At 40.9% G+C, this 1,153,433-nt stretch overlaps 7 protein-coding genes, 3 long non-coding RNA genes and 1 pseudogene across 38 annotated transcripts; 6 read left to right on the forward strand and 5 right to left on the reverse strand.

The window, feature by feature from the left end:
- Window positions 1–6,336: 6,336 nt before the first annotated feature.
- Window positions 6,337–32,264, reverse strand: LOC136794015 (uncharacterized). The gene is made up of 3 exons (XR_010840164.1): window positions 32,186–32,264; window positions 29,661–29,821; window positions 6,337–6,446 (listed from the first exon to the last, which is right to left on the reverse strand). It is a non-coding gene; the product is annotated as an uncharacterized lncRNA (long non-coding RNA).
- On the forward strand, window positions 27,570–261,999 carry MAP1B (microtubule associated protein 1B). Of its 3 annotated transcripts, XM_067031113.1 has the most exons (20): window positions 27,570–27,811; window positions 69,308–69,515; window positions 70,863–71,097; window positions 72,871–73,001; window positions 121,536–121,694; window positions 136,600–136,715; window positions 147,712–147,753; window positions 150,376–150,405; window positions 150,489–150,788; window positions 155,136–155,219; window positions 160,354–160,462; window positions 163,955–163,972; window positions 164,066–164,136; window positions 164,323–164,879; window positions 173,262–173,363; window positions 237,971–238,053; window positions 240,516–240,656; window positions 246,687–253,206; window positions 256,146–256,384; window positions 257,521–261,999. In XM_067031113.1, exons 14-20 carry the CDS (start codon window positions 164,696–164,698, stop codon window positions 257,674–257,676), a joined length of 7,425 nt encoding a protein of 2,474 aa, XP_066887214.1. In that variant the 5' UTR covers window positions 27,570–27,811; window positions 69,308–69,515; window positions 70,863–71,097; window positions 72,871–73,001; window positions 121,536–121,694; window positions 136,600–136,715; window positions 147,712–147,753; window positions 150,376–150,405; window positions 150,489–150,788; window positions 155,136–155,219; window positions 160,354–160,462; window positions 163,955–163,972; window positions 164,066–164,136; window positions 164,323–164,695; the 3' UTR covers window positions 257,677–261,999. The 3 variants fall into 3 exon arrangements, with proteins under 3 accessions (XP_066887214.1, XP_058917737.1, XP_066887215.1); XM_059061754.2 differs by lacking the exons at window positions 27,570–27,811; window positions 69,308–69,515; window positions 70,863–71,097; ... (7 more) ...; window positions 160,354–160,462; window positions 163,955–163,972 and having other exon boundaries at window positions 163,980–164,136; XM_067031114.1 differs by lacking the exons at window positions 27,570–27,811; window positions 69,308–69,515; window positions 70,863–71,097; ... (10 more) ...; window positions 164,323–164,879; window positions 173,262–173,363 and adding an exon at window positions 234,398–234,924.
- Window positions 83,856–84,311, reverse strand: LOC131755677 (mpv17-like protein; annotated as a pseudogene).
- An 8,839-nt stretch (window positions 262,000–270,838) lies between the features above and the next one.
- MRPS27 (mitochondrial ribosomal protein S27) lies at window positions 270,839–366,383 on the reverse strand. 5 transcript variants are annotated; one of them, XM_059061782.2, is made up of 14 exons: window positions 366,075–366,383; window positions 363,550–363,660; window positions 363,331–363,457; window positions 360,582–361,822; window positions 354,039–354,116; window positions 341,844–341,914; window positions 339,773–339,831; window positions 290,438–290,552; window positions 286,664–286,742; window positions 283,744–283,859; window positions 279,734–279,836; window positions 277,016–277,158; window positions 274,825–274,998; window positions 270,839–272,079 (listed from the first exon to the last, which is right to left on the reverse strand). In XM_059061782.2, the coding sequence occupies exons 4-14, from the start codon at window positions 360,652–360,654 to the stop codon at window positions 271,840–271,842; spliced, it is 1,251 nt and encodes a 416-aa protein (XP_058917765.1). In that variant the 5' UTR covers window positions 360,655–361,822; window positions 363,331–363,457; window positions 363,550–363,660; window positions 366,075–366,383; the 3' UTR covers window positions 270,839–271,839. The 5 variants fall into 5 exon arrangements, with proteins under 5 accessions (XP_058917765.1, XP_066887230.1, XP_066887228.1 ...); XM_067031129.1 differs by having other exon boundaries at window positions 270,839–272,468; window positions 366,105–366,367; XM_067031127.1 differs by having other exon boundaries at window positions 366,105–366,355.
- On the forward strand, window positions 360,747–390,243 carry PTCD2 (pentatricopeptide repeat domain 2). 6 transcript variants are annotated; one of them, XM_067031132.1, is made up of 10 exons: window positions 360,747–360,882; window positions 362,391–362,483; window positions 365,666–365,795; window positions 369,962–370,079; window positions 372,978–373,056; window positions 373,465–373,556; window positions 376,044–376,157; window positions 377,783–377,857; window positions 385,435–385,548; window positions 385,900–386,626. In XM_067031132.1, the coding sequence occupies exons 1-10, from the start codon at window positions 360,768–360,770 to the stop codon at window positions 386,083–386,085; spliced, it is 1,116 nt and encodes a 371-aa protein (XP_066887233.1). In that variant the 5' UTR covers window positions 360,747–360,767; the 3' UTR covers window positions 386,086–386,626. The 6 variants fall into 6 exon arrangements, with proteins under 6 accessions (XP_066887233.1, XP_058917768.1, XP_066887232.1 ...); XM_059061785.2 differs by lacking the exon at window positions 385,900–386,626 and adding an exon at window positions 389,282–390,243 and having other exon boundaries at window positions 360,750–360,882; window positions 372,978–373,044; XM_067031131.1 differs by lacking the exon at window positions 385,900–386,626 and adding an exon at window positions 389,282–390,243 and having other exon boundaries at window positions 360,750–360,882; window positions 362,412–362,483.
- On the reverse strand, window positions 370,348–373,478 carry LOC136794016 (uncharacterized). The gene is made up of 3 exons (XR_010840166.1): window positions 373,421–373,478; window positions 372,643–372,898; window positions 370,348–370,558 (listed from the first exon to the last, which is right to left on the reverse strand). It is a non-coding gene; the product is annotated as an uncharacterized lncRNA (long non-coding RNA).
- A 25,918-nt stretch (window positions 390,244–416,161) lies between the features above and the next one.
- Window positions 416,162–820,245, reverse strand: ZNF366 (zinc finger protein 366). 9 transcript variants are annotated; one of them, XM_067031125.1, is made up of 14 exons: window positions 819,883–820,245; window positions 800,432–800,531; window positions 799,552–799,678; window positions 780,652–780,745; window positions 696,273–696,456; window positions 648,201–648,391; window positions 543,145–543,374; window positions 542,392–542,690; window positions 541,496–541,553; window positions 539,689–539,843; window positions 488,830–490,184; window positions 485,464–485,655; window positions 475,517–475,691; window positions 416,162–416,303 (listed from the first exon to the last, which is right to left on the reverse strand). In XM_067031125.1, the coding sequence occupies exons 10-14, from the start codon at window positions 539,723–539,725 to the stop codon at window positions 416,233–416,235; spliced, it is 1,830 nt and encodes a 609-aa protein (XP_066887226.1). In that variant the 5' UTR covers window positions 539,726–539,843; window positions 541,496–541,553; window positions 542,392–542,690; window positions 543,145–543,374; window positions 648,201–648,391; window positions 696,273–696,456; window positions 780,652–780,745; window positions 799,552–799,678; window positions 800,432–800,531; window positions 819,883–820,245; the 3' UTR covers window positions 416,162–416,232. The 9 variants fall into 9 exon arrangements, with proteins under 9 accessions (XP_066887226.1, XP_058917759.1, XP_066887222.1 ...); XM_067031121.1 differs by lacking the exon at window positions 416,162–416,303 and adding an exon at window positions 468,340–472,356 and having other exon boundaries at window positions 542,392–542,449; XM_067031123.1 differs by lacking the exon at window positions 416,162–416,303 and adding an exon at window positions 468,340–472,356 and having other exon boundaries at window positions 539,743–539,843.
- LOC131755335 (uncharacterized) lies at window positions 567,960–601,589 on the forward strand. Its single transcript, XR_010840528.1, has 7 exons — window positions 567,960–568,372; window positions 573,462–573,588; window positions 581,922–582,117; window positions 586,475–586,526; window positions 589,646–589,805; window positions 590,138–590,412; window positions 600,304–601,589. It is a non-coding gene; the product is annotated as an uncharacterized lncRNA (long non-coding RNA).
- Window positions 820,222–913,386, forward strand: TNPO1 (transportin 1). Of its 7 annotated transcripts, none has more exons than XM_059061765.2 (25): window positions 820,222–820,517; window positions 854,962–855,075; window positions 858,161–858,236; window positions 862,336–862,485; window positions 865,576–865,682; window positions 867,430–867,563; window positions 869,176–869,257; window positions 872,201–872,323; window positions 874,443–874,561; window positions 882,635–882,695; window positions 883,473–883,641; window positions 888,853–889,005; window positions 889,740–889,965; window positions 892,244–892,415; window positions 893,734–893,820; window positions 894,974–895,081; window positions 895,215–895,373; window positions 895,454–895,541; window positions 897,876–897,974; window positions 898,146–898,241; window positions 901,104–901,179; window positions 902,065–902,164; window positions 904,440–904,514; window positions 905,371–905,513; window positions 907,694–913,386. In XM_059061765.2, exons 1-24 carry the CDS (start codon window positions 820,503–820,505, stop codon window positions 905,476–905,478), a joined length of 2,697 nt encoding a protein of 898 aa, XP_058917748.1. In that variant the 5' UTR covers window positions 820,222–820,502; the 3' UTR covers window positions 905,479–905,513; window positions 907,694–913,386. The 7 variants fall into 7 exon arrangements, 6 of the variants coding, with proteins under 6 accessions (XP_058917748.1, XP_066887217.1, XP_066887219.1 ...); XM_059061769.2 differs by lacking the exon at window positions 820,222–820,517 and adding an exon at window positions 854,680–854,823; XM_059061766.2 differs by lacking the exon at window positions 820,222–820,517 and adding an exon at window positions 854,686–854,827.
- A 40,742-nt stretch (window positions 913,387–954,128) lies between these two features.
- Window positions 954,129–1,073,466, forward strand: FCHO2 (FCH and mu domain containing endocytic adaptor 2). Of its 3 annotated transcripts, XM_059061773.2 has the most exons (26): window positions 954,129–954,313; window positions 973,324–973,415; window positions 986,476–986,550; window positions 989,896–990,037; window positions 990,127–990,279; window positions 997,597–997,701; window positions 1,003,050–1,003,148; window positions 1,003,878–1,003,974; window positions 1,017,746–1,017,790; window positions 1,019,495–1,019,567; window positions 1,022,645–1,022,669; window positions 1,029,601–1,029,658; window positions 1,030,148–1,030,323; window positions 1,031,870–1,031,881; window positions 1,032,224–1,032,248; window positions 1,034,253–1,034,295; window positions 1,036,510–1,036,604; window positions 1,044,037–1,044,140; window positions 1,047,092–1,047,218; window positions 1,051,518–1,051,629; window positions 1,055,104–1,055,259; window positions 1,055,795–1,055,927; window positions 1,067,550–1,067,749; window positions 1,068,497–1,068,561; window positions 1,072,207–1,072,371; window positions 1,072,689–1,073,466. In XM_059061773.2, exons 1-26 carry the CDS (start codon window positions 954,281–954,283, stop codon window positions 1,072,709–1,072,711), a joined length of 2,433 nt encoding a protein of 810 aa, XP_058917756.1. In that variant the 5' UTR covers window positions 954,129–954,280; the 3' UTR covers window positions 1,072,712–1,073,466. The 3 variants fall into 3 exon arrangements, with proteins under 3 accessions (XP_058917756.1, XP_066887240.1, XP_066887239.1); XM_067031139.1 differs by lacking the exon at window positions 1,072,207–1,072,371; XM_067031138.1 differs by lacking the exon at window positions 1,031,870–1,031,881.
- Window positions 1,073,467–1,099,872: 26,406 nt separating this feature from the next.
- TMEM171 (transmembrane protein 171) lies at window positions 1,099,873–1,115,035 on the forward strand. 2 transcript variants are annotated; one of them, XM_067031140.1, is made up of 4 exons: window positions 1,099,873–1,099,887; window positions 1,107,466–1,108,172; window positions 1,112,376–1,112,517; window positions 1,114,759–1,115,035. In XM_067031140.1, exons 2-4 carry the CDS (start codon window positions 1,107,533–1,107,535, stop codon window positions 1,114,952–1,114,954), a joined length of 978 nt encoding a protein of 325 aa, XP_066887241.1. In that variant the 5' UTR covers window positions 1,099,873–1,099,887; window positions 1,107,466–1,107,532; the 3' UTR covers window positions 1,114,955–1,115,035. The 2 variants fall into 2 exon arrangements, with proteins under 2 accessions (XP_066887241.1, XP_058917769.1); XM_059061786.2 differs by lacking the exon at window positions 1,099,873–1,099,887 and adding an exon at window positions 1,105,224–1,105,332.
- The last annotated feature ends 38,398 nt before the right edge of the window (window positions 1,115,036–1,153,433 follow it).

The following is a 1,153,433-nucleotide window of genomic DNA, read 5'->3' on the forward strand; positions in this document are numbered from 1 at the left end:
AGGCCAAGAATCTGCACTTTCCACAAACAACCCAGGTGATCAGGGCAATTTGAGTTTGCAAGTGCTCTAATTTTCCTTATTACTCTCATTTTCCTTTTGTTTTGTTTTTAAATCTCACACCCTCTTGGGGTTGAAATTTCTTTTGTAAGCCATGCTCTTTGGTTCTCTGCACCTGTAGAACTGCACTGCTAGTGTATGATCTGGGCTCGCGAGGGCTTAAGACTGAAGCCAGAAAAATGGGGGTAAGGTCTTAGAGCCAGAGACTCTAAGAGGGAAGATGCCTTAGTCAGGAGGGATGGAAGAGGCTACTAAATAAAATATTAGTGGTATAATAAAATTCTGTTGAGAACAAAATGCTCAAAGAGTCAAAGTCAGACTCAAAGGAGTGACACAAACCTGAAGGAATCATGCCAGAAAGGTGAGATCTCAGAACAAGCTGAGGCTCACGGAAAATGTTAAGGACAAAAATAAGAGCTTTTAAGAAGCTGCACAGGGATCAAAAACAATGAAGAAATAAAGGCCAGGAGCAGATGATGTAATGTTGACAGATGATGGGGCAAGCAGCTCTGCTTATTTCCTGTTTTTCTTCCTGACTGCATCAGAGGCAAAGATCTTCCAAACTGAAAATTTGCAGAATAAACATGGCTTAGGGAAAACGTCATCCAAAGATAGGAGAAGGGGTGGGAAAGAAGAACTAATGGCACAAAGTGAGTACAACTTTCAAGACCAGATGAGTTATATCACACAGCACCAAAAACTGGCATTACAAAGATGTTATTATTGGTTATCTTTAAAGTCTATGGAGAAAGAAGTGCCACATGACAGGAGGCAAGAAAATGTCCTGGTTTTTCCTTAAGTTTTTTTTTTTCCAGAAACCACAGATGTTCATCCCTTGCAAAATCCTAGAAGAGATGACAAATTAGATAATCTGGCAGAACTCAGAAAAGGAGTGGTGATCCTTTGGGCCAGCACAGGTCCCGCGGAAACATGTTGTATCCAACTCTCTGCTTTGTCTTTTTTTTAAAAAAAAATAGTATTGCCCTGTAGATAGATGGGAGAGATTGTAGATAAGGAGTTCAGCAACATCAGATTCTGTATCCTGAGCATTTGCCCAACAAACCCCTTAAAAAAAGGAGGCCCCCCACCCTTTGAAAGAGGTCTGTTCAGAAACCTGACCATTTAGACTAGCTTCTGGCTCAACCGGGCAGCTTCACTTGCTTCCCAACCCCCTTTTTTTTTACACTATTCACACATAAGTCCTTGTGTATTCCATCAAACAAGTTGCCAGGGTGACAAGACACCATCCGGCTTCGGATCCCGAGGCTGAGATGGGTCCTGTCTTCTTAATTTGCACTGTGCATTCGGTGTCTCTTTAACTTCAGTGCCCTGTTTGACCCCACCTTCTCAAACAGCACTGTTTCTGCTTAACCAGTCCACATTCTGGTGTCCCAGCCACCTTTCTCCACTCAGTTATTACTGTAGTAACTCTCTAGACTCCCATTCCATGCTCCAATTAACAAACTCTCAGCGAAGTTCCAAGGTGACCCTATATCGAAGATTTAAACCATGGCTCACTGGTACCATGCTTTGAAGAATTCATAGCTGCTCAGAAAACCATGCCTAAGACTACTGTTTTATGGACATATCTCTCCAGTAGATAATGAAAAACCCAATGCCACCCTGGTTAATATTTTTTTAACAACTTGCAGGAAGACACAGAAGGTTGGATTTTCAAATATGCTGATTGTGTAGTCCTTGGATAGGAACAAATACCTTGGAAGGTAAAACAAAGATTCAAAAATATAGGTAGCTAAAACTAAATGCTGGTTCTTTGAGAAGATAAACAAAATTGGTAAACCTTGAGCCAGACTCATCAAGAAAAATAAGGAGAGGACTGAAATCAATAAAATTAGAAATGAAAAAGGAGAAGTTACAATGGACTGTGGATATACAAAGCATCATAAGTGACTACTACAGGCAACTCTATGCCAATAAAATGGACGACCTGGAAGAAATGGACAAATTCTTAGAAAGGTATAACCTTCCAAGACTGAACCAGGAAGAAATAGAAAATATGTATAGACCAATCACAAATAATGAAATTGAAACTATAATCAAAAATCTTCCAACAAACAAAAGTCCTGATCTAGATGGCTTCACAGGTGAATTCTATCAACATTCAGAGAAGAGCTAACACCCATCCTTCTCAAACTCTTCCAAAAAATTGCAGAGGAAGGAACACTCCCAAACTCATTCTATGAGACCACCATCACCCTGATACCAAAACCAGACAAAGGTACTTCAAAAAAAGAAAATTACAGGGCTTCCCTGGTGGCACAGTAGTTGAGAGTCTGCCTACCGATGCAGGGGACACGGGTTCGTGCCCCGGTCTGGGAAGATCCCACATGCCATAGAGCGGCTGGGCCCGTGAGCCATGGCTGCTGAGCCTGCGCGTCTGGAGCCTGTGCTCCGCAATGGGAGAGGCCACAACAGTGACAGGCCTGCGTAATGCAAAAAAAAAAAAAAAAAAGAAAATTACAGATCAATATCACTGATGAATATAGATGCAAAAATCCTCAACAAAATAATAGCAAACAGAATCCAACAACACATTAAAAGGATCGTACACCATGATCAAGTGGGATTTATCCCAGGGATGCAAGGATTCTTCAATATATGCAAATCAATCAATGTGATGCACCATATTAACAAATGGAAGAATAAAAACCATATGATCATCTCAATAGATGCAGAAAAAGCTTTCAACAAAATTCAATACACATTTATGATAAAAACTCTCCAGAAAGTGGGCGTAGAGGGTACCTACCTCAACATAATAAAGGCCATATATGACAAACCCACAGCAAACATCATTCTCAATGGTGAAAAACTGAAAGCATTTCCACTAAGATCAGGAATAACACAAGGATGTCTGCTCTCACCACTACTAATCTATGAGGCCACCATCACCCTGATACCAAAACCGGACAAAGACGTCACAAAGAAAGAAAACTACAGGCCAATATCACTGATGAACATAGATGCAAAAATCCTCAACAAAATACTAGCAAACAGAATCCAACAGCACATTAAAAGGATCATCCATGATCAAGTGGGGTTTATCCCAGGAATGCGAGGATTCTTCAATATATGCAAATCAATCAACGTGATACACCATATCAACAAACTGAAGGAGAAAAACCATATGATCATCTCAATAGATGCAGAGAAAGCTTTTGACAAAATTCAACACCCATTTATGATAAAAACCCTGCAGAAAGTAGGCATAGAGGGAACTTTCCTCAACATAATAAAGGCCATATATGACAAACCCACAGCCAGCATCGTTCTCAATGGTGAAAAACAAACCATTTCCACTAAGATCAGGAACAAGACAAGGCTGCCCACTCTCACCACTATTATTCAACATAGTTTTGGAACTCCTAGGCACGGCAATCAGAGAAGAAAAAGAAATAAAAGGAATACAAATTGGAAAAGAAGAAGTAAAACTGTCACTGTTTGCAGATGACATGATACTATACATAGAGAATCCTAAAGATGCCACCAGAAAACTACTAGAGCTAATCAATGAATCTGGTAAAGTTGCAGGATGCAAAATTAATGCACAGAAATCTCTTGCATTCCTATATAATAACAATGAAAGATCAGAAAGAGAAGTTAAGGAAACAGTCCCATTCACCATTGCAACAAAAAGAATAAAATACCTAGTAATAAACCTACCTAAGGAGGTAAAAGACCTGTACTCAGAAAACTATAAGACACTGATGAAAGAAATCAAAGATGACACAAACAGATGGAGAGATATACCACATTCTTGGATTGGAAGAATCAATATTGTGAAAATGACTATGCTACCCAAAGCAATCTACAGATGCAGTGCAATCCCTATCAAGTTACCAATGGCATTTTTTACAGAACTAGAACAAAAAAATCTTAAAATTTGTATGGAGACACAAAAGACCGCGAATAGCCAAAGCAGTCTTGAGGGAAAACAACAGAGGTGGAGGAATCAGACTCCCTGACTTCAGACTATACTACAAAGCTACAGTAATGAAGACAATATGGTACTGGCACAAATACAGAAATATAGATCAATGGAACAGGATAGAAGCCCAGAGATAAACCCATGCACCTATGGTCAACTAATCTATGACAAAGGAGGCAAGGATATACACTGGAGAAAAGACAGTCTCTTCAATAAGTGGTGCTGGGAAAACTGGACAGCTACATGTAAAAGAATGAAATTAGAACACTCCCTAACACCATACACAAAAATAAACTCCAAATGGATTAGAGACCTAGATGTAAGACCAGATGCTATAAAACTCTTAGAGGAAAACAGAGGAAGAACACATTTTGACACAAATCATAGCAACATCTTTTTTGACCCACCTCCCAGAGTAATGGAAATAAAAGCAAAAATAAGCAAATGGGACCTAATGAAACTTAAAAGCTTTTGCACAGCAAAGGAAACCATAAGGAAGATGAAAAGATAACCCTCAGAATGGGAGAAAATATTTGCAAATGAATCAACGGACAAAGGATTAATCTCCAAAATATATAAACAGCTCATGCAGCTCAATAATAAAAGAAAAACAACCCAATCTAAAAATGGGCAAAAGACCTAAATAGATATCTCGCCAAAGAAGACATGCAAATGGCCAAGAAGCACATGAAAAGCTGCTCAACATCCCTAGTTATCAGAGAAATGCTGATCAAAACTACGATGAGGTATCACCTCATACCAGTTAGAATGGGCATCATCAGAAAATCTACAAACAACAAATGCTGGAGAGGGTGTGGAGAAAAGGGAACCCTCTTGCACTGTTGGTGGGAAAGTAAATTGATACAGCCACTATGGAGAACAGTATGGAGGTTCCTTAAAAAACTAAAAATAGAATTACCATATGACCCAGCAATCCCACTACTGGGCATATACCCAGTCAAAACCATAATTCAAAAAGACACATGCACCCCAATGTTCACTGCAGCAGTATTTACAATAGCCAGGTCATGGAAGCAACCTAAATGCCCATAGACAGTTGAATGGATAAAGAAGATGTGTTACATATATACAATGGAATTTTACTCAGCCATAAAAAGGAATGAAATTGGGTCATATGTAGAGACGTGGATGGACCTAGAGACTGTCATACAGAGTGAAGTAAGTTAGAAAGAGAAAAACAAATATCGTATATTAACGCATATATGTGGAACCTAGAAAAATGGTACAGATGAACCGGTTTGCAAGGCAGAAATAGAGACACAGATGTAGAGAACAAACGTATGGACACCAAGGGGTGAAAGTTGGGGGGTGGTGGTGGGATGAACTGGGAGATTGGGATTGACATATATACACTAATATGTATAAAATAGATAACTAATAAGAACCTGCTGTATAAAAAAATAAATAAAATAAAAATTTTAAAAAGATAGATTCTTTACAAGCAAATTAAAATATTTTCTCTTGTATCGTTATTGGATTAAAAAATATTTTTTCTAAAAAAAAAAATAGGGCTTCCCTGGTGGCGCAGTGTTTGAGAATCTGCCTGCCAATGCAGGGGACACAGGTTCGAGCCCTGGTCTGGGAAGATCCCACATGCCGCGGAGCAACTGGGCCCGTGAGCCACAATTACTGAGCCTGCGCATCTGGAGCCTGTGCTCCACAACAAGAGAGGCCCGCGCACCGCGATGAAGAGTGGCCCCTGCTCGCCACAACTAGAGAAAGCACTCACACAGAAACGAAGACCCAACACAGCAAAAAATAAATAAATTAATTTAAAAAAATATATATATATATATATGTATATATAGGTAGCTATGAAGGTAACACTGAATGGAGACAAATGTGCAGTCCAGTCCTTAAGTTAAAAAAATCAACTGCACATACCTGGCACCGGTGACCTTTGACCACATTACCAGAGGTTAATGTGAAAATCACCTTAAAGCTTTTGTTAACTACAAGCTCATTGTGGGTCGTTAATGTGACATGGCTGCCAGGAAGCTAATGCCATCATCAGCTGTGTTAATAAAAATATAGACTCAGTATTAAGAGAAGTAATGACCCCACTGGTTAAGGATATGGGGAGAAATCCCAGTGTCCCAATGATGACACAAACCTAAAGTAATTATGTCCAGACAGTTATGTCATAGAATGCACTGAAGCTTGAAACAATACACTATGTCTAGGTTATTTATTATACAGACTGCTGGGGATCAGCAATAAGGAAATGGTAAAAAAAAAAAAAAAAAAAGGAATAATGTGTGCATTTAATTCTGAGTACATCTATTTCTTCAGAGGTGCCACTGACTGGCAAGGAAACACATCCAGGCGAGTGCTGTGTCTGCAAATCATATCGCAGGATTGTTATTCAAAGGAACTGTATATCGCAGGATTGTTATTCAAAGGAACTGGGGTATTTAACCTGTGGAGAAAAGAGATGAGAGACATGATAATGCATCAGATGTTTTCATGGGCTCTCACGCAGGAGGAGAATCAAGGCTCCTTCTCACAAGGGTAGGTGTGGGACCCAAGGGGAGAAGCTGCCACAGATTCAGGCTCTAAGCCCAACACCTCTGACCCATGGGTGCGTCCCAGATGCCTTGTGAGGTAGTGAGAACTTGGCTCGACTCCAGGAGCAGAGGGCAGAGGCCTCAGGCTGAGGGCAAGGGGCTTTCTTTCTTGCAACTCCCCCACTCTAGTGCTCTGCACTTTGGAGGAAAGAGGTCCTGAGGGGTCCCGCAAATTGCTCCAGGTATGTCCCCCGCGGTGCTCCGTGTGGCAGCAGGAGTGCTTCCGTGAGCAGAGCCTGAGGGGGTGGGGAGACGAGTGTGTACAAAGGAGTTGGGTCCCTCCACAGGCTCAGTACCTACTGAAGACAGAGCCTAGCACAGTCCGTTTTTCGCTTGGACCCCTGGTGCCTGGCTGTCTGGTGTTTGGGGACCATAGCTGGCTCTCCTCAGGCTCCACTCAGAGGAAAGGCCTGCTGGGAAGCAGTGTGCCTGAGAATGCAAACAGTTTACTGGCAACAGCATCTCTCCTGCTCTACCAGCGTCTGATGAGATGTGGGGGGAAGAGGAGAGAATAGGAGAGAGGAACAGAGTCGGGGGTAGCAGGAGGAATGGAGAGAAGAAGTGGGGAAGGAGGGAAAAAGGGATGACCTCTGTGCTTTGGTCTGGCATTTGGCACTTGCTAGCGTACGCGTGCCACCAATTGCTGAACCAGTGAGGGTCTAAGTCTAAGGCAAAAAAAATAGCCCAACAAAAGGAAAAAAAAAAAAAAGAGGGTTTGTTGTACTATTCAGATCTCTGGAGACATTTTTAGTTGTCACAACTTGGGGAGAGGGATGTGACAGGCCTCTAATGGGTAGAGACCAGAGATGCTGCTAAAATTCCTATAATGCACAGGACAGCCCCAATAACAAAGAATTGTCCAGCTCAAGATATCAATTGTGCTAAGGTTAAGAAACGATGCCTTAAAGGGATTTAACACCAGAGACCCCAGTGCCTAGTGCCCAGGGCCACCCACCTACAGTGGAGCCAGAAGGACCATAGAAATCATAATCTTCCCCTCTTACAGGTGAGGGGTTTGAGCCTCAGAGAGTGAAGGGGCTTGTCCAGGGACCCAGGCCTTGGATTAAGGTGATTAAGAGTCTTGGAGTAAAATAGAACTAGTGTTAAATCCCAGTTCAGTTAGTTAACATCTATGCAACTTGGGTGAGTTACTTCACCTCTTGGAGCCTTAATTCTCTCACTTGTTAAATGGACATCATGTAATAACTCCCTCACAGAATAATTTTAAAGAATATGTGAGATAATGCACATAAAGTGCTTAACATAGCACATGGCATGTAATAAATGGTACCTCTAATTATGAGTAGCAGAGCTGGAGCTAAAATCTTGCCTCCTATCCCCAAGTTTTGTTCTCTTTCCACTGCATCACTTTAATGAGTCCCAAATTGGAGCTAGCCATCAGTTTTGAGAGGCTTGTAGCACAGTGGTTGTGAGCTCTGGCACTTGGCCCAAGTGGATCTGGATTCAAAGTCCAGTGCTGCCACTTTCAAGCTGATAAATTACTTAATCTCTCTCTAAGCCTCTTCATCTGTAAAATGGGATAATGCTAATACCTGATTTATAGGCTTATTGTGAGATTTAGACTCAAAACTCATATTAAACATTTTAGCTCAGAGTCTAGACTATTGTAAGGAATCATTATATTGATATATTAATTATAGCTAATGTTTATGACAGGTTGTATTTCCCCAAAATGGCTGCCACAGTGTTTCTTATCCAACGTGCTCTTCTTACAATGTAACAGTGATTCTCCTCCCACCAAAAGGTCTGTTCGTGTATGTGGGTGGACATATGGCTATGGGGAGAATACTTTGTGACTTCTGAGGCTGGGTCACAAAGAAGTGATACAACCTTCTTGCTTCTGTTAAGATGCTCACAGTGAAGCTAAGCTTCCATGCTGTGAGAAAGCCCAAGTCACCCCATGGAGAGTCCCACCTGAGGAAGAAATGACAGCATTAACTGGCCAGCCGTATGAATGAGCCACTGTAGGAGGGGAACCTCCAGTTTCAGCGAAGCTGCCTCAGCTGATGCTAAATGGAGAGAAGTGAGCTGGCTCCAATGAACTGTGTTCAAATTGCAGGTTCATGAGCAAAATACATGGTTGTCATTTAAACTGATAAGTTTGGGGATGTCCTGTTTTTTTTTTTTTTTTTTGCGGTATGCGGGCCTCTCACTGTTGTGGCCTCTCCCGTTGCGGAGCACAGGCTCCGGATGCGCAGGCTCAGCGGCCATGGCTCACGGGCCCAGCCGCTCCGCGGCATGTGGGATCTTCTCGGACCGGGGCACGAAACCGTGTCCCCTGCATCGGCAGGCGGACTCTCAACCACTGCGCCACCAGGCAAGCCCAAGGGATGTCCTGTTTTTTAACAATGGTAACTGGAAAGATATTATTTTTATTTATCTCCAAAAAAGGAATTTTCCTCCCGCCCATGTCACCTCCTAAGCCTCAACATCAACACCTAGAAAAAAAACCAGACGTCACAGGAAATGTTGCTGCTTCTCCCCAGATCTCCTGTGATTTTCTGGGTATCTGGAGAAGATGATCAAATGCCACCACTGGTGGTGAATGTGATGTATGGAGACTGAGGAACTTGAGGGTTTATCTGGGGACACAATTCAACAAATATCTTTTGGGAACAGATTAATTCCAGGGCCAGAGAGTCTTCTTGAAGCTTGTGGATGAGGTTCCCCAAGAGCACATACTACAGTATTATTCTTTCCCTCTTTCTTCCTTGGTTTCTGCCATGGGTGTGAGAGACAACAACGACCTCTTTTATCCTCTTGAGCTTATTCAATCCTCCATGTCTCATTTATGGTTTCAAAGGATGTGAGGTGAGGATATAGGACAGGGTCTGATGATGAACTGAGGAAGATTTTTGTCATTCTAAGGAAAGCAAACTAATTTATTATTCCGATTATGGCATTTATGTGTACGTGTGTGTGTGTGTGTGTGTGTGTGTGTGTGTGTGTGATGGAGGGTGGAGGGGGGAGTGCTGTTGAGATTAAAAATTAAAGAACTTTCCTGCTCTTCTTTCTGAGCACAGGAGTTATTCACAATCTCCTTTCTCTCAACCCTGTGGAGAGTTACCCAGTATGACCACTCAGAGCCTTGGGACTAATAGACCCAAGATATCTTCTTGAGGAGTGGGGACCAAATGAGAGCTCTATGCTTCATTCACCAAGACAGACTAGCTCTTTTTGTGTTTTAACAGAAGGATAGAATAATAATGAGCTATCTGTGCCCTTCCCATGGGAACTCCGTGATGCACTGGTGAAAATTAGTCCATGTTTTTTAAGGCAGGTGTCCAAACCTGGGATCCCAGGTTAGGGGAAGGGCAGACAGTTACTTGCTGGTTTCTGGAAAACTGACAATATGTTAGAAACACAGCTTCCTCCTGCGTCAAATGGGAGAAGTTTACAGTTCCGAAAGCCTCACGTGCCTTGTCCTCTTCCACCTCCACCTGTGTGTTTCCCCCTTCTTTGAAAGACCCACAGGAGAGCTCTGAGTTCCAAAAGAAATGAGTGGGAAGTGGGCTTGATGCCCCCTCAATATTCCCCAGTGGCCCTGGAATTGGAGCCCATTTTTGGAAATGGCCTGGGAGTAAACGTTTGAGCGTAGCTGAAGGATGCTTTTAGCCTTCAACAGAAAGCAGCTATGGGTTTCTTGGTACCTTTCCAGGCCCGGTTGGTGTGAAGACTCAGCCTAACACCTTTACCTCTGCAAAGTGGTATTTGAGCAATCTGTCATCGGGATGCATTTAAGGTGGGAGCTGTTTTCCTGGGCTCTCCTTCTTAGTTCTTCCTGTGCAAAACGACTGGCAAGTTTCCTAATGATATTAACTTAATAGAGAATGATTTCTGGCATATTGCTGGCTGCCACACACGTAAGTTATAAAAGTCAAGAATCTGGCCCATACAAGGCATCCAGCGAGGCTGTTTACTGAAAGTGGTACAATTCATTGTTTCAGAAGGTGGCTAAATGGTTTGTGAGCTGAATGGGGCAGGGTGGCGAAAGGAGGGGCCTCTGGGGGAGGAGGCTGGACCATGAGTCGCTCCCATGAGTGGGCTTGTTGGCAAAGAAAGCCCTCGGAGAGCCCGACGGCTTTGATGGCTTTCCTGGGGGAGGGAGTAATGTCTGGCCCTCTTTGCTGGGTCACGATGATCTCATTTTTCAGCCTTTTATAGTGGGCTGTGAAAATAGCCTTTCACCTTCAATGAGTCACAGTGAAACCAGGCAAGGAGGTTCGAGAGCAGTGTGATTAATCTGCCTCATTTTGGACTTCCCAGTGAATCCAAGGGGCACATTTGCGAGGCCCCACCAGCGGCCACACTTTGTTAATCCCTGGACAGAACTGGTGGCAAAGCAGATACCCTTTAGGAAGGTGAAAGAAAAGCAGGACAAGGAGAACCATCTTCACCCCACCAGCAAGCTGCTGACCACTGCCCGCAGTCAGACTGAGCTCAGCTGCGAAATGGTTTGCTGATGCTCGGCTAAACCCCCTTCTTAGCTGGAGCCCCCACCCCTTGCGGCCATAGGAGACTGGACTTTCCCAGGGAGGAAGGGAGGTTGGATTCCAGCATGGCTGGAGGCTCCTTATCTGGCTGCACCAGGAGTCTTGGGGCAGAGCCAAGCTGCCTCCACCATGTGATTGGGGATGGCAGTGACTCAGGGGGCGGCAGGCTGGAAGGGGAGGAGGAGCTGGTGTTGTCAGCTGTTGTTAAGAAGGAACAGAGGAGCCTGGGAGGAAACTCTAGTCCTGAGAGGACGGGAGGCCTGAGGTAGGTTGCCTAGCAACTGTGCCTTCCAGGCTGCTGGGGCCTCTTGTCCGCTCCTACCTCCTTATTTTTTCCTTCAAACCTGCCTTTCCTATGCCTTTTAGCCAAATTTCCTCTCCTGAGCATGTGGGTTATGGGTCAGGAGCAGCCAGGGCACATTTTGCTCTGGACCAAGGAATGTTTTAGAGAGTTCTACTCTAGATTGGTCTTCCTGAGAGGAGGACAGTGATGGTTTGGAACCCAGATGCTAGAGCCAGATCTGGGCTCAAATTCCAGAACCAACACTTATAGATGTGTGCTCTTAGGCAATTTCTTCACCTCTCAATACTTTAGTTTTTCCATCTATAAAACAGGGAGAATAATAGTGCCTACCTCGAGTGAGGCAATGTGAGGATTTATTGTGAATATATAGATAGGTAGGTAGAAGATAAATGGAAGGAAAGGAGGAAAAACAGATGGATAGAAAATAGATAGGAAGGAAAGAAGGAAAAATAGATGGAAAATAAATAGATTTTTAGGGCTTCCCTGGTGGTGCAGTGGTTGGGAGTCCGCCTGCCGATGCAGGGGACACGGGTTTGTGCCCCGGTCTGGGAGGATCCCACATGCCGCGGGGTGGCTGGGCCCGTGGGCCATGGTCGCTGAGCCTGTGCTCCGCAATGGGAGAGGCCACAGCGGTGAGAGGCCCGCGTACCACACACACACAAAAAAAAGATTTTTAAAAAAGAAGAGGGCATTCCCTGGTGGTCCAGTGGTTAGGATTCGGCGCTTTCAGTGCCAGGGCCCGGGTTCAATCCCTGATGGGGGAACTAAGATCTTGCAAGGTGCACAGCCAGGCCAGAAAAAAAAAAAAAAAGAAGAGAAGATAGATGATAGAAGGAAAGATAGATACCAAGAAGTGAAGATAAATAGGTAGATAGATAGACAGCCAGATAGGAAGGAAAGATGGAAAAATAGATTAAAAAAAAGAAAGGAAGATAGATGATAGAAGGAAAGATAGATACCGAGAAGGGAAGATAGATAGATAAATAGATATCTAGAGATAGACAGATAGGAAGGAAAGAAGGAAGAATAGATTAATAAAAAGAAGAGAGATAGATGATAGAAGGAAAGATAGATACAAAGAAGGGAAAATAGATAGATGGATGGATTGATTGACTGATCGATAGACAGATAAACTTAGAATAGTTCCTGGTACATAGTCTATGTACGTGTCAGTTATTAATAGACCTGAAGGACAGCCAGACGCAAAAGCCTGCTTGCATGTAGGGCAGAGGATCTGGGGCAGGAGCCCCAGAGCTCTTGTTTCACAGTGGTGTGTGGTGTTGGGAGATCTGGTTCCAGGCCTTGTTCTAACAATGGCTTTCTGTGGGGTCTTGAGCAAATAGTAGCTTTCCTTCTTTGCCCTCTGCCTCCCCATCTGTGCGGTCAGAAGACTGGACTGAAACAGCATGAATTTCCTCACTCTTCCTTGTCTTATGACATTGGGATGTGGATTGAGCCATGAGCCACCTCTGTCCGCACAGTTTTGGGGGGATTAGAAAATGTGGCAGCAGGAGGGGCCTCCAGGTGAGCCCCAGAGGGAAGGTTTGGGGGAGGCGCAGGGGATCAGTCACTCCTCACAGCCTCAGATAGGGGGAGTGGCTGGGCCAGACTTGGGGAGGGGTCAGGCAGCCCTGCTCATAGGCTGTATTTCCTTGTGTTTATTTCTGGTAGCTGCTCTAGGGATTATAATATACATAACCTAACTTTTCACATTCTGTTTAAATTTAATATTTGACCACTTCTAGTAGAAAGTAGAAACCTTACAACCATATATGTTCCTTTAACCCTCCCCCTTTATATTAATATTTACTTTTTTTTTTTTTTTTTTGCGGTATGCGGGCCTCTCACTGTTGTGGCCTCTCCCGTTGCGGAGCACAGGCTCCGAACGCACAGGCCTAGCGGCCATGGCTCACGGGCTTAGCTGCTCCGCGGCATGTGGGATCTTCCCGGACCAGGGCACGAACCCGTGTCTCCTGCATTGGCAGGCGGATTCTCAACCACTGCGCCACCAGGGAAGCCCCCCCTTTATATTATATATGTGTCATATATATGACATCTACGTACATAAGAGCCCCCTAACCACCCAGTGATATTATAATTTTGGCTTTCAATACTCATACAAGGAGAAAAGTAATTTATTGTATTTACTCAGATGTTTACCATTTCCGTTGCTCTTCCTTCATTTCCAAAGTTCTAATTTTCTCTCTCAGATCATTTCCCCTCTATCTGAAGCACTTCTTTAACATTTATTTTAGCGCAGGTCTGTTGGCAATGAAGCGCCTTAGTTTTCTTTCCCTTGAGAATGTTTTTATTTCAGCTGCATACCTGAAGGATATTTTCATGCGATGTAGAATTCTCAATTGACAGCTTTTTTCATTCTGGTCCCTATGGCTTCTGTGAGAAATCACAGTCAATCACATTTTTATTCTACTTGTAATGTGTCATTTTCTCTGGCTGCTTTCAAGATTTCTTTATTTCCTTTGGTTTTCACAGTTTGACTATGATGGTTTCATTTGAATTTATTCTGTTTAATGTTCCCTGAGCACCTTTGCATCTGTAAATTTATCTTTCACTGAATTTGGGAATTTTTTTGTAATTGCTTCTTCAGAATTTTGTTTTCGGTACCAGTATCTGTCTCCTCTCCTCATGGCCTCCAATCACATGCACATTAGAGCTTTTTATATTGTCCCACAGGTCCTGAGGCTCTGTTCACTTTTTCAACAGATTTTCTGTCTGTTTTTTCGATCAGATAATTTCTATTTATCTATCCTCAAGTTAATGGACACTTTTTTTCCCATCTATTTTTTTTTTTTTTTTGAAGATGGACTCCAATTATTTGAATCTCTCTAGAGAATTTTTTATTTTGGATAATATATTCTCATTCTAAAGTTCCATTTGGGTCTCTTGTTGTGGTTCCCTTTTCTCTATTGAGAACTTCCCATTCATTTCAAGAGTGTTCACTTTTTCCTCACATAATACTTTAAGGTCTTTATCTGACAATTCCAACATCTGGGTCAGCTTGGGGTTGGCATCTGTTAATTGTCTCTTCCCTTTGAGAATTTGTCACATTTTCCTGGTTCTTGGTATGTTGGATAACTTTGGATGATATCCAGGACAGTTTGTATGTTAAGTTGTGAGTCTCTGGGCCCTCTTAAAATCCTCCAGAGAATGTGGAGCGTTTCGTTTTAGCAAGCAATCATACCAATTAGGTTTTCACTGCAAGTTCTGTCTTACTTTCTGAGGGTGGTGGTTCCAGTGCCCCTATTGTTTTCAGAGCCTTTGCTATGCTTCTGGAGGCTGCCTCTTGCCTATACCACTCAGGGGTAGTCTGGGACTTGAGCAGTGATATATGGCTTACTTCTCAGAACTTTTGTTATGCTTCTTGGGGTGTGTTCTACAAAGGCACACTTGGCCATGAGCTCAGGATTTGTGTCAGCTCACACAAAGAAATGTATACCCTTACCTAGCTTCTATTTATGCTAACATCTTACATAACCTCGGTATGTTAGTCAAAAGTAAGAAATTGACTTTGATACAAGACTATTAACTTAACTACAGACTTTCTTTGAATTTCCTCAGCTTTTCCATTAGTGTCTTTTTTCTGTGCCAAGATCCAGTCCAAGGTACCACATTACATTTTTATTTATTTATTTATTTATTTATTTATTTAGGCTGTGCCGGGTCTTAGTTGTAGCATGCGGGATCTTCGTTGTGGCATGCAGGATCTTTTGGGGATCTTTGTTGTGGCATGCAGGATTTTTTTTAGTTGCAGCATATGGACTTCTTAGTTGTGGCATGCAGGATTTTTTTTAGTTGCAGCACATAGACTTCTTAGTTGTGGCATGCATGCGGGATCTAGTTCCCTGACCAGGGATCAAACCCTGGCCCCCTGCATTGGGAGCGTGGAGTCTTACCCACTGGACCACCAGGGATGTCCCCCACATTACATTTATTCATCATATTTTCTTAATCTCCCTCAAACCGTGACAGTTCCTATGACCTTAAACACTCTTTTTTTTTTTTTTTTTTTTTTTTTTTAAAGCTAAGGGGAAAGTGAAGAGACTTCTTCCCAACAGGATGGAAATTTTATTTTATTTTATTTTATTTATTTTTGGTTGCATTGGGCCTTCGTTACTGTGCGTGGGCTTTTCTCTAGGTGCAGCAGGCGGGGTCTACTCTTCATTGCGGTGCACGAGCTTCTCATTGCGGTGGCTTCTCTTGTTGTGGAGCACGGGCCCTAGGTGCGCAGGCTTCGGTAGTTGTGGTGCACGGTCTTAGTTCTCTGTGGCACGTGGGATCTTCCTGGACCAGGGATTGAACCCGTGTCCCCTGCACTGGCAGGCGGATTATTAACCACTGTGCCACCAGGGAAGTCCCATGACCTTAACACTCTTGAAGAGGAGTAGTTAGATATTTTTAGAATGTCTCTCAATTTGGGTTTATCTGTGTGTTCTCATTAATAGGCCGAGGTTATGGATTTTTGGAAAAATATCACAGAGGAAAAGTACTCTTCTCATCCCATGTTGTCAGTGGGCACATGATGTCAGCATGATTTATCACTGGTGATGTTAACCTTGATCCCTTTGTTAAGGTGATATTTGCCAGGTTTCTCCACTGTAAGTTACTATTGTATATTCTCCTTCCACAAATATTCACGAGTCTCTACATCGAGCCCACACCCAAGGGGAGGGGAATTAAGCACCATTTCCTGAAGGTGGTGTCAAAGAATTTGGCAGGGTATCAAAGAATTTGTGATCGTATCTTAGAACCACCACAATAATCAGTGAACTTTGGGAGCAATAATTTGAGGCTATGTTTCCCCGTAAATTTTCTCCCACTAATTTTAGCATTTATCAATGGATCCTGCCTACAGCAGTTATTACTGTGGTATTCTAATGATGAGCTGTTTTGCTCATTTATTCTACATTTATTAATTGGAATTCTTCTTTAAGGAAGATCTATCCTTCTCTCTGTTTATTTATTTATTTATTCAGTCATCTCAGAATGGACTCACGGATATTTATTTTGTTCTTTACATTATAATCCAATATTATCATTATTTAATGAGTGTCTCAAATCGTTCTAGGTTTGGCTCTTGAGAGCTTTTTCAGGTTGGCTCCTATATGCCCCCGCCATCCTTTTTTTTTCACCTTAGAATCAGCCATTTCCCCAAGTAGCCTTGGGTTCTTTTATTGGAGCAAGGTATTTAGAAGCTAAGATCTGGGCACTGGGCCTGATGTGGCTACCGGGTGTTAACTGTTTCTAGGCTGTCTCTGCGGACAAAACTAGGAAGTACATATGCGTCAACCAACGTACATGTGCTCATAGTATTTGTTTCAGATCTCTCCTATAAGGTGAGGTGCCACCGTCTACCTGTGAGGTGCCACCGTCTACCCTGTTTTCTGACTGTCTGTGTACATAGCAGGTATTCTCTACCACCCCATATGCTCTCAGAGAGCAGAGTTCATGCCCGAGACATGTTATATGCACTCTGGTGCCTGGCATATGAGAGGAACCTGGTGTATGTTCATTGGTTGCATAAATGAGTGGTGGGGATCACAGGCTTTATGATTTATCTGTTTTATCGTTTTTCTTTCTTTAATGGTAAGAGCCAAAGTGTTGAGTTGAAGCATGATATTTAAAGTTACTAACATAAACAAGTTCTGCCATTTGAGGGGCGGTCCCGCTCGTGTGGAACAACTTGGTCCTTTGCAATGCTGGAAGCAGGGCAGGTTCCTGCATTGTTATTGTAACAGCTGATGTTTGGAGAACTCAGATTGGCTGCCTGGCAGGGGACAAGCTGTGCTTCTGTGTGCCATCCCCATATTTAGCTCTCCCACAGATGCCCAAGGCTGGTGCTTCGTCTGCCCTGCCCCCAGCAGGCCTGGTCCCGGTGCCTCAGGTCCCGATGAGTCAGTCACTCAAACATATGAGAACAAATATTTTTTGCTTTCACCAGTTCACTCCTTCTATGCTCCCCAAACCCAGGGACTGTGGCCATAGTTTCATAACTCAGGAAGCCTCTCCACCTGTCAGCTTGGGTTCCTATTTGCAGGCCTAACAGTTTTTAGCTGCTGGTTTTCTCTAAGGCCTTCCGGGTGAGAATCTAGACTCGATTTCTGGTTGTGCTGACCCTGATTCCTCTCCTGGGCACCAGCACCCACTCTCGCCCTTTCCTGACCCTGGTTTGATGTTAGGTCAGGCGGTCAGCAAGCACGTGCTCAGCCACTGCTCTGTTGCATACTGGAGGCTGGGGCAGGGTGCAGCTGGGCCGTCCAGGCCTAGGCTGGCAGCTGGGAATAGGGTGCCCCCCACCTGACTCCAGACAGTGGCTTTCCCCTCCTGCTGGACTATCCACTGCCCGCTAAGAGGCAAAGCAGCATGTGGTCCCCCCCCACCCACCCCACTCCCCCTGGGCTGGGAACCAGAGCCTGCAGCCCAGCGTCAGCACTGTTTGATCTGGGCCTGGTTCAGCAGCTGCCGGGTAGCCAGGCAGGCCGGGTGGCTCCTTGGGTCGGCCGTGCAGTGGCTCACATTCACATGGGTTGCTGTGAACCACGACCTGGTATTTGCTCTGGCTGTTTGCCATAGGGATGTCTGTGAGAAGCTAAAGAGGGGAAACTGAGAGTAAGAATGGACCTGGGGAGACCAGGGGTCAGATGCAACTAGGAGGTGGGAGGAGGCATGAGCATCTTCCCAGCACCTCAGGTCCAGTAGGAGCTGAGTCCTGCCTGGAAGATCAGCGATGACACGGCATCTTTGTTGCTCATGTGCATTCTCTCTCCCTCTCCCTCTCCCTCTCTCCCTCTCTCCCTCTCTCCCTCTCTCCCTCTCTCCCTCTCTCCCTCTCTCCCTCTCTCCCTCTCTCCCTCTCTCTCTCTCTCTCTCCCCCTTGCCCTCTCTCTTCCACTCTGGGATCTGCAATACAGAGTGAGAGAATGGCATCGTATTCATACCCCGAGTGTCACCAATAGAAACAAGAGGGATTCCTGCGACAATCACCAGCCTCTCTAAGGGTCACAGCTACAGGCTCCCTGGACCTTGTGGAACAGCTGGCTATCCTTTCCATCTAGCAAACACAAGGGGCTGTTTCTCTTCGGAGCTCTGCAAAAGACTGGCTCGAGTTTGCTTCTTGCACGCCCTGGCTCCTTGTTCCCGGAGCCCTGCCCATCTGTTCCATCCAAGCTGCTGGGAGGCTAGAAGACAGAGAGCCTGCCCCAGGGGCAGGGGCCGTGCTGTGTGTTTGAGCGCTTAACTCACTTTAATGGCTTCAACCAGCTTTCTTCTCCCTTCAGATAGGAGGCCATTCACAGTATTAATTTCCTTTGCATAATTTTCTCCCTGGGCCTGGCTCATAGGCTATTGTCCTGAGAACACAGACAGGCAGCATCAGGCCTCCACCCAGACTCAGCAAACTCCTCAATGCCGGCAGGAGATGATTTTCTAAGGCAGATTAACTTGAGAAGGTTCTACCATGCAGAGGATCCCAGGAAAAGACCTGATGGGCCTGGTGGCAGCCAGGGTAACCCTGGATTCGGGGAAAAGAGAGGACAGCAATACCTCAGGAAGCATCTCTGAGTGAATGAATCTTCTAGGAGAGAAAAATGTATTCTAGCAAATGTCAAGCTCTAAAAGTATTTTTAGGGGGATAGACAGACACATATCTTTATTTTTCTTAAATAGCAGTCATAGAACCTAATTTAATTTTTTTCTTTCTTGGGAGACTAATTATTACAGGCTGCTAATACTGTGGAGTGGTCAGTGTCTTTTGAGATGTGTGATGCTGCGCACCCCTTCCCTGAATGATCCTAGATTCTGAGTCTCTGGAATTCTCTGTCCTTCTTTTTCTTTTTCTTTTTTACTCTTTTCCCTTCTGTCTTCTTTATGGTTAGCTATTTCATCTGTTAGAGATACCAGTGCACCTGTTTCTTGGATCGCTCATTCCCCTAATATGTAGATTTTGGTCTGTTGTGAGCTTGCAAACTGGATTTATAAACTTGTTATATTATGTTTAAGGTAAAAATGATTAGATAAATCCTAAGGAATACACACACACACATACACCACACCACACATACCACTACTGGAATTATTAAACAAGTTTAGCAAGTTGATGTGATACAAAAATCAATTATAGGGGCTTCCTTGGTGGTGCAGTGGTTAAGAATCCACCTGCCAATGCAAGGGACACGGGTTCGAGCCCGGGTCTGGGAAGATCCCACATGCCATGGAGCAACTAAGCCCGTGTGCCACAGCTACTGAGCCTGTGATCTACAGCCCACGAGCCGCAACTACTGGGCCCGCGTGCCACAACTACTGAAGCCCACGTGCCTAGAACCCGTGCTCCGCAACAAGAGAAACCACCGCAATGAGAAGCCCGCGCACCTCAACGAAGAGTAGCCCCCGCTTGCCGCAACTAGAGAAAGCCGTGTGCAGCAACGAAGACCCAACACAGCCAAAAATAAGATAAATGAAATAAATTAATTTTTAAAAAATCAATTATATTTCTACATATGAGCAGTGAAGACTTGAAAAAGAAGGAAAACAATCCCATTCATAATATCATTAAAAAGAATAAAATACTTAGGAATAAATTTAACAAAAGAAGGACAAGATTATACATTGAAAATTACAAAATGCTGCTGAGGGAAATTAGAGAGGATCTAACTAAACAGAGAGGCATTTCACATTCGTGGATTGGAAGACTCAGTAGTGTTAAGATGGCAGTCATTCCCATACTGGTTTATAATTTCTATAAAAATTTCAACCTTTTCTTTTCTTTTATAGAAAGTGACAGGCTATTCCTAAAATTTGTTTGGAAAAGCAAAACCTAGAATAACCAGAACAATTCTGCAAAAAAAAGAACAAAGTTGGTGGACTTTCACTTCCTAATTTCAAAACTTGCTATAAAGCTACAGTGATCAAGACAGTATAGTATTGGCATAAGGAAAGGCATATAGATCAATGAGACAGAACTGAGAGTCTAGAAATAAACCCTTGTACTTAAAGTTGATTGATTTTGACAAAGGTGCAAGGCAATTCAGTGGAGAAAGAAGATATATGATCACTAAAGACCTGAAAATATGCTCAACATCATTAGTTGTTAGGGAAATGCAAATTTCAGCCACAATGAGGTACCATTTCACACCCACTAGAATTGCTGTAATCAAAAAGACAGATGATAACAAATGGTGGTGAAGATGTAGAAAAAGGGGAACCCTTCTATGCTGCTGTGAACATATAAAATTGTATAGCCACTTTGGAAAACAGTTTGACAGTTTCTTAAAAAGTTAAACATAAGTGTACCACATTTCTACTCCTAGGTTTCTATCCCCCAAAAATGAAAACACGTTGACACAAAGACTTGCACACAAATGTTAATAGCAGCACTATTCATACAGCTAAAAAGTAGAAACAATCCGAATGTCCATCAATTGATGAATGGATAAATAAAATGTGATATATCCATACAATGGAATATTATTCAACCATAAAAGGGGAAGAAGTACTCCTGCACGCTACAACACGGGTGAACCTCACATTCATCATGCTAAATGAAAGAAGCCAGACACAAAAGACTGCATATATCTATGATTCCATTTATCTGAAGTGTCCAGAAAAGGCAAATATGGAGATAGAAAGTAGGCAAATGGTTGGTTAGGGATGGAAACAGATTAATTGCAAATGAGATGAGATGAATTTGTGGAGATGAGGAAAATGTTCTAAAACTGGATTATGGTGATAGCTATACATCTCTATAAACTTACTAGAACTCATTGAATTATATGTTTAAAGTGCGTGAATTTTATAATATATAGATTATATCTCAATAAAGTTAAGTTTTTAAAAAGAGTAATTAGGAGCTCAGTGAGGAGCCCAGGTACTCTCCCTCAAGTGAAGGACTTGCACCATAGTCATACATTAAGTTGTACGCTTTTCCACCAGCAGTATCTGGGAGAGTGGGGTCCTATTTATTAATCTCCTTATCCTCCTTCCTGGGGCGTAGTAGTTCTCAATGCGTCTTGGTAGAAGAAAGGCATAGATGAATGATGGGGCCGCTAGTTTGGTTGCTAGAGGTGACAACGGGGCCACTAGTTTGGTTGCTAGAGGTGACAATGGGGCCACTAGTTTGGTTGCTAGAGGTGACAACGGGGCCACCTGTTTGGTTGCTAGAGGTGACGTGCTCTTTCTTTCTTGGCTCTTGGAGCATTGTGCATGATTGGTGTTCCTTGTGTCCTACCTGTTCCAGCTCCCCTGACCTCTCTCCTCTGAACTGCTAGCGGGCTGGTGATTGTCCCACAAAGTCAGTGCTTACCCAAAGCCCCTTTATCATGCTGTTGATCCCTGTGTGCTGGTCCGGAGGGCAGAATTCTTGTCCTGCCACCCTTATGTTCCTCAGAAAGCCCAGCAAGAGCATCTCGTGTCCTCTGCAGGTCGATTCATTTGCTCTTAACCCTGAGTCTGTCAAGTCACTGGGGAGGCAGAGTCTGAGAGATGGAGCTTCAGACGGTGTTTCCCATGAGGCTAATGACCGAGAGGTACTCCAGCCAGTGTAAGTGAGAGAGCCGAGCTTGGGGGGGTCTGCAAAGCTCAGCCTTTGAAACTACAGGCTGGATGTTTCAGTCTCTGCAAACCAGACCGTTTCATTTCTTGCCCTTTCTGTTTGTTATGTTTTCCTCCATTACTCACTCCCTCCATTTGGTAAGGACAATACATTTCCAAAATGTGGCGAGTGTTCTCAGATCTACTGAAATAAGATGCTGCCCTTTTTGTAAATAAGGTGAAAAGACAAAACAGATCATATTAAAATAGATGCATTTCTTTCACACCATAGAGACGATCTAGTCTAACCCTGTGTGTTTTGCAGATAAGGAGGCTGAGATCCAGAGAGGATTAAAAAAAAACTCTCCCAGAATAACATAACTTGAAAGTGGCACAGGCAAGATTCCAGCTCGGTTCTGACTCTGCAGAGGTCAGCCGGCACCAAGCAGCAGAGCCAACACCATGTGGGAAGTGAAGGCAGGAAGGCAAAGTGGAATACCTTGATTTCTACATCTGGGTAAAAATAATTCCCTAGTTTGCAGACACCTAGAAGATCACAGGCTTGAGGGCAAAAATAAAACTTGCTTTCTGACAGCGCAAATCTTGTCAGACTAATCTAATTTCTCCTGGCCTGGGAGCCAGGCTTGGCTGTTGAGAAGGAAACAGACTTGCTGCGTAGGGGGTTGGCTGGACCCGGAGGGGCCTCTCCACTAGGGATCTCACTCGTCATCTTTGTCCCTGGTGTCTCTGGAGTTTGTTACCAGGTTGGAGGGAGCTTCCTTAGCCTCTCCCATCCTCAAAAGGGGAGTCCTGCCCAAGGGGGAGATGGTCACAAGGAAATGAGATAGAAGATCCAAGAAGCTAAAGTCTGAACAAGTGGTTTCACTTGCTCTTTATTCCCTTTTATTTAATGCTGGGTATTTTCCACGTTGCTTCAACTTTCTGCCCAAAGGTGGGATCATTCGACCCTCCGAATAACCTCAAAACCTCAGAGCTGGTGTCTCCTTCGGTGACAGGGACAGACTGCAGAGGCGTTTGCAACAAATGGCCTGCAGATGAGCTCTGAGTTGGCAACCATTGACCCTGCAATTGGGTTCTGAAGGTAGGGAGTATTCTGACCCATCTCTTGTTTCACCAAGGGCAGGAATGAAGAGCTCTGCAACATTTACTCTCCATCACTTTTCACCTTATTTGGGTGCAAATGGACAAGCTCTCCCCTCATCTTTCCTTTAAAAATTGCGTGGGCATGTGGGTCACCTCAAAAGAGCAGGCTATCTTGATTTCTAAACAGAAGGATTGTTTAAAAAGGATTTGCAGAGAGCATCCTGTTTCCTCTGCTGTTGCCAGTATGCAGCCCATCTCCTGGTAGGGCTTCAGAGAGCCACAGACATGGTGCATGGTTCTGGTCTGCTTTCCCGGAGGAGGAAAGGATCCTCCGCTCTGAGGACAGGGACCTCAGGCCCACGTAGTGCACGTTCCCCAGGTGCCCATCATGCGGAGGCCTAGTGGATTGTGGATGCTTTATAGATGTTTGTTGCACTGCTTCGAGCAGAGGTGAGACCACATGGGGAAGTGAAAGTTGAAAAATGCAGCCACAGCTCTTTTAAGGGTTATCACTGGTGAAGCTGGGGGGCATCTTTTAATGTTTCCTTCCCATTCCCTTACGTTCACTCTTCTGTCTCCTTCACTGAATTTAGACCCTTACGATGACACTCATCTGCCCTTTTCTCCAATTTCATGGTGTCATCACTTTAGACCTCATTATTACCAACAGTGTCCTTGCTGGCTTTCCTGCCAAATCTGGTCTCTCTGCTGCTGAGCTGATTTTCTAAAACACAACTTCTATTCAGTATGTCACATTGCCCGGCCTGAGCACTCGCCTGGTCTTCTATGGCCGTCACTGACTCCAGAGTCTTCTGCGTGCTTTCCAGAGCTTCCAAGTTCTGGCCCCAGCCCCAGTGATCTGGGGCATCCTTGTTTGTTGCTTTTTTTTTTTTTTTTTTTTTTTTCGGTACGCGGGCCTCTCACCGTTGTGGCCCCTCCCGTTGCGGAGCACAGGCTCCAGAAGTGTAGGCTCAGCGGCCATGGCTCACGGGCCCAGCAGCTCCGCGGCATGTGGGATCTTCCCGGACCGGGGCACGAACCCGTGTCCCCTGCTTCGGCAGACGGACTCTCAACCACTGAGCCACCAGGGAAGCTCTGGGGCATTCTTTATGGCTCCCAGCTCATGCCACGCTTCAGCCAGGCGGGTCTGCTCTGTACCTCTCAGGGCCATGGCTACTCCCACCTTTGCTCCCTGCTAGTCCTTTGCCTGGGATGTCCTCTATTCTTCCCACTTAACTAACAAAACACTTTGATCTTTAGGCCTAGATGCTATTCCTGATGGAAACTCTGCCAAATAGTCTAGCCCACACTAGTCATGGTGGAGAAGGTGATCCTGGTAGGAATGATGACAGATTATGAAGCACCTACTGTATCAGCCAATGTGCTATAGGGGTTAAGACTGCATCTAGCCAGTCTGTCTGGGTGTAAATTCTGGCTCACCTAGTAGCTGCTGAGCTTGGGCAAGTTACTCATATCTTAGGGACTCAGTCGCCTGCTTTGTCTATTGGGGATGGTAATAGTACCTACCTCATAGAGTTAATCTATGTAACAGTACCGAGGTAGATAATAAGCACTATAGGAATGTTATCACTCTATGGTAATTTATGTATATTATCTGTAATCTTTAAAACAGTCCAGAAAGGTGAGTATTCTTATTCCCATTTTACAGATAAGTAAAATGAGGCTCAGAGAGATTAAGTAACTGTCCAAGGTCACTGAACTAATATGCAACAGGTCTGGAATGTTGGCTGTGGTTTGCCTGCCCCTACTGACCAGTGCCTGCCTGTCATTTCGATCACACTTAGGGCTCTTTCCACAAAGTTTAATGTCCGGATGCCCTCTAATTCTTCCCCACATGCTGCTTTATCTCCCCAGACTTTAAGCTGCTTGGGGGCAGGATTGTTTCTTACACATTGTGTAGTTGCAGTGTTTGGTGGGAAAGTATCGATGACACAAGTGCACTCTCTGTGAATAAAGCACACAGACAACTAACTGTAGGAAGGTGGCTGTGAAAAGCACGATTCTCCCCATCGGAAGGGCCAGGTCCTCTGGCCTTCCAGTCCCCGTGGAGCTGTCCAACAGTGGGTGAGTCCACCTGGCGAGGGAGAGGATTCTGTCAGGTCCTCTGATACGTCTTTACGGGCAGAGGGTCCTATAAAACTTCTTTAGCAACCGTAGAGTGTGGACAGCGGTCACTCAGGTATGGCATCTGGATATCAAGGGGTTGGGAACCAAAATATCTGCCATGGACAATAAAGATGTGGGAAGAATTTTAAAAAACAAAGTATCCCAGGCCCATGAGAGGCTCCCATGCCCCAGCCCCCTGTGGACTCAGCATTGCCCTCTCACAGGTATGAGGCCGAGCATATCTGGTCAGATGTCAGGGTCAGAGAGAAGCTTCATGTTGACGTGATGTGAGCCCATCCCTGTGATGGAGGCCCATTTGTCACCATCCTGCCATGGTCATCCAGACTCAAACAGGGACAGGAAGTTTGCTAGCCCAGAGCTCGAATCATTTAAGAGTGCTCCTCACATAAAGCCGAAAGCTTCCAGCCCCTGTCCCCGCTCTGCCCCACGGGGGGGCACAGACAGATCCCTTGTCCTCAGGCCACCCTGCCTGTGTGTGAAGGTCTGGCACCCCCTGCCTGGGCCTCCCCTCCTCCAGGTTCTGCATCCTTAGTTCTTATGGCTTCCTCTCATTCCTGCAATACAAAGCCCTTTGCAAATAAGCCTCAGGGTGACTTTTCCCCCCATTTTAAACACACATTTAAATCATTTCATCCCAAGTATGTCAGGTTTAGAAACTAGACTTCCCAGATTATTGCTGACTCCGTTGCTGTGTCTCTGCCATCATTTCACTGCAGAACGCTTCTGGCCATTTTCACCGCAAAACTCACAGGCAACCGGAAGTGGAAAGGGCATTTTCTGTCTGAAGCGCTCTGTCCCTGCTCTGGCAGCTGCCTACTTGCCTGTGTGCGCTGGGCAGTGGCTGAGCGTCTCTGCAAACAAATTTACACCCTGCTCTCACACCCTCTTATCAAAGCCACTTGACGGAGGGAGTAGATTCAAGCAGAGGAGGTGCCCAATTAGTATACGCCTGCTGGAATGGTGTTGATTAGCAATATCTGTATTGCAGCGTGTCCTCCAATCTGTTTGCTCAAATCCATTCATAACACCTTGCACTGGCAACTTAAAAATTAACCCTTCATGAAGATTTCCTGATCTGCCACAAGTCCAGGGAATCATTTTAAGATGGAGGCTGACATTCTAATTAGAGGTGTCGAAGCTCCTGAGTGGGTCCTGCCCACAAAGGCGGGGCAGGCGGGAGGGGTATTAGCTTGAGGACTAAGCCTACATAAAGGGAGTAGTTAGGGAGGAACTCGAATTAGAAAGAGACTGAAGTGAGGACCAAGCAAAGGGGGTGTGGTGGACATGTTGGTACCTGGGCAGAGCAGTAACCAAGGGACCAGAGGCGGGGGTGAGTAGGGCCAGAGCTGTGGGGCTGCCCAGCCCAGGAGAGAAATCCTTGAACTCCGGGTCTGAGGAAGGGCATTTCTTCACGCTGAGCTTGGAGCATCTTATCTGAGCAGGATGCTTCGTAAAGGAGTTGCATGGACTCTACTCAGCCTAAAACTCCATAGAATATCAGCATTGGATATGGCCTTGGGGAGCTTAATTCCAGCTGTCTCTGCTTGTAGACATGGCAGCAGAAGCCCAGAAAGGCTAAGTGATTTATCCAAAGACACACAGTTATTAGGTAAAGTAGCTAGACGTGAAGGCAGGATTTCTGATTCCACAACTGGTGCCATCTCCATTGCATAAAGCTACTCCATTGTTATTTTGTCGCTTAATTTATTCAGGAAATGTCACTCATTTAGGTCATTCACTGATTCTGTGAACATCTACTATGTATTATCAGGCATTGTGCTAGGTGCTGGGAATAAACAGAGTTACCATCCCTCTCCCCACAAGGAGTTCACAGTATTGCAACAAAGGCAGATGGAGTAAACAATGGTAACAAATGCAATTTGAACCCTGCTATAGGGTCAGGACGTGGGTGTGTCGTGAGCACGGAGGGTGTGTCTGTGCCCCCCCTTGGCAATGAGGAAACATCACTGCCTGTGGTCACACGGCAAGGAGGCAATGGACACAAAGTTCAAAGACAGATTTGTCTGAATCAAAGCCCATCCATTGTGGGTTCCCCTCGTGCATTCCACCAGCGTGTTGGGCTTTACCTCGTAGCTCACCCTTCTTTAGATATTGGGCTGTATCCAGAGCCTGGCATTGTTGGGCCTGAATTCAAGCTTGATAAGTATAGACATGACATTTTATTGACCCTCCTCCAGGAAGCGGTCCCTTCTCTGTGCTCACATGGTACAGGACCTGGCACACGGTAAACAAGCATCACACGCTTGTGTTACACTTGGCCCCTGCGCATTCCAGGTTACACGATTCCAGCTGCCCATGTGGCTGGTTTGGGAATGATTACTTTGCCTCAGTCATCAGCCGGCCCTTCCTTGAGAAGCAGCCAGAGGCCTCCCTCTGAATCCACAGACTCAGAGAGCAGTAGCCTGCAGCTTCCCTGAGAAGAGACTGCTGTTGGGAGAACAGCTGCCTCCAAACACTCCAACCTGCTTTCTCTCTCACTCTGGGCCTGCAGTGTTAATTAGGAAGACTGCATGTGTGAACGCTTGGCTTTCCTTTTCTTTCTTTTCTTTTCTAATCTCTCAGAAAAGCTCTTTTGATCCGCACGGTGAGTAGACTGCGAAGACGGGTTGAGAACATGCAGGAGGTGCCACCTCTTTGACGCTTGCCTCTACACCCTGAGAGGGGGTTTCAGAGCATTTTGTCCTCTGTCCCCAGCTCCCAGATGGCCTGGACCACTGTCGCTTGCACTTGGAACAGCTCTCCTACTTTCTGCTCCTGCCTGAGCCCCTGCCTGATGAGTTTGTGCAGAATCGGAAAGGCCAGGCCTAGTTGGCTACCCTAGGCGCCCGGGAGAGCGTGTGGCCAGACGGGGCTGCCTTCACCTGGATCCCTGGCAGCCTGGGCCCACGTGCTGGGGCTGGTGTTTGCCCCCAGTGCTGGGCACTGCCCCTGTGAATGACCACGTGGGTGGACTTGCTTTGGAAGAAGGGAGATGGGGAGGTATGGGGTGGTGTGGATGGGGGCACTGCAGAATGTGGAGGACGGAGGCCTGGGCTGCTAAGTAGATGTAAAGGAATGTGGGGTCAGAATTCCAAACTTCCATCGTCTTTTCTCACCCCCCATCCATTACACCAACCGTCTTTTATCACCATAGGAATCCGGTGCATATGTACGTGGCTGTCCCCTGGTTTTCCCCCACGCCACCCCCAAAGCAGGATTTTGCATTTTCCTGCATCTCTTAGAAAGGAAACTCACTCCAAGAGGCATTAGTGAGAAATGTAGACTTTACTAATGGTTTATAGTGGGGTCTGTATTGCATAGCACAGGGAATTTCGTGAGACAGAGAGGAAGGAAGGGAGGGAGGGAGGGAGGGAGGGAGGGAAGGAAGGAAAGAAGGAAGGAAGGAAGGAAAGAAGGAGGGAGGGAGGGAAGGAAGGAAGGAAAGAAGGAGGGAGGGAGGGAGGGAGGGAGGGAAGGAAGGAAGGAAGGAAGGAAGGAAGGAAGGAAGGAAGGAAGGAAGGAAGGAAGGAAAGAGTGAAGGGAGGGAGGGAGGGAGGAAAACCTCATGAGGGTTTTGCTTTCCTCAAGTCTTACTTCCTAGTGTTCAGCCACAGGCTGTGCCTCTCTCTTCAGTCCCTCCCCATGAAGCCTCTAATTCTCCCCCAAGTCTACCACTCAGGACTTCCCAGACTTCTCTGTGTCTTCCTGTCTGATCTGGCATTTGGCTCAGGCCCTGTTCCTGCAGTTTGCATCTCCCCTGTTATCACTAGCTCAGCAAATAATGTGCCCCTGAGCTGCTTCAAAAGCACTAGGAATCCTAAATAACCTACATTTGTTCTTGTCAACAAAATGAAACTTGCAAGAGTTCCAAACAGTACAGAAGCGTGGAAAGTGGAAAGTGAACGACCACACTCCCCTCTCTCCCAGATCCCAGTCCTACACCTGGCCCTCCAGTTCCCTCCCCCAGCCTCTGAATTCCTGTCACAGGGACTTGCAGATGACTCAGGACCCTCTTCTTCTCGCATCACACAAACATGTCTTTTTCCTACAACCCAAGAGGTATTATTCATTGCATTTGGATTCTGTAGTTGTTAGAAGTTTCAGAGAATGCCTTTGGTGCATAGAGGAAAATCACCAAAAGGGACTCCAAACTGCCCTCCAAATAAATATAGAGCAGAAATCTCACAAATGTCACAAATGTAATGGAACTCATCACAGCAAATTAACTTCTCTGGTACAAAACATTCTTTCAAAATATGCCAGAGGCCTTGTACTGCACAGATTCTTCCTTGGAGTGAAGTAAAAGACATGGTTTACCTCATCTGTCCTCTCCATCCCTGGCTCAGCTGCCAGTGCAGCTGTACCCTCTCACGAGATCGGGTATTATTCTTGGGAGCAGGTATTAAGGAGACCACGGCATCGAGGGAGAACGCTCGTGTCGTGTTCCCACTCACCGCGGCGCTGCCGAAGATGGCCCTCCGTGCCGGCTCCGTGTATCCGTCTCCGTGTATCACGTCTCGAGCCAGGCTGTGTTCCATTACCAAAGCCTCTCAGAGCTGCGCTGGCTGGCGGTTTGGGCAGGGACTGAGAAACGGGCACCTTCCCTCATTGGAATCTGTCAGCATATAAAAGGCAGCAGTAGCTTTCAACCAAGAAAAGGAAATGTTTGAATTAGCTTATGGAAATTTAAGTTGACACAAAAGGGGGTGTTGGCTGAAATTTTCAAGAGTTATAAGCTGTTTTTCTTTGGAGAAAATGGAGATCTAGTTTTTGGTTGACATAACAAAGCCAAAGCATATGACCCACTTATTTTAGGGATTTACCTGCAGATATATATATATATATATATATATATATATATATATATATATATATATATATATATGTGTGTGTGTGTGTGTGTGTATGTGTAATATATTTATATAGTATAATATATATAAAATAACATTATAATATGACATATGTCTATAATAGAGACATATAATATACATATACTATACATATACATACATATGTGTGTGCGTGTGTGTATATATATATATATATATATAAAATATATACATATAAAATGTCAATAACACTTTGCTTTAAAACGATCCATCCTCTCTCCAGCTTCCTATTGGTGCCTAAGAGCATGTTTGTATCATGGGACAATAAACAGAGAAGGTGGCAAACTAAGGACCCATCCCCGGTTGTGGCTGCTTGGGGAAGAGAGGGCAGGAGTACTGATTTCACGAAGGCTTAGCTGAGCGGCGTATCTCCAACTTCCCTTTCCCCAAGTGGCTTTCTGCATTCCTCTTGCCACAGCTGTGCAGGGCTGCATGTCCACGTCCAGTGAAATGGAACACTGACAGACTGATACCTGGGCTTTGGTCCTACCCACCTCTCCACCGTTTAGGCAAGCATTCCCACAGACCCAACCCAGCCATCGGAGCAAAGGGCCCTGGGCCAGGAAGGGGGTCTGTGGCAGCGATTTGTGATGGAGGTGGTGTGGGGTAAGGGCTGGGGAGGCCCCTTTGTCTGCGCCACTGCAAAGCCGGGTGGCTCTCCCCACGTGACCCCCCTTCCCTGCGGCTGCTTCTCCTCGTGGGGTTAATTACACCCACCCGAATCTCAGGGAGGGTGAGTGAATTGCCAAACACTTTACAATTATCAGGAGCCCATGAGGTGCTTCACCACCGTAAAGCATTACCTCTAATTATTGTTCATAATTATAAAGGCTCTGAAGTGCCCAGGGCTCCCATGGCAACCTTAGCTCTTTTCCTTTCTCTCTCTCGCACAGTGATAGACTTTTTCATTACAGTACTAAATGCAGCTCATAAATCTGCCCTATTATTGGGCAAATATTTATTTTTATAAGCTGAGATAAGTAGGCAGTGCTGGGGTAATGATTCCTGTTCTGAATTCTCTGGACATCCCAGTCCTCAGTCTAATGGCATACACAAGGTGCCCAGAATATCAGCCAATGCACTTCGCTTCATCTGCAGCAGCAAAATCTTTATCGGATAGACGTCATGAGGAAGGATGAGGAGTGTGACTTTATTTACTAAGAATCACCCAGGTTGACTGAGAGTATCTTATGAAAATAGCAGAAACATATCCTTAAACAAGCAATATAGGAGAATATAAACCACTGATCAATTGAAAGGTTGCTTTGCAGGGAGATGATGGGTTGTGTCCCAGAATAAAAGTTCAAGGCTAAGAGACTTGGCAAGTTTATCATGTTGGCTAAATGAACTGCTCTTAAAAGTCCAGTATAAAAGCAGCTTGACTCTTACAGATGCTTTGTGTGTAGTAATGGCACCATCAGTGGAAGGAAATCAACCTTGTTTACATGGATATACTTGAAACTCAGCTATGTGTCTAGCCTGGGGCATCTGCAATACGAAGTTTCCTAAAGCTGGTGGTTTGGGGTTGTCTGGAAATGCTGCTGCCAGAGGGGGGTCTCGTGTGGATGCTCCACTCTCACCATCTCGTTGGGGGGTGTATTGACTGGTTCTGTAGTTATCAGTGGGGACTGGTGGTCGGACTTGGCTTTCTTCTCTTCTGCACACCTGGAGCCTAGAGCTGATTTCCTCTGGGACTTTCCTTCTTGAAGAAGAGCAGCTCTGACCCCTGTGCTTGACTTAAATTTGGAGAGAATACTGGATGCTTTCAGTAATGTCTTCAGGTCTGGGGTGACGGCCAGTGCCCTTGACTAGAGGCCAATGACGTTATTAGGTGGAGCTGTGCAGGCGACAAAGGAGGGGGATATTTATCTGGAAAGATGGTAAGCCCAAACCTCAAGCCAAGGGAGGAAAAGCTCATGAAAAGAAAAGACCACAGTGCTGTAGTGAAGGTGCAGCCCTGAAGGGCTGGTCCTCTCTGTGTCAAGTGACCTGGCCAAGTGAGTGAGTCAGTGTACATGGGGTGGGTATGCTCTGTCTATAGTGTCCAGGGAGGGACGGCAAAAGAAATAAAAATAAGACAGTGGACTCACCTTCCAGTAGCTCAGAGAGTGGGTGTGGTGAATGGGGTGGCGATCAGAGATCCAAATGGAAAAAGACCTCAGTGGGCTGCAAAGAAAGAGATTTGGTAAAGGGGAGATTGTCATAGAACTGCAAGTCAGCAATCAGGGCCAAGGGTGTGGTTCAGAACACCTCCACAGGAAAATGCATGGTAGTGATCTCAGGGCTGCTCAGACCTGGCTGGAATCCAGGCTCAGCCACTTAACCAGCTGTGAGACTGTGGGGAAGTTACTTCACCTCGCCTGGCTTCAGTCTCCTGTTCTGAAAAACGAGGGACAATAGTAGCGTATATATTGAGAAGTAATTGTGAAAATCAAATGAGGTACTGGATGTAAAGTATTTACTACACTGCTTGACACACAGTGAGTGTTCCATAAGTATTAGTGGTAGTGTTAATTGATAAACTTGAGAGGATGGGGAGGGACCTAGGTGGGTAATGAGAGAATATGTAGATTAGAGACATTGAGAATGGAGAGCGGGTCTCTGTGGTGATGCTTGTTATCTCAGGTAAGCGTTGAAGGTGCAGAGTTTTCAGCTTGGGCTCAGACTAAGATGGTCTGGGTTTATATCCCGACTCTACGTCATGCTAGGGTGTATTCGGCAAGTTATTTACCTCTTTGTACCCGGGTTTGCTCATTTGTAAATGGGAATGATTACAATAATACCCATCACTTAGGACTGTTGTAAGAAAATGAGTTAATACATAAAACGCTGAGAACAGTGTCTGGAACGTAGTAAGTGCTACATGGTCCTGGCTGTACATGGTATTATTGATGTTATTGTTATGTTGTTTCATATATATACTTATTAGAGCTAAATAGAAACCTTTACTGGTTATGAGCTATAAACACAAAGTATCCAACCCAAGAGTGTTTGATTGACAAAGTAAAAAATAATCTGTGAGCTACCAACGTCAGGCCCAAGTGCCTGACGGGCGTGCACGGGAATAAAGGACGCTGCTGAAATGAGCGGTTCTTGGGTACCACTGTGGCAATGTGATGACAGCTGGAGCATCCGTCACATCTGTATCATGTTCAAAGTGCAATAAATCTTGGTTACACAATGAACACCAGAGGAGAGACACCAGTGTCCAGGATGCAATAAAAATTCAGGAACACATGATAAGAGTAGATCCCAGCAGTGACTGGGGTCACAGAATAAAGACTAGGATATGAATTTTCTTGGGTGGCTCTGCATCGTGCCAGCTGAGGGACCTCCCCCTTGTAACCACCTGTGGTAATTAAAAGGAACAAACAACCATGAGGGCTTAGATGGCGGTGCTGGGGTACACGGCTATTCAATTTTGAGTCATTAGTCAGTTAGCTTATTGCTTACACAGTTACGAAGCCCTTGCTTTAGTTTCACTGGGGACTACGATGCAAAGTTTCCACGCCTGGGAAGCAGTGGCAGGATAGTGCTTTTTGCACATGCGGAGACCAAGGCCAAGTGCTGAGGAGCCAGTGCAGGCAGTCTGGCAGGCTCCAACCTCCTCCAAGTGTGTCGCATATGAACACAGTATAGGGCTGCTGGCAATCTGGAGGGAAGGTCGGAGAAAGCATTTGTTGGGACTTGCGTAGGAGATGTGACAGCATTCACCCATCAATTCACCCATCCATTTTATTCACCAAATATTTATTGAGCATTTTCATGCACCAAACTCTGTGCTGGGCTCTGGGTTACAACAACACACAAGGCAGATGTGGTCCCTGGGCTGTTGACAGGCCGTTAAGGTATATAGTTGGCAGGTGTTACGTAGGAAAGGTGGAGCACAGACCACTGAAAAAGAGGGAAGTAGAGGGTCTGAGCTACCTTCGGCAGCTGAGAGGTCAAACTCTCTGCAGAAAGGGAGACAAACAATCCAAGTTTGGTGTTTATCTTGAGCAGAATCAATAACTTTTGGTGAGGTCTGATGGAGTTGTTTAAACCACGGAGCCAGTCCCACAATGTGCTTCTATCCCACTTCTAAGCACAGGTTGCCTTCTGTATGTCATAGGTTTCCAGGCGTTGGGTGAAGCAATACGGTGAGATTCACAGGTACAAACACAGGACAGGGCCTGGAGCTGAATCAAGGCTCTAAAATCTGCTCCTCTCTACCTATCACTCCGAGGAATAGAACGAACTGCAGAGTAGTATAAGGACCATTGACCTTTAAAAGCAGATTTCAGCTTAATACTTCTGAAGGGCCTCAAAGACATACATAAAAGGTTTGAAACACATAATAGAATCCATGATAAATAGATCTTCCTACTCCATCTCTTACCTCATGCCATAATTCTTTGTCCAATTATTTTCCAGGGAACATGGGAAGTTTAAAAATGAAGTTGCAGCCAGCACTTCTAGCAGTGCTCTGATGCCTGGCACACCAAGTCATTTTTCTTCCAAAGGAAGTAGGGGTCACCTTTTTTGTATGCTCTTGACACCCACCTACCAAACCTTAGGAAGACCCCTCAACCTTGCCGTCCTGACCTTTATCAATTACTATACTGAAAGAAATTTTTGTTGCTTAAGTTCAGGTAGGCCAATAGGGTTTTCTCTTTATAGAGAACGTTATAGAGACCTCTGTAAAATCAGAAAGTAAATCTCAGTAACAACAGAAAAAAAGAGAGTCACTCACAGCTCTACAGGAAAATAGCATCGAAAGAATCCAGATTCGTAATTCACACAGATTAAATTACTCCTTAACTGCTTGATCTCAAGAACCCTGTTATTGATGCATATTTTAAGCATCTCTTAAATAAGATTCATTTGTAGAATGACAGGTAATGCCACTCACAAGGGGAAAATAACAATTTATTTATCATCCTAGATTACGAATTAAAAAGCATTTCACGGCAATTTAACTGATGAGTCAGAATCTTCACCCGATCAGTCTCATCATCGTGGTACGCAGCTCATTGACTGGGGGAAATGGGGAAGAGGTAGAGAGGATGTGGAGGAGGAGCCCCGAGGAGGCCCGTGGGCTTTGTGTGGGCCCATCTGCGGGTCCACCCTCTGGGCTGCAACTCCTCTGCAGGCGAGGGAGCCATCTTACAATGTATCTAAGCAGCAGTCTTTAAACATGTAGCCCTGTCTTTCATGACTTCGGCTTTAATTTAAATCATATTTATTTTCCGATTACAAAATAAATAAAAAACAGTATTTATTGAAAATAATTAGAGGAACTTGCCCAGCGGTCCAGTGGTTAAGACTGTGCACTTGCACTACAGGGGGTGCAGGTTCGATCCCTGGTTGGGGAACTAAGGTCCCACACGCAGCACAATGTGGCCAAAATAAATAAATAAATACTTTTTTAAGAAAAGAAAATAATTTGAGAATTTTTTAAAAGCACAAAGGAGACAATAGTAGCTAGCTTTCAAGATCCTACTCCTTGAGATGCACACTGGTAACATCTCCCTTTGTCTGATGAGTTTGTACCTACAACGTTTCAGAAGAGGGACAGTGCTTGATGCAAAGTGAAAAGGCTTTGTGGTGAGAGCAGGTTGGTGTGTCCAAGAAGGAGCAGGTGTCGCTGGAGCAGAGTAAGCCAACAGCAAGAAGGAGAATGTTAGGAGAGGTGGTCAGAGAGATAAACAGGAGCCAGAACTTACGAGTTCTTACAGGTCAGAGCAAGGATTTGGGGTTTTATTCTGAGTGAGATGGGAAGCCACTGAAAGGTATTCATCAAGGGAGTGACATAATATGACTAAACTTCTAAAAGGATCTTTCTTCTTGGGAGAGGGGAGGTGAATAGCACGAGGGTAGGAATCGTCAAGAAATGATGCTGGGGCTTCCCTGGTGGCGCAGTGGTTGAGAATCCGCCTGCCGATGCAGGAGACACGGGTTCGTGCCCCGGTCCGGGAAGATCCCACATGCCGCGGAGCGGCTGGGCCCGTGAGCCATGGCCTCTGAGCCTGTGCGTCGGGAGCCTGTGCTCCGCAACGGGAGAGGCCACAACAGTGAGAGGCCCGCGTACCACAAAAAAAAAAAAAAAAAAAAAAAAAAGAAATGATGCTGGCTCAGAAGAGGATGCCAGCAGTAGAGATGGTAAAAAAAAAAAAAAGGGGGGGGGGTTAGATTCCGGATGTAACTCAAAGGCAGAATCTAAAGGATTACTGATAAATTGCATGGAGAGGACAAGAGAAAGGAGTGAGGATGGTTCCTGTGTTTTTGTCCTGAGCAACAAGAAGGCATTGCTGTTTACTGAGAAGTGGCAGACTGAGGGAAAGCAGATTAAAGTCAGGAGCTTAGCTTTGGATATGTCACATTTGAGATATCACTTAGATATCCAAGTGGAGGTAACAAGTGGACAGTTGGATTTATGACTCTGCAGTTTGGGGTGATGTCTGGGCTACACAATTAAATTTTGGAGTTGTCAACCTGGAGCTGGCATTTGAGGCCCCTAAGCTGAATGAAATCATGCAGGGAGTGAGTGTACATAGAGATGTGAAGAGATCTGAGAATGACATCAGAGGAGCTCAAGAAAGAGCAGCCAGGGTGAGAGGAGGGGAAACAAGAGGTTGGTGTCTCAGAGGTCAGTTAAGAAAGGCTTTCAAGAGTGAGGCAGAAATCAACCATCAAATCAAAACTGCTGATAGGTTGAGTCAGATTTGCTGAGCAATGGCCATTGACTTTGGCAATGCTGAAGTCAACAGTGACCTTGACAAGAGCAGCTGCAGTGGAATATTTGAAGTGCCGGGGGTTCACGAGAGGATGGGAGGAGAGAGAGGGGAGATGAGAGGTAGAGGCCAAATAGTAGCTCAAAGCAAACATTCGGCAAGAAACTCAAGGCATTCATTGTCAAAGTAGTGAAATTATGAAAAGTCTGAATATTTACTCAAGAAAGAGGAATTCGCTTCTGTCTATGGGCATCTGTGAGGATCAGCTTGCTGGGTGTCTGCTAGATCAGGGATGGTGACGATTTACCCAACTGAGAGCTTCAGAGAAATGCTTATGTCACTAAAGATGGGATTAATGATGTCCAGCAGAGAATCCCTTTACTGTCCATTAGCTGTCATCAGATAAGAAATGCAAAAAATGGAATAATTTGATAAAAACAGCTCACATTTTTCTGTTGGTTTTCGCTTTGCAAAAGTGTCTTCACACATGTCACCTGATCCCCACACGGGCAGGGGAGGGAGCCATTATTTCACAGGCGAGGAAACTGGAACTTGGTCAAGGTCACAGATGGTATGAATAGAGGAGCTGGAACTCAACACAAGTTTTTTGACTCCAGATGCCAGCTCATTCCACTTTATCATCCTGCCTCACTTAAAAGGCAGACATTGCTTTTTTATTTTTTTAAGCTTGCTTACAACAGTGAAATAATTACCATGAGTCAGGCCCTCCTTGATGGGCTTTCCATGAATATACCACGTAAACCTCAGAACAATGCTATCAGGCAGTCACTATTATTATCCTCACTCTATAGAGGAGGAAATTGAGACAGAGAGGCTAAGCAACTTGCCCAAAGTCACACAGCTAGGAAGCTGTGAATTAGGATTAGAACCCAGGCATTTTGACTTTAGAACCCATGCTCTTAATGACGACATTCTGCTGTTTCATCTTCTACTTACACAGTCCTTCAAGCAGAGAAAATATGAATGTATTTGACCGTAGTCACGTGTGGATTGATATCGATCCTAGTCCAGAATTCTGATAATTTCGGTCAACTAAAGGGATTTTTACTGAGCACCTTCTGAGAGTGACACATAGGGTTAGATACTTCGAAATAAGGCACAAAAGAAGTTGAGATATGGTTTCTTCGTTTGAGGAGGCTACAGTTTCAGCAAATGTGCCATCAATTGTCTTGTTTGGCAATTCTACTGTGATTCAGGGCAGTAAGGAGAATTGCCTGGTCCAGTAGATTATATTATTGTTCAGCAAATATTCACTTTCCCCTATACCTTCCCCCAACCCACCGGAAGAGTTTACTTCCCTGCCCATGTTGGGTTTGGCGACGTCATCTGCTTTGGCCAGCAAAATATTGGCAGAGACAGTGTGAGCAGAGGTTCTAATAGTGCTTTCAGAGTTTGGCTTGGTCTCTTGCATTTCTTCCATCCACCATGAAAGGAGTACATCCCTGGGAGCCTCTTAGCCTGTCCCAGGATGAGACATACAAGGAGCGGACCCAACTCTGACTTGCAGCCTCAGGCCACGCCTAGCTGACTCTGCTTGAGTTCAGCAGAAGCCAGCCAAAAGAGCCACAACTCAGATTCACGAATGAGAAATAAGTATTTGTTGTTTACGTCACTGCGGTTGTTGGAGTAGATATGCAGCATTATTATAGAAAGAGGTGATGAATCCACATAGGATATATAGACAGAAAATTCACAAATATGGTTGGAAAACTTAGTTACCGTTTTAGCTAATAGGCGACATCTATCTGTGAATCAGGACAGGTCAGTTCACTGCAGCCCCAGTTAACGGCCATTGCCTTTCCCCTTGGAGCCACGCTTTGAAACTACTCTTTGAAGGATAGAAAACCAACTGCATATCCATCACCCCACACCGCTTTTTTTTCTTTTAAATTAGACATGTCAACCATGATGACTGTCACACCCCTGTAGAACAAAATGCACCACAGCCACTGGTAGAGGGACAGGTTTAGGCAGCCATATTCTAAGTCATACACGTATAACCCAATCTCTCCCAGCTACATCTGATTGGACCAGAGGCAGACACCTGACCTAAGAACAGCTGACCCATAGGCTGGCCTGAAAAAAATGATTAGCTCAGCCAATCAAGTCCCTCCAAAATTTGAACTAGGAAGTACTGAAACTTACTTGGTTGTTTAAGTGGAGGCTCAGAGAAAAATAGAATAGAAGCAGAGGAGAGGCACAGTCTCCTTACGGCATGACTAGACAGCTGCAGACTGAAGATCCAGGAAACCCGCCTGCAGGGGACCCCATGCTTCCTGGGGTCCAGAACTGCCCTTCGGCTCCATTGTGTAGGAAGCTTGGCCCGCAGGCACTTCCTGTTCTGGGATGTTCCTGAGATGCTCTTTCCATTGTTTCTCAATAGGCAATCTTCCAGCCAAGCGCCACACTCACCCAAGCTAACCTAGAAAGGTTCTGTTCCTCGCACATTTCTCATCCATCCTTGACAACCCACTCAGTTCTTCTTCTCCCTCACCTCCCTGGCTCTGACAGAGAGGAAAGGCAGCAGCCACTTCTTGCGTTATTTTAATGACCTGTGATATTGTAATATATGGTTGGAATGCGAAGAGAATCAATTGAAATAAAACACCACAAAGTGTGTCCCTTTCAAAGTGAAAGGCAGAGATGTTTTGCAGGCTGTTGAATAGCATGCACAATCACAGACCCAAGCTCAAGACTCAGTGCTCATGGCAGACACCTCAGAGAAGGTACAAGGACATGGTGGCCTGAAGGAGGAAGCTGCAGAGGCATGGAAGGCAGAAGGGGACACCAGCTTAAGAGAAATATTGTCTCCTGGAGTAAAAATACTACTTTTGCATTCAGAGATGATACTCTAATTTCTTTTGGAAGTGATAATAATAAATGAGGTTATTAATATGCCCCATTTAAAAAACTGTTTCATCATTCTTTTTTTTAGACATTTTTATTGGAGTATAATTGCATTACAATGGTGTGTTAGTTTCTGCTTTATAACAAAGTGAATCAGCTATACATATACATATATTCCCATATCTCCTCCCTCTTGTGTCTCTCTCCCACCCTCCCTATCCCACCTCTCTAGGTGGTCACAAGGCACCGAGCTGATCTCCCTGTGCTATGCAGCTGCTTCCCACTTGCTATCTATTTTATATTTGGTAGTGTATATATGTCCATGACACTGTCTCAATTCATCCCAGCTTATCCTTCTCCCTCCCCACGTCCTCAAGTCCATTCTCTACGCCTGCATCCTTATTGCTGTCCTGCCCCTAGGTTCTTCAGAACCATTTTTATTTTTAGATTCCATATATATGTGTTAGCATACCGTATTTATTTTTCACTTTCTGGCTTACTTCACTCTGTATGACAAACTCTAGGTCTATCCACCTCACTACAAATAGCTCAATTTCGTTTCTTTTTATGGCTGAGTAATATTCCATTGTATATATGTACCACATCATCTTTATCCATTCGTCTGTCAATGGGCATTTAGGTTGCTTCCATGACCTGGCTATTGAAAATAGTGCTGCAATGAACATTGGGGTGCATGTGTCTTTTTCACTTGTGGTTTTCTCTGGGTATATGCCCACTAGTGGGATTGCTGGATCATATGGTAATTCTATTTTTAGTTTTTTAAGGAACCTCCATACTCCTCTCCATAGTGGCTGTATCAGTTTACATTCCCACCAACAGTGCAAGAGGGTTCTCTTTCTCCACACCCTCTCCAGCATTTGTTGTTTGTAGATTTTCTGATGAAGCCCATTCTAACTGGTGTGAGGTGATACCTCATTGTAGTTTTGATTTGCATTTCTCTAATAATTAATGATGTTGAGCAGCTTTTCATGTGCTTCTTGGCCATCTGTATGTCTTCTTTGGAGAAATGTCTATTTAGGTCTTCTGCTGATGATCTGTCCATTGGTGTAAGTGAGGTGTTAAAGTCCCCCACTATTATTGTGTTACTGTCAATTTCCTCTTTTACAGGTGTTAGCAGTTGCCTTATGTATTGAGGTGCTCCTATGTTGGGTGCATATATATATTTATAATTGTTATATCTTCCTCTTGGATTGATCCTTTGATCATTATGTAGTGTCCTTCCTTGTCTCTTGTAACATTCTTTATTTTGAAATGTATTTTATCTGATATGAGTATTGCTACTCCAGCTTTCTTTTGATTTCCATTTGGATGGAATATCTTTTTCCATTCCCTCACTTTCAGTCTGTATGTGTCCCTAGGTCTGAAGTGGGTCTCTTGTAGACAGCATATAGATGGGTCTTGTTTTTGTATCCATTCAGTGAGCCTGTGTCTTTTGGTTGGAGCATTTAATCCATTCACGTTTAAGGTAATTATTGATATGTTTGTTCCTATGACCATTTTCTTAATTGTTTTGGGTTTGTTTTTGTAGGTCCTTTTCTTCTCTTGTGTTTCCCGATTAGAGAAGTTCCTTTAGCATTTGTTTTAGAGCTGGTTTGGTGGTGCTGAATTCTCTTAGCTTTTGCTTGTCTGTGAAGCTTTTGACTTCTCCATCGAATCTGAATGAGATCCTTGGCAGGTAGAGTAATCTTGATTGTAGGTTCTTCCCGTTCATCACTTTAACTATATCATGCCACTCCCTTCTAGCTTGTAGAGTTTCTGCTGAGAAATCAGCTGTTAACCTTATGGGAGTTCCCTTGTATGTTATTTGTTGTTTTTCCCTTGCTGCTTTCAATAATTTTTGTTTGTCTTTAATTTTTGCCAATTTGATTACTATGTGTCTCGATGTGTTTCTCCTCAGTTTATCCTGTATGGGACTCGCTGTGCTTCCTGGACTTGGGTGGGTATTTCCTCTCCCGTGTTAGGGAAGTTTTTGACTATAATCTCTTCAAATATTTTCTCGGGTCCTTTCTCTCTCTCTTCTCCTTCTGGGACCCCTATAATGCGAATGTTATTGCGTTTAATGTTGTTCTAGAAGTCTCTTAGGCTGTCTTCATTTCTTTTCATTCTTTTGTGTTTATTTGGTTCCTCAGCAGTGAATTCCACCATTCTGTCTTCCAGGTCACTTATCCATTCTTCTGCCTCAGTTGTTCTGCTATTGATTCTTTCTAGTGTAGTTTTCATTTCAGTTATTGTATTGTTCATCTCTGTTTGTTTGTTCTTGAATTCTTCTAGGTCTTTGTTAAACATTTCTTGCATCTTCTCGATCTTTGCCTGCATTCTTTTTCTGAGGTCCTGGATCATCTTCACTAATATTATTCTGAATTCTTTTTCTGGAAGGTTGCTTATCTCCACTTCATTTAGTTGTTTATCTGGGGTTTTATCTTGTTCCTTCATCTGGTACATAACCCTCTGCCTTTTCATCTTGTCTATCTTTCTGTGAATGTAGATTTTGTTGCACAGGCTGCAGGATAGTAGTTCTTCTTGCTTTTGCTGTCTGTCCTCTATATAACATTCTTAAAATGACTAAATTATAGAGATGGAGAAAGGGTGATTGACCACCAGAGGTTAGAGATAGTGGGGGGTGGGAGGCGGTAGGTATAACTATAAAGAGGTAGCATGAAGTCACTGATTTAGAGCATACATTGTGTCCTGAAGGATGGTACCCCATCATTGCAAGGTATCCCTTCCAAATTTGCACTTTAGCTGTTCCTTCAGTAGGTCATTCCACTACTCTGTCATGCTAGCTGCTTCTGGGTTGTATGGCATTTGCTATAACCAGTGGATCCCCCTCACACAGATGCTTTGCTGTAAAATGATGACTTCCTCTGTAAACCTCCAGTGGTAGAGTTGGCTTAGACCCTGTGGGCAGGGGAGACAAACCCATATCTGAATATGTATGTCTTATTGTCAGAGTGAAGTACTTCCCCTTCCAGGATGACAGAGGTCCAATGTAATCAACCTGCCACCAAGTTACTGGTTGGCCTACTTGAAGGATGGTGCCATATCAGGGACATATCCTTGGTGACTGAGGCTAGCAGGTTGGACATTCAACAGCAGCATGGGCAAGATCGGCCTTTGTAAGTGGGAGGCATGTTGTTGGTGCCATACAGTCTCCATCCCTACTGTGATTACTCTGTTCATGAGACCATTGTCTTGGCACTGGCATGGCCAATGGTAGGGGCTGGCTGATGCCAACTGGATTTTTAATGGTTCTTCCAGGGTGGGTATTAACATGAAATACTGAAGTCTCCATATTTCAAGCTTATTCCCGTTTGTCCATCCACATCCCTCTAGCCTCTACCTCTTCTTTGTCCCTGACCTTCCCATCTGTTTCCTCTTTTGATCAGCTGCCTATGCCATTTGCCACTGCCCATGGGTCTCTGTGAGTTCTAACCTCCGACCATTTCTCTTGTCACACAAAGTAGATGACCAGATTCACTGCCAGGCTCTGCTCACTGAGAGGATTTCCCCTCACCACTGTCTTCAGGTTCACCCATGAGTGTGAACAGTCATCTGTTTTTGGCTTATACTCACATACAAACCAACCCATCTATGAACGAACTTAGGCTTCTTTTCTCCTTTGTTATCTGGTCATAAGGGATTTCCGCCCCCCCCCCCCACCTGCTGACGTGGCCACATGTGTGAGCTGAAGGAGAAGCACTCTTCAGCTGCAGCAATTTCCAAAGAGGGCTGACAGCTGGCACCCGTCCCAGCAGCTGGGAGGAATGTCTTGAAGGAGAATCTGAAGGATGTACTGTAGTGTCCAACAAAAGTATCAACTATGGCTAAAGATATACCTACCCTATCACCCAGACATTCCTCTCTTAGGTAAACATGGAAAAGAAATGAGTGCATTTGTCCAACGACAACAAAGAAAGATATAACAATTCTCATAGCAGCTTTATTCATAATAGCCCCAAGCTTGAAACAACACAAATGACCATGAACAGGAGAAAAGATAAATGAATCAGGAGTGTTGTCATACAATGGAATATGAAACCACAATGTAAAAGAACAAACTGCCGATAGGTACAATAATATGGATGAATCTTACAAACATTATGTCGAGTGAAAAAGCCAGAACCCAAAGAGTATAGACTGCCTGATTTCATTTCCATAATTTATCAAGGACAGGCAAAACTCACTTATTGTGTTAGAAGTAAGAATACTTCTGGCAGAGGTTGGTGGGTATTGCCTAGGAACTTTCTGGGATGGTGGAAATATTTTATCTCTTGATCTGGAGCTTGGTTATGTTGGAATAGATATATGTATGTAAAAATTCATGAAACTATGTGGGTGAGATTTGTTTGTGTACTTTACACATTTCACTTTTAAAACATTTTATACCTCAATTAAAAAAAACTGCAAATAAGTAGCATATGCAAGTGAAACAAGAAAATAATAGTGTGCAATAAAAAAGATATACTATGTGGTTTCCTAATTTATGACACCTCTGCTTTGACTTTCTCAGCCATTTTTTAATAGGCAAAGCCTCAGGGCATAAACACTATGTAAATCCCACTTTGCTATCAATAAATTACATAGAGTTATAGTGTTGTGAATTTACCTGATGTGACTCATTTTGGGTCTTGGGGTTTCTGCTCGACTGTCCTCCATCTACAGCAGCATCTTCTCTCTGACCTTCCTGGAATAATTTCCATTTCTGGAGCACACTGCATTCTACAAAATATAAACATGCTCCAGTTCCCTTCCTTATACCTCTATATCTTCTCCTGTGGCTGGTGTCCTGTGTCTTTTATATTAGAGGCATTTGATGTCTCTATTCCTCAGCTATTTTCAATTACCCTGTCACTTCCCTTTCCTCATCCCCCAAGGCTTTCTGTGTGTGGATGATTTAGCAAGACTCAGTAATCAGGTATTTAAAGGGACCAGCTTCTTTTGCAACAAGACAAGTTTTTCTACACAAAATTAAGCCCGGTTAACACCATGATATGAGTTATGCACAGCCTTGTTCCCATGGTGAATATGTCAGGCAATGATTTATCTGTTGGGGGTAGGCAGGTGTGATGGGAGCATTCTATTCAAGTTATTTAACCATTTTCTTCGTCTGTAAAACAGAGAAATAATGAGGGGTAATAGGATTGCTGTGGAAATTATGCCAATAGATGTAAAACACTAAAACAGCTCCTGACAACGGTGAGCACCTTAATGAGAATTCTGATCTGAACCACGGTGCTCACTGAGCATGTGCAGAGCGCATCCATGGAAACCAGCAACAGCAGGAAAATGCCTCTTGTGTAAATAAATGCACCTCACTTGGGAAGGACGAGTCCCAAACAGGAAATGATCTCCTGTTGTTAACAGGCAAAACAGAGAGAATGATTTAAGTTACATGGAGAGACTTTCTTTAAAGACTGAGCTGAATTAATTATTAAAGACGTATGTGATGGCGCAGGCAGGAGAATATCAAGGAGTTTTAAATTATTTACACTTTATTGCTCTCTGTCTGTGGGCATCTGACACGCCTCATCTTCTATTGGGGGATTCTGCAGAATGTTCTTAGCCCAGAATATTTCCTGATAATGCACCTCCCTGAGAAGATCTTGAAGCTTCTTACCCATTTAAAATAATCAGAGTGTCTTGAATTCCCTATTACGAAGATTCTGCTTTGGGGAATATCTTCTTTCAGGATGCAGATTGTACCTTCAATTTTAAGATGTGTGAGATGGAAGCACTGTTTGCAAGGGACATGTTAGTTCTGAATGTACAATGAACTCTCTACCATTTCTGAAAATCTTGATATGGTGATAAACACAATATGAGGAAGGTTTCCCTTTTCAGATGCACCTTACTGCTTCTTCTACCTATGTTATTTCCTGGCACCTTGGAGTTCCAAATTGTCCAAATATGCCCATGTACTGTACTGTGGTAATAAAAGTTAACCAACTATTGTGTCTTACCTACACGTCTCCTGGACCTGATGCATGTGTATGGGAAGGGAACTGAAAAGTTCTCATGGTACCAAGCTGCACAAATATGAGAAGAAGGTGAGTGTTTGTGAACACCTATGAAGAGAATTTTGACAAGGGATGAGGGCTCAATGACTAACCTGGGGCTCTTCCTCATCTTTAAGTGTAAGTAGAGAATGAGAGGCATAAAAGTCCTGTGCAAATAAGTTGTCATGGGGTCTCTTGAGCACCCCAGCTTCCCAACCTTGCTCTGCCTCCACCAGGATGACTGATTTTGGGGTCCCAGCAAACGCCAGGTGTCTCGGATAGGTTATGGAAAAATCCAATGCATCTATTATTTTTATTTATTTATTTATTTATTTTTTGTGTGTGGTACGCGGGCCTCTCACTGTTGTGGCCTCTCCCATTGCGGAGCACAGGCTGCGGACGCGCAGGCTCAGCGGCCATGGCTCACGGGCCCAGCCGCTCCGCGGCATGTGGGATCTTCCCGGACCGGGGCACGAACCCGTGTCTCCTGCATCGGCAGGCGGACTCTCAACCACTGCGCCACCAGGGAAGCCCGCATCTATTATTTTTTTACATCAATTTTTCCCGGGTGTGCAGAGCCCTGGCTATAAGAAATAGCCTAAAGCTAGGATTGGGGGTGGATGTGAGGCAGTGGAGGTGGTAGAGAAGGAAACAGGAGGGTTAAACTGGGTTTCACTTTGACCACTGTCTCCTGACAAAAAGGTTTCTACTCTAGGAATCTCTATGTCAACATGCTTACCTTGGTTGATAGCCTTTGGATTAAGGAAGAAACTAGGAATTTGAGAGAGATGATGAAAAGCCCTAATCAGGGGCCATCCATAGCACTTATTTACCTTCTTTTTGTAATCCTACCATCATCTCTGTGCACCTAACTTCTTGACATTTGGGTCAGCTACAGTTGGGCTGATTGATTGTAATGGGGTCTTTGGATTATTAGAAGATAAAAGAGGAGGGGGCAAAACCTCTCAGTCCTAATCCTCAGGTATGCCTGGTAAGGCTTGTGAATCCAAACACCATCTTCCTTCCCTTCAGGGGGTTTGAATAGCCAGGAAGCAGAAGAGTGGCTCTGCTTGGGCAGGTCTTGGCGATGCTCTGGAGGTGATGTTTCTATTCCCTGGAATGGGGTGAGGACCAGAGGCTGTCAGCAACACGCCGGGGGCTTCCCTGGTGGCGCAGTGGTTGAGAGTCCGCCTGCCGATGTAGGGGACGCGGGTTTGTGCCCTGGTCCAGAAAGATCCCACATGCCGCGGAGCGGCTGGGCCCGTGAGCCATGGCCGCTGAGCCTGCGCATCCGGAGCCCGTGCTCCGCAACGGGAGCAGCCACAACAGTGAGAGGCCCGTGTACCGCAAAAACAAAACAAAACAAAAAAAGCAACACGACGGATTGAGGTGCTCCATCTGAGTTAGTTCTTATATCTCAGCTGCAGTCTTTTGTTTGGCATTAATTTCCAGGCTCTCGGGGAGATCTTTATTCAAATGAATTAATTCAAAAGAACACCCCCCGATTAATTAGCGTGAGTGGTTTTTACTGTTCCCCTAAATCAGAGTGGTAGCTCTCACTGTCCTTGCTCCTGCCCACTCTTGACCCCTGCAGGGCTGTAATTGGGTCCTGCCATTTCCCACCTTCTCCCCGTCCTCTCCTCGGGTCTGGCTTGCATTCCACATCCTCTGCATTTCTTTTCACAAGATCTTTGACTGTTTCTAATTCCACATTCCAGACAATTCCTGACCTGCAGCTGTTGCTCTTTATGGGAGCTCTGGATGTGGCCTTGTCAGGATAGAGGCCCTTGGCTCCTGTTGGCCAACAAGCTGGCTGATCCCTTAATGTGGCTGAAGGTCTTTTCATTTTTAAACTTCAGTTTCCCCTCCCCTCAGAGACCTTAGGAAGTCTTCTGTATCCTTGCCTTTATTCTCGGATGGTGTGTTAAATCTGTAGAGGTGTTTTCTCTCTAAATCCTAGCCTTTTTCCTTTTCCCCCATACTAGGAGAAACCCTTTTTTCTTCAGAAAGAGGCCTCCTGGTTGCTTTCCCCAACCCTTTCTTCCTTCCCTTAGCTCCTATCCACAGCATCCTTGAAGCTTATCTGCAAGTGTGTGGGTGGGTCTTCCGGGAAGGGACAGGCAAGACCCAGGACTGAACAATCACCAGTCCTTGCTTAATGCGTGTGGCCCCAGGAGAAGGGGCTTGGCTAGGTGAGGCGGGAAAGCGTCCCTTCCCTGGCTTGTTTCTGTCTTGTCCAAAAACTGCAGCTCTGCATCCCATGACACCCAGGGCAGCACTGTCTTCCCAGACACCAAGTAAGAGTAGCCTTCCTTTACTGTTGGCAGCCATGATGGCTAATATATGTAATTACTTATTATGTGCTAAGCTTGGTACATTATTTTATTTCATCCTTGCTCTGAAGCAATTCTGAGAGGTGGGTCCTATTATTCTCTCAGTTTTACAGATGAGGACACTGAATTCTAATGCAAAGGAAGTGGTAGAACTCTGCTTGAACTCAACTCTGCCCCTAGAGCTGGAAGGCTTGCCCTGGCCCCAACATGAACCCAGTCACTCCTGCTCTGTGACTGCCCTGCCAGTGTCTTCTCTGTCGTCAGATTATTTGGGAAGCTGCAGAAACTCTCTCAAGTGGAGGGGACACTTTGAGTAAATCAGCATTGACAGGCACGGTCAAAATAGCAGTGTGTTCTGCCCTGTCAGGCTAATCCTTGTTCTCTATGTGAAAACCCTGGCTCCCTGTTACTTTGGGCCATTGTCACTTTGGTGTGACTAGTTTGGGCTCAGTTTTGAGTGTTTTCATTTCTTTTTTTCCCCAGACAGAATCAGATCCAGACTTTCTGCCCCATCCCTTTTTAGAGGCACTCATCCTTTCTCTGTAAGTGATTGACCAGTCGGGGCTGAACCTAGAGGGAGCCATCTCTTATTTCTACTCCCCTATGCCTGTCCACTGTACTTTCAAAGCCCCTTGGACATACTTTCCCTTCCTATAAGATTGCAACTGACCTTCTCTTGCCTCTCCTAGACCAGCAGTCTCTGGAACATGGTGGACAGCCAATAAATGTTTGTTGAATGGCTGAATGAATTAGGCTTTCAATGTGTCTAGAGAATCATGGCACTCTGACAGAACTGCTGTTATAATCCCCTTGGGAAGGATCTACGTGCTTAATTTCAGGCTAGAAGGATTGTGGCAAGTACATTGTACTGACCTCTGTCCCAGACCCTTTCCACACCTGCCAAAGGGAAACTCACACACTGGCTAGGTAAGAGGCAGCCTGGTATTGGGCTATTCCTACCCCAGCCCAGCATTTCCATTTAGGGGCTCGGAAGTAAGGTGACCATTGTCCTTCTGTCTCAGTAGAGTCAATGTGACATCATCATGTTCACCCCAAGCCATTGGGCAGGAGCACTTAGGTGGGGCATTGCATCAGATGCTATATTCTCGTGAGATATAAAACTTCAATTTCCAACTCTGGAGGGGAGAATAAGGCCTTATCGAGATCTCTTGGCAGAGCACGTTATTTATAAACCCACCTGGCTTATCACCAATGAGAATATAATCTTCACTGAGAGAGGCTTTTAAAGATTTCTCTTTAATAGTTGCTTCATCATTTCAGAAAGTCTTTAGCTAGGCCTGATCAGACAGTTATTTCTGGCTGGGCACAAATTCCATTTTCAGAATATTGCTTGGCTCTCTGTTCCTTTCCCCTCCATGCTATCCAACCCCTAGCCTGACTTTTCTCTTCTAGAACCTCCTCTGTCCTTCCCCAAACCACTGGGAGTGATTTACTAAGGGCATTTCCCAGCCAACTCCCAGACGCTGGCTAGAAAACACAATTAACGGGAACAAAATGTCCCCAAGTTATCACTGGGTCATAGTCCAAAATTCATTTGAGAATCAGCTATTGGAATTAACAATGTTTTTTCTCATAGTTACAATGGTGGTGCTGGGTGGGGGTGGGGGGCAGCTCAAGACATCCTTCTGAAGCCATTTTATCCATAGCAAAGCTGAATTATAATGCAAATTACGGGTCTAGGAACAGAATATCGGTGTGGTACAGGAGAGGGTATAAAGGGGAGTGGGGGAGATAGGAGAAGAAATGGAAGTAGAAGGGGGATTTTTTTCACCTTCCATTATCAACACAGTTCTAGTCTTGGGCCATAGTTCATAATAATCAGGTCTTATGCGGGCAGTCTCTTGTGGTCTTAGAGTAAAAAAGATTAGAGTTCAGGGCCTGACCCCTGTTAAACAAACTTATAGTAGCTTGATGTACCAATCAGAATAACATTACTGGCTATCTAATCTCTGGATGAGCATGTTGCTACCAGTTTCCTCCTTGGTAGCAAATCTGTAAAGGAAGCTAGAGAGCAATCAGAAAGCTACGTGGTGAGCCTCACTTAGATCAGGACATCAGCTGTCACAGGGCTGGACAGGATATCTTTAGGCCCCACTATTCTCTTGTCTGGTTACAGCATGCATAATCAAAACTCAGGGCTTTCTTCTTTCACCTTCCCTTTCCTAAGCTTCCGGGTCCTTTGCTAGATACATTCTTGCTCTAACAGTGGTGATTTCTTCAATCAGATTAGAGCCAAATCTGGTTTCCCAATAGGACTGATTCTTTAAAGCTGATGTAGTATCACTCTCTCTGTTCTGATCCAACAATTGGGTTTTGTAGTTTAACTAGCAGGAAACAATGTTATCAGAGGTCACTTCAATTTAATGTTTCTAACCCCCTAACCATGTTCCAACTATATATTCAACTATAGACAGCATCAGTATTTTATGTGTGTATGGGAGGGAGAGGGAGAGGGGAGGGTAAAATCAGTCTATCTTTTTTTCATAAAATCCTCAAAATCTAGAAATATTTGCTGCCTCAAATCCTTTTCAGAAGTAGCAGGAATACAAAATAGAACAAAAGACATGAAGAAATATACAGTCATTTACTAACTTTCATCCTTAATTGAAACTTCCTTTTCCTTAGAGCAAATGATCTCAGCAAGATGTTAGAAAGACAAATGGACACATTTTTTAGTAATTTATACTAATGTGTGAATGACTACTAACATCTCTAATAACATTCCAGGAGTTTTTGATCTTTTAAAAAAAGGGTATACAGTGATACATATGCATCTTTAGCCAGTAGAATTTCAGGCAATATAAGAAGCTATTTTCCATAGAAGAAAACTTTGGGGAGTATTGTGGGGAAGACTTCAGGTTCAGGCTGGTCTTTTGCTTTGGAGTTCAGCTTCCCTCAGCTAGTTATAGCATCTTCTTTTCTTTCTGAACATCAATCTCAGAGATTCATAAGGCTCCAGGGTTTATCACAAAAATTCCCATGGCAGTACTATCAGGACCTCTAGTTGTGGGTGTGAGAGAGGGGCCAGGCTGCTCAGGGGAGAGGGAGGGCAATTGTTGGCACGTTTGTACAATGGGAGACCCCTCTACTAGCTTAACTTGACCTTTTATCCACTTCTGCTGCTCAAGTTTCTCATCTCTTTCCAAATGCCCAATTTCATTTAATTTTTTGGTATTGCTTTTAAAAATGAGCTTGTTCCCTGGTGGCGCAGTGGTTGAGAATCTGCCTGCCGATGCAGGGGACACGGGTTCATGCCCTGGTCCAGGAAGATCCCACGTGCCGCGGAGCGGCTGGGCCCGTGAGCCATGGCCACTGAGACTGCGCGTACGGAGCCTGCGCTCCGCAACGGGAGAGGCCACAACAGTGAGAGGCCCGCGTACCGCAAAAAAAAAAAATAAATAAATAAAATAAAATAAAAATGAGCTTGGCACCTTTACAATTTAAGCATTTCCCTGACATTTTCCTGAAATCATTCATGTTTTGATTCCTCTCCTTCCTTTCTCCTATCTCGCTTAACCTTGATACCCAGGATCCCACTGTATCAGGATCTTCTTGTTTCCTAGCAACTCAGTTTGATGCTGACTTTACTGGGTTAGTTTCCTCCTTTTTCACTAGCTTCTGAAGTTCTCCCCCATCTTGGGGAGAACTACCAGCTGTATGAATACCTACAACATGCCTCACCTTCAGCTTCACAACCCCCCTGTTCTCTGACCCTCATTGCTGGATACTCAAAGGGGCCCTCGGTGGCTGCTCCTGACCAACAGAGAGATGAATTGAATAGCATCCTTAATGGATGATTTGGTTCTACCATGTACCCATTAGCCACATCTGGACTAATCCCAAGCTCTGCATCTAGACTAAGAATAGTGGTCCTTAGCTATGGTAGGGCTGGGAAATGCTATAGAACAAGTTTTTGGTTTTGTTTTTTAAAACTTCACATTGATTACTCTCACAATATGAGCATACTGCTTGTGAGAATTGGCTAGAATGACCTCTAGGGCCTCTGCTATCCTTTTGTTCTATGAATCTAGATCTCAAACAAAGCAAATCAGATGGGGACGATCTGATTTGGTCCCAATGCTAGGGACCATGGGGTCTGCTTGGGATGTATTTCACAAGAAACCTTGTCATCCTCTTTCAAAGGGCAATTGATATTTCCTCATAACTACTCTCCTGCCTTAAAGAGACTCTTTGTCATCAATTTCTAAGAAGCCCAGTGACCTAGTTAAACATTCAATGAATTGGCCCCATGAATATGTAAAAAAATCATTTTATTTGTGCCTGAAGGTTTAAGAAACCAATATTGTCAGTACCAAGAAGCTGAAAAAGTTTCCGTGTGTATGGTTACCCTTATCAAATCAAATATTGATGGAGTACCTACTGTATGTGGCACACTGTGCTAGACCTCAGGGACATTGCAGTGAAGAAAGGTCCACATCTGCTCTCCTGGATCTTCAGACAAAAAGAAAATCATGGTACTTTTTCCTGAAATGTAGGAGACCAACCTTTCCCAGTGGCCCATGCCATATTTTATCTACTGTAGGTGTATATACAGATCCTCATCTGATTTCTCCTACTAGATTGTAAACTCCTTGAGGGCATGAGTTGTTTCATTTTGGTGCTTTTCCTCGGAGCCCTATGCTGTGCTTTCCTGTGGCTTGCCTCATAGCTCTATGATGTCCTCCTCCCTTGGGTGTAATGGCTGATGCATACTGAGTGCTTACTGAATGCCACACTCCTGTTCATGACCTGGCTTTACCCAAACACCATCCCTAAAGGAAGCTGCTATTATGGGCCCCAATTAACACTGTTCTTACCTTGGTCTACGTAGCCCAGTATGACCTGGCCGCAGCCTCAGCTCTCCTACCCACTGCCACTTCCCCTTGCTCACAACCTCCGCCACCCTCGTCCCTTCCGACTGTCTGGACACAGCAGCCATGCCCCCACCTTGCTCTTCTCTCTGCCTAGAATGATCTCCTCCCAGACCGCCATGTGGGCCTCTGCTGACTCAGCCAGATCTCTGATCGATGCTACCTCCTCAGAGAGGTATTTCCTGACCATCTAATAAGCAGCCTCCTCCTCCATTCACTGTCCACTCTCCCTGCCCTGTTTTTCTTCATAGCACTTATCATTCCTGACATATTATATATCTGTTGTTTCATTTTTAATATCCACTTGTCTATATCTGAACACCAGTGTCACTTGGGAGGGATTTTGTCCCTCTGGTCCAGAGCTAGAGCCATAGCACCTAGCCTGTGCTGGGCATATGGTGGGTCTTCAATAAATATTTGTTAGATAAATGAGTCTCCATTTTACAGATGAGGATATGGAAGCTTAGAAAGATTAAGTGACTTATTCAAGGCCACACAACTAGGAAATGTCAGAGATGACATTTCAACCCATGTCATCTGATGCCCAAGTCCATATTCTTAACCACTCTGTGTGTGTATTTAACGTTCATTCTTCTCCACCAAGGTCTCAGATTCTCCATGACAAGGACTATTTGTTTTCCATCTTGTAGCCTAAATGCTCCAAGAGTCTCACCCATGGAAGGGGTTTTATAAATGTCAGATGAAAAAAATACGGTCAGCTAATGGATGACTGCTTGAGCAGGCAGAGAGAGGCACGTTCCGATGAAGTCACAGTGTAGATAAAGGCACGAGGGCCTAAGGAACATATTGGAAATAGCAAAGTACTATTCGGCAGAGTTCCAATGCCTGTGAGAGTGGCTAGCTTATCACCAGGGGCGGCTTAGGCAATGTGAAAAATATAGTCTGTTGAGTAAGTATAATCATTGCACATTCCCTTGTAGCAGCTGGAGCCATTGTCCCGTACCTTGCTCACTGTGCACATGCAGGTTTAAATGCCTGAAATGCTTTGCTAATCTTCCAAAGACTTCATTACGATGCACTGGAGCCATGGTAAGAATGCACTAGTCTTTAAAACAAGGACAGATGGCAAATTGATAACACTATAAAATGGCCACAGGACTTAACACTGGTTCTGAATGTCTTCCAGACAACAAGCACAATGTTAAAGTTTACTGAGAGAGTTGGACGTAAATGATCCCAGTGAATTTGGAGGTGCCTGTCCAACAACAGATTTATTTTGTTACTTAACTGCAGAACTCTGGGCTCTCAAGGGTAAATAATAGTCTGGTAGAAAGCAGTGGTAGAATAACCAATTGTTCTATTTTTCAGAGCTGGTCTCCTTCTTCCTTATAACATGTTGGTTTCTTTGCACAGCTCTTGTGCTTTCCTCAGCAGGCGAAGAAGGAAGGAGGTGCAATCAGAGCCCTCCCTTGGGGTTGGCCCATGTGAGCCAAGACAGATCCTCCCAGCTGGCTGGCTAGAGGGGTGTCCACCATTGTGCGCTACCATCAGGATAGTGAGGAGTGAGATGCACATCTCCTTTTCCACCATGGAGATTTGGTCACTTACGATGCATCCCTTTTCTGGGGTCCTTCTCTCCCACCCATTTTATATACCCTCTTCCATCATCACTCCTCATCATATCATCCTACCCTTCTTCCATTAGCTCTGCATCAAAGAAAATGTGCTGCCCGACTAGCAGGTATTATACCGGGGAAGCAACATTTCAAAGCTTAACTGCTTGTCTCTTGAAAGGTGCTTTCTAAATTAAATTGATGTGTTTCCCAGCCTCTTGAACACCTTTTCTTTCTGTGGGAAGATGGAGCGAATCTCCTGCTGTGAGATTACAAAGATGGAAGCATCCATCTTCTTGTTGCTCATCCAGAACCTCCTCAGAGCCCTGACCGCCCCCTGTAATGTCTGCTGAATGGCAAGAGCCAGGAGACATTGGCCCTGACACCAGAGGCCACTGCGAGTACTGCTAGGCCTGCGCGGAGAAGGATGTTCTTTCCTTTATGGTTTGCACTTTGTTCGTCATATTTAAGAAATAATTCTCTATGCTGAGTTTGTAGGACTTTCTCCTCTATTGTCTTCTAAAAATCTCTTCATTGAGCCATGTGCATTTAAGTCTTTAATCCATGTGGAGTTGATTTCTGTGTATGGTACGAGGTAGGGATCAGATTTCACTTTTCTATATGAAAAACTGTCTAACCTCCATTTATTATATAGCTCATCCTTTCCTTGCTAACATGTAATACCTGTTGTTATAAATCCAGTTTCCACATATACATGAGCCTGTTTTGAGGATCTCTGGTCCGTCCCAGCCATCTGTTTGTCTATTCCTACACCTATACTATACTGTCTTAATTTCTGTACCTTTATAATAAATCTTTCTAGGGGTTAGTATCCCCCTGCCCCACCTTGCTCTTCTTCAGAAGCATTATTCTTTGTTCTTTGAATATGAACACACACACACAAGTCAGCTTGCTGAGTTCCATGAAAAACCCGGTTGGGAGTTTGATTGGACTTACATTAATTTTATAGATACATTTTTTGAGAGAATGAACATCTTCATTATATTGAGTCTTTCTATCCAATAACATGGAATATTGCTTCCTTTATTTAGCTCTTCCCTGTCTTTCAGTAAATTTTTATAATTATAATTTTTTTCCAAAAAGGCATATATTGTACATCTGTATTTAAATGTCTTTTTAGAAATTCTTTTGTTGTTGCTGTTATTGTAACATCTTTCAATAACTTACATTTTTTATGTTGTCTAATATATAGAAATGTCACTGATTTTTTAATATTGATTTTATATATAGCAACCTTGCTACTAATTCTAATAATTTATCAACATATTCTCAGGATTTCTTTGTGAATAATCATAGCACCTACAAATAATGACAGTTAAATATTCTTTTCAAATCCTTATACTTTATTTGTCTTTTCCATCTGTATGGATAAGATCTCTAGTCCAATGTTGAAAAGGAGTAGTGAAAGCAGATCTTCATGACCTTAAGCATTCTACCATTAAGTATGTTGTTTACTGTAAATTATGTTTAGGAAGTTTCTTTTTATTCCATGTTTAACAAGAGTTATTTATCTTTTTAAAGCTGAATGGATGTTATATTATCGAATGCTCTTTCTGCATCTCCCGTGATGATCTTATGTGTTTACTCATAATTTATTAATATAATGGATTACATTAACCAACTTTTTAAACCAATCATATAATCTTGGGACATACCCAACTTGGTCATGATGTTTTATCTTTCTTTACACATTGTTGAATTCACTTTGTTAATATTTTGCTTAGGATTTTTGCATCTACTTTTATCAGTTCTACTAGCCTGCTAGCTTCCTTTTCTTTCCTTGTCTAGATATGTTATCATGGATATTCTAGACTCATATTCTAGACTCATAGAATGAATTGCACATGTGCTCTTTTTTTAAATGTTTTCTTTTATATCTTTATTAAGGTATAATTTATATGTAGTAACATTCACCTTTTTAAAGTGTTCAGTTTGATCAGTTTTGGAAAAATGCACACATTTAGCAACCATCATAATGAACTTTTAAAATATTTATATTGCCCTGAAAAAATTATAGACAATATATACTTGGATCTCCCTTTCTTATCCAGGTGTGTCAATCTGTCTTTTGACTGGAGTGTTAGTACTTTCACATTAATTTAATAATTAACATGTTTGGATATAGATGTGCCTTTTTGCTATTTGTTTCCTATTTGTCTCCTTTCTCTTTTGTGGCTGCAAGAACATTAATTGTAGTTGCTGCGCTACACTTGGGGACACTTGCTAGAGCAGATTAAGAAGGCCTCAGACATATGGCCTGAGGTCAGTGGTTTTTGTGAATGTGTTCTTTTCTATTCTGATCAGAAAAGATTAGAAAGAGTTTGTATTTATATGAAATGGACAATAAATATTCATTTTCAGTTTTGCCCTAGGGCTATGTTAACTTCCCCACTTTCTGTCATAATATATTCCAAGGAGATCTGGACTGTCTAGACATCATGTGGAACATTACATTAATCTATTACTGATTAGGAAAAATGAGCAAGAGGAGGTAGTGCACTGAAGTCCATTTAAAACCCATGGGGCCCAGTAAGTGAGAGAAAAACCCTAGACAATTAGGGAACCTGACACCTCAGTAAAGTTTTTAGGGTGTAGTGGTCAGGGATGTGCTAGGATACCTCCACCAAAGTAAAAGAAAAAGGATAGCATTTTGCATCCCCTATCACAAAGAAGGAAGCACAGTGCCTGGTAGGCTGCTTGGGTTCCAAAGACAACCCATTCCACACCTAGGAATATTGCCGTGGCCTGAATACCTACTGACACGGAAGGCTGCCAGCTTTGAGTGGGGTCCAGAGTAAGATAGAGCTCTGCAGGAAGTCCAGGCTGTGGTGTAGGCTGTCCTGCTATGTGGGTCATACAGTCTCACAGGCCCTATGGTGTTGGAGGTGTCAGTGGTGGGAAAAGATGCAGTGTGGAATTTATGGCAAGCCTCTGTGAAAGAATGGCAACACAGGCCTCTAGGGTTCTGGAGCAAGGTCATGACATTTGCAGCAGAGAAATATACACCTTTTGAAAAACTGCTCTTGGCATGATACTGGGCCCTGGTAGAGATAGAATGCTTTGTTATCTGGAGAACCAAATGACCCTGCACCTGAGACTATCCATTCTGATCTGGGGTCTATCAGATCTGTCAAATCATAAAGTTGGACAAGCCCAGCATCGGTCTATAATAAAACAGAAATGTTCTAGGTTCAAGCCTAAGCAGAACAGAGAGCACAGATAACTGCATGGGCAGGTCACCCATACTTCCATGTCACTCACTAGAGTTGCAGCAACACCCATCTCCCAGCTCATGCCTGTGGCTGTAGGGGATCTCATATGATTAGCTGAGAGAGGAGGTAAAAGCCTGAACTTGTTATCCAGTTGAGTTGACTCAGTGTGTGGAAGCCAGCTGAAAACAGATAGTGCTGCATTCTATCCACATTCATGGGTGACCTTGAGAGACAGTGAAAAGGGAAAATCTGCCCCAGTAGGCAGAATGGCAAGTGACACGACTGGTCGTTCACTTTGAGTGGAAAGAGAAGTAACACGAGGTAAGAATGTATATGCAGATTCCTAGACAGTGTCCAATGGCCTGGCTGGTTGGTCTGGGGCCTGGATGGTAAACAGGAAGATCAGAGACGAGTCTGTGTCAATCGAGTAGAGGCTTGTACATGGACACATGGGAGTGGGAACAATGTGAGAAGATTTAACACCCACTAGAAAACATCCAACAGAAGAGCTGCTGAATAATAAAGTAAACAGAATGATTCAGTTAGTTGACATTAGCCAACCTTCATCATTGCCAACCCAGAACTGGAATGATGCGCACACGAACAGTGGATTATATGGATGTTCTCTCACCACAATATAATTAAATTAGAAATCAATAACAAAAAAGATATATCTATAAAACCCCTCAAAGATATATCTATAAAACCCCTCAATTATTTGGAGAGTTAACAATAGATTTTCTAAATAATCCATGAGGGCTTCCCTGGTGGCGCAGTGGTTGAGAATCCGCCTGCCGATGCAGGGGACGCGGGTTCATGCCCCGGTCCGGGAAGATCCCACATGCCGCGGAGCAGCTGGGCCCGTGAGCCATGGCCGCTGAGCCTGCGCGTCCGGAGCCTGTGCTCCGCAACGGGAGAGGCCACAACAGTGAGAGGCCCGCGTACCGCAAAAAAAAAAAAAAATTAAAAAAAAAAAAAATAATCCATGAAACAAAGAGGAAATCATGAGAGAAATTAGAAAATATTTTGAAATGAATGGAAATGGAGGCACAACATGTCACAATTTGTGAGACACAGCTATAGAAATTTGGGGGATTTATGGCATTAAATGCTTATATTAGAGAACAAAAAATATATAAAGTCAATGATCTAAACTTTTACCTAAAAAGCTAGGAAAAAAAAGAGCAAATTCAACCCAACTAAGCAAAATATAAAAACATAAAGATGAGTGAAAATCAGTAAAACAATAAGCCTACAAATAATTGGCAAAATGAACAAAGCCAAAAGTTGTTTCATCGAAAAAGATTTTTTTTTTTTAAATTGATGAATCCAGAGCAAAATGGACCAAGAAAAAAAGAGAACACACAAATAATACCAGGAATGAGAGGAGACATCACTATAGCGTTTATAGACATTGAAAAGATAATGAGATATTATGGATGCATTTTAATGCTAATAAATGTGGTAATTTAGATGAACTAGATAAATGTATTGAAAGATATAACTTAGCAAAACTAACACAAGAAATACAAAATCTGAATAGCTACATATCTGTTAAAGAAATTGAATTAATAATAAAATACTTTCACACAAAGAAAACTCCAGGCTGCATGGTTTCACTGGTGAGTTCTGTTCAACATTTTTAAGTAGGAAATAAGATCAATCCCTGTAAAATCTTTCAGAACAGAGAGAAAAACGGGATGCTTCACAACTGATTTTATGAGTTCAGCATAATCCTGATACCAAAAGCTGATGAGACACCAAAACAAACATACAAACAAACCAACCAAAAAACCAGACCCATATCCCTCCTATAACTAGATGTAAAAATCCTTAACAATATTATCAGTTGAATCAAACAAGATACAAAGAGGATACTTACATCAAGACAAAGTGGGAGATTGTTTTAGGAAGGCACATTTGGTTTAATATTAGGAAATCAATAAAAGTAAGTAAGCACATTAACAGAATCAAGGAGAAAATTATGATTAGCTCAATAGATGCAAAAAAAAGCATTTGACAAAATTCCAACATTTATTCATGACGAAAGTAGAAGCTCTCAACAAATTTGCCATAAAGGGAAACTTCCTCAACCTGATAACGGCTATCTACAAAATAAGTGTAGCTAACATCATGTAATAAAACTAAAATATTGAATTGAAAACAAGTCAAGGATAGGACATGTGTTCTCACAATTTGTATTCAGCATTGTATTGGAAATCCTAGGCAGGGCAAAAAAGAAAGATTTTTAAAAGACAGAAGGATTGGAAAGGAGAAGTAAAACTTTTATTCACAGATGAGATATAGCTGTATACACAGATAATCTGATTTCAAAGGAATCTACCAAAAACTGTTAAAACTAATAAGTGAATTTAGTAAGGACATAGGATACAGAGTCAGTATCTAAAAATCATTTGTATTTCTACATTCTAGAAATAAAAATTAGAAAATTAAATATAAAAGTTTACATTTACAATAGCATTGTAAAGTACAAAATACTGAGGAATACATTTATCAGAAGATGTGCAAGACTCCTAAACTGAAAGCTATAAACTACAAAACATTGCTAAAATGAAGAAGACATAAATAAATGGAGAGATATGCTGTGTTTGTGGATGAGACACTCCAATATTGTTAAAATGTCATTTCTCCCCCCTTTAATCCAAAAAATTCAACATAATCCCAACTAAAATCCCAGCAGCCTTTTTTACTGGTAGAAATTGTTAAGCCAGTACCAAAATTTAGATAAAAATTAAAAAGGAACAAGAATAGTGAAAACAATCTTGAAAAAAACAACAAAGTTGGAAAACTAACATTCCCTACTTTCAAGAGTAAATATAGGGACTTCCCTGGTGGTGCAGTGGTTAAGAATCCACCTGCCATTGCAGGGGACAAGGGCTCGAGCCCTGGTCTGGGAAGAGCCCGGGTCTGGGAAGATCCCGCATGCCACGGAGCAAGTAAACCCGCGCGCCACAACTACTGAGCTTGCACTCTAGAGCATGTGAGACTGAAGCCCGCGTGCCTGGAGCCTGTGCTCCACAACAAGAGAAGCCACCACGATGAGAAGCCCGCGCACCGCAACGAAAAGTAGCCCCCGCTCGCTGCAACTAGAGAAAACCTGCGTGCAGCAACGAAGGCCCAACGCAGCCAGAAATTAATTAATTAATTATTTTTTTAAAAAAGAGTAAATATAAAGCTGTAGTAATTGGAAGAGTTGGTATTGACATAATGATAGACAAACAGATCACTGGTATAGAATTCAGATTCCAGATACAGATATAGTCAATTGGTTTTTGTTTTGTTTTGTGATAAAAACACCATCACAATTCAATGGGGAAAGGAAAGCCTTTTCTACAAATGATGCTGGAATAGCTAGATAACTGTACAGCAAAAAATGAACCTCAGGGCTTCCCTGGTGGTGCAGTGGTTGAGAGTCCGCCTGCCGATGCAGGGGACACGGGTTCGTGCCCCGGTCTGGGAAGATCCCACATGCCGCGGAGCGGCTGGGCCCGTGAGCCATGGCCGCTGAGCCTGCGCATCCGGAGCCTGTGCTCCGCAACGGGAGAGGCCACAATGGTGAGAGGCCCACGTACCGCAAAAAAAAAAAAAAATGAACCTCAGCTACTACTTTACACCATATGCTAGAATTAAGTCGAGATGGATCATAGACCTAAATGTAAAGGCTAAAGTTATGAAGCATCTTAAAGAAACTTAGGAGAATATCTTCATGAGCTTTGGATAGGCAAAGATTTTTTTAGACAGGCCACAGTAAGCACTAACCACAAAAAAAACTATAAATTTGACTTAATCAACATTAAAAACTTCTGCTCAGCTTTCTCCTAGTCTGAGGCATACTTATATATTTTCTGACAAAAACAAAGTTGTAATCAGAACATTTAAAAACTTCTTGAAATCAATAATAAGAAAACAAACAACCCAATACAGAAATTCACCAAGGAGTTGAACAGACACTGCATAACGGAAGATATGCAAATGATCAGCATGCACATGGAAAGATGCTTGATATTACTGGCCATCAAAGAAATGCAAATTAAAACCACAGTGAGATTCCATTTCAAACCCACTAGGATGGCTAAAATTTAAAAGATCAACAATACCAAATATTAATGAGAATGTATATTGCTGATACAATCCTTTCAGAAAATTGGCTTTTTTTCATCAAGTTAAACATATATATCTGTCCTATGACCCAGAAATTCCATTCCTAGCTATTTACCCAGAAAAATGAAAACATATGTTCACAAAAACAATTGTATAGAATATTTATAGCTGCTTTAGTCATGATTACCAAAATCTGGAAACAACTCCAATGTCTACCACCAGGAGAATAGACAAATTGTGGTACATTCATAAATGGAATCTGCTTAGCAACAAAAAGAAATAAATTACTGAAACCTGCAAGAAAGTGGCTGAATCTCAAAAGTATTAAGTGGAACAAAAGAAGTCAGACATCACAGAGTACAAACTGTACTATGATTCCATTTATACAAAGTCCAAGCTAATCTATGGTGATAGAAATCCAAACAGCAGTTGTCTCTGGGAAGGACTGGGGGATTGACTGGGAAGGGACATTAAGGAACATTTCGGGGTAATAGAAATGTTCTCAATCTTGATGAGGGTTTAGATTAATTGGGTATACACATCTGTCAAAACTCATCCTATACTTAATGCCTGTGCATTTCTCTTTATGTAAATTATAGCTAAATTTTTGAAAAGAAAAGAACAAGAAAATATTGAGTATCTGCTATTCTCTGGCATTGTTCCAGGGGCTAGGGATACAGCTGTAAACAAACTGACAAAAATATTCCTGCCCTTGTGAAGGTTAATTCTAGATTACACATCGGATGTATCGATAAAATGCTGATGTGCTAAATTGAACCTCTGCAATCACAGATTTCCCCCTGCCTGTAGAAAATGGCTCAGGGTGTCACACCTCCTTACCCCTTCCCATTAATCATCTTGCTGCCCTGATGGTAGATGCTCTCAAGATGTGGAGATAGGCCAGTCCACCTGGTTGGGAAGTGGTGTGTTGGCATTTGGTATTTCCTATAGACCAAGATGTGTTAACTGAACTGAAAATGAGCCCTGGAAGAAAACCCCTCTGGGCCGTATCTCATTTCCACATAAAGCAGGATTCATTCAATTACATGCTTTGAATGGGATTCATGGGGACAGGCTTGGTTTGGGCAGATGGTGCAGGGGAGGCAGCAACGAGGTTGCTACAGAGCCTGTGATCTTATCAATCTGCAGAGGCTGGGCCCTAGGCTCATCTATTAAAGGCATGCTTTACAAAGCACATGCGACAGACTTGAAGGGGCACAGGAGAATAGACCTCCTGCCAGGACAAAGTTTAAACCCAGGCAGCATCCAGCAACTTCAGACATCCTAGGGGCTTTCCCTAGGATGTTTTCCCTTTCTAAACCTGTCTTGGGGCTGAGAAGGTAAGAAGTTGACAGGAGAAGGTAAAAAGTGGTTGTGAAGACATCTCTTTCTCTGTTCTAGTCCTCCCCAGGAAGCTACTCAATCATATACTATCCTAGGGTCAGGGTTCCAAGGTGTCGTATGAATTTGCGTCTTGGGCTGGAAGGTGCTGAGACGGGAATGAGTGGGAAGTTGCTGGTAGAAATGAACACGGTGACCTTCGAGGTTCTTTCTAGGTCTCTTAACTGTGATGGCGTTGGATGCCTTCTTTTTTTTTTTTTTTTGCGATACGCGGTCCTCTCACTGTTGTGGCCTCTCCCGTTGCGGAGCGCAGGCTCAGCGGCCATGGCTCACGGGCCCAGCCGCTCCGCGGCATGTGGGATCTTCCCAGACCAGGGTACGAACCCGTGTCCCCTGCATCGGCAGGCAGATTCTCAAGCACTGCGCCACCAGGGAAGCCCGATGCCTTCTTTTTCTAGTGAGAATTTGACAAATTTTTTATCACCGCTAATATTTACATAATGATTTATATTTTATAAAGCACATTTCTTATAATAATTACAGCTAGCTTTATTGATTGTGTGTGTGTGTGTGTGTGTGTGTGTGTGTGTGTGTGTGTGCGCCTGAGTATCTTACTCAGGTTCCCCTAAATGCAGACTCTGAGAAAAGAATTGAAGTGCAAGTTTTTTTTTGAAGTATAGTTGATTTACAATATTATATTAGTTTCAGGTGTACAGCATAGTGATTCAGTATTTTTATAGATTATTCTCCATTAAAAGTTGTTACAAGCACAGGGAACTCTACTCAATACTCTGTAATGGCCTATATGGGAAAAGAATCTAAAAACGAGTGGATATATATATATATATATATGTATATGTATAACTGATTCACTTTGCTGTACACCTGAAACTAACACAACATTGTAACTCAACTATACTCTAATAAAAATTTTGAAAGAAAGTTGTTACAGGATAATGGCTACAATTCCTTGTGCCATACAGAATATCCCTGTTGCTTATCTATCTTACACATAGTAGTTTGTATCTGTTAATCCCATACCCTTAATTTGCCCCTCCCCCCCTTGCTTCCCCCCATTGGTAACCAGTCGTTTGTTTTCTATATCTGAGTCTGTTTCTGTTTTGCCTATACATTCATTTGTATTATTTTTTAGATTCCACATATGTCACATCATATAGTATTTGTCCTTCTCTGATTTATTTTACTAAGTATAATGTTCTCTAGGTCCATCCACATTGCTGCAAGTGGCAGAATGTTATTCTTTTTATGGCTGAGTAATATTCCATTGTCCATATATACCACATCTTTTTTATCCATTTGTCTGTTGATGGGAAGTGAGAGTATTTTATATCAGTATTTGGGAGATGGAGGAAAAACTGGTAGGAGAGTAGGGAAGTAAGACAGGGAGGAAAAGTCAGCCAATAAAAGGTACATTTTGTTGGCCAGGTAGCACTAGGGGAACATGAGACAATAGCCTGAGTTGCCCTACCGAGAGGGAAGGTTACTGGCTTGCTTATACAGCTACCATTAGACATTGGTTGAGGGTTGTTCCTTGGGGTGAACATTCGTTCCCTGGCACATTGGTCACTGGCACAGTGGACAGCAACTCTGGTCCAGCTGCAAGAAAAATCCCTCAGAAAAGAAATGCAGGTGTTGGCAGTTGGAAAGTTGAAGGTGGAGCTGGTGTTCTCTGGAGTGTAAGGCAGGTGGGTCACCAATAGCATCTGCTACACAGCACTGTGCTAAATGCTTCTTATGCATTTTTGACTGAACCCTCACAACTCTATGCCTTGGTACCATGGCCTTCATTTTAAAGAGAGGCAGCTGAGACTCGGAGAGGTTCAGTAGCTTCATCAAGGTTGAATTACCGATGGAGAGTTGGGACTTCTGTCTCCAGAACTCATTCTTACTATGCTATTCTGTCTTGTGTTTCTTAATTGCTTTAACTGCATAATAAACAAGAGGCATTTTTCTTACTTCATTTTATAAATAAGGAAACAAATCCTCACTGGCATCAAACAACTTGCCCAGTCTTCCAGCTAGCTGGAAGGGGAGCCGAGCCAGTTCTCTGAATCCCACGCACAACCTGGTAATGCACCGCCTGGCTACGCACTTTACATTCCTCACTTGCCTGCCTCCTCACTAAGGACTGTGGTTTTTCTTTTGCTGTAGTCTTTAGAGAGTCTTATTTATAACTCCCTTGAAATGGGTTTCCCCAAATCCATTGTCCCATACAGCAAGGTTTAGAGCTCATTGCCTAGAAAGTCTCTTTCATCAGCCTCATCTTAGGGAGAATTTAGTTGATTTACTGGCTTTCAATTTCGAAGCCTTCATTTGTTTGCTTCCTGAATCGAACAAATTAGACCTCTAGTCTTTGAAGACAGAACTATCAGAGGGGACATAGAATGTGTTCAGTATAAAAATTAAGTGAAGTCCAAGATCAAGTGTCTAGAAGGAGATAGTTTGGTCAAATTTGATCACAATAAGCCAACACTTTTATGGGCTTGAATCCAGTTCACATTCCTGGAGATGTCTGAGCCACAGCTGCATAGATAGCAAATGGGAAGATCTTTTTCTGCATAGAGAAGCTCAACCTTCAGGGGTAAGAATTCTGACAGGACCAAAGGAAATCTTGAGATACCATAGGTATAGAACTTACTCCCCTAAAGTGGCCCAAGGAAGGCCTCAACCATGGCTTGAACTCTTCCATATAACCAATTGGGAACTAATTCAGTTCTCCAAACTTCTGTGCCACTGGAGGTTGGCCATTGGTCTTTCATCCAGATATCTGGCTTCCCACCTCTGTGGGGAGATGTGCGAACCATGGAGGTGTGCTGCTCAGATACCCTTTCACGAGAACTTGCTGCAAAGATGGTACCTGGAGGATATCTTCCAGATGCTGCAAATGCAGGTCTCCAGCAGAGCTTCCACTGAGGCCATGTTCTCCCTGGTTTGACATCTGCCAGGACTGAACATAGCAGGGACTCTAGAGCCATGCCATTCCTGTTTGACACGAGACTCCTATGATGAGAAATCTTTGCTCTGGGGCTCCCCGTCTGCCTAGCTGAGACCTTCTCAGATCTGCACTGCAGTCAGGGGTTCTCCTGCCTGTCCTCCTTCCTTACCTCTCTCCTTTTACCTGCATGTTCTGAAGGCAATTCCTACCTACCCCTGCTTCTTCTTCACAAGCATGTTCCCAACAAATCTCTAGCACATCTAATTCCATCTTGGTGTCCACTCTTGGAGGACTCAAACTTATATAGTTGGTACACAGAGTGGAGTTTGGGAACTAGCTTATTCACCACACAGATGGCAAAGAGCATGCCAGCCCAAGAGAAATTTGGGGCCTGGATAGTCCCTGGAGTAAAATGGTGTGGCTCAGATGCTGAAGATTTCATGGGTGGGAACTGGAAGAATGTACCAATGAAGGAGAACACCTTTGCCAATACAGTGGTTCAGGCATTTGAAATATATGAGGGAACGATAACTACAATGACAGTCATTACTATATTGTATTGACACCCTGTAGAGGGATCATTAGAAACTAAGGGCCATTAACAAACAATTCAGGACCACGTGTGAGAGCCAGACAGCCTTTTTGGACAATTAAAAAGAGTCTCTTATCCCCTGCAGTGGAATAATGATCATAGTTGAAGAGAAGACTCAGAATCTAATAGTTTCTCAGAGCTCCAGAGACATTTAAATGATCAACCAAAACAGGGCTGTTATACTAAGGTCAAGGCCTTGGCTGATAAAACCATGGACCCTGAAACTTTGCATAAGGACATCTTGGTGGATGCCCCCAAGACTTTTAGCTATGTAGACTCCGCTGAACCTTTAAAACTCGCTAAGGCAGCCCACCCCTCTCTATTAAGAGATGTACTTCCCAGTTTCTTGGGACACAGACAAAACCCCACCCTGGGGTATGGGGAAAATTCATGGCCAAAGTGGCTCTCAGAAGCCTAAAGAATGTAATGGGTAACACTGAGCAAAGTGGACATTCCTGAATTGCTCTGGCAGATGGTAGAGAAAGAAATTAAAAGACCCAGGGAGGAGAGAATGCGGGAATCGATATTATATGTGACATCAGAGGGACTGGATTGGGCTTCCCTGGTGGCGCAGTGGTTGGGAGTCCGCCTGCTGATGCAGGGGACACAGGTTCGTGCCCCGGTCCGGGAAGACCCCACATGCCGTGGAGCGGCTGGGCCCGTGAGCCATGGCCGCTGAGCCTGCGTGTCCGGAGACTGTGCTCCACGGCGGGAGAGGCCACAACAGTGAGAGGCCCACGTACCCCCCCCCCCCAAAAAAAAAGAAGGACTGGATTGCTTAGGAGAGTCCAGAGGACACACCATTCATCAGGCCATCAGGAATACTCTGAGAAGTTCAGTGGCGGCAGGGGTGAGCCGGGCTTACTGATAGCAATGGGAAAATGGAACCTGGAAGTAATAGAGGCCAGGTGGCAGCACTAAACCACTGGAAGCTAGGGGACTGCAATTGCCATAATGACTGGCAATGTTAGAGGGGCAGCCAAGGGGGCTTGGCCACAGGGAATTGCGGAGATGGTCAGTGGAATATGGCCAAATAGATGAGAAGCCAAGAATACTGCTTAATAACAATCAGAAGAAGGTAAGAATAGAGGAGAAGGAGATTGAAGGCACTTACCGTGATATAAGGTCATGATCACTTGCTCAATTACTAGTCTTGAGCCAGTATTCTGATCTGGGATCCATTGACTGAAGAGGTGGCCAGATCTCCAGGAGAACACCACAAACACTATATGGTATAATGACTCCCTTCCTCAAAAATACCTATGGCCATTTACTTGGGTGACTGCACACTGGAAAAGAGGAATACCCAAACATTTCAATAAGTGTTGGACACAGAGACTGAGTTAAAATTGACACTCAAAGACCCAAAATGTTATTATAACACCCCTAATGAATGGAGACCAGTTTAGTCTGGTTTACAGTGGGTTCAAATGTCCCTAGACCTGTACTTGGCAATTGGAATAACCCTTATTTTAACCCTTGCCCTGTGGATAAGAGCTTGCATAGTGAGAAGGTCAAGGGGAAGCCTCCAAAGTTAGTAAAAACACTCTCACATCCAGAGGTTTTGTTTTGGGTTTGTTCTTTTTTTTTTTTTGGAAGGAGATGGATGGTGGAGATTAGTACCACCATTTAAGATCTATGGGATGCAGGGATGGTGGTTCTTATCACATTTCCGTCTAATTTACCAGTCTGAACCCTACAGATACAAGGTAGATCATGGAGAACGGCTGTAGACTACCACAAGCTCAACCAAGTAGTAGCCCTGATTACAGTGCTATCTCAGACATAGTATCTTTGCTACAGCTGATTAATAAGGTCTCAGGTAGATGGCTATTGATTTGGCACCTGCATCCTTTCTACTCCAATCAAGAAACCGAAAGATCAGAAACAGTTTGCATTCACATTGAACAAACAACAATATTTATTTAGTTTTGCCCCAGGGCTATGTTAAACATTCCTCCTCACTGTCATAATATAATCTGAATAGATCTGAAGCATCTAGAAACCAAGAGGGTGAAAGCAAGAATAGCTCCACTTGCCATCAATCTCAGTGACCCACACGGGGGCTTTGCACTTCCCATCCCCATAATTCTGGGCTTTGCAAGGTTAGAGGTTCTAGTCTCCAGAGAGGATACATTTTTGTCAGAGGATACATCATGTATCCCATTGTACTGCAAGCTATGGTTTACACCCGAGCATTTGGAACGTCTAGTGTCCAAGGATCAGCCGGTGAGAAGAGGAGTCATCATTTTGGCAGGGGTAATTGTCCTTGGTAATTTTGGCAGAGGAGGAAGGGCTACTCTGACACAATAGGGACAGAGAGGAATATGTGTGAAATGCAGTAGAGCCAATTGGGCACCTTTTAGGAATCTTTGCTCAGTGGTACTGGGGGCTCAGACCCTTTAGGAATGAGACATTGGGGTCTACCATTGGGTAAGCCATCAAGACATGCCCAGGCGACACTGAACGTGAGGGAGATTTAGAAGGGATAGTAGAGGACGGAGGCAATGACCAACTGCAGAGATGGGGCTATACTTTACCCAACTAACCTCTTCTAATTTTCTCCTCTAGAGGAGATGCCAGTGGGAAATGGAGAGATGCTGCTTGCTGAACACTTGTAGAAAAATGGAACTGTGTGGATATGGCAGCCATGGAAGTCTCCCTTCAAGAGGAGTTGCTCTAAGGAGAGTAGTTCATGGGCAGCGCCTTTGGATCTAACGCAGCATTCACGCTGAGGCCTTGCTTTCTAAAGGTTGCATTTACCCAGTGGCCAAGCACGGTAAGGAGACCAGAGCCATTGTTGCCCAATATGGGACTCCTCTAATGGACAGTCTTTCCACCGGGGCTCCCTATTGACCTGGCTGGGGCTTTCTTTGTCAGAGTTTTACTGCAGTCTAAACCTCCTTCTACCCACTTCTCCTTTTTCCCTTCCTCTTAAACAGCTATCAGCTCTACATAGGGGTCTGAAGGCTCTCCCTGCCCAGTTCTACTCCCTCTCCTCTGAGCAATGTTCACCAACATTTCCCTTCTGTGTGTTTTATTCTGGGTGGCATCTGCTTCTCCAAGGACCCAAAGAGGCACAGGAAGCCCCAGAAAATGGTAAATAAAATACCTCTACTAAAAAATTGAAAAAATTATGCCATCTACTGCTGGATGGAGAAGTGATTGGGAAAGCATTCAGATATCCATTTTCTGGACATTTTTAGAAATTCAAGGAAACAGGAGTAACTGTCGAAGAGAAAATCTTTAGTCCAAAGCTATTTTCGAGTGTCTCCATAATTCCAAGTTCTATTAACTTGTGTGAAAGCTCTTATGCTTGTCAGGTCAAATTCTTGTACTCTGCCATGATGGGGACGTTTCCCTGCCGAGTGGCGAAGGACAATAATTGAACTTGTGGTCCTGAATCTTGATTGGAAGGGGATTGGCCCAAATCTTCTCTCTCCCCAGCCTCTCTGAGATCACCAAGGGTGGCACTCCTCCGGACTTCCACAGGGAGTTGTGAAAAAGCATGAACGTATTGCACTTTAGAGCTTGTCTCGATGGGCTGAGAGCATGTCCTCACCCATCTTCTTGTTACCAATCATGTGTCTGCCAGGTCAAGGAGAGTCTCTGCTAGTACCTCTTTTTTTTTTTTTGTGGTATGCGGGCCTGTCACTGTCGTGGCCTCTCCCGTTGCAGAGCACAGGCTCTGGACACGCAGGCTCAGCGGCCATGGCTCACGGGCCCAGCCGCTCTGCGGCATGTGAGATCTTCCCGGACCGGGGCACGAACCCGTGACCCCTGCATTGGCAGGCGGATTCTCAACCTCTGCGCCACCAGGGAAGCCCTACCTCTTTTTTTAAAGCAATGGATGATTTGCCACTTCCACCCCATCATGTGCTTAAAAGTTAAGATATAATTGTACACCGAATAGTTGAAACTAGAGCTAAACTGAAAAAGTGACATTCCCTGCCTTTGGTAGAAGAAATAGAAGCAGTGCCATATGGGAAATTGTTGAGAAAAAAACTGAGGCTAAAAATAGGTCAGAAAGAGAAGCAGGCTCTCGCTCTGCGATTGTAAAAGAAGCAGCAGGTGCTCTGCCTACCACAGGCCGTTTCTCATGTCTGTATATTTTTTTTAACAACAGGCTTGAAGCTACCGAAAAAATTTTCACCACACTCATTTTTCTCCTCCCAAATCAATAAGTGAAACGAGAAAATATCCATGACTCGGTTGAATCAAATCCTCTGTCAAAACCTGAGTCATTCCATGAATGAAGGAAAGGAGAATGGATGAAAACGGCCTTCGTTCCAATGATAACGGCTGCAATGGCCGAGCCTGTGCAATGTGCCAGGGGCTTTCACCCCCAAGGACACTACAAGGTGAGTATAATTTCCCCCACTGTGCAGAGGGCATCACCAGACTCAAAGATGTCAGGGAACGTTCCCAGGTCATGAAGCTTGGACAAGGCAGAGTCCAGGCAGGTGTTTCCAAAGCTAGTCCATCCTCTCACCTTTTCATCTTCAGGTGAGAGAAAGATAGAGGAGGGGCAGGGAGATGCTGGGGGCAAATCATTTTCAGACCAGTGGCAATCCTTGTAGTGAAAGGAAATCAAACCACATCATGAGTTTTACACTAGTTGGCAAAAATGAGAGCCACACTGATAACATTACGGATAATTGTAAGATCTGGGGAATAATCTTGGCAGGGAGCATTTAAAGGACAAGCAGGTAATTCTTCCTCTTCTGAACTCCTTTGCACTCGATTTGAGCATGTCGTCTGGCCCATATTAGAGCTCAATAGGTATTTTGAACGAATAAATAAATAAATTTGTACCTCTATCAAAATAGCATTGACTTTTTGCCTTGTATTATAGGTTTTTCTACATGCTTTAAATCTTCCCTGCTGGGCAGTCAGTATCTTCTTTTTTTTTATTTTATTTATTTATTTATTTATTTATTTTGCGGTATGCGGGCCTCTCACTGTTGTGGCCTCTCCCGTTGCGGAGCACAGGCTCCGGACGCGCAGGCTCAGCGGCCATGGCTCACGGGCCCAGCCGCTCCGCGGCATGTGGGATCCTCCCGGACCGGGGCACGAACCCGTGCCTCCTGCATCGGCAGGCGGACTCTCAACCACTGCGCCACCAGGGAAGCCCCAGTCAGTATCTTCGTATCAATAGACTCTTACACTTATATAGCACTTTATTGTCAGATTTTGTGTACATCATTTTATTCAGAGCAATTCTGTGAGGTTAGAAAGACAAGCATTCTTTTCTTCATTTTGAAGACTTTGAAGCTCAGAGTACTTAAGTGATTTGCCCCAAATCATACACCTAGCAGGGAAAGCTTGAACTTGAATTAAGGATTTCTAACTTCACATCTGTTTTCTTTCAAACATGCCGAGTCTCCTCACAGAAAACTTCCCCTTGTGACTCATCAGTGCAGTTGAACACAGCCAAGCCCTACACCTTACTCATGATCGTGTTCCATACACATCTGTTGGCTCACTTTTGTGAATGAATGACTGAATGAGGGAAGGAATAAATAAAATTCTCCGTAAAATGGCCTAATGTTGTTTGCTTTGGGCAATTTGACTTTCAGATCTGGATGGAAGGTGTTCTAGAAAATTATTCTGTCTACTCACATTTCATTTAAATAAATGTCCTCCCTGATGTTCTCAAAGGAGGTAGTGTTACTGCACTTTCTACTTGAAAAATGTTTGTGTTTGGTCCTGTCAGATATCATAAATCTCTCTGATCAGTTCCTGATGGTTTGGGGGGTGACTCTGAGCAAGTGTCCCATCAACTGAAAGAAGAATGTTGTCATCTGCCACAGAGATTTTTCATTATGTTTCATCAAATTCAAAACAGACCCCTGTTTGGAATTCTGTTATGAGCAGTGTAATTACACTGCATCCTATGGTGTTTGGAAGTAGCTCTCACAATTAGCATCTCTGTTGTGAGTGGGAAGTGATCCATGCGAAATCGGAGCTGGGCCAGATGGGTCTTGCTAAGACCCTCTCCCCTCCCCCTTCAACTCCATTAAATTAAGCCGTCCCTATGTGTATGCAAAAGACATAAATCAATCTTTTACTTCTGTGTATTAAAGAAAAGCATCCGCTTCCATTAATTAAAAGTCAAATGCTTCTGTTTACAGTGATCAGTGTAAAACAGACCCTTATGCCAAAGAATTCCAGAGAAGCAGATCCTGGTGAGATGCCACGGGCCTCCGCAGGCTGGGCAGCAAGAGGAGCTCAGATGTGAACGGGCCTGTCCTTGTCTTGGGAGGTAAGGGACAGCACCTCAGCACACCCAGGCCTCTATTTCCTTGCTGCAAAGTGGCCCCATCCTGGGGACCTGGCTGGTATTCTCCACAGCTGCACAGAACTCAGGGCCATGCCTGATGAGTGGGGGCCCCTGACATGCCAGTCACGTGTGGCAGCGTACACTTTGTCCTGACGTCTCCAATTTCCTCCTGTGACAGTCGTTTCTAATTGTCCCTTTCACTTTAATCCCTTTCTCCTCCCACCCCTACATGCCCTTCCCCAACACACACACACACACACACACACACACACACACACACACACACACACATTCATGATCTTTTCAGGTATTTAGTGCTTTCTTGCTCTTATTCTTCCCTTCTCCCCCTTGCAGTTGTTGCTAAGTCATATATCAATCATTCACACCTTAGTAAGAAGTTTAGCCAGTGTGGCTTCCCATATATACAATATTATATATTGTATGTATGTATGTATATTATATAAAGTGTATAGAGTACATACTCCATATATTTAGTATACATATACATATATAGTATATATTAATACATATATACATATATAGTGTATATGTATGTATATATATGTATATGTACATATATGTGTGTGTGTGTGTGTGTATTTATAGCTTAGTTCCTCATTATGGGGAAAAAAGGTTTTGTACCTGATTAGAGAAATTTTCAGACTTCATTCTTATGTATTGATGTTCTTTTTCTGCCATAAAACAAGTGTAATAATGGATAAATTGGGGGAAATTCTTAAAGGAAAAGTAAAGGAATCCCACCTATAATCCTCAGAATTGACTGCTATAAATATTTTGGTATATTTTTTCTTCTCTTTTCCACTTACAAATTTTGAATGTTTTTTGCTTACAATAAAGTATAGAGAATAATATAATAAACATTCCATATGTATGCACCCAATTCAAGAAAAAGAAATTGGATATATAATTTCCTTTCTTACTCACTAGAGCTAACTAGTATCCAAAGTTTGATGTTTATTGTGTTTAGTGTTCCCATGCATTTCTTTATCCTTTACAACAAATCTATATACCTCTACACAAAATATGATATTGCTTATGTACCGTTAAGTTTCGGGTAATGGTATTATTCTACAGCTTGCTTTTAAAGTTCTTCTAAAACTTGTGTTTTTGTTGAAATTATGTTTTGTGAAAATTAACTAGGTTATATGTTAATTTACATGTAGCTCTATTTATTCACTTTAACTGCTGTATAATATTCTAATGTAAGATGAAATATATCACAATTTATTACCCATTCTCCTGGAGATGGACATTTAGGTCATTTTTAAGTCTTCTGCTACCTCATATAGCGCTCCAGTGACTATTGCACCATGCCTCCCAAGTACACATGTGGGAGGGTTCTCCAGGGGATAAAGCCTGGCTCTCTCAACTGTGGCCTGAGGGCTATCCCAGGGGACAGACAGGGATGCTGTGACCGACCCCTGTGGAAGGGAGAAGGCAGTGCTCATGGGAGGAGACATGGTTGTGCTGTGATAGCCCAAATTGTCTTCTGATATTCAGAGTTCATAGCCTAGGCAGTGGACAAGTCAGGAGTTCATCATAAGGCTATTAACAGTAACCTTGCAAACATCCATGTCTCCGTGTAAATTCATACCAGGCATATAGTCCACCTCATTTACCTGGCTCTCTTATATCAAATTTTGACACAGGGCAGTGGAGCAGAAAAAGCCCCAGAACAGTCAGTCAAATAAGTAAATCTAAAGACTGAAGCTCATGAACTTTAATCAGAAGAGGGATGACGTGGCCCTCAACTGGAAACTGCTTACTCTCTTGTTTCAAGCACGGCTCTGACAAGCTTGGTTTCATTATTTCCCAGTCCACAGTAGATTAGAGATAGAAATTTTAATGCAGGGAGATTGACAAGGGGAGACAGCAGGCAGGAAAGAATTGTAACTCCCCTACTCTGCACTCCTGTGTTTATCCTCTCACGGGCTGATGAATGAGAAAAACAGTCAGACGTAAGAATTGGAGGCCTTTAGTGTAGGGCAAATAGTTCTTTATATACAGCTTGAAACTGAGTCATCAAGAAAAAGCCTTGAGCTCTTTAGAGAAGGCTGAAAGCTTTGTGATACTTTTTCGCAACGTTTCCATTGAAATTTAGGTATTTGGAAATTTTAACTTTGGGACAAAATAGTACTCGATGTCTGCAGAGTTTGCGATTTAGTAAACACTCTCACAAAACTTGTCTTCACAACCAGATTGTGAGCCCAGGTGGCCAAGCATTTTCCTTAAGAACAAGGAAACCAAGACCCAGATAGGCTTAAATATATATACAGATATTTTAATATATTTATTTATTTATTTTTGGCTACGTTGGGTCTTCGTTGCTGCACGCGGGCTTTCTCTAGTTATGGCAAGCAGGGGCTACTCTTTGTCGTGGTGCATGGGCTTCTCATCACGGTGGCTTCTCTTGTTGTGGAGCATGGAGGGGCTCTAGGTGCATGGGCCTCAGTAGTTGTGGCACACAGGCTCAGTAGTTGTGGCTCATGGGCTCTAGATCGCAGGCTCAGTAGTTGTGGCGCATGGGCTTAGTTGCTCCGCAACATGTGGTATCTTCCCAGACCAGGGCTCAAACCCACGTAGCCTGCATTGGCAGGCGGATTCTTAACCACTGCACCACCAGAGAAGTCCCAGGCTTAAATATATTGCCCAGGTTAGCCGTGGTTCTTCTGGCTCCTCACCTTGCATTTTTCCTGCCTGGCAATACCCCCCTTTTTTCTTGGAACCCTTCTCTGGAGAAGTGGGACAGGGTGCTACAGGGTCAAAGCTAAGAACACTGATTTGACACAGGTGACTTCTCTGTGTGGTGCTTAGAACATGCATTCCAGGGATAGATAGCCTGGGTTTGACTCCTGGCTTAGCAACTCACTAGTAGTATGACCTATCTGGGCCTCCATTTACACATCTGTACTATGGGGATAATATCCTACCTACATCTTAGGGTTATTGAGATAGTTAAATGAGTTAATTCACATAAAGTACTTAGACAAATTCTTACTGTAGGCAGTAAGTATGATATCCCAGCCCCAAACCTATAACAGTATAGACGTGAATCTAAAGTATTTAGGAAATAAATTATGATTTGATTGTAGGAACTTGAATAGAATAACACATCCCTGCCTTCTATAGAATATTTTAATGCTTCTGAACTATTTTATTACTAAGTAGGTTTTGTTCTAATAGTTTTCTTATTTTTTAAGTTAGTTTTCTGCCTCAACATATATATTTTAGTAAAATGTTAAACATAAAAAATGATATACTGTTAAACATAAAACATTTATGTTTGAGCACCAGCAAATTGCTATAGTCTGCCTATGCTTTTGACTCGTGGTGTGGTTTGGGTCCCTGTGTCTGTCAAAGTTTGGGAACAGTGTTAACGACATTTTAGTAAAATATTTTAAAATACGTAAACGGGGCTCTGCTGCACCTCCTCATCCCCAGCCCTAGTCTCAAACCTGCGGAGGGGTCCTGCTTTAGGGAAATCGAGTAACCACTTTCCAAAATTATAAAAATACCTTTATTTACTGCCACCAGTGCAATGTTTACAGGAAGCCACCGAATGATCCTCTCTAGTGGCAGCTGGTGTGGTTGGGTTGGCAGTTGGGAAGCTGTGAAAAACTCACACTTTGCCTTTAGCAAATAAAAATATTCACGTTATTTCATGCAAAGTCCTCCCTTTTTCTTACAATATTCTGGAATAGACTGGGAACGTCGGAAGGAAGAGTGAGCTGCTCGGTCAGAGCCAGTGAGAGCATCTTTCTCTTTGGTGCCTATTATTAAAGCAGCTCCACAGGCATTGTGCCCCTTCTCTCTCTGTTCTCTTCTGATTATATGATTATTTCCACTTACAAACATAATTGCTGTGAAATTATGTCACCATATGAATACTATTTTGCAGTCTTTGTTTTCCACAGACCATAAACTATTTAAAACTGTTTCTATGAAGTCTTCCCTTGTCTCCTTTAAAACTGTATGAGATTTTATCTTATAAATTCACTGTAAGTTTATTTGACCCTATCACTGGGCATTTCCCAATATTTTCCTATAAATACCTTTTTACATGTAGTTTTCTCCTTTTTCTTTTTCTTCTTTTGAGATGTTATTTTGGGACCCTTTCCCAAGATTAGGATTAATAGATCAAAGAATGTGAATACATTGTTGTTTTTGTCACATATCACTGTTAGGACTTCCAGAAAATGTCAACAAACATTGCTGTGGAGATGATTCTTTTTAAGAGAAAGTAAAATAGAATTTTATATTCAGCGATTCACTTATATATATATATGTATATATATATATATATATTCTTTTTTAGATTCTTTTCCCTTATAGGTTATTAAAAAATATTGAGTAGAGTTCCTTGTGCTATGCAGTAGGTCCTTGTTGATTATCTGTTTTATACATAGTAGTGTGTATATGTTAATCCCAACCTCCTAATGTATCCCTCCCTGCTTCCCCTTTTGGTAACCATAAGTTTGTTTTCTATGTCTATGAGTCTTTTTCTGTTTTGTAAATAAGTTCACTCGTATCATTATTTTTGGACTACTCATACGAGTGATATCATATGATATTTGTCTTTGGCTTCACTTAGTATGGTAATCTCTAGGTCCATCCATATTGCTGCAAATGGCATTATTTCATTCTTTTTTATGGCTGAGTAATATTCCATCGTATATACGTACCACATCTTCTTTATCCATTCATCTATCGATGGACATTTTGGTTGCTTCCATGTCTTGGCTATTATAAATAGTGCTGCTATGAACATTGGGGTGCATATATCTTTTTGAATTATAGCCTCTTTCTTTAACTTTCAGGACATCCAGTAGAATCATTCCATATGTTAGCCTATTGGCCATGAAGCTTTACTACTGGTACTTTTTGGTACTTCAGGCCTCATACACCTCCCATTTATTTTTAATCATTTGGCTGGGTCCCTGGTTGGGAGGGTAGATACTTTTCCCATCAGAAGAATGTGAAATGAGGTCACACGCCCAGTAATTGGCAGAATATAGACCTTTAGATTGCCAACCCTGGGGCTTATTTATTGACCCTTTCAATGAATGGGAGAAGGGGGATGTGTCATTTTTGGAAGAGTCTAAGCTTTAATTTCCCACTAGTGAATTTCATTTGAATAACAAAACACCCACATGTGTATTGCTATTGACAGTATTCAGTTGAGGGTATCTTGCTCTGAGATTCCCAGGATGTCACCACCATGCACCCAGGTAGTCACCTTCTGTTTGCTTATCCTTTTTTTTTTTTTTTGTGGTATGCGGGCCTCTCACTGTTGTGGCCTCTCCCGTTGTGGAGTACAGGCTCCAGACGCGCAGGCTCAGCGGCCATGGCTCATGGGCTTAGTTGCTCCGCGGCATGTGGGATCTTCCCGGACCGGGACACGAACCCGTGTCTCCTGCATCGGCAGGCGGACTCTCAACCACTGCGCCACCAGGGAAGCCCCTGCTTATCCTTAAAGATAACCTCGCCATGATGGATTTTCTTTCTTGAAGTATGTGAGAAGCATAGGTATGAATTCTTGCAGTCTGTAAGTATCCCAAATTCAAGGGCATGTTGGATTTCCAAAACTACAGGTCAGATGTTTGTGACTTAAAATAATTTGCCATTAGAAAAAATTATAAAAACGACATCTCACTTCTTAATCATGTTTAATAGCTTTCAGCTATTGTACAGGTATTCATGTGTAAATTGTTATGTGATTTCATTTGATCCTCACAACGATTTCGGGTAGGGAGTATTATTAGTCTACATTACAGATGGGGGAGTAAAAAGAGACAGAGAAACTAAGTCAGACTTTTCAAGTTCATGGAGCTGTTGAGTGGTAGAACCAGATCGCTAACCCATGTCCTTGGACTCTTCTAAGTCCAGTATCTTTCCATGTCAACAGTGTTGGCTGGGTTCCTGGTTCAACACTTAGAAGGCTGTTTTACCCACGATCATTAACACTGCAATTTAGGGAAAATGTTTGCCTCCCAATTTCAGGATTGGAGGCAGACTCTAGGACGTGAAATGATCTGTAATCTGATGTTGTGAAATCAACTATGCTAAGCTTGTCTTTTGAGCCCTTGGGCTCTTTCCCTGTACCCCTGATGCTCTTTTCACTGGCCCAGCTCCAAATACACTAAATTAGATTATCCAGAATCGTTATGCAAGAATTTGTATTTAAAAGAAAATAACCTCACACAAAAGAAGACAAACAAAATAGAAAGGTAAACCAATTTCTTGCATAAGAAAACAGGAAGACTTAACATGAAGATGTCATTTTCTCCTACATTAACCTGTATGTTAGTACCTCGAAACAATACTTCAAGGAAAAAAAAAAAACTGGAAGTGATTCGCTGATGCTAAAGTTTGCTTGGACAAACTAACAAGCATGAGGCCAGAATTTCTGAAAAAGGAGAGCAGTAGATGCCTCGCAGATTTTATAACATGATGTGAAGAAGCCAGCTCCTTCCATCTCGCTAGTATGGCACTTTCCTCAGATACAGGCCAAGGTGAGCTACATACAGTCACTGTGCTTGTCTTCATCAAGTCAGCACTGAATTTTTTTTTTTTTTTTTTTTTTGTGGTACGCGGGCCTCTCACTGTCGTGGCCTCTCCCGTTGCGGAGCACAGGCTCCGGACGCGCAGCCTCAGCGGCCATGGCTCACGGGCCCAGCCGCTCTGCGGCATGTGGGATCTTCCCGGACCGGGGCACGAACCCGTGACCCCTGCATCAGCAGGCAGATTCTCAACCACTGCGCCACCAGGGAAGCCCAGCACTGAATTTTTGAGGAGACAAAAGTCTGGCTGTGAACAGAGAAAGAATGGCCAGACATAAGAAGAATGACTTGGTTCTGAAGAACATTGGAGAGACAATGGCTTAAAAGATTTAAGAAGACAGATGTAGATGAAAGTGTGTAGAAATAGGCACTCATATATTGCTGGTAGTTAATTATTGTCAGATACCATGTATAAAATATCATATATACAAGGGTCTTTATATTCTTAAAAATCGATCTTCTAATCCTTCAATAATGTCATTCCCTTCTTCACTTCTGAACCTATAGGGTCTTCAAAAACTTCCAATTTTTCCAAATTTCTCAATTTTTAGGAGCAGTGAGGCCCTCTGGGGAGAACAGGATGCAGGAAGACATTTTCTTCTGTGTATTGTTTGTGAAGTACATATTTCCAAGTATTAAGTGAACTGATCAAAGTCCTAGTTTGCTCAGACACTCACGGTGTATGGTTGTTGTCCCATATTTAATATAATTATTAAGATTTCTTCTCATAGATGTCCAGATATGGATGATAAACTATATGATCACTCTATTTATAAGGCATCTTAGTGCAGGTGTATGATAGCTTTGCCTAGATGACTTTGCATTCCTCTCTAAGATATGGAAGAGGGTCCCCCACACCCCAAACTCCCTTGTCTTGGGTTGACTCAAGGGCTCTTGGGGATTTGGGGCTGAGACAGCCTTGAGTCCTCATAAACAAGATGAGATCCCTGGGTGTTCCATCAAATGCACCCCCATTAAGCTGTCATTTATCCAGTTGGAACTCTGTGTATGTGTGTGTGTCTGTGTGTGTGTGTCTGTGTGTATGTGTGTGTACGTGTGTACTCGCATAAATGGGTGTGGTAGGAACCTAATCTTTCCATGGGTCAGAAGAAAAGTAGAAATACGGAGAGAAATGCTCTTTATTACTGGAAATGCCTGAATCTGTCTGTTTGCAATACAAAGGAGAGAGAGAAGAGAGAAAGGTTGAGATGGATTTAAGGCCACCATTGACTCCAGGGTCCTCTCCCTCCCCTGCCCCCAGGCACACACTTCAGTGAGAGTGGCTCTGATAGGAATGTGTTTTGGAAAAGGCAGCCTGTCTCCGAGCTGCTGTACAGCGACCAGTGACGTTGGCCGTCTCTATAGAGACGAGTCGCTTTCCTAGGAAACCTTGGTGAGCAGGAAACCCTAGCAACCGGTTGAAGGCCTTGTTTTTTTTTTTTAATATGAGGATTTTCTGTACTTGAATTCAAAAGACCCCTCCCTGGGAAAGCAGCTTGTGGCAGGCAGAAGAGGGCAGGCTAGTTTGCCTGGAGGCTGAGAATTTGGGAATAAGATTGGAAGGCTGTTGGTGGACCAGGGTAGGAGAGATTACTGTTTGCTATGCCAGGTTGGCTGGTTACAGCCTGAATTCATCTTCAGCCTGCTGTATGGGAGGCCACCACTGCCAATTAATCCACGAAATGATACCCCTAGGGACAAAACAAAGCTTCGATTGCCTTAGCAACCTCATCATGGTTTTCCTTTTCACCTGGCAAATTCCGGGCATTAGTAGCAGGGAGAGATCAGGAGCTCAGGGGGTGCAAATCCAAGCTCTATGCAACCCAGTGAACCTGCCTACTTGGCACAAAGTAAATGCTCCAGTTAACTGACATTTAGTTCCTGCCTCTTCCCATCGAATCAAAGCAAACATCACTCCTTAAGGAAAGTCTTCGTTCTTAGTAAGAGATTGCACTGGGCTGCATGTAAAGAGAACCAACTGAGGAGTTTGACCAAATAGGGATACTTTTCACCTAAGAAGTCTGGAAGTGGGCAGTTCAGGGGGCTGCCAGCTCCATGGTGTCATTCACGTCCTAGCTCCTTTTGGCTCTCTGCTTGGCCATTTTTGGAATGTGTCCCTCCACGGCATAAGAGAGAGGCCCTCCAGTCATCATTCCAGGTAGGATGAAGGAGCAGCAAAAATTAAGGAGGAAAGAGAGGTGCCCACGTAAAGAAGCAAGACCTTTCCCAGCAGGTTTCTAGTTCCTTCTCATTGGCCAGAACTGGGTCATATGACTCTAGCCTCCAGGGAGGCTGTGATGTGTGGTTTTTTGGCTGAGCATGTTGTCACCATAAACAAAACAGTGGTTGCATTTTTTTGGTTTTATTTTACTTCACTAAAATTCATTTATTTTTCATTTACATTAAATCACATTACCCTAAAAATTTAATATATATATTTTACACATGAAATTTAAACTTAGAAATGAAGCAACTGGTGTTGCTTTTACAACCCTTTCTGCCCAAAATATGAAAAGAGTATTCTGGCTCCATGGCTCAGAGGGATAGGATGCTGATATGAGTGTTAGAAAATGAACAAATAGTTCTTCATCGTGAATAGCAGAAAGGCAATATTCAGACACAGTAGGTGTCTGCGCAACTATCGGACCTCAATATTGAGGTAGAGTATCAATCACATTGACCGAGTCCTTCACTAGGAAGCATCATCAAACACTGTGATAGTCTCAGCTCCAAAATGGCTTGCAATCTTATCGGAATCAATTCTCAGTCCCCAACATTCAGAGAATTCACAATATACATATTCCATCCACTGTCAACCTAAAGTGAAAATGTAGTCAGTTCTGTTGTTGGGCCATTATCTGGCTACCTGGCTGAATTTCCATTTTCAGGTTATATACAGAGGCTGTGGAGTAGGAGCAGATGACCACCTACATATTATGATTTCAGGGGGGGTCCCAGAAATTAACGTCCAGAGTAAATCTGTAACAGTTGTGAGCTGGTGGTCATCACCCAGACAACCACACTGCATGAACCACAAACTATGAAATATTAACATACATAAGCAGGGGGAAATATTCAGGGTTCTCCCAATAAACAGGACCAAAGGGCTGTGTATATATAGAGAGAAGGACATTTATTATAAGGAATTGACTCACATGATTATGGAGATAGGTCCTGAATCTGCAGGGTGAGTCAGCAAGCTGGAGACCCAGGAGGGGCGATGGTTTAGTTCCAGTCTTAGTCTGAAGGCCTGAGAATCGGGTGAGCCAATGGTGTAGCTCCCATCTGAAGGCCGATAGGCACAAGACATAGGAAGAGCCAATGTTTCGAGTCCCACAGTAGAAGAAAAGCCAATGTCCCTGTTTGAAGGCAGTCAGGCAGTAAGAATTCTATTACTTGGGATGAGGGCAGCCTTTTTTTCTATTCAGGCCTTCAGCTGACTGGACAAGGCCCGCCCACATTAGGGAAGGCAATCTGCTTGGCTTAGTCTACCAGTATAAATGTTACTCTTGTCCGAAAACACCTTCAGAGAAACACCCAGAATAATGTTTGACCAAATATCTGGGCACCCCATGGCCCAGTCAAGTGGACACATAAAATTAACCATCACAAAGGGTAATTTAGTGGTTTGGAGAAGGCCCAACTATCACGATTCCACCCAATTCCCCCTTTTCTGTTTTGGCCACGCCACGTGGCTTGCAGGATGTTCATTCCCTGACCAGGGATCAAACCCAGGGCCCCTGCAGTGGAAGCATGGAGTTCTAACCACTGGACTGCAGGGAATTCCCTCCACCCAATATTTTTTTTTATTAATTAATTAAATTTATTTTATATTTGGCTGTGTTGGATCTTGGTTGCTGCATGTGGGCTTTCTCTAATTGCGGCGAGTGGGGGCTACTCTTCGTTGCGGTGCACAGGCTTCTCACTGCAGTGGCTTCTTTTGTTGTGGAGCACGGGCTCTAGGCGCGCAGGCTTCAGTAGTTGTGGCTCATGGGCTCAGTAGTTGTGACTTGCGGGCTCTAGAGCGCAGGCTCAGTAGTTGTGGCACATGGGCTTAGTTGCTCCGCGGCATGTGGGATCTTCCCGAACCAAGGCTGGAACCCGTGTCCCTTGCATTAACAGGAGGATTCTTAAACACTGCGCCACCAGGGAAGCTGGGGAGAGGTGTGACGAGATGGTTTTCAGAGTGTATGTGCAAGTTGGGCCAGGGGCATCAAAGCCTACAAGTCATAACCATCTCCAAGAAAATACAATTTTATGGGCCTGGGGCCAAAGTAGGTAAAGATCTGGACTGTGCCCAGCTTAAGACAGAACAGCTGCCTGTACAAAAGGCCAGTACATCAGACCACTCTTATATGTATTTCAGAATTTCTGTCTCAGGTCCCAAAATATGTCAACCTTTTGCTGGAGAATACTCATACTGAAGTAGAAGGCAGAGACGTACACCGGCCCGCCCAGCACTTGGTCGCACAGCACCTTGGCCAGGACGGCGCACGCGCTCCAGCAGGCGCAGCCACACGTAGTTGAAGTTCGCGTGGAAGGCCACGGCCACAGTGGCCACGCGCCGTGTCTGCCGCCGGTCGGCAGGGCCGCCCCGCAGCCGCTGCTGCAGCGCGTCGCCAGCTGAGAAGAGCGCGGCGTAGAGCAGCATGTTCGTGGGCCAAGGGTAGAGCCGGGTGGTGCTCAGGAGCGCCCGACACCAGCCCGCCATGCCCGTGCCCTGGGCGCCGCAGTGGTTGTGTTTTAAGGGCAGAGCTTATTTAAGAATAAGTATGGACAAACAGCTAGTGTTATCTGCTGCACCTTCCCTGATGGCCTTCGTGCAGGGGTGTGCTGGAAAATGTTTAATAACCAGCCATCTGGGACAAAAAAGGACGCTGGTTTGTCATGCTTGCCAATTTCTGTGGTATAAATACCTGATCATGGCCAATTTCAGGCTATTGACATGATGACGCTTCCCCCCTCTGGAAGTTTATAGAGAGAGACTTGAGGAGTTCCATTAAGAAGTAACACACAGCCTGGAGCCAAATATAGACAGGTCTTGGATCTTCTCTGTTCCAAAAAGTACTGGGGGCAAAGCACTCCTCCTCCTCCTCCTCCTCCTCCTCCTCTCTGAAAATGGTCTCTACCTCTGCTCTACTGACATGCATTAGAAATCTAGGAGCAAGGTGGAGTGTTCCTAGCTTAGTGGCTCAGCCCTACAGATCCCAGGTTTCCATGTAGCTCCTGACCCATGGGACATCTTTTAGAAAATTAACATTGGTTGTTGCTCTAACATGAGTTAAGCTTTTGCTCAGGGTTCAGGAGCCCAGTGCTTCAGTCTCCAGCACTCAGGCAGGAATGATACTATGGGAAAACTGACAGCCTCACCCCCAACTCTCTGGAGACAGTGTAGCATAGAGACAAAGTAAAGAAGGAACATGGAGAATGGGGTAAAAAAATCACTGAGTTGTCTAGTCCCCTAGCTAGTGCACAGCTGGAGGAAGGAGAAGCTGGAATGTGTCCTGCATGTATCTCTGTGTTGTGCTCTGACCTTGTAATTCTGGCCACCCTCAAGTTTTATGAGCCCTGCATCCAAACGATTGGCTGGAAAGCTGTTCTTCATGTTCTGCTGTTAAAGCCAAATTCCCTGAGAGACGGGTTTCAGGGCTTACAGCCTGTACCACATTAACAATTGTCTAAATGAGATGCAAATGTTGCCTAGTAGACAGAGGATGAAGTGACCTGTGATAGTGCATTTTGGGTCTAACCACCACAGACTGGACCATTTGGGATCCCCTCAATAAAGCTTAAAGAAAGTCTCGCTTATTACATGCTCTCCTAAGATGGAAAAGTCTGGCTTTGTGAAACCAAGAGCAAGATAGAACCAGTAGCCTCATTTTCAGGCTGTGAGGCAACTCAGTTTATCAAAATGACATCAGGCAATGTCCATGACTTGATTTATTAAAGACAGTTACTCTTGGGCTCCTTTACTACTTTCAGGGACTGGAAGCATCTAAAAAGAAGTACAGACTTAGTTCCAGGTCCTGATGTAAAGCAAACAAAGTTCACATTTATTGTGAAGGGGTTGTTATCCAAGCCTGGGGTCCCAGCATGCACAGAGACCTCCAGGTAACTGCTGTGGTGCATAGACTTGAAGTGCCTAAGTACAATGCTTGGTTTTTGCAGGATAATAATAGACAACACTGTCCCTCTAGTGGCAGGAACCTGAATTGCAGGCCCAGTGCCTTGGAGGGACCCATCAGCAAAAGGAAGGAGTTATGTCTCACAAATTCAAATATCACAAAAATTTACATTTTTATAGGACTTACAACTTTAAAAGTTCTTTCACATGAACTCTCTCTTTTGATTCTCACAACCATCCCATGAAAAACAGCTTGCATTTCATTTTTCAGATGAGGATATAAAAGATAAGCTATTTAAGACCACATAGCTATTAATGGACTCAGGTCTCCTGACTTTACATTTAGGCCTCTTTCTACCACATCGTGCTTCTTTCCTCTTCTGGACATCAAAATGAACTGTTCTGTGTTAGGTCCAGGTCTGAGATGTCACCATGATGTGGAAATGAATATGGTTGTCCCTTGTCCAGTCACTGTATTGCCCCCATCCTAGACAACAGTTGAGGAAACTTGGCTTTGCAGGGATATGCTTTAACCTTAAGAGACAAATAGTGAGAATTTCAGGTACTACTGAAGGCAAGTGGAGGAGAGGTTTCCAACTTGAAAGGTTAAACCTTGGAAGCAGCCTCCTGTTCTTCTCCAGGGCAGGACTGGAGCCGGAAGGAACTAAAGTTCCAAAGTCCAGAAGGTCTCCTGCCCCTAAAATTTCTCTCCTATCAGTGGGTTGATGTGTGACTGTCCTTTATAAGGAGAAAAGGCTTTTATTTTGCAATCAGGGCTAAGGCTTACAATGCAAATGACCCTGGGAGAGAGAATACATTGGCTTAAATTTGCACTAGCTTGGAAATGATTCATTTTCTGACAGCCATTTTGCTACAGTCTGGCAGAGGTGGGAGAGGAGATTCGGAATGCCATGTAGAAGCGGAGAGTGGATGACGGTTATGCAGAGGACCATTTCTGAAGATATGCCCCACCTGCAGGACTTTCGCCTGAGAAGTAAACCAGCCACAGCTGTCCCTCTCCCAACCACCCTCTCACCTTGACCCTCAGCTTTTGACTCAGCCTCTCCTTCCAGGCAGAGCTTCAGCTACTTAGCTTGGCGACCCTGACCCCAGGATGAACTCCGCATCCAGCTCTCGGCTCCCTAGACTGCCTCATGCTCTTGTCTTTCATGGCTCCTTGGAGGCCTTTGAGGGAGCAGACATGGAGGGGAGGAAGCTGCTGCCAGCTCCTCTGCATCCTCTCGTGCTCCCAAGGGTATATCTGAGCCTTTTCCTGGATCTTGAAAAAATTAAGATATTGAATTAGCATGCTGGAAGACCCCGCTGGATGGACACACAGCAGAAAGAAGAACATTTCCTTTGCAGGGAATGTATATAGAGTGAGCATTCATGGGTGTGTCCGTGTATGAGCGTAAAGAGAGCATTTTTGCTACATTCCATTGTCCTGAAATAAAAGCCATCAATGTTACAAGTATCCCCCAACAGGCACACATACACACAACACACACACACACACACACACACACACACACACACACACACACACACTATGGGCTCCTTTCTGAATGGATTTTCATCTCCTGAACTTTTTGCCATAGGCTTTGTCTTTCCCATGACGCAGAAAAGACTAGGGAAGAAAGTGATCAAATGGAAACCCCGGGCCCCTTCTCCACTGAGTCATTGAATGCCCAGGGCTGGACCACCAAGGGCCTAGCACTCTCAGCAAAGCCCAGGCCCCAGCTTGCTGCCCAGCACAGAGCAGGTACTGGAAGTACTCTGGGGCTTAGCCAGCTCCCTGGAAGGGCAACGCTTCCTTGCCATGGAATTGCTCTTCTCATTTTTATGTACATGGCAAACCACTGCCCCCAACTCCGGATGCAACTGCTTTTTTCCATGTAATTAGATCCTTTCCAACAACCAGCCACCAACAGATTTCCAGAAAAGACCCAGGAAAAATTGTGTAGCCTATCCTCAACCTGGTTCCCTGCTTCTGTGGGAAATTCTCTCAGAGGGGAGAGCAAAGGACCTGGGCAGCCCTTCATCTAAAGACTCAGTCACTGGCCTAGTACCCACCCTGCCAAGGCCATTTCCAGGGCTAACCCAGAAGGATGGAAGCACTGTGTGTGGGGGGGAGGGTGGGGGCTTGTAATACGCTGGTCTGACCTGAACTCCTTGAATCTCTATCACTCATCTCATATATCCCAGGACCAGCCCACAGGTGTGTGCTTTGGGCAGTGCAGAAAGAGTCGGCAGAAGGTTGCTGGACTCCGAAGAGGAGAAGAAGGTATGAAAACACTTCGAAGGAAAAGAAAGATGTGGGCAGTGGGTGGAATGGAAAGAGACCAAGGGAAATAAGTTACTCCTCCAGTTACAAGGAGCACTAAATGGGCTTGTCCCTGCAGCGAGGCAACAGGCAGCAAGTCAGGGTACAGACATCCAAGCCTGCCTGCAGTCCTGAATCGAGGGCTGGGGTTTGGTGTTTTGCTAGATAAGCAGGAGCGAAACCTTGAAAACTTGCTTGATTCCATCCAATGCTTTCACTGATTAAAGGCTTAGAAGCTGCCAGAGTTCTTTAACTCCTGTTGCTACCAAACAGGCGTGGTAGGTGAGACCCACAAACGCTTATCTGAATTTAAAGGGAGTGGAGAAATGTGGTTGTGAAGTGCCAACCCAGCAGGCGTCAGGGCTGGAGTTTACTGCTCGCTTGAAGACGCCGAGGCCCTGACGAGGGGCCGGAGAGCAAGCATGAGTCCCAGGGTGAGAGACTCGGGAACCGCCGGCTGGTGTTAAAAATAACGTTCTGCTTCGGGTAGACTCAGTGTCCGCCAGGAACTGCAAGAGAAAGATAAGCACATCTCTGAAGCTCCTGCTGGCCCACCAGTGGCATCCTGGGAAGGGAAGGGAGGAAGAAGAACCAAACAGGTCTGAGGAGAAATGACCTTCTGGCCTGAATGTCAGCAAACCCACCCCCCTGTCAGGTTCCTGGGCTTGGGCTCATGGCTGAAGCTCCTCCCAGGAAGACCATGATCCTTCTGGGTGAGAGGCCAGCTTGCTGTGGGAGGTGCAGAAGAGGTTCTGTCCCCGCCCTGAGCAGCCCCAGCACCTACTCTGAGTAGAACCCAGAGCACAGAGGCCTCCTTGGATGAGGACAAAACCTTCGCTGGATCGATGGCAATACTTCTGCACCTGGCCAACAAAACCAGATGGAGCCCCGAGGGCCTCCATTGAGAAAGTGGGACCTTTTCTGTGTGCCTAGTTATCCTTTATTTCAAGGCACAGTTCTTTCAAGAAGACAGAACCTGGAGAAGTATCTTTAATGAAGACCATAAAATCAGAACGCAGCTGTGGATGCCCGAGCCCGTCCTCCTCATTTTACAATGGAGGAAACAGAGGTCAAGTCCACACAGGGAGAGGAAGAGATGGTAGAGTCCATGGTTCCCATCTGAGCCTCATTCACTCCACCTGCTACCTCTGCTTTGTACCACCTGCAGGAACTCCCAGCCAACCCACCAGGCAACCGTGAACTGAGAATTCTTTTTTAATAGACTTTATCTTTCAGAACTGTTTTAGGTTTACAGCAAAGTTGAGTGGAAGGTATGGAGATTTCCCCCACACGTGCAGCCTCCGCCATTAATAACTTCCTCCACCAGAGTGTTCCATTTGTAGCAAGGGACCAACCTACCCTGACACATCGTAGTCACCCGGAGTCCATAGTCTATATTACGGCTCACTCTTGGTGGTGCCCATTTGTGGGTTTGGGTAAATGTATGATGACATATATCCACTATTACAGCATCATACAGAGTGCTAGTATGTACTGTCTCATACTAAAAATTCTTGCACAGAGAATTTTCACGACAACCCCTATAACAAAGAACAAATCACAAGGCTTAGTTGCTGTTAGTCTGGGGCTTCATCTGTGGTGCACAGCTGCCTAGGTGCTCACTGGCTTGGAGACGTTCTGCTCCCCATGTCCCTTGCTCCTGGCTGCTGGGATGGAAGTGTTTAGACATGCAGGTCCAGGATGAGGATGCAGGCACCTTCGACTGACAGATAGGGTCAAGACAGGACCAAGGTGTGATATATAGAGTTGTCATTGTAGACAAATTTGTCTTTGAAAGCTCCTAGTTCCACCCCTTTAACATGCACATACACACACACACACACACACACACACACACACGCACACGCATACGCATACACACCCCTTCTATTCCTTTCTTCTAGTACAGTGAACTTCTCTCCATCCTTTTGAAGGATCCTAGTGACCTTTTGCACTGTCTTTCATTCTGACTGTAAAAAAGTGCTTCAGGAAGGGATCCAATGTCACTTATTTGCTATTCAGTGTCAGCTGAAGCCATTGCGTTTTCCTTCCTGGGATATTTGCACCATGGGCCTTAGCTCTCCTTGTATAATGAAAAGTTTTGTCTTTTAGAAATTTTAGATACCTAAAGCAGGTGAGAAGAAGAAGGCTTTTCCCTGGGTCCTTGAAATCACCCGACCTAGTATCTGCTTCTCCTTTGCCTGGCACAGGTTCTAGCCTCCCTTCAGCCAGACACAATGGCAAAGAGCCAACACAGGACGTGAATACAGAAGGGGATTTGAATTAGAAATGGTCCTTTGGAGCAAAAACTAAACTTTTATTTTTCCAAAATATAAAGCAAGTAAGAACAGATCCCTGACTCAATGCTATGGCACAGATGTGTGGTATTAGAGGAAAAAGCACTGGAAAGACAAGGATTCTACTCCTGGGTTCATATAAAAGTGGGACTTTTCAAGTCATTCTACTTCTGTGAGCCTTGACTTCTTGCTCTCTAAAATGTGTGCGTTGGATTAAATGTTTTCTGCAATTTCTTCCAGCTCCAGTGTTCTACAGTTCTATAGTTAGAAGAGGAACTAAAATCAAACCAGATGAATTCAGGGTGCCAGGCTCCCCACATCCTTTGCTTTTGACAAAGGTGATTGAAGTGGCCGAAGGAAGCTATTTTCACCAAACCTGGGCTGGCCCTATCCTAGGAAGTAGGTGCTAACGCCCAGCAGATTGCAAATGCCACTATGACAAAGAGCCAGGCTCCATTTTAAAAGGAAAGCATATTGATTTTTGGAATAGCCATCTCCTAGAGAATGTAACTTTGAGCCAAACCAAGAAAATTTATGAGGGTTCAGTCTATTCTTATAAAGTTTTTAAATCAATAAGTGCTGCCTGGAAGAACCTGGCCATTGTGATGGCTCAAGAAGGCAGACGCAAGGATAGTCATACTGGCCTCAGATGTAACAGACAAAGTGAATCATATGACAGAGGGGAGGTCTGGGCTCTTATATCTGGTGGAAAGCATACTAGGCTTGGATCTGGAGTTAAGACATGTAGGTACAACTTCCAGCTCTGATACCAGTCGTAGGTAAGCTACATCACTAAGGCAGGGACCATATCTGTCTGGCTGACTATTGCAAACAGTGCCTGGCATCTAGTAGGCACTCAATAAATTTTTTTTTTTTTTTTTGCGGTACGCGGGCTTCTCACTGCCGTGGCCTCTCCCGTTGCGGAGCACAGGCTCTGGACGCGCAGGCTCAGCGGCCATGGCTCACGGGCTTAGTTGCTCCGCGGCACGTGGGATCTTCCCGGACCAGGGCACGAACCCGTGTCTCCTGCATCGGCAGGCGGATTCTTAACCACTGCGCCACCAGGGAAGCCCAATAAATATTTTTTGAATCAATATTTTGCAGTGTCACATACTCACTGACCCTCGGCTTTCCTTTCTTATTTGCTCTTTCATTGGATCCCTTCTCAGTCTCCCTACCACTGCTTCCTTATCTAGGTCATTATTCTTGCTGCCTAGATTATTGCAATAGGCTTCTAATGTCCTCACTGCCTCTGGTCTTGCTGCTAATCTAGCCCATTTTCCACACTGCAGCCAGCGCAATCTTTCTGAAATGAAAGTCTGGCCATATTACTCCATTTTTTTAAAAGTCTTCTAAATTGTCATATTTATTGGCATAAAATTGTTCATAACACACTCATTTTCTTTTAATGTCTGTTAGATCTATAATATCATCTCTTTACTTTAATGCCCCATATGTGGTAGTATTTAGTAAATGTTTCATATACACTTGAAAAGAATATGTTCTGAAATTGTTTGTTGCAGTTTTCAATTAGGTAAAGTTGTCTAGCCATATTTCAAGCTTCTATTTCCTTAATGATTTTTTTGTCTACTTGTTCTATCAGTTACTGAGTTATGTTAAAATTTTCAGTTATGATTTTGTATTTATTTCTCCTTTTAGTCTGTCAAATTTTGCTTTACATATCTTAAAGCTGTTAGTAAGTTCATACAATTTAGAATTTTTCTGTTCAGTTGACCCTTTTGTCTTAATGAAAATTTATGTTTTCTCTTTTTTACTGCATTAGTCTAAGTAGAGAGGTTAATTTTATTAATCTTTTCAGCACTCTATATGTAGTAATACTTTTTGACTGGTCTTTTTTTGTCTGAAATTAATATACCCATATTAGTCTTTGTTTTATATAGTGAATCTTTTTCCACCTTTTTTCTTTCAAGTTTTCTATATCCTTGTGAAATAATAAGTATATATATGTGTATATGTACCTGTATATGTATATGAATATGTGTATGTATATGTACCTGTATGTGTGTATATGTGTATGAGTATATATATGTATATGTGTATATGTATATGTGTATGAATATGTATATGTATATATCTCTGCCCCTGGTTTCTGACACATTGCTCCTAAAACCCTTGTAATCTTCTGAGTCATAGGAGTGCGAGGAGCATCTCTTATTCTAATATTTGATCTTTTACTCCAGACCCTGACACAGACCTCCTAAATCCCTTGGAATTTCCTGGGTAATAGGAATGTTCTGTTTTCATAATATGACTCTTGTTGGACTCCTAGATGGGGACTGGTCACCAGAAAGACCAAACCATGCTTAGAACCTTGGAACTTTCAGCCCCATGGGAGGGGAGAGAGGCTGGAGATTGAGTTAATAATGCCTATGCGATGAAGCCTCAATAAAAATCCCTGAAGTATGGGGTTTGGAGAGTTTCTGGGGTTGATGAATACATCCATGTGCTGGGAGGGTGGCACATCCCAACTCCACAGGAACAGAAGCTCCTGCACTCACTCTATGTACCTGTTTGTCTGACTGTTCATCTGTATCCTTTATCATATCCTTTATACTATATAATACACTGGTACGTGTAAGTATTTCCCTGAATTCTATGAGCCATTAAAGCAAATTATTGAACTTGAGGAGGGTGTCATGGGAACCCCCAATTTGTAGCCAATTTGGACGGAAGTGTGGGTAACCTGGGGGACTACTTGTGATTGTCATCTGAAGTGGGGGCAGTCCTGTGGAACTGAGTCCTTAATCTGTGGCATCTGATGCTAACTCTAGGTACGCAGAGTCAGAATTGAATTGAATTTTAGGACATGAAGCTGCTGTTGGAGAATTGGTCGATGTGGGGTAAAACCCATACATTGTGTGGCCAGAAGTGTTCAGTATGTAAAGAAAATAGAGCGTTTTTTCCCTTTCAATCCTTGTATGTAAAGTTTGTCTTTTAGAAACAGAATTTAATTGTTTTTAAATTTTTTTCATAAATGTTGAAAATCTTTGTCTTTCATTCAGTATTTATTTATAATTACTAGTAAGTACTGATATATTTGGTTTTAAGTATACATCTTTATGCCAGTAAATTTAACAATTTGGATGAACAAGTTCTTGAAAAGCACAATTTCCTAAAATTAAAACAAAGATAAGTAGAATCTTCCCGTATCTATGAAATAATTCGGATTTCTAATTTAAAACATTCCATCATGGAAAACTCCAGGCTCTAACAGCTTCCAGATATTTTAATAGCTTCCAGATATTCTAATTCTTCCAGATATTTTTGGAAGAAATAATACTAATCTTACACAAACTCTTCCAGGAAAAAGAAGAAAAACAATGAATAATTCCCAACTCATTTTATAAAAGCAGCATTACTTTCATCAGGTGATACCAACATCTGAGAATGACATTTCAAGAAATGAAAATCACAGCCCAATCTTACTTATAAGCATAGAGGCAAAAAAACCTAAACAAAATTTAATAAATCACATCCATCAATATACAAAAAAATATAATACATAATGGCTGTATACCAGGAATGTAAGTTTGATTTAACATTCAAAAATCAATCAGTGTTTCACTATATGAATAGAATAGGGGAGAAAAAACCTTATAATCCTCCCAATAGATGTAGAAAAAAATTTGACAAAGTTCAACATCCGTTCTTGATTTAAAAAACAAATCTCATCAAACTGCAAATAAAAGAAAATGTTCTGCAGCATACATTATACTTGATAGCAAAATATTACATGCTCTCCCCCTGAGTTCAGCAAAAAGACAAAAATGTCCACTTTCACCATTACCATTCAATATTATACTGGAGGCCCAGGCCAGTACAGTGAGCTTAGCATAAAGGAGGTACAAAGATTGGAAAGGAAGAAATAAAGCTAACATTATTTACAGAGTACATAATTGTATAAAAATAAATAATTCTAAAGAATCAATCGAAAAACTATTAAAATTAATAATTAATTTAACAATATCACTCTACGCAAGGTCACGATACAGCAATCACTTTACATACTAGCAAAAGAACAATTAAAAATTTAAAAAAAATTTTAATGTCATTTTATAGTAGCAAAAAAAATAAAACAGTAAATCTTACACAAGACCTCTATGCCAAAATCTACAAAACATTATTGAGAGAAATGTTAAATCCTCAGTAAATGGTTGGATGAATATACCAAGTTAATGGGTTGAAAGACTCAGTGTTGTTAAGATGTCAGTTTTCCCCAAATTGATCCACAGATGAAACGCAATCCCAATCAAAATACCAGCAGGTTTAAAAAAAATAGAAATTGCCAAAATTTTAAAATTTACATAGATGTGCACGGAGTATAGAATAGTTTACAATTTTGAAAACAAAAGGAACAAATCTGGGAGACTTACATTACCTGATTTTGAGACTCACTATAAAATTACAGCCATCAATTCAGTGTGGTATTGGCATAAGGATAGATTAATAGATCAATGGATCATATTACAGTCCATAAATAGACCCACACATATCTAGTCATTTGATTTTTGACAAAAGCTCCAAGATTATTCAATGGGGAATTCCAACAAATTGTATGGGAAAAAATGATATTTATATGAGGGAAAAATGATTCTCAACCCCTATTGTATATCATAACAAAAATTTGTCTCAGATAGATCATAGATCTTCATGCAAAAGAGAAAACATAAAACTTCTAGAAGAAAATAAATATCTTCACCTCCATAGGTTAAGCATTAATTTTTAAAATTGAAGTATAACTGACCTACAACATTATATTTGTTTCAGATGTACAACATAATTCGATATTTGATATATTGTGAAACGATCACCACGATAAGTCTAGTTAAATCTGTCACCGTACATAGTTACATAATTTTTTTCTTGTGATGAGAACTTTTAAGATTTATTCTCTTAGCAGCTTCCAAATATGCAATACAGTATTACTAACTATAGTCATCATGCTGTACGCTATATCCCTAAGACTTATTTATTTTATAACTGAAGGTTTGTACCTTTTGACTTCATCACTCATTTTGCCCACCTTCCATCCCCTGTCTCTGGCAACCATCAATCTGTTCTCTATATCTATGAGCTACGTTTTTTGTTTTTGTTTCTGATTCCACATAAAAAACTGAGGTCATACAGTATTTATCTTTCTCTGACATTTCATTTAGCATAATGCCCTCCAGGTCCACCCAAATGGCAAGATTTCATTTTTTTTATGGCTCAATAAAATTCATAGATATATGAATTTTCTTCATTCATCTGTCAATGGACACTTAGGTTGTTTCCATATCTTGGCTGTTGTAAAGGATGCAAGCAATAATTTCTTAAATAAAGCACAAAAAACACCACCGGAAAAAAAATGATAAATTGTATCTCAAAATTAAAACCCTGACTTTTGCTTTTCAAAAGACTCTCTTAAGAAGTGTGAAAAAGCAAGTCACACAGACTGGGAGAAAATATCTGCAATACATATATGTCACAAAGAATTTATGCCCAGAGATATAAATAACTCCTTAATAACAATAAAATGCAAACAATCCAACTTTGTAGAGATCGGATTTGATCAGACACTTAGCAAAAGACATATGAACGGCCAATAAAAGATTCTCAACATTATTAGTCATTACGGAAATGCAAATTAAAACCATGAGATATGACTTCACACCCACTGAATAAACAATACCAGGAGTGGTTGAGAATTCGGAGAAACAAGAATTTTCAAAATTGTTGCTGGAGGGCTTCCCTGGTGGCTCAGTGGTTGAGAGTCTGCCTGCTGATGCAGGGGACATGGGTTCGTGCCCTGGTCCGGGAAGATCCCACATGCCGCGGAGCGGCTGGGCCCGTGAGCCATGGCCGCTGAGCCTGCATGTCCGGAGCCTGCGCTCCACAACGGGAGAGGCCACAACAGTGAGACGCCCGCGTACCACAAAAAAAAAAAAAAAAAAAAAAAAGGAAAAAAGTGTTACTGGAAGTGTAGAATGACACAACTTCTTTGGAAAACAGCTTGGCAGTTGCTACTAAAGCCAAACTTATGCATACAACTCTACGCTTGGGTATTTACCCAATAGAAATGAGTGCATATGTTGACCAAAGATGTGTACAAGAATATTCACGGCAGCTTTATTCATAATCACCAAAATCTGGACTCAATGTAAATGCCTATTAACAGGTGAATGGATAAACAAATTGAGATATGTTCTTACAATGGAGTATTGCACAGCAATGAAAAGGGACAAACTATAGCAATAACCAGGATGAATCTCACAGGCATAGAGTTGAGTGTCAAAGCTAGATTCAAAAGGATACATATTGTATAATTCCATTTATACAAATTTCAGAATGAGGCAAAACTAGTCTATAATGAGAGATTTTGGAAGAGTGGTTAATTTAGGAGAGGAGAATTGACTGATAAGGAGGCATGAAGAAGCCTCCTAGAGTTTGATCAAGGAGGAGGGTCCATGGTGTAGACATCTGTAAAATTGACACTTTAGTTGGGATGACCAACTTGTCTCAGATTACCTGGAACTGACCTGGTTTTAAAACGAAAAGTCCTGTCCTGGGGAAACCAGAATGGCTGGTCCCTAACTTTAGGTTTGTGCACTTTGCCATATGTATGTTATTCCTCAATTTTTATAAATCTGGAAAAGAAAAAAAATCAATAAGGAAAAAAAGGTTTTCAACAGCTCTCTATTGCCCTCAGGACAGAGTCCAAATTCCTTTCTTATGGTACGGAAAGCTTTTGCAGCATGGCCCATGTGTGTCTCTTCATTTCCACATCCTGCCTCACTCCTTGCCCCCTCTCCACCAGCCACACTGACTGCTGACAGCTCCCTGAATATGCCTTTTGCTCTCTCTTGCATAAGCTAGTCCTCTGCCCAGAAACCCTTTCCCCTAGCTCCTCCCAGCTAGCTCCAATTCATCCTGAAAAACTCAGCTTGGATACCATCAGCTGTCAGAAGGTTTCCCTGACACATATCCAAGGTCTGGGATATGTCATAACACATGTATAAATGGTCAGTTATTTATTTATTCCTTTATTTAATAAAACATTAGATTAAGCTTCTAAAAGGTGCCAGGAAGTACCCAGCCCTACAGGGCCTCACAGTCTAATAAGCATATAAATAGACCATGGCAGAAAATACAGGTGTATGGGATAGACACTAAGGCACCATCTCCCCCACCACGAGCCTGCAGGGAGAAAGAGGGCTTTTAACAGCTATCTGAAGAAGAAGAAATGATACCTACAAAATAACTTCTTTAAGCCTCTTTCAAACATTTATTGCTTGCACAGATCCAAAGGTATCATTTTCTTTGAGTAATCTTTAAAATAACTCAGTTTTCTTGCTTTTCTGCTCCCCATCCCCAGTTTTATTGAGATATAATTGACATACAGCACTGTATAAGTTTAAGGTGTACCACATAATGATTTGACTTACATACGTCATGAAATGATTACCATCATAGGTTTAGTGAACATCCATCATCATTGCTTTCCTACTTTTAAATGTCATCCAGAAAAGACAGTGGTACTCAGTAGCAGTGAATTGTCCAATGGTTATAACAGTGTTGTGTGCAATTGCGCAAGGCTGTCTGAGTACTGAGGAAGTAGAGTGTAGTTAGGAGCAACTCCTCAGGTCAGACTACCTGGGCTTGTATACCTGATCGATCACTTTCCTAGAGCTTTGGGACCTTGCCCAAATACTTAGAACGCCCTGAGCCCCAGATTCTTCATATGCAAAATTGGAATAACAATCGTACCTATCTCTTATGGTTACTGTAAGCATTAAATTAATCAGTACTCATAAAGGACTTGGAAAGGTGGCTGAAATATATACAGTCAGCACTCAGTGAGTGTAGCCAATCTTACGTGAAAGACCAGGCAACAGTGCAGACATGTCTCCTTTCATTATTACCCCACGTCTCCCCGCCTCTCTTCTGAGCCTCAGGCTCACAGTTATTACAGCGGAAAGGATGTTATCACCTGATTGAAATATGAGTAGCTCAAATTAATCAATCCCAGATCCCCTTCTTGATTTTTTTCTTTCTTTTTTATTTAAAAATAATAATTTATTTATTTTTGGCTGTGCTGGGTCTTCTTTGCCGTGCACAGGCTTTCTCTATTTGCGTCAAGTGGAGGCTACTCTTCGTTGTGGTGCACAGGCTTCTCATTGTGGTGGCTTCTCTTGTTATGGAGCCCAGGCTCTAGAGCACAGGCTCAGTAGTTGTGGCATGTGGGCTCAGTAGTTGTGGCTCTCGGGCTCTAGAGCCGCAGGCTCAGTAGTTGCGGCACATGGGCTTAGTTGCTCCGTGGCATGTGGGATCTTCCCGGACCAGGGCTTGAACCTGTGTCCCCTGCCTTGGCAGGCAGATTCTTAACCACTGCACCACCAGGGAAGTCCCCCCTTCTTGATTTTTTCTGACTAATTATCTGTTACCTAGACTAAAAACATCACAATCATACTTCTTTCTATCTTCCTCCATATCCAGTTATTCAATAAGTCTTGAAAATTCTCACAGCCATTACTTTTTATTTTTTCTAGTTCCCTTGCCACTTCCAGAAATAGAATTTCAGATCATCACACGTTTGGGTTTCTTCCATAGCCTCTGAACTCACTCCCCTCTAATTCAGACTGGTCTTCCTAGATCATCCCTTGACCCTACACTCTTTTGCCCAAAAATCTTCAGTGGAACGTAACTGTCCTTGGGAATCAGTCAAAACTCCACAGTCTGACATTCAGTGTCCATCACAATCTGACCCAAATCCTACCTTTTCGAATCAATTTATCTTCTACACAAAATTTCTCTGTCCACTTGTTTACCTAATCTGTAGCACTGTCTGGCAAATTTGGCTGGAACGGAGCTAAAGTGCAAGGCCTATAAGGAGATTCTTTCTCCTCTAAGCCCAAACTTAGAGATTAGCACCAGTCCCAAACCTAATGTGAATGAGGCAGAGAACCCAAATACCCATGACCAAGGAGAAATGAAAGCAACCAAGATGGCTCCCCTCAGGCCAAAGTGATCCCTATCTTTCCCATATCCAGCCACATGGAGAGAAAAGGGAGAAGAGAGGGCCACACCCAGCTTTTTGCATCAGCTTTTAAAAATTCCAGTGTTCTTCCTTGCCACCAAATCCTGGTCCTATCATTGTCCTGAATCTGGCCAGTTGGATTTGTAACTCCTCCTGGGGTGGAGAGAGTGAACTGGAGTTCTAGTGTCTTCCTTCACCTAGAGCCTCGACTTTATAGTGCTTCCCACCTCTTTACCTTGTTCACATCATTGACCCTGACGAGTATCTTTTGCCTGTTGAAATTCTACTTGGAGTCCTTCCAGATCTAGAATGACATTCTGCTTCTTTATCACCTTACTTCAAATTCATATCTTTTCAGTTCTAACAGCACGGACTGTACTCATTTGATACTTAGCATCTTCTGCCTTGCATTATTAGCTATATTTTCCTGGGTGTATATATTTACTTCTAACTGCACTTACAGCTCCTTAAGCTATAGACCATGTCCCTGTGCAAGTCTGGAGCTGTTAATTAAGATTCTCTTGTCCAGTTGTTTTACTCTGATGCCAACTAAGCGTAACAAATATGTGTTGATGAGTTAAATGTGTTATGCATTAGGCTTTGAGGTATAGATTTCAGTGTGAAAGAGATCTAAAGATATGGGTCACATACAAGGCTGCTCATTGCTACCATACTTATGACGGCAAAAAATTAAAAACCAAGAAGTGTCCATTAGCAAAGTAATGGATAAATAAAATCTCTTAAACGTCTATGTTGAAACACTACTCTGAATAAAAATGATAAGCTAAAGCTACGTGTATCAACAAAGATAAATCTAAAACCATAATGCCTAATGAAAAGAGCAAGTTTTAGAACTATATTATAGCCTACCAGGTATGTAAATTTTAAAAACACAGCTAAAATAGTATATTCTATTCATGGATATGAATAGAAGAAAAATAGGGTATAAAAATGTGAATCAAACCTATTTGTATTCATATTTATCAGTTGAAAGAAGGATTGGTCAAAGGGTCTTCCAACTATTTTCTGTAATTTTTATTTTATTAAACAAAGTAAACACAACAACATGGGGGCTTGTTAGATTGTTCTTTGTCTTTTTCGGTGTATTTAAAGCTTCTCAAAATGAAGAGAAACAAACAGAAAGATAGCATTCAGTCCAGCCCCCTGTCCTCTGACTGGCACGCTGCTATTCTTGCTATTGTATGAGTATAGAAATCAAGGCAGAGAAGAGGGCCTGAGGCTGTTCAGAGGCTAGGCGTGGCTTGGGAATTACTGCTGATCAAAGTTCACTAAATCCTTTCAATCTGCTAGTTTTGTTAGTGATTTTCTTGTAAGTGAAAAGTGAGGTGGAGGAAGGGGGTGGACAGGAGGAAAAGAAAAAAAGAAACCTTTCTTGTTGCCTGGTTACAGTAGATCCCTGTATAATGTTTTTCACCTCTTAAAAAGAGATGTCTCATTCTTTCTTTTTTTTTTTTTTTTGTGGTTCGCGGGCCTCCCACCGCTGCGGCCTCTCCCGCTGCGGAGCAAAGGCTCCCGACGCGCAGGCTCAGCGGCCACGGCCCACGGGCCCAGTCGCTCCGCGGCATGTGGGATCCTCCCGGACCAGGGCACGAACCCGCGCCCCCTGCATCGGCAGGCGGACTCTCAACCACTGCGCCACCAGGGAAGCCCTTGGGAGCCCCCCTGAGATGTCTCATTCTTTATACCCTTTTTAGGTTGATGCTTTTTCCAGCAAAGGTCTGTTCGTGTCTTGTACACTGTCTGTAATAATAATAATAATAATAACAGCAAGTGCTAACAATTTTCAAGAGCTTATTACATGCTGCACATGGTACACTTTACATACAGCTTTCTATCTGTTTGGATACTTCTGGCTACAAGTACCATGAAACTCTACTCCAACAGAGTGAAACAGAAAAAAAAATGTGTTAGGTCACATAACTTGGAGACCAGAGATTGACAGCCTTCAGGACTGGTTTGTTCAGAGGCTCAGTGATAAAGACCCAAGACTCCTTGTGTCTTTCTGTCCTACTGTTTGAGGACCAGTTTGTCCTACTGTAGGAGAGACCCAAATTGGCTCAGACCTGCCCATGCCTAACAAATCACTGTGGAGGAGATGGGGTTCTAGAAACTCTTTAAAGCCTTAAGCAGCTGGGGTGGAATGGATGGTTGGGAAGAGGACACCGTGCCCACCACAAGTATGTTCTCATTAATCCTGTGAAGTCAGTGCTGTTACAGCCTACGTTTCATAGATGGGAAAATGATCAATGACAGGTTAAGTGGTCTGCCAGAGGTACACAGCTGGTAAGTGCCATGCTCTCCCCGACTGTATTGTACTGCCTTCCAGTACCTTCCGGTGCAAGGTTAACCATAACTCAGTAGTCAGCCACATGGTCCTCCTGCCACTTAAACCCTGCGGTGATGGTTGACGGGTGGCCACCTCCAGGTCTCCCCTGTTCCGTTCCTTCAGCTCCTGACTCTCCTTTTCCTTTTTACCACACTGATGCCATCTTTTCTGCTCTGGAAGTTCCTCTCTCTGCAAGCTTCGCTGTGAGTGATAGATGGATACACCACTTCCCGGATTCCCTGCTGTCTTTGGGAAGTTGGCCCCTAAAGTGGTTTTATACTATTAATCTTTTTTGAAACAAATTGTTAGAGACTGAGAACAATAACAACAGACTTGGGGAATTTACAGAGCCTCCAGAAACTCACAGTTCTCTTAGTCATCGAGCTGGATCTCTTCCCAGTAAGTAGGCCTGAGGGCCTGTCCCAGAGGAAGGGAGCAAGACTTCCTGAAGCTCCTATCTCCCAGTGTTGGGGGAACATCTTAGGGCTCCTCTCCAAGGTCCTCAAAGCACTCACCTGATGTCTTTATCATCTTTCAAGGTGTCCTCCTTGGAAGCACCACCTCCACCGTGCAAGTCCATTTTTCCTGGGCGGGGTCACTGGTTCCCAGGAATGCTGTGCACCAAGATTCTGGGGCCCCAAATCAGGCACATGTGTCAGAGTCAGCCAGTGTTCTTCATAAGCCACGTGGGCAAGTGAGGGTGTGCTTACGATTGTGCAGATGGATCTTATTAAAATGCAGATTCTGATGCAGTAGGTTTGGGGAGGGCACTCCAGACTCATTTCAGTCCACTCCGGGGGTTGCTGATGTTGCTGGTGCATGGTGCACGCTGGAAAGGACGGGGGTGTGAATGATGCTAACATTGGCTGCAGGTCAGCCATCCCATTATGGACACCAGTGTGTTTGGGGCTTAGGGCCAAGGAATCAGCGTGTCCTTGAGCCATCTTTTCTGGCTTGACGTGATGGGTGGTCATCACAGGCTGCCAGACATGAGTAATCCCAGATCTCCTCAAAGCCCTAAGATACCAATGCCAAAGGGCAGAAGCTACGAGAAAACAAATTTCCTCTTAATATGAAGGCTAGTTCTAATAGCACAGAGCTCCCTAGACCTGGCTGTAGCCAAGAAGGGCCCAGAAGATGCTTGCAGAGGGTGTAGGGAGGGCAAAGACTGGGGTAGGGGGAATTACACTGGGTGTTCTTAAGGTTCCCCTTCAGCCCTGAGATTCTCGAAACCATAATTCAGGGACAGAAAACAGTGATGAGTCAGAAGGTCCTTGCCTTCTCACCAGCTTCCTATTCAGCCAGATCATTCAAAGTGATTTGTGTGAAACCCAGCTTATCATTTTAACCCTGTTTGTTTTGCATTTGTAGTACTCTCCCCCGATAAAGCCCTGCCTCCTTCTCTCAAGGGTCACAAAGGGTTAATATCATCAATGCAGTTGCAGAAGAGAGAGAGTGCGGTTTTAAAGTGAGAAGAAAAATATTGACAGGTTTGTACAAGAGACATAATTAACTCCATGCTCTGGTGATCTGCCAACATATCTTTCTCTCCATCCAACCTTCTAGCTCTTTCCATAAGTCTTAAAAATCCTATTTTAGCCTTTAAAGGCAAAAAAATATATAATTTGGCTCTGAGAAATGTTCTAATCTTATGCAATTTAAATTTGGTATCATCTTTAAAAGATAACCCGATACAGATGCTGAGGGTAAGAAACCACTCTGTACCGACGCCAGCCCCCACATTGTCCATCCTCTCCTGACAGCCCACCTTCCTCAAATGCTTTCTGTCTCAGCAAAGGTCAAATACTGAAAGTCAGAGAGCTCGGAAATACAAACGAACACTATCTAAGCCATAGCCACAGAGGCTGGAGAGGGCCTCTGTAAGAAAATAAATGCAAACAACAAACAGTGCAAGTAAAAGCATGAGATAAACAGCAGGGTTTGTAATCAGGAGAAGCTCTGAAGTCTGTCTGTGGCATTTGGATGCTTCCAGTATTTTTAATACGCCAGTGAGAGAAAAGCTTGGTGAGGAGGGCCATCTTTCATCTCTGATCCTCTCCCAGACGGTGGAAACAGGGTGAGTACATTAGCATAACAGAAGAAAGGGACAGATTGCCACTCCAGAAGGACCCGTAGGACACCTGTCAGAAATATTAAAAAGCAGGGTAATCTCACAAAGTGTGAAATGTTTCATGGACCAGTCTCGAGATACTTGCTGGAAAGACTACAGTGGAAATCTATAAAATGTGGGCCGTGTCCCACCTACAAACCCTCATCTTGTGAATGATTTCAGGCTCCTAGAAAAAGTCCTCTCCCCTGTCCCTTGATCCTCATTGAGAATCCTTCCAGGCTGTGAGCCCCTCTTCCGTAGTAGAGAGAATGATCGAGTTACTAGAACTCAAGAGAAATTTTCTTGGCTCCCCCCTCAGCCAAGCCAGAGCCCTCCCCATACGCCCTACCCACCCACTCCTGATCCCCACCCGTAGTGGGAACACCCTTCCCTCCCCTTGGGCACAGGGAGATGTGTTCCTGTTCTCAGATCACACTCAGAGACCACGATTTTCAGTAGACAGAACTGAGACAGTGCAGTTCGAACAGTATTCCAGGCCACTGAGAGTTAGAAAGACATTCATGGCTTCCTGCATGTCACATGGTTTCTTGACAAATGCAACCCACGTAAACAACCCAAGTTGAGGAGGGTGTCTCCGTGGGTCAACTGCAGAAAGGTAAAGTCATGTCTTCCCCAAAGACTACGATCTGAAGGAAGCAGAGCAGGGAGATGTTGGAACAGCAGAGCATTGTTTGTGTGTGGCCGAGGGGACGCCCTTGACGCTTTGTGTGTGGTATTGGCTGTGGTCCACAGCCCTAGTTGCTGAGTAGGACAGTGGGTTTGGGGTTAAATTTCCTGTGCCTACACTCAGAGAGAGGAGAGTCTGCTATCCCCTAAAGATGTTCTGGGCTACTGAGACAAAGAATTTGAAAGAAATCAGCAGGACTCGGGGCAGGGTAGGAATATAGAAGGAGACCAGAGCTTTAAAAGGACACCGTAGCAAGTGGCAAACAGATCCTTTCATTCCCCATGCCCTAGGCAGCTCTGGGCAGGAGGAGGAGGAGGAGGAGGCTGAAGAGCGTGAGCTTGCGAGGTAGGAGCCGCCCAGAACTGCCTGCCTGTGACTCGGGGTGGAATTTTCCTCCCAAGCAATGAAAATAGATTGAGGTTTTTGTTGTTGTGGTCACTCATATTGATCTTCTATTGTTAGATCTCTCTCTCTCTCTGTCTCTCTCTCTCATAATACACACACACACACACACACACACACACACACACACACACGTATTTACATACCTGTGTGTGTTGCCCTTTCTCTCAAACAGCTTTCTAACTTAAGGAAGCATCAAAATCTGTGAAGCTTGATAAAAATGTGAATCCTCAGTGCCTCCCCTCAGAGGTTCTGACCCGTGGGAGTAAAAAAAAGCATTTTTACTAATCAGAGTATTCAGCATTACCCCCTCTATAAAATAGAGTGTGTGAAATAGAGAAGAGTCTAAGCAACAGGATAAGGGGGGAAAAGAATTTAGAAATGCATAGCTCCAGCCACACCCATCCTTCAGCAGAGATGCCCAGACACCATCCAGCTCACCAGAGGTTTAGACATTCATATGAGGCTATTAGGTCGATAGGAAGTGATACTTCCAGTTGGAGATCATGGTTTCGGACTGAAAGAATTGCCCCCTCGGGGCTTCATGGTGTGTTGCTGCAGATGTTTGAGGGGAAGCAATCTCAGGCTGTCTGAGCAGTGAGCTCTCAAGGGTGCCTATAAGCTGGGTCTAGTCATTGGTTGTTGATGTTTGGATGGGCCAACCTCAGGGTTTCTGCACATGGGTAAACAGCTCATTTTTTTCAAAGAAAGTAGCATGTTAGGCATTTTGGAAATTTATTGCCCTTTATCACTCTTAGGCAGTTCCATATCATCTCCATTCTTGAAAGAATGAGCCCAGAGGACTCTTGACTCATATGTAACCATTGGTCTCTCAAATATCTTCTAGACCAGTGCTGTCCAAGAGGGAGGGGATATGGGGATATACGTATGCATATAGCTGATTCACTTTGTTATACAGCAGAAACTGACACAACACTATAAAGCAATTATAGTCCAATAAAGATGTTAAAAAAAATATTAAAATAATGTGAGCTACATATGTAATTTTAGTTTTCTATTAGCTGTAATAAGAAAATAAAAAGAAAGATATGAAATTGATTTTAATATTTAACCCAATACATCCAAAATATCATCATTTCAACATATAATCAATATTTTAAAAATTACCAATGTAATACTTTACGTTTTTTTGGACTAAAATCTTCAAATTTGAGTGTATATTTTATTTTATTTTATTTTATTTTTTCGGTATGCGGGCCTCTCACTGCTGTGGCCTCTCCCGTTGCGGAGCACAGACTCCGGACGCGCAGGCTCAGAGGCCATGGCTCACGGGCCCAGCCGCCCCGCGGCATGTGGGATCTTCCCGGACCGGGGCACGAACCCGTGTCCCGTGCATCGGCAGGTGGACTCTCAACCACTGCACCACCAGGGAAGCCCTGAGTGTGTATTTTATACTTAAAGCCTATCTCAATTTGGACTAGCCACATTTCAGTGCTCAGCAGCCACATGTGGCTGGTGGCTACCGGACTGGACTGTGCAGATGTAGACTGTGGACCAACTTGGGAAAGAGGGTGGGAGGAGCACCCAGTGATGAGGGGGCATGGAGGAGGAGAAGCTGAGAAATGTTGATACACGACCCATACCCGATCCATACAGAAATGCTACTGACTCTCCCTTCAAAATATGTCCAGAATCCTGCCTCTTCTCACCACTGCCACTGCCGCCACCCTGGTCCAAGTCATGGTCTCACCTGGATGGCTTCTTACTGATCTTCCATCAGACATTCCCTTCCCTTCCATCTTAGGAACATACTGCCTGTTTCTTCTGCTAGAATGGTCTTCCCCCAGACATAAGACATCTTCAAGGCAGACTCCTTCACCTCTAAGGTTTTGATCGAATGACACCTTCTCTTTGAGATTTGCCCTGTGTAAGAGCACAAACTGCCCCACCTTCCACCATCCTGTTCCTCCCCTCCTCACAGTGAGTCCCCCTTATCTGGCTCCACTATATAATATACTCATGTTGTGTTTATGATTTATTCTCTGCCACCTCCCTAAATGTACACTTCATAAAGGCAGGAATCCTCAGCTCTTTTGTTCATTGCTATATCTGCAATGCCTGGAATAGCACCTGGCACATAGTTGTTGCTCAATAAATATTTGTTGAGTGAATGAATGAATGTATAAGGGTGGAGGCACCCTGAACTCAGCCCTCCATCAGGCTCCTCTGTCCCAGCCTCCCTGGCCATCTTCCTCATCTTCCCACTGCATTCAAAGGTTCACGAAGGAACAGCTGGAATCAGAGTGAGTTAATCATCCTCACGAAACAAACGCTTCTCTTAGAGCAATGATTCTTCACTGGTTTTGTTTTTGTTTTTGTTGTTTCATCATGAACTCCCTTGGGAAGTTGATGGCAGCCATGAATGTTTTCCCTCCAATATCCACAGAAACACAATTTCACATACAATTTTGGGAGTTCATAGGCCTCTGCTGCTCATCAGTTAGAGGCCAGGGACCTCACGTTAAGAATTCCTGCCCCAGGACTTCCCTGGTGGCGCAGTGGTTGAGAATCCACCTGCCAATGCAGGGGACATGGGTTCGAGCCCTGGTCTGGGAAGATCCCACATGCCACGGAGCAACTAAGCCTGTGCGCCACAACTACTGAGCCTGCGCTCGAAAGCCCGCAAGCCACAACTAAGAAGGCCGCATGCTGCAACTGCTAAAGCCTGCATGCCTAGAGTCCGTGCTCCACAAGAAGAGAAGCCACCGCAATGAGAAGCCTGCGCACTGCAACGACGAGTAGCCCCCACTCGCCGCACCTAGAGAATGCCCACACGCAGCAACAAAGACCCAACGCAACCAAAAATAAATAAATTTTAAAAATAATAATAAAATAAAATAACCCTGTGTCATCAGAGATATAAGGAATCAGAATAGGATCATTAAAGGACTGGAAATGTATGAGAAAAATAAAGCAATTCAATTTCATTTAAAAAAAAATTTCCTGCCCCAGAAGTTCACCCACACACAGTTTTCCTATCTGTCTTTGAAATCAAATCTTTCTGCTGCAACGAAAATAGAAACCATATCCAGAAAGAAATTTCAGAGCTCTAAGCCAGAAGCAAGCTTGAATGATGATATAGTTCATCTTCCCTCCCAGGAAAACTCCACTTGCAGGGGGAGGCAGTTCAATATCTCATATCTGAAAAGTCTTCCTTATACTTCATCTAAATTGCTCCTGTTTTAGGATTAACAGGCCTTCTTTAGTCAGATCTTGGAAAACAAGAAAAGTAAGTACTTGACTTAAAGATGAATAAGGATGCCCCTGTGCCCTGTCCCGAGTCCTTTCAGGCCAAATAAACAGACTTTCTGGCCTATCATCTAAGCCACTATCATTGGAAATGCCTTTGCTTGGGAGGGCTGGAGACTGGGCTGGAGCCAGCCCGGGGATGTGTGCGAGAGACCCACAGGAGCATGGCCCCCAGGGAAAGGATCACATTCCAGCCAACTCTTCTCCTTTGCCTAGAAATGTGGCACGTGCAGGGGCTCTCCACACTCTCTTCCCAGAAGCCGGCTGCCAGATCCACAATGCTGTCCCAATCTTAGTTTTGGGACAATTAATGTGTTTTCATTTCAATCAATCAGATGATAATCCTCAAACAGGCCTTTGGTCAATGGAATGAGATAAAAGATAAATTTGCATCATTCTGAATTTCAGCTATTCATTGACTATTGCCTGAAAGCTTTAAAAACACTTTACAGGGCTTCCCTGGTGGCACGGTGGTTAAGAATCTGCCTGCAAATGCAGGGGACACAGGTTAGAGCCCTGATCTGGGAAGAACCCATATGCTGCAGAGCAGCTAAGCCCGTGCATCACAACTACTGAGCCTGCACTCTAGAGCCCGCGAGCCACAACTACTGAGCCCACATGCCACAACTACTGAAGCCCATGCGTCTAGGGCCCGTGCTCCGCAACAAGAGAAGCCAATGCAATGAGAAGCCCACGCACCACAACGAAGAGTAGCCCCTGCTTGCCGCAACTAGAGAAAAGCCCGCGTGCAGCAACGAAGACCCAACACAGCCAAAATTAAATAAATAAATTTAAAAAACAAAGAACACCTACAAAATAAATTCTCAGAGCTCCTTTTCCGAAGCATGATTCAGCCAGCCAGAGAATTGTACAACTCCCTGGGCCAGAACTGAAACTGCCTCAGAATTCTGGAAATGAAATCAAAGGATGACAGTCTGTGTCTTCCCAAAGAAAATTCTATTCATTAGGCAATAAAAAGCAGGCTAGAATTAAACAGAAGGTTTATATCAGAGCCTGATCAGAGGGTTTGGGCAGAAATTGTTCCATCAATATTTTTTGTTGGGATTGCAGTTTATTTATAAGAAATTGCTAGGAGGCACTGATACATTGTGAGAATTCCTAAAGGAACCAGAATTGCACAATCAATGAAACTGAGGAAAAACACATTAAATTCCCTGCAGAACTTAAAGATTGAGTGAAAAATAAAATCAAGCATACTGATGGCTTATTGCTGTCTTTCTTTGGCTACCTTAGGCTAACCAGAGGCTCATGGAAGCGTGGGGTTTCAGAAAACCTTTGACATTAGTGAGCCCCACAGTCCCCTGTGCTGTGCCCACTGAGCATGGGCACAGACCACACGTCTATAATCACCTCAAGTGGACAGTGCCAGCCGTTCATTCGTTCCCTCAATTAACAACCCACTACTGATGGGAAATTCACTAGTTCCCAAAGACCCAATTCTATTCAAAGGGCAGCTCTAATTGCTACATGGTTCATACTTTTCTGGACCCAAAACTGTTGAGGAATAGTGTTAATAATCATGAAGAAGACAAATAATCCTTCCAAGAGGTTTAATAACTCAACCAAGCAAAAAACTCTCAGATGCTCTGTCCTACCCCATTATCTGATTTTAGTTTCTTGTGGCAAGAAAATATTGAGCAAGTACAATTGGCCGCACATCGGTGTCATGACATCCTTTTTCTTTTTGTTTGTTTTTGTATTGTCCAGACTAATTACTGTCAAATAACTGTTATTTTAAACAGTGATGGGATGAAGGAAAAATTATGTAAGACTTCAAACAATGTTATAATTTAACACATTATAAAGATTTTTAGAAGGGTATTTTCTGACTCCCAAGTCACAAGGGGACAATAATTTCTGTATTCCTTTAAGTTACTTCATAGGACCCCTAATGAGCCATAACTACCAAAACAGTTACAGTGTGTTCTGAGAACCATTCAGTTTGGACTGAATTATGGCATAGTCACCTCAGACTGAGGCAGAAACCCCTTGACATGTATTTGGCATTCAAAAGTAAATTTTAAAGGACTTATTCACACAGGGCTCTGTGGAGGGGTTCAGGTCATTATATGGGTCATATCATTAAAAAGTTACTGGGTGAGACCTTTTAAGAGACACATAGGTTAGACACATCTTTGTGCAGGTGCTACATTTGGCTTGACTAACAAATGCTCAGAATCCAGACTGGAGATTTTCTGGGAGGAAAAGTTTTTGCTCTACCCTCTTAGGTTCTGAAATTAGACGCCTGTGAATTAACCTAACAGGAGACAGGTTAACAGCAACAAAAAAGTCATACAGTTTTTATTAATATTTTACATACATGGGAGTTCACAGAAAAGAAGTGAAACTCAAAGACGTGGCTAGACTTGGGGACTTATATATCATTTTAACAAAGGTAAGGGAATTTGGGATTTAAGGGAGAATAGATTACGGGGAAGTGACTAGGAAATATTTGGGAGAATTAATGGAAGATAGGGGTTATTTTAGTAAGGTCTGTTTGCACAAACTTGCTTTGGTGTTGAGCTTTTGTCTCCAGTGATATGAGGGCTTTCCTCTTCCTGGGAAGTGGGAGACACCTTCACAAAGGGAAATTTATGCCCTGCTTTTTTAGGCAAAAAAAGAGGAAGGCAAAGAACTCTTCTTGCATCTGTTGATTCTTCATCACTGTCAGCTGAAAACTATCCTTACACCAAAATGGCACATTTTGGGGTGGCATATCCTGCTCTCCTTCACAGCATCCTCCAGGTTGTAATACAGGAAAGTTAAATTCCTCTAGTAAACTAGCTTTTGAAAATGAGTAAAGGGATAAATCTCTCTTGCCACAAAGGGGGAGCAGGATTCGATGGAAAAATTAGGCTTTGTTCCCCCTGTTGGCAGTACTTATGAAAGTCTCTACACCTAGAAATGTTGGAAAGGAGAAACTGACTGTTAATAACCAGCCTTGGTTAGTTCCTTGAATGAACTAATTAAAGAAAAAAGGGCCTTGGGACACCACAATTTTTTGATGGGAGGGACTGGGCTCTAGAGAGTTGCTAGAAAACTCACCTTCCAGAACATTCCTGCTGACTACTGGAAACGGAAATCTAAAGGGGACAAGGTTGACCTGGAGAGAAAATGTCCTGGGATCAGACCAGGCTTGGGGCTTATACATGGACTTTTAATTCCTCAAGTTTTGCAGCTCTATCTACAAATGTGTCCAAACTTTTCCTTTAATATGTAGGTGGTAAACCTGAAAAATTGTCCTTGAGGTTGTAGGCTGAATTGGTTGTTAGGGTTAGAGAACTTTAAGGAATCCTTCCTTAAGAAAAAAGGTCAGGGCTTCCCTGGTGGCGCAGCGGTTGAGAGTCTGCCTGCCGATGTAGGGGACACGGGTTCGTGCCCCGGTCTCGGAAGATCCCACATGCCGCGGAGCGGCTGGGCCCGTGAGCCATGGCCGCTGAGCCTGCGCGTCCGGAGCCTGTGCTCCGCAACGGGAGAGGCCACGACAGTGAGAGGCCCGTGTACCAAAAAAACAAAACAAAGGTCAGTAATTGTATGCATCTTGGGGAATTATAATCGTTTGGGGGTTTGTGTACGTGTTCATGCCAAGGCATGAAATTAAAAATCCATCCCTCTAGCTATTGGAGTCCAATTTCCTAAAATGCCAAGGTTATGAAGTTTACCAATTGAATATCATAAACTAAGTGTTCATTAGAATAAGTGGAAATCTTACCTTTCTTTGTAGGAAATACAGGTATGACTATGTACTATATTGTGAGATCTGAATAAAAAGGGTAACATTTTTACAGCATTTTAATAGAAGCTTTGCTCTGTTTTAAACTTATTCCAAGTTTAAATGAGTGAGTTTTTTCCTTTCTAAAGTGGAATTGAATCTTCTGCTCCCAATAATCAGTGCTGGGATAATTCAAGTTACTTACTGAGTTAAAAGGCAAACTGTTAGAGAAGATGTGGCTGGTTTTACCTAATGCCTGGCCCTATCTGGAATCTAATTTTTACACCTAAAAGTCACCAAGAACCAGGCCCTTATTTATGTCACCATGTCCTGAAAGCATCCATTATACCATGCCTTACAAGACTGGGATGGATGGGGGTTGTTTGGGGATCTTAGGATAGAATGAAAGGAAATTGATTAGAACATTCTGATAGTTGGAATGCAGTCTGAAATAAGATATTTTAAATAGATATGTTGGTGGAATCTATAAAGCCTTCTGGAGAATGAGCAAGCAGTTTGGTACTGGATGCTGTTACAAAAGAATGGGCAAAGGCAGACATAAGATGTGGAGAAAGGAAACAGGTTCAAATAGTGGCACTCAGATGGAAGAATCTGAATATTTAGAAAAAATTTTAGCCAACTGAAAGGTAGAAATAGGATGAGATTTTACATAAATCCTTAAAATTCAAAATTATTGCACATGAATGTTCATAGGAGCATTTATTCACAATAGGCTAAAAGTGGAAACAGCCCAAGTGTCCCTCAACTGCTGAATGGATAAACAAATACGGTATATCCATACAGTGGAATATTATTTGGCAATTAAAAGGAATGAAGTGATGATATGCTACAACATGGGTGAACCTCAAAAAATGTATGCTCAGTGAAAGCAGTCAGATCAAAGAACACATATTGCATGATTCCATTTGTATGAAATGTCCAAATAGGCAAACTCACAGACATAGAAGGTAGATTAGAAGTAGCCTAGGGCTGAGGGTGGAAATGAGGATTAACTATAAAGCGATAGGAGATTTCTTTGGGGGATGATGGAAATAATATAAAATTAGGTTGTGCGGATGGTTGCACAGTTCTGTAGCCTACTGAAAATCATAGAATTGTAGATTTTAAATGGGTGACTTTATGGTATGAAAATTATTTTTTTCACATAGTATTTTTTTTATTGAAGTGTAGCTGATTTACAATGTTGTGTTAGTTTCAGGTGTACAGCAAACTGATTCAGTTATGCATACATATATATATTCTTTTTCATATTCTTTTCCCTTGTAGGTTATTACAAAATATTGAGCATAGTTCCCTGTGCTATACAGTACAGGGAACTATGCTAGTTCCTGTAACTATGTTAGTTATCTATTTTATATGTAACAGTGTGTACATGTTAATCCCAAACTCCTATTTATCCCTCTCCCCCCTTTCCCCTTTGGTAACCATAAATTTGTTTGCTATGTCTGTGGGTATATTTCTATTTTATAAATAGATTCATTTGTGTTTTTTTTTTTAGATCCCACATATAAGCAGTATCACATGATATTTATCTTTCTCTGGCTGACTTACTTCACTTAGTATGATAATCTCTAGGTCCACCCATTTTGCTGCAAATGACATTATTTCATTCTTTTTTATGACTGAGTAATATTCCATTGTGTGTATATATACCACATCTTCTTTTATCCATTAATCTGTTGATGGACATTTACTTAGCATCCATGTCTTGGCTCCTGTAAATAGTGCTGCTGTGAACATTGGGGTGCATATATCTCTTTGAATTATAGTTTTCTCTGGATATATGCCCAGGAGTGGGACTGCAGGATCATATGGTGACTCTATTTTTAGTTTTTTAAGGAACCTCCATACCGTTCTCCATAGTGGCTATACCAGTTTACACTCCCACCAACAGTGTAGGAGGACTCCTTTTTCTCCACAGTGTGGTATGAAAATTATACCTCAGTAAGGCTGTTAATTTTAAAAATTGCTAGAAAAGAAAAAGAAAAAAGAAAAAAAAATGCTATCTGCCTACAGCCTCCTTTATTGTTATTGTTTTATCATTATTATTAAGTGTTCAAGGACTCTATGTATGAGGCTATGGTTTTTTTTGGCTTTAAATAAATTCCTTGGCTTTCCCTTGAGGTGTGGATTCACCTGGTTTATTTTTTTTAGGCAGCTAGAGTTGTGCTCAGGTATTGCTAACAGAGAAGAACAACTGGCCTCCTGGTAATCTCAGAACCCTTGGGCCAGAATTCAGGAAGAGAGATCGCATCCCCCATCACTACCTCATCCTCATAAAAGCGCTACCTCTTCTCTCATTGTGAGCCGATTACCATTCCTCTAAGCCCAGAGGGGCACTGGTGGGATGATAGATGTCGGGGGTTTCAGTGTTTCAAGGATAAATGATGCCAAGGAAAGAGTACCTTCTAGTAGGAGAGAAGATGTGCAGCAGTGTAGCAATAACATCAATAACCATACAGGCCTGATGTTAATCGCAAGGAGGGATAGTAACTCAGACTGGGGAAAACTTTCATATCCCCTCTACTGACATTATTTCTTCAAGGCAGGTGGTTTTGAATTGCCATGAATAACCTCATATTTACATAATGGCTTTCCTAGTTTTTTTTTTTTTTTTCTATTACCCCCAACAAATTGCTTTAGAATAACAATATTTCCAGAAAACCCATTCCCCTAGGAACTGGTCCAACCGTATGTAGTATTTGGGGTTTTTTGCTTCTTCAAAGCATAACACTGAGGCTCATGCTGATGTTATATATCTTTGGTTGTCAAGGTTTTGAGACAGGGACCCAGACAAGCTAGGATTAGAGATGTCTCCTGTCCCTTCTGTTACAGGTCACAGTGAGGAAGGGAGTGGGATTGTGGGCAGAGTTCAACTGGTAACTTACAAGATGTTGTTGAAATCTTCATGGTCTGATTTGGGCTAGAACAAGGGTATGCCTGGTGTCCGTGTCACTTAAATTTGCAAGCCAGGGCTTCCCTGGTGGCGCAGTGGTTGAGGGTCCGCCTGCCAATGCAGGGGACACGGGTTCGTGCCCCGGTCCGGGAGGATCCCACATGCCGCGGAGCGACTGGGTCCGTGAGCCATGGCTGCTGAGCCTGCGCGTCTGGAGCCTGTGCTCCACAACCGGAGAGGCCACAACAGTGAGAGGCCTGCGTACTGCAAAAAAAAAAAAAAAAAAAGAAAAAAGAAATATAAACTGTGATGAGAGAGAATTCTGTCTGGGCAGGGAGAGAAAGCTGTTGTCTGTGGGTGTTGGCCATGGGCAGACTCTTTTATAAGCATTAGCCCTTTATGCCCATTAAACGGGTAGAGGAGGGGCTGGCTCACTTTAGGGATGAGAATTTTGACTAAAATCACCAGTCGGGTCCATCCATTCCAGACATCACCCTGAAGGGTCTCTTTCACTTGAAAGTTCACAAAGGCAAAAAAATGACTAATTGTAAGTTACCATAGTATAAGAAAGGAAGTGAATGTCGTTTTGCTCCAAAGTTTACTAAGCATGATTATGTCTAATAATAAGGAACTAGTCATTCAGCTCTGATGATAAAATCTAATCCTCCTTCACTGGGGAATTGCGAAAAGCCTTCCCCAGGGGTGAGCTAGGAGGCAGCCTGTGTCCTAGTCCTTTCATCATCCTAGGTCTGCATCACCCACTCATTCCCTCCTGGGCCATGCAGTTCTGGGTCTGGAGCGCTAGTCTGAGGTGTCATGACGGCTTTAAATCAACTGCTGAGAACTCTCAGGCATTATATCTGTGATTGCTTCAAGTTTACTCCCCAAGTGCCACCTTCAGGGATTGTGTTTCTGAGCGTGTTTGGTCTCCTTTAATGAGCATCCCACTACAGCTACACTCTGTGATCAGCATATTTACCCAAGGCTCTGAGCTGTAGCCATGGGGATGACTAAGTGGGAAGAGAGGGGCTTGCGGGGTCAGCCTTTTCCAATTCAGCAGCCTGCAGATGTTCACAGGTGGATCCTTGGAGTAAAGATCAATGCCAGCAGCAGGCGTTTGTCTAAAATGTATTTCGTATTGAACACAGATGAAAAATACTAGGTGTATTTATATAGTTGTTCCTACTGTAATGTGATAACAAGCCTTTTGGGAGTGACCTGTCATACCCAAGAATGTGGAGAAATCACCAATGCAAGAGCATGTGCCTTTTAATCTCAACAGCACTGACCAAGCCATCACTGCATTGACCTGTGTCACTGGGGTACTTTGCCTTATATATATATATATATATATAAAACAGATGGAACTTTATTCTTTTTTTTTTTTTTTTGCGGTATGCGGGCCTCTCACTGTTGTGGCCTCTCCCGTTGCGGAGCACAGGCTCCGGACGCGCAGGCTCAGCAGCCATGGCTCATGGGCCCAGCTGCTCCGCAGCATATGGGATCTTCCCGGGCCGGGGCACGAACCCGCGTCCCCTGCATTGGCAGGCGGATTCTCAATCACTGCGCCACCAGGGAAGCCCGGTGCCTTATATATTTAACATGTATTTGTGATGTATAAAAGTTAAAAAGGTTTTTAATACCAAGAAATAGGAAACTTGGTTAACAGTGGCTTATACAATTAAAAATTTGGTCTTCTTACCTTCTGAGTAGTTGGGAGGTAGGCAGTGGCAGGCTTGTTTCAGCTGCTCAGTAACCAGACAAAAAATCCAGGCCTTTCTAGTTTTCTGCTCAAGCATCTTCAGCATGTTACCTCATGGCCACAAAGGAGATTGCCTTTCCAGGCAACATGTTCACATAGGAAGCAAGTTGAGTAGAAGGTTGACAAGGCATGACTCCAGTAAGCTTTTCCTCTTGTGTCTGTCCTTTTATCTGAAAATAAAATCTTTCCTAAAACATCCCCTAGTAGACTTCACTCTTATATCTCATTGGCAAAAATTGGATCCCAAGACTACGGCTGGCTGCAAGGAAGACTGGGAGAGTGGGTGTCTGACAAAAGGGAACAGGATTATTAAAACTGGTTTAAAGAAATAGAGATCCATAGAGGGGAGCTAAGCATATTGTCTCTCCCAGGCAAAAAGATGCAGGGATGGAGACCCCTAGGTGAACAATGGTGATGGAGTGCAATGACCTGCTGTATATTGAATGTGTGGACCACAAAAACTCACTTCCCATGGATCAGGTTCTAAGAAAAAAAAAATCTTAAATGAAAAGTCAGCTTTTAAACTGTTTCTGATTCAAATCAACACAAAACTAGAATTCTACAAAGGAAAAGGAAACAACTGTGGATTCAGATTTCTAAAAAAATTGAGACTGAAGTATACAATATAAAGAAATTAATGATTTTTAAGAGAAAATTGGATTGAATATCTGTCACTAAACACAGAGGGGCCACTTGTCATTACTTTTCTGCAATAAATCTTTGGAAAAAGAATTTCTCCTATTATGCTAAAAACAACAAACAAAAAGGATAGACTTGATGCTTTCCCTGATGGGAATATATGACAATATTTTTCCTATAATATACAAATATCCAATTGGAACATATTTCTCATTTTGAAAAGGTTGATGTCGTTCATGTTATTATTTGCAAGAAGAAAAATTTTACTTGCAAGAGGCAATATTGTTTAATGAGTAAGCTCTGGAGCAAGGCAGACCTGGATTCATATTCTGACTTAGCACTTTCCAGCCTTGGTCAACACTCAGCATCCTCCCTGCAAACTGGGGATAATAACAACATTGACTTCATAGACTACTGAGAGTCTTAAAGGGGCCAGTGCATATTAAACACAGCATATTACCGGGCACATAGTAAACCCTCAATTTACCTAGCTCAATCTTTTTGTTGGTTTTGTCCTGCATAAAATAAAATCATTTCAGCTCTAATATTAATTGTTAACTATAACAAATAATTTATTTGTGAGCTCCTTTTTGTTATTGTTTACTTTAATTCAGGCATGCATTATACCTTTGACCTTTCCCTGCTGGCGTTCTGCAAAGAAAGTACAATTTTAAAAATATCCTCTGGTGTGTTTTGATAACAACCCTCTAATTGGACCAGGACTTTAAAAGTCTACAGTAGCGGATCAGACCACACCTGATGGAGTCGCTGGTACTTCCTAGGTGACACTAGCCATCCCCCTGGACCACAGCATCCCTGATCTGCTGTTAACCCTCCATGTCCTGTGCTGTAGGCTCCAGATGCAGCAGCTTTGGGCATCATGGAGAAGTGCTGAGTCATGCTGGCTTTTCTTTCTCACACTCTCCAGGTCTCTTCCAATAAGTCTTCTCTTGGCCCACATGTCCTCAACTTTGTTCTTGAACAACTAAATTTTTGGACCTAAGTATAAAATGGGACTGTTCTATTAGCCGGCTCACATTATTCCATTTTGCCTTCAAGATTATCAAGAGACACTTTGTCAGATACTTTGTTAAATCCATGCATAGCATATTTGTCTAGAATAGTGGTCTGGCAAAGGCACTGAGGTAAGCTTAGAATGCTTGTTTGTGCTATTTTCTCTCACCCTTATTCGACAGTAAGAGCCAGTATGATAGAAAGCATGTCTGTTTTTGTCACAATACTAGAGACAAAATAAATAATTTTCAGTTAACTCACAGACAGACTGATAAACTGAACCAACCTGACTCTGAATGATGACTAATCGTTTTCTTTACGTGCTCCCATGTCTGTCCTTTAATAATTATTTTCTAGAACATCACCCGTGGTCAATGTGAAAGACACCATCACTGTGTGGAGACCATCTCAGATTTCTCCAGCCTGACTCTTCCTTTCTAGTATCATGCTTAGAAGGTCCAGACATATGTAACCTGTCTAACCACAACCAGGGCTAATGCAGAACAGCATTCTTTCAATAAGGCAATCTAAGCAAGGCTAATACCAGGTATGAGTAAAGTTACCTTGGAACGAACTGGGGCTGAGCAGGCCATTTGTATAAGCCCCTCTTAGAACAATGGGTTGCTTTAGCTTTTTAAATTCCAGGCTCCAGCATCTCTGATGTGGTCCAGGTGATATCAAATAAAGGCTGTATTCATTCTTCTGGGGAAAGTGTTTTTAAAATAATTTCTTTACCAAACATGAGGCAAGGGGAGGGTGGATTCTGGGAACTGATGCCACTTGACTGAATGTGGTTCTTTGGCTTAGGCAGTCACCAGATATCTTCTTTACCCACAGACTTTGTTGCAGAACTGACTTTAAATTAGTGACTGGAAGGGACCAGGGTAGCCATTCATTGCAGTAGGCATTTCCATCCCACTCAGAGTACCAGGAAATGTGGTTAGGAACAAAGAATAAGAATGTTCTTGATGCTTAGTCTGAGTATGAAGAAGAGAGGGGAATTTGTGTTTCTTGGCATCAAATGTGACCCAGGGCTGCTGCTGAAATGTCCAGTGGAGACTGCTTCCCAGAAACAACTTATAGACCAGAACAGAGCTTGAAGCAATGGAAATGGAAGCTTGGAGCAGGCAGGAGACTTCCTCAAGGTCAACAGAGTGACATACTTTAGTGGCCATGGAAATGTACCACTCAGATCTCCTGCTATGGGGGATTGATATTCTCAGCTGCTGCCCCTCTGGACCTACCATGACACTCATGTTAAGGCCATGCTTACCCCCAGCTGCTCCTAGCCACCACAGCAAGGGCATTAAGGTGGGCTCATTCTGTGAGATGCAGAACTCCTTCAAGGAAAACTTTGTCTCAAGGACTCTCCATAGGCTTGAATCTTTCTTGAAACTTTGCTGTCGTCTGAGACCCTTCTTACCCAATCTTCCTTCCTTCCCCCCACCTCCCTCTACAGGTGTTAGACCTCTACTGTGGTCTGAAGGTGCTCCTTGCCTTTCAGGCTCTTTCCTCCAGGAAATCTCTTGCACATCTAATCCCATCTTGGCATCTGTTCCTTGGCAGATCCAGACTAATGTATGTAGCATTTCTTCGACCATTCAGCTGAGCATTGTTATTACTCCAAAAACAAAACAAATCATATGTAGAGATTAGCTGTCTTGATTGGGGTGAGAAGAAAGACCAAATGCATTTCTAATTCCTTAGACAAGCCAGGAGTGAGAGTGTCTTCTTCCCCCTGTCCCCCGCCTTGCCCTCTTTGGCCAACCATAAAATACTTGTGTCTCCTATAACTTGTTTATAAGATAAGGACATAACACCGTATTATGAGTTAATATATTTATTAGCCATTTGGCATGTTGAAAGGGAAAAAAAAAAGATCATCACCAGTGCTGATGCTGGAACCTCCCTACTCTGGAATGTAGCACATTCTCTCAACTCTCCAAAGATGCCATAGATACCTAGGGGCTGGGAGCTGTCCATAGGGAGAGACAAAGGAGTGCGTTTTACTAGACTTAAAGGTTTCCCCACTTGCTCTGTCTCAGCTATGTTCACTTATTCATCTGTCCAATGTAAGCTCCATGAGCTTAGGGCCTGTATTTATATTTCTCTTCTCTGCTTCCATATCCCAATTTCTTTTCAAGTTGCTGGCACATAGATGTGCTCAATAAATGTTTGCCAAATAAACAAACCCTTGCGTCCCACGGCCCTTTCTTTTGTCCTGGGTGATATTTCCTGCTAGCCTATGGAAGTTGGGTGGGTAAGGATAGGGAGCAGAGGGCATCAAGTATTTTTACCTTTCAGTTTCCCATAACTGAGAAGTAAATAACCAATAGCTGCTCGTCGTTGAGTCTCTCTATGACAGTTTGTATGGTTCTTCTTTTTTTAAAAATAAATCCTGAATTGTCTTTGAGTAGCAGAAGATAACATTGAAGTCTCTACATGAAGGTTGTGAAGGAGTTGTCAAGATAAGTAAAAATAATCTCAGGGCTTCCCTGGTGGCTCAGTGGTTGAGAGCCCGCCTGCCGATGCGGGGGACGCGGGTTTGTGCCCCGGTCCGGGAGGATCCCACATGCCACTGAGTGGCTGGACCCCTGAGCCATGGCCGCTGGGCCTGCGCGTTCGGAGCCTGTGCTCCGCGGGGGGGGCCCACGTGAGAGGCCCGCGTACCGCAAAAAAAAAAAAACAACCAAAATCAGTGCGTAAAAACAACTGCAGTAGCTTCATTTCTCTCTTTTTTTTTTTTTTGCGGTACGCGGGCCTCTCCCTGTCGTGGCCTCTCCCGTTGCGGAGCACAGGCTCCGGACGCGCAGGCCCAGCGGCCATGGCTCACGGGCCCAGTTGCTCCGCGGCATGTGGGATCTTCCCGGACCGGGGCTCGAAGCCGTGTCCCCTGCATCGGCAGGCGGACTCTCAACCATTGCGCCACCAGGGAAGCCCTCATTTCTCTTTTTAAAAATGAAACTGAGCATCTTATTTGGGGCTGTTTTTTATTTGCCTTAGATATTGCAGGTAAACATTCTGAATGATGGAAGAAAAGTTGCAATAATATTATAATTCATTTTCAGTTTTTGTGTATTAACTCAGTCATACCTTCAGTGAAACACAGTTTACAAGATTGTATCCATTTGTTTGTGAGCACATTATGAATAACAGAGATGCTTTATTAATTTGATAATTACTAGCTGTTATTTGGCTGGAGAGAACCAATTAAGTAAGAAGAATTTAACTCTCTCTCTCTCTCTCTCTCTCTCTCTCTCTCTTTTTCTCAGAGAGAAAGACAGAAGCTGACCAAGCTTGGGGGAGCATAAAAGAATTAAAATAACCATACTGTATTAGAACTGGCAGAAGACTTTGAAATGATCTGGTCCAGGACTCTTAACCTAGAAGCCATGAATACCTAGGGAATCAGTGAGTTGGCTTCATGGGAGGTAGGTCTATCTACCCTTTAAGTTACATGCAAAATGTTATGGGAAGGTACATAAGCATATTTTTCTGGAGTGAGAATCCATAACTTCAAAAGATCAAGAAATCAATGTGCTGTAGAAGTGATGGATGAAAACAATTATGCTGGGACCTTGACAATGCTGTTAGGTGGTCCTGGAGATGCAGAACAGTTCAGTTGCCCTACCTGAGGATGAGATGGACTCAGTGGCTCCCTGAGCCCTCAGAGGCAGGATTACAAGGTGTAATCAGATCAGAGAAAGGAGCAATGGATTGTTCCTGATAAACTCAGTTGTCTGTGAGTATTCCCATGTCCTCCTAGGCTTTATTATCCCAGAACATGATGGTCCTATCATCCTGAAGGGTCAGCGCTACTGGGAGCACATGTTAGGCAAAGAAGAATAAGAGGTCAAAGACAAGGAGAATTGTGGTTCCCTGGACAGAAGCAGAAAAATGATCAAATGTTGGTTTGGAAGGGTAGTCAAGGGTTTGGCTTTCAACATATGACATTCGAGGAGTGGACAGAGCATCCAGGTTCAGGTGTCCCAAAAGCAGCTGGAAAGAGAAATAAAGTTGAAGGCTCCCTGTTACTATAGCAAGATTCCTTCCCCAGGAGTTTTTCCTTCCTTTGGGGTTCTCCTGAATCAACCCCAAAGCCACCATTGCACTCAGCCCCAAGACTATTCTGCATCCTCCTTCCTTCCTTTACCTTCAATAGTGTGCTGAGCTGGCTTGTACCAGATGATGAGAGTTGACTGTTAGCCTTTCCCAGCTTTGCCTTCAGTAACTTCATATTGATAGCTTGAAGCTGACCATGGTGGAGTATTACATCATAGTATTACATGAGCAAATGTTGCAAGTCAGGGACACCCCCTCCCCCACCATGGGTTGTTAAACATTTACCAGAATTTACCAATTACTGCCTAAGGGTGAAATAGTGATAGAGAGTGTGTGAGGCTTTAAATAGGAGGTCAGGGAAGACTTCCATGTTAATGAGGCATTTGGGAAAAGACTAGAAAGGCGTGTAAAAATAAATCATGTAGATATCTGAGGCATGAGCATTCTTGTCACAGGAAACAGCAAATACAAAGCACCTGATGCAGGATTGTGCTTGGAGTTCATGGTGCAGCAAAAAAGGGTAGTGTGGCTGTAGCAGAGTGAGTGAAGCAGAGAGTCATAGGGGATGAGATCAGAGATGGAGGAGGGCGTGAGAGGCAAATCATGAAAGACCTTTTAGATGATTATAAAGAACTTCCCTTTCGCTTTGAGAAAAGTGGTGAGCCATTGGAGGATATAAAGCAGTAAAGTGACATAAGTATAACTTAGATTTTTACAGGTTTACTCCTTTTAAAATGAATGCTTTGTAGAGATAGACTGCCAAGGGCCCATATGGGTCAAGGCATCTATAGAAAGACCAATTAAGAGGCTATTGCAACAATCCAGATGAAACATGATGGTGACTAGGACTAGAGGGCTGGTGGTGGAGGGGTAAGAAGTGGTTGATATTCTGGAAATGAATGTGATAGAATTGCTATTAGCAGTCAGCTTTCAGCTTGATACAGACGGACCTTCCTCATAGAGATTGTATAATCTCCTGTGAAGTACCAAGCTTTCTGGGCCTGGAGATAATCAGGAAGAAACATGATAGCTACCCATCAGAGATATTGTAGAAGAGTTTCCTATGCTGGGAGGAGCTTATACTAACTGACCTCTAATATTCTACAATGGCATAGGGGCTTAGTTACACAAGAAAATGTTTCTGTTCTAATGTGACAACTGACTTAAGGCTAAGGGAGCAAATAGAGTCGGATATATCTATTAAATGGCTTCATTTCTATTGATAGTTTTTCTTAGATTAATGTAACATGATATGACATATGATACATATAAAATATATATTAAATTATATTATATATTTATATTGTATATAATATATTATATGTAATATATAATATTATATATAACATAATATATTAGTACTTCTTGAAGGGGGCTTAATATAATTGTGTGTATGTGTGTGTATATATATAAATATATACTTACATATATACATACATATACATATGTGTATATACACACATACATACACACGCATGCGCATACACACACATATACACACATACATACTTGACATAGGCATTTCACCTCAAAGGGTTTGAAGGTAATGGGTGGGGTTAGTTTGGAGCATGTTGCTCTCCGTGGTGCTGAAACACCGAGGTTCAGGGATAGTGTTCTCTCAACTGGATGTCTCATCCTCCACGGAGGTGAGGCTACTGGGCTTGTGCAATCACATGAGGTACAGATGGGGTGGTTTGGGGAGGTTTGAGAACACATAAAAAGAAGGTGTCTTAGAATTCAGGGTATAACAGCAGGAAAGAATTTTAAGAAGTATCTAGTCCAACACCTTAATTTGGCAACTTAGGAAACACAAACAGAGAGTAAGCCCATTGGTCCTAAGTAGCAGAGATCCAGGACTCACTGTAATCTGGGATAGGATAAAATAAGAGAGGGCTAGTTAGTCCTGTGGATTGTTCTTAACACTTCTGGTGGAGATTTCTACCAGTTGAATTCTCTCTTATCATGTGACCCCATTCACCATCCAATTGAAAAAGCATCCTCAGAAATGTGAATTTATGAATGACTTTTCCTGTGCAATGAGTTTACATCTGGCAACCCCAATCTGGACTTTGTATCTGTAAGTGTAAAGGAGCTGCTGGTTGGTGTCACCCCAACTTCCTGGGCTTCTGCAAATGACCACGACTTTTTATTAATTTTCCAAGCTTCTAATTGGTCTGAATTGATTTCTGAAAGACTCAAAGAGCTTGGTATGCATTTTCATGTTATTTTTGTCCTGTGTGGCTGATTTTATGCTCATTGAGGCTATAGATCTGCCATTTGAATAAATTAATGTGGTTGAAGGATAGGGAAAAGAACAGAGGGGTAAAGCACCCAGTGAACAGCCATGCAGACTTGCAGTGAAGTAAGAGCTCCTGCCATAATCTATTAATTTTTTACAAAAGAAGCGAAAGGACTAGAGTCTGCTGAGATGGGTAATCACACTGATTAAGCTGGTGGGAGTTTCCTTGCCTGAATTATCTAGATAAACACAGACGTAACTGAAAGATTTATATATCTGAGGAAGCTACATTTAATCTTCACTTTAAAACTTTGTTCAGTTCTAATTAAGTGTGTGTTATTTAACTGGGCTGACATTAATAACTACTGAACTAGTGAATTGCAGAATGGCATTGACTCCTGATCTGTAAATAGAACAAAGCCATCTGTGGCAGTGGAGAGCATAGAAGTTCCTGTTTCACCCTCCCAGAGGCTCATTGTAACCTTGGGTCGCAGATGGAGGTGGCTCAGCTGCCCTGAGCACCAGCTTCATCTGGCCTCAGGGCCCCAGAGCCAAGAGCAGGTGTGGGCCACTTGCCTAGTCTCCCCAGGGGCTAGGAAGAGTGGCTCTGAGAACCACGCTGCAAACAAAAGCCAGGAAGAGGACTTTCCTAGCTGTTTCTGCCCGAGCCAGAAAGCAGGGCTCAGAGGGGAGGGGGAAATCAGCCTTATCCAAGCACCCCCTACCTGCCTGTGTCCAAGAGCACTTCAGATTCAGAAGGTGCTTTTACCAAAGTGTCTGTCTCCAAGCCTGAGTCCCGAGGTTCTCACCAATATGCTATTTAAAGTCTGCACAGGCGTCAGCTGAGACAAGAGAGGGTGTGTCTAAAGAACTGTCTGGATGGCTTGTCTTTCCCCACATCCCTCACTCCCAAAACCAACTCACTCAACTTGTGTGAAAAGGGTCTTCCTCTAAATAAACACGTTTACCTTTGCCACTTGCCTTTCTTCCATACTAGAAAATCTTTTATTTTTCTTTTCTCAATTTCCTTTTCTACTTGAGTGAATGTATTATTTCCTTATGTTTGTAAGAAAATTAGCAAATGAAGAAAATGTCCTGTCAAGGACAGGGAGCAACATCTTTCATTTTGCAATCTGAAAAGGAGCTTGTGAGCTGTGGTTTGCCCTTGAGAACTGTCTGGCTGCAGAGGGTTAGAATGCAGCTAATGGTGGACCCCTGTCCAGATCTTCAGATTTCCATGGCTCAGGGTGTTTCTAACAGCAGAGAGGTTTGCATGGGGTTGGGGGAGGGGCCGAGGGACTTAATAAATTGTTGTAGATGGAGGAGGCTCGGGAAGGGCTGAGCCATATTCCTATGAGAGCCTCAGGAGGCCGGGGTTCCAGACCTGATCCTGCATTGCAGGCTGAAGCTGGCTTATTGCTGGTAATTAAGGCAGGATCTACAGTTTCTGGGCATGCCCAGTGGGGGAGGGCTGGATGTCTGGCCTTGGATGAGCTGCAGGAAAGCGAGTGTCTGCTCCACTGCACTTGCTGCCCCACTACTCCCAGCAGGGCCTGTTGCTGAGCAGTTTTCAGCTCTAGGAGTCTTTGCAAACCTGCTCTTCAAGGATGGAGGACTGTCTTTTCCAAGAAAACCAAGGCAGAATAGAAATAGTCTTTATTGAGAGTTTACTATAGGTTAGATATTGTGCTAAGCACATTTAATTCTCAAAACATCTCAGTGAGGGAATTTTAAATTGATGATGATGGTAAAAGATTAAATAATTTATTCCAGGCCTAACAGTTAGCACAGAATGCAAATTCAGTTCATTGGATCCTGAGTTTGTGCTTTCAAGGCCTATGCTATTTTGTAGAGGTTGCAAGCTGGTAGCCTATGAAGCTGGATCTGCTCTTCAATGGTCCCGACATTACTTTACAGTATGGAAATGTCTAATAAAATTCAGGCTTTCTGATTTTCTTAAAAAAAATAAAAAGATCTGCCAACAATGGCCCAATTTTTTGCGTGGCAGTAATGAATTGGGGCTGAGTAAATGCCGCCCCTTTTAGAGAGGGAATCTCCAATTTCCCTGGAGATATTGTTTTCATTTACACCTAACTCCTAGCCCATTTCAATCATTTATGGAACTTGGCCTGACCCTTGTTAGCATTTTGAGATTGTGACACTGCCTCCCATAATGCAGGCTAGAATAAAACATCAGCTAAGAGGAAGAGCTGGAATAGAGGAAGGAGGTGGTGAGGCCCCATTACCTGAGCAAGCATCCTTGCACTCAGCTACACACTCAGAGAGCAAAAGCTCATGACTGAGGCCAGTTGGTCCCTAGTCTCATTTTCACGCTCACAGATAAGCAGAGAAAAGCTGGTTCAGGGTAGGGGAGAGACGCACAGAAATCTCAAGAAGCACTGTAGTCTGAGACAAGCAACTTTCCTTGTCTGCTTTTAACAGATTGCTTTTCATAAAGCTTTGCCATAGCTCTGCTTTATCACCCCCGTGTGAGCTTCCAGCTGGACAGAAGCCGAAAGCTAAAAGCCTGAAAACTTGCAGAGAAGGAGGGCATTTGGCTGCCATTACAGCTGTATGGCCACACCAGCCTGCCTGCTTCTGGGTAATCAGGTGGGAAATTTCATCTGAGTCTAGAATTTCCTGCTGTATCAGTCTTCCCCGGGCTCCTGCAGAGTTCAGACTCATGTATCCACACCAGCAATCCCACCCTTTAAGAGGCTGAGGTGTCTTTTGGAGAGGAGAGTATAATTAAAATTAAATGATTTATTGGTTTTCTTTAACCAGGAGAATCAGCCACACTGGTCAAGGCAAGAACCATCATGAGGTGGTTCAATGTTGTGGCCCAGCTTTTGAAGTCCTTGGAGTGAGCCGAGAATGACCTCACATCTAATACCTCTAGAAAAACACTGTGATCTCCAAGCTGAGGCCGTTAAGACCCCAGAGGGCTTTGTCTTAGAATGTGTCTTCTCTGCCTGAGTGACAACTAAGCTTGGATGACTGACAATGAGGGTGACTAGGCTTCTCCCTAAGGACTTGTAGGGCAGCTGGTATTTTCCCACTTTCACAGGCCAGGAGATTCTGGCCCTATACGCATGTGCTCTAGTCTCTTTCTCCCAGACCAGCTCTTCCAAGATCCTTTACTAAGAAGTGTCAGTGAAGCCTGTTCTTCCCTAAACCTAACTAAACCTCAGAGGTTCCCCACGTTAGGGATGAATTAGGATGACTTCAGTCCTGAGCGGAGGCAATGTAGCAGAGTAGAGTGTAGACTTATACATCCCTGGCTTTAGGTCCCAGCTCTGCCGCTTGCTAGCTGCGTTAGCTTACTAGTCACCTAACCTCTCTGAGCTATGGTTTCCTCATTCAAGGAATGCATAATGACCTTATCTCCCAGCTTTGGAATGAAAACCCTTTGAAAGAATGCAGCATATGAAAGAGATTACTACTATAGGAAGTGTTTAATAAATGGTCTTGCCTGCTCTGTCCCCTGCCCATCTCTCTAATCGTGTCTCCTCCCATCTCCCTCTCTCACTCTCTCACTCTCAGTGACGCTTCTTCTTCTTCTTCTTTTTTTTTTTTTTTTTTTTTTTTTTGCGGTACGCAGGCCTCTCACTGTTGTGGCCTCTCCTGTTGCGGAGCACAGGCTCCGGACACGCAGGCGCAGCAGCCATGGCTGACGGGCCTAGCCGCTCCGCGGCATGTGGGATCTTCCCGGACCGGGGCACGAACCCGTGTCCCCTGAATCGGCAGGCGGACTCTCAACCACTGCGCCACCAGGGAAGCCCTGTGACGCTTCTTCTGATAGGAACATTCTTTCCATCCTTCACGCCACACTTGCCGATCTCCCTTTTCCTCCACCCTCAGATCACTGCCTTCCCTGGCCTTCCAGGCTGGATCAGGTCCCCCGGCTGAACTCTTTTCAAGGACCTTGTACTTTCCCTTCAGGGCCCTTACTGCTATTTGTGAGAAATGCTACTATCTGTCTCTCCCACTATGTTTAGAACTGAGTAAGAGCAAGGTTCAACTCTTTTGCCCACTCTTGTATCCTAAGTACCTGGCACATAGTAGGCCCTCAATTAATACTTGTTGAATGATTGATCAATGATAAAACTCAGCTTGAAGTTTCTTTCAATTATACAATAAATGGACAGTTAACAGTCGTGTTAAGAGAACGTTATAAGCACATTCAAAAATTAACTCAAAATGGATCAGAGATCTAAACGTAAGAGTTAAAACTAGGAAACTCTTAGGAGAAAACATAAGTGTAAATCTTCATGACTTTGAATTTGGCAATGGAGTCTTACAATGTGACATCAAAAGTACACATGACAAAAGAAAAAAATAGATAAATTGGGTGTCATCAAAATTTAAAATGTTTGTATTTCAAAGGACACTATCAAGAAAGTGAAAAGATAACCCACGTGATGGGGAAAACACAAATCATACATCTGACAAGGTACTTGTATATAGAATGTATAAAGAACTTACAACTCAATAATAAAAAGATATATAACCCAATTAAAAAATGGGCAAAGGATTTGAACAGACATTTCTCCAAAGAAAATACGCAAATGGCCATCAAGCACACGAAAAGATGCTCAACGTCATTAGCCATCAGAAAAACGTAAAAACTGCAGTGAGGTACTTCTTTACACTCACTAGGATGGTAGAATCAAAAAGTCAGATAATAGCAATTGTTGACAAGGATATGGAGAAATCAGAACTCTTATACACAGCTAGTGGGAGTGTAAAATGGGGTAGCCACTTTGAAAATAGTCTAACAGTTCCTCAAAAGGTTAAACATAGAGATACTATTTGACCAGCAATTCCACTCCTGGCTGTATACTCAAGAGAAATGAAAACATGTGCCTACACAAAGACTTGCATGTAAATGTTCATAGCAGCATTATCCATAATAGCCAAAAAGTGAAAGTAATCCAAATGTGGCTCTTTCTCACAAGGAGTTATCAGACCAGTAGGGAAGACAAGCATATATGAAACAATAAGCAATACCAGGTGGGCCAGAATCAGATGCTACTTTGAGAGTTAAGAGCTGCAGTCCTGGGAAGGCACATAGCCTGGGAAGGTGGGAAATCTTGCAGAGGAGATATTTTAAACTCCAAGTACAGAAATCACATCCTGTGACACTTGGTGATGGCACTACTTATTTTCTAGTACCATTGTCTGATTTTTCACATAGTTCAGTCAGGTCTGCCCAGCTAGATTGACTGTTTCATCTTTGTTTCCCTCCCAACTGCCAAGCACAGAGCCTGAACCCCAACTGGGGGTGATTGGATTTTGGGATGAGGATGGAGCCAGACTCAGGATTTAGAGCTTCCTGTCTGAACTGACCTGTCTCTTCTAATCATGCCTGTGTCACTAAGGGCTTCCTTTTTGCATTTGTTAGCCTACCCTGTAGCCAGGGAGGGCAGAAGAGCATGCTAATGTTACTGTCTGGGGAAGTAACTGGAGAACAGGAAGAGCAGGGAAGCAGTCTTACTTCAAGGTCACCCAGAGGGCAAGCACCTGGCTGATCAGGGATTAGCATAGATGCTGCTGTCCTGCTAAGCCCACAGAGCTAGTTTGTTTATCTGTTTCTAAGATAGGTTTATAGTCATTTAAGGGAGAAAAAATCAGTCTGAACCTATCTTTATTTTAGGACTAAAATAATGTGTTGGGGGGTGAAGAGAGGAGGGTACAAATTACCTCTTTAAGAAGAAAAAAAAAACACATGCAAATAATAAAGTTACCAGAAAAGTGTTGTTGATCCTCAATATACCTGAGCCCCTCTGACATCTACATCCTGAGACGGGGAAGATTAGCTCAAGGCAGCCTCAATGTTCCTTTGGCAAGTTTGTTCTATTTAATATATCATTTAATGTATTGGTTCATTTAGGCCATGACTCATTGCTTCTCTAAATTCTATTTTTAGCTATTGCTTTCTCAGTTGGATTTTTCCACATATCAGATGTTCAGCTATGTGTCTAAGGGGACAGTACCTGCCTTGGGGCTGAAAAACTGACCATAGAGTTTTATTATTTGTAAACTGTGGAAGGTTCTGGTAAAAATGTTTTTCATCTTCCCTAAAACTTGTTAAGACTGAAGCGTCACCCTATAGGGAGTATGTGATGAAATGCAAAGTGTTTTAAGTATGTTATAAGGTATAATTCTGAGACACCCAGAGGAGGATGGTGGCTATGTACCTGCACATTACTGTCTAATACTTGAACGTCTGACTCCTGACCCCCTCCTTAGAAAGGAATCTGGTAGCAACACGAACAGAGAAAATCCATGACATGTGCTGATATGGCAGAGGAGTGAGGTTGAGAGAAGCAGCGGCTTTGAAGGATGGAGAGTGGCCAGGAGAATGGACCTGGAGAAGGGCAATCAGGCCCTGAGAAGGCAGTGTAGGAACATGAACCAAGACAGAAGGAATCTCAGGATAAACAGATTATGATGGAGACTAACCAAGATGGTGGACCACGTGGCTGCTAAGAAACGACCCTTTGTTAACCTTCATTTTTTTTCCTGAGTTTATTACTGATGCATGCATATATTTATAGGTAAAAGCATAGAAAAGTTTTGGAATGATACACACCCAACTGATAACAAATTCTGGAGAGGAAAAAATGAAATGGGGGTTGGGAGAAGTGGAATGATTGCCTCTTACTCTAAATACCTCTAAGTTGTTAGATTTCTTTTTAGTAGAAAAAATGTATTCATATATTCCTCTGTAACTAAAGAAAAAAATAAAAGACAACGGGGAGAGAGTATAAGACTATATACGTCCACTGTTAAAAAATAAAATTAGACTCATGGAACAAGGAGAAAAGAAAAACCAACCTCACTAGGGGAGCATTTCTCGCCCAAGCCCAGAACCGTGCATTTGCAGTCCAGGCAGAAAGTCTACACTAGTAGAGAAAAGGCATGTCACACCAACAGGACTGGGGACAAGTGGCCAGAATCAAGCTAAGGTCTGAGCAGACAAAACCATTGGCCAAGTCAGGAAGAAGGTCACAGATCGGGGAGTAGAGGGAACTGCACCAGCAAGAGGGACTTGGAGGCCTTGCTACTAGAGTCAGACATTCATCCTCAGTCCTCTTTTCATTATGTGCCTGTAAATGATGTCATCAGCAAGAGGTCAGGCATGACAGCTGGATCTTGCCCAGACTGGAAGCTGGGGTTACACACAGAGTTAACACTACCACACAGATAGCTTACCCTAGGTCTCTGGTAGATGTGGGGCGTGGAGGGAGCTTCTAAAAAGAGGGGTCAGTGGTCTTACAGATCTGTCACAGATAAGGGAAGAGAGGCTTACAGTTGACACCAGAGTGCCTTAGAGTCTAGAAGAGCCTAGAAGCAATAATGAGGATTCTATGGGCTTTGGAACACTCCTTCATTGTATGGACTGTCCGTGCATTACAGGGAGTTGAGGCACTCCGGCCTTCTTTCACGAAAGGTGCTGTGGTCAGGAGATGACTGAAAACACCACCGCACATCCAAACGGCTCTGTGGCCTCAGTACACACCCTTGTTTAGGAAGCACCGGATCCAATGCCTGACTAAAGGCACAGCAGGAGGTTGTAACGCCCCCATTCTCCTGCTGCAGGGAAGTTGAACTGTGGCTTCAACGTGACTGTGTCCAGGCCACAGAGAATGGGGTAGACTGGAGGAGTTCTAAGTAACAAGAGAAGTAGGAGAAAGGCATGAAAGCAAGAGGCACAGTTGGTAGAGGGGAAACACCCTCCACTCTATCCTCTGAGGGAGAGAGCTAAATGCCTCCTACTCTGAGCAGGGGTGGAGCCACAGCAGAGACCCAGCTTCGGGCCACCAGTTATGAAACAAGACATCCATGTGGGTCCTTTGGCCTTCAGGACTTTAGCTTTGGATTTCATGCATTTTTGGAGGAGGATGAAGACAGCCAGTTGTTGGGTCTGCTGTGAACATTTAAAGAAATGTGCTCTTAATCTATCACAGCATTAAGCACCTCTTGAGGTAGAGCCTGTCACATCAATAAGACGTGAAACTCCTCTCTCTCAGCATATCTCCATATTTAACCATTTGGCAGGGAAAGAAAACTTTCATGTTTATGTAGGATATAGATAGTAATCATCCAATAAACCTCGGTTCTATTTTTAGACCCTCGCTCTAGGCTTCTGGATACTGGACAACAATGCAGTGTTTGCAGTGTTAAATCAAGAAATCAGTTTCTCATTTTAAGTGGAAAAATGCACTGTGTTTCTGGGTTTGCTCATATCCCCTTTCCCAAGTTAATTGCTTGGGAATACATATGCATGCCTTTCCCCCCCTTAATGCTGTCCTACACAAAACTGCTCAAAGAGCAAATCCTCAACTAAAAACGCTGTTTAAAAAAATTTCTGATGGGCTTCCCTGGTGGCGCAGTGGTTGAGAATCCACTTGCTAACGCAGGGGACGCGGGTTCGAGCCCTGGTCTGGGAGGATACCACATGCCGCGGAGCAACTGGGCCCATGAGCCACAACTACTGAGCCTTCGTGTCTGGAGCCTGTGCTCCGCAGCAAGAGAGGCCGCGACAGTGAGAGGCTCGTGCACCGCGATGAAGAGTGGCTCCCGCTAGCCACAGCTGGAGAAAGCCCTCGCGCAGAAACGAAGACCCAACACAGCCAAAAATAAATAAATTAATTAACTCCTACCCCCAACATCTTAAAAAAAAAATTGTGAGACATAAAACAATAAAGCTTAACATGGCAGATTGCAAATGCAGGGCCTTGAAAAATTCCAGAGATGCTCCAGCCCTTGGAGGCTTCCGGTCTAATTAGAAGGAATCCCCACCTTCTTCTGTTCCTGTGCAGAGAAGCGGAGGCAAGTCAGCAAGACCGTTTGAGAAGATAGTATTTTCTCCATCTTTTGGGATCCCCATCGGCTCTGCATGTAGCCCTACAGTATCAGCTCAGAGAGCAAAGATAGTAGCAGCCGTAGCGGCACACATTTTGTGAACGGTAACCCTGTGCTGGGCAGTACACTACATGCTTTATAGGCATTAGCTAATCTAATCATCACCACGCTTGGTGAGGCGGGTACTATCCATTTTACAGATGAGCAAATTGAGACACCAGTAGAGAAGTGGTAGAACAACATATAGAGGTCTCCAAAATGCCCACCTTCCATCAGTTTCTGGCTGTAAGAGAACAAAGGCAAGAGAACTTTCTGTAGGATTCCAGGGCAAGAGGAGGGGCCAGAGATAAATGCAGGGCCTGGGTCATATTCTGATGCTGTGGGCCCCCACTGTGACTTCCAAGGCAGGATCAGTACTCTACCAAAGGCAGGTTGCATTGCAATTTTTGTTGTTGCTGTGATTGAGGGTCACATAAGCTGTCCCAAGTGGGGGCGGGAAAGGACTGGTCCCCTCGGCCTGTCCCCTCTTTTCTTTGCTTATTCAGCATCTTCCCCCTCATGTTGGGAGCAGCTGGGGTTAGTGAGGTGGAACCCAAGCAGATCAATACCACGTGCGCTTAAGGATGTTGTTAGCAGAGTACTAATGCTTGTCACGGATACATCTGGGATGTCAACCGTGCTGTAGAGGTTAAGTAGACTTTGTCTAGTGTCAGGAGGTTCATCCTACTGGAACATGGAACATTCTTCTGCCTCGCTCACCCATAGCTTTAAAGAAGGTAAAGGATGTGCTATTTAAATACTTGTAATAATACTTTGTATGTGGTGTTTGCATAAATCATAAAAATCCCATCTATCAATACATACATAAAACATACATATGTGACACACACACACTCACTCTTAAAAACTGCATGCAGTTTTCACTGTGCTGTAAGGTACTCAGATGCTAAATTTTTTTGCAAAATGAAAAATACAGTGGTAATGTACTTACCTGTTTTGCATTACTTGTTTTGTTTTTTTGGTCATCTTTTTTTTAAATGAAGGGATGGCACTTTTGCAATGAATAATAACTTATGCAAACTTGAATTCCTTTCCTGATGTGGCTGCCACCTCCCCATGCAGGAGGGCCCTTCCTGGTGGCAAGCAGAGGTGCAGGTCTGTTCCACAAATGCCAGCTTCCCTCCAAACGGTGCCTCCCTTCTCTAAATGGTGTTGGGAGCCATGGTTCTCAGCTCAAGCTTCAAATGTTCTGTAGCCCTTTAAGAGCTGTGAAGAAAACAAGGAGACAAGCTCAGTAAAGTGGAGGAAGGAAGTACTACATTTTTCCTTTTTGCTAGAATATTTCCAGGAATGATTCTCCTCAAAATTAGGGATGTTTCACCGAATTTGGCTAACTGAGGCCATTCATACAAAAATAATAGCTATATAATAGGCCGTGGATTCTGTCTCTCCTAAAGGACATTGCATTTTCAAGAAAATTCCTGCACAAATACAAATGCACAGAGAGATATTTTGTCAGATGTCAGGCCACACAGATAAAACTGCCCCATGTGTCATTTTTCTTACCAACACTCCTAATAGGGAAAGAGGAATCTTAAGTTCCTGTTACCAAAGGCATCCCTGGGCCCTGAAACACAATGCCAGAAAAAAGAAAAGAAAAGAAAAGAAAGTCCTTTTAAGCCAACAAATAATGATGGATCCCCAACCATTTGGAAAGATGGAACTAACTACCTGGCTCCCCCAGTACTAGAGACCTTTTATCCAAAGTCCCCCATAAGCTGGAAAGCTGCAGTCAGGGGGATTGTACAGATATTGACCCTTAAAAGGAGCCCACAGATCTGAATTCCTTGATGAGCTATTCAACAAAAAGTGCCGTATAAAGCCGAAGTGCTGAAGCAGCCCTGTGCAAGGCAGGAACAAGTGGGTAGAACTCATGCCAGTGTGAAATATTTATTTATGCAGCTGTTATCCTTCTGGAGCATAGCTGACCAGAGGTGGACTAGGACCTGTTTATTTTGTTATATTGGCCTTGTGCTGTATTAATTTAAAGCAGCTTGTAAAAGAAACTACAGGACCCTTTAGGCCGCTTTAAACCGGCTATGCATATAAATATTTAGGGGCAATAACAATGCAGACAATGCAGTAATATGTTTCTAACTACATGTGAAAGTGCTTGGTACACAATGAAAGACTAATAATAACATATAAGATAATATATATACTAATATAAGATATAATAAAATAAATAATGTATAATGTATATAACTTGAAAGATGTAATCAGAAAGAATAATAATGAGATATTATTCTCAGGGCTTCCCTGGTGGTGCAGTGGTTGAGAGTCCGCCTGCCGATGCAGGGGATGTGGGTTCGTGCCCCGGTCCGGGAAGATCCCACATGCCTCGGAGCGGCTGGGCCCGTGAGCCATGGCCGCTGAGGCTGCGCGTCCGGAGCCTGTGCTCCGCAACGGGAGAGGCCACAACAGTGAGAGGCCCGCGTACTACAAAAAAAAAAAGAAAGATATTATTCTCTACATTGCTGCTATTTACAAATGAAAGGGACTGTGACATACGGGAGATTATCAGGCTCAACCTTGTGAGAGAGATTGGGGTTGGAAGGAATTCTGAAATAGATACACTCGTCCTAGGCAAGAGAAAGGTAAAGAAAGCCCTCCACCTGGATGATTCTGACTTCATCTGGATTGTTTGAGGTGATTCAGACAGTCTAGGGAACTCACAAAGCAAGTTAACCCTGTTGGAGCTGAACAGCTTGTCTTTTATCATCCAGGCAGCTCAGATCCCTGTAATATTTACCGCACACCGTGTTTCTGTGCTCTGCACTGCCTGCGGGACATCACCCGCATCGGCTCCAGGAGAGGTGGAGCGCTCAGAACACAAAGTAGTTGTGGAAGAGCCGCTGAACTTAAAACTACTACCAAGTTGTCTTAAGGACCTTTAAAAGTCCAGACACATCCTTCTCCTTGCTGGTCTAGTGCCTGAGGACACGAGGACAAGAAGCCCATCCTCTGCCATGTCATTGCGTTCCATCTTCACTTTTCTCAGGGGAAGAAACTTACAGCCTAGGCAACTGAGAGCAGCAATCTCCTGCCTTGAAGTGCCCTTTAAGAAATTATTTAACTGACATCCACCCGTGTTCTCATTACAGGAACAGCTCTCTCCGCTGTTGTTATGGAAGGGCAACAAAAGAGGATCCCTGCCTCAGACAAGTGAAGGCCACTGTGCCTCGGGGAAGGGAAGCAAGTCATCAAACCACACGGAAAGGTGAAGTGTAGTTTGCGTTTATGTGTTTTCCTATAACCGTTTTTTTCTAAATCAAGATGATTTATTCATATTGTTTTCATTGAATGTAATAGATTTTTTAGCCCATCTTCACCTCCACGTGACCTTGGGTTTTACGGTGTGATGACTGTGTTGATTACCATTGCGTTGGATACAAATCAAGTCTAGAATAACCTGGATGACATGGCAGGGAGCTGCTGATAAACAGGGAAGCTCCGGTTATTAGATGGGGGATGACGGGGACTCGCACAGGAGTTATGGCCTGCATGTGGGGACAATCTTCCCAAGAACCGGTGGGACGGGATGAGAGAAGCACAGCCATGCTCTTGCCGACTTTTCCATGTGGTTTCCAGGCCTGCACTAGGGAAAACGAAGTGTGATCCTGTCCCTGATCTAACTGGGCTGCTCCCAAGGCAAGGCCGCTTGAAACTTTGCACTTGCTTCTTCCCCAACCTCCTCATGTTAATAATAGCTCCCAATTTTTGAGCATTTTCTCCGTGCCATGCAGTATCTATGTGTTTTATAGGCATTGATTATCTCATACTCACAACTACCCTGTGAGGTGGACTATTTTTATCTCCCTTTTACAAATGAGGAGTCTGAGGTGTAGAGATTAGATAATCTGCTCGAGAAGTGGCTGGGATACAAATGGAGGTTTGATGCTCACGTGAAGCAGAATATTGGAGCTTTTCTTTCTTTTCCTTCTTTAACATTCTTTTCCTCCCCCAAGGCCCTTGCCTTGCTCTTCAACCCTCTCAGCTTCAACTTTCCAGAGCTGGTGCTTAAACTCTTACTGAAAGAAATGACAAACAACTAAGTGCCTTGCACTTCAATTTCGAGGTTTGTGTCAACATCTGGGGGTCAGATGTCTTCCTAGCAGCTGATGCTGGGGTGTTGGGAAGAGGAGGCAGGACTTTTTGTTTATTGCCCAACAAAGGCATCGTGTTTGAACTCCTGAGCAATGCTGAGATGCATTGAAAGAAAGGGACACTTAGAAGAGCCCGAGGTCTGAGGGCGCCTCTTGAAAGAGCAACTACCTCTGAGGAGTTTTCAGACGTCAGCCAGAGAACCCATTTTTTCCCATAAGCATAGAACTTTGAGTACACATGTTAGCTGTGGCTTCTAAGTGCCTATTTTCATCACTGTCCAGTTACTGGTGCACAGAAATGTCTTTTATTTTCCAGCGACACTGTCATCTTTTGCAATGTATTTTGGGTAGATAAGATTCTGTGAGAACAAAACGTCACCGCCACATCCACTAAACAGAATAGGAGCAATTAGAAAGCTCTTCGATTTATTCTCAAGCAGACCATTTTCTTAACTAATACAGATGGTTGCCGTCCTTTTTTGGTGGGACTTTTCAATATTAAAGATCTCAGATTTTTCAAAAAGAGTTCGTAGTTTGCATCTGCAGCGTAGAGATTTACATCTTGGAACTATTCTGCTTAGCATCAGGGCTATGTGAGCTGCTGCAATTATGTGTCCTCCTGTCCTGTCTCCTCCAGGGGACAAAGATTTCTGCCCAGAAGGGTTGACCAGCCACATTCACAGGTTCAGGTCCTATTAACTCCTCAGCCCCTACTGGAGGAAGTCACAGAGCAACTTCCTGAAGGCTGCTCTTCTCCCTGCCATCCCTGGGGCAGTGGGGGACTGCCAATCATGATAGCAGTTCACAAAGATGATTTGGGATCTGGCTGGACTTCTCTTGCCAGTACCTTAGAGTAGCTACCTGAGAAGCCTGCAGTCACCCTCTTCCCCTCTCCAGGGAATAATGAATGAATGATCCAGAAAACAAAGGTCCTCTCTTCAAGGATCAAGACACTGCATGCCCTAGTTTCTCTTCCTGATAATTTTGCTATCAGAGAGAAACCTCTCAAAGATCGTATTTGTAAGCGGAAATCAAGATGGAACACTGCCCCATGGTCTGTTTTTCTAAGTGAAGGCACAGAAAACATGGAGAAGCATCTGACTTTGAAGCCCAGAGACCAGATATGAATTATAGCATAAGAAATGTAGGTGCTCTGTAGGTGATGATTAATTAATTTAACTTTCAAATAGGTAATATAGTCACATGGGTCAAAACTCAAAAATGTATATAGCAAAAATTCCCCACTTCTCTGTGCCTTAGCCATTGGGTTTTCTCCTCTCTTGTGTATCTTTCCAGAGGTATTCTCTGCATAGACACGCATCCCTCGGTATCCATGGGGGACTGGTTCCAGGACCCCCAAGAATACCAAAATCCATGGATGCTCAAGGACCTTATACAAAATGGCATAGTATTTGCATATAACCTACGCACATCCTCCTGTATACTTTAAATCACCTTTAGATTGTTTATAACACCTAATACAATGTAAATGCTTTGCAAATAGTTGCCCGTGCATGGCAAATTCAAATTTTGCTTTTTGCAAATTTCTGGAATTTTTTTTCAAGTGTTTTCAATCTGATGTTAGTTGAATCTACAGATGTGGAACCCACGGATACAGAGGGCCAACTGTACAAGCAAGACATGTATATATCTAGCTATGTTTCCCCCCAAATAATAATAACCTGTTGTATTCAGCACCTTGGTGTTTTTCTTTTACAATGTATTTTAAAGATCTTTCAATATTAGTACATAAAGAGCCTTCTCTTTTTCATGGTCACACAGTATTCCACGAAGTGAATGTACTATTTTTTTTTTGTACTGTCCCCTAATGTTGACCAATAATTTCCTGTGTTTTGGCCATTAAAATCTGGACTAGTCACTGAGAGCATTGAAAATCTGCCTACTTAGAGGTATTTAAAAATAAGTTCGGGTCTTCCCTGGTGGTCCAGTGGTTAAGAGTCCTCCTTTCCAATGCTGGGGACGTGGGTTCAAGCCCTGGTCAGGGAACGAAGATCCCACATGCCACGGGGCAGCTAAGCCTGCGTGCCACGACTACTGAGCCCGGCAACTACTGAGCCTGCGCGCTCTGGAGACCATGTGCCACAACTAGAGAGATGCCTGCACACCGCAACGAAGAGCCCGTGCGCTGCAGTGAAAGATCCCTCGTGCTGCAGCAAAGATCCTGCGTGCTGCAACTAAGACCCAACCCAGCCAAATAAATAATAAATAAATAAATTTTTTAAAAATGAGGTAAGTTCTTATCACACAGCAATTTGAATAATGCCCATGAGACAGTTCCTTTTGAATAGTGTCAGCTGAGGATTCCTGAGAACTTGGACTCCCGAATCCTCCATAGCATGCCATAAGGCACTGGGTGGTTGCTAAGGAGGATTCACCCACTTTTACAGCATTTTAAAAAATGAAAGTGAAACATTAATAAATAATTTTGATAAAAACTTACATAAATGTCCATGTGTGCTTAAATGAGGGTTATTCTAACATTTGCTTTTAAACCACTATAATTACAATATTAAAATAGAAAATATTTGACATCTGCTCTGTTCTTGCCATTGCACTTAACTGGGGTAACACTCCCTTTGCCTTATGGTATGCATTGCAAATACAGCAGAAAAGGATTAACTGCCTTCTAATTTGGAGCTTTAAAGATTCATACTGAAGCTATAGTGATTAACTTTAAGCAACATTTGAACTATATTTAATTATAGCCTTCAAATCCATTTTCCCCACTTTTGGAGCTACATTATTTATGTCACTGACATAATAACATCTATTTTTTAAAAAAATTTATTTATTTTATTTATTTATTTTTGGCTGTGTTGGGTCTTAGTTGCTGCACACAGGCTTTCTCTAGTTGTGGCGAGCGAGGGCTACTCTTCATTGAGATGCGTGGGCTTCTCATTGCGGTGGCTTCTCTTGTTGCGGAGCACGGGCTCTAGGTGCACAGGCTTCAGTAGTTGTGGCACGCAGGCTCAGTAGTTGTGGCTCACGGGCTCTAGAGTGCAGGCTCAGTAGTTGTGGCTCACGGGCTTAGTTGCTCCACGGCATGTGGGATCTTCCCAGACCAGGGCTCGAACCCGTGTCCTCTGCACTGGCAGGCAGATTCTTAACCACTGCACCACCAGAGAAGCCCCATAACATCTATTTTTGATAGATCTCAGGACCATGCTTCATCAGCCATACTGGGAGAATAAAGGCCCTCGGAACAGGTGCTGGAGGGGGAAAAAAGACAATGTGACTGCAGGAACTGACAGCAGATGGGAGAGCCTATCTTCCTGAAATCCAGTTTGGAGATCTTGACTTGAAATAAATTACCAGGATGAACTGTTGAGTTATAACTGAGAACAGGGTGGGTGGTGCTCCTCCCAGGACTCACTCTTAGGAGCCTGTGAATTAACTGAATTGTGCACGGGCCATTCAGAGACTCAGCCAAGAGACCTTGTTGCCATGACTCCTTTATGGATGAGAACTGAGGCCAGGCACCCAACTTCCTCTCATTGTAGTTCCCGTGCCAGGCACACACTTGGTGCTCAACGTGTGCTTACTGAACTGAGCTGTTCCCAGTGGCCTCACTCTGGGCATGAGACAGTTGAAGGAGTTTATATGTTTACCACATATTGTCAAGTGGGGAACAAAACCAACCAACCAACCAACCAACCAACCAACCAAATGCATGAGGAGGGGGTTTTACTGAAAAGCTAATGGAGCTTAAACTTCAGGACCCCTGATGTGCACAGCCCCTTCCAAGGCCCTGAACATATATTTGTATTCATCATTTTGATGTGTTTTCTTAGAGAAGACCCCGAATTTCATAAGCTTCAGATCCACGAAGTCTATATCCTCTCTGGTACAAAATAGCATATAAACACAATTCCATTTTCAAAATGAAAAATTCTAATTTTCATTCTTAACGGAAAATTCTGTTCAAAAACAGAATAACAAATCTATATGCAACATACACACAAACATACCCACAGGAAGGGCATATATCAAAAATGTTGAAACCGGTTTTCTCTGAAAGTGACTCTTTATTTATTAATTTGCTATTTTCTATTTTACTGGAATGATCAAGTGAATTAGTGCCATGTTGAAACTTACATTTTTTTTCCCATGTAAAGAAGTATTCCTTTGAACTCACTAACCTTTTCCCAAACTTTTACTTCCAGTCAATCAATACCATATTTCTCTTCATCCAGCACTAGGAATGAAGTGGTCTTTTTAGGTTCCTCGTAATCATAACTCTAACTTGGGGAAGTGAAATGAAAATATATGAGCTAAACTGGCTCCCTCTGGGTTAAAATCTTCATATTCACGGAAGGATGCACATCGCTATTTGGCAGGTTTTTGCAGGAAGTTGATAAAAGAGTCAAGAGCTTCTATTTCCTACCCGCCTTGGTTCTGTCTCTAAGCCCCTCACCCACACGGTCAGTACTCTGCTTCAACACCAAGCGTCTTCAGCCCTGCTAACTCACGTCTCTCACCATCACCTGGTAACGAACTTGAAATCGGAAACTCTGGGGTTATAGAGGGGACAGTCGGCCTTCAGGTCTTTGTCCACAAAACCCAGGACGGCAAAGGCTGCGTCCCCTGAGTCCAAATCTCCATTAAGATGTCTGAGAATTACTTTCATCAACGAGAACTGGTGACAAGTCGTGTCGAGCACTGTTCTTTCTCTGTCTCCCACACCCTCACTCTCAGAGCCCAACCTGTCGAGTTTTTCACCTGTCCCTACATCCTGGGCCAGCAAACAGGAGTGGGCAGGAGACAGTAACATTAACGTTGTCCTGAGGTTACGACTCCTGTCCTGCTGTATTCTCTGTGACCCTTAAAGAAGACCACAGGGGAAGAGACCACACTGTGAGTACGTGGCTGTGGTCTCGGTGGGTTTGACTAGGAGAGAAAGAGGCAGAGCTGAGGGTTAGGAGCTGACTTGGGGACCATAGCATATGTCTGTAGAATCTCACTAATTTATTAATTAGCTCACTCATTCAGTTTTTCAAGCATTCAACAAACATATATTATGTTTTTACTATGTGCCAGGAACTGTTTTATATGCTGTGGATACAGACAAATAGGGATGAAACAGATAATAACATTGCATTTAGGGATTCACAATAAGGTGAGGTCATTTCCTGATCATTTTTAGTGTAGTTGGAACTTTTATAAAAATAGGCAGACACAGAAACATACACCCAAAAATACAGACTAGCAATCTTCTACCTTTCTAATGAAATTCAATTATAATTAAGTCTATGCCTCAAAAACATTAGCATGGCTGGAAACCCCAGTCTCAATTTAGTATTCCATAGTGGTACCAGCCCCCAATGGAAGATGAGAGAAGGCGTAACACTAGTCCAAGAAATGAGGGTTCTTCTGGAAGAGAAAACACTTAGAACAGTGATAGGCACATAGTAAGCACCACGTAAGCGTCAACTATCATCATCATCGTCACCTTCATCATTATTTTAGGCAAAAGAGACAGCAAATGCACAGGTTTGGAGGGAAGAGAGACAGCATGGCATGTCAAGGAGTTTAAAGGAACTTGTGATCAGCATAGGTGTGGTGAGATATTGGGCTGGAGAGACAGGTAGGGGACAGGCCATGGCCCCAGGGAGCCAATGATGGGTTTTTAGTGTCCTTCACCTCCCCCTCCCCTATGTTAGGCTCTTCTTACCATTCCCTCAGACTTCTGCTCAAGTGAAATATGACTTCGCATCTCTGCGTCCCGTTTGTCTATTTTACCGTATCCTGGTCATAGCTGTCATAGTTTCCCATCATTCCTAAAACAAGGCTCCCCTTGGCTCACTGTCCTACTTAAAAACCTTCAGTGGCTGCCCGTTGTCCGTGGAATTCAGCCAACTGTCTCAATGTGGCATACAAGCATTGCTGGGCCAGGGCTGCAACTAACCGGTCAAGGGTTCTCTTTTCCCATCCCCTGTGTGACCTCTATATTCAGCCACATGCGGCCTCTTGCTTCCAAATGCCCCCTTGCCATCAATATCCTCCCTTCTCAATCTTTTTTTAAAATTAATTAATTTGTTCTTATTTTTGGCTGAGTTGGGTCTTCGTTGTTGCACACGGGCTTTCTCTAGTTGCGGCGAGCGGGGGCTACTCTCTGCGGTGGTGCGCCGGCTTCTCATTGTCATGACTTCTCTTGTCGCAGAGCCCGGGCTCTAGGCACAGGGGCTTCAGTAGTTGTGGCGTGCGGGCTCAGTAGTTGTGCCTTGTGAGCTCTAGAGCGCAGGCTCAGTAATTGCGGTCCACGGGCTTACTTGCTCTGCGGCATGTGGGATCTTCCCAGAGCAGGCTCGAACCCGTGTCCCCTGCAGTGGCAGGTGGATTCTTAACTACTGTGCCATCAAGGAAGCCCCCCTTCTCAATCTTTTGAAATCTCTGCCCCTTTCAAAGCTCTTCTGAAGTCTGCCTCATCTGTGAAGTCTTTTCTTAGCCTCCCAGTGGGTTGTGTCTCTTTCCATCTCTGAAGCCCCACTTTGTGTCTCCTCTGAGGTCCTTTTATGATGCTCTGCACCAGTCTGTTTCCCAGCACAAGGTCATAAGCTCTCTGAAGTCCTTCTTTGTCTGGAGAATCTTTTGGGATGAGCGCTCAGTAGAATACACTTTAGCAAACACAATGGGAAGGTCCAGAACCAGATCCCAGGGTGGGCTCTTCCACATCCCCACCGCTCAGGTCTGCTTTGCTTTCTGATGGAGGGAGACTAGGGGTCCCGTAGAGAGTGAGGCAGAAAATTCGTGGCCAGAGCAGGATGGAGGCTACAGCCACACTGCAGCCCACCAGGCTGATTATTGAGCCCAAGGAAATGGCCAGTCCGGGATGTCTTTCAATGTAAGAAAAGCTAATCCAGTCATTAAGGCCGTAGGTTGGAGATAAGATAGTTGAAAAGAGATTTACTGAAAGCACATCAAATTTTTCCCCTCATTTCCTCCCTCCCTCCCTCCCTCCTTTCCTTCCTTCCTTCCTTCCTTCTTTCTGCTAACAAGTATCTCTGCCATGTGGTTAAAAGCCCTTGGCCCAAGGCCTTGCAGCTCACCTAGATGCTCCAGTTCGTCTTGTTTCCCCACTTAATTACTGTTATCAACTTTCCAGATTTTTGTAAACTCAACACACTGAATAATGAGGCTAATAAAACTGGTGAACTCCTTTGCCATGTACACAGACTATTTCTAAAAAATGTCAAATGTATTATTAGCTCAGATGTAATCATCTTTTCTTGTATCTTATAAATTTATCCTAATGACCTATCGGCTTTCCAGTGGGGCCTTTACTTATTTGGTGTTAGATTTTTAATTTCTCTGGACTTGATTAGCGTCTCTATATCTATAGCTTCTAACACTTCTGCACCGAATAATTTCCCCAGTGAACATGCATCTTGAATTCAACAATTGCGACAAGCATGAAGTCCCCAGCAGAAACATTGACTATCTCTGGCCATCCTGGACCTTCGGGCAGCCACTTCTTCTAAAAAAGCTTCCTATTGACTCTCGGTTCACAGGATTGTCAGAAGATTGAATAATGCAAAATATTCAAGTATAGGATTCTTTTTAATAGGAGAAGCAGTCTTTAAAATTGCCTCACATTCATTCAACAAACACTTGAGAGCTTCCTATGGGCCACACTATACACCAAGCTCCATGGATACAAATAGAATCAGCCAGGTAATGTTCCCAGATGCCCCAGCCTCCTGAAGCTTATATACTCGCCAGGCAGACAGGCTTTTAAATGGCTTTTTAGGTTATTTTCAGGAGCATAGAAAAATTAACAATAGGTAAGGGAATAAATAGACTCAAGCCAAAAACATGTTCTAAAAAAAATCGAGTTCTATTTAAAATGCAGATAAACCCTTGAGGCAAAAGATACTTTTTGCTTTCCTTTGGGGTACAAACTGTTCCTGAAAAATAGCAAATCCTTTGGACTGAATTCATGTACTATTTAGTAGCATGTGAAGAAAGTAAAAACAAGCACTGAAGGTCAGAAATGGGGATATAGAAAAATGGAGCTCAGTTAAGTAAGGGTTATTTCAGGGAGAAAATCAGCAATGACCACGTGTGCTGGGTTTAATGAAGGATCCAAACATAGAACCCATAAACAACCTAAGGTGGCTTGAAATTTATCAAACAGGTCAGGGTCTGTGACCAACACAGAAACCTGGAAATGTATACTTTGCTTACTTCTTCTGCAGCTGGCTGGGATACACAGTCTAGAAATAAATTCCAAGTTTGGGCTAAGTGATGGAGAAACTCTAAATCTACACTCATACTTCCATGATGACTCCATCATCAAGCTGTAGTGGGGACTCAGTCACATCAGGCACTGTACCCAGTCCAGTGAAAAAGAGGTGAAGAGAAATAAGCCCTACTGCCCAAGGCTTGCAGACGGTGCTGAGGTGATAAGAGAAGAGATGCTCTCAGCACCTCCTGTAACTACAGCTGACACCTATTGAGTACCTAATATGTGCTTGATACTGTGCCAAGCACTTGGTTGTTTTTTAATGTCATTCAATGCTCACTTGAAATAAGTACTGTCATCACCCCATTTTAGAGATAAGAAAATTAAGGCACAGAGAGGTTAAGCAACTTGCCCAGGGCCATTTCTGCTGTTGGGTACAAGAACCAGAATGAACTCAGAGCCTCTGTAACCTCTGACCTGCTCCCTTTCAAAGACTACGTTCTCCACCAGCATAAAAGAGACACTTTTAGCAACATTTACCCTGCTGTTCACTCTACCAATGTGAACTTTTCTGTGATTAGGTTGTCAGTGTATTTGAAAGACAATGTAAAATAAAGTGAATCATTTCTCTCAGTCAAGGTGGAGCTAGAGCTGGGTAAGCGTAGGGTCAGGGTAAATTTTATCAGAAGCCAAAAGAAATAAGGATAAAAACATGGGCAGAGGCAGAATCCCTCAGAAAAGGGGTGATCAGGAATTGACAATGCAGCCATGTTTGATTAAGCCAGTTGGCTTAATTCCCAGGGCATTGGGGCCCAAGGGAGATTCAGAGGGGAGGGTGACACGGGCTCACTTCAGAATCACAGACTCACAGGCAACTGTTGAGAAAAGAGGTCATTTCAGAAAGGGCTCAAGGTTGGGAAGAAAGAGGTACAAAAGAACATCAGGGGGCTTCCCTGGTGGCGCAGTGGTTGGGAGTCCGCCTGCCAATGCAGGGGACACGGGTTCGTGCCCCGGTCCAGGAAGATCCCACATGCCGTGCAGCGGCTGGGCCCGTGAGCCATGGCCGCTGAGCCTGCGCGTCCGGAGCCTGTGCTCCGCAGCGGGAGAGGCCGCAGCAGTGAGAGGCCCGCATACCGCAAAAAAAAAAAAAAAAAAAAAAAAAAAAAAAAAACACGTCAGGGACTCCTCCTGGATACAAAGGCTGAAGAAGGTGAAAGGGGTGGCATGACCAGTGCCCAAGAGAAATACGTCAGCCGGGACGGAGGCAGGCAGGCAGCCAGCCTTCCTGGGGCAGCTGCACCTGACAGCCTTTCTATGGACTGGCACTTCTGCCACCCCATCGCCTGATTCAGGGAGAGTGGGGACCCTGCAGATAACTAATGTCACCAGAGGAGCTGGAGTTTAAGTAAAAGGGCAGAAAATTCTCTCTTCTAGTCAAGGCTCCGAATTGCCGGTGGTAGCCAGATGGCCCCCGAAGCACGAGCTTGGAGTCACAGAGTGTTTCACGGTGAGGAGAGGGAGGCAAGGCAGAAGGAGATGGGCAACAGCAGGGAACTGAAACCCCCATTCTGAGAAAAAAGATCTTCGTTTACTCTGTGTCTATAGGAAAACCTGTTCCTCGGAAAGCTCTCAGAATGCAGAGAGGGGCCCAGAGGGAGACAGGGACACAAAAGGTGGTTCCTCCAGCTTCCTTTGACTCATTCTCCTTAGCACATACGTATCGATACGTCCCCAGGGCAACCCCACTTGCAGAGGCCAGATAGGGTATGGCGGCTGCCCGGCGTCCTGCTTGTACCTGCTGTCAATACCATGTGCCCGAGTCATTGAACGAAGAACTGGAGGGCTCCTGGCCTAGGATTGGAGACAACCAGATTCACAGTGGTCTTTCTTCCCACTTGGGGTTCCAGGTGCTGAGAAGGCCACACTGACAATGAAGGACCCTGTTCAAGGTGAGAGACTGGACACCCAAGCCACCCCCCAGTCCTCCCCTGGGTGAGCCTGTATGGAAAACACAAACCTGGGTGTATCTCTGCTCTAACGTCCCCATGGGGCAACTGGACTGGCGGGTAATGTTTGCTTACACACCTATTCTGTAGCCTGTAACTGTTTACTAGCTGTGTGCTGCCAGGATGGGGTGAGCACATGTGGACGGTTATAAACATGAGCCTCAGAGCCAGCGGAATCCCAACACTGTTGTTGACCTTGACGGCACCTCTCTGAGCCTTGTTTTCTTCATCTGGAAGATGGGCTAATGAGAGCATGCACTCCATGCTGCCTCTGCCCCTGTGTTCATCACTCACACACTATGCTGTCTTCTTCTGTTTCTCACACACCCTGAACTCAGTCCCATCTCAGACCTTCCGGAAGGCTCTCCCCACCGTTCTTCCCACGGCTGGTTCCTTTTCACACTGCAGGCTTCACTCAAATATCACCCTTCGCCATACACTCATACCTTCCTTGGCCAGACGATCTCAAGTAGCTTCTCCCCCAAACTCCAGTTCGTTTTTTTATTCTGATCTACGGCCTTCACAAAATTTGCTACTCTTTGAAATGATCTTGTTTACTTGTTTACACACTGATTTTGCACTCACTCAGTAAGAACTCACCTTACTCCTTATGTAAAATTATACCCTATGTCTCCCCTGTTTCCCTTCCCTGCTTTATTTTTCTTCTTGGCACTTATAGCATACTATTTAATTTACTGCCTCCTTTAGTTTACCGTCTGTCTTTTCTCCACTAGAATATAGCTCTGTGAAGGCAGACATTTTTGTTTGTTTGGGTCACTGCTGTATCCTGAGTGCCTAGCAGGACACTTGGCACATAGTAGGTCATCAGTAATGTTTACTGGTTGGAGGAATCCATTTGTTCATAGTCTGTCCCTCTCCACTGGAAAGTAAGCACTACTTGAGCAGGCACTTTATCACCCTGTTCACTGTTGCACATAACAACTCCATAAGGGCACCCAAGAAATATTTGTTCAGTTCATGAGTGGCACCCATTTTATGGGGCTATCTGAAGATTCAAATGAGGTAGTCCCCATAAACTTGGCATAAGTGCCATGCACATTGTAAGAGTTCAGTAAAAATTAAGATGCAATTACTATTAAAAATTGAGCTTTTGGTATAGAACCTGTAGAAACTCTTGTGCTTTCTTGATTTGGGTCTCAGAACCCAGGACACCTCATATTTGTACGCTGAGACTTTTGCATCTGCTTCTGGTTCACAGGGGACCAGGCAGGATGGGGCGCCTAGAACTTGATCCCGGTCTAGGAAATACTCTCTTTATTACCCTTTCATGGTAAAACAAATCTTTTTGTTGAGTTTGCTTGGAATATTGAAGCTCAACTGTTAACAAGTGCTATGTTAAATTACATTAAAGTCAAGGTTTGAGCATTTCACACCAGCTAATAGTCCCCCACCCCTTGGAAACCTGATTGGCTTTTAGGTCAAGGTGAGTCTAGAAGGGATCTATCCATGTTAGACACATCCTGGCTCTTCCAGTGTTTGCCATGTGTTTTCACTCTTGTGCTGTTTGATTTTTAGTGAACGGCTGGCTGTGTTTTCCTATGCCCAGTGGAACTGCATTGAAGCAGAGGGGTTGTCTGGCAGAGAGGCCAGCAGTTTAGAGTAGTGTATCATTTTCTCAAAAGAGAGAAGCCCATCCCTGGTGGCGCAGTGGTTGAGAGTCCGCCTGCCGATGCAGGGGACACGGGTTCGTGCCCCGGTCCGGGAAGATCCCACATGTCGTGGAGCGGCTGGGCCCGTGAGCCATGGCCGCTGAGCCTGCGCGTCCGGAGCCTGTGCTCCGCAACCGGAGGGGCCACAGCAGTGAGAGGCCCGCGTACCGCAAAAAAAAAAAAAAAAAAAAAAAGGAGAGAAGCCCAGACCCAGGTCCGCTATACACTGGGTTTCCACCATGAAGAGTATTTTTGTCTAGGAACGGAAGGCCATGTTTGAGCTTTCGGTCCCACATTTAGGGGACTCTTCTGATACAACAGACACATCCTCCCCCAAAAGGAATTTAACAGTTTGATGACCTGGTAAATCCTACTATTCGAGGCTTGAAAGTGGGCATGAAAACCTTTGAGAACCCAACTTTCAGCTGATTTTAAGTATTTGCTCTGACTTTAAGAGCACTGGGAACTTGATGCATATCGTACCTGAGGTTCACTGATTGTCTTTAGACAAATCCTCATCTCACAGGTGTAGCCTTGGAAGGAGAGGAGAACCTGGGTGAGTTCCTGATCCGGCTAATTGTTTGCAATTGGCTGCCTAAAAATAAGACATGCTACATCTCCAGACCTTTGGAAGTATGGTGGCAACCAAGATTTTTCTTTCTTTTTGGCGGTACACGGGCCCCTCACTGTTGTGGCCTCTCCCGTTGTGGAGCACAGGCTCCGGACGCGCAGACTCAGCAGCCATGGCTCACGGTCCCAGCCGCTCGGCAGCATGTGGGATCTTCCCGGACCGGGGCACGAACCCGTGTCCCCTGCATCGGCAGGTGGACTCTCAACCACTGCGCCACGAGGGAAGCCCAAGATTTTTATTTTTAATGCCATGTTCCTACAATAGCAAATGTCTGGAGAAGAATGGAATCTACCAGTATGTGTCTAGAAGCCTTACCCCGTGGACTGCCAAATAGACTGATGCTGCACATCTCACTCTACCAGCTCCTCCATCCCTAGGTTGGCCCAAGTTCACTACAGATCTCAAGGCAAAGAGCTGGACCTTCACAACTCTCTTCACCCTCCCAGAGACCTCAAAGCTCAAGAAAAACGGAAATCGGTGAGCCCTCACCAGTGATGGGGAATCCCTCCCTTGGGAAAAGCAAAGGCTAGAGCCCAGCTGCCTTTTATTCTTTGTTAGACTAGCTAAGTACAGCCTTAACTCACAACTTTTCTCCTCATTCAAATCTGAAACCTGGACAATTCCCTTTTCTTGCATAATATCCTGGAGTTACCACTGCAAAGGAAGGTGTGTGACAGGTAAGTTGCTTTCTCTGTTTCTAGACTAACTAAGGTAGATGTGAGAAGTGATGTAATCACTGACCATGAACATGTTGTTAAATTATTTTATCTAAAAAAATGTTTGTTGCAGTTTGCTATCCATACATTTATTTATTTATTTATTGTGGTACGCGGGCCTCTCACTGCTGTGGCCTCTCCCGTTGCGGAGCACAGACTCCGGACGCGCAGGCTCAGCGGCCATGGCTCACGGGCCCAGCCGCTCCGGGGCATGCGGGATCTTCCCGGACCGGGGCACGAACGCGTGTCCCCTGTATCGGCAGGCGGACCCTCAACCACTGCGCCACCAGGGAAGCCCTATCCATACATTTAGAAGTCACAGTCAGTATTCTGTGAGCACATTTTTGAGGGCTGATACATTTCATATAACAACCTCCTCTTTGAAAATAGTTTTTAAAACAGAATTAGCACAAAGCATTGATGTCACTTTTAAAAGTGGTATTTTAAAATGAGTTTAAAGTGCTGTTAAGTTGTAACCACCTTACAAAACAATATGACTAAATATAAAGCAATACAGTACAAGCTGAGTTTACAAGTTTGAAATGAAATTTTTAAAGATGAAGCAAGCAGTGAAGTTCACATTCTGTTTAAGCAGATCTTCTGGTACTCCCATTGTAGCTCCTTTTCCCCTATTCCAATAATTTGAATTTTTAAAAATTATGGCAATTTGAAGAGTTCTCAAAATAAGATCTACCTTCATCTCAGTAACAACAGACATATGGTTTTATTTACCTTGAATTATAAGTTGGTGTATTTTGGATTTTTTTTCAATCACATATATAGCAAAACTTTATCTATATAAAACCCAGCTATCCTGAAATCTCAGGGAGACAGGAGTTGGCTCAGGACCACAAAAAAATTAAAATAAATAAATAAATAAGTAAAAGAGGCCTCTGGTTAACCAAATACATTTTGGAAAATCTATGCACTAAAGCTCATGCACTTGATTCAAGTGGCAGCTCAGAATCTGTTTTGGCCTAGTTGATTCACCATTCTAAACTTACAGATTAAACACTACATAAAAAAGAGGGAGTTAGAGATATTTCTTCAAGGTTATAACATCATCATCATCAGTAAGTGATAGCTGAAAGCTCATCAGCAATGAAGGAGGTAAACAAACCAAGAACCAGCCAGTGAAATTGCCTATATGCAGTAGATATTTGACAATTTATTACAGGGACAAAATCCCAAGAGCTGTCACTGTGTTTCAGCTAATGTTCATAATGATAAAACCTGAGTCATCAAAGAAAGATAAGTTAGGTTCAGAACATTCCGTGTACAAATGGAGATAAATGTTTAGCCAAACAGAAAATTAAGCTATTCTGAGTTATTCATTCATTCAGCAAATCTTTACTGAATATATTTATTTATGTGCCAAGTACTGTGCTAGGCAGGTCTTGGGGACACACAGATACTGAGACAGCAGTTCCTGCTCTCAAGAAACTCACATTCTGGGACTTCCTTGGTGGTTAAGAATCTGCCTGCCAATGCAGGGGACACGGGTTTGAGCCCTTGTCTGGGAAGATCCCACATGCCGCAGAGCAACTAAGTCCGTGTGCCACAACTACTGAGCCTGCACTCTAGAGCCCACGAGCCACAACTACTGAGCCCATGAGCCAAAACTACTGAAGCCTGCGCGCCTAGAGCCTGCGCTCCGCAACAAGAGAAGCCACTGCAATGAGAAGCCAGCGCACCGCAAGGAAGAGTAGCCCCCTCTCGCTGCAACTAGAGAAAGCCCGCACGCAGCAACGAAGACCCAACGCAGCCAAAAATAAATCAATAAATAAAAATAAATTTATAAAAAAAGAAAACAACTCACATTCTAAGTCAGAGCTTTCAAAGTATGGTCAGGGAACCCCCTAGGGGTCCATAAGATCCTTCCAGGCTATGTTCAAGGTCAAAGCTACTTTTATTAATAATACATACTAAGATAGCATTTGCTTTTTTCCCACTGTTTTGGCATTTTCACTTATAGTGCAAAAGTAATGGTGAGTAAAACTGCTGGTTCCTTAGCATGAATCAAGCCAGTGGCACCACACATACTAGTAATCATTGTATCATTCACCCCCCATGCACAGAAAAAAACAAAAACAAGCAAACAAACAAAACACTCCTGCCACTTTCACTGCAGAATGTCCTTGACATAGCAGGAAAAATGATTAATTTTATTAAATTTCAACCTGAAATATATATCTGTTTAATATTCTATGTAATGAAATGGGAGTTATGCATGAATCACTTTTGCTGCATGTTGAAGTATGATAGTTGTCTAGAGGAAAAACACTTGTGTGATTGCTTGAATTACTAGCTGAACTAGCTACTTTTTTTTTTTGCGGTACGCGGGCCTCTCACTGTTGTGGCCTCTCCCATTGTGGAGCTCAGGCTCAGCGGCCATGGCTCACGGGCCCAGCCTCTCTGCGGCATGTGGGATCTTCCTGGACCGGGGCACGAACCCGTGTTCCCTGCAGCGGCAGGCAGACTCTCAACCACTGCGCTACCAGGGAAGCCCTAGCTACTTTTTTAATGGAACACAGTTTTCACTTGAAAGGGTGATTGACATATAAACTGTGTTCAAACTTGGGTATTTGGCAGAAGTTTTGTCAAAAGTGAGAAAAGTGAGCCTATCACTTCAAGAAAACAACGTGTATTATTGGTTGCCAATAATATAATTTGAGCTTTCAGATGACACTTTGAGTTTTGGAAAACCAGAGCTTGCAGCTTCCCAATAATGAAAGATATGTTTGATGAGAATGATACTAACAATTTTAAAATATTATATAATGAAATCATCAAATTAGAATGATGTGTATAATTCAGTGAACCAGTCTTTTCCAGATTGCCAAAATGTATGTTACAAAATCACTCATGGATAAAAAATTTCACTCAAAGTGAAGAATAGACCAAATGAATTTTAATGTAACAAAATATAAAAAGTTCATTGATTTGCTTTCACATTACACATCGAACGTAAACTTTAAGAATCTGCCACTTGTTGAGTTTTAGCATAGTATCAAAGAAGAATATCCACAATTACCTGAAAAGGTTATAAAAGTATCTTTCCCTTTTCCAGCTATCTGTGTGAAACTGGATTCTCCTCATATACTTCAATCCAAAAGAATTTATTGCAACATATTGAATGCAAAGGCAGATAGCAGAGTCCATGTACAAATGTATAACAATGCCATTTAAAAATGTATAACAATGCCATCTTCTCTCTGAAATTTTTGTTTTGAAAAATATAATTTTCATAAAAACATGTCCTTAGATGTTAACATGTAATAAGTTTATTACCATTATTTTTAAATGAATTGATAAAAATATTTTAAGAATTTCCCAATTTTAATTTCTAATACAATAAATATCAATAATGATACCCACATTTACAGAAGCTCGTCAGGGTCCTTAATAATTTTTAAGAGTACCAAATATCCTGAGTCCAAGAACTTTAAGAACCACTGGTCTAGAAAGAAGACACAGACCTATAAGTCACTAATTCTAACCTATTTCTATATGGACTTTGATAGGAAGAAGCACAAGGTAACATGGGAGACTAGGGGATCCAGCCCAGTCTTGGAGAGTCAGAGAAGGCTCCCTGGAGGAAGTTATCTCTATGCTAGGACTTGATGGATGAGAAGCTAGCATAGTAAGAGGGGTAAAATGTTTAGGATAGAAGGAGGAGCTGATACAAAGGTCCAGAGGAAAGTGAGAGTATGGCTCATTTATGAAAATAAAAGTTACTTGGCAGAGCTAGAGACTGGTTCATGATAACCTAGATTGTTCTGCTTATATGATCATTTCAATAAAACGAGCATATATGTGCAGTGAAGGGTTAAAAATGGACTCTCTCTCAAGTCTACATAATACTAATAAAGGGGGGAAAGTGGAAATAGTCTCTGGCATGCTGTAAATATTTATGGAAAGTTTAAAAGAACCACCTTAATAAATTGGCACAAATATTGAATTAGAAATTGTAGTCTACATTCCATAATATCTCTAAACTTAAGCCAAAATTCAGACTCTCTTTAAAAGATTTTTTCATGTTTAAAAGAATTCTAATGAGATATTTAAAGTTTGATTTGAATTTGAAATATTACATGTTAAAGTTTAAAGACTTATATTCTTTATAAATACTATTTTCACCCCGATCAGTGATAGTTATCTCATAAATTCAGGTTATATCCAACAGTGATTTCCTCTAAGAGTGTCATAGATTTGTAATGTCAACTTCTGCACATCTTGGTGGCTTCTTTGTCATGTTTGCCATATGGTCATGGTTTCCTGTTTTCTCATTTCCATTCTCTTTAATAGAGTCTTCACATCACACTACAGAAAACCTTTCAATCAAATGCCCTGGAAAACTCCACCAGGAGTGAGATGTTGGCAGAGGCCAAGGTAGGCATGTGTCCTGAAGACCAGGTAACCAGCAACTCTAAGAGGCATGTTCATACTCAACGCCCCTGGTCTATCCCATGGGTATTCATGAGCTGCAACAGAGCTTCTGAGAGTGATTTTTTCTCTTTTTGGTAGGAGTTCAGAAGAAGCAGAAACAAATATTTCTGGCTCAGAGGTTGGGCTCTGTTTAACGGGTATCTTGGAACAGAAAGCCACCCGCAATCACATGACTGTAATCTTTGGATGGCAGGCTGCTGTTACGTATTATAGAATTAGGATTCACTGTGAGGAAAATGCAGCGGCCAAGGCTCTATTGCTAGACTTCACAAACCATCTGAAGGGCTCTATTTATTCATAAACATTTATAGGGCACTCCAGAGATTATTTAGTCAGCTTCTGTTTGTAAGTCTGCATGCATGTTGCTTTATCAGTATATCTTCTGCATTATATGTTGCATGTTGTTTTGCTTGTCTATATCTTTTGTGGTTCCTGAGACTCTGAAAGGACAAAATAATACAACCATGGGTGGATTATAATGTGACATATTTTATAGTCTATTGTACTTTAAGGTATTATCAAAAACAAACCAAAACAGCAAAAATATGTCAAGCCAGTAAAACTAAGTAGTTTAAAAATAAGATCAACTCTGGAACTGTGGACACCACCTATATCTCCTAAAAGATTTAAAAGGACATTAGGCAGTTAACATACTGTATCCCCAGCAACTAGCACTGTGTCTGACACCCAGTGTGTATGTAGTAAACGCTGAATGAGTAAATGAATGGATGACTGAATTCTATGATATAGAAATGATAGTTATGCACAGTTTTCAAATGAGGAAATCGAGACACAATGAGGTGAGGTAGCTTGTCTAATACACACAGCTAATAAAAGGTGGGACTGGGCTTGGAAGCCAGGCAACCTGACTATAAACTCACTCGATAAACCTCTATGCCACGCTTGAACATAACGTTAGTGAAGTTTTCAGAGATCATTTATATTCAGGTAATGTGGCATTTTTCCATCAAATATGATGATTGAATATTTAATAATTATTTTTTAGGATGAAAGGTCAGGCTGACAAATAATGGTCTAACTTCCTCGCTGTCAGTAATCACTTACTGGGGTCATCTCATTGGTGACAGTGAGGGGGGTGATGGATGAAAGTCTCAGGGGACAGCACGTGTGGCTCAAAGACTAGCACAGTGGCCTTCGTGTTCACATGACCTAAGTAGCCCCCTCTTGCATGCTTCCCTGCTGTGTGCCCCTACTTCATGCTGATGTCATGATTAAGGTAAAATGCTTTTCCAGATCAAATCAGAACCTTCTTTTACAATTACCATTTGTTTTGTTTTGTTTGTAATCCTGATGACTAATACATTTTGAAGTTTTCAAATACTTAAAAGGCAGTCGATTTTTATATTTGCCACAGGAGGGCATATGGTTTTAAAGGCTGAGAAACGACAATATAGTCACGTTGCCTCCAGGTTATAATAATACCTGCTTGTGATCGTCATAATGACCTTCCTGTGCCGGTTTTGTATCCTGGAAAATGGAAGCATGGGAATTGAGAGAGACAATGTTTCTGAAGCCTGCTACACGCTCTGAAGGCAGCACAAATGCCCAGCTCCACGGGGGCTGTTCTGAGTCTGGTCATCATCCCACGCCCCTTTAGTTCTGGCAGATTCTCCACACTCCTTACTGCCAGTTGGCTATTTCTTGTGTCGTGTCCACTAGCTTCTCACTCCCTGGTGTGGATGGAGAAACGATGGTTCAAGGGCATTCAAGATGCCATCTCATTCCACACCAACTCGGTGCCACTTCACAGTTCCTTCAGAGGCATTTTGTCCAGTGAACCTTCCTTTATTATCATCTAAAGAATGTTTAAGATGCCATTTCTCCCCTTTCCCTGGTTTTCTGTATCTGTTACTTCTTCCCTTCTGGAAAGTAAGCTCTATGAGGGTAGGGACCAAGCTTGTTTTGCCCATCATTGCATCTGGAGGAACTACAGTAGTATCTGGTACATGGTAGATGGTTATTAAAGACATGCTGACTGAATAAATGTATGAGTGACGTAACAAAGGACTCTCCCTTTGCGCACTGATACCACATCTTGGAAAACTTTCTTTATTCTGCTTGTCTGTATATGATTTCCCTTTTTTTCCTATCACTTTTAAAAACTTCCCACACGTACACACAGAAGGAATCCATCTCTGAAGTAACTAATCCATAAGCAACTATGGAATTCTAAACAGAACCAAACTCTTTTCAGAAATGGCAAAACTTGAATACCATCTAATGGGAAATCGGATACTTGCTGACTATGGGATCCGAGATAGATGGCCCACAGTTTTCTAAAGGGCAACTTTGATTGTATCGCTGTTTTAAATCCGAGTGGTTTTCAGATGTTCTTGCCCAGCTCCAGCCTGTTTAGAGGGTGAATGCCATGTACCCTGAATGTGCTCTATGAGAAGCGTTAAAGATGAGAGATGCTGCATCAGGCAGCTTCACAAACAGTCCCAATCCTTCGTTCCCAGACCCATTCTCCCCATGACCCAGCCCACAATGGGACTGGGACACAGCCATTCAGAATGCCAGGCTACGTGGGAGCTTCCCAGAAGGCATGACACAAAGAATTAGGTTCCCAAAGTGTTGCCTGTGTTAACAAATTACCACAAGTTTAGTGGCTTAAAACAACACAGATGAATTATTTTACAGCTTTAGGGGTCCGAAGCCCTAAAATCAAGGTGTCAAGCAGAGGTTCGTTCCTTCTGGAAATTCAGGGGGGGAATCCATTTGCGTGACTTTTCCAGCTTCTAGAGGCCACCCACGTTCCTTGGCTCGTGGCCTTCTTCCCCCATCTTCAAAACCCGCGGAGTACCTTCAGATCTCAATGTCTCTGTCTCTGTCTTTCTCACCTCATCACATCTCTCTTCCATCATCACATCTCCTTCTCTAACTCAGACACTCCTGTCTCCCTCTTATAAAGAAAGACCTTTGTGATTATATTGGGCCCACCCAAATAATTCAGGATAATCTCCCCATCTCAAAATCCTGAGCTTAATTACATCTGCAAAGTCTTTTTTGCCAGGTAAAGTAACAACATATTCACCCATTCCAGGGATTAAAACATGGATGTTGTGTGGGGGGCATTATTCTGCCTACTGCCCCGCCCCCCTGCTTTCTTCCTAATAGCCTCGCAAAGTGGCCTCAGGTCCTCCCCTCTCCGGAGGCTAAGCACACTCACAGGCTGCTGGAGGCCTCCTGCCATTTCTTCCTTCTGAGTTTTCCTGGTCCTCCCATCCGGATGCCACCTACGTCTTTCCCCGCGTTCCTTGGAGCAAGCCGGGCCCCCTCTCTCAGGGCATTCCTTTCTGCTGCCTTCCACCGCACGTGTGTGTGCATGTGTTACTCTCCTGACTCCCCTGAGCCAGGAGCCAGCTCTCTGTGCCCTCCTGGGGCCTAGAACGCTGCGGCGGGTTACAGGTGCTCAGCTGTGGCTGCCAGTGCTCAGCAGAGGACACGAGAGCCACTTCTCCCTGGGCCTGGGGCCATCCGGAGGTTTCCCCCGCAGAGTCCCCAGACAGCACCCCTCACCCCAACCCCAGAGCATCTCTGCCAGTGAGGGATGGCTTCCCTGACTGTAAGCTGGTTGGATCTTGCTGTTTAGACTACAGCTGTCCCTGGGGCATGGGCCAGTTTGCCTGCCTGTGGCTCGGGGAAGGGAGTTTGCATTTACATCTGCAGCTTCCCACCAAGCTGGCTTGTTATTGCTTTGCTGTTTGCTGTAGCCCCGGCAGTTTGTCTGCAGTGCGAGCTGAGGAGCTCCGTCTCCAAGCAGCCTTGGCTATTTCCACTATAATTCTCTTTCCCTCAGGATGCCATCCCCTACATGTGTTGGTATGACTCACTGGGCACTTGTACTTGGTAAGGGCCTGAGCTTAATGAGAAGGCTGGCCGAGAACTTCCCAGTCCCTTTTCAGCCACTTCCTGGGCAGGTCTTACCTCAGCACAGGCAGAATCTTACCTCTAGCCATCAAGAAATGAAGAAGTAAGAACTGCTTAATTGCCAGACACTAGGTGAAGCTTGGGGCTGGAGTTGAAGTGGATGAAAGGGCAGGGCAGGTGAGGGAATAAAAACATGAAATCAAAGCTTCTGCTCTTACACATTCAAAATCGGCTGGGGAGAAACATAGGTTACCAAGTCATTGCAAAATCTGCTCTCAGCAAAGTGCTGTGGAGCTGAGGCAAAATGAGTGGATTCATGTCTCCCAGTCTTCATCTGGATAAATCCAAATCATTAAGAATAAAGTCTTAAAAGTACTAGAAAACCCCTGGGTGAATTTTTCTTACATAACCTCAGAATGGCAAAGGCCTTTCTAAATATAACATAGGACTCATAAACCATAAATGAAAAAATAGTTAAATTTAACTACACAAAAAATATTTCCCATGGAAAAATCTACAATACATAGAGTCAAAAAAAAAAAAAGCCAAAATGAGAAAAAATATTTGTAAATCATATTACAGAAAAAAAGCAAAGTTCCCTAATGTATAAAAAATAGACACGGATCGATAAGAAAAACACCATCCAATAAAAAAATGGGCAAAGATATAAGCAGACAGCTCACAGAAGATGAAATGCAGATCACCCTTAAATGTATGAAAAGATGGTCCATCTCACTTATAATAAGAGAAAAAATTTTAAATCCATTCATAAAAACTGAGAACAAAATGTAACAAAGGAACCTATTTATGTATTGAGTTAGTGTCATAATATATAAAAAGGAATTAACTCAAGTGATTTTAAAACTGCATCCCTGTGGGCTATATCTAATAACAAAGAAAATTGCAAAAAAAAAATTCCTAAATTGCTTTCAGTAATCCTGTTGGTATCAGTAGCATTTTTATTGCTATTCTGTTATTCTAAGAGGGTTGTATACAAATTGTAAAATAAAACAAAAAGAAAATGACCATTTTGGTGTTTTTGGCAACTGCTTATTTTGGTTCTCTAGTGTGACACATTCTAAGAACAAAAGTAATTGCAAAAATTTTAAACTGCTTTTAGTAATCATTGTTGGCAAAAGTATTTTGACCTGAGACTTCTGTGAGTATAATTTGTATATATTTTCAGATAAAGAAAATGAGAAATTATCTGCTCTTCTAATTCTTTCATCCTCGGTGACTTTGAGAACTGGAATTCTTGGCATAAGACAAAGGAAATACAGTTGTAAAATTGAAGGGTAAGCAAAATCTCTGTAGTCCTGATTCTGAATTGGCAATTGCAGTATGAACTCTTATTATCTTGAAAAAAAATTCACTTTCTATTTCTGTCCACTGAAAATATCTACAAACAATGACTCAGATAGTAGCAACAAGTCACTCCTAGTATTCAGACTATGGTCTCTAAACTAAATACAGTTTCCCTCTTAAGGAACTAGGGTTCCTTAGAGAAATGGCTAATTCCATGTTCTGAGGCCAGGTATATTCAAGGTGAGCTGGGAATATCTTAGCATATCATTGCCCAAAGATTGAAAAGTTAAAATATCAATATGAATAATGACTTAAGTTATATTCTTAATGATACAAAAAATTATTAATCACCTTTGGAGGGATGTTATGGAATTCATTTTTTTTCAAAATTAGTAAATAAAGAGAATCATGTGTTTATCTTTCCCTTCCTGCGTAAGTGTACCTCAGGCTAACCAAGTGACAGGGTGATATTTCTCCGAACAGAAGTCTCCCAGCTGTCAAATGAAGAAAGAATAATAAAATTAGAATATTATTATATTCCGACCTTTAATGAAATAAAGGATCTAGGTAATGATCATCAATGGCTGCCAAGACCTCAGGACAAGGTCAGCCAGTCTTTATGTGCTTCCTGATGGAAGAACACAGTATCACCCAAGAAGTATAATTGCAAAAAAAAATCAAACCTGAATGTGATCAAGCCTTTAGATTTAACTATCAATATACAGATAATTCAGGAGATGGACGAACATGTTAAATAACACAACAGAGATGCAATCAGCAAAACTCAGACTGTGAAATTCTGCAGAACAAATGTTCCTACTATTCAACAAGAAGTTTCGAAGGAAAAACAAAAGGGTAGAAACACATAGATTAAGAGACTTAAAACATATCAATCAATCGAAATATATGGATCTCATTTGGATCTTGATTTTAAGAAGCAAACTGTAAAAATCATTTGAGTGGGGATAATGGGTACATGGAGGTTTCTTATACTATTCTCTCCCTTTTATATACGTTTGAAATTTTCCATAGTAAAATGTTTAACAACAGCAGAAACAACTAACCCTTACTGAGTGCTTCTTACATATACGGCACTATTTTAAGCAATTTACATATTGAAACTGTCCCCCTGTCTGTGAGGTGGGCACTCATCTCTACCACGCAAATGAGGAAATCAAGGCATAGAGTGGTTAAGCATCTTGTCCAAGGTCACACAGCTAATAAGCTATGGTGCTGGGACTGGAAAGCAGGCAGTCTGACTCCAGAACCCAATTTCTAACCTGTACACTACTACCTCTCATGATGGCGGTAGCTTGGACCAGGATGGGGACAGTGGAAAGGAGTAGAAGGATTGAAAAGATACTTACGGGATAAAATTGACCAGACCCCATGCTAAATTGTACATGGGGCTAGGAGTCAGGAAGGCGTCCAACATGCCTGTGAGGTTTCTGCTTGATCGCAGGATAGGTGGTGATACCGTTCACCGAAATAGGAAAAGTGAGAGAGGATCAGGTTTGGAGGGCAAAGATAATTTGGGTTAGGAGCTCGTTGAGCCTGAGGGGCCTTTGGGACACCCAGGTAATGTCAAGTGGCAGCAGGTAACACAGGTACTCTTATATGTTAGTTTTCCCCTTCTTCCTTAGGACTGTATCTTTTTTTCCTGAGATGGGCATGGGAGCAACTACTTTTCTAGTTTGTAGTGTCACTTAATATTCAATTCTTGTTTCAGAGGTGTTGCTAGTTGTGCCCAGCTTGATGTCACCTACACATTTTGTAAGGGTGCTTTTACTTCATTATCTGAGAAACTTGGTCAAAACAGGTCTATTCATCAATCATGTCTTGAGTGCTTACTCTATTCCAATCACTGTATTAGGCATTTACATTTATATCATTTACTCTTCTCTTACGTAGTTACTCACACAGTTGTAAATATATTCTGCCCAGTATATAGATGAAGAGACTGAAGATAAGAATAAGTCACTTTCCCAAAGTTACAAAGGTTTACCGTGGCAGTCAGCATCTCTAGTCTGTGTTCTTCCATTTTGTCTCTTTCTCAAAGTGTGGGTAATGACTTAGGTGGTTCATGGTCATGGCATTTAATTGCGTGAACTCATACAGTAAGAAGGCTCTTCTGTTGTTATTTTCATGCAGCCTTCTGTTATGACAACGGAGAACGACTCTGGTGCTAGTATGTCTTCAATACCTCTCTAACATTTGCTATCTCTGTTTTTAACTTAGGGTACACCTCAGGGTCAGAGTCTTCAGCAAAAAACAACAGTGTATAGCAGGAATTTTATCATTTACTTATTTTCATTATGTTTATTCTTAAGGATACCTCCTAATTATAGTAATATTAGTGTTTCCATCTATACAGCAATAAAGAATTTCATTTAAAATAAATTTAAGTCAAAGAAATAGAGCTAATGAAAACTATTACATAAATAGAAGTAATGGTGGTTCAGAGAAATGGAAGACAATCACTAGCTGACACTAATTCCAAAGCCTTAAACTGGAAAACAGTGCTTCTCACCATATCTGCTCCCCCCATTATGGGCTTTGGTGCTGGCCTCATCTCTCTAACAGCAGTTGAATGCCTTCTCTTGACCAAAATGTGATCTGTTACCATCTCACGTGGAAACTCTTTGTCACTGCTCACTGGTGAATGCAGCTCACCAGTAAGATTGTCACAGACCTCAAGTGCTGTGGGCCAGATGGTATCTTTAGTCCCCATTGATCAGACCGGCATTTAGGATGGGGCCAGGACCATGTCAGGGTTTCAGGAAGGAGCTAAGAGCAAAGAGTACATTACCAATAAGTCAGGGTGGTTAACAGCTAAGACCATGGACTATTTTGGAAGTCTTATTATATCCAGGTGATTTTTTTAAAGAAAGTATGCATTCTAGTATTAAAACTATATTGACTACTCTAGTTTCCATCTATTCCTCTTTCCTAAGCCTCTTATCCCCCAGTCTTTTATGATAGTACTGTGTTTACACGTTTTGTTCCTTCTTCACCACCACCACCCCCTTCCTGGGACAGAAGCTATATTCAGTATATTCAGTATGTTTGTGAGAAATGGTAGTAGATGGGCTGCCTTTAAACAACATTTTTATGAGTTATTTTAAACCTAGACAAAGACAATAAAAATTCCCAATGCTACATGTATTTTAAAAGACATCATTGTCACATGAAATAATTTTTCTCGTGTGTTCCCCATTCCCCAAGGAACTGAAAAGTATATTATAGTCACTATAATCCTGCTGGGTAGAGACAGTATCTTCTCTTTATTCTTTGTTATGCCTGATATCTGTTCAGTATATTATTAAGAAAAACCTTTATCTGGAATAATACATCTGCATTCTTCTCATTTCCCACGAGCACCACAAAGCCAGTACTTTTTCATCAGTGGCTCCTGCAGAGTAAGGTCCAAAGCCTGAACAATGGTAAGCTTAGGTTTTGCATTTTTGATGTATTCTTTACAGTGAAGGTGGTGAATACTGGTAAGTATGTCTTCCTGAATTCACATCAAAGAAGAGACAGGTTCCATCTTCCCGGGCGGGGTACCCTCAGCCCCACGTCCGCTGTGCTAACAGAGCTCCTGAGAACCTGGCTTCAACGCAGACAGGACACAGGGCAGAGACCTGACTTGTCCACCTCGGACAAGGTAAAATATCCCGACTCTGAAAACGGAAACCCATCCCATTCTCCTGCACCAGCGGGGTGAGGGTTTGCAGCGGGCGTTGGGTGTGGTGTGGGATGTAGGTTGGGAGTGTTTTTCCCCCTTAGAGTCCTCCTGCCCCTTGACTCGCGGCCCTGCCCTGACCATTGTCCGCACATCTCGTCCCTCCAGCTTCCGGGCCGCGGGCGAGATGATTTGCTGCAGATGACATCAGCCCTGGGCCAACGGCTGGAAGAGCGGAGGCAGCCACCCCGTGAGGATGTGCCGGGTGGTCCTTTCCTCCTCCTCTTCCTCCTCCTCCCCGGTTCCCTGCCTAGTCTCCATATAAAAGAGGCACCGCCTCTCCGCCCTAGCTCACTCCCCACTCCTCTCCGCCGCGCGCTCTAGGAGAGGGCGGAGGGGGAGGCGGCGCGCAGCGCCAGGAGGAGGGGAGACGCAGGGGGCGGAGCGGAGACTGCACCTTCGGAGATAATCCTTTCTCCTGCCGCAGAGGAGAGGAGCGGCCGGAGCGCGGCACTTCGCCGAGGCATAGCAAGCCGGCAGGATGGCGACCGTGGTGGTGGAAGCCACCGAGCCTGAGCCGTCCGGCAGCATCGCCAGCCCGGCGGCGACCACCTCGCCCAGCCTGTCGCATCGCTTCCTCGACAGCAAGTTCTACCTGCTGGTGGTCGTCGGCGAGATTGTGACCGAGGAGCACCTGCGACGCGCCATCGGCAACATCGAACTTGGTAAGAGGCCCTGCGCCCCGAGGGGATGCGTTTGGGGAGACGCGCAAACGCGACCCCACCCAGGGCGCGACGGCCACCTTTCTCCTCCGGCACGCCCCGCGCCCATGTCTTTCCCCGCTACTTCCCGCACTCGGTCCAGACTCTTTTTTTTTTTTTTTTTTTCTGGGCTCATTTCGGAGAATAATTCGAATTATCAGATTTGAGACGCAGTGGGAGAGCCTCTCCTAATCTTGACGGATCCGTTACCAGACTGGGTCGGCAGATCCCAGCTGGCTACCGCCTTTCCCGCTAAATGAGATGCAGGTGTCAAAGGGGCAGAGGCCACAATAAAGCCGCAACCGCAGGAAACCAAAGGTGGGGGGGGGGCTGATGCGACCACTCCTTTCAGCCCATCTCTCACCCCCGCAACATGCTGGGATTGCCCCTCGCCGGCAGACCCCAGGCTGAAGTACCATGTGCCAGGGCTCGCGTGGGAATCATTCTAACCACAGACACCTCAGCCCCCGAGAAATGCCTTTGCTGGCTTAAAACCTCCCCATCTTTTCTTTCCTTGGAATGACTAGGCTAGTCCTAGGGCCACGCCCGCTCCCCCCAACCCCCCGGGACGCGGAGATGGAGAACCGCCTGCGCCTCCTTCCCAGACGGCGCCTGCCTCGCTATCGCCCCTGGGGCCTTGGTTGCAGCTTTTAGCAAGGACAATGGGACCCCCAAGTTGTGGGGTGGGGCTTCTTCTTTTAAAAGTCTCAGCCTCGGGAGTGATAGCTTAGGGAGGGGGACGGCGGGAGGCCCGCGGGTAGGGCCGGCGCCTCGCCCGGTGCGCGCACTACGGGCGTGCCCTGCAGAGGCCGAATAGCGGTTTGCCGGGAACCCTGGGCGGGGCCGTGAGGGTCCGGCGGGCGCAGCCTCGGGCGCGCGGACCGACCCGCCCCGCAGCCCCACCCGGGCTGCCGCAGTGCCCCCGCCCGCCGCACCTGCCCCCCGCACTGCGGCGCCCCCAGTGGGCGCGGCTGGCCTGGAGTGCGCTCCGCCAGGGCTTGGGGGTGCTACGTGCCCCCACCTCTCCCCAGCCCGGCTTTGTTGCGTTCAAAGTCCCCGGGTAGGCAGTCTATCCTCTGCCTTTCCCTTTACCCCCGACGTCCCAGACCTCCCCTCGCCCTGACAGAGATCGCTACTCCCGCCGCAGGCCCAGCCCGCGCTCTATTCTCTCGGGGTGGTGCTGAAGCGGTTCTGCCCAGAGACACCGGCTGGTGGGCGTGGTGCAGTCCGCACTGCGGTCTCTACGGCAGCCCGAGGCGGACAAAGGGCGTTCACTCAGCCCTCGTTCCCCGCGCCCCCCCACCATAAATTTAAGACGAGAGAAAAACCTTGTTTTAGATGAAAAAAAAAAAAAAAAAAAAAACGCTAGTCGTCTGCCTCTGCATTGGGAAACGGTCGCCTGTCCCCAGAACAAAAGGCTGCAGGGTGGGGGCTGGAGTTGCAGACCTGGTTCTTTTGTTTAACTTTAAAAGCACTGATGTTCCCTTTCAGATTAAAAAAAAAAGAAAGAAAGAAAAAAGAAAAGATAAAGAATGTGAGCAACAAGCAGTCTTGTTATTTTCTTCGGAAAACAATATTTAAGGATAGGATATGTCAATAGTGAAATGCCTCATTTGAGCATCTCAATAACGCTTCATTTTCAAACTACGGCCCTTTAATCTGATCTGTACTAATTTAGTTTATTTGCACATTTTCTCCTTGGACGATTTCACACGTACTGATTTTGGGTGTGGCTACTGTATGAATCAATGACTTTGTATTTTAAAAAAATATATTATTTGTCAGCACCTTTGCTGGGAAGCAATAATACATCAGGAAGTGTTTTTCTATCTATAAAAGGTTCATAACCACCCAATGCGGTGCGAGGAGAGGAACCACCATCCCCATTTTGGAGATGGGGGGCCCAGAGAGGCAGGAAGGATAAAGGGACCAGCTCAAGGTGACACCACTCATAAGTGACAGAGGTGCCAGCACTGCAGCATCACTGGTTTTCTGGCCCTGTCATGATGTTAGTGCAGGACAAGCTAACATCAGGGAGATCAAACAGCAATTTTCAGAGCTTGCCTTTATACAAAGGCAAGAGTCATCCACTTGTGGGCAGCGCCCCATGCAGGGAGGTGGTTCAGCAATCACCTTCCATGTAATTATATTCCCGCTTTGTTACTCTGCTGATATCCTTTTAGTGGCCCATTTCTCAGGGGGTTTATTCAAGCTGCTTCTGTCTGAGGATAAACTAGAGGCATTCAAGTAGCTGTGAAGTGCTCTCTACTGTTTTTTACACTGCTAGCACTTAGTGATAAAATTCAGATTTGCCTTCCTGTCTTTAAAAACAATTTATTGATGTATTATATAGAGAGGAAAAGGTACAAATCATAAATGAGGAGCTTGGTGAATTTTCACAAAACTACATACCTGTATGATCCTGATCAAGAAGCAGACATTACTGGAATCCCAGAAGCCCCCTCAGGTTTCCTTTTCAGTCAGCATGCCTTCCTGACGTTTAATTCCCTGATTCAGTCAGGTTTTTGCAGGTACCTCTGAAATGGCAGCATTGATCCCATTAAGAATCAACCAAGTGAGTGAGCAGAGCCATTTCCTAACGCACAGTAACAGATGCTGCTTTTCCTCTGGAGATCATTCTCTTGGGTCCTGGGGTCTCCGATGCAGGTCAAGCTGCAGGGCCTTCCAGTGCTAAGTGAAAATACTGCTCCCGTAGCTTTTCCGACAGTCTAAGATGACTTAGCAACAGGGCGGGCTGGCTGTTTCCCTGTGCCGGATTCGCTGCCGCCTCAGCTTTCAGGTCCCAGCTGGGGTCACTCTGATACCACAGCTGTAGTTGCCGGTGCCCATGGACCCCGTTGTGTGAAGCAAGATGGAGGTGCTCCAGGGGGTTCGGCTCTGATTGTGTGCTGCAGGCTGGGAAAGCCGTTCATCATCTGTTCCTCTTGCTTCCCATTTCCCCTCTTGTCTTAACAAAGGCTCTGTAGGTTTGGAGACCCTGGTGACTTGGATTTTTGCCATTTGATGACTTAGGGCTCTTTGGGAAGTCCAGAAAATAGATCTGTAGGAAGATGGTGGTAATGCAGTAAATCAACAGGCCTGAAACACCCCAGCATGGATGCTTAGTAAATTCTTCATGAAACCCGGTGTTACTGAACCTCGCACAGTAAAGCCAATCTACTGACACCAAGTTGTGGTGAAGGAAAGTGCAGCTTTATTGTAAGGTGCCAATACAAGGAGAATGGGTAGTTTGTGCTCAAAACCCTGAACTCCCCGAAGGGTTTCAGCAAAGCATTTTTAAAGTCAAGGTGAGGGAGGGCGTCCCAGGGTTTGTGATTAGCTCGTGCACAATTCTCTGGTTGACTGATGATGAGGTAACAAGGCAGTAATGGGCACTATGTGCTCATGGTCATCAAGTAGTTAATTTCTTCCATTTGGTGGTGGTTTTCGCATCTGAAAAACAAGTCAGGAAGTGATGCATCAGATACTAATATCTAGGTACTTCAGAGAGGAGCTAAAGCAGAGGATATAGGGAAGGGGTCTGTCCCAGGAAGGCCCCATAGGGTCCTGCTTGGTTACGCAAGGAAGAGAGACCATCACTCATTTCTTCAGCTGTATTCAAAATGCATAATGTAGGGTCTGGTCATTTCTTCTCAAATTTGAAACAGTAGACTTTCCTCAGACTGGTCTAGCTTTAGTTAGTTAGTTTTGCAGGACTCAGTGCCAAACCATTGTTGCTCCACCAGCTGCTCTTTGGCACCTCTGTTGCCCCCTTCCTAATTAGTCCCCAAGAAGGACTTAACAGCCATTCCTATTTTTAGCAGAGCCTCCACTCCTCCTGTTTATTTTAGGACATGGACTACATATATCCATGCCTTGCAAAACTAATTCTAGAGCCTTGTGAAAAGTTTTCTTTGCTTTATTTTATTTTTTTTAAAAGAAACTAAAACATGTGAAGAGTACTAAGTGTCCGTTTGATGTTTTCAATTACTGGTAAAAGAGTGTAACTTTCCTCTAGTTAACATTGGGAATCAGCAGGATTTGTTCGTAATAAGATAGATGTGTGTAACATCTAATGTCCTGGATTTTTTAGATGTAAGTTTCGCTAACTACAGTGTTTCTGATGTCATTTATTGAATGTTTTTAGTCTAAGATGGTTGAGAGAATTAAGAACCCAGGAAAGATTTGGGATTTCATTTCCATTTTGTTTCAACAGGAAAACAACAACGACATAGTGGGAATTAAAAGAAATGTTGGGGACTGTTAAATTTATTATAGTCATCTTCATACTTTTCAAAGTCAAAAGGCAGATGGCTTTCTGCTTGCACTGCTTAATTGGTATTACCTACTAAGGGTTCTTTGATCCATGCTGAAATATAAGCCAGACACTAAACTTAAGGTCATTAAATTGATGAGTCATTATTAATCTTCTCTAAAGGCTTACTTTTTAAATAAGTTCTAACTTTTAGGCCAATAAATAAATTATTATAAATCACTTCTTTTGCTTGCGTCTAATGTGAAATGCTAGCCAAGACCTAAATTATTTATCATTGATGCTTTGAAATGATGAACTCTGTAAGATACTGTCTGCATTACACATAACATATAAATTATGAACGTCCAATTGTTGGCTTAAAACAAAAGGAAAAAAGCAAATTGAAGGTTAGGTCAAGGGAAAAAAATCGGAAAACTTTTCTCTAGGAAAGAAAACCTTATGGAATTTAGCATTTCCTTTGTTTTAATTGTTTCTTTATGATTCAAATCTGACTTCAGATCACGTTTTAGCATAGTTTTGAAAATAGAGTCTTATGGTTATAGTTTAGTAATAATTTGGGAACTTGGGCAAAAAATATTCAAAGTCTGTTTCTGAGAGGGAACAACTAAAGCTCATGGAAGAAAACCAACTTGCTCAAATAGCAGTCAGATAGAATCCGTGTACCATTTCAGCACACAGTGCATGGTCATTTCTTTCTGCTTTCTTCAATCTATTGTTTATTTTAGGATATAGATTTTCGCCTTTAAATGAGAGGTGTTTTAAAAAAATTGTTGGTTTTATTAAATACTCCTGCAAAATGCTTGCATGATCAGTAAACTTGGCAAGATCTAACCTATGTAAAATAAGGCGACCTGGCTCTTCCTTATTGTTCACCCTGACTTGTCCACCCCCCAACAACACACACACACACACACACACACACACCCACACACACACACCCTTTTCTTTTCTCCTTTTTTCATCTGTCAACTTTATGTACACTTTAGCCTCCCCTTTGTGCACTGCCACCCCTGGAATCAGAGAACTGAGCTGGAAATCCATGATCCTTTGTTCCCGCCTGGTCATCAGGCTATACACAGACAGTGATGGTACTCACTTCCTGGGCTGGAAGACAGCACCAGGTTAGGTAGGGGTGTTCTCAGGATGCCTAGCCATAGGCCAGCTGCCCATGGGTGACAGATGTTCTCTGGGCCCAGTTTAAAAAGTGGAGGTTGATCTCCTCCAACTGGTGGGGTTGTTTTGTCCCCACCTGGGTAAGCCTGTAAGGGCACAGTCATGATAAGAGTTTGCTGGAGAAGCAAAGGCCCAGGGAAGAGCTTGCTGGAGAAGCAAAGGCCCAGGGAAGAGCTTGACCCGGCTTGGACTGGGGGATAGTCAGAAAAAGGGCCAGGAAATTCCATGGCTTTTCTACCGCCCACTGGAAACCAGGATGACCTGCTTCTGAAAGCCTCTTCAGTCCTTTGCCAGCACCCCGCTATCCCCTCCAGCCATGAACTCAGGGAGGGGCCTATGTGAGAAGAGCCAAAGAAGACATTTTTTTGTCCTGTGAGCTTTAGAGGAACCACTGCTGGCTTCCTCTATTTCCCTTTACTAACATTATCCAGTAGAAGGTACAAGGTAATAGAAAGTGGTGTAGAAAGTGGCTTGGTTCCAAAATCCTTTCCAACTAAAATTACTAGTAAATCCATTGTAACCTTTATTTTATAAGTGGTAGTAGTGATGATGCATCGTTAAGACGTAATTGGGCTAGAAATTGCTCCCTTGAAAAGAGAATCCTGAATTTTTAATTTCACTGGGAGTATAAGTTACATTATCAGGTGTTTTTTGCTAATGTAACTTAAAAGTTACTAAATGGTTTTTCTACTGTTTCATACTTTTTCCATTGCTAAATTACAAATCATAGAACCGGGAGTTTATGAAATGAAAAGTAAATGTTTAACTGCATGTGTCATGACATTGAAGTTAATTGAAGCCAAGGGAAAAATGGCAAACAACAATCTAAGAACAAGTCTATGTATAACTCTAGATGAAGCCATTCAAATAATGTAGCAATTTAGACATTTCTTAGAACAAAGGCAGAAAAATTATATGAATTTAATTGTAATACATATGTCCATTATTAACTTTATTGACCCTATTTGACAAGCCTGAAGACAAAGTGGAGCTCAGACCTGGAGCAGATAATCCAGTCAACAATTTGCAATTAGGCAGCTCAGACAGGAGCTCGATGATTTTCCAGGCTAGTCGAATACATAGTATATATACATGGAAGTAAAATATTCTAATGAATTCAGGCCTCTCGACCTGTCAAGCTTTCTGTGAAACAAACAAACAAACAAAACCCCATTTATCATTTCTGCACGAAAGAGATCTGCAAAATCACAACATGCCTTTCTTGTTAAAATTTAAATACTCCATTAGCACAAATGCAAACTGAGGCTGTTAATGTTTCCAGGGAGACCCATAAAATTCTCCCTTGTAATTTAGCCTCTCTTTAGGAATGTTAACTCTTGCACACCTGAATTCTTCCCAAAGATTGTATGAGGAAATTTCTGCCTCTATGTAGTAGATGTACATCTATTTGAAAATATTTCTCATATTCGTAAAGGTGTTTGGTGTATCATCTGAAGATATTTTAGATGTGTAGTCAACTCAGTTTCCAGAATCTTTGTAGTGTGTGTGTGTGTGTATCTACCTTCATTCTTTGCAAGACAGGAAAACTGAACAAGATTTAAATGGGGGTAAATGCAGCGTATGCCTTAAGGATTTAAGAGGTGTGTTTAAGTAACACACTGCCATTTATACTTACAAGTCTGTATGCATGACCAATGACCAGCAAAAATGATTAAATGACCAAGTGTTTATTTAGAGATAGTTCACCTGTGTGGTACCCCTAGACGTTCAAGTTCCTGCCTTTCGTAGATAGGCAATAATGATGGTTGTTCCAGAGGTTTGTTTCCGGCAATTGAGGTTGCACCGCAGGGGTACAATCAAGGATACTACCTACATAATGGCTCTACCATGAGCCGTCTATTTGGGAAGATATAAAAATACATGAAAAACAAACACACACTCTCAGTTCGGTGGTTCCCCCATTTTGCCTGGCCTGCTCCCCAGGACTCCCACCTCTGCTGTACCCTTTAGCCATCTCTCTTGGAAGGTCAGGAGAGAGGAAGCAGGAAGAGATGAGGGAGGTAGGGCATCAGCACTCCTTACCCTCGTATTCCCCTCACCCCAGCTTCCAGTCTTGTGAACGGAAGCCTGAACGTTTGTGGGAATAGACAGGTCATGGCCCTCAACTCTGTAGAAGTTTTATATAGTATAAAAAGTTGCCACATTTCTTTGCCTCTGGATAAGAAAATTCAGGACAACTAACAATTGTGAATGAAAGAGCTGTCTGCCAAGCTAGGCAGGTAAATGCCTGGGAGGACAGAGAGGCCACGTCTTTTAAGATTGAGATCCAGCTTTCTTAGCAAAGATCACACAAATTTTGATTGATATCTAGGGGTTGAGAAGTCAAGGTCAAAAATGGGAGGGGTAAAGAAAAGTAACCAGATACACAAAATGCATATGCATATTGCCAAAAACCTTTAAAAACAGAGCGAGCCCTGGACTTGAATGCCAGCCTCCATATCTCTGCTTCCCCCACCCTCGTTCTACATTTTCTAGCCACGTACAAGCGGACCATGGGAAAGCTAGCAGTTGTCTGGTAGCCCCCTAACTGCTACAGGCTCACCATCTTTCTGTCCTTTCTACTGCCTCCCTGGAGTAAAGCCTGTCATTTTCCTAATAACTGTTTTCCTTTACTCTTCCAGAAGAGCTGCATTTACATTTTATGAGGGGCAGGAGTTCAGTCCACTCTGTTAGTTATACTTCCCCTGTGGCCTGGTGGAGAGACTTCCCCGGCCCTCCCATTTTGTGGGCATCCACTGCTGGTCACCACGCTCTTCAGGAAAGGAGTTTCCACATCCTTCCTTAAAGCTTGAGAAATGCTACCGTGATGTTTTTTTCCAAACCACTTGGAAACGAGTAACTGGAGATCTGTCATCTGTCTTCCTTTCCTTCCTTAGGAATCCGATCATGGGACACAAACCTGATTGAATGCAACCTGGATCAAGAACTGAAACTTTTTGTATCCCGACACTCTGCAAGATTCTCTCCTGAAGTTCCAGGTGAGGCTTAGTTCAGTGTTAGTCAACCTAGAATTTGAAAGCGTGAGAAACAGGCCATTGGTTGGAAAGCTTTGCCTGGGGCATGGAAAAGATGTCCTCTTATTGCTAAAGGATTCTCTGTGTGTGTTATCATCAACTAGGTTAGCAAGAAGCCATATATCAGGAAAGTCAACTAACTCTTAAGTTGTCACTGTGTGGGTTTCTATTTTGTGGAGTCTTAAAAGTTGTTCAGTTCTAGGGTAAATTTAAAAAATTTTTTTCATATTTATCTCACTGTACTCTGAGCTTAAGGGTTTGAAAACTATTTACATGTTAATTTTACTTACATGAAGTTATGAATACAAATTGGATGCTCCCAGAATTTCATAACTGCCCTTCCCTCTCAGGAAAATTGAAATATCTACTTTTCTATCTGAGTGAAATATACATTATCATTTTCGTCTTTGCATTATCACCTACTTTTCTTAGTGTGGGTAAAAGAGTCTGAAATTCCGAACTACTGTTAAAATAGCCTTTCTTTCAGAGATGAAAAAGAATACTACAGAATAATTAAAGGTAAGGACACAAACATTTGTCATTTATGAAGATGCTGTCGCTAACTAGCTGCTTCACTGGGGGTGTAGTCTACCTGTGCCTCTAGGCCTGGGGATGTAGGCAGACAAGACACCCACCTTGTCTTCCTCATGTGAGCTGTGACCCATACTTCTCCCACTTAGTCACATTTGAGGATTATGAACAGAGTTACTTGTCCATAAAGACTCTAAACCTGGGGTGTGTTTCTCAAAAGCTCTGCCATTGATCTATCACAGATACTGTTTTGCATTTTATTTCTTAAATATCACCTAAATTTTGTGTAAAAGAGAGAACACCCTTTTCTGTTTACATGATTTTGTTGTATGATTGCAAATTTTCTTGGCATTGATAAAAAACCAGCAAGGAGGTTCAGCCTTTTTGACTGATTACATCATATTCCATTAGCCTTGTACATACTGAGATTGGAAATCATTTACAGAATGTCAGTGCCTTCATGCATCACACTTGGCTGCAGCAGTATGCCCATGAGACTGGGATAGTTCTTCTCTTTGAGTTTGCTGTTAGAATAAAATCCCATACTTTTCAGCTATCAAATGAATTGTAGCTTTCAAGCATGGAGTTGAGTAAATGTGTTAAGAAAAACTTAGCAAGAACTGGTTCATTAAAAGTTAAACTTGCTGGGCTTCCCTGGTGGCGCAGTTGTTGAGAGTCTGCCTGCCGATGCGGGAGACACGGGTTTGTGCCCCGGTCCGGGAAGATCCCACATGCCGCGGGGCGGCTGGGCCCGTGAGCCATGGCCGCTGAGCCTGCGCGTCCGGAGCCTGTGCTCCGCAACGGGAGAGGCCACAACGGTGAGAGGCCCGCGTACCGTAAAAAAAAAAAAAGTTAAACTTGCTGTAAAGCCATGTGAAAATCAGCTCTGTAACTTTGCGTAGAGACAAAAAGAATGATCCAGAGACTATCAGACAGTGCATGATTTGCTGAAATAAAGGTACAGTATATGGTTGTTGCTCTCGTTGTTATGTTGTATTTTTATGTCTTGCACATTTCTGTGACTTTTAAATTCATCTCATGAAAAAATAAGAGAAGTACCCTTTTCCAACAAATATGTTTCAAAATGTAAAATTCAAGCTTTTATCCTTTCTCTGTAAGTTGTTCTGGCTTTCTTACTATGACTTTTTTTTTTTTTTTTTGGTAAATGAATCCTGTGATTTGCATTGTGTTCATTCATACTTCTATTTGACTTTATAGAATGACAGTATATTGTGAAATGAAAGGCTGCAAGAATTGCTAAAGAATTAACCATTTTTGAACCAGGGACCTAGTATTACTCTTGTGGACTAAGGAAGGTCAGGTCCCCCCACAAACCACTACCACGGGCTCATGTAGCCCATTCTCCCTTCTTTTCCTGCTGTCACCCACAGTAAAGATTGGTTACCGACCTAGTTGTAGCAGTGCTGTACTAGGCTCTGTGTCTAGAGATTGGCGCCTGGACACACAGCACCCTCCCATTCTTGCCAGCTCCAGGAAAAGGTTATGAGCTTCCTTCCCCAGCCTAAGAGTGCAGCTGTGCAGGGCTGGGCCTCTGCTCTGAGAACTGAGCATCCAGAATGCAGCCATGGGGGTGAGGCCCTGTGTGGGAAGCATTCAGAGCGGGGTGAAGGTTTCTAACCAAGACTACAACAGAGGATAAAAGCACACATCAGATTCAGTTCAGGTAAGTAAGTGTGTTTTAGAGAGAAGAGATGTTACGTTAGAGGATGAGGATGCCAAATTGGGGTAAGTGGAGATCGTAGGGTGATCGCTGGATTGGACCCAAAGAAGCCTTTAGCTTTTCCTGACTAAACTGAAGGGTTTTACGGGAAAATTGGAGATCTGTTTTTTAAGTGGCTCCAAATCTAGTGTGTCTTCCCCACTCACTGATGGTCTGTAGAAGCTAACGCATGTACCTCAGGCCCCTAAAATGGAGTCAGCTGAACCTCTGCATTTAGAGTTTCAAGAGTCTGAGTTAACTTAGAGGCAAGGAGCAAGATATGAAGGTTGAATCCTCTAAAAAAATAAAGCTGCTCCTTCAGCCAATTAAAAAATACCTAAATAGCACCTACAGTGTGCCAGGCCCTGTGGGGTGGGGAAGGTGAACACACAGTGATGAACAAAAAAACACAGTCAGTGCTTTGCTTACTCTTGTCTTCTTGTGAGAAGAGCAGGCATTTAACAGTCATATACAGACTAGCATAAACTCTAGCACCCTGCATCAAATCTAAACAGTTTTTTATTTTGCTTAGGCTGGCAGAGTTTTAATAAAATATTCATTGTCCTCCCTGATGACACAAGTATAGTGGCACTCAGAATCTGTAGAGATTTGGTCCAGGACTCCTGTGGATACCAAATCTGATGAATGCTCAAGTCCCTTATATGAAGTGGCATGATGTTTACGTATAACCTACGCACATCCTCTCATATACTTTAAATCATCTCTAGATTACTTATAATACAATGTATAATACCTTAAAGCCATGTAAATAGTTGCCAGCCTGTGGCAAATTCAAGTTTTGCTTCTTGGAACTTTCTGGAATTAAAAAAAAGTATTTTCAACCCTTGGTTGGTTGAATCTGCAGATGTGGGACCCGCAGATACGGAGGGCCAACTGTAGGTGAGGAACTAGGGTTGCTCATATATCTGTTTTGCATTCATGCTACTATGCCCCTGTTGCTATTTTTAAGAATTGGAGAGTCCTTATAAAAGACTGGTGGTAGCCTCAAATGCAGCTAATAGCTCATGCGAGCAGCACAACCAGATTTGTCAGATTTGTTCCCTTGTACTAGTTTACATCTTGTACTAGTTTTTAAATATGGCTTTGAGATTCAGTTGGCCTATTTCGTCAGGATTGCAGGTCTGATTGAATGGCTTAGTCATCTTGAACAAATATCCTTTGAGCAGGAAGCTGGAATATGTTGCTTTCTCTGCAGAGGTGGAGGTCATCTACTATGAATAATGAGGTGATGGGTCCTCCAGTTCCCCAGAATGTGAGCTCTGGGATCACCAAGTGCCGTCCAAGTCTGGCGTACTCTAATTCTTGGAATAGTCAATCATCTAGGGTCATCTTACTCGCTCAAACCTGTTGCAGCATTGACTTCCTCAATATCCTTCAGCAGACGTCTCTGTTCCCAGGGCAGGTCTCTGCTGATTAGCCCTGGTGTAACACCACTCCTGGCCACATCTAAGCAGGGTTCAAGTGAGACCAGTTATCTTGAGAGAAAAGGTTATGTATTCTTTCATGAACACCCCCCAGTCTTTTCACTCAAGTCAAAGTTCAACAGTTGAGTTTTTTCAAAGTAGAGGAATAGTCGTATATTTCCTTATATGTACAAAGTCAAATACTATCGTAAAATTTTTGTTTATATATTACAGCATATTTTTTGTACCTTAATTGTGTTGGATGAGAATCATTTTGATAAATCTTACCACGAGAGCAGAGCTAGGTTTACCATGCTCTGGATGGAATTTATTTCACTCTCCATTCGTGTTTGCTTCTTTCCCTAACTTAACTTTAGAGCTATCTGCCCCTAACAATAGAGAGGACTATCTCCTAGGGTTATAGAAAGTGTCCCACGATTGCCTGTGTTAGACAAACATCATTTCAAAACAACAAACAAATACAGAGCATTCCTAGGACAAGGGACACCAGAATGAAAATTAATTTCAGTCCTTTTCCCATCATTTTGCTACTTCTGCCTAGAAAAATAATTCAACATTTTTGTTAACCCAAATCCTCACCAGCAACAGAGCATGATGCAGATTCTGGATCGTAGCTCTAAAAGTTATTTGCTGTGGGATCTCTGACAAGTTACCTAACCATTCTAAGCCTCAGTTTTGTTGTTTGTAAAACAGAGATGAACACTTCTAGCTCATAGAGTTTTCACGAGGATCAAATGAATTAATTTGTATAAAGATCTTGAAACAGTGCTTATCACATGGGAAAACAAAAAAACATAAGCTAGTATTAAAATTGTGGCCCTTGTGGAAAATCTATCAGATTTGTGTATTTGGTGATTATTATTATCTAGGGGAAATAGTGGCTTTAGATACTGGCTGGCTTCCTTTTTGTAATAATTAAAAAATTTGTATGAAAGGGGTTTCTCAGAGAAGCAATTGCCGTCGACATTATCAGAAGGCACACAGTTGCCGGTTATGTGCAGGAGACAGCAACATTCTTGGGCTGAGTTTAGGAAGGTCCTTTGGGTGTGAGAGCGAAATGGAGGTGATGCATTAAGGTGCTGCCGTAGCAGGACCGTAGGGCAGGGTTGAAGGCCATGTGCAAAGGGGTCTTGTCGCTGCCTCTCTGAGGACGCTGACGTGGGTGAGGTTGCTTGCTAGCCTGCTCTCTCGCTGTGTGTCCACGGGTGACGTCTTCCGATCCCTCCTACCCGTCGTCCTCTCTTCTTTACTCTCCAAACGACAAGTGACTATAGACTTTTCCAGTTTTAAGAAACTGAGATTTCTTACGGTTTATTTTCTCAGTCAACTGAATAAATAGTAAGACTTTGGTATATTTACAGATTTGTCACTCGTTTTATAACTCCTAGATCGCATTCACCGAAAAAGCCTCACGTGGTGTGACTTTGTAATGTGTATATGGGGGGGGGTTCTGTTTAAGAATCCATGCCTTTTCTCTGGAAGGTAAATAAGCCACAGATTTGTGCTGAGTGACTGCTAAACATATCTTGCCTCAAGATGGGTTTTTTGATGGAGAATTAAAATCAAGCCCTTTGAATTTAAGTCATGAGAATCCCTTTGACGTTAAAGAGTGAAGGATTTACAACACTTGCTGGTAGAATGATAAGAAAATACTGAAATGCTCTTAGAAAAGGTCTAAGAATGTTTGTAGTCATCTTCTTTCTCTGTCTAGACGTGTATGTTTAGTCTGTCGTTGTACAGAATTATAGCCTAATTGTATGTACCTAGAATACACCAACCCCTCTATAACAGCCAGTAATGAATGTGTTTTCAGCCCTGCTCCCAACCTTTAAAAGATAAAGCACACAAATACATGTTCACTGGCATTCGAGAGGCTGACTCGACCCTCAGGGATCCCGTGATTTCCGAGGGACACAGGTACGGGCACTTGCTCACATGCCCACCGGGCTCATCTTTTCTCACTGCATCATCATATGAGGTTATGGCAGGAATCCTGGTCTTAGAAGAAAATGGCAAATAAAGAGCCTCCGTTTTGTGGAAGTAACCAGACCTCTGTTTAACATCCATTGAGGTCAATGCCGCCCGCCTGGGAAGGGGACTCCCATTTTAATGCAAATCACTCGCCTTTCTCCACTCGCCCCCTGCCCTCAGCCTTCCTGGCCCCTCCAGCTTCATGCTCCCATTCACACGCTGCCCCAAACTGCCTGCTTGACACCCCCCCCCCCCGCCCCGTCCGCATTCCTTTGAAACAGTGAGAAGTCCAGACTTTCCAAGGAGAAGATCCAGAATTTGGTAGTGTATGCAATACAGGCGTTAGTTCCTGTGAGGTTTGCAGTTTGCTCAGCTTTGAAATTTGGCGATCCTTTATATCCATAGATCCTTACAGCGCATGTGATTTTTTTTTTTTTCTTTCTCTTTTTCTTTTTCTGGTGCAAGTGTGGCCAGAGGAATAAAATGGTGTTTCATTGCCCTGTGCAGGTGCCTTCACTCCCTAGGGTTGTTAATGATGGCTCATTCAGACCACCCTAGAAATACCTATTCATCTCACTTTGTTTTTTTTTTTCAGAGTCAGAAGGCTGCTTTAGTCTGCCGGCTGTAATGGCTCTCAAGCAGTTCCTAATGGGCACTGCGGAACCACTCAACATAGGCAAGCATAGGCCAGGAAGGTAGCAGAAAATTGGCTGCCCGGGCCCAGTAGCCATTTTGGGGACTGTCAGTAACCCCGCCATTAAATCTCACTCGGTGCATCCCAGAACAGCTGTTACCGTCACCCACCAAGGACGGCATCTTACGCTGAATGTCAGTGCTTTTGTCTTCATTTCCAGAGACCAAAGAGAGCCCATGGTATTTGCTAGATTTGCTGCTGTGGTGGGTGTGTATTTGTTTGTTTTTAAAGCACACCACACAGCAACCAGCAAGTACAGTCCCTTTACTTTTTACTGCCTGCTTTTTTTTTTTTTTTTTTTTTTGTAGGATCTTTTGTTCAGCATCTATGAAAACATGCTGGAAATGATGGTGGAAGATGAGGAATAAAGCATAAGCTAGTAGATTTCTTTTAAAAAAGTCAAGTAATATTTCTGAGTGTTTAGGAATAAGCAAGGAATTTGTAAAGGGATCTATAGAAGGATTAGCTATCCCCACTGCTTATAAGTTAGTTGGGAAAATACATCATTCACAGCTTTAAAAGACACTAACAAAGAGTGTTTCCTTAATTTAAAAACCATGTGTGTGAGAGAGACAGACACACGAGGAGGGGCGTGGGGGTGGATTTAGTCAAATTCCTAAAGAAGACAAGGGGTGAGAAATGGACATCATAACAAGCATTGCATTTTGATTGTTCAACCACAGATTGAGTCACAGTGACAGAGGTTACCCAGGTACCAGCACCCCACCCCAGCCGCAACCCAAGCCTAATTAAACGCTACCCAGGCAACCATCAAGTATCTCCAACCATCATACTCCAGGGCTTACGCCTTTTGTTTTCTCAGTCGCTGTCTAAGGGTAATTTCTATTTCATGTGAAGTCAGATTTCCTTGGTCCTAGAGAAATGTGAGAAAGTAAGAAGTGCCCCTGGGGACGTGCACTTAAAAGTGGGCCACAGGGACTGGAGAAATTAACATAAACACAAGACAAAAATAATGTTGTTTTAATAAACTTTTCTAACCCATGGCGAAGACTTGACTACAGTCAGGACTAGAGAGGTGACTGCTTGCAGAAAATGCAATACGAGAGTCTACATATGATTTAAAAATAAAATTATCTCATTAACAATGAGCATTAAAAGCCTGGGGAAGGTGGCGTTCTATGAGATGTGGCTCCTTTCCCCCGGTTACAGCATCGCTCATTTTAAAGACGCAAACGGAATTGCCTTTAAAAATTGCCTTATGGAGTTAATTACCTGAGGGTTTGAGGTAAAATATGAACATCCCTAAAATAGCCTTGATTTGGAAAGCCCTCTAAACCTGCCCTTTGCTGGCCCTTTCTTTCCTGATCCAACTGATTTTCACTGGAGGCTATGAGTGAGTGAGGCACAGTGGAGCATTTTGGACCAAATTCATAGATTCCCTGTTTGCATCTCACATGGACAGTCTGGGGAAGGGACAACTGCTCCACAGAGGCAGCACTGCATGTTGGTGCACCTTGTCCCTAGGATGCTGCTCCATTCAGATGTTGCTTTTGGGTTCCGGAAATGTCAGTCGGTGGAAATGTCACATTTGGGGAAGCTAACTTGATAGCAATAAAACTGAAGACAGAATAAATTCTGCATCTCAGGCTGACGACGCTGTCTTGGTACAGAGCTCCTCAGCCATTTTGGGCAGTTGTTTTCTGCATTCTAAATTCTCGTCTGGAAGTGTAGACTTGTGTAAAAAAAAAAAGACCAGTGAAATAGGCATGAAGAGTGATTGATGGAACTCCTCCCCTTTAATGTTTGTGTGCATCCAAGACAGACAGACAGACAGACAGACAGACGAGAGAGAGAGAGAGAGAGAGAGAGAGAGAGAGAGAGAGAGAGAGAGAGAGAGAGAGAGAGAGAGATGGCGATGGAGGGAGGGATACCTTATCATATTTGGAAAGGAGATAGTCTTTTCACATTATGTCTTTTGAGAAGGTGTCCTAGTATCAGCCAGTCTGTCATTAAATATTTACGTGGCAGTTCCTGGGAGTTGTTTACACTTGAGCGTGAAAATAAGATAACTAACAGAAGAAGTCAGGGTATAATAATGTGTCAAATGAGAATTTTGCAGGAGAGAATCCTTCTGTAAATTTTTTTGTTCAAGCTATTTTAAAAAATATACAGGCATAAAAATATGCACTAAAATCTTATTATCTATACAAATTGAGGCATAAATACAACAGATCTAATGTACTGGATTCCCTTTGTGATCAAGAAATTTGGATTCATACTGAATTAATTATTCCCTAGTTTGGAGCTACATTGTAAGCCCTTTAATTTAATTATGAAAAGATTGAAAATTTTAGGATTCCTTCCCCCCCGCTCTCTCCTCCCCTTCCCCCCAAAGAACAGCATGTGAGAACAGAACTGCTGAACTGAATGTAGAGGCTTGATTTCAAAATTGTCTTCATCTTTGAGTGCTGGAAAATTATCCATTGGCAGACTCTGAAGACACTTGGGAGGGAGAGACTGTGGCAGTGAAAGGTTTTATGGAAATAAATCTGAAGTAATCGGTTCACTGCCCCGAGGCTAGAAGGGACACTTCGGAGAGAGCAGGGAGGGGACATCTGTTGTGAGCTGCTTCCCAAGACCGCCCCCCTCCGGAGAGTCCTTGAAGCCTGACCTAGTCAGCAGCTCTGGGCCACACCTGAAAGTACTGTCGCCCATGTAGCCCCCTGAAAAGTTGCTATGAGGCCTTTCCCCTTCTTGCAAAAACAAAGGGGCTGGACTAGATTGGAGTATCCGAAACTTTGTTCTGCCAACTGCTAGTTCTGTAAAATATTAATAGATAGTCAGTGGGGAAGAATGCCATGGTGAAATAAATCTGGGAACTATGGCATACTAGATCTTATGTTTTGAGGAGCCATAAGGTATGTAACTGCCTGTAAATAAACTTGTTTAATTTTGTATAACCGTAAATGTCCTTAACCTGTTTGACCTGTCACTTCCACTGCTGCTGTCTCCCAGGGATCTAAATTTCTCTAGAACACAATTTTGAAAGGATGGACTAAATGATCTCTGAGTCCCTTCCAGTTTTTGTATTCCATGATTCATGGATTTTTACTAAATTGTCTCATCTGTGAAATGTAGAAGGGAATTTGTCCTGTTCTGTGTTTAGTTTACAATGGCTTTTAATCCAAGTTTTAAAATGTCAGTGAACAAATTTAGTTTAGAAAATCTGCCTGTCGCATCTGCTAGGATTATTAATTTTAGGGGAAGATGCACGGCTTTATGACACTCAGGCTGATTTCCCAGTTTGGTAATTCTTGGCCCTTGGCCTTTCCCATCTGTCTTTACCTTGCAGACAGACCAAACAAGACAGAACTTAATCGTGTTTGCACGATGCCAAACACCTGCATGGAAAGTATTTCAGAAGTCAAATTCTTGAGCGTTTTGTCTACATAATGCCAAATAGGAAATAGATCCATTTTTTTCCATTAAAATTAGAATTTCCACATTGATGTTTGGTGCTGCATTGAGCTTCAGATTAGTTACTTATTCACAGATCTTTGGAAGGAGGCTGAAGATTCAACCTCCTGAGTTCTGGGGATCATCTGTAGGTTGAGTGTATTAAAAGTGCCAGGGACCTCATTTGTTCTGGATAATTGAGAATAGCCTGCGTTTTAATAAGCATGATCAGCTATGCATATCTTGTCATGTGAACCATCAATTAGCACAACACAATTTAACAAGTCAGTACATGCAGATATGAACACCTTTGGGAAGCAATTCTCAAATCAAATTATTACTGACAGTGTACAGCTTGCATGCAGGTAATCATTACCAGAAAGCCATGACTGTCCAGAAGGGAAAGTGATTTTTATGGTAATGTGTCATGTGATTGACTCCTGGTATCTAATAACCTTTGAGGTAACAATTTCAATCTGTCCTCTCCCTAATTTGATCATGTTTGCAAAAAATGTTTAATTCACTCCCTAAGACCTATGTGTAATATTTTTACAGCAAACCTTACAGAGTGTTCTAAAACCCAAATGAAATAATCTTTGTACCAAAGACATTACTGATAATATCGCTATGGATGAGAAGACTGGTGGTCTGGTTAATCAAATATTCTAGGTAATAAGTGAGTTGCCAGTAATTCCTTGTGGGATTATTATTCTTTGAAAGTTTTAGAATCTAGTTATACAGTCCTTTCTTTTACATATACCCTCAAATTTATCCAGAATTAGAATTCCTAAATCAAATTTATTTCTTTAGCTCAGGATATATTTAAACAACGTATAGAAAACATGCCCTTAGAAATCTGTTGTTCCTTTTTCCTTCCGATTATGGTGATATTTTCAAAGGGAGTTTTTAGTAAATAACTATTGTACTTTTGGGGCAAATATTGGCATTTTATTGAAGCATGGGCCAAGAGAGATGCACTCACACAAGAGAACACACTTTGTTTGCCACCTACTTGGAACCCAAGCTCAGAACAATCTAAGTGAGTCTCCCTTAGATAATTCAGGAGGAAAGTCCCCTGTGCTTCGGGTCCTCATTACAAACTCTGGTGGTAACTACACTGTCTGCACAGGGGTGTGCTGATTAGAAGTAAGTTCTTTTTTTTTTTTTTTTTTTTGCGCTACACTGGCCTCTCCCGTTGCGGAGCACAGGCTCCGGACGCACAGGCCCAGTGGCCATGGCTCACAAGCCCAGCCGCTCCGCGGCATGTGGGATCCTCCCGGACCGGGGCACGAACCCGTGTCCCCTGCATCAGCAGGCGGACTCTCAATCACTGTGCCACCAGGGAAGCCCTAGAAGTAAGTTCTTGTTATTGAAACATTAGTGAGCCAAACCATTTATGTTGAGCTAGCCAAATGGCCACCTCAGTACTAATATGATTGTGTTTCTATATAAGACATTGGATATCCCCAGTAGTTATACTGCTTTTGAAGTAGAGTTATTGGATCTAAATATTGCAGTGGAACTCAGAACTGCTGTAGGGAAAGAAGGGGAGAGTGGAGAAAGACGGCGGCGGTCTTCTAGGTAGCTTTACAAAATGTGACTTTGTAAAATATGTGTTAGCCCACTGCATTTACATTGTCCTGTTATATATACAACTACTACACCCCACTCCTAAGTCCTAGCCATTTTTCCTTTCTGCTTCCTGTGTCTCTTGCATATGAAAACATGATTTTTTAAATAGAGAACTGTCTTCTCCATTACACCATCTCCCTCCTCATGAGCTAATAAACAGAAAAATCCAACCAAGTGGTAAAGGAAAGGAGAAGTGAGATTATTTTTAAAGGCTTATAGCCTGTGCTTTTAGACGGTCTAGAATAGCTTTGGATCTGGAAATAGGCAGGTTGTGTGGCTAAAATTGTGTAAACATTTACATGCACATATGTAATTATATGTGTGTGCGTGAATGACTTTGCTTTTACATTATTTCAAAAACATCTTTCCTCTTTAAAGAAAGCATTCCAACAGCCAAGTAACTATCCATTGATGAAAAAGTGACATTTCATGTGGGTTTACCTCCTTTACTTCCATTGTTTTGTCATCTGTATCAATCACTCAAGCCTTTTTTTCTAATCTAATGTCATCTAGTTCCCCCGTTTCTCTTTTCTTTTTCTTACCCTTTTTCCTAATATGCCCCTCCCCACTCTCCAATCACAGTTTTCTTTTCTACAAATAATGCCGGTTTGGGTTATTTTAAAACATCTGACAAGATCGTTGTCTGCTTTTTAAAGAAGCATTATATTATGTATTTGTTATACATATCATTATACTGTCTTATTTTTGTTTTATACATAGAACAGAGACTATTTGGAGCCTTTGGAATAACATTCCAGCATATAAATATAAATGAAATAATTTGGCAAATTGACTCACCCTGGGGTCATCTAGAAATATGATTCCATCATCAGATAGAAATTTCTGTTGTTGGGATCCTTTAGCCAGCAAATGGATTTTCTTTGCTTGGTAAGCAGACTCATCAAAAATATGAAACTAGTTGTTAAAACAAAACAAAACAAAAAACCCAAGCTCTAACTTAAAACTTAAAAAGAAGGAAAAGAAAAAAACCAACTAACCAAACAAAAACCTATTTCGAATGAAAAAAATGGAGACCAAAGACCTTGAGTCAAGTAATCGTAGGGCTAGATTTTTAATCTTTCAGGATTCTAACTTTTCAGAAATGGCTTTTTCCCAGTCGCAACTGAATAATAAGAGAAAAGGAATGCAATTAGGTCATAACCACAGAACTAAGGAGGCCTTAGGCTAATGTCCCTTAATAAAGAACCGTAGAACAGTGCCTGGCACATAGTACTGGCTTAGTATGTGTATGGCAGTGAAGGAGAGGTGTCATGGGTTTGAGAAACTATAATTAGCTCTTAGGCTTGACAAATAAGCTGCATAAGAAATCTGAAAATTTGTAATGATTACTTATATTGCAAACAATTTCTTTATTGCAGATTTCCTTTAAACACTGAGGTGTGGCAAAATGTTTATTTACAAACTATTGATTACTTTCAGAGACTTGGTAGCCTAGAAGCTCTGGTTAAGAGTCAGTGTCTTGAGAAGCAATGGGTAGAACCTTTGGACAGTGGAGGTGAGCGATAGAAAATGTGTTCCAATCCCAGTTTTACTGCTAAGTAGATTGTGCTATTGTGTACATATTACTTAGCATTTATTAACTTCAGTTTCATTACCTCTTAAGATTCCTTTTATGTTCAGTACTCTGATATAATACCAACCCATAGTGAAAAAAGTCATTTACATATTAATAAAAATGGTTTGCCTGGAAAGTTGATATGCATAGCCAATGTGTAGAAGCGAGATGTGTTGTTAGTATAAAGTTCTTTGGAATTCTTAGGATACAATAACTTGCTTGGCTGAACAGTGCATAAAAACATATACACTCAGTCTATTCATTTCACAAATATATATTGCTTGTCTGATAGGGCTGGTACTGTGTCAAATATTGAGGTTAACGATAATAAGCAAAATAAATAAATCTGTATCTCCTACATGGTCTCCCATGGAGCTCTCAGTCAAGGTAAGGAGGCAGATATTAATCAAATAGTCATGTAAATATGTATCACAATCTGTGCTAAGTACTAGGGAAGAGAAGATGGTGCTATATAAGGATATAAAAGAGGAAACTGACCTATAAGGGGAAAGTGAGAGAACTGTAGAGCTGAGATTCGTGATGAATGCTTTTTATTTTACATTAAAACATTGGACACTGTATTTATCTTTCCCTTTGAATGCAACATTAGCAATTTAACCTAGTTTTACAGGTTCTAGAGTATACAGATATTTCTTGACTTTCACAGGGATCAATGTGAGGTTACAATAGCACATTTCTCAGGATATAGGAACAATTAAATAGACATGATTTTAAAATATTTCTGTGGAGATACTAACATTCTTGTAAGGATTCCACTACTTTGCTCTGAGTTAAGAGTGGAAGTAGAAGAGAGCTATCTGAATATTCATTGGCCTCTTAAAAGCATGGGCTTAATTACAAATTTGCTGGGCTGCAAAAATCCCAATGAGAGGGAAGTGAAGCAACCAAAATTTCTGAATCAGAATTTGAAGGTTTGTGTTGCAAAATAGTTATGGTTCCTGAGTCCCTCTGGAACATCCCTCATATACATGGTTTTTAGAGGTTCGTTCAGTACCTTCATCCCAGCATCTTCCCTGTGCCTCCTTCAGGGATACTCACCTGGTAATTGTAGGGTTCTGTTAGGCCAGACATCTCTTACTGATGTTTTCTTTTTTTTTTCAGGCCAATTATTAGCAGCTTTCTTGCTTCACCTCTCTGATCATTTGTCATTTACCTTCTGGTTTAAATGTCCATTTCTCCTCTTGCATGGCAATTAATATCTCTTGGCCCTACTTGATGAAGTATAAAAATACTTTTGCTTTAACCTGGAGGATATGACCATAGCAAACAATCTAGGTATTATTGGAAACCAGTGTCCCTTATTGGGAAAAGAAAACCTGACTTTCCCATTAAGTCTAGTATAGAACAGTCTTTCTTGTTCTACATAGGATTTTATGTGAAAGTGTTAAAAATTCAGTTGCATGCAGATTAACTTTCCCAGTCATTTTTTGTTCACTCCCAGATCTTGGCTACTCTTCTGACGCTATCTGAAATTAAAATATGTTGTAAAGAAATATTGAGATAGAAGTATTTTTCATTATTTTTGTCTGAAATACTCTTGAACCCTTTCAGACTGCAGACTTTGGTCTTTTTTCAGGTGCAAAGTTCTTTTCCATATATCCTTGTCACTGTCTCTGTTCACGTTCTGATTTTAGCCTTAAGAAAATGTATAATTCTTATAATAGTATAAATTGTTTTTATACTCATCCTCTGTCTCATCATTTTTCTTTGATCTTTTGCCACATATTTTAGAACACCTCACATTTGCCTTGTACATCACGGTCAGTATTCTACAGGGTTTGTCCTGCCCTTTGTTGCCAATTTAATTTCTGCTACTGCATTTCGTCTTTCCCAGAATTATTTTGTTAATTCCACTGTCTTCTTTTTCAATCTCTACCTATAATTCAGCCCATTCTGTTTTTATTGTTCTCTGTCATTTCACACAGATGATGTCTGCCATCTTTTATATAGAGTGTCATTTTCTAAAATTTTATTTTTTTCCCTATGGAAAGTCATTTTTATTGTTTTTGTTTTTTTTTTTTTTTTGTGCGGTACCCGGGCCTCTCACTGTTGTGGCCTCTCGCGTTGCGGAGCACAGGCTCCGGACGCGCAGGCTCAGCGGCCACGGCTCACGGGCCCAGCCGCTCCGCGGCATGTGGGATACTCCCGGACCGGGTCACGAACCCGTGTCCCCTGCATCGGCAGGCGGACTCTCAACCACTGCGCCCGCCACCAGGGAAGCCCGAAAGTCATTTTTAGAGATAGGCTTTTCCACCAAGCCTCAAGCCAGTGCTCATTTTTTCTTGTACTGCAGAGTCTTTTCAAAGGTCCCATTTTTTTCTATTTATTTTCTTCTTCTTATAACACAGAGAAAGGTCTGTCCAGGCACAGCACTGGCTAACAGGGTTGTGGAGACTACTTACTGATCCCCACTGCCCACTTGGGTGCTGGCAGTTTCACCCTTTCATAACTAGAGCCTGGAAGTCAGGTTCAGGTGCATATCCCCACCCCGTGTCCATGGTCCAGCATGTGGCTTGGGATGCAGGCCTGAGAAACGATGGTGTGTCTTTGCTGTCAGAGCTTCTGCCTCTGATAGAGAACTAGATGGAACCTGCAGTTCTGCTTTGTACAAATAAGATGTCAGGAAAACCGTGTACAGTATGGGCTGCTCTCTGAGTTCTTCTTCTCTCTGCTTCTACTTGTGAGTGCTTTTCCTGAGAAACCATTCAGCTCAGGTTGTAATGCAGGATGGCAATATTTTTCTACCCCCAGTGTCTGCTAGGTTCTGAAGGATTTATGTTCTTCGTCTATAAATCTACCTTACAGAGGATTTATGAAAATTTGGTGGCATTAGGACGTGTAAAGCGTTGAAGTGGTGGATGGAACATACTAAGTGCTCTACAAACGTTAGCTATTGTTAATATAGGTACTGTTTTTCTGGGGTGGAGAGTGTGTTCAAGTGTGTCCAAAAATGTGTATTTCAGTTCCCTTTGGTGCAATTCTTCCTCCCCCTGCTGAACCCCTCCACCCACCGCCTTTCAGCATATGGCCATCTATTTACTTTTTTTTTTTTTTTTTTGGCTGCGTTGGGTCTTCGTTGCTGCACACGAGCTTTCTTTAGTTGCATCGAGCGGGGGGCTACTCCTGGTTGCGGTGCGTGGGCTTCTCATTGCGGTGGCTTCTCTTGTTGCGGAGCACGGGCTCTAGGTGTGTGGGCTTCAGTGGTTGTGGCACTCGGGCTCAGTAGTTGTGGCTCATGGGCTCTAGAGCACAGGCTCAGTAGTTGTGGCACACAGGCTTAGTTGCTCTGTGGCATGTGGGATCTTCCTGGACCAGGGCTCGAACCCGTGTCCCCCGCATTGGCGGATTCTTAACCACTGCGCCACCAGGGAAGCCCCATCTATTTACTTTACATCACCATGGTCAGTTTTTCTGATTTTGTATATTTTCATGAATGTTTCAAAAATTCAAAAATTTGCATAAGGATATATTAGGCACTTCTGCTACCACATTAACCCACTAGCCTTCCTAATTCCAACTCAAAGTAATAATTAAAGGATATAATCTTCATTTGTGAAAATCTGTAATGCTTACATAATGTGCCATTTTGGCATCTTGGATACACTTCAGAATCATATTTTTAAGAGAGAATTACACATGTCATTTGTGCAAAACAAATCCTCTGGTAAACTTGATTCGTTTCATGGTAAACAGCATACCATTCTTATTCTAAATAATGTGTAGAATTTTGTACTATAAACCAATAGTTTACCAAATATGTTATATTTTTTAAAATATGTTATATTTTTTAAGGGATTTTTAGATAAAAGTGCTTTAAAAGAAAACTTTGTGAATGATTAATGCTTTTAACCTGCTGTTCAAGGAAATGAGTTAGAAATGTTAGCAGAAAAAACTGATTCATCTTGATGTAATGTTCAAATGACCTGTAACATAAAATGACCTACTCATAAAATCTACAGTATTATTCAAGCATCATTTGTTTGGGCTTATGGTTTCTTTATAACATTATCAGTTCTCTTTACTTGAAGTTCCCTAGAGCTAAATATCTTTATTTCTCTGTATCTAATCAAGGCTTTACACATTTCAAAAGTTTATATAAATCCCTCTCTTCTTTACAGTTTAGAAAATTCCTTCCTGCAGCTTCTAGCTTCTGCCAAATGAAGTGCCACATTCATTCTTATGTCACTATATGAACATCTTGTGAATTACAGCTTTATTTTTTACCTTCGGTTTGTGCATGTTTGTGAGTGTTTTATGTGTGTACATGTTGTCTTTTGTGACACTACAGTTCTACTTGGTTGAATGAGAAAAATGCAGTTTTATTTAAGTGGTATCTTGGGGACGTAAAGTTTGCATCAGAAAAATCAAGCCTGAACCCACAGCCCAGGTAGTGCTTTGATTTCTGCTTCTTTTGGTATTGTCCCAGCAAGACTCCACCACTGCATTCGTGGGTCCCATTGTATTCACAGAGAGGGCCCAGTGGGAAGGGCTTGCCTGCCCCTCCCAGCGCCTCCATCACTCTGTATTATTAAGCCTGTAATTACAGCGGACGTTACATTTGTCCCCAGCTTCTGTGGGATGATGTCATCACCCGTCAAACAGGGGATTAGCATGAAGAGCGAAATCCTACTGACATGTTCGTTTTCATTAAGAAGAATTTGGTTTTACTTCATTTTGTTAACAGGAACTGTTGTCTTACTTCATAGGATAAATTTTTAAAAAGGAAAAAAAAAAAAAAAACAAGAAAAACTTGAGAACGTAGAAGCAGACATGCGCTGACTGCATGAATGGGAACGTGCTCGGTAGCGCTACTCTATCAATTAGTGAAAGAGTCTGGGACACAAAGCATGCCTGGGAAATCTGCTCCCTTTCTTACAAAAGCAGAATATCATTCTTCTCAAAGCCCACAATGGCCTGGGCCTGGCTGCAGAAAATGTTCCTGAAAAGAAGGAAAGCAAAGACTGTGGCTACAGCTGAAAGGGTGTGCAGGCGGCTGGTCCCACCCACCTCTGAAATGTTTCCCTTTCTCATGATGGCATTGATCGAGGATGTCTTAAAGTCTCATTCCTTACATCTTAGGGGAAAGCTTCGTTCCCTTCCCATGTGGAAAAAATAAATCAGGGAGAGAGGCCTGATGGTCCAGGATGCTTTGGTCCCAGAGTTGAGTGCATAGGAGAACATAATTTATATCAATCATTTTCAGTGCCTCCAACAAAAATAAGAGTAGGAAGAAAATCATGATCAGGCTTGGGAAAGGGGAGTCCTGTCCTCCTTTGGAGCAAACTACCAATAATTCTGCATCAGGAAAGCTGGATTCAAACGCCAGCTCTGGCTTTTACTTAGCTCTGTGACCTCGGGCAGCTGAATTGCTCTGAGCCTTAGTTTGTTCATCTGTACCGTCGAGTTAACTAGCAGTAGTGCCCGCACCTCGTAAGGTTGTGCCTGGTACCTTTTGGCTGTTTTTCATCTCCCAAAATGATTTCCTTTCAGAAAATAGTTCTGAAGTGGCCTTCTTACTCCAGCGAGTAAAGGAGGCAACCTCCTCTTGTCCTTTGTCTCACCATTTCCCTCAGCGTCTTGCAGGCACAGACCTAGGTTCTCGTCAGTCTAGATTCTCTCCCTGGAGCGAGGGCTGGGAGCCGTGACATTGAGGAGATTGAGGGTCCCTGGATTAGATAGGCTCTGGAATTTCAGTCTTTTTGAATTTTGTCACAGCAGTGAAAGAATTTTTAGAAGTTCTCACAGATTTTTCTTGGGAGATTTTCAAACCCTTCTAATGTTTCTCAGTTCTCTATATTTGGACACCAGAATTTTCTTAGCATCCAGTTTCTTTGGAACAGAGTCGTCCTGTGAAGAAGGCTGAATCCAGTCCAAATCAGGCCCTCCTGCCGAGTGATAATTTTCCATCCACACTGCCCTGGGACCTTTCCATTTTCATTTTTGTCTTGCTTTGAAAGGTAGCTGGTAAGCTCTTTCTTTTTTCTCATCTGACTTCTCAGGTTCAATTACCTAGCTGATTGTTGCTTGTTAGAATGACATTTTAGAAGTAAGATCCTGAAGCACCCGTGGTTTTGAGGTGTAGCACAGCTGGGTTTGACCAAAGGTCAAAGGTCAATGTGTTTGATTGTTGTGCTGGAAGGGAACCTAGATGTGCCAAGCTCTGCGTGAGTGTTCTAGAAAGAACTAGACCCTCCGAATCACCTCTCCCATCGCCCTCGTGTGGAATGAGGAGAAGGGAGAAGGCACTGACTCGTGCGACGTTAAGTGCCAGTTACTGCCCTGGACATACCTGGGTACATGTGCTCTTGAGTTTCCCCTGAGTTTCTCTACTGAATTTATGGAACTTTGCCATTGTTTCCTTCACCCCCACCTCCAGTACTCCTTAGATTATCTGAAATACAGGACAGGTCTCTTACCACAAGTTACCTGCGTGTAGATGGCATTCCTAGGAGACACAGTACAAATAGGAAACTGGCAGCGGCTTTTGGAAGTTGAAATTGCTCTCTGAAGGGGGCAAGACGCTCTTTCCTGGACGGCTGGTGGGGCAGTTAGGTCATCTTCCCAGTGCCTCATTTTGTCCTCTCCAAGCTCCCAGCATGGTGCTGTCATCCTAGGCTTGTCCTCATCTGTGGGTTTGGTTCTCTAGCATAATTAAATATCTGTTTTCCAAACCCCCTTGCCCCCCACCTCCCCATTCCTGATAGCTGAGATGGTAGGAAAAGGGAAACATTCTCAGCTGCCCCAGATCATACCTCATCTAATGCTTTGTTCTCTCTACTTAACTGTTGGCCCGCCACTCCCTTCCCTTCCAATTAGAGGATCTTCTTGAGTTGTTTTGCATTCTCCCTTGATTATAAACTGCAGCCTTACAAATTTTGTCTACTGAGTCCAAGTCAGCCTATAAGAAAAACCTTGTCTAGAGTTTGCTAAGATGAGTGAATAATATGGGAACCTTTTTTTTTGCAAACAACATAAAAATTTATTTTATTAAAAATGTATTGAATTCAGTTTTGAGTATTTTACATTTGGTCATTACAAGTTGTAGAGAGATTCAGATTTTTGCATCTTCTTCCACCCAGAGGACTGAGTGCTTTTAGTATTACTGAAGGCTGTGTTTATGGCACACCAAATCAGTGGGGTTCTTAGAGTGATTGGCGTTTTTGTTTACAGCAGCAGTCTCAAGGGTTGAATGATAATTTACAGTCCCACAAAGTCAGTTCAGTTCATTCATTAGGATGCTTTTTTACAAAGCAGCTTTTCCATTTATCTTCTTAGGGATGACAGACCATGTGGTGATAGATCCTGTAGCTTGGCTGTTGACCTCCATGGATAGGAGTAAAATCAATGACTTGTTGGCCCTGTTGCTTTAGTGGTTGATCATCTTGACAGCCTGTTTCTGTAGAACCTCGGAGTGGATTGTATTTCCCAGATCAGTTTCCTTGGGACGTACAGGCAACAGAGGTGTTCCATAACTGTGGCTTCGTGAAAACCACACATTAAACCATATTTTTCATTTGAATTACATGAAACCTTCTGATCTTTTAACTGGTAAGACCCGTCTTCATCCAAAATGAAGTGGCAGCATCTTCCCTTTTTTTTTTTTTTTTTTTTTTGTGGTACGCGGGCCTCTCACTGCTGTGGCCTCTCCCGTTGCGGAGCACAGGCTCCGGACGCGCAGGCTCAGCGGCCATGGCTCACGGGACCAGCCGCTCCGCGGCATGCGGGATCTTCCCGGACCGGGGCACGGACCCGTGTCCCCTGCATCGGCAGGCGGACTCTCAACCACTGTGCCACCAGGGAAGCCCCAGCATCTTCCCTTAATTGGCCTGGCCAAATCAAGCCTGTATTGATTGTAAATAATCTGTGACTAGTGCATATCATGGTGTAGGAGAAGCTCTGGTTTGAAGATACCTCTTTCTAAAAATGCCTTTTGAAAAAAAATAATAAGGCCACCTCTCTCCATTCATCTGATATTTAAACTTGGGTTTTCAATCATCACGATTCCTTAAATCAAGGCACACATACCTGTGTCTAAAATTGGTTCCACAGTTGGCTTCAGAACTAAACTTTGCTTTCTCTTAATGATATCTAACATGAGTCAAAGCTTTTCTGTTTAAGTGAAGTAACCTTAAAAATATTTAGTGAACAGAGATTTTTAGTCATAAGATCCATGTGCATGAAATGTCATAAATCGCTCCAGTCCACCATTTGTCTTTTGTTTCCAACACTTTAATATAATCGGCATGGAAAAAGTATTAACTCTGCATCCTATCTTGGAAACATGGAGAATTGCTGTCTATTTTGTTTTGTTTTTTTACCAGCAGGTGGCATGAGTTATTGCTATGCTGGTAACAATGTAAAAACCAATGCATCTTGTTACTTTAAATTGTTTTAGAGTTAAAAGTGATTCCCAAAGTATTTGCTCAAAACAGAACAGTCAAAATTTAATATCCATATTATATAAAGAGCTTTTATAAATTAAAAGTAAATCCTTAACATTTCAGTAGAGAAATGGGTAGCTATGAACATTCAGTTTACACATATGTACACAGACATACACACAGCAGGGAGTTGGGGGGGTTAAGGAAAAAGTGAGGGATAAAAAATGGCCAATAAAATAAAATAATAACATAAAAAACACTCAACCTCTCTATCAATTAAGAAATACAAATGAACACAATGAGGTACAATTTTTTACCTATAAGTTGTAAGGCTTTAAAAAATTATACTACTCGTGATTGGCAAAGAGGACAAGATAGGCAGCTACATATTTTGTTCTTTGAATATAAATAACCTTTCTGGAATTTTTTAATATATATCTGGAATCTTAACAGTACTCACACCCTTTACTCAGTAATTCCCTACAGAGAATTTTGTTCTATGGAAAATAAGCAGAGATATGCACACACACACAAACCTATGTAAAAAGATGCTTACTGCCACATTATTTATATATGTGGAAAACTGGAAAAAAAAAAAAACACCCAAAGTTGTCAGTAATAGTGAATGGTGTAATGGATAATGATTCATCAGTAGGATGCAACATTTGGCCCGTTTTATAAAGCATATATTTAAAGAATCTTTACTGATTCATATATTTAATGAATCTTTACAGTCATTACTGATGTGTAATGTTGAGTGAAAAGGGCAGGATATATGAAAGTATTTTTCAGTTTGATCACAATTTTGTACCGAAAGAATTTTTTTTTTTTTTTTTTTTTTTGCGGTAAGCGGGCCTCTCACTGTTGTGGCCTCTCCCGTTGCGGAGCACAGGCTCCGGACGCGCAGGCTCAGCGGCCATGGCTCACGGGCCCAGCCACTCTGCGGCATGTGGGATCTTCCCGGACCGGAGCACGAACCCGCGTCCCCTGCATCGGCAGGCGGACTCTCAACCACTGCGCCACCAGGGAAGCCCCCCGAAAGAATTTTTGTATATTCATAGACAAAATACACCCACATTTTTAATATGAGTTATCACTGACTAATATGTCAACAAGTTATTTTAATTGTCTTATCTTTTTCTGTAATTTTTACATTTTACACAGCAGGCACATGCTATTTTACAGTGAGGGAAAAGCATAAGACTTTTCAAAAATGGTAAGCCTAGCATTGGAGACATGAGTCATGAGTGCTTTTGTGATTCTCATGGAAATGAGATTCAGTAGTAAGTTATATGTCTGGGGAAAATAGAGCTCATTTGAGTTGGAGGTTGGGAAGCTCTTACAAACACTAACCTCAGAAACCTCAAACCAGTATAAAGTGGAATAATGACATGGCACAAAAAGCCACAGATGTCAGTTTGAGTTAAGGAGGTTAGGGTAAATACATAATACAGCCAACAGAGGAGAAAACTCACTAGCGTCTTATCTCCAGCTCTGGTAACCTCTAGGGTCAGTCTGTGCCGCCATATTTAATGTGTATCAAGGTGCATTGCACTGGGGCTGGGTACTGGAGGCCTGTGTTCTCCTTCTGGCTGCTCTGCTGATACATTTTGTACTTAACCTTGGGCAAGTCACCAAGCTTTCTGAACTCTGAGTTTTCTTCCAGGGGTGGCTGTTTATTCTTTTTTGCAGTTTGGCATTCTGATACAGTTTTGAGCCCTATAAGGTGAGTCTCTTGTGGTGTCTGGCCAATGCTGAGGCAGATTGAGGCCCCTTTGGGGTCACACCCTTGTCTGACGTAATCCTGGTCCTGTCATTTTTGAATAATAAGTTACTATGACATAAATCCTTGAGAAGGAGTGCAGTCGAGGGTAAAAAAGGCAGTTTCATTCTCTCTCGGAGCTCATAAAATGAAAGCAGAGCTACGTCACAGAACGTGAACAGACCTGGTACTTTAACAATATATTTTTTTCTTATATAAAAATTCAAGTTTGCAGACTCACAGACATAAAGAACAGGCCCGTGATTGCCGAGGGGGAGGGAGGAAGCAGGGGGAGGGATGCACTGGGAGTTTGGGACTGACAGATGCAAACTATTACATATAGAATGGATAAACAACAAGATCCTATTGTAGTGTATAGCACAGGGAACTATATTCAGTATCCTGTAATAAACCATAAGGGAAAAGAAAAAAATTCAAGTTTGCAATTATCAAGTTAATTTTCATCCCATCAATGGTAGAGGTGGTTTTAGAATTGAGACTTTAGGGGCAGTGGATCTGCATCCAGTAGGTAGGTACACTGGCACATAAGGAGGGCCCAGTGCAGGAGATTTTATTATTTAACCCAGACGAACTTATATTCAGAGATGTATAGGAATGTTTTATAGACTTGTTTTACCATAACTGCTGTATAAAAAAAATATGTGGTGACTCACGAATACATATAAAATAGAAATAAAATTCTCACAAGACAATACCTGTCCTTCCTATTTTCAGTGTGTTAGGATTATTTTCTCTTCTATTTTATTCTATTCTATTAAATACTGGTTGCGACTCACTAATGTGATTTCCTGCCACACTACAATATTGCAAACTTCATTTTGAAGAATGCTGCTATAGAGCTTTTTAAAGAGGTGCCCAGAATGGAGAGAAAAAGTATTAACTAACCTTGAGAGCTATTAAATATCACTTACACATTTCTTTGCAGAAAAATAGGAAAGGAAGATAGATCCTTTCTGTATTAAGTTCTTTGTGAGGAAACAAGAACGCAAATAACATAGGAAGCATATGTTAAAGAGGAGGTCTGCATGTATCCAATAATTTTCAGGTGAGAAGAATGCATCCGAAAAGAGGTAAAATTGTGCTTGTGGAAGCAATCACTCTTAAACCTCTGCAGGTGGAGGAAATTGCCACCGACTTGAGACAACTCAGGAAAAGAAAAGGGCCAAGACCTAAGTGGGCCTGTTTCTAGTGTCCACCTAGTTCTTTTTGCTTTTTGTCTCAATTCCAACCTCAGTGTATGGGTCCTTGGGATTGAAAGGATTACCACACGATAAACCAGCTCTAGGCTGCAACTCCTGGGGGTGGGGTGGTGGCGCACTGTCCAATTTCCACCTGCCTTCTGGACCTCTCGATTACTGGGGATGCCCACGACATCATGTGCTCTTTCTGGGTCTTCTGCAGCATCACCTTGGCCAGTGTAGGGAAGAGCATCCTGCACCCCAGGACTCCACTCCTACCACGTAACTCCCTGCGTTCCGTTTCTGCACATTGCCCTCCTCCTGCCCGTGAGCTTTTCTCCTTCTTTCCTCCCATCCTTTCCTCTCTTCCACTCTCTTCTGCCTTTGCTTTGCTACTGGCACCGGTGACCATGACGTACCTCAGCGTCTGGCTGGCAAGGCTGAACACTTGTCACCCAGTGTGCTGGGATTTAAGTGGTTGGAGGTCCCTGAATAAGACTTGGTAGCCACAAGTCTTTAATTTATTCAGCAGGTTTTTAATGGCCTCGGATGCCCAGTTAGAAATAGATGAAAAGACCTTTGTGCCGGGCACTTTATCAGCAGGCCAGCCCTGTCTGTGGGCCGTATGGGTCTCTGGAAATCATTAATGCATCGAGCGGGGACCAGTAGCCAGACTGACCTTTCCCACTCGTGGCCAGCCTGGAGCTCGGAAAGGTTAAGCTCTTTCCTGTGTGAGCTACCCGCTCCGTCCCCTGTACTGCATGACTCAGAAAGCTTGAAAGTGCCCTAGGATGACTTTCTCTGTTGAGCCCAAGAAACATTGTGTAAAGTCAGTCTGTCTGAAACTCCTTATATGGAGAGGTTCTGAGACTCTATTTTATGTTTGGTTTGTAAGAGGATCACAGCTTTAAAAAAGAAAGAAAAGAAAGGAAAGCCTAAGGCAAGGGAATGATATCATATTACTAAGAGGCTTGGTTAGAGAAAGAAAAATACCCTTTCCAATCCGTTCCACCCTAATTCTGGATTACTGTCTGGGGAGACAGCAAATCCATCATTTGCACTGGTTCTGGCCGACCTTCCTCTGCATCTTGAACCCTTTGGACCAAGGAAGCCCTCCCTGATGAGACGCTGTCTGCCCGTGTCTCCCAGCACGGGCTGCAGAGAGGCTGCGAGGCCGGGAAGTCCTGCCACGTGTTTCTGTAAATGGGAGGTTTTTATTATTTCTGGAACGCAGCCCCCAGCCCTAAATCTTAAAATGCTGACAGGGCAAAAGCGAAGGGAGATGTGTGGGGCGACAATTTGCTGACCCTCTCCAACCTGGCTCCGTGCCCGGAGGGGTGAGTGACAGCAGTGGGGGACTGGCTTAGGGGCTGGGACACCCTCCATGTGCCCACTGTGGACCCCCAGCCCTCCTAGCTACCCTGAGTTGACTGGAGGCACAGGCCAATCAGTAAAGAGGAGTAATTGATTAAGGTACCTCTGTGGGATGGGGGTCTGGGCGCTGCTTATGATGCAGATGAGAATGTGGTGTCAGAAGCTTGCCTGCCTGTGGGTGGGGCCTGCCTTTTCACATTCACCTCCTTTCTTCAGGGAGCTTTCTGTGAAACCTCTCAATATCCTTTAACACAGTGACGACCTGGAACCTCTGATGGGTGAGCAAGAGCCAAGAACTGTAGCTAGCTAGGTATTTCTAAGCCAGGATGTTGGAGCTAATTGAGAAATAATGACATGGAAACAAATTCAATATCCAATCTTTTTTTTTTTTTTTTTTGCGGTATGCGGGCCTCTCACTGTTGTGGCCTCTCCCACTGCGGAGCACAGGCTCCGGACGCGCAGGCTCAGCGGCCGTGGCTCACGGACCCAGCCGCTCTACGGCATGTGGGATCTTCCCGGACCGGGGCACGAACCCGTGTCCCCTGCATTGGCAGGCGGACTCTCAACCACTGCGCCACCAGGGAAGACCCCAATATCCAATCTTAAATGGATTATTTAAAATGTAGTTAAATAAAGCTGTGCACTTCTAATTTTCAAAGATGATGTGAGAAGGCAAGACTTTTCAAGTCAAAGAGACTTGAAATAAAGAAAAAGAGATTTCTCAGGGAAAAAAATTGCTCTCCAAGTGGAACAAGAGAAATTTTCCAGCATAAATTTCAATAAAAACAAACAAGCAAACAACACCCTGGCAAACTGACTTCAGCACACAGTGTTTGGGCAAAGAATCAAAGACTAAATCAGAACTGTTTTGGGTCATTTTTATATGGCCTGTAGTCTGTATTTAAACATTTTTAACTTCCAGTTTTGATTTTCTATTTCTTAATAGGTTGGGAGTGGGTGGGTGCATTGAGGCATAGAGTTTTTAAGTGATTTGAAGGAAAGATATAATCATTCTAGGTCCAACTGCATAGTTCACCCTTCAGAAATAAGATTTTCTGGTTCTTGTGTGAAATCCATAGGGAAAAGTTTGGTTGTCTAGGTGCCAACACGCTGGTGTTCTAATAAAGGATTCTTCTGTTGTGTTCTTGAGGGATATGTGTGTGGTTTCTACAGGAACACACAACTATTGACTAAGTGTGGAAAAGCTTTATATTTACTTTAGATAAGCTGTATAGTTTGACCAGGATTCCCAGACAAGAAAATGTGGAATATTGGTTCTGGGAATTTGGTAACAGAAGAATACACTGCCTTGTTGTGATGCTATATAAAAGAGAATGTTCAGTGCAGTCCAAGGGGCAAATATGTTTCCTTTCAGAGACGCTGGGGTGAGGCCTCCCTTGAATACCCTGAACAAAATCCAGCCTTTTAAAAACCAATTCAAGGTGATCATTATGAACGTCCACAATTGGATCATGTCATTATGCCTTGAGTGTCCTAGCAGAGTGGACCTGTTGGTTTTTCCATCACACTAAATGGTCTCATCTACGGTTTTTTATTTTTTATTTAAAAAAAATTTTTATTGGAGTATAGGTGACGTACAGTGTTGTGTTAGTTTCAGGTATGCAGTAAAGTGAATCAGTTATACATATACATAATATCCACTCTTTTTCAGATTCTTTTCCCATATAGCTTCAGCTGTGGTTTTTTAATTCATAGCCTTTTAGAAAACCTATCCATCTTGATCTCCTCCATTGGTATCATGCTGTAGGTTGTTTCTTTCTAAATTACCTTCGGTTGTTTCTAAGTACTCTTCCATGTTAGTTTTCTATGGCTGTCCTAAGGAAGAATCACAAACTGGGTGGCTTATAACAACAGAAACTTATTCTTTCACACTTCTGGAGGCCGGAAGTCTGAAATCAAGATGTCAGCTAGGCTGGTTGCTTCTGGAGGCTCTGAGGAAGAATATGTTTCATGCCTCCCTCCTGACTTCTTATGGATGCTGGCAATCCTTGACATTCCTTGGCTCGTAGATGGATCACTCCAATATCTGCCTCTGTCATCACATGGTGTTTTCTCCCTGTATCTCTGTCTCTGTTTTCTCTTCTTTTAAGGATATCAGTCATTGGATTAGGGCCCACCCACCCTAATCTGATATCACCTCATCATTGCTAACTATATCTGCAAAGAGTCTATTTCCAAATAAGGTCACATCCTGAGGTTCCAGGTGGACATGAATTTGGGGGGAACATTTATCTTCCTTCTATTTTGTTCTTTTGAATCTGCAGTAGATTAAAAATCCAGCAACAAAGCCTTTTGGACCTCGTATCTAAAGGAGAAAAAAAAGAGGAGAGACTTGACCCCGTGTGTTAAACCTTGAGGGATTTCCCTGGAATAAAGTCCTTGAGCTTTAGTGCTTTGACTTAGTTGTATCTGTTTTGGAGCTCTTTTCTTTTCTTCCTGGACTCTAGCCTGAATGTCCTGTAGTGGAGATTGCTGAGTAAAGAACCTCTGAATACATGATGTGTTATCGTTGGATCCTTCAGACAGCGCTTTGTGGGGTACTGGGGGAAAATGAGCCAAGTAATGCTTCTGAGAGGTAGTCTAGGCCATTACCAGAAATGGGCAAGACGAGGCTGTGTGGAAGAGGTCCTAGAATGCATTCCTTCTTACAACTGAAACACAGGTCCCTCTTTTTTCTCGCCCATCTGAGTTGCTGGAGACTGTTGGTGCTTGTGTGTGATTTTAGAAGAGGGCCCATCCCTGCCTGTCTCTAGTGCTGCTTGTGAATTGCTCTCTGTGTCGGTGCAGATCATGTTCTGTACAGCTGTGGGGGACAGTGTCTGGGACAAACTCCCTCCTCAGTTCCACTTATTAATATTTTTTAAGAACTACCCTTGTGCATATTTGCCCACTAGACTGTGGACGGGGAGGGCATTGGCCTCTAAAGAAAAAGGGAACAACCCTAGTGGAAAATGGTCATCCACACAGTATGAAGTTATGGAAAGATCTTTCTGGGAATTTGGGAGCCCTTGCCACCAACCTTTTTATTTCTCTGCCGAAAGAAAATACTAAACCTCAGAGGAACACAAAGAAAGAGAATGATATGAAACACAGAATGATTTTAATCTTTGGCAGCAGCCCACATACTTAAAAAAAAAAATCCTGTTTCCATTGTCGTGCACCTGTCATTACTCTGAATGAGTTCTTTTCTCTCTTGATGGATGGTGGTCTTAAAAGCTTGCTGTTTTTCATTAACAAAATGAAATGGGGTGCCAGTGCGAATGCTCTGTCATTCTGATGGAGTATAATGCCTGAATCGGTGTAATTATTCAGTGTTTGCATAATCAGCAAGATTTTGAAGGGGAATGTTGCACAACTCAGAAGTGGCCTCATTTCACCTACAATATTCCGTTCAGACTCCAAGCATCTCCTTCAAGAAGAAGTGAAGTGTTGGTGGATCTCTGTAAGGCACAAGGCAATGATGGTGGGAAATTGAGTTGTCCTAAATCACTGGCTAGTTCTGATAATGCCCGGTGAGCACCTAGAGGGTCTTGCTCTAGATCTCAGATATATTCATCTCCATTGTTTTAGAAATGTCCTTTATTTATTATGCATGAAGTACGATACGTTGTCCCACAAGGGTCCAGTATAAGGAACGACCAGCCAAATCCATTAAATTCCATTCAGGAGTAAAGTGAGACCCAGAAATACGGGCAGTTTGTTGGGAATCCTGACAGAAAGGCAGAAGCTGAATAAAGAGGTAGGCCAAATCAGAGACTCATTGGGAATGATTTGGAAAAAGCTACGTAAGTTAAATGTATACTTTTCTTTCTGAAGGAGAGGGTCTCATTTATCTATACAAGGAAGGAGCTTGCTCAGTTGAGCTGTTTCAGAAACGCTTGCAATACCAGTTGCAAAGAGGGAGACTGAATTTTTCATTGACTCATTTAAATCAATTTATTTCAGCCCCGCATGACACCAGAACCAAAAATCTGAACAGTGCCCCAGGGCTGGATCTCACAGTCATCCAGCTCATCAAATTTGGACTAGATTGCTTTTTTCATTAAATCTAAAAATAAGTTCAGGCAGGCCACCTTTCTAGGGATTTCTGTGGTGAATCATATTCTAGGGAAGAATGCTTGCCTTTCTCAGACAGAGCTAGTGGCTTTTGAGTCTGCGTTTGTTCCCCTTTTCTCCATGAAGCCAGCATGCCTTGCTCCTCATTTTTTTGTTTGTTTGTTTTCAGTTGAAGTATATTTGATTTACAATATGGTGTTAGTTTCAGGTGTATAGCAAAGTGATTCATTTATATAGATGTATATATATACATGCATATATATACATATATACATACATAGATAATCAAAAAGAATATATATATTCTTTTTTTTGATTCTTTTCCTTTAGAAGTTATTACAAGGTACTGAATATAGTTCCCTGTGCTATACAGTAAATCCTTGTTGTTTATCTATTTTATATACGGTAGTGTGTATCTGTTAATCCCATACTCCTAATATATCCCTCCCTGCTTCTCATTCTTTTTTTTTAAAGTTATTACACTTTTAAAAAATTTATTTATTTATTTATTTATGACTGTGTTGGGTCTTTGTTTCTGTGCGAGGGCTTTCTCTAGTTGTGGCAAGCGGGGGCCACTCTTCATCGCGGTGCGCGGGCCTCTCACTATCGCGGCCTCTGTTGTTGCGGAGCACAGGCTCCGGACACGCAGGCTCAGCGGCCATGGCTCACGGGCCCAGCCGCTCCGCGGCATGTGGGATCTTCCCGGACCAGGGCTCGAACCCGTGTTCGCTGCATCGGCAGGCGAATTCTCAACCACTGCGCCACCAGGGAAGCCCCCTGCTTCTCATTCTTGATGAGAGTTAATAATAATAATAGCTAACATTTGCTGAATGATCACCTTGTGCCAGGCACTGTTCTAAGCGCTTTGTACATGTATTAACTAATGTAGTCCTCACAACCTCCCAAGAGGGAGGTACTATTATCATCCCCATTTAACTAGGAAGAAAATGAGGCACAGATTAGTTACGTAGCCTGCCCAAGGTCACATAGCCAGTGAGTGGTGGAGAGAGATGGGGCTCAGACTCCAGCAGTCTGGCACCAGGGCTCACCCCTCAATTCTCCAAACCTTTGAATACAAGTGGAGAGCGTTCTCTAGGTAAAGAACTCCTGCATTCCAAGGCAGACCCTCTGAGCACCTGATAGGTCTGGGGCAAATGGATTCCAAGCACAGGTAGTGCATGCATTTGAGATTCAGCATCGACCCCTTTCTGGGGCACTTAAAACCTTTTTAAAAAGCGGAGCGCAATGAGATATGCTAAAAGGATACTCTCATACACAGCTGATGGAAGAATATATTTTATCAAAATCCTTTTTAAAAAAAAAAAAATGAGCAAAGCCTAGAATCAACACTGCTGGCCACTTTCTCAGTAAGGCTGTACCAGAAAGGCCTGTCTTTTGTCACTGGGCCAACATCCTGAAGGACACCTGTGCCTTATCACTTGCTCTGAAGTTATTTATAGTCCACGTTAGAGGAATTACTGGAAGATCCCTTTTAGTGATTAAAAAAAAGAGACGGGGGAGATGTCTGGGAGGGAAAGGCAGGCTCAGTCCCTGGAAACCCAAAGCCTGGGGTGAGGCCCACAGAGGACACCGTGCCGAGTGATGAATTGGCCAGTGTTCACGTGTCCTCCTAGGACTGCCCGTCCTCTCCTCCCACTGCAGTCGGGTGATCAGTGGTGGAGTCGGGGTGGCCCGCTGGGAGGGGAGGACTGGGGAGAGATGTCAAGGGAGAAAACTGGTGACTGTTGGATGGACCAGGGTTGGTGGCTGTTGCCTGGGAGACCCTGCTGACTACAGAGTGGACCAGAGGAGGGGGGGCCAGTTTGCTGTCTTCACCGACAGATTTATAGACTGAAAAACAAGGCCTTCTTACCGGACCCCAGTGAAAAGTTAATGTGAGAATGAAAAGGAGTCTCTGCAAAGTGGTGTTCAGGACAGTGGTTTCCAAAACATCTCTTGGGTACAGAGGAGAGAAAATCACCCAAATTAGGGAAATGGTAAGTTTCCCTAAACAGAAGAACAGTTTCTTACAAAGATGGTACCTAGTCTATAGCAAATGATCCTTATTAATTATAAATAAATTTTATGGTAGTTATGAGGGGTATGAAGACTTTAAAAATAGGAATTATTTTGTAAAATACTTATTTCCTGAAACACTTCTTTTGCAATGCTCCTTGGAACCAAAGAACATATCCAGCTTAGTGAAGCCACTTCTGAAGCTTTATTCTGTGGAATTTTTCATTTCACCCTGAGGCAGCACAGGGCTTTTTTTTTTTTTTTTTTTTTTTTTTTTTTTTGCGGTACGCGGGCCTCTCACTGCTGTGGCCTCTCCCGTTGCGGAGCACAGGCCCTGGACGCGCAGGCTCAGCGGCCATGGCTCACGGAACCAGCCGCTCCGTGGCATGTGGGATCTTCCCGGACCGGGGCACGAACCTGTGTCCCCTGCATCGGCAGGCGGACTCTTGACCACTGTGCCACCAGGGAAGCCCCCAGCACAGGGCTTCTTAAAGTCCTCTTTCCTCCTAGTCCCCTGGGGATTCAGAGGACACCCCCTCAGCCCCTCTGTTCTTGGAGACCAGTGGAGGCGTTCAAAAGAAGAGCACTCATGCAGGGAGGTCTTTGCTAGCACCGTCTTAGGAATTGGCCTCCCGTCCTCGATGTTACCCTGCTAGGTTTCAATATTCTCCTTTTCAGATTCATTGCAGAAAGTTCAGCTTAGCTAAAGCTTTCATCAGACTCCCTTGGCGGGGGCATGCATGTGATAAAACTACAGATTCCTGAGTCTCATCCCAGAGCTGCTGGACTGGAGCCTCCAAGAGTAGGATCCAGGAATCTGCATTTTGAACAAGCTCACCACATGATTCCAGTGCTCACCAGAGCAGTTTTCTGCTCTTTCTAGAGTTCAGAAAGTGACGTGGTCTTAAGCATTTTAAGATCCGTGAGGTCTTAAGCATCACTGTTCCTTCAAACTAACAAGGAAGAGATTTCCTATTTCTAACCAAATGATTTATCCCCTCTTGGGGCAGTCAAGCATATTAGGGGAGGTGGTGAGCAAAATCTAATTTCCCTTTTTTTCAAAATAGACATTTATTTCACTGTGTACTCTCAACGTAACATCTGATGAACATTATATTTGACAAGAAGTGTTTGGTAATTTGTTGCCTTTGTTGAAAAGACTGTTAGCTCATTAGTAAGACTCTGGTCCAGCTTCCTAAGATTGGAGAACTTGATTTTCTAAACAGATTGTTGAAAGTCTCCCAGGATGCCCTCTGGATAGAGTTTGTCTGCTCAGTGGGGATATGCCTCTGTCTTCTTCTGTCACTCCTCTGAACTTTTACTTAGAACCATGGAGGCAAGTGGGTTGGAAGAGAAAATGGGGTGGAGGTAGGGGTAGGAGGTGGGGAGCAAAAGGAAGATTTTCTCTTACATATACCCTATAGCCAGATGGGAGAAAATGGGATAAATGAAATTCAAAAATAAGAATTTAAATTTATTCCTGAAAGCCAACTTCTCTGTGTATGTTTGGGTTTTTGTTTTTTGTTTTTTCCTGAGTATTGATATAGCCACTTGAGTGCACCACAGGGAGAGAAATCTTGGCAGGATTAAGTTTGTTTTGGGATTTGGCTGTGTGTGTGTGTGTGTGTGTGTGTGTGTGTGTGTGTGTGTGTGTGTCTGAGTGGGTATATCACATGGGATCCCATTTTCCCCACTAGGAGCTAGGTGTAGGCCATTTCTGCGTCTTTACATACGTAGGTTTTCACTCATTTCTCAATATCGGGCTGATATTTATTCCCATTTAGGTTTTCACAAAAATGAGTATGTTGACTTAGTGTGCAACACAGCAGACGGGCTCATTTAAAACACCACCGTGGTTTTGTAGGTCTTGATGTCTGCTATTTTCATTTTATTATTCACTAATTTCTGGTTCCGAATCCATTTAAGATTTTATACCTGTGTAACTCAGAGTACTTGCATTCTCTTTTCTTACGGGCTGAAATTTTCTCTGGTGGTCGCTGGCATTTTATTCTAAGCATCATTAACTGACCACAAAGCCAAAACGGACCCAAACATTCTGGAACAACCTGTCGTGCCTAATTTACCAGTGAGGAGTAACTTAACCCCAGAGAGAACTGGATTCAGGACCGTTTTTTTTCCTTAAGCCATTCCTGTGGTGTATTAACCGAGTGCACACAACTTGGATGCACCCTGATGCAGCATTGGGTGTCCGGTTAGGGTGAACTGCAGAGCCGTTGCCCAGTGGAGTCTGTGGGCAGCCATTAAACCTGTGTTTGCAAAGCTTTGGGTTCATGCCGGGAAGTCAATTACAAAAGAACATTAAGTGAAGACAGCAGGACCGCAGAATGGTGTTTCCAATATGCCTTCGACTATGTAGAAAATGTGCGTGTAGAAATGAAAGGAAATACAATGAAAGATGAACAATAATGATTGTTTTTGGGGAAGGTGAGGATAGGTGAATGCTAGCTGCTGCTTCATTTATGGCATCCAAACTGCCCACAGTGGGACATTACATTTACTTTCAAAATTTGTTAAAGGTGTTAGAAACATCCATCTCTGTGAGACTGAAAAGGGCGTGGTCTTGCTGTTGGTGTAGGTGGCCTCCCAAGGCGGCAGCGCCGAGCTGGCCTGACCCCAGGGTCCTGGTTCTATCCCTCTGTGATTGTCACAGCTCCCTCCCTTGTTTTGGGGGTAGGTAATAACCCCTGTGTGTGGACTGAACATATTTTTTTTTTTTTTTTTGCTGTAAGCGGGCCTCTCGCGTTGCGGAGCACAGGCTCCGGACGCGCAGGCGCAGCGGCCATGGCTCACGGGCCCAGCCGCTTCGCGGCACGTGGGATCTTCCCGGACCGGGGCACGAACCCGCGTCCCCTGCATCGGCAGGCGGACTCTCAACCACTGCGCCACCAGGGAAGCCCCATGGACTGAACATATTTTTAATCACTTTTGACATTTCTTTTATTTTTGAATAATTTTAGGTTTGCAGAAAAATTTTAGATATACAGACATCTGAATAATTCTGGATTTATGCAAAAGTAGTACAGAGAGTTCCTCTAGATCCTTTACCCAGCTTCTCCTAATATTAACGAGTTCTATAACCATGGTACCTAGTAAAGAAACTACAGATTTTGTTAGAATTTCCCCAGTTTTTCCCATTAATGTCCTTTTATTGTTCAAGGATCCAAGGAAGAATTCCACAGTGCATTTAGAGGGTGGTTCTTCTTAAAGGTACAACTCAGAACAGCATTCTATCAGGTGTGTATGTAGATTATTCTATCTGTTGTAGATTATCCTATCTGTTTTATGTACATAAAAACCAGATTTTTTTTTCCTCTGGGGTGGAGTGACACAGTTAAGCAGTCAGCCTCTAACTTCTCAAAATGAGAATTTATTTTTTCTCCAAAACCCAGGGGTCTAGTCCTATTCTATCCTCTTCCCACCCTGAGCATTGTGTTGAACCGCAGGGGAAAAATAGCAGAACAAAAGAGAGCATTTGGAAAATCCCATATTAGTTTTGATGGCATTTCTTATAAATAAATCAGGTTCTATTAAAAAAAAATACAGCTTTTGTTGAGAAATACCATTTCAAGGGAGGGCAGTGTACAGCTAGGCCTCTGAAAGCAGTGTGGCTGCAGTGTGGCCCCCCTGGGCTGCTGGCTGGCCTGGCTGTAACGGAAGGCAGCAACGTGGTTCCCCCAGCAGAGCCACAGGGAAACCCAGGCCGTCTGAAGTCTGAGAAGAAAGCCCGTCCAGGGTCCCAGAAGTGGGCATAGGAAAACAAAAGTCAGTCGGGAAATCGCACTGTGGCTGTGTCTGGCGTCCGGCTCTATGGAGTCTGACCAGACGATAGAGAAGTGTTCGCTCAGTTACCTTGTTATTTGCGGAACCTTTTTGCATAGGTTTGTCTTTCTTTGCGTGCCACCAGCACACGCGAGGCCACAGGTCACCCTTGTTGCTCGGCAACCGTCTGCGCTCTCAGCGCCGGAGTTCTCATGGGAGGGAGGGGCCGGGCGCGTGCAGGTGCTGAGCCCACACGTCATTCCCTCTGGAAGCTATTTCACAGATAGGCAGGGGCCGCAGTTGAGTTGACGAGAAGCACTCACTTGATCTTGTGAAGGTATGAGGTCTTAATTGGCTCAAGTCAGGAAATATTTGGTAGAAGCAATAGTATTTTGCCATTTTTTTCTGCGGGTACCAATCTTCCATTATAGTCGCACTCAAAAATGAAGTGAAGACAGGCAGAACTGAGGCCTTAAAGCTGGTGTCGTGGTGCTTTATAAGGGTGGGTTGGAATTGAATCCGGGTGGGACCACACATAGCGGGTGGTGTGCGGCTTTGGGTGGTGGGGGATGAATAAGATAGGCAGTCAGGAATATAAACGCCTGAAGATGTCGGAATCAGTTTACTTTCCCCTTTCCATTCCCTGGGTTCCCTCCTGTGGGTCATGAAACAAGGAGAGAGAGGGCATCCCTTACCCTGCGTTTAGAGACCACAGGTTGACTTTGAATAGCAAATGAGAATGGGAATGCCCGGAACATCTCCAGCTCTCAGCTGTGGGACCCCGTGGGCGGCGTGCTGCATGGACTCGCTCCCAAAGCCTGTGCTGTTCCTTTTATGTTGTCTATTTTGTTTGTTTTTTGCTATACGCGGGCCTCTCACTGTTGTGGCCTCTCCCGCTGTGGAGCACAGGCTCCCAGACGCGCAGGCTCAGCGGCCACGGCTCACGGGCCCAGCCGCTCCGCGGCATGTGGGATCTTCCTGGACCGGGTCACGAACCCGCGTCCCCTGCATCGGCAGGCGGACTCTCAACCGCTGCGCCACCAGGGAAGACCCTGTTTTTTTTTTTAAATCTCTTTTCCTTAGATGATGTTCAAAACACAAATTCTGATTAAACCCTGCAGGTTGGAACTATAGTTAGGGACCAATTCCTGATTAAAACACCCTGGAAATTTCTCATATATTGAACAAAAGCAAAACCAAAACAAGTATAGTGGTATAAAATTATTATTTTGCTTGTATTTCCACTGGGGGCTTGATTGTCTTTATTACTTGTCTCCTCTGACTCGCTCACCCTGTGGTGTCTGTCGCAGTGGGCATGAGGCCGTCAGGTTCTCTAGGAACGTTATGTACATGGAGTGTTCTCATGAGCAGAGGGGACAGGATTTGGGGCCAAGGAACAGGGATGGCCCTGCTTAGGCCCCACGTGTAATGCCACACAGACGGAGTGACTTTCTTCCAAGTGTATGTTAGGTTGACATATTTTTGGATCAGTTGAATGTTTTTGGTCCCATTCCAGTTTGCTGTTAACAACTTTATCTATTTGTAAACAGACATGGAGGTGGTGTGTCTACAACATGAAGGGGGGGGAGGTCTGACAACTTAGAGTTAATTTGGCCGATCCAGATGGCCACGGGCGGGCAAGAGTCAGAGGGACGTGTGGGAGCAGTGAGCCTTGTGGTTTCAGCCGTGCCCAGCGTCCTGTCCGGTGGAGCTCGTGAGCTCTGCCAGCCAGGGTTTCCTGAATAAATAAGCACAGGGCCCCTAGCAGACAGAAGGGTGAATGTAGCACAGGCCTCCAGGCGAGCAACTGTGCCACTCTGTGAGCCCAGGCTTGGGGGACCGAAGAGCTGCTGCTTGTTCATGGGGGCCTCTGTCCTCCAGGTACACTGGATCCCAGCAGGACTGGGCTGGCTCGCTGCTTCCCTTTGTGTGTGCCTCCTCGCACTGTAAACAGGCATCCTAACAGCTCCTGTCTATCTCTGCTCACCTTGAGAGTGTCTTCTAAACAGGGAATCTTTTACCTGGGGAAATTTTGCCCCGACAAATCCAGGCGCACTGCAGAGTTTGGAATGTCATCAGCGTGCTCCAAAGCCTAGATTATACTAGACTCTGGGTTGGACAACAGATTAGGTGTTTTTCCAGAAATAGAGGGCTGAGCAGTGTGGTGAATTGGAGAGGAATCCATGTCCTTACCCACTGTGTCCCTTCACTGGCCTGGCACTTGAATACATACTAACATATATTTTTCTATACAAAAATCTGGCCTCACTGACTAGAATGTTGAACTCCTCAAGAGTGATAATTCCATGTTTTGTACATCTTGTTCCCCCCAGAGTATAGCAAAAAGCCAGCTTGGGAAAGGGCTTAAATTCTAGGCTGAGGATTAATCAATTAATTAATTAATCAATTAATTAATCCTGAGGGCGCTGGGAGCCATCGGTGGTTCTTGAGCTGTGGACGAACTCAGCAAAAGCAGTGATTGAGAACGTGATTTAGGGAGAGTGCGATGGCTCGAAAACAGAGGTGGTTGTGGTTTTGTGTATTCCTGTCCTTGAAAGTTTCTGGTAGTTGTGCTAACAACAACAAAAAAATATGTTACGGATTCCATGAAAATAGTGTTTAAGTCTGTGAAGGGTAATGTCCCTCATCAAGGAATTGCACAACCATCCCATCATTTCCAGGCTCACACAGCCACATTCAGGGTCTCCATTCTGTGTTCCCAACATCAGCAGACTTGGAAGAGCAGTAATGTTCTCTGGTCTATGATGGCCTTTTCTTTAAAACCATATATATATATATATATATATATATATATATATATATATATATACACACACACACACACACACATATACATATGTATATATATTTATTTATTGAAGTATAGTTGATTTACAGTGTTTCAGGTGTACAGCAAAGTGATTCAGTTATGCACATATATATATACACACACACATGTATATGTACATATATTCTTTTTTAGATTCTTTTCCATTATAGGTTATTACAAGATATTGAGTACAGTTCCCTGTGCTATACAGTAGGTCCTTGTTGTTTATCTATTTTATATGTAGTAGTGTGTACCTATTAATCCCAAATTCCTAGTTTATCCCTCCCCACCCGTTTCCCCTTTGATAGCTATAAGTTTGTTTTTCCATGATGGCCGTTTTTGAAACATTTCCTAAATCACTTTGTTTCTTGACAGTTCCCCCCTCCCTTTTGAGGAGCCTTTCGGTGGAACATCCAATAAGAATGGTGCAGAGGTAGTTGAATGAGTTTCATGCTGAACACACATCTAGCCCCTCAGGCTCACCCCTCTACCCCTGCCCCCCCGATTTTCACTTCCTCTGCTTCTGAAACACCAGATTTTCTTTATGGCATTCATGTGCCATCATGCTGGCTACTCCAGGCTGCGTGAAAACAGCAGGGAGGGTGGGGACCTTGCCTGCAAAACCCACCCCTTTCTGCTCCTCAGCCTAACTTTCTTCTGTATGGGGTTTCCTAAGCCCCCTCTGGGGATAAGCACTCAATTTAGGAGACAAAACAGAAATCTGTCTGGCTAAGCAAACATTTACTTACGGACCAAGGAGACAGTAGATGAAGGCAGGAAATTTTTTAAAATCTCATCTTACAAACAGAAGGCCACCTGATCGTGGAGTATAGCATGGCCCCATAGTAAGAGCCACTGTGTGCTAATTGAACGGTATAAGCGTAAAATATGACAGAGATGCTTAAGCACAGTAGAAAGATAAGCTATCGATTCCTGATTCTGAAGATTGCTACATTTCAGGGATGTGAGTGATAACTCGTATTGGTACAGTGCCTTCCAACGCAGTTCTCATGTTGCCTCTTTTAAATTTTGGAACAACCCTGTAGATAAGAATTGTCATTGTTCCCATATTGTATACCAGGAAACTAGGACCTAGTAAGATTTAGGGACCTTATGGTTCTTCTGGTTCCAGCTCCTGTTGCCGTACTTTTCCACGCACAATGTGGGAAACTGTTTTTTTCTGACATACACAGGAACACAGAGCAAGACCAAAGTACCTGAGCTCCTCTGGAGTGTCAGAGCAGAAAGAGACTCCCTAGGGAAGCCAGTACAAACTCCCTCCCCACTTGTTCCCACTTTACAGATGAGGAAACTGAGGCCAGAGGGACCTTGTGAGTCAGAGCAGAGAAGCAGCAGCATCTCATGGAGCAGACCTTCCACCTTCCTGGCTCCTAATCACTTTGCTGTAGGCTTATTTGTATGGGGCAATGGCTTGTAAGCTCCCACATCCACCCTAACTGGCTGCGGGCCCGTGACCAGCGCTTGGTCAGTGCTTAGTAAATGTGCGTTGAACAGATGTATGAATGATTGACTGCCTTCAGCTGTAACTGTATGCAAGTAGTAAATTTCTTGTATATCTGTCTTGACCTAGTTTTCCTACCCAGAGACGTGAGTTTTCACTCTGGATTGAGAGGGTGAGGGAGACGCAAGAGGGAAGAGATATGGGAACATATGTATATGTATAACTGATTCACTTTGTTATGAAGCAGAAACTAACACACCACTGTAAAGCAATTATACTCCAATAAAGATGTTAAAAAAAAAATCCTGAGACGATCAGCTGAGAGGCCCTGTATGTGTATCAAGGACCATCAGTGGTAATAATGAGTCTCTTTTCTGTGCTACTGTGGGTTAATCAAAGACCTTTGTTATTGTTGTTTTAAACACAAATCTCCAATTTGTTATTTAATTTGTTGCTTTTTCTTAACATATTTGAAATGCAGATAGTAGCAAAACACAGGTCAACAGCTGCAGCTGTGGGCTGAAGACAGTGGGAGGCGAGGAACAAGCTGGATATGGGATCCCACGCCCCCCAGGGGACTGACTGGGGAGGACAGCTTCGATTACAGGGAAGGGGGGAGGCTCTAGGAGCAGGGGGGCAGCAAAACCTAAAAGGAGCCATTGATCTCATTCCCTCAAAGTGGAAAAAATGACTAGAGAGCCCCATGGCCATCCCCTAATAGATCATGGCTGGAGAAGCAAAGTCCAAGCCTTCCAGTAATTGCTCTGGACTATGGGAAATGACAGTGGTAAAGGAAATAAAGCATGCAGAGCACTTTCAACAGTGCCCTTGCCCAGGGCATCCCTGGTGGCACAGTGGTTAAGAATCCGCCTGCCAATGCAGGGGACACAGGTTCTAGCCCGGGTCCGGGAAGATCCCACATGCCGCGGAGCAGCTAAGCCCGTGCACCACGACTACTGACCCTGCGCTCTAGAGCCCGCGAGCCACAGCTACCAAGCCCGTGAGGCACAACTACTGAAGCCCACGCGCCTAGAGCCTGTGCTCTGCAACAAGAGAAGCCACCACAGTGAGAAGGCCCGTGCACCGCAACGAAGAGTAGCCCCTGCTGGCTGTGACTAGAGAAAGCTGGCCCACAGCACCAAAGACCTAACGCAGCCAGAAATAAATAAATAATTAATTAATTTAAAAAAATGTCTTGCACATAGAAAGCACCCACTAAATGCTAGCTATTATTACTTTTCATCTGATTTGTATATTATAGTCCTTATAATCAGATGTATTAGTAAGAGAGAGTAGGAAACTCTAAAATGATGCAAAATGAAATGAACTTTAAATCTTGTCCTAATTTCCCACAACTATTTAGGTGACTAAAGCAATTGGAAAGAAGAAAGAGAGGTGTTTGGGAAGTGTGACCGGGTTCCCTTCCTGCTAGCAGCAATGGATACACAAGGGAAATGTCACGTGGCTGAATGGGGGAACTTTTCAGTGTTGTTTTATAGTTGTGTGATTTTTAGGATGACTAATTCGGAGAGGATCACCGATGTATTGATTGGTAAAGCAATGACAGTTTGGAATTTTGGTGAGATCTAAAACTCATGCTCAGTGGAAATGATAAAGGAAGTGGCAGGTAAGATTGAGGTGCACAAAGCACTGCGCTGTCCCTGTTCTAGGATTCTTACGGCAGAGCAGTTCAGGAGTGAGAGCTGATGAGTGGAGGACACTGAATGGAGACAATCAGAGCATCTTGGACAGGAGCATAGGGATGGTCCAGGGGGGTTATATATAAATGTCTATATTTTGATATTTAAAGGGTTCATTTATGCAGGAAGTTAGATATTTGGGCAATATATCCGACTCTAATTATTATAGTAATTATAGCTATGCCCATTTAGTGAGTCCCCACATGCCAGACTCCTAAGGAACAAGACCTCATTTAATCCTCACTACAGGCCTATGAAGTGTGGGTCCTGTTATTCCCTTTTTTTTTTTTTTTTTTTTTTTTTTTTTGCAATACGTGGGCCTCTCCCGTTGCGGAGCGCAGGCTCAGCGGCCATGGCTCACGGGCCCAGCCGCTCCGCGGCACGTGGGATCTTCCCGGACCGGGGCACGAACCCGCGTCCCCTGCATCGGCAGGCGGACTCTCAACCGCTGCGCCACCAGGGAAGCCCAGCCTGTTATTCCCATTTAATGATGGGAATGAGGAACCTGAGGGTCGGAGGGGTTCACTAATCTGCCCAACGTCATAGCTAGCCAGTTGCAGCGCTGGAATTGGAACTCGGGTTTGCTTTCTGCACGGCTTCTTTCACTGCCTCTATTGAGAAAAGGAGCTTTATACAATTAAGACTCAGGAAAAAAAATCTGTCTTTGAAGAAGGATGTTTAGGAGTTAGTCAAAATAATAGATTACTACTCCATTGTGCCTACATTTGCACTTATTTCTTCAGAATCCTTAAAAGTAGCAACAACTCTCTGAGACCCTTGAAGGGGCAAAAATATCCAATGTCTGGAAGCTCCTGAATAGGCAGATAGGCTATGTTAACACAGTGAAGAATATTGCTAGGTGCTTACTCCCTAAGGGCTGGTAAGTAATTAATGATAGGCCATCTTCTAGCTTGGCTGTGTGTATGAAATTATTTGGTTTAAGTTGACATATTGTGTTGTTGATAAACATCATTATACCAGTGATTTAGTTTATGCCCTGGAGGAGGAAGTGCCTTCTAGACTCTCTTAATGTTCATTAAAAGTTGGCATTGATGGATTTTTGAGGGTGCCCTCTAGCCACTGAGTGATGGAAATGAAGAAAGGAACATTTATGAAGATTCAACAGGGATTTCAGGGGCCCTGTAGGAACTAGAGTTTCGTACCAAATTCACATCTGAGTCCGATTTTCAGGGGAACAATGTTTCACGAATAGTGCGAGATCCAGGCCTTCCTCATGGTTGTTTAACTTGAGAAATGGCGCACACAGCGCCTCTGTCCTCAGGAAATCATGCTTTTCACCTGGTAGAGGACGGGGCTCCAACGGAATCACACCCAACTTGCTTCTTTTCTGCTTCCTTTCTGTGGTTTCTTCTCGAGCCAAAATGTGAGGACTATTTCAGTTTTTGTGGAGAAGGGCAAAAATATGTTTTTGAACTGAGCAAGGGAAGGTTTCAACCCATTCTTTTCTCTTCCTTGTATCTCCATTTTCACTTTGAGCACAGAGGAGGTTGGGGGAGCAGGAGAAAGGAAGATGTTATTGTGCATTAGGGACAGAGGAAAAGGGGGCTGAGTTGGAACTAAACCCCACCCCAAGCAAAAAGACCTCCTGCAGCCACTTGAAAAGACTCTGAAAGGAGGATAACATCTTTAATCAGGATCAGTAGTGTTAGGTCTTTTACTACAAGTTATACTTTTCTTTGCGCCTCTGTTTATTTTGCCTGGCTAGAAATCGCTGACGTTATTTCAGCAGCCATGACTGTTGTCTAGGAATTGGATGTGGGCTGGGAATAGACTGGCTGATTATTACACTGATTAGAAATAAACCCCCTGGGGCTTCCCTGGTGGCTCAGTGGTTGAGAGTCTGCCTTCCAATGCAGGGGACGCGGGTTCGTGCCCTGGTCCGGGAAGATCCCACATGCCACGGAGCGGCTAGGCCCGTGAGCCATGGCTGCTGCGCCTGCGCGTCCGGAGCCTGTTCTCTGCAGCGGGAGAGGCCACAGCAGTGATAGGCCCGCGTACCGCAAAAAAAAAAAAATAAAATAAAATAAAATAAGAAATAAACCCCCTTTTTGGCAATCTCTTCTGGTGAGAAGGGTTCATAAATGTCCCTGTGGCTGCTTGTTCCATGGTGCTTTTTTTTTTTTTTTTTTTTTAATCAATTCAGTAGCCTTATAATGTGATCATCTTCTTCTGGAATGTATCATTTTAAGCAGAGTGCCCAGGACTAGTCTTGTTCCTGGAGACAGGTACTATAGGCAATATCAGGAAGCCTTGTAAGAAATCTCTTAATTAGTGCTAGCACTGGTGCTACAGTGAAGGGATGAACGAACCGAAATGCTTCCCTCTCTGAGATTCTTTTCAACTGAAAGGGCCTCTTGCCCCACAACAGCCTGTAGTCCGGCAGATGGACGGACTGGGAGAGTTGCCGTGGCCGCGGTTGGTGATGTTCCTGGCTTCCTCTGGCCTTCTTACCTACTTCTGGGGTTTTCTGCACCCTCAAGTCACACCTGGCTCTGTTGACGGTGTGGTGAAAAGGTAGGTGTTAAAAGAACCAGAACTGACAGCAGTTCAGAGACCTTATGGGCCTTCAGGTCTGATACAGCACCGTAGGCAGCCTTACTGCATCCAAGGTGAAAGGCAGTGGACTTTCTGTGGTGCTTAAGACCTAACATTCTGTGACCAGGGATGTGGCCTGTTGTGATAAAACTGGTATGATGGACAAGATGAGTGTCTGAGCTGGAAAGAAAGGGAAGAACCAAAAGTAGAGGCACAAGTTTTTTTTTCTCCCATGAAAGTCATTGTCAATATGACCATTTTAAAGACCTTTTCATTTCCTCTGAGATCTTTTCAAAGTGATTATCTTGAAAAATCTTTGATGTGTGAGGGTCAGGACATGATGGGGAAAGCATCTTCTTTCTCTCCACTTTTATCTTACTCCTTGGAGGAGAGATGAAAATAAAATGGCTCGGGCTTCCCTGGTGGCGCAGTGGTTGCGAGTCCGCCTGCCGATGCAGGGGACGCGGGTTCGTGCCCCGGTCCGGGAAGATCCCATGTGCCGCGGAGCGGCTGGGCCCGTGAGCCATGGCCGCTGAGCCTGCGCGTCTGGAGCCTGTGCTCCGCAACGAGAGAGGCCACAGCAGTGAGAGGCCCGCGTACCGCAAAAAAAAAAAAAAAAAAAAAAAAAAAAAAAAAAAAGGTTAATAAAAAACAAAAGGTGATAGCTCTTTCTAAACAGCTTACCACCTTACCCCCTGTGGTTACCTGTGTTAGCTTGTGGTCGTGATAATGAAATATTTCTAAAGAAATATAAGGATGATCACATGATTTTCCCTCCTTAGATGTTGTCGCTTCGGTGGAGCCCAAAGATTTTGTTTATGTGCATTGTGAGGGACCCCACGCAGTGGGGACTGCGTAAATATAAAATCATTAAAAAAACACTTCCTACTTCATTCTGAGATCTTTCCATTTTATGAATGCACATGGGGAGAAATATTAATTACAGCACAGTGAGTGTTGCTTGGAGGTGATTACGCCACCTGGCTTGAAGCCTTCCTGTGCCAGGGTATGAGGATTTTTATTTCATCCATCCTCCAGAGTTTGCCACGAGGGGTCTCCGAAGACAGGAAAAAAGGCGCCTGAGGAGAGGAGACTTACTGGACATTCTGTGATAGAGTTCCCTGCCTCCACACTATATCGTTTTGTAAATAAGATAGTTATGTTTTCCAGTTCGTTGTTTTTCTAAAAGAAGAGAGGATGCGTGACCAACAGTTTTAGCCTAAGTGGATGAGGTTCGATGTTTTTGCCATCACTGATCCAAATAGGTAACCTAAGCACGGAGCTTCAGTTGCTTCTCTTGCAGTCCACTTTGGCTTTCACTGAGGAATCTGAGCAATATCTAGACTGAGAATCAGATACCTTTTATGTCACTTAACAGGATGCTTCCGTTTGCTGTGGGATAGAGTGCAGGTGCAAGAGGGAGGCATCTGGATCCCAGAGCCGTGGGGCCATGAAGCTCTGTGGGAGCATCCTCAGCCTCTGCAGTGGTTCTTCCAGGAGAGGGAAAAGCTTGGGTGTCGGGATACCCACGCTTGACTCCTGGCTCTCACATTCTCTTGCTGTGTGACTCTGGACAAGTCACTTAGCCTTTCTGAACCTTAATGTCGATATCTGTAAGACAGGGGTTTGGAATAGCTCCATCCAAATTCACATTTCTACGAACCTGGATTACTGGCTGAAGGCCTTCCAGTTGGACTGGATCTCCTCATCCCTGATGGCTTATTTCTAGGATTGGGGCTCCCTGCTGTACACCTTCTTGCTTCATTTCCCCACCATCTTCTAACTCCCATCTAGATGCCATCTTAGTACGGAAGCCTTCCTAAGCCCTCCAGTTACTCCCTTGAGCACTTCCCTCTCCTGGGTCAGAGTGTGTGCCCAGAAGGCAGGGGCCATCCTGCTCTTTTTGCTGACCACTACCCCACAGTTCTAGGGTCATGCCAGGTTCAGCACTCTCTCAGGATTTGGTGACTCGAATTATACCCGATCATGAAGTAAAACATGGCCTCTGCCCAGTCATTTCTTCTTGATGTCACATTGGCTTCTAGCTCCTTCCAGACTTCTTTGACTCTTCGCTCTCCTGGCTTTCTCCTGTCTGGAGGTCTTTTTCTTTCATTCTAGCATGCCACCTCTTTCTTTTCCTGTTTTCTAACTTGTGAAAGCCCCTTAGATTATCTCCTGTTTCAAATCCTAGAGATGACTATCTTGATACATTGCTAAGAGGAAAACTTTCCCAGAGGAGTTGCTTTTTACAGTGTCAAATGTGGTTATAAATCACTGGGACTTAGAATTTAAAGGGGACCCTAGAGAAGCTTCTGGAGAGGTCAGCCCTCCCCCCAGCACTAGAACAGTCTGTAGAACAGAGCTTCCCAAATCTGCTTGGTGATCGGAATCACCCCCCAGTGCTTTTATTTTTTTTTTATTTTTTTAATTTTTTTTTTTGCGGTATGCGGGCCTCTCACTGTTGTGGCCTCTCCCGTTGCGGAGCACAGGCTCCGGACACGCAGGCTTAGTGGCCATGGCTCACAGGCTTAGTTGCTCCGCGGCATGTGGGATCTTCCCGGACCAGGGCACGAACCCGTGTCTCCTGCATCGGCAGGCGGATTCTCAACCACTGCGCCACCAGGGAAGCCCCCCCAGTGCTTTTAAATCACGGGTTTCAACCCTGGCTCTGGAGATTCTGACTTAGTAGGTCTAGATGGGACCCAGCCGTGTGTAATTTTCACAAGCACCTTCCGTGCTTCCGATGGTCAGCCAGGACCAGGAGCCTCCGTTCTAGAACTGCTGACAGCTGGACCACCAGCTCTTGGTTTCATCCCGTCTCTACAGTGCAGGCCTCACTTTCAGCCAATCTCTGGGAACGTGCCTTGACTCTACAGTGCTTGAAATTATTAGCTGGATCTAAAACCCATATTTGTAGGTAAAATAAAGTCATTTATTTAATGACTAGATTAAATCAGGTACCTGTTTAACAAATTCTTCTCGGGTATTTATGAATAGGTAGAATCAGCTTATGTGGGATACCTTTATGCAGCTATTTAAAAATATCTGCGTATAGGGCTTCCCTGGTGGTGCAGTGGTTGAGAATCCGCCTGCCGATGCAGGGGACACGGGTTCGTGCCCCGGTCCGGGAAGATCCCACATGCCGCCGAGCGGCTGGGTCTGTGAGCCATGGCCGCTGAGCCTGCGCGTCCGGAGCCTGTGCTCCGCAACGGGAGAGGCCACAACAGTGAGAGGCCCGCGTATCACACACACACAAAAATATCTGAGTATAACTCATAGTCTGAATCAATATCTACCCCTGTGTGCCTCATTTGCAAAGTCTCTTTTTAATGATTCTGCATCCATTATTCAATTAATAGTACTATACTCTTTTCAAAACCTTGAACTACGATTACCATTAAGGAGGCCTTTTCTTCACACTGTCATCTCACTGATGAATGATAAATAAATGCCGAGCACCCACCTGTAAGAAAGCACCGGATTCCATCTTGAAACCTGATTTCTGACCACGTGGGGAAGCTGAGAGTGATGTTTACGATCGTGGGAGTTAGCCCCAGCTGCTCTGGGGCTGGGCCCTTCAGGGAAGACTCCCCAAAGGTGGTGATGTGTCTCCAAGACCTGAAGGAACATGGGAAGCAGCCAAGTAAATAGGAAGGGACCAGTCTTCTAGACAAAGGGAACAACATATGTAAAAACCCAGAAAGACCGGGTAGAACAGGTTGAAACATCCTAGCTATGGTTTGTGTGACTATGATGTAAAAACTGCATGATCTGTGAGGTGTGTCCCAGCACTTTAAGCCTCAGAACGTCTTCTCAGCATTTCCTCCCAGAGCCCCGTGGCTTCTGTGGCTCACACAGAGCCTCGCCTCTGAGCAGTGCTGCTGTTTCGCGATCCACATGAGGGTCCAGGGGGCAAGGGCAGCTCGGGGACCCATTTCCCGTGCCTGAGAGGAGAGAACCGACCACTGGAATTGTGGTGGAGGGTATTCCAGGGTCCTGCTGTATGATGGACACCTGTGTGTAAAAAGCATGTGGTTTGGGCCCAAAGAGCATTCAGTGTGGTCTGGTTCTTTGCTCTCACCTGCCGGACTAGGGCCCAGTGATAACAGAGCAGTATTCACTCCCTGGAAATCGCTTCCAGGCACCCAGAGGTGTCTCCCTCATCTTCCCCTCGGCTCTCTGGGGTGGGTGACTGCCTTTAGCTCCTTTGTTGTCCGCAGCCAGCGAGCCCTTGTGATAACGTGAGGCCTTGAAAGTCCAGCAGTGCCACAATTTGTCTCTGGGACTCTCCTCTGATAACGTGGAAGGAGAAATAGAAGCCCCAGGCACCAGCAGCTGGCCGGCTTCCAGAGCCAAAACTGAATTAGAAACTCATTAAATACTCCGAGCCAGTTAGGCTGGCTGGGCTGTGCAGTGGCTGGGAAAGCTGGGAGTGGAGGAGGGGATGGGGCGGGCATCTCTGGTTGGCAAATGGCAGGCTGTGAACCGGGCAGGAAACAAGACAAAACAGGGCCGACGTGCCTGTCAGACAGACGTGTTTGTGAGTGTGCTGGCTTAGCACGGTCACATAATGCATGCTAATTGCTATATTTCCTTTATTTTTTCCACTGGAAACGCTCCATTGGAAAGCTTTGAAACCAAAGAGGCAGCGCAGAAATGCCCAAATGTAGACGCTACAGAAAAGGGAGGAGGAACAAAGGGAAAGGGGGGATGTGGATTTACAGAATGGCTTAGCATTCTGCTCTGTGAGCACCTCCCTCTCCCACGCAACCTTATGGAGAATAAGTAAGCAGAAGGGTCTGGTTTCCTAGTCCGAACTTTGTTAGTTGGATTTTTTTAAACAATGGAGTGAATATAGAGGTAGCAAGATGAAACTCCAGAATAGTTCTCACAGCTTCCAGTAAATGTTACTAAGAAAGCGTGAGCTGGTTCTCTCTCTGCGACTTTTCTGGCCAAGCCAGAAATGCAGAACTGAGGAGGGCATGCAACTGAGCCCACTTAAGTAATTATCCATTAATAGGAAAGACTCTCTCAGTAACTTGTTTTTTTTTTTTTTTTTGCGGTACGCGGGCCTCTCACTGTTGTGGCCTCTCCTGTTGCGGAGCACAGGCTCCGGACGCGCAGGCTCAGCGGCCATGGCGCACGGGCCTAGGTGCTCTGCGGCATGTGGGATCTTCCCGGACCGCGGCACGAACCCGTGTCCCCTGCACCGGCAGGCGGACTCTCAACCACTGCGCCACCAGGGAAGCCTAGTAACTTGTTTTTAACATGTCAAACCATGTAACACTAGTGTCCCATTAGATACCCTTGGATGACTGTCATTCTTTGAATCAAGTAAAAACAGACCAACATATTAAAATAATGGTTTTTCTAATGAAGCTTATCAGAGTGCACACACATTTTATATTGGAAAAAAATGGGCTAGGGAAGAGAAATATATTTTTTTCATCAGTGATATCAAAATCCCAAGGGTTGTAGTATTGATAAGTGAACGTCTTGTCTTTACCTCAATAACCCTTAATTTTTTAATCATTAAAAAAAGATGTAATTTCGGGCTTCCCTGGTGGCGCAGTGGTTGAGAATCCGCCTGCCGATGCAGGGGACACGGGTTCGTGCCCCGGTCCGGGAAGATCCCACATGCCGCGGAGCGGCTGGGCCGGTGAGCCATGGCCGCTGAGCCTGCGCGTCCGGAGCCTGTGCTCCGCAACTGGAGAGTCCAGAACAGTGAGAGGCCCGCGTACTGCCAAAAAAAAAAGATGTAATTTATTTTTTAAAGCAGTTTTGGAGACATGAGACATTTAGGACATTTCATAATGATTTGATTGATCTGATAGCAAGACAATGTAGATATTTTCTGGAACAGTATAGAAAACACATCAAAGCATCAGATTATATCCTTTAAGAGTTGTAAGAAAAAAGTGGCATCAATTTAAGCATCTTTTTCAGATGTTTTAAACTTCTTATAAGGCTTTTTGTCCCAGGATTAAACATTTAGCCACACTGCACAAAAGATACTGGATACATAGTCAAGTGCCATTGTGGGGAGGCCTCTATTTTATATACAGAAATCCTCTTCTGGCCCATTTACCCCCAAGTCCTGGTTGTCTGAGGGCAGATTCCTTTTGTGAAGCCTAAAGTTGTGAGAGAAAGAGCATCCTCTTTGTCTGGGGCTGGTATTCTGGTCCAATTTCAGTTAGGAAGTTGCCTCCAGAACCACATCCAGACCCTGATCCAGAAGCGTTTCTCTGAAAGAGGGAAGACATCCAGCAGGTCCTGGAACCTCTTCACGGAAAAAAGTTAAGGCTTTAAAGGGAGGATGGTATTGGATTTGCCTGGAGGCAGGATGAACCGTGGTCTCTTTTCTTCAGTGTGATTTGCAGAATAACTGTCTGGGCTGCAGTAAACCCTCTGGTACTTGGTTCTCTGTATAGGAGAACCTCGTACTGAAGATTCCAAAACCTGGATTGGGAGGAGCCAGGAACCTTCTAGTGCACTTGTGCAGCCCCTGGTCGTGACCAGCACACTCCAGGCTCTGACCTGTGCTCCAACCTCACAAAATCGAGTCAGTGGTACCTGCTACAACCTTCGTGTACCCGGCTCACCTTTCTAGCTTCTCCAGTGACAGCCTCTACTCCAAAATAAATGGGCAGGTGTTCAGTGTGTTGTTTTCTGGAGCAGAATTTGATGTTCTGTCTTTCAGTTATACCCCAGGGCTCCAGCAGAGGACGCTCTGGGGAGCCTGATTCTGTCTGTTCTCCAGAGCCGGCTTACCTGTCAGCATTTTTTACTTGGGACAAAACATACTCTCAACTTCCACTCTTTTATCTGTGAAAGGACAAAGAGTAATGCATTCTAAGAACTTTGCTTAGCATACACATGGAAAGTGCATATATTCCATGTGTATAAATACATAAAAATTAACCAATGAAGAATAATACAAGATAGGAATGTAGAAAGTGATTTTATGCATGCTAATTTTCTTATGAGAACCTGTTACTTCTCACCAAAATTAAAATCTGGAGATTCTCTTAAAAGCAAGTTTTCCCAAAGTCCCCAATTTACCTACCTTCCTCTTTGAACTTATTCTAAACTGGAATTTCAGTCTTTCTTAAAAGATGATTGAAGAGGGTAGAGTTTGCTTGACTGACTATCTGTTAGAATCACTTTGCCTCACAGGGTTTGGACTTTTTTTCAGGAGAGCTACCTCTGTTGGTGCAGAATACACTTAACACTGCCTTGAAAAATACCCCTTAGCCAGATTTGATTGAATCATGTCAAAAACCAATCTCTGCTAAGTAAATATGAATTAATTATATGGCCCTGAATTTAGTCTGTGTTTCCTACATTAAATTTTCCTAAGTCTGCAGATATAGTCATTCAGCTACAATCTCCCGCAGAAGGTCAGGTGTGGTTTGGCGACATATGGTGGTACCCCACTGATGGTGACCTTGTGAAGACCTTGTAGACGAATAGAAAATCAATATGGAATCTTCCTAATGATGCCCTATGTTAATTCTTTTTTTGGGGGTGGGGGGTACGCGGGCCTCTCACTGTTGCGGCCTCTCCCGTTGCGGAGCACAAGCTCTAGACGCGCAGGCTCAGCGGCCACGGCTCACGGGCCCAGCCGCTCCGTGGCATGTGGGATCTTCCCGGACCGGGGCACGAACCCATGTCCCCTGCATCGGCAGGTGGACTCTCAACCACTGCGCCACCAGGGAAGCCCCCTATGTTAATTCTTTAAGGAATCGTAAGAGGGTGGCTGAATGACCAGAGGCAAAATTCAGTGCATTGGTGAAAAATATGAACACAAACAACTCCTGACATCCTTCTCCTGCTGCTGCCTGTTGGAACAACACACACAGAGTAGAGAGGATAACATGGGAGTAGCCGTGGTGGGGGACTTACCTCTCCTTCACTTAGAATAAGAAAAGGAGGGGACTTCCCTGGTGACGCAGTGGTTAAGACTACACACTCGCAATGCAGGGGGCCTGGGTTTGATCCCTGGTCGGGGAACTAGATCCCGCATGCATGTTGCAACTAAGAGTTCACAAGCCACAACTAAGGAGCCCGCCTGCCGCAACTAAGACCCAGTGCAACCAAATAAATATTTTTTAAAAAGCATAAGAAAAGGAGCAAACTAAGGAGGAAAACATGTGAGCAAAGATGTCAGTCTGCTGGGGCCATTTGTCAGAGCACGGCAAGGGATCGAGGTGCAGCAGAAATCATGAAAGACTGGCTAGGAGCCACGAGTTTTCTAAAGAAAAGTCCTTTACAAATGGAAGGAGTGTGCTCCGGAATCAGTGAGATGTGAGCAGAGCGTCTGGGTCAGAGAAGCTGAGGACCGGGCTGTAAGTGAAACTTCACATCCTGGGTCAGCAGACAGGGCACATAACTGAGGGCAAAGCACAGGAAAGCAAAGAGGAATCACGGCTCTGGCCCTGGTGTGCTGAGCATCACCCTTCAGCCCGAGGAGAGGGAAGACCCAGGTCAATCAGAATTGGGTGTACTTCTCTGGGCAGCCCAGACACCAAGCCAGGACGGGACAACACAGGCACATGTAAAGGAGAAATACACAGATGCTGGGCGGAGCAGCCATTTCCGCCCCCCCTTCTGAATGAGGCAGTGTATAAATAAACAGAACTGATACAAACAACAAAATTACAGCTCCCTTGGGTTGGGCTAAGGCTTTATGCCAGGTACTTTAAAAGATATGACCAGATTTACTCATAGCATCTGACTGTGTATCCACCTTCTCATTACTTACTACAGATGATGGCAGTGGAGGCACCACTTCAGCTAAGGCCAGATCTCAGGTCCCTTGAGCCTCATACTTCCAGGTCAGGATCTTGACCTCAAGAAGTCCCTTCCTGGCAGATCACCACGCTGTTTGCTGTGCCCCAGCCTGACCCTACTACTTTGGGTAGCGTTGCCCCCTCGGGACGTTACCGGGGAAAATTCAACTCCTGCTGTTTCTCCCTGGTGTATGGCTAAGAGCTACCAGGGGATTAGTCATTATTAGTTAGTACGTGTGATATATGTTCTGTCAGCTATTTTTCTTTTTCTGTTTTCTTTTCAATAGCCAATACCAAAAGGACTGATTTGATTTTTGTTTTTAAGGCAGCTGGCTTTGAGGTTGAATCGTGTGATGATTTGGTTCTGAACAGTAACAGATGAGGGTGAAAGGTCAACCGTTTCCCTGGATTTGATCAATGGCAGAAGTTTGATGGCAAATTAAATGCCAGATAAAACTGTCAAATGATTCTGAGAATCGATACTTACTGGGAAAAGTCGTTTGAGCCTTTAACGATCACATTGGCTCCCAAGGGAAATAATTCTAGAGTCTGTTCAGACCTTAGGGTAGTAATGCATAAAATCCATGTGAGGATGATTTAAAATAAGGTCACTTATGCCGTTTTTGATCAGTAGCATATTCAGCATCTACACAGTCTTGTTTCTCAAAGAAGGGACCACAGAACCATCAGAATTGAGACTGCAGAACTGCAGAGCCCCAGGCCCCACCCAAGCCTCCTGAATCAGACTGCCTGAGGGTGGGCCATGCAAATCTGCATTTTAATAAGTCTCTCAGGTGACTGTGGGGAATATTACACCCTGAGAACTGCCAACCTACAGTCTTTTCCCTCCACTGGGCAGATGTCTCCCAGACAGAAAATAGAGCCATGCCCACGGGCGAAGCATAGTATCACGGCAGTGGATATGTAGGTCAAAGTGCGTATGCTTTGGGTTGAATTTGTAAAGGTGGTATCAGTTATTACTGGATTATTTAATGTATTTGCAATATTCTGCCTCGGCTCTCCTCTATGTGGAGGTGGTTTAAGTTTGCAAATCAGAACAGCACTGTAGTTATAGGTCATGTCAGGGGCTGGGGCTGAAGGTAAGCAGAGAAGTCAGTGGCACCATCACTTCTCTCGAGTTTTCTCCTCCATCACTTTCACCAGCTCTTTCCTGCCTTTGCCCACCCTTTAAATAGTGGCATTTCCCAACACTGTTCTCAGCAAAAGGCTCTTTCTCCAAGAGCATCACTTAAAATATGCTGATGCCTCCCTGATCTGTGCTTATGGCCCAACCTATGGCCTTAGCATCAGATCCACGTTTCTGCCTGCCTATTGGACAGGGCCACCTGGCTCTCCCACGGGAGAGACCTCAAACTCAGCGTGCCCCAGATCGAACTCACTGTCTTCTGTCTTCCCTCCTCCCGTTTAAAATGACTTTTTTGGCTAAGAGCCTGGGCTCTGGACACTAACCACCCAGGTTTCCATCCTTCATTAATATTCCCTTGGGCTATTGCTTAACCACCCTGTGCCTCATTTTTCTCATCTGTAAAATGGGAGTAATGACTTCCTCATAGGGTTCATGTGCAGATTAAATGCGATAACTGCGCATAAATAACTTAGGTCAGTGCCTGACCCAGGGCAGGTGTTCAGTGTATCTTAGCCATTTTTATTATTCATTCCTTTATCAAATATTGATTGAGCTCCCTGCTGTGTGTCAGACACTACTTCTGACTTACGTTTCCCAAATTAGACACCGTCAAAATTCCAGGTCTCCCCATGAAACTATCTTCCCTTCAGGGTAGGTATAGCATCCCATTGGTGCTTTAATCTCAATGCTAGTTTATGAAGGTAGCACTAATTTGCCCAAATTAAACTTTAGAAAGGTGTGTTCTCTAAGTAATTCACATTGTCTTAATAAACAGGGGATATAACATCTCTTACAAAGGCAAGAAAAGACCAGTAAGATTAAAAAACATTCTCCGAAAACCTACTCTGATCTCAAGAAAGTGAGATCTAATTGTTGAACCATAGGAAAGTGTCATTTTTTTTTTTTTTTTTTTTTTTTTGCGGAGCACAGGCTCCGGACGCACAGGCTCAGCGGCCATGGCTCACGGGCCCAGCCGCTCCGCGGCATGTGGGATCTTCCCGGACCAGGGCACGAACCCGTGTCTCCTGCATCGGCAGGCGGATTCTCAACCACTGCGCCACCAGGGAAGCCCGAAAGTGTCATTTTTGAGTTAAAAAGTAGCTAATATTGGCAACCTTATGGTTTAACCTAATACTTGGAAGGGTACCTGGAACATGGCAGGTATCCCTCAATACAAAAAGAATTTCCAAACCTAGGTCCCCAATTCTGGGAGTATTCTATAACATACTAAGAGAAATGTATCTCAGATAAACCTTATTTTTTAAAAAATAAGGTTTCAGACCTTGTAAACTCCTAAAACAATCTGGGAAGTGTTGGGAGGCAGTGACAAGAGTGGGGATCAGGATTCAGACGGGCTAGATTTAAAACCTAGTTCAAGGCTGCCCTGGTGGCTCAGTGGTTGCGAGTACGCCTGCCGATGCAGGGGGCGCGGGTTCGTGCCCCGGTCCGGGAAGATCCCACATGCCGCGGAGCGGCTGGGCCCGTGAGCCACGGCCGCTGAGCCTGCGCGTCCGGAGCCTGTGCTCCGCAACGGGAGAGGCCACAGCAGTGAGAGGCCCGCATACCGCAAAAAAAACAACAAAAACACCAAACCTAGTTCAACAGCTTATTTTATCCCTGTGTTGCTGGATAAGACAGCTAACTCTTATTAGACAACCTACTTCATCGGCTTCAATTTCCCCATCCGTAAAAAAGGAATAATTATAACAGTTGATCTTTGTGATGCTCTGAGATAACATGCAAAGTAGAAAAGATTTTATAAGCCACCAAGTGCATAACAATGAAAGATACTGTTATTAGTATTTTAGCACCTACCCCCAGATAGAGCTGTCTACAGTATGCATAGGAGTTGCCTTTGGCGGCTGTACAAATACAACAGTCACCTATGATAGGCAAGCTGCACCTCTGAGGCTCGGCTTTCTCTCCTGTAGAGGGAGAAGAGTGGGGTGCAATGTCGCCAGGGCTCCTTCAGGTCCCCCCATTCTATAGGATGAGGAAAGTCTTCTTCCACAGGGCTGGCAAGTCCTTCTCAAGGCTCATGGGCAGGAGGTTCTCTCCTTGGCCTGCTCGACTCCTTGCATCTCTGAGGCAGAAGGGACTCCTGTCTTATGCATGAGAAGCATATACGTATTTTTCTTTGTCTGCAGCAGGTTTTGTTGAGAACAGGGCACTCAAACCTCCCACCTCGCTGTAGCCCAGAGGACCGGGTTGATAGACTTGGAACACCTTCATCAAGGTTTAAATGGGTGAGCACAGAGGAAGGTGCTTTGCAAATGGTAAAGTGCTAGCTAGCTAGATGTTGATCTCTGGAGTTGGCGGCCCTGACAGGTTAATACATCGCCCTTCACTAGGTGTGCCTTTTTTTTTTTTTTTTTTTTTTTAAATCTGTAGCATCTGTACATTTTGAAGAAACAACCTTCAGGTTATCTTATCACCCTCAGCTGGTGCCAACATTGGGTGCTACTGTTTCCCTGTAGATGCTCTCCAGGGAGCCAGACTTTCATCAACACCATCTCTGAGATTTATTTCTACTTCTTTCAGCCAGAGCATAAAACAGGGGGAAAGATAAAGGAAACACACGGCTTTCTTCCACTCTCTTCCACTTCTACCCCTTGATAGCTTGGCTTCTCATAACTCTGCCTTGAGACCCTTAGAAAAGGGAGTGGGGAAAGGGAAGAAGTTTACCTAGGAGGGCAGGATTGGGTAGGAGAAAACCGCGAAGAGAGAGGATTTAGAAAAACGGTGCACTGCGAGAACCCCGCAAAAGGAATCAGACCTTTTGTCCCTGGCGTCCCATTGCCTCACGAGCTGTGCTCCTAGTGTGAGCAGCTAGAACAGGATGGGAAGGAAATGCAAAAGGAGGCTCCCCTGCCCCCAGGAACAAGGGTGCCTGCACCTTTGTGCGGTGAACGAACGTGCTTGGTACGAGGGAGCCTCGGAAATCTGGGCAATTTGAGTTGTTTGCTTCTCTGGGCATCTAAAGGTCAGGGAAACATAAAGCAGAAGATGGCAGAGAACCCAAGAGAATGATGGGGTGGAAGGACCAGCAGATACATGAAAAACCAAACCAAATGACAACAAAAAAGAGAGATCGTTCAGTCCAGAAAATGTAAAGAAAAATAGGTATAGGCTCAAATTCCGTTATAACTAAATTCTCTGTAATGCAAAAGATAACTAAGTTTTTGGAAAAAACTCCCAAGCAATGATCAACTTATTTAAATTTAAGAAATTATTTGTGAAGTCTCCTGAACTTGTTTATAATGGAATTTGAGTCCTTATTCTCTTAAAAAAAACAAACACTGAAAATTTGGGGAGTGACACGACACTCAGGAACGTACATCGGGGTTGAAACAAATGCAGAAACAGAAAAAATGTATTTCCAACAGAAAAAAAAACACCATTTCCAGGAATTTCAGGGGGAAGGCGGGAGACAACTGGGCTCCGATTGTGCAGCAGAAACAAAGAGGGAATTGGCCTCGGGGTGTGTGGGAGGCCAGTGTGGCCACTGGAAGGGTGAGTGAGTGAGTGGGCAGGCATTGGCTGACCAGTGGCTGACCCAGGCTGCATGTTTACTGCTTACAAAGGAGACTCTTGGCATCACAACTTGAAAACCTTTATTTTGGACGAGGTGGATCAGGAAAAGAGGGAGAAAAGGATAGCGTCACAGCCTTGGCCCTGAGTGGCTGCCTGGCGTGTGACATGGGTCCTAGTCCTGCTGTCCTGTACTGTCTGTGAGGCCTTGGGCAAGTCATTAGACCTCAGATATTTGGTCCATGAAGAGGGGAAAAGAATATTTGCTCCCACCACTATCACAGGAATGTTATGAGGATTAAATGGGGCACCACTACCCAGAGGACAAAGTGCTTTGGGAACTCTGAAGCCGTCTACAGGCAGAAGGGTTTACTGCTGTGTTCTTGTGATGGGCTCTCTGGTGATCAAAGAGTTGGATGCTCTCACTTCCAAGCGTTTGCCTATTTTAGGTATTTTTTGATCCAGGTGGGATAGCGGGAAGCACACAGAAAGGTGCTCTCACACCTGTGTGACCTGAAAACCAGCTCGCAGGGTTGGGTCATATGCTTCTGCTGTCTTTCCCCCCTTGTTCCCCCTTGCCTCTGGATACCCTGCCTAGAAAGAACATCCTCTTCCCAGCCCCAGGCTGAAAGCTGCAAGAACAGACAGATGAGAAAGAGAAAAGAGTTGATTCTGATGTGTGAGAGCCCCTGGGGAATCAAACTCCCTCTAGCATTAGGAGTTTTACTGCCCTGGGGATGCGATCTGTGTCATCTCCCTGACAGCTGGTGTCCTGTGGTCTGCACTGACACTGTTGGTCTTTGGGGACCGTGGAATCAGGAGATACCGAGTCTCCCAGCACTTTTGTGTTTTAAGGGCGCCTCAGGGGCAGGGGCGAGGGACTGAGCTGTCTAGCTCTCCTCGTGGTCACTTTCTCCCTCTGTCGGAGGTGTTTCTTATTCCAGGGAAGCAGGGGAGGCTTCTGTTCTGTGGGCTCCTCGGCCCTCCTCCTGGATCCTCCCTTGAGCCCTCCCGCGGGAGCCCCTGGAAGAGACATCCGCGTGTTGTGGCCTCGCAGAAGTGCTGTTACCAGTGACCCACGACCACTGCCTTTTCTCTGTCTCTCTGTTTTTCTTGCTTAGCGATGATGGGGTGGGAGCAGGAACCCAGGCTCTTGGGAGCGGGCCCGTGTGCTGCTGCGTAGCTTCCTGACTTGCTCTTCCGTCCCTCCCTGGGAGAAGGCGTTTGGGAGCCACGTTCCCGCCAGCCTGGGCCTCGGGCCTGCTCTATGCCCTGGCCTTGGGCGAGAGGGGTGGAGGGGCTTCTGTGAGGGCGCTGGAAGAAAGGCAGACTCACCAGAAAACCTGACAGATTCAGGTGTCCCCCGTCCCCACGTACCAGCTCCCTTTCTCTTCAAACGTCTCCCATCACTTCGCCCATTGCTTGACATCTTTACATGGATTCCTGCAGAAGGGAGGCCTGGACATTACTCCTAATAAAAAGCTGCTATGAAAGAAGCTGCTGGAAGACCAGTTGGTAATGAAGTTTTAGTTCCTGCACTGAGTACCGTTCGCTTCTTGCTTTCATCCATTTTGCTAAATTTTACCCTGGGGGGTGTTTTCTGCACGTCGGGGTTGGAGGTGAGTGGTTTCCTCTTTGAGAATCCACTTTGGAGAAGAGGTAGAGTTGGAGAGCTCTCATTGCTGTCATTTTCTCTTTCCTCCCTCCCTCCCTTCCCTCTGAGGAAAACAGACTTTAACCTCAAGTGCTTCTGTGCTTGTGGGCTTTTCTTGATCTACCAAACCTTACCTTTAGTTAAATAATCACAGTCCTTCTTTACCCCACGCATTTCCCTTTCTAACTCTAGAATCTTCTTTAACCCTAAGATTTCTGCTTCTTCACATTGGACCTTCTTGTAGTGCTAAATCATTATATCAAATTCCTTTTCCAAAAAGAGTCCACTCTGATTTTCACCAGGGCCAGGGGCTGGAGGACTTGTGGGTGAAGATAGGGCGGCGGCGGGAGCTGGAGGAGGAAAGGGCAGGGCTGGCGGGCAGGGCTCTTCTTCTCCCGTCCCAGTTACTGGTCTGTCCCTATCAGTGATTCAGGACCCTCCTCCTCACCCCGCTCGATACTGAATGGATACAGAAGCTATCTTTATTCTTCATATCCATTTCTTGATTATGCTTGCAAGAGTTCATTTTTTAGGAAAAGCAAGTTGTAGGGATAAGGTTCTGGATTACGATCATTAATGGAAATGGAAATTACATCTTCATCCCCAAGATATGCAGTTATCATCCTCTTAAAGACAGTCGAAAAGGTTTGAGCATTACTAGGTATTCTTTTCATCAAGGATTTTCTCCCGTCTCTTAGCGCTCCTGCAACTTGGGCCCAGCACTCTCTCCTTTGCGCTCAGCGCTTTCATGAAGCGGCTGCCTGCCTGGGCTGAGACCATTGTCGGTGTTGCTCTGGCAGCAGAGACGCTGCAGCCTCCTAGGCCGCTGTGTCCTGGGGCCGACGTGTGAGAGGTGCGTGGGAGAGAAGGGCCAGCTGTGTGCCGGCGAGAAGGCTCTGAGTGTTATGGGGCTTGGTTATGGCTGTTCCTCAACAGTGCGTGTCTTTTAATTGAGCCACGATCAGACCCTCCTGAAACCAGGAGAGAGCCTGTGTGTGAGCGTGTGTGTGTCTTTAGATGAATATTAATTCTGTGGAGATAAGACCCTATAAGCATCCTAAAAAGTACATACCTAGAAAATGACGTTTTGCTTTCAGGGATTTCAGAGTCACCTGGATACAGTAAAACGTAAACCACTAAAACAGCTCAACCTTACAAGACACGTAGATTGAGTTAATATGTCAGAATTTCAGTAATTAAAAAAGGGTCCAACAATAACTGAAAAATACAGGCTTATTTGAGTTTTAAGCATAGCCTTTGGGAGCCCACAGACAAAAGTCTCATTGTGTGTGAGGCCCTGCTGCTTCAGGGGGTCCCCAGGCCTTCCTCTTTTGATTCCAAGGTGGAGCAGACCCCTTTTTGTCACATAACAGTCCCCCCCCTGCCCTCCCTGCCGCCCAGGATTGAGCCTTCACAATTACCCTGAGTTTCGTGGGGAAGCCCTCAAAGACTTTTTTCTTATCACAGCAGTAAGTGACACAATCAGTCCATCTCAAGCCCCTGCTTTTGGTGCCCCCAGACCAGTGCTGAGGAGACCTGACTATTCATCTGGGCTGCCTAATGGTTTCCCTGTGAGCTGTTTCTGGAGAATGCAGGCGATAATGGCAAAGAGAGAGGCTGCAACTGTGTTGTCTTTCTCTTCTGGGAACTTCTTTTCTGAAGGAGCTGAATGAGACCTCTGCAGGCGAGGGTGGTGGCCTCTCCTGCAGAATGCCTGGCCTGTTTCCCAGTGTGAAACATTCCCCAAATATGCAACTTCTTGAGCGTCGGCAGCAGCCCGAGCCCAGAGCCGCCTGCCGCCAGGAGAGCTGGCACCCCACTGGGACGTGGGGGTGCGGGCATCGCTTGCCCGGGCCCCTCGTGCAGGCCCTGGGTTTGCCAGATGCCAGGAAGGCCCGGCCCCTGCTTACGTTGTCGGTCATCTGGGGCGAGAATCTGGCCAACAGTCGGCTGTGATGAGAGCTTGAAGCTTCTCTCTCTCTCTCTCTCTCTCTCTCTTTAAATCCCCTTCTTCATTCAAATCCCATTCTGTAAAAAGGCTTTTGTTGAAGGAGCAGCCATGGCATCTCGGTGCATGTCTGTGTCACTGCTGTCCGTATTTCCAAAGATGGGCAGAAAAAACATCCATGGTTGAATTCCTGAGCCAACAGGTCCAAAAACTGACTTGGAAGGAGTAGAGGTAAACGGCAGCTGTCACATGGCATTTGTGTTGTTTGCAAGTGATGAAGCCAAAGAGGAAAGGAACTTCTTGAGGATGGTAAGAACCCCCTTCCAGGGGGCTTGGCAGGAGGGTCCTCAGTGCGTGTCTCGGGGAGGGGGGTGCTGGGGCAAAAGCTCAGGCGGTGCTGGGCTTTTGTGCTTGGACTTGCACTTGGGAGGGTGCAGCTAGCAGGGTCTGGGCATTGTGTAGATCACTTAGGAAAGAAAGGAGCTCTGGGGAAGGAGCCGCTTCCATGTACCTCGCTGGATCTACTTTTGTGGGTTCCTACAGAGTATAGCCATGACCACAGCCCTACCTTGGCATTATGCTGCCTGAGGCTTCGGGTGCCGAAAAGGGTCACATCAAAAGTACGATCAAGGAAATGAACACTCACTTTTCCTTAGTCTTAAGCTTTCGCTTAATTTTATCTCAACTTAAGCACCTCTGAAGCTACTGAAGTCTTTGTTTCAAGGAGGCCACTGATGGAAGGACCTAGGAAAGGGACGGTTTTCTATGTTTTGCTGATTGTCATTTTATCATTTGCTTATTCCGTTTGATGTTGTTTTGCTTTAGCTTGAAATGCACATGCTTGTCAAAAGCAAAAACAACTAAGCGAAAAAGCCATGTCTAATAAGTTACAGACTTGAGCGTTCACAGTAAACAAATGTTCTTTCTCATGGCTTTACTTGAATTATTTTTCTTGAGGCTTAGTCCTTCACCTGTTCAAACTATGTGACATTGTTCTGTTTTGGAGTTTCTTCATTTTCAGGCATTTGTAGTAAAACATCATATACCTTCCCTTAACTTTACCCTCTTTTATGTGGGTGTTCTGTCACCTTCGCTTTTTTTGTCTTCTTTTTGCCAATATTCTTCTCCTAATGCTTTCTGAATTCTTCTTTAAGCACATCTCTGATTTTATTCCTTTGGATTTTTCCCAAGCTCTCCCTTTGGCATTCGATGTCTGCACCGTGTCTGTTTTTCCAAACCCTCATCCGCGGAGCAGTGAGGCGGAGGGCTCAGGAGCCTGGGTGCAGGTCCTAGTTTGACCACTTCTTAGTTCTGTGACTTGGGGCTAGTTAGTTCTCCTCTATATAGGCTTCACTGTCCTCAAGAGTAAAAGGGGATAAGCATGGTACCTATGTCATAGAGCTCTTCTGTGGACTAAATGAGTTAGTACTTGTGAGGTGCTTGGAACAGTGCCTGAAACCATTATTTAGTTTGGGCTTCTTCCATTTCTAATGTGGGCTTTACTGGTAAATATTAGCTGTTAGCAAAGATAAGACAATGGAGGAAAATGGGCTTGTCAATGTGATGGTGGTAAGTATTTCAACATATTCTGTTTCTGTAGTACTTCTGGTCCTTGATGATATAAAGGGAAAAAGCCCTAACTCAAGCCACCTTCTTTTTTTCTTAACCTCTTTATTGAGATTCAATTCACACACCATATAATTCACCCCTTTACAGTGTGCTGTTCAACGGTTTTGATACACTGCATTAGTAATCTTTTTTAAGTTTCTGGTAAAATATATATAAAAAACAAAATTTGCCATTTTCACCATTAGTAGATGTACAATTCAGTGGCATTAATTACATTCACAGTGTTGTGCAACATCACTGCTATTCCCAAAACTTTTTCATCACCCCAAAGAGAAACTCGTACCCATTACGCAGTAACTTCCCCAATCCCTCCCCCTGCAGCCTCTGGTAAATCTCTAATCTGCTCCCTGACTCTATGAATTAGCCTCCTCTAGATAGTTCACGTAAATGGAATCATACAGCTATTTGTCCTTTAGTGTCTGGCCTGTTTCACTTGGCATGTTGTCAAGGTTCATATTGACGCATGTATCAGAACTTCATTCCTTCTTATGGCTGAATTATATTCCATCGCATGGATAGACCATAATTTGTTTTCCAGTCATCCACCCGTGGACACTTGGGTTGGCTCCACCTTTTGGCTATTGTGAATAATGCTGCAGTGAACATGGACGTACAAGTCTCTTTTCAAGCTCCTACTTTCAGTTCACCTAAAGTGGAATTGCTAGGCCATATAGAAATTCTGTTTTAGCTTTTTGAAGAACTGTTCGCCTGGAAGGCAGTTGCTTTCTGGTCATCCTCTCTTGTATACTCTCCTTTGGTGTCTGTCTCCCTCAGATTCTATTCCCTTTCCTCCTGTCACCAGAGTTTCATTGTTCTTCCTCTTCTACCATTCCAAGCACGTGTCTCCCAGCCGTGTGCCTGAGGGACCCCTCTCTGCTGCTCTGTCACCCACTCTGGCCATACGTCCCCTCGGTCGCTTTCATCTCATTGTCTGAGGAGGGAGGCGCTTGTAGAAGGTCATCCATAGGCCTCAGACCACCTTGGCTGGAGGTGGTTTCAGCCACATGCAGTTCCTAAAACCTTTCAGGTGCGGGGAGCCGGGGATGTGGAGCCGGAAGCCCCGAAGAATTTCAGCCCTCCTCAGACAGGCTCCTTCATCCTCACGTCCCCTTGCTTTCATGGTCTCCATCCACTTTGCTTGTCTTTTTTTTTTTTTTTTTTTTGGCCACCCTCTCCAGAGGGAGAGTTGTGCCCCCATCTTTATTTGCTCACAGTTTCTGCACATTTCTATGAGCGAGTGAATTAATGAATGAATACCCCAGCAGACTGTAAGCCTGCCTCAGACAGACATTCTGGTTGTTGGGCTAATTGTTAGCTGGGGTTTCTGGATGTCATTCATTTCATAGTAAGGCTCCTAGTTAACCTCAGCGCCGTTCTCACCAGAAGAAAGGCTGATACGGAGAAACATCCTCAATTACCATGAGAAAGGAAATGTCGAGAGCCCTGCTGAGTTTTACTGGCATCCACCCCCTGTCTCAGATGAAAACCGCCCTTAACGCACAGAGGCAGCCTGGCGATCAACCCTGACAACTAGAGGGTTCTGAGAGCCCGTGGAGCCCCGGACCATCTTTGGTTTGGTTTGGTGGCACCAATTGTGTTTCCCAGGACAGCGGGGAATCCTGGAGCCCTGGGCGGCAGCGCCTCTGCTGTCCCAGAAGCAGGCGGGGCGGTTTTGATTCGGAAAAGCTATAGGTCTCCTCTTTTGTCTGTGTTTTTGTGCCTGCAGGACAAAAGATCCTTCATCACAGAAGTGACGTTTTAGAAACAGTGGTCCTGATCAACCCCTCAGATGAAGCAGTCAGCACTGAGGTAAGTATCTGGCTCCACAGGGCCTCACACAGTGGACGGAGACCCAGCTGATGAGGAGGGGCTGGGCAGGTGGCAAGAGAGGGCACAAGGGAGAGACAGGCTCTGGGTCCACGGATGCTTCCGTACCCCTAGTCAGCGGCTGGTTCTCTGCATCAGTACCACCCGAGACTGCCCCTTTCAGTAAGGACAGAGTGGAAGGCGCTGGCCAGAACTGCAGTATTTTGTAGAGGGGAAGGGGGTGTGGAATGTGGGGTGTACCCGGAGGGTGCGCTGCTGGGATGGAGTCTGGCTGGGAGGTAGCAGGGGAAGTAGACTGCAAGCCTTCCGGCTGAGACCTCCATGACCCAAATTTGGAGAATAATGGCTTCTCATATGCAAGCCTCCTGCAGAGCATCCTGCCCACCCCCTTATCACTGTTGAAAGGCAGGACGGCACAGCTGTCAGGAGCACGGCCGCTGCTGCCGGGACTGCTTGGGTTCTGCCACTTATTACCTGGTGGCCTTGGGCAAGTTATTGACCATCTCTTTGTCTCATCCCACCTCTATAAAATGGAGAACATAATAGCACTGACGTTTCATTTTGTGTCCAGAAGTGTCAAGTGCTTAGAACAGAGCATGGCATATGATAACCAAAACATATATGTTGGCTTTTCTCAGTATTAATATTTTTATTACCACCATATGAAATTGTTGCCAGAGAGAGTGGGTATTTCAGAGCCTCCTGTAAGATGGGAACTAGGCTGACGCCAAGAATCCCTGCTCACCCAGGCTAGACGAATTGTTTCACCTTCATTTCCCACTGTCTTTACTGCAGTTTGGTACCTTTGAGATTGAGTAGCTTCTTGGATGTTAGTTAGAATAGCCACAGGCCCAGGGGCCTGCACTATCCACAGCATCTCTTCTCCCACGCTGAGCATCTCTGTGACTGTAGCTTGTTTTTAAAAATTGAGATATAATTCACACGCCATAAAATCCATCCTTTTAAAGTATGTAGTTCATTGGGGTTTAGTCTAGTCACAGTATTGTGCAACTATCATCAGTATCTAATTCCTGAATGTGTCCGTCACCCCCCCAAACCCCAAGCCCATTAGCAGTCACCCCCATTCCCTCAACCACTGGCAACCATTAATCTACTTTTTGCCTCTATGGATTTTCCTATTCTGAGCACATATTTCAGACAGTGGAATCATACGATATGTGGCCTTTTGTGTCTGGCTTATTTCACTTTACATAGTGTTTTCCAGAGTCATCTACACCGTAGCCCCATATCAGTACCTTATTCCTTTTTATGACAGAATAGTATTCCAGTGTACGGGTACACCACTTTTATTCATTTATTCATCAGCTGACGGACATTTGGTTTGTTCCCGCTTTGTGGCTGTCATTATATAGCCTGTTCTGATCCCGTTTCATCTGCTCCAGATCAGCAGGACCTCTCTGACAATCCAGGAAGGTACAAGGTGAGGCAAGTGATGGGCTAGCAATCTGTCTTTGGCCATCAGAATCAGGAAGTAGATACAACTTGAAAAAAGCTGGAGGTTGAATATATGTGCAGGCAGATTGCCTGGAAGAGCTGTGAGAAATGGAGGAGGAAAAAATGAGGAATTTCTTTAAGGAACCCAGGCCTGCCTGTGGAGCAGATGGGGCTGGCACAGTTACTTCGGCACATGTGCGTTTCCCTGGACTCTGGGGTTCGTGGCGACAGTGGGTCACGTCTTGTTTACTTTGCACCCCTCCCTTAGTGTCTAGCATGATGCCTGGCAGTCACTTTGTGCTGAACTGAGTTGGGCTCAGAATGAATAACCTTGGTGCTTGGAGTGGTATTTCTGCTGAAGGACAGGCTGGCTCCCTGCCACTTAAAGAACAGAGAGTTCTTTCGTGCAAACCGTTCACAATTCTATTTAAAAGATTCCCAATCAGGGCAGCCTTTTGTTTATGTTCAAGTTCAACGTTAGGCACCTTGCTGGTCCCACTGGAGACTGCTTTTGGAGCTGTGTGTTCGGTGTATGGCTTGGCAGGAAAGGGGTCCTGGGTGGGAGGGGCTGACTTGGGACCCCTAGCTGGAAACCTGTGTTTCCTGAGGTAGCAGTTGGGAGACCTGGACTGTGCTTGGTGAGTCAGCCCGTGAGATATTCATGTCTCACGGACTGCACGCTGCTAGTAGGCACAGCTGTGCAACAAATGATTGCCAGCTGTGGAGAGTGCTTTGAAAAAGACAAGGAAACGAATGGGAGAAAGTTAACTCCTACTACTGTCTTGGTGGTAGCCAGATTTGGAAAATGGCATTCATGGGCGGCTGGTGACCAGTCGTTGGCTCTGTCCAACACCCCAGGGGCAATGTGGATACCGGGGAACGCATAATTCTTGTTGGTAAGAAACTTCAAGAGCTCCAAGGAGCAGCCTGACCCTGAAGGTGGGATTCCAGTGCCCCCCGTGGCTCATGCACCCCGTGCTTTGTTTCAGGTGCGCTTAATGATCACGGACGCCGCCCGACACAAGCTGCTCGTGTTGACGGGGCAGTGCTTTGAAAATACCGGAGAGCTCATTCTCCAGTCCGGCTCTTTCTCCTTCCAGAACTTCATAGAGATTTTCACCGATCAAGAGGTAGGCTCCTGTCTGGGAGTATCCAAGCTTTACAGTTGCTCGGTTATTGTTGTAGCCTTAGGCTGATCTTTGAAAGTGCTCGTGGGAGATAGAAGGAGGAGGGGAGGGGGGTGTTGCACTCCTTTGAAATAGGCGAAACCGCGTGGTGCAGTGTCCTGCAGTCCTGTGGCTCATCACCCGAGGAATTTAGAGCACTCATCTATAATTAATTGGAACCATTCTGAATGTGCCCGAGATACAGATGGAGGGGGGTAGGAACAGTCAGCATTTTACAGATGGCAGAGATGATGGAGAAACTTGGAATGACAGAGTCCAGACGAAAACCCAGGTTTCCTGTTTGCTGAATGAATACTCCAAAGATCTCTTGGATTTTGGGTGGGATTTAACTGCCCTGATCTCTCTCAGTGCATGTACTTACTTATCCTGGTCAAATAATTTCTGATTTCTCTTACTTTTAATGCCCGGCCCCAGTGTTTGAACTTGGGCTGCTTGAATAGCCCAAGAAAGGGAGGCATGTAGGAAAATGGGGTGTGTCTATGGGACATGTCCATGCCCCAAGAGAAGGATGGTTAAAGTAGCCGGACTGAAGCCTGATCATTAATATTTCTAACGAATATATCTTATTCAAGGATGATACACGTGAAGTGTTGAAAATTATAGGATACTAGTGGTATTTGGTAAAAATCAGATCAAACATTTGAATTTGGTTATTTCTGCTTGAGAATTTATCTGGCCAGGAAACCTCTCTTTGCAAAATAACGCGCCTGTGTCTCCTAGTTAGAGCGACAATTCAGGGCTGTCACCATAGCAGCTTGGGGCTGCCCGTAGCTGACAGCAGATTTCTCCTACATGGAGAGGTTGAGGGACGTGCTGACGGGAAGAGTTGCCACATCTATTTAGAACCATCTTCCTGAGAACTTCCTGAGATGGCGGCGTCTTAGTCTCTTGGATGTTGGGAAGGGCCATCTGTCTTTCTGCATTTAATCTTCCTTGGCCCCGAGAGTCACAGAGAGGCCTCTGTGTACTTTCCATCATTGGCAAGAGCTGTAAATAAACTGCCCGGCTTCATTAGGTTCACCTGGAGGCTTTTTGTAGCAAGACTGGTCGGATGACATCACTGTTTCTCCACTCACTGGGGAGGAATAAAAAGGAACATTTTTCTCCAGCTTTCAGAAGTTGTGATGTCATCTGGGTCCCGAGGCAGATAGCCGAGGCTCCCCCCCACAGTGAGAAAGGGCCCAGGGCTCCCTCACAACCTTGTTTGATTGCATTGAGATTCCCAAGCCAGAGCTTTAATTCTCACTCTCCCTGCTGCCGAGATGGGTGTGTGATCACTGTAATGTCAGAATCTTACGCAAGATTGTGTCCCCAGGTCTATTTATGTTTCTGTGCGAGGGCTTTCTCTAGTTGTGGCAAGCGGGGGCCACTCTTCATCACGGTGCGCGGGCCTCTCAACTGTCGCGGCCTCTCGTTGCGGAGCACAGGCTCCAGACGCACAGGCTCAGTAGTTGTGGCTCACGGGCCTAGCTGCTCGGCGGCATGTGGGATCTTCCCTAGACCAGGGCTCGAACCCGTGTCCCCTGCATTAGCAGGCAGATTCTCAACCACTGCGCCACCAGGGAAGCCCCATATCAGTGCATTTTGAGCTTCAGCTTTTGTGAGTCATTGGAGGTCAACGACAAAACCAGAGCCTACAGATAGAACAGTCATCTGGCTAACCCATCCCTCCCTGAAATCTGAGGATGGTGAAATCACCATCTCCTGGGGACATTTTTCATTCTCTCTGTTAGAAAGTTTTTCCTCATTTGTCTCATCGTATCTTCATGGAAGGAATGTGATCCCTTTTCCACCTGACAGTGTCTTAACACCCTTCACCAGTGCTGCCAATTTTTTTCCCCTCCAGATTAATCATTTTCACTTCTACTCAGTATTCTCCATGAAACAAGATATTAAAAGTTCCTTACATTCTCTGGTCACTGTCCATTGGCAGGAAACTGGGGTAGGGTGGGGATGGGGGAAACTCAGGAGCTCAGTCTTGGCCATGTTTCAGTGCCTTGGCGTTATCGGACAATTAGATACAGGAGTCCAGAGCTAGGGGAACTAAGAGTGGGCTGGAGACGTTAATGTGGAAGCCATCAGCACATCAGAAAATAGATGAAGTAATCTAGAGGGAGAACTGTGTTAGAAGAGAAGGGGGCCCAGGTCTAGCATTTAGAGGTTAAGGCCAAGGAGAAGGAGCGAGCAATTTCAGTTTGTTTTTGGTCCAGCTTCTCTAAAATGCTACGACTCACACTGGACACCATACTCCAGGGGTCACTGACCAGGTTAGAATTGTGAGAGTCAGTGACTTCTACAGTTTTCAATACAATTTTCTATTCAATAAATCTAAAACTAACTTTTGACCATCACCATCCACAATTAAACGTCAGTGAAGAAGGGGATGCAGGCTCTGAGGAGCTCTGTAATTAACATAGTTTTGGGGGGGGTTCCTTTTAAGAAAAAGAAAACAAAATTATTAACACACAATTAAGTATCGGACTTTGGGAGGGGACTAGGCCACTGAGGAGCCTTGAAATTTAAGCTTCTTTAGCTTTATGATAAATGCACTGGCCTGTCAACTAAACTCCCTGAGTCTTTTCCATGGATATTGTTGATAAGCCCCATCTCCCGATCCTGCTTTCCCAGCTGGCTTACTGGACTTTACATTTATCCCTCTAGAATACCTCTGTTAGAGCTGACTTGGTCATCGTCATCCCAATGTCAAGAGCTTTCCTAAATATCTTAATTCTGCCACCCCACGATGCCTAGGCCTCCTGTTTTCATGCTGTCCACAGATTTGATAAGCATGCCTTCACCATTTTTTCATTCAAGTCAATACCAACTGGACATAAATGAGCCCATCGTAGACCTCACTCCAGGTTGACATGGAGCAGCACAATTTATATGGCTGGCTACACGTCACCCAACTCTACCGTCACACTGTGCAGAGATCCAGCTAAACATCTTGCTAAAACCCACAGATGATACACTGTCTGCTATATTTCCTCATTAGCCAAGCAAGTAATCTAACCACAAAAGGAAATGTAGTTAGTAAGTAGGCTGTGGTTTAGAAATTGCAATCTTATTTCATTAATATTATCTGCTGTAAAGTCATTTATTTCCTATATCTTCCTTCCTCTTCCAGTATGCCTGCATTTAATTAGAAAAGGTAATTAACAAAAAAGACTATCTTTGCCCCAAACAATATTCCTTCTGGTCATGTCACCCACCCGTCTTTGTAAGAAGCAAGGGGAGGGTAGCAGTCAGTGTGCTTGAGAAGTATTAGTGGGCTCTGGTCACTTCCCAAGTGTCCCCTTCAGGAGGACAGCACGTATTGAACTGGCCAAGTTCAGTGAGGTTCAACAAACATCGACTGAGCCTGATGATGTACTGGGGAAACAAAGATAACAGAGATAGAGAAGACATGTTTCCGCCTATTCAGGAGCTTTTAGTATAACGGGCTCTACTAGCTAGCATTTATCATGGTGATGATTTGCAAACCCTCTTAGAGGAAGCCTCAGGTTCCAAGTCTAGGACCTACTCACAGGTCTCCTTGTGATCGCTCACGTTGGCTGCTCCTCGTTGCTCTTACCTCTCCCTTGGTTGAGCGGGCACTTGTGAGACCTGGTCTTTGCCCTTGAGGCCCTCTCTCTCCAGTGTACGTGCTGGCACAGGTCTGGAAGCCGGTTCTGGGGGGACATCGGGGCTTTGTTTCTGCTGTGCTGCTCCAAGGCCGTAGTACTTGTTCTTCCTCCCCCTCCCGGACCCTTTCCATCTGTCTCTTTCATGACGGGTTCTCTCCAGCCTGAGACTGTGTTCTGGTCTCATGCACAGTACGTTGTTGCTTCTCCAAAGGAACCGGATTTTCCCTCTGTGAAAAAAAACCCGTCTGGCAGTGCTGACTTTCTTTTCTGCTTTCTCTTGTACGTCATAGTTTTCCATTCACCAGCCTCTTTGCTGTTTTTCAAGGCCCTTGACTTCCTCAGAATTCTGCACAGCTTTGTTTCCTTTGGGGGGTCATTTCCTTCGTTTCATAGAAACTCTCTGGGTAGAGGTGAAAAGATGGAAAGTAAGGAGGTATTCCTCAAGTCCTTTTACCTTCTCCTCGATCTTGATGATTACCTACTTCACATAAAAAGAGCTAGTGACTGAACACCCCCTGCACGCAGCTGGATCACACCTTTGCCTGCCACACCCCAGGGTAGAATTTCAAAAATTAAAATGAACTAAACTGAATTTTTTACATTTCACTATTAAAGACTCAGCAGTTTGAGTTATCCTGGATTTCTCCTCAAAATTGTGTTATAAAACATGAATAGTTTGCATGTGCTCTGTGTGAAAATTAGGATTGAGACAATTGTAACTGTTCTATAGTGATGGTGATGTGGGTCTATGCTAATTATTGGACAAGAAGCCATAGTTGGTGCTGATGTTTGCTTTGGTCAGCAAATAATTTGAGCAAAGACTGCCCCATGGATGGCTACCATTTGCTGTTTATCAGTTTTCTTGGTTTCCGAAATAGTTGATTCTTATCCCTTTTATAGAAGATCGTCAAGTCAGAGGAAAACAGCAAAGTCAAAGAAAGACTTGTTGTTTTGCTGTTTTGTGACCCTTCACATAAAATGTAGGACAAATAGGCTAACAAAACAAAAATGGCTATTTTACTGCAATCTAACATTGGAAAATTCAGATTTTGTAACTCTTCTAAACATTCATACTAATAGCCTCAGAATGCTGGTATCCAGGAGGTTTTATGAGACAGAGAAAACCACTCCAATACTAGAAGGGAAGAGTTTTGACCCACTGGCTCAGGGATGCCTGGGCCAAATGAAATCTTTGCTTTGCCCTCATCATTTACCATTAAGGACACGGAGCTCTTTTCACTGGAAACCCTGAGCTGATTTATGAGCTTTGCCGTTAACTGAAGGAAGGCGACTGGAGTTTATGGCATGATTCTCCCTCACTACCTTCTAGGCACAGGGCCATAATATGCAGTGAGAAAGAAAACAGCATTTATATATTAAGTCACAGTCTCTGTTTTGGTCCCAGTTAACTCTTCTGCATTCCCATCCTGCTGTACTAAACAATGTGTTGAAAATTTTTCAGCCAGATTTGATTTTAGCCACTCATGCCCAGCTTGCCCTGAAAAGAACAGGAGTCGTGATAGAGTAGAATATCTCACCTTGGATTCAAACAAGAGCAAATGGGGGACAAATTTTGGCTACTTGCTCACATAATTATCCAACTGCTCTGACCATCTTGGTTTCAGAGTGTCTGTATTTGCAGAGAATCTGCTGGATGAACCACTCACGCTTTACATAGTGTGAACTGATGCCAGAACCAGTAATTTTTTGTAGTAATGTGCAGTCTATAACTAACTTCCTGTCTCCAAGATGCAAAAAAAAAAAAAACCCACCAAACTTTTTTCTTCTCTACCTACCCAATTCTAAAACTGGACACCATGTGCACTATATCAAAATTCATTTAATCTGTCATCAGTCCTTTTTGCCCAGCCTAGTGGAATAAAAGAAAACGTTTTATATCAGTGGTGAAATGACTCACCGAGCCATCCCCTGTGATAGTTTGTTACTTTTTAAAGGGCATTTTTGCATGGCAGGTACCCAGGGGTTGTATCCAGAGTATTTCATAACCACACAGGCACTGATCATCCAGATGGCCACTAGTCTTAGAAGTGGAGCGGAGCTCTGAAGATCCCCTGCTGGGCAAGAACAGATGGTGGCGAGGTCTGAGGGGGAGGTGCTTGGGGCCGGGGGAGCAGAGCAGGGAACTGAGGGAGAAGGGAATGGTAGGAGTGGTCAGGACAGAGGCCGTTCACTTACCAGGAGATATTTACCAGCCAACATCTGACATTTGCCCTGTGTACATCCAGTGATCCTGTAATACCTAGTAATAGATGGAGAGGATGGATCAGTGATGACAGTCACTTAAACGTCTTCTTTCTTTGTTTCTTATGATATTTTTAAATCCCAGATTGGGGAGTTACTGAGTACCACCCATCCTGCCAACAAAGCCAGCTTAACCCTTTTCTGTCCCGAGGAAGGGGACTGGAAAAACTCCAATCTTGACAGACATAATCTCCAAGACTTCATCAATATTAAACTCAACTCCGCTTCTATATTGCCAGAGATGGAAGGACTTTCCGAGTTTACCGAGTATCTCTCAGAATCCGTGGAAGTCCCATCTCCCTTTGATATCCTAGAACCTCCCACATCAGGTGGATTTCTGAAGCTCTCCAAGCCCTGCTGTTACATTTTTCCAGGAGGGAGGGGCGATTCTGCATTGTTTGCAGTGAATGGATTCAATATGCTCATCAACGGAGGATCAGAAAGAAAATCCTGCTTCTGGAAGCTCATCCGACACTTGGACCGAGTGGACTCCATCCTGCTCACCCACATTGGGGATGACAATTTGCCTGGAATAAACAGTGTGCTCCAGCGGAAAATCGCAGAGCTCGAGGAAGAACAGTCCCAGGGCTCCACCACAAATAGTGACTGGATGAAAAACCTCATCTCCCCCGACTTAGGGGTTGTATTTCTCAATGTACCTGAAAACCTGAAAAACCCAGAGCCAAACATCAAGATGAAGAGAAGCATAGAAGAAGCTTGCTTCACTCTCCAGTACCTAAACAAATTGTCCATGAAGCCAGAACCTCTGTTCAGGAGTGTAGGCAATGCCATTGATCCTGTCATTCTTTTCCAGAAAATGGGAGTTGGTAAACTAGAGATGTATGTGCTTAACCCAGTCAAGAGCAGCAAGGAAATGCAGTATTTTATGCAGCAGTGGACTGGCACCAACAAAGACAAGGCTGAACTAATCCTGCCTAACGGTCAGGAAATAGATATCCCAATTTCCTACTTAACTTCAGTCTCATCTTTGATCGTGTGGCATCCGGCAAACCCTGCAGAGAAAATCATCCGAGTCTTATTTCCTGGCAACAGCACCCAGTACAATATCCTGGAAGGACTGGAAAAGCTCAAACATTTGGACTTCCTGAAACAGCCGCTGGCCACCCAGAAGGATCTAACTGGCCAGGTGGCCACCCCTGCTGTGAAACAAGTAAAACTGAAGCAGAGGGCCGACAGCCGGGAGAGCCTGAAGCCAGCTGCAAAGCCACTCCCCAGCAAATCTGGGCGAAAGGAGTCAAAAGAAGAAACCCCTGAAGTCACAAAAGCTAATCACGTGGAAAAGGCACCCAAAGTTGAAAGCAAAGACAAGGTAATGGTGAAAAAAGACAAACCAGTAAAAACAGAAACCAAGCCTCCAGTGACAGAAAAGGAGGTGCCCAGCAAAGAAGAGCTGCCTCCGGCCAAAGCCGAGGGGCCTGAAAAGCAAGGCACAGACGTCAAACCCAAAGTCACCAAGGAGAAGACTGTGAAAAAGGAAACAAAGGCAAAACCCGAAGAAAAGAAAGAGGAGAAGGAAAAGGAAAAGCCAAAGAAAGAAGTGGCTAAAAAGGAGGACAAAACACCTGTCAAGAAGGAGGAAAAACCAAAAAAGGAAGAGGTGAAAAAGGAAGTCAAAAAAGAAGTCAAGAAAGAAGAGAAAAAAGAAGTCAAAAAAGAGGTTAAGAAAGAAACCCCACTGAAGGAAGCCAAGAAGGAAGTTAAGAAGGAGGAAAAGAAGGAAATTAAAAAGGAGGAAAAGGAACCCAAAAAAGAAATTAAGAAACTTCCTAAAGACACAAAGAAATCACCTACTCCCATATCTGAAGCAAAAAAACCGGCTGCATTAAAACCAAAAGTACCCAAGAAGGAAGAGACTGTCAAGAAAGATTCTGTTGCTGCTGGGCAGCTGAAGGAGAAGGGGAAAATTAAAGTCGTTAAGAAGGAAGGCAAGGCCGCAGAGGCTGTGGCTGTGGCCGCGGTCGCCGGCACCACGGCCACTGCAGCGGCTGTGGCGGCAGCGGCTGCAATAGCGACCACGGGCCCCGCCAAAGAACTCGAAGCCGAGAGGTCCCTTATGTCATCCCCCGAGGATCTGACCAAGGACTTTGAAGAGCTGAAGGCCGAAGAGGTCGACGTAGCAAAAGACATCCAGCCTCAGCTGGAGCTGATCGCAGATGAAGAGAAACTGAAGGAAGGCGAGCCCGTCGAGGCCTATGTCATCCAGAAAGAGACAGAAGTCACCAGAGGTCCCGCCGAGTCCCCCGATGAGGGAATCACCACCACTGAAGGGGAGGGCGAGTGCGAGCAAACCCCCGAGGAGCCGGAGCCCGTCGAGAAGCAGGGGGTGGAGGACACTGAAAAGTTTGAAGACGAAGGAGCGGCTTTTGAGGAGTCCTCCGAGACCGGAGACTACGAAGAGAAGGCGGAAACCGAGGAGGCCGAGGAGCCAGAAGAGGACGGAGAGGAGAGCGTGTGTGTGAGCGCCTCCAAGCAGAGCCTGGCGGCGGAGGAGGAGAGCGTGCAGGCCGAGGCCGACGGGTACGTCAAGGAGAAGAGGGAGTCGGTGGCCAGTGGTGATGACCGAGCAGAAGAAGACAGGGACGAGGCGCTGGAGAAGGGAGAGGCTGAGCGGTCTGAGGAGGAGGGCGACGAGGAGGACAGAGCCGAGGACGCCAGAGAGGAAGACTACGAGCCCGAGAAGGCTGAAGCCGAAGATTACGTGATGGCCGTGGTGGACAAGGCTGCGGAGGCTAGCGGCGCCGAGGACCAGTATGGATTCCTCACCACGTCCACCAAGCTAGCGGGAGCCCAGTCTCCTGTCCAAGAACCTGCATCTTCAATCCACGATGAGACTTTACCCGGAGGCTCGGAGAGTGAGGCCACTGCCTCCGACGAGGAGAACCGGGAAGACCAGCCTGAGGAATTCACCGCCACCTCCGGCTACACCCAGTCGACCATTGAGATATCCAGCGAGCCCACCCCCATGGACGAGATGTCGACTCCTCGAGATGTGATGAGTGACGAGACCAACAACGAAGAGACCGAGTCCCCGTCTCAAGAGTTTGTAAACGTCACCAAATACGAGTCTGCACCGTATCCTCAGGAATACTCCAGACCTGCTGTGACATCACTCAACGGACTTTCTGAAGGGTCAAAAACAGATGCCACGGATGGGAAGGATTACAGTGCTTCGGCCTCCACCATCTCACCACCCTCGTCCATGGAGGAAGACAAATTCAGCAGATCTGCTCTACGTGATGCCTACTGCTCTGAAGAGAAAGACGCGAGAGCCGGTGCCACGCTGGAGTTCAAAGACACCGTCTCGGCAGTTTCCGACGAAAAACTCAGCCCACGCAAGAGCCCGTCCCCGAGTCCATCTCCACCATCACCCACAGAAAAGACCCCGCTGGGTGAACGTAGCGTGAACTTTTCTCTGACCCCCAGTGAGATTAAGGTCTCGGCAGAGGCAGAAGTAGCCCCAGCATCTCTGGAGGTGACCCAAGAAGTAGTGGAAGAACACTGTGCCAGTCCTGAGGATAAGACCCTGGAAGTGGTGTCTCCATCTCAGTCTGTGACCGGCAGTGCTGGCCACACACCGTACTACCAGTCTCCCACTGATGAGAAATCTAGTCACCTTCCCACAGAGGTCACTGAGAAACCAGCGGCAGTCCCAGCGAGCTTTGAGTTCAGTGAGGCCAAAGATGAGAGTGAAAGGGCTTCCATAAGCCCCATGGATGAACCTGTGCCTGACTCGGAGGCTCCTATTGAAAAAGTTTTATCTCCTTTACGGAGCCCTCCCCTAATTGGATCTGAGTCTGCATACGAAAGTTTTCCAAGTGCGGATGACAAGGCTCCCGATAGATGTACCGAAAGCCCCTTTGAAGGAAAGAATGGAAAAGAAGGCTTTCCAGACCAAATAAGTCCAGTTTCTGACATGACTTCCACTGGTCTTTTCCAAGAAAAGCAGGCAGGGGAAAGCACAGACTTTATACCGATAAAGGAAGACTTTGGTCAAGAAAAGAAAACTGATGACGTTGAAGCCATGAGTTCTCAAGCAGGACTGGCTTTAGATGAAAGGAAGTTAGGAGGAGATGTTTCTCCTACACAAATAGATGTCAGTCAGTTTGGGTCTTTTAAAGAAGACACGAAGATGTCCATTTCTGAAGGCACCGTCTCAGACAAGTCGGCGACCCCTGTTGATGAGGGTGTGGCCGAAGACACATACTCTCACATGGAGGGTGTGGCCTCGGTCTCCACAGCTTCTGTGGCTACAAGCTCATTCCCAGAGCCAACAACAGATGACGTGTCTCCCTCGCTGCATGCTGAGGTTGGTTCCCCACATTCCACTGAAGTAGACGACTCCCTTTCAGTGTCTGTCGTGCAAACGCCTACCACTTTCCAGGAAACAGAAATGTCTCCATCTAAAGAAGAATGCCCAAGACCGATGTCAATTTCTCCACCAGACTTCTCCCCTAGAACAGCCAAGTCTAGGACACCAGTTCAAGATCACAGATCCGAACAATCCTCGATGTCTATTGAATTTGGCCAGGAATCCCCCGAGCACTCCCTTGCTATGGACTTTAGTCGTCAGTCTCCAGATCAGCCTACAGTGGGAGCCAGTGTGCTTCACATCACTGAAAATGGGCCAACTGAGGTGGACTATAGTCCTTCTGACATGCAGGACTCTAGTTTATCACACAAGATCCCACCAACAGAGGAGCCGTCCTACACCCAAGATAATGACCTTTCTGAGCTCATCTCAGTCTCTCAGGTGGAGGCCTCCCCATCCACCTCGTCCGCACATACCCCTTCTCAGATCGCTTCTCCTCTCCAAGAAGATACTCTATCCGATGTTGTTCCTCCCGGAGATATATCCTTATACGCCTCGCTCGCCACTGAAAAAGCGCAAAGTCTGGAAGGCGAGAAGCTCTCACCAAAATCTGATATCTCTCCACTCACCCCGAGAGAGTCCTCTCCTCTGTATTCCCCTAGTTTTTCAGACTCTACCTCTGCAGTCAAAGAGAGCACAGCAGCTTGCCGCACTGCCTCTCCCCCGCCAGTGGGCGCAGCATCTGCAGAGCCGTATGGCTTCCGTGCCTCCATGTTATTTGATACGATGCCACACCATCTAGCCTTGAAGGGAGATTTGACCACATCCAGCCTGGAGAAGGACAGTGGAGGGAAGACACCTGGAGACTTCAGCTATGCCTATCAGAAGCCTGAGAAGACAACCAGGTCCCCAGATGAAGAAGGTTACGACTATGAGGCTTACGAGAAGACTACCCGGACCCCAGATGTGAGCGGCTATTACTACGAGAAAACAGAGGGCACCGCCAAATCCCCATGTGACAGAGGCTACTCCTATGAGACCACTGAGAAAACCACCAAGACTCCCGAAGATGGTGGCTATGCCTATGAAATTACTGAAAAGCCCACACGGAGCCCCGAAGAGCCTGGGTACGCATACGAGATAAGCGAGAAGACAATAAGGACCCCTGAAGTGAGTGCTTACAGCTACGAAAAGACTGAGCGGTCTCAAAGGCTCCTGGATGACATCAGCAATGGCTATGATGACTCTGAAGAGGGTGGCCACACACTTGGGGATTCCAGCTACTCTTACGAGACCACTGAGAAAACTGCCAGTTTCCCTGAGTCTGAAAGTTACTCCTATGAGACATCGACGACAACTACACGAACCCCTGTTACCTCCGCATACTGTTATGAGACCCCCGATAAAAGCGCTAGAACCCCCCAGGCATCCACATATGCCTACGAGACTTCAGACCCCTGCTACACTGCTGAAAAGAAGTCCCCCTCCGAGGCTCGCCAGGATGTTGACTTATGCCTTGTGTCCTCCTGTGAATACAAGCATCCCAAGACGGAGCTTTCACCCTCCTTCATTAATCCCAATCCTCTCGAGTGGTTTGCCAGTGAAGAGCCGACGGAAGAATCGGAGAAGCCCCTCACCCAATCAGGCGGAGCCCCACCACCTCCTGGAGGAAAGCCCCAGGGCCGACAATGTGATGAAACCCCTCCCACCTCAGTCAGCGAGTCAGCCCCATCCCAGACCGACTCTGATGTCCCCCCGGAGACAGAAGAGTGCCCCTCCATCACAGCTGATGCGAACATCGACTCGGAAGATGAATCAGAAACCATCCCCACAGACAAAACCGTCACGTACAAACACATGGATCCACCTCCGGCCCCCATGCAGGACCGCAGCCCTTCTCCACGCCACCCTGATGTATCCATGATGGACCCGGAGGCCTTGGCCATCGAGCAGAACCTGGGCAAAGCTCTGAAGAAGGACCTGAAGGAGAAGACCAAAACCAAAAAGCCAGGTACAAAGACCAAGTCATCCTCACCTGTCAAGAAGGGTGATGGGAAGTCCAAGCCCTCTGCAGCTTCACCCAAGCCAGGGGCCTTGAAGGAATCCTCAGATAAGGTGTCCCGAGTGGCTTCTCCTAAGAAGAAGGAATCTGTGGAAAAAGCAACAAAAACCACCACCACTCCTGAGGTCAAAGCTGCACGTGAAGAGAAAGACAAGGAGACCAAGAATGCCGCGAACGCCTCCACATCCAAATCGGTAAAGACGGCGACTGCAGGTAGGTGGAAGGTGCTGGCATCCTGGTACAGGACACGACAATTCTACTTTTCACTGCAGCCTCTGCATTTCCGTTTGACTTTGTACTGGGGAGGTGAGAGAACACAGCTTGGTGCTCTCCCTTCCCCTCACTGTTTTCTTCTGCCAGAAGGTATAGATCTCAGCCCAGTGTAGCCTGTAGGCCTGGGGGTAGCTCAGCTTATGGCCCAGGGCAGCTCTTGATTTCCCAGATGCGACCCCTGGGTTTGCTCCCTTTTGCAACACAGCAACCGCAGCCTTGTTCTGAGTCTTCAGAACCAAGGATGTGTGTTTCATGCTCCTCGGGAAGATTCTGTTGGCATTGGCTTCGGCCACGCCGGCGCCAGAATCAAGCTGAGGTGACACAGGCCAGGAGCTCTCAAAGGCCTAGGGAAAACCAGAGTTCCAAGCCAAGCCTGGAATAAGCAGCAAAGGTCCAAGATTTAGGTTCCATTTTTAAAAAAATAAAAACATTTAAAATAAAGTTATAACATTTTAAAAATTAAAAGTTATACAGGTTTTAAATAGAAAAAAATTACCAGGCTGGAGATGCATCCCCATTAAAGGCAATGCTTTGTTTGATCAACCAGCGAATTCCGTTGACCACTGGGTACCCAGTACAAATAGAGAGAAAAGCATCCAAGGCTCTGCTTATTCCATTCTGACCACACAGCCTCACTAACAGAGACTCAGCATTCTATTTCAGATTGAAATTCCACTTGGCAAGAGCAGATATCCCGGACTTCAGATTCTTAGACTTATCAAGGTCTCAGCAATGACCTGGGTTTTTGACAGAAGAGGTCTCTGATGGCCCAGCTTCATTTTGTTGCTTCAAACCAATTACAGGGATTTGAATTCATATATTTTATTTGCTTTACACAGTTATTCAGGGATTTTAGATCACAGTTCACAAAGTAACACAAATTGACTCCAACGTGTAAAGCAAACGGTAATTTAAGCAACACTTCCTTGATTTATTATGGAAAATCTGAGAGATGAACCTTTGGGACTCAAATTCAGTACATTTTAGGAAGTATTAGTTACAGGTACAAATTTTTACTTTTAAGCAACATGGAGCATCAATTTCAAGATTCAGGTCTTAGCAGGTTTCCTCTTTTTACTTGCACGTAGAAAACAAACTGAATTTGTTCATGCTTAGACTTAATAGGAAACCACCAGATAATTAACTCCTTGATCTAAAGGACTTGATAACTTGACCTGCACTTAGGAGAAAACATGGAAATCCATCCAAACAGATAAAATCCAACTGAAATCTGCTACTAAACTTGCTGAATATACACTCTAGCCCGCACAATTGATTTCTTTTTTAAACATTGTTTTTTTTTTTTTTTTTTTTTGTGAGGCAAAGTGAGTTAATTTGAACTTACTTTGAAGATGCTTCCCCAGTAGATTTTAAAAAAGATAAAACTGCACCATTAATTAATTTTAAAACAAACCTGGGTCGACTTCTGGCAGTTCCCTCGGTTTGGGCTGCTGTGAGCAATGTTCAGGGGTGTTGATGGGAGTGATTTAGTGTGCAAGGGGAAACCGCAGACATTGTTAAATATTAGAAGAAATATAACTCACAAACTTCTGTTACAAGTCAGAATTCTCTGGGAGACTTATACATGGATATGTTGAGGGCTTTTAGCTTAGGTTCATTATAAAGGCTGGCTAATCTATTCATAAAATGAGTCGGTTTATCCAAATACCAGTTTGGCTGATTCTCACCACTTCCCTACCCCCCTGAAAATAAAACTAGACCACTGATGGAATTCACTGCTGGTTTCGACTCTGGGAGGACGGCCTCTATAACATCCCATGGAGAAAGGCAAGAGGATTAAACATATAGGATCCAGCTAGTACTTTAAATGGTTTTACAGCAGTGGTCTCAGACCAGATACACAGTAGCATCAGCTGGGGTGCTTTTGAAAAATGGTGGTACCCAGGCCCTACCCCAGCCCAATTAAATCAGACTCTGGGGCATGGGGCCTGGTATTAAGCATGCTAAGTGATTCTAATCATGTGGCCAGGGAAAGAATCACTGCCTTAGAATGCTAGTTGTATTAATGTTTCAAAAAGTTTAAACCTTCTAATTAGAACAAATCAGAAAGCCAGCTCACCAAACAAGGTGCCCAGAAACTTTGGGGTTAGTCTGAATCTTTACTTTGCCCGGGCTTTCTGATTTAGACTGGGAATTTTGGATGCCACATGCCCCTGACCTCAGTCTGGTATGTCCTGATTGGCTAGAGAAAGCCTAGTCTTTCTGACCCTTCCTCTTGCCAAAGTTTGGTATCCGATCTTGTCTAAGGAGAGACATCTCACATTTCAGAGTACTGTCCTAAGGAGAGAATACAGTGTTTCATCAATTTATGAATGAGGTTGAGGTGCTGAGGGTCTTGGAAATCATATGATGTTAATTAAGATATGACCACTGGCTAGGTTGAATGTGAGGGTATAATATTCAGCTGCGGGCAAAAGTGCTTTCAAATGAGATCTTAACTGGATTACAAAGATTGCTTAACTGTGTTTTACCAAATGCAGATATTTCCTTTGTCCTTTAAAAATCTGTTTCATAGACCACTTTTCAAATTAAAAGGCACATTAGTAGCTCTTTCAGGAGGAGTGTTATTACCTAGTTCCATCTTTGAGGAAGGCCTGAACTCTTCTTCCTAATGGGTTGTCCACAACGGGAAACATTCCATTCTTCATTTCTCCTGTTGAGATGGTAAACAACCAGGTGATATTCTCTCAAACTGCCAGTGTTAAATGCCCTCTATGAGAGAGGGGAATGCCCAGTACCCCCTCCCCATGTCCTAGAGGACCTTCTTGGGAAGGAGTAGGGAAGGTGTACTGGACAGATGGGTCTCTTCGCATTCCTGTGACCCCGGTTTTCTCTTTATTTTTGTTCATTTACTTAAGGGCCAGGAAACACCAAGACATCCAAGCCCTCAGCTGTGCCTCCAGGCCCCCCTGTGTACTTGGACCTGTGCTATATTCCCAACCACAGCAATAGTAAGAACGTCGATGTTGAATTTTTCAAGAGAGTGAGGTCGTCCTACTACGTGGTGAGTGGGAATGACCCCGCTGCTGAGGAGCCCAGCCGGGCTGTCCTGGACGCCTTGTTGGAAGGGAAGGCCCAGTGGGGCAGCAACATGCAGGTAAGAGCTCCAGGACGGTGTCCGCACTGCACATGGAGCTGTGTCCAGAGGCAGAGGGGAAGGGATCATGTTTAATGAGGCACCATTATGACTGTGGATCTACATGAGGTACCCTGCGGGTGGGGGGGGGTCCTGCCACACATAAACTATCCTGAGGACAAAGTGGACTTAACACACGGAAGGCAGTCGAAAAGTATTCTTGTTACCACCAGCCACCAGGGACTTGGCGGAAAGCCACTTTACCAACCTAAAGTATAATACATTTATCTGCAAAATGGGACCAAGATTACTTGCCCTTCACCCTAATATACCAAGAATATTAACCAATGTAACCAAGTGGTCATATTTCCATGTGATGCGGATAAGGACTTGTCTTTACTCCTTTGTGCTTCACAAGTAGACCAAAGCTTGGAATATGGCCTTTTAGAAAATCAGCTGTCCAGTGAGATTCTGCAGGAGGAGCAGTGCTGAAAACGGTCCCCAGCAGGATTCTCCCAACTCCCAAACATCATAACTAGGCACCAACCACTCTTAATACTATTTCAGCTATGGCTTTTGCTTATCTAAGTTTTCCTTATGGTCTTGTACAGTCATTTAGTAAACTGTGCTTGCATAACATTAAATAGAAATGCAGGTTGTTTCATCATATGAAATCTAATGAGAAACACCCAGTGGCCTCTTAACTGAATACGAGGTGGAATTTTTACTGTTCAAGCCAGTGCCTGCCTACCCACCCAACTCCTCTGCCCCTAAGCACACACACAAATTAAAGATACAGATGTATGTTCTTAGGATCAGTTATGTTAAAGGAAATAGAAGAAATTCCACCTTAACCGAAGCACTTCTCTTAACACTAAAGAACTGAAAAACCGACGACTCATTGATAAACTAATTAGCTAGTACTTTTGGTTCCAGTCTTCAGCTCCCCCAGAAAAAAACTGATTTTTTGGCAGCTTTATTCTGGTTCCTAGAAAACGTTAAGTTGAAAAGTTCTTTGAATTTCCTAAGGACAATAGAAGATTTTTCTCTTTGCCCTTCTTTTTCTAATGGTCCAAATAATACCTCGCTGTTGTTCTGTTTGTTTTTCATCCGATTCCGTTTCTGCTCTTTAGCAGCTGTTTTCTCTCTCCCTGCAGGTGACCCTGATCCCAACTCATGACTCGGAAGTGATGAGGGAATGGTACCAGGAGACCCATGAGAAACAGCAGGAGCTCAACATCATGGTTTTAGCAAGCAGCAGTACCGTGGTTATGCAAGACGAGTCCTTCCCTGCATGTAAGATCGAACTGTAACAACCAGGCCAGCCGCACCACAGGGTTTGAACTTTGTTTCCAGAAATTCTTCAAGTTTGAAACCACCTTTTCTAACAAAAGTCAATTCACCTAAATAAGTCGCTGAACTGTTACCTGCCAAACGCTATACTGTGTCATGGTGATACAAGTCACTAATATTTCTCAGTTTTTGCTGATTGCTAAGGGAAGTAGCAGTCTTCCCACACTAGGGTTCAAGTTACTGCAAAATTACCTACCCCAGTTCATCTCTGCTGAACATTTGGAAACCATGCACTAGCAAACCCAACTGATTTCTGCTAGGTAGAGGCATCTGTCTTAGAGAGAGAAAGAGGGAGAGAGCGCGCACGCACTAGAGAGGGAACGCAGAACAGAGAGAGAGAGAGAGAGAAAATGAGAAAGAAAAAAAGAATGCAAGAGGAGGAGATGTAATGGTAGAGAATGCTGGTGAGATACCAGAGAGAAAGAGAGAGGAGGGTGGGGCAGAGAAGAGAAAATAACCATTAGTTAGGTCTGCATTTTCTGTCTATTCTGTAGTTGGCATAGGCAACGTTTGCAACTTGTGTCAGTCTGAGTCATCAAAAAGGGTCTTGATTTCCTAAAACAAGTTGGCTGGAAGAAAACGGAAAACAACAAAATTTGTAATGAGGGCATGTGAGATTTTTCACGCCTTAATTAAGCTCCTTCAGTTTGAAGGCTGCACACTGACAAAATGTAGTGAGTGTAGACTGGACATGCAAGTGGTTTGAACCCCATTCAGAACTCTCAGACTCTTCAAACACACGAGTAGATTGATCTAAGGCATGCTCCCAGCATCTGTGCACCCAGTTAGTCCACTCTGAGTCAATTAACCTGCATGCGGAGACACCCAAGTCCACCCCGATAAACAAGCAAATACCAAAGCAGTTGGGAGTACATACGGTAGACAATTTGCCTTAGGAAGTGACTTGAATGTACAAAGATACTTGATGCACTTATTTTTTAATGTGAGACAGCGAGTTTATAAAACATCCGTGTAGGATTATAGATACTCCAGTTAAAGGAGCATGTGTGTGCGCGTGGGAGGGGTACTAGGAGCTTACCTGATTGGTGCAACAGTCTGATGCTGAGCATTGCGTGTTGAATACCACCTCAGGCCCCTCAGCCAAGCAAGTTGAGCCTTTCATAGCTTCTTTACTACTGCAAGTTCAAGACTGAAACGGCTTCTATGATCAGAACTGGGAAAACAGTGAATCTTAATGGTGGAAGAGGTTCTCAGCAAGTGTACAGTATTTAGCTTCCCTCGTCTTACATTGGCTTTTTTTTTTTTTTTTAATTTTCCATTAATTTCAGCATAATCATGGGAACAAGTGTACAGAAGAATTTTTTTTTTTAGATATGTGAGAACTTTTCATAGATGAACTTTTTAACAAATGTTTTCATTTACAGGAAAATGCAAAGAAAATTTTCAAGTGACAGTCTTTTTTTTTTTTTTAAGTGTTTCGTAAGACAAAAAAAAAAAATGAATAATGTTTTTTGAAGTTCTGGTGAGATTGAAGTCTGATACTGCAGTAATAATATTTATTAAAAGCCCATCACTACCAGGAATAGTGATACCTCCCACCCCTTGAGTCCCATAACAAAAATCTGAGTATGCGCTATCTTAGAGTGGGGGAGAATGGCTACTTTTCCAGGCCTTTATGAGTACATCACCCAGTGGTATCCTACGTACTTCTTTCAAGATCTTCAACCATGAGGTAAAAGAGCCAAGACAAGTTCAAAGAACCCTAGCAAAAATTTGCTTTGGGATTCTCTTTTTTGGAAAAAAAAAACAAAAAAGAAAAATACGTTGAAAACAAATGAATTCCCAACTCCTACGGTTCATCACGTAGAGTTCAGAGATCATTTCCATCATTGTCATCATTGAACTATGAACCTGGGAAGCCAGATCATGAGTAAAACTGACGTTAAGTTTCAAGTTGCAGATCAACGCACCCAGTGTTCAGATGTGGCAAACTTTTCAGTGACAGCTGTGCTGGGCTCTGTCGAGTTGCGTCTCCTGCAGACTCTAAGATCTATGGAGTAGTCAACAATCACCTCGTTTTATTTTCTATGTTAGTTATTTATTTCAGAATTAACATTTTAGTTTATTTTTGTCTGATAAGTGTGTGTTTTGCACTGCTAACTACTATGAGGGTTTAAACAATGCTTCTTCGGGGTCCCTTCACCGAGGACCTAATGCAGTCTACTTAATGCTGTGAATTACATTTTTCAAATGTTTAATTTTTTTTAAAAATTAATATTCTATTTTTTTTTTAGGCTTCTCTAGAAATGCAGCTTTTATTTATTACCCTATTTCTTTGAAGTCCTTAAGAACAACGCATTGATTTAGGGTACAAAAAAATGAGCACACGATGGAAAACACATCGTGACAAAAAAGGATTTCAGTGAGTATAAACTCACCTACTTAAAAGGTATTTTAAGAGACGACCTAAGATACTCAAGATGACTATTTAATAATTAGTTGTTAAGTTGGTTCACATGATGCATTGTTAGAGAAACAGATTTCCAGCCTTCTTGCCAAATCCAGACCTCTGGTTGATTTTTCTTTGACAGAAGATGGAATTATTTTCTAATTTCCCAAATTAAATTTATTTAACATATACATTATTTTGCTTTAAGAAAAAAACCAAACATTTTAGGAAAATTATAGCCAGTCTTCAATTATAACCATTCTATCCCACTCCTTTTTTTTTTCTTTTCTTTTTTGCTATGGAATTTAATGGAAAAAAATATACAAAAGCTGTCACTGGTCAGCTGGCTCTTTCTCCTATGAAATAGATCAGTACCTTTCTCCATCCATTGTTCTCAGTGATGACCACAGAACCTGAATATAACAGGAACACCAATATTTACATTACAGGTTACTCCTGTCCTTCCAGACACCTTTCCTACCTGTGTGACTAACCTAATTTTGCTAGTTTCATAAATACACAATTAGTTTAGTAATAGCCATCACAATGTACCATGTACATTCATGGTGAGAGCTAAAGATTGACACAGACTTCTAGGAGCTTTATTCATACTGATTACTTAATCCAATTGTATAGATTGAATATTTGAGTGAAAGGAATTTACACTCTGTTTAAATGATGGGATTCCATCGAGATAGCACTCATGATCATGAACTCTTTGGTAGTATTCTTAAAATTCTACAGAGACTAAATGTTAGAGATGATCCTCCAGTTTCAATTTTAACTAATTCTATCCCCTTTCTCAAAACCCAATCCCTGTGCATGCTTTCTCAGTCTTGTGGTGGGGCTGGATACAGTGACTGACCCTCCCCCCCCAACCCTTAAATGCCATTTTCCATGGTGTTCCAAAAAAAAAAATGTTTTTTTTCTTAACCTTACATATCATAGTGAATGGTTTCCCCAGTGTATATGAATGTTTTAAGTGTCTCCAATAGCTTACACAGTTTAGGAGCTTTCCGGTACTCATTGAATAAGATTTAATCATTTGCTAATGGAAATTTTACCACTTCCCATTTTCCCTGTTACCAAATTTCAGCTCTCAGGAGCTGCTCTACAATTCTGAAATTGCTTTTCTTGCCTCTTTAGTCACCTGTCACAGGAGGTTCTTGCTCAGTAATGACATTGTGAGTTAGATTAATAACTTTTTTTTTTGCGCTTCAGATTTAGAAGAAAAGACCCTGTTTCCATCTGAAAGGAACTGTAAGCTTTTATCTTTTAACCAACTGAACAACACACCAAAAGCAGCCTAGGGGATGAGCATTTCTTTGAAAGCAATTAGGTTATTCACCTGGTATTAAAACTATTTACTATGAAAAAAAATCTGTGACTTTATTAATTTAAAAGGCAGCATCAACAACTGAAAAGGAAGGGAAGAAATAAATAGCTTCTCTGCACTCGTTTGGAGCTCCCCCAAAAAAGGAGCCATCGAGATGGGGCATCAAGACCAGGGCTGCCCTTTGCAGAACGCCCCTGCGGCACTGAGTCAGGCTTTCGGCGCTGCATGCAGCCCTTCTCCTTCCACCATGGAAGGACATGGTCTTGAGCCTGGCTGAGAAGCACCTCCCACTCCTCTCTCTTGTTCTGAATGGTGTTTGTGTCAGTCTGCAGCTGTGTATGGTATTATGTCTTATAATCCTGCATCACTTCTATCCTATCCAGTCATATCTAATGTAGAAAATTAGTTTCCAGTGAAAGTAATATGTAGTGCTTTTATGATATTTGTGTGCAATATCCCCTCTTCCATTGAGGATATTTGATGTAAAAGAAAAAAAAAAACACCTCAGTTCCACAATAAAATACAAAAGTGGCAAAAGTTGGTGTGTGTGCTGTGCTGTCTTTTGTCGTGTTACTGAGTTGGGTGCGTTGCGGGGCTGGGGCATGTGTGGTGGGTTCATTCACGAGGGGTGATTGATTGTGTTCTTTTCAGAGTGGGCTCCCTGGCTTTTGGTAAACCGCTGAGAGGGCCCCGCTACTATTTCTACAACTGTTGTCTCATTATCCTTTGTAGCCAAGCCCTAGAGGACCTTGGGGTCTAAGGACAGAAACCAGAAGATCAGAGAAAGAGTTAAAATTACTGCTTAAAAAGAAAAAGTCCACAGAGCAGTGTATCTGAAGGAGTATATTGGGAGGGTTTCCTACTAAATCACAATATAAACCAAAAACCAGGTTTTAATCTTAGCTCTGCCACACCTGGCTGTGTGACCTCAGTCATTTCATCCGTCCGGAACTCCCTTACCTGTAAAATGAGAGGATTTGACAAGATGGTCAAACTGGATGATCCCTCCTAGGGCTGACTTTCTGGGGCTCTACAAAGCCATCACACTCGGTCATTATATCCAGTACGTTATCTCCTTTTTGGTTTCTTGCTCAGTTACAGAGTAAGCTCTATATAACATAATATGCTGTGGACTGGATTCACACTTAGGAACTAAAAGTTTTTTAGGAAAAGTGATGATAAGTAATAAAAACAAAAAAAGGGTGAATTCTCCTCAATCATTCAATAATTACTGTACCTTTACTCTATACCCAGCAGTGGGTAAGACCATGGGGGTTGAAAGGTGAGCAAAACATAAAGTCCTGCCCCTAACTGAACACGGTGACTGGACTCCCAAAATCCAAGGATGAGTGAAGATGACCATAGGAAAAGCACCAGAAATGATGTCTAAACTGAGACTCTGTGTGTGTGTGTGTGTGTGTGTGTGGGTGTGGGTGTGGGTGTGGGTGTGGGTGTGGGTGTGGGTGTGGGTGTGGGTGTGGGTGTGGTGTGGTGTGTGTGTATGTGTGCCTCAATTCCCTCCACAGAAGACGTGCCCACGGAGTGATCAACAGACCTCCAGTACCTGGTCTTGTCTGTCCTCAGAGATGGTCCTTTGGCCTCAAAAGGCCACTGCAGCCTGTCTGAAGTCATAATAATGTTCCTCTGTCACAAACACTCCTTTTAATCTTACACTGTGCTTCCAAGCCATGGGGCTGGTCGACCGGTCCCATTAGAAGTCACTGTGTACCAGAAGGCATTCTGAAATCCCTCCAGAAATTAAAGGGTTAAGCATGTGAGAACTCAGGGTGGGAAATAATCACCAAGAGATTTTGATTTCATCTGTCAGATTAAATTTAAATAAGTTGTTTCCTATTCCACTGCCAAACTACTCAGTTCCAGGAAGTCTTTCTGGCCTGAACACAGGGTGACCAAGCATCCTGCTTTGCCCAGGACTGCCCTGGTTTCAGCACAGGAAGTCCTGTGTCCCAGGAGACCCCCTCAGCCCCGGGGAAGCCCCACAGTTGACCATACCTGAACCCCTCCGTGTGTTTCTATCTCACTCCCTCCGGACCGAGCATGGTGGAGATGGCGACGGGTTCACCTCCTTCCAGCTGGTCCTTGTGCACTTTGAAGGCAGCTTTTCTTCGGTTTCTGTTTTCCTATTTTGCAGGCAAATCAACAAAGTTCTGTTAAGGTACTACGACTACATTTTCTTTCTCTTTATAAATGTATTGCTCACTCTAGATGCTTCTCTGTGTCCCACAATGACCTTTCAACACACACTTGACTCATAAATTCTTGGGTCTCTTGCATAATCCTGGATCCCACCATTTCCTCTCTGATCTTATATTGTACGTCTTAGAAATTCACTGGAGCCATACAGGCAGATTGAGTTTTGGTCACAGTCAGTTCCTTTAATATAAGCAGTTCTGGCTAATTCTCTGGGGGTTACTGGCAGTGTTTTCACAGATGATAGAACATCATTATGAGGCCACGTTCATGGGGTAATCCCCCCTAAAAAGTAGGCACAGTTCTAGTTCGTGGCTTCGACTATCCCTGACTCAAACCAGTAATGCATGTTACTTTAATGCAGTCTCATGGATTTAAATGCTATGTGTCAACTGATGACTTTTACAATTTGTATTTCCAGTCTGTACCTCTTCTCTGATCTCCAGACTCACATATTCAGCTGTCCATTAAAAGCTCCATTCGGATGTGCAGCAGGGACCTTTAAAACATCCCAAATCAAATTTAACATGTCCTCAAATAAATCCCTGCTCTCCCCTGACTGCTTCTCCTTTTAGGCTTTTCCACCTCAGTAAATGGTACACACATCATTCCAGTTGCTCAGGTCAAAAATCTTGGCCCGTCAGCCAATCTGCTGGCTCCACCTTCAAGACACACCCAGTCCGACCCCTTCTCCTCACGTTCACTTAATACTGTTGTGCAGGCCAGTCATTTCTCCCCTGCATAACTGCAGTAGCCCCCCAACTGGTCTCCTGTTTCCTGTCCTTGCCCTCCAAGTATGTGCACATAGCAGCTAGACTAGAGTAATCCTCTAAAAATGTTAGGTTACACCATGCCATCCGGTGCTCGAAACCTTCAAATGGGTTCTCACCTCAGGGTAAAAGCCAACGTCCTTACTAATGGGCTGGCAGCCTTCACCACCCGTCCTTCCCTTTTCCCCTCATCTCCTTGGCCTCAAATCCCGCTGCTGTGCGCCATGCACGGTCTGCTCCAGCCACACGGGCCTTCCTCACACACTCTAGACACACTCCCCTCCAGGGCCTCAGCACTGGTGTCTCTGTCTACCACGCTTTTCCCCAGGTGACTCCATGATCCTCAGCCTCATCCGCGTGGGTCTTTTTTCAAATGTCATCTTCTCAGGAAGGCCTTCCCTCACCGCCCTGTGTTAGGCTGCAACCTCCATGGCTTAACCAGAACTCTCTTCCCCTCTTCCTTGCTTTGTCTCTGTATCACGTATCACCACGTGACATGTTATATACTTATTATGTGTCTCCTTCCCTAGACTAGAAACACCACGAGGGAAGGGATCTTAGTCTGTTTTATTCCCTCCTGTATCCTCAGTGACTATTTTAACCATTCCTGACACACACTAGATGTTCAATATTTGTTGAATGATTGAACGAATGGATGAATGTACCTAGTCCCAGGTTAGCACAGTGATTATAGGGGGTAGTTGTTTGAAAGGGGCTTTGCAATCAGACAAGCATGGGTTCAAGCACTGTCTTTGCCACTTATTAATTGTGTGGCCCTAGGCAATTCACTTAAGTCTCAGTTTTCTCCTCAGCAAAATGAGGGTAATAATCCCTGCCCTGAAGGGTTGCTGTAAGGATTAGAAAGGATTTATTTAATTAGGATTAAATTACGTAGGAATGGGCATTGGGCATTCACAAAGAGCAGTTGTTAAATATAATTTGTGTAATCAAGATGGGTACATGATTGCTTGTGAACCAGATCTGGGATAACGCTGACACCCAACAGTGGCCCAGCAGACTGTCACTGGAGGAGACTTAGCCGGCATTCTTGCAGAGTTTATTCCAGGTGCTATCTTAGGCATGTTAACTTCGGCATTTTAAGAATTAAAATGTTGAACTCTGCAGAGATGAAGCATCATGGAAACCAAAAGGGCAAGCAAAGTCTCTTACCACTGGGTATATCAGAGGATGTAATGTCCCTTTTATAAATCCTTTATAAACCTTCCCCAAAGTCCCTGATCTAGCATTTAAAGCCCATAATGGAATTTATTTTCAGACACTTCTTTTTAAAGAACAAACCATTTTCTGAACATGTCCAGCTCAGATCTGGAATCATCACATTCATGTATAATAAACACAAAACCTAAGTGTCACTCACTGTTTTGTTTGAAACAAAGATCCTGGTGGTAACTGCCACACTCTCAGGGGCGTTGCCACCATCCTTTGTTTGGACTTCCTTGTTACCATACAGGTAATAACATCCTCATGGCAGCATGCAATGTCAGTGAAAAGGCCAAATCAATGAGGAAAGAAAAGGTTATGTTCAAGTGAAGAAGTTGTTATTTAGAATAAAAGGCAACTTTCCTGACATAACTATGTTTGTTAAAAAGTACTCCTTTCCCCATTTTCTAAAGTAAGATTTAAAAATTTATCGTTTTCAGTTTGAAAAGTTCAGCTCTGAAGGTTATGAACAATCTTTTGATGAAAATGCAGTCACACCACATTTTTCTGCTTTTATGATCCACTAGAGCCAAAACTTCAGCCTTTCCTCAGCCACACGACTGGGTGCAATGGTGTTGGGTTCTGCTGACTCAGGGGAGGAAGCAGCTTCATCGTGGAACTCAAGACTCCTGGTTCCAGCTACATACCCCCAGGTAGCAAATCATATAAATCACAGACAGCCTACGGACTGGGAGAAACTATTTGCAAATGAGGCTACCGACAAGGGATTAATTTCCAAAATATACAAACAGCTCACACAATTCAATAACAAAAAAACCAACAACCCAATCAAAAAATGGGCAGAAGATCTAAATAGACATTTCCCTAAAAAAGACATAGAGATGGCCAAGAAACACATGAAAATACGCTCAACATCGCTAATTATTATAGAAATGCAAATCAAAACTACAATGAGGTATCACCTCACACCAGTCAGAATGGCCATCATCAAAAAGTCTGCAAACAGTAAATGCTGGAGAGGGTGTGGAGAAAAGGGAACCCTCCTACACGGTTGTTGGGAATGTAAATTGGTGCAGCCATCATGAAGAACAGTATGGAGGTTCCTTAAAAAACAAAAGTAGAGTTACCATACGATCGATCCAGCGATCCCACTCCTAGGCATATATCTGGAAAAACTCAAATTCGAAAAGATACATGTACCCCAGTGTTCACAGCAGCACTATTTACAACAGACAAGACATGGAAGCAACCTAAGTGTCCACTGACAGATGAATGGATAAAGAAGATGTGGCACACACACACACACACACACACACACACACACACAATGGAATACTACTCAGCCATAAAAAGAATGAAGTAATGCCATTTGCAGCAATATGGATGGACCTAGAGATGATCATACTAAGTAGAATAAGTCAGACAGAGATAGACAAATATGATATCACTTATATGTGGAATCTAAAATATGATACAAATGGACTTGTTTACAAAACAGAAACAGACTCACAGACAGAAAATAAACTGATGGTTACCAAAGGGGAAAAGGGGAGGGGGGGGATAAAGTAGGAGTTCGGGATTAGCAGATACAAACTACTATATATAAAATAGATAAACAAAGTCCCATTGTATAGTACAGGGAACTATATTCAATATCTTGTAATAAACTATAATGAAAAAAATATATATCTGAATCACTTCGCTGTACACCAGAAACTAACACAACATTGTAAATTAACTATACTTCAATTAAAAAAAGAAAAAGATCATATAAATCACCATTTATCTTTTTCCATATGGACTTTTTTGAGGAACGATAACGGCCCACCCTCTATCACTGCATATTTTATACTCATATACAGTTAGACAAGAAACAACTAATGTACATCACTGCAAAAATTCCTCTGGCTGCCTGGCTCATATACCCTAGACCAGGGTTTGTAAGCTTGGCACCACTGACATTTTGGACCAGATAGTTCTTTGTTATGAGGGCTACCCTATGCACTGTAAGAGGTTTAGCAGCATCCCTGGACTAATACGTTATTTCATTCAGAGTGAAAAAACGACTTTGATAAACCAGTTTTCAAGGCTTCTGACTACTTGTAAAATGGACAAATTTCCCACACACATATCTGATGTCCACAGCCAGCTAGAAGGTATGAAAACAAAAGGCAAAGTTTGGTGCCAAGGCAACACAGCCCCAAGAAGAGGAGAGCAAGGTATACGTACCTCATCATTGTTTTTTCTTCTTCTACTACTCTGCCTTTTTCTTCTGTTTCTTCTTCCTTTTTTGGTGGGGGAGCAGGGGATGCACAGGGTGGATGTGGGCCGTTCATTCCTGTTCAACTTAAAGTAATTTCTCTTGAACACCTACTTTACACGACTCCATGGGGAAGAAGAGGACCATCTCTACCCCAAGACAGCTTGAGACAGACCCATGTGACTGACTAAAGCACAAAGCAGGTGATGATGATTTCCCTTCATTAGAGTTTTCCCATCTCTGGGCTTGAAGTGCTCTTCCTGTGAACACCCATACATCACTTTGTGTCTCTAATGATACTTTTTGGTTTATCAAGGGCAGGGCTTTTTCAACCACTCTATTATATCAAGAGGAAGGTTCAAGATACATCAAATGGCACCTTTTGCTCAGTAAATTAACCATCATGCAGGAAGCATGATAGGTGCATATGTGCCTGCCCCCTCTCTCTCCCTAGAATATAAGTTATTTGAGGGTAGGGTCTATCGTTTACTCGTCTGTGTAAACTCAACAGTTCTTAGTACGGTGCCCAGCATACAGTATGTGCCACACAGAGGCCTGTGAGCACAGGAAAGCAGTGCCAGAACAGAGATAGACTGTACGCTGTAGTCACCAAGCTTCTAAGGGAGTGGTCAGTGCTGCTAAACAGAGCAGAGGGGAAAGAATCATTGCAGTTGGTATGCAGTAGAATGAAAGCCAAATTCTCAGGGTCTGATGAACCAGCAACAAACCAGTAAGTGGGGATATCCTTTTAAGAAGTTTGGAGACAAAAGGAAGGAGGGACAGGGTAGGAGCTTGACTGATGGCAGGATAAAGGCTTTTTTGTTTCTAAAAGGGAAGGAAGTTTTGAATAAGATTGCAGGCTTGGAAGAAGAAAAAGACGATGCAAGATAGAAAGAGAAGATGGCTCTGGAACAGGCAGGCAGGTAAGGAATCAGGTCACAAGTGAAGAGCCTAACCTTGGAAAGGAGGGCGGGGACACCTATCACTTTGAAGTAGAAGGGATGATGGAGAGAACAGGTAAGGAGAGAGTGGTTAAGGTAGAAACAAGGGAGACTGAGGTTTTATTATGTGACCTAAATTTTCTTGATAAAGCAGGAGGCAGGGACATCTGCTCACAGCTCTGGGGGGCAAGGGTCTAGGGCTTAAGCAGACCCAACAGAGAAGCTATTGAGGTAAAAACGAGAGTCAGTAAGAGAAATGAAAGTACTAAGTTGAAGAGGACAGCTGTAAATCTGTAGAGGAATCAGCCTGACATTACAACTTTGTATGTCAAACTTAGTGGGTCAGAAGCAAGGAGACAGAGAACAAGTGGCGGTGTGTTTGTCTCCTAGGGCTGCTGTAACAAAGTACCAAAAACTGAGTGGCTTAAAAAAGCAGAACTGGAGGCTAGAAGTTCAAAATCAAGCTGTCAGCAGGGTCACACTCTCTTTGGTGGCTCCAGGAGACAATCCTTCCTTGCCTCTTCTGGCTTCTGGTGTTGGCTTGCAATCCTTGGCTTGTGGATGCACCACTTCATTCAGGTAGCCATCTTCTCCCCGTGTGTCTTCACCTCGTCTTCCCTCTGTATCTATCTTTTGTCCAAATTTCTCCTTTTCATAATTTGATTTTAATTTGATTATCTTTGTAAAGACCTTATTTCCAACTAAGGTCAGATTCTAAGGCATTGGGGTCAGGGCTTCAACATATTTTTTTCTTGGTGGTGGTGGGCGGACACCATTCAACCCATAACAGGTGGCTCCAAGGATACAGGTCCATCCATGGATGGCAAGCGGGCCTGGATAAAGGGAATGAGAAGAAATCAGAGATGCATCCGTGGGATGGCCAACCACGGGGCCTGGACTGGAAGGAAGGCAAGCAGGGTCTGAATTCTGGAGATCGAGGGTTTGAGTGACAGGGTAAAGGCGAAGGGTTTGCAGGCAGAAAGTACAGGCAAGAGCTGGTTCAGCGGTAGTCACATGAGGAGAGAAAGGGAAGACTTGGAGAATGCGACTTCAGGCTGTAAGATCTTGAATTCGTGATACGAGACTGGAGGTCTGGCTGTGACTACGGTAGGTCAGCTGGAGGGAAGGGCATCTGTTACAGTTCAGGTCATCCCCAGAGGCCAGGGTACTGACAGCAGTTTCTCCATCCACGTGGAAGAAATACAGACAGTGATACTGGCGAAAAGACCAAGGACAACTGTGGTCAGCTCTCATCATCGAGGAGGGTGGTAGGGTATCCATCCTATAGCTCAGGCGGGGAGAGCCTGGGGAAAGGGGAGTAGATGGTGGGGAAAGACTCTCAAAGGGGAGAGTTCCTGAGAGAGATACGGGCACACGTGTGGAAGAAGTCTGAGAAGTGGAGAGCTTGGAAATTCCTGCTGGGCAGCAGCACGGTGAAGTGGTCTCTTGAAGCCTGGAAGTAAAGTGCCACAAGCACAGACAAGGAGGAAAATGCAGGCAAAACTATGAGCTGAAATATCAACCAGATGCTTCATGTGTGATGGTTGTTAATTTACTGAGCAAAAGGCGTCTTTTGGTGTATCTTGAACCTGCCTCTTGATATAATAAGGGCTGAAAATGTCCTGCCCTTGATAAACCGAAGTGTCAGAACCAACTTTTGGTCATGACCCTCTTCCTGAGTGAGACTCAGGCCCTGTGTTGGATACTGACTGCAGGTATGTATGGAGGGAACACGCAGGGTGAGAAGCCGTGTGAGCCTCACCCACGTAAGTTACTTAGTTTCAGTTTCCTCATTCAAAAATAGGGTAATAGTAGCTCCCTCATAGGGTTGCTGGAGCTCAGCGAGTCTTGAACACAAGTTAGTGGTTGTGGTGATTATTATTATTACAAATGCCACAGTCTATGGGAGAAGGAGGGTTGAAAATATGTTGCTCAAAATCATAGAGACTATAATGACGATGAAACTCCCTACTTCTCCCTCCCTTCCCCCAAAGATGAAGAATACACCAAAATGATCCTAGAACATTTATTTCCACAGGTTCTTGATACAAAAGCACAATCCTGCATAAAAGTATACCACTACACATAAGGGCAAAATTACACAGCAAGCAAGAGCGGCCCCGGACCCCTTCCACAGAGGAACCCCAGAGAGAAATTTTCCACCTCCCGAAAGTTTTACAATCACTTATGTCTTCTACGCACTGCAAGCCCCATCCCATCTCTCATTTTCTCCAACTTCTAACTGAAACTTGTGTTCACAAATTGTATGTGTGTGCATGTGTGTACACAGAAGGCTCACTTTACCTACCTGATGAGGAGCTGAGACAATGCTTTGTAAGAAAGTTACCCAATGTGATGCGGGGTCAAGCCACGGAAGCTTCAGAGCTAGGGCTAGCTCTCTCCTCCAAAGCCCTTACATGCTAAAAATGCCACCGGGGGTCCCTGAAATTTGAGCCAGTAGGTCTTGTGTTTGCTCCCGTACTGAACTTCTCCCAGTTCAGGTCTGGGAGGGGAAGGTGGGGATGTGTGGGCATCCCAGACTCAGCTCAGGCTGAGAGCTTGCACGCGAGAGGAGACTAGGGGACAAGGTCTCAGGACCTGCAGGTGGCCTCAGCTGGGGACACAGAGACCATTCAAAAGTTTGTGCTTGAGACCAGATTCTTCAGTCATGGCTTCTTCCACCACCATCTCTAGGTATCAGGTATTTTCAGTCTTCACAATTGATCCCTGTCCCCCAAGAACTCCACTATAAGCCCCGAGAGCCCTTATTTAAGGTATTTAGCTGGTGGCTTCAGTCTGACCATTTGCCACTTTCATGGTTCCTTCCACAGCCTTCTTGGCATCCGGGTGGGTGGTCACATGGCTTGATATGGAACAGCGTGGCTTCTGCACCTTAGGGGGTCTGCTTTAAGAACAGGAGAAGGCGGATGCAGGACACTGAAGCTGCCCGCATGGTCACTATGGACCCTGAGAAGGGCTCCTGTGAAGTTGCTGTGGCCCCTGCGGGGCCTAATTAGGCAGATGCCTTTGCCGCTCTTCGAGCCCTCTGCTCCTGCTTGGCCCTCTCCCGCTGCTCCTGTTCCCTTTGCGTCAAACGTACCCAGTCCAGGTGCCACTGCTGCAGCCTCTGCTCATAGGCAGCGATGTCTTCTGCTTCACAGGTAGGGAGCTGCTCCTTGACAAGCTGGGTGGTCAGGGTCCAAAGGCTTTCTGACTCAACTTTGCCCAGAGCGTGTAACTTAGAATGTAAGGTCTATTGGAAACAAAGGAAAAAAAAAAAAGGAAAGAAAAAAAAAAAAGATGTGGGAGGGGCAGGTAGGTAAAGAATACAAAGAGGAAAAGAGAAGAGGTTAAGTCACTTACAAAATCTCCACACATTCTGCTCGAGCCTGTAATGCTGCCTTTCATCCAGGCACTGTTAGCTTTTGCTCTTTTTAAAAAAATTTCAGCCCAGCAATTCTGCTAAGATGCACCACATGTCATTTCTTCCCTTTCACTCACAAATGGTAAATGGAACTCCATATGCTGTGACTCCCTGTGTAATTTCTTGTTTTAGACCACAAAGACTGCACAGGAAAAGAAACCTTCATTTCCATTCTGATCTGCACCAAACCAAGCAGCAAACTCCAAGAACAAAGAACCCTAAGATGGAAACAAAATGGCAGAAGCAGCTGATAAAATGGAGCAAGTTCATCCATAGCTTTTCCTTTAGAATTACTGGGATAAATGTTTGCCTAACCAGTATTCCTTTCAACAGACGGAATTCATGTCAACGCTTTCTTACTAACGGCATGCTAAACAGCTCCCATGAGTGCATGCACTATTATAAGCGTCCACGTGCTGTGCTTCACTGCAGGTCAGCCTTGACATCCTGACTACTTATGGCTCCATCTGAAACGGCAGCTCGATTTGGTCGGTATTGTATTTCTGGAGAAGTAAAGTACTAAAAACACTAATCTACTTAAGTGCTTCAAGATGCAGATCATCAGAGACCCACTTATGGCCCCAGACTTAGCATATATGACACACCCCATGTTCCACAAAACAAATGCAATTTACTGGCGTACGTGATGAGGCCTGCTCTAACAGCAGGGGCTGGGAGGTGGGAGGGGTCCATTGGCTTCAAGGAGTGGCCAGACGTCTGGTGTGACAGGTCAGTCATAAAAATGAGCCCTAAAAAGATTACCTGGGACTAATAAAAATCAGGCACAAGGAAGAAAAGGAAGCGTAACATGAGGATTCTTTCTTTCTTTCTTTCTTTCTTTTTTTTTTTTTTTTGTGGTACGTGGGCCTCTCACTGTTGTGGCCTCTCCCGTTGCGGAGTGCAGGCTCCGGACGCGCAGGCTCAGTGGCCATGGCTCACGGGCCCAGCCGCTCCGCGGCATGTGGGATCTTCCCGGACCGGGGCACGAACCCGCGTCCCCTGCATCGGCAGGCGGATTCTCAACCACTGCGCCACCAGGGAAGCCCCTTTCTTTCTAATATCACTTCCCACCTGGTTTGAGGCCAAGGAGACAGCTTGGGACACCAGAATAAGGACTCAACTCTGAGTCAGCAAACTTGTGTTCAAATCCAAAGTCAGTCACTTATGGACTAGGTTCCCTCAACCTTGGTGTCATGTAACACAGGAAGAGCAGTATCTACCACCCAGGTGAGGATAAAGGAAACACAGTAGTGCCTAACACACAACTAGCAGTCAAGAAATATTGGTCTTTTTTTTTTGTGAATTAAAAAAAAAAAAATGCATTGTGGAAGAGTGAGGGCTGAGAATTTAATGCTGGCACAGATTTCTATTCTCCAAGATTAAATATATAAGCAATAAGAAAAAGGTGGTAATTTTTAAGAGTCGTGGGGCAGCCTTGGTCAATATGAACATGGTAAATGATAATCTATGGGGCTAAGCAGATTTTTTGCTTTTTAGCTTTTCTAAATCTGCAAAGTTAGAGGAAAGAACAGGTATGTAAATTCTTAACCTAGCTGTTAATTCTCCGTGTACCCTGAAAACATCTATTAACCTTCCTTTTTCAGTTTCTAAATTATAAAAAAGGGAAGTTGTGCAATTACCTTATGGAAGTACTGGGAAAAACAGCTACTAAAGGTATTAGGATCCTCCTTAGAACAAGGGGAAACAGATTTCCCACAGCTGGTTCAATATAATTACTACAAAGATTTCAATGGAATACACTCTGGGGCAAAGTATACATCCCTCTGCACCAAAAAGACACAATGGGTTGGCTGGGAGGGATGGGAAGGTTTTCTGCTTCACACAATGAATTCTCCTTCAGGCAGCAATTTTTTTTTGTTTTTTTCACTTTGTGCTAAATAGATGAGAAACAGAGCAAGGAAGAGACCAAGGTCTTAAAATCTGAACACGGCTCTTCCTCCCTGACTCTGATGACAGAGCATTTTCCGACGTACAGTTGAAAGCTACCAAAGGCAGTCTGAGTGCTCAGGGCTGCCCTGAAACCTGTAGAGACCTGTTTACACCATCCATGTAGTCCAGAGAGCATTTCCAATGGCCCGAGTGCACACCACAAAGCCAAGCAAGAGAAGATGCCTGCATTTCATCTTAATCATATTCAAACGCGGCTTTGTGGTTTCTACCTGGGTTTCCGGTGATAAAGAAGGTTCAATGCAATATGGAGAAATGACCAGATCCTCTTCACCTAGGGCTGAAGTCAGGTGCTTGCTACGAGAAGGCAAACTATTACCCATCCATCAGGCAGACGTCAGGGATGAGTAGCGGGTAATGACATGCTGCCTTAGGAAACAAAACTGTGACTGATTTGCTCAAGTATGAAAAGGAGCATAAAAATTCCATTTGTTTCTTTTAAGACCACTTCCTCTGTGAAGCAATAACAATGTGATTTTTGATGTCAGTTTTTTTTAATGCCCTTGTGTGTGACATTGATGCATGAAGGGATTGCTGGTCTACCACCACAGCAGAGCAGCATGCTTAGTGCACAGCTGAGAGGGACTCAATTCTGCTACAACTCACCTCAAATCGTTCCAGGTAACGGGGAAGCTTGGACTGTTCCGTTTCCTCCACATCCAGCTGCTCCACCAGTTCTTCTGACCTCTGGGTCTTCTCACCTTCTTGGGGCTGGTCCTCTGAAGACCCTTGGGTCGGAGTGGTCAGAGCCGCCTTCAGCGCTCTGTCCAGCATATCGAGCTGCGGAGCAGAAAGGGGGGCAGAGATTAAACATCCTGTGGCCCTGAAAGCGCTGGGAAGGGAGGCTGGAGAAGGGAAAGGAAGGGAAACTTGGGATCTAAAATATTGCGAGAAGAGTTCTCTTATCAAATTATAGGTAACAGAAATGGTTATATAATTTTACACTAGAAACATCCTGTCCCGTGGCATGAACACTTCGTACAAAACAAATGGAACAATAAGCAAGCTCAGAATTATCTGTATAAGTGAATCAACACAGCAGCTTTTGATTTCACTTTTAATCACCCAGGTAGGAATCCAAGAATTATGCTTGATGGGCACGGAAGTACCACCCCTTCCATGTTTTTCTTCCTCAACTGCTTTGGAATTGGGAGAAAGGGAAAGAAAAACCACTACAGACCACAACCAAAATGGGCCACTTTGAATGTGCGGTAAAGCCTCTGAATCTGGGCAGGGGCCTTCTTCAGGGAAAAATTTTAGCTCATAGAGTATCCAGAGATTAGGGATCAGTCAATCTACATAAGCTGCTGACAAAGACCAGATAGGCATACATGAAATTTATTTTAACAGGTAATTTCTATGGCTTAGAAAGTAAATAAACTATAAAATGGAAGGTTTCTTTTTGTTTTGACCCCTCTCCCCTACCACTTTCATTTTGGGGCAACTTCCCTCAACCCTCAGAGGGCCTAATCATCAGAGATGGGACAGAAACAACCTCAAGGCCAGCATTAGCACCTGCATGGATACCGATTAATTCTGTCCATGTTACTTCAGAACAAAAATCCAGAAAATACTCCAAGGCTTTTTAATGCCACTAATACATTATACCCAAATGTGTATGCAGGATATACATATATATACACATACACATACGTATATGTGACACATATCGCACTCTTGCTGATATCTGAATCACATTCCTATGAAGTCAGAACACAAACAATGCAAATCTGGCTCTAGCTGGAAGGAGTATTTCCCTGGCAAAGCATTTATGTATAATTTTGTGTTTTCAATCACCAGCACTGACTACAGCAGGGTTAAAACATGAAAATGTATTTAGAAATGTGTATACTTGGTTGTAAATGTCTGGCAGACAACATAAGGACTCACTAGACATCAGTATAAGGAGCCGGTATAGGGACCAGACTTGTGTGTCCTGTGACTGAACGAAAGCCACGAGGAGAGTCCTAGTGATCAGCATCAAGGCAAAACAAATAAGCAGCTACTCAAAGTTAACTTTTACACCCTGTGAATGAAACAACTGATGTCCTTCTATGCCTCACTCTGGCTACAATAGCTGTCTGGGCAGGAGCGAACACTGTTGGCTCCCTATCGGGTGTAAGCTCGTCGCGTACTTTCCTGTAGCCTGAGCTCACTCTCGTAACTTCGTAGTGTCAAGAGCCCAAGGTGACCAAGAGGGATGAGCTTTGAGGCTGGTGGGAGGACAGTGTCCTAGTCCAGGCAAAGTGAACGCCTTAGAACTATGAAAGGAACATTTGGTCCAGATCTCCTCAGCATCATGCATTCACCACAGAATAGTTTAATGGAAGGAAAGCAAGACAGTGCCATCTCTAGTCCCTAGACTCATTTCTTGAGAGCTTGTATGACGGAAAAAATTGACAGGTAGTTAGTCTCCGGGGACTAAATGAGGAGACAGAAATGCCAAAAATTAAAAATGAAATCTTAACCTCTCAAGCTCCTACTGAGATTTTACTTTAGGGGTCGGGTAGAATTAAACAGTATTTTACTGAATTCAGTTTGAATTTTAGGGAAGGGGAATGGTCTTCCTCCCAGATAGTGAACTATAAAAATCAACATCAATCTTATTTTCTAGTGCTTTTTGTCAGTAACATTGAGAATGTTTGTGGTTTTCCACTCCTTTTCTCCTGAGTAAGTACATGATTCTATAGAGATAAAGAAAGTGGGGCATGGGGGAGACAAGGAAAACAAATCCAAAGCTTGACTTATGAGTAACAGGAGATGATAAATCCCACTGAATTAGAGACGGGGAACTTACAGCTTCTCTACACAGCTTTCCGTCTTCTGGGGAGGAGGCCACCTTCTCCATTACTTGAAGGGCTCTGTTGAGGTACCCTGGCTGCCACAGCAGGGGCATGTTATGGTACACAGCCCGCAGCCCTTGCTGCAATTCCACCTTCCCTGTGGCCAAAAAGAACAATGAAGAAGGCTCAGCCATGACTTCCCACTATGTCTGAGACGGAGGACTTGAAGGCATAAGCGAATAATCACCTGGCAGCTCTAGAAATAGAGAAGGATCATTTCAAACCTATACCAAGAGCCGCATCCCACCCAGTGAATGGGGACACTTTGGATGTATGATGAAAAATGTAAAATTCTATGTATACACCTTTCAGTATAAAGTCATGTGAACTTATTTTTCTTCTTTTTCATTTGGACTGCTGGAGATTATCATGAGGATATATGAATCAAAGGGTTGAGGGAAATTTACAGAGGTTGCTATTTTTTATTTATTTATTTTATTTTGGCTGTGCCGGGTCTTAGTTGTGGCACGCGGGATCTTTTAGTTGCAGCATGCAGACTTCTTAGTTGCAGCATGTGTGCGGGATCTAGTTCCCCAACCAGGGATTGAACCCAGGCCCCTTGCATTGGGAGTGCGGAGTCTTACCCACTGGACCACCAGGGAAGTCCCTACAGAGGTTGTTACATCTGCCTCTAAGTGGAGCTACCCTTATAAAACAAGTCAAACAACTGAAATACTAGTTTTGTTTCAAGAACAAAAATCTTCCTCTGAAAAAGAAATTCCACAACTTTTTTACAGTGGAAATCTTGTCAACGTCTGACAACTTTCCCTGCCAGGAAATGTTTGACATTTTTCAAAATGCTCCAAAACACCCCATTGACTGCCTTTATGAAAAAAAAATCTCACTTTGCTCTCCTTTCCTTTATTTGAGCTTCATCAGTACTTAAATCGTATCGTCCTCATTCATCCTTTTGGGTCTCAGGACATGAATGTTTCTCTTGGTACCTCAAACAATTACAACTGGAGCTTAAAACATGGCTGGCAGCAAGGTCCCCGAGTGAGGAGAGGGGCTGTCTCTGGACTCCTGGGGTACAGAAACTTCTGCACTAATGACCAAAGTCACCTTGAGCTGCCAGGTCTTAAATCTACCTTCACTTATCTTTCCCGGGAAGGAGGATTTGGGAAAGCTGTAGTGGAACATAAATAGACAAAGCTCATCAGGTGACAGCTAATTTTAGACCTGTAAGATGCTTGGGGCTGGCTGCAGTCACGTTCCGGGAAGCTGCTTCTGTCGGAGGTGAATGAGGCTGCGCAGCACATGACACACAGTGAGAGCAAAGGGCTTTGGATCTGATGTTCCCAGACCCAAAACACCTAGGCCTCTGCTCAGCAACAGGAACAACAAAGTACATTTTCTTAGCCTTGACAACTTCCCGGCCAACTCATGCAGTGTAACAGTCCTGAGTGCTCATCTGAAGGCAAAGGCCAAAAACTTGTAAATCAATATCAAAAGTAGATGGTAAGTAAAGAGAAAATGATTTTTAAAAAGAGTGGTCGGGCTTCCCTGGTGGCGCAGTGGTTGAGAGTCCGCCTGCTGATGCAGGAGACACGGGTTCGTGCCCCGGTCCGGGAAGATCCCACATGCCGTGGAGTGGCTGGGCCCGTGAGCCATGGCCGCTGAGCCTGCGCGTCCGGAGCCTGTGCTCCGCAACGGGAGAGGCCACAACAGTGAGAGGCCCACGTACCACAAAAATTAAAAAAACAAACAAAAAAAACCAAACAAACAAAAAAAAAGAGTGGTCAACTCTTTTGTTAGTCTGATCGCCAGCCCGATGAACTCCTCTCTCTGAGTCAGTTTCTATCAGAATCAGCATCTGAGAATGCCACACTACATTTTATTGGTGAAGATCAACTCCAAAAGCAGTCAAACTGCTATAACTTAGATGATCTTCAGAAAAGAAAGGTAAGCAGACACAATGTATGATCAGAAGGGACTTTCTCAAATGCCTACCTACTTAGGAGAGAGACTGGAAGGATAATGAAATAACAAGCATTTAATAAACCTGTGTAAATCAGGACACATTTTATGCACATTTAGGGTGAATGTCATTTGCCCGGATTCCACACAACCCAAGTGCCGAGGCTGCTCCTCAGAAGGCTTTGCCCTCCTGACTGTCTGATCCTCATGCAATCCGGGGTCTAAAGCAGAGCTAGCTGTCCCGTGTGTGGCACAGTCACATTGCACCAGTGAGCCCCTCTTTGCTTTCCCAAGTGCTGCTAGATGTGCTCTGTGAATTTCTCTTCCCTCACACCTGAAAAAATACCAAGGATATGTGTTCAACTCCAACTCTTAATTTCTTTCCTCCTAGACCTTAGGTTTAAGAGACAGAAAGATCTTTGTTAATAATGGGAAAGATCCTAACTGGCCGGTTCTCCCAAAAGAGGGCCAGAACTTTCCTTTCTTCATCCCTTCCTCACACTGATTACCACTAAATATAATCGAGAGCCATCAGAACTAATTCTCACCTTGCCAGTGGTGGGAGGTTTTAGAACCCGCTTTACTGTCTTAGGTCATAACTGTAAGGCCATCAAAGCCTAGTTTTACGTCTAAAAATGAAAGCTGTGTTGGAATTTCACTCGCAAATTTAAATCAAATTATAATTTTATTATGAAGTAAAAGAATGCATCGGTTCTATCCATGAAGAACAATGTTTGTAAGGACCTCCAGCTTACCGAGAAGTGCATAGCCGTACAACTGGGAACTCAACCCGACCGAATTCTTTTGCTTTAGGCCTGGGAGTAACAGGGATGCACCAAAGTTCCTCTCCTCTTCCCACTGCAACAGAACATACCAACCAGATCACGGTGCAGCCAAGCAATGCATAAATGCATTTTGTATGCAAAAATGTGATTTTTAATGACACAGAGGAAAAAAGAACATGTTATAACATTAAGTAAAAGCAGCAAAATAACAAAACTAAAGGTACATTATAATTCTAATTTTGGAAAGAAAAGATATTTATGTTTAATGAAAAATACAGAATAGAAATGCCCAATATGTTAACAGATTTCTGGGCAGTGAAATTACAAGCAATTTTGGTTTTCTTCTTTGTCCTTTTCATTACTTTCCAAATTTGGGGCAGTGAGTAGGAGCTCCTTTTAGGATCAGAAAAGCAAAACAAAGTAAAAATAAAGTGTACACTCTGGACCAGCATTGCCTCGAGACAATCAACAAAGATTACCCATGCTGTTAGCCCTGTACTCACACTGCTATGAAATGGCAGAGCAAGCTTTTTGAATTTTAAACAATTCAGCAGTAAGACTCCTTCTACTTCACAGTGTTCAAATAAATATAACTATTAGGCTGCCTTTAGATAGATTTATGCCTCTCAAAAATCAATTAGGCAATCAGAAACACCTGGCAATCATTTCTTTCAATCCAGGGTGCAAAATTACACTTCAATAAAATTGAAGCCTTATGAGACATGGGAAAAGATGGGGCAAAATACAAGCATTGCTAAGGCTGCTGCAGACTAGCAATAGCAGGGACGGGGGACTCACTGTAAAGGCAGGCCTGAGGAGAGCCTTGGCAACTCCCCAGACAACGAGGGCTGTGATCTTCCCGGTGCTGGTGCAGTAGGAGCACACAGCGGCCTGAGCCTTTGTTCCAGCTTGGAAATACAGAACGCAAAGCTCAGGTGGCCCTGCACTGGTCAGAGAATGAACAAAGTGTGCAAGCTACAATGGCAGCCAGGTATGTAAGTGGGGTACCCCAGGTGTTAATGGGCACCCGAACCTCTTTATTGGGAATGACCTTTGTGCAATGCAAGTGCAATTTCTTAAGGTTTTTCTAAACCTTTGAAACAAGCAAAGACCTTGGGAGAAAAGCAAAGCCTCCTCAGGGGCTTCTGCAGCACACATAAGCAAGAGAGCTGGTAATGAAGGACCAGGTCATTTCACTTGCGAAGGCAAATCACTCGGAGGTTTGATTTTCCCCCACAAAAACCGCATGAAAAGGGGCCCAGGGAAAAATAAATTAGGAGCCTTCAAAGCATTTTTTCTTTTCTTTAGGGAAAAATATGACCTATAGTATCAGGATGCAACAGGGGCTAAAAGCCAAATGAGCAGCATCCTTGCTGTGCTAGAACCGAGCAGGGGTGGTGATGGTGGCTGTAATGGTGATTGTTCCAAAAGCACTTTTACAAGGATGAATGAAAGCAAATGGACGTGTTAGAGATTTTTTGGATGATTGGGAAAAATACAACCACTGCTGCTTAGATGAAAGGCTAGTTATGTGTTAACATAAAATATCAGGTCTCGGGCTTCCCTGGTGGCTCAGTGGTTAAGAATCCGCCTGCCAATGCAGGGGACATGGGTTCGAGCCCTGGTCCGTGAAGATCCCACATGCTGCGGAGCAACTAAGCCCGCACGCTGCAATGAAGACCCAACGCAGCCAAAAATAAATAGATAAAAATAAATTAAAAAAAAAAAAAAAAAAAAATATCAGGTCTCTTCCAAGCCTTTAACTTCTACTCCATGTACTATTATGGACTAAATCAGGAGCTGTTTTACCAATGTCCTCAAGGTTTTCTCATTTCATGCTTCAGCTTCTCCCATTAATACAAGGCAAACCCTCCTCCTCTCCTTCCTCCCTCCACTCCCCTTCAGAGCCAGATATCTCAAAACACTGCCGATGCTCACTGTCTCCTTTCTGCACCTCAGACTCACTCCACAATCCAATCCAATGTGGTTTCCTGCTCCATTACTCTATGGCCCTCACACCACTAAGTTCAACGCAATTCATAAAAGTCCTCGTCTCACCTACCCTCTGAGGAGTGTTCTACATGCAGACCACCTCCTCCCACAGTGTCTGTTCCAACACATTCCTGACTCTCCTTTTGGCCTGTGGCTCATCTGCAGACACTTACACGTGGATTTATAAATTATATCTCCAGTCCAGATTTTTCCATTAAGATGCCAATTTCCCTTGTGAAATCTCTTGACTGTCTCAAAGGTATCTCAAAATGCAACACATTCAGAGCCAAATTAATGATCTTCCTCATCAAAAGAAGTCTTTGCAAACACATGGTGACCCTTTCGTCCAGATACCCCAGGCAGAAACTGAGGAGGTCAGACTTCACCCCCACCTCCCTGCCTCCACATCTACTTCCTTCCTCATCATGCTCTTTGCCTCCTAGATATGGTCATCGGCTACTCTGTAACTCCACCATGTTCTGGTCCCCACACTACTACCATTACTCTTGCTCAGATGACCATGATAGTCTCCTAAGTGCTCTGACCATAACCACCCTGGCCCTGATCCAACCTCCTACCCATGTTACAGCCCAGATACACAAATCTGATCATGCCACCCCTTCTGCTTAAAACTTTTCAGTGGCTTCTCACTATTTTTAGAATGTAGATGAAACAGCTTAGCATGACCTACCTTCTGCAACCTCATCTCACCCTACAATTCTCTCTGTGGCAGCTACACTATCTTCCTACCTTCTTCCAGCCCCTTTCTGCTCAGCATGTTCTTTCTGCCACAGGACTTTTGCACATGTCATTTCCTCTTTTTGGATTGTTCTTCCTCTCTTCAGTCTGTTAATTCCTATTCATGCTTCAAATATTAACTCAAGAAATATTTCCTTAAGGAAGAAGGCTTTCCTAACAAGTTTAAAATACAAACAAAAACTCACTACCATACAGGCTTTTCACAGAAGACACCTTTGTAGTGACCATTATAGTCATAATTTTATATTCGTGTGTTTTGTTTTAAATGCCTATATTCATCTTAGATTGTAAGAAGGAAATTTTTGCTCACCACTGTATAAGGAGCACTTGAAATGTATGGAATGTAGTAGGTGCTCAATATGTATTTAATGAACTAATGAACGTGAGGTATGCCATAGGCTATGACATTCATCTTACAAAAACAAAACACACAATAAATTTTTTTAGAATGGGGGCTAGACTAGATGATCTTTTCAGTTCCTACCCAAAGCAGTATTTTTTGGTGTTACATTTGAGGTTAAGGGCAGACTGTAGGGCCAGGCTGCTTGGCTTCACCACCTACTAGCTGGGTGGCTATTATGTAACATCTCTGTGTCCCAGTCTTCTCATCTGCATGGAGTTGTGAGGATTAAATGAATTAATAAATCTAAAACACCAAGAACACAGCCTGGTGTAAAGTAAGTGTCATTTAAGTATTAGCTATTGTTGTTGTTACTGCTGTTATTCTTAGGATAGCAATAAACAATGACTAAATACCCTAACCTAAGAGATGAAACCAAAACTAGTCTTCTGGACTGACCCGGAGCAACCTTAGGAAAATACTGACACAAATTTAACAATAAGTATTTAATACCTGAGGTCCTGGTCGAAGCTAGCTACCTCACTGCTTCATTAGTATGCCATGTCCAGCTCTCACTGATCATCGATTACCTACTTCTGCACGTGTGAGATGCACTTAGCCTAGCTCAAGTCTCAGAATGTACATAAGGACTGTCCCTTGAGATTCTTCCAAGTGGAAGAATGTCCAATTCCACTTTGTTAGAACCCAGTACCTAAAATGTACAGGATGAACACTCATTCCTGGTTGTACGGGGCCACAGGGCTGTACATCAGGCATCTTTTTCCAGATGCTGAGGGCAGAGGTTTCCTCTGGAGCCCACATCCCTGCTGAGCAGTCACTGCTTGCTTCTTCTAAGGCTCTCACTGCTGCTTTAAGGTAGATCACTTACACTGAAGTCTGTCTTCTTTGCCAGGCAGTAGTATAAAACGTAGAGGGAGAGGAGTTGGGTGGAGGGAACCTCAAAAGCTTCTTGCATCATGATCTCAAAAACCACGGATAAAGCATCTGGAAAGAAGATCAAAGTAAAAATGAGAGGTAATTAGTTTTAGGTAACATCATCAAACCTGTATTTAACTATAAACACTCTTTAAAAGTGGGGCATGATAGAAAAATAAACAGAATTAAGAAGTTAAGAAATGTGGGCTCTGGTCCTAGTTCTTCCATAAACTAGGTCTTTCCCAAGACTTCAGCTTCTACTGTACACACTACTATGTACTGAATCAGGTGCTATTATATCACTATCCTCAAGGATGTCAAATAAACCACTCAGTTTCTCAGTATCAGCTTCATGATGTTAAAATACCATTTGTCCCACATACATCACAAGACTGTTGACAGTCCAACAAAATAATACATATGAAAATGCCTCATAAACTGTGAAGCAAATTTAAGGCATCATGTCCATCAGCTGGAAGAGCTAAGGCATACAGAAGGGAGGCAAATATATTTTACAGGTCACCCTGACAAGTAAAGAGGGGGCTCGGCTGACTGCCCCACTGTATGTTCTGGAATTTTCTCCCTGCTTGGGCAAAAGAGAACAAATGCTAGAGACAATTCTAAATCTCAGGTATTATTTCAAAGACAGAAAACTGATGACTACAAAAAGGACAATCAGGCTCAATTTAAAAGAATTGAAAGAATGGAAAGGAAATGCTTATTCATGAGTTATAATTCCGTGAATGTAACATAGAAGATATTTGTTTTCACATGAATGCTGATCATGGACCAGACCTTGAGCAAGGTCTAATTTATTTTCCCTCAATATTTCACAACATAGGCAGAAGGCAAGAAAGTCAAATTCAAACGATTTCTTTCCCTTAGTATTTGTTGTTAAATCAGAGAATGTTAATATTGGTTTAAAATACGGTGCCTGTACATAACACAGACACAACAAATGTTTCCGAATAATGACTGAGCTGCTCTGTTAACCGATTTTTGCATATAGGGCTGCATAAGAGTTAGCACTGATTTGCAGCTGTTGCTAGCCAGCTGGTTTTGTGTGTGTTGTCATGGTTCTACACGAGAATTTCTATATATTTTTTGCAAACAGGGAAACTGAGATAGACAGGCAGACCAGGGAGGAGTCACCCAGTAACTCAGTAGCAAAATAAGAACCTGGAAGAGATTAAACAAACAACACTCCCATCTCACCAACAAACCGATATTTTAAAAGAACACAGTTAAAGTTACGAATCAGTTTTAAAAAAATCTGTTTTGCCAACTGTTCAATACTGAATCCAAAATTACACATGAAAAATAAATCAGATTAATTTTATCTCTAATTTATTTTCATTTCAGTCAGCTTGGGAAGTGAAATTAAGTTGATCTGTATAAGTAATTTCCTTTTCCTCCATAATTATTTACATACTTTGATATTTCCTATTTTAGCAATAAAAAGTATAATAACATTTTCTAAATTTTTGCCATCAACAATAATAATCTTCGTCAAAACCTTATTTTAAAAAATCCTCAATATTATTTACTCTGAATTTAGAAGGAAAAATAAAAAGAAAAAAACCAAACCCAAAACTCCTTTTACCCTTCCAACATTACCTTTAAAGAGAGAGGGGAGAAAACTGCTACTACATAATTTTCCAATGATAGAGTGATAAGGATTCTTAAATCCTGATGTTCACAGAGAACAGACGATGAAACATGCAAAAGCTAATTATCTTTTAGTTGAATTTAGGAGGTCCATGTTTAAAATGGACAAGGGATAATGAGCATTTCAAAAATAATGCACAGCAAATATTTTTAGGCATTCAACAACTGCAAGCCTTCTGAGAGAGAAGATAAAGCAGAGACCCAGAGAAGAGAAAGGAGAGAGGTCCCCGGTCCCCAGGTCCCCAGTCTAATCACTGAGTCCAGGCAGTGACGCAATGGAAAAGGCTGAGGGTGCTGGTGTGCAGGAACAAGAGGATGTAAGCCAATGACAGGAATCACAGGTGTCATAAAAGCCTAAGTGACCACCAGTCCACATCCACATTCCTGAGGTAGTAACTACCCTATCACGGGCATGGCTCCTCGGAACCAAGCCTGAGGATGAAATGGTGGAAGGTGAAGCCAGTGTGTGTCTTTACACAACGGCAGGCATGGCCTCCTCTTTCCTTCTTCACTGTCTGCGTAGCTGCAAGCACGAGCGTGCTGTACTACCCTTCCCTGTCCACTGGGGACTGGCAGGGCTCCACCTGACTGCTCTGTAGGGTCTGCAACATCCCCATCTTTCCTTGGCCTCCATTACTGTAGCCGAAGGTAAGAGCCACTTTAAATTAATTCCATGGGGTCAGAGGATTTTGGGGGTAAAGAGATCTCAGAGTTCACCAATGCACTTACTTTAGAGATGGGCAAACAAAAGCCTAGGGAGGTGAAATGACTTTCCTTCACAGTGAGTATACTACTCTCTCCAGTGTATAAGATTTTACATTTATACACTTCACATGCTATAACAACTGTGATTTAAATAAAAGAAAGTTAGCAAATGGTGCTAAAAAAATTCAAGCTAATAGCTGAATTAATATAATCTTAACTAGCCATGGAAGCTCAAGGCAAGGTTTATTGCTTAACTAAATTCATTGTCCATTGCCCAAAGAGACATGAACAAATAAACTTGAGAAACTCAGAGGAAAAAAGACCCAAGTATGATTCTCCTATCTGGCCAACTGGTGTGGTAAATCAACTACGCACCTATTTCTGACTGAAAGAGTGACGTAGAGAGTCATTAAGAAATTAAAAAAAGGAAAAGTGCCTACATTTACTTCCCTTTGGGAGCTGAAGATCCATTATAAATGGAACTGGGTTTGGTTTCTTACCTTTGTAATTTTCTTCCTTTATGAAATGATCCATCAGTAAATTAAATGTATAGTTATCTGGAAAAATACCATATTGGACCTGTAATGAAAATAAAAGTATGATAAGGGAAAAAATATTCATTTAATTCAGTTTATAATTTATGCCTATGTATTATTCAGGAAAAAACTTGCCACCGTTAGCTTTAAAATATCTGACTATCATTTTACAGCATCTGTGACGGTGAAATAGAAGCTGTGACTCATGCAGTTTGGTAACTGGAACTGTTGGTCAGGGTGAGAAAGTTGTGAGTGGGTGTCTGATATAAGACAACTGACGTCTGAAAAATAAAGCTCAATTCTAACACTTCATCATAACTAAAAAAAAAAAAAAAACTCCAAACCAAACCAAGACAATAACAAATCACCATACTCCACTGGTTCAGTGATTCTTTTCAGAAGGTATGAATATCAATGCAAAAATGGACTCCCACGAGAAAGCACACATTATCACATTATGCAGCATTTTCTGGTCCTTAGAGTGCTTTTTCTCCAACTTCATTAAGATATAATTGTCATATAACATTGTGTAATTTTAAGGTGTACAACATGAAAATTTAACACACATATATATTGCAAAATGATTACTACAATAAGGCTAGTTAACACATTCACTGCCTCACCTAATTACCATTTTTTCGGTGGTGGTAGTGGTGAGAACATTTAAGATCTACTTTCTTGACAACTTTCCAGTATACAATACAGTACTGTTAACTACAGTCACCGTGCTGTACATCAGATCCTCAGAACTTACTCATCTTACAACTGGAAGTTTGTATCCTTTGACCAACATCTCCCCATTTCTCCCGTCCTCCCAGTCCCCGGCATCCATTATTCTACACTGTTTCTATGAGTTCCGCTTTTTTAGATTTCACATGTAAGTGAGATCATGACGTATCTGTCTTTCTTTGAGTGACTTATTTTACTTAGCATAATGCCCTTAAGGTTTGTCCAAATGGCAGTCTCAAATGGCAGGATCTCCTTTTTTATGGCTAACTATTCCATTGTATATATATGTTCATATACACACAACCCACATCTTCTTTATCCAATCATCTGTAAATGGACATTTAGGTTGTTTCCATGGCTTGGCTATTGTGAATAGTGCTGCAATGAACATGGGGGTGCAGGTATCTCTTTGATATAGTCATTTCATCTCCTTTGGATTTATACCCAGAAGTGGGATTGCTGGATCAAATTGTAGTTCTATTTTTAATTTCTTTTTTTTTTTTTTTTGATATGCGGGCCTCTCACTGTTGTGGCCTCTCCCTATGCGGAGCACAGGCTCCGGACGCGCAGGCTCAGCGGCCATGGCTCACGGGCTTAGTTGCTCCGCGGCATGTGGGATCTTCCCGGACCGGGGCACGAACCCGTGTCCCCTGCATCGGCAGGCGGATTCTCAACCACTGAGCCACCAGGGAAGCCCCTATTTTTAATTTCTTGAGGGACCTTCATACTGTTTCCCATACTGGCTGTACCAATTTACATTCCTGCTGACAATGCACAAGGGATCCCTTTTTGCCACATTCTTGTCAGCATCTGTTATCTCTTGTCTCTTAGACTAGTTTCTAAAGACCCAAGAAGCCTGAAGTTGCCGTGGCTCCCATGTGACTTGCACGCACAATCAAGTCTGACTACTAATGCTCTAGGCTGTGGTCATGTGTTTGTTTTAAATCCTTACTTCAGTAGGCTCATCCCTCCTGCCCCAACCACCAGAAACACCTGAGGAGTTCTTTTTTTTCCAATTATACCCATCCCCTTAGAAATTCTGATAACCCTAAACCCCAGCTGCAAATCACCGCTGAACTGTCACTATTACCAGCAGGCTGTACAGAATGCCTCAGATGTGCCGAAAAGGAAAAAAAGTTTAGAATCCATTGCTTTAAAGGCTGTAGCTCATGGGCAGCGTTTAAATTCATCAAAGCAGTCAACCAGATCTGCACTAATCCCTAAGGCAGGGTAAAAACAAAATATCTTAGAATGATAAATCATTAAAGCCGGAAGGAACCTTAGAAATCAACTGGTCAGTGATTCTCAACACTGACTGCAAATGAGAATCAGCTTGGGAGCTTTAAAAAGACACCAATGAAGTATGAAAAGGCAGAGCGCAGAGGATTTTAAGGGCAGTGAAACTAGTCTGTATGATGCGACAATGGTAGATACATGTCATTATACATTGTTTAAACCCATAGAATGTACAACATTAAGAGTGAACCCTAATGTAAACTACAGACTTTGGGTGATTATGTATCAATGTAGGTTCATCAGTTGTAACAAATGGCTCACTTGGGAAGCTGTGCACGTGTGGGGACAGGGAACATGTGGGAAATCTCTGTACCTTCTGCTCAATTTTATTGTGAAACCAAAACTGCTCCAAAAAAATAAAATCTATTTTTTAAAAAAACAATTAGAAAAATACCAATGCCTGGGTTCCAGAAAGATCAATTAAATTAGAATCTTGGGGGTGGAGAAAAGCATCTATAATTTTTAAAAGCTTCTTGTGTGATTCTAACGGGCAGCCAGGGTTGGAAATCACTGATTTAGTACAACTCACTTGTCTTAAGAGTTGAAAAAACTAAGACCTAGAAGAATAAAATTACTATTTGCCTGAAGTTATGAGCAATTGGTAGAATTTATGAGGTTATAGCTTGGGTCTTCTGACTCCTTGTCTGGTGTTCTTTCCACTAAAAGACTAGTAAGAGTAGAAAATGAGATAGACGTTTTTTGTCTTTCCAGAACTTCTTGTTTTGTTTTCATAGGAATCTTCTTCTTTGAGTATGATCTGTGTCATTGAAGTCTGAACTGAAGAGCAAGATTTAATCCATTCCTTCCCCTGGGGCCTAATATTAGATTTATCAGTGAACCTGCTTATCTACTTTATTAAATTATAAGCTTTCCGAGGGAACAGACAGGACATTGCTCCTCTTTTGGGACAATGCCATACCCAACACAACATCTCACACACAAACTATCTGAAATGTATATTAAGTTAAATTAGGCCCAAGTCATGGGAAAAAGAACTCCCAAAACCAAAATTAGTATTTCTTTTTGAGGTCTACCATAGAAGGTCCAGTGACACTACAGAAATAATACATTTCCACAGAAATATTGTTAAAGTCTTGTTAAGGGTCAAACTAGGATTGTAGCTTGAGACTCACAATAAAAACATTCTAAACTTTTGCTTATTTTGTATTTATTTCATACTATGAAGGGAATGAAGACTCAACCCTTGGGTAGAGTATACATGCAGAAAGACCCTAATCATAGGGGCTCTGGGGCTTAAGGGGAGGAGTCAGGGACTTAGGAAGACATGTTTTGAATAAGTTAGGAGTCTGTCTTCTTAAAAATGTGTAAGATGATCTGAATGCTCTGGAGATCACATTCCAGCAAAAATGGTCATGTCTTTTTCTCTAAACTTCACCAAAGGGAACTAGGCAAAAAATCCAAGACTTAGGGATCAAGAATGAAACGACCACCAACAAAGTTCTTGTGATTGGATTACCTTTTGCTTTTACCACTCCATTTTTAAGTCACTGTGCTTGGAAAAGCCGCAGCTACCAGAATGTTTTTTTTTAATGTGTTGGTTAATGTATAACAGCTCCATTCTAAGAAGATTTTCTGAGGGCAAATAAATTTAAAAGTTACTTCTTGTACTATTCTTTGCTGTTCTGTAATGGTACAAACACCAAATCACCTAAACTCAGGAGAATAAGCTGCAAATGCCAGGAAACCACTCACCTTATTTACAAGGGTATATAAGGCTTTGTCTTGTGCACCATATTTTAGACACTGCCTAATCCAGGTGTGGATAGTCCAATCTCTCAGGTACCAGCAGTTGGGGCTGTGTCGAAATCTAAATAAAGCATAACAAGAGAGAAAACTGGGGTTAACTCTTAAATGTCAATGCCAAAATCCCTATTCCATCAGCAGGTCCTGATGTGCAGTCAATGTGATCATACAGCTGATAAAAGTTTGAGGGTAAAACTCATTCACTATAAAGTCTGAAATGGGAAAAAGAAGGCAAAATAATAATAAACAAAGAGAATATAAAAAGTTTGTTCCTTATTTATACCTCCAATTCAATAAGTTGTTTTAACATGAGATTTACAAAAACGATTTCAGGAATATACTCTACTAACCATGGTGTTACATAAATACACATTTCATTAGAAGACATGTGGAAGCTTATACTTTAGAAGTTTAAAATAAAACAGATGAAGCAAAAATGAAAACTTGGATAGCATAACAATTCTAGAGGAAAATCAGCTTTGAGTTATACTGCTGTTTCTTTTGGCACTTAGGAGAGATTAGGACACTCTTCAGTGAACTGAGAGGGAAAAAAAAAAAAAACTGAGCACAATTTAGCATTCAGGCCCTCCAGGATCCGTGATCACGCTCTCTCACAGCCCTATTCCAGCGCTTCAGTCTACCTCCTCTTGCTTCCTACTATTCCCCACATGGTTTTAAAAGGCCTAAGCAGTCCAAGCTGAGGTGTACAATAGTACCGGTATTCCCACAAAAGAATGGAACTTGGAAAGGAATTTGAATGCTGCTCTTGCCTTGAGTTGGCACACATTGGTTGGAGCGGCTTCTCCTTGCTCTTGGGGGTCTGTGCCACAAGGCTGAGTGAGAGGGGAGACCTCTCACTCAGGTGAGAGGTGTGAGTGTGTGAGGAGGCCTCTGTTGATGTGTTTTGATCGGGACGGTTCCTGAAACATCATCTCGTGTCAGCTGACGTCCCCACTTTGACCATTCAGGAAGCAAGTCAATCCCTGGACCCCACAAAACTCAAACAGTTTTCTTAAAAGCAAAAGGCAAGACAAAAACTTAAAGTGAAAGAATTTTGTGCCATCTTTGAGAATTGGGGATAGAGGCTAATGCTGGTGTTTTTCAAAGGCTGGTTATTCAATCTGCCACCTGCTATTTCCTGCCATCTGGCATTGGGATAGTTTCCTGCTGAACAGGTTCTCTGCCAAAGTAAAAGCTGAGAAAAAGAGAACAAGTGAGAAGTAGTATTTAATTTAGGCTATTTATTAGTGATCTGGTGAGAGATTTGACAAAAATAAGATCTGAAGGTGTTTTATGGATTTAAAGTCATCTAGCTCTGTCCAGTTTGTTTTGTTTTGTTTTGTTTTTTGCAGTAGGCGGGCCTCTCACTGTTGTGGCCTCTCCCATTGCGGAGCACAGGCTCCGGACGCGCAGGCTCGGCGGCCATGGCTCACGGGCCCAGCCGCTCCGCGGCATGTGGGATCCTCCCGGACCGGGGCACGAACCCGCGTCCCCTGCATCGGCAGGCGGACTCCCAACCACTGCGCCACCAGGGAAGCCCCTGTCCAGTTTTTTGACTGCCTTAGATTTGGCTGGAAAATGTCTCTCTCACTCTTTCTTTACAGAATTAACCCCTTTCGATAAAAGCAGAAGGATAGAAAGATGTCAAATTATGTTTAAGATGAGAGTGACCTAGCCAGAGAAAGCCATTGTATAAGTGCCTTAGATAGTAGGTCTAATGAGATCCTCTGCATAGAAATGAAACAAACTACATCTTTCAGTATTTCATGCTTTCCCTCACATTTTAAAAGCAACAGTTGGGCAACCTGGGCATCAATCCTTGTTACTCTGAAAAATCTGAGATTTAAAGTGTAATGGCCAATTAACAGCTAATTTTATTTAAAAAAACCAAAAAAAGTCAAGTGAAATACCAGGTGTACTGCCTAAAGATGGTGATGTTTTCTCGCTAGCCTATAGGCTCCCTGGGCAGTAAGTAGGGGCAGTGACTGCCTTGCTCCACACTGATTCCTCAGTGCCTGACACAATTTGTGGCACACAATAGGTTTTTGACAAATAAAAAAAGAGCTTTAATCAACACGTATTAAATGCAATAATGTATTGATCATTATGTTAACTTCTATGGTATACTGTAGAATTGTAAATTCCCTGTTTGGGGTATTTACAATCTCATTACAAAAATAAGGTATATAAACCAGTTTGACAATAACACGGGGCGGGGGGGCGTGATAAACACTAAAAATGCAAAGGGCACTGCTAGATGCTAGAGGTAGTAGTGGCTGTTAGGTTTATTCTATTTTTCCTTTGAAAAAAAACAAACAAAACAAAACAAAACAAAAAATGTCAATTATCTCCTTTACCCACGATTATTTAAGTCTTATCTTCTGCTTTAGGATGTCTCCAATGACCATTAAAGTTATTACTTTTCTTTTTTGATGGACTTTAAAATAAGAGCACCATGACCACATCCAACCAAACACCCTTTTCTCTTATTCACGATCAGCAGACCATTTTTAGGCTTTGAAAAAGAGGAACAAAGATTGATAGGATCTAGTTATAGATCTTCAAAGTGCAAATGAAAATTTGTTTAAAGCCATTTGCTAACCTTCTGAGGCTAATTTTAACACGCGGATGAACAGAAAAGTCTTTTCTTCTCAAATCTTTCCTTATCACCTTTTATTTCTTAGAAGCCTAAAGGGAAAGTAACTCAAGACTTCACATAACTAATATAATCATCTGCACGGCTGTCCTTTGAAAGATGTGTCAACAGACTCACATGGGTCTTTACTAAGTTCACTCCCTCTCCCATCCTCGAACAGGGCTACTTGGTGTGATCTCCGCTCTGTAAAACCTAATAATCCAGATACACAACCCTGACTAGGACATTGTCAACTAAGTGACAATATTAAATCAATTTAGGAATAAGAGGCAAACACACATATATTATGAAATATGTTGCTCAAAGTGCAATTCTTGCATTTCCTAGCCAGGCAACAAATAAACTCCTTTTCAAGCCCTCATCAGCATTAAAAAAAAAAAAAAAAAAAATTAGCACACAACTCATGTGAGTAACTATCTAGACTATAAACCACTCAAAACATTGGAATAGTAGGGTCCAACTTTGGATGTTGAGTTTAAGAATTCTCTGTCAGTGGCTTTTTAAGCAGTTCAGACAGAAAAACTAGGGCCCTTTGCAGAACAGCCAGTGGAAATATGACAGGCAGGTAAGTCTCTGGAATGGGTACTTGCCTGGAACGATTCTGCAAACTGCTGGACCAGCATTCTCCCTTTTAGCCAACAGAAAGGCAAAGAGACAAGAACACAACTAACACATTGATTTTCCAAATTGCCTGCAAACAGACTGGCTTTTGTTCTTGCCTACTCTGACCACCAGCCCGGCAGATTACAGGCAGCTACTGTAGGAGTCCCCTCTGTGCCCCATGCCATCAGCTGTTTGCTCACCTCGACAGAAGCTTTATTATTGTCCAGGCCAGCAGGCTGCCAAGCTAGGCAAACCGTGTGAGTGTGGAAAAGATAAACAAATGCAACCCAAATAACCCCAACAATGCTTGTGCTCATGAAGGCAAGAGACATTCTGAGCTTCCCGCTTATAAAACAGAAGCAAACTTGACAACAATCCTAAGGACGTGAGTGTTTCCTTGGAAGGAAGGAGGGGCACAAGAAGGAGAAGGAGAGAATGAAGTGTGCTCTTAAGCTCCGGCTTTACTGGTTCCCAAAGCTGGTATCCTATGGCTGAAGATAACTCTGTCCACAGTGCTAAGTGGGGTTCCCAGGTGAAGACAAAACTTGCCCAGGCAAGTCCAACGGCGGGAACTGAGAAGCTTCCTCTCCTCAAAAATCAGGTTACATTCCAGGCTTTTCAGGGCATTCACCAGCACTACTGTTCATTCAAGACTGATGTCACCAGGAAGGAAGGAGAGCAGAATCACAGGATGCATGACATGGGGCAAAAGTCTTTGATACCTTTGAGATATCTTAGAAGGGAAGAGCAGTTATATAAAGGAAGTCAAGAGTGAAAAGTAAAACAACAGAGACTTACTATGATTACATAGGAGGTACCTCATTGTGTGTAGAAGTCACATGGGATTTCCTATTTGTGACCAATTTCATCATTGCATTAAAAAAAAAAAAAGCGCGATACAGCCTTTTTTCCATGGGTTCAACCAAAGGTTATTGTTGAAGGCAAAAGTGGTGATGCTCCTCAGCTATTTCAGTATCACAAATAAAAGCGCTCCTGACTGAGCAGGGCTAATGCCCAGATGCCAGAGCCTGGAGCTCAGCGGCCCCACCATTTAGCTGCAGCGCTGGCTCTTCCATATGAATGAGCAAGCTTTCCACAACATTTATCTGATGATGAGAGCCACCATCCTTAAACACACACGTGCAGCTTTCCCTCCTTCCGAGTGAATTCTGTATCCTGCAGCAACAGGCTTTACAGATGGAAACCTCAGCCCCCGAGCTAGGTAGATATGGAGATGGGTGAGGGGCTGGGGTAAGAGGACAAGAAGAAAACACAGCTGGCTTGCTGGAAATTCTGCTTTCATCAATTATTAGTTGCCCCCAACTACCACAAATAAAACCAAGTTCTGATGCAATAATTTTCTAATGACTATTATCTTTGTCAAGTGTTTGAAAAGGGGGGCTAATATAGGAACTGATAATAAAGACATCAGTATCCTAGATTAAAACCACTTTCTTGCTTGAGATCCCAGATTCTTACTTTTATAGGGGAACTTCAGGTAATTTTAACCTTTTTAAAAAAAATTATTTATTTTATTTTATTGGCTGCGTTGGGTCTTTGTTGCTGCGCATGGGCTTTCTCTAGTTGTGGTGAGAGGGGGGCTACTCTTCGTTGCGGTGCGCAGGCTTCTCATTGCGGTGGCTTCTCTTGTTGCCGGAGCACGGGCTCTAGAGCATAGGCTCAGTAGTTGCAGTGCATGGGCTTAGTTGCTCCACGGCATGTGGGATCTTCCTGGACCAGGGCTCGAACCCATATCCCCTGCATTGGCCGGCAGATTCTTAACCACTGCGCCACCAGGGAAGCCCAAGGTAATTTTAACTTTTCAACAAATAAGTCCTGTGTGTGCACTACGTGAGGCACCAAGAGCAAGAATCCCCTCCTTTTAAAACATGGCCCCTGCAAATGCCCAAGTTTGGGCTTGTACATTTCCAGTGAATTCATTATCTACCTCTTAGGCAGATAAAAATGTCTTTTTTTTTTTTTAAGTTCTAGTGCTTTTTTCTTTTTTAAAAAACAGGTTTACAAAGATATAACATACAAACAGTAAAATTCATACTTTTCAGTGAATCTGTCTGTGAATTTTGACAAATGCATCCAGTTGTGTAACCACCACCACAGTCAAGGTATAAGAACAGTTCTATCACCCCTAAAAATTCCTAATGCCTCCTTTAGAATCAACCTCTCCAGGGTTTGCTGCTTAATTTGAGCAAATTTTATACAGATAACCTCCTCGAGATTCTTTCTAACCCCAGAGTTATTAATTTTATAAGAGGAAAAGCAAATAAGGTAATAAAACTATAATTTCAGTTCAATTGTAATTTACATTCTGCCAATTTCCAAAATAGAACTTGAAAAAATTAAAATCCAGTTTACAAGTAGTTTTCTCTGAGTTCTATACACAGCCATGAGACATTTGGTATCCCTGTTTGCCACTCTAATAAGGGTAACAAGTAAGTGGATTTTTTGGTAGAGAATAACACAGGCATAGAATTTTACAAATGTGAAGTGCTAAATAAATGCAGCATAATAACATATTTTAAAGTGAAGATGGAAAACAGAAGGACTTGCTAGATACCAAAGTCAAAGTCTAAATTTGTCATACCCTGGGCTTAAAAATGAGGTCACCAGCATTTCACCTGGTATAATGAAATCACCTTTCACATCCAAGAAACTACTCTAGGAGAAATACTCTATTTTCCATATCCATTCATGGACTAGAAAACAAGCAAGGACAAGTAGGACATATATCCCCAAACTATTCTGTCTTCTCTCTGATCTGGCTATTGTTTAGCCAGATCAACGTCTCTCAACATAGGGGACACATTTTTCATTCACTAAGAAAACATTTACTAAGGAGCTCCCCTGTGCCAGGTGGTCTGTAGTCTAACCCTGCTGGTCTGCCCAGTTTCCTCTAGTTTCAAACAATCTTAAAGATGACATCTCTCCCTTCAGATACAGAAAGAAAAAAACCTATAGACTGACTCTATGCTCTGCTGCTCCTCTCTCATGGTAAATATATAAAGCACAGGAGCCAGTCAGATGAAGCCAATTGTTCTTTGTCTGAAGCCTACTATTTTTGTCAGCCTCCAAAAGGTGATGCATGTGGATAATAGGGAAGGATTATTTGTGGAGAGAACTGGAGAAGAAAAAAGTATTTACAGTGATTGCTGAGGTGCCCTCCTGGCGATGGTCCTAAAAGCATAAAACGTCTGTCTTTGTAGCCAACAACTGATCTGTCAGTGAAATTGCACCCGGAAGGGCCTGGTGGGGCTTCTCCAGCCACTTGCAAGGTGGATACACAGGTTAGCTTCATGCCTGAGAGATGGCAGAGGGCAAGGTGAGGCTAAAGGAAGAGGGCCTTCAGCTCAGGAGAGCAGGAAGCTGAGAAAAACTGGATTTTGGAACCAGTCCTATTTATAAAAACACATAGAGTTGTGGGAACTGGCTTGGGTCGGGCAGAGATAAGGGAAATATTTTTGGTTTTCGGTAGGAAATCTATGAGCCATAAATGTTTTAAAAAGACGCCAACATTTCCTGATGTCTTCTAAAGTTTTGGCTAGGAACTTCAGACATAATTTCTGTAAAATCATAAATAATACGATGACTAAGGCAGGAAAATCACATATATTAATTAACCAGGGGTAGTCTATATATCTGAAGAGTTCTGAGGAAGGGGGAGGTGTGAAAGAAAAAGGAGGAAGACAAAGTAATAGCATTTCGGATTCTGGAGTATTCTAGGCTTAGTGAAGTTGCCGGGATTATAAGTCTGCCACAAAAGAAATGAGCAGGAAGAGGACTGGCCCAGGGGACGAAGCACACCAGCATAAAAGCAGGGAAGAGTTAAGCTGGTGTTGAGCGGATTTATATGTATTTTTGTGTGTGAGATTATGGATCTCTTTTGGGGTATTTCTGATGGAAGAGAAGCTCAGCACTAATCTGGATTTCTTAAGAATCAGATCTTTTTTTTTAAATAAAGAAGAAAAGCACCACAGTGTTTTAAACATTTTGATTCTCTAACACGTGGAAAAGTTGAATCTCAAAGGATTCTGTTTATAGCAAAAGGTAAGATTGGATTTACTTCCAGTTATACAACCCAAGTTCATAGCTAGTTTCTATTTCTGTAACTCTACTGACTTCATTATTAAGGCTTTAAGCTCTTAAAAGGCAGGGGACAAGTTTTCTATCTTTTTGTGACCTACAACAGTAGGTGTTTGATGATTCAGCAATAGTGACTAGGCCTGCTAAGACTGTATAAATACCAATAATGTATGTTGAAACTCATGAGTATTATTTATATTTGAAACGCTAATCCACTTCCGGTTTTGAAGTATTATCCTGCCTATAAACAGACCAAGCCAGGAGGAAATGCTACCTTTTTTGTGCAAGGCAGGAGGAGATCAGAGACGGCAGAGAATGTGAAATAATATGTGGTCATTCTGGAAAGCCACCTACTCCTCACTTCTGCCCCCTGCTGCCTCCTTCCCATCATACATAAAAGGATACATGGATTCTGCAGTAAGTTCAGGGAACAGACAAGCTGATGGGAGAGTGAAACCAAAAACAGGAGAATAGACGATAGAGCACATGGGTTCAAAGACCTCCCCTAACAAGTTCTAAATCAAAAAACTTAGACTCCTCTCAAGATTGGAAGAGACTCTGAAAGCCATCTAGGCCAAGTAAATTGGGGATGGGGAAGGAAAAAAAAGTTCATACAGAATTAGAGAATCTATAGTTCAGGGCTGGTAGGGACCTTCAATAACCACTGTTCATTAATCTATTTATTGAGAAGTCACTACTTACCAAGCCCTGTACTGGGTGATGTGAAATCGCCTAGTCTAATTCCTTTACTTTATGGATGAGGAATCTTGGTGTCCAATGAGATGAAATGATTTATCCAAGATAAGCAAGATAACTCCAGGACCTAAACTATAAACTAGACTGTTTATTCTTACTATTCCACCACTGCCTTTCAATTCTTTTATTTGTAAGACATCTTTAAGAAACATCTCTGCAGTTTGACAAAGATCTCTAACCTACTAAAAACAAAGAAACAAACAAAGAAAAAAAACTCAGGCGGTGAAACAGTTTTGGAATTGCCCTGAATTAGCCGTTTGACTTTGTAGTCACTCGATCCTTGGGGTTTCAGTTTCTACAACTGTAAAATGAAAAGGTAGGATTATCTAGATCATACACTCAAATGTCTTCAGGGGCCAGTCAGTTAATATAAATGCATGAAGAATCATGTAAGACAATAGGTAAAAAGCTACTTGTATTATTATCAAGCAAAGTAGCTGCCTAGTTATACTGTTTTTGAAAACATATTGTATGGGTCAAACAAAATACACTGGAACTCAACTAGACCAGACCCCTGAAACTCCTTCCAGCTCCCATGTTTAATGACTGAAGAATAATAAGCCTAATCCATTCATTAAAACATCATACATTTACACGTCTCTGTTAAACTAGAAAAACGGTAGTGATACAAATAAGAGAACAGAGACTCAAAGATAAAAGCTACCATTCAGTCCACATCTGATTCTACTCTATTCCAATAGCCTCATTCCCCGCTCAGGTGAATATCATTTCACCCAGCTTGGGCAGTCTACATAGACTATTATGGGGACAGCAGACCTTACAAACTGGCATCTAAAATTTCAAGATGAAATGATACAATCACTAAATTAAATTCAAGGTCCTTAAAAGTAGATTTTAATTGGAGATCAAGTTTTGTAAGATAATAAAAATTTCAGCAATTGATCCCTCCCTAAGTAAAGGATTTTCTACTCAAATGAATACTTCATTGTATTCAATTTATATCTAAGAGTCAGCCATCCAAAGTAACTTTCCTATAAAACACAAATTGTTTCTGTATCTTGCTACTTTCTTTTACTCCTTAAATTATTGCTAAGCAGGCATAAACATCCAAATAGTTCACCACCATAACTTACTTATTTTTGGTATCAAACCCCTGTTTAGTGGCAATTCTTAGAGCAGAGATGGTTGAACCCTTCAAAAATGGGGGAGTGATATGGGAGTGGTCACAGGGATATTAAGAAATTACTTGCCAGTTTCTGGAACCATAAAAGGACATAATCATTTTTTGTAGCTAAAAGGGAAAGAAATTTGAAACCTGAGGATTAGATCTGTTAGTCTAACTGGTTTTCTGGAAGCTTTAATTTACCAATTACCAAAACATCCTTCTTTATATATGAAGGTAAGAGAATTAAGATGTCCTTTCTTTCCTGTGCTGCCAACTGGTAAAAACCAGACTGCTTACATTTAATAAGCAGCTCCTCTATTTAGCTCAAGCTAGCACCCCCATACTAAAACCAAACTTTTTAATAGCTGAATATTTGAAATTGGACATCACAATATACTAAGAAAATTCTTAAGAATGACCAAATGCAACATGATAACAATCATTTAAGAAAGAATGATTACCAATTTTAAACAGGGAAGAGCTAATTCCTTAGTAATGCTCCAAAAACAAAGGCCTGGGTTCATCTATTGTGGCTGGCAAGACTTCCATACAACTGCCATGCTACAGCTAAACAAAAGCTGTTAGCCTGGCCCAGAAGGAGGGAATGAACGATTTGAAAAACATCTTTTATTGCTTAAGAAAATTTTTTAAATGTCTGAAAGTGCCAGGAGAGCTGTCTCAGTGTGACTGCAGGCAGCTTTCCAAAGTCCCTCTCTGCTTTTCTAAGGGTGAGTCACAAGGAGAGGAGAGATCATCTTGGCAAAGATACAGTCTTCCCTCTGGTTCCACGTTCACTCCCCCTTTTATTAAAAAAAAAAAAAAGAAAAGCTTTGATGGATAACATTTAAATATATTCCAGACAGGCTTAACTGAAGAAGTTTGAATACCAGGGAGGCAAAATATCATCACAGAAGTCTCTATTGTTTGCCATTGTGAGCCACAGACACAGGGAAGCATCTCCTGCATCCTAAAAAGGGCTGCGCCCATTGATCGTGTGTCAGATCGTGGCCATGTTTTGTGGGAGAGGAGAGAGAAACAAGCTATGAAAATACCTTTGCTTCCCTAGCTTCCTAAATGCCATTAGCTCATCTGCTGAACAATTACAGTGAGCTGGAAGGAGCAGGAGGAGCCCATCCTTTATGAATGCACATCAAGTGCAATTTCACCTGCAGTAGCTGTAGGCTATCCACGTGTACCCGGCTCCTACAATGCATGCAGCCTTCAGTGAACAGGCACAATTTTTCCTTCACTAACTTTAGGCAAAAAAGCAAGGGGGCTAGTTAAGAAAAAAAACTTTTTTTTTTTTTAAACAGAGAACAATTAAGGAAAAGTTGAATGGTAAACTAGAGAGAATAGTTCTGCTACTGTACCTATACGGAATCACTTATTCCAACAGAATGGAGCATGTGGTGAGGACAAAGCTGCTCTCTTCTGCATGTGATCATTCATCAGCCTACTATGTATCGGGATATTCTGCTGGACACTAAGTGACAAAGATAAGCAAATATACTTCTTGCCTTCAATGAGGTTAGATTGGGATTATCAAAAACCAAGTATTTTGTGAGCATCTAAAACAAGCATAGAAGGGTAATTCAGAAGCATTATAATCCAATTCCTCATTTATACAACACTGATTATTTCATAACACTCTGGTACTCAATTTTCTAAAAATCAGCTCTCAGTAGAAAAGTAAATTCAATGTCTCTCCTCTTCCCAATAATCTTTTTTTGTTTTCTTTGAATATATTTTAAAAATAAAATATTACAGATATAAAGTTGTACCTTCCTCCTCTCACTTTCCAGAGGAGGAAAGTTGGTGGCCGTCACTCTCAGGCATGTTTTTCTACCTTTATTACCTAGGGATGTGTCCTGTGTTGAGTACTTTAGGGTACATATGCCTTTTAACTCTGTATTCAAGGGCCTGTCTGATAGAGAACTGAGCCAGACCATAGTAATGTGTGCTTCTCCAGGGGTAGAAGGGTAGGGACAGAAACAACAAAATTTCTGCTATCTGAGACATGAGGGAGGCCAGGATGCTACTTTTCCTGTGGAAACTAATCAGCATTGTCACCAGGAACATCCCTGACAAGGTGATTGCTGCTCTGCATCTGACTGGAGCCCAGCCCTGACTCACTTACTGACTGGTTAAATCAACCTGAGAATCAGTTTTGTCCTCTGTAAAATAAAGGTGATAATGCCTTTATCACTGGGTTACTATGAAAATCAAAAGGAGAACTGGGTTAAGTATTTTGACAACTTTTAATCCTTTTTGGAACCAAGCAGAGTAGAAATATGCACACAAATGAGAAATATTATTGTTATGGCCTACTTGATATAGCACTTGATGGCATTCTGTCTGGTACTGCTTACTCGCTGCCTCAAGTGTGTCCTTCCTGAGGCTAAGGCCTAGAGCAGAACTGCTTTTGGTAGTAGAGAAGTAGAGACAAGATCTGGCAGCAGATGGACCTCACTTCTGTGTTATACCCCCAGGAAACTGACTCTAAAACCTCAGGATCCTAATTTGTAAAATGTGGGTAAAAGTTGTTCCCACTTGTGTGGTACAACTCTGGATTGAAATTCAGGCTGGAGAGAGAAGACATGTGATGGGCTCAGTGCAATGGCTGCAATGGCTGCAATGGCTGCAATGGCTGCAACGGCGCTTTCGGGCAACCTGGACAGGGTGGCTGACAGCAGCCACATGCTGAGGGCCGCTGAGGTAAACGTGAGCTCTTAGGACTACTTTTCTCCACACAGGATGTGACTTGCACGGCGCTGGGCACCTGTGCAGCACACACCTGACTGCCACTAGCCAACAGGGATGGAACAGAAGGGGAAGGACGGTCTCAGTAAGAAAGCGAAGAGTCCCCTACCCCTTGCTCCTCTAGACGCGGCCTCAAAGGAGGCGCTGGAAGGTGAACCAGAGGAGAGAACAGAGAGGCTTTTCACAATCCCAAAGGCTCAAAGCCAGCCAGTACAGGGTGTGCCAGTCAGTCTGATGACTGGTAGCAGGGTTTCTGATCTTATTTATCAGAGAAAAAGGTCCAGGCTCCCTTCTCCCAAAGAAGGGAGTTGGGAAGCGACCTAACGAGGAGTTAATTTACCCATTAGTGCTCTCGGGCCCTTGGACTGGTTTTCACAAGCTTGGCGAAACAGGGGTTACAGCACAGTAGAGTTTATGCTTTCAGTCCTCTGTCCGCTCAGTGCCCAGCAGCCTGTGGCTGGAGCCAACAACTAAGGAGTACAGACACCTACTGAAGATAAACCAAACCACTCTGAAGAGAGCCGCCAAGTATGCTTATGGCTCAGATCTGTGTGTGGGGTAGAATCTCAGAAGAAGGAAAGAGTATCTACGAAGGACATGCCACCCATCTAAGCCTAGGAAATAAGGAAAAGAGCAACAAGGCAACCCATTTGCCACTAAACAAGCCACTGCCCAACCTGCAACCTTTGCCCGCTCCCACCCCCTAAGCAGCCAAGAACCCTCTTTTCCATCACTTTTCTACCATCGGGCACCCAAGAAAGAGTTTAAGGCTGAAAGCTCCCATTCCTGCCCCCAACCCAATGGTGCCATCAGCCCCTTCAGACAACTTGGACAAGGCAGCTGACGACAGCCACATGACAGTAAAGGGCCACGGAGTTAATGGGATATCTACGAAAAACACAACAGTTTTTCTCACGTTGAAAAGAAAAAGTGTGGATACGTATAACTAACCACTATTAACTTGTGTTTTAGAATCCTGTGTTAAGATAGGCTCAAAAAAGGAGAGAAAGACAGGGTAAGCTGTTGCTATAGTGACCACAGAATTTGATCATTTCTAGGATTTTTCCATAATCCCACGCAACCTTAGGAAAGTCTAATTTATTAGCAATACCTGAAGTATTTGGTTGGCCAAAAAGTGCCTTCAGTTTTTAAGTAATAATTAAAAACACATTTTTCATTTTCATCAAGAACTTTATTGAACAACCATATTCACCCTTTTGTTCCACTACCTTCTGCCATTTTTTCAGGCAACTTCATAATTCCATCTTCCCCAAACTTTTTAAGAACAGATAGATGCCTTTCACAGTCTTCCAGGGAACTGAAATTTTTTCCATTAAGAAAATTTTGTAAAGACCAAAATAAATGCAAATGTGAAGGTGCAATGTCTGGTGAATACGGCAGATCAATCAGAACTTCCCAGCCAAGCTGTAACCGTTTTTGCCTGGTCATCAAAGAAACATGTGGTCTTGTATCCAGATGGAAGATTATGCATTTTCTGTTCACTATGCGTTTTCTGTTTTCTGTTTCTGTAGATGCTTTGAGCGCTGCTTTCAGTTGATCTAATTGGGAACAGTACTTGTTGGAATTAATCGTTTGGTTTTCCAGAAGGAGCTCATAATAGAGGACTCCCTTCCAATCTCACCATATACACATCACCTTCTTTGGATGAAGACTGCCAGCCTTTGGTGTGGTTGGTGGTGGTTCATTTCACTTGCCCCACCATCTCTTCCGTTCCACATTATTGTACAGCATCCACTTTTCATCGCCCGTCACAATTTGTTTTAAAAATGGGATGTTTTCATTATGTTTAAGTAGAGAATTGCATGCAGAAATATGGTCAAGAAGGTTTTTTCCCACTTAACTTATGTGGAACCTGAACATCAAAGCGATTCACATAACCAAGCTGGTGCAAATGATTTTCAGTGCTTGATTTGGTTATTTTGAGTATGTCAGCTATCTTCCGAGTGGTATAACGTTGATTGTTCTCAATTAATGTCTCGATTTGATCGCTATCAACTCCAACTGGTCCACTCACCCACAGAGCATCATCCAGCAAGAGATCTCCAGCATGAAACTTCGCAAACCACTTTTGACGTGTTCGATCAGTCACAGCACCTTCTCTACACAATGCACAAATCTTTCTTTGTGTTTCAGTTGCATTTTTACCTTTCTTGAAATAATAAAGCATAATGGGCTGAAAATGTTGCTTTTTTCCTTCCATCTTCAATAGTAAAATGGCTACACAAAAATTCACCAATTTTGATGTCTTTTTTTTTTTTTTTTTCCGGTACGCGGGCCTCTCACTGCTGTGGCCTCTCCCATTGCGGAGCACAGGCTCCGGACGCGCAGGCTCAGCGGCCATGGCTCACGGGCCCAGCCGCTCCGCGGCATGTGGGATCTTCCCGGACCGGGGTACGAACCCGTGTCCCTTGCATTGGCAGGCGGACTCTCAACCACTGCGCCACCAGGGAAGCCCTGATGTCTTTTTTTAAATGCACGCTGATATGACAGCTGTCACATACAATCTAACAAATTGTTTCGAATGAAGTTAAAGACAACTAAATGCTACTAGAGCTATCTTACAGGGAAAAAAAAAAGAATGAACACTTTGGCCAACCCAATATATTTCTAGAAATGAATGCTTATAAAAGAGTACAACACACTAAAGCAATTGCTTGTTTTGAGTATTTAGATCTTTTTTAAAAAAAAAAATCAAACTGAGGGAAATCTTCCTCTTCCTGGATCAGTTTGTGCAAAATCTTTAACTATTACTGAGATTAATGATGAGAAGATGATAATGAATAACAATATTATTAATTTAAAAGTACTGAACACTTATCATGTACTAGGCATTATCCTAAGTACTTTATATACACTTTTTCCTTTTTACAGAGTAGGAAATTGGAACCGCAGAGGATAAATATCTCGTCTAAGAGCTTGTAATGAATCCAACACAGGTGGTTTTCCCCATAGTGTTTGAAACAGATTGCTGGTTGTTGTTAAGCATCAGATGTAGTTAGCTTGCATTTAGACAGCCTTCTTTATAAAAAATGTGTCACTCTGAGCACTAAACTTGAATTCAGAGTGGCAGGAATGTAGAAATGAAAACAACAGGTTCTTATCTTCCATCTCATGCTTTTGCGAGGGTAGCCTGGCAGCGTTATTTTGTTGGGGGGCTCCCAAGGAATGCATAGGTCTTTTCTCTTGCATTGGTCAGTTTGCTCAGAGAGGACTCCCCCAGTCTCCTTCCTGAGAGGCATAATAAGGCTTGTATCATCAGGTCCAGAGCCTTTCTGCCTTAACTCTCCAGAAAGAAAACCACCAGTCTTCTGCTAGGGTTGCAGAGAAACACTCTGGGCATTTCATTACTTCTTATGAAAACCTCGAATTAATCTGCCTCAGTTCCACCCACATCTCTTCTTTGGGAATTACCTGCTGCTTTTTATTTATGAGCCTTTCTAGGGTCCTCTGGTACGAACCACCTTGCTTCCAGATTTCCTCTCCCGCCAGTTTAAGTTGCAGCTTTCTCTTTCTGCTAAGAAGTTCGTTACCTCCTGTCCATCTGTTTTCTAGCTTCCAAAATTTTGTTGCCTCCTCTCTTGTTCTCTTTATTCTGTAGGTTTTTATCTTTTTTACCCTCTCTTGACATATTTGTGGAGATTTTGGTAGGGAATGGGGTTAAGCACATATGTTCAATCTGTCACATTTAATCAGAAGATGTCTACAGGCTCTTTGATCTCTCTGGTTGGTCAATGGATACATAACGTTAAAAGTAATGATGATAAAGAAAATGTACTATTTCAGCAGTAACATCCTCGTTTAAAAAAGAAGGAAACATCTTGAGTACGACACTTAACTTCTCTGGATTTCAATTTTAACAAATTATGAAACAAGAGGCTAAAAAAGCCTCTCAATAACCCTTTCAACTCTAATATCCTTCAACAAAGGCCAAAAAGAAATCACAGTACTACATTTTGAATTATTTGTTCAATCTAAATCATTTTACTGAAAACATTTGTGTACACGTTAAGACCCTAGTACACGGATGGTATGCTAAGTGTTAAGAGTATTGTTAAGACAGGGCTTCTCTGGTGGCTCAGTGGTTAAGAATCTGCCTGTCAATGCAGAGGACACAGTTTCGAGCCCTGGTCCGGGAAGATCCCACATGCCACGGAGCAACTAAGCCTGTGCGCCACAACTACTGAGCCTGTGCTCTAGAGCCCGTGAGCCACAACTACTGAAGCCCATGAGCCACAACTACTGAAGCCCGTGTACCTAGAGCCCGTGCTCCACAACGAGAGAAGCCACTGCAATAAGAAGCTCGTGCACTGTGATGAAGAGTAGCCCTCGCTCGCCACAACTAAAGAAAGCCCGTGCACAGCAACGAAGACCCAACGCAGCCAAAAATTTTAAAAAATTTTTTTAATTTAAAAAGAGCATTGTTAAGACACAATCCCTAAATATTACCTTTTTTTTTTTCCCTAGGGAAAAAAAGGATAATCACGTTAACAACATTATTCAGGATTACTCTGAGCAATGAAAGACAGGTATCAAGCTCGGCTAGTTCCTTCTTAAGAAAGTAGGACATTATGTAATATTGCAATAATTTCTTAAATGGTAAAACTTCAGCCATATTCATAGTACCTTGTCTGCTCTGATTTTTAAAAAGTGAAACAATTTATTTATATCTTAAGGGTCAAGAAGCTAGAGGAATGGATCCCACAAGATTATGAAACCAATATAACAGGAATATCTAACCTAGGTTGAAGCCCAGCAGAGCATCAAGGTACTTATATGGCGACGTTCTGTAGCAGGTTTGCACAAAGCCTGGGAAACTGAGAACATACATCACACCGCAGCTTAGCTTCCTGGGAAATACAATAACCACCCTCACTTATTCTTAGGGTTGACACAAAGCTGACACCATTTCCCCCTTCCTGAAACTCTACACATGGACCCTATTGCTTTACATGGAGAGACAGCTACAGTCTAACAGAGACAGAAAAAATGTCAGAATTTAGTGAATTCAGTACCACATAAGAACAGGGAACAAGAATCTCTTCCTTTGCACACTGTGGAGAACCATTTGTATTACAGCACAATATCGCATATAATGCCACCTCTTCCTCTAGTAAATATGACCAAACTTTTCATTCCTTGTAAATGCCACATGGGATGTGACATTACACACAAGCCATGTCTTTAGGTACATTTTATTTTCTACCAATTCAAGGGATAACAAAGACTCAAAGGGTTCAGTTAAAAATTCGACTTTAGGGCTTCCCTGGTGGCGCAGTGGTTGAGAGTCCGCCTGCCGATGCAGGGGATACGGGTTCGTGCCCCGGTCCGGGAAGATCCCACGTGCCGCGGAGCGGCTGGGCCCGTGAGCCATGGCCGCTGAGCCTGTGCGTCCAGAGCCTGTGCTCCACAACGGGAGAGGCCACAACAGTGAGAGGCCCGCGTACCACAAAAAAAAAAAAAAAAAAAAAAAAAAAAAAAAAAAATTCGACTTTAGTGAATTCAGGTCATTCAAAATTCAGGACTGTTGTTTGATATGCTTAATGATCTTTTGCTTTCTGGCTACCCTATTCTTTTCTTCAGCAAAGAACCTGCTGCCAAAAAAATGTGAATGTCACTTTTATTCACTGAATCAAAGAAATCTGCAGGATTTAGTAGCTCTACAGAGAAGAGCTTGTGTTTCGCATCTAAATGTAATTCTTTTGTTGATATACTTCAATATACACATATACATCTGAAATAAGAATAGCAGAAGTGGGGAATTCCTTGGCAGCCCAGTGGTTGGGACTCTGAGCTCTCACTGCCGAGGGCCTGGGTTCAATCCCTGGTTGGGGACCTAAAATCCTACAAGCCTCATGGTGTGGCCAATAAAAAATAAAATAAAATCAGTACCCAATATTTTCTGAACTCTTATGTTGTTCCAGTCACTGTGCTTGCTAATTGCTTTCGAAAGATTATTTCACTTACGTATTAGAATGACTCTATATAAGGTAAGTATGTTATTATCCCCATTTTACAGATGAAGAACCTGAACATCAAAGGGTTAAATAACTTCTCCAAGGTCACACAGTTAATATGAAACAAGACCAGGATTTAAACCCAGACAGTCTGACTCCAGAGTTCTTGACAACTAAGCATACTGCCTGGTACCATAATTAGGTGATTTTAGGGGTAAAGTCTCTATTAACTTTCTAACAGTAATTGGGGCTTCTTAATGCCCCAGTCAGAGTATCAGCAACAGAACAGGAGGTCCATTCTAATTAAGATTTCTCTCTAGAAGGAGGAGGATTTGGCTAGAAAACTCTGACTTACCATTTCAGAAGTTAGAGATAAAATCATTTGGTTGAATCGTACTGAATGAAAGCCATTCTCATTTTTCTCCTGATCCTGGAATACAACATTATAAATAGATGTTCAGCAACCTCTCAACCCTAGCACTTCCACTGTTATTCACTAATGACAATTAAGTGTCACTATCTGCTATTATATCCTGCCAATGACTATATGCATCTAATGATATCACAGACATGTGTATCTGTGTATATCTGATATATTCCATGTATAGTGGAATTATATGTTTTATTCCCTTACAGGTTTATACATATATTCACATGTAAGAAAATGCTAGCAAATGGAATAATATGCATTTTATAGCTAAGAAGCAGAGCTACAGCCATTCTAAAAATTTAAATACCTAAAAGTATAAATGAAAGAATGAAACTTAAGTTGGGAGGGTGGTAGGTAGGAGAAAGGACCCATGCTGACTCAGTGGCAAGGCATCCTATTATAAGAATAAGGGAGAGCTGGAAAGGAACTCTTCAAAGTAGCCAGTCAATGCTTTCACTTTCTTCAATACAAAGTGAGGTTGGAACGATCATGTAAACTTGGCCAAGAGCTCTTTGACAATTTTATTATGTAAATTATATTAACTGAGGCTTAATGTACCGCCCTCTTTCTTTTCTCTCAGCAATCCCAATGCTAAGTCATTTGGCACTGTAGAGGGTAGAACTGCAGAAATATAAGGGTGAGGCAGAGTGGAAGCAGTTCAGAAAGAAGCCTCTCAGAGGAGAGGAAATTATTCCATGTGCTATGATTTTAGGCATTTGCCTAAGTGATCTTCAAAACAATGAGTCTATTATAATGCTCATTTTCCCATAAAATGTCTACCAGTTCTGTACTCAGTGCCTCTATGCTGATTCATGCTGTATTATCAAGATCTTAAGAATAAGATGAAAACATGAGACTCCTTAAAGCCTAATGCATTAGAGGACATTATTATTCTTATAAGATGCTATGGTGTGTTCCTGTACAGAACCACCAGACATACCATCCTTGATAAGCTTAGGATTTAAGGCAGTCTCTAAGATAATTTCCAAAAGAAATATAAATGTAAGAATAAATACAGTATATGTGCAATTATGTGTTATTTATATACCATTGACAGGAAGGAGACTCACCCACAGGTAACTCACAAGGTATCCAAAGCCATTCCTAAAGCTTCAGCTTTGATTCTCTATCTCCCACACAAGTCTACTTATAACTGTAATGATTTTTGGCAGAATTTTCATATAACTATACTCTATTACAAATAGCTATATACCTTTGGGAAAGTCTTTTATTCCTTTTGACATAGTTTCTAGCTCTGTAAATTAGATTATCTTGAACATTCCAAATAGACTATGAATCTATAATATAACACTGTCTTTGAAGGTCCACAAATGCTTAGACTATTCTCCCTACACGAAAATGAATATAGACTTTATCCCCCATGGCTGATAAGTCTTTCTCTTCTGTCACTATGGGCTGCTAGGGAGGAGCTGACCACTATGCCTGCTACTTTCACCCATAATCCTGAATCAATTGAATCAACTGAGTCAACTGAATTATAGCTCCATTGCTCCCATGTAGATTCATGTGCATTCGTTTTATAGGTAGCCTGTTTCAGAAGACCAAAATTTCATATCCCAGGCTATGGTGGGAAGAATAAGAATTGGATTTTTGTGACACTTCAAACAGCAGTAGTAGGGTTTCACTATTGTTATTATTTATTCAGTGTGGATTGGAGTGGTGGTGGTAAAGAGAAGACATTTTAGAATTGGCTGTCTCAGTTAAGATGGGATTTTGTGATTATTTAGAGTAGCAGCATGTACTGCTTATCCACCCAAGGAGTTGGTCTACAAGAAGGTCAAAGACTTGGAGAGTCCCTGTTACCATAGCACTTCGAAGATCAAAAGTCCACGACAAAGAGAGATGACATCAAAGAACTCTGACCTACTATATATAAAATAGATAACTAATAAGGACATACTGTATAGCACAGGGAACTCTACTCAATACTCTGTAATGACCTATATGGGAAAAGAATCTAAAAAAGAGTGGCTATATGTATATGTATAACTGATTCACTTTGCTGTACAGCAGAAAGTACACAACACTGTAAATCAACTATACTCCAATAAAAATTTAAACCAAAAAAACCCCAAACCTCCCCCCAAAAACCAAACAACTCTGACCAGAGTAGCTACAAGGAAAGCCCATGTATCTAAGTGAATGGAGCTACTGTTCCAAAATGCACTTATGTCTACTGTGTGATATAAAGAAGCCTACCATGTTTTCTCATTTTTAAAGGCTTAAAAAGCAAAGGGAAACAAGAGATTTCATGCTTTCCTTGATCTCAGCTGAATATGAACCATTTTGTCATTATGATTTCAACAACTAAATACCTCAGGTGAGTATAGTATGTAGGTAATAAAAAAGCTTAGCTGAAAACATAGGCGGAACATTCTTTGACATAAATCACAGCAATATATTTTTGGATCTGTCTCCTAGAGTAATGGAAATAAAAGCAAAAATAAACAGATGGGACATAATTAAACTTAAAAGCTTTTGCACAGCAAAGGAAACCATAAACAAAACCAAAAGACAACCCACAGAATGGGAGAAATGGACTTAATTGATATTTATATAGCATTCCATACAAAAGCAGAATACACATTCTTCTCAAGTGTACATGGAACATTCTCTGGGATTGATCACATGCTGGGCCACAAAGCAAGAGTCAGTAAAATTAAGAAAACTGAAATCATATCAAGCATCTTTTCCGACCACAATGCTATGAGATTAGAAATCAACTACAAGAAAAAAACTGTAAAAAACACAAACACGTGAAGGCTAAACAATATGCTACTAAACAACCAATGGATCACTGAAGAAATCAAAGAGGAAATAAAAAAATACCTGCAGAGAAATGAAAATGAAAGCATGACAATCCAAAACCTATGGGACACAGAAAAAGCAGTTCTAAGAGGGAAGTTCATAGCGGTACAAGCTTACCTAAGGAAACAAACAAAAAAACTCTCCAATAAACAACCTAACCTTACAGCTACAGCAACTAAAGAACAAACCAAACCTGAAGTTAGTAGAAGGAAAGAAATCATAAAGATCAGAGTAGAGATAAATGAAATAGAAACAAAAAAAAGAAAAAAAAAGAAAAAAAAAGAAAAAAATCAATGAAACTAAAAGCTGGTTCTTTGAGAAGATAAACAAAATTGATAAACAATTAGCCAGACTCATTAAGAGGGAGATGGCTCAAATCAATAAAATTAGAAATGAAAAAGGAGAAGTTATAACTGACACCACAGAAATACGATGGATCATAAAATACTACTACAAACAACTATATGCCAATAAAATGTACAACCTAGAAGAAATGGACAAATTCTTAGAAACGTACAACCTTCCAAGACTGAATCAGGAAGAAACAGAAAATATGAACAGACCAATCACAAGTACAGAAATTGAAACAGTGATTAAAAAACTCCAAACAAAAGTCCAGGACCAGATGGCTTCACAGGCGAATTCTTTCAAACATTTAGAGAAGAGTTAACACCTATCCTTCTGAAACTATTCCAAACAATTGCAGAGGAAAGAACACTCCCAAGCTCATTCTATGAGGCCACCATCACCCTGATACCGAAACCAGACAAAGATACCACAAAAAAAGAAAATTACAGGCCAATATCACTAATGAACATAGATGCAAAAATCCTCAACAAAATACCAGCAAACTGACTCCAACGATACATTAAAAGGATCATACACCATGATCAAGTTGGGTTTATCCCAGGGATGCAAGGATTCTTCAATATCCACAAATCAATCATGTGATACACCACATTAACAAACTGAAGAATAAAAACCATATGATCATCTCAATAGATGCAGAAAAAGCTTTTGACAAAATTCCACACCCATTTATAATAAAAGCTCTCCAGAAAGTGGGAAGAGAGGGAACCTACCTCAACATAAGAAAGGCCATCTATGACAAACGCACAGCAAACATCATTCTCAATGGTGAAAAGCTGAAAGCATTCCCTCTAAGATCAGGAACAAGACAAGGATGTCCACTCTTGCCACTTTTATTCAACATAGTTTTGAAAGTTCTAGCCATGGCAATCAAAGAAGAAAAAGAAAATAAATTCAAATAGGAAAAAAAGAAGTAAAACTGTCATTGCTTGCAGATGACATGATACTCTACATAGAAAACTACTACCAGAAAACTACTACCAGAAACGGTAGTACCAGAAAACTACTAGATGCTACCAGAAAACTACTAGAGTTCATCAGTTCGGTAAAGTTGCAGGATACAAAATTAATACACAGATATCACTTGCATTCCTACACACTAACTGTGAAAGATCAGAAAGAGAAATTAAGGAAACAATCCCATTTACCATCGTATCAAAAAGAATAAAATACCTAGGAATAAACCTACCTAAGGAGACAAAAGACCTTTACTCTAAAAATTAAAAGACACTGATGAAAGAAATCAAAGACAACACAAACAGATGGAAGGATATACCATGTTCTTGGACTGGAAGACTCAATATTGTCAAAACGACTATACTACCCAAAGCAATCTACAGATTCAATGTAATCTCTATCAAATTACTAATGGCATTTTTCACAGAACTAGAGCAAAAAATTTTTTAATTTATATGGACACACAAAAGACCCTAAATAGTCAAAGCAATCTTGAGAATGAAAAGCAGAGCTGGAGGAATCAGACTCCCTGACTTCAGACTATACTACAAAGCTACAGTAATCAAAACAGTATGGCACTGACACAAAAACAGAAATACAGATCAATGGAACAGGATACAAAGCCCAGAAATAAACCCACACACCTATGGTCAATTAATCTACGACAAGGGAAGCAAAAATAGACAATGGAGAAAAGACAGTCTCTACAATAAGTGGTGCTGGGGAAACTGGACAGCTACATGTAAAAGAATGAATTTAGAACATTCTCTAACACCATACACCAAAATAAACTAGAAATGGATCAAAGGCCTAAGTGTAAGGCTGGACACTACAAAACTCTTAGAGGAAAACATCTTTGATTTAAATCACAGTAATATCTTTTTTGATCCACCTCCTAGAATAATGAAAATAAAAAATAAACAAATAGGACCTAATTAAACTTAAAAGCTTCTGCACAGCAGAGGAAACCATCAACAAAACGAAAAGACAACCCACAGAGTGGGAGAAAATCTTTGCAAACGAAGTGACCAATAAGGGATTAATCTCCAAAATATACAAACAGCTCATGCAGCTCTATACCAAAAAAACAAACAATCCAAACAAAAAATGGGCAGAAGGTCCAAATAGTCATTTCTCCAAAGATGACATACAGATGGCCAAAAAGCACATGAAAAGATGCTCAACATCACCAATTTTCAGAGAAATGCAAATCAAACCTACAATGAGGTATCGCCTCACACCTCACACATGGTCAGAATGGCCATCATCAAAAAGTCTACAAAAAATAAATGCTAGAGAGGTGTGAAGAAAAGGGAACCCTCCTACACTGTTGTGGGAATGTAAACTGGTACAGCCACTATGGAGAACAGTATGGAGGTTCCCTAAAAAACTAAAGTAGAACTACCATATGATCCAGCAATCCCACTCCTGGGCATATATCCGGAGAAACCCATAATTCAAAAAGATACATGCACCCCAATGTGCACTGAAGCACTATTTACAACAGCCAAGACATGGTAGCAACCTAAATGCCCAATGACAGAGGAATGGATAAAGAAGATGTGGTACATATATACAATGGAATATTACTCAGCCATTAAAAAAATGAAATAATGCCATTTGCAGCAACATGGATGGACCTAGAGATTCTCATACTAAGTGAAGTAAGTCAGACAGAGAAAGACAAATATCATACAATATCACTCATATGTAGAATCTAATTTTTATTTATTTTTTTGCGGTACGCGGGCCTCTCACTGTTGTGGCCTCTCCCGTTGTGGAGAATAGGCTCCGGACGCACAGGCTCAGTGGCCATGGCTCACGGGCTCAGCCGCTCTGCGGCATGTGGGATCTTCCCAGACTGGGGCACAAACCCGTGTCCCCTGCATCGGCAGGCGGATTCTCAACCACTGTGCCACCAGGGAGGCCCAGAATCTAATTTTTAAAAATGATAAAAATAAACTCATTTACAAAATAGAAACAGACTTACAGATATCAAAAACCAACTTATGGTTACCAAAGGGGAAATAAGGAGGGGAGGGATAAATCAGGAGCCTGGGATTAACATACACACACTACCATATATAAGATAGGTAACCAACAAGGACCTATTGTATAGCACAGGGAATTCTACTCAATATTCTGTGACATAACCTACATGAGAAAAGAAACTGAAAAAAGAATGAATATATGTATATGTATAATTGAATCACTTTCCTGTACACCTGAAGCTAACACAACACTATAAATCAACCATACTCCAATAAAGTTACATATATATAAAAAGAAAACCTCTATACTACAGTCATGAACAACAGTATTGAACCAACTCTCAATAATGAATGGGGTGACAAAAGCAAGTAGATGGAAGAAAAGGAGAAGAGAGTTCCATCTTCTTGATGGAAGGGAGAATGATGGAATTCCATTTCATAGGAATTCTCCCAGGAACAAAGTGACAGTTCTTTATGCCTGTGTGATGATAAATTTTATATGTTAACTTGATGAGGCCAGAGGATACCCAGATATTTGGTTAAATATTATCCTGGTGTGTGAAAGAGTGTTTCTGGATGAGATTAACATTTGAATCAGTAGACTGAGGAAAAACAAATTGCTTCTCCATGTACATGGGTCTTATTCAATCTGTCGAAATCCTTTTTTTAACTTCATTGTATGAAGTACATATAGTGGAGTATTGTTCAGCCATAGAAAGGAATGAAGTATTGATACATGCTACAAATGGATGAACTTTGAAAACATTATTCTAAGCAAAAGAAACCAGACACATATTGTATGATTCTATTTATATGAATAGTCCAGAATAGATAAATCCATAGAAACAGAAAGTAGACTATGGTTGCCATGGGCTAGAGGGAGGGTGTAATGAGGAATAATAGCTTAACTGACATGGGGTTTCCTTTTGGGGTGACAAAAATGTTTTGGAACCAGATAAAGGTGGTTATTGTACAACACTGTGAACAAACTCAATGCCACTGAACTGTTCACTTTACAGTGAAAATGGTATAGTTTCTTTTATGTGAATTTCATTTAAAAAAAAGAGACAGAGAAAGAGAGAATGAGTGTGATGGGTTGAATTGTGTCCCCTCCCCCAAAAAGATATGCTGAAGTCCTAACCTCCAGTACCTGTGAATGTGACCTTATTTGGAAAAAGGTCTTTGCAGATGTAATCAAGTTAAGATGAGGTCATTAGGGGGGCCCTTCTAAGGACAACTGGTGTCCTTAGAAGAAGAGGACAAGACACACACACACACACACACACACACACACACACACACAGGAGAATGCCATGTGATGACAAAGGCAGAGACTACAGCAATATATCTACAAGCCAAGAAACACCAAAGATTTCTCGCAACACCAGAAGCCAAGTGGAGGGCATGGAACAGATTCTCTCTTAGAACCTTTAGAGAGAGCATGACACCTACTGACACCTTGATTTCACGCTTCCAACAAGAATTGTGAGAGAATAAATTTCCATTGTTTTAAGCCACCTAGTTTGCTGTAATTTGTTACAGCAGCCCTATGAAACTAGTTACAATGGAAAAAACAAGGTAGGTGGTAGGTTTCAAGAAGGAAATAATTATAAGATGGAATAGCAACTAGACTGTGAGGAGAACTCAGACATGAGGTTCAGGGTACTTCTATGGGGAGAACTGGAAAAAAATGATTCTGACCTTGCAGCTTAAGATGGTGGTAAAATTTCAAGAAAGAAGAGTTGCAGATCCTCATTTATTTATTTAACAGGCAATTACTGAACATTTACTGCATGCAGAATAATTTTTAAGGCCCCTTGTTAATTATCAAGTTTTATTAGACAAGGTTTACTCAAAATGCAGACAATCTCACAAAGCTGGGTCACATGCGATCGGTGTAACCTGAGTAATGCAAGCTAAGTTCTACCAGTGGGCAAGTCAGGGGTTACTGCTGGCTGGAGTGATCTGAAATGGCATCATGGAGTCTGGCCACTTAAGATCTGGCAGACTTTTAAAAGGAAAGGAATTAATCCCCAGGGCAAAAGCAGGGACCAATTTACAGATCAAATACAATTAATACTCATTAAGCAAAACTGAATGACAGGAAAGATAATGCCATAAATGTAGGGTTTATGTTAGGGATTAGTGATACCTGCCTAGAAAATTAGGCTGGAACCAAATTCTATAAACAGTCTGGGCTATATTTGAAATATGTGGCATCAGGAACAGGAATGACCCTTAGGGGATGGGAAGGCTTGGGTAATCATTTTATTCTTCTAACTTTGAATCTAGTATATGATAATGGACCTACTGATGACTGTGAGAACATATGAGTCACATAGTTTTATCACCTTAAAATAGTTTACTTGGACAGATGCCTCATAGAGTCATAAAATAAGTGAATGATGATGTTCACATCTCTATTTTACAAGTGGGAATTGTAAATCCAAGGAGCCACGAATATAACTTGTAAAACACAGCAGTATCTAGTGTCTTAATTGAAAAAGAAGCCTGATTCTGTTATAAAAACCAAGAATATGACTTCAAGTAGACTATGACATTAATGAATTTAACTAAAGTCAAATATTTTATTTGAAACTAATGATTAGACTACTAAAGTGAAAGCAGGATTCTGATAGGAAATTTGCTAATGATATTTTCTCTTCTTTGAAGGTTTGCTATGAACAAAATTTGAATACAGACACTTGAAATAAAAATAGAAAACAGGTTAGAGCTTGACCTAGGATGATATTCCATAGAACAGAGAGGGGAAGACACAAGAACGTGAAGGGAGAAGTCAGAGACCTTGGTGAAGAAGATAAAAAGTGAACCACAGATGCTAGGATATTAAAAGTAAATCATGAAAAACAACAGAAGGGGGTGACAATTTGAGAGAGGACATATATCCACCTATTATTATCATGGAGTTGAAAAGACATTGAGGCTAGAAAATTAGATATCCACTTTGCCTCCTCCTCCTACTTCTGAGATCCACATCATCCTTTTCTGACCAACTCCTAATGTGATAAGAAGTATGTATCTATATCAGCTTCCCTCGAGAATCGCTAGATGTAGTGTACACATGACTGCCCCAACTCCTAACCCAGGTAAAGAAGTTGAACAGCAACTCCCCGTGGCCTGAATTTGAACAAAAGTCAAGTCCCCAAAGTGGCACCGTGTGCTTTTTAATGTTCTATGTATCTGCTGCCAACTCAGTTCCTAGCTATAGGAAGAGAAATGACAAGGAAAATGTTATTGAACTGCAGGACAAGGAACTCCTACAGCAATACAGAAGGAGCCAGAAATGTGCTATGTGTTACCTTTAGGTTCAGGAACCTTTCCTCACACTAGAAAACATGCTGAAGTTTAAGGCAAAGGGCACCCAAACCTTCCCAAGGTGGGTCGCAGAGCTCTAGGGAAAGCCATCTAGACACTGGAGCCCCTATTGAATATGTTAACGTTTTCAAAGCATTCCTACATGACTTTCTATCTTTATTTTAAAGATGAGAAGACTGAGGTCAGCAAGGCTAAGTGACCTGACCAGGATCAGACTATAAAAATCATTTTGGTGGAACTACATGGAACTTGCAGTCCAGGGTTTACTGTCAGCCCACACCACTTCCCTAGACTGATATTCTGTTTCATGGTGAAATTTATTTGAAATTGCCTAAATATCTGTCCTTACTTGCTCAAACAATGGGTTCAAACAGAGGAAGACAAAGTGTATGTGGTCAGGGTTTTAAATGACATTAATTTGCTTTTGGACTTCATTCAACAAATATTTATTGAGGCTCAACTATGTTCCAGGCACATGTCACTGCTGGGAATTCAAAATCAAATAAGATAGCATCATTATCCTTAAAAAGCTCACCTTAGATTGGTTGTTCTCCAGAAGCACATTTCGTCCAAAGTCAAAAATGTCAGCAGTCAAAATCAAATTTACTGCTGCCAAAGATGCAGATATCAAAACAAAAAGAATCTGTACTACCTTGCTGTAATAAGATATCAGGATCTTAAAAAAAAAAATGTGTGCTCAGATACTGCTTTCCAAATACATATCCAGATGAAATGAACTATGTGAATCACTACCAAGCACTTGGCCAAAAAGATCTAACAGCAGAGTCCAAATGATTACACTCTACAAAGAAAATACTTAGAAATGAAAAAAGAGAGAGAGGGGGAAAAATTACATAAAGGCATTTATAACTACTTTCACACTGACTCCAACCTCAACAAACATGGACACCAAAACTAGCCTCAGGAGTCTCTCGACTTGGTTTCAAACCTGTATTCTATTCAGAGTTAAAAGTTCCTTCTACGGTGGGGAAAGATCTTCCTAAAAAAGATCTAAAAGTCAGCTCCTTAAAATGTAATAAAATTTTGGAATCATAAACATGACAAACAATTTATCATTGGACTGTATCAGAATATAACCTCACTCTTAAAATCATTCTTTCTTTCAATCTTCTAAAAGCCCAGCGGCTTACAGACACATCTACTAGCGATACAAAACAAATACCAGGCAACTTTTGCCTTTGTCCTTAAAAAGATTTTATTATTCTCTGTACCCCATGAGTGTTTCTGAATAGGAAGAAGAGTGTTTTGGCACCACTAGGGAAGGTGATATGAACACCTAGCCAGAAATATGAGAGTGTACTTTCAGGAGGATGAAACATACCACCACGATTTCACGGCAATTTAAATTTAACCTGTCTGGATGTTTGTGGAGCTGACAAATAATGTTTTTATGAGATTAGCTGATATGGGAAATAAGTGTTCTTTCAGGCTTAGAGGAAGAACCAGAACTTCAAAAGATCTAGGATCAAGGTCCTCTGCTGTCACTCACTAGCCGTTTGACTTCGGAAAAGTTTCTCCCCTGGTTTACATCCTTTATCTACAAAAGAAGGGCAAAAACAATATCTGCCCTTTCTGTTTTGCAGGCTCTTATATTAGGATGATAAACAAAACTGAGATGACAATGTACTTTAGTAGAGATAAAAGTAATTATTATTTGACCTTTATTCTAATGATCCACAATGTCACTCCAATTGACGGGTGGCTAAATGGACTTTTGAGAGGTTTGTTCACTCTCATCCCAATCTGACTGAGCATTCCCAAAGGAAGGTAGTCAGCGTGATCAGTCACTTGTACTCCCACTTAAAGAAGCACATTACTGAATGATGTAACTAGCCAGCTCTGGAGCCAGCAGCTCAGATGGGAAGGAGAAGACAAGGGAAGGAATATGCATCTGGCTTTCTTGCTAATTCTTTCACTGACTACATTATTTGTATAGTGCAGTGCAATTCAAGACTGTTATGTACAGGTTTGCTTTGTAAAGTGGCCCAAAGTTATGAACAGAGGCTAAAATCAGTCCTAGCAACTATGTACTCAAGTCCAAGGTTGCATCTTTCAGAAAAAGGTGCTTCTTTTCTAATTTATCTGCCTAGAAGAAGTAATCTTTTTCTTATTTGCACAAAGATACCCTAAATGCTCTTTGAGGTCCTGGTCACATACCTGAGACTTTCAACCATCACTTGAGTCTCCCCGCTAGGGAGAGGAAAGATGGAATGTATATTCAAATAAGGTATTTGGAAAATATTTCCATTAACAAGGTTGTTAAACACAGGAGAAAGGGGAATAATGGAGGTTCAGCAAAGAGGTGGACAAAACTGTGGACTTTTTCCTCAGATATTAAAACAGAGTAAGTAGCCACAATAATTAAAGCAAACGTGACTCTAATGGATGAAAAGGCAGATCAGTGGAACAACAAAGAAGGTTTAGAAACAGGCCCAAACTTAAACAAGAAATTAGTACATGATAAGGCAGCATTTTATATCAGTAGGCAAAATATGGGTTATTCAATAAATGGCATTAGGATAACTGGTTAGCCATTTGCTTTAGGCATGGGTGGGGGTATGTGTATGTATGACTCTGTACCTCATATAAGTAAACCAAAATAAACTCCAGACAAATTGTATATTTACACATTAAAAACAAAAGCACACATTCACTGATGGAAAATATGGAAAAAATTCTTGGAATAGAGTGTCACTCTTAGTCTTAGATGCAAAAGCCATAAAAGAAATAAATTCAATTACATAAAAAATTAAAATGTTTACATAGTAAAAACTATCATAAAGCAAAGTTAAAACAAAACCAAAAAGGAATAAGAAAAGTATTCATCAATCCAAGGTTATTCCCTAACAGTGAGAGGTCATACAAATCAATGAAAGACTAACAACTCAGCAGAAAGGATAAAAGATAAGAAAGTTCACAGAAATATGAATGACACTTCAGCATGTAGGAACATGTCAACTTCACCAATAATAAAAAAATGCAGGGCTTCCCTGGTGGCGCAGTGTTTGAGGGTCCGCCTGCTGATGCAGGGGACACGGGTTCGTGCCCCAGTCTGGGAAGATCCCACATGCCGCAGAGTGGCTAGGCCCGTGAGCCATGGCCACTGAGCCTGCGCGTCCAGAGCCTGTGCTCCACAAAGGGAGAGGCCACAACAGTGAGAGGCCCATGTACCGCAAAAAAAAAAAGCAAAATAAAACCACATTGAGAAGCCATATATCTGTTCAAAATATTAATTTGAAATTTAAAATCTTCTTAAGAAGAAAACTCCAGGCCCACATGACTTCACTGGTGAATGCTATCAAATGTGGAAAAAATAATATAAATCTTATACAAAAATTTCAGATAATAAAAGGAAAGAACACTTTCCAATACACTTTATGACATCATATAATCCTGAGGCCAAAACCACACAAGGATGTTACAAGCAAAGAAATTTAGAGACCAGTATTACTAACAAGAGACACAAATATGTCTAATAAATATTAATAAACTAAGAATATATCCAGACAATACATTCTTGGGAGTTTACCCCAAGAATGCTAGGCTGGATTAACATTTGAAAACTAATCAAAGTAATTCAGTATTAGAATGGAGGAGAAAACCCATATGATAGTCTCTATATTTGTAGAAAAAGTATTTAACACAATTTAGCATCCATTCATGATAAAAAACAGTCAAGAAACTAGGAATAAACGTGAACTCCCCTGGATAAAAGGGCACTTATGAAAAATCTACAGTTAACATCAGTCTTAATGGTGAAATATTAAACACTTTCTGTCAAGATTAGGAACAAAAGCAAGGATATCTGCTTCCACTACTTTTATTCAACATTGTATTGGCGGTCTTAGTGCAGTAAGGCAAGAAAAAAATTAAAAGGCCTATAATTTGGAAAGAAAGACATAAATGTATTTCTACTCACAGACAACATGACTGTAGATTCCTTAGTATTTTCTACATATCCAAACAACTACTAGAGCTAATAACTGAATTTATCAAGTTCTTGAGATACAAGGGTCAAGATACAAAAATCAATTGCATTTATATATAGTAGCAAACAACTGGAAAACAAAATTTAGAAAAATAACATCAAAACCCATAAAGCACTTTGAAATAAATTTAACACAAGACTTACAAGATACCTACAATGAAATGTATAAAACACTGCTAAAAGCAAAAAATGACCTAAAAGTGGGGGGGGGGGGCAGTGGGAGAAACCATATTCATAGGATGGAACTCAATATTTTATGACATCATATTAAGACCTAATTAAGAGGTCAATTCTTCTTAAAATGATCTATAGATTTAACAAAATCCCAAACAGAATCCCAGCGGGCCTGTGTAATAGAAACTGACAATCTAGTTCTAGCATATGGAAAGGTAAAGAACCTAAATAACCATAATAATATTGAAAAAGAACAAAGCTGAAAGACTCACAGTACCTAGCTTTAGAACACAGTTAATTAAGAGTGTGGTATTAGCATATGGATAGGCAGATCAATGGAAAAGTAGACAGAAAACAGAAACATTCATACTGAAGAAATGAATGCTAACACTTATCTTACACCATACAAAGAATTAGAGATCTAAAATTAAATTGAAACTACAATTTAAAATTATAATGTTTTTAAGAAGAAAACAGAAGAATATCTATGACCAAGGGATAGGCAATAACTACTTAGGACACAGAAAACAATAACCATAAAAGACTGATAAATTAGATTTCATCAAAATTAAAAACTTCTGCTCATCAAAACACATCTTTAAGAAACTAAAGAGAAAAGCTTACATTAGGAGAAAATATCTGCAAAACATCTATGACAAAGAATAATGAGAATAGGATTTCTTACTGTCAGAAGGGAATTACAAAATAAGGTAAAGGGTAAGATTAAAATGAAACCTGAAGTGTTAGACCAGAATTGCAGGCACCACCAAGAAGATGGTTTAAATATACATATACAGATGACAGATAGATGAATGGATAGATTGATTTTCTAGCTCTGACCACTGAGAAAGCCTGGGAACAATGACACTCCAAGTAGCAATGAGCACACCTGACATCCAGATTTTGACTTCTGAATACCTTTCTCCTCTAAAAAGAACCAGGGCTCTTTGGCAAATTGGCTAATTCCAGGACTGGGGCAGGTAAAGTATTATGAAATATTTTGAACATTCAGAAAAATATAGAGCATATAACATTCATATACCTGACTACCTACCTTCATCAAATTCTAAAATCTTGTCACACTTCAGACTTTTTTCTTTTTTTAACAAAAAAAGTAGTATTATGCTCCCCTATATACATCTCTTGATCTTATTTCTACCCCACTGTCCTTCTTCACAGGTAAATAACATCCTGAATTTTTTGTTTATCATTCTTGGGCACTTTTTTACACTCTTACATTTCATATAGGTATCCATATACACACATAAGCTATAGCATTACTTTACATGTTTTCAAACGACATAAATGGTATCATATTGTATGTATGATTCTTCACCATGCTATTTTTAACTCATTAGGTTTTGAAGAGAACCATGCTTTAGCTCGTTCTTTCTAACTGCTATACACTATTCCACTTCGTCTATTTTCCTGTTGATGAACACTGAAGTTGCTTCCAGAATTTTACTATTATGGACAATGCTACAATGAATAATCTTAGAAGTTAATCCTTGTGCATGCCAGAGTTTCTTTGAAGTATATACCTAGGAGTAAAGTGCTGAGTAGAAGACCATGCCCGTCCTCACTTTTACCTCATATTGCCAAACTGCTCTTTAAGGTGCTATACAACTTTCAACTCTCACTAGTATCAGTTCCTGTTGCTCCTCTACTTTGCCACAATTATTACTGTTATAACTCTTTGTTTTCACACCTGATGATTGTGAAAGTATGTAGCATTTTAATCTGCAACTTAAATGTTACTAATGAGTGAGCATCTTTTCATATATTTATGACCACTCTGATTTCTGATTCTGTGAATTGCTGGTTCATATCCTCTACCCATTTCTCTATTGAATCATCTTCTTATCTTATTGATCTACAGATGTAGTCTAATGTTTGCCAGTTACATGCATTGCTAATCTTTCCCTTGTCTTTGACTTGTCTTTTAATTTGCTAATGATATCTCTTGTGATATAGAATTTTAAAATTTTAATTCCTTAAAATTTATCAATCTTTTATCAGTTTTTTGTCTTATTCAAAAAATATTTCAGAAAGTCACACAAATATTAATGTGCTCCTGTATTTCTTTATAAAAGTTTTATACTTTGCGTTTTCCATTTAAGTTTTAATCTAACTTAAAAAAATGTGTGTGCACTTGCATTTTGAGGTAGGAATTAATTTTTTTCCCATATAATCAATTGTCCAAACACCATTTATCAACTAGTCCATTCTTACTCCTGTGATATATAAAACATCTCAAGTTTCCATGAGTACAAATAAATTTCTGGGCTCTCTCTATGCTGTTGCACTAGTATGTTTGCCTAAGTCTAATCCAATATCTTATTTTTATTTATTGTAGCTTCTTACTAATTCTTGTTATCTATCTTGTAGATCAATCATTTTATCTTAGTCTTCTTAAAAGTGTCTTAGTATTTCTGGCCCTTTACACTTTCATTCAATTTTAGGGTCATCATCTCAGGTTCCACAAAAAATTTTGCTGAGACTTTGGAGTGAATTACACTGAATTTATAGATGAAATCTGAGAGTTAAATAGTTTAAAACAAATAAAATGCAAAGGTGTAGTAAAAAGCCTGGCAGGAAGCAATAATAAGTGAGGGATTTTCCCTGTACAAATTGGAAAAAAAGTATGTCATTATGTTTTTCCATAAGCAAAACATAAGTTTAAAAATATGGAAAAATTTATATGTTCTAACCTATCCTGCAGGGCCACAGCAGTCAGCCTAGTTTTCCATATAACAATAGGCTACACAAATAGAAACTCTTACTAAGTTTCTATAGCAGGGGGAAAAAAAACCAATAAAATAAAATAAAGAATGGGGAATGCTGACAACATTAAGCATCCTTATCTATTCTGAGCTGCTCTTGTGCACTAAAGGTATCAGAGCTAAAAATCGCTGGAAGCAGTTGCTCAGTTTCTATTTCAACTGTTTAAATGTTTTCCTGTCATGCTCCCAGCCCTCAGAACAGACTTCTCTTTTTGTGTCTAATCTGCATTTTGATTGGTTATTCAATAACATCTTATCGGAGATCAGTTTTGGTGCAGATTATTCCTAATGGGAAATCACCTTCTTTAGGCTTCTCCCTGTCTCCACAGATGGGAAGCAGGTGACTTTCTGCTGCCCCCTTCTGGTTTATGACTGCGGTAAAGCTTAAGCAATATTGGTATATACAACTCTCAGAATGGGAGAAAATATTTGCAAATGAATCAACTGACAAAGGATTAATCTCCAAAATTTACAAGCAGCTCATGCAGCTCGATATCAAAAAAACGAACAACCCAATCCAAAAATGGGCAGAAGACCTAAATAGACATTTCTCCAAAGAAGACGTACAGATTGCAAACAAACACATGAAAGGATGCTCAACATCACTAATCATTAGAGAAATGCAAATCAAAACTACAATGATGTGTCACCTCACACCAGTCAGAATGGTCATCATCAAAAAATCTAGAAACAACAAATTGTGGAGAGGGTGTGGAGAAAAGGGAATCCTCTTGCACTGTTGGTGGGAATGTAAATTGCCACTATGGAGAACAGTATGGAGGTTCCTTAAAAAACTAAAAATAGAACTACCATATGACCCAGCAATCCCACTACTGGGCATATACCCTGAGAAAACCATAATTCAAAAAGTCATGTACCACAATGTTCACTGCAGCTCTATTTACAATAGCCAGGACATGGAAGCAACCTAAGTGTCCATCGACAGATGAATGGATAAAGAAGATGTGACACATATATACAATGGAATATTACTCAGCCATAAAAAGAAATGAAATTGAGTTATTTGTAGTGAGGTGGATGGACCTAGAGTCTGTCATACAGAGTGAAGTAAGTCAGAAAGAGAAAAACAAATACTGTATGCTAACACATATATATGGAATCTAAAAAAAAAAAGGTTACGAAGAAACTAGAGGCAGGACGGGAATAAAGACGCAGACCTACCAGAGAATGGACTTGAGGACACAGGGAGGGGGAAGGGTAAGCTGGGACAAAGTGAGAGAGTGGCATGGACATATATACACTACCAAATGTAAAATCGATAGCTAGTGGGAAGCAGCCGCATAGCACAGGGAGATCAGCTCAGTGCTTTGTGACCACCTAGAGGGGTGGAATAGGGAGGGTGGGAGGGAAGGAGAGGCAGGAGGGAAGAGATATGGGGATACATGTATATGTATAGCTGATTCACTTTGTTATAAAGCAGAAACTAACGCACCATTGTAAAGCAATTATACTCCAATAAAGATGTTAAAAAAAAATGGGTATATACATTGAGCCCTTCCTTTTTAATGTCAGACAGCTTTCCAAAAAATGTGATGTCCTTTCCATCTGGGTGTTTAACTACTAGTGTTCATAAGCATCTATTTCTCCCTATCTCTGAGCCATGATAATCTTTGCACCTTGATGCCCTTGGGGTGGGAGTGGTGAAGAAGTATGGGAACTATTAGTCTTAGAAACGTAAACAGGAGTCAAAATACATTTTCCCTAAGGAGAGATGTATGGGGAAGAAACAGTCCCTGTTCTTCAAGATGTTACAATCTGGCAAAAGCAACACTAACCTTCTCTGTCCTAAGATTGTTCTAAGGACCTTATTATAATATATTCATTTCTTTAAGTCTCATATACCTATTCTAAATCACAGGCACTATTTTAATCCCCATTTTGTGGATGAGGAAACTGAGGGACAGAGAATATAAGTAACTAAATCATACAGTTAATAGATGGCTGTATTCAAATCTAGACAGATTGGCTCCAGAGGCCATGCTCTTATCTAATATATTATACTGTTTCTCAAGTAAAGAAAAATAAGAAGCATGTATTTTTGATTAGTCAAAAGACAAAACAAACTAAATAAGCACCCCTGACTAGATAAAAGAAAAATCTATACAAGGGGTCAGAGAAATCACAATCAAATCATGAAAATCAGAGCAAAGTTTATGGATGTAGTAGAATTTGGGACAGGCCTTAAAAGATGGGTTGTACTCTATTATAGAAGGAGATGGGGAATGGAGGGAAGAACACAGGCAAAGACAGTGAAGTACAGGGCACATTCAGAGAGCAACAGGCCATTTTGGCTGGAGTCTAAAAGCACTGTGTAAATGTCCCATACACGTTAACTGTTACCACCTGCTATTAAGTCAGCAAATGGAGGATTATAATAATCTATATGTACAAGACCCACAAAGTTCTCGTTTTAATGAATAATTTCAGTGTCCTTCCTATCAAAACTCTGCCTGGGCTTTTATCAATAGGGACTAATGACCGATCTGAGTTCCCCTCCTGGTAGCATCCATCACTGAGCCATGAAACAGTGGGTGTGTAATAAATACACTGTTCATGCACTGTAATGGCCTAGAGTTGGGACACCTGGTTTTCAGTCCCAGCCTTGCCCATCATTAGCTATGAAACCGGTGATAACATTTGTCTTAGTATCAGCACTGATAAAAAGAAGAACAGATTTCAAAATATAAACTCTTGCCTGGTTTAACAACAACAAACAAACATAACAGGAAATCTGGCATGGAAATGACAGCAGCCAAGACCACTAAAGAGAATTCACATCAAATACTTCTAGCCCCTCAAATGTCCTCTTGCCTAGACCCATGACATCTGGAAATACTCAGGAATTTATTTGCCACTGGCCTCAAAAGTCATGATGCAATCATCTGAAACCTCTGTTCCCACAAATCTCTTCCTGAAGCTTTTGTTTATCTACTCATCTCTCCCTTAAATACTGTACCAGCTCCTGGAAAGATCTCTTAATTACCTTCAAACAAACCTCCTCAATACAAAACCCTACCAAAGTCTCTTTAATAAATATAAGACAATATATTCAGTTACACTTTCTTTCTGCCCTATAGCTATAATTCCTTGTACCATGATTATGACTTCACAGTTATGAAAAAAAACAGTAAAAAGATTTTTGGATCAAAGGACTCTGTACAGTGGAAAAAACAACTTGGGATATATCTTTTTATAAGAACTATTAGGAGTTTTTAGGTTTAATCCGCAAAGGGTTCTGCAGCTATTAGAATAGATCAACTTTAGCCCTCTCCTTCTAAATCCCAAGTACATGCAAGGCATCAAAAATATATGTTTTGTGGGCCTTTCAGATAAAGATCATAGGTAAATGTAAAATATATATGGTACAGAAATTAGTTCCCTGGAAAACAAGAGTGAACACCCTACTCTCATACCAAGAAATTTGCTAAAGGTACTTATAAGTAAGACAGTAAATGAAGAAGCCTGCCCACCAAATCCAGAAGAGAATGAGTGATCCCCTATTCTTTCTGTTGTTTAATTTTACATCTGCTAGTTGTTCTTTTGATATTTATGGTTAAGGTGGCTGAACTTCAATTCTACTATTTAAATAAATAAGGCTCTGAGTGAGAAACTAAACAAAGACCAGAACCTCATGCTTTCAAAGTCTGAAGATCCTGGTGATAAAGTCCAGCTTCTATATCAGTGAGACTGAGAAACAGATTTCAGATATGTAAGGTGCCTTGAGAGGCATCCAAGATCAACTGCTCATCTAGGAAGCTGATGTCCAGATACTTCATTAACTGGTTCCAATTTACAGATCAAAGTGGGAACTAAATCGGTCCTGAAAACACAGGTCACCTGACTCTTTCCTCCCATCCTGATTCCTTCAGTCTTTTCAGCTTTTTTTTCCCCCATGACTATGTATTTTTAACTGGTGAACCTCTGTATATGCTAGGTTTTTCTAGGTTTAATTAATTTCATGTCACTTGGTTAGGAGGTATTTAAATATTCACTGAGTATGCTGGTTTACTACCTAGACTGTCTCAGGAAAAAGAACTGGCACAAAGAGACACACTGGTCTAGCTGATGACCCTCTGAACTTCAAGTAAGGCCTTCATCCACAACTAGAACTTGGACGTGTCACATGGAAATTGCTTAGTCTTCCTAGGTCTTAATTTCACAGATTCTGAAAGTTAGCAGGACTTCAGGGCTTCAGAGATCACCTAGTCTAAAAGTTCCTAACATGTACCAGGACACCAGGTAGACCCTAATCTTAAGTATATTTTGGCAGTTGTTCTTTCTCCAAAGCTCTGTGGCCAGTTCCTCTCAAACAGTCCAAATGTGGTCAGTAGGCATAAGACGTGATGCAGCAAACTTAGAAATATGTACACGTACAATGAAAAGGCAAGAGAAAAACACCGCCTTGCTGTCTTCTAAATCTGCTTCCAATTCAATACTTCTATTAAAGTAGACCAGCCTCATTAACTGAGGTTCAATTTTCAGTTCACTTTTGACCTTCCTTGTTTTCTAGCTTTATATTCAACCTGTCACTAATCCTGTTGATTGATTTTTCCTTCCTATGTACAAAGTATTTCTTTCTTCATTTCCACTGTCAACTACCACAGGACAGGCCTTTTATCACTTTAAGTATAGATAATAAATTTCCCTCCCACACTTACCTCTTTCAATCCAAAATTTACTCTATTAACTTTCCTGTAATAGTTTTATGATATATATTTCTCAAGAATCTACTGATGACTAACAATCTTAAGGATCTTTAAAAACAATTTATTTTGAATAACTAATATCTGCAGGCCTTGACAGACATAATCTTTTTGTAATGGATATTATTTCACATGTATGCTGTGCGTCAGAAGTTCCTAGAGGTGAAATTATTGGGTCAAAGGGTATGTGCATTCACAATTTTGATAGATGTTGCCAAAGTTCTCTCTACAGAAATTGTACCACTATGTATATATATATATGTATATATGTGTATATATATATATGTGTGTGTATATATATATATATATATGTGTGTGTGTGTATATATATATATATCTACTAGCAATGCATGATACTGCCAGCATTCTATTCCCTCTATAATCTGCCCATGTTATTTCCCATGACTCCCTGGTAGGCCCGTCAATCCCCATAAGGTCAGTTCTCACCTCACTCTATTAACCCCCCTGCTATACTGCTTGCTGCGTCTTGAACACTCCTCCCATTTCTTCTACTCGTCCAATCTTCAAGGCTGTCTCAAGTTCTGCCTCTTTTATGAATATTTGCTGATCATGACATCAACCCCTCTTCCAGCCTGCCCAAAGCATGTTTTCTCAGAAACACACATTTTGTTACATATCATCAATTTACCTATTTATTATAGCCAAGATTTCTGTTGATGTTGAATTGTTTCACATATCTAGTTATCCCCAGCCAATTTATAATCTTTTTGATTGTAGTGATTCATATCCTTCCTTTGAACACACCACAGTTCTGGCAAATTAAAAAATACTTCTCTTAAACCTTCTACTGGCTTTGGAAATTCCCTTTTAAACAGAGCTGAGAATCATTTGTCTTACAGACTTGAAATCTGAAATTCTGTCAGGACAGTTTAAATTTGTCTTCAATGGAAAAAGAATGATTACTGACTTTCACATAATCAATATCCCTTCATATCCTATAAGATCCTTCTTACCATCTTATTTCTAAATATATACTAGATACTCAGTACATATTTCTGGAATTGATCTTGCTCCTAACGTCTCTATTATTAATAATATATGTATGCATGTGTGTGTGTACATACACACAAAGTGATTCTAAAATTGATATGGAATGCAAAGGACCTAGACTAGGTAAAACGACTTTGGAAAAGAACAACAAAGTTGGAAGACTCACACTACCTAATTTTAAGATTTATTATAAAACTACAGCCATAAAGATAGTGTAGTACTGGCATCAAGAGAGGCAATGGAACAGAGATCAGAGATCTCTGAAAGATCAGAGATCTTTCTGAACAAAACAGTTCAGAAAGAGACTCACTTGTCTATAAACAACTGGTTTTCAACAAAGATTCAAAGGTAATTCAGCGCAGAAAGAGAAGTCTTTTCAACAAATGGTGCTGACACGACTAGGTATTCTTAACGCCAGAAATTTAACTTGGACCCTTACCTCATACCGTATTAAAAAAAAATAACTTAAAATGGATAATAGACCTAACTGTGAAACCTAAAACTATAAAACTTCTGAAACAAAACACAGGAGAAAAATCTTTGTGGTGTTGGGTTAGGCAAAGATTTCTCAGCTGAAACCAAAGGCATGATTCATAAAAGAAAAAATTAACAAACTGGACTTCCATCAAAAACAAAAACTGCTCTTTGAAAAACACTGTTAAGTGAATAAAAAGATAGAGAAGATTACGAGAGAAAAAGTTCTCAAAACTCAATAATATGAAAACAAGCAACTCAATAAAAGAAAAGAGGGCAGAAGATTTAAACAGATACTTTACCAAGGAGTTATATGGCTGGAAAATAAGCACATGAAAAGATGCTCAACATCATTAATTATCAGGCAAATACAAATTAAAACCACAGTGAGAGTGAGATGCCATTAAACACATGTTAGCATGGCCAACTCTGTTGGCAAAAATATGGAGCACTGGAACTGCTGGTGGGGTTGTACAATGGTATAAACCACTCTGGAACGTATACCTACTATATGCTCCAGCCATTCCACTGCTAGATATTTACCCCAAAGAAATGAAAGCTTACGCCTCTACAAAGACTTATAAATAGATGTCTGTAGCAGCACGGACTGCTCTGGCCTCCGAGGATAAGGGCCTTCGGGGACCCGTTCATTATGCCAGAGGAATACGAGAGAATCTAAGGTGTGAGATCACTCTGGGCAAGTTGGGTGGAATGTTAGAACCATAGCCAAGAAGACACCCTTGAATGTTACCCCTACACTCCTCCTACGACCAGGCTCCAGGTTGAAATAACAAGACCAGCGGGAGAGAAGTGCAAAGTCAGAAGGAGTGGAGGCTCCGTGGATCTTTGGCAAGGCGTGGATGATGTTGTTCGTGACAATCTGCTATCCTCTCATGCAGAGCCGTTAACAGTACCTCTCTCCCAGGCCTGTGGCAAGGGTTAGCAAATAAGAACTAAATAAAGCACTTGGCAATATTAAAGTATGAAAGTGTTTTTCTAAAAAAATGCTAAGACTCATTTACCACCCCCCTTGGGCTCTTTGCTCTTTCCTTAATAATGTTCAAACATAATGAGACTTGGCAGTATGCTAACAGAAAAATTTAAAATTTCATTTTAGTGCTGTAAAACACAATCTCTATGCCCTCGAAGAAAAATGATCACTGCTTAAACTCATGAACAGTGCTCCCTCCTAGTAAACTCCCACTTTCCCCTCTTCCTACAGGCAGAAATGGATTCTTATAACATAGGCCTGGGGTAATGCACTCACCTTCTAAGGAACCATGTGGATATTTTTGCTTATTGAAAAACGAAGCTATTTTGGTCCTTCCTTTTTAAGGCTGGCTGCCAACCCGGGACCTGGAGACGTGCAGGCTGCCATCTGCCTCGCCCCAGCTGTTCCTGACCCGCCATCCGTCTCCAACCAGGGACACTTGGTATCTGCCAGGTCAGTTAAACCACGGATGAAAGATGCCTGAGGCCAAGGTACAGTGTGGATAACTCTGTTGGCAACGCACAGCCTGCCACACAACCTTAACTTCCTCTCATTAGTGGGTGGCACGCCACTCTCCATGGCAACACAGAGAGCTGTATTCCGAGAAAAACAGACCTTCTCATGGAGCTCTGCAACAATCTTTTCTTATTGTGTGACAAGTAATTCAGCATTCCCCACATTTTTGCAAACGACCAAAAGGCTACCTTTTAAAAAATGTATATTCTTAGAATAGAGAGAATATGTTACACAGACATTAGAAATTTCTATCACTTATCCTTAGGAATGACCATTTAGCTTGCAGATTAAATTATTAGTTCAAATTATTGACGCTCTAATAGTAAAAGGAGCAAGTTTAATTTCATGCATCTCTTAACTGCCACGGTCCCAAAATGATTTGAAAGTCTAAATAAGCCTTTAAAAATGCAATTTGCAAACATCCTCAGTGAAGAAGGAATTTTTATGGCTTGGGTTTGCATTCTATTAATGCAGTAATCAAATACTAATACAGCCACTGTTAAAGCTTGTTATAAACCATGAAAATAACAGCTTTTACTGATGCCACAATTTCGCTGACGACATGCAGTTTTATCTCTTGAAAGGGAGACACAGAGCCTGCCTCAGGGCTCACGTGTCTGCATGTGGGCAGCACACATTAACCTGGAGAGTCCTGAGCTCAGAACTACTGACTAGGTGGTCCAGAAAAGACACGCTCTCCAAAAAATAATAAATGAAAATTCTAGATAAACTCACTATACAATAACATTGACCTCAAGCAGACAGATCACAAAAAGAGATCTGTTGTGGAGAAAAAGCTAAGATCATGGTTCTTAGGAAACAAACAACAACCCACAGACTATAAGAAATATAAGGGATTTCCTCTTATCCCTTAATTTTAATTTCCTCCTGCTTTACCACACTCTAGACTGTACTTTCCATGGAATTCCTTCTGCCTCAATTTTCTTAAGAATAAATTGTAGCCCCATCTGAAATCCTTATTGACATTACCTTGCACTGGGAAAGCACTGTCTTGGTCTCTCTAGCACTGTTCCACTGTTCACATTCATCCTCATGGCTTCCCTTCTCAGCGCAGGACAGGCATTGGCTTACACACACACACACTCTATGTTGGGTCTGCTCAGTTAATCTCCATGCCTTAGTCTCTGCGTCAGTAAAATCAAGATGCAAACTGGATTCTTAGCAACACTATGAATTGATAGTAAGGCAAAAGTAAGAAATCTTTTTTCTTCAAAAGCCAATGAGAGGGCATGTGGGTAAGAAGCAGAAATCAATCCTTTGGCAAGGAAAAAAAATCGGTGGCTCAATTCCTTTTAAAACTAAAGTGGGACATATAAAACTCTTTTTAACAAATGTTAAGCCTGAATCAGCAGTCAACTTCTCGTGCTCACCAATCACCGAGCAGCCTCTTCCTCTTAGCTGCCATTAGCTGTGCTGTGCTCTTACCTTTATCTTCTGTGCCACCAAACCTCTGCTGCTACTGCAGGGGGAACACTGTGGCTTCTCCCCTCGCCAACCCGGGGCTGGAGTGGGGAGGGGGGTGATGATACCAAAGTCGAGCAGCAGTGTTCCTACCCAAAACCCTCCCAGTACTAGTCTCCTGATGGACAGCATCTCAGGGCCCGTCCAAATCTCACTTTTTGCCAAACCTCTTCCTGCTCCAGTAGGGAGACAAGAGACTGGCTGTATCTAAGTTCTATTTGGATAACAGGACACATATCAACCATATGCCCATCTTACTCTATAAGGTCTAACCTAAAATAAAAGAAAGACTTCTTTGTAAGTAGAAAAACAAAGAACTAGAAAACTTCAAAAGGCCTGGGGTAAGAAGCAGGAATAAGCCTAAGCAAAAGGCCTTCACAGTGAGGTTTATAACATTTTTTTGCGGCATGAACTCGTGGGCAGTCTGATGGCACCTTCTCAAATAATGTTTTAAATGCACAGGATAACAATTATAGTGAAATAGAATTATCAAAACATTAAAAAATCCTTGAGATATGGTCACACGTGCTTCTCCATTAATGTACGAAACAAAACTAGCCAGCAGTAGTTCAATTATAAATGCAATTTCTAAGCAGTGATGAGCATAATTTGTCAAGATAGCTGCAACAAATGTAATAAGATATAAAAAAAAGTCAATGATGTTTATTGGTGAGAAAGACACAGACGCTGTTAACACTACTGTGATCTGTTGCCTATATTCACAATTGAAGGCAATACTAAATACTGAGAGGTGAGTGAAAATAAAAATGTAATTTTATTCTCATCTAAGTTCACAGAACCCCCTGAATTCTCTCCACCACCCCGATACATAAAGCAGCTGGAGTTACAGCTTTTCTGGCTGAAGCAGAAGCAGAGGGCTGGTGGCAGGACTGTCTGGCCTCTCCCTCACATCCTATTTCTCCCCAAGCCATGCACCGAAGGCCCCTGTGAGGAACCAGCTCGAGGGCTTCTTGGAAGACAGTTTGCAAACCATTCACAAAGTGATTTATTATTCAGCTTGCTGAGAGTATCCCTGCAAGAGCGTGCCTGTGCCTATTTTCCTAACCTCCCAGCCATATCTATACACAGTTTATGAAGTCCCTGGCTCACATCCTTCTTATCTTGCTTTATTTATTTTTTGTTTTTTTTATTCTCTTATTTTAATCATGTTTTATTTTGTTACAGCCCAACAGTTCTTAGCAGGCTTTGCTCTCTTATTTCTTAGCTTTCATATTTTGTTTATTTTACTTCAATTTAGCCTTTTTACTGCTGTAATCACTTCTACTCTTGGTTTGTTATAGAGTATTATCAGGTTTTTTAAAAAAATTTCTTCACTGTCAACCTATATCGTTCCTGGTATTAACTGACTTAATCATCTTTAGTTCATTACTCTTTTGTTTAAAGCATCATTTCCCTTTCCTTGGTGTTTCCATTTTTTATTTGTAAGTGGCAGGGCAAAAGTTGATCAAAAGGTTGTGGGAGCCCAGAGTCCAAAGAGGGGTGGTTGAGTATTTGTTCTCCCTCCTGCTATCTAAATAGCAGCCTCTCTTAACTCTCCCTAAAACATCCCTGGGACTCTTTAATGTTGATGCCCCCAAACTTTAAAACCTGTGTACTTCAGGAGATTCAAAGGCTGAGAGTCTTTCCTGGAATGAGAGGATGATAACACACTGACATGTGCCGGAAGCACCCTGAACTGCTTACTTGTTCACCCGACTCAACGGCAGATGCTCAACTAGCTCTCCACTGGTCACTCCAGGTTTCCAAACTTCTTCGGCTCTAATAGCCTTTACATAATCACTGGGGAGACCTGATCACTAGAAGATGAGAGGATGCGGCGATTACATTCTGCTTGCAGAGCCTGGTCTCTACAGACTGAGGCAGGGAAAGATTTGCACCACTGACAGAGGTGGCAGCCAAAGACCTGTTGTGGGCCTTCCCCTCAAAGACAGTACTGCCTGGGGAATGAGAAATTCTCCAGGCAGGCCAGCAAGAAGCTATTAGTTGCAGGATTAATAAATTGCTCCTATATTTCCATATCTTACACCTGTGATTGTTAAGTTTACTCCGAGATGTCTAAAGTCATCCCATGTGGAAATGCAACCATGAACGCTGAAGACCTAACTGGTGGAAATCCCAGAGGCCCTTAGTGTCCTTAGGATTAACATTCTTGATTTCAATTAAAGCAGGGAAACCCCAAGAGTTCATAACTTAACCTGCAATTCTGCTGAGGCATTACCATGTTTTGTATATCCTCTAAGGCTGGAAAGCAGGAGTTGATACTTAGCTGATGAACGAATACTTGCCAGCCTCCATCATCTACACCTGATGCAGCTTTACAGTGCTGTATTTGGTCTCACACACATACAACAGTAATCTCATGAAGTCATTAAAACATTTCTTTCTTAAAAAAAAAAAATCTCAGAAAAAGAGAGCTAATTTTCTTGGCAATGGAAGGGAGGAGAAAGAATGCAAATAAAAGAGTGATAAGTCATGGTTAGAACACTAGTTTTGATTAAGCAAAGGATGTGGAATGTGAAATTAAACAACGCCTCAGATTTAAGATGCACAAGAGTCTTCTACATGACCTATATAAAAATAGGGAGATTTTATGAAACTTTCAATAAGACTCCAGGCCTCACAAAACTGGACATGATATGAAGAAATAATCATAGAATGTCTTTGTGTAGGACTTAAATTTCTCAGTTACACTTCAATGCATGAAGACAGGGAGAGCGTCTAACTTATTCATCACTATATGCCCAGCACCCGGGACAAATTCTGGGCACACAATGGGTGCTCAGTAAATACATGCTGAATATTGAATTGCTGAAATCAATTATATGCTACAGAGGTACAAGTAAATTTGGGACATATTTCTTCTAAGACTATAGCACTGTGTCCTACAGGATGGAATTCTAAAAAATAGTTCCTATTTATAAATTGGAATGATTTTCTGCATTTTCCCATGAACAAAGCGAACAAAGGTGCCAGCCCAAATACACCTTTCACCACTGGCAAAAATAACCACTAAAGGAGACTTACAGTGCCAAAGAACCACTAAAGGAAGGCAGGGCTTACTCCCATCAAGGAATCCATTTATGTTTATCTTAATGAAGGGTAGGAGGGCACTTGCAATTATGATTTCAGCACCTAGAATTTAAACTTCAGACACCATTAAAGACAATCTTAGATTTAAAATAATTTTTTTTTAAGGTTTGGAATCTTATCTACTTGAGATTTGTATTTAAACAGAAAACACCAAAACAATGGTAGAATCTACCCAATTCAGTAAGAAAAAAAAGAAGCCTTACTACTAGTTTGCAATATCACATACAAGAAAATTGGATGTTTTCCCTAATATAAAGAAAGCTTTAAAAAAATATATACCCAGATGTAAATAACTGAAAACTCCCTTGATCAAAACAAAGTTAAGGGACTTCCCTAGTGGCACAGTGGATAGGACTCCACGCTCCCAGTGCAGGGGGCCCGGGTTCAATCCCTGGTCAGGGAACTAGATCCCACATGCATGCCGCAACTAAGAGTTCGCATGCCACAACTAAGGAGAGGTCACATGCACAACTAAGGAGCTGGTGAGTCACAACTAAAGAGCCTGCATGCAGCAACTAAGGAGCTGGCAAGCCACAACTAAGGAGTCCACGAGCCGCAACTAAGGAGCTCACCTGCCGCAACTAAATAAATAAATAAATATTTTAAAAAAAAACAAAAACAAAGATTGAATGGGAAATTCTAATACAATGTTTACTGGAAACATTTTAAATTTCAGCCTGAGTCTTTTTTTGCAGCCTAGGAATTGGAACAAACGATAAATCTGGTTTTTAAAATCACAATAAAAAGTTAGTTGTAAGGTATCATTTTGACAGGTATTTGATAGATGAAAAATCAACTATAAGAATAAATCATAATTTATTTGATCAATCCTTTATTTAATGAACCTTAGGTTATTCCAGTTTTTACTGCTATAGACGGTGCTGTAGTGAACATACTTCTTTGTACACAGGGGAGAGTGTACCTGTAGTTCAGTGGGATTGTTCCCAGTTGTGAGAAAGAATGAAGTAAATGTAGTAATGTAGAAAAAGTTTTAAAATACAGTGTTAATTGAAAATAGGAGCTGAATAGTACTTAAAAGAGTGTGTTTCCACCTAAATAAAAAGGGGAGGAAAAAGATAAATAGACATATATATTTTTCTCCTATCAGACTAACAAAAATCCAGAAGTTTGAATATACCTCTGTTGGTCAAGCTATAGAAACAGGCCTCTTTCATACACTGCTTGTGGGAATGTAAACTGGTAAGACCCCAATGGAAAGTGATTTGGCAACAGCTATTGAAATTAAATATGTATATATATATATTTATATATATATATATATATATACACACACATGTGTATTATGTTTACATATGTATTAAATATACATACTTATGAGAACTATGAGCAAAATTACCTATGTAAAAGGTTATCAATTATTGCATTGTGCATCATACAAAAAGAGAGCACAAACGACCTAAAGGCCCTACAATAGGGAACTGGTTTAAATAATATATTCGTAGTATGGAATACGATACAGTTATAAAAAATGTTTAATCTCTCTATACACTGATATGGAAAGATCTCCAAAGCACAAACTTAAAAAGCAAGGAGCTGGGGCTTCCCTGGTGGCGCAGCGGTTGAGAATCCGCCTGCCGATGCAGGAGACACGGGTTCGTGCCCCGGTCTGGGAAGATCCCACATGCCGCGGAGCGGCTGGGCCCGTGAGCCGTGGCCGCTGAGCCTGTGCGTCCGGAGCCTGTGCTCCGCAACGGGAGAGGCCACAACAGTGAGAGGCCCGCGTATCGCAAAAAAAAAAAAAAAAAAAAAAAGCAAGGAGCTGAACATTATATACAGTACTTACCACCTTGTTTGTGTGTGTGTGTGTGTGTGTGGGGGGGGGGGGGGGGGGGGGGGGGGGGGTACGCGGGCCTCTCACTGTTGTGGCCTCTCCCGTTGCGGAGCACAGGCTCCGGACGCACAGGCTCAGCGGCCACGGCTCACGGGCCCAGCCGCTCCGCGGCATGTGGGATCTTCCCGGACCGGGGCACGAACCCGCGTCCCCTGCATCGGCAGGCGGACTCTCAACCACTGCGCCACCAGGGAAGCCCACTTACCACCTTTTGTGTTAAAAAAGGATGTGAAACAAGAGAATATATAGTCACATGAAATGGAAAACTTACTTGTACAGGTAATACTCTGCATGGTCTATCTCTTCTCGAGATGAAATGTTGTCCACAAACTAAAAGACAAAAAAAAGAAACCTTAGGTTGAATATAAATTGTGCCATATATTGAGCCTAAGTCACACACTGACCTTAAAAATAAAACACCCATTTTATTAGAACAGTGTTCATGTAGTGTGGCTCCATCCTCAAAACCACTCTATGTTAATGCCAACAAATAATCTACAATGGCTTCTCTTTTTCTATATGTAGAACATCCTTGGTTAGAAAAACTGTTTAAAAACTAAATGTTAACCTTGCTCAGAACAAGAGAGAGCTCCTCTTAATGTATTTCACTGGTATTTCCCATTAACTTTAAACCCTGATATTTTCTCTATGTTCCAAACTCCAAATACATGGGAACACATAGTAGAAAGGATGAAGACTCTAATGGCTGAAAAAACATGGCCCAAGAGAGGAAAAATCTAAATTTAGAGAACTCAGTCTTATAACCATTTTTCCTAACTGATTTGGTTCTGCTACAGACCAGTCAACCTGTGATTCTTCTACCAGCAAAGTCTCCCCTCAAACCACAAACTCCTTCAGTGTGCTCAACTCTAAACCAGACAAACAAACAGAAAAGACTCTTCTAAGGAGGAATTCTACTCTAAAGTAAAGACTCAGAGGCAAAAAGGGTGAAGTAGGAGATAATGGATGTAGTGAATATAATTAAAACCTCGGGAAGAGGGAGGGAAAAGTAAAGAGGGGGAGACTAAATGGATCTCCCCCTTTTTAGGACTTATGGACTTGATTTAGAAATCTCACTAAGGGGCAGATAAAATATGGTTCAAACACAGAACCTGAAGTTGAGAACGCGTTCTCCTGACTGCATGCTGTGTGGCATAAACAGATGGCACAGCCCTCTGGAACTTAGCTGCTCCATCTGCATAGACAGAATAAAGGCACCTGCACTGAAGAGGAAGAGGCTCCAACGAGAAAGTGTACATGAAAGCTCTTTAAACTCTGAAGTGCTGCCTAAACAAACACCAGGCATTATGGCATACAGAGATTTTATACATCATGTAAGGGATGAACCAGTGGTCTTTCAGTTCCCCTCCAATATGAAAATGATAAGTCTATAAAATTTAGGTTATAACCTAGCTAAATGGTTCCCCTACTAAAAGGAAAATATCAAGGAGCAGAAAGAAAGGACTCAGACTAAAAAGGATGATGGTTTCTCTACTTTCCTTCTCCTAGATTTAAGTCTCTTAAATTTTATAGTGCTATTAATTTCTACAAAGAGCTTTCACATTTAAGATCTCAATTTGGCGTCACATCAGCCCCATGAGGAAAATACTATTGTCCCCATACTGAATATGAGGAAATTGAGAGGGGGCCCACTTGCCCAATGTCATAAAGCAAATTCATTAACACAAGATAAGATTTATTTAAGGGAGGCAACAGAAAAGAACTTCAATGTCACAGAGATCTGGGTTTGAAGCCCAATTTTTCCACCTATGAACTGTGTGAACTTGGGAAAGTCATCAAGCATTCTGAGTCTTACATGCAAAATGGAGACAACAATGCTTACCTCATATGGCCGCTATGAGAATAGCAAGATAATGTAAGTTAAGAAACTAGTACAACAGCTGGCATAGAGGTGATCAGTAATGGTTACTCTCAAGTCCTATTCCTGACTCCTAGCCTAGTATTATTCTCCAATCCATTGCTCTGTAGCATTTTAACATCAACATTAATATCCATTCTTTTATAGACTTTCTCAACTACCAAAATTACTTCCAATATTAACAAGTAAATACTATCACTTTGACAGGTATATCAAGTTAAAAAAAAATCATGATACCAAATCCTGGAAAAATTAAAATAAACCAGATACACAACAGTAATCACTGACACTGGAGTCTGATAAACTTATTACCTTTTATTTCAGTCAAAGAAATTTGCTACTTCATCATAAAATATCTATTAGCAACTACAAAAACATACCATACTCTGGAAAAATATATCCTATGAAAGATAAAGTGGCTTTCTTGCCTTCTTTCTCTTTCTTTATATTTAAGTTTTCTTACCCGTGATATTGTTAAAGAACTAACGGGCAGCTTTCTCTCATATGTTTTATCCATTAAAGATGCCAGATCAGCTGTGAAGACAAAGAAGAAAAAAGAACCTTGTTAAATATACATATTTCTTAAGAAAAATTTAACAGATACCACTCCTGCCAGATGGCTGTCAACATTATGAAATCAGTATTAAAACAGATGCTCTTTCTTGCTCTTTTTTGAAATTATTTTTATATAAAGAGGATAGAGAAATATTAGTATAATTTTTTAAGTATTTACTTGATTGCAGAAAGGATTATTTTAAAAGTCCTAGCATAGATTTAGCTTTAAAAAAATGGATCAGTAAAATATCTCTGGAAGGAGACACAAGAAAGTGTTATTATTGACAGACTCCAGAGAAAGGAGGGCCAAGATGGTAGGGGGGCAAGAAAAGGAAACACTTCATTGCTTACATATTTATTCCTTTTGCATTTTGAACCAGGTAAATATATTAGCTGTTCAAAAATGTTTTAAGTTGGAACTTATTAAATTACTTTTATACATTCCCTGAACGAATCACAGGGGCCAGGCATTCTGGTTATAATTAATGATTTTCAGCCTGAACTATTCCTATTCTGATTCCTTTTACCAGAACATCCTTACAAATATTTGGTATTCCTGAGATTACACTGTTATCTCAGAGTCTAAAAAGACTTGGAATAACAGGCAACATACTCTTCAAAATAATTATTTCCTACCTTCTCATTGCTTCTAGAACTTACAATGTGTGTCTTTCCCCTTCTCCGCTCACTCACTCTCAGCTCATGATTTTGTGTCTTATTTCCCTAAGTATAAAACAGAAGCAATCATGGGAACTTTATCCTCCTACCATCAGGTCTACCAGGCTACCAGCATCTGTATCCCTATACCCTGCCTCCTATTTTTTTTTAAACAAAGGATGAACTTTATTAAACAAAAAACCAAAATGACAACAATTTCCTTTGACCTCCTATCTCCCTCCAGCTACTTCTCCTCTGCTCTGCTGATGTGAGACTCCACAACAGAGTCATCCCCAATACAACTGTCACCACTTCCTTAGTTCCACCCTCCCTTGAACTGACTCAAATCACATTTTGGTTTCCATCACTCTATTGACACCAAAGACCACCTCTACTTTGTTAAATCCAGTGGTTAATTCTTCATCCTCACCTTACCTCACCTCTCACTAACAATTAATATAGTTGAGCATTCTGTTCTTCATGAAATGCTCTTTTCTCTCTTTCTTGGGTTCCTTTGCAGGATTCTCCTCTTCTTGACTTCTTGATGTTAACGTGCCCTAAGTCTGAGGAGCACACTCTTCACCATCTGCTCGGTCTCTGGGTATATCATTCTCTCCCTCCCATGGCTTTAATCATCATCTACAGACTACTGACTCCACACATATATGTCTACCCTGACTTCTTCTTGTGACTCCAAACTTGTATTTCCAACTACATGGGTGACATCTCTATGTGGGTGTCTAATAGGTCTCTTAACATTACATGTCCTCTTAATTCTCCAACCTTCCACTCCAAACCTGCTTTTCTCCAAACCTCTCCCATCTCAGTAAATGGCCCCTACGTTAAATGGCTTACTCAGGCCAAAAACTAAGGCGTCATCCCTGATCCCATTCTTTCTCACTCTCTGTAACCATATGTCAGCAAATCATATATGCTCTAGATCTGAAATATAAATATATATATATATATATATATATATATATATATATATATATAAATCAGATCCTGTCGTTTTCTTTTCTCAACCAGCCAATAGCTACCTATCACACTTGGAATAAAATCCAAAATATTTTCTATGATCTATAAATGCCTATATATGCTGGTCTGTGTTTGGCTTTTTGTTTTTTCTCTTTTACACTTAGAAGTAAAAACCATGAAGGCAAGGACTTAATTCACAGATACATTATCAGTTCCTATAAAAGGCACTCAATAAATATCTAAAGAAATAAATAAAAGGAATAAAGCGAGGGAGGGAAGAAAGAGAGGGAGGAAGGAAAAAGAAATGCAGTTATCTCTTGGTGTCCACATGGGATTGGTTCCAGGACCCACTGTGGATACCAAAATCCACAGATGCTCAAGTTCCATAGCTGGCTCTCCGCATCCGCGGATTCAACCAACTGCATCATGTAGTGCTGTGTGGAAAAAAATCCACATATAAGTGGACCCACAAAGTTCAAATCCATATTGTTCACGGGTCAACTCTAACTGGAGTTCCAAGTGTTTTTTTTTACTCCCTGGTGGAAGAAATTACTATTAAGCAAAACGGCAACAGGTAATCAATTGACAAGTATTTGTTAAAGACCTATTGCTGTGCACTTAACCAATATTTTTCTCTTTTCTTTCCCTGGGATAATGCTCTCAATGACTCAGTAGCTACCAGGGGAAAGGAACTTTGTAAAACCACTAAAACCTGATATGATGTAAAAGTAATTACTTTTCTTATGACTATCTTAAAGGGGTTGGTACCATGTGATTTAAAAATTTTAAAACACAAATACCCATATACAAAGAAGTCCCTAAAACCTCTTCATACTAAGGCAAATTAATATTGTTAAATCTAACTGCTCACAGAATGATATTAAACAGCATTCCCATGATACCAAATCTTTATGATCTCTTCATAATAGAGGCTCTTGTGTTGAGATGACAGGCAATATAAGGAATCAACTAACCCCTTATTCAAAGTTTAAATTTTAACTAAAAAATGCAGGATCAGGATCTACTGGCCTAATTAAAATGACCTCCATTTCCTCATGGGTTTCATATAGTACACAGCATATAACAAAACACTGGATTGAGCGGGCTTCTGTAGTGTGGTAAGTCAAGATTCCATTTTAATCTTTTACACCAAGATATCCTCAGTCAAGTAAAATCGGCTGGGGCCTCAAAAAAGGCAACAGCTGCAGAGCTAGCATCTGATGAATAATATTTGCATATTATAAGCCAGAGAAAGGTTTGCTGCTAAATATAATATGCAACCAATCACCTCACATGACAGCACTAGCGTGATGAATGAGGCAGAAAACTGCGCGGAGCAGGGATGGCCATGAAAGCTGGGGCAGCTGCAGCCTGCAGAGGGCCAGTGCCACAGGCTTCTGGACCATGGTTTCAACAGTTAAAATCACTCTTCATGTTTCAGTGAGGGGCTAGCAGATGCCCAGGTTTTATTCAAAGGGATGTGCCAAAGAAGATGCTTTCTTGCCTGTCACTCAGCTCCTCAGGAATATACATCACAGCGGATGGTTGTGGTCAACAAAGACTATAAAGGAAAATGGGTCTGAAATTTGAATTCCTCATTGAATTCTTCATTAACAAAACTTAAAGCTGTATAGACAATGTGGAATTATGTCCAGAAAATGAAATGTATACTAGTATAAAAATGTTCTTTTTGTTTGAAGAAAACAATACCACTGATAATCTAAGGACATAAAGGATTTTCCTAAGGACCCTGCACTATTCAAAGTATAGGAGTGTAATCCTGGTTAAGGATCTGAATCCCTAAGAGGCTTTAAGACTTTAAAATGTCAAATTCCTAGGCTTCACACTCAGAGGGCGATTCTAATTCCATAGGTTTGAAAGTGAGACCACAGAAACACAAATTTTTAAACAAAAGCCCCAGGTGATTGTGCTGTAGCCTGGCAAGCACTCGAGTGAGTTAGTTTGAGAACTACCACAGAGGGAACACAAAAAGGATGTTGCTCCTAAGTTCAAAGATGATATTACACTGAATGCCACCTCAGCAATAAGGTGGACTAAACAGCCTTTAAAAAGTTCCCCATACTAGAAAAACAAAACACCTAAATAAAATATTTTTTTAAAATTTCAAATATACGACTGAGCTTTCAAGAAGATAGATGTAATTGTCAGCGGCTAAAGGCAGGATGAGAGCACAAACCTTGAGTGTTTAAGGGACTACTAAGGGTAGCAGTCACCTGAGAGCATCTGCAGGTCTGCAGGGACACAGAGCTGTGGTTTTAATGACTTACCGGGAACAGAGGATAGAACCAGGGTCTCTGTAAGGTAGGAAGCTGTTTCAGAGATCCTAGGTAAAGCCAGAGCTGCCTAAGGCTACACCTGTAGTGAAGGTGAACTAGAAAGTAATGCACCCTGCAAAGGGAAAACAGCAAGGACATCGTCCCCTGAGGATTCTAAACCACAAAGTCAGCCCTCACACCTCTGAGGCCCTAATTATACTTCCTATGTCATATAAGATACACCAACTTGAGAACTATGTTTTAAGTGGTTTAAAGAGTTGATTTTACTACCTAAAATTGTAGAAAATACATACTAATCTATGATGACAGAAAAATATCAGAGGTTTCCTGGGAATGTGGGAAGGTGGGCAGGAAGAAGAGGAAAGGACTACAAAGAAGTAGGAGAACATGTGGGGGGTGGGTGACAGATTTGCTTATTATCTTGATTGTAGTAATGATTTCATGGACATATACACACGTACATATGTCAAGACTTGTCAAATTGTACACTTTAAATATGTGCAGTATATCCTATGTAAATAATACTTCAACAAAGCTGTAAAAAAGAAATTCGATGAATAAGTTAAAGAGCAGGTAAGACACAGGTGAGGTGAGAATTAGCAACTTGAAAGATCTAAAAGAAATTACAAGAAACTAGAAGACTGCAGCAAAGATAGATAAAAATGAAAAGTATAAAAAAGGAGTTAAGAGATATAGAAAACAGAATAGTAAGGTCTAAAATACATTTAACTGAATTTCCCAAAGAAGTTAATAAAGAGAATGGGGAGAGGTGATATATGATGAGCTAATTGCTAAGCATTTTTTAGAATTGATAAAAGATATCCATTTTCAGATTCAGGAAACACAAAAAATCTCAAGTCAATTAAGTAAAATTAAGCCCACACCATGATACATTATACTTAAACTGAAGAATAAGAGGACTTTAAAAGTAGCCAGAAAGTAAAGAAAGATTACTTACAAGGGAAAAACAACTATGCCAACAGGTGTTTTCTCACTAGAAACAACAGAAAACAGAATAACAAGTTGGGAGTAAATACAATCAAAATAGAATTACATATCTAGCAAAATTATCTTTTAAGATTAACGGAAAAATAAAGACACTTAAAAACTGAAAGAATTTATTAGCAACAAATACTCACTAAAGGAACTTTTTACAAGTTGTGTTTTTTAGAAGATGTGTTTTTGGAAGAAGGAAGATGATCCTTTAAAGAAGACTTGAAATGCTAGAAGGAATGGTAAGTAAATAAAATTAATTCAGTCTTGGGGGAAGTTGTTTAAAATAATAATGTCTTATGTGTGTATGTGTGTTTTAAAGGATAAAACTTTAATGTTAGACAATAACACATGGTTGGGGGTTATGTGACTGGACTAAAGGACAGCAGAGTGTGAATAACACTAGAATTTAAGGTAAATATGCATGCTAGAAGTTATGCAGCAACCATCTAAAAGATGTAGATTTAGAATGGTAAAACCCACCATTCTGAAAGAGTAGAAATAGAGGATACAATTTCTAGAGGGGGAGGAAATGTAAAAAACAAGAACACCACAACCAATCCAAAAGAAGATACAAAAGAAAGAATAAAGAAAGATGGGACAAATCACAAACTATGGTAGAAACAAATCCAAATAAATCAACAATCATAAAATGACAATGTAAATAAACTAAACTTTCCAGTTACAAAGACAACGATTGCCAGATTGGTTTTAAAAATACATAATCCAGTTATATAAATCATATGAATACATGAAGAGTTGAACATAACTGTATGAAAAATGTACTAAGCAAAAAGCAGCCTACGGCTTCCCTGGTGCCGCAGTGGTTGAGAGTCCGCCTGCCGACGCAGGGGACACGGGTTCGTGCCCCGGTCCGGGAAGATCCCACATGCCGCGGAGCTGCTAGGCCCGCCAGCCATGGCCGCTGAGCCTGTGCTCCGCCAACGGGAGAGCCCACAACAGTGAGAGGCCCACGTACCGCAAAAAAGAAAAAAAAAAAAAAAAAAGTAGCCTAAAGAAAGCTGGTATAGCTATATTAATATCAGACACAAAAGATTTAAAGCAAAAAGAATTAGTTTTTCAGATTAGGTGGGTCATTACATAATGACCCAAAATTCATTTTTCCAGGAAGATAATTGGTATGCACCAAAGTAACACAGCTTCAAAGTATATAAAATTCTGAGAAAGAAAATGATAATCTCCTCAGTGATCACAAAATCTATAGTAGAGATGTGCTAGGAAAGAAGCCTCTTATAAAGGAGGGTGGTCTGTGGGTCAAAGCTATGATGAGGAAGTTCTCTGAAGGAACGATGGATCCTCTATTGAACCCTGGGAGCTTTAGGTGAGAAATTATTAGATGGTTTCAGTTTTTCATGATTTCTGTGTAAGTGTACATCACTGTTACCCATTCAGTCAACACTAAGTTCTTTCTGGGCATATGAGTACCTCGCCTAATTTATGTAATTCCTTCAGAACTAGATACAAGTTATTACTGTACTTCCTAGAAGTGATCTGAAAAACACAGGCTGAAACTCTTGTTTTTGTTTCAGGGATAGATGACCTATAATAACATGTATGGAAATAATAGAAGGAATTAGGAAAAATTAACCTAAGAACCATTTGAATATAGATATTTAGCTTTCCTTCTATTTGTCTTTCTGTCACCAGAAGCTTTAAAATAATAAAGAAAAAAATGTGAAGGCAAGTTTCATATACATATCTACTAAGACTAAAGGAGGATGATGTGCACAGGCCAGACCCATCTCTAGAACTGCCAGCACAGTAAATATGAAACCTAGTGAATGAATACATGTCACAGAAATGCAAACAGGAAAGCAGGCCTCAGAAAATCTCCATCAAGCTTCAAGAGCAGGATTTGAAAAACTACTGCAACAAGCCGAAGGCCTCCACAGCTGAAATGACACAGTAAAACTAAACCTCAGCTAATAAGTGTCCAGCTAATGAAAGATGACCACAGTGCTCAGTTTCAAACTCAATGCAAAAAAAGAAACAAAAAAGCAGTAACTAAAACTGAAAGGTATCCCTTACTTTATGATTATTTATAAAATGAAAAATCAGAAATAAAATTTTTAATTCAGTAGGGCTCAGGAACTAATTTAGTTCAAGTCACCTAGTCCCTTGCCCCTGGCAGGGTAACCCAAGCAAACGTCTCATGGAACACAGGGAACTTCCCCCATGAGGCCTGCCTTCCTACCAGCACCCTACCCAGTTCGCCAGAATGGTTTTCTCCTGAATCCTATTCACTGTGGACCCTAATCTGTAACAGCTGCTAACTGGCTAATGCTAATGCTGCTAACTTTCACCCTGTATCTCTCCAGTAGATCTGCATGGCTAATGCAGGAATTTCAGAGACAATGCTTTAATTCAGTGTTTATTTTAACCAGTACAGAAACAGTCTAAAGTTGAAATCTTCTGATTTGAGTTGCAAAGCTCAAGAATTCCCAGGGCTCTACAGAGCCAAGCTGGAGAACTATGGCTCTTTCAATAAAATATCAACTGCAATGAATTAAAATGTCTGGAATAGTTAAGTCCATGAGTTCATAAAATTAAAACCCTCACTGATAACCTTTGGAGGATGGTAGGAGGTCAATTTATTATTTTCGAAGCTGCCTCTTCCATACAAACTATAACTCAGGATAACTGAACCACTGATGAAAGGAAATTCTTTCACAAAAATTTTCTGGGTAATTAATGAGAGAAATGATAGAATTAAAATAGCAACATTTTACAGCTCCTAATGAAAAAATGGATCTAAGCAATGATCACAGTGACAACCAAATGCTCTGTGCCTCTTGACAACAGTAAACAACACTTCCTATGAAGTATTCATACCAAAAGAAAAAACAAAACAAAAAAACCCCCTGAATCTGATCAAGGCTTCCTCTCTAATTGCCAGTTTTATAGGACATATGGAAGGTAGAGGAACATGTTAAACACCACAATAAGGATGAAAACAGCAAATCTAGAATGTGGGAAACTACAAGACAAAAGAGACCTATTTTCTTCAACAAACAGACTGCCAAGACAGAAAGAGAAACCTATAGATTAAAATCATCTCAACGTATTACAAATGTATGGGCTTTATCTGGATCCCATTTCAACAAACTGTAAATTAAAAAGAAATTTATAAGACATTTGAGGAAATGTGAACATTGAGGAAATATTTAATGTTAAGGAGTTACTACTTTTTAGATATGAGAATGGTATTACAGTCGTTTTTAAAAAATCCTTATCTATAGAGATACGTATCAAAATATATATAAAATGATCAGATAACAAGAATTTGTTAAAATGTTATCTGGTGATGGGGTAGGGTTTGATGAAACAAGATTGACAGGGAATTGATAACCATTGAAGCTGGGTGACAGACCATGGGGGTTCATTATACTATTCTCTCTACCTTTGTATGTTTCCATAAAAAAGATTTTTAAAGAGGCAAGATAAGAGGGGAACATAACCAACTGCACTGTATGGACCTTATGTGCATAACCATTAAAAAAAATTTACAAGAGTATCAAGGAAATTCGAACACTGACTTGATATTTCATATTTAAATGATTATTAATGCTTTAGATGTGATAACGGTATTAAAAATATCCTTATCTTTTAGAGGTATATACTGAAATATTTATGGGTAAAATGATGTACTGTCTGTGATCTGCCTCAAAATCATCCAAAGGATCAGGATGGGGAAATAAGTAGAATTAGAGATGAAGATTGGCCAGGAGCTGATAATTGAAGCCAGGTGATGGGTAAAGAAGATTCCTTATACCATTCACTCTACTTTTGTATGTTTTACATTTTCCATTATAAAACATTAAAAAAAATAATAATAACCTACAGTGCTAGAAGTCAGAATAATGGTTACGTTTGAAGAGGGTAATGGGAGCCACAATAAAGGCTTCTGGAGTGGTAGGAACCTTCTATTACACAGGTTTGTTTACTTTGTGATAATTCATCAATCTGTACATTATGATGTGTGCACTTTTCAGTATATTATACTGCAATCAAAAATATTTTTTAAAGCAAGAGATCCACTACTTCAATGCAAGAGAAGACACTAAGGTAGAATTACAGGTACTACAGCAATCACTAAGAAAGTTTAGTGAGCTGAAAGGCAAGAGGATACTGTATGGCCCTAAGCAAATGCTGGGATCTGGTCTCATTTTTCCCATCTCTTAAGGGAAATAGCAGCTGCCTCGGCCGCTGTTGCGGAGCATTAAACGGAACAGTGTGTGTGAAAGTGCTTAGCACAGACCAGGGGCACACAGCTAGCAGTGAACCAAAGCTGCCTTTTGACTTTAATGTCACAGGACCTAGACTGCATTCATGGCCTGCTTGCCCTCCAGACTGCAGCGTACGTATATGGCACTCGTGGTGTTAATCTAGACCTCCGTAGTAATAAATTACTCTCAGACAGGGAGCTGGGTACAGACCCATCAGCCCTCCCCCAAGGCTCTAACAGAAAACCACTAATGAGACTGAACAGAGGAGGCACCACAGCAGCACGACCATCCGAGACAACCAGCAGGTCTCCTCCGCTGTATTCCGCACGAAGGTAAAACCACTTCAGTCCAGGGAAGCCCACGCCCACGCCCACACCCAGGCACCGCCCCTCCCGAGCGGCGATCCACTCCACCCCACTCCACGTCCTCCAATGGGGACGCGCGGAGTAAAAGCCTCATATCGCCCCCTCCTCCCTCCCCCAATCAGCAAGCCCGCACCAGATCACAGTGCCCAATCACATTGCTCCACATGCCGAGGGCAGCCCTCCGCGCACGCGCGCATGGAGAGGCTTCCCAAGGCCAGCGCCCAAACGCCGGGCTCCACCGGCTGCGCGCGTCTCCGCCGAGGTTACACTGCCATCTACTGCCCGATCATCGGCATGTAGCTCCAGGCGTACTACCTGATTCTCCCGGCCCAAAACCCCTGCCCAAAGCCTCAAATAAGAATTAGGGAAAACATGCAGTAATATCACGTACGAACGCAAGTTTTAATTACATTCTCTTACACAGCAAAAAAAAAATATTGTCTCTAACAGCCTCTTTTTCTTCCAAGCAGTTTGAGTTTCAAAACCTCATCTTACCTCACAATCTATTGTTTTATATACGAGTAAAATCAAGGGGCCTAGGGACTTATTCCTTTCACATATTTCTGGAGCACCTACTATATGTCAGGGTATTACCTGGGGCGGGCATTATCATCCCTAATTTATAGATATAGGAACCGAGTTAAGGGACAGTTTCTGAAAGCTGGCAGAGCTGGGGTTCACAGCTAGCTGTCTTCCCCTCCAAGTGCAGGCTCTTCACCACATCACACTGCATAATGAAGGTACACAGTGCTGTATGAATATAGGATGAGGAAAAAATCAACTGACTCGATAGGGACTCAGTATGTACAGAGAGGATTATTGGCAGGGTGGTATTCAGTAAATGGTAGCTGGTACATACTGCTTTTCTAAGTACATTAATCTTAACAGAGAGGAGACAGATACCTCCATGTGATATTTATTCACTGCAGAATATTATGCTCATTCTTTGGCAAACAGCATCTGCTCACTCAGGAATCCATGACAGTGTTCCCTAGGTTTGTCTCCAAATAAGAGAGATGACCCATACCAAGGCACCAAATATAATGGTCTTGTTTCCTAATTTTCCCTTCATACCTAGGAAAGTGTTAACAATAGCTTATATGAAATTCTTCGTTCTTATTTCTGCACTTCCATAGCACTTTTCTTATAATTCACATATGGCACATCAGAACAAGCTCTGCAATATAATTAACTGAGCCCACTCTGCTTTCATCACTATAACAGTGGTTCCCAAAAGGAGTACCAAAAGGCCCTCAAGAGCATTTTAGAATATACAGGGGTATCTTTTTGACTGTCTAAATGAATGCAGTGCATTACTGGCACTTAATGGGTAGAAGACAGGAAAATCACATAACTTGCAATGCCTAGACTGATGGACACATCAAAACACTGTCCCTGTTGGGAGCCAGTGTTTTCAGTATGGAAGCGAGATACAAATATGGACTAGAGGAAGGCAAGGAAGAACTCTGTAGAGATGAACTGAAATTGCAGGTTTCAGAATGATTTTTTCATAATTTGTAAACTATGTACATGTAAGCTTATACGCATATATGTGCACATATGTATGTTTATGTGTACATGTATACATATTTTTCCTAGCTCTGTCCACTGAACGGACAAAGAAGCAAAAATTCCATAGTACCAAGGGGGGACACCTAGTGCACAGATTTTGGTTTCTAATACCACTCCCTAGTAAAAGGAACCAGTGCTCCTTGGAGAAATTCAGTTGACCCTTGAACAATACAGGCTTGAACTGTGCAGGTCTACTTATACATGAATTTCTTTCACTAAATGCGTACTACAGGATTACATGCATGATCCGCAGTTGGTTGAATCCGTGGACGGAACCTTGGCTAGGAAGAAACCACTTATACGGAGGACCAACTTTACGTTATTTGTGGATTTCTGACTGCGTTGAGGGTGGGATCCTTTAATCCCCATTGTTTAAGGGCTAACTGTAATTGATTTCAGGGCTAGAGCAAGAAAGGTACAAGATGGAACACTGGGAGCCAGCTTGAAAGTGCTTCTACTACCCAAATTTCAGAGAATTGGACTACCAAAATAACTAAGGATGGTAATGAATCATTAAAAGAAAAAAAAAAAAGGAATCCATAAGATCATACTGATAATAAACAGAGAAAGAAACGGGAGAAAAAAGGTTCTTGCTTACAGTAAATACTGAGTAATAATTAGTAAATGTGGAGGTATTAATGAATTTGGAAAACCATCATTTTGCAACCATCATAGTAAAGATTGATGCTGCAGATAAAACAGTCAGGCTGCATGGCAACTAACTATATGATAAAAATGAACAAGAAAGAAAATAATTGTTTACATAATTCAGGGAGACTAACTGTGAAGGCAAAAATGAAATAGAAATTTGCAGGAAAGAAAAAATGATTTTGCCACATGTGAAACAAGTCTAATTCTTTATAAGGCTTAAAAATGTGCTTATCTGAATTGGATTATCATAAAAGCATCATTTCACATATATCTCATACGAATATATGATGACAAACATGGAGTGACTGGAAATGACACACATAATAGTCCGATAAGTACCTACCAAGGTGACAATCTTCTTTTTCTCTTGCTTCCCATTTGTGGCTGTCCACATATGCTGCAGAAAGCAGGCATCTTTTACCTGAGGAAACAGACAATTATTTCAACAGGCATGGTTACACAACAGGTTCAGTTTATATACCTGTTTTATTAAACATATCTTTGCCGTATTTTCCATTTACTAGATTAAAGATCTATTATGAAACTGTAACCAATATTACACAGTTTACAATTCAGTTCATGACAACATGCATTCAACCTCTAACAAGCAGAAGATGCAGAAAGCCTGTTAAAATTTCTACCATAACGTTATGAGTAAAAATGCTGCTAATTTTGTTCCTATTACTTTAGGACTAGGAGCCATTTGTTTCCACTAATGTAGAGCCTAGATGAGCCTTAACACTCCTTTTTAGAACCCCGAATATTTGCTGAACAGCTGTTTAACTCATTAAAAGACTGCTTTATCATCATTAGTTAGTCCTAAAAAATTTCCATCTGACTTGGATCAGCATATTTACCCTTATTTCACATAAAGCAAAGAGTAATATCTTACCCGGTAACACAGCACCCTAGTAGTAAATAACAGAAACCTAATAAGTCAAATCTGGTCAACTCACAAGATGACACCTGTCACAATGACTGGCATATAGCAATGCTCAATAAACATGAGCTCAAGGAATTAATGAGAAAGAATGAATGGCAACCTAAAATTAAAACCTTTTGAGCTTCAAAGACACCATCAAGAAAGTGAAAGAATAACTCAGAATGGGGGGAAATATTTCCAAACCATTTATCTGATCAGGGACTTGTACCCAGAATATATAGATAACTTACAACTCAAAATTTAAAAAGACAACCTGGCAGAAAAATGGGCAAAGGATTTAACAGACATTTCTAAAAAAAAAGAAAATACACAGATACATACATACACATAAATATACACACACACACATGGCCAACAAGTGCATGGAAAGATGTTTAATATCATTTCCCATTAAGGAAATGCAAAATATATTTAAATACAACTTCACACCCACTTAGGATGGCTATAATCAAAAAGGCAGATATAACAGCTGTTGATAAGGATGTAGAGAAACTAGAAACCTCATGTATTGCTGGTGAGAATGTAAAATGGTACGGCGACATTGGAAAAGTTCAGCAGTTCTGCAAAATGTTAACATGGAGTTACCAGGTAACCCAGCAATTCCACTCCTAGGTATGTTCCCAAGAGAAATGAAATCATGTCCACCTAAAAAACTGTATATAAATGTTTGTAGCAATATTATTTACAATAGCCAAAAAGGAAAAATGCAAATATCCATCAATTTATGAATGGCTAAACAAAATAGTATATTCTTATAAAGGAATATTATTCAGCAATAAAAAGAAATTAAGTACTGATACATGCTACAACATGGATGAACCTTGAAAATATTATGCTAAGGAAAATGAAGCCAGTCACAAAACACTACGTATTATGTCATTCCATTTATATGAAATGGCCACAATCGGCAAATCTAGAGACAGAAAGCAGCTTATTGGTTGCCTAGATCTGGAGGGTAGACAGGCAGAAAAACCTGGGTGAAAATGGGGAGTGACTGCTAATGAGTATGGGGGTTTTTTTGAAGGAATGAAAATGTCCTAAATTGATTGTGGTGATGGCTGCTGCACAACCCTGTGTATATACAAAAAAAAAAAATTCAACATTAAATTGACTACTTTAAATGGGTGAACTGTATGTGAACTAAATCTAAATAAAGCTGTTTAAAAAAACTGAAAAGGAATGAATGGCAGACTATTACCTGAAGGTCGTAGCAGACCATAAACCAAACACAAATAGAAGGCATGGGAGCCGATTAAGCACAGTATTTGCATACTATTGTTATTCTCTATCCACCTCCCAACTAAGACAAATATAAACACGTCTGTGTGTTTATACCAAGACCAGTCCCTCCCCTTCCTTCAGCAGAGGTTGGGTCAGACCTTTACTAGAATAATATGTTTAAATTTGAAGTCTAAAGTTTAAGCAATGAAGCGACAATATTAAAAGCTGCCAGGGCTCCCCTGGTGGCGCAGTGGTTGAGAGTCCGCCTGCCGATGCAGGGGACATAGGTTCGTGCCCCGGTCAGGGAGGATCCCACGTGCCGCGGAGCGGCTGGGCCCGTGAGCGATGGCCGCTGAGCCTGCGCGTCCGGAGCCTGTGCTCCGCAACGGGAGAGGCCACAGCAGTGAGAGGCCCGCGTACTGCAAAAAAAAAAAAAAAAAAAAAAAAAAAAAAGCTGCCAAAGACTGCCTCAAAGGGGAACTAAGATATTTCTTAAAAATAGTAACTATTAAAAAGTGCCTACATTTCAAATGGATTCTTTAAAAAATGATTAGATGTTTGGAACTTAGAATACATTTTTCATACAAACGATGTTATAAATTGTAAGTTACATTCCTAGATCTGTCAAGGATGAACAAAATGTAATGGCATTGATGGCATTACACTAGGTGTGTAGCTGCACACCAGGTCAGGAGTGAGCAGATCTGAGATTTAGTTTGAGTTTTACCAGCTGGTAGAAAACTTCAGACCCTGCAGTTGTAAGTGAAGGAACTGGCTGGGTGATATTTAAGATCTCTGCATGCTCTGACAGTCTGACATAGAACCAATCAGTTCAGATAACCCATTCATAATTTACTGTAGCATTTCTATACAAACTGAATGCCAATTTCTAAAACCAGGTAGCTCTCTCCTTTCTGTGGGAAACAAGGGCAGCCCTTTTCTACATGAGCATGAGCTCAGGAGAGGGCTGTTAACCTATATACTCCAGGATACCAGTGACTTAAATATTCTCTATTTGTTATTACATTCTCTTACTTATTCTCTATTTCTTCTCCTAGCATATGTTTTATTCTAGCATAAGAAATCAGCCCTCCTTGTTCTAAAGTCAGAAAAGACAATTATCTAGAATTATGTTCATGAGTTTTGAACTGGGAGACAAAAAGCAGAGGAGGTGATGGTGGGGAAAGACAGGAGTGCCAGAATGCTGTATGCAGTTGTTCAAGGGGATCACATGACCGAAAACAAAATTAGAACTAGTAAATTTACAAAAGATAAGCCCAGTAACTTTCATATATATATGAACTTTTAAATGTTTGCTTTATAAGAAAGTAACCAGTAATCATTTTCCATCTCCATTGAGGATACAATGAAAGGAAATAGGTATAAGGATAACGAATTTAAATTTGGCAAGTGGAAAATCTTCCAAACAGAAACCAATGACAAACACAGGAATGAGTTACCAAGTGGGGTAGGCAGAATAATGTCCCCCCCCAAAAGATGTCCATGTCCTAGTCCCCAGAACCTGTGAATATTAGGGTACATGAGAAAGGGGGATTGAGGTGACAGATGGAATTAAGATCAGCACATCAGCTGATATTAAAGTGAGAAGACTGTCCTGGGTTGTCCAGGTGGGCTCAGGGTTTGTTTGTTTGTTTGTTTGGCCACACTGCGCGTCATGTGGGATCTTAGTTCCCTAACCAGGGATCAAACCCGAGCCCCCTGCACTGGAAGCGCAGAGTCTTAACAACTAGACTGCCAGGGAAGTCCAGGTGGGCTCAATATAATCACAAGTCCTTAAAAAGTGGAAGAGGGAGACAGGTTGTTAGTGTGAAGCATGAAAGACAGAGGTATATAAGAAGGACTTATATATATATATATATATGACTTGCCAACGCTTGCTTTGAAGATGTCTGAGAAAGGGGCGATGAGCCAAAGAATGCAGGTGGTCTCTAGAAGATGGAAAAGGCTAGGGAAACAGATTCACCCCTAGAGATTCCTAAAGGGAATACACCCCTTTCAAGATCTTGATTTTAGCACAAAAAGACTCTGTATCAGACTTCTGACCTATAAGGTAATAAATCTACGTTGTTTTAAGCCACCAAATTTGTGGTAATTTGTTACAGCAGCAATAGGAAATTACTACACCTTCAGATAGACAGACATTCCATTCTCTGTAAACCTTTTAAAATAGGATATTCATCTTTCTGAGATACTTTTAAATGACATCATTTAAAGTTTTTCCCATCTCTGTATGGTAGTTGAGGGGTCTGTATATTAACGTTAAAACCAAAGAATTTCTATGAAGCCAGACAGGACGTTAGGTGGACAATGGCAAAATGGAAAATCTAGATCACCTTCTCAAACCTTAATGTGCATATGAATCTTGAGAAAATGCAGATTCTGATCAGTAGGTCTGGGGTGGGAACAGAGATTCTGCATCTCTAAAAGTTCCTAGGTAATGATGATGCTGCTGACCCTCAGATAACATTGAAGTAACAAGGGGATAGGATGTTATCAGCCTCACAAGTTTAGATCTCTGAGCCTATTTAATCCCACTCTGAATATGCCACCCAAGAGCATATATAAACTCTTCTTGAACCTGCTAACCCTTCAGCCAGTCAACTTTAAGAGCAACAATATTCTAAGACAACTATCCACTAAAAAGCAAATATCTCCCCTGCTTAATTCTGAAGATACCTCCATGGACCAGAATTTCAAAGTTTAGTAAATACTTATTTATTAAAAACTTACTTATTTTATAGTTAATTTGGCCTTTGGTAAAATGTCTCCAAACATGTTTTCCATCCAAAGGGAAGCAGTGTGATTGTGAACACAGATAGGCTTCAGAGTCACAAAGTCTAAGTGTGAGTCCTAGCCTTGCTATAAAAAATTTTATAAAAATGTGGGCAAGTTACACCAGGTCTCTCAGCCTCTTTCTTCATATGTAAAACAGGGAAATACTGTATCATAATTTAAATAAGGGCATATATTAAGTACCTAGCCTAATGTCCACTATGTAGTAAGTGCCCAAGAAGTTTCCCTCTCTAGCCTCTTCATATACTGAAGTCACTTTTTTGGTTCATCTCAATAAATCTTTCTTTCATCCTCTTGATCACTTTAGTTGCCCGTATCCATTATGTTGTAGGGAGAATCAGTGGAAGGACCGAAGTATTCCAAATACGATTTGTCCTGAGTTCGTACAAATTTTTTCTTCTTTTATCTGGTAATGGTTCAAGATGTTTTGATGACTTAAAGCTCCTTATCAATATTCTCAAACCCCCAGTGATCCATAATGTACGATCCTACATACTTATATCACTTGCCCTTATACCCTTCAGTTCCTGATTTCAAGACTCCTTTCATCTGTGGTCAAACCCCCTGCTTGTGCAATATAACCTTCTGTAATGAAGGAGATGTTCAATTCTGAACTGTTCAGTACAGTAGCCACTAGCCACAGGTGTCTACTGAGCACTTAAAATGTAGCTAATGTGACTAAAGAACAGAATTTTAAAATTTAAAATTTAACAGCCATGTGTAGCTCCCGGCTACGACAATGCAACGGCACAGGTGTAACCTATCACGAGCTCACCATTTCAAACTACGATCTAAACGCTCACTGGAAATTCTCTCAATTCACCTGTATCTAATTTTCATTCCCTTGTTAGTATAACTGCCCCTGAAATATCCTAAGCAACTATGATACTTTCCCTGATAGACAATCCAAGGTCTTGTTTAAATTGAAAAGCATTTACTAACAACATAAGTAAACAAGCTAGTAAATAGCTACAACAGTTAATTCTTACTGAGGTGCCAAGTACTGTGCAGACCACTTTACCTAATGTGTGGCATGAAACATTTTCATTAGCTAGGTCAATCAGTTAATTCTCAGAAAACTTCTGGCGGCCAGCTATAAGGTTTCACGTTGATATTTAAAGGAGTGTGGGCAAAACTGTATGTGTTGCTTTTTAACAGGGGCTAGAGGAGGTATGTTGGAAAGAGGAGATAACAGGCATTGGAAAAATCAATTGTGATTATTGTATTTTAATCATATAACCAGATACATCTGTCAGGATTTAGCTTCTGTGAATTAAAAAAGTTTTTCCCAATGTCTTCATCAGCAGGTCCTGTAAACAGGCTTTGAGTGAGCCGTCATTCACTCGGATATCAAAGTACTTTAAAAGTAACTATTAGCATTTATTGTCTGAACGGAAAACTTGGGCAAAGAAAAGTCAATCAAAAGTTGCGCCCAAGGTCATCAGGTAAACTGAGATTAGTACTGAGAAATTCCTTCACCAAGTGAAAACCAAGGGTCTGGCCACACGTCAGGTGTTGAGGAGAACGTCTATGAGGCCCCTCTAAGGAAACTCAACAGGGAGAGAAATTTCATAGCCCCAGGGGGGACACATTTGGGCTTTTCACGGGCAGCAAAGAGATGACCACCCTCACACACAAACCCGGCAAATCACACGCAAAAGCTCTCATACCAAGACTTCCTCTGCTCTTCACACCTTTGGATAGGCAGACACTATTATTTTAGAGAAGGAGATGGGTCATAGACTTTACCTCCCTTCTCTGTGCTACCAAACACCTCCAGGGTTTTCTCTAGCAACTATATCCCAGAAGCATTTCCTCTCCCCTTAAAAGCCCACTGCTCCCTTTATTCAAGGAACAGAGTTCTCAGGGGACTAATGAAGCAGCCCCACGAAGGTAGCAGCCACCAACCTGTCAGGGAGAGCTGAGGCAGCGACACTTTCCGCGCCCAGAGGATCCCGCGCCGCACCACGTGCACGGCCATCTTGGAGCATACCAAAGGGATGGCTGGTAGGGGGATTGTGGGCGGAGGAAGGGCTGGCACAGTCCACGTTTCCCCCCCCCCCGGCTACCGCAGTTGGTGCGGCCCGGGACAATATGGCGGTCGCCTTTCGGCCCCCGAAGCAAGTCTTACCGCTGCAGGCGCTGCAGAGTTTGGTGTATCCAGGCGTGGGAGGCTTGGGCTCCACCTGCAGCCGCTGCCCTCTCGGAGGTAACCGCGGCCTCAGGCCGTGAAGGAGGGGAGGGATGGGACAGAAGGGAGCTTTACACCTCACCTGGCATCTCTTTGGAGAAATAACAGCGCCTCACTCAGGGGCCTAGAGCAACCGACATTCACTTGCCCTCTGCACATGGGTACAGTGGTGGTCTCTGGATGTTGTGGACGCCCGTGTGCCTGGGAATCAAAGGACAGATGGGCTGGGTTCTTGACCTGGGGGCTGTAGTATTCCCTCGGATGGAGCTGTGCTGCGCCCCGGGAACACCCCCTCCCCCTTGGGTGTACTGTTCTGCAGAGTTTGGGAGGGGAGGTCAAAGACTATGAGTTTGGAGTCCAGCTCTGTAGCGAACAGTCTGAAAGACTCTGAGCAGCTTTTTTATTTGTAAAATTATCCCTTAACGTCTTTATGAAAATGATTAAATTTGAAGATGCTGGTGAGTGATAATAAAATATTTAACACTTTGTGTCAGGTTTTCCTGTAATGCATTTTACATACATTCATTCCTTTTCTCCTCACATCACCCAGTGAGAGAGGTACTATTCTTCATTTACAGAGGAGGAAACCGCAAAGCTAAAGTAATTTGCCCAAGGTCAGAGGGAACTGGTAGAGGAAGGGTTTGAACACAGGCAGTCCTACTGTAACCCTTTCTCTGGACTGCCTCTCTAGAAATCAGCAATTTTTGTTGTTACATTGTTATTGTAGTACACAGAGCTCTTGTAGTGGACGATTCTTTGGCCAAGCTCCAGTTCATGCACAGCCGAGCATCCTAAAGAAATGATGTTTCCTGGGCTTCCCTGGTGGCGCAGTGGTTGAGAGTCCGCCTGCCGATGCAGGGGACACGGGTTCGTGCCCCGGTCCGGGAAGATCCCACGTGCTGCGGAGCAGCTGGGCCCGTGAGCCATGGCCGCTGAGCCTGCGCGTCCGGAGCCTGTGCTGCACAACGGGAGGGGCCACAACAGTGAGAGGCCCGCGTACCGCAAAAAAAAAAAAAAAAAAAAAAGAAATGATGTTTCCTAAACTGATCATTTCTGCTAGGTTGTGGTCAGTGATTCCTGATGTATCTAGAGGATACCAAGAGTCCAAATCTGAGAGGCCATAACGCCTCATTTCACAAGTGACAGTCCTGGGAATTACAATGGTCACACTATAGCTTTTTCCCCTACCCTATATGCTTCTACCTGTTTAAACCAAATCTAGATATGCCTGTTTTGCTATCTGCCTTTCAGATCCCAGATTCCTGTCTACCCATCCCCATACCCAGTTAATCACTAGCTCCTTTCACACACACACAGACAAAACTTGTCTTGTGGAGGATTTGCATTCTTTGGTAGTTTGGACATTTTTTTCCCCACCAGGGTGACTGTTATATTTGTACCTGTCTTGGTGGGTTATTTATACTAACCGAAGATAAGATCAGTTATTAGAAAGAGACAGTCAAGCTCTACATGTTATTTGCTAAGTATAAAACAGTCAAAATGATCTTACTTTCTCTGATTTTTAGCTAAAAGATATCTACTTACAGATAATATTGTGAAATTAAAGGACTTTCAGCATAAGAAGGTGGCTGTTGCATGTAATCTTCCTGGCACCAAAGGTAATTAAATCTATTTCATTACTTCTTTCATTGATCTGTCGTTAAACTTCCCTCTGTCTTTATCCCTGTTCAGTCTCTTCTTCAATGACCTTATCTCACAGAAGAAACTGAGATGATTTGTTCTTAGTTTCCTAGTCTGCCCTTGCATGCCCCTTTCACCTCACTCTGTTACTGCAGAGTCGACCGCTCTTCTCTTGTCCCTTCTCCCAGGACCCCAGAGAAATACTAAAACTAGTGCTGCAACCAGTCCTCTAGATCAGTGCCACTCAAAGTGAGGTTCAAGGATTAGCAGCAAGTGAGAGGTGGATAGAAATGCCAAATCTCAGGCCCCAGACAATTTGTCTGCAAAATAAAGTCTGAGAAGAACTGCTCCACATGACTGGCTTTCAGACTTCTTGATGTCACCCTCAGTAAAAAATACAATTTGCATTGCATCTCCAGTATACACATACATATCTATAGATAAATGAGATAAAATGAAACAAAAAATGTATGATGATGCATTTTCATATTTTCTGTGTGCTGGAAGAATCAGTAGACTAAAACAAAGGTTTCTATAAAAAATCAGCAAAACATTGATAACTGTTGAGGCTGGGTGATGGGCACGTGGGAGGTGATATTACTGTGCTCTCTACTTTTAGGTATGTTTGAAAATTTTTATTGTAAAAAGCTAAAAACCCGGCACCACCACCCTAGGTCCTGTTCCCTTTCAGCATCTGAGAAATCTTGTTGCATTCATTGCCACCTCTCGTGCACGTTGAGTTTTTCCCAGTACTTCAGATTCCTTTATAAACACAGCAAGGCTCTCCTCTTTTTTAATAACAACTCTTTTGTTTGTCCTACTTACTTTTCCAGTTTTCCTCCTTCTCACTGTCAGATGTTTGTGAGCACCTGATGAACACTCCTTGCTTCTCATCTCTCCAGAAAGCAGTCTTCCTTCACTGGTCCGCTGTCATGCTGTTGTACAAAACCACCTACAGAACAAGAAGATAAGAGTGACGGAAAACAGATTAATCTCCACTTTAGTAGACTCAATCTAGATTTTGCTTCAGTCTTTTCTTCTTACCCCAGGTCGTCTGGAGCTCTGTGAAGTTCGCAGTTAGGGCTTCATGTCACTATCTAGTTGTTATTTCAGTTGTCATGGTCTTTCTAAGGCTGTGACAGTCGTGCATATGTTCTGAAAGGCAATTAATATAATGAGTGCCAATCTACTCCACTGTCAGGTATTTGTAAAATCCTGTCCACATTTCATCATTATAAGAACCCACAATGGTACTCTGTTATATACCACATCATGTACAGACTTGCTCCTTCCCTCCAGCTTCCTCGTTCTTCCATAGTGGATCTCACCCTTTCTAGAACCAATGTGATTTCCTGTTAATCTAGTCATGGTCTCCCCTCACCACCTTTTCCCCCAGTTCTGTGCTTTTTCTCATGCTGATTCCCATACCGACAGTCCCCCACCCCCTCAGCTTTGCCAACCCTACCAGCCCCTTCTTTCCTCTCTGCTACTTCTCCACTTCCACCAGACCTGGTCTCTTTCTGCTTCCCTGATTTCTCTCTTTTCTCCTGTTTTGTTTATACTGTCACATGTCACCTACTCTGTCATTATTTTCAGGTAGCTTTATATAAATATATCTTGTCTTCTCAAATACACTCTAAGCTCTTTCAAGGTAGGAACCATACCTTTTCCTTCCTTGTGTCTCTCACACAAAGAAGGATACCTCTGACTATAATATACGATAAGCACTTAATTTTGATTGATTTGTTTTAAAATACAAATTACATCTGTTGAAATTTTGGACTTATTAAGTATTAAGAAGTACAAGATGTACAGATGTCCCATTAAAATCTTTTAGGTTGGAAATTGTTTAGAAATATTTAATAGAAAAAATCCTCGTGACAGAGGAATGAAAATAAGAACAATATATCTATGATCTCCTGGCAGTTACTACATGCTGGGCCCTGTGCCAAGTGCTTTACATACATTATCTCAGGATGACCCCATGAGGTAGATATCATGGTCCTCACTTCACACATGAATCATGTCTCAGAGACAGCCCTCCCCAGATCTCTCCATAGCATGCAAGGGGCAGAGCCCAGATTTCAGCCCATGTCTTCCCAACTCTAAAACCTTTAACCATTACACGATTCTGCAGATAGAGATTGGAGGGTCCGTTGCATTAATTCAAACCTAATGGACCTTCTTTTCTTGTAAATCAAGAGCAGTGTCTGCCTCAGCTTCCCGATCTTGTGTTTTTAATGTATATTGTGCCATTCCTTTAAGCAGCATTCCTTCGGAGCTCTGGGCCTTGGAACACATCCTGTAGACTTTCGCAGCTTCTGATACTGAGAACAGCCCTGCCTTCTGGAAAGCAGATGTTTGCTTGGTGGCTGCCTTGCATCTCACCCTACATTCTGCCCAAAATACAGTCCCTTCCTAATGCCAAGAAGCAGTGTTTCCTGTTGGTGTTTGATTGTCTCCACAGTTGATCAGATACAAGACAAGGGACATAGACCGTGATCACCTTGAAATGAGTCTATTACTAAAAGAGGGTTTGCTGCTGTTTAGACGGCTCTTTTACCCTCTGTGCATTATGCAGTACTGTGGCATGCTTTCTGACAACTGAGTAGAGAGGGACCAGGAGGAATGAAAAAGTGGTAAAATTGAATCAAGCGAAAAAGACGTAAAGTATTCCTGAATCACGTGAGTCATCCATTGTGGGATGACAACATTTTCCTTTCAGTTTTCCTGCTAGGTGCCCTGCCAATTGATGGTTTGGAGATCTTGGTTACGTTTTTTTTTTTTTCTCATGGGTCACCTGTAGATAACAGTTCTTTGGGCTAAGCCTCTGGTACGTTAGTTGCCCAACTTTACTGTGCATAAGCTTCACCCAGGGAGTCAAAAATGCACATTCTTGGGCTCCTATTTCCAGAGACTCTGCGTTGGGAAGTCTGGAGTGAGGTCTGGGCCTGCGCCCTGTGACAGATTCGCTGCTTCGTGCACCACGTCTGACACTCTGCTCTCAAGACCAGCCAGTGATGGGAGCTGTGTGGCTGTGAGCCCATCTCAGTGGCTCTTTGCATTGTGCCAGGTTCTAGCCTCCCCTTCTCCCTGAGGTCAGCCTCCTGACGGTCTGAGACGGCCTAAGTGATGGCCACCACACTGTGCTTTCTTCCAGAAACCTATCTGAGAAACTTGGAAGAGAAACTGACCCAGAGTAAGCTCATCTTGAAAGAGGAGTTGAGAACCTTACTTCATCTGTGTGAGTCCTGGGATGATGTGGAGCTGGCTAAAAATGTCATTTACAGGTGAGGCATTTCCTTAAAATCCTGCCAGCCTTTGTCTTTTCCTACTCTCTCCTTTTTCCTCAGCAATCTCATCTACCTCCAAGATTTCAGCTCTCACCTCTAAACTGGTGACTTCCCAATCTCCTGTCCAGACGCCTGCCCTGAGCTCCACACATTTATATTCATTCATTCATTTAGTGAACACTTACGGGGTTCCTACTACATGCCAGGTGCCGAAGATAGAAAAATAGATAATTCATGCCCCAGGAGATCACCAACCTCTTCACCAAGTCCACTTACATGTTCCCAAGGTCTTCACGTTCAACTTACACAGATTTCTTCCTCTTGCCGTGTTTGCTGTCACACTGACCAGTCATTCTTTCCCCCGATCTCATTTGCCTGCCTCCTGCGTCTGCTCCGTGGTGTCTCTCATCCCTAGCCTTCCTCTCTCTGTCCCCATTACCAGGGTCTTAGCTCAGGCCTCACGCCTCTCACTTGGATCACTTCAGTGGACTCCGAACTAGCCTCCCCTCTACAGGCTTATGCCTGTTATGTTCACTGTCTCTGATCCCTTATCAGATTTCCCCATGACAGAAGGAACTCATATGTAATCACAGTCTGCTGTTAGGAAACCGAGCAGAGGTGTCACGTGGGAGCAGGATGGCACCAAATCAACAGCTTCCTTTCACCATTCTTTAAAGATACATTTCTGGGGCTTCCCTGGTGGCGCAGTGGTTGAGAGTCCGCCTGCCGATGCAGGGGACGCAGGTTCGTGCCCCGGTCCGGGAAGATCCCACATGCCGCGGAGCGGCTGGGCTCGTGAGCCGTGGCCGCTGGGCCTGCGCGTCCGGAGCCTGTGCTCCACGACGGGAGAGGCCACAGCAGTGAGAGGCCCGCATACTGCAAAAAAAAAAACAAAAAAAAAAGATACATTTCTGTACATGAACCTGCATTTATACTGTACATTTACAGAGACAAATACGAGGTATTCATATATGGAATACTGGAAGAATACATACCATAAGTTAACCATGGTTCTTTGAGGATTATACATTATATTTTTTGTTCATCTAAATGTGTACTCTTCTGTTTTGTCAAACTTGTCTATAAGGGATATTATTAATTTTATAATGTGAAAAAATTAATGTCATTTTTAAAAAGGAAGAGAAAAACAATTACACAAATTTCATTGAAACTTTGAAAAACATGAAAAAGTAGAAAGAAGAAATACTGCATACATCACACAGTTAGCTGTTTCGATTGTCTCTCGATGCATAACAAACCACATCAGAACTTAATGACTTAAAATGACGACTGATTATTATTTCTCATAACTCTGTTGGCCAGGAACTGAGGCCGGTCTCAGCTGGGCAGTTCATATTGTTATCGGCTGAAGTCACCTGCACAACTGCAGTCAGCTTTAGTAGGCTGAGCCGGGAGGTCCAAGAAGGCTTCGCTTGCCTTTCTGAAGCTTCAGTGCCCCTGCATGCAGCCCCTCCCCCAGCTGGTAGAATCTCACTGCTCACAAGTCCAGCCTGAGCTGCACTAGCGCACAGCACACGTGGAAGCTGCAGGCCTTGTGGAGCTGCCCAGGATTGGCACGTCTTCACTCCCGTCCCATTCTCTTGGTCAGGGCGAGTTAGCGGCCAGCCCCGATCCACGGGGAGGGGAAAGGATTCCACCTCTGGAAGGATGGAGCCGCATGCACATACAGGGAGGAATGATGGCACCCAACTTTGGGGCCTGTCTACCACATCCAAGAAACCACTGTTAATATTTTGATATATTTTCTCACTGATTTTTTTTCATGCAAAGATTTTGAGGTTTAGGTAGGGTTTATTTTACATAGTTGTAGTTATTACTGTGTATATAAAATGATATTTTCTTGTTTTCTAATTAGCATTGTAGCATAAATGTTTTTGCCTGTTAATATTCTAGGAATCATATTTTAATGGCTATACACTCTTCGATTATAGGTTAGGTATCTTAATTAACTGTGCCCCTATTGTTGAACATCTAAATTATTTCTAATTTTTCACCAGGATAAATAATGCTATGATGAGCAAACTCTATGCATAAAATTTATTCTTTATTTCCTTTTGGGGATCGGAGGGCATGCATCTTCTAAAGCTTGTCAATACAGACTGCCAGATTATTTTCCAAAAGGGATTATGCTAATTCACAGTCACACTATATCTGCAAACCTAAACCTGCTATTTCAGTTTCATACAGTTGAATCATTTGAGACCCTCTGGCTCGTTTTACTCTCAGTTTTCTGTTTACTACCCAAAGCTATCAGATGTTTACAAGAGTAACAAAACAGGATAACATTCTAAATGCTCCTTCCATTCTTATTTTTGTCATAAACATTCAAAGTATGACTTATAATCCCTTTATTGATGCTAATATTTTCTGCCTGGATGCTGTCCTTTCCCTCTACTTGTGGACAGCTGGACAAGCTGGGAGTGGGGGCGGTCAATCCTCGGCCTAACCAACCCGTTCTCTCTCTTCCTGAGACAGGCAGCCCCCCATTGGGGAAAAAGAGCAATGAGCCGGAACATAAGCTCTTTATTGAGCCAAAAATGGGGAACAACTGAATCTCCTCATAGTCTGGACCACATGCTGTTGTTTGGTTTATAGAAGGGTTTTAGATCCTCTAACTTGAATGTTTCTTGTCAAGAAGAGGTGATATTAACTATCTCTGTGACTTTCTAGCACTTTTATTAGTGTGAATGTCATTTAAGTTAGGAAAGTTTTTATTTTTGTTTTGTTTTTAATCTGGAACATATTTCTCTTGAGATTATTTACTGAAATACTTTTGATTTTTAAAGATGTTCTCCTTAGCATGCCTTACATTGTATAAGAAGGAGCATATGTGTAAGGTTTACTGTGTGCCAGGCATATCATCTCATTTGATCCTCACAAAAGCTCTGAGTTTAGTTCTTTTCTTATCTCCATTTTACAGATGAGGAAACTGAGGTACAGAGTCATTAATTAATTTGCTCATGGTTACACAGTTAGTAAGTAAAACAGCTGGGATTTGAACTGTCATTTTGGAATCAGTCTAAAAATCCTTAATCACGACACTATATTGCCTTTTAATAACTTAATTATTTCTTCTTTCCTCCAGCTTTATCGAGGTATAATTAACAAATAAAAATTGTATATTTTTAAGGTATACAACTTGATATTTTGATATAAGTTAATTCATAACTGTTGTAAATGAAGCAATGAATATTTTTTGTAACTTTTATAATTGGATTATGAAGTGTATCTTTAAAAGTACACTCATCATTCTTTTTGGCAGTATATATGTTTAAAATAGACTATCCATATGCTATTATGACTTTCCTCAGTGATTTTAGCAGAAGGTAAAAGAATATTCTGTTCTTTAAAATCAGAGCTTCCTAAAATCTGATTTACATGCAATCATGAGGTACTTGTTTTGTCACCAGATTGTCTTCTTGGTGTCTAAAGCGGAAAGAGTTGGTTATTGAAAGGAAATTTATGGGGGCTATTTTCAGTTCTTCAGTTCTAACTGGCAGACTGGCTGCTTGTAGAAATCCCAAGCCACATACATATAAAATATCACTGTCTTTGAAACTAGCCTTTTTCTAAAATTTCTAAAATTTCAAAGCTGCATTTAATTTGTTTGGCTAGGTGATTGTAGTTCACATTATACCTTTCCCTTAGCCAGGAAGAACAGAGAAATTGGTCCTAATTGTAAAATGCACATATTGGTCGTTTGCCATCCCATATGGGGATAAAGCCAGACTCGAGGGGGACACAGCATCACCCCACTCCTTTCCTTGCTCTTCTCCAGGAGCATGGAAGGAGACAGTCCATTCTGCTGGGCTGACAGATACAAGACCCCTGCTACTCCCTGACATATGCTCACATTCAGTCCTAGCAGGTTGTTGGTAAATTGAGATGATTACAATCTGCATTTTTACTTTCTTTTATTTCAGAGTATGTGGGCCTCTAACGACCTTGTTTGTTTATTTAAATGCCTAGTATACTTCTGCTTGCCAGGATTCTTCTGGTCATCTTTAATTCTGCACTTTCCCCTCCAGACTGTGAGAGGACCTCATTCTTTGCTGTGTCCCCAACACCTAGTAGAGTGCATGCCATGGTCTGTCTTTCCTCAGGTCCCACCGTTTGGCTCATTGAATTATTTTGATTACCAGGTACCATGCAGAGAACAGGAATATCACTTTGGGGGAGTACAAGTTTGGACCACTTTTCATGAGGTTGTGCTACGAGTTGGATCTTGAGGAAACTGCAGTGGAGCTCATCAAAGACCAGGTTACTGTCTCCCAATTGCTCTCCCTGCCATGGTGACTTCCTTGCGCTGAGGACAGGATGTTTTCAGTGATGTTAGGAAGGGCAGCTCTTCTATACACATTATTCCTGGGTTAGATTTTCAGAGAAAGGCTGCTGGGTTGAGGGAATGAGCTCTTCCCTGGATTTTTAAGGTTTCCTTGGAGTCATTGCCTATGAAGAGGTGTAGGTCTCTATACAGAGGTGTGGAAGAGGTGTAAGTACAGATTACAAGGTATCTACCTACCTTGGATGTGTGTCCACCTGGGACTGACATCTTCTCTTTTGAGGAGCTTTTAGTGGGGGATAGTTTGAGGCAGGCTGCCATTTTAAGACTGCCTTTCCTATTCTTCACCTGTGCCTCTCTCCTGTTTTTGTATTTTTACTTTCGGTTGAAGGCTGTGTTGTAAAATGCTTTTCTGTTATCAGAATTTCTGCTTTTCACATATTCTGATTTTATTTTCCTAAAAGCAAAAGTAACAATAATTATTTTTGTAATTATTCATTGAATATTTACCAAGTTCGCAGCATCATGCTTAAGCATTATACATGTTTCATTTCATTTGTTTCCCTCAATAGCCCTGGCGAGGTAGGTACTATTATTATTTCCATTTTACAGATGAGGAAACGGGGACTCAGAGACATTATAAATTCATCCATGGTCAGAAACATTTATTAAATTTGGGGGCTAGGGCTGGTGCCCTGGGACATTTTAATATTTTTAAGAATCTCCATAACTAAGTTGTCCTTTTGCCTTTTACTTTTTTTCATATAAAGTGTTGTATCCATGGAGGAACTGTTAACTCTCACCTTGCCCCTCTTTTAAGGACCCTGGGTATTAGAAAGATGACCATAATATATTAGTAAGCAGAGAAAAGGTGGTTTCAGAACAGTATGGATTAGTTTGAGCCTATTTTTTCCTAAAAGAAGAAATATACATACATATTTACATTATAGCATATATGTTTTAAAAATCTAGAAGGATATACACTAAACTACTGCTTATCTTCAGGGGGTAGAATTAGAGGAAATCCTCACTTTTTACTGTATATACTTTTGTATTGTTTGACTATTTTGTAATAAGCATATGTTAATGTTGTAATTAAAAGAAAATAAACGTTTCACTGTAATAAATCATAGCCATGAGTATAATGATAAAAAGAAAGAAAATGAGGGTAAAGGTTTTTGGTTTTTGGTTTTTTTTTTAATCTACCTGAGCATGAAGCATTCATGTATGTATACGTTTCCTGGAGTTGCAGAATAAACCTAATTAGAGTCAAGTGCCACAAAGCCTGATCCTGCTTCCACCTTACCTTGTCGTGTCCCCTGCCCAGAACCCTGAAGTGCTGCCAGTATGGTAGCCACTACTCCAGTGTACCCTTGGAGGCCTTGGACTGCGGCTAGTTCAGATTTACATGGGCTGTAGCGTAAAATACATGATGGATTTTAAATACCTGGCATAAAAAGGAGAATGTAAAGTATCTTGCTAATAATTTTTTTTTTTTTTTTTTGCTGTATGCGGGCCTCTCACTGCTGTGGCCTCTCCCGTTGCGGAGCACAGGCTCCGGACGCGCAGGCTCAGCGGCCATGGCTCGCGGGCTTAGTTGCTCCGCGGCATGTGGGATCCTCCCGGACCAGGGCACGAACCCGTAACCCCTGCATCGGCAGGCGGATTCTCAACCACTGCGCCACCAGGGAAGCCCACTAATAATGTTTTATATTGATTACATGTTGAAATTTGGGATTTAGTGGGTTAAGGAACATATTATTAAAACTGATTTCGCATCTTTCTTTTTACTTTTTTAAATGAAACTACTTGAAAATTTAGAGTCATATACATGGCTCACACTTGAGGCTTGCAGTCTCTCCCTATGGACGGGGCTGCTCTGGTGGCTTCCCATCCCACTTAGCATAGAACTCAGACCCCTGACCATGCCCTCAAGGTCCTGCTGTGGTACTTCATCTCCTGCCACTCTCCCTCTTGCTCACTCCACTCTGGACCTTCTGGTTTTCTCTCAGACAGCCAGGCCCATGGCCTCAGACTGGAGTGCTCTACATCTGCATCACTTCATTGAGGTCTCCTCTTCTCAGAGAGCCTTCCCTGACCACCTTCCATCATCTGCTCTGTTCCCTTTATCCTGTTTCATTGTTCTCCATAGCCCTTATTGATATTTGACATTATATTTTTATTTTTTCCGCTTCTTTTATTCACTTGTTTATTGTCTCCTCTGCCAGAATTTAAGCTCCCCTAGACTATAAGCCCTACTAGAGTTTAGGGCAGGGCCTTTGTCTTGTTCATCATTTCTTTATTCTTAACACCTAGAATAGGGTCTGCCTAATAGGGTCTCAAAAAAAAATAACAGACTTGCACAAGACATTTAATGGTGTATTTGAATAGCATTTGTCACATTATCATCCCATTAAAAATGTTGAGAACCACTGTTTTAGTGAGTTACTTCAAAAAGTGAATAATCAACTACTATTCGTTTGCCAAAAGAGGATCATAGTTGTGTAAGCCTCTCCCACCTTAGCCCTCAAGCATACTTACAGCTGCCACTTCATGTTAATATTCTGTACCCAGGTTCCAAGACAACCCCCGGGAGGGCTAACCGGCTTGCTTCTTTTCTTCTAAGCTTGGCAGAGCCCATTGTGTAAAGACGTCCTTCACTGTATTTCTGAAACCTAGAGATCTCTTGCTGTATCTTTTGCCTCTTGTTCACGGTGCCCGTTGCTAAAGGCATGACCGCAAAAGAGTGGGCACCATTTAAATTTTTTTGCTAAATGAATAAAATATGTAGACAGTCCTAGACAGAGAAGATGCAGTATAAGTACTCCCTTAATAGCTTTACCTTTTAACCAAACTATATTGTTTTTCTTCATTAGCATTTACGAGGTTTCTTCTCAGACTCCACATCATTCAATATTTTGATGGATATGTTATTTATCAAAGGTAAATATAAAAGTAAGTATCACAATTTATGTTTGCTGAAAAACAATACACTATGTAAGGTTAGGAAAAACAATGGACTATGTAAAAATGATCTTTACATTCCTGATGAGTGCCTGAATTATGGAGAGCCCATTCATGAAGTGTGAAAACATTACTGCATCATATCATGACTTAAACACCCCAGATTTTACTTATACTGCAATTATAATAGGTTTTAAAATACTAGTTCTTCCTGTATGACCTGATAATTTATTTTGAAATTTAGTTAATTGATAAATGACTTTGAAAGTTTTTATTGTGCTGAAGTATACTTTTCAGTAGATGGAGCTAAACAGATTGAACTCTGGGAATCAATAGTAGAGGATTCTGAACTCACCTGAATGCATTTAACACTGCCGGCCCACTCCTGGCTTTTGACAGGTGCATTGGAAGTACTGATTGAGATGAAAAACCAAGATGTGAAATTCAACAAAGATACGTACGTCCTTGCTTTTGCAATTTGCTACAAACTGGTAAGACTGTCTTCCCTAAACTTTTAGAGCATTTTGGGTAGTGTTTGAGAGAGGATTTTTTTTTTTTCCTCTACAAATAAAATTCAGTTCCCCTGAAGTCTGTTTTCCATCTGGTGCAGATATTTCCATTTTAAATATGTTCATTTTTAGAAAACCCAAGTTAGCCATGTCAGACAGTTTTATCATGGGAAAAGCCATTTTATCATCTTTCCATCTTTTCTGGCATTTGTGTAGATAATGAGAACAAGAAACAGCATGCTGGGTTCAAACTCTGCTTTAGAGGCCTCTTTCTCATGCTGGACCTCACCAGACCAGTCTTCTCTGTGGCCCTCTCCCATGGAAGTCTTAGCATCCTTCACTGGTGAACTCAAGGTCTACTTTGTCCTCACCTGTGAATTTTTCTGTGATCACCTAAGCCGGAAGTGCTCTCTGTGTCCTTCAGTATCCCTTGATTGTGATCTATCTGTATTCACAGACATGGCACTTACAACACTGCCTGATCTACTAAGTGGATGCACATTTCATCCTCCCCACTAGAGGGTAAACTCCTTGAGGCATCTTTATTTGCCAGCACCTAACAGTGCCTGGTTCATAAGTGATCTTTAATAAATGTACGTGACATTAAAATGAGTTCTTTGAGAATAGAGAGCATGCCTTATAAACCCCTGTCTCATTACTATATCAGGATTGTTTCTTGCACATAGACTATTCCTTTATTACTTATTGAATGCATAAATGGTAACTGAAATAGTACAGTGACCAAGATTCCATGCATTACTGTACACATTCATGCCGTTTTAACACTGGAAACTTAACAGAACCTTTTTATACTGAAAATGAAGGAACACTAAGTAAGGTAGAACATGGCTATTGAAAATTTCCCTGAAAAGCACAGCGATACCAATTTTCCAAAACAAGAGGGGCAGTTGGGTTACAGGGGGAAGAAACCAACTTGGCAATTGAGAAATGTGGAGTCTAGTCTCAACTTTACCATGAACTGGCTTTGAAGTGGTCACTTACCTCATTTGTGAAATGAAGCATTTGGATTCAGGAGCCAGCAAGCTTTTTCTGTAAAAGGCCAGATAGTTAATATTTTAGGCTTTGGGGGCCACATACAGTCTCTACCACTTACGGTCCTAGTCACATCTTCTTTGTTTTTGTTTTTACAAATCTTTAAAAATCTAAGAACCATTTTTAGCCATCGGCTGGCTTTGGCCCCAGGGTCGTAGTTTGCTGACCGCTGGATTTACTAGATGATCCCTTCCAATCCTGCCACTTTATGATTCTGTGAACGGAGGCCAACGTGACACACACTTGAGCATCGGTTCTTCAGCACTGTGATACCCAGTTTCCTCACCTTCTTAGAGATGTCTCCCTGAGCGTATACTGAAGTGGAGAGAATTTAACTCTACTACTTCACAAAGGGCCAGAGGACTCTTCTCCCCTATATCAGGGCCCCCCAACCCCCAGGGTGCGGACCGGTGGCAGTCTGTGGCCTGTTAGGAACCGGGCCGCACAGCAGGAGGTGAGCAGTGGGCAAACAAGCGAAGCTTCACCTGCCGCTCCCCACCGCTCACGTTACCGCCTGACCCATCCGCACCCCCAGCTCCGTGGAACAGCTGTCTTCCACGAAACCTGTCCCTGGTGCCAAAAAAGGGTGGGGGACCGCTGCCCTATATTGTGTTCAAGAATAACTTGTTTCACTCAGTGGAGACTGGAGTTGAAAAACTGAACTGGTCAGCTGTTACAAATTCCACGCCAATTCGGGGAACTGTCCCCTCTCATTAAATTCAGGTTTTCCTTTAGGATTTGAGTTACGAACCATGCCGTGACAGACACACACAGGTACAGAACTAATGCTGCTCTCATAAACCTAACCCACCTACAACATAGACAAAGGAAGAGAATTCTGTCTTACCGCTGCTGTCTGCTATTTTGTATATCACTCATCTTCCTGGTGTGTGGGGGGTTTTTTTGTTTGGTTTTTGTTCTAAGGCATCTGGTTTTATGGGACTCTTTCATGATTTCCATTCAAATATGTTTTCATACATTTGACTTAACATGGATATTTTCAGATTGGAAACTCCCTAAGGAAAAGTTCTGTGGTGTTGCTAAGCTTTACTCTTATCATTTAATACGGTAGTAGCAGGCTGACTCTTCACATGTGTATGTTATGGTACCTATGTCTTGAAACCAGCCTGCCTGGATGAAAAGAGACCTGTATGTTTGTGGGTAAAGCTGCCCCAAGTCAGAAAACCGACAAAGAGCTAAAAATAAAGTTAACATTTAAGATTTGAGCTGCTAATATGTAGATAACTGAGTCTATTTGCAAATAGTCTCTATATGGAGCTTAATCTTTTAAGCGACTTGAGATATGCTCCAGGAAATTCTTCCAAAAGGAAATCTGGAACACTGGGCACCATTAATCATCTTATTAACCTAAAGGTTTGTGACATTTATTTATTGAGCAATCCTGTCTTCCCTCAGAATAGCCCTGAATCTTTTACAATCTGTACCACGTTAAGAGAAGAAGCCCTCATCAAAGGAGAAATCCTCTCCAGGAGAGCATCCTGTTTTGCAGTGGCATTAGCTCTGAACCAGGTAAGGCTTTGGGGTGCACATAAGTGAATTAGGAGTAGGCAAGACTTTACTACTTTCATTTGTTCTTGCTTTTATTTTATCTTTTTTTCTCTGACTCTGTCATAAAGAAAAAGTCCCCATAAAGAGGCTTTGGTGCCATGGCAACCTACATCTATACCTCTGCCTCCAAAGAATGTTTTCATTTACAGTTGAGGGCCTAACATGCACTGCTGTTTACATGGGGCTGGCCAGGATCCTATGGAAAATCAATGAGGGAGGCTGTACTCAGAGAAATTTCTCAAATAATTAAAGTGGAAATTTCAAATGATTCGTTTACCATGTAACATGCTCAGGGAATGGTTTTAATTTAAGGCTCTCCAAAGTGTGTTCTAGTAAATTCCTCAGGGGAACAGTGCTCCTTGAGTTCTTGGTATTTAAAATTATTTGCCCTTTTTTTTTTTTAAACCTGAATCACAGTTTGGCCAGATATAAAATTGTGAGGTGATATTTGCTTTACTTGAGGTTTTCTTCGGCATTGTTTTTCTGTCTTCTAGTATGGAATGTATCTATGGAGAAATCGGAGGCCTGCCTGAATTTTTTTTTTTTTTTTCCACTTCTGAGTGACTTGATCTTGTTAGTTTTTCTCTTTTCTGTCCCATATCCATGGAAACATTTTTCCTTTGGGAGTTCTTCATCAGCCAGTTCTTTTCTTTTCTTTTTTTTTTTTTTCTTGCTGTAATCCTTTTTTTCTTTTTTCCTCATAATGTCTTTATATAGTTTACATGCTGGTTCTTTTTTGGTTATTCATCATTGAAAGATGCTTAGACCAGCCATTTGCAGAAGATTCATGTCAGAAGAGAATAGCGCCATGTTGCCATGTTCTAGGCTAGTAGGAATTTTCTTTATTTCTGAGTTTTGTCTACAAATATGCATTGGCTCTATTTCTTCCTGGCCTATGGGAGTAGGCATGTAGGTGATTTTCAATGAAAAGTCTCTTCTCTGCTGCTGCTATAAGTGACATATTGTTTCCTGCAAGTATGGCTGATCTGTGTAAATTCTTGATTAGCCTCACCTCTGCCACCAAAAGGATCCAAAGACCTCATTACTAGTCCTAAACTCTATTATCATCATTGTAAACAGGAATTTAGTACTTGAGGCTGTGCCCTCACCTGTGAGAACTACTTTGTGCGCTGCTTCGGAGATATGCAGCAACGCCCTCCTCTTCCTGCTTTGTCTGGAACTCGCGTATGCTCCATCTCCAGTGTTTTTGGCAATGCAGATTTCTTCTGTGGTTTGAGGTTTCTGCTATGTTCTAATTATGTCAGAGATGGGTGTGCATTTCTATTTCTCAACCTTGTTTTTTTTTTGAAAGCTCATTCCAGTGAGAGAAGGGGAAATGCCAACTTTATGCCCCCATCTTAAAACGTGGAACTCAGGCAGGTTGTTAAAACATTCAGTAATATGCCACTGTAGGAAACACTTTATAGAATGTTCATTTTTGATTACCGAAAAACTTTTTTTCTTTGTGGACTTCAAAACCCTGGGACACCATGAATAGGACTATCCTGACATCTTTAAATGATCCTTATGACAGCAGAGTAACGTTTATATGCCTTGGGTGTATGACTTGTTTTTCTTCCTTCTAGAACCAGCTGGCAAAAGCTATATCCATTTTTTCTCAAATCATGAGGCCAGAAAGCATAATCTGCACTAATTTAAATGTAAGTGACTTCTTTATGGTTTAAAGTAAGGCTTGAAATGTAATAAAATTAAGTCTAGATTTTTTTGTCTGTGTACAACAAATGACTTTTGATCTCCCAAGGTCTTCATCCATTCCGTTCATTTATTGCTCACTGTGTGAAAGTTATAATGGAGCCCTATGAGAGGAGTCAATATGTGCTTCCAGGAGTGTATAAATAGGTGGGAAACACAGATATGCTCAGATATAAGAGGTGGCTAAATGCTGCAGGTGTAACACATGACTACAGAAGGCTGTTGATTTAGAGAGAAGGGAGGTGGACTCTGCAGTCTCTCCACTGAGACTTAGGAAGAGCCTGCGTGCTGATTACATCCTATCCGTGGTACCTGACTCACGGAGTCAGTACACCTACGGCATAAGGTGGCATCTAACCTGGTGAGCGCTCAATAAGTGCTATCCATTTTCATTCTTACTTTGTTGCCAGCCTGCCGTGGCCCACCTTTCCAGTGAGCAGTGAGTCGTCTGCACCTTCTTGGGGCAATGAAAAGACTAAGAGACTCTCCTGTCATTAACGACATCACAGCCCCGACTCAGCTAGGCCCTGCTGAGGCCCTGCTTGTATGCTGAGTACGTGTGTTGTGGGGAGTTGAAAAGAAAACCCCTGGCGTCCAGGAACTTAACAGTCTCCTGAACCATCAAGGGGTCAAGATGAGGAAAACATTGTCTGAAGAACCGAAATGTGTAAACACCAGCACGACGTGAACTGGGATGGCGGGTCATAGCCAGTGCGGTATTCCAGGCTGGGGAGCGAAGGGCTGGCCAGCAGGAGCTAACGGAGGAGAACTGGGGAGAAGAATATTGTTGAGCAGTGTTCTGAAGGAGGGCAGGGCTGTGGGCCTGGAGGCATGGAGGTGAAAGGGCATTCTCTGTTGGGAGATTAGTTTTGCTGAGGGTTCTAGTTTGCTAGTTCTCTTCCTAGTTCTGAGTCCTTAGGCAAAGTTACTTAACCTCTACCACTCCGTTTTCCTTTTATCTGAAGTAGCAGTAGTAATAGTACCATTCTTTCATTAGGAGAATGGAAAGAATGATGCATGTAAAGTAGTTAGCTAACACAACACAGTTAGTGCCTGGCATGTAATCAGTGTTCAGTGATGCTTGCTAATACCAGTAGTATTTGTTTAAAATGAAATATGTTAAATAAAAAGGATTATTTATTTCTAACAAATCCTAGAACCCATGAACAGGAATGGGGCCTAACTGCAAGCTCCCATGGTTTTCAGTTCTGCCCATAATTATCCTCAAATGTCACCCCCAGACCAGTGCCCAGATGACTTTATGGTAAATTCTGGGGAACAAGTTCCAGCAAGCAGTCTGAGATAAGAATACCTTATATTTGACCTCATATTGACTTTTCAAAATGCCTACACAGGAGGGAAAGATGAGCCCAGGGAACCAGGAAGATGGAGACAGTGATAGTAGAGAACCTGGGGGGGAAAAAGGGAAAGAGGTGGGTTTGGAAGGGAAGAGACTAAATATAAGAAAAATACTCAAAAAGAGATGTTGTAGTTGGCAAAGGGCAGGGGCCTGGAGTGGGGATAAGTGTCAGAGCTGTCAGTTAAGAACTTATCTGTAAAACCCGGTAATGGATCTGCTATAAACTGATGAATGCCACAAAAAAGGGAGATAAGAGGTCCCAGAAATGAGTTTTTATGGCATTAATGGTGAGGCAGAGGAAGCAACAGAAAACGACAGGGAAGGAATTGCACCAGTGGGTCAAAACCCAAGAGAGTGATAGCCCTCCGTGCCATGGCCTCCTGCGGGCAGCCCCTGGCCCAAGACCGGGCACCTGAACAGAAACTGCAGGTCAGCCTGAAAAGCTCTCAGCTGAAAGGAGGCCAAGGTGGCAAAGGTCCAGAGTCCAGAAGTCCAGGTCATTTGAGCCAGTAAGCCAAACAGACTAGGAATCCTGGTCTCCCAGCAGACGCATATGTTATTTTTTTCTTCTTCTCAGCTTCCTACTGGATGTGGACGGCTCAGCATCTCCAAGTATTAATATATTTATCTGCTTTGGAGAGAGTGGCCTGCAGGTGCACTCATTTCATGATTGGATAGCAGTAGAATTGCTAGGATTCCACGTGCTTCATAGCATCAGGGGGGAAAGAAACAGAGGAGAGTGTGTGAGAGAAGTTTTATGTGGGTCATTAGTCGCTTTTCCTAGAGTTGAAATGGGCATGGGGGGATCAATAAGGGTTGATAAGAAATGGAAGAGAGTGAGATCGGCAGGGTTTCAGTTTACTTTAGCTAAGGTACCACGCTAGATACTTTACATTTGTCGGTTTATTTTATACAACACTGTCAGAACAGTATTTCTCCATATTATATATGTGGAAAATGAAGATTCAAAGGGTAAGTAAACTACCCAGGTTCTCACAGCTAATTAAATAGCAGAGTCAAAGTTTTAACACAATCAAATCTGTTTGACTACATACAAAGCCTAGGGTTTCCCCACCACTCCAGACCTACAGAGATTAGCGCTGTGCGTCTTTTATCTAGGACTGGAGCTAACTGCTTCTCCAGAATGGTGAAAAGAACACAGGACTGGAGGTCAAAAAACGAACCTGCTGTTAGGACACATACTCCATGTCCTTGAATTGAGATTCCTCGGCTATTCCGTCCTGGCAGCAGGAACAGCTCCTCCTGGGAGAGCTGGGTTGGGGGGGCCGGGAGACGGCCGATCAACGTGGTCGAATGATGAATGGGCATGTTTCTGGCAAGCGCTCTGTAAGGATCCTTGAATTGATCTTGAATATGAACAATCCCCTCCATGAGTTGGGTCGCAGAATTATCCATTGTCCAGAAACTTAAAGACTGTTTAAGATTGCTTTATTGTTTAAAAATTTTCACTCAGGCAATTCTTGCAAATGTCCAACCTAAATTTCTCATATTTCAATACAAGCCTGTTTCTTCTTCCTTCCTCGGGAATGGCGAAAAAGAACTGGTTGCCATTCTCAGGTTTAATGATCTTTCAGATTCTGGGTCTCTGTTATTAGAGCAGGTTTTTTTAAAAATAATTTAATTCTGGGCCCTAGCTTCTCCAAGGCTGAGTCATCTGCTTAGAATCCTTAAGGGCAATTTGTTAATTATTCAGAAATGGAAACCTAACAATTGGGCTGAGTAGAGTCTGTTCAGTCAGTATCAGCAGAAATAAATGAAGTTTTTTTTCTGATCTACTTAAAAAATTAATGCCTTACACTAAAATCTTCTTACTGCCAGCTGGAATATGAACTTACCTAATTTTTCCCCTCAACTTAATTTTCTTTGCATTGAAATTGCTCCTGCTGCTGTTACGACCCAGGGGGCCTGGCTCCCCGTCTCCCAGCTCATGCTTGCTCCACACCGAACTGGTTGAGCACATGATCTCATCGAGGGGTGTGCGTGTTGACTCTGCCCTCTGAGTCTCAATGTAAACCCATCAATCGCAGAAGAAGTGCGATAGCCCCCTCTTTATTGAGCATCACTGCTTATTGTAAGAGGACTAATTTCCACTTCTCAAATATGTCTGAAAGTAGCAGAGGCCAACAAAGGGTAGTTTTCCACTGAATTTATTTGAATTCTAATCGTATCTCTAGAAACCTAGACCCATTCTGGAATTGAATTACCTTACAGGGGAATTGACAAGTGGTGAGTTTCGCTGCTTTTTTTATCATTTATTTGTTAACACAGGTAAATGTTGTAATGTTTGTTTCTCCTACTCACTAAGGCCGCTCTAAAGTTCTAGCTCATGCTGGGAAGTCCTAGGCCACACCGGTAGGAAAGGAGACAGGACTTATTATTTCTCATAAATCCCTTGTGGCAACATCTCACCTATATGTTTAAGAATTGCATTTGGCTGGAAGCAGTGCAGACTCTAAAAAAATACAAGAGTCTATACAAATTAGAGGATTTCTTTTTTCTTCCAAGTAGAAAACCAGAGGTGGTCGGTCTAGGTCTCTGGTATGACATTCCGTGATGTCATCAGAGACCTGGCCTCTTGTATTTCCATACCACTATCCTAAGCACGTGACTTCTATCCATTACATCGATTCCAGCAAGAAGTAGGAGAATGCAGGAGGACAAAGAAGTTGGTCCCTTTTAAGAATGCTTTCCCAAATGTCTCACCCAAAAACTTGTACTTACATGTTAATGGCAAGAGCTTAATCCCATGACCACATCTAGTTGCAGACCAACTTGAGAAATACAGTTTTTGAGTTCCGTACATGACAGCATCAGTCAAAGTCAGGGAGCTCTGTTATCAAAACAAAGAAGGGAAATGTGGATATTGGTTAGAAAATTAGCAGTCTCTACCACACTATGCTATTCTACTTCAAATATAGCAAACTTAAAAAGAAAAGAAATGCAGATGTCTGCATGTTCAGGGCTTCTGTTCCTTTGTGGTCAAAGGTGTCCAGTGACACATTTCTTGAGGCCTCAGAAAATCAGAGGGGTGGGAAGTATGTGTTCTTTGACTAGTTTTTCTTAACAAAAACTCCCCCTGCTCCTTGCTAATTCAATTTTCCTAGCTTTTTGTTTGAAATCTGTAAGATTGAAGCAATGCACTGCACCCTGATTTAGCTTTCTTTCTTTTTTTTTTTTTTTGCGGTATGCGGGCCTCTCACTGCTGTGGCCTCTCCCGTTGCGGAGCACAGGCTCCGGACGCGCAGGCCCAGCGGTCATGGCTCACGGGCTTAGTTACTCCGCGGCATGTGGGATCTTCCCGGACCAGGGCACGAACCCGTGTCTCCTGCATCGGCAGGCGGACTCTCAACCACTGCGCCACCAGGGAAGCCCCTAGCTTTCTTAATTGTACCCTGAGACTTCAGTTTGAGACAAGCTCCTAGCTTTACATTTTTTCTTTGCCTTTCATCAGTAACTGCCTCATCTATGTTGCCCTTCAGCAGTATAGTTCAAGGTGTTGAACCTTACTCTTGAAATCCCCACTGAATCAGGGTTAGTTGCTGGAGGCAGGAGAGAAACTGGGAAAAGTTAGGAAGAAAAGTTGAACTCTTTCAGAAGCACATCATTAATAGTTTCTAGCATGAGCTCCAGGAGGTTTATCCCTGTAAATTGCTAGGGGACCTACACTCCCTTTCTCATTTCTCATTGTTGAGGCTCTACTCGGTGCCAGGCACTGCAGATGTGGCAACAACAAGGTAGACTTCTCCTTGCCCTTGATAGGACAGACCACTGCCAACCAAATTGGGATTGGTTTTTACTAACAAAACTGTTAAGAACTACTAAGACTTGGAGATTTTACTCCACTTCTGAGCTAATGAGTTAACCTGCCACAGTTTTGTGGATGCTGGTAGAGAACACAAGACACCGAGAGAAGAAGGACAGTTTATCACTCACAGCAATAGCAGTAGCCAAAGGATTAGCATTTTTTGCAGCAGTTTCTTGCGCCCAGTTCCCACAGAACGACATGAAGAGGTCTATATGCTTCTTGCACACACAGGGGATTACATTTTAAGAGAGGAACTGTGAACGTGGGGAACCCATATCTCTTAAATTGGACAGTAAGCATACCCGCCCTCTGCTTTGGATGAGACACCATCTGTCTTCCCAAGGCTGCTGGCTGTACAAACATCCTTGAAAATACAGTCAGGACTAAAGACAGTCAGTGCTTCTGCCTGACTGTGAGAGACCCACGGAATGTTCTCTCCCTACAGAGCGTTTTGCTTGTGCTCCAGAACTCAACTTAGATCACTTCTTTTGGAGTTAGGCTACTTGGGGCCATTTCATTGTGTTCTGCAGGACCAAAGATAACCCCTCATCCCGATCAACTGCTCAACAAACATACAATGTTATAAAATGGACTATTAAGAGAACTTAGCTGGTTTGGTATAAAAAAGGAATATCTCTCCCAGAAAAACTATCTTTCCTAAAGATCAAGAGGCTTAAAAATGTTTATACCCTTTGTTTTTTTTTTTAAGAAGATGTTGGGGGTAGGAGTTTATTAATTTATTTATTTTTGCTGTGTTGGGTCTTCGTTTCTGTGCGAGGGCTTTCTCTAGTCGTGGCAAGCGGGGGCCACTCTTCATCGCGGTGCGCGGGCCTCTCACTATCGCGGCCACTCGTTGCAGAGCACAGGCTCCAGACGCACAGGCTCAGTAGTTGTGGCTCTCGGGCCTAGTTGCTCCGCAGCATGTGGGATCCTCCCAGGCCAGGCACGAACCCGTGTCCCCTGCATTGGCAGGCAGACTCTCAACCACTGCGCCACCAGGGAAGCCCCGATTTTGTAATTTCACTTCTGGGAATCAAGTCTAAGAAAGTAACAATTTTTTTAAATGTATGGCATTTATTAATATAATAAAGTATGGTATTGCTTTATTTGATTTATATGATGGATTGCTATGCATTCATCATTTAAAATGAGGTTTTATTTTTTCCTAAAACTTCTTGATGCTATGAGAAAATGTTCACTTTATAATAGACCAAAAAGCAGAATCAGATTGGGGGCGGGGGGGGGGATTAATATATTTGGAAGATAATACAGGAGATTATAAACAATGGTTAACATTAGTTGGTGAATTCTGAGTTATTCTCATTTTGTTTAAACTTTGCTGTATTTTTCAAATTAGACTAGTGAACATTGGTAATTGGGGTGCAGGGGAAATGTGTTCTTTTTTTCCCCTATGTGAATTGTATCTGATGGAAGGTAGTTAGTGTTATCATTTTGTTTTTTTGGGTTTTTTTTTTTTTTTTTTTTTTGCGGTACGCGGGCCTCTCAATGTTGTGGCCTCTCCGGTTGCGGAGCACAGGCTCCGGACGCGCAGGCTCAGCGGCCATGGCTCACGGGCCCAGCCGCTCCGCGGCATGTGGGATCCTCCCGGACCGGGGCACGAACCCGCGTCCCCTGCATCGGCAGGCGGACTCTCAACCACTGCGCCACCAGGGAAGCCCGAGTGTTATCATTTTGAAAGCCAAGTACAAGCATACAGTTTTGATAGCTATAGTATAAATAGGAGTGCCTCATTAACACTTTAACCAGCTTCCACTTTATACCTGAACAATCTGTGTGCCTGCAATTTCCTAACCAAAAAAATAAAATAAAAAGATACAGGTATCTTTTGACCGAGAGCCAGTCTTATGAGACTGTCTGATTGTCATATCCTCTGAATCTAGAGGAAATAGGGAAGAAGAATCTAATAGTAATGTTTGTTGAGTACCTCCTGCATGCTGATATTTCATTTAATGTTCACAGTAATTCAAAATGTGAGATGTAAAGGTATTGTCCTCATTTCACAAATAAAGATATTGAAAGAGATTAAATACCTGGCCAGAGTCACTTAGCAAGTATGTCAGACTCCAAAATCCATGTTCTCTCCATGTCTGCCTTTTAGCAAGTTTTGAAGTTGTGGTGTGTTGATTAGCTATTGGAAAACAAGTTTTGGCTGGTGGGCATTCATTCAAAGCACCTTTGAACTTGAGCAAGCAAATGAATTAGGAAATGGCATGAAAGCAGGGTAGATGCCTATAAAGGTAGGCTTATCTCACGGAGTACATTTCTCAGTGTTGATTACTAGCTCAATCTTGTTTTTCTTGTTTCTTCTTTTTATTCAGATTATGATTCATATCCAGTCAAATATGTTGAAAACCCTAATAGATATACTCAAGGATGCTACGGAGGGAAATCTATCAAGATTTGTGAAAAAACATGTGTTCTCAGAAGAAGTGGTGAGTAGGCGGTTTGCACAGAAATCCTGTAAAGGTGCAAGAACATTCTTTAAACTGTCCACCTGATACCTTAATCCTGTAGGCCACCTCTTTAAAGAGACTGTCCAATCTGGCAACCTCTTCGTTGTTCCTGTTGCTAGATTTCTATGTGTGGGTGCAGACTTTTCCCCTCTAACACAATATATCCTCTGAAATTCTAGGAAAACTTGTTCCTTTTACATTGTTCTTTTCCCCACACTGTCGTCATGGGTGTCGGCCCTCTTCTTTTTCTTTTTCCTTGTCTCCTTAAGCATCCAATTCCTTCTCCCCACGCCTCACTCTCAGTTGATGACCTTGCTTCCTGTTTCACAGAGGAAACAGAAGCAATTAGAGGAGAACCGCTGCCTCAACAACAGCCTCCTTGCCCCTCTCGCTCTCTGCTCAGCCTTCCCTCCTGAAGCCGTGGTGACTGGAGGCACCTCTCTAGAGCCTGGGAGCCCATCCCCACCCCCAGCCAGCCCAGGGCATCAGCCCAGAAGTTGTGTCGCCTTCTTTTGAACATCATCACTATTGCCCGCCTTCCCTGTGGATCATCCCCATAGGCAAACAGGAGGCTATAGTATCTCTCATCGTAACAAAAAGAAAATCTCCCCTACCTAAACAAGTAAAAAGACATACTGGCCTAGAGGGGTGGGATAGGGAGGGTAGGAGGGAGACGCAAGAGGGAGGAGATATGGGGACGTATGTATATGTATAGCTGACTCACTTTGTTATGAGGCAGAAACAAACTAACCCACCACTGTAAAGCAATTATAGTCCAATAAAGATGTTTAAAAAAAAAAAGACCTACTGGGTGTTTAGATAGGAAGACTCATCCTCATAAAGTCAGTTCTGCCCAAGTTAATGTGATCATGTAACATTTCAATAAAAATACCATTAGGTTTTTTTCTGTAGTTAAGGTTTAGTAGAAAGAGCAAACTAGCAAGAATAGCTGGGAAAAACTCTGTGAAAGAAGAGATGCTAGACCTGCCGGATATGAAACCATATATATTAAAGCTTTTCTAATTAGAACTGTGGTTTGAGCTCCTGAATAGACCAACTAATGGAACCATATAAATGCTTTGCAAAATTATGAAATAAAATTAAATAAAAATGAAGAGAAAGAAGCAATTTCTAAAAATTGACAGCAAAATGAAACAAATGAACCTTGTGTCATACCGATGGCTTAAGCACATAAAGAGGAATTATTGTAAGTCATTCGAAATTTAGTAATTTGTACATCGCTAGTCATATATAACCTACAGGGAAAAAAGACTGTGAGGAAATCATAAATTATTGGCAGTGATCATATTGTTAGTAATGATACTGGTATAGTCATTTTGACTAACCAAGGGGCCTGGCCGTTGGTCCTCCCCCAGCTTTTCTCCCTTCTCCCTGGCCTTTGGTAGCACGGTCGCAGCTGGGTTCCGGCTAGCACCTGAGATGGCAGGTTGGCAGCAGAGGGCAGGTGGCAGCTCCCCACCTCTGCCACACTGGCCTTCCCAGCCCTGTCCCATTCCTCACTCCCACCTGAAGGCTGGTAAAGGGAGCTTATCGGGAAACTAACTGGTTATGGTTAAATTTAAAGAAGCTTCTTTCTATTTGAGGTCTTAGCTCTGTGTAGGTTGTGACCGACCTAAACCTTTTGGGAGTGTGTTTAGAAAAGCAGGGGAACTAGAAATGTAAACTGGCTTTAAAGCACACGATCATGTGCGTGTGTGTGCAGCACTGACACAACTTCTGCTTTCTCACTAGCACTGATGTTAATTCTTCCTTAGACCTGGCCCCTCAGTATGTTGCCTGAGTTATACGACTGAAGCATCCAAACTTCTCACTGAAAAATACTCATTGTTTTTATCTGATTCTCCCCCTCAAAGCCTATAAGGCTGATTTACTTAGAAAGCTCACCCTCTAGTTCAGTGTATCCCCTGGTTGCTGTGAGGCTACTCAGGGAACTGCTTTGTTGAGAAGTGAATTGATCCCTAAAACTCCAGCAGCTTTTGAGCTGGTTCTAAATATCTTCGTGAGATTGCATGTGGAGTCTTAGGTTGTAAAACTCTGCATTTTACAAATGCTCTATTTAGTGTTTATGCCACCAGTTACTGGACATGTTTTATGTGTGGTAAGAAGGTGCTGTTGTGCCACTGGAGGAATGATAAAAAGAAATGCGGACTTTCTGCAGCACGATGACGGAAACCAATCCAACGTGAACTGTTTCCTTATTGACTTCTTTTTTAAAACTTAATTAACAAACGATGTCGTACCAGCTGTTTTCTGCTTCAGTTGTAGGATGGTCCTAGTGATACCATTTAATATTTATTTTTGTAGTGATTTAAGAGAACTGAAGTAGTTAAAGAAAGAAAGAAAGAAAGAAAAAAGAAAAAAAGAACTGAGGTAGTATCTGCAGTGAGAGCAAGGTTACCTCCAGCTTGGCTCACCTGCTTTGCTTCTTTTGAAAGCCATATGCTGCTGCATCTCACCCTGAACATGAGGACTAAACAAGCTATTCTTTTTAAGAATGTTAGAAGTGTTTAAACTTTACCTGAAGGTTCAGCGGGGAGGCCTTGTTTGAAAAGAAGGTGTGCAGGTTTGTGTTATATTACACAACCTGTGTATATGTGATAGACTCACATTCTAATTTTGAGCTCACTCATTTTTGTAGAATTAAATACCACTCATATACTTGTGATGCTAATATTTATACCTCTGGTCTAGACCTCGCCCCCATGCCTCATAATTGTGTAGCCAATAACCTCTGGACATGTCTGCCAAGATGTTTCACAGACATCTCAATCTTGTCCAAAACCGAACTCTTGATTTTCCCTCTCCAAATCTCATCCTGCCATCTTCCCCATCTCAGTTAATGACATCCCCCGTCTCCAGGTTACTAAAGGCCAAATTGCGAAGATGTCTGATGCCTCCCTTTTCCTCTCCCCTTCAACAATAGATCCTTTCAGTGTAATCTCCAAAATATACTTCATATATATCTACTTCTCCATCTTTTCTATACCTGTCCCAGTCTAAACCATCACCTGTTCTCATCTGGCCTATGATGGGGGCCCCTAGATTAGTCTCCACATTCTTGTACCCTCCAGTTCTCCACACAGCTTATTAAGTCTAAATCAGAGGGAGGGTGGGAGGGAGGGTGACGCAAGAGGGAAGAGATATGGGAACATATGTATATGTATAACTGATTCACTTTGTTGTAAAGGAGAAACTAACACACTATTGTAAAACAGTTATACTCCAATAAAGATGTTAAAAAAAAAATCTAAATCAGATCATGTCCCAGTTAGGACCTTCTGATGGCTTTTAGAATAAATTCCAAACAACTTACCATGAGCTAGAAAGCCCTACATCATTTGGCCCTGCCTCCTGCTCTGATCATTAAATTGGACACACTTGATTCCATGCTGTTTGACCTCCTTTCCCTGGCATGTTTCATCTTATAGTATGCGCCACTTGAACCCCCCTTTTATAAAATACCAGGGGTGATTTTTAAGTACTAATCCTGAATGTTGTTTATAGCTTATGGAATCCTTTATAGTTAGTTACACCTCTGTGTGCCCCAGTTACCCTGGTTTTTACCACTGTAGGTGCACGCTCTACTTTTTTTTTTTTTTTGCATTTATATCTCTGCTTCTTGGAAGATAAAGGGAACAAGGAAGAAATCTTGCAGAGACGTAACAATCTACTCTTCTTGCTTTTTTTTCAGCTGGTCAAAGTGAGGGAAAAAGTGAACGACGTGCCCACTCTTCTGGCCACATTTGATGAGCTGTATGGGAAACTGCACGTAAATGGCCAGGTCACCACTTACACTTTGGATGCTCTGCTCTGCCACACCCCCAGTGACAGGAAATCCCACACGGTGCTATTAAACAAGAGGACAGTCAGCCGTCGGACCTTCCAGCCGCTCAGCCAGTCCCTGTGGGCTGAGTAACACTGGGTTCAAACCATCCGTGGGTCTGAGTTGGAGGGGGCCTGCTTCTAGTGAATTATTGGCTTCCTAAGAAATCAGGCATCATACTCCAGTGTACAGTATACTAACACTTGGTCTCCTTAAATTTCCAAGATCATTGAGCGCTGGTGTGCTGCCTTGAGACGTTCATATGTTGTGCCACCAGGAAGATCTAGATACAGGCAAGCAGAAAGCTCGGGCTCCCGCGGGAAGGAGGCTTCCCCTTGTAAAGCGCTGAGGATCCTTGAAGGAACATGGTCATGGTCTCCAGGGGGAACCCAGTAAGCGCTAACAGGAAGGAATTTCACTGTAAGTGGCCACCTCCAGCTAATTTTCAGGGGGATAGTGGTCTGAAACCCTACTCTACCATGCTGGGAAATAGCCCCGGATTTTCTCACTGCTTCTGTCATCATTTACCTGTGACCCTAGACAAGATACTTGAGCCCTCCGTTTTTCATCTGTAAAATAATAGTGCCTATGTGAATCTCCATACTGACTTGAAATTTTCATTCAAGGTTCAGTAGGGTCAAGTTTTCTCAAAAATAAGAGAAATTAAAAGGTTCCTGAGAAAACTTGTTTTCTCAGCAGAACAAACAAAACCAGAATTTAACTCTCAGAACTGATAATAAGCCAAAACTTAAATGGTTACCACCTTGGTCATGGGCAATCCACGTGCTTTTCAAAAATAAATGCCAATAAAAACCACATAATGCTCTGTGTATCCCTTAGTTTTCTATATAGGTCATAAATATTTGGTCCTATAGTTTGTCTCATTTGTTAATGATTTTCTCTTTGCTCTCTTTGGATGTTTTATCTTTTGCAAATAAATATGTCATGACAGCCAGGTCAGAGCTTCCTCGTAAGGATCGGCCTCTTGATGGTTTGAAGGCCAGCACTTGGGGAGCTGGTTGTGCCTTTCCTTTCTGAGGGCCCACATGATGGTGAAGCATCCCAGCTGTCCGCCTGGAGTGCCGCAAGACTCCTTATTCAGTGCTGTTCCAAAACCCGGAGATAACGCTACCTTTACAGTTATTCATAGAACCAGAAGCTCTAGAGGAGGAGGAATCTTGTAAGTCTCCTCCTCGGGTCAGGGAAAATGTCCTGTCCAAATTGGTGGAGTTGAGATTAAAATCCAGATTCCTAGTCTCATTCCCTTCCCACTGTACCCACATGATGTCTCCTCAGAGGAGAAACAGGAGAACCTCTGCAGAGATAGAGCACTAAGAGCTCCTTGACTTACTGTGTGGCCGTGGGCTCCCCTCAATCTCCTCATCTGTTAAGCGGGGATAATAGTAATACCACCTCGAGGACTTACTGTGGACAGAAGGAGGTAATAAATGCAAAGCAAGCTGAACGCTACCTGGCACGAAAGAGAATGCTACATAAACATTAGCTGTTGTTCTTACTGTCAGTAGCATTCAGAGTGTTTGCACCTAGTTGAAGAATTACATAAACAAATGAGTTCTTCCTCCTGTTCAGAAATATCAAAAGAATTTCTTTAGCCTATGCTCTGTGAAGCATAAGCTTCACTGAAAGAAAATTCTCTGCCTCATAGAACCTTAATTACATCTTATGTGTGTCTGGTGTTTTGCAAAAGAAAAAAAAAAAGGCTTTAAATTTCTCTACCTTCAAAGTCTTAGGGAATAATAGGGCATGCTTCCTGTCCCTCAACTTATCTTTTATCTTCTCCAGCATTCACAGAGAGCATTCAAACGGCTATTATGCCCTGGGTGAATGTGGCCTTGGTTGTTAGCTAACAACTATTCATTAGCAAAAAAAAAAGAAAAAGATCGTGAGCAATAAATAGCAGCCACGACCTTCCCAAGCCCTGCTGCTCTGAGCAGCTGGCGGCTGTGGTTCTCTGTGGACTGCAAAACCAGGCTCTTTGACCTGTTCCCAGAAGTCTTACTGAGGGGCAACTTAGTAATGAGGTAATGAATGTGCATAACGTTCACCTCAAAATAATAGACGATTCTAAATGCAAAGAGAAAACCATCAAAGAAAAAGTATGTTCAGTATATAGTGACCATTTCATTCTTTAAAACTTGGCAGTTTCTTTGAAAAATCGTGTTTCTCTGCAATCAATAATTTGCCTAAAGCATCTATGTACTCTATAGTAATTTGCCTGAAGCGTGTACTTACTCTGTTAATGAGAATATCTGACGGACAGAACATCTTACTCCCCAACTCTATGTGCCTTTGTAGATTGTTTTCACTTAGTGTAAATGTCTGTTGCTACAGAAGCCAAAAATCATGGTGAGTACAGCACAGTATGAAAAAGAGACGAAAAGATATCTCCTTAATTGGGTGATATAAGGGTAGCGGTCTGGTTATCTATTGCTGTGTCAAAAATACTCCAGAAATTAGTGGCTTAAAACAAGACCCAACATTTCATTAGACTGGGCTCAGCCAGGCAGTCACCTCAAAGACTTCTTCACGTAATGCTTCTGGCACTGGATGCTAGGACCTCAGCTGGGGCTGGGGCCTGCACATCCACACGTGGCTCCCTGACAGCACAGCACCTGGTACTAGGGAGTGAGTGTCCCCAGACAGGCAGAAGCTTTGTCACCTTTCATGACCTAGTCTCAGAAGTTGCACAGCATCACTTCCACTCAAGTCACAGGCCCATCCAAGTTCAAGGCAGGGAGCACACACTCCACCTTTCAGTGGTGGTGATGTCAAAGAATTTATGGACATGTTTTAAGCCACCACAGATCATTTTTTCCAGCAAGCTCTTTAAACTTGTCCTTTCCCATCGTTACTTCCCTAATTAAAGTCACCATCATCAATCAATCATCTGTCTTTCAGCTCTTCTCTCTACTGAAGCCAGAGTGAGGTTTCCAAAACAAATTTGTCCTCTGCCCTGTTTAAAACCTCCTGAAGACTCCTCACATCCCTCTGGGTGGAGCTCAGACTCTAACATGGCTTAGAAGGCCTTTCCGAATCTGGCCCTCAGTTTGCCCATCCAGCCCCATCCTACTGCACACCTCTTCTTCCCTCCTACACATCTTTCGGGTCGTAACTTAGACGTCTCTTCATCTGGGAAGGCTTCTGGATCCCCTGGATCCCAGCCCAGGTCAGGGGACCTACCAACCTTCCCCTGTACTTCACTCATCAACACACTTATCCTACTCCCGTCGTTGCCTGTTTTCATTTTTTTACTAGATTCAGGGGCCACATCTATCTTGTTCTCCAGTGTGTGCCCTGCACCTAACACGGTAGGGAACGTATCAGAGGATGAGTACTCATTTAACTACTACCTCAGTTACATTATGTAATGACAATGGTTGTCATCGTGAGCCCCCCTGTGAATAGTGTTTCTCCTCCAATGCCATCCACTCAGTCCCAGACACTTCTCATTCAGACCCCACTCCACGCTTCTGCTCAGCCCACTATGTATCCGTGTCTCCTCCCACCTAAAATGCCCTCACTCTTTCTCTACCCACCCTTTTCTACCCAACCCGTGTCACCTCTTCCATATGGCATTCTCAAGCTGTAGAACCCATATGGATTCTCCATTCATTCATTTACCAACTCCATACTGAGCGTCTACAAAGGACAAGGCACTATGAAAGGCCCTTAAGTTGCCACAGGGTGAAGACTGACCATATCCCTTTCCCAAAGCAGAATATTTTTATCCTGCCATGAACTTAAGGACCTTTTGGCCTAGTCATTTGCTCTTGGCTTCTGTAGATAGTACTCATTACAGATTGATCGAAACCCTACCCAAAATAGACTCGGTAGTGAAATAGACCAACCTGGGCCAACAAAACTAACAGTTTTGTTGATGATGACCCAAGAAATTAATACAAATTTGACCTAATTCATAATGAATATCACTGGGAAATTATAATGGGGAGGTAAAGATTTATCTGCTACAATTCAGGTAGGCAAAACTGTAGATTTCTCTTATTTCTTTGCAAGTGAACAAAGATTTCTTATTCATTTTCTGGTTATATTGAGAACCCAAGAGAGGAATTCATGGGAGACTTGATCTTGCTTGAAGGATATTTTTAAGCTTTCTTTTAGATAAATGTTTGATCTTTCTGGATATCTTCCTCTTACCCATTTTCATAGCCACGAGGACAGCTGGGGATAAAGCTGTGGTTGTCAAACTTTAGCAAGCACGAGAGTCAGCTGGAGAGCTTGTTCAAACCCAGAAGGCTGGGCCCCAGCTCCAGAGTTTCTGAATGCGTAGATATGGGGTAGGGCCCAAGAATGCATTTCTAATACATTCTCAGCTGCTGCTGTTGCTAGTCTGGAGACTGTGCTTTTTCACCACTGTGTTAGAGGAAGCTTGTGCTTCTTCATGTGCATGGGAAGCTCAGGATTCAGATGCAATCTCTGGGTCCTCTCTGGCCTCTGCTGTGAGGAGGGAAGAGCAGGGAAGTGTGGCCTTGTCCCTGGACTCCTGAGCCAGTATCTGCTGGCACCCACTTCTGAGCTCTGTGCCACTGCCATTTGCCTCTACTCATAAGGACCCTCCCTCCGATGTCAACCAACCCCAACCCCTACACTGGACTCAATGAATCAGGAGTCCCAGGGCATTATGATTTAAGATCAGTGAAAAGTGTATCTATTTCGTGTTTTCAGATTGTACACATAGCCATATAAACACATGGCAAAATAGCACAGGGCTTGACAAAACTAACCCAAGATCCAAATTTACGTTATAACACTTCTATCTACAAATTTGACTTGGGGAAATTAAACTCAGTAGATAAAGTAGCCATTTAAAAAACCACAATGGAAGAAGCTATGATTAGTAAAATTTGATATGCATTATGCATAAAAAATGTGTGGTGAACCAAATCACTGTGAATGGATCTCAGTGGAAAAAGTTCAGAAAAGTAAAAATCAAAAGATTTTTGACAAGGGAAATGGTTTGACTGTATTGCATAGAAAATGGATCACAGAATTAAGTTGGCTTAAACGGCATTACCTCAAAAATATCTTCTGAACAAAAACGGAATGATATTAGTGTAATTCTGATTGAAATATGTTTTATTCATTAACATGGAGTTAAGAACAAGGGGATTAAAAATGCCCTCTGTTCTCATGGAGCTTGCATTCTACAAGAGAACAGACATTAAATGGATGACAAAGCAAAGGACCACATGATCACAATTGGGATAAATGATTAGCCTGGAGGCATAGAGAGTATGTGGTGTGTGTGTGCACACATGCACACGCGCGCATGCACACACACACACACACGAGGAGGACCTTTTCTGGTCTTGCATAGCACCAGTTGTCTATGGCATTCATTTTGACACAGAAAGTACGTTGCCATGTATTGTTACAGAACTTTATAGTATATCAAGTGTCTCCTGAAGGATGAAGTATTCTACGTTTGTCTTATATGACCCCAAAGTGCCTATGTAGCATAATACTGTACATACAATGGGGCCTTAATGTTTTTTGAAAGAATGAACTAATTAATGGAAGATTTTAGTTAATACGGACCATCTGCCACAATATGCTTTAAGTACTTCACAACTTTCTCACAAACCGGTCACTCTTTCTATCCCGGTTTTATAGATGACAGACCCCAGACCCAGAGAAGGGCGCGTGGGCCGACCAGTGCATTAACAGACTGGCCGAGCCCCTCTACCTTCCAGCTCTGACACATGGATTCCCACCCCCTCCCCTGCCTTGTTGCCCAGCCCTCAGCTAATCTGAGACAGAAGTGACCACGCACCCATCTAGCTGCCCGCCTCGCTCAGGTGACCCTTCTTCTGAGGGCTGTGGCCTCCAAGGGCCTCAGAGGCCCTGTTATCACCATGATCAAAGGTGGGGTTGGGGAAAGAAGGCTCAGAGGGAAAAAAAAGCCCACAGCTTGGCTGCTAATCACTGCCCTGCAGCTGAAACCTCTAAAGCCGGGTGAACTGGGACAGGAGAAGGCCTCATTTAATTAGACTCTGAGAGGAAAACGCACCAGTAGCCTGAGTGGGCCCAGAAGGCATCAGGGTATCCTGTGTGTCACCTGCAGGCTTGCCTGGGCAATGCCTGCCCAGATTAATGATGCTTACACCCACCATCTTTGCTGATTCCTTTTTCCTACCCCAAATCAGGCAAGCTGCTCACCCACAATAGCCCAGCGTCACCACATCACTTAATCCCCCAAAGCTCCCTCACTCCCAGGCAGCAAGATCATCCTGTCAAATTACAAGTGACATCACAAAGCAAGAAGGCACAACCCCCCACCAAGTGACTGCCCTACAACTGGATTTGGTTTGAATTCACGAATGCAAGTCACATGCCTGGCAACCAAGCAGCAGAACCTCATGGTGTGTCCTACTGCACCCCAGGGGGATATATAATGTAGCTCTTAGGGTTCAAGAGGATTAAAGTGACCTTCACTTTCGTGGCTAAAAATTACTGGATTAATATCAGGTAGTTTAAGGAGTATGTTCTGGTTTTAGCAGGTGGCAGGATGGCCACATGCACATCCAAAGATAATTCAACACGAATGCCACTCGCTGAGAAACCAGGAGAGAACCAGGCAACTCAACATGAGGCTTTTGGGCCATAGGGTTTGTCCCTCCCCATATAAAACGAGAGAGCAGGGGCTTCCCTGGTGGCGCAGTGGTTGAGAATCCGCCTGCCGATGCAGGGGACACGGGTTCGTGCCCCGGTCCGGGAAGATCCCACATGCCGCGGAGCGGCTGGGCCCGTGAGCCATGGCCGCTGAGCCTGCGCGTCCGGAGCCTGTGCTCCGCAAAGGGAGAGACCACAACAGTGAGAGGCCCGCCTACCACAAAAAAAAAAAAAAAAAAAAAAAAAAAAAAAACGAGAGAGCAGAGAAAATGTCATTTCCCATTTAGATTAGCATAATCGCTTCTTTGACAGTTTGCTGCTCCGGGGACAGGGAATTCAACAACAACAACATATGCTTTGTATGCTAAACTTTGTAAAATACAAGAAATAAAAGAAAAACTCTACCACATAAGACTTACCGTTTGTCAGATCCTGTTTAAAGCACTTTGTATACAGTATCTTATTTAACCGTCAGGAAAACTCCACGTGGGACTTCACATATGAGAAAACGGAAGCTCAGAGGGGTTAAGGTACCTGCCCATGGATATGAGTAAGGAGTGGTTGAGCTCACGTAGTCTGGCACCAGAGCTCACGTTTTCAACTCCGTCTCTGTACTCCAGCTCTCAGGGTGGCTGTACGTACACGTGCGCGCGCGTGTGTTCGCACATGCGCATATGTGCCCTTTTCAGGAGACGCGGTTTGCTGTGTTGATTCAGCAGAACCTCAAAGGGGCCTCTGAGCAAAAAAGGTTAAAATATACATGTTTACACACATATACATAGATATGCATGTTACATATGCGTATATTACACACACACACACACACACATACACACACACACACACACACAAATGTGTGTATGTCTGAGTCTTTTTCAGTTGGTCCCTGGCCAGCTTCAAGCTTCACTCTGTCTCCAGTACGCAACTGAAGAACTTAGAGTAGCCAGCAGAGGGCGCCCAGAATCACTATTTTTAAAGGTGCACGTTTTTAGAAGCATCTTCCATTTCTGGAATTCAGAGAGAACAGAGGTCCGCATTGCAGGCTAGACAGGAAAGGTAGCTGTAGATAGACTTCAGAGAAGATACAGCCTTCACTCAGATTAAGAATTATCCAGCGTAGAAAGGATGTGTTTAGAAGAGAGAAAACAGAGAGGATGATCCTCTGCAGATAATATACCAATGCAAGTGTGTGTGTGTTGCATCAACTAGATGTTTCATAAGAAAATATATAACTCAGCTTCTTATGAAGGAAAAAAGATGGTCCTTGCCTCACTTGGGAAAGTTTCCTCCTAAATTAAGAAGAAAAACCATAAACTGTTTGCTTTATTTACTAAAATCACATGGTTATGAGAGAGAAGTGAAAAGGAATTAGGCTCTTAATTATTTCTATTGTCTTTCCACCCTAGTCAAATCAACCAAATGAATGCAACCTGACTACCTCTTCCTGCTGCCATCAGAGAGGTCCTATGTCTTGGAACTTTCTCCATTTAGGTGAGGGGGAATTTGGTATTCATCACTGCTCATTTCTAGGAATACGTCAAACATCAAGTTCATTATCACGAAGCTTTAATGTATACTGAGACTTCACAGAATACTAATTATTATAACAGGATTGAGATTGGGATTCTGGTGAAAGACACCCCTGACAGAGACCAGAGCCCAGGAGGAGGAGAATGGCAGAGCCCTTGCTCAAGAGTATTCAATAGGTAACTCCTGGGCTTCCCTGGTGGCGCAGTGGTCGAGAGTCCGCCTGCCGAGGCAGGGGACACGGGTTCGTGCCCCGGTCCGGGAAGATCCCACATGCCGCAGAGCGGCTGGGCCCGTGAGCCATGGCCGCTGAGCCTGCGCGTCCGGAGCCTGTGCTCCGCAATGGGAGAGGCCGCAACAGTGAGAGGCCCGCGTACCACCAAAAAAAAAAAAGAAGGTAACTCCTAGGAACCACGAAAAGTACTTGGAAGAGATTCTGTTGGACTGGATATCTGACAACAACTGACAGGGGTGAAAAAAATCACAAAACACCTGGTTGATGGCCATTTGATCAAACTCCTCTAGGAGTGTGGAGTGGCCAGAGCTAAGTCTGCCTACATGCTGTGTCTGCAGACTTTTACCCCATTCAGAGGTTGGATGTGGAGGTAGGGCCATGTGAAGGCAGTGCTCTACTGCACTGCACCTGGTGGAGGGGATCTCACCATCACCTGACCCGCACTGCAAGTAAACAATCAGTAGCATGAAGCTCACTCATTCAGGTTGTGTCCTGACAACACGGAGAGCTGAGCGGTTAACCAGTGAACAGTTGGTATGAGCAGCAGTTCTGGACTCCTGCACACCTGGCAGTCCACAGCTTTTGTTACCTTCTTAGAGCCAAAATGCTGAACTCAGTGGACCAGGGGTCTGGCCCAAATGTATAAACCTTTTATTCATATGGACCATTAGGGTCTGTTTTAAAAATCTTTTGTTCCCTCGAACCATCTGAATTCCGCATTTCACTTTGCAACAGTAGACACAACTTAAAAGTTGTCTAGCCTTTCACTCTGTTGAAATCCCTTTATGTGCGAAACACCTGGATAGATACAGAGGGGAAAACAAAGGTAAACAGCACACAGCTGCTACCTATGAACAGCACATCTCCTGGCTCTATTTTGAAGATTCTGAGACAGACAGCTAATGAGTCCCCCTGTCTTGGAGTTAGTTTTGACAAGCAAGCTGGGCTGGAGGAGACTGGGTGCAATTTTGCCTTCTGTTAAGTTTTCAATAAACCAATGTCATGATTTTTTTTTTTTCCTCCTGAATTCTACTTCCTCTTTCTTCTTTCTCTGTTCTTCTATTTCGTGTCTTCCCCATCAGTCTGTCAATGCTTCTCCCTTTGAAAAAAAATATTTTACGTCCCTTTTTTGGGCTCTTTGGTGACAGAGTTTGGCTTCCTGTGTTCTCACTCTTTCACTCACTGACTCAGAGTGGAGGCTGCTTTACTGGAACTTAGGAGAAACTTGAGGTTTGCTTTCAGTCCTGATTTCTCCCTAGCAGAAACTATTATTTCAAGGGAGAAGATCTGAATAGGCCAAGTTGAGAAAAGCAAGCAACAAGCCTAAAAACCGGTTTTCCTCACCAGCCACCCTTGGGCTATATTCTGTAGAAAGGGAACAAGGCCTTTTGGAGCTGCCCATTTGCTCCCCAAATATGTCTTCCACGCCCAGGGTTTTATGGAGCCTTTGACATAAGTTAAGTCCCTCAAAGTAGGGCATAGGCAGGATTAACGAACTACAACTGTCTTTTACCTCAACCCAAGGTATGTTTCAACTTTCCCACTTTATTCAACAGAGAATATTTAGCAAGCATCCATTCTGTCTGGAAGACAGGACAGATTAAAAATAACAAAATGTGTTTGCCAGTTCAACGTTTCCAGACCCGATATTCAGGTACCTCCTGATGATGACCTTCAGATCTAAGTTTAAAGTTCAACTCTAGGACTTCATCTTTCATTCTCTATTATAGTTTGGAAGATGCTTATTACCACAAAATTAATAATATTATCCTATCACTTTCATCTTTATTGTTTTAAGTGGAGGCAAACAAATTATCTTTGTCCATAGCAGCTAGGAGAGGAATATCTATTTTTAAATTGATCCCATTTTTTTCATTCATAGAAACTGATAAACGACTAGAAGAGGCCCAATCAAGCCTCTGGGTAAGAAGTCAAAGATTGTGTGCATGTGTGATTAGGGAAATTGTACGCCTAAAGAAGACAACAGTGGGAAAAGAATGAACCACGATGCTCATGATGACTCACTTTTCGGTAAATCTACACTGTTTGGAAAGCACATTCTCATCCCTGGTGTCAAAACCTCCAATGGCACAAAGAAAAGTAAAAGATGCTGGTCCATAATGAGTTTACCTAGGGTTATTTTGGAAGCTCCTGTAGTATTTAATGATGCTGAAAATGCCTTTTATTTCTTCATTTGTCTAGCAGACTCCTCGTCCAAAATAATAAGTAAAAAAGAAGGAAGGCCAACTAACGAGTAGTCAGCCCACAACTGGACTGGTTCCAGTCAAATCCAACAGAACCACATCAAATTGCTAACGAAAGGTACCTGCTGACAACAGTGGCACAGCAGCAAAGCTCGAGCCTTTGTTTCACATTCCCCACTGTTACTAGGCTGTTATGGCCCAGATTTTGAGAAATTTAACCTGCATGCAAATGTGTGACAGGGCTTTCCTGGCAACCTGTAGTTCAACAAAGAATAGGAAATGAAAACCATCATCATTGCCACAAGGTTCCTCTTACACACGTTTCCATAACTTAGAGAGGTACCTCTGCTAAGGACACTCTGTCCTATTTCTCTCATCTATACTGCTCTGCACTACCCCAGAATGAGGAAGAAGGAGAAGTGCTTGTCCCAGGGGTGAAAGGTCTCAGGAATTGGCTGAGACTCCTTTTAAGGGCAAAGGGGTACCCCTCAGAGTGGGCACGCTTCTTTTTGCCCAGTTGGAGCCCAGAAGTCACTGCCTTAAGGTGAATAATTTGCATACCAAATATATCAAAGTTTAAAAAAAAAAGAATACCATTTGATTTGGAGTTTCTCAAGTAACCTGAGCAACACTTAAGACCAGGGATCATGATGTAGAGCTGTGTGAGCTGTTCCTCAACCAAGGATGTTTGGCAAAGGGGCTGAGTGTCAGCGACAATATGAGGAAGCACCTCTTCCTAATTCACTGCGATCCACTATGTGGACAAGTGTGCTGTGCAGAGCCACCCTGACCCCTTCTGCCTGATGGTAAAAACTCAGAACATGTCATTCCCTGGCTCGAAGTTTCAAAGGCCTTCCCATCGCACTGAGAATAAACTTCAAGTCCACATGGTAACATAATCTGGTCCCAAGACCTCTCCAACCTCAGCTGTCACACTCTTTCCTAACTTGCATTATTCCTGCCACACAGGCCTTTTTCCTGTTCCCAGAAGACCCCAGGCAGGTCCCTGCTTCAGGGCCTTTGCACTGGCTTTCCCCTCTGGTTTGCTCCTTCACTGCATTCAGCTGTCTGATCAAATGTCATCTCTTCAGGGAGGTCTTCCTTGACCACCTCGTTGAAATTCCACCTTGCCTCTTTTCTGTCTCTTATCCTGCCTTTCAAATAAAAGAGCACTAGGTTTCCCTGGTGGCTCAGTGGTTGAGAGTCCACCTGCCGATGCAGGGGACGCGGGTTCGTGCCCCGGTCCGGGAAGATCCCACATGCCGCAACGAAGATCCTGTGTGCCACAACTAAGACCCAGCACAGCCAAAATAAATAAATAAAAATAAAATAAAATAAATATTAAAAAATAAAATGAAATAAAAATAATACCAATGGTGTATATGCAAAATGGAAACAGACTCACAGATATAGAAAACAAACAAGAGTAGGGGTCCCCAACTCCTGGGCCACGGACTGTTACCAGTCTGTGGCCTGTTAGGAAGCACACAGCCCGAGGGGAGCAGCCAGCAGGCAAGCGAGCAAAGCTCCATCTGCCGCTCCCCATCACTCCCCCTCGCTCCCATTACCGCCTGAACCATCCGACCCCACGCCCATCCGTGGAAAGATAGTCCTCCACGAAACCGGTCCCTGGTGCCAAAAAGTTTGGGGACCGCTGAACTAGAGGTTATCAAAGGGGAGAGGGAAGGGGGAAGGGGCAAGATACGGGTATGGGATTAAGAGTAACAAACTACTGTGTATAAAATAGATAAGAAACAAGGATATCTTGTATAGCACAGGGAATTACAGACGTTATCCTGTAATAACTTTTTTAAAAAATTATTTTATTTCATTTATTTTTGGCTGCATTGGGTCTTCATAGCTGCGCGCGGGCTTTCTCTAGTTGCGGCGCGTGGGGGCTACTCTTCGTTGCGGTGCGTGGGGTTCTCACTGCGGTGGCTTCTCTTGTGGAGCACAGGCTCTAGGCGCGTGGGCTTCAGTAGTTGTGGCACATGGGCTCAGTAGTTGTGGCTCCCGGGCTCTAGAGTGCAGGCTCAGTAGCTGTGGCACACACACAGGCTTAGTTGCTCTGCAGCATGTGGGATCTTCCCGGACCGGGGCTTGAACCCGTGTCCATTGCATTGGCAGGAGGATTCTTAACCACTGCGCCACCAGGGAAGTCCCTGTAATAATTTTTAATGGAGTATAATCTGTAAAAATATTGACTCCCTATGCTGTATACCCCAAACTAATACAATATTGTAAATCAAGTATACTTCAATTAAAAAAAATATGGTGATCCCTAAGGATGAGTTTCTCCAAGCCAAGAGAAGGGTGAAGGGAGTTGCAGGCAGAGTAGAACGTGCACTGGTCCAGAGGCAGGCCACCTACCATGGTCATCTGGGTTGCAACAGGTTGTTTGATATGTGAGACATGTTTGAAGGGGGTTTGAACAATTCTTCATGGGTCTGAATAATCACTCTCTTCATCTTGACTCTGACCACTTTGTTGTCATTTAAAATTTGGAGGAAAATAATGGTTCTTCTCAAAAGCCTACCCCTTTTCTTCTGATATCTTCAGTCAAACCCAAAACACACTAAATGCATTTTCTAAAGGGATGTCCGGGATACATTACATCCAGATTTCTCAACCTTGGCACTAGTGACGTGTTGGACCAGATAATTCTTTGCGGTGGGGGCTGTCCTGTGCATTGGTTTAGCAGCATCTCTGGCCTTTACACACTACATGCTAGCACCCCCCCCCCCCGCCGTGTGACAACCAAAATTGTCTCCAGATGTCGCTACATGTCCCCTGGGGCCAATAGCACCCCATATTGATAACCACTGCATTAGCCAGCGTCAGTGAAACATGACAGGCAACTTGCAGATGAAATATGTTAATGATCTGCAAATGCTGGATAGAAGGGGCTTTTGAAAGCCTGAGCGGCTCAGTCTCTGGAATAAAAACTTCCTATCGGGCTTCCCTGGTGGCGCAGTGGTTGAGAGTCTGCCTGCTGATTCAGGGGACGCGGGTTCGTGTCCCGGTCCGGGAGGATCCCACATGCCGTGGAGCGGCTGGGCCCGTGAGCCATGGCCGCTGAGCCTGCGTGTCCGGAGCCTGTGCTCCACAATGGGAGAGGCCACAACAGTGAGAGGCCCGCATACCACACACACACAAAAAAACTTCCTGTCCCTTTTCATCTTCAGATGATCACCCCACCATAGTTATGACAAGTAACCGTAGTTACGGAGTTATGACAATTAGCCACAGAATTTGAAAAATTAACCTTAGCTACTTCTTCACTTGGTTACTCAAGTGCCATGTTTTCTAGGGGCTCATGGGGTCTTTGCTATACCAGTAAAATGCTAAGTTAAATATGCACTAGGACAATGGACCCCTAATCAGCAATAGAAAAAGAATAAGCTGTTGATAAATGCAACAACGTGGGTGAATCTCAACAGGAAAGAAGACAGTTTCAGAAGGTTAAATGCCATCTGATTCTATCTGTATGACTTTCTGGAAAAGGCAAAATAGATTAGTGGTAACAAGGAGTTGGAATGGGGGAGAGTGTGACTACAAAAGGACAGCATGAGAGTTTTGGGGGTGACAGACTGTTCTGTATCCTGATTGTGGTGGCAGTTACATGAGTCATTTAATGCACGAATTTAATACATGCATTAAAACTGCACACCCAAAAAAATCCCTTGATTTTACTGAATGTTAATTATTATTATTATTTTTATTTTTATTTTTTTTTTGGTGTGTGTGTGTGGTATGCGGGCCTCTCACTGTTGTGGCCTCTCCCGTTGGGCAGCACAGGCTCCAGACGCGCAGGCTCAGCGGCCATGGCTCGTGGGCGCAGCTGCTCCGCGGCATGTGGGATCTTCCCGGACCGGGGCACGAACCCGTGTCCCCTGCATCGGCAGGCGGACTCCCAACCACTGCGCCACCAGGGAAGCCCTGTTAATTATTTTTAATTAATTTATTTAATTTATTTATTTTTGGCTGCATTGGGTCTTCGTTGCTGCGTGCGGACTTTCTCTCGTTGTGGTGAGCAGGGGCTACTCTTCATTGTGGTGCGTGGGCTTCTCATTGCGGTGGCTTCTCTTGTTGCAGAGCACAGGCTCTAGGCGCGCGGGCTCAGTAGTTGTGGCACATGAGCTCAGCAGTTGTGGCTCGCAGGCTTTAGAGCACAGGCTCAGTAGTTGTGGTGCACAGGCTTAGTTGCTCCGCGGCATGTGGGATCTCCCCGGACCAGGGCCCAAACCTGTGTCCCCTGCGTTGGCATGTGGATTCTTAACCACTGAGCCACCAGGGAAGCCCCTAGATGTTAATTTTAAAAACAAACATAAAGGTAGTTCCTGAAGAATATGTGGGGCTTTTAATATTTACATGTCTTCTTCCAACCACAGTGAAGCATTTAAAGCCACATTTTAAAAAGCGTACCAGGTAACGAGGTCTTGACTGCTGGTAATTACAGTGCTCAAGGGGAGAGGAGAAAGTCGATGTTCTGGAAGCAAAGGAAGAGCGTTAGCGTCCTTGCTTCGATTCCTCTTTCACTTTCCACAGAACAAGGTGATCTTCACTTCCCAATCCAGGTTTACCAAATTTCACCCCAGAATTGGTTGAGCCTCTCTGGCCAGAAGAGAGAAAATGTTTTCAGTACTTGACATATATACGAGCAGATTTACCACACACTTTGAGGACCGTACAGGTCAGAATGTTGCATCGATATGACATTCTGGGGTAGGTGGAAAAGGCTCGTCTAAAGGATAAAAGAGAGTCTAAAAGAGTGTGGGGCTAGCTTTCCAGCGCTCCAGGCAAGAGCAGGAACAGAGAGCATAAATGGAATGACTTGATTCTAAAAGACAACAGTATCCCGTGTTTTTATTCATATGAATAATATCACCAGATTCATGTGTATATGAAATAATCAGTATTTCTGGGAGATATCTAGTCTGTTGGTCTATGATGATGGTGATGGGGCCCAGGGTATACATGGGAAGGTAGTGGTGACATTTATCTAGGATCCTACTTCATAAGCATCCGGTTCAGGGTAAGAATATTGAGCATTCCTCCTTTTTTTGCGGGGACTGCACGCTGTGGTTTACACATACATGAAAGGGCTGTTCACAGGAAAATCTTGCTCATCTGCTTATGCAATGATGCCAGTGAACCACAGAATTATCACACTAGAAAAGAATGTGCTTGACTTCTCAGAGAATGAAATGCATGGCAACAGTGAGATTCAGAAAGTGTCATCTGCCAGATATTCGTCCTGAAAGAGCTGCACAAAGCACAATGTCACAATTGTGAATATTATACTGCTTTCTCTTCGTCCCCCATCATCCAACACTTTCAGCAACATGATTTCAGACGGACAGTTGAAGTGTCTTTACATTTTTTCAGAGGTAGCCTAGTACACCAAACATCCTCAGGGGCTGTTGATTCTTTTCTCCCTCAGCTAAACGTAAACTGTGAAAACAAAGTAAAAATTATAGCCCTCCTGTGTCTGTGGAGGGGAGCGATAGGGCAGAGTGGCAGAGGTAAGAAATATACCGCAGAAGGACTAGCTCGTGACTTCAGATCATCTTGAAAGTAGAGCTTTGAACTTTTCGGTAGCGTTTTACATCTTTCATCTTAATTGATATCCTCACAACTACCCTCCCCCCATGATGTAAGGAATTATTACTCTATACCCATTTAACAGAATATAAAATCAAGGCAGATGTATGTTAAGAATTTACCAGAGGTGACACAGGGGGTTAGTGGAAAAACAAGGTATAAAACCTGAGTCTCCTGATTCTAGACCCCATGGTTCCAGTCAGCAGACTGTATTGTAAAGTGTCATCTGGTTTCACCAAACTTAGACCAAAAGCTAGGAGGTGAAGAAGGTTACCTTCTGTAGGAATTGTTGAACTTGTACTCCTATTTCCAGGCTTGAAGATAGTTGGGAATATGCTTGATCCCTTTTAAGACTTATCTCAAGCATCACGCTGACCCATTCCTACCCACAAAGAATTGTTTACTCCCTTGGTTGAGCCCCACCATATCTAACACAGTGCTATCCTTGTGCCTGCAGCTCTTTCACATGCTTCAGGGCCTGGCTCTTGCTGCTCTTGGATTCCCAGACCCTGACACAGTGCCTGGCACACAGTAGGCACTCAAAACTTGTGTGCTAAATGAAAAGCATGGCATGAACTTTTGGCTTTATTAGTATTTCATTGGGTTGGGGGAATCACCAGTTTAGTGTTTGTACAGAGGATTTCTTCCTCTCTTTTGTCAAGGTTGTAATTTTGTTTCATGACTTCAGCTATGTTAAGAAAGAGAGGCTCCAAGTTCAGGCTGGGGCAAAAGGGAAAGACCGTTCAACCTGTCACCATTTTTATCAATGGCTTTCTCCACCTGTATTATTACTGACCCCTCTGGATTTAGGGGTTAAACCCTCCTCTTCAGTCTTCTCACCAATAAAACAGAAAAACTAACCCACCTCCAAACTTGATACTTAATCTCTAGTGACAGAAAGACATGTTTCAGCACCAATGTTATTTGTGTTACTGGCATGCTCGAATTATGTAAATAGCCTCAATAGCTGCAAAACACACAGAAGAAAATAAAATTTACTGATGTTCACTCTTCCCAAGACAAACCCACAAGAAGCTTAGCCCAACTGCCTGAAACTTCTTACAAGTAATTTCATGGTAATTTTACTATGGAAAAGAAAAAGGAGAACTAGAAGGTAAAGCCTAGGAACTTCTCCTTTATCTCAATTGTCTACCTCTTCTCACACTTGGAGTGACAGGAACAGAGACCAAGCGTGGAAATGGTATGATTGATACATATACAAAATCTCACCCGTGGTTAAGACTTTCAAGGGGAATTTAGACCACAGCCTCAGCTTCCCGTGCTCACTACCCTTTGGATCAGTTCTGTTTTTAAAAATCAAAAAGAGCAACATTTGGAAGCTTCAAATAGGATATATTATAAGAGATGAACAGCGTATCTCTCTACCAGAGGCAATGCTTTGTAGCAGAGCTCAGTTCCTTCAGGACTGACAATTCCAAGCTTGTGACTGTCATAGAGAAGACAAGGAGGTAGGGCACTTGAAAAAGTGTCCTGCTTGAGACGATGAAGCCAGCTGTGCAACATTTCCTAAGATTACAGGGCCCCCATAGCTATGCATGCCTAAATCACCTCGAGGCTTTTCCTAGTCCAATCCTTCTGAGACCTGTCTCCAGGCTAATCCTTCTAGTCTAAACAGCTGCCTCGGTTACATCATGCCTGCCTTTAGTGACTCCCCAAGGCCTCCAAAAATGTCAGTTACACCCTAGGCTGGCCTTTATATTGTGCAAGAATCTGGCTGCCTCTGACATTTAATCTCCCTCCATCTCCAACAGGAATCTGCCACCCCCAGTCAGCAGTCTCTGCACCACTTTCTCTTTGCCCATTTATATTGTACACCTTTCCCCGTAACCGTCTCCATTCTCTTCACCTGAAATATCCTTCTCCTCCCACCCTCCTTCTCACCCACCGACTCCAAGGTATGATACAAAGAGTGGGATTTTGAATTAGGTAGATCTGCGTTAAATTCTAGCTCTACTATCTGCTCTCTGTGTCTCATTGGGCAAGTGTCTCACCTTCTCTGAACCTCAGCTTCCTCATCTATAAAATGAGAATGTTCACACCAGGTTCATGGTAGATGCTCACTAAAGGTTAATTCCTTTTTTCTGCATGTCTACTCAACTCCATGCACCATCCCAAGCTCCTAAATCAACTGATTTCTATCAATGGGCCATAAAATATGGTTTACATATGAGAATAAGGTTTAAGTGTAGTAAAGCTGTTACCAAGGAATGGCCAGGTCAGGAACATAGAGATCACAAGACCCTCTTAGGACAGAGCTCAGAGGCCAAGGCATATGGGTTCATTCTCTGCTAGTGACATGCTGAAATTGCAGCTTCGAGGGAGTGGAACCCAACACAAATACTTGGAAAAGAGCCAACCAGACCATGGATGGGAAATTATCGTGCTGTCATGACTCTCTGTTAGATAGTTGAAAGAATTCCTGAATAACACATTTTTATAATTCCCCCCAAATTTGCAAAAGATACCAATTAACAAATTCAGTTCCATGATACTTGAATCTTAATTTTTTTTTAAAGCAGACACATTAGATGTATTTATGATGCTTCAGCCCCTTTGAAAGAAATTGACCCACTGACAGATCTTCACTTGGCAGGTGATTTTTCCATGTGATGGAACCCTTCTTTGGGCACATCTCATTCGTGTAGGGATGGGCACCAGACCAAAGGACAGCCAATCCCATGGTCTGGAGGGCAACTATGACTCATGTCCAAGTGCAAAAAGATGAGCTGAGCCAATCACATTCTCTGTCTTGCAAGAGGCTGGGACTAGGAAACACGGAAGGAACAAGCCCATAGCAACAAGAATAAGAATGCCCTAAGGGAAAGTCAGGGACATGGCAGGCAAAAGCCATAAGCAAGCCAGAGTTAAGAAAGTTCAGAAACGTCTAACAAGCAGAACCAGCCAGTTAGTCATGAGGAGAACTGAGCAGAAGAGTATAGGAGAAGCAAGAAGCCATGAGAAAGAGATGGCCTGAGCGACACATCCCTGGAGCTGGCCAGTTCCTCAGGTTGCCGCAATCTTTGGAGCTACCTCAGTTCCTACAGTAAAATCCCCTGTTTCAAGCTAACTTACATCAGTATTCCTTATAAACAGAACCTAACCTAAACAGTAGGAAAGCGGTTAGATGTTTTACTACCAGAAAAGTATAAATACACCTACTCTGAATGCATACATTTTTTCACAAGTCACAAAACCAATAGGACCCTGAGGATTATTTCTTTTCAGTAAGATGCAAGGCGCAGGGTTAGACTACCTTAAAGGACAGACCAATGTTTTCTCAGAGCACCAGTAGGAGGGAGCCTCTTGTTATTTCACTTCTGAGGGCAGCCATGACAGTTTCCAAAACGTTTCCACTGGCTTTGAGGACTTGGACCACCCCTGGCGGAGGAAACCAGGGCGACTTGGAAGAGAGAGCCCTCTTTTGCAATAAGACATGCCACCTGTGCCCTGTTCTTGGTGATACCTACTAGTCCTGTGACCTGCAAGAAAGTTACCTCAGCTCTCTGAGACTCAGCTTTCTTCCTTGTGACAGATGATCACTAAAGTAACTTTTGGAATTAATGATATATGAATCTTCTAAGTGAAAATTCTTCCTCCAATGAGATCAGAAGAGAAGGCAGCCTAGAAGAAAAAGAAAAACTGTGGACCACAAGTCAGGGAGCCTGCATTCCAGTTCTGCTGCTCACTGGCTGGGCAGGCTTGGATAGCACCTATCTGGGTATCACCCCTAAAAGGAGGAAGTTGGCTGGTGTCTCATCAAAAGGGCATTTTCACCCCCAAATTCATAATTCTAAGATTTCTGAACATCCCAACCTATAATTCCAGTGGCTCCTTACATCTGTATTTAAAATTCCTTACGTTGTTTTTCTTTCCCACCCTGATGATCCAGAAAGCAGTCTGTGCCACAATTCCTAGGAGAACTTACTTCTTTCAGTTTGTCTAGCTACAGACTAAGCATGAAGCATGTTGGGGACAAGTCTGATGTGTTTCAGTCCAGTGCTAGTTGGAACAGACCTGTGGAGTAATTTGGATTCCTGGTGGCACAAGTTCTCTGGTTGCTGATAGAGAACTGTGAAGTCTAAATAGGAAGACAGGCCATATCCAAAAGAAAATCTGTGTCTCCTTCCCAGAAAACTATAAATCCATAAATAGAAAATAAAGATGTGGAGCCCAAAGCATTCCTCAAGGCCTTTTTAAATGTCTCTTTTTTAAAAGATTAAATTGATTGGTGGAAATTAGGAGATTTGGGGTCCATGGATTAAGGGAGTCACAGGCCAAGAGAAGAAGGGCAGGAGCAAATATGGCTCGTTATAAAAGAAAATAGTGCCCTGCGATTTCAGCAAAAACTGAAAGCACAAGTGACTCCAAGATACTGAAGGTCATGGATTTTCATTGTTTCACCAACACAGCAAATGCTCTGGCTAAGTGAAGTCACAAACTCTACAGTAACATTTTTATTAGCCCGTAGGGGCAGTTGACCTAAAGTAATGGGAAACAAAAGGCGTGAACTGATAACTCACAGAATAAATACCTACAGGCAAGAAAGATATGAAAAGGGGTTCAACGTCAATAATAAAATTTTAAACGAGATTTTTCTTTTTGCCCATCAGGTTGGCAAAAAATAAATAAATAGCATTCAGTGCTGCTAACGATGTAAGGGAATAGCCAATCCTGAACACAGCAGGTCATGCAAAATTTTAAATACGCATTGTCGTTGACCTAGCAATATCAATCCTAGAAATTAAGCCATCAGAAATTCCTCCATGGGTATTGACCTAATGCTCATTTGAAAAAACTTGAAATAGCAAAAACTCGAAACTACTCACACCAATAGTGGTTTGGTTGAACAAACTTTGTACACCCCAGAGCTGTTTTTAAAAAGGATGAGCAATATCTAAACGTACTGATGTGGGAAGATCTTCCTGTGAGAAACAAGTTTTGGAAGAGAACGCATAGTATGATCCAATTTCTTTAAAAGGTGCAAAAGTGCATACGTGTGCATGGGTGCACGCAGGCACACACACACACACACACACACACACACACACACACACACACACACACACACACACACACGACGCCTTCAAAGTCCCCGCCTGCCTCCACCCTCACATCTGGCCACGCCCACATCACACGCCTTGTCCTAGCACCAAACTGCGTCTCCAGCTTCTGTAATGTCTCTTACGAACACAAGTTCTCAGCCCTGGCTCCCCACTCAATGACTGGTCAACTCTTAACCTTAATCCTATGTTAGTGCAGGAATCTGGGAGAGTATACACCAAACTCTTAACGTGGATATTCCTGAGACTGAGATGACATGGTACTTTCTCTTTCTGTATCAAACTTTCCTGCATTGTTTGAGTTTCTAATAATGATAATAATGTTTGACTATTTTGTAATCAAGAAAATACCCACTGTAAATGTAAAGAATAAAACTGAAAAATAAAGTGATCAGATTGTACTTCTTGTGCTGCAACTATTGCTACATTCTGCCCCCTATAAATTCCTCCAGTTCCAGTTAGATATCACCCATCTGTGGACTAAAAAGCTCCAAATAAAGCATCCCAGGAAAGTCTAGGATAGAGGGGGCGAGACAGAGAGAAAAAAAAGGAGATTTGCCAGTGACTTAAAAGATGGTGCTTACTTCCAAATTTCAGGTTAGGAGACTGGAGTATTTTTAGCCCTATGGAATGAAAGCTGAAGCTTTGGTTTATTGTTCAACTTCTCAGAGAACCTAAAAAGAGAAATAACTTTAGTAGGAACTAGATACGATGTTTAAATTTTATATTATCGAGCCCCCAAGCCAAAAAAACTCAAAGAATACACTTTTCTTAACTGTAAAATTAAACAAACAAAGCCCTGTCACTTAATTGATCTTATACAAGTCAAAGTATGCTATATTTGAAAATTTGTAAGTATCAGAGCATCTGGGTTATAACTGGAGTTCTACAATAATATGTGGCGCTCATGTTAGTGCATGCCACTCGAAACACAGTAAGTTTATCTTTAATTTCTTTCTTTCCATCCCCTGCTGACCTCCCCACCCTCCATCCAATGAGTCTCCAGGCTCTGTCAATTCCAGTCCCGGGTGCCTCTCAAAACCATCCACTGCCACTGTTCTACCACTGCTCAGAGCCCTTCCTCACCTGGACCACAGCTTTATGGCAGGTCTCCTTAGTCCTAGCAGTCTCTTCTCCATACTAGGACTGGACTGATCTGTTACCATTCAAAATGTGATCACGTCTTTTCTCTGCTCTAACCCCTTTGGTGCCTTCCCAATGCTCACAAGACAAAGTCTGAACTCTGAATGAGTCAAGGGTGAGGCTTGAGGCAGCTTTCCTATTAGGCGCTGCCTTGGTTAAAGCAGTGATTCTCAACCCTGAGATGTATACCCCCCTGCCAAATTTTAATGCTGATCCATTTTGATAATTCATCCCAGGTGACTCTAGCCTAAGTGGCCAGATGCCCACTAGAGGCACACTGATGAGGGACAGTATGGCGAGCTGCGTCTGACCAGCAGAATAACAGTCGCCACACGCTAGATTCTTCTCGTATCACACTTTATTGGAGTACAGCTTGGTTAGAGAAAGATGGAAGGAAGACCCCGCAGCCGTAACGGTGCTGCCTATATAAGATTCGGGATACTGTGCAAGTCTCTGATTGGTTCATATCGAAGGCATAATTACACGTCGCCTTCGGACTGGTTACTGCTCTAAAACCTTGTTAGCATATCTCAACGCATGCGCACTGGCTACAGGATGGATGACTCAGCTTTTTCTACCCTGCTTTGCGGCAACGCTTTGCCGCGCCCCACATCTCCCCCTTATTTATTTACTATAGCACAGTGAAGTTTTGCCGGTACACATGCTCACACCATGGTGTGCTCACGGTTCAACGGCAGTTTTCCACTGGCACATCCATGACACCCTCCTGCGTGCAATGCCATCATAGGGCGGCAGGGTGCAAGGGCTGTCGATGGCACATCTACGACACCCTCCTGCGTGCAATGCCATCATAGGGCGGCAGGGTGCAAGGGCTGTCGAGACCTAAAACAGAGCTCCCTATGGAGGTGCAATGGCAGCAAGGCCTCTCCGTGCAAGGGCAGTCATCTGGGATTATTCAGGGCAGAGAGCCAGGCAGCAGGGGAATCACCTTCACCGATAGCCAAAAGCGCCTGAGTGAGCAGAACCTTATCTCGACGCGCTCGGACACGAATTCGACAGACCAACCAGAGACATAGCACAATCCCAAACAGGCAGCAGGCTGCAAACGTAGCTACTCCCACCCACTCTTTGAAAAAGGAGAAAGCAGAGGAGAGCCAAGAGGTAAAGTCCCCGAAAGTAACTGGCTCCAGTTTGGTAGCATTAAGCCGCAATATTTGAATCTTCCGTTTCAGTATCATCCGTTCCGCCTCTCGGGACCAATTTCCCGCTAGGAATCTTCCGATCACTCTGCTTTTATTGAGTGCATGATCATCCATTGTTGCATCATCCGTGCGACACTCGGCATCCCTTTCGAGTTTCTCTTCCACGCTCCGTGTCAGTCTTGACGGCACCCAAATCGGGTCCTGATCCTGTGGAGAGACACAAAGAGATCCCCTGGATCGAGCAATAACGCGATCCGGGCCTTTCCATTGGTTGGATAACACATCTTTCCACATCACTGTACTATATTCTTTATGAGTCAATGCCACATGACGCTCTGCAGCAGTTTTATCATCATCATGCACATTCAAAAAATTTATAGTAAATAAGGCAAGTGATACAAGCGCGGAAGCTCGTGCCGCAGCGGGGGCATATAATGGCGGACGAGCACACGGGGAACTCCCATACTGTCCCCGTTCATACTCTGCAGCTGCCTCTTCTAAAGCTGCCTCTTCTTTGGGATTCAATTCTTCCTGAGATAAATGTAAAGCTTTAAACTCATCTAAGAGCGGATACAATCTTGGCGCCGGCCCTTGTTTTTCTGCTTGTTTTTCTTTTCTTCTTCTTGGATTTTTAGGCCTATTTACAGTAGTCCCTACATTTTCGCCTTCTGACGCACTATCTTGACACATACTAAGAGCCTTGCGTCCCCTTTGAATTATATCCTCACATCCTCCCCCCTTGAGACACGAGTGTATCAACCTCCACAACGGGAGGGTGCACCGAGAAAGCTCTCCCAGCTTACTGTGCTCAGTTAGATCTCTTCCGAGTTTTTCCCATGATGGAACAGTCAAGCTGCCAGACACTGCAAACCAGGGTGCAGCGCCATCAATATCTTGTAATAACTTGCTTATGGCTTTCTGTGACAGCTTAAGTCCCCGATCTCTCAATAAGGCTTGAATGGGTTCATGAAACTCAATGGCAGTTTCGGCAGATGAGCTATTCCCCATACTGCCGTTTCCTACTGAAAGCAGCTGGAGAACACTCGAACTGTTTACCGACCAGGGGTGCGCACTCGGCCACGCCGACAACACACAAAGGAAGAACGCGAGGACAACAAAAGGAACAAAAGTGAAAGCGAAAATTTACCTGACTGGACTACTCACCGACGGTTCACTCCGACGGTTCACTCCGTGTGTCGAGTTCTGAATCGGTCCTCCATGCGAGGTGCAACGATTCCCGGGTTTCGGCACCACTTATGGCGAGCTGCGTCTGACCAGCAGAATAACAGTCGCCACACGCTAGATTCTTCTCGTATCACACTTTATTGGAGTACAGCTTGGTTAGAGAAAGATGGAAGGAAGACCCCGCAGCCGTAACGGCAGCTGCCTATATAAGATTCGGGATACTGTGCAAGTCTCTGATTGGTTCATATCGAAGGCATAATTACACGTCGCCTTCGGACTGGTTACTGCTCTAAAACCTTGTTAGCATATCTCAACGCATGCGCACTGGCTACAGGATGGATGACTCAGCTTTTTCTACCCTGCTTTGCGGCAACGCTTTGCCGCGCCCCACAGGACAGGAACAAGGAGAGTCACAGGTCCAAATGTGGGTGCAGCCTGGAGTTTGGCATTAACCAAAGGTGGCTTCCAAGTGCAGGCTAAGCCCCTGTTCTCAGAATCTGCACCAAAGAAGCCTCATTTCATCTCATTCCCTCTCCATGGAGGAAGGTTCTGGTGACATGCTCCAGCCAGGGGCGCTTTAAAAAAGCAATGTAAATATTGAATCTTCCCTTTTGTAAATAATGCACCTATTTATTTATAAGAAGTGAATATTTAACAAGCAGCAGTGTGGCAATTTTAATTTGGAATTTAACCTGTTTACAAAATCCAAGAGCAAAATTCCACAAAAGCAAGAAAAATTCATACATATGCTGAGTCTCCGTTGCATCTCCAAGCATTCCTGTGTACCGCTTGTTTAAATACGCCTTGGGTCCGGGGCAGGGGCAGGGGCAGGGGCAGGAAAGATGCTACATACACTCTTTTAATCCCATAGCTTCTCATTGAGCTTATTATCTTTTTCCCTTCACACAGGACTGAAAAGTAATTCCAAACAGCATACATCTATTGGATGCTTGAAAAAGAACTTGAGGAGAGTGTCTCTCTTAGGTAACTGTGCCTTCTAATTTCTAAGTCTTATTACAAAGGCACTTTTATACTTATTTTTATACAAATTATCTCCTCTTGTTACTATTATTACTCTTCAAACTAGCCAGGCCTGGGGTTGAATACCATCCCTCCGAGCTACTAGTTGGCTAACTCTGGTCAATTTACTTACCCTTCTCAAGCCTGTTCTCTGGTTATTCTTCTTATTTAAAATAAGTATGCATGGGGCTTCCCTGGTGGCGCAGTGGTCGAGAATCCGCCTGCCGATGCAGGGGACACGGGTTCGTGCCCCGGTCCGGGAAGATCCCACATGCCGCAGAGCGGCTGGGCCCGTGAGCCATGGCCGCTGAGCCTGCGCGTCCGGAGCCTGCACTCCGCAATGGGAGAGGCCACAACAGTGAGAGGCCCACGTACCACAAAAAATAAAATAAAATAAAATAAAATAAGTATGCAGGGGCTTCCCTGGTGGCGCAGTGGTTGAGAATCCGCCTGCTAATGCAGGGGACACGGGTTCGAACCCTGGTCTGGGAGGATCCCACATGCCGCGGAGCAACTGGGCCCGTGAGCCACAACTACTGAGCCTGCACATCTGGAGTCGTGCTCTGCCCCATGCACCGCGATGAAGAGTGGCCCCCACTCTCCGAACTGGAGAAAGCCCTCGCACAGAAATGGAGACCCAACACAGCCCAAAATAAATAAATAAATAAATAAATTTATAAAATAAGTATGCAGTACCTCGTACAACAAGGTAGGTGTCCCATGAATGTCAGTTCCCCTCCCTTTCCCTTCTCCCCACTTCCCATCACACACCACAGCATTACCTCCAGGCTGCAGTTGTGCTGTTGATAATCTCCTTTTAGTCTAGAATTGGAATTTCTTTTCTTGCAGTCATGCACCCTGTAATAATATCAGTTTAAAGGAAATGTTGTTTGGTCTCACATGGTCCAGCAGGGCATCTTCTAAGAGTGCGGCTGGCTGGCCGTCATGGGGACTTTGAAGGCGGTGTTTACCCTGTGGGAATTCATGATGGCCCAAGGTGTCATCTTCAGCCTTCCAGACATGGAACCTGATTTGTCCAATATGCTGATGGAGGGTCTCTCCTCTCTGGGATGCTGTCTGTTAACCGAGGTCACAAAGACGAATACATACAAACCAGAATACTGATTCTTTAATTTACAGTGGTAGGGGAGGGACACTTTATTAGAGGTACAAAACAAGAAAAATTGACTCCATAATGTCACTGTCTAGGAGGGCCTGACAGCTCTCTCTCCCACTTTCAGAGATAAGAGTTTGCTAAGGTAGACACATCCAGCTTCTTATGTTCTAGATCCCATTTTCTACGTTCTAGTTTCTGCTTTTCTGCTCACGCATCTTTCTCCAACTAAAGTACAAAACTATTCTAGTCCTGCCACCTTGTGTTCTCCTTGGTTGATATCCTGGGTGCCCCCAACTCTGGAGTCATGCTGTTACACCCTCATGGTTTACCGCCACTACATGGCAATGCTTTCCCCCTGGCTGGCATTTCCTTCTTTGTGATGGAAGATCGCTTTAACATAATAGCTCGGATTTTCTTTCACTCTCCCTTTCACTCACAGTCTCCTCCTCTTGACTCCCTAGGAAAATGGAATGACTTCTCCACTTGGTCAATTCGGGGAAAATAAACTGGATGTTCAATATCAACTTCTTTTTCTTTTTCTTTTTGGCAGTAGACCTGTTCACGGAGAATGGGATTTCTCCTCTGTTCCTCCAGTCATGCTTCCCATAAGGAGAGGTCCAGCACTGCCTGGGCCAGGTGGAAAAAGCCTACCTCATTCTGGGGTTCAGTATCAGGGAGCCCCTCCCATAGATAAAAGCCTTGTTCTGATCTATCCTTATCAGTGAAAGCAGTGACTATTTTGATCCCTGTTTGTCTTTCTTACATTATTGCTCATTGTTTCAGAAGTTGAGTGGGGGATAAATGATGCTGTTTATTAGGCCCTATCGAATGTCCAGTGGCTGTTAGGTGTTCACCAAAGCCATTTCCACTTTTTCTAGCGCAAGGGTGATGGATCAACCATCCTGGTTTGTCTGGAACTGAGGGGTTTTCTGGAATGAGGTCCCTTCTTGAAGGCAGGGACCATATCTACACTTTTTAAGGTCGTAGTAGAAGCTCAATAAACCTGTGTCAATTCAATGGATTAGTTATATGAGATTCACAACAGGCCCTTGTCTTTAATAGCTTTCTATTTTGACAGTGGCAACAATCATGGCTGCTTTGTTTTAAAATTGTGGAAATATGTAGCCAGTGAAAATATGTCTTATAATAGCTTTATGCTTAACTTTCTATATTTTGAATCCAAGTTCCCAGAAAATAACAAATAACTCTTACCTGTGACTGTGACTAAATCTTCACAAGCATATTGAAAACAAAAGGATTTAAACTCTGGTTGTTTTAATACTTTGATTTGTGTGAACACATACAAGAGATCATACTGACTATGCACACGAATGGAAGGAAGCATTGACACAGAGAGTTTTAAAAGAGGATTAAAATATTTTCCTGATTATTTTTGAGTACAGATGCGCCAAAGGTCCTGGAACTCCCATTGTTTCAAATAAATAATGAAGTCATTGTGAAAAGATTTGATTTAGGAGAGCTGAGTCATGCTTCTGTATCCTGTCTTAACAAACTGTTCCCTGATCTTTACCCCATCATAAAAATTGACTATAGCACCCCTCACACTGATGGAAAGTGAACCTTATCAACACTTTGTCTCAAAGCTGGCTGTCTTCTATATCCTACTTCCTTGATGTTGCGGTAAAAGCTTTACTTATGTATTTTAACTGGAAAAGAGTTAACAGATTTAGACGAATGTGGACAAATCATTCAATAAAATAAAGTTGATGTTAACAAGAGTTTGTAAGGCAAATTTTGCTAGTGATGACTCACAATGATGATATGGTAGGAGTCTGTAACCTGTGCTGCATTAAAGAAAAAAAAATTCAATGACACTGGTTAAAGATGGAAAGACAGACTTTCTTCAGGACCATCATGATAGGTGTAGGATGATCACTGCATCGGGGTGTTACAGTGGGGAAGAGAGATTCGGCTCAACTCTGAATACAGCCTGGACAAGTGGGAATTCATAGCCAAAGAGCAGGGTGAGGCCCCATGCATGGAAGGTTCCTAGGAGGAAACATCAGAAGTAGGGGGTTTTGGGCTAAATCAACCTAATAGGATTCTTACTGAAGATAGGTCAGGGTGATCAGATATCACCTGAGAGATGGTGGAGGGTGAAGAACCCGATTAGATGTTAAGGGTGATCAGATTTTATGGGTGGAAAATTCTAGTTAAACTGACTTAGCAGGGCTCTGGTTAAGCTAGATTTTATAGGGACGTGCACAGATGGGCCTAGGAGAAGGTTCAGGAGCCTGACTAAAGTTTGGTCAAGTAAAGAATCTTTGTCAGCTCCCCAGACCTCTACGGGCTTTGGCAGGCCCCTGAACATTCAGAATGCAAGCTCTAATGGTCCATCCCCACCAGGAGCTTTTCATCCACTGGGGGAAGAAGACAATAAACAAGTAAATACAGAGGATAACAGGTATTAAAAGAAACTAACAGGAAGCTGTAAAGGAGAATTAATTAGAAGAGGCCACTTTGGCAAGTCAGTCAGGGGCAGTGCCTTGAGCAGTGCAAAGCGCTGAGGCCAGGGGGAGCCTGGTGTGGTCTCAGAAGGCTGGAAAACCAGCATGGCTAGAGTGCTGGGAGGGCAATGCCCAATGCCAACGTCGAGAGAGAGCTGGGCCCAGGGCATGAAAAGGAGGGTCTGTTTTATTGGATGTACAGGGTAAGCCAGTGAGGGGTTTGAAACCAGGTTGAGATTGGGCCTGACTTGCATTTTTAAAACAATTGTTCTGCACTGTATGGAGAGAAGTGGTCTTAGTGGAGCCAGAGGGAAGCAGGGAACCCAGTGAGGAGGCAATGCAGCAGGCAGTAAGAGCTGACCCAGGCTTCTCTAAGGCTGGGACAGTGGGCCCTCAGGAAGAAAGATGGTGGCAATCTGAAGATGCATAAGTAAAGATATCTCATAGTTAAAGGCTTTTTAAAATATTGAGTGTTTTAATGTTGACGTTGTCCTCAAGAAATGCACTAACGTTATGGAACAAATAATCCCCAATTTCCACATAAATGCATAGGATTGACATGTAATTTTCATTGAATCTTCACGCCTAGCAGAAGAATCCTATACCAGCCATAAAGCATAGGAGCTTGGAGACAGTGACTGATTCTCCTGCCAAACAAACTCCTGTTCTCCGTGATTAACAGAGGCTGAGTCATGCAGGCAACAAGCCTGTTTACATACAGCTGTCTTAAAATAGGCTGGGTGGCAGAGTGAGGGAAGAAGGAGGAAATCACACTCCTAAGTTTTTCTTACTAGTTTCCTCCCTGGGGCATTGGGTGCAGGCAAGGATCTATTATCAAAGATGTATCAGGTTATCCTGGGAAGATGTAGTGAATGAAGGTTGTATGCACACATGTGTGTAACTCACTGCTTTAATCACCTATGCATCACTATGACTAGCTACAAACAAAACAAGCTCATAGAAATTCCATATTTGAAAAGGTTCGGAGAGAAATGACTTCATTTGGTGACATAAGTAAAAACTCCACCAAAGTAAACTTCATGTGACATCTAAATTGCTTGGCAGGAAATATTAACAGGTTTGAAATAAATAACTTGGTGAAATCATTCTACAGAAGCTATAGTCTATGAGGCAGAAATTGGGCCTATTCTCTGGGTAATGAATTCATCGTGTAAAATGGCACTCTTTCATTTGAACCCAGCAAGGGAAAGGAAAACTCAGTACCTCTGCTTCACCTTCAGCCTTTAGGCCTATTTCCTGTCTTGAGGCAATATGTGGCTGGCTAGGGTGATTGAGATGTTTGAGGTGAGGAAAAATCAGAAGACTTGCAGGGGCACTGCTACCTGAGGGCAGAACACAAAACTGGGATCAGCTCAGCTCTTCCTCTCCACAAGCCAAAGCAGTCAAATAATTCATTCAATTTTTTTTTTTTAAGAATGAATGACATTTCATGAATGGGGATGAAAGGAAAATGTTATTATAAGATCATTTATTTTATAAGATTTTAAGCATGTCAATAAAGCTCTAATCCAGATTATAGAAGATGCCCTCCCCCAAATTATTCAAAATTGGTTTAATTGTTGAAGAAATATTGGTAAAAATTTCAAACAATTCAGAAGCATAGAAGGAAAAGGTTGAAATTCCCCTCCTCACTTCCTATACTTTCTCCTCCCCCCAAAGTAACCACTGTTATATGTGGTCTATATTCTTTCATATTTTTTCTAACCATATATAAACTTCTATATAATACACAGCATACTACTAACACATAGCATAGAACATAGATTTTTTTTTAAAACAGGGATTCTACTAGATGTGTTCTGCCAATTGCTTTCTTTACTCTCTAGACACTGTACATAGTCACCTCATATTAAAAAATAAATGCACTATTATTTTACCAGTGTCCTATTGGTGAACATTTAGAAAGTGAATTTCAAAGAAGTCTTCTTCATGTAATGGTAGGATTCTTTCAATGTAAGGGTAGAATGTGCCTATGCTGTGGTAGGATTTTTATCCAGGTGGTTTAAACCAAGTATGGATATGAACTGAGAACTATTTGAATTTACAGACAGCTGAGGCCCTGAGACATTGAAGAACTCGTCCAAGGTTGTAGGGCCCTGAGCTGTCTGCCTGCTTCTCAGCCTGGGGTCTTCCCTTTCGAGCCAGTGAATGTCACTGTCCCCTAGGGATTGGAATAGTGCTGAGAGGGGGAAGAAGATTTTAGTGGAGAAAATAATGCAAAGAAAGGAGGCAGGAAAGTGACACAACAGGCAAGGGAAGAAGGAAGAACAAAAGGAGTTGGTGACCTTGCCGGGGGACCCCCGAAGAGAAGAAGGAGGCCACAGGAGGGACTGAAAGACTGTGTGGAGATCCTTGGAATGCAGGAGATCCTGGAGTCATTGTTTTCAAAGGATATTTTGATGCCAAAATAAAATTTAAGGGAGAAATCAGAAACTATTCACATAGGAAGGACATTGTGAAACTTTGATTACATTCTGACAGATGACTCAAAGAACATTGCCATGACTCAGATTGGAATAAAAAGCATGATGCAAGTTTTAGGAAGGGAGTGATTTTTTCATGTAGTTATTTTGGGGGTGAAGCATGCCAAAGATGAAGGTTACAGAGATGATGTGTGTTGCCTCTAGGCACAAATTCCAAAGGAGATCCAACTTTGTCTGGGTCCCCATTTCCCCATTCTCAGCTATCTTCCGCCTTCTAGGGTGTCCCCCGCTCTCTAATGCCCTAAGTCACAGTGGCAGCTCCAGAATTTCTGTAGTGGAGGAACTTGGGGGCAGCAATTTGAGTAGAAGGAGGAGTTAGAGGCCTAATCTTGAAATTGCAACTATAGAGCAAGCAAACCATTTTTTGCTTAGGGTATGTTATAAAGCAAGACAAATAGCAAAGTTTCTAAGGGTGCTTTTATTCACACTCTTCATAATAGTAAGAGAAAGTTAATTATTCACCTCAAATGATGTTTCTCGAATTTTCTATGGGGTGGCTTGAGAGAATGGAGGGAGGGAATCTCCTCCCAGGCCACACACTCATTCCTTTGTACTGCTGGCCACGCCCTCGTGTTTACTCTGCTTCCTTCTCATCAACACCTGCTCTGAGGACAGGTTCGGATGAGCTCAAATAAGGCACTTCTGGATTGCAGGCTCAACTATCACAATGACTGCGCTATCTGTATGTTGTCAGGGAAAAAACCCAAGTCAAAGAATCAGTCTCTTTGGGGTACAATGTTAGTTGGTGGAGTGAGGATTCTGGAAGAGAAATTGCTCTTCTCAGGCTTCTAAAGTTTGTCTGCCTTTCGGTCTGCTCCAGAGGCCAGGTCAAATAAGAGTCAAGGGATTTAGTTGATGCTTTTAGGTTGGGGAAAAATTACACTGTCATTAGTCAAATAAATAAAACACTGGATAGATCCTTGAGGACGTAAAGACACACAAATGAAGATATTATCTTCATTGTGAATGATGTGCTATTTTAAACACTTGAGCCTTTTTCATGTGATCAAGCATGACAAGAAGCTCTGGAGGGGGGCTCCACAAGGACTGAACCACGAGGACTGCCCTCAGGAAGTTTACAAGAGAATGCTAAAACGGAAGTGTCAGCCTGGTTGTTGATGTGCCAGTGAATTTTGTTCCCTACTCCCTTTCCTAAGGGGAGGTATATCAGTCAGGGATCATTTGCAGGAAACAGAAACCACTCTAGATATCTTAATCAGAATGAGGTTTATTTCAAGGAATTTGGTGCTTAGAAAATTGTAGAAGGGCTGGATGAGCAGATTTCAGGCCAGGTCTATAGAAATGACTGTCAGAAGAGGACCACTGAATGGGTCTTCAGGGGACCTGCTACTCTGGCCACCATCCAGAGGTGAGGAGTCAAGAGGCCAACACTAGGACTCTAGAACCACTGGTGTCAAGATCATAACACTGGGACTGTGACACAGGGAGGAGGACATCTCTGCCATCACTGATGCAACTACTTTTTTTTTTTAACATCTTTATTGGAGTATAATTGCTTTACAATGGTGTGTTACTTTCTGCTTTACAACAAAGTGAATCAGCTATATGTATACATATATCCCCGTATCTCCTCCCTCTTGCATCTCCCTCCCTCCCACCCTCCCTATCCCACACCTCTAGGTGGTCACAAAGCGACGAGCTGATCTCCCTGTGCTATGCGGCTGCTTCCCACTAGCTATCTATTTTACGTTTGGTAGTGTACATATGTCCATGCCACTCTCTCACTTCATCACAGCTTACCCTTCCCCCTCCCCATATCCTCAAGTCCATGCTCTAGTAGGTCTGTGTCTTTATTCCCGTCCTATCCCTAGGCTCTTCATGATATTTTTTCCCCTTAGATTCCATATATATGTGTTAGCACATGGTATTTGTTTTTCTCCTTCTGACTTCACTCTGTGTGACAGACTCTAGGTCCATCCACCTCACTACAAATAACTCAATTTTGTTTCTTTTTATGGCTGAGTAATATGCCAATGTATATATGTGCCACATCTTCTTTATCCATTCATCTGTTATAGGACACTTAGGTTGCTTCCATGTCCTGGCTATTGTAAATAGAGCTGCAATGAACATTTTAGTACATGACTCTTTTTGAATTATGGGTTTCTCAGGGTATATGCCCAGTAGTGGGATTGCTGGGTCGTATGGTAGAAGATATACAGATTGCCAACAAACACATGAAAGAATGCTCAACATCATTAATCATTAGAGAAATGCAAATCAAAACTACAATGAGATATCATCTCATACCGGTCAGAATGGCCATCATCAAAAAAATCTAGAAACAATAAATGCTGGAGAGGGTGTGGAGAAAAGGGAACACTCTTGCACTGCTGGTGGGAATGTAAATTGGTACAGCCACTATGGAGAACAGTCTGGAGGTTCCTTAAAAAACTAAAAATAGAACTACTATACGACCCAGCAATCCCCTGGGCAACTACTTCTTAATGTCCATGAAGATAGTGGTTGGACACTGGATCATGGATGCAGAAAAGTTCTCTTTATCTCCGTGGCCTTGCATACAGTGAGAAGATCCCTAACCCCATCCCCCTGCTCCATTCTGCCTTCCAAACCTTGTTCAAGTGCCATCAATTGATGGAACCTAATTTGCTTCCAGAACCCTAACTGCAAGAGAATCTGTAGTACAGTACAAGAAAGCACGCAAGAAAGGAGATTGGAATTGATGCTAAGGACCAATTCTCTATATCGGTTATAGAAGGGAGGACTTGGGGTAGGTGTCAGGGGGTGATTCCCCCTTCCTTCAGGTCAAGAGAGAAGGGCCTCAAGGACACTATTCAGAAAGTGAGAGATGTGTCCTTTGTAGTTTAGGAGGGAGGAGGGGGATGCATTCTCACCCCTGCCTAGGGAATCTAAAAATGAGAGACACCCTGACCGCAGGAGCAAAGGTGATTTTGGTGCTGCACTGTCTGGGCTATTCTCCCAGAGTTTGAGACTCAAAAGGAAGAAAGTAAAAGGAAGCATGAGGGTTTCCAATGGACATAATGGCCCACACATGAGAGGGAGCTGGTGTGGAATTGATTCACGTCTGTGTAAGTGGGTCGTCTGAGGGGGAGAAGGGGTTTCGGCAGGAAGATGCTGGAAGTCAGCTCTGGAATTCTTGGGGGTTGAGGAAAGACCTGTAAGCGTGGAGCAGGAGGATGTAGCAACCATATCAAGAAGGCCTACTAAGAACTGAAAAATATTCTTCCTGAGAGAAGGAGTCATGTTTACACTCTACCAGGCCTGGGGAGTGTACTGAAGTCTCACACCAGCTTCAGACAAGTATAAATGGTCCTGGTGGTCCAGTGGTTAAGACTGCGCTTCCACTGCAGGGGGCACGAGTTTGATCCGCGGTCAGGGAACTAAGATCCCATATGCTGCGTGGTGCGGCCAAAGACTTTAAAAATAAAATAAAATAAAAAATTCAAAGGGTCCTGCTTCATTAAATCTCCTCTCTCCCCATATTCATGGGTCGGAAAGTAGGTACAAGAAGGGAAGGAGGAGGAGAGGCAAGGTGATGAAAGTCAGTTTTACAGACTGAATTGTGCCCCAACCCCCAAATTCATATATTGAAGCCCGAACCTCCAGTGTAACTGAATTTGAGATAGGGCCTTTAAGGAAGTAATTAAGGTTAAATGAGGTCATAAGGGTGGAGCCAATTAGGATCCACTAATTCTGGATCCAACAGAATTAGTGCCCTTATAAGAAGCGACACCAGAGAGATCTCTCGCTCCACCTTGTGAGGACACAGAGAGAAGGTGATTGTCTGCTAGCCAGGATGACAGTCCTCACCAGGAACTGAATTGACCAGCACTTTGATCTTGGACTTCCCAGCCTCCAGAACTGAGAGATATATTTCTGTTGTTTAAACCTCTGAGTCTATGATATTTTGTTATGGTAGCCTGAGCAGACTAACACAGTGAGAAGCCAACCAACCCCACTTCTCTGTCTCATCACAACTCACAAGCTGAAGGGAGGGATGCACCAATTTGCTAACACAAGTCCTCAAGTCTTCTGGATGACTTGACAAGTCATGCTAAGTTCACAGATTGGTGTTCTGGTTTGTGTATATCAGTCCCTGTGAGCTTGGCTAATGTGAATCTGCCCCTGAGGGAGAAGTCCATTCTCAGTGCCTGCCAAACATCAGTCAATCAAGCAAGCCATGGATTGATAAGAGTTCTAATTTTAAGACTGATACCTGAGTCTAGAAAATTCTCAAGGGAAATACTTTATTGTGTCTCTTGGCAACTAACTGTTGGCGACTAAAGCTATACTTCTGGAGACATGCATTATCAGATGCCTTTCCATTTCCAAAAGTACCAAAGGCCTATATAAACAGAGGCAGAATTCAAGTTCGTGAGCCCTTCAAGGAATCCACGCAGATCATGGCACTTAAGCTGGAGCTATTTAATGAATCGCAAACTAATTTCCTCCACTGTTCATGGCTGTTTTGTTGTTGCTGAAAATGTTTGCCAAGTAAAGGATCATACAACTTGTTACTTTAACATGTTAAAGCATACTTGGTATATGATGCCTCAGGCATGCAGCACAGAGCCAATTTATAATCTATGTGGAAATAACAATTGTGTAAACAGTCTGACAAGGAAATGTAATTTCATTCCAGCGACTGGAAGCCAAAGCAAGGAGATTCTGTCCATTAGCCACCTCCAGTCTGCTTTCTTCAGCCACTCTGGCCCTTTTCCCAAGCAGGATAAGTCTCATTACTGAAACAGCACAGCTTTAAAGCAGGCCACCCACGTGATGTTTGAATGGAATGTAGACACATGGGAAACATTCTTGGCCTTCTACCAATAAAAAACCAGAATAGGTTAAGACCCTCTTTGTAGGAAGAAGCCTAATCTGACAGGTCACAGACAACCCAGATTCTGATGAAAAACTTGACCCTGATAAAGGCAAACTATGTTGCCTCTCTTCACCACTAGTCTTTAAATTTTTGAATTAACTGAACAAGGTGAAACCATTCTTTCAGGTCTAGAAGTCAGCATTTCAGATGTGTCTGTTTATTCAGTGTTGGATTTTGAATACGTTGACTGACATTGTCAGAATTTGGTAACCCGGTAAAGGAAGTCAACATACACTTTAAATCTATTTGTAGTTTATGTTGCTTAGTGGCCAAGCAAGGGCAAATGGCACCAGGGAACAGTGTAATGTGTTTGGACCCTCTCTCCATTGTGATGCTAGAGTTTTCCCAGAAATGAAAAATGCCAAGCAAAGCAGCGTGGGTTAATAGGTTCAAAAGTCAATAGAGCTAAAAAACTTAGCAAAACAATTCTCTAAGTTGTATATCACATATTTTACCCATTATGTTTCATTATTTCTAACCAATTGGCAGTTGTATAACCATCATCACACCCAGTTTTAGAACTTTTCTACTGTTCCAGACAGTCTTATGCCCATTTACAGTAAATCTCCATTCTACCCTCAGCTTCAGAAACCAATCTAATTTCTGTCTCTATAGATTTTATATAAATGGAACACAATGTGTACTTTTGTATACATCTGGCATCTTTCAGTTGGCATAAGGTTTGGCTTTTATGAATAATACTGTGATGAACATTCTATACAAGTATTTGTGTAGATGTTTGATTTTATTTCTCTTGGGTGGATACTTCAGAGTGGAATACATATTGTGCCCTTTGCCCTCTAAATCCTTGCGGGGACCCTGGCAAATACTATACCTAGTGCTAGGTGTTAGGAAAGAAACCTGATTAAATTTCTCAGTCTCAGGAGAATAGGAGTTTTGTTTGGGGTGTGAGTGTGAGTGTGTGTGTGTGTGTGTAATTATATAACAACTTGTGCTGATTTTGAAAATTTTGAGTATGTAATACTGTATGGAGGAAAAAGTAAGAGCCACTTTTCCCTTCTGGATCAGAAGTTGATAACAGGACATCAAACTAAATAACATAGTTTCAGCCTTCAGAGTGTGATTGCTCATAGAACTTGGTCACATGCTCACAGCCGAAAAATGTACAGGGAACGCTGACTTTGAATGATATTTCTCTCCCTGAGGCTCACAGTTTCTCCCTGTCTCTATTCCCCTCTTCTTTTTAGTGAATAACTACTTGGTCATGACAATTTTGATGACCATGATCTTAGAGGAGCTTAAAAAGCTTTAGGTAGGAATTCTTTCCCTTTCTGAACAATGTAAAGGTATTTTTGAATTAAAAAAATAATTTTTGTAACAAATTAGTACATTATTATCATAAAAACTTTAAACAAAAACAGTTAAAATCAAATGTAAAGGTGCCCTGTTCTCCTCCCAATCATTACCCCAAAATTGCCCCAATTCCACACTTGGGGGAAACTATTGCTTAAATATATATTTTTTAAAAAACTGAATAGAGTGGCTATCATCAAAAATAATAAATGCTGGAGAGAGTGTAGAGAAAAGGGAATGCTCCTACACTGTTGGGGGGAATGTAAATTGGTAGAGCCACTATGGAGAACAGTAAGGAGGTTCCTTAAAAACTAAAAATAGAGCTACCATATGATTCAGCAATCCCATTCCTGGGCATATATCTGGAAAAGACAAAAATTCTAATTAAAAAAGATAATGCACCCCGATGTTCACAGAAGCACTATTTACAATAGCAAAGACATGGAAGCAACCTAAGTGCCCATCAATAGCTGATTGGCTTAAGAAGATGTTGTGTGTGTATATATATATATATATATATATATATATATATATATATATATATATATATATATATATATATAATGGAGTATTACTCAGCCATAAAAGTGAATGAAATATTTGCATGCATATTTCCATGTCATTCGCAGCAACATGGATAGACTTAGAGATTATCATACTAAATGAAATCAAACGGAGAGAGACAAATATTATATGATATTACCGACATGTGGACTCTAATCTAATAATACAAATGAATCTATATACAAAACAGAAACAGACTCACAGTCATAGAAAACAAACTTATAGTTACCAAAGGGGAAAGGGAGTGAGGGAGGGATAAATTAGGAGTATGGGATTAACAGATTCACACTACTATGTATAAAATAGGTAAGCAACAAAGATTTACTGTATAGTACAGGGAATTATATTCAATAACTTGTAATAGCCTATAATGGAAAATAATCTGAAAAAAAATATACAACTGAATCACTTTGCTGTACACCTGAAACTAATACAATATGGTAAATCTTACACTTCAGTTAAAAAAGAGAACTGAATAAACAGAACAATTTTCATCAGATGTTTTTAAGGTATGAAAAAAAATTTGAAGAAAGAGAATCAACCTATATTTTGTCCATTTTAAGTGGGCGGAAAGCACCAACACAAAACTTACAAGGTGAGAAGGAGGCTTACAAAGCAGGCAGCAAAAGGTAAGAGACAAGGTTAAAAAAAAACATTCTGAGAGAAAAGTGTACCCCTAGAGAAGAATTCAATTTGTTGGGGGGGAATTAAGAAGCGATTCAATTTTAGCAAGTTTTAAGAATTGAAACTTCCAGAGGGAAGTAGAGATGGAGTGTGGTTCATACACCAGGGGAAATGGCTCACTCAGGAGGTCGTGGAGGGCTTCAGCAGGATGGTCACAGGGTTCCCCAGGGATGTCAGGGAAACGAAGGAGAGGGCTGGCCACCCTTGATTGCTGGATGCCTAATTTTAAGCCCTCGGGCACAACCCATTTGGCATAGAGGCAAAGGAATGGTGGGATGGACTGAAAATGTTGGTAATAAGAACATATTAAGGAGACAATAGAAAGCTTGATATGAGAAGAGGAACATTAATGACCCCGATGGTACATTGCTTTTTTTAAACAGTTTAAGATGATGTTTATAATTAGAGAGTGTGGTTAAGAAAATAAAGACCAAGGATGTTTACCAAGTAGGGCACAGGTGAAAATCTTTCTGGTTTTGTTGATGGCTACAACTGTATGCAGGGCCCATCACTGATTTGTAACCAGACTTCTTGGAATTTCTCTTTTTCTTTCAAAAATAGCCACCTTAGTTGTGGAGATTGCTGTGTTGGGATTAGGGCCCTAAAGCCATTTTGCAACGAGGCAACTTTTGAAAGTAAGATCCCGTGCAAGCTTTCATGGGACCAGTTATGGGCTTGAGCCCATTTAGGAAAGAAAGAAGAATCCTCCTTAAGGGGAAGTGAGAAGAAAAATGAGGAACAAAACTGTAAGAAAGAGGTAGGCTAGAAATGTTTATGTTCAGTAACTTTGTGTTATCTGTTTCTGAGTGTGGTGTGAAAAAAATTAATAGATGATGATTGAGTAGGAAGTGGTAAAGTGGAGAGAAAAAGAATCAATCCTCCAAAATAAGGTTAAGCTATTTTTGTTACTATTGTTGTTAGGCAGTTATTATTCACTGAACCGGGTGGTTTTTGTTGGTTTGTTTGTTTTTTAAGTATAGGAATTATGAAATTAAAAGAGTTGGTATAGGAAGACGTAACACTTGTTTTGTTATTTATTTTTTTAAACTTCCTTTGTAGCACTTTTCCTACTAGAGTATGTTGATCATTAAGTTGAAATCTGGCTTTGAAAAGTCAGCAACCGGAGCTCCAGTGGCGCAATCGGTTAGCACGCGGTACTTATATGAAAAGTCAGCAACCAATATTTACCCTAATCATCCCATTGATGGAAGCCCAGCTGTGGAGCCTAACAATTAGAAGAGGACTGTCCAGCAAGCATTTCTTCAAGTGGGCAGATTGAAGCAAGTAAGTGGCAGAAAGAGTTTTTAATAGAAAGTGGTGTAAATAAAGTAGCAAAACTAGCTGTTTCCACCTCCAGTCCTCCTACCCTTATATATATGCTTATTAGCTGCATGCTAGAAAAACAACAACAGCAACAATTTTAAAAACCTACTTGCATTTCAGTCTGTTGAATATCAAGAACCCCTGTCATGGTTAGAATTCCTTTGATTATAAAAAACAGTGCGGTTACATGCTAACAAAGACACATGCTGACGCCCCCTGGGAGTCTGACCACCAGGCCACCAGGAGGGTGAGAATCAAGGCAGCTTTGAGCCCTGGCTACATTCTCTTCTCTCCTTTCCTGGTCGCCCTTTCTTTTCCCTCCCGGTTCTTTTCCTACTGCCCCTTCCCCCTTCTCTCCTCTCCTTTTCCTGGCAACTTTCTTCTTTCCTCTGTCTACTCAGTTGGTCCAAATGGCTTCTTCTGGTTACCCTACCCTCTCTCCCTCATCTCTCTGCATTTGCACGTGTTGCATCTTCACCCTGACTGTTCTGCTTCCTCTTCTTAGCCTGGCTACATCCTGTCTGCCCCTGGTGCAGGATGCAGCCTTCTCAGGTGCAGCCTTTTCCAGGTAGCTGCCCTTGGTCCGCCCAAGGCTGGGGTAACTGTCCCACCTCTGAGCTTCCAGGTTCGCCAGTGCTAATTATTCCACCTTGCATCTTTCCACTCTGTACTGTAATTGCCTGACCACTGGTACCTTTCTCTCACTGCACTGAGCCCCTTGAAGGCAGGGACTGTCCCTTACTCCCCTGGAGCTTTATGCAGAGTGTGGAAACATCTGTGAATGGCATGCCCTGGAGCGATAAAGTGCCCTCTGACCAGGAGCTCGATGAACACTTATTGAATGGATGACCGGGTGAATAAATGGATCTATTGCTCACACTTCTGGATTACACGTAAATTGTTTGTATTGTCACAGAACCTAGTCTTCCATCTTTGTCTGCCTCATCATAGCATGCATCAGGTTTACATGCGACTGGAGTTGAAGTTGAATTTTATAGTGCAAATCAGTACAGGTCTAGCACTAAGTAAAATTGTACTGGAACTGAACATAAAGGACCCTGACTCAAGTCTTGGCCTCGCTGACTGAGAATTCCAGCTGGCAAAGAAGCAGCATACCTGCAGGAAGATGGCTAAGATGAGTGGCTTTGTCTATATCCATAAGACAAGTCCCACTTTGGATATCAAAGGACTGAACTGGTTGGTACTCCTCTTGAAAGTTTGTTTCCATTCCCAACTGGAGAAATTCACAGTGTGTAAAGAAAATAATGGCTTTGATTTATATTTTTGTGCTCTTAAGAATATTCCCAGGAGGCACCTTCTGTGTTCATCCTCTCACCAGGCTCATAAACTTTTGTTTCCGGTCTTTAGCTACATTGCAGAAATTGGTTTTAACGTTTCTGATTTGATTTCATCATAGTCTGTGAACACTGCAAATTGGCCGTGTCTATGATGTAAAAATAGTCTATTTTATAGTTACTGATTCCTCCAAGAGTCCATTACTACCACTTCAATCTGGGCTCATGCTCACCTGTAAAAGGAGGGTAAAAAAGTGGGTTTGAACCCTAAAGTATTTCAAGGTCCAGTATAAATAACCCTATTCAAGCTCTTTTCCATAAGTACCAGATCTAACTGCTGAGTTACAGATATCATATTCCCAGAGGGGCTTATCGTGAATTCTTGGGACATCAACATCAAGAAAAATCATGTTCTCTTTCTAATTGGAGGCAGAAGGATATAAAGAACATTTCTTTGATGCAGAAATGGGATTTTCCTCCCAAAGCTCATGGGGAAATTTTTGGCTTATTTTTTTGCTGCCACAGCCATGGAGGTAGAATGTCCTTAAGTACAGTATAAGAAATCAATTTCTAGTTGTCAAACTCTGTACCAACCCAGGGATTAATTTCTCTTTTGACTACTTTCAACGCCTTTGTCCGTAGTTATGTTTCTCTCTCAAGCATCCTTTACTCAAAATATATAATAGAAAAATCTCCATGGTAGACTGAGGGGCATTCCTTACACATGAGCACATGAGGAGTTTGCAAAAAAGCAAATGAGGTTCCGGGATGGGAAGGTCAGAGAGAAAATCAAGTCAATTTTTTTTGTGTGTGTGGCGGTGGGTGGTTGGGTGGACAAGGAATAGCGCCTTTATTTGGAAAGCCAGCAGATCTAGAAGATGGTGGACTAGTGTCCCACAGAATCATCTTGCTTGGGTTTGGATGCTAGTTTCTTTTATAGAACAAAGACGGGGAGGTGAGGAGGTCAAGTACAAAAGACGATAAGTTTGCTGCAGAAAATCAAGTCAATCTTGATTAAAAATGGCCACTTAAACAGTGAGACTCTAACATAGATAACCGAATGGAATTTCATTTTTGTTATAAGAAGCCAGGTGGATGTCTGTCTCCTAAAAATGTTGTTTCATTAAGTTCAGCTCCGACATTTGGTTTCTGGGACATTGTGAATTAGGCAGAAGCTGAAAGGAGGTAGCTTATAAGCAAATTATTTCCTTTGGCAGGAAATAGCCCAACTGGTGGTGTATCGGCTTAGGGCCATACCCACTTGTAAAGGTCCAAGCCAAGATTTTCTCTTTCCTGGATTAAGATTTTTCCAAAGCCATATTTAGGAGCAAGTGTATCCTTCCCTTATTAAGCCTCGGGCTATGGAAAGAAGAATGGAAAAGGAGGAAGCTTGTCTGTCAACAGGGTCACTAAGGTGCTTGGGCAGCCATTCAGAGTTGAAAGGCCGCAGGACACATGGATCAGGTGCTTCCTGCCTTACCTTGACGGCACAGGAGCCACATACTTGGACAACACTGAATGTGAACTGACCAACCTGCCTTTCAAATTCCCCTGCAAATCATACATCAGGCATCAGGTGATGCCAAAAATAGTTTTTCAAGGCAAAAATATCTGTCCTACTTTCCAGACTCTGATGCTTAAAATACCACCAGTCAATATCCTTGTACTGAAGAACTGAGTTCATAAAGCCAGAGGTTTGGGACTGTGTCATTGTGTACCGCCTTGAACCTCGTCTATAAAATCTGGTAAATAATGTCACCTTTCAGGTTGTTGCGAGGGTGAAATGGGATATCAGCTGCTTTCAAACTTTGGTGCATACGAAAATTATCACGGGTGTTTGTTAAAAAGGTAGATTCTCAGACTTCCTTCAGAAGGTAATGTGTATTCACTAATTTTGTAAACGTGAAGAGTCGTACAAATATAAGTAATCGCTCTTATCGTCCTGGGCACTCCTAGAAGGTTTAACACTTCGAGTAGTAATCAGCCTCTTACACAACAAGAAAGGGAGTGGGGTTAAAGAAACTGGCATTTATTGAATATCTAATATGGCCTAGGCCTATTAAATACTTTAAATTATTTAATTATATGAGGTGGATATTCGTATTCCCACTTTACAGATGAGGATATTGAGACTGAGAGAAGTGAAGAGACTTGTTCAGCATCAAACAACAGGGTCTGTGAACCTGCTTTACTTGCCTCCAAAGGCTAAACTCTTCCCGCTATACTAGAATTACATCACTGAGAGGTATGGACCCTCTCTAAGTAACCATAAGCAGAGACCAGGCCTGTAGAAGAGGAGAGATATAAACACGAGGTCCTCAAAGTGTGGCTTCCAGGTCAGCAGCGTTAGCATCACCCTGGGAACTTGTTAGAAATGCAAACTCCTGGGGCCCAGGCTTCTGGATTAGAAACTCTGGAAGTGGGCCCCAGAGATCTCTGTTTTAAAAGGCCCTGCAGGTGATTCTGATGCATGCGCACGTCTGACAACCTCTCCGGTAGACCCAAGGCGCTGAGTGTGTGTGTCTGTGTGTGTCCCTATTGTGGGGAGGACCCTGGGAGGGTGCAGAGGAGGGGCGGCCTGAGGTAGGAGGTGACCTGAGAAGGGGGAAGGTAACTGAAGCAGAAGTAGGAGTCCTTGCAATGCTCCCCTTCCCTCCCCAACTTGCACTGTTTGTCTCATTCCCCAGGCAGGGTGGGGCTGTACATCACACACCCCATGCCCAGGAATGAAATGGTGTCGGGAGAGACTTCAGTAAATTGAAAGATCTGCTAAAGTTCTGAGCTAATCATTCATTCATTTTATATAGGTGATTAGAGACTTAGGGCAAGTTCAATAAGAAAATCTTCAACCAAGTATCAGAATGATCTCATAATGAATGGAAACAGAAAACCTGCATGAAAAACTGTTCCTCTTTTCTTTTTGCTTTTACCTCACCTCCCTTCACTGCCACCCCGAAAACACTATCTGACCATCACTGGAACTATCTGGCTCCCTTTCAAATTAAAAACAAAAAATTCCAGGGCTTCCCTGGTGGCGCAGTGGTTGGGAGTCCGCCTGCCGATGCAGGGGACACGGGTTCGTGCCCCGGTCCGGGAGGATCCCACGTGCCGCAGAGCGGCTGGGCCCGTGAGCCATGGCCGCTGAGCCTGCGCGTCCGGAGCCTGTGCTCCGCAACGGGAGAGGCCGCTACAGTGAGAGGCCCACGTACCACAAAAAAAAAAAAAAAACACAAAAAAACAACAAAGAACAAAAAGGCACACAATGAAAAGTCTCCCCATCCCTCTCCTTCAGCCACCCAGCTGCTCTCACACTAGGCCACCAAGTTTATCGTAAATCTTTCTAGAGACAGTTTACACATTTAAACATTGTTACCTGAATTTCAGGATAATATACAGTCTTCTGCATTTGACTTTTAAAAACCTAAAAATATATCTTTCAAACCATTAAAAATATTATATTTTATATAAAAATAGGAGCCAGAATTATCAGTGTGCCTTCCAAAAGAGTATTCCCAGAATAAAAGGGTATTTCAATATAACTTGTTCTCCTATGAACTAGTGCTGCATTCATTAACTTCATTCTATCTAACTTTGTCATCTACTGGTGGTTTCTTGCTGTGAAAGAGAGACAGGGGGAGGTGAGCTGATGTTTCCAGTGAACACACTTGGGCTGGGTGGCCTAATAAGAGGGTCTACCATGTGCCTTTGCACATGGGGGGTGGGGTATCATGAACCTTTACAGGTCCAGAAACACCCCTTTATTTCACCACGAGTTGTTGCACCTCAGTAGGACTCTCAGAGAAAATTTATAAGTTCACATTCTAAACAAGACCTCCAAAGAGTCAAGTGGACTCCTGTTGGCTGATGAGTCCCATCTCTTTTTCTAGGTAAGTGTACATAGGAAACCAAATCACCATCTAGGGGGTACTTGGTAAAACTAGAGCTTGAGGCATCAGGTGGTGGTATTATTGGCTTTTGTCGTTGAGCCACTCATAACTGCTGGCCGGAAAATTCTTACTTTTATACTAGCTATATTTTTGTTGTATAGTTATTATGTAGTGCTTGCCACCTGCCGAGAACTTTACTCCTGTTACCACACTCAATTCTCACACAAGGCTGTGAGGTCTTATCTGAATGTTACAGATAAAGAAACTGAGGCTACAAATGGGTAAACAACTTGCCTAAGGTCACACAAAATTCCTAACTAGTCCTCTCCACTCTCTCTTTATGATCCCTAGGCAAATCCTCCAATTAACAGATTCACTCTTCTCACAGGCTAAAGAACCTTAGGGTCACAGTTTTTTTTTTTATTACATCCCAGTCCTAATGACACCCCCTACTTTTCCAGCACCTGTTCATGCATGTATCCAGCATCACTGGTTCCTTGGCTACTAGAAATGCAGGTATGAAGGGGCTCCCACCTGGTGCCCTCGTCTAGGGGTAAAAAAGACTTATAAACTAATATTTACAATGCAGGATGTTTTCACAGAGACTAGGTATATCAAACTTTACCTGAGGGTGTAGGAAATGCTTATAATGGCTAACATTTACTGAGTACTTGCCACACGCCAGGAACTGCCCTAATTTATTTTATACCTATTTAATCATCTCAACGATCCCCCGAGGGAGGGACTATTATTATGCCATCAGTCACAGGGAGGTTATGTAACTGGCCCCAGTGGCACACAGTTATAATGTAAGCTAAGCATTTCCATGATGTGTTTTCTTAGTTCAATTCAAAGGACAACATAGCCGAGTCTTGTGGCACCTTGCCATGACACTTAAGAGCTAACTGTGTTGTTGTAGCTAATGTTTGATGATGTGGTAGCCAGAGTAGTGTCTGTGGAGAAAGAATAAAATATGAAGGTACCCAAAGAAACTGCTTTGAACTTTAACTGCGTGGTCAGATCACCCTCGAGGGAGAGACTGGGGAGAGGAGACTCAATGTGGTATAGACATAAGTCAATTTCAAAACTGATAATGCATTCCATTTAGGGTGCAGTGTTCTTGTGTCTGGATGAACTTTTCACTCCCTGCACTGGCCACCCAACCTTTCCACTGGGAAAAGCCCTGTTTTGCAGTTGGCCAAAGACTGTAGCTCACAATCAGCCAGTTTGCTCTCCAGTGCGTGAGGCCACAAGGGAAACTAGTCTGAATGACTCAGCATGACCCATAACTGCCACTAGAAAAATCACCCAAACCAAGATTCATGAGCTCTGATTTCCTGGTGTCCAAAGAGCAGTATCATCTCACTGATCCTAAAGGAATCCCCTCTAGAGAGGGGATTTCACAGAAGCACCTAAATGTGTAAGATGAACAAGAATGCACATTGCACATGGGTGGGACCTGTGCGGGAAGGGGACTCGGGGCATTCCAGAAATGGGTTGGTCTGGAGTGGAGTGTGGACCGGGAAAGGAAGACAGAAAGGGTCTATCCTAGGAGAAGTTTTACAGTCTATTCTCAGAGAGGGACGGAAGGTAGGAGCTGGGGAGGGGAGTCAGGAGAATAGCAGCCTCTTGGGGCAGTTGCCATGCTCTCATTTCCTCTTCTGAGAACTGGCCCCTAATCACAGATACTGTGGATGGGCCCCCAGCTGCTGCATCTGAATTCCTTGACCCTGTTCTTTCTTGACTGCAGTGGATTGGTCCAGGGGACCCCAAAACTAAACGGAGCCAATCAGATTTGTCTCTGAGGAATGTGGAAGTTTGAACTGAGGAGCACAGATATATCAGGATCCATGCTGCTGAGTGGGGCTGGTGGCCTGAAACTGTTGCTAATGTGTATGACTGATCTGCCTTGGGTCCAGCACCCCCTCAAGCGGATTGTTCAGCTCCTGCTGGGTTTTCCTTATTTATTCATTTACTTACTTACTTACTTATGTTTAAGTTAGCTAGGGTTGATTTCTGTGATTTGGGATCAGAAGAGCATTATCTGAGGCTGTCAGAAAGCTGGCAAACACTTCTTCAGGTTTCAATGCTGTCTGCCCAGTTCTGACTGAAGGAAACCCATTTCTTCTATGTAAGATTGACAGGTTACTCGGCTGCAAATTAAGGCTCCGATGAAGTCTGAGAATACTGGAGAGGGGAAACCAAGAAAAGTGCAGCCCCTAACCCCCATCTCTCAAATCCTTTAAATTATATCTCAGGGAACAAGATTAGGGTCCAACTGTGTTGACTCCAGCTAGGGGTGGCTGAGAGGCCTACCATCTGATGACAGCTAAGATTTCTAGAACATACTACTGGCTGCTAAGCCAGATTTATTACATTAGAATAGCTACAGAAGATCTAGGACCCAGGAATGTGCATTTTACACAAGCTCTCCTATTAAGTTTTCTGTTATTTTTTAGATGGATTATATATATCAGTTACCTTGGGTAATTCCAATTTTAAAAAAACATTTACTAATCATTGGCTTACTATATTAGATTCTGGGGGCTACCTAAACAAATGACCACAAACTAGGTGGCATAAAATGACAGAAATATATTCTCTCACTGTTCTGAAGGCTAGAAGTCCAAAATCCATGTATAGGCAGGTCTGTGCTTCCACTGAAGATGCTAGGGAAGGATACTTCTCTCTTATAGCTTCTGGTGGTGGCCAGCAATCCTTGGCCATCCTTGGCTTGCAACTGCATCACTCTAGTCTCTGCTTCCATTGACACATAGCCTTCTTTTCTGCATGTCTGTATCCCTATTTCCCTCTTCTTACCAAGACACCATTCAGTGGAGGAAGGCCCCACTTACTTCCAATTAAGTATGAGATATCTTAACTTGATTACGTCTGTAAAGACCATATTTCCAAATATGGTCACATTTGTAGGTACTGGGAGTTGGGACTTGAACATATCTTCTTGGGGGATGCAGTTTAACCTATAACACTCGCTGTTGGATATTTATGTTGTTTCTAATTTTCTTCCAAATGATAATGCTACAGTGAACTTCTTTTGTATAAATCTTTGATGTCACCTTCTCTGATGATTTCTCTATGGTAGGTTACTAGAAGTGAGTGACGGGTCAAATGGAGTATCAGTTAAAGTCCAATCAGGAAAACAAAAAAACACCCAAGTTTTTCTAACATTGGGGAATTCATGCAAAAAATTGAACCTGTGTAAACAGGTTCTAGAAGTAGCCGCGGAGCCATCAGGGGACGTGAGGTTACCCAGAGCTTAAGAGTGAAGCCACTCACCCTCTGTGAGCATCTGATGGAATCTAGAACTAGGACAGGACTGTTGGGCAGGAGCTGGATCCCCAGCAGTGGCTTTTAGAGGTGCCGCCCAAGGTTGAGAGAGAGGGGGGACCTGCCTCATCCTCTCCTCCCATCCCCCAGCTCCTCACTAGTGTGTCCATGACCAGGTGATCAGGGAGTCTGATCCATAGGGATCAGCCCCCTGCAATTCAGAGCAGACTAGGGACAGGCAGAGAAAATAAGCTGAAGGCAAACAGATCAAGACTAGAACAGATGCGTGGAATTTTAAGGGTTTGATATGTTGCTAAATGCTTTCCAGAAAGTGGCTACCAATGTACAGTCTCACAATAATAACTGAGGGCCTGTCTCTTAAAGCTTTTGCTAGTGTTGAGTATTTAAATTTAATAAATAATATTTCCTCCTAGTTTTCAAGGTAATACATATTCATTGTAAGAAATCTGTAAAGTAGAAAAGCAAACAAAAATATTAAAATCCCTTCTAACGCTGTCATTCAGTGACAACCACTGTTAACAAGTGCCTCATACACACCAGTGAGAGCTCAATAAATATTCCAGAAACTAAGTGGCATTATCCATTAATTGCCCTATTATATGCAAAGTAAGAGTTGCCCATGAATGTCCCTGTTGAAGATTTTTCTGAGCATTTGCTCTCCTGAATTCTTGACCTTACATCACTGTTAAAATATGCAGTATGATGCAACTCAAACATCCAGCAAGGAACCCCACAGATTCTGCCTTCTGATCTTTGGTTTAGTAATTAATCTTGCTGGATGGCAAACATTCAGACCTTTCCTTCTCAGCTTCCTACCCCCAAGTCAGCCCAGTGTGAGGCTCACAGTAGGTACCCTATATATAAATGTGTATGTGTGTGTGTGTTTAATGATGAGAGAATGAATACACCAGTACTTTCTTTAAAATTAACCACATCAGGTCCCCATGGTGAGCCACAGCCACCCCCTGCCTCTGCAAGAGACCCTCCAACACTAGCAGGCGAGTTTACAAATGTGAAGATGGTTTCTGAGACCCCTGCAGTGCCACCAGTTTTAGAAGATGAAGATGATGATGATGATGCTACCCCACCTCCAGTGATTGCTCCACGCCCAGAGCACACAAAATCTTCTGAGCTGTGTGGATGAAAGGCGCTTGGTGCTGCAGCCAGGAGTCAGTGCTGTGCCTCTGACATGGGAGAGCCAACTTCAGGACACTGGTCCACAAGAGACCTTCCAGCTCCACATAATATCAAATGGTGAAAATCTCCCAGAGATCTCCATCTCAACACCAACACCCAGCTTCACTCAATGACCAGCAAGCTACAGTGCTGGACACCCTATGCCAAACAACTAGCAAGACAGGAACATGACCCCACCCATTAGCAGAAAGGCTGCCTAAAATCATAATAAGGCCACAGACACCCCAAAACACACCACCAGATGTGGACCTGCCCACCAGAAAGACAAAATCCAGCCTCATCCACCAGAACACAGGCACTAGTCCCCTCCACCAGGAAGCCTACACAACCCACTGAACCAACCTTAGCCACCGGGGACAGACACCACAAACAACGGGAACTATGAACCTGCAGCCTGTGAAAAGGAGACCCCAAACACAGTAAGATAAGCAAAATGAGAAGACAGAAAAACACACAGCAGATGAAGGAGCAAGATAAAAACCCACCAGACCTAACAAATGAAGAGGAAATAGGCAGTCTACCTGAAAAAGAATTCAGAAAAATGATAGTAAAGATGATCCAAAATCTTGGAAATAGAATAAAGAAAATGCAAGAAACATTTAACAAGGACCTAGAAGAACTAAAGAGGAAACAAGCAATGATGAACAACACAGTAAATGAAATGAAAAATACTCTAGAAGGGATCAATAGCAGAATAACTGAGGCAGAAGAATGGATAAGTGACCTGGAAGATAAAATAGTGGAAATAACAACTGCAGAGGAGAATAAAGAAAAAAGAATGAAAAGAACTGAGGACAGTCTCAGAGACCTCTGGGACAACATTAAATGCACCAACATTCAAATTATAGGGGTCCCAGAAGAAGAAGAGAAAAAGAAAGGGACTGAGAAAATATTTGAAGAGATTATAGTTGAAAACTTCCCTAATATGGGAAAGGAAATAGTTAATGAAGTCCAGGAAGCACAGAAAGTCCCATACAGGATAAATCCAAGGAGAAACACGCCAAGACACATATTAATCAAACTATCAAAAATTAAATACAGGGCTTCCCTGGTGGCGCAGTGGTTGAGAATCCGCCTGCCTATGCAGGGGACACGGGATCGTGCCCCGGTCCGGGAAGATCCCACATGCCATGGAGCGGCTGGGCCTGTGAGCCATGGCTGCTAAGCCTGCGCATCCAGAGCCTGTGCTCCGCAACGGGAGACGCCACAACAGAAAAAAAAATTATATACAAAGAAAACATATTAAAAGTATCAAGGGAAAAACAAAAAATAACACACAAGAGAATCCCCATAAGGTTAACAGCTGATCTTTCAGCAGAAACTCTGCAAGCCAGAAGGGAGTGGCAGGACATATTTAAAGTGATGAAGGAGAAAAACCTACAGCCAAGATTACTCTACCCAGCAAGGATCTCATTCAGATTTGATGGAGAAATTAAAACCTTTACAGACAAGCAAAAGCTGAGAGAGTTCAGCACCACCAAACCAGCTCTACAACAAATGCGAAAGGAACTTCTCTAGGCAAGAAACACAAGAGAAGGAAAAGACCTACAATAACAAACCCAAAACAATTAAGAAAATGGTAGTAGAAACATACATACTGATAATTACCTTAAATGTAAATGGATTAAATGCTCCCACCAAAAGACATAGACTGGCTGAATGGATACAAAAACAAGACCCGTATATATGCTGTCTAAAAGAGACCCACTTCAGACCTAGGGACACATACAGACTGAAACTTAGGGGATGGAAAAAGATATTCCATGCAAATGGAAATCAAAAGAAAGCTGGAGTAGCAATTCTCATATCAGACAAAATAGACTTTAAAATAAAGACTATTACAAGAGACAAAGAAAGACACTACATAATGATCAAGGGATCAATCCAAGAAGAAAATATAACAATTGTAAATATTTATGCACCCAACATAGTGGCACCTCAATACATAAGGCAAATACTAACAGCCATAAAAGGGGAAATCGACAGTAACACAATCATAGTAGGGGACTTTAACCCCCCACTTTCACCAATGGACAGATCATCCAAAATGAAAATAAATAAGGAAACACAAGCTTTAAATGACACATTAAACAAGATGGACTTAATTGATATTTATAGGACATTCCATCCAAAAACAACAGAATACATATTTTCCTCAAGTGCTCATGGAACATTCTCCAGGATAGATCATATCTTGGGTCACAAATCAAGCCTTGGTAAATTTAAGAAAATTGAAACTGTATCAAGTATCTTTTCCGACCACAATGCTATGAGACTAGGTATCAATTACAGGAAAAAAATCTGTAAAAAATACAAACACATGAAGGCTAAACAATACACTACTTAATAACGAAGTGATCACTCAAGAAATCAAAGAGGAAATCAAAAAATACCTAGAAACAAATGACAATGGAGACACGATGACCCAAATCCTATGGGATGCAGCAAAAGCAGTTCTAAGAGGGAAGTTTATTTATAGCAATACAATCCTACCTTAAGAAACAGGAAACATGTCGAATAAACAACCTAACCTTGCACCTAAAGCAATTAGAGAAAGAAGAACAAAAAAACCCCAAATTTAGCAGAAGGAAAGAAATCATAAAGATCAGATCAGAAATAAATGAAAAAGAAATGAAGGAAACAATAGCAAAGATCAATAAAAGTAAAAGCTGGTTCTTTGAGAAGATAAACAAAATTGATAAACCATTAGCCAAACTCATCAAGAAATAAAGGGAGAAGACTCAAATCAATAGAATTAGAAATGAAAACAGAGAAGTAACAACTGACACTGCAGAAATACAAAAGATCATGAGAGATTACTACAAGCAACTCTATGCCAATAAAATGGACAACCTGGAAGAAATGGACAAATTCTTAGAAATGCACAACCTTCCGAGACTGAACCAGGAAGAAATAGAAAATATGAACAGACCAGTCACAAGCACTGAAATTGAAACTGTGATTAATAATCTTCCAACAAACAAAAGCCCAGGACCAGATGGCTTCACAGGCGAATTGTATCACACATTTATAGAAGAGCTAACACCTATCCTTCTCAAACTCTTCCAAAATATAGCAGAGGGAGGAACACTCCCAAACTCATTCTACGAGGCCACCATCACCCTGATATCAAAACCAGACAAAGATGTCACAAAGAAAGAAAACCACAGGTGAATATCACTGTTGAACATAGATGCAAAAATCCTCAACAAAATACTAGCAAACAGAATCCAACAGCACATTAAAAGGATCATACACCATGATCAAGTGGGGTTTATTCTAGGAATGCAAGGATTCTTCAATATATGCAAATCAATCAACGTGATACACCATATTAACAAACTGAAGGAGAAAAACCATATGATCGTCTCAATAGATGCAGAGAAAGCTTTCAACAAAATTCAACACCCATTTATGATAAAAACCCTGCAGAAAGTAGGCATAGAGGGAACTTTCCTCAACATAGTAAAGGTCATATATGAGAAACCCAGAGCCAACAGCATCCTCAATGGTGAAAAACTGAAACCATTTCCACTAAAGTCAGGAACAAGACAAGGTTGCCCACTCTCACCACTAGTATTCAACATAGTTTTGGAAGTTTTAGCCACAGCAATCAGAGAAGAAAAAGAAATAAAAGGAATCCAAATCGGAAAAGAAGAAGTAAAGCTGTCACTGTTTACAGATGACATGATACTATACATAGAGAATCCTACAGATTCTACCAGAAAACCACTAGAGCTAATCAATGAATTTGGTAAAATTCATGCACAGAAATCTCTTGCATTCCTACACACTAATGATGAAAAATATGAAAGAGAAATTAAGAAAACACTCCCATTTACCACTGCAACAAAAAGAATAAAATACCTAGGAATAAACCTACTTAAGGAGATAAAAAACCTGTATGCAGAAAATTATAAGACACTGATGAAAGAAATTAAAGATGATACAAATAGGTGGAGAGATATACCATGTTCTTGGAATGGGAGAATCAATACTGTGAAAATGTGAAAATGACTCTACTACCCAAAGCAATCTACAGATTCAATGCAATCCCTATCAAACTACCACTGGCATTTTTCACAGAACTAGAACAAAAAATTTTACACTTTGTATGGAAACACAAAAGACCCGAATAGCCAAAGCAATCTTGAGAACAAAAGATGGAGCTGGAGGAATCAGGCTCCCTGACTTCAGACTATATTACAAAGCTACAGTAATCAAGACAGTATGGTACTGGCACAAAAACAGAAATATAGATCAATGGAACAGGATAGAAAGCCCAGAGATAAACCCATACACATATGGTCACCTTATCTTTGATAGAGGAGGCAGGAATGTACAGTGGAGAAAGGACAGCCTCTTCAATAAGTGGTGCTGGGAAAACTGGACAGGTACATGTAAATGTATGAGATTAGAACACTCCCTAACACCATACACAAAAATAAACTCAGAATGGATTAAAGACCTAAATGTAAGGCCAGAAACTATCAAACACTTAGAGGAAAACATAGGCAGAACACTCTATGACATAAATCACAGCAAGATCCTTTTTGACCCACCTCCTAGAGAAATGGAAATAAAAACAAAAATAAACAAATGGGACCTAATGAAACTTAAAAGCTTTTGCACAGCAAAGGAAACCATAAACAAGACCAAAAGACAACCCTCAGAATGGGAGAAATATTTGCAAGTGAAGCAACTGACAAAGGATTAATCTCCAAAATTTACAAGCAGCTCATGCAGCTCAATAACAAAAAAACAAACAACCCAATCCAAAAATGGGCAGAAGACCTAAACAGACATTTCTCCAAAGAAGATATACAGATTGCCAACAAACACATGAAAGCATGCTCAACATCATTAATCATTACAGAAAGGCAAATCAAAACTACAATGAGATATCATCTCACACCGGTCAGAATGGCCATCATCAAAAAATCTACAAACAATAAATGCTGGAGAGGGTGTGGAGAAAAGGGAACACTCTTGCACTGCTGGTGGGAATGTAAATTGGTACAGCCACTATGGAGAACAGTATGGAGGTTCCTTAAAAAACTACAAATAGAACTACCATATGACCCAGCAATCCCACTACTGGGCATATACCCTGAGAAAACCATAATTCAAAAAGAGTCATGTACTAAAATGTTCATTGCAGCTCTATTTACAATAGCCAAGACATGGAAGCAACCTAAGTGTCCATCATTGGATGAATGGATAAAGAAGATGTGGCACTATATACATTGAAATATTACTCAGCCATAAAAAGAAACAAAATTGAGTTATTTGTAGTGAGGTGGATGGACCTAGAGTCTGTCATACAGAGTGAAGTAAGAGAGAAAGAGAAAGACAAATACCATATGCTAACACCTATATATGGAATCTAAGAAAAAATGAAGAACCTAGGGGTAAGAAGGGAATAAAGACACAGACCTACTAGAGCATGGACTTGAGGATATGGGGAGGGGGAAGGGTAAGCTCTGACAAAGTAAGAGAGTGGCATGGATATATATACAGTACCAAACGTAAAATAGATAGCTAGTGGGAAGCAGCCGCATAGCACAGGGAGATCAGCTAGGTGGTTTGTGACCACCTAGAGGGGTGGGATAGGGAGGGTGGGAGGGAGGGAGATGCAAGAGGGAAGAGATATGGGAACATATGTATATGTATAACTGATTCATTTTTTTATAAAGCAGAAACTAACACACCACTGTAAAGCAATTATACTCCAATAAAGATGTTAAAAAAAAATTAACCACATCAGCACAATCAGCCTTACACAAACTCAAAAGTAAGATAGGGAATAATTTTCTCACAGTATAACATAATACGATTACTGCCTCTGGCCTTGTTCTCAGAAGTGAAGGAGATGTGTCTCAGGCTATGAAATATGCCATAGGTGCTAGAGTTTACTCTTCCTTGGCTGAGGCAGCTTCCCTAGGTCTATTGTCTAACCAGATTTCAAATCAGGCAATCCATGAACACATCCAGGATTCAGACCAAAGACAATGCAGCCTTAAGTAAATAGAAGCCTATAGGACTTGCAGAAAGAGAGGAAACAGTTTGCTTACATTCACTTACGGACAGATGAGGTAGAGACAGCAGCTTGTCCCGGCTCCCAGCCCTCGGCTCACAATATCAGAGGCTCAGGCAAATCAAAGGCAGAGACTGCCTTTACGTTCTCATCACTGGACCCTGCTTTGTATTTTACTTCCCCTACATTACTAAAGTGATGATAGAGAGGCCACATAGGCCCCATAAAAGATAGGCATTTTGCAAATTTGTTTGAGTCCTGGAAATAATTTCCAGACCCTCTTTCCCAAAAGAGACAGGCGTAGTCCACCATGATGCTTGGTGTTACGTCAGACGAGGTTGTGAGTTATGAAGGAAGCTGGAAGAGGGGTGCCTTCTGGTGTGTTAGGTCTAATCCAGGTGTTACATGGGGGACCAGGGGAACACGGCTGGGCAAAGGGCACTAGAATCTAGACACAAGGGTTGCAGAAGTGTGGCTGCCCCAAAGTAGGAGAGGGGGAGCGAGAGCCATTCGCGCCTCAGACACCCTTGGCTCTTCTTGTCTGGGGTTGCCATGGGATCGAGTTCATCTTCCTTAAGTGGTCTAGGGCTAGCTGCTCCTCAAAAGTATTTTTTCCTTCCTACCATGTTTAAGCCAAACTGTTCAATGGGAAGTATTAGCTATCGATGCCTAGGCTAAAAGGCCCCAACACAGACTGGAAGTCCTGGCACACGTCCTAGCTGCGTTCCACTGCTCTGTGCTCCCCTTCACACCAGCATCTCTGCAGTGGACCTTCTCCCAGGGGAAGGGGCTACAGCTCTTTTTCCTTGCTCTACCTCATTCAAACATCACCTTATCCCACCACCCTGAAAGATTTTTTAAGAATTAAGAAAATGTAAGAAGAGTTCCTTTTACAAAACGAAGTCTTAAACTAGGCAATTCATTCTTTCCTCACATATTTATTGAGTACTTAGCCTCTCTAAACCAAATTCGGACCCCAATATCCCATTTGGGGGGATCAGTCAATATCAGCTCAATGTCAGTATAATATCTGTCATGTTCCATATTTTCCCTTTCCTTTGGCTTGCTCCTGGACACTGGCTCCTTACAGGTGTGTCTCCAAAGATGCATGTTATTGTGTGATTGTGTGTGTGTGTGTGTGAGTGTGTGAGTGTGTGTACAGGGGACCGGAAAGGAGTCTGGTTATCATTTCACACCCGTTACCCTCAGCATCACTCCGCCTTTGCTGCTCACTGGCCCGTTTCAGCAGATCTCCGCCTTCACTAGGGGTCTGGGTATAAGGGCCCAGCTCACCTCTGAAGGCCAGCAGAGTCATTTAGCATCTGGCCTCTGTAGGCATCACACAGGTCCTGCTGGTCAGACCCTGCCCACAAGGAACACGAGCCCTACCTCTCTCCTAGTATCCTGGAAACCAAAGACTCAAATAAGAAAAGGTGCCCTCTCAAAAGACGAAAGACATTCTCCATGCAAGGCAATACTTTGAGAGTAAGGCCTCTTTGGGGTTGTCTGGCGGTTTTCCTTCGGTGCGTGTGTGTGTGTGTGTGTGTGTGTGCGCGCGCGCATGTGTGTATGTTATGTGTGTATATGTAGCATCACATATAAAATTTACAAAACCACTGTTAACTCCTCCTTGAAGGTTAGAATAAAGGGCTAACTGCCTAGCCTTTCTTAGTGGAGAGAAGGGGGTAAAATTCCCTTTGTTTCTTTCCAAATGTCTAGAGTAAGGAAGAGAAAAACAAACAAAAAGGCAACAATTCATATTATAAGAAATCTTGTTATATATTAATTCATTCAAGATGCAAAATCAGGTTACATCTGGATTCCAAAGCTGAAATAAATGTGAGCCAAAAGAAAATACTGGAGTGGTGGGAGGAGGGGAGAATTTATGTCAGTAGAAAAGGCGTTCACAGCAAGAGGGGGCAGGGCCTAAATGCTCAAAGATCTAGGCTCCTAGATTCTAAAAAGTGGAAAGAATCATTGAGACACAACTTCCCTCCCCACTTCAAAACCAATTTCATGATATCCCTTTCATGTGATGACCTAGTCTCAGACTATCTACTCATAGTAGGAAAGGGCTTTCTTCTTTTGGAGGAGGTTTATTCCTTGTCTTAAATCAAAACATTCTAAATTTCATCCCTTAGCCTTCGTTTTGCTTTTCAGGAGTAATGTGGAAGCAGGCAGCACAGCTTGAAGGCTGAAATTCAGTTATCACCCTAACCCACCTGGCTCCCTGAGCGCCCCAGTTTTCACAGCTGGAACTGCTTCCTCCTTACTGCAGGCCAGTTAGAGACCCAGAGAAAAGCAGCCTTGAAGTTCAGCCTCTGTGCTTCCCGTCAAGCAGTAAGATGGTTTGTTCTACTTCACCAATATACCCTAGTCCTAGTGACTCATGTTAAGAGCAATGTTCGCAATGCTTAAATATGCCAGAGTCGCCGGTCTAAGTGCTTTGCATGCGTGTTTGTGTACGTGAGAGATTTAATCCTCACAACTACCGTATGAGGTGAGTACAATTTTTATCACCGTTTTATAGATGAGGAAATTGAGATCACACAGCGAGTTACTGGCAGAGCTGGGATTTAAACTCTGGCATTCTGGCTCTAGAGTTTCTGTGCTTAATCACGAAGCCAATGGTTCTCAAGTTTGAGCTCGCATTAGAATCACAGAGGGCCCATTCAAACATAGATTGCTGGGTGTTTGTAATTCAGTAGGGCTGGGGTGGGCGTGAGAATTTGCATTTTTAACTAGTGCCTGGGTGATACTGATGCTGTTGGCCTGAGAACCACTAGTTGGTGCTAACTGACTCTTTCTCTTGATCCCCATTTTGATGGCTGCCTGGTACCCCAGCTCCTCAGGAACTGGACAGCTCCAAGTACCAGAATACGGCGGGGTCTCCTCTCTCTGCTGTCAGATGCCCCTGATACTACTTGCTTTCCTGGACCTCTGCCTGTGTTCTGTCATCTGCAAGATGTTCCTGTTTCCATCCACCTTCCTGGGCTTTCAGATGCTAGAAACTTCCCCAATCATAGCCACTCTGTGGTAGGTTTATCTGGTCTGTGGATTCTACTCTGTCCTGTCCTACAACTGACTGAGCTGTGGCTGACAACTGTCACATAACCTTTAACTTCTGTCTGACCTAGAACAATTAACCTAGGTCCTGTGTTCTCAAGTGACATGGTCTTCAGATCTGTCACTGTTCACATGACCCTCCTCTGACCGTCCTCTAGGCCATCAATGCCTGTCTTTAGTGTGTGGAGCTCAGAACAGTGCCCCTATGGGATCCGACCAGAATTCATTGGAACCATCACTTCCCTTCTCCCAGACTCTTTCATTTTATTAATACTGCCTATGATTGCATTCATCTACCCTTTCGGCACATATAGACTTTGAGCCCAAGACTTCCAAATATTTTTCGAATAAACTGTTCTCAGGCCCATCTTTTCCCCATTTTATGCTTATGTAATTTTTTTTACCTTAACACAACGCTGTATAGTTATTCTTGTTAACTTTCATCTGGTTTGTTTTTATATTGTTCCAGACAATGGAATTTTTTCTTTTTGAAGTGTCTCTTTATTATTTTTGTTATTATGAAAGAAATACTTGTTCATTACCCAAAAAAGTCATAGAATATAGATAATCTAAAAGAAGAACATTCAAACTTTTATTATGACACTCACCCAGAGTTAATCATTATGAATACCTTGGTGTATATCTTTCCAGACCCTTAACAAACATCTTTCCAAATTATCCATAAATAAACTTCTGTACATAAATGACCAACAGAGATCATTTTTAGACTCATTCTTACATCCACTATATTTTGTACATAGCTCTTCTAGCTCTGAGTCAGTCACAAAGTGACTTCTCTGTTTTGGTATGAGTTGTCAAGAAATATTGTATAAGATGGGCAAGAACAGACTCCTGCGGCATAGTCCAAGATCCTGCCCTCCAGAAGGCTGTGGAGTCATCATTCAACATGTATTGTATAGCAGTTTTCAACCAGTTAGAAATCCACGTATTAGTACTTTTAATCCAGTTTTCCATCTTATTCTGATGGACGGCGTGAGGGGATTCACCTAAGTTGTGACAATCACTATATAGCCCGCAGGTGTGATCTAAGTCTTGTAATTCCCAAAACACCAGGCTTCATATTAAGTAGACTATTTGTAGATTACAAACCCCAATATTATACTATCCTACCTCCTTTCAGGCACCTTGTCCATTCCATTTCCAATTTTCAGGCACCTTTTTTATTCTTCTTGATTTTCCCAAAATTACTGGCAATAACTCTGCAGTTACTTTGGTTAGTTCTCTCAGCCCCTCGGGATAGAACTCATTCAGGTCTGGAGACTGCAATCTTTTACAGAGAGACATCCTGTTCTCTTACTACCTTGGCTCCTATCTTGGACGTCAATGACCCCCTAACCATGTTTATTCCACACAGTCAGGTCTGAAGATCTTTCTCTTTTATTGAGAAGATGGAAGCCAGTTAGGAGTAGTGAAGAAATTCTTTTCCCCTCCTGTCATCCACTGACCTTAGCACATCAGCCTCAGTACACAACCCTGGCCATTTGTGTTCTCATCATATCAAGACCATTTTGATGACTCCAGATTTTTCCATAAAAAAATTGTTTTCTTGGCTTCAGCCTTCCAGCTACAATTTTTACTCTTTTACACCAATCTTTCTTTTTCCACTTAGTAATGCACTGTTCTCTGATCTTGTTTGTGTGTGCGTGAGTATGTGTTCTTTTACAATCTGATTTCACTGAAGTGGCCCATTTGCTTCCTATATTCCTCTCTCTTTTCCTTCACACCAAGATCTTTTTTTTTTTTTTTTTTGCGGTACGCGGGCCTCTCACTGTCGTGGCCTCTCCCGTGGTGGAGCACAGGCTCCAGACGTGGAGGCTCAGCGGCCATGGCTTACGGGCCTAGCCGCTCCACGGCATGTGGGATCTTCCCGGACTGGGGCACGAACCCGTGTCCCCCGCATCGGCAGGGGGACTCTCAACTGCTGCACCACCAGGGAAGCCCCAAGATCATTTTTTAAAATCACTTTTTCAGATGTATTTCTTTATAGTCTTAAGCCACTTCCCCCTTTATAGGCTCTAGATATACCACCATATCTACCTCTGAGTTTTTGGAATATCAGATAGATGCCTCATTCATGCCCTCTGTTTTCCTCTGGGCTATCACAAGGATGATATAGAGTATAATATTCAATAAAGAGTGTATGGATGTCATATTCAATATGGTTATTAGGTTAGTAGCAGCAGAAACAGACTCTGGCTAAGTTAAACAACAATGGGGTTTGTTGGGACGTTTATCAGGAAGCTCACAGACGAATAAGAAGATCTGGAGCCAGGCTCTGAAATTGACAGAACCAGGATGGCTCCAGAAGTTCACTTACCAGGAATTATTCTCTCCTTGTGTCAATCCACTTAAAATTAAAAGTCTTAGGGGAGAGAGTGCATCTGATTGGGCTAGCTAGGTCCAACAGCCATCCCTTGGCTAGGGGAAGGCAGGAAACCTTGACTGACATGCCCCCAAAGACTGCATGCAATGCGGGGGGAGAGAATCACTCCCCAGGGGATCGGGGTGCAATTATCTGTAGTGGGGTGAATAGAGTGCTGAAGAATAACAAATGTCCACTAGCTACCGTCTCCCAAGGAAAACCTCACTTCCACTTTACCAATAGGATCTAGCTTTTTTCTCAAAATTAAGCATTGGTCAGCATTGATTTTATCTGCTTCTGAAAAAAAAGGTGTTGCTAGCAAGGGGCATTAGGAATTTATGAGATGCTCTGTTTTGAGCAAGGAGAGACTTCCCACAGGTATCTGAATAGTGGAAGGAAATCCTAGGAATACCAGTAATCTCTGCCAATTTTAATAACATCTCTGAGATTCTATTTCCCTTGTGCTCCCAAATCTTCTAAAAAAGAGGATCAACAAACAAATGCATTTACCTCATATTAAAATACTAAATTACAACCATAGTTTGGGCTTATTATGTAGACACATAAATGTTGTTCCTGAACCTTTCCCATTATTTCTTCCTCAAAATTATTACTTGTCCTCTTAATAACATTAATAACCCTTTTCATATGGTGCTGAATATGGACCTCCTGATACTCTGTTTCATCTTTCTTTCATTCCTGTACCCTTCATAATATTCGATGTTACATTTTTTTTCTTAGACTTTTTTTTCCCCTCATCACTGTTGCAGGAATGTCATTTATTATTAACCTATTAAATGTGTTCCTTCCAGGCTTTATAAGTGGCCCTCAACTTGTGCCAAGAACCGCTGCCAGTCATGTATGTAGCCATTCATTTCTCATGACTGTCTTCCTTTAAGGAGAGAATATTCAACAAGAAGGAATTAAAAAATATTGTGATGCCTAGTTCTTCTCAATTTCCTATCTAGAATCCTATCCAGATATGCAAGTTTCTTCTAATTTTACCATTTGCTCCCACGTGGCAGGTGACTTATGACAGGCTTTCCTTTTCAAACACCCTCCAAACAGATAACCCAAATCTAAAGTGACCAGGACATGTCAACTACAGTCATCTCCTTATCCTTCACCACAGAAAAGCTCCACAAGACACCTTCACCTGGAAAATCATTGAGCACATAGATATTGGAGGAGTAAGCAATTCTTAGAATCAGTGATTCAGAGGCAAAATCTTAAAAGATAATGAGAGTGGGTGGAAGAATGAGATTAAGGGAGTAACGGGGTAGTAGAACAGCAAAATTCCTTGATAAGTTTTTCTCATATCATCCTGGAGATCTCCTCCTGCCTAACAAATCAGAATGACAGTAGAACTGGGAGATTATTTTTTAAAACTTCATACTTCCAGGGACTGTATTGGAAACCGAGGAAGGGCACACAAATAGTCTACATGCCATACACAGGTGTCTTCAACCCCAGAAAGGCTTGGGCTTTATAAGAGAAGTTGGTGACTTGAGGAACCACAGCAGCCAAGACGCGCTGAGAGCCCTGTTAAGATTTTCTATTGGGGGCTTCCCTGGTGGCGCAGTGGTTGAGAGTCCACCTGCCGATGCAGGGGACACAGGTTCGTGCCCGGGTCCGGTTAGATCCCGCATGCCGTGGAGCGGCTGGGCCCGTGAGCCATGGCCGCTGAGCCTGCGCGTCCGGAGCCTGTGCTCCGCCACGGGAGAGGCCACAACGGTGAGAGGCCCGCGTACCGCAAAAAAAAAAAAAAGATTTTATATTGGAACCTGTCATTGAGATGCCCTTTTAGTTTCAAAGACACACTAATCTGGAAATTTGAAACTTGCCCATGGAGATCACCTCTGTGCTTTGTGACCGCCTGGGGGGGTGGGATAGGGAGGGTGGGAGAGAGGGTGATGCAAGAGGGAGGAGATGTGGGAGCATGTGTGTATGTATAACTGGTTTAGTTTGTTGTAGAGGGAAAAAAAAAAAAAGAAAAAAAAAAAAAAAAAAAGAAACTTGCCCATGACTCAGTTTCCTTTCCTTTCAACTGTCTTTAATGAAGTCACGAGATCTGACAATGGCTAAACAACCAGACATGGATGGATCCTAGGCTCTGGCACTTACTAGGCAAAGTAGCTTTGGGGGGTACTTAGATGTGAAGGAAGCTGAGAGTGAAACGACGTTTATCTACAAGAATACTAAGCGTCAAACGGGGGAAGCCAGGTTCATGGTCCAGGGATCCAAGAACAACACAAGAAGAGAGGAGAAAAAGCAGGAATAAGGAAAGACCGTTTTGTCCTGAGTGGGTCTCAACCACTGTGCCACCAGGGAAGCCCTGGAGCTCTCTCTCTTTATATGACTGACCCTCTGGGGTGTGGGCAGGGCAGCCTGGGTTAAAGGTACTGGGCAGACTGAATAAGAACCACTGTTTTCAAAGAAAGAAACACCCTTCATTCTCTTAACCTGACAGCAAAGTAAAAATCCAGAGACTTTCTCCTAGAATGCCAGCCACTCAGCTGATCCCCTTATCAATTGAAGCTGAAACATCAAAGGCATGGTTTGTCACACAGTGTACCCAAACCAGCAGCTACCCCCGAACAGTGTAGGACAGCCTCGGGATGCAAACTTTGTTGGGAGATGGGGCTAGGAGGTTTAATTGAAGCGAGATTGAGTCAGATTGTGTATTTATTTGGGGTCAGCTCTAAAGTTGATGGAAATGAGGGCTGATGGCTATGGAGAGGCCACAGTCCTCAAACCACCTCTTGGAACCACTTCCTTTCACAGTCAAATTAGCTTACCCCACTGAGGATAAAGGTATGTGAAAGATACAGAGAACTGTGGAAAAGATGTTTCTGGGGAGCAGTGATGGTGGTAGAGAACAGGACACACAAAGATACCGTCTGACCCCAATAATTTAACTAACCAATGATTGTAAGGGAATACAATTCAGATTTCCAGTCTATATTTCCACTTTCACTCATGCAAATAGGAACACAATGAAAAAGATGGTGAAGGAAAAAGATATAATAAGAACGAGATTATTTCATCATGTCAAGGAAGAGAGAGAGAAAGTGTTAATGAGTAAGTCGAAAAGGGATGTTGGGTAAATAACGGGCACATATTCTCCGTGATGTCAGGGTACACATAATAAAAGCAAACAGGCTGCAGCCACAGCCAGAGGGGACATTGACCTGGTAGCAGAATTTCCTCCTCCTGAGGTCTTTAGAGCAGAGGGGATGATGCTCTTGTTCTAACATGGCTTCCGGCTTAGTTGCAGTACCTGCCCCGCACACACATCCTCACTGCCTCGGGCGTGGTAAGCTCACCTCCACCAAACACCTCAACCAAACACACCCCGCACCTGTCACCAGTCTTTGCCTGAATTCCTGACCTACAGAGTTAACAGTTCACATTGTTGTGTAAGATGCTAAGTTTGGGGGTGATTCATGACCCACACAGAGAACCGAAACAGCAAGCTGTGGGGCAGGAGCGAGGAGGTGGGCCCAGGTAGAGGGAGTAGAGCTGGGAGGGCCTTTGCTGTCCCTGTGAGAATTTCTGAAGCCCGCATCACCCTTTAGAGTAACATGTTTTCTTTTTTTAAACTATAGTGATTTTATTTTTTCACCCGCTCCATGTAAGTATATAGATGGCTTCCTTATTCTTTTCCACAGCTGTATAGTATTCCACCATGTGGAGGTAGGTACCATCATTTATTTAGGAAATCCCCTATTGGTAGGCGTTTGGATTGTCTGATATTTCAAAGCATGCTTCACAGTACATATGTACACAGTCCTTTTCATGCACAAGCACAAGTCAAGGCATAGAACAAAACCCTAGAACTGGAATTGCTGATATGCAGGTTTCTCACTCATGGTCCAGTACTGATCTATAGGAGTTGTGACCTGGGAACTGCCTAAAGACCCCACTGTACCCATCACACAAGGGACACTTCATGTGAGCTCAGAGGAGATGCCGGAAAACCTTATGGGTGCATTATACAAAGACATTAAAAGAGAACTGTCTCAACAAGTCCTCCGCTGTGTCCTGCACAGACTTTCAGGTCAATACAAAGTTCTCAAACGCCTTCTGTGCTAGGACACCGTGAGACAGCCAAAAGAAAGAAGAGACTTCAGGAGCTGAAGATCAAGTCTACCCACTCAGTGGGACCCAGAAGAGCTGCATCCAATCAGCTGGGTTTTCTCCCTCACTGAGGCAGTTCCAGTTACCAGGGGAGAGGCTGCCCTGAGGTCACTGAAAGACCACACTCTGTGGTGGTCTTTCCCCCCCTCTCACCTGCTCTCTCCCTCACACACACACACTTTTTGTGATAAAGTACACAAAAACAAAACAGAAGACACTAGCTGAACGATTTGGGTTTCCCATTATCTGCATATAATTCTTTACTCTGGAGTGGGTGTTTTCATTTGTTTTGATAAAATGCACATATGTATTTCTGTACATCTAGTATTTCAGTGGCTTTCAAACTATTTTTGACTATGACCAATGGTAATAAAAACATTTACAACACAATCTATCCATCTATGTATATCTAAAAAATAGTAGCAACCACCAAAAGCATTTAGCTTTATTGTACATAAGACTCTCAGGTATTTTCTATTCTAGTCTATTCCATTTTGTAAAAATGCTGGTCCCAACCCACTTGATTTCATGACTCACTCATGGGTCAAGATCTGTAGTTTGAAAAACAGGGCACACCATAGGCCTGGGGTAAAACTCAGGTGTTTGTCTTGTGTGATAAGAGCCTTAAAAGCCTGTGCTGTCTGCTTGCTAAATTGTTCTTTCTTTAAAGGTCATCCTCATTAAATGTACAGGAGGCAACATAAATCTGCCTTTCTCAGAAGTTGGCATTAATGTGCTGTAATTTGGTACCGGTGCTGGGAATATCAGTAAGTGCACCTGGCTCTGCCATTCTGCTTGTCTCTCTGTCACAGTTGGGGCATCCCTCTAGATGCCCTTTGATGCAGCTCAAATGAAGAGAATGCAAATGCTAGTCAGCCTGGGCCAAGAATCTGTCTCCCTGACTGGCTCCGTGGCAGAGAGAGGCATGTGCATGTCTCTGTCACTCGCAAGAGTGATCTCTTGGAAGGGGAAGCCAGGCAGTGGAGTAAAAGGAGAAGCAAGGAAAGGGGTGCAGGTGTGGAAGAATTCTCCCTAACCGTATGCTATCACCCCCAAAGCAGTATAAATGATGCCACATTTGTGTTCAGGTCAGTTCAGGAGGATGGGGGAGAGAAACCGACATGGTTTGTAAGTCACCTGTGTGTCAGGTCCTTTGCCAGACACATTCCTATGTGGTCACTGTAGTAAGTGTAATAGGAGCTAATCTGTATTGAGTGCTTATTTTGCTTTAGGCATCTATAAGCATTATCCTTCTTAAATCTCACAATTCTAGGAGGCAGATGCTATGTGATTCCTAACTTTGCAGAGAGAAAACTGAGGCTTAAAGGGGGAGAATTACTTCCTCCAGGTTACATCACTGGTGTAAGATGGAACCAGGACCAGAGCCCAGGTCTGTCCGAGCCCAGAGCCTGTGCTTGTCACCACCGATACGCATCATCTCTATTTGGCAGATTGGAAACCAGCTCAGAAAGGTTAAGTAGTCTGCTCAAGGTCACACCTGTCGAGGCGACACAGCCAGGATTCACATAGAGTCTGCCTTGACACCATGTTCTTTTCATAGAACCACTCAGTACTGCGGCATCCCAAGCCCACCTGGAATAATCTAAGGGGAAATGCGGTTCTTCCAGGAATGCAAGCATAAATGTGGTTGGGTGGGCCGACCCCAGGGCTGCTACTGAGAAACGCGGACACCGCTGTTGATTCTCCATAAGATGGCTGGGCCAGGGGCAGTAGGGGGCAGGTCTCAGATGAATCATCCCATGTCTTCAGACAAATAGCAGCGCAAGCTCGTGGACATTTCTGAGCTCCCTAAGGGTCAAACCTAAAGTTGTGATGACTTTGAAAATTTTCCAACTCAATCTAAAGCCTTGACTTAAAATTCCGTCTTAAACCAGGCACCTTCTGAGAGGCCAAGAGAAATGTTATTCTTCATTGCTTAGATAAATAGAAGCAGATCGCTAGAGGGCAGGAACCATGCTGCTTGGTTCTTAGAATACTTAGTACTCAAGTCTTTCTTCACTGTTACCTTCTAAAGTCCCAGAAAAGGAATTTCTAATGCCAGGCAAGACATTTAAAATGTGGGGGAAGGGAGAGGTGTCTAGATAGGTAACCTCTACCAATTCCACTGAAGGCATTTGAGTAATAGTTGTTAACATTATACATAGTTAATTTACATAAGTAGAAGTCTAGAATCATCCCCTCAAGAAGAACTTAATTATTCTGCTTGTAATTTGAGAACTTTCTATACAACTGATGTATAGTTGTTTATTAGGGCACTCATATCAATGGTCTTTTTATTTATTTATTAAAAAAATTTTTTTTACCATATGATATCACTTATATGTGGAATCTAAAATATGACACAAATGAACTTATCTATGAAACAAAAACAAACTCAGAGAACAGACAAAGAGAACAGACTTGTGGTTGCCAAGGGGGAGGGGGATAGAGGAAGGGAAGGATTGAGAGTTTGGGATTAACAGCTGCAAACTATTATATAGAGAGAATGGATAAACTACAAGGTCCTACTGTATAGTACTGGGAACTATATTCAATATCCTGGGATACACCGGTCAGATTGGCCATCATCAAAAACTCTAGAAACAATAAATGCTGGAGAGGGTGTGGAGAAAAGGGAACACTCTTGCACTGCTGGTGGGAATGTAAATTGATACAGCCACTATGGAGAACCGTATGGAGGTTCCTTAAAAAACTAAAAATAGAATTATCATATGACCCCACAATCCCACTACTAGGCATATACCCTGAGAAAACCATAATTCAAAAAGAGTCATGTACCAAAATGTTCATTGCAGCTCTATTTACGATAGCCAGGACATGGAAGCAACCTAAATGTCCATCAACAGATGAATGGATAAAGAAGATGTGGCACATCTACACATATACAATGGAATATTACTCAGCCATAAAAAGAAATGAAACTGAGTTATTTGTAATGAGGTGGATAGACCTGGAGGCTGTCATACAGAGTGAAGTAAGTCAGAAGGAGAAAAACAAATACCGTATGCTAACACATATATATGGAATCTAAGAAAAAAAATGTCATGAAGAGATTAGTGGTAGGACGGGAATAAAACACAGACCTACTAGAGCATGGACTTGAGGATATGGGGAGGGGAAAGGGTAAGCGGTGACGATGTGAGAGAGTGGCATGGACATATACACACTACCAAATGTAAATTAGATAGCTAGTGGGAAACTGCCACATAGCACAGGGAGATCACCTCTGTGCTTTGTGACCACCTAGAGGGGTGGGATAGGGAGGGTGGGAGAGAGGGTGATGCAAGAAGGAAGAGATATGGGAACATATGTATATTATAACTGATTCACTTTGTCGTAAAGGAGAAACTAACACACTATTGTAAAACAGTTATACTCAAATAAAGATGTTAAAAAAAAAATCCTGTGATAAACCATAACGGAAAAGAATATGGAAAAGAATGTATATATGTTATACATATATATGTATATATAACAGAATCACTTTGCTGTATGCCAGAAACTAACACAACATTGTAAATCAACTATACTTTAATAAAATAAATTTTTTTAAAATTTGAATTAAAAAAAAATTGAATTTAAATGATGTTAGGTGGGGATGTAGTTCCCACTTCATCACAGTTCCCCAGCTCTACATTATCTCACACAAGCCCCAATTCTGATTTTATGCTACTTGCCCGACCCTGCAGGAGTCAGTGTTTGCATCCTCTCTGTTCAAGGCAACCCGTCCCTTTGCAGAGAAGGAGTGTGAAGCCCAGAGAGGCTGGGTGACAGGTCCAGGGTTGCTCAGGGATCACTGTCAGGGCACAGAGGAGGGAACCCAGGAGTCCTCCCTTCCAGCCAACACTCACATCTAGAGTTGTCAATGGCCTTTTTATAAAATGGCCTCCCGAGGTCAGTGGGGATGGTGACTGTGTGATGCTCACATTCTGGTATCTCCAGAGCCTCCCAGCACAGTGTCTGTCACATAGCAGGCTCTCAGTAAACAGTCATTGAATGAATAAATGAAGTTGCTGATGCCCCTTTTTAAAATTTCAAATGGGAAAATAATGGCTGGTAATACTACAGACAGATTTTTATTTTTAAGAGTAGGGATCAAGGTTTTGATGAATGGATGCTGTTCCGTAGTTTTAGAGGCTAAGTATAGACTTTGATCACCAAATGACCCATATTAGTACCAAACTAGCCAAACATGTTCTTTCTCTCTAAACAAACAAACAAAAGTCTCATAGAGGTTTTTTGTTAATTTTTTTTAAAGTTTTTACAGTGTAAAATCGTAAGCTTGGACAAGGGGATAAACAGTTCCCAGCAACTTGGCTCCCGGTTGGATGCATGTCCTACTGCTTCTGTGTGCACCCTCCAGCCTCACCCAAATGGAAGGTGCAGCTCTGCCCACTATTCACAGACAAGTCCCAGCAAAGACTAACCCCAATCGTTTTGGTACAAATTTTACAAGGGCCAACCCAAGGTATATCCAGCTTACTATAGTTATTTATTAGCTCACCTGGCAATTCAGGGTCAAGGGAAAATAGGATCAGGCAACAAAAAAGAAAATGGACTAGTAAAACAGAATAAAGCAACTGGGATAAAGACTTCTTTTCAAAACTCAAGCAGAGTCTTTGTCCTTTGAAGGATAGGAGGTACCAAAAAACAGCCAAACAGGAATAAACCCCATATAAATCACTGGAGCATCCACTTTCTGTTTACAAGGAAAAAGCTCCAGTCCATCTTTTATTTTCTATTTTTATATTCATGAGAAAAAAACAAGTAGATTATAAAATGAATTATGGATCTCAGCATTAACAGCTGAACAGATAAAGGAATTTAAATAAAAAATTATGATCACAATGAGATACCATTTCACACCTATTAGGATGGCTCTTATCCAAAAGATGGAAAATTACAAGTATTGGAGAGGATGTGGAGAAGTTGGAAGCTTTGTGCATTGCTGATGGGAATGTAAAATGGTGCAGCCACTGTAGGAAACCGTTTGGCAGTTCTTCAAAAGGTTATACATAAAATTACCATATGACCCAGCAATTCCACTTTTAGGTATGTTTCCAAAATAATTAAAAGTAGGGACTCAAACAGTTATTTCTACACTAATTTTCATAGCAGCATTGTTCACAATAGCCAAGAGATAGAAACACCACTACTGTTCATTACAAGACAGATGAATGGATAAACAAAATGTTTGTCATACAATTCAGTCTTAAAAGGGAATGAAATTTTGATATGTGCTACAACATGGATGAACCTTGAAAACATTGCTAAGTAAAATAAGACAGACACAAAGGACAAATATTGTGTGATTACACGTATATGAAGTTATCTAGAGTAGTCAAATTCGTAGAGCCAGAAACTAGAATATAGGTTACCAGAGGTGAAGGAGAGGGGATACTTATTGTTTAGTGGGTACAAAGTTTCTGTTTGGGATGATGAAAATCTTTTGGAAATGAATAGTGGTGATGTTGTACAATATTACGAATGTACTTAGTACCACTAAATTGCACACTTAAGAATGGTTAATATGGCCAGTTTTATGCTACACATCTCTTACCACAATAAAAAACAATATATTGTAAAACCTGTGAATATATTAAGTATCTTCACAATATCGTACAAACATCACCACCGGCTGCTGCCACCTCCCCCAGAATGGGTGTTCCATAACACAGTCAGGTGAAGTGGGATCTGCTGATGTTCACTGGAAGCTCAGCTGGCCTAGAATGGTTTTCCTACACCAGGAACTGGGGGAAATGGGAGCTGCCCCTCGGCTTCTAAATCCCCTGGAATAGCTCTTGCACAAGGCAGGGCTGTGGGGAAGGAGGGGCAGGGCTCACCACTGCCCCGCTCAGCTCCTCCTTAGTGAGCAAAGGTTTGGGTTGGGGGAACTGACACCACCACCTGGTCGCCCACCCAGGATAGGTCTTCTGCACGGAGCTGGGGAGATGGGAATTACCACTTGGCTGTCAAGCCCATGGCAACAGTCTTGTACAACATGGATCTGGGCAGGTGGGGGGCAGGGGCGGTGCAGACATGCCTACCACTGTTCTTACTGAGTTTCTGCAGATTTTGTTGAATAAACATTTCTGAAATTGTAAGTTCTTTGGTCAATCTCCAGAGATTTTGAATGGTTATCTTTGCTCATTTTTACCAGCTTAATAAATGTCTCTCTGGGCGTGAGTTTGCACTGGGATCCTCACACCGCTGTTCTGGGAGCCCCCTCCTTCTCCACAGAGTTTTAACCATAACGGAAAGGTGCATATTTTTGAATAGCAGCATTTTGTACAGGTCCCCTTGAAGGATACTCCTGGTAAGTTCATGTGTCGATTTTATACCCTTCTTACAGTATTCCAAGGAGAAGCAGAGATAATGGCCACATCCTATCTCAAGTCTGTCTAAAACCCTGCTGGGGGTGGTGTAGTGGTGGGCAAGCCAGAGCTAACAATCTGAATAAGGAGAAGCATCTGATTAGATAAATCTGAGATCAAAAGTGAAGTGTCCCTGCAGGAAGGGATTAGCGTCTTGGAGGCACACAGAGCTTTTGGAAAGACAAGCCCTTTGAAATTCACAAAATCACCTGTGTTCTTCAGATAGGCACTCAGAGTGACTTCTGAAGGGATTAGACCCTGTCTGCAGTGCTTGCTTCACAGAGATGCATCATCATATTTGATGAATATTTATCGAATGTCCCCTGGGAGAGTGACATTGTCATTATCTGTTTCTAAGGCTCTGGATAACCTTGTTTTGATTTGTGCTTTCTCTTCCTGTAAAGACGTGGCTATTGCTGGTTTCATACTTCTTCTATTTTTAGTTGGATTTTAAAGAGTGAGAAGAGGTAGCTGACTCAATGTTCTATATATACAGTCTTGTAAAACCACAGCTGAGGATATTAAATAATATTCTGACTTGGATAAACTGCCACTCTAAGTGAAGGTGTTTTCTTCACTAGACTTGCTACAGGTTGGAAGGGAAACTGCCCTTCAACAATGGCAAATGACACAGCCATCATGTCTGCAAGTCCAGAATGCTTGATAGATTTTACCTCATCTATCCCCTCATCTCACACAGGTTGGAGGTCAGTTTCATTATTACTATTTTCTAGAAGAAGCAATAAAATTATTTGCCAGCATGCTCAATGTGATGGATTGCTAAAACGAACGAAGTAACCCCTTTAGATTTCTCTTAATGTAGCTCTCCATTTTCCTTCCAAAGGCCATTTGTTTATTAAGATCTGCCCAGTGAAGAGATTTGCCATGCATATTTCAAACATCAATTTAAAGTGATTCTTCAGGTACGATGCCAGAAACTAATAGCCCCCCTTCACATTGCCTCTGTGATCTCTGGCATGTCCTTCCAAGCACCATCCCCCTTTCCCCCTCCCTGCCCACGTGCATGCTGAATAGCAAGGATTTCTGGCTGGACTTATTGTTTGGGTCAAGTTCAGAGAGTGTTCTTGTGTTTCTTTCATCATCTAATAAAGATGGGGGGGCGGAGGTCAGGGGAAGTACGTCTTGGAGATGAAGGGCAAATTGAGATCTTTGATTCAAAGACTGTGGCTCCATCACTTTCTCTTACATTGAAATGGTATTCATCCCACATTTCCTACTGCAAATCACTCTGGTACGACGTGACAATGCAGCAGATACACAAGGACTTTTCCCACATCACACTACAAACAGAGACACCCTCTCCGGGGAACCTAAGAGAAACTTTTGGGCTTCCACTTCCCCTCATTTGTTTGAAGGATCAAGAGAACACAGTTCCATTTTCAACAAAAATTAAAAAGGAAAATCATGAAAAGAGCCAACCTCCTTTTTTTTCTCTCTTAATATATTGTTGCATCCAGGGAAGAGGAAACAGTGAGCGCCACTGATACTGGGTCCCCAGAGACCCTGTAAGGGTCACTCCCCAGCTCTCAAATGAGCTCCTCTTCCTCCGCTTGCAGAGCAAGTTCCTAATGGGACTGGAAGTTACTCTTGGCTCAGGGCTGCTGTGCAAAAATGAAATGCCATGGTGCTTCAGGGAACCAGGCTGCGTTGGCACCTGGGTTTTTACAAGGAGGACAGTGTTTAGCTTTAAGGCTTTGGAGATTTGGATAAGGAGATTTGAAAAACCGTGTTCCTGCCACCCTCGATAGGCTGTAAGAACTGTGTGTTCCTTAAGGGCAGGGTCAGACTCCTGCCACACATTTTTGTTTTTTATTTCTTCTTAAGTTACTGTCTGTGATGCCATGGACCAATTCACTTTGGGATGCAAAATATGACAACATCTTGTTTATTCTGCAGTGTTGCAAAATAATGTGTGCACGGGATAAAAATTTCCAGGTAACTGGACTGTCACCCTTTGAGAATTGAATAGTTTAAAATGAAAATGGATTTGGGGTACATTTAGTTAGTAAATACGGTAGAGAGGATGAACTGTTCTTTGACTGTGCAAGTCCATTGTCATGAACATGTATTATTTTACTGGCTGGATCAGAGATGTCCCCAGGGCCTGGGGAGATGAAAAGGACTCTTTGAGCCTCACCTTACAGTCTTGGAGTTCTAGCCTCCTTCCCTTGGTTTACTGAGTTCTAACTCTGTGTCCCTTTGTCTTCACTGCTGCCATTTCTTCCCAGGATCCGTGTAATAAGGTTCACTGCCTTTTTCAGTCTCAACTGTTTCCTTTTTCCCCAATCATAACCCAGAACAAAATTGAGAGCAACCAGATGGACTTATTTTTCCATATATTACTTGGCAAACACGCTCTTGCCAACAGAGTAAAGAGCATGGGTTTTATGATAGCTATAAAAATCTAATTCATCCTTTCTGTCACTATGTGAGGAGATGGACTTTATATCAAGTGGCATTCTATTTTTTACTTAGATTTAACTTGTTATTAAAATTAAAATTTGCTTTAAGCAGAACAAGTCGATGGGACCTCCAAAACAGATTTGGAACCATCCATTTCTAACTTCCTCTTTGCTACCTTTTAAATCCAGGCCAGTATTATCTTCTACAGACTATTAAAACTGCCTCTTATGCAGACGTAGAGAATGGACTTGAGGACATGGGGAGGGGGAAGGGGAAGCTGGGACGAAGTGAGAGAGTGGCAGGGACATATGTACACTACCAAATGTAAAATAGATAGCTAGTGGGAAGCAGCCGCATAGCACAGGGAGATAAGTTAGGTGCTCTGTGACCACCTAGAGGGGTGGGATAGGGAGGGTGGGAGGGAGGGAGACGCAAGAGGGAGGGGGTATGGGGATACATGTATATGTATAGCTGATTCACTTTGTTATAAAGCAGAAACCAACACACCATTGTAAAGCAATTATACTCCAATAAAGACGTTAAAAAAAAACAGAATTAAATGTAAGACCTGAAACCATGAAACTTCTAGATGAAAACATAGGAATAAAGCTCTTTGACATGGGCAAAATAAAACTGCCTCTTAATGGTCTCCCAGCATCATCCTGCCTTCCTTCCAACCCACCCTTCACACGATAGTCAGAATGAGCTTTAGAAAATGTAAATCTCATTATTTCACCCCCATGCTCCATGGCTTTCCGTGTCAGCCTCACCTTGCATCACCCTCCCTCTCCTGCTGTGTTCTCCGCACTCTCCTTCTTGCCTTGGCCATGTCCCCTTAAATCACAGACCTTTGCAGATGCTGTCTGCTCTGCCTGAAATGCTCTTCCCTTTGTTTTCTCCATGGCTAGGTCTTTTCATCCTTCAGTTCTCAAATTAAACGTCACTCCCTGACCACTCTAATTAAAGTAGATAGTCACTATTATTGTCTATCTAGAGTAGAGGTGTGTGGATAGACATATGGGAGTGAACACAAAGTATGAAAATCTTTGTATCACATGCTAACACCCATCAGATAGCATCCACCATGGATGAACATTAAATAGTGAGGCAGACAAGTGACCTTGCCAGTTGACTTCAGCCCTCTGTCAACAGCCACTCCAGTGCTGTAACAAAGAGCATACGAATGAAGAGGCCACAGTAGCAGAGATGGAGGCTACACATGAGCACAACAGCATGAATTGCATTTACCAAGGCTGATCTATTGCTGAATATCCAACATACCAGCAATGAAGACTGGTGCTGAGCTTCCAATATGGCACCATTGCTCAAGAAGACCAATTAGTCACTTGGTGAGAAGTTGACTATATCGAGTCCCTTTTGACTTGAAGACCCAGTAGTTCTTTGCCTCAGGAATAGATGCATAGTACTTCAGATGTAGGTTTGCCCTTTCTGCTGGTAGGACCTCAGCCAGCACTACTATGCAAGGGGTAGGATTATGGAGTGTTTGTTCTATTGGCACAGAATCCTATATAATATCACATCAAACCATAGAATTCACATTACAGTAAATGAGGTGAGAGAGGGGCCTATGACCACAGGATCTATTGGTCATATCACATCCACACCACCCAGAAGTGGCTAGCTCCCTCGAGCTCTTCTTGGAGGAAATACTCCACAAGGATGGGGTGTTATCCTCCAGTGCATGCATTGAATCAAAGACTTTTATACAGTCCTATGTCCTCAACAGGAAGAATGCATGGGTCCAGGGATGAAGGGTGGAAGCAGCAGTGGCCCTACTTCCCTTCACTCATAGTGACATGCTGGGAGACATAGTATTTCTCGTCCCTGTAACAGTGAGCTCTGCAGGGTTAGCAAGTCTCCTCCTCAAAGAGGGTACACTTCCACCTGGGGCACAGCAAGAGAACCACTGAATGATAAGCCATGTCTGTCGCCTGGGCACTTTTTATTCCTTGTTTCCAGGGACCAGCAGGTGAGGAAAGGAGTCACCATCTTGGCAGAGGTAAACGACCTGATCATCAGGAGAGAGTAAAGCTGTTGTTACACAAGGGGTCAGGGAAGAATACATGTGGAACCCACTTAGGGTTCTTTTGGTATTTCCTTCCCCACCTGTGACTGTAAATGAACAGGTACAGCAACTCCATTCTGAGAAGGACATCTGTCTTTGTCTGGGCACAGACTGAGTGGCTTACACAACAAACGCTGATTTCTCACAGTTCTGGAGTTTGGGAAGTCCAAGATCAGGTGCCAGCAGCTCCTGTGTCTGGTGAGGACCCTCCTCCTAGTTTGCAGATAGCCACCTTCTTGCCGTGTCCTTACATTGTAGAGAGAGAAGACTCTGATCTTAGCACTAATCCCATCATGGGGGTCCGATCCTCATGAATTTATCTAAACCTAATTATCTCCCATGAGTCCTACCTCCAAATACCATCTCGCTAGGGGTTAAGGCTTAAGGGGCACAGGGGGTGGGGAGGACAAAACCATCCGGTCCAGGGCAACACGATGACCAAGGCTCAGATCCTTTGGAGATGAGGGTCTGGGTTAAGCCACCTGGAAAGCCACTGAGGCTGGCAGAGAGGGATCTAGACAGGTAACGGAGGAAGGAGAAAATGAACATCAGTGTGTCTCCTGGAGTAATTGCAGCGATGGGGCTGAAGTTTATCCACTACTCTCCCTTTTCTTAGTTTTCCCTCAGGGAGAGAGGCCCACTGGAATCCTGGAGAAGACATTCTGTGACCGTATGTGAAGAAGTGGATTGGAGTGATGCAAGAGGTGGGCTGCAGCAGACGCAGAGATGAGTGACCCAGCCTCTCTTCAAAGACGGCCTTGTGCTGAGCTGTGGGGGATGTAGTCAGCAGACGTCTCCAGCCAGCAGCTCCCTTACCCCCTCAGGGTCTGTCCCTGCTGCAGGGTCACACCTTCCTGAGGTCACCCTCTTCCTGGGCAGCTCACATCTGGTGACTGAGCAAGGCGGGTGCGCAAAGGCTTGGACGTCTCTGCCCAGTGTGGCAGAGCTCTGATGGGCAGACCTGGCCCCGGAGCTGCCCACCATGTTGGGTGAGGCTTGGTCAGGCATGCATTACAGTCTGGATTCTCTTTGCTCAATCTTCTTTCCTCCCCCTTCTTTTCACTGGTACTGATCCCTAATAAACATCTTACACCCAAATCTGTCTCAGCATCTACTTCCAGAGAACCCAACCTGCTACAGGCTATATGCTTGGAGGGCAAAGGAGAAACTTGCTAACTAAGTAATTTGGAGCAAGTCATTTCACTCTCCTGACCCTCCATTTCCTCATCAGTAAAATGGAGGTAACAACCTTTGCCTCTCAGGGTTGCATGAGGCTTACATGAGATCGAGTGTATAAGTCACCTGGCACAGTGCTTGGCAAATAACAGCATATAACGTTTAAAAGGGAAGCTTCCTGAGAAATGGACAGCTTCCCATGCTGACACAGCTTTGTGAGTGCCCCGTTGAAAAGAGAGAGCTGAGTGTTCAGTTTTCTGGCCAACTCACTGATGGTAATAATAATGGCTAAGTCTGACAAGGCGTACACTATGAGCCAGGCACAGGAGTGTCTTCATATATTAACTCATTTAACCCACAAAACAATCTGGTGAGAAGGTGCTGTTCTGGGCCCCATTTTACAGATGAGGAGACCGAGGCACAGAGAGATGCTCACAAACTCGTCTCAGGTCCCAAAGACTGGAAATGAGAGAGCTGGGCTTTGAATCCAGGAACCTGGCACCAGAATCTGTGCTCTTGCCCACGAGAACATATATCGTACAAAGAACTTGATGCAGAATAAGGTAATCCTGCCTCTAACCTCCCACTTCTCCATGACACCCTTTCAGAACTAATTTTTCTGAAAGGGAGAGAAGAGGATGAGGAAGATGTCACCTGCCTGCTGATGAGCTGAAGTTTATTAATCCTTTTTGAAGCCTTGAGGGAGGGAAACATCACCCGTGTCTCCCTGGGGCCAAGACGCCCACCAGTAGGAACTGCTCTGGCAGATCATCTGAGGGCAGGAGTAAGACGTTGACAGTGGCAGCTTCCTTGCAAAATTTCAGGTATTCACAAATAATTAACTCAGTTTTTTCAACACGTCTTTATTTGCTTAAATTAACATAATATAGGTTACATGCTATTTTCAGGTAAACTGTTTTTTCAATGAAGCAGAAAGCAATATTCACAACTTGGGTTGCTACACACTTTGAGCTTTATTTTTAAATAGCAAGCCAGAATTCTGTACAAAATCAACATTTGGTGTAATGTTGTCCAAATATGTGAAGGATTTAAAATGTTAGCTCTGTTACATTTTGTTCCAGCAAAGCAGACAAAGATCATAATTCAAAACACGATGTTAATATTTTATTAAATGCCCTCAGGGCTCAATAAATACAGTATGCACATTGGGCTGTCTCATGTAACTACTCATATACAAATATACCAGTTACCCTTCTGGGGTCATGGAAAGTCAGCCTCAGTCTCATGGCCAGTGGGGAGTCAAATTTTTAAAAAGAGAGAATGAGTTGAAAGGCAACAAGAGGGGGTAATCATAGGCCGGAATAAGAAGGATAAAAGAAAAATATGCCAGTTGGCTGGGTCAGTTGGTTGGTTCAAAGACAGTGGCCAAAAACCTGGAAAGCATTTGGTAGTGACCTATTTTCAGAGTGTCACAATGTGATGGATTTCATGCTATCCTGGTCCTGGGATTGCTGATGACCTTGGATGGTTTCCTCCCTTAATTCTGTTGAGGATGGCCTCATGGCTTCTCTTTCAGACTGGCATTCTGGTTAATAAGCTCTAGGCAAGGTTGGCCAACCCTTCCCTTAGCTCTGCACTTAATGCATAGGGTGGCCATATAATTTATCTCCCAAACTGGAACACTTTTGAGAGTTAAGGTGACACTCTTCGTAACTACCTGGGGTTGTCCCAGGCCAACCAGGATGTTGGTCACATACAAAACCAAGGTTTTAGCCTTGGTTCTCAGAAGGTCAGTGCATATGAACCAGTGGGTTATATCTAATTAAGTCTCTCATATCCAGAGTCAAGAATGAAAAACAGACTTTAGAATACATTCCATAACAATTTTTTATGACTTTTCCTAGACCCTCTTCTCTTCCTCCAAATGAAATTTTACTTGGAAGAGTAACACATAAAACAGATGGAATTTGAAGTGGGGATGTGGGTTGAGTATTTTCCCTCCCCTGGCAGCTCTAGAAGGGCCTAAGAGGGACCTCTTGCTTTTCAGCACACAATGTGGAAACCAGCATTCAAGACCATACTCTTTCCATCTCAACATTAACTTGTTCCTCAAACACTCCCACGTGATTCGTTTTGGGTGGAAAAGTCTACAGCTCGCTATTCTAGATTTTCTAGTTCCTATTCCAGTTCGGCACACCCAGAACAAACTGGAAATCTGCAGCCTTTGTAGCAGGTCCTCAACACCTTGCTGCTGAAAGAACGAATGTGTAACAGGACCCTAGGAGGAGGCCTCACAGAACACTCTGCCAGCCTCTGCGTGATGACATCAGAGGCACTGATGAGCTGTATTAATAATAATGGATGGAAGGCAAATTGCCCCTATGAAGATCTGGATGGATTCTTGGCCCCGAGTTGTGCTGGTAACCGCAGAAAACCACACTCTTCCCTTCACCAGCCCCTTTGCAGGTGCTCTGACCTTGGCGCATAAGATGGCAGTAGCCAGCCCAAGCAGCTTTGGCACGTTGTAGTGGTGGTGAGGCTGGACGAAGGAGCCTTAAGCAAGGCAGCAGGAGGAACGCATGTGAGGGATTGACAAAGCACACGTGTGACTGATGAGAACTGGATAAGGCTGACGGGGAAGCACCTTGGCCAGGAGAAAAAGCCAGCATCCCACAGGCAGAGATGGGCCAGGTCGTCTAAAGAAATGTACTGGTAACTTTGGGAGGAGAAGAAGCAAATAATAAACAGTACCTAGCTCTACAAATACGAGTTGAAACTACCAAGGGACAGTTTTTACATAAACACAGACACAGTACCAGAGAGTCACTGCTTATGGTCAGTCACACATATGTGACATCCTGTCAGCACTGCTTTATCTGTCAGATGCCGGTGCCTAAGGGAAGCCTACCTGCGGGGCCCGACCTACCCTTTACAGTCACTATACCACTCACTGGACTCATGATTCACACATCTAGGAAGAAATAATTAGTCACTATAGGCTGGATATGTATTTTTAAACATTAAGTGACCATAAGCAACACAGGCATCATTTCTAGTACAAAAAGTGTGTGTTTATACTGTGTGTGTGTGTGTGTGTGTGTGTGTGTGTGTGTGTTTCCTCTCGTGAGGCTCTTACAGAACAGGTAAGAAGGCCTAAGTCAGTAGTATGATTTCAAGGTCTCCTGCTTTCTATCTTAATGAGTCTAAAGCCAGAAGCTGAAATATTTATGGAGTCCCTGGGAGGGGTTCTTGGGAGCCACTATTCTAGCCTAGTCAATCTTTCTCAACGGTGGCTGCATATAAGAGTCATCTGGGGCAACTTGGAAAATAACCAATGCTAGAGCTCCACTCTAAACCAATTAAATCAGGACTCAGGGGGTCAGGCCCCAGCATTGGTATTTTTTAAAAGGCTCCCTGAGATGATTCTAATGTTCAGGTAGCATTGAGAATACAGCTCACAAACTCCTTTAGTAGTGATTAGCTGATGGTTATTCTAATACTCTAAATAAGTTAGAGCTTAAATTTCAGGGAGAATTCCTCCCCCGCACCCAGCTCCAGCACTGATGAGAAATCCACTGCTCATGGGGTGACAACTCTTCCTGCAGCTGTTTTATGGGGCATGAAGCCTAAAGCAAGGTCTCCAGGAGGGAGCTCTGCTCAGGACACGGGGTTAGCCTGCAGACACTGAGCACTGTCGGGCTATCTGAAAATATGCTCCAAATGCCACATCTGGTGAAGGTAGCAGAAGCCAAACGAGGCAGACCCAGGCAGGAATCTAAGTATTGCTGGTTTTTCCTAGTCAAAATTATTCTTATTCTCTTGAAATGTTACCTTATATCTGCAGCAGCTACTTGAGAATGTCCTCTTCAATAACTCACCCTCCTGTGTAATTTCTGGCTTTTTTTGATTATTTAATAAAGCAAATTTTAAAATATATACAACTACTAATATTTTCATCTATCTGGAAAAATATGATACCTTTTACACATTCAACTAAAGAGTCATTAATAAGGTAACATGTCAAGCACCATATTTTTGCAACTAGAAAGAAATTTACAGTATTAGTCAATGGAAAATATAATTTCTAAAAGCACCTCAGCATCAGCTTACAGTTAGATGTCTAGAAGAATATGTACAGTTTATTACACTGGAGATCCATGAAATAACATGGAAGAAGACCTTGCATGTGTGTTAAAAATCAAGGGCCCAATGAACGACCTGAGCAGCATTTACATGACTGAGGACGTCCCTGCTCATTTGGTCTGAGCCATTTGTAAAGATCCGCGCCCTTCTCCGGTCTCCAGCAAATGAGAGCTCAGGCGGAAAGCTGTACTCGCACAGCCTAGTGGTGCCCATTTTCCAAGTGTAATTTTTAAACCGTCCACTTAGATCCCTAAAAGCACTGCTTGTTTTTCCATTTTCCTCTCCAGTAATTCTTTTAAACTCTCATCTCTGTGCTTGAAGTACAAGTAATCAGAAAAGGAGGGGCCCCGCCGAGCGCTCTGCAGGGCCCGGAGGCCGAGACACTCGTCTCTGCGGGCAAACTCTCTCTCCTGGCCGCCCTCGGGCCCGGGGCCGTCCCGGCTCTTCGGCTGGAGGTCCGCTTGCGGCGCGTCCTCCTCCGCCTGCGCCTCCGCCCCCGCCCTGGGGCCCGGCTCGGGCTTGGCGGACAGGTCCTGGGGCGCGCAGAGCGGCGGGCTGCGGGGGCCGAGGCCCGGGCTGTCCCGCTCCGCCTCGTAGCAGTTGTCGTCCTCCTCCTCCTCGTGGCAGGAGCTGCCCCTGGCGCTCTCCCCGTCCGACTGGAAGGCCGGTCCCTTGGCCCGGCGCTTCTGGGACAGGTCGAAGGGCTCCTCCTGCTCCAGGCTCCTCAGGCCCCCCGCCGTCTGCGCCAGGGCAATTCTCCCCCTTCCAAAACCTGCCAGAGCAAAGGCACGTTCAGGCCCCAGGAAACGTTCAGGTCGCTGGGTGGAACCCAGGGCCGGTTAGTGTAGCTTGCTTTTGCATTTGAAAAATAGATAAATCCCCAGGAAGGCTGTAGAGAGATGGGCCTTGTCACAGATGGGAGTCTACATCGCTATGACTCCTTTCAGGGGAATTTGGCAACACGCAAGGAAAGCTTTAAAAATAAGCACACCTTTGACTTAGCAGTTACACTACTGAGAATGTAAACTATGAAAATAGTCTGGCAGATGCACAAAATGTATATGTAAGGATGCTCATCACCACGCTTTTAATATCGAGACTGTGAAAACAATTATCAATTTAACGATAGAGGCTTGTTTAAATAAATAATAGTACCTCCATACAATGAAGGTATTATGTGTGTAGAAGGTACTTCTATGCGTAGAAGATATAGAGACCTATTACTGATCATAAAAGGTATTCTCTATATACTTTAAGTAAAAGAAATATATATTTATCATATGTATTATTTAGCATATATATTAATAGTGTAGATTCTCTTTTATATATCAAAAAATATCTGGAAGGACATAAGCCAAAATCTCAAAAATGATTAACTATGAGGTGATTTTTACATTTTCCTTTTCACTTCGAATATATTTCTTTTTACTTTAACAGTGAGCCCATATTTTACCGTAAGAAAAAAAAAATAAAACAATAATAAAGATATTTTCAACTTGAAAAAAACCCCAGATATTCCATTTGGGACCAAGGGGGCCACCCCATAACTGGGCCCCCTAAGTGTAGACAGAGTAGGGAGGGCGCAGGAAGGTCCTCTGAGGAGCTCAAAAGCCCTTGTGTCCCACCACAAGGGTCCTTGCTGTTGGACACAGTGATGTAGGAGGGTCTCATTTTTAGTTTCGGTTTGAAGGCCCTTGTAGGGATGGACTTTTCAGCAGGCAACAGGCATGTGGTAGGGCTCCACCTGATTTGATCCTGGAGGTGTCTGCCCGTGGTAAGCCAGCAGCCAGGCCCTGAGGACCAGGCGGGGAGGACTGAAGAGAGGGATAGGAGGAGGGGGCTGGGGTGCGGCCAGACCCTGCTGCACAGGGGGAAGCAGGCTTCTGGGGTGGCGATGCACAAAGGAAGCCGAGGTCCAGTGCTGCCTGCTTTATGGTGTGGTCAGGCGATGAAGCTGTCTGTAGCTTTAATCTTGTCAGGGGCTGATTTTTGAGCCATTTCAAAACCTAGAGTGAAGAAATGCTAACACCTTTTGTAGTTGAAAACATTAAAATTGTTGAAAGTCTGTTAAAAACTTTCAAAGCAACTCTCTGATATATGGTGATGCTCTTGATTTTTCCAGAAGGATGATAGTCTTTAGGCGCCTGTTAGGATATGAGTATCCATATGGGGTAAGTCCTGGTGACCAAGTCAGGCATTCAGATGGAGGACTGTCTCCTCATCACCTTCTATGTCTCTAGCCCTGGTGACTGAGCATACTTCACCTATTCTGGAAAAATCCAGGCGTAGCTTGGGAAGTAGCTCAGGCAACTAGAGATGCAAAGAATGATTCAGAAAAAGAACATTCTCAGGGAAATAAAGTGCTTTTTTTTTTTTTTTTTTTTTTTGCGGTATGCGGGCCTCTCACTGTTGTGGCCTCTCCCGTTGCGGAGCACAGGCTCCGGACGCGCAGGCCTAGCGGCCATGGCTCACGGGCTTAGTTGCTCCGCGGCATGTGGGATCTTCCCGGACCAGGGCACGAACCCGTGTCTCCTGCATCGGCAGGCGGACTCTCAACCACTGCGCCACCAGGGAAGCCCCAGTGCTTTTGTTTTTTAACCAGAATTTTTTCAGGGCTTTTGTACAAACTCCAGGCCTTGTTTTATGATGATGACAGTTTCCTCTCAACCAGGAGTCACCATAAACTCAGTAGGTGTTCGAGAAATCTGAAAGCTACCATCATTTTGTTTCATGCTGAGTGTGCACACGTGCATCCTATTCATGAATATGGGTGCCTAGCTGACCATCTCTTTTGTAAAGGGGCGGGAGAAGCAGCAAACATGAACAAACCACCCCATACGTTTACCCAGTACAGTAAGCACTGGCTTGAGCCAGAAATTCTTGAGTTAGAATCTCAGTTCTGCCTTCAGACTTGCTGTTTGACCTTGAGCAGTTTATGTAACACCTCTTGGCCTTGGTCTCCATTTACATAAATTGAGAATAACACAGTCTACTTTGTGGAATATTGGGGACGAGCAATAAAATCTAAGTGCATCACCCTGTGCTTGGATCATATATGAATCAGAACATGTCAGCCAGTTAACATGATATTGTAAGTTACATATACGTGTGTCTTCTCTCCCCACACACAGACCTCCCAGAGGGCGAATGAAGATGGTCTCGTTCCCCTCGTATCTGCCACGGCATATAGCACACTGCACTGGACAGAGAGCATTTACTGTCCATTTACTGAAGGACAACCTACTGAACCCAGTACATGTGGAACATAAACTCTTCACTGCTAAGGAAGGGACCGAGAAGATGAAGGAGGCAGAAACTTTCATCAGTTCAGTTAGGACTCAGCTAGGGAGACTCACTGCTCTGCCTATGGGCCAATCAGCCCTACCAAGCAGGAAAACTGTCCTTGCGAGTTTCTGGTTGTGAACAGATAGACGAGACCTAGCCTGCTACAGACACACTTCTGCTGACAGCAGAACTTGCAGACCTGCCCCCTAACAGCAGTGCGATAAAGAGGATACAATACGGCTTTAGAGTCAGAAAGGTCTGTGTCCAAATTCTCGCTCTGCTACTTTTCAGTTGAGCAAGTTAATATTTCAAAGCCTCATAACAGAAGTTCCTCCAGCCTGGAGTTACTATAAAGATTCACAGAGACCAAGCACCTGCTGCAGGGTCTGGAACAAAGAACTAATAGTGGTACCGACTGGCATCATTATGATACTCTAATCTACTCCCTAAAATTCACTTTTACTTACTACCTTCAGATAGCAGCTTACGTTTGTTATAGTAACACTGCCAACCTGCTCCTGCTACTCTGCTGTGGTCTTGAAAATTACGCTCCCTTTTATGACGGTAAGAATAACCCCCCAAAGTAAAGCTCCCTAAAGACAAGTTCAGCTCCCACTTATTCCTCACTGGCCTGGAAGGGTGATTACCTTGAGAATGGAGGCCCCGCTCCATGACCCCATGCTTCACTTTCATGTGGCGTGTCAGGTTCCCCTTCAAGGTGAACTTGCTGGGGCAGTAGAGGCACTTGAAGGGTTTGCTGTCAGAGTGCAGGTGCATGTGGCCCATTAGGTTGTGCATCCGGTTGAATTCCTTCCCACACAGCTGTGAAGACAGTGATGAAGAGAACACAGGTTACCTAAAGGCGGGGACCCTGCCCAGGTGACCACACTCAGGCCTGTGTCGGGATGGATGTGTTGCTACTTTGTTTGGATTTTGGCATTTTTAAGTTGCTTCCAAAGAAACTGTCTCCATGGAAGTCAAGGAGGGGCTGGATTGAGCCCAGGCTCAGAGGTAGAACAGGTAGGGATGGATTCATGAGATTTTATTCCTGTTGTATTGGGATTTTTAAACTCAAGGTAAAAATTGCAAAGCTATTAAAGTTTCTTTTGAATGCAACCTTTTGGAAAGGAGAAAAGCTGCTCTGAAAGCAATTGCTCAAAGTATGCTTCACGTGAATAAGTATACGATGACTTGTTTCATATTTATGGAGCGTTTACAATATGGAAGGCACTGTCCCAAGTCTGCCATGGAATATCTCATTTAACCCACATCAGTCCTATGAGATGGGTGCTGTTCTCATCCCTATTTTACAGATGGACAAACTGAGGGATTAAGAGTTAAGACTGGCCAAGGCGCACAGCTGGAGCTGGGATAATAAACTCAGGTCCTCGGACACCAGAGGCCACACCATCAATCACCACATCATACTGTGTCCCCCCAATATAACTCTTCTGTCAGACTATATCAGGCAATGCTTTTCTAATTTTTAAATTTGCTAACTTTGGGGATGGATTTCAGAGTTAAAGGAAGGAGTGTGTCTTTTCTCTGGGTAGAGATCTGAAGTACTAGAAATATCATCCTAGGTATACAAAAAGCAAACATATTTTATTCACTTTTTAAAATTTTCTATTTCCATCAAATTGCAAATACATGATGGACTACAGCAGTGGTTCTCCAGCTCCTTTGGGAAGAACAGAACTGCCTTTTCAAAGGCGATATGTGCAGATGCAGATGGTGTAAGACAGAAGCAGTTGTTCTGGGGTGCTTTCCTTGTCCCCAAGCTTCAGCAGAGCAGGGTTTGGAAACTCCAGCCTTTCCTTGACTGTGCTGTGAGGAATGCAAAGAAGGATTCTGTGTCTGTGCTGGGACCAGAGCATTAAGGGAGGAACATTCTCCTTCCCTTTTCCCTTCCCACCCTCAGAAGCCCATGTCATGAGGGTAGTGATATGAAGCAAGAGGTGCCCAGAGAGAGGATGTGGGCAACGGCATCCTCTGAAGCTGACACCGGTCTTCCTTTCTCACCGAGAGATGTTTTCAGGGCCATTGTGGAGGCTCTGGGTTGAACTTTTATTAATGAAGACGGTGTTTTCTTCAGGTGGCTATGGAGGTGAGAGCTGAGCTGGCCTTGGAAGAATGGGTACAACTAACAACTGTGACCTTGGGAGATTAGCCTAAAAGAATGCGGGGCAGTAAGAGGAAGCCATCCTAGGATTACAGATTTGTCACAGATAATCTATGCATGGATAATAAACGGCTGGTTCTGTATTTTTAAATGATTCCTACTTGTGGGTTTTACGTACGTTTTCGCTTTTTACTTCCTTACTAGCGAAAATGAACTCAGCATACTGGTACCCCACACTCAGTATCCAGAGCACCCCTCACCACATTCATTTGGAAAAGGTGACCCAAGAGGGGAAAAGCTGAGAGAGTAGGTCTAATTTAGGGGAAAGTATGGATACTTGCTTTCTCTTTATTCTCAACCGAGACAATTTATAAAGATATATCAGCCTGTGGCTCAGTTTTGCCCATGTGTGAGAGTTCTGGTAGAGTTCTCTTTATTAGCTTAGTTTATCCAGTTCTCCATACTGGCTAAGAAAAAAAAAAATTTGTATCTAGAGCTTCTACATTAGGTATTTCCAGTCATGGGTCATTCTAGAAAAAATATATCTCATTTGGTTCATGGGACAGTTCTGATTATTTGGAGCAATGCTGCTGCTGGACTTGCTGAGCCGAACAGTCTTTCATTAGACTGCAGCAACTCTGAAGGCTCTGCCTGCCTTTTGGTTATAATCCCTGCCTAGCACCAGGCTTGACACACGATAGTTCCTTAGTAAGTCTCTGTTGAGTGAGTGAAGGGGTGAGGTACATCGCCAGCAGAAGATCTGAAGACAGCAAAAGCCATGGGTAGTCAAGCACAAGACATGTAGGTGGAGGGGAGATAGAGGTTGGAAGGTCTATTAGGCCACTGCACTAGTCCAAGCCTGGATGGGTCTCATGGTCCTATAGGCCAGACGGAGAGAACTGAAGGAAGAAATGGATGGCTTTTTCCTTCAATGATTTCCATGGAGGGTGATATTCCACTTTTAGTTATCATCTGTGGTTGCTGAGGTATTAGAAGCTGGATTGGTCTGAATGGGTTTTATAAAGGAGATGAAATTTTAGCCTAACCTTGAAGGATATGTGGAGTGCCTTTTGTTTTGACACAAGAACAAAGTCTCCTCATTAAATATTTTCAGACACTTCAATCAGCCTTAAACTACAGGCACAGTAACTATGACTATTGTGATAATGATCCATGGCTTGTTGCTGCTGCAACTGCTATTAACTTTGGGGTTAGAGCAGATCCTGTAATTCACCTGCCTGAGGTCGCAGCCCCCTTCCCCCATCACCCTACCTTCACCCAACACACATGTGCACACATAAAGAGGGCTACTGCTGGGTATTTTCCAGATTCTTCCTCAGCCTCAGAAAAGCAACCTTTTATGATCATCATAGCTGAGTGTATGTTTTCTACTCTAATGCTTTTCTGTGTCAGTTCATTCAGTACTGAATTTCCTGGGACATTTTAGTGGTGTGTGGGGACATTAGGATGTTTTATCATTTTAATAAATGATATTGTCTCCTGATGTCAAGGCCTACAGCCTCAGGGAAGAAGATCCACTGTGGAACATGGCTGGTCAGCTATATTATTTGATGTGTGATTGGTAAAGAAGGCTAATTTTTTTGCTGCTGATAAAATTTAATTTTTATATACCAGAGTTACCCTTCATGGTTTATGTTAGCCTACTGATAACCAATGGAGAGTTTCCCAGGGCTAAGCAATAATGTGTCAACTCTGAAAGATGTTTAGGGCACTAAAAGGTGTCCCAGGTAGTATTCAGAAACATAAGAACTACCTTGCTCTTCTCTGAGGCCAACCCCAGTATCAAGCACAGGGCTACACACATAGTAACACTTAATGAATATCTAAGTATATGGTTAGGAAATAAACAACCAAGTCAGGGAAAATATCACTACCTTATGCAAAAATTCCACAAAGCAGCCATCACCAACTCTCTCTCGTGCCCCCTTTAAAGCTACACACATTAGTTTGCAAACCAAAATCCTCAGTGGCAGAAGGATAGAAACAATTAACTCAGGACCTGAGGTACTTGGATACCACTCACATCTCAGAGGCTGGTACCCTTAGCTTCTTCCTCTCAGCCTCTGACCCTTTCACAAAGCCCTTTGGTCCTTATCCAGAACACCTGGCCTCTTCATCCTTCTCAGAGGATTGTCCTCACATAACTATACACAAATGTATGGACATATTTTGTGTCTGTGAAATTTGGAGAGGTCTCTCAGTCACCATCAGTGAAGAGGGGCCACAGAAGGAGGACTGGGGCAATTCAAGATGGCACCCTCAGGTGGGGTTTGAGTGTGAGCTCTAAGCAGAATCCTTGTAGTAGAGGAGAGGAGTAGACGGGTAGGAAGAAAAGTTGGGAGGGATCATCAAAACTCTAGTTTCTTCTCCTGGGAAAAGCAGTCATCTACAAGGCCCCCTTCAATCATGAGACATGAGGCTAAGAGCTTGCCCAAGTCAAGACTTGCTGAATCACCTGCTGCCAAGGTCTGTGGAGATTAAAGGCAGGGTGGTACAGGAAGCTGCCGGAGTGATAAAGAGTCAGATTTCATCTTGCAGGTGGTCATCTCAACCAGCCCAGCCCTTTTGAACTCTCAGTTGCTCTACTGAGCAGTATTAATGTGCTTCTGACATTAAATATCAGTTTTTCCACCAATACCCACCTTTATACCTACTTTTAAAGAGACAGGTGGAAGTCTGCTGCTTACTTCCCTGGTGGCACAGTGGTTAAGAATATGCCTGCCAATGCAGGGGACACGGGATTGACCCCTGGTCCGGGAAGATCCCACATGCTGCGGAGCAACTAAGCCTGTGTGCCACAACTACTGAGCCTGTGCTCTAGAGCCCGTGAGCCACAACTACTGAGCCCACGAGCCACAACTACTGAGCCCATGCACCACAACTACTGAAGCCCCTGCGCCTAGAGCCTGTGCTCCGCAACAAGAGAAGCCACCACAATGAGAAGCCTGTGCACCGCAACGAACAGTAGCCCCTGCTCGTCGCAACTAAAGAAAGCCCACACACAGCAACAAAGACACAATGTAGCCAAAAATAAATAAATAAATAGAGAGAGAGAGAGATGGATCTCAAAATGTAATAGAAAATTGGAACAAATGTTTTGAACTGTCCTTTAAAAATGGGTTGCATGGATCATTAGGCTTTGAGATGGCAGAACAGAGAGGCAGTGGTGAAACCCCAGAGGGATACAGAACTTGCTCCATTTTCTCTTCTGTAAAATGTCGATGATAATCTTAGTTTCCCATGAAGGTTTTTTTTAAAAATAAATTTATTTATTTTATTTATTTATTTTTGGCTGCATTGGGTCTTCGTTGCTGCACGCGGGCTTTCTCTAGTTTCCGTGAAAGGGGGCTACTCTTCGTTGCAGTGCGCGGGCTTCTCACTGCAGTGGCTTCTCTTGTTGCGGAGCACGGGTTCTAGGCACACGGGCTTCAGTAGTTGTGGCTCGTGGCCTCTAGAGCGCAGGCTCAGTAGTTGTGGCGCACGGGCTTAGTTGCTCCGTGGCATGTGGGATCTTCCTGGACCAGGGCTCGACCCTGTGTCCCCTGCATTGGCAGACGGATTCTTAACCACTGAACCACCAGGGAAACCCCTCCTATGAAGGTTTTTGATTCAGGTAAAGGGATTGGCAAATAGTAAGAGCTCAATAAATATTAGCTCTTATTACTATCATTATCATGTACATTTTACATTCTAGAAATGGTAAGTTCTTTGTGGATAAGGGTACTGTCTTTTTAAACCAGATAATGTGGAAGGAGTATTAAGGAAGGACCTCAGTATTAAGGTATTGAGTAAATACCTGCCAGGTTACTTGAGGTATAAGAGAAATGTAAGCAAGTGTGGCTGAGGCAGCCCTGGGAATGTGGATGGAAAGAGAAGATTCATCCTAGATTGCAGGCTTTGGGGAGCCTATTATCTGGCTCTCTGATCCTCCGTCAGCCCTTTAAACAGCTGGCAGAGGCCCTGTCCCCTTATCTTCATGAAGAAGCTCCTAATTCTGGCCTCCTGACGCCCCTTCCCTCCCGGGTCCAGGCAACTTCCTGTGAGTCCCAGAGACGGCGCTGACAGCCAGAGTCACAGAGAAGTCGCCGTGCACAGAGGCAGAGGGATGGCAGTGGGCAACCACTGGGCTGGGGCCAGAGGCCCACAAAGCCAAAAAGAGGCATGCTACTGAGACTGCGATGCACCAGGAAGCCTGCGTTTCCCTCTTCTGAGAGGAAAGGTCAAAGAGCTGCAGCCTGCAGCCTCGGAGAATGGCCTTCCCTAAACTGCCCTTCCCTTACATCCTTCTCTCTCTCTCTCTCTTTTAATAAGAAGGGTGTTCCTTTCCTCAAAGGGAGAGAGAGGGAGGGAGGGAGAGAGAGACTGTAAACTGTCCAAAAGGACCGTGAGAAAACAGGAAGCTTTGAAAAGTACAAGAGAAAGCAAGATGAAATCTATTTGCAGGCGGGCCCCTGGGGACATGCGGGGCATTGTTAAGCAGGCAGTTCATACAGCTATATCCTTCCTTCTGCTGAGGAGGGCTTTGCTGCCAAAAGGCTGCTATCTGGTCACTGCCTTAACCCCCTCAATGCCAGCCTGAGAACCCTGATCCCAAGCACTGGGCCCCTACAAGCCCCCACTGGGTTTCTCCCCTGATGGAGCATCCAAGAGCTGGAGGGGGAGATGGAGCCAATTTGGTGGAGGCGGTGGGGATCCTTTTCAGGGAGACCTCGTCCTTTTCTATCTGTTCTTACCTCAGCCTTCAGCCCTCTACTTCAGGCCAGGCTGCAGATGACCTGGTGATTCATAACATAGGCAGCTCCCAGCTTCACCCACCTCAAAGGAGAATTTGTCCCGGAAATTCTGGATGACTGCTTTTCCTGGACAGGTTTCCCAAAGACAGCAGCTGGTTCTTTGCTATTATGGAGTGTGGCTGCTACGAGGATAGCATCCAAATCAACTCCTGCGTGCTTACGCAGAATCTGGGAAGCATATTTCTGAAACATGGCTTAAGTCTACAGGCACAGGTCTCTGGAGAAACTCCAGCTGGCTTCAAGAAGCAAGGAGTCCAGAAGTCGAGCCAATAGCAAAAGAACCCAGAAGGGCAGTAATTTTTTTATAAGAAAAAAAAAAAAAACCAGAAACCTTTCCTCTCCTCGAATTTTCCATCCTATTGTTAATGCCTAATCCTGCAGTAAATGAATGTTTCTGTTTGCTGTGGACAGCTGTTTCCACTGAGCCAGGGCCAGAGAGAACCAGTTCATGTGGCCACAGCCGGAGGGATTTATGTTAGGAAGAATTTTTAGTGGTGAGAATCCCAGGAAATTAGAATCTGTTACTTAAAGACTCTCCCTTTTGGGGGGGCAAGTTTTGGGGTAAAGGAGATGGAGTCAACTCTTGGAATATGACTGGAGCAAGGTCTGCCTCCTTTTTCCAGCCAGGTCAGTCACATGAATGGAATAACCCTTCCCTGTTACCGCAATACAGCTCAGGTTTAGTTGTCTGGGCCTGTTCTCCAGCACCACTGTGTAGCCAGCCATCCACTCCTCTCTGAGGGCTGTGAATTGCATGGTGATGAGCAAATGGCCCTCTGTTTCTCTCCCAACTCTCAGACCCCAGCAACCCCTACCCAGGGCCAGATTTCCAAAACCACAGCACAACATGAGTAAGAAACAAAGTCCACAGGACACCATCTGGAGATGGCCTATCCCACAGTGGGATCTGGAGCTAGTTTATAAATACACAGGGCCCCATTACATAATCTGTAAATTCAGACATGCTCTGAAATTCCTTTGAAATGAAGAAGGGCGATGGTATAAAGAGGACACCAAGCAGGTGGCACTTTGCAGGGAGATGGGGACAAAGAGAGGAAGAACCTGGCAGTATGTTCTGGCACTCGCCAGGGGACAGAGGCTTCTGATCGAGATGATTGACACATGTTCTTATTTCAGGAATGTCTAAGAATGGAGAAGGGCCACATAAGTTTGACAAACATACACTTTAACATCCAGTTCTTTTTGTTCAAATGATACATACTGCCTTCTAGGCAGCCTCCGACCTCCTGTGGTCTCCTGACAGAACCTGCTCATCAGGAAGAAGTGACCTTTGCAGATGACCAGTCCAATTCCTGTGCCAGGCCCAATTCCCACTGGAGAGTTAAACTGTATTCTATCACTGCTGGCATTTCATGCAAGCCTCTCTCTTATGGGGTTTGATGGTGTGACCAGATATCTGGAGCCTTATCCACCCTCAAGGAGACGTCAGATTGAGTTTCTGAACTGTATAGTGGACCAGCAGACCTTTGAACCATGTGTGGTGCACTATCATTGGGGTGAAGGGAGGCCTGGAATCACTGGGCCCATCATGTCCCATCATGTCCTGTCTCTATGCACTGGTACCAGAGAGAACCCTCTAAATCCTCAAGGACCACTTGGTCCAAGATCCTCCAGGCCCCTCTGAGGCCCTTGAGGTAGAGAAACAGAACTGCCTCTGTGCCCCCAAATCACACACAGCTGGCAAGCCCTTTTCCTGCATTGGCTCTGCCCTGATGTATCCCTCAGTTTCAGAGATGTTTTCTGCCTGGTTTAACCACTACTGCTGGCCCTGAATTGGTGAGGCGGAGTGGGGAGCTGGAGTGGATTTTGGGGGGACTATGAACTATGCAATGGCTCCTGAGTATTTTAATGACTTTATGTGCCCCACCACCAGCTGACAAAAATACAGTTCATGCTCGAAGTCCAAGAGTAAACTCAACACAAGGAATGAAGAGGGGCGATGAGCCCCTGATAGCACCTCTACTGTAGGAGACAGTAAACCCCCGGCAGGCGGGAACAGCTCTGTTAAAAGTGAAGTGTTCAAGGGACTCAGCGAGGCGGAAGGGAAACCAGAGGCATGTCTAAAGGGAGACAGAAGAGCTGGTCTGTGGAGTCCACAGGGTCCCGCAGCCAGGCCTGGCTTGACGAGTGTGTGGCCTGTGTGGTCACACGAGGCCCTGAACTCAGAAGTGTCCCGGGTTTGGTGTTACGCTCTGCTTTCATCGTCTTGAAATTCTGAATAGCATCTGAACGAGGGGGCCCCGTGTTCATTTTCCACCAGGCCCTGTGAATTACATACACCATCCTGCATGCAGCTTCCTCCCCCTTCAGCTCAGATCACTCAAGATGGGACATAAATTGACTTTCAAACCACTGGGAACTTGAAGGAAAGGAGGGGAAACACAAGTGGGTGGCAGGAAAAGGGCTGGAGGGAGCCCCCTCCCTCCCCCACCTCCGGAGAATGCCCACACAGGTCTAGGGAAGCTCTGGCTCCTGACCCCTCTCACCCCGTCCAGGAGTGGCCAGCACAGGAAAGAAGTCAGCTTCACAGGGGGTTCCTTCAAGTGGGGGGACATGCTGCTGAGGGATTAAGGCAGGAACAGCCCCTGGAAGCAGGGAACCCTACTCCAGAAACAGGGATTGACAAAGAATATCACTTGGACCCCATCAGACACACAGGACAGAGAGAAGGCAAATCCATGTCAAACAGAAAGGCTCTAACTATATCTGAATGTGGTGATTTCCCTCTGCTTCCCCCTCAGCCCTCTCCTCGTGACTGAGGTGTCACTTGCCAGTACCTTCCTTGAATTAAACTGCCCAATCCTGAGCAAGATTCCTTCTCATCTTAGAAGTGGAGAAGAGAAACAATGTGGGGAGGGGAGCCAGCCTGGGAAGCCGGAGCATTTCTGCGTCATACCCATCAGTGCCTTGGGCTTTACAAATATCCAGCTCACACTTTACCTTAGCGCGTGAAATAAAAACCCCACCAAGTTACCGTGACACAGAGATTGTAACGAAGATGCTCCATCATATTCAGGAATAAACGAGAAGCACTTCAGCTGACCTTGCACACAGTTGTTCCTCGGCCCACGCCAGCATCTCTGAGGTCACCTGAGGGGCTGGCTAGCCTTGGAATCTCTTCCATCCCCTCTGGAAGACCTGCCCTCAAATTACAGTGCTCAGTCCAAGTGTGAGGAGGGCAGGAGCGGGGGGAGTAGGAAGGGAGGGAAGGGGACAGGGCTGGAAGCTTCTCTGACTCCTCTCTGTGTTCTACTCACTGGCTTGTAAGGGGAAGAGGTCTACACCTGACTGCTGCTTTCTAGAGCACCAGCTCTCACAGTGCCTTCATCCTTTAACCACCTCATTCCCCAAATGGGCCTTCCACCCTCAGCACTCCGTGTACTGGCTGTCTCCACGCCCTGTGCACCGATTCCACAGCGAGACACACAGGGCAGCTCCTAGGGCTCAGCTGAGCGCAGCTGTGGTGGAGAGAGAGGCACAGAGCAGCAGACAGGCCTGGGCTAGGCCGCAGACCTACTCTGAGCTGCAGAGGTCCCTCTGATGAGACTGAGTAGAAGGTTCCCTGGAGATTCTTCCTGCGCATCTGCACAGCCCTCTGAGCCCTCCCTCTCCATGCTCCTCCCGGGCAGCCGCCCACCTTGCATTTGAAGGGCTTCACGTCTGAGTGGACGATCATGTGCGCCTTGAGGGTCTGTTTCTGCACAAAACTCTTGTAGCACAGGTGACACTGGTAGGCGCGGATGTTGGTGTGGATCAGCACGTGTCTCTTCATGTTGGCCAGCAGGGTGAACTCCCGCCCGCAGATCCCGCATTTGTGCTCCTTCACACCCTGGAAGGGGGCAAGATGCAAAAGAACCGTGGTTAGCAGGGAGCAGACTTTCATCAGGACAGTAGCCTTTGCTTTTCTCTCTGCCACATAAATCCACGAAGGATTTGGTGAAAGATGTTGAGTTCCAAATGGTGTGCCTGTAGCCTTGTTAAACTACGATTTTCTTGAAAAGGGTTGATTACGTAATCTTTTTTTTCTTCTAAAAACCATAAACTAGCCAGACTGTTAGAGGAAAAGAAAGCTACTGCTTTTGTTGTTCCTGCTGCTGCTGGGGTTAATTCTATGTTAACAGTTCTCAGGGATTAATAAGATTTTGGTAAGAGCACCATGGAATGAATGGTATGTGAAATGAGTCTAATCCGGCTTTTATGATCATGAAAAAACAAAACCCCCTAAACTGATAATATCATCTCCCATATGAAAGCCAATGTTCTCTTGAGTTCTCATTAATGGACTTGAAAATCCAAGAAGAACAACTCACATCCACACTTCAAAAAATTACAACTCGATAATCGCCTCTTGACATGGTCCCCTGGGCTCCCACGGGCCACAGGGGCCTCTGTGTGATTTGGCTATGGAGCCTCCTCCAAGCCGGCTTCTGTCCGATAGAGCAATTTGGCAGAGGACAGCTTTCTGAATTAGAAAACGGGAAAGAAGAAGATTTTCTAGTTCCCTTGCTGTTTGTGAAGTGTTTTAATACTTAAGCATCAATGCCCTCAACTGAAAGCATTTCTAGGGACTCACGGTGTGAGTAGAGTATTACCTAATCCTGACTAACCAGTGCTTCTCTGAAATGGCCGTTGCAAGAAATCTCGACCCAGGATGACTTTTTGGAAGGACCCAGAACCATGGTATTAAAACTAAGGTTATTACAGGTTTAGAACAAGTCATTTAGTTAACAACTGTATCTTATAAAACCCATATGGCCTGATATTCATAGTGACCTAAGGCAGGAGGGGTTCCAAGGTTCCCTCGGCCTATATTTTCATTTCTTTAACTTGGAACATGGTAAGAGAGTACCACTCCTCAGTTTAGGTGAGCCCGTGGCACTAAAGGGTGAGTTTGGGTCTCTGCCCAGCTGTTTACTGGCTGCATAACCTTAGATAAGTCCCGCAGCCTTTCCTGGTGAAGGCTTCCTCATCTCAAGTTGAAGTGCTGGGGCATGAGAACCCGGGGGCTCTTTCTAACTGTAATACTGTCCAGACTAGATGATTGCAGATGAGTATGGATTTATGCTAATGAAGAGATCTAAATTTTAATGTCCTCCTAAGAAGATGAATTTTTTAAATGCGTTGCATATTCAAACAGTGAGTTTAAAAGTATTAAATTAATAAAAACGATTTTCTTGATGGGTTTAAAGTTTACTTCAGCATCTTCTCAAGATTGTCCCTATACTTGGTTATGATCTAGTTAGTACCTACTTATCACTGTTTTTGGAATTCTCTAAAGAGAATTCTGTGAACAAAGTAAAATTCACATGTGGGCTGGCCTAGACCTCAAGTAAATGAGAGACTGGACACAGCTTTAGGAACAAAGGAAGCTGCTGTGTCTTTAATAAGATCAATGAAATCTCAGAGAGGGGACCTGCGGAACTGCTGGGTGAAGGGAAGGAGGGAGTAGTCTTGATAGTTGTGTTCAAGAGCTTAGGTGCTAGAGACAGAGATGCTGGGTGACTTCCCCATGGCTTGGTGTCTTCATCTGCAAATCTGGAGTAATGATACCCATAGGTAGCTCTTACAGTTGTTGAAGAGGATTAAATGAGAAGTAGAGTACCTGGCACTTAGCAAGTGCTCAGTAAATGCTACCTCTCACTGTTTGCTGACTCCTTTAATTAAAATGCATTTTGCTTCCTAATTCAAAGAAGACCTATTTCAGATACCAGGCTGGTTTCTCCATTTTGAGTTCACTTTCTACCATCTTACACAATTTTTATGTGCTCTAAAATGCATCTCTGATTCCTTTTCCACACATGTAGGAGTCCCTGAAATTAGCACATGGCCCCCCTGGTGGCTGACTCTCAGTTCAGGCTCCTTGTTGATGGCTCCTGCACTAGGCAGGTACCTCCTCTCTGGATGCATCTAAGGTGCCTTTTGCAGGGCAGCTGTTTGTGCAGAGGCCACAAGGCAGTCATGCATTTTGTCTATATTTGGTCCTAACCTATCAAATGAAACCCACAATGCCAGAGCAGAAATATTATCTTGGCTGAGCAAAGTCCTCCACTGACCTTTCAGAATGACAGAATGTTTTAGAAACTCTGGCCTGCTAGAAGTCTCTTCTGCCAAGACAACCACTTGAGGTCAAGGGTGTGAGAGTAGAGTTCAGTGGGGCAAAGTTCCCCTCTTGGAAGCTAAAAGCAGACCCAAGTTAGCTTAGCTGGGTAAGATTTCAGGAACGCACTGGGGCCTTGTTTCAGTTCATCCTGAATGACTCCAGGGCTTCGTCTGCAAACTAGGCTGAACTTAGACATGTGGGCCTATATTTCTCCTTGAAGACCTATATTTCTCCTTGAAGGCTGGGTAAGGTAAAACCAAACCCAACAGAGAAGAATGCTCTCTCATGCCTCCTATAATACAAACCACAGAGCACTGCCACCAACTAGGCAGACGCTCAATGGAGGAAGCACAGACCCGGCTGGACCCAGGCCAGGCTCTGCTCCCCTCAAAACCACCTGCAAATGAAGCAGTTGAGGGAGAAAATAAAGCAAAAGGTAGCCACAGCTTTAGCAGAAAAAGACCAAGAGAATTTTCTAGAGTTTTCTAGAAGGCTCCGATTAGTGTATCCCAGGCACAAAGCTGGTCTTGGGTAGATAGGGACTGACGCACCCTCATGCTAGCGCCCCAAATGAAGTTTCCAGAAATAAAATTTTAGGGATTCTGGGAGGCGAAGAAGCAACAGCCCCAAGCACCAGCTGCTTCCTTCATCCTTCCGCACCCTCCTCTCCAAACTGCATTCTTTCTTTCTAGGACCGCCTGAGACTCTAGAATTGGAGATGGGAAAGGGCTTGATGGCTAGTCTCCCCGTTCTCCCCCATTTCAAGGTGAGGAAGATGAATGTCTGGGCTCAGGTAAGGGATGCCTCCTGCCCAGGGTTACACGTGTCAGGGCTGGGGAGCAGCGCAGGTCTCCTGGGCCCTGGGCCCGGGACTCGTTCCTCTCCCCTGGGGCCCCGCAGTACCTTGTGCGTGAGGGAGTGCTGCTTGAGGTGGTGGGGCTGCACGAATTCCATGCCGCACTCGGAGCAGATGTAGGGCCGGATGTCCTTGTGCTTCATCATGTGGTTCTGCAGCTGACTCGGGTACTGAAAGGTCTTGTCGCATTCGGAGCAGCTGTACTGGATGGGGCCGCGGTGCGTGGTGAGGTGCCTCTTCAGCTGGGCCAGGGTGGGGAAGTCGAGGCCGCACTCCACGCAGATGTTCTCCCGCCCACTGGCGTGCTTGGCCTCGTGGGCCTTGAGCTCGCTGGGGTAGGCGAAGCCCCGGCCGCACACGCGGCAGTTGTGCGGCTTCACCTCGCTGTGCTGCATCATGTGGCGCTTCAGGTGGCTGGTCTGGGTGAAGGCCTTGTGGCACACCTGGCATTTGTGGGGCCGCGTGCCCTGGTGGGTCAGCATGTGGGTGTGCAGGTGGCTGAGCTGCTTGAAGAGCTTCCCGCAGCGGCTGCACGCGTGCGGCTTGATGCCGCTGTGGCCCAGGATGTGGGTCACCAGGTTGTACTTGGAGGTGTAGGACTTCTCGCAGGTGGGGCACTGCCAGCGCTTCTGCGCGCCGCCCACGTCCACGTAGTAGCTGTCGTCGATCTGCACATTCACGTCCACCCTCTCCACCTTCTGCTTGGTCTCCTCGCTCTCCCGCGGCTCGGCTTTGCGGGGCAGCAGCGGCTCCGGCGGCCGCTTGGGCAGGAAAGTGTGCCGACTGAAGGGGAAGGGCGAGGCCGAGGGCATGAAGAAGGGGAACACGAGGCCCGGGGGCACTTTGGGGTAATAGGGGTAGGGCGTGGGCAGGAACGGGGGTGGCGCGGGCCACGGGGCTCTGGGCTTCACGGGCTCCTGCTTGACGGCCTTGCCCCCCAGGTGCTCCAGGCTGCGGTAGAACTGAAAGCCCACGTTGCACAGGTCGATCATCCGCGAGTCGTACTTGGGCCGTGGCGGCGGCGGAGGCGGCGGCGGCGGAAAGAGCAGGCGGAGTTCCGGGGGCCCGGGGTTCTTGCTCGCCTCCGGGTGCAGGGCAAGAGCAGCTTCTTCCGAGGGCTGGTTAGAGGGCATCTTGGTGGGCATGCTCTTCCGTTTGCGAGACCCTCCTCCTTCAAAGACGCCCGGGAATCCGTCTAGGCCTCCTGGAGGAGGCTCATACCGGAACTGGGAAAACGGCCCCCGGAGAGCTTCCGGGAAAGGGTGTCTTGGAGGAGGTCTTCCTCGGGAAACCACTGGCTGCAGGCCGTGGGGGAAGGAGGGGGCCCTCTTTGCACCCAAACTGAAATGCACATCCTCGTCTTTGACCATCTTCATTTCCTTCTGCATCCTTGGCAATTTTCCTTTAAAGAGAAAGAAACTTATCGTTTAAAAAAAAAAAAAAAATCCCCTTTTCCATGAAGAGTTGTGGCTAGATGTCGGTACTAATTTATGAAGGGTAATGTTTGTTTAATACCGCTCCCCATTTATCCTAAGGCTGTTTAAAATATATTTTCCCCCTTGCAAAGCCGGTTACTGACGTGGAAAGCACTGGCCTCCTGGAGTAGGACCCTAGGGCTCCAGTGTAAATCACAGCCACAAAACCATAGCTGTGGGGGTGGCAGAGGGGAGGTATGAGAGTGGGCTGGACGGGGAGGAAACCTGAGAACTCATCTGGCCATAGTCCCCATCTGAGATGAGGGTACCAAGGCCCAGAGAGATGAAGCAACATGCTTGAGTCCCACAGCTACTCAGAGCAGGAGTCAGAACTGGAACACATTCTTCTGCGACTTTTCAGCCTGAGATGGAATTGCATCTGCCAAATGGCGCTTTAAATGTCTTTTAGGGTCAGTTCTTCTCTAAGTGAATTGATTTCCACTGCCTCTCCCTGTCTAGAGTCCTTTTCTTCTGGAGGATGGGGATATTGAAGGCCACACAGGAGAAGGGACTTTACTGCTTAACTCAGATCTCAGGCTCTCTGAGTATCCACCCCCAGCAAAGTGTGTTGCTGGGGTATATGGAGCAGATGAGATCAGTGTGATTAAGAAAAGCATATAATCCAATGTTACAGAGTCATCCTGGCAATTTATGCATTCTAATCCTCCACCTGAAGCAACTTCAGGGAAAAAATTCTAAGATCGTGAGTCTCTAAAACTGCACTTGTGTCTCTTCCTTCATGTAGCTGTCATTGCAAATAAAGCTTGGCCTTTGGTGTTGGTGACTCCTGTGGTGCCTGTCATTTCCCTGCTGAACCAGTTACGGTGTCCTGGTGACAGCATCAGGTATGTCTAGGAGAGCCCGTAGGGCCAGAATCTAAACCAGGGGCCATGCTTCCTTTCACACGTCTCCTTGCCAGTTTTCTATCCTCCTCACTTGGATACAAGTGGAAAGAGCCAAGTGGCTGACTTCCCATTTCCAGTGAAGGCCCTTTCTACCTAGATCCTCTGAGCTTGAATGGGATTGGTCCCCTTTGCTCAGCAGAGGCTCCCACAGAACCAGTCAGCCTGGTCAGGTGTCAGTTCTGGCCTCAAGCCAGTGAAGACAGGGCTGGGAGAGGTTCTGGACTAACTCAGGTCTCTGGCCCCGGGAATGACTACATGCTGAGTAGTGCAGGGTGAGGGTTCCAGGGGTGAGAGGACCAGTGATTTTCTGTAGTCCCTGGTGAGGCAAATGCAGCTTTTACAAGTACCTGGATATTCCCAAATCGCGTGTGTGTCTTTATGAGAGGTTTGAGAACCACAGCACAATTAGAACAGAAATGGGTCTTTTTATGTTGGACTACCAATTCATACACAGAAATCCAACTGAGGGAAAAACTATGTGCCCTTATTATTTGGACATTCTTTAAAACTGTTATGTGAAAGTGTTAGAGAACTAAACCATAATGTCAATTAGTGTTTGCTTTGTGTTTCTGTGAGTGGGAAGATAGCCCTGACTTGTCTTCTTTCTGTGGGTTTGGGGCTTAGTAGTTAAGAGGGGGAGTTTGACTGTCCAGCCTGTGCCCCATCCTTATTTTGCTTCTTCCTAAAATTCTTACTGAAATGCTAGGTCTTCTCCCACTGCTGCCTCAAGGACCACGTACTGTAGGAAGTGATGAGAGCAGTACGAGAATGCAATGTGTAGCTTTGTGAGTCCAGGAGGGGTGTGGGGATGCCATCAAAATGAGGGGAGTAGTGCAGCTGCTGTGAAAGGACCAGGACAAGGATGGAGAGGGCAGAGGCTCTTGGATCATTTCCCAGATCATCCCTTGCCTAATTCATCAGGTCCGGAGCCCTGGATTCACACACAGCTAACGAGGGGGTGGCCCTGGCCCACGAACTTGTTGCATCTATAAAAATAATTGGCTTTCAGACAAAGCTAATATGTCCTATTGAAATAGAGGGGAAAAAGTGGCAGCTCCTTTCTCTGGAATTTCATTTTGGCCACAGTTGGTTGTATAGGAGATCCTATTTGCAAAAAGGCTGCTCAGGCTGGAGAGAACTGTTCCAGGCTGCGGTGAGTAGGGCAATCCACAGCAGAGCCCATCCAAATACAAACAGGTTCTGTTTTATTCTTATCTGGTTAAAAATGGCAATGGTTCCTATGTCATATTAGAGAGCTTGATTGGAGAATTGGTAAAATAGACACATATCAGAACATGGGCCATAACTTATTGAGTTTTTTGTGTATTTTATTGTTAAAAAGCTATTTGAAAGTGCATGGCTAATGCTGTCTGGTACCTTTATACCATGTGCTGTATTGTACCAGAATGTTACTAACTTGGAAAGGAGTGTTATCACTAATTTTGAAACTGAAGTTATTTTGGTTTGTACACATTATTATGGTCTTTGTTTAATATTTTTGTTTTTAGCTGTGACATAGTCTACTAATTCACTCATTTTAATATATTAGGAGTGACACTTCTAATATAATGTTAAGTTCAAAAGCATATTTATTTTCAGTGTTTACATTTTTATTTTGTCACCATTGACCTAGTAAAGCAAAGAAACATTGTTAAACAGAGCTGATGTGATTTTTAACATAAACGGCAGAATTATGTCTCCCAAATCCAGAGATTTTACATATGTACATTTTAATTTCCTCCTTATTTTAATATGGTAAAAATTTTTACCCAGTTTCTGACTTATGCATATACATACCCCACCTCTAAAATAGTAGTCTGCTTGCTCTAGAATAAAATCAGTAACTCAGGAGGTTTCAGAAAGCATTGAGATCCATCCATGGACATTTTCCCAGACCTGTAAAACAGCAGCCCCTTTCTGCATAAAGATCTGAAGGAGCCCTGCCAATCCCTACAGAGGTCAAGGAGAACTAGACCTGCTTCCTCCTGATCTTCTTGAGACATAAGTCAGCTGTAGCTGCTGCTAGTTATTAATATCCCTGTCTTTTGAGTCCAGGGTGGCAAGGAGAGCCCTGGGGGGGGGAGGGTAAAAGAATTACACCCCCAAAACAAATCCATATCAGGGATGGGGAGTGTTGAAGGGACAAGCAGGGAAAGGATGTCTTCCTCTGGAGGTCATTTATCAGTCAACTTAAAACTCTGAACGGCCTCTGCAAAAATATTAACAGGTTCCTAGAAAACCTGAATGTGTGCCACCCCACGCTCCCCTCTGTCTCTAAAAATAGCTCCGCAGGCATCCATGACAGATGCGGGATTCCTATGTAGGAGGCAGGAGAGTCTTGGGGGCAGTGTAGGGGGTGGGGGAACCGCAGCCCCTCCCCTGGCCAGTAATCTGTGGCTGCTCCCAGAAAAGCAGCAGGTTAGAAGACCATTCCCCACCAGGATGTGCTGAAATAATGTGCAAAAATAAAGAACTGAAATTGTCAAAGTAGACAGCTATGGGAGAGTGCAAAGAGCATTGTTTTGGAGCCTGAGGATCTGGGTTTGTGTTAGCAGCTGTGGGAAAATGAGCAAATTAATTTGGAGGTTTGATTTTCTCATTCGTGAAATAGGGGTTGGGATATTCCCATGGGGTTGTTGGAGACTTAAAATAGAATGTGTATGTGAAAGCTTATTAACACTGGACAATGTGTTTCTTACCACTCTTGAGTGGTAAGAAAGAATAGACATGAGAGGAGGGTTGGGGTGATGATCAGTGGACTGAAGCTGACTGACCTCATCTCTGTTTTCCAAACTGAAGCTCTTGGTCAACAGTGACTGGCATCTGGGCCTCCTAAAAACCAAGGCTTTACCCATTTACCCCGAGCTGGTCTCATCCCAGCAGTGAATGTGAACCACACTAAAAAAGGCCAGTGGGTAAAGCCAGGATGAGTTTATGAGATCAACCTTCTAGTATAAGAATACTCCCCCATCCCTTCTCTATGGCTCTTTCCTCTTACGGACATATCTTCGAGCCTGCATTAGTAACAGATGACTTTGGTTACAAAAGGGATTGGGGATTGGGTGGGGACAAAGGGGACTGGGTGGTCTCATGAGCTATTTTAGCCAGTCTGTGGGAAGCTGAGGAATTGTTCCTATTTTAATATCAGAGGTCACCTTCCCAGAGACAAGAGGACCTGTTTGTCAAACCCAAACTCTCAGACACTGGGACAGTGCTGGATCAACACTGGCAAACCAGCTCTTGCAATGCCTGCGGGACTGTGAGGGCAGAGACTGGGTCTGTCTGGTTCACTGCTGGGTTTCCAGTCCCCAGCATGATGCCTGATGCAAAGTAGATGCTCAGTAAACTGCTGTGGGATGAGAGAAGAAATGAATGGTTCTTGTGTTTAAAGTCTCCATATGGAACTTTAAATGTTTAATTTTATCTTACATTATCTAGACTGCAGGTGACTTTGGGGGGACATCCCTAATCAGATCATGAGCACACTCATAAATTCTCGGGTAGTTATTGTGGGAAGAACCTGATTTACACACCTTGTGTGTCCTCTTGCTTGGCTCCATTCCCAAGGATACCACTCTCTGAATTGACCCTCAGGTTTAGGGTAAGCCCTAAATCCTGGCTATACTAATGCTAGGATACAAGATTCTGCAACTCAGTCAGAAAATGCCTGGAAAGTCCAATAGGCAACAGATAGAAAGAAAGACCCGTGGACTGAAACTGTGAAACATAAACCAGGAGTGGGTGGTCACCCCGCACTCTTCCACCCCAAGGAAATGTTTGGGAAGTTGGTAGCATCTACCCCTTGTACTAACGTGGGGTGGAGAGGGAGAGGCCTCTGAATAATCACGCATCTTCATTGCTAGAGTCAGACAATGTTCTAAGGTTCCTGGCTTTCTTCCATATATAGTCAATTGCCAAACCCAATAGGCTGTAAGTCAGGAAGCAAATGGTTTGAGGAGGAAAATATTGGGTTGATCCGTGTAAGGGGAAAATGGGACTCAGGATGTCTTCTGTAACAGGTATTATCCATAAGAGTTAGTTATGAGGAAATGGGGAATGAATGGATTTTAAAAACAAAAACAAAATCTCTTTGAACCATAAATACCAATTAGAAATGCAAGGCTTAACCAAGATGAAACTACTTTTAGTTTGGGGAAAAAATTCTTCTAATAATGCCCTTTAATTGGGAATTCACCTACTGCACCAAAATATAAATATTCCCCAGATAAAATTACTGGTATTTTGTGGTTCTCATTGGAATCGGAGGTCAGTCCAGTAAATGCTATTAGAAGAGTCACTGTGAGTCAGCATCCCAGGGGCAGATCTATTTATCCCCACTTGACAACAATGATTTCTATTCATTCTGAAATTCATGAAAGAATATATTCTCTCACATTCTTTATTCCTTGAAGGTTTCCAGTGTTTCATTGGAAAACATTACATTTTACTACTGGAGACACTGACTTCCCTTTTACTTTGAGAGAATAGCACTTTACTTACATGGTCAGCCCTGGAGCTCTGCCCTCAACAAAGATGGAAGCAGTGAGGAGGTGCAAGTGGAGGAGAAGTTTAAGAATAAGAAGCAGTGCTGAGAGCAGCGAAGAGTGGAGAGTTGTGGGAGGTTAACAGAAGGACAGGATGGGAAATGTATGGACTAATTGCCAACCTCTCTCTGTGCATACAAAGGGATCCTGTTATAAGGCTCCTCCAAAGTGGGATTTTATTGGATCACCTGGTTCTTTCTGAATTTGTGACAACAGAAAGAGACTTTGAGTCGAAGAATTGAACATTCTAATGATTCAACGTAATTGTTTTAATATATATGTAGTTGTACTGTTGAGTTCTTCATCTGCAGGTGTTTGGCAAGTAATGATTCAGTCTTGCATTCCTGATATTGGCAGGAATAGAAGGATCTCCATATGCATCTGGCAGGTAGAGCAATATGTTCTAAAGAGATAGATGGTCTGCCTTGTCACTCCCTGGGTTAGAGGTAGAGTCAAGAAGAGGGAACCAGAAGCTTGGTAGCCAGATCACAGAGCCCTTCTGGATGCCTCTGTGGCCCCTGTTTAATTTATAAACCTGAATTCCTTGCGTTTTGTTATAAAATGTAATCTGTCAGCCATGGCATGAGCTGAGTTTTCTAGGTTGGTCAGAAAATATTACTTGGTGATGAGACCTGTTCACATGTGAAACAGTCAATTGAACTCACATATTATTTTTTTTAAGTTCCTAAATACCGCCAAAACATAACATAAAGTCAAGTTTAGTTTTCCATTGTTTAAATTGTCCATAATGAGCATGCATTTATACCATTTACATATAGATGTATTTTGTAAAGAGCCCTTATTAAGACAGCAACAAGAAATTCAGTTACTAACTTGCATAGGTTAAATGGATATGGGTTTCATTTAGGAAAGCGCTTAATGCCTAGGTCTAGTTTCTGAAAAGCAGGGATAAATATAATTACTTGAGCGCTGGAACAGTTGCTAGTATGTTGGGGTTATCACTGCCCTCGTGACCCATTTAAAGGAAGGAAATGAATTGGAGATATGACTTAGCAGTTCTCTCTCCCATTTCTCAGAGCTGATATATCTCTTGGGGATGGAGCTCCAACTGGAATGTTAGAATTTTTCTCCTAATTTCTTTAGAGTAATGTCCTTAGAATATATCTCAATTTTGTTGTTGTTGTTTTATGTTCACAGATCAAGTAAACTTGATACACCCACTCCTAGCCAAGCAAATAAACACATGCATGTTCAAAAGCTTCATTTTGTCTGTCTCTGAGGATGACTGCATCTATGGTCTGGTGGGCCTTAGAATTGGTAGATAATACCAGAAAATATGATGTCTGGCAAGCAAAAGTAGTAAGAATCAACACATAATAGATGAGGTTAGCCATCTGTGGAAGGAACCTATTTAAAAATGTCACTCAAGGCAATATTTTTGTGGGGAGGGGAGTAAAAAACTGTTTTGTTTTGGTTTTTTTTTTTGCGGTATGCGGGCCTCTCACTGTTGTGGCCTCTCCTGTTGCGGAGCACAGGCTCCGGACGCGCAGGCTCAGCGGCCATGGCTCACGGGCCCAGCCGCTCTGCGGCATGTGGGATCTTCCCGGACCGGGGCACGAACCCGTGTCCCCTGCCTCGGCAGGCGGACTCTCGACCACTGCGCCACCAGGGAAGCCCTAAAAAACTGTTTTGTATCATGATTGTGGTAGTGGTTACACAACTCAAATAGAACTCAAAAAAGGAATTTTACTGTATAGAAACTCAAAATAAGTTAAAAAATATAAAAGAAACATACAAAAGTGTTACTCTGTACATTATAAAAGGAGTAATTGAGGATATTTGGGAAATATCCAACAACAGTTAAGGTGACCAGATTCTACTCTCTAATCAATTCATATCTTTAGAATGCATCCAATAATATGCATATGGTATATAAAGAGGGGTACTGGGTTTTAAGAATTTGATTATCTAAATTCCTGCTCTATCCAAAGGGGAAACTTTATATATGGCAGATACTAGCTTTTTTTTTTTTTTTTTTTTTGCATGTATTCTATTCAACAAGAACATTGTGAGGCAGAGATTGTGCATTAAGTTATACTTCAAGGTCTTCTAATCTTTGGCCCTTCTTGGATGTTCAGCAAATAGTCTTTAATTCCTCCAACACTCTTTGAACGTAAAGTAGTCTGCTATTAGTGGATAAGATCATTCTGGTGACTAGAAAATATACTTCTACCTCTTGTCAATTCATAGGTTGATATTGACAGTTAGGTCCATAGATCACTCTTATGAATGAATCACTTACCCTGAGACTGATTAACTGAGTGCTCTTACAAAATGGAACTCATGAATCTCCAAACCCACTGACCAAATCCTGAGTCATGGCAGCCCCACCAGGAGCTGCTACCCCATGAAGTCTACCTGAGCAGCCAGCTGCCTTCTTTCTCTGATACCTTTCACTGAATATATTAGCCAGACTGTCCCAAGTTTCTACAGGGCAGGAGGTGGAAAGAACCTCACCGACTGGTGGCTTTATGGAGACTTAGAGGTGAAACTTTCCATTCCACCAGAACTGGAAGAAAATTCCTCACTTCTCTGAAGTTGATCACATTTGTTTGGTGTCCCGCTTATTGACTGGGTCCTGTGCTGCTGGTCACCTTTCTGTGTGGGTGGGTGGCTTATATTTCTAACAGAATCTTGTAGAAAGTCAGAAACTTGCCTGTTGCCTTATATATTGTTGGGATCTAATCATTACTTGGGAATTTATTTGACAAATGCCACGTTCCAGCTTGCTCTTGCTCTGTGATCCCAAGCAGAATTTTATGTTACATGAAAGAAGGAATAACTGCTTTAGTTGGCCTGTCCCAATTCATCCTGAGCCAACTTCACATCCATAAACTGCCAAGAACATCTCCAGTGAGGAGAGGGGTTTAGAGAAGGTGTAGCAATGACTAGGGTTGTGCTTTTCAGAAACATGGCCCCCTCTGCTTTATCCTGGCTCAGAATTTTTGGCCAGTATGTGCTGTATTCCTTTGACCTGGAAGATGGAATGCCTTATTACATTGAAGTAATATGAATGATTGTGGGAGGGCTCTGGAAATGCCCAAGGGCACAGTGATCAGATACCACTGAGTCTCCCAGGGAATGTGTCACTGTAGAGTACAACATGCCCACGTTCTAGCAAACAATATCGCAGGAGGGGAGGCCACCACCATTTCTCACTTACTTAACAACTGCAAGTGCCCCATGCTCTCCTGGCAAATGCTCATTAGCTTTGTGGAAACACCCATCCTATTGGGCAAATGGATCTGTGACCTCACCCTTTCTTTTTATTTTTACATGGGTAGGATTCCTGTTCTTTTTCTGCCTTCTGATGAATAATTACTCTTCTTTTTTTCCCTTATACTTTTTAGTCCAAGATCCTCTCACTGATCTGCTTTATGTTGATTTTTTTCTATTGATTCTGCTCACTAAAATCATGCTTGGAAAATATATATACTTACAAAATATATAGACTTATTTCCTCATGTACTTGTACCCATAACCTATCTTTGGCAAGAAACACAGGAATCTTGTAATATTAGTTGCCTCTGGGGAGAAAGACTGTATGGCTCAGGGTGGAAGGCTTGGGAGTCTTTCTAGCAGCCAGGTTACCCACTTTAGGAGGGACCAGTCCCATCAGAGCCTGTAGGAAGGTGCCGCTCAGTTGTACAGCTCCCTGGGCAGAGAGGAGACTTTTAAATGTATACCCTTTCAACTTATATTTTGTACACTGTGACTGCCTTGGCTATTCAAATACTTGCATTTAAAATATAAAAATGCATATTGTCTTTCAAACAGCAAACATTCAGACAAAATTAGTCTTGAAATCCCCTTCCTTCTGAACGCTGAACAATTCTCTTGAAGCGTTTCTTTGGACTCTCCATTTTTCTGCCCCTGGCAGAGTTTACCCTGGTTTATACTTTGGGCATGCAGCTTTATGACCCAGACGTATATCAACAAGGAAATAAGTATAAGCAACCACAAAGACCGCATGAAGAAAGTCAGGTGTGTATAAGTCACAAATAAACTACATTCAACCTTGGAAGTTAAGATGAAGATGAGTCTGACTTGAAGATTCACAGTAATTACAGAATCACACTGCAAATATGACTAATACGGTTTCTCCATTCTACCCCACCCCCGAGTTATTCCTTGGCTCCTTCCCCAATGCTGAGAGGGAACACTAAGATGCTAAGGATGAGATTGTTGGATTGGGGGCAAAATCAGGTCCTCCCCCCGGGCCTCAAGGTAGTTAAGGATAAAAGTATGATCCTATTTATGCCACCGCAGAATCATAAAATGTCAAAGCGCAAAGCATGCTCCAGCCCTCAGTTGGGATTCGTCCCTCCTTCCTCTCAGCCCCCGAGTCTGTACCCATGTCCCTGATGTAGCCTCTGCCCGCAGTATTGCAGCCATCTGCCTCTGCAACACACTGTTGTTCCCTTGCGGTCGGGACTAATTCCCAGACTTTTCTGTGTCTTCACTGACTTGTACAATGACTGGTACTTACTAACATTTTTAAGTGATACATTTTCAAATCGCAATAATTTTCTAGTCTTAAAATGATTTCATTCTGTGTTTTTTTTTTTTTTTTTTTTTTTTTCAGTACGCGGGTCTCTCACCGTTGTGGCCTCTCCTGTTGCGGAGCACAGGCTCCGGACGCGCAGGCTCACGGGCCCAGCCGCTCCGCAGCATGTGGACTCCTCCGGGACCGGGGCACGAACCCATGTCCCCTGCATCGGCAGGCGGACTCTCAACCACTGCGCCACCAGGGAAGCCCCTCATTCTGTTTTTATATGTAATAATATATAATGTAAGATACTCTAGGACTTGTTATTGCTTCAGCATGTCTCTGATTCAGGGATTTTTCTTTATCAATTTCTCCTTTCTAATAAGTTCTGTCTCATCCACCCCAAATGTTAACTTCCTACATAGAAAAAAGGACCAAGAAGTCAGTTTGCCCACACCTGCCATCTTGACCATTCATTCTTGGGTGGTCTTTACAAAATCCTGTTCATTGTTCCTTGGACACGACTATTAGCTTCTCATCTTCTTCCCATTCCCATACCTAGTATTCCAGTTCAAGTGCCCACCACATCACTGTAGGGTTACTTTCAACAGTTTCCATCCACTCTTCCTTCTCCTTCCTTCCAAATCCCTTGAATACCAATGCCAATTCCATCTTCTGAAAATTCATCACTTTTCAATATTTTTTTGGCTGCACGGCACGTTTGCAGGATCTTAGTTCCCCGACCAGGGGTTGAACCCAGGCCCCTTGCAGTAGGAGGTCAGAGTCGTAACCACTGGACCGCCAGGGAATTCCCTGAAAATTCATCACTTTTCCTAAGACAGCTCTCTGTTCAGGATCCTACAACAATCGTGTGTAGAGATTGCTAATTGCTGCTCCAATGTCCATTCCCCCTTCCTTGAGAAATGGAACCCTGATTTTGCTTGTGGTGACAATGTGCCCAGCAAAAACACTAACCTTCCCAGACATTCTTTCAGTTAGGGTACCTTGTGCCACAGTTCTGGCCAATACAGATGTAAGCAGAAGGCTGCTAGGAATTCCTGAGAAAGCCTTTGCATTCCTAATGCAGAAACCACCACTTTATCCTTTCCTGTCTCTTTTTTCTGCCTGAAATGTGGTTATGAGGCTGGAGGTGGAGCAGTCATGTTGGAAGCGTGAAGCAATAAAGTTAATGACAATGCCTTCCACAACTTATGGCAGAGGGGAAGAGGGAAAGTGTCACTGTGGAACTCTTGAACCCACTTGGTGCTAGTCTTCTTGCTCTCTGAGAAAATGAATCCTTTACTTGCTTAAGAAAATGTATTCAGATTTCCGTGGTTTGGAACTAAACATATTCCCCATCTGATACACAGAGCAAATTAAATGTAAATATCTCTCCCTGACCTTCAAAGTCCTTTATAAGCAGGTCCAGCTCAATTCCCTTTTTCTCTAAAATTCTCTCAACCCCAGTGAGACCAGGCCTTCACTATTCTCTACATGGGGCAAACTAATTCCTACCTCTTTGCCCTTACTTAGACTGGTTGATCATCCAGGAATATTCTTTCTATTGACCCACTTCTTCTTCCAGACTGAACTTAGATTCAGCTTCTTTCTGGAAACTTTTTTCCCTACTCTTATGCCCAATTATCTCACCCAAGAAGATAAATCCTATTGCGTCATCTCATGGAGCCCTGGAGATTCCCTAAGAAATTAAAAGTAGGACTACCATACAATTCAACAGTTCCACTGCTGGGTACATATCCAAAGAAAACAAAACTATTATCTCAAAGAGGTATCTGTACTCCCCTGTTTGTCGCAGCATAAAAGTTATGTAATCTAACGTTACAGATCTCTCCATCTTCCACCTCTCTTTCATAGCCCCAGCTTTACTTTCCTGGCAGAACTATTAGAATATATCTTGGCCATTCATTTATTTATTGTCTGTCTTGCCCCACTGGACTGTAAGCTTTGTGAGACCAGGTACCATGCCTATGTTCTTCACTGTTTTACCCACCTAGAAGAGTGCCTGGCACATAGTAGGTCGACACATTAGGATCATTTGGGAAGCTTTAAACATGTAACACCCCCCCCCACACACACACCCCTAAAATAAATGCAATGCCTAGACCCCTCCCCAGACCTGTATTACATCAGGATCTCTGGGGGAGGGGCTCCAGGTAAGGCACTGGTGTTTTTTAAGAGCTCTGTAGTTGATTCTCATGGCCATTCAAGGTTAAGAACTACTTTAGGGAGGTGCTCGATACAGAGCCTACACAATTAGGGAAGCACGAGTGGGCATGAGGGTGGTGGTAAAGGAGGGATTCTGATGGAAGAATCCCTGTGACTTGCAGTCACCCCTGCCTTTCCGCCTCCCACCCAGGCTCCTAGTAATGGGGTGTGAGGGTGAGGAGAAGATTCTTCTCTATGCCAAGGCTGAGATGATGAAGCATAGCCCATGGCAGTGGCCACTTTGGGGTCCAGGTAATCCACAAAGGAAAGCATCCTGGAGAGGTCATGCTGTACCTAGTGAGAGGGAGGGCACCACAGTGTACTATTTGCTTACATACAAGTCCTAGACTGGAGAACCCTCCTGACCCCTTTTCCTCCTCCCAGGCCTTCAACCCACCCCAGGGCCCTACCTAGCCACCTTGCAAGAAGCTGAGCTGGAGATTTGTACCCACCATCAACCCCCCACCACAGGGATGGCTCTTCTTGGCTCTTTTAACCTGCAAAGGTTGACAATAAGGAAGAGGTACAAGAAGATTTTCTCCCTACATGATTATGATACTTCTGAAAGGTTGAGCTGCGGGATTTTATTTTTTTCACTTCTCTCCTGGAAATCACCTCCATATGCTGATTGGACTGTAGGATAAGACTTCTTCTTTACACTGAGAAAGCATTTCCCACTATATTTAGGAGACAAGTGGAACTGCTATTTTTTTCAGCTTCCTTAATGGCTTTCAATGCTATTTGTCAAGGTTGATTTTCTTAAAAAAATTTTTTTTAAATTTTCTAACAATAAATGACTAGATGTAAAATCTTCCCTTGTACTTTGATGGGTGGTTCACACCTTTTGGAATATGTAGCTCATAATTTCAGACGGAAGCAGCTGGTACTCGACGTTTAATTCCAACAAAATGCCTCATTCAATTCCCCCTCTCCCAGATAGGGTACACAGACAGTTGGAAAATATTCAATGACACTGATCCAAATGTCCACATTAAGTGTGGAGAAAAGGTAGAGTATGCTTTTAATATCCTGGAAGCTGAGCTAATGGCATTGAAATGTCTGATCTTAAGAAAACATGACTGTGGCAAGAAAGGGTGACTATTTTAGCTGCTGTTGATATCTGCATGGGGGACCTTTGAAACTAGGGTAAACACACAGGTTTTTGTTCCTGAGTCTGGGTGAGTGTTTTACCCAAGGAGCTTTGCTGTAAATCAATGGTTTAAGTATTAATAATGATAGCTATTGTTAACTGAGGACTCACCGTAGGCAAGGCTTTTACACAGATTACCTTGTTCAATCACTACTATCATTATCCCTATTTTATAGATAAGGAATTTGAGGCATAATGACTATAAATAATTTGTCTAAGGTCACATAGCCTGGAAGTAGTAGCTCGTAGCCAGGGGTTGGCACACTTTTACTGTAAAGGGTCAAAGAGTAAATTGTTTTGGCTTTGTGAAGCCTACAGACCCCATTGCAACTACTCAACCCTGCTGTTGTAACGAAAGCAGCTATAGTCACCATGTGAACAAATGGGAGTGGCTGTGTTCCAGTAAAACTTTACTGGAGATAGGTATATAAATGGGAGAGAGAGAGAGAGAGTGAGAGAGAGAGAACTGTATCTCAATAAAACTGGAAGAAAAGTTAAAAAACTAAATAAAATTTAAAATTATGAAATTAAATTTTAAGGGTACTGTATTGTATACTTGAAAAAAATCCTTTAAAACAAAAGCAGGTGGCGGCAGCCAACATTGTTCTCAATGGTGAAAAACTGAAACCATTTCCTCTAAGATCAGGAACAAGACAAGGATGTCTACTCTCACCACTAGTATTCAACATAGTTTTGGAAGTTTTAGCCACAGCAATCAGAGAAGAAAAAGAAATAAAAGGAATCCAAATCGGAAAAGAAGAAGTAAAGCTGTCACTGTTTACAGATGACATGATACTATACATAGAGAATCCTACAGATGCTACCAGAAAACCACTAGAGCTAATCAATGAATTTGGTAAAGTAGCAGGATACAAAATTAATGCACAGAAATCTCTGGCATTCCTACACACCAATGATGAAAAATATGAAAGAGAAATTAAGAAAACACTCCCATTTACCACTGTAACAAAAAGAATAAAATACCTAGGAATAAACCTACTTAAGGAGACAAAAGACCTGTATACAGAAAACTATAAGACACTAATAAAAGAAATTAAAGATGATACAAACAGATGGAGAGATATACCATGTTCTTGGAATGGAAGAATCAACATTGTGAAAATGACTCTACTACCCAAAGCAATCTACAGATTCAATGCAATCCCTATCAAACTACCACTGGCATTTTTCACAGAACTAGAACAAAACATTTCACAATTTGTATGGAAGCACAAAAGACCCTGGATAGCCAAAGCAATCTTGAGAAAGAAAAATGGAGCTGGAGAAATCAGGCTCCCTGACTTCAGACTATACTACAAAGCTACAGTAACCAAGACAGTATGGTACTGGCACAAAAACAGAAATATAGATCAGATAGAAAGATAGAAAGCCCAGAGATAAACCCATGCACATATGGTCACCTTATTTTTGATAAAGGAGGCAAGAATATACAATGGAGAAAAGACAGCCTCTTCAATAAGTGGTGCTGGGAAAACTGGACAGCTGAATGTAAAAGAATGAAATTAGAACACTCCCTAACACCATATACACAAATGAACTCAAAATAGATTAAAGACCTAAATATAAGGCCAGACACTATAAAACTCTTAGAGGAAAGCATAGGCAGAACACTCTATGACATAAATCACAGCAATATCCTTTTTGACCCACCTCCTAGAGAAATGGAAATAAAACAAAAATAAACAAATGGAACCTAGTGAAACTTAAAAACTTTTGCACAGCAAAGGAAAACATAAACAAGACCAAAAGACAACCCTCAGAATGGGAGAAAATAGTTGCAAATGAAGTGACTGACAAAGGATTAATCTCCAAAATTTACAAGCAGTTCATGCAGCTCAACATCAAAAAAACAAACAACCCAATCAAAAAATGGGCAGAAGATCTAAATAGACATTTCTGCAAAGAAGAGATACAGATTGCCAACAAACACATGAAAGGATGCTCAACATCACTAATCATTAGAGAAATGCAAATCAAAACTACAATGCGGTATCACCTCACACCAGTCAGAATGGCCATCATCAAAAAATCTACAAACAATAGATGCTGGAGAGGGTGTGGAGAAAAGGGAACCCTCATACACTGTTGGTGGGAATGTAAATTGATACAGCCACTATGGAGAACAGTATGGAGGTTCCTTAAAAAACTAGAAATAGAACTACCATATGACACAGCAATCCCACTACTGGGCATATACCCTGAGAAAACCATAATTCAAAAAGAGTTGGACTTCCCTTGTGGTGCAGTGGTTACGAATCAGCCTGCCAACGCAGGGGACATGGGTTTGAGCCCTGGTTCAGGAAGATCCCACATGCCGTGGAGCAACTAAGCCCATGTGCCACAACTACTGAGCGTGCACTCTACAGCCCATGAGCCACAACTACTGTAGCCTGCGAGCCACAACTACTGAAGCTCGTGTGCCTAGAGCCCATGCTCCGCAACAAGAGAAGCCACCGTAATGAGAAGACCAGGCACTGCAACGAAGAGTAACCCCCGCTCACCGCAACTAGAGAAAGCCCACATGCAGCAACAAAAACCCAACGCAGCCAAAAATAAATAAAATTTTTTTAAAAAGAGTCATGTACCACAGTATTCATTGCAGCTCTGTTTACAATAGCCAGGACATGGAAGCAACCTAAGTGTCCATCGACAGATGAATGGATAAAGAAGATGTGGCACATATATACAATGGAATATTACTCAGCCATAAACAGAAATGAAATTGAGTTATTTGTAGTGAGGTGGATGGACCTAGAGTCTGTGATACAGAGTAAAGTAAGTCAGAAAGAGAAAAACAAATACCGTATGATAACACCTATATATGGAACCTAAAAAAAAAAAAAAGGTTCTGAAGAATCTAGGGGCAGGACAGGAATAAAGACACAGACGTAGAGAATGGACTTGAGGATACGGGGAGTGGGAAGGGTAAGCTGGGACAAAGTGGCATGGACATATATACACTACCAAATGGAAAATAGATAGCTAGTGGGAAGCAGCTGCATAGCACAGGGAGATCAGCTCCGTGCTTTGTGTCCACCTAGAGAGGTGGGATAGGGAGGGTGGGAGGGAGAGGCAAGAGGGAGGAGATATGGGGATATATGTATATGTATAGCTGGTTCACTTTGTTATAAAGCATAAACTAACACACCATTGTAAAGCAATTATACTCCAGTAAAGATGTTAAAAAAAAAAAAAATAAGCAGGTGGTGGGCTGGGTTTGGCCCTGGGGCAGTAGTTTGCTAACTCCTGCTTTTAGCCAAGATGTTAAGCTCTGTTTTGAGGCCTGTTACTGGACTCTTTTTATTTCAATAATCCTCTTTCAAGATCTTTTACATTTACGTTTGAGCCACTGAGCCTACTTACTCAATGACCTACTGAGCAAATAATTGTGATTTTTTAATAAGTCACATTCTTTAATGCCAGCAACATTCTAAATGTTACAGGAAAGAGCTTCTGGATGAGTGGGATTGTAAGCCAACCAGGACTCTTCAGAGGAAAGCCTCCGTGTGCATCTTAGCTCTCATGAGCTTGTAAGCTGGCACGGTGGGAGAGGAGCTGAGTTTTGCAGCATCCTCTCTGTGCCAGGCCCTGTGCAGAGGCTCTTCATGCTCTCCATGTCCTCAGAATGTCTATATACCCCTCTTTCCATACAGGCTTCAAGGACACACAACGCCAACAAGATAAAAGAACTGAAGAAGATGGAGTACTGTATCATTTAATCCCGACATCAATCCTGCAAGACAGGCACCATTATTCCATTTTATAGGTGAGAAATAGAAGCTCAGAAGGGAAGTTACTTGCCTGAGGTCAGAAAGCGAGTGAGTGGCTGAGCATTTCACCCCAGACATGCCCAGTTTCTTTGCCTGTACACCTTCCGATTGGCTACAATGCCCCTTTGTAGTGGACTGCACGCCTCACCTTACTTCATAACTCAAACATTGAATGAGTTTGGAAAGTTAGTTCAATTTGAAATTCTGTTTGCTTCTACTCTGTAAAAATGAGGATAGGAAACCTTGGTGTATCCTACTTGCTTGACATAGTTGCTAAGATAGTCAGTCGAGGTAGAGTAAGTGAAAGATCCTTGCAAAGTGTGGAACTCTGCCAAGGTGCCATGGTGGCATGTGCCAGAAAACTGGTCAGAGTTGCCGTGAGGCAGGAGCTTTCACCCCCTCACTATACTGCTGGCTACTGAAAGGGTTCCCCTGCCCCCAGGGGACCCTGGGCCACTGACTCATTCAGATTGCCAAAGTCTGGAGAGGAATTGGCCCCCCAAATCCCCTGAAGTCAGCCCAAAGCTCAGGAACTTGGAAAACGTAACAGAATTGTCATCCAATTTCTATTCACATAAATGACTCTTACGAAGGTACTCATAAGTGTCATCACCATCTCTCCCCACACCGCCTTCCTCCCAAGGGACCTTCCTCCTACTTCTATTCCTCTAGTTTCAAAAAGGGCTCTTTCTCCTCAGGATACATATAAATCCAACCCTTTCTCCCAGCTCTAAGCCCTGCCCAGTTGTTTCAAGGACGTTGTAAGGAACGCGGTGTGAGACGGCTTTCACGGGTCTTTGCCTCAAACCTGTGACATTTCAAAACTCTTGGCTGAAAGTTAGAAACTAGAAAAGTGGAATAGCTTGATTATATTAGGAAAAAAAATGTCTGCATGTCAAAAATCACATATCATTCAAAAGGAAATGGCAAACTGGAAAAATATTTTCAATACAGGACACAGAACTAGTATTACTCGGTATCTAAGATCTTCTACAAATCAATCACAAAAGTGACTACTTAAAGTGGAAAACTGGGAAAAAGCCGTCAAAAGGCAATGCACAAGACCAATTCTAAAGACAAATTAAAAAACACTTTTTGCCTAGTTTGAAGTAACACAAGATATCCAATTCTTATGGAAGCATCAATAAAGGAAATGTTTAGACAAAACATACAGGATTACACCGGCATATTTAAATTGTGTGTGTGTGTGTGTCTCTGTATAAACCTACACCTGCCTGAGACAATTTGGATGACTGGAGACAATGATATTGGAGACGATGATTGGACTGAACGTCAGATTTAAAACTTATGAAAACCACATATACAAACATAGCCAGGATTTCAACTCTGAGAATTTTGACAAAGGGAGAAAGAAGTAGATATGTTTAGGGAGGAAGCAGCCTCATAAACTCTTGTTTTGCAACAGTGTCTGGAATGAAGTATATAAGGCCTGAGGCTCCATCTAAGGCAAAATCATACTGGAGAAAAATCCATTCATGAAACTAAGTCATCCTAATGCAAATGACATTTCATGAGTAGAGACTGAAACTAGTGTGAAGGACATTTTCTAAATCAATGCAAAAGTATGCAGAAATAGCTGGATCTAAATTGAATAAGAATTGTGTGACAAATTGATGAGGTGGTGAGGAAAAGCCAATTAAGGTACTGATGGGCCTGTCAAGAGAATCTGAATGCTACAAGACCTAATCTAGAAGATTCTGGGTAAAGATGTTTCCTTGGAAGGGTTAGCAAAAGAAAGAGTTCTTTTAAGTGCTTTCCCAAAGACTATTTTCTGTCCTTTGGAGCTTTTTGACTTTGAGTGGTTGGGAATGATTGGTTTTGATGATCTCAGTCGCTCTCTCGCATTCTCTCTCTCTCTCTCTCTCTCCCTCCATTACCACCAACAGGCTGACTCCCCTCTCCCGCTCCAATAACAGGCTGATTCTGTTAGATCATTAACCTTCTCTTTCTTATTAAAAGAGTGCATTTGATAACATCATTTAACAGGGCACTTGAGAAATGGCCCCTTTCAAGTGTTCCTGTTCATTTGTCCTGGTTGAAGAACTGGTGAGGCTAACTTAAGACAGATGTGAGCACCTTTCTACTGAGGGTCTCACTAGGTAAGAGGTAGCTCATTTGGGTCCATTTAATGATAACGAAAATATGAACAAATCCAATCTAGAGGACTGCCTATAATTTCGAAAATCTTTGAGTTTCAGCTATTCTGTAGGGATTGATGGGAAATTCAACATGAGTGGAGAACGTTCCTGCTTTAGAACTTCTTAGGGAGAATCAACCAAACCACACTGTAAGAGTGACCCTTGGTGTATCTTATTCTAGAAGAAATGAGTCCTGGGCCAATTCATGTTTTCTGAACTTCATGTGACGAGTGTGTGTGATATTCAAAGAAGGAGGGAGCACCATATGTGGACACCTTAAAATTGACAGGTGACTCAGCTCTCTTGGCGCTATCTAGGCTGCTGGCAAATGACAGGCGTAATATGAAGCCCATACGGTGTCGTGGTTAGCAGAAAAACTGGAAGAAAGTCATGAAAGCAGTTGAGATAAGCTGGCTATTGATCAAGATGGATTAAAAGACAAAATGAGTTGGCACCAGAATTAGATTAAGATGAGCAACTCTACACACTTTATTTTTAATGACCTTTAAATAATATAAATTCATTACCATTTTAAAATTTAATACTGCAATGTTTAAATTCTTAACCCTGGTGGTGCAGTGGTTAAGAATCTGCCTGCCAATGCAGGGGACATGGGTTTGATCCCTGTTCCGGGAAGATCCCACATGCCGCAGAGCAGCTAAGCCCGCGCGCCACAGCTACTGAGCCTGCTCTCTATAGCCCGAGAGCCACAACTAAGCCTGTGCACCTAGAGCCCGTGGTGCCCCAAAACAAGAGAAGCCACCACTATGAGAAGCCCACTCACCGCAACTAGAGAAAGCCCGTGCGCAGCGAGACCCAACGCAGCCAAAAATAAATAATTTTTTTTTAAAAAAGAAGAAAATGAAAATAATCAATAATACCACCACCAAGAGTAACTATGTTAATATTTTGGTTCGTTTCTTTCAAGTCTTTTACTATGTATGAATACATTTTCTTTTACAACACTGATTATTTACTATATACCTCTATGCAACAATATACAATTAACTCTGTAGTAGACAACTCTGTACGTAAATCTTGGTTGCGTGTCTATCATTCCCTTAGTTTAGATTCTCTAGAAACAGAATTACCGAGTCAAAAGATATGAATTTCGGACACATGGACATGGGGGGAAGGGGAGGGTGGGACGAACTGGGAGAGTAGCATGGACATATATACACTACCACGTGTAAAATAGCTAGCTAGTGGGAACCTGCTGTATAGCACAGGGAGATTAGCTCAGTGCTCTGTGGTGACCTAGATGGGGGGATGGGAGGCAGGGAGGCCCAAGAGTTGGGGGATATATGTATATGTATAAATGATTCACTTCGTCGTACAGCAGAAACTAACACAACATTGTAAAGCAACTATACTCCAATTTAAAAAAAGATATGAATTTTCAGGTCTTAACATGTATCACTAAATTGATTTCTGGGAAGGTCAACCTAACTTATTCTTAAATTATCCATTTCTTTAAATGTATCTTTTTACCTTCTATGTAGCCTTTCATTTTCCCCTTGAAATTAAATAATCTCCTAAACTTGGCTCAATAGAATAAAAAACAAATCCAGGTTTACTGAGAGAACTATTTTGTGATTTTGTGGTAACTTATACTGAGGTGATTCTCAACTTTCTCAAATACTTTCATACCTGTTATTACATTTAGTCCCCACAAAAAATCCCATGAGGTGAACAGAATTAATTAGAGAATGTTTTAAGCTTTGGGAGAGGGTTTCAGGCATTATCTTGTTCAGATTGTATTAATGTTTCCATCTGACAAAGGCACAGGGAGGATATGAGACTTAAAGTTCTAGAGCCTAAGTGTTTGGAATCTCAGTTCATATATCACCTTCCCACTGGATGACCTTGACTTTATACTGGTCCATGTAAGGCTTTGTGTCACTCCCAATTTCCTCCTCCCCTGTTTTATCAATGTGTTGGGAACTACACCATTCAATCTCTCCTTATTATAGGGTTATGCAAATAATTGGAAATCTGGACTGAGACTCATAAGCAGAGACAGAGCAAACTTGAAACAAGCACTTTATCTATGATGTGGATGATGACCTAGAAAAGTATCCCCAAGAGTATGTACATGAAAATGAGCCAATGGACTTGAGAGAGTCAGGTCTGAACTTGGGGTGAACTTGATAAACCAAAGTGGGCAAGGGAGATTTAGTGAGGACAAGTTTAGAGCTCCAGGCTCAACATATTTTAGTATTGTACTGTTCTGACCATGAGGACTGCTAAGAGCTAGAGTATGCAGACTCAGAGGGAATCGTTTCCACTAGTAATTCTCACCTGCTCACATGATTTAAGTAGCGTAGGTGAGTTCTGTCAACAGGAAGAATCCTCAAGAAGAACCATCAAGCCTCCTTCCACCCCAAATATTTGGACATTCTTTACAGATTATCATCTGCCTAAATCAGTGTGGATTACAACATATTGCATAGAAGTTAAAACAGCACTCTGCTGATGTTTGATGATCAACCAATGGTCTATCATGGTCTCTGGTCAGTTGTTGCTTTGTTTTCCCCCAGGGGTCAAATTTATTTTATTTAAAAACATCTCCATAGCATTTCCATTTATTTTGTGTGTGTGTAATTTTAAATTCGGAGGAACCACTTCTTAAAACGCCTGACATTTAAGAAAATCTGGTGCTGTATTGCCACCACGGAAGCCAAATATCATGCGTATAGAAAGTAGCATGGTTCAGCACGTTGAGTGTACCAGACTTTCCTTAAAATTAACATTCATGCCATATGTTGGCACCCTAAACTCAATACTACTTTGGCTGATGAAAATGCAAAAGGAAAACATTCTCAGACTAGACTGAGTGCTGTTCTCTTTCTTTGTAGACAATGTTTTATGTAGACATTAGCAATTATCTTTGGGAGAGAAAATGATGAGTGCCTGCTCTGTAATTCTTGGTGAGAGGTCAAACACCCAAATGCATGGAAGCCAGAAGATCCAGCTTGTAAGGCAAGGGAACCTGAAGGTATTGGCCCTGTAAGATAGTCCTGTGTTCTCAGTTTACTATTCAGCTCCAGAAGATGCCTTGGCAGAAACCTGGAGGTAGATTCCAGACTCATCCATCATCATTATGTTCAAGAGGGCAAAGGGGAGAGGAGGAGGCCAGAAATCTTTCACTGAACTTACAGAGGACATTACACCAGAAATTTAGACAATGCCCTGGCAACCCAGGGCAACAAGTGACCTATACTCACACATTCCCTTGTGTGTCCCAGCTGGTGGGCCTTGTGAACTTTGAGGTCACACTCCCTCTGAGTTGCTCCTCTGCCCCTACCTACTTCTGAAGCATATGGCCTCCATGGTGCCAACAAGAAGTAAATCTTTATGCCTATGGTTCAAGCATCTGCACTGTTCTGGATTTGCAATGTACTTTGCCTATGTGTTTATATCACTATGCTCCCTTGGGCCCCTCTATGGCTTGGGCAGAGTCTGGGGCTCTCCCTGACACACAGGGGGCACAGCCTTTTGCTTATAAATATTGATCCAAAACCCATACTAAAGGGAAGGATAAGAGGGCAAGGTCACATTACTACTAAAACCACCAGACATGTTTAAACTATGATGGGAATTTTGTGCCTGGGACTTCGTTCTGCTGCAGTATTAAATAAGAATGGTGTGTTCTCAAAGCTGAAGCAAGCTTTTACATCTGTACTGTAAAGGATACACAGTATTTAAGGGGAACATTTGAAAATCCTACCAGTAGTAGAACCTAAGAAAGTCTGGAAATCTATCTTTTAAAAAAACTTTTTATTGTGGAAAAATTCAAACTATAAAAGTAAAGAGAATAATATAATGAATCCCCATGTCTCATACCAAGTTTCCATTATGACCAAGCTTATTCCACCTATACCCATTCACTCCCTTACATCCCAACTTGGATGATTTTGAAGTAGATCCATGACATCTTATTATTCCATCTATACCTATTTTAGGATATATCTCTTAAACATAAGCACTTTTTTCTTAAAACATAGCTACAATACTATATGTAATATCTAAAATAAATCAGTAGTTTCCTTAATCATTAAATATCCAATCAGTATTCAGATTTCACTAGAAAATCCAATTTTTTGCCTTGGAATGAAAAACATTCTTGGAATTGTGTCAGTTAACTAGTAAACTAGCCAGTTTTCCACCTTTCAGATATCACAGAAGAGTTTGAAAGGTTGAAAAGGAAAAGCTCCTTTTGGGAGCTCTGATAATGAAGATGCAAGAGGGAAGAGATATGGGGACATATGTATATGTATAACTGATTCACTTTGTTATAAAGCAGAAACTAACACACCATTGTAAAGCAATTATACTCCAATAAAGATGTTAAAAAAAAAAAAGAGAAGGAAGAACTACTTGGACTTCCTTAACCCGGTGTCAATGAGTGTTGAGACTGAAAAGGTTGTTACACATTATCCAGCTCCACCACACTTCCTTGTTGTAAGCTGAGGCACAGAGGAGTAAACTGACTTCCTCAAATTCACACAGCTAATTAACGACAAAGTATTCAATTTTAAAATTTAAGAGGCTCTATTTGAGATACTACTTATTTTGTTTTTAAAGTTGTTTTACAAGGAACTCTATTTCCAGGGTTTTGTGCATGGATTTAAGGTTTGTGTGGCTGCTTTGATAGTTTAGAGCTGTGTTTTCCTATTCAGTGCTCATCAGTCATACGTGGCTCATGAAATATGACTAATCTGATTTGAGACATGCTATGCATGTAAAATATATGCTGGATTTCAAAAATTTGGCGAAGGAAAGGTAAAATATCTCATTAATTGTTATTTTATTGATTAATGTTAAAATAACATTTTTGAGTTATTGGTTAAATAAAATAGATTTGTTCAAATTAAGTTCACCTGTTTCTTTTTACTTTTTTAATATGGCCACTAGAAAGTATAAAATTACATTTGTGTCTTACATTCTATTATGTTTCTATTGGACAAGGCTGGTTTAGAGATTGTGTTTTTGATCCAGGCAGGATTCCATCAACTTGTTACACAACCAGACCTTGGGGCTAGAGAGGGCTGGGGGAGGTCATCTACCCTACCTGTCTCTTACCACTAAGGCTGGAAACTAACTAAACCACCCTACAGTAAATCTTATTTTTAAATATTTGTAGAAAAATAAAACTTCTAACTGCCCATGGCTTTGCCTAATATAAGTAGGTGAGTTCTACAAGTAGGAGAGTCATACTACTTGTGAGCTACTTGTGAGTCTACTTGTGCAAGTATTTTAAACAAAGCACTAGGAATTATTCTTGAACTCTCCCTCCATCAACTCTCATGGCCAATTAAAAGCAAGTTCTACTTTCAAAATACCTCTCAGATCTCTACATTTATCCTCATTGTGACCTCCCCAACCAACTGCCTGGTCCAAGCCACCGCGATCTCACTTTAGCTGCAGCATTTGTCTCATAATTAGTCTTCCACACCATTCTTACTCCACTCTTGTAATCCATTCTCCACGAAGCAGTGCAGTGGCTTCGCAGAGAGCACATATGACCATGTCATTCCCCTCCTTGAAGGCCTCCGGTAGCTTCCCATTTATTTCAGGATAAAATTCAAAATCTGAACATGGCCTTCAAGTCCAGCATGGTACGGTCCATTTCTTCGGCTGCATCTTGACCATGTTCCCCAAGCTCTCTACATTTTACTCATATTGGCTTTCTCTCAGTTCCTCATCCATACTGTGTTGCCCCTCCTTTCAGAATCTCCATACATGTCATTCCTATTGCCTGAAAACTTCCCCTCCCTCCATCTACCTTTGTCTAATCAATACATATTTATTCAGATCCAGCTCAAAGCATCCCTTCCTCAGCACTTCCTGATCAGGGCAGTATACTAATTTCAACACTCAGCACAGATCAGAGTGGTCATTTTCACTTATTTGTGTGATTATTCACTTAATGTCTAACTCCCTTTGTAAACTGTTTGCTCCATAATTGCAGTGAGCCCATTAGCTCACATTCACTATTGTATCCCAGCACAGTTCCTGGCACATAATAAGCCCTCAATTAACAGTAAGGACAAAGGAAGAAAGGCAAGGTGGTTGTACCAACAAGAATCCTGTCTTGGGCTTCCCTGGTGGCTCAGTGGTTGAGAAGCCGCCTGCCAATGCAGGGGACACAGGTTCAAGCCCTGGTCCAGGAAGATCCCACATGCCGTGGAGCAACTAAGCCCGTGCACCATAACTACTGAGCCTGTGCTCAAGAGCCCGTGAGCCACAACTACTGAAACCCACGTGCTGCAACTACTGAAGCCTGTGCACCTAGAGCCCGAGCTCCACAACAAGAGAAGCCACTGCAATGAGAAGCCCATGCACCACAATGAAAGGTAGCCCCTGCTCGCTGCAACTAGAGAAAGCCTGTGCCCAGCAACAAAGAGCCAATGCAGCCAAAAATAAATAAATTTAAAAAAAAAAAAAAGAATCCTGGCTCTTCTTTCTTTACTACTCTTGAGTGGAGAGGAACACCCCTCATCACTATTCCTTCACAGCTCGTTAACTTATTCCTGGACAGACTACCTGAGTACCCCAGTTATGGATTAGCAAATTCTATGGGCTCTATTTTCAGTGTCTATCCATAATCCAGTCACTTCTCACCACCTCCACTGCCTCTACCGTGGTCCAAGCCACAAGTTTCTTCTAGGAACTTTGACCTTTACTCTGAAATAATGGAAAATTGTTTTCTAATAGCCTCTTAACTCTTCTCCTTACTTCCACATTTGGCTCCTTGTAGCCTACTCAACACAATAGTTAAACTGATTATATTAAAGTGTAAGTCAGATCTTCTCACTCTCCTGCCTAAAACTCTCCAACAATCTTCTATTTTAGAGTACAGCCAGAGTCCAACCTGTGGTCTGCAAGTATCTCCATGATGTCGTTACTCTGCTGACCTCATACCCTACCACACTCTCCCTGGCTTACTCCACTCCAATCCCAATGACCTTTGGTTTTTCTCACACACACCAGGCTTTCTCCCACCTCAGGGCCTTTGCACCTGCTGCCCTTTCTGCCTGGATAGCCCTTCCTCTGGATACCTACATGATTCTCTCTTTGCCTCCTTCAAGTTTTTGTTCAATATCACCTTTTTAACGAGGCCACCCTAACCCCACCCTGCTCCCCACCCCCACACTCCCTATTCTTTCTCCTTCCTTGTTTTATTCATTTATTTTTTAAAAAATTTATTTATTTTTTGGCTGTGTTGGGTCTTCGTTGCTGCACACAGGCTTTCTCTAGTTGCAGAGAGTAGGGGCTACTCTTAGTTGCTGTGCGTGGGCTTCTCATTGCGGTGGCTTCTCTTGTTGTGGAGCATGGGCTCTAGAGCACAGGCTCAGTAGTTGTGGCACAAGGGCTTAGTTGCTCCACGGCATGTGGGATCTTCCTGGTCCAGGGCTCGAACCCATGTCCCCTGCATTGCCAGGCAGATTCTTAACCACTGAGCCACCAGGGAAGCCCCCTTGTTTTATTTTTCTCCATATCTTCTAACACATTATATAACTTATCTATTTTATTCATTGTCCACTTCCCTCTACTAGAATGCAGGCTCCATGAGGACAGGGATGTTTGTCTTCTGTTTCCTGTTATATCCCCTAACTCATGGCCAATCTAAAAGCAAGTTCTACCTTCAAAATACCTCTCAGATCTCTACATTTAGAGAGATCTGTCTATCAGATCTCTCTAAAGTGCCTAAAACACTGTCTATCAAGAGGTGCCTAAAACACTATCAAGAGGTTGTTGCCGGATAAATGTCTGTTGAAAAACAGGCAGGCTTGCAACCAGCTATCCAGCGTGACCAGGCAGAACTGGCCTGTGTTGTCAGTAGGGCCAGCTTGGCTCTACCTCAGAACTAGTTTAGGAGACTTGGAGGCTCTCTAAGCCCAGGTCAGCTGCCCAATGTCCTAGCTCAGTTCTGGTGACTGTCTGTGAGGCCAAGGAAGCAACATGGTTCCAGAGACTGTCTAAATGGCTCCCCCCAACATCCTCCCCACCTCCCCCTCCTCCATCCCCACCACACACAAATAAGCCACACAATCATCTCCCTTTCCAAGGACACAACTCAGGCTATTTCTAAAACTGAGATTCTGATCCAAAACAGTAGCCAACACATAGTGCATCTCCATGTGCACAGGAAAAGACAGGAGACCTCTGAGCAATTTCCTGGCCCTATATTTTTCCATTCCAGTAAATGAGGCCTTCTTTAGCTCAGGAATCTATCTCTGAACCAAGCCAATGCCTTAATGGTGCATTCCATTCATTACTGCCTGGGCTTGTTTCTTTGTTCTTTGATTTTCCATTTTAAGTGATGGACACCTGGATCCCTTCTGTCATAAAAATTTTGACAAGGAGCTCTCCTGGTGTTGACTACTAGTTAAGGTAATGCTAATAGAGAGTTCCTTTCCTAAATAGGCATTTTATTTAATAATACGTAATACTTAAATTGCACTCTCTGCCTTCAAAGAGTTTTGCAAACTTTACACTCTATTAAGCTGAGCAGCATTCGAGTTCATGATTTATGGCTGAGAACCCAGCAAGGTTAATTTGCCTAAGGCCACAACTAGCTGTGCTTTGGACAAAGTACTTTGTCTTTTTTAATAGATAAGGAGAATATAACTAATAAAAATTGTAGTTTTTTAGCAACTGTCATGATCAGTAAATTAGTTTTGAGTTCCTTCTGTGTGTTTTTTTAAGGCCATGTTTGGAGTTCTTTCTTGGCTGTACTAGCTCCTCCATGTCTCCAGATACCATTCCCTGTTCCTCTTCTTCTTTGTCCCCAACCCCTACCCCTCCGCCTCTTCCTCATCTGTATTCTCTGTTGGGTCTGGGATACTCTAGCTGCCAGGAGGAACTCACCATATCCCCAACCTGACAGTTACCCTTTTCCCTGTTTCTCTGGGACCTACTTTCAGGAGATAAGCATATTGTTGTTAATAGATTACGAAGGCTTGAAGTCAAGTTCCAAAGGGTGGAGAAGACCAAAGAATAAGTTGTATAATATCTTCCTGGCTTATCAGTTTTAGTGGGGAGTAATTTGAAACATTTAAAATGCAAACAAATATGGATATGTTATGGAGCAGAATGCAAAAACTAGGATAGGTTAAAGGCTGAAATTCTACCTAAGCAGATTACTTAGGATTTCTTTTCTAGATTTTTCTCTCCCATTAGCAGTACTTGGATTAGAAAAGTCTAAGAAGAACGGATATAACACGGCACTTCCTCTGAGCTCCATGGAGGTGAAATATCAGGATTGATTTTCTAAGGGCTGGTAGAATCAGTCTTGTTATTTTACTGTGCCTTTGAGCAAGGAATGTTTTTTCCTGGGGACTGTCTTGAAGGTAATGGAGGGAAGCTGGGGCATCCTTTCCTCTGGATCTTGAACATCCACCAGGCAGCAGCCTTACCAAACTGAGGGCAGGGTGGCCTTTTTCTCATTATTCAACAAATAAAAGAAATAAGCAAGGAAACCTATCATACCTGAGACTATGATTAAAAAGAAAAATCTGGCATGTGTTCAAGGACGAAATTTCTATTACAAACTGATTTCACACTGAATGTGTTGAAGACCTTTAAAGAGAATGGAAATATGTGAAATAAATGCTAAGCCACGATTACTTGGATTTGGCTTTAACCTGTCCACACGGAGGTGCACATACCCTCAAGCCCCAAGGATACTTAAGCTCATCACAGCATGTGGAGATAAGGTATAGCACCATGTATGTAATGTGCCTGTAGAATGCACTTGTTATAGAAGAGCAAAGAGCTCAGGACACAGAGTCAGAATCCCAGCTCCCCGACCTACTAACTTTCCTAAGCCTCCCTCTTCTTAACTGTAATAACAGGATAATAACACTTTATCAAATATTTCTAGCTCTTCTTCTGAGCACATAGTCAGATTGCACTTCCCTATTCCCTTTACTTGTAGGCATGGCCATGTGACTTGCTTTGGCCAACAAAATGCGAGCACAAGTGATGTGTCATTTCCTTGTGGAATCTTTGAGAATCAGTCCATGGTTCCCATAATTTTCTTTCCCTCTACCATAGCAACCTGAAACATTTCCAGTATAGCTGTTCTGTCAGCCTAGGTCCTAAAGCTAAGGTGACCTGGGTCAAAGCCATTGTTGATTTACGAAATGGATATGTAATGGAAGGGAGATATAAATCCTTTTTCTTTCTTTTTTCTTTATTTTTTTAAGCCGTGGGGATTTAGAGTGTGCTCGTCACTGAAACATTACCTAGTCTATCCTGACTAATACGCTACTTCATGGATCTGGGGAAAGATTAAAACTAGATACCTAATAGTTGTTACTATTGCTATGTACCTGCATGGTGCATAGCAAGTGCTAAATAAATGCTAGTTCTTCCCTCCCTTACTAAATTTCTCTGCTTTGTGATCCTTCCCAGCCCTTCCTTATCAGCCCTGAGCTATGCTGCTCTTCAGATGGTTTTCAATTTGAGAAGAATGAAAATCTTCATTTTAAGACTTTTAAAAGTATTCCTTCATATACTTTAAGAAAACGAGAGAGCCCTTGAGTGGAGCAGAGTTGGGAATTCCCATGCTGGGAAGAGAACCTCCTCTCTGAACTTTATAAAAGAGAAAGGAGCTAAGTGTCTTATCAAGGAAATCAGCCAGAAAGTAAAACCAGTGAACTCTGGAAATTTCCAGCCACAGAGAACGGTCCACCGACAGCAACATGCCTCTATCACGGAGCTGGGAGCACAGACCTTTCATGGGGATCTGGTTCTGACTCTCCTTTAACAGGCTCTCTGTCCTGGAGGGAGGTGGAGTCCTTGATCTACTTAGTACCTGCTTTTATGACATTTCAGTAAGAATGATGAAGACAGTCAGACCTCAAACTTTTAGCTTTTTCCTCACTGGCTTCTTAAGAGGCTTCTCCCTTCCTCTACCCAATCCAGGCTGTAGCTCCATGGGTCTGAGAGGGGAAGCCAATGGGCCACTGCTGCTGCTTTAGCCAAATCACTTAGATTTAATCATTAACAACTCATTGAATTAGGCCATCAACCTAATACTTTTTTAGGGTGTTTAGCTCCACATTGGAGAGGGAAATTTCCTACCTAAATTTACTCTAGAAAGCCATGTCTTTGAGACCTATTCAAAGGGTAAATGTTTATTGATCAATTTAGAAGGCATGCATTAGGGCTGTGGTTCTCTAAACTGTTGAACATTTCGAGCATAAGAGAAGGAAAGAGGAAGGGAATATATATGAGACAGAGCTTAATAAGTCCTCCACTTTTGCAGTCACTTCCAGAAATTAGAGGCAAGCAAGACAGCTCTATTTCAGAACCTCCAGTGAGAGAAGAGACATGTAGAAAAATAGGAAAGGTGACAAAGGAGAACATTCATTCAGAGATTTGTATTAAGCATCTGTGGAAGGATAGGTGCTGTGCCTGGCATGGATGGACAATGGTGAGAAAAGTCATGGTCCTGACTTTCTCAAGGGGAGCGGACACAATTGCTATTTTGTGTGGGTTCACGGCAGAACTTTACCATCCCTGCCCACCCCCAACCAATAGATACCAACAGTGCCCCCTGGTCATTGTGATAATCTCCCTGTTTCCAAATGCCTCTGGGGCAGACTCTACTGTCCCCAGTTGAGAACTACTGAACTTGAGTATGATAGTTGCTGACGGTGCTACATTAGAGAGCTCTCAAAGGGGCATAAAGGACCCCAGTGAGAGTAGAAGGAGCCAAAGAGAAGCTCACCCTGAGATGGCACTTGCTGCCTACATCTTGCCCTGATTTACAGATCCGAAGTTCCAAAGGAGGCAGGACTAGGTTTGAGGTGCTGGTGGCTCTGAAGATACTCTGAATTTACTTGAAGTTTCAGGAATGAATAGAATTATTTGAAGAGGAGGAAGATATAAGGGGTGTGGATTGGTTAGAAAGAACCACTAGACATCCCTCAGTAGTAAGCTAATTGGCTAGTAGATTAACAGGGGCACTTTAGAGCTGGCCCACAGCTCCTTGGAAGGAGCTTAGAGGGCTAAAGGCACATCACGTTGGAACTGATGTTGCACGACCACCTCAGGGGTCTGGCACATACTTTTAGCAACTCACAACCTTCTTCCTCATTTTTAGGTTGCATTAGTTGGGGGATGAGAAAGGGAAACTAACATTTGTTGAGCACCTAGTATGGTCAGATAAAGCACTAGGAATGTTCCAATGTGCTATATCACAGAGAGGCTGAGTGAGGTAGAAGGAGCATAAACTGAGAAGTTAGGCAGCCCAGGGTTTGAATTGTAGGTCTTTCACCTACCAACTGTGACCAGTTACTTAATCTCCGAGCCTCAGGTTCCTCATCTTGAAACAAACAAAAAAAGAAAACCACCTCACGGGGTTAATTATGAGAGTTCATAAAATAATATATACAAAACACTTGACAGAAAAAAACCACTCAATAAATATAACTATACTAGTATTTTTGGCTTCCTAACAATACTAGTAAGAAGAGATTCTCATGGTTGTAAAGAGGAAGGAGGAAGACCTGAAACAAGATTAGGGCTAGAGATCTAGAAAAATAACAAGACAAATCAATAATGCTCATTCCAAGTTCCTAGTTTGTTACTGCAGGCCTTTTCACCTTTTGAGGGAAAATCTCAGCAATTGCTGCAGCTCTGAAAATGGGCCTCAGAGAGCCCCTCTCTCTTGTGTGCACTGGCCAAACCATTGGGATGGGGGGGGCATTCTGGGTCAAACCTTACAGACAGGGACACACTGGAGAGCACACAGAGGAGTGCAACCTGCTGGTGAGGAAATGCAAAACCACAACTTACTGAGATGGCTGACGGAACCTGGAGTGTTAAGAAGGAGGTGTGTTGGAGGTCTGGGGACTTGATAGCTTCTACTTGAATACTTCAAAGGGCCAATACTTGGAAGGACTGGATTTGTTTTGTGTGGTCCCAGTGAGTAGAAACAGTGTCAATGGATGGATGTGACAGGGAAGCATATTCACCTCCATTCAGTATAACCATTAATTTACTGGAAACTTCTGGAAAGCTCGAACTGGGTTTTATTCATGTAGTGCCCACAGCACCAGCACAGAGCCTTGCCCACGTGGTACAGCCAACGATGAGTAGCTGCTAGGATTATTACTGCCTGGTCTTGGGAAAAGCAGCCGGTTTGGAGAAGCTGACTATCTCTTCATTGGCCCATCAGCCTGAGACCTTTGTTAGAAACAATTATGTCAGGCAGCAGTGACACTCAGGGCAGCCCATTTTAAAAACTCTAGCAACGGGTTCTTTTCTTCTACCTTAAACACCTCACTTTGCAAACACTGAAAAAAAAAGTTTCTATCGGGCTCAAAGGTTGTTCATGGCATAAAGCTAAATAACTATCCATGGGATGATCTGGAAGTGAAATTTTAAGCTAGATAAACATTGAGCCTGCTATGAAAGGTCATTCTGACTTCCTTTGACCCTCTCATAACTGTGATCCTCAGCATTTTGGTTTGTGGCAAGAAAGCACTGCTTCTCTCCTCCTATCTAGATGGTTTACTGGTCTTGTTTCCTCTCATAGTTTCTAAGGAGGAATAAAGCCTGTACTTGACATCTGCTCCAAGGCCAAACCCTTCCTGCCTGATCTATTAAACGCATATTTTGATGAATCTAATACATAAAGTTGACAGATTTGTAACAGCTACTGGACCAGAAGATATAGAAACATCATCATCTCTCCAGCTTGAGCTCATTGAAGCAAATACTCCCACACGCAGTATCTGCATAAAAGCCGCTGTCCTAACTGCCTGCCTGTGACTAAGGAAATGTAGATGAGGAATTACATATCTAGAATTGCCCTTTCTTCGTATTCCACAGTTTCACTTATTCATTAATTTATCCCCCAAATGTCTATCAAGTTCCAACTATGTGACAAAAAGCAGCAGCAAGTGGTGCCTAACACAACAAGACCACATTTTGTTTCCTATGTGACAAGAATGTGTTAAGGCATCACGTGCATTAACTCACGTGACCGTCACAGCACCCTATGAGGTAGGCTCTACCCTTTTCCCCATTTTGCCAATATGGAAACTAGTACACAGATAGGTTAAACAGATTGCCCAGTGTCACACAGGTCAGAAAGGAATCTTTAGGGAGACAGCTGTTAGACGAAGGAAGAAATTAAACAATAATGATGACTACTTCCAGACACTTTCTATCAAATATAGGTATAGGTAGCAGTTTAAGAGTAGAAAATCTCACTAATCTCACCAGAAGACCTAGATTATTCAAAATACCGCCCTGTAATTTATTTTTATTTATTTATTTATTTATTTATTTTTTTTATTTATTTTTTTTTTTTGTGGTATGCGGGCCTCACTGTTGTGGCCTCTCCCGTTGCGGAGCACAGGCTCCGGACGCGCAGGCCCAGCGGCCATGGCTCACGGGCCCAGCCGCTCCGCGGCATGTGGGATCTTCCCGGACCGGGGCACGAACCCGTGTCCCCTGCATGGGCAGGCGGACTCTCAACCACTGCGCCACCAGGGAAGCCCACTTTTACATTTTGATAGACACTCACAAATTGCTCTCTATAGTAAAGTTTTACTAATTCACTATTCTACCATCGATATATGACAGTACTCTCCAGATCCCCAGAAACAAATATGTTAATAAATGTTTTATCTTTTGTTTCATCAAGTTGGTAAAAAATGGTATCTCATAGTTTTAATTTGCATCCATTTTTATGAAGTAGACTATCTTTTATTTTTTACATGTTTAAGAACCAAATATATTTCATTTTATGTGAAATGTGTTTCATGTCATTTGTCCATTTTCTGGTCATATTAAGTTCTTTGTGATACATGTTTAAAATGTTTCCCCAGTTTTTTGTTTGCCCTTTTGACCTTGCTTATTGAGTTTGGGCCCTATAAAAGCTTTTTAATTTTCATTTATAACAAATGTTAAGGCATCTAGATAAAACTAGAAAGATTTTTCCTACCCTGAGATTCAAAAAAAAAAATCTGCCATTTTCCTATTATTTTTAACATTTTAAATCTTTGATCTATCTGGAATTTTAACTTAAGAAATAAAGAAGAGATATGTTTGTTTTCTCCCAAATACCTAGGTATGCCAACACCATTAACTACATAATCCAACTTTCCTCTCTGACATGCAATGCTATTTTTGTCATATACTAAATTTCCATATGCTTTGGGGTTCACTGACTTGCCTTCTATTCATGTGTCAGCTAGCACACTCAAGCCTCTATCTCTGACTCCAAGTTTAGCCTTCTCTTCTGCATTACTTACATTTTCAAAACAACACACAATAAGTGAATGGAACCCTTTATGAATTTCTTGCAATAACACTTAAGTCCTCTCTCACCTTCTCCCCTACTGCCACTAGCTAACAAAATTCAAGCTTTTTAAAATTATAGCTAAGAAAAATATAATTATGATAGTAAATCTGTTTGAAAGTATAGGGGACTGAGAATCAGATACTACATTCTTGAGTCAAATAAACAGTTTGGGGCTAATCCACAGTTTCCTTCCCTAAGAGCCAATGATTTTGGATAGTCTGTGTGTGTGTGTGTGTGTGTGTGTGTGTTTATACACACGTGTGTAAGGCACATGTGCCATGTACAGGAGAGAGAACATTTATTAAGTAAACCAACTCCCCCTCCCCCCAAATCCATATTGGTTGAAAAGCAAATAAATTTAGCACTTTATGTCCTAATCCTTCTGGGATAGGATTTGCTCACAGCAGAACGTCCTTCCTACCGGCAGGTACTGAACATGTGATGCCGGAATTCCTCTCCTAGGAGGCTCAGAAAGAGCACGAGGAGCCAGTGTAAAGTGTGGAATGTCTGAGCACTTAAAGGTTGTAAAGACAAACCAAAATGATGTAATAGTGAGCTGCACCTCCTTTTCCAAAGATTAGGTTCTCCACTCCCTCTCCAACATCCCCTTTAAGATTCACCACTCAGGGCTTCCCTGGTGGCGCAGTGGTTGAGACTCCATCTGCCAATGCAGGGGATGCGGGTTCGAGCCGTGGTCTGGGAAGATTCCCACATGCCGCGGAGCAACTAGGCCCGTGCGTCACAACTACTGAGCCTGCACGTCTGGAGCCTGTGCTCTGCAACAAGAGAGGCTGCGATATTGAGAGGCCCGCGCACCGCGATGAAGAGTGGCCCCCGCTCGCTGCAACTAGAGAAAGCCCTCGCACGGAAACGAAGACCCAACACAGCAAAAATTAATTAATTAATTAATAAAAAACTCCTACCCCCAACATCTTTTTTTAAAAAAAAAAAAAAAGATTCACGACTCAGGCTACAGCTAGGAGATAAGAACTCTCCATCCCTGGGGATCCGGAGACGGGATTGTGCTGATGTGACTGAGATGCAGGAGAGCTCTGGATGATGTTGGAGGAGACGCTGACTTGCTTGTTGCATTACATACTGAATATCTCCTGAGTGTTAAGAAAGATGGTGCTTGCCCAACTCTCCTCTCTCTCTCTCTCTTTTTTTTTTTTTTGGCTGTGCTGCATGAGAGTGCAGAGTCCTAACCACTGGACTGCCAGGGAATTCCCCCCAACTCTTAAAAAATCCAGTAGGAGGCAGGATTCTGGATATACCTAGAAGTAACCTTGTAGAACTTTTTGCATGTTCTTCACCCTAAGATTTCAAGTTCTAGTGGTTCAGGAACCCCACCTTGATGGATTAAGTATGATGCTCCTTAGCACCTTAAAAGTTTTCAATGTATACATTTTTCAGGATAATGCTGAAAGATCCCCTTTTGTATATTTTTTTAACTGAAAAAGCTATTAGGTGTGGAGGGGAGGGGAGGGAGCTCCCCTATGCTGTGGGGGAGAAAAATGCCTGAATTAGAAAAAGAGTAAGAGACAAGCAGTGGCTTTTGTGGTGGGTGTTCCATAAAACAGCGTTGAAAACGCAGAGTTCTTTCTCTCCCTGCACTTCCCGTGAGGAAAGCCAGAGGGCCTCCATTAAGGGGGAGAAGCCACCGTCTCCATCCAGGCAAAGGCGCTGTGTCCAGGCTGAAGCAAACCAGAGGTTATTCCGGTCCTCTCCCTCACTCTCTTCCGGCCCTGCTTCCTTTCCCCCACCCCTCCAACAATAGCCCCTCTTGATTTCTGTTCTAAGTGAGAACAGTGAGTCCCCAGTGCAAAGGAAGCTCTAAGGATTCTTTCGAACTGGGAAGAGTGAGGGGTGTGTGCTGGCATCTGCTCCTTGGCAGTGATGCTGGGGACCCGCCCCCCAACCTTCTCCCAGAGGCAGGTAGCAGGGTTTCTTGTCCCCATTCTCCAGCATGCAAAGGGAGAAGCTGGCAGTGTACCTCTTCTTCCCAGAAGGTCTCTGAGATACTCTATCTCATACTGTTGCTTTTAAATACTTTTTCAAACCGCTGAAAAAGCTGGACACCTTTTTGGAACGACGTTTCCAAAACTTGTCACTGCCCCTGCTGGGTCTTCCTTACCTTGAGCCAGTAGCCTGTGGGACAGTCAGAGCCTTAGGCCCCTCCGCAGATTCATTAGAGCTGGGAAAGGCCTAGTAATCAGCCCCAGGTGATTCTGATGTTTGGTTCTCAGAACACACTTGAAAAACAATACCCCAGACCTTCACTCTCTGAGATTATTAGGGTACCTTGGTATGACGTTAACTTGCTAGGTGAGACCACAAAAATCATGCCTAATGTTGATCAGAGCTGAATAGACTTGAGGCTTGTCCAGTAACACCATTATCCAAGAGGGAGTTATGTTGTCTTGGACAAGTTCAAAGTTTAAAAAAGGGCTCTGGGGCTTCCCCGGTGGCGCAGTGGTTGAGAATCCGCCTGCCGATGCAGGGGACACGGGTTCGTGCTCCGGTCCGGGAAGATCCCACATGCCGCGGAGCGGCTGGGCCCGTGAGCCATGGCCACTGAGCCTGTGCGTCCGGAGCCTGTGCTCCGCAATGGGAGAGGCCACAACAGTGAGAGGCCCGCGTACCGCAAAAAAAAAAAAAAAAAAAAAAAAAAAAAAAAAAAAAAAAAAAAAGGGCTCTGTAGAACAGGGACCTACCTTCTGAAATCAATCTGTGTACACAACAGATCAAAACCCTAAGGCAGTGTTGCTCAAACTTGAATGTGCTCCTGAATCATATGGAGATCATGTTGAAATGCTGATTCTGATTCAGGGGGTCTGGGATGCAGTCTGAGATTCCGCTTTTCTAACAGACTCCCAGGTGATGCCATGTTGTTGGTTCTTGGACTACACTCGAGGAACGCTGCCTTAAGGGATACTTAATTTAAAAAAAATAATTATTAGCTGCTTCCTCCTTAATGAGAAACCTGAAAACAAGGAACATCAATTCAGTGACCTTGAGTAACATCACTTAATTTTTCCTAGCCTATCTGTTAAACAAGGTAGTTGGTTGCCTTTCCTCATCTCTGAAGTGAGGAGAATAAAGCACCTACTTCTTAGAATGGGAGGGTTAAGTGAAATAATGTATGTAAAGTTCCTGGCAGTCCCCAAACTTCATCATGACTCCTCCATAAATGTTGCAAGTGGTGGTGATCCTGTGGTTATCTCATTCTCCCATTAATACCAGTGGCCGTCACAGAATGAGGTCAAAGCGGGGCTGTAGCAGATCATAGGAAAATAGGAGAAGAGGTCAGAATTCCTTTCTGTGGCCCTGGTAGTTGGCACTAAAGAGACAGGCTTTATCAGTGTGAACAAAGAGAGGTTTTTTCCGTTCCTACTATGGATAATGGAAACCTAAGACCCCAATGTTGTTATATTCATACTTATATTTACCACTTTAAATTTGCCAAATAAGTGCAAAACTGCCACAGTCCAGGGTTTGTTCATTTTGGCTGTCTCCAGTGCCTAATTATATAAAGGAAAAGGTATTGTGTGCCACAAGGATATCACATTTCCCTTCCTGAATTCACTCCTTCGTGTTTGTGTAAACTCAGTGGCATCCCTTTAACTCGGATTTACAGCCCTGCCTATAAAAAAACCTGAGAGCACTGAGCATTTCCTACAAGGCTAAATCCTGGCTCACAACTCTTTTAGTCAAGGAGAAACAAACGACCCCTCTCTCTCTGTCTCTCTCTCTCGCCAAAAACAATGTGCTAACCCATCATCTGCCCAGAAAACAAATGGAAAATGAAATACAACCAAAGTCTCTTCTGTGTATCTGATAAATGTTTATCTCCCATAAGCAAGTGGGTGGGTTCCTTGCCAAGATGACACATTAACATACATGTAACAGCCCCATGCATGTAATGGTGGAACAAGCCATAATTCCAGTCAATTCAGGTGGGAATAAACATGTCAAGCTGGCAGTTTGGCACTGTCCAGAACCCCAGAAACTTTGACTAATTTTCAACTCACTAACTGCTGTATTTAGCATTATATTAAGATAGCATATTTCACTCTACAGCCTACTTATTTATTGTCATCTAGTCCACAAATATTTATTGTGCATCTATTTTATGCCATGCACTATTCTAGGCCCTAGGCATATAGCAGTGAAAGAACAAAGGCCCTGTCCTCATGGTGCTTACTGTCTAGTGAATTTATGTATTATACATAACTTCTGATGAAGACATGTTCTTATTCTTTTATCTATATGTCATTGTTTTATCTAAATGTATTTGATATTTGAATGGTTAAAAAGAACAGCCATCATTAGGCTAGCTGTTTCTGAGAGTGCACATCAAAATATTTTGCTGCCTCTCTGCTTCTGTCAGCTGCAGGCCTGTGACCACTGCTGCTCTACTTATTAGCCAAATAAACATGTGAGAAAAAAAATTCAAGAGATTTGAGTAGAAATGAAATTAGGGAAATCAGAAATTTGTCTCTAAGCTACAGATTTTTCTTATGATTAAAGCAGATTTAACAGGACTTGTGGGTGCCAGTTTTTCAAACACCATTATCAATCTTTTGCCTTTCCATGTCAGTATTAACTTAGGAACAAGGATCTAACTTCTAAAACAGGCTCAGCACAACACACACTGTAAAAAGGTAAAAACAAAACCAAAAAACTTATGAGATTGAATCTACAAATATTTTTTTAAAGTGAATAGAAAAAAATAGTATCTATGTTTTCCTTGATTAAAGAAAGAATGCATTTGTATCTTCATGTAAGATGCAAATAATATATAAATGCATAAATCGAAGAGTGCTATTCATACAGAATTACAATATTTATAATTCTAAGTAATTGCTCTTTTATGATACATATGTTGTTATAGAACATTCATCAATCTCATCCGATTGGTTGCATATTCCTTACTCCATAATGCTAACAGCTTCTAGAATAACAATTGATACGTCCAAGACTAATTTCTAGAGAGAACATCAAATGCCGAATAGGAATTATGCTTAAAAGCATGGCTCTTAAAACATAGGTTTTAGTTTAATGTCAATGCAATCCTGAAGAAGACAGAGCAAGACAGTGACCATCTGTTTTAGAGAATCACAGGATGTCAACATAAGAATCTCATAGATCATCTAGTGCAGTGGGTGGGGGAGAAGAGTATAAACGAGCCCCAGGTGAATTCTGATACACACTCACACACACAGGCCACTTTGAGAGTCACTGATTTGGTCCAACCTCATCATTTTACAGAGGAAACTGAGGTCCAAGCAAGTGAAGAAACCTATCAGATCACATGCATGGGGGCAGCAGAGGTTGGACAAAACAGAGCACAAGTGTTCTGATGCCCAAACTGGTCTTTGTTTTCCTGCTCTAAGCCACCCTAGAAGACACATTTTGCACATTAGGGTAGAAAAACCCAGCTTCAATTTGCTCTCTGAGGGTTAAGTTGTCCAAACAAGTCTCCATTGTATCCGAGCCTCTTATTCTAACAAAAGAACCTCAAAGGTTTGGGTTCTTGGTGGTAGATTTTGGTTCTTGCTGTGGTTGTGTGTTTTGCTTTTGGAAGATGGAGAGGGAAGTTTAACTAAGACCTAAGTTAAAGTATCATTATTACTTAACAGACCAACCAGGATGTAGGTTTTAAAGGTTAGAGTGAGAGAAAAATAGCAGTTGGATCACACACACACACACACACACACACACACACACACAAAGTGGTGACACCAGTATTCTATTCATCGGTGATAAAGTAAGTGGCTTGCCGCTAAAATATTTGAGGAGAGGGATCTGTTAGCCTTCACTGTGGGGAGAACATGTCACTTCAAGTCCTTTTCTCTCTGGCTGAGTCACTGCCACAATGGTCTCCAAAAAAAAAGTCTCCAGCCCTCTACTGCCAGGGAAAAGGTCACCAAGAGCACAGAGCTCAAGAGCTTGGGGAAGTGGGTGAAAGGGAGAATGAAACATCTACAGTATCATGTAGTCTCTTCAAACATTCATCTAAGTTCAAGACTTGTATCCCAAGACAAACTCTTGCCTACTCTCCCCTCTACTGAACACAGCTGGCATTTTAATGAGGCTAAATCTGGCATTTCTGCCATTAGTGAAGATGAACATCAAAATATTAAGCTCTGCTTTCCTTTGTTTTAAAAGAATTGAGCTTCACTCAATGTGTGCCCAACTCCAAAGCTATGAGGCATGATTTTTGTTCTGACAGACCCTTGGTATAGTATTGATCAAGGATAATGACACAAATTATGGGGATATAGTCTACTCTCTACATTCCAAAGAGACAGTACCCTTAAGTATTAACATAAAACTTAAAAAATTACAACTGACATTGGTTGACTCCTATTACTTGCCATGCTTTGTGTTAATTGTGTTACATAAATAATCTTATTTAATCCTCACAACAACTCTATTATAACATAGATGCAATTTTACATTAGGGGAAACTGAGGCTTAGAGAGGTTAATTACCTGGCCAAAGTAAGTGTCACACAGTAAGCAACAAAGCTGGAATTCAAACCCAGATTTGTAAAACAACAAAGCCTGTGCTTTTGATGTTCTGCTTGCTCTCATTTGATTCACATCCCAGCACACAGACCTACAGGACACATCCTAACATAGTTTAACATTTATATGACAAATTTATAATTTAGTTATATGTACAGTTTGGGCACAAATCAATTAACACAACCTCTGTGTGTCAAATTATGGCTCATTCCAAGCTGGAGTTCCCCTAATGTTATCACAGAAGAACCTCTGATGACCCCAAAGAAGAATCACACACTGGAAGTTTCCACAAATGCCAACTCACTCCTTGGAGTTGAGTGAAGACAGATTGGTAGCAACTAGCCTAAACGAGTCAATGGCTTTTTTCTTTAGGGAGCTGATTTTTTTTCCCCCCAGTATTCAACAAATATTCTCATGGCAATGACTTAATGACTCAAATGGAAATACTGAATACGTATTTTTTCTTTTAAAGAAAAGAATCTATCCTGAGCTCCTTAATCTTGGGCCATAGTGGAGACACACACTTGAAGCTGTTTTCTGCGCCATTGGCATACCCACCTTTTGCCTTACTCGTCTTTGGTCAGTGTGACTCTGCTGTCCTTTTATTCATACTGTGTTGCATCTGATGCTTTTATTCAATAACCCAAATGAGAGAGTGTTTTCTGATGTTGTTCTAATTGGGCATAAAATCAAATACATTATCAAGGAAAAATGAAACTGAAAGAAGCAAGAAAACTCGCAGCCCTAAGTTTTCTCCTGGGGTCACATTTGCTGATAAAAGATGCAAAATTTTTAAAATGCCAAAGCTGATCAGTCCTGGCTCTCTTTTGACCTAAAGATCTATGAAATGGGGTGGCTGGGTAAGTGGTAGGGGAGCTGGAGAACACTTTCAACTGTCATTAGCATGATTTTGCCTCCTCAGCAGGCAAACGCTAATCACATCTCTTTTCCGTTGCTCGTTTTATAGTGCTCCTAAGCAAAGCCTCTTGAAAAAAAGGAGAAGAAAAAAGAAGTCTGACTAATGGAACAAAACCCACATAACAGTCCTGTTCTATCATAATTTCTTATTCTTATTAAGATGATGGCTCGGTTTCCAATAAAGATTAATTACTTGATTGTGGTTAATGCATAGCCTGGCCAAGTTAATTTATAAATGAGAGAACAGCTATTTTTATCACACTCTTCACATCCCAGATGACTTCAATCAGTAAGTTTCATAGAAATGAATATATGAAAAAACCTCTGCCTGTCCTTTGTCTTTCACCCACTCAACACCTCTCTGAGTTGAATGATTAATATTAGTAAATATACACAGTCTTTCAGAGACACCTTGCTGGCCTGTTTTTGACAATGTGATCTTGGCTTCCTTGTGGCTTGCCATGATGAGTTCTTCATAACATTATACTTTCTGCTGAATTTAATTGAAGTAAGTTAGACTTTTAAAAACTGGTTGTGTGTGTAATCTTGACTAGTTTGCTGTATTCTATTTGGTGCTTCGAAAACCAGGCGCGAGGTAAATATTTTTCAACATTTAGCTTGGTTTTTCACTCCTACTGACACAAGCGATCAATCTCAATCTTTCTCTTAAGTGGCATGTTGTTTTCCAAAACTAAAGCTACATGCCCCAAAATCTTTGCCTTCTTTTGTGTGGCAGATGACATCTTCCACTGACAGTGGATAATAAATTTACGTTCAACCCACATGTGGAAACTGAACACATAAGCCCCCCTGCTATGAAGTACAATTCGAAGTGACATTCCCTTTTTTCCTCCTACCTCAGTGATGCAGAATAACAATCATATATTAACAGTTCTCTTTGGGGGGGATGCTGAATGAAAAGAAAAGAACAAGAGAAGGCACCTCAATCTAGACAATGGGTAACAAAATCTTCAGAGCAAACCACAATTCTTAGCAGACACCCTGATAAGGTTCTCAGGACACAGCACTGAGGAAGAGTGAATTCTCCAGTGAGACACATCACATACTCCAGTGGCTCCTGGTTAACCCGGCCATCTTATCTGTGCCAAAATTCAGATTTAACACAATGTCCTCCTTAGCCCAATGCAATTCTATGCCCAGTTCTGCCAGCCTCAGCTCTGCAAAACATCAGTATTCTCTTTAAAAAAACATATAAGCTTAAATTCTGGGCCATCCTCCAGACGTACACTTTGATTAAGGATTACACCCAGTAAAGCATTTTCTGTTGAAGATGCCCACAGCAATATCCATCCCAGGGACATTGAAATGGAAGTAGAAAGGATTGCATGGGTAACTTACCAGCTCCTGAGTCTCAATGGCTGCAGCAGCCCCCGTGCTTTACCTGATCCCTTGCCTCTCTGTCTCTCTCCCTCTCTCTCTCCCTCCTTGTCTTGTGTACAGATTGCAGGGAACTTAAAGAACTCGCAGGGACAGTGTTCAAATGACTTAAGAAAGAGAACAGGAACAATACTTCGTTCTCTTTTTCTCAGATGAGTACCTTCGGGAAGAAGGAAGGAAGGGAGGGGAGAGGGAGGAAGTCAACAACCCTTTGCTTTCCTGAAAAAAAATAAGGAAACAGAAGATAGACATCTCATTTTCTCTTAAACAAAATGTTGGAAGGGGCAAAAAAAAAAAAAAAAAAAAAAAAAAAAACTTTGAAAAAAGGAATTCCTCAAATATGCTCTCTGCCCTGGGAGCTTTAAAGAGATGAAAAGCCTTACTGGCTTGGCCTGTCCAAACAAATGGTGTTCCAGAAAGTCAGGCTCTCCTGAGCTTGCAGCCTCTGGTATCTAGTTTGCAGAACTGACACAGCCAAAGGGGAACAAATCATGTCTTGTCCACTCTGAGCAAGGGAAAGTTTGGTCTGTCATGCTAACTGAGGCAAAGCGGCAGCCTGTGAGGCCAGGCAGCATGCAGGTCAGCCAGAATGTGTGGCTCTTCCTAGGTTCTTTGAAACACCAGCGTTGCTGCAGTTCTTCAGCCTGACTCTAGAGCCTTATAGTTCTTCCCAGATCAAATAACAGATTTATGCACTGGTCCCTGCCATGGACCAAGACAATGGACTAAAACAAGCTTCCATCTTTGCTGGTGGATGAAAAAGAAAAAAAAGAAAACCAACTTGCCACACTGCTGTTGGACATAGTTATCTCAGAACTGTTGTTTACATTGTCCTATCCTTTACATTCTTAATGTTTCTTGGATTTGGTCCCCTCTGGAAAAACTGGAAGGTGATTTCTAATTTGTTTTCTAAATATTGCACAGGTCTTAGATAAGTCAGCCACAGTTTGTGGGTTTTTTTCAGCAATATGTAGATTTTTTTAAATTTATTTTTCAATTTTATTTATTTTTTAACATCTTTATTGGAGTATAATTGCTTTACAGTTTCTGCTTTATAACAAAGTGAATCAGCTATACATATACATATATCCCCATATCTCCTCCCTCTTGCGTCTCCCTCCCACCCCTCTAGGTGGTCACAAAGCACCGAGCTGATCTCTCTGTGCTGTGAGCCACAGTTTTTCAAAAGGGATAGGGAAGCTGAATACAAAGAGCTAGAAAATGGAGGGAATATTCTTTACCAAGTTAGGGGCCCTAGGAGTTCAGTGGGCAAGTATGAGCTCTGTTTAGGGTTTGTTTCGCTTAGGAATAAGCATGGTTTAAAATTCTCTGATTTGTGTTGTTGTGTCTTATGCCCTTCATTTATCTGATTAAGACCATTTTTCACCACGAGCAGGAACCAGCAGTTATGCAGATCTTTGTGGCAGCAAAAGAAAAAACAGCTTTAAGTACTTCCTTATTTCAACCAATTATGAAAAAAGGGGGTAGAGAGTCACACCTGAGCACAAGTCAAGTGAATTCGGGAAAAGAATGATTCTGACTCAGTCTCTCTGTAAGACTTTTACTGGATTCAATGGACTATAAGATCATTCATTTATCCAGTTTTCTTCACCCAGTAGTTATCTATCAATTCATCTCTCTACCTGAATACGTGTGTGTATGCGTATGTATGTGTTTGTATCATAGAGAATATAATGTCATTTGGTAAGTTTGTAAGAGCCAGGACAGTCTTATTCTTTGCATTCCCGTGGCACCAATACTGGCACAACACATGGCATTGCATTTCTGCCATGGGTGATCCAACCCCATCTACAGATGAAAAAACGAACACCCAGAGAAGACTCTGTACTGTCTGCCCGAAGTCACACACATAGTGACTAAAACCAAAATGCTCATCTCTCTCCTGATTCAGCTCTGGTGCTCTTTGCCCTCTGCTGGCCTTCCTCTATATCCTGCCTTTGTAGAAATGGGAAAGAACACAAAAATGAAAATCTCAGAAAGCAAGAGAACAACATGAAGGAATGGCGTGGGGGAGGGATAGGAATTGATTCTCGTAGAGCAACAGCGATACTGGGGGCAAACCTTTGAGTAACCGTGAGGTTTAAGAAGCGCTCTGCTGAAACGTACAATAAAAAGTGGAAGTAGGTTGGGAGGGAGGTGAGGGTGAGGAGGAGAGAGAGGGAAATGCTGGGCTGGGTTTCTGAGGCACCAGTCAGCAGAGGCAAAGAGGGGATGTGAAGAACAAAGAAGCTCGGGCTGCAAATGTCTCTGATCACCTGGAGAAGCAATGACAGCAACATGCGGCCCTTCCCATGTTCGTATTCCTCTTGCAGCCTCAGGGCAGAGCCAGGGCTGAGCCCCAGGAGCCCGGTCAGAATCCAGAGGATTTCCCTTTCAAGTGTGCAGAATGTGGGGACTGTCACGTTGAGGCGTGTTGTTTTCTCCAAGCCAGCTGACCCGCCCAAAGGCAGCCTGGATGGGGACATGTGCCATCCGAGCTGGACGGCTTTGATGTCATGGAGCTGCACCCAGCTGGGACCTTGTGACTTCACCTCTGGAAAAGCTGGAAGGTGATTTCTATTGTTTTCAAAATACTGTGAAGCAGCATGGGTCTTAGGTAAGTCAGCCACGGTTTTTCAAAAGGGATTCTCAGCCCTGCCTGTGCCCAGCTGTTCCATTCATATAGCTCGTTGTAACCCTCCTGTGAGATTCATAGAACGGGCTTCTCCCTCTTTCCCTGCTCTGCCAGTCATACGAAGATGATCCCCTACTACTTGTAACATCACCACTGGGTGTCTAGAAGCTGAAATTCCTAAGTCCCTCCCATCAGGTTTCACGGGAGAGATTTCTCATCAGGTCACTCAGGCTGGTGAAGCTTCCTCTCCAGCCATCTCATGATTTATTCAGATTCTGAAGGAAGTGAAGGGAATGGATGTTTGTACTGCAGATAAATGAGGAAAGGCTTGTGTAGAATTGGACTATGGCCGAGCCTCTGACCCAACAGGTGAGCTCCACATTGCACTGGACATTATAGAGATCATTTGATTAGAAAAAGAGGGCTACAAGATCAGGGGACAAGGAGAAACACCAAGGTTAAAATTCAGTGAGGCAAAAGCAGTGACCCAAGACTCAGACCAGCACTGCAGAAACATGAGCTCTACTCCAAACGGCTTCCCACTTCTGAAGCATCCTAACTGGTACTTCTCCAACTTGTGAATATCCAGCGCTCTAGGGCTATCTGTTCACCCCAGGACTAATTTGACCCCTGGCCATGGAGGGTGAGGAAGTGAAGAATGAATTGAAATATAACATATGTTCAGAACAGTGCACAAAAAAGTAAGTGTATGCATCATTGAGTTTTTATAAAACACACACATCTGAATAACAGAAACCTAACAGGAGACCCCCTGTGGCCCTCCAGCCTTCTACCTCTCCTCAAGGGTCACATGGTCCTAAATTCTCAAACCTGACGTAGATGCATATTACCTGGTTTACATAACAAATGGCATCAAATTGTACTTTCTGTTTTGTATGATATTTGTGAGATTTGCCCCTACTGTTGAGCGTACTTATGGCTCAATCACTGTCATCGCTGGAGAATACTTCATTCTGTGACTGTACCACAATTTATATATCCACTCTACTGAAGATGATATTTGGGTTGTTTCTATTTCGGGGCCATTAACAACAGGCTGCCAGGAATATTCCTGTCGCTGCCAGATGTCTTTTTAAAGCCTGGTACAGGACTCCCCTCTCTCCAGGAAGATTGTCCACTCCAGTGATTCACAACCTTTTGTTTGGTTTCTTTGCACCTACTTCCTCTCACATGGGACGCATGACATAGTTTTTTTTTTTCTTTAATTCAAGTGGATTTTGTTTGAGGACATGGTAATGCCTTTGGTGACACTGGCAGAGTTCTTGAGTCATTTCAGAACGGATTGGGAGCTACGGTCCTCACTTCCTGCTACAACCTGGAGATGCTAGTCCCTGCTGCCCTGAGTCACTCTCCATGGACTCGCCGTCTCCCTTCCAGACTCTGTGCCAGTTGGGTCTCCCCTCCCTCGTGTAGGCTTCTCACGCATTAGACTAACGTGCGAAGAGAGGGCCAAGTCCGGGCCTGAAACAGCTTTGAAACTTCCTTTGTTTCTTTGATTTATTCTCTTCATCTTGCCAGGTCCTAATATCCTCCAAGTCCCAACTCCCAAAACGTGAGAACATTCATTTCTTTCTTTCTTTTTAGTTTTTGTTTTTAGCATGAAAAAGTGATATGAAGGATTATAAACAAGTTACTAAAGAAAGCCTGTTTTATGCATCTAGTTTCTCATCTGACAAGTGGGGATAATAACATAACACCTATTTTTCATATTCTTAGGAGTAAAGAAGAAGAGGAGCTAAAATCTTTCATACACTTACCATGTGTGAGGCACTGTTCTAAACATACTACATGTCACAACTTATTTAATTGTCACAACAGTCCTCTGAAGTAGGTGCTATTGTTGACCTTTATCTCCTCCTCTTTTTTAATAGATGAGGAAACTGAAGTATGGAGATGTTATGCTACTTCCCAGTATCACACAATTAGTAAGATTCCAAACCCAGGGAATTCTGGCTCAGAGCCCTATTTCAACCGAAAGCTAACAAACACTGCCTGTCACACAGTAAAAACTCGTTCCTAGAATTGGAGAACATGTTGTATAATATATAAGGTAAAAATGTACAGCACAGAGGCGCATTCTGCAACCATTTAGTGAGCATGTCTTATGGACCAGATGGCTCCACGCTAGGAGTGGGCAATGCATTTATGAATTTTACTTCCTGGCAGAGAGAGACACTTTCAATTAAATAAATCATGCTTGGATATCTGAACAATTACAATTGCAGTCACTACTCTGAGAAGGAAACCTAAGAGTTGGAAGAGTGTGTAGTCAGGTACGAAATCTGTACAAAAGGTCAGGGAAAGTCTTCTTAAGTAAATGAAACATAAACTGAGACCTAAAGAATGAGCGCATGTGCCAGGCAAGGAGGGGAGGCAGCAGCTCCTGCAACGGGTAGCTGAGGGGTCCGAGTTCAGATTCTGAACTTGATCCTAAGATGGTTGGGAAATCATTAAAGATTTTACACAAGAGAAGGACATGATCAGATTTGCATTTCAGAAAGCCTGTGTTGGTCACTGTGCAAAGAATGGCTTGTGGAGGGGCAAGAGTGGAAGCAGATGAAGAGTTGTAAAGTCTAGCCTAAATCTGGCTGTGTCGAGAAGGGCCATCAGGAGCTGCAGGTGGACGTGTTGGCGCCTAGAGAGGTCATGGGTGGTAAAGTCTGAGCGCCACCCTCATACACTGTGTGACAAGGGTTTACTGGAGAGTGAATATAGGCAGTGCCTGGCATGCAAACAGCTGGCTCATGAAAGATTCACACTTTTGAACAGCAGCACCTTCTACCATGCATCCACCCCCATCCCCAATCTCCAGAGCTTCCAAAGCTGAGTACCTACCTGCCTTTGCTCCACCCTAGCCTCTTGGTCGGCTTGCCTTACTGTCATTGTCCTCATGTGTATCCCGTGCCTGCATTTCTTAATATTCACCCAACAGAGCTCCCTTTTCTCCAGCACACACCCCATGCTGCTACTGAAAAGCTGGTAGCATTCTCAAAGCTGGCCCAGGAGAGATGAGTCTGAGGGACAGAGCAGAACTCAGTGTTTGAACTATTAGGGTTGGGGAAAATGTACTCTAGGTATTCCATGTTAGGACCCGGGCTGAAATTCTCTAAGGAAAGTCTGTAGATGTGGTAGATGGATAGGGTTATGATTTAGTTACAAGACTAAATCTTAAGAACTGGCCTGTGGACTTAATCACCAAGGAACACATGGTTTCTACAGGGAAATGCATTCTGAGCTCCAAATATCTGATAGAAGCAAATGAGTATTTTTAAGTTGGGGAATGGCGGTAGTTGTATTAAAAAAGCACCTGTGGGTTTCTTATCAGGCCAGAGGTGAGCAAGCATCCTCCTCCAGTACTCACTTCCATTATTCAGTAGGGCTCATTTTTCCACAGTCTTCCTCCAGAGTGGTCATAAAGGCCTTTTCTTCTACTTACAGGCTCTCTCCAAGCACCCTAAGATCCTATGTTTCAGTGACACACAAGAGACAAGAAATAACTTTATTTTTATACATTATATTCAGTGTGATTAAAGTTCCCCCTCCTTGGTAAAGTTGGATAACAGTTCTATATCATTATTTTTCATGACTCTCACACTCTTCCTTAGGTTGTACCAGACCCAGGACTTTCACAGCCCTAAGAAAATAGCACTGAGGCTTGATCCATGTTGGCTGATTCATGGTCCCTCAGAGGTGGCTGGCTCTGCTCGTGCCTCTACACCCTCGGTGCCAAGTGCAGTCACAGGAACGTCCACCCAAACTTCCAAGGCCATATTGACCAGATCTCTATGGTTATCCTTGTCATCTTTACAGCCTTACATAGATGAGACGTAAGGTTGCTGCAACCTGTCTTCTTTCCTAATCTTCTGGGATCCAACTCACACCAGGAGTCAAGCTACCCCCTTCTTCAACCCCATTGCCACACGTTTCAGCCTCCTTGGACCTAGACCAGAGGTAAACTCAAATGTTAAATGAACCAAGCAGGTTCATTTAACCAGTGCCCCATGTGTAATACAATAGGGTGTGGTGGGGATCAAGGCAAATCGAAGAGCTCATATCCCACCTAAAGTTGTTTGTGACCATGTGAGAACATAGGCCTAGTGTGACCCAGGCCATCTTATTTTTTAAAAAATAAGCTGAACATCTGAACTTTTAACGTGGAATTTCTTGATTTTAAAATTTTAGAATTGAAAAGAGACTATTTTTAAAAGATATTAAGGAATTATTATTCATCATTTGGAGTGTGATAATGGTTTGGTGGTTTGCTTTTTTTTTTTTTTTTTTTTTTTGTGGTACACGGGCCTCTCACTGCTGTGGCCTTTCCCGTTGCGGAGCACAGGCTCCGGACGCGCAGGCTCAGCGGCCATGGCTCATGGGCCCAGCGGCTCCCTGGCACGTGGGATCTTCCCAGACCGGGGCACGAACCCGTGTCCCCTGCATCGGCAGGCAGACTCTCAACCACTGTGCTACCAGGGAAGCCCTGCTTTTTAAATATATAGTGAAGTATTCACAAATGAAATGTGATTTGTTTAAGACTCTACATGAAAAAGTAAAATTTAAATCTGAAGGGAGTCTACATTTGACAGTTTTAAACTATGCCCACAAATTCTTTACTCTTCTCTTTGAAAGATAGAGTCTAATTCTAACCACTTAGACTTAGTGATTTGTTCCCAACACCAGAATAAGGCAGAAGTGGTGTGGAGTGACTTAGGAGACCAGGGCACAAAAGGCACTAAGGTTTTCTTTTCCCTCACTCTCAGATTACTTGCTCTGGGGGAGGTCAGCTGCCATGCCATGAAGACCCTTAAGAAACCTGTGGAAAGGGCCACATGGACAGGGACTGAGGCTTCCTGCTGTGATCTCAGCAATGGATCATCCAGTCCAATCAAGCCTTCAGATGACTGAAGGCCCTGCCACATTCCGACGGCAACCTCACTAGAGATCCTAAGCCAAACCACCCAGCTAAGCTGTCCCTCAACTCCTGACCCATAGAAACTGTGAGATAATAAACATTTGGATTTTTAAGCCACAAGGCTTTGGAGTAATTTGTTATGCCCCAAAAGATAATTAATACATTAGCATCAGAAAGGCTGGTAGTTTACGACTTTTGGCCTTACCATTTCAAACCAAAACTCCCAGGTAGGAATATTTGCTGGTGGCAATCACAGTTTGACTCTGAAATTAAACAAGGCTGTTAACTGTTACATCCACCTCCACTCACCACCAAACAAAGGGGGTCAACTTTAAAGGATCACATGCTTATCCTATTCTACATGGAATTCCTGAGAAGAGAATGTACTAGTGACCCCTGGTACCAATATAATGGACTATAAAAGTTCAGCTCATCATCTATACCATCAATTTGTTTCTTTATTTCACTCCCACATTTGTCAGTGAGTGATACTGTCTGGGCAAATTTTCTTTTTAGGTGTCTTTTTCTTGATAGATATTAAACTGTCAAAGGCTGGAAGATCAGCAGCTGATTTGTTTTATGTAGTGGCAAAATCTCTACTTAATGTTGTGAGTGTTTGATAGGTACCAGTTAATGCTTGAAAGCTAGATATTGGAAAGATTTTATTTGTTTTAAAAGAAAAAAAACTGACAGAACCCTTTGACCAAAAATTAATCTTACTTAGAAACTAATACAGAAAACAGAATATAAGTTTTGTGGGAACCCAGGCTTTGCTGGTTCCTTGATGTATCTCCAGTATCTGGAAGTCACTGGCACATGGAAGCTGCTCAATAGACATTTGTTAAATGAATGAATGAGTGAATGAATGAGTGAGACCAAAAAGAAGAGACTCCATTGGAGGAGGAGGGTGGAGTTCCATCCAGTAAGTATTTTCCTCCCTTCCTCCATCGCCTCTCAAATGTCACCATCACTAAGGCGCTTTTGAGGCAGGCTGACTGCCTGAGAAACACAGTTCTAAATGTGAGGCCTGGCAAGAACCCCTTGGAACTAAACATGAGCAGACCTGCCCCCCACCCCCCCGCCGCCCGTTCTTCCACTTACTGGCCACAAGGCCTGGCAGTAGTTTTCAACCGCTCTTCTTTGGTCCTGATTTCTTCTTCTGCAAAATGAGATAGAAGCTTCCAGCCTTAATTCCAGCAGTGTCATGAGTATGTCCAGGCTTCCCCTTCTTTTAACTTTCACCCGGAAGGAGGCAAGTCACCACTTGGGAGGCACTTTGAAGCTGACAAACAGGAGGCCTCAGAGCGATGTGACCAGAGGCACACAGCTTGGCAGATGACCTGATCTGACTGATGTTCAAAGCAGCTGTCGGTGAATAGAAGGCGGCCTGCACAAAGGAGCTAGCCAAAAATAATGAGGGAGATGAAGAGAAAAAAGAAAGAAAGAAGGAAAGAGAGAAAGAGAGAAAGAAAGAAAGAAAGAAAGAAAGAAAGAAAGAAAGAAAGAAAGAAAGAAAGAAAGAAAGAAAGAAAGAAAGAAAGAAAGGAAAGAAAGAAAGAAAGAAAGAAAGAAAGAAAGAAAGAAAGAAAGAAAGAAAGAAAGAAAGAAAGAAAAAGAAAGAAAGAAAGAAAAAAGAGAAAGGGAGGAAGAAAGAAAGGAAGAAACAAAGAAAAACATGCAGGGCAGGGCTTGGGGTCACTTGGGCTTCCTCTGGTCTCACCACCGCCCCCCCCTCCCCGCCCCCTGCTCCTCCTCCGCCCAGTCCTCAAACAACCCCCTTCTGTCTCCTCCAGAAGAAAAGTTAAAAGCTTTATTTTGGAAAAAGAGCAGTTTGCTTAGACCGCTGCTGTTTACCTTTGGTAGGACAGCCATTGGTGGTGAGTTCAAACACAGGAAAAGGCCTCTTGGTTACAGGAAGAGCTGCAGACAGGTCTGGAAGACTTGCCATGATGCTGCAGAGATGCACCTTCCCCGCCATGCACGGCCCGGGACCGACACTGGGTCCTTGCCTCCACATCAGGCAACCTGCCTTCAGCTATTTCTTGAACTTCGCCTATTCCTCCCTTCCCTCAGGGATATTGATCCTAAAGCACAAAGACAGTGAGGGATGGCTGATAGGACCGGGAAAGGGGAACAAAAAGAGAAAAAGAGGCTTACATTACAAACAAAAACACCATGACTTTATTTCCAGTCTAGTATGGAAAATACAATTATAACAAACAGCAAACCTTGGGTTTACATTTGGGGGTCTTATTTGTTTTCGGTCATTAAAATCATCCTTCATGAACTAAAGAGGCCACATTTGCCAAAACAGGGCCAAAATTCTACCCCAGAAAACTGATTTCTCTACAGCGACCTCCAGAACTGCATGATTTATTTGTGAAAGGGAAGGGAAAGAATCTGCCTTCATATTTTCAAAGCACTTGCTCATGAGACCTACCCACACCAAGAAGGGTTAGACTAAATTGTGAGAGAAAGGAAGAAAATCACGCTAAGGGAGCAAATGCTGTCAAATAATCAAAATCTTCTGGGTCTTTCCCATTTCCCCAAAATTTCTTTTCTCTAATTCCACTTCAAAAATTCCCCTGGCTCCAAGAAGCTCTAGACTTTCTGAACAGACCATTCACAAGTTTACCATGAGGATCTCACTTCTCTTTCCCTGATTTTAGAGTCATTTGGGTCAAAATCTTATGTCTTCCAGAGAGCCTGCAGTACCCTGCTCCCTCCAGAAGACCTTACCCAACCAAAATATAAATGATTTTTCCAGCCACCAACCTCCATCCTACCTGGCACTCATTGTCAATGAGCTTCTCACATAAAGGATGTGCTGTAGAGAAAAGCAGCAATTTCTCCTCCTCTGAAATATTCCCCCCAGTACTCCAAGTCCACTAAACTTTAGCTGCAGTCTTTTATTTGGTGTGGAATGAGTCTGTAACAAAATCCTTTGGGTTCTTCAAGATTTTTCTCCTAAACTTTGGTTTTTAGCAGTTTGACTCTGATATGCCTGGGCATGTGTGCGTGTGTTTTTAAATCTATTCTGTGAGGAGTTTGCTCTCCCTCCTAAGTCTGTAAATTCATCTCGTTCTCCAAATTTGTACATTTTTTATCTATTCTTTTTTTAAAATATTCTTTGCTGCACCATTTTCTTCTCTTCTCCCTCAGTGACTACAATTGCACATATATTAGACCTTTTGATACTGTCCACAGGTCCCTGTGGATCTGCTCATTTTTTTTTTTAATCTCTCTTCTGTCAGTTCTTCATATTGGATCATTTCTATTGAACTATTTTAAAGTGCACTAGTTTTTTTTCTGTTCTCTCTATTTTACTGTTAAGCACAACCAGTAAATTTTTTGGGGGGGATATTGCAATTTTTAGTTCTAGAATTTTCATTTTTTTAAATAGTTTTTAAAGAATATTTTTCTGATCTATCACCATACTCATCTGTGAAACATCCATATGAAGAATGGTGAGATAGTTTTCTTAGTTCAATTTTACATCTAGAAAAATCAAAGAATTGAGAGGTTAAGCAGATTTATCAAGATTGGAGAGGCAGTGATAAATAGAGCCAGGATATATAATATATAGTATGTAATATGGTGGAAGGCGATGGAGAGAAGAACATGACAGGAAGAGATTAAGAAGTGTGGGAATAGGGACTTCCCTGGTGGCACAGTGGTTAAGAATCCACCTGCCATTGCAGGGGACATGGGTTCGAGCCCTGGTCCAGAAAGATCCCACATGCCGCAGAGCAACTAAGCCCGTGCATCGCAACTACTGAGCCTGTGCTCTAGAGCCCGTGTGCCACAACTAGTGAGCCTGCGTGCCACAACTACTGAAGCCCACACACCTGGAGCCTGTGCTCTACAACAAGAGAAACCACCGCAATGAGAAGCCCACCCATTGCAACGAAAGAGTAGCCCTCTTCATGACAATTAAAGAAAGCCCACGCGCAGCAACAAAGACCCAACACAGCCCAAAATAAATAAATAAATTTATTTTAAAAAAAAGAAGTGTGGGAATGGGGGGCAGTTTGCAATTTCAAATGAGATGTTTAGGGAAGGTTTCATTGAGAAGGTGAGGATAGAGGAAATATCTGAAAGAAGCAAGGTAAGGGGGAAAGGTTTTCATTCAGTGGGAAGATCAAGTGCCCTCAATAAGTATATATTTTGTGCATATGTTATATATGGATCACTGGATCTTCCATTATATTCTTATGAGTTGGTGGGGCACAAGTTTGTCATACAGAATTTCAAAGGCGAGAAGTAGTCAAATTGTTTTATGAACTATTTCATTTCATACCAGATTGGGTTCTTTTAAAGGATTTGATGAGTCCTACATAGTAATTTTGGTTCTACAGAATATATTACATCCTTGGCATGTGTAAAGTGCTTTATAGGAACTAACAAATTGGTAAGCATGAAGTAGAGATAGAAGACTATGAAAAATTTTCTTTCTTCCGATGAATATATAAATTGTAACTTTTACTCCCTATAATTGATGACTAGGAAATTTAGACCAACCCTCCCACTAAGGAAACCTAAAAAACTGTATAAAGTATAAAAAATATTTTCTTAAAATCATCAAATTGTTAATTGTTAATCATCAAATTGTTAACCAAAGGAGGAGCTTAAAAGCCAAAATCTGGAAGTTAACAACTCAGAGAACAGGACTGATATTCAAACCTGATTTCTCCCTAAGAGCATTTGCCAGTCCTAAAGAAACAGCTGCAAAACTGAGCTGTACTTTTGACAAATTTCTGGGGCCAGTGAGCAAAAGGCAAGACATGCAACCTACCAGAGGTAGAAATTCTAATAAACTACCTCTACTTTAAACTGGGGTCCCAAAGAGTTGCAGCTTCAGGTAAGGTGAATCATGAGTAAACCAATCCTTGCACATAATTTCCTTCTGGCTTTATGTTATCGGGTGGTGCAAGGAACCTCAAGCCTTGAACTTGGTTTGAGATGGATTCAGACTGGTAGGACCTCAGATGTCTGGCAGATGCAAATGAAAATCCTCTTTGGAAGAAGATGATATAATACTAAGCCTCAAATTATTCTTACAAATAATTTTTGAAGTACAAGGTCCAACCACTATCAAAAATCAATAGTCATACAGGGAAACAAAATACATTGAACAAGAACCAGCAGAAACAACAGAAAATTAAAATAGGCTCATAAGCACTGGAGTTAATATCTGTTGAAATCATTAGCCACAAGCTATAAAACCACCTTGCTATGTTTGAAGAAGAGAGCAAGAGGGAGACTCTTGTTTAAAGAAGGTTTTATGTTTGAGGAAGAGAGAGAGCCAAAGGTAATAATTTTTAAAGATATAATAACTGAGAATATTCAGAACTGATGAAAGACATCAATCCATAGATTCAAGAAGCCTAATTGTTTCTACACATTGTATCCACTCAGCACTTCCAGACATATCATAATAAAACCATAGCAAGCCAAATAAATGGAACTATATATATACCATACATTAAAAGTAGCCATAGGGGAAAGGACATAATGCCTTCAAAGACGTAAAGTTAAATTGACAGCTGGCTTCTGAAAATCAATAATGGAAGTCACAAGACAGTAAAATGGTATCATCAACAGGCAGAATGAAAACAATAGCCTGCTTAGCATTCTATTCCATATATATATATATATATATATATATATATATATATATATATATAGAGAGAGAGAGAGAGAGAGAGAGAGAGAGAGAGAGAGGGAGGGAGGGAGAGAGAGAGAGAGAGAGGGAGAGAGGGAGCGCTCAATAATAAAGATGAATGAAGACTTTTTTAAAAGAGAGTTTGGGAAATTCTAAAAGATGTATGTCAGAATTCTAAAAAATGGTCCAGATGGAAAATTTGGGATACAGAAAAATATGAAGAGCAAAAAAACAATTAAAGTATCTATGGAATTTTAAAATTAAATAGAATTTAAAATTTTGACAACAATAGCAAATGAGTTGGGATGTGGGTAAATGGGGTTAGAGTGTGCTTATGTTTCTGAATTGTATAGGCCAGTGATAAAGATCAATATTTATAATAGACTTAGATAAGTTAACAATGCAAGGTTAAAAATAAAATAATAAATATTAAAAAAAATAGTTTCTAAGCTTTTAACACTGAAAGAAGAGGTAACTAGTGTAAATCTTCCAAAATAGTAAATAAGAAAAAAAAAATCTTAGTCAATCCAAAAGAAGTCAGAAAACAAAAGACAAAGAATCATAGAAGAAGTTGGACATAGTGAAATCATGAAATAAGATGATAGATTAAAACTCAAATATATCAGTAATTACATTAAATGAAAATGGGCTGGCATTACTATTGCTTAATAAGTACACATAAGAGGGCTGTGAAGAATATTAGGGAGTGCACTGGGCAGAGGGTGGGAAGCTTGAATTCAAGTGCTGGTTTAGTTGTCAGCTAGCCATGGAATTCTGAGCAGTTCTCTGGACTTTGGTTCCCCCAAGAAATGAATAATGAATAGAGAGTGAGCTTCATTCAGCCCTTACAGACGTAGAGACAGCTTTCATGACCTCTTTTCATAGGTCCTAGGTCTTAAGACAGCCTCTTGTTGCTAAGGGCTTGCTACATTCCTAGAAGGAAGGGACGCCCTCTGCTGAGATAAAATTGAATTCTCTTAAGCCCTTGTCAGCTACTGGGCAAGAAGATATCTGAGATGGCATATGGAAATGGTATATTTAGAGGTGGAGAGGGCTTAGTTAAAGGTAGCATAAACACCCTTTAAATGACTGTTCATACTCTCGCCAGAATCTCCAACTTGAGTTAGCAAATGAAAGATGCAACTCATTGGTCTCTAAAGAAGGTTGGGCAGAACTCCCAAAGATACTTATATTCATCCTCCTCCATAAGAAATTTAGATTTATCAACATTTAGTATACCTAATCACACTGGTGCCCTCACTTTGTTCATATGTAAGATTGTCACAGGTCACAAACAGAGCTGGAGTTATCCTGAGGGAAAACTGGGAATTCCACAATGGAAAGGGGTTCACCTGAATACCATCATTCCTTCATTGGCTTTCAGTGTATTGTAACATAATACAGTTTGTATGTTGCCAACTAACAATTTGAACAATTGGCTTAAAAATATTCCTGCCAAAAAATTACAAATTGAATAGAATATTAATAGTACAAGCTTAAGCAAAGAGCAAGAAAATGGCAGAGCTGAACTTTTTCCTGCACCTTCATCATATTGCAAAGTAAAAACAAAATAATTATTCAGATCTGCAAAGAGGCCTGCTGAAAATACTATCAAGAAAGCTTTTTGAAATACAGATTTATACCTTATGTCAATAAGGAAAACCTCAACTAATATCAGTTGATATCCGCTCATGATCGAATAGGGCCACTGTAGTTAACAGGAAACCTTAAAGTATGATTTATTACAATTTTTCCCATCCTTTAAAAATTTATTTTGCATTTGTTTTATAATAAGCTAATATGATTGCTTGTGTGTATAATTAGTAAACAGACATTTTGGAGGTGGGGTGGGGGTAGGGAGTGGGCACTACACAGAGAAATCTGGAGACCCCAGGCCTAGTTAAAACCCAGATCCCTGGGGCTGACCTTGAGAATGACATGAATCCTAGGGCTAACTGGGAACTGAGTAGCCACAGGTCCTTCGACCAGAAGGGTTGAGCACTGTGGTGTAGTGGCTCTGAAGTCACACAGAGACTCCAGTTCCAGTCTGTGTCCTCTAGGCAAGTGGAACATGTCTAGCCATTGCTGGGTGGTCAGGCAAGGTTATTTCAGTCCCAGTTCCCTTGTGGATGTGCTGTCTCAGCACCCAGCTTAACTCAGAAAACCTGGTCCACCATGATGCATACAGTCTACTTAGCCCCATTTCCAATGGAACTTTGACAGAACCTACTTTCCACATGCTCCATGACTTCAACTTTCCAAACATTTGCTATTTTTAATTTTAAAAAGTGATTTTTCCTTTAGTTTCTGAGTATGAGTGATATTGTGATTTGTAATAAGAAATATGTATATTTGGTCTTCCTCCACTGTTTCTGACACAGAGCTCCTAAAACCCTTGGAATTTCCGAAGTGGTGTGAGCGAAAAGGTGTCTTTTGTTATGTTAAGGATTTGACTTTTGGAGGCACCTAAGGATAGGGGCTGGCTGCCAGTAAAGCCAACCATGTGGTTAGAGAGCTGGTACTTTCAGTCCCACTCCCAGGGAGGGGAGACACTAGAGGTTGAATCAGTCACCAATGGCCAATGACTTAAACAATCATACCTACGTAATAAAGACTCCATAAAAACCCAGAAGTCCAGGTTTTGGAGAGCTTCCGAGTTGAGGAACACATTGAGATTCAGGGAAGCTCCTCAAACTTTTCCCATACCTTTGTCCTATGTGTCTGTTCCATCCGGCTCTTCCTGATTTAGACCCTTTTATAATAAACTGGTAATCTAGTAAGTAAACTGGTTTCCTGAGTTCTGTGAGTCACTCTAGCAAATCAGTGGAAGCTGAATAGGGGGTGGTGGGAACCTCTGAGGCTTAGCAGTTTGGTCAGAAGCACAGGTGACAACTCGGACTTTCAGGTGGTGTCTGACACGAGTGAGGTGTGGGCAGTCTTGTGGGACTGAGCCCTTAACTGGTGGGATCTGACACTATCTTCAGGTACACAGTGTCAGAATTGAGTGTAGGACACTAAGTTGGTGTCCCCAAAATTGCCTGGTGGTGTGTGGAAACCATCCCCTGCATCCCCCTCCACATTAAAATTGGGTCCTGAACGTTTTGGTATGACATATTTTTTAATGTTTTGTATTCCATTTATATCACCATTCTTATGTATTAAAGTAGGGAGAAATAGTCATGTGATTATTTTGCTATCTTGACTCAAAATCTTTGAACACTGATTTGGAAGGTTAACAAGCTGAAGCCCAGACAGGGTCGTTGAGCTTCACAGGTGCCACAGCAAGGTGTTATTAAAATCAGGTCTCTTGATTAGGATACAGTGCTCTCTCCTTTTCACCACATTGAGCTATGGGATTTTATTTGCTTTGTTGGTCTATTTATGTAAACATATTTATTAAGCTTCAGTAGCCTGGGGATCAAATAAAATAGCAGCTCTATTGTATTTCAAGCTAAATCAGCTCAGCTGGGATAGCAGAATGTGTAATGACCCTTGCGAGACATGTGCCCTCTCCCTGAATTGTCCAAGAATGTCAGGGGTTGTTTAGTCCAAAATAGCCATTCTTCCTGTCATGGTCCTGGTTCTCTTTCCAACAGATGTCTCACTCCAGATTAATTCAAGCCATGCAGTATCCGATTACAGAGCTGGTGAGTGGCTTAGCATGAACTATGTGACCCAATTCTGGCCCATTAGACAAGAGAGCAAGGGGGGAGGTGGGAAGGGAAGGCCCATCTGGAGAAGACTTCCTCGCTCCTAAGAAGAGAGATAAGACAGGTAACCACCCTCCTCCCCTTTTGTTTCCTCTGGACATTAAAAATGTCTGGATGTGACTTTTGGGACTTCCACAGATATATTCCCCTTGAGCTGAGCCAGATCAGAGTAAAGTGGAAAAGTGAGAAGCACCAGGTCCTAATGATGCCACTGAGCTACTGTGTTAACAATCCCAGTGCTGGGACCTCCCTGTGGTGCAGTGGTTAAGAATCCACTTGCCAATGCAGGGGACACGGGTTCAAGCCCTGGTCCAGAAAGATCCCACATGCCGCGGAGCAACTAAGCCTGTGCGCCACTACTACTGCGCTTGCGCTCTAGAGCCTGTGAGCCACAACTGCTGAGCTCACGTGCCGCAACTACTGAAGCCCGCATGCCTAGAGCCCATGCTCTGCAACAAGAGGAGCCACCGCAATGAGAAGCCGTCACACTGCAATGAAGAGTAGCCTCCGCTCCCTGCAACTAGAGACAGCCCGCGTCCAGCAACGAAGACCCAACGCAGCCAAAAATAAAGATAAATAAATTCAGGAAAAAGAAAAACAACAATCAACCCCAGCGCTTCCCAGCCCTGGACTGTTTTCTCATTACATCACTTTGAGTTTTACATACTCTCATTTACATCACTTTGAGTTGAGGTTGCTACTACTTGAACAATGAAGCATCCTAACTGATAATCCCTGCTTCCAAATAGCTCCAGCCTTGAGAACAGGATCATCTAGACCAGCACTGCCCAACAGAAATATTGAATACAATGCAAGCCGCAAGTATGGGCCACGTATGTCATTGAACATTTTTTAGTGGCCACATTAGGATGAAATTAACTTCAATAATGTATTTTTAATCTAATATATGTAAAAATTTATCATTTCTACATGTAGTCAGCATAAAAATTATTGAGATATCTTACAATCTTTTTTTTTGTATTTTCTTCAAAATCCAGTTTGCATTTTACACTTATAGCACGTATCTTTATTCAGACTACCCACATTTTAAGAGTTCAAAAGCCATCATAATGGAAAAGAATATGAAAAAGAATGTATATAGGCATAACTGAATCACTTTTGCTGTGCAGTAGAAATACAACATTGTAAATCAACTATACTTCGATAGAATAAATTAAAAAAAAAAAAAAAGCCATGTGTGACTAGTGGCTGCTGATCTAGGTTCTCCAGCAGGCTGCGCTGGGGACTGGGTTGCCTCTCTCACTGGGGCATTCAGGATTGGAAATGGACTGAGTGGGGACCCCTGCTGGGGCTCCCGAGAGATAAGCATTTTGGTTGAGTCGATTATACCTGGGAAGTTGGGGATGTGTTCTAGCTTCGATCATGTGCTGACCTGGACCAGGTCTCTTCACAAGGACATCCAGGCCTGATACTCAGCCCAGGTCACCAACCAGACCCTCTTCCTTCCCTGTGGGCTTTCCTGAGAGAGCCCTCAATGTCTTTTCCTGCTGGTGTGTACTTCAGTCAGGATCACACTGGACTTCAAAACAGAAGAGGTCTTACATCTCTCTTCTCAGTAAGTTTCTTCCTCTCCCTCCTTACAATTTTTTTAAACTCTTTATGGGCCACCTCCTCATAACAAGGGCCACTGAGATGGGCAGAAACTTGTTTTTTAGGCCATAAATGTCATTTAACCTTCCAGGGCATTAAGTCCCAATTCATCTTATGTTTGGATAATTGAGAGGGGACATTTAAGTCCCAGGAAGGCAAAGAAATCAGTAGCTACTTTTAAAAGGAAGCATTTCTGGCTCAAGTTCCACCTAAGCAGCTAACAAAACAAAACTGAAAAAACAAACAAAAAAAACCTTTCATGTTTTCTTTCAGTTAGAGATTTGGAAGTGTAGATAAATAGACACAGTAGGTGCCTGGTGGAGTGTAACTTTATTATTTTTCTAATAGCTGAAGAGCTATTGCTGGTTGCTTTCAGCAAAGGTAGCCACAGACAGTGCATCAACCTACCTTAAATAAGGGGTGTCATGTGGCAGTAACAGAAGTAACGGCAGGAAAAGATAGAGGACCTGCTGGAGGAGGGAACAAATTCTACATCTCTTTCTCTGTGAGATGCTTAGAATCAGAATGGCCCTTTGGACTGAGTAAGCTGCAGGGGTTTTCTAGGACAATTCCAAGGTCAGAATGATGGGGAGGTCTAGAGAGGGATGTAGGGTTTCCTATGAATTAGTGCTGGTTGGGGGTGGGTGGGAGGAGGCTCACATGATTATTCTGAACACTGAAATTGAGTTTTAACCTTGTTTATACACATGGCAGTCCATACAATTACAGCAGATAAGAAACACCAGATATTGACCGTCTGTAGTTACTGACATTAGCTTTTAACTGCAACTACATATCTAGTTCTATTTTCTATGTAGAATGTGTAAAATAATGATGTACTATGATGATGTTTCTCAAATTTTCCTGTTTTTAGAATCACCTGGAGAGCTTTTAAAAATCCCCAACGCCAGGCTTCCCTGGTGGCGCAGTGGTTGAGAGTCTGCCCGCCGATGCAGGGGACGCGGGTTCGTGCCCCGGTCCGGGAAGATCCCACATGCCACGGAGCCGCTGGGCCCGTGAGCCATGGCCGCTGATCCTGTGCGTCCGGAGCCTGTGCTCCGCAATGGGAGAGGCCACAGCAGTGAGAGGCCCGCGTATAGCAAAAAAAAAAAAAAAAAATCCCCAATGCCCAGGCTGTGCCCCAGACCAATTAACCCAGAATCTCTGGAGGAAGGTCCCTGGCATCACATTTTAGAAAGCTCCCTTATGTGATTGCTTTGTGCGGTGAGGTTTGAGAACAAGTAAATTATGAAATTCATGGTGTGTTCTTTTTAACAATGACTTTAAAACATTAAATAGGTTTAATACAAAATATCCAGGTGAAGTTGGTGCTGTTGACTGTCTGCTCAACAATTCTTCCCACTTCTTGTTTTCCAATAGAGACCTCACTGTGGCCCTGTGCTTCAAAGAGTAAATCATGATTGGTCTTTCCTTTGTGGTAGGGGTGGAAGGATTGGGGATTACATGCTGGGAATGGGGATAACATCCCTCAGTGTACTTGCTGAGGCCTGACCTTTGGAAAAACCAAGTAATACTCCTGCAGCAGAACAGAGGAGAAGGTGGGGGAAGAAAGTGTTACATTGTTCAGTGTGGGTGGAAAGATGCCAGTAGGGTTCTTTCCAGTCTAATGATATTGTGCATAAGAACCAGTCACCAAGTTGTGTACAGGGTTCCGAGAAGAACATGTGCTCCCAGGGAGAGGCACTATTGGCTCTATTCCCTTTGTCCTTCCTGTCCCTCTCTGGTGTCTGTGATGCCTGGTAACATTCCTTGAGCAGGAGAGCTGTTTTGAACTCCTGCCACTCGGAGTGACTTTGGATGCTGGGTGAACCAATTATCAGTCAGTCAAAATGTGCACAGAGGGGCTTCCCTGGTGGCGCAGTGGTTGGGAATCTGCCTGCCAAGGCAGAGGACACGTGCTCAAGCCCTGGTTCGGGAGGATCCCACATGCCATGGAGCAGCTGGGCCCGTGCACCACAACTGCTGAGCCTGCGCTCTAGAGCCCGTGCACCTAGAGCCGATGCTCCAAGATGAGAGAGGCCACTGCAATGAGAGGCCCATGCACGGCAATGAAGAGTAGCCCCCGCTCACCGCAATGAAAAAAAAAGAAAGCCCACACGCAGCAACGAGGACCCAATGCAGCCAAAAATAAAAAATTTAAATTTAAAAAAAAAATGTGCCCAGAGAGGCAGAATTCCCAGGGAGCGGGGCAGCCACTGGAGAGTCCAGTCCAGCACATAGAGAAGGCAGGTCCCTGGTCTGTGTTTGCCTCCGGGGACACATTTCTAAAGGACTGCTGTTCTGGAGGCTGACTCTCCATACCCAGTCCTAGCCTGTGTGAGGATTCTGTGTGTACTCTCCTGCAAGTAGGCAAGAAGTCCTGGCAAATGGCCTCTGAGAGGAAATTAACTTTAACTTGTTTAAATGTAAGTCAGTCTTAAAAAAAAAACCAGAGAAAGCCATTCTAGAGACTCACATATTCATGAGTTATCACAAGTTATATGACCTATAAGAAAGCCTATATTTATATCTCTTCTCCTCTTTGACCTTCTTTGAATTGTTATAGGAACTGGACACCTCCCACAAGGACAGGGCCCACTTCCAGCAATATCTGAGGCACTCTTACTGAATCAACCCCCATGAAAATAATAACTATAAATCTGTAACAGGGTATTAAGAGCCCACTACCTAAAAGCATTGAAGAGTAAGAAAAGCAGGCAGATGTTGGAGAGGGTATAAAATCTGGAAGAAGGGAAGGACACTGGGTGAGCATCCTATTTTTTGTTTTGTTTTGTTTTTTAATTTATTTTATTTATTTATTTTTATTTTTGGCTGTGTTGGATCTTCATTGATGCACGTGGCCTTTCTCTAGTTGCAGTGAGCAGAGGCTACTCTTCGTTGCAGTGTGAGTGCTTCTCGTTGCAGTGGCTTCTCTTGTTGCAGAGCACCAGCTCTAGGCATAAGGCGTCAGTAGTTGTGGCACGCAGGCTCTAGAGCGCAGGCTCAGTAGTTGTGGTGCACAGGCTTAGTTGCTCCGTGGCATGTGGGATCTTCCTGGACCAGAGCTTGAACCCATATCCCCTGCACTGGAAGGCGGATTCTTAATCACTGAGCCATGAGGGAAGTCCCTTTTGTTTTGTTTTGTTTTACAAATTTTAGCCTGAGGGCCGACCCAGTCCCCATCTGCAGGTCATAGAAACCTGTAATCTTATGCTTGAAGAACCAGAGGGCTGAGTTCAGGGCAACTGTAGCATCTGGAAAGGGAGAGGAGAAATTCCAGAGGCAGAGGCAGAGAAGAGAAGCCCTTATAAACTGCTTATAAACTCTGCTTAAGTTTCTGGCTGACCTCTGAATTGTTCATGTGCAGGGCCAACTCCAAGCAACCCAGCTGCTAAGACTAAAGCACTGAACTGGTGTTTTAGACTCTGGTTCTTCCTGCTTAAAAAAAAAAATCAATGTTCTTTGGAGAAACATAACAGAATCAAGGTTCTCTATAACATTTGCTCATAATGTCAAGGATATGATAAAAAATTATTTCATATGAGATGGTTCAAGATGGCAGAGTAGAAGGATGTGTGCTCACTCCCTCTTGCAAAAACACCAGAATCACAACTAACTGCTAACAGTCATCGACAGGAAGACACTGGAACTCACCAAAAAAGATACCCCACATCCAAAGACAAAGGAGAAGCCACAATGACATGGTAGGAGGGGCGCAATCACAATAAAATCAATTCCCATAACTGTTGAGTGGGTGACTCACAAGCTGGAGAACACTTATACCACAGAAGTCCACCCACTGGTGTGAAAGTTCTGAGCCCCATGTCAGGCTTCCCAACCTGGGGTTTGGCAACGGGAGGAGGAATTACTAGAGAATCAGACTTTGAAGGCTAGTGGGATTTGATTGCAGGACTTCAACAGGACTGGGGGAAACAGAGACTCCACACTTGGAGGGCACACACGAAGTAGTGTGAGCATGGGGACCCAGGGGAAGGAGCAGTGACCCCATAGGAGACTGAACCAGACCTACCTGCTAGTGTTGGAGGGTCTCCTGAAGAGGCGGGGGGTGGTTGTGACTCACTATGAAGACAAGGATGCTGGCAGCAGAAGTTCTGGGAAGTACTCCTTGGAGTGAACCCTCCCAGAGTCTGCCATTAGCCCCACCAAAGAGCCAGGTAGGCTCCAGTGTTAGGTCGCCCCAGGCCAAACAACCAACAGGGAGGGAACCTAGCCCCACAGATCAGCAGACAAGCAGATTAAAGTTTTACTGAGCTCTTCCCACCAGAGCAACACCCAGTTCTACCCACCACCAGTCCCTCCCATCAGGAAACTTGCACAAGCCTCTTAGATACCCTCATCCAACAGAAGGCAGACAGCAGAAGCAAGAACTACAATCCTGCAGCCCGTGGAGCAAAATCCACATTCAAAGAAAGATAGACAAGATGGAAAGGCAGAGGACTATGTACCGCAAGAAGGAACAAGATAAAACCCAAGAAAAACAACTAAATGAAGTGGAGATAGGAAACCGTCCAGAAAAAGAATTCAGAATAATGATAGTGAAGATGATCGAGGACCTCAGATAAAGAATGGAAGCAAAGATCGAGAAGATGCAAGAAATGTTTAACAAAGACCTAGAAGAATTAAAGAACAAACACCTAGAAGAATTAAAGAACAAACAAACAGAGATGAACAATACAATAACTGAAATGAAAAATACACTAGAAGGAATCAATAGTAGAATAACTGAGGCAGAAGAACGGATAAGTGACCTGGAAGACAGAATAGTGGAATTCACTGCCACGGAACAGAATAAAGAAAAAAGAATGAAAAGAAATGAAGACAGATTAAGAGACCTCTGGGAAAACATTAAATGCAACAACATTCACATTATAGGGGTCCCAGAAAGAGAAGAGAGAGAGAAAGGACCTGAGAAAGTATTTGAAGAAATTATAGTCCAAAACTTCCCTAACACGGGAAAGGAAATACCCACACAAGGTCAAGAAGTGCAGAGAGTCCCAGGCAGGATAAATCCAAGGAGAAATATGCCGAGACACATAGTAATCAAATTGACAAAAATTAAAGACAAAGAAAAATTATTGAAAGAAACAAGTGAGAAATGACAAATAACATACAAGGGAACTCCCATATGGTTAACAGCTGATTTCTCAGGAGAAACTCTACAAGCTGAAGGGAGTGGCAGGATATATTTAAAGTGATGAAAGGGAAGAACCTACAACCAAGATTACTCTACCCAGAAAAGATCTCATCAAGATTCAATGGAGAAATCAAAAGCTTTACAGACAAGCAAAAGGTAAGAGAATTCAGCACCACCAAAGCAGCTCTACAACAAATGCTAAAGGAACTTCCCTAATTGAGAAACACAAGAGAAGAAAAGGACCTACAAAAACAAACCCCCCAAAATTAAGGAAATGGTCATAGGAATATACATATCAATAATTACCTTAAATGTGAATGGATTAAATGCTCCAACCAAAAGACACAGGCTCACTGAATGGATACAAAAACAAGATCCATATATATGTTGTCTACAAGAGACCCACTTCAGACCTAGGGACACATACAGACTGAAAGTGAGGGGATGGAAAAAAATATTCCATGCAAATGGAAATCAAAAGAAAGCTGGAGTAGCAATACTCATATCAGGCAAAATAGAGTTTAAAATAAAGAATGATATGGGGCCTCCCTGGTGGCGCAGTTGTTGAGAGTCCACCTGCCGATGCAGGGGACACGGGTTCATGCCCCAGTCTGGGAAGATCCCATGTGCCGCGGAGTGGTTGGGCCCGTGAGCCATGGCCACTGAGCCTGAGTGTCTGGAGCCTGTGCTCTGCAACGGGAGAGGCCTGCACACCGCAAAAAAAAAAAAAAAAAAAAAAAGAATGTTACAAGAGACAAGGAAGGACACTACATAATGATCAAGGGATCAATCCAAGAAGAAGATATAACAGTTATAAGTATATTTGCACACAACATAGGAGCACCTCAATACATAAGGCAACTGCTAACAGCTATAAAAGAGGAAATTGACAGTAACACAGTAATAGTGGGGGACTTTAACACCTCACTTACACCAATGGACAGATCATCCAGACAGAAAATTAAGGAAACACAGGCTTTAAATGACACAATAGACCAGATAGATTTAATTGATATTTATAGGACATTCCATCCAGAAACAGCAGATTACACATTCTTTTCAAGTGCACATGGAACATTCTCTAGGATAGATCACATCTTGGGTCACAAATCAAGCCTTGGTAAGTTTAAGAAAATTGAAATCATATGAAGTATCTTTTCTGACAACAACGCTATGAGATTAGAATCAATTACAGGAAAAAAAACATAAAAAACACAACACTTGGCGGCTAAACAATATGTTACTAAATAACCAAGAGATCACTGAAGAAATCAAAGAGGAAATCAAAAAATACCTAGAGACAAATTACAGTGAAAACACGATGATCCAAAACCTATGGGATGCAGCAAAAGCAGTTCTAAGAGGGAAGTTTATAGCAATACAAGCCTACCTCAAGAAACAAGAAAAATTGCAAGTAAACAATCTAACCTTACACCTAAAGGAACTAGATAAAGAAGAACAAACAAAACCCAAAGTTAGCAGAAGGAAAGAAATCATAAAGATCAGAGCAGAAATAAATGAAACAGAAAGAAAACAATAGCAAAGATCAATAAAACTAAAAGCTGGTTCTTTGAGAAGATAAACAAAATTGATAAACCATTAGCCAGACTCATCAAGAAACAGAGGGAGAGGACTCAAATCAATAAAATTAGAAATGAAAAAGGAGCAGTTACAACAGACACTGCAGAAATACAAAGCATCCTAAGAGACTACTACAAGGAACTCTATGCCAATAAAATGGACAACCTGGAAGAAATGGACAGATTCTTAGAAAGGTGTAACCTTCCAAGACTGAACCAGGAAGAAATAGAAAATATGAACAGACCAATCACAAGTAATGAAATTGAGACTGTGATTAAAAATCTTCCAACAGGGCTTCCCTGGTGGCTCAGTGGTTGAGAGTCCACCTGCTGATGCAGGGGACGTGGGTTCGTGCCCCGGTCCGGGAGGATCCCACATGCCGCAGAGTGGCTGGGCCCATGGGCCATGGCTGCTGAGCCTGCACGTCTGGAGCCTGTGCTCTGCAACGGGAGAGGCCACAGAGGTGAGAGGCCGCCTACTGCAAAAAAAAAAAAAAAAAAAAATCTTCCAACAAACAAAAGTCCAGGATCAGATGGCTTCACAGGTGAATTCTATCAAACATTTAGAAAAGACCTAACACCCACCTTTCTCAAACTCTTCTAAAAATTTGCAGAGGAAGGAATACTCCCAAACTCATTCTATGAGGCCACCATCACCCTGATACCAAAACTAGACAAAGATCTCACAAAAAAAGAAAGTTATAGACCAATATCACTGAAGAATATAGATGCAAAAATCCTCAACAAAATACTAGCAAACAGAATCCAACAACACATTAAAAGGATCACATACCATGATCAAGTGGGATTTATCCCAGGGATGCAAGGATTCTTTAATATATGCAAATCAATCAATGTTATACACCATATTAACAAATTGAAGAATAAAAACCATATGATCATCTCAATAAATTCAGAAAAACTTCTGACAAAATTCAACACACATTAATGATAAAAACTCTCTAGAAAGTGGGCATAGAGGGAACCTACCTCAATATAATAAAGGCCATATACAACAAACTCACAGCAAACATCATTCTCAATGGTGAAAAACTGAAAGCATTTCCTCTAAGATCAGGAATGAGACAAGGATGTCCACTCTCACCACTAGTATTCAACATAGCTTTGGAAGTCCTAGCCATGGCAATCAGAGAAGAAAAAGAAATAAAAGGAGTACAAATTGGAAAAGAAGAAGTAAAGCTGTCACTGTTTGCAGGTGACATGATACTATACATAGAGAATCCTAAAGATGCTACCAGAAAACCACTAGAGCTAATCAATGAATTTGGTAAAGTAGCAGCATACAAAATTCATGCACAGAAATCTCTTGCATTCCTACACACTAATGATGAAAAATATGAAAGAGAAATTAAGGAAACACTCCCACTTACCACTGCAACAAAAAGAATAAAATACCTAGGAATAAACCTACTAGGGAGACAAAAGACCTGTATGCAGAAAACTATAGGACACTGATGAAAGAAATTAAAGATGATACAAACAGATGGAGAGATATACCATGTTCTTGGATTGGAAGAATCAATATTGTGAAAATGACTATACTACCCAAAGCAATCTACAGATGCAATGCAATCCCTATCAAATTACCAATGGCATTTTTTTACAGAACTAGAACAAAAAATATCTTAAAATTTGTATGGAGACACAAAAGACCCCGAATAGCCACAGTAATATTGGGGGAAAAAAATGGAGTGGGAGGAATCAGACTCCCTGACTTCAGAGTATACTACAAAGCTACAGTAATCAAGACAGTATGGTACTGGCACAAAAACAGAAATATAGATCAATGGAACAGGATAGAAAGCCCAGAGATAAACCCACGCACCTATGGTCAACTAATCTATGACAAAGAGGCAAGGATACACAATGGAGAAAAGAAAATGTCTTCAATAAGTGGTGCTGGGAAAACTGGACAGCTACATGTAAAGGAATGAAATTAGAACACTCCCTAACACCATATACAAAAATAAACTCAAAATGGATTAGAGACCTAAATGTAAGACCAGACACTATAAAACTCTTAGAGGAAAACATAGGAAGAACACTCTTTGACATAAATTGCAGCACTAGGATGGTGGGAGGTTGGAGAGAGAGATGAATTAGGAGTTTGGGATTAACATATACACACTACTATATATAAAATAGATAAAAACAAGGACCTACTTATAGCACAGGGAACTATATTCAATATTTTGTAATAACCTATAATGGAAAAGAACCTGAAAAAGAACATTCATATATGTATATACATATAGTTTATACATATATATGTATATGTATAACTGAACATATATATATACACATATATATGTATAACTGAATCAGTTTGCTGTACACTTGCAACTAACACAACATTGTAATATATTAACTATACCTCAATAAAATTTTTTTTAAAAAGAGCTATCTCTTCCTGAGAAGGGTGGAAAATTAAGGGAATATGGGGCACTGACAAAAGTTGAGGATTTTTTTAGTATCTCCATAATCTCCATTGTCACCTCCCTAACATCCCCCTAAATCAGTCAACTTTCTGGCAAGTGCAGCTTTAAGACATGCCCCTCTGGCATCAATCTTCTAACTGGATTGCCTTTCCTAAACTCTCTAAGCTTCTTTTTTATAGCAGTATAAGAACCTTCCTTGTTTAATCCTGTTCACAAAGTTAAACTGTGTTTTCAAACAACTGTCTTCCAGCAATCATTAATAGGATATATATATATATATATATATATATATATATATATATATATACACACACACATATCTGAATCACTTTGCTGTATACCTGAAACTACACAACACTGTAAATTAACTAGACTTAATTTTTAAAAATGGTTTAAAAAGCATAGAAAGCTTAATTATTAATTCAGGAATAAAACTGGAGACAAATGAACAAATTACCTGAATTATTTTTAAAGCTGAAAGTTTAATCTTTTTCTCTAGGTCATATCAAAATGCCATGTATGCATCCCAGTATTAACCATTACTGCGTCTTACTTGTGATGTGTGCAGTTTCAATCCTTTTTAATAAAACCATATGCCACTAATTATTATAAAGGAAAACAAGTACTTGGAGTAGAAATAGTGAAAGAGTTCCATCTTCTTTAAACCATCTCCCCAATTAAAACTAGAAAGCCTCAGAGATATGGCAGATTTAATGGCATTTTTCCTAGAGCTAACTTTTGAGGGTAACTTTTTAAGTCAGTTGTAATGACCATTATTCCATATACTCAATTCTGCTTAACTGAGTTGCGTCTTACCTATGAATTTAACTAGCATTTCCCAAATAAAGATTCTAGAGTACACTTTGTACAGGAGGTCAAAACATAAGTCACAAAGAAAGGGTGTAACGATCAAATACTTTTGAGAAATACTGAGTTAAACAGATCTGTTTTTTCTGCCAAGGCCTTTCAGAGCCTTCAACCTGGAGTGTGCATTGTGAGTCACCAAGGGTGGCAGGTGGCACAAAGCCTGTCAATCAAGTGTAGAATAGAGGCCATGGATATGGCAAGGACTCTGAGGCTCTCCCAGGGGAGAAGCTCATTTATTCATTTGACAAACATTAATTGAGCACTTACTATGTTCTAATCTAGGCACTTGCAAATATATGATAGATAAGACTTTTCTCACTAAACTTATTATTTAGTGAGAGAAACAGACACAACCAGATAAATAAACAAATAATAATATAATTTCAAGTAGTGCTACAAAAAAAGAAGCAATAGAGACTAATGGTGTGGGATGGGAGGCTAACTAGATAGAGCAGTTAGGAAAGGTCTCTCAGAGGCAGTGATAGACAACATGAGACCTCAACAACAAGAAATTGAACACACATGAAGAGCCAAAGGACGAGTATTCAAAGGAGAGGAAGCAACTTGTACAGAGGTTATAAGGCAGAAGTAGTTCTATGTGCTTAAGCCCCTTAGAGGGGACCATGTGGCTGGAGCACAGAGAGGCATTTAAAGACAGAATGTATTAAAAGGAAGAAATGTCCATTACAGAAAGTGACAAAATGAGAGCTGAGTCTTAACTTGCCAGACAGGAAACACATACCAATGAAGAAATTCATAGAATTTTGTGCCAGTGAAAATGTAAAATAGTACAATTACTTTGGAAAGTAGTTTGGCATTTTCTCAGAAAGGTAAGTGTATACCTATAACATGAGCCAGCCATTCTACTCCTTGGTATTTACCAAAGAGAAATTAAAGCCCATGTCCACACTGAGAATTGTAAACCAATGATCATAGTAGCTTTATTTGTAATACCTCAAAACTGAAAATAACCCAAATATCAATTACTAGGTAATTGGATGAAAAAATTGGGGTATTTCCATACAATAGAATAATACTCAACAACAAAAGGAACAAACTACACAATACATAATACACAAACAAATATGCACAATAAAAATAAATGATTGGAAAGGGAAAAGTAAATTTGGCTTCATTTGCAGAAAACGTAGCTGTAAACAGAAAATCCTAAGAAATCTACAAATTAATAAGTGAATTTAGCAAGGCCATATAAGGTAAAAAAAAATCATGTGTACTCATATATATTACAATTAAGAATTAGTTAATTAAATTTTAAAAATTCAATTTATAAGTTCATCTAAAAACACGAAATGGGGTAAATTTAACAAAGTTTTTGCAATACTTCTACACTGAAATCTAGAAAATACTGTTGAGAAAAATTAAAGACCTAAATAAATGTAGCAATATGCTCTACTCAATATTGAGAAACTAGATATTGTTAAGATGTGAATTCTCCCCAAATTGATATATAGATTCAATGCAATTCCTTTCAAACTTTCAGCAGGCTTCTTTTTTTTTGATAGAAATTGACAAGCTGGTTCTGTAACTTATATGAGAATACAAAGAACCTAGATGAACCAAAACAATTTTGAAAAAGAACACAGCTGGAGGATTTACACTGCCTTATTTCAAGATTTACTATATCACTACAGTAATCAAGACTGTCTGGTATCAGTGAAACAATAAGCATATAGATCAATGGAGAGCCCAGACATAGGCCCACACATAGACAGTAGACTTTTTGTAAAAGGTGTCACAGCTGGATGGGAGGGGAGTTTGAGGGAGAATGGATACATGTATATGTATGGCTGAGTCCCTTTGCTGTGCACCTGAAACTATCACAACATTGTTAATCGGCTATACTCTGATATACAGTAAAAAGTTTAAAAAATAAAAATAAAAAATAAAAGGTGCCACAGCAATTTGATGAGGAAAGGATAATCTTTTCAATAAATGTCAATGAAACAGTTGGATATCCCTAGGCAAAAGCCTTTGCAACATTGGAGTAAGTAAAGATTTTTTAGATAGGACACAAACCATAAAGGAAAAATTTATCTAATTGGACTTCATCAAAATTAAAACTTTAAGTTCCTTGGAAAATATTATTAAGAAAATGAAAAGACAAGACACAGACTGGGAAAAAATATTCATGATACATATATCTGATGAAGTGCCAGAATATATAGAGAACTCTTACAACTCAATAATAAGACAAGTAATCAATTAAAAATAGACAGATTTGGGCATTCACTTCACAAAAGACATACAAATAGCAAAAAAGCACATGAAAAGATGCTCAACATCACTGATCATCAGGGAAATGCCACAATGAGATATAATTACAAAACCTCTAGAATAGCTAAAATGAAGAGGAGGAGGATCGGTAAGGATATGGAGCAACTAAAACTCTGACATCTTGCTGGTGGGTACATTTTATTATACGTAAATTATATCTCAATAAAGTTTTTTTAAAAAAAGAGTTAAGCCAATAAAGTTTCAAAACTGGCAAATGATTTACAAGAAAGGCAAAAAGAAAAAATTACAAAGGAATAGTGAAGTACTACTGCTAATATTTAAAGAGGCACTATGCTCATTCTTTGCTATATGTTTCCTCATTCGACCTTGACAAAGAGTTATGAGGTAGGTATAATTATTACCTCAATCTTAGAGTTGGGCAAACTGAAACTTATAGAGCTTCAGTGGTGAGGTCTGGGCAGGCTGACAACAGTATCTAAAGCATTAAGCAAAAGAAGTTAAAATTTCCACTTTGCCGGGCTTACTTAAGGCTGGTCATAAAAGTGGAAGATAATAATGCTCAAGAATATATGTTAAACTTACTTTAAGCCCAACTCCAGTTTTATACACAGCACTGGATGTAGTAAGATCTTTATGGAAGAAAATTGATTTGAAATGCTTACGCTCTAGTTCTGGCTCCACAACATGCTACCCTATAACCATGTGGAAATTCCTTACCCTTGGTTTCCTCGGCTGTGAAATGGATATCTAATGCCTGCCTTCTATACTCAAAAGTCTACTGTGAGGATGAAATAAGCATCACATTTGAAGATGCTTTATAAACTATACAGCCTGACACAGTTGCAAAATCATCTGAGTAAGCGAGAAAGTCATGGTGGAGATGACTTACGACTTACGAGTTCCTTCTTCGAGTTCTTATTTAAGTTTAAAGGACCTGCAGGTGTATATATACTTTCATACATTGCATGAGTGAGCCAACTAACTAGTATTCAATTGTTCTTACTGTGTGACCAGTGCTGGACTATGGTAATTACCAGAAGATGCCTCGATTCTTGCCTTCAATCTCTGACAGTCTAGCCAAAGGAGAAAAAGAACTACACAACACTGCAGAGGATTGAATTTCTTAACCTAAACCAGTAAGCCCATACCTCCTTGCTCATCTTGTCAACTTTATCTTTCAGTGCCTAGTGCCACCTCTCCCATGACACCTTTTATATCTGTTCTAGGATGGATTCCTTAATAGGACCTCATTTAACATCCATCTACTTTCACTTGGTTGAATTTCATTTACTCATTAACGCAACATCTTCCTACATGTTGATTATATACATAATATGCTCTAATCACTTCATTTCTGTGGCTCTGATTTCTCTCAAATTAGTAACCTCTCCAAAAAAGGGTTCATCTTGTTCTTTTAGTGGTATTTCCACACCACTAGCAAAGTACCGGGAACAAAATGAATTAAAACTAAATTGAATGTGGTGAAAGAAGATGGCAGAGATGTGATTTGACAAGACCTCATGGAACAGTGGCTTTGGACTGTGGGTTACAATTCTGGCTTTGGCTCTATAGCTGCTGTGTATGCTCTTCACGTTTATTCATTTGTAAAAGAGAATAAAATATCTCCTTGGAGATTTACAGTCAGGATCAAATAAATTAACATATATCAATATAAAGTGCCTAGCACACAGCAGGCACTGAGATATATTTATTTTCTTCTCCTTCCTAATGGAAAGCAACATGTTTCATATTCTGATAGAAATTTAATCCTTAGGTCATATAGCAGTATTGAGTCCAGAATAAACTTGACAGTCTCTTTGGCTTGGGTTTTGAGTATTTACAGAGAAACCCCCATGTACATTCATTCCCTAGTCCCAAACAAAACCCCATCTCCATGTAAATTGTTTAGAAAGTGAGAAATATTTATTCTAATTAATCCTTGATATTCGAAGGTAATCAAAATATGCTCACATCATTATCAGAGTCTGGGTGCAAATACAGGAAGAATCTGGGTTTGGTTAATCAAAAGAAGATTGTCCCTTTGAGGATGAGGGTTAGTGAAAGCTATAAGGAATCAAGTAGGAAGTGGGTTAAGTGGATTCTGCAAAAATTCAAATATAACCCAGTGCTCTTCCCTAGTATAATTCTATTTCTGGTTCTGCCAGACTCAGCTCTATAAATCTCTGATTTGCTTTGTCTACTCCATCTCTCTGGATTTGGCTGTCATGTCCTTGTCTGCCTTGAGTAAGCACAAAGACCATTTTCTTCACTAAGAGGATTCAGCAATTATGTGGACATCTGTGGCAGCAAAAGAAAACCAGCCTTGAATTGTCTCCATTTCACCAAAGTTTGAAAAATAAAATGTGGTGTTAAGTTACACCTGACAGCAAGGAGCTACTATGATTCAGTCTCTAGCTCTGTGTGTGTGTGTGTGTGTGTGTGTGTGTGTGTTATCAGAAAAAATGTAATGTCATTCAGTAAGTTTGTAAGAGCCAGGACAGTCTTATTCTTTGCATTCCCGTGGCACCAATACTGGCACAACACATGGCATTGGATTTCTGCCATGGGTGATCCAACCCCATCTACAGATGAAAAAACGAACGCCCAGAGAAGACTCTGTACTGTCTGCCCGAAGTCACACACATAGTGACTAAAACCAAAATGCTCATCTCTCTCCTGATTCAGCTCTGGTGCTCTTTGCCCTCTGCTGGCCTTCCTCTATATCCTGCCTTTGTAGAAATGGGAAAGAACACAAAAATGAAAATCTCAGAAAGCAAGAGAACAACATGAAGGAATGGCGTGGGGGAGGGATAGGAATTGATTCTCGTAGAGCAACAGCGATACTGGGGGCAAACCTTTGAGTAATCGTGAGGTTTAAGAAGCGCTCTGCTGAAACGTACAATAAAAAGTGGAAGTAGGTTGGGAGGGAGGTGAGGGTGAGGAGGAGAGAGAGGGAAATGCTGGGCTGGGTTTCTGAGGCACCAGTCAGCAGAGGCAAAGAGGGGATGTGAAGAACAAAGAAGCTCGGGCTGCAAATGTCTCTGATCACCTGGAGAAGCAATGACAGCAACATGCGGCCCTTCCCATGTTCGTGTTCCTCTTGCAGCCTCAGGGCAGAGCCAGGGCTGAGCCCCAGGAGCCCGGTCAGAATCCAGAGGATTTCCCTTTCAAGTCTGCAGAATGTGGGGACTGTCACGTTGAGGCGTGTTGTTTTCTCCAAGCCAGCTGACCCGCCCAAAGGCAGCCTGGATGGGGACATGTGCCATCCGAGCTGGACGGCTTTGATGTCATGGAGCTGCACCCAGCTGGGACCTTGTGACTTCACCTCTGGAAAAGCTGGAAGGTGATTTCTATTGTTTTCAAAATACTGTGAAGCAGCGTGGGTCTTAGGTAAGTCAGCCACGGTTTTTCAAAAGGGATTCTCAGCCCTGCCTGTGCCCAGCTGTTCCATTCATATAGCTCGTTGCAACCCTCCTGTGAGATTCATAGAACGGGCTTCTCCCTCTTTCCCTGCTCTGCCAGTCAGACGAAGATGATCCCCTACTACTTGTAACATCACCCACTGGGTGTCTAGAAGCTGAAATCCCTAAGTCCCTCCCATCAGGTTTCATGGGAGAGATTTCTCATCAGGTCACTCAGGCTGGTGAAGCTTCCTCTCTAGCCATCTCATGATTTATTCAGATTCTGAAGGAAAGTGAAGGGAATGGATGTTTGTACTGCAGACAACTGAGGAAAGGCTTGTGTAGAATTGGACTATGGCCGAGCCTCTGACCTAGCAGGTGAGCCCCACATTGTGTGCGATTTACAGTTTAAATAAGAGCCAGAGGTCTGAGAGCCTTGAGCTGGGATGGGATAAAGAGGAGAAGGAGTATGGTTCACAATTGATGGGGTGGAAACAGTACCAGCAGAACTCTGAATGTGCACCCCCAAATCCTAAACTCATTCAAATGGCTTCCCACCATCTGGGGTAACTTTATTTCTATTTCCTATTTCAGGTCCAATTTTTCAGACTAGCAAGTCTGTCCATTCAATCCAAGGCTGATTTAACACCAGACTATTGTTGTTTCTTGTTTGTTTATCTAATTTTTTAAGCCTAACATTTATACACAAGAACACCCAGATCATAAGTAGTCAGCTTTATACCAAGCCAGGTCCAGAGATAGAACATGGTCAGCACCCAGAAGCCTCCTCAAGTCCCTTTCAGCGACTGCCTCCTCAGGCATAACTATGACCCTGACTGACTTCTGACCGTGAGGTTTCGTTTTGCCTGTTTCTGGCTTAGAGTCATAACACACTGCATCTTCTTCATTGCCACTTTTGTTACTCAACCTTGTGTTTGTGAGATTCGATCTTGCTGTGTGTAGTTGTAGTTTGTTGACTCTTTCGATGGTTGTTGTAAAAGTGTTCGGTTGCTTAAATGTACAGGATGCGTATATCCAGTCTACGGGAGAGGACATTTCACTTAGTCTGGTTTGCCATGGCATGCAGAGCGTTGCCATGAACATCCTGCACATGCCAGATCATATTTTAAAAGTTTGATGCAGTGCTGCCTATTGTTGTTCTGACCCTTTCTACCAGGAAGATGGTTCACTCTCAAGATTCACAACATTTTTGGAATTATGATACCCTATTTTGATTTCATTAGGGCATCTACTTCCTCCCCAAATGGTGTATTGTACAGACTTTTAAAAATAAGAATTAACCTAGTTTAAGGACATAGCAATGTCATCAGCATTTACTCACTTCTTTGTGCCCATTGCACCTTGTCCTGCGCAGAGCAAGTCATGACATTTGTTGAACTGCATTGAATTCTTTGAGAACAATCCCCCCACACTCACATCAGCAGCAATTCTTGCCTCTCTTCATCTTCTCTAACTAAAATATTATTGCTCCCTTAACAATTCTCTACAGCAATTGTACTCTCTTCTTTGGCTTTGATATCCCCAGGGTAAAATATTTTTGGAAAACTCTATACCCATTCACACTTTTTTAAGCTGGCATCTAAAAAATTTATCATCAGTTTAAGTAAATGTAAAGAGTAGAATTTCCACCATGTTTTAAATCAATATTTTAACTTAAAAAAATTTTAAAACTACAAGCTTAAAATAAATAAAATGCAGGAAACAAAAAGTATCTAGTGGATTTATACCAACTGTAGCAGGATGATAGAAGACTGCATTTCCATTATAATATGTTCAGAAATGGAGACAAATGTCATCAGGTCACAAAAGATCCAGTTTTATACTGTGTGTGTCAGTTTTACACTGTGTGACATTTGGGGAAGAATGTGAATGATTAGTGGTTTTCAAAAGTTCTTTGTAATTCAACATCCTGTGTAGATGTTACTTGAAAAATATTTATAGGTTCTGAGTCAGTGAGATGCAATTTATTCCTCCATGGAATTCATTCTAGAATGTGTGGAATATTGCCTTGAACCTTAGTTATTCCAATATATTCCCTGGAAGTATCATTATTGTCAATAAACAAGTTGCTCTGCCAAAAAAAAAAAACTACAAGCTTAGCTCATACAATTTATAGAAAATGGTTCACCATGTTACATAATTGGCAAAGCTGTCTTCATTGAAAATTAATTAGCAAAGTCAGATTTACTTTCATTCAAATATGGCTTTCTGTATTTTTAAATTTTTATCATTTCAAATAAATATGTTAATACACATCTCTGGCAAAAATTACATCTAAACTTTCATCCTAAGCTACATGGATGGATGGATGGAGGGAGGGGTGGAGGGAGGGATGAAGGCATGGGTGGAGCCTTGGAAATTCACCATGACCTTATCCCCTGAATGAAACAAAGTGCCACACCTTCAGTATTTCCTCCCAAAGCTCCCTTTGCTTTGCTTTCCTGTGACTCTCTCAGAAGGGGTGCATTCCTGGATGTTTGTTTGGTGCTCAGAAGTCTTTTACACTCCAGGGTAATAATGCTCCACAGTAAGGTCCAGAGTGGATGAGAAGTCTGTTTTTCTATCCTTTAAAGTGGGACAAGGGAAAGGGGTAAAGCTGTGCTCTGAATCAATCTGTTTCATATTTTCTTTCCATAATCAGGCAGAGGAGAAAGTGGTGTTTTAAAGATGTTGGATCACTTTACTTTCTCTTGGTATTAGGCCAAGCTGTGATCCCTATTTCCAGCTTTATCGGAGATGTAAAAGATCCATGGGACTTCACAAACTAGTCAAAGGATAGGTTTTCCAATCTCTTAAGAAAATGGACTCAGAGATTTCCTGATAGGATATTTGCTTACTATGTTCAGGTGTTTTCTAGATAGTATTAGAATCAGCACTATCATCAGTTCTTAATTATATAACAATATTTATTCTGTTCATTACCTGAGGTCAGTTTTTAATTCAGGTTGATGTTTTTCCTGAAATTTAGCACAACAAACACCTTGGCTCATTTGCCCTCCAGGTGCTCAACTAGTTTGAGCCAGTGGAATGCAAACTAACTTTAAAATAAGCAAAGGACTCCAAAGGCAAGACTTTGCTGCTAATAATAGTAATAATAATAATGCATTAAGCCAACTGATATTACTCTGACACATCTGGCACCCCCTATTCTCCACTACAGCTGCAAACCTGAAAATATTTCCAAAAGCCTCTGGGAGTGAGCTCTCTGGGAAGATTCAAACCTTGAAGGTTACAGAAGACATAAGACAATCAGTTCTTCCCCCAGACAATAGAGCACACCCAGGAGAGAAGGACCTCTGAAGGTTATAAAAGTCAGCCACGGAAATGTCAAAACTCAAAAGCCCAGGAGAGTTAAGTGGGAGAAAAACAGAAGTGGGAGAAAAACAGAATTGGGAGAAAAACAGAATTAGCAGAAAAATGTGATGAAAAATGAGAAGCAAGTGGCAAAAAAGAGAAGCCAGAGCAAAGCTAGAAATGCTGATGATTCAGGAAGAAAGAGAGTCCCCAAGAGTGAGGAGAAGGGACTTAGGGAAACCCAGAAGACAACATAGGAAAAACAGTAGCAGCCCAAAGAGCCAAGTGGAAACCTTCAGTGTTGGCCCCCCTGCCATTAGGGCCTGTACATAGTATTCAGTAAGGGTTCTTGTTCCATTTCTGTCCTTTGAGCTTCAAGGAACAGAGATCCACTCATGAGCCCAGACAACAAGGAAGCTACTGAAATAATCCATGTGTATCACAACACAATGTAGAACCGGAATGCCATCAGGAAGTAAGATGGCTCAAGCAGTTGGCTATTCCCCCCCTCTTCCTGGATCACAGTATCCCCAGAGACCCTGTTTCTCTCTGCAGATAGGCTCCTTAACCCTCCCTCGGTTAACTTTTTATCTGCTTCTTCATGGTTACTGCTTCCTTATAGCTGAGCTTACTTACAGAACTTCATGGAGTCTTCAGCCCCAACGTTTATGTCACTCAGTTTGCCAAAGATCAGCCTGCCAAGTATATGTCTGTTCCCATATCTATCTATGCCAGGAGCGTTATTATTATAATAATTACATAATTTAATTAATTGATAGGTAAACTCAAAGCATGTAAAGACGAAAAAAAAAGAACTGTTTCTACAAAAACTAATTTGAATGCTTTGAAAAGACTCATAAAGTTGAATCTCACACACACAGAAACCTCGCTATCAAATTACATTGTGATAAAAACAACTCTAAAAAATTGGGGAGAAATATCCCCCAAATCTAGAAGTGTTCCGTACTCAGGTTACTTGAAAATTGTCTTTAGGTTGTTGATTCACTTGAAAGAAACCCAAACTGGAAATGGTAGATGACTCACGATGGGTGTCATTTATTCCAGAAAGACAATACAGAACTCCAATCAGCCAATCCATAATCAAAGCAAAGGTCTTAGCCTTACATGAAAAGATGGCAAGTGAATTTACATTTATAGGTATTTATATGAATTCATGTGTGCATCTACTAATTTACATGTATACATACAATTAAAATAAAAAATTTTTGGTAGTATCATTTTATTTTTTTATTTTTTTATTTTTATTTTTTATTTTTTTGTGGTACGCGGGCCTCTCACTGTTGTGGCCTCTCCCATTGCGGAGCACAGGCTCCGGACGCACAGGCTCAGCGGCCATGGCTCACGGGCCCAGCCGCTCCGCGGCATGTGGGATCTTCCCAGACCGGGCCACGAACCCGTGTCCCCTACATCGGCAGGCGGATTCTCAACCACTGCGCCACCAGGGAAGCCCGGTAGTATCATTTTAAATTATTTTCCACAGTAACTGTCAAGCATCACTACAGTCAAATTGGGTAGGAGGATTTCTGCTGCAATGTTCATCCTTCCTGCTGCTCCCCACTCAGTGACTTGCTTAGCACCAAGTACATAACAGGCATTAATGGACCCTTGTTCCTTGACAGCCTCAGAGGAGGTAAACAGGCCAAACGGTGACAACACAAACCCTGCTCCTAAATTATCTTGAGGAGGCCGAATACTCCTCAAGCACTGAGCCAAGCATAAGTAATAGTGAACACAACCCAGTTCACTGTTGGTTCCAAGAAATAGAATAACATAGTCTCTTGCTTTGAATTAATTGTTAAAGGATTTGGCATGCTTTTAAAGAGTCCCTTAAAGAGCAAGGAAACTGCCCTAAATACCGCCCTACCCCTGGAGGTGGGGTAAGCAGGACAGTGGAGACAATCCAAATAATGACATGTGCTCTCTGTCCTCCCAGCTACTGTGACAGGTAAGGGCACAGCTCTGGAGTCCAAAGCTCCTGGGCATTAACTTGCCATAAGGCCTTGGCAACTACTGTACTTGTCTCGGTTCCTCTTCTGTAAAATAGGTGTTGTAAGAACTAAATGAGGTAATGGATAAATGGCAAGATAAGGTTTTCTTTCCCCTCCATCCTCTCCCTTTGTTACCAAACCAGGTCTGTTTGCCAGATGATCAGCTTGCCAAATGCTGAGAAGCTGAGGTTTACAGCCAAAAATGAGCTTACTCACAAGGCAGCCAAGCAAGAAGATGAGAGAATAGGTCTCAGATCCACCTCCATGAAGGTGAGAGGGCTGGGGTATTTATGGGATAAGCAGGGCGGTCTTAGGCATGGGGAAAGGCGATTGGAGGTAGGGAAAAAGTGTGGTCATTGGTGTTCTGTGCAGGCACCTCTGGGTTACATGCTCTGTTTATTCAAAATGGAGACGCTTAGCACAATCCGAGGGTGGAGTTTTCCGGCCCTCTGACGTCAAAAGGCCATTCACCTGGACACCTGTACAGGCCCAGTTTGAGGGTGGGTGGCTCCAACCATCCTTAGCCAGCTCACACTGGGCAGGAGCTGATTCTGTATTCCTGTAAAACTACTGGTCTATGTGAAGCTGGGAGGGAATGCAGTTAAAGAGAGGAGAAGAGAAAGAAAAACAAAATAACTTAAGTGAGCTTAATCAGGTTACAAGCAGAGGGGTTTTAACAAAATGTTCCCCTATCTGTTGCTCTGCAAGACAAGCTCAAGGATTCCTCTTCGCCATCAGTTTCTGTTTCTCTTCTTCCCCAACCCATGGTAAGCATGGTAAAGAGAAGAAAAAGCACTCTAAGAAGGCCTAGAGTCATTTGCAGAACAGTTAACTATAAGAATAAAAAGGTATATCATTATGTTTGCCACACTCTGAAGAATATAAAGGGCCTAAAATCTCCTCGGCATCTCACTGTAAGGCCCGCAGCAGAGCGCCTTGCAATCATTCGCTCATTCAGTGAGCACCATCCATGTGCCAGGCACCGTTCCAGGCACAGTGGTGAACCGTACAAGTCCTCTCTCTCATGGAGCGTACGTGACATCCAGTTGAAGAAAAGACAGAGAGACTAAGAGGCTACCTGTGAAACCTGTGCACAATGCCATAGTAAGCTCTCAGTAAACACCAGCTATTTTAATTATTGTTGTTATTATTAAAATATGGCCTTTGACTTCACGCCATGTATAGCTGTTTCCTACTCTAAAGCTGGAACCACCTTGCACTAGCTTTCTCAGAAGCCAACCACAGGACTCCTGTGCCAGGACTCAGAGCACAAAATTCCTTGGATTTTATCATCTTTCCCCTCCCCCAGCTTCCTACCTGTTTTCAAGAATCACAACCCTTTTCCCAGTTCTCCAGAGGTTAGGAATGGAAGCTGGGGAAGTCAGAGCTATAATGCTCTATTAAAATATGAATTATTGATGCTTCACCTCCCATCCTATTCTAGAAGTGAAAGACAGCCACCCACTTCAAGGGTCTCACTCAATGCAAATCTGTGGACACAAAGAAGCACTCCTAAGGCACTGCCCTGGGGCAGGGGTAACTAATCTGCAGATGGTCTCATTCCTGCCTGGCACCTTTTCATTGTGTGATACTACCCGGGCTTACCTAGGCCACTTGATTTTATATAGGAACCTATCACACTCTGATTCCCCCCTGTGATTTACGTTTTTAAAATATCTTCTAACATGTAATTCACTTATTTATTAGGTATGTTCTTTATTTTCTTTTTCCTCCATGAGAATGTAAATTCTTATGAGGGCAAAGATTTAGGCTTGTTCACTGGGGCCGTGCCTGGCACGTATTAGGCACTCAGTAAATAGCTGTGGAATGAATGAATGAACATTTCAGAGGAAAAAGCTTTCTATCGATCCTGGAAGGACCTTGTGGCCCTTAGCGAGGGCTCCAAAAAGCAAAATCAACCAAAACTTGGACAACTGACTGCGACTCTTTCTTGCAAACAGGAAAGCAAAGATGGGGTGGAGGGGGGTGTCCCCCAGCCCCTCTCCCCTTCTCCCTTGCAGAGGAGGCCAAGGCAGCGAAGGGAGGGCAAGGTCCTTCCCGATTTCTGGAATAGTGGCTGCGTTACCTGCTTGTCTTGCTCCCATTCTCTTGACAGCCCTATTCCTGAATTTTATACTGCGTGCCTGTTCTTTCCACATCATGGCTACTGCGAATAAATATACTGAAGGATGAAGGCACTTCTTTTTTTTTTTCTTGCTGCATGACCTGCAGTTAGTGGGATTCGGTAGACAAGAAACACAAATATATTGAAACCGGGATTTTAAAGCTGCACCTGCAGTTGCAGGATCTCGTTCTTAAGAGGACGGATTGCAGAGCGAGGCGGGCGGGGCTGCGCGCAGGGATGCGGACCCAGGCCTCGGAGTGCAGGGCGAGGGCAGGGGCAGGGGCAGGGGGCGGAGCGCGGAGAAGAGGGGAGCGCTGGCTCCGCACGTGTCCCCACCCCAATCAGCTGGAAAAGGCCGGGTGTGCGGTACCTCCCGCGGTGGGTCGTCGCGGCTTAAAGCGGCAGCAGGCGACCAAGAAAGCGGATGGAGTGGCCGCGGGGAGCCGGGAATGGCAAAGCCGCTCCCTACCCGATGGCTCGTTGCCCTCGCTGGCAAGGCGAGGGCTCACTCTGCAGAGGCGTCTCCGCGGCTTTTCCCAGTTTTGCTCCGGGACCCAGGGCTGTAGAGCGGGCTGGATGGAGGCCCGGGCTCCCCCGGCTGGGCCCGGCCGCAGAGGCGCCGCTGCGCTCTCCGTCTTTCTCCGCGCCTCGGCCGGCTGCCTGGCTCCCCGGCGGCCCCTCCGCATACGCCGGTCTGCCCACCCCGCCCTTCGTGGCTCTCCCGTCCCTGAATTCCTGCAGCGCTTTCACCGTTCACAGGGTCATTCATCTCTCAGCATGTTATATGTCTCCCCAGTTAAATTATAAAACACATAAACAGCCATATGTTCTTTTTTTCTTAAGCTTTCTTTTTTTTCCGATTATAAAGTGCTTCTCTAGTTTCTGTTGTGTTCAACCCAAAGCAATGGCCCTCACAGGCCTCTAATTGCGTGACTTCAGGCAAATCCTTCTGGAATGGTTTTCTCATGTGCAAAATGAGATTTTTAAGGTCCCTTCCAGCTTTTAAATTCATGTTCTTCCCAAGGAGAACTAGGGTTGGTTTACTGGATAGAGCTGCTCTGGCTACAATGGTTTGGGGTCCAAATGTTTTGTTTCTGGAGGTTACGGGTGGGTGGCATCTGTGAGTGGCCACCAGGAAGAGGAACCCACAGTGACTCCTGGCTTCTTCTCTCCTGGCCACTATCTACCCAGCTCTTCTAAAACGGGGTCCCCAGGCCATACGCATGAGACCACTTTTGATACTGACTGAGGGGTAGGAAAAATCCCTTCTCCTGTAAGTTCTATGCTGAACAGGAAGAAATTTTTCAGAAAGGCTTTTTGCTAGGAAATTATGAGGTACAGAAACACAGAACCATGGAAGCGTCCAGTCAGAGCCCACATTCTTTGAATAACTTTGATAGAAGCCAAACATCTGTTAGCAAATTTTAGGCAACCTTGAGCCCCATGTCATTGCCCTCAGCTGAACCATGAAGGAGAAGGATGCCAAGCCAAAGATACTCAAACTTCCCCCCGACAGCCTATGTGGCCCCTTTCCAGGCTCTGCACAGAGCACAAGGCATGGCTCTGCGATAATTCACACAGGAACTTGACTTCAGTTTTGCCCTTTTTTTTTTTGGCTGTCTGGCCTTGGAGAAGCTTCTTCTCTGATTCCCACTTTTCTTTCTATTCAGTAGGAATAATAGCTTCTGTCTTGTTGAGTTGAGCGAATCTTAAATAAGCATGTTTGTGTATCATTCAGAGTTCTTCATTGAAACACGGGCTTACCCCAGTTGCCTTAATCACAACAGCAGTTTATTAAGACATGCAGAGGGACCACAGTCTCTAGGAAGGCCTGGAGGCAATGAAACCAGAAGGCTTCCCAAATAACACTACCAGTGCTCCCGGGAGATGCCCAAGCCCCATCGCTTGACTAGTCCGAAGCCTGCAGTGCCTCATTAAGGCTTCTGACATTGCTGCTTCTGAGAGCTATACGTCTCAGGATACTGCCTTCCCTGCAGCCATGCCTTCCAAACCAAAGCCTCTTGTTCCCTCTGTTATCATTCTTGAAGATCTCTCTCTGGTCCTGGCAAGGCCCACCCTCTCCAACCCATTTTCCTCCATCTTGTTGTTAAGGCTGATTCTACCCTTGGATGAAATTCAAATTCTTCAAGAATAGAACAGTGTGACCTTGGCAGGAAGCACCAGTCTTTCCTGCAACCTCACCACTTTACCCCCTCACAGCCCTAAGTTAGTACCTTATCCCTCCCTGTTATAAAGCCTATACTATCTTTAGACTACCTGCTACATTGCCTTGTCTAGTCTGAGTCAAGTTCTGTTACCAGCTGAGCCACCACCTGGATGTTCTTTGATTCAAATTCAAATGCTTCCAAGGCCTAGACCAGTGGTTTTCAGCCGCTGCAGAATGAAGGGGGGTGGGAGGCTGGGCCTTGGAGAGTCTGATTTAATTAGTCATGAGTGAGCCCAGATACAGGCATTTTTAACAGCTCCCCAGTTTATTTCAGTAGGGGAACTGTCTTCTAAAATCCCATCAAGGTTTTACTAAATAACACTGAAAGTTTTAAGCAAGGAGTAAAATTTGAAAGCATAAGATCAAACAAGAGTGGAAGAGGGTAATATACTCCCAGTCTCTAACAACTATCTGCAAATATTAACTTTTGAGTTAACAATTTTGCAAGTAGGGACAATGAATTAGGCTTTTAGGGCCATTTCAGCTTCTGGGTTTGAAATGTGAATTCTTCTTGGTCATTGTGTACCTATTAATATTGAATTTAAATAGAAAATGGGGGGCGGGGAGAAGGAGTCTTTACAGGATGTGACACAATGCCTGGTTGTCTAGTCTAAGATAAGTGAGGAATGGCAGATTGTAAATTCTGTTTATCTCAAATGTTTGGTTCATTCAATAACAAGCCACCTTTCGACAAAGTGATTGAGATAAATATATTGACAGCTGTGAGGATACCAGGGTGTTCATTAATCATCCCTGACTTCACATATCTCTTTTCAATAGATTTCCCTGTATATTCACCATTCTGAACTGTCAATTACAGTGATATGAAAGGAGCAGGAGGAGGGAATCAATATGCCTTCAATGATTGAATAGGTAAAATGCTATAGAACAATGGAAATAACATCTCGGCATGACTCACATCACGTACCTGAATCACCAACATTGTGAAGGTGCGATGTGGGTAGCTGTGTGGATAACTATGAGAACGATTGTATTCTACTGCTGCTGCCACTGTGGAAAAACCATGAGAAGACTTACCCCAAACTGCCATTTGGTACACAACCAGGCAGAAGTGCAAGGGCTATGGAACAGAAGGAACCCTCCAGTTGTGGATACTTGTCATTCCTTTATGGGCAATTAACATTTTAAATCCGTGTCCCTATGGCTGGGAATCACCCATCTCCCACTATAGAAGTTGAGAGTGTCAGACACTTATTTAGCTTCCTGCCCTTGTAGCCAGAGCATGGGCATAGCTACCTGACCCAGGCCCCACCAATCACAGGTAACCTCCAGACCTAGAATTAGAAGCCCAGTGATCAGAGTGACATATGATGACATTAGGCAGTGGTTTTTAGCAGATGGGTCCAGCCTCAATGGCATTTGGAGCACAGGCTACAACATTGAGGGTGCAGTGCTGGCAGTGGAGAGACATCACAGGGCCAGTTCTACACTATGACAGAGCTGGCTTTTAGACCTCTCAGATATTTGATAAGCTACCCAATATTCTTTTAATAAAATTTTTCTTTTTTTCCTTAAATGACCTTGCATTATTGCAGTCATGTAATTGCCACTCTACCTCAATCCTTGCCCCTCTGTAACCTATTCTCAATGGAGGAGCTAGAGTGTTCCCATGAAAATGTCAATCATAATATTTCTCAGCTCAGAACCCTCCAATGGCATCCCCTTTCACTCAGAGTAAAAGCCAAAGACTTAGAGTGGCCTAAAATGTTCTATTTGGCCCTTGTGACTATACTGTCATTACGGTCTCTCCCACTCAAATATGCTTGCCTTAAGGACTGTTCACTTGCCGAAATTCTCCCTGGAAAGTTCTTCCCCCAGAAATCCACATGACTCACTCCCTCATCTCCTTTAAGCCTTTGCTGAAATATGCCTTCTTGGTGAAGACTTCCTTGAAAACGCTCTTCAAAAATGCAACTGCACCCCCTGGCATTCCTTATACCCTTTCCCTGCTTTAGTTTCCTCCATAGAACTTATCAGCTTCTATCATATTTTATACTTGCCTTATTTGTTTATGTTAATCTCTCAGCCCCCACGAGAGTATAAGCTCCAAGACGGCAGGGATCTTTGTTTTGTTCACTGCTGCATCTACAGTGCCTGGCAGAGTGAGTGCATGGTGTAGATTAGGTCCTCAACAATTATTTGCTAGATGGGTGGATGGATGGGTTGGCAGATGGATGGATGGATGGGTGGCTGGATGGATGGATGGATGGAGAGGATGTTAATGATTAGTGAAAAGTATAAGTTTACCTGACAAAGGGAAAGCAGCAGGAACGAGAAGATGAACTTGCAGATGCACAACTAGAGCTCCAGTTCCATTGGAGGATACTGAGCTGAGAAATGTTATGCCATGATTGATATCTTGTGAGGGATGGTCAAAGACATCTGAGGACTCTTTGCTTTTGCTTTTTAAGGAGTAGGCTGATTTTTGCTGGTTCACAAGGGCCAAGAGGAAACCAGCAATCAATCTTGGTTGTCAGAAATTCTGATCATGGAACAACTGTACAAATTCATTTGAGGAAGATTTGGCCAGTATAATGGCAGTAATAGTAATAGTAACTCACATTCATCAAGTGTTTACTGAATGCTGGGTACTTCTTTAAATGCTTTACGTAGACTATCTCATTTAATCCTTACAACAAATATATGAGGCAGGCACTACTGTTTTCTTTCCCATTTTGCAAAAAAGGTAATCAGAAGCTAAACAATTTGCCAAAGGCCAGGTATCTAGAAAGATTTCATTTAATTATTTGGCTATGCTTTGAGATGAGACAAGAAAAAAAATGAGATTGATCTGGCTACCCAGGATTCTAAAAATGACCCTACAGAATGATAGATACCAAGTATGATGTGGAACATGAACAGGCAGATGGGGTTTGAACATCAGTTTTGCAACTCACTGTCTGTCTGGCTTTAGACAAGTTACTTGTCTCTGAGTTGATTTCCTCATTTGTAAAATGTAAAATCATATGCTCCTTGCAGAGTTATCAAGATTAAATAAAATCACACATGGAAACACATATAATGTCTGGCCCAGAGAAGGCACTCAAGAAATGACATTACTACTACTACTACTACTACTACTACTACTACTGCTAATGCTACTACTATTATTACTGTTATTGTTATTATTGAAGGAATTCAGAGTCCATCCAGCCTCTTGGCTCCATACTTGTGAATGTCCCTGTGTGTGCTTTTCAAACATTAGCCAATAGCATTTAGAATCAACTAGACAACAATCTAAAAGTACAAATTCCTGAGTTCCACAAATCTCACTCTTGGATGGAAAATTGACATTCTTTTAAAGAACTCTAGAAACAGAGAAACTCCACGCCTCCTTTCTAATGTTGTGTAGGCCAAATTCCTTATGGGAAACTGATGCCTCGAGCAGTGTAGCCTAATGGTTAAGGGAGTAGGGTCTGGAGTCCTACTGCCTTGGGGTCTTACGTCAGATGGACCTCTTTGTACTTGCCTTTATGTGTAAAACTGGGATAATGATAACTCTTACCTAATAAAGATGAAGCTTAAAATAAACATGTAAAACAGTTACTAAGAGCTTGGCAAAGATTAGGTTCAATAAAGGTTAACTATTATCATTTGAATTCATTTTCCTTTCTTTGGGCTTCCACTGATGGAACAATTAAAAAAAAAAAGTGGAGACTTTTCCACTCCCAAACTTTGCAAACAAGTATCCCTGTTTGGCCTTCACACGGAAAGAGACAACACGCTGAGCCCACTTTTAACAGGTCCTGTGCTGAAGAAGTTCAGGCCTGCTGAGCAGTTCCAGAGTCATCTTAAAGAGCCTTTGCCAGTGTTTCATATATGTAAACTTAGGAAGGTATTCTTGATAACTAAACTAAATCTTACAAATTAAAATTCCATATATGATAGTGTGTAGAAAAGAGCTGGTGCATTCATCTTCCCAGTGCTCTGGGGATCCATCAATTCCTTTCACTAGTCACTCTTACGTGCCAGAGGCCATTACAGTTTTGATCTGCCCAGAATCAGGTCTGCATTCTTGGCATAACTGCTTTCCCTTATCAACTTTTAGAGGAAATGTGACCTCTGCAAAGACACCTCTGCCCACACAGAAGAGTTCCTCCTACCCCTGCCCCACACCCAGATGGCTTCACTTTCACCCGACCATTTCCCCTCCCTCAGCCCTCTGTGTACTTCATAACTCTCATCACAGTACATAATCACATAACTTATTTTCTGCTTTCTTGTTTCCAGGATGTGCCCCTCCACATGCACACCTGTCTGTAGCTATCAAGAAGCCAGGGATCACATCTGTCTTGTTTCCTCCTTTGTCACCAGCATCTATCTCAGGGCTAGGTCTCAACACCTAGCAGCTCTCAACAAATATCGGATAAATACTGAATGAATCTAAAGACGCATTTCCTCTGGACTCTTCTATCTGGAAGAAAAGGTAAGGGATGGACCTGAATAAACAGTAAAGGAACAAAAACATTAGACACAACCTCTGTAATTTCCCAGAGTGTGGCCATGAGTGAGCTTCATATCCAAACTTTTAAGATCCTTAAATGAAGATCTCCCACCTTAAATGTGAAAACCAGTAGCTACACAGAAGCTGGTGAAGTACTGAAGTCATTAGAAGGGATTATGTGTAAATTACAGTATGATTTTTTTTTTAGAGAGAGAAAAAAGAAAAAAACTTTGATGAAATCAAATCTAAAATCTCCTGATCTTTCTGAGAGGAGAGAAACTGGGTCCTTTCTTCTCTACCATTTTTGCCATTTTGATGTTTAAAGTCAAACTGTACCCTCGGCTTCCCACAGAACCATTCTCTATGCCCTGTGTTCCCTCATCCCCCTACCCAACCTATATGAATGAGTATTAGAATTGGAGGGACTTTGAAAATAATCTTGTGCAATCCTCCTTTTTGTTGAAGAGGAAAGAAAAGTCCAGGCCACACTGTGAGAGGGTCTCAGGAACCAGAAGGGGTCTCAGGTCGCTCGACTGCCCTGTTAACCCTCCACTCCTCCATGTCAGATTCATTGCTCTTTGGACTTATCCCCTCTGACTCTCCAGGGCCTGATCCACTTTTCAGCCCCAGTACAATCATCCAGGAGGCAGCTAGTCAATATCCTGTCTACTCGGAAGACAAGAACAACCCCGCAGATGTCAGCCAGACCTTTCTTTTCTGGCAGCACTAAATGAGCCTTCCTTTCTCCAATCAGTAAGTCCAGCCAGAAAATTTCCAACCAGGAAGTGTCCCATTTCTGAAGACAGTTCTTTCACTCCTTAATCAATCTGGGTTCACTCTGTAAGTCTCAAAGGCAGTAAAAAGCCCCACAGTGTACATCCTAATCCTCAGTAAGCCTTGCTTTTCTCTCCCTGAGATGCCGAGGCCAGAACATTCTTAGTCCTCTTTTGCCCTACCCCCGACTCCAGAAGGTGAGAGGACTCCCCCAAATGCTTTGGTGAAGAAAACAATAGGTGTAAGTCCTGACAGGCCATAGAGAAGTTGAGGAAAGACAGAGTCCTCATTCACAGCCAGTCTGGGGCAGTGCCCTGGACCCACACAGACCCTGGAGTTTGGCGGACAGAGTTGAGTTGGTTAGTTCTGCCTTCCCCTCCTTTCTGTCCACCTGTATAACAGAAACTGAGATGGGCTGAGAAATCCTTTGCTATAATCCTTTTCTCCCTAGAAACTCTGTTCACTCAACAACAAACCCCATGGGCCATTCACTTTTTTCACATGGTTTCATATATTGGCTAGTCCCAGTTTACTCTTGATTTTTTTATTGGTTGGTTTGGGATTTTGGGCCAGTGTGTTGGGAGGAGGCAAGGAGGATATGATGATTTTTAAGACAAAGTGTCTCATCCTCATCTCAATCTCTAAAATTGCCTTTGAGCTCGTTTCCCTTTATCACTTGAGTCATCCACTCACCAATACCAGTCTTTCAGTTGTTTGTTGATTTTATTGTTATTGTTGTTTATGGGTTTTTGTTGTTTTGTTAATGTAAGAGAGTTATTGATTTTAAGATAAGGAGACCTCAGTCTCCAAAACTGCCTATGCCTGAGTTATATTCTCCACAACATTCTAGTTTTTTAGGTACCTCCACTGGTATCAACATCATGTTCCCTCAATCTGTGAGCTAAGATGATCTTTATCTCTTTCTTCTTTTCTCCACTTGGTCACCCATTCTTCTTAAAAGAGTTTCTCATAAGAACTTAATTTTGATAACTTCCAGCTTTGTATTAGTCATAAATTTTAGAAATTATTGGCATGAACTCTAGTCAAGATGGTGTTGTAAGTTCAAAATTTGAGGTTTCTTTGTTTTGCTCCAAAGGCGTTGTGATACATAAAATAGAAAAAAAGGAAATAGAAAAGCATTGCCGTGACTTCCCTGGTTGCACAGTGGTTAAGAATCTGCCTGTCAATGCAGGGGACACAGTTCAAGCCCCGGTCCAGAAAGATCCCACATGCCGCAGAGCAACTAAGTCCACAATCTATAACTACTGATCCCACACACTGCAACTACTGAAGCCCTCGTGCCTAGAGCCCGTGCTCCACAACAAGAGAAGCCACGCCGATGAGAAACCCATGCACTGCAACAAAGAGGAGCCCCTGCTCAACACAACTAGAGAAAGCCAGTGTGCATCAACGAAGACCCAACGCAGCCATAAATAAATAAATAAATAAATAAATAAATAAATAAATAAAAAAGCATGGCTATGTTCCAAACAAGATAATTATCTCTATGAACTATAATCAGAGGAGAAAAAGTGGAAAGTGGGACCATTGAGGTCTGAACCATAAGTGAGCAGAAGTGGCCAGGAGTTCTAGCTCCTGTGGGATAACAGGAACCAAAATACCCCTGAGAACGCAGGGACAGAAGCGAGGCCCCCTGCTGGTTACCAATCCACAGCCCCTTCTAAAGGGACAGTGCTAGGAAGCTGTATTTTGGACCATATCACCCTGCCCTACTCCCTCCAAAACTGCTGACTGGACCAATGGTGGGCTCCTTACCCAAAGGCATCCAAGCCATAGGGCTCCTATGAGGGGCCATGGAATGAAAAGTTTCACCAAACGAAAAGGAACTGGCCCTATAAGATTCTTGGTCTAATGAAGTTAAACTGGGAAATATGTGAAGAGGTAAACAATTTTCAGTGCGAACTAAAGCTGAAAGATCCTGAGACAGAGAGGAGACAAAAGGGCTCTGATGGATCACAATCAAGCCAAAGTCATGAGGAATTAGAAAACCCGAGATCCCAAAACTTACAAGCTTTAGAGTGGAAGATGAAGATGCAACTTGATAGCTGAAAGAAGAAACCAAACCCACAGAGAAATTTGGAGTCATGATAATGTAGGAAAGAAAGCAAAATTCTACAACTCGCACCACAGAGATCCAGAGGAGTGCTGGTGATTGCCAAGGTCTTTCTGATTTCAGCCTCCAGGAGACACAGCTCTGCAGTCATTTCTGCCCTTTCTCCCAGAGGCTGCTTGTTTGGCTCCACCTTGGTTACTATGAAGCTTGGCCCTGGGCTTGGACCTCTACTTCCCTGCTTTCACGCATAGCTTTCAGCTGTCTCCCTTCTGCAACTCCAACTACCTGAAGTTCTGTGTGTGAGACTCTTCCTTACAACCAAGAAAACTCAACCGAAACATATGTTAAGTCATTTAATCACCCCAACACCATAAGAGGTAGGAATAATATTCCCATTTTACTAATGAGGAAACTGAGGCTATAAACATTAAGCAGATAGATCACAGAGCTCCTGGGCTGGTCATTTGCCTGTCTGCTCTCATACTTATTTCCTGGCCTTCCTCTGCTTTGCTGGCTGTGCAACTAGGTTCCCTTGCCAACTGGCTTCTGGCTCACAAAGAGGTTCACTGGCAAGAAATTGAAGAGCTGAAGGAAGGGAGAAGCCAGGATATTTTCCCCTGTGCTTTGGGTAGCATCTCTGGCAATAACTGCATCTTCTTCGTGTCCCAGATCCCACAGGAGTGCTTTTCTTCCACGTTCCCAGCTCCCATCCTCCCTTTGACTCTTTAGGCTCCTACTTTTGCTATTCTTTTGGTGTTCTCATTGTCTCCTGTTTAGCTTTTTACTTCTTTCATTCCATTTGTAATTTGTTTTCTGTATTAAGTCTTGTCTAGTAACTGGCATGGCTCTGTTTTCCTGAAGGGACCCTGACTGATACAGCAGTTACTGAGTGGCTAAGTGAGGATTCGAGGTTCAGTCCGTTCGATTCCAGAACCCACACTCTGAAGAACACATAACATTGACAATTAAATAACAGACAGATTTCTCTGGACTTCAACTACAAACTAGTGAGGTTTCCTCCAGAGGAAGCTTGTAGAGAGGGCTTCTCACTTTGTGTTTTTACTACCCACAGTCACGTGCTCACTTTACAATGCCACCAACCCAAAAATCAGAATGCAGCTGGAAGAGTTCATTTCTAAGGGCTGCCTCTGGCACCACAACTCTTTACCCTGTTCTGTTCTGATTCTGTTCCCTAAACCCTCAGGGCCAGTCTAGTAGCTCTGGATTTGCTGCCAGAAGAGGAGTTCTCACAACACTGAGTGTGCACCATTGAGGCAGGCTTAAATCTCATGTTGCGCAGTAGGTTTGTACTGCTTGAGAGCAATACAGTCTCTTCCTAACACTCTTAGTTTCTTGCCCCTCCCCTAAGCTTCAACCCTTGGAGACCCTATCCTTTCATGAAAATCTGTCCTACTTGCACTCCCTACTTGGTCTAAGTGTTTTGTTTCTTCTCATTCTCTCTCTCTCTCTCTCTCTGTCACTCTCTGCTAGATTCCTGGATTTCTGACCATCTGATCTCCCAGGCCAGAACTTACCTGCTAAGGTAAATCATGTATCAATAGTCCTCTGTTGGTCAGTCATCAAGAACCACATTACTCCTGACAAGCCACCACCATCTATCTGTTTAACGTTGCACTAAGGTCTGCCTTACTGTACTGTATTGCATTTAGGGGAGCCTAGAAGTAGGTGAATATCAAATTTCTCAAAACTAGATACCCTGTCAGAGGGAGCAGAATGTTCAGATCATCTTCCCTGAAAAAACAAAAAAATCAAAGAAAGAATTCTCAACTTTATGGTCTTTAAATAAACCCATAATTGCTTCCCTAATTGTGAATGCCTCCTGCACGTGGTCTCAATCCTTTAAATACTAAATTTAGTCCATTCGTCGCTAAAGGTGGATAATTTCATCATTCAAGTAACAAGTGTACGATGGAAAATATGCTAAACTCCTGAGGTTTGTACTACACAATATCCTGTAACTACTGACGAGTGACAGTCTATGTTTCACAGACCACAGTTGAACGGTCTGTACGATCATTTGTAAAAATAACTTAAGTCTTATAAAAATGGATGCTATCTTTGGCATCTCCCTCTTTCCTCCCTCCAGCTACCACCTCCCACATCCCAGCTGTCTCCTAATCCTATGAGGGTTCTTGTTTCCCCAGAAAGCTTCCGTGGTTTCTCTGTTCTTTCCCTTTCCCTCTCTAAGGGAATCTCAACATGACCAGGGACTAAAATGGAAGGCCACATGTCACAGAGAATGAAATATCTTTTCCCAGCCCGTGTCTTCTGAGCTGACCTAGAAGCCTAGGAGCCATTCCACTGAGACAGGCGAATGGGCCACATGACCTGAGGAAGGCTCCTCGCTAGCCCCTACTCACCAATCAGGTCTTGAGCAAAGAGTGACATCCTTGAAAAGATATTCTCCAACCTCCAGCCTAAGTCAGGGTCTTAAGAGTAATTATCTCAGTTTGTAAATATATCTTCCTCTGCATCATCTGGATAATTACTGTCTACCCCAGTAGTCTGTAAGAACCGTGAGTATTTACGTCCCAGATTGTATTTCACAAAAGTGGTATTAGTGGGGGTGTCTGTGGCAAGTAAATGTGGGAAGAGTCAAATTAAGCAAATTTCTTGACTGTAGGACTTCTTGGAGTCTTTAAAATGCTAATGTGTGTTATAAACACCAGTGTTTCACAAGCCATACTCACCATAGAGCTTTTTCTCATAACGCACGTTGACATTTGGATGAACTAGTGTTCTGTGGAATATAGTTTGAGAAACGACAGTATAAAATGAATTACAATTTCTGCCTTTGCTCTAACATGACAACAGACTGGTAATTGTTACTAGCACCCAGGTTTCAAATGACCTTGGAAGCTATGGTGGAAAACTGTGACAAAATTTCATTTTTTGTCACAGAAAGAGACAGTTGGGCTAAAGATAAGTTTGAGGAAGATACCCCAAAAAGGGAAGGGGAAAAAGAAAGAAAGGTGGTTTACAGAATATGCAATAATGGAGTTTCAATTAAAGAAGAAATCATGCCAACTAGCTGAGTAAAAAGAGAACTGATAAGATTCTCCCCAATACTTGATACTGATGAATGAGAACGAGTATGGCACCTGCTGCTGGTCCAAGACAACAGGGAGAAGTGTGGGGACCTTGGGTCTTCTGGCTGGCCTTCACATAATAACTGAGCCATATGGTCGACTTGTTCGTGATAATGTGAATTTCAAGTTCCATAGGGTTACATTATTCAGGAACACAGAAGTGTACAAAATTACAGTTATCTTAAATAATATAAAATATATAAAATATATTATTTTTAAGCTTTTGACAAAATCATTTAAATATTTTAAAAATGAAAACATATAAGTACTACTGTGAGCTATTGTTATATGTGTGACCTGGAGATAGATGTTTATTGATATTCCAAAGGGCTGCTTCAGATCCTTTGTGGAAGTAGAGGTGTACACTTAATAAATAGATGCAGAAACAATTATTCTAAGCTTTGTGGCTAATAAACTGATGTCTAGGAAGTTACTATGGCTATACATTATCTTTTAGAGTTAATCCAATGAGTAGAGATTTTCTTTTTGAATATAAATTCACAGCAAGCAAGGGATCGCATGTGAACAAAGCCGTCTCAAAACCTTGTTTTGAAAATCAACTAACATTTAGTTTTCCACTTTAGCCAATCAACTGAGAGGACACTTCGTATGATGAGGACTCAAAACAAAATTAAGTAAAATTTACTTTTTTATGTATGAATAGCAGAAAGAAAGACGTTAGCTGTTGGAGAGTCTGAAGACTTTCAGACATTTGCATTATTGCTGAAAACAAATTTAATCCATAATTTAATGTAGACTATTTCTGGGTACATAAACACACATATATAGTGCAAAGGCAAAAAAAGGAAGGGAACTTTGGAAAATGCTAAACAATGGGGATTAGGCTTTTCTCTGTTTTTTTTTTTTTTTAAGATTTTAAAATTTTATTTGTTTATTTATTTATGGGTGTGTTGGGTCTTCGTTTCTGTGCAAGGGCTTTCTCTAGTTGTGGCAAGCGGGGGCCACTCTTCATCGCGGTGCGCAGGCCTCTCACTGTCGCGGCCTCTCCCGTTGCGGATCACAGGCTCCAGATGCGCAGGCTCAGTAGTTGTGGCTCACGGGCCCAGTTGCTTTGTGGCATGTGGGATCTTCCCAGACCAGGGCTCGAATCCGTGTCCCCTGCATTGGCAGGCAGATTCTCAACCACTGCACCACCAGGGAAGCCCCTCTCTGGTTTTTTTATGTTGACCCTGGAATCTATCTTCAATTTAAAAGATTAAGAGAGGTTTAATTCCAAAGGATGGCTACCTTTTAAAAAGGTTCTTGGGTCTTGACACTTAGATGCAAAAGCAGAATTTGCATAGTCTGAACAAAGCAATGGTTAGAAGATTGTTTTAAGCCTCTGTGTTCCTGAGATCATGGCCATTTCGCTAAGTTCTGAATTGAGGAGACAGAATACTGGGTGAGAGGTCAGAGAAAGGTTATTGAGGAATGGAATGTGGGCGCATCGGTAAGGGGAGGAGGGCTGGCTGGCGGATCACGTGATCAAGTGTAAATTCAGTCCACTTTCTCATGCTGCGGTCGCCTGTCTGCTTCTTCTCCATCTTCCCAGGCTCGGGGAATTCCCTCAGCAATCCCTTTTGGGTCCAGCCACTTCTACATCCCTGACTCAAGACCTATCCTCTATCAACAACCTCTCCAGAGGGAGGACCCAGTTTAAACTTCCTCAAGGGGCCTGAAAACATGAAAGCTCTTTATTTCCCATCCCAGAGGTATATGTGTATGTTGGGCTGGCGGGGGAGCTGGGGGCGTAGGGGGGTGTTTTTCGGCACAGGCGGTTATGTGAGGGCCTTTCAGACTTTAGAAACATGGTACTGGCCTCTCTTTCCTTAGGGGGTGAGTAAAGAGACACTGAGACTGGTAAGGCTTCTCAATACCTCACTCTAGTGTGTGAGGAATAAGAGCTCTCTGTTCATTTGGTCCCAAGTTTTTAACCAGACTGCCTGCGCACTTAGCATGGCTCTTGGGAACTTACTGAACCTGCCTGCTGCCCCAGTGCCTGCGCCACCTGCCTGCTCACACTTTTTGCTCTTGCCTCCTCCAGCTTTTGGACATTGCCAGCTTGCTCCCATACACGCCTCAGGCCTGCTTGCTCTGAATTTGTCCAAATGTACTCCTCTGGGCCTGGCCCCAGGATTCCAACTCTAACACAGTGCCAGAAAGGTCTCTCAAGCGCCAGGAACCACAGCCACCTTGGGACATTCTGGCTTCTTTCTGCTGAGGCAGACCAGATACCTTTCAGAAGACAGCCCCCAGAACCAGAGGTGGCTTCTGCCTGTTTCTTCAGGGAGAGGAAATCTCTCCTTGAGGGTGACAGAGGTATGAATAATTTGATTTGTAGCCTTATTATCAGTTCCAGAGCATCCTGGGGACTTACTGTGGTCACCAAACCTTGGCCTCCTAACCTACTGCAGGAGAAAGTCAAGCTTCTCTCCTCCTCCTCTTAGGCTCAGCTTGGCTATTCACCCCAAAAGGGAAAGCTGGGGTTGGGGCCACAGGGCTTGAACCCAGCCTGGAGTTCTCCTTCCCATTTTCTATCTTTCTCACCCAAACCAAGAGGCTACCACCAGTTGTGGTAAACACTGCCCGCAGTGGTCTCCAATATTCCTTTCCTAGTCATCTAAGGCCTTTAGGTTTGACATCTCTTTGTGTAGGACACATCACCATGGCAGAGTCCCTTCAGCTCAGCTGACAGTCATTTTACACACTGTACACAAGCCGTCATTGAAGATGAAACTGGAATCTCAACCAGCCCCCCATCTAGACCAGAGATGGGCCTGGGAACCCTCCCTGCCACAGACAGATGACCAAGACAGGCAGGCAGCCTTATGCCCCACGTCAGCCCTGGGCCATCGTGAATCTCCTTACTCATCTTCAGGGTCTTTGTTTCAGCCCAGGGTGAGCAATAGTTTTTCTTCAAAGTTCAGTTCAGGAAAGTTGTAGTATATCTTTACAACCTACCCTCTGTTTCATTCAAAGTGAGCATGGCTTCATGGATTCCTGTCGGGGTGTGTATTCTTTCAACTTAGCTTCTTTAATGAATAGGATAAAGCCAAAGGAAATTTGCCATGGGATTTTTTTAAACATATTTTTATTTACATTTATGTATGTATGTATTTATTTATTTTTGGCTGCATTGGGTCTTTGTTGCTGCACCCGGGCTTTCCTCTAGTTGTGGCGAGTGGGGGTTGCTCTTTGTTGCAGTGTGCGGGCTTCTCACTGCTGTGGCTTCTCTTGTTGCAGAGCAGGGACTCTAGGCACGCAGGCTTCAGTAGTTGTGGCTTGCGGGCTCAGTAGTTGTGGCTCATGGGCTCTAGAGTGCAGGCTCAATAGTTGCGGTGCACGGGCTTAGATGCTCCACGGCATGTGGGATCTCCTCGGACCAGGGCTCGAACCCACGTCCCCTGCATTGGCAGGTGGATTCTTAACCATGGCGCCACCAGGGAAGCCCTGCCATGGCCTTTTAGACACCAAATGTTAATATTCACAAGTCTGAGAAGCAGCGATATGGAGACAACATTCCAATCTTTCATTCTGAAAGGCACTGCGGGCTCTGTGGAAAAGACAATGGGCCACTTTCTCCCTGCATACTGCCCATGGCTGGCCTGTGCCCGGGGATGACAAAGCTAGATCTCACATGGTTCCCAAGCCCCCGTTCGGGCCTTGTCTTCCTTCTCTAAAACTCCAAACTCTGAGGCATATTGCGGGAGGCTTTGAGAATCCGGTACAGGCTTCTGGGACATCTGGGTTTGGGGCCATGCCTGGTTCCTTCCACTCTTTATGGACCCTGAGCAGAAGTCACACAGTCACCATTGAAGACCAGAAAGATGTTATCAGGGAGCGCTTTGCCCTCCCTCTGTCCCTGGAGGGCCTACTGTGCACAAAAGGAGGTGACCCCATGAGTTAAGGGAAGGAATGAGTCCTCCAAAGTGAGATTCCTGGATGTAATCTGACTTTTCCACTTAGGTGATCCTCAAACTATCTTAATAAGTTTCCCAGTGTTTCAATTCATTTCATTTATCTTCTTAAGATAAGATGGAAAAAAGTTTTAAAATTACTTCAAGGCCCTATGCATCAACTAGATAAGTGGTGAGGTCTTCAGAGGTTAATACCTTGTAGCATAATCTTGCTCTGGAATCCCATCAGGGCAATTGTGATCTGTTTAATATCAACAGGATGACTACAGGTCTCCAGGAAGGAGTTATCAACTAATTTCAGAATAGAGATAAAAGCCTGTGAAATATGCAAAGGCTCCTTTCTAATTAAATTACTCACTGAACAAATTTTCTTAAAATGTAGTTTCCACATTTAGAACAAGTGCTACCCAACACCTCAAGGAGATGGCAAGGGGAGTGACAAATGAGCCTTTGGTGATTATCTGCTCACAGATGGTGTGGCAACCATCTGTAGGATTATTAAAAGGGGACTTTAATCATTTTTTATCGTGTTTTGGTCTCTGCCCCATCCATCCCACAAGCCCTTTGAAAAGAACTGACCCCAAACCATACCAGGGTAGTAAAAGGCTCTAGCTGCTTCCACTCAGGTCCAAGCTACCAGATCACTCTCCCAGATTACTGGAATAACCTTTTAAAGGGATTCCCTTCTTCTTTCCTTGTCTCCCTGCAGTCTATTCGCAACAGAGCAGTCAGAGTGATCTTGTTAAAATAGAAGTCAGATCAGAGAATTCCTCTACTCAAAATTCCCCATCTCACCCAAAGTAAAAGCCAAAACCTTCGTGGTCTTCAGGGCCCTTCCTAATCTGCATTCTACCCCGCAGCAATCTGACCTCACTCCTACTCTCCCCATCCACCCCTCTCTCTGCCTGGTTCCTTACTTCCCACAGATTTTTCTAATCATCATCTCAATGACCCCTTCCCCTACCACCTTGTTTGGCATCACACCTCTCCAATTTTCTCTATTCTTCTTCCCTGTGGTGTTTCAGCACTTTTAGCCCTGTGGTGTAATATATACTTTGTATATATATCTTACTTTATATTTTTCCCTATCCCCTACCCCCACCCCACCCCACTAGAACATAAGCTCTAGAAAGACAATCACTTTTGTTGGTTTCTTTACTGCTTTGTCCAGAGGGCCTAGATCAGTGCCTGCTACATGTTAGGATGACTTGGGGCACTTGGAGCCCGTGTGCAGATGAGTGAGCAGAGGACAGACAAAGGAACACACATGGGTGGAGGGGGTGTGTGGAGCAGAGCAAAGAGAGACTATGAACCCCTGAGAGACAGAACAGTAGCCTTGATCCTCAATTTACCAGTTCCCAGTTCTGACTCCGTTAGATCTCTGACATGTCATTTGTTTCCTGTCTTTGTATTGTCCATGTATGTCCACAGTATTACCCACTTTATCTTTACAACAACACTCTTTAACTTGAACCAGCCTAAAAGGGAGACTAGAAGGAGACAACAATAGAAAAGGAATAGGCAGGGGGCTTCCCTGGTGGGGCCATGGTTAAGAATCCGCCTGCCGGTACAGGGGACACGGGTTCGATCCCTGGTCCAGGAAGATCCCACATGCTGCAGAGCAACTAAGCCCGTGCACCACAACTACTGAGCCTGCACTCTAGAGCCTGTGCTCTTCAACAAGAGAAGCCACTGCAGTGAGAAGCCCGTGCACCGCAACGAAGAGTAGCCCCCGCTCACTGCAACTAGAGAGAGCCCGCGCACAGCAACGAAGACCCAACACAGCCATAAATAAATAAATAAATAAATAAAATTTCTTTAAAAAGAAGAGAAAAGGAATAGGCAGGCCAGAGCACCTAGGGCCTTGCAGGCCATTATAAATACTTTGGCTTTTGCACTGTTTGAAATGGGAAGCTGTTGGAGCATTTTTTTGATCATAATAGTGACTTGCTGATTTTCATTTTAAGGAGCTCCCTTTGACAGCTCTCTAGAGAGAACCATCATGGGGTGGCGGTGGGGTGTGGATTATTAGCCAGGGTTCTCCAGAGAAACAGAACCAATAGGAGAACATATATATACATATATCTATATCTATATATAGATATAGATATATATACACAGAGAGAGAGAGACAGAGAGAGAGAGAGATTTATTTTAAAGAATTGTCTCACATGATTATAGGGACTTGCAAGTCCAAAATCCATATTGCAAGTCAGCACCAACACCACCTCATACCCGTCAGGATGGCTACTATAAAAACCAAAACAAAACAAAACCAACAGCAACAAAACCAGAAAATTACAAGTGTTGACAAAGTTTAGAACCTTTGTGCAAAACGGTACAGTCACTGTGGAAAACAGGATGTTGGGTTCATCAAACAATTAAAAATTGAATTCCCATACAATCTATCAATTGCATTTCTGGGTATATATCCAAAGGAATTCAAAGCAGAGTCTTAAAGAAATATTTGTACACACACGCTCATGGCAGCATTATTCAAAATAGCTAAAATGTGAAAGCAACCCAAGTATCCATAGATGGATGAAGGGATAATCAATATGTGGTATGTGCATTCATAATATATACATACAATTGACTATTATCCAGCCTTAAAAAGGAAGGAAATTCTGACACGTGGTAAACTATGGATGAAACTTGAGGACATTATGCTAAGTGAAATAAGCCAGTCACAAAAAAGACAGATACTTACATGAAGTACTTAGAGTAGTCAAAATCATAGAGATAGAAAGTGTTTTCTAGGATCTCTGGGAAGGGGGGACTTAAGAGTTATTGTTTAATGGGTATTGAGTTTCAGTTTTACAAGATGAAAAGAGTTGTGATAATATTATGGTGGTGATGGCTGTACAACATTATGAATGTATTTAATACCACTAAACTGTACACTTAAACTGGTTAAGATGGTAAATTTTATGTTATATGCATTTTACTCCAATTTTTTAAATTGGGGGGAAAAGAAAGGTAATGTTGCAGTCGAGGCCAAAGTTAGAAACTCAGGCAGAATTTCTGTGCTACGATCTGGAGGCATTCCCTCTTCTTCAGGAAGCCTTGGTCTTTGCTCTTAAGGCCTTCAACTGATTGGATAAGGCCCACCCACATAACAGAGAATTTGCTTTACACAAAGTCTACTGATTTAAATGTTAATCACATTTAAAAATAACTTCACAGCAACATCTAGACTGGTCTTTGATGACATGCTTGGGAACCACAGCCTAGCCAAGTTGACAAATAAGGTTAACCATCACAGAGGCCACAGGCCCTGCGCAAGTGGGGAAATTGAATTGACTCCCTGGACAAAGCTGGAAGTTGAGGAAATCTTTGTCTGCAGTTCATAGACTTGGCTTGGAAGCAACTGCCAATCCCGGTTACTGGTAGAAGAGTCAGCCATGAAAAATCAGAGCCCCCAGACTGCTGTGCATGCAGCTGTATGGCTAGACCTTTCCCTGTACACACACACACAGACAGACATAGACACAAAGAGATAAGCACAGAGTTGAGAAACTGGCAAACATCTTAGGACCCTGCCAGAGGTGATCACAAAACAGAGCTCAAGGGCTGTCTCCATGACCCAGGTATGCACATGACACTGAAGAAGATGATTTCCACTATACATAAGCTGAAGCAAATAAGGAAATGCAGCTTGCTCAGAGATAATCAACAGTGCAAAAGCAGGAGAAATTATACCCAGAGAACTAAAAGTATTAGATTAATCTGAAAGTGATTTTCAAACAAATATGTTTAAAATATTCATCAAGATGAGAAAAGAAATAGAACTCATTAGGCAAAATGGGGCATTCTGAAGAAGAGAGCACTGAGATTTGAAAGGGAGCCAAACAGAAAGGCAAATAATGAAAAAATATTTTTAAAAAGAGAAGCTCTCTGATGGGGAAAGCAGCAGCAGCTAGAAAGGGTTTAAGTGCCACCCAAACAATAAGCTACCAATTAGTGATATAACTGGACTACTAAGGAGAAAACTCAGCTCACTGAGGCATGAACATTAATTAATTATTTTTTTTTTTAGTTTTCCTAATTACTCCTAAATAGGCTCTCTTGATACCCTCCTTTCCTATTTATGGTAACTGGTCCGTAAATACCCCTTTGCCAGCTTCTTTCTGCTAACACTCTTAACCACCTATAGTGTTTGCAGCCATCTCAGTTTGATATTTAAGTCTCAATTTACTTACTTTAAAACTTCATTCCAATCTCAGCTCTTCCTCTCCCCTCAGCTCTGGGATGAGAGTAAATGAAATCTGTTCTTCACACTGTTTTCTCTCTTTTTCTGCCTTTGAACCTTCTCCTTCTCCACCTTTCCAACTCCGGGCCAAACTCTTGCCTATTGCTGGTGGCCTCTGCTAATGGGTGTTCTACACACAGATGGCACTCCAGGTTTTCCTAGGGTGGGGTTCCACTTCACTCCAGCCCCTCCATTGTTGAACTTCTTTCCCCAAAGGGGCATCTATATCTCCCTTGGGACCCATACACTGCGATTCTTCTGCTGGGTTGGGCATCCCATCATGTAATCCTGAGGCCACCTGGCAGCCCCACACCTCCTGCATCTCCACTACCCTCTGAGCTCCTCTTTATGGACACAAGGATCCACTTCCACACCCTTCCAGCCCATAGATGGGGTGGAGTCTCCTCTTTTCTTCCTATGCAGACTGGCTGCTCGTGGAACTTGAAATGCAGACCGCTTAGTGCCTACTGTGCTCACTTCTGCTTCCTCCAAAATTCTGGGACAACAGGAAAAGTCCCACGCAGCATCCCGAGCTCCCACACTGTGCCATATCCTGCACTGGCAGAAAACCAGGGCTCAGGGAGGTTAAGTAACCTGACCAACTAGTTGCCCGGGGAACGTGGATCTTTCTGACTCCAACACCAATACTTTCCAGCATGTTTTGCTATAAAGGGGAGTATTCTAAGTCTAGAAAAGAGGTGGAGGAAATTAAACAACTTCCTACCCTGGGAGAGTTACCACAAAACTGCAGTAGGAGCAAAGCGTCAGCAGAAAAAGCAAGGGGTGTGCAAATCTTGGTCCATCGTGGCACCCAAGCTTCACCCCTGGAGTCCTCTGATCTGAGGAGTTTGGAGTAGTGAGATGATGGTAACATGCAGGCACTGAGGCTCCTGGGGGAACAAGAGCAGGAGGAAAGAGGAGAGGACTCTCTTTGTCCTTTAAGGAGAGGATGCAGGGATCCCTGTCCCCCTGCTGTCTCTAGGCCTGAGGGAAGGAAGGAAAGGTCCTTCTGATTTTCTTCCAGGTTGTCTTCATAGCTCAGAGTACCAGGATTGGAGGGAGAGGGAAGCCAGGAGTAAATAGTAGACCTCTGACTGGCATTTCCTTTAAACTCTCATTCAGGAAGTTGAGCAGGGCAAACTGGTTGCAGGAAGGTAAGAAATGACCATCTTCCTGATAGCCCAGAGCCCATGGGAAGAGTGGGTGGATTCATATCCATAATTTTCAGATGAGGAAATCCAGGCTCAGAGAGTGAGCGTGACTTGCCCAGAGATGCACAGAGTCAGGACTTAATCCAGGTTGCCAAGACTAGAGTTTCGCCCACTTTTCCAGGCTGGCTGCCTTCACTGCTTTACCTTCCTTCCTGTGTCCCTCTTAGGTTTTATTTCTTAGCAAAGGAGATACAGGGGTGTGTGTGTGTGTGAGTGTGTGTGTGTGTGTGTGTGTGTGTGTGTAAGGAACACAAGTGATATTCAAAGGAAATAATATATGTAAAAACACTTGGAAAACTGTGATGTAAGGAAGCATTGCTATTAAGTGTGGGAATGGTTTATAACATTTCCCTTCCCTGTGTTGACTAATAATTTTAATTCCCCACCTTCCCTGAGTTGAACATTAAGGTAGGGGAAATGTGACTTAGGCTGGACAGAGGAATGCTGAAATTGGAACATAATAAAGAAAGATTACAGAGACCTTCTAGCAAAGAAACTGGGGAAGGAGCCCATCTCTAGGTGACTTCTCCTGAAAGCAAAATGGATCATGAAAACAGGTTGTGGAAGAAATTCGGATCATTGAATGAGGAGCTCTCAAAAATGGTTTTCCATGAAGGCAACTCTGATTTTTTAAAAGTGATTACTTTGGGGGTACCACCCACCCAGCCAAGAAAGGGTATTGATGAGGAAAAATATGAAATCTTCAGGAAGAATTTATCTGCCCTCTGAATGAAAAACAGGCCTAATTTGGGGTCCTGTGTGAAAGAAAAAAATAGCATGAACCCAAAGGGAAAGGCCTGAATCGAGAAAGTTCCTCACTTTCCCCCAGAATCCTCAGCCCCCCAGAAAGGGAAACAACACAATCCCATTTAAAAACAGTTTAAGTGAGAAACAAGACCAATCATCACCTAGCTGCTGAGAGCCATCTGTTGAAGGAAATGGGGCATGTTTACCAGACTCAGACAAATGTGTGAGTGGTTATCTAAATGTGACCCCTAGTGTCCAACTTTCATGGCATTCACAGAGGAAAATCTAGGTGATTTGATGGGCTAGAAACCATAGAACCATGAAATGCTAGAGCTGGAAGGCATTAGAGAGCATCTAATCCAGTTTCTTATTTTACAAATGAGTGATTAAGGCCCAGCAGTGATTAAGTAACTTCCCCAGAGTCAGATAGATAGTGGCAGAGCTGGACTGGAACCCAGGTCTTCTAAGTCCTGGTCCAGTACTATTTCCTATATCTTTGAGAATATTTTCCATAAAATGCAGGTGGCTTTATGTATTTCATTATAGGACCTATGGAAAGAGCATGAAAACTCAGTGTTTATTTCCTAGGGGCTGAATTATAAAGAGGATATTGACATTATTTACTTGATCTGAAGCACTGCTAATCAGTGACTGAATCTTAAATTGTTCACGCTAAGAATTGTTAAAATGATTTAAAGCCTTTTCCGTATTTTCCCCATCACATACCACACATTGAAGTGACAGATTATGCCATTTCTTCTCAGCCTAAGGTTTATAGTGATTTTCAAAGGAAAGAAATCACACCATGTAACAGGAACAATCAGTCAGGGTGGAAATCAGATGCACCAGGTCTCCCGAGATTCCCCACCATGGCCATTTTTATCAACAGCTGTTATTTTCTACCCATTTCCTGCCCTTTTCCTCACAGCCTGCTGAGTGAAGCCAGAGGGCATCATGCCACCATTCACACTGGTTCTCCTAGAGACCCAGATGACCCAACCTCAGCTGGCTGCTCACTACCATCCAGGAGTATTGAGGTCACTCCTTCTCAAGCTCCTTCCAACAGCTCTTCCCCCTTCCAGTGTCCCAACTTCACTGAAAAATAATCAAGGCCATTCAACACGACCTAACAAAACTTCCGTTTTCATCTCTCTAAAATGCCTCTTTATCAGCTATCCTTTTTTCAAAGGAAGAAATGTCCCTTTTCTTTTCCAAGTTTCTGTTTGTGCTTGTGAACCCTTCCTAGGACATTGTTCCATCAATTATCAAAGTTCTTGTCTCATCCATTTTCCCTTCTCTTCTTTCTGACTCCTCGCTTGCCTAGAAAAATGCCCAAGTTTCCCTTAAACTTAGAACATAACCTTTTGGCCAACTCCTTTTAAACTAAACCCCATCTCTACCCTTCCTTTTACTGCCAAACTTGATCTACTCTCATCACCTCCTTAACTCCTTGTAATCTCAATTTTATTCCAAATGCCTCCTGAAATAATTTTTCTAAACAATTAAAACAATAGAGATTTAATCATTAGACCCAATGGCCTATTCTTAGTTTTTAGTTTTCCCTGACCTGGCTATAGGGTTTTGTTCACTCAAGAACTATTTACTAAACATCTATTTGGCAGGGCCCTGAGCTGAGCCCTGTGGGGAATAAAGATGAGTAAGGCCCTGCCAGGAACTTATAAACTAGTAGAAGAAATAAGTACAGAAATGCATCAAGTGAGTGCTTTTTCTTTACAGTCCCAGCAATTTGGTTATAAAATTCAATGATTTTTTTCACATTATTTTGTGTATATGTCTCATCACCGAAGTTAGAATAAAAGTTCCTTGAGGAAAGGGACCTTTTCTTCTGTCCCCAGTTGTGCCCTGCATAGACCCTTGGCCCTGATAAATGTTTGTGGTAGTCAGCTTCTGCAACGGCCCCAGAGATCCTCACCTTCTGGTAGTTGTGCCCATGTGTGGTCTCTTCCCATATTGAATAGAGCTGACCTATGCCATCAAAAGGTTATTGAGGAAATTATGGTTTGTGACTTTTGAGGTTTGGTCATGAAAGACATTCTGGCTTTGCCTTGCTTTCTCTTGCAAGATCATTCACTCTAGGAGAAGCCTGCTGCCGTGCCATGAGAATACTCAAGCAGCCCTATGACTGAAGCCTCCTGCCAACAGCCAAGTGAGCTCTCTTAAAAATGGATCCTCCAGCTCCAGTCAAGCCCTCCAATGACTGCAGCCCTAGTTGACATCTTGACTGCAATATTATGAGAGAACCTGCACCATTACCTCCCAGCTAGCTGTTACCAAATTCCTACCCACAGAAACTGGGTGTGATAATACATGTTTTTTGTTTTAAGATGTTAAGTTTTTGAGTAATTGTTACACAACAATAGATAGTTAATGCAGATTTTAGTACCCGAAAGTGCAATAGTGCTGCTATAATAAAAATCTGAAACGTGGGTATGGCTTTGAAACGGGGAAGCAGGCAGAAGTTGCACGGACTTAGAAAAAACTATTAGAGAAGCCTGAAGAGTCCTGAAGATTCTGACAGTAGAAGCTTCATAGCCTTTGAGGAGGTTGCAGGCGAGGCTTAAAGGAAAGAAAGGAAAAAGCTATTGGAAATTAGAGGAAAGTTGATCCTTCTTATGAAGTGGCAAAATGTTCAGCAACATAATAGAAATTAGAAAATATACCTGATGAACTGGCTATCTAAGGAGATTTCCAGTCAGAGTGTTGAAGCTGCCACCTGGTTTCTTCTTGCTCCTTATGGTAAAATTTAAGAGGAGAGAGAGAAGCTAAAGGAAGGACTGATAAACACAAAAAGCCCAGGAAGTGTTATATTTAAAGTTTCCTGGTTTGGTCTTCTAGGAAACTCTTTTGAGGGTACTCTTAGAAAAATATGGTCTAAAGATGAAGCCACGGAACTGACTATTAAATGCTTTAAGATCTCAGAAAGATCCAAGGTTGTGCTTCGAGAACTATTAAGTCAACAGGGCTTCTAAGAAGTTTAAGGATGTTGTCCCTCTACAGTCTCAGAGAAGCTCAAGAAAATAAGGGCTTATCTTGAAGCAATTTGTGGATGTTGCTAATGGAGTGAATCCCAATAAGACTGCAAACCTGGGCTTCCCTGGTGGCGCAGTGGTTAAGAATCCGCCTGCCAGTGCAGGGGACACGCGTTCGTGCCCTGGTCTGGGAAGATCCCACATGCCACGGAGCGGCTAGGCCCGTGAGCCACAACTACTGAGCCTGCACATCTGGAGCCTGTGATCTGCAACGGGAGAGGCCGCGACAGTGAGAGGCCTGTGCACCGCGATGAAGAGTGGCCCTCACTCGCCACACCTAGAGAAAGCCCACGCACAGAAACGAAGACCCAACACAGCCAAAAATAAATAAATAAATTTATTAAAAAAAAAAAAAAGACTGCAAACCTACAAAGTTTTATCAGACCCACAGACTGTATTTTCAGAAATATAGCCAGCTTTCATTAAAAGAGACAGAGATCGTATAAGAGCGAAAGCAGCCTCTCAACTCAAACTTCTACAGGAAGAAACAAGCTGAGAAAACTATACAGCTGCTCACATGAGTTACCTTTGATGGAAAAGGAAAGATGACTCAGAGGGTGGAGCTAAGACTCACTGAGAATCATTCTGGGAAGGAATGGCACTATCTAGTGAGGTCTCCTATGAACAGCCTGTGACAAACTGAGGCTTCCTGCCAATAGTCATGTGAGTGAGCAATCTTGGAAGTGGATCCTTCAGCCTCAGTCAAGCCTTCGGATGACTGCAGCCCCATTGATATCTTGACTACAAACGTAATCACTGGGCTAAGTTGCTCCTGAATTCTTGACACCCAAACACTGTGTGAGATAATAAATGCTTATTTTTTTGTTTTAAGTTTGTTTTAAGTTTGGAGGTATTGTGTCATGGAGTAATAGATAATTAATATAGTGTTCAATAAATATTTGTTGAGGAAAGTAAAGAAATAATGTCTCAAGAAGGAATATAACCAAATCCCCAGTGTGCCCCTTAATTAAGTATAAAAAATCTCCTAAAATGTATACAACTAGGCTATTGGCAGGGAGAAAAATGGGCTCTTAATCCTATTTCTTCTGTATAGACACCTAATACAAAGAGGAAGCAAGCAGAAGTATCATGACTCACTTTACCAGTTGACCACTGTCGTCCTGTTACTTGAATGCTCAAGGAGTGTCCAATGTATATGTGGAGGGGCACGACAAACAGATCGTGACCTAGGAGATCATATTATGTAGGAGTTAATGCTCATCAGCCTCCCATTCTCCCTTTTTTCCTCTCTTTTAGGTCTGAATTTGTCTTTGTCCTCATTGCTTCGTTTTCTGGGATTATGTGAAAGAACTCAAGTATGGTAGGTGGAGTGATATAGCCAGGAAACCGCACCTTATCTTTGTACCTTTAGAAGCATCCCTTGGAGCAGGAAGGGTTTAAATACTAGATCCTAAGAGAGCAAACATAGTTGCATTGTTCCAAGAAGTCAGTAAGGAAGATATAATCCTGCTTTTCAAATGAGTCCACTGGAATTGATGGAAATTTATCTCATAGGAAGAGTATTGTCACCAGATTGAGAGATTTAAGGGCCCAATGGGAACAGTGCTTTCACTGGGCCTGTATTCATGGGTCTGGCCCTGAGTTCTCCAGAGTTCATGTCATTGTCTGAAAATTCCTAACGTAAATTGTTACCTTGATGAATACAATATCATTGTTGTTTTACTTCTACTAAACCCAACAGTACCACTGAGGGATTATCCTCTGAGCTGAAAGATCCTAAAATTAGGCTTGTACTTTGACTGCAAACAACAAAAGCCCTGCTGAAAATGGCTTAAACAGATAGGAGTTCTCTCAAGTGAGAAAGCGCCCAGGAGTAAACAACCTGGGCTCCTTTTGGCTTCCTCTTTTGCCGTCCTTCAAACATGGTTACTCCAGCTGGGCATCCTGGTCACCTTCCAAGCAGGAAGAAGGGAGCAAAAGACAGAATGGGCAAGTCAGTCACAACTGTCCCTTTGGAAAAGCTTCCCCAGAACCTGTATCCAGAAATTCCCATTCACATTTCAGTGGCCGAACTGGGTCACATGACAATTCCTACCTGTAAAAGGTGAAGTTTTAGTTTTCTTGCCTCTTCAATAGAGGAGAGCAGGGAGAAGGGAGTTGTGAGTCTACCACACGTCGGGTTAAAAGAGACCTTGGGTAATTCTGTGACTCTGTCCTTCTACCTCAAACAGGATTATTCCTTAAACATAATTCTTTCCATTAGAGTATGTAGTGAATATTGGAATACAGAAAAGCGTCTCTTGCCCCTCTTGCCCTCCACAGCAGAACAAAGCAGCGAGAGTTCTTTTAGCAAACAGATGCCTCACGAGTTACTTCACTGGGGGTCAAACCTGTCCTCTCAGCAACAAAGGTGACTATTTTTCTTAATCACCATTGCTTCGCATCTTGTTATGTGAGCTGTCAGCGTCTTTACTTAGCTGATGACTTTCCACGATCATTTTAGATTTATTTGGGACCTAATTTACTTAACATAGCTTTTGGGCTTCCCTGGTGGCGCAGTGGTTGAGAGTCCGCCTGCTGATGCAGGGGACACGGGTTCGTGCCCCGGTCCGGGAAGATCCCACATGCCGCGGAGCAACTAAGCCCGTGAGCCATGGCCGCTAGGCCTGCGCGTCCGGAGCCTGTGCTCCACAACGGGAGAGGCCACAGCAGTAAGAGGCCCGCGTAACGCCAGAAATAAAAACAAAAAACAAACAAACAAAAACATAGCTTTTGCTGTGCAAGTTAATCAGGGGTCCCAAAACTCTTAATTAGCTCAATATTTTACAGTGAATACCACCCTGAGGAATGCTTTACAAAAATGATGACAAGGCACGGGGTCTGTAGCTTTCAGAATCAATAAGTTACCAACTAATGAATTAAGAAGGTTTTGAACTTATACTTCACTACAGGGTTCATGTAACAGATGCACAAATAAGCATTTGTAAACATAGCTGGTTCTTTATAGAAAACTTCCATTAACCCAGCAGCTGGGTATAGGAGAATCTCTTTAGTCTTACAAGTAATGATTAAAGAACATACCCCATTCAATAATTTAAATGATCTTGTTTTTGCCACCATTTCTTCAGCTATTTCTTTGGAGACAAACTGTTTTGTTTTGTTTTGTTTTGTCATGTTTCTACCAGTCCTGAGTTTTGATATTGGTGGAAGTCACTGAAGTAGACAAAAATGCCCTGTTGAAGTATCTCTCTCCATACATCAAATAGAGGTAAGTTCAAAATGGATCAATGGAACAGAATAGAGTGCCCTGAAGTAAACCCACACAACTATGGTCAATTGATCTTTGACAAAGGAGGCAAGAATATACAATAGGGAAAAGACAGTCTCTTCAGCAAGTAGTGTTGGGAAAGATGGACACCTGCCTGTAAATCAGTGAAGTTAGAACCACCCCACTTCCCTACTCAAAAATAAATTCAAAATGGCTTAAACACGTAGATATAAGACATGACACCATAAAACTCCTATAAAAGAACATAGGCAAAACATTCTTTGACATAAATCATACCAATGTTTTCCTAAGTCAGTCTCCCGAGGCAATAGAAATAAAAGCAAAAATAAACAAATGAGACCTAATCAAACTTATAAGCTTTTGCACAGCAAAGAAAACCATAAACAAAACAAAAAGACAACTGACAGACTGGGAGAAAATATTTGTAAACTATGCGACAGAGAGGGCTTAATTTCTGAAGTATACAAGCAGCTCCTACAATTCAATAACAAAAAAACAAACAACCTAATTGAAAAATGGGCAGGGCTTCCCTGGTGGCGCAGTGGTTGAGAGTCCGCCTACTGATGCAGGGGACACGGGTTCGTGCCCCGGTCCGGGAAGATCCCACATGCTGCGGAGCGGCTGGGCCCGTGAGCCATGGCCGCTGAGCCTGCGCGCCCGGAGCCTGTGCTCCGCAACGGGAGAGGCCACAACAGTGAGAGGCCCGCATATCACAAAAAAAAAAAAAAAAAAAAAAAAAAAAAAAAAAAAGAAAAATGGGCAGAAGACCTAAACAGACATTTCTCCAAAGAAGATATACAGATGGCCAACAGGCACATGAAAAGATGCCTATCATCACTAATTATTAGAGAAATGCAAATCAAAACTGCAATGAGGTACCACCTCACATTGGTCAGGATGGCCATCATTTAAAAGTCTACAAATAACAAATGTTGTAGAGGGTGTGAAGAAAACAGAACCCTCTTACACTGCTGATGGGAATGTAAATTGGTGCAGCCACTATGGAAAACAGTATGGAGGTTGCTGAAAAACGAAAAACAGAACTACCATATGACCCAGCAATCCCGCTCCTGGGCATATACACTGAGAAAACCATAATTTGAAAAGATACATGCATCCCAATGTTCATGGCAGTACTAGTTACAATAGCCAGGACATGGAAGCAACCTAAATGTCCATGAACAGATGAGTGGATAAAGAAGATGTGGAATATATACATACACACACACACTGGAATATTACTCAGCCATAAAAAAGAATGAAATAATGCCATTTGCAGCAACACAGATGGACCTAGAGATTATCATACTAAACGAAGTAAGTCAGAAAGAGAAAGACAAATGCCATATGATATCACTTATAATGGAATCTAAAATATGACACAAATGAACATACCTATGAAACGGCAACTGACTCACAGACATAGAGAACAAACTTGTGGTTGCCAAGGGGAAAGGGGGGTGGGAGAGGAAAAGACTGGGAGTTTGGGATCAGCAGAAACAAACTATTATTATATATAGGATGGATAAATAACAAGGTCCTACTGTATAGCACAGGGAAATATATTCAACATCCTGTGATAAACCATAATGGAAAAGAATATATATACATATATATGTTTATATAACTGAATATATGTATATATATAAAAAACTGAGTCACTGTGCTGTACAACAGAAACTGACACAACATTGTAAATCAACTATACTTCAATAAAATTTTTTTGAAAAGAAACAAAATGCAGGGACCCATCCTCATGTCATTTACAATCCAAGACTGAAAATACAAATGTAGAGGAACACAGGGAAGTCATAAAATAGACACACCACTTAAAATTGCAAATATAGTTGGCCCCACCAACTGTGAGCATCCTGCATGTACCTGCTACCTTCACTACTAAATATCTAAATAGTGCTCTGAAAAAAAGTAGGAACTCAAGGAATATTTGCTGAATAAATTATTTTCATAGTGATAGAGAGTAACAAGGAAGGGAGGAAGGATGAGAATGGGCAGAGTACCCGGCCTAGGGTAGGCAGGAAATAAATACGCTTGCAGAAAGACTGGGATTTTTCTTTTTCTCCCAGATAAAGAATTGTAGAAAACCTGAGATTTAAAGGAGCAAGAGAGTACATCTGTCTTGGGCATGGGGGTGTTTGAGAAGTGAGGGAGACCAAGCTAAGCTTCTAGGCACTAACCTGGAAGGCACAGAGGATGACATGTGAACTTCAGGAGAAGCAGAGAGAGAAGCTAGGGAGTTGGGAGAGGTCAAAAGAAGAGAAACACTCCTGGACTCTGAGCCTCAGTTCCCTCATCCCTAACATAAGAATAAGTAATATTTGCTCTGCCTATTTCAAAGTGGTGTTATGAGGATTAAATGAAATGGCATGTGTATAAGTGTTTTCAAAACTTGAAAACACTATATTAATACAACAGGTCCTTTTAAAGATATTTTTGGCTCTGGAGCAAGTAAGCAGGTGCTATTGTGACGGGAAATGCGGCATAGACGCAAGTCACAAAGGGATCATGGCCCTCGGGGGAAAAAAATGGCTCAAGGGCACTTTAAAGGGTCACAGTAGGAATCTCAGATATCCTACATTTTTAGGGCCCCAAACTTCCTGAAATGTTTTCACATAAACTGTGTTTATCGCTAGTGAGACCTTGTAAGGAATAAGGAGGCTTTGACTCCAGAAGTTAATGGGCTTACCAGGCACACACAACTGGTTAACAGCAGGGTTAGGACGGACGAGGCTCAAGCTCCCTGGCTTGTAGTCTAAAGCTCAGGCCACTCCAGGAAAACCTTCCAGCATGATTTAAACCCATCAGCACCAGTTCCCTTTGTTTCAAGGTACAAGTTAATGAGCAAGAACAAGGAGAGATGATATTACTTCCCTGGACTTCTGATATCTCACCTAAGAACAATTTTCACAGGGAAAGTAATGGGCACCATGTTTTGTCTAAACTGATTTCCTTTTTGCAAAGCTGAATCCATTTTCAGAGGAGGAAACTGGGTGCTTATGACCTCCCTGTGGAATTCTGTGCAGGGATTTAACAAGCAATGGGCGGGCTGACAAGGCTTCATAATGAGAGAGCTAGACCTGCATTAGACTGCAGAGGGGTCCCATCTGTTGGAGAGGTTCTCTGCTTTGAGCTAGATTACTTTGTCTTGCAGTTGGACAATACACTGATTTAGGTTGTTAGGCTGAGTTTGTCATAATCACTTCAGACTGCTATAATAAAAATACCATAGACTGGGTAGCTTAAACAACAAACATTTATTTCTCACAGTTCTAGAGGCTGGGAAGTGTAAGATCAAGGCACCAACAGGTCTGTTCTCTACTGAGGGCCTGCTTCCTTGCTTGCAGGTAGCTACCTTCTCCTGCACCCTCATGTGGCTGAGAGAGGCCTCCTCTCTCCCATCTCTTCCTACAAGAACACTAATCTCTTTCATGAGGGCTCCACTCTTATGACCTAATTACCTCCCAAAGGCCCCAGGTCCAAATACCAACACATTGGGGATTAGTCTTCAAGATATGAATGGGGGGGGTGCAGCACAAGCATGCAGTTCATAACAGTTATGAGCTCTTCCTGACCTTGCCTATTTGACCTGACATTGACCTTGTCTGATTTCTATCCCTCCAAGAAGTATAGGCAACGATCCATTTTTATTTCAATTACAGAGATCATTTTCCTTCCTACTAAGATAAGAGTAGGATGAATATGCAATAAAATAAGTAGTTTTGTGAAGTAAGCACTCAAACTAATAAAGGCTTGTTGCCTGATAGAGGTGACCTCCTTCTTGCTTCACGGTATAAATAACTAACATTATCCAGGCAAATCCATATTATAAACTTTTTATGAAGGAATTACACATGCATAATTTATATGTGTACACATATCTGTGGATTTTTGTGAACCTTAGAAAACCAACTTGGAAAGATATTTCATATTGCTTTTATGGTCTACACCACACAATTAAGCACTTAATTATACACTAATTCTTTTCATGTTAGTTTCAAAAGCCCTTAGAAGTTGAAGATTATGTACTAAACTTCTTTTATGACCTCCACAAGACCTAACACAATCTTAAGCATGTAGAAGGTGTTCAAGAAATATTTTTAATTGATTGATTTCAACAGATAAAATACTAATCCTTAAGTATTAACAAATAGCTGGAGAGGTAAGGAGAGTCCAGTTGAGGAAGAGCTGAAAATGTCATGTCAAAGAAGATGATAACATCTGCAGCTTAGGAAAATGACTCTGAAGGCATGTGGAGGCTAGAGCTAAAAGGAGAAAAGAGGTGGAGAGCTGATGATAGCAGGGAGATCTATTGGAAGCTGCTGAAATGGTCCAGGTGGGGAAATGTCTGAATAATGGCAATGACAAGGATCAAGGGAAAGACAAGACTGAATCAAGAGATATGTAAAGAAATACAATCAGTGGGAATCTCACTGGAGCGGAGAAGAAGGGAATCTGCAATGACTCCTAGGTTTCAGGCTTCGATAGTTGTGTCATTATCCAAAATAGGAAATGCAGCGTGATAAAGAGGTTGGATATGGGAAGAGGTAAAGCATTTCAGGTTGGACATTTTGAGTTTGGGGGAATCTAGATAAAAATGTCTAGTTAGAAGATATAAATGTATGGGCCAGTCTACAAGAGAAGAGGGAAGTTTGGAGTAGAGATTTAGACTTTGGGGTTGTAAGAGCATGGATGGTAGTTGAAGGCACGGATGTCATTAAGAATATGCAAGAACAGGTATAGAGGGAATGAATAGAGGAGGATGTTAAGATCTAAGGGAGGCCCATGAAAGAACTTGAGAAAGAGTTACTATAGGCTTAAGAGGTAAACCAGGGTGATGCTCTGAGGCCTTGTGGAGGTGGGAACACAAGATGGTGACTGCTGTCAATAGAACCAAAGGCCCAAGGCCTCAGAGAGATCAAAAGCTGGGGGAGAAAAGGAGATCTAAAGGATGATTGGTGATTAGGACTCAAATAAAGCTAATGTCAGATGGATGACAGTGTCTAGGATGTAGCCATAGGAGAAGCTTGTCCAAGATGAATCCTGAAACCTCATTTCTGCAACATGACCCTTTACCTGAATCTCAACTTCCTCTTTTTTTTTAAATTCACACCTTCCTCCTCTCTCATAATCTCAGAATTTGACCATAGTTTAACTCACTCTTACATGCAATTTCTCTATCAGCTCCTAACATAGGTTCTGTTGTTTGTTTTGACTGGGCTAATGGAGCAGTATCTGCTGGAGAAAAGAAAAAAAAAATGAGGCTATTTGACAAAAGATAAAGCTGGGTTTCTGCAGACACAGCAGGAACTGTAGTGTACAGTCTTATTTTCCAGTCTTTTTGTAAGTGTTTTAATTAGATGCCATTTGCTGATGATAATTGCTGTGTGAGGAATTACAAAGAAAGTTAAAAGGATACACCTCACACAATCACAGCAATCATGCTGCACATCAGTGTAGGGAGGACAGGATACTGGTCACACCACATCTGCACAGGTCAGATGGCATATGGGGATGGAAACTTTAACATGCATTCTGGGAGGAATGGATGTTTAGCTGGAAAAGAGAGGAAGCCAGAGGAAAAAATAATTGACCAAGTACTTTAATATTGCTGCAGTTAAAAAATAGTAATAATGACTGATATCGATCGAGCCTGTATCGGGTACTGAACTCTACATAAGCTTTATGTGTATTATCTTGTTTCATACCTAAACACCCCTCAGAGATAAGATAATAACTAACACATAAATCACTTACTAAGTGCTTTACAACAACCTCATGAGTTAGGTACTATTATTGTCCCTGTTGTGCAGATCAGGAAGCGAAGGCATGGAGAGGTTAAGGAAACCCATTCTAAGTCAAGCTATTAAATGTTGGAGCCTGAATTTGAATGATGCAGTTGAAAAGCAGAGACCAGCTCTTATGCAGAAAGTATTACAGTATTATCATAGGCATCTTACAAGTGAGGAAGATAACACACAGAAACTATAAGCCATTGAACCACAGACACACAGCTAAATAGTGATGAGTGGAATTTGAAGCCATTGGAAATGAATTTGCAATTAGGAGGAAAATTATGGTTCAATATAAAAGAGGTTGTCTAATATATACACTACCAAATGTAAAATAGATAGCTAGTGGGAAGCAGCCGCATAGCACGGGGAGTTCGCTCGGTGCTTTGTGACCACCTAGAGGGGTGGGATAGGGAGGGCGGGAGGGAGGGAGATGCAAGAGGGAGGAGATATGGAAACATATGTATATGTATAACTGATTCACTTTGTCATAAAGCGGAAACTGACACACCATTGTAAAGCAATTATACTCTAATAAAGATGTTTAAAAAAATAAAATAAAATAAAAGAGGTTGTCTAACTACCATAGCTTCATAACAATGAGATAGGCAGCCCAGTGGGGTTCTGAATCCCCTGTGCCCAGAAACACCCAGGAAAATAGGTAATAATATAATAGTATCTTCTATTTATATCCACTTTATCATTTCCAAGGTGCTTTATAGGGAGACTCCCTTTCTTGGTTTTGGATTTGATGGCCCTGCTGGTTCCTCCCCATCTACTCTGGTTAAGGACTTCAAACTGCAAGCAGATTATCTTGACCTGCCCACTACTAACCACTGTCACTGACACTTGAGTTGGTTTTAAAAGGTCTCAAAAGGTTTTTGACAATTGAGCAGCCTTTGCTGAACCATTAAGCTATATTTGTGCATATGTGCTCTTCATTTACCCATCTGCTCACCCAACTGATGGTTGTTGAACATCCATGAAGTGCCAGGCACTGTCTAGGTGCTAAGGATGCAGTGAGGAAGAAGGCACAGTCTCTGTAGCCGCAGTTGCCCACAGCCCACTCATAGTCTACCCATCCTGGAGGTCACCTGCAGACAGGACCCATCCAGGACGAAGGCTTCCAGCCTCTCTGCCTCAGAGTGCTCTCTGGCCCTGACATGCTTGGCCCACGCAGAGGAGCGTCCCTCAGCCCATGCAGGGAGGAAGTTAGTGGATATGTGCCCCAGCTTCCTTGCCCTTAGGTGGGACAGTGTAAGGTATGCTCTTTACGGACTATTCAATGCCCCCCCCCGCCCCCAACAGAACTGAGCCCTACAGCAGAAATGTCATTAATGCTCCTTCTATGGTCTCTCCTCCATTCCCTGTCTCATTTCCTTACTTGCTCACTGTGCTTCTTAGGATCATTTCCTAAATAAACTAATTACACCCAAATCCTTGTCTCAGGTTCTGCTTTGCAGGGAACCTGTCCTCCAGGGGCTTTTGACTTAGTGGTTAGCCCATGTGTATTATTACTGAGGCTGCAGATTCACTGAGTAACCACAGTGAGAAGATCAGAGGCGCCTTCCTTAGGAAGGACAGATGCATCGTGTGGCCGTCCCTTTCAGCACCTTTAGGTCAGAATTTAATGTGAAAATTAACACCCAGGGACACCTGCAGGGCAAAGCTAAGCCAGAGCACCCTGCTGAGAAGTGAAGCTCTGGCACATGGAGATGGCATTTCCAAGTGCTCTGCAGGCACCATCATCCATTGCCTGCATAAGAGGAGAGAGGGAAGAGTACAGGAGGAAAAAGAGAGGTTGCAGTACAGTGCCCTATAAAGTCCTGATTTTAGCTATTCATTGTCCATGTCTTCAGTGGGAAGCACACTCTGACTCAGCTGGACACTTTGCCCCCGGACACAAAATCACTCCTGCAGCAGCTTTGGTTGTCGGCTGCTGGCAAACCACTATATACCCACGGGAAACTTGAGACATCTGGGACTTCATGTCCCCCAAAGAGAAGCATCAACAGGAAAGGAAAATAACATCTGACAAGCAGCCTAATGTCCTTTTGTACCAATGTTCTTGAAACACAGATTTAAGCAGATTAAGATCACAACCATAGCCTTTTCTAAGACCAACTAGGGTTCCCTTGTCAGACATGATTTTTGTCAAGAGAATCACAGGGTGAGCTTTAGGGTCCACTCCCTACTGAATTTCAGCTAAGTTTAAGTGTGTTTAGCAAACTGTTGGAAAAGGTTCAAAACCAGTCCATATCATAAGCTGATTTACATGAAGGCTTTTTTTTTGTAATAGGGAGGAAGCTTTTGAGCTCTGCTCTCTGGGGGAAAGAAAGCAGACATGGGGTGTCTGTCCCCTGCCCTGTCCCCACTTAAGTCCTATGGAGAGGATTTCAGGAAGAGGCAGAAGGCACTGTGGTCCTGAAGCACACGATGGCTTGTGGAGGGCTCCTGTGTTAGCGGTGGGACAGAGTGCAGGGAAGATGATCCTCTCCATTTCCTCCTGGAGCACAGCAGGGTGGTGAGGCTGGAGGAAACGTGGGACTGTGAAGTCATCTTCTGAGGTTTCAGGAAGAGGGGGCCCTGTGTTAGAGGGAGCCAGCAGACACACCCACTTCACTCACTGACTGTGTTTCAGCAGCCAGGCACCCTTCATATGGATGAGGGCTGCAGACCACCATGATGGGACCGGAGGGGAGGCCCAAGACGACTCTGGAGCTCCTATAAAATACCCCCAGGGATCCCAGAAGTAACTGGCAGACTTTTTTTTTATTGGGATAGAGAAAGAATTTGGCCTCTTTTACATGGAGGTAAGAGTTAAATTTGCAATTTTCTAAATCAAAGGTTGGGGAAACTGGCCAAAACTTGTATTGGTACATGGCGGAGAGGCTGACTCAGTCAAGTGCTGCTCAGCAGCTCGTGGGAAATGATAAGCAGGTCCACGTTGTCTTCAAGGGTCCCAAACTGCAGTCAGATCCAGCCTCAGTAGAGCCTGCCACCTCTAGATGTGGACAGTGAACTTTCCAAAAGCCATTTATTCAAAATTTGACTTTAAAGATTTCCAGCTCATTCTGAGGGGTTTTAACTGTTATTAATACTGTTTTGAATTTTGCACCTTTATTGTTAACTATTCTATGCATAGGTGCAAAAGCAAGGACTTCTGTCACTCTGAACTTGAGTTGTCAGATTTAATAGATAAAATATAGGACATCTAGGTAAATTTTAATTGACATAAAAATTGACATTTTATTGACATAAAATATAGGACATCTAGGTAAATTTGAAACAACAAATAAATTTTAGAATAAAATTAGTATGCAATATACTAAAGATTATTCATTATTTATAAAAAAATTCAAGCTTCACTGGGTATCCTGTGTTTTATCTGGCAACCTTATTCTGAAAAGATCTTTCCCTAGAAAGCAGAGCAGCAAAACATCTGGAATAAAGGAAAAGTTCTGTGGTCCTTTTTCCTACTGGGTAAAACTGAAGTGGCTGACTAATTGGTCTTTCTTGAAATGTACTCTCCATTTACTTCCCAAAAGGATTGAAATGGCATAAAATAAAAGGCACAGACAATCAGTCCATTAACATAGAAATGGAAATTCAAAAGAAATAGAAAGGGATGAGGAAGTTTGAATTCCAAAGCCATATGGTTGTGGTTGATCTTTACTTTGCTTCTCCACTGCTTGGCAGCCCAAAGCCAAAAGAAAACATGATCTGATACAAGAACACAGGCGATTAAGGCTTTTGTCTGGTCCCAATTCTTAGAGGACTTTATCATATGGGTCATTATATATAAAACAGCATGCTAGCCAGTGTGGTCCAAAGGGAGGGCAGCTTAGGAAGTGCAAGCACCTGGAACACCTGGCTTGAGGCTCAGCTCAGCCTCACACTGTCACTTCAGTTCTTTCACTTCATTTATTCATCTATAATATGACTTGCCCCACTAAACATATTACAAATGTAAGATATTATCACTAGAGCTAGGACCAAGGCTACCAACACCAGTAATAATAAAAGTGCATTCTATGAGGGTTTTGTAAGACACACATAAACACTCTTCAAATGACTGTTATTACATTAACCCTTGACTTAAAAGACTAGGAGACAATATTACAATGTAATTCAACAAGGGCCTTTTTGGCAAGGCAGGTCAAAAAACCAAAGTCATCCTGGCTGACCACCTGCCTCTTGGACTTCTCAGACAAGTGATGCTGAGGGCTGTGACATCACAGAGCTCAAGTATGCCAGTGAGTGTTTCCTTTACGATTGCTAGTAATCTCTACCACCTGGAACCTGAGAAGAAGTTGTCTTGACCTAAAAGCAAGCCACAAGCAAATGGGAGTGCCCATCCAAACACAAGGCAGGGCTGCAGGCCGAACTCCTTTCAAGGAATTGGCAACGGTTGGCCAGAGTGTAAGAGAAGGAAAGACATGTGTCTGTGGATACCACTGGATTTGCAGACAGGCTATGGAATGCAAATGCTTAGTCACTGAGAATTGGCTCCAGGAGCTGATGGCATATCAGTATGACTATCACAAGCTTCCTTCTGCATCAGCCACATTTGTATGGCGCCCTCTTCTCTTTCGAAGGGGAGGGTCAGAGGGCTCCCCTTTTGCTCACAGAATTCCTGGAGAAAAGATGCTTCATTTTAGAAATAACAATATAATAATAACAGCAACAGTAATAGAAGTAATCAGTATATGCTGTCCTGTTTTATACGCCTGACTTCATTAAACCCTTGTAAAAATGTTCTTTTATTACTCCCATTTTACTGTGAAAAACTTGGTTGAAGATGATCCTTTCTACCAGGTGAGTAGGGGAAAAGAGACCCTGGGACTCTGGAAAAGAAGATTGTTCCATTTTCTGTTCTTATTTGCAAGGCTGGTTTACTTTAACTGGGAGAGTTGCAGGACCTGAGGACCAATTGATTATTCACAAATTTAAATAGTGATTGAGTACCTACTATGATAAGAGCTTTAAGCCAATCACACGAGGAATGCACAGATGGCTCCTGTCTGCACATGCTTACAATCTAGTCTGGTCTACAAATTAACAAAGGTAGAATATACATGCCCTCAGAAAGGTGTGGCCTTGGGTCACACTACATCCCTTCTGACTAACAGCCTTTGTGGTGGTGAACTTGAGTATCAAAGGCAGCCAGGGGTGCCTGATAGGAGAGCTTGCTTTGTACCTGACTCAGTCCCCCAGGAAAGGGAGGGTTTAGAGGCCAAGTGTAACTCTCAGGGCCTCAGATAGTTGGTTCTGCTAGGCCATTTTGCTGGCACCTTCGAATGAGGTTCCTGATTCTTCTAGACACATGCAGGCCCTTCAAATCTGGGGGATTTTGAGTGACCTCGTCATTGAAGATCATTGGAAACACTGTCTCATCCTATGTTCTATCAAAAATAGTTACTGTCACCCCTTGGGCAGAGAACAGGGGAGAAGGTGTGAGGGTGGGCACTGTAGCTCGTTCTGAAAATGGACAGCACTGGTCAGTGAGAGTGAGGATGGCTGGCCACAGAGGTAGGGGGAGGGGTGGCACTTCTCTCTTGACAGAAGGCGTCCCTTAGCTGGACCTCAGAGCCAGGGATCACCACCAAGAGCCATCTGGCAGAAAGACCAGTAGGCCCTCCATGGGAGCACATTACCCCACTGCTGGGATTCGGGGCAACCTGAGGCTTTCTCAGAGGGTACCCCTCCGGTTCTCCCTGTTTCCCAAGCCAGTGGCCTGCGCTATGGAGCATTCCTCCTTTGCTTTGTGCACATCCTGCATTTTTAAACAGCAGTTTCTCAGAACAGATGCTTCTTCCCTCGTTCCCGGTGGCCTTTCTGCACCAAAAGCAGATTGCCTGCTTCTGTCATCTTAATCAAGAGAAGGAGAGAAACATGCTAATCATATTATTTTCCCTTCCTTCTGCCTGCAATTGGCTGTGTGAGCCAAAGGCCCTCTCTCCTCCTCAGCTCTCCTCGTGCTTAACACCCCAAGTAGGAGATTTCCCTTGGTACATCTCACCAAGCCTGCTTCCCCTTTGACCAGAGGGGTTCTTTTTAAACAGACACTTTTTTTTTTTTCTAGATCTCTGCTTCCTTTGACTTCCAAGGAATCAGGTTGCCATGCAGTCACAAGTAATGTCTGGATTTCGACTTCCCCTGTAGGTTAAAGACCCAAGAGTGGATTGAAATCCATCAGCATCAAAATTATGCTCGTGCCTCCTTCTCCCAGGGCTGCTGCATCCCACAACTCCAGGGGGCATCATTCACACAGGGCTGTGTATCTATCTGATAGTCGCACAATGTGATGCACAGATGTTGTACAAAACAAACACAACACTAAGCCATAAAATAACCGTAACGAAGTGCAACAAAATTCTGGGGCTTTTTCTCATGATGATGACTTTAATACTTGTTTTGAAATATCATATGGATTCCCCTCCAGTGCTCTTTGTTTAGTGCCATAAACTCATGAGTAGCCCACCCACTGAGTAATCCAGCACTGAGCAAACTCACCAGAAGGCTCTTCGCAGCCCCCTGCTTTGGCAGATGCCCCCATGTACCAGAGAATGAGAGTAGGCATATTTAATCCTGAGAAACAAAAGAGTAAGATGAGCATTAAGATTTCCCCTCTAGAAGAGTGATGCATCTGAAAGAATCTGAAATGGAACAGGCTAGAATCAAACCCTTCCATCAGCCTTGCGGAGTTGTTAAGTGATGTCATACATAGTGGTCATAGGGATTCTCTGCCTCTAACATACATAATTTGCACCAGGCCTACCTTTGGGGGGTAGTGCTGAGAAACAGTAGCCTAGCAGGTCTCCTCCCCCTTCCCAGCAAAGCGGAAAGGTAGGCTACAGCAGCGGTCCTGTGTCAGAGTGCAGGTGTGTCAGTTGGTGCCTAACCAAGGAAACAGAAACCAGGCAAGTACTTAAAGCAGAGAGGATTTAATGCAGGAAGTAAGTTACAGTTGTCCTAGCTAGGGTCCCCAGGAGAGCCGGAGACAAGGATTCCAGCGCAAGCAGTTTCACTGGGAGGTGATCCCAGGGAATACAGGTAGAGAAGTAGTGGGATAGGCAAGGGAAGGAAACCAGTCTAAACGGTCCGTTATCAAACATAATCTCAGTGTGGAAAGAGAGCCCAATCCCAGGGAACCCTGGAGGCCAGTGTAGCCTCAGGGTTATCCCCACCCCTGTGGGAAAGGGAGCTGGGGTATTTCTGTATCAACACTCCTTCTGAGTTGTGGCTACTTCTGGGAACATTCATTCTCCAGCTGTGCTAAACACAGGTTGAATATTCTCCAATGGTCAGACCCAGACTTGGCCAGCGAGTCTAAGGTGTTCCAGTAAGTAGCCTTGGCTTGTAAAGTTGCTACCTAGAGGATAAGTGTAGCATGCTCTAGTGTCTGCTACGACAGGTGATGGAAGAGCTGAGAAGCCAAACAAAAGACAGTGAGGCCACCCAGAGACAGGCAACAACAGAAAGGGTCTACCACTTCTAGGCTGGAAAGACATCAGTGGGAAGCCAGGCTCTTGGATCCAGGGGTTGGGACCCCAGGCAGTAAATGGAACGAGGAAGAGAAGGATGGTCCTGCAGGAGCAGAACAGTGGAGAAGAAGCAGCCACTGCCAGAGACACTGCCCAAGGCAGAAGTAGGAGGCAAATACCTTGGCTCTTCTCTTCCTCTCTCCAGTCTCTCACCAGAGACCAAACCTAGCTGGGAGCCAGCTAACAGGGGAGTTGGAAAGTGCAGTCTGCAAGGGTTGGTGACCACCCCCTCACCCTCCACCTTCTCCAGCCCCCTACCCCCACCTATGTTACAGAGCAAAGCAGAGGAAGAGCAAGGAAAAGATCTCAATGTAAACCGGCCTAGGATAACACTGGAGGGTGTGAATCCGTTTCCGACACCACCTCCCCTGCGCACGTGCCCCTACAGTCCTAGGACGAAGAGGAGTTCTAGATAAGGATGTATCAGTCCCCTAGCAGATACAGGGATCACAAACTCCTTGGAACCTGTGTGATTGGCCCAACCCGTGTGATTGGGCCTCCATCCTAAGAGGATAATAAGATGATAACCCAAGCTTTCATTAACCACATGAATCATTCAGGTTGACCCCCAAATCCCTAAGAGTGGGGCAAAGGACCATGGTGTGGGGGTGGGATCTAGAGGAGTGCAGTTCTAATTTCCACCGTAGGGATTTGGGGGGCCTCAACAGTGCTGGGGGAGCAGTACAAAGACTGCTGTGGTGAAGCTGCAGTGTTACCAGAAGTCCATTCACGGTTTAGCCACATTTTCTAAACTATATCCTGCTAAATAAATATAATAACTGAATATTATATACTCTTCTGATAGATTCAAAATGTGTGCTAGCATATTAGACTCTGAGAAGTCCTACAACATTTCTCAAAACTTCTTTGAGTCTAGAATGCCACCCCTTCCCATTTTTCTCAATGTGGAGTGCCTTTTACAATCTCAAGGGAAAAATATTCTGTAGCACAAAGTTTAAGAAACACTAAACTACAGAATTTGCATTAAGAAGAGTGTTGATAATCTCTATGAGAGTATATTTATAAAGTTTCTGATAGGGTCTTTAACCAAAAATCATATAATAAGCCACTAAATATCATAACGGCCACCAGTGTACCAAAGCCAGGTTGCACTGGCTCATGTGAACCAATGTTAAATTTCCTGGAATTTTAAGAGCTGGTTGATAAAAAACAGCCACTATTAAAAATAAAATCATATGAACTTACAATTCAATATGTTTTATTAAAAACAGAGGTAATAAATATTCAAAACTCATTACTGTGTACTTAGTTTATTATTATCTGTGTTCTGTGGATGATTTATGTCTATTGTGTCAGTATAGTGGAAATGTTACATAATGGTGAGCTGCTGTGCTTCTCTCCCCAACTGCGTGTTCAGTGATGTCACATTATTAGCTTGAAATCAGTCATGATGGGAGTACTTACACTATGGAAATCAGAAAACGCTATAACTCAGGGGTTGATTTATTATTTTATCATTTGTCTAGACTTACAAAAAAATAGAGAAAATAATAATGTAGATTAAACTTGAAAGCTGTCATTCTATAGACAATGCTCTGTGAATAACATGCACACACACTGAATGAGGAAATATTCTTCCAGTATTCAAAAATATAATCCAATTCAGCAAAGAAATTGCTAACATCACTGATGAATTTGTGAAATGCATAGTGCCAAAACTGAAAGAGGTTTCAGTTTAATGGATGTAATCTGTACAAGGGAAAGAAATAGTTTAACAATAGATTACATCTTAGAGAAATGATGATAAGTTGATTGGGAAAAGAGTTAGAAGACTGGGATGCAACTCCATGTGTTAAATCATGGTTCAATTGCAACCATAGCTTGGCTGCAGATTCAAGAGTTCAGCAAAAATCGATTAAAGCATTCTGTGAGAATCAATTGGCTATATGGAATTTACAGTAAAGAGTATCATATATTTTATTATTATTTGTAAATTGTGTGCTACACATCCTTTATATCAGTAAAACTTACAATAAATTTGAATAAACTTACATACATACATATTGGATGGTTCCTTTTTCCCTTTACCAGTACACCATTGATGAAGTGCATTCATTTAAAGGTGATTCTGCCCCACAGATACACTATATTAAGAACCTGAAGATGTCACCTGATCCAGATATCTCTACACGTAGCAAAGTATTGTCTCTCATCCAAAGAATCACACTCCAGTGCTCCTTTCAATTCAATTCGGCAAGTATTTCTTGAGCACCTATCGTGTGCTACAGAGGTTTCAGTAAATTATAGAGTCTTAAGAGTTTAAAAAACATTTGAGCTTAACTTTCTCATTTTTCAAGTTGAGATAAAACTCACATAATATAAAATTCACCATTTTAACCATGTTAAAGTGTACAATTCAGTAGGTTTTTTTAAAGTTTATTCACAACGTTGTGCAACTCTCACGACTATCTAGTTCCAGAACATTTTTATCATCCCCCAAAGAAATCCTGTACCAATTAAGTAGTCACTCCCCATCTCTCCCTCCCCCTAGTCCTTGTCAAACACTTATCTACCTTCTCTCTCTATAGATTTGCCTGCTCTAGACATTTCATGTAAATGAAGTACTACAATACGTGACCTTTGTCTCTGGTTTCTTTCACTAGCATGTTGTCAAGGTTCACCTATGTCCTGTGTCCTTTTTTACAACTTTATTCCTAATTGTGGCTGAATATATCTGTGGTGCAGATATACTACATTTTAAAATTCATTTTTATTCATTCATCAGTTGACGTACACTGAGTTGTTTCCATTTTTTCCAGCTATTATGAAGAATGTTGCTAAGAGTATCCATGTACAAGTTTTTGTTTGAACCTGTTTTCAGTTCTCTTAGGTATGGAATTGCTGGGGTATATGGTAACTCTGCTTAACTTTTTGAGGAACTACTGGACTATTTTCCACAGCGGCTCACCATTTTACATTCCCACCAGCCCTGTATGAGGCAAATGCCCCTGTTTTAAAATGAGGATTCTGCGGCCCAGGAAGATTAAGTGACTTGCATAAAGTCATGAGAGAGCTAGAACTAAAATCAAATCACCCGTGTACGCTTGGTGCTCCTTTTACCAATGGCCCACTCAAAGGCCAATGCGAGATGCTCTTTCTATTGTATCACTTAGGGCAGGAGAGCGGTCATGGTAGAAAACAATTTTCAATATTGATGAAAACAAAATGGATGAGTTTTCACAAAAGCTGAGTTAATCATAAAGTTAAATTAATCAGAATCCCTGCTTTGTTGCCCTCCCACACCCCACGCTTCACCCCCATTGACCCAACTTCTCAAAGTTCTGCTCTACAAAAGCCAACTCTCCAATAACAGTGGCCTCAGCATAAACACTCCAAACAGTAAGATCACAGTTTACACCCACATTTAAGGTACTTTTCTGAGAGCTACCACTTGACTCTTTACCCTTCATTTAGTCCTTGTTCTGTCATTCTTTTCCCAGGCTGTTATGAAAGCAACTTCTCAGGTCTCAGTGCTTCCTGTTTCTCCCACTGCTGACACCTATATCCCATCTGTCCCCAGACAGGTACCCAAACAAAGACTAGTCCCATGGTTCTCCAGTTGTAAATAACATCAAGCATTTCTCAGGGTTCAAACCCTTCCCAACTTAGGCTCCTCCTCCCTTTCCAGTTAATATCTGCACCCACTCACTCACTCAGTGCTCAAGACAGACCAAAAGAACTGAGATCTCTCACCATGTCCAGCATCTTCATGCTTTCAAGATTTTTCCAAATCATAGTCAATCCAAAAAACAAGTGTCAGTCCGGGTATGCAAATGAACACATTTCCTGCTTTTCAAGATCAAACTCACAGCTCCCATCATAGGTGAAGTTCCCATTAAGCAAATTATAACAATAGAATCTGATAAATAAAATACTAGATTTGCAAAGTGCAGAAGTAGAGCAAAGTGGGAAATTATTAACGCTCTCCAGGAGTAGTGCATAAAAGGCTTCACAGAGGATGTAATAAAGGCTTTGAAGGATGAAGAGCAGTTCACCAAGTAAACATGGAGGAAAAACAGTCCAGGCAAAAGGAAACAGCCATTGAAAAGGCAGAGTGGCAAAAACAGAAAGACATGTGAGGGAATTCATGGGCAGCTCTGGAGAGCCGGGCAAAGGAGGCAGGCTGGAGAAGAGCAGGAATTGGACATAGGAAGGTCTGTGTGTGCCAGATAAATGGCTTGTGTGCTAACTGAGGAGTTCACACTTTGCTTTAAGCAGAGGAGGGATAGTTGGTGTTTAGCTAGCTAACTCAGGGGTTATTTAGGAAGTGGATTTGAGGGGCCCCAAAGAGTGAAGGCAAGAAGACTCTTACTGCAGTCCAAGTAAGAGATGATGAAGGGCTGGCTTAAGGCAGTGGGAGATCTACCACCGCTTCCTCACCTGACAAGTCCCCGGAGGAATGAGTGAACCACTGCCTCTTCGGTTATATAGGCTTTGTACAGATCTCTACCACAGCACTCCCCCCATGGAATGAGTTCTCTGTAATACATCATCTTCCACCCACCTCCAGACCACAGCACTGGGAAGGCAGCAGCCAGGATACCTTGTATCCCCAGCATTCAGTATCCTCTCACTTCCTACAGCTAAGTTTCATTAGGGTGCAGATTTGGGTCCGTAAGTTTTGGGTGGAGGTGAGAATCGGCATATCTAGCAAGCTCCCAGTCACACGCCAGCAAGGGCTTAGCACACAGACTTGTTGACTGAACAAGAACTGTTCCTGGAACTTAGACTTACAGAGCACACTCCTCCTCTGCTTCCTGGTCTTCAAAAAAGGGCTTCACATCACATGGCACTGGGTCCTCAGACAAGGGGAGAAATATTCTGGTGAAAATTCTCCCTGACCAAACCCCTTATCTTCAGTGGAAATGCACTCCATTATTGAGTCAGAATGGCGAGCAAGTCCAGATCCTTTGAATGGACACAAGTAACAGGGGAAAGAACCAATCGGTCCTCAATATATTAATGAATGTCCTTGGTAGGCAGAGGGTCCTTGAATAATTGATGAATGGGACCGTTCAGTGTTTGCTGCAGCTCTGGCTGACACTGCTCATTATGGGCGATGATTCACTCTCTTCTATGGAACAAATTGTTCCCAAAGTCTAACTCCATTTCCCTTGCCCTTTTTTAAAAAAAATAAAAAGCATGCACCTGTGGAATTCAAATGCATGCAACTGTGTCCAGAATAAAAATGAGAGAATTAATTCATGTCCTACAGCCCATAATAAAACAACCTCAGAGGACCCTGCCAAGGGGCTTAACTTTAGGAAAGACTTCTTTCCTCAGAGAGGAGGAAAGATATAGATGTGTCAAATTTCTGCCGGCTGCAAAGATTTCAAAAGCAGGATGAACTGAAATGAGACCATCTTCCCCAAGAAGGCTTGTTATTTACTAGGTTTGGCAAGGGGACAATTGGTATTCAAACTGCATGCCTATATTTTAGATTGTGCATCTGGAAGCTAATTCAGTGTGTCTAGCTCCTATTAGCCAAATGTGTCTAAATGCTTAGGGTTGCCTTGTGAATTGGGACAGAACAGTTTAATTTTGCTCTCAAAGTCTGGTGGTTTAAAAAGCACACATCAAGGTGCTATGCCTCCCCTATATCCCTTCTCTGTCCCCCAAGTTTGGAAATTTCTGTTTCATCTTCCAACTTATGATTTTGATGAAAAGATGCCTATTTTTTTTGTAAAATTAAGTAAAACTGAAAATTTCACCAGACACATTCCTGTGGTGGTTTACATGTGTGCAGATTCGGCCCTGATGAAATCCTTAGCAAGAGAAGAAGGTAATAGCCTGGGACAAAAGGGTCTCTTCTTTATACAACTAGATAGACTTCAAAACTGAGAGAATCGGGTGGTCCAGCAAAGCCTGAGTGTTCTGTGGTCCAAGCACAAGCCCTGGAAAATATCATCCACCCCTTTCTAGTCCCAAATCCTGCTCAAATTTGCAGATGTTAGTATGGCTCAGCCTAGTCCCCAGAGTATAATCTGGATTGGGTTGGGCTCAAAAGCTGGACCCAGCTGTGGCTCTCTCTTGACTGCCTCCAGCAAGGCCTTAAACTGACTTGGGCTCTGGGCCACTATACAAGAGACAGATTTCCCTGCCAGATTGGAACAAACCAACCCCGAGAATCCCTGAGACCCAGAATGACCAGATCTTGGTGGAGCTGGACCTCCAGAAAAGAAAGCAGGCTTCTTCACCCCACTTTGGTTCTGACCACATTCTTAGGACCTAATGAGTCAGTGGCGCTTTGAGGGTGGGAGATCTTTGCTTTAGAATCATTGTCCCCCTACTTTCCTATGAGATTTCCAATAGTTGGCTACATGTAGAAGCTAGAAATGTGATGGAGAGGCAGAGATCCTCAGTCTCTTCTCTCTCATTCTTTGGCTCCTCCATCATCTACTGCCTATTGTTGAAATTCGGACGGGCGGGCAAACTCTTATTGCCTTCTGTGATGCTCATTTGGAAGAAGCAGTGTCTGGGCAGCATTCTTTTGTCTTATGGCTGTTTCTAAAGCGAGTGAGGATATTGGTCCAGATTCTCACATCCTCAATTTATCTGGGAGCTCCTGCATTCAGCTCCCAGGCCTCTGATTGGACATTGCAGGCCTCACCCCTCGCCTCTGGCTTCTAATGTCCTTTTGATGAGACCAAAGGGGTGGTCTGCTCTTCCTTCATTCCCACCTCCATTGTTGTTTTTAAGCCCAGGTTCCCTTTTATGTCTGGAGGTGTCCTGCATACCACAGAGATGGCACGGAGAAGAAAAAGATGAAAGCACATGCTGGGGAAGGACACCACGCCAGGCAATGCTGAGGGCTGCTCCTCCACAGTCCCCTCTCCTGGCTGCTGCCGGGGAGCCTTTCCTTGGCCACAGACAGGGAGAGCACTTCAGGGTACTTAGAAAAGTAGATTCTAGATGCCAGTGTTGGGGGAGAACCTACAGGTCGGCAAGTCACCATCTACCTGATACTTGAATCCCACCTTCACTATCCTTCCCTATAGCCGTGCAGGAGGTTCTTGAATAGCTTGTATTAGACTGGATATTCTGAGAAGCGAATGTCAAGCAAGGATTAAATGTGCAAGGATCTTATTAGTGGAGGTGCCTGAATGAAAGAAATACCATGGGAGCCTGAGAAGGCTAGGAGAGCACATTCGGACCCTAATTCGGACCCTAAATGACAGAAGGAGAGCAGATTGGGTGAAAGCATCCTAGACTGTTGTGCAGTTCAAGGAAGATTCAGCAAAACCTTTGGGAGGTTCTTGAGGCCAAAGTCAGCTGGCAAAGTAGTCCCATGTTTCCCTGGAATGGGTCTGCTTTAGCCTCCCTGCCACAGGTGGTCACTGGCCGGGAGCAGCCTGTGGGAGACATGCCCTCAATGCAGATGCAGCTGTGGTATTTGTTCTTCCTCCAGGTCTCCATGAGCTCAACCATTTAAACCGCCCTGTCTCAGCCCAGCGCTCTCCCAGAACAGGAAAGAAAGGACAAGCAAACATCTGAGTGGAGCTAGGCCAGAGCAGGGAGAGGCCATGCTTGGAAAGCAGGGAGCTGCGGAAACTCAAACCTGTCTCCCGCAGGCACTTGGGACAGCCATTTGGCCAGTGCTCAAGATCCAGGGATCACAAGGCTTCAGCTAGTTCTGGTTGAAAGAGGAGGGCTATGTTCTGGGACTACAGCATTTTATTTCAACCCAAAAGTTTAGCTCTGTTTATAATAAAAACCCAATCAACATAAACACTCAGAAATTCTTCCTTGAAATCCATTCCCAATTTTCACCTAACCCCAAGTGATACATTTAAAAATGCTGATCAGAATTTAGGGAGGTGGGCTCCCACTGGGAACAGATGATTTGAAGTGCCCACTGGTTCAAGATCGCACTGTTTTTCTTCTTATTGGTAAAAACAGTCACAATTCTAGGACTGTTAGAAATGGCTCTTTTGGAAAACCCCAAGGAAATGACTTAAAAATACCATGAAATGGTATAAAGTGTCATAGAAATGCTTAGTGACAGTGTATAGCATCATGGCCATCAGACTCTTCAACTTATCTGAGAAGTTCCTGCATTCAGCCCCTGGGCCCTCTGCTTGGACATTACAGGCCTTTATCTCTATCCTCTGGCTTCTAATGTCTTTATGATGAGACTAGGGTGTTGCCATGGAAAACATTCACAGCTGGTGGACCAAAGTCAGGTTGTTTTTAGGTTTGAGTCTGACTGGTACATACTATTTTGTGGCCAGGCTTTGCTTAACCATATTCAGAAATTCACGCCGCACACACACACACATGCATGCGCACACCATGAAGAGAGAAATCAAATGGGGAACAGTGTCTGCTAATATTCCATGATTTTCTTCCCCACTCAATTCTCATTTTGATAAAATGTGAAATCTGAAATTTAGAAATATTTAAGAATTGTAGAATATCCTGCTTCTCTTACATACTATGTGTGGTGTGTCCAACATTACACACTGAGCAACTAGAGGAAGAAAATAAGAAAGAGGAGTTTTGAAGAAGGAAAACTATGTTTTAAAGTGTAGATTCTATTCCAGTAATGGATCAAAGATCCATACAAGGACACAGATAATAGATTTATAGGAAAATGCAATGATTTTTAAATAGTGTCTTTTGCAACAACACGGATGAAGTTCAAAAATGTTAAGTTGAGCAAAAGAAGCCAAACAAAAGACTATTCTCTACAGTTTCATTTATATGACATTAAAAACTAATTTTTGGCAATAAAAGTCAGAATTATGATTTTCTAGGGAAGGGTGAGGAGTGGATTAACAGGAAAGGACCATGAGGGAATCTTCTGGAGTGATGAAGAGGTTCTGCATCTTGATTTGGGTGATGATTACACAATTGAATACATTTAGCAGTGGGCTGTGTCTGGCTCTCATGCTCCTGAGAGGCAATTCTTAAATAATCAGGATAATTTTGAGAGCCGGTTGTTAAACCATTGCTAGCTTGAAATCAGCCATGGTGGGATTATTTAAACGAGGAAAATCAACAAATGTTACAAATCAGGCTTTGTTGGTTTTTTTTTTTTTTTTCTAGAGAGCCAGCTTACCAGCACATCTCTGAATACATTCGTCAAACTTCATCAAAGTATACACTTAAGAACCAAGAAGTTTCCTGTAGCTCTAGTAGCAATAAAGATGGAGGATAAAATAGTGTCTTCAATTAGTGATCTAGCCCAGTGGCTCGTCCTTGACTTTCATGCCCACATGTACCTTTGCAAGTCCTCATGAGTTCTGTTTTCTAAAACTGAGGGTCACCATGACTATAGAAAATAGCTGATTTGGCACTGGGTACTCTTGAAGCTGATGAGCTTATTTAGTTCATATATCACTACTTTTAATACAACATTTATCCTAATTTTTACCCCGGCTCATAAAATACACACAACACATACAGGTGTACCCCACTTTTTAAAATGTTAATATGTAAAAATCTTAACATGCCAAACAGAGCAAATATTATATCACTGAATATTCACTTAGTTCACAAAGTGTTCTTTTTAATTGGGTAAATCCCCCATAGCTTTTATGTCTTATTTTCCTTATCTTGTGTGGGGGATTTTTAACCATGAAAAGGACACATTGGCTATGATGAATTCAAACAGTACAAAAAGTTGAAAGAAGATGCCTCTCCCCAGACTCCATCCTGAGCGCCACTCTCTAAAGGTAGTCATGGTTAAATGTTAAGATTTAACTGTCCAATCTTTTCCTATACCTACATTATACACAAATCGAAATACATAAATATATATACACACAAATACTTTTTTAAGAGCAAAAATGGGATTACGCATAATGTCACTCAACTTGGTCTGTTTACTTAATATCCCATGGTCACCATTCCTTTTCAGTGTAGATTTAGCTCTACTTCATGCTTTTTAAAAGCTTCATAAAATATGTACCACTATTTATTTAATGTTTCCTATTGCTAAACATTTAGGCTTTTTCCAAACTGTAATCATTACAAGATGCTACAGTGCACATCCTTGTATTAGGCTGACTCATTTAAATTGCTGTTTTTGTATAACAAAATGGTTGATCGCAGTAATTTCATATAGTTCATGTTATACATTTATATTTCTATAGGATTCACTTCTTGATGTGGGATTGGTGAGTCAGAGCAGCTACTACCATACTGCTCACCTAAAAAGTTATGCCAATTTATATGCTCATTTCTCCATGCCCTTGACAACAATAAAAGCTTTTAATCTTTTTTGTTTTTGCTAGAAAATTACACCTCACTATTTTGATTTGCTTTTCTTTCATTATTATTGAGGAGGCCGAACATCTTTTTGTATGCCTCTTGCTCCCGTAGCATTTAAATATCATTTGATTATCCTACAGCTCTCCACACACCTATTTTAATTTTTTTTTTTTTTTTTTTTTTTTTTCGGTACGCGGGCCTCTCACCGCTGCGGCCCCTCCCATTGCGGAGCGCAGGCTCTGGACGCGCAGGCCCGGTGGCCACGGCCCACGGGCCCAGCCGCTCTGCGGCATGAGGGATCCTCCTGGACCAGGGCACGAACCCACGTCCCCTGCATCGGCAGGCGGACCCCCAACCACTGCGCCACCAGGGAAGCCCCACACTCCTATTTTAAAAAAGAAAATCAAATCTGTTTTTAAAGGAGTTAAAGAAAATATGCCACATTAAAATAACCTCTTCAAGGAAGCCGGAATGGATTATTTTTCTGCCTTCAATTTTCCATTTGCTTCTGTTATGGACACACAAGCGTGTATTGTTTTTACCCAGAGTGAACTGCTTTGACCTTATTCTTCTGTTTTCTGAATTTGAATCACTGGGAAAATCCACTGGGCTTTGGCTCTGAGAAGCTGACAGTAGGCTCTCAGCAATGCTGGTTGTCTATGCAGCCATGTGGCCTGCCTGCCAGCAGGGGGCCTCTACAGCTCTGAAAGACCTCCTGGTCAGAGCTCCATTTTCTCACTCCTAAATAAGCTTCATCTCTCTATAACAGAGAGGCAATTGCTGGCTTCTGCTTAAGCAGACTAATTTGCTGAATTAAAGTCGTTTGGCTTCCACCATAGCAATTAGTATGCAAATTACCGGTATATTACCTGCCTAGTCATAAATTACATTGACAAACTTAATATTCACAGATTCAACATATCAGTGTGGGTAATTTTTCTATTTTTCAGTAGTTGAAGACCAGGGCGATTCATCGCCTTATTGAACCATTATATATTAAATCAACAGTTGAAAAATTAAGCATTTTTCAAAGCATTTTGTTATGCATTTATTTCTTTCATCAAGCAGTAAAGTGGAACATTAAATATGCAATGTGTCTAAAAGTACTAAATGGCTGGTGAATACATCTAAGCCTAAAGCAGTTCTTTTGTAACTTTAAAAAAAGAGACACAACAAGGGAAAATCTATATCATAATACAACCTATTGACTCTCCTTCACCATCATTAGAACCAATATTTCCTAGTTTGGGTTCCCGTAAGCGTAAAGAACAATTAATCCCCAATATGTGGTTCAAGCTAATGCTGCTCACAAGCAGAAAAGGGCTGGTCACTAGGATTCAAGGCTCATAAGTTGTCACCAAGGTATTTAGCTATGGCGTAGCATCTGAGCTTTGGTCATTAACTCATTAAATTGATTATACCCACTTTTTTTTTCTCCTAAGTAAATAAGGTATTGAGCCTTAAGATTGGGAAAGGGCTAGAACAAGTCCAAGAAGGGGTAGACAGGTCAAATCCAAGCATGCCAAAGCAGTCCTTCCTTCATTCACCCAAGAAGCAAACTGAGCCTGCATTCTGTGCCAGTTTGGTGGGATGAATCCTATCCCCAGGGGATTTAAGGACTGTTAGAGTCGAAGTCCCTTAGCTCTGTACCTGCTGATGGAACAACACTAATCACTGAGTCATGGGGACCCTTCTGGCACCGAACTCCTTCCCCCAATTCCTCTCTGCACCCTCCAACAAAATAAAACTACCTTTGCTGTAAGATTCTAACCTTGCGGCTAAGGCAATCAGAGGACATATATAGTATTGATTGATCAAGCAAGGAGATCTGAAAAAGGCTACTAGAGTTGGTTAGCAGGAATATACTGAGAGAGACCGATTCACAAGCTGTGTGGATTATCCCAAATTCTAAATAAATCATGTGGCTAATATCTTATATTTGGTGCTTAACTTTGTAAAGAATTTGGCTTGCACATAGAATATTTTCTTTCAAATCCAACAAAAATGTCCCCTGTGGAGATGGTGTGATGATTACTCTTAAATGTCAACTTGACTGGGTCACAGGATACCCAAGTAGCTGGTTAAACATTATTTCTGGGTGTGTTGGTAAGGGTATTTTCAGAAGAGATTAGTATTTGAACTGGTGGACTGAGTAAAGCAGAGGGCCCTCCCCAGTGTGGGTAGGTATCATCCAACCACACTGAGAGTATCAATAGACCAAAAGGAGGAAGAAGAAGGAATTCACTCTCTGCCTTACTGCTGAGCTAGGACATCGATCTTCTCCTGACCTAAGCATTCCTGCTTCTCAGGATTTTAGACCCAGACTGGAATCTACCCCATCAGCTCTCCAGCTCTCAGGCCTTCAGACTACACCACTGGCTCCCCTGGGTCTCAGGCTTGCAGATGGAAATAAGCGGGAAAGACCCTCCTGTGTGACTCGGGAGAAGTGATGAGAATGATATAAGCAAAGGGATAAAAATATGAATACATGCATTTAACAGTTTCCTCCTCCTTTCCGCAATCAATCAAAAGCTACAGAGCATGGGGAGAGACATAAAAAGCACAAGCTTACACCAACCACAGATCATAATGTCCCTGTGCACTGACTGGAAGCTGAGGGCATTTGGGCTGTTACCACATCAAATCCCACCATCAGCTGTGGTTTATGGCCTGCCTTCACCTAAAGGTGAGAGGTGGGGAACTACCCTTTTTCCTTAAAGGAAAGAAATATCTTTGCTCCCTACATTGGCTCCTGAGATTTTGTCTCAGCCTGGTACAATCTGGGGTCATTATCAATGCTTAAACTTTTACTTCAAGGGAAATCAGACTCCATTTCTTCAGGAGGTTAGGTCTATTGACAAGTGCCCTGGGAGTGACTTCAGGCCTGGCCAGTTTTAAGGTGAACTGAGTTCCAGGATGGAGCACAGTTCTCTCTGCTCACTCTCAGCTAGAGGTACAATCCCAGCCTCACAAGGATGTGGCTCCAGGGGCCGAAAGGGACCCCAAATGACAGTGACCCAGACTGATGGAAGGAGGCAGTGATTGATAAGACCCAAAGGGTTAATACTAGTTTGTAAATAATAAGAAAAAATATTTCCATTTCTCTATCTTTACACGTAGACCAAACACAAATTTTAAAAATTTAAAAGAAATAAATGGGGTATATATGCTGTTAAATATATATATATACAAATTTTCCAAATATTTTGTGGAGACAAATTAATTTTATCATCTATGAGTTTCTGCCCCTCGATCTTGGCCTTGCTTACCCGCTGTGTCATTGATGGAAGGGCAGAAGAGTAAGAGGAATATTTTCACTTTCTCTACTTGGTCCAGGAGTTGGATTACAGTCACATGGTTCTAGAACTGTGGAACCAGAGGATTTGTATTTTTAGAGGCAACTGGCAAAGCATATATGAAAAAGAGGTCAAAAGTGATAGGGCAAAGCATGGGCAACTTGCAGTCACTTCCTTTCCTGGTGTCATCTTACTTTGCAAGTGTTAACCGTGGAAGCATTTCTTGTCTCTCTTTAGACACAGGGAAACAAGGCAGGCAGTGATCAAGCAACTGGCTTGAGTCAACCCAGCAAGTTACTACCAATGGTGGAGGATTCAGCCTTCCTAACTTCAAATCCATCCTCCTGCCTTGACCCATTGCCATTTCCTCTTTAATCAAATGCACATTGTTGAGGCTTATGAAAGTGAACCTTCAGAATCCAAAATACATTTCCCAAGAGTAACATAGTCATTCGCTGCAAATTTTTATGAGAGCAATATACACTTTTTTAACATCCAAAAAAGATCCTGGAACTTCCTGTTTCCTTGTCTAACAGTAATTATTGCTGTCTACCCCTAAGTGAATGAAGGCAGTTCTCTAAAAATGGAGAGGGATACAACCCAAGTGCCCCACTCATTTAGTGCCAGGTACTTCATTAGAGAGGCCAGAATAAGTCACAGTAAGGAAGCTTTGTGTATTCACCCAAGGGAATAGACCTTTAAACAAGTTATAATACAGACATATATACAGATACACAGACATACATGCATATATATACATATAGTTATATATATTGTGTATATATATATATAACATGTATGTTAGATTAGATTAGATTAGGTTAGATGAGATTAGATTAGATAAAATAAAAATAAGCAGCAGGAAGATAGCCTTGAAAGTCAGGCCATTCATTGCCTTGAGGCAAAATTGTTCACATTCTTCTGTCTTCCCCAGTCTATCAACAACTGAATTCTGTGGACTCAGCTCAGAGAGAAAGAATTACTGCTACATGGAGGAGATACTAATACCTACCATTATAGCTTAGCTGGAATTAGAAGGAACTAAGTCATAATGTTGGGGAAACCAAAGAAATGCCAGCTCTTTTCCTGTCTTGGAGAAATTGGAAAGGGAGCAGAAGAGAATTGAGAGAAGTCAAAGGGGTAAACAGTAAGATCTGCTCCTGACTTCTCCTCTATGAGCCTTGGCCTGCAGAAACGGGGGTGTTAAATACACTGAGGGAGCACCAAGGGCAAGGTTATCTTTGCTTAGTTCCCACATTGGATTCTGGGAGTAGAGGTCAAAATGTATGATCACATAGAGAGAAGTCTAATTGGTACTCATGAGCTAACCCCGGCTCCTGCATGGGATGGATATTTGATGGAGTGCAAGCTATGAGGCCCAGTGTGGTGGGACAAGCTGACCTAGAAACAGAGGCTGGTATGAACCATCCGCCCAGGGTATTGGATAGAGAAGTCATAGAAACCTTAGGATTTGCCTCCTGTGAGAGCTGAAAGAAAGTTGAGTCATCCAGAGGGTTGGTTTATCTTTCTTGGGAGCACATACAAACCAAGAAGAATGGATCATAAGTTCATTGGTCATGTATAGCAAATTTGGAGGCCACCAGAGCACCCAGAAAGCCAAAAGCCAAGTGTTCCCAGGCCACCACGTTACAGGCCAATCAAGAAGGAGACAGTGTAAACAGAGAACTGGCATAAGGCCAGTCATTCCATCTTTGTACAGAGGCTGTCATGACATAAAAATTCCCCTCCTACTTGAATATCATCTGGGGGAAAGAAGCAAGAAAAGGTGAAAACAACCTTTGGAGGCTGATGGGTTTTATTCCAATGACATTATTTCCTAGAGAAACAATTTAAATTTTCATATCAGACTAAAGTTAGTGTAAAGATTTGGCATTTAATTACCAAAAAACTGAAGAAGTTCTATTCTCTCCATTCAGCTGAGTTATACTGTATACTACAGTTTGCAAATATCTAGTATAGTATGAGTTCTACCTCCTAATCTGCTGTTTTCCTAGGATACTGATGCATCCTATATTATTATCTTTATTTCTTATCAAAAGGAGGTGTACATACCTTGGAACACCAGTTTTTAAAAGCAGATCCAAAACTGAGAAGTAATGATGTATTATGCTTTACTGGTAGGACCAAATGCATCTCAATAGCTTGAAAGAAATAAAATGCAGATCATTTTACTTCTGTCTCCTTTGTAAAATAAAATTATATTCAGCCTGAAAAAAAGGTTCAGCAAATATGATAAGGTGTCCTAAATCTGTTCAAATCCACTTGCCAAGAAAAAATATCTTCCAAGATATAAAAAGAACTTGCACACCCAACCGCAGTCACTAATGTTTTTTTTGAAAAATAGGAAAACTAAACGTGGTCACATGTAGAACAAATGTTCAAAGAGGAGAAGGCTGATGCTATAAACTGGAAAGTGGTGACCTTGATATCAGTCCCAAACCAGAGGCTAGAATGGAGAGTTAGGACTGGACCATGCTTCCTTAGCACAGGAAATGGTGATCAGTTAAAAATAACACGGATTCACAATGAGCAAATCTTGCCAGACCACTCCTTCTTGCTCTCTGCAGCAGTCATGCTAGACTCAATAGCAGCATGGCTTAGAAATTCTGCACTTTAATTTTAGCAAGGGATGTGGCAAGGTCTTCATGATGGACAAGAGGAAAAAAAAAATGTGAGCTGAATCACAGTACCATGGATTTGTAACGTGATCAGAGTGGTGATCAATGCCAACTTGATGGAGGCTCTGGTGTGGACTGAGAGGCTCTGTCCTTGGCCTGGGTCTATTTTTTGAAGCAATGACTTGAATGAGAGTAGCAATGGCAGCTGATGAAATACATGGTGCATGAAGCTTTAAGGAAATGGCTAATATATCTGGGGACAAGACCAGGATCCAAAAAGATCTCAGCTGGCTAAAAGGAAGGGCAAGTGTAACCTGATTTATAGTTAATGGTTCTGCTCTTTGATGATGGGTCCTCTGCATTCTCCCTCCAAGAAAGGTTAGCAACAAAAACATCATGCCATTTTAGAAGGCCAAATAGCATCAAGTTCAAGAGTACCTGCTTTGGAGTCAGACCTCTTTAGGCAAGTCTCTGCTTGTATGAGCCTCAGTCTACCCACAGTAGGGGCTAAGGATACTTACTATGTCATTGGGTTCATGTGAGGATTAAATGAGATGCAAAAGATGCAAAGCATTTAGCACATTGCCTTGCCCATAATAAGCACTCAACAGATAATAACTATATATAGCTACACACACACACACACACACACACACACACACACACACACACACGGTGGCTTAGCAGGAGCATGTGTGAAAAAGACTTGTGGTTTTAATTGACTCCAAGTTCAACATAAGCCAGTGATATGATGTGGCCTCCAAAAATAACTGATTCAATTCAGCTGTCTTTAAAGAGCCATGGTAGGCTGAATATGTGAAGCAACAATTCTTGCCAGATTCCACATGGACGGATCACAATTGAGCCCCATATTCTGCTCCCAATATCTCACCATTGGAAAAGACCTTTGTAAACTTAAACTCATCCAGCTAGGAGAGCCTGAGACAACAAGAGAACTTAAAACCCTGGCCTATGAAGAACTGGACTTGTTTAGCCTGGAGAGAATATACTTAAGGGTATCATGACAGCTGCTTCAAATATTTTTAGGACAGTCACATGGGAGAAAAATAAACGTTGTTCAATGTGATGCCAAACTGGCATTAAAAAATCTTTCTACACAGGAAATGCCAGGGGTTTGGAAGAGGCACTAATTGACTGAAAATATAAACAATAATAATGAAATAAGAGGTTTCACTTTACTTTGAAGAAAGTCTAGTTCAGCCTTGAGCCTTTTTTTTTTTTTGATCATTGGGCATGGAGGACCATGTCTCTGAAAAAGCCCTTTCCAGAGATTTTGATCAGCCTTGTGGTTAGGTATACACATCACCATCCCATTTTCAGGGGATGAAAATTAAGTAAAGGAAAGACACTTCAGTAATTTTTCCAGGTTTGAATGGAGACTAGAACTCACCACTCCGTTTTCCTCACTGTTCACACCTCTGCTGAAATCAATGGGCTTTGATGCCTCTTATCTCAGTTAGCCATCTCCTTAGAGTCATGAATATGGTGATGCTTGGGATAACATCCCACCACCCCGCCTCTGTTTAAGCTGCATTTATTTGTATACCCTTGATTTTCAAAATTCAGTGCCCTAGAAGAGTGTTATGAAAGCATTTTGGTAGAGATATGCTCTTAGCTACCATGAAACCCAGAGCAATACATCATGACTTCAGCTCAAATGTGCATGGTTTCTTGAACACCATCTCTAATTCTCATTTGTGCATTGCCCTGAATACTCTCTCTGTTTTAAAATAAGCTATATTTCTTAAGGAACCAGAATTGAGTGATTTGTATTCTGATCACAATATGGAGCTTTGATGGAATGGGCTCAGATTTCTCTCACCTGATCACTGCATCTAAATGAGAAAAAATGGAATCCCATTCACATGCAAATATTACAGAAAACCAGAAATCATTCTGCCTTATAATCAAAACCAGAAAGCTGTTATTGTAGCTCTGCACCATTTCCAGAGACTCTTAATTCACTGCAGAAACCCTGTCCTAAAATGAAAGTCTGGCCGGAATGACATTGTTTCTGCTACAGAACCACATTGTCTTAATGGCATCATTTCCAAAGCCATAGATGAAATTGACTAACAATAGCTGATTAGTTTGGGTACTTTGTCCTGGTCACATATTTGTTTCAGAATAAAAAATTAACTTCAGTCAAAGCCAGGCAGAAATAAAGTAATTAGGACAATGACTGCCCTGGTGACATTTATTAGAGATGGGAAATTAAAGTGAGTGCTTTCTTGAGTTAATATTATATTTTACAATCACTATGAACTTCTTGAGGTAAATCTAACACTAGGACTGTTGATTCTGAAGTATTTAAAGTATTGTTTGAAGCTTCCCTCAAGGTTTTTTTTTTTATATATTCTTCTACAAAATGTTATTTGGCAGCAAACTTCAAAGGATCCAACAGTGATTTTCAATTATATTTATTATTAGCTCCATAATCAGCCAACATATTAAAAAGAGCAAAGGCAGTAGTAACTTGGACCACTTGTGCACTGGCATCAAGTTTCAAAGTTACATTTGGCTCTTAGAGAGGGTCACAGACTTGGTGAAGATTTGATCCCAATTCTGTTTTGTGTTGTTTTGTTTCATTTCAGTTTTCTACCAGTGGTTTCCCAAGTTTCAGACAACCTTGTTACCTTCACAGAAGGGTAAAAATCAAATCAAAATAGTTTAGGTGTTTTTCTTTAAAAAATGTTTCCTGGGTCCTTATGCCGCCAATCTATTTCTTTGTTATTTTCCTTGGATTTTTTCTTTGGTTTTAGGATTCATTTTAATTACATCATTTCTAAAATTATATGAAATTACATTGTCTTGAATTTCTATAGTGTTGATTACTATTGATATAGTAAAACACAAAAAATGTTTTGATAATTGTAGGTAAATTATATCACTCTGAATTGAAAGTCCTAAGGAAATAGGATCAGTGAGTCAGTAGGTAATGCTCTTTTTTTTTCAGGGTTTCAAATAATACTTTCTAAGTATCATCTCCAATTTTAACTGGAGACACAACTTTTCACCTCCAGTTCTCACACTTCTTGCCATTGCCCTGCTGTGAGTCAGTTTCCAAAGGCGGGACTGGGAATTTATTCCTTGGAGAAAAGGATGCTGCTTATACCAATAGCCACCTCAATCAAATGCTCTGGAATTCAAAACAAGCTTCATGGCTTTATTCACAGCAGGAGAATGTTGTGTTCTTTAAAAATCAAGACAGTATTGTCATGGGGAAGGAACACAGACTGGCAAACTGAAAGGAAACAATGAGGAGAAGGATGGGGCTTGAGACTGAAATTGAGAGGAATGTCTGAGGCTGGCGCCCTCCTCTGGATAGGACAGGTTCAGCTATTGGTGTCAGTTTCTCTGTGGTCTCTAAACAAACAGCTTCAAGTTTGCTGGCCTCTGCTAGAGGCTCTTTCACAACTTCCCCATGACATATAACTGCAGCTGGAGCGGTTATCACTGGACCAGAACCAGCTACCACTCTCAAAGTTGGCCACAGGCTAGTTACAGAATTCATGCAGCACAGTGATCATCCATGGACTTATGAGTAAGTTGAGCATACTGAAAAGTATAGACGGTGCTTCAGTTTTCATTTGCCCCAAGACAAATGCTCAGAGATGCCCCAAGGTGAAGAGAACCTCCCATCAAGGTGGCTGCCACTGACCAGGATTTTACAGGCAACTTGTGCAGATTTGTTGGGAGCATGAGTGCAGATGGCTTGTCAGGTCCCATTCTTCCCCTGGCCTCTTCATAATATTAGAACAAGGTCTTAGCTCTTCATCTGATTTAATTCTTGGAATGTGATACTCAATGTACACTAATGCTGAAATGAGACCATCTTGAACATTCTCAATTATAAGATCGTAGGGGCAAGACCTTAGCCAGCAAAATAGAGGCTCACATTTTTTTCTCCTACTAAAATTGTAAGATTATGAAGTGTGCTGGCAGACAATTCACAGTGCTTTATAACGGCCACAAGGTTACATCTTCAAAGTGTATATCTCTTGCTTTATTGTCATTACCGACGATTTTATTTACTACAGACATCTACAGGTTGAATCAAGGCAGCAATATTAGGTTAAAAATGAAGATGCAGAAATTCAGGTTAGCCAGAAGCCAGTGATTTTTCCAGTCACGAATCAAAGCCCAGTAGAACTATTCAATACATGGAGAAACCAACCACCTCCCAGTCCTTCACTCTCTTATTTCACTCACGTTGATGAGGGTCAAGAGCTTTGGTTACCATGAAGGCAAAAGTGGAAGAGAAGAGCAACGGAAGGCTCTACTGGTTCAAGTAACTTATTACCATACAGAAATACACTTTTGAAAAAGACCATCAGGAGTTTAGATCAACAGAAGTAGAGGTTGTTGCCAATAGTTCTCTAGTCTCTGGTCCACTAAAAAACTCAGTATGACTTGCAGGAAGAAGGATCCTTTGAATCTGAGTTCCATCTCAACTGATAAAGAGATCCAATGGTGACACAATGTCCCCCTTACCACCACCACCTCCATCCAGATCCAAAAGGTGATAGAAAATTACATAAAGTCTATGGATAAGATAAATTTAAAGATATAAGGTCTAAGAAATTGGTGAGTACTTGATACTTTGGTTCATTGAGTTCTCTGGATAAAAGGTACCATTATAAAGTGTACATTTATACTATTAATACTAGCTGCCACAAAATCCGTCTACTAAGTCTCTCTCTTTCACTTAAAAATATCATTCTTGGTAGATAAACAACAAGGTCCTACTGTATAGCACAGGGAACTATATTCAATATCCTATAATGAACCAATAATGGAAAAGAGTATGAATAAATATATGATATATATATTATTGAAGCACTTTGCTGTACACCAGAAACTAACCCAACATTGTAAATCAACTATACTTCAATTAAAAAAAAAAAGATTTAAAAAAATGTTGTTCTTGCGAAACATTTCTAAGCCTCCACTGGTCTTGAACTTCGTAAGAAAACCTGAGGGTCCTTTTTACATGGGAACACAATAGGTTGTCTTTACGTTTGGTCTGTTGTTTAATTTCAATGGCTTTAGCTTCCAAGGTTAGTGATGCAATTTTAGGGCAATGCCAGTGGGAAGCTTATTCAACACTTTGTCTGTTGTGCTTGAAAGCCATACTGAGTGAACTTGGCCTAATACTGTGGAGTTGGAATTCGATAGTTTCCTTGCAGTGGAAGGGAAAACAATTTTTTTTTTTGCATATAAAGTCTGTGATTAGTTCCATAATGACCATTGCAGAGCAGTGATCTCTCCCTACATAGAGACTGTCGCTTTAATTCAAGGGGATTTTCATGTAAAAATGCCTGTTTTAAAAAGAAAAAACTGAAGATTTCTTTCTCCCTAAGAATCTCATCCCAAACCAAATCAAAACAGAACCTTAAAATAGTTCTTGAAAATATTTTTTAAGGTCAGATAAAGGCTTTGTCAGACCAGGGAGGTGTGAAGGAAAATATTTTAAACCATCATGGGACTTTCTAGGAATAGAAAAGGAATGTTGAGTCCCCTCTGTGGTTTTGACACTCTTCTCTTACAGCAGGACTTTGACGCACGGGGCCTTGTTACAGGCCCACCTGTCTCTCTCTGAAGACTAATGTGACACCCACCCCAGGACAAAGTTGAACTGAGGCATAATTTCTGCACTTGTAGATTTCCAGTTTACAGGGGAGTACAGATTGGCTGATGCGTCCACCCTGTCATAAACATCGCGGATGATGTCTCTTCGCTGACATACTTGCACCTAATTTACCCCATTAGCAAACAAAAAGAAAATTTAAATGAAAACCTCAAACCCACATGTGAACGAAAGGCTTGGCTCATATACACTTACATACATCCATGTGCACATACATGAGCAAGATGTGTCTCATCCTGGAAGCATTGTGCTTTATAGTTTGCAAAAAACTTTCATGCCCATCATAACAACTGTGACATAGGTGGGATGCTAGTGGAGAAGGCAGCTACAATTGCCTCCATTTTTTTCCAGGTAAACCTAAGGCTCAGATAAGTAATGATGATTTTTCCTAGGGTCTCTGAGCTGAGTCAGGATTTTAACTTGGATCATCAAGCCCTTACTCCAATTACCTTAAACCTACAATTCACTTTGTCTCTGTCTCTAATTTTTACTTTCTCTACAACCTCTGGAATTTTCTTCCTATAGAACTAAATAGACAGATTTGAAGGAATCCAGGCTTCCAGAATCTGAGAGAACCCATACTACAAAATGATGTGAATCAGAAAAGATTTGCATTTCACTTCTTGGGCCTAACTCCATGCCAAGGTCATAGAATTCCCCCTTTTCTCCAAGTTTAGGTTAGCTGTGCCTCTTGTGGACCACAAATTCCATTTTCTTCCTCCAACATAAAAATTGAAGTAAATCTGCTGGATGCTGAAGAGCTTAAGGAAAGAATCTCTTAGCCACCAAACATCAATACACCCAACCCAACTCTGGTAAACTGATGTATTCAGTCCTTGAAAGTTCTTGAACCCATATGCTGAATTTTTTATGTATAGAGCAGCATGACTCTTCCCCACTGAGGAATTCTGAGGACAGAGAAAATATTCAGGTACAAGAACAGAACCACTTCTGAAACAGTTATGTCCATTCTGAGGGCAGAGAGCACTATGGTACTCATGTAATAGTGTTTCTGAGAGCAGCAACCTAGTGAATGAATTTCTGCGTGTTAGGCTCAGCCAAGAGATAGTCTAAATCCTTCTTCAGTTTTAAATGCCACACACAGAAAATTGCTAATAAAGATATGGAAGCCATGCCCCCCTCCTTCTTCACCACCTGCTCCTGAGGTAGTAGCTCATTTGTGGGAGTTACCCCTGCCAGCAGGACTCTCTGTATGGACTCCTCTATGGCAGAAGGCAGAGAATGGGCATCCCTTGGGCGTTTTTCAAGCTGGCACTCCTAGGGGATGATGAAAAATTGATTAGCTTTTCTAAGTATAGCTGGAAATGATTGACACCGAAAGGCTACGGTGTGGCACCTTCTAGTGACACCTTGTGAGGAATCTCCTGGCCTGCTTATCATGACAGCCCCAAATGCCAAACTCCAATGTTAGTACAGCCCAAGGCAATAGCTCAAAAGCTTCCATGAGGCTCCTTTGTCAGATTTACCCCTTGATGACTTCTTTCTTAATAAGGAAAAGCTGGACAGCATTGCTGTGCTGCTCTGTACTTTCAAAGGCAAAGGGAGCCAGCCACCAAGATCCCCTTAGAGGCTACATGCTTGCCTATCATATAGGAGAAGCATACTGAAATCAGGTAAATAAGTCATAGCTAATGCATAAAATAAATTTACATTTGTGTAAAGCTGTTCACATCACCAAGCACTTTTACATTCATCGTGCAATAACTAAAGCAAGTTTCATTATCCTCACTTGATAACTGAAGATGTTGAAGTTTGTGGGAGGTTAAAAAACTTGCCCCAGGGATTTCCCTGGTGGTCGAGTGGTTAAAACTCCGTGCTTCCACTGCAGGGGGCACGGGTTAGATTCCTGATCAGAGAACTAAGATCCCACATACCTCATGGCCAAAAAAACCCACAAAAAAACACAAGAAACAAACAAAAACTTGCCCCAGATCACACGTCCAGCTGATGGCAAGGACAGCGCTAGAATCCCAGTCTTCTGATTCCTGAATAGAGGAGGTTGCCCTATTGCACATGTACATGGCATATGCAAATATTTCTTAACAATATTCAGCTTACATTTTTATTATCCTGCTAAAGGAATTTTTCTCATCTCTGTTCTCGCTCACCAATTGTATTGCCTCCAGACTCCCACGCATGAAGCATACAGCAAAATAAAAGGGCACCTTCCTGGAGAGGGGAGGTGGGTAGAGATCAGAGGCTACCACATCGTCGGCTGGCTACCTTGGGGGGACCCTGCTGGGCCTCCTCTCCCATTTCACACTGGCAACTCCTCAACATACCAAATGAGTAGGCTTGGCCTTTTCTGAGCTTTGTCCTTCTGGCCCCCAGCGTGTGCTGGATGCTTTAAATGGATTGCATCGGAGTGAATGACTCACATGGGGGATGGTAATGAAATTTTGGAAATGAATACCTACAGAAAAGCAGAAAAACTGCAGGCCCTGCAGCACTCAAGGATGCTGAGAGCCTATCTGCTGATGCAATAGAATTACAAGAACTCTTAATTTGGACTTATTAAATAAAGGGGATAGGAAATTATACAAAATATATGGTGCAGTAATTTGTTTTTTAAGGATACTCTTTTCTCTCTCCTCTTCTTTCCCTGCCTTCCTCTCTCTGACTAGCTACACACACACACACACACACACACACACACACACGCATGCACAAATAGACGTACATGCTCTGTAATTCTATTACCAATACAAGATGAGCTCTTCTCCTCTTTACTGTAGCCCAAGGGGATTTTAGCATAATGACTAAGGTAACAATGTTTGAATAAGAGTTCTTCAGATTTGAAGAGTGCCTGTTTCCAGATTACAGATCAAAGCTCTGGCAAACATTATGCCACTCTGAAATCCTCTCGGCAGCTCCATGGGAGCTAGCAGCACATACAGCCTCCCCATGCTGCGGTAAGAGGAACTGTGGGAAGAGAGACTGGAGGCAGACTTGTGTCATGGAAAAGTACTAGCGGGCACTGAGGGGGCTGGGGGCTGGCTCCAGCTCTGCCACTAACCAGATGTGCAAACTTAGGCGAGTCCTCTGCCCTCCCTGGGACCCTGTGCATCATCTGGCCACTGAAGAGCTTGCCAAGATAAGCACCCAGCTTTCTTCCAGCTCTAACAAGTGTAACAAGACTTTCGAACTGTACACAACAATTTACAAAGCCTTTTCATGTCTATTAACACAATCTTCACTACAACTCATCTCATAAGTTGAGGAAACTGAGACCCAGAAACAATAAGGGATTTGCTTGGGGGTCATAGAGCTAATCGACAGAAGAGCCAGATTAGGGAACCAGGTTTCTGACCCCAAAGCCATGTTCACATCATAACCCCCGGCTGCCTCTGAAGGAAAGACCCTCTGTGCTTTCACTTCCTGGGTAGAAAAGTGAGATTTTTCAAGAAGAGTTAAAACCAAAAAAAAGTGAGTTTTCAAGTTTACCAATCCAAAACCAGTGACTTTCCAAAGGCCAGATCTTGAGCTACCTCCGGAGAAGGGTACGATTTGACCTCACTGGAAGCTAAAGTCCCCTGGAGAAGACCTCTGTGAAATGTGCACAGTCCACGTCCATATCCCCATGCATTCAGCCTTATGTAACGGGGGTGTCCCTGGGAACATTCTCTTTATGAAAATATATTTGGTAAGGCAAGTTATATTTTGAACAAATGAAGCTCATCTGCACTTTAAGGTGGTTGGTCATCTTAGAAAGTTCTTGCATAGTTTGAAAAGAAAGAGAATATTTTCTAATCCAATAGCTCTCTACTGTTCACATTCCTAGCTAAGTCCCAGAGCCACTAGACAGAGAGGGGAGACTTTGACCAAGAGGAACAAATGGCATCCGCGCCCAGCAGTCATGCTGCTCACCACCCTTGAGAACGGAAGCACTCAGTCCAGCAGCTGCTGGCAGTGTTGATTGCTGGGTATTGCTAGCTCACAGCTGAGCCCTCATACCAGTGACTGCCTAAGCTGAAGACAGCTGCCCAACCCAAGGCCACACCCCAATTCCCTGGGGCTGCCTGGGAAATAGCATTTCTCATCAGTACACAACAGTATAAAAACCTGGCCCTTTGCCTCAACCGCAGATAACTCTGCAAGGCCAGACCAGCTCCAGAGCCTCACCAGGGGGTTGGCTGCGGCATCTGTTGTGGCTGCATCACAGACCAGCATATCCCTCTGCTGACCCTGCTTCCCTTACTCCCCCATAAATATGCTGCACCCCAATCTCCATGTGAGAGCCTGCTTTCACAGAAGCCTGACCTATCATACATCTTCCTTTCTCTTAATCCTGAGCCAGCAGAATCCCTAAAAGCTCCATTTCTTTTTCTTTAATTGTTAAGAGCGACTGTCCTGGTAAGGACTCCAGTGGTAGAACCCAACATTGAGGAAGATGGAACATGGCTGTTTGTGAATACTGATCTACATGTACATATGATTTTGGAGATTGGGAACAGACTTTTGAGATGAAGTCATACAAAGAATAGGTGATTTGGCAGAAGAAATAGCATATAGAGAAATTGATGTTGCATAATAAATTAAGAGGAAATTCTACCGCGTGCACAAGAACTTCAACCAGGAAAAAATAAAGCTCTGTCTGACTCCCTCCTGAGGGTGCATGTTCTCAAGCCAGGCAGTACCTGTGCAATCTGATCAAGCATACCTTCCATCCCTTTTGAGCAAAACAGCGATGACTTTACTGATAGTGTATTTTCTGCATGAATTCTCTACCCTAAATTTCAGGGCTTTTGTGTTCATGGTTCATTCAGCTTACTATGCCATGAATTCCACACCTGCCCCCCCATAGAGAAAGTAAATTATTCAGTTACAAAATCTGAAGAAGTCTGCATAAAGCTAGCTATATCCTAAATTATAGTCAAATCATCATAAGCAAGTCCCATAGTCAATAGCATTTCTCAGGATCTAATGTCCATGGACAATAAAATCATCCCCAATGTGGGCAACACAACTAAATTCAAAGACAGTCATTGTGCACAGCAAGTTACCATTGGATGATGTTGTCTGACCTTCTGAGTTTCCATATTTTTAACTATAAGTTGGCAAGTGTGAAAAAAAAACTGGAAAAAAAAAAGCCATGCTGGCCTCTAACAATCAGGTCAGTTCTAATTTGATTGTAAAAATATTAGGTACAAATTATGACACATAATCTGGAGACAGCTCTGGGATGGAATTCTGATTTTGCCCTCAAATTTCAGGGTTATGCATATTTTTCCAGGTAGCCTAAGGAATTCAACTGAATGGAATTTTCAGAGCAAACCCAGTAAGTGCTTGTGCAAAAAACATCGACATCCACAGTCCCTCCAGTTTTTCTACACAGAGACATGTGGATGTCCCCTGAAAATACACACAGTGATACCATTAAAGGGGCAGGGATGGGAAAGGAGTATAATGAATGATCTCCATAAACCAGACTCACTACCAACATTGTTTTCTCTCTAAATGTGAATTTAGGATTTCTAGTTAGCCTAATGCAATATATATTTAGAGAGTGACTGCCTGTTGAATAATAGTTTTAATGGTTAGTTTTGAATGACTGGACTCTCCCAGAGAGTACTGAACACAGAACAAGTTTGCATGTTAATGAAACTGCAGGACAAGAGGGCACGGAGGGACTAGTTAGGAGAAGCACTTAGAATTAGCATCTCTCAGGACCCCGGCAGGAAACAGAAGTGCACTACATGAAGATGATCCAAGGAAGAACTATTTATGGAAGCAGATAGGACACAGGAAACAATAAGGGGTAGTGCAGAACCCCTGGGCAAGGAATAGTGGAGCTGCTACCACTCCTAGAGCTGAAGGAGAGAGGGGAAGGAGCAATTACTGGAACCCAAAATGAGAAGTGCTGAGGAGAAGCATAATGTAGGAGAAGTGACTTTTAGTCCAGAGAAACAGCCAGCCTGAGGTGACCCCATAGGGAGAAGACAGGGAGTAATACCCCAATCTCCATCTCTTCCTCTCCCTAATCTACTCTCTCCCTCTCCCATTGGCCAAGACCAAATGAAGCCCCCTTATGTGGTCCAAGGAGGTCAGCCTCCTGGCTAGAGAGCAGGTAGAATAAGAAATCCTGGAGGGGCAAATGAGGATACACCCCATTCCCCAAAAGAGAAGATACCCAGGATACAATGCAACAAGACTTGAACATGAGTATCTTTTTTTCCCCTTTCATTCCAACCTCTGTTAAAAATTTTTAAAGTGTGGGATAAAATCAATTGAGAAAATCTTCCTGGAAGTAAGTCTTAAGCTACATTTTAAGAAAGAAGGGGACATGGCTAGGGGATATTCAAGAAAATCATAGGAAGAGATTATTGGTGTTGCTATCATCTTCATCTGCCCTATCAAATACAGCATAAACACGTCACCTGCTATATCACATAGAGTAAAAACTATGTGCTATCATCTTCCACGTGGGTTTTGCTGTATTTGAAAGCAAGCACCCCAATGACAGTGAGGCCAAAAAGAAGAGATGAGGTAGATCCACATTTCAGGGAGTTGGTTTTCCTGAGCTCTAATAATGCTGTGTCCGGAACCATGACTATCTGAAAGCAATCTGTTGATCTTCTAGAGAACAGAGGATGGGAAAATGCTGCTTCACCACTTGTAGGTCCAAACACTTTCCTAAAGTCCTGGTTCTAGAATCACATGGATCTAGCTGGGTCTGCATCCTGGCTCTGCCACCTAATAGCTGGGTGATCTTGGGTCAAATTCTATAATCTCGCTAAGCCTTAATGTCCTTATTTGATCATTGGCAATATGCTATCTCCTCCTAGTGTTATAGTGAGAATGAAAGAAAATAAGGTATCTGTATTAGGAAAAGTTCTTTCACTGCAAATATGATTCTGATTTACATCTGATTCTAGCTAGGAAGGAAGGAGGGAAGAAAAAAAAGAAATAGAAAAAGAAGTAAAGTATTGAAATAGTGGGGTACCTCGGTGTTCAAGCAAGAAGGGAAGAAAGAGTGGGTTAAAACATTCATATCACATACAGACCTCCCCACGGTTCTTATGGTTTCGAGCTTGGTAAATCTCTGAGAGAGCAAGAACTAGTACCATTCCGGGATCCCAGCAGCAGCAGTGGTGCCCATTCTTTCTGGAACACATGGATATGTGGCTCATTTTCAACAGTTACAGTCCCTGGCCTCTTCATTGCCCATGTAAATTCCAGGGAGAGAGAATTTCATTGGCTCAGCTTGGATCAAGTCAATCAGCTGGGTAAACCAACCATGGGATGAGGAGAGGCCCCAACAGTCATGCAGGGCACATGACACTGCGAGTCCACCTTTGTGTATCTAGAGGGAGGTCCTGGGGAAGGAGGAATCTGGATGAACCATGCAGCCTCCTCTATGTATAGAAAAGCCATAGTATATGGGGTCCATCACATAGAAGTCCTCATGAGGTGTTAGCTATTATTATTTCAATGATTATGATAGAGGTAGCATTTAGAAATTTAAATTTCTCTTCCCTGTAGATCTGTGGCACACCATTAGCTGTTACTGTTAATATCTATAATTTTTAAGTTTGGGATTTATTCTATATCTCTTATTAGATTATAAATCCAAGGAGAGAAGAGGCCATTATATTTCCCACTTTCTCTCTATATCCTTATTATTTAATGCTTTAAAAACAGTAGATGCCCAAATAAATGTGACCTACTCCCTAAAGCTCACTAACCTATACTGATATTAGAACTACTGTAAGCAAAATATGCCCCCATTTGCCTTTCCTTAAAACCTAAGACATAAAAGCAATGTCCACTCAATGAACTGGAAGTTTAGAGTACAATACTTAAAGAAAACTCGAAGAAAAAAATTAACTTATAATATTCAACTCTGCCCAACATTTTCAGTTATTGAAAATGGCTTGCAATAAATATATGTCTGCTGCCAATTCTGATCCAGTGGTAGGAGCTGCCTGGCACTATGCTGAACAGGTATATGAGAAAGAGCCTGAGACAGAGAAAATGCCATAATCAATTATTAATGTCTGGCATGGACACAGGATTGTGCAGTGGTGGCATGTATGTTAAGTATTTGGCATTCCTGGACCATATTCAGAAATTGAAATAAATACGAAAATTCAGAATTTACATAGAGAAAACTAAGACCAATTTGAAGCAGGAATGAGATAGAGTACTGTAAGTTTGTCCTCAATTTTTAGATAACTTGAGGTTTGATTTAAGGTAGATTATGTCAAGACAAGATTTATTTACATAAATATTATCTTACTATTAGACATTATCATCATCATTGTGATTATTTAAATGATACTAGAACAAGAGATGATTATCAAGAGTACAGTTAAGTAATTTGTTACTTATCCTTTAAAGTCATGATTTCCAAATCTAGCATTTAAGTGGTGATTGTGTATAGTTACATTGTATATAATTTAGGCTTGGGTTCAACTACACAAACAGAAAACTCAAGAAAATTTGAATGAGATAGAGACTTACTGAATTTTGCTCTCCCATAGAAGTCCCAAGACAGGCAATCCAAGGCTGATATGGAGCCTCCATAGTCATCAGTAACCTGGTTGTCTTCTATCTTTGTGTTCTACCTTACTTAGCAAAAGGCTCCCATTCTTGAAGCTGCCTCATTGGCCAAGATAGCTGCTGGATCTCCAACCATCATATCTGTATTCTAACTGGGAAGAAAAAGGAAGGAGAAAATTGCAAATGGAAGTGTTTTCCAACTGAGCCAGCCCCGTTTTAAATAGATTTCCCAGAAGCCCCACTCAATGACTTTCAATTACATTGAAGTGACCATCTCAAGCAGTAAGGGAATATGGGAACTTCCATCTTTTCAGCAGAACAAATTCCCATCTGGGAGATGGGGAGAATGGATATTTTGGTAGGCAACTAATGATCTCTGACACAATTTGCTTATTAGAAACATGCTGTCCTAAGTACCTAGTGATTCCACTAGACCATACACTCCATAGGAGCAGGGACTTGGTCTATTTTGTTCACTATAGACCCCCATCCCACTCTACCCCACCCCCCAGTGCCCAGAACACTGCATGAAATATGGAGTTATTAATTGGCCCACAGTTAATCAATGAATAAGAGGCCGAGTCAGAATTAGAATCCTGACCTGCCCCCAAAGCCCAAACTCCCCCCCAAACGTCCACGTTTTGAGGCCAATACAAACAGGTAAATGGTAGAGCTCTGAGAGAAGCTAGAGAGGTAGATTAAAGGCTAAGTAGTGACAGTCCTGAATGCCTTTTCACGAGAGCTTTTAAACACAGATCCCACAGGGGACCAGGGACCATGTAAAGAGAGCAAAAAATGGAAGAGACTCAGTAGAATAGTGCACAAAACCAGGTTAATGCTGCTTGGCCTGAACCAAGACTTTGTCAGTAGACACAGAGGACTGGGATGAATTTGAGAGACAGCTTTCGGGAGCCATAGGACAATGGCTGTAAGGAAAGGAGGTAGTAGGGATTATAGGCTTCTAATTTATGAGGCAGTGTGGATTAAGATTACATCCAGAGTAACTGATAGGAGATGCTGTCGATTTTTAAATGCAGATGCTAAGAGTATTTTTGCACAGAAAAACCACAAAAGGATAGCCAAGGAGCCCAGTAAAATAAGCTAATTCAGCCAACGGACTGGAGGAATGAGATTGTTTTTAACCTCTTCTAGTTATCATGTGCATAATCCTCAGCTGGTTTGGAAAAGTTTTCATTTGTTGTTGTTGTTGTTGTTGTTGTTGTTTTCTTACAGGTAAGCTACTAGAAAAGAAGAATTCGTGTGAACAAACCACGGAGGACAAGCTCACTGTTCTCTGAATTCCCACTAAAGGGGGAGCCGGCCAGCATTAGCAGCAGCTCTGTAATTATTACAGGCTGAGGGATTGCCCTAGAACATGTCTTCTTTGAAAATGAAAGTCAATATAACACTTCTAAATGTGGCTTTTTAAAACCTGAGAGCTTAAAAGTTTCTACTCCTCCCTTCTGGTCATGATTATCAGGTTTTTTCCCTTGAGCGCAACAAAGCTGCCGAGAAGGACTGCACAGTCAGCCCTCCGCACCCATGGGTTCCACATCTGCGGATATGGAGGGCTGACCCTCCGACACCATTTTATATAAGGCACTTGAGCGTCGGAGAATGTTGTTATCCATGGGGGATCCTGGAACCAGTACCCCACAGATACCAAGAGACAACTGTACTTAGGATAGAACATGCTGGTTGTCTACTTAATCCAGAAGTCATGCAAAGTTAAAGATGGGCAAAGCATTTGGAAATATTATAGGTCTGAATTGTTCCACTTAAATCTGATGCCCTTGTGGCCAAAGCACTGCCTCCCAGCTCTCTACAATTATCTGATCAATTTGACATTCACTAGATTTTATTTTGCTAACAATGTTTTGGCCAGCATTTTCTTTCCAATTATTGCTTTATAGACATTTTGCAAGGTTCTTGAAATAGGAACAAATTTGATTTATGTAGTAGAACGTAACCTCAGCAGTTGATTTAATTATGGGGCAGAAATGCATATGGAAATGTTTAAAAGAAATTTCCATTGTCAATTAGTTTTTGAAAACAAAGAAAATTCAAGTTTTTAAATATAAAAAGATTCACAGTAAACTATGAAAAGTATTTTAGGACCAACAATATGTAATTTATTTCCTTTGTTTACTGGTACTCCCTCCCCCACCCGCTAAGAAAACATTGTTATTAAAATGTGTCAGAAATGTTTTATTGTCTATTTATTTCCCAAATTGAATTATAACCTGATGGATTAGTTTCATTAAAAAGTTACAAAGAATTGAGAAAAAAATCCAATAATATTGGAAAAATATATACAGACCCCCAAAAAACAATAAAAACAAGTGAAAAAGGAAGCAAAATACCCAGAATACCATAATCTACTTTCCTCTTAATGTCCCTAATTTGAGTGATTCATAACCAATTTCTAGAATAGTGTTTGTATCTTCAATTAATTCATTACAAATTAGCTTTTGGTTTCTTTTAGTTTCCTTAGAATTTATGGGTGAAATGTTCAAACAGCAATTCCTGGTTTCTGTCTTTGCAGTTTAAGATATCATTACTTAGCATTGTTTTCTCTAAAGAATTCATAAAGACTTGATAATATAATTGTCCGTACTTTAATTAATTTCCTAATGAGGAAACTATTATTCTAAATATATTGAGGTTTCTAGGTACTTTTTTGTTTAAGCAGTTCCAATTATGCCTTGCATACTCTGCCCATTCCCAACCCAACCTCCAGGGCATGAGAATTCTGGCAGAAATGGTTTTAGATGCCATTATTAATATTTGTCAGGTCATGCAATCCATGCATTTTAGAGCTTGAAGGAAACCGATAGGTTTGAAGATCTATTTGGTATTCTGAGATCTCTAGTCTGATTCTCTTTGATGTTTCTTTGGGTGTCATGGAATACTTAATCCTATTCATTGCCTGGACCATATCATCTCATAAACTTTCCAAATGAATAATCTCTGATCTACCCAATGTGACACTTTACTTCACCTTTTGAAAGGTGGATTTATGAGACAGAAATATACACTGTTTTAGAAAATTTGGTCCAAATTTCCCACCACACTTTTAAGCACTTCAAGGTTATACTCCAAATATGACCAAATGCCTCTTTCCCCATGAAACCCTAGAAGCATCCCAAACTCTATGGCTATACTAACAAACTACCTTTAGCATTCATCCAGGAAACCAAATCTAAATCACAGAAAATGACATTTAAGTCACTATTACTCTAAAGAACTTCTGCTCTCTTACTGCTTATGAACACATTTTCAAAACATAGGAGTAAGCTATAACCTAATGTGAGCTCCCACTGAAGGCATAGATATAATTTTCAGCAAACCTCTCACTTAGACTGAAAGCCAGATTTGTCACAATAGTGCTATTGTAATTCAAACCACAAATCCTTCTCTAAAATAAAATCCTCTATCTTATATCTGCAGGAGAAGAAAGTGCATTCTGTACAGGTTTAATACTCATTGATTTCTGAGCATCTGCCAGCTCTATTCTCTTTCAAACACCTACCAAAATCCCAGCCCCTCCACGAATGCTCCCATATCTTGGAGGCAGTAAGGTCCAAGTCCATGGCCACCAATCCAGAGAGGCCAACACCACACTGCACATAAAAATCCACTGAAAGGAAACACTATTGTTTTTCATGCTTAATTATTTATCTTATTTTTGTTCCGTGAGAACTTACCTTGATTCTGTAGCATACAGCATATAAAGATACTGTTTCTGTTTTACTTTCTTTTTGTCGTTTTTTTTTTTGGTGGTACGCGGGCCTCTCACTGTTGTGGCCCCTCCCGTTGCGGAGCACAGGCTCCGGACGCGCAGGCTCAGCGGCCATGGCTCACCGGCCCAGCCGCTCCGCGGCATGTGGGATCCTCCCGGACCAGGGCGCACGAACCTGCATCCCCTGCATCGGCAGGCGGACTCTCAACCACTGCGCCTCCAGGGAAGCCCTGTTTTACTTTCTTTAGACTGGGTTCTGTGTTCCTCACTAATGACAGCAGTTCTAATTATTAAAGGACCCAAAGCATTACTTTATGAGGCTTCTCACATAGAAGGGTATTTTTAAACATTGAATTTTAATCTCTTCATTCTTTAACTTGGGAAAATCAAAGCAAATTGATAAATATCCACAAATAACCACTGCTGATTACCTTACAACTCCTTGGCCTTCTGTAATTCTCTAGATGAATCAAACATAACTGACAGGGAAGGATCAGGGCTCTTAATGAGAGTGAACTGTTGCTTATAGATTATTTCAATAATCTGTGATCAAGAAATAAAAGAATATGACATACATGCTCCACTGGAAGAATATATTTATTTATTTAATTTGGCAAGGACTCTTGATGACTGTGTCTCTAGTACCTGGCAAAGAGCTCAGGTTCTGGAGTCTAACTGTCTGAACTCAGATCTTAGCTCCACCACTTCCATGAGGGATATTTATCTTCTCTGACCTGGGTTTTCTGATTGGTGAAATTGGTACCATCATAATAACATACCTCGTGGGGGCTATGGTTAGGATAAATGAGAGAAGATGACAATTTGGGCAGGGGTGGTGGAAGAAGGGGCTGGGCAGAGACCTCTCTCCATTTGCTTCCTTTTTTCACGCTCTGGCTCGTGAGTATCTCTCGTTCTTGTTGTTTTCCTGCTGCTCTCTTAATTTAGGGACTAACTGCAAACATCACAGAGCAGAGAATTGCTCGGTAGTATGAACATTTACTCCATGTACAGTCAGAGGGCCATGCGGTAAACTCATGTGATTTGGCAAATCCCCTCTATTTCATCCGAAGCTTGAAATTTTTTTGTAAAATATAGGGTTCCACATGGGCCTGGGCTCTTCCTGGATGAGGCCTTCCAAGGCTCCATGTTTGAGTCTCACCTAGTTTTATATTTCTAGCTCAAGGTTGTTGACAATCATATTCGTGCCCACAACTTTGCAGAAAACCTATAATTCTGGCTACCATTACTAGGGGCCTACTATGTGCCAGACACTCCATTTATCACTTACCTTACATTATACGACAGTATGGGCATTTGTTTCACTTCTTTTTAACTTAGCGGGGGAACTGAGACTTGGGAACTTAAGTAACTTGCCCAAGACAACACAGCTAGGAATGGGCCAAGCTGAGTCTGAGTACAAAGAGCCTACTATTCTCACGATGCCAGAGAAGGTGGGTAGATTCCAGTTCATGTGCCCAGTGTGATGCACTGGTGGTGGGCGAGTGCTGTGTTAAGAAGCATTTTGGGGCTGGGCCTAGGCTCAGGGAAGAGACTGCTGTTGACAACGGATAACTGAGCCAGCACCTCTGGTGGGGAAAAAGACAGAGGGTGGTAGGTGCCATGCTGCCTCCTGAATATCAGACAACACAGCCACCTGGTTTCTACACACCAGAAGAAAGGCATTAATTTGCCTCCTTGGAACACCTTCTAGTGCTTTTCTGTCCCTTTTCATCAAAGAAAAACGTCTCATTTTTGAAGCTTTTAAGCCCCCACGAAATAGTCTTTCCAGCAATTCCCTTTGTTTAGTGCAGATTTTTCATATCCTGGGCTGCAGGGAGACCAGTAGTGGCTTGATTTCACAATCTCTTCTCAACCACCGTATCTTCCCTCCCCCCTGAGCACTCTGCTGTCTAATTTCTGAGGAGCCTACCTCTGATTGTTTAATCTCTCTGCAATGTAGTTTCCTTACCTATCTTTTTAAAAAGTGTGTGCGTGTGTGCGTGTGTGTTGGCGGGGGATGGGTACAGGACGTGCACAGTGATTATCAGCCCTACTTGGCACGTTAGAGTTAACTGAGCAGTTTTATAAACATGCCCATGCCTGGGCCCCAGTCCAGATCAGTTGCTTCATCTCTGGAGCTGGGGCCCAGGGATCAGTTTATTAAAAGCCCCCAAATGATTCTAATATGCATCCATCCAGGGTAAAGTATCACTCAACTACTACTAAATACTAATACGCATGGTATCAAATAATATCATTTGTTAAATAAACTGGCTAGGTTTAGGTTCACTTTTATGCCTCTTGTAGAGGCTAACTAGCCCCTTTAAATACTTACCTGCAAGTTTTTTAAAACACAGATTTCAGACAACTTTTAAATATCTTGCCTTTCTTATGGAACTGTTATATAGCTATATTGTTGGATTTATTAGTCTTCCTCCTTTGCAATGTGTAGTGTTCTAACTTGATTTATAACTTACTGTGTTTGCTAAATCAAGTGTTTCTCAAAGTGCAGTCTGTGGCCCATCTATATCAGAACCACCTGATGTGATTCTTTAAGAAAAATGATGAGTCCCAGAGCTACTTTAGACCTACAGTATCAGAGCCTCTGGAGGTGATGCCTGGGAGTCAGTGTTTTTAAGAAGCACCTGCAGCAATTGGTTAGCATGCTAAAGTGTAAGAGAAGGACTCCCTTCTGCTTAGACTGATGTGTATGACAGGTACCATAGCAACACAGCACTAGACACACATGGGAGTTTAATAAACACTCTCTGATAATTGTTATTGTGAGGCATACAAAATACTGACTGTAGCATTTACACATAGGCCTTATACTGCCATTTTTTTTAAGTGTACTCTTCCACTTTTACTTAAGTCTCTGCTAAGCAAACTACACTTTAGTTGAGGATAGCTGCTAGGTTTGTGTTTTTATTTGCTTTTGAATATTCCCCTCCTTTCTTTTTTAAAATTTTTATTTATTTGTTTATTTGGCTGCATTGGGTCCCAGATGCAGGTGCAGTCTTCCCTCTAGTTGCGGCGTGCAGGCGTGTGGGCTCCAGAGCATGCGGGCTCAGCAGCTGTGGCACACAGGCTCACCGGTTGCGGCAGGTGGGCTTAGTTGCCCCGAGGCATGTGGGATCTTAGTTCCCTGACCAGAGATCGAACCCGGTCCCCTACATTGGAAGGTGGATTCTTAACCACTGGACCTCCAGGGAAGCCCCTCTTCCCCTCCTTTTTAATCATCTCTGTTGAATTCATATAGACCTGGAAATCAGGAACAACAGTTGTTCTTTGTTGAGCTTCCTTGTAAACAGGTTTAACCTCAAGGACTTCTTCCCTGCTGCAGAAACCAATTACCTAGGTATCGGGTGGGGAAATCATGTGGCCCCGGAAACCAGGTTCGAAAACAGAAGTCTCAATCTGATGTGCAACTCTCCACTGATGTACTCAGAGCCTAGCCATGGTCCCTGGATTCCTTGGTGCTTATTTTTTCTTCGAAAAATCATCTAGTACCTGGTTCATAAAACCCACTCATCATTAATGAGTCAATGGATATAAAATCTTCTAAATATCTGATGTAAAAGCCCCATTTCATGTACAAAACAACCCTCTTATTGCATTAGTACTTGAGTGATTTGTTTTGGTAAATCTAGAATTCAATTATGATGTTTTCTAACAGATAGATTTCACTTTAGAGGCTTTTAAGAAATTGAAATTCATGTGTAGCTGAACTAAGTGGTGACCAGACATAGTTTTCATAAAGCACGTTTCCTTCAAGGAGGAAAGTTTTCCTCCTTGAGTTTTATGGTCATTCTAAATCAGGGAGGGTTTGTAATGATGTCAAAGGCTGGCTTTCTCTAGAAGCTGACTAGTCACCCCTAACTGACTCCATAAAGTTGTATTTTTCTGTTCCTAGTGATTCCCGGGATGATTCTGAGTCAGTTTTGTAGCCTTGAACACAACATAATTTTCTGAATTACCATTTTTACTTTATATTATGTAAAGCAAAGAGACTACATCTTTAACATTATGGCCTACATGTACATCCAAACACATTACCATTAGCCGCCAGATTCACCTACTCAGAGCCCCCTTGGTTTCAGTTCATGTGCACTTGAGACAAATAGAATCTGGTTGAGGACAAAATGAGCTCATTCCCCTGGACAGAGGAAAAATTCAGCATGCCAGTTTTGATTCTAATTTCACTCGGTGTACTTTTATGATTCTTCAGCACAACCATGAAATATTGATTGATCTACTTTAGAATTCAAATGTAACTCTGGAATGCTAATTTCATAGTCATCCTTCCTAGAAAAAGCTGGTGAGACCGTCCGTCATCTGTAATGCAAACAATAGCAAACATTTTGTGGCACTCTGTACCAGGCATTTTGTAAGGGCTTCATGTGTATCATTTCATTCCAGTTCCTACAGCAAGTCCTAGAGTCAGTACTCTCTGTGATCCCATTTTATAGAAGAAACTGAAGCACACAGGTGTGCCACACATAGCCACAGTCAGAGGTGCGGTTTAAAAAGGTCTGTCTGAGGCCACAGCCTGTGCTCTTACTACATGATGGGTTACCATTGCTTCTGTAATAAAATAATAGCACTGTAACAACTAATATTAATTGATTGCTAGCTATGTGCCAGATGACTTAGATGCACCTTACATGTAATCGTTCACTTTTCAGGTAGCTATTATTATCACCATTTTGCAGATGAGGAAGCTGAAGCTGAGAGAGGTTAAGTAAATTGACCAAAGTCTCAAAATCAGGAGGTGGCAGAACTAGGTTCACAGGGTGGGCCTGCGTTGACCGGTCAGTGTCCACTTGCACCAAAGCTGTAGTGCAGGGACCTGAGGAATGGGCAAAGGGTCAAATGTAGGGGTGGATGCAACAGAGAAATGTGGGAACAATGGACAGACTCAAAGTGGTTGGGCAGAGAGGAACCACGGGATCCAAGGCAAAAGAACTTCAACTGAGCAGCATTAACAGAATAGGCAGTTTGGGAAGACAGCCATAGGTGAGACCCTGAGGCCTGGGAGAATGGCAGCAGAATCCACACATGATTTGGAGGAAGGTGGTCAGAAAGCCAGTGGAATGAGGGGGAGGGGTGAAATCCTGCCAGTGACCTCATCAGAGTCCTGATCAACTGAGTTAACTCATTCCTAACTAAATAAAAATCACGATCACCAAGACCTTTATTTGTATTCTCTTCCCTACAGAGATCAACAAAGAAGTCTCTCGTCTTCCCTCACAGAGCTTGCTAACATTCCCGTTTCCCATTTACCCAATTTACTTTGACTAGAACAGCCATCCACTGAATTCATTAAAGGTTTTTGTTGTGAAAGTGTTTTGACTCTGGATAGTGTCTTCAATAAAACATGTCTCACTTTGTTCTCTCTCAGTCAATCTCCCTGGACACCCCACATAATCATCCTTTTGTAAACAAAGCAGGCTTTGAAGCCACTAGGAGCTCTGCAGGGCTGAGAGAGATGAGAATGAGCTACAGGCTCCCTGGTGGGAACCAGAGACTGGAAATCTTTCATAACCTTCACTGTTTTTCCTGATTATGAAAGTAGCGAGTGTTCATCATAGAAAATACAGGAAAGCACCAAGAAAAAACTATTATCCAACAGAGATAAGCAAACGTAACATCTGGTTTAGAGTATTTGGGTTTTAGAGATTATATATATATGGAAAATGCTTTTAGTTTTTAAGCATTAAATTATGTGGAAATTTTATTTCCTTTTTTTTCTTTCACTTGATGCAGATCAAAAGTATCTCCCCATATCAAATCAATATTCAGCATATGGATTTTTAGTGACTACATATTAGCCCATCCTATTGAATTTCTGGTACTTATAGTTCAGGATTTCTTTTTTGCCTTTTTATATTAGGCTGTTATGTTTGCTCTGTGGTTATATATTCAAACCCTGCCTTATTTGTTTCCTCTTTATGCTTTCTGAAATTTAAGACACTGGTTCTGAGACCCAGAAAACCCTGCTAAATAAGCATTGGAAAACAGAAATTCTGTTCTGTCTTGAGTTCTGCCATCAATTCCCTAAACAGCTGTGGCCAAATCCCTCTTCTCTGTGTGTCATATTCCACATCTGTCATGTTGCACTGTCTAATCTAAACATACTGTAGTTTGGTAAATGAGAGCATTCCACCTGGCCAGCCATGGCACTGAGCTACAGAAGAGCTGGAGTTTCCTACAGAGAAACGATCATAATGGCATGGGCCAGGCATTGTGCTAAGCACAGTACACACATTATTCATTTGATTCTCCCAACATCCCAGTGAGGTAAGAACTATTATTCACATGCGGTAGAAGAAAAAAAATGAGGCTCAAGGAAGTTAGGTAACTTGGCAGACACCTAGCAAGTAACAAGTTGGGGTTCAAGCCCAGCTTTCACTCATAGCCCCTGGCGATGGCTATTGCTTTTAATGGAGTAAAGCACTCCTCCCAAAAGATTCCAAACTCTGTAACCACGTCCTGTGAGGCAGCATAATGACCAATTGCTTTTCAAAGATAACACATCTGCATCTTTTAGAAGCCAGTAGGAGACTGTACATGAGACAGATTTTCTTAAATGTTCAAATGAAGTAGGAAGTACTGAAAACAGATGTGTGACACAGGAAAGAAAAATGGCTCTTCAGACACAACTCTGGAAAATTGAGACAACTCTAGGATCCAATTTAAAAGAGAGTCCCAGATCCTGACATTTCCGAGGGCCCTGGTCTTCATTATCCTTCCTGAGTATTTTAATCACAAAAGCATGTAGCTCTTTAATATCTCCTTCGTCCTGCTCCTCCCCTGCACAAGGAAATGGTATTTTGAGTTTTTGAAACCAGCCCACAAATACAGGTCTATTTTTGTGAATCCAGACACATTCCTCCATATTCCCTCACCATCCCATCCTCCACTGTGTCTGTCCCTCCCTCCCTCCCACCCTCACATGCACAAAGGCCCTCAGGGAGACCTCAGAATAGAGAGGACCTCGCCCACCATGGCTGCCAGCCTCCCTGCCCCATGATGACTCACACATTTCACAGAGCCACCAAGACAGAAGAGAACTGATCACAGAACAAGCCATTGCCATCCTTCAGTCTGAGCTTTCTGCAGCTAAGTCTCTGCCTGCCAGCTCTGGTACTATCTCAGTTCAGCATCCAAGTGACACCCACATTATTCTGGAAGAGGAAGAAAATGGGGAAGAGACAGAGGACAGCTTTGGCCTGCTGGGACTAAAGCTATGCTGTCCAATTCAGCAGCCACTAGTCTCATGTGGCTAGTGAGTACTTGAAATGTGGCTAGTCCAAAGTGAGATGTGCTGCAACTGTAAAATACACACCAGATCTCAAAGATAACATACAAAGAAAAGAATGTAGGGCTTCCCTGGTGGCACAGTGGTTGAGAATCTGCCTGCCAATGCAGGGGACACAGGTTCGAGCGCTGGTCTGGGAAGATCCCACATGCCGTGGAGCAACTAGGCCCGTGAGCCACAACTCCTGAGCCTGCGCGTCTGGAGCCTGTGCTCCGCAACAAGAGAGGCCGCGATAGTGAGAGGCCCGCGCACCGCGATGAAGAGTGGCCCCCGCTCGCCGCAGCTAGAGAAAGCCCTTGCACAGAAACGAAGACCCAACACACCCAAAAATAAATAAATACATTTATTTAAAAAAAAAAAAAAAAAAAAAAAAAGAAAAGAATGTAGACTATCTCAGTAATGATTTTTTAATTGACTGTGTTGAAATGATATGTTGGGTAGATTGGAGTAAATAAAATATATTATTAAAATCAACTTCAGGGACTTCCCTGGCAGTCCAGCGGTTAAGACTTCGCCTTTCAATGCAGGGGGTGCAGGTTGGATACCTGGTCGGGGAGCTAAGATCCCACATGCCTCTCAGCCAAAAAACCAAAACATAAAACAGAAGTAACATCGTAACAGATTCAAAAACCACATCAAAAAACATCTTTAGGGCTTCCCTGGTGGCGCAGCGGTTGAGAGTCTGCCTGCCGATGCCGGGGACAGGGGTTTGTGCCCTGATCCGGGAAGATCCCACATGCCGCGAAGCGGCTGGGCCCGTGAGCCCTGGCCGCTGAGCCTGCGCGTCCGGAGCCTGTGCTCCGCAACGGGATAGGCCACAACAGTGAGAGGCCCGCGTACCGCAAAAAAAAAAAAAAAAATCAAGTTCACTTGTTTTCTTTTTACTTTTGTAATCTGGCTACTAGAAAATTTTTAAATTGCATATATGACTCATTTCCATCTCCATTGTATTTCTATTGGGCTGCACTGGAGTTTTAGAATTTCTGCTGGCTCAGGTAGGTAAGACAGGACTTGAGTTTGCTGCCTCTACCTTGGCAGCCATGGAACTGATCAAATATCACCTCAACTCAGCTCCTGTCACAGTGGGTCTGTTCTTAGGTTCATCTGGATGTGTTTGAAAGGAGCCTATCCCAGCATGTGGCAAATCCAGGGCATGGGTCTTTTTCAAATGTCTTAGAAATCCAACCCCTCCCTGCCCTCCACTGAAGGTGAGCGGTTAGGAGACGAAGGTCACTAGCTCCCCCTTCAGAAACTTCCTTCTTCAGGAAGGACAAATCACTCCCATATGGCCCAACCTAACCCTGGGTCCTTCCACTGCACTCCCTTTCTCTCTTTTCCTCCTAAGATAGAAGGCCACCTCCCAGGGAAGGATCTGTAGCAGAAAGATGCCTGACCTGGAGGAAAAGCCTTAATGTGACAGCTTTGGGTACCCTACACAGGCATCCTTCAGCCAAGTCTCATCGTCTTCTGATCTTCAGGAAGAGCAGAGAGGATGGTAATACCCAGGAAGATATAGCAGAGCAAACTTCCCTCTGGCCATATTCTGCAAACTCCTCAAAGAAGCCTAGCTCCAGAGGCATACTGCTTCAGGAACTTCAGCAGTGGCTTGAGAAATTTAATGGTCACTGAGTACCACAGTGCAATAGCCAGGCACGGGCAACATCAGCTTTCTTAGAAATGCAGGTCCACGGGATCTGCTGCAAATTTTCTGAATTAGAATCTTGAAATGCGTGCCCCAGGACTCGATGTCTAAGAAGATTCCCAGGTGACTTGTATGCACATTAGAATCTGAGTAATATTGCTAGAATTGACAACTGCTGTTTTTGCCTGATCAGCATCCACTTACTCTTCTTCCAATAACACCCCCTGACATGCCTTAGGAGACCCCTTCTCCCAGTCTCAGGATGTACAGCAGGGACTAGACTGTTCCTTTAATTCCAAAAAGTACATGAGAATTAGGCCTGGCCAGTTAGAGCCTTGGGAGCATCTGGAATCTGCTGCAGGTCACCCCTGGGGTGGACTGAGGGGATATATTCAGGTAGCCCACTAGCACCTGCTACAGCCTCCCTGTAAGACTCCGTTTGGATAGTTTCTTCTGCTAAAGACACATTTGAAAAATCACAGGTCTCAATGATCTCCAAGGTCTCTTCCAGCCCTGTGGCTCCATGGTCCAGTGCCTCACAAGCTCCCTCATGGACACACCTCTGAGGGAGCAGGCATAGGAGGTGCCGCTGTGTCCTTGGAAAGGCAGAGGGGGCATTGCTCTCTGGGAGAATGCGGTGTTCTCTTCAAACTACTCTCTGTCTAGTGGGGGAAGATTTCTGATGTGGGTAGATTTATCTCAGCTCTAATCCCTTTAGATGTGACATGGTGAACAGGCAGCTGAGATAACCCCTTCCATGATTGCTCCTCCTGAAGTCCAGTCCTCAAAATACAGTTTCAAATAATACCAAAGGGCTAACTGATGCCCAGTTTCTGGGGCTCCCTTTATAAACAATGTGAATCCTGGGGTCTTGCGTGTTACGGTTGACCCCCCCCAAGCATCTCACCAGTGCTGGGGCATGGCGGGGGTGACGGTGGGTAGGGGAAGACACTTCACAAAAGACCCGCAGGGACTGGCGATAGGTGAGCCATCTGGAGGGTCTGGGCTGCGTGTGGGAGGTTTTATGTTTCCTGACCTGGCTTCTCTCAGGACAGGTCAGACATGTCCAGGTCCAGAAAGCCAATCGAGGAGAAAATGGAAGACAGATCCACAAAGAGAAAAGGTCATTTAGGTTTACAGATTTGAAGTCTCAGAAGAGAACTATTATCTGGGGGACCAGAAGAGAGGATGTTTGCTCAGCTCAAGAGACTAGCTAAATGGAACCTAATAATATGAATTTTCTGTGAAGAGGGAATCTTTCAAGAACTTAATTAATTGCAGAGATTTTAAGAGGAGTCATCTCTTAAACTGACCAAAGCCCAATTTTCCATTTCCTGCATGCACCTGTTATTACCTGCCCGCATGGTGTAGGTCCTTATGACGGCCTCATTCAGATTGAAGCTTGTGTTTATCATGCTGGAGACAACTCGCCTGAGACTGTCTGTATTCCTAACTTCGGAGGAGGCCCTGCAGGGCAGAGGAAAGAAACTTTGAGGCTACACTGCTGGATCTGCTCTTTTTTTAATGCTGTGGCCTAGGGCAAGTCATTCACATGTCTAGCTTGATTAAAACTTCAATAAAATGTCTTGAACCAGGTGATCTCTAGGGCCCCTTCCAGCTCTAACAGGATTCTAAATACAAACCCTGAGGAGGGGCTAGTCTGTGCAGCCATAGGGAGCCCTCGCCATCCCAAGCCAAAGAACACAGCCTCTGGGATGCACACCGCTGGGACCAGGCCTGTTTCACGTAGCCCATCGGGGTGTGCCAGCTAGAAACTCCCTGAATGCAGAGTGGAGAGAAAAAGCACCAGGGCTTCCCTTGTGGGCTCTCTGCACAAAAATATTGGACCCTGAGCTGGCTTCCACTGCCTTCTGCTGCACCCTCATCTCCCTGGAGCCAGTCGCAGCCTGGCACTTGCAGCTCAGAGCCTTAGAAGGGACAGCCCCTGCCAGAGAGATGAGGCAACATCACCTTGTGCTGAGAGCTATCTTTCTTCCCCCAGGACTAGGCCCCTTTAAGGGACAAGGAAACATCCTACAGCCCTCCACCCTCTCCCAGAAGAGGGAGGGGAACATATGTTCTCTGTAAAGGACATCTGCCATGCATATAGCCCTAGACAGCAAGACTGGAGCAAATCACACTTCTATCCAGCTTGCCCTGAGAGCTCAGATGGTGTGCATTTGGGCTCTGGTGACAGGCTGAGCCTTTCTTTCCACAGCTAAGGAGACAGGAAAATCTCTTTCAAGACTCTTGGTTCCTGTCTGAGGTCTTTGGAGCAGAGCCGGAAGTAGTTGGTTGTTATGGCTTGGATCTAGAACTTCCTATCCAGACTCATGTCTTTATGAGAACAAATTCCAAATACTGTCCAGCTGAATGCAGGACCTAAGACAAGGACCCAACAGTGGTGCCACTGAAGAGTTCATGAGGGAATTAGATATGGAAGCTCCAGATTCTTTTCTAGCCCCACAAGGATTGCCTGCTGCCCAACATTTTGGGCTTAGAAATTGCCTTTGGAACCTCTTAGTATGGCTGCAGATTCCTTTCCTCCCTTGGCTGGGCTGTTACACTGCCTTTACGGCTTTTTAAGAGGTCATCTGTGAAGTTTTACGTGTGTGTGTGTGTGTGTGTGTGTGTGTGTGTTGTGTGTGTGTGTGTGTAGTTCTTTCCTTCTTTTCCCTCTACTGTGGTCACTGGACATAAGAAACAATGGCCTATACACCCAAAAGAATTGAAAGCAGCATCTCAAAGTGATATTTACACACCTATGTTCATAACCACATTTTTCACAGTAGCCAAGAGTTAGATAGAACCCAAGTGTTCATGTACAGATGAATGGATAAACAAAATGTGGTGTGTGCATACAATGGAATACTATTCACTCTTAAAAAGAAAGGAAATTCTGACAAATGCTACAACATGGATGAACCTTGACGACATTATGCTAAGTGAAGTAAGCCAGTCAGGAGAAGATAAATATTGTATGATTCCATTTATCTGAGGTTTCTAAAGCAGTCAGATTCATAAAGACGGAAAATAGAATGGTGGTTGCCAGGGCTGGGGGAATCAAGAATGAGGAATAGTTTAATGGGTACAGAGTTTCAGTTTTGCAAAATGAAGCGAGTTCTGGAGATTGGTTACACAACAATATGAAGGTACTTAACACTACTAAACTCTAGACTTAAAATCGCTAAGGTGGTCAATTTTATGTTATACGTATTTTACAACAATTAAAAATTTTTAAAAGAAAGAAACAAGTGGCAGTAGATGAGGCACATGGGAAAGCAAGGCCTGTGGGGATTCCATATTCTTGTGTCCCGACTAATCTGGTGGCAAGGCCATGGTACAACAAGAGTGCTTGACACTCAGTGTGTCTCAAGCTGAGCCCTGATAAAGACAGGGTCCAGTTCTGCTCCACAGCCCAGTGCTGCACTCAGTGTTGGTCAGAAAAATTTAGCCTCTTAGAATTCATGTGCGTCACTGAAGCCTTCTGTGCACAAGAAGGCTGAGCCCACGCCTGAAGGGCCCACGGCCAACACGCAGCTGTGAACGCCTAGTGGTGTGTTACACACTGAATGAACGGAACAGAGATAGATCCTGCTTCTACTCTCACTGTCTCAGACCTGTAGTCTGAGACACACTGCCAGGAAAGCAGTGGATGGCTCTCAAAGCCATGGTCATCGCAGAAAGCTTTTTGTTCTAACTTCCCTCCATGCTGGCCCCCAAGAAATAGCATAGCTGTAGAGCAGTTCAAAATGTCTGCTAAAGGGATAGCAGTTTGCCTGAGTCTGACCTTGGCTCTGTCTTTTTTTCATTGTTTTGATATGAGCATATTATATAACTTTTCTAACATTCATCTTTAAAATAAGGATAATGATATAGGTGCTTGTTTGGGTTTGGGAGGATTAAATGAATGCTGCTTGGGAGCCCTTATCCCAGAGCCTGCACACAGTAAGTACTTGATAAGTGAGGACTTGTTACTATTTTCTCCATCCAGCCAAATCCTACCATGTTCCAAGAACCACCTCAAGCCCCTTTTCTTCCATAAAGTACTCCAAGAGCCCACCACGAACCAAAAGCCCACTCTGAACTCACCCATAACACTGATTATTTGAACGCTTCATCTTTGTGGCAACTCTGAAGGGATCAGGGCTCATCAGGTCTCTCCACAAGGCAGGGTGGAGAGGGTTAAGAGCTGTCATTCTTAGAACTCCCAAATGTACAGGAATTGTAAGCGATACCCCATGGATTGCACATAATAACTGATAAAACAAGAATTCAAAACGTGGCCCTGTTCATTCTTGCAGCTGGGATTAACCTTACTTGTATTCTACGATTTGAGATGTACCAGAAAAGACTGTCACCCTCAAATCTCTCCACACCAGTGCAGAGGGCCTTTTTTGGGTTCAACTGTATCCCTGCCCCTCTTCTTTCAAGTGTAAAATATTTGTTAAGAGGGATTTTACACCCATCTTACCTGTGTGAGTTTCTTGATTTTTCTGAGACTGTATTTTTAGTTATAAATTTACAATTTGGTGGGGCAAGGATTCAGAAACAAGGGAGACGGATCCTAGAGAAAACCTGATCTACTCTCTAATTAAGCCACCTGTTCATTCTGCCCATTTCCACACTCATTCAGTAAATATTTCCTGAACAGCCACCATATGGCAGCCACTGTTTGCCCCTGCAAGGGTGACTCTGCTGGGAAAGCCCTCTTCGAGACTCTGAGAAGGGAATTCTCCAGTCTTTCCAATGCTGTTTTTGCAGTCAGTGTATTCAATATCTCTGCTTGGTGATATGGAAAACATAAAGCCATTCAATGGAACAACTTTAGTTCAAGCACAGTGACTTAATGATCTCTTATCCTGAGTACCTCATATGTTTCCAGGCACATAGGTTAGTAAGGTTGGATGGATGAATGGATGGATGGACAGATGGACGGATGACGGATGTTGTAGATAACATGAGACTTAGTCTGAGTTCCCTAGCAGATACCGACACAAAGATTTGAATGCAAGTCATTTACTTGGGAGGTAATCCCAAGGAGCTGATAAGGAAGAAGGGAAGTGAGACAAGTAAGAGACGGAAGCCAATAAATGGTGTGTTATAAAGCAGGTTACCACTCTGACAAGCATCTGGTTACTTACCAGGCATTGAATACTGAATGTCTCCCCTGCCTTCCTACCCTACTTAACTGAATGGTTATGGACTGCAGATGTTCTAAATGAGAATGTGAATGCACAAATATTTTATGTGATGTTACTTGCCTTCAAGTAAGGGAATATCCTTTTTACCATCCCTTAAGACCAGGGGCTTCCTAGAGATTGCCCAATATCTTGGGTGAATTCAACATGTCCTTGGGCAAATTTAAGTAAAGTTTCTAGAAAATATATTTCCTTTTTGGTATGTAAGGAAATAGCTTTGTTCAAAGTCACCCATCTATCTCAGGACAGGACAGTTTACTTTTTTTTTTTTTTTCCTCTTTTGCATTACACAGGCCTCTCACTGTTGTGGCCTCTCCCGTTGCGGAGCACAGGCTCAGGATGCACAGGCTCAGCAGCCATGGCTCACGGGCCTAGTTGCTCAGCAGCATGTGGTATCTTCCCGGACCGGGGCACGAACCCGTGTCCCCTGCATCGGCAGGCAGACTCTCAACCACTGCGCCACCAGGGAAGCCCAGGATAGTTTACTTTTAAGACTAGCTGAGTTTATATCCCATCATCACTTCTAAGCTATGTGACCTTGGGCAGGCTACTTAAACTCCCTTTGCCTCAGCTTCCCCATCTGCAAAATGGCGATAATAATAGCATCTATCTTGTAGGAATGCTGAGGTGATTAAATGAGACCATTGGTTAAGTGTTTATCAGTGACTGACAAAGAGTAAGTACTCAATAAATACAAGGTATTCTTATTATTGCTTGGAATGAGTAAAAATGTGTGCTAGATGAATTTAAAAATTCTAGTTCCACTAACATTATTAAAAATACAACCATAATTGTGGTATGCAGATAGATAAAACAATCTGGACTTCTGCTAAAAGTTTTGAGCTTTTGTGAATACTCTACTAAGAAAAAAAGATGAATCGGGCTTACCATCCAATACCAACAAAGATGAAATAAAACATTTAGGGGACTTCCCTGGTGGTCCAGTGGCTAAGACTTTGCACTCCCAATGCAGGGGGCCCAGGTTCGATCCTGGTCAGGGAACTAGATCCCACGTGCCGCAACTAAGTTTGCATGCTGTAACTAAAGGTCCCACATGCCACAACTAAAAGTCCCGCATGCCACAACTAAAGTTCCCACATGCCGCAACTAAAAGATCCTGCATGCGGCAACGAAGATCCCACGTGCCACAACTAAGACCTAGTGCAGCCAAATAAACAAATTAATTAATTTTAAAAAAAAACTTAGTTCTGTGAATTTAATTCTCTGATGTCAAATCTTAGAGGGACTGGGATTTAAGGGTACAGGTAACCTCCACTTTTCCAAAGTTCACTTTATGCTAATTCGCTTTTACAAAAGAACTACATTAGTACCTCTTTTCACTAACTGAAAGAAATCAGAAGAGGATTTTAGCTTTTACAAAGAAAGGTTGAAAGTGAAAATAGCGTTCAACATTTGTTTTGCAGGAGTCATGGAGACAGTGCACACCCCAAGCAGAGCAGTGAGAGTGGCACCACCAAGCTCGTTCCCCAGGATCTATACTTAGCATCTCAGCATCAAGCCGCCATAGCTCTGAAAAACATCTATGAGCATATGTGCTTTATCTCGATTTATTTTGTGCATCCGTTAGCAACATGTGTCCTAACTGCTTCTTCGATTTATGCCATTTCAGCTTAGGAAACGTTCTCTACTTTCAGATTGTGGGGGAAACCTGTATATCAAGCATCATTCTTATGGAGGACATAAGAGGAAAAGGCAGGCTTAGTCAGCTTCTCTTGTTATATACGGGGAAAGGCTGATTGTCTTGTGTTTAAATATTAAGCTCTTATTTGTTAGATTTCTATGACCTTCACTCTTGACGTTTAGGGGAAAAAATTAGATCTGTTTCTGCACTGTGCTCCACATCTGTTAGATAGATCAACTAGAAATTGTATTTGGCGGCTAGTAACTGAGACTTAAAATATTGACTTAAATCCAGCAGAGATTTCTTTTTCCCTTATAAAATAAGCATTCTAGGGTCTAGTGACTCCAAAATGTCATGAGGGACCTAGGCTCCTTCCAGCTCTAGGTTCCACCATCCCTAGGCTATAGCCCTTGTCCTCAGGCTGTCAGGGGGTAGCCTCATGTAACAGCAGGTGAAGGCACTGATCTCACTGAGGGCCTCCATCAAAGGGAAATGACCCAGTCTTCACCAGGAAAGAGCAGAGCAGCCACGGCACAAGCAGGTCAGCCGGGCAACATCCTGCCCTCCTCACCTCTTAGCCAGCACCACCTGCCCCAGACTGCAGGCCCCAGCCAGCAAAGCCAATGCCACTGCCCTGCTGGGCACAAGGGAGTGATCTAGATGGATTATCTAATTCCTTCCTATTTTACAGGTAAAGACAATGTATTCCCACAGAAGTTTAATGTCTTGCCCAAGGTCACATAGCTCAAAGAAAGGAAAGTGGAGATAAGAATCAGATGTATCAACTTCAAATCTGGTGCTAAATAGGACCCCAAGTTCCCACCGGCACCATCCTTTCAAGAAATCAGCCCAGAAGCATGATTAAGACAAACTGTGAGCTGCTCAAGATACTTTTCCACCACCCGGGCCAACACCTTCCATGCCCTTGGAGCCCAGGCTAGCATTTCTGGTTGGGGGTGCACAGTCGGGTTGCAAGCAGATTCTGTAGCACTGAGGGGAGGGGAGGCGTTCATAACAAGTGTGGGAACAGGGGAAAGGCATCCCCTAAACTGCAGCCCCTCCATGCAGTAGCTCTAGGAGCAAACAGCTTAGCTCCAGCCCCACGAGTGGCAGATGCGAGCAGTAGTAGGTGAGCAACCATCCTGGTTTACCCAGGACTTTCCTGCTTTAGCAAGGAAAGTCCTGCAACCCGAGAAATCGCTCAAACTCTGGCAAAGAAGGGCAGCTGGCCACCACAGCATAGTTCTGTTGTCTCTCGTGGGCCATACGTTTAAAGACTTTCAGTGGAAACTGGGAGAAGTGGGGAAGAGGACAGAACGAAAGGTGGCTGGTCCACCACTTTGGACCCAACCCAGCAGAGGCATCTGCTGAGTGCCAAACTGATGAGTGGCACTGTGCCAGGTCACGCCTGGGCACAATCATGGTGGATGTTTCCTGGGCACTCATCAGTGCCAAGCAGAAGGGCTTCTTGTAGATGAATGCAGTAATCCTCACAACACCCCAAGAAGGCAGATCCTATCACTCTTCCACTCATGGAGAGGAATATGAGGCATGGGAAGGTTAAGGAATGTGCCCCAAGTTAAACAGCAGGATGGCGGAGAGGCACGGTTGGACCAGGCAGAGGGACTCCGGACTCCACGTGCTCCTTCTTCACCGCACTGCCTCGCAGAGGAGAGATGGAGGCTCCTCCTCACTCAGGAAGCTGATAGGCTGACATGCAGGACAAAGCGAACGCTCAAATCCCTGAGGAGTAAAAACAGGGACACCTTGGCTGGCATTCATCGGGCAGTCGCCGTGGGCCCGGCCTCTGCTCAGTCTCTAGGTAAAATGTCTAATTTAAATCCTCATTACCATGAGCGTGGTACTACTATCACCATTTTACAGAGGATCAGACCATGGCTGAGAGAGGTCAAGAATCTTTTACCCAAAGCCGTCCTGGGGGGTGGGGCTGGGATGCAGATGCAGGAATCTCATTCCGAGACAGGGCAGAACTGTGCAGTGGTCAGGAGCTGGGGCTGTTACCTAGGGGCAGGCTAGGTAAGGGCCGGACAATACTATGGGGTTGGCCAAAGAGGTTGTTCGGGCTTTGCCGTAACATCCTATGGAATGGAAAACCCGAACGGACTTTTTGGCCGACCCCATACAAACCGGGTGCCCTGGGCACTTCGCCATCCCTGTGTGTTTATTTCTTCATGCTGAGTACAGGACTCCAGTCCCGAGCCCTGGGCTGTGTTCAGCTAGCAGCGCCAGAGCTGGTGGTGGCTGCCACTGTTCTGCAAGAGCCACCCTGGGAGCGTCGCAGAGCAGCACGAAACCTTCAATGCTGCCACCCCGGGCCTTTTCGTTAAGGATAAGCGCCACAGCATGGTGCTATTCTGGGAAGCGGCTTTCCCCACGCACCCCCATGCTGCTCCTCAGTTGTAGCTGTTTTCTTCCTACTCCAGAGAAGGGCTGAAGACACCTTATCTCCCTACATGCAACTGTGGCAGGGAGGAGGCCCTGGCAGGTTCCGTGCTGTCACGGAGCTGCCAGGCTCGGGGTATAATCACCGCATAACCAAAAGGCATTATTAGTATAGACGTGTTCCAGAAGAGACTTGTTTAAAAATCATTCAAGGGGGCAAATGCCTGAAAGCCATGCTGCCGTTAGGCTCACAGAGCCCTCTTTGGCAGCAGCAAGTCCTGGGCGCTCTGACCTCCCACTGGAGAAACGCATGCGGACCTGCAGGGCACAGAAAAGTTTTCTGGGAGAATCCCTACTACTCTAACATCTGTCCTGAGTGAGCATAGTGGAGGCTCCTAGACAGCAGAGTTACCTATGAGAGGGGCCACACCATCCTGCTGTCAAGATGGGACAAGACTGGGGGTGATGAGTGGGCTCTTTAGAAAATACAACAAACCCTACTTCTTCTCCCACAATCAAAAGGGAAAGTGAGCCCCAGAACAGAGAGGGAGAGTCACCTCTCCACAAAGAAATAAAGCCACCTTCCTAGGTGCTAAGGCCAGGAAGGACCCTAACCTAGTGTGTATTGGAGCTAGACAATCTGGTGGAAAATCAGCAATAACGGCCCTAATCAAGCCACAGACCCTGGGGCTCATGTGTAATGACGATAATGATTAAAAACAATAATCATCATTATTTACCATATGCCAGCACTGATCTAATCACTTTATACATGGGCTCAACCTCTGTGACAACTCTATGAGGTAAGCAGTATTATCATCTCTGTTTTACAGATATGGAAAGCAAGGCATAGAGAGGTTAAGTTGCTTACCCTGGATCGCACAGCTGGAAAACAGCAGAGCTAGGATTTCAGTGCAGGATGTCCAGGGAAAACTAAGGGGAGCATGTGTATGGGAAAGCATTAAGGGGTCACTATTTTGAAGCTGTGAAGTGTTGTGCGGTTCTGGGTGCTTACTTGCCTAGTGCAGAATATGAATGTTGATTTTCCTTTCTTGTAACAAAGCTGTCTTCTGGGCCCTGTACGCAGGTGCCCGCAGGCCCAAAGGACAGCTCAGTGGAGAGAATTCCCCAGGTTTCTAGCTAGGAGCTGGGACAACAAAAGTGTGTCATCTCTAACGTAAAAATGTCTGACACCAGCTCACCTGTAAACGTATTATGTCACCCTGCTTCATGAGTTGGATCAAACAACTCTCTTTTATGTCCCCAAACCAAAGGTTTTCTTCAGCTGTGAGAAGGAGGTGAAAGAGCATGAGTCACCTGCCCAGGCTGAATTTGAAAAGTCCTAACTGCAGCCCTCAAAAGGATCAGTTGTCTTCTGTTTGTTTCTCCTATGACCCTGCACCTTCTCCTCACTTGCCACTGCCCAAATCAGGTCCAGATTTGCCTGGGCACTTCTTCAGAGACTGGCTAGTTATTTCCTGGGTGGTCAACCTGAGTTACATCCCCTGCCTAGTAAGAGTTCCATTTGCCTGAAGAAAAAACCCCCAATTCAGAAGCAATGTTCACAATATATCGCTAAATTTAAAAACCAGGTTATAAAATAATATGTAAGTTATGATATTATTTGGGGGAGAAAATAATAACAATAATAATAATAATAGCTAATGTTTGTTGAGTGCTCACTGTGTGCCAGGCACTGTGCTTGCTACCTCTTTCATTAATCCTCAGAGCGATAGAATGGGGTAGGTATGAGCACCCCGAGACTGAAAAGATTAAAGAAATTACCCAAGGCATAAGTGGTGGAGTCAGGAATTAAACCCAGGCTGACTGATCACATACCCTGTTCACATCACCATCACCTTCCGGCCTCTATATACACCAAGACGTTAGCTGTGGGAACCTCTGGGGTCAGATTCTTCTTTTTACTTGTCTGTATTTCCCAAATTTTACTGGCTAAGCATTACTGTTTTTGCATTTAGGGGGTAAATGTTAAGGGTGTGTCCAACCCCCTGCACCCTCCCCGCCACCACTGAGATCTTCACAGCAGCAGGAAGCCTCTCCTCCTGCCCATTTTTGGCCTGCCCTCCTCATTCCTCACGACCAGCGTAGACTTCTGCTGCTCCACAGCCCCTTGGGGAGCAAGCCTCCTCAATCAGACTGGAGAAGCAAGCCCATCCTTGCCCCCTTTAAACAAGATCCCAGCTGAGTCCTCCAGGATGTGGGTGCCTATTAATAGGACCCGTGTGAACAGATTTTCCAGGTGGTCACACTTTAGAAAGAGTTTGTCTGGACTTTGGGCCAGAATACTAGAAAGTAACCTGAAATTATCCTGAAAATGCTAACACTTCACAATCGTCAGCCCTGAGGAGACCTAGTAGAGTTGCCTTCTGAACTCTGAAGAGAAAGCAATCCTTCAATTCCTACACTGTCCTTAGCATTGTCAATCAACTCTGTGCTCTTCTGTGAGATATATATACACACACACAGGGAATTTACAGGCCAGCTGAGGAGGCAAGACAGGCTTCAGGTAGGTAGAAAGGAGCATGCCTCTTTCAGCACCGCCTATATAGCACATTTATCTCAAATAGTTTCCATTAATTCACTCTGGTGCTGAATTGTCCGTTAGTGTGTAATTCTCTCACAGCTAGCCAGTCCGTGCGGTGAACAGCATGCTACTGTGTGTTCTCAGTGCTGGGAGACAATTTTCTGTGGGTTTCTCATGTTTGTGCATGTCCTACGAGTCAGGCACTGACTGCCCTTTGTTCCTGACCATCTTTTCAAGAATGTCTGTATAATGAAACACCTTGGAAGATAGAGCTAGTGTCTCCCTCCAGAGCAAAGGGTAGCCTTGCTGACTGCCCATTGTAAAAGATCTGGTTCTTTAAGTCCATGGCTCTCTGTAATGCAACACTCTTCCTGTGCAGGCATCATCTGGCCCTAGTAGTATCACACTATGAGAATTGGGGCTCAGGGAACCCACTCAATACTGCTAATACTCCAGAGCTCTGAGTTATAAATTGTTCTTTATCTCTAACCTAGGAGTCCCATGTCCTCTATCAGCATCCATGAAACTGTGGCAGGCTAACTTGTTACTTAGCAAGGAGGGTAAAATTTCAGACCCTTCACAGTTTGTGACACATAGCTGGTGGGTTCTAACATGATGTAATCTAATTTTCTCAATCTGAGGGGCACCATCTACTCCATTCACTCAGATGACATCTGTCCTCCAGCCATTATTTTCTTTTCTGTGGATAGTTTTGATGACTAATGACTGAAGAAAGAGTATACAAGTGACCATGCTTGATCTGCTGAAAATAAACGAAGGGACAATCACACTGGCCATAAAATGTAGGAATAATGGTAGCTCAGTCTCCTTCAAGAAAATGGTTTGAAAATCAAGGGCATAGATCAACAGGAAATAAGGGATTGATTAAAATTATTTGATATCAAAAGAGCATTAAAACAGCACTGTAGTTAGGGAGGGTTGATCAACAGTTGCAGAAAAAACTGAAGAGAATGGAAGAACAATGACCTATATATGCCACTGAGAATGCATCCTCTCTGGGATGTACCAGGAAGACCAAGTAGCACTGATTTCCTTTCTATCCCCAGGAAAGCATTTTCTAAATAGGATAAGCCTTAATTCCATCATATGCCACAGATGAGTATCACAGAAATTTGTACACTAAGTCCATTTCCTATTCTAGCCCTGCCATAGGATAAAAGAGCATGTATAAATGTGGCCATAGGGCTTCCCTGGTGGCGCAGTGGTTGACAGTCCGCCTGCCGATGCAGGGGACACGGGTTCGTGCCCTGGTCCGGGAAGATCCCACATGCCGCGGAGCAGCTGGGCCCGTGAGCCATGGCCGCTGGGCCTGCGCGTCCGGAGCCTGTGCTCCGCAACGGGAGAGGCCACAGCAGTGAGAGGCCCGCATACCGCAAAAAAAAAAAAAAAAAAAAAAAAAAAAAAAAAAAATGTGGCCATATTGAGATTTTTGTCCTAAAACACTACTGGAGAAAAAGTTAATTATTAGGTTTAGTAGAAAACATTTCACACAATTATTCCCTTTAATTTTGTTTTCAGCTATGGGAAGTCATGACCATGTCACAAATAATAAGCTCTTAAAATAGAACATTCAAGGAAAGAATTTATTAAACAAAATGCACGATAAAATCAATCTGGGGGCTTCCCTGGTGGCACAGTGGTTGAGAATCCGCCTGCCAATGCAGGGGACACGGGTTCGAGCCCTGGTCTGGGAAGATCCCACATGCCGCGGAGCAACTGGGCCCGTGAGCCACAACCACTGAGCCTGCGCGTCTGGAGCCTGTGTTCCGCAACAAGAGAGGCCGCGATAGTGAGAGGCCCGCGCATCGCAATGAGGAGTGGCCCCTGCTCGCCGCAACTAGAGAAAGCCCTCGCACGGAAACGAGGACCCAACACTGCCAAAAATAAATAAATAAATTAATTAATTAAAAAAAAAATCAGTCTGACTCAGATTTTCCAGTACGAACAATCATTGTGCTACCTGGTAACCAGGCATAAACAAATCATGTAAATGAATATAATTAGTATTACTTTGATACAAAATCCAAATATTTGCAAATCTTTCCTTTTTTCTTATTGTCAGGATCCTTTAACCTCATGCATCAAGGACACTGAAGGACACACAGTGGGGCATCCATATTACAGAACCAAGCTTTTAATGACTAGGAAAAGGGGACCCAAATTAAGTTCCTTCTTTCAGCTGCTTCCCTTTGGAATGGAGAACTGTGAGCATACTTCTGAAGCCCCCATTTTGCCCTCAAGGAGTAAGACTGTTAGAAGGAGCACAATCCTGGGACTGAGGAACAGTGAGGCTCATATATGTTCAGCTCAATTTAGCAAAGTAGAGGAACAGAAGCCAAAACTGGGAATAAAGAGGCTGCATGACGATTGTTCTTGATGTTCATAGAGGAACTCTCAGCAGAAGCAGATACTTGAAAGATAGAAGTCCAGGGTAGGAGAGGTGAGAGACTCTTAGTCCTGGTTTGATCAGGACTAATAGTTTTCCCACTTACCATTTTTATGCAGTCAAATTATCTACCTACTTTTCTTCTCCCCTTCTTCCTCCTCCTTCCCTCCTCCTCCTCTTCTTCTTCTGCCTACTCTCCTCCCCATTACATATTCATGCTTTCATTCTTATTAAAACACATAGGCCCTGAATCTATCTCTGGCCCCAATCTCCATGCACATACATTTCATGACTATCAATATCTGCTTCAGAAGGTCAGTAAACACTTTTCAAGGGGACCATCTATTTTACACAGTCCACTCAGTTCCCTGAGAACTCAGAAAGAAGCTTTGCCTCACTAGATTGAAACACACATGTAGGGAATTCCCTGGTGGTCCAGTGGTTAGGACCTGGGTTCAATCCCTGGTTGGGGAACTAGGATACCACAAACCGTGCAACCAAATCAAACAAACAAACAAAACAAAAAACACATCTCCATTCCTCCTAAAGAGTTTCCACCTGGCCATCTAATTTTTTTATAAGAGGCTTATAATTCACGTACCAAACAATTCACCCATTAAAGGTACAATTAAATGGTTTTTGGATTATTTAAAGAGTTGTGCAACCATCACTACAATCAATTCTAGAACATTTTAATCACCCTAAAAAGGAACCTTTAGCAGTCACTCCCAATTCTCCTCCAAATCTCCACCCACCCCCTGCCCCCATCCCAGCTCTTGGCAACCATCAATCTACTTTCTATCTCTATGAATTTGGCAATTCTGTACATCTGCATAAATGAAATCATATAATATGTGATGTTTTATAAACTAGTTCCTTTCACTTAGCATAATATTTTCAGGGTCCATCCATATTGTTGCATATATCAGTACTTCATTACTTTTTGTTGATGAGTAATGTTCCATTGTATGGATATACCACATTTTTTAATCTACTCATCAGTTGATGAACATTTGGGTTGTTTCCACTTTTTGGCTATTATGAACAATGCTGCTATGAATATTCATGTACAAGTTTTTGTGAGGATGTATGTTTTCATTTCTCACGGGTATACCTAGGAGTGAAACTACTGGGTCATATGGTAAGTCTATGTTTAACCTTTTAAGAAACTGCCAGACTGTTCTTCCAAGTAGCCATACTATTTTACATTCTTAGCAGCAATGTCTGAGGGCTCCAGTTTCTCCACATACTTGTCAATATCTGTTACTATTTTTTTTTATTATACCTATTCTAATGAATGTGAAGTGGTATCTCAATGTGATTTTGATTTGCATTTCCCTGACAGCTAATGATGTTGAACATCTTGTCACATACTCATTCACCATTTTTTTAATCTTCTTTGGAGATATGTCTATTAAGATATTTGCCCATTTTTTAATCAGGTTTTTTTTATTAAGTTGTAAGTGTTCTTTATATATTCTAGATACAAATCCTTTATCAGATACATGATTTGCAAATATTTTCTCTCCTTTTATGAGTTGTATTTTCATTTTCTTGATAATGTGTCATTTGAAGCAAAAAAAAAAACTTACTAATTTTGATGAAGTCCAATTTACCTATTATTTTCTGTTGTGACTTGTACTTTTAATATCATGTTAAAAAAACAAAACAAAACATTGTCTTGTCCAAAGCCACAAAGCTTTATGCCTGTCTTCTTCTAAGAGTGTTATAGTTTTAGCTCTTACCTTTATGTCCTTGACCCATTTTAAATTAATTTTGTGTACTGTGTGAAGTAAGGGTTTATATTCATTCTTTGCATGTGGATATATTCAGTTGTCCCAGCATTATTTGTTGAATGATTTTTGCTTTTTAATAAACTTCCCCCAAGAGATCTCTATGAATTTACTATTACCTCAACTCTGTTTCCAAAGAAATTTGTTTTAGGGTGGCTTCTTCTGGTGATGGAGCTGGTGTTACATATGGCAGTTGGGAGGAGTTTGCCAGTGTCTATCCACATTCCAGATTACGCCCCATTTCATCCCATATCTTCTTTAGTGAGTTTCTTCATCTTAACCAAAGTGGCATAAGTGAAATCATGTCCTTTGTAAAGCATGGGAGTAGATGTGCTACCTGGATTTTCAGGTAACCAAAGTTACCTCTGAAATTGAAACCTTTTTAATTTGGGAAAAAAGATTATGAGGATGGAATGTAGGAGCCTTATGACTACAGCACTTTCTCTTTAAAAATAAGATTACAGTAGATATCACTGGGCTGGTCCTGGGGATAACTATTTTCCTGCTGGGTATTTGCCACCTTCCTGAGATCTGGCTTGTCCATCAGCAGCCTGCATGCAAAGCTGGTGTTCAAGGAGGCCAGGACCAAGCCATAGACAGAAGCAGTACAGCAAGCTGGAAAGGGGCTCTTGACTTCAAAAGTCCAGAAAGAGCTTCTATTTTTCCAGGTATCATTTTCAAGTTAGATGATAAGGATATTCCATTGGATAGAGAAGTTGTTACCCAGATGAGTTTCCTGGGTTCCTTTGCTTACCTTGGGATAAGCAGTTAGGACTGTCTTCAGTTACTTCCATCACCAATGCCTCTCTTTTAAACTTTACTCAGGATCAGAATCACCTGTGGTGTTTATTAAAAAATCTACCTTCCTTGGTCTCACCCCAGAATAGAAATTGCATTTTTTTTTTTGTATTTTTTTGTTTGTTTGTTTTCTGTACGTGGGCCTCTCACTGTTGTGGCCTCTCCCGTTGCGGAGCACAGGCTCCAGACGCGCAGGCTCAGCGGCCATGGCTCACAGGCCCAGCCGCTCCGCGGCATGTGGGATCTTCCTGGACCGGGGCACGAACCCACGTCCCCTGCATCGGCAGGCGGACTCTCAACCACTGCGCCACCAGGGAAGCCCAGAAATTGCATTTTTAATGAGTAGCCCAGATGATTCTGATGTAGGCCATTCTTGGACCCACTTTGGCAACATCGCACTGAAGATTATCTAAGGACTCTGAGTTATATTTAACTCTGCTCCTTAGTGTGGCTTTCTCATGACCATGGTGTCACCCAAGACTAGGCAGAGGGTGTGAGGGTACTAGAGGCTGGGGAAGAGAACAGTAGAATGTCAATACATGTGAGATTGGAAGAAAAAGTTTGGCAAAGAACAGCCTGGAAACCTTTTGAAGATGTTCAGACAGTTAAGACAGAAGGTGGAGAAAATTTGTCATATATGAATATCCCCCATATTATTATTATTTAACTAATATATTTTTCTTTATATAAATGCATTTAATATTGCCACCTCCGTAAGACTTGTCCTGAAAAATTATATCCAAGTTAATTTTTTTCAAATTACAAAAAATATACACATGACAAAAAACTGACATTTTAAAAAGTGTCTATGTACTACCTTAAAGTCTTTACAGAACTACCAGCGACAAAAACACCATCCTTGGGAAAACATCTCTTTACCATGTAAGCTTCTAGGGGGCAATTTGTTCCCTCCCTTGGCAATTCTTTGAGATGCTCTAGAATCAAGAAAGTTTTAAAAGATAAATCTGTTTTCTAGAGTCAAGATTAACCTCTTGTCTGCCTTCTAAATAGGTCATAACTTATGAGGTTGAGGGTTTTGAAAAGTTTGATCTCCAGATTATGCACATATTTGATTTCCACTGTAAAGCACAAATGCCTGCAAATTAAAAGTTAATGCAATCTTCCCAGAGGGTGTTAGAATTACTATTACTGCTGTACTCTTTATTTCTTTCCTTTAACAGTTCAGTCTTTTAGGAAAGGCTTTGGAATGTTATATATTCAGCTACATAAACTAAAAAATTTAAAGGAAGTTTCTTTGAAATGGAAAAAAAAAGGTCAAATGTAATCTTCTTGCACATTTAAATTCTGTTAAACACATACAAAAGAATGTGTTCAGACAAATTTCAAATATATCTTTATCAGTGGCTATTTCCCCTCTTCCAACACTCCTGAATAAAGGAGGCTTTAAGGAAGCTGCCTGTATATGCAAGTCTGTATATGTAAGTTCATATGCCAGTCTGCTAGGAACATAATGCAATCATAGTTTGCAAATGCAAATTTAGGGTAGACACTAGACTCCTTAAATAGAGATCTATGAGATTGTCTCTTTAATATTTCTTAGAAACCATGTATTGCACAAAAAGGGTGAAATGAAATTCTGTATAGCATTCTGAGCATCCTATTCATAATGAGATATGTAAATTTTGCAAATTGGGGAGAATATAATAATGATTTACATACTACTAGGAAAGTTTAGTCCCGCTTAGTATATATTTGGTTCATTTCGGTGTGTGAGTGCTGAATTTATGCCAGTCACCATTTTGAAAGACATAAAATGGAAGCATAAATTTATGTTTCTTTTTCTGGTTTAATGTTTTCATCATGCCAACTGAGTAAACATCTACAGAGAAGACGCATATGCTCTAGGCAGAGCAGAAATTACGTATTTCCATCAAAGCACTAGACCCCTTTTGTTTGCGTAGCCAAAAGAAGAAAAGTATCTCTATGTACTAAAAACACACTGGAGCAAAAAACCCAGAAAAGCATGCTTTCTTTTCTTTCAAAGGGTTTTATTATGTTTTCAATACATATGTGTCTCCCACCTTATGGACTGGGATTATTGCATGGTCAGTTAATGGGATAAAGACCAGAAGCCTTTCCCCAAGTTTCCTAGATGTCTTAAATCCGCAAATTTCATTATCCCCTAGATTTTGCAAGCCCCATGGAAGGGACACAGGCTACCCAAAAATTACATTTGTATTCCTTGACCCAAATAACTATTTGTCCAAGCTAAAAGTAATTTGATTTTTTTTAAAAAGTGACATGATATTTCTCATGCCCAAGTGTTATGACACAAATTCATATCTGTTACATTGGTTTAATATCTATGTCTTTCACTAGATTGTAAGATTTTTAAAGGTTAAGACCATATCTGTTTTATTCACCACTGTATTCCACACCACACTTTTTATGCTCAATAAATATTTGTGTAAAGAAGAGAACAAGGGAGAAGTAGATGAGGGGAAAGGAGGAGAAGAAGAGAGAATGGGAATGTGAGAAAATATAGGTTGGTCTCTGCCCCCAGTTACTGGCACAGAGTTCCTGAAACCCTTGTAATTTCCTAAGCGATAAGAACACTACAAGTATCTTTTGTTCTAATATCTGTCTTTGACTGCATCCCTGACGCAAGGCTCCTAAACAATTGTAAATTCCTAAGTGATAAGAGCACTAGGGGCATCTTTTGTCCTAAGGAGGTGATTCTTGGTGGGCTCCTGGATAGGGGCTGATCACCAGAAATTTCAAGCCATGATTAGAAGCTTGGAATTTTCAGTCCTACCCTTTATCCTTCAGAGACGGAAGAGGAGCTAGAAATGGAGTTAAAAACTAATCATGCCGCTTCTTTTTAGGGCTGAGTAATATTCCATTGTATATATGTGCCACATCTTCTTTATCCATTCATCTGTTGATGGACACTTAGGTTGCTTCCATGTCCTGGCTATTGTAAATAGCACTGCAATGAACATTTTGGTACATGACTCTTTTTGAATTATGGTTTTCTCAGGGTATATGCCCAGTAGTGGGATTGCTGGGTCGTATGGTAGTTCAATTTGTAGTTTTTTAAGGAACCTCCATATTGTTCTCCATAGTGGCTGTATCAATTTACATTCCCACCAGCAGTGCAAGAGTGTTCCCTTTTCTCCACATCCTCTCCAGCATTTATTGTTTGTAGATTTTTTGATGATGGCCATTCTGACCGGTGTGAGATGATATCTCGTTGTATTTTCATTTGCATGTCTCTGATGATTAATGATGTTGAGCATTCTTTCATGTGTTTGTTGGCAATCTGTATATCTTCTTTGGAGAAATGTCTGTTTAGGTCTTCTGCCCATTTTTGGATTGGGTTGTTTGTTTTTTTGATAGCTGCATGAGCTGCTTGTAAATTTTGGAGATTAATCCTTTGTCAGTTGCTTCTTTTACAACTATCTTCTCCCATTCTGAGGGTTGTCTTTTGGTCTTGCTTATGGTTTCCTTTGCTGTGCAAAAGCTTTTAAGTTTCATTAGGTCTCATTTGTTTAGTTTTGTTTTTATTTCCATTTCTCTAGGAGGTGGGTCAAAAAGGATCTTGCTGTGATTTATGTCATAGAGTGTTCTGCCTATGTTTTCCTCTAAGAGTTTTATAGTGTCTGGCCTTACATTTTGGTCTTTAACCCATTTTGAGTCTATTTTTGTGTATGGTGTTAGGGAGTGTTCTAATTTCATACTTTTACATGTACCTGTCCAGTTTTCCCAGCACCACTTGCAGTGAGGTGGATGGACCTGGAGTCTGTCATACAGAGTGAAGTAAGTCAGAAGGAGAAAAACAAATACCATATGCTAACACATATATATGGAATCTAAGAAAAACAAAAAATTTCATGAAGAGCCTAGAGGTAGGATGGGAATAAAACACAGACCTAGTAGAGCATGGACTTGAGGATATGGGGAGGGGGAAGGCTAAGCTGTGATGAAGTGAGAGAGTGGCATGGACATATATGCACTACCAAATGTAGGGTGGATAGCTAGTGGGAAGCAGCCGCATGGCACAGGGAGATCAGCTAGGTGGTTTGTGACCACCTAGAGGGGTGGGATAGGGAGGGTAGGAGAGTAGGAGGGAGGAAGACGCAAGAGGGAAGAGATATGGGAACATATGTATATGTATAACTGATTTACTTTGTTGTAAAGCAGAAACTAACACACCATTGTAAAGCAATTATACTCCAATAAAGATGTTAAGAAAACAAAAACAAAAATACCCCATGAGATTCAGTTTGTCAATATCCACAAAATGACTTGCTGAGATTTTGATTGGGATTGCATTGAAATACAGATCAATTTGGGAAGAACTGATAGCTTCAAAATATTGAGTTTTCCTGTCTATGAACATGGAATATCTATCCATTTATTTAGTTCTTTAATTTCTTTTATCATAGTTTTGTAGTTTTTGTTTTACAGATCTTGCACATATTTCTGTTAGATTTATACAAAAATATTTCACTTTGGGTGGTATTTTTATAAATGGTTTTTTTTTTTTACTTTCAATCTTCACATGTTCATTGCTGATATATCAGGAAGCAATTGATTTGTGAATATTAAACATGTATCTGGCAAAAAAAACCCCAAAAAACTAATCATGCCTACACAACGAAGCTGCCATCAAATCCCAATAGTAGAGGATTCAGAGGGCTTGGTGGACACATCTTCTATACCAGGAGGGCGACACACCCCAACTCCACAGGGACAGAAGCTCCTGTGCTGGGGACCCTCCCAGACCTCACCCTATGTACCACTTCATCTGGTTATTATTTGTATCCTTTATCATATTCTTTAATACACTGGTAAAGGTAAGTAAGTGAAACAGGAGGGAAGGGGGCAGGGCACACCTTTGAAAGAATGACATAGCCCAAGGACATGACGTAAACTGATTAGAACTAAATGGGTCCAAGATGGCAGACAAGTCGACTTCCACTAGATGTTGAACCTCAGTATACGCTCACTGTAACACATCAGCAAGCTAAATGACACACCCACAGGTGCCATGACAGTTCCAAGACCGACCATAAGGATCAAAAAGTGGGCAGTGGCCCAATTCCTAGAAATCCCCGCCCCTTCCTGAAATAGCTGGAATACTCCTCCCACTCATTAGCCTATGAAATTACCCACTCCTATAAAACTGACAACCCCGTACCCTGGTGCCTTTCTCACATTCTGAGATGGCCCACACTCTGTCTGTGGAGTGTGTTTCTCTCTAAACAAATCCACTTCTTACCTATCACTTTGTCTCTCACTGAATTCTTTCTGTGATGAGACATCAAGAACCCGAGCTTCATTAAGTCCTGAAACCAGGTGTGTGATCTCAGTTGGAAGACCATGGGTTTTGGCCGGGTTCGAGTCCCGGCCCTGTGGGTTCAAGTCCCAATCCGGGTTTTGGTCGAGTTTGAGTCCTGGCAAACGGGTTCAAATTGCAATCTGAGGTGCACAGTTTCAGAAGTGTTTCTCTGAGTTCTGTGTGCTGCTCTAGCAAATTAATCAAATCTGTGCAGGGGGTCACTGGAACCTCCAAACTATACAGCCTCTCAGTCAGAAGCACAGGTGATGACCTGAGCTTGTGACTGGCTTTTGAAGGCGGGGGTGGGGGTGGGGGTGGGGGTGCAGACTTGTGAGACTGAGCCCTTACCTGTGAGATCTGACAATCTCCAGGTAGACAGCATCAGAATTGAGTTAAATTGTAGGACATCCAGCTGTGTGAGAGACTTGCTTGCTGTGGTGAGAACCCACACACATTTGACCAGAAGTGCCAGAAGTCAAGTGTTCTGTGTGAGTAGTACAGGACACTCGCAGGACAGAAACAGTAGCAAAGAACTGGGGTTTTCCCTACATAGCAAAGAGGAAACTGAGTTTTTCCTTTACAGGGAGGAAGGAAGGGAAAATGTTAAAACAGCAGTGTGAAAACAAAGTCCTCCTCACTAGTATGCTTCCCTGTCCAACCCCCAACGTTCCACATTGTCTTTCTCCAATACGTCACAGGCTCAGACAGGCTCAGCAACATCTCCAAGGCTAGGCAAGGTACCAAGACAGGCCTACACAAGAGTCCTGTCTAATCAAGCTAAAATAAATTTCTGTGTTTAAAAATACTCAGGAGGACAAATAGTGTGCTAAACCATTAATCAAGAGCCAACAGCCACAGGGGCCAGGCTCATGAAGGAATTCGTGCTCTGTATCAAATGTCAAGGCTAGAAGGAGGCTGTGAGATCTCTAGAGCAACACTGTGTGTCCCTTCTAGATCAGAAAAACTGAGGTGCAGGGGGATTAATAAGTCTCAACTGGCACAGCCGGGATGACAGCTGATGACTTTTGACACATAATATCATCACTTTGAACTACTGCTTCACTCTTCTCACTAAATGAAGTTGTGATGGGTTTCTACAGAAAAATGGGAGAAAGAAAAAGGCTGGGAGAACGGATTTTAGGCACGGCAAATATAATAGAATATAAAAACTGACTGGAGGGCATATGGCAGAATGGAGATCCTGAAACCACAATTAAATATAAATAAAGCATATATAGATGGTAGATAGACAGACAGGTATGTTTAATTGAATATCTGAGGCTATGAGAAGGTGAGAGTACACTGCCAAAGCTCAGAACATGAGTCTAGGAAAGTAAAGAAGCTTGGAAGCCACTGGGTAACTGTGTCTATAGCATGGGGACATGAGGGGGCTACAAACAAAGCCTTGAGCCAGCACACAAAGTCTCGGACTTGTAGAAGGAGGTGACAATCTGAGATCCAGAAATGGATACACTGTCAGGGAAAGAAAGAAATAGGGAAAAAAAAAAAAAAGACCCACAGAAAATGCAAGAAAAACAAATAGTATCTGTCTCTATCCTGGCTCTAGAAGTCAGGAATAAAAAGTCTCCTCGGGGAACCTGTACCTTCTGACTAGTCTTAAGTAGATTAAGGACTAGTGTCCTTAATGCCCAAATCTGCAGTACTTACATGGTCCTTAAAAAACTATAATGTGGGCTTTCCTGGTGGCACAGTGGTTAAGAATCCGCCTGCCAATGCAGGAGACACGGGTTCGAGCCCTGGTCCAGGAAGATCTCACATGCCACAGAACAGCTAAGCCCATGGGTCACAACTACTGAGCCTGTGCTCTACAGCCTGTGAGCCACAACTACTGAGACCATGTGCCACAATTACTGAAGCCCATGCGCCTAGAGCCCATGCTCTACAACAAGAGAAGCCACCGCAATGAGAAGTCCACGGACTGCAACGAAGAGTAGGCCCTGATTGCCACAACTAGAGAAATACCGCATGCAGCAATGAAGACCCAATGCAGCCAAAAATAAAAATAAAATAAAATTAATTAATTTTTTTAAAAAACTACAATGTAAGAATTGTGGTTAGTGATACCAAGTCTGTGGTACCTTCAAACAGCTGAATAAAGCAGACATGGATCTTCCTTGGAGAAGCACTCTGACAACCCAGGACTCTTAAGAATTTCAAGCAAAATTTCCACCACAGAGACACACACACAATCACAAAGCACACAAGCCAGGACTTCCCTGGTGGTGCACTGGTTAAGAATCTGCCTGCCAATGCAGAGGACATGGGCTCAATCCCTGGTCTGGGAAGATCCCACATGCTGTGGAGCAACTAAGCCCGTGTGCCACAACTACTGAGCCTGTGCTCTAGAGCCTGTGAGCCGCAACTATTGAGCCCATGTGCTGCAACTACTGAAGTCCACATGCTTAAAGCCTGTGCTCTGCAACAAGAGAAGCCACCACAATGAGACGCCCACGCACCACAATGAAGAGTAGCCGCCGCTCACCGCAACTAGAGAAAGCCTGTGCGCAGCAACGATGACCGAACGTAGCCAAACAAAAAGGAGAAAAAGGCACACAAGCCACCATGAATTCAAATCACAAGAAGAATATATAACAGAACCAGATCTGCAAACACTTGAGATATTTTAATATTTTAGATATTTAAATGGCCAGATACAGAATTTGAGATAAGTATTATAATTTGATCAAAGAGGTAAAAAGAAAAAACTGAAAAAATAAATAACAAGCAATAAACTATCAAGATTTGAAGTAAAACCAAATAGAAGTTTTAGAAATAAAAAAATAAAACAGCTGAAATTTAAAACTCAATGGAACAGGGGCTTCCCTGGTGGCGCAGTGGTTGGGAGTCCGCCTGCCGGTGCGGGGGGCGCGGGTTCGTGCCCCGGTCCGGGAGGATCCCGCGTGCCGTGGAGCGGCTGGGCCCGTGGGCCGTGGCCGCTGGGCCTGCGCGTCCGGAGCCTGTGCTCCGCGACGGGAGAGGCCACAACGGTGAGAGGCCCGCATATCGCAAAAAAAAAAAAAAAAAAAAAAAAAAAAAAAAAAAAACTCAATGGAACAGGTTGAGGAAGAAGGAGAGATGAATAGGTGAAGCACAAGGAATTTTTAGAGCAGTGAAACTATTCTGTATGCTACTATAAAGGTGGATACATGTCATTACACATTTGTCAAAACCCACAGAATATACAACACAAAAAGTGAACTCTAATATAAACTATAGACTGTGGTTGATAATAATGTGTCAGTGTTGGTTCATTGATTGTTTAACAAATATACCACACTGGTGTGGGGCATTGATGGTGGGAGAGGCTGTGGGTGTGTGTGGTGAGAGGGTATATTTGTACTTTTCACTCAGTTTTACTGTGAACCTAAAACTTTCTTTAAAAAATAAAGTCTGTTAATTTTTTAAAAAGAGGAACCATGAAAAAAACTCAATGGATGTATTAAACAACAGATTAGACATAGATGAAGAGAGAATTATTAAACCAGAAAGAAATTATATGCAATGCAGCATACAAAGAACAAAACACACACACACACACACACACACACACACACACACTTCATATATAGAAATGAAGTTTAGAGGTACAGAGGATATAATGAGAAAGACCCACATATGTCTACTTGGAATTTCAGAAGGAACAGAGATTATAGAAGTAATAAAGGAAAGGCAACATTTGAAGAGATTGTGGGAAAAATAGTCCATGCATTCTCAAATCAAGAATCACAATGAATCCCAAACAGGATAAATAAGAGTAAGGGGACACCTAAAACACATCATAGTAAAGTAGAAGACAACCTAGAATAGTGAGACTATTTTAAGAGCAGCTAGGGCACTACAAATTATCTACAAAGGAGAGGCAGTTAGACTCATAGCTGACTTTTCAACAACAGTGAAAGCCATTGTGAAATAGTTTCTTCAATGTGCTGAGAAAAAGTAAGTAAAATTGACCTACAATTTCATCAAAAACAAACAAGAAAAACCTGCCATTCAATAATTAATAAAGGTAAAATAAAAATATTTTCAGAAGAATAAAATCTGAGATACTCAACAAAGAATTTCTAAAGCATGTACTCAAGAAGGAAAATTTTCCAGAAGGAGGTCTGCAATACTAACAGAAATGTTGACCAAAATTAAAAATATGATAATGATATAGGCAACTCTGTGTGAACATTGACAAATTAAAACAATATCAAACAATAATACGTAATTTGTGAACTAAAAAAGATGGAGATAAAATAACAATAAAAGAAAAGAAATGATTCAATTCAGAAAGGAAGGATGATTGTGGCTTTCAAATTTTTAAGGTCCTTTTATTGTTCTGGAAGAGGAAAAACATATTCATTAACATATAGGTTATTTTATTAAAATTTCAAGGGTAAATACTAAAATTTGTAGAGGCTCACCAAAGCCAGAGTTGTTCTTTAAAAGCTTCAAGCAACAAATTATTAAAAAATAAAAACAATATTAGGAATAAACTCTAAATTTTAAAAAGATTTAAAAGATAGTAAGAATAATAACACTTTTATAACAATAAATTTGAAAACATGGACAAAATGAAAAACTCCCTCTTAAAAAAAAAAAACTTACCAAAATATAAAACCTTACTAGTCTTCTAACACTAAAGAAGTCAAATCAGTAATTAAAATCTTCCCCCAGAGAAAATATTAGACCCACATGATATTTTCAGACAAATATTCAAGGGTCATATCTTTCCAATTTTATGCAAAATGTTCCAGAGAAGGGGGAAAATAGAAATAGTCATCAAGTCTTTCTAAAAGACTAGTATAATCTTAATACAAAACCTAGATAAGGCTGGTATAAGGAAGGAAAATTATAGATCGATAGCATTTCTAAATATAGATACAAAAATCCTGACCAAAATATTAACAAATCAAATCCAGAGTGAATAATAAAAATAATCTATATTTACTAAATTGGTTTATCCTAGAAATGCAGGAGTATTTAACACTAGAAAATCTATTAATGTAATTCACCACATTAACAGATTAAAGTAGAAAAATTATATAAACATCACAACAGATGCAGAGAAGTATTTGATAAAAATACTACATTTATTTTCCTAAAAACTTTTAAGCAAACTTGGCATGGAAACTAAATTCCTTAATAAAGGACAACTACTGAAAATCCTGCAGCAAACATTATACTCCACAGTGAACAATTCCTTTAACAGAGGTATCTTCCTAATAATCAGGAAGAAAACAAAATAGAAATACTCCCTTTGTAATCAGAAACAAGAAATAGATGTCTGCTATTTCACCACTTCTATTCAATATTGTCCTGACCTTTGCAGTAAGATAAGAAAATATATATATAAAGTATAAGAATTGAAAAGGAAGAAACAAAACTGTCATTATTCGCCAATGTTTTGATCTCCTACATAGGAAAAACTACACTAATTTTTAGAATTAATAGAAGAGTTTTGCAAGGAAGTTATATAAAAAGTCAACAAACAAAAATAATTGCATTTCTATATACTAAGAGTAAGCACTTAGAAAATATAAAATTTTATGGGACTACCCTGGTGGCACAGTGGTTAAGACTCCACGCTCCCAATGCAGGGGACGCAAGTTCAATCCCTAGTCAGGGAACTAGATCCCACATGCTTGCCACAACTAAGAGTTTGCATGCCACCACTAAGGAGCCCGCGTGCCGCAACTAAGGAGCCAGTGAGCTGCAACTAAGAAGCCCACGAACCACAACTAAGGAGCCCACCTGCCACAACTAAGACCCAGCACAACCAAATAAATAAATAAATAGTAGAAAATATAAAATTTTAAAGTTTTCATCGTTTGTTGTACTATTTCTATTTTTCTATGTACTTTAAATTTTAAAAAATAAAAAAGAAATATTGGGCAAATTATCAAAAGAAAGCAGAGATATAACATTTACAGTGACCACACACAAAAAAATAAGATACTGAGGAATAAATCCAACAAAAGTAGAAAATAACCTTAATGAAGGAAATTTTAAAAACTTTACTTTGAAAGTCAATAAAGAATACTAAAATAAAACAGAAATGCATATTCATGGTTATGGAGACTCAATATCATAAAGATGCCAGTTATTCACCAATTGATCTAATTTGATACTTACCAGAATCACCTGTTGCAATAACCTAAGCCCAGATACAGCAACGTAATGAAGACCAGCTCCTTACACAGAAGACAAGGACCACATCTGTGACCCTCCCTATCCTCCAGGGAAATTTAATCATATCTCTCTGTGTGCTACCATTATGCATGCTTCTATTGTGGTGGCAGCAACCGTTCTTTCTAACCTAAAAGCACAGACATAACATTTAGTGAGGGTTTCTCAACCCTGGCACTACTGGCATTTTGGACCACATAATTCTTTGTTGTAGGGGGCTATCCTGTGTGTGGTAGGATGTTTAGCCTCTACTAAACATCTCTGGCCTCTACTCACTAAAGTCTAGTAGCACCTGCAGGCACACACCAGTTGTGACCATCATAGATGTCTCCATACATTGCCAAATATCCCCTGCAGGGCAAAATCACCCCCCCACAGGTTAGGTGTACAATATGACAATGGAGTACATTTCTCGTGGACTTTTCTCCCTCGTTCATCTGTTTTTCCACTGGACTTTCATCAATCAATCACCAAATGAGACAATCTAGATGCCAAGAATTAGGAATGAGAATTGTATCAGACGAGTCAATAATAACGTGGGAAACCAGAACACAAGACAAGAATGCTTTTAAAATTACAAGGTAAAGTGTCTCCCCAGCTGCCTTTCACTTAGGCAGTCCATGTAACTGAGTTTTAACCAATGGAACGTGAGTGGAAGTGAAACCTACTTCGAGGCCAGACCTCTAAAATCTTCCTCATGGTCCTTCAGAGTCTCTTTCCTTGTCATGTGGAAGGATGCAGAAGACCTAGAGGAAGACTCCAAGATCCTGGTAAAGCCTCCAGATGGACAAAATCTTCGTCCTTAAAACACCATGTGGAAAGCTACCCACCAAACAACTGCACATAAAATGCACTGAGCAAAACTCTTCTTTGTGTTAAGACACTGAGATATGAGGGTTGTTTGGTACAACAGTTAGCCTATTCTGACTAATGCAGCACTGTCAAATTCTGTACCAATTCAAACCATCCATTAAATGGCCAAAGAGGAAAAAAAATCCAGTTTTCAAAAATTTACCTCTTCTGCATCTTTTCTTGAAAAAGCAAGTAGAGGATGAACTCTATCAAAATAAGGGAGTAAAACAAAGAAAGAAGTTGTAAAATCCAGGCAGCTAGGAATCTGATATATGAGTCAGATGAAGGGAATTCTCAGAATGGTGGTGAAAAATCTCAGGAGAATGGCTAGGCAGCAGGCTTAGAAAGCAACCAAAAAAGATCATAGCAGAGGTCAGGGGTTTCAGAAGGGCCTGCAAGAAAAAAGTAGAATCAGTAGATTATCTGAAGTCTTTGGTTATACCAAATGGTTTTATACCAGAGAGTCTGGAGTTACATTAGTGATAAACACAAAAACTGAGGCAATCAACTCAGGGGCGGTGGGTGGGGGGGGGGAGTTGAATAAGAAATCATAATACACTTTGAGATTTAGCTGTTACAGTATTTATATAGTAGTAACAATGTGTATCCTGAATTCTGACTTATCCCAAAATTATTATACATCTGTATCTGGAGAATGCAAGAAGGAAAAGTATGGGGGGAGGTATGAGGAGATAGTAGTTGGAAATAAGTAAGACAGGAAATTCTTATCTTCTATAGTAGGAAGATAAATTCCTACCTTCCATAGTAGAAAGTCTATGGATAATATCTACAATTGAAAAATCAAGAAGTAGCAGTGTAAGCATATTATTTAGAAACACTGAGACAAATTTCTCCCTCCCCCCAAAAGAAATGACAGCTAAAAGAAATGGAAATGGTTTTATGGGGAGAGGACTCAGGGGTAGAAAAATTGGAGAAGGGCAGCTGTTCTTTGTTATTAGCCATTTTACCATCTGACTTTTAAATAGTACACATCGAAATTACTTTATTTCAAAATGAAATTTAAAATTTAGGAAAGGAAGGAAGGGAGGGAGAGAGGAAGGGAGGGAGGGAGGAAGGAAGGAAGGAAGGAAGGGAGGAAGGAAAAGAGAGAGGAAGGGAAGGAGGGAGGGAGGAAGGGAGGGAGGAGGGAGGGAAGTGAGGGAGAAAGGAAGGAGGAAGGGAGGGGAAAGGAAATTGGGTAATTCATAAAGGAAACAGTAATGATATGAAAAATTATGTTCAAATCAAAGAAATATAAAATAAAATAAGGTATAATTTATCTTAACCCCAAAACTAGAAAAGTCTTTTTTTAAAAAAAAAAAGAACGATAATATTCAATGTTGGGTGTGGGAAAGACACCCCTCCTGTCATATAAACTTGGATAACTTCTCAGGAGGTCAATTTGACTCATGCATTCTTCTGCTCTGCCAAGCCCATTCTAAACGTGCACTGCAGATATTGCTTATCAATAATAACTCTCTTTCCAGCTGAGATCAGAATAGAGCTTTAGAATCTTTCCCAATACAATCCTCACAATAGCCACAGCCAATACACTGGTTTGAACTGGGTTAAATATAAGTATGATCTTATTTTTGCACAACTTTAAAAAGTCTGTGTATAATACAGATTATCAGAATTAATGTGTAAGATTAAACAGACCTATTTGCCATCCTGGGATAAAAATACAAAAATAGTATTAGACAAAATTATCTCACAGAACATGAGGCTAAGCTTTCGTGCTAATGCTTTATTGGAGCTACAATCTTAGAGAAGCATTAGGGAAGGAAAAGGGAAGTGGTCAGGGAAAGAGGGAGGGCAAATACATTGTGGCATGTTATTTATTAAGCAATACAGCTGGTTTCTCAAACAAAGTGTCCCCAGAGAGGTGACATGTAACACTGCTCCTCAGAACAATCCACTGAGTGGAGAAAGGATGAACAATTTCTCTGCTGGTCCCTTCCTATCTTCCTCTCACTGGTCAAAGTCAAAGGCATTAACCCTTTCCCCCTTTCTAGATTGTGTCACTTAGCCTCTCCAGACAGCCAATGGGAATATCACAGCCTCTGCAGTTACAGTCCAGCCAGAGGACAGGCGCAGCATCCCTCCTTTCAGTTGGCAAGGACAGTGGTGGCAGGTGAGGCTTGCCAGGGCAGCTCCATCAGGGGAGCAAGGCAAAACAGGGCCAAACAGCTTCAGGTTGTGCTTAATTTGGGTTTGATACAAGTATGATCCCATTTTTTGCACAACTTTTAAAAGTCTATGTATAATATATGTATTTACATAAATATATGTATTGCATAGGAAAGTTTAGAGGAATATACACAAAAACAGTTACCAAGGTAACATCTAAGTGATTTCTTTCTTTTTTGCTTATCTAAATTTTATAGGTTTGCTACAATAAACTTTTATTTCCTGTATAAAATAAAGAAGGGGAGATAAATGCTGGTAATTAAAAATCAATTTTAGGGACTTCCCTGGTGGTGCAGTGGTTAAGACTCCACGCTCCCAATGCAGGAGGCTCAGGTTCAATCCCTGGTTAGGGAACTGGATCCCACATGCATGCCACAACTAAGAGTTCCCATGCCACAACTAAGGAACAGAGAGCCACAACTAAGACCTGGGGCAATCAAATAAATAAAATATTAAAAAAGAAAAAAAATCCAATTTAAAGTATAATATTATCTAACAAATAAATCACAACAAAATTAAAACAGTGATACCCCTTAACAGAATTTAAAAGTAAAAATGACTTAAAAAAAAATTTTATAGGGCTTCCCTGGTGGCGCAGTAGTTGGAAGTCTGCCTGCCGATGCAGGGGACACTGGTTCGTGCCCTGGTATGGGAAGATCCCACATGCCGCGGAGTGGCTGGGCCCGTGAGCCATGGCCACTGAGCCTGCGTGTCCGGAGCCTGTGCTCCGCAATGGGAGAAGCCACAACAGTGAGAGGCCCGCGTACCGCAAAAAAAAAAAAAAAAAATTTATGTGACAAAAGGTATATATGCCCACATAGTACCAAATAATGAATACCAAATTTAAAAATGGACAAATGGAATAAATAGGAAATCAATAAAACAAAAATACATACATGTATGCAAAATTATTACAATTAGAACCACAAAAGGCCATTTTTTTAGCACATCAAATTGACAAACATTTTCAAATAGTAATACCCAGTGTTGGCAAGGATACAGGGTACACAAGGATACAGGGGAAAACGCTTTATGAACTGATGGTAGGCACATAAACTCTACATGCCTCAGGAGAATATTTTGAAACACAGAGTGCTACAGGCTGAATTGTGTCCCCCTCAACCCCCCCCAAAAAATCCATATGTTGAAGCCCTAACCACCAATGTGACTGTGCCTTTAAGCAGGTTAAAGTCTTATTAAGGTTAAATGAGGACATAAGGGTGGGGCCCTAATCCAATAGGATTAGTGTCATAAGAAGAGGAAGAGAGAGACTAAAACCCGCTCTCCGTGTGTGCACAGAGAAAGGACCATATGACAACACAGCAAGATGGTGGTTGCTTGAAGCTAGGAAGAGAGACCTCACCAGAAACACAACCTTGATCTTGGACTTTAAGCCTCCAGAACTGTGAGAACATAAATTTCTGTTGTCAAGTTCCTAATGGCTTAGTGCCTCAGTATCTCCATCTGTAAAGAGGAAATGATACTATCTACCTCACAGGACTACTATGAAGATTCAGATAATGAGGCCATAATTAATGGCTACTATAAGTGGTGGCAGCAGAGTGGGTACTCTGGATTCTAAGAGTCAAAGGATTTCAGATGTGGGTTCAGCCTACCTCAACTGTGTGCCCTGGAGTGAGTCCTTTCACCTCTCCTAGCTTCAGGTTCTTCATTTTAAAATGAGGACTCTGACTAGGTGATCTCTGAGGATCCCTGTGGCTCAATCCTCATAGAAGAAAAATCTGCATCATAGCAATAATGGGAGATATTGTGACTTTCAGCAGTGTGTTAAGCAGTATGAAAAAGAATGTAATAAACTGCCTTCTGATGTCCTGCTCTTCTGGAGGTAAGTAGTCATTCCCAGCATTTCTGTGTAAGAGGAGATTTGCACGTTAAAAAATGCCATTCTCCATATGATCGTGGCAGTAGTTTTCATAACCACTGGTTACAAACATATATCATGGCAAAATGCTACTAAGCATTTGGCATTGCTCTTAAATTAATTTTTATTTTAATTAAGTCCAATAGCAACCTCATTTACTTGAAAAATAGTAACACTTCCATGGGAGACACTTCATTTATCTCATTCACAGGCCATGCTTAGTACCCATTAACTTCTTGCAGACCCCTCTAGATCACTCCAAGACCACTCAGAGGACAATTTGGGAACCAGTAACAAAGAAGACATCTTCTCAAGACTTCCCCAGGGAAGTGAAGGAGAAAGATCTTTTCTTTCCAAGCCTGTCTCCAGTTTGAAACTGAGCCAAAAGGTGCAAGGTGCTTGTAGCCTCTGGGAAAATTGCTCCTGGTCAGAGTGTCAAGCAGTGTTCAGACACATGTGTAAACCCTGGGCTTCCTTGGGGACTGCCTGTGTGGTAAATAATCTTCCCTGGGACCAAAAGGCATTCCCCTCAGTAGAGCCAGAAGCATGAAAAGGTGGCAGATTGGATGCTTTCCTCTTTGGGTAACCTTTATCAGCAAAGAGAGACATTACCCTTGATTCATAAAAGGATAATCCCTTAAACTGAAATCACTGTTCATTATGATTGCTGAGTATGCAAGGCAACAGATTTGGTCACAGGAAACATTGGAACCTGTGCTTGAAAGATGTAGTTTTCAGTCATTCTCTTAGTCTCAGTTTCCTCATCTAAGATTTGAGAGTGAGGGACTTCCCTGGTGGCGCAGTGGTTAAGAATCTGCCTGCCAGTGCAGGGGACATGGGTTCGAGCCCTGGTTGGGGAAGATCCTACATGCCACGGAGCAACTAAGCCCATGCACCACAACTACTGAGCCTGTGGTCTAGAGCCCATGAGCCACAACTACTGAGACTGAGGGACACAACTACTGAAGCCCGCATGCCTAGAGCCATGCTCCGCAACAAGAGAAGCCACTGCAGTGCCCACGCACTGCAACGAAGAGTAGCCCCCACTCACCACAACTAGAGAAAACCCATGCACAGCAGCCAAGACCCAATACAGCCAAAAATAAATAAATTAGTTAATTTTAAAAAGATATGAGAGTGAAAATAATGCCATATTCATTGAGTTGTTGTTAATAAGATAATTAAAAGCTCTTGATAAACTCCAAAGCACTATGAAAATAATTGTTAGTTATTAATTCTAGTATTATCATGGAATTTTTCAAGTTAAAAAGTATTTGTTTCTTTCTCTCCATGGAAATCTGGCAACCCAGACAGAAAACCTTTTAACAGCATACAAAAATAACCAACTTAATCCCCCAGAAAAACCTGTGTGTGATTGTCAGCCTGTCAAAGATGCCTTCTGTGCATAAGAATGATCCATAGAAGCCCGAAGGTTGATTATAAAACCTCAAGTGTCTGCTTGCCTCGAGCCATTTTAGATGAACTATTCAAAACACATCCAAGGGCTTCCCTGGTGGCACAGTGGTTGAGAGTCCGCCTGCCGATGCAGGGGACAAAGGATGGTGCCCCAGTCCGGGAAGATCCCACATGTCGCAGAGCAGCTGGGCCCGTGAGCCATGGCCACTGGGCCTGCACGTCCAGAGCCTGTGCTCCGCAACAGGAGAGGCCACAATAGTGAGAAGCCTGCGTACCGCAAAAAACAAACAAACAAACAAACAAACAAAAAACCAAACACACATCCAAGTAATCAGTTTGCGCTGATAGAGTGGAGTAACAAGGAGAAGGGCTTGATTTCCCCTGCTGGAGAGGAGGCATCCATTATTGTCTACCTTTCCACAGATCACCTAACTAGCTCTTTGTTCTTACTTAACAATATGGCTTCAGGCTTAAAATTTGTGACCAAATTTATATGCTAGGGAAGACCATGTTAGTTACTTTACAAAAAGGTCCAAAAGTTCACAGACAGAAACAAAACCAATTAGGCCAGTTGACATGCAGTCTTTTCTAAAATTTAAGGGTATATTTATACTTTGGGAGGGGAATAATTATTTTATATTGTATGTTTGGCATTAAGTTCTTAAAAGTAGAATCTTATTAAATGTATCATCAAATACTTACTTCAGTCTTGCCTTCTCTGTCTTGATAAGAGAACACTTCCAATCCAAATTATTAATTAATATCCAATTAAAATCCCAAAGCATCTTCTTGGATACTGATGGGGCACAGGATTCAGACCTAGACTGATAGCATGTTACGTCGATTTGAGGAAGTCTTGTCATTTCTCTGCGCTTTCTTTCCTCATCTATAAAATACAAATAAAAGTGCTTCCTAATAAAATGAAATGAGAAAAGAATAAAATGAGAAAATGAGATTGAAAAAGCTATAATCATTATATAAATGTTAGTGACTGTTGCTGCTATTACTGGAAAGGTATTAGAATAAGAAATGCCCAGTTATTCTCCATGACCCAAATGCAATGACTGATACCAACATTATTGTCACTTCCCTTACCATCTCAGTGCAGTATGAACACCCCTAGGAAAAAGATGTATGTATTCTGAAATACAGATGAAATGATATGGTGCCTGAGACTTGCTTCACAAATAAAAAAGCACGTTGTAAAATAATACAAGCTATATGTTTCCTTGTAGATAGATATAGATATGGAAATATGGATAAAGATATAGATTTAAATGGAAAGCAACAGAGACACAGATGCAGAGATGGATATAGATATAAGGTCTCATAATACCAAAGTGAGGGCAGAGATCAAGATGGCAGAATAGAAGAACGTGGAGCTTACCTCCTCCCACAAATACATCAAAAATACATCTACATGTGGAACAATTCTCACACAATACCTATTGAATGCTGGGAGATATCGTACAAACAAAATTGCAAGAAAAATCATCATGTAACCAGGTAGGATTAAAAAAAAAAAGGAATTGGGACAGGACCTGCACTCCTGGAAGGGAGCTGTGAAAGAGGAAAGGTTCCCTCACCCTGGGAATACACTTCACTGCTTGGGAGATCAGCTGGGACAGAAAGAGAGCTTCAAAGCCTCAGAGGAGAGTGCAGCAGCTGGGCTGCAGCAGGCAGAACAGAGAGAAACCAGCACAGAGGGTCCTGGCCACCTCCCTGCACTCTCCAGGCCAAGATACGGATATGCTGGTGTGCATGGGGGCTGGGTGTTGAAACTCGGGCTTCAGTGGACAGACCCGGAGAGAGGACTGGGGTTGGCTGCATGGAGACAGCCTGAAGGGGCTGGAATATGGTCCAAGCTGCAATCAGGTACACAGAACTGAGCCTGGGTCTGCCATAGGAGCCACATTGTTAATGTGCGCAAAGGGAGAGGCAGGGCCCTGCCATAGCAGCCTCATTTTCAGCGTGCCTACAGCAGGCACAGCTCCACCTCGACGAGATCTGGGAGTGTGCAAACACCAGTGGGTTATTCACTTGCAGAGGCGGGGCTTAAATCTGAGCCCATTCCCAGGGGCTGTGCAACTTTGGAAGCAGGGCTAAAATCTGAGCCATCTTCCAGCGCTGTGCTATCTGTGGATTTATGTGCCACCAATGGCTTTGTAAGCTCAGTGCCTGTGGGACATCTGAGCAGATTGCTGGTGCTCCCATGGCTGGGGTGGGTCCAGCATCAGCAGCTGCGGGCTTTGAGGGCACATGCATGCAGAAGCGGGGTCAGGGTCTGGGCTAATGTCATAACTCTCACAGCAGATCCAGGTGCATGACTATAGCAGTCTTGGTGCCTGACTTCAGCAAATCTGTGCCAGTGAGTCTGTGCTGGTGGCTTTGTGAGCACAGCACCTGAGGGACACCTGGGCTGATTGCCTGCATTCCCATGGTTGTGATGGGGCTGGGGGCAGTGCCAACAACAGTATACTTTGTGAGCCCACACAACAGGTGGCAGGCGACACCACAGAGTGCACCTCTCAGTAGACAGCTCCTGTGGAGGAATACACAGAGGCTCCTCTCTTAGCAGAAGTGTTCCAGTCCCGCCTACCTCACACCACAGCTCATAAATGGATCTGGGGGCTTCTACTCCAACAACTGAGGAGCAGACCCTGTCCCAGACAGAGCTCTGACAACCACAGAGCAAAGAGGAGGCTCTGCTCAATATCCAATGCAGGCTCTGGTCATCACAATACCAATCACACCCCCTATCAAGGGGATAACAGCCAGCACACACTGAGGAAAGACATGGAAGGCATCCATACTAAAAACAACCCTCACGCCCAAAATAACAGATTCACACAATCTACACAGGTATGCTTCCATATAAAACCAGCCCTTCAAGACCACACACAGTAGGTAACAGTTTCTTCTAACCTCATAGAGTCAGAGAAATATAAGTAAAATGAAGAAGCAAAAGAACCACTCCCAACTAAAAGATCAAGAGAATTCCTCTGAAAGTACAAACAATGAAACAGCCCTCTCTAGTCTACCAGATCCTGAGTTCAAAAAGGAGGTAATAATACTGAAGGAATTAAGAAAGGTTATCAATAGAAATGCAGGTTACTGTAAAATAAAACTAGAAACTATAAAGAAGAGCCAATTAAAATTAGAAAACTCATTTGCCAAGACAAAAGCTAAGCTAAAGGCAATAAATAGCAAACTGAATAATGCAGAAGAATGAAAAAGTGATCTGGAAGATAGAATAATGGAAATCATGCAATTAGAACAGCAGACAGAAAGACAAAAGAAAAAACTGAAAGCAATATATGAGACCTATGGAATAATATAAACTGTGCCAATCTACACAGAAGGAGAAGGATCCCAGAAGGAGAAGAAAAAGAAAGGGGATCAAAAGTGTATTTAAAGAAATTATGGCTAAAAACTTCCCAAACCTAAAGAAGGAAACAGATATCCAGGTAGAGGAAGCACGGAGAGTCCCAAACAAGATGAACCCAAACAGACCCACACCAAGACATATTTTAATTAAAATGGCAAGAGTTAAAGGTGTGGCTTCCCTGGTGGTGCAATGGTTGAGAATCCGCCTGTCAATGCAGGCGACATGGGTTTGAGCCCTGGTCCGGGAAGATCCCACATGCCGCAGAGCAACTAAGCCCATGTACTACAACTACTGAACCCATGTGCTGCAACTACTGAAGCCCACATGCCTAGAGCCCGTGCTCCACAGCAAGAGAAGCCACTGCAATGAGAAGCCCACGCACTGCAATGAAGAGTAGTCCTCACTCGCCACAACTAGAGAAAGCCCACACACAGCAATGAAGACCAAAAACAACCAAAAATAAATAAATAAATAAATAAAACAAGTTTACTTTTAAAAAAAGAGTTAAAGGTAAAGAGAGTATTCTAAAGGCAGCAAGAGAAAAACAAAGATATAGTTACAATAGAACCCTCATAAGGCTATCAGCTGATTTCTCTACAGAAACATTACAGGTCAGAAGGGAGTAGCAAGGTATATTCAAAGTCCTGAAAGGGAAAAATCTGCAACCTATGATACTCTACCCAACAAGATTATCATTTAGAATAAAAGGAGAGATAAATAATTTCTCAGACAAGCAAAAACAAAAAGAATACAGCAAAAACTAAAAGAATACCTATTCTAAAAGAAATACTTCTCTAAATAGAAAAGAAGCAAAAATCTATAGAAAAGAGAAAATCATAATTGGAAAGTAAACCACTTAAATAAGCCAGTACACAGATTAAAAAAAAAAATTCTGGTGAAAGTGATGATAACTATAATGAAGAGAAAAAGGATAAACATGAAACTGTAAAAAAGAACATCAAAATCATAAAACATGTGGGGATTTTTTTAAATGTAGAATTATTTTTTGAACATGCTTTAGCCTACATGATTACCAGTCTAAAGAAAGTAGATACAGTAATGAGTTAACATACTTGAAAAACAGGGTAACCACAAATCAAAAACATACAGTAGATTCACAAAAACCAAAAAGAACACAAGCACAATACAAAAGACAATCATCAAATCACAAAAGGAAAAACAAAAAGAAAAAGAAATGAACAAAGAAGAAATACAAAATCAACTGGAAAATAAGGTTTAAAATGGCAATAAATACATATCTATCAATAATTACCTTATATGTCAATGGACAAAATGCTCCAATCGAAATACATGGAGTGACAGATTGTAAAATAAAACAAGAGCCTACAATATGTTGCCTACAAGAGACCCACTTTAGGGCAAAGGACACACATAGATTGAAAGTGAGGGGATGGAAAAAGATATTTCATGCAAATAGAAATGACAAGAAACTGGGGGTAGCACAGAAAAAATAGACTTTAAAACAAAGGATAAAGAAGGACACTACATAATGATAAAAGGATCAATACAAGAAGAGAATATTACACTCATGAACATATATGCACCCAATATTGGAGCACCTAAATACATAAAACAAATATTAACAGACATAAAGGGAGAAATTGATGGGAATACAATAATAGTAGGAATCTTTAACACCCCACTGACATCAATGGACAGATTTTCCCGACAGAAAATCAATAAGGCAACAGAGATTCTAAATGACACAATTGAACAGTTAGACTTAATTGATATTTTCAGAACATTACATCCAAAAAAAAGCAGAATATACATTCTTTTCAAGTGTACATGGAATACTCTCTAGAATAGACCAAATACTAGGGCATAAAACAAGCTTCAACAAATTTAAGAGGATAGAAATTATTCCAAGCATCTTTTCTGACTACAACAGCATCAAACTAGAAATCAACCACAGAAAGAGAAATGAGAAAAAAAGATTACATGGAGACTAAACAACATGCTACTTCAAAACCAATGGGTCAATAAGGACATCAAAGCGGAAATTTTAAAAATACCTTGAGACATTTGACAATGAAAACACAGCCATACAAAATCTATGGAGTGCAGCAAAAGCAGTCCTTAGAGGGAAGTTCATAGTGATACAAGCCTTCCTCAAAAAAAAAAAAAAAAAAGAAAAATCCCAAATAAACAACTAACCTACCATCTAAAAGAATTAGAAAAAGAAGAACAAACAAAACCTAAAGTCAGCAGAAGGAAGGAACTAATAAAGATCAGAGAGGAAATAAATAAGAGATTTTAAAATAGAAAAAAATCAATAAAACCAAGAACTGGGTCTTTGAAAGGGTAAAAAAAAATTGACAAACCTCTGGCCAGGCTCACCAAGAAGAAAAGAGAGAGGACTCAAATTTAAAAAATTTAAAAAAAGAAAGGACAGTGGAGAAATAACAACAAATAACACAGAAATACAAAAAAAGACATAAGAGAATACTATGAACAATTATATGCCAACAAACTGAACAACCCAGAAGAAATGAACAAGTTTCTAGAAACATACAGCCCACCAAAACTGAACCAAGAAGAAATAATTTGAACAGACTGATCTCTAGAAGTGAAATAGAACCTGTAATTTTAAAAACTCCCTGCAAAAAAAAGTCCAGGAGCAGCTGGCTCCACTGGGGAATTCTACCAAACCAAGAAGAACTTATACCACCCTTCTCAAACTCTTCCAAAAGACTGAAGAAGAGGGAACACTCCCAAAGTCATTCTATGAAGCCACTATCACCCTGATACCAAAACCAGACAAAGATAACACCAAAAAGGAAAATTACAGGCCAATGTCTTTGAAGAATATAGATGTAAAAATTCTCAACAAAATATTAGCAGACCAAATCCAACAACACATGAAAAAGATCATACACCACAACCAAGTAGGATTCATCCCAGGTTCATAAGGATGGTTCAACATATGAAAATCCAACAATGCGATACACCACAACAAAAAAAGAAAAGATAAAAACCACATGATCGGGCTTCCCTCGTGGTGCAGTGGTTGAGAGTCTGCTTGCTGATGTAAGGGACACGGGTTCATGCCCTGGTCTGGGAAGATCCCACATGCCGTGCAGCGGCTAGGCCTGTGAGCCATGGCCGCTTAGCCTGCGAGTCCGGAGCATGTGCTCCGCAATGGGAGAGGCCACAACAGTGAGAGGTCCGCGTACCGCAAAAAAAAAAAAAAAAAAAAAAAAAAAAAAAACCACATGATCATCTCAATAGATGCAGAAAAATATTTGCTAAAATTTAACATCCATTCTTGACAAGAAAACAAAATCAAAAAGACCAAAAAAATAACTCTTACCCTTACCAAGGTGGTTATAGAGGGAACAGACATAACTCACAGCCTACATAATACTCAATGGTGCAAAGCTAAAACCCTTCCTGCTAAAATCTGGAACAAGACAGGGATGCCCACTCTCAGCACCTCTATTCAACATAGTGTTGGGAGTCCTAGCCACAGCATTCAGACAAGAAAAAGAAATAAAAGGTATCCAAATTGGAAGGGAAGAGGTTAAATTGTCATTATATGCAGATTACATGATACTCTATATAGAAAACCCTAAAGATTCCAAACAAAAACTACTAGAACTGATAAACAAATTCAGCAAAGTAGCAGGATACAAAATTAATATACAGAAATTGGTTGCATTTCTTTACACTAACAATGAAATATGAGAAAGGGAAAGTTTAAAAATCCCTTTTAAAATTGCATCAAAAAATAAAATACTTAGGAATAAACTGACCAAGGAAGTGAAAGACTCCCATAGCTGAGAGCGATAAGACATTGATAAAGGAAATTGAAGATGATACAAAGATGGAAAGATATCCCATGATCTTACATTGGAAGAATTAATATTGTTAAAATGGTCATACTACCCAAAGTGATCTACAGATTTAATGAGATCCCTATGAAATTACCCATGATATTTTTCACAGAACTAGAACAAATAATTCTAAAATTTATGTGTAACCACAGAAGACCCAAAATTGCCATAGCAATCCTGAGGAAAAAGAACAAAGCTGGAAGCATAACCCTCCCAGACTTCAGACAATACTACAAAGCTACAGTAATCAAAACAGTGTGGTATTGGCACAAAAACAGACATGTGGATTGATAGAACAGAATAGAGAGCCCAGAAATAAACCCACATGCCTACAGTCAATCTTTGACAAAAGAGGCAAGAATATACAATGGAGAAAAGTCAGTCTCTTCAGCAAGTGGTGTTGGGAAAGCTGGAGAGGTACATGTAAATCAATGAAGTTAGAACACTCCTTCACACCATATGCAAAAATAAACTCTAAATGGCTTAAACTTAAATATAATACATGACACCATAAAACTCCTAGAAGAGAACATAGGCAAAATATTCTCTGACGTAAATCATAGCAACGTTTTCTTAGCTCAGTCTCCCAAGGCAATAGCAATAAAAGGGAAAATAAACAAATGGAACCTAATCAAACTTACAAGTTTTTGCACAACAAAGGAAACTAAAAACAAAAAGACAACTTACAGACTAGAAGGAAATATTTGCAAACAAAGCCACTGACAAGGGATTAATTTCCAAAAATACAAATAGCTCATACAACTCAATAACAAAAGAACAAACATCCCAATCAAAAAATGGGCAGAAGGGCTTCCCTGTGGTGCAGTGGTTAAGAATCTGCCTGATAATGCGGGGTAAACAGGTTCAAGCGCTGGTCTGGGAAGATCCCACATGCCACAGAGCAACTAAGCCCATGCGCCACAACTACTGAGCCTGCGCTCTAGAGCCCGTGAGCCACAACTACCGAGTTCATGTGCCACAACTCCTGAAGCCCGCGCACCTAGAGCCCATGATCCACAACAAGAGAAGCCACGGTGATGAGAAGCCCATGCGCTGCAACTAGAGAAAGCCTGCACACAGCAACGAAGACCCAGCGCAGCCAAAATTAAATAAATAAATAAATAAATTCAAAGAACTTTTCAAGGCAATGCTTACTTTTAAATTCTAGAGCTAAAACAGACATTTAAATCAAACCTTCTTTTGCAGATGGGAAAACTGAAAGCAGAGAAATCACACAGTCAGGAGCCTTGGTCCCCACCTGCCAGGACAGCACCTTCTCAACTGTCCACCTCTGACCCTAGCATGACAGTGATATAACCCTGGCTCTCACAGACTGATAGACCTAGAGGTTCTTCTTCCTTCTCTTAGCACAAGGAGTCTTGTAAGTAAATGAATAGACTCCCTTTTCCAATGCTCTTCTTAAAGGTTGTTTATTACATAAAACACAGATTCACACCTAGTTTGGCACTAGCATTCCTTTTATTGTAGAGCTATCTCAAATCCCAAACCAATACGCAACTCACTTTCTTCCTTCGACTTCACCCATGAACTTGCCTCAGAGCCAGGTCTGGCATTCAATAATTATATTTAAATATATGTTTTAAATACATGTAATAATAATTACACTTATTGAGTGCTTACTCTATGCCAGGCACTATTTTAAACATTTCACATGTTGTGAACAACATATGGCCACAACAAGCCTATGAGAAAGGTGATACTGTGCCCATTATAAATGTGTAAACTGAGACATAGAGAGCTTTAAGTAACCTGCCTAATTAGCAAGCAGTGGAGCTAGACTTGGACTCAGACAATTTGGCTCCAGAAAACGCATTCATAACATCTCATGAGGTTTTTTTTGTTGTTGCGAGGGCAGGGGATGTTTTGTTTTGTTTGAATAAGATAGATGTTTGTTTCTGTGTTGTGCATTATAGCACAAAGACGCAGGATCCAGGACTGCGGGAAAGAATCTGCTTTCCTCAGCGTGTGGCTTTTATCTCTAGAGGCAAGGCTGTCACTGGGCTAGTTGCCACTTCCTAGTCACTGGGAAGGTGGGAAGAGGAAGAGGAGCAAAAGCAGCTTCCCTCTCTCCTAGCAACTTTTCGCTTTGAAAAATTTCAAACCTACAGAAAAAAATAGATTTCTAAAAAATAGACACCAAGAACATTTCACCTAGATGTATTGATTGTGGACATTTTGCAAAGTTTGTCTCATCTCTCTTTATGTAACTAGGGAAACGCTGAAAGTTACACAAAGAAATATTTCGTACAATATGTAGGGAAGATCAACAAGCCAGTTAGAAACATTACAAATGATAACAGTTGACTCGATGACATGAAATATTGTGGATGGCTTTTTTTTATTCCCTCTATTATTAGAAAGTTTGTCCCACAAACAAAAACAAAAAAAGACAGAAGTTTTTTTAAAAAAATAAAAATATCAGAGCCACAACAACACAAACATTGCCAGTTTAGCCTCTCCATACAATAGAGAGAATAAAAAGATTGGCATCTGGTTGGGTGGAAACAGAACCTGCATACAAACTCCAGCTGAGGTTGTGCTGGACTTTGTGATGATTGGGCAAGTTTTAGCCTTCCTGAATCTGTTTCCTCATATGTAAAATATGTGAGGACTCACTACAAATCTACATTTTCAATGATTCCTGGGTAAAACTTTGAAGTCTGCCTCTTAAACAAGTCCAATGTAAGTGGTTCACAGAACATATTCCAAGAAACACTGCGTAGGAAAGGAGCTAACTAAAGAATTTATGAGATGGAGGAAGAGGTCCCAAACCCTTTACACTGTCTCCTCAGCTCCCCACTTCCCCATCCCTGCTGCCTGTACCCTTACCCTCTCACACATTAGAAGATGCCCCCAAATTTGCCTCTCTGACTCCAGTTTGGTCTCCTCCAAGTGAAGTCCTCCTATAACCTGTACCCTACCCCCAATCTGTCACCGGCCAGGGTTCTTGACTGCCTTAATCAATAGAAATTGATCAGAAGCCAGACAAGAAATTCAGTCAAGGCTTTATTGGGGCCCCTGCTGCAGTAGGGGGGAAGCAAGAACAAACAGCAGGTTCCCTTGCTTGCTCGCTCCCCGAGGCGGGGGTGAGTTTGTTCCTTATATGGGGTGAGGGTAGGGGTGTGTCCAAGGGTCAGGCCAGAAGAGTGGCTTAGGTGGTTTGCCCACCCCTTAGGTGGTGTTGTGTGCAGGGGCATGCACAGTACCCTGCTTTTGCTCCAGGCTCTTCAAAAGTGGTAGCTGGGTTTTTGGTCTCTTTGTATTTTTTGTCCAGAATTTGCCCTAACTGCGCATGCCTGCAGTTATTTTTTAGTCCCATACAGTTTCTTTGTATTTTGTTGCTGGAGGAGAAGTGTGTCCAGGTGCAAGTATTGTAGCACTGCAGCAAAGGGTCCCAGGTCCCAGCCTGTCTCAAATCCATCCAAGTTTTCCCACCAATCTCCAACATAAAGCTTCTGCTTCAGACAGCCCAGTCTGCCTGGACACCATTATGACCTACACCACCTTTCACCTGGCCTCACTCTCTGCCTCCTGTTCAGAGCCCCGCTTAGATCCTGTTCTTCAAAGAAACCCTCTACTGCAGCCACCCTGAGTTCTCCCCTCCTTAAACGATTAGCATTTAATTCTACCTTGCATTATTCTCTACCTAGCTCACTTGTTTTATTCTGGTCATCTCTATTGTTTTTTGTTTGGTTGGTTTGGTTTGGTTTTCGGCCGTGCGGCATGTGGGATCTTAGTTCCCCGACCAGGGATCAAACCCGTGCTGCATTGGGAGCACGGAGTCAACCACTGGACCACCAGGGAAGTCCCTATATTCTGGGCATCTCTAAATTTCCTCTGAGCTCCTTGAAAATAGAAGCAGTGTGTCTCCTTCCTCATATTCTTTGTGACACTTAGCACAGTGCTAGACATATAAGGTGAACACCTCAGCCTATACTGATTGGCTGAGTACTCAGCTGACTTATTGAGGGAAATGAGATGAGATTAAGGAAAGCGACTTTATAAGGATGAGCACAAGTGTGGAGCTTGTTGTAGGCTGATGAACTCACTTAGGGCCCTTGAGTATGGCTGAACCAATCTTCAAGGGTGTTTTAAATAATGTGCTATAAATGGCAGAATAAAAGTAGAGTTCAAGATAAAATCTCAAGTAAATGAAAAGCAATGGGCATACAGCTGCTGTCACATGCTCTGTTGTGTTTTTGATGAGTTTCCATTAAAAATAGCCCTAATACATTAAAAAAAAACCTGGTGAATTCCCTTTATTGTCCCTTTAATGTGTTACTAAGGAGTTATTGGTATCATTTCATGACTCCAGCACAAATGCCTCTAGGATTTATTGCTGGTTTCACATCTCTGCTCTTTTATGGATTTTTTCCAAGAGGGGCTTGAATACAGGGCTCCCATTAAATGTCCCTTGTGGTAGGTTGGCTAGAGCAAGCCACATCAGCAATGGCAATAAAGCTCACCAAGGCAACAACTGTTACCCACCAGTGTAGGTTGATTTAGAGCAGAATGTTTCCAGATAGGTTCTGATGTAACCCTTTTTCTTCCATCTCTCAACAACACTGAAATTGAAAAATCAATTACAGCACCCAGGTTTTATAAGTTGCTGAGTTTTGCTGGGGACGGGGCAGGGGTAGTTAAAAAAAAAAAATATATATATATATATACACACATATATGTATATATATATACACACACACAGAGAAGCACATTTTTTAAATAACTAAAAAACAATGAGAGAGCTTCCAGGAATGTGGTAGGTGTGTTTAAGCAAGACAACCTAGACAATAGTAAAATAAGTACTATTAGAAAAAATCTTATTTATTTAAGGGCTGAGAAAAGCTTAAATCACAAACTCTTAGTTTGTTATGTCAACAGGCTGTCAATAAAAATCTGTTTACTGGGGTCAATAGAGTCACTAGTGCATTCAGCAGTCCTGCTTCTTCAACCAGAGGCAGTCATCAAACCTCATTAGCTTGCTCTGTCTCCAGGAGAAGGGAGATCAGCTATCAGTTACCCTTACTTCGTGACAAACCATATGAAAAAGAGCTTTAAATCCCCTGGTGCTCTAGCCAAGGAAGGATAGGACAAATAACCTTGGATATCAGCTTTAACAGAAAAAGAGAATGCAGAAGATAACAGGATTGTATGTGGGTTGGGCTTTGTGGCTGTTCTATTTTAAATTAGCCAATGACTGCAGACTTCATACAGGAGACCTGACTTGCTCTTTCTGGATGTTTCCTAATCTCACTCTCCATAAAGGACTGAAAAATGAATACTGTGAAATTAGCATTCACAAGTTTAGTCACAAGTTTAGTGACACTGTAATTAGATAACTTTGTCCCATGAAAATCGAACTCCTGAATCACTAACCAGATGTGATGGGCTGTCCAGTGTGCATCTGGCTATAAAAGCAGACAATGGATACAATACGCTTCTAATTATGTAAATGACAGGACAGGAAGGAGCATGATACACAATGATGAGACTGCCTTTCTTCACTTTAATATCCTCAGGTGACCTTTTTTCATAAAAATCAAGATGCCATTTGAGCAACAATTTTTTCCACCTTATCCAACTTCTACTAATCTAAGTGACCACCAGTCTAAATTGTGTCATGGACAACCCCACCTACCAGATGCTTAGCAAAAGTCTCAGTTCATTCGATTGTCCAACTACAGAGATCGGAGCTTCTCAAACTTGAGTGTATTCACAAATTACCCAGGAATCAGAATAAAATGCATATTCTGGCTCAGTAGTTCTGGGTGGTGCCTGAGGGCCTGCATTTCTAACAAGGTCGCAGGTGATGCTGATGTTACTGATGCATCATACATTGGGCATAGATCACCTGATGAGATTCATACATTGGGCATAAATCACCTTAATCACATTCTCTAAAATTTCCAACAAAAATATAAACACAATTACATAATTTCATGTGATTTGTTTCCTGGAAGATAAGAATGATTATGTTTAAAGATAAGTCAATTTTAGACATGAATTTTAAAATACAGTTGTAGTCTTCCTAAATGTTATCTCCATGGATAGACATCTTTTTAGAGCTCAAAGAGGTCCTTTAAGGTTGATGAATATTGACTTCAGGAAGTGATCCAAAACAGAACACAAACAGTTCATTTAAAGCAAAGCTTAAATCCAATACTTTCCCCCAGCTGTACTATTGATGACTGCTTGGCTTTTTCTTTGCAGTAAATGTACACAAACAAATCAAAATACTCTCCCCTTATGTTCAAAAACTTGTTCATGAGAATAGGATTCAAGTTCATATGCTCATCTGCTGTGCAAAGTTTATTTAAATATGACATACTTAAATAAGATTTATGTTTATTCAAATTAATTCCTTTGAAGTTGATTAGCCTCATACAGATTTGGACCTAGAAGAAATAAAGAGGAAGCAAGCAATGATGAGCAACACAATAAATGAAATGAAAAATAGTCTAGATGGGATCAATAGCAGAATAACTGAGGCAGAAGGACGGATAAGTGACCTGGAAGATAAAATAGTGGAAATAACTACTGCAGAGCAGAAGAAAGAAAAAAGAATGAAAAGAACTGAGGACAGCCTCAGAGACCTCTGGGACAACATTAAACGCACCAACATTCGAATTATAGGGGTCCCAGAAGAAGAAGAGAAAAAGAAAGGGACTGAGAAAATATTTGAAGAGATTATAGTTGAAAACTTCCCTAATATAGGAAAGGAAATAGTCAATCAAGTCCAGGAAGCACAGAGAGTCCCATACAGGATAAACCCAAAGAGAAACACACCAAGACACATAATAATCAAACTGTCAAAAATTAAATACAAAGAAAACATATTAAAAGCAGCAAGGGAAAAACAACAAATAACACATAAGGGAATCCCCATAAGGTTAACATCTGATCTTTCAGCAGAAACTCTGCAAGCCAGAAGGGAGTGGCAGGACATATTTAAAGTGATGAAGGAAAAAAACCTACAACCAATATTACTCTACCCAGCAAGGATCTCATTCAGATTTGATGGAGAAATTAAAACCTTTACAGACAAGCAAAAGCTGAGAGAGTTCAGCACCACCAAACCAGCTCCACAACAAATCCTAAAGGAACTTCTCTAGGCAAGAAACACAAGAGAAGGAAAAGACCTACAAGAACAACCCAAAACAATTAAGTAAATGGAATTGGAACATACATATCGATAATTACCTTAAATGTAAATGGATTAAATGCTCCCACCAAAAGACACAGAGTGGCTGCATGGATACAAGAACAAGACTCATATATATGCTATCTACAAGAGACCCACTTCAAACCTAGGGACACATACAGACTGAAAGTAAGGGGATGGAAAAAGATATTCCATGCAAATGGAAATCAAAAGAAAGCTGGAGTAGCAATTCTCATATCAGACAAAACAGACTTTAAAATAAAAACCCTTACAAGAGACAAAGAAGGACACTACATAATGATCAAGGGATCGATCCATGAAGAAGATATAACAATTGTAAATATTTATGCACCCAACATAGGAGCACCTCAATACATAAGGCAAATACTAACAGCCATAAAAGGGGAAATCGACAGTAACACAATCATAGTAGGGGACTTTAACACCCCACTGTCACCAATGGACAGATCATCCAAAATGAAAATAAATAAGGAAACACAAGCTTTAAATGATACATTACACAAGATGGACTTAATTGATATTTATAGGACATTCCATCCAAAAACAACAGAATACACATTTTTCTCAAGTGCTCATGGAACATTCTCCAGGATCGATCATATATTGGGTCACAAGTCTAGCCTTGGCAAATTTAAGAAAATTGAAATCGTATCAAGTATCTTTTCCGACCACAACGTTATGAGACTAGATATCAATTACAGGAAAAGATCTATAAAATATACAAACACATGGAGGCTAAACAATACACTACTTAATAACGAAGTGATCACTGAAGAAATCAGAGGAAATCAAAAAATACTTAGAAACAAATGACAATGGAGATACGACGACCCAAAACCTATGGGATGCAGCAAAAGCAGTTCTAAGAGGCAAGTTTATAGCAATACAATCATACCTTAAGAAACAGGAAACATGTCAAATAAACAACCTAACCTTGCACCTAAAGCAATTAGAGAAAGAAGAACAAAAAAACCCCAAATTTAGCAGAAGGAAAGAAATCATAAAGATCAGATCAGAAATAAATGAAAAAGAAGTGAAGGAAACAATAGCAAAGATCAATAAAACTAAAAGCTGGTTCTTTGAGAAGATAAATAAAATTGATAAACCATTAGCCAGACTCATCAAGAATAAAAGGGAGAAGTCTCAAATCAATAGAATTAGAAATGAAAAAGGAGATGTAACAACTGACACTGCAGAAATACAAAAGATTATTAGAGATTACTACAAGCAACTGTATGCCAATAAAATAGACAATCTGGAAGAAATGGACAAATTCTTAGAAATGCACAACGTGCCGAGACTGAACTAGGAAGAAATAGAAAATATGCACAGACCAATCACAAGCACTGAAATTGAAACTGTGATTAAAAATCTTCCAACAAACAAAAGCCCAGGACCAGATGGCTTCACAGGCGAATTCTAGCAAATATTTAGAGAAGAGCTAACACCTATCCTTCTCAAACTCTTCCAAAATATAGCAGAGGGAGGAACACTCCCAAACTCATTCTATGAGGCCAACATCACCCTGATACCCAAACCAGACAAAGATGTCACAAAGAAAGAAAACTACAGGCCAATATCACTGATGAACATAGATGCAAAAATCCTCAACAAAATATTAGCAAACAGAATCCAACAGCACATTAAAAGGATCATACACCAGGATCAAGTAGGGTTTATTCCAGGAATGCAAGGATTCTTCAATATACTCAAATCAATCAACGTGATACACCACATCAACAAACTGAAGGAGAAAAACCATATGATCATCTCAATAGATGCAGAGAAAGCTTTTGACAAACTTCAACACTCATTTATGATAAAAAAAACCCTGCAGAAAGTAGGCATACAGGGAACTTTCCTCAACATAATAAAGGCCATATATGACAAACCCACAGCTAGCATCGTTCTCAATGGTGAAAAACTGAAACCATTTCCACTAAGATCAGGAACAAGACAAGGTTGCCCACTCTCACCACTCTTATTCAACATAGTTTTGGAAGTTCTAGCCACAGCAATCAGAGAAGAAAAAGAAATAAAAGGAATCCAAATAGGAAAAGAAGAAGTAAAGCTGTCACTGTTTGCAGATGACATGATACTATACATAGAGAATCCTAAGGATGCTACCAGAAAACTACTAGAGCTAATCAATGAATTTGGTAAAGTTGCAGGATACAAAATTAATGCACAGAAATCTCTGGCATTCTTATACACTAATGATGAAAAAATCTGAGAGTGAAATTAAGAAAACACTCCCATTTACCATTGCAACAAAAAGAATAAAATATCTAGGAATAAACCTACCTAAGGAGACAAAAGACTTGTATGCAGAAAACTATAAGACACTGATGAAAGAAATTAAAGATGATACAAATAGGTGGAGAAATATACCATGTTCTTGGATTGGAAGAATCAACATTGTGAAAATGACTCTACTACCCAAAGCAATCTACAGATTCAGTACAATCCCTATCAAACTACCACTGGCATTTTTTACAGAACTAGAACAAAAAATTTCACAAGTTGTATGGAAACACAAAAGACCCCGAATAGCCAAAGCAATCTTGAGAACAAAAGATGGAGCTGGAGGAATCAGGCTCCCTGACTTCAGACTCTACTACAAGGCTACAGTAATCAAGACAGTATGGTACTGGCACAAAAACAGAAATATAGATCAATGGAAGAGGATAGAAAGCCCAGAGATAAACCCACACACATATGGTCACCTTATCTTTGATAAAGGAGGGAAGGATATACAGTGGAGAAAAGACAGCCTCTTCAATAAGTGGTGCTGGGAAAACTGGACAGCTACATGTAAAAGTATGAAATTAGAACACTCCCTAACACCACACACAAAAATAAACTCAAAATGGGTTAAAGACCTAAATGTAAGGCCAGAAACTATCAAACTCTTAGAGGAAAACATAGGCAGAACACTCTACGACATAAATCACAGCAAGATCCTTTTTGACCCATCTCCTAGAGAAATGGAAATAAAAACACAAATAAACAAATGGGACCTAATGAAACTTAAAAGCTTTTGCACAGCAAAGGATACCATAAACAAGACCAAAAGACAACCCTCAGAATGGGAGAAAATATTTGCAAATGAAGCAACTGACAAAGAATTTTATCTCTGAAATTTATAAGCAACTCAGGCAGCTCAATAACAAAAAAATAAAAAACCCAATCCAAAAATGGGCAGAAGAACTAAATAGACATTTCTCCAAAGAAGATATACAGATTGCTAACAAACACATGAAAGAATGCTCAACATCACTAATCATTAGAGAAATGCAAATCAAAACTACAATGAGATATCATCTCACACCCGACAGAATGGTCATCATCAAAAAACCTACAAACAATAAATGCTGGAGAGGGTGAGGAGAAAAGGGAACCCTCTTGCACTGTTGGTGGGAATGTAAATTGGTACAGCCACTATGGAGAACAGTATGGAGGTTCCTTAAAAAAACTACAAATAGAACTACCATACGACCCAGAAATCCCACTACTGGTCATATACCCTGAGAAAACCATAATTCAAAGAGACATGCACCAAAATGTTTAAGGCCCTGTATTTAATAACTGCTTTATTCTGGGGAGCTTGTAACACTCATATTCATCTTCCCACTAATCTTTTCTGAATTTGGTAAGGAAATAGGTTCTCTTTATAGATCTGGATTTGCAAGACTAATATGAAAAACTATTTAATTTTTCTGTAATTTGAGTAAGTAGATACTAAGTATAACATAGCAACACCTTGGATGTGATTCTCTTATTGAGTATAACCTCACTTTCCAAAAGCATGGTTAATGGATTCACAGATACTAGCATAATTTCCTATGCACAAAAGGAACACTGTAATAAAACAGCTAAATAAATTCATTCCACAGATATTTATTTAGCATCTATAATAATACTACTACTAATACACTATATTATATAACAAAATAACTGATACTAATGACAATAATAATAATAACTAATGCTTATAATAAACCAGGGACTATTCTAAGCATTTTATAAAAAAGTCATTATTCTTTACAATTTTATACTGCAAATACAACTATTGGCCCTATTGAACAGATAAAGTGAAATACTGAGAAGCTAAATAATTTACCTAAGGTTATACAACTTGTATGTGACTGCTATGGTCTGAACATTTGTGTCCCCCCAAATTCATATGTTGAAATCCTAACCCCAAAGATGGTAGTATTATGAGGTACAGCCTTTGGGAGGTACTTAGGTCATATGGGTGGATCTCATGAGTGGGATTATGGCCTTATAAAAGAGACCCCAGAGAGCTCCCTACCCCTTTCCACCATATGAGGACACATGAGAAGACTCCAGCGACGAACCAGGAAGAGGGCTCTCACCAGAACTCAACCATGCTGGCACCTTGATCTTGGACTTCTCGGCCTCCAGAACTGTGAGAAATAATTTTCTGTTGTACATAAGCCACCCGGTGTGTGATATTTTGTTATAGCCTCCCAAACAGACTAACTCTATGGCAGAACCAGGATTAAAACTCAAACAGCCTAGCTTCTTTATCCAAGCTCTGTCATATGCCAGACACCACCCAAGGTAATGATGATCATGACAAAACACGCTTGTGTGGATAGGCAAGTATGCTGCATTCATAATACCTCCATCCCACTTCTAATGATCAGTAGTCATTATAACCTTCTTTCCAACTGGATTCAAATTTAGGCTCAGAACCCTTCCTAACCCAGTGTTCCAGGCAGCTATTATCAAGCAATTGGAGCTGACACATGAATCAAAATTTATTTGCCATTCCTGATTCAGTGCATAAAACACAATCACTAGTCTTTAAATACTTTAAACGGTTTTTAAGTTGGTATAGCTTACAAATACTTATGTAAAGCGGGTATATTTCTTATTAATATTGATCTCAACTTCTGTTTAGTAAACTTTGATTTCAGTCATGGATCCCATGCTTTGGCTCCTGCCTTCTAAGTATTTTCACGTTGAAATCCTTTATACGTTCCCTATATAGCCTTTAATATTTTTTTAGCCTAAGAATTTGGGAAGGATCCATAAACTCCCTGAAATAGTATGCTATTTTATATTATATAACTAGTTACTTTAATAACTATAGGAAAAATTAAACTTAGATTCCTACCTCCCACAAGCTAAGTACATTCAGATTTAAATTTTTTATTATTAAAAATATCATACTGGGAAAAATGTTAAATTACAGTTTTACAATCGTGGAGAAGGGAAAACTTTCTCAAGCATAACAAAAGTCCATAAGCAATAAAGAAAGACAGGTTTCATTGCATAAAATTGCAAAACTTCTGTACTGCAAGGGTACTTACTATAAGCAAAGTTAAAAGACAAATGACATCATTTCTGGAGAGCTGAGGTATTTGTGGCCACCTAAATCTGAATCTCTACACACATCCTCCAAAAACAAACTATACGGGTCAGCAAGAAGAAAAAAGGCACATACAGGACTTCCCTGGTGGTGCAGTGATTAACAATCCACCTGCCAATGCAGGGGACACGGGTTTGAGCCCTGGTCCAGGAAGATCCCACATGCCACAGAGCAACTAAGCCCATGCATCACAACTACTGAGCCTGAGCTCTAGAGTCTGCGAGCCACAACTTCTGAGACCACGTGCCACAACAGTATACTGAAGCCTGCGTGCCTAGAGCCCGTGCTCTGCAACAAGAGAAGCCACCGCAATGAGAAGCCGGCACACCACAATGAAGAGCAGCCCCCGCTCACCGCAACTAGAGAAAGCCCACGTGCAGCATCGAAGACCCAATGCAGCCAAAAATAAAATATAAATAAATAAATAAATCTATTTTTTAAATGCACATACATAAATCCCACAACTCACCATAACTAAAAAACCAATAATACTACAAACTTTAAATTATCTGTAATTAAGGAAAAAACACATCAATTTACAGCAGCACTATATCTAGATCTTCCACTACAAGACTTTGCAGATACCTAAGGGAGGGTTTCCAGAAAATCTTCATGGAAGAGAAAAGGGAATTAAGCTAAAATAGCTCCCAGAAAGAGAAAGTCCATCTTAAGTATCAAAATATTGAAAATGTTCTGGTCATAAGAGTACTGACTAAAGGGAAGACACTGAAAAGTGATGAGATTCAAAGAGGCAGTTCCAGAAAGACTAGGGAAGAAAAGGATAAAAAGAAAAGCAGAAGCAATCTTTGGATACTACATAAGGAAGGCAAAAAGAAACACCAGAGAAAGATTCAGGGTCCTGCAAGACAAGAGAAAACCAAAAACTCAAAGGACACACAAACATTATTTGGGCCAAATTATTCTGGGGCCCTATTCTGTGCACTGTAGAATGTTTGACAATACTCTTGGCCTCTACCTACCAGATGTCACTAGCATACCACCCCCCAGTTATGACAACCAAAAATGTCTCCAGACATTGCAAAATGTCCCCTGGGGTACAAAATCACATCCAGGTGGAACCACTGACCTAGAGCAATGATTTGTTGAATTGCTGATTGATTTGTTTGTTATTTGAAGACTCTTCTTTAAATGTTTGCTTTTTTTTTTTTTTTTTTTTTTTTGCCGTACGCGGGCCTCTCACTGTTGTGGCTTCTCTCTTTGAGGAGCACAGGCTCTGGACAGGCAGGCTCAGTGGCCATGGCTCACGGGCCCAGCCACTCCGCGGCATGTGGGATCTTCCCAGACCAGGGCACGAACCCGTGTCCCCTGCATCGGCAGGTGGACTCTCAACCACTGCGCCACCAGGGAAGCCCGTAAATGTTTTTGTAGTAAACCATTAAGAGGAAAAATAAAGAAAATTAAGGAAGGAAAAGAAGCTGTACTCCCTCATTCATTTATTCATTCATCAAATTTCTATTGAATGCCTGCTAAGTAATAGGCATTGTTTAAAAGATGAATAGGTAAGACATAGTTACAACCCAAATTTTAAGCTTTCCATATCACTAATTTAATTTAACATTATCATGGTTTGATTAACTTCTATATTTCCAAGAAATTGATGCCATGATTGTTTCTAACCTAGGATCTTAACACACAAGAAAAACATTATGTATGTGTCATTTTACTACAAATATTTAGAAAACTCACTGAGGATAACTATATTTGGTGTTGGCATTGAAATTTTCTGTATCTGTGGATATATCAGGCAGCTGTTGCTTCAATAACGTGTATAACAAATAAACATAAAATCTCAGTGGCATATAAAAATAGGCATTTATTTAACTTGAACATCTGTGATCAGTTGATCTAGGCTGGGCTCAGTTTAAACGGCTCTACTCCATGTGTCCCTCATCCTCTTCTTTCTATCACCAGACTAGGCATGTTCTTCTCATGGCAATGGCAGAGGCACAAGAGAAGTGGAATCATATAAGACCTCGGTTCAGAACTGGCACACCATCACATCTGCTCCATTCTCTTCAAACACAATACCATAGGGCAGATAAAATATACCGCACCCATGGAGGTGAGAAGAACTACAAATTCACATAGCAGAGGACATAGACACAGAGAGGGTTGAAGAATTATGGCCAATGCTGTAATTTACCACAGTGGAGAAAAAAACTTAGTCTTGTTTTATTATCTCAAAGTTAAGATTTCTGAACACAGATTCTGAAGTTAAATTAATGATGACTACAAAAGCAGAATAATAATTTTCAACAATGCAAAGAAGATTAAATAAACCATCAACCTCACAGGGGTTATTATTTAGCATATTTTTATTAGAACAGCAGCAATACCAAATTCATCTACATTAAAGCAATTCATTTCTAAAGACCAATATTTCAATGATAAATGCCAATAAATGAATTTTAGTATCATATACGTTACACATTTTGTAGCTATTTTCAGCAAGCAACTTTTCTGATGTCCTTACCTATATTCTATATCTGTTCTTAAAAGGAATTTTCCTGAAACATAACATTTCTTAAAATCAAGTACTGATCCAATAGATTTAAATTTCTACATTCTGTTATACTACAGGGGAAAATAATTAGATTTTGCTTTCTCATTCATGACTATTTAAATACTCAGTTTCTGAGGTTACATTTTAGTGCGTTTTTATGTTTTATTCAGGACACAATGTTCCAGCAAATATCACAAACCCAAATCAATGGCTTATACTGACATTAAATATGCCATTAACATGCTTGTTCCCAGAAAAGTTCAATGAAAAGCTGTCAACAAACCTGCAGAGAAAGCCTTGTTGCATTCAAAATAAATGATCAAAAGAGGCACCGGAAATAACTTAAAACTTTTAGAATGATAAAGAGAAGAAAAAGTAATATGAAAATATCTAGTTCTCTGCTTGGCAAACAAAATTTATACCAATTTTCATATGCCTAGAGCTGACAACAAAACCAAGTTCATGCCATTTTCCACAGTATTCATGAGGTTGTTCCTTTCATCTCTGTGACTTAGATGCTTACAATGTAATGTGACTAACACCTTAGAGCCCTGGTTTTTAATGTCCCATCACCATGAGCAACAGTGAGATCCCACAGAGCAGCACCCTTTAAAAAAACAGCATTGAAAGTTCAGCAACCCAAATAGAGGCACAAAAAAGAAGATAGCATATTTCAGGTAATAGAATTATTTAATCATTTTTCATTCATTCATTTACTAAGCAAAGACTGCTTACTGGCCAAGCCTTTGAAAGGTAATAGTTGTCCCACCAGCTGGGATTGATCTTGAAAGTGCAGAAGGAGACAAGGCTGGGCATAGCACAAGGAAGTGGAGTGAGTGAGAACTTCTTAGTACTGGGAAGTAAAGAATGAGAGCATCTGCTGCTATGGCCCGTGAGCTTTATTCTGTAGAAAGTTTGGTAACACACTTGAGGCCAATAGCGCATGAAATAAAGTTTCAGATTAGAGGAGGACATGTTGTTGGCAGGAGGTCATGAAGCTAACAGCAGAGAGAGGGGCCAGAATAACTTGAAGAGCAGACCAAATCCAAGGTATAGGCTGAATCACTTATATTTGTCTGAGGCTGTCTAATAATAATTCATATTAATAATGATGACCCCAGAGTTCCTCAGAAAATCCCTATATAATATACTGTGATAAAGAAGGAATTGGGTCAGAGAAAACTTAACACTGAATCATAGTTGCATATAAATGGATGTATATGCTCATTTGGCTCTTTTAAGAAATGCAAGAAAAAGGAAATTCCTTTTCAAATTCCTTTTTGAAAGATTTTCATGAAAAAAACTGTTGCATATTTTAACAACTTTATTGAGGTATAATTTATTTTTTTAATATTTATTTATTTACACAATGGGAGATTTGCTTTATTTCTTTTTTCTTTTCTAAAAATTTTTGTTTGAGTATAGTTGCTTTACAATATTATGTTAGTTTCTACTGTACAGTAAAGTGAATCAGCTATATGTATAAATATATCCCCTCTTTTTTGTATTTCCTTCCCATTTAGGTCACCTCAGAGCATTGAGTAGAGTTCCCTGTGCTATACAGTAGGTTATAATTTATATACAGTAAAAGACATACACTTAAAGTGTACACTTTGGGGAATTTTTATATACACAAACATCTGTGAAACAATCACCACCACTAAGATAATAAATATACTCAATACCTCTGAAAGATTACTCATGCCTCTTTGGAATGCCTCCCTCCTACCTCTCTCTGCTCCCACAGCCAATTCTTTGGCAAATATAGATCTGCTTCCTATTACTTTAGATTATTTTGCATTTTCTACAATTTTATATAAATGGATCATACATTATGCACTCTTTTTTGTTTGGCTTCTTTTACTCAGCATAATTATTTTGAAGTTCATCTGTACTGTTTTGTGTATCAGTCGTTCATTCTTTTAAAGTTGCTGAATAGAATTCCATTATATGAATATATAAACAACTTCTGTCTGTTTACCTGTTGATGGATATTTGAGTTATTTCTAGTTTGGGGCTATTAAAAATAAAGATCTTAAGATCATTTATGTATGTCTTTGTATGGACATATGCTTTCACTTCTTTTGGATTAATACCTAGTATCGAATGATCAGGCAGTACGTATATGCTTAACATTTTAAGAAAATGTCAAGCTGCTTTCCAAAGCTGTTGTACCATTTTACAGTTCTGCTAGCAGCATATGAGAGTTCCAGTTGCTCCACAACCATACCCTCACATAGTAGAGTCAGTCATTTTCAGTTAAGGATGTAATAGTATCTCAATGTACTTTTAATTCAGATTTTCCTAATAACTAATGATGTTGAGCATATTTACTATGTGCTTATTTGCCATCCACATATATTTTTTGGCAAAATGTTCATCCAAATCTTTTGTCTATTTTTAATTGGGTTGTTTGTTTTCTTATTATTAAGTTTTTCTTATTATTGAATTTGGAGAGTTCACTAATATTTTCTTCTGTAATATCTAGTCCATATTAATACAATCTAGTATGTTTTTCACCCCCAGAATTTCAGTTTGCATCTTTTTTATATCTCTCCTGTCTCTACTTAACATGTTCAATCTTTCCTTTAGCTTCTTGAATATATAGCACATTGTTATTGTTTTAATGTTCTTGTCTACTAATTCTATCATTTGTGTCATTTTTGTCAGCTTCTATTAATAAACTTTTAAATCTTACTATGGGTTTTTAATCTTATTATGGGTTGCACTTCCTTGTTTTTTGCTGGTAACTTTCTAGTGGATGCCAGATATTTACTATGCTGTTGAGCTTTGTTCTGACACATGGTCAAGTTACTTGGAAACTTCGGGTCTTGCTTTGAAGCTTTGTTAGGTATGACACAGCAGCATTTAGAATAAAACTAATTTTGTTCTTCTACTAAGAGAAAAAGCTTCTGAATATTTCACCTGATGCCCCATGAATTATGACATTTTCCATCTCTGCTGGTGGGAACAGGCACTATGCCCTGTGCTGTGTGAGCCAGAGAGATTGCTCCCTCTAAGAGTTTTGAGTGGTTTTTCCCTCCAATGCAGTTGACTTGTACAAATGCCTGAGCTGATCAGCACTCAGGCTTGGTCTCTGAAATTCTCTCTATGTGCATCTCTCTCCTCTCTCCTCTGTCTTGTGAACTCTTGACCATTTGACCTACCTGAACTTCCAGCTTCAGCCCCTTAAACTTGGGGAGTCCTAATTTCCCCTCCCTACATCACAGCCCATAGAAACTGTCTCAAGACAGTAAATTGGGGCAACTGTAAGACTCACGTGATTTGTTTTTCACTGTTTTTCATTATCTGGTGTCCAATATCTTGAGAACCATTGTTTCATATATTTTGCCCTGCTTTTCACTTATTTCAAGCAAGAGGGTAAATGTAAACATTATTACTCCACCATGTCCAGAAGTGAAGCTCCAAAAAATAGTTAAATATTTTAATCTCAGTAAAATAGGTTCTTTTTAGTATAAGGGTATTTTAAAATAAATTTACATTACATTAAAGTCTACCTTCTCCTTTGATGGCAGATAAACCAGGTTTTACTATAAGTTGTCATTCATAATGAAGCTGTCCAGCTGTAAACACCAGGAAATAATGAACTCTGAACTAAAAGTTTTATAGCTCCAGATGCACATTTGCAAGCAGCAACAAGAAGAGATAAACAGTTTAATTTGAAGAGTCAACGCTTTAGATGTTACCAAACTGTTGAACTTTGAATGTCTTTGCTAGAGTAGTGCCTAACAAAGACTAAGGAAGCCTCTGCATGTGGGCACACACCCCTTTTGGGGAGCCTTTCTCAGTTTAATTCACCCATTCAGCAAACATTTATTAAGCTCCTATCTGCCAGTGACTATTTAAAACTCTAGAGATACAGCAGGGTACAAAGCAAAGGTCTCAACCTTCATGGAACTGAGTGGGTAAAACAGACCGTAGGTCAACATAAAATAATTCTGTTGAGAAAAACTGAATCAGAATAAGGGGATAGAGAACTTCAAGGGGTAATATTTTAGATGGATTCGTCTGGGAAGGCCTCTCTGAGGAGGCTGGTTACATTGGATTTGAATGAAGTGAAGGAAGAAACTATGCAAAACTCTAGAGAACCTTCTGGGAAAAAGGAACATGTACAAATACCCTGAGGCATAAATGAGGAGAGCTGATTTAAGGATTCCGGTAGCAACCTAGCCTAAAATCAGCAAAAACTAGAAACCACTTAGTTTTGTTTACCTACATTCATTCATTCATTTACTCGTATAATAAACTACATATCAAGCAGTCACTGTATGTGTGAATGCAAAGACAAGTTGCCTAAAAAATATAACAAGCGGGCTTCCCCTGTGGCGCAGTGGTTGAGAGTCCGCCTGCCGATGCAGGGGACACGAGTTGGTGCCCTGGTCCGGTAAGATCCCACATGCCGCGGAGCGGCTGAGCCTGCGCGTCCGGAGCCTGTGCTCCGCTGAGCCTGCGTGTGCGGAGCCTGCTGAGCCTGCGCGTCCAGAGCTTGTGCTCCACAACAGGAGAGGCCACAGCAGTGAGAGGCCCACGTAGCGTGCAAAAAATAAAATAAAATAAAATAAAATAACAAGCACAATTTAATGGAAGAGGATCCAATACATAAATAACAAGCAATGGTCATAATAATGAGGGCAATGGGTCTTCAAGTTTAAGGGTCTAAGGGTGTGTTAATTCTAAGAGATCTGACCCACTTGGCCATGTGTGACTGGCCCACTGGGCTCTATTTGCATGAAAGGCAAAGGAGTGTGCTGCTAAGGGATGGAAGATTTGAGGGACAACATGATTTGTGTAAAGATGAGAAGTAGCTCTTGAAAAAGAAGAGCACTTCTGAGCACAGCAAAGGGCATACTAGTTAAATCCTCTGGCTCTGCCTCTCTGTGTTTATGCCCAAGTTCTTTGGAAGAGAGATAAAGAGTTTTACTGTTGAAATCTCTATAAGAAACCAGAGCACCAGGCAAAGCTGCTTGGGAAATAGTTCATACTGGGCCCTCCATCACTGTAGTGACTGCTGGAGCACACGGTAACAAGGCACAGTAATGATGTCAGGGATGAAGTAGACAGAGCCACCATGAACAGAAACCCATACCAGCCAAGGCCAAGAGTCAGAGTAGCCCCATGGGGTCACTACCTGAGAGAGGAAGAAATGCTACTGTAGCCAGTAGGACTGTGCTTATTGAGCACAAGAGGACATCCCTGGGGACTCCTTAAATTAACCCCTGAATTTTTCCCTCTGGAAATATGTGACTTTGGAATAATACATACTTTGGTTATAATCTAACACCAGCCACTTACTAGATGTGTTAGCATGGGCAAAGTACTAGTCGTCTTTGGACCTCATTTTTTCATCTGCTAAACAGGGATAATAATATCACTGTTGGGTGTTAGGTTTACTGTGAGGTTTAAACAGCATGTGGTAAGTGCTTCAACAATGGTGGCTGTGTTTTTATTATTACTATTATCATTATCATCATTATTATCATTGAATTTTAGGAGATCTGAAATTCCCAAAAGTTGGTGAGTAAAGATTAATAATGCTTATAAACTGTTTTTAGGATCCAGTTCTGCCCTCAATCTCTTATGCCCTGGGAAGCCTGGAATAACATTAAAACCAAGTACATGACTTTGGGTAATTTAAGTTCCTTGAGCCTCAGTTTCATCATCTATTCAACAGAGTATTAATGATGTCATCTCTTTGCTCCTCACTGGGTTGTTACGAGGTCCCCTTCCAACAATGGGCATGGAAAGTACTTTATAGAGTGCTGTTCAAAATTCACTGATGTCCAGTTGTCGTGTCTCTCACCAGCTCTGCTTTATGCAACTCTTGGGACTGAGAAAACTCACCTTCAGGCTATTTTCAGGTCTGTAAGATGCAGCTGCTCAGAGTCCATTGCTACACGTCTAGAGGTCTCTACAGACCACCTGTTAAGGCTGCCCCATGCAGAAACCCTGGGACAATCTTTCTCTGGCTCCTAACTCGTGTCGCTCAAGGGACCAAAGGTAAATATTTTTCCTACAGTTCTGCTGTATTTACTTCCTGTTGCCTAACTACCTGCCTCCAGCATCAGCAATAGCCTCTGAGCCCTTGGGTACATTTATTTTCCATCTGCTCCTTCCCTGCTAGTAACAGCATTAATGCACCCTTAAAGATCCAGTTCCTGGAAATCATTCAGAAAATCATTCAGTGTAGTACAGGGATCATTTTCTCCCTTGGATTTCCACACATTGGAGTGTGACTCCAGTCCTCATGATCCAGCAAAGCATGATTTAAACCAGTGGGCTCCCTTACCTTGCCCAGGTGCATATGTGCAAAAGGGACAATAGTGACTCCCTGAGAAGGAAAATTAAATCCAACTAAAAGGTACAAAGACTTAGGTTTTAAATAAAATTAAAATTTAGGACTTTTAGAAGGAAAATTTGAAGTAAAAAAATGCAAGAAGGGCAAATGAAAGACCTTAGAAATTTGAACGAGAGAAGAGTTTTTCAACGAATGACCAAAAGAAATTCATGTTTATACAGTCAGAAGGAAACATTGAAAGTGATGTGTAATTATTTGGAAGGGGGTTAAAAAATGAGAAGAAAAAAACAGGAGGATAGAATTCATGACCAGAGGTCCTGAAAATAGTAGAATTTGGAATAGAATACAGATTTGGAGATGGGGATGGAAAACTCAGAAGAAATTCTTTCCAATTATTCATGATATTGAAAGAAACAGCAGACAGCTGTTCTCTAAAAGAGGACAGGCTTAACTTTCAATAGAAGGGATTTAGCATAGACATTAGAAAATATCCTGGGTATGAGTATTGTGAGAAAAATGTGGAAATCCCATCTCCGAAGATACTAAGAAATCATAGGGGTAGCTACTGTCTTTTACTAGCAGCTTAAGGGCAAACCTGGATACCTAAACTTTCAAGGATACATCCATCTATATGCAACTATGATTCTGTGTTAAGTTTTCTCCAACCCAATTCCTTCTTTATCACAGTATATTATATAGAGATTTTCTTAGAGGTCTTCATTATTTTCTGGGTTTACCCATCCTGAATCGGCTTCTTAGTCCATCACCCTGACCAGCATGTGGAGTTCTCCTTAAAAAGGTTTTCCACAGATCTTCAAAGGGAAGCACCTATCATTTCTCTCTGTATCCCTGGTCAGCACTGTGCCAGACACACTGGTAGTACTTGATAAACAGTCCCTGAACAACTTTCAACTCTGAGAAGTAAAGAAAACCACTGCAATAAAAATAAATAATAAAGGTCTTGGAAACCTCAGCAATATCAAAGAAGAATGGATTATTTCCTGCCTCTTCCACAGAAAGTTGGTTGATAACAGCCCTTGACTTTCACCCAGAAAAAGGCCACAAGGCATAGAGCCCACTAATTCTTTCTGAGTATTTATGACCACCAATAGTTAAGGGGGAGGACTGACATATCAGGGTCATGGTTGTCTGACTCAGATTCAACTTTATTCCATTCTTGAACACTCCAATCTGGAGTAACTAAAGTTACAAGAAGATTCCTAGGGTCCTAGAAGGTGAGTGAGTGCTGATCCAACAAAATCTGATACAAACCAGCACTTACCTCTGGCCTGAGCTCCATACCTCAGGCCAGGCAGGGACCTTGTCTCCCAAATGTCAGTCACTTCAAGATTTTGTTATATCTTCATAACACCTTTCATATTATTTAGTTAATATTTATATTCATTATTTAATATTTTTCTTTACATTGTCTTTAAGTAAATCATCCCTGGTTTTTTGCTTACACTGGTCCTAAGTAATAAAATCTGAGAAACTATGGCATTATATGCTGGCAACACTTTTTTCATATGTACCTTAAATTAAACACATAATTTTAAAAGTAAAAATATGTATGAATGTGCTACCTGACATTTCCCCTAGTGGTGGAAAATTCTATGCAGGATTACATTTCAAGCTATAGCCTAGTCATTCTCATTTTTTTCCCACTAGGATAGAGATGCCGTTCATATGATCAGCATACTCCCACATAAATATCTGAACTTCTGGGCAACTTCCAACAGAAAACCTAGAGCCCACTCCATGTTTTCTCATTCAAAGAAGCATATCAAAACACAAGTGAGTGAACATAAATATAAGGATAATCACGAACTCACTAATTTGAGGATAATAATACCTTCCTCACAGAGCTGTTGAGAGGCTAAAATGAAACAATGAAGCATTTAGAATGGTGCTTAACACATAGTAGGTACTTAATAATTTGTTCCTAGTTTGTTTACATGAACCACTCTTCTTTGAAAGTTGATTTGAAAAATCAACTTTGGTGATTTTTCCTCAAAACAACAAAAAAAAGTTGGCATGACCATATTACTGAAGGTCACTGTGTCTGAGGACCCTGGTCACCACTCACACCAACAGGAGCTGCTCCATGAAAACGGTGGCCAACTCCCGCAAAAAGCACTTTGTCCTGGTCTCCAGGAAATTAGTTTTCTATTAATTCATGGGCATTGAGCCCATACTTATTTTTTTTCATCCAGTTTTATTTAGATATACTTGACATACAGCACTGTATAAGTTTAAGGGAGACAACATAATGATTTAATATATCATGAAATGATCATCACAATATGTTTAGTGAACATCCATCATCTCATATGGATACAAAATTAAGCAAAAAGAAAAAAAATTGTTTTTCTTGTGATGAAAACTCTTAGGATTTACTCTCTTAACAACTTTGATATATAACATACAGCAATGTTAATTATATTTATTAGTTTATTTTATTTTTTTGGCCATGCAGCATGGCTTGTGGGATCTTAGATCCTCGACCAGGGATCAAACCTGGGCCCCCAGCAGTGAAAGCCTGGAATCCTAACCATTGGACCATCAGGGAATTCCCTAATTATACTTATCATGTTGTGCATTACATCCCTAGTAATACTTTATTTATCTTATAACTGGAAGTTTGTACCTTTTGACTTCCTTCATTCAATTATGGTTACCCTTCCTCTGGTAACCATAAATCTGATCTCTTCTTCTATGAGTTTGTTTGTTTGTCTGTTTTTGAAATATAATTGAGTCACAACACTGTATTAGTTTCTGTTATAGAGCATGGTGATTATTTCTAAAAATTTCAAAATGATCACCACAATTAGTCTAGTTACAATATGTCACCATACAAAGGTATTACATAGTTACTGACTATTCCCCACACTGTAATTTCATACCTGTGATGCATTTATTTTGCAACTGGAAGTTTATAGCTCTTAATCTCCCTCAACTATTTCTTTCCTCTCCCCAACTCCCACCCCTCTGGCAACCACCTGTTTGTTCTCAGTATCTATAACTCTGTTTCTGTTTTGTTGTGTTTGTTCATTTGTTTTTTAGATTCCACATATACGTGAAATCATATAGTATTTGTCTTTCTTTGTCTGACTTATTTCACTTACCATAATACTCTCTAGGTCCATCCATGTTATCGCAAATAGCAAGAATTCATTCTTTTAATGGCTGGATAATATTCCAGTGTGTGTGTGTGTGTGTGTGTGTGTGTGTGTGTGTGTGTGTGTGTGTGTGTGTGTGTGTGTGTATCACTTCTTCTTTATCTATTCATCTATTGATGGGCACTTGGATTGCTTCCATATATTGGCTATTATAAATAATGCTACAATGAACATAGGGTGCATATATCTTTTCTAATTAGAGTTTTCATTTTCTTCAGGTAAATACCCCAGAGTGGAAATGCTGGATCAAGTGGTAGTTCTACTTTTAATTTTTTTGAGGAATCTCCATACTGTTTTCCATGGTGGCTGTACCAATTTACACTCCCACCAACAGTGCATAAGCGTTTCCTTTTCTCCACAACCTCACCAATTCTTGTTATTTGTTGTCTTTTTGACAATAGCCATTCTGACAGGTCTGAGGTGATCTCTCATTACGATTTTATTTTTTTTTAACGTCTTTATTGGAGTATAATTGTTTTATACTGTTGTGTTAGTTTCTGCTGTATAACAAAGTGAATCATTTATATGTATACATATATCCCCATATCCCCTCCCTCTTGCATCTCCCTCCCACCCTCCCTATCCCACCCCTCTAGGTGGTCACAAAGCACTGAGCTGATCTCCCTGTGCTATGCAGTTGCTTCCCACTAGCTATCTATGTTACATTTGATAGTGTATATATGTCAAGGCCACTCTCACTTTATCCCAGCTTACCCTTCCCCCTCCCCATGTCCTCAAGTCCATTCTCAATGTCTGCTTCTTTATTCCTGTCCTGCCTCTAGGTTCTTCAGGACCATTGTTTTTTCGTTTGGTTTTTTTTTTTTAATTCCATATATATGTGTTAGCATATGGTATTTGTTTTTCTCTTTCCAACTTACTTCAGTCTGTATGACAGTCTCTAGGTCCACCTACTTCACTACAAATAATTCTATTTCATTTCTTTTTATGGCTGAGTAATATTCCATTGTATATATGTGCCACATCTTCTTTATCCATTCATCAGTCGATGGACACTTAGGTTGCTTGTCCTGGCTACTGCAAATAGTGCTGCAATGAACACTGTGATACATCATTCTTTTTGACTGATTTTTTTTTTTTTTTTTTTGCGGTACACGGGCCTCTCACTGCTGTGGCCTCTTCCTGTTGTGGAGCACAGGCTCCAGATGCGCAGGCTCAGCAGCCATGGCTCACGGGCCCAGCCGCTCCGCGGCACGTGGGATCCTCCCGGACCTGGGCACAAACCTGTGTCCGCTGCATCAGCAGGCGGACCCTCAACCACTGAGCCACCAGGGAAGCCCCATGATTCTTTTTGAATTATGGTTTTCTCATGGTATATGCCCAGTAGTGGGATTGCTGGGTCAGACAGTAGTTCTATTTTTAGTTTTTTAAAGAACCTCCATACAGTTCTCCATAGTGGCTGTATCAATTTAGATTCCCACCAACAGTGCAAGAGGGTTCCCTTTTCTCCACACCTTCTCCAGCATTTACTGTTTGTAGATTTTTTGATATGGCCATTCTGACCGGTGTGAGGTGATAACCTCATTGTAGTTTTGATTTGCACTTCTCTAATGATTGGTGATGTTGAGCATCCTTTCATGTGTTTGTTAGCAATCTGTATATCTTCTTTGGAGAAGTGTCTATGTAGGTCTTCTGCCCATTTTTGGATTGGGTTGTTTGGTTTTTTGATATTGAGCTACATCTCATTATGATTCTAATTTGCAGTTCCCTGATGATTAGTGATGTTGAGCATCTTTTCATGTGTCTGTTGGCCATCTGTATGTCTTCTTTGGAAAAATGTCTGTTCAAGCCTTGTGCCATTTTTTTAATTGGGTTGTTTGTTTTTTTGATGTTGAGTTGTATGAGTTATTCATATATTTTGGATATTAATCCCTTATCAGATGTATCATTTACAAATATCTTCTCCCATTCAGTAGGCTGCCTTTTCATTTTATTGATAGTTTCCTTTGCTGTGCAAAATCTTCTTAGCTTAATGTAATCCATTTGTTTATTTCTGTTTTTGTTTCCCTTGCCTGAGGAGACATATCCAAAAAAATATTACTAAGACCAAAGTTAAAGAGTGTATTGCCTAAGTTGTCTTCCAGAAAGTTTATGGTTTCAGGTCTTACATTTAAGTATTTAATCCATTTTGAATTTATGTTTGTGCATGGTATGACATAGTAGTGCAGTTTGATTCTTTTACATGTAGCTGTCCAGTTTTCCCAGCACCATCTATTGAAGAGACTTTCTTTTCCCCATTGTATATTCTGCCTTGCTTGTCATAGATTAATTGCCCATATAAGTGTGGGTTCATTTGTGGGCTCTCTATTCTGTTCCACTGATCTATGTGGCTGTTTTTGTGCCAGTTCCATACTGTTTGGTTACTGTAGCTTTGTAGTATAGTTTGAAACCAGGGACCATGTTACTTCCAGCTTTGTTCTTCTTTCTCCAGATTGTTTTACCTCTTCAGGATTTTTGTGTTTCCATACAAATTTAAAAATTATTTTTTGTTATAGTTCTGTGAAAAATGTCATTGGTATTTTGATAGGGATTGCCTTGAATCTATAGTTTGCATTGGGTAGTATGGTCATCTAACCAGTATCAATTCTTCTAATACATGAATGCAGTATATCTTTCCATCTGTTTGTGTAGTCCTCAGTTTCTTTCATCAGTGTCTCATAGTTTTCTGAGTACAGGTCTTTTACTTCCTCAGTTAGATATATTCCTAGGTATTCTTTTTGATGCCATTGTAAATGGGACTGTTTCCTTAATTACTTTTTTTGATAAATCATTGTTAGTGTATAGAAATACAACAGATATCTGTATATTAATTTTGTATCCTGCAACTTTACTGAACTCATTGATGAACTCTAGTAGTTTTTTGGTACCATCTTTAGGATTTTCTATGTATAGTATCATGTCATCTGCAAATAGTGAGTTTTCTTCCTTTCCAATTTGGATTCCTTTTATTTCTTTTTCTTGTCTGATTGCTGTGGCTAGGACTTCCAATACTATGTTGAATAAAATGGTGACAGTGGGCATCCTTGTCTTGTTCCTGATCTTAGAGGAAATGCTTTCAGCTTTTCACTGGTGAGTATGATTTTAGCTGTGCACTTATCATATATGGCCTTTATTATGTTGAGATATGTTCCCTCTATACCTACTTTGTGGGGAGGTTTTTTTTTATCATAAATGGATGTTGAATTTTGTCAAAAGCTTTTTCTGCATCTATTGAGATAATCATATGAATTTTATTCTTCAATTTGTTAATATGGTATATCACATTGATTGATTTGCAGATATTAAACCTTTGCATTAAATCTTAAAGATATTAAATCTTTGCATTCTTGGAATAAATCCCACTTGATCATGGTGTGTGATGCTTTTAATGTATTGTTGAATTCAGTTTGCTAATATTTTGTTGAGGATTTTTGCATCTATGTTCTTTGATGATATTGGTCTATAATTTTCTTTTTTGGGTGACACATTTGTCTGGTTTCAGTATCAGGGTGATACTGGCTTCATAGAGTGAGTTCAAAAGCATTCCTTCCTCTGTAATTTTTTTGAATAGTTTGAGAAGGATAGGTGTTAATGCTTCTCTAAATGATTGGTAGAACTCAACTGCAAAACCATGTGGTCTTAGACTTTTGTTTGTTGGAAGTTTTTTGTTTTTTTTTTAAACTACTGATCCAATTTCATTACTGGTAATTGGTCTGTTCATATTTTCTATATCTTCCTAGTTCAGTGTTGGGAGATTGTATGTTTCTAGGAATTTGTCCATTTCTTCTAGGTTGTCCAGTTTATTGGCAAATAAATATTCATCATAATCTCTTATGATCCTTTGTATTTTTGTGGTGTCTGTTGTAACTTCTCCTTTTTCATTTCTGAATTTACTGATTTGGGCCCTCTCTCTTTTTTTTTGATGAGTCTGTTTAAAGGTTTATCAATTTTTCAAAGAACCAGGTTTTAGTTTCACTGATATTGTCTATTTTTTAGTCTCTATTTCATTTATTTCTGCTCTGATCTTTATGATTTCTTTCCTTCTACTAACTTTGGGTTTGTTCTTCTTTGTCTAGTTCCTTTAGGTGTAAGGTTAGGTTGTGTATTGGAGACATTTCTTGTTTCCTGAGGCAGGCTTGTATTGTTACCAACTTGCCTCTTAGAACTGTTTTTGCTGTGTCCCATAGATTTTGGATCATTGTGTTTTTGTTTTCATTTTTCTCCAGGTATCTTTTACTTCTTCTTTGATTTCTTCAGTGATTCATTGGTTGTTTAGTAGCACATTGTTTAGCCTCCACGTTTGTGGAGTTTTTTGGCAGGTTTTTTCCTGTAGTTGATTTCAAGTACCAAAGCACTGTGGTCAGAAAAGATGCATGATATTATTTCAATCTTCTTAAATTTACTGAGGCTTCTTCTGTGGCCTACTGTGCAATCTATCCTGGAGAATGTTCCATGTACACTTGAAAAGAATGTATATTCTGCTGCTTTTGGATGGAATGTTCTATATGTATCTAACAGGTTCATCTGGTCTAATGTGTCATTTAAGGCCAGTGTTTGTCTGGATGATCTGTCCATTGATGTAAGTGGGGTGTTGAAGGCCCTTACTCTAATTGTGTTACTGTCAATTTCTCCCTTTATGTCTGTTAATATTTGCTTCATGTATTTAGATTGCTCCTATGTTGATTCATATATATTTACAATTGTTATATCTTCTTAAATTGATCACTTGATCATTATGTAATGTCTTCCTTTGTCTTTTATGACAGTCTCTGTTTTAAAGTCTATTTTGTCTGATATAAGTATTGTTACACTGGTTTTCTTTTCATTTCCATTTGCATGGAATACCTTTTCTCATCCCCTCACTTTCAGTCTGTGTGTGTCTTTAGATCTGAAGTGAGACTCTTGTAGGGTCACTATATTTATACATATGGGTATTTACGTATATGTATATATAGATCTAATTTTTATATCCATTCAGCCACTCTGTCTTCTGATTGTAGCATTTAGTCCATTTATACTTAATTATTGATATGTATGTACTTACTGACATTTTGTTCATTGCTTTTGAGTTGTTTTCTTAGTTCTTTTTTATTCCTTTTTTCTTTTGTTCTCTTCCCTGGTGATTTGATGACTATCTTTAGTGTTATGTTTAGATTCCTTTCTCTTTTTTGTGTGTGTATCTATTACAGACTTTTGGTTTCTGGCTACTATGAGGGTCTTTTTGTTTGTTTTTTAAATGTTATATTTTTAAATTTAATTAATTAATTAATTAATTTGTTTATTTATTTATATTTTGGCTGCATTGGGTCTTCATTGCTGCATGCAGTCTTTCTCTAGTTGTGGCGAGCAGGGGTTACTCTTCATTGCAGTGTGCGGGCTTCTCATTGCAGTGGCTTCTCTTGCTGTGGAGCACGGGTTCTAGGCACGCAGGCCTCAGTAGTTGTGGTATGCAAGCTCAGTAGTTGTGGCTCGCGGGCTCTAGAGCATAGACCCAGTAGTTGTGGTGCATGGGCTTAGTTGCTCTGTGGCATGTGGGATCTTCCCGGACTGGGGCTCAAACCCGTGTCTCTGCACTGGCAGGTGGATTCTTAACCACTGCACCACCAGGGAAGTCCCAGACCATGAGGTTTATATATAACAATTTATCTTTCTATCTATCTGATTATTTTAAGTTGCTTACCTCTTTTTTTTAAAGTTTCCCTTTTTTTTTCACAACTCACACACACACACTGTATTTTATTTTTACGAGATAAAAAAACTGACACCAAGCATTGTAAATGGATGACCACAACAAAAGCAACAATGATTGCAATTACCAAACATGAAACACACTCATACTATGTCATAATATTTACATTCAGTCCAGTAATCCTCCACTGTAACAGCTGCTTTACTTTGCAGTGAAAATTGATTTGTATATTTTTTGCCTCTGAGTCCTTGTGGGATATATTTTTTAATTCAAACAGAAAGTCACAAAAATTATAATCATCCTCATCAGTTCACTCAGTCCCATGTAATTAATTTTTTTTCATCTTGATCTTTTGTTAGCACTGAATATCAAACACATTTTAACATCCCTTCTTTTTTACACTCCTCCTCTCATGATTACTGGTTTTTATATCATATTTTACATCTATTTGTTTTGTGTATCCTTTAACTGCTTATTGTGGATATAGATGCTTTTACCTCTTTTGTCTTTATGTTCCTACTAGCTTTGTATATGGTTGATTTATTACCTTTACTGTCTATTTGCTTTTACTGATTAGCTTTTCCCTTTCATAATTTTTATGTTTCTAGTTGTAGTGTTTTCTTTTTCACTTAGAGAAGTCCCTTTAACATTTCTTGTAATGCTGGTTTGGTGGTGTTGAACTCTTTTATGTTCAGCTTCAGTGATCTCCAGTACTCTGTTTTCAAGCTCACTGATCCATTCCTTTCTATCATTTAATCTACTATTGATTCCTTCTAGTGTATTTTTCATTTCAGTTATTGTATTTTTTACCTGTTTGGTTCTTCTTTATATTTTCTAACTCTTTGTTAAAACTTCTAACTTTCACCCTGTTCATCCATTCTTCTCCCAAGTTCTTTGATCATCTTTATGATCATTCCCTTGATCTTTCTTGGGTAGATTGCCTATCTCCACTTCACCTAGTTCTTCTGTTAGGGTTTTATCTTTTTTTTTCATTTACAACATGCTTCTCTGTTGCCTCATTTTGCCTAATTTGCTGTGTTTTTTGCTATATATCTGGTAGGTTGGTTATGTTTCCTACCCTTGGAGAATTGGCCCTTTTAAAAATATATATATTTATTTTATGTATTTACTTTTGGCTGCCTTGGGTCTTTGTTGATGCATGCAGCCCTTCTCTAGTTGCGGCGAGTGGGGGCTACTCTTCGTTGTTGTGCGTGGGCTTCTCATTGCAGTGGCTTCTCTTGTTGCAGAGTATGGGCTCTAGGTGTGCAGCCTTCAGTAGTTGCAGCACGTGGGCTCAATAGTTGTGGCTCGTGGGCTCTAGAGCGTAGGCTCAGTAGTTGTGGCGCATGGGCTTAGTTGTTCTGCGGCATGTGGGATCTTCCCAGACCAGGGCTCGAACCCATGTCCCCTGCATTGGCAGGCAGATTCTTAACCACTGCACCACCAGGGAAGCCTGAGAACTGGCCTTTTATAGGAGACATCCTATGCATTCTAGTAGCTCATTCCTCTCTGGTCACCAGAACTATATGCTCCAGTGGTGCCCCCAATGAGGGCTGCGTAGGTCCTTCAGTTGTGGAAGGCTGACTACTGTGGGTGGTCTGGTAGGTGTAGTTGGCCCCTGGTTTGGTTGGTTACCAGGCCCTGCCTTGTGCAGAGGCTGCCAGCCACTGGTTGGTGGGGCTGGGTCACAACGTGGCTGGCTGCAGAACCCCAGCAGCTCCCAGGGCTACTGCTGGCTCACTAGTGGGCAGAGCTGGGTTCTGGGGCGGGTGGTTGTGGGGCCAGGGTTCCCAAATCTAGTGTTGGCCTGTGGTGAGTGGGGCCAGTCTCTGACATAACTGGCTGTGGGTTCCAGGGTGTCCCAAAACTGCTGCTGGCCCAGTGGTGAGAGGGGCTGGGGCCTGGGGAGGCTGGCTGAGTCCAAGGTACCTCAGAGCTGGTATCAGCCTGCTGGTGGGTTCGGCCAAGACCAAGGGCTCCCAGGGCTAGTGCTGGCTCACTGGTAGGCAGAGCTGGGTCCTCAGGACTCTGGCTGCAGGGCCCTGGGGTTCCTGAATCTAGTGTCAACCTGTTGGTGGGTGGGGCTGGATCCTGGGGCCACTGGCAAAAGGGCCCAAGGTGACTTAGAGTTGGAGTTGGCCTGCTTGTGGGCAGGGCCAGAGCCCAGGGGGAGTCCCAGGGCTGGTACCAGCCTACTTGTGTGTTGCCTGACAAGGCTGGCTGTGGGGCTTTGATGGTCTTGGGACAGTGTCTCCCCACTGGTGGGTGAGGCTGCTTCCTGACACAGCTGGCTATGGGTCCAGGGTGACCTGAAGTTTGTGTTGGCCTACTGGTGAGTGGGTCTGGATCCTGGGGCAGCTGGCTAAGGAGCCCAAGGTGTCTCAGAGCTGGTGGTGGCCTGCTGGTGGGTGGAGTGGGGGCCAGTGAGTCCAGGGCTGGTGTCTGCCTGCCAGTGGGTGGGCTGATTCTTGCCACAACAGGCTGTGAGGCTGCAGTTGTCCTGGGGCTGGTGCCAGTCCACTGGTGGGTAGAGCCAGGTCCCAGGGTCTCTGGCTACAGGGCTCTGGGCATCCCAGGTCTAGTGCCAACAACCTGGTGTGTGGGACCAGGTTCTGGGCCCTCTGATGGACAGGGCCATGTCCAGAAGTGGCTCGGGGGGTCTTAAGGCAGCCTGCCTGCTGATGGGTGGGGCTGTGTCCCTGTCCAACTAGTGGTGCCTCAGGTATCCCAGTACTGGTGCCTACAGGGTGGTGGGTGGGGACAGGATTGAGTCCCTGTGCTAATAAGCAAGAGGGAGGATTCCAAAATGGTGTTTGCCAGCACCAGTGTCCACATGGTAGAGCGAACTCCCCAAAATGGCTGTTACCAATATCTATGTCCTCAGGGCAAGTACCAGTTGCCTCCTGGCTCTATGGGAGACTCTCCAAGATCAGCAGGTCGTTCTGACCCAGGATCTTTTCAAATTACTGCTTCTAACCTGGGTCCCAGAGTGTGTAAGATTTTGTGTATGCCCTTTAAGGGTGGAGCCTCTATTTCCCACTACCGTCTGGCTCTTTGAAGCCCTGCTGGCCTTCAAAGACAAATGTTTTGGGGGCTCATCTTCCCAGCACAGGACCCCCAGGCTGGGGAGCCTGATGTGGGGCTCAGGCCTCTCTCTCATTGGGGAGAACCTCTGCAACTTGTAATTGTTTTCCCATTTGTGGGTCACCCACCCAGGGGTATGGCTCTTGACTATACCATGATTCTGTTCCTTTTACCCATCTGGTTGTGGTTCCTTCTTTACATCTTTAGTTATTGAAGGTCTCTTCTGGTAGGTTCTTATCTTTCTCATCAATAGTTTTAATTTTGGTGTGCCCGTGAGGAGGTGAGCTCAGGGTCTTCCTACTATACTATCTTGGGAACTCTTCCTACAGTGCTATTCTTTTAATAAACTCCTAATACTTTGGAAGGTAGGAAGCACTCTGCAAGTGTTAATGAGGTATTATGATTTCAGGACACAATAGAATGGAAAGATTATGTCCTCAGATGGCAGCTTCCAGCATACTCCAGAGCAAGCTAGCTTCACTAATTCCATCATTTCTCTAAGATATCTGTAGTGACACAGCCTTGTCTAAAGAGATTAGAGAGAGACTGTACTACTTCAGAGGCTGGTCCTAAAATAAAACTCAACAACAAGAATGTTGGAAATGGACCTTTGGTGTGAATGTCTTCAGTCTGAGGTGCTGAAAGACTTGTATTCTTTTATTGGGCCCTGGAGAGACACTGGATTTAGGTATTTGTATTTTCTTAAGTTCAAGAACACTGGGTATTTTTCCTTTGAGTGTAACCAGGGCAAGACTTTATTATAACACCTAGAATGGGAAAAAATTTATGTACTTAAAGAAAGACACTTGACAGCTCCTGGTTTCTAGTTTAGCTGTTTTAAAATGAACATAATTTTCTTATTATAATTATCAGCCTCTAATTTTGTGATGTTAAAATATCTGTCTTTCTTGTTTCTTTATGTGTAACCAGCTTAAAAGGGCATCACAGGACAACTGAAGAAGAGATGTGGTTTAAAACCTTATTAGGATTGTCTGAGTATAGTCTCCCTTCTTTAAATCCTTTTTTCCCAATTTAGAATTAATCATCCTTTCCCCCTAGGTAAAGGTGTTTTCTTTTTTTTTCCTCTCTGACCCATCTAGAATGTAAAGCTATATGATGGCTGTCAGAATCTTCTCCCTTGTTGAGGAAAGTAATGATTCCTCCTTTATATATATCACAGCTTTAGGGACTTTATTGCATGTAAAGTGAGAAAAGCAACTTCCAGTGCTTAAAATCAGATTTTTCACTCTAAATTCTAAAATCGCATCCTTTCCATTGTTCCAACTGTACTTTGGTTAATGAATTTTCCCTTTCCCCCTCACAGTAATCTCTATAGAGCATGAGGCTTTGGCCAGAGAACTGGAGGTGGAGTTAGGAGATCGGGGTTTAAGTCTTGGTCCTTCCACTTACTTGTTGGCAACAGCCAAATTTACAGCTGTGAGATGGGAAGTACTACTGGTCCCACCTACTTCTCTAGACTCTTGTGAAGATGAATTAACATGCAATAGTCAAACACTTGCAGCATGTAGAGCACCATACACATTACAGATTACAAGAAAAATGGGATGTCTGAGGGTGAAGAGCATGGGGTCTGCAGCCAGATGCTTGAGTTTGAATCCCAGCTCTGCTACTAACCAACTGTGTGATCTGAGGCAAGTGATGTAACTATTCTGTGTCTCAGTTTCCTCATCTGTGCAAAAAAGATGCTGATGATGGTAGTACCTATATCATAGGCTTGCTGTGAACACTAATTGAGTTAATACCTGGGAAGTACTTAGAACAGTGTCTAGACACATAGTCAGTATGCAGTAAAGGTTAGCATTATATTAGACTCTTCCTTCTCCTTTGCCACGAATAGTAAATCAATCATCAAATCTTACCAATTCTCTCAAAGACAGTTCATTGTTCCCATCCTCACTACACCCTGTTCAGACCTCTATTGTCCCTCTCTTGGGCCACCAAACAATGACATTGCTGGGCTCTGTTCTTATTTCTTCTTCTGTTTGTTCCTGTACCTGGCACCAAATCCATTCTCTCAAAACATCACTTGGAGCCAATAACATACATACTCAAACTTCTTGGTGACTCACAAATACTTACAGAATAATTTTAACTCCTAGACTACAATTTAAAACATTTTATAAACTAAACCCACCATACCTTTCCATCTCTCTCAGATATAATCCCTCTACTCTAGCAAAACACTTTTCTCTCGTTCTTCAAATTAACTTGTGATTTTTGTGCCTCCATGTTGTTAGTCATTCCTTTCCTCCTGCTTGGAACATCCTCCCATCTTGGCCAGCAAGTGAGAAGCAGTCTGCCCAGTGGTTAAGAGTTCCAACTTGGATGTCTCACAGGCCTCCATTATCTCCTGGTTCCACAAATTCCTGGACAGGTGACCTTGGGCAACTTTTATTCCTACTCTATGTGCTTAGCAAGAGCACTCTTATTTAGTTAGAGGAAAATCCATTTTACAATGATATTCTATTGATTTGGGGGGCAGTTACTTTTTAGTTAATTGATGTTTTCCTATAATATGTGAATCAGAAATGAAAACAAAATTAAAATTTTTCTTTGCTCTGTTGTCCCAATACATTTTCTGTTTTCTGCTAAAGAACATCAGACTCATCAGGAACTTCAATTGACAACCTTCTACTTATTTTCAAGGCTAATTCCTTTATAATGTTCTTACTCTGCACAAAGCTAATCTAATTACTCTCTTTCAGGTCATCCAAGAATAATGACCTGGCTTTCAGATTAGCCAAAGCAAGACCCAGGTGACTCTGAAATGGGAGGGAGAGGGTGTTGTACTGGTGAGGTCAGGAATGTCAGCCTCAGGAATTCAGCAAAAGAAGATAGAATAAAAGTCAAAGAGGAGTGACCTATGCCAGAGAATTGTCAACAAATCAGGAAAAAGGAACATGGTAAGTTTGTTTGTTTGTTTTACTCACCTTCAAACATGGAAATATAAAACAGTAAGAATCCACAGCAAAGTGAGCCCCAGCCTGGCTCCACCCTCCTCTGTTATCCCTCCTCAGCTCTCCTAGATCTGCTCTTTGCCAAGCACTGAAAAACCTTTTCAGCAAAATTAGCCTTATTTAAATGCACAGAAACAAAAGAAAAGGGCGGGGTGGGGGCAGGAATTCCCTGTCAGTTCAGGGCTTAGGACTCTGTGCTCTCACTGCCGAGGTCCTGAGTTCAATCCCTGGTCAAGGAACTAAGTTCCCACAAGCCGCGCAGCGTGGCCAAAAATAGATATGTAGATAGATAGATAGATAGATAGATGCACAGAAACAAATTTACACCAATGTCTGCATTTCTTCACGTCTCTGAACCTGAAGACCTGTGACCAGAGAACACAGGAGCCACTTTTCCTGTCATCAGTCCTCTCATCTACTCACTTTATCACTCCACCTTCCTCCTCCTAACTCTCCTTCTTACTTCTCCCTACCTCTTAACTCTTTCCCTTACAACTCCCATTCCAGTGTCTACAAAGAACACTCCAACACCTTCTAATATTTTAATCTATTTTAGCTCAACCAGTGACTCTCAACCCTGACTACACATTTTAAAAAGTTAAAAGAAAAAATGCCTCAGCCTCACCTCTGCAGAACCTGATTCAGTTAGTCTGGGGTCTAGCCCTGGCATGGGCTTGTTTGTTTAATCTCCCTAGTGGACTTCAATGTACATCCAAACTTGAGAACCACAGCCTAAACAAAAACCAAACCAGCTCCCTTTACCTCTTTCTGGAGACTACACATTCTCCCACACCTGAATACCACCAGACAAGAAAGGGCAATCAAACTCAGGCTCTTCCAGACCACAGGTCTTCCATTCTCATGCATAAACAAAAACAAACAACAATAAAAAATTGTCTTTCTTGGAGGTTATTACACAACTCTGTCTCCTCTACCCCTACCATCACCCTTATCTGTCTGAATAACTTCTATATCCATTAAGATTCAACTAAAACATCACGTCCTCCGTTCTCCGAGAAGCCTGCTCTAGTAGGCTGAGTGATCCAAGGACCACCCTGTCTTCTTGCTACGCCCAGTGGATGCCCTGTCATAGCCTTTAGGTCCCTGTTCATAGGGATCTATTACTTCCCTGTCTGCCCACCTCAATAAAGTATGAGTTCCTTGAGAGTAGGAATTACACCTTCTTCATCTCTGCGTCCCCACGTGTAACCTATGCAGTGCCTGGCACATGGTTGGCATTCAATAAATACTTGTGAGAGAGCAGTAGGAGAAAAGAGATAGAGAAGGAAATTTGAGGATGAGGAGGAATAAAGAAAAAATATCTCTCTTCTACTGTCATCCTCTGGCCTTCCAAGGATAAAATTGATTTTACTTAGCATATGTTTGGAACCATAATGTAGAGATACAGCATAGAAAGTAGAAATCAAAAACAACTCTTCATTTTTAGAAAAAATAAGCAAATTACAAGAAAGTTAGCCTATATATAGAAAGTATTTTTAGAATATATTTCTAGTCATCTATTGGGTTGGCCAAAAAGTTCGTTCGGGTTTTCCCACAAGATCTTATGGAAAAACCCAAACAAATCTTTTGGCCAACCCAATACAAAGGACAGTATTATTCACCTCCCGCTTCTATACCATTGGTGACCCAGACCTTCCCTGACAATCTCATTCTGTTTACAGTGGCCATGGTGGGAAGAATAATTTCCCTCAAAGATGTCCATATCCCAAATCCTTGAATATGTGAATATTAACTCCCATGGCAAAATGTAATCTGCAGATGTGATTAAGGATTTTGAGATGTGGAGATTATCTGGGTGGACCCAATGTAATCATGAGGGTCCTCTTAAGTGAAAGAGGGAGGCAGGAGACTCTGTCAGGATGATGCAGTGTGAGAAAGACTCGACCATCCATTACTGGCTTTGAAGATGGAGGAAAAGCCAAGAAATGCAGGCAGCCTATAGAAGCTAGAAAAGGCAAGGAAACAGGTTCCTCCTTAGAGCCTCCAGAAAGAATACAGCTTTGTTGACACTTTGATTTTAGCCCAGTGAAACCCATTTGGACTTCTGACCACTAGAATTGTAAAATAATAAATCTGTGTTGTTTCAAGTCACTAAATTTGTGGTTTTTTTTTTTTTTAAAGCAACAATAGGAAACTAATATAGTGGCTGTTTAAATGTTCACCGGGTACATTCACTCTTGTCAGAGCATATTTTCTGCTTTGAATTGATGTCACTTCTGCCACAGTTATTGTGGAATTATCACTGAGAGTCTTGATGATGACCTTGAGTCATGACAAGACAATAAATGAAAGACTAAACATTTGTAACCCCAGTAGTATACATACTCAATCATGGAAGGGAGGCTACCATACAACCCATGCCCCAACTAGACATAGTATGTTTAAGCACCAAAAAAAAAAGAAGTGTCTGGAAAAATGCATGAAACAGTTCTTAACTTTGGACTCCAGCTATACTTGAATAGCTTCCAGAGCTCTGGTACACTGGTTATTAGTCCTTTTACTCTGTTATGTTCCCTACTTAAGGATATCAGGCTTAGTTCTAAGGCTAGGACCTTGAGGGTGGGGGCAGAGGAGAAAGGGAAAGAGGATAGGGGGCTTCACGGTGCCCATTCTTAGGTTATGGTAGATGGAAAATAATCAGACTTGCTGCATTGCCCAGACTAATAGTAACAGGCATCTCCTGAAGGACATTATGCTAAAGAGTGTCTATTCCTTGCTCCAGACTGTCTGGAGGAAGAGGAAGGGAGAAGGAAAAGAAAAACCATACCAATGGTGAACTCATACATATTTTAGAAAGATTCATTAAATTTTAAAAGAGAATTCAGGTTAACTCTAAAGTAGCCAGAAATTTTACAGAATCAGTATTCCTCATTATCTGAACTTTCTGATCAGTCAGTATTTTAGCATACAGCTTATCATGTTAGCTTTAAAGTCTTTTCCTTTTAATGACTGTAATAATAATAATAACCCTTCCTTCTCCCCCTGCAAGCACAGAACCAATTGAGAGAGTCATAGGGATCAGAACTATGGAAATCAAAATGTCAGCTTCATTACTGACAAACTGGAGAAAAGCCCTTAGGTGTGGGGCAACTACAGGCTTCCTGCTACAGCACCTCCAAATTAAGCAGAATGACCTACTCAGTTACTGGCAGCTGGCAAAAGTGATCCAGCCCCAGGAGCTTAGCTGCCCAGTTGAAGCCTAACAAGAGTCCAGAGGGGCTGAAATAGGCATGCCCATTGTCTCACAACCTCCCATTCCAGGGAAGACTGTCCCAGGGAGGAGTGAGGAGGAGAGAAAGGCCAGGAGTGTTACACTAGTAAAAGGTCTCCAACATGGATACTTGAGGAATAGGGAATAAATGTTCTTCACCTGATAGCTGTTTCTAAATGATAGCAAATAAAGCTATGCTATAATTAAGCTAAGTTATTATATTTCAAGAAATCTGAAAGCAATATTAGCAAGATCTGACTAAAGATCCATCACCCCATACATGGAAGCAGCAGCCTCCATTCTCAGTGTGATGGGGGACAGTTTGAGGAGTGTTACTAGCGATAAAGCACGGATATTTACAAATGATGCCTGTTGGCTTCAGAAATTAGAGCTTGTCCCTATAATAACATGACTCTTACTTGCCTTATTTCAGATTTACTGTCTTGAGTGGGAGAAAAAGGGAAGGGCTTATAGAGAGCATTCCAGAAATTACACATAACCCAGTCTCCCTTATCTGTGAAGTGGCTCATAGCGAAGGACCTTTCATGTTAGCATTAATAGTTACGGCAACTGCGAATTATTGAAATGCTTGTGAGTTGGGATTTTTATAGTTACTTCTATTTCTTTTTTATTTTATCCAGGGATTAATTCAATTAAGAAAGCAAATGGATATTTTTTTAAAGCATGAATATCAACATGACACATGATCAAGAATGACCCTACAAACACTTTTGGATAATAATGACAGAATAACTTCAATAGCTGGTAAAAAGCAGGCCATGTAATAAAATTTGTGAAATTTTCAAGAACTATATTAATATCATTATAAAAAAGTAATGAACACAGTTCATATATCATAATTTAAACAATAAAACAGGGGAGTTTTGTTTTATTCACTAGTGGTATGGGGTTGCTCCTAGGAGCTGTGGTTCAAAAAAATTAGAATTCATTTTTTAAATAAGTCACAATTTTTAAAAGCAGATTAGCTATACATATTTATTTTTATTATAAAATCATATTGAGATTTTTAATGGTTTAATTGTTCATTTGCTTATAAAATGAATTTATAAATACTTTTATAAACAGAGATTCCCCCCACAAAAGGTTTATGGCATTGTTTTCCTTTACTTTCCTGCAACCAACCTCCCAAGTTGATGAGGTTTGCCAATTCTGAAAATACTGTATATTATGCTCACAAATTGCTAAAAAAAATAAAGTATGAAAAATGAGTACTTTTCTGCCATAAAGTCCACCTCAATCCTTCTGCAACACTATCCTCTTAGGAGAGTTTTAGGTTGGCCAAGAACAAGATTTTCCTTTAACAACAAATCAGTGCCATTGCTAGATGAATATGACATAGGAAGAGTAACTGCCCAACAAAGAGAAGCCCCAGCAGTCTGACTGTAACATGCCAATATAAATATGAGAGCTCCCCCTACTCTTAGGCCCTTCTCCTCTCCACTTGAAACTGATAAGGAGAACAACATCTACAATGGCCAGAATCATCACCAAAAAGAACAGGTGCTCCAGAGGACACTGAAACCCAATCTCCAGAAAGAAATCACATTTCAGAACTGAATTTGGCCATAGAAATTATTCACTCTACATAAACAGGGTCCTAAAGGAAGTGGCTCCCCACAATGGCATATCATCTCGCACCTTGGACATGATGAACACCATGATCAATGACATCTTTGAAAGCATTTCTACGGAAGCCTACAACCTGATGTATTCCAGAAATCGTCGTACCCTCACCCCTGAAGATATCCAGAAGGCAGTGTATTTGCTGTTGCCTGGGAAACTAGCTAAGTATGCAGTGGCTTTTGGAAATGAAGCTGTTCAACGGTATGTCCACTCCTAAACTCCATTTTCCAGCTTCATTAAATCTTGGGGAAAGTAAATCGAACTTACTACCCAAATGATCACTTGAATATTGAATTCATTCTTCTTTTTTATAACATAGTCGTATTTCCTGGTATTTTCCCTATTTGTCTTATCCCTAGAGAAGAATTACTCTTGCTATTTTACCTTTTAACAATTTGACTACTATTTAGGTTTTCCTGACACCTGCTCCCCACCCAACTCCCATCCAGAATTCTTGTTTTTCCTATGAATATGTAAATCTCATTATATAAGTTCAATGCTTATTGTATTGTTAAGGTATTGTTAACTATGTAAAGGATGATTTAATCCAGCTCTTTTGACCCCCCAGGTTGCACTGACTTTGAATTGATGAAGACAAACTTTTTAATCAGAAGTATACCAGTGCTATTAAATTTTCATCAAAAAACTGTTTTCTAGAGCAAACTACATTCAAACACTTAGTTCTTTAATGAAGTCCCTTTAGAGCATGTTAACCATTTCCTTCAACAAGCTCAGTTCATATTCATGTAATTTTTATCTTTACATTTGTTTTTTTTCCAGTATGGTAGTGTACATCTGTTAATCTTCTCCGAATTTATCCCTCCCCTTTCCCCTTTGGTAACCATAAGTCTGTTTTCTATGTCTGTGAGTCTGTTTCTGTTTTTATTATTTTTTATTTTTATTTTTTTAAACATCTTTATTGGAGTATAACTGTTTTACAATAGTGTGTTAGTTTTTCCTTGTTTCTGTTTTGTAAATAAGTTTATTGTCTTATTTTTTAGATTCCATGTATAAGTGATATCATATAATATTTGTCTTTCTCTGTTGGACTTAGTATGATAATCTCTAGGTCCATCCATGTTACTGCATATGGCATTATTTCATTCTTTTTTTATGGCTGAGTAGTCTTCCATTGTTTACATATACCACATCTTCTTTATCCATTCGTCTGTTGATGGACACTTGGGTTGCTTCCCATGTCTTAGCTATTATAAATAGTGAAGCTATGAACATTGGGGTGCATGTATCTTTTCAAATTAGAGCTTTTGTCTTTTCTGGATATATGCCCAGGAGTGGGATTGCTGGATCATATGGTAATTCTATTTTTAGTTTTTTAAGGAACCCTCCATACTGTTTTCCATAGTGGCTGGGCCAATTTTTAATCTATCTTTAGATTTGGTTCACTGGAATTTATTGTTCTATATTTATAACATAAGACCACCACCCAGGAATCTGCCACTCAACTTATAAACTTTGAACTTTACAAATGTCATTGGAGATATTTCCCAATCCCATCTCCCTGTCCACTATCCTGAGTTTTGTTTCCCATTACCTTGCTTTTCTTTGTACTTTTGCTACCTATGTATACATCTCTACATAACAGGTTTAATTTTCCTTATTTTGTAACATAGGAGCCACACTACCTAGGTCCTTCTGTGTTTGCCTTTTTCTTTTAACATTGTTTCTAAGATGTATACCTGTTGTCATATATATATAGTTCTAGTTCATTCTTTTCACTCCTATAGTACATAGTATTCCATAATGTGAATATACAAATTTATTTATCTATCCTCTGTTGATGGAGATTTGTATTGTTTTCACTTTTTTTGCTTTTATGACCAACACTGCTATAATGAGCTGTAAAAACAGCTAAGACTTATATAGCATTTGCTATGCGCCCTGCATTTTACATAAATTATTTAATAGGGATGACAACCTTGTAAGGATTAAATAATTTTTCCCTCCTACAGATGAGGAAAATGGGGCACAGAGAAATAAGTAGCCGTCTGAGGTCACATACCCATGTAAGTGGCAGAGCTGGGATCTGACCAGGTTGACAGAGTCCACTGTGAACACATGCTACATGCTGTAAACATTCTTGTACATATATCTTCTGGTACAAATGCACAAAAATTTTTCTAGGTAAAATACCTAACAGTGGAATTGCTGGGTCATTGATATGCCCGTATTCAACTTTGCTAGATGTTAACAGACTCTCTTCCAAAGTGTTTGTACCAGTTTAAATTTGCAGGAAATGAGAGTACTTTAAATTCTTCTGGTTACAAGGAACATATCACTTAAGTTTCCTCAAGAAAAGGGGGGAGGGATATGAGAAGATGGTGGAAGAGTAAGACGCAGAGATCACCTTCCTCACCACAGATACATCAGAAATACATCTACACGTGGAACTGCTCCTATAGAACACCCACTGAACGCTGGCAGAAGACCTCAGGCCTCCCAAAAGGCAAGAAACTCCTCACATACCTGGGTAGGGCAAAAGAAAAACAAAAAAACAGACAAAAGACTAGGGACAGGACCTGCACCAGTGGGAGGGAGCTGTGAAGGAGGAAAGGTTTCCACACACTAGTAGCCCCCTCGCAGACGGAGACTGCGGGTGGTGGAGGGGGGAAGCTTCAGAGCCACAGAGGAGAGCGCAGCAACAGGGGTGCGGAGGGCAGAGCGGAGAGATTCCCGCACAGAAGATCGGTGCTGACCAGCACTCACCAGCCCGAGAGGCTTGTCTGCTCACCCGCCGGGACGGGCGTGGGATGGGAGCTGAGGCTCGGGCTTCGGTTGGATCTCAGGGAGAGGACTGGGATTGGCGGCGTGAACACAGCCTGAAGGGGTTAGTGTGCCACGACTAGCTGGGAGGGACTCCGGGAATAGTCTGGAGCTGCCGAAGAGACTAGAGACTTTTTTTCTTGCCTCTTTGTTTCCTGGTGCACGAGGAGAGGGGATTAGGAGAGCTGCTTAAAGGAGCTCCAGAGATGGGCGCGTGCCGCGGCTATCAGCTCGGACCCCACAGAGGGGCGTGAGACACTAAGACTGCTGCTACAGCCACCAAGAAGCCTGTGAGCAAGCACAGGTCACTATCCCCACCTCCCCTCCCAGGAGCCTCTACAGCCCGCCACTGCCAGGGTCCCGGGATCCAGGGACAGCTTCCGTGGGAGAACGCACAGTGCGCCCCAGGCTGGTGCAACGTCATGTCGGCCTCTGCCGCTGCAGGCTCACCCCACTTCCATACCCCTCCCTCCCCCCGTCCTGAGTGAGCTAGAGCTCCCAAATCAGCAGCTCCTTTAATCCCGTCCTATCTCAGTGAAGAACACAGGCCCTCAGGTGACCTACATGCAAGGCGGGGCCAAATCCAAAACTGAACCCCAGGAGCTGTGCGAACAAGGAAGACAAAGGGAAATTTCTCCCAGTGGCCTCAGGAGCAGCGGATTAAATCTCCACAATCAACTTGATGTACCCTGCATCTGTGGAATACCTGAATAGACAACGAATCATCCCAAATTGAGGAGTTGGACTTTGGGAGCAAGTTAGATTATTTTTTCCCCTTTTCCTCTTTTTGTGAGTGTGTATGTGTATGCTTCTGTGTGAAATTTTGTCTGTATAGCTTTCCTTTCACCATTTGTCCTAGGGTTCTGTCCATCCGTTTTTGTTTTTGTTTTTTTAACTTTAAAAAATTTTTTCTTTAATAATTATTTTTTATTTCAATAACTTTATTTTATCTTATTTTATTTTTTCTTTCTTTCTTCCTTCCTTCCTCCCTACCTCCCTCCCTCCCTCCATCTCCCTCTCTCTCTCTCTCTCTTTCTTTCTTTCTTTCTATTTTTTCTCCCTTTTATTCAGAGCCATGTGGACTACAGGCTCTTGGTGCTCCAGCCAGGCATCAGGGCTGTGCCTCTGAGGTGTGAAAGCCAACTTCAGGACACTAGTCCACAAGAGACCTCCCAGCTCCATGTAATATCAAACAGCAAAAATCTCCCAGAGATCTCCATCTCAACACCAACACCCAGCTTCACACAATGACCAGCAAGCTACAGTGCTGGATACCCTATGCCAAACAACTAGCAAGACAGGAACACAGCCCCATCCATTAGCAGAGAGGCTGCCTAAAATCATAATAAGGCCACAGACACCCACAGAACACACCACCAGATGTGGACCTGCCCATCAGAAAGACAAGATCCACCCTCATCCACCAGAACACAGGAACTAGTCCCCTCCAACAGGAAGCCTACACAACCCACAGAACCAACCTTAGCCACTGGGGACAGACACCAAAAACAATGGGAACTATGAACCTACAGGCTGTGAAAAGGAGACCCCAAACACAGTAAGATAAGCAAAACGAAAAGACAGAAAAACACACAGCAGATGAAGGAGCAAGGTAAAAACCCACCAGACCTAACAAATAAAGAGGAAATAGGCAGTCTACCTGAAAAAGAATTCAGAATAATGATAATAAAGATGATCCAAAATCTTGGAAATAGAGAAAATGTAAGAAACATTTAACAAGGACCTAGAAGAACTAAAGAGGAAACAAGCAATGATGAACAACACAATAAATGAAATTAAAAATACTTTAGAAGGGATCAATAGCAGAATAACTGAGGCAGAAGAATGGATAAGTGACATGGAAGATAAAATAGTGGAAATAACTACTGCAGAGCAGAAGAAAGAAAAAAGAATGAAAAGAACTGAGGACAGTCTCAGAGACCTCTTGGACAATATTAAACACACCAACATTCGAATCATAGGGGTCCCAGAAGAAGAAGAGAAAAAGAAAGGGACTGAGAAAATATTTGAAGAGATTATAGTTGAAAACTTACCTAATATACGAAAGGAAATAGTTAAGTCCAGGAAGCACAGAGAGTCCCATACAGGATAAATCCAAGGAGAAACACACCAAGACACATATTAATCAAACTATCAAAATTTAAGTAAAAAGAAAACATATTAAAAGCAGTAAGGGAAAAACAACAAATAATACACAAGGGGATCTCCAGAAGACTAACAGCTGATCTTTCAGCAGAAACTCTGCAAGCCAGAAGGGAGTGGCAGGACATATTTAAAGTGATGAAGGAGAAAAACCTACAACCAAGATTACTCTACCCAGCAAGGACCTCATTCAGATTTGATGGAGAAATTAAAACCTTTACAGACAAGTAAAAGCTGAGAGAGTTCAGCACCACCAAACCAGCTTTAAAACAAATGCTAAAGGAATTTCTCTAGGCAGGAAACACAAAAGAAGGAAAAGACCTACAATAACAAACCCAAAACAATTAAGAAAATGGTAGTAGAAACATACATACTGATAATTACCTTAAATGTAAATAGATTAAATGCTCCAACCGAAAGACATAGATTGGCTGAATGGATACAAAAACAAGACCTGTATATATGCTGTCTACAAGAGACCCACTTCAGACCTAGGGACACATACAGACTGAAAGTGAGGCGATGGAAAAAGATATTCCATGCAAATGGAAATCAAAAGAAAGCTGGAGTAGCAATTCTCATATCAGACAAAATGACTTTAAAATAAAGACTATTACAAGCGACAAAGAAGGACGCTACATAATGATCAAGGGGTTGATCCAAGAAGAAGATATAACAATTGTAAATATTTATGCACCAAACATAGGAGCACCTCAATACATAAGGCAAATACTAACAGCCATAAAAGGAGAAATTGACAGTAACACAATCATAGTAGGGGACTTTAACACGCCACTTTCACCAATGGACAGATCATCCAAAATGAAAATAAATAAGGAAACACAAGCTTTAAATGATACATTAAACAACATGGACTTAATTGATATTTATAGGACATTCCATCCAAAAACAACAAAATACACATTTTTCTCAAGTGCTCAAGGAACATTCTCCAGGATCGATCATAACGTGGGTCACAAATCAAGCCTTGGCAAATTTAAGAAAATTGAAATCGTATCAAGTATCTTTTCCGACCACAATGCTATGAGACTAGATATCAATTACAGGAAAAGATATGTAAAAAATACAAACACATGGAGGCTAAACAATACACTATTTAATAACAGAGATATCACTGAAGAAATCAAAGAGGAAATCAAAAAATACCTAGAAACAAATGACAATGGAGACACGACAACCCAAAACCTATGGGATGCAGCAAAAGCAGTTCTAAGAGGGAAGTTTATGGCAATACAATCCTAGCTTAGGAAACAGGAAACATCTAAAATAATCAACCTAACCTTGCACCTAAAACTATTAGAGAAAGAAGAACAAAAACACCCCATAGTTAGAAGGAAAGAAATCATAAAGATCAGATCAGAAATAAATGAAAAAGAAATGAAGGAAACAATAGCAAAGATCATTAAAACTAAAAGCTGGTTTTTTGAGAAGATAAACAAAATTGATAAACCATTAGCCAGACTCATCAAAAAATAAAGGGAGAAGACTCAAATCAATAGAATTAGAAATGAAAAAGGAGAAGTAACAACTGACACTGTAGAAATACAAAGGATCATGAGAGATTACTACAAGCAACTCTATACTAATAAAATGGACAACCTGGAAGAAATGGACAAATTCTTAGAAATGCACAACCTGCCGAGACTGAACCAGGAAGAAATGGAAAATATGCACAGACCAATCACAAGCACTGAAATTGAAACTGTGATTAAAAATCTTCCAACAAACAAAAGCCTAGGACCAGATGGCTTCACAGGCAAATTCTATCAAACATTTAGAGAAGAGCTAACACCTATTCTTCTCAAACTCTTCCAAAATATAGCAGAGGGAGGAACACTCCCAAACTCATTCTACGAAGCCACCATCACCCTAATACCAAAACCAGACAAAGACGTCACAAAGAAAGAAAACTACAGGCCAATATCACTGATGAACATAGATGCAAGAATCCTCAACAAAATACTAGCAAACAGAATCCAACAGCACATTAAAAGGATCATACACCATGATCAAGTGGGTTTTATTCCAGGAATGCAAGGATTCTTCAATATATGCAAATCAATCAATATGATACACCATATTAACAAATTGAAGGAAAAAACCCATATGATAATCTCAATAGATGCAGAGAAAGCTTTTGGCAAAATTCAACACCCATTTATGATTAAAACCCTGCAGAAAGTAGGCATACAGGGAACTTTCCTCAACATAATAAAGGCCATATATGACAAACCCACAGCCAACAGCATCCTCAATGGTAAAAAACTGAAACCATTTCCACTAAGATCAGGAACAAGACAAGGTTGCCCACTCTCACCACTCTTATTCAACATAGTTTTGGAAGTTCTAGCCATAGCAATCATAGAAGAAAAAGAAGTAAAAGGAATCCAAATCAGAAAAGAAGAAGTAAAGCTGTCACTGTTTGCAGATGACATGATACTATACATAGAGAATCCTAAAGATGCTATCAGAAAACTACTAGAGCTAATCAATGAATTTGGTAAAGTTGCAGGATACAAAATTAATGCACAGAAATCTCTGGCATTCTTATACACTAATGATGAAAAATCTGAAAGTGAAATTAAGAAAACACTCCCATTTACCATTGCAACAAAAAGAATAAAATATCTAGGAATAAACCTACCTAAGGAGACAAAATACCTGTATGCAGAAAATTATAAGACACTGATGAAAGAAATTAAAGATGATACAAACAGATGGAGAGATATACCATGTTCTTGGATTGGAAGAATCAACATTGTGAAAATGACTCTACTACCCAAAGCAATCTACAGATTCAACGCAATCCCTATCAAACTACCACTGGCATTTTTTGCAGAACTAGAACAAAAAATTTCACAAGTTGTATGGAAACACAAAAGACCCCGAATAGCCAAAGCAATCTTGAGAACAAAAAATGGAGCTGGAGGAATCAGGCTCCCTGACTTCAGACTACACTACAAAGCTACAGTAATCAAGACAGTGTGGTACTGGCACAAAGACAGAAATATAGATCAATGGAACAGGATAGAAAGCCCAGAGATAAACCCATGCACATATGGTCACCTTATCTTTGATAAAGGAGGCAAGAATATACAGTGGAGAAAACACAGCCTCTTCAATAAGTGGTGCTGGGAAAACTGGACAGGTATAAGTAAAAGTATGAAAAGTATGCCACCACTTCCCTGGTGGCACCGTGGTTGAGAGTCCACCTACCGATGCAGGGGACACAGGTTCGTGACCCAGTCCAGGAGGATTCCACATGTCATGAAGCAGCTAGGCCCGTGAGCCATGGCCGCTGAGCCTGCACATCCGGAGCCTGTGCTCCACAATGGGAGAGGCCACAGCAGTGAGAGGCCCGTGTACCACAAGAAAATAATAATTAAAAATAAATAAATAAAGTATGAAATTAGAACACTGCCTAACACCATACACAAAAATAAACTCAAAATGGGTTAAAGACCTAAATGTAAGGCCAGACACTATCAAACTCTTAGAGGAAAACAGGCAGAACACTCTATGACATAAATCACAGCAAGATCCTTTTTGACCCACCTCCTAGAGAAATGGAAATAAAAACAAAAATAAACAAATGGGACCTAATGAAGCTTAAAAGCTTTTGCACAGCAAAGGAAACCATAAACAAGACCAAAAGACAACCCTCAGAATGGGAGAAAATAGTTGCAAATGAAGCAAGTGACAAAGGATTAAACTCCAAAATTTACAAGCAGCTCATGCAGCTCAATAACAAGAAGACAAACAACCCAATCCAAAAATGGGCAGAAAACCTAAATAGACATTTTTCCAAAGAAGATATACAGATTGCCAACAAACACATGAAAGAATGCTCAACATCATTAATCATTAAAGAAATGCAAATCAAAACTACAATGAGATATCATCTCATACCAGTCAGAATGGGCATCATAAAAAATCTACAAACAATAAATGCTGGAGAGGATGTGGAGAAAAGGGAACACTCTTGCACTGTTGGTGGGAATGTAAATTGATATAGCCACTATGGAGAACAGTATGGAGGTTCCTTAAAAAACTACAAATAGAACTACCATAGGACCCAGCAATCCCACTACTGGGCATATACCCTGAGAAAACCATAATTCAAAAAGAGTCATGTACCACAATGTTCATTGCAGCTCTATTTACAATAGCCAGGACATGGAAGCAACCTAAATGTCCATCAACAGATGAATGGATAAAGAAGATGTGGCACATATATACAATGGAATATTACTCAGCCATAAAAAGAAATGAAATTGAGTTATTTGTAATGAGGTGGATGGACCTAGAGTCTGTCATACAGAGTGAAGTAAGTCAGAAAGAGAAAAACAAATACTGTATGCTAACACATATATATGGAATCTAAGAAAAAAAAGAAAAAAAAAAGATCATGAAGAACTGAGGGGTAAGATGGGAATAAGGACACAGACCTACTAGAGCATGGACTTGAGGATATGGGGAGGGGGAAGGGTAAGCTGTGACAAAGTGAGAGTGGCATGGACATATATACACTACCAAAGGTAAAATAGATAGCTAGTGGGAAGCAGCCGCATAGCACAGGGAGATCAGCTAGGTGGTTTGTGACTACCTAGAGGGGTGGGATAGGGAGGATGGGAGGGAGGGAGACACAAGAGGAAAGAGATATGGGAACATATGTATATGTATAACTGATTCACTTCGTTATAAAGCATAAACTAACACACTATTGTAAAGCAATTATACTCCAATAAAGATGTTAAAAATAAATAAATAAAATAAAGTAAATTAAAATGAAGATTTATTTAAAAAAAAAAAAAGAAAAGGGGTTTCCTGTATATACTGGGATTGGAACTGAGACTATTCTAGGTGTCTCTCACTTAGGACCTATTCTCAGTTTTTCCTGGGGTTGCTCATTTCTAAATGCTTCCTTCTCAGCGTTCCAGGAAATAGACATGACAGGGCTATTGAATTCTACTTATATGAAGTACCACAATAAAGTGTTTTTTTAATTTAAGCAGGTATTTTTATATGCATGCCTTTATATAACCAGACTAGAAACCATCCGATTTGAGTTAGGCCCTGACAGAGGTTGCTTGCCACCCTAAAGATTGGCTGACCATGGTTAGATGCCCACATCTGCCACTCTGCTGGGTGTTTGCATTAGAAGGCTTCGAAGTTCTATCTGTGATCTGCAAATTACAGCCCTTGGGCCAAATCTGAAAGCAGCCCTTTTTTGTTTTACCCCCACATGCTACGAAAGGTTTTTACATTTTAATAGGAGTATTTAAAAGGAAAAAAAAAAGAATATTCAACAGGCATAATGTGACCCACAAAGCCTAAAATATTTACTATCTGGATCTTTACAGAAAGTATCTGGTGTATAAGATGCTACTCCTTGTTTGCAGGGTCTGTGATACAGCAGGTTTTCTAAGGCTTTGCTTGAGACACCTCTATCTCTATAAAATAAAGTTCACAAGAATAAAAAGTTTATAGTTGGCTTTCAAAACACTGGACTAAAGAGAGTACATAATTGGAGCAATGGACTAATTATTCAGAAAAATGTTTTATTATAAACTGAGGTGTTAAAGTTGGCCTTACTTTAAGGAAACTAGGGAGTTCCCCATATATTATTCCCTCTTTGTGTATGTTTTGAAACATTTTAATAGACGTTCAAAATAAGATCAAGATTCTTGGCAAAAATTCTGGAATTGGTTTCAAGTCTGATTATATAAATGCATGTGTGTATAAGAATACACATTTTTAAAAATTTTAAATGATTTTTTAGTGTGGTAAAATATATATAACATAAAACTTACTATTTTAATCAGTTTTAAGTGTACAGTTCAGTTACATTAAGTACATTCACATCGTTATGCAACCATCACCACCATCCATCTTTAGAACTTTTTCATCATCTTTCATCTACCTTCTCTAGGTACTTCATATAAGTGGAATCCAATAGCATTTGTCTTTTTGTGACAGGCGTATTTCACTTAGCATAATGTCTTCAAGATTCATCCATGTGGTAACATATGTCAGAATTTCCATTCTTTTCAAGGCTGAATAATATTCTGTTGTCTATGTATAACACATTTTATTTATACAGTCATTCACTGATGGTCACTTGGGTTACTTCCACCTTTTGGCTACTGAAAATAACGCCACTATGAACATGGGTATACAAATATCCCACATTAGGTATATGCCCAGAAGTGGAATTGTTAGATCACATGGTAATTCTATTTTTAATTTTTTGAGGAACCACCATACCCTTTTCCACACAGCTGTTCCATTTTACATTCCCACCAGCAATGCACAAGGGTTCCAATTTCTCCACATCCTCATCAACCCTTATTATTTGGTTTTGATTTTTATATATAATAGCCATCCTAATGGATGTAAAGTGTTTTTATTTGCATTTCCCTAATGATTCTTGATGTTGAGCATATTTTCATGTGCTTATTAGCCATTTGTATGTTTTCTTTACAGAAATGTCTATTCAGGTACTTTGTCCATTTTTTAATTGTTTTGTTGTTGTTGAGTTGTAGAAATTCTTTATATATTCTGAATATTAATCCCTTCTCAGATATTTCTCCTATTCCATGGGTTGCCTCTTCACTTTGTTGATAGTGTCCTTTGATACACAAAAGTTATTACTCTTGGTGATGTTCAATTAGCCTATTTTTCTTTTCGTTGTCCATGCCTTTGGTGTAGTGCTCCTTTATGAGAAAGTTATTTGCAACATTAATAATATATATATATATTTTTTTGCTTGTCTTTATGGAAATGAAGTTAGTCCTTTTTATATGGATTTTTTTTGGGGGCTGCGCTGCAGTCTGCGGACTTTCTAGTTGTGGCGAGTGGGGGTTACTCTTTGTTGCAGTGTGCAGGCTTCTCATTGCGGTGGCTTCTCTTGTTGTGGAGCATGGGCTCTAGGCGCGCAGGCTTCAGTAGCTGCAGCACGTGGGCTCAACAGTTGTGGCTCACGGGCTCTAGAGCACAGGCTCAGTAGTTGTGGCACACGGGCTTAGCTGCTCCGCGGCATGTGGGATCTTCCCGGACCAGGGCTCGAACCCATGTCCCCTGCATGCACAGGTGTATTCTTAACCACTGAGCCACGAAGGAAACCCTAATAATATATTTTTAAACTTGGAGTCAATTCATAAAGTCAGCATACCTTCTAAAATTAGCTTCTATTTTTTAATGTGTCACACTAGCTAACACACTAAGAAAGGTCAGAATTATCTCAGTGTGTAATTTTGACATCAATAGGTCCATTTTACCAACTTACTTTTTTTTTTCTTGGACCCTAGTAACCTGAGACAGTTAAATGAAAGACAAAAAGTAGCACTCACCAGTAGTAGTCCTCTAATATGCATTTACCCCATCTTCTCAAAAATAGAACCCCCAATTTTTAGCTAAGCTCATAACCACCTAGGATAAAGACTACATTTTCCAAACCTTCCTTTGACTAGCTGGTCCATGTGACCAAGTTCAGTTGAATAGTCAGAAACATGCAACTTCCAGGAATTATCCTTAAATAACACCAGATTGCCTTTTCCCTCTTTCTCTTTTCCTGCTGGCTGGACTGAGAACGTGAAGCCTGGAGCTGGAGCAGCCATCTTAAACTAGGAGTTGAAACCTATATATTAAGGATGGTAGAGCAGAAAAATAAAAAAGCTTTGGTCTCTCATGACTGAACTGCCATCCAACCCAGGACTGCCTATGTTTGTATGACAGAGAAATTTCTAACTTGTTTAAGCCACTGTTATTTTGCGTTTCTATCATTCATAGTCAAATTTAATTCTAATATAGACATCCAGGAGATTTTTTATTTTTTTATTTTTTTATTTTTGCTGTGTTGGGCCTTAGTTGCTGTGCCCAGGCTCTTTCTCTAGTTGCAGCGATCTGGGGCTACTCTTCCTTGCCGTGTGCAGGCTCCTCACTGCAGTGGCTTCTCTTGTTGCGGAAGAAAGGCTCTACGCCCCCAGGCTTCTGTAGTTGTGGCATGTGGGCCCAGTAGTTGTGGCTCGTGGGCTCTAGAGCGCAGGCTCAGTAGTTGTGGCACACGGGTTTAGTTGCTCCACAGCATGTGGGATCTTTCCGGACCAGGGATCAAACCCATGTCTCCTGCATTGGCAGGCGGATTCTTAACCACTGCGCCACCAGGGAAGTCCCCCAGGAGATTATTGACTGCTAAACAATGCAGTTAGTCTCAAAATGATTCTATACTTACTAATAAAAACATATTGGAAATGGAAGATGACAAATGTCTTGTTTACTTACCAGAAGATGTTGCTGTAAGATGAAATCTCATGCTATTTAGCAACTCTTCGTCAGAGATGTGTAATGCACATGGCAAAAGTCTGCTATTAGTCTACTGGACACATGATGTGAATTTGAAACATTACTTAAAATACAAAAATAATGACAGTCAAAGAATTTAGGAAAGAGAATTTCCAACTTAGCCAACAACATGACCAACATGTGGATTCTGTGGTAATTTGAAGCTAGTGGCATACATTATAATAAAAGATTTCTCACACCAACAAGAAAGAACAGTGTTGATTTTGTAATACAAATCACCCAAACAATAAAATTCCATCAAACTTAGATTATCCTTCTCTGAGTTTAGAAACCTTGTTTTGGAAATGACTAATGTAATCTCATATAAATATATGCTGTCACTATATTTAAAGACTTGCTATGCACACTGCTAGCTTGTTCCTATATGAACTAAATGTGTCAAAGCACTGGGAAATATGAAAGTACCATAAAGTATAACACCTTATGTATGGTACTTATAGTTCATTATGGATTCACAGAAATGCATTCTTCGTGATAGTTGCTGAGAAAACAAGTTCATCCCTTTAAAAGCTTAGAATCTTATGAAACAACAAACTGAAAATAAATTACTGTGAACAGTCGACATACAGAGAGTCTAGGCTCTGAGCTGGACATTATTCTAAGTACTCCATATATATCACCTCAGTATAAAGCCCAAGACAACCACATGAGAAAAGCACTAATGTCATTTACAGTCAGGGAAACTGTGGCATAAAAAAGGCTAAGAAACTTGCCAGAGGTCACACAGCTAGTAATAAAAAAAAAAGTGGTTAAACCCACGTACTCTGGCTCTAAAGCCCATCACTTAAAGCACAATACAGTAGCATCTCACATGGAGAGAGACAGGTAGGAGATACTGTGGAACCTGGAAGGGCCATCTAACCCAGAACGAAAAGGTGTCTAAGAGGAGATGAAACCTGACCTAGGCCTTGAAGATGAGTAGGAAATGCACATAGGTAGAAGAAATAATATTTGCAAAAGTACAGGACATTCATGTATAAATTTAAGATAATTGAAAGTTACATAGCTGCAAACGGCACAGGAGGAGGGATGGGGAAATAAGGTCAGAGAGGTAGGCAAAAATCTGTGGGCTGACTTATAACTTGAATTTGATCCCAGTACCTTTGGGGAGAACCATGGGGGGACTTCAAGCAGGAGAAAGATGTGATTTCATCTGTATTTAGAAAGACTATTCCAGGAGCAGAAATGAGGAGAGTGAATTAAAACAGAAAGAGATCAGTTTGCATATTACTGGAGTGATCCAGGAAAGCTATAATGAGGGCCTGAACCAAGTCATTGGCAGTGGAAATAAAGGAGGAAGAGATAGATGTGGAAGAATCTTAGGAGGTAGAATCCCCAGGAGATATGTGCAATGTGTGCAGTAACCGAGAAATAGCCAACGAGGGATTCCCAGGGCTCTGGGTCAGGAGACTTGATGGATGGAGCCAAGCCGTGAGGCTCAGCTTATTTAACACTTCCACGTTAAATATCTTGACAGTATGCAAGAGACCATTGTAAATGGTGCCATATGTGGGGCATTATACATGTGCTCAACAGGCAGAGGATCTGGCAAAAGTCAAACAACCTTGGGGCAGATGATTAGCACTTGTTTAAAGCTTGAACAGAAGAGGACAGCTTGAATTTTTAATACTCGAGATCAGTTTTCATCACAACCTTGTTCTGTGCTACATATCATGTGTTGACAGATTTTGTTAGCTCTGACAGCTGATTGTTTTGGGAGACATTTGGCAGTATGGGGAGACACCAGCAGACTACATAAATATATGGGAGAAAGTAGCAGCCTGTAAATATAAGTCAAGGTGAAAGGTTAGTCAGTTACATTCAAGATGAAAAGAGTCCTGAAAAATAAAACTGCTGCTTGTCCTTTTTGTGTTCCTGGTGGAGAGTTACTCAGAGGCAAAAAGGGCCTCTTTTTATGAAAAACTGTGTGCTGGCCTGGGCACAGGCAGTGCAGCTTCATTCAGGGCCCTGGCAAGGAAGTGGGACACAAAAGTTGAGGAAAAGGCTGTTTTCCCTTCTCTGCCCTAGGACCAGAATCCCAAAGTAGAGGCTGCAGACAGAGACTCCTATCTGAAGCTGGTAGAAAAGAGGAAGAACAAAGAAGTGTCCTGTGATGTTCCCGATGGGCTGATTTGTGGGCACATGTGAAGCCAGACCCCTCTGGGATAATCACAGAAATTCCTGTGGGGAACTTCGCCAGGAGGGTGAAGTACAGGAAATTTGAGTTACTAAGGTTTCAACTGAAAAGAATAGAAGATTTTACCCCACCTTCATAAGTTCTTCCAATGGGCATCTCTTTTTTGGTCCTCACTTGCTCTTGTGGATTCTCTAGCAAAGGAGACAGAAAAATCACCTAAAATCAAATTAATCTCTACAGGGTTGCATGCAGATGCCCAGTCAAGTCATCCTTTTATTTTTTATTTTTATTTTTTTTTTTGCGGTACGCGGGCCTCTCACTGTTGTGGCCTCTCCCGTTGCGGAGCACAGGCTCCGGACGCGCAGGCCCAGTGGCCATGGCTCACGGGCCCAGCCGCTCCGCGGCACGTGGGATCTTCCCGGACCGGGGCACGAACCCGTGTCCCCTGCATCGGCAGGAGGACTCTCAACCACTGCGCCACCAGGGAAGCCCAAGTCATCCTTTTAGAATATTATTATCAAACAAACTATCTCTCATTTTAGTCTGATATATTTGCATTTGGGTTACTCCGCAGTAAAAAAAGGCTTTCAAGAACAACAAACAGGGCTTCCCAGGTGGCGCAGTGGTTGGGAGTCCGCCTGCGGATGCAGGGGACACGGGTTCGTGCCCCAGTCCGGGAAGATCCCACATGCCGCGGAGCAGCTGGGCCCGTGAGCCATGGCCGCTGAGCCTGCGCGTCCGGAGCCTGTGCTCCACAACGGGAGAGGCCACAGAAGTGAGAGGCCCGCGTACCGCAAAAAAAAAAAAAAAAAAAAAAGAACAATAAACAGTACTATTTAGTGGGTTAGTCAGTCTCCAAGATGGTTCCCTAATGATTTTTTTATCCTAGCATTCATGTCTTTGTGTGGTTCCCTCCCACAATATATCAGGGTTGGTCTGTGTAACTAATAGAATACACTGGAAGTGACGGTGTGTGACTTTCAAGGCTATGTCAAAAAAACACTGCCCCTTCCTTCTTGGAAGGAGGTTTCTCTTGGATTACTCACTCTGGAGAAACCAGCCACCCTGTCTTGGGAACATCAAAGTGGCCTATGGAAAGATTCAAATGGTGAGGAACTCAGGTCTCCTGCCAACAGCCAGAATTAACTTGCCAGCCATATGAGTGAACCACCCTAGAAGTGGATCTTTCAGCCCTAGTCATGCCTTCTGAAGACAGAAGCCTTGGCCAACATCTTAACTGCAAACTCACAAGAGACTCCAAGCCAGAACCACCCAGCTCAGCTGCTCTTGAATTCCTGACCCTCAGAAATGTCAGGAAACAATAAATCAGTATTATCGTTGCAAGTCTGGAAATAATTTTTTAGGCAGCAATATTTAATTTATATACTTAATTTATATCCACACGATCGAGACAACTCACCAAAGTAATCCTCCCAAAACAAAGAGATTGCCCCCGCAATGAGCTTTATCTTCCACCTTTGGTCAAAGCAAATATCTGACACTAAAGCAAATTTCTGGCACTTTTCAAATTCAGGCACATTTTTGTCTCCCCTTAGAGATGATAATGTTCAGAAATATTAAAATCTAAGTCCAAAATACTCATTTACTCTATAGTACCATGCAGGTAGCTAGCTAGGCTGCAAAGCCTGATAAATTAAGTTTTTAAAGCAGGCAAAAAATTAGTCTAGACAGTCTCTATGGATAAACAACATCATTGAATTCAATGATCTGACTCAACAGAGAAGGCAATAAAAAAATCTGATAGTAATTTGATTTTAGGAAAAGAAAACTATAATAAACTGCTACTATTAAGAAAAATTATGTATTTTCCAAAGCAAAATACCTACAGCAACACGAACACATTCAAAATATCTTATTGAAACTCCAAGGAAAATGCTGGCCTCTACACAAGGTGAGGAGCTTACATAAATCTCAGGGGACTATCTGCAATGTTATAAGCAAATCAAGATGTTTCCATTATCACACACACACAAAAATAATAACCAGAACTAGAGACAACTACCCACATTTTGGAGGATCTCAAAGATGAGACTGTGAGTTGTCATCATGCTTAACTGTGTACTGTGGATCATGCTTCATGTATTCATCTCTTGGCCTAAACTGTAAGCTCCCAGCAAGTAGGAACTCAGTACCTAGCTCAATTCACTGCTCATAGTTAGTAAGTTAGTCTGAGTTCCCCAGAAAAAAAGTGAATCTGAAGCGAGACTTTATTGGCAGTTACAATCCCAGGGAAGCAAAAATGAAGGAAAAGGCAACTGAGTCAGAGGAGGATGGGAAGAAAATGCAAGATAATGCACTGAGCACACTGGCTACTAGTCTATAACAAGCAATCGCTTGACTGGTGTTCCCACTTGACCATGTAGGACATGTCTGGACAGATTATATGCAAAAATCATGACTCAGATCAGTCTATTGTAGAAAAAATGGAGAGGAAATTTGTCTGCTAGCTCCATCCCGACTTCTATTTCCCACTGATCAAAGTTTGTTCTATGAGGATTTTATTCCCCTAAACACCCAGGCTGTGGCCTCTTCAGCAACCACTAGGGAAAATATATCATACTTCATACAAATCTGGAATTGGTAAAAGGGGCCAGAGATTTGGGGCATTGGTCTCAAGTAGCATAAATGCATGACCCCCACATAGCCCTTTACCACAATAGCTATTGCAAAGCTATGAAAACCCAAGGCTTTAGGGATCAGGTGAGGCTGAAAGAATGCATTCAATACAGCCAGTGTGGGTAGATATCTGAGGATAGGACCTTCTTGTAGTCTGAATGACAAAAAGGAGAATAACAAGTATCCAATATATCTACAAAGTCCAGTTTTATCCAACTTTATACATAAATCTAACTTATCTAGTTAGCTCCAGCCCTTTTCCCCTGACACAAGCAAAATACCATTGTCTCAGAGACAGGGATAAAAGATGAAAGATTTTTGCTGTCAGCACTTTTTCAAGGCTGATCTTTTTAGGAACAATCATCAGGTTTGGGTTCAATTGCTCTTCTCATGTCTTCCCAATGATTCAAGCTGGCCTCAGAATCTCTAAAATGCAGCTTTCTCCTGCATAGCAGCCCAGATTAATTCATTTGCTTCCATTTTATGCAAATCTTAAGTACATGAATTTGAAATATAAGTAGTAAAGGCACATCTGTGCATAAAATTTGAAATAGTTCAAATTCACTAATTTTTTTAACATCTTTATTGGAATATAATTGCTTTAAAATGGTGTGTTGGTTTCTGCTAAATTCACTAATTTTTAAGAAATTGTCAATAATTGCAAAATTTTGAAGCTGGTGAACTATGCTTATACTATTGTCACTTATTAGGACTACTTCAGATGGTAACAAGCAAGCCCATTATCATTTTTCAGAGTGAGTCATGAATTATATATCTTTAAGAACATATGTTCACAAAATGCATCTGCCTCCTATTCTTGCTAGTGTTATCATTTTGCAGATGAGGAAATGGAGTCATCACATGATGGAATTTTGGGACTCAAAGCCAAGTCTTCAGTCATCAATGTCTGTGTCCTTTTCATTATATCATGCTCATGGTTCCATCATCTCGACTTTGTGTTATCATCAAACTTTACCTTCATGCATAGCATCAATGAAAATATTGGCTGAGCCTGCAGTATTCTACCTAACATGCACCTTTAGGCAGACATAAAGCTATTAATGGATACTCTTTTTACAATATGATTCAACAATGCAGCCACTTAGCTACTTTGTGTCAATAAGCCATAGTTTGCCATTAATCTTCAAGAAAATAAAAATGACAGTAACAACCACAAGAATACTAATATCTATCATTTGGCAGGGCAGCAGGTACTGTCTTAGAGTCTTCACATACATAATTGCATTTAACACTCACAATAGCCCTGTAAGGCAATACTATTATTTTTCTTATTTTACAGACAAGAAGAGGCTCAAAGACATTAACTAATTTGGCCAAAATTACCCTGCTAGCAAGCATATACTAAGTGCTGAACCCAGATTTTTTTCCACTGACCCAAACTGCCTTATATTTTCAAGGTACAATAGAGTTAACAAAAGCATGTTTATTTTGACATGTGTATTAGCTCTTTTCAATCTTTATCACAATTTATTTTATAGATAAAGAAATTGAGGCTCAAGAAGGTTAGGTATTTTTTCAAATTCTTATAGCTAATAAGTGTCAGAGCTGGGAGTCAAAGCTTAGTTGATTTTTTTCTATTCACTGCTTCTCACTAGATACTATCAGTTGAAGTCAAGACTGCCTGTGTTCAACTCAGTGTTTGCTAATCTATCATCTCAGAAACAGTATCTAAAAATCAGTTTCTACAAAAAAAATCACTTAGAACAATTGTTTCCAAAGTTCCTACCTTCCGAAATAATGAGAAACCTCTAAGTTCATTGATGTAACTATAATTTTATGCTGGAAACTCCCAGGGATTTTGGAGAAGAGAGAGATGAGAACTGAGGAAATCATAAGACCCTTATAGAGATACTGAAAATAGAGGTATAGCAATAAGCATCCTCAAAACAGCTGACACCTTAATGGGAAGCCTAAAAGATTTTTAAAGGAAGGAAGATAGGATTAAGAAGCTAGAGCGAGCTGAACAGAAACAAAATACCACACAATGGAAGTACTTTAATACACTGATAGAAAGAAAATTTCCCTTGAAAAGTTTCTGTTACTTCCTTAGAATACATATTAGGATTAGGTTTGGCTGCATATAACAGAGAGATCCAAAATGACGGTGGAAATAAGAAAGTTTGTACCTCTTTGGTATAGTGGCCAGAAATTGGCAGTTCTCGGCCAGTGTGGAGTCTCCACAGTGTTAGGGAGCCGGGATCTTTCTTTGTTGTTGCTTTGTCATTCTTGGCTGTCATTCGAAAAGTCACCTCCTGGCTCAAGCAAGTTGCTGGAGCTCCAACCATTATATTCACATTTCAGGGAATAAGAAGAAGGAAGAAGAAAAGAAGAGTCTACTCTTTCCTTAAAAGGAGATTTTCTAGATATAACTCACAACACTTCCACTTACATATCACTGAACAGAATTTCATACCATAATCACATTCACACCTGGTTGCAAGGGAGGCTAAAGTCCTTCAGCTGGATATGTTGTCCCCATATAAATACAGGAGTATATTACTGAGGAGGAAAGAGAACAGATATTGGGTGTGCAACAAGCAGGTTCTGCCACAAATGGGTAAAGGGTAAAAAAATAACAACAATAATAATATAATTCATTCAATCTACGTACCTCTTCAAAGACATTCACACCAGGATATTTCAACGTCATAAGTAAATTGGCACCATGATACAACATTCTATTTACAAAATTTTAAAAGTAAAATTAATTTAGATACTTTTGTAGCAAGAATAAAGGGAACAGATTGACTATGAAGCCAAAAGTGAGAAAATCTGAGTTTTATGTTATACTAAAATCACAATAATCTTCTAACCTGACAGTTGGCTTTTGTCCTCAGGCTGTGGTGCCTGGAAGCATGTGATAAGAAACTCTTTCATGAGTAACGCCTGCAGATGGCTTAAACTGAACTTGCCGTAGCCCTCTTTTCTACTTAACAACATTCACACTTCAAGCAAACACAGCTCAAATGTCAACTCTATCAAAAATGATATTTAACTTCTATATATTCAAAATACTGCATAGAAACTAAAAGTCCACTTCTCTCTAAAAGTGTATAGAAATATGCAATTAAAGAAAATTTTGAAAAAAATAAGGTATATGACACATTCCTACACAAAACCACTGTTCTTTTAAATGTATTTTTATTTCCAAAAATTACAATAATTTCTAACATTTATTAAGTGATTATTATGTGCCAAGAGTTCAGTGTGTGGTTTTGCTCCGTAGGCTCTGTCATGCTTTCCATGAACATCTGCCAAACATGTATTATGTACCTAGCATTATGCTACTAGATAGGGATACACAGACAAAAAACAGCTACTATCCTAAGGAAACTGATAGTATTTTTTTAAGTGAACAAACAGAGAAATAAAATGAGTACTTTCTAATTCCTGTGTGCATGAGTTCTGGGACAGAACTGGGGTTCAAATTCTGACTCCATGAATGCCTAGCTGTGGGACATGAGGCAAATCACATAAATTCTCCACATTTCAGTTTTCTCATCTGAAAAATGTGGATAACAAAGTACTGAATGAGAAAAGTCATGTACAGCACTTAACTCATTGTTTGGCACAATGTAAGCATTCAATAAATGTTAGTTATTATTGTTTGCATTAGTAATAGAACCCAGGGTGCTAAAGGAACACTAAAAAAGATGCTGAACCCAGACACCAGGCTGAGAAGGCTTTAAGAAGATACCTGAGTTGATTGTTGAAGGCTGTACAACTCAAATATTCCTCTAAGTTCTGCAGCTTTCAGGGGTCAACCTTCTTTTTCATGCCCAAATAACCCTGACTCACATCTCTGCAAAAGCAGAAAGTCTCATCTTTCATTGGATTATCCTCTCAAGGACAGCAGTGAAAACTTGAAGAATGATGACATGTTCCACAAACCTTTGGGATCCCCCAGCCAGATACTCTCTCTGGATTATTGCTCTACTTTGTGCACAGCATGTCTGCTCATACCTAACCAGTTGTTCCAGGTTGTTTCTGCTTTCCCAGTTACACTTGAGCCTCAAGATGGACACAGAACCCTCTACCGATGCCCTGAGGCAATCTAAGAAGGAGCTGTCCCTTTAAATAAGCCTTCACTGAAAGATTGGGAGAACAGAAATACATCAAGAAGGTAGTTCACAACTATGACTCAAGATGGTTACTCTGAGGGTCACAGCCCAAACACAAGTTGACTGTCTCCTCCTAGCTCTCACAGGTTCTTTCCTGATGGGGGTAGGAGCCAGCTGCACCCCATGCACAGGAATCCTTAGACACCTCACATTCCAGAGTCCAAGTTCAATTCCCTCTTTGCCCCCAAGGAAGAAGGAAAACTTTCTCTCCTCAGTCTAAGACCCTCCTCTTTTCCACCTCAGGACGGCAGGTGCATGAACACCTGTTTCCTTCATGGTAATGCTGCCCTCATCTCAAAGACACCTAGGACAATCATGTGAGTCCTCAAACATTGCCCCAAATCAGGGTTATTCCATCTTAACTCCTGTGCAGGACACCAATGGCCTAATCCATCTACTGCTGCTTCAAGCTTGTCCCTCCCTTGGCCTTGAGGTAAAATGAAGTCCAGGCCTGCATGACCTTCCTGCTGTGGTTCCCAGAGTTTTATGGACACTTCTTGGAAAAAAATACACCAGACTGGACTTCCCTGGTGGCAGAGTGGTTAAGAATCCGCCTGCCAATGCAGGGGACACAGGTTTGAGTGTTGGCTGGGAAGATCCCACATGCCGCAGAGCAACTAAGCCCATGTGCCACAACTACTGAGACTGCATGCTGCAACTACTGAAGCTTGTGGTCCACAACAAGACAAGCCACTGCAATAAGAAGCCTGAGCACAGCAACAAAGAGTAGCCCCCGCTCACTGCAACTAGAGAAAGCCCACATGCAGCAATGAAGACCCAACGCAGCCAAAAATAAATAAATAAAATAAATAAATTTAAAAAGAAAAGAAAAAGAGAGAGAGAGGGGGAAGTGGAGAGAGAGAAAGGGAGAGGGAGGAGAAGAAAGTGAGAGACAGGGAGAAAGAGAGAGACAGAAAAAAAAATACACCTGACTCTACTGACACATCATTTTCAGGCAAAGGACACTCTAAATCCAGATATATGGGAATTTTTTTTCATTAGCTTGTTAATATACTGCATTTACTTTATCAAACAGAACATTTAATATGTTATTCTGAAGTTTTTGCATTTGGAGTTATTATGCTACTTTACAGGCTTCCTTGAGAAAAATGGGTAAGTGTTTGCCTTACAAATACATTACTAAAAGGATTCATCCAAGTGGTCCACCCTCAAACCAAGAGAAGTCTCACCTCAAAGACAAATGTTTCCCTGTCAAGTATCTCATTTCCTCAGAGTTCTGCTCTTTGCTTTTCCCTAAGTGTATGCTTCAGTTGTTTAGAATGGAAATAGCCAAGAGCATGTTTTGTTTTTTTTTTTTCAGTACGCGGGCCTCTCACTGTTGTGGACTCTCCCGTTGCGGAGCACAGGCTCCAGACGCGCAGGCTTAGCGGCCATGGCTCACGGGCCCAGCCGCTCCGCAGCATGTGGGATCTTCCCGGACTGGGGCACGAACCCGTGTCCCCTGCATCGGCAGGCGGACTCTCAACCACTGCGCCACCAGGGAAGCCCGGCAAAAGCATTTTAAAAACAATAAAGAACTGTCTTATTAAAAGGTATTTTAGAGACCTTCAAGATGGCAGAAGAGTAAGACGTGGAGATCACCTTCCTCCCGATAAGTACATCAGAAATACATCGACATGTGGAACAGCTCCTACAGAACACCTACTGAACGCTGGCAGAAGACCTCAGACCTCCCAAAAGGCAAGAAACTCCCCACGTACCTGGGTAGGGCAAAAGAAAAAAGAAAAAACAGAGACAAAAGAATAGGAACAGGACCTGCACCCATGGGAGGGAGCTGTGAAAAAGGAAAAGTTTCCACACACTAGGAAGCCCCTGTGGGCGGCATGGGGGGAAGCTTTGGAGCCACAGAGGAGAGCGCAGCAACAGGGGTGCAGAGGGCAAAGCAGAAAGATTCCTGCACAGAGGATCGGTGCTGACCAGCGCTCACCAGCCCAAGACGCTTGTCTACTCAGCCGCAGGGGCGGGCAGGGACTGGGAGTGGAGGCTCGGGCTTTGGAGGTAAGATCCAAAGGATCTTACCAGAGGACTGGGGTTGGCTGAGTGAAAACAGCCTGAAGGGGCTAGTGCGCCGCAGCTGGTGGGGAGGGAGTCCGGAAAAAGTCTGGAACTGCCTAAGATGCAAGAGACCATTGTGTCGGGGTGCGCAAGGAGAGGGGATGCAGAGCACCGCCTAAACCAGCTCTAGAGACGGGCGCGAGCCGCGGCTATCAGCGCGGACCCCGGAGCAAGGCATGAGATGCTAAGTCTGCTACTGCAGCCACCAAGAAGCCTGTGTGCAAGCACAGGTCACTATGCACACCTCCCCTCCCGGGAGCATGTGCAGCCTGCCACTGCCAGGGTCCCAAGATCCAGGGACAACTTCCCCGGGGGGGACACACGGTGCGCCTCAGGCTGGGCAACGTCACTCCGGCCTCTGCCGCTGCAGGCTCGCCCCGCATTCCGTACCCCTCCCCCCCTCTGGCCTGAGTGAGCCAGAGCTCCCGAATCAGCGGCTCCTTTAATCCCGTCCTGTCTCAGTGAAGAACAGAGGCCCTCAGGCGACCTACATGCAAGCGGGGCCAAATCCAAAGCTGAACCCCAGGAGCTGTGCGAACAAAGAAGAGAAAGGGAAATCTCTCCCAGCAGCCTCACAAGCAGCAGATTAAACCTCCACAATCAACTTCATGTACCCTGCATCTGTGGAATACCTGAATAGACAATGAATCATCCCAAATTGAGGTGGTGGACTTTGGGAACCACGATATATATATATTTTTCCCTTTTCCCTTTTTGTGAGTGTGTATGTGCATGTTTCTGTGTATAATTTTGACTCTATAGCTTTGCTTTTACCATTTGTCCTAGGGTTCTGTCTGCCCTTTTGTTTTTTTTTTTTTTTAGTATAGTTCTTAGAGCTTCTTACCATTGGTGGATTTTTTTTTTGCTTTGGTTGCTCTCTTATTTCTTTCTTTTCTTATTACTTTTAAATATTTTTATTTTTAATAATTAATTTTTATTTTAATAACTATTTTATTTATTTATTTCTCCCTTTTATTCTGAGCCATGTAGATGACAGGATCTTGGTGCTCCGGCTGCTGTCAGGCCTGTGCCTCTGAAGTGGGAGAGCCGAGTTCAGAATATACGTCCACCAGAGACCTCCCAGCTCCACGTAATATACAAGGGCAAAAATATCCCAGAGATCTCCATCTCAATGCTAAGACCCAGCTCCACTCAATGACCATCAAGCTAGGGTGCTAGAAACCCTATGCCAAACAACTAGCAAGACAGGAACACGACCTTACCCACTAGCAGAAAGGCTGCCTAAAATCATAATAAGGTCACAGACACCCACAAAACACACCACCGGATGTGGACCTGCCTACCAGAAAGACAAGGTCCAGCCTCATCCACCAGAACATAGGCACTAGACCCCTCCACCAGGAAACCTACACAACCCACTGAACCAAACTTAGCCACTGGGGGCAGACACCAAAAACAATGGGAACTACAAACCTGCAGCCTGCGAAAAGGAGACCCCCAAACACGGTAAGTTAAGCAAAATGAGAAGACAGAGAAACACACAGCAGACGAAGGAGCATGGTAAAAACCCACCAGACCAAACAAATGAAGAGGAAATAGGCAGTCTACCTGAAAAAGAATTGAGAGTAATGATACTAAAGATGATCCAAAATCTTGGAAATCGAATGGAGAAAATTCAAGAAATGTTTAACAAGGACCTAGAACTAAAGAGCAAACAAACAATGATGAACAACAAAATAAATGAAATGTAAAATTCTCTAGAAGGAATCAATAGCAGAATAACTGAGGCAGAAGAACACATAGGTGACCTGGAAGATAAAATAGTGGAAATAACTACTACAGAGCAGAATACATAAAAAAGAATGAAAAGAATTGAGGACAGTCTCAGAGACCTCTGGGAAAACATTAAATGCACCAACATTCGAATTATAGGGGTCCCAGAAGAAGAAAAGAAAAAGAAAGGAACTAAGAAAATATTTGAAGAAATTATAGTTGGAAACTTCCTTAATATGGGAAAGGAAATAGTTAAGTCCAGGAAGTGCAGAGAGTCCCATATATGATAAATCCAAGGAGAAACACACCAAGACACATATTAATCAAACTGTCAAAAATTAAGTAAAAATAAAACATATTAAAAGCAGCAAGGAAAAAACAACAAATAACATACAAGGGAATCCCCATAAGGTTAACATCTGATCTTTCAGCAGAAACTCTGCAAGCCAGAAGGGAGTGGCAGGACATATTTAAAGTGATGAAAGGGGACAACCTACAACCAAGATTACTCTACCCAGCAAGGAATTCATTCAGATTCAACAGAGAAATTAAAACCTTTACAGACAAGCAAAAGCTAAGAGAATTCAGCACCACCAAACCAGCTTTAAAACAAATGCTAAAGGAATTTCTCTAGGCAGGAAACACAAAAGAAGGAAAAGACCTAAAATAAACTCCAAACAATTAAAAAAATGGTAATAGGAACATATATTTGGATAACTACCTTAAATGTAAATGGATTAAATGATCCAACCAGAAGACATAGACTGGCTGAATAAATACAAAAACAAGACCCATATATATGCTGTCTACAAGAGACCCACTTCAGACCTAGGGACACATATAGACTGAAAGTGAGGGGATGGAAAAAGACATTCCATGCAAATGGAAAACAAAAGAAAGCTGGAGTAGCAATTCTCATATCAGACAAAATAGAGTTTAAAATAAAGACTATTATAAGAGACAAAGGAGGACACTACATAATGATCAAGGGATCGATCCAAGAAGAAGATATAACAATTGTAAATATTTATGCACCCAACATAGGAGCACCTCAATACATAAGGCAAATGCTAACAGCCATAAAAGGGGAAATTGACAGTAATACAATCATAGTAGGGGACTTTAACACCCCACTGTCACCAATGGACAGATCATCCAAAATGAAAATAAATAAGGAAACACAAGCTTTAAATGATACATTAAACAAGATGGACTTAATTGATATTTATAGGACATTCCATCCAAAAACAACAGAATACACTTTCTTCTCAAGTGCTCATGGAACATTCTCCAGGAGAGATCATATCTTGGGTCACAAATTAAGCCTTGGTAAATTTAAGAAAATTGAAATCGTATCAAGTATCTTTTCCAACAACAACGCTATGAGACTAGATATCAATTACAGGGAAAAAGTTTGTAAAAAATACAAACACATGGAGGCTAAACAATACACTACTTAATAACTGAGATATCACTGAAGAAATCAAAGAGGAAATCAAAAAATACCTAGAAACAAATGACAATAAAAACGCAATGACCTAAAACCTATGGGATGCAGCAAAAGCAGTTCTAAGAGGGAAGTTTATAGCAATACAATCCTACCTTAAGAAACAGGAAACAGGAAAACAGGATGGCGAGGAACCAAGATGGCGGAGTAGAAAGACGTGCTCTCACTCCGTCTTGCGAGAACACCAGAATCACAACTAGCTGCTGGACAATCATCGACAGGAAGACACTGGAACTCACCAAAAAAGATACCCCACATCCGAAGACAAAGGAGAAGACACAATGAGATAGTACAAGGAGTGCAATCACAGTAAATTCAAATCCCATAACTGGTGGGTGGGTGACTCACAGACTGGCGCAAACACTTACACCACAGAAGTCCACCCACTGGAGTGAAGGTTCTGAGCCCCACGTCAGGCTTCCCAACCTGGGGGTCTGGCAATGGGAGGAGGAATTCCTAGAGAATCAGACTTTGAAGCCCAGTGGGAATTGATTGCAGGACTTCGACAGGACTGGGGGAAAGAGAGACTCCACTCTTGGAGGGCACACACAAAGTAGTGTGCGCATCAGGACCCAGGGGAAGGAGCAGTGACCACAGGGGAGACTGAACCAGACCTACCTGCTAGTGTTGGAGGGTCTCCTGCAGAGGCAGGGGGTGGCTCTGTTTCACCGTGAGGACAAGGACACTGGCAGCAGAAGTTCTGGGAAGTACTCCTTAGTGTGAGCCCTCTCAGAGTCTGTCATTAGCCTCAACAAAGAGCCCAGGTAGGCTCCAGTGTTGGGTTGCCTCAGGCCAAGCAACCAACAGGGAGGGAACCCAGCCCCACACGTCAACAGTCAAGTGGATTAAAGTTTTACTGAGCTCTGCCCACCAGAGCAACAGTCAGCTCTACCCACCACCAGTCCCTCCCATTAAGCCTCTTAGATAGCCTCATCCACCAGAGGGCAAACAGCAGAAACAAGAAGAACTACAATCCTGAAGCCTGTGGAACAAAAACCACATTCACAGAAAGATAGACAAGATGAAAAGGCAGAGGGCTATATACCAGATGAAGGAACAAGATAAGCCATGGCCACTGAGCCTGCGCATCCGGAACCTGTGCTCCACAATGGGAGAGTCCACAACAGTGAGAGGCCTGTGTACCACACACACACACACAAAAAAAGAATGTTACAAGACACAAGGAAGGACACTACATAATGATCAAGGGATCAATCCAAGAAGAAGATATAACAATTATATATATATATGCACCCAACATAGGAGCACCTCAATACCTAAGGCAACTGCTAACATCTATAAAAGAGGAAATCGACAGTAACACAATAATAGTGGGGGACTTTAACACCTCACTTACACCCACGGACAGATCATCCAAAATAAAAATAAATAAGGAAACAGAAGCTTTAAATGACACAATAGACCAGATAGATTTAATTGATATTTATAGGACATTCCATCCAAAAACAGCAAATTACACTTTCTTCTCCAGTGCGCACGGAACATTCCCCAGGATAGATCACATCCTGGATCACAAATCAAGCCTCAGTAAATTTAAGAAAATTGAAATCATAGCAAGCATCTTGTCTGACCACAACGCTATGAGATTAGAAATGAATTACAGGGAAAAAAACGTAAAAAACACAAACACATGGAGGCTAAACAATACGTTAGTAAATAACCAAGAGATCACTGAAGAAATCAAAGAGGAAATCAAAAAATACCTAGAGACAAATGACAATGAAAACACGACAATCCAAAACCTATGGGATGCGGCAAAAACAGTCCTAAGAGGGAAGTTTAAGCCTTTACAAGACTACCTCAAGAAACAAGAAAACTCTCAAGTAAACAATCTAACCATACACCTAAAGGAACTAGAGAAAGAAGAACAAACAAGACCCAAAGTTAGCAGAAGGAAAAGAAATCATAAAGATCAGAGCAGAAATAAATGAAATAGAAACAAAGAAAACAGTAGCAAAGATCAATAAAACTAAAAGCTGGTTCTTTGAGAAGATGAACAAAATTGACAAACCATTAGCCAGACTCATCAAGAAAAAGAGAGAGAGGACTCAAATCAATAAAATTAGAAATGAAAAAGAAGTTACAACAGACACCGCAGAAATACAAAGCATCCTAAGAGACTACCACAAGCAACTGTATGCCAATAAAATGGACAGCCTGGAAGAAATGGACAAATTCTTAGAAAGTAAAAACCTTCCAAGACTGAACCAGGAAGAAACAGAAAATATGAACAGACCAATCACAAGTTATGAAATTGAAACTGTGATTAAAAATCTTCCAATAAACAAAAGTCCAGGACCACATGGCTTCACAGGTGAGTTCTATCAAACACTTAGAGAAGAGTTAACACCCATCCTTCTCAAAGTCTTCCAAAACATTGCAGAGGAAGGAACACTCCCAAACTCATTCTATGAGGCCAACATCAGCCTGATACCAAAACCAGACAAAGATACTACAAAAAAAGAAAATTACAGACCAATATCACGCATGAATATAGATGCAAAAATCCTCAACAAAATACTAGCAAACAGAATCCAACAACACATTAAAAGGACCATATGCCACAATCAAGTGGGATTTTCCCCAGGGATGCAAGGATTCTTCAATATATGCAAATCAATCAATGTGATACACCATATTAACAAATTGAAGAATAAAAACCATATGATCATCTCAATAGATGCAGAAAAAGCTTGTGACAAAATTCAACACCGATTTATTATAAAAATTCTCCAGAAAGTGGGCATAGAGGGAACCTACCTCAACATAATAAGGCCATATACGACAAACACACAGCAAACATCATTCTCAATGGTGAAAAACTGAAAGCATTTCCTCTAAGATCAGGAACAAGACAAGGATGTCCACTCTCACCACTATTATTCAACATAGTTTTGGAAGTCCTAGCCATGGCAATCAGAGAAGAAAAAGAAATAAAAGGAATACAAATCGGAAAAGAAGAAGTAAAACCGTCACTGTTTGCAGATGACATGATACTATACATAGATCCTAAAAATGCCACCAGAAAACTACTAGAGCTAATCAATGAATTTGATAAAGTAGCAGGATACAAAATTCATGCACAGAAATCTCTTGCATTCCTATAAATTGATGATGAAAAATCTGAAAGAGGGGCTTCCCTGGTGGCACAGTGGTTGAGAATCCGCCTGCCAATGCAGGGGACATGGGTTCATGCCCCAGTCTGGGAAGATCCTACATGCCGCGGAGCGGCTGGGCCCGTGAGCCATGGCTGCTGAGCCTGCGTGACCAAAGCCTGTGCTCCGCAACAGGAGAGGCCACAAAAGTGAGAGGCCCATGTACCACAAAAGAAAAAAAAAATCTGAAAGAGAAATTATGGAAACACTCCCATTTACCATTGCAACACAAAGAATAAAATACCTAGGAATAAACCTACCTAGGGAAACAAAAGAACTGTATGCAGAAAACTGTAAGACACTGATGAAAGAAATTAAAGATGATACAAACAGATGGAGAGATATACCATATTCTTGGATTGGAAGAATCAATATAGTGAAAATGACTCTACTACCCAAAGCAATCTACAGATTCAATGCAATCCCTATCAAATTACCAATGGCACTTTTTACAGAACTACAACAAATCATCTTAAAATTTGTATGGAGACACAAAAGACCCCGAATAGCCAAAGCAGTCTTGAGGGAAAAAAATGGAGCTGGAGGAATCAGACTGCCTGACTTCAGACTATACTACAAAGCTACAGTAATCAAGACAATATGGTACTAGCACAAAAACAGAAACATAGATCAATGGAACAAGATAGAAAGCCCAGAGATAAACCCATGCACCTATGGTCAACTAATCTATGACAAAGGAGGCAAAGATATATAATGGAGAAAAGACAGTCTCTTCGATAAGTGATGCTAGGAAAACTGGACAGCTACATGTAAAAGAATGAAATTAGAACACTCCCTAACACCATACACAAAAATAAACTCAAAATGGATTTGAGACCTAAATGTAACACTGGACACTATAAAACTCTTACAGGAAAACATAGGAAGAACACTCTGACATAAATCACAGCATGATCTTTTTTGATCCACCTTCTAGAGTAATGGAAATAAAAACAAAAAATAAAAAATAAACAAATGGGACCTAATGAAGCTTCAAAGCTTTGGCACAGCAAAGGAAACCATAAACAAGATGAAGAGACAACCCTCAGAATGTGAGAAAATATTTGCAAACAAATCAACGGACAAAGGATTAATCTCCAAAATATATAAACAGCTCATGCAGCTCAATATTAAAAAAACAAACAACCCAATCCAAAAATGGGCAGAAGACCTAAATAGACATTTCTCCAAAGAAGACATACAGATGGCCAAGAAGCACATGAAAAGCTGCTCAACATCACTAATTATTAGAGAAATGCAAATCAAAACTACAATGAGGTATCACCTCACACCAGTTAGAAGAGGCATCATCAGAAAATCGACAAACAACCAATGCTGGAGAGGGTGTGGAGAAAAGGGAACCCTCTTGCACTGTTGGTGGGAATGTAAATTGATACAGCCACTATGGAGAACAGTATGGAGGTTCCTTAAAAACCTAAAAATAGAATTACCATATGACCCAGCAATCCCACTACTGGGCATATACCCTGAGAAAACCATAACTCAAAAAGACACATGTACCCCAATGGTCCCTGCAGCACTATTTACAATAGCCAGGTCATGGAAGCAACCTAAATGCCCATTGACAGACAAATAGATAAAGAAGTTGTGGTACATATATACAATGGAATATTACTCAGCCATAAAAAGGAACAAAACTGAGTCATTTGTTGAGATGTGGATGGATCTAGAGATTGTCATACAGAGTGACGTAAGTCAGAAAGAGGAAAACAAATATCGTACATTAATGCATGTATGTGGAACCTAGAAAAATGGTAACAGATAAACCAGTTTGCAGGGCAGAAGTTGAGACACAGATGTAGACAACAAACGTATGGACACCGAGGGGGGAAAACCGCAGTGGGGTGGGGATGGTGGTGTGCTGAATTGGGCAATTGAGATTGACATGTATACACTGATGTGTATAAAACTGATGACTAATATGAACCTGCAGTATAAAAAAACAAACCAACCAACCAAAAAAAAACAACTAATACTAAACTTTCTTTGGGTTATCTGTATGGAAATATGTTAATATAAATGTTTCAGACATTACATGAAGTTTCTAAAAATCTTATATGTTCTGGTATAATGTTATAAGTCATAATTCTAGTTATTACTTTAAAATGTATATCTCAGAAATAACTAAATTTCCTTGTCAATTGCATTATTATGAACTTTCATCAAATCTTTAACTGTGGTGATTTTTAGGTCTTTTGTCATTTACAGACAGTTCTGGGTGTACTCTGATGCTTTTGCAAATATGTTCCTATAAAAGGGTTTCATCCTCAAGGAATTCATGGAAAAGACTCTGTGACAAGTACTGGTTTCTGGTAACTGACTATACTGCTGAACTGAATGAATAAGCATTTTCAGAACTCTAATGGAGAACTGATGAATTCATAAAAGGGCTAACAAAAGATCAAGATAAAAAAATTAATTACATGGGACTGAGTGAACTGATGAGGATGATTATAATTTTTGTGGCTTTCTGTTTGAATTTTTTTTTTTAATCCCACAAGGACTCAGAGGCAAAAAATATACAAATCAATTTTCACTGCAAAGTAAAAGAGCTGTTACAGTGGAGGAATACTGAACTGAATGTCAATATTATGACATAGTATGAGTGTGTTTCGTGTTTGGTAATTGCAATCATTGTTGCTTTTTTTGTGGTCATGCATTTACAATGCTTGTTGTCAGTTTATTTATCTCTTATAAAAATAAAATACAGTGTGTGTGTGTGTGTGTGTGTGTGTGTGCATGAAAAAAAAAAGAAAAGAAACAGGAAACATCTCAAATAAAGAACCTAACCTTACACCTAAAGCAATTTAAGAAAGAAGAACAAAAAAACCCCAAAGTTAGGAGAAGGAAAGAAATCATAAATATCAGAGCAGAAATAAATGAAAAAGAAATGAAGGAAACAATAGCAAAGATCAATAAAACTAAATGCTGGTTCTTTGAGAAGATAAACAAAATTGATAATCCATTAGCCAGACTCATCAAGAAAAAAAGGGAGAAGACTCAAATCAATAGAATTAGAAATGAAAAAGGAGAAGTAACAATGGATACTGCAGAAACACAAAGGATAATGAGAGATTACTACAAGGAACTATATGCCAATAAAATGGACAACTTGGAAGAAATGGACAAATTCTTAGAAAAGCACAACCTTCCGAGACTGAACCAGGAAGAAACACAAAATATAAACAGACCAATCACAAGCATTGAAATTGAGACTGTGCTTAAAAATCTTCCAACAAACCCTCTTGCACTGTTGGTGGAAGTGTAAATTGATACAGCCACTATGGAGAACAGTATGGAGGTTCCTTAAAAAACTAAAAATAGAACTACCATACGACCTAGTAATCCCACTACTGGACATATACCATGAGAAAACCATAATTCAAAAAGAGTCGTGTACCACAATGTTCATTGCAGCCCTATTTACAATAGCCAGGACATGGAAGAAACCTAAGTGTCCATCGACAGATGAGTGGATAAAGAAGATGTGGCACATATATACAATGGAATAGTACTCAGCCATAAAAAGAAATGAAATTGAGTTATTTGTAGTGAGATGGATGGACGTAGACTCCAGAATCCAGAGTGAAGTAAGTCAGAAAGAGAAAAACAAATACCGTATGCTAACACATACATATGGAATTTTTAAAAAAATGTTATGAAGAACCTAGGGGCAAGTTGGGAATAAAGACGCAGACCTATTAGAGAATGGATTTGAGGACATGGGGAAGGGGAAGGGTTAGCTGGGACAAAGTGAGAGAGTGGCATGGACATATATACACTACCAAATGGAAAATAGATAGCTAGTGGGAAGGAGCTGCATAGCACAGGGAGATCAGCTCGGTGCTTTGTGACCACCTAGAGGGGTGGGATAGGGAGGGTGGGAGGGAGGGAGACGCAAGAGGGAAGAGATATGGGAATATATGTACATGTATAGCTGATTTACTTTGTTATAAAGCAGAAACTAACACATCATTGTAAAGCAATTATACTCCAATAAACATGTTTTTAAAAAAAGACCCAAGAACGGAGACCCAATGCAGCCAAAAATAAATAAGTTCATTTTTTTTAAAAAAAGGTATTTTAGCATTCTATTACTATTGAACACAGTAATGCCCCTTGGCCAGAAACTCTTTCAGGGATGTTAGAAGTATAAGCTAAAGACCCTATCTAAAAACCAAGAGAACCACTTTTTGGATAGTCAAGAACCATTTGGCATTCAAATGTGTACCCCAAATGATTTTTATTTATAGTACTCAAGCATTAATTTAAAGTTCAGTGGCTCTTACATTCATAGTATCATAATACTCAGGGTAGAATTCAAACCATCTTCAATCATCTATTCACCAACCTCTCTCCTCTGTTTTAGACAAGCAATATTAAACAAGTTTAGACTTTCCTATCAATATATCAAGTTTTTTCTTTCCTCTGCAATAGGAAATTTAAAAAAATATTTTTGTTACTATTAAATGTTACTATTTAACTGAAATTTTCAAAGATAATATTTTGCTAGCTACTTCAATGGACTGTTGGAAAAATCATCTGAGATAATAGGGTAATGAACAGAACAACTTTTAGGAAACTGTATAAAAATTATTAACATTATTGCCTTGTTAAGGTGGTAGAAGGGTAGATAATTGTACAAATGGCATTTAATACATGACCTGGGAGAGCGAAAGGAAGAGGAATTAACGTGTATTGAGAACAACTTTGCAATCAGTATTTCTTAATCCTTACAACCAATGTATGAATTAGATATTTCTATTTTACAATACTAAAGTAAACTGAAGATAACAGAGGTTAAGTGACTTGTTTTACAGCCACAAAACTAATTAAGAGCCTGAGTGGGACTTAGACACAAAAGAGAGGGCTCAGGAAGCATAAGCAGAAAAGTAGCAAGATCAGGACTGTCCAACCTACGTCCCACTGTTGCCTGTCTAGCTTCACCTGGTTCTCTCCTAAGTGAAGAAATGTGAGGGCCTTCCTTCCCCAGCCCTTCCAGTTCAGCCTCAGCCCCTGAGACCACCCAAGCAGTCCGACCCTGGCCATTCAACAGTGAGAGTAAGAGCTGGCACATGGAATTTGTATGCTGTTGCAGGTCAAGTGTCTGGTGAACCTGCTCTCAGGCCCTGAGGATCCACAGACCCACTGAGCTATAGTATATAATATATATATTCTGCTTCTACCATTCTGACCGGGTGATAAAACTGAGGTTCTAACTGGGCTTTCCCATCGGACTTAGGGCGGCATGAGTCTTTGCCTCACTGTGAAGGTCCTATAAGGGTTTGCCATAAATGAAAAGTGCCCAAACTGAAAACAGGCCACATGCTGCAAATACCCAAGAGTGTCACAATTTAAGAAGGCATAGCTTGACTAGAGAGTCACAGATTAAGAACCTTTAAGTACCTAATCCTTTAAAGGTACATATTGAAATTTTTGCAGATAAAATTATATGATGTCTGGGATTTGTTTAAAAATAATCTAGAACTGAGGAAAGTGGGTGGAGGTACAGATAAAACTCAGTCATGAAATTATTGAAGCTGGGTAATGGGTACATAAGAAGGGGCTCATTATACTATTCTCTCTAGTTTTGTATATATTTGAAATTTTACATAACAAAAAGTTTTTTAATATACCACTGTGAAAAGTACTACAACATATTTCACACCTAAGATGAATGAATCAGATGAATGAATCTTGTAGAATCTTCAAGATGGCATATGTGCATGTAAATAAACTCCCATTCCTTCAAAGTGGTCAAATATTTCAATATAAAGAACACCATAACCTGGAGGAAGTAAAAATTTAGGTCAACACAAAGTTACTTACCTCTACTTTTCATCCAAAAATGCATCTTTGGATAGATTTGGATCCAAACACACCAATCTTCATGCATCATTACTTCTGGAAGATTCTTAGTCACCTATAATATTAATTATGTCATTAGAACATATTGAAAACAATCGTGCTCATTCCCATGGATTCCCTAGCATTGCTAAGGTTTTCCATTGGCACCTGTAGCCCTGTGTCTGGACCGCAGACATTTTAGACTTACTGGTGCTAGTGAGTAATTTTGTAATGACATGCATCCCAGGCTCCTTTTCTGCAGCATTTTGGCTTAACTTTTCAAGGCCTTTGGTGCACAAAAGTACTAAATTTTCCTGAACAAAGCTGCCAGGCCAGGACCTAGGCCCAAGCTGGCAGCAGCAATGGCAGCTGCAGTGATGGCAGTTGCAGCGATGGCAGTTGCAGCGATGGCAACTGCAGTGCAAAAGCAGCGGCCATGGCAGCAGTGGCCAGAGCCATGTGAGAAAGGAAGGTTTCTGCACACAGGCACTGCTGGGACCCATGGTGGGAGGCTCTTGCCCATCAGTCCCTAGAGCCTGACTGTGGCATCTGCACAAATACTAACTCTGGCCTGAGGATGGGACAGGAACCGCCGGCACACAGGCAGTAAACTCTGTCAGTAAATTATTACAAAATAAAACTGTACACATGAATACTGCAAGAAAGCATGTCAGGGAGTCATTATAATCTTTTTTCTTTTCACATCTTTATTGGAGTGTAAATGCCCAACAACGTGCTGGCCTCTGCTGCACAACAAAGTGAATCAGCCATAAGTACACACATATCCCTACATCCCCTACCCCCCACCCCACCCCTCCAGGTCATCACAAAGCACCGAGCTGATCTCCCTGTGCTATGCAGCAGCTTCCCGCTAGCCGTCCATTTTACATTTGGTAGTGTATGCATGTCAGTGCTACTCTCTCACTTCACCCCAGCTTCCCCTTCCCCGCCTGCACCCTCAAGTCCATTCTCTACATCTGGGTCTCTATTCCTGCCCTGCCACTAGGTTCATCTGTATGCTTTTTTAGATTCCATATATATGTGTTAGCATATGGTATTTGTTTTTCTCTTTCTGACTTACTTCACTCTGTATGACAGACTCCAGGCCCATCCACCTCACTACAAATAACTCAATTTCATTCCTTTTTATGGCTAAGTAATATTCTATTGTATATATGTGCCATATCTTCTTTATCCACTCCTCTGTTGATGGACATTTAGATTGCTTCCATGTCCTGGCTATTGTAAATAGAGCTGCAATGAACATTGGGGTGCATGTGTTTTTGAATTATGGTTTTTCTCAGGGTGTATGCCCAATAGTGGGATAGCTGGGTCGTAGAGTAGTTCTAGTTTTAGTTTTTTAAGGAACCTCCATACTGCTCTGCATAGTGGCTGTATCAATTTACATTCCCACCAACAGTGCAGGAGGGTTCCCTTTTGAATCTCAGGTTTTGAAAACTGCTTCAATATTGCAAAGCACATATCCACAGACTTTTTTTTTCCTCTTGATGTGGACCATTTTTTTTAAGTCTATATTGAATTTGTTACAATATTGCTTCTGTTTCTTTATGCTTGGTTTTTTGGACTCAAGGCATGTGGGATCTTAGCTCCCCCACCAGGAATGGAAACCGCACCCCCTGCACTGGAAGGTGATGTCTTAACTAATGGACCGCCAGGGAAGTCCCCATATCCACAGACTAAGAAATAGAAAATAAATTTAAAGATCAGGGCATTGACAGGAAGATACACTACCTACTATGAAGCTTCAAATGAACCAATTATTAATGAAGAGGTTAATTAAAAATTTTTTTCTTCCTTGTAGTTGAAGATGCATCAATAGAATGCATAAACCAGCACTTTGAATTTTATACAAATCATGAAGTCACATTTGGTTCTTGTACAACCTCCATAAATTACAGGAAATGTCAGAGGAAATATTAAAATGCCATTGTATAAATTTACATTTTAAATTAAATTTCAGCTTACACAAAACTGATTTGTATGAAGAATGAAATATTTTTATAAAAATTGTTCTGTGGGACTCATTAGCTCTACATGCACTAAAATTTTTATTTCACAATAATTTATCAGAAATTCATCCCAAATGTTGTCACAGCCTATAAAATACTAACAGCTCCAATAATTGCATCAGCAGAAAGATCCTTGTCAAAATTTAAAATTATCAAAAATTATTTGCAATCTTTCATTGTCCAGGAGCAGCTAACGTCTCTTACAATTGTATCAGTTGAAAATAAAATTGCTAAAGGTATATATTTTAATGACTTTTTAAATGAATTTGCATAAAAGAAAGCCACAAAATTATGATTAATCAAGACATGACATTGATAAAGTATTATAATTCATTGTATTATATAAAATTATGGCACCAAAAGTATTTTTTGCACTTTGTAAGTTATATTGTTACTCATATACCACTAGTACCTCTGTTGTATCTTATAAGTAACAAAATATATTTAAAGGAAAAAGCTTTATTTGTAATACTTTTAATGGCACTTTTTTCCTGCTTTTTCAATAAAAGCCTGCATTTTCATTTTGTACTGGGCCCCTCAAATTATCTAGTTTGCCCTATTCACAGAAAAGGGTATTTTTAAGTCCACCTGATTAAGAGATCAGCTATATTTCTAGATATAATCAAGGCCTTTAAACTCTAGTTGGGTGGGATGGTGGAGGGGGGAACCTTAAAGATGAACTATTTTCTTACATAGATAGCAAAACTGAGGCACCAAATTGTGATTGTTTCAAGGTCACAAGTAATTTAGAGGCAGACTTGGGACTAAATCTCAAGTCTCTCAAATCTACCTGGTACAGTTTCTACCACCAGTTCTTTCTGATTGTATCAATAAAGGTCCAGAAAACCAGAAAGTGCTCTAGGTATTTAAAACAGAATAATGTGAGTGATGACCACATAGGAAGGCCCATTCAAAGGGGATGGAGCAACCGAAGCAAACACAGCTATTGCTGGAGGAGAGATACCCCTGCCTTCTTCCTCCCTTCCTGCCTTTCCTCTTTTGCTCCAGATTCCCATTAGCAGAACTGACCTTTAAGCCAGCTGACAGAAGAGCCTGGAAAACTCAAGTCTGTAGGAGTCAGCCCTCTGTGATATTGAGCAGGACAGGGAAAGGGTGAGCAGTGCATTGAAAGCAAACAAGCAAATGACTGGCGCACTGAATAAGCCAGGGCTAATAACTTCTTCAAGTCTGAGTGCTACCTGAAAATCTAAGAAGTGCTGGCAGCCAGATATTACTGGCAGTCCTCAATTATTGAGATAACGTATGTAAAGCCCTTAGCATGATATATAGCTAAGTGGAGCTTATATCATCCTCATCATTGTCATTACTATCGCTATTACTACTATTAAATGGGAAGAGGTTTAAAGAATTATAAAGGAATCAGGAGAGTTTGCAAAGGATGTTGAGACCACCACTCAGTATGTGAAATAAAAAGACAAAGCTGAATGGTCAGGCACAGCCTCTCCAAGCAGAGCAAACTGTTGACCTTACAAAGGGTCTTTGTTTGGTGGGAGCATGAAGTACTAGGAATTGTCAGATTTTCAGGGGTGTAAGTGGGTTGACATCAACTGTAGTCCGTGGTTACTCAGGTGAGACTGTTGTAGATTAGTTGGCACTCAGAGGTATGTTTATTAGAGTGAGTCTGTCCCTGACAGGCTGATTTCATGAGGGGCTTACTGAGGCAAGTTATTCTTAACTGATTGAATGGGTTTAAAACTGGTTTTTGTGGCTACTTGTTACCTTTGCTATAGCAAAAATCAGTCTTTTTCTAAGTTTATAGGAACTTCTTTATTCTCAGTCCTTCCTTTTGGTTGTCATTCAGTCAAGAGAGACCTTCAGGAGAGACCTTCAAGGATTGTGTAGGTCTTTACCACTGTTGTTGATTTTCCTTGAAGGTGAGGTTTCATCAGTGGAAATTTTATTTTCAGTTTACATGTCTATCAACGTGATTTTATTCTGTTTGTTTTGTCTTTAAATCATTTCTTGAATCATCTGTAAGGACAGTGGCCGCACTAAAGTGTTTAAGACTCTGGAAAATACACATTTAACAACAGTGAGCCCAGTAATCCCACTACTGGGCATATATCCTGAGAAAACCATAATTCAAAAAGACACATGCACCCCAATGTTCATTAGAGCACTATTTACAATAGACAGGACATGGAAGCAACCTAAATGCCCATCGACAGATGAATGGATAAAGGAGATGTGGTACATATATACAATGGAATATTACTCCGCCATAAAAAGGAACAAAATTGGGTCATTTGTAGAGACGTGGATGGATCTAGAGACTGTCATACAGAGTGAAGTAAGTCAGAAAGAGAAAAATATCATATATTAATGCATATATGTGGAATCTAGAAAAATGGTACAGATGAACCAGTTTGCAAGGCAGAAATAGAGACACAGGTGTAGAGAACAAACGTATGGACACCAAGGGGGAAAAACAAGGGGGGCAGGGGTGGGATGAATTGGGAGATTGGGATTGACATATATACACTAATATGTAGAAAATAGATAACTAATAAGAACCTGCTGTATAAAATAAATAAATAAAATTCAAAAAAATAAGCAGTGAGACAAGTATAACTGGAAGAGACTGGAAGACATTTCAAAACCATGATGCCAAATTTCCCAGACCTGATCATGAAAGAAGTCTCAAAGATTCTCGAGTCTATTTTAGATAGCTAGGTTACTTTTCCTTTAGCTTAGATATGGGTTATTCCAATTCACTTGTAGTATTTAGGTATAACATATAGTGTTAGCAGTGGTTCAGAATCTTCCCTAGTTGGCCAAAAGAAAATCCAAGGCCATTCTATTATCTATAACTACTTGGTTTAAAGAATTTAAACTGGTTTGTTGTGCCTCTGAGTTTGGCCTGTACTACTTACTACGTCAGCCAAAGTAATGGAACGTATTTTTTGATAAATGCCTTTAGTAGTTTAACTCCTCTGGATAGGATCATTATTCTTAGGATTCTCTCCCTATTAAAAGTTTTATACTTTTGTGCTCTTTGAAAGGAGATCTAGTCCATTTAGGATGTTGGGGAATTATATTAGTTATCTATCATTCTGTAACAAATTATCTCAAACTTGGCAGCTTAAAAACAAGAATATTTAGTATCTCACACTGTTTCTGAGGGTCAAGAATCTGGGAGCAGCGTATCAGGGCGATTCTGGTTCAGGATTACTCTTGAGGTTGTAGTCAAGATGTCAGCCAAAGCTACAGTTTGCTGAAGGTTTGAATAGAGGTGTAGGATCTGCTCCCAGGAAGACTCACTCACATGGCTGTTGACTGGAGGTCTTGGTTTCTCACTGTCCATTGGTAGGGTGTCTCAGTTCTATGCCACATGGGTCTCTCTCTACATAGGATTGCTCACAACATTGTAGCTAACTTTCCTTACAGTGAATGCTATTAGAGAGAACAAGGCAGAAATTACAACATCTTTTATAACCTAACTTTGGAAGTGACATACCCTCACTATTGCCATATTCTATTCGTCACATAGACCAACCCTGATACAATGCAGGAGGGGTACAATGTACAAGGGATGTACAAGGAAATGAATACCAAGAAGTGAGACTTATTAGGGACCATCTTGGACACTGGCTACCAAAAGAATCATATCTTTGGAATTGCCTAACTAATATTTCAACAGAATAATTACCTTTGTCCTGGATTGGCATTGAAAAACCTGATTTTTTTTAAAAAAGAAGAGCAAAAAGCCATTCATGAGATAATTTGACTTTGATGGAGCTGCAAATATATTATCTCTAAGTATGGTATGACAAAAAGTTATTGTTTTCATTTAGAAATTTCCTTGGTGCAAGGGCATTTTCCTTCATTTATGTACTATATGCAGAGTATCATTACTGGTAAAGTTAGAGCAATACACCCTTACATAATTCATTAAAATGGCTGAATTAAAAATAGCTTGGGGGCTTCCCTGGTGGCGCAGTGGTTGAGAGTCCGCCTGCCGATGCAGGGGACGCGGGTTCGTGCCCCGGTCCGGGAGGATCCCGCGTGCCGCGGAGCGGCTGGGCCCGTGAGCCGTGGCCGCTGAGCCTGCGCGTCCGGAGCCTGTGCTCCGCAACGGGAGAGGCCACAACAGTGAGAGGCCCGCGTACCGCAAAAAAAAAAAAAAAAAAAAAAAAATAGCTTGGAAGAACTGAATTATAAAGTTATGATGATAATTATTTAGGCCAAAGGTCAGCAAACTTCCTCTGTAAAAAGCTAAATATTAAATATTTTCAGCTTTGTGAGCCATACATTCTTTGTCACAGCTAATCAACTCTGCTGTTGTAGTGCAAAAGCAGCCATAGACAATATGTTAAAAAAAATGAGTGTGGCTGTTTTCCAATAACTTTATTTTGCAAAATTCCACTTTATTTACAAAAATAGGGGGCAGGCCAGATTGGGTCTGCAAGCCATTCTTTGAGAACCATGATCTAGACTTATGTGAGTCATTATTACTAGGAAGGGGAATAGGAGAGGCTAAATCAGAAGTGGAATATCTTAAACCAGTAAAGGAGAAAGTGTTACAATATGGAAAATTTATCCCTACTGTGATGGATTGGTTCATGGAGAATTTTGGCAAATGTCAATTTGAGGTTTCCTCTGGTGCTATAAGATCTGTTTTTGCTATATCTTCCTCTCACAGATCTCATAACAGATCATTCCTAGTGTTTAAGAATTTGGGGGTCCAGATTTTATAAATTCATTATGGAATTCTTGAACTTCCCCATTAACTTATTATTATCCTGTTGTTGTTATTGTTTATATGAAGTCCTTGTATGAGGACTTTAGTCAGTTTATCTAGTGTGCTATTCTGTTAAAATATTTTAATAGTACTTCTAAAGTATTTCTATACTGTCTACTGAATGGTGTACTAGCTCCTATAACACTTCTACTGTGAGTCTCAACTTTTATTACAGCAATCATTTTAGCTATCATGAAGGTGTCTAGTTAGTAATGTATTTGTTATTTTTAAAGAGTACCTAAGATTTTAAAACTTTTCTTGTATAGCAGTTTCTAAAAGTGAATTATTTTGAAAGAATACTAGTTATTAAATTATGTATTTGTTATTTTATTTTAGTAATTTGAAATGCCCTAGAGAAGGCCACAGTTCAGTCATTTGAAAAATTTGATCAATTTGGTAAGGAATTAGATTTTTTAAAAAATAAATTTATTTATTTATTTATTATTGTTGGCTGCGTTGGGTCTTTGTTGCTGCGCCTGGGCTTTCTCTAGTTGTGGCAAGCAGGGGCTACTCTTCATTGTGGTGCGCAGGCTTCTCATTGTGGTGGCTTCTCTTGTTGCAGAGCATGGGCTCTAGGCAGGCGGGCTTCAGTAGTTGTAGCATGAGGGCTCAGCAGTTGTGGCTTGCGGACTCTAGAGCACAGGCTCAGCAGTTGTGGTGCATGGGCTCAGTTGCTCCGCGGCACGTGGGATCTTCCCAGACCAGGGCTCGAACCCATGCCCCCTGCATTGGCAGGCGGATTCCCAACCACTGCGCCACCAGCGAAGTCCCAGGAATTAGATTTTGTATGAGAAAATAGTATTACTGTAAAACAAGACTATTTTTGTATGGTAAAAAATACATAACATATAATTTGCCATCTTAATAATATTTTTTAAAGCAGCTTTATTGAGACTACACACCATACAATTAAACAATTTAAATTGTACAATTCAATGGTTTTTGGTATATTCACATCTGCAAACAGTGACAGTTTTACTTCTTTTCTAATTTGTATTCCTTTTATTTCTTTTTCTTCTCTGATTGCTGTGGCTAGGACTTCCAAAACTATGTTGAATAATAGTGGTGAGAGTGGACATCCTTGTCTTGTTCCTGATCTTAGAGGAAATGCTTTCAGTTTTTCACCATTGAGAATGATGTTTGCTGTGTGTTTGTCATATATGGCCTTTATTATATTGAGATAAGTTCCCTCTATGCCTACTTTCTGGAGTGTTTTTATCATAAATGGGTGTTGAATTTTGTCACAAGCTTTTTCTGCATCTATTGAGATGATCATATGGTTTTTATTCTTCAATTTGTTAATATGGTGTATCACATTGATTGATTTGCACATATTGAAGAATCCTTGCATCACTGGGATAAATCCCACCTGATCATGGTGTATGGTCCTTTTAATGTGTTGCTGGATTCTGTTTGCTAGTATTTTGTTGAGGATTTTTGCATCTGTATTCATGCGTGATATTGGTCTGTAATTTTCTTTTTTTGTAGTATCTTTGTCTGGTTTTGGTATCAGGATGATGGTGGCCTCATAGAATGAGTTTGGGAGTGTTCCTTCCTCTGCAATTTTTTGGAAGACTTTGAGAAGGGTGGGTGTTAGCTCTTCTCTAAGTGTTTGATAGAACTCACCTGTGAAGCCATGTGGTCCTGGACTTTTGTTTATTGGAAGATTTTTAATCACAGTTTCAATTTCATAACTTGTGATTGGTCTGTTCATATTTTCTGTTTCTTCCTGGTTCAGTCTTGGAAGGTTTTTACTTTCTAAGAATTTGTCCATTTCTTCCAGGCTGTCCATTTTATTGGCATACAGTTGCTTGTGGTAGTCTCTTAGGATACTTTGTATTTCTGTGGTGTCTGCTGTAACTTCTGTTTCATTTCTAATTTTATTGATTTGAGTCCTCTCTTTTTCTTGATGAGTCTGGCTAATGGTTTATCAATTTTGTTTATCTTCTCAAAGAACCAGCTTTTAGTTTTATTGATCTTTGCTATTGTTTTCTTTGTTTCTATTTCATTTATTTCTACTCTGATCTTTATGATTTCTTTTCCTTCTGCTAACTGTGGGTCTTGTTTGTTCTTCTTTCTCTAGTTCCTTTAGGTGTAAGGTTAGATTGTTTACTTGAGAGTTTTCTTGTTTCTTGAGGTAGTCTTGTAAAGGCTTAAACTTCCCTCTTAGGACTGTTTTTGCCGCATCCCATAGGTTTTGGATTGTCGTGTTTGCATTGTCATTTGTCTCTAGGTATTTTTTGATTTCCTCTTTGATTTCTTCAGTGATCTCTTGGTTATTTACTAACGTATTGTTTAGGCTCCATGTGTTTGTGTTTTTTACGTTTTTTTCCCTGTAATTCATTTCTAATCTCATAGTGTTGTGGTCAGACAAGATGCTTGCTATGATTTCAATTTTCTTAAATTTACTGAGGCTTGATTTGTGATCCAGGATGTGATCTATCCTGGAGAATGTTCCGTGCGCACTGGAGAAGAAAGTGTAATCTGCTGTTTTTGGATGGAATGTCCTATAAATATCAATTAAATCTATCTGGTCTATTGTGTCATTTAAAGCTTCTGTTTCCTTATTTATTTTTATTTTGGATGATCTGTCCGTGGGTGTAAGTGAGGTGTTAAAGTCCCCCACTATTATTGTGTTACTGTCGATTTCCTCTTTTATAGATGTTAGCAGTTGCCTTAGGTATTGAGGTGCTCCTATGCTGGGTGCATATATATTTTTAATTGTTATATCTTCTTCTTGGATTGATCCCTTGATCATTATGAAGTATCCTTCCTTGTCTCTTGTAACATTCTTTATTTTAAAGTCTATTTTATCTGATATGAGTATTGCTACTCCAGCTTTCTTTTGATTTCCATTTGCATGGAGTATCTTTTTCCATCCCCTCACTTTCAGTCTGTATGTGTCCCTAGGTCTGAAGTGGGTCTCTTGTAGGCAGCATATATATGGGTCTTGTTTTCATATCTATTCAGCAAGCCTGTGTCTTTTGGTTGGACCATTTAATCTATTCATGTTTAAGGTAATTATCAATATGTATGTTCCTATGATCATTTTCTTAATTGTTTTGGGTTTGTTTTTGTAGGTCTTTTTCCTCTCTTGTGTTTCCCACTTAGGGAAGTTACTTTAGCATTTGTTGTAGAGCTGCTTTGGTGGTGCTGAATTCTCTTAGCTTTTGCTTGTCTGTGAAGCTTTTGATTTCTCCATTGAATCTGAATGAGACCCTTGCTGGGTAGAGTAATCTTGGTTGTAGGTTCTTCACTTTCCTCACTTTAACTATATCACGGCACTCCCATCTGGCTTGTAGAGTTTCTGCTGAGAAATCAGCTGTTAACCTTATGGGAGTTCCCTTGTATGTTATTTGTCATTCTTCTCTTGCTGCTTTCAGTAATTTTTCTTTGTTTTTAATTTTTGCCAATTTGATTACTATGTGTCTTGGCATGTTTATCCTTGGGTTTATCCTGTATGGGACTCTCTGTGCTTCCTGGACGTGGGTGGCTATTTCCTTTTCCATGTTAGGGAAGTTTCAAACTCTAATCTCTTCAAACATTTTCTCTGGTTCTTTCTCTCTCTCCTCTCCTTCTGGGACCCCTATAATGAGAACATTGTTGCATTTAATGTTGTCCCAGAAGTCTCAGGCTGTCTTCATTTCTTTTCATTCTTTTTTCTTTATTCTGCTCCACAGCAGTGAATTCCACCATCCTGACTTCCAGGTCACTTATCTGTTCTTCTGCCTCAGTTATTCTGCTATTGATTCCTTCTAGTATATTTTTCATTTCAGTTATTGTATTTTTCATCTGTTTGTTCTTTAATTCTTCTAGATCCTTGTTGAACATTTCTTGCATCCTCTCAATCTTTGCCTCATTCTTTTTCCGAGGTGCTGTATCATTTTCACTATCATTATTCTGAATTATTCTTCTGGAAGGTTGCCTATCTCCCCTTCATTTAGTTGTTTTTCTGAGGTTTTATCGTGTTTCTTCATCTGGTACATAGCCCTCTGCCTTTTCATCTTGTCTATCTTTCTGTGAATGTGGTTTTTGTTACACAGGCTGCCGGAGTGTAGTTCTTCTTGCTTCTGCTGTCTGCCCTCTGCCTTTTTTACAATTTTTCCCTTAAAATAATTGTTTCTGAAATTGTCTTATTGCAGTCAATTTTAAAATTTACATTGCTCTCTTAAGACAATTCTTTTAAGTTTATATAACTGGGTGATTTAAATTTTTTTTTAACATCTTTATTTGAGTATAACTGTTTTACAATAGTGTGTTAGTTTCTCCTTTACAACAAAGTGAATCAGTTATACATATACATATCTTCCCATAACTCTTCCCTCTTGTGTCACCCTCCCTCCCACCCTCCTTATCCCACCCCTCTAGGTGGTCACAAAGCACAGATGTGAACTCCCTGTGCTATGCTGCAGCTTCCCACTAGCTATCTAATTTACATTTGGTAGTGTGTATATGTCCCTGCCACTCTCTCACATCGTCACAGCGTACCCTTCCCCCTCCCCATATCCTCAAGTCCATGCTCTAGTAGGTCTGTGTTTTATTCCCATCCTACCACTAATCTCTTCATGACATTTTTTTTTTGATTCCATATATATGTGTTAGCATACGGTATTTGTTTTTCTCCTTCTGACTTACTTCACTCTGTATGACAGACTCCAGGTCTATCCACCTCATTACAAATAACTCAGTTTCATTTCTTTTTATGGCTGAGTAATATTCCATTGTATATATGTGCTACATCTTCCTTATCCATTCATCTGTTGATGGACACTTAGGTTGCTTCCATGTCCTGACTATCGTAAATAGAGCTGCAATAAACATTTTGGCACATGCCTCTTTTTGAATTAGGGTTTTCTCAGGGTATATGCCCAGTAGTGGGATTGCTGGGTCCTATGGTAGTTCTATTTGTAGTTTTTTAAGGAACCTCCATACTTTTCTCCATAGTGGCTGTATCATTTTACATTCCCACCAACAGTGCAAGAGTGTTCCCTTTTCTCCACACCCTCTCCAGCATTTATTGTTTCTAGAGTTTTGGATGATAGCCAATCTGACTGGTGTGGGATGATATCTCATTGTAGTTTTGATTTGCATTTCTCTAATGATTAATGATGTTGAGCATTCTTTCATGTGTTTGTTGGCGATCTGTATATCTTCTTTGGAGAAATGTATATTTAGTTCTTCTGCCCATTTTTGGATTGGGTTGTTTTTTTTTTTGTTATTGAGCTGCATGAGTTGCTTATAAATTTTGGATATTAATCCTTTGTCAGTTGCTTCATTTGCAAATATTTTCTCCCATTCTGAGGGTTGTCTTTTGGTCTTGTTTATGGTTTCCTTTGCTGTGCAAAAGCTTTTAAGTTTCATTAGATCCCATTTGTTTATTTTTGTTTTAATTTCCATTTCTCTAGGAGATGGGTCAAAAAGGATCTTGCTGTGATTGATGTCATAGAGTGTTCTGCCTATGTTTTCCTCTAAGAGTTTGATAGTGTCTGGCCTTACATTTAGGTCTTTAACCCATTTTGAGTTTATTTTTGTGTATGGTGTTAGGGAGTGTTCTAATTTCATACTTCTACAGGTAGCTGTCCAGTTTTCCCAGCACCACTTATTGAAGAGGCTGTCTTTTCTCCACTGTGTTTCCTTCCCTCCTTTATCAAAGATAAGGTGACCATATGTGTGTGGGTTTATCTCTGGGCTTTCTATCCTGTTCCATTGATCTATATTTCTGTTTTTGTACCAGTACCATACTGTCTTGATTACTGTGGCCTTGTAGTAGAGTCTGAAGTCAGGGAGCCTGATTCCTCCAGCTCCATTTTTCGTTTTCAAGATTGCTTTGGCTATTCGGGGTCTTTTGTGTTTCCATACAAATTGTGAAATTCTTTGTTCTAGTTCTGTAAAAAATGCCAGTGGTAGTTTGATAGGGATTGCATTGAATCTGTAGATTGCTTTGGGTAATAGAGTCATTTTCACTATGTTGATTCTTCCAATCCATGAACATGGTATATTTCTCCACCTATTTGTATCATCTTTAATTTCTTTCATCAGTGTCTTATAGTTTTCTGCATACAAGTCTTTTGTCTCCTTAGGTAGGTTTATTCCTAGATATTTTATTCTTTTTGTTGCAATGGTAAATGGGAGTGTTTTCTTAATTTCATTCTCAGATTTTTCATCATTAGTGTATAAGAATGCCAGAGATTTCTGTGCATTAATTTTGTATCCTGCTACTTTACCAAATTCATTGATTAGTTCTAGTAGTTTTCTGGTAGCATCCTTAGTATTCTCTATGTATAGTATCATGTCATCTGCAAACAGTGACAGCTTTACTTCTTCTTTTCCTATTTGGATTCCTTTTATTTCTTTATTTTCTCTAATTGCTGTGGCTAGAACTTCCAAAACTAGGTTGAATAAGAGTGGTGAGAGTGGGCAACCTTGTCTTGTTCCTGATCTTAGTGGAAATGGTTTCAGTTTTTCACCATTGAGAACAATGCTGGCTGTGGGTTTGTCATATATTGCCTTTATTATATTGAGGAAATTTCCCTCTATGCCTACTTTCTGCAGGGTTTTTATCATAAATGGGTGTTGAATTTTGTCAAAAGCTTTCTCTGCATCTATTGAGATGATCATATGGTTTTTCTCCTTTAGTTTGTTGATATGGTGTATCACGTTGATTGATTTGCGTATATTGAAGAATCCTTGCATTCCTGGAATAAACCCCACTTGATCCTGGTGTATGATCCTTTTAATGTGCTGTTGGATGCTGTTTGCTAGTATTTTGTTGAGGATTTTTGCATCTATGTTCATCAGTGATATTGGCCTATAGTTTTCTTTCTTTGTGAAGTCTTTGTCAGGTTTTGGTATCAGGGTGATGTTGGCCTCATAGAATGAGTTTGGGAGTGTTCCTCCCTCTGTTATCTTTTGGAAGAGTTTGAGAAGGATAGGTGTTAGCTCTTCTCTAAACGTTTGATAGAATTTGCCTGTGAAGCCATCTGGTCCTGGGCTTTTGTTTGTTGGAAGATTTTGAATCACAGTTTCAATTTCAGTGCTTGTGATTGGTCTATATATATTTTCTATTTCTTCCTGGTTCAGTCTTGGCAGGTTGTGCATTTCTAAGAATTTGTCCATTTCTTCCAGGTTGTCCATTTTATTGGCATAGAGTTGCTTGTAGTAATCTCTAATAATCTTTTGTATTTCTGTAGAGTCAGTTGTTACATCTCCTTTTTCATTTCTAATTCTATTGATTTGAGTCTTCTCCCTTTTTTTCTTGATGAGTCTGGCTAATGGTTTATCAATTTTATTTATCTTCTCAAAGAACCAGCTTTTACTTTTATTGATCTTTGCTATTGTTTCCTTCATTTCTTTTTCATTTATTTCTGATCTGATCTTTATGATTTCTTTCCTTCTGCTAAATTTGGGGGGTTTTTGTTCTTCCTTCTCTAATTGCTTTAGGTGCAAAGTTAACTTGTTTATTCGAGATGCTTCCTGTTTCTTAAGGTATGATTGTATTGCTATAAACTTCCCTCTTAGAACTGCTTTTGCTGTATCCCATAGGTTTTGGGTCGTCATGTCTCCATTGTCATTTGTTTCTAAGTACTTTTTGATTTCCTCTTTGATTTCTTCAGTGATCACTTCGTTATTAAGTAGTGTATTGTTTAGCCTCCATGTGTTTGTATTTTTTACAGATCTTTTCCTGTAATTAATATCTAGTCTCATAGCGTTGTGGTCAGAAAAGATACTTGATACGATTTCAATTTTCTTAAATTTGCCAAGGCTAGATTTGTGACCCAAGATATGATCTATCCTGGAGAATGTTCCATGGGCACTTGAAAAAATGTGTATTCTGTTGTTTTTGGATGGAATGTCCTATAAATATCAAGTAAATCCATCTTGTATAATGTATCATTTAAAGCTTGTGTTTCCTTATTTATTTTCATTTTGGATGACCTGTCCATTGGTGACAGTGGGGTGTTAAAGTCCCCTACTATGATTGTGTTACTGTCGATTTCCCCTTTTATGGCTGTTAGTATTTGCCTTATGTATTGAGGTGCTCCTATGTTGGGTGCATAAATATTTACAATTGTTATATCTTCTTCATGGATCGATCCCTTGATCATTATGTAGTGTCCTTCTTTGTCTCTTGTAATAGTTTTTATTTTAAAGTCTATTTTGTCTGATATGAGAATTGCTACTCCAGCTTTCTTCTGATTTCCATTTGCATGGAATATCTTTTTCCATCCCCTCACTTTCAGCCTGTAAGTGTCCCTAGGTCTGAAGTGGGTCTCTTGTAGACAGCATATATATGGGTCCTGTTTTTGTATCCATTCAGCCAGTCTATGTCTTTTGGTGGGAGCATTTAATCCATTTACATTTAAGGTAATTATTGATATGTGCATTCCTATTACCATTTACTTAATTGTTTCGGGTTGTTCTTGTAGGTCTTTTCCTTCTCTTATGTTTCTTGCTTAGAGAAGTTCCTTTAGCATTTGTTGTAAAGCTGGTTTGGTGGTGCTGAACTCTCTCAGCTTTTGCTTGTCTGTAAAGGTTTTAATTTCTCCATCAAATCTGAATGAGATCCTTGCTGGGTAGAGTAATCTTGGTTGTAGGTTTTTTTCCTTCATCACTTTAAATATGTCCTGCCACTCCCGTCTGGCTTGTAGAGTTTCTGCTGAAAGATCAGATGTTAGCCTTATGGGGATTCCCTTGTGTGTTATTTGTTGTTTTTCCCTTGCTGCTTTTAATATGTTTTCTTTGTATTTAATTTTTGACAGTTTGATTATTATGTGTCTCGGCATGTTTATCCTTGGATTTATCCTGTATGGGACTCTCTGTGCTTCCTGGACTTGGTTGACTATTTCCTTTCCTATATTAGGGAAGTTTTCAACTATAATCTCTTCAAATATTTTCTCAGTCCCTTTCTTTTTCTCTTCTTCTTCTGGGACCCCTATGATTCGAATGTTGGTGCGTTTAATGTTGTCCCAGAGATCTCTGAGACTGTCCTCAGTTCTTTTCATTCTTTTTTCTTTCTTCTGCTCTGCAGTAGTTATTTCCACTATTTTATCTTCCAGGTCACTTATCCGTCCTTCTGCCTCAGTTATTCTGCTACTGATCCCATCTAGAGTATTTTTCATTTCATTTATTGGGTTGCTCATCGTTACTTGCTTCCTCTTTATTTCTTCTAGGTCCTTGTTAACTGTTTCTTGCAATTTGTCTATTCTATTTCCCAGATTTTGCATCATCTTCACCATCATTATTCTAAATTCTCTTTCAGGTAGATTGGCTATTACCTCTTCATTTGTTAGGTCTGGTGTGTTTTTATCTTGCTCCTTCATCTGCTGTGTGTTTTTCTGTCTTCTCATTTTGCTTATCTTACTGTGTTTGGGGTCTCCCTTTTGCAGGCTGCAGGTTCGTAGTTCTATTTTTGGTGGCTGTCCCCAGTGGCTGAGGTTGGTTCAGTGGGTTGAGTAGGTTTCCTGGTTGGGGGGACCAGTGCCCCTGTTCTGGTGGATGAGGCTGGATCCCGTCTCCCTGGTGGGCAGGTCCACGTCTGGGGGAGTGTATGGGGATGTCGGTAGCCTTACTGTGATTCTAGCCTCTCTGCTAATGGATGGGGCTGTAGACCTGTCTCGCTCTTTGTTGGGTATAGGGTGTCCAGCACTGTTCGTTGCTGGTCCTTGAGTGAATCTGGGTCTTGGTGTTGAGATGGAGATCTCTGGGAGATTTTCGCTGTTTGATATTACGTGGAGCTGAGAGGTCTCTTGTGGACCAGTGTCCTGAGGTTAGTTCTCCCACCTCAGAGACACAGCCTTGACACCTGGCTGGAGTGCCAAGAGCCTTTTGGGAGGTCTGAGGTCTTCTGCCAGTGTTCGGTGGGTGTTCTATAGGAGAAGTTCCACGTGTAGATGTATTTCTGATGCATCTGTGAGGAGGAAGGTGATCCCCACGTCTTACTCTTCCGCCATCTTCTCGCTCCCCCCTAAATTTTTTCTTTTCTATCTTTCAGCTTATTAAGCAATTTCCTTGGTACAGATATGCAAGGAATCAAATATTCCTTACATATCTGCATAACAAAATATTAAACTCTGTAACAAATTTCTGCCTGTATTCCAAAGTTTAGGAAAATCCTTAATTATGTCCCTTAAATTGGCTCTAGATAAGAATTTTAACTCAACCTTATGGTCTAGAAATTTTACAATATAATTGTTCTTTCCCTGAGGAAACCTGAAAAAAGAATAGCTCATTTAGAAAGTCAAGTAAAACTGAGTAGAAAACAAGAGAGAAATGCAAAGTGAATAGGTTTGAAAAGGTTACAAAATTTTTGAGAGAGACTGTCTTGAGTTAGAAATTTTTTGAGGTCTTAGCATGATAAATTTTTTAACATTTTTATTGGAGTATAATTGCTTTACAATTGTGTGTTAGTTTCTGCTTTATAACAAAGTGAATCAGTTATACATATACATATATCCCCATATCTCCTCCCTCTTGTGTCTCCCTCCCACTCTCCCTATCCCACCCATCTAGGTGGTCACAAAGCACCGAGTTGATCTCTGTGTGCTATGCACCTGCTTCCCACTAGCTATCTATTTTCCATTTGGTAGTATATATAAGTCCATGCCACTCTCCCACTTCGTCCCAGCTTACCCTTCCCCCTCCCCATGTCCTCAAGTCCATTTCCTACGTCTGTGTCTTTATTCCTGTCCTGCCCCTAGGTTCTTCAGAACGTTTTTTTTTTTTTAGATTCTATATATATGTGTTACCATACAGTACTTATTTTTCTCTTCCTGACTTACTTCACTCTGTATGATAGACTCTAGGTCCATCCACCTCACCACAAATAACTCAATTTTGTTTCCTTTTATGGCTGAGTAATATTCCATTGTATATATGTGCCACATCTTCTTTATCCATTCATCTGTCAATGGACACTTAGGTTGCTTCCATGTCCTGCCTATTGTAAACAGAGCTGCAATGAACATTGTGGTACATGACTCTTTTTGAATTATGGTTTCCTCAGGGTATAGGCCCAGTAGTGGGATTGCTGGGTCTGTATGGTGGTTCTATTTTTAGTTTTTTAAGGAATCTGAGTTTATTTTTGTGTATGGTGTTAGGGAGTGTTCTAATTTCATTATTTTACATGTAGCTGTCCAGTTTTCCCAGCACCACTTATTGAAGAGGCTGTCTTTTCTCCATTGTATATTCTTGCCTCCTTTATCAAAAATAAGGTGACCATGTGTGTGGGTTTATGTGTGTGTGGGTTTATCTCTGGGCTTTCTATCCTGTTCCATTGATCTATATTTCTGTTTTTGTGCCAGTACCAAACTGTCTTGATTACTGTAGCTTTGTCATATAATCTGAAGTCCAGGAGCCTGATTCCTCCAGCTCCATTTTTTCGTTCTCAAGATTGCTTTGGTTATTTGGGGTCCTTTGTGTTTCCATACAAATTGTGAAATTTTTTGTTCTAGTTCTGTGAAAAATGCCATTGGTAGTTTGATAGGGATTGCATTGAATCTGTAGATTGCTTTGGGTAGTATAGTCATTTCCACAATGTTGATTCTTCCAATGCAAGAACATGGTATATCTCTCCATCTGTTTGTATCATCTTTAATTTCTTTCATCAGTGTCTTATAGTTTTCTGCATTAGCATGATAATTAAACAAGTTGACTAGATTATTTGGTATTTTGTCTCCTAATATTTTTTTTAAGTTCTTCTTAATGATATTAATTTAATGATTTGGACATGTCAAACATGACATTATTATTTTAAGCCAAAAATATTTTTTGCTGTTTACCAAGAAAAGTGCAAAAGTTAGATTACAGTGCCTCTTAAAGGAAACAGACGGTCTTCCAAGGCGATGGATGAGATTTTGGTTTAGACAAAGCCATAACACACAAGAAAGACAGGCCACTACAGTCAGTTATAGTGTGGGTTTTTGAAGGGTATTTGGGTTGCCCAACCAAGCAGAGACTAGGAAAGGGCCATTCAATCAACAACCTGACAATTCTTGATGCTTGAGTATGGGCAAAACAAAGTGAACAGATGCACAAGAAAGAGGGTACCTTCATGAAGGTTTTATAGGGGACCGTAGATAAAGTTTGACAAACCTTTTTTTTCATGAATTGATTGCTGGTCCAACAGATCTCCAATTAGCCCTCCAGTCTGGCTTGCATTGAATTGAAAACTTATCAGGCTTGTGCTCCCAGCTGTTCCCTATGGAACACTCCCTTATACCTTCAAAAGCAAGAAAACACAAAATAGAAATTGAGTCACAGCTGTAGAAAACAAACTTATGGTTACCAAAGGGGAAAGTGGGGGAGGGGTACATTGGGAGATTGGGATTGACATATACACACTACTATATATAAAACTGATAACTAATAAGAATCTACTGTATAGTACAGGGAACTCTATTCAATACTCTGTAATGACCTACATGGGAAAAGAATCTAAAAAAAGAGTGGATATACGTATATGTATAACTGACTCACTTTGCTGTACAGCAGAAACTCAGAAATTAACACAACATTGTAAATCAACTATAGTCCTATAAAAAATTAAGAAGAAAAGGAAAAGAAAAAAGAAACAAAACAACCTAGGGCAAAGCAAAAACACAGGAAACAAGACTGTACATATAAACAATCAGAAGCAAAAGCAAGGCAAGCAGCAGGAGAATAAGTAGGTTAATGGCAAAAAAACATTTCTCAAATGGCATGCCTCCAAAATAAAAGGTATAATGATCTTATACAAAGACCTAGGTTTAATTATTTTAGTAAATGGTGCATCTCTAAATCAAAAGATCTAATTGCTCTACACAAAAATCTAGGCCTAAACAAAGACATATTTGGTTACAAATCCTAGAATAACAAAATAAAATCAGCAACATGAACTCAGTGCAACTAGTCAGAGATCAGATTATTGTTGAAACTGACCCAGCATATCTGAAGAGTAAATAGAATTTTGGCACGATGTGCCCAGTGAGTGTACCTGTTGGCCTCAGGCTTCCCTGGAATGCTGCCAAATGAGGGTCTTCAAAACAATCTCAGTGGAATCTCCAAAACTGTCCAATGAGACCATCACTCAACATCTGAAATAAAAAGACAAAGCTAACTTATCGCTTGTTATACTAAGAGATGCTAGTCAGACAATATTTTCAAGCAGAATACATCGTCGATCTTATTATATAAGGATTTAGGGAAGCATGAAGTTCAGGAACTGGTGAACTCTCAGAGGTATAATTGGGTTGACATCATCTGTAGAAGCGTGGTTACTCAGGTGAGACTATTGTTGGTTGGGTACCACTCAGAGGCATGCTATTGGAGTGAGTCTGTCCTTGATAGGCTGACTTTCAGAAGTGAGAGACTGACAAGAGTGGTTGGCTTGTAAAAGTGTGTTTACCAAGGTGAGTCATATGACAGAACAGGTTTTAAATTAATTAAGGTGGCTGCTTGTTTCATGGCTTTGTTATCAAACGCAAGTCCACGTGCGTTATCAAACGCAAGTCCACGTGCCCAACACACAGTGAGGCCAAACAATACCAAAACGAGTTTGGAGCATGGAAAGGTTTCTTGCAGGGCCATGCAAGGAGATGGGTGGCTCATGCCTTAAAACCCCTGAACTCCCCTAAAGCTTTCAGCAAAGCCCTTTTATAGGAAAGGTAAGGGAGGTGCGTGGTTAATGGTTGCAAAGTTCTTGGTGTCAGATCCTGTTCTTGAGGTCAGGTCACGGTCAGGTCATGGTGTCCCTATAAACCTCCACCAAAACAAATGTCATTCTCTGTTCTGACAAGAAAGGGCAAGGTCCCAAGCCTCAACTTTCACCCCTCAAGGTCTAAGCCCTGACTAAGGAGGGCGTCCTTGTGCCAGTTACCCTGACCAGGAGCGTTCGTCCAGCACCTAGTCTGGGTCCTCCCACCAGTGCCCAGGCCTGGCTGAGAGGCAGATCTCAGCTGGCAGCACCCTCAGGGCCAGGTCCCCAGACCCTGGCCCTGCTGTCATCACAGAGGGAGCAAGGTGCCCAGGACCCAGCTGCCCTCAGGCTCCTAAGGCCGCCCAAAGGGGGCCAGGTCCCACAGGCTGCGACCCATGGAGACCACCACTGCCATTCGGTCGCAGAGATAGGGATGGGCCAGAGGTTTGCTGCTGCTTCAAGGCCTGGGCCCGGTCAGTGGGCCGCCGTGGCGAGGGCTCTGGAACTCTATGGGACACAGCCTTCAGCCTGTCCCTGGGCCCCCCAGCACACTCGCCAGTCCCGAGGCCTTTGGGCCTGCAGGGCCCGGGGAGGAGGCCGCGCTCCGCCTCTCACCACACTCTCTGCCCCTGGGAGCACTGCCCTTGGAGGTTGGTGGAGCTGCCTGTTGGTGGAGCAGGACCTCTAACTGCCATGCTAAGGGTCAGGCTGTGCGCAGGCTCCACCCCTGTTACAGCTTCAGAATAATCAGTCTTTTCCTACATTTGTAAGTTTTTTTTTCTCAAGTTCAAAAATAAGATAAAGAAGGAAAAAGTAAGAGAACTATTGGAAGCTATTCATGGTGTCAAAATGATAAAATTGACCACTCTGAAACAGGTGCCAGCCTTTGAGTTAGATGACAAAGTCTTTGGTATGAGTGAGATTTCTGTGTGTACGTTGTACTTTATATGGTTGAGCCAGCAGAGGAAGGAAAAAAAGGATACTTCTGGAAGCAGCGTTGAAGTTGAAATCAGTACATATTTAGATAATTTCAAATTTTCATTCCCTACTGGCATTAACATTTATTGTACACAATATTCCTTTTTAGTAAACATATTTGCAAAACATATATGTAAATTTGTCGAGAGAGTGTTCCATGTTCCACTTTTACATTCTTTTACTTGGTTTTTCGTCTTTATTTCATCATACAGCAAGGTTCTCTTCAAAGAACTTCATAATTTTGCCTTTTTTTCATATTCAATATTGTAAGTCACATCTAGTTTTAATTTATGATCCCTTCTTCATTTCCAAGGTAACTGGTTATAATGTTATTTGTAACCACAGAATTAGAACTTTATCATGGAACTAAACATTAGAGAAAGTAAATCTAAATTTATTTTTGGAAAAGAAGAGGAAGAAAAGATAGTATCGGTATGATTCAAGCTGGTATGAATCACAGCTTGATTTCTGGATTCAGACAGATCTGAGTTTAAGTCCTGATTCTTCCACTTATAAACTGTGTGACGTGGGGCAAATTACTCAACTTCTCCAGCTTCTGTGTTCTCATCTATGATATGTTAATAATGAATAATACCTACTTTTATGGCTATTCAGAAGATTAAAAGCAATAAATTAGGTAGCGAGATTAGCACAGTTCCTGGCACATTGTAGATTTCTAATAAACGGGATGTATTATTTTTGTAATTAATAGGAAAAAATATGAAGAGACATGCTAAAATACATACTTTTTCTTCTCTTTTCTTTCTCGTTTTTTCTTTTGCTACTGTGAATAAAATTATTCTAAATATTTTGAAACTCTTTTACTAACATTTCCAACACAAAACCCTACTTAGATCTTCACAGCCTGTTAATGTAAGAATGTGTTGATAACTACATTAATATATATATTTATGGTAAAAAACAACTTTACTTGGGTGAGGTAACAAGGGTGAGAATATGAGGTCAAAGAAATGTATGAGTTCATTAAATGTGGCTAAAGTATCCAGGGAAGATGGTAATTTATACTCCTAAAGAACTTTCACTCCAGCCACACTCCGTCCAGAGCAGCCCATGGCTCCGACATAATATATGGAGCCATGGGCTGCTGCAGCAGAAAATAATAGAGTGCCCAATTGGGATAGAACCTCCTGATCTTTATGAATGGCTCAAAGATATACAGACACAGAGAAGGCTTGCAAAAGGACAAGTAATACTTTTGTGAAGTTGGTGTCCTATACCAAGAAAAGTTCTGAACAACTCTGGTTGAATAATTATCTATTGAATGAATGTACTATAATATATTTAACCATTCCCCTTGTGGAACATGTCGCTTTCTCCCCATTTTTTTTACATTATAAATGATAATGCTACAAGCATCTTTGTATACAGAACTTTTTTCATTCATCAAAACATCATGATGCAGTGATTATGAGTCCAGTCCCAGGAGCTTCAAATCTCAGCTCTGCCATGTGATCTTAAGCAATTTATTTAATCTTGGTGCCCCTCAGTTTCTTCATCTGTAAAATGGGGATAATAAATGTACCTACTTCATATGACTGCAATGAAGATTAAATGCATCAAGCACTTAGAAAAGTGCCTGGCATGGAGTAAGCATTCTAGGTGGCGATTACTATTAAAAGTGAAATCTTGTCTTAGGATGAATCTTCAGTTGTGAAAGGGCATTTATATTTTTATGCTCTCAATGTTTAATGCTAAGTCACTTTTTAAGAATTAAATTGAGAATTTAAGATTTAAGAATTAATTTATACCAACAACAGCAATGTCTGAGTGCTTATTTTTCCATAGCCTCTTTCAAAGTTTTCTGCTTCTTCTTATACTTGTCTTACACACAATTTTAAATTTATTAAGTGTGAGATATTAGCTTATTGTTGTTTTAATGCAAATTTATTTAATTGCTATTGAAGGTATTTTTTAAAGTTTCCTCTTATTTGAATGTTGTTATGTCCTCTTGCTCGTTAGGGATTTGGAGTTAGGCTTTACCTTTGACTAAAGACTGATGTATTTAAAATTCCATTAGCTCACTTGTCATATTTAGTACAAGTAATTCCCTAAGTCTGTTTTCTTTTTCAGCTTCCTTCATTGATTTTCATTTTACAGACACTTAAAATGTTTATACAGTAATATATATCCATCTTTTTTTTCACTTCTCTGTTTCCGCTCTTATTTTCCTTGTTATTTTCTTACAATTTGATTTGTTAATATCTAACTTCAAGGAGTATTCTCCTAAAGCGCAGAGACTGTTAGTCATCATTGCATCTAAATGCCTAACTCAGTCCCAGAACGTAGTAGGCAACCAATAAATATTTGTGGAATGTATGAATAAGTAAAGGAACAACAGAATTGGCCTCAGTAGTCCACAGACCACACAAATCTGGGATAACATAATAAGGTCACATTTTCTTTAACAGCCAAATCACAAAAACCATGAAGCTACATTCCATAAGCTTTAAGAAACCCATTCTTCCTTGGGATTTCCTTCCCACAGACCTATTACACGTCCCCCTAAATCAGTTCTCCTGATCATTTAGCACCACTGTTGGAGTCTAGGAGGTCACTCCTGCCACCTGATAACCAGCTTCTCCAGAGCACCACTATGCCCAGCCAGTTTCTCTCCTAGCATGGACACAGATATCGCCCTTCTTTCTCCAAGGCACAGCTAAGATAATAATAAAACAATTAACAAAATCTACTGCAGACTCAGGAATGAAATAATAATACAGTGTACTACTGCTAGAAGGAATTCCTGTTGGAACACCCAATGTGGCAATGGCCAGTTCACCCCCACCAAGAGAAAACCTCAAGGCATCTCTACACTCCGGAATACTGGCCCTGAGAATCCCTGTGGTGGAAGTATGAGTGGGAGTGTGAATGTGTATGTGCTTGTGTCTGTGTGCGTAGGCACACGGGTGTGTGTGTGTGTGCGTATGTGCACACATAGAAGAGAGATGGAGAGAGAGACAGTCAGAGAGAGAGAGAGATCTTACCTCTTCAAACCCATGCCCTGTCTCATATCGCTGTTATGAAAATTAAGTAAGTTAAACAAATTAAATAACTGACAGTGGGAACACCCACCCAGAGAGTATAATCTGGGCCCCATGGTTCAAACAAGGCTATGATAAAGGTCAGCAGTGCATGTCTCAGGTCTGAGTTATTTTGTCTTAAATAACACTATGTGAAAGGCAGTAATGGTCCAATCCAAATATTATTGTACCAAGTCCAGTCCTACTGATTCTCTTTCACACTTTTAATCTCCAGCATAAAGAGATCAGGTCTACACAACCCTCTTGGCATAGTCCAGTATGACAATCTCCTGTAAACAATTAGATGGACAAAACACTCTTCTTTCTTTTTCTTTCTTTCTTTTTCTTTCTTTCTTTTTTTCTTTCTTTCTTTCTATTCTTTTCTATTCTATTCTATCTTTTCCAAAATAAACACTGTTTTGCAAGGACAGTTCAGCCTAAATCCATATGCCAGGGTGCTACAGTTTGAATGTTCAAATCCCCCCAAAATTCATGTGTTGAAATCCTAATACTCAATGTGATGGTATGAGGAGGTGGGACCTACGGGAAGGTGCTTAAATTATGAAGGAGGAGCCCTCATGAATGGAATTAGTGCCTTATAGAAGAAGCTCTAGCAATATCCTTAGCCCTTTCCACCATATGAAGATACAATGAAAGGTCTGCCATGCCAGAAGAAGGTCCTCACCAGACCATGCTGGCACCATGACCTCAGACTTCCAGCCTCCAGAACTATGAGAAATAAGTTTCTATTGTTTATAAGCTACTCAGTCTGGTACTTTGTTATAGCAGCCCAAACAGACTAAGACACAGAGATATATTTTTCCCCTCTGATTCCAAAAGGACATACGCCAACCAATAAACCCAAAGTTGTCAGCTTACGGGAGACTTCAATTTCCTCCAAAAGCAACAAGTGAGTGTTTGTTCTACATTTGTGTGAGTAAAAAGATCCATCCTGGTGATTTTCCCAAAACAAAGAAAGTCTTTTCCAAAGAAGAATTGATGACTCCACCCCTGGAAGAAGAAAATAGATGGCAACTTGTAAATGATTTAATGCCAGCTTTCAAAAACAGTAAAGTCCTGATGGGCAGCTTCTTGCAGAAAGGATAAAAATGTAGTATGAGGTCTAAGTTTATTTCTCTTCACATTAATATGTGGTTTCCTTGCCAGTTCTTAAATATGACTACTTTCTCCATCATTTGGGTAGACTGAGTTAATATATTAAACTTACATTATATGCAGACTAGGTTTTCTATTCCTTTCCATTACCCTTTACTCCATTTTTGAACTAATGCCATGCCATTTCCATTCATTTCCTCTAAAATTCTAGTACCTAGCAAAGATAGCTCCTCCTCATTGTCCTTTTTTCCCCCATAGTGTAATATTTGATAATTCTGCCAATTTGTTTTTCCAAAACAGTTTTGGAATCATTTTACTGAGCTCTATGAAGTATTCTTTGGTTTTTAATGGGCTTATGCTAAATCTATACATTAATGCAGGAAATATCATTTCTGCTATCCACAGTCATGCTATGTCTCTGCATTCGTTTGCTTTTCTGAATTCTTTCATTAAAGATTTTTTATAGTTTATTTTATGTGCCTTGAACATTTTATATTAACTTCTGCATATTTTATAATTCAGTGACTTTGTGAATAAGATCTCTTTTTAGTTACCTTTCGTAGTTGGTTTTTACTGTTACAGATTTATCTTATATTTTCCCATTTTACTGAATGCTTTTAACATCTTAAATAGTTTTGTGGAGGGTGGGAATGGCTTAATTTAGGTCTTCTATTTCTTGAAATCACATTTTTTGTTTCCTCCCCCCAACCCCAATAGTTTTCATTTCTTCTGGAGATTGTACTGGGATAAAAAAATTTTTCTAGCATTATAATGGAAAATAATAGTGAAAAACAGCACCTTTGTTTTGTTCATTATTTAAAAGTGAACTGTTGCTAGATTTGCTCTACCATTTACAAAATCAACTTTTATTATCAAATTCTTAGTTTTTCCTTTTTTATATCAAGAAAGAGCAACGCTATATCTCACTTTCAAGGTGTTTAAGACTGGACATTGAATTTTATCAAGTATCACTTGGGGCTTTTATTGATATGACTGTATGATTTTATTATTGAAGTTATTGATATGTCGTTTTAATTCTGATAGTTTTCCTTTCATTGAATCACTCATTAATTCAGAGAGAATTTCCCTGAGGCCCTAATCTTGAGTAGCCTCCCATCAGTCTTTATCACATCCCCTATTCTATTCTCTTCATGGCAGTTATCCCTGTCAGGAATTATCTTGGTAATTTGTTTACATGTTTATGTCTGTTCTTATGTATGCGGCCCTTACTGGTATTTCTGCTTTGAAACCCTTACTGATCAGATCATCACTGCCATGTTAAATTGTGATATACCCCGATCTAACATTATAGAACTATCTTAGAGCTGATAGAATCCAAATCTGCTCCCTAAATCCTGGCTTTCCCTGCAGATCTATTTGCAAGTCATCTCTGGGCAGAAGTGGTCTTTCACTCAGGCGAGAGCACTGCGTGGAATTGATATTCCTCAATTTCTGAGCTAAAGTTCTGACCTACTGTTAAGTTTTGTTACCCACTGGACACAATGAGACCAGGGATTTATATATACTTTTATTCAGAGATTGTGCAAAAAAGAACCCATCACCCTTAAATTTGTTTAGCAAAATATAAACTATTTCTAAGCAAATAAGATCAAAATATCAGCACTAGATAAGAAGTAACACTTGGATTTCAGCCTAGATGTTTTCCCTTAATGTACTATTGACCTTGGTCAAGTTATCCTTTTAGATTCATCTTTATAAAATGAGAACTGCATTAGATCTATCAATGCCTTCTAGCTGCAATTCCAAATGAACAATTTATTAGAGAAAATGCATAAAATCAATATCAATAAACTATTCTTTTTATATCTAAGTAGTTAAAATAAACCTTGGTAAACCTTAAGGCACTGCTATTTTACCAGAATATGTTGGTAGCTTGGTGGGATTTTTGTGCCCGAGCATCAGATCATCTTTTCCAGTTAAATCCCATGAATCAAATGATTTGGAGACATACTTCTCCAGTGGAGAACTCTAAGGTAGTCTCCCTAGTCCCTCTGCTTATTCTAGAAACTGCTCTTTCTTCTCTCTTATCCCCTCCCACTACAATGCAGCCACAGCAGGACAGCCCTACTGCAACATGACCCTTCCTTCTAGCCAGTTAATTACTTGTGGTCTAAGTTGGGCTTCTCACTCAGTCAAGGCCAGTAAGCCCCATCCCCAGGAATTTAGGTCTTAGATAGGAAAAAGATGGAGAGTTGGTCCCTAATGCTTGAAGCCATAAAATGTAAACCTTGGGTATACCGGGCAGCCATGCTCCCCATGGGAAAGATGTCTATATGAACAAGAGGCAAACAGAGAGTCTGACATTGCTGGTCCATAGACAAGCTGTATTCCTATCACTAGAATAGGTTGTTCAACTCTTTTTTGAGAAATAATCCAGTATACTTTCAATAAGTTCTTTTTGCCTTAGGTGATCAAAATCTGGTTTGCTTGCCTTTCTCCCCAAGCCCCAAATCTAAAGTAACACAACTTCTATCCAAATAAATTGAACTCTCTTATCTTCAGATAATCTCCCGGCCAAGGATGATTGCTTCTTTCATAGCCCCGTCCATCTCTATGACTTCTATAACACTGCCTTGAGTCATCTGCTCACATTCCTCCATTCTTTTAAACTGAAAGATTTCCATTAGCTTAACTACTAAAAGATGTACTTTCTCTAGATAAAATTGACCTGTATGACTTAGAGATATTTTTAGCTTGTTTCTTTCACTTCTGAGCCTTTCTCCTTCAGATTCTATTGCACAGGAGTACTATAGTTTCCTGTAAAAAAAAATTCTATAGACACAGTTCAATAAAAACTATATATATATATATTCTATTGCACCTGTAAAATGGATTTTAATTTCATCTACTCAGATCTTGAAGTGAGAGGAAAAAAACGATGTGTGATACTTTACAAGAAATAATCCTTTGAACAAACAACTTAAGATATACTAGAATCATGGTTAATCATCAAAATAGCAGTGTGATGGCATCCTGTCTCCTCAGCAATCCAAATTCCAGTATAACATCCATTTGTAACAATGTAAATATGTACTCCACATGGTATTGGAAAATCCTTCTGACGAAGGAACACAAATACACAAATTATCTGAGCAAAAATGTTACTAACCAGCATAGAAAAAAAAGAGTTAATGAGAAAATGGGAAAGGTATTAAGGGATATGAATTAATAGCTTATCCACAACTATTACTGAAATAGTCCTTTGTTTTGATTTTTTTAGATGTCTTACTGGCTTATATGTTCTTCATAACAAAATTCCCTAATGGTTTTTCTTTCTAATTTATGTGAATATGTATCCCCTCAGAAAAATCCAATTCCAAGATGAGAAATCTTCTGTTCAGTCCTTAGGGACCATGAAATATGTTTACCCCCATAGGCAACACTAGTCCTGTGAAATGCAGGCAGAGCTTTCATGCCTTAAAATTCATTTCTCTGACTGTACAATCATTACCAGTTTAAGCAAAGCAAATCCAAATTACCACTTCCACTTCAGGCCAACTAGAGAGGAGACAGCCCTCATTTTAGAATTCTTTAAATCTTCCCCACCAGGAGGGCTAGAAAAAGCATAGCATACAGAATCACAAATTGGTCTTTTGACAAGCTGCCAATCTAGTGACTCTTGAAAGAACAACAGTGAACACTAAGGACAAAACAAAAGTAATAGCTGAGAGATGCAGTTGAAAACTGAACTAAAAATGCAGAGGAAGCAGGGGGAAAAGGAGCCCGTCCAGCATACATGTAACTTCAGAGCCCCAAGAGAAAACTTCATAAGGATACCTTTTATTGCTTTAAAATTTATGAATAAATATCTTTGTAGCAGAAAGTCCTCATGGTTTGGTGAAATTCTTTGGATGCTTGGATATTATGACCCCAAAATTTCTGGTGCAGAAATTAAAAGTTAGAAAAAGACTTTCCCGTTTTCTGTCTCAAGGGATGATTTATTTTCAAAGTTATGAATATATATTTATATATAAATTTTACTATAATAATCTGTGTTTTAAAATATAAATTTTGGGGCTTCCCTGGTGGCGCAGTGGTTGAGAGTCTGCCTGCTGATGCAGGGGATACGGGTTCGAGCCCTGGTCTGGGAAGATCCCACATGCGGTGGAGCAACTGGGCCCGTGAGCCACAACTACTGAGCCTGCGTGTCTGGAGCCTGTGCTTCGCAACAAGAGAGGCCGCGACAGTGAGAGGCCCCCGCTTGCTGCAACAGGAGAGAGCCCTTGCACAGAAAGGAAGACCCAACACAGCCAGAAATAAATAAATAAAAATAAATAATAATTAAAAATGAATATCTGCTTTTAAAAAATCTTTCTGGACATAATGTCTTTATTCTATGAAAGCTGCTAATCAATTTGTAAATTAATTTTGCAAAGAATTTTCATGACATACAAGACATGAAAAATTACATGGCAGTTTATTTGGGTCAATTTCATGTAATTCCCTATGGGCTATAACAAAATCATAACACTGACTCCTAAGATATCACTGGAATTAAACCTAAATTTAATGTTTAAAATATTTAATTCCCAGTTGCTAACCTACTGACTCAAAATTACATACATTGAAATACTCTTTTTTTTACTCAAAATTAAAAATGAAACCATGTCCAGTATAACATCTAACAGCTACTTTTTAAAAGTAGAATCAAAAATTCTAGTTTAACTTGTTAGACATATTTTTCTCTTTTCTGAAATCCCCTGAAAATGACAGTAAAGGAAAATTTTTTTAAGGTATAAATTCACAAGCACAAAGACAGCTGGAAAGACACTATAGCAAACAAGAAATGTTAACAAATTTGTGGAGATGGAAAGCAGATGAAGAAGTGGACACTGGTTTAAAAGAGAAGAGAAATCTGAAATCGAAGTGCCTAATGCCAAACTGAAGCAAGCTGAGTCTCTCCATAGAGCTCAGGAAGGGCTCAGGAATTGGAGGTACTAAAAAAGGCAGAGATGCAGAGCGGCACTGACAATAGGAGAACTGGTTGAAGAGAACACTGGAACCCTATCCTCCCCTATGAAGCCAGATGACTACTCTTTCTTGTCTCACCTTAAGAAAATGGTAATAAGTGAACCAGAGAGGCCCCAGACTTGAGGACTCCAGGCACAGTAAAGCACAAGGATGGCACCAAAATGAAAATAAAGGACTAATCAGAGTTAGGCATAATGAACAATGAGACCTCCCACTTCCATCCTTATAACCTGTTCCTGGTCACAGAACACCAGGAGCCAGGCTTATTTCCCCCAATCAAGACATCAGAAAAGTTGTTGACACAAAAGTTGTCTCAGTGCACCATGGCACTATGGAGATGCCCACCTGTCCACAAATTCCTCCATTACACCAGAGCCTACAATCTGCTTTTCAGTGCCTTACTCTTAAATATGTTTGGATGGAGAGCCAAGTCGCACCAGACATTTAAGGAAAGGTCCAAAATGAAAGGCAGAGACAAAAATAAAAAGAAGAAAAAGAACTTGGGGGTAGGGAGGGGAGGAATGCAGGCAATAGAAGAAAACTTTGTTTTGTAACTCTGATTAATATCCTCCAAGAGGTGAGAGGACTAACCCAGTCTTTTCCATCCATAAAAGAGCTGGATCTGAGATAACTTTAGGTAGCATTCTCACTAAGTTTTTCCACTATTTGCCATTATTTCTGCCTTGCTGGGTTTAGACAATCTGCCCAGTTCCTCTTTAGTAGAGTATAACACAAACACTCAAAACATTTATCAAAAAATAAACATTTTTAAAGAAAAAAGTTCACATTCCTCTATCATACTGTTAATGTTAGTATAATTAGCATTATTTTCAATTCACCTGGAAAAATTATTACTCTTTCCAAATAGTTTCTCTGGGATAAATGCTCAAGAGTGCAATTGCTGGGTCATATAGTAGTCGCATATTTAGTTTTTTAAGAAAGTGCCAAACTGTTTTCCAGAGGGGCTGTACCATTTTATATTCCCAATAGCAACTTATGAGTGATTCAGTTTCTTTGCATTCTCATCAGATTTTGGTGTAGTTATTATTATTATTTTTTTTAGTTTCAGCCATTCAGATGGGTGTGTAGTGACATCTCATCACCTGGGTTTAATTTGCATTCCGCTGATGGCTAATGTTGACTGGTTTTTGAACACTGATTTAGCCTTGCATCCCTGGAATAAACCCCATTTGGTCATTGTATATAATTCTTTTTATATATTACTGAATTTTATTTGCTAATATTTTGTTAAGAATTTTTGAGTCTATGTTGAGTCTATGAATCTATGAGAGATACTGGTTTGTAGTTTTCTTTTTTATACCACATTTGTCTGTTTTGGTATCAGGGTAACAGTAGCAACACAAAATGAGTTAGGAAGTGTTTTCACTTCTCTTTTTCTAGAAGATATTGTGTATAACTGGTATTAATTCTTTAAATGTTTGGTAGAGCTCTCCAGTGAAACCATCTGGGCCTGAAGATTTCTTTTGGGGGGAGTTTTAAAATTATGAATTCAACTTCCTTAATAGTCATAGCACTATTTCAAATTATATATTTCATGTTGGTGAGTTATGGTAATTAGTACTTTTCAAGGAATTGGCATTTGATCTAAGTTCTCACATGTATGTGTGCTGGGTTGTTCATAATATTCCTTTATCATCCTTTTGATTTCTGCAGGGTCTGTAGTGATATTCCCTGTTTAATTCCTGAGTTTTTGGTAATTTGTGTCTTCTTTCTTTTTCAGTCTTGCTAGAGATTTGTCAATTACATTGTTTTTTTTTCCCAAGAAGCTTTTTGTTTCATTGATTTTCCTTATTGTTTTTCTGTTTTCAGTTTCAGTGATTTCTGCTCTTACCTTTATTTTTTACTTTCAACCTGCTTATATCATATTTGAAGTGAGTTTCTTGTAGACTGCATATATTAATACTTGGGTCATGATTTAAATCCACTCCTGCCAATCAAAATATAATGATGTTTTTAGACCATTTATATTTAATGTAATTAATATGTTAGGGCTGTCATTTTATTTCTTGTTTTCTGTTGTTCTTTTTTTTTACTTTTTACTTTTCCTGCTTTCCTGTTGATTATTCACACATTTTTTGAATTCCATATAGATTTATCTATAATGTTTCTTAGTGTATCATTTTATATAGCTTATTTACTGGTTGCTTTAGGTATTACATTATATATATATTTAAATTACATATATTTATATATGATATATAATATATATAGTGTATGTATAACTTATCTGAGTATACTGGTATTGTCATTTTACCAGTTCAGGTGAAGTGCAGAAACCTTATCTCCCTTTATGTCTCTTTACCTTCTCCATTTAAAAGTATAATTGTCTTAAGTATTTCTTCTACATACATTCAGAATCATATCAGACAATGTTATAAATTTTGCTTCAAGCACCAAATATAATTTAGAAGACTCAAGAAGAAGAAGGAAAACCTATTAGATTTACCTGTATTTTTGCTCAATCTGTTCTTCTTTCTTCCAGTGTTCCTATATTCCTTCTTTTATACTTTCCTTCCTGCTTAGAGTACTTCCCTTAGCCATTCTTTTAGAAAAAGTCTGCTAGTGACAAGATCTCTTAATTTTCCTTTATCTGAGAATGTCATGATTTTCCCTTCATTCCTAAATGGATATTGGTGCTGAATATAGGATTCTGGGTTGATAGTTCTTTCATCTCAACACTTGAAAAACAGTATTATTTCCTTTTGGCCTCCATGGTTTCTGGTGTGAAATTAACTGTCGTTCATATAAGCTTTTATAGGTAAGGCATAATTTCTTGTTGCCTAAGCTTTCAGGGTTTTCCTTTGTTTTGAATTTTTAGAAGTTGAACTATGTGTCTTGGCATGGATTTTTTTTTTGGATTAATCCTATTTGGGTTTTATTTGTCTTCTTTATTTTTTTAAATAACAGCTTTACTGAGATATAATTTATATACCATAAAATTCACCCTTTTAAAGTTTACCATAAAGTGTTTTATAGTATATTCATGGGGTTGTGCAACCTCCACTGTCTAATTTTAGACTGCTTTCATCCTCTCCAAAAGAAACCTCTGATACCTACTGGCAGTCACTCTCTATTTCCCCTCCTCCAATCCTTGGAAACTACTAATCTACGTTCTGTCTCTGTAAATTTGCCTATTCTAGATATTTCATATAAATGTAATCATACAATACATGGTCCTCTGTACTGGCTTCTTTCATTTGGCAAAATGTTTTCATGGTTCACTCAAATTGTAGCATGTATTAGTACTTCATTCATTTTTAAAATACCAATTAATATTCCACTATATGGATATACTATATTTAGTTTATTCATTAATCAATTGATGGACATTTGAGTTGTTTCCACTTTTTGGCTATTACAAATAATGCTGCTATGAACATTTGTGCATAAGCTTTGCGTAGACATATGTTTTCATTTCCATTAGGAGTGGAAATGCTGGATGTTATGGTAACTCCGTGTTTGTTTGAAGAAATGCCAAACTGTTTTCCAAAGCAGCTGTAGCATTTTACATCCCCCCCTTCCCCACATCCTTGCCAATACTGTTATAATCTGTGCTTCTTACTATAGCTATCTTAGTGGGTGGAGGTTGTGTCTCATTGTCTTGATTTGCATTTCCCTAATAGCTAATGATGTTGATATCTTTTCAAATGCTTATGGGCAATTTGTATATTTTATTTGGAGAGATGTCTATACAGATTCTTTGCCCATTTTTATTTAGGTTATCTGTCTTTTTATTATTGAGATATGAGTTTTTTATTCTAGAAAAAGTCTCCTATATGTGACTTGTAAATATTTTTTTTCCCATTCGATGGGTAGTCTTTTCACTTTCTCTCTTTATGGTGTCCTTTGAAGCACAAAAGTTTTAAATTTTATTGAAGTCCAATTTACCTAGTGCTTTCTTTTGTTGCTTGTGTTTTTGATATCATATCTAAGAAGTCTTTTCCTAACTCAAGGTCACAAAGATCTGCTTCCATGTTTTCTTCCAAGAATTTTACAGTGTTACCTCTTAAATTGAGTTCTATGATCCATTTTGAGTTAAGTTTTGTATATGGTATGAGGCAGGGGTCCAATTTTACTCTTTTGCAGGTGGATACTCAGTTGTCCAAGCACTATTTGTTGAAAACTGTCTTTCCCTCATTTCGTTGTTTGGGCACTTTTGTTGAAAATTTGTTCAACTTCTTAAATCTGTAGGTTTATGTCTTTTGTCAAATTTCAGAAGTTTTCAGCCATTATTTCTTTGAGTATTTTTAGTCCCACCTTCTTTCTTTTCTCCTTCCAGGACTCTGATGACACGAATGTTAGATCTTTTGTTATAGTCACTCAACTCCATGAGACTGTGTTCATTTTTGAAAAATCTATTTTCTCTCTATTGTTAGATTGGGTAATTTCTATTTTTCTATCTACAAGTTCACTAATTCTTTCCTTGTACTTCTCCATTGTGTTGTTAAACCCATCCACTTAGTTTTTTACTCCAATTACTATATTTTTTAGTTCTAACATTTCCATTTGGTTCTTTTTTATATCTTCTACTACTTTGCTGAGATTTTCTATTTTTTCTCTGTTTCAAGTGTTTTTGTAATTGTTCATTGAAGCATTTTTGTCTGCTTTAAAATCTGTCAGATATTCTATCATCTCTATCATCTTGGTTTTATCATTTCTTGTCTTTTTTATATACAGTTTGAAATCTTCCTAGTTCTTAACATGACAATCAATTTTCAATTGAAATCTAGACATTTAGGATATTGTGCCATGAGATTTTAGATCTTATTTAAATCTTTTGTTTTAGCTGGCTTTTTCGGACACAGAAATGCAAGTGGTAGTGGGGTTGGGGAGCATGCACCACATTATTACTGCCAGGTTGGGGGAGAAGTCCAAGTTCCCCACTTGGCCTCCACTGACGCCTAAGGTGGGAGGCTCCTCATTACTGGCTAGTGGGATGAAAGTTCTAATTCCATACTTAACTTTATCTGACACGAGAAGAGGGGAGAGGAGGTTGGGGCACCTTGTTATAGCCTGCTGAGGGTGGAAGTCTAGGCTCTCCACCAGACCTTTGCTGGCATGAGTCGGGGGTGGGGGGTGTCACATTTGGGTTTTTTTCATTGTTTTTGTCTGGAGTAGAGCGTTTATTGTCTAAATGTTTTCTATCTGCTATACTGCCCCTTTACTGGCCCTTCAGCTAAAAAGAGCAATACTTTGTTGGGCCTTTTTTTGTCAGTACCTTTGGCTACTACTGTACCATTGGCTACTACTTCCAGGTAGCCAGCTTCTTCAGTTTCAAGTCTGGAACATATGAGGTAAAAAGAAAACTCAGGGAACTAACCATCATGTTCCTTGGGTTTCCAGGGCCCTAGCTGGTCTGTCTTCTCTCCATCTTTCAGAGTCTTATGTTTGTTTTATGTGTAATATTCAAGGTTTTTCATTGTACTTAGTGAGAGGAAGAGGGAAAAGTAGGTCTACTCCATCTTCCAAGAAGCAGAAGTCTAAGTAGACCTTTCTATAAATAGAATCATATTTTAATCACTAGGAGATATTAATAGTTAAAGGAACTTTGAAGTTAATCCTTTCCCAGTTAATAATAATTCCCTTGTGTATCTCTTCTGTACATTCAAACTATATCTTGGGTTTGCTTTAAATGAGAAATGCTTATAGATTATATACACATTTCTGAATATTGACTACAACTGTCCTCTTTCCAATATTTGAATTAAATTCCTCTAAATAATTACTTTTTAAATGTTTTTTCCTTATTGCCAATCTGAACATATTTCAATGGAAGGCAATTCCTTAAACTGCCTAGTGTTAAAGGATTGAATGAGAATTCCCAACTTTCCAGAAGCATAAGATGGAAACATTTCTTAGAAGTTTTCTATTTTAGAAGCTTACCTGTATCTAATAGATTATTTCACTTCTCTTACTGAGTTTCTATATACTCACTAATAATTTACTATTAAAGATATTTATTTAACAACTTACAGATTTCTAGTCCTATTATTTTTTCAATAACCATTCCTCCTTCTCAAACATCTGCTCTTTTATACATATTAATACCTAGTAATACTGTCTTTTATTACTCTCTAACTATCTTCCAGGCACTCTGCTAATGTGCTCCTAATATACTTTCATATTTAATCCTGTTTAAAGCAAGGAAAGTGAAGCTCAGAAGGACTGAACTGAAAGTGTTTGCAAGTACATACAAACCCTCTGCCTCCCAGCTTCATGCTTGTTTTGACAGTGCTACATCCTACAGGGTAAGCATCTTTTCCTTCCAAGGTGAAAGCTTATAGGTATGTTTTCTCCCTTAATCCTATTTTGTAATTTCTACCATTCTTTGATTTTTATCTTGGTCAATTTTTTTACCTAAGAAATAAATTTTAATACAGAAATTTAAAATATAAGATATCTGTAATAGGTTCTGAAGTTAAACTCAAGGTTTATTTTTAATTTCAGTATATGTCATTAAAAAGTACTGACAATTCTTCAAAGTTTTATCACATGAGCATTGCAGGACTGTATTTGGGTATAAAGAGAAAACACTACTGGGTAGCTGCTACTTCATGCACTAACTGTGCCAAGAGAAAACAAATAACAGGAAATGTAAACTAAAATAAGCTGTGTTAATAAATCCTTGCTAATGATAAGAAGATTTACTGTTTAAAACATGTATTTTTAATTTAACCTAAAGGATAAAGATAAAAAGGCTACATGTCTAAGTATCTCTTTATTCATTGCAGAACTATTTTATATTAAAATTTTAATCCACTTTCATTTAAATTTTATAAAAGAATGGATATTTAATTTGCCTAGTCTTAATTTCAAAATACTGGTAATCAATATTTTTTCTTTCAAAAAATTTTGGCCAATAAATCCTCTCGCATACACTAAATAATACTTCACTTCTTTCCAATCCATTTCAATTATTTCCAAACTATTAATCAGGTGAATTCCTTACTAATTACTTAATCAATAGTTCTTTACATCGGTCATTATTTGCTATTCCTACACATTTTAAAAGTATTCCTGTTATTTTTCTTTAGCAAAGTAGAATACAGATACCACATACACGCTCATTTGTACAGAACAAGGCTCCCTATTCCATGATGAAAATTTTCAAGTGCAGAGATAAACCCTGTTTGTTATTTGGACACATATCCCTGCAGATACACTGAACTACCATTTAGGAAGGTTTACATTAAGATTTTTTTCCTGGTAACCTATTCCTATTTTGGGGGCCTCGTTTTGCTGTACACTACTGTATTCAACCGCTATCGAATTACCATCAGAAAATGTTAAAAATCATAATTACGAATATTTTAGTTATTAAAAATTTTTTTTTCCATGTTCAATTTCCTAATGACAGAAATGGTCCTTTTTTTTTAACGTGTTTATTGGAGTGTAACTGCTTTACAATGGTGCGTTAGTTTCTGCTTTATAACAAAGTGAATCAGCCATACATATACATATATCCCCATATCTCCTCCCTCTTGTGTCTCCCTCCCACCCTCCCTATCCTACCCCTCTAGGTGGTCACAAAGCACCGAGCTGATCTCCCTGTGCTATGTAGCTGCTTCCCACTAGCTATCCATTTTACATTTGGTAGTGTGTATATGTCCATGTCACTCTCTTACTTCATCCCAGCTAACCCTTCCCCCTCCCCGGGTCCTCAAGTCCATTCTCTATGTCTGCGTCTTTATTCCTGTCCTGCCCCTAGGTTCCTCAGAACCGTTTTTTTTTTTTTTTTTTTTTTAGATTCCATATATACGTGTTAGCACACGGTATTTGTTTTTCTTTCTCACTTACCTCATTCTGTATGACAGACTCTAGGTCCATCCACCTCACTACAAATAACTCAATTTCATTTCTTTTTATGGCTGAGCAATATTCCATTGTATATATGTGCCACATCTTCTTTATCCATTCATCCATCTGTTGATGGACACTTAGGTTGCTTCCATGTCCTGGAAAAATGGTCCTTTTTTACTCAAAATTTAAGTTAAATAAACTTGTTCTTTCATAAAGTGATTGTTGTTGCAAACGAAAATTATTAACAAGTTTATTAACAAGTAAGATGTCTCAGTACAAAAACACTTCCTAGTATTGGTACTCTAATTTTATCTAGAATATGCCTGGAAGGCAACAATCACTACACACTACACATTTTCAAAACATCATATATACAGCACTTGCAAGTAGGATAGTCAAAACTGTTGGCCTTTTGACACATTGACCATGTGAGGAAGAATATCATCAGCGGCATCATCACTTAGGAAATAATGATCTAGCTATGCAAATTTAAAATATTCACATATAGTAAATTTACATAGAAGATTACTGTGGGGTAAGGGCACTGCTTTTTATCTATTCACTACCATTATTATAATTGAGTATATAAAAAGTCTACCTCTCCCATTTTGAATTATTTTCTGTTCGGAAAATAGAAGACATTTTAATTTCTCGTGATGGCCGGTTACGGAGAGGAGGACTTGTTATTTCTAAGAGCAAGAACCTAGTTTTATATTAATACATGCCTGGAGATGTAAAACCTAATTTTAGAAGGCATTTAATTTCACCTACAAAGCAGTTGATGTGTTAGATACAGCATACCTCAAAAGCTATCCTGCAATATTAGCGGAGGACCGTCCACCGAATCTATCCACTGAAGCCGTTTCTACTTTTTACCAGCGGCGATGGAACTGTATTATTGTGGAATATGCGGCACGTTCGGTGTTTAATAGGCTCCCAGGGAAGGTCTGTCACTCTGGAGGTGGTCCTGAGGTATGGAAGTTGGGCTGGGGTAGGGTCGTCGTGCTCGGAGGCAGCCACACTTACAGGCCATTTTGGTCGAGGCCTCACAGCGCGGAGCAGCGTCCGTGCGGGTTCCTTCAGTGAGCCAGAGGCTCGGGCCCGCGCGCCGGCCGCAGGAGGCGCGAGCGGGAGCCCGGCGGCGGGCCGAAGCCCGAGGCTGCAGCGCCGGCTTAGAAACCGCTGCCACGCGCCGCCGGGCGTAGATCCATAGGCCCCGCAGGCCCGGGCCGCGGTTTTCCCAGCCCTGCCGCCGTTGCCAAGGAGACAGCCGCCGAACGTTCCAGCGGCAAGCCCCGCCCACGCCCAATCAGACCAGCGCTCGCAGGAGCCCAGATTTTCTTTGTTCCGCAGCCATTTCAGGCCCGGGAGGGGAGGCAACGCCGCTTCGGCAGAGGGCCCGAGCGCCAGAGGCCTCTGGGATGGTGTGGGACCGGGTAGGTGGCGTGAGGGTGCGCGGCCCCGGACTGGAGGGCGGGAACGGAGGCAAGCTGTTCGGAAGCTGCCTGACGGGCCGCGCGGGAGAGGCGCCGGACCCGCCGCCTCATTCTCGGTGCCCGCCCGGCCGTTTGGAGCCCGGCGGCGGCGGCGGCGCGGTTCTGAGCCCAACAGCTGCGCGCCCGGGCGTCCCTGGGGATCCGGGCAGGGGGCTGGCGGCGGCTCTTCAGGTGTCCGAGGTTAGGGCCTGAAGCCCATTAGGGGCGGTGGGAAGAGGGTGTGTTCCTCGGGGAGCCTTTGCCCCCGATCATTAAACCGCGGCGTTTCAGGGCCCTGGGTTACCGCAGTCGCTGCCCTGGGACACCTGCTTCCCGAGGGTTCTGGGCACTGTCGGGCGCTGCCCCGGATGCCCGGTCTTTGTCCCCGCCCGGCCCCCACTGCCCGGGTGTCCCTGGTCCACACACACCATCGCCACCACACTCCGCTGGCTGATCGCTTTCTCCAGGCGGTTCTTTTCACTTGGGGACTCATGGTTTCACGCCATGGGTACATAATTTTAATGTTTGTAACTGTACGGGTTTTGCGTGGGTTTGTGTTTTTTGCGCTTTTGCCCTTTTGTACTTCTCTCACGCGAACGCGCCACAGGGAACTGCTGCTGAGAAGCGGACCCACGCCACAATCAACCTGTTTTGGGCATGGCTTTCATCCTTCAAAAACAATCGCCTGTTACTTGTTTCCTGATTTTAAAAATCAACTGGATTTTGCAAGGATTGCTTACAGTTTAAGTCCGTTATCTTAACACTCGCTAATCAGTTCGGTTCTTCAGCAGATAAAAATGTAGAAATTTAAAGTTGGAGACTATCCACAAATTGATTTTGACAGTTGTATTGAGAAGCTCAGTAACGATCCTGCGTTGAAGCTCATGACTTCAATGATGAGTGCATAAATGGTGCTTTTCTTTTTTTTTTAATCTAAAGGAAAGATGTTTTAAAAATACAAATTGTATCGTGGAATAGGTATTTGAAACTGTAAGGTTGTAAAATGGCTGTCCTGCCATGCTCATTATTAGGATAACAAGTTACTTTTGGATTTTAAGTTTCTCTGTTTTATTAAATTTTCATATTAGAATGGTAAATAAGTTATGCCTAATGAAGCAGGGGAGGATTCCGTCTTTTGAAAAGGATTCTGTTTTCCACTTTCACTCCCTCCTGCACCCCATTCTTCTTAGAGAGTGACTCTGCCGAGATGAAAACTTGCAACTGCAAAAAAGAAATATTAGCTTGAAGATGCAGATTTCTTCTTTACTTCTCAGCATATGCAATGCATAAATGTGTAACAGTTCGGCTGTTCGATTTTTCCTTCACCTAATTTAATGGGAGTCTAATGAACTATTAGTGCTCCATTTTCTTTTTCCTAAAAGGGGCCCCCACCAAATTAGCATTGATGTAGTTACATCTTCATCCTAGATATTCAGGGAATTACTAAATTCCTCCCACTGAAATATCTATAAAAATATTTTAAAGTAATTGAGCTTATTATCATTATATATTGTGAGCAGGATAAGCTTTTGGTAAAAATATGTATGATTCTGGTTGTAAATCTTTCCATTATCAACACTTGTTATTGTATTCATTGTTTTTATGACTAGTTTTTCTTCTTTATATAATGTTAAAGCCATCTCATGAACTCTGTTTTTCTAAATACTGTAAATGAACTGCATTGAAATATAAATGTACTATGTTTAGAAGAATTGCTTGCAGTTAACCATGTTGGATTCTGCAGATACTGTTTTTAAGAAAAGGAATTTGGTTATAAAGGAAGCCCAACCAAGTGACATACGTAATGAAATAAATTTATCAAATGTAAACTGCAGAGAAGAACATAGCAGTAAGTGGAAGTTATTTTTATTGCCCAGGGTGTAAATTATGAATATTTTTTCCTGGAATTGATATTTGAATATGTATTGGTGCCAAAAAGACCTTGTTCCTAAAAAAACAATTTGGTTTACTAGCAAAAGGGTGAGAAAGCTGAGAAAGTCAAGGTGATTGATTAACTGATGAAGTTTTTAAAAACAGTGGAGAATAATGCCACCTTCAGAAAGGAGGCTGAGAGACAGTTAAATTCCCCAGGTGTTGAAAATCTTTCTTAGTTGGTTCCATTCAGCCAGTGCTATGGTAGCTATCTGGTGAGTGTTGGCAGGTAAGAGGGGTCTCCTGGGTTGCAGAGGATGAGAACTTTACAATGGAAGACAGATGTTTGCAAAAGTGGTAACTGTAGATTTACCACTACAATTACAACTACAAACTGTAATTGTAGTTACATGGATGTGTGTTAGTGTGAGAAAGAGTTTCTAGAAGCCACCCTTGCTGGCTCTAAGACCTCCTTACTAGAAGAATTCTTTGAAGTACTGTCAGTAGGTGTAATAAGTAAGAATGTTAAGAGTTCCAGAGTCTCAATGGTTAAATGAGATACTGGAACAGGAAATAGGGGTGGAGATTTGTCTTAGAATTTTCTGGAGTAGATAGAACCTATACAGGAATGGTGGCTACATCTTATTCCAAAATGGCACCTGATGGCAAAGCAAATATTTGAATTCAGAACTGAAGGAAAGCTGAAAGAAATCTCATATCTGAAAGGCCACAAGGTTTGAATTGACATGTGCCCTTTTAATGGTTAAAATTTTTAAACAAAGCAAGTCTTTTCAGTGTAGTATAGCAGAAGCAGTAACTCTGGAGCCAGACTACTTGGATTCAAGTCTTGGCACCTTCCATAATTAACTGTGTAACCTTGAACAAATTACTTCATCTCACTATGCCTCGGTTATCTCATCTTTTAAGGAATTAATCTTATGAGGATTAAATGAGTTAATACTAAGCTCTTAGAACTTGGCCTGGCATGTATTAAACACTTCATACATAATAACTGCTATTATTATCATCATTGTCATGATTATTGGTATTTTAGAAAACTATAGAAAATACCATAAAATAATAATCACTAATATCAGGACCATGAGGTAACTACTATAAACCCTTTGATACATTTCCTTCCAATATTTTTTCTCACTTTATTTGATCTTTACACAGTTGAGACTTTAATATTAACAATTTTGCATGCTGCTGTTTTCACCTAGCACCATAAGCTTTCTCTTGCTATTAAATTATTTCATCAGCATCTTTTCAAATGACCACATAATGTTTTTGTGAATTTCTCATAAGTAAACGTTTTACTGTTGGACAGTTAGCAAGTTTCTTTTTGCAGTTGTAAGAAACACTACAGTGAACATTCTTATACACAAAACAGTTTCTGTGTTTTAGATTATTTCATTAAGATAGATTTCCCAAAGTGAAAGTGTTGGGTCAGAGTGTATGAACATCCAGAGCTCATGGTTCACATCACCAAACTGCTTTTACTTAAGGGAATTTAATAAGGGGCTTAATTGAGGAGCACAACATTTATTGCCCTTTTGCTTGAGTTGGGAGGGAAGAGAGAGTGAATTAACATTTTTTTTCTGTATAATATACTTGACATCATTTGTAGGCATTTAGCATACATTGTTACTTTTATGTACATTATGCTCATTATCCTAGCCCTATGTCGCTTTACACACGAGAGTTACTTCCATTTTACTGGATGGGAGAACTGAAGTATCAGTAAGTAAGTACTTTGCCCAAGGACTCAAGAGTGTTCAAGGCTGGATCTGAGTCTAGATCTGCCTCATTACAAAACTCAAAACTTTGTAAAGTTTTATGTGATACACATATTCAGAATCTTATAATGAATATGTATACATTGAATGAATACAAAATCTTTAAAGGAATCTTATAATTCACTATAACAGTGAATCTATTAACTGTAGATCATAGATCACATTATTAAGATAGTGAAACTGAGCTGGAAGTAATGAATGAGTAAATTACAAAGTTAAAACAGGTAAGGCTTAACTATCCAAGTATATTTTAAAAAGGAAAAAAAAAACTCCTTACCTGGATAAGATGTAATATGTATGTATGTATGTAATGAATGTAATGAATATATAAAGCTGGTTTCTAAAATGATTGCAGCAAGCATTTGTGGGTGAAACACTCTTTGTAAAGACCTCAACACAAATAGAGGAGAAAAAAACAAATCCATCAAATTTAGGGTATAAGAGAAGTGACAAAGGCCCAATAAATAACTATATTGAAAAATATGTTTAGTGAAACCCCTGGCAAAGTAAACTAAAACCTTAATAATAAATAAATCAATAAATAATTGAGATGTTCCAGTTAAGGAGAATAAGACTACCTAGAAGGTGTGTGAGATTATACTGAAAACTAAAGCAAAAAAAACATTTTGAGTCGAGTTTTATAATTGACTTTGAAGCACTCCGAAGCCATTAGTGAAATAATTATCAGTGAAGTCCCTGAAACCTCAGGTGCCAAAGTAACCACCATAGATGAAAAGGTTGATCCCAGAAAGGCCAAGATTCCATTGCTTTTGTCTTCACTAGGGAAGGAATTAGGGGAGAGAAATACTTCAGCAGATTGTGAGAGTACAAAACAGATACAAATAAATGATTAGGAATAGGTGGTATCCATCAAAATTGTACCTAAATGAATATAAAACATTGATCATTATGCTGCCATTAGAAATACTGTTTTTGAAAAATAATGAAGTAAAAATATAATTTTAGCTAGAGCATAGGAAAGTGATGAGAAACATGCCAAATTATGAAGGACTTATGCCCTTTATTCATTCAGTAAGCATTTTTAGTGCTGACATTGTCCCTTGTCCTCAAGAGATTTAGATACTACTGTAGAGAGAGATATGTAAACAAAAAAATGCAATGAAGTGTAGATAAAGCTCTTATGATATAAATCTGACGAGACACCCAGTAAATATTTTCTGCTTTGTAGGTCAAACCAACTCAGCCATTGTAGTGCAAACGCAGCCATAGACAATATGGAAACTAATAAGTGTGGCCAGATTTGATTGGTGGGCTTTAAGTAGAGAATCTCTTAAAGTATATACTAGAAGGATTTCAGGAAGAGGTACCTACCAAGACTTGTGTTACCCTAGCATGAGCCATTGAAAGATTTGAAATGAGAAATATGCAGCGTTGATTTGTGTGATTCATTAAGAGCAGAGAAATAGAAAAATAGGTTATTTTTAGGTGCTATAAACTAGAAGAGAATCCAATTTTTTAAGTGGGCAAATTCACAGAAGAGGAAGTACAGCTAGCCAATAATTGTGAAATAATGCTCTACCCCACCAATAGGGAAATGCAAAGTAAAACAGTGAAATTTTTTTTTACTCATCATATTGGCAAAAGTGATAAAGTTTTATTAGTATGTATCGATAAGATTGTAGGGAAACTCAAACATTGAATAAATCAGTATAGCCATTTAAATTTTAAAGTAAAAACATTTTCGACCTAAGCAATTTCCATTTCTTAGAGAAACAGGGGTATATCAGGAATCATGTATATTCAAGGATATCTTTGTTGGTTGCCACAGAACCTCCAGACTTCCACGTCACCTTTTTTTTTTAAATTTGTTTATTTTATTTATTTATTTTTGGTTGCATTGGGTCTTTGTCGCTGCCCGCGGGCTTTCTCTGGTTGCGGCGAGCAGGGGCTACTCTTGTTGAGGTGTGCAGGCTTCTCGTTGCGGTGGCTTCTCTTGTTGCGGAGCATGGGCTCTAGGTGCACAGGCTTCAGTAGTTGTGGCTCGCGGGCTTTAGAGCGCAGGCTCAGTAGTTGTAGCATATGGGCTTAGTTGCTCTGCAGCATGTGGGATCTTCCTGGACCAGGGCTCGAACCCGTGTCCCCTGCATTGGCACGTGGATTCTTAACCACTGCACCACAAGGGAAGCCCAGGTCACCTTTTACCTCCTGCATTCTAAATCATTAAAAGGTCTATATTTGTCTCCTTTTTTTGAAACCCCTTAACAACTCTTCATATTCTTCTACTGTGCCCACTGGAATTTACAGTCTGTCATCCACAAAATCCAGTTTCAACCTAGCTACTATTCTCCCTCCCTTCTCCCTAAAAATCCTGTTTTGGATTATGTCATCAGATTATGTGACTACTACCCTTCATGATTGCTGTCAACTGCTAACTGTTCAGGTCATTCCTCCTCATTTCTCAATTATTTTAGCTCCAGGCTCATTGCCTCTCTCTCTAATACCATCTCAGTCTTTATATTGAGATTAAAATGAGTATACCTGATCTTTCCTCCAGTGTTCTTCCCATCTGTTCTATCTTATCTCAGTCATTCACTCCCAGAGTGATACCCTCTTGCACTGTCAATAACTACAGGCCCTCTGTGGTTACCATTTCATGTTTTCTACTCTCTGACCATACTTCCTTTTTTAGTAGTTCACTCCTTCTAGTTAGTATCTCAGCCCCAACTTTCTTTTTACCCCAATGGAATCGCCAGTCCATTGATCCTATTACTGTGTCCTTGCCATTCACCTTCTTGATGTTTTTACTTCCCTTTCTTACTCAGTTTAAATTCCATGGTTAATCACTCTTTTGGATAGCTCCCTTGCTCTTTGCTTGTTTAGTAGAACCATACCCTGGTTAAAACCAACGCTCCGCTTTCTTTGTGCCTGCCCCTATATAACTTAGTATGGCTGGAAGAAAACACACAACGACATATGACCACATACCTCACATTACTTGTTAATGCTGCCTGTTGATTATACTGTTATTTTCCTAGTCTGTTCACTTTCCTACTTTCCTCAATAACTGTTTCATATCTTCTTCAAACCTCCAATATAACTTTTCCCATCTTCATTTTCAGTTCATGACCTTGCTTCCTATTTTGTTAAGAAAATTGAAGCAATTAGAAAACTTCCATACACTCCCGCCACCCCATGAACTACCATCATCTGTGTCAGTACATGCTTTCTTCCTGCTTTTTATCTTAGATGAACTGTTTTATGTTCTTCTGTCTGCTTTTGTACTAGATCCATCCTTTCTCCTCTATCATCTGCTCAAGGAATTGCTTCAGCTTCTGTCCTTCCACATCAGTTTTTTTCTTTACTGGATTATTTCTGTCAGCAAACAGAAAAGCTATTATTTCTGCCATCTTAAAAAAATTGATCCACTCTTCACCACCTGTTTCCCCATATTTTTGGTTTCCTTTTGCAGCATTATTCCCCGAAAGAGTTGTCTGTATTTGCTATTGCCAAGGTTTCTCCTCCCATACTCTATTAAACCCACTCCAGTCAGGCCAGTGCACCATTCCTGCTGAAACAGCTCCTTAATTTCTCCAGTAACTTCCATGTTGCCAAAAGCCCTATGTCCTTGATTCTGTTCATCTTACTTGACCTATCAGCAACATTTGATAGAGCTATTTCTCTTAATCTTGAGACGCTTTCTTCTTTGCTTTGCAGGATACCTTACACCCTTTGTTATCTCCTACCTCAGTGCCTGCTTCCTTGTAATTCTCCTTTGCTTTTCTTCTCACAGACCTCTTAGTGTTGGAGAGCCCCAGAGCTCAATCCTTGTTTTTTGTTTTTCATAAATACTCAGTCCATTGGTAATCTCATTCAGTCTCATAGCTTTAAATACCATCTAAATGCTAGCAATGCCCAAATTTAGATCTTTAGCCTCTCTCCCTAATTCCTTACATGTTCAACTGCCTATTCAACATCTGTACCTAAATGTCTAATAATAGGCCTCAAACTCAGCTTGTCCAAAACTTACCTCCTAAACTTCCTCCCCAGTACCTACTCTACCCATAGACTTCCCCATTTTGGTTTGTCAATGGCAACTCCATCCTCATAGCACCTCAGGCTAAAATATTGGAGTTGTTCTTGACTTTGCTTTTTCTTTGACACTTTAGATCCATTCCTTAAGGGCGACCAGTTTTTTTCTGTATCATCAAAATATATCCAGAATCTTACCATGCTTCACCTTTTCCACTACCACCACCCTGGTCCAAGCCACTACCATCCTATCTCTTTGGATTACTTAAATAGGTTAGTACCTGGTCTCCCTGTTCTACCCTACCCTCCTCCCAGTAGTCTTCCCTCAGTATAGTAGCCAGAGCATACCTTTCACAAATTAAGATAATCCCTGTCACTCCTCTATTCAAAACCCGGCAATGGTTCCCCCTTTCACTCAGAGAAAATCTAGTCCTACAGTAGACTACAGGGCTCTACATAGTCTGCCCAGCCCACTCCCCTTTCTCCTTACTTCCCTGGCCTCATTTCCTACTACCACTTTCCCTCCTTGCTTACTGGCCTTACCTCCAGGTCTTTGCTCAGATCTCACATTCTCTAAACACTCTGTTTAATACTGCATCCTAACCCCCCATCCCCCTTATCCTGGATTCTTTTTACTTTGTGCATAGCACACACCACCTGCTAACACACTACATCAGGGATCAGCAAGCTAGAGCTTCATTGCTCTCTGGCCTGTTTTTGTACAGCTTATGAGCTAAGAATGGTTTTTACATTTTTTTAAGGGTTGCAAAACAAAGAACATACAACAGACGTATTCTTACTGTTTGGCCTGAACGTGGTCTGCAAAGTCCAGAATATTTACCTTCTGGGCCTTTTCAGGGAAGTTAGCACTAAATATTCTGTTTATTGTCTTTCTCCTCCCACATGAATAAGCTCCAAAAGGGCAAAGATCTTTGTTTTATTTATTGCTCTATTTGCAATAACTAGAACAGTGCTAGAATATAGGCATTCAGTAAATATTTGTTGAATGAATGAATTGCTTGTAATGGTATAAAATTATAATGAAATAGAGCTATATATACAATAAGTAGGAAAGCTGAGGCATATTTTGGATGAGTTTTTGTAGAACAGAAATAAAATTCTTTTTATTTTGACAGAGACATACAATTTAAATGAGCAAAAAACAGCTCTGTAAGGATACACATCAAATGAATATTAGAGTACCTTTGGGGAGGAGACCGGGATTAGGAGAGGTACTTGAAGAGAACTTGAATTTCATCTGTATTGTTTACTTTTTTTATACAATGAGAAGCAGTAACATCAATTTTTCATTTAAAGATACTTTAAATGAAGAGAAAGGGGAAAAAATAGGTACTGACTAAAGCAGTGAGAAGAAATAGAGAGTAATGGGGTGGAGAGAGAGGGAAGAGAACATTGCCTTTCTTAAAGGTCATATTTGGCCAGCAGTCTGAATGAGAAGGAGTGAGCAATATGAATATTTGAAGAAAGAACAAGCAAAAGTGAGACTCTTAAGTAGGAAAAAGCATAACAACAACAGGGAACTGCAAGAAAACTAGTGTGGAACATAGTGGAAAAGGGGCGCAGAGTCTGCTAGTAGGGAGGACCCCACATTTGGAACAATTTTGTAGGCCATGGTAAGAATATGAGGTTTTATTTTTAAGTGTGATGAGAAACCATTGGATGGTTTTGATGGAGAGAAGACATGATTTAATTCCAATTCTAACTTGGATCATTTTTGCTGCTTTGTCTCAGAATGGGGCTGTAAGTGAACAAAAGAGAAGGGTGGGAAACCAAATGTAGTAGACCATGCTTTTGCAGAAAATGGTATCTGGACTGGGGTAGACAGTGGAGAAGGTGGGAAATGGTCAGATTCAGAGTATATTTTGAAGGTATATTTTAAGGGCATATTTTGACAGTACTGACTGATGGTTTAAATGTGGAATATAAGGGAAATCAAGGATGAGTCCTTGGTATTTTGGCCTGAACAACTGGATGAACAGTAATAACTGCATTTAGTGATAATAGGCAACTGGAGGAGGAGCAGATCTGGGATGGGAAAGAGTTCTGTTTTAGTCAGCAAAGTTTGAGATACCCATTTAACAAACAAGTGGATATGTCTTATAAGGTGTTGGTTACTTGAGTCTGAAATTCAGAGAGCTATTCAGTGGCACAAACTGGATGAGAGTATGTAGATAGGAGAAAGGTGCCTGGGATATTTAGGGGTGGGAGAGCCAGCAAAGGAGAGCGACAAAGAGCAGCCAGTGAAGTAAAAGGAAAACCAAGGGAGATGTGATGTCACACATGAAGGAATTGTTGCCCATTTTCAGCACTGTGGAGAAATTAAGATGAGGCCAAGAAGAAATCACTGGGTTTGGCAACAAGGAAATCTCAGTCTCTGAGGAGTGGAGTGAAAAGGGGAACATGGTGACTGTACATCACTTTCACAATGTTTCTGTAAATGGAAGGGAAATTGAGAAATTGAGCAGTAGTGGAGGGTAAATGGAGTCAAAGCTGGTTTTTAAAGATATTTTTAAATAATTTGAAACTTAGAGCAAAGTTGTGAGAATAATTGGGAGAACTCCCATATACCCCTTACCTGGATCCACTAATTTTTAACATTTTGCCACATTCTTTCCACCCACCCCACACACACGTAATTATTTTTTTGATCATTTGAGAGTAGGTTGCATACATCTCGCCCCTCTACCCCTTAACCTGAGTCTGTATATCTTAAGAGCCAGGATATTCTCTTCTGAAAGCACATATAGTTATCAAATTCAGGAAATTTAGTTTTTTACGATCTGTATTACAATTTTGTCACTTGTCCCAGTAACATCCTTTATAACATTTTTCCTCCAGTACAGGATCCAGTCTAGGGTTTTATACTGCTTTTAGTTGTCATCTTTTTAGACAAAGAGTTTTTTGTTTTGTTTTTTTTTTGTTTTTTTTTTTTGTGGTACGCGGGCCTCTCACTGTTGTGGCCTCTCCCATTGCGGAGCGCAGGCTCCGGACGCACAGGCTCAGCAGCCATGGCTCACGGGCCCAGCCACTCTGCGGCATGTGGGATCTTCCCGGACCGGGGCACGAACCCGTGTCCCCTGCATCGGCAGGCGATTCTCAACCACTGCACCACCAGGGAAGCCCAAAGAGTTTTTTTTTAATGGAACTTTGCCATTTTCTCCTCATAACAGCCCCATGAGATAGAAGTACTATTAATTATATCATTTTATAGATCATAGGTTAATTATTCTTTCCATGACTAGTAAGTGACAGAGCAAGAAGTCAAAGTCAAGCCAAGGAACTCCAGGGTTTGTACTCTTAAGCTCTATACAACAGTGCCTCTCATGTAGTACTTGGAAAAATCTGAAATTCTATGTTTGAAGTGGGCAGATAAGTCAAATATATAGATCAGAGGCACTGATTCTTATATTAAAAGGATGATTTTAAACTTCTAGATCTGGATTATAACTCTTTGTAATGGTGGATCAGAGTGTAATATGTCACCTTGATGAGCATCAGGGCAGAAGGAAAGCACAAAGAAAGTGAAGATATTTAAGCTTCATATGTAAGTTTTACCAGACTTCAGTATAAATGATATGTTTTCAGTTACTGTTGCTGATTGTTTAGAAAGGTAAAATAAAGTACTTGGGTTAATTCTTTTGTGGTAAAGTTTAGTTGGCAGTATATATGGACATGGACTGAAGAGTCCTGATATATGTTTCAGCTCATAAAATGCTGCTTGTCAAACCTTTATTAGAAAATATTAGGAGACTTAATTTAGGAAAAGAGCATTAACAGTGAATCATTGAAACCACAGATGCTCCAGAGCAGGAATTAGAATGTTCCATTGGATTTTTAGTTCAATAATGTTTTATACAGTTTTCTGTTACACAGTTTTGAGGGGATAATGGGTAAAGACTTCTGTTGGGTAGAAAACCAAGTTGTGATGAAAATTTTTGTACATAACATTTTCAGCTAAAGATTGTTCTTACTACTGAATGACTTTGGTAAGAAATGACCTAAACCTGGTGCAGTACTATGCCCTTTCACAGGAGCCCAAGTATTTGCTGAAAGAATCAAATGACATGAAGCTCTCACTCGGGTAATTTAGTAGTCCCAGAACTACACTTGAACAATTGAGTTGAGTACAAGTTTCCCTGAAGACTTGGAGAATTTCAGTAGCAAGTATAAAGAAAAGAAGTTAGCAAGTATAAAGAAAAGAAGTAAGGCTGGCTTTTGTATGTAGACTATGACCAGACTCATTATTTACTAAATGTTTTGCTTCTAGAAGCTGAAAAGGAGCATGGTCTTTAGTTGCTTTATAAATGAGGAGATGAACCAAATGAGTGTAAATGATTCGTACAGGATTTCCCAGACAGTTCTTTGTGCAGAGAAGGACTGAGACAAGAGCCCCAGATCTCTGACACGCCTATTTTCCTGATGTTATTTTGGCTCATCGTGGCACAGAAGACTTAAAGACCTGGGCAGTTGTCTTAAAACCCCATGAAGTTACACTGTGGCTGGGAGTTGAAGTGTCTGTTTTGCCTCCCAACATGTCATCCTTCCCTTGGTCTGACACCACCCCACCGTAAGTCAAGGATGAGACGGTGGAGAAACTGTAAAGGTAGGAGGTTTTTCTGGAGTCTTGTTTTAGCACAGGTGGTAAGCTCAGAATCAAGAGAGTGGTATAGTAGTTTAAGATTTAATGTAGGAATTTGATGGGGAAGGTTAAGAGCCAGTAGAGAAATAAAAAGTTGAAGCATATAAAGGAAAAGGCTCTCATAAAAAAATCCTGGCTTTATTTTAACCTTACATCCCAGTGAGCCTAGAGGCTTTTGTGTTGGTGTTGTTAGTTGCTGATAAGGTGCACAGCAGGTATTTTTATTTGTAAAACAGAATCTACACATTCACCAGTGAGATTCTAGTAGAGTTGTCCTGTCAGCAACCAGGAAAAAATTGTGATTTCAGATAAAATTATCATTTGGGAATTATTATTTATTGGGAAATACAAACTCCCATACATCTCAAATGCTTTGGAATCAAGTTCATCAAAATACCTAGCCACATATTGAATTGTTGAATAACATAAAAAACTCTTAGGAATTTCCTAGTTCATCTGTCTCTTTCCAGGCTTTTATTTTATTTTATTTATTTATTTATTTTTTTTGCGGTACGCGGGCCTCTCACTGTTGTGGCCTCTCCCATTGCAGAGCACAGGCTCCGGACGCGCAGGCTCAGCGGCCATGGCTCACAGACCCAGCCGCACAGCGGCATGTGGGATCTTCCCGGACCGGGGTACGAACCCGTGTCCCTGCATCGGCAGGTGGACTCTCAATCACTGCGCCACCAGGGAAGCCCTCAGGCTTTTATTGTATTTGTAGTTTCCAGCTATAAAATCCAGCTTATTACAAGTCCTGAATAAATGTTTGCTTATTGATTTAATTTCTGGAGTTTCTTCCTTCTAGAATATGCATATTACTCCTGTAAGAGTATATAATGAAGAGTCAAATGAAGACTATGTATTTTATTAACTGTAAATAATATGGATTAGTGGCCTATGACTTTTTTTTCTAAAATTGAAATATTTTATGACTTAAGACAAAGATTTTGCTTTCTATGTCCCCAACCCTACCCCAGGAAAATGATTTAGGAAAAATTTGTTTTATAATAAATGAATTTATTTTTCTAAGAATCAATTTAGTGTAATAGAAATAGTGTATACTTTTAAGGCAGTTCATTAGACTCCTGTGTCTACCAGTTATAAGTGTATGATCATGGATGGTATCCATCTCATAGACTAAATAGACACACAGAGCTATACCATTAGTGTCAAGTTATAATTTGTAAGCATTTTTTTCCCACCCTTAGTTATTATATTAGCTTCCTTAGGCAGAAAAATATATTAAGAAGAATCTGTGGACGATTCTAAGATAATTTTTTTTATCTTAAATGAAACAGTTTTCATTTATTTTCTAAAGATCTTAATTTTATTTCTTTTTTTTTTTTATTGGAGTATAGTTGACCTACAATGTTGTTAGTTTCTGCCGTACAGCAAAGTAATTCAGTTATACGTATACATATATCCTCTCTTCTTTAGATTCTTTGCCCATACGGGTCATTACAGAGTATTGAGTAGAGTAGAGTTCCCTGTGCTATTCAGTAGGTTCTTATTAGTTTATACACTTTATATATAGTAGTGTATATATGTCAGTCTCAATCTCCCAATTTATCCCTCCCCCCCTCCCTTTCCCCCTTGGTAACCATAAGTTTGTTTTCTACATCTGTGACTCAATTTCTGTTCTGTAAGTAAGTTCATTTGTACCATTTTTTTAGATTCCACGTGTAAACTGTCTGACTAACTTCTAAAGATCTTAATTTTAAATTACTTAAGTGATTTATGATTTATTTTCTTAAAGAGTGAAATAGTATATGACACAAATAACTAACAAGATGAAAAGTACTAGAACTCCAGCCTTTTTCAGTTCAGTATATGCTAAATGACAAATTTAAATTATTTGTGGTGTATGCTCATTTATTTATTTCTGTAGTCAAAATTTTCTTATTCATTAGTAATTTTTGCTTAAAATATTTATAGTTATAATTATTGAGAAAATCAATAGAACTTACTAGTACAGAAGTCTCAAGAACTGTTGTAGAAGAATTGTAGATCCTCTTTTCTAAGGTAAAATTCATTTTAATTTCCTTTTGGCTTTTACATTTTTGTGGGATTTTTTTCTCTTCTAGTTCAGTGTATGGTTTAATTGAGCTATTTATTGATTTTTTTCTTAAATGATATTTCCAGAATTATGTGTCAATGTTTTGAAAAATTAGGAAGTTGATGAGAGATGCTTAAAATTTTTTTATATTAAAGAATTATGGTATTCTTATTGTAAATTTTGTAGTAGGCTTACTGTTTTTGTGTATCTTTACATTTAAATGTCTTAATGTTAATTTGTTACTATAGCACTGTTAAAAAATATTTCCATACGTATAAGATATTAAAACCATAATAAAAAACTAATCACAAGTATGGAATCTGTAAATAATTCCCATTATCTAAGCAAAAGTAAAACTTCTGTGCACTAATTCTCAGGACAGCCTTTCTCTGAGACTAGGTCTCTGGGATCATAAAACAATTTTTTAATCTTAAATAAACAGTTTTCATTTACTGTTTTCTAATATAAGGTTTGGTACAGTTCTTTTGCTTTACAAAGGTTGAATGCATTTTTCCCCAGCACTATGAAGATACTCTTATTTTCAATGTTATCTTCATGTCATTGTGTCTACTCATTTTAATGGCATGATCTGGGAAAACGTTGCTGCAAGTGCATCACTTTTCTGTAACTAAATCTTAACCCTTTAAGTACCATAACCTTTAAGCATTTTCACAAAAAACTTTCTAAACTATATTTCACACCTTCTTAAAAAGCAGGAAAGGTATAATTTAAACTTTTTAACAATGCTGTCATTATTATGAGTAGCAAGCGTCATACCATAATACAGTATGTTCTCCCGGGTCTTTTCTCCTGCCCTATTTATGACTTAAAGTAATTATACTGTTGGAGATTTTTATTATTTATTTTCATTATGAAGGTAATATAACCACAATATTGAAAATTTTTTAAAGAGAAAAAAGGACTCATAATCTTAACATCCTAATACACTGTGAGCTTTTCATTGTTTCCCTCCAGTTTTTTTCATTTACTAATTGTCTTTTGGTCGGGGGGGGGGGGGGACTTCCCTGGTGGCGCAGTGGTTGAGAGTCCGCCTGCCGATGCAGGGGACGCGGGTTCGTGCCCCGGTCCGGGAAGATCCCACATGCCGCGGAGCGGCTGGGCCTGCGCGTCCGGAGCCTGTGCTCCGCGCAACGGGAGAGGCCACAACAGTGAGAGGCCCGCGTACAGCAGAAAACAAACAAATAATAATAATTGTCTTTTTTATACTTTTTTTACATATTTGTTATTGTTCTCTCTCTTTTTTTTTTTTTTTGCCACACCTGGGCCCTCAGCAGTGAAAGCATGGAGTCCTAATCACTGGACTGCCAAGGAATTCCCTGTAATTGTTCTCTACATACAACTTGTTATGATTTTTTCACTTTCTGATCATAAACATTTTCCATGTCATTATAGAAATTAACTATCTTTTTTCAGTTGAATGTTGTGTTAGTTACCCATATATTTATTGTTGTATTAGAAATACTCCTGGGTTAAAATCTGTGAGAATAATGCTTTCTTTTCTGTAATTAAGATTCTTAGGATGCAGTCTCGGAAATATAATCATGAGGACAAAGGGTATAAAAATGGATAATAGCTCTTAATGTAGATTGCTGAGTTGATTTCCAGTAGGTTGTATAACTTTACACTACCACCAGTAATTTGTTAGAGTTGATTCATCATGTCTTCAGCAGCATAGGATATTGTTATAAAATTATCTTTGCTAATTAGTCTAAAAACATTACTTCATTATTAAATTTATTGATTACTAGTAAGATTCAGCATTTTCCCATGTTTGTTTACTGTTGTATTTCCTCTTGTGGATTTTTCTTTCATGTGTTATCTATTGGTTCTAAATTAGTGTTCCAGATAAGTAAAGTTATTAATGTATAGTTGTCCCTCGGTATCTGCAGGGGGTTGGTTCCAGGACCCCCACCCGTACCAAAATGCACAACGCTCAAATCTCTTATATAAAATGGTGTAGAACAGTCAGCCTTCCACATCTGGCATGTGGAACCTGTGGATAGAAAGGGCCGACCGTATTGCTGTTTTGTTGGATCACCTAAGTTTGTATTGCTGAAATATGCTAGGAGCTCCCTTCTATAATTGTTCAAATAAAGCATGTGTTTATCCACCATATCTGTAAACAGTGGTGCCTCCTGAAAATCATGATAAGAGATGTTTTAGGTCCTTTGAGAAGTGGATTGAGCCTTGGGAAGCAAGTATTACCTGAAAGCTGGCATCACAGTGAGGGTAAGTTACTACTGTCCCTACATATCCCACTAGTATAAATGTTAATAAAATGAATTTGAGGCATTTTTTTTTTCCCTTGATGGCAGCAGAGGCAGTGATGGCCAGTGCTCAGAACCAAAGTAATATAATTTGGAAAAGGCAAGAGAAGGGAGAGGAGGAATAGAAGTAGATCGGTAAGGAATTCTGTTGTCTGTAAAGAGGGTACACACCTGAACTGGCAGCTGGCTTTGTTCTTGGCTTTCTCTATTCTTCCTATTCAGTTTGCTCTTTGCCGATCTGGGTATATCCATTATACTCAGTACCTCTCAGAGACTTCCATGCCAGCTTTCAGATTTACTCTGGTGTTCAGTCTGAGGAAATTGATTTACATGATAGTCATCAGCCTTCATTAGTTCCGAGCCCTACAGTTCTGAGAGAATTTCCCAAAAAGTTCAGTTCCTTCTACTTAAAAACAAATACATTTGGGGAATAGTTTATTTTTATATATATATAAAATTATGTGATTTTATATTTAAATAGTTATTTTCTATTTCTATTCTGATTAAGTGCTTCTGGTTCCAAGGAAGAAAACTTAATTCAGATTGTCTTAAGAGAAAGGGAGAGATTTATTATTTTTTTTTAAGTCATTTGTGGAAATGGAAAGCCATCTGGAAGCAAGGCAGCTCCCAGAAGCAGATACTGTCACTCTGGTGGACCTGTAATCTTGTTCAGTGCTTCCTTGCTTCCTCTCTGTGCTGGTCCATTTTCCTCTGCTTTTGCTTACAATTCTCGCCTCTTTATAATTTTGTCATGTGTGTGGAATCGAATGATGGCCACTTGCCTACCACATTGTGACCTTTTAACTTCTGCTTTGAGAACTGGTAAATGCTTAAATGATCCTAGTACTTCCTGTTTATATTTCTGAGAAAGGAAATTCAATTGACTTAGCTTATCTGTTTGTGCTGGGATTCATCATGTGGAGAGTTGGGTGCCCAATGCTGGTTTAATTAATTGCATTTAGGAAATGCAATCACAAATTATCAACCTTGCCATTAGAACCATTGGTTAGACATGGGCTGTAGGCTACTCAGTTTCCTTTAGAAAGAGCCTTTGGTTTTACTGATAATTATCAGAAAATCAGTGCACTATGCAAAAACAAAGAGGGAAAAGAACCTTATAATATAAAACTGGATGTTACTATGTTTTTAAAAATAGAAATCAAATTATTTTCTTAATTAATTTGTAATGTTGGTTTCTGGGTCTTGATTTCTCCATTTAAAAAAAAACAAGATAGGGATGTTGTCTAATGCTGTTTTCATTTTGGAGATAAGATGTTGAGATCGCTATTTTCTAATTACAGTTAAAGTTTAAATTGATAAATTCCAATTTCATGGGATGAGGGGGATGGATGGTGATAACAACATATTTAATTGTCTGATAGATAACTCAGTGTCTTTGTTTATAAGATAACAATAAGCTTTTCAACACAAGGTTCAGTTTTTAAGGGTCTATTTTTATAAACTGAACACTTCCTTATTATGTGTAAGAGATTAGTGTTATCTTTTATGTCTAGTGTAATCTCAGACTTCCTTACCATCTCACATTTTTTTCTAGGTTTTATATTCATTAATTTTTTTATGTGTCAGTCTTGGTTGAGCCTCATTGTTTCTTTGTCATGGTAATAAAACAACAGACTTGAACACTCAGAGTATGTGCTGTTGTTTTTCATACTAAACAATTTGTTGTATATACCATCTATCATACAACATTATTTCCTGCTTTATTTCCATTTGTGGACTATCTGCAGAATTTATTTTGTGATACTCCTTCCTTGCATACCATGAAGACTGCCCTTAATCACCTACTTAGTTTTCACCCTTATAAAATTTTTACAGACTGATTACACTTATATCTGATTTAATATTCACCACTTGATTTCTGGTTCTTTTCTTTGTTCCTCTATTCCTCCACTATTTCTCTTGATTTTTCTATTTCTTTAGAATATCAACTCATTTAAATGACAGGTCAAACAGCCCATTTTGTTACATATTCTTTGATCATACAAAAATAATTTAAGTAATCTTCATTTTAATTCTATTTGACAATACAAACTATCATCAGTAAAACTGTGTCTTAATGATAATTTTAGTGGGGAGGTGAAGTGTGAAGGGATTGAACGTTAAGTACCTACTATTGCATCATTTTACATTCTCAGCTAATCTTCTCATCAATACCATTTCACAGATGACTAAACTATGGCTCTGAAAGTTAAGCTACCTTCCTAAAAAAGACAATTGGGGGCTTGGGGGCTTCCCTGGTGGCGCAGTGGTTGAGAATCCGCCTGCCGATGCAGGGGACACGGGTTCGTGCCCTGGTCCGGGAAGATCCCACATGCCGCGGAGCGGCTGGGCCTGTGAGCCATGGCCGCTGAGCCTGCGTGTCCGGAGCCTGTGCTCCGCAACGGGAGAGGCCACAACAGTGAGAGGCCCGTGTACCACAAAAAAAAAAAAAAAAAAAAAAAGACAATTGGGAGAACTAAGATTGTATGTATGACTCTGGAGCCCATGCTTTTCCTCTACTCTGTCTTCCAGCTTAGCAACAAAAATAGTGTAGAACAATATTCAGCTCAGGCACTAACATTGTGTTGAATAAAAATTGATTTCCTTTCATGAGTTTTTTCTGCTGTGTCTGTCTTCCCACAGCTGAAATCTGAATGATATATACCCCTGTATGTGTGAGTGAGATTTCTATGAACAAAGGAAAGATTAGATAAAAAGTAATGATAATCAGCCTACTGACTACTTACCATGTATCACCTTTCTGTTTTACTGTCTAAACTGCTCTGACCCTTTAACCACTTCAGCCATGGCCATTGAGCATTGTGCTATGTTCCTTTTTCTGTTTACACTTGAAAATGTGAAATATTGCATCAGCCCATTACACTTTAACAATCAAAGATAGATTTGGACATGAATGAGAAACTCATAGCGCCCTCTCACTTCAGAACTTTAGGAGGAATCTAACTGTAATGAAACAGTATACTTGTAGTTACCAAAATGATCTGTAATGGTTGTCCCCATGTGCTATCTAATTTTTCAAAAAACTATCTATCAGCTTAGCTCCCTATCAGCTATACAGGCATGTCTCACTTTAAAGTAGATACTAAAATAGTGAATCATACCTTTTTTTTTTTACTTATAATTTCATATGTGTTATATGGGAAAATATTTGGCTATTTGCATTATAGCCCTTTTTACCATCATCTTAAATACAGTAAGTGCAGCTGTAATCAATAGCTTGCCTGGTGCTGATACATTTTTAATCATTCATTACCAGCGTTTTACCAAGAGCTATTTTAGTCTTGCTAATGTACCTACAGATTTGTCTCCATCTTGCATGTATGTCCACACATGAACCATCAAGTAAATAATCAGTGTAGAGTGATGTTACTTTAGGACAAGCTGTTCTTTTAATTAATTATACTTACACATTTTATGAACTATGAATTAAAGAAGCAGTTTGAAGTAAAAGAAACATTGGACCATAAAGACATACATTCCAACCCAACGTGTTTTGTTTTCTTGTAGAAGTAGTAGTAAAACTGTCTTATTTATTTTTTATATATTACCAGCTTTACGGAGATATAATTAACATATAACATTGTGCAAGTTTAAGATATACAACATAATGATTTGATATATGTATATATTGAGAAATGATTACTGCAGTAAGATTAGTTAACATATCCATCATCTCGTGTAGTTACAAGTTAAAACAAATTGGGGGGCGCGGGGTGAGAACTTCTAAGATTTATTGTCTTAGCAACTTTCAAATATATAATACAGTATTGTTAACTATAGTCACCACACTGCACATTACATCCCCAGAATTTATTCATCTTATAACTGGAAGTTTGTACTCTTTGATCACCTTCACCCATTCCTCCCTCCCCTGGTCCCTGGCTACTGCCCGTCTGCTCTCTATGAGTTTGAGGGTTTTTTTGATTCTTCATATAAGTAAGTCATACAGCACTTGTCTTTCTCTATCTGACTTGGCATCATGCTCTCAGGGCTCATCCATGTTGTCACAAATGACAGGATTTTCTTCTTTTTTATAGCCAAATAATATTCCTGTGTGTGTGTGTATCATGTTTTCTTTATTCATTCTTCTGTCAGTGGACACATACCTTGGTTCCATGTCTTGGCTATTGTAAATAATGCTGCAGTGAACATGATGCTATAGATATCTCTTTGACATAGTGCTTTTCTCTCCTTTGAATATATACTCAGAAGTGGAATTGCTGTCTCATATAGTAATTCTGTTTTTAATTTTTTGAGGAACCTCTATCCTATTTTCCATAGAGGCTGTACCAGTTTACATTCCTACCAACAGTGCACAAAGGTTTCCTTTTCTCCACATCCTCACCAGCACTTGCTATCTCTGTTCTTTTTGGTAATAGCCATTCTAATAGATTTGAGCTGTTATCTCATGGTGGTTTTGATTTGCATTTCCCTGATGATTAATGATGTTGAGCATCTTTTCAGTGTTGTTGGTTATCTGTATGTCTTTGGAAAAATGTCTGTTCAGGTCTTCTGCCCACTTTTTAATTGGGTCGTTTGGGTTTTTTTTGATGTTGAGCTGTATGAGTTCTTTATATATTTTGGATATTAACCCTTTATCAGATACATCATTTGCAAATACCATTTTCCATTCAGTAGGCTGCCTTTTCATGCCAAAGGAATTTAGTTTGATTAATCTCATTTGTTTATTTTTGCTTTTATTTTCCTTGCCTGATCCAAGAAAATATTGCTAAGACTGATGTCAAAGAGGGTACTGCCTGTGTTTTCCAGAAGTATGTTTTCAGGTCTTACATTCAAGTCTTTAATCCATTTTGAGTTTATTCGTGTAAATGGAGTGAGAAGGGGGTCCAGTTTCATTCTTTTGCATGTGAATATCCAGTTTTCCCAGCACCATTTATTGAACAGACTTTTACCCACTTAGTATTCTTGGCTCCCTTGTCAAATATTAGTTGACTGCATGCACATGGGTTTATTTCTGGGCTCTCAGTTCTTTTCCATTGGTCTGTATGTCGGTTTTTATGCTAGTACTGTTTTGATTGCTTTAGCTCTGTAATATAGTTTGAAATCAAGAAGTGTGATGCCTCTAGCTTTGTTCTTCTTTCTCAGGATTGCTTTGGCTATTCAGAGTCTTCTGTGGTTCCATATGAATTTTAGGATTGTTTTTTTCTATTTCTGTAAAAAAAAATGCCATTGGAATCTTGATAGAGATTGCATTATCTCTGGATGGCTTTGGGTATTATGGACATTTTAATAATATTAATTCTTCCACTTCATGAACATGGGATATCTTTCTATTTGTTTGTTTCTTCTTCAGTTTCTTTCATCATAGTTTTATAGTTTTCAGTGTATAGACCTTTTACCTCCTTGGTTAAATTTATTCCTAAGTATTTTATTATTCTCTTTGTTGGTATGGTAAATGGAACTATTTTGGTTTTTATTCCAGATTATTTGTTGTTAGTGTATAGAAATGCACCTGGTTTTTGTATGTTGATTTTGTATCCTGTAACTTTACTGAATTCATTTAGTTTTTTGATAGAATCTTTAGGATTTTCTATGTGTAAGATCATGCCATCAGCAAACAGACAGTTTCTTCTTTTCTAATTTGAATGCCTTTTACTACTTTTATCTTGCATGGTTACTTGGTATTGTGGTTAATCATAGTAGTGAGAATGGGCACCCTTATCTTATTCCTGATCTTACAGGAAAAGTTTTCAACCTTTTACCATTGAGTATGATGCTTCCTGTGGGTTTGCCATATATGGCCTTTTTTATGTTGAGGTATGTTTCTTCTATACCAAGTTTGTTGAGAGTTTTTATCATGAATAGTTAATGAATTTTGTATGTTTTTTCTGCCTCTGTTGACATGATCATATGATTCATATCTTTCATTTTGTTAATGTGATGTATCACATAGATTGATTTGTGTGTGTTGAATCATCCTTTCATCCCAAGGATTAAGCTCACTTGATTATGATGTATGATCTTTTGAATGTGCTATTGAATTTGGTTTGCTAGTAATTTGTTGAGATATTTTTCATCTTTATCCATCAGAGATGGATACTGGCTTGTAGTTTTCTTCTAGTGTCCTAACTTGGCTTTGCTCTCAGGGAAATGGTGTTACCTCGTAAAATGCATTTGGAAGTGTTCCCTCTTCATTTTTTTGTAAGAGTTATAGAATTGATATTAATTCTTATTTAAATGTTTGGTAGAATTCACCAGTGAAACCATCTGGTCCTGAACTATTCTTTGTTGGGATTCAATCTGATCAATCTTATTACTCATTATTGGTCTGTTCAGATTTTCTATTTCTTCATGATTCAGTTTGGTACATCATATGTTTCTAGTAATTTACCTATTTCTTCTAGTTTGTCCAATTTATTGGTGTATAATAGTGATCTCTTGTGATCCTTTATATTTCTGTGGTATCAGTTGTAATGTCTCCTCTTTCATTTATAATTTTGAGTTCTCTCTTGGTTAGGCTAGCTAAAGGTTTTTGTCAACTTTGTTTATCTTTTCAAAGAACCAACTCTTGATTTTGTTGATCTTCTCTATTATTTTCTTTTTCACTATTTCCTTTACTTCTGCTTTAATTTTTGTTATTTCCTCCCTTCTGCTAAACTTGGGATTAGTTTTTTCTTCCTTTTCCGATTTCCTTGAGGTATAAGCTAAAGTTGTTTATTTGATATCTTTGTTTTTCTTGATGTATGTGGTTATGGCTGTAAACTTTCCTCTTAGAGCTGCTTTTGCTGCATCTCATAAGTTTTGGTATGTTGTGTTTCCATTTCAGTTTGTCTCAAGATATATTTTTATTCCTTTTTTAGTTTCTTTTTTGATCCATTTGTTGTTAGAGAATGTGTTTATTTCCATGTATTTGTGAATTTTCCAGCTTTCCCCGTTATTGATTTCTAGTTTCATACCATTGTGATCAGAAAAGATACTTGATATAACTTCTGTCTTGAATTTGTTGAGACTTACTTAGTTGCCTAACATATGATCTAACCTAGAATGTATTCCATGTGCACTTGAGAAGAATGTGCATTCTGTTGCTGTTGGGTGGAATGTTCTGTATGTGTTTGTTATGTCCATTTACGCTCTAGTGTTATTCAAGTCCAGTGTCTCCTTATCGATTCTCTACTAAGAGTGGAGTATTAAAGTCTCCAACTATTATTGTATTGTTGTTTATTTTTCCTTTTAGTTCTGGTATTATATGCTTTATATATTTAAGTGCTCTAATGCTGGATACATAAATGTTTACAATTGTTATATCTTTTTGATGGATTGATTCCTTTACCATAATATGATGAACTTCTTTGTCTCTTTAGACCATTTTTAGTTTAAAGTCTATTTTGTCTGCTATAAGTATAGCTACACCTGCTTTCTTTTGATTACCGTTTGCTTTAAATATCTTTTTCTTCCCTTCACTCTCAATCTATGTGTGTCCATAAAGATAAAGTGAGTCTCTTTTAGGCAGCATATTGTATCTTTTTAAAAAAAAATTTCTTCTAACATTCTTTGTCTTTTGATTGGAGAATTTAATCTATTTACATTTAAGGTAATTATTGATGGGTAATGACTCACTGTTGCCATTTTGATAATTGTTTTCTGTTTTGTAGATCCTTTGACCCTTTCTTGCTGTCTTTGTGATTTGATGACTTTTTGTAGTGTTATACTTTGAATCCTTTATCATAATCTTTTGTGCATTTACTACAGATTTTTCCTTTGTGGTAACTATGAGGCTTACATAAAATATCTTATAACATCCTATTTTAAGCTGATAACAACTTCAAGAACATACAGAAACTTTATACTTCTACTTCTCTCCCTATCACATTTTAGGTTATTGATGTTACAGTATCCATATTTTTATACTGCTTATCTATTATCAAAGTATTGTAGCTATGGTTATTTTTAATCCTTTTTTTAAAAACTTTTAAACTAGAGTTGTAAGTGAATTTAATACAACCATTAAAATGTCAAAGAATCTGTGTTTCATAATATATTTACCATTACCAGTGAGTTTTATACATTTATATGGTTTTAAGATGTTAATTAGCATTCTTTTACTTTACAACTTGAAGAATGTTCTTTTACCATTTCTTGTAAGGCAGATCTAGTGGTGATGAAATCCCTCAGCTTTTGTTTGTTTGGGAATGTCGTTATTGTTCCTTAATTTCTTTTTCCTTTCTTTTTTTAAAATATTTATTTATTTATTTGGTTGCATCGGGTCTTAGTTGTGTCAGGCAGGCTCCTTACTTGTGGCTCACAGGCTTCTTAGTTGTGTCAGGCGAGGTTCTTAGTTGTGGCTCAAGGGCTCCTTAGTTGTGGCTTGCCAGTTCCTTAGTTGAGGCATGTGGGCTCCTTAGTTGCAGCTCACTGGATCCTTAGTTGTGGCATGAGAACTCTTGGTTGCAGCGTGCATGTGGTATCTAGTTCCCAGACCAGGGATTGAACCCGGGCCCCCTGTATTGGGAGTGTGGAGTCTTAACCACTGTGCCACCAGGGAAGTCCCTCTCCTTCATTACTGAAGGACAGCTTTGCTGGGTATAGTATTCTTGGCTGACAAGTTTTGGTGGGGTTTTTTTCCCCATTACTTTGAATATGTCATTCCACTCTTTCCTGACCTGCAAAGTTTCTATTGAGAAATCTGCTCATAGTCTTATGGGGGCTCCCTTTTATGTGAAGAGTTGCTTTTCTCTTGCGGCTTTCAAAATTCTCTATTTTTGACTTAAGACAATTATAAATTCTTGATGTAGTCCTTTTTTGGGTTTAACCTATTTGAGATCTGAATGTTCATTTCTCTCCCCAAGTTTGAGAAGTTTTCAGCAATCTAACCCAAGTCTTAACATTTACTAACCAATTGACTTTCAGCAAGTTGCTTAACATAACTGAAACTGTTTCCTCAACTCACAGTTTAGTTTTGAAAATTATAGATAAAGTGTGACACTACTTTGAAAATTATTAAACACTGTGTTTACCTGAAACCACTAGGCAATGATCAATGAACATTCTGAAATGGAATTTACATTCTGAAATGGAATTTACAATCATGTTAATAAAAGAGGATTTTTTCTTAAATGACAACTGTGTTAGAGTATGGTTGACATATTCAATGAGAATAGTCAGTTGAATGTAGCATTGGGAAGATCTCTAGTAAAGCTCTTTAATGTAGCTACAATGCTAAAAGAATCAGGGACCTAATTTACTTATTTTGTCTATTTGTATTTAATGTGTGGGCTTATTATTTAGAAAGGTTTTCTTTCAATTTTATGAATGTCTTAATATTGCCGTCTGAAGAAAGATGTGGTTATTACTAGCAAGATAAGTTGATTTGATATATGAATTTAAGTTATATTTGGCTGGTCAAGGACCATAATTGTCTAGTATGTTTTACTTATAATTTACTTAACATACTTAATTTATACAGCAACTTTTGTTGTTCCCCCATATCTTGACTTTTCCCAAGTTTCCATTTCTAAGAACCTAAGTGCAACTCCTTACCCAGCCTCTGTTACTGATAAATAATGAAGTAAATGACCATTGTACTTAATAGCTTCCAACACATGCAGTCCTTACCAGGTAGTACAAATTATGATGTGACTTTAAACAACATTTTCTTATGTTTTGGTTTTCATCAAAGACATTTTTCTAGTGGTTAGAATATTTCCATGTTAATCCGTACAGTCTTCATTGTCTTCCACTTTCTTCTATTTTCTGTCATTTCTGGTACAGCTAGGACACTGCTGCTCATTAGAGTAAGAAACTCATGAAAATTGCCAGGAACAGATTTATTGAGTTAATACAAAGAGTCTCAACTGGCTGTATATTAGAACCACCTGGGAGTTGTTTAAACATACCCATGCCCAGGTGCCTAGGCTCCACTCCTACATTGAATCAGTGGGGGTCATAGGGAACAGGCATCATATTTTTTTAAAGCCGCTAATGAGGATAATGCCCAGTCAGGGCTGAGAACCACTGGTTTACATAGCTTAAGGTACATGAAGAGTGAGACCGATTGTGATATTAAAGAGTTAAAACAGTTAAATCTGTCTTAGAAATCAACAGAGAATTGGTGTTTTGATGATGAAAATTATGTGACCAAAAGTTAAATATATGGGAAGTATTACTCCTATCAGCTTTTTATTTTGATGTACAATAAGAAGTTTGAATTCTGAAAAGCAAAGTGCCATTATCACACCTGAACTAAAGAAAGGAGACCCTTAAATAAGAGAGCTTTTGAGTTCTTGGTGATGCATGGAATAGAAAGAAAAGGATAAGCCTACCCATGAACTCTACCCAAGAGTTCTGTTAAGGATTAGTCACATGTTCGTGGAAGTGACAGAATGAGAATAATATGGCAGCATGAATCAGTGCACAGGCTGTGGAGTTGGGTGCATCTGAGCTTGAGTCCTGTCTTTGTTCTTTACTATTTCTGTGACCTTGGACACATTACTCAACTTTTCTTAAGCCTGTTACTCTTCTATAAAATGGAGGTAATAGTAGTCCCTACTCATGGAATTAAGTGAGATCATGCATTTAAATCACTTAGTATAATAACTGGCACATAGAAGTGCTCCATAAATGCTAACAGGGTTGCTTTTTTTACTAGACACAGTCCAGACTTTGGAATTACACAGATGTGGTTTTGAATGCCCAATCTGCCACATACTGCCTGGGCAAGCTACTTAACCTCTTTGAACCTCAGTTAATATAAAGTAGAGTTAATATCTACCTCATAGTGCTGCTGTGAATATCTAATGAACTGAATTATATAGGAAGTACCTGATTGTAGATTGGAGTGAGTTTTGAGATCTAGTTTTCCTTCTTGTAATCTGCTCAGTTTGATACTAGCCTTTTTTAAAAAATGTTTGTAAACTTTAGCACTTGAGTCTCGTGACTAGTCATCTTCAGAGGTCTTCCTGAAAGGGCACTCTAAGAATACATTTATTTAAATTTTCCATAGTACTTATTTTTCATTTTCTTTTTTTTCTGTAAATCTTTCAGCTCTTAGATGACAATAAATTGTAATGCCAGAGGATTGTAATTTTAACCTCTTAGCATACTTGTTCCAAGTGGTGAATGAGATCCATCATCCTAATCAATCAGTCAAGAACAATTTAAAACCTACTATGTGTCTAGCACCATGTAACATCAGAGGGTCCATATGCTTTGGTCCCTGCCCTTTAATCTAGTTGAGCTCATTTCCTCAAGTAGCTTGGGCTCAATGATTGCTTTTGCTTTTTCCTCTCTTTTTTTTTTTTTGATCCTTAATCTCTGATTACTGTATAGAATCTCTTGAAGAACCTTCTAGTTCCACTGATATCTATTATTTAGCAAGCCTGTCGACATTTTCATTCTTTGACATTAAAAAAAAACCTCATTTTAAAAAAGTTACTAATAATCATCTGCCTTTAGACTTTTCCTTCTTTCCCTCATACCTGAATTTTGGTTCAATTTCTTATAAAAGTTTTATTAAATAACTTTTTAAAAAATAGCATGCTCTTTTTAGCCCTCTAGACATCTCTGATTTTTTTTTCTTTCTTGTTCATCATAACATCTTTTTGTAAAAAACCAGTATGAGAGACATTTTGTTTTGGAAGATCTGATTCACATTCAGCAAATGATTCAGCAGATGACTTAAGCTGTATTTTGATTTATCTGCTTGTCAAATGAAGATAATACTTGCCACCTACTTACAAGAAAGGGATGTTGTGAAGATCAGATTTAGAATGTTTTGAACTCATTTACTCAATGCTATTGAAATATCTCATTTTTATTATATTTTCACACTGTATACATACTGCTTTTTTAGATCTATTATAATTTTTATAATAGTGAAATACGATTTTTACTTTTCTACCTCACTACAAAGGTATCAAATACATGTTATTTCTTTAGTATACAAATGGTTTTCTTTATGATTAGTTTCCCAGTTTACAGAAATTGATGTTTCTGTTTAAAAGGCAGTTTATCAGGGGCTTAGAGACTGGACCCTGGAACCAGGTTAGTTGGGTTTGAGTCATGGGTTTGAGTCAAACTTCCTAACAGTCTATGAGGTCTTCCTAGCCCTGCCTTCCTCTCACTTTCACTTTTTAGTAAGTCCTATTAGATCTCAGGTAAAAAGTCACTTCCTCAAGGAAGTCCTTTCCTGACCTCTTAACTGGGTTAGCATAATGTCCCCACAGCCCCTGGTACTATCCCCTACCATAGTCATTCTCCACTGAGTCAGTGCCAGTCTCTGAGGGGGGAGAGGAATGTCCTAGTAATTGGGAGGTGCTCTTGCCATAAGTGGAGCTTATGTCCCCTGCATCGGCAGGCGGACATAAGCTGTGTCTGCCGGACATAAGCCGTGTCTGCTGGACATAAGCCGTGTCCGGACATAAGCAGGCGGATACAACCTATGTCCCCTGCATCGGCAGGCGGATTCTCAACCACTGCGCCACCAGGGAAGCCCTTGACTTATTGAAATGCCTTTTGTGGGGGAGCAGGGACTTACCATTGAATGTCATAGGTGGAGCTGAGGGGTACTAGATGTTCATCATTAAGAATTGTCTGGAGCCCTGAATGACTTTTGAATGTCCCATTAGGGAGTTACATAGGTGAAAAAAATCTGTTCATAGCTGTCAGAACCTACAGCCTAACTTAGTTTCACATATACACATGGAATTTTTTGCAGGATTTTAATTAAATGTTGAGTTTTCCAGGAATAAAACTACTGTATTATTGAAGGAAGATTATACCTTGTTTTGTTTGGAACTCTCCCCAAAATTGTTCACCATTTGGGGAAATCATATCACTGATGGCACCATTTATCACATTCATGGTGATTCACCATATAGGTGGAAACATTTGACTGCTCAGTAAATATTTGTTTGAATTTAATTAAAATTAGGAGAGAAGAAAGACTCTGAAGCATATGGGAGAAAAGCACATCTTTCTTCCTGGCAGAATATTTTTTTTCCTATTGCACTTCAATCACATACTTCATTTATAGGTAGTGCATCTGTCTCTGTCACTAAATGAGAACTTAGGGCAAGAACAGTATTTTACTTACCTTTGAATCTCTAATGCTCACTGAGTACATGGTAGTTGCTCAGCTTAATATTTATTCAGTTGAATTAATGGACAATAATAGTATTTGAGTAATGAACAACAATAGTATTTATTCAGCAAATACTTATTGAATCACTCTGCTAGAGTGATTCAAAGGGGCAAAAAGATACTGTCACTGCTCTCAGGGAACACATGATGCGTTGCTAAGACAGACTGGAAATAATTACAATGTGACAGTTTGTGAAATGGAAATAGCCCTAAACTGTAGATTTGTAATGAAAAAAAAAAACTTAAATCTTGTGGGGAGGTTCTATAATAATGTTACAGAAGAGAAATAGTATCCAGTACCAATCATAGTGCCAAGGAAGACTCTCAGTAAATACTTGGAAACTGAGTAGAGGAGCATATCTCTGAAGAGTGTGATGGAGTTTGCCAAATGGTCAAACTTAAAGAGTTCACTCCAGACAGGAAGTCCCTATTCAAAGGCTCCAGAGGTATGAGAGGCGCATCTGGTATTGCTGGAGCATAAAAGTTGGAGGTTGAGTTGTAAGAGATAAAGCTGTCCCTGGAGGTGATGGACCAGATCATGAAGAGCCTCTTCCATGAAAAAGAAGTTAGATTTCATCTTGCAGGCAGCAGAAAATCATTGATTGATGTAACAAAGCAAGCCACTAAATTTCAAACCATACTGTATGCCCGGCAAGTATCTATAATCCTATTACAGAGTCAGTTATGTTCTCATTTTATAGTTGGGAAACTGAGGCTCAGAGAGATTAATTAACTTGCCCAGGTTTTCACTGCTACTAAGTGAAAGAACTAGGATTTAAATTTAGGTTGGTTGAGTCCAGACCTTCTGTCTGCCTTATTTTTACTTCAACCAGTCTGGCTTCTTTACCTCATAAACTCAATTTTTCAATGTAAATTAAATTTCTTAACAGTTTAGGACTAGAGTAAGTTTTAGTCTTCTGAAAGCCAAGATGTTATCTTACAATAACGTACCTCTTGCAAGCTTTTTATTCTGGTGCCAGCTTCTGTATAGATAGTTCAAATAAACTGTCTTGACTTATTTATTTATTTATTTATTTGCGGTACGCGGGCCTCTCACGGTTGTGGCCTCTCCCGTTGCGGAGCACAGGCCCCAGACGCACAGGCTCAGCGGCCATGGCTCACGGGCCCAGCCGCTCCACGGCATGTGGGATCTTCCCGGACTGGGGCACGAACCCGTGTCCCCTGCATCAGCAGGCGGACTCTCAACCACTGCGCCACCAAGAAAGCCCTTGGCTTATTGAAATGACTTTTGTGGGGGAGCAGGGACTTACCATTGAATGTCATGGGCCAATCAGCATGATTTGTGTACTCTAAAAGAGAAAAATTTGAAGTGCTATTTCCCTTTTCTGAAACACTTCTGAGTCTTCAATGTGCAAAAAGAATAGTAACTATTTTAAGAAAATTTAATATTAATCTTGATATTCTATTTAATTAATATAGATGTAGTTTACTGTTTAAATAAATGATTTCTACCTCATAATTCTGGTGTGCTTGGTTAGCTTGAAGTACTTCGACATTATCTAAATAACCCTGCGATATCTCTGGCTACCCTAGGATAAGATTCTTCCTAATTTTAATGGCAATTAAAATGTGGTAAGTTCTGGAGATAGAGGTGGCAATGGTTGTACAACAATGAAAATGTACTTAATGCCACTGAACTGTACACTTTAAATGGTTAAAATGCTAAATTTTATATTATTTATATTTTACCACAATTAAAAAATGTGGTATAGAAGTTCAAAGTGGCCTGAGATCTCTTATCAAGCAATTAACAATCAAATATCTTTGAGAGCCTTTTGTTCCAGATAACTTGAGTAAGGTGTGAGGGAACAGTTTATCTTAGTTCTTCCTATCTCATCATCATAGGCTGATCACATTAAATGTTCTTAATACTAAGCTATTCAAAAAGAGAACGAATTCTGTTATTTGATGGCAGGGATAAAGAAGGAAGCATGGTAATGATATGGGGCAGCCATCCTCAGGATAGGTATGATGAAGGTATCTTTTGGACTTGGCTGCTCTTGGCCCCTGGCATTAGTTTCTTTTTCAGAAAGGCAGCTAAGGAGTTAAGTAGGTATCCAGTTGTCACCTCAACAGGTGGGATATGCATGGTAGCTCAACTCATAACTAAGGCTCAGACTTTAAGGTTCCTCACCCTCTCTTCACCCACTCCCTCCCCCGTCCAGGAACAGGAGAAATTTAAAATGTTCACCCATTAGATTAACCAAAATTAAAAGAACTGGTGGGTATATGGGAAACATTATTGGTGATTGTGGATTGCAACTGTTTTTGGAAAGTAACCTGGTAATAACTATTAGAAATTTTAAAATACACGTACTTTTGGCCTAATAATCGCACTGGGTTACCATTACTGGGTAGGGGGACATTAGTACAAGAATGTTTTTTGCCATGTTGTTTGTAGTCACAAAAAAGTAGAAGCAACCTGGAAGCCAATCAGGAAATAGTTGAACAAGTTATGTTCTATCCATTCTAAAGAGCAATGTGCATCTATTAAAAAGTTAAATCTATATGTAGTGGCCTGGAATGATGGCCATGCGATATTATGTGTTTTAAAGTTTTTAGTTAATAGGGTGTAGTATGTGGCATGATCCTAAAAAACAAACCAGAACTATGTGTATGTTTGAGAATAGAGAAAGGTGTAGAAGGATTCATATCAAACTATTAAAACTGATTCTGTCAGGGAGGTAAGCTTAGTGATGGAATTGAATTATCTATTTTGTACAACCATGTTGTTTGATTTGTTGTAATATTGCTTTTGTAAAGTTTTTTTTGAAGTTTCTGAAGTAAAAAAGTCAAGTGGGAAAGGGGAGAGGTCTATAGTGATAGAAATTACAATAGGGATTATGGCATGGGTTGATGACCAAGAATGGGTACAGGAGAAACCTTGGTACTGGTAATGATCTTTATCTTGATGTGGATGTTGGTCACACATGTATTCACTTTATAAAAATCCATCTAATTGTATGCTTATGATTTGTACAGGTTATTGTATATATTATATCAATTAAAAGTTTATTAAAATTATGGCACATCAATACAATGGAATACTTTTTTAAAAAATACTTTTAATATTTAATGATGGACTTGGCCAAGAAACAAGACAATCCCATTATTATAAAATATATAAACACACAGAATGAAGAGTGGAATAAAAACACTACAATATTATTAATAGATGTGTCCAGATATCATTTTTGTTTTGGGGGGTTTTGTTTGGGGGTTGGGTCATTTAGGAAGTTGGTAGAATTTGGTGAGCAAAGCCAGATTACAGAATATTAAGCAGAAAATAAAGGTGAAGAAGGACAGAGGAAAAGGTTTTTTAAAAATAGAAAAACACTGCTAACTAGAGAGGTACTTGTAAGGTCAGGTAATTTTTTTTAACCCCTGCTAGGAAGGGACTCCTGCTAGGAAGGGACTAAATTCAGCTGTCAAACCATCAAGTAGTAGTAGATCCATATGAAAAAATCCTCTACTTCAGCAAATTCAGTTTGGTTTTTACAATAATTCATGCCTGATACTTAAGTTTTGTTTTTGTTTAAGCATTTAGTTTTAAAGAAACTGTCATTGATATAGTTTCCATTGATTGTAGCAGATGCAACTCATGGTAGTTTAAGAAACCTATATTCTCCTCCCAATCTTAACTAATTAATGTTGTAATTTCCTCTGATCTTTTTGCTCCATAGTTGCCACATGGGGGCAAATAATACCTCCTCCGGTCGGAGTGCTAATAAAATGAGAAAATGTATGTGAAAACATGTTAATAGAATTAAACACTATCCAGTTGTAAAATTGCGTTATTTTTCTTGTTTTTCTTCAGCCCAAAGTCATTAGTTGTGAAATGCGGTTATTTCAGGAGGAGTTTATTTCATGTAAAGAGTTCAAAAGTTGAAGTTTATGAAAGGATGCATTTTTTCCGTCAAATTATGCAAATGTAAATGCAACATGTAGTGTTTATCGAAGTGTGGGTTGTGATTGCAATGCATCTTTACTACTTTAGACTAAATATTAGTATTTAGTGCTTTATATATCAAACTGAAATGTAAACATTTTTATTTCTTCTCCTTAAGTATTGTTGAGCTGTCGGGAATTATCAGGCTTTTTTCCTTATTACAGTCATTCTTAATTACTAACCATGTTAACTTAAAATGACTGAAACCCAAAATCAGATCTCTTCAGGTGTTTCGCAGGGATTTTGATAAGGACTTGATTTTTGATTAGCCCTTAAATCAGTAATAATCTGGATGGAACTAGAGTTGGGTTGGAGAAAACTGCGTGGCACTAGGACCCAGGGGGCTCCCGTGAGCGGATCTAGGGGCCAGATTGCAAATTCGCGGTGACTCAGTCTGGTCGGCTCCTTGCGCTCGGCGGCCGCGGCGGCAGCAGCAGCAGACATTGGCGGCCGAGCTGCTCGGATCAGTTTCCCCGGGTTTCACCGTCCGAGACTTATTTCGGGGCGCCCCAGGCAGGTCCGAGGCGTCCGGGGAGCGCAGGGGTCGTTCTGGCGGGGAGGAGGGGGGGTGCTCGGCGCGGGAAGCCCTCGGGCCTGTGCACGGGGAGTAACATTTGCTCCGTCTCTTCCTGTGTCTGGCTTTATTTGCAGCAAACCAAGATGGAGTATGAGTGGAAACCTGACGAGCAAGGGCTTCAGCAAATCCTGCAGCTGCTGAAGGAGTCCCAGTCCCCCGACACCACCATCCAGAGAACCGTGCAACAAGTATCCTTTCCGAGGCCTCGCCGCCGCCCGCGCAGTTTGTGCCGCGCGGGGCCCGCTCTCGGCGGCTGGGTGGCTCCCGCCGCCCCTCCCCCTCCTCCCGCTCCCCGGATCCCTCCGCCCTCCGTCCGCCCGCCCGGGAGGAGAGGCCCGCCCGCCGCCGCCCCTGCCCGCTGCCTCGCGCACGCGGCCCTCGTGCCTCCGGTTCGGAGCGCCGCAGCGCCCGCGGGCTTCCGGCCCGCGGGAGGCTGGGGGCTCCTGGCCGCCGCCCGCGATCGCGACATGTGAGCCGGCCGCCCGTCACGTCCCCGCCCGCCGCTGACTGGCCGACGGGATGGAGAGCGGAGCAGCCGGGTGCCAGCGCGGACCCCCGACCGACGCCCCGGCCCACACTCTGCGCGGAGGGGGCGGCGGGCAGAGCGCTGTGTGCGCGGCGGAGATCGGCGGCCTGAGTGGGGTGGAGCTGGCGCGGGGTTTGAACCTCCTGGGTGTTGGGCCTGGGGTTTCTGCCAGGCCCTTGCCCGGAAAGGCTGAAAACCAAGAAGTGAGGGGTCTCAGGCCTCACCCCGGGGCTGTTGGTGCCAACACCTGTTGCGAGCTCCCTGCCTCCCAAGTGAGATTTTCTTTTTAAATCTTTGGCTCAAGACGGTCTGCTCAATTACCAAGTCTTTACCGAGTTTGCTGGTCCTATTTCTACGGATTTAGAGGCAGAAAGGCTTAAGAGAAAATGCAAAAGCTCTACTGTGTGTGCTTTCTGTAGTGCCCTAAGCTGTGGTCAAATGGAGAGCTCTTGCTGCATCCAATAAGGGAAACAAATTCACCCGATCAGAAATAACTGTTTTATTTCTTATTTTAAGACCAAGTTAATTGTTTAGGAAACTTAAGTCTGCTGTTTGCAAAAAAAAAAAAAAAAAACCTTAATTTTTATTGTTAATAAACAGGGAAAATTGCTTAGTATGGAATTTGGTATGTAAGCTCTTTTGGCGTAGTTTGGACGTATTTAAATTTAAAACACTATAAACATTAAGTTAAATACAGTTACTTGAGAAGTTCTGGTAAATAAGTTTCTCAAAGAAGTACTGCATTGCTGTAACTTAAAACTTTAAAGTAGGTAAGTATCTAGCCTTTTGGTTAATTAATACTGCTTATTTTTAAATGGAGGTGTTAATGATTTAGTTCTACTTGGTTTGGTGGGTTTTTTTTTTTAAGCCGTTTCGCTTGTATACTGCAAGTACTGAGGGAAGAAAAGTCGTTTTGGGGTGTATTGGAGCTTGTATTTGAAACATTGTTGTGACTCAGTCTTAATTTGTGTTGTCATAGCTGTAGAAATGGTAAAAGTTGATATTTGATGAATTGTAGGTGTTATGTGACAGTTAATTTCTTAAGTTAGCCAATCCCAACACTGCATTGTAATTTCTTGTACAGCACTGTATATCATAATTTTTTGTTTTAGTACATATTTATTAAGTACTTTTTATATGCTCAGTACTATGTGTGCTCTAGGAATCAAATTTACGGTGTATTCTGTGTGCCTGGAGCATAATATGCCCTCTGCATAAGGAACAAATTAAATTTCAGTAGATAAAGGTTAATAGTATTTTAAAAATACGCACTGCTTTGTATTTTCAGAGTGCCTAATAATGACCTTGTTCTTTTGTGTCTCCTTTGGAAGGAATGTAATTATTGTTTTTGTATAGGCTTGAGCACTTTCAGAAAGACTTATACTATTATGGATAGATATCTCAAGTCCTAAGAAAGTGAACCTTATCAGGAAATATTTATAAAAAATTATTAGCATATCAGCATGCTGTTAATCTTGGCTGTTCACTAAAGAAAGAAATCACTAGGGTTTTTTTGGTCAAAGAAAGTACACCTTGGAATTTTTCTAGAGAAATGTATTTTGATAGTTAATTTATGTTCCGAGCACTGAACACTGAGAGTATTCTAGTGTATAATAAGTAGCTAATATGGTGTGCCTAGAGTGTGTATCGGATTTAATTTAAAGATTTAAGTCTATTAAGAAAATTCTGTCCAACAAAACACAATTAGAGGTGTTATTAAAAAGCATGTTAGGGATTAGAGGGCATGAAGAAAGACATATGTCATTGTTGCCTGCCAACAGAATGAAATACCTGCACGTTGGTGTCGCTGGAAAAGTTAGGTCTTGTTGGGGGGTGGGGGTGTAGAACGGTTGCAGAGTAGTAATTTCATAATACTGACTGTTTATATAATAAGGTTTGATATGTAGACTTGCACATAAATAGCATTTTATCTTTTTGCATTCTAAAGAACAAATGAGTCTAATAAAAGCACTTTAAGTTAAAAGGCAATTTTATAAAGTTAATTTCCCTAAGTGATTTTTTTTTAAGAAGATGTTGGGGGTAGGAGTTTATTAATTTATATATTTATTTTTGCTGTGTTGGGTCTTCGTTTCTGTGCGAAGGCTTTCTCTAATTGTGGCAAGCGGGGGCCACTCTTCATCGCGGTGCGCGGGCCTCCCTTGTTGCAGAGCACAGGCTCCAGACGCGCAGGCTCAGTAGTTGTGGCTCACGGGCCCAGTTGCTCCGCGGCATGTGGGATCCTCCCAGACCAGGGCTCGAACCGGTGTCCCCTGCATTACCAGGCAGATTCTCAACCACTGTGCCACCGGGGAAGCACCTCCCTAAGTGATCTATAAGAGACTTGTTTTTGTTTCTTTGGGATGCTTTTCATTTTTGATATTATTTTATACTTAAATACCTTTTTGATTAGGGTTTTTTTTAAGTTCAAATAAATCAAAGAAATTGTTTTGATAATTTTTTTCATATGATATGCACTTGTGCTGAAGGTGGAGCTTGGCTTATGTTGTCTTGAATATAATTGATGTAAAATATTAATATTTCAGCCATGAAGCGCACAAGAGGTTTAACACAACCATTGGTGTGTTCTTGGAATAGCATATTGATGTGTTTAATAAGATAACCTTATTCTTACTGGAAAAAATGCAAGGCTAAAAAATCACAAAAGAGATTCTTGATTTTAGGTTAAAACTGCCTAATTCCTTCCTTAGATTACACCGAGAAGTTTCCTTAACTACTGTTTGTTCTAGAAACTGGAACAACTCAATCAATATCCAGACTTTAACAACTACCTGATTTTTGTTCTTACAAAATTAAAATCTGAAGGTAAGTAGGGTTTGTGTTGGTAACTACTTAAAAGTTTCTTACACTTCAAATTTTGTCTTTGAGATGTGTTAAAATATACGAAGTTACTTATTTCAAAGGATTTCATTTTGTAACCACTTGCTTTAAAGATGTGGAATGAAAGAGTTACTGTCACTCTAAGCATTTGGATGCTTAATGAGCATTCAGTTGTTAATTGGGTGTTTTTGTAATAAATTCACTCATTCTTTGCAAATGAAAAGAATGTTGCAAAGTCTACTTTGGTGTTTTGCTTCAGTCCTTTTACATGAATGTCATAGAGATTGATTTTTTTTTTTTAATACACAGATTGAATGCAGGATTTGCTAAACAACTGACTATATGCGTGATCGATCATATTTGTATGATTAAAAGTTCATATAACCAAAATGAAAAGTCATGTATAATCCCATCACTCAGAGACAATTGTTAATCTCTTAATTCTATACTCCTTTATATGGCTATGTACTGTTTTAAATTTTAACCAGAAAAAGGACTCCTGTAACTTTTTAAAACCTTCTAACAGTATACATGAAACTTTTTCATTAACTATTCTACGACAGTTTTAAATTACCTCTATAACAGCCTGATTTTTGTGGTACGCGGGCCTCTCACTGTTGTGGCCTCTCCCGTTGCAGAGCATAGGCTCAGCGGCCATGGCTCACAGGCCCAGCCACTCCATGGCATGTGGGATCTTCCTGGACCGGAGCACGAACTCGTGTCCCCCGCATCGGCAGGCAGACTCTAAACCACTGCGCCACCAGGGAAGCCCAACAGCCTGATTTTTAAATGACATGGTTATTTGATTGTTTCTAATACAAGTAATGTGTCCATTTCACAAGTATTTATTGAGCACCTCTTCTTTGCCAGGCAGTTTGCTCGCTCAGGGGCAATAAAAGTGAACAAAACAAATGAGAATCTGCCCTTGTAGCGCTTACATTGCAGTGACAGGTGTTCTTCGTAGAGTTATTTGAGTATTCCCTTCCTGGAACATTGTCAGACACTCAGAACGCACTCAAGTATTTTTTGAGCAACTGACTGGCCTCTAAATGAAAGCACTATACCCTTTCAGAAGACATAGTGCAATTAGTAAAAAAACTACTACACTTGGAGATGAGAAATAAGTCTTAGACTCTGACACTCATTTCACCTCTTGCTTTTTTCAGCTACAAAATGCCTGTATTAGCCTACCAGACCGTCCATAAGGTTTCAACTCCAAGCACTAGCGAGTGGGTTAACAGCCTAAAAGTCTCACTAATCTTGTATTTATTCAGATTTTAATAATTCATGCACAGTATAATGATTTATTTTGAATTATTTTCAAATTTTCTAGTTAATTTTAGGGATTTTAATTTGTGATTGAGGCATGTAAGAGAAACTTTAAATTTCTAAATTTAAATTTTAAGAAACTAGAAAGTCCTTCAACATCTTTACATTCAGCAATTAATATTCCTAGTTTGATAAATATACATTAATGTGATGTATTGTTTCTTAATATAGAAATTCTATTTTTCCCACATTGTAGTTGTAATCAGATAATTCTATAAGGACTTAAAGATTTAGTAAATGAATTTTTCTAAACTATATTGTTTAACTTGAATAAGTTTGTTTTCACCAAGTCATCTATTCTTTCATGTCCTCGTCCTGAATTCCAAATATTAAGATTGGTATAATATTATACTCTTTCTTAACTTTCTTGGGCTATGAGGTACATCAGAAGTATTTTTAAAAGTAGACAAACTTACAATTCAAATAGCAGCAAGAGAGGTTGGGTGTGTAATTGCCTCCCAAAAGACCTATTAACTACAAAACCACAAAATGTTGGAAAGGATTTTATGTACTACTTGGTATTTCTTCCTGTGTTTATTCATTTATTTGGGACACAAGTTTGCTATATCTAGTTTTCTATTTTAAAAAATTAGCATTGTGGCCATCCATATTAGAGAAGGAACATAAGTAAATTCTTGAAATGAAAATGCTTATTTATTTAGGAACCTTTTTGCCATTCCTCATGTGAATTTGTTTACACTGAATCATGGAGTAAAATTTTAGATGTGGAGAGACCTCAGAGATCAGCTCATCTACTTCCCTCACTTTACAGATGAGAATTGAGACCTAGTAAAGTAGTCTTTTTAAAAAGAGGACATGGTTAATTTTTGGCTCTTCTAGATGAATTTGGGACTGGGGATATTTTTGTTTGTTTGGTTTTGGTTTTTTTTTGCAGTACGCAGGCCTCTCACTGTTGTGGCCTCTCCCGTTGCAGAGCACATGCACAGGCTCAGCGGCCATGGCTCATGGGCCCAGCCGCTCCACGACATGTGGGATCTTCCCGGACCGGGTCACAAACCCGTGTCCCCTGCATCGGCAGGCGGACTCTCAACTACTGCACCACCAGGGAAGCCCTAGACTGGGGATATTTTTAATTAAAATAAGTATTTTGATATAAAATATTTTGGTTTTAATTTTAAATCATTTCACCTCGTGATTTTTTTAAAACTTCATCTTGTAATCTTAATGGTAAAAATGATATAATGTATTTCTTATAAACAAATACACATGCCATTTAAAATTACATGACTGAATTATTAATGGCTGACTTAAGACAAAAAAGCTTATTGCTCGAGGAAGTTAAATTTATAAAGTTAAATAAATCCATTCATTTATTTTATGGAATTTTTAAACTTTCAAGAGAATTTAGAAGTGTTTTTGTTTCATTGTAAGTTACTGATTGAATGATGGTAATTGAAACCAGGAAGAAATTTTTAGAGGGTGACATTAAAAGCTCGTAGGCTATGTTGCTGTGATGGCTTGAATTGGGTTTATATGCAAAGAAACACTATCTTTTTGCCTCCCCCTGTTCTGTACCCCTGAAGATTTCAATGCCAATCAAGACTTTGAGAGCATACTACTAACTAGAACAAGCTTGGGTGGTTTTATTTTTTAATAAAGTATGTAAAACAGTAGTGCTGAAACAGCATATTGTGTTCAATACACCAGCTGTTCATGTATTCCGGCCCTTTGAGGAGGGTGATCCTGTACCATGCATCGAGTGTAGGCTCTGGAGCCAGACTCCTAAGGTTGATGTTTTGGCTTCCCCACTTCGTAGCCTTGTGTGACTTTGGCAAAGGCCTCAGTTTCCTTGTTTGTGCAGTGGAGATAATAATTCCTGTCTCATGAGGTTGTGAGGATTAAATGCAAACTACTTGGAAAGCACTTAGCAGTGTTTAGTACCTAGTAAACATTCAGAAAATGTTAACTGTTGCTAATATTGTTGGTGATGAGGCCTATTGTTAAAACATTGGTTATATTCTAATATTGAATTGGTTCTTGGAAAATTTCTTAGTACCATCTATGGATTAAACTTCTTTTATGTAGATTGTATTTTTTAAAAACTTCTGGAAATTTAAATATTGTTTTATTCCCACCCCCCCCTTTTTTTTTTTTTTTAGCTCAGAGGCAAGTGAAAAACATGATATAAATGAAACGGCAGTTATTTGTATGTGAAGGTGATCCCATATGTTCTTTGTCCACTTAATTTTTTAATAGGGTATCCTTAGTGACTAATACTTTCAGATCTGTAATTTGATGTTTATATCAGGTTCCAATAAAGCTTGAGTACATTGGCCATATATAAACTAAATTAACTCTTAAATTAAATCAGTGGTTCTCAACCAGGTGCAGTTTTGTGTGTGTGTGTGTGTGTGTCCCGCTGCCCAATGAGACATTTGACATTATCTGGAAACATTTTTGGTTGTCACAACTTGGAGAGGTAATACTGGCACCTATGGCCAGTGATACTGCTAAACATCTTACAGTGCACAGGACAGCACTCCTTAACAAAGAATTACCTGGCCCAAAATGTCAATAGTGCCAAGGTTGAGAAACCCTGAACTATAAATCATGGAGCTAATCCTTGGATAATCAGTTATGGTATTTTTTTTCCTGGTTATAGCAAATTAATGAAATGTTACAATCAATTTCTGAATACATTTTTTTTTTGAATACATTTTTAAAGTTACTGTTCTTGGTATATTTTGAAATGAAAACTACTTTAAAACCCAGTGCTGTTGTTATTTTGTTACAGATGAACCCACAAGATCATTGAGTGGTCTAATTTTGAAGAATAATGTGAAAGCACACTTTCAGAACTTCCCAAATGGTGTAACAGACTTTATTAAGAGTGAATGTTTAAACAATATCGGTGACTCCTCTCCTTTGATTAGAGCTACTGTAGGTAAGTAATCTGTTACAATTTTGCTTATCCTATTTGTAACTGGGTTGGTTTCTGATATGACAGACCATTTCCATAGGAATTTTTATCATCCATTTCATGTTGAATTGTGATGGGGAAAATTTTTCATTGCTGCTTTTGAAATAATGTTACTAAAAGCTCTCTTAATCTAGTGAGACCAGGTTCACTAGTAGTTGCTTAATCAAAGTTGGTTACAGTGGGGCATTAACAAGTGATATTAATCTAGGACTACTGTTTTTTCTGTGGATTCCTTAATTATGTCTTCCTTGTGTCATACATGGGGTATAATTTCCAGTTTCACTTTCTTTTACATGTAAAGAAAAACTTCTTTGTAAAACATCTACCGTGTAGGACCTTAGATTTTCACTATATCCTCCCCTTGTTTTTAATTCATACTTGCCTCATCTGTACCTAATTACAGTAATTTTTGAGTCTTCAGTGTTCAACTTGTTTTCAGTGAAAGAACAACTTTCTACCATTTTATGAAAGACTGTGTTAAAATGCTTAGTTTATAGTAACTGGAATAAGTAGGTTTGGGAGCCAATACAACTGACTGTGGGTAAGCACACACATCATCTGGTAGAAGCAGAAATAGACATGTACTGCAGAATCGCCCACCAGTGGGTAGATTACATATGCCATGGGGTTTCAGCAGCTATGTTTTACAAGGACCTGGAAAGCTGTTAATCTGGCAGGTTGGTTAAATGGAATTCAGTTAAGAACCTCCATAATGAGTCAGTCATTTTCATTAAAAGTTCTTTGCGAGCTTCCCTGGTGACGCAGTGGTTGAGAGTCCGCCTGCCGATGCAGGGGACACGGGTTCGTACCCCGGTCCGGGAAGATCCCACATGCCCCGGAGCGGCTGGGCTCGTGAGCCATGGCCACTGAGCCTGCGTGTCCAGAGCCTGTGCTCTGCAACGGGAGAGGCCACAACATGAGAGGCCCATGTACCGCAACAACAACAACAAAAAAAGTTCTTTGCTTTTGTATATTTTGTCTCATGGTAGGTTTGAAAAGTACCCAGTTCATCTCTTACTCAAAAAGCAGAGGCTCTGTAACTTCCCTCCAAATATTAAACATTGCCATTATTAACACTGATTTTAAATAGGATAGGTAGAGGGCATTTATAATTTGAGGAAAGGGGTCTCCCTAGATTACTCTGGTGGACCCTCATATACTCCTAATTTTCTATTGGACTCTTGACAGTGTTAAAATGGATGGTGAGTGTATACCAGTCTTTGAAAAATTTTTTTAATCTTAACAGTACATACGGTAAATCTTGCCAAGGAAATGTATTGGGAAGGACCACATTTCATTGACTGTGTGGTAATCCATTAGAGAGGTGTAAAATTGTTTCTTCTCATTAAAGAATATATGGTTTGTAATTTTATTATTTCAGTGAACATCCTTTTATGTATTTCATACATAGGTGAGAAAGTTTCTATAGAATTCATTCATAGAAGTGGTATTACTGGGTCAGAGTGTGTTTTTTAAATATTTAAAATTTTAATAGGTATTGCCAAGCACATCAGTTTTCACTCCCATCTTTGTTGAGTCCACTGAGAATTACAGTTTTTCACTTTTTGCACCTGTGTTGGCATTAGAATATTTTTTGAGAGTGGATGAGATATAGGGCCAAATTAATTCGAATTTGTCAGTCTGTCAACATTCTTTAATATTCTCTCAGCAGAAGTCATGAATGTCAGCAGACTCTTAGTACCAAGTTTTAGTTTGTGTTTAATTTTTATTATTGCTTGTTTTTTAAGACATGTTTGGTTTCCTTTAGGCAGATCCAGAAATTTCTCTTTCCCTCAATTCTTTCATGTCTTAACTTCAGGAAAAAATACATGGCAAGAAGGAACAGATCTATTAGTCTCGCTGCTTTTTGATCTTACCAGAAGGCCACTTAATTGTACGGGTTATATCTTAAAAATGCTATCATTTTAAGACCCTTACCATATAATTTAATTTTTTTAGTGGAGAGTAAATCTTGGCTAACAACTTTACTCTACATTTTCTTAACTCTTTACCATTGGGGAGCAAGCTTCTCAAAACTAACAATGGAAAACTCAGAGAATTTATATACACAGACAGTAGAATTTGCTGTTCAATAACAACTATTGGGTATTTACTATATGCCTGGCATTTTGTGTGCCTATCTCACTGAATTCTCAAAATAACTATGAAGAGAGAACTTTTTCTCTTCTTTTAAATTTTTTTTTACAGAGTAGTACTAATTTTGAATTACATATAATTTGCCTACTGTTAGTTTATACTCTTAGTTAAGGTGCTAAAAAATCTGTAATCACCAGGCATATTACATTACGTTACTAATATTAAATTTACTAAGGCAGAGAAAAATACACAAAATTTTTGTGTTACATACATATTTCTGTATTTGCATGATCCTTAGCTGTTAACAGCTAAGCCACACTACACAGTTGAAATAATGATCAGTCAGCCTGTGCCACTAGCCTCCATGATCCAAGTTCACTTTGCCAGTGATTTCATCCTTGGAATGTTCTGGGCTAATAGCTCATCTACTTTCTCCCTGCCTTGAGTCATGGCTTTGATCCTAGGTTAAGCGAGAGAGCTGTTCTTACCTCTTTTATGTGTTTTTATTTGAATCTAATAGACTCATACTCATCACCCAGTGATAAGTGCTGCTAATAACATTTTGGTGTATTTCTTTCTACTTTTTTGTATATAATTTTTATAAAATAGGGGTGATTTTAATTGCTAGAACTATTCTCGGTATTGTTGGAGAAGAGCAGGTTGTAGTCTTTTGTACAGGTACTTGTTAAAAATACAAAGAGGGTGAAGTGTTGGCAAGCAAGATTAGAAATGGATCTGATTTAACAGGTGTACTGTGGTGATACAGTGATCCTTGGTCAATGTTACTTTTGACATGGTTTGCAAGTCGTATGCTGATTTGGAACATTTAATCTGTATGTGTGTGTGTGTGTGCGTGCACGTGCAAATGTAAGCACTCAAATTGGCTTATGGTGGTTCACAAGGCAGTATCTACCATAATGCAGTCAGATTTCCTAAAGGGGTGTGTTTTCTTTCAAGGTATTTTGATTACAACTATAGCCTCCAAGGGAGAATTGCAGAATTGGCCTGACCTCTTACCAAAACTCTGTAGCCTGTTGGATTCTGAAGATTACAACACTTGTGAGGTAAGGATTTTTGCTTCATTATAATTTTTCTTTTCTATTTTTGTTTTCATGTTTATTAGTAATATTGAGAAAAAATAATTCCTCTGAAACATATAACTTCAAAACTTAGAAGCCTGAAGTTACCTTTTTGTTTTATGTTAGTGATCGTGTATCTTACTGTTTAAAGACCGTTAAGTTATAAAACCTCTTTACTATATTTCTTACAAGGAAATATCTTCTGTTTCTGTTTTAAAACTATTCTTGGGTGTGTATATATGTAATCAACAGGGCAATTGTCAAGCTTAATCAGGTGAAGTAGTATTTTTCGAAGATGGACTTAATTAAATTTACCAAATTCCCAGACTGTGGGTACATTTTCAGTGTCTCTAAGTTGTTTTTGTGCCTCTTGTTGTATGGTATGTCTGAGGTATATGTAGTATAGTTTTAATTATATATTAATTATAATCTCTTGTTTCCCACTGATCAAATCAGTAGCAACCTTTCCATTTGGGGAGATGAAAGGGAATTTGTATCGATTTGTTTTCCTATAATTTCTCACTCAATGAGTACCTTAACCATCTCTTTCATTATCAGGCTTCCAGTTTGGATAGAAATCCATTTTAAATAGAAATCATTTTAGGTGTTTTGCCTCTTCAAGGCAGTGACTTATCTCCCTCTCAAAAAAGAGCAAGGCTTAGAGGCAGGGCAGGTACAAAAATAACCTTATAAAAAGGAATCAGGTGGTCTTTTTGACTTAACATTTTGTTGCCACATCCAACTTGGGGAAGAGAGGACCAGGGAGAGGGAAAGCTAGCAAAAAGGAATCTTTAAAAGTCACTCTTCTCCCTCCCTCAAAGAAAAAGAAAACAATCTTGCCTTCTCATATATACATTTTCTAGTAATGCCTTGGAAGCTTACAGAAAAACTAAAATAAAAGTAATATTTAGCCATCAGGTAACAGTTGATTAAAATTTAAATAGTGCTTTGGTATAATGATAATATAAAAGGAAGCCAAAGCTTTAAGCAAGCACTTTCCAAGAATAAAAAGTTTAAAACTGATAATCATGAAATTGTGGAGCTACTAAGTCATACAGTATTCTTAAATTAACCTGTAGTGTAGAGAATAAGTCCCAAGGTGCTGCTGATAGAATTATAAACAGAGTAAAGTAGGTGGTTGAGGTAACTGGTAGGTTAGATATTATATACAGGAGCTCTCTAGGTAAGCCACTTGGTTGTAAAGTGGTTGTAGGGGAAATTGCCAATTTGAATTGCCTGCCCTTTTAACAACTTTTGTCAATGAATGGTTTACATATAAATAATTTTTTGATGATAATTAAGACCTTTTGTGTTTCAAAAAGAAAAGTGGTACAATGGTTAAATGCACTTATACGTAAACATAGAGTTTTACATTGTTTTAACAAACTGGTATTTAATAAGAAAAATTAGTGTTGACGTAAAATTGGCAAGAATACTTCAGAAGTTAAGTTTTTTAATTAGATGATATTATTTACAGTCCCTGACGATCAAAATTCTAATTCTAAGACATTTAATGCTAAAATTAAAATGTACCATTATATTTAAACTGAGGATTTAAACAACTCATTGGTATAGTAAATTTCTCTTATAGCTGATGATTAAATGTATGGATTTTATGATGCAGGTTTTACGCGGACTGGGAACATTAATCCATACAAATTAATTAATATTCCTCAATTTGCTTTTAAAATGGCTTCACTTTTAATTCTAATCATTGAAATGTCTTTTATAGGGAGCATTTGGTGCCCTTCAGAAGATATGTGAAGATTCTGCTGAGATTTTAGATAGTGATGTTTTAGATCGTCCTCTCAACATCATGATTCCTAAATTTTTACAATTCTTCAAGCACAGTAGTCCAAAAATCAGGTATTTATATAGCCAATATTAAATTAATTTATAAGCTCTGATACGAACCTGAGCACTCCCTTATTTTGCACTACCTGGTATTTTTGCGATTGGCAGAAGGTAACTGGCTGTTCCATAGAGGTGGACTTGATAATTGAAATCTACTCCTCTAATGACAGCCTGTGAAATGTCACTCTGCTGAAATTTTCGTTGACTGTGACACTTCTCCACCATCTACATGGTTAATTACATTTATAGTGGTTAACAGTCACGCTTTTAAAGTCCTTTGTGTGAGGCTGAAATTCATTGTGTTGCGGAGCTTGTCGGGGTTGACACATACTGTGGAAAAGTAGCGAGCATAAGGGGTTAGGTAGTGATTCACAGGTGTGTTATGCAGCACATTCTTTGTCACAGGCAGCAATTGTGCAGAAACCCTGAACAAAGTAAAGTAACAAGGCTTTCTGAACAGTCGAAGCCAAGATCACTTAAGAGGGAACAACAGTACAAAGTCCCTGGAATTAGAAACCTTTTAGAGTGACAGAAAGCGATTTTGTAGCACAGTAGGAAATGAAGCTAGAGGGGTAGAGAGTAGCACATTACAGGGGTGTGTTTACGCCAGTAATTGGCACGCTGTGACCCGTGTGGCCAAATTCAGGCGTGACTTATGAGCTACAAATGATTTCATAGTTTCAAAGGTTGAAGTGGGCAGGTGGGTAATAAAGCTGCCACAGAGGTCTTATGTGGCCCACAAAGCTTAAAATATTTACCTTTTGACTTTTGGCAGGAAAAGTAGATTCCTACTGGAGCAATCTGAACAAGGATATTATGTGATCTTATTTATGTGTGTCAAACAGGTAGTAGGGTTTTGCATAATGGAAATTGGGAAAACAGTTAGAGCCTGTTGGCATTGTCCCGTTGGGAGATTATGGTTTGGACTAGAGGAGAAGTGGAGGTAGTAAGTGATTAGATTATGGGTATATTTTTAACAGTAGTGCCATTAAGAATTGCTATGGGATTAGATGAGGTATGTCAGAACACATAGGCTGTATGTACAACAGTCCCCATTTTCAGTTTCAGAAGGAATGCATACCCATTATTTTAAAATCTAAAATAATAAATTGCCATCATGTCCCCATTCAACCTCCCACTCTTGAGAGCGAACATGTCCTTCCAAACGCTTTTCCACTTTCTTAGTAGCATTAACATATTGCTCCACAACCTGCATGTTTCTCTTAACACGGAAAGAATGTGAAGGATATGTTTCATACATAGAGATTTTTTTTTTTTTTTTTTTGCGGTACGCGGGCCTCTCACTGTTGTGGCCTCTCCCGTTGCGGAGCACAGGCTCAGCGGCCATGGCTCACGGGCCCAGCCGCTCCGCGCCATGTGGGATCCTCCAGGACCGGGGCACGAACCCGTGTCCCCTGCATCGGCAGGCAGACTCTCAACCACTGCGCCACCAGGGAAGCCCCATAGAGAATTTTGACTCATTCTTTTTAGGATGTGTATGTGCATGTGTGCACACATGGATGTACATACACTGTAATATTTTTATGGAGGAATGTTTAAATTCTTGCTAGTCTTCTGTAAATGAACAGAGCTTCAATGAGTGTGTTTTGAATTTCGTTTCTAGGTCTCATGCTGTTGCCTGTGTCAATCAGTTTATCATCAGTAGAACTCAAGCTCTGATGTTGCACATTGATTCCTTTATTGAGGTAAGATTTGTCCTCCCCCCACCCCACCTTATTTTTGAGGAGGTTAGAAACTTTCCATTGCATGTAGTTTTAATTTTATAAATACGATAATTTATAATTATGAGCTGTAAATATTTAAATGATTTCTGATAGTATTAAAATTGGGTACAGTATAAACTTTGTGATTCTCGTTAACTGAAAATAAAAGTACTTTTCCTCTCACTGAGTTTTCTACTTGTGCAAACATTGATTATGGTATGTCTGTGTTTAATATATTGATTATAAAAATTTCTACCTGAATATACTGTTCAAATTGAGTATGGAAATTAAATCTCCCAGCTCATTTGTGATATTAGAAACATGAAGAGGTTGAATAAACTTAATTTGATAAAGAATATGAAGGTATAAATTAAAAAGATAGTACTTCTATTTTTCCATTGGTTTTCAGTGTAAAATGAGAAGTTTCAGGGGGGAAAATTGGCTGTTAAAGTTCAGCGAGCATTTCTAGTGGTACTTTTTAATAAAAGCAGAAAGACAACAGGAGCATAGTTTTTTGGCCCTTGAACCCTAAGCAGTAGAATTTCTTTTCAGAACTTCTGCCTGATAACAGGCAGCGATTGTGAAAGGATTATTAAAGTTCCTTAAGCACTTCACTTTTATTTTCATCAAATGAAATTTAAATAGTCTATTCCTTTTCAGCTCTTCTTAAAAAAAAAAAAAAAAGTCCTTCAGAGACAATATTTCTGGTATTCCTGTTGGGAAATTACAAGAAAGAAGGGGGAAATTATGTCTTTTTTTTCTCATCACTTAAATCGACAAGCTTCTTCTAAATAGACTACAAGTAGTAGCCATTAGAATCCTCAAGCCATTTGAAAATTGAAATGAAAACATGCATCTTAAATACATTTTACCGAATATCTACTGTGACTCAGGCACTGTGCTTGGTGCTAAGGATACATAAAGAAATTTTATGCTTCAAGGTGTTTTCAGTCTAGTTTGGTATAGAGGGTAGTGGACAGTGTTAGAAGTCTGGAGTAAGACTGCCTGTGTTCAAATCCCAGCTCCACAACTTAGTAGCTTGTTAACCTTGGGCACCTTATTTAACTGGTATTTTCAGTTTTTATAAAATAAAGCTAATAATAGACTTACCTTGTTGGATTGTTAAAAAAGGTATTGGCTAAAAATAAATTGGAACAGTGCCTGCTACAAAGTAAGCACGCCACATGCTAGCTACTGCTATTATTTTTAGAAGCAGTAGTAGTTTTTACTGTAATTATAATAGTATTCTCTCTTAGTGTTCTTCTCTCATGGCTTATTAAAGAGAACAGTAATAGACATACCAGCATCTTATACAGAAATATAATTTAGAATAAAATAAATTCTTTCTGAAAATAAAAATTCCACAGGGCCATACTCAGCAAGTGGAACAAGAACGTTTCCTGACATTTAATGATATTTTCCATTAGTGTTAAATACCATATTAACACTTCTGTGCTACTTGGTAATCCAGTAAGATTCACTCAGTTCTTCATCCTGTAAGAGTAGTAAACCTCCAGAGGAGGTGCCTGACACATGGTAGGCTCTCAGTAACCATTTGCTAAATCAATAACTGGTTAGTTTTCTTCAGTCACCAATGTTTTTATCAGGGGCTGAAATCATGCCTGCTATGTGTGCCGGTACTGATGAAAAGTGTATTGGTTACTAATACTTGGCTATAACATACCTTGTCAAAGCTGGGTATTCATACTTAAGACAACATCAAATTTCACGAAGGATTTATATGAGCAGCACCTGCTGGAGAAACCATATTCTTTCTGACCATGTAAAATTAAAAGAGCAACTACAGAGTTTTGAAAGCCTCAGAAGTAGAGGCAGGACTTGGAGAAATGAAAGTTTTAAAGATGCTAGAACAGTACTTCACATATTGTCACATTTGATATTTAAATTTTTCCATTGTCTTATCCATTTCTTGTAATACGATTTCAGCTTCATCTCTTTGGAGATGTTTCTGTGGTCCTGTGAAGAGACAATGGGACACATTGGATTTTACTTAATTATTTTAATCATCTTTTTACTGCTTTCAGTATGTGTGTGTAAGTTGTGTGTAAATAAAGTAAAACCTCAGGAGTGAGATAGGGAAGGCTTAATTGTTTTTTCTTCTGACATCTCCACTTGAATCTCTGCAAGAGACAGCTTTTTCTAGTGGAGGCTTGTTGGTATAATGAAATGAGTGTGGACTCACCCATGATTTCGTGAAAACCAAATTCAGATTCCCCCACTTGCTAGCAAGTTATATAACGTCTGAACTTGTAAAATTGAGTAGCAGCATCTTGGAGTTGAAAAGGTTAATTGAAACAGTATTGTTCATTCAGACTTTTGTTTTAAACCTTGTAGAGAAACTTAACAGCATAAGATCGATTGCTACTATTACTATTTTTCAATAGTTGACTCAGTGAACGACAGCAGTTTAGGGTCACCATGTTGGAAACTCAGTATATATTTCCCAATTGTTGGTGCTTTTATAGAATGTATGCCTATTAAGAATCAGTGTTGGTAGGAATAATCTCTTAACAGACAGTAAATTTGAAGGGTAAATCAAACTATTTTAATGATTATCTCTAATTCTGGGTGATCTGGGTGAATGCTCCTGTGTCCTAATGACATGGTTTTATTCTCATAAACTAAAGATTACTTCAAGATGCAACCACTCAGACTCTGAAAAATGGCTTTAGATCATTTACCAAAATCATAATTTTTGTCAGTTATCATCCTGCGTCTGTCTTATTTTATAATCTAACGCTGTAAAGTATTAGTAGGGCCAGTTAATTCATAAGCCTTTATTTGTACAATATTTTCTTAGGGTTTCTTTAAATGTTGCCACCTTGCAGATTATTGGTTATTATGTATAAACCTTTCTAGTATGTTGGAATACTTAACTAGAAGAAAATATTTCTTGTGCAATAGAATCTCTTTGCATTGGCTGGTGATGAAGAACCAGAGGTACGGAAAAATGTGTGCCGGGCACTTGTGATGTTGCTTGAAGTTCGAATGGATCGCCTGCTTCCTCACATGCATAATATAGTTGAGGTAATACAAGCAATTTAAAGGCTTTCTCCTCATCTTCCCCTCAAGAAAAATCTTGGGCACAAAACATATAGTGTGAAACCACTGTCTTCTAATTTATTTGTCACATTTGTTGGGGGGAGGGGACTATAAAAATTAGTTATGATCATCTTAAAGTTAAAAATTATCTTTATGGCGATTTTTCTTTCATGAGATATAAGATGTTATAGAGGGGAATGTTGTTTAAAGGAGTAGATAGCTTTTAACCAGTGTAACTAGGAAATATTTAGATTATTTGTATTTATTAGATATGGGTTAGGCCAATAAAGCTGTAGTACTTAAAAGAGTTTGTTTTCGACCCGTTAACTGGTAAATTGATCTGATCAACTTTTGATTTATGGTAACAATTTCTGAATAGAAAATACGTAACCATTATAGTGAGTTCTAGCAGACCATTTAGATTTTAAAAGGCTCTCTTTCAGTCCTTATGTGATTAAAATAATTTTACTAGGATATTGTAAGTATGTTGAGCACAGATAGTTGTAATTAAAGGAAGGAATGCATAATAAAATTATTAGGACAAAGTAATTTGTTGGGCAATACTCATTATTGCTATAGTCACACCTAATTTTCATATTGCTGAATATAGTTGTACTTAAAGGATGGCATCTAAGACAGGTTAGACGAAGGCTAGCATTCATGATGTTCAGTAACTCCTCTAAAACATTAGGAAAGATAGTTGTAGTGATAAGGATATGTAGCAGCAAAAGATGGGGATAAATGACCTTCTCTCTGATAAAGATATTCTCTGTAAAGTGTTTAGAAGAATCAGGTGGAATTGGTTGAGAGTTTAGTGAGAGTTTGGGGTTAACCAGAAAGTTAAGAAAGACATTTAATCACTTGCCACGTCACAGCTGGGGAACCTAATTTACAAGACTACAGTTCTTTCTTCAGCAATACTCAGCATAGTAGTAGGACATGGTAGGGGCTAGCCTGTCACAACAGTTGTGTTGCTGTATTTTGTCGTGTGAAATGTTTCATTCAAGAATTCATCACTTGACCCCAGATTCAGTGCGAGGTAACATTGGGAATTCATGCCTTTGATTATGTTTATTTTGTTTTTGCATGTAAGGGTTTTTTTGGTGGGGGGGTGGGGTTGGCCGCGCTGTGCACCTTGCGGAATCTTAGTTCCCTGACCAGGGATCGAACCCAGGGCCCTGGCAGTGAGAGCGCCAAGTCCTAACCACTGGGCTGCAGGGAATTCCCAGTATGTTAGGTTTTTAAAAGAGGAGTAGATTTGGAGATCAGATTGTTCCTCCAACTTAAGAGTGGATTTGGCTTGGTATGTTCAAAGGACATGAAGGACATGATAAACCTATTTTGTTGGCAACTAGAAATTATATAGTTGACAAAGATATGTCACTACTTTTTTCCAAATTAAAAAAAATAATTTTTGTAATTGTATAATATGGATATATCTTTTTAAATATGTGGAAGTATATACAGTTGATCCTTGAACAACACAGATTTGAACTTCATGGGTCTACTCATACCCAGATTTCTTTTTACTAAATATGTACTACAGTACTATGCAACCCAAGATTGGTTGAATCTGCAGATGAGGAACTGGATACAGAGGAACCGTATATATAGAAGGTTAGCTATAAGTTATAGGTGGATTTTTGACTGCTTGTAGGGTTGGCATGCCAACCTCCTCACTGTTCAAGGGGTAATTGTAATTATAAGAGACAGCTTGGGTAGTTATGTTATAAAAAAGATTGTCCATTTTATGAACGGTTTAATGGTGTTTTTTATTTTGATGCATCTGTGAAGACAAAGTTTGAATATTAATACTTTTTAAAAATCTTAGTGGTTTCATGAAACAATATATGCCTATATAGAAGTAGATAAACATGAATTGGACACTTTACATTAGGCAACATTCTAAGGCAGTAGTTCTTAAGTTTGGCTGCTTTTTAGAATTGATTAGGAAGCTTTGTTTAAAAAATCCAAAGCCTAAGTCGAGAACCACTGTAAAAGTGCAAGGCCCATAGCAGAGGACCGTTAACTTGCTGAAATTAGATTAGGTTTATTTTAATTGTATGATTTAAACTGATTAATACTAAGCCTCCTTTGTTTACAGTACATGCTGCAGAGGACCCAAGATCAAGATGAAAATGTGGCTTTAGAAGCCTGCGAATTTTGGCTCACTTTGGCTGAGCAACCAATATGCAAAGATGTACTCATAAGGCATCTTCCCAAGTAAGTGTTCCTTCTTACAGATACTCCCTTGTTGTTAAATTTAGCAGTGATTCCTCATTTTCATATTTTTAGGTTACATTCTTATGTCATCAGGTAATGAAGTTCTAAAGAAGTAAGGCTTAATTTTACCAATGCTATAAGTAGACATTTTTAAAGAAGCAGTTACTGTTGTTTTCTATATTATATGAGGGTGGTTTATGCTGAATTATAACTAATTTTGGATAGTCCATGGCACAGTTTTTTATAATCTTATAATTTGACTATGGGGTCTCATGGATTTCCTACTACTTGTTATGCTCTGCAATTTTTGGTTAATCTATTGTTACGCCTATTTTTAACCCAGTGAATGCTGTTAAATCAGTTATTTTTTAAAATATATTTTTTCCAGTTTTATTGAGATAAGTTGAATTTGATATAAAACAGCATATTAGTTTTAGGTGTACAACAGAATGATTTCATATATTAAAGTCAGTTACTTTTAAAAGTAATGCTCATGTTCTTTTGAAAATAAAGAAAATACAGGCTCAAAGAAAATTAAAATGCAGAAAACTTAAAATGTCTTGGATTTCCACCCCCTTGAGTCATCACTGTTAGTATTTTTGGTGTGTTGTCTTTTAATGTTTTTTTCTGTGTTAGTATCATATACCAAATGTGATATATTCAGAGTGTCGTGGGAAGAAATAAATTTGGTAGTATGTACGTGGCATCTGGCTATAGTTGATGTTTAAATATTTGATTTTACTATTTTGTGGTTGGCTCTTTTCAGTTATTGTAGGTTGTGCGCTTTCCTCTCTTTTCAGTTATTGTAGGTTGTGCGCTTTCCTCCATGTCATTAGTCTTTAAACTTTGAGTACTGTTCCATCATGGTGTGTGTACCATATATCGACTCTTCTTCTATTGTTGAATGTTTAGTTTTTTGCCCTTTTTTTTTTAACTCATAAATAATCCTGGATTGAGCATCTTTCTTTGTCCATAAGTAGTGATTTCTTTCAAGTAGAGTTCTTAGAAGTGATTTTTACCAAGGTCAAAGGGCCTGAGCATTTTAAAGCGTCTTCATAAATATTCCACATTGTTCTCTAGGGAAGTTATACCAGTTTACACCCCACCAGCAGGGTCCCATCTTGTCACAACTTTTGCAATCCATTAATCATAATTTTTCCAATCTTAGCCCTCTGGATGAGCAAAAATCAAAACCATTTGTTTTAATACATTGTTATATTAGTGGAGTCACATATTTTTCAGAAGTTAGGGTACTTGGATATTCTCATTTTCGTGTAGTCGGTTAAGTTCCTTTTCTTTTCCAATAAATTCTTTCCCTACCAAGAAAACAATGCCACCAATGTTTTATTCCAGTCAATCTAGAATTTATTTGGGAGTAAAGTACAAGGTGATGTACTAAATGGATATTTTCTCCCCTTAGGAAATTCATATATTAATTATTCTCTTCTCCCTGATTTGTGATTCCAGTTTTATGATATGCTTATTTCTTACCATAGGATCATATAATTCTAAAAGTTAGGGCTTCCCTGGTGGCGCAGTGGTTGAGAATCCGCCTGCAGATGCAGGGGACATGGGTTTGTGCCCCGGTCTGGGAAGATCCCATATGCCGCGGAGCGGCTGGGCCCGTGAGCCATGGCCACTGAGCCTGCACGTCCGGAGCCTGTGCTCCGCAACGGGAGAGGCCCGCGTACCACAAAAAAAAAATTTTTTAATTAAAAAAAAAAAGTTATATTGTTTAAACAGACATTAATTCTTATAAAACTGAAGAGATTTTATTAATGAAAACCTAAGCTGTAACATTAGGAGATAAGAGCGGTTATAGGTTGATGGTCTCTTTCATTACCCTAATAAAATCTAAACATTGGTAAGCAACCAAAAACTTGGTAGCAGGTTAAAAGATCAGCAGTTCCCATTTAGTTGTGCTATGTGTGAACATTAAACAACCCATTGCAGTGATAAATGGATTTGATTTATATGTCTTCCAAACCACTGGTTTGGGAACCATTTTTAGATTAAACAAGACTGCTTTTATTTTTTGTTCAAATAATGTATTGTGAGGATGGGAAAATATCAACATCAGTCTGATCCGGAGATTAAAAACACAGTAAAAGAACTGTTTTTCCTAGATCTGTTAACCAGATTCTTGTTTAGTATGAGCAAAAAATGTTTGCTGAGGAATCAAAATTGTTAATGTGAGGAGATCTTTCTTATTAAAATGAATTCACATAGAAACCATTAATGTAATAAAGAGTATGGTTAAATTTTTTTTTTTAAGATTTTTTAAATATTTATTTATTTATTTATGGCTGTGTTGGGTCTTTGTTTCTGTGCAAGGGCTTTCTCTAGTTGTGGCAAGCAGGGGCCACTCACTATCGCGGCCTCTCTTGTTGCGGAGCACAGGCTCCAGGCACGCAGGCTCAGTAATTGTGGCTCACGGGCCCAGTTGCTCCACGGCATGTGGGATCTTCCCAGACCAGGGCTCGAACCCGTGTCCCCTTCATTGGCAGGCAGATTCTCAACCACTGCACCACCAGGGAAGCCCTAAATTCTATCTTTCTGGGCTGTGTTGTGTTTTCTTGTTTTTTCTTTTCCTTTTTCTGTTTTGTTTTTTAGCCAGTACTGTGCTCTATTGATTATTGAACATTTGCTAATATATTTTGTTATCTGGTAGAATGGGTCTTCTTTTCTTTTCCCTGAATTATTTTGTTTTTTTCCCACCTTTATTCTTGTACATTAATATCTCCTGGGGCTTATTTATGAATTAATCCATGTAAAACAACTAACCCAGTGCTTGGCATATACTTAAGTACTCAGTAAACATTCATTGTTGGTATTAACATCATTGCCTTTCCATGATGTTGCGTTAAGATTCTCTTCTTGTTTTCTACATGAGGCTTCAGGAGAAAGCTTCTTAACAATTAGATTTGTTCAAAAATAATGGTCTGCTTTGTATGATTGGGATTTGTCAGACCCATGCCATATCACCACGTGGTCACAGTTAACTCCATATCTCTTTCCTCCCTCACTTTTTGACTTGCCCCGCCTTATCAGTCCCTTATTTCCTACACATCTTATTCTTTCTCTCTCTGGCACAAATAATCATGATCCACAAATGAACAGTACTGACCATAAACCTCCAGCTGCCCCCTGCTCTGGATTAATTGAATTGTCTTTGCTACTTTTTTTTTTTTTTTTTTTGTGGTACGCGGGCCTCTCACTGTTGTGGCCTCTCCCGTTGCGGAGCGCAGGCTCCAGACTCGCAGGCTCAGCAGCCATGGCTCACGGGCCCAGCCACTCCGCGGCATGTGGGATCCTCCTGGACTGGGGCACGAACCCGTGTCCCCTGCATCGGCAGGCGGACTCTCAACCACTGTGCCACCAGGGAAGCCCTTTGCTACTTCTTAAATACTGTTGGGAAAAGTTACACTGCCAGGAGGATTGGTGGCTATAGAAATCCATGGTCTTCAACATCAAGTGGACCCTTCATACCATCTGCCAATTTTTCCTGTTCCAGATCAGCTTTTATCTTCCATTCACCAGAGCAACTATTTGATACCTTTATCACTCTTCTGAAGTTCTCTTCATTCATTTTGTGCACTTCTGCTTTGTAGGGAAAATAGGTGACCCTTCACGTTTTGCCCAAAACTTATGGATACATTTTCATGTGAATTGCCTTCTTCCTAACCAGGCTTTCTATTTATGGTCTTGGATAGCATAATTTTTTTCTTATTCTTAGGGACCTCACTCTATCAGATAGATAAATTCTCTCTTTAAACTTTTCTCTCTCTGCTGCCTTAACTTTTTAACTTGCTGCAGTTTCTTTCATCTTAAAAAGATTCAAAGAATAGATGGTACTCACTGTCTTTACTTCTTTACCTCACCTCAGATGAACTCTTCAATATTTTATGGTCTGCCATCCATCCTCATCATTTTTGTGAAATTATTGACAAAGATCATAAATGATTTAACTGTTGGTAATCCAAATGGACTTGGTTCTCTTGCAAGATTCCAGTGGTTTACACAGTATGGTTCTGTGTGTTATAATTTTATATAGTTATGGTATACTAGCTATAATGTTGAATTACTACCGTTAATCTATTTTAGAATTTAGAAGGACTTTGAACATGAAAGTTTGGGTGGCTCATATTTTCCTTTTTACAAATGTGAAATCCCACTGCTTCCTTTTTACTGTTAGTATCCCTTTGGTTAATGAGGGCTTGCAAAATTACCTCATTGAAAGTAGAGGTGTGCTTAAAATTGGTTTCATACATATTTATTTAGTGTGTGTTATTTGAAGTAAGGCCACAACAAACACTGAGGACATTAATGTGGACAGAGATTTTTACATCTGGGATGAAGAAAGGAAATTTACTTAACATTTATGGCCTTGTGGAAATAATATTATCTCTCTGAGCTTTAGTTTACTCATTTGTGAAATAGGGATCATAATACTTTTCTCACTAGGTTATTAAGAAGGTGCTTTATTAATAACCCCACAGCTGGTACTCATGAGTATGAGTTTCTTTTGCCTATTCACACTTTTTCCATGCCCCCTAGAACAATGAAAGGTAGAATTTGGAAGCAGTGGACTGTGGACATTGTTAACGTGTTTCCAAAGTATTCTCATACCTTTTGTCCTCAGGAGACTCATTTCAGTGTGTATGATTGGACAGTGAGGAAGCAAATCAAAGTTTAAGAAAGCTGTCCAAGATAAAACCATCATAGCTACAAAAGGAACTGAAATTAGTATTTTGACCTTTACTTAACATGTTTTGATATATATTTTTTTAACTAGTCATCATAAATATTTCAGTATACTTGGAATTCCATGTTTACGGACATTATGGTTCCATTTTGGTGACAACATAATACTTCAGATTAGATATAATATTCTGATTTATTTAACTATTTTCTTACTGGAAGTTTAAGTTCTTAATGTCTTAAGAAGTTAGAATTTAAATTTCCAAGCTTTTTATCAGACTATGATAACCTTGTCGGTAGGGCTCTTTTTCCTTTTTGATTTATTTCTTTTGGATTAATTCCTTTAAGTTTACTGGTTTTATATTTTAAACACTGTCATCTCTTTTATTAAAAGGAATACAAATACTAAATGTAGGCTTATTGTAAAAATGTCACACCATTTATAAATAAAGTAGAAGATGGATAGCATCCCTTTTCAGCCCACTCACTCACCTCTCTGAAGACAGCAGTTTATTGTATAGCCTTCCTAGATAGTCTGTGTATATGTTATTGTATAGGTAATCTAATTTTTTAAATAATTTTTTATTGGAGTATAGCTGATTTACAATGTTGTGTTAAGTATCAGATGTCCAGCAAGTGAATCAGATATATATATATATATATACACACACACACACACACACACACACATATACATATATACACATACACACACACATATCCACTCTTTTAGATTCCTTTCCAATGTAGGCCATTGCAGAGTATTTACTAAGTAAGTTCTCTATGCTATACAGTAGGTCCTTATTAGTTATCTATTATATAATAGTGTGTATATGTCAGTCCCACTCTCCCAATTTATCCCTGTCCCCCTTCCTCCCTGGGAACCATAAGTTTGTTTTCTACATCCCTGACTCTTTCTGTTTTGTAAATAAATTCATATGTACCATTTTTTTAGTCTCCATATATAAGTGATATCATAGGATATTTGTCTTTGACTGACTTCACTCAGTATAACTGTCTCTAGGTCCATCCATGTTGCTGCAAATGGCATTATTTCGTTCTTTTTTATGGCTGAGTAATATTCCATTGTGTATATATATACCACATCTTCCTTGTCCATTCCTCTGTTGATGGACGTTTAGGCTCCTTCCGCATCCTGGCTATTGTAAATAGTGCAGTGAACATTGGGGTGCGTGTATCTTTTCGAATTATCGTTTTCTCCAGATATGTGCCTAGGAGTGGAATTGCTGGTTCATATGGTAGCTCTATTTTTGTTTTTTTAAGCAACCTCCATACTCTTCTCCATAGTGGTTGTACCAGTTTACATTCCCACCAACAGTGTAGGAGGGTTCCCTTTTCTCCACACTCTCTCCGGCATTTATTGTTTGTAGATTTTTTGATGATGGCCATTTCTGTCTGGTGTGAGGTGATAACCTCATTGTAGTTCTGATTTGCATTTCTCTAATAATTAGTGATGCTGAGTATCTTTTTATGTGCTTTTTGGCCAGCTGTATGTCTTCTTTGGAGAAATGTCTGTTTAGATCTTCTGCCCATTTTTGGATTGGGTGGTTTGTTTTTTTTGATATTGAGCTGCATGAGCCATTTGTAAAATTTGGAGATTAATCCCTTGTTGGTTGCTTCATTTGCAAATACTTTCTCCCATTCTGAGGGTTGTCTTTTTGTTTTGTTTATGCTTTCCTTTGCTGTACAAAGCCTTTTTTAAGTTTAATTAGATCCCTTTTTGTTTTTATTTTCATTACTCTAGGAGGTGGATCAAAAAAACTTGCTACAATTTATGTCATGGAGCATTCTGCCTGTGTTTTCCTCTTAAGAGTTTTATAGTGTCTGGCTTTACATTTAAGTCTTTAATCCATTTTGAGTTTATTTTTGTGTATGGTGTTAGGGAGTGTTCTAATTTCCGTCTTCTACATGTAGCTGTCCAGTTTTCCCAGGACCACTTATTGAAGAGAGTATCTTTTCTCCATTGTATATTCTTGCCTCCTTTGTCATGAATTAGGTGACCATAGGTGTGTGGTTTTATTTCTGGATTTTCTATCCTGTTCCGTTGATCTATTTTTCTGTATTTGTGCCAGTACCATACTGTTTTTATTACTGTAGCATTGTAGTATAGTCTGAAGTCAGAGAGCGTGATTCCTCCAGCTTCATTTTTCTTTTTCAGATTGCTTTGGCTGTTTGGGGTCTTTTGTGTTTCCATACAAATTGTAAGTGTTCGTTCTAGTTCTGTGAAAAATGTTATCGGTAATTTGATAGGGATTGCATTGAATCTGTAGATTGCTTTGGATAGTATAGTCATTTTGACACTAGTGATTCTTCCAATCCAAGAACATGGTGTATCTCTCCATCTGTTTGTTTCATCTTTGATTTCTTTCATCCGTATCTTATAGTTTTCTGAGTACAGGTCTTTTGCCTCCTTAGGTAGGTTTATTGCTAGGTATTTTATTCTTTTTGATGCAGTGATAAATGGGATTGTTTCCTTAATTTCTCTTTCTGATCTTTCATTGTTAGTATATAGGAATGCAAGAGATTTCTGTGTATTCATTTTATATCCTGCAACTTTACCCAGATTCATTGATGAGCTCTAGTAGTTTTCTAGTAGCATCTTTAGGATTTTCTATGTAGAGTGTCATGTCATCTGCAAACAGTGACAGCTTTACTTCTTTTCCATTTTGGATTCCTTTATTTCTTTTTCTTCTCTGATTGCTGTGGCTAGGAATTTCATTTTTATCTTAAATGGAAATGCTTTATGTGTTTTACACCTAGAGGACTTTGTTTTTTCAAGTGTACTTTGTTTGTTTGTTTGTTTGTTTGTTTGTTTTTGGCTGTGCTGCATCCAAAAATAAGATCTTTGCAGGATCTTAGTTCCCCAACCAGGGATTGAACACTGGGCCCTAGCAGTGAAAGCACAGAGTTGTAACTTCTGGACTGCCAGGGAGTTCCCAACTGTAATTTATTTTTAACCAAGCCCTTAATGATGAACATTTAGATTGTTTCCATTGTTCTTGTTCTTGCATCAGGGAACATTGGTCTTTAAAAATTGGGAATATTCGTTCATATATTTGGAATAAATTCTTAGGGGACAAATTGAAAAAAAAATTATTGTTTTTATTTCTAAGCACTCTTGATAAGCTATCTTGTCCCCACTAAGATTCCATCCAGTAGATCCCATGCATGAGTACTTAAAAGGCCTGAGATACATATTGGGAGTACTCATCATTTGAGAAGGGCAGACAAAGAACATGCTATAAGGCAATATTAGCAGTGGGGTTATTTTATTGGTATTATTAGTATTCATGAGGTTGTTAAGACTTTGAGATCTTTAGATCTTTGCTTTATGAATTCATTTCTTTATAGGTTGATTCCTGTGTTAGTGAATGGCATGAAGTACTCAGATATAGATATCATCCTACTTAAGGTAAGGAAACTATTTCCTGTTGAATAGGGAAGATTATTTTTATTGACTTAGTAGATCTTTGGCTTTGACTAACAGAACATTTATTTAGAGTAGGCCCTATGTAAACAGGCTTTCTGTTTTATAGTATGCTACGGAGTTCAAAGATAATGAATTTGGGTGATAATAGATTCTAGCTTAATTGGAACTAACTAGATGGTGACACTAATAGAGTTCGCATCCATTTCCTGTTAATACAAATTGTTTGGAGTTTATTTTTAAATATTTTAAAAATATGTTAAATATGTTCTGATCTTGATTCAGATACTCTAGATTATACCAGCTGGTGGGAAACCATATAATGTGGTTTGAAAGTGCCTGATATCTAACATGGGTTATGTGATAGCCTATTCTCCCCTTCACAAAGAACTATTTTCTGCCCAGGGGAGTGGTTCTTAATGAAGAGGTGTACAGTTGACCCTTGAAAATGGGATGTTAGCAGCATTGACCTTCAGCGCAGTCAAAAATCCCTGTATAACTTTACAGTTGGCCCTCCGTGTCCATAGTTCCATATCTGCAGATTCAGCCAACCATGGATTATGTAGTAGTGTTAAGTCTTCATTTATTGGAAAAACATCTGCCTGTTAGTGGACCCACACAGTTCCAACCCATATCCTTCAAGAGTCAACTGTATTTCAAAATAATATGCATAACCCCATCTGAATATTCTCATTCTTTTACTGATATACATATTAGCTTATAATGAATATAACCAAAATTTTCCTTTAAAAAAATATACAGGGTGATGTTGAAGAAGATGAAACAATTCCTGATAGTGAACAGGACATAAGGCCACGTTTTCATCGATCAAGGACAGTGGCTCAGCAGCATGATGAAGATGGAATTGAAGAGGAAGATGATGATGATGATGAAATTGATGATGATGATACAATTTCTGACTGGAATCTAAGTAAGTCAGAGAGGGAGAAGCACAGTCACCTGCTTTGATAACAGTTTTGTTGAGAAATAATTCACATATCATACAGTGCCCTCATATCATACGATTCACATACCATACAAAAGGTTGCATTTGAGTGGCTTTTAGTGTATTCACAGAGTTATGCAACCATCACCACAGTAAATTTTGGAACATTTTTATCACCCCAAAAAGAAACCCCATACCCATTAGTAGTCACTCCCATTTTCTTCCAGTTCCCTAGCCTTAAGCAATGACCAATCTATATTCTGTCTCTAGGAACTGTTCTGGACATTTCCTACAAGTGGAATTATACAAAAAGTGGTCCTTTGTGACTGACTTACCTGTTCATCATTTGATGGACATTTTGTTTCCCCCCTTTGGCTATTGTGAGTAAAGATGCTGTGAACAGTTATGTAAAGTTTGATGTGTAAACGTAAGTTTTCAATTCTCTTGGGTATATACCCAGGAGTAGGATTACTGGGTCATATGGTAACTTTATGTTTAACCTTTTGAGGTACTACCAGGCTGTTTTTCAAAGTGGCTCCACCATTTACATTCCCCCCAGCAGTGTCTTAGGGCTCCAGGTTCTCCACATGCTTGCCAATACTTTTTGGGTGTCTTTTTCTGTTATAGCCATTCTGGATGTGAAGTGATAATCTTATTGTGGGTTTGTTTTTGTATTTTCCTGACGGGTCTGCTCTTCATTTACTTGTCATTTTATTCCTTAAAAAAGACTTTATCTCACACTGTCATTTCTCAAAGGGGTGTATATTTTGTTTGATACTGTGAAATAGAAACACTGACCACAGCTTTTCCTGTTTTCCTAACATAAACTTATTTTTTTGTGTGATAATTTGCATGAAAATTGGTTGATTATCATGCAATTTTCCAAAATGATATAAATTGCTTTTGTCATATTCAGACTTACAAATATGCTTTTTTAAAATCTTGGTTTTCAACCTTACCTGCAAATCCACATCATATGTTAAGCCTGCATTCTGGGCCACATACTAATTAGATAACTCTGGGGAGAATCTAGACACCTATGTTTTGCTTTTGCTTGCATCCTGGTTTTTAAATCTTGCTGCTCTAGTTCACAGCACATTTCACGTTTGGGGCCATGTAATTCTTTGTTGTGGGGTCATCCTGTCCATTATAGGATTTTGAACAGCAGCCCTGATCTCTGTCCAGTAAATGGCAGTAGCGCAGGAGGTGGGGGGAGAACACACACAAAATTGTGACAACCAGCAGTGTCTTGAGACATTGCCAAATATTCCTGGGGACACAAAATCACCCCCAGTTAAGAACCACTCTGTGATTCAGAGGGTTGAGATTTCTAGTAACTAACTGATAGAGCAATCAAGGACATGAATCATCAGCCTGAACTGTGTAAGTTATTTGGAATAATGCTGATTACTGCCCATTTAGTTTCCTGTAACTAACGGTTCCTTAGAGTGACTAACGTGCCCAGCCCTAGGCCAAGGACTTTGTATGCCTGTCACATTTAATCTTTCCAGCAGCCTTGGGTAGGTAAAGATACTGCAAAAAGAGAAACTTCCCAAGGTTAGCTTAGCTACTTCTGGTGGCACATGTAGTTTGGGAACCCAAATCTCACACAACAAGAGAACCCAAGGTCTTCATTACTATCACAGAATTACCTCCCAGTGTATCCCTACTTTACGGTACATTAAGATTTAATGTAGATAACTGCAAAAGTAATAATGTGTGTTGAATTTGGGGGGGTGGGTGGAATACTTCCTTTTCACGTCCCACCCATCTTTATGTTCTTCCAGAAGTTTTTCTTTGCAGATACAGGGTGTACGGGCTTAACCTCCTTTTGTTTTGCTTCGCTTTCTTGCACTTCATAGATAACTGCATTTTTTATAAAGTGAAGGTCCATAGCAACCCTGCACTGATCAAGTCTGTTGGCACCATTTTTCCAACAGCATTTACTCACTTTGTGATGCTGTCACATTTTGGTAATTCTTGGAGTATTGCAAGCTTTTTTGTTATTAAATTTGTTAGGGCAATCTGTGATGAGTGATCTTTGATGTTACTGTTGTAATTGTTTTGGGCCTGCGTGAACCATGCTCATATAAGACAGCAAACTTACTAATTAGTAAATGTGTGTGTTCTAACTGCTCCACCCACAAGCTATTTCCCATCTCTCTCCCTCTCTTTGAGTGTTCTTGTTCTCTGAGACACAACAATACTGAAATTAGACCAATTAATAACCCTTCAATGGCCTCTGAGTGTTCAAGTGAAAGGAAGAGTTGCATGTCTCTCACTTTATTTTATTTTATTATTTTTTTAAATTTTATTTTTGGCTGCATTGGGTCTTTGTTGCTGGGCGCAGGCTTTTCTCTGGTTGTGGTGAGTGGGGGCTACTCTTCATTGCGGTGCGTCGGCTTCTCATTGCGGTGGCTTCTCTTGCTGCAGAGCACGGGCTCTAGGCATGCGGTCTTCAGTAGTTGTGGCACATGGGCTCAGTAGTTGTGGCTCACGGGCTTTAGAGCACAGGCTCTGTAGTTGTGGCACATGGGCTTAGTTGCTCCGCGGCATGTGGGATCTTCCCGGACCAGGGCTTGAACTCGTGTCCCCTGCATTAGCAGGCGGATTCTTAACCATTGCGCTACCAGGGATGCCCCACGTCTCTCACTTTAAATCAAGAGTTAGAAATGATTAAGCTGGGACTTTAAGCCTGCGAACTGTAGCTACTGAAGCCCGTGCTCTGCAACAAAAGAAGCCACCACGATGAGAAGCCTGCGCACCACAATGAAGTAGCCCCTGCTCACCGCAACTAGAGAAAGCCCGCGCACAGCAACGAAGACCCAACGCAGCCAAAAAATCAATCAACTAATAATTAAAAGAAAATGATTAAGCTTAGTGAGGAAGGCATGTAGAAAATGCGGTAGGCCGGAAGCCAGGCCTCTTGTGCCAGTTAGCCAAGTTGTGAGCAAAAGAAAAGTTCTTAAAGGAAATTAAAAGTGCTACTTCAGTGAACACACAAAAACAAAACAAGCAAAACAGCTTGAATGCTGATAAGGAGAAAGTTTTTGTGGTTAACCAGCCACAACATTCCCTGAAGCCAAACCTAGGCCAGAGCAAAGCCCTAACTCTCTTCAATTCTCTGAAAGCTGAGAGAGGCGAGGAAGCTGCAGAAGAAGAGGTTGGTTCTTGAGGTTTAAGGAAAAAAGTCTTTATAGCTCCATAACATAATGCAGGGTAAAGCAGCAAATGCTGATATAGAAGCTGCAGCAAATTATCCAGAAGGTCTGACTAAGATATTTAATGAAGGTGGCTGCACAAAACAAAAGATTTTCAATGTAGTCAAAAGAGCATTCTGTTGGAAGAAGATGCCATCTAAGACTTTCATACCTAGAGAGTAGAAGTCAGTGCCTGGCTTCAAAGGGCAGGCTGATTCTTGTTAGGGGCTGATGCAGCTGGTGACTTTTAAGTTGAAGCCAGTGCTCATCTACCATCCCGAAAATCCTAGAGTCCTTGAGAATTACACTAAATCTACTCTGTGCTCTATAAATGGAACAAGAAAGCCTAGATGATAGCACATTTGTTTATGACAAGGTTTACTGCATATTTTAAGCCTACTCTTGACACCTACTGCTCAGAAAAAATGATTTCTCTAAAAATATTACTGCTCATCGACAAAGTACGTGGCCACCCAAGAACTCAGGTGGAGATGTACAATGAGGTTCATGTTTTTTTCACATCTGCTAACAGCATCAATTCTGCAGTCCCCATGGATCACGGAGTAATTTCAACTTTCAAGTCTTATTATTTAAGAAATGTACTTTTTAAGGCTATAGTTGCCATAGGTAGTGATTCCTCTGAAGGATCTAGGCAAAGTAAATTGAAAACCTTCTGGAAAGGATTCACCATTCTAGATGCCATTAAAAACATTTGTGATTCACGGAAAGAGATCAGAATATCAGCATTACATTAACAGGAGTTTGGAAGAAGTTGATTCTTAGGGGGTTCAAGACTTCAGTGGAGAAGGTAACTGCAGATGTTGTGGAAATAGCAAAAGAACTAGAATTAGAAGTGGAGCCTGAAGATGTGACTGCATTGCTGCGTCTCATGAGAAAACTTTAATGGATGAGGAGTTGCTTCTTATGGGTGAGCAAATAAGCTGCTTTTTCTTGAGATGGAATCTACTCCTGGTGAAGATTGTTGAAATGACAACTGAGGATTTAGACTATCACATAGTGTTTGTTGATAAAGCAGCAGGAGTGTTTGAGAGGATTGATTCCAATTTTGAAAGTTCTACTGGGTAGAATGCTATCAAACAGCACTGCGTGCTACAGAGAAATCGTTCATGAGAGGAGGAGTCAGTCGATACAGCGAACTTCACTGTCATCTCGTTTTAGAAACTGCTCATAGCCACCCCAGCCTTCAGCAGCCACCACCCTGATCAGTCAGCAACCACCAACATCAAGGCCAGACCCTCCACAGAAAGATTACAGCTTTTCGAAGGCTCAGATAATGGTTAGCATTTTTTAGCTATAAAGTACATTTTAGTTAAGGTATGTACATGGTTTATAGGCATAAAGCTATTACACACTTCAGTAGACTACAGCATAGTGTGAACATAACGTTTATATGCACTAGGAAACCAAAAAGTTCAGTTGACTGACTTTGTTGTTGTGGTCTAGAAATGAACCTGCAATATCTGAGGTAGGTCTGTGTCTTCTTTTTAGGAGGGGAGGCTGATTTTCTAGAAGTGAAATCAGATGATATGTACTCTGCTGATTCTTTTCCAAATATCATGCAACTCATTCTGTGTCAGTACATAAATATTTCATTCTGTTTCCTGTCAGTATAATATTCATATGAATGGCTATACCATACAGTGTAATGATAAGACCCTTTTGATGAGTAAGGTGTTATTTCTGGCCAACGTAACAGCTTTATTTTTTAAAAAAGGCAGTCATATACAGGAAAAAATATCTTCATAATTAGTTTGCTAATTCTTGGTCATAAAGTATTCTTGTCAATAGGATTCTTTTTCCTGTGACAGACTACCTCCTATTTAATTGAATTCATTAAAACTTCGTAGAGGTAAAAATAAAGTGTTTTACATACAACAAATTTTATCTGTGTATAGATATAGATAGATTCATAGATATATAACTATAAATGATAATGGAAGTTAATGTAATGTCTTTGAATTAAATATTTCCTTAGGAAAATGTTCTGCAGCTGCCCTAGATGTTCTTGCAAATGTGTATCGTGATGAACTTTTGCCACATATTTTGCCCCTTTTGAAAGAATTACTTTTTCATCATGAATGGGTTGTTAAAGAATCAGGCATCTTGGTTTTAGGAGCAATTGCTGAAGGTAAGTCTAAATCAAACTTGAACTGTAAAGTCCTCAATAGGTGCTAATGTGACTAGGCTACTTTAAGGACTTGTTACTCTATAAGCAGAAACTGTTCACTTACTTTGCTGTCTTGTGTTGCTAATGAGACTATTGAGGTAGATAAGACTATGATCCACATTAACCTTAAAATTGATATTTGAGTCTAAAAGCCATCTTAGGATAAGTTTTTACTTTGAGCTAGTTAATTATTATTAAACAACCATAGACTTACTTATAACCCCAGCCAGATATTTTGCAAATGCTTTTGATATAATAAAGAGAACAGAATGAGAGGATTCTGATGTCAGAAGCATCCCTGTTGCTAGAAAAATAACTTCTGTAGGTAAGTGTAAGAAACATAAGTCAAGTGTCATCATCCTGTATAAAGGATTATTGTTCTGTCCTAGCTGTAAACATCAATGTACAAGAAATTGAAGCATTTTACAGGCATTTTTGGAAACCATAATTTCTGTAACAGAAGTAAAATGAGCTTTCCTAACCCTACTGAAAGATACTTAAAGAGCAGTTAGTGCTCATTTCAGTTATTTCTTTAAAATAATTTTGGAACAGATTATTACTATATATTTATCGGAATGGAGATGATCTGAATATGTCTCATGGATGCACGTATCAGTTTAGTATTCAACTGAAATAATTTTGTTTTAACCAAATTTCAGCACTTCCTGAAATAGTTCTGTGGTTTTTTTCTCTAGGTTGCATGCAGGGCATGATTCCATACCTACCTGAGCTCATTCCTCACCTTATTCAGTGCCTCTCTGATAAAAAGGCTCTTGTGCGTTCCATAACTTGCTGGACTCTTAGCCGCTATGCACACTGGGTAGTCAGCCAGCCCCCAGACACGTACCTGAAGCCATTAATGACAGAACTGCTAAAGCGTATCCTGGATAGCAACAAGAGAGTACAAGAAGCTGCCTGCAGGTGAGACATTCATAACAAAATGTTCATTATGGGAGAAGGCAGTGTGGGTATTTCAGGGAGAAAACTTAATTTTCAAGCTTGTGATGGAATGTTGATATTAAACCACTAATGGGGTTTTTGTTATCTGTATGTTTGACCTGTTGGTTTTATAAATCCAAATAAGATTTTTATAAATCCAAATAAGATTTGTTTGCTGTTTCTTCACAATTTTTTTTTTCCTTAGTGTCTTTAACAGTAGCATCATCTTTCACCCTAATTCCCACACAAATATCTGGAGTGGAAGTGGCGAGGGTCCTACTCTTGAAGGAATAATAAAGTTTGAGCAGAGTGACGTTATTAGTCGACAGGTCAACTATGATAACTAAGTCGCCACATAGTGATTCAACTCCAGTAGCCACTCTGTCAGTTGCATTTGGGGCTGTCTTTTTACATCAGATCAGCAGTTAGTTTCATTACTACCAGCATTTCCGTTTTCTGGAACAAACCTTCAAGTTCTAAAAAGGCTTGCCACTTAATGTTTATAGTTCTTAATTTTTCAAATAGAATTGCTTTTACTGTTGACTTTGTTAATAAGAAGAAATAGCTGTTGAAAGAGAGGAAAGTAAATTTCAGTGTAGCTGGACTTTACCACATCTGAAGCAAAAATGTCTGGAAGAGTCCTAATTCATAATGATGTGAAAGAAAGTTAAACAAGGGAGCGTTGGTGATTAATAGCACTCAATTTTTTTTCAAGCGGGGGGAGGATACTGATTATGCTTGGTTTCCTGTAGATTGTTCATTCAGCAAGTTTTTTTTTAGTTCTCTACTAATTGTTAGGCATATATTAAATGCCAAGCTTACAGTCTCTGCGTCTTAAAATTTACAGGCTAGTAGGATATACTGAACAACTATATAATTATAATTTGTAGAACGTGCCATGAAGGAAATAGATATAGCTCAGTGTTAATGAATAAGACTTCAATTAACAAATGGCTTAAGCCTATCATTTTAGGAAATTCTTACCTGGCTAGAACAGAAGAAAATAACCTTAATTTTACAAACGAAGGGCCAGATACACCTTAAAGTCAAGACACATTTAGGTATAAATTGAAGTAATTTCCCTGAGGCCCTGGAGTTTGTTTGTTTCTTGTATATTTATCCTAAAAAATAAGCTGCAAATAAACAAGTGTATAATAACAAATGCACTGTGCATTCTAATGTATAGTGTGGAGTCTAGAGAAAAGTTTTTAAACTTTACTGAGGAATAATTGACAAAAATAATTGCATATACTTGAAATGTTGATTTTAATATACATAAGCATGGTAGAATAGTTACCAAGATCAAGATCCTGTAGTTAACATGGGTAACTCTTTTTTCTGTGAGAGTGCTTAAGATCTACTAAGTATACAGTGCTGTGTTAACTATAGTCACCATGATGTACATTAGATCCTTAGAATTTATTCCTTTTTTATATACAGCAGGTTCTTCTAATTAGTTATCTATTTCATACATATTAGTGTGTATATGTTAATCCCAATCTCCCAGTTCATCCCACTACCCCCACCAACCCCGCCACTTAGAATTTATTCTTATAACTGAAAATTTGTGCCCTTTGAACTCCAGCACCCCATTTCCTCCTCCCACTAAGAGAAACATTTGAGAGATCATCATACTGCTATGTTCTCATACATCTCAAACACCCTAAGTGTTAAAAAATGTTTCTATCATTTAACAGTTTCAATTCTGATTTCATTAATCTGGAACATCACTAGAATGTAAACCTCCTGAGAATGGGGACATTGTTTTGTTCATTGCTATGTTCCCAGCACTCAGTCACTAAATAAATAGTAAATACCAAATAAATTGTTGAATGAACCAACAATAGTTTTAGATTTTACCATTGTAGTTAAGCAGATGCCCATAAGTGACAGCATAAGGATTGGGAAAGAAATGGTTAAAAATAAGCATCTGGGGCTTCCCTGGTGGTGCAGTGGTGAGAGTCCACCTGCCAATGCAGAGGACACGGGTTCGTGCCCCAGTCCAGGAAGATCCCACATACCGTGGAGCGGCTGGGCCCGTGAGCTATGGCCACTGAGCCTGTGCGTCCGGAGCCTGTGCTCCACAACGGGAGAGGCCACAACAGTGAGAGGCCCACATACTGCAAAAAATAAATAAATAAGCATCTGGTGTGGTATGGTAGGGAGATAGGCATGTATAAACTGTAGACTTACATTCCTATCTCTATTGTAAACTGTTTCTTTTCTACAACAGTGATCTCTCTCTTATTTTAAATTATAGTGCCTTTGCTACCCTGGAAGAGGAGGCTTGTACAGAACTTGTTCCTTACCTTGCTTATATACTTGATACCTTGGTCTTTGCATTTAGTAAATACCAGCATAAAAACCTGCTCATTCTTTATGATGCCATAGGAACATTAGCAGATTCAGTAGGACATCACTTAAACAAACCTGTAAGTACCTATGATGAACTGTTATAAAAAAATTAAATATAAAGCATAGTTACAATCAGTAGGTTAACATATTTGAAAATTAACATGTTTGGAGAGATGTGAACACTTAGTGTTTGCTGCTTTAAGAATGTAGAGCTGGCTTCCCGGGTGGCGCAGTGGTTGGGAGTCCGCCTGCTGATGCAGGGGACGCGGGTTCGTGCCCCGGTCCGGGAGGATCCCACATGTCGCAGAGTGGCTGGGCCCGTGAGCCATGGCTTCTGGGCCTGCGCATCCGGAGTCTGTGCCCCGCGACAGGAGAGGCCGTAGCAGTGAGAGGCCCGCGTACAGAAAAAAATAAATAAAAAATAAATAAATAAAAAAGAATGTAGAGCTGAAAAAGACAGCAAGTGTATTCACCTTTTAAGTAGTATTTTTAAAAATAAATATGTGCAGGGTGTGAAGATTACAGGAGCATATCACATGAATGCACCAACACTTTTTAGAGTGACTAAAGGAAAGAGGATAAAGGTTTTATACTCTGGATTTCAGCTTTTACTTAATTCCAAGTAGTTTTGTGTCTCACTTAATAAACACTAGCTTTAGAGTACCACATCTAAACATCTGTGTTTTCTCACTGGAACTTACAAGTATGAGGAATACACTAAGGTAAAATAGTTAAAAATTAGGGTAATAGATTAAAATGCTAAATAGTGGTACAGAAGTGTGGCTAGGGAGCCAGACTCTGTCTCTAGTAGTGTTAAGAATAGAAGAGATGGGTGGAATTTGATTTGTTTAAATAGGATTTAAGTAATATTAGAATTTTAATACAGCTCGAAATTCCCTGCTGAAGAATAGATTTCATGTTTATTATTACTCTCTGAAACGTCATAAGAAATTGTCTGTGTTTATAAGTTATACTTAAAACTTGGTGCAGGACACTTGTTTGTGGGTTTGCTTTGATGTTGGTTATTTCAGTTTTGTTCGGTGGGGGGATTCCTAATATCTTAGATTAGACCATTTAGAACATGATTACTATGTTTATTGACTTGGTTGCGTGAATTCTTCCATTTTAGTAAGAACATTTAAATGATTATGAATTTTTTTCTGCAGATGTCTTTAGTAAGTTTACCTGTCATTTATAACCTACTGCACAGCAGGAGTCATTACATGTCACAGGACCCAGGACTAAAAAAAAATTCAGTCAAAGAATGAGTCTTAAAATTCTTTCAGTAATAATTTTACACAATTACTGTAAATGGATTTTAATTTTCATAGACTCAAAATGGACTAGTTTACATATGATAGTGGAGCTTTATGTGTTTTTCATCATTGTAATTAGGAATATATTCAGATGCTAATGCCTCCACTGATCCAGAAATGGAACATGTTAAAGGATGAAGATAAAGATCTCTTCCCTTTACTTGAGGTATGCTAAGCTGGTAACAGTTAATCTGTTTCATCAAAAAACACGTGTTCAAATCTAAAATGGGTATATGTGGTAAGTTTTAATTTACATTCTGAACCATTTCTGTTAAAATGCTGAATAAATATGTAACTTCCCGTAACTTTAATTATGGTACATCTAAAATTTTCTGTTTTCACAGAAATACTGTGAAACAGAAAAAGTGTAATGGATGTGTTATGCTTTTTTTTTTTTTTTTTAAGTAGACAATGGATTGAATTGTGTATGTTTTCTAGCCTGCTCTTCTTAATTGATAGTGAATTAGCTTGGAGATCTTTCCATATCAGCATATATATGTCCATCTCTATTTAACTGTTTCTTTATATGGATATATAGCCATGTCATAATTGACAAATTCTTTTATATATTATCTATTGTTTATACATACATATACTCATATATATGTGAAGTAGCATTGGGACTCTGATGGGAGGGACTTCACTTTATACCTTTTCTGTCTAGTTTGAAGTTTTGTTTTCTTGTGTATTTAAATGCTGTTTTTAACCCCCCAAAAATTTATATGCTCTTCAAATAACTGAATACATTCTCAAATGTGGTAACTTAAACCTAGACGAATTGATATTGGTAGAGCCAGTTCAGTCATTCTTGTTCCCCCTATCATTTCAAGGGTCACCACTTCTGCCATGGATTGTCCCTAACCAGCAAAGTAAAAACTTCTGTGACAGAGCAATGGCTAATCCTGGGCCCAACAAAACAAGAAGAATTATTATGACTAGATATATTTACTTCCAGGCAGAGGCTCAGAATGTGCCCAGTAAAGTCCACCCACAGTATTGACCAGGATGGGAGGATAAATAAATGTCTCTCTTACATTTGAGGAAAAAATAGGAATACATAATACTTAAATCTGTTCCTGAAACATAATGTTCATTATAGAAACCTTTACATTTTTTTGAGGAAACCTCCCCTGACCAGCTAGTAAACTTAACAGCAATGAATGGCATCCAAAGGAGAGGTTTGAAAAGGTAAACCTGCTATGCTATAGGCTAGTAGAACAGACTCATAAGTGACTGGGATCTTATTGAGTACGCTTTGAAGCATTTATCATAATCTCAATTATACCTAGAAGTTTTACACATTGCGTTTTCCTTTCTAGTGCCTATCTTCAGTTGCCACAGCCCTGCAGTCTGGCTTCCTTCCATACTGTGAACCTGTGTATCAGCGTTGTGTAAACCTAGTACAGAAGACTCTTGCACAAGCAATGGTATTTTTAAAAATTTTTATATCTCTCCCTTCTTGGCATCATAAACATTTTTCTAAGGATAAGCATAATGTATACAAACTTTTTCAATAATTAATTCAAAGTAAGTTTTCAAAAAATTGTGTCTTAATTTCAGCTGAACAATGCTCAACCAGATCAGTATGAGGCTCCAGATAAAGATTTTATGATAGTGGCTCTTGATTTACTCAGTGGCCTGGCTGAAGGACTTGGAGGCAACATTGAACAGCTAGTAGCCCGAAGTAACATTCTAACACTAATGTATCAGTGCATGCAGGTGAGACTTATTAAATTGAAATGAATTGAAACCTGGTTCTCTGTGTCACATTGGGGTTAATTTCTTCTTCTTTCTTGCAGGATAAAATGCCAGAGGTTCGACAGAGTTCCTTCGCCCTGTTAGGTGATCTGACAAAAGCTTGCTTTCAGCATGTTAAGCCTTGTATAGGTATGAATATTTTCTATTGCTGTGGTGTGATTTTTAACATTATTTTTCATCAGCTGTGGTTTTCATTATTAATCTGAAATTCCATGAAATCCCAACATTTATAAGTGTATATTTTACTGGTTAGAACTGTTCTGATTCAAGCAGGCAGGACGGGAACCCCTGTTCCTCGTTTCTTTGAATTCACCATCACTTCAGCAGCTCGTTAGGCATTCATGTGACTGGAGAGAAGTTGGAAAAGTACTGCTTTAGAGTAAAGGACATGCCCACCTGTGAATCCTTGGTCCTATATGATAGTTCATGGATACTTCTTGAATAGCCTCTTTTTTGGTAGAGGTACCCAGTAATAATAATAATCAGGTTTTCTCATGACAAACCAGCATAATTTTTCAGGTACTATAGGAAACTTCAAACAATTTTCCTCAAAGTAAATAATGATTTGTTTCTGTTGAAGTGGCATAGCATTTGTCTTAGCATTTTGTGAAGGTAAGAAGGGATTCCTTGAATAATGTAACCTGAATTGCTGTCAGACCCATGAATTAAATGGGGTTTGGGTTATTTTTCCTTCATTTCTATATCCTATCATTTAATCTTTGTTTAAAGCATTGATCCAAAATGGTTTTTTGTGTTGTTGTTGTTGTTTTTTTCATTTGATAACGGTGTGCTTTGGGGGGCCCCCCTCCAGTTTTTATTAAGATGTAATTGGCATGTCGTTGTATAAGTTTAAGGTGTGCAACATAATGATTTGATATATGTGTATATCGGGAAATGATTACCACAGTGTTTAATTATAACATCTATCACCTCACAGTTACAAATATTTTGTGTGTGGGGGGGGTGAGAACTTTTAAGATCTGCTCTCTTAGCAACTTACAAATATACAATACAGTATTGTTAACTATAGTTATAATGTGATATACTACATCCCCCAGAACCTAACTTATTTTAGAACTGGAAGATTGTACCTTTTGACCTTCAGCCAATTCCCAGTTATACTTTTCAATAATAACTGTCTTTCTGAACTTTGAATAATAACATTATTTATGACGTATTAAAGTAAACCATCAAGTTTAAGCCTCACCACTATAAATGAAAGTGTAATGAATTCTTGTTTTATGGGAAGCTTGTTTTACAAATATTTTCCACCTGATTTAGTTTTTATGAGTTTAAACTTGTATGAAAGATCACATTTCTTTTTTTATTTTATGATTTTATAGATCATGTACCTTCTTCAGGAGGTACAGTGTTTCTAGTTGTCTGCCTGTTTTTAATGTTACCAACCATGATGATTATTTTCCAGGTTAGTGTTTCTCAACTGGAGCAATTTGTCAATGTCTGGAGACATTTTAACACTGGGGGTGTGTTACTGGTGTCTAGTGGGTAAAGGCGAAGGATGTTGCAAAACATCCTACAACACATGAAACAGCCCTCTGCCACAATAGAATAATTTGACCCAGATTATCAGTATTGCTGAGATTGAGAAACTGAGATCGACTGGTTTATTAGGGTTTAAAAAATGATATTCTAATTCTTCATTTAGCAGTGCGAAGGCATATATAGAGACATTTCCCATATCAATAAATTATTGCCCTGAGGTACAAATCATATAGAAGAGGCAGGATAATTACTTGATTCTTTCTCTTTATTTACCAGTTTTCAAAATAATAATTGATTTCCAGCATCTTCCACAGGTATTATATTATGTTTCAGAGTTTAGTTTCTGTTTGTTAGAGTGTCAGTATGAACTCATGATGCTCAAATTGTCCTACTGCTGGCAACAGGAGCTTTACCAACTTGGGTCCGGAGTCTTCTGGTATGAAAAAATAGTCCAGGCTTGTTTTGTACATTTCCTGCCCTTAGCCTGTGATGGGACATTTCTCTGATAGCCCTTTTTCCTTTTAAATGGAAAGTGATATTTAGAGACCACAATCTGAGCACTAGGGTAAAAGTTACTGTAAAAGCCAAAATCATTGATTTAAAATTTTTTTCTGAGTGTGAAAAACCAGCTTTGAAGAAAGTTCTATTGTGTCATGTTTTCCTCACTGTATTTTAAATTTTCTCAGTCTGATGACAAGAGAGATTACTCTGACCAGCTCTTTTTAATGATACTTAAAATAAAACCAAAACTTGGGCTTCCTGATACATTTCACATGAACATTCAGTGGCCAGATATTGCCTCCTTCAGTTTCTTAAGATAATTATTACCAACAGCTTTTTTTTTTTTTAAGTCTGTTTCTTGCCTAGATTTCAGTTTCCATCTGGTAGATTTCCTTTAAAGCACAAAACACTGCTATTGAGAAGTTTACTACATAGTTTTTAAAAACTTTTTTTTTCTAGCTGATTTCATGCCAATATTGGGAACCAACCTAAATCCAGAGTTCATTTCAGTCTGCAATAATGCTACATGGGCCATTGGAGAAATCTCCATTCAAATGGGTAAGATTTTTTTCCCCTTTAAAAATATAAATTTTTAGATAATTTAATATTTTTATGAGCTTTATATATATGAATATTATAACATCACAGTAAAGGGGGCAAAAATATTTTACATTGATATTTTAACAATGAAATTTTTCTTTTTTGTTTTCTCTTTTGGGAATGATCTAGGTATAGAGATGCAGCCTTATATTCCTATGGTGTTGCACCAGCTTGTAGAAATCATTAACAGACCCAACACACCAAAGACGTTGTTAGAGAATACAGGTACCATATGACTGAACTGTTACGGTGAAGAGAAAATTATTTGCCTTTTAATTTTACATTAAGATGTGTAGAGAAACTAAAGCAAAGCTAGCTTTAGAAACCCAGCTTATTAATTAACAGCTAATTTGTATTCTCAGAATGAAATGTACTGTTTTAGCTTCATTCCATAGCCAGTTTTCAGATACTTTCAAAAAAAAACACTTTCTCCCCTGTTATAGTGTTTTAATACTCCCTAAAATGGACCCCAACTAAAATAACTATTGAATGATATGAATTTTACTTTTACATTAATTCAGAGTACCTGGCAGCTGGGGAGTAATTTTTTTTTTTTTAATCTGTAAAAATGTAGCCAAAAATAGATTGCATTGTAGTGGCTAGTTCATTAATAATGGCATATGTATTTTGTATTTTGTTGTATACTCTTCTTCAGATTGGGAACTTAAAGCAGTATCTTGTGGGATTTTTTTTCAAGAGGCTTGTTTCTCTTTTGCATTTATAGAGAGCATGTTTATATTAAAGAGTACCTTCCATACTATAAAACGCATTTCAGGGTGATTTATTTCCACCCTCCCTGATTTTTTAAAATGTAAATTTTGTTTTCAATCAGGCACATCTTTTTCTTTATATATACTAAGACAATTCCAGTAGTATATTCATAGTCAGTGAATGCCTTACCAATATACTGGACAAAGAATCAAATAAGTTTTTCTAAATAAAAATTTATCTTCAAAGGTATTTTAATTTTACATTTTTTAATTATAGAAAGTTTATTATATCCTAATGTGATTAATTAATGTGATTATTGGTATGGAAGGAAATCTTTTAATTATGAAACAGTTATATGGCTGTTTGGCTGTATGGGTACTGTTTATATCATAAAGTGAATTAGATTTTCTTGCTGAAAAGTATAAAAAGCTGTATATAGGATGGTTATGAAATCTTGTCAGGTTTTTATCTCTTTAGAATGCAGTACCTATACATGACATTCAGATTTGGAACACTTGGCCATTATCAAATTACTGTTGAACCTTAAGAAACTTCCTATTTATTTTTAAATGTGAATGCATAACTGCAAATAAATGTTGAGTGTAATGTATATTAAAGTTTCTTGTGGGATATCAGGTGGTGAATTTGTTATAGTTCCTTGAACAAATTGGCTTTTTTATATAAGATTATATTCTAAGTATGAATCTACCCTAAGTAAATCAAAAGGTAGTTGATAATTCCCTTCAAGTTGATGGATTGAATTGATATGATTAAGAAATACACTTGGGATTCACTGTATTATTCTTATCACAAGTGACTGCAGAAAATGTTTCTCTTATTCCATCCCCAAAGGAAGGGGGTGGATAATTATTAAAATAAAATCATTGTCAGTGGGTAATATCTGTATATTTTAGCAACTTAATTACCATTATCTTAATATTTCATAAAGCCAATTCCTTAGTATATGCAGTTACTTGCTTTTTTTCTAATTAGTATATCCTACACTGAACTTTTTCAATGGACCATCATCTGCTTTATCGCATGTTTCATTGGGTTGTTCATACTTGCCTGTTTAATGAGAATGTTGCATAGTTTGTGTCTTTTGAACATAGGTTTTCTTTCTCTTGCTTCATATGAATCTGCTGGATTTTAGTATTATCTGTGTAGTTTGCTTCAAGTAATCCTTAAACATTTTTCTTTACCCCCCCACCCTTTTTTTATGAAAGGTTAACCTGTAAGTTTTTGAGAGAACACCATTAAAGCACCTCATGGTTTGTTTTCTGTTTTTTTTTCCCCGTTGTGTATAAATGTATTTATATGTAATGTACCTTTGAATTGCAGAATGCAGTTCTGAGTTGCACTTGCTTTAACTCTTTGTAAATTTAAGGACTTAACTGAATTTTGATGGTGAATATATGTTTGATTAATTCCCACTTCAAATTTTTAAAAATAAAATATTAGCATGTAATCAGTGTGTTTTATTATCTATTATTGTGTGCTGTGCATTTTATAGCAAGGACAGAATATTTGTTCCTTTGGTCCACATATCACATGTCATTACAGTGGACTGTCTAAATTTCCTTTCTGTCAAACAGGGTTTGAAATCAGTGGACTGTCTAAGTTCTTATCATCGTCACCATCAGAGGGGTTTTTTTGGAACGGTATTTGACATAGCACAGCAATTTTCCAGTCCATTTATTCAGTATGTACCATAACACCTAAAATTTAATAACTGATTTTGATATCAGGCAACAAATGGTCCACTGACTTGTTTTGGAAATGCTGGCAAACAAACCAAAATATACCAAAATTTTGATCAGATTCCTAGATAATTTTCAAAGAATGGAAATCACATAGAAAGCTACGTAAAGAAGTGAGAAAGCTTTTAACTGTTAACTTCTGAGAAGTGTGTTTGAATAGACAATTCAGAAATGTAATCATTTACATTTACTAGTATTTCTTGGGTGAGAAAACCTAGATTTCATTGTTAAACTGAAATTTCAACTGGCTTTGAAGGAAGAATCTAAATCCATCTGTTTAATCGCTCATCATTTTATTAACAGAATATCTTGACACTTGATTGAGCGAGAAAAGCAATTCATCACGGTTTTTGGTGTTCTCTCAATCTTTAAAGTTTTTTTAATTCCTTTTGTTTTTCTTTTTCCAAGAGTATGCCATATATGTTGCTGCCCCTTATTATAGGGGGTGGTAATAAACAGCACTGGTGAAATCTTATGTTTATTATCATACACAAATTCTGTTGGTTTCTGTTTCTGAGTTATTTGTTGTTTTTTCTTTATTTTTTCTCCTTCCCCCTCATTTGCTCATGTCTTGGTTGGCGTTTGGTGGTGTATAACCGTGATTGCGTTACCTTAGCAATAACAATTGGTCGTCTTGGTTACGTTTGTCCTCAAGAGGTGGCCCCCATGCTACAGCAGTTTATAAGACCCTGGTGTGTATTATTCAATCTTTTTTTTTAATTCATTTTTCTTCACTCTTTCTTTCTCTTTCTATCTCACTTTTAGATATATTTTCAGTTGGTTACAAAAATCACAATCCTTAATCATTGCCAACCATGTGACTAATCTTGTCCTATCAGGTTTGTGAGGTTTTTCAGTAGCATCGTCATGTATATTTATTTTATGTTGTGGCTAACGACTAATTGATGCATGGGATAAGATTGTCACATGCTTGCTGTGTTAAAAAGCTTGATTATACATAAAAAGCATTTAAATATCCACCAGTAAAATAAAGATGCATGCAAATTCTATAAATTTAGGTTTTTGCATTATTTCTTTTTTAGAATTAATTTGAAAACTTGGATTGCATTAAGAAATACATGTTTAAATTTGTTATGTATAAAAATCTTATTTGCTTGTTAGTGTAAAAATTAAACATCTACATCATAAGTTGTATAATAATAGTTTCTACTGTGGCAGTATATCCTATGTTCTGCTTCTTTCAATTGACAGTCTTTCAATTCAAGACATTTTTAGTAGTGTTTAATGGAATACAAGTCATAATACAGTTTTTAAAATGGGTAATTTACTCTTGGCTCAAGCTCATTAATAGTATAAATGGGAAATTAAAATCAGCTGTTATTACTTAGATGCAATTTATTAGTAAGAATTGTGAATTTCAAGGTTTTCACTATATTGAGATTAGATGGGCCCAACATAATATATAGTTAAGTGTGAGAAACTTAAGTTTTATGAAAATTCTTTGAATATAAACATTATCTCTACTCTGGTGCTTATTCCATTAAATACTGTCCATTAGTATTGTAGTTGAACCTGTTTTTTACTTAAATGCTAAACTCAATTCTATAATTTAATAGGTGCACCTCTCTGAGAAACATAAGGGACAATGAGGAAAAGGATTCAGCATTTCGTGGGATTTGTACCATGATCAGTGTGAATCCCAGTGGAGTAATCCAAGTAAGATGTTCAAAAGGATTTAACTTTTAATGTTCTGAATTATAAAAGTTTAAACTATAATTATTAAAAATATTACCTATTTTTACTGAAGATACTGAAATAAATTATGTTTTAAATGTGTATTTCCTAATATCTTGAAATGATGATGCCTATTTTTATTTCCTAAATGTTTTTTTGGTCCTGACATATAACAGCAGATTGGGAGAATAAAAGTTATAGTCTTGACTTGAATTAAGCCAAAGCTTCTTTCATTCACATTCAAACGTCATTTATTTATTTTGTAAATGCTTCCTAAAACCGTGAATATCAATTTGCTGAGTTTGAGGCTCTCTGCACTTCAGAGGGTGATCAAATAGTAGGATAGGATACTCTTTCTGTTACTTAGATCAGAAACTCAGTAGTGAATAAAATACAATACTGAATCAACCATTGAAACTGCTTTAACTTTGAGAGTTTATGATTTAGTGATTTATTCATCCTTAATTTCATTTCTTACACTATTTCATACTATATTTAGACGTCTTTAGCCTTTAAAAAATTATTTGGCGGTAGTACTAAACGTGAATCTGATCAAACCTCTGGATCCAGCTGACATACAAAAAACATAAAGGAACGTGTTGATTTACACCATATGTGTGAAATCAACAAAATACAGGCTGTGGGGCTATAGGTTAAATGCCCCAGGTTCCTCGACAGATGAATTTTGTAAGGAGAAGAAAGTATGGAAGGGTTTTCCAGAAAATAACCTTTCACTTTCAAGGGATAAGTGCTTTGAACATTTTTGATACTTCCTATCTTATGTGGATTACTGTATTGTTTGTTAATTCAGGTTTAGAAACATTGTGAAATACTAGCTTATAAAATTCAAAATTGATGTAGGTGATAGGCATTGAAAACATGAAGTAGAACTGGAAAAAAATCTTTTGGCTAATTTTACATTTGTATAACATTAATACCTTACTATTAAAATAAGCCAGTACTGTCTTAAAAGATGGTCCCTAGTTGCAAAATAACCTCCTGGCATTGAGTTTCTGGGTTTTTTCCAATACTTAAGAACTTTGTGTCACCTTTAATACGTTTTAGAGGTATCTGATGGTGATATATACCATATTAAGAAGGAGCATTTTCATACAGGGTTTTTTTGTTGTTGTTTTTCCTTTTGCATTAACATTTAAGACAGTGACAGTTAACACGTGTGGTCATGAAATCACTACCAACTTAAAAGTTGGTATAAATTTCTACTTTTTACATACTTTATTTGGGTGTGGTTAAAAGAAAATGTGTTAAGTTTTATTCTTTATGTTTAAATTTTTAATCACAAATTCTACATGTATATAATTTAAATTTTTAACATCAGACTTTGATATTCAGAAGACAACAGGAATCATAATTTGAATAAACTTTGGGCACGTGGCATTTTATTTGCTTAAATGTGTTTTATGCACATATTTTAGTATTAGTGATTTTTTTTGAAATTAAGCTTTTCTGAATTTAATAGTAAAATTTAAAATAGTTGTACATTAGCAGTATCTTGTATGTTGTATGTTGAACTGTTATTTCAGTAAGATAGTCGAACTTGAAAAATACTTAAGTATTTCAAGCATATACTTGTCATCACCTTGTTCTTTTAGTCAGAATAACCTGATTATCTTTTAAATAATAGTCTGAGCATTGGGGGGGTTTTTTTGTTTGTTTGAGTTGGGTTGGGCTGGGTGCTGTTTGTAACTACATAATTTTTCTTCTAACTTAACGATTTGATTTACATTTCTATCTGGAGGTGGATCTTGAAATTTAGATCTATAAATTCCTATGCTTTAAGTCACACTTGTTTGGTATATACTTAACTAGCTTTGAATTATTTCTAGGTCAGTCAGAACTGTAAAATTATTGAATTTATATAATTAATTCCATAAATGAAGATTTTTTAAACTGGTGCTTATTTGATGCTTTCAGTCCTTGCTGATGCTACACATTTACTAGACTGGAGTTTTGTAATGTGAAATAAAATATTGGGTTGGCCAAAAAGTTCATTTGGGTTTTCCTGTAGCACTAAATTCCAATATAAACTGAATGAGTTAAGAGGTTCCTTTTGATGGTGGAGTAACAGGGATAACCATTAAGAAATTACTTCCTTATTATAGCTGCTTTTAAAAGTTGTTTTTTTTTTTTTTTTTACCTAGGATTCTGTTGATATATATTCTGAAGTTTATGTGTATCTTTTGTTGTGTTTGACAATTACAGTATCAATTGAAGATGTATTTCTTGCTTGTTGTAGGATTTTATATTTTTTTGTGATGCTGTTGCATCATGGATTAATCCAAAAGATGATCTGCGAGACATGTTCTGTAAGGTAACTAAAAAGTCTTTATGATGCACATCATGTGACTGTTACAGTCTTAGTTGGGAAGTTTAAATTATGTTTTTATTTTATATGAAACTTAGACTCTTCAAATCAGTACTGGTAGACTATATAACCTTTTTTCTTGGTAATAAAGAAGTTGACTTGATCTTAATATACAGTAGTGACTGTATCAATAGAGCATGTATTTTTAAAATATTTTCTCAAGCAGTACCACTGATTCATGAAGTCCCGTTATCCCACCTATGCAAAATAACATGTATTTTCAAAGATGGCTAAGATTGGAGTATAATATAATCTGTTGAGCAAACTAAATCTAACTGGTCGCAGCAAGGATTAAACCTGTGTGTTTGTTTTAGTAATGCCCCTTGTGGTTTACTCCAGTCAGCCCTCAGCCGTAGCAAAATAAGAAATGAAATGCTGCTACATATTTGAATTACCTAATATTAAAATTGGTGAACTATATAGTTGCAACTATGAACCCTCAAAGCTTTGTATATTTTCAGTTTGAATAAACTTAAGGCATAAAAATTTTAATCCCTTGGGTGAATTCTATACCTTTTTGCTTGCTTTTCGTTACTACTATGTCAGATTGCTTAGAGTACGTCTGTTACTAGGACACTTGCTGAATTCTAACCTTCTTAAAGCAAAGTGCAGCATATTCTATGAGGTGCTTTTAGGCAAGACATGGAATGGTGTAGAATTCAACAAAGTTTGAGAATAACTACTTTAATAGGGGTAAAATTTTAGAATAATAAAATCAGTAGTGTTTGATTTCAGAAGCTACGCAGATAAGAGAGTTTCTCTTTTGTTATTGATAAATTAATGATTTTTTACTTTTTTGCAGATCCTTCATGGATTTAAAAATCAAGTTGGGGATGAAAATTGGAGGCGTTTCTCTGACCAGTTTCCGCTTCCCTTAAAAGAGCGTCTTGCAGCTTTTTATGGAGTTTAATCTCATACACTTAAGCTGCAGTCCCATAATTAGGGGTAAGTTGTAAGAAATTTGGAATTTTCCAGGATGAAGAAACTTAAGTTAGGACTTAAGTCTAAAACTACTGAATAGAATAAAAGCTATTTTTTTTTTCCACAGAGGTTGAGTAAAACAGTCTCATGTTGTATTTGACTTAAAATTACTTACATGAACACTGGAGATTGATTGATGAGCCAACAAGCAAGATAAAATGCATGGTTCCACATTGAATCCTAGGTAGAAGGAAATCCAAGTTGGTGTACTAGTTGGATTACTCACCATTTCTTCAACCAATCCTTTTTTAAACTTTTGCCTTTTAGAGGTCACTGACATTAACTATGGCAGGGTAGAGATGATTCATTTTTAAAGCATGAATTTATAGTCTCATATATCAAGGACTTCCTATGTTGTGAGCTTTAGGGAAAACCCAAGTAGAATTGGAACTGGACTTGGTCTCAGTAAATAGGAATATTTAATATTTATTCTTCATATTTTATTGAGCACCTTCCTTGTTCCCCAGCACTGTGTTTTTAAAAGATCAGTGGAAGATTCTTTTTTGATTTGGGGTGGTAGAGGGGTAAGTCCACCTGCATTCTTGTTCTTTGAGTTTTTCTGACTTAAGTCAAACTAACAGTTCTGGTCTTTTAGCCTTAGTTCCCTCGTTAGGTTATTTTAAGGATTAATAATATACTATTCTATATGTGGTACCAGGACTTCGTATATTGCCTAACACACTAAGTTGGCTCAATAAATATCAGTAATATGGGTTAGTACAGTGAACCAGGATACACTTCATTAGTTTTTGGTTTTTTGATTTTGTGTGTGTGTGTGTGGTACATGGGCCTCTCACTGTTGTGGCCTCTCCTTTCACGGAGTACAGGCTCCGAACATGCAGGCCAAGTGGCCATGGCTCACGGGCCCAGCCACTCCGTGGCATGTGGGATCTTCCCAGACCGGGGCACGAACCCACATCCCCTGCATCGGCAGGTGGACTCTCAACCAGTGTGCCACCAGGGAAGCCCACTTCATTAGTTTTTGAACATGAAGTGAGACCTGTTCAGCTGGAGGGTCAGAGAGTGTACTCAGTGTGTATTGAGAAGGCATACATTTACTTGAATTACCTTGTATGTTGGAAGTTTCTATTTGCATGCTTGCTTCTTTACTCTGAGCTAGATTTTAAACATGGAAAGATTTCAGCATCTAAGTTGACTAGCCTAAAAGGGCGGTAGAAATGGACTTGCAGCTTCTGGAATGTCTCAGAGCCCTTTGTGTGTGTTGTCCCACAGTGGTCTTGAGTCCTTACGGCTGTCTTGTGGCTTTAGCATTTTAGAGAAGTGCTTGATTCTTTATGTTAAATCATGAGACTGCAATAGATGAGAAATAACTTGTAGCATCAAGGGCTAAAGTATTCAACAGTGATCCAAGTCTTGAGCACTTTTGGGTTAATAAATCTGATTAATAAACCCTGTGTGGTCTCGCTGTCATTTCATGAGTAATGAATTAACTGGTGATCTTCATAAATGTCCAGAGTTTCGCAGGAGTAGTTAAAGTTTTGTTGTGAAAGGACAACTGTCAGGTACTAGTTACAGTCTCCCAGTAATCTACCTTTATTTCTTAATCTTCTCATAATTAAAACTGTGCTAGCATTGAAAAAGTCTTTATCAGGAAAATCAAGAGGCCTGAGAGTATAGGACATGACTGAGTGAAATAAGTCACGCTCTTTTTTTTTTTGCTTAACATTGGGAATACTGGCAAAAATGATAATGTTTTAATTCTCTCTAAGGAAAATGATTGTCCTAAAGAAAGTGCTAACTTAATTTTGAAGAAAGCAAGGCAACTTGTTATATAAGAAATAATCGGCTCCCATTGGGACCCATTGTGTGAACGAGGATAGATAATTAGACTGATGGCAATCTACAAGGCATATTTCATCTATATTTCATCTGTATAAAGTGCTGCACACCTCTCTGTGCATGTCCCCAGCTTGGTGTCACTTTTCGTATCTGATACAGGTGACAGTTGAGAGCTGTAGGAGAAGGGAGCAATGTGGTTCTCATTGACGAGCGTGATCTTAGGCAATTTGTACAGTTTCTCATTTTCTTTAGGTAGAGATAGCATTGCTACTTGATTAATTTTGTGTTCCACTGGCTTTAAAAGAAAAACTTTTACGTATAAAATTGTTTTTGTTTTCTTACAGGTCCTCCAGTCTTGGAGACTATGAGGGAGCCTCTGCACCCAGGGAAAATGTTACCCTTTACAGGGGGGAAGGGTAAACCAGTAGGGAATACAGTACAATCCCAACCCTACTGGGAGGGGCGGGAGGGAGGTGTTGCCGTCACTGTATTAAGTCGCTGTTGGGAAACGTTTTAACATCTGGAGCCTTTTGGGTGGAAATCTGTCTCCAATTACAACTCTGCACTGGATGTGAAGAAGCAAAAAAAAAAAAAGAAAAGAAAAAGCTGTTCAATCTACTCACAAAACAGTACATTCTGGAATATTATGGGGAATTGTACCAAAACAAGAACCATATAAATGATGCATAGGGATGAGAAAGAGGAAAAATTCTATAGTGCACCATAAAGGAAACCTAAGAATGAGGATTAGAAGACAGTAAAGTTTTGGGTTTTTTTTTTTTTTTTTTTTTTTAAGGTTTTTATAAAATTTCCCACATTGATGGGGACTTGTTTTTGCATGCTGATGAAGAACTACACAAATGAAAGCTAATAAGAGTTAAAATCAGCTTGCCTACCCATAATAGTAGAAGCAGGTTCTTGGAAGTTACAATTTAAGGTACCCCAAAAAGTTGGAAATAAAACAAAACAAATATAAACAATGAAGCACCCTGTGAAATGCCAAATGAGTCACTCCTTTTACCTTTGTGGGGTGGGCAGGGAGGGAGGAATAAATGGGGTTGGACATATCAAACTAAAGATTGACATCTTGATTTTGCATTAAGACATTAATGTAGTGGATATAATTTGATGGTTGTACTTCATTAGATTTAATTTCTAGGCCAAGATGTTATTTTTAAAGTGCAGTTTAAGGTTCAGGCATGCATTCTGGCTCATAGTGATTGAAAGTACTTTAAATTAGTGGGAGAGTAGCATGCTTGCATCACATAGAGTGAGATTGGTATTCAGTTACCTCTGTTGCGCCAGTTTGTGTTGCAGTTTACCAGTTCAATATAGCCCTGCATTTAAAATTCCTTTTTAAGATTTGTGGATTTTATTTTTATTAAGAATATAGATATAAAGTACTGTAGTTTACAGCTAGGCCTTGAAATATCTTTTTTAGGATCTGTTAGGAATAAGATTGATATTGTATTGTGTGTAACCTGCACAATGTGGAAAGCTGATATACCTGTGCAAAATCTTTGCCTCTGTGCTGTCAGTGTGATGTGCTTTCTGCATGGTTATATACTACTAGTGATTTTATCAAAACTTCTAAAACTTAAATTACATGGTAAAAGATCTGTAAGAGGCTGCATAAATGTTAGTTGGCACATAAAGATAATTGTAGAAGTTGAAGACATGATTGCTATATTTCAATGTTTATTCCCACTCAACATATTACCTTCTAAGGTTTCTTTTTTTGTTCAAAGCATGATCTTAAAGATATGTTTAAGTTAATGGATGTAATGCAGGGTTCCTACACTGTATTGGCGCATGTTGGTGGCCCTCTGTGCCCTAGATATATGCACACAGGGTGCAAGTAAAAAGCTACAGAGTGAAAGTTGGTTTGGATCCTCTTCATTTCATTTGTTTAGCTTTTCTGTTATTTTTCTCTACTTACATGTATTCCTGTGAATAAATCCTTGTTAAGTTAACCCTTTACTTTTCCTTCCATGTGTATTTTCTTATATACTGTGAATGTGAAAACCTAACTGGTACACTTGATCTTGTGTCCATATGAAAGTGCAAGTCTTTATTAATTTGGATTGCCTGAACAGTGTATCCCATGATGATGAAGGAAAATGGAGAGATTTTTCTTTTTAACTCTGCTGGTCAGAGATGAAGCCACACCTTTCCATTTTTCAATGCTGCATATTTAATCTGCAACAGAAATGTTAAGCCATAACAACCTTTTTATATTTTAGTTTGTCACCTTCGCATTGCAGAATAAATACTGAATAACCGTTTTTGTAAGCAGTTGCTCCTCTTTGCATGGTTCTGTTCCTCTAAAGGTGTTGAATGATACAGCCATTGCACTGAAGTTTGAGCTGTATGTGTGTGAATTTATAAATACCATTTCAAAAAATTTCAGATGCATGGTAGCATGCAGAAAGGTTTTTGTTGTGTGTGTGTGTGTGTGTATTTTTTTTAACATGTTCTTTCACCTTCTTTCCTCTACTTTGGCTTTGCAAATTTCAGTCTGTAGAGCCTGAAATTAAATCATATTTTTAATGTACAGGTTTTTTTTAATTGTAAGTTGGATCCAAAGGGTATGTAGCATTTTGCTTTCTAGTACCATTGCCTCACCGGGAGCTCAAAATTTGCTTCCTAGTTAGTCTTTAAAACCTGATTAGGGTAGCTATTTTATCCTTAAATTCTAGTGATATACTGTAGTTTTCCAAAACTTTTTAGAATTTAATATGGGAGATATTTTAATATTCTGGAATAAGTAGTAAACATTTTAAATTGAAAGAAATTTAAATTCAGAATTCTCCTGAACACCTTAAAATGAACGTACAAAAACAAACTTCAGTAAAGTTATCTGGACCTGTGATTGCCAATTCTCTATTGACTGAAAAGCATTGTTGTTACCTATTGGATTGAAAAATTAATTTCGAATTAAGCAGATATGTAACATAAGAATGTGCCCTTTTTTGTAGTCACTTAACGTGTTTTTAAATTAAAAGGAATTATAATTTAAAAATACAAAATATAAATAAATATGACTGACATCCTGAGATGGGGTTGGGTTTTTTGGGCTTTTTTTCCCCCTTGAGGTTATAGTTTCTTCCTAATTATATTTCAGATGCATAGTATAACATAGGAATTTGCAGAAGCCATTTAAGTTATCTTTTGAGGTAAGCTCTGATTTAGCGTTTATTCTGATAAAACTTAATACATCATGGGATATATATATAAAGCAACTTAATTCTTGTGGTGTAGTCTTAATAGTTTTGAATGTTGACTGAATGTCTATGAAATTGTGAGTTTGTCTTTGTTACATTCCAGTGTTTCTGCCTCTTGGCATGCTTAAAAGCACGGCTTACTTCATCTGCTCCTTACACACTAAAGTGCTGTTAGTGTGCTCAACTACAGAAATAGCCGCTGCTAAGTGATGTAGATTTTCTACTTGAATATTTTTATGTTGTAGGAACCTCAGGAGGTCAGTGTTTACTGTTTTATATATGCCTTCTTTTTCCTGTTTGAGCTTCTCTCTTTGAAGGATTCTAACAGAACAAAAGCTGCTGATCAACCTAAGTTGGAAACAGAAAGTGTATTTAATATAATTTAAATGCATGTATGGCAGTTCCATGTTACAGTCCATTAGTAAGTGAACTTAGTGCCACAGATATTCATTTATTCAGGAAAGAATTTTGCTTTTTGTATTGTCTAATCTCTTTAATAACTTCATACTGTGTAAAAAAGAAATCACTTTTTTATATTTTTTGGTTGGTTATTTTCCAAATAATCAACGTGTAAATAATCTTTAAGAGCCAGTTCTGATGCTTTACATTATACTGCTACTTGATTTTGTGATGCAGGTTGGATTTCAGAAGAATAGATTTTAAAACACTTAACCAAGCCATTACATCTTAAAAACAAAATAAGTAGCATACATTTTGTAATTAACATATTGATAAACACTGTGATTTTTTTTGTTAAGACTTTTTCATTGACCTGAATTGCTTAAATTGCATATATTGTAAAATAGGATCAGATGTATATTTTAAAATAATTTCAGCTGACTTTCCTCTACTGAAATGCTTTGTCTACTCAGTTGTAAAATATTCAGATACAAGTTTTATCTCAGGTGAATACTCTTGTATCCTTCTTGCTTTGGTGACATATGCTTATAAAGAGTCATCATACTTATAGTCTTTGTTTTTTTTAGTGTATTTCATGAAGAATCTTTCCATTTAGTCTGATTTTCCAATCCTTAATTCTTGCAGACTATGGTGGTATAAGTCCTTCCTGGCGAGAATTCAATTTGGTTCTTCTTTTCTCCAAACTCTTAAGATAGGAAAGTGGAAAATTTTTCTGTCATATATTAAATTATCCTGCATAGCTGAAATGCCAGAATTAAACTATGTCTTAAACCTTTTAATCTAAATTTAACTTAAATCCTTTGCCATAAAGAAAAAAGTGGGATTTTTTGCTTCATATAGTTAACCTATATTATTCATATTGAATGTATTAACAGATAACGGTGCAAAAACATTCTTCCCAAGAGAAGAGTGTATCATGCATAACTGCAATTTAAGTCCTTCCTTTAGTAGTACTTTACACACAGCTTTGCTTATTGAATTATTTTTGCAAGTAATACAAGGGGGAAAACACTTAACTGTCGCTACTAGTACTGTTGTTATTGAAATGTAGGCGTTGAAATCTTGATGAAAACTGGTCTTCAGATTAAGGGCCTAAAATAATCTAGATTAAAAGTCAGATCAATAAAGAGCTGTTTAACAATATTATCTAGTAATAATACCATGCAAGAGCATTGTATACCTACTTAGTACCTAGTCATACTGTATTAAATATGGAGATATTTCTAATGCCTCTTAAAAATTCAATTTTACGTGAAAGTTTCATTCACTTGTACACTTTCCAGGTGACTTGTGACTAATATTTTCAGTCTTATATAGATCTTCACCCATTGGTATTATATGTAGAGGATTCTTTATCTTTATGCCTAATTATTCTTATTAATTTTAAGGTATACATTTAAATTATAGCAACTGTTTATTGTGATTTGTATCCCAGAATGTATTGTTTTTATTTTTTTTAATGTATGCATGATTTTGAGGGAAGTTAAAATGGTGATTATTTTTTTCACCTCTTGTACATTCTAAAGTCAAACCAAATCTATTTGCCAAGCATTATATCACTAATTAGGAAAATAGGATTTTCCCGTTTATTACAGTTTTTGTCCATCTACTATAGAATCCCCTTAACTATGGCTTGGTATTATTCACAGTTAGCTATTTTGCAAGTTCAGTTACCTTCCTAGAAGCTTACTGTAACATGGTTAGCCTATAAGGCAGTGTTGGTTCCCTCCTAATACCAGCCTCATAAAGGGGTTCCGCTGTACTTTCCCCGTATTGCTTCATTGTTGTTTTTCCTCTGTGGATATATAACCAAATTAAGATTGGATGAATTTTATGGAGATAATAGTAAGACAATACTGTATAAGTAATTTTGCTTAATAGATTATCATCTGTGAGAAGAGATGTTTAAACGTGGTTGATGACTTCACTTCATATTATAAAACAGTTTTACACTTAATATTCATGTTAATATTGGGTGCAATAATTTAGTAGTTTTAGCTTTAGTTATAAATAACTGGATCTTTCTGCTGACAACTTAGGTTGTATGAGTTATGCTTAAAAGCTTTAAATCTGATGTTTCCTGTACCTGCCACACTATGTTAGAATGTGTCCTTCAAACATATCCTCCTGCAACTTCTCAAACTGTACTAAATTGATATTTCTTGAAGTCAAACTCTGTGCTAACAGATCTTCATTTTAAATAGAATACGGTTTTAATTTTTGATAAGCTGCTGAATTTTAAAGAGAGTTTTTTGGGGCCACCAAATATTTTGGATCATGCAGAGAATATATATTGTACTGTAGTAATTTTGTATTTACATTTGTATGATGTGACATAATAGATGTGAATGTTAATCACTGCTTGACTATGTTAATAAAGTTGTTTAACTATAGATGTTTCATTCTGATTTTTAATGGAAGGAAATGAGCTTTCTTCCCCCCTGTTCCCCCATCCCATTTTGGGTCCAGATAGGTCTTCTTGTTGTCTTGTTCTGTTTTTTTGTTTGTTTGTTTTGAGAGGGTTTTTTAGCTTACACTTTAGTGCACTCTTGTTTGACCTCATCTATTTTTTTTTAATTGAGTATTTTCTTAGTTGTATAGTGTAGTATAAAAAACCTGTTTTCCCCACGTTTTAATCCTGTTATTGATGTATTTCTAAACAGTTGGTTCTAGGTTCAGCTTCCGGTGGGAGAGGAAAAAGATACTGCTCTGCAAAAAAAGGAATTAAAACTAAGTGAAGTCATGAATAAAACATTGAAAGGGTAGATTGCATGAATGTGTATGAACGTGTGGCCTATTAAGGCTTTCTGGTCATCCTTCAGAAAAATAAGACTTGTAATTTTGGAAATTAATATTTACAAAAGTAGTTTCCTCTTCAGGTTGTAATCCATTATTGTAGTTGCATGTTACTAATTAAATGTATTAATATATTTCAGAGGAAGTGTCTGTATAACTGTCAAGTACTCTTTTTTTTTTTTTTTTTTTTTGGATTTATAACAAGGAAAGTGCCTGAGATTAGATTAGTGCAACCCAGAAAACTTTTAAGGGAAATAAGACTTGGAGTTTTTTTCCCTTTCGTTACGTGCGCATGAGAACATTTGAGATAGCTCACTTGGGTTGGAGGAGAGGGGGAAAAATGACACCTGAGTATCATGTTCTGAAACACATCATCAAGAAATAGTTTAAGATTCCAGGGTTTAGGACTTAGGTTGTGGAAGAAGATAATCAAAACCAGCCTAATCATTAGTTATTCATGATTCTGATTTGCCGCAGCAATCTTAGAATGTGCCTGTAGCTAAAAATCTTTTTGTCTTTAACATTTTAATGAAATTAAAGTACAAACTTTTAAGATGTTTTCACTTTATACCTATTTTTGAACAAACTTGTTTCTAATTTTGTGAGTTCATAATCAGCCTGACTCCAATCATTAGCATTACATGTGATTCTTTAGGAATGATTGGAAAAGTATTACAGCAGTTGAACTCCACAGCTCTGAGCTTGGACTTACTCATTGCTATGATGAATATAGAAGCTGCGATGTCATCTTGTCCTTAATCTGAGTCTTGTGTTGGTGTAAAAGAAACTCCCGAAACATCCGCATAGATCTCCAGTGTTCAGTTCAACAGAATTTGCAAGTTACAGTTTAGAAATTCAACAGAATCTAAATCATTGGCAAAAGTGATACTGGACAAATTCTTATACTAAGAACCTTAAAGTTTTTGTGCCAGTTACTGATCTAATTCATTTCTGTGCATATTATAGCCATCTTGCTCTGACAGTTTAAATTTTATACTATGTATTCCTTTTCTAGCTTTATGTTACCTTTTGAAGAGCTTCATTAAACAATTTAAGAAAGACAAGTGAACAGTTTTAAATGGATTTAGTACAACTGCCCAGTGATAGAATAACTTGTTTCTGTGCACATATGAATAGTAAATTTGTGCATTGTTTTTAGTATCTAAATTTGCCTGCTAATGTACATGATGGCTGTGCCACGTTCTGTGAACAGTTTACACAACCGTCTTATTGTTGGACATTCAGAAATTATTTCTCATATTTTACTCCTAGAAATAAAGTGATGATGAATGCCCCTATGCTTAACTGTTTGCATACATCTGTGGCGATTTCTCTGGAATTGCCATGTCAAAAGGAGATGGTTATAATACAATTTCATTTCATAGAAAGTTACACTAATTTTCATACCCAGCAGTAACTTCAATGGGTATTACCATGTGTGCTGTAAATTGTGATTTAAATAGCAGGATTTTCTAACTTTGTATTTAGGAAATTTTATATATGAAAATCATACTTTCACATTACATATTTAACAGATATCCGAGTCTTATGTCACAGGCACAATTCCTCAATCTTACGGAGCTTACATTCTATTATAGCAAGGCAGATAAGTAACGTGTGTTACATGGTGGCAAGTGCCCTTGAGATGGGAGGTGATGATGAGACTTGTTATTTTAAATGGGGTGAGTGGACATAGAGGAAGGTCTGAGGGGGTGTCATTTGAGCAAAAACTTGGAACGAATCTATGGATGTCTGGGGGCGACTATTTCAGGTAAAAGGAACAATAAGGACGAATGTCCTGAGACAGTAAAATGTTTGGAATATCAGTTTTGCCCTTGAGTAAAGTTAAAGGATCATTGTAGGATTATCTGGATATGTTTTAAAGGAGGAATCTAGATGTGCTCACATCCTAGAAATGGGTTTGAGGAAAGAAACCAAGGATGGCTCTTAAGGTTTTTGGTCTGAGCAGCTAGAAGGATGGAAATGTTAACTGGAATATGAAAAATCTGACATTTGGGTTGAGCGTCTATAAAGAAATGTAGAGTAGGCACTTGGAGTTCAGGGAAGATCGTCTGGCTGCGGATAGAAAATCGGAAGTGTGTAAATGTGCCTTAAACCATGAAACTGAATAACACCATCTGAGAACAGGAAAAATGAAAGATGCAAGGACTAAACATGGAATTCCAACAATGAAGTCTTCAGGCTTGAGGAAAGAAAACTATAGAAGCGTGGTGTTCTGATGTATAGAACAAGTAAGACAGAATTTACTTTGCATTTAGAAACCTGGAGGTTGTTTTGGCAGACTTTTTTTATGGCTGTAGAATCAGAATGAGAGCTATCGTCTCCATCCCTCCAGAAGGCTTGAGAGACCATAGGCTTCCCTTTTCGTGAAGACCACGTTAAGTAGCTTTGTTGTTTTCTAAAAACGGTTGTTCAAGAAACGTGGAAGCTTATGAGGAGCGAACAGGCGAGAGTGGATAGATGACTTCCCTAAATGATTACCAGCGTGTAGTGTCTAAATTTAAAACACCCCCAGAGACTCGGAACAGGTTTTTGTTTGTTCCAAGATTATTGTAGGGCTCATATGAAAAAGTCAGAGAAGCCAGAAAAATTGTGAAAGGTAGTAATGAGAGTGGGACACTCCCAATCAGGTTGTTGGGGTTTGTTTTTTTGCTTTTTCATTATGGCTACAGGAGTGAAAACTACTGATTCATGCATAGGCAGCTCAAAAGAACTGAGTCCAGAAACATCTAAATGCTTCACATGAAACTAGTGTATGGCACTTAAGTGAAAAAAGATGGATTATTTTACAAGTGTTGGGAAAACTGGGTAGGCATTTGTTTTAATTTTTAAAAAATGGGTTCCTGTCTCAACCTCATACTGTGTACCAAAAATTCTAAATGGCTCTAAATTAAAGTACAATATGAAACCTTAAAGTTTCTTTTTTATATATAATCTTAGTGTGGGGAAGGCATTTCTAGGAATGACACAAACCCTGAAAGTCATGAAAGAAAAGATTGGTGTAAAAGGCTAAGAATTCTGCATGACAAAGTACAAACTTAGGGGAAATTTTGCAGCTCCTTTTACAGAAAATGATTAATTTCTGTAAATTATAATGAGCTCCTGTAAGTCAGTCAGACAACCTAATAGAAAAATAGGCAAAGAATATTGAGTTCACAGAAAATTTACACTTAGATTGCTATCACATTGACAAAGGTCAGAAAGGCTTCGTGACACACTTACCTAGGGAACATGGCAACCGGAATTCATACATTGCTAGCAGGAGTGTAAATTAGTACAATATAAAGGTCAATTTAGAAACATCAAAATTATACATATATGCATTCTTTGACCTATAAATCATCCTCTAAGTACTTAACCAATATGTTAGCTCATAAACAAATGAAAAGATACTACATATCTTTTCACAGTCACTAAATTCACAAAAACTGAAAATACCAATTGTTAAAGATGCATGATAGAGGAACAGGAACTCTTAAAACTCTGATTTAGTATAACTAGTTTGGAAACTAGTTTGCCATTACCTAGTAAAGTTGAACACTTGTACATGCTGAGTCAGCAATTATACTACCAGGTATATACCTTGGAACAACTTCTTATGTGTGCCAGAAAACACACAAGAATCTTCATATCAGCATTGTAATAGCAAAGAATAAAAAGGAATAATCCAAATGTCCCAAAGATGGATGAATTTTTAAAATAGTTCTCAGCAAAAGAAGCCAGTTACAGTAAAATACAGAGAAACCATTTATATAAAATTCAAAAACAGACAAATCTAAAAAATGCATAGAGATGCACACATAAGTGTGTAAATAAGATGGTTACAACTTGAAAAGAAAGCTGAGGGTGCAATGATGAAGAGTTTGGGTGGTGGGTATATTTTATTCCTTAAATGGTACATGAATGTATACTCATGTATATTTCACACATAATTTCATAGCACCAGAGAAGACTTATCTGGTAACCATATACTGGCATAAACTTCTCTAAGTACTTTGTTTTTACATTTTCACTTGGAAGGCACATTTTCCCAAATAGAAAAGTATATATAAGATGTCTTCTTAACACTTATTTCCTTATCACAACTTGGACTTTGGAAAATTTACCTTGTGTTCAAAAGCCCACTCTTTTTTTTTTTTTTTGCCACGCTGCATGGCTTGCAAGCTCTTAGTTGCTTGACCAGTGATTGAACCCAGGCCCTCGGCAGTGAAAGTGCAGAGTCCTAAGCACTGCACCAGGGAATTCCCCAAAGGCCCACTCTTTATATGTGAAAAGGAAGGAATTGATAGTTACTAGGCCTTTCTTCCATGTCTGCTAGGATTTTACAAGCATTTCTATTTTGTTAAGCCTCACCCTTTCTGTCAACTGTAGGCATGCACATTTTCTTTAAGCTTTTTTTTTTTTAACATCTTTATTGGAGTATAATTGCTTTACAATGGTGTGTTAGTTTCTGCTTTATAACAAAGTGAATCAGTTATACATATACACATGTTCCTATATCTCTTCCCTCTTGTGTCTCCCTCCCTCCCACCCCTCTAGGTGATCACAAAGCACCGAGCTGATCTCCCTGTGCTATGCGGCTGCTTCCCACTAGCTATCTATTTTACGTTTGGTAGTGTATATATGTCCATGCCACTCTCTCACTTCGTCACAGCCTACCCTTCCCTGTCCCCACACCCTCAAGTCCATTCTCTAGTAGGTCTGTGTCTCCATTCCTGTCTTACGCCTAGGTTCTTCATGACCTTTTTTTTTCTTCCTTAGATTCCATATATATGTGTTAGCATACGGTATTTGCTTTTCTCTTTCTGACTTACTTCACTCTGTGTGACAGACTCTAGGTCCATCCACCTCACTACAAATAACTCAATTTCGTTTCTTTTTATGGCTGAGCAATATTCCATTGTATATATGTGCCACATCTTCTTTATCCATTCATCCGATGATGGACACTTAGGTTGCTTCCATGTCCTGGCTATTGTAAATAGAGCTGCAATGAACATTTTGGTACATGACTCTTTTTGAATTATGGTTTTCTTAGGGTATATGCCCAGTAGTGGGATTGCTGGGTCGTATGGTAGTTCTATTTTTAGTTTTTTAAGGAACTTCCATACTGTTCTCCATAGTTGCTGTATCAATTTACGTTCCCACCAGCAGTGCAAGAGTGTTCCCTTTTCTCCACACCCTCTCCAGCATTTATTGTTTCTAAGATTTTTTGATGATGGCCATTCTGACCAGTGTGAGATGATATCTCATTGTAGTTTTGATTTGCATTTCTCTAATGATTAATGATGTTGAGCATTCTTTCGTGTGTTTGTTGGCCATCTGAATATCTTCTTTGGAGAAATGTCTATTTAGGTCTTCTGCCCATTTTTGGATTGGATTGTTTGTTTCTTTTTGATATTGAGCTGCATGAGCTGCTTGTAGATTTTGGAGATTAATCCTTTGTCAGTTGCTTCATTTGCAAATATTTTCTCCCATTCTGAAGGTTGTCTTTTGGTCTTGTTTATAGTTTCCTTTGCTGTGCAAAAGCTTTTAAGTTTCATTAGGTCCCATTTGTTTATTTTTGTTTTTATTTCCATTTCTCTAGGAGGTGGGTCAAAAAGGATCTTGCTGTGATTTATGTCATAGAGTGTTCTGCCTATGTTTTCCTCTAAGAGTTTGATAGTTTCTGGCCTTACATTTAGGTCTTTAATCCATTTTGAGCTTATTTTTGTATATGGTGTTAGGGAGTGTTCTAATCTCATACTTTTACATGTACCCAGCACCACTTACTGAAGAGGCTGTCTTTTCTCCACTGTATATTTTTGCCTCCTTTATCAAAGATAAGGTGACCATATGTGCGTGGGTTTATCTCTGGGCTATCTATCCTGTTCCATTGATCTGTATTTCTGTTTTTGTGCCAGTACCATACTGTCTTGATTACTGTAGCTTTGTAGTAGAGTCTGAAGTAGGGAGCCTGATTCCTCCAGCTCCATTTTTCGTTCTCAAGATTGATTTGGCTATTCGGGGTCTTTTGTGTTTCCATACAAATTGTGAAATTTTTTGTTCTAGTTCTGTAAAAAATGCCTGTGGTAGTTTGATAAGGATTGTGTTGAATCTGTAGATTGCTTTGGGTAGTAGAGTCATTTTCACAATGTTGATTCTTCCAATCCAAGAACATGGTGTATCTCTCCGTCTATTTGTATCATCTTTAATTTCTTTCATCAGTGTCTTATAATTTTCTGCATACGGGTCTTTGTCTCCTCAGGTAGGTTTATTCCTAGATATTTTATTCTTTTTGTTGCAATGGTAAATGGGAATGTTTTCTTAATTTCACTTTCAGATTTTTCATCATTAGTGTATAGGAATGCCAGAGATTTCTGTGCATTAATTTTGTATCCTGCTACTTTACCAAATTCATTGATTAGCTCTAGTAGTTTTCTGGTAGCATCTTTAGGATTCTCTATGTATAGTATCATGTCATCTGCAAATAGTGACAGCTTTACTTCTTTTCCGATTTGGATTCCTTTTATTTCTTTTTCTTCCAACAGCACATTAAAAGGATCATACACCATGATCAAGTGGGGTTTATTCCAGGAATGCAGGGATTCTTCAATATACGCAAATCAATCAATGTGATACACCATATTAACAAATTTAAGGAGAAAAACCATATGATCATCTCAATAGATGCAAAGAAAGTTTTTGACAAAATTCAACACCCATTTATGATAAAAAAAAAAAAAAAACAACACTGCAGAAAGTAGGCATAGAGGGAACTTTCCTCAACATAATAAAGGCCATATATGACAAACTCACAGCCAACATCGTCCTCAATGGTGAAAAACTGAAACCATTTCCACTAAGATCAGGAACAAGACAAGACTGCCCGCTCTCACCACTCTTTAAGCTTCTTAAAACAAATTTTAATTTTCCTGAAATCCTTTTAGGACTACCTTAAAGGATACCCAACAATGTATAAATTCAAAATATTTCCACTAGATGGAGCCATTGACCTATATTAATCCTGGAATATTAGTACAGTATCTTGTAAGAACATAAAACGTAAAAAAAAGAACATAAAACGTAAATATATATATATACATATATATGGAGAAAGTTTCCACCCCTTAAGCTCACCTCAATTAACATGACATTTTTTTTTTTTTTCCCTGTATGCGGGCCTCTCACCGCTGTGGCCTCTCCCTCTGCGGAGCGCAGGCTCCAGACGTGCAGGCCCAGCGGCCATGGCTCACGGGCCCAGCCGCTCAGCGGCATGTGGGATCCTCCCAGACCGGGGCACGAACCCGTGTCCCCTGCATCGGCAGGCGGACTCCCAACCACTGCGCCACCAGGGAAGCCCCAACCTGACATTTTTACATGAAAATAATCTTGAAAATTGTTAATGCCATTCTCCCTTCGAATACAAAAATATCTTCAAGAAATGTTTCCCTAAGTCCAAGGACAGAGATTGTGATCTAGGCAGGACATCTCAAATTTTAACGTGCATACATGTCACCTGCCAGTCTTGATAAAATGAAGATCCTGATTCAGTAAGTCTAGAGGGGGCCTAAGTTTGTGTATTTCTAACAGGTTCCCTGGTGATGCTTTGCAGCCTGTTTATGGACTTTACTTTGAGTTAGCAAGGACCTAGAGAGTTCTTGGGAACCTGAAGTTCCCTTATGACATTAAGAAGTAAATAGTTACAATGTAAGCGTCACAAGAGAGCAGAGGCTTCTGTATATATTTTTTGCTCGAATGTCTTCAGCGCCCAGAGCAATCCCTGAAACAAAAGTAGATGATCAACAGTATTTGTTGAATGAATGACTGAATGAATGAGGACAATGTCTAAGTGCTTTATGTATATTAACTCATTTCATTTTCTTGACAGTCTATGAAGTCAGCTGTTTTATTATTCCTGTTCATAGAGACGGAAACTAAAGTTATATGTAGCGGAACCAGGATTTAAACTCAAATAGTTGAACTTGTCACTGGCTCCAGAGCTCATGCTTTTAACAAAAATACTATACTGACACTCATTTTTAGGTAAGAGATAAAGTCCCACACCGATTCAGGCACTTATTGTCCAAAGACCTGTTGTAATATATCTGTTTATGGTCACTTGTTCCTGACACATTGTAGGGTTTACTCTGCCACAACATAGAGTCCCAAGGACAGGAGCCATGACTGCACAGTGTGAAGAGCACCTCCCCACTTCCTAACCTGGCCTACAGAGTGGAGGTGGAAAAGAAATGAGGGACAGCCAGCCCACCACTCAGGGTTCATGAAGGAACAAGGTGCCACCAGTCCTTACCCCAATCATCTAATTTGGTTAAGTCTTATAATTTCCTCGACCAAAGGAATGATCATCATGACCCCAAATTACAGAAGATCAATAAAGACAGGAGCTCCTTAAGTGCCCCTGGACATCCAGCCAAAAAGAGTTATTTAACATCCTCTTACCTCTCAGGTCTTTTGCTGGGCCAGGGTTCTGTGCTGGGACATCTCTGGCTTCATGGGAATTGCTAATCCATTTATATTGTTGGAAGAAAGTGTTACTTTATAGTGTTTATTTTTTCTAATCTTCTACAGCTACTATTTGATCTCATTTGCAAATCTGGTGAAAGGGAGATGGACATTTGAAATTTTTCTATCTACAAGAAGTCACTCATAACTTAAATAGTTGCAGGTGGATTATATTAATAAAGTTCATTTACTATTACTTGAACGAACTTCCTACAACAAATTCTATTTTTTATGCCATTTGGCTGAAACTTAAATTCCTGTACCTTTGTATTTAACATCAAATTAGTATCCCAGTAAAAATATTTTTATTATGTAGTTTAGGAAGACCCACAGATGTCTCAGAAAGCACTTATCTTCTTAGGAAACATAAAAGAGCTTGCATAAACTCAAATGTTTTTAGATGTTTTTGTTCCCTGTGATCCCAAGGTCCTCTCCCACACTGAATAACTAGCCTGGCCCACTACTTTGAAGAAGTACTTACCATATTAAAAACTTTTTTCTTCCTATAATTCTTTTGGGCCAAATCAAATTTTCACAGGTTTCTGTGTTGTCGTCTGCCCCTTCCTACACCAGCTCACCTTTAACTTTCTCTCCAAGCTCCTGCCACCCTGACCCTTTGTTCCCCAAACATAGGAAGTGAGGAAAGCCTTAAGGTCTTTGCACACTCTATTCCCTGAGTCTGAACTGTTCTTCCCTTTTTATTCACATGGCTGGTGCCATTTGGTCATTCATAGTTTAGGGTGGGTGTCACCTCCCCACTAGGGCCTCTCCTCACCCCTCCAGTCTAACCTATAAATCGTTTCCTGTCCTGTCTGCATTTTCATTTTTTGTATCACACTTGTTTAGTCATCATGTCTCCTGAGTCTCCTCCAGTCTTTGACAGTTTCTCAGTCTTTCCTCATTTGTCTCTACATGGAAAATTTTAAAGCAGATTGGTCAGGCGCCTTGGAGAATACTTCTCAATTTAGAATTGTCCAATATTTTCTCATTATTGAACTGGGGTTGTGGATGTTTTTTTGAAGACTTCTACAAAGGTACAGTATCCTTCTCACTGCATCATATCCAGGAATACTTGATATCAACATGACATCACTATAGAGATGTTAACTTTGATCTCTTTGTTAAGGTGATATCAGCCAGTTTCTCTGTAGTCAAGTTACTATTTTTCTCTTTCCATATTCCATTCTTTGGAAGTGAGTCACTGAGTCCAGCCCACACTCAAGAGGAAAGGAATTAAACCTCACCTCCCAGAAGGGGACATATCTACATGTGTTATTTGGAATTTCTCTCTAAGGAAGACGTGACCCTTCTCCTCTATGTATGTATGTATATATTTAATTATTTATATCAGTATGAACTCGTGGATATTTGTTTTATTCTTTGGGTTATAATCTAATAGTATTACTGTTTTGTTGCTCAAGTTCTTTCAGCTTTGACCATTGGGAACACTTTCAAGTTGGTTTCTGTGTACTTTTAACATGCCCCGATCCTTTTTTATTTTTATCTTTAGCACTTACTTTCTGTCAATAAGTGATACTCCGGGCTCATCTTGTTTATTTCCTGCCCCAGCCCTAGAATCAGCTATTTCTCCAAGGAGACCTGGTTCCTTTTACTGGAGAATGGCATTTAAAAACTAAGAGCTGGGTGCTGGTTGTGCTAACTGCTACTGGCGTGTTACTGTTCCTACATCCTCTCAGTGGACAGAGCAAAGACATAAATGCATGTATACTAACCCATCTATAATCACATGTCTGTATTTACTTCTATAACAGTATAGAAAAATAGTGGAGTTGGAGATGTCATCATGATAACTTAACATCAAGTTAATGTCAGTATATCATGATGATATCTCCAACTTGAATTCATTCTCATCCTCCCTCCTGCTCTTGCCTTGATTCTTTATAACTTCTTTCTCTGAAAGTAATAAGGCTGGCTCCCATTATCTTCAATGCCTTCCAAGCCTTGGCAACCACTGATCTGTTTTCCATCCCTATAGTTTTGCCTTTTCAATAATACCATATGAATGGAATCATAGAGTATATAACCTTTTGAGTCTGACTTCTTTCGCTTAGCAAAATGCTTTTAACATTCATCCATACTGTACAAATCAATGGCTTACTAATTTTCATTGCCAAGTAGTATTCCATTGTCTGGGGATACTGCAGTATATTTATTTTTTCACTTGTTGAAGAACATCTTGGTTGTTTCCAGTTTGGGGAAATTATGACTAACACTCCTAAACATTATGACTAAACCTTCACATACAGGTTTTTGTGTGAACATAAAGTATTTGCCTGGATAAATATTAATGGGTAAATATTGTTAAGTCTCTAAGTTTTGGGGTAATTTTGCCAAAGAAATAGGTAACTAATACTCCTTTTTACCCCTGAACCATTTGAGTATAAGTAACAGAAGCCCTTTTATCCAGAAATCCTTTAGTATGTATGTCCTAAAATATTCTACATGACCACAGGAAAATGATCAAAATTTCGATCTAATTTGCATCCTTATGCAAATTTTACTAGTTATCCCGATAACGTCACTTATAACAAAAGAAAATTCCCATTTTACTCATCAAACTCAGGTGACATTCCTTTTCCTTTTTTAATAAATTTATTTATTTAATTTATTTATTTTTGGCTGCATCGGGTCTTCGTTGCTGCACGCAGGCTTTCCCTATTTATGGCGAGCGGGGGATACTTTTCGTTTCAGTGCATGGGCTTCTCATTGCGGTGGCTTCTCTTGTTGCGGAGCACGGGCTCTAGGCATGCGGGCTTCGGTAGTTGTGGCTCATGAGCTCTAGAGCGCAGGCTCAGTAGTTGTGGCACATGGGCTTAGTTGCTCCTCGGCATGTGGGATCTTCCAAGACCAGGGCTTGAACCTGTGTCCCCTGCACTGGTAGGAAGATTCTTAACCACTGTGCCACCAGGGAAGCCCCCCTTTTTCTTTTTTAATCTGGTAAGATTCCCCAGTCAATGTCTTTCATAACACTGACATTTTTGAAGATGATAAACCCATTATTTTATACCAAGTCCCACCATTTGGGTTCATTTTTTTTTCTTCCTGTTAGATTCAGAAATATTCATTTTTGGCAGAAATACTGTAATATTAGGAGACATATTATGCCAGTTTGTACTGTTATGAGTGATGTCAACTTGGATCTCTTAAGGTGCTATCTACCACATTTCTCAGATGTAAAGTTACTAATTTCCCCTTTGCAATTAATAAGTATCTTGTGGGCTGATACTTTGAAATTATGCAAATCATGTTTCTCATTAAACTTTCACCCACTAGTTTTAGCATTTATTGATTATTCTTGCCCAAGTTAATTATTACTATGTGGATTGCCAAAATGTGTTTTTCAACATTGTTTTAGTTGGCATTGTATTACAAGGAAGAGTTTCTCTTTCCCATTATTTATTCTTTTATATCAATATGAATCAATGTATTTAAAAATTTTTTGATTTTATATTATGTGTCAAGTTAAAATTTGGTAATATTAAGCATAAGTTTTTCTTTTCTCCTCTCTTCTGCCACCTTCCTCACCACCTCCCCTCCCCCACCCTTTAAAGCTGAGGGTTTAAAGCCTCAGCAAGCATTTATTTGCTTCAGAGATGGGCTCAAAGAATTAGAGCAAACAAAAAACCCAATTGGATTTCCGAACAGATTTTTTAAAAAATTTTGCTATCACTTGTACCTTTGATATCTTATACCCTAAGAAATAAATTTTAAAATTATCTTCACTAATTTGTACTGATTAGCAGCAGAAAGGGAGTGGGGGAAAAGAAAATTGGTTACTATACACAATATACTAATAACAAGGCAAGGAAAAGAGCAAGGGTGGCTGCTCTAATTTTTTTTTTTTCTTCAACTTGTTAGGGCACTAGTTGATATGTATAACGTCTTTCCTCCTCTGCTCATTCCATGTTCCCTTACTCTCAGCCAGCCAGTACCTCAGCATGTTGGAGTACTTAAGCTGGTGAGGTGAACTAAGTCTTCTTTCCTGAAGCTCTACTCAGCAGTCAGTCAGTATAGCAGACTCTATTGGTGCCCACGCAGATCCTCTTTACAAAGCCAGTCAGCCCTCCCCCAGCTGACGAAAGGTAGGCTGAGAACAGCCCACAGTTGCATTCTTCTCTGGAGCCTTGCCCTTGGCTGATGGTCAATGCCCCATCCAGCAGTTGCTGAGACGGATGCCCCAACAGAGCAGAATCCATGGGAGCAGCCACACACACCATCACTCCCAGTGACCCACCTGGGAATTTGTGCTTCCTGCTCCCCTCAGTCTTAGGCTCTGTGATCTAGAGATCTTGTTTTCCAGAGGGGAGATGCTTCCATAGGGTCCACAGGAAGAATCTCACTAAACTTAAAGGAAGGAAGCAAGAAGCCATAGTCTTGACATTCAGACAATCCACTGGGTCTTCTTTAACTACTCTCAAGTATGCTTATTCCAATGTAGAGACTTAGAAGGTAACTCCAGGTGGGTTAATGGATCCATTGGGCCTACTGCTTGATCTTTCAATTATTGAAAGAGGTCAGTTAAAATTTCTCACTATGGGCTTCCCTGGTGGTGCAGCGGTTGAGAGTCCGCCTGCCGATGCAGGGGACACGGGTTCGTGCCCCAATCCGGGAAGAGCCCACATGTCGTGGAGCGGCTGGGCCCGTGAGCCATGGCTGCTGAGCCTGCGCGTCCGGACCCTGTGCTCCGCAACCGGAGAGGCCACGACAGTGAGAGGCCCGCGTCCCGCAAAAAAAAAAAAAAAAACCGAAACAAAACTCTCACTATTATTGTGGATTTTCCTGTTTCGCTTTGTAACTCTGTCAATATTTGCTTTATATACTTTAAAAATAGGTTGTTAGGTACATATAAAGTATAGGTCATGATAATATCTCAGGGAATTAAATTTTTATCATTGCAATAAATTATTATATAAATTAAAATAAATATATTAATTACACTAGCTTTCTTTTGGCTTGTATTGTCTGATGTATTTTCCATCTGTTTTTTTTTGTTTTTCCTTCTTTATGTGTGTCACTTAAAAATAGCAGTTAGAAAGCATAATTGGATTTGCTTTTAAAATCCAGTCTGACAATTTTTGTCTTTAAGCTCAAAGAGTTATGTATAGATTCATCTCTACTTTCTATCTTTCCCTGCAGTGTTCTCTTTCTTTTCTCTTTATTCTCTCTCCTTGACCTTTTTTTTTTTCAAATTGATTGAACATTTTTTCTTCTTTCTTTGTTTTTTTTTTTAAATTTTATTTATTTTTGGCTGCACTGGGTCTCCGTTGAGATGCACGGGCTTCTCATTGTGGTGGCTTCTCTTGCTGCGGTACGTGGGCTTCAGTAGTTGTGGCATACGAGCTCAGTAGTTGTGGCTTGCAGGTTCAGTAGTTGTGGCCCACGGGCTTAGTTGCTCCACGGCATGCGAGATCTTAGTTCCCTGACCAGGGATCAAACCCAGGTCCCCTGCTTTTGAAGGTGGATTCTTTACCACTGGACCACCAGCGAAGTCCCAGTTACATCCTTTAATTTTAGTATTTTATGGTGACTTCAGCTATTTTACATGCATACGTAACATGTCCCTCAGAGATTTTTTTTTTTTTTTTTTTTTTTTTTGGCTGCGTTGGTTCTTTGTTGCTGAGCTCAGACTTTCTCTAGTTGCGGTGAGTGGGGGCTACTCTTTGTTGTGGTGCACAGGCTTCTCATTGTGGTGGCTTCTCTTGTTGCGGAGCAAAGGCTCTAGGCGCACAGGCTTCAGTAGTTGTGGCACACAGGCTTAGTTGTTCCGTGGCATGTGGGATCTTCCCAGACCAGGTCTCGAACCCATGTCCCCTGCCTTGGCAGGTGGATTCTTAACCACTATGCCACCAGGGAAGCCCCACTCAATGATATTTAATCAGTTTGTTCAGAACAATCCCTAGACCCGAGAATGTTTTAACTCTGATCACCACCCTCTCCCACTTATGTCCCATTATTGAATAGTATTTTAGGTTTTTATTCTCCATAAAATACACATTATATTTATTTTATATGTTTGACTTTTGTTTAGATTTGTCCATATATCATATTATCCTTATATTACCTTTCCTTATCATTTCAGTTTGTATCTCGAATTTTCTGTCTAAAGTCATTCTTTATATGAGTATAGACCTTAGAATTTCCTTTAGGAAGGGTCTGTTGTAGTAAAATCTATTTTTGCTTGTCCAAAAAAACCGCCTAATTTTGCTTCCTTTCTTGAAAGTTATTTTGGCTGGGTAGATAATTTCAGGTTGACATTTATTTTCACTCAGCACATTGAAGATACTATCCCCCTCTCTTGAGCTTTATATTGTTGCTATTGAGAAGTCAGTGTTTACTCTAGCTGCTTTTTTTGTTTGTGTGTGTGTTTTTTATTTTATTTTTTATTTTTTTTAATTTATTTTATTTTTTTTTTTTGCGCGGTATGTGGGCCTCTCACTGTTGTGGCCTCCCCCGTGGCGGAGCACAGGCTCCGGACGCGCAGGCCCAGCGGCCACGGCTCACGGGCCCAGCCGCTCCGCGGCATGTGGGATCTTCCCGGACCGGGGCACGAACCCGCGTCCCCTGAATCGGCAGGCGGATTCTCAACCACTGCGCCACCAGGGAAGCCCTGTGTGTGTGTTTTTTAAAAAAATTTTTTGTCTTTGGTGCATATTTCACCATGATGAATCTGAGTGTGGAAATATTTTAAATTTATCTTACTTGGGATACAATGGACTTGCTAGGTCTGAAGGCTTATGTCCATTAATAATTTTTATCCATTCTCTTTTAAAATAGTGAATCATCTCTTTTCCTTTTTCTTTTCTTTTCTTCTTTTTTTTTGTGTGTGAATCTTTTCTTTTCATATCTACTTATCTAATCTCTTATCTACTTCTGGAACTACCATTAAACAGTTTTTTAGAATTCACTCTGTTATCTTTTATCCTTTAGCTATTTTTAGCTCTTCCTCACTATCCTCAGAGACTCTTTTCTTTCCTACTATCTTCCAACTCACTAATTCTGTCTTTAGTTCTGACTAATCTGCCATTTATTTCTCCATTGAGTTTTAATTGTTTTATTAAAGTAAACTAAAAGTTCTAGTTGATTCTTTTTCAGATCTCATCATTTTATAGTCTCTAATTCCTTGCTCATTACTCTCTTTTTTATTTCTTTAAATATATTCAACTTATTCACACTCTGTGTCTGATAATTTCAAAATCTGAATTCATTGTGTGTCTGATTCTGGTATCTCTGGTATCTCTTTCACTTGTGGTGCCTAGTTTCCTTGTGTTTTGTGATTTTTAAATTAACTCTCAGATTCCTTGGAATTTTTTTTTTTTTTTTTTTTTTTTTTTGCGGTATGCGGGCCTCTCACTGTTGTGGCCTCTCCCGTTGTGGAGCACAGGCTCCGGACGCACAGGCCTAGCGGCCATGGCTCACGGGCTTAGTTGCTCCGCGGCATGTGGGATCTTCCCGGACCAGGGCACGAACCCGTGTCTCCTGCATCGGCAGGCGGATTCTCAACCACTGCGCCACCAGGGAAGCCCTCCTTGGAATTTTAAAAAAAATTTTTATTGGAGTATAGTTGATTTACAATGTTGTGTTAGTTTCAGGTGTACAGCAAAGTGAATCAGCTATAGATACACATATATAAACTCTTTTAGATTCTTTTCCCATATACGCCATTACAGAACATTGAGTAGAGTTCCCTGTGCTATACAGCAGGTCCTCATCAGTTATTCATCTTATATATAGTAGTGTGTACTTGTCAGTCCCAATCTCCCAATTTATCCCTCCTTCCCCTGCTTATCCCCTGGTAACCATAAGTTTGTTTTCTACATCTGTGGCTCTACTTCTGTTTTGTAAATAAGTTCATTTGTATCCTTTTTTAAGATACCACATATAAGCAATATTATATGATATTTGTCTCCCTGTGTCTGACTTACTTCACTCAGTATGACAATCTCTAGGTCCATCCATGTTGCTGCAAATGGCATTATTTTGTTCTTTGTTATGGCTGAGTAATATTCCATTTTATATATGTATCACATCTTCTTTATCCATTCCTCTGTTGATGGACATTTAAGTTGCTTCCATGTCCTGGTTATTTTAAATAATGTTGCAATGAACATTGGGGTGCATGTATCTTTCTGAATTACGGTTTTCTCCAGGTATATGCCCAGGGTTGGGATTGCTGGATCATATGGTAGTTCTATTTTTAGCTTTTTAAGGAATCTCCATACTGTTCTCCATAGTGGTTGTACCAATTTACATTCCCACGAACAGTGTAGGAGGGTTCCCTTTTTTCCACACCCTATCCAGCATTTATTCTTTTTGGAATTTTATTTGTGGAAATTCTTGAGGCATGGTTTGAAATTATTGTCCCCGGGAGAAGATTTTTGTTTGCCTCTGTTACTTATTTGGCATGTAAGTAACCCAGAGCCACTGAAATAAATTCTCTGCTTCAGGTGTTTGTTTGTTTTTTAAGGTAGCGTGGCTACAAATTCATGTAAGTGCTAGCTTGTGGTTATGAATTTTTAGCAGAGATTTGCCCTCTTCATCCACTGTGTAGGTCAAAATTCACAAGGTTCCTTGCTATCCCCTTCTTTCCAGCAGGTTTATTTCTTGCTCACCTTTGCCTTGATAATATTGCCGTTGGGGTGCCAAATTATGATAAAGGTGATGTTTTAAATCAATAACAAAATGATGGAAAATGTAATATGCAGTTGTGTGATAACTTGTAAAAATTGTTAGATCCCTGTATCATGCCTTAAACTAAAATATATTCTAAAGAGATTAAAGATTTAAAGTTAAAAAGGAGGGCTTCCCTGGTGGCGCAGTGGTTGAGAATCCGCCTGCCGATGCAGGGGACACGGGTTCGTGCCCCGGTCTGCGAAGATCCCACATGCCGTGGAGTGGCTGGGCCCGTGAGCCATGGCCGCTGAGCCTGCGCGTCCAGAGCCTGTGCTCCGCAACGGGAGAGGCCACAACAGTGAGAGGCCCGCGTACCACACAAATAAATAAATAAATAAAAGTAAAAAATGAAGTCAGGGGAAGGTTACAAATATACTCTTTATGTTCTCCTTCTCCTTAAACAACTCAACAATTTGGCAGAAGTTGTGGAAGAAATCTGATCACCACCAGAGCCTTTGGTATAAGTACCACCTATGAGACTGAAGCTTTGGATTTTATGGAGACAAGCAGGTATTATCCAGGAATGTATCTATTACTCCATAACAAACCAATCACTCCAAAACTTAGTGGCTTAAAACAACAATACTTTATTGTGCACATGAATCTGCAATTAGGGCAGGGCTTAGAAGGGAAGCACATCTCTGCTAGGCATTTCATTGGCTAGGGTGGCTTCCTGGGGACTGAAGGATCCACTTTCAAGATATGTCATTCAAATGACTGGTGAGTTGGTTCTAGCTGTTGAGTGGAAGCCAGCTGGGAATGTGTTCTTTGGGCCTCATTCCTGGCTATCTGGACCTCTCCCATGGGCCATGCCCTTCTTCACAGCATGGTGGTTGGGTTTCAAGATCATGTGTCCCAAGAGAATCAGATAGACGTTGTACAGCTTTTTATGACCTCACCACAAAAGTCACATAACATTATTTTCACTATAGTCTCAATCTTGCCCAGATTCAGGTGAAGGAAACAGATACCACCTCTCACTGGGAAGAGTGTCAAAGTTATAAGAAGAACATGTGGGATGGAAGATATTCTTTTGCCCATTTTTGTACCATGCATTCAATCACAAGGAAGTAAGTTTGCTGTAAACCTGCTTCTTTAATGTGACCTGGTACATAGTCTACTGAACCCACAGATGACCCTGCCCACTTGGGAATGACCTGGGAACTGCTGCTACCTGATTGTTTTACAGTACTTTGGGAGTTTTTCGTTAGAGAGGAAGACACTGCATACCTATCTATACACCTACCGGGAAGCTGCCACCTCTGCTGACTTATCACAGCTGTCATAAGACTGCTTGGATTTAAATCCTGCCTCAACCACTTACTGACTGTGTGAACTTTCTGTGTCTCAGTTTCTTCATCTGTAAACTGAGGATAATAATAATACATATTTTAGAAAATTTTCATGAAGATTAAAGGAGTCAACTTATGTAAAGGCTCAGAAATGTACCTGCCACATAGTTAACCTACAGAGGATTCTACCCCAGGGACTCTGCTCTGTGCCCACCTGCCCATGTTTCCAGGGTGAATTAAAAGTTGCTCCTGACCAGAGAGGGACTTCCAAGTGTTGGGGTCTAAGTGTCATCAACCAAAGAGTCACATGGAAGAGATCTAGGGCCGAGCACCTTCAACTATTTTCTGAGTAAATCTCGGCAGCCCTATCATTTGACCTGAATCTTTCTGCTTCTGGCCACTTGAGAAAGACACCTTTCACCCCAGGCCACTAGCTGTTCTCCACCTCAGAGACAGGGCACCTGCTGGGCTGCTCCTCTCTGGCCAGTATGAATGGCCTCCATGAACAGAGCAGTGTGCTCCCCAGTTGGAGCCCGGGTGGAAAGGCAGACAACCTCAATCAGTTAGCCAAGTTTCTCCAGAGATCTCTGAGAGCCAGTGGCCCTGGTTAGTCAAACCATCATTGGGGACAGTGAGCTTGTAGGAAAACCACTGGTCATAGGAGGAGAATCAACCTCTGAGATATAAGAAGAAGTGACTTCTGGGACTTCCCTGGTGGCGCAGTGGTTAAGAATCCGCCTGCCAATGCAGGGGACATGGGTTCGAGCCCTGGCCCATGAAGATCCCACATGCTGTGGAGCAACTAAGCGCGTGCACCACAACTACTGAGCCTGCTCTCTAGAGCCCGTGAATCACAACTACTGAGCCCACGGGCCACAACTACTGAAGCCCACGCGCCTAGAGCCTATGCTCCACAACGAGAAGCCACCGCAATGAGAAGCCCGCGCACCGCAACAAAGAGTAGCCCCCGCTCTCCACGACTAGAGAAAGCCTGCGTGCAGCAACAAAGACCCAATGCAGCCATAAATAAATAAATAAATTTATTTTTTTTTAAGAAAAAGAGGAAGTGACTTCTAATGAAAACAAGTGAAGCTATGAAATAGAAGGACTTCTGCTTTGCCTTTCCTTCTCCAATTCTCACTGAAATGGCAAAGAAATAGACAAATAAATTCAAAGAAGGACAGCAAAACCAAAAAGTGTGCTTCCTGCAGATCAATATAGCAAGAAATTTTCAAAAAGTATAAAAGAAATGAGATTGATTGACAGAAAAATCTAGCAGAGCAGAAGAAACTAAAACACTTACAGGTAACAGGGTACTCGAGCAGTTAACAAAAGAGAAAAACAGTTGAGCCAGATCCCTAAAACTCCACCAACTCGCCAACTCCTGGAGTTGTTGCCACAGCAGCTGGCTCTGTGGTATGGACTCAAATGAGAGTCACAGGTACAGTTTTCTGAAGTAGTTATTTATCACTCCCTCCACCCCAGAGCTGGTTGTTAAACATTTACCAACATACCACTGCTCCAGAGTAAGCTAAGATTAGAGGGAAAGGACAATGCCTGGAGGGTCAGGGAACCCATGCTAAGAAGAGAAGTTTACCTACATAGTCTCCCTGTCCTTCCACAATCCCATGAGGCAGATTCCTATAATTAAAACATGCATTCACTGCCAGGTAAACAGGAGTTCTCACTTGAAGTGAGGAAATGCATTCCAACTATGAATAAAGTTTAGTCTAGACTTGCACCTACAAATAGGAATAGAAAACTAAGAACCAGTAAACCTTTTTGGGGGAATCAACAGCATGAAGGAGAGCACCAAATTCAACATACAGAACTAGCTCATGCTAAAAAATATAGAGTTAATGGAAAGAGATTAAAAATAGTTAATATCCTCAGAGTTAACTGAAAGCATATTACATTCAAAAAAGAGACAGTTCCTATGAAACACAATGAGAATTTATGGAAATTTTAAAATATTATTGCTAAACCCAAAAGTTGGTCTGAATATGCCATTGAGTTAGAAAACTGAGTTGAAAGATTCTTTGAAAATGGTATTCCAGAAAGAAAGAAAGAAAGGAAAGAAAGAACGAACGAACGAAAGAAAGAAAGAAAGAAAGAAAGAAAGAAAGAAAGAAAGAAAGAAAGGAAGGAAGGAAGGAAGGAAGGAAGGAAGGAAGGAAGGAGGAAGGAAGGAAGGAAGGAAGGAAGGAAGGAAGGAAGGAAGAAGGAAGGAAGGAAGGAAGGAAGGAAGGAATGGGAGAAAGAAGGAAGGAAGGAAGGAGAAAGAAAAGTAGTATTAAGAGACATAGAGGATAGATATAACTAAAACTGTTGGTATAGGACTGTGAGAATAAAAGGGAGGAAATTATTAAAGAAATAAGGAAAGAACATTTCCCAGAACTAAAGAGGGACTTGGACTGAAAGGGCCTATTAAATGCCAGGCAGAGTTAATGCAAAATTATCTTCTAAGGTATCCAGGTATTAATATGACAAAAGTTGGGGTTTTGCTGCCTCTTCTTTTAGAAACCACCTATAAGTAACAGAGGGGTGAGAAACAGTAATGCCAACTCCATATCTAATGAAATGAGAAGGCATCTGAAGCTAAAATAGGAAGGATTACCAAAGGTGGCAAGGGTCGAACAGAGACACAGGGAAGAATGGAGCCCAGAGCTGCAAATCTGAGAAAAAGACAGCAGAACCCATGACTCTAAAGTAAAGTGCAAAGGACTTCCCTGGTGGCGCAGTGGTTAAGAATCCACCTGCCAATGCAGGGGACATGGGTTTGAGCCCTGGTCCAAGAAGATCCCACGTGCCGCGGAGCAAATAAGCCCATGCACCACAACTACTGAGCCTGTGCACCTAGAGCCCATGCTCCACAGCAAGAGAAGCCACCGCAGTGAGAAGCCTGCGCACCACAATGAAGAGTAGCCCCTGCTCGCCACAACTAGAGAAAGCCTGCACACAGTAACGAAGACCCAACTCAGCCAAATATAAATAATAAATAAATAAATAAATTTATGAAAAAAATAATAAAGTGCATAGCTTAAGATAAAAATCAATAATCCCTCTGTTGCAACAATGAAATGAAATTCTGGTGGTGGGAACTTCTCTGGACTCAGTTTAGTACCTAGAAAAAGCTGAGGAAGTGGATTTGAGCAAGAAATATCACAGACTAATCATATTTTCAGGAAGTGGTCTATTGTTGAGGGAGAAAGATGCATTGTGACATCCCTTTGGTGCTGACCTCAAGTAGGCTGCAGAGAGGAAAAACCTAAAGGGACTGACTCACACACATAACCCTGTGTTATGAGGACAGTTTCTACTGATCTTGAATGCAGTCCTGGCCTCTCTCCCACAAAACTCCAGTAAATAAGTAGTCTGGGGGGAACTTAACTTATTTAAAGTTGAATAAGTAAATATAAATGAAAAAGAAAACTACTGTAGGAACTATAAAAAGAGATAAGAAAGAATGAGGGGGGAAAAACCAGGCAAAACAAATGGCAGATGAAGAATTCTCACCAAGGAGCAGGAAAAAATTGAGACCAAACAAATTGCCATGAATTAAGTTTTAACAAGTTATCTCTATAAAATTCATCTGCATAAAACAAGAGCACAAAGCAGAAATATGTGAGTTCAGGGAAGATAAGATAAAAACATGAAGACACATTTTTCTTCACGTTGATGAAACATGAGACAGCGGGGCCCAGGGAGAAGTGAAAAGAAGGGACGTTCCTGGTGGTGCGATGGTTAAGAATCTGCCTTCCAATGCAGGGGACATGGGTTGGATCCCTGGTTGGGGAACTAAGTTTCCACATGCCACAAGGGCAACTAAGCCCATGCACTCTAGAGCCCGCGCACCACAGCTAGAGGGCCCACACACTGCAACAAAAGATACCGTGTGCCACAACTAAGACCTGACGGACACAGCCAAATAAATAATTTTTTTTAAAAAAAAAAAGAAGTGAAAAGAAGATAAAAATTTCAGATGTTGCTACAAGGATATATTGTACAACACAGGGTATATAGCCAATATTTTATAATAACTATTAAAAATGTTCAGATGTGAGCATGACACTGGAAGCAGCACAAAGGAGAATAGGCATTTCTGGAAAAACAATGAGGTAGGCACACAGAGGACAGGATTTAAAAAAAAAAACAGAACAAAATTAAAAATTGTGAAAGTTTTAAAAAGAGAAAAAGGTAATTTTGGAAGACAAGGAAAGAAAAATCTATTTATGCATTAGTGTCTTTCAGTCTAAACACTGAAATAAGATAATTAAGATATCATTCAAGTAAATATTAAGAAATATTTAGGATGTAATTCAAAATAGTATTCCAAAACTAAAAGACTTATACCAACTGATTGAAGAAACACATCATATCATTGGCAATAGCTGCTTGCCAATAGCAAAATCTGTTCTCCCCTTTTTTCAAAGAGCTGGGCATATGGCTCAGCCATATGTGTGGGGAAGAGTTGTCCTGTGATCTGGAATACCTGTAGTAGACTGTTACCCTAGGAAGAAATAAACTTCTGTTTTGTTAGAACCATTTCACTTGGGATCTATCACAATAGTTTAGCCTATCCTAACAGGGTGACAGAAAAAAATGGATGTGCTGCATCTATAACAAGATACATTGTAATAAATTTATTTGACTTCAAAGAAAAATAACCTTTTGAACAGACAGGTTGAAAAAAATGATGTAAAAAAGGGAAAAACAATTTAGGCTAGCTTCAGACTTCTCCACAGGGTTTTTACTGCTAGGAGACAGTAGAAAAATCCTATAAAATCAAGGAAATAAAATGTGATCAATAGACACTAGTCAAATAGTCATTGAAGCAAAAAAGGCAACAGGAAAACATTTTATTTTTGTCTTGTTTCAAGTATACATATACTAGTATCCTTGGTGGTGACATTTGTGTTTTTTCCTCCCAAGCATCCAATACATTTCAGTATCTTTGTTTGTTGCCTTATCTCTCACCTCTGGTTCCATTTTTAAACATCTGGGTAAAATGATTCTGATTCTTTTCTTCCCTTTTAGTGTTTAAGTTTCTTATCTATTTTTAAATAGTACATTCACATGGAACAAATTCAAAAAGTGCAGAAGTCAGTCTGTTTTTTATTCACATTACCTAGTTCTCGTCTTCAAAAGCAACCATGATTGATTCTTGGCCTTTTGGCTAAGGTCATGTGCAAAGACAATCATGGTTACCAGTTTCTTACATAGCCTTCCCAAGATAGGGTAAGTACACACAAAAAATACACATACAATTACTTAGATTATATATAAATTATATGTATAAAATGTTTGCATATATAAGTGAAATGCATGTGTATATATACATATGTTTGTACCTATACACAAATACACACATATATAGTTTTCTTCTTTTTATGCAAACAGAAATATACCATGCACTCTGTCCTATACCTTGCTTTTTCCTGCTTACTAATATATCTTGAATGCTGTGCAGTGACGTGCTGGTAACTGTCTCACCACCAGCTGTCTTGCCATTCTGTAACTTCATCTCCATGTAGCAGCTAGGATGGTCCTTCTAAATATTTGATTGTGGTCCCCTAATGCTGGAAGCCCTCTGATGGCTTCTCATCACCAGTAGAGCAACACTGAAGTTCTTTTGTGCCTACAAGGCCCTAGCTCATCTGGCCCCTGACTTCCTCCTCATTTCCTACAACTCTTACCCACTTGCTCTGCTCAAACCGCACCAAACTCCTCGCTGTTCTTTGCACTTGCTTTTCCTTCTGCCTGATAAGTTCTTTCTCCAGATATCACAGGAGATTCTCCTTCATTCCATTCACCTCCTCACATCGGTCTTCTCTGAAAACGTCCTCCCTGAAATAGCACCTCTCATTACTCCCTAGTCCTCTTAATAATATTAATAACTTAACATTGATTGTATTTACAACATCCCAGACATATTTCTGTTTTCCATATTTAAAATCATTTAGGGCTTCCCTGGTGGCGCAGTGGTTGAGAGTCCGCCTGCCGATGCAGGGGACACGGGTTTGTGCCCCGATCCGGGAGGATCCCACATGCCGCGGAGTGGCTGGGCCCGTGAGCCATGGCCGCTGAGCTTGCGCGTCCGGAGCCTGTGCTCCACGACGGAAGAGGCCACAACAGTGAGAGGCCCACGTACCGCAAAAAATAAATAAATAAATAAATAATAATAAATAAATAAAAAAAATCATTTAATCCTTACAACAACCTTTGAGGTAGGTGCTATTATTATTCCCTCTTTATAGGTATACATTGTACATTCCCTTACAGATGGACAGGTGTAAATTGCGTCACACAAATGATTATGTAACTTCCCTAAGGTCACAGAGCTCATAAGTATCAGAGCCAAGTTTAAAACCCAGTTTAGGGCTTCCCTGGTGGCGCAGTGGTTGAGAATCCGCCTGCTGATGCAGGGGACACGGGTTCGTGCCCTGGTCCGGGAAGATCCCACATGCCGCGGAGCGGCTGGGCCCGTGAGCCATGGCCGCTGAGCCTGAGCGTCCGGAGCCTGTGCTCCACAACGGGAGAGGCCACAACAGTGAGGCCCGCATACCAAAAAAAAAAAAAAAAAAAAAAAAAAAAAAACCCAGTTTAGGGGTTCCCTGGTGGCGCAGTGGTTGAGAGTCCACCTGCCGATGCAGGGGACACGGGTTCGTGCCCTGGTCCGGGAAGATCCTACATGCCGCGAAGCGGCTGGGCCCGTGAGCCATGGCCACTGAGCCTGTGCGTCCGGAGCCTGTGCTCCGCAACTGGAGAGGCCACGGCAGTGAGAGGCCCGCGTACCACAAATAACACCCCCCCAAAAAAACCCAAAAAAACCCAGTTTAACTCAAGTGTCATAGTCTATATAGTCCTAGAGTCTCTTATCTGCTGTTTTTAAATACAATATTACACTGCCTTTGCCCAGATTTATTTTTTATTATAACACTTATCACAATACTGTATATCTAATTACATATATTAGACATTATACTATATATCTACTTCTTTATGATATTTTATTTTTGCCTATTAATCCTACTGAGCTGTAAGATTTCTGAGGGCAGACTTTACCTATTTTCTTCACTATCATATGTCACACATCCAAAGCAGGTATATATATATATATATACCTACAGATAAACTGAAAAGTAGGAGAGGATGTATTTTTAAGAGTGAAGAAAGAAGGATGAGTACCCCCCAAACACCAACACATACACCTGCAAACAAACAAACAAAAAAGAAAAACAAGAAGTGCTACAAAGGGGACTTCCCTGGTGGCGCAGTGGTTGAGAGTCCTCCTGCCAATGCAGGGGACACACGTTCAAGCCCTCGTCCAGGAAGATCCCACATGCCGCGGAGAAACTAAGCCCGTGCGCCACAACTACTGAGCCCGAGTGCCACAACTACTGAAGCCCACGTGCCTAGAGCCCGTGCTCCACAACAAGAGAAGCCACAAGAATAAGAAGCCGTGCACCACAACGAAGAGTAGCCTCGCTCACTGCAACTAGAGAAAGCCCGCGCATAGCAACGAAGACTGGATGCAGCCAAAAATAAATAAATAAATTTATTTTTAAAAGAAAAGAAAGAAATGCTACAAAGAACAGTTTATAGCTTTTTGTGACAAGATATAAACTAATTCATCTAAAGGATGTATCAGTGAATATGGAGGAAAAAAGAAATGTAAGTGAGATTATACAGAAGGTAATGGTTTAGCAACTTTCTTTTTCTGGAGAGGATATATTTGAAGATAGCTTTGAATAAAGGAAAGAAGTGGTTTTAGCTGGTATGTGGGAAGTGAGAAGAAAAAAATAACATATTTTTCTGGACCTAAACTTTTTTAAAAAACCCTAATTGATGACAGTTTTTTCTTGAAGCACTCTTTTAAAAAGTATATCAAGGCAGATATTCAGTGGAGTTGCAAGGCTACAAACAAAATTTCATTTCATCACCTTTGGATCTGGTCAGTTTGGCCTAGTCTGGTTGCCTCCCTGAAAATAGTTCGTCAGAATTTAGTGGTCTTTCGTTTTTTTAAAAAATAGATTTTATTTATTTATTTATTTTTGGTTGCGTTGGGTCTTCCTTGCTGTGCGCGGGCTTTCTCTAGTTGCAGCAAGTGGGGGCTACTCTTCGTTGCGGTGTGCGAGCTTCGCATTGTGGTGGCTTCTCTTGTTGTGGAGCCCGTGCTCTAGGTGCGCAAGCTTCAGTAGTTGCAGCACATGGGCTCAATAGTTGAGGCACACGGGCTTACTTGCTCTGCGGCACGTGGGATCTTCCCAGACCAGGGCTCAAACCCGTGTCCCCTGCATTGGCAGGCGGATTCTTAACCATTGTGTCACCAGGGAAGCCCTAGTGGTCTTCCTTAAAGATTTGATAGAGAACATTGCAGTCATGTCTACAGGATGATTTGGTTGTCTGTTTCCTCTGCCTGTAAAAGGGACTGTTTTAATACAATGACCAGATGTCCTGTTTAGGGTGGGACGGGTCTAGATTTTGATAGAATCTGAGTGTTTGGACAATTATATTTCTTGCATGTTTCAGAACAGATGGTGAGAAGAGAAAAAATTTTTAAAAATAATATGTATGTAAATAAATTCACTTGAAATTTTTATGGGATCCTTATTAGTTAGCGTTCATATTCATTTAGAGCACCTGGGTTAGAGCGACGATAACCAGAGAAGAGACTTCTTTATAGAATGAATGTGGCAACTGATGAACACCAGACTATGAATGAAAAAACAAAAAAAACCCAAAAAAAACATAAATAAAAGCCCTGGGAGGATGAGTCTAACTTTCACCTTTGACCACTCATCTTCTTTTGACCTCTTCCATTGCTTGTGGCCTCATTTACCTTCCTGCATAACACCTTGTTCATGCCGCTGTTAACAGTACTATAGTTTACAATGTTAATAAGTTTACCACAAGTTAACAGTAATTTACCACTTACTAGTTCTGTGACCTTGGCAATTTATTTAATCTCATCGAGTGTATCTTCTCATCTATAAAATCGGGATAATAATAGTAGTGACCTCATAAGGTTGATGTGATAATTCAGCGAGATAATACACGAAAGGTGCTTTTTTTTATCATGCAGAACTAAAATTGCACATGCAGTTATAATTATTTTTTCCACTAATTGATCAAGATCCTATTAGAGTTATTAACTGGAAATCCAGAACCACTCTCTTGACATTCTGATTTTGCTCTGGTCCCATGTCCTTTCCTCTACTTAAGGACCACATTTCTATAATTATCTCCCCACCCCTTTCTCTTTGGCTCATTCCCTCTGATACTCAAGCATGACAATACTGCCCACTTTAATGCTCCTTCCCTTTCATTCCTTGTTCCCTTCAATATCTGCCTATTTCACTGCTCCCTTTCACAGCAAAGCTGCTTGAACAAGTTGTCTGTATTTGCTGTCATTACTTCCTCTTCTCTTTTCAACCCACTCCTATCACGTTTATTTCTCCACCACTTCAAAGAATCAACACTTGCCAAGGCTGCCTCCATTCTGCTAAATGCAATGGCATTTCTCATATTTGTCCATTGACCAGTTCTTGAAACATTCTGTTGGCTTCAATGCCTTCCTTTTTTCCTGGTGTTTCTTCTATTTTGCTACTCTTTTTTAATCTCCAATGCTGACTCATCCACTTCTCCTGATGTATAAGTGTACAAGTGCCCCAGAATTTTTGGTTCAACTCAATTCTCTCTCTCCAGTACACTCTCTCTCTCTCCCCCTACTATGAATTTCATTGTCTCATCTATACATGGTGATGACCCTCAAATTTATGACTTCAATCCAACATCTGTCTTTAGCTCCCAAATCATGTATCCAATTGCCTGATAGCTATTTCCACTTGGATTTCCAATAGGCGTCTTAAACCTAACATGTCCAAAAGAGAACCCTGAATCCTCCTCCCTTTCTCCAAACCAGCTGTTCTGCACACCTTTTCCATCTCTGAGGCACCATTATACACCTAGTTGCTCAAGCACAACTCCTAGGATCATCCTTGATTTCTTTCTTCCTTTCATACCCCACATCTGATCCATTAGCAAATTCTGTCAGCTTTACATTCAAAAGAGATCTTGAGCCTGATCACTTCTTACCACTGCCACTGCTGTCACCTAGTCCCTGACACCATCTTCTCTTGCCAGGGCTGTAATATCTGTTTTTTAAGTGGCTGCCCAGTTCCTGCGCCACCCGCCCCCCCACTGCCAAAGCCCTTTGCACAGAGCAGTCAATGTGATCTTTTAAGACGTAAATCAGATCATATCTCTGTTGCTTTAAAACCCTCCATTGGCTTCCTTGGACTGCAACAAATACAACCAGCTTCTCTATCCTAGACACAACTCTGCCTTCCTCTCTGACCTCATCTCTGATCTTCTCCCAATTTATCACTGCCTTCCAACTACACTGCTCTCCTTTCCATGTATTTTAACAAAACAAGCTCACTGCTAACTCTGGGGCTCTGCACTGTCTGATCCTTCAACGTGGACCTCTCTGCAGATGTTTGCCTGGCTGGTCCTTTCGTTCATTCAGGTCTCTGCTCAAATGTCACTTCCTCAGAGAGGCTACTCTCTGTAAAGAAGTCCCTTCTCCCCACCACAATCTATCCCAATTATACTTCATAGCATATATCACCATCCAAAAGGATCTCACTTATTTACATACTTGTGGTCTCTCTTCCCACACTAAGTAAGTGTCGCAAGAGCAGCAAAGTTATTTGTTTCATTCACTATTATATCCCCAGTATTTAGAAGAGGGCCTATCTTAATATAGGTGTTCAATAAATGTTTGTTACATAAATGCATGGACTGGGCTCCCTCCTTCTCCTCCTTTGACCAAGAAACTCAGGGACTATGCTTCTTACTGGTATACTATGTTGTTGCTGAAATCTGGTGATACCCAATGTGCAGAAGGTGCTGGTCCAGTGGTGACTGAGATCTCTTTTCAGGCTTCAATGAGTCTTCAAGGGAGACCAGGCCCACTCCTCCATTCTTAGCTCAACCAAAGGTGCCTCTTTTCTTGGGTTCCTATGGCTACAATTCCTATTCTAGTCTCTATTCTTCCAGTTGCCATACACAGCCACCTCCTAGGGGGCTAGCTTGTCCCAGAAGCACTGAGTTTCAGAATGTGCTCTGGACTCCACTATCCCCACAAACCCCAAACCAGCTAATGAAGAAAAACCTCTATGAATCCAGACAATTTCCCGTCAGTTTCTTTGAAAAAGAAAGAAAGAAAGATAGAAAAGAAAGAAAGAAAGGAAGGAAGGAAGGAAGGAAGGAAAGAAGGAAGGAAGAAAAAAGAAAGGAAGGAAGGAAGAAAGAAAGGGGAAAGAAAGAAAGAAAGGAAGAAAGAAGAGAGAAAAAGGAAAAAAGAAAAGGAGAAAAAACACTAACTGAATTTGAGGCTATTCCTCTGAACAAAGTGGTTTGCTTATTTATTCATTTAATAAATGTTTATTGGTTGCCATTGATATACCAGGCACTCTTCTGGGCACATTATTTTGTAATTGTCATCATCTCTATTGTCTTTATCATGAGTCCATACTGCACTGTGAATTTCTTAAGAGCAGAAATACTCTTTTCATTGTGTTAGATGCTCAATAATTGTCTATTGCCTGAATAAATGAAAGAGAGGAGATAGTTAAGAAAGACTTAAGGAAGATTTGCCCCAGTTACATTCATACTCAAGTAAAAACATAAATGAGCAATACTCCTTAAATCATATTATGTTATTACATTAAAATAAATTTTAAATGTTTAATAATTGTCATAATCTTAATAACACATAAACATTTTCCATGTTTTCTTTTGATTTTTGTCCATTTACATGCATGTTTTTCACATATTTATATCTTTAATCTATTTTCTATGTTATCTTCTATATTTCCACGTAATATTAATGACAAACATTTTTGTATGTTTTTACCTTACCATCCATCACCTTCCTGTCTGTATGATAATAATTTCTCTTTCTTTATTTTTCAAACTGCTGTTGGGTTCCCTGTGGTCACCAGCTCTATAAGCCTATCACGTATTTTGTGCCAAGACAGCAGGTAAGAGAGTTCCTGGGAAAGTAAACCTCATTGTGAAGGAAGAGATGATGTCACATCAAGGAACAGGCAGTCAATCCCAGGTGCACTCAAGAGAGAGGAAAGGTGTGCCTAACAAGCTGCTTGAACTGAGAAGAGTGTGTGGAGGGTGATATTTAGCCCCATTCCGCAGTTTGATTAACATGTTTCTGCTTCCTGGCCCTCGTAGAGCAGCCTGTCTGGATACCATCTGACAAGCTTTTGCTTTTCTTTCTGTTTTGCATAAAGCTTTTGCTTTCAATATGCTGCTATTGAGTAGGGGAAAATGAGAGAACACCAGATTTCAGGGATCTGCCTGTTTCTCTTCTGCCTTTTAATGGAGCTTAGGTTTTTTGCCACTTATTATCAAGCACAAGATCAGTACATAGAAAGGCTACTGAATCTGACACAGGATGCTGCTCCTTGAAGAAATTAGCAGGAAACAAGAGAGGTTTTTTTTTTTTATAGGAGCTTCTCTTCTGCCACTCTCATCTTGGAAACAAGTGGAAATTCATTTGCAAAATTATATTGAAAATAAATGAGAAAAATGTGTTTACTTTATAGCCAACAGTTCTGGAATAGAACTAGTTTTAAATGATGTAATGAAGAAATGGCTCTTGTAATTGAATGTTGATTAATATGCTGTGAGCTGTGAATCCAGGATTGGAAATAGGAGATCCAAGTAAGGAATGAAAAGGAGGAAGTTCTCTGGATGCCTTGCCCTCAAATCTTAGAGATAGTTTGTAAACCGGAGAATTGAGATTTAGGTTATTTTGTGTTAATTTCTCTTCTTATTTGCTACCACTTATCAAGTTATGTTTTAACAGTCTACATATGCTTTGAACTGTTAAAAAAAGAAAATTCAACTGAGTAAACTTAAAGATCTAATTGGCTTTATTCAAAGATTCATGAATTCAGCATCCCATCTAACAAGAGTGCTCTCAGGAGCTATACCAAATGGAAGGTTTTTATAGGCAGAAGGAGGGTGGGACAAAGAAGTTAAAAGACTAGATTATTTCACACAAGGTCACTTTCCATTAGGGGAAAGGTATGGGGTCTTGGGCAGATTACCTCACGAGTGCTGATCAGGAAATTCCAGACTGATTCCACTCCTGTGGGTGCTGAAACTGCAATTAGGTTAGGTATTGAGTCTTGGTGGGGCTTAGCATAAGGGACCCTACTTTGGGGCCTGTTGCTTCTTTTAAAAAACTCCCCCCTTGATCAAACTCTCAGCCTGAGAGATGTGACCAAAATGTAAGGCATTAGCGCCACTCTCAGCCACCACTCTATAGTTCTTGCAGCTTTCATTGACCCTGTTTTTTGCTGAATCTTGTGTGGCATTCACAGGTTGCATTTCAGGCTCACCTTTTTTGTCCGTCACTCCCTTTATTTCTTTTTCCATGTTCCATCTTTAGGGAGATCATTCACATGGAGATCATTTGCTTGGTAGTTAGCAGCTGTGGACATGCATTTAAAGCTCTTGATAGAATACAATGCACCAGAGAGATTGTCATGATTATTATAGGCAAGATCATTCCCAATGTCTACAGTGTACTTTGGAGCCATGGCCCCCAAGACCCAAACCAATCAAAATCAAGTAAGTCAAAGAAAGACCCCTTGATGGAGTCACCTTTTAAAGCCAAACGGCTTGTTCAGTGATCTTGTATAATTGAGTTTCAACTTCCCCAGAAACATGAATCCAGATGTAGCAGGTGGTGGTGGCACAGACACCTCCTTGTTCACCTAAAGGATAATCAAGGGCTCTCCTGTTATCAAGAACAACTCTGGGGACTTCCCTGGTGGTCAGTGCATAAGACTCCGCGCTCCCAATGTAGGGGGCCAGGGTTCGATCCCTGGTCAGAGAACTAGATCCCACATGTATGCTGCAACTAAGAAGTCTGCATGCCACAACTAAGACCCAGTGCAGCCAAAAATAAATAAATAAACAAATAAATATTTTTTTTAAAAAAAGAACAACTTTGGCCAGGTTGTCTAAGGGTCTGTCTTGCACAGCTATTGCTTTTTCAGCAGACTGCAATATTTTCAAGAGTTAAGGAGAGTTTCCTGATTATAGCCTCATTTGTATTCACTCCTAACTAGGAAAGTAGAGCCCTGCCTAAAGAAGTAAATCCTGAATCATGAATGCCTCCTGGTAAGTCCTTTCAAACTTGATAATGTAAATTCAGGGAAGTTGACCAATGAGGTCTCAGTTTGTTTGTAGACAGTTAGGGGCACAGTTAGATAACCTAACTAAGAGGCGTTGTCTGGTTATGTGCCAGCCTTCTAGGTGTTCACAGGCTCAAGGAGAATGATAATCACCACAGAAAAAGATAAATCCTATGGGGACACAAACCACTTCCGCTAAGGTGGTACTGTTAATGAACTCATTTGCAGGGAGTGCTACATTTTTCTGTTCAACCCAAGGGTCAATTAGGTTTTTTCCTAGCCTGAAATAAAAAGTTGTTCTAAATTCCAGAGGTCACCTCCCCCCTTAGCAATGGCCTAGGAGATATGGGTGATGTCATTATCTTTCCAGGCCAATGCCATTGTAAAAGAAAGGAGAGAAGTTTTCATGTTTAGTTAAAATATGAAATCTTGATCTGGCATCTTGAATGGAAGCAGTCTAGATCAATGTCAGCTACTTCTTTTCTTAGTCAATTTGATTTGAAGGTCTCCAGCATTTATACAGGAGCAGATGGCAGGAGGAACCTTTTTCAGCTTTGAGATGTATATCCAAAGTTCAAATTCTTGATGTTTGGCGGCCATTTGGGTAGTGAAGAAAGCCTGGTATAGTCCCTTCTAGAGAAATTCGAGGGCAGTCTTTGCTCTTAGGAATGCCAAATTAAAAGGGTGGAAGAAAATTGAAAATATTACTTTGGAGAGTTGTAGTCAGATATTTGAGGAAACTAGAACAATTCAGTTTTTTTCAGATATCTTGTCAGGTTTCAGCTGGGACAACAGTAAATATTTCTGGCAGTATTGAACAATCTCTTGGTTTTAGGAGGCATTCCCAAAGAAGGTGCAGAAGATATTACCTTCCCAAGATCTTAGAGCTACTCCCAAAGATGGCCAAAAGAAAGAAAGACTTAGATAATGACAAAAAAGAAGGCGACAGTTGTCATTAGGAGAGAAAGGATCAATAACCACTGTGTCTGGTTTTGGAAAGGAGGAGATAACATGATATTTTATTTTCCTTTCTCAATTGGGACCACAGGCTGAGATCCAAGGAGAGCTGAGTCTGGGAAGAATGCTCATACTTTGCCCACTTTTGTCAGTTTTCCCAGGATTCCATCTGCAGGCTCCAGTATTTACCAGAATATGGCAAGGTTTTCCATTAATTTTATTTTCAGTTTTCACTTCTATGATTACAGGAATAACATAGCAATTTACCAGAAGAATCCCACAGAGTCCCAGACAACTTTGGGAAGTTCTCAAATGAGGGCCCTCCTTTGAAAGTAGATATAGGGGTGTTTGTCAGGTCATTAACTTGGCAGACTTTTGCATATGGTCATGTAGCCTTTTCAGAATGGAAAAACAATTCAGACAGGATTACTAGATTGAGTACTCAAAGGAGTGTAGAGGGGAGAGTAGGAGTTATGTCAATCCTACAGTCTTTTGTTTTAGGTACCTCATATATCTTTAATATTTCACTAGTCTTTTACAGCAAATCTTTTAATGAAGCTGTTTTTGGAATTTTAAAGTCTTTTGGAGGCTTCTGCATACCAATTAAAATAGGTATCCCATTCTGTTTGTTTGATATGGGAACTCTTACTTTTTTTTAAAACATCTTTATTGGAGTATAGTTGCTTTACAGTGTTGTGTTAGTTTCTGCTGTATAACAAAATGAATCAGCTATATGCATACGTATATCCCTATATCCCCTCCCTCTTGCATCTCCCTTCCCTTCTCCTTATCCCACCCCTCTAGGGTGGGATAAGCACAGAGCTGATCTCCCTGTACTATGCGGCTGCTTCCCACTAGCTATATATTTTACATTTGGTAGTGTATATATGTCCATGCCACTCTCTCACTTCATCCCAGCTTACCCTTCCCCCTCCCTGTGTCCTCAAGTCCATTCTCTACGCTTGTGTCTTTATTCCTGTCCTGCCCCTAGGTTTATCAGAATCATTTCTTTTTAGGGTACGCGGGCCTCTCACTGCTGTGGCCTCTCGCGTTGCGGAGCGCAGGCTCCGGACGCGCAGGCTCAGCGGCCCTGGCTCATGGGCCTAGTCGCTCCGCGGCACGTGGGCTCTTCCCGGACCAGGGCACAAACCCGTGTCCCCTGCATCGGCAGGCGGACTCTCAACCACTGCGCCACCAGGGAAGCCCTTAAGTGCACTTTTTAAATGATCTTATCTGATTGGAATATTCCTCATAGTGCTGATTGTAATTCCCCTGAGAGCAGCAGTTTGGTAGGACCTCAGTCGTAGACAGTTTAACCCGCATTTTTGTCCAGCCATATTTTGGGACCCCCAACTTGATGGCTACCAAGTCAAATTTTGGGGAGACAAAATTCTAGGTTGTCTTTTGCCAATTTTGTAGGTATTTATAGCTTTGGGACTACAGTTTTCAGACATTAAAATAAGTAGGTGTGTCAGAAGGTAGCGCATTCAACTTGAAACCATGCCCCATAGGGTTAACAGAAGCCGGTGTCTTAACAGAAATCCCCAAGTGTGTCTTATAGAACAGCAGATAAGGGAACAGCTTGTTAAAAACTCCTCTGCTTGTAACCTGCCTTTACTGATTAAGCTTGCTTGCTTGCTTGTTTTTCTTTCTTTCTTTAATTGCATACCCTCCAAGCTTCACATAGCTTAGATAATATATTACAAGACTTTTTAACCATTAGATAACACCTTTGACCTATGGGTCACTATAATAATGGGGGCTTAAGTTGTTTTCTAGGAATTTGGAGTCAGCTCCTGTCCAGTTCAAGCTGACTAAAGTTGTTTGGGACCACTGATCCTAAAACTGGGTCTGCACAGGTATCTGATGAATGACCTTTTGATGTCAGAAGGCTGAAAAGCCCACCCTCAAATCAGCCTAAGCACGTCCATTTTTGAGTATGTATCCCATGCAGAAGCATGTAACGCAGATACAACTGCCCAGAATGCTTGTTACCTCACATTTTCCCTACCTCCAATCCCCTTTCCCCACACCTAAGACCACCTTGCTTCTTTATCCCATCAATATCTCAAGCCCCTTGCCCTCAAGGAGGTGGATCTGAGACTTGTTCTCCTATCTCTTCTCTTGGCTGCCTTTTTTTTTTTTTTTTTTTTCAGGTTAGCATATGTGTTTTTTTTTTTTTAACATCTTTATTGTAGTATAATTGTTTTACAATAGTGTGTTAGTTTTCCCTCTACAACAAACTAAATCAGTTATACATACACACATGCTCCCACATCTCCTCCCTCTTGCATCACCCTCTCTCCCACCCTCCCTATCCCACCCCCCCAGGCGGTCACAAAGCACAGAGGTGATCTCCCTGTGCTATGCAGCAGCTTCCCACCATTGGCTGCCTTTTGAATAAACCCTTTCTCTGCTACAAACCTTGGCATCTCAGCATTTGGCTTGCTACAAGTTGGGCAAGTAAGCCTGGTTTGGTAACAAGTTCTGGGTATAGATGATGCCATTTCTTTTAAATAGGCCTTTGGGTTTTGTGGAGCCAAACTATACCTAAGAGAGATATGCCTGCTGTTGGAAATTGTGGGGTGTTTCACAGTGTAACTTGTTGCACAGAAATTTCCTTGAGGCTGGTGGGAGACTTGGCATCAAAGCAACCTATTCCATAACCAACTTATCCTATCATGGAAGTCTTCTTGAGGTGGCAAGTACTGTAACAGTTTTTATTATTTATTTATTTTTTAAAAATTATTTATTTATTTTTGGCTGTGTTGGGTCTTCATTTCTGTGCGAGGGCTTTCTCTAGTTGCGGCGAACGGGGGCCGCTCTTCATTGCAGTGCGCGGGCCTCTCACTATCGCGGCCTCTCTTGTTGCGGAGCACAGGCTCCAGACGCGCAGGCTCAGTAGCTGTGGCTCACGGGCCCAGTTGCTCCGCGGCATGTGAGATCTTCCCTGACCGGGGCTCAAACCCGTGGCCCCTGCAATGGCAGGCAGATTCTCAACCACTGCGCCACCAGGGAAGCCCCTGTAACAGTTTTTAAATGTTCAACCTATACCCACCAATTTTTTAGGTTTTCTGGCTTCCAAGATCCCCATTAGCAGTAGCTTTTACTGGACCCAGTCCAGTTTTTAAATCAACTCAGTATGATCCCAGCTGGTAACCAACAATTCTCATGGATCTTTGGACTGGGGAGAAGGATTAAACTAGCAAAGGAGCTCCATACTGAGAGCCTCCAACCCCCCACAAGGGCTGTGAGCCTGCAAGTCGAGGCCACCACTGCCCAAAGCCCATGCAGGCTGAGGTCAAGCACAGAAACCTTGAACTCCAAAACTCACATAATTTCCAAAATCCTTCTGTTACCTCAAAATTCTTAACCAAATGAACCATGACTCCATTTTGGGCCTGTTGTTTCTTTTTAACGGGGCTATAGCATAACTGCTTGAGCCAGAGTTTAATGGGGACCAGGAGCATCCCCTGGAAGCCAGCATATGGATAGCAGGTATAATTAGAGAGGGCTCCTAAGAGGAAGATGACTTTGGAGGTGTGGGTCACCCAAAAATTGAAGGCCAAATTGTTTAGGAACCCTTTCCCAACAGATAATCTCCTGCAAGAGACAATCTTGAATATTATTATTTCAATTTTATTTTATTTTTATTAAAAAAGGTAGCTTATCCTTTAAGAAGTATACTCAAGCCCCCCCAAATTCTTTTGAAAATATTTAATGTGAGAAAATTAAATCAAGGAGAACTTAAATAATGACATTTTTATAAGATCTAGCACCAATTAAAAATATGAGTTATTAAGAGAAGAATGGAATTATTGAATAGCCAAAGTCCACCCACCCTGACATTCTGATAGGCTCAATCATCCATTCTTGCACTGAACAGTTACTGAGGGACTATTAAGCGCTAGGTATTATAGACAGTGAGTGAGTGGAATACTGTTGTTACCTATGTACGTTTTCAATAATTTCAGAATGTGTTTGGATAAGCAAGGCCTAAGCAACTGGGGCACAAATTCTTTAAGGCATATGAATGAGGCTACTGGCTTAGGGCCTTATCTACACTCTGCATCCTTGGAAACCTCACATGAGAGGTCAGAATGTGGCTAATACCATCCCCATTCTTCTATTACACCATTTTGTCTGAAGATTAGTCACCTTAATCACTACTATGAACTTCCACAATTTAAATGCCAGGCAATTACAGCATATGGTGTTTTGACCCTGACGAACCCGAAATATACAGATTTATCTTCATGGCAGGCCTGCGTCTAATATTTATGGGACCAGAGTTAAGAGTATGAAATGGAAGTCAGTGTACCCTGTGCAACCATTTGAATACTGTGCAAAACTTTCAGTGTTGGAACCACAAATTGGAACACTAAAACAAGGAAAATCTCTGCTAGACACTATTTTCTTATGCAAAAAAAAATACTTTGTTATGCAAGAATGTATTGCACTCAAGCTGAGAGGAAGGCTTCATAAGTTAACTAATTTGTCTTCTCTCTTATCTAAGCACTGGTGCTGTTCAGATTCTGCCTGAACTCCAAAGCAGTCTATTTCTGATATGGACAGCTATAGCAGCCACAAATTTTCACTGCATTTGGGGTTCCACCTTTTGTTTTGAAGATTTAGGCAAGAGATAAATGTTTCCTAGGAGCCTGAATAGTGTTGGTCATGGGAGAGGGTATTGATAGTTATGTGTCAAGTGTTCAGCATCTGTAGCAGGGGCACTCATTAGTTTTAAAATAAATTAATGTGTGTATTTGTGATCTGTAAGGTCCTTTAAAGCATGGGGTGCAGGACAGGGGACTCTCCTGCCCAGGTCTAAGTGCAGTAGTGCTTAGTGATGCTGGGAATTTAATGCCAAGCTCATTGGCCGGGTGATCTAGATGGCTGTATTTTTCTTAGAATTTCTTCAGCATCAAGAAAGATAGTGCTGGGGCTTCCCTGGTGGCGCAGTGGTTAAGAATCCGCCTGCCAATGCAGGGGACATGGGTTTGAGCTGTGGTCGGGGAAGATCCCACATGCTGCTGAACAACTAAGCCCGTGCGCCACAACTACTGAGCCCATGTGCCACAACTATTGAAGCCAGCGCACCTAGAGCCCGTGCTCCGCAACAAGAGAAGCCACCACGAGAAGTCTGCACACCGCAAGGGAGAGTAGCCCCCGCTCACCGCAACTAGAGAAAGCCCACACGCAGCAATGAAGACCCAACGCAGCCAAAAATAAATGAATAAATAAACCAAAAGACAATGCTAGACTAATGGCTTAGACAATTGTAGCAAATTTCTAAGTCTGCCTTTCCCCAAAACTAGTGTAAATGATAGCATTATGAAGACTTTTTAAAGAAAGGAAAAAGCAGACATATACCAAAAGGAGGGTAATACTGTGAACCACGTTTCCATTGCCTAGCTCCTAGAATGACCAACTCATGGTCAGTCTTGTTTCAATTTTACCCCTACCCATTCCTCCTCCCTCAATGACTCATTTTAAAGCAAATCCTAGATGTCGTATTATTACAGCCTATATATTCCTAAAAAGATATTCTTAAAAAGATATAATCACAATACCATTATCCAATGATTCCTATTAAACAAACACTTTATAGCTTCTTCCATGTGAAAGGCACTGTCTGGTTTTTACTTTTGAGGATGGAAGTAATCTGCCATGAAGAAAACGGTGGTATAGTGTTCACCGTGTTTGAAGTCACAAGACCCGAGGAGGTGTAATGTGCATGGACAGTTAAAGCTATACTAAATCTATTTGTCGGACTTGGCTTCAAGAACTGCATATTTTAGACCTAATTGATCTGGTTTAATTTTTGCCCCTTAACCTCTGGAAAGTAAGGCGTGGGAAAGGGATTTAGTGTCTCTGTTATGCCGAGGCGTGTTTGAACTTGTTTCTTTTTCCAAAATGTACAAGTTGCTAGGTGAACCATGGATTTATATGAACAAGTCCTGCAAGAGACTTAACAACAACAAAAAAAGGCAAAACTGGCTGAGTTAGGGAAATTCGCTGGTTTCGGGTCACGTTCCTGCTGTCGGCAGTCCCTGCTGGTTTGCTCCGGGCGTGCTAGAGGTCAGAGGCCTCGGCCGAGGACTTGGTGCCTGGGTCTCGCGCAGCTCCCAGGGCTCTCAGGCGACAGGGCGTTTCCTCCTTTTCCGGCCTCGGAAAGTTTTGTTTTGGTTCTTAATTCCCTATCAAGGAAAGGCACCCTGTTGACCATTTCTCAGCGTCTCCTCCTGTTGGCTAGAGGCCAAGTTTCCCCCATTCCAGCTTGCACCGACTTGGGAACCTTCGAGATACTCGAAAGCTCAGGAAGCGAGTCTTGCGAGGAGGAAGAAAGAGGGCAGCCTGGCTGTGGGTTCCACTGTTCCTGGCCGGCCCCTCTCTTCGCTCCGTCCCTGAGCCAGTACCCATCGCACCGCGAAGGGTGCGCACAGTCTCCCGGGTGACTGCTCCGGTGCCGGATTCTCCACCATTCCCAAGAAAATACTCTTTCTCAGACGTGCCCGCGCTGGGGCGGGAGGGAGCGGACTAAGACCGGGCAATGGGGCTCAGGGCGCATGCGCAACCCAGCCCAGGCGTTTGAGTGTTCGTTGTGCAGCGGCGGCCGCTAGGTGGCGCATGCGTCCTGGAGGGTGAGGGTCGGCCTCCGGGAAGAAGGCGGCGGCGATAGCGGCGGCGGCGGTAGCCGCGGCGGCGAAAGGCGGGGGCGCCGTTGGGGCCGGGCCAGTGTTTACGGAGCGGCGGGAGGGCGCGGACGCGGAACCTAGCGCGGCGGCGGCACGATGGTCATGGCGCATTTCGTTGAGAATTTTTGGGTAAGAGAAGGATGTTGGACATTGTGTGGGTTTCGGAGTCCGAGGGTTTTTGCGCCTGACCTCGGCCTGCGTGCGCTTCGGGCGGCGGCGGCGGCTCCGCGGGCAGGGCCGGCGTTCTCCGACCGCCGCCTGCTGTGTCCCGCCTGGGTAAAACCCGTCGGGCGACTCGCTGGCTTGCCGCCCTTGCGGGGGGCGGGGGCTGTCAGCGCGGCCCCTCAGCCCGCGGTGGGGACGCCGAGGGGCCGCCCGCCGCCCGCGCTGGGACAAAGCGCCGGATGGGGCGGGAGACGGCACCCGGCCCCGCCGGAGACTCCGGGCGCCGGGCGCGCTTCGCGGCTCGGGCGCGGACGACGGGCCCGCGGCGCGGCCGCCCCCAGCTGCGCGCTGCCGGCGAGTGCGGGCTGGAGCCGGGCGGAGGGGCTCCCCTCATTCCCGCCCCGCAGGCCCCCATCTTAGCCCTTTGGCCCCCCACCATTTCCCCACGAATTCCCAGGCGGGCTTGGGCTGGATCAGCACTTCCTCTCGGCCTCGCAGCTCGGCTCGTTGGTCTGCGCCCAGGACTTTGCCTCTGGGCCTGTTCACAAAGCGTATAAAAGTTGAATTTAATGGAACTGGATTCCTTGGGCTTAAATGCGCCGATACGTCTCCCTGTTCCCCGTGCTCATTCTTCCTCATTCTTTCCACACCCTCCTTTTAACTCAGTATTAGCGTTAGGTGGTTCTCTGAGAATGAGTTCCCAGTCTCCCTGTGGAGTGTTTTTCTGCAGTTATTGTTTGCTGTAATGGGAAGCACAGTTCAGCCATGTACAGGAAAGTAATAATGTGTACTCAGGTATCTCAGGAATCCCATTTTATGGCTTGACAGTTGCGAGTGCCACAATTCCATTTTAGTTAAGACGTAGAAATATTTAAAGTGGTACTCTTTCTGTGAATAAGGTATGTCTTAAGTTCTTAATTTCTGAGTGTTTCCAGCATGGTCTTGCTTAGTAATGAAATCAGTTCATAGTTACTTGTTTTGAATGTTCCTTGTTTTCCGCAATCGACATAAATACTAGACGTTAGGGTGTTTTTTTTCTTTTTTCTTTTTTTAACAGATTTATTGAGGTACAATTCACCTGCCGTATAATACACCCATTTAAGTTAACAAGTCAAGGATTTTTCGTTTGTTCATAGAATTGTGCAAATGTCACCACGCTTTTAGAACAATTTCGTCATCCCAGGAAGAATACCAGTGTTCATTAGCAGTCACTCTACATTTCCTTTTTGCCTCAGTCCTAGGCAACTAATCTATAGATTTCTGCCTATTTAGATTGGTCTGTTCTGGACATAATCATATAGATGGGTTCATACATGTGGTCCTTTGTGACTGGCTTCTTTCACTTAGCATGTTTCCAAGGTTCATCCAGGGTGTAGCATGCAGTACTTAATTCCATTTTATGGCCAAATAGTGTTCCATTGCATGGTGTGGGGGTGTGGGGGTGTCTCTCTATATCTATCTATCTATCTCACATTGTATTTATCCATACATCAGGGATAGACATTTGGTTGGTTGTGCTTTTTGGCTATTATGAATAATGCTGCTATGAACATTTATGTACAAGTTTATATGTAGATATATGTCTTAATTTCTTCTGGGAATGGAATCGCTGGGTCATATGTTAACTCTCTGTTGAACGTTTTGAGGAAGGGCCAAACATTTTCCAAAGTGGTTGCACTATTTTACAATCCCACTAGCAATGTCTGAGGTTTCCAGTTTTTCCGCGTGCTGGATAACACTTGTTATCTTTTTTATTGTAGCAGTTGGGTGTGAAGGAATATCTCATTGTGGTTTTGATTTACAATACATGATTTTGTAAGTATTTTCTCCCATTCTGTGGGTTGTCTTTTTCACTCTTTTGATGGTGTTCTTTGAAGTACAGAAGTTCTTAATTTTGATGAAGTCCAATTTGTTTAACTTTTCTGTTATCACATATGCTTTTGTTGTCATATCTAAGAAGTCTTTCCTAACCCAGGATCACAAAGGTTTACTTCTATGTTATTTCTATGGCTTTTATATGTAGTTTTAGTTCTCACATTTAGGCTTATGATCCATTAGAAGTTAATTTTTGTGTACGGTGCTGGAAGAGGTACAGCTTCATTTTTTGCATGTGGGTCTAGTTGTCCCAGCACTGTTTGTTGAAAAGACTCTTTTTCCATTGGATAGTCTTGGCACTCTTTTCAAAAATCAGTTGACAATAGAATTATGAGTTTATTTCTGGATTTTCATTGGTATCCCATCATCTATCCTTATGCTAATACCACACTGTTTCAATTACTGTAGCTTTGTAGTAAGTTTGGAATGGGGAAGTGCAAGTGCTCCAACTTTGTTCTTCATTTTTTTTTTTTGCGGTATGCGGGCCTCTCACTGTTGTGGCTCTCCCATTGCGGAGCACAGGCTCCGGACGCGCAGGCTCAGCGGCCATGGCTCACGGGCTTAGTTGCTACGCGGCATGTGGGATCTTCCCAGACCAGGGCACGAACCCGTGTCTCCTGCATCGGCAGGCGAATTCTCAACCACTGTGCCACGAGGGAAGCCCTCTTCTTCTTTTTCAAGATTATTTTGGCTCTCCTGGGTCCCTTGACTTTCCATATGAATTTTAGATTTAGCCTATTGATTTTAGACTTAAGGTTTTACAATGGCAATTTGTAAAACTTCTATAAGGATTACTTAAAATTTGATGTTGTTAGAATGTTTTGTATTTTTAAAAAATTAATTAGTTTATGGCTGCGTTGGGTCTTAGTTGCTGCACGTGGGCTTTCTCTAGTTGTGGTGAGTGGGGGCTACTCTTTGTTGCAGTGCGCAGGCTCTAGGTTTCAGTAGTTGTGGCATGTGGGCTCCGTAGTTGTGGCTCACAGGCTCTAGAGCTCAGGCTCAGTAGTTGTGGCACACGGGCTTAGTTGCTCCGCGGCACGTGAGATCTTCCAGGACCAGGGCTTGAACCCATGTTGCCTGCATTGGCAGGTGGATTCTTAACCACTGCACCACCAGGGAAGTCCTGTTTTGTATTTTTGGATGCATGAATGTGTTTTTGAAGTTTGCTAACTTAATTCAAAATTGCACATTAACATTTTAAGGTTATCTTTTGTGTTCATTGAGTTTTGAACATAGCCTTTTTTGATGTTTTGGCTATTTATGAATAATGCTTTATGAACATTTTTTGCAGGTTTTTGTGTGCCCCTTGTTTTCCCTCTTAGTAGAGGCATGGAAATAAATTTGGTTATCTGAAATCTAGAGAGAATCCCAAGTCTAGTTTGTGTTTTAGTGTTTGCGTTTACTTCTAATATTGAGTACAAATAGTTAAAATAGACTGCATTTTATTTTACTTCTTGGTTGGGGGTGAAAGCTCTAAATTGGATCTTAAAAAGCTCCAAAGGAGGGCTAAATGAATTAGGAAACCCTGGGAACTAAATAACTTCTCAGAATTTGTTAGCTATCTATTTAAGACAACTTAAAAATTTACCTATTTCTGAATCATTTATTAAAAATTTCTTAAAATAGAGAATTTGTAATATTAATTTCACTTTTCTCCCCTGATGTTTAAAGTGGCACTGTCAAAACAAAATAAAACTTGTCAAAGTGAGGTAATGGGAACCTTTAAAGTTTTAGGTTTCTAACCAAACAAGCTGTTAATTGTTTTTTTCCCTACATATAAAAAGACAGATCTTTTTTGTTGTGGCATTTTGTTAGAGGAAAATTTGAATCATTCAAACTCTCTTCAAGTTCTTTTGAAAGCACATCCTGCCTGTTTCTTTATAGTTTTTCTTAAATTAAAACTATATGAAAAAAAAAAGAAAAAAAAAAAAAAAACTATATGCTACATTACAAATTTCTTTACTTAATACTATACTTTGAAGAAAAAAAATTTCCCATACTTCCTACACAGCTGGTGTTTTGTTGCTGATAAGTCAGTTTTTGCCACAAAGTATAGTGTCACAAAGATAATCAAGTTGAAAATGTTTTTCTTTCTATTAAAATTGGACAGCAAAAATAATGTTGATAACAGAAATCCACACTGTTACCTTTAATATATAAAAACAGTCCTTCAAAAGATTATTTAACTTCAAAAAGGTATTGACAAATATTGCACTGAAGAAGTTTCTCCATCTGCTGCTTCTTTCTCAAAGATATTCTTTAGCATACATCACATCGTAATGAAGTGACATTTTTAGTTAGGTGACTTTTTCCAAAGATCTCCATTCAGCACATCAAGGATGAATGAATAGAGGCTTCCCAGCTGGCGCAGTGTTTGAGAGTCCGCCTGCCATGCAGGGGACACGGGTTCATGCCCCGGTCCGGGAAGATCCCAGATGCCGCGGAGAGGCTAGGCCCGTGAGCCATGGCCACTGAGCCTGTGCTCCGCAGCGGGAGAGGCCACAACAGTGAGAGGCCCGCGCGTACCACAAAAAAAAAAAAAAAAAAAAATTAAAAAAAAAAAAATGAATGAATGAATAACAATTTTCTTCGGTATTTTTGTTATGAAGTTTTTCCTTTTTTTCTTAAAAAAATTTTTTTTCTGATTAACTGGTACACAAGTCTCATACCATTTATCTATTGATTTCATTGGTATTGTCATGCTTAACCCCCCCCCCGCCCCCCGTATGCGGGCCTCTCCCTGTTGTGGCCTCTCCCGCTGCAGAGCACAGGCTCTGGACGCGCAGGCTCAGCAGCCATGGCTCACGGGCCTAGCCGCTCCGTGTCATGTGGGATCTTCCCGGACCGGGGCATGAACCCGTGTCGCCTGCATTGGCAGGCGGACTGTCAACCACTGCGCCACCAGGGAAGCCCGATGCTTTACTTTTAAATACATTCAGAGCACTAGGTTATACAGATCTCTCTTGGTATCCTTGGGAGATTGGTTCCAGGACCAATACCAAAATCTACATGATGCCCAAGTCCCTTATATAAGAGGCATAATACTGTATATCCAAAATTTGATCTGTCATTACATGGATAAACTGGGAGGATTAAAATGTTTTTAAAAATCTGGAGTTGCTATTAATAGGAGTTTGGAATGCAAAACGTTGTTATATTTTTGCATGGTTATTTAGTCGAAATTTAGTATCCTACATGAGAGACTAACACCCCCCCCCACATATTCTTTGGGGTTATTTATCCATATGAAAAATTAAAAATATACATCTTTTAAAAATTAGTTGAGGCGACCATAGAAACCCAGAATATAGACTTTTTATTACTTGAAATTTCCAAATATTGTAGTTTGGGGTACCTGCTTAGGATCTGATCCCATCAGATGATATACTAAAATTTTTAAAGTGTGTAGGTTTGTATATTTACATATATACAGTAATTAACAAATTTGCAAAATTTACATGGTTTAGTATTTAAAAGGTACAAAAGGGAATGTAGTATAAAATCTCCCTTTTATCCACCCACCAAGATCTCTCAAAAGGTAAGCTCTGTTACCAATTTCTTATGTAGCTTTCCAGAAATAACCTCTGTATATACAAGCAAATAACATACATGTTAAAATGTGTTATTGTATAACTGTTAGCCAGTTAGCCATGCCCAAACTATTTTCAACTGCAACAAGCTATGAAAATTCAAACTACAGATTCATCTAACTTGGTTCAAATAGACTTGACAGGTAGATATTATAAAACTATAGTATTTTATTTAATTTACTTTTATTATTTTAAATTTTTATTTTTGGCTGCGTTGGGTCTTTGTTGCTGCGCGCAGGCTTTCTCTAGTTGTGGCGAGCGGGGGCTACTCTTCGTTGCAGTGCGCAGGCTTCTCATTGCAGTGGCTTCTCTTGTTGTGGAGCACAGGCTCCAGGCACGTGGGCTTCAGTAGTTGTGGCTCGCAGGCTCTAGAGCACAGGCTCAGTAGTTGTGGCACACGGGCTTAGTTCCTCTGCGGCATATGGGATATTCCCAGACCAGGGTTCGAACCTGTGTCCCCTGCATTGACAGGTGGATTGTTAACCACTGCGCCACCAGGGAAGCCCAAAATTATAGTATTTTAGATGGAACTAAATATTATTGTCAGGCTGTTAGGTTTTTTTTGGGGGGGCGGTGGAAGGGTGCTTTTGTTTTTGCCTTAATTATTGAAATTGAGAAATTGATGCTGATTTAGTGTGCATAAATTTAATTTAGGGGAAGGATTTTAGAGGACTGATATGGAGTGATAAAAATTTGCTGTCTGGGTTCTTTTCCAGCCCAACAGACTAAATCCTAAAGGTTCTAATCCTTTCAGAACTACTTAAATTATTTTGGCAAACGCATGGGAGAAGAGTATGCTTTGTGTCATCCTGCACTTTTGATTACCATAAGCCCTTTGGAAATACATATTTTATACACACACGCATATTCTGGAAGTAATTTTTTGAGTCAAGGGATATCTCCTGAGATTATCCACATCTTGATTTTATAATTCTCGAACAATTAACAGAAGCACCCTAAGAAGTCTGTATACAAATATAATGGCATGGAGACATACAGAAAAAGGAATAAAGGCTTGGCTTTCAGTTTATCTAGTGTGGAAAAATGAAAAGATATTTGAATTGGAAGAATTTTAGTAGGAATCTGGTCCAGAGAGATAAGCAAAAATTGGTCAGATGTGAGGGAAAACAAAAGCAAAACAGTAATGGAGACCTGTAATTACAGTTGACCCTTGAACAATGTGAGGGTTAGGGGTGCTGACCCCTGTGCAGTTGAAGATCAGAGTATAACTTACAGTTATTATAGTTGGCCCATCCTATCCATGGTTCCCCCATAACCGCGATTCCACATCCATGGATTTAAGTAGTACTGTAGTATTTACTGTTGAAAAAAATCCACGTGTAAGTGGACCTGCGCAGTTCAAACCTATGTTGCTCAAGGGTCAGCTGTCTATCTATTGGTAAAGAGGCTAGAGAGTGTTACTGGAATGGCCAGAGGCAGAGAGGATTAAATTGGGAAGTGATTAGTGAACTGTGTGATGAAGTTGAGGTACACAATTCCCTCATTTCCATCATGCACATGCTCCTTAGTGGAATTGCAGGAGTAAAATTATGGAAGATATGACAAGCATGTTTGCTTGACTTTAGGGAAAAGATAGGAAAGTATAATGTAAGTAAAGCAAATTGGTGGTGCTGGGGCCTTAAATAACAAGTGTTAGTTTTTAGTTGGTTGAAATAACAGCCAGTGAAGATGTTTTTCTTTTTTCTTTTTAACTTACTATGTGATAGTTAAAACACATAAGAAAATAAAAATTACCTAAAGTCTTTTACTCTGTCCTCTAAGATTTTCTTTGGAAATATAAAATTCAAAACAGGTTCTACTATACATTTCTGTACCTTGGTAATTTCAAATGATATTAACATCAAAGCATTTTTCTCATGTGATTAAGTATTGTTTGAAAATATTTTCAGTATAGGTTTCATGGAATGGATAAGATGTAATTTTTTTATAGCATTCCCCTTTTGGACATTTAGGTTACTTGCAGTTTTTGTTTTTTTCCATTTATGAATTATGACGACTGGAGATTTAAGTGTTAACATGAACAGAATGTCAGATTAAGAAGGTAGCCTTGTGTGTCTTTCCAAGCATAGATTGAAACGTTTTTGATAAAGCTGAAATTGTTTTATTTTATTTTCATTTTGAAAGTAATGAAAACTACATTTATTTACAGAATATTACAGAAAATTTGCAAGGTAAAAAAATAAAAAATTAGCTCAAAACTATTTGCTTCTGCTATTTTTGTTGTGTCTATATGGTATCTTTTTAGATGGCTTGAAGGGTTTAACTAATTGGAAGAGCTGAGTTGTAATTTAAAATTACGGAGGAGTATTTGAGGGGTGAGAAAATGATTTTTTTTAAGTAATAAGATTTGTTTCCTTCACTCAGTTGACAGATGTGTTTGAGTAACTTTTGTTCTGACTGCTGAGCAATGTTCATTCTATGTTTTAATCACTGTTTTCTGCTTTAGCAATATCTTGCCAAGAGCTCTGAAGAATAGTTTGAGTGATCTTGTGTGAAAATTTTAATACATAAATAGAACATTGATTAGAAGAGATTATAACTTGTGGTTGAATGTCCTGTTTGCCTGTAGAAAAACTGTGTGCGTGTATTTTATTCTTTTCTTCCTAGCAGTTTTCAAGGCAGAAATAGACCTAGAGGGCTGTCATTGCATACTTGTTGAATTCCTATCAAAAATGTCTAGAAGATTCTTCACTAGAGGGGCCATTCTTCAAAGCAAAAAAAATCTCCAGAATTAGTTAAATGTTTCATTATGTTTTTCAGAGAAGGCAGGATAAAGTGAGATTACATTAAACACACATTAATAGTATATTTTACAGTGACTTGTCCAAGGTTACCTAATAAATGTCAGTAAGAGCTAGAGTAAAAGGAAAATATAGAGAGGTAGGAAATGATGATATTTATTTATTTATTTTTGAGGCAGTTTAGAGCTGAGAGGAAGCTTAGGCATGTTATTGCTGTTCACATGATAGTACCTCCTGACCCTTCTTTTCTCCTTCCAAAATATTTTTTTTTGATTAAAAAGGAAACGAGGTAAAATCAACATTTTAATGAATAGCCTGATTATACAGTGTACACACTTAATCTTTTGCCTATTTTTCTAGTTCTCGGACTTATCAAAAGTGAAGAATATCCATGTTTTTAATTTTAGTGTTGGATTTACTGTTGCCCTTAAAAGTTCTTTGAAGGAGAAGTTTCAAAGCCTTAGTTAAAATCTATGGGATTTATAGTTTTGTGCTTTTACATATTACTTTCCGTGGTTCTCTAAAACCCAGATATGTTAACGGTTCCATTTTCATTAAAATAGGAATTTCATAGCATTGTTAATAGAGGAGTGCATTTTTTTCTTCTAATGGAAATATTTTGTATTTTGATTGTATATTATGTCTATTAAAAATTTTTTAAGTGTAAAGTTATAAGATCAACCAGAAAAAGATGTTTTGAGTTACCAAAATAGATTTGATGACTTAAACTTTTTAACTTGAAATTTCAAGGATATCTCACTTGTAGACTCTATATTCGACCAGAAAAAAATCTGTACATTATTAGTGACTTGGTGACCTTATAACTCAGTTATCTTTTCAGCTAAATTTCACTTTAATTGATAACTTAGATGCAAAACAATATGCATAACATGATCTCATTTTCATATTAAGCAGTAACATATTTCTATATGTATGCAAAAAGGAATCTGGACTGATATACATCAAACGGTTAATTGCAGTCATCTTACTTCAATTAGAGTATTTAGGGGACACAATAGGTACTAAGTTTGTGTTCTCTTAAAGGACCTGTATGATTTCTGGATTTCCATCTTTAAAGGATGATAAAACTTTTTTTCCACTTCATATTAGGAATTATTAAACAGATTTTTACACCTGTTTATATTGGATTATAACAAGATTTTATTTAGCTCAAGTCACATTCGGGAAACTTTCTGTGGAAATGCTACCTCTTTGCAAAGTGCATTGAGATTGGCAGAGAAAAGATCCTGTCTTGGTGTAAACCTTCATTGTAATTGTCCTCCTTGGGTCAGCAATGGTGTTAGTAGCTGTTTTTGTCAGTTAATACTGAAAATTTCCCTGCTAGAATTTATTGATTAAAAAGGATAAAATATTATTTATTTAACTTTTTTGACAACTTTATTGAAATATATTTTGTGAACCATACAGTTCATCATTTAAAGTGTATAGTTTAGTGGTTTTGGTAATGTTCACAGATGCGTGCAAACGATCATCACAGTCTTAAATTACCTCAAAAATTTTCATTACCTCAAAAAGAAATCCCGTACCTTTTATCACCCCATGTCTCACCTTCACCCCACCTCAAGCAATACACTAATCTATTTTCTGTTTCTATAGATTTCTCTATTCTGGACTTGAATAGGAGGGGAATCATATAGTATGTGGTCTTTTGTGACCGGCTTCTTTCTCTTAGTATAATGTTTTCAAGGTTCATCAATATTATAGCATGTATCAATATTTCATTTTTTTCTTTTTTATAAAATTATTTATTTTATTTTTGGCTGCGTTGGGTCTTCATTGCTGCACGCGGTGAGCAGGGGCTACTCTTCGTTGTGTTGCTCTGGCTTCTCATTGTGGTGGCTTCTCTTGTTGCAGAGCACGGGCTCTAGGCGCGCGGGCTTCAGTAGTTGTGGCACGCGGGCTCTAGAGCGCAGGCTCAGTAGTTGTGGCGCCCGGGCTTAGTTGCTCCGCGGCACGCGGGCTCTAGAGCGCAGGCTCAGTAGTTGTGGCGCACGGGCTTAGTTGCTCCGCGGCGTGTGAGATCTTCCTGGACCAGGCTCAAACCCGAATGTTTCATTTCTTTTAAGGCTGAATAAATTCCAGTGCATGGGTATATCACATTGCTTATCCATTTGTTAGCTGATGGACATTTGGGTTGTTTTCACCTTTATTATGAATAATGCTGCTATAAACATTAGTGTACTGATTTTTTTGTGGACATACATAATTTCTTACATGTTGATTAAACTAATGAATAAGCTAGCTGAAAATAAGCTCATCACTGATGAGTAGTAAATACCTACTCTTAAAAATCTAGCTATTCAGGTTTGGATTTCTTTTTGGTGTTCTAAAATAAATTGCAGTGATGGTGGCAGAAGTCTGTAAATATACTAACATCTTTTGCATTGTACACTTTAAATGGCCAAATTGTATGGTGTGTGAATTAGATCTCAATAAAATTGATATTAAAAATAAAAATTTGATCAGAAGAAGAAAAAATATTGGCCGTTGATAATCAAGATTTTATATCAACAATTGTAGTGTACTTGGGAGAAAATTGCATCTTACAACTTCTTGTCAGTATAGCCTTTAGCTCTGTTGCTCCTGTATTAAAGACTTGACCTATTTATTATTTTTTTATTAGAAAGTTAACCTATGCTCATTATTCCCTTTTCCAGAAATAATTTGTTGTTAATAGTTTGCTGTATATGTCTTCAGATTCTGTTTGTATGCATATATGCAACCTGTTATTTTTTCAATGGAAATGAAGTTTTTGGTTTTTTTTTTTTTTTTTTTTTTTTTTTTTTTGGTGGTACGCGGGCCTCTCACTGCTGTGGCCTCTCCCTTTGCGGAGCACTGGCTCCGGACGCGCAGGCTCAGCGGCCATGGCTCACGGGCTCAGCGGCCATGGCTCACGGGCCCAGCCGCTCCACGGCATGTGGGATCTTCCCAGACCGGGGCACGAACCTGTGTCCCCTGCATCGGCAGGCGGATTCTCAACCACTGCGCCACCAGGGAAGCCCCGGAAATGAAGTTTTATGTATACTGTTTCATACCATGCTTTAAAACAAAATTTATTGAAGCACATTTTACATGTCATAAAATCTTCCCAATTTATTCGTTGATTTTTAGTAACTTTACTGAGTGGTGCAGCCATCATTAATTTTAGAACATGATCATCTTCCCAATAATTAGATCCCTCATGCCCATTGACAGTTAATGCTCTTTTCTACCCTCAGCTCTAGGTGGCCACTAATCTACTTTCTTTCTGTATAGATTTGCCTGTTCGGAACATTTCGTATAAATGGAATCATACAATATACGGTCTCTTGTGTCTGGCTTCTTTCAGTAGTAAAGTTTTTATGAGGTTAATCCATAAAGTCATATGTGTCAGTGTGTTTTCCTGTTTATTGCTGATTGTGTTCCATTGTGTGGATCTACCTCATTTTGTTTCTCCATTCATCAGTTTGGGACATTTAGGTTGCTCTCAACATTAGATTATTTTTGGCTTTTAGGAATAATTACAACTTGCTTTTTTTCTCACTGACATGTATATCTGGGCAGATTTAAGAAATTAATACTTAAAAATGTACTGCAATTTTTTTTTTACTGCAATTAAAAAACACTACATGTATTTCATTGTAGGATATACTGTCATTTGTTTAACCAGTAATGTTAATGGATGTTTTTGAGTTCTGTTTTTTTCACAATTATAAACAGTACTGCAGTGAATATTTTTCCACATTTATCTTTGTATGTGTGTTTTTGTGGTATAGATTTCTAAAAGTGGAATTGCTGGATTAAAGGGTGTGCACATTTACAGTTTTAGTAAAATATTGAAGACCAGAAAACATCTTTAGCTGTAATTCTTTTTGATAATAAAACTGTGTTGTCAACTTACTTGTACATTTGTGTATTTTAGTTAGCCAAGAAAAAGCAGGTTCTACTTGCTTGAGTTAACAGAATATGTTAAGAAAAAAAAAATTTTGTGTCAAAAATGATAAACTTGTGGTTACCAAAGGGGAAAGGTGTGTGTGTGGGGGGATAAATTAGGAGTCTGGGATTATCGTACACACACTACTATATATAAAATAGATAATCAACAGGGACCTACTGTATAGCCCAGAGAACTCTACTCAATATTCTGTAATAATCTATATGGGAAAAGAATCAGAAAAAGAATGGGTATAGGTATATGTATAACTGAACCACTTTTCTGTACACCTGAAACTAACACAACATTGTAAATCAACTATATCCCAATATAAAATAAAAATTAAATTAAAAAAAGAAAATGATAGGAACATATCCACTTCAAGGTCTAGGGTGATAAAATGGATATGTAATTAAAAACATTGATGGCTATTAAAAAATTAATAGAACCCACATGGGGGTACTTCTAGTTAAAAAAAACTGGGTAATCTCAAATGGTGACAGAAATATGAGTTACAATTGCCAGTTTCAAGAGAGGTCTTCCCCATTTCCCCAGAATTTCCAGTTTTTTTTTTCAGGTGAAGACACTGAAGCCAAATAGGTCTAGACCTGAGCTCCAGTGCTCGTCTCCTACTGTATTTTTCCACATATGTATAGATATGTGTATATTTAATACATTGTCATCTCTTATCAAAAGCTGTAAAGTAAGTTTTTGACAAGGTGACAATAGGCCTGGGTTCTTGGTTGGTACTTGACTTTGAAGTTTTTTCTTTTTAAAGATACATGTATATTTGTGTGAGAGTGTGTGTGTGTGTGTGTGTGTGTGTGTGTGTGTGTGTGTGTGTGTGTGGAGAGAGAGAGAGCCATTTGAAGTATTACAATTTTTGTTTAGTTTGTGCCAGAGAAAAAGTTAATGATCAATAAATGTTTGTGTTAATAGATTTATGAAATTAAAAAAAAACAGATCCTAGAATCAGGCTCATTACATTTTTTAGAACTCAGTAAATGAATGAGTACCCAAATAGGAAGAAATGACACATGGATTTGTAATCATGCAGTGTGTTTATGTGTAGTTGTTAGTGCCTCTTGAAGCAGACATTTTCAGCTTCACATCCTCATTGGTATTTTTCCTTCTCTTTCCAAGTGAAGACCTGAGGGATGGAATAGCTAGTACTCTTTCCTAAGGTATATTATATTACTGTTACTTAATAATATTGTTATATTGAATGGTAAAGAAATTAATCTCATTTCCTCTATTGGTAATTTCAAGTAATATGCTATTTGCATATCTGAACTTCCCAAATAAAGAGCTTACTTTTTGAGAACTTCTTAATAAGAACCTAGATTTCTGAAGGTAATTTAACGTTTGTTTTATGGCCGTGGTTGCGTGGCTTGCAAGATCTTAGTTCACCAACCAGGGATCCAGCCTGGGCCCCTTGCAGTGGAAATGTGGAGTCCTAACCACTAGACTGCCAGGGAATTCCCCCCACCCCCCTTTTTTTTAAACCTTTTCTTGATTGATTAATGTTTACAGTACTGTAACAGTGAAACAAAATGCTCAGGACCTTATTACCCCAGTTACTAGATGATCTCCAAGTTTTCTTGTTTTCTTTAAAAAAGAGAGATGGTAAATATTATTTCTTCTAATAGTCTGTGTGCTTGTGTAAATAGACCTTCAGTACCAGCTGATTTCTGATTTTAATATGCATGATGAATATGCGTAATACACATTGGGAACTCAGGTAACCTGACTTGTTAGAAATATGTGCAAATGAAAACTGGTAGTTGTCAGGTGTGGCGAGCATTGCCCTCTGAGGAAGGCGCCATTAAGACCCTCATAAGCCTCAGGGCCCGATTGTACTCTCCTTGGTATGCATCCTGGACTTTATGGTATGAACGTAAAAAAGGAGATGGCCTTTGGCCAAATCGCTCCAGGGACCTGCTCAGTTACTGGGAGTCCCTGGTTGTTCCCTAAAGCTAGGAAAAGCAACCCTGGAGGGGAAATTGGTGCCTTTGAGGGAGAAGCCGAGAAGCCAATCAACCAGCTGATGCCGATAAGGCGTGACTAACTAAGCCGAAAAGCCAATCAACCAGTTGATGCCGATAAGGCGTGACTAAGCAAATTCCCTGCTTTAGGGGTATATATATGGCTATGCTTTGTTATTAAACTTGCCTTGCAACCATCAGTTGCTTGTGCCCTTCTGATCCCATACCTTGGTGCGTTCAGTTCCCTACCCCCTCTCGTCGATTGTTGCTGCACTTTGAGGACCCGCCTTGGCTGGCGGCAAGTGGCGCCCGAACAGGGACCGGACGAGAGGGACATCTGAATCTCGGTAGGTGAATCCCCGGAGTGAAGAGTGAAAGTGTGGCCACATAGTAAAGTTGATAGTAACTCGGGGCAATAGTCAGAAGTAAAAAAATATGGGACAAAAAGTATCCAAGAAGCGACCTGAGATCACTGATCAAGAGAAGGAGTTGTCCACCAGTGCTTTCCAGGCTTTCACAGCTGGAAATTATGATGACTGTCTGCAACATCTTGCCTGCCTACAAGATATAAACAAAGACGATTATAAAATAATTTTGAATACGGCAGTAGCTGAGTTTCAAAAGTAACCAGATAACAACAGATAGTTTAAGACAGACACTTAACCAATTGAAGAATCAGGTGCACTTGGCTGTTGAAGAAATGGATGGACTAGATGATCTTGAAAACAGTATGTTGTATTACAATCAAGCAGTCATCCTGTATCAAGTCCGACAGTATACAGAAGCCATATCCGTTGGTGAAAAACTTTATCAGTTCATAGAACCTTTTGAAGAAAAATTTGCCCAAGCAGTGTGTTTTTTGATCGTAGACCTGTATATATTAACCTACCAAGCTGAGAAAGCTTTACATCTTCTTGCTGTTCTAGAAAAAATGATTTCACAGGGCAACAATAAAAATGGAAAGAATGAGACTGGTAATTACAGCAACAAAGATGGGTCTAATCATAAAGCTGAAAGTGGAGCTCTAATAGAAGCTGCAAAGTCAAAGATACTATTTTTGTGTTGAAGTATATGTAGGAGGACAAGGGACTTTACTGGCCGGCCATAGTTTAAAGCTAGTTAAAGCTGTTACAAGTTTGAAGTTTCCCTCCTTTTTTCCTTCTGATTTTCCCCAATCTGATTTTGAATTCTCAAATCTGGTGCACCTTAAATTATAATGGTACCATTTTAATTTCTTCAGTTTCTGTTACTAAAAATAGTTTGGTTTTTTATAAGCATTGGGATTTTGGGAAGTTTGCATTGTCTTATTCTTATCAACCGGTTATTACTTGTGTTACACCCTCATATGCCTTGCTAATAGGAGATTTACAGATTGAGTTTATTTCTGGTTCCTTAGGATATAATATAACTTGTCAGAATTGTATTTTTAGTACTTTCATTCTGCCTGTGAAAGGAACTTTTTCTGTTATGATGTTAAAACAACCTTCGTATGTAATGCTGCCTGTAAATATTTCTGAACCATGGTATCATAGTACTAGCATGCAAGCTTGGCTAGAATTATCTGAAGCTTTAAAAAGACCTAAATGATTCATTGGAATATTAATATGTAGCATATTAGCCTTAGCCGCTTTAACAGCCATAGCCGCTACCGCCGGTTTAGCATTAAGTAAAACTGTACAACAAGCACATTGTTAATCAATTGTCTAAAAATACCAGTATTGCATTAGCATTACAAAGTCATATTGATACTCAACTAAAAACTGAGGTTGATGAGTTAAAAAATGCTCTCATAGGTTTAGGAGACCAAATTATGGCTTTAAAATTGAAAATGTGTTTGATTTGCCATGCTAAATATACTTGGATTTGTGTGACTCAACACGCTTATAATGAAACTGACTGGGATTGGAACAAAGTAAAAATGCACTTTTTAAGTGTATGGACTAATGGACACATTAGTTTGGACATACAAAAAAATTAATGCGGAAATACAAGCAATTCAAGAAGCTCATCTACAAGAAGACGGGCCCCAACAATTAATTCAAGGACTCTTGGATCAGCTTCAATGGTTAAACCCAATGCATTGGTTTCAAAATGGACTCACAGGATTGATTACCGTGGGGTCATGTGTATTGTTGATGTTAATTGCATTACCTTGTTTATTACGCTTATTTTTGGCCGTCTCGCTGCTCTTCGTCAGGAGGTGTATGGGTTGAAACTGCATTATCAAGCTTTAAAAAATAAAAGAGGAGGAAATGTGGCGAGCATTGCCCTCTGAGGAAGGCGCCATTAAGACCCTCATAAGCCTCAGGGCCCGATTGTACTCTCCTTGGTATGCATCCTGGACTTTATGGTATGAACGTAAAAAAAGGAGATGGCCTTTGGCCAAATCGCTCCAGGGACCTGCTCAGTTACTGGGAGTCCCTGGTTGTTCCCTAAAGCTAGGAAAAGCAACCCTGGAGGGGAAATTGGTGCCTTTGAGGGAGAAGCCGAGAAGCCAATCAACCAGCTGATGCCGATAAGGCGTGACTAAGCTGAGAAGCCAATCAACCAGCTGATGCCGATAAGGCGTGACTAAGCAAATTCCCTGCTTTAGGGGTGTATATATATGGCTATGCTTTGTTATTAAACTTGCCTTGCAACCATCAGTTGCTTGTGTCCTTCTGATTCCATACCTTGGTGCGTTCAGTTCCCTACCCCCCTCGTCGATTGTTGCTGCACTTTGAGGACCCGCCGCTGCTGGCGGCAGTCAGGGGAGAACTTTGGGGACTGAGAGCTCCAGACTTTGGATTTTATAGTTTTAGATTTCAGATTTGTTTTTTTCAGGGTTCATGACTATGTTATGGGAGTTGGTGGATAGTTTAATTATTTGTAGTTTCTGTATTATATTCAAGTAATGGAATGGATCCCTTGGAGGATTCAGGCCCTTGATTATTTTGTCTATAACTTTACTAATCTGCATGATGATGTTATTTTTGCTTGCTATAGACTAGTGTTAATGGTTATTTCAGAGAATATTATTTTGACTGGAATAAATTTGCATGAAAAACCCAGAGAAAGTAAAGAATTAAAGTTAGATCACAGATTTTTTTCTTTATTTTATTTTATTTATTTTTAATTTTTTATTTTATTATTATTATTATTATTATTGGGGGTATGCGGGCATCTCACTGTTGTGGCCTCTCCCGTTGCGGAGTGCAGGCTCAGCGGCCATGGCTCACGGGCCCAGCCACTCCGCGGCATGTGGGATCTTCCCGGACCGGGGCACGAACCCGTGTCCCCTGCATTGGCAGGCGGACTCTCAACCACTGCGCCACCAGGGAAGCCCTCTTCTTTATTTTAAACATGAAAAATTGTGGAAGCCAAATGGATGTGTTTAGGTTTATAGGAGACTATGGTTTTATTTTATATTCTTTTTTTAAAAAAACAAATTATTTATTTATTTATTTATTTATGGCTGTGTTGGGTCTTCATTGCTGCGCGCGGGCTTTCTCTAGTTGCGGCGAGAGGGGGCTACTCTTCGTTGCCGTGCGCGGGCTTCTCATTGCAGTGGCTTCTCTCGTGGAGCACGAGCTCTAGGCACGCAGGCTTCAGTAGTTGCGGCACACAGGCTCAGTAGTTGTGGCTCACGGACTCTAGAGCACAGGCTCAGTAGTTGTGTGGCACACGAGCTTAGTTGCTCCGCGGCATGTGGGATCTTCCCAGACCCGGGATCGAACCCGTGTCCCCTGCATTGGCAGGCGGTTTCTCAACCACTGTGGCACCGGGGAAGCCCTATTTTATATTCTTGATAAATGGAAGTGGATGTTCAAAATGCTAGGGATATTATTTGTATTATCTTATTACAAATATGATATTTTAATTCATTGTATGTATTAACAGTCTAATTACTTGCTATATTAGCTGACAGGTTTATTAGGGATCACTTCAACTTAGCAGGAAGTTCCTATAATATGTTTCCTGTTTTTGGTGGACTGTGGAAAATTAAGTTTCAGTTTGCATAACACTTGCTTACAGCATTGCTTTCTATTTCCAACAGATATATTCAATTCTTCATTATTGTCACTGAAGAAAAATAAAAACTGCTAACTGCAAAAAGTGTTGTTGAGCTTAGTTTATAAATAGTCTTTCATTTCACCTATAAAATTGATATTTCTGATGTTTTCTTTGTTATGACTTGCTAATTTAGCTTTATATTGGATTAAATGGCATTAGGATTTTCTAGGGTTGTGTAGTAGCCTAGTTCTATTAATTTCCCATTAGTTGAGGACTAGCCAATAGACTGTTACTGCTCTTTTATTAAATTTTTATCTCCTTTCTCACATCTCAAGTTGTTTAAGTTTATTGAAAGACTTAGATTAGTGATTATAAAGTGTTTTGTGGTATTTAGTGCTTGTGTGATTAGTAAATTCTGTCTTGACTCAAAAGTCAAGATTCAGTTATTTTAAAGTACAGACTCTGAGTTAAATAATCAGGAATCCCTCAATGCAGGTTAAAGGAATTGACCTGGGATTTGATAATGTATTTTAAAAGGTCCATGTTTATCTTTTCTAAATTATGCTGCAATTATTTATTAAAATTTCAGATGAATTTCATTAATATATCCTTATGAGTGATTATAGAGTGTGTATGTGTGTGTTGTGTGTATGTAATATATTGTAAACTGGATCAAAGCATATAGTATTCCTTTGATACAGTTTAAATTTATACAGTTAGAACAACAATGGTTAAATTAAGGAAAAACAGCTCATTTGAGCATTAGAATTGCATGTTAGTTATTCTTAAGTCATTTTGATCTCTTTGTTAAACTAAAAATCTTTTTAAATTTTAGGGGGAAAAAAATAGTGGCTTTGATGTCCTTTACCATAATATGAAATATGGACAGATATCGACAAAAGAACTAGCAGATTTTGTAAGAGAAAGGTATGTATTTTTTAATAAGTCATTTAACAATTCATTATCAAGATAAATTTCAGAATATAAATGAGAAAATTTTAGTTGGATTTAGATAAAAGTAATCAGTTACACTTTAAAAAAGTACACTATAGTTATACTTTCAAGTAGTGGTTCTCTGTCATCTACACACTGAGGGCTAAATAGTGGCTGTCAGTGGCATTGATAAGCTCCTGATTTGCAGATCACTGCTTGAAAATATTATCTATATATTTTTCAGAATATGCTAGCAAGGTGATACAGTAGAAAAACTGAGGAATTATGTAGGATAAGATATTACCATTTCTCTAAACAAATATGTCACTAAACAAACATTAAAATAATTTGAAAAGACTGTTTTCTGAACTTGTAGTTTAATTATGTATTATCATAACTTTTATTTTTAAAAAGTCCTACATATATGTTTTTAAATTGTGCAAATTTAGAAACATAATTTTTTATTACTCTTAGAATATAAGTCAGTTAACAACTATTAAAATCAGTATAATTAAAAAAATTTTTTTATATACAGCAGGTTCTTATTAGTTATCTATTTTATATAAGTGTATATATGTCAACCCTAATCTCCCAATTCATCCCACCACCACCACCCCGCTTTCCCCCCTTGGTGTCCATACGTTTGTTCTCTACATCTGTGTCTCTATTTCTGCCTTGCAAAGCAGTTCATCTGTACAATTTTTTCTAGATTCCACATATATGCGTTATTATATGATAAAATCAGTATAATTTGATTTGATTAAGGCTATTTTGTGGCTGGACCCACTTGGTAATTTTTATGTGAACACATTTAAAATCTTTACCTTGCTAATATAGGGATACTTAGCCTTTAGATACAATACTTCATTCATTTATTCTTTCAATATATATCCCATGTCTGCTGTGTGCCAGGCACTTGTCTGGATTTTGGGGGTAAAGAGGCAGCTTCTGCTTCACAGAGTTTGTCAACTGGTAGGAATTGGGGACCAAACTATTCCATGTTAGATAAATCCTCTTTGACTTCCATCATTCTACTGGAGTTAAAAGGGGGACCATAAAGCCCTAAGTGCTATGGATAAAGCTGTCCCTTACTGGCTCACTTTTCATCACTGGAAAGAGTAAAAGCAGAGACTCAAGAACTCTGCACCTCCTGGTACATCCCCTAGCCTCCTTCTCCCCCAATACTTACATCACTACTATAATTATCTACCTTGAGACCAACAGAGCAGTGGTAATTATGCTTTTTAGCCCTATTTATGTCAGTTAAGAAGTCCAGGACTCCTGGGTCATCCCTTCTTTGCTCGAATCTGACCCCTTAATGATTCTGTGGGCAGTGAGACAACACCTCCTTTCACTCCCCCTTCCTTACTTTATTTTTCTTCATAGTTTCATAGCACTTAACAATCACCAGATATAAGTGATATTTTACTTATTTATTTGTCTGTCTGTTTCTCCCCACTAGACTGTAAACCCCACAAGGTCAGGGAGTTTTTATTTTTTTTTTGTCTTTTTTGCTTATTGTTCATTCTCCCTGCACTTAGGATAGAGCTCGGCCCTTAGTAGGCCCTCAGTAAAGATTTTTTGATAGCATGTATTTCTAACATCACTGTCCTGATCCAGGCTTATCATTATTGTTGCCTGGACTGCAGCAGTAGCACCTAACTGGCCTATCCACATTCATTCTTGTTCTCCTGCAACTTATTCTCTGTACTGTAATTGGAGTGTTGTTGTTGTTTTTTTTTTTTTCAAACTACAGATCAGTTTGTTACTCCTTGTTTAAACCATTTCAGAGGCTTCCTATTGCTCTTAAGACAGAACTGTGTGGTGGTCTAACCCCAAATTGCCTTTTAAGCTTTAGCTCACACTAGACTCCTCTTTATTCAGACTCCTTTTTCCTCTCCAGAGACATTGGCTATTTTATTGACAGGCTTTTTTTTCAGTCCAGATTTTGTACTTGCTTAGTCGTTGTTTGTACTTGCTGACCTTAAGAGGTCAGCAGTGTGCTCACTTCTCCAGGGATGCCTTTCCTAATCTCTCTGACTAGGTCAAAATCACTTATTGTAATTTCTCTCAACATCATATATCTCTTTGTAGTGTTTATAAAATGTTGTAATTACTCAGTTTTGTTATTTGTTATTGTTTCTGTTCCTTATAGGGGAACAGTATACAATATTCTGTTGTATCCAGTGCCTATCACAGAGCCTGGCACAATTGGATACTCATATTTCTTGAAGGAGTGAATGATAAAGAAAGGAAGAAAAGATAGACATAAAAACATATGCTGTGCACTAAGGACTTTGCATACATTATCTCATTTAACTGTCAAAACTCTTAAGTCCTATTTTATAGATAAGAAGATTGGGACCCAGAAAGGTTAAATAACTTCTTAGCTTAGTCATTCAGACTTGCTTTCTCTCATATCCTCATCCTCTCCTCCCCACTTCCATGCTCCCTTCATTTCTCCTCCCTTTCTCCTTTGCTCTTTTCTTTCTTCCCTCCTTACAGCTTTATTGAGGTATAATTGACACACAATATGCTGCACATATTTAAAGTGTACAATTTCATACATTTTGACATATGCATGCACTCATGACCATCACCACAATCAAGATAGTGAACATATTCATCTCTTCTTTCTAATTCCTTCCTTCTGTCCCCCCCCATCCATAAGCAACTACTCATCTGCTTTCGACATTTAGGTTAGTTTGCATTTTCTAGAATTTAATGTAAATGGAATCATATAGGATATACTTGGTTGTCCAGTGCTTTCACTCAGTGTATTTATTTTGAGATTGGTCCATGTTGTTGCATGTATCAGTAATTCATTCTTTTTTGTTATTGAGTAATATTCCATTTATGGATATATTGTAATTTATTTATCTGTTGAAGGAAGTTAGTTTTGCCTATTTTTTGAACTTTGTAATGAGTGTATCAATTTAATCATAGAGTAGATATTTTTTCTGACTCCTGTTACTCAGCACTTTTGTGAGATTCGTGTTGAATTTAGTATAATTTATTTACAATGCTGTTTAATATTAAATTATGTAAATTTACTAAATGTATTTATCTACTACTGTTGACAGACATTTGGGATGTTACCAGTTTTTAACTGCTACAAGTAATACTGCTTTGAATATTCTTGTACACATGTCTCAGTATACACATATTTATATTAGTGATTTACCCTGGAGTCGAATTGCCAGGTCTTAGAGCATGTGTATGTTCAACTCTAGTAGTTAATGCCAAAGAATTTTCCAAGGTGGTTGTACCAATTTACACCAACAGCAGCCTAGTTGGAGAGTTCCAGTTGCTGCATGTCCTCATCAACACTTGGTTTTGTCTGTCCTTTAATTTGATCCATTCTGATAAGTAGTATTCTCTCATTGTGGTTTTAACTTGTGTTTCCCTGATGAATAATGAGATTGAACATCCTTTCATATGTTTATTGGCCATTTGCATCTTTTCTTTTATGAAGTATCTCTTCATCTTTTTGCCTATTTTTCTGTTTTTTTTCTTCCTTTTAAAAAATAAATTGAAGGAATTCTTTTTTTTTTTTTTTTTTTTTTTTTTTTTTTGCGGTACGCGGGCCTCTCACTGTTTTGGCCTCTCCCGTTGCGGAACACAGGCTCCGGACGCACAGGCTCAGCGGCCATGGCTCACGGGCCCAGCCGCACCACGGCATGTGGGATCTTCCCGGACTGGGGCACGAACCCGTGTCCCCTGCATTGGCAGGGGGACTCTCAACCACTTCGCCACCAGGGAAGCCCTGAAGGAATTCTTTATATATTCTAGTTTAAAAGCAGTTTGTCAGTTATGTGTTGCAAATTTATGTAAATGCGTTTGAGTTTTATATGTTGTCCAGCAGCCTGGCGATTCTTGTTTATTCTGGTAATTTTATTTATCTGTACATTCTTTTGGATTTTGTGTGTGCAATCATCTTGTGAAAATGACAGTTTTATCTCTCCCTTTTTAATACCTTTTTATACCTTTTATTTCTTTTTCTTATTGCCCTGGAAAATACCTCCAGTGTAATGCTGAATAGAAATGATGATGATAGGCATCCTTATCTTGTTCCCAGTCTCACATTTCACTCAAATATTTATTCTAGTTTTTTTCCCTGCTATTTATCAGATTATGGAAATTATGCATACTATTTTGGTAAGGCTTTTGTTTTCCTTTCTAAAAAAAAATCATGAATGGATGTTTTCTTTCTTTTGTTAGTCTGAATTACATTGAATTTTGAATGTTAAACTAACTTCCCTTTCCTGGTATAAACGAAACTTTGTGGTGGAGATGTATTATCGTTTTTCTACAGTAATAGAACAGTTTGCTATGATTTTATTTCTTATGTTTGCATCTGTATTTATCAGTGAGATTGGCCTGAAAATTTCCTTTCTCTAAATATCCTTCTTACGTTTTACTAATCAAGGTTTGTTGGCTTCATTAAAAGGGGTTGGGGAGTATACCCTATTTTTGTATTCTCTGGAAAAATTTGTGGGAGATTATAGTTTCTTCCTTATGTGTTTTATAGAATTTGCTGGTAAATCCTTCTGGGCTTGAAACTGTCTTTGTAGGAAGGTTTTAAATCACATATTTAATTTTTTTAAATAGTTACAGGACTATGCAGATATTGCAGCTCTTCTGTGAGTTTGATAAGTTTTATATATATATATATATATATATATTTTATTTTTATTATTTTTTTTTTTTTGTGGTACGCGCGGGCCTCTCACTGTTGTGGCCTCTCCCGTCGCGGAGCACAGGCTCCGGACGCGCAGGCTCAGCGGCCATGGCTCACGGGCCCAGCCACTCCGCGGCATGTGGGATCCTCCCAGACCGGGGCACGAACACGTGTCCCCTGCATCGGCAGGCAGACTCTCAACCACTGCACCACCAAGGAAGCCCCCTTCTCCCTTTTTTCATGATCAGTCTCATTTGATGCTTGTTGTTTTTAATAGTGTGTACAAAGAACCAATTATGGACTTTTTCTCTTTTTTATATTTATATTGTTTCATTAACTTCTTTATTTCCTTCAACTTTGTGTTCAGTTTTCTGTTCTTTAAATTTGGGGGGATGGATGCTTAACTTAATGATTTTCAACTTTTTTTCTTTTCTGACATTCATTTAACTCTATAAATTTCTCTCAAGCATAGCTTTTGTTCTACTCCACTAGTTTTGAGAAATAGGATTTTCATTATACTTTGTTTAAATTTTTGAAGTTTCATTGTGTTTTCTTTCTTGCCTCTGTGGGTTATTTAGAAGTGCATTTCTTAATTTCCAAGTACGTTGATTTTTAAAGGAATATTCTTCCTGTTGATTCCATGCTTAATTGCATTGTGATTAGAGAACATAACCTGTATGATTTCAGTGTTTTGAAATTTGTTGACACTTGGTTTATGGACCAGGGTAGAGTCAGTTTACTAAATATCTCTATGTACCTGAAAATATTTTGTATCTGTTGGGTGTTGAGTTCTATATGTATTTATTATGGTAAATTTGTGAATTCTGTTGTTTAATTCTAATATATCCTCACTGGTTTTTGATTTTTAATCCTGCTCATTTTATCAGTTCCTGAAAGAGCTGTTTTGAAAATCTTTCATATTGATTGTGAATGTTCATCCATGTAGTTCTGCCAATTTTTGCTTTATATATTTGGGGCCATGTTAGTAGATGGATAGAAATTTAGAACTATGACATCTTCAGGTGATTTGAACTTATTTTTCATTCATTATGCAGTGTCCTTTTATGTCTCTAGCAGTGTTTTTGCCTTGAAGTCTTCTTTGTTGTTATTAAAGTGTCATCTGTTTGCTTTTGGTTAGTGTTTGCATAGTGTTTGCATTTTTTTCCTTAGCTGTGTTCCTGTGGTGTAGATATGTTTCTCTCTTGTTTTTAAAGCCATTTTCACAATCTTTATTCTTTAATTGGAGCACTTAGTCCTTTACATACAGTATATTTGCAGATATATTTGGGTTCAAATTTGTTGTGTCAGAGGTTGTCAAACTTTTTGTGTAAAGGCTTTGTGCGTGGTCTGGTCTCTGTTGCAACTATTCAGCTCTGTTCTTTTAGTACAAAAGCAGCTGTAACCAACATGTAAATAAATGAGCATGGATGTATTCTAATCTTTATTTATGAAGACAAACAATTGGCTAGATTTGCTGATGGTGCTGCAGTTTGCTAACCCCTTTAGTATTTTTTTTTCTATTTATCCTACTTGTTTTGTATTTTGTCCTCCTCTTTCATGCCTTTTGGCCTTAAAAAGTTTTTTTTATTCTATTAATTTTTTTTCTTCTATCACTTTAGAAGTAATAGCTTCATTCTTTTAGTGGTTATCCTAGAGATTATAACATATTTCCTTGATGTATTAATTTCTAATAATAATTGGAACTTTTATCATCTTCCTGAAAATGCAGGAACCTGAGAACACTACCACCTCCTGACTTACATGATTTATATGCCATTTGTGTGTGTGTGTGTGTGTGTGTGTTTAACTTTTTACTCTGGAAATTAAAAGTTTTCTATTTTTAAAATACTTTTTATTGTGGAAATATATACTTATATGCCATTTTTGTTGTGTGTTTCTTTAGCTTTTTATTTGAAAATTTTCACACTTAGCCAAAAAAATAGGGAAAGTATTACAAACCACTAAGTAATGAACTATAATATAGTTTCAACAGTTTTTAGTATTTTGACAGTCTTGTTTGAAACAGTTCCCTGACATCAAATTATTACCTCCATAGATACTTATGTATGTGTTTCTTTTTTTTTCTTAAATGTGCAGCTTGATCCTATGGACAGGTCCGTAGGCCAGAGAATTTTTGTTTTTTTTTTTTTTTTTTTTGGCTGTGTTGGGTCTTCGTTGCTGCACGCAGGCTTTCTCTAGTTGCGGCAAGTGGGTGCTACTCTTCATTGCAGTGCGTGGGCTTCTCTTGTTGCGGAGCATGGGCTCTAGGTGCACAGGCTTCAGTAGTTGCAGTGCGTGGGCTCAGTAATTATGGTTCGGCTCTAGAGCACAGGGTCAGTAGTTTTGGTGCACGGGTTTCGTTGTTCCGCGGCATGTGGGATCCTCCCGGACCAGGGATCAAACCCGTGTCCCCTGCATTGTCAGGTGGATTCTTAACCACTGCGCCACCAGGGAAGTCCCTATGTATGTATGTATCTCTAACAGCTAATGACTTAGAAGACAATAATATTACCCATCTAACAAAATTAATGGTAATTTAAAAATATTTTTAATATTTAACCTAGTTGATCTTTTCTTTTTTTTAAATTAATTAATTTTTTTTGGCTGGGTTGGGTGTTCATTGCTCTGTGTGGGGTCTCTCTAGTTGTGGTGAGCAGGGGCTACTCTTTGTTGTGGTGTGCAGGCTTCTCATTGCAGTGGCTTCTCTTGTTGTGGAGCACGTGCTCTAGGTATACGGGCTTCAGTGGCACGCAGGCTCAGTAGTTGTGGCTTGTGGGCTGTGGAGTGCAGGCTCAGTAGTTGTGGCGCACGGCTTAGTTGCTCCGTGGCATGTTGCATCTTCCTGGAGCAGGGATCAAACCCATGTCCCCTGCACTGGCAGGCGGATTCTTAACCACTGTACCACCAGGCAAGTTCCTATATAGTCATTTTTTAGATTTATTAAAATTATTTACTTTTTCTCTGATATTTTGTTCTGGATCACTTTTCTTCTCTTTAAAAAACATCTTTTATGGCTTCCCTGGTGGCACAGTGGTTGGGAGTCCACCTGCCGATGCAGGGGATGCGGGTTCGTGCCCTGGTCTGGGAAGATCCCACATGCCGTGGATCTGATGGGCCCGTGAGCCATGGCCGCTGAGCCTGCGCGTCCGGAGCCTGTGCTCCGCGACAGGAGAGGCCACAACAGTGAAAGGCCCGTGTACGGCCAAAAAACACCCACATCTTTTTATATTCCTTAATGTGGATTTTCTGGTGATGAATTCTCAATTTTTGTTAGTCTGATCATATCTTTAATTTATCTTTATTTTAAAAACTTTTTATTATGGACACTTTCAAACATATATAAAACTTACTCAGAAGTTAGGAACTTAATATAATGAACTTCCATGTTGCAATCACTGAGCTTCAACATTGTCAAATCATGGCCAGGCTTGTTCCGTCTATTCCATACCACTATTTTTCATTTTTAATCATTTTTTAAAAAATTTATTTTTTATATTTATTTTTGGCTGCGTTGGGTCTTCGTTGCCATGCACGGGCTTTCTCTAGTTACGGCAAGCGGGGGCTACTCTTCGTTGCGGTGCGCAGGCTTCTCATTGCAGTGGCTTCTCTTGTTGCGGAGCATGGGCTCTAGGTGCACAGGCTTCAGCAGTTGGTGGTGCATGGGCTCAGTAGTGTGGCTCGCGGGCTCTAGAGCGCAGGCTCGGTAGTTGTGGCGCGCGGGCTTAGTTTCTCCACGGCATGTGGGATCTTCCCGGACCAGGGCTCGAACCTGTGTCCCCTGCATTGGCAGGCGGATTCTTAACCACTGCGCCACCAGGGAAGTCCCATACCACTACCCTTGAACTGTTATAAAGTGGATCTTAGATTCAGAAACATTGCATTTCATCCATTAGCGTTTCATTCGTGTCTGTGAAAAATAAGGGCTGTTTAAAAAACATAACTATAGTATGTTACCTTATCTAAAAATGTAGTATTCCTAATATCACCAAATATCCAGTCAGTGCTCACTTTTTCTCGATTGCCATATACACACACGATACACATAATTGATTTCCTCTAATCGATATCCCAGCAAGAGTTATACACTATGTTTGATTGATGTGACTTGAGTCTCTTAATCTATAGTTCTCCTCACTCCTTCCTTACTTTTTTTTTTGTTTGTTTAAGAAACCAAATTATTCTGTAGAGGGTCTCAAATCCTGGAATATGCTAATTGCATATTCATAGTTTTATTTAACATTTTCCTTTACTCCTATATTTCTTATAAATTGTTATTTGAATGTAGCAACTAGATCAAATTCAGTTCAATATTTTGACAAGAATACTTCATCGGCGGTGGTGTGTACTTCCATCAGAGGCGTATAATATCTGGTTATATCTCTTTTGTGATGTTAGTAGCCATTGATGCTCATCACCTAGATCTGTTATTTTATTAGGGGTTTACTTTCATTTATATTTTTGCTGGGTATGGAATTCTAGTTAGTAGGGTTTTTTTAAAGTCTTTTTTGGAGCAGTTTTAGGTTTACAACAAAATTGAGAGGAAGGTACAGAGATTTTCCATATGTCCCCTGCCCCCAGACATGCATAGCCTCCCCCATTATCAACATTACTCACCAGAATGGTACCTTTTTTTTTTTTTTTAAACCAAGGATGAACCTGCATTCATACATCCTAATCACCCAAAATCCATCGTTTACCTTGGGGTTCACTCTTGGTGTTATACATTCTGTGGGTTGGTCAAACGTATGATGACATATATCCATCATTATAATATTTTGCAGAGTATTTTCACTGCCTAGAATCGTCTGTGCTTTGTTTTAATGTCTCCATAGTTTTGCCATTTCCAGAATGTCATATGTAGTTGACCCTTAAATAGCACAGGGGTTAGGGGTGCCAACACTCAGTGCAGTTGAATATCTGTATATACCTTTACAGTGGGCACTTCATATCTGCAGTTCTGTATCTGTGGATTCAACCAACTGTGGACCATTTAGTACTATAGTTTGTATTTGTTGAAAAAAATCTGTGTATAAGTGGACCCACACAGTTCAAACCCATGTTGTTCAAAGGTCAGCCGTAGTTGGAATCATACAGTATGTAATAGCATTTTCAGATTGGCTTCTTTCACTTAGTAATATGCTGAATAATATTCTATTGTCTGGATATGAATTATTTATCCATCATCTATCCATTCATCTACTGAAGGACATCTTGGTTGCTTTTGAGTTTTGGCAGTTATGAATAAAGCTGCTATAAACATACTTGTGTGTGTTTTTGTGTGAACATAAGTTTTCAGCTCCTCTGAGTATATAGGAAAGAACACAATTCCTAGATTGTAGGGTACGAATAAGTTTAGTTTTGTCAGAAACTGCCAAACTGTCTTCCAAAGTGGCTGTATCACTTTGCATTCTCACCAGCAATGAATGAGAATTTCTGTTGCTCCACATCCTTGCTGGTATTTGGTGTTGTCAGTGTTTCAGACTTTGGCCATTCTAATAGGTATGTAGTGGTATCTTGTTTTAATTTACATTTCCCTGATGACATATGATGTGGAGCATCTTTTCTTTTGCTTATCTGTCATCTGTATATTGTCTTTGGTGAGGTGTCAAAGTTTTTGGCCCATTTTTTAATCAGGTTGTTTGTTTTCTTATTGTTGAGTTTTAAGAGTTCTGTGTATATTTGGGATAGCTTTTTTTTTTTCTCTCTTTTGTCTTCGGCAAATAATTTCTCCCAGTCTGTGGCTTGTCCTCTTATTTTCTTGACATCATCTTTCACAGAGCAGAGTTTTTAATTTTAATGAAGTCCAGCTCATCAATGAGTTCTTTCATAGGTCATGTCTATAGTGTTCTATCTAAAAAGACATCACCATACCCAAGGTCATCTAAGTTTTCTCCTATGTTATTTTCTAGGAGTTTTATAGTTTTGCATTTTACTAGATTAAAAAAAATTCTTTGAAGACCATTGCATTATCTACTGTTGAGACGTTAGCTATCAGGCTAATTATTGTTCCTTTGAAGGTAACGTTTTATGGTGGGAAAGGTTTAGCTGTTTTTAAAATTTTCCTTTTGTCTTTGACTTTCAGCAGTTTTACTATGATGTGACTAGATGTACATACTTTTTATTTATCCTCTTATGGTTTGTTGGGCACTTGAACCTGTGGTTTGATATCTGTGGTCAGTTTTGGAAAATTCTCTGTCATTATCTTTGCAAATATATATTTCTTCTGACCCATTCTTACTTTCTTTACACATGTTAGACCTTTTTGCTCTGTCCTTTGTCTTTTATTTCTCTTCTCTGTTTTCCATTCTTTTGTTTCACTGAGCTTTTTTTCTTTTTTAAATTAATTTTTATTGGAGTATAGTTGATTTACCATGTTATGTTAGTTTATGTTTCACTGAGCTTTAATCCAGAATAGATCTTCTCACCTCTTTCTAGTTTACATCTCACTACAGTGTATTGAATCTACAGTTAAACTGCATCCATTGAGATACTAATTTTGGTTATTGTATTTTTCAGATATAGAATTTATATTTTTTTCAAATTTGCTGTGCTTTCTCCCAGTTTTGAAAAATGATTTCTAGCTCTCTAGTGAAATTCTTGATTTAATCGACTGGCTCCTTGAACATAATGCATAAACTCATAAAGTCTAAGCTTTGTAATCTTAGCGTGTGGAACATTGTTAAATTTGCTTCTGCTGGTGGTTCATCTTGTCTTGTTTCCTTATGTACCTGGTGGTTGTATGAATATATAAGACAACCATGCAGGATCCAATATCAGCTTGGAAAGATATTTGCAGTCCTTTTGAGAGCTTGCCTACTTACGGTTCATCCTTAACTCCTTATATTCCTTACTCTGAGTCTCAGTTTAAAGGGTATGGGATTTTCCATGCTCCCCACCTTTGGCAAGTCTGAAGCTAGTTTTGTCTCCCTTACCTTGAGAGGCTTTGCTCTGCTTCTCAGGATCAGCTGCCCTTTGTAGATGCCCCAAGGGAAAAGCTGCCCTACCTCTCTGTCTCTCTTCTCTAGATAGCTTTCTCTTGGGTCTTGGCCTGCTGATTTTAACTGCCTCTTTAGTTCTCTGATGCCTTTTAGGCACACCCACCACCTCTCCAGCTTTTTCTCATTTTCTCATTGGAAGGTTTTTGGATCAATTTACTAGTACTGGAAATGAACCATTTTTTCCTTGCTGTTAAACTTATTCATTGAGATACTATTTCTGTATTAACTTTCTAAGAAGTATCAAAGTACTACTCTTGTAATATAGTATATTAAAAAGACACACAAAAGTTTAAAGGAGCAGAAAAAAAATCACAGTGCCATCAGTGAGAGGCAATTACTGTTAATAGTTGCTTTTTGTTAAGGAGCTAGCATTTTGTGGGGTTGGGGAAGAGTCTGGAGATAAGCTTAGTTTGGATATTCTGAGCTTGAGATGATTAAGATGTCTAGCTAGAGTTATGCTTGAGGCATTTAGATATTAAACAGATGATTTGCTTCAAGAGCAGGGTGGAGATCTGGATTTGTTGATCTCAGAATGTTAGTTGAAGCTATCAAAGTAACTGGAAGGCAGTGGTGGTTGTAGACTGTTTCTTTGTTAAGGGTAGCACAGATTGAGAAGGGACAGGGTAATTATGGGAGAGGTAAGATAGAACTTAATTTTTGTAGTGTTATGAAGGCCAAGACGTCATATTTTTCATTTGTAAGTTATGTGCCTATAGGAAAATTTTTTTCTATTCTATATTTAATGGTTTAATTTTTTTAGCCTAAAATTCTGTATGCTGAATAGCAGTTATATAAAGCACAGTATCCTAGTGTGAAATACTTGTTAGTGTTTTAGATCTAATCGCAGACTAGATTAGGTACTGAAGTTCAGGATCTCAGACTTGCTAATAATTCATACTTAGTTTTGTGCAAATGACTGTCCTCAATGTCTTGTTCCATTAAATGTGCATAATAATGAATTCACAATGTTAAAGAATAATAAAACTATATTAAGTACACCAAGGAAATATTAAACACAAATGACTTTCATACTGAATCAGTTTGTATATAGAGAGGATGCAAGAAACAGTACTTTTGTACTTCCTGTTCCGAAAACCATTGATACTAAAGGTAAGAAGAGGAGTGACTTCACTAAAGTTTTTTGGTGATATATCAGTACATTATTTTATTTCTATACCAGACTAGTTCTTTAAGTAGATGTGCACAAAGGCCATTTAAAGATAAGCCAGAAATTCATGACCACATACCTACTTATTTTTAACATATACTTTGAGTTATCTTTTTGTTTCTACTGTTGTGACTGTATTTTAATAATTTTGCTATGTGTTTGGTCATTAAACAAGAGCTATTATAATATGGAAATTTGATTTAACAGAGCTACAATAGAAGAGGCGTACTCCAGGTCAATGACAAAACTAGCAAAATCTGCAAGCAATTATTCACAACTTGGGTGAGTTAATTTCTTTGAAGAACTCTTTCATTGTTGATTTAGGCAAAGTTTATGAGAATAGTAGGTTCCCATTAAGGATAAAATAGTTCATAAATATAATATATAATGTGTTTATTCAAAATGCGTCTATGTGTGAATATATTCTCGACTTGATAGAAAGTATAATTGAATTTGCTGAATCAGTTAACACAAAGTAAATGAAACTTACTTTTTTCCCTTTATTAAACTACACAATACAACTTCTTTCTTCCTTCCTTTTTCCATATCTCTCCTCACTTTTCTGGCAGCCTTCTGTTTCTAACTCCTCCATGTAGACGCGCCTCTTCTAAAACATAATTTCTTCTTTATTGACCACAGTCGAAGGGCCAGGAAGTAACTGGAATAACAGAAGCTAGCTTTAACCAATTGACCATGTTTTTTTTTTTTTAACAAATAACTTATTTTTCTTTCATATACTCATTCTTTTAGGTTTCCAGTATGATTGATATTTTAGAAATATTTATTATTTTTAAAAACTTTTTATTGGAGTAGATTTACAATGTTGTATTCATTTCAGGTGTACAGCAAAGTGAGTCAGTTATACATATACAAATATCCACTCTTTTTTTAGATTCTTTTCCCAAGTAGGCCATTACAGAGTATTGAGTAGAGTTCCCTGTGCTATACAATAGGTTCTGATTAGTTATCTATTTTAGATATACTAGTATGTATACGTCAGTCCCAGTCTCCCAGTTCTCCCCCCTCACCCCACCCTCTGGTAACCATAAGTTTGTTTTCTACATCTGTGACTCTACTTCTGTTTTTGTTTTTTTTAAGATCCTTTTCCCAAGTAGGCCATTACAAAGTAGTGAGTAGAGTTCCCTGTGCTATTCAGCGGGCTATTAGTTATCTGTTTTATATATAGTAGAGTGTATATGTCAGTCCCAATCTCCCCGTTTATCCCCCCCCATCCCTTGGGAACCGTAAGTTTGTTTTCTACATCCATGACTCCATTTCTGTTTTGTAAATAAGTTCATTTGTACCCCCCTTTTTTTTAGATTCCACATATAAGCAGTATCATATGATATTTGTCTTTCTATGTCTGACTTACTTCACTCAGTATGAGGCCATGGTTTTAATATAGGAAATTCTTATTTTTAGTTTACCAGGTGGGAGGTAGAAAAAAACATGTGTTTTCTAATAAAGTTACTGAAAACATTTCTGTCTTTGGAATATGTGCCGTTCATGAATAATAGGTGATATTTTATTTTTTGTGTTAGTGTTGTTACTTAAGATTATAAAGATTTTAAATATTAATGTTTTTGTTTACTGATGCATATTTAGGCAAGAATTGAATTTTATCTTTCTGTATTTAGTTGCATTTAAATGTATTTTGGGTTGGTCAATTTCCTTTCTTAGTGCTCATTGTACATTAACTTGTATTACCTGACCAGAAAAAAGTTGTGTATGTCAAACTTTAAAAAATGGAATGATACTTTAAATTCCTGAAAGAAACCTGTATTTAAAGAAATCTTATGTTGAACCTCCTTTCAGTGTAAATAATCCTTGGGTAAAGTAAAGGGACACTCTCATCTTACCTGTTTTGTAAAGTCTAGACTATCATGTATCAGGTTTACCTGAAGTGATGTACATGTATTTTGGTGCTGTAGTGAGTGGATACTTTTCAGGTGTCCTTTTTTTCTCTCAAAATTTTCCATCTAACTACTTGCCACATTTAGTGCTGATTAGATTTAAAAGTGTAAGGTAAGATCTAATCAGAACAGTCCTATTTAAGTATTTTAACTATTCTCTTTGAACTTTTTGTTATTGCTTAAAATGATTGTTGTCAGTTAACTTTCCTACTGGGTAGGAAATGCAGTAATTGGCACAGAGTACCTATTAGGATAAGTAATTTCTTTCTCTACCATCTTGCGTTAGTGATCATTGTTGCTGTTTGTTTTTGTTTTATCACAGAGCAAAGAAAGTGCAGTTGAAAATCTCTGAGGAAGTACCTGAGGAAAGCATAGGATAAAATTATTCTTATATCATTCCCTACTGTCCAAATTAGTTTAAACTAACCTTTGGCATCCTAGTATTAGACAAAATATTATAATGTAGTAACTCTTGGAAGTACTTGAACCTGTTGAAAATATTAAATTCTCAATGTTGAGAAGTGGTAGGAAAGTATGTCATACGTTCTATACCAAGTGTAGTAGAAAGGGGACTCTCTTAGTGTTGAAGTACAGGGGTAAAATCTGAAACAAAGTTTCAGATAACAGTTTTAAAATAATTCTTAAATAAGTTTTAATGATGAAGGCACTTAAAAAATCATGTGCAAATTTGACTTTTGCATGTTTAAATTCAGAGGAGCTTTTATTTTCTTAACTTTATTTATTTGTTTTCTTTTGGCTGCACTGCAGGCATGCAGGATCTTAGTTCCCTGACCAGGGATCGAACGTGTGACCCTGCATTGGAAGCACGGAGTCCTAACCACTGGACTGCCAGGGAATTCGCAGGAGCTTTTATTTATTTATTTTTGCAGTACGCGGGCCTCTCACTGCTGTGGCCTCTCCCGTTGCAGAGCACAGGCTCTGGACGCGCAGGCTCAGTGGCCATGGCTTACGGGCCCAGCCGCTCCGCGGCACGTGGGATCTTCCCGGACCGGGGCACGAACTCGTGTCCCTTGAATCGGCAGGCAGACTCTCAACCACTGCGCCACCAGGGAAGCCCGGGAGGTTTTATTTTTGATGAAGCATTTTAAATTGAGCACTGAAGAGTCTAAAATTTAGATTTGATAATAAGTTAGTTTTAAACAGTAGACAGTGATTAGAAAGGCTTCTGTTTCAAATCTAAATAACCAAATCAACTCAGAAAATGACACGTTATAATTAAGGGAGGGTCATGGCCAGACCTGTGATATGAGTTAACTCATTTCTCTGTATCTGAGGTGTAAAAATATTTTAAGTAATTAACCAAGGATTAAAAAAAAAATCAAGGGCTTCCCTGGTGGTGCAGTGGTTGAGAGTCCACCTGCCGATGCAGGGGACACGGGTTCATGCCCCGGTCCGGGAAGATCCCATATGTCATGGAGCGGCTAGGCCCCTGAGCCATGGCCGCTGAGCCTGCACGTCTGGAGCCTGTGCTCCGCAGCGGGAGAGGCCACAACAGTGAGAGGCCCGAGTACCGAAAAAAAAAAAAAAAAAATCAAGGTCCGGCTGTCAGTTGTTTCATTTGTGATTTAATTTAATCTCATCTTTTGACTAATTAAAATTACCGAATATAACATTATTTCCATTGGTTCTATTTTGGAGCCTTAAACTTTTTTTTTCCTGTTAGTAAATTGTTCCCATGTTTTCTTTGCTTTAGAACATTTGCACCAGTGTGGGATGTGTTCAAAACATCTACAGAGAAATTAGCAAATTGTCACTTGGATCTTGTTAGAAAATTACAAGAATTAATAAAAGAAGTTCAGAAGTATGGAGAAGAACAAGTAAAATCGCATAAAAAGGTATCAGTTTTCCTTGTTAAAGGATTGATTAGTCAGATATTGAATGCTTTGTAGTTCTGCTTTTTGATGAATCATTTCATACCAAACAGACTAAAGAAGAAGTTGCAGGAACTCTGGAAGCTGTTCAAACCATTCAGAGCATAACTCAGGCCCTCCAGAAATCCAAGGAAAATTACAATGCCAAATGTGTAGAACAGGAACGTTTGAAAAAGGAAGGAGCTACACAAAGAGAAATAGAAAAGGTAATTGTAATAAAAATAATACCTCTGTGGTTTCAAAGCATTTTCAAATAACAAGACTGCATTTAATCTTTAAACACTCAAGAATGATCTCATATTAAAGATGAAGTCACTGTGCCTCTGAGTGTTAGTGATTTACCTAAGTGAATAGGTTTTCAAAATATGTTGTATATGGTAGATAGATTAGCAAATACATAAAAAAGGATGATTTCTTTATATCGGTGACACATTTGCAGGATATTTTTATACGATAATTGATGAGATGCTGCTTGGTATAAGATTTAATAATGAGGTAAAAATTTTTTTGAAGCAAGACTTTGGTAGATTTAGCAAGGCAATAGTTACTTGATATAAACTTTAAATATATGTTGTGGGTGATTTAGTGCTGACTTTGAGCCCATGTATGTAGTATTGTGGTAAACCACAACCCTTTCCTCCACTCTCATTTTGATTGAAAGTAGATTTTTTTTCCCCTTTCAAAACAGTTTAACCATCCACTTGTTTGATGTGGTAGATATCATTTAGGAATCAGCCATAGGGAGTGATAATTTTGAAAGCTTTGTAGAATATTTGAAATAACCAGTAAAAAAAAAAAACAACTGTAATTATGTTGCAATTATAATAATTATAAAAGTGTATATACATGGGCAAAAAACTGAAGAGCATCTGGAAAAATCAAAACAGTTGATGGAATTTGGGGTAATATGTTTCCTTTAGTGTTTTGTGCAATAAATAAAAATTGGGAGGGGGTAAAAAATGAGGCAAAGTAAGTTCATGATTTTAAAATGTTCTTCATTCCAGGCATAGCAGTTAAGAATAAAATATAAAAAGGGAAAATAAAGCAAAATAACATGCTCCAAAAAGAGGAATATTATCTTCATAATGAACCAGAAATGGAACAGAAACTCAAAAGGGCATGTAGAGATTGATTATGCAGGGTTGTTGGACCCAAAGTCCTAAGTTAGGCAGTGGAATTTAGCTCTTGTGTGGTGAAGAGGACTAAATATTCCCCACTTGATATGAAGCCCAAGGAACCCCACTCACTTGATGAAACTATAAGTAGTGAAAAAAGACTTGAGCTGCTGAAGGGCTAAAGCATTATTGGAAGTTGGGGCTTAAGGATGCAATTCTGACTGGCAGTCAGGCCAGGGAACCAGTTCATGACTGTTTCGATCATATCCCCTATATTCTTCCAGGGAATTAATTTAAAAGCTACCTTTATAAGACTGATACTAAATTGGGGCCTTGGAGGGCTGGCAGTAGATAACCTGAAACTGCTAAATGGGGATGGGTGAGCATAAATGATAGAATATAACACAATTCTAGGAGGTGATGTTTACCTTGTATTCTGTAGAGTTTTCCAGCATCACTGATGGAGGGAGAGAGAAGAGAGAGGGGAAAAAACAAGAAACCTCCCACCAGAAATGAGCAAAAGCACATCTTAAGAAATCTAATATAGCTAATACAGCTTTCCCTGCTATACGACAGTAGAGTGTTCCTGTGAAACCTTTCATAAGCCAAAATGGCGTAAGCACAGAAGCAAGTACCTTAGAACACATCTTGCTAATGCATGCAAAAAATAAATTGAGATAGAGCACAGATGCTTACAGACACAGTTCAAAGCTTTGGAGACCGATGCTGAGTGTAGATCCTGGGAAGGAGCTTGGTGGTGCCACTCTCACTGCTTCTCAGGGTGTGCGCTGCCTCTGTAACGGCTCCTGCAAAACAAACGCTGAATGCTGTTTTTGTTTTCACCTGTTTTTGTAAAAGTGAATATTCTCTTTGAATGTTTTTCAGTTCTTGAAAACAGGAACTAATATAATTCTTTTGTAAAAGCAAAGTAAACAAACTTGTAAGACAAACTTTTGAAAAGCAGGGGATACCTCTGCTAAGACAGATGGCAATAAATTTAACAATTAGAATAAGAAATTACTCCAAATAAAATTTAGATATATAAAATAGATGATCAGAAATGTTCGTGTATGTTGAGGATGTTCAGATATGCAAATGAATATAAATTTATATTAAAGAAATTAAGAGATAATGAAATAAGATCTAGTAGATGGGAAAACAGCTAACTAGAAAACTTGGCAATGAAATATATGGTTATTGAAATTTTAAAAAAGGCAACAGAGAAGACAAACTTTAGAGCTAATATAGTGAAAGATTGAATTTGGACACTCACCCATAACATAGTATAGAGAATGAAGGTTACCAACATTCATCTGTTGTGGATTTCAGAAGAAAAATAAAATGGAGAGGATGGTAGACAGGTAATATTTGAAGAGTTAACAGATCAGAATATTTCAGAATTAAAAAAAACTCAAGAGTTCTTAGATCAAAAGTACATTCTTGGTATTAAGTAGGTTAAATAAAGATAAATTCAGAACGAGCCACCAGAGAAAAAGAGAATATTAAAAGCTACCGGGTATATCTTTTTCCTCACATCTCTGAAATCAGAATGCATTGTCAAATGATAGTATCATATAATCACTGTTGGCATGGTGGCATTTGTGGTGTAGTTTCACTGCCTCTGTGAACTTGGTTTTTATATACCTGGTGGCATGATTGGACAACTGCAACACGTTGATGTTTCAATTAACATACCACTTTAAGAGCATTGAGGAAGGATTAGTTCTGATTGTTGTCTGAAAACCTTTTGTTGAGACCTGGTAAGATCAAGAAAATGTGAGCACCAATGTTTGGAAGAAAATCTGGAGATGATAGTGGAACACTTTTAAGAAATGCTCTGTCAGTAATGCTTTTGGTGACATTGAAGATAATACTATGTGGGGAAAAAAACAGACCTCAGCAGTCCCTGAATTGGAAGTAATTGAGAAGGGTCAGAATCTGACTGTGAAAAGAGATTCAGGAGTTATCTTGATAGTTCATTTTGCTTTCTTTTTAATTCTGTATCACACAAGAATAAAAATCTACTTCTAAGTAAGTCTAGAAGAGCTCTTTTTATAAGTCTAAAATAAAAATTTTAAGTGATAAGAAAGCATTATTTCATGGTTTGACAGTATTTTTCTGTTTTAGTGGTACACAAGAGAATGATATGTATTAATTACAATCAATGGTATATTAGAATTAGTAGTAGTCAAGCATGAACATTAACATAACTACTGAGAGAATAGAAGTATAGTCTAAATCTTCTAAATCAGCAAAAAGAAAAGAGGAAGGGGTGCTTTTTTCTAATTGTTCTGCTCAGAGGTGATATCTTTGCTTGTGATACTAGATGAGTTAATGGGTCTCTGATTTATATATATTCAAATCCAAGCCTAAGTAAATAATTTATTTTGGCCTGTAATAAATAAGCTCTTTATTAACATGAATGTAGATTTTTTTAAAACATAGATCTTTGAACTGTTTTTCCTTTGGTGAACTTGAAAACATAAACACTTATTGACTATTATGACATAGTACGCTTCTCATCTTCATTCACAAACCCTTATTTTTATAAAGCACCATTTAGAAGTTACTCATATTTGTGGACTATGACAAAGTACTTATTTTATATGTATATATTTGGTTCATAGGAGTTTACTATAAAAATTATAGACACTTAAACAGAAATATTTCTGGTAGTACATCAATAAACTTATTTATAATGCTAAGGAAATGAATAAAATGTAGGATTTATTTCGTTACCAGTAGGTAATCTATTAAGGCCAATCTTTTGTTTATGAGAAGAAATGTAGCTATTGCTTTTAAAGCATAAGTTGTTATGCTCCAACATCCCTTTTAAAAATCACTTTACAAAAGTGGTCAAGTTTGTTACTACTGGGGCATTTAGTTTCTATGAGTGTACCCTAAGAATTTACAGTTTTACTAAACAAGGATACTATTTAGAAAGTCATTTTGACTTAACTGAGTGTTGCTGTATAGTCATTTCCTATGAGAGATGTTTCTTGCTTTCAAAATATATATGCCCAATATGATTACATTCTTTTTAAAAATAAATTTATTTATTTATTTAATTTTTGGCTGCATTGGGTTTTTGTTGCCGTGCACGGGCTTTCTCTGTTTGCGGAGAGTGGGGTCTACTCTTCATTGTGGTGCACGGGCTTCTCATTGCAGTTGCTTCTCTTGTTGCGGAGCATGGGCTCTAGGCTCATGGGCTTCAGTAGTTGCAGCACGCAGGCTCAGTAGTTGTGGCTCGTGGACTCTAGAGCGCAGGCTCAGGAGCTGTGGCGCACGGGCTTAGTTGCTCCGCGGCACGTGGGATCTTCCTGGACCAGGGCTCGAACCTGTGTCTCCTGCATTGGCAGGCGGATTCTTAACCACTGTGCCACCAGGGAAGTCCAGAATATGATTACATTCTAAAGTGGCCTCTATATTCTTTTATAGGATACCCTTAGTTTTCTTTAAATTTTTTTTGTCATTTGTCATTACTTAAAATACCTTGTTAATCAATAAACTCTTTTTAAAAATTTATTCATTACTAAGTACTTCTTTTGCCAGTTTTCTAAGATGCTTCTTTAAGTTGGTATGTAATTTCTTTATTCTGACATATGATGTTTACCTTTGAAGAGTGAAAGCTGATGTAAAAAATATATTAGAACTTATAAAGGGTATCTTCTTTCTTTTTTTGTAAGTGAGAAACCATTATGTTGTCTACAGTGCGGCATATGTGTCTACTAGGAAAAATAATCGTTATAGCAAAATATTATTTGAACTTTTCCTGTTTATTAATATAATAAAAATTAAGAGTTTACTTTAAATATAGGCTATAGACTCAATTCTTCCCTTTTTAAATGGTTCATTCACATATTTTCTGATTGTTGGATTATGAATTTGTATGCCATAGTAAATAAATGTTTTAGTTTCTACCATGTGCCTGTCATCATGCTAGATGTTATGAAGGTTCTTAAAGGCTGAGTACATATTATCCCCTCTGTCTTCAAGAAGCTTCCTTCTTTTTGAGGAGCTAAGACTTATTGAATAGTACAGAACAAGAGGCTACTAGAGAAAGGTTTTAATGGTAAATTTAGAAAGGGAGGTGTCTTATTTTGTGTAGAACCTGTAACGGAATAAATTACTTTAAAAAGTATGGACACAATCATTATACTTATATTTTGAGGGACTTTTCCGTTGTTTATGAATTTCCTTTCAAATTTCAAATACTTCGAGGAGTGATCACAGCTCATGTATTTATCAATAGCCTACACATAAATTATAAGGCAATAACTTAATAGGCAGCAGAAAAAAAGAGTAGTGTTAGGATGAAGAAGAAGCAAAGAAGAAGGGGCTCCCAGTGGGAATATATCATTTTGCTAGACTATGTCATTAAAAATGACTCCATGGACTGTGGGTTGCTTTTTACTCTTGTATAGACTGAAAATTTAGGTAGCTGGAAGAAATTCTCTTCTTCCAAGTCTCTTGGCATAACAAAATCCAAAAGGAAACCCAGATAACCATGGCATTAAAATTGTTTTTAAAATAAATTCTAGCAAACTTGGTTATCTGGACTTCCCGTGAAGGCAGTTTGTAAACTCTAAATATCCATCTCATCTAATTGTTAAATGTTTGAAAGGACAAGGATGTTAGAGGAAGTATGTTAATGGTAGTATAAAATAATGTCATACGGCTAGACAATGGGAAGAGAGTTTAAAAAAAGGTCCATAGGAGCAAACTAGAAAATCATTGTAGGTTTTAGACACTTACTCTAGGGGTAGAGCTTAGAACAACTCAGATATAGTAACAGCAAAATATAATGATGTATGTTCCTCTTGATGTTCCTTTTAGAAACCATAATAATAGCAGATACTATTTATTTTGTAGTCTCTGTCCCAAGCATTTACATAAATTACATTTCATCTGTGCCAAAGATCTAAAAAAAATATGTGGTATTTCCATTTTAGGAATGAGAGAATTATATAAAACTCAAAGTCAACTGGGTAGTAAATGGTAGAGCTAGAAGTTGAATCCAGTTTCTTTTGGCTCCAAAACCAGTTCTGATACAACATACTGTTTTGATACACTACAAGATAAATTGGCATCCTATATTCTTTATTTAAGAAGGCCCACAAGTATAAAGCATATATATTTAATATAATATATGCAATTATGTTTTAGAGAGAGTACAGAGTTGCCTTTTTAGAGAATAAGACTGTATGCATCTCTTGCCAACCCCAAACCTCCAGGTAAACCCAACTTTCTGTTTCTAATACTTATTCTTAGACTCCTGAACATAGCTGGAGATAATTACCTACTGGCTCTGATTGGCTCTGCACAAATTCCAAGTTTTGCAGCTTAGCCCTCAGTGGCTCTTTGCAGGACTTTTACTCCTGTAGTTATTACCAGTTGCATCCTCCACAACCATGGTTTGAAACTTTCTTTATTCTCCTGAAGTTCCCAACCCTACCCTACTCTTCTTCACTCATAGCAGACCCCCTCTTACCTCATCAAGAAAGTGGAGATCTCTTATCTTGAAATCCTATAGCTTTTCTTTTTTTGATCTTCTTTAAACTCTTATTTACTTCAGACCCCTTCCCTTCAAACTTCCTGTGTCCAAATTGATCTTGATAGCCACATGTCTGCCCCAACCTAAAAGTGACACATAGTTTTTCTTCTTCCTTAATGTCCATCTTCCATAAAATTTGTTTTTACTTCTTTGTTACTTTCCACTAATTTCTAGCTGTTTATGTATATAGGTTATACTTCTTCTATGAAGTCCCTGAAGAAGATCCCTATATAATTTGTATTCATATTCATTTAACATTATTAAGTTTTTATTGAATAAGTAACTTTGATAAAATTAGAACTATAATAATGTAGTAACAATTTCTTGAAAAATAAGCAATGATTAAAAACAAATTTATAGATTTTCCGGAGCACAGTGGAAACTGAGAAACCTCAAGGAAAATTGATTTTTTTTTCAACTTTTGAGCTAGCTTTATAGTCACTGATCACACATTAAATGGAATATCTGTTGTGGAAGGAAGAAAGACTCACAGGTGTGTAAAGGAGTGTCAAGCATATTCTGAGGGTATTGTCACATTTTTGTTTGTTGAATTTTTAGTAACATTGTACTATTATGTGGCTGTGTGATCTTACTCTGGGTTATAAAATGAGAGTATTTTAACTTTTTATAGCATGTTCCATGAGACGAGAATTAGCATTTAATTTCTGCATTATTGTGTGACTGTAACAAAAAATACTACTAAGGAGAACTTGAAAAAAGTATTAGTTTTTGTCATCTTGAACTCAACATAGGCCTCATTTCTTAAAATGCACTTAAATTATTATTTCATATAAACTTATATCAGGAAATAAAAAATATTTTGTATAGTTCAAAATGTTTCTGTTTTGTTACAGGCAGCTGTTAAATCTAAGAAAGCTACAGATACCTATAAACTCTATGTGGAAAAATATGCATCAGCAAAAGCTGATTTTGAACAGAAAATGACAGAAACAGCTCAGGTTGGTATTTTTAAGGCTTTAAATCTAAAACAGGATATTTGTGTTTATTGTTTATAAATTATAATAAATTATATTAGTGATAAAAATAATATAATTTTTCTGTCATAAATTGTTTTAGTATTAGAAAATGTTAAAATGCACAATCTTAGTGTTTTAATAATGCTGTTTTAAAAATATACATCTTGTTTTGGAGATTGAAGACCAAGAATCAATAGTTATAATATCATATGGGATTATTCAGATTGACTAGAATGTTTAAAGAGCATTGGAGAAAATGAGGACATTGGTAGATGATGAAGACAGTAATGATTATGTATGGGTTTTAAAATTGACTTATACTTAAGAAGGAAACTGGAAATGACTCAGTGCTGAGGATATAGTGGTTAACAAAACAGTCAAGAATCCCTGCTCTCATAGAACTTCCATTTTAGTAAGGGAAGACAGACAATCAGTTTAAAAAAGTCTGTCTTCTATAAGCTTGGGATAAATTCTATTCAATTTGATGTTCTTAGAGCCTTAGTTAAAGGCCTAGATTTAAGATGGGTGCCTTTTATGCATTATACCCAACTTCTACCTTCACCTCTTGTCCTCTTTTCTTGTTTTGTTTTTCTCCTTAGCACGTGTCATCATCTGACACAATGCATTTAATTTACTGTGTCAGACAGGATAGGATGGTATGCTGCTGTGACAGAGAACCCCCAAAATCTCAGTGGCTTACAATAGCAAGTGTTTATTTGTTATCATGCTACTTTTTCATCATGGCTTAGCTCTTCACTCTGGCACTGAGGCTGGTGGAGGAACCTCTTCTTAGAACATTCTTAGTCATCATGTCTGAGGGACTAGAAATATGGTGGAGCACACTGGCTCTTCTACCCATATTTTTTGTTGTCTGTTTTTCCCCCACTAAAATATAAGTTCTGTAAGAGCAGGGATTGATTTGTTTACTGTTGTCTCCTCAGCACTTAAAACAGTTTTCAGCTCAGGGTAGGCACTCCTAAGTGTGAAGAAGGACTTTATGAGTCTGACTTTTTGGATTCTAGGGAGTGTTCTCACTTGGAGTGGTGAATGATTCACACCTCAGAAACAGACGGCTTGTATGCTTGTGTGCAGGCATAACTCATCCATCTAGCACAGTGCCCCATCCATGTGGGCACTGTGCTAGATGCTGGGTGTATACAATATATATGTAAATAAAACAAATTCTCTCTGCTCTACATGGAGTATACAGTGTAGGGGAGGGAGACAGACATTAAATATATGCTTAAATATAAAGTTATTATAAATGTTACAAAGGAAAAGAACAAGCTTCCATGAGATAGAATAATAGGGATGACCTAATTAGGATTAGGGAGATAACAAAAGTCTGTTTTGGAGAAGTAACATTTAAAACTGAGACTTGAAGAATCAGTGAGAGACTCATTCTAGGGCAGGAGTGTTCTAGGCATTGGGGACCATGGATATGAAGACCCAGATGTGTAAAAGAGAGATCACATTCTAGAAAGTAAAAAATGCTTACTGAAACTGAGTAAGGAGAGATGGTGGTTAGAAATGAGGTTAAAGAGATAATCAAGGACCAGGCTTTAGTAAGGGTTTAGGTTTTCTTCCAAGAGCAGTTGGAATACATTGAAGAGCTGTATGCAGGGACATGACATGATATGGTCTGCATTTTTAAATCTAATTCTGACAGTTTCATGAAGAATGGATTATAGTGAGGCCAAAGGAAAATCAAGAGTCCAATTTGGAAGGCAGTATCATAGTCCATTGAGAAGGATAAGGGTCAGTGTGGTGGCCTTGGAGAAGGAGACAAGTGAATGTATTTGGAGATGGCAGGGGTAAGGTGAATGGGAGAATTCTAAAGGGATTCAAGATCTCTTCCAGGTTTTGGCTTGTAAGCCTATATGTATAGAGATGAATGGCAAAGGCTAGATGAAGAGCTGTTAGTTTGAGGGGTCGGAAGAGCATGAGATGTTCAGTTTTGAACATGTTAATATTGAGCTGCGTATACCTAAGTGGAGACATCAAATGGGTAGTTTTGGAGGCTGTAAGTAATCTTGCCTGGACATAATATTCACATCCCTTATCCACAATTCTGAATTCCAAAAGCTCTGAAAACCAAAAATTTTTTTCCCAGAACTCATTTGGCAGCAAAACTTGAACCGATGTAAGGCTAATTTATAGTCTCTTTATCCTACTTAGACTGAATAGACATGTTTTCCTTTAGTGTCTGATAAACAGATGCCACTGCAGATCCTGTTGGTAGTATTATGAGATATATGGTAACAACACCATGGTATCTTTATTTTTAAAAATCCAAAATATTTAAATTCCAAAACAACTGGTCCCAAAGGTTTTGAATAAAGGATTGGGCCTTTGTAAAATAGGGGCTGGACAGTACACACAGCCATAATGACATCACCTTTGGATAGAGTGTGGAGAAACAATGGCCAAGCTCTGAGAGGTTCATCATTGTCAGTTTGGGAGAGGAAGAGATGCTGAAACCCAAGTAGGAGAAGCCAGAGAAGGAAGAAAACTGGGAAATGTAATGTCATGGCAGCTGGGAAATGATAATGTTTCAAGAAGGGTTTAGTTGTGTTAAATGAGGCTCCATCTCTAGTGAGATAAAAAGTTTCAATTTCTATAGCAGCTGAGGTCATTGTAGACTTCAGCAAGTTCTCTTTTATCTTTTAAATCATTAGGAACACTCATTTATAAGGCAGTTATTGATTTGTTAATTTCCTATCAAAATGATTAGTTTCTATCATTGAAAATGTTCGCCTTTCAGTTATTTGAAAAAACAAATTAGAATTTGTTAGAGTCAGTGTTTTTTGTTTGTATATATTACCTTATAAAGAATCTTCAGCACTCATCTTTCCCTCTCCTTATCTCTTTCTGCTTCCTCATTACATTTTTTCAAATTGCATTTTAACTGTTTATCTTGCCAGTTCCAAGATGGAAACATTAATTTGTTTGAGCAGATGTTTAACCATGGTGCTTTAAAATAAAGATTATGGTATACTGTGCTGATGTGTATATGTGTTCTCTCTCACGTTCCCTCTTTGTCTCTCTCTGTCTATGTCACACACGCACAACTGTAGGACAGGTTAACTTTTGTTTCTTAATAGACAGTAGACTTTATTTTGGGTTATTTAGAAGGGAACAGAATTCTTTTGCTTCTCTACTTTCCTTTTGTTCCAGGCCAAGCGGGTTGACTTAATCCTAGTGGGAAGGGGCCTGTCAATCTAGTGAGAATGAAATTTGGGTGGCAGGACATATATTTACCTGGGGTGAAAGAAGTTAGAATTTACTTGGAGTACTTGTGATGTAAGTTTTTTCATTTGAGTTGAGGATAAGCATGATTAAAATTGTGACTCTGTGCTTATGCTTTTCACCAGTCGGTTAATGACACCTAAAAAACTTGGAACAGTAGGGAGATTTTGTTTACTTTGAACAGTTAGATGGCTAGTTCAAGGAAATTTGAGATTTGCTTGAGCAACACCCTCAGATTAAGGAGTTTTAGTATGAGTGCTTTTCTATATCTCTCGTGGCTGACAAAATTGTACTTTTTAAAAAAAACTAATATAACAGTATGTATGAACACAGTGAATTTGAAATTGCAAGGAGGAAAAACTCTGATTTGTTCAAGAAGATTTATTCATTTATATTCAAACACTTGATACTATATTCCCATTGCTGAATAACTCTGAGTTTATTTCATAGTCACTAATTTTGAGGAATTCTGATATTTAGCAGTCCTCCCACCAAAAATAAAGCACAGTCTCAAGATTGTAGCTGAATCATGCTTTTAGTTTCTGTTTGGCTTCATGCTTCAAGATATTTCTAAATTATTAAGGATCTGACTTATTCAATGTAGGTGTTTCAGAAGAGAATGAGAAGGCGGCACAAGTTTCCTTGGAATTAGGGTTCATCCATTTGAAATTAGTGCCTGTTTGACCGAGCTTTCCTGGATTTGGGACTACCTGTCTATGAGAAAATATCTGGTTCATTAAATTGCAGAAATTTAAGCAGAGGGTGAATTCTTATAGTATGAACGTAAAATAGGATCATGCTCCTCCTGAATGTTCCTCAGTTCTTAAGAGTAATTCAGGATCTTGCAGTATTGGTATTCTCATTGGAGTCGGTCAGAATTAGTCAAGACAAGCACTCTATTTTAACTCTTATCATTCCTCATGAATAAAATGGATTTAAGTTTTTGGACTTTGTTGCATTACTGCCAAAACTAATTTCACCATAATTGATTTTTTTTTTTAGAAGTTCAGACCCTTTACACAAATATAGACATGATTATTTGGCTTAGTGATTTCTGATCATGTAACTCAGTGCTGAAGAAAATTGGACATTAAATATGGGGTGAGGGAATTTAATTTGATAAACTGGGGAAAAATAGCAAACATTTAGGCCTGCTCCTTAGAACTGATGTAATTTGGCAAGAAAGTGGGTAATCAGGTTTGTGCATTGGAAATGACAAATGTATTTTTGTTTGAAAATGACTAGTTCAGCATTTCCCAAATCCTGTTTTGAGGAATATTGTTGTTCTGTGAGATATTAATAGATATTCAGAGAAGAAGGAAAAAAGGGTTGTGTGGCCAAAGAAATTTGGAAGACACTGGGTTAAGCAGAGTGAAAAAAGTTTTGTTACATTAGTATTTCTCAGTTCAGTTTTTAATACATTTATTGTGAAGCCAAGTCTAGTAGTGGTTTTCTTCCTGGGGAGTAAATATCAGAATAACCTGGGGTTCTTTTTCCAAACAACATTCTTACCTCTTTCCAGCCCATTGCCTAAGTAGTCGTGGAGGATCTATTTGTTTTATAGTTTGAAAACATTCTCCAGGTCATCTGAATCATCTCTACCTTCAGTTGAGAACTGCTGAGACAGAGTATACATACAGGCTTTCCCAGATTTCTTTGACCGTAGACTGTCTCTTTTGGAGACTATGTATTAACATTTCAAGAATTAGACCTTTTTGAAAGTCTGTGGGCTAGATTGTAAAGCCTTAAGAAGTAAACTGTAGTTTTAGCTCTGCAAACTAATTGTTTTTCAGTTTTTGAAATACTTCTCCCTTGGTTTTTTGACACTATTCTCTTCTGGGTCGCCTTATTTTCTGACCATGATTATAGATTTTAATTTGTGGTATCTTCTAATTCTGAAAAAGTCATATTTGCCCGAGAAATGATGTAACAAAAAGTTAACTTTTTTCGATGCATTGTTAAATATTAAATCATAATGATAACTTGATAAATTTGGTTAGCTGTATTAAGATGACTTCTCAAAAGTGTTTTGATTTCAGAATATATCTGTGTGTGTGTAATTTTTTATATTTGCTACCCAGAAATTTCAAGATATTGAAGAAACTCATCTCATTCATATAAAAGAAATTATAGGATCCTTGTCAAATGCTATAAAAGAAATTCATTTACAAATAGGCCAGGTACGTTTTTACTTTTATTGAACTGATTCATGAGAATTTTATGTTCACTTCTGACTCTAAAAATCATAACTCATAACATGATACTGAATTATTTCAGGTAAAGAATATGTATTTACATGTATTAAATACAAAATAACCTGGATTTTACCATCCTATCAAGGATGATAATTTAAATTAATTATGGAGTTAAAATTCTGAACTTAACAATTTTTGAATATTTCTTTATTACAAAGTTTTACTATTTTAAAATTTAGAATAGCAACTTCAGTAAGTTATAGAGCTTGTGCTTAGAAATTTTCCAAAAATATAAAAGTGCCTTAATGATGACATTTGGGGTACATTGAAATATAGTAGAGAAAGATGAAGTTGTTATTCTTGGTTACTAAAGTTCTAATACTATTTTCATTGCTGTATAAGTTTTATTTATCATAAGATTTATGTCCCTAAAACACTCAAAGATAGGAACAGGACACTGCCTTGACTTCTAAGGCTGTGAGACCATATGTTAAGGGGTTCATATAAAAAGTGGTTTGTATCCATAGATCTACTAACAGTGTTATTTAGGTAACAGAGCATGTTAGGCAAATGAATGTTCTCAAAGGCTCTGGGTCAAAAAATATATATTTTGGTATAATGAATTTTAATTGTTTTGTGGAAGTTTTGTCTGAAATACAGTATAAGAATATTTATGGAAAGTGAAAAAAACTTATCTTTATTTCATTTTAATAGGTCCATGAAGAATTTATAAATAACATGGCTAACACTACAGTTGAAAGCTTGATACAAAAATTTGCTGAGTCAAAAGGCACTGGGAAGGAAAGACCTGGTAAGATGACAAACTTTGCAAGGAAACATATTCACAGTTCCTATCCAGTAACAAATGTGTTTGCCTTTAAATTCCAAAATTGCAAAATGGAGCTTGGGAGATATCTAAAAATCTGTGTGAAATCTCAGATATCATTTACTTTGTGTCTGATGGTATGTTAGGTTTTTGTTTTGATCTTCAGTAGTTAATAATTTAGTACTACTTAAAGTGGTTATCATACCTTTACTAAATTAATATATTACAGTTTATTTATATTTTCAAAAGTAGAGTTAGCAACAGAAGGCCATTTTAATGAGACAAAGAGTGGGAGAGAATATTAACCTCTCAGAGCATTGAGGCCAGTGGAGAACATTTCTTAAAATTTAATAACTTTTTTCTTTCCTCTTTCACATATATATTCAACAAATTTATTTATTGAGTGCTAATAGTATTCTGGGTACTGTTTTAGACACTGGGGAATATACCAGTGAGTACAGGCATCCTGGTTCCTATTTTATGAACAAATGATTACAGGTTTCCTTAATCTTACTTTTAATAAGCATGTTATGTTATATCAAATATTACAGTCTTCTAGACTTGTTTTGTTTATTTTTGGCTGCGCTTGTTCTTCATTGCTGCGCACAGGCTTTTCTCTAGTTGCGGCGAGTGAGGTCTACTCTTTGTGGTGCACGGGCTTCTCACTGCGGTGGCTTCTCGTTGCTGAACATGGGCTCTAGGCATGTGGGCTTCAGTAGTTGCAGCACGCGGGCTCAGTAGTTGTAACACGTGGGCCATAGAGCTCACGGGCTTAGTAGTTGTGGCGCGCAGGCTCTAGGGTGTGCAGGCTTCAGTAGTTGTGGTGCGCGGGCTCAGTAGTTGTGGCGCACAGGCTTAGTTACTCCACGGCATGTGGGATTTTCCCGGACCAGGGATTTTCCCGGACCCAGGTCCTCTGTGTTGGCAGGCAGATTTTCAACCACTGTGCCACCAGGGAAGTCCCAAGTCTTCTAGATTCCTTGAATCTATTAGTTACTCTACCATATTCTTGCAAGATACTTGTTTTCACTCCACAGATAAAAATTATTCAGTACAGTAAAGAAGTAAAAGTACAGTTTAGAATTCAGGAAAATGAGTATGTGATTTGTAGAGAAGTCTGGGAGCCATTTTTCTTCAGTGCAGTTCACAGCTAAGGCTTGAAACCTAAATCATCTTCACTTCCTTTTTCCCATGTTTTGTTAAGTTTCAAATTGTATTGATTCAATTCCATTAGTATTTTTCCCTTCAGACCTTCCTTCTTACCTACCTCGTTGAATACAGCAGCAGGTTTCTAAATCCTGGCACAGTAGAGATTTCTCTAGTCTATTTTACATGTTGTAGCACATTAATGTTTTGGGTATATAATTATGAACTCATAACTGCATTACTCATAAATCTTTGACTTTTCATTATAGACAGAATGAAATTTAGATTCTGGACTTAGATTCAAAGCTTTTCGGGATCTGCCCTTGTCCAATCTTTTTTTTTTTTTATAGATTATTTATTTATCTATTTATTTTTGGCTGTGTTGGGTCTTCATTGCTACGCACGGGCTTTCTCTAGTTGTGGCGAGTGGGGGCTACTCCTGGTTGCGGTGCGTGGGCTTCTCATTGCAGTGGCTTCTCTTGTTGCAGAGCACAGGCTCTAGGCGTGTGTGCTTTAGTTGCTGTGGCTCAAAGGCTCTAGAGTGCAACCTTAGTAGTTGTAGCACACGGACTTAGTTGCTCTGCGGCATGTGGGATCTTCCTGGACCAGGGCTCGAACCCATGTCTCCTGTATTGGCAGGCAGATTTTTAACCACTGCGCCACCAGGGAAGCCCCTGCCCTTGTCCAATCTTTAGTGTTACTTTCCATTTTTCTTTTCTGGCACCATCCATTGCAGCCAACCTGAATTGCTTGCTGTTTCCTATCCATACCCTGCTTTTCCCTTGGTACCTTAGTTGCCCTTATGTCTACTCTAGAAAATGCTATATCCCACTCATTTTTCAAATGAATAAACTCTTAAAAATCCAGGTCATGTGTTACTTCCACCATCAAACAGAGAACTTTGTACTTTTTCTTGGCATTGTTGTTGTCTACCTTAAATTTTAGTAATTGTGCTTTTATGAAGAAAAGTTCTGTTTTTGATTCATCTGTTTATCTTTATTATGTGTAAACAGTACATTTTTGTTGAATGAACAGATGGGCATATATGGTAAGGTTAGGATGTTAAAGAGGTTGGAATGGATGGATTTGCTATTAGGTAAGTCTTGTTGAAGGAATAGTAAATAATTATGGTTAAATTTAGTGAATACTTACTTTGTGCCATGTACTATGTCAACTGCTTTGCAGGCAAGCTTTTATCTTCAGGAACTCTTTGAAGTAGGTACTGTTATTCCCATTTTACAGATGATGGAAATATTGAGAGGTTAAATTACTTGCCAAAGCTAAGTACATGCCAGAATACTGGGATTAAATTTCAGGATCCTTGACCTCAAGGCCCATGCTTTGGAGAAATTAGAATAGAACTACCTAAGTTTACATATGTAGAAGAATGAAGATGCTGAGATACATAACTACAAAACAGTGTGAAACCCTAAAATTCATTGTAAAGATTAAATTGTAAGTGAAAACCAGTTAAGAGAGGTAAAAACAATTGAAGAATTTTTATCTAGAGCATTTAGAAGTATTGATAGAATAAAAGCAAACGTGTATTGGCTGGTTAAAAATGCCTCAGACAGAACTGAATAATGTTGGTAGATTGTATCATTATCAGTATCCTGTTTGTGACATTGTATTGTAGTTTTGCAAAATGTTATCATTGCAGGAAACTGGGCAAAGTATACAAGGAATCTTGCTGTATTTCTTTTCTTTTTTCTTTTTTTAGAACTGTATATGAATCTACAATTATCTCAAGAAAAAGTTCAGTTACTTTCTTATCTGTGGTATAGCACACTACTTAGCACTGTGGTTTGTGGTCTATTCTTTACTACCAGTGAGACCTATAAGCCTCAGTGCCCTCATCTATAATGTGAGGATAATAATAGTACCTACCTCATGGGGTGGTTGTGAGGTTTTTATTGAGTACTTAATAAATGGTATTTTCTAAAAATTAATACATACCTAATTAATAGTTAGCTACTCTTGGTTATTGTTTATAAATTTAAATTTAATGGCCTCAAGATATAGGGCATGTAGAAAATTTCTGTAACTAAATGGTAAGAGGGAAGCCAAGATTGGTGGTGACATGGGTTTTCCTAGAATTACTGAACCCAGAATTAGGTGACTGTTTAAGGCTGACTGTTGACATTGTGTATATACGTGACTGATTTTCAAAATAAGTGATCCTAGAACTAATTTAAGGGGAAAAAAGGGAGTGGTGTGGGTGTGGAATGGAAAGAATAAGTATTACTTCTCCAGTTGACTTGCTGTGGGTGAAGAGTTACAGCTCTTTCGTACATATTTCTATTTATGTCACTAGAGGGAGTCCATTACAGTGATGGAAATTTTGTATTTCTCAGAAAAATGACACGTGATTGTGGATTTTGTTTTGTAAGAACTATTCTAACCTTGAGTTGTATATACTATTTTAGTTAACATTTTTTTCTCCTGTTTTGTAAGGGCTCCCTCTGGTGGATGAGTTCCTCTGTAAACTGGTTTTAGGCCTACGGGATACACATTTTAAAAAGCAAACAAGAGGCCCAGTTCTTTAAAAACTTTGTATAACTGAAAGTTAACCTATTTCTCTTGCACTGAAAAATTTCTTTAGTCAGTTATCTGTTGAGATATATAACCTCTAACTTTATGTCTTCAATTCTCCTATGTAAAACAAACACTTTGAGAGCATTAATTTTTTTTCCTATTCATTGAGACTATTTTATACTAATTATATGTAGTGTCATTTTTTGTTTGTTTTAAATTTATTTATTTACTTTTGGCTGTGTTGGGTCTCCACTACTGCACACAGGCTTTCTTTCTCCAGTTGCGGTGAGCAGGGGCTACTCTTCGTTGCAGTGCGTGGGCTTCTCATTACAGTGTATTCTCTTGTTGCGGAGCATGGGCTCTAGGCGTGTGGGCTTCAGTAGTTGTGGTACGTGGGCACAGTAGTTGTGGCTCACGGGCTCTAGAGTGAAGGCTCAGTAGTTGTGGCGCACGGGCTTAGTTGCTCCGCGGCATGTGGGATCTTCTCGGACCCGGGCTCGAACCCGTGTCCGCTGCATTGGCAGGCGGATTCTTAACCACTGCGCCACCAGGGAAGCCCGAGAGGTGGTTTTTATCTCCTATTTTCAAATGTTTATTTATAGTGGTTATTTGATTTCCTGTCTTAATAATATTTGCACTTGACCAGTGGTTTTTAGAGTGTGGTATTACTTCCGAAAGGGCATTTTGGTTTTTTTTTTGTTTGTTTTTGTTTTTGTGGTACGCGGGCCTCTCACTGTTGTGGCCTATCCCATTGCGGAGCGCAGGCTCAGCGGCCATGGCTCACGGGCCCAGCCGCTCTGCGGCATGTGGGATCTTCCCGGACCGGGGCACGAACCCGTGTCCCCTGCATCGGCAGGCGGATTCTCAACCACTGCGCCACCAAGCCCCCGAAAGGGCATTTTGAAATTTGGGTGTCATCTTGGCATTTGGGAGGTCAGTGCCAGGGATTCCAGAAACCTTCATGTCGGGACATCCTAGTTCAGACGGTGGCGGCGCGGCCCCTCCCGGACTCTGGCTGCAGTGTCCCCCGCAGGGTCCCGGCGCTGCGCGCCAGCCGGCCGACTCCCACTCGACTCCCGGGCTCGGCCGCGCGGGCGGGGCTGCGGCGGGGAGGCGGCGGCATGGGGCGGGAATGGGGCCGGGCCTAGCCGGGGCTGAGCTCCTCCAGGAGGCGGGTCCGACGCCGCGGAGCCCGGCGGGGCGCCCGGAGCCCGGCGCCCGCCGTGACTCGGTCACTCTCGCCCCGCAAATCCCGCTCCTCCCCTCCCCCGGCCCACCCTCCGCCCCTCTCCCTGTAGTGTCATTTTTGTCATTACTTTTTTTTATTGAGATATAAGTGATGTATAACATTGTGTTAGCTTTAAGGTATGCAACATAATGATTTGATATATGTATGTAATGCAAAATTATTACCAAAGTAAGTTTAGTTAACATCTATTCCCACACATAGTTAAAATTTTTTTTTTCCTTGTGATAAGAACTTTTTTTTTTTTTTTTTTTTCCGGTACATGGGCCTCACTGTTGTGGCTTCTCCCGTTGTGGGGCACAGGCTCCGGACGCGCAGGCTCAGCAGCCATGGCTCATGGGCCTAGCCGTTCCACGGCATGTGGGATCTTCCCGGACCGGGGCACGAACCCGTGTCCCCTGCATCGGCAGGCGGACTCTCAGCCACTGCGCCACCAGGGAAGCCCGTGATAAGAACTTTTAAGGACTACAGTTGGCCCTGCCTGTCCGAGGATTCCACATCCACGAATATGGAGGGCTAACTGCATTATGCCATGTAAGGGACTTGAGCATCTTTGAAACTTAGTATCTGCAGGTATCCTAGAACCAATTGCCTTCGGATACTGAGGGATGACTGTACTCTTTTAGCGGCTTTCAAATACGTAATATAGTATTGTTAACTAAAGTCACCATGCTGTGCATTACATCTGCAGGACTTACTTTGTCTTATAACTGGAAGTGTGTATGTTTTGACCACCTTTACCCGTTTTGCCTAGTGGAGGACACCCCCCAGCTGTTCTCTGTATCTATAAGTACAGGGTTTTTTTAGGTTCCACATGTAAGTGAGATCATACAGTATTTGTCTTTCTCTGACTTATTTCACTTAGCATAATGCCCTCGAGGTCCATCTGTGTTGTCACAAACGGCAGGATTTCCTTCCTTTATATGGCTGAATATTTTGTTTGTATGTGTGTGTATCTATATATACACACACACACACATATATGTATATATAGATACACACACACCATATTTTCTTTATCCATTCATCTGTCAATAGACAAGTTGTTTCCATGCCTTTGCTATTATAAATAATGCCACACTGAACATGGTAGTGCAGATATTTTTTTGAGACGGTGATTTAATTTTCTTCAGATAGATATGCAGAAGTGGAATTGCTAGCTCATATGGTAGTTCTATTTTTAATTTTTTTAGGAACCTCCAGACTGTTTTTGTCATTACTTTTTCAGTGTTGTAGTGCCTTGCCTTCTGGAATTTGAGTCACTTTAAGTGTATGCTTTGAGTATCAAAGCACCTGTGGTCTGAAAGAGTCATGAATAAACAGGTGTTTTCTAATTTTGAATGTCTTGTTATGTTCTAATGACATTATCCTAGTATTCCTACCCATTCCTCATATGTTTTAGTTGTAAAAGGAGATTAAAATCCATATTTTTGAAATTTCCTGTTTTACAGTCATTCTGCTAATTTCACTGTATACTTTTCATAAAAGTTAAGCAAGTTTCCATTTATAAGAAACAAAAGGATAGATAACTTAAAAAGTTGGTAGACCATTGTCTGATATGTTTAAATAAAAGATTTTTTGCAGAGTTTATTTATATTTTCATTATATGATAATATAGGTTTATAGCTTCCATTTGAGGACTTCCAGGGACTATAATGTGTTTAAAGATACAAATAGGAAAAGCCCCAGAAAGGTAGGCATAAAATACTGAAACAGCCAGCCACAAAGAGAAAGGGAAAACTGAGATTCTTGTGGTCAGACCAGCTAAATGTGAAATTAATTTTAGTTTAGATATTTGGAATATTCTAGCTTCTACATTAGGTATATTATTTTAAAGTATGGGGTGGTGGTGGCAGTGGGAAGAACCTGGGAGATTGGGACTGACATATACACACTAATATGTATAAAATAGATAGCCAATAAGAAACTGCTATATAAAAAATATAAAATTCAAAAAAAGTGCAAAGAGATTAGATCAGTAGTTACCAGTGTCAGGGGGACAGCGGGTGTGGGGCTGGGGAACTGAATGAAGGTGGTCAAAAGGTACGGACTTTCAGTTATAAGATAAATAAGTCTTGGGGATGTAATGCACAAGATGATGACTCTGGCTAACACTGCAGCATGGTGTATCTGAAAGTTGCTAAGGGAGTAATCCCTAAAAGGCCTCACCACAAGGGGAACAATTGGGGGGATTAACTGTATGAGGAGATGAATGTTAACTAAATTTATTGTGGCAGTCATTTCACAGTATACAGCAGTATTCACAGCAGTATTCTGCTGTTCTTCTTGGATTCAGAAATCATTTAATAGTATGTCAGGTCATTATGTGGTATAACAGACTTATACAGAACTGTATGTCAATTACGTCTCAATAAAAATGGGAAATAAAAGAAAAAAATTATAGGGTACAAGTGTATAGATTTTTTTTAAAAAAACAAAAAACTAGTGATCATCTATCCAGACTCCTAAAGGATTAAGAGTAATGCCAGACCTATAAATGGAACCTCCTTCCGCTCCCCCCATGAAAGTGTTTTTTTTTAATTCAGAGAAGTAGAAACCCTTTCGTAGAAAGCAAAATTAAAAATACAAGAAGACCAAAAACTCACAAACCACACCAGATATTTTGTGATTACTTGGTTTTTCTATCTGATAGCAAGTGGGGTTGACTAGAGAAAGAGAAAAGAAGAATGGATGATGATTAGTGAAGAGGATAATGTAGATTAGCATAAATAGGAGAGTAAAAGAGGAGAACTCCCAAAGAAAATAACACAGAGAAACTTCACTTTATGAAGAAGTACACCTTCACCTATTGTGTCCTAACTACCTAGGACAGAGGCATAGAACTCTGCCCTGTGGGATGCATATGCCTCCTGATAGTGATTATCTTTTAGAGCAGGAGTCTGCAGACTGTGGCCACTGAGCCACTTTTAGCTTTGCCTCTTTTTTGAGGCCTACAGCAGAGAATGATTGGCTGGGGGTGGGAGGACAGGACAGTATTTTGTGATACATAAAATTGTGAAATTCAGATATCAGTGTCCATGAAAGTTTTTTTGAACATAGTCACACTTGTTTATGTACTGTTTGTGACTGCTTTCACACTACAACAGCAGAGGTCACTAGTTGTGACAGACTTTATGACCTACAATGTCTAAAATATTTACGATCTTGACTTTTTACAGAAGACCTTTGCCTAACTCTTTGTTAGGGAATGTACTTCTTGTGTAGTATAGTAGCAGGTATGTCATAATACATTAGAATTGTGTAGCTCATAATAATATGTAATCTTTTTTCAGAAGTTGATTCTGCTGTTCTTGGATTCAGAAATCATTTAATCTGATATCGTGCACTAACTACATCTGCAGTCATATCACAGCACAGTAACTGATCATCATAATAAGAATCCTAAATTGTGAAGTAAAGATTAAACTGTTTTGAGCAGGCTTTAAGGAAAGCTTAGTTCATTAATTTGAAGTATAAACACTGACAGAAAAATAGAAGTAAAAAAGTAAGCTGATTACAGTTTTTATATATGCATAAGAATTAGAACAGAGTTTTAGTTTTTTGCAGTATGTAAAAGAAGTTAAATCAATCTGAACTTAAAAGGAAGTTTATGGGAAAGAAACTGAGGTATCCCAAGGATTCAAAATCAGGAATATAGCCAGGCTGCAGAAGGAAACCCAAACCAGTAGGAACACTAGGTATCATTTTTCCTTTACTGAGTCTCTGCATTTTACTGCTTTATTTTTTTTTCTTTGCAGAATAGCTTTCTTTGCTTCTCCAGGTACATGATGTAAGGTGATCTCCTAGTAATTTCTAGGTATTTTCACTTGTTCCTTATTTGTAGTCACAGCTCAGAATTAACCCAGGTTTTTATCCCTTTTATAGACCAGAAAGAATCTGGTCTAGGTAATCTTGGATTGGGGTAACCTTCTTTCTAGTCCAGTCAGTTCTGACTAGGTCATGGCTTCTGTACCACTCGTGAAGAAGGGGGAAGTTCCCAGAGAAAAGAGTTTATAGTGAGCAGAGTATAAGCCTTAAAGATTTCATCAGGATCGCAGAAAGTGAAAACATGACTCAGTCTTGGGGTATGGAGGCAGTGTCAGATTTTGCATGTAGGAGGAGATTATATTTCACTGCCAAGACGCTGTGTTTGGAGAACTAGATGAAAATTTAGAAGGTATTACAGTGACTGAAATCCCATGGTTAAAAACCCATTCCTTTGATTTAAGGCTATGATTCCTAAGTTTGCCTCATCACTGCTTCTCAAGCCTTGGGTACCTGTGAGAATCATTTGTTGAAAATATTTTCCCTTTCCTTTTAATTTCTCTTTAAAAAAAAAAAACAAACAGGGACTTCCCTGGTGGCGCAGTAGTTAAAAATCCTCCTGCCAAAGCAGGGGACACGGGTTCGAGCCCTGGTCTGGGAAGATCCCACATGCCACGGAGCAACCAAGCCTGTGTGCCACAACTACTGAGCCTGCGCTCTAGAGCCCGTGAGCCACAACTTCTGAGGCCGTGTGCCACAACTACTGAAGCCCGTGTGCCTAGAGCCTGTGCTCCGCAGTAAGTGAAGCCACCACAGTGAGAAGCCCTTGCGCTGCAATGAAGAGTAGCCCCTGCTCACCGCAACTAGAGAAAGCCCACGCACAGCAATGAAGACCCAACACAGCCAAAAATAAATAAATAAATAGTTTAAAAAAATGCTTCATAAAAAAATAATAAAAATTAAAAAACGAACAGCCAGTGCACTATCCCAGAAATTTTGATGTCATTGGTGTAGGGTGGGTCCTTGGTATCACTATATTTTAAAACTCCTCTGATTCTAACATGCAGCCATTTTTGAGAACCTGTAGCATTACATCACTGGATGCTTGTTATAAATGTAGACTCTCAAGCCCTACCCCAGACCTACTGAATTAGAAGCTGCACTTCAGTGAGATCCCTAGGCAGTTTGTATGTGCAGTAAAATTGGAGAAGCACTGTCTAGACTTACTGAATATCTGGCAATGGACCCAGGGAACTGTAGTTCTCAAAGTGTGATCCTAGGACCATCCGCATCACCTGGGAGTTTGTTTAAAATGCAAATTCCTGAGCACCAACCTAGACCTTCTGTATAGGACACTCTGCAGGTGGGGCCCAACAATTCGTGGTTTAACAAGCCCTCCTCGTGTTTCTGATACAGGAAGCATTGCTCTAGAAGACTCAGCTAGGACTTGGGATTTGGAACCACTGGATTGAGGAAATTGTTGTTACAAGCCCGCTATTAAAACAAATACTCCTGAAATGAAGTAGCATTGGTGTTGCAACTTACTTTCAGATGATTTAACAAGTGAAAAAAAAAAACCAAACTACATGTATGAGTATGTGTAGAGGGAGAAAGAGAAAGCAAATATAACAAAAAGTATTATTATCACCCCCCAAATCATTCATAAAAATTATAAGACCTAGGTTCAAAAGGGTGAGTAACTAGTCCAAGGTAATCAGCTAAAAAGCAAGTGGCAAAACCAGGACTTGAGCTTCTGTGCCCTTTGCACACCACCACAAGTTAGACTTTGATGTTCTTTTTCATGTTAGCTTGCCCGGTTCGTCATCCCAGGTACCTAGGAATGTGCCTGTGTTGTGTTCCATAGGCCCAGGAGCAAGCTTGAAAATGGCACTGACTCCAATTGTTTGAGTCACCCTCCCCACACCCTCTCTTTGTCCCTTCCTCTCCTTCCTCTCTCCCCCACCCCTCCCCCATTATCATCACTTTTTGTTAGACTTTGGGATCTGGCCATGTTTGTATGTTTTACTTTGGCTTTTAATTAGAACCGGTGTTCTGTGGTTTAGTTGGGTATATGCAGAAATATACTTGATTTGGGTAGCCCAGACTTCTTATTTGAGTTCTGAGACCAGTTTATAGCTAGACAAAGTTGTAGATTTTATTGATGACCTGAGATTTGGAATTGATTCCAAAACAATGGAAACTATTAATTAAATATTTAATACTTTTTAATACTCTACCTCATTCCACAAAATACATGTAGTGATTAAAGATTACTGTTAAATAAATTCTTTCCTTTTGTAACATTTCTCAAAAGTTCTGATCCAAATTAGGTTTGGATGAATTGTTTAGGTTATTGACTTTCTTTTATTTTTTTTTGCGGTAAGCGGGCCTCTCACTGTTGTGGCCTCTCCCGTTGCGGAGCACAGGCTCCGGACACGCAGGCTCAGCGGCCATGGCTCACGGGCCCAGCCGCTCCGCGGCATGTGGGATCTTCCCAGACCGGGGCACGAACCCGTGTCCCCTGCATTGGCAGGCGGACTCTCAACCACTGTGCCACCAGGGAAGCCCTCTCTTTTTCTTTTGCTAGCAATAATTTATTCCTACATATGATTAAAGCATCATATGTAAGAACTGTCTTGCTTTGGATCGTTGCCCTCTTTGAGGTCTGCTTTTAATTTCTTCTGCTTTTAATTGAACTCATGATGGCATTTTTAGATAATGTATAAAAGAGCATCAGGAGACAGGCCAAAATGGTCTTATTTGCTTTTATACAAACTAAATTGCCCTTGCAGCCCAGCATAAAATCTAAGCACTAAGAGTACTTATTTATTTTGACAACAGAATTAATTGAGCCTAAAACAGTTGAAATTCCAGTGGTAGCAAACTATTCTTTCTGACTCTCACTCTGGCTTTGGTACTGTCAAAAAAAGTAACTTGTCTTATGATTAAATAGCAGAATGATGGGCAGTGGACTGCATTTGGGGGAGATGGTGAATAAACTTTCTACTTGTGAAACAGTTCAGAAGTGACATGCTACAAGGGGGGTCAGAATGTGCATTGATATCCAGCTGAGCTGTCAACTGGCACTGAGCCAGGCACACAAAGCTTTGCCATGTGAAGCAGCATGTGGAGCATATGCCATTTGAAAAACAAAATCTTTTTCATGCATGATTTAATGGTTTTTTTAAGAGTATATATTTAGTTTCATTATTCTAGAAACTGTTAGTGTTTCTATTTTTAATAGAAAAGCTTATGTGTGGATGGAATTCAGTTAAAGTTTTTTAATATATATTTTACAATTTGAAAGGATTTGGCATCTTATATTTCAAAAATGTCATTTTGAATCGCTTATTTTTATTGAATATTTTTCTACTTCAAATGGATTTTAAGAGAGGGTGTTTTTAAAAGAGAACAGTGATCAAGATACCTGGTATAGGAGAGATGTTTTGTGAGGAAAAAATGTAGAATTTTGTTTGAAGGGACTGATGTTTATAGAGTTAATGGATGCCTGTACTATTTTCATATATGTGATGACATCCAAAGATCTTAATATATACTATATATTATTTTGATGGGTGGTTATATTCTCTCAAGCTTTATTAGTGAGTGATAAAACTAATAACACATAATAAGCTGTTGGTAATTTAGGTAGAAATTTTTCATTCTTAATAATTCTTACACCAAGCAAAAAATTGCTGTTTATCAGATGCACATACTACTAAAATTCTTTATCTTTATTGATCTTTCAGTTCTCATCTCTTTGTAAACTGTTAATGTAGGCCTTTGAAGGATTCTAAGAACAAGCCCATTACCCTTTCATTTAATGAATTCTTAGCTTGCAGATTTACAGAGTGGACTTGAAGTCCTTGAAATTTTAATTGGGCTGTTTTCTGACTCTAAGAATTTTTTGGATGGAAGTAGTGAGTGTTTTTTTTTTTTTTTTTTAGTCATATGATATATGTCATAAGAATGCCCCAGTAGGGAAGGTAGTGCCAGTTAATTGATTAAGACCTTGTTTATCAACTCACATTTATGACTGTTTTATTCTGTTTATCACTAAATGTTAATCTACTCTTTTTGAATAAAAACTGGAACTGAGGAAGTAAATCTTTGATTTGGGGGTAAGAAGCAGGACGTTTTAGCCAATACTTTAAATGCTCCTACTTATAAAGAAATTTTTCTTGTTCATTAGTGGTTTTCTTTCATAATGGAATGATCAATGAGAACGCTGATCATGAATTTGCACATAGTTGTAGTTAAGCTTAACATCTCAGAAGGACCAGTAGTGAAATCCTCTATTATCCACTGTTTGTTTTATTTAAAATAAATTTATTTATTTATTATTTTTGGCTACGTTGGGTCTTCATTGCTATGCGCGGATTTTCTGTGGTTGTGGCGAGTGGGAGCTACTCTTCGTTGCCGTGCACGGGCTTCTCATTGCGGTGGCTTCTCTTGTTGCGGAGCACAGGCTCTAGGCACGCGGGCTTCAGTAGTTGTGGCTCGCGGGCTCTAGAGCACAGGCTCAGTAGTTGTGGCTCATGGGCTTAGTTGCTCTGCAGCATGTGGGATCTTCCCGGACCAGGGCTCAAACCTGTGTCCCCTGCACTAGCAGGCGGATTCTTAACCACTGCACCACGAGGGAAGTCCCTATTATCCACCCGTTACTTCAGGCTCTATTTTAAAATTTCTTGACGTAGCGAGTTGTACCAGTTACCATTAATAAGGCAGGGCTAAAGTGACCATTTAATGGAACATAAATTTTTAGTCTGATATTTATTGAAAACAGAAACTACATGTTAAATCTCTGTGTCTCTAGTTCTGTTGGTATCATATATAAAGGGTTGTCAGTAAATTGTGTTCATGATATAGGCTAGTCTCAGTTGTTTTCAGTGTTAGCCTTATTTGATTTTTAAATTATTGCTGATATTTTAATTAACACTATCAGGTAACACTGGAACGTTTCAGAACAATTAAAAAGATGTAATGGGATCTGATGTGATTGTTTTCTACCAGCTTTTTTTTTTGTTTTTAAACCAGTACTTGTTCATGTTCTTTTCTTTTTAGGCCTTATTGAATTTGAAGAATGTGACCCTGCTAGTGCAGTTGAAGGTAAGTTGACTAGTTGTAATGTGTGGCAGCTAGCTAATAGCTTCTGTTTACTGAATAGAGGGGCTGCTATCCATTGGTGGTAGCATGTCTATGGAGTGATGTAAAAAATGTGAATGTGGTTTAAAGCCCTGCAGATATTAATGTTTACTTAATAAACAATAGGTTTGCCCAAAGGAATATTAAAGTGTGTTAGAATATAGATTTTTTTAAAGATTAAATATAACATGTATTTGTTTTCAGATATACATTGAGATTGTTTTCTCCACTGATATCCATCTTTAAACATTCTAATGTCATAAATATGAAACTCATCACTACATATTGATGTATACTGCTTATTCTACAATGGGTAACATTTCAGTAATTAATGAGGTTGTGTATTAATGCTCATGTTACTGTCATTCAAAATAGCTGATGATTTGACTTGGAGAAAGGATCCACAACCCTTCCTATTTAAATTGATGTTTTTCATAGTATGAAACCCAAGAAATGTCTGCAATTTTTGTCATGTTTTATAATCTCACTTTGTGAGCCGCTAGAAATAATTTGAAAGCAGTCTTCTATTTTTTTCCAAGACCTGTGTGAGAATATGCAGAAATGGTTTGCTGTTGTGTATAAGGTTATTAATTGAGCAGTCAATGAGCTCTGGGGCCTAGACTTTTTATAGTTACCATCTGTTTGACTAAGAGCAGTACTTATTTAAGTTCTCTGTACTTAAACTTTAAAAGTTCTTCAGAAGTTTAAAAGAATTTTTAAAGTTCTTTAAAAATGTTTATAATAAATAATACCTACTCTGTGAGAATAAAAATGTATTTATTTTTAAAATATTATAACATGCTATGCAAATAAATGGTTCAGGGAGTTAGTTTTGCATGAAAGCAAATACATTATTCTAAGACACCTGGATTATAATCCTGGCTGTAGTGTTAACTAGTTGTGTAACACTGAGTTAAAAAAACAAAAATAATACTCTTGAGTTTCCTCATCTATAAGGTGAGAAGTTAGCTTAGGTGAACTCTAGTTCTCAAAGAGTTAAGTAGCTAAGCTTTAAGTGCTGAATTCTGCTAACGATTGATAGCATGACTGACGTTTAAAAAATAATTTGTCATGCAAGAAGAGGAAGAACTGCCATATTTGGCAAAATAGAGATGGTATTTGTTCCTCATTTATGGTTGGATCCATTTATAACATTATTTGTATTAGAGATAACATAATGGACAAAAGAATGCCATATTATAAGTTTCCCGTGTCATACTATTAATGGGTCTGTTGTCAACTTTTCAATTAAAACAACACATTTATATTTTGTGACCCTTTATACCAGGAACATGATTTGACCTGCATTTATAACAAAATTTAATATAGTGAATAATGTACTTTCTTTGAAGTCTTAAGATATCTGCAAATGTTTATTTTGCCTGAGGTGATTTAGGGGAAGAGAGAATTTCACTGATCAAATGAATGTTCTGTGTATAACCTTTTGGTGAATAAAAGGCTATATTATATCAACATAAGAAAAATTTAAACAGACTATGACTGATTTAAATATTAGGGTTTAGCAGTTGATACTTTTCATTTCTTTCATCCAAATTTAGTATCAACAGTTATGAGCAAATTGTGTGTCAAGATACAAGATGCATTCATAAGTTTAATATATTTATCAGGAACAGTTATGTTTCTGTAACAATATACATTTATTTTAAGGTATAAGACCAAGGAAAAGAAAGACTTTCGGTTTACCAGGAATAATTAAAAAGGAAAAGGATGCAGAGTCTGTGTAAGTATATTAAATATTGTCAAAATCCTTTCTATGATTATAAATAATTAAGAATAAGACTATTGTTATGAATTTGAAAAGAAAAAATTCTTTTGGAAACAACCCAAAGTACATATGGCTAAGATGTGAAAAATACAAACTTTCTAAGAACATTTGCCAGCTCCTCTAGTTTTAGTTAAAACTGTTAACTTTTCTTATTATTTTAAAATTTCAAGATGAACGCTTTAGCGTTTTGAAAGTGAAACTTTAAAGATACTCTTATTTTATAACGTGATACATGCATATTTTTTAAAATTAAACAAAAGTACAGAGAGAACTAAAAATTGTTCTAAGTCTTAATAACCTAAGAAAAACACCATGGTCAGCAATTTGATGAAAATCTTTCAAGACAACTCTAACCATATAGTAAATTAGTGATATATGTGTACATAAATGGAAAATGTTAAATGGGGGAGAAAAAAGTCCTAACATATTTTAAACATTTATACTAATTCATCATTTTTAGATGGAAGATGGAGTATAAATGTCATTTACCTTTTAAAAAAAATAAATTGGTATACAAAGAAATATAATTAGCATATAAGAAATGAAACTAGTATTAGCTAAGTCAAGTTTTCTGCCTTGGCTATACATTAGAACTACCTGAGAAATTAAATATATCTATGCCAGGCCCTGCTTCAGACCCATTAAATCAGATTCTTGGGGCGTGAGGCCCCAGCATAGTTTTTGTTTTGTTCTAAGCAGCCTGTGTGATTCTTAATATACACCTAGGGTTGAGAATCATTGAACTCTGATTAACTGGAGACAAATTGGAAATAAAGGAACTTTTCTTTGCTTAATTATTCAACCCATTTAGACTGAAGAGACACTACTAATCAAAAGTCTTGAGTGATTTGTTGACCCAGTAACATTGACTGAAATTTTGTTTAAAGTCCCTACTTCTCTAGCATAATCAGCAGAACTCTCATGAGGTTTAATATTTTGATGGCCATTCATATTTTCAATATAAGAGAACAATTTGTGCTTTGGGTGGTCTTGCCTCCTCACTGGTTATATGCTTATCATCTTAGTTTCTTGGAGTTTCTGCCATTCTGAATGTCTGTTTCTTTTCTTCTCCCTAGTTGTATTGATACTTTGTTTAACAAATTAAGACTATTTGCAAAGTGATTTATGCCTATAGCTACTGTCTCTTCTTCAGATGTCTTTTTTGAGCATTGTGAAGGGGGTATTTTGCTAAGGGAATGGAACCTAATCTCTTTTATAACATTGGAAATTGAAGTCTAAACAATTGATTTGTAAGTAAAGTTTTTAAAATGTAGCCAGTTTATCTGTTAGTGGCCACATTATAAAGAGTTAAGATGTTTTTATAATTGATGGTTTTCACAGCTGTTCATTTAGGGAGCTTATAATATTTTTGTATATTCCATGTTTTTAAAATAGTTTTTCATGATCAGTAATTTCCCAGTATGATCATTAGGGCACTTGGATATTGGAATATTTTAACCAATAAGATACTAAGTTGGAAAACTAATGCCTAAATCACTGCATCATTATTGCCTTCTTTCAACACTCCCTGGCAGGAAAAATGTTAGAATTCACTTTGCTTGAAATGTCCAAGGCTCTTGGCATGCTTCTTCTTGTAGCCTGAAGGTTTTTGAAATGCCAGCAATTGTGGACAAGGGGTCCTGCTCAGAGCTTGGTCTTCCTGGGGCTTCATCTGCAGGTCTCATACTGCGCACTGTGAAGGCAAACAGATGAATGCTTTCACAAAGACTGGAGAGTTCTGGCTTAAAGCCAGAGAATAAATGGTTTGGAACTCTTATACTTTTATATTTAAACTTTATCTTTTAAAAAAAGAAGAAAGGAATGTTCAAACATCTTAATTGATTTGATTCTGTACAGGGATTGAATATTATTACAGTAGCTTTTCTGGATCATTTCCTCAGAGTATGCATAGGTTTTTGATATAATATTCCTTATAAGGAAGCTCTTTTTCAAAATTTGCAATCTTAAGTAGATATAAGGACATGTGGGGTTTGCATTTACCCTGGTGCTCCCATTTGAAGTAAGGTCAGAATAGTCATCTCCCTCTTTTTTCATTTTTTCAGTCTATTCCATCCTATATTTAACAGAGTTCTTTAATTTATAGATTTTCCTGGTTTGTGCTTAGTCTTTGGATTGATACAGATTACCTGTTTATCTTATATATTAAATTAGTATTTTTTATTCATTTGGCTCTTAAGGTGTACCTAATATGTGTGTTTTCAGACTGTTATTAAAGTGGCAAAATCTGATACTATATGCAATAACTGTCTCAAGGCAAAGAGTGTACCTAATCCAATGCCTTTTAAATGTGCTGTCTAATTTTTGTTTGTGAACTTGTTTTAGAATATATACATATGTATTCTTCTAAGCTTATTCCTCATGGCTTCAATGCTTTTAATTTTATATATCTAGTGCTTTATTTGGTTAGTTGAGAAGGTTGGTCTTTATGTTTTAGTTTTACATTTAAAATAATAGTTTTCAGTAGATTATGTCCAAATTTGTATTTGCTTATCAGTTAAATGATAAGATATCAGTGCTCAACTGCATATTACATTAGACTAGAAACTATTCCAGCTGAAAGTCTAGCTACTCACCTAACATATTTGGAAAAAAGTGGTTTCACTTCTGTATATACTAGCTTATGGAAAGTACCTCAAAGGAAATAACGTTAAAATTTTTTTTTAACTTTCTCTTCCTGAAGGATTAAAAGCCACTAGAAATCGTTGTAGGACTGACAGCTTCCTTGACATGACACGTGTATATTCATGGAAAAGAACTATTTTTGAAAATAGTTTTACAAATATTTATAAGCTGTTTGTTTTATTTTGTCTTGCAGTATCAGTATAGGGGAATGTCTTTGAATTTTAAAATCATTTGGTATATTTTAATATTCATGATTTGATTTCTCTAAATATTTTTATAGAGTTTAAATGAAAGTTATGTTTAATTACCAAGGCAAACACTTCGATATAGTATACTTACCAGATAGTTCTAATAGTTGAATATGTCTGATATTTTGTTTGTTTTAATAGGGAATGCCCTGATGCAGATTCACTTGTAAGTAGATTTTACTTTGGTATAAATAATTTAGCTATTTTCATTAGGAAATACCCAGCATATTTGGGTTGAGTTTGTTTACAAATCTTTCCAAGAAAAATACTAACCATGATATTAGAAATTCACTATTAAGATTATTTTACAAATGTATTTTTGGCTTTATATTGCCAGATGCTTTCCTATTAAATAGAAGGTATTTCTAACTACTTTTGGAAAGTGGACATTTTACTTTTAAAATTGGAGTGGAGCCATAGCATATTGCTTTTTCTTGGGAAATATGTAAGATTTCAAACCTGCCTACTATATTTTAAAATGTGCTCTTACTGATTGATTCTTAGAACTATTAAAATACTACTATAACTGTTCATGTGTTTAAGGTTTGTTTAGGGGACTGTCATTTTAGAAAAAGTAGCAACAACCATGGTTAGTACTTTTCTGTGCTTTTTGTTTTGTTTTAAAGAAAGTTTGTTTATATTTCTTGTTCAAATGTATTTCTTCATATATAATTAAAGACATCAAATGGAGCTCCCTGTGGTTACAGTGAGAGAGTAGATTTACCAAATGATGGAAGTAATGTGTAGACAGATATGTTTTACAGATTTGTCATTAGACACTGATCATGTTGGTAAGTGTAGTAGAGTCAGGCTGTCTCTTTTATTGTTCTTGCTTGTGTAACTATTGTTTCTTTTGGCTCCAAAACATTATGGTCTTTTACAGCATATTGGTGTACCAAAATAAAGAACTACATATTTTGTAAAACATTGTGTTTTATGTTAATTAAGATAAAACTAGTATTTTTTTCATATTTCAGCTTTAAAGTAAGAAAATTATTATTCATTAATAAATTTATAGTGAAAATAAGGAAATAGACTTCTGATGAGTTCTAGGCTTAAAATCATCAGTGTTTTTGGAGTTGTAACATTTACCTTACCACTTGCATGTTTTGATACCCTTGGTTTACTAATTAATGAAAAAGTCAGCAGATGTGTTTGGCATTTACTTCAGTGTTCATCATGCATTTTATTTCTGAATTATTTATAGCATTTATTTGATTGCAACATTGAGTAAAAATTTTAATACTTCATGTTTTATATGCACTCCTTTAAATAAAATACTTTAAATTTTCTGAATTAATTGATACTACTCTATAATGATCAATATTAAACAATTTTGAACTTCAGCCAGTACTTATCTGGAATTAGAAAAGGACTTTTAAAGAGGACATGAAATTCTACTGCCATATAAGAAATGATTGATAAATTTGACTGTATAGAAATGGAAAACTTACAGAATTAGAAAAAGTACACTATAGAAGGAGTTGAATCACTAAAGATAGTTGGGCAGAGTGTATTTGCAAGATGTTTAACAAGGGGCTAATTATTTTCCCTTGTAAAGTTTTGATACAAATAAGTTTAAAAGGTAAGCACGCATCCCAGTAGGAAAAGGGCATTAGGATAAAAACAGGCAATTTTCATAAGAAGAAATAAAAGTTTGTAGTGAATAATCATAAATGTTCAAAATAGTAGCCTAATTCTGATGCAAATTAGAATGAAATTACTATATTCAACTCTCATATTGGCAAAAGTTTTGATACACTCATACTGTTGGTAAGAATGTAAATTGGTATAATCTGTCTTGTGGATAGTTGGCAGTATCTCCCCAAATGAGAAATGTATATTCTTTTTGACTCTGCAATCCTGCTGCTAGGGCTTTACTGTTGTTACTGCTATATTCACAAACTTTATGTGTGTGTGTGTGTATGCTTAACCAAGATATATGCTTATATAGAGGAGGAGGGAGAAAATGTGGATAGGGATAGGTGTTTATTTCAACATTGTCTATGTTAGCAAAAAATTGGAAACACTAAAGCATCCATTAAAATGGGGATTGGTTAAATTATTAAACGTTCACTTGATGAAGAGTCAGATGTTATAGATCTAGGTTGCTCGTGTCTGTTGGAATGGGAAGAGCTTACTAAATAAAAGCAGGTGTGATCTTTTAAGTAATTGTTTTTTAAAATAAATAAATGTGTGTCTGTTATATGTATTCTCTTTTTTTAAAAGAATGAGTTACAAGACACTGAATTGTGGTTACCTTTGAGGAGAAGGATTACAGTGGTGGTCAGCAGGGAAAGGAGGCTTTCATTTTGTGTTGTTTCCTTTTATTTATGGCCTACTTATGGCTAGTTTTACTATTACTTAAACATCAACAGGCTACTTTGGTAGGGAAATTATCCATCATTTTCTGTTCCTTTTTAAAAAGGTCTATGTATGTAATTAAAAAAAAATTATTTTGAGCGACTACATCTTTTGAAAGTTGACCAAGGAAGTGTAAATCTCTCTTAGTTTTAACCAATTTCCTCTCTCCAAACTGAGACTGAGAAACATACCATTGACTTGCAAGCTCTATCCCAATATTTTGTTAAAGTTACTACCACCACTGTCCACCAAAACTGCCTGTAAGATTGTTGGCTGAAGTTACATGCACTTTTCTTCTTGTACTGCTTTTGACTTAATGCTTTGCTCCAGCAGTATGGGGCCCTAATATAGAAACCATGGATTGAATGGACAAAGATGTAAACAGGTAATGTGTAAGTTTTTATTAATATCATGAATAGTTGTAGCGTTGAAAACCTGGTGCAGTGAGAATCATTGCTTTTTTTTTTTAAACACACACCAAAAAAGCGTTTTATTTTGAAATAATTGTCAATTTACAGAACATTACAGAGATAGTACAGAGCAGTCCCGTATACCTTTCATCTCGTTTCTCTTGATGGTAACATCTTGTAAAACTTTAGTACAGTATTGTAACTAGGATATTGATACTCATACAGTCAAAATAGAACATTTCCATTAACGAAGGGTCTTTTTTTTTTCTTTCACCTATTTAACCCTCTCCCAGTGCTCAAATCCCAGGAAGTCACTTATCTGTTTATCACCTCTATATTTTTGCACTTTCCAGAATGTCATATAAATGGGATCATACAGGATATAGCCTTTTCAGGCTGGATTCCTTTACCAAGAATAGTAAATATGCATTTAAGATTTATTCATATTGTTGCATGACTTGATTGTTCATTCCTTTTTTATCACTGAAGAGTACCCCATTGTATAGATGTATCATAGTTTACTTATCATTCATTTATTGAAGGATATTTTGGTTGCTGCTTCTTTTAGGTGATTATGAGTAAAGCAGCTTAATAACATTTGTGTGCAGGTTTTCGTGTGAAAATAAGTTTTCAGATCAACTGGATAAATACCTAGGACTGTGATTGCTGGAAGGATCTTTCATTTTGATTGCTCCTTTTCAGTCACTTTTGTTCTGTTCTCCCCCTCCCCCTCCACACACACACACCTCTGGCAACCACTAATTTTTTCTCAATTTCTGTATATTTGTTATTTCAGGAATGTTATTTAAGTGGAATCATACTGTATGTAACCTTTTGAGATGGGCTTTTTTTGCTCAGCACCCTTTTCTAGAGATTATTCCAGGTTGTTGCATACATGAATAGTTCATTCCTTTTTATTGCTGAATAGTATTCCATGATGTAGGTATACCAAAGTTTCTTCACCTATTGTGGGACATTTAGTTGTTTCCAATTTTTTGCTGTTAGAATAAGTTACTTTGAACAGTTGTGTATAGGTTTTTGTGTGGGCATAATGTCACTCTCGACCCTAGTCACTTTCTTTCTGAAGTCTGTTTTATCTAATAGTAAGGTAGTCACTGTCTTTTTTAGTTTTTAAATTAATGTTTTTATGGTATATTTTTTCTACCATTTTCCTTTCAACCTACCTATGTTGTTATGTTTGAAATGGGTTTCTCATGGGTAGCATATGGCTGGGTCATGTTTTTTTAATTCATTCTGCCAATCTGTCTTTTATTATACATAGACCATTTATATTTAATGTAATTTTTGACATGTTGGGGTTTAAGTCTGCCATTTAATTTTTTTTTCTCTATTTGTTTCTCTCTCTCTTTCCCCCTCAGAATATCGTTTGATTTTTCCTGCCTTTCTGTGGGTTATTTGAACCTTTTTTAGAATTTGATTTATTTATAGGTTTTTTTGTTTTTGTTTTTTTGAGTTTATAACTTTGTATATCTTTTTAGATAGTTGCTGTGGGTCACTCTCCAGTAACTTCAGATAGTTGTTTATGTTTATTTTGACCAGAGTGTATAGCTGTAATCTTCAGGAGGTTGATTCAAAAGCAGTTTATTCGGTCTTACAGAAAACAGCTCAGTATTATTTTAAATTAGTACATCATATAGTATAGTATACTGTAAACAAATTTTAAAATAGTGTCAGTAGCGGATCCCAGATAGAATCTCTAGGAGAGGGACTTCCCTGGTGGTCCAGTGGTTAAGACACTGTGCTTCCACTGCAGGGGGCGTGGGTTCGATCCCTGGTCAGGGAACTAATATCCTGCATGCTGCTCGGCGTGGCCAAAATAAAAAGAACCTCTAGGAGATTAAGTATCTGGTATGTTCTAGGGTACCAGGAATAGGAAGAAAGTATTTTGAAAAACACTTTTTAAATTCTGATTTCTAATGGTTTCTTTATTTTATTTTATTTTTAAATTAATTAATTTATTTATTTTTGGCTGCGTTGGGTCTTCGTTGCTGCATGTGCTCTCTCTAGCTGTGGTAAGCAGGGGATACTCTTCGTTGCGGTGTGAGGGCTTCTCACTGAGGTGGCTTCTCGTTGCGGAGCACGGGCTCTAGGAGCACGGGCTCAGTAGTTGTGGCACATGGGCTAGGTTGCTCCGCAACATGTGGGCTCTTCCCGGACCAGGGTTCAAACCCGTGTCCCCTGCATTGGCAGGTGGATTCTTAAGCACTGCGCCACCAGGGAAGTCCCCAGTTTCTTTATTTTTTAAGTATTTATAATAGCATTTGCATATTAGTAAGCAGCATATAGAACTCAAAGAAAGTGCTCTACTTCTAGGGTCATAACTACATCACTTGTCATCTTTTTATCTATGGAATCTGCTCTTTACCCTATATTAGATATTTCACTTCTAAACTTTAACCCAGTCTGTTAACTCACTGGTAACTACATTAGACTGTTTATTCAGCTTGGAAACTATAACTATGTAAACCTTGTGCTGTGCCTGTCAGGTTAGCAATCTTTCATATTTCTCTTGCTGAGCTTTAACAAGTGATTGGAGGAAGGATGGGAAACTCTACCAGTAGAATGATACTAGCTACCCAGTTATATCCAACTGGTACACCCTGGCATTTCTTGGCAGTTCTTTTTTTCCCCCATTAAAAAAAAGTTTTTATTTAGAAATATATTGTAACCTACAAACAAATACAAGAATAAAATAGTATAAAGAACACTTGTATACATTTAACTTTTTTACTACATTTGCTTTAACAGTTCCATTCTCCCTATATATGTGCATGTGTTTATGTGTGTATATTTTTTTCTGATCCATTTGAGCATAAATTTTATATTCTTTTACTTAATCACAAAAGCACTTTTAGAGAACCCTTCTGTATCCCTTCTGATCCACCGCCCTTCCTTCTTAGGTAACCAGCTTTATTGTGTTCTGAATTATCTTTGCAGTGTTTGTTTTTTAATTTTTTTCATAAAGATAGCAGATATCTATATGGTTTTTAAATTTCCCCTTCTTTCTTACTTAAAAGGCAGTATATTATATATGTTCTTTTGTACTTGGCTTTTTTTCAGTTAGCAGTATTTCCTGGAAGTCTCTCTATATCAGTTCATGGAAACTTTCTCATTTTTTTTTAAATAGCTGCATAGTACTTCACTTTGTGTTTGCACTCTAGTTTATTCAGCTATGCTTGGATATTTAGTACTTCCCAATAATTTTGAGTTATAAATAATCTCTGGTGAATAACCTTGTTGCATACGTATTTTTTAATTCTTGGGGGCATATCTTCAGAGTAAATTCCTAGAAAAGGCACTCCTGGGTAGAAGGGTAAACACATAAATTTTTTGTTAGATATTGCTAAATTTCTCTCTGTAGGAATTGTACTATTTTGTATGTATACCAACAAAGTATAAGAGTACATTTCCTCACAGCTTCGCCAACAGTATATTTTTTAACTTGAGTTTTTGCCAGTCTCATGGAAAAGAGGTGGTATTCTAGTATAGTTTAAATTTTCTTGGTAGTCTTTTATTTCTGTTTTTTTGTTCTCTCTCTCTCTATATATATATTTTAATTTATTTATTTATTTTTGGCTGTGTTGGGTCTTTGTTCCTGCGTGTGGGCTTTCTCTAGTTGCAGCAGGCAGGGCTACTCGTTCTCACTGCGGTGGCTTCTCTTGCCACGGAGCATGGGCTCTAGGCGTGTGGGGCTTCAGTAGTTGCAGCATGTGGGATGAGTAGTTGTGGCATGCATGCTCTAGAGCGCAGGCTCAGTAGTTGTGGTGCACGGGCTTAGTTGCTCCGTGGCATGTGGGATCTTCCCAGACCAGGGCTCGAACCTGTGTCCCCTGCATTGGCAGGCGGATTCTTAATCACTGCATCACCAGGGAAGTCCCTGTTCTATATTTTTGATATGTATTTCCATTTACTTAAGCTGTCAGTCCTCTGATTTTACTACCTCTCTTCTGTGGATGCATACAATCTTTTGCTTTTATTTCTTCACTTTGAAGATTTGGATGAAAATTTGGTTATTCACAGAACTGCTGGCATGTCTAGCCAAACACCTATTCTCTTCCTTTCAGTGTTTATCCTGTTTGTCTTGCAATGCTTTTCTCTTTCAGACGTCTGAAGCGTGGAGTGTCATTTGAAGCTAATTATCTAAAAACACATAATTTCCCAGTCTGAATAATTTTGTTAATCTACGATATTGATAAATGATAAAGCTCCTCGGTAATGGTTAAGGCTGTTTTGCTCACCTTTAATGTTTTTGCAGTTGGAGGCATTGTTACAGTAAAGTTTTTCTTTTTCTTTTCCCCATAGAACATTCCTGATGTGGATGAAGAAGGCTATAGTATAAAACCAGAAGCAAATCAGAATGATATCCTTTCATCATCTGGATATTCTTATGGATTGTGTTGGCATATATAAGTAGACAGTTAAAACAAAATCTATTATTTATTTATTTATTTATTTATTTGCGGTATGCGGGCCTCTCACTGTTGTGGCCTCTCCCGTTGCGGAGCACAGGCTCCGGACGCGCAGGCCTAGCGGCCATGGCTCACGGGCTTAGTTGCTCCGCGGCATGTGGGATCTTCCCGGACCAGGGCACGAACCCGTGTCTCCTGCATCGGCAGGCGGATTCTCAACCACTGCGCCACCAGGGAAGCCCCAAATTCTATTATTTAATACTCTTCAAATTTTTAATAAATTGTGCCTCTATGATGTTTGTCATGCTATGAATAAAAGTTAGTAGTTACATTTCTGATAAAGTCCATCTTAGAGTTTTTTTGTTCCTTTTTATAAATGTGTGAAAAACTGGTTGTGCATTAAGATAATTTAAAAACTCAATTCTTTAACTGATACTCACATACCAAAGAGAACCATTTCTACTCATCTAGTGATTCTGATTCTGAAGATGAAGAACCAAAGAAGTATCGGATAGAAATCAAACCTATGCATCCGAATAACTCACATCACACAATGGCTTCCTTGGATGAATTAAAAGTATCTATAGGAAATATAACGCTCTCCCCAGCAATATCTGTAAGTAAGAAAATAAGCAAGTTTGCACTCATTATACAGAAGCCTTTGGGTTTTTTTTTTTGTCTTGGGTTTTTTTTTAAGCTTATCTACCTGCATCTGATTAGCTTAGGACTAACGAAAATTAAAACATCACTTAGTAAATAGTTAAGCATGTTGGATGAGGAAATATTTACAATTTTTTCAGCTTTATTGAGGTATACAGTTTATAATTTTTATACAGGCAAATGAATTTTTGGTTTAGTTTTGCTTCCTTTTGAATGTGTTTTAAGCAAAAATGTGGAAAATGCACTATTTCTGCCATTTGATGTACTTTATAATAGTGCTATATGTCTCAGGAAGAGTTTTGTGAAGTAGAGTATGAACCTTTTCCTCATCTAACGTTAAAGTTTTTCATCCTTTTTTTTTTTCCCCCCCCGTACATGGGCCTCCCACTGTTGTGGCCTCTCCTGTTGCGGAGCCACAGGCTCCGGATACACAGGCTCAGTGACCATGGCTCACTGGCCTAGCCGCTCCGCGGCATGTGGGATCTTCCCGGACCGGGGCACAAACCCACGTCCCCTGCATCGGCAGGCGGACTCTCAACCACTGTGCCAACAGGGAAGCCCCTCATCCATTTTTTTTGGTGATCTTTATGTAAAAGGAAATCCATAAAAATCAATTTCAAGTGAAATTAAATTATATCTTTGCTTTTTTTCTGTCACCGTAATTAATGGTTGTTTTTCTATACTTTTCATACAGGAAAAGGCAAATAAGAATTCTTAGTGATAGTGGTTAATTCCTCAATTCTGAGATACTAAACTTGATAGCTTTTGAGGGATAAAAAAAATCACCATAATCTTTCTATCGATGTCATACTCTTAAATTTAGAAATGTTAAATTCTGGGGAAAAAGCATGTCTTAGAATGTCAGTTTAGTTTATCTGCATGTACTTATTGTAGCTGATGGAGAATAAAAGTTCTCACCATTTTGTATTTTATTTAATTACATATTTTAAGTAGACTTTATGTATTTGTTTAGAAAAAGTGTTTTTCTCCCAGTCATACACTTCTAGAATTTGAGAACTGTTTTTTTCCACCAAATTTCTGAAGTGAGGTTTTATTCTACCATTACTATTTAACATTAAAGCCGTTAAAAATTTTTTGTGTAAGAGCATAACTAATTTAATATATATATGTAAATAAATAAAAGCCTAGACATATATATATGTCAAATGTTAAGCATCTGTCTTTGGGTAGTAAGATAATTGATGCTTTGTGCTCTTTTCTATTTTTTTAAAAAAAGTAAACGTGTTAACTTCATACTCAGAAAATAAATAGAAAATTTTTAATTGTTAATATTTGAAAAGAGGGGTCTTGAGAGTATATTTTGTTGCCCAGTTTGCTTATCTAGCTTGTTGTTTTTCCCTCCAACAGTGTATGTGTTTTAAGGTATATAGATTTTATCAATAGACATGATTAAGAAGAGAATAGATTATTAGAGCAAGGAAATATATTTTAAATTCTAAAGCAAATACTATGTTTTTCTTTTTCCTTCCATGTACTACTAGAGACACAGCCCAGTAAGTGCAAGATTTTATATTTTTACCTATTGACTTAAAAAGAAATTGTATATTTGAACATTGATTTTCAAAATATTTGTGTTTTTAAATTAGCAAGTCATAGTATGTTGTGTAGATACTCGTATTTTAAAACATTTTATTGAATGATTTAAAGGTACACATATTTTTTGACTACAAAAAATTGTTTTCTGTAATCTTTTTATGTAAATACAGTTTATAATTGAGCAGGTATATTAAAAACAACTTAAAATTATGTTCCCAGTATTAACATTTTATCAAATATTTTATTAACGCATTAAATTATTTGTTTAATGGTACTTAGTTTTTGCATTTCTATTTTAGGTGCAGATGAATCGGAATTCATCTAGTAAGTTTGACATTTAAATTGGTTATTTAAGTCTATTAAAATTTATCAGGGAATTTGCTAAGCTTGTAGCCTAACATATGTAGTTGTATAAATGGTCTTTTTTCATCATGAGCCATAATGACAGACTAGAAGGATACCTGTTTTGCAACAGAAGACAAATTATCTATACTATTATACTATTGCTTTTAGGTTTTTTTTTTTTTTTTTTTTTTTTGTTATACGCGGGCCTCTCACCATTGTGGCCTCTCCTGTTGCAGGGCACAGGCTCCGGACGCACAGGCCCAGCGGCCATGGCTCACGGGCTTATCCGCTCCGTGGCATGTGGGATCCTCCCAGACCGGGGCACGAACCCACATCCCCTGCATCAGCAGGCAGACTCACAACCAGTGTGCCACCAGGGAAGCCCTATTTCTTTTAGTTTTGAGATATGCTTTAAACTTGAATACGTGGCTACAACGTTTTTCAGAAACCAACAAAGCCAAAGAGCAGCTTCTGATTAAGCACGTAAAACTGTTTAACTAGCATAACTCTTCCTCATGAGCCAGAAGGCACTTCTTTTTTTTTTTTTTAATATTTATTTATTTGGCTGTGCCAGGTCTTAGTTGTGGCATGCAGGGTCTTCGTTGTGTTGTGCGGGATCTTTAGTTTTGGCATACAAACCCTTAGTTGCGGCATGTGGGATATAGTTCTCTGACCAGGGATTGAACCCGGGCCCCCTGCATTGGGAGCACACAGTCTTAGCCACTGGACCACCAGAGAAGTCCCCAGAAAGATGAGTTTTAGCTTGATCTATTTTTAAGTCGTATCACAATTGCAGCTTCTAATATAAGATTTTTAGTACAGTAACTTAAATTATACTAAAAATGTTTTTGGGGTGTTAACACCATTTGCAGAATCATGTATTAAACATAACGAGTTGTGGGGAAAATAGAGTTGAGGTAGCCCACACAAAAGCTATGCAATTTTGTGAACACAGTGCTTAATAAAAAACATGACATCAATTGTAATTAAAAATTCTAGCACAATTAAAAAGACCTATTAAATTCGTAATAACTGAAAGTAGGCTTTTACTTTCAAAAAATAAATGGTAAGTAGCTTGATGATAAGGGGATGTGAGGAAAATGAGTATAAAAGGGGGCTACTGAGTTATCAAGATGAGGGCAAAATGCAAAAAGATGACAAACACCACAGTAAGCACCATGAGGCAAAACAAACAGGTGAGATGAGCCAAATGGGAGAATGTGATGTGAATGGGCATTATGTACACTGTTGGATTCCTCATAGTTTGCCGTAATTACCCATGTTGATGTATTTTGCATTCATCAGCTATTGCTTGGTGATGCAAAACATTAAGGTGCAATGAAAATTGCTTATGAACCAGCAGGACTTTTGTATTACTGATGCTGTTCCTCTATGTACCAGTTGCTTATGAAATGATTCATGTTATAAATGCAGAAGGTAGCAAAATAGACTACCTTATAAAGAGACTATTGTTGTTATAAAAATTTTATTTTTCAAAATAGGGTGTTCTTCAAGAGTTAATAATTACTTTTGGTCAATAAAATAATCATTAATAATATCATCAGAACTTGAAAAATGCTTTCATGATTCATCAGTTAAAATTCTTGAGTTATTACATATATTATTTAAATACATAAGTATTTAAACATTTGTTCTGATTTTTAAAGTCGTAGCCCCTATTTTTTTCTTGAACAGCAGTTTAATGAATAGTTGACTATTCATTAGTTTAGTTGACTTAAGTTGTTTCTTATCAAAGATATTAGAAGAAATGAATATTTAGCAGAAATTCAGCTATTATTTTTATATTTTTAAGCATGGTAGAAGACTTGTTAAAGGCTTATTTTCCTTTTCTTCATAATTGTTTATATTTGTTATTAATGCCAGAATTTAAAAATTGATGTATGTGTAGTAGTTCTCTTTACATTAAAATATTTCATTACTCGGATTATTAATTTTTTCATAATATTTCAACTTTTTAATTAGGTGAAGAGTTAACAAAATCAAAGCCATCTGCTGCATCCAATGAGTAAGTTCCATGTTAAAAATTTTTTTTAAATAGACTTTATTTTTTAGAGAAATTTTAAGTTCACAGCAAAACTGAGTGGAAGGTATGGAGATTTTTACATATACATTTTGCCTCTATACATATGCCAAACCTCCCCCACTATCAGAATCCCCCACCAGAGTAGCACATTTGCTACAGTGACACATCATTGTCACCCAAAGTCCATGGTTTACATTAGGATTAACTCTTGGTGTTGTATATCCTGTGAGTTTTGACAAACAGATATTGATATGTGTCCACCATTATAGTATCATACAGAATAATTTCACTGCCCTAAAAATCCTGTGTCCTCCACCTATTTATTATTCCCTCCCCACTACATTTAAATTTTAAGTATCCTTCGTTTTATTATCTCTGTAGTTTTAATTCCAGTAGACTGTTTTTAATCATCCTGTTTCCTAAGCTGTGAAATGTCATATAGAGTTTTTAGAAATTTTAAATTATTTTCTCATTTGACAGTATTTCTTTCTATGATAATTTGTAAAAAATCCATTCAACTGTATTTGGCCTTGGTGTCCTCACTGCTTCTAAATAAATGATAGTATCCCAAATTCATACATGTCTATATTTCAACTAAGTTATTCACATGGAAATTCTGTTTTCCTTCAATTTTGTCTGTGACCTTGTAAAATAGACTGTATACGTTATGAACCTCAAAATGAAGAAGTGTCTCAATTAAGTTGAAAAAGGAGAGGTCTAGAAGACATGTTGCCAGTTCTTAAAAAGAGAAAAATATCTTAAGCCAGTGTTGCATGGGTCCTTTTTCACTTCTGTATTTATCAACAAGAATACTTTCTTTTAATGTTTTTTGTTTGAGTAAAAGTAGGCTTAACTAAATGAATAGTTTAAAATGGAAACTTTCAAAGCTAAGAACTAATTGAGAGAGTGGAGGTATTTATTTGATTTATCATTTTTAAAGATAAGTTTAGTGTTTTAAGACTTTGTTTTTAGGAATTATTTATACAGTTGTGATTCTATACTTTATCATAAGTATGCTTCCATGTGGGTGCATGTTGAGATACTAGATATGTGCTTATAGGTAATTGTAATATTTTCATTATAGTGGGCCTGTTTTCTAGGATTTCTAAAAAATATTTTAAATAATGGTAGTTTGATACATTAGATTATTTTTAAATGGGGATTTTCTTTTTTTATACCATAAATATATACAATTTTTATTTGTCAAACATACATACCTCAATAAAGTTGGGGAAATTAATTTGAAAAAAAGACGGGGTGGCAAAAGTCAGTTGCTCAAGATCCTAGAGATTAAGCATCTTAAAAGGGTATGACTAAAATGAAAAAGAGAAACATTTATGTTTGTATTAAAGAGCCAAGAGTTGAATGAATCCTGAGAGTAACTAGTCTGAAGGATTCCAAGAGGTCAGTGGAAGAAAATCTTTGGTTATGCAGTACATTGAGTTTTTTGAAACAAGAATGTTCATGCTCTTGATTTTGTCCACAGTCTTGGTAACCTCTCATAAAGAGACATGTATGACCCATACATTTTGCTAGACCACCTTAGTGGCCCAGGTGTAGTGGATTACCTAGGGAGAATTCCTCCTATGCATGATCTACTGCAGTGATCGGACCTTTGAAGTTTGTATAGAGTCGTTTATACACACGGAGCTTAAGCCACCATCCTGTACTTAAAAAGTACTTTTTAAAAAATCCTTTACCCTTTTTCTTCATCTTTGATAATAAGTATGGCCTTATAAAAATTCTGTCTGATTTCATATCATTAAAAATTTTCTGTCCAAGACTGGGCTCCAGATGTGAATTAGCACATCTGATAGTGCCATAGAATTAATTAGCTATGTGTCCTTAGGCAGCTCATAGAGACTCTCAATGCTGCTTTTCATTTGTAAAACTGAAATTATTTCTATTCTGACAGCCCCTACATTTATTAGAATATAACAAGATTTAATCAGTGGGGATTAATCTACTCTCCTTTACAAACTTAATGTTATTGTGGGTTCTGCTTATAGCAGTTAACAAATATCAGTTGATTAAACCTGCTAATTAAGTTCTTCACATATTCAATCATGTGAACCACAATGTCCAACTGTTTAATCATATATATTGAGCTTTCTATGAAATAAAGATAAGTTACTATATTTTATACTAATAAAATACTCATTTGCTAAAATCCTTATTTTTAAAATGTTATGGTAGGAAAGGGACCAGTGATTTACTTGCTTGGGACCCCCTGTTTGGACCATCTCTTGATTCATCTTCTTCAGCTTCACTAACTTCATCATCATCATCAGGTAAACATATATATATATATATGTATATATATATACACATTTTTTTGTAACTGTAAAGGAATGCAGTAGTTACTTTTTTCTAATTGATTTATCCATTACTTGTATGTTGTACTTAATGATCAGAAATTTAACTTGTCCTCTGATCATATTGCCATATAAAAGTGATTTTATACTGATTTTGTTAACTTACCTTAAAGACCATATGGCTTTAAAATAAAAATTCATCAAACATCAACTTTTTTTCCCTTAATATATTTATTTCTAGGCAACATTCCTATATCAATGCCCAAATAATTTTTATTATTCAACTGCATAGATGTGCATTAATACAACCAATCCATTCTTTTTTATTTTTATTTTTTTAACGGTATGCGGGCCTCTCACTGTTGTGGCCTCTCCCATTGCGGGGTGCAGGCTCAGCAGCCATGGCTCACGGGCCTAGCTGCTCCGCAGCATGTGGTATCTTCCCGGACCGGGGCATGAACCCGTGTCTCCTGCATTGGCAGGTGGACTCTCAACCACTGCGCCACCAGGGAAGCCCCAACCAATCCATTCTTGATGGACATTCAGGTTGCATCTAGTTTTTAGTATCATGGACATCCGTAAATACAGCAGATTTTGTGCACATCTCATATCCTTATAATAATTTATTAATACAAGATTTATGAGTCACAAGATATGCTCATTGTTACTTTTTGCCAAACGGCTTTCCAGAAAGGCTGTGTTTTAGTTGTTCTTTTGGCAAGAATATATTAAATTTTTCTTTTCTTCAAAATACAAAATCCCACTAGTCAACCATCAAAGCATGTTTAATAAAACTGCTTGTTCAAAAAAGGAAAATAAAATCACTTTAAGTTGATCTTCAGCCTTCTTGGGGATTTCAGAAATGCTGTGCAGTACTTGGGGTTAAGGGAATGCTGGAATGGTGGGGAGAGAACTTGAATTGAGTTCTTCCTGTGTCTTTGCTGGGATCTATGCACATTCTGTTTGATTTCATCTCATTAACTGCTGCATGAAGTCCTTTTTATTGTCCCTGGTTTATAAATGGAAAAAGTAAAGCTGAGAGAGATCAGAAACTTCTCTAACACCACATAACTAGGAAATGAAGCATGAATTCAAACCTGAATCTTACTAATTCCAAAATCTTTGTTCAATTCTTCATACTCTGGCAGATTAACAAAACAATAAGCCAAGCCATGTTGAAACATTTTACTGTTAATAATAAAATAAACACTAGTATTTAAAATTGGACTATTTAGAAACTAATGTTTTAAAAAGAAATTATAAATGGATTTTAGGCAACCTTAACCTGAAACAATTGGAAGTTTTGAACAGCAAGAAGCAGTCATTAGGTAATTGCACATATTCTGAAGTGGCATTATAGCCTTTCTCAATTGGCATTTGTTTACTATTTAGTTTTAGGAAACTAATCTTACTGATAGATTTTATAAGTAAAATAATTGTATAGGAAAAACTGAAGTTGTATTAAGGTCTCTTTTTGTTTAGTAAAAATGTCAGAATACTGTTTTGTTCTGTTTTTAGAATGGAGAAGGTCCTAATTTTAATTTTGTTAATATTCTTTTATGAATTGGTTTTATTAATCTTTAATAAAAATTTTCACATTGTTATCACAGAGGTTTTAGTTATATAGAAATTTCTTCATAACTCCACCCTTTGTTTCTATTTTCTTTAGCACAATCTCCTTCTTTTCAAAAAAGTGCTCTCTTTTCCTCTTGCTACCTATCTAAAGAATGTTTTGGGGCTTCCCTGGTGGCGCAATGGTTGAGAGTCCGCCTGCTGATGCAGGGGACATGGGTTCGTGCCCCGGTCCGGGAAGATCCCACATGCTGTGGAGCAGCTAGGCCCGTGAGCCATGGCCGCTGAGCCTGCGCGTCCAGAGCCTGTGCTCCGTAACGGGAGAGGCCACAACAGCGAGAGGCCCATGTACCACAAAAAAAAAAAAAAAAGAATGTTTTGTCCATATCACTTTCAACTTCAGGTAAAAAAATGATAGTTTCATTTAGTTGTCATTTGATGTTTAGTAGGTAGGGAATGATAAAACTTTTTTTTTTTTGCTTATTTTAAAATTTATTTTGGTATGCCTTTTAAAAACTTCCTATTAAGTCTAAAAAATGTCAGATTATTTTGCCCTTCAAAGAATGTTAGTGATATTGAAAAGAGACATTCTGCTATGTGGTAATTATTATTAAGTCTTCACTTGGATAGAATATAATTATTGGTAAAACTGGTGAATACATTATGATGATTCTCCTGTTTTGTAAGACTGGACCTAAGTGAAATTGTGAAGTAGGCATTTTGTCTTAAATTCTCTTCCACCACTTTTTACAGTGCATGTCTCCCTTAACACCGTCTACACTGGTACCATTTTCACATTTTAGAAATGGCCAGGTTGTCAGATTATTCCCTGCTCTCCTTTGTCCCTTTCAGAATCTTAATTCATTAATCACTCATCTCAGCTAAATCAGTCTAAGAAAATAATTCCTATCAGTTAGTAACTAGTATGTTAAACCTTTCAGTGTTGTTATATGTTTAAGAAGCATGCTTAAAGTTTGGTACAGAAATATTTTCAGTTGCTTCTTCAAATAAACATATATGTACAATTTACATAGACATAAATTATATATGATAAAGTATATGTATATAAATTTAATATAAATAGCTCATATCTTCCTTCCCTTCGATAAATGCTAGTGTAGACCATTTCTTCTCTACCCATGGGTTAATTGAGCACTTGTGCTCTGTAAAACCCCTGTAAAATTATCTTTTGAAAAATATTAGGCTGGTTTTTTATATTAACTCCAACACTGATTTAGTCTATCTTACTTCCTATGACAGTTTTAAGTTTTATCACTAGTCAGGCACTTTGTTGAGGAACACATGTACCCAGCAGCATCACTTTGACACCTTGTCAAACCTCTTTAGACTTTTACTGACTGTTAGCATTACCTTTTGCTCCTCTGAAAATCAGGAATAATTCTGGCTTTATATATTTTTGGACCTTAAATTTTACTCATACATATTTTAAGTTTCTTAGTCTCATAATAATTTTCCTCAGTTAATATAAAGTTTGAGCTCATGCTCTTGTTACATGTATCATTAAATTTTTCTGGTTTTGAGTAATTAAAATAATATTAACCTGAAATAAGAACTACTTGGATATGCAGATTTATATTTTAGTTTTAGAATTTTCCTGTTGCTTCTAGTTTTCAGTTTCTTTCTTCTTCCGCTGACCTTAGTGAAAAGAATAGGAACTCTGCTTTTCTCTCCCAAACTGATTTGTCTGGGGGTGTGATAATTGGTTATTTACTTGAAACCAGGTCAGATTTTGGGTCTAGAGAACCCATTACCAGATTTTCCCACCAACCCTCTCTGCTATCCTGCTGTAACGACACCACCAGCGAGCACAATAAGTTTCCTTTTGCTTCATGGTTGCAGAGTCAGTGGATTTCCTTTACTGATGAAACTTGTTAAAATTAGTGACTCCAGTGGAGCTCAGAAGGCATTCCAGAGATTGCATTGTAAAGCTGAAAATACCTTTGGGTTCCCTGGTGCTTTGGATGAGAGATTTTTCCAACAGCTGCCTCTCTGAGGATCAGCGTGACCTTTGCCATAATATTAAATGTTCTGAAAAGCTACTGACAGAAGAAGCTAGCAATGCTGCTGGTTTTTCTTCTGCATCATCATCATTGCTTTTGGATCCTAGATTAGTCTGTGCCTTTATTCAGATGAAGGGTGGTATGGGAAACATGCTTTATCTGTTCCCCTTAGGTAGTGTCAGAGAGCAGATGTAGGTTAGCTCTTTTTGCCTGTGTTTTATACTTTACAAGTCACTTCATGTTCTTGAAATGCATTAAGTGGACATTTATTTGAAGTGAGCACCACCACCACCACAAAACACAATTAAGATACTTAAACCCACACACATTTGGTCACCTTATCTTTGATAAAGGAGGCAAGAATATACAGTGGAAAAAAGACAGCCTCTTCAATAAGTGGTGCTGGGAAAACTGGTCTGGTACATGTAAAAGTATGAAATTAGAACACTCCCTAACACCATACACAAAAATAAACTCAAAATGGGTTAAAGACCTAAATGTAAGGCCAGACACTATCAAACTCTTAGAGGAAAACATAGGCAGAACACTCTATGACATAAATCACAGCAAGATCCTTTTTGACCCACCTCCTAGAGAAATGGAAATAAAAACAAAAATATACAAATGGGGCCTAATGAAGCTTAAAAGCTTTTGCACAGCAAAGGAAACCATAAACAAGACCAAAAGACAACCCTCAGAATGGGAGAAAATAGTTGCAAATGAAGCAAGTGACAAAGGATTAATCTCCAAAATTTACAAGCAGCTCATGCAGCTCAATAACAAGAAGACAAACAACCCAATCCAAAAACGGGCAGAAGACCTAAATAGACATTTTTCCAAAGAAGATATACAGATTGCCAACAAACACATGAAAGAATGCTCAACATCATTAATCATTAAAGAAATGCAAATCAAAACTACAATGAGATATCATCTCATACCAGTCAGAATGGCCATCATAAAAAATCTACAAACAATAAATGCTGGAGAGGGTGTGGAGAAAAGGGAACACTCTTGCACTGCTGGTGGGAATGTAAATTGATACAGCCACTATGGAGAACAGTATGGAGATTCCTTAAAGAACTAAAAATAGAACTACCATACGCACCTGCAATCCCACTATTGTGCATATACCCTGAGAAAACCGTAATTCAGAAAGAGTCATGTACCAAAATGTTCATTGCAGCTCTATTTACAATAGCCAGCACATGGAAGCAGCCTAAGTGTCCATCAACAGATGAATGGATAAAGAAGATGTAGCACATATACACAATGGAATATTACTCAGCCATAAAAAGAAATGAAACTGAGTTATTTGTAGTGAGGTGGATGGACCTGGAGTCTGTCATACAGAGTGAAGTAAGTCAGAAGGATAAAAACAAATACCATATGCTAACACATATATATGGACTCTAAGAAAAAAAAAAGGTCATGAAGAGATTAGTGGTAGGACGGGAATAAAACACAGACTTACTAGAGCAGGGACTTGAGGATATGGGGAGGGGGAAGGGTAAGCTGTGACAAAGTGAGAGAGTGGCATGGACAATATACACTACCAAACGTAGGGTGGATAGCTAGTGGGAAGCAGCCGCATAGCACAGGGAGATCCAGCTACGTGCTTTGTGACCACCTAGAGGGGTGGGAGGGAGGGAGATGCAAGAGGGAAGAGATATGGGATCATATGTATATGTATAACTGATTCACTTTGTTGTAAAGCAGAAACTAACACACCATTGTAAAGCAATTATACTCAAATAAAGATGTTTTTTTAAAAAAAGATACTTAAACCTGTGAACAGTTGTAGTCATCTCCTTCAGAGGCTTCTAGAAGCAGTATCTAATTGGCATGTGGAGATAGATTTGTTTATAACTTACAAATTTATTACTATAATTAATAGATTCATTTATAAACAGTGATATTAACGAGCATTGTTATTACTTTTTCTCAAAAAGCAAATTCTGATTATTTGAAGAAGGTGAACTTAACACTTCTACCAGGCTTGGATTGAGTCAATCTAAATGCCATTTGGACGGGCCACTTGATTAGTAATGAAGCTTCAGGTGTAAATGTCTCTACCATGTTAAGCCCCCTCACAAGCTTGAAATAACTTGAGTATTGGTCAGGACTGGTTTCATTGATAATGAACTATCATTAAATATGTCATAGCACAGGGAAGTGTAACAGTCTTCAGGTTAGTGTGCATTTCTTCCAATGTACAGCTTAAAGTAGGGGCACAGCATGAAAGAACTGGTGCTGACTGGAAGAAGTCAGCAGCCTTAGAATCTAAACTTGATTTCTTATCAGGTTTTTACTCTTTTCTTCAAGCAACCTGAATGGTGCTTGCATCTTTTATCTCTTCATATGATCTGCTTTCTAGATGATTCCATACCCCCATGCATTTGCTTTCACTCCGGTGTGACTACCTTTTACTTTAGGTCTCTTCCTACCACCTCCATGCTTCTTCCTTTCACTCCTCCATTGTTGACCAAGGGTCCTCAGCTTTACTGTTTGTTTCCCCATGTACATACTTAGGCCCATTCTTATATTTTTAACTTTGCACATCTGTAAACTTATAGAACTTACTGAAACATATTTCTTCACACCCATATTATATTCTTCAGTCTGAATTATAGACTCATCTTTTAGAATGGACCAAAAGAATTTGAGGATCATTTTAATTAACTTAAAGATCATTTAAATGTATTTGCTTCTACACTCTTGCTTTATGTTAATACATGTGTGACTTTTGATGATATACACTTGAATTTCACTCATTGATTTCTACCATTCTGAGAGGTTTTTTTTGTTTGCTTTTTTTGGTTTTTATTTATTGTTGGCTGCATTGGGTGTTTGTTGCTGCGTGTGGGCTTTCTCTAGTTGTGGCAAGCGGGGGCTACTCTTCATTGCAGCGCGTGGGCTTCTCATTGCAGTGGCTTCTCTTGTTGCGGAGCATGGGCCCTAGGTGCGTGGGCTTCAGTAGTTGTGGCACGCGGGCTCAGTAGTATGGCTCACGGGCCTTGTTGCACCGTGTCATGTGGGCTCTTCCTGGACCAGGGCTCGAACCAGTGTCCCCTGTATTGGCAGGTGGATTCCTAACCACTGCACCACCAGGGAAGTCCCTGGAGAGTTATTTTTAATTAGGAATACTGAGGTTAGTGTTTCTGGTTTTTAAAATTGCAACATTTGCAATTAGTGTTGAAAAACATTGAACACTAAATTTATGTAGGATTTATGAAGTCAATATATGATTTTCTATATTTACCAAAAATTATAGTGATTTGTGGAAATTTTTTTTGTAAACTATAAAGATATGTTTGATTGTCACTAAAAAATGGCACAGTGTGTTTCAACTTAACAGTGAGATTACAAGTTTAATTAAGGTAAATGTTTTTATTTAGAGTTCATGTTATTATTTTGAAGATGTTGCTTCAAAGGCTTGGTCTTGCAGATAACTGTAAAGTAGAAGTATTGGCAATAAACTAAAGACCTTAGGCCTTAAACTGGTTTATTTTCACCAGCTTACTTATTAGATTTAATTTTTATATGTATAAATAATTGAAACAGGAATACAATTTACATTATGTCAGTTTTATTGAAAAGTTAATTTTTTTTCAGGAATATTATTGGTAGCTTCGAAAAAAGCATGTTTGATACATTCCTAGCATTTCACAAATAGCTATAATTACATTTTAAAGAAAAAGAACTTCTGAAAAATGAGCTTTGAATCCTAATAGTTTCTCTGTAATAGAATGTTTTTATCTAGGGATTGGTACATACTAATGATTTTCTTCAAATTCTCTTTTTCCACCCGCCAGCCAGGCCCACAACTCCTCTTTCTGTAGGCACCATTGTCCCACCTCCAAGGCCTGCTTCCAGACCAAAGCTTACTTCAGGAAAACTCAGTGGGATTAATGAAATAGTATGTATTCAGGTGGTTTTTTAAAAAAATTATAACTTTTGATTTAATATGCAAATGGTATTTCTCTGTATGTCCCTTTACTGCTAAATGCTTCGAATTTTCTACTCAAGTCTTCAAAGTACAGAAAAGATTTCCCTGCTGATACTTCCTTCACTTCCCCATATTATCAGTGATCATACCTGTAGAGCAAGACTGTTGTTCAGGAGGAAAGAGATTTCCTGAGAAAGTTAGCACATTATAAAAATACAATTCAGTACCCATTGTTTCATAATTAAGAAGCGATTTTCATATAGTTTTGCTTAAAGTCAAATATTAAGGAAAAAATGGTGGCCTGTTCTTAGACCTAGAAGTATACTGCCAGGGGAGTCCTGGTGGGCATCTAGTCCAGCTTTCTTTATTTTATATATAAGCAATCTGGAGTTCACATCACTTAATTGACTTGTAAAAGTACACATTGCTTAAAAAAAGAAAAAGGCATTGGTCTTCAAAAGTTGTCAGATAATGAAAGAAAATATATGGGTTCTATTCAGAGTCAGGCTCTCCCAAACCAGTCTTCTTTCCTTCAGTCTGTTCTGGTTTACTTTCATCTTCCACTTGCCAGTTTAATTGCCAGAATTAAATTTCTAAATGTCAAGCTTAATCTTTTTCCCCTGATATACATCTACAGTGGTACACCCATAATCCACGTGGTTGAATATTTTAGCTGAATCTACAAGACTCTTCATAAAGTTGACTCAACAACCTGCATTACCATACTAACTGTCCAGTTTTCTCCTCTTTGCAACCTAGGTTCCAGCCACTTGAAACTTTCCACTGTTTCCCAAACACATCACGCTCTTTTATGTATCCATGTCTCTATTGTGCTCCCTTTTGTCTGAAATGCCCCTCAGTTTTCTAGGAAACTGCTCTCTTTAAGACCCTGCTACATATCACCACCTAGGTGAAGCCCTCTTTGATGGTTACTCCTCCCCTCCACCCCACAGTGGACTTAATCATCCTCTGTCATTCTCTTCTTTATACCCATACACTTGCTCGTGTTTCTTTTAGTGCATCGATCACATTGTATATAAAGTTGACCCGCAGTCAATTCTCCATATCTATGGGTTCCGTATCCACAGATTAAAAATATTGGGGGGGGGGCATCCAGAAAGTTCCAAAAAGCAAAACTTGAATTTGCCACACACTAGCAACTGTTTACATAGCATTTGCGTTGCATGTACAACTTTTTACATAGAATTTACATTGTATTAGGTATTGTAAGTAATCTTGTAAAAAATTATTTAAAGTGTAAGGGATGACTGTACTTTTTGTGTGTTTGCTTCCTCCACTGGACTATGCTTTAGCCAATTTCATATCCTTAATACTTTGCTAATGCCTTAATACTTTACATAATGCCTGTCACCTCATGTCCTGTACCACCTCCATCTGTATATTTCCACAGCCACATTTTACACCTTGCTGTTTTTTTAACCTGCTGTCCATAATAATGAGTCATCCAAAAGCCATTCTCTGGAACTAATACTCTAAAAATAATTAATTGGGCTTCCCTGGCGGTGCAGTGGTTGAGGGTCCACCTGCCGATGCAGGGGACACGGGTTCATGCCCCGGTCCGGGAAGATCCCACATGGCACGGAGCAGTTGGGCCCGTGAGCCATGGCCGCTGAGCCTGCGCGTCCGGAGCCTGTGCTCCGCAACAGGAGAGGCCACAACAGTGAGAGGCCTGCGTACCACAAAAAAAAAAAAAAAAAAAAAAGAAAATTAATTGGGGGCACAAGGTTTTACTAAGTGTTAAATATTTGGGGCAGTATAATCTAATTTTTATAAAAGTGTATATCTATAAATTTATATTCATGCGATGTAGAGTTGAATAATTTTAGTGTATGAATGCTTATAGGGTTTTGTTGGTTGTTTTTCGCCTTCTGTTTTTCATGTTCTTCAAATAGATGAGGACAGAAACAGTGTCTAACGCACTGCTTTGTATCTAGTACCCATGACCTGACACATAGTATAGGCACTAAATATTGCATTTACTTATAACTTTTATAAGCAGGAAAAGGTTGTCTTTAATTAAGCTCAATATTCCATATTTAAAAAATGAAACACCTCAGGAAGTGTTGCTAATGTATTATTGGAACAATTAGGAATTTGGAAGGAACACCATTCACCAAAGTAAAAGATAAATGAATTGGAATCATTTTTCATATTTGTTTTTATTTTCAACCAGAAAAGTGAGAAGACAGTAGAATTAAGATTTTCTCAAACCTCTGAATGGGGTAAACTTTCTCAATGAGGAAGCATTACAATGAATTATAAGGAAAATGTGCACAGATTTGTAAATGCCCAAAGTAAAGCAATATTTAGGAAGAAAATATTTGCATGAAATAAAGAAAAGGGTTAGTGAAAGCTCAGGTAATACTAAGACCTCCCCAAACTAAATCAGGCAAAGCTAACAGACAACTCATAAAAGAGAAATGCCAATTTTATTTTTATCTATGGAATTAGCTAAAAGTTTTTAAATTTTATTACTTTTCCTTCTTCTAAGGCTCATCTATTTATTGCTGGCAAGAGTGCAGAGAAATATTCTCTTATATATTTATAGGCAGTAGGGTAAAGTGAGTTGCCCAAATGGGAAGCAGTTTGGTACTATGTATGAAAAGCCTTCATAATGTCTAACAGTTTAACTTCTGAGAATCTATCTTAAGCATACTTTTTGAAATACAGAAAAAGTTTTTATATACAAAGATTCTCTTGACAGCATTATTTTAAAATAGCCTCTTCAGCTTTTAATATATTCTTGAAAATGATTTGACCGAGGCATCTCTGATTGAGTTTTAAGAAATACAATAAATTTGGTTTAGTATTTTTAAATTAATGTTCCTGATACCTAAAAATCTTTTCTGATAATTGGGGAATTGTTTTAGCATTTTGGTAAATGACATTTTGTTTTTAAGCCCAGGCCATTCAGCCCACCTGTAACTTCCAGTACCAGCCCACCTCCTGCTGCTCCGTTAGCCCGGGCAGAAAGTTCTTCCTCTATCTCATCTTCTGCGTCACTAAGTGCTGCCAATACTCCAGTAGGTAAGTGATTATCATAAATTACATGCAAAATTTAACATCCAAAATATGATCAGGCTGAGGGTAGTGAAGAATTAAGCATTAGACATTTTGGTTTTCTGGAAGCACACCTGGCATTATCAAACTAGCCACATTTTCCTTTTCTCTTTCACATTTTATATTATCTGAATAGAGAATTTTAACCATGATTAGCACTGTTAAGAATGCATCAGATTTATAAACTGACCAATATAAATAGTTGAAGGCAGAATATGATGCAGTACTTTCTACTGTGAATTGCTACTCACATTCATAAGAAAATTTGTTTTAAAAACAACTGATTCAGTGAAAGGAACGGGTTTTGTGCTTGCAGTGTGGTCCTGGGACCTGCAGCATCTGTCTGTATCACCTGGGAACTTACTAGAAACGCAGACCTTTTAAATCAGAAACTCTGGAGTGGGGCTAGCAATCTTTGAACAGGCTTTCTAGGCAATTCTGATGCATGTTGAGTTTAAGAATCCCAGCCCTAATTAAGCGGATTTAATTATACCTAATTTGATTTGTCAAAACTCAACAACAACAAAAAAAAAAGCAAGAAAAATGGGTCTTCTGTATGTAGCCATTGTAAAAATGGCATGAGTGGTATAGGCTAAAATGAGATAAATGATTTGATTTCTAAATGTCTGAATATGATGTTACCATCTTATTTTATATACTTTTGTGAACATACTGTTTTTCCCATCTTCTGACTTTACGTAAACAATATATTCAATAAGTCTTTTTGTTTGCTGTAACAAGCACCTTATTCTTACATTTTGTTTGTATATGTGGTTTTGTTACCTTTTGTTTCCACAGAATCTGTATTTTAATCATAAAGAACATAGATGGGTCCTGTTAGAAATCAGGCGGGTCTGGGTAACCAAAATTGCTTTAGTCGTTTCCCATTATCTCCAGATTATTCAGAACGTTTTCTATTTGTGATGGAAACTTTAATTTTGATTAAGTTGGTACATATTTGTTTGTAGTTTGGGCCAGTGCTGGCAATAGGAGAATGACAAGTAGGTGACAGTGATGATACAGGCAGGCAGGATGTGATGTGATGTGGATTTTTTACGACAAAGTTTCTTTAAATCTTCCTAAAAATTTCTTTCTTTATTGTGATGTTTATTCAGCTCCCTGTTTAGATTTAAGTTTTTGATTCTTCTTGTTCTTGAAAGTATTTTCTTTTCCTGCAATATTTTGTTTTATTTAAATATGATAGAAGATGATAATTTGATTGGGACACTCTCTGAAATTGAAAAGCACTGTGAGACTTCACAAGGTATTGTATCGAAAGTAGATGTATGTGTTAACTAATGACCCTAAAGTGTATCTAAAATACTGTTATCTAATTTTTCCTTTTCCAGCAATTTATGGTGTCTCAGAAATCAAGAATAACTCTAAGGTTTAACTATCTCAGTTTTGTACTAATTATGTCCAGTTTCTATACAGGATCCATTGATAGCAGGGGATAAATTATAAAAACATACAGTATTTTTGCATTATCTTCCATCTCCCTCCTTGCTCTTCTCTCCTTAACATTAAGAAATATCAACAAATCTTACCTCTAAAGCTATTAGGAGCAGAGAAAAAGTGATTAGGAAAGAACCAGAAAGAATATGTCAGTTAATAAAAAAGAAACTATAATATAAAAACCACAAAGCAAAGGCTATCAAATCATACGAAAACCATTCATACAGTGAGCTGAAGTTAGAAACAAAGAGGTAGGAAATAGTTGGGAGTGAGTCCTTGTTTTTTACTCCTGAGCTGAAGGGAATTCCACAAAAATATTCACTGATTGTTACAAAGGTAGTACCCTTTATTTCAGCTTTATGTCTCTGCATTTTCAAAACATACACAATTGTAAATATGCAACAATTAAACCAATATTAGAATGCATACTATCCTTATAAAGAAGAACATCCAAGGAATTTATTATTTCAAAAAAATGAGTTATTCTGAATAATATAGTACACATTTAGACTTTTTTAGGGACTTAAGTACATATTTCCTGTGTCAAACATTTTTTTGAAGGATGCATATACAATATGATCTTGGAAACAAAAATAGAATATACAAAAGGGGATAATGCCAAAATGTTAAGTGGATTCTGAATTTTTTTCCTAACTCTGCAATACTTTTTTCTTCTTGCCAATATTTCAGTAACAGGCTTAACAATTTACAGGGAAACTATTTCAAGAGTTCTCATTTTATATGCCCAAATTGGATAATTGAAAAGAATAACTTTGTAGGTTTCTTTTGATTTTTAATGTCAAAGTAGTAGCAGACATTAATGTTACCCATGACTGTGTGTAGATATTCACTTGTGTAGGTTACCTAAGGGAAAAGATTAATTTCAGATTTAAGCTCATAGAATTTTCTCTAATAAAAGATTATTATAACCTTCATCTTTCTCTGAAAATATGCTTTCCTGAATTTCTAGTGACCCTAGTATAGAATATATTTTTTAAAAAATTTAACTAATTTAGAATTACAGTGAAATTTTCCCACTGCACAAACATGTATTTGCATAGTTGTAATCACATATCCTAGAAACTACTGCCTCTTGATCAAGCCCTCAGCTTTCATTTAACTATCTCTCACCTGATCCAAACTTGAATCCCTGCCAAGTCATTTTTCTTTTCAGTCCAGGATTCACTCTGTGTTCAGTGATCTTACAAAATGAAAAACACACTCATGTTTCTTTTAAACATTTTCAGTGGCTTTCAGTACCAATAGGATAAAATTAAAGGTCTTCCATGTCCTGATCTGGGTTATAAACACTTCTCCAGACACATTTTCATGTCCTTTCATTTGTTGCAGCCCATCACCCACAAAGTATGTTCCCGCTTTGCAGAAAAAACTACTTGTGGTTCAAAAAGGCACCATTTCTTTCATGCCTCTTTGGCAAAGTGTCTGGCATATATTAGTGGTTAGTAGATAGTAGCTGTTGTGATTTTGTGAATACATTTTATTATTGAGTTTATTTTCATATGAAATTTTAAGTTGTTTTGTTTGGGAGAGTTTACTTTTCCCAGTGGCCTAGAAACAGCAGTTCCTGTTTCCATGTATTTTTAATCACTGAGTCATTTTTTTTTAACCTATGAAGAACCTTCTAAATCAGAATTCTTCAAAATCTTGAACACTACAGAATCTTCCTGCCCTCTAAAGGTAACAAAAGCTCTTTCTCACTATTTGTAGGAGTCCAGGTTTAGTTGTGAGGCAAAGAAAGCTAGTACTGATTTTTGTTAGAATTAATAATACTCTAGGTATCTTAAAAGTAACTCACATCTGAAATAAAAATATCTGATGGCTATGAACATTGTATAACATTTATGTAACAAAAAACACATTCAAATTTCAGAGATAAATGAATAACCTAGGTCAACATATTTTTCTTTAAATAAGAATGAATAATCATAATTAACTACCCTTTTGACTTACTTTTACAAAATTTCATCATATATTGGATATTAAATGAAATGCTCCACTTTCCAATCGATAACAATAATGAATGGTAAGGCATAAATGGAGAGAGTACATTTGTAAAGAAAAAAAAAGGCAATGCACTATTTTAAGGGATTTGTCTGTTATGAAATAAGCCAGATACTTTTAGGTTTTAAAAAACACCTGAACATATACATTAAATTGTTTACATTTTATTATGCTTTTAAAACACTGCTATTTCTATGATTTGACTCTAAAGGTATCTTACTGACTTAACTATGTCAGGAATGTTACCTCAAAATGATGTTGTTAGTCATATTTATCGAGGAACGGTAATATGGGAATATAATACAAGCATAAGACAAAGAAGAGGTAAAGGAGAATTACAGTAATAATGAGTAGTCCATGATTACATTACACTGCTCATTTGGAAATAGCTAATGTATAGAAATATGTTAAATAGAAAAATCCAGTTTAATGACCTTATGTATGTGAATTGGTAGAACCTGAAAGAATTTAGTATCTGAATGGTTTTGAAGCCATATTTTAGTAATTTTAGCTCTTCAGGTGAAGGGCTTTTTCCTTCTGACATTCCTTAACCCAACCCTTCTTTGTCGTTCTATTTAAAATTGAAGTCACTGTGACATATTTTCCTGATTTTTTTTTTCATTTGTCCAACTTGTTTTATGCTCCATTTTTAAACCAGATTTATACTTGGGGCATCTTAAACCAGTAATAGAGTCACTTGTGACAAGCTAATATTTTGACTCTACTCTGTCTTGGTATTTAATAAATATCTTTCTATAGGATTTAACAAATGAATTGTATTTATTCTAGGTGTGTCACGAGGTCCCAGTCCTGTCAGCCTTGGAAATCAGGACACCTTACCTGTGGCAGTCGCCCTTACAGAATCTGTTAATGCCTACTTTAAAGGGGCAGATCCCACCAAGTTAGTTTTTAAAAGATACGTGTATATGTGTGTGTGTGTGTTTCAGGGGCAGGGGGCTTGGTGGTAAATTTTAAGTTATATTTTGATTCTCTATTAGTTAGAGTTTTCTAATACTTGTTTACCTGCTTTTTGCTATCAATTATAGTCATTTAGATATTGTCTTTCAAATTTAAGAAGTCACTATAATCAGTAGTGATGGCTTTTTTCTAAGTTTATGTACGTTTTTGCCCAGGCTTTATGACCAATATGGCACATCTGTTGTTTGACATGTCCGTAGAACAGGATTGTGGCAGCTGACGTAGATGAGGTAGAACTCTGAATCTTGGCCTAATGTATGTCTTTGGTGAAAGTGTGATGTTTGCAAGAGAGACCTAGAGTGCATGTCTATTACAGGAGACTCTTGAAGGATTGGTTTAACCTCCTTCTATTAAGAAAATGATCTTTGGGTGAATGACCACCCTTATTTTTCTTTCTTTTTTGAATTTTATTTTATTTTTTCACATAGCAGGTTCTTATTAGTTATTTATTGTATACATATTAGTGTATATATGTCAATCCTAATCTCCCAATTCATTCCACCACCACCCCACCCTTATTTTTCATGTATAACGTTATTCATTCATTAAATATTTGAGTGCTTAATATGTGTAAGACTGTTATAAGCTTGCACTGTTGTGAAAGTTTTAGTTTTCACTTGAGATAATGCAAGCTCTGTAGAGAAGAACTTTTGTTTACTAAAGTAACTTCAGCACTTACAACAGAGTCTTACACATAGTAAGCGCTCAAATATTGGATGAATGAATAATGTTACTTAGGAAAAGGAGAGGTATTGATATATGCTATGAAGAAAAATAAACCACGGTAAGGGGATAGACAGTTACAACAGAGGGCTACTATTTTAGCTAGAATGATCAGTGAAAACCTTTTTGAGGTTGTTTTTGAAAGACATTGAGGGAGGAGCAAGCCATGCAGATAGGTGAGTGAAGAGCATTCCAGTAAGTGTAAGGGACTGAGGTAGAAGCATGCTTGGCATAGTCAAGAAACGGCAAAGAGAACCATGTCACTAAGTAGGAGTAAACAAGGAAGAAAGTAGTCAAAGATAAGTCCACACAGGGAACAGATCAGGCTGGGCATTGTAGACCATGATAAGGAGTTTGGAATTTATTTTGGGTGAGGTGGAAAGAAAGTAGAGGCTTTTGAGTAGAGGAGTGATGAGGTTACTTATGTGTTTGAAGTAGCACTCTGCCTGCTATATGGAGAATAAACTAGAAGGAGCCAGAGTAGATGCAGAGAGAAAGGGTTAACCGCTGAAGTCCAGGTGAGAGATGATGGTGACTTGTATATGGGTATTAGCAGAAGAGATCGTGAGTAGTAATGAGATTCTGAATGTATTTTGAAAACAGAGTTGTCAAAATCAGTTGAGGGAGTAGATTGTTAAATTTGAAGTACTTATTAAGACAATTTAGTGGGGATGTTGAGTTGATGATAGTTGAATACATGATTCTGTAGTTCAGAGATAGGTCCAGGCTAAAATATTTGGTAGTCATTAATTTGTACATGATACTTAAAGCCTGGGGCATTAGGGTGTAGAGAAGAGATCTGATGAGAACTTAAGTCCTGGCCCCCTTCAGTGTTTAAAAACAGGAGGATGAGAATCATCCAGCAATGGAGTTTGGGACAGCAAGCAACAAGAGAGTTGAGAAGAGAACCAGTAGAGCAGAGACCCAGAAACTAAGTGAATAAACCCTTTCATGAAAGAAGGTGTGAAGCTGTATCTGATGCTATCGTCAGGTCAAGAAAAATTGATCATTAACAACTTGAAGGTTATTAATGACCTTCACAAGAGCAGCTCTAGTAGACTGCTTCGAGGGAGCCCAGGAGCAGGAGATGATGCAAATACAGACAACTGTATTTGGAGAGAGCAAATGTTAGGCAATTATTCTAGAATATTTTGCTCTAAGTAGAAGCAGAGAAACGGTGGTAGCAAGAGAGAGATGCGAGAATCACAGGAGGTCTTTATTAATTTTAGTTTTGGGGTTTTTTAAAGATGATATACATTTCAATATGCTAATGGGAAAAATCCAATGTTTATGGAAAAAATTGAATCTGCAGGAAAGGGGACAATTGCATGAGTGAAGTCCTTCAGTATGTAAGAGGAGATGTGCTTCAGTACAGTTAACCTTAGGGGCATAGTCTGATTATCTGTTGAAACAGGAGGGAAGGCAGAAGGTATGGATGCCTTTAGAGTCAGGGAGATTAGGATTTCAGTAGTGAGAGTATGAGGAAGTTCTTTTCTGATTTTATTTCATCCATAAAATTTAAAGGAAAGTCATTGACTGCAGGTGGGGGAGGGAATTTTGCAGGTTAGAGTTAAAGGAGAAAGGAGAAGGTATGGAAAGAGCTAGGGAATGTAGTAGAATTTCCAGGTAATACTAAGGGGGCCCAACTGAGAGTTTGGGCTATATCATTATGTTTTCCTCTAGTCATGTTCGGCCATATAGATGTAGGTGAGGAGCTGGATTTAGCTAAGACTGTGTTTTGCCAAGCAAGCATACTCAAGTGAGAGAAAACCAAGGGGAGGGTTTATGCAAAGGAGTATGTATATTGATGGGCCATGAAGTCCCAAGATGGGGGAAATGAGGATATGAAGGAAGAGTGAAGATTAGTGAAAAAAGTGGTAGGAACAATGGATTATGGAGGTTTTTGATGAGATTGGAGATGCAGTACTAGATAGAATGAATTGGAGAAGTAGGAAGAGACTATCCGATGAGTGGGGAATCAAACTGAGATGATGGAGGGGCTGAAGTATGGCTGAGGTAGGCTGGAAAGCAGGATCATTGAAGGCAATGGGCTAAAGAACTAGGTGACCAAGGTGTTGAAAGGATTATCTGTGTGGATATTGAAATCACTAAAAATTTATGATAGAAGTAGTTGTGCAGAGACAGACCGACAGTGGGCCAGGAGCTAGAATTTTCAGAAAATGAAAGCGAACGTTGAAGATGACTTGGAGGGTTGGGATAGCGAGTAGTATAATCTGATGGTGTGAGTTTCAAATGAAGCTGGTGGTTTTTCAGAAGGAAGAAGGAATATAGAGTTGTAAGAGGCAATGAGAAGCAAGGAGGACATCTACCACTGCCACCATCAGGCCCAGTGTTTTGTGGGGTTTGGAGGAAAAATAGCTACAGCTGGGGATAGTGTTACCAGGGAAACAATGTCCTTATGAGACAGCCAGGGATGGTTTTGGCAAACAAGTGAAGGAGTATTATCAGTGTGCTTCCATTTGTTTGGAATTTAATTCTAGGAAAAACTGGTGTTAGATGAATATATCATTTCACATAGAATCATTTTTTATAATTGAAAAAGTAATTCATGGTAATTATGATAATAAAGCCCTTTTAAAACTAAATATGCTTTAAATGGAGGTTTAAATGCCTTATTTAAACTATTTAAATTTTTCAAAATGCCTACTTTCAGGTGTATTGTGAAGATCACTGGTGACATGACAATATCATTTCCAAGCGGAGTTATTAAAGTCTTCACTAGTAATCCATCCCCAGCTGTCCTCTGCTTCAGGGTGAAAAATATCAACAGACTAGAACAAATTCTTCCAAATGCACAATTTGTGTTCAGGTTTGTGTACTTTTCAGTTTTTTAAAAAATTTTTTGCCACGCTGTGCGGCAATGTAGAATTATAGTTCCCTGACTAGGGATCAAACCTGTGCCTCCTGTGGTGGAAGTTCAGAGTCTTAACCACTAGACCACCAGGGAAATCCCCAGGTTTGTGTACTTTTGTTTTGAAGGAGGAATTTCTTTTTAAGAAATTTTTTCTTTCTTCTTCAAAGCAACAGTAATTCAATTTGAAAATATCAAAATTATTTATTATGATTAAATAGGATTCTGCTGTCTTTGTTTTGTTTGTGCTGGTGGTGGTAGTAGTCATTGTTAAATCCTTCTCTACTGTACATCTTCTCATCTTTTAGGCAACTTTCTGCTATGTTCCATTCTTTATGCCCTAAGTTTAGCTTTCCCTCATCCCATCTTTTGGTTCATTTCTAACTGGTCCTTGCCAGGTCACCAAATTACTACAGAGAGGCAGAGGATAAAAATAAATAAATACATATGAAATAATAATTAATAATAATGAAAATATTTCTTATACATACAGTGATCCATCACAATGTGATTCTAACACAAAAGATTTTTGGATGAACATGCAAGCTCTTACTATCTACCTCAAGAAGCTATCAGAGCAAAATCCAGCTGCTTCTTATTATAATGTAGATGTATTAAAGTATCAGGTGAGTGTCATATTATAAAAATCCTTAATTAAAATATTAACAAACAGAATCTTGCATATCATTAAATGAATAATATGTCATGGCAAAATGAAGTTCATTCGAGCAATGCAAGGATGTTTCAAAATAAAAAAATCTGTTAACAAGCCTATGGAGATTTTGGCCAATTTGATCAAATTTACCATCTATTACCAATTAAAATACTGAACAAATATAAATATATGAATGTCCTTAACCTGAAACGACCAGCATATCAGTCTTAATAATGAAATACCTAAAGCATTGAAAGTCAGGAAAGTTATTATTCCTGTTAGTGTATAAGATTTTTCTGGATGTGTTAGTACAGTTAGATGGGAGAATAAAATAAGTGGTGATAAATATTGGAAAGGAAGATATAAAAATAATATTAATTACAGGTGATATATTTCTGGAAAACTCAAGAGAATCAACTGAAAAACTGATTTGGAGAATTTAGCAAAGTGATCATTTAAAAAATTAATACAAAAATTAATGGCTTTCAAAACAACCAGTTAGGAAAACTAATGGAGATAGATATTCACAATAAAAAAAACTAATTAGAGCTGGAGAGGTAGTCCAAGATGGTATAGGAAGATCCTGAACTCACCTTCTCCCATGGATACACCAACGCGGTGTATATACAGATAGATACATGTGGAACTTCCCTCTGAAAGGGACCTGAAAGATAGCTAAACAGCTCCTTCACATCAGCAAATGAGAAAAGGGCCACACTGAGGTGAGTAGGAGAGGCTGAGACACAGTCTCACCATAAGCCTCAACCCCATCATGGCAACCCACCATCTTGATGGAACTCACAAATCTGGAGCTTCTCCCTGAGGAACAAAGAGTTTGTAACCCGCATGGACACCCAACTTTTGAGACCTGCACTTGATAGATGAGTCCCTAAAACATCTGGCTTTGAAAACTAGTGGAGCTCGTATCCACAGGAACCAAAGGGCTGTAGGGATCTAAGAAACGGCTTTAAAGGACTTGCATGCAGACTCAAGCACCCTAGGCCCCAGCATGCAAGCGGCCATTTGAGAAGTGCACAGACTATATGTGAAAGACATTCATTTGCTGATCTTAAAGCATCAGCTTGAGGGGCATGGGCATGTTGAGATACTCTCCAGGGAATGAGGTGCTGGAGGGCACCTCTTTTACTTGCTCCATCTACTTTGCTAAAGCCAACAGGCACCACTTTATTTATTTATTTATTTTTACTATAGACTTTTTCTCTTGGTGGATGCCATCTTTACACTCCAACCAGTGGGCTCTCCCTCTCTCATGCTAAAGCTGGCTTTTTATTCAAGACCTCTTTCCCCCTTCCTCAGTGGGTATCATCTTTGCACTCTCTTCTGTGACACCAGTATCTCCAAGAGGGGAGTTTTTATAGATGTCTGGTGCCCTAGTTTTTGCAGCTGCAGCCCAGGGGATACCCTTGATCTCCTGGCTCTGGAGGCCAGGGGAGCTTGCATTTCTGGGTCCCACAGGACTATAACAATCAGTGAGACAGTTTTTGGCAGGCTACTGCCCCCAGGGCGATGCACAGAAAGCAGACTGAAAAACACCCTAACGTTTCTGTGAAAGAGACCCATTTGCTTGGCCTGGAGCAGCAGCCTAAGGGGCAGGCTTCAGGTCTGACACACATCTAGAGGTCTACAGATATGCTCTTAGGGAACATAGGCTGGGGGAATGCAGTCAATTCACTCTCCCTCTGCCTTGCTACAGCTCACCAGTATCTCCCAGAAAGGAACTTACACACTCGTTTAGAGCCCTGATTTTTATGACTGTCACCCAGGGGACACCTCCAGATCACCTGATCTGGTGGCCAGCAGGGCTAACATTTGTATTAAATCCCACAGAACTATATGTATTTGCATACTTTAAAAGCTGCTGCCTGAGGGTCTAGCTTCCTAGTCAGTCTGAATCTATGTGCTGGCAGATTTCCCTCTTTGAAACACTGACAGGTCTTGGCATACCCTTGACAATTAGGAGCTATTAAATATAAAATAGGCTGCTTGGACAATCACAGAAGTTTGAGAGGCAACCAAGAGCTAAGGTGAGGTTGAACAATAAGGTTCATCTCCTAGACGAGGTTACTCTTTCAAGACTGGAAGGGGTGGCTATTTCATCTAATACAAAGAAGCACAGAAAATCAAGTAAAATGAGGAAACAGGAGTATATTCTAAAAGAAAGAACAAGATAAAACCTTAGAAAAACACCTTAACAAAACAGAGTTAAGTAATTTACCTTGTAAAGAGTTATAAGTAATGGTCATAAAATGCTCACCTCACTTGGGAGAAGAATGGATAAACACAGTGAGAACTTCAACAAAGAAATAGAAAACATAAGTAACAAATAGAAGTCACTAGGCTTAAGATACAATAACTGATCTGAAATATATACTGGAGAGGTTCAATAGCGGACTAGATGAAGCAAAGAAAGGATCAGTGAACTCAAAGATAGGGCAGTGGAACTCACCTAATCAGAATACCAAAAAAGAAAAAAAGAATTTTAAAAAGCAGAGATAGCTTACAGGACTTATGGGACAACATCAAGCAAACTAACATACACATTATAACAGTCCCAGAAGGAGAATAGAGATAAAGGGACTGAAAACTTACTTAAAGAAATAATGGCTGAGAACTTCCCTAACGTGGGGAAGGAAACACATTCAGATCCAGGAAGCCCAGAGAGACGCACACCGAGACACATTATAATTAAAATGTCAAAAGTTTTAAAAAAGAATCTTAAAAGCAGCAAGAGAAAAACCAAGGGAGCTCTCAGAAGACCATCAGCAGACATTTCAGCAGAAACTTTGCAAGCCAGAAGGGATATATTCAAAGTAAACTTCTAACCAAGGATACTCTACCTGGCAGAGTTATTGCTCAGAATTGAAGGAAAGATAAGGAGTTTCCCAGGCAAGCAAAACCTAAAGGAGTTCATCACCAATAAACCAGCCTTACAAGAAATGTTAAAGGGACTTCTTTGCTGAAAAGGGTGCTAATTAGTAACAAAAGTATGAAAGTATAAATCTCACTGGTAAAGGTAAATATATAGTAGAGGTAGTGGATTAATCACATAGAGTGAAAATAGTAAAAAGGTAAAAGACAAAAATAGTAAAAATAACTCCAGTAATTAGTGAAGGGATACACAAGATAAAAAGATGTAAAATGTGACATCACAAACAGAAAATAAGGCTTCCCTGGTGGCACAGTGGTTGAGAGTCCACCTGCCAGTGCAGGGGACACGGGTTCGTGCCCCAGTCCGGGAAGATCCCACATGCCATGGAGCGGCTAGGCCCGTGAGCCATGGCCACTGAGCCTGCATGTCCGGAGCCTGTGCTCTGCAACGGGAGCGGCCACAACAGGTGAGAGGCCCGCGTACCCCCCCCCCCCAAAAAAAAACAAACAACAAAAAAACAGAAAATAGAGGGGGAGTAAAAATGCAGACCTTTAGAATGCATTCAAATTTAAATTGTTCGCAGCTTAAAATGGATTGTTATGTAGGTTGTTATATGTAAGCCTCATGGTAACAACCAAGCAAAAACCTATAGCAGATACACAAAAGATAATGAGAAAGAAATTAATCATTCCACTAAAGAAAGTCATCAAACCACAAAGAAAGAGAGTAAGAGAACAGAACAGCCAGAAAATAATTAACAATATGCAGTGAATACATACCTGTCCGTAATTATTTTAATTTTAAATGGACTAAATTCTCCAATCAGAAGACATAGAGTGGCTGATTGGATTAAAAAAATAATATCTATTTATATGCTGCCTATAAGGTGCTCCCTTCAGATGTAAGGACACACACAGAATGAAAGTTGAAGGGATGGAAAAAGATGTTCTGTGCAAACAGAAACCAAATGAAAGCTTGGGTAGCTATACTTATATCAGAAAAACATAGACTAAAACAGAGACTGTAATAAGAGACAAAGAAGGGCATTACATATTGATAAAGTGTCAATCCAACAAGAAGATGTTTAACATTTGTTAATAATTATGCACCCAACATAGGAGCACCTAAATATATAGAGCAAATATTAACAGACCTAAAGGGAGAAATAGACAGAAATACAGTAATAGTAGTGGACCTTAATACCCACTTTTATTAATAGATAAGTTATCCCAACAGAAATCAGTAAGGAAACATCAGCCTTATATGACATGTTAGACCAGATGGACTTAACAGATACACAGAAAACATTTCATCCAAAAGCAGCAGAGTGCACATTCTTCTCAACTGCATATGGAACATTCTCCAGGATCATATATTAGGTTAAAAAACAAGTCATAATAAATTTAACATTGGAGTCATATCAAGCATCTCTTTGAGGACCACAATGGTATGAAAACTAGAAATCAGTTACAAGAAGAAGACTGGAAAAATCACAAATATGGATAGATTAAACAGTATGCTACCGAGTAACCAACGGGTCAATGAAGAAATCAAAGGAGCAATAAAAAAATACTTTGAAACAAATGAAAATGGAAATACAACATACCAGAAATTCATGGGATGCAGCAGAAGCATTTCTAAGAGGGAAGTTCATAGTGATACATGCCTACCTCAAGAAACAAGAATAATCTCAAACAACTTAACTTTACACCTCAAGTAATTAGGAAAAGAAGAGCAAATGGAGCCCAAAGTTAGTTGAAGGAAGGTAATAAAGATCAGAGCAGAAATAATTAGAGACTAAAAAGATCAATGAAACTAAGAGTTGGTTCTTTGAAAAGATAAACAAAATTGACAAACCTTTATCTAGACTCACCAAGAAAAAAGAAGGGCTCAAATAAAATCAGAAATGAAGGAGGAGCTGTTATAACTAATACCACTGAAATACAGAGATCCATAAGATACTACTACGAACAATTATATGCCAATGAATTGCCAACAACCTACAAGAAATGGATACATTTCTAGGAACATACAGCTGGCTTTCCAATAGTGAATCATGAAGAAGTAGAAAAATATGAACAGATTACTAGTAAGGAGATATGAATCCATAATCAGAAACCTTCCAACAAAAGTCCGGGATCAAACGGTTTCACTACCAAAGTCTACCAGACATTAAAAGAATTATAGCAATTCTTCTCAAACTCTTCCCCAAAAATAGAAAAGGAGGGAACACTTCCAAACTCATTTTATGAGGCCAGCATTACCCTGATACCAAAACCAGACAAGGACACTACAAGAAAAAATTACAGGCTGATATCCCTGATGAACATAGATGCAAAAATCCTCAACAAAATATTAGCAAACCAACTGCAACAATACATTAAAAGGGTCATACACCATGATTGAGTGGGATTTATTCCAGGGATGCAAGGATGGTTTGACATCCAGAAATCAAGCAACGTGATACACCACATTAACAAATGAAGATGAAAATCATATGATCATCTCAGTGGATTACAGAAAAAGCAATTGACAAAATTTAAACATCCATTTATGATAAAAACTCCCAACACAGTGGGTATAGAGGGAACATACCTCAACATAATAAATGCTATATATGACAAGCCTATAGCTAATATGCTCAGTCGTGAAAATCTGAAAGCTTTTCTTCTCAGATCAGGAACAAGACAAGGATGCCTACTCTCACCACTTTTATTCAAATAGTATTAAAGTTCTAGCCAGATAAATTAGGCAAGAAAAAGAAAAGGCATCCAAATTAGAAAGGAAGAAGTAAAATTGTCACTCTTTGCAGATGACATATTATATGTAGAAAACCTTTAGACTCCATAAGAAAAAGTTAGAATACTGAATAAATGAATTAACTGAATAATAAATGAATTCAGTAATGTTACAAAATACAAAATATATAAAAATCTGTTGTTTCTATATACTAATAATGAACTAGCAGAGGAAATTAAGAAAATAATCCCATTTACAATTGCATCAAAAAGAGTAAAATACTTAGGAATAAATTCAACCACAGAGGTGAAAGACCTGTACACTGAAAACTATAAGACAGTGATGAAAGAAATTAAAGACAAAACTAAATGAAAAGATACTCCATGCTCATCGATAGAATTAAAATTGTTAAGATATCCATACTACCCAGAGCAATCACAGGTTTAATGCAATAACTGTTAAAATTCCACTGGCAATTTTTCACAGAAACAGAATAAACTATCCTAAAATGTGTATGGAATCACAAAAGACCCCAAATAGCCAAAGTCATCTTGAGGAAGAACAAAAAGCTAGAGGCATCACGCTCCCTGATTTCAAATATGACATAGGTATAGTAATCAAAACATTGTATTGGCAAAAAAATAGACACATAGATCAGTGGAACAGAATAGAGAGTTCAGAAATAAACCCACATATACATGCTCGGTTAATTTATGACAAAAGGAGCCAAGAATAAATAAACATTGGGGAAAGGACAGTCTCTTCAATAAATAGTATTGGGAAGATGTTTTAAAAAAAAAAGAGTGCTGGGAAAACTAAATAGCCACATGCAAAAGAATGAAACTAGACTACTGTCTTATACCATACACAAAAATTGACTCAAAGTGGATTAAAGACTTGAATGCAAGACCTGAAATCCTGAAACTCATAGAAGAAAACATAGGTGGTAAGGTTCTTAACATCAGCCTTGGTGATCATTTTCTGGATTTGACTTCAGAAGCAAAGGCAACAAAAGCAAAATTAAACAAGCAGGACTACATTAAACTAAAAAGCTTCTGCACAGCAAAGAACATCAACAAAACGGAAAGGCAATGTACTGAATGGGCGAAGATTATTTGCAAACAATATATCTGATAAGGGGTTAATATCCAAAATATATAAAGAACATACAACTCAATAGCAAAACAAACAATCTGATTTTAAAAGTGGACAGAGGATCTGAATAGACATTTTTCCAAAGAAGACATACAGATGGCCAAAAGATACATGAAAAGTTGCTCAACATCACTGATGATCAGGAAATGCAAATCAAAACCACAATAAGCTGTCATCTCACACTTGTGAGAATGGCTGTCATCAAAAAGACAAGGATGTAGAGAAAAGGGAGCCCTTGTGCACTGTTGGTGGGAATGTAAATTGATGTAGCCACTATGGAAGACAGTTTGGAGGTTCCTCAAAAAATTAGAAATAGAACTACCATATGATCCAGCAATTCCGCTTCTGGGTATTTATCTGAGGAAAATGAAAATACTAATTTTAAAAGATTTTTGGACCACAGTGGTTCATTGCAGTGTTATTTACAGTAGCCAAGATAATGAAAAACCCAAGTGTTCATCAATAAATGAATAGATGAAGAAGATTTGCTGTATATATACAATGGAATACGATTCAGCCATTAAAAAAGAATGAAACCTTGCCATTTGCAACCACATGGATGGACCTTGAGGGCATTATGCTAAATGAAATGAGTCAGAAAGGGAAGACAGAGATAGTATGATCTCACTTATGTGTGGAATCTAAAAAACAAACAAACCAGACCAAGTTCGTAGATACAGAGAACAGATTGGTGGTTGCTAGAGGCGCAGGGGGTTAGGGATGGGTGAAATGGATGAAGGGGTTCAAAAGTTACAGACTAATGGTTATAAAATAAATAAGTGATGGGGATGTAATGTACAGCATGGTGTCCAAAGTTAATACTGTATTGCATATCTCAAAGTTGCTAAGAGTATATTTTAAAAGTTCTTACCACAGGAAAAAAATACTTTGTATGTATGGTGACAGAGGGTAACTAGACTTACTGTGGTGATCATTTCACTATGTATATAAATATAAAATTACTACACTGTACACCTGAAACTAATACAGTGTTACATGCCAATTATACTTCAATTAAAAAAAATTTTTTAAAGATCTGTTACAGCATCCTTTCCTGTAGCTACAGTGAACACACAAAAAAATTTTTTAAACTAGTTAAGAAACATAACATCATCTCTGCTGCCTTGAATATTGTTAGAGTGGTATACTTTATTTAAAGGAAGACTCATATTGTAGAAAGCTTAGCTGTTTCTAAATTAGCTTATAAATTTAATGTGATCCTGATCAGAAACTCAGTGGAGGTGTTTATATATTTGTGTCTGGAGACTTGACAGTATCTTCAAGTTCTCAGAAGAATAAAGCTCGGAAAATTAAGTTAAGAAACGTTTTAAACAGCAATGTGGCGTAATGTTTTAGTTTTAATGGGAAAACTTTGTAAGCCAACAGTATTTAAAATAGTTTGGAACTGACAACAATAGATGGCCAGATGAATGAAACAGATCAGAATATCCAGAAACAGATCTAAGAATAAATGGAAAATTCTTTCTATGACAAAGTAGCATTTCAAGACAATATGGAAATGATGAATTTTTCAGTAAATGATACAGGGGCAGCAGGCTGGAGATTTGGGGAAAAAAATTCAGCTGAATCCCTAGCTCATACCTTTAACCAAAATAAAATCTGCATGTATCAAAGGTTTAATAATAATAAATGAAACCGTAAAGTATGAAAATAAAGCATGGATGAATATATGTATGTCTGTGGGTATGTATGCATTGTGTTATGTATGTGTTATAAATGTTTATTACATACTTTAATCTTGAAGTGTGGAAGACCTTTCTGAATACAATACAAAACCCAGAAGTCATGCAATGAGAGAATGAGATACTTGAGACATAAAGAAAGAAATACGTGTGTTTATAAGAGGTTTGGTTAAAACACACAAACCCTTAAACAGAATCAGTATTTACTCTGAGGGAAAAGCATGTGTAAGATAGACCAAAAGGTTTACTCCAAAGAGCCCTTATAAATTAGAAATAAAAGATGAATAACTCAGTAGCTAACTTATGGAAAGATGCTCCATGTCAGTAGTAATCAGAACAGTGAATATTAAGACAATGAGATACCAGTTTTAGTCCTCATTAGACTGACAAAAATGAAAAAGACTGCTCTATTAGGAGAGGTGTGACCACTTGTTGATAGGAGTACAAATTAATAGAACCTCTTAGAAGGTAACTGTTAGATCATTGAGTATATGTAACCTTTAACTCAACAATTCCAGTTCCAGAAATCTGTTCTTTGGAAATCACACAAATTGGAGGGCGGGCGTGGTGGGGGGAAGGTAGCAAGGATATTCACTGCAGCATTGCTTGGAAACCACCTAAGTACACATCCACAGAGGAAGAGATTGATTAAATTAATTATTGTGGCCATTTAAAAGAATGAGGCAGGGCTTCCCTGGTGGCTCAGTGGTTGAGAGTCCGCCTGCCGATGCAGGGGACACAGGTTTGTGCCACAGTCCAGGAGGATCACACATGCCGCGGAGCGGCTGGGCCCGTGAGCCGTGGCTGCTGAGCCTGCGCGTCCGGAGCCTGTGCTTTGCAGAGGGAGAGGCCACAACAGTGAGAGGCCCACATACCGCAAAAAAAAAAAAAAAAAAAAAAAAAGAAGAATGAGACAGATCTATGTTTGCGTCCCTAGAAAGTTTGGAAGTATACGTACCATGATGCTAAAAGTGGGGAGTAAGACTAACACTATGCACAAAAATAAACTCAAAATGGATTAGAAACCTAAATGTAAGACTGGACACTATAAAACTCTTAGAGGAAAACATAGGAGGAGCACTCTGACATAAATCACAGCAAGATCTTTTTTGATCCACCTCCTAGAGTAATGGAAATAAAAACAAAAGTAAACAAATGGGACCTAATGAAACTTAAAAGCTTTGGCACAGCAAAGGAAACCATAAACAAGGCGAAAAGACAACCCTCAAAATGGGAGAAAATATTTGCAAACGATTCAATGGACAAAGGATTAATCTCCAAAATATATAAACAGCTCATGCAGCTCAATATTAAAAAAACAAACAACACAATCCAAAAATGGGCAGAAGACCTAAATAGACATTTCTCCAAAGAAGACATACAGATGGCCAAGAAGCACATGAAAAGCTGCTCAACATCACTAAGTATTAGAGAAATGCAAATCAAAACTAGAATGAGGTATCACCTCACACCAGTTAGAATGGGCATCATCAGAAAATCTACAAACAACCAGTGCTGGAGAGGATGTGGAGAAAAGGGAGCCCCCTTGCACTGTTGGTGGGAATGTAAATTGATACAGCCACTATGGAGAACAGTATGGAGGTTCCTTAAAGAACTAAAAATAAAACTACCATATGACCCAGCAATCCCACTACTGGGCATATACCCTGAGAAAACCATAATTCAAAAAGACACATGCACCCCAATGTTCATTGCAGCACTATTTACAATAGCCAGGTCATGGAAGCAACCTAAATGCCCATCGACAGACAAATGGATAAAGAAGATGCGGTACATATATACAATGGAATGTTACTCAGCCATAAAAAGGAACGAAATTGAGTCATTTGTTGAGACGTGGATGGATCTAGAGACTGTCGTACAGAGTGAAGTTAAGTCAGAAAGAGAAAAACAAATACCATATATTAACGCACATATGTGGAACCTAGAAAAATGGTACAGATGAACCGGTTTGCAGGGCAGAAATTGAGACAGATGTAGAGAACAAACGTATGGACACCAAGGGGGAGAAGTGGTGGCGGGTGGTGGTGGGATGAATTGGGAGATTGGGATTGACATGTTTACACTGATGTGCATAAAATGGATGACAATTAAGAACCTGCTGTATTAAAAAAAAATAAAAATTAAAACAAACCCGAACAGTGGGGAGTATGAATGCCAAGAGATAAATTTCCTATTTCATATATTTATGTCTTATTTGAATTTTTAATAGAGTAATTGTATTAAAATGGCTTATATTTCTAGTAAATACTTTAAAGAATAAAAAAGTGCTGCCACTTAACGTTGGCTTAAAGTTTATTCCAAGTATTTGTCATTCATTCAGCAAATATTTATTATTCAGTGCTTGCTAACTGCTGTGAGTAGCATAGGGAAATAGACAGTAAACATAGTAAATAATGTATGTTGTGCTATGGAGAAAGGAAAGTCTGTAGAGTAAGGTAAGGAAGAGTGAAAATACAGTTTTCAATGTAAATTTAAACAGGATGATCAGAGTAGATCTCATTGAAAAGGAGTAAGTCATTTGAGCAAGGAACGGAAGAATTGGAAGGAATCGCACCATTTACTGTGGTTCATGTGATTAAAATTAAACATTTCAAGTTGGAAGTATTCTAACTCCAGGCTTGTAGAACTGCATGGTGATCCAGTTTTTCTGTTTTAAATCTGAATTCTTATAAAGAATCTTAGAATTCTATGTTGAATGTTGAGAGGTTCTCAAATATTACATGCATAAATAAGAATCATGTAACACGCTGATTTCTGTGCCCTGTACCTAAGCAGTTGAATCAGATCTGCATTTGGAAGGCAGCTATGCTAACCCCTATGCCACCAGTGCCTCCAGATTTTCTTCATTTGGAGCCAGTGGAATGTGCATTTTAAACAAGCACCACAGAAATTTTGGTGTAAATAATCCCAGGTCCACACTTACGCCTTTGAGATGAGCCTGCTTCACTCCACCTAGCAACAGACAGCTCCCTCATTATTATTTTTGAATGTGTGAGCTCTTGTGTTCAAGTATATGTCATTAACGTGACTTGTTTACTTTTTTAGGTCAAAGGCAATTGTTTGTTTTTTTCTCTCTTTAAAGGTATCATCAAATGGTATTCAGTCCACTCCTCTAAATCTTGCAACATATTGGAAATGTAGTGCTGGCACCACAGATCTTAGAGTGGATTATAAGTACAACCCAGAAGCTATGGTGGCACCAAGTGTGCTTTCCAACGTACAGGTGGTGGTACCAGTGGATGGAGGAGTCACAAATATGCAGTCCCTTCCCCCTGCAATATGGTAAATTAAGTAGATTGCTGAATTCCTACTAAGTTTCTCTTGCAATCCCTGAGTCTTAGAACCTAAGTTCTGAAAGTTGTCTTATAAGTTAGTGTATTTTCCCAAAGAAACCATGCTATAAAAGGTACTGTACATTTTACTAGTCAAGCTATGGTAGCCACAACCCAAAATAAACAAACTAGTCTTGCTGTCCCCACCCAGACTCAAATGATTCAATACAACTTTACCCTTAGGCAAAGTATGTAATTTCTCTAAACTTTCTTTTTTTTCATTTTAAAAATAAAGATAATTATTATTTTATAGGATTAAATATAGCATCTAGCATATCTATAGGAATACCTATCTGGTTAGTCTTTAGTATTAGTTTTTACATCTCTTAACTACCTCTCTTGTTCCCTCCATTAATATTAGTATAGACTCTAACCACTCTTCATTTATATTTGCTTCACCGTTGAGTAATAAAACTGTGTTTTCCTTGAGTAATGAAGGTACTGGGTCACCTATGTATTGTTTTCCTTTCTCTGATCAGTAGAAATGAAAAGAATTTACATAATTTGGTAAATATCCATTTATAAAGATAATAGTATTATATTTATATTACTCAAACACATTTTCACCAGGTGATACTATTCAAAGTAAATCTAGCACCATAGTTCTAGTGAAATATTTAAAATGTATTTATTGAGTGTTCACTTATGTACAAGGTAGTATAGTAGACACATTATGTGAAAACATTTGTTCTTATAGGAATGCAGAACAGATGAAAGCCTTTTGGAAACTCTCTGGTATTTCAGAAAAATCAGAAAATAGAGGTAAGTGTGTGCATGTTTTTTTTGTTGTTTATAATGTGATGTCACTGAAAATGGATTTTTTAGGCATGTTTATGGAAAATTTTCTCCTGGAATTTTATGCCTTCAGTTCTAAAACTGACCACTAGGTGGAAGTTAATACCTTATAATAAGAGTGGACCAGTTGAGATTCAGAACACATTTTTTTTTCTTCTAGATTGAATACGCTTTCTCTGAGAAAAATAATGTTTTGCTGTAGCTTTATAAATATTATGTAAATGCTTATGTTCACATGCTACCATTAAGAGAAGACACCTAATAAAGTAAATTTATAGAAGTCTAGGTAACCTGATAATTGAAACTGAAAACTAATTGATACTAATTAACACACTCTTTAGCTCATTCTTGGGGTCCTCCTGGCCTCCCAGAAACCATGCAGAAGCTTCCCAGCCTTAAAAAGCCCCTCTGTCTTTTCTCTCTCAGGAGAACCTTACCTTGGTCATTTCCCCTTGTTAAAACTAACCATCAACAGCCTTTAATTCTGTGATCATTATTTTAAGGAGAAGCAAGTTAATCGCCTCCTCCCACCATGTCTGCATCTGTGTTCCCAATGCAAAGAAAAAGTCTCTGCGAGTTAGTTGATCACTCCTAGTATATCCCCTAACTCAATTTAGAATACAATTCCCAGGACAGTCAAGACTTTATAACTTTTTTAAAAAATTTATTTATTTTTGGCTGTGTTGGGTCTTTGTTGCTGCACACAGGCTTTCTCTAGTTGCGTCAAGCAGGGGCTACTCTTCGTTACGGTGCGCGGGCTTATTGCGGTGGCTTCTCTTCTTGCGGAGCACGGGCTCTAGGCATGCAGGCTTCAGTAGTTGCAGCATGCGGGCTTAGTAGTTGTGGCTCGTGGGCTCTAGAGCACAGGCTCAGTAGTTGTGGCGCACGGGCTTAGATGCTCCACAGCATGTGGGATCTCCCCGGACCAGGGCTCGTCCCCTGCATTGGCAGGCAGATTCTTAACCAGTGTGCCACCAGGGAAGCCCAAGTCTTTAACATTTTATTTGCAGTTTCTCTTAATCAAAGGAGAGTTCTCCTGCCCTCTTTTGAATGCCTAATTAATCTCCAGTTACTTTTCCTATTAAGTAGGGTTTTTTGGCATTTCAAGTTTTGCCCAGCTTTTTCCTTTTAAACATTTTAAGCGTAATGTGATCAAAATATGAAACATATCATCGGTAGTTTTTCTCATACGTATTTCTGCATAAAAGTCCAGGAACATACCTCGTATTGTCTGTTCACTCAGACCTGCTGTGCTGAACTCGACTTTTACTACTAGAGAACAACACATCGTATGAAATAACCTAGCTAATCTCTAGTTCCTTTGTTCCTGTTTGGTACTTAAAGGTTGCCTATTTTCAGGTGGTAAACTGTACTGATTTTTACTCTAACTGTATGGCTATAGGAGACAAAACTGAAATTCCTAGTTGAAACTGGAAGTAAACCAGAAATGCTACTTGAATTGAGGGTTTACAACCCGTTAGCAAGGAAGAAAGAGTATATTTTCCCCATATTTAATGAAACAGTATTATTGTAAATATTTACCAAGAAGGGAGTTTGTTCTCTTAAAAATAAGACACAAATTTTCTAACCAGGTATATTAATAGTTTCCCTCTGCTATTCAGGTATCAGAGTGTGTATGTGAGGAAATGGAAACATCTTATAAATGTGGTTCTGATTTGGTTAGTCAGCCTTTAAAAAAAAAAGGTCTCCAAATTAGAATACTGTAAAACAGAAATCTATTTCTATTTTGCCTTTATGCCCAGAAGAGGGACAGGAAACAATTCTAAAGTTTAAGGATTGCCAAGGTGGCTGCTCTTGGCCTGTGGTGGAACTCTCACAGAATTGAATTTTGCATATCAAGAACTGTAAAAGTTTAAGGAGGGCTTGGGCAAGCGTTAAGAATTACACAGCAATTCATCTTCCCAATTGATCTGTGCCACCAGGTACAATAGTATAGGATGGGTCATTGTTATATTTTCTTCCAGATTTCTCTCTGTAGTGTTCAGCTTCTATGCGGGGAATCACAGAGTGTCACTCCTACTATCCAGCAATTCTCCTTTCCCCAGCCAGAAACCTGGGAATCCTCCTAGGCTCCTCCTTTTCACCCCTTGATTTCAACTCTTAAATATCTTTCAAATTCATACCTTTCTTTCCTTTCCCTTAGCCTAGTTCAGATCCCCTTTTCCTGTCACCTGGAATCCTAGACTATTTTATTGACCTTCAGGTGGTTTCCCTACCTTGCATCTTGTACCTTTCTGCCCTTCTAAGATTCTTATCTGAAATGTTTTGTCTTCCACATCTTGGGTGGCTCCTTATGGTTACTTCTTATGGTGGTTTGTAAAGATATTTAGAGCTCGTTCCTTGCTGCCAGTCTAGTCTCCTCTTCTGCCACTCTCTTCCACCTGTACCCCCTTCTCCAGCTCTTCTGGTGTAGATATAGCTCCCTTAAATGTGTCATGCTGTCAGGTCTCCCATCTCTGTACCTGTAGTCACCTTTGCCTGAGATACAGGCCTGTCATCCCCACACCACTTGATGTGCCCAAAGCTTTTTTCTTTTTCTTAACAGCATTTATAATATTCATAATTTTTTACTATTTCTGCCACACTGTTAGACTGAGTTATGTTGAATAAATGGTTATATTGAAAAGAAAGCCCCTCAGACATAATTGGCATGATGTTAGACCAGTTAAATTTTAAAACGAAGGGTGTTAGCATATGGTATTTGTTTTTCTCTGACTTACTTCACTCTGTATGACAGACTCTGGGGTCCATCCACCTCACTACAAATAACTCAATTTTGTTTCTTTTTATGACTGAGTAATATTCCATTGTATATATGTGCCACATCTTCTTTATCCATTTATACACTACCAAATGTAAAATAGGTAGCCAGTGGGAAGCAGCCGCATAGCACAGGGAGATCAGCTCCGTGCTTTGCGACCACCTAGAGGGGTGGGATAGGGAGGGTGGGAGGGAGAAGCAAGAGGGAGGAGATATGGGGATATATGTACATGTACAGCTGATTCACTTTGTTATAAAGCAGAAACTAACACACCATTGTAAAGCAATTATACTCCAATAAAGATGTTCATACATATATATATATGTATATATATATATATATATATACATATATATATATATATATATATATATATATATATATAGGGGCGGGGAAGAAGGGTGAATACAAAATAGTAACGTTGATACAGCTCTTCCCAATCTTAGCTGTCTTAGCTTCCTTACCTCTCTCGCCCATGATATGGTACTCCGCAGTCCTTTCGACTTTATTCCCACTCATCCCTTCTAGGGCTTCCTTCTGAGCTGCCCTCAGACTTGTCTTTTGACTCATTTCAACATGCATATAGCATAGGAATCTCAATAGTAAATACCTCTGAAGATTAAGTCAAAGAGAAGCATGGATGAAGATTACTTAACGAAAATTCAGATTCACTGAATAAAGTCTGATTTGGAAACAGGACATTGATTTGTTTGCTGTACACATTTCACGAATTTGGCATAGGACTGACACAGTTCAGCTTACTTGCTCATTTGCCTTTTTTGGTGTGAAATATATTATCCTGTATAAGTTCTTTGTTCTTTTCCTTGTAGGTTCTGGGTCCCTCAGAGCAAAATTTGATCTTTCAGAAGGACCCAGTAAACCCACAACACTTGCAGTGCAATTCCTCAGCGAGGGAAGTACCCTCTCAGGAGTAGATATTGAACTTGTAGGCACTGGCTATAGGCTTTCCTTAGTAAAGAAGCGGTTTGCCACTGGTAAGTTGGGAGATTTCAAGCTTTATAATGTACATGGGAAACATTTGTATTCTAACATTTACTAAACGACTGTCAAGTAGTTTATAGTCTAAAGGCATGGAAATTTTTTCTTTGACCTTTGGTACAAGGTGCCAGATAGAGACACACCTGGGAGAGAGAGTACTCATGGTCTGTATAGCTGAACACCTGTGATCTGATTCTAATGTATTGTAAACAGCAGATGGGAACTGGGGTTTGTATCTGTAACCACAGTGAAAATATTCTCCTTCGAGTTCATTTGAAATTATAATTGCAAAGGTCTGCTTGGTGTTTTTCAGGACGGTACTTGGCAGATTGTTGATGGACCTGGGAAAGTGGTTGGCTCGAGGGAGTAGTACAAACCTGCCATTCTGCATTATCTGTTCTTTCCAAACACTATTCTAACTTGTATTATGTCTTTAAGAGCTGACTACAAACATTAAATTGCACTTTTGAAGTGAGTCATCGAAAGAAATAGCACTGAAATGATTTTCAACGCTGTAAATGATAAACTGCAATATTCAGGAAACACATTTATTCAGATTCTCAGTAAAATGAAGTTTTTATAGGCTGAAATTTTAAATTATCTTCAGTGTCTGTGGTTATAGTGTAATATCAGGCCTGAAATTTCAGGAGAGCAAGCACAAAATAATTTAGCTTTCCATAAGTGTTTAGAGTCAGAGATAATTTTGAAATTTTATAAAGTTTGATATTGAATGGATACAGACAGAACGTGAATTCTAAGTTTTGGATAATGTTCATTTATAACACTCAATCAAATTGAGTTTTGTGCCATTAAGTAATCAGACCAGAGTCCAAGGTGTTTGCAAAATCTATAATTTGATTCTCATATAAACATATTAAAGTATAAATGGTATTTTATATGATTTTTTTAATCCTCAAGTGCAATGTGTTTTAAAATAAGCTTGCAAAAGACAGCAGAGAAATTTACTTCTGCAGTTAACTTTATAGAAGTTGTGATTGTTTTGTTGAATTAATGCTGTAGATTTAATTTATTTTTATATGGATTGCATAATGTGTGCCTTGTAAAACAATAACAAAACCCAGAAATGTGCCTCTCTAGTTTGTGTTCATTAATGTGCCTCACTTTTTTCCTAACAGTCTGGATCTTCTATTCGGAATCTTAGAGTAGTCAAGGATTTTTACAAGATAATTGCAATTTTCATAAATACTTTTGGCCGCAATTGGGAAGGGAGTTCAGAATAACTAAAGGACAATTTATACTTAAGAACCCTGGCTCGCTTCTTTAGTGATACACTGTAGCCACTAGAGAAATAACTAATGGCATATGTTTACAGGGGAAAAAATTACCTTCAGATATTCCACCTTAACCTCATCAGAAAGTTCTGCAAAACTGTAATGATAAATTGGTAACTGGTATTTTAACTCTCCGTTTAACATTTCCCTTCACTCTGTTATTGGAAATCTGTACATTTATTTCCTGAATGTGCTGTGAGCATGCATTTTGTAGTAGTTTGTGAGGAACACACTTTAGAAAAGATTAGTCTTGACATTTTCAACAATTGGAAAAATTACCAATTTGTATGTTCTTGTTCTTAACTTAATTGCCACCTGCTAAAAATAGGGAAATTATTTGAAATGATGGATTGGGTTAAGCATTTCTTAATATTACTAACATTAAATAGTAAAAATCCTAACTTTATGGCAAATCCTGATTAATTGAAGGAATTAAATATTTTGGACACAGTTTCATAATTTACAAATGGGAAATTTATTTGTAAGTACCAGTGTCCTGCATTTTGCGTAGAAGTAATAAAATGTGTTATATACGATAATTTATACAAAACCACTAATTGTTCTGATAAGCTTTACAGAAAATAAAACCCCTCCTACTAGACATTTATGTAACATCTTGCTATATTAAATACAGCAGAAAATCTACTCGTTAGTAATATATATAACACAATATGTGCTTTTTAATATATCCATGTTAGCCCAATTCTAAATTTAGATTTGACTAAAGCAATACATAAGAGAATTTGCTAAAATTTTCATCTTTACTAAATAGTGGACAAAATTAGAATTTCTAACTTATATTGTACTCTTTTAAATGCCTATTACAGTCCCTTACTGGAATCTTAACTGTAACTGCTTTGCAGTCAAACTGCTTTTATTGGGCAGTTAATATTTTATTGTTGGAATTCAGACCCCATTATACTCACCATGTTTGTTTTTAATCAAGTATTACCTTACAATGTACAAACTAGTGAAATGGTTAAACTTCTGCACTTTCCTAATTACCACAGTCTTCATACCAAGTGCTGATACATAAATTTGTATTGGGTGCAGGTTACAATTTTAAAGCCATATGGGTTTATATTGATTTTTTTCATTTAAAAATCCACTAATGGTGTAAAAAAGACCAATAGATTTCCAATCAGAAATGTATTTAGCAAGCTGGTTCTTGCTTATGTATAGTGATAAACTTTGTAGCTGCCTCTTTAACCAAGAACTTGTAAACACAGAACTCTAACAAATGTGAGTTTTTAAGAATTGTTATTTACTACTTTGAGTTGTAATTAGAGCAATGCAAATCTTACAAAATTTTGTAAATATTTTTGATTTTTTCATAAAAATGTAAATTTTACATAAAAGTTGTGCCCTTAATAAACATGTAATATATAATTTATCAGTTGGTTTGTGTGTTTTTGTACTCTTGTTTATAGTAATAATACCTATATCATAGACTTTAGGACAAGGCAAGCTAGGTAAGCAATGAATAATTGGTGTTGAACTTTGTATCACCATTTAGACAGGCATATAGATTGGTCTCATTTAGTTTTAACTGATCATATAGGAAAACTTCATTTGGACTATAACCCAAAAGTATAGAAATTGTTCAATAAGGATTTTTATTTGTTTCTAAATATACTTAAATTGATGTTAAGCTTTAGCAAAGACTTTCCTCCCTGACAGGTTGCTTAGGAACACAGCGTTACAGTTTTAAAACCATACTCTTTCAAGGAGGTAATCAGGAACATCAAGCCTCTCAAAAACCAGTGGATTTAGAAAGGAGCAAAAAAAAAAAAAAAAAAGGAATTGGAAAAAAGATTTCATCCTAAATATTGAAAATTTTGCTAAATCTGTGTCATGAAAAGGAGCAGTTTAGTTAATCTAGGTCACGTTGGGGAACCTGTGTACCAACCAGGTAGCACTCTTAACATTCCTACCATAGGCTCATCTTTTTTCTTCATTATTCTCTTTTTCCACTTCCACTGCTCCCACCTGTTCAGAGTGAATGATGCTAGCTGCTGTGATAAATAAGATCCCGGGAACTTAACACTGTAAACTAGTAAGTTGCTCACGTCACGGTTCTAAGGAGGTTGGAGGAGGAGCTCTGCTCCATACAGTAATTCAAGGACACAAGCTCCCTCCATTTTTGTGACTCTGCTCAAAATCCTCTCTATTTGGCCAGTGGATGGGGAAGGAAGGAAACTGAGAGTTTATGGGCCAGGCGCAGAGCTGGCGTCATCACCTTTGTTCACATTCCTCTAGCCAGAATTTGATCTGTGCTTCCAACTAACTAACTGCAAGGAAAGATGGGAAATACATAGTGTGGTTGTGAGCCTAGGAGGAAAACGAAGCATATTTTGACAAGCACAATAATCCTCTGGCACGCATCCTGCCCTTTCTCCATTTGGTCATCTTTCGTTATTCCTTCTCCTAAATGTGCGTTTAATGGTGTCTGTGGCTTTCAGTACTAAAGGTTCATTCCATCATCTCTTGCTATATGTACGTATTTTACCCCTAATTTAAAATATATCTGATTATTTCTAAATTTCCTCTAATCATATATATTTATGATTATTTATGATAACTCAGAAACCACTGCTTATCTTTAGCAGTGTTTCATCTGTCAGTAATTTTTTAACTACAGGTAACAGAAAACAAAACTAAGAATGGTTTAAACAGATAAAGACAAGTTTTTTTCCACATCACGAAGCCTGCAAGTTTATCTCTTGCTGGTATTGGACAGAACAAAGTGATTCTTTTGGCTTTTTCCTTATGGTTGCAATATGGCTGCCATAGCTTCCAACTACATATTTACATCCAAAGCTGGGAGGGGGGCAGTTCCAGGTATATCTGTTCTTTTTGTCAGGAGATTTAAAGCTTTTCCAGCACATTTCTGCTTACTTCCCATTGGCCAGAGTTGTGTAAGAGGCAGAGAAAGCAAGTAGCCTTTATTTTTAAGTGAGTAAAAGAGAGGGGGCTGGGAATGGCTGAAGGTGAACTGGCCAGCAGGTCAGCCACCAGATTTCTGACTAGTACAGGTGTATTTCCTTATAGCATATTTCCAATTAAATCTCTGCACTTAGCCCAATCAATTTATTTGACAATTTTAACCCAGCAATGAGCAATGAGCAGGGTGAACTTGAGAAAGTATTCTAAATCTTCTCTTTTTTTTTTTTTTTTTTTTTTTTTCCGGTATGCGGGCCTCACACTGTTGTGGCCTCTCCCGTTGCGGAGCGCGGGCTCCGGAAGCACAGGCTCAGTGGCTATGGCTCACGGGCCCAGCCGCTCCGCGGCATGTGGGATCTTCCCGGACCGGGGCACGAACCCGTGTGCCCTGCATTGGCAGGCGGATTCTCAACCACTGCGCCACCAGGGAAGCCCAATCTTCTCTATCTTTAGAAGAGTGAATCAGTGTAACTTTCTTAGAGAGCAGTTTGAATTCAAAACCTCTAAAAACCTTATTTATCATTTAAACTAGTAATTCATCACTGTTGGGAATTTGTCATAAGAAAATAATGAGACAAGAAAGCAAAGATGTGTTTATTATATGAAAAAATTGGAAGGATTAAATGATTTGATAGCTCCCATATAGTGATATACTATGTAGGTATTTAAAAGAATCATGAATAAACAACAAGGTCCTACTGTACAGCACAAGGAATACCTGTAATAAACCATAATGGAAAAGAATATGAAAAAGTATGTGTATATGTATAACTGAATCACTTTGCTATACACGAGAAACTAACACAACATTGTAAGTCAACTTCAATTAATTAAAATAATCATGAAGGTTTATAGTCATTGATACAGAATCTTGCCATGACATTGTTAGATGGTAAAAGGTAATTCTTTTTTGTTTTAAAGTGCATACACCTATCGCAAAAGCCTTTGTAAAAAATATGCACCAACTTGTAATTTCTGGGGATGGGATTTTTACTTTCCACAGGATGTTTAATGTCCAGATTTCACTTTATTTCTTGTAATGGGTAGGTATTACATTTACAAAAAAACTTTCTATTTTGAAAAATAGTTTTAGAAATAGAGTGCAAGATGAACTTTATGGGTTTTTTTTGTTTTTTGTTTTTTGTTTTTTTGCGGTATGCGGGCCTCTCACTGTTGTGGCCTCTCCCGTTGCGGAGCACAGGCTCCGGACGCGCAGGCTCAGCGGCCATGGCTCACGGGCCCAGCCGCTCCGCGGCATGTGGGATCTTCCCAGACCGGGGCACGAACCCGTGTCCCCTGCATCAGCAGGCGGATTCTCAACCACTGCACCACCAGGGAAGCCCTGAACTTTATGTTGATGTAAATAATGTACAAGGATCTCTTTCCATGAGGGTCTTCCCATTTTGATCACTGCCATAGCCTTCCACTTGCTTCTACCAATATAACTACTTTGTTTTGTATTGCTTATTAATGTATGGAAGTAGATTTCTGCTCTACTTTTTTCCTTTTTTTTTTTTTGGTCTCAAAGCTCAATGCCCTGATTTCTTTCACCTAAGTGAATATAGTATCAATTCTTTTTTCTGCCCAAATTAACCTCTTTTAAAAAGTACGATCCAGAAAAGGGACAAGTAAGTATGATGTGGTTAAGGCTATCTTCAGGATAGCTTTTGGCAAAATTAAGAGCCTTTTAAATTTCAGAAACTTGGATGTTATCGCCTCAATATCATCCCGATAAATAAGGTGGCATATAAGCTCTAGTATTTTCTATCCTAATTCTAGCAATTATCTCAGTAGTTCATATATCAAAGCATAGTATTCTGACCCCTCAGCCAATGCTTATTCTGACTACTAGTAGCAGACCTACTAACATTAGCATGAGTTGGAGGACAACCATTTAAACACCCATTTATCATTGGTCAACTAGCATCAATCTTTTATTTTCTTATTCTTTTTTTTTTTTTTTTTTTTTTTTTTTTGCGGTATGCGGGCCTCTCACTGCTGTGGCCTCTCCCGCCGCGGAGCACAGGCTCCGGACGCGCAGGCCCAGCGGCCACGGCTCACAGGTTCAGTCGCTCCGCGGCATGTGGGATCCTCCCGGACCAGGGCACGAACCCGCGTCTCCTGCATTGGCAGGCGGATTCTCAACCACTGAGCCACCAGGGAAGCCCCTATTTTCTTATTCTTTACTTATGCTACTCACAACCTTAACTGGAAATAATCTTCTAAAATGAAGAGTGTTTGTAGTTCGTCACTCTGGTCTTATAAACCAGAAAAGGAGAAAAACCTCCCTACAACATCAAGGAAGAAGCTCCAACTCCACCATCAGAAATTCTACCTAAACTATTCCCTGAAAGTTGCACGTAAACAGTAAAATATGATTGTTATGTGCTATCTCAGTATTAAAAACAAATTCTAGAGGATCCCACTGCTGTGTAGTTTGTCTATTAAATGACCTGCCCCATTACAATGTATTAATACATACATACTTGATTGTATGATACATTGTATATATAATCATACACTGTTTACTCCATGTGTATGAGTACCAACTATGAATATTATATGATTACATAGAAAATATTAATTGTACAAATTCCATTAAGTGAAATCAACTCTAATCACCATACTTATCACAACCAACGACTTTTCTTAATCCCAAGCTTTGAGAAATAGGCAGCTTATCCCACAAACATGTCCCTCTTCTTGCTCTAGGCCCATAACATGGGGGTTTCTAGAACTGAACTGTATGTCGCATCTGGTTCTTAACTTCAGGACCATCTCACCTAAAATCTCTCAAACTTTCCTCTTAAATAAGACATCTTGATGGACTAATGACTAATCAGCCCATGTGCACACATAACTGTGGTGCCATACATTTGATATTTGTAAATTTGGGGGCATGTTGTGACCTAGCTGTGGCCATCTGAGGCCTTAACACAGTCAGTCAACATCTACCTGAGCCTATACTGAATATTATTTTACAGCATCAACAACCATAAGGTATTAGTCAGTGCTTAAAATACATAAGAAAATTGATAAAACAAGTGTACATTCACATGTGCAAATAAAAATTAGCAAACTCCCCTTAGCCCCTGTAGACCTCAAAGTGTATATATTTAATACCAATCTTGACATTTCCAAAACAAGATTAAAATATAACAGTACACAAAAGCATACTTTCCCTCATTCTATAAGAAATATCTAAATCACAAATTAAGACATATTTTAGCCAAGATTTTTAACAAAATGAAAATTTCAAACACCCAAAATTCTGACTTTAAACCTATGGACTAGAAAAACTTACTCCCTCTCCAGTAGTTTAAAATACTTCCACTAAACACTAGCATGCTGCTTAAATTCACAAAATTTTGATGGACAGGTATCCCCTTACATCTAGCTTGTTACTATAACTTAATAAAGCAAGGCACTAAAAATGCCTAGATGAGTTTACTAAGCCCATAAACACATGGGTTTGGTCCCAGTCTTTCTATTAATTCTTAATAAAATTACACATGCAAGTATTCCACATCCAAGTGAGAAAGCCCTCTGGGTCACCAGTGATTAAAAGGAGCAGGCATCAGGCACATTAAAAAGTAGCTCATGACACCTAGGTTAACCACACCCCGCAGGAAACAGCAGTGATAAAAATTAAGCCAGAAACAAAAGTTTGACTAATTTATACTAGCTCACTAGAGTTGGGAAATTTCATGCCAGCCACCAAGGTCATATGATTATACTGACAATTTTATTAATTTGAGTTAAAGTATGTTAAAGATATTCTTATAATAAAGTTAAATTTTAATTAGGCTGTAAAAAGCTGCAGCTAAAATAAACTACAAAAATGACGTTAATATTCCTGATTACACGACAGCTAAGACTCATACTGGGATCCAATACTCCATTATGCTTAGCCCTAAACCCAAACAATTAGAACAAAATTATATGCCAGAGTACTACTTGCAATAGCATAAAACTCAAAGGACTTGGTGGTGTTTTTTAATCCCTCTAGAGGAGCCTTTTCTGTAATCTATCGATATAAATCCTGATAAACCTCACCATTCCTTGCTAATACAGACTATCGCCATCTTCAGCAAACCCTAAAAAGGAGGCATAGTAAGCACAAACATCAACATAAAACTATTAGTTCAAGGTGTAGGCAGCCTATGGGGTAGAAAGAAATGGGCTGCACTTTCTACTTTAAGAACATTAAATTTTACACAAAAGTATTTATAAAATTAAAAACTAAAGGAGGATTTAGCAGTAAATTTTAAAATAGGCTTAATTGAGTTAGGCCATGAAGCATGCACACGTAGATGGTCACCCTCCTCAAATACCGAAACCTCTGTATACAACTTATTTATAACTATTTAACATCTAAGAGGAGACAGGTCAGTCAGACGTAAGCATACTGGAAAGTGCTTGGACAGATCTAAGTGTAGCTTAAAATCATGTAGTTTACACCCACTAGATTTTCATCTTCAATGACTACTTTGAACCAAAACTAGCCCAAACTAATCAAGCTCAATTATAGTATATAAATTAAACATTTATTTACAAACAAAAGTATAGGCAATAGAGATTTTAACTAGTGCTATAGACAAAAGTACCATAAGGGAATGGTGAAAGAAGTATTTAAATTATTAAATAGCAAAGTTTACGCCTTTTACTTTCTTCATAATGATTTAACTAGAACAATTTAAGAAAAAGAAGTCAAATGCCCCGAAGTAAGATGAAACCTATGAACAGTTTTTAAAGAACAAACTCATCTATATAGCAGAATTATGAGATTTGTAGACAGGGGCGAAGAGCCTAATGAGGCTGGTGATAGTTGGTTATCCAGTACAGAATTTTGGTTCAACTTTAAGTTTACCTAAGAAATAATTCTAACAAATTTAAATATCAATCTAAATAGGTAGAGCCCTTTACATACAGGATACAGACTTCCTTAGAAGTTATTATTATATTAATAATATTGTTATCAATATTATTAATATCATAGCTATTGTCATATTAATAATATCATAGTTGGCCTAAAAGCAGCCACCAAATAAGAAAGCATTCAAGTCCAACAGTTTACTTATCTTTTTTTTTTTTTTTTTTTTGCGGTATGCGGGCCTCTCACTGTTGTGGCCTCTCCCGTTGCGGAGCACAGGCTCCGGACGCACAGGCTCAGCGGCCATGGCTCACGGGCTTAGTTGCTCCGCGGCATGTGGGATCTTCCCGGACCAGGGCACGAACCCGTGTCCCCTGCATCGGCAGGCGGACTCTCAACCACTGCGCCACCAGGGAAGCCCAGTTTATTTATCTTAATTCCACTAATAAAAACTAACTCCTAACGTAATACTGGATCTATCAACAGAAGCAATACTGTTCATATAAATAACAAGAATTATTTCTCCTCACATAAGATTATATCAGAATGGATAATCACTGAGAGTTAAATATAAATTTAACCTAATAATTATTTATTATATCAGTTAACCCAACACAGGTATGCACTTAAGGAAAGATTTTTTAAAGTTAAAGGAACTCGCAAACACAAACCTTGCCTGTTTACCAAAACTATCATCACCTCTAGCATTTCTAGTATTAGAGGTACTGACTGCTCTGTGACAAATGTTTAATAGCCACTATGGTATCCAGACCACATGAAGGTAACTTAATCATTTGTTCTTTAAATACGGACTTGAATGAACGGCCGCACGAGGGTTTTACTGTCTCTTACTTTTTTTTTTTTTTATTGAAGTATAGTTGATTTACAATATTGTGCCAATCTTTGCTGTAGAACAAAGGGACTCAGTTTTTCACATATATACATTTTAAAAAATATTCTTTTCCATTATGGTTTATCCCAGGAGACTGGAGATATTTCCCTGTGCTATACAGTAGGACCTTGTTGTTTATCCATTCAAACAGAAATGAAAAGAAAGCCGGCGTTGCAATGTATTTTACTTTTTTTTTTTTTTTTTTTTTTTTTTTGCGGTACGAGGGACTCTCACTGTTGTGGCCTCTCCCGTTGCGGAGCGCAGGCTCCGGACGCACAGGCTCAGCGGCCACGGCTCACAGGCCCAGCCGCTCCGCGGCATGCGGGATCCTCCCAGGCCGGGGCGCGAACCTGCGTCCCCTGCATCGGCAGGCAGACTCTCAACCACTGCACCACCAGGGAAGCCCTATTTTACTTTTTAATTAGAGAAATTGACTTTCCTGTGAAGAAGCGTAATGACAGAATTAGATGATAAGACCCTATGGAGCGCTAATTTAGTCCAACACCCCCTCCCCCCAAATTAATGAAAACAAGGGATAACAAAACTTGAAATGGACTAAAATTTTGGTTGGGGTGACCTCAGAGAGTAAAACAAGGGATGAAAACCTAGACCAACTAATCAAAATATTTTATCATTTATTGATCCCAAAGCTTCATCAATGGAATGAGTTACCCTAGGGATAACAGCATAATCCTATTCTGGAGTTCATATCAACAGTAGGGTTTACAGCCTCATTAAATCAGGACATCCCAATGGTGTAACCACTATTAATGGGTCATTTGTTCAATGATTAAAGTCCTACGTGATCTGAGTTCAGACCGAAGTGATCCAGATCAATTTCTATATATTTCATATTTCTGCCCATATGAAAGGACAAGAGAAATCAGGCCTACTTTACAAAACTAATGGATGACATAATCTTAATTAATTTACACCAGCCCTGCCCAAGAACAGGGTTTATTAGGTGGCAGAGCCTGGTAATTGCATAAAACTTAAACCTTTACAACCAGAGATTTAACTTCTCTCCTTAACAATTTGGTTATAATCAACATTCTTTTATTAATTATTCCCATTCTACTTGCTACAGCATTCCTTATCCTAATCCAGTGAAAAGTACTGGGCTATATACACCTCTATGAAGGACCAAACGTTGTTGGATGTGATGGGCTGCTCCAACCCATTGCCAATGCTGGCAGCTATTCATTAAAGAACCATTAACATCATCAATATCTATATTATTGCATCAGTCCTAGCCTCTACATTGGCCCTAACAATATGAATTCCATTACCCACACCATATCCGTTAATCAATAGATACCTAGGCATACTATTTATGTTAGCTCTATTATAGTCTCTCCTCAGGTTGAACCTTAAATTCAAAATATGCAGTAATTGGGACCCTATGAGCAATAGCGCAAACTATTTCATATGAAGTAACACTAGCAATCATTCTATCATCAGTTGTATTAATTAATGGATCATTTACCCTCTCAACATTAATCACTACTCAAGAATACTTATGTCTAATTTTTCCATCTTGGCCACTGACCATGATATGATTTCTCTCAATCCTAGCAGAAACCAACCAAGCTCCATCGACCTAACAGAAAGAGAGTCAGAACTTGTCTCTGGCTTCAATGTTGAGTATGCAGCAGGCCCATTTGCCCTATTCTTCCTAGCAGAATATGCCAACATTATTATAATAAATATTTTTTACAACAGTTCTATTCCTACATACCAGAACTATACTCAATTTTATTATCAAAATCACCTTCCTATCCTTTTCCCCCTATGAATACAAGCATCCTATCCATGATTCCAATACAACCAACTTATACATCTTCTATGAAAAACTTCGTACTACTAACGCTAGCTCTTTGAATATGAAATATATCATTACTGATCATTACATCAAGCATCCCACTGAACATAATATATATGTTATGTGACCCATGAGTGTCTGACAAAACAGTTACTTTGATGGAGTAAATTACAGAGGTTTAAATCCTCTTATTTCTAGTATTAAGGAATTGAACCTACTCCTAGGAATTCAAAAATTTCCATGCTACCATATTACACCATATTCTATAGTAAGGTCAGTTAAGTAAGCTATCAGGCCCATACCCTGAAAATGTTGGTTTATATCCTTCCCATACTAATAAATCCCCTATTTTTATTATCATTTCACTATCTTTCAGGAACTACAGTTGTTATGGTAAACTCACATGGATTAATAAACTCACATGGATTAATAATCTGAATTGGCTTTGAAATAAACATATTAGCTATTATTCTAGTTTTAATTAAAAACTTCAACCCACGAGTCAAAAAAGCATCCACTAAATATTTTTTGACACAAGCCATCACATCTATACTTGTTAATCTAATATATTCTGGCCAATGAACAATTATTAAAGTGTTTAATCCAACAGCATCCTTTATCACAATAGCCCTGTCATAAAACTTGGACTTTTCCCCATTCTACTTTTGAATGCCTGAAGCTCCACTAATATCTGTCCTAATTTTATTAACATCACATAAACTTGTACCACTATCAATTTTATATTGAGTTTCATCATCCATTAATCTAAACATGTTACTAATTAGAGCTATATATATATTTATTTATTTATTTAACATCTTTATTGGAGTATAATTGCTTTACAATGGTGTGTTAGTTTCTGCTTTATAACAAAGTGAATCAGCTATACATATACATATATCCCCATATCTCCTCCCTCTTGCGTCTCCCTCCCACCCTCCCTATCCCACCCCTCCAAGTGGTCACAAAGCACCGAGCTGATCTCCCTGTGCTATGCGGCTGCTTCCCTCTAGCTATGGGTTCTGCATTTGGAAGTGTATATATATCCATGCCACTCTCTCACTTTGTCCCAGCTTACCCTTCCCCCTCCCCATATCCTCAAGTCCATTCTCTAGTAGGTCTGTGTTTTTATTCCTGTCTTGCCCCTAGGTTCTTCATGAGCTTTTTTTCCCCTTAGATTCCATATATATGTGTTAGCATACGGTATTTGGTTTTGGGGTTTTTTTTTTTTTTTGCGGTACGGGGGCCTCTCACTGTTGTGGAGCACAGGCTCCGGACGCGCAGGCTCAGCAGCCATGGCTCACGGGCCCAGCCGCTTCGCGGCATGTGGGATCTTCTCGGACCGGGGCACGAACCCGTGTCCCCTGCATCGGCAGGCGGACTCTCGACCACTGCACCACCAGGAAAGCCCTGTTTTTCTCTTTCTGACTTACTTCACTCTGTATGACAGACTCTAGGTCCATCCATCTCACTACAAATAACTCAATTTCGTTTCTTTTTATAGCTGAGTAATATTCCATTGTATATATGTGCCACATCTTTAGAGCTATATATTTTTAATCAATCATAGTAGGAGGATGAAGAAGTCTTAACCAAACCCCACTACAAAAAATCATAGCCTACTCATCAATTGGTTACATAGGTTGAATATCAGCTGTTATAGTTTATAATCTAGCTATAATAATCCTATACTTATATCATAATAACACTCATTATTTATATATAATTCATCCACCACAATGCTATCCCTCTGCTAATTTATTAAACACCCTTAATTACTATAATTATTCTCACTATTATATTATCATTAGGAGGCCTCCCACCACTTTCAGGGTTTTTACCTATATGAATGATTACTCAAGAAATAACGAAAAATCATATTTTACCAACATTAACAGCTATCATAGCACTACTCAATCTATATATGATTAATCTGCTCTACATCACTAACCACATCCCCATCAATAAATAACATGAAATAAAATGACAATACAAAAACATGAAATGAACAATACTTTTACCACCACTAATCATAATATCAACAGTGTTTCTTCCCTTATCATCAATATTATCAGTACTGGATTAGGAATTCAGGTTAGCACAGACCAAGAGCCTTCAAAGTCCTAAACAAGTATTATTTACTGAATTCCTGAAAATAAGGATTGCAAGACTTTATCTTACATCAACTGGATGCAAATCACACTCTTTTATTAAACTAAATTCTTACTAGATTTGATGAGCTTTCATCCCACAGAATTTTATTTAACAGCTAAATACTCTAGTCAGTTGGTTTCAATCTACTCTCTCCATTCACAGGAGAAATAGGGCAGAAGCCAGGCAGAATTAAAGCTGCTTATTTGAATTTGCAATTCAATATGTCATTCACCACAGGGCTTGGCAAAAAGAGGCCTCAACCTGTCTTTAGATTTACAGTCTGACGCTTGCTCAGCCATTTCATTATGTTCCTAAACTGCTGATTATTCTCAACAAACCATAAAGTTATAGTCACTGAGCATCTGTTTTTTGGTGCCTGTGCCAGAACAGAAGTACTGTCTTAAGCCTTAAAATTGTGCCAGACCAGGCCCGGAGCTTTACGAGGAGATGATCAAATCTACAGTGTAGCTGTACCACCCATGCATTTGTAATAATTTCATAGTTATACCTAATTTCATAGTTATACCTACTATAATTGGAGGATTCAGAAACTGACTAGTTCCACTAATAACTGGAACACCTGATATAGCATTTCTCCCCCAAAATAAGTTTTTTACTTCTTCCACCACCATTTTTAGAACAGGCTAACAGGCTGAACAGTATATCTATGTTTAGCTGGCAATCTAGCCTACATGGGAGCTTCTGTTGACCTAACCATTTTTTCCCCTACATTTAGCAGGTGTATACTCAAGTCTAGGTGCTATTCATTTTATTACCACAATTATTATTATAAAAACTCCAGCTATATCTCATTACCAAACACCACTGTTTGTTTGATCCATCCTACTTCTGGCCATACTATTGTCACTCCCAGTTCTAGCAGCCAGAATCACTTTATTGTTAATAACCACAGTCTATCAATCTTTCTTTGATCCTGAAGGTGGAGGTGATCCAATTTTATATCAACATTTATCCTGATTTCTTTGGCCACCCATATTTTTACATCCTTCGTTTACCTGGCTTCAGGATAATATCACATACCATCAGATATTATTGGGGAAGAAAAGAACCTTTGGGGTATATAGGAATAGTCTGAGCCATAATGTCTTCCCAGGTTTTCTCATATGAGCTGAACACATGTTCAGAGTAGGAATAGATGTTGATATGAGCATGTATTACATCAGCTACTCTAATTACTGCCATCCCCATAGTAATAAAAGTAGTTAGTTGATTAGCAACTAATGGAGGTGATACTAAAATGATCACCAGCCACATTATGAGCCTTAGGTTTTAGTTTCTTATTTACAGTAGGAGGTTTAACAGAAATTGTCCTAGCTAATTCGTCCTTAGACAGTGTTTTTCATGATACATGCTATGCAGCAGGACACTTTCACTACATCTTATCAATAGAAGCAGTATTCACCATTATAAGAGGCTTCGTCCACTGATTTTCGTTATTTTTAGGCTATAGACTCAACTCAACCTGAGCAAAGCTTCATTTTACAATTAAATTTGTAAGCATTAATATAAATCTCTTTCCACAACATTTTCTTGGCCTTTCAGGACTACCGAGATGTTACTCTGAATATACAGATGCATACACAACATGAAATACCATCTCATCCATAGGTTCATTTCATTAGCAGCAGTAATACCAGTAATTTTTATAATACGACAGGCTTTCGCATCTAATCAAGAAGTATCAGTAGTGGAGTTAACAACTTCCAATCTTAAATGATTACATGGATATTTCCCACCATATCATACATTTGAAGAACCTACTTACATAAATTTAAGAAAGGAAGGAAGCGAAACTTCTCCAGCTGGTTTCAATCCAACTTCATAACCATTGTGTCTTTCTCAATAAGTGAGATATTAGTAAAAATTACATAACTTTGTCAGATTAAATTATGGGTTCACACCTTTTACATCTCTATGCCATGTCCATTCCAACTAAGCTTACGAGACTCAACATTGCCTATTATAGAAGAACTTTTACATTTTCGTGATTATACACTTACAATTGCTTTCCCAGTTAGTTCTTTGGTTATTTACATCATTTCATCACTACTAACAACTAAACTAACTCACACAAGTACAATAGATGCACAAGAGGTAGAAACAGTTTGAACTATTCTAGCTGCTATTATTCTAATTTTAAGTGCTCTATCATTATTACAAATTCTTTATATAATAGTTGAAATTAATAATCCTTCCCTAACTGTAAAAACTTTAGTTGACCAATGATAATGAAACTGGGAATACACAAAATATAAAGTTCTAAATTTTGATTCCTATATAATACCTACAACGGATCTAAAACCAGGAGAAGTACAACTACTACAAATATATAATGGAGCAGACCAGTCTCACCTACAGAAATAACAGTCCAAATACTAATTTCACCCAAAAACATCCTGCACTCATGAGCTATTCCCTCCGTAGGCCTCAAGACAGATGCTATTGCAGGGCACCTTAAACAACCCTAATTCTACATGACCAGGCTCATACTGTGGACAACATTCAGAAATTTGGGGGTTATGTCATAGCCTCATGCCTACTGACCTCGAATTAATTCCACTAAAATATTTCAAAAATGATCGGCATCCAATTATAAAATCATTAAGAAGCTAAATAGCATAAACCTTTTAAAGACTGAGAATTTTAACCTTCCCTTAAGGATATACCACAACTAGATACATTAACATGATTCATCACTATTATAATTATAGGACTATTTATTATATTTCAGTTAAAACTTTCAAAACGTTATCTTTCAACTCAGAATTGAAAACAAAACATCAAAACATTACACCCCTTGAGAAACAAAATGAACAAAGATTTATTCACCTCTTTTACTACCCAAACAATAACAGGATTACCTATTGTTATTCCAATAGTTTCCCAAGTGATTTATTTCCCATACCTCACCAACTAATTAATAACCGCGTAATTTCTATCCAACAATGACGAATTCAACTGACATCAAACCAAATAATGGCCATCTGAAGCAGCACAACTTTCGCCATCGAGGCAGCTCTGCCACTGGGAAAAAAGCGCCGAGAGCCTTCCAAATGAAGGTTCTTGTAAGCGCAGGGCTCCTCTAAGTGGGCAGGGACTGGGATTCACTACATGATGAGTTTGGTGGGTCACTCTGCATTATCATGCAAGTAAAGGTGACCCCCTAATACATCACTTATCAATGTTTTATTTATTGGCTCAAAAAATCTACTAAGCCTTCTACCACATTCATTTACACCTGCTACACAGCTCTCAATACATCTAGGAATCGCTATTCCCTTATGAGCAGGAACAGTAATTACCGGCTTCCCCCACAAAACAGAAGCATCTTTATAGCCCATTTCCTGCCCCAAGGGACAACCATCCCAACTCAGTCCTATATTAGTAACTATCTAAACCATTAGGCTGTTTATTCAACCAACAGCCTTAGCTGTATACCTAACAGCCAGCACTACTGCTGGCTACCTATTAATTCATTTAATTGGAGGAGCAAGACTTAGTAAGTGTTAGCCCTACTACGGCTTTTATCACATTTATTATTTTGATCTTGTTTACTTTTCTTGAATTCTCAATAGCTTTAATTCAAGTTTATGTATTTAACTACTAGGAAGCCTTTACTTGCATGATAATACTTAATGACCCACCAAACTCATGCATATCTTATAGTAAACTCCAGTCCCTGCAATTTCCAGGAGCCCCGCACTTAAAGGAACCCTCAGCTGGAAGAGTCCTGGAGCTTTTTCCCCAGTACAGAGCCGCCTTGATGGCAAAAGTTGAGTTGTTTCCTGCCACCACCCCCTTTCAAAGGACATGACCCCATTCCCAGAGCCCCCTTTTCCTGAGGGACCCATCAAGTCACCTCTTTCCCTCAGGACTTTGTCCTCCCTGGGCAAGGTTTCCCTCACTCTTTCTTACTCACCTCTAGCTGCCTCTTCAGTTCGTCTTCCCACTTCTCCTGGCTGGTCCTGAAATCTGTCTTCATCAGCCTGGAGACCTCTGGACTGTTTCTCTTTTGTTCTTCGTCATGAACCAGCTGTGTGATCTTAGGGAAGCATTGCCTTCTCTGGGTCCCAGTTTCCTTGTGCGTAGGAAAAAAGGGCAGGTCAGATAGGACCAATCTGTGTTCCAAAGGAGTCCAGCCCAAGATCTGTTTTACGCATTGGGCCTTCCTGGTAGTCCATACTCAAGATTGAGCTTGAGTAAATGGTTTGGGGCTGAAAAAAGACTTTGCACTCCTGAGCTCCAGGGCCCTTCCTGCCCCTCCGTCCTGTGAGGCAGCAGCAGAGCTGGGGTTAGGAGTCCTCCTGAGCCTCTGCTCCTTTCTGTTCATGGTCTGCATGACTGGTGCCCTCTCTTTCTTTGCTGATACGAGGTCAAAGTGTCAGCAGACAGGACTGAGGCCCAAGCCTGGATCTACCTGGCCCACCTTTCAAAGTCTCTGGACCAGTGAGGGTTTCTCTGCTGGGTGGGCTCCTGCCACCGCTCCCACGCCAGCAAGCATTCTTCTCTTCCACGGCCTCACGGTAGAGGCCGACAAGGAAAGTGATCATCTCCCCGCACTCTACAGACGAGGAAAGTAAGGCACAGAAAGATTAAACATCCTGCTCAGAGCCAGGATGAGACCTGAGTCTTCTGGGGCCCATCCATGTTCCTTTTATTAGCTCCAAAGAGAAACAAGTTTTACAAGTTTGGTTGATGTTCCCCAGCTGGTATCCCACCTAAGAGTTTTCACATGGGAAAGACAATGGCTCCTAAATGGAAAAGGCCAGAAAGATCTAAGCAGGATAAGATACAGCTGAGGCGAGCAGGCCCCACTGGATAAGTATCTACCGGCGTGGGTGGAGAGAGCACATCTGAAATGAAATTTATCTGTTTGTATGAAAGACACAGAAATGGCCCCTTCTGCAGGCCAGGGCCAAGAAGAGAGGTGTCTTCCACCCCATCACCTTCAGTGGGTGCTACTCCCGGCTGCGCGTGAGTTTCAGCGTCCCTAAGCCCACCTCCCCCTAAACTCAAACACCCGAGAACAGCCTCCACGAGTCCAAGAGACATCCTCATGGAAAGGCACCTGGAGATGCCGTGAGGACTCCACTGCCTCATTTTTTAAAAAAATTTTATTTATTTATTTATTTAGTGCTAGGCGGGCCTCTCATTGTGGCCTCTCCCGTTGCGGAGCACAGGCTCCGGACGCGCAGGCTCAGCGGCCATGGCTCACGGGCCCAGCCGCCCCGCGGCACGTGGGATCTTCCCGGACCGGGGCACGAACCCGTGTCCCCTGCATCGGCAGGCGGATTCTCAACCACTGCGCCACCAGGGAAGCCCTGCTGCCTCATTTTTAAGTCCCTCCCAGGAAAGGGAGTCCACTGCCTTCCTCAGTGACTCCTTCTGCGGCCCTTGTATGACCTGCTAAGTCTGCTAAGATCCGTGCAGAAGAGAGACGGCAGGTGTTTTTTTGTCAGCCTAGCTCTCCCTTTCCTCCATTCATTCGTACGCATCCTCCTCCCGCAAGGGAGGAGAAAAACATATAAGACACGCTGGTCTGGTCTTCAAGAACTCAAGTCAGGTGGAGGGGAGTGGGGTGGACAGGATTCTATACTACAGCGTGGCATTTGTCATTTCACTTTATATGGTCGGATTATGTCTTTTGTAAACCAGCTTAAATCTTTTTTGAACTATATAGTGTGAATAAATCAGTTAAACTCTTAAGTGTGTGTGTGTGTGGCAGACGGGAGGTTGGTTCCGCAGCGCCTCTATTCCAAGTGTCAGCGACAACTCATCACTGGTCTCTGCTGCCAGGTGCCCCCTCCACTTTCAATCTGTCTTACACGCTATCACCTGCTAATGCAGTGTTCATAAACTTTCAATCGTTCTCCTTTGCCTATAGAATTGAGTAAAAAAATCACGTCTGGCAGGGAAGGATTTCCAAAGTATCATCCCTCTGACTTTTTCCAAGCAAATTTCTCTCACATTTCCCCTGACCTCGTGCAATACTTTAGCCTAAACCAATCTGGTCGTTGACTCCAAAGCGCTCTTCAAACGCCCCTGACCTTTGTCCATCACAGTCTCTTGCTCCACCTGTGATGTGTCTCTCTCTCTCTCCCTCTCTCTCTCTCTCTCTCTCTCTCTCTCTCTCTCTCTCTCTCTCTCTCTCTCTCTCTCTCTCTCTTCCTCTCTCTCCCTCTCTCCCTCTCTCCCTCTCTCTCTCTCTCTCTCTCTCTCTCTCTTCCTCTCTCTCCCTCTCTCCCTCTCTCTCCCTCCCCCCTCCATCACTGACCTTCAAAACCCTACCCACCCAAGGAGATGCCTACTTTACAACAAATGCTGCCCTCTTCTCCCTTTCAAAACTGTCCCCAGACAGTGATGACAATGAGAAACAGAAATGCAAATTACCCTCTTGACAAAGCTAGAGGACACGTATAACTCAAAATCACAAAACATAATAAAGAGCTATCAGTGCAATTACAGCCAAACAGAGAATGAGAATATCCTGGATAGTCCTGCCGCTGAAGTGAGGGAAGGCTAGCTCATCCCCCATCACCTCATTAGCAGGTGAAAGCAAATATCTCAAGTGGGAAGGGTGCCTTTGGGATCGTAAGTGCAACTCCCAAATAAAATTGATCTTACGTGGTTCTCCAAAAGCAGGTGACGACCATTCGGAGGACAAAATTAAAGAACTATTTAACAATGAGAACAAGCAAGTGCCTTGGCAGCAGCAGTTTCTCTGACCTGATTTGTCTCTAAGAATATGTGGAAAAGAAGGGTCATATGAGGAATCACATGTACAAGCCGTATTTGCACAGAAGGCTCCATCTGAGCTCTATAGTTGTAATCTTGGTTGGTTTGGGGGGAGTAAAGTATAAAAGAATGAACTCACACCCCTCACATCACGTCATAGGAGAATACTTGTTACAGTCTGGAGCGCAGGTCTGTCCTCTCTCCACACATAACTCCTAAAAATATCTTGCCCATGAAACACTCACCTTATCCAAATGAGAGTAATGGTTTAAAATGTCTATGTTGGGACTTCCCTGGTGGCACAGTGGTTAAGAATCCACCTGCCTATGCAGGGGACACGGGTTTGAGCCCTGGTCCAGGAAGATCCCACATGCTGTGGAGCAACTAAGCCCGTGTGCCACAAGTACTGAGCCTGTGCTCTACAGCCCTCGAGCCACAACTACTGAAGCCTGTGCGCCTAGAGCCCATGCTCCGTAACAAGAGAAGCCACCACAATCAGAGCTTGTGCACCGTAAGGAAGAGAAGCCCCTGCTCACCACAACTAAAGAAAGCCCATGTGCAGCAATGAAGGCCCAATGCAGTCAAAAATAAATTAATTAATTAAAAAAAATAAAAATAGATAAGATGTCTCTGTAGTGATAATTAAACAAAAAGGAGAGAGAACAAAATATTGAGAAATATGACAGGAAAAACAAATAGCAGGTGAAGTATAGTCACCTGAAATAGGTTTCCATGAAACACATTTGAGAAACATGAAAAGTGAGACCAAATATAAAATTATGAATTAAAAAATTTGATGAAGCTATGACCTCCATAAAACAAGAGCAAAATGAAGACAAGCAGGAGCTCATGGTAAGGAAGAAAGCAGGAAATGAAAGATGAACTGTCGCAGCTAAAGAGAGCAGTGGAGGAACACAGAAGCCCGGCAACGAGGGACCAGTAAGAAGGAATTATTATTTATGTCACAAGCCATTCATGTAAATTCATATCTAGACTCAGCCTCATGAAGTCCCAGGATTCTTGATCTGCTCTGCTTGGGTCCAGGACTGGCTGGCCTGTCTTCTGTCTTCCATCCTCAGATGCTTTTTATCCAGTTTCCTTAGAACCACCGGTTCTGGTTGGCTGACTGCTGGCCTAACTCCTCCTCCATTGTCAGCGTTGACACAGGGGATCTCCTGGTTCTGTTTCATTTCCATCTCATCTCATCATCTCATCTCATTCTTCATTCAGCAAATATTCATTGAGCACCTACCATGGTTCTACCCTGGGAATATGGTGGGAAGCAATTCGGACACATTCCTGCTCTCACGGTATTTATAGTCTAATAAGGCACACATATCTTTAAAACAAAACAAATACATGTAGAATTGCGTTGTGAAGGGGGCACTGGTAGAGTAAAACTTTTTTTTTTTTTTTTTTAAAGAGAAAAGCTGCTATTTAAGTGACCGGTGCCACTCAGTTTAAGAGGAGGAAGCACACCACATAGGACAGATCTTCTTCGTTCTGGAAGAATCTGCCAAGGAGCCTCTCTCAGGTATGAACTGTAAGGCCAGAAGGCTCCCCCCCCCTGCTGGGAGAAGGTGTCCCAGGAACTTGGCTGTGTTGTAAAGTCTGCTCCACCTGATTTCTGGAGCGCAGAGCTCTGAGCGCTCCAGGAAGAGGTTGAACAAAGGACAAGAAGGCCAAGGAGACATCTTCGCCACCACCAGAGAGAGCCCTGCCTAGGGTCACCGTGAAGTCATTTTTAAAACTATGTACCCCCTTGCTCATTTAAAGTTGGCATGTAAAATTTTCATCATAAATTTAAATAGACAGGATTTCTACTTATGTCATGTTGTAAATTACTGACATTTAAACATAAAAATATACCTCATTTTTAAAGATGCCTGAGAGGATACACGTATCAGTGGTTTGACACTCACTGATAAATGTCTGTGATTTATTTTAAAATTCTGCAGTTAAGTGTGATACTGTGTGTGTGCTACTCAGGTTAAACTCCAACAGGTCAGCTAGGGTACCAGAAAGTCAGCTAAGATCAGAAAGGCCACAGGCCAGGAGGCTTCCACAAGTGTATCTGCATCCTCAACTCAATCCACACCTGGGCTCAGCTAATTAGCATAAAGGTCCGAAGTGTGGTTTTATTGGTGAAAGTAGTGGCCTGTTAACTGGCGCAATGAATGTTGATTATGGGTTTTTTCTTTGGGGAATTTGAGGCATGCAAGACTGTGGGTGGCTATGATTTTAGAGGTAGCCCTTACCCTAGAGTGGACCCGGGCAAGGTCGATGTGCCCAGAGGGAAGGCACCAGAGGCTCATCCCTTGACAAGTCAGCCAGTGGCCAATGGACGAGGATGACCGATGGCCTGAGGCTTATTGAGCACAGAAAATCCTGGCTCTGGGGTGCCACCTCCAGAGGTCAGTGTCCTCACACTCATGGGTAGGCAGCTACATAAACTGCTTTTTGCCTGATTGTTAAGTGTTTTGTTTTGTCGTTGTTGTTTTGCAGTACGCGGGCCTCTCACTGTTGTGGCCTCTCCCGTCGTGGAGCGCAGGCTCAGCGGCCATGGCTCACGGGCCCAGCCGCTCCGCGGCATGTGGCATCTTCCCGGACCGGGGCACAAACCCGTGTCCCCTGCATCGGCAGGCGGACTCCCAACCACTGCGCCACCAGGGAAGCCCCAACAGTGTTTAATAATCGTCTGTATGTCTCATAGAACTCGATCCGAAATGTTCGAGACCTTTGCTTTCACCTGTTAGTGGGATTGTGAGGGAGTAGCTAACCTTCGGGTACCTCAGACCTCTTTGGTAGCTAAACCTGAGAGGTGTATGTGATTAAGTTGGTTTAGCTTATGAGTTCATGACATGATCATAATCTCTTAGTAAAAATTATCCAGCTTTTCTTTTCTTAAATTTAATTTTTATTTTTTTTTGGCCGTGTTGGGTCTGCGTTGCTGCTTGTGGGCTTTCTCTAGCTGCGGTGAGTGGGGGCTACTCTTCACTGCGCTGCACAGGTTTCTCATTGCAGTGGCTTCTCTTGTTGTAGAGCATGGGCTCTAGGTGCACGGGCTTCAGTAGTTGTGGCACGTGGGCTCAGTAGTTGTGGCACACGGGCTTAATTGCTCCATGGCATGTGGGATCTTCCTGGACCAGGGATTGAACTCATGTCCCCTGCCTTGGCAGGCAGATTCTTTAACTGCTGCACCATCGGGAAGTCCCAGTTTTTCTTTAATAGTAATACATTTTACATGCTTTTTGTTATTGTAAACTTTTATTTCCATATACTTCCTCCCCACGGAATTTTATCCTAATGTAATATTTTTATACAAGAGGATTTCTTATTAATCACCGTACTATATTTCTTTGAAATAAATATAATTTGTTTTGCATAAATATACACCACATGTATATATATTTCCACATCACAAAATATTCTCATTTCAAACATTTTTTCAACCATTTAAAGTGTAAAAATCATTCTTAGTGCTCTAGGCACTTGAAAAACAGCAAACGCAGAAAGAGGCTTTCTCTGAACTCCCCTGGTCTACCTGAAGACAGATCTTCCAAACGAAACTCAATTGTCATAAATCCCCTTTCCAGGAGTTTCATCAGTCAGGGAAGATTGACTCTTACCATAGAAGAGAAGTTCCAGAAGTCAACACCATAACCCAACAAACTTTATCGCAAACTATCACACCTCCCATCTATTCCTCTGAGGGCCCATTCACCCCCCGCTAAAAACCATTTACTCTCCCAAAAGAAGCCACCGTTCCCCCTCCCTTTTCCCTACTAAGATGGCATTTAAGCCTGAATTCTAGGCCACCTTGGGGACTTACTCATTTTCCCCTGGGTATCTCTCATGTATCCGTGAGGTATCCATGATAGTAAACGTCTGTTTGTTTTTCTCGTTAACATTCTTTTATTACAGGGTTTCAGCCAAGAACTCAGGAGAGTAGAGTGAAAATTATCTTTCCTCTCTTACATCTTGCTGTTGGATGGGAGTGCTTCTGACTTAGGCCTCGACAGGAAATATCTAGAGCCCTCAAGGAAGAACTCATCCAAGTGAGGGGAGCCTAGAATGGTGATGTGGGTCCAGGGTCAGGGCAAAGTCACTGTGAAGGGAGAACGGCATTGGCACAGCAGGAGGCTCGGGCTTGAAGCCCCTGACTCGACCTAGAAGGCATCCCGCTTTAGGAACCAAGCACTTGAGAACAAATTCAAGAGCTATAACCCTGGGACCCCACGCCAGGGGCGTCGTAGGTGGAGCCCGTTTGGCCAGGTGTTTACCCGTGGTTGTCTTCTCTTGAAGAACTGTGCTGGCCAGGCAGGGAGCTGGACCATCAGAGGCATCACTGGACGGGAGGAAAAGGCTCCCTGGGTCTTGGGCCACCTGCTGAAACCGTCTTCGCAAAGTGAGCCTAGGAGCAAAATGCGGTTGGGTTGCCAGGCACTGCCGAGGGCCCTTGGGTTTGGGGACACCGATAGCAATCGAGTCCAGAGCTGTTCTTTCACCAGCAGCACTCATCTGCAGAGGTGCAGGCTCTGAGCAAAGCACACAAGTGAGCAAAGGCCGTGCTGGCAGATGGTGTATGAAAAGATGCAGGCCTGGAAATGTAGGGCATCAGAAAGAGCGCCACTGACCTCACAGGCCTTGGAACCTAACTACACAAGAAAGACATGAAGAAAGGAGAGGAGTCCGCTGGAGCAGGCACAGGGTCCGGGTGGGTGTGCGGGACGGTAGTAGAAGGAATGGTCCAATGCCTGCATTTGCAGGAGGAGCTGTTTCAGGTCAACCGTGGTCCAGTGTGAGCTGGCGGGAGGCATCCCCTGAGGTGGATGGACAGAAAGAACTGGAGAGGAGAAGGCCAGGTGTCATCCATGCGAGGGTAAAAGCATCCAGGATTTGAAATGGAAGAGAACTGAGTGCCAAGTGCCAAGACCCTAGCTAGATGACAGGAGACTTGGGAGATCAGCGATGACAGGGACAGGAAGGACGGAAGGTGACACGGGTTTAAACAGCAAAGGGTGGGGGAGAAGTGGTTTCAAAGGGATAATAAATAACTACGCTTGTGATTAGTGCCTTGAATGAAAAATACCAGCTACTATGAAAATAACAGACAGTGTGGGGAACCAGGGCTGCTTCAGATGAGGAGGTCTCTCTGGGGAAATGACCTTTAATTGGAGACTTAAAGAATGAATGGGAGTTTGTTAGCTTGCCCTTGAATGACTCTAAACTGACACTGAAAAACAGCCATTTTACCTCCAGTGCCTAGCGAGGAAGGATGCTGTGGCAGCTCTTGAGGCCCATCCATGAGAGGGAAGGAGCTTGATGCATCAAGCCCAGCTCAACCATTTCCTGGCAAGGCAGGAGCTGCTCACCTCTTTGTGAGTCTGTAAAATGGGGCACGGCAATACCTACCTCATCAGCTCATCATGAAAGGCAAGTGGGTAAGACATGGACATCACTGAAAACACAGAGCAGCTTTTATGGAGGGGTTCACTGCGATCACTATTCAGAAGGAAATATTTCTCCCCGAATTGCATCCAAGCACAAATTACAGTAGGTCTTTCTGTATTCATTTATTCCTTTCAATAACCCTGTGAGGTAGGTTGACAAGAAAAAAATCCCAAAGAGCAGTTTTCTTTTCCTTCTTTTGGAATCTACACTGCTTCAAGCCATAGCTTTACCTGCATTCTGTTGCTGTGACTGACAAGGGACCAGGGCACTCAGGAGGTGGCTTCCTGCCAAACCACCTTTAATTTTTTAGATGCCTGGCTCTCAGGTGTCCAAACTCTTATTGCTTCACTTTCTGGGCCAGCAGTGGCTGCAGGAGAAGCCAGGGCTCAGGTGTGTGACTGTGAGGCGATGACCAGTGCCACCCAGGGAGGCTGCACCCTGCCTGCTGGGCCCTCAGTGGTCAGATGGCCCATTCCCAGGGGTCTGGGTTGGGCCATTTGGAGAGAGCCATCTCTAAGCGTCTCAGACAAGTTTCCAGATCTCATCCTAAAATGGGTAAATGACTTGAATGCATAACATCGAAAGGCTTCCAGCCCGCCCTGCACATTAGCAGTGAGCTGTTTGAACGAGGCAGGAAATACACTTAACCTTTTCTTTCACTCTTCTTTTTCTCATTTATTTTCATATTTATTCCATCTGGCTATAGTTTTGAAACACTGTAAACTGATTTGAATCCTTTTTGGAATCATAAGTGGCAGCCAGGAGGTGGAGGGCAGAAACAAGGGCTGAGACACGCAAATGGACCTGGGAGAGGTTAGGCAGTTAGAACCCCAAACCCCGGCCACTGGCTGGCTGGGGGAGCACCTGGCAGAGTCCCCATATCCCTTCAGGGACACCAGCAGCAAAGACGCCTTCCAGAAGCTTGGGTGGCTGCAGACAGTCGTGGAGCAGAGGCAGAACGACAGGGCAGATAACGCAGGGTGACCACCTGGACGGCTAGTTTTTGAGATCACGTGACACACACCCACAAGATGCTGAGAAATAACTAGGAGACGTGCTTCAGGAAGAAGTGAGCTGAGCTGGCAGTGACTCAAACCATTGCAAACTGAGCATTCGAAGTCAACACAACTCACTTTGCTCTCACTGGGCATGCTGACTTCCCTCCCTCTTCTATCTCTATCCCTTCTCTGTGGATGCATCATCAGATCAACCGTCCTGAAGGTTATGGGGGAGGAGCCGCAGATGGGAGACGAGGTGACTAGCCGCAATACGTCCACTGATGGCCCGCCATGTACCAGAGACGTACTCCTCCAGGCATCCTTTGAGGTAGGCCGGTTTATTCCCTTATTACAGACGAGGACACTGAGGCACAGAAAAGTTGTTTACTTGCCTGAGGTCACACAGCTAGTAAATGGCAAAGCCAAGATCTAAACTTGGGGTCCGACTCATCCCCTTTTTATAAATGCCGGGAGGAATGATTCATTCTTTGGGACCCAGTGACCCACTGTAGGTGTCTGATGGAGCCACCAGTAGATGCCAGGAGACAGGAGACCACTACCTTTCCATAGACTTCTTACTGTCAACACACTGGTCTCCTCTAGTCTGCTGCCACCTCTGTTGAAGGGGTCTCCCGGCCTCAACAGTGTGGAGGCCTCCGCTGATAAGACCAAGGGGCAAATCCTCACTTTCATTCTGTCTCAAACAACTCCCCGTGCTCCACACCCTTGGCTCTGCCTAGCCACACTCAAGCTGAGCTGTTATCAGCCACACAAAATCAACAGCACTAATTCAGGCAATAAAATGACTGCAAAAACTTCACCTTTGCACTTGAAGTCAGCTAAGGGGCCAAATCGAAACTCACAACTCAAGCTTGCTAAATCAGTCAATCCCACCCCAGACATAGCTCTCAGGCCCCAGGTCTACATCTAACATCAGGGTGGGGCAGAAGAAAACGCCCCAAGAACCTCGGCCTCCCCTGACTGCAGCACCCTCTGCAGGGTTAGGCAGCTGGAGGGGGCCCAGCGTGGTTCAAAGGCGTCACTGGGAGTCCTGGGAATATTAGCTGAAACATGGATCCAAGACCAAGCACTTGAGAGCAAGTTCCTGTACACCAGCCCCAGGGGAGGCTCAAGAAATGTCAGGAATTGGAAGAGAGGAATGCATGCCTCTGGGTGCCAAGGTTAATTGGGGGCAGAACCAGAGAACAACCAAAAGAGAAACAAGAAACCAGAAGTTGGCAGACTCAACTGATGAACTGTCTTTCTGCAATCTTGTGAATCCTGAAAAATGGCCATACTGAATATAGGAATATGTACTGAATATCCCCCAAATGCCATACTGAATTCTAGAACCCTGAGCCAATCACTTGTCCTGAGCTGCTTCTCCAGGTTGGCAGCGCCCTGAGGAGTGTCAGGCATCAGTCTGCCCCTTGCTTTATGCCTGCTTGGAGCCCTCAGTAGCCACATATGCATGTGTAAACTCTTCCAGAGGATGGGCCCAGCCCTCTTGATTTAGTAATAAACATCACTGGCAGACCACAGGAAATTGTTCCTTCCAGAATTCCCGAACTCCAGGCCTATATATTCCATTGCCTACTCAACTTCTCCACTCAGGTGTCTAGTGGACATCTCAAAGTTAACATGTCCCAAACCGAACTGTGAAGCTTCCCCCTCAAACTTGTCCTGCCTTTAGTCTCAGTCAATGCCAGAACCATCAAAAACCTTGGAGTCAAAACCCACATTCAGTCCTTGGAAAACCCCGTTGACTCTATCTTCGAGATGTATTATATGAGATATAGACAGAATCTAACTGTGTTTATCACCTCCAAACACAAGCCACGGTCATCTCTCTCCCAGGTTATTTATAATAGCCTCCTAAATGGTCTCTTCATCTCTACTTCCTCCTCCTTTGGCTGTGCTCACCCAGAAGCCTCTGTTTTCTTTTTTGAAATAAGTCACATCACATCACATTCAGCTAAAAAATCCTCCAAAGGCTTCTCATCTTACTTAAAGTACTTACAACAGGGAACTCCCTGACAGTCCAGTGGTTAGGACTCTGCACTTTCACTGCTGAGGGCCCAGGTTCAATCCCTGATGGGGGAACTAAGATCCTGTAAGTGGCGCGGCACAGCCAGAAAAAAAAAAAAAAAGACTTACAGTGGCCCACCAAGCCCTACTGACCTCCTCCTATTCCACTCTCCCTTGCTTACCTACTCCAGCAACCCTGGCTTCTTGTTCTTCCTTGAATATGCTATGCCTGCTCCTGTCTCAGGGCCTTTGCACTTGCTGTTTTCTCTGCCTGAAGTGCTCTTCCACTCTTCCCCCAAATATCACCACAGTTCTCTGTGACATTTCTAAAATATGTTCACAAATTCTTTGGTACTCTCCCCTTCAAGAGGTGGAGCCTAATCCCTCTCTCCTTGACTTAGTGACTCAATTCTAAGGACCAGAATAAAGCAGAAGCAATGGTGTGGGACTTCAGAGACTGTCATAAAAAGCATGACAGCTTCCTCCTCATTTGCTCTCTCTTGGATTACTCACCCTAGAGGAAGCCAGCTGCCATGTCATGAGACATGCAGCTCTGTGGAGAGGTTCACATAGTGAAAAACTGAGGCCTCCTGCCAATAGCCTTGGGAGAGAGCCACCTTGGAAACAGGTCCTCCAGCCCCAGTCAGGCCTTCTGATGATGCAGCCCCAGCAAACTGCTTGATTGCAGCCTTATGAGACATCCCAAGCCAGAACCACCCTGCTAAGCTGTTCCCAGACTCCTGACCCTCAGAAACTGTGAGAGAATAAATCTTTGTTGTTTAAAGCTCTATATTTTGGGGGCTTCCCTGGTGGCACAGTGGTTAAGAATCTGCCTGCCAATGCAGGGGACATGGGTTCAAACCCTGGTCCGGGAAGATCCCACATGCCGTGGAGCAACTAAGCCCGTGCACCACAACTACCAAGCCTGTGCTTTAGAGCCCATGAGCCACAACTACTGAGCCTGCATGCCACAACTACTGAAGCCCGCGCACCTAGAGCCCGTGCTTCACAACTAGAGAAACCACCGCAGTGAGAAGCCCACGCACCGCAACGAAGAGTAGCCCCCGCTCGCCGCAACTAGAGAAAGCCCACGCATGGCAGTGAAGACCCAACGCAGCCAAAAATAAATAAATTTTAAGAAAAGCTCTACATTTTGGGATAATTTCTTATGCAATGATAGATAATCAATATGCTTGCTTTCTCATTGCTCTCAAGCTTTTGCTGCATTCCTCAGCTTTACCCTCCATATTCACTTCCTGAATTCAAGATTCATCCATTTTTAAAGCTTGTTCTGATGCTATTTTTCTAAGGACTTGGCCTGGGCTGATCTTTTTTCACTACCACATGGGCTGGAAAAGGCCACCAGGTTTTAGATAGTGACAAGGTCATTCAGTCTCTTTCTTAAGAATAGGTCTGCTACAAAGACAAGCACCTTGAATGCTGGTGGGTATGTCTTTCATACATGACCAATGATTGGTTTCCAAGGAGTTTTAGTCAAACAGCCTCCAAAAGACACAAACAGTCCAAGTGGCAGATATCCCAAGTGGAGGCTAATCTGATTGTCCTTGGTGCCAGTACATTCAAATCTGTCATGTGTGGCCAGCCTGCAGTCATGTGGCACCAGAGGGGCAGCTGTATCAACAGGGCCCTTGCAGGTGCGCACACGACGTGGCCAGAGACTGAGTTTCAAATAGGGGAGAAGGAAAGAATGATTAGGGAAAGGAAAAGGAAACCCCCTTGTACAGAAAGGAATTGCTAGCAGGCCTGTGTAGGGAGGGTTACGTTCTTGGAAAGCTGCGTGCCTGCTGCTGTGGTGTGATCGCCACTGCTGGTTATTTGCTCGTTAGCTGGGTGTGCTCTGAGGCCCTTCCAGCAGGTGGTATAACCTGACACTTTGACCAGGATAGCTCCACCCGGACACAGATTGCCGCAACGTCCTTGGGATACAGCGTCTGTTCTGTTGTAGGGATAAAAATGCCACATGATAAAAAGACATTTTCTGAGTGTGTGGCATTGTGCATCCTTTGGGTGACAGACGTACCCAGGAGGAACAGTCAGCCTGGTTCAGGCCCTTGCTCCACATTAACCATCTGTGGAGATCGCTTTACATCTTTGGGCTGTGGTTTCCTCAGCTGAAAAATGACCTTTTTAGCTCCCCTATTGCCTTCTGCCTGCAACCTTCTCTGTGTTGCTGGAGACACACAGCGAAGAACCACAGGCTGTATGTAGGTAAAGCAGGCAACATGAAACCTGGCCCAGAGCAAGGGGTGTTGATATTCAAGACAGTAATAATCTCTGGCCACTGGGGCAAGTGGCCCAGCAAATCCCTCCCGCTGGACCCTGCCCAGTCTGCTTCCCTTATGAAGCCCTGTCTTACCCACTCAGCCCGCCAACCTGCAGAACCCAGGTGGACACCCTTCCCTGTTTGCCTCCCTCTGAGCCCTTCTTTGAGTCTCCTTCTCCCTTCTGTAATCAGCTAAGCCAACTCACTCTTTACTACAGTGAAAAACGACTGGGAACAACTTGCTGTATCAGGTATGCAAGGTCTTCCGCACTTCCAAAAGGTTAAGGCAGTTGGCGTTAAAATTTTTTAAATTTTTTTTCTAACCGGAGTTGGCGTTAACTCTTGACTGGGCTGATTTCAGGCAAAGTGGATAGGACTCCAGGGAGAAGTGGCAGGGATGGGAAAGGCCCCAGGGCTCATGGCGCTCCCCTCTTTGGGCTGAGCTCTTGACTCACCTTTCACAGCGCCCTGACCTCTGGTGTGGAAACTGGCACAGCTGATTCCATGTCACGTGTCACGGGGCAGGTTACAAATAGCACGGGGATTAGCAAACCCATCCCAAAACGCCCGGTTCAAGGGCAAATCATTAGCGACTGAGAACCGGGAAGGGGGTTCGATGGCAAAGCGGGACTGCGACGACCATGACGACCAGACGTGTGAGTCTCGGAGCTAGGACCGGATGCCTGATACGTTTCGGGCATGGAGGACCCTTGTCTCACACGCTAATGGAGCGCACGTTTCTGTGACCTGGTGTCTCTATAACCTCTTCGTCGGGGAGCTCGCGGCAAAAGGCTAGCCCCTTTTGGCTGGGGCTGCCCCCAGCCAAAGTCTCCGGAGCGGCAGGAGGGCCACAGGCCCCCGGGTGCACCCGTCCCAGAGGGCGCGGTGGCGGGAACGCGGGGACCCCTGCCTGGGTGGCGGCCACACCGAAGAGGGGGGCAGCCGCTGCCCTTTCTTCCCCCCCCCCCCCGGCCCAAATTCTGGGCTCTCGGCCCGGAAGGGAACCGGCTCCCTTCACGCCGCCCGGACCTCGACCGTCGCCTCGCGAGTTGGGACAGCCAGGAGAACCCCAACTTGCCGCCCCGTGCCCGCAGGGACACGGGCCAAGGAGGAGGAGGAGGCGGAGGGGGGGGGTGCATTTTCCCGGATTCCTCGCGCGCACGGTCACGGACGCGGAAGCCGCCCGGTCCGCCGCCCCTCGCTCTCCACCCCGGAGCCGGGCGCGCCTCTGGCCCCCGAAGGGCAGCACCCGGCGGCGGCCAGCTCCCGCCAGTCCGCCCGGCCCTGCCTACGCCGGCACCGCCTCCTCTGTAAACACCCCGCGGCCCGCCCTCTGCGCCGGGGCACGCAGGTGGGAGTGTGCGGTGCGGGGCGCCGCCCGGGAGGCCGCGGGTGGAGGCGGACGCCGCGCTGCCCGCCGACTGCCGGCGCAGACAGCGCCCTCGCAGGACGGAGCCTCAGGTAAGCGCTCCCGGCCACCGCGCTCCTCTGAACCCCGGGGGCCCGCGCTCTGTGGCCGCGGGGCGGGCGCTGAGCGTTGGGGTCCAGGCTGGGAGCGAGGAGCGGCGCAGAGCGGAGGAGCCGCACTGCACCTGCGCCCGCGGGGGCCGCGCGCCGAGCTCTCTCGGCTGGTGTTGAGCTCCGGCTCTTTAAACCCACCAGGCTCTTTCCCGTAAGGGACTTTGCCTCTCTTTGCGTCAGTACCCAAACACAGAGAGCTTTGGACGTGGTGACATGCTGCTGATTTGGAAATGTCCTTTGGGAAACAGCGTTGGGGAGGTGAATTTGGCTTTGGGGAAATGAAATGTAGGTTGGTATTTGGAAAAGTTTTAATATCCTATTAGTGCAGATGTCTCTGAGTCAGTTTGTGAGCGCATCTATTGGGGGCGGGGAGAGAACGAACTACCCACGTACTATTTTGGATGGGAGATTAACACCTATGCCAGGTGCTTAGTCCACTAGTCCATGGAAAGGAAGCTCCAAATCCAGTTTTAGGCTTTACTAGTACTGGGGAATTTGCCTTAAGGCAGTTGAAGCCTTGTGACTCACGACAAAGTCAAGGTATCAATCCAAGGTACAATGAATTGATAGGACTTTGTGGCAGAGAGTCACCCCTCACTCTTATCTTCAGACCAGCAAAAGATATTACAGGACTCAGAATTTTTTTTTAATTAGTGCAATACTTTAAATGTTTGTTTCAGCTTAATTACATCTTCATAAATATAGTTTGTCCAAGTTTAACGCGGAAGCTTGTTTCCCACCTCTATTTCCTTCTTTCTCCAACTTCCTTCTGATTGTATCTTACTTTTTCCTGGAAAAGCACTTCCTAGTATAAGACCAGTTGTTTCCTTTCTTTACCTAACCCGACCCTACTTGGACATGATTTGGGTTTGTCAAGATGGCCTTGGCTTTAGCGACTCAATCTTGAGCTCCTTCATGTGACCATGGATGCAAGTGGCACAAAGTATTTTTAAAGTTTTCTTTCCTTGAGCAAATGAAAATGTTCTTTACACTTGGATTGTCTTTTTGAGTGCCCCAACTTGAAGGGTCCTGGAAAAATATTCCATTCATTAGAGTAAGACAAGATAACTGGATAATAAAGTCAGGGTGTGTAAGGTAGACAATTCTTTACCCACTGCTCGGGATACATTTAATATATGAGAGCCTTGAAGTACCGGGCTTGGGTGGTCTTATGGAAGGTGCTTTGCCACTTGATTTCATGTATACTCTTCTTTCAAAGTCAAGTTCTATTGCTGTTTATTGTTTTGTAACTGGTGATTTTATCGGCTGCTTATTTTTAACTGGGTGTAAACCTTTTTGTGGAAGTGGGTGGCACCACGGAAGAGGGTGAGCAAGAGGTCACCTTTCCACCTGCGGGACAAGGTGCTACCAGACCCCCCTGGGTTATCCCAGAATCAAGCAGCCAGGCCACCAGATTTCAGGGCAGCCCCGATGTGTGCCTGTTTGAGAATTCAAGAGTCACATTTTGACAGAATTAACTTAAAATCCACCAAACTCACTGTGTTCCTGAACCGCCTTCCCATTCAGTTGAAACTTGGGTCTCCCGTAGATGTAGCCTTAGGATAAAGCACGGAATGTTGCTGCAGTCTAAAATAGGAAATGGAAAGTTAGTTACTGAACGAAAATGTACCAACTTGGAAATACTCATAGCAGCTGTGATGAAATGTGGGATGTTTGTAAATCAGAAACAATCCCTGTGGTTCTTCCTTCACTCACCGTTGTTTTTGGTTTTGGTTTTGGTTTTTTTTGGCCTGGGGAAGTGAGTCTGTTAAGACTCATAACAGGAAAAGCCACATCCAGTTACTTTTGTTGCATGGGTTATGATTTTTCAAGATACTCTTAGGTGCATGGTAATTGCATTTGCCCTTCTTGCATATCTTTATAAAATTACCTGTTCAGGAGTTTCTGAATATCAGTTCCTCTGACTCATGAACCAGTGCATTGTGCTACAGTGTATCAGTTGCACCAAGTTCTATTCCCTATGATTTCATCCTAGTGTGATCTGGGGAAAAGAACAGGGCGGGTCAGGAACACCTGCGCCCACTTTAATTTGGTGTTTGGTTATGTCTGCAGAGTTGTTGAAACCATTGAAGGGAAGGAACACATCCCACCCACCTCGGGGAAGTGGCCTCTTCTGGCCATGTCTCCTGCAGCTGCTGCCGAGCCAGATGGGGTCCAGGGAGACAGGCATGTCACCAAGTTCATTTTCTTCCTTTTTGTCATCGGTGCCATCCTGCTGTGTGTGGGAGTCCTGCTCTCCATCTTTGGGTTCCAGGCATGCCAATACAAAACCCTCCCAGACTGCAGCATGGTGCTGAAGATCTCCGGGCCCACGTGTGCTGTGATTGGGCTGGGGGCTGTGGTCCTGGCCCGCTCCCGGGCACGACTTCAGCGAAGTGAGGAGCGCCTGAGAGGCAACGAGGGGGCCTCCGACCGAGCCTTCCTCTGTGGGGAGAGCCGCCAGTTTGTCCAGTGTCTCATCTTTGGGTTTCTGTTCCTGACGAGTGGTATGCTCATCAGTGTACTGGACATTTGGGTCCCCGGGTGTGGCTCAGACTGGGTGCAGGAACCGCTGAATGAGACAGACACTGCTGACTCAGAGCCCCAGATCTGTGGATTCCTGTCCCTGCAGATCTTGGGACCCTTGATTGTGCTTGTGGGATTGTGTTTCTTCGTGGTGGCCCATGTTAAGAAGAGAAACAACTTGAATGTGGGCCAGGATGCTTCTGAAAGTGAAGAGAGACAGACCCAGAACATGGAGCCCGTCCAGGTCACTGTAGGTGGGTGGCTGTCCTTCCTGTTCTTGTTCATATCACCATGGCTGTAGCATCAAGGCTTCACTGAGCTGCTCCCGGGTCTGGCCTAGACTAGATTCTCTTTCTCCTTCTCTCTCTTTGTCCCTGTCCCTGTCTCTCTCTCTCTCTCTCTCTCTCTCACAGACACACACACACACACACACACACACACACACACACACACACACACGCAGATGCACACAGACACAGTTCTGCTGCTGCACTTATCCTCATAAGAATCCTTGAGCACATCATTTCCTCCCAGCAATTCCTTATTATCTAGCAAAAGCATCGGGACGTTAACTTGTGACCTTGACTAAGGTCACAGAGCAAGTAAAGAGGAAAGTGAGAGGATCCTTGAGAAAAGCCTGGGAGCCTTCTAAAACCTAAGGTACCTGCCAAGTGACCCTGTTTCCCCTGTTATTCTCACACCAAACACTTACGGCACTTCTGGTTGTTGGAAACGTGGGTTCTCATCCCTGGTCATCCCTGACTGGCTGTCTTTGGAAGTCCTTAACCTCTCCTGGCCTTACTTTATGTATTTATAAAATGAGCACTGCATTTCTAAGATTCCTGTCAGCACTAATATCTAGGACTCTGAGTCTATCCCAAGTCCATTGGCCTTCCATGTTTTGAGGGAGTCTTCTGTACTGTTTTCTGCATCATTCTTCATTTTCCGTAATTTCATCCTTGGCTTCAGGGTCGGAGCAAGGTTTGGAAGCAGTGGCATAGACAAAGATGAAATATGGCAGCACCTGTCGCTTCTTTCTCCATGGAGTGCCTACAGAGTGTCCCTTTGGGTCCCCAGGGATCCGCAGAAGAGCTGGATCACCATTTCCCAGAGTCAGGTCCCCACAGAACCATACCAGTAGCTCTGGCCTCACGTTCACACAGAGAAAACACCGCATCGCGGCTTATTTTTGCGAATCACTGTTTTATTTCAGCCTCCCACTCTGAAGCCACAGCCTTAACATGTAAAAGGCCGGGTGGGCAAAGAGGATTACAGAGCAGAAACCGTGGAAGGAACAGGGAAGGAAGGTGGCGAGTGAGATGTTTCTCACGGGTGGGGCTGTCTGTTGAGCTGGCGGTGCTCACTGTGGGGATCCCCTGGGCTGTGGACCTTGCATGGTATTGGCCTCGGAAAGGAAGGGGCAGATGGACGATCCTTGTGTTCAGCCAGGGTTGAAGCTCCCAGCTTACTTATTTGTGCATTTATATAATTACGGTGACAACATCAATATTAGTTATATGTTACTAATAGCAAACAAATATGTAGGGCTTATTCTCGGGCCAACTACCCATCTAGGTGTTTTAGTGTGTACTCGTCAAGGGCCTGTTGTGTGAAATTCATTCACACCTACAAACAACAATCCACTGAGGCACGTGCTCTTAGTGTCTCCATGTTAAAGAAACCAAGGGTCAGGGATTCCCAAGTAATTTGGCCAAGGTCACAAACTAGCAAGGATCCTAACCGAGGCAGTGGGCATGCGTATGCTATGGCCATGGCATAGCGCCCTCCCCAGGCACTTGCTGTAATTCTGTTTCTGCAGGCTTCATCCTTCACCAGGTGTCTCGCGTTGTTGTTGCATGACGAAAGGGCTCACCCGATATTATAGACGTTCTTAGTTCTTTCAGGGAACACAGTGGGGTCCAAGGAAATACACTCATGAGATGCTCATGGTCTTCTACTTAGTTGGGAGCATTTCAAGGTGTGCCCTTTGGGTTTACTATCAGGGAGTTTTGGGGCCCAGCCTTCTTCCTGGTGGTTGGAATGGGGGGCAGCAGAGAGCAGGGCTTGTGCTGGAGTGACTCCTGGGAAGTTCTGTCCTGATGTGGGCGCTGCATCGTTTACAATCTTTTCCACATAACCGTTTAAGTCCTATCAAACCTGTGAAAATCTGGCACATTGTCTTTCTCTCCTTTGGTATTATGGAATAGGGTTTATGTTTTTAGAAATCATGCCTTTTAGCTCAATTGCTAAGACTCCAGGCATCGTCTGTCAATGGTCAGTTCTGCCTTATGAGGGAAATTGGGGTGATAAGAGGCAGTTCTTGGCTAAGTGCCAGAATGCAGCTCTTCCCAGACCCGAAGACAGAAGAGATAAATCAAGATGCATGATATCTGCATTGTGGGCACGCCTAGTGCTGGACCCTGGATGCACAAGCAGGTGTATGTTCAACTCACAGAGGACATCAAGTCTCTCAGGACATAGTGGAAGGGAAACTTCAGGGTCATGGGACTTTCCGGGGAGAGTAAGAGGGCTGAGAGCTGACCTGGCAGAGGGTTGGATAAGCCTCAGAGATAACTGGGGACTCTGAGTACTTCCTTGTCTGTGTTTGATAGGTGATCAGCCTGCTTTAGAGGCTTGTTTCCAGATCCTTTGTCCTACAATGTGTAATTAAAGTGAACATTCAACCTACCTTCCTCTGACCTACCAAGACCTTCTGAAAAAATTAAATGAGAATCCCAAGACAACCACTATGCTTTTTCCAGCTTCGGTTAGCGACGTATATTAAAAGCTTGAACTGCCATCTCCTTGCAGAAGGAGAGATGGAGTTAATGCATTTTCTGCAGGGCTGAGTTACCTCTGGGGAGGCGACTGAGGCATCACGGTGGAGAGCGGAAGCACTGGCCAGACTGCCGGTTGGGAATGTTTCTTCAGACGTGCAAATAGGCGCCACCTGCTGGTGGTTCTGAAGAAAGTCCCTTTGAGGATGTGTTACAGTTGAGAGAGCTTGCTCCGTGCTCAGCACCGTTTTAACCCCGCGCACAAATCCAGTCCTCCTACCTGTCCCTTGAGGCAGGTACAGTTACAGCCTGCAGTTTACAGATGGGGTGGCTGAGGGAGGCCTAGAGAGGGCGCATAACTTGTTCAGGGCCGTGCTTGGTGGGAACTGGCAAGTGGAACCCCGGTAGCTTTAGAGAACCCTGCATCTACCTAGGGGAGCATCAACTCTGCTACCAGTACAAACCATCTCCTCCCTGCAGGGAAGTAAAGTCCTCTTTCCTCTTTCATTCTTCCTGAGCTGTCATTTGGTGCTGACAGCTTATCAGAGGCCACCCTCAGACCTCTTTGTAGTGGTGCCCACATGTCTAGAAGGTTCTGGGCAACTCATCTGGTACATTTTGTGTTGGAATCAAATTAGAGCTTGCATCTGGTCCCCAGTTCTCCTCGCCCAAACACAGGGATGTCTTCTGGAGTGAACAGTACCAACAGAAATGCAAAAAAAAAAAAACAAAAACAAGAACAAAAAACCCTAGCTTTTCTTTGGGTTTGACTTTCTTTTGTAAAGCTTGGAAGAAACATTGGTAGATAAAAAAAAACTCTTCGAGTGTGTAAACCACAATTATGGAAATAGGGGTGATGGGCGGGCTGTATTGTGGCTGTGCTGTCATTTGTTCCGAGGTTGAAACTACATTTGAGGAATGGAGGCACTTTATCCAACAGCTAACTTTTGAAGAATTAAAATTGTAAGTCGAAAACAAGAAAAGCTTTGTAGCAGCAGACATGCCAGGGGAGGTGAGGAACATTGTTAGCAAATGCTTCACAGAAATGCTTTAGCTCAGACTTGCTATGAAATATAGGCCCACTGTTTTTTTTGTTTTGTTTTGTTTTAGTGTGGCAAAATAGACATCACATACAATTTACCAGTTTAATCTTTTTTTTTTTTTTGTGCTAGGTGGGCCTCTCACTGTTGTGGCCTCTCGCATTGCGGAGCACAGGCTCCGGACGCGCAGGCCCAGCGGCCATGGCTCACGGGCCCAGCCGCTCCGCGGCACGCGGGATCTTCCCGGACCGGGGCACGAACCCGTGTCCCCTGCATCGGCAGGCAGACCCTCAACCACTGCGCCACCAGGGAAGCCCCAGTTTAATCATTTTAAAGTGTAGAGTGGTATTAAGTACATTCACCACGTTGTACAGACACCACCATGATCAATTCCCAGAAGTTTTTCATTATCCTGAACAGAAACCCTGCCTGCATTAAACACTAAGTCCAGTCGCCCTAGCCTCCAGCCCCTGGCAACCTCTGCTCTCCATCTCTGTAAATTGGATAGGCTCACTTTTAAATTCTGGTGTTTTGACCTTTTCTATAGATGGGCCAAATATATCATTCATTTCTTTGGCTCTTGCTCATTTGCTTGCATTTATTACTCATCTGTCGTCAATAAAATGTTGTGTTTCCCTAGGTGATGCCGTGATCATATTCCCACCCCCTCCACCACCTTACTTTCCTGAGTCTTCAGTTTCTGCAGCTACTCGGAGTCCTGGGGCTGACAGTTTGCTCCCAAATGAAAATCCACCTTCATATTACAGTATTTTTAACTACAGGTAAGACTTTCTGTTTGAACGTCAAGAGTAGGAAAGTTTAACCTTTTCAGGCCTATGTCTACATTCAGGCCAAATCAGCTGTAAGGCTATGGTAGAGGTGTAGCCATCCAAGTATGAGTATCTTTTTGGCTGACATTATGCCAGAATTATTGCCTTAATATTCCTAGTACTTTTCAGGAAACTTTGGGCAGCACATAAGTTAAAAATTATAAAAGTGGTTATGCCGGGTTAATAGGAAGCCTTCTCCAGGCATCTTTATGTGGTCCTAGCAGGGCTGATCCTCAAAATGCTGCACAAACCCATCAGCCATCCCGAGCGCTGGAGCAGAACTCAGGAGGCCCCTGCTAATTTAGGCTTTGCTGCTTTAGGTTGTGGGAGGGGTGAGGGTCCCAGGGGACCTCCAGCAGGTACAGAGCATTTCAGTATCTAATGGAGGTACCTGAGTGGCCGGCTAAAATCAACCTGCACCCTGACTTGACCACGCCAGGCTTCTCCCCTCAATATTAAGTTGTGCCCTGGGCCTCAGAGCCTTCTCAGATTGACCGAAGAGAAATAATGAGATTCCCATCCCCATCCCCCATGCTTTCCACATGCCACAAATTTGGAGGCATACCTGGGGTCAGATTAAACAGTGTAAATGTAAGTGTTTTTCCTTGAGGTAGGGGGATGTCACTGAAGGTTGTGGGGTCATGGCAACAGGATCCGAGCAGTGGTTAGCACAGCTCGTGTTGGGGAAAGGCTGGGGGTTACCAGGCCGGTGAGGAAGCCTTCTCTCATGGACAGGCTGAAGGTAGCAGGAGCCTGGGACTAGGGTGGTCAGAAAGGGAGGAGTGTGTGAGGATGTCTGCTGTGGAGGACGACAGGGACTAAGAGCAGAGATCATGATGTCAAGGGTGAGTGAACAGGGACAGGGAATGTCCCTGACTGCGGAAGACAGAGACGGGGCCTGTGTAAGTGGGAGAAGATGGTGAGCTGGCTTGCAGTAGAGGGAGAGCGAGGTGTGGGCCTTTGAGCTAGACCGGCTGGGCCAGGTCTTGGGAGAGAGATGGGGTACTGGAGATGAAATGGCAAAGAGGCTGCTGAAACCAAGAGGGCAAGGCGACAGAGACCTGTGGAGAATCCACGGGCGGGGAAAGCGTGAAAGGAAGGAGTTCTGGGAAGCGTCAGGGACGGGCAGGGCTGGAAAAGGCTCTGTACCTTCCCAGATGGGAAACCAGGGTGTAGGAGGTGAAGGCAGGATCACTGGAAAGTCTCACAGGGCAAAGCAGGCCTCAGTGAAAAGTGACTTTGGAGACACTGAGACATGTGCATTTTTGAAAGCAGTGAGAAGCAGGACCTGAGAGATGTCACGCGTGTGCTAGGGACAGGGGCTGCCATACCTGGTCATTGATGTTTCACGGCACATGTTCTTGTACTTCAAACCAGGTGATGAGCTGGAGATCTGACCAGGGATGAATGCAGGAGTTCCCCTGTGTGGGTGAAAGGGAGGTTAGGTTCTGGACATTTGTAGAATTCTCTTAGTGAATTTTTGTATTCTTTTCTCCAATGATGAACTTCCCAGAGCCCTAAAATAAATGTCTATTTCTACTGCTACTAAAAACTGCTGCTACTGCTGTTGCTATGCCAGAGTCTGCCTTTTCTTACATTACCTCAGGTCATTCTCATAGTTACTTAGAAGGTGGGCACTGTCATCATCCCCATTTTACAGATGAGGAAACTGAGGCTTAGAGAGGTTAAGTAACTTGTCTGAGATCCGACAGCTAGAAAGCAGCAGAGTGGAAATTCAGATGCAGGTCTGCCCTTTGCTAGACCCCACTCCATTAACCAATACGTCTTCCTGCCTTCCTTCAAGTTTTTGGCTTAATGATTTAATGTTCTCTTTGCATAAGTTTGTCTACCTTCCATTAGCTGTCTCAGAAGATGAAATAGCAGAGAAGAGTAACTGTGTGTGTGCATGTTCTTTTCGGAAGGCAGCTATGTGTTTGTACTCTACGTCTTTTCAATGACAAGGGAAATGACAACAGGAGTGAGACAGTGTTCAAGTAACCATGAGCTCTAAGGACAGGAAGGGGTAAGAAATCAAAACATATCTATGCAGAATAGAATATGGAAAAAATTACTCTGGAGACCCTTGCAAATGTTTCCAAATGCATCTAATTAAACATGTGAAAAGAACCTGGTAGTTAAGGCATGTGACTAAGTCCCTCTACTCCCTTTCATGTTCTCTCTCCTTCTTCATAGGACCCCAACTCCTGAGGGCCAAGGCGCAGCCTCTGAGAGAGATTGTGAATCTATATATACTATTTCTGCGAATGCTTCATCCTCTGAGACCTCACACACTCCCTATCTCTCATCCGAATTGCCTCCCAGATACGAAGAAAAAGAAACTGCTGCCACCACATCCTTGTCTCCATCTTCTGAACCTTCCCCACCATGAGCCATGGACCCCAATTCAATTTTTTATAGAATCAATCACTATTTAATTTGTTTTTCTAATAAAAAATACAATAGAATCGGCTATGTCCTGACTTCCTGGTGTAGTATCAACATCAATAACAAACCTTCCAGATTAAGCTATCAATGCTTCAGACCACAGGAGAGGCAGAGTGCCTCTGGCTGGGAATCTGATATGCTTCTCTCATTAAGGTCTCTTACTCCGGGAGGTGGGTGGGATGGTTTGTATTGGTGGATGAAAAAGCAGAGGCTCAGAAAGGCTCATTAACTTATTCAAGGTCACATTGCTTCTAAATGGTGAGGTTGGGCTTTGAACCCATCTAGCTAGTTTCTGAAAGCCAGGTGCATATCTCTACCCTGTGCTGTCAAAGGCCAACCAAAAGTACTGGTTAATGTTTAGCTTGGTGCATTGGGTTTCCAATGTTCATTGCTTCTGGGGCAGAGAAACCAGATTACTTCCTCATTTCTTTATTATTTCTTGCTCCTCTTCTTCCCTTTCTTCTCCCTCTCCTTCTTCCTCCTTTCCCTATTCCTTTTTTCTTTTTTTTTTTTTTTCATTCTGAAAGAAGGTAGTTAGGGTAACTAGGTAATTTTCACTGGGGCAGTTACCAGCATACTGATACCCTAAAGCCTTCTTATAGTGATGTGACATTTTTGGAGAAGAAATTTCTTGGGGCACTTTGGTAACTAGATTTCCCCTGGAGAGGTTCATGAGGGATGAGTCTTTCTGTACTATAAGGTGCCCGACTGTCTGGACCACCAACTTTTATTCTTATAAAGCTATTGCTGAACAAAAGCTTTTGTATAGTTGGGTGCAATAATAAATATTTATTTACTTCTAGATATAAACCTTAAAAAATAATCACTAAGTATTATCAGTTCTACCCAGGAAAAACTGATTTTTAGAATCTAAAGTCTGTAGGAACTTAGCATTTTTGTTAACAAAATTTGATATAGCAAAAATGAACTTTTTAGGCCTTTTACCACAAGACATCATCCCCATAAAAATCAGTATTATCCAGCATTTAAGTGCCTGAAAGCAGAATTTAAAGGCGTTAATGCTCCAATAGTTTAACTGAAGTAATGACTGATTTCATGGGAAATGCCACTGCAATAAATCAGGGGTAACAGTCTGTACCAGCAGGACTGATCTATTTCTAAACTGGACATTTATTGGACTGAACTGCTCTTAAAATTCTTTTTTTTTTCCTGGAAGGTTAATTATTCACATTTTAAAATTAGAACAAAGGGTAGATTATCACCACTTCCTTCTACTGTTATTTGCTTAAAGTGATTAAGCTGAAACTTCTAGGTAGAATTAAAACACTTACGAATTCTCATATATAATCACGAGCATTTTTAATGGCTCAAAGTTGGGGTTTGTAACTGGGCATTTTACTTTTATATGCTAGTAAACTTAAATGGCAGTTGTTAGCAATGCTTAGGTATAAGTTGGACCTTCTGGTTGGGGAAGTCTGCCTTACCTCCATCAGTCTCCACAGTATTCAGCCAAGTGGGAACAGACGAAGCCACAACAATGAAAGGGGTCCCCAAGCATGAGATGTTTATTGCAGGACTGAATCGTGGGCAGCTGAGCTGGGACGAATCATTTAGTCATACGAAGATGCATTCTTTGCCTATCAAGGTTCTGGCAAAGGATGATAGCTTCTGAAAACCCATCTGGTGGTCTGCTACTTATTTTCTTTATATGTGTTAACTTTTTTTGATGTGAAATTAATCGTATAAGATTAACCTTTTTTTTTTTTTGCGGTATGCGGGCCTCTCGCCGCCGTGGCGTCTCCCGTTACAGAGCACAGGCTCCAGACGCGCAGGCGCAGCGGCCACGGCTCACGGGCCCAGTTGCTCCGCGGCACGTGGGATCCTCCCGGACCGGGGCACGAACCCGCGTCCCCCGCATCGGCAGGTGGACTCTCAACCACTGCGCCACCAGGGAAGCCCAAGATTAACCATTTTAAGGTGAACAATTCAGTGGCATTTGTTACATTCACAACGTTGTATAGCCACCATCTCTATCAAATTCCAAAATATTTTCATCACCTCAAATAAAACCCCATACCTAGTAACTAGTCACTCCCCACTCCCTCCCTTCTCCCTACCTCCTGGCAACCACCAATCTACTTCTGTCTCTGTAGATTTACCTTTTCTGGGTATTTCATATAAGTCATATCATACAATATGTGAACTTTTGTGCCTGCCTTCTTTCGTTTAACATTCTTTCATTTAGCATGCCTTCTTTCATTTACCACGTTGTAATGTGTATCAGTACTTCATTCCTTTCTGGAGCTGAATAATATTCCATGTGTGTATGTGCCACAGTGCATTCATGATGGGCATTTGGGATGTGTCAGCCTTCTGGCTGTAGTGAGTAGTGTAGCTATTAACATTCACGTACAAGTATTTGCAGGAGTACCTGTTTTCAATTCTTTTAGGTACATACCTAGAAACGGAATTGCTGGATCATACGTGAACTTTAAGTTTTTGAGGAACTGAACACTGTTTTCCACAGAGGCTCCACTTTTTTATATCCCCACCAGCCCTGTACAAAAGTTCAATTCTTCCACATCCTCACCACCACTTATTTTCTGTTATTATTATTGTCATCTGAGTACGAAGTGGTATCTCATTATGGTTTTGATTTCAATTTCCCTAATGACTGATAATGTTGAGCATCTTTTCATGTATTGTTTTGAACATCAAACATTATCAGGAGCATAAGAAATCTTACTCTAGATTTTCCTCCTGTGGCGTTGGGAGGTATGAAAATAGTGATGAGGTTGCTTCAGGTGGAACTACCCACGCCAGGTGCTACCATGCTGCCTCTACACTATGAAAACCCCTTCTTGTGATGTCTTTGTTCTCCCCTGGAGATCAGTTAAGTGGACTAACCCAATCAACAAATTCTAATGAAACTGAAGGGACAGGTAAGGTCCCTTTGGTATTTCTATGAGTTATGGAGGAATGGGAGGCCAATGAACAGTTTTCAGAGGATGAAAGCTGAGGGGGAAGTTAAGTATGTGTTTATCCAATTTCCATCTGAAAAGCTGGAGTTGGGTGAGGAGAAGGGCATTTAAAGTTGGCCTCTTTAACACTATCCCTATCAAACTACCCATGACATTTTTCACAGAACTAGAACATATAATCCTAAAATTCATATGGAACCATAAAAGACCCAGAATTGCCAAAGCAATCCTGAAGAAAAAGAACAAAGCAGGATGCATAACCCTCCCAGGCTCCAGACAATACTACAAAGATACAGTAATCAAAACAGCATGGTATTGGCACAAAAAAAAAGACATATGGATCAATGGAACAGAATAGAGAGCCCAGAAATAAACCCATACACCTAAGGTCAATTAATCTTCTACAAAGGAGGCAAGATTATACAATGGGAAAAAGATAGTCTCTTCAGTAATGGTGTTGGGAAAGCTGGACAGCTGCCTGTAAATCAATGAAGTTAGAACACTCCCTCACACCATACACAAAAATAAACTCAAAATGGCTTAAAGACTTAAGCATAAGGCATGACACCATAAAACTCCTAGAAGAGAACATAGGCAAAACATTGTCTGACATAAATCGTAGCAATGTTTTCTTAGGTCAGTCTCCCAAGGAAATAAAAATAAAAACAAAAATAAACAAATGGGACCTAATCAAACTTACAAGCTTTTGCACAGCAAAGGAAACCATAAACAAAATGAAAACACAACCTGCAGAATGGGAGAAAATATTTGCAAATGATGAGACTGACAAGGGCTTAATTTCCAAAATATATAAATAGCTCATACAACTCAACAACAAAAAAACAAACAACCCAACCCCAAAATGGGCAGAACACCTAAATAGACATGTCTCCAAAGAAGAAATACAGATGGCCAGTAGGCACATGAAAAGATGCTCAACATTGCTAATTATTAGAGAAATGCAAATCAAAACTACAATGAGGTACCTCTTCACACCAGTCAGGATGGCCATCATTAAGAAGTCAACAAATAACAAATGCTGGAGAGGGTGTGGAGAAAAGGGAACCCTCCTACACTATTGGTGGGAATGTAAGTTGGTGCTCTCACTGTGGAAAACAGTATGGAGGTTCCTCAGAAAACTAAAAATAGAACTACCATATGATCCAGCAATCCCACTCCTGGGCATATATCCAGACAAAACTATAATTCAGGAAGATACATGCACCCCTGTGTTCATAGCAGCACTATTTACCATAGCCAAGACATAGAAACAGCCTAAATGTCCATCAACAGATGAATGAATAAAGAAGATGTGGTACATATATACAATGGAATACTACTCAGCCATAAAAAAGAATGAAATAAAGCCATTTGCATGGGCTTCCCTGGTGGCGCAGTGGTTGAGAGTCCGCCTGCCGATGCAGGGGACACGGGTTCGTGCCCCGGTCTGGGAGGATCCCATGTGCCGTGGAGCGGCTGGGCCCGTGAGCCATGGCCGCTGAGCCTGTGCGTCCGGAGCCTGTGCGTCCGGAGCCTGTGCTCCACAACAGGAGAGGCCACAGCAGTGAGAGGCCCGCCTACCGCAAAAAATAAAAATAAAATAAAATTTAATAAAGCCATTTGCAGCAACATGGATGCAACTAGAGATTATCATACTAAGTGAAGTAAGTCAGAAAGAGAAAGACAAATACCATATGATATCAGTTATATGTGGAATCTAAAATATGACACAAATGAACCTATCTATGCAACAGAAACAGAATCACGGATGTAGAGAACACACTGGTGGTTGCCAAGGGGGAGGGGGTTGGGAGAGGGAGATGAAGTGGGAGGTTGGTGTTAGCAGATGTAAGCTTTTATGTATAGAACGGATACACAACAAGTTCCTACTGTATAGCAGAGAGAACTATATCCAATATCCTATGATAAACCATAATGGAAAAGAATATTAAAGAAAGAATGTGTACATATGTATAACTGAATCACTTTGCTATACAGCAGTCAATAACACATTATAAATCAACTGTACTTCAATTTTTTAAAAAATTTTTAAAAAGTTAAGGTGGGCTCTGTGACAACCTTGTGTGATGTGACTCTTGGCCTTCTGGTTAATATGTAGAGGACTGAGGCCATGTAAGTGGTGGGTTTCTCCTGAAGGGGGTCATTATTCCAGGGCAGGTCACAGGAAAGGAATGCATCCAGAGATAGGAAGTAGACCTCAGAAGGCAGCCTTAGGTGGGCAGAAGAGAGATGGTAGTTTGGTTGGAACTGCAAGGATCCATGATGATAAGAATCAAGGTGATTGTTGAAAAAGTTAAATTCCTGAGTCCCATTTCAGACTGGCCTAATGCATCCAAATCTCCGGTGGGGGTAAAGTTCATTGTCTGGGAATCTGGGAAACACTTCCTGTGAGGACAACAGAGGGTAACTGTGGAGGCAGCACCTTGTGGGTTAGATTATCTGGGATTATGAGCTCCTTGTTTGTGACTTCAAGGCCTTCTGGAGGGTCCTGTTTACACATCCCAGCCTGTGCTAAAGGTCTTTGAGGGGTAGAATGTGGGTCCTCAGTTAGACCCCAGTGCTGACGGGGGCTTCACGCAGCTGCCCAGTCCTAGCCTTCTAGGCAACTCTGCACGTGATTCACGAGAGAGCCCCAAGGGAGTGGGGAAACGAAGGCAGGGTCGTGTCACCTGCCCTTTCCTCCTGTATTTCCAGACTGGGGAAATTTGGACGCATTTTTTTAAGGAAGGCATGGCTTTGTGTTGGAAGAGGTCAACGGCTACATGTCTACAACTGGAAGCATCAAAGACGTTTATCAGGATAAGGCAGAGTAGAGGAAAACACTAGCTGGGCTGAAATGGAAAATGCTTGAGATTGTCCAAGTGGGCAGAAGTTTGAAAACTGCCTCAGACAGGGCTCCTTCCTCTCAGTGCCTTCCAGCCCCTGATGGACCAGTTAGTGTGGTGGGCTGGGCTCTGCCAGCTGCCACCCTGGACGCAGGAAACGCAGATCCCTGAGCCTCTGGTGTAGAAGCTTCTCCAAAGGAAAGAGAGGTCGGGAAGCACACTGAGAGGGGTGGTGAGTGGGCCGGCGGGGTGAAATATCCTCTCACTGTTAGTGGGCAACCATGTATGGTTGGGCTGCTTCACGCCATGAGCCCTCCTGGGGTATTGCATACCTGGAATTCCTGGAGTATCATGCATGCTGCCACCAATCTGAGTACCCCAACAGGAGCAAAGGGGAGGATATGGATGCAGCTTTCCCTAGTAAAGAATGCCTTGGTGGGGGTGGGCGGAGATTCCTGCTGAGCGAAGCATGTGACTGCTTGCATAGGCTATCTGTGTCTTGCTTCCCTCAGCAGGGTGCCCAGCCCTCTGGTTGGGTGTGGCCAATGCTGGGAGTGCAGGGTGACTTCATGCCCTCACTCCCGGATGGGGCAGGGTGGCAGACAGCAACCTGATGAGGGAGTTAGTTAGGCGGTGATTTAGCTGCTCTGCGTGTTCTCCTGGAGCCTGCTCAGGCCTGAAGGTGCAGAAGTTGGGCAGGGCAGTTTGGTGGGCATGGATGAGCCACCACTGCTGTCATGTGCCTAATCATTCTTAAGACATTTCCTTAAAGGCCTCTGAATGAGTAAGTGAGTCCTGCCTACAGGTGCTGGGTGGCCAAATGGCTTATTTATTAGGAGCTTTCACAAAGGCAGAGGCCTGTCTCTTGCACAGGATGGAGAGGCTTGGGGAGGTCCTGGCCTCTACAAGGGCTGTGGTTCTTCCTCAAGCTCAGGGTCCTCCTGGTGGCCCAGACCCCATGTAGGAAGTAACCACTTCCCCGTCTGTCAAGTCTCCCAGGCCCCACCAGACACTCTCTGGTGCTCCTGCCTTCCTTCAGGCCTTTAGGGGCTAAGTTGCTCCAAGATTCCCTTCCTCAGGCCCTGAAGCTCTGCTCTCTCAGCCCTTTTTGGCTAGCTGGGGTTTTCCCATAGGAGTCTGCAGGGTGGGAGCCAGAGCACAGCTCTGCAGGTGCCAGGACAGGCTGAGCTGCTTTCCCGCTGCCACTTCATGAAAACTAACAGTCGTTGGCAATCCATGGGTGGAATCTGGCAGAGCCTGATGTCCTTCAAAGGGCCTGTGTCCTTCATGGCTGTGTGCTGGGGTGGGAACTTCACACCTGGTTAGATGTGTGTGGCCTTGGGCAGGTCGCTGCACTGCTCCAGTCCTAGCCTATCTCTGGGGTGCCCTTCTGCTCTGGAAAAAAAGCCAGAATTGCGGTCCAGCTTCTATAAGGGTCTCCTCTTTCCATAGTAGGTTGCTGGTTTTGGAATTCTTTCTCTGTTTGAATTACAATTCAATATTACTACCATTAAAACTACTGAGTAAAGTAAAAGATTTTTTAAAGTTTTTAGATCGTTAAAATATATCTCACTTAAGCACATATGTAAACTTAGAGTACTGTGTTGAAAGTCATTTAGATAATTATTTTTCTTTGCTTTTATATTACTGATTGGATATACAATTAGGGTCATTTATTCCCACTAATATTCAGTATTAAGATTAATTTTAATTTAATTTTTGAATACATAAAACATATACTACTTGAAATGATGTGCTAAAAAATGTCTTGGTTCTACCCCTTTCTTATCTACCCTGTTCCATCCACCCCTTCTAGGTCATCACTATTTTGATTAGGTTCAGTTGATCTCTATCAACTTCAACTGGTCTACCTGACCATGGAGCATTGTCCAGCGAGAATTCTCCAGTACGAAACTTCATAAACCACTTTTGACACGTTTGATCACTCACAGCACCTTTTCCATACACTGCACAACTTCCTTTTTTGCATTTCAGTTGCATTTTTACCTTTCTTGAAAAAATAATGCATAATAGGCCAAAAATGTTGCTTTTTTCTTCCATCTTCACTATTAAAATGGCTACACAATAATTCACCAAATTTGATAAGTCATTTTTTAAACGCACGCTGATATGACAGCTGTCACATACAATCTAACAAAATTGTTTTGAATGAAATTAAAGACAACTAAGTGCTACTAGAGCCATCTTATGGAAAAAAAACAAACAAACCTTCTGGCCAACCCAATAAAACACAAAATCAAACCAACAAGGACACATCGCAATACTGTCCCTTGCTCCCTCACCCCAAAACTCACTCTAAACCAAAAAATGTTGGTGATCCCTTAAAAGTTAACCTTTCTTCATGGGTCCTATCAAATTGACTAGAGAACTTTGGCACCAAAGCAATGTTTCATTATTTTTCAAAATCATGGCCAGTCAGCTGGTTTTGTTAGAACATGGTGTTAACTCAACAAAGATGGCAGTTTTGATACTCACATGTGCTGTTGGTTCTACATTGAGAAAAGCTGTTCCCCAGTCAGGAGTGGGGCTGCCCAGCTGCATTCCATTCAAACAGAAGTCTCAAAAGAAATCTCTGTGGGTAAGGAAGGGGCAATGGCATCATCTCCAAACACAGTTCACCCATGGGGTGGATGCTCCAACTCCTGATTCTTTGGAGGTCGGGTAGAGGTTTCTGCCTGGGAGTTTCACTGTGAGGTCAGCAGTCAGTTGAGAGGATACATGTGTCCAACAGGAAAGTATGCAGAGCCCCACGTGGTGATGTTCTCAAGCTGAATGCCTCAAATGAAACGGCAGATGGGGCTCAACAGCACCGTCCCAGCAGTGGTTCTAAAACTATGTGTGATGTCTCTATATTATTAATTACCTATTGAGTCAGAAATTTAGGAGCAGCTCATCTGGGTTGTTCTGGCTTATAGTCTCTTAGGAGGATGTCGTCAAAATGTTAGCCAGGGCCACAGTCCTCTGACCTGACTTGGGGGCTGGACAGCCCGCTTCCAGAATGGTCCCTCACAGGGCTGGCAAGTTGATGCTGGCTCAGTTGCTCTCCTTGGGGACAGCCATAGCACTTCTGGAGTGTCTTCACAACATGATGGCTGGCTTCCCTTGGAGCAAGAGGTTTAAGAGAAAGCAAGGGGGAAGCTGCAGTGCTTTACAGAATTTAGTCTTGAAGTCATACATTATCACTTCCATCATAACCTATTTGTTAGAAGTGAGTCATTAAGTCTGGCTCACTCTCAAGGGGAGAGGAATTAATTTTTACCTTTTGAAAAGAGGTACCCCATATAATTTGTGGCATATTTTAAAATCAGCATAGTCCCCAAGGCTTGGATGCCTTTCCTCTTGTAACTGAAGGACTGCCAGACCCCTGGGCTCTCCAGTATGTCTACCTTTCTGGTAAATCAGAGGAAAATGCAGCCTCCTCCCAGGTGGATGGCTTCTCCCCTTAGGAATTAACTTTCATCGCAACCTGCTTTCCTTTGACCTCTTTTAACAATGGAATTGATTAACATGCAGATTTCTGGACCTTTCTGAGAGATTCTATTTCACCGGGTCTTAGGGGTTGGTGAATCTGTATTTTTACAACTATTTCAGGAAAGTGAGCCCTTTGGCTCTGACCCAGAAAGACAGAGTGAGGCACTGGCTTTTCTAGCACTGTGGTTTTCTGTCACCTAATCATTGAGGGAAGACTGGACCGCATCACTATATCCCTCAGAGCACTCAGCATCACACATGGCAGAGGGTTAGAGAACCTCCTGGATGGATGGAGGATGGATGGATGATGGATGGGTGAGTGAAGGAATTCAGCAATGTCTGAAGTGCAGTTGCATCAACTTAGATGAAGCTTTTTCAAAAGTTAATATTCCCAACATTACCTAGGAAATCATTCTTGCCCCAAAATATTTAACCTGACTCTCATGAAGCCCCTTGACCTAATTAACAGTTTATAGAAAATATAGAGGATGAAAGAATGCATTACACAGTACCTTGAGAAAATAACTAGATGAATCTAGAATTGGGGGAATTCAATAAGATGACTGGCTTGGACCCTTGAAATAGTCTATGTCATGGGGGGGGGAAAAGGGGCAGAATCACTGTTCTAGATCAAAGGTTGTCAAACTATGACCAGCAGGTCAGTTCCCTATTTTTTTTTTTTTTTTTTTTTTTTTTTTTTTTTTTTTGCGGTATGCGGGCCTCTCACTGTTGTGGCCTCTCCCATCGCGGAGCACAGGCTCCGGACGCGCAGGCTCAGCGGCCATGGCTCACGGGCCCAGCTGCTCCGCGGCACGTGGGATCTTCCCGGACCAGGGCACGAACCCGTGTCCCCTGCATCGGCAGGCGGATTCTCAACCACTGCGCCACCAGGGAAGCCCAGTTCCCTATTTTTGTGAATATAATTTTATTGGACCATAGTCATGCTTATTAGCTTATGGATTGTCTATGGCTGTTTTTGTGCTACAGTGTCACAGTTGAGTGATTGCAATGGAAACAGTATGGCTCAGCAATCTGAAATATTTTCTATCTTGCCCTTCAGAAAAAGTTTAGACCCCTGTTCTAAATTAAACGAGACCAATGACTCCTCCGCTTCCACTGATGACAGAATTAGTAGTACTGGCTAGCCATTCTGCCATACACAATTAGAACACTGGATATATGAAATAATTGTTTTTAGACATGAAGTAAATTGCAACACAGAGTGAAAGGAAACAAATAAGGTGAGCCCTACAATCATCTAGGTTTTCTACCAGAGGCATTTGCTGGATTCCCAACCCAGGGAGGGGGATGCAAACAGTATACAGCATTCTCACTGAGCTGACAAGACAGACACTGAACAGCGGGGAGGGAGGCTGAGGCAGCTGGAATTTGCAGGGTAGAACATTTAGAGGAAAAAAATACACAGAGAAGGAATTCGAGGCTCTGGGTTTCTCTTTGAGTCTTTGGCTAAATACTAGGTTGTACATGTGTAGGGGAGACACCACAAGTTGTGTTAAAAAAACAACTATCCAGAAAGAAAGGTTACCAGGGAACTGTAAACATAACAACTCCTGGAGCCCACAGAGTTGGGAGATGCTAGAGTTTTGACCAACCAGAATGAAAATGCCTCACTGAGCATGGAGGATTTTAGGAGTAGATTAACAGAAAGGCCACACCTCAGGATTAGGGCAAACCTACTCTAGCTAAGCTGCCTCAACAAAGTTTAAAAATAAGTCTTCAAAGAATCAAGTCAATCCACGTATAAATTAATTGCCTGTGAAAACAAAACTCAACAGTCTTTAAAGGAAGACCACATAGATGCCTTTGACTTTTGATTCCAACTTTACTGAGAGATTTAATCATGAATGGGTTTTGAAATTTGTAAAATGCTTTCTCCTATTAACCTTTAGCTAGCATCATATATTTTGGTAAAAGACTATTTCCCCCTAAGATCAGAGACAAGGAAGGAAGTTTTCTTTTACCATTTCCATTCAACATTTTGCTGTGGTCCTAGCTAGTGCAAAAAGGCAAAAAAAAAAAAAAAAGGGTAAATATTGAAGAAGTAAAACATGATAGTGACCATAGAAAATCCTAAGGATTCCACAAAAAAACTAGTAAAACCAAAAAGTGAATCTAGCAAGGATGCAGAACACAAGGTCAATATACAGAAATCAAAAGTATACCCATATTCAGCAAAAACAACTGGAAAATGAAATACTATTTATAATATTAAAAAATTGTTTTCAAATAAACTTATATATAAATATATGAACTGTGTACTGAAAACTACAATAGATTGTTTAATTTTGTTAAACAATCTCCATGAAATTAAACTATCTTCAAATGAATGGACAGATTTACCATGTTCATGGATTGGAAGAATCAGTATTGTTAAAATGTCAGTTCTCCCCAACAGATTAATAGATTCAATACAATCCCAATTAAAATCTCAACAAGCATTTTTAAAAATAGAAAATGGGAAGTTTATTATAAAATTTATGTGAAAATGTAAAGGACCAGAAGACTCAAAATAATTTCAGAAAAGAAGAACAAATCTGAAAGACTTACACACTGAATTCAAGACCTACTATAAAGCTATAGTAATGAAGACACTGTGATATTGACATAGGATAGACAATGGACTAGCATAGAATCTAGAAGTAGACCTGTATATACATGGTCAATTGATTTTTTTTTTTTTTTTTTTGCAAAGGCGTCAAGGTAACAGAATGGGAAAAAACAGTCTTTTCAACAAATGGTGCTAGAACAACTGAATATATGTATTAAAAAAACTTAACCCCTATCTCACACTACATATAAAAATTAACTCTAAATGGATTCTAGGCCTACATATAAAAGCTAAAACTATAAAACTTCTAGAATAAAACACAGAACAACCTTGGGATAGGCAAAGATTTGTTGGGATACAAAAAAGCACCAATCTTAAAAGAAAATACTGATAAACTGGATTTCACCAAAATTTAAAACTTCTGCTCTTCAAAAGACCATCAAAAAATGAAAAGTCAAGTCACTGACTAGAACAAAATACTTGTAATACATAAACCTGGCCAAAGACTCATAAGTGCAAGTCAGTAATAAAAAGATAACCCAATTTTTAAAAGGGCAAATATTTGAACAGACACATCACAAAAAGTATATATATATATATATATATATATATATATATATATATATATATATATATATATAAAAGCAATAAGCACATAAAAAGATGTACAACATCTCTAGTTATGAGGGACATGCAAATTAAAATCACACTGATATACAACCAGTAAACATCATTTTTACTGTCACTATACACCTAGTAAAATGGAAAAAAGTAAAAAGATTGATAATATTAAGCACTGGTGAGGATATGGAGAAACTACTCATATATTCCTTGTAAGAATGTAAAATGTTATAAACACTTTATAAGAAACTCCCAAACTGTTTTCCAAAGTTAAACATATACTTACTGTATGACCCAGCAATTTTACATCTAGATTTTTACCCAACAGAAATGAAAACATATGTCCACAAAAAGAGTTGTAAATGAATGTTCATAGTAGCTTGAATCACAATAGCTTAAAACTGGAAACAATCCAGTTCATCAGTGGGTGAATGGATAAACTGGTATATTCATACAATGGAATATTACTCATCAATAAAAAGGAACAAACTACTCATATATGCAACAAGACAAATGAATCTCAAAAATATGCTGATCAGGGGGAGACCTTCAAGATGTCGGAAGAGTAAGAGGTGGAAATCACCTTCCGCCCCACAAATACATCAGAAATACATCTACATGTGGAACAACTCCTACAGAACACCTACTGAACGCTGGCAGAAGACCTCAGACCTCCCAAAAGGCAAGACACTCCCCACGTACCTGGGTAGGCCAAAAGAAAAAAGAAAAAACAGAGACAAAATAATAGGGATGGGACCTGCACCAGTGGGAGGGAGCCGTGAAGGAGGAAAGGTTTCCACACACTAGAAGCCCCTTCGCGGGCAGAGATGGTGGTGGCAGAGGCGGGGAGCTTTGGAGCCACGGAGGAGAGCGCAGCCACAGGGGTGTGGAGGGCGGAGCGGAGAGATTCCCGCACAGAGGATCGGTGCTGACCAGCACTCACCAGCCCGAGAGGCTTGTCTGCTCACACGCTGGGGTGGGCGGGGGCTGGGAGTTGAGGCTCAGGCTTCGGAGGTCAGACCCTATAGGGAGAGGATTGGAGTTGGCTGTGTGAACACAGCCTGAAGGGAGCTAGTGCACCACAGCTAGCTGGGAGGGAGTCCGGGAAAAAGTCTGGACCTGCCTAAGAGGCAAGAGACCATTGTTTCGGGGGTCACGAGGAGAGAGGATGCAGAGCACTTCCTAAACCAGCTCCAGAGATGGGGGCGAGCCAGGGCTATCAGCGCGGAACCCAGAGACGGGCGTGAGACTCTAAGGCCGCTGCTGCAGCCACCAAGAGGCCTGTGTGAAAGCACGGGTCACTATCCACACCTCCCCTCCCGGGAGCCTGTGCAGCCCGCCACCGCCAGGGTCCTGTGATCCAGGGACAACTTCCCCGGGAGAACGAACGGCGTGCCTCAGGCTGCGGCAACGTCCTGTCGGCCTCTTCCGCAGCAGGCTCGCCCTGCATGCATTCCGTGCCCCTCCCTCCCCTCCGGCCTGAGTGAGCCAGAGCCCCGGAATCAGCTGCTCCTTTAACCCCGTTCTGTCTGAGCAAAGAACAGACGCCCTCATGCAACCTACATGCAAAGGCGGGGCCAAATCCAAAGCTGAACCCCGGGAGCTGTGCGAACAAAGAAGAGAAAGGGAAATCTCTCCCAGCAGCCTCAGGAGCAGCGGATTAAATCTGCACAATCAACTTCATGTACCCTGCATCTGCGGAATACCTGAATAGACAATGAATCATCCCAAATTGAGGCGGTGGACTTTGGGAGCAATGATATATATTTTTTTCCTTTTTCTCATTTTGTGAGTGTGTATGTGTATGCTTCTATGTGTGATTTTGTGTGTATACCTTTGCTTTTACCATTTGTTCTAGTGTTCTGTCTTTCCTTGTTTGTTTGTTTTTTTTAGTATACTTTTTAGCGCTTGTTATCATTGGTGGATTTGTTTTTTGGTTTGGTTGCTCTTCTTTTTTTATAACTTTTTATTTTTTTAAATAATTATTTTTTATTTTAATAATTTTATTTTATTTCTTTCTTTCTTTCTTCTTTTTCTTTTCCCTTTTCTTCTGAGCTGTGTGGCTGACAGGGTCTTGGTGCTCCAGCTGGATGTCAGGTCTGTGCCTCTGAGGAAGGAGAGCTGAGTTCAGAACATTGGTCCACCAGAGACATCCCAGCTCCATGTAATATCAAAAGGTGAAAATGCTCCCAGACATCTCCATCTCAATGCTAAGACCCAGTCCACTCAACAACCAGCAAGCTACAGTGCTGGACACCCTATGCCAAACAACTAGCAAGACAGGAACACAACCCCACCCATTAGCAGAGAGGCTGCCTAAAATCATCATAAGGTCACAGACACACCAAAACACACCACCAGATGCAGACTTGCCCACCAGAAAGACAAGATCCAACCTCAACCACCAGAACACAGGCACTAGTCCCCTCCACCAGGAAGCCTACACAACCTACTGAACCAACCTTAGCCACTGGGGGCAGACATCAAAAACAACAGGAACTACAAACCTGTAGCCTGTGAAAAGGAGAACCCAAACACAGTAAGTTAAGCAAAATGAGAAGATAGAGAAACACACAGCAGATGAAGCAGCAAGGTAAAAACCCACCAGACCAAGCAAATGAAGAGAAAATAGGCAGTCTACTTGAAAAAGAATTCAGAGTAATGATAGTAAAGATGATCCAAAATCTTGGAAACAGAATGGAGAAAATACAAGAAACATTTAACAAGGACCTAGAAGAACTAAAGAGCAAACAAGCAATGATGAACAACACAGTAAATGAAATTTAAAATTCTCTAGAAGGAATCAATAGCAGAATAACTGAGGCAGAAGAACAGATAAGTGACATGGAAGATAAAATACTGGAAATGACTACTGCAGAGCACAATAAGAAAAAAGAAAGAAAAGAATTGAGGACAGTCTCAGAGACCTCTGGGACCACATTAAACACACCATAATTCGAATTATAGGGGTCCCAGAAGAAGAAGAGAAAAAGAAAGGGACTGAGAAAATATTTAAAGAGATTATAGTTGGAAACTTCCTTAATATGGGAAAGGAAATAGTTAATCAAGTCCAGGAAGCACAGAGAGTCTCATACAGGATAAATCCAAGGAGAAACACACCAAGACACATATTAATCAAACTATCAAAAATTAAATACAAAGAAAAAATATTAAAAGCAGCAAGGGAAAAACAACAAATAACATACAAGGGAATCCCCATAAGGTTAACAGCTGATCTTTTGGCAGAAACTCTGCAAGGCAGAAGGGAGTGGCAGGACATATTTAAAGTGATGAAAGGGAAGAAACTACAACCAAGATTACTCTACACAGCAAGAATCTCATTCAGATTTGACAGAGACATTAAAACCTTTACAGACAAGCAAAAGCTAAGAGAATTCAGCACCACCAAACCAGCTGTACAACAAATGCTAAAGGAACTCCTCTAGGCAGAAAACACAAGAGAAGGAAAAGACCTACAATAACAAACCCAAAACAATTAAGAAAATGGTAATAGGAACATACATATCAATAATTACCTTAAATGTAAATGGATTAAGTGCTCCAACCAAAAGACACAGATTGTCTGAATGCATACAAAAACAAGACCTGTATATATGCTGTCTACAAGACACCCACTTCAGACCTAGGGACACATACAGGCTGAAAGTGAGGGGATTGCAAAAGATATTCCATGCACATGGAAATCAAAAGAAAGCTGGAGTAGCAATACTCATATCAGACAAAATAGAGTTTAAAATAAAGGATGTTATAAGAGACAAGGAAGGATACTACATAATGATCAAGGGATCAATCCAAGAAGAAGATATAACAATTGTTAATATTTATGCACCCAACATAGGAGCACCTCAATACCTAAGGCAAATGCTGACAGCCATAAGGGGAAAGCGACAGAAGCACAAAAATAGTGGGGGACTTTAACATCCCACTTTCATCAATGGACAGATCATCCAAAGTGAAAATAAACAAGGAAACACAAGCTTTAAATGATACATTAAATAAGGTGGACTTTATTGATATTTATAGGACATTCCATTCAAAAACAACAGAATACACTTTCTTCTCAAGTGCTCATGGAACATCCTCCAGGATAGATCATATCTTGGGTCACAAATCAAGCCTTGGTGAATTTAAGAAAATTAAAATCATATCAAGTATCTTTTCTGACCACAATGCTATGAGACTAGATATCAATTACAGGAAAAATCTGTAAAAAATACAAATACATGGAGGCTAAACAATACATTACTTAATAACCAAGAGATCACTGAAGAAATCAAAGAGGAATTCAAAAAATACTAGAAACAAATGACAATGAAAACACAACGACCCAAAACCTATGGGATGCTGCAAAAGCAGTTCTAAGAGGGAAGTTTATAGCAATACAATCCTACCTCAAGAAACTAGAAACATCTCAAATAAACAACCTAATCTTACACCTAAAGCAATTCAAGAAAGAAGAACAAAAAAAACCCAAAGTTAGGAGAAGGAAAGAAATAATAAAGATCAGATCAGAACTAAATGAAAAAGAAATGAAGGAAACGATAGCAAAGATCAATAAAACTAAAAGCTGGTTCTTTGAGAAGATAAACAAAATTGATAATCCATTAGCCAAACTCATCATGAAAAAAAGGGAGAAGACTCAAATCAATAGACTTAGAAATGAAAAAGGAGATGTAACAACTGACACTGCAGAAATACAAAGGATCATGAGAGATTACTACAAGCAACTCTATGCCAATAAAATGGACAACCTTGAAGAAATGGACCAATTCTTAGAAAAGCACAACCTTCCGAGACTGAACCAGGAAGAAATAGAAAATATAAACAGACCAATCACAAGTACTGAAATTGAGACTGTGATTTAAAATTTTCCAACAAACAAAAGCCCAGGACCAGATGGCTTCACAGGTGAATTCTGTCAAACATTTAGAGAAGAGCTAACACCTATCCTTCTCAAACTCTTCCAAAAGATAGCAGAGGGGGGAATATTCCCAAACTCATTCTATGAGGCCACCATCACCCTGATACCAAAACCAGACAAAGATGTTCACAAAGAAAGAAAATTACAGGCCAATATCACTGATAAACATAGATGCAAAAATCCTCAACAAAGTGCTAGCAAACAGAATCCAACAGCACATTTAAAAGATCATACACCATGATCAAGTGGGGTTTATTCCAGGAATGCAAGGATTCTTCAATATACACAAAGCAATCAATGTGATACACCATATTAACAAATTGAAGAATAAAAACCATATGCTCATCTCAATAGATGCAGAAAAAGCTCTCAACAAAATTCAACACCCATTTATGATAAAAACCCTGCAGAAAGTAGGCATAGAGGGAACTTACCTCAACATAATAAAGGCCATATACGATTAACCCACAGCCACATCATTCTCAATGGTGAAAAACTGAAACCATTTCCAGTAAGATCAGGAACAAGACAAGGTTGCCCACTCTCACCACTATTATTCAACATAGCTTTGGAAGTTTTAGCCACAGCAACCTAGGAAGAAAAAGAAATAAAAGGAATCCAAATCAGAAAAGAAGAAGTAAATCTGTCACTGTTTATAGATGACATGATACTATACATAGAGAATCTTAAAGACTCTACCAGAAAAATACTAGAGCTAATCAATGAATTTGGTAAAGTAGCAGGATACAAAATTAATGCACAGAAATCTCTTGCATTCCTATGCACTAATGATGTAAAATCTGAAAGAGAAATTAAGGAAACAATCCCATTTACCATCGCAACAAAAAGAATAAAATACCTAGGAATAAACCTACCTAATGAGACAAAAGACCTGTATGCAGAAAACTATAAGACACTCATGAAAGAAATTAATAAAGATGATAAAAACAGATGGAGAGATATACCATGTTCTTAGATTGGAAGAATCAACATTGTGAAAATGACTATATGACCCAAAGCAATCTACAGATTCAGTGCAATCCCTATCAAACTACCACTGGCATTTTTCACAGAACTAGAACAAAAAATTCCACAATTTGTATGGAAACACAAAAGACCCCGAATAACCAAAGCAATCTTGAGAAAGAAAAATGTAGCTGAAGGAATCAGGCTCCCAGACTTCAGACTATACTACAAAGCTACAGTAATCAAGACAGTATGGTACTGGCACAAAAACAGAAATATAGATCAATGGAACAGGATAGAAAGCCCAGAGATAAACCCACACACATATGGTCACCTTATTTTTGATAAAGAAGGCAAGAATATACAATGGAGAAAAGACAGCATCTTCAATAAGTGGTGCTGGGAAAACTGGACAGCTAAATGTAAAAGAATGAAATTAGAACACTCCCTAACACCATACACAAAAAGAAACTCAAAATGGATTAAAGACCTAAATGTAAGACCAGACACTATAAAACTCTTAGAGGAAAACATAGGCAGAACACTCTTTGAGAAATCACAACAAGATCCTTTTTGACCCATCTCCTAGAGAAATGGAAATAAAAACAAAAATAAACAAATGGGACCTAATTAAACTTAAAAGCTTTTGCACAGCAAAGTAAACCATAAACAAGATGAAAAGACAACCCTCAGAATGGGACAGAATATTTGCAAATGAAGCAACTGACAAAGGATTAATCTCCAAAATTTACAAGCAGCTCATACAGCTCAATATCAAAAAAACAAACAACCCAATCCAAAAATGGACAGAAGACCTAAATAGACATTTCTCCAGAGAAGATATACAGATTGCCAACAAACACATGAAAGGATGCTCAACATCACTAATCATTAGAGAAATGCAAATCAAAACCACAATGAGGTATCACCTCACACGAATCAGAATGGCCACCATCAAAAAATCTACAAACAACAAATTCTGGAGAGGGTGTGGAGAAAAGGGAACCCTCTTGCACTGTTGGTGGGAATGTAAATTGATACAGCCACTATGGAGAACAGTATGGAGGTTCCTTAAAGAACTAAAAATAGAGTTACCATATGAGCCAGCAATCCCACTACTGGGCATATACCCTAAGAAAACCATAATTCAAAAAAGTCATGTACCACATTGTTCATTGCAGCTCTATTTACAATAGCCAGGACATGGAAGCAACCTAAGTGTCCATCAACAGATGAATGGATAAAGAAGATGTGGCACATATATACAGTGGAATATTACTCAGCCATAAAAAGAAACGAGGGCTTCCCTGCTGGCGCAGTGGTTGGGGGTCTGCCTGCTGATGCAGGGAACGTGGGTTCGTGCCCCGGTCTGGGAGGACCCCGCGTGCTGCGGAGTGGCTGGCCCGTGGGCCGTGGCCACTGGGCCTGCGCGTCCAGAGCCTGTGCTCTGTGGCGGGAGAGGCCGCAGCGGTGAGAGGCCTGCGTACCGCAAAAAAAACCCACAAAAAAACAAAAAAAAACCGAAATTGAGTTATTTGTAGTGAGGTGGATGGACCTAGAGTCTGTCATACAGAGTGAAGTAAGAAAGAAAGAGAAAAACAAATACCATATGCTAACACATATATATGGAATCTAAAAAAAAAGAGGTCTGAAGAACCTAGGTGCAGGACAGGAATAAAGACGCAGACATAGAGAATGGACTTGAGGACACGGGAAGGGGGAAGTGTAAGCTGGGACAAAGTGAGAGAGTGGCGTGGACATATATACACTATTAAATGTAAAATAGCGAGCTAGTGGGAAGCAGCCACATAGCACAGGGAGATCAGCTCCGTGCTTTGTGACCACCTAGAGGGGTGGGATAGGGAGGGTGGGAGGGAGACGCAAGAGGGAGGAGATATGGGGATATATGTATACGTGTAGCTGATTCACTTTGTTATAAAGCAGAAACTAACACACCATTGTAAAGCAATTATACTCCGATAAAGAAAAAAATGCTGGTCAGGGCTTCCCTGATGGCGCAGTGGTTGGGAGTCTGCCTGGCAGTGTGGGGGATACGGGTTCGGGCCCCGGTCCGGGAGGGTCCTACATGCCACGGAGCAACTGGGCAGGTGTGCCACAGCCGCTGAGCCTGCGCTCTGGAGCCCACGAACCACAACTAGTGTGCACGTGCTACAACTACTGAGGCCCATGCACCTGGAGCCCATGCTCAGCAAGAGGAGAGGCCACTGCAGTGAGAGGTCCGCACACCACAGTGAAGAGTGGCCCCTGATGGACGGAACTGGAGAGGGCCTACGTACAGCAGCAAAGACACAACACGGCCAAAAATGAATAAATAAAATAAATCCATTCATTAAAAAAAATACTGATCAAAAGAAACCAGACACAAAAGAAATAAACTGTATTCTTGGATTTATGAAGTTCTTGACAGACAAAGCTATCCATAGTGATAAAAATCAGACCAGTGGTTGCCTGGGGCAGAGGTTGAAGGGGCGACTGGTTGCAAAGGTGGCATGAGGGAACATTTTCTATATTTTGATTGTGGCGGTTGTTACAAGAGTACATATATATATGTATATACACACATGTATATTAAGCTGAAACTGTACATTTAAAATGGATGCATTAAAATGAATGTTAATTTTACTTCAGTTAAAAAAAAGTCTAATAGACTAAAGAGAAATAATAACCAAATGCACTGTGTGAATTCCAACTGGATCCTGATTTGGTGAAAACACACCTATAAAAGATTTTTAAGATGACTGGGAAATTTGAATATGGTCTGGCTATTAGATAATATTACAGAATGATTGTTGATAGTCTCAGGTGTGATAATGTTATTTTGGTTGGGTAGAAGCATGTCCTGACTCTTAGGAGATGCACGTTGAAGTATTTAGGATTGAAATGTCATAATGTCTGCAACTTATTTCAAATGGTTCAATAAGAACAAAAATATGTACCCAAATACACACAGAGAGATGAAACAAATCTGGCAGATGTTAATACATGTTGAAAAGACGAAGGGCATATAGAGTTTCATTGTACTTTCAACTTTTATGACTTTTCTACATTTCCCACCAACTTTCAATAATAATAATAATAGTTATTATTACTACTGCGGGAAGAAAAGTTAATGTTGAGGTGTTATGGCTTGCCCCAAAGTCTACAAATTCTTCTTTAGAGTTCACTTATGAAGACATGGCTAGAGTCATAATTTTCTCCAAGTTCTTCTAAGTGCTTGTTTTTGAACAGAATCCCAGAAACTAAGAGTGTTACAAATACCTGATTGCAGCTCTGGTGGCTTTCTGGCTCTCTTGGTAGCTTGCTGGGGCAGGGAGGGTCTCAAAACATGTTGTGTCAGGGACACCCAGGCAGGGGCCACTTCTCTGCTGCCCTGGGTAGGAGGGAGGTGAATGGATAACTAGTTACCCTCCCTCCCGCCGCACTGTTGCACCCTTCTCTGAGCCTGCACAGGCGTTCCCCAGCTGAATCCTGTCAGCCAAACCAAGTCTCAGGGAAAACAAGACGCAGGTGGCCCTGTTTGCTAAACAGTGAAAAGCAGGTTTATGCAGGCACCTTACAAAAGGCTACACACCCCTTACAAAAGGTTACATTTTGGTATAAAAATGTCTCTCTTCAGACCTCAAAATCACCAGTAGCCTGAGACAGTGCCCAGAGCCTTGGGCAGGTGAGGTCTTGGAGCTGGTGAGGGAAGGGTAGGAAATCTGGAAGTTCTTCCTTAGGAAGGCCCACCTTCAGCAAGTAGGGGGCAGAGCCAGGGAAGGGAGGAGTCTGATGGGGGGAACGTGTGGTAAATGTGGGAAATGTTACATGAGCGTTTCTGAGGTTAAGAGCTGAAAATAGTTCACTGGATCGGGGCTGCTGGGTGGGCTTGGGGCTCGGCCTTAGTAATTTCCTTAGGTAAGGGCTGGGGGGTAAGTAGAAGGGCTTAGAGATTGCCCAGGAAGGAGGGAAATGGGGGCACAAGGTGCAAAGGATTCTTCAAGAAGGTGGGTGCAACACCGTGATGGTTGTGGTAGAGGGCGTGAGGTCGGGGAAAAGAGGAGAGGGTTTCAGTGTCTGGAGACCTGAGCGTGCCCAGAGACTGAGTGGAGAGACTGGGACAGAGGAAGTGGGATAGTTAAGAGAGCCAATGGTTAGGGATGAGATCATAACCCATGTGGAGGGCAGTTTAGCAAGAAGAGACTTCTCTGAGACGGAGGGAGAGAAAGGGGGGCAAAGACGTGCGGGTGTTTTGAAGTCCTGGGTGGATACCAAGGCTACCCAGCCAGTTTATCCACTACACATTCTACTTTCATATCTTTAGAAATAAGAGTGACATGACATAAATCACAGCAAGATCCTTTTTGACCCACCTCCTAGAGAAATGGAAATAAAAACAAAAATAAACAAATGGGACCTAACGAAACTTAAAAGCTTTTGCACAGCAAAGGAAACCATAAACAAGACGAAAAGACAACCCTCAGAATGGAGAAAATATTTGCAAATGAAGCAACTGACAAAGGATTAATCTCCAAAATTGACAAGCAGCTCATGCAGCTCAATATCAAAAAAACAAAAAACCCAATCCAAAAATGGACAGAAGACCTAAATAGACATTTCTCCAAAGAAGATATACTGATTGCCAACAAACATATGAAAGAATGCTCGGGCTTCCCTGGTGGCGCAGTGGTTGAGAGTCTGCCTGCCGATACAGGGGACACGGGTTCGTGCCCCGGTCCGGGAAGATCCCACATGCCGCGGAGCGGCTGGGCCCGTGAGCCATGGCCGCTGAGCCTGAGCATCCGGAGCCTGTGCTCCGCAACGGGAGAGGCCACAGCAGTGAGAGGCCCGCGTACCGAAAAAAAAAAAAAAAAAAATCCACTCAACACATACAGAATGGAACCGAGAGAAGTACATTTACAGGAGGAGGTGTGCCAGAGAACACTGCATGCATCCCAAGAGTGTGTGCCTTTTACATGTTGTTCCCTTTGCTGGAATGCCCTTCCCTGCATCTCTAGCTACCAAAATACTACCACCCCATGTAGCATTCTCTACCCTCTAGAAGTATGTGTTTGACTTTACTGTAGTCCATATTTTATTCTATCTTGGAGTAGTTTGTGGTTACATGTCAGTCTTCCTTACTATAATACAAACTCCTTGACCATAGGAAACAGGTCTTACTCCACACTCTCTGCATATCATGGGTGGTCAATAAACGTTGTTAAATGAGAAACTGAGTGAATATGGGATGACCTCTCACTATGCATTGAAAGGTCTGGAGGCCAGTCCCAGTATTGCACATTCCTAGAAAGAATGCATTCCTACTAGTAGCCAATCACAAAAAAATCACACATTGATTTCAATCCATAGTATACTATTGTTACTTACTTGCCCGAGGAAAGGTCTGTCCTAGGTTGGGATACCCAGAAACAGCCTTAGAGGGGGATTCTCGTCCTTGTGATATGTTGAGGAAGTGCTCTCAGGAGAAAAGGTGTGAGGAAAGAAGGAGATGGGAGGTGGTGTGGCGTCACCAAGCAAGGATGCAGTCTCAGCTGGAGATCAGCGTCAACCCGATCCCACAGGAGCATTCATTGTCGCACTGAGCTGGTCTTCCATGAAGTAAGGAGGCTGGCCTTTTGTACCCCCACGTCAGCTTGACTTTGGCTGGGGGTTCCCTTGGGGATGGGCGTAATCCTCTGGGAGAGAAGGCTCCCATTGGCCGGGGGCAGTTCTCTAGATTGGGAACAGCTGTGAGCTGTCAGCAGCCACATTCACAGCAGCTGGAGGGTGGGTGCCCAGGCTCGGCTAAGGAAACCTGGGCCAGAATTTTTAAGCCATTTACAGTGAACCTCTGGTGGTTTCCAGGAGCTCCCCTCCCCTAGTCTTCCTTTCTCTTTCCTTTTCTCCTTCTTGGCTAGCCCTACAGGGTCCTGGTTTCAATTGGCTGGTACCATCACGGATGGCACTGAAAGGGCCACAAGGAATTCATGCAGCTGATGGTCCCTTATGGCTCAGGTCAAGTTCTGTGGAGAGGCACGCCCACAGAGAAACAAACATTTCATCCACTAATACTGTTCACCTTTCAGAGTTTAACCTTGAACTGCCCTTCAGCTGAAAGATCTCTTCCCACTAGTGGTGAGGAGGAGGGGGAATGCAGGGAACAGAGGAGATCAACAGCCTCTTACTGCCACGCATGTAAAGACACCACCTTAGAATTTCCCCTACTTGGTAAAAGAGATATCGTTCCTGCAACTTTGCGACCCTAGTCAGGGTTCAATCTAAGCTGCTATAATAAGCAGACCCCAAGGTTGTTTAGCAAGACAGCTGTGTATTTTTCTCTCACAAAACAGCCTGGAGGAAGCTGAGGGCTGGAGAGGTGGCTCTGCCCCATGAGGCTGTCTAGGGACCCGGGATCAGGAATGAGAGTTGCATTGCCATCCCTGATACGCAGCTTCACTGCACAGTCTGCAATGGCTGCCCCAGCTCGTGCTGTCATGTCTGCACTGCAGCCAGGGGAGGGGGAAAGGGCCAGCGGGGTCCCTTGCTTTTATTTGTTTGTTCATTCCTTAATTTATTCATTGTAGTAAAATACACATAACATAGAACTGATCTTTTTTTTTTTTTTTTTTTTTTTTTTGCGGTACGCGGGCCTCCCACTGTTGTGGCCTCTCCCGTTGCGCAGCACAGGCTCCGGACGCGCAGGCTCAGCGGCCATGGCTCACGGGCCCAGCCGCCCCGCGGCATGTGGGATCTTCCCGGACCGGGGCACGAACCCGCGTCCCCTGCATCGGCAGGCGGATTCTCAACCACTGCGCCACCAGGGAAGCCCAGAACTGATCATTTTTAAGTGCACAGCTCAGTGGCATTAAGTATACAGTTCAGTGGCATTAAGTACATTCACACTGTTTTGCAGCCATCACCACTATCCAGCTCCAGAACTTCGCCTGTTTCTTTCACGGGCATGATCCTAACTCCGCATAGATCACTTCCACTCACTTTCTTTAGCCAGAAATTAGTCACATGGCTACACCTGCTGGGAGGGAGATGGAACTGAATGTATTCTCTACCCAGACGATTATGTGCTCAGCTGAAACTTGAAACTTCCTTGGTTAAAGGAAAAATGTGCAGCCCAACCAACCCCACTCTATTTCATCCTCCAAGAGGCTCTGCTCCTTTGCCTGTTCTTACAGTCCTGTGTTTTGTCTCCTGTCTGTATGCTCTTTATGTGTCTGCCAGCATCAGGGCTGGCTGCCTGGGGTCTGGTGCCTAGAAGACACAGCTGCTTTAAACTGCTGGTGGCGGGCCATGTATGAGAATTCAGCACATACTGACATGTTCCCAGAAAGTTGAGTCTAGATCAATTTTTGAAAAGAAAACTGTCTTTAACTTATTTGAAATACTTGCACATATAAAGGATGTTTTGTGAATCATTTGGTAAAATGAATAATTATTTCTAAAAGATTGGCCACGGGCTTCCCTGGTGGTGCAGTGGTTGACAGTCCGCCTGCCGATGCAGGGGACACGGGTTCGTGCCCCGGTCCGGGAAGATCCCACATGCTGCGGAGCTGCTGGGCCCGTGAGCCATGGCCACTGAGCCTGTGCGTCCGGAGCCTGTGCTCTGCAACGGGAGAGGCCACAACAGTGAGAGGCCCCACGTACTGCAAAAAAAAAAAAAAAAAAAAGATTGGCCACTACCTGATCTGTCGTTCATGTAAATGTGGAGTCAGATTCCTAGCTTGGTATGGGGCTACCTACTGCATTTCGTTAGGTTCTTCTGGTCCTGCTGTGGCAGGTGCGGTTCTGAGGAGCGATCAGGCCATAGGTTTTATTACGTCTTCAAGGTCAGCTGATCCTGGTATCTACTGCTGTATACAAATCATCCCCAAACTTAGGGGCTTAAAGTAACAACAGTCACTTTATTATCTCTTATAAACTATAGGTCTCTGGGTCAGAAATGAAGTAGTGGGTTGGCCTATCACTTCCAGCTCAGGGTGTCTCATGTAGTTGTAATTACATGCTAGCTGGAGCTGGAAGAGAGAAGGGATGAAGCAGCTGGGGGCTGACTGGGCACTGGTCGCTCTCCTCATGTAGTCTCAGGACCTCTGTGTGTGGTTTATCTACGTGGAACAACTTAGGCTTCCTCACGGCATTGCTGCCCTGGGCAATCAGACAGCTCCCATGGCGACTAAAGGCTTCCAGAGCGAAAGCATCAGTGACCAATGTGGAACTTGTGTCCGATGACCTAGCCTTGGAGGTCACATGGTGTTGCTTCCACCGTACTCTATGAGACGGTCACAAAAGCCCATCAGTGTCAAGGGCAGGGGACATAGACTCCATCTCTTCATAAGAGTAGTGTTCAAGTAGCAATGTAAGAAGAGAACGAGAAATGGGAAATGCTATCATAGCTATCTTTGGGAAAAACAGTCTGTTGCACCAGCTTTGGCTAATTAAGAGCTTCGTGAGCTCCATAAGATATGAGGCAGGAATCAGGAAGTCACTTGGGTTTCCCAAGTTGAAATTTCTAAGTGTGCTGGATTTTGCTTGTCTCTTTTTAAATTCTTTTTTTTTTTTTTTTTTTTTTTTTTAAGCGGTACGCGGGCCTCTCACTGTTGCGGCCTCTCCCGTTGCGGAGCACAGGCTCCAGACGCGCAGGCTCAGCGGCCATGGCTCACGGGCCCAGCCGCTCCGCGCACGGCATGTGGGATCTTCCCGGACCGGGGCACGAACCCGCGTCCCCTGCATTGGCAGGCGGACTCCCAACCACTGCGCCACCAGGGAAGCCCCTGCTTGTCTCTTTTTAATGCGGAAGATAAGCAGCACTGGTCTGGAGAGAATTGGCTTTTATACAGAAGAGTCATCTGCTATAGTCTTCTGCTTGGCAGTGAAAGCAGCAGCAGCAGCAAACAGAAGCATCTGGAAAGACTGCAAGGATCTGAAATTGGCCACGGTGGTTTTTTGGGTTTTTTTTTTTTTTTTTTTTTTTTGTGGTACGCGGGCCTCTCACTGTTGTGGCCTCTCCCATTGCGGAGCACAGGTTCCGGACGCACATGCTCAGTGGTCATGGCTCACAGGCCCAGCCGCTCCGCGGCATGTGGGATCTTCCCGGACCGGGGCACGAATCCGTGTCCCCTGCATCGGTAGGCAGATTCTCAACCACTGTGCCACCAGGGAAGCCCAGGCCACGGTGGTTTTTAAGGAAAAAGCTACTGAAAGTCAGTTTTCCTAAAATATAATCAGTGCCCTCTACTGACTCAGTTTCTGCCCTTAAGTTCTGTTTACACGTGACCAATATGCAGCTCCTCAACTCTCCTTGCCCTCTCTCTATGTCATGGCGCTTCTATTTCAGCCACTGGCATCAATTTTTAGCTTCCCAGTTTCTAACTGAGAATCTGATTTCCCATGCTATTGTTTTGAACTTGACTACACAGGTCATAAGTCCCTTCTTGCTAGGGTGACCAACTTGTCCTAGTTGGCCTAGGAATTTTCTGGTTTTAGCACTGCAAGTTTTGTGTCCTGGGAACACCTTCAGACCAGGCAAAGCATGATGGTTGGCCGCCCTTCCCTCTATCTAGGGAAGGGTTGCCCTTGGATCAAATGCTCACCTTAAGAGAAGGAGACCTGGGTCATCTGGTGTCCAGCAGGGCCACTGTCTTTCAGCAGTGTGGGGTAGCTTCTCTGAGGAGGGGGTATGAGTTGGGCCAGCAATGATCAACGTTTCTAGTTAAAACTGTAACTGCATGAATTACTCGTTAGAAGGGGAGGAATGGAGGTTTTGTAAGTACACGTGCAGCAGTTTGAATGTAGTAGGGAGAGCAGCGAAATAGGAATCAAAATACCTGGTTTCTGCTATTGAGTGGCAATAAAACCCCAGAGCCAAAGAATTCATCTTTATGAGCCTCAGTTTCTCCATCTGTAAAATGAAAAGATTAGACTAAGGCTTGCTTCCTTTTTTTTTTTTTTTTTTTTTACTTTTGTTCTAGAACTTCATTCTAGAGGGTAGAATTACTCATTCTCTTCAAGACATGGTCTGGTACCATCATCGTTCCAGCAAGTTTCTCTCCTCCCCTCCCTTCCTGTTTCCTGCCCTTTCCCCTTCCCCTCTCCCCCCGCCCCGGCCCTCTTCCCTTCCGGCTTTCTCCATTCCCAGCACCGATCCTTTTTCTCCCAAGAGGCAACCACATCAATATGAAAGCTATTTATCTTTGAGTAGGTATGTAGTTTTGTGACATATGAGTATTGTTTCATGTATGGATTTTTAATTTTCATATGCTATATTGTGCTGTAGACTTCATTTTATTCCTAACTTTTTTTGTACTCAGCACCATTTGCTAGTCTCTAAGGCTCCTTCCATAGTGACATTTTGTGAACCTTGTTTAATATCGCAGAATGCTGTTATCCAGAATTCTACCTAACTGGAACCAAATTATCAGCGAGCTTTCTAGAATGACAGAAAAGAGAACAAAGTATCTTTAATCCCCCCCCCAACCCCACCCCCTGCCAATTGTACCATTTGGTCTGCATGAAAGGAACCAAATGGATGAATATGCAGAGAACGTTGCTGGGGAACAGAGGAAGTGTTCGATGGCAAGAGCAGTTATGAATGCGCCTCTGGGCTTCCAACTCTCTGGACTGAGAGGCCTTCCCCAAACCTCCCAGGTCCTCTGAACTCTCACTGGGGGAGCTTACCTCTCCCTGCGGCTGGTGGGCATATTCCTAGGGGAGGCGGACGGAGGAGTTCCCTGGCTCTGGCTCACGCTTCACCAGGCACAGAAAAGGAAGGCAGCTGCTTAAGACCTTGGCCAGAGATCCGCCTCAAAGAGCGCAGATACCTGCAAGCTCTCGCTCCTACTTCCCGGGCCGAGGACCTGGTTGGCATCCTGCCCGGAGAGTCCCTGTGGCTATTAGAGGCTATTAGCAGATCAGTGGCTTGCAGGCTGAGCCGCTCTCTTGGTGGCAGTGAGGCTCCGGGCGCCATGTGTTGCCTGGGAAGAGGCTGCAGGTGGGGAGCAGCTGTGGGTATCAGCCCCTCGTGTCACTGCCTGCCGACGCCTGGAGACCAGATTCCATTTCGGGCAGCAGCGATTCACGCTGGGTGGCCTCTGGCTTGTCTTCTACGTCAGCGCCGTGGAGAACTACCCAGAAGACTGACAAAAGCAGAGATCTCCTCGGAGGAAAGAGGGCCTCTCCTCTCTCCCAGGCTTCTGGCTCCACAAGCCCTTCACCCTTCTGGCCCCTCAGCAAGCTTGGTAAGATCTCGCCAGGCTTGGCTGGTGAGGGCCTGGAGGTCAGGGTGGGACGTGGGGTGGAGGGTGCCTGATGTTCCCCCAGGTGACACACTTTATCACCAAAACTTCATACAGAGGCACATCTGGACTCTATTCCAGGCTTAACGATTTCTGCTCCTTTGAAGATACAAAATCAACAAAATACAAAACCAAAAATAAACAAACATATTAACAGGCACACACACAGACAGCAAAGACCTATTGTTTCCAGCCCCTCTCCAAATTTCGACTGATTCCACATTAAGATATGCAGTTTCCATCTTGTGTTTTTCAGCTTCCCAGAGGAGGAGATAAGTGCAGTCCTAGGAGTACATACACACTTCACCTATATGTCTTCCTTTGCAGTAATAGGACTTAAGCTGACTCTAAGAATCAGAGAATGTTCACCTTGGCCTTCAGACCTAGTAGCAGCTGATCCTTCCTACCCAGAGGATGGCTTCAGGGCCTCCTGGCAAGGGCTTGGGTGCTCCAGCCCTCCCAAGGACCCAGCTCCTCAAGTACCCAAGGGGGGAGTTTAAAGAAATGTAGCAAGATAAAGTAAAGGCACCTGATGGGCGCTGAGCTTACTATGCTACATTCTCTTTCTGTATCATCTCACTTGCCCCTCATACCCTTATGAAGTAGGTACTGTTATTAGCCTCTTTTATAAGTGTGGAAACCAAGACTCAGAGAAGCTAAGCAGCTGATCCAGCTGCATATCTAGTGATTGGTGGAGCCAGGATTTGACCGCAGAAAAGACTCCAGAGCCTAAGCTCACTCTTAACCATTACGCGTGTGTAAGCTCATACACACACGTATACGTGCGATGGTGTATACATGCGCACTTTGGTTTATGAAGTGTGATCATTTTAATAATATTCACAGAATCATAGGTTGTTGGAAGTCACCTTAGAGATGACCTATCTGGCCCCTCCCTGACTTTTGATTTCCACAAAAAACCAAAGTGGGCACTTGTCTTAAAGAAATAGTTCTTAATTGAGCAAGAATCAGAATCACCCGGTTGCTCTGGACCCCAACCCCAGAGCGTCTAATTCAGTAGGTCTGGGGTGAGGCCCAAAATTTGCATTTCTGACAAGGTCTCAGGTGTTGCTGATGCTACAGGTGCTGGGACAGCACCGTGCGAACGACTGTGTGAGAGTGAATTGGACTCGGTAAGGACCGTAAGACCTACCGCAGTGTTGTTACTTACACTTTCTTAGCAATGTCGACAAAACCTACATGTGGTCACTCTTAGCTGAGTCACTTGTTCCTAAATAACTCTCCACCTCTCAGCAACAGAACCAGAATGTGGTAGGAAGAATTCTAAAAAAGCCCTCCCCCGCAAAGCATTCCATACCCGTTGTTCCCTGAACCTGTGAACGTGATATGTTCCTGTGCCTGTGTTATGTTATACGGCACAATCCATCTAAAAAGGAATGATCTGAGTGGGTATAATTTAATCACACAGGGCTTTCAGAGAAGCAGAGAACTTTCTGTAGCCGTCACAGCAGAAGAATAAGGCAGAAGGAGGAGGTAAAACAGAAGTCGGAGAGATTTGAAGCCTAAGAATGAGGCGAAGTGCCATAGCTGCTGTGACGATGGAGAGGGCCACAAGAGAAGGGACATGGAAGCAGAAAGTGACCTTCAGCAAGGAACCAGGCCCTCACTCCTGCACCTGCACAGGGTCCAATTTGCCAACAACCTCGAGGAACGTGGGAACAGATTCTTCCCAGAATCTCCAGATAAGACGATGCCCGACTCACTATCAATATAATATGAGGGTCTTTGTAAGCCTCTAAGTTTGTGGTTGTGACCACAGTAGGAAGCGAACACACAAGTACACAGATTCCCGGGTCCAGAAGGGAGCTACTGCCCCGTGCAGACCTACCCCATCAGAAGATCCTCAGAAGAGCTGAGCCCCTGGGAAGCTTACCTTATGGTTTGACGAAAATGTCAGGGGCTGTGACCTAAATTCCAGCCCCAGCAAGGTAGCATTCAGTTCAGTCGGAAAAAAGGTTGTCGGAGAGAAGAGCCTGAAGACCGCCTGCCCCGGCGCCCCTCGCAGACAGCCTGGCTCAAGAACTCGGCAGAGAGCTTGTCAGCATGTGCCTGTCCTTCACAGAGGAGCAGTTTAAAAACAGTTTAGGAAAACAGATTGTCCTCCTGTGCCACTACTTGGTCAGATAACATACTTCCCTGTTTCTGAGATTAATCATCTATAAAGATGTCCCTCACCAGGATATTAGGAAGCTCAAGCAAGAGGATGGGATAAATGCACAGAATCTGTACAGCAGTGATCCCTGCCCAGCCACCCCTCCCCAAGATTCTTGTTATTCTAATAACAAAGTAAAATTCATGGAGACCGTTTTGATTTTCAACATGACTATAGTACAGCTATGATAGTACAGCTATGATTCAACCACTGTGTCTTTTTATTGTAAAAGGTGAATGTAACTCTCTGATGCCACAGTCAGATGCAATTCAAGTAAATAAAACAGGTTAGCAGCAGATAATTCCTGCTGTTGAGATCCCGCCAGATACCTCTAACTGACTTACAGACACCTGACATTCGTATAAGTGCAGATTCACTTCTCAGGGCTGAGGTTCCACATCTGTTCCATCTGTACTGGGCATTGATACTCCTTCCACAAATGCTTGTCCAGGTGCCGCTGAGTACCATATGCGGCCTTGTTCATGCTCCCTGAAGTCTGTACCCTTGGCCCTCTGAAGGCACAGAGCTAGTTGGGGCATGGCTTTTGGACCCTAGCTGCCCCCTCCATGACAGCTGTCCGTTTTCCCTTCTCTAGCCCTAATGACAGGCATGTCCTGGTGGAAGTACCTGCCTTGTGTGGGACACCAGGACCAGTCTAGGCCCTGGACTTCCGAACAGGGTCAGGAGCTGTGTGTTCTGACCCTCTTTTACTCTCACAGCAGTTGAATGCAGAGTTGAGCCCATGGACCAAGTTCCTTGAGAACCCAATCATGCCCTCCAAACCTTTTCTGATTTTGTTGATCTTCTCACTGTTGGGGATGATGGTGGCCATTGACAGATGACAGGCCATTTTGACATTGGCCTACTGTGCAGAGCAGAGCATCCAGCCCCCTTCCTGCTGCTTCTCTGTTTTCCCCCACCCCCTTTGACTCCCCCTCCCTCTCCGACAGTGTGCTAGGGGTAGGGGAAGCCACAGGGTGTCATTTCTACCTAAATGTTTGGGAATAACTCCTTTCTGAATTCTGGAAATCTTGAAGGGTTTTGAGACACATATTTGAAAGCAAAACTAGTAGATTGCTATTTTCCCATGTTGTCCAAGCTCATGGTCTTGTTTTATTCTATTTTGCCTTTTATGTGCTTTGAGTGGTTGAAATATCTGGTACTTTTTTGCTATTAGAGAACTGGTAGTATTTCATCTGTAATCAAATCAAAGTGAATATGGCCTGCACTGTAGCAGAAACAGGTTATACTGCAGGAGCATGGCCTGAGCAGCTAGACTGTTGAAAGATGAATTGGTCACTTCACCAAACTTTGTAAAAAAGCCATTTGATCACACACACACCACACACACACACACACACACACACACACACACACACAAATTCCACAAAGCAATTTACTCCCACCACAATGAGTTCAGTCAAATGTTTTGTTAACAAATACGTGACTGTTTTGTTTCACTTCCCACAAGTTCTCTGATAAGCTCGGACTGTTTTTGTGGTTTTAGCGTCACCTTTCATTCATCTCTTTGTACTGTAATTATTTCAAAATTACAGTTTTTAACTAGGAGTGTGGATTGGTGGTTAAAAATTGGAAGTTTGATGTTTAAGTCTGAAAAACAGTGGGAATATGCAAGAAACTCAGGACAAATCAGAACTCGGCATTACTGATGACTGCCACAGAGTTGCCTGAGTAGGTTCGATCCAGAATTTGCCAGTAAAGAAGGATGAGGTTACCAACCACCGATAAGAGAATGAGTAGACAAACATGCTTGATCTGAAATCTTGGGGCATACTTGGATGTCCACATGGACAAATGTTCAAGCAGTAGCACAGACGAAACAGTGAAAAGCCAATATCCCTCTATGGAAGACTGTACTTTCCAGAGAGTGGCAGTAATATCTCCTATGCCACATGTTCTTCTGCACTGTGACCTTGACATTCTTCCCCTAGAGAGGAAGAATCTAATTCTCTTTCTTTTGTATCTGGGTTGATTTAGTGACTTCCTTGAGCAATAGAATGAAATGCAAGTGATATTCTGGGACTTCCAAAGCTAGGTCACAAGACGCCTTGCAGCTGCCACCTGGGACTCTTGGAACACTCACTCTTAGGACATTCCCTCTCGAAACCCAGTTGCCATGCTTGGAGAATCACATGGAAAGGCCACAGGTAGGAGCTCTGGTAGACAACACCCGTTCAACTCCCAGCAATGGCCAGAATAACTCTCAGCTGTGTGAGTGAAGCATCTTGGACGTCCAATTCAGTTGGGCTTATGGATGACTGTAACCCTAGCCAACTGTCCAGCAAAACTCAGTCAAGTTACAGAATTATGTTTTAAGCCACAAAATTTGGGGGTATTTTGTTATATAACTGGCATTTCTCCCACTTCTCTCTCCCAATTGATTATGCATCCTTTCAGTGATATTTTATGCACATACCTTCAATAACAAGTATACCTCACTCCCCTTGCGAATGGTAGCATAGTAAATACACTATTCACTTTATTATTTTTCCAGTCAACAACACATCTTTGAAATTATCCCATACTTGTTCACATAGACATGGCTTGCTCTTAAACAGTGGCAGAAAACACACACACACACACACACACACACACACACACACAAAACCAATGTTTGTTCCCAAATAGAAACATAAGTAGGGCAGAATCGAACACTCTGTTCTTCTCTCTTCCAAAGTAAAAAAAAAAAAAAAAAGAAAGAAAGAAAGAGAAAGAAAAGAAAAAAGTGAAAGAAAAGGAAACGCAGGGCTTGAGGCTGTACCCCCTCTTAAACAGTGGCAGGATACCCCATTGTTTATCACTGTAACTTATTTATTCAGTCCACTATTGACAGATATTTAGGTTTTTTTTCCCCCAAAGGCAGTGATTCATTGTTTATTCTGCTAAAATACTCTTTTATGCAGGTGCCTAAAGGATATACTTAGGTTACATTCCTATAATTCAATTCTATTCTATTGTATGTGTATTTTACATTTTAATAGATATTGTCAAATTGTTCCCTTCCAAAAAAGTTGTTTCAAGTTGTACTGTCACCAATTAGATTTAAAAATGACTATTTTCCTATACTCTTGCCCCAACAGTGTATTACCAAAGTTTAAAAATTGTTTACCCTGGATTCCTGTTCAGATTATGGATTTTATTATAGTAGCAAAAAATGAACTTAATCATTGATTTCTATTTGATATCTTGATACATCTTGTTTGAGAAACTCCAAGCTATAATTGCATCAAACAATTATTTTTGTCAGAATATTAAAAAATAAATTGTATGGATTGGGAAAGATGACATGAGCTATTAGATAAAAAGAGAGTTAATGAATGACATAGTTTCATGTGATTCCATTTCTATGAAATGTATAAACTTGTTGTAAGAAAAAATAAGTCTGTAAGTATAGATACAAAGTGTGTTAATAAGAAGCAAAGTCTATCTAAATTATAAACCACAAACTAGCAATAAAACACTGCCTGAAATTTCCTGCAAGGTCAATGTCATGATTGCTTCAGAAGGAAGAGGCTCTATTCTTTAGATATGGCTGAAAAAAAATTTAGGTTGAAAGAGAGAGCCAAACTGAAAAGGGTGCTCATAACAAAAGATATATATTAGTGTGCTAAAAGCCCTATTTACAATGATAAAAATTTTGAAGAGAGAAGAGAGAAAGAATTTGTTCTTATAAACTGATGTAAAAAAAAAATCATTTGCCAGATCAATCACTACATATCAGGCGCCAGGGGCTATGAAGATTTTCTCGAGTTAAGACCCATATATGGAACATCAACTACAATTGGAATCACCACTTGATAAATTTATAATAATAAACAGCCATTCTTCAAGATCTATCTGCCTTCTTAAGAAGCCAAAGGGGTGAATTAAATAGGGATGTGATAGGTATCACCACCCCTATATCTTTCAAGTCTTTCATGATGACACTGATCTCTGCAATTTCCTCCAGGAACGTGTCATTGCTTTTATTTTTCTATCCTGATAGGGAAGGACTTCTACTTGGCTCTTCCTACCATAGTAGCCATGTTCCACAGGTTAGAGAATTAATGTGGGGATTTGCCAGTTGCCATGTATGTTTATTCTAATTTTACATTCAGGAACTGGGGAAATAAACACAGGGTGGTTTCACAGAACTACTGGCCCCACTGTATTCTACAAGACAAAATTCCATGTAGCACCCAACCACCCCAAGCCCCCCACTTTGACTTATGGACCACAGTGGCATTTTGGGTCCCTAGAAATAGTGTCAGTTCAGAGTCAGGGTGTATCAATTCCCAGAGGTTTGGGCAAATGGCTCTATGTCCTTTGAAAAACACTTGGAGGAAGATTTAAAGTATATATACTTGTAGCAGTGTGGCAGGGTTCTTTTTGTAAGGGAACCAGCCTCTCCTCCAGTCACGGAGCTCCAGGTCTGTGAATGGCTTAGGTTCAAAAACTGAATAAGAAGCCTTGACTTTCTATTGTGGTAATACGCGTCAGGTTTTTGGTCACCAGATCTGGAGTTTTACCTGTTATGTACACCAAGTAACATTTTAGTAGGATGCTCATCTATTTCATTCCTAGGGACATGATGATAGATTAGCCATAACCAAAGGTTATGGTGGGTCAAAATATTCTGACTACCATCCTTCATCCCTGATACCCATTATGATAAATGCACTCCTCTTGTCTTTGGCTATTAAGTGCTTTCTCTTGGCCTCTACTTGTCTGAAATTCCCATATCAGCCCCGTTAAAATCAGTGGGCCCACCTTATTGGCAACATTTCTTGATATCACACCTGGCCTAGAGAAGACAGCCATCAGTAAACTTTTCAAGGATATTGATGCTTTCTGCACTAATGTATTTCTCAACACCTTGGTGAAGGGTTCAAGGGGTAGAAAATAAGTGTAAAGGTCAGTCATAAAAAGTCTACTCCAACATCTCTATCTCTCAAAGTCTTTGAATTCCTCTACTTTATACCAGAGAATTTCTGGTATCTCAACCTCATTGAATACAAGCCACTGTAGAGTCCAAGTATCAATCAACCAACCAAGTCCACTAGTAAGGTCACTTCCAGCTATACACATTAACATTAACATTAAATCTAGAATACATTAACATTAAATTAAACAACAACAAATTAATAACACTAACATTAAATCTAGAATATCTGTTAAGTGTACCCATATAAAAATTTACCAATCCAATATTATATTTTATTAATCCTTAGGATTAATTTCTACCCATATTCTCCACATTTCTGTTGATATAAATTTTTAAAATTTTATAATTCTTTTGTAGAGTAAACCATTTTCTCCTGAGTCAGAATAGAGTGTACTACACCCCTAGAGTATGCTGAAATTTGATAAATTATGTTTAGAGGTGACAAGAGGTACTTGGCATGAATTTTGAGAATAGGCATCCTTTGTTGCTTAAGGTGAGGTTATTATAGTATATTCAGGTGAAATAAGTGGGGAGAGTTGCTTCTGCTAACAAGGATGGCTCAGAATGACTCAGGGGCTCAAGATTCTCAACTTCATCTGAGCCTACATGGGTGTCCTCATTTCCAGGTCTGAGGATCCCAATCCTTCACAATCAACCCCCTAACTTTCATATTAGATACTTGATAAGGCTGTGAATTAAACTTTTGTTGTAATTATGTAACCTGAATATTTAAATTTTATGTTTGATTTTCAGTGAGGTCAGCCCTGAAGATACTAGAAAGAAGAGATTCTTTTAGGGCCACTGTAGAAGCTCTTTGGTTTTCTGACCATTACTTGAACTGATATTTTAAAGACGTGAGATAGTTATTTTTCTTTTTGTAAGTATTCTAGGGCACTCAGAAGTGGCCATCTCCATCTCACAATTCTCATAGCCTATCATAACTATCATACTCGTTAACTGTAGCAGCCACTTGATCCCTAAGGCTCTTCCTTCACTAGGCACTTTTTTTGCAGCCTACCACAGGTGATATTTTGATTAATTTTGATGTTACTACGTGACTTGGGTTACTAATTCCCATTTTTCATTGAGCTTAGCACTGTATTTGAGGCCAAGAATATGACCAAACCAACTCCGGAATCCCACCTTTGTAGGTATGTTTCCTAAACCCACTGTTGGTACTACATATCACTCAGGATCCAGTTAGGGAAACACAGACCATACTAGTTATTTTAATAGAGAGGATTTAATTTAGGAAACTAGTTAAACAGGTATTGGAGGACTGAAAACGCAAAAAATGAACACCGAGGTAACTCAGAGATAGTAAAAATAGGTTGGGGGAACAGAGGGAAGGAGCTGGAGTTACATTAGAATATAGAAGCTTAGAGAAGGGACCCCATGGAGCTGGCACCTTGCTTTCTGAATAAAGGATGCCATTCAGCTTGTGCTGGCATCTCAGGAGTTGGGATAAAGAACCTCTGGGGAGCCGCCATAAAAGCCCAACAGGACAGGGTCCAGAGAGCTTCTGGGTTGGTGAACACGTGGAGATTTGGGGGAGAGTGGTGCGCTCCAAGAGGCGATGGGAGCTCTGCGCACCTTTCCCCATACCTTGCCCAGAGCATCTCTT

This window comes from Kogia breviceps, chromosome 4 (genome assembly GCF_026419965.1).
Source record: "Kogia breviceps isolate mKogBre1 chromosome 4, mKogBre1 haplotype 1, whole genome shotgun sequence".
Lineage (NCBI taxonomy): Eukaryota > Metazoa > Chordata > Mammalia > Artiodactyla > Physeteridae > Kogia > Kogia breviceps.

Excerpts from the sequence above, each read along its gene's own strand:
- ZNF366 (XM_067031121.1), bottom strand. The coding sequence starts at position 539,725 with ATGCTTGCTCACCTCTGGCCTGATAAGAAACCCACAG. Across the intron at positions 490,185-539,688 it reads GCCTGATAAGAAACCCACAG|GAAAATTGCCAAGGATGCAG; the intron begins GTGCTTTTTTAA and ends TTCTCTTTAAAG. Across the intron at positions 475,692-485,463 it reads TGAAGCCCTTCAAATGCAAG|CTGTGTGGGAAGGAATTCAA; the intron begins GTGGGCGGCTGC and ends CTGTCTTCACAG.
- TMEM171 (XM_067031140.1), top strand. The coding sequence starts at position 1,107,533 with ATGTCTCCTGCAGCTGCTGCCGAGCCAGATGGGGTCCAGGGAGACAGG. Across the intron at positions 1,108,173-1,112,375 it reads GCCCGTCCAGGTCACTGTAG|GTGATGCCGTGATCATATTC; the intron begins GTGGGTGGCTGT and ends GTGTTTCCCTAG. Across the intron at positions 1,112,518-1,114,758 it reads TACAGTATTTTTAACTACAG|GACCCCAACTCCTGAGGGCC; the intron begins GTAAGACTTTCT and ends CCTTCTTCATAG.
- FCHO2 (XM_059061773.2), top strand. The coding sequence starts at position 954,281 with ATGGTCATGGCGCATTTCGTTGAGAATTTTTGG. Across the intron at positions 1,003,975-1,017,745 it reads CACTGGGAAGGAAAGACCTG|GCCTTATTGAATTTGAAGAA; the intron begins GTAAGATGACAA and ends TTTTCTTTTTAG. Across the intron at positions 1,029,659-1,030,147 it reads ACCAGAAGCAAATCAGAATG|ATACCAAAGAGAACCATTTC; the intron begins ATATCCTTTCAT and ends ACTGATACTCAC.
- MAP1B (XM_067031113.1), top strand. The coding sequence starts at position 164,696 with ATGGCGACCGTGGTGGTGGAAGCCACCGAGCCTGAGCCGTCCGGCAGC. Across the intron at positions 173,364-237,970 it reads ATTCTCTCCTGAAGTTCCAG|GACAAAAGATCCTTCATCAC; the intron begins GTGAGGCTTAGT and ends TTGTGCCTGCAG. Across the intron at positions 256,385-257,520 it reads AGTGGGGCAGCAACATGCAG|GTGACCCTGATCCCAACTCA; the intron begins GTAAGAGCTCCA and ends CTCTCCCTGCAG.
- MRPS27 (XM_059061782.2), bottom strand. The coding sequence starts at position 360,654 with ATGGCCGTGCACGTGGTGCGGCGCGGGATCCTCTGGGCGCGGAAAGTG. Across the intron at positions 279,837-283,743 it reads CAAAGAAGACAGACTTCAGT|TGGGAAGAGGAGAGGAACTT; the intron begins GTAAGTGATCTA and ends GTTCTGTTGCAG. Across the intron at positions 272,080-274,824 it reads GTTACCTGGAACGATTTGAG|ACCTTACATTCTAAGTTACA; the intron begins GTGAGTTGTAGC and ends TGTTTCCAATAG.
- TNPO1 (XM_059061765.2), top strand. Across the intron at positions 882,696-883,472 it reads TAGATATCATCCTACTTAAG|GGTGATGTTGAAGAAGATGA; the intron begins GTAAGGAAACTA and ends AAAAATATACAG. Across the intron at positions 883,642-888,852 it reads AATTTCTGACTGGAATCTAA|GAAAATGTTCTGCAGCTGCC; the intron begins GTAAGTCAGAGA and ends ATATTTCCTTAG.
- PTCD2 (XM_059061785.2), top strand. The coding sequence starts at position 360,768 with ATGGCGGTCGCCTTTCGGCCCCCGAAGCAAGTCTTACCGCTGCAGGCG. Across the intron at positions 360,883-362,390 it reads CAGCCGCTGCCCTCTCGGAG|CTAAAAGATATCTACTTACA; the intron begins GTAACCGCGGCC and ends TCTGATTTTTAG. Across the intron at positions 365,796-369,961 it reads GCTAAAAATGTCATTTACAG|GTACCATGCAGAGAACAGGA; the intron begins GTGAGGCATTTC and ends TTTGATTACCAG.